Genomic DNA, 1153433 nt, shown 5'->3' with positions numbered 1-1153433 from the left:
CCTTGGTTCAGTGTTCCCAACAAGAGAGGGGAACTTTAGGTATTTAAATACATTTTAGAGAAAAAACAGGTGCTACATAGTTCATTTTTTTACCCTTTTCTGAAGGCATTATAAAGACAGTGTATCAAAAAACCACTGCGTTTCTCATTTTTAAACCATAATAAATATTTGACTGATTGTTGATTCATTGCAGGTTTTACAAGAGATCTCTTCCACTTCCAGGATTGTCAACGCCACTAGATCGAGAGACATCTCAACCAGAACATCACTCATCATGGACACATAGGGAAAGGGGTCAAGAAGGGATACAATGTTGCAGGTTTGGGGAAGGTCTTATAACAATATTGGAATCAGGGCCGCCACCAGAAACTCAGCTCAGGTTCTGGGGCCCGCCTCCAAATACTGCCCACTTGGTCCGCCTCCAAATACCGCCCACAGGAATACACACACAGACACAAACACACACACTGATACAAAAGGACACAGATACATACTAACAGACACACATACTGAAACAGACAGACAGGCATACAGGCATACATACTGACACACACATACTGAGACATGCACACAGGCATACATAGTGACAGGCACATACACACACACACATACAGACACACATGCATGAGGATACTCATGACTCATACTGACATACAGACATACATATATACATATATAATGACACAGACATACATATATACATACATACATACATACATAGACATACATGCATGCATACAGGCATCCAGACAGACATACATACATACATAGACATACATGCATACAGTCAGACATACATACATAGACATACATGCCTTCAGACAGACAGACATAGACATACACACATACATACATACATACATACAGACATACACACAGAAATGCATGCATTCAGACAGACATACATACATAGACATACATGCATACAGACATACACACACATACAGAAAGACAAACAGACAGACAGACATACATACATACAGACATACATAGACATACATGCATACAGACAGACATGCATACAGACACACACACACAGCTCATTTTCCAGCCACCCTCCTGTCTCTTATTCTTTGCAGGAGGGTGGCTTGGGATGATAGGAGTCGGCGCGGCTCCCTCTTCACTGCAGGGCTCTCCCTCTTCACTGGCACGCGCGCTTCACTGGTGACCACTTCCTCCCAGCAGCACTTGCGGCTGCTTTTTTTTTTTTTAAAGGGGCCCGGTCGCGCTATACCACAGCCACAGCGCTGACCGAGCCCCTGAAGGAGGGGGCCCATCAGGTGCCCCTAAGTGTGTGGGCCACCCGATGGGCCCCACACGTGGGGCCCGGGCGGCTGGGCCCCCCAGGGCCGCCGGGCCCGTGACAACCGTTATGGTTGTCACCCCCTGATGGCGGCCCTGATTGGAATACTCTGACTTAGTAGTGGGCTAAATGCAATATGGTCATATGGTGTAACCGAATCCCCATATTTATTTGCTGAGATAGGTGATTTTAAGTAGCCTTGTAAAAGTGTGTGCGCTGTTCCCTAATCTGTATTTTGAATATAATTTGATCTTTATGGCAGCACCAATACTTGAAAAAGCATGTTCCGGGATTGTCCCTAATTCCCCTTTTTTTGTGTGGAGATTTACCAGTCAGAGAAGACAAAGTTCAGGGGATGTGTTGAACTGGTGTTTACTTTTTTGCTTTGTTTGTTTGCCTTTTTAAATTTTTTCACGGTAGATGGTATACGTTGGCAGCACAGTCAAAATATACCGGAGGAGGAGAGTCGGCTTGGGGAGGCTCATCTCCTAAGGGTTGATGGAAGTAGACAGACTGTGTTGGACTCATGGAGGCACTGCCTGTTAAGTAAATCTACCAATGGTTGGCAGATTGTTAATAATATTAAAGCTGGCATGGTTGTTGAAGCTTTCAATAAAAGCTGTGGTCATTGCCCTTATCCACATAGTTACGAATCTATGTGTTACTTGGGTAAAGGTGGTGTTCGGGGGTCAGAGGTCAGAAAAACTGGATAAACATAGAGAATGGCAGGGAAAAGCCAGTCTTACACAGTTTGGACCTGGTAGGTATACCAATATCAAGAAGTCAAGTTACATAGATGCAGTGACAATGAAACAGCCGGCACATCAACGCTTTATGTTTTACTACATACATACTTTACAAACTAAACATCTTTGTTAAAGTGATTACTGCAGAGATGACAATGAAGACAAATAATATACAGGAACTGTCCAGTCTTCTGTAGCCATTCCTTGGCCATCCTTCACATGAATGGTAGGATTGGAAACTATGTGCCTCTCCATGACGTCACACAAATGTTCAGAGGAGGCCAATACCTTCGATATTGTTAATAGAATTAATGGACACTACTGGAGGAAATGAAAATAATTTGATATCCCCATTAACTTGCACATATGGTTTCCACACTTTTTAAAATTTACTAGAATACAGGGTGCCGTTCTGAAACAAAGAAACAAAGCAGAACAAAAATAATAATAAAAACACAGCAAAGAAGGAGGAAATGGATGAAAAAAAAGAAGAAAATGGGTGGATATTTGTTTGCCAGAAATACACCCTGGCATTGTCAAAATAAATAAATAATAAATGCCGACACGTATTCTCACAAGTTGTAGAGAATTTGGGGGCCAGCTTCATTAACTATATATATATTTAAAGATTTGTTAAGATCATTTAATGGCATTTGTTAGTCATTAGTTAAATAGCAATTCTTGATTAATTGGTGCTTCTTGGTAATTGTAATTGTTTTTGCATTACCTCAATCCATGCATTTGCAGGGGAGACTGCGCTGTGCATCCAATTTAACCTGATCAAATGGTCGGAGATTATCTGCATTCTACACGGCTATTACTGTACTTACTGAGCTCCACTAATGAGTTGTTGTTTTTAATCAGAGTCAAACAGTCCTGTTCACTGATGAGTGCCGTGCAACCCAGATGGATAGAGTAGTGGATGGTTGGTTGACAGCCACCCTGTTCCAACAAGGCTGCGACGTCAGCAAGGTGGTGGTGGAGTCATGTTTTGGGCCGGAATCATGGGAAGAGAGCTGGTCGGCCCCTTTAGGGTGACCTCTGCAAAGTATGTGGAGTTTCTGACTGACCACTTTCTTCCCTGGTACAGAAGGAAGAACTATGCTTTCCGTAATAAAATCATCTTCATGCACCATCTCATGCTGCAAAGAACAGCTCTGCATCAATGGCTGCTATGAGGATAAAAGGAGAGAAAGTAATCGTGTGGCCTCCATCCTCCAATCCTATTAAGAACCTTTGGTGCATCCTCAAGCAAAAGATCTATGAGGGTGGGAGGCAGTTTACATCCAAACAGCAGCTCTGGGAGGCTATTCTGACATCTTGCAAACAAATTCAAGCAGAAACTGTCCAAAAAACGCACAAGTCCAATGGATGCAAGACTTGTGAAGCTGCTATCAAATAAGGGGTCCTATGTTAAAAAGTAACGTGACCTGTTAAAATGTTTAAAAAGTTAAAATGTTGTTATAAGTTTGTTTGAAATAGCTTTTGATTTCAGTAAATATGCTGCAAACACAACAAATGACAATTTTCAGTTCTTTACAACCTATAAAGTGTTTTGAAACTTACTGTGCGTAATAATTTGGAACAGTGCATTGTAAGTTTTTTTATGATTTAAAAAAATACTGTTATCATTAGGAGGTTTGTTCAATAAAATTTGAATTGTACTCTTAATAGTTGATAACATGAGAATTATGCTGACTGTTATTTACATCAATTATTTAGGTAAATGAGAAAAATATCATTTGCATAATAATTTGGAACAGGGTGTATTGTTACACTTATTAACACACTCAATGACTCACAGTCTGACACATTCACACACTCACTGACATTCACACTGTCAAACTCATTGACACTTGCTGACACGCACACATTCCCATTACCATTTTGACTACCTGTACCTTTATCCACTAGAGATTTAACATAAACCTACATTTCTGCTTCCCATATTTGGCCCTTCTCACCTTTAAATTGTTGAACGTCATCCTTATAGAGGACAAGAACAAGGGTCAAATAAAGCGTTCTTCCAAAGCATTCTTGGTTGATCGAGGCAAATTCACAGAATTCACAGATAGCAGCTGTCGGCCCATGGCCAGCCATAGACACATTGCTCAGCACTCACACCTCTTAAAAGTACTCTGAGCAGTCATTGCAAAAGCGTTTACATCATGAGTGTCATTGGCATGATCCTTTATTCCCACCTGACTTTGGCCATTCCTAAACCTCTACTTCCAGCCATAGCCTTGCGGCTTGTTCCTGACCACGGATGTAAGCTTCCTGCCAAAAATGGCCACAAGGAATACTTTGATGCCTTGCTAAAGTTAAGATTTCATTGTCTTTACTTCTCTGAGATGGCAACAAGCAGTTTAATATGTTAATAGTCATTTCATGTACAAAAGGAAGGTGGATAAGTTCATCCACATTTCAAGATGTTTCTTTGAATAATAAAGGTTAAATATGATTCTGAACATTTGCTTTGTACCAACATATTAAATAAAAAAATGGGTTCCTGCTGACGCCAGTAAATAAAGTACCATATTCCCTATGGGTGAGCAAGAACAGAATCCCGTAATGCTTTTAAGAATCATCTTGCGTTTTCTCAAAAATATTGAAGTGGAGTTGCCAAGGTAGTCTCACTGGGGAGACAAATTCTAAATCTAAGCTGCCCTCTGGGTAGAGAGACATTTTCTAGGAAAGGAAATTACTTTATTTGAAATGGGACCACATTGACTAACGCCTCCCAAAGGCTCTTCGTAAGCCACAATCCATGGAGAAATAACACTGTCTGCCAACATACTTAACCTCTCCGTTTGACTCTTCACTTTCTTTTCAGTTTGTTACAGAGGTTTTAATTTGATAATTACCCGGAACACAGAGTTTCAGCTTTATTTCTCCTTATTTTTTGTTTGTTATTTAGAAATGTACTTTGGGATTTTTCATTAGTTTTTCATTTTTTTGTTGCTTCGCGTTGTTTTGAAGAATCATCTGTGATACATCAGCAAGTAAAATGCTGATTCATTTCCATAATAGATGAGGAATATTGACTAGCTATCGAATGATCTTTAATATCTGACTGTTACTCTAATAAGAGTAAAATGTCAATTTCTAGTATAATTGTGACATCATTTTATAATACCACATCCTGTCTAAAACAGGAACCTAAATGGCTTTTACTAAAGTCAGAATTCAAAGTGAATTTTTGATTTTAGGTCAAATTAGCCAAACTGAAAGCATAGCTGACTTAGAGTATTTCTTTTGTCTATTTGGCTATTTTGACCATACATTTGAAATTCACTTTGAATTCACCTTGAATTCTCACATTAGTAAAGTAATTTAACCAGTAACCAGTTGTGACAATCTCCCCTTTTTCTGTGAGTTTGCCACAAATTTTTGGAGAGGCCTGTTTGCTTGAATCCTACCCTGTGACTATGGGCCCTGCAATATGCCTTGCCCAATACACTTTAAAAGGCTCCATTCGTGTAATGTAAGTACTTTTGTACTCCATAAAGAGAGACCGACCGCTGGCCCTAATTCCCTGGAACTGTTTTGGGCATGAAGCCATGCTTGCGAATGGTCAAAAAGAGACTTCCATGAAACTTTTGAACCCTTGCTCTGATCTGGGTGATTTTTGGATATGTTGTTCACCCAGATCAAGGCTATCCGGGGGTGTAACATTTTGGGGGTACTTTTTGAACTTTGTGAAAATGTGTTTTTTCTGCCTGGAGATAATTGAGTTACTTACAGGACTTTACTCACTTATCTCCCAAGCAGAGGGGAGGGATTGTTTGCTGTACATGGGCGTGTCACAGACTGTAGGTTTGCTTTGATTGGTTTGTGTCCTTTGTGTTCCTGCGCCCCATCCGGTCCAGGGGGTGTGCCTCTGGCCTGGAGAATTGTATAAAAGCCAACCTGAACCATTAAACCTCAGATCATCTTACACCTTCATGAAGTTTCGCTCATGTTTGGGGGATTGGAGAACTACACTCTGGGGATTGCTATAATCACTATACTCCCCTGAGTATAATCACTAAAGTCTCCTAAGAGCTGTTCCTGCTACGCTCTCTGGAATAAGAGAGGTCTACCCACTGGAAGCTGGATCCTGGTCTTAGGTCCAGGGTGGGTAGGAGACGGTGAGAGCCCAAGCTGCGGCGGTTCGTGGGGTTTACGGTAGTTATGGTGCTCCAGCGCAGTGGTTATGGTACTCGCAAATTCTAGGGCAGCGATTGACGGAGGTACCCGGTCGGGGGGTAAAGGTGGTCCGTCACACCAGTAAACTAACCATTTTAATGACTGCTATACAAAACATATTGGATGTCCACTTTGATTGAAATTATAGAATGTTACTCAAATGTGCGGTAGAACCAAATAATTCCTGAAACATAGTGCCCCGAGCTTGGAAAGATATCTACCCCATGGTTAAGGAACGGTCACGTTATTAGATTATCTGCACCATGGATGTATTGAATCCTTATTTCTCCAGCCGCCATATTTATTTTACAAGAGAAGTGTTGATATGAAATCTATTAAAAGCACAAGCAGACGTATTGTGTGCTGGGCTCCATTCTGTGTTACCTCAATAGAGTGTTTGTCGTGTCGGGCAAACTTGGGCACGCTTGGCTTGGATAGTGGAGACAGTCCCACATCCTCAGAAGGTGGAGAAGGACCCATATCTCAATTTTTATGGTTTAGGCTCTAGCTTTGTGCATCCATGCATTATCAGAACCTGTCTTACTTTCTTTTGTTGCTCATTTTACTCAGTGTTTCCAATGCACTTGTCAGCTTCTCCACTTTTTGGGATTGTTCCTTATGCAACATTTGTGTTTTTATGAGCTTATTAAGTAACATGTGGTCTAACTAATACACAAGGGGTTGTGAGTTTTTGCTCAGCTGTGGACATTGTCAATTTACAGGAATTTCATGTTTCAGGATTTCATGACATATCTGTTAGGTCATATCACCCTTAGAACCTGGACATGACCTGCCTCCGATCACCGAGCAGAAAGATACTCCGCCAATTAACTGTCCGATGACGAGAGTGGCTTGTCAATATCCAGAGCTTGAGCTGCATACGTTCAGCAAACTGTGGCTTTATTACGTCTTTAGTTGTGAACTCTGACAGCTCCCACGGGTATCATTTAATCTATTCCACGTCTGTGAGATATTTTAATTGTAACAACAGGCAGCTCCTAATATCACTTCCCTTTTTGACTCTTTAAAAGAAATGTACTGGTTCAGGTGTCATTTGGCTTTATGATCTGTTTTTATTGAACATAATTTTGTTTTCCTAAAACCTGTCTTAGCATGTTGTACGTTTCTCACGCTAACACATGGAATACACTGACATGTAAGGGTTAATAGATGGTTAGAATTGGGTAGCTCTCTAGGGCTTAGGGGACTTTACTCTGTGCATCCTTTTCAACACAGGGGCTTGTGCAATAGACTAATACCGCTGTGGACATTTAAGTGAGCTCCTTCGAATGCCGTCAAATTAAATTGCATTGTTCCAAGTCGAAATGTTTAAAGTGAATGATTTTCAGGTGCCATAAATATAAGGATCCTGCAGTTTGTCTGCAGTTTTTCCACTCACTGGGCTTCCAATGTGTAAATCACACATCCATTGTGTGGTATCACAAACACAAACTGCAATAAAATGGAAAATTAAGTCATAAATTGCTATTGCATGCATGCCTTTTGGTTAAGTGCTATTACATGCAATGCCTTCAGCTGAGCCTTGTAAAAATGGAGATTCGACAGCGCCTTCCTTTAAATCTTTCTTTACAAGATGACAATTTATTTTGCTGCTTTTGTAAGCCCGGCAACATGAAGTCAAGTGGATTTTCACTTTCCAGAACTGAATAACAGAGGATCTTAATTTTGAATGTGATGTAACAATTTTCTTTCAAGTGAATCATCTTTGTCTACACAAACTAGGTCTAGATTTTCTATAATGTTTAACAATGCTATTCAGTCTATACTGTCAGGCTTTTTGTGATTCAGTGTATCTCCCCCCTGGCTGCTTTGTGTCACAGTTATTGCTATCTGAAATGCAGATTAAGGAACTGCGCACACATACAAATACAGATTCACATTTTTCAAGGCTACTTAAAATCACCTATCTCCGCAAACAAACATAGAGATTCAGTTCCACCATATCTCCATATTGTGTTAAGCCCACCACTGCTTCACAGTAATATTGGTGAGTCCGACACTAATCCCAATGTAGGAGACAAATTAAATAGTGCTAGTGCTAAATGAGCTAAAGTGTATTTTTTATAATCTGTTCTAAGAGCATTGTGAATATATGCAACTCAAAATTATTGTGATAAAAACACAATTCAGTAAGTATGTAGTGTCAAAACGAAACAATTAAAGTGCTTTAGTGTATATACTCACAATGCATATCATATAACTGCTCTATACCAAATAAAATTATAATTAAAATTATAATTACAATGACGTCACTATCCTCCTCCTTTCCTGTGGTCGCCTCCAAAGTGGCATCTGAAGCTGTGGGGCAGCAGAGTGCTCAATCCTAAAGTAATCTGGTCTGGACTCCAAACAAACATAGAAAAAAAGGGAATTGGGGGCACGCTTGGAACATCTTCTGTACATGTAAACACACCCCGACCACTGTAAGCAGGGCTGGTGTAAGGATTGCTGCTGCCCTAGGCAAAGATCCATTTTGCCGCCCCCTCATGTCACTCACTAACTGACAGACACACACGCTGACACACATACACTCACTGACACACACACACAGAAACTCACTGACAGACATACACTCACTCACTGACAGACACACACACAGACATACACTCACACAGACACTCCCTGACAGACACACACTCACTCGGACACTCACTGACAGACATACACTCATTCACTGACACACACACAGAAACTCACTGACAGACATACACTCACTCACTGACAGACAAACACAGATACTCATTCACTGACATACACTCACTCACTGACAGACACTAACTGACAGACATACACTCACTCACTGACGGACACACACACAGACACTCACTCACTGGCAGACAGACAGACACACACACACAGTCACTCACTGACATACATACACTCACTGACAAACTCACAGATAGACACACACACTCACAGACACTCACTCACTGACAGTCAAACACTCACTCAGCTCCCTGGGGTCCAGTGTGAGGCAGCTCCTCACTCCTCCCGCCCGCTGTTTAGTATGCCGGGGCCATAATTACATCATATTCTGACTCCCAGCATCACAGAGGATGCGCGAGGGAAGAGTGAGAGACTGCAAGAACAGCCTCCCGCGCCGCCTGCATTCTCCTGGTCACCAACATTTGATGGCAGAGCAGGCAACTGTCATCAAGGTAAGAAGGTGCCTGCTCTGCCATACTGAAGGAAAATGTATGGGGCGTCCAGAGGTGGCCGGATGGCCACCTCCTTGGCCCCCTGTGACAGGGCTCCTCTGGGCACCCCCACCTTCGGGCGCCTGGAGAAGCGCCCCCCCCACAGCATGTTCGCCCAGTGCTGCGGCCCAAGACAGGGGGAGCCCACCAGAAGAAATCTCGGTGGGTGCCCACAGCAGGCCGGCCCCCTAGGCGAATGCCTAGTTTGCCTAACGGTGGCGCTGGCCATGACTGTAAGGGTCAGAAGCACACCTGCTTATATGAATTACATAATTTCCATCTTATCTTGGGGTCACTCCTCCCTATGATAAGTAGGTTGGAGAATTTAGACTGGGATGAATTGATTTTTGGAATGACGCTGCATAATGCTTTGAAAGGCTGATAGCACAATGGTCATTACCGCAACACTACTATCCACCTATAGATCTAGCGGAAACTGATGATGTATTCTTCCAGTGTTTCACTTATCTGATATAATGTGTGTAAGCCTGTAAATTATTAGTAGCATTTGAGACATGTTTCAGGTTTATCGCATAGATTTTTGCTAAACGATTTTCATGTATGTTTTGCTTGTATTGAGCGATTTATCTCAGTGTTATGCAATGCAGTTGTTTTTCGCCTGAAGACGATCTGAAACAGAAAGGTCACTTGGCAGGTCAGAGTGAAAGATTAGATGAAAATCACTGGAATACATTGAAATATTGGTGGTACATTGAAGCACATCGGTGGGCACAGTGTCACGAGATTACAAGAGAAAACTGTATCCATTCAATAGAAGATTTGAAAACACTGTAAATAGCGGAGAAATATCTCTGTTCTGCCCATTAGATTAAATCGATGGCTAGAGGACTATGCCAAGTTGGAATTCAGCAGCAGATAACATGGGGGAGATTCATCAAAGTGTCCTAAAAAGGTATTTTTGGAAGGGAGCAAAATCTGTTCCAATTCATTAACATTTTTTTAGTTAGTCAAAAGAGGATGACTTTTTGGTTTATTTAATATTTTTCACCTTCACAATGATGTTTCACTAATAATACTGAGTGAAAATTCCAGCTTACTACTCAACAATAAAATATAAACTAACTGGTAAAACTGGTATAAATCATGTTCTGACTTTTTCACTTGTATGTCATGTGTATCTAACTGATTTGGGTTCTGATAGTTTGCATTATAATTTCTGCAAAATAAATGTCAGTTGTATTGGAGAAAACCCTTTTCTTATTTTATTTTTATTTATTTTGGGAGTAATGTACAATAACCAGTGATGACCAGACAAGCTAAAGGTCAGAGCTGGTGGCACACGTTTGGGCATAATAAACAGGCTCTAGGTCCGGACGGGAAATACAGATGCTAAAATAATAAACATTAACATCAATGTTGCATGCTGCACGCAATGCTTTTTTCCAGTGAGATCAACGTTGCATGCTGCAGGCAATGCTTCTATGCAGTGAGATCAACATTACATGCTGCACGCACGGCTTCTATCAATGAGATCAACGCTGCATGCTGCAGGCAATGTTTCTACCCAGTGAGATCAACGTTGCATGCTACAGGCAAAGCTTCTATCAGTGAGATCAACGCTGCATGCTGCAGGCAATGTTTCTACCCAGTGAGATCAACGTTGCATGCTGCAGGTAAGGCTTCTATCAATGAGATCAACGCTGCATGCTGCAGGCAATGTTTCTACCCAGTGGGATCAACGTTGCATGCCACAGGCAAAGCTTCTATCAGTGAGATCAACTCTGCATGCTGCAGGTAAGGCTTCTACGCAGTGATATCAATGTTGCATACTGCAGGCACTGCTTCTAGCCAGTGAGATAAATGTTGCATGCTGCAGGTAATGCTTCTATACAGTGAGATCCAAGTTGCATGCTGCAGGCAATGCTTCTAGCCAGTGAGATCAATCGTGCATGCTGCAGGAATGCAGCAGAGAATGCAGTGAAATAAATCTTGCATGCTGCAGGCAATGCTTCTATCCAGTGAGATCAACATTGCATGCTGTTAATGTCTTATTTTAAACAGCATTAGGATAGAGTAGGGCTGTATTAAGCATATCTCAGGTCAGGTGTGACAGAGATCGGATAAAGAAACGGCAGTGCACAATGTCACACAAATTATGCAAGAATTGTCACAATAGTCATGCAGGCAGGAGACACACACCATAAATGAAGAATGCGGTGTCAGACATAATGTCATTAATGTTCAATGATGGCACAGTGATGCAGGTAAGGAGGATAATCTACAGGTACCGAAACAAACAGATCTATGTGGCATGAGAGGGTAATGCAGCAATCAACATGTCTCACCGAGGATATATAACAAATTTTAGTTTCCTGACCCCACAAAATACACTAAATATACAAAAAAAATACTTTGTAGCACATTTTATTTAAATACTTATCTACGTACAGTAAATATAAGAAGATGTCTGAAAATCTCATGCCATCACTTTGCTATTTTCAGTACATGATAAATTTACAGAAAGTGATGTTTACGGAAAGATTTATTTGCACAAAATCTAACCTCTATAGACAAAACTCTAGATCATCAAATAACTACGTTAAGTAGAAGGAGGTGAGAATCTGGGAGCTCGAGGTGTGTGATAGAGACTGCATGCCTCTTATCGTCACATATACCCTGGGGCTCTATCACCTTCCATGAGAATCTTACACAGCCATTGCCTGAATACCACTGATAATGACATGTCCCCTCTCGGCATTCAAACAGTGACCGCTCCTAATAAGCCACACAGAGTGAAGAGGAATAGGTGTCTCTCCAAGGACTTACAATGCACTCTCCAAACATAAAAGCTGGCATTGTACGGGTTATTAATGAAACGGGAGGAGGAAATAACGTTTTTTTTGTTATTTAATTAAAAGAAAGATGTCACTATAATAAGCATTTATCTGTTACAACATATAAAACATATTGCAGTTTTCCGACTTAGTATATATAGGTGTATGAAAAGGGTTTTGTATTATATAACAATACCATAGGAATTTGGATTAAAATTCTGTTTTAAAGACATTTATTAGATAGGTGAGCCCTTTATCAAGTTCTGAGCATCGCTGGCTGGCTAAAAATACAAATACATTTACAGAGGAGAAAGAAAGAGAAAAAGAAGAGAGAGTGAGAGAAAAAGAAGAGAGAGAGAGAGAAAAGGAAGAGAGAGAGAGAGAAAAAGAAGAGAGAGAGAGGAAAAGAGAGAGAGAGAGAGAGAGAGAAAGAAGAGAGAAAAGGAAAGAAAGAAAGAAAGAAGAGAGAGAGAAAGAAGAAATAGATAAATGGTGAGAGAAAGAAAAGGAAGGAAGGATGAAGGAAGGAAAGAAACCTTGCTCCATTTTTGTCCCATGACAATCCACGAACTTGCTGTAGAGGGTTTCATTCCGAATGTGCGAAGTGCGAGTAAATGTGTTTATTTTAATGTTTTTACAGATAATCTTGACACCGTTATTGTTTGTTATTATTGTTAGGATTTACTGAGTATAAATGCCGGCTCGTGACTCTTAATCTTGTTTTTCAGGTTTTGTCACCAGTCCTGCGTTGAGAATACCCCTATGGATTTCAGACACGTGATGAGCATTAATATGTCATTTCATTCCCTGTACATGTCATTGGCGTTCTCCTTTCAGGTGTGCGCACTTTGCTCCAAATTCTGTTCTGTCGTTACTTAGAACACGCTATATGTAAATAGAAATACTGGGTAAAGTTTTAAAAATAGACCAATCAGCAGGAAAATTTCATTGATTTCCATAATGATTGCCACACAACTTCTCCCTATATATAAACCCCATGTATTGTAACAATATGCCAGTGTGCAACCAACCATTGCACTGCCAAGACCTCAGAGAAGCCACCATCATTGAGCTAACTGCCGCACTTTTCTGAGTAACGCACTTCAAGCATTCACCAGCAGACACCTCATCCTCTTATTCCTTTACCTTCTTCTCCAGAGAACAATGACACACAAAGGACGTTTAAAGAGCAACATGAGCAGGATGAAATCCACCTGAAACGGGTGTCTCTTGACAAAAGTCTAAAGAATTTAATGACGAGAGACACCACATTCCTTGTGACGTTGACCAGATTTCATTTTAGGTCAGGTCTCAAGGATATCAGTTTGAATCTTCAAAATAAAGTCTTTAATCGCAAGCCGACATGGACAGATAAATAGCTACGGTAAAATGTAATAAAACATTAAAGAGAAAATGATGAGGTTAATATAAGCAACATTGATTTAACTAGGATGATATAGAGGTATTGTCGGTTTTATAGGTCTCTCAGATGTCTATTAGAAGCTCGGTAAACGTGGGGCCGGAGTCTTCTCCATCCGCAGCTCTGTTCTTAGGATTTCCTATTTCATGCTTGGCTAATTCAATTTGCTCGCTGGGCCTCAGAACTGGCTGCCCCATCTAGGAGCAGTCAACGAGAACAAGCTACTACTGCTTTTCTTAAATTTGGAAGTGAAAATGTGTTTGTTTTGTAGGTTTGTGTTGTGTGTTACACTGCGTTGTGTCTTCCTGGCAGGGACGATGACCTGGAGCTTTTTTTATTCAACCTGGACTTATAGTTAATGGAATCCTGTCCTGTTTCCACTAATAATATGTAACCATTAGAACTTGTTACAGGTTGAAGGGTTATCCTTTGGAGGAGAAGAGAGGGACAAACAAGTGTAATGTCTAGGAAAGGTCAAAAGTCAGACAGCATCACAATTCATGATGTTCCTATATTGTTAAAAGTAAGTGATTTTGATGTTTAATACAGCCCGTACATCCGGGGTGGGTGGGGGAGAGAATCAGGTAAAGAAAAAACATTTCCTTGTGAAAGGGTGTATACCCCCTCCAGTTAAGTTTGGACTATTCATGTTGCTGAGGCAGATTGACCCTTATTTTCCAAATTCTATAATTCACTAAAAATAGATTATAGAATCTAAGACAAACATGTTAACACTTCAGAGGACCAGAGCCATAAAAAATACTTGCTGGCTATTCACCAAAGTTAGAATTAACAGTGAAATGTTTCCAGTCTGGCTATTTTCCTCCTGAATTTGAAATCCACTATGATCAATTAACCTCATTTTAGAAATACATTACAATGACATAGTAATCCCATTAATTGATATGCACCGTTAATGGCATTCAGAGTCATGAATCAAAATGAACCATCCATTAGCTTTAGTGCATTTTGTTTGTTTCGTAATTCGGCTACGTTTTGGCTCGGCGTCTGCAATTTTAAATGATCACCAGCTTTGGACGACTTGCAGTTGGTAGCGGAACGAATCTCCAAACTCATTGGCAATCCAGATGTTGTGAACTACTTCTCCTATAATGCTCTTTCAGCCATAATAATGGCAAAGCATCATGGGAGGTGTAGTCCAAAACATCTGGAGTGCCGAAGGTTGCCTATGCCGACTCTAGTTTAATCCAAAGGATGTGCACGTGGTGACATATTACACTATATGGGTGGTTAATATAGTAACGTTGGAAGCAGTCAATAAGGAAGCTGGTATGATTGTTCTTCTTATTAGCCCTCTTTTATTATATTTTATAATGTGTACAAAACTATTCCTATATTAGCTTTCTGATCAGCAACCCATCATGCGGCCCCTGACCGCCCGCGGCTGCCATAGTAGAAATTGTGCTGATATGGAGTCTAGCTAAGACTTGATAAGGGAAGCTTGTGCTAATTAATTAGATTAGAAACTCCTAATAAGAACAAATGCAGAGTGAGAGCAAATTTACAGATATAGCAAAATATTATTAAACTGTTGCCTCATTAACACCGTGTGTTCTGTAACAAGGCTTTCCGATGAGAGGGTGGTCCATACCACACGTTGAACAGCTAAAGCCAATTATTCTGAGGATGCAGAGCTGCGAGGAATGCTATTTATCATGTTTTTGGAGATTAGATGTGTTTCGCCCAGTAAAGAACAGTAACTACCTTCTTACTGATTTACCGGAGCTCGGGGTGAATTCTGGACTGATATCACGATCAGAGTTTATGTTTATAGATTCATCATGGGGAGCAATCAACAGGAAGATTCCATTGGTTCCCACAGTGATTGCCCCACTTTTAGCACTTCCACTCATGTCTGCCTAGCAAAAACAGGATTGGGTGAATCTACCCCTTTAGACAATGTTGTCTAACAAGGCAGGAGAACACTCGAACATTAGAAAGATACGTTTGTATATGTAACATTAGGTTCTTATTTGTGAATTAAACCATTGTTTCCATAAAGTTACCTCTGTCCTTGATCTTATCTTTCACTCAGCAAAGCCGTGTTGCTCTCCAGACATTCTTCAGTAATTTGCCCACCTCTGCTGGGAGGCAGTTCCATGACATCGTTACCACATCTGACAACCTAGCAATGTTGATACATAGCTGCCTTATTTCGTTACTCATTAATGAGCCTTAAAATTTCAAAAAACTAATTTAAAACCCTTCTGGAAGTGTCAAGGTTAATGCTCAGATTTGCTGTTTGTCACGTTGTTTTTTGCTGGGTTTGACTCGATGCTCGCTGGATCAGAGGATCTGGTAACACTGTTGCCATCTAGAGACTATTAAAGGTAAAGTGACCGATATGAAACTTAACTGAACTAATCAACACGTGTCGTCAGAAAGAGCAAAAAAAGCGTCCATTGACCCAGACACTTACTTCATGCCAGCCTCATGGCTTTCTTATGCCTCTCTATGTTACTATAGGGAGACACACAGTCAGTGTGCATTCAATCAAACTGTAATAGAACGTTCCACGAATACAGTGCAGAAATATATAAAAACCCTCTTCTGATCCAATAATATCTGGAGAATATATTGTATATTCACTAAAATTGCACATGGTGAAAACCATTGTTGCGGCCGAACCACTTAGTTAAAAATAAAAAATAAATATTTCAGGACGAGTGAATTTCGGTAAATAATTGTCAGTTTGGATCATCAGAATTTCAGTAATGAAAAATGATTTGGAAAACAAATCAAATTAATAAAATGTGCGAAAATGTGCCAATCACTGTACTGGAAAATATGCAAATAATATAAATATGAAATATAAAAATTATGCATATATTCTGCTGTAAACTTCTAGTCGCTATGGTGGCCTGGCCAAGCTTCTGCTGATGGCTCCAGTATTGGTGGACTGCGGCCCTGACATATCGTTCACTGTGTTATTGTCTGATCGGCACATTTACTACAGCCGATCTCCTGACAGCTATTGCCCACCATGATAATAACCAGGCTTATAAATTACCTGAACTGGAGACGTTTTCTAACTTAATTGCTGTAGATCTACAATTTACAGTTTTTATGACAGATTTCCATAAATTCACAACTTTGTGGCCTCGATCACAACCGTGTGATAATTACCGGTATGTACATTTTCAGCTGCTAACGAGCTGTTAATGATGCTAACGTAATAACAATCACCCCTTTCTGATGTTTTTGAACAATACTTTTAGGATTTTCAGTTTAGCATGAGAGGGTTTTGTGTTAATTAATGTAAATTGTGTTAATTTTTCTTAAGCTTCCCATTTACGAAGGATACAATTTATTGACACGTTAACGGAGCCATTGTTGCTTATCAAGTTCAACAGCCAAAAATACATAACTGAATGATCCGTTAATTCAAACAAAGTACAAACAAGCATTGTTACATTGATATAATTTAGAGATATTGGTAACAAATACACGTGTTCGATAAATCCGTCATGTCCACTTTGAATGAGCTTAAAGGAACACACATAGGTATCAATGTAAATATAAAACCCAATACGCTAATGCAACACACATCACTAGTTAATATCACTTGTGCACTTAAATAAGGCTAAAAGAATTGAAGTACCCACAAAATTGGCATTTGTTTGTCCTCATGATATCACCATATTGATCCTGGGATAGAGTGATTAATGATGAAGACAGAAGTCAAGCCCATCTTTAAGTTGATAAGAATTCCTAACATCAGTGACATTCCCGGACAGATATTGCAAATTGTCAAAAAAAATTACACAATACCAAAGGAAGTCCAGAAAACATTATCAAACAAGGGGGAGGGGGGGAAGAGGGGGTGTGGGGGTGTGTGTGGGGGGGGGGGATTGTGGTCAAGTTCTCTGTCGATAAAGCCCTGCATTTCTTTATCACCAATATCCACATGTCAAGGATTTCACTAAAATGAGGAATTGATCTTAATTAATAACGGAAAATGGATGAATTAAACGAGAATGATGCGTCCATGGTGTGTGTTATACACTGAGGCACAGTGAAGGGTACAGCAGGTGTATATCATTAGATAGGCATCCTGTCGTTGATACACTTCTCCTCTTTACTTCTCTAATCCATTGGTGTCCCATGAGAAGATGCGCATGATTAATCATCACTAAAAAACTAAATGCAATGTTTTCTTTAAGAAAAAAAATTTGGCATTGCAACATCCACTTTTGGGTTTATTAGAGAGGGAAGTTTTTCGTTTCAAGAATCGATAGCTTAATAAAAAAAAAAACAGGCCCTTCAGTTATTTGCTAATGAAAAGAGATACAGGAGTTCTTATCTTAAAATAGTTAATGCCGTCTTAAGTATTAAACATCGCTTATTATTCTGGATTGCAGCTGCTATGCTTTGACCACCGTGCCAAGGCAGCGGTAAAGGACGGAGAATTCCCATGCACGTAGCAGGCAATTTGCAAAAATCAGAGCTGACTTCTCAAGTCAGATGTAAACACGAGGAATCCTCTTTCCTTCAAAGAGCACAGCATGGGCATCAGCGCCGTAATGTCAGGCGCGTGGATCTTCGTTTGCTGAATCACAGGCACATAACAAAACAAATAAGAACACACTTACTTTTTGGGTTTGTGATGACCCCCCATCTTGAACATGTTCCATGCCCACTGCGTTCTGAAGAGGCTACATGTGTACACTGTCAGCATGATATGCGCACGTTATGAGAAGAAGTATATATATCAGTATTACACACTGCGAGGTCTATAATCTCATACTGACAGAAACTATGGAGGAACTAGTGTGAAGGAAACACCAAAACAAGGAAAAGGAAATAAAGCGATATATTAAACTGCCTGAAAAAAGACACAATGTATGTTGTTATAATACAAAGAGTCCCTTAAATAAAACAACCATTGGGCATTTAGACCACAGCAGCACTGTTTTTAGGGTCCGAGACCGGAATTGGATTTAAAGATTAAAGCATTTTAATTATGTGTCTGTCTGTCTATGATTTATATGAATTGCAGAACTTCCTTAATCGATTCGTAACCTCTTAACTACTGAGCACTTTTTGTTTGAAAAAATGTTAGCAGAATATTTATTTGAAGGGAAGGATGCATAGTTAGCACGTTAACAGATAATAATTACACAGCAATGTCCTGCAAAGATTGCTTTGCAGACAAACTTAAAACTTTACATTATTTAAATGTACTCAATGTGCTTAAGACGTCTAAGAAAGGATGTGAAAATCCAAATCTCCGAAGCATTTTGAAAAGGAAAGGCCATAATAATCAGTCGAATGCCTTTTCGGCATCAAGCAATATTAAGAGGGTGGGAATGCATCTATGGTTAGCTATCCAGATAAGATCAAAGGTTTGCCTGTGCTATCGTATGCGTGTCAAGGAATGAATCCTACTTGATCCAGGTGGACCAACTTGGGTAGTTTGGTGTTGAATCTCTCCGCCATTATTTAAAGTGGCAGGGAGTTTGCTAGTTTGTCCATCTGGTGTTTGGATTTTGTCAATGTTTTTGGGCAGCACACATTTCAGTCTACATGCTAAGAGAGTGTCAAGAGAGTGTCAATAGTTGTTTGGACCATTGGAGATGTTGTGCCGAATCTTGTGCTATAAATTCCTTCACTATTTTCTGACATTTGGTGATATGTGTGGTCAGTTCTGATGAAGGGTTGACCTTATGGCATGTTTCTATAGTTTGCAATTCTATGAGTGTCTGTGTGAGTGTGGCTAATCATTTTTTTGTGTGCAAAGCTAGTTATTTCCCCCTGAGAAAAGACAGAGTTTTTAATATGTGTGCTGTATTCTGTAATCTCTTTTTGAAAGAAACTTTTAATGAGGGGATTATGAAGGAGTGTAAGGTTGAGGTGCCGGGACCATGAATGTGTAGCATGTGGTACGATTATATTTAAGGTGATCTCTAGCATAGTCAGACCATGATATGGAGCCAATTGTAGTGGACCTTAACAATGGCATGAGGGAAGGGGAGATAAAGGAATATATTGATTCGAGAATAAGATTGATGTGGATTGGAGGGAAATGTGTAGTCCTGTGTTGTTGGGTGTTCTGCTCTTCATACATCGCTCCAGTTAAGCTTGGAGATAAGGCTGAGAGTAGTCAGTCTGATCTTGTCGTTGGTGGTCGGTTGCGTATGTAAGGGTTTGATAGGTATGTAGTGGTTTATAAAAATAATGTGTATTTGTATGTGTGTTAGTGTGTGTATATGTAGGTGTGTCGGTATGTGTCTTTAAAGCGGCATGTCCCTACCTGTTTATCTTTATGTGTATCAGTGTGTATATCTATGTGTCTGTGTACCTGCAAGTGTGTCTGTGTATCTGGATGTGTCAGTGTGTGTCTGTATATGTGTGTGTGTGTGTGCACGTGTATCTGTGTGTGTGTTTGAGACAGTGTATATGTGAATACACCTCAGCATTTAAACTCCAACACTACACAAAATTACACCCCTGCATTCAAATGGCAATATTACATACAAGTAAACCACTGGTTAAAAATGGCAACAGTAGATAAAAACACCCAACACAACGCTACACACAAACACACCTCTTCATTCACACACACATACTCCATACAAAACATGCTTACATTCAAAAATACAAACACTGCTCATGGCTAAGTACAACTCTGCAGGTTGGCAAATGGTAGATTCATCAGCTGGCAATGCATTGTGGGTGTTGTATGACAGACAGGGATCTACCTTTTTTCCATCCTTGAGATAGGGGAGCCCCAAAAATATTCTCGCACCAGGGCCCGCTCTACTTTAGTTCTGCCACTGCAGCTGGTAAAGTGCAAAGCTTGCTCACCCAAAAAATAATCACAGCAACTACACAGTAGAGTGTAAGTCCAGCCCACGGTAGCCATACCAGTTGATACCAATGACGGGTAGTGGGGATTGGCTGCACTTAGCTGCAGTCTCAGTCTATCCAAAGTTGCTCATTGCTGCTCAGGTTAATGCAGAATCACTATGAGACAGTCAGATCGTGAGAGTTTCTTTGAGACAATTAGTCAGATAGTTACTGCGATACAGTCAGACAGTTAGTGACGTCACTGCGATACAGTCAGACAGTTAGTGACGTCACTGCGATACAGTCAGACAGTGACATCACTGCGATACAGACAGTTAGTGACATCACTGCGATACAGTCAGACAGTTAGTGACGTCACTGTGATACAGTCAGACAGTTAGTGACGTCACTGCGATACAGTCAGACAGTGACATCACTGCGATACAGACAGTTAGTGACGTCACTGCGATACAGTCAGACAGTGACATCACTGCGATACAGACAGTTAGTGACATCACTGCGATACAGACAGTTAGTGACATCACTGCGATACAGTTAGACAGTTAGTGACGTCACTGTGATACAGTCAGACAGTTAGTGATGTCACTGCGATACAGTCATACAGTGACATCACTGTGATACAGTCAGACAGTTAGTGACGTCACTGCGATACAGTCAGACAGTTAGTGACGTCACTGCGATACAGTCAGACAGTGACATCACTGCGATACAGTCAGACAGTGACATCACTGCGATACAGTCAGACAGTTAGTGACATCACTGCGATACAGTCAGACAGTTAGTGACGTCACTGCGATACAGACAGTTAGTGACGTCACTGCGATACAGTCAGACAGTTTGTGACGTCACTGCGATACAGTCAGACAGTTAGTGACGTCACTGCGATGCAGTCAGACAGTTAGTGACGTCACTGCGATAAGTCAGACAGTTAGTGGCGTCACTGCGATACAGACAGTTAGTGACGTCACTGCGATACAGTCAGACAGTTAGTGACGTCACTGCGATACAGACAGTTAGTGACGTCACTGCGATACAGTCAGACAGTGACGTCACTGCAATACAGTCAGACAGTGACGTCACTGCGATACAGTCAGACAGTGACGTCACTGCGATACAGTCAGACAGTGACATCACTGCGATACAGACAGTTAGTGACGTCACTGCGATACAGTCAGACAGTGACATCACTGCGATACAGACAGTTAGTGACATCACTGCGATACAGACAGTTAGTGACATCACTGCGATACAGTTAGACAGTTAGTGACGTCACTGTGATACAGTCAGACAGTTAGTGATGTCACTGCGATACAGTCATACAGTGACATCACTGTGATACAGTCAGACAGTTAGTGACGTCACTGCGATACAGTCAGACAGTTAGTGACGTCACTGCGATACAGTCAGACAGTGACATCACTGCGATACAGTCAGACAGTGACATCACTGCGATACAGTCAGACAGTTAGTGACATCACTGCGATACAGTCAGACAGTTAGTGACGTCACTGCGATACAGACAGTTAGTGACGTCACTGCGATACAGTCAGACAGTTTGTGACGTCACTGCGATACAGTCAGACAGTTAGTGACGTCACTGCGATGCAGTCAGACAGTTAGTGACGTCACTGCGATAAGTCAGACAGTTAGTGGCGTCACTGCGATACAGACAGTTAGTGACGTCACTGCGATACAGTCAGACAGTTAGTGACGTCACTGCGATACAGACAGTTAGTGACGTCACTGCGATACAGTCAGACAGTGACGTCACTGCAATACAGTCAGACAGTGACGTCACTGCGATACAGTCAGACAGTCAGTGGCGTCACTGCGATACAGTCAGACAGTTAGTGGCGTCACTGCGATACAGTCAGACAGTTAGTGACATCACTGCGATACAGTAAGGTAGCTAGAGAATTTTTGTTGGAGAATTTTTCCATTTGAGCTATTTTGTCCAAAATGTGCAAAGTAAATTTCGAGATAGTGAATAAATCCTTATGGGTTTAGAAATCACGAAACTATGAGGAGCCTTCTAAATTATTAATTTTTCTAAGAAAGAAAGAAACGGTCCATCTCCTTTCTCGACATTCCACAAATTAAATTGTCTTGTTGCAAGTGTCATTTTTTGTTAGATTGCAGATTATCTCACCCCCCATTCTCGTGATGCCAAATTGGAAGGATGGCGACATGTCACACCTTTAACACCTCAAAGTGCCTGCCACAGGGGTATCCTCACGGGATAAAGGTGTTAATTCTAACAAGGCCAGATTCTCGCTCGATTTACCCAGGGACAGTAACTCTGAAATGAGTGTAATTGCTTGACTGACCCTTACAAAATCTACTGAGATGAGAAAGAGCTGAGAAATTTGACTTCTCCATTAGAAACCTTGCGCTTTCTAAATCTTTCTGTGGTCCTCTGCCATTTATCACAAATAATAAAATGTGCCAGATTTTCAGTGTCAGACAAATGGTGCAGGGCATCTATTACTGAGTAACAGTACACAGAGGAGAGGGTGTGAAAATGGCGTGCTACAAATGATAGCTTAACACGTTAGCTTTAAAGTGTGATCAGTCCAACATGTTATTTAAACAGGCCTTTGGAAAGAACATTCAGAATTAGAAAAATGATCAAAGTTACGGTTGTGCACATTCCATCCTAGTTTTTGAAAATCTCTGACAAGGCTGCATTTTAGATACCATTCCCTACCAGACAGATATCGACCTGAGTGACAGCTGATCTCTGTGAATGCATCTGACTGGAGAATATGTTTTGATTTTACTCTATTAAATAGAACTTTGAAAATCACCCCTGACTTGTGCTAACTATTTCAATTTATAGTAAAGATTTAGAAAATAGCATCACAATGCAGATTAATCAAGGCACAGCCAGGGCACAAATTGCAAATGAGGAGGAATAACAGAAACATTGTATCATTTCTCATCCTCTCTGTATGATTTCACTGTGCTAACTTCTGGGTCAAAGGGTGGAGTTTGTTACAATGTTTCACAAGGTACTAAAATGGAGGCACCCAGTTTCAGGATAGAGATCCGTGGATTTCTACGTTTACTTTATTTTACACACCTCAAAAAGTACATATTTGTTAAATCAATGGCACAATGGGAAAATAAAGTAATCGCACGATGAACAACATTCTTCCATGCACAATGTATTCTTTAGTTCATTCTTATAAATATATTAAATTTGTACCCATGTATGGGATTACCATAGGTAAGGCTACCAAATTAGGGAGATGTTGTGTTTAGTAGATGTCTCCCTAGTGTGCTATTCTTATGTGGAATTGCTATATTTAAGGATATGAATTTGGAAAGCTACCTACTAAACAGCTTCGTAATTTGGTACCCCTTAACTAGGCAATACCACATAAAGTAATACAGAACATATATGTCAGTGAGTGTCTGTGTGTGTGAGTGTGTGTGTGTGTGTGTGTGTGTCTGTCTGTCAGTGAGTGAGTGTATGTCTGTCAGTGAGTGTCTGTGTGTGTGTGTGTCTGTCAGTGAGTGAGTGTATGTCTGTCAGTGAGTTTCTGTGTGTGTGTGTGTGTGTCAGTGTGTGAGTGTATGTGTGTCAGTGAGTGTGTGTCTGTCAGTGAGTGTCTATGTGTGTGTGTGTCTGTCAGTGAGTGAGTGTATATCTGTCTGTCAGTAAGTGTCTGTGTGTGTGTCTGTCAGTGAGTTTCTTTGTGTGTGTGTCAGCGAGTGAGTGTATGTCTGTCAGTGAGTTTCTGTGTGTGTGTGTGTGTCAGTGTGTGAGTGTATGTGTGTCAGTGAGTGAGTGTGTGTCTGTCAGTGAGTGAGTGACATGAGGGGGTGGCAAAATGGATCTTTGCCTAGGGTGGCAGAAATCCTTGCACCAGCCCTGATAATGGGGCAGGGGTGAACTGTTTCTAAGGCCAAGAAGGGCTGCTATGGGTTGACTAACTGTCAGGGTAGAAAGGGGCAAATAAGGAGTGACTCACTGGCAGGGAGGGATGACTCGTGAAGTGAGTGGCCTCTGTGTTAGTATCTGAGCCAGCCAGGCAGCTGTGTTTTAGCTATATACTCTGTGGGCTGTCCCTGCTTATCCAAGTGGCCTTTGTCACACTGGCAATAACTGCCAGGTTATACTACTTGGTAGAGTCAATAAAGGAATACAATACGAAGACACAAGCATCGTTAGGCATACACACTCTATGCTAAATGAGTAAGGACCGTGCAGAGAGCACTGACACACACACACACACAAATATATATATATATCTGAGAATGCTGAATCAGTTTGCAGAACGAACTTCAAACATTTTAGTTCTATACTTGCTTTCTTGGTGTAATATCCCTGATGTTGAAATATATATTTTCCCTCTGTAATGGCGTTAAAGAGAAAGAAATGTTACCAAGTGGGTGATTTCCAATAAAGCATTATTTATTTGGCACGGTCTGGTCTCCTTTTAGCTCTGGATTGAGAATAGTTCTCGCAGAATAGTTCTTCACTAATCTGTGAATTGTCAGGAATTCAAACTGAATTTCAAATTTCAAAATAAAATTGGCCAAAGCATGGTTAACCTGGAGAATTTTTCCAATGTGTCTATTTTAGCCCAACATGTGAAATTCACTGTAAATCCATTTTGAATTCCGAGAGTTCACATGCCATAATACTAATATGAATAAAACTGTCTATGTTTAAACTGTCTGCACGATCGTCAGCAGCAGATAATGTGACAAGACCGGTCAGAATCAAAATGGCTGATCGTGATCCATTGAGGGCTTCCATTAGAATAAAGCCCGCATCATCAGGAATAGAGGGTCTTACTAAGGGAGCAATAGGTTGCAGGACCCCTATCAGCTATCACACTTTATGTCACCCCCTCTCAGATAGACATTCAGTGTCAGTGGGACCCAAGGTTCTGTGGAGTTCTTGTGGCCACTTGCCAGTTCCCCCAAACACACACACCCTGGTCGGATTTATGCAATTATCTAATGATATGGTAAGAGACAGAATTTTAAACAATAAACATTGGATGGAATTGGCCATAACATTTACCCTTGGACTAAAGCCCTTTGTCTCTTTGAAACTAGCAACTCCCCTGTAGTGTGATATTATTATTATTATTATTATTATTATTATTATGTTATTTTTTATATAGCGCCAACAAATTCTGCAGCGCTTTACAGTGGGTGGACGAACAGACATGTAGTTGTAACCAGACAAGTTGGACACACAGGAACAGAGGGGTTGAGGGCCTTGCTCAATGAGCTTACATGCGAGGGCGAAGAAGAGAGTTAGATGTGTGAAACAGTCATTTGGGTTCGCGGGAGAGTGTGGTCATGAGGGTATTGAAGTAATTTACTTTTGCAGAGGAGAGAGCCAAGCTGTATGAGCGCAGCATACATTTATAGCGGAGAAAGTCAGAAACGCAGTAAGACTTTCTCCAACAGCGTTCAGCAGTTCTGGATCCATCGAGTCAGCTTGGTGTGCCAAGGTTGTTGTTGGGGGCGCTTGCTGCGTGTAAATATAGGAGGTACCATGATGTCTAGTTGAGAGGAGAGGGTGGAATTGTAGAAAGAGGTTGCAGAGCTAGGGCAGGTTAGGTTTGAGATAGGTAAAAGGAGAGTTTGGAGATTAGTGGAGAAATATACCACCTGTCTTAGGATTCTAGATTGTTCGTAAAGTAGCGAGCTCCGTGTTAGTGCAGTAATTAATATCTGTCCGTGGGAAGATTAGAAGTAGCAACATCTTGTTAATATAAAAACATTTTCTGTCTCTTTAAAATGAGATGAACTTGTTTTTAAGCTGCAGATTCGATGAAACATCTTCCAGTTGTGTTCTTTAGTAATCAGGTACATCCGATGTAATTTATACTCCAATTTAATGAGAGAACTTAATGGCACTTCACAGAGAATTCACAATCCCCATAGATTTCTTCTTTAACCTGATCTTAAAAGAACTGTTATGTTGGTCCAATAGAAGTTCCCATTGACTAAACCCATTGCCTTTTCCCAATTACTGCTACTTAATAATACATCATAGCAGGCAGAACACACAAAGAATCTGTCACCCAAACACAAAGCGTCGGAATCCTGTTTACATTTAAATTGCCGCCCCTTCCATTCTCACAAAGCAATTTCAAGGTTTGTTTTGTCACCTTCTGTCAAGGTTTAGAAATGGTTATAGGGGAATTTGCCATTGGAATTTTATTAATAATTGCAAATGAAATAAATTGCAGTCCAGCATATTGCTAAAGTGATCCGGTGCTTAAAATGGACCTGTGGACTTCTTTTGTCTTTCATTCTGCTCGTCCCTGACCCCAGGGAGATGGACAGCTGACGGACTGTGACTTATTGATAAATACGGGTCATTCTGCTAAATCCATCACGGTTTGTGGTCGTTGGGTGATATTTCACCTCAAAGACGCTTTCCTCTCACACCTCAATGCCTCTGTCGATGGATTTGAAGCATTATTGACTTGAAGACTGAGTTAGGATGAGGTGTTTGGATTTGTAAATATAGCTCAGTGTACATTTCTCTGCTGTGAAGATTGATTGAACTGATACAAGTTTTTCTTACAAGCAGTTACACCTTGAGTGTCCGTGATTACCTTATAATGTCTGCTTGTAGTGTTTACGTCCCACCTTATTCCAGATGTGATTTGCAGAAAGAAAGCAGGCTCTCAGCAATGAGTATGTTTCGAGTTTCTAGTCATGTCTCGTTTTGCGTCATGAATCCTCAGAGGGTTGAATTCTAAGAAGCCTGTTTCTGAAACACGTCTCAATATTTACATCTGTTTATTGAGGTGCAAAACGCATTGTCACTTTAATTTTCACTCTTTGTATCATGGTGTGATAATTCCTACTGAGAAATTTACACTTACTATCTGCTGATGCATGGAAGCGAAAGCAGTAAGGCGCACTAACGCTCAACGAATCTAAGACATGCTTCATTCCATTACTTTCAGGAAGGCCCAGCAAACAGTTTGAGCGCAGCGCCGCATTCCACGGCAAATTTGGGGCTAAATGATGTTTATCAGAGACGGAGATGTTTGCCAGTTGTACCTGTATCTGTCTTGGCCTCGTTCAGGCAAATTATGAGATGATATTTATAAACTCTCTCTATGGAGGCCAGGCATTTCTTCTCCTGTAAATCCTCCGGTAAAAGGATTATTAAATATAGTGTTTATTATTGAGAATGTTCGGCCAAATAGCCGAAGTAAAAACTGAGCTGAACTTTCCATTTGAACTATTTTGTCCTAAATCTTGAAATTCACTTTGATTTCTCTTTGAATCGCTGGCAATTCATTCTTTAATGGATAGACTGCTAGAGAGGGCTGCCCAGCAGGTCCTGTCATCATATCATATAAGGGAGATTTTAAGGTACGGAGGTTGGTGATACATTTACATGAAGCTTAATTTGTTGAGGCATTTTATAGTTGTGATGTGAAAATAGAGAGAATTCACGGGATGGTTTAGTAAGGGTACGTTTACAGAACAACATGGGTAATAATGGTTACTTTATAAAGAAAAGTATATATCCAGGGGAGCTCTGTGAGATACCAAGACTGTATCCAAGGGAACTCTATGAGATACCAAGACTATATCCAGAGGAGCTCTGTGAGATACCAAGACTATATCCAGGGGAGCTCTGTGAGATACCAAGACTATATCCAGGGGAGCTCTGTGAGATACAAAGACTGTATCCAAGGGAGCTCCATGAGATACCAAGACTATATCCAGGGGAGCTCTGAGAGATACCAAGACTATATCCAGAGGAGCTCTGTGAGATACCAAGACTATATCCAGGGGAGCTCTGTGAGATACCAAGACTGTATCCAAGGGAGCTCCATGAGATACCAAGACTATATCCAGGGGAGCTCTGAGAGATACCAATACTATATCCAGAGGAGCTCTGTGAGATACCAAGACTATATCCAGGGGAGCTCTGTGAGATACCAAGATTGTATCCAAGGGAGCTCCATGAGATACCAAGACTATATCCAGGGGAGCTCTGTGAGATACCAAGACTGTATCCAAGGGAGCTCCATGAGATACCAAGACTATATCCAGAGGAGCTCTGTGAGATACCAAGACTATATCCAGGGGAGCTCCATGAGATACCACGACTATATCCAGGGGAGCTCTGAGAGATACCAAGACTATATCCAGAGGAGCTCTGTGAGATACCAAGACTATATCCATGGGAGCTCTGTGAGATACCAAGATTGTATCCAAGGGAGCTCCATGAGATACCAAGACTATATCCAGGGGAGCTCTGTGAGATACCAAGACTGTATCCAAGGGAGCTCCATGAGATACCAAGACTATATCCAGAGGAGCTCTGTGAGATACCAAGACTATATCCAGAGGAGCTCTGTGAGATACCAAGACTATATCCAGGGGAGCTCCGTGATATACCAAGACTATATCCAGAGGAGCTCTGTGAGATACCAAGACTATATCCAGAGGAGCTCCATGAGATACCAAGACTATATCCAGAGGAGCTCTGTGAGATACCAATACTATATCCAGAGGAGCTCTGTGAGATACCAAGACTATTTCCAAGGGAGCTCTGTGAGATACCAAGACTATATCCAGAGGAGCTCTGTGAGATACCAAGACCATATCCAGGGGAGCTCTGTGAGATACCAAGACTATATCCAAGGGAGCTCCATGAGATACCAAGACTATATCCAGGGGAGCTCTGTGAGATACCAATACTATATCCAGGGGAGCTCTGTGAGATACCAATACTATATCCAGAGGAGCTCTGTGAGATACCAAGACTATTTCCAAGGGAGCTCTGTGAGATACCAAGACTATATCCAGAGGTGCTCTGTGAGATACCAAGACTATATCCAGGGGAGCTCCGTGAGATACCAAGACTATATCCAAGGGAGCTCTGTGAGATACCAAGACTATATCCACAGGAGCTCTGTGAGATACCAAGACTATATCCAGGGGAGCTCTGTGAGATCCCAACACTATATCCAGGGGAGCTCTGTGAGATACCAAGACAATATTCAAGGGAGCTCTGTTAGATACCAAGATTATATTTAGGGGAGATCTGTGAAATTCAGAGACTATATCCCTTGGCAGCATACAGTGTCTGATGATGGCAGCCTTGAAAGTATGTTGGCACAGTACTGCAGGAGTGAGACTCTTTACTAGTCCGGCAATGTATGGTTTACTACTCCAGCGCTGTATAGTTTACTAGCCAAGCGCTGTATGGTTTACCAGCCCAGCCTTGTATGGTTTACCAGCCCAGCTCTGGGAGGTTTACTATCCCAGCGCTGTATGGTTTACTAGCCCAGCGCTGTATGGTTTTCTAGCCCAGTGCTGTATTATTTTACTAGCCCAGGTCTGTATTGTTTTACTAGCCCAGGTCTGTATTGTTTTACTAGCCCAGCGCTGAATGGTTTACCAGCCCAGCCTTGTATGGTTTACCAGCCCAGCTCTGGGAGGTTTATTATCCCAGCGCTGTATGGTTTACTAGCCCAGCGCTGTATGGTTTTCTAGCCCAGTGCTGTATTATTTTACTAGCCCAGGGCTGTATTGTTTTACTAGCCCAGCGCTGAATGGTTTACTAGCCAAGCACTGTATGGTTTACTAGCCAAGCACTGTATGGTTTACTAGCCTAGCACTGTATTGTTTACTAGCCCAGTGTTGTATGGTTTACCCTCCCAGCGCTGTATGACTTACTAGCCCAGTGCTTTATGGTTTACTAGCAAAGCACTATATGGTTTACTAGCCCAGCGTTGTATGGTTTAGTAGCCCAGCACTGTATGGTTTAGTAGCCCAGCACTGTATGGTTTAGTAGCCCAGCACTGTATGGTTTACTAGCCCAGCAAAATATGATTTACTATCCCAGTGCTGTATGGTTAGCTAGCCCAATGTTGTATTATTTATTAGCCCAGCACTATATGATTTACTAGCCCAACTCTGTGTGGTTTACTAGCTCAGTGCTGTATGGTTTGCTAGCCCAGCGTTGTATGATTTACTAGTCCAGTAACCCCATTACACTCACAATCATGTTATACACACTGCAATAACAATAAACCACCGAAAGAACACATTAACCATAAACCACCAACACACAAATAACCATAAACTACCGAAACACATAGTTTGTACATGGGCATTTTGCCCCATCCTGTACTGACCCACTGGAATATTGGGAGATTGCAGGCTAATTTGCTATGGTATGTATGTAGGATATGGAGGTGTTTTCAGGTGGCTGTAGGGTGTTATAAGACATGTGTTTCACAGCGAGCAGAATCAGAGTACTACTGGAGCAGAAAGGACATTTGGAATAGATCCCAGCATGACTGTAAAGCATAGTACAGGTATTATAGATCACAGAATACCGCTGAAACAGAACAACTAGAACAGAATACTGTTGGATTACAACCTACAAATGGAATCAAACGCAACTGGATGAAAATATACTACTGGGACATACATAGTGGTTTGTTGAGAAGAGGTATTAACACGTTCCACAATACATGGATTTAATGTCATCACATCATACTGCTTGCTGAAATGTCCCTTTCATTAATAAACTTGGATGGAGTTAACTTGGATGGAGTCTGCTCACAACTCATTGACTCAACTCAAAAAGCAGGTTCTGCTTAGACATGGGAGAAATTGGTGGAAAATCATGGATCTCAGCATCTCATCCCATCAGAGAAAGCCACCGCACTGCCTGAGAATCTTCAAGGTTAAAACAGCTCTATCTACGGCTCGGAAACTTATAAGATGTTTGGCTAGAGACCTGATAAAACTTTTATGGGGGGGACTTCTTAAAATTGTATCAGCTGTGATTTGTGTAAACATGATGCCAAAGTCTAATAGGTGAAACAATTCAATCTGAATTCAGAGGAAGTATTAAATAGTCAATTATATGAGAGCTCATTACAAACAGTATTATGGAGACTGTATGAATATTGCAGGGCTCTGCCTTTGAAGAATTGTTTCACCTTGCGTGAGGACACATCCTGTCCTTTTTCCATATCAACATCTCCTGTCTCATTGGGGAATGTTCTTACCTGAAAGGCAGGCGTTGATGAAGAGAACAAAGAATAAATTGGGCTTATTTCCTGCTGGGTTTATCTATAGATGTACGGATCACACATAATTCTAACACGTGGCACCATAACAGAAGGAGAACTTTATTTAATATATAAATCACTGCAGATCTCATCTGGTGATATGCAGATGAAATTATTCTTAATTATTTCTATTAGTGCTGCAGGAATTTATGAAAATGCATGGAAATTATATTGCTTTTAAAAACCACAAATTCATAGAAATAACCCCATTATACTCAGTGGCGTCACAAGGATGTGCGGGGAGTGTGGACCGCACCAGGGTGTGCATCACAGGAGCGGGGTTGTCACCAGGGCCGGTGCATCCTTTAGGGCGCACCGACTTTGGGAGGAGCAGGATACGAGTGACCCGGCAGGAGGGAAGCACATAGCGCTCCCTCCTGCCAGTCACTCTGAGTAGCGTGGCCTTGTGTGCACTTCCTATCAGTCCGGCCAGGTACAGGAAACATAAGCTTGTGTACCGCGGTCTGCGCCTCCCGGCCACGCTACACAGGGTAGGAGGCACACAAGGGAAGGGGAGAAACCACCAGGGGAGGGAGGGGGAGATACCACCGGGGGGAGAGCGTAGATACCACCACGGGGGGAGAGGGGAGATACCACCAGGGGAGGGGAGGAGAGGGGAGAGACCACTAGGGAAAAGGGGAGGGGAGGGGAGAGACAACTAAGGTACAGGGGAAGGGAGGAGAACTCTAAGGGAAAGGGGGGCAGGGGAGAGCACTAAGGGACAGGGGATCAGGGGAGATCACCAAGGAACAGGGAAGCAGGGGAGAGCACTAAGGGACAAGAGGGGAGGGAAGTTTACTAAGGGACACACAGAGGGGCTCAGGAGGTAGATGCACAGAAGGACCTGGGGGTGGGAGGAGAAAGACACACAGAGGGGCCACAAACCCTCTATTTCACACTAAACACATACACAATGCATCCTTACACATACACAGAAACACATGATGCATCCTTACACACACACACACACAAACATACAATGCATCCCTACTCGCGCACCAAAGCATACAGTGAATCCTACACACACACAGAAACACACCATACTTCCCTTTCACACTCAGCCTTACACACAATGCATCCATTACACACACACAATGCATCACACATTCCTACTACACCAGACCCCAGGTCCCAACCCTTAAATCACCAAATATCTCACTTATTGTCAGCAGCAAACATCCTCATTCCAGTAAAATGGAAGAACACCCTATCCCCCTCACCTAGGGAGTGAATACAAAGGGTTGAAGCGGTTAGGCTAATGGAAGAGATTAACGCTTCCTTATCCCATAAATACCATTATTACGCAGCCACTTGGGAACCATGGTTGAAGTTTCTGGTGGACAACTGAGGAAAGTAACAAACTCATGTCGGACACTTGTCAACACGCCTTTCTCATGGGCTTGTGTGGTGCCCTGTGCTATGAAGCTACACTGTTTCAAAAAGCACATAGCATTGGGGTAACATATAGCTCAGTGAGCTACTCCCAACCCCCCTCTGCCTCCCCACATGGCAGAGCAATAGAGAGACCCTGGGGGGACCTCTGGGACTGAAGTAGTTCACGCATTAATTGATATATTGTCATATTTGAATCACCAAGCAAATTGGTGGTACACCTTTCAGATACACAGGCTCCAGTGTCTTCTGTCTCACTCATGAGAGGGTCCTTTTGATGACCGTCAGCGAGAAATGGCCCCAATCTGAGTGAGACCCACCAAACAACCATACGGGAACCCTAGCAGTTTCCAACCATACCAAACGCGCATAGTGATGTCATGCGTTAGAAAGTACAATTTAATGTGTTACTGCAAGACGTTTTGGATTGTGTATTACATTGAAGTACCCACCTTAAAGGTTTAAAGTATTGTTTATACACTGTTCTGCCATGGTTACGGCAATAAGACAACTGTTTTGCAGAATATGTTAATTAATTCTCTGTGCATACCAGTATTGTACAATATTTTCATTTTTTTTGTACTACCTGATTTTATATGTTATTTTGTTATTACAAAATAAAAAGAAAATAAATTGAAAAAAGAATAAATAGGGATCGTGTATCTTTGACGTGATAAAATATTAGAATCTCTCAGTGTAAAGTTTTTGGTGTGGTAAGAGAAGGAGCAGAAAGGAGAAGGAATAGAAATGAGGAGAAAGGGGAAGCAAGGATCTGGAAGGGACAGCAAGGACCACAACAGGTAAAGGAGGAGAAGGAGCACAAAGGAACACAAATGAGCAGGAAGGGGCAGCAAGGAGCCGGAAGGGTCTGCAAGTAGCATGAAGGGTCAGCAAGGAGAAGGAAGGGGCAGCAAGGAGAAGGAAGGGGCAGCAAGGAGAAGGAAGGGGCAGCAAGGAGAAGGAAGGGTCTACAAGGAGCAGGAAGGGTCAGCAAGGAGCAGGAAGAGTCAGCAAGGAGCAGGAAGGAAAAGCAGCACAAAGGTAAAGTAGAAGGAGCAGGAAGGGTCAGCAAGGAGCTGCAAATAGCAGCAAGGAGCAGGAAGGGACAGAAGGAGCACAACTGTGAAGTAGGTGAAGGAACAGAAATGAGCAGGGAGGGTCTGCAAGGGGCAGCAAGGAGTAGGAAGGGTCTGCAAGGAGAAGGAAGGGTCTGCAAAGAGCACAAAGGGACAGAAGGAGCACAAAGGTAAAGGAGCAGAAAGAATCAGAAGGAGCACAGAGGTAAAGTAGGAGAAGGAGCAGAAAAGGGTAGCAAGGAGCAGAAAGGGACAGCAAGGAGCACAAAGGTAAAGTAGGAGAAGGAGCAGAAAGGGTCTGCAAGGAGCAGAAAGATCAGAGAGAGACAGGAGCAGAAGGGGGAGCACAATAAGCAGAAAGTAGCAGAAAGGTAAAGGAGCAGAAGGAGCCAAGGAGGAGAGAAGACAGTGTCAGAAGGAAAAGAAGACTTTGTCAAATGAAAGAGAAGAAAAGGAGATTGGAGCAGGAAGGACAAGTGAAGTAAACCCTCCACTTTTCTCTGGACACCACATCATAAGGCATTGGTACTTGGGCCTGGCAGGGAAACTTCTCATCAACTTCTGGACCTTCTCATCTCCCCAGGTAAAAAAATATCAGTGTTAATGTGTTCACTTTTATTTACTGAGTGTCAGGAAGCACAGAGTGCCGCTGGAGAGGGGTGTCGCTGATTGGCTAAAGCGGTTAGCTGGCACTCCAAACCAATCAGTAGCTCCCCATTCATAAAAAAGTAAAACATTTTTATGAACCGGGAACTAGCGATTGGCTTAGAGCATCAACTGACCACTCTAGCCAATCTGTAGCACCCATGCCTGACCTCAATCTGCACTTCCTGACACTCTGTTTCAGAAGCCGAATACCACTGAGCGACCTGGAAATCTGGAGCTGGAGGAAGCCTTTGGAGTTAAACCATTTGAGAGTGGGGGCTTCAGGAGCTTCCTGGCATCATAGCATTTTCATTTAAATGAAGTTGTTATGGTGACCAGAATGTTTCTTTAATTTGCTTAAAGGAACACTATAGTGTCAGGAATACAAACATGTATTCTTGACACCATAGTTGTGAAAATGCTATTCACTCTGGCTTTATGTGATAATGACTATGCTCCTCCCCTTCATGACATTAAAGTGCTGTGATCATAAAATCATTATCTGCCTAACGCGTTTTGGCGCTATAAAAATCGCCTTTCTCAAAGGCTATCGGAGAAAGGCGATTTTTATAGCGCCAAAACGCATTAGGCAGATAATGATTTTATGATCACAGCACTTTATTTTCTTTAACACTGTTTGGGGTGTGTATTTAGGGAAAGAGGAGTTGTATCCTGATTGGAGCGTTATGTAGGGACAGTGTGAGCTTACTCTTTCTAGATGGTGTTTTTTTTCAATGAGGATTTATCTGATCACAGTAGTCAGTGTGGGTTACTATGTAACACTGGTCTAAGAAGTATCCTTTAGTGTAGCCAGTACTGGGGCTGGAGTGCCACTTCACCATTAGTCTTTACTATAGCTTATGTCCGTTTTTTCTGAGAGTTACATGTCATTTATCTCTCTTATTTGTATACCTGTTTGTTTTTTTTGGGTGGACATTCATATAGCTATGTATCACTGGCACCTCTTATTACTCCTGGCTCAAGCTCCTCCCTTAGCTCCCTGAGCTTCTTATATCTCCTCTCTCCCTTTTTGAGTGTGTTTATTTATTATTATTATTTTTGTTTATTTTCTTCTATTCATGGTTTTGTATACCAATTAAAGGATTCATATTTTAAAGTAACAGGCAACACAATCACAATAAAATACCTATAAACCACAGACACACGGCAATTATCATAAACCACACACTGCAATAACCATAAACCACACGCTGCAATAACCATAAACCACACACTGCAAGAAACTATAAACTGAACATGAGCAATTACCATGAATCACACACTAAAATAATCTTAAACCACTAACACAACTCAATATCCATAAACTGCTCATCAACAGCAATAACTATAAACAACACAATGAAATAAACATCATCTGTCCAGACACAGAGCAATATTCATAAAACACTAACATACAGCAATAACTATAAACCAACCACACATATCTATAACCAGAAAACACACACACAGCAACAACATAATTCACAGATACACAGAAATGACAATAAAATCAACCACACTCAGAAATAACTGTAAGCCACCCATGCACTATAATCACCCTAACCCCACGCTGCCATATCTATAAACTGCCTACACACTGCAGTAACTATAAACCACACACAGCAATAACTCTCTACCTCCCACACTGCAATAACTATAATCCACACACTGCTATAACTATAAACCACACACTGATATAACTATAAACCCAACACAGCTATAACTATAAACAACACACTGCAATAACTATAAACCCAACACTGCTATAAATATAAACCACACACTGCAATAAATATAAACCCCAAGCTGCTATAACTATAAACCACACACTGCAATTACTATAAACCACACACTGCTATAACTATAAACCACGCACTGCAATAACTATAAACCACACACTGCTTTAACTATAAACCACACACTGCAATAACTATAAACCCCACACTGCTATAACTATAAACCACACACTGCAATAACTATAAACCCCACACTGCAATAACTATAAACCACACACTGCTATAACTATAAACCCCACACTGCAATAACTATAAACCACACACTGCAATAACTATAAACCACACACTGCTATAACTATAAACCCCACACTGCTATAACTATAAACTACAGACTGCAATGACGTTTTACCTCCCACACACTGCAATAACTATAATCCACACACTGCTATAACTATAAACCACACACTGATATAACTATAAACCCAACACAGCTATAACTATAAACCACACACTGCAATAACTATAAACCCAACACTGCTATAAATATAAACCACACACTGCAATAAATATAAACCCCAAGCTGCTATAACTATAAACCACACACTGCAATTACTATAAACCACACACTGCTATAACTATAAACCACGCACTGCAATAACTATAAACCACACACTGCTTTAACTATAAACCACACACTGCAATAACTATAAACCCCACACTGCTATAACTATAAACCACACACTGCAATAACTATAAACCCCACACTGCTATAACTATAAACCCCACACTGCAATAACTATAAACCACACACTGCAATAACTATAAACCACACACTGCTATAACTATAAACCCCACACTGCTATAACTATAAACTACAGACTGCAATTACTTTTTACCTCCCACACACTGCAATAACTATAAACCTCACACTGTAATAACTCTCTACCTCCCACACACTGCAATAACTATATACCACACACTGCAATAACTATAAACCAGTCACTGCAATAATTATAAAGCCCACACTGCTATAACTATAAACCAGTCACTGCAATAATTATAAACCCCACACTGCTATAACTATAAACCACACACTGCAATAACTATAAACCCCACAATACTATAACTATAAACCACACACTGCAATTACTATAAACCACACACAGATATAACTATAAACCCCACACTGCAATAACTATAAACCACACACTGCAATAACTATAAACCCCACACTGCTATAACTATAAACCAGACACTGCAATAACTCTCTACCTCCCACACACTGCAACAACTATAAACCACACACTGCAATAACTATAAACCACACACAGCAATAACTCTCTACCTCCCACACACTTCAATAACTATAAACCACACACTGCAATAACTATAAATCCCACACTGCTATAACTATAAACTACACACTGCAATAACTCTACCTCCCACACATTGCAATAACTATAAACCTCACACTGCAATAACTCTCTACCTCCCACACACTGCAATAACTATAAACCACACACTGCTATAACTATAAACCACACACTGCTATAACTATAAACCCCACACTGCTATAACTATAAACCACACACTCAATAACTATAAACCCCACAATGCAATAACTATAAACCCCACACTGCTATAACTATAAACCCCACACAAATAGATGTGATTATTTTTGCGTATTGCAATACATTATCTAAACAATGCATTGCGAATGCAGAGATCCCTTCAAGCGTGCAATATCCCTTTAAGATAATGATATAAAGGGAATCCGAACCAACTGGCTGAACCACATTTGCAGGTCTATTGACTTTATTGAGATAGAAACGTATTGCAGCCAGTTTCATTATCTACGAATCTCCAATACAGGAGGAACGGCAGTAAACTACACAGGGATTGCCGGGAGCTCATAAACGTTCTGAGCCTGCCTCACCCTGCACAGCTCTCAGTACACTTAGACACATCCTGAATGAATGGAAAAACTATTGCAGAACGCCATCCGCCCACCATGAGTGATACAGAGTAATATCTTTCATTAATAGGACGTCTTTATAAAATCATGGATGGATTCAACATTCTGACAGTTTCCATCATGTGGACTGCTCAACACCTAATACTCTCAGCCAGCACAAGCCACCAGGTTCACCACTTTCCACTGAAACATGTTGTAACAAGACAAAATCCCATAACTGCAAGTTTGCGGTACATCTATTGGACTATTCCAGATTTTTTAAGTTCTGAAGCGTGTTCCAATCATCACTAAAGTTTGACTGTCTGTTGAAGTTAATCACACAATGGCGATGGTGAAACTTCTCAAAGCAGAAAAGGCCCTGTTTTTTTCCAGCCACCTTCAAGGGCAAATAAATGGCAGATACATCACATAAACCATAAATTCTGATCATTTCCACCTATCATATTGGTCCACACAACAGTATCTACATTAGGGAAGTGCATGGGCAAACAATTTAGTTCGGTTCGGATATTTGGGTAAGTTAAAAAATTTGTCTGGGCATTCGGACCAATGTCATTCGTTTCGGTTCGTTACTTCGGAACTGCTGAACGTCGTCACTTCGGAAGTTCGGCGCTTCGGAAGTTCGGCACTTCGGACATTCATAAGCATCCGCATGGCATAAAATTTGTAAGAATGTACATTCGGAACGAAACGAATTGCACATTTCTAATTTATATATCCTATATAATAATTGGCTAAGGATGTTTGTCTGATGCAATCATTTGCAGTAGAGACTGCGCGAGACTGCATGGGACAAACATCCCATGCCAGGAATTAGTTATTGGTCAAGATTCCTGTCATCATTCACGTATTTTTTTCCTCCCTCTCTCTTTCTTTGGTACCTTTCAGAAATTCGAATCACTTCAGCACTTCCCAACTACCAAACTTCATTACTTCGGTGCTTCGGACATTTGTAAGCATCCGAATGTCCAAACGGCATGAAATTTGTACGAATGTACATTAGGAATGACACAAATCGCACATGTCTAATTTACATATCATTTAGACCCTGTGTATCTACATTTCATGTTTCCCAGTGCACGCAGGCTTTTAACGGCAGAAATAAGGAAGGAAGCATTTTTACTATATGTCTAAAAATAAACGTAAACAGCCTTTGTAATTTGTGGAGAATGGCTTTCTGCACTGACCCGACAAAATGTTAATATGTATAACAGATTATGTTCCACCACGGCTCAAACACATATCTAAATAAGAGGGCAGTCTGCTTTAATCAGATTGTCACCATATTGTCTATAATGTTTTATAACGAGGACATTACGATGGACTTTATGAGGCTGATGTAATTTCTACTGTGGGAACGTGTGGCTTTGAACAATAAAGGCTTAGGCAATTTGTGCTGGAAAGAAAATTACTCCAGGTCATCTACACACTGCGAGAGTACATTCTAAAATTGATCACTTGGCATCCAATCAGAGCTAAGGCCAATCACAGTGCAGAGATCACATGACACGACTAATAACATCCACTAAATTAACCTGCGAGAGAATTACCAATCTTGGGTCCCCCGATAGAATGGAATAAAAAGCAGCGGTACCAAGACTTGGACAGAGCCAGCGACAGCAGCAACGATTGCCATAAACAGCGTGGACATTACCTTGTATGCCCAATGGATCAACGCTCCGAACAGCACATCCTGGCAGTGATATTGTGTCTAATCTGCGCTAATATTTTACATTCCAGAGCGTGTGGTCAGTGTGTGTAATAGTCTAACATGCTTCTTATTAAACAATAATCAATAATAATCTGCAATTTTAGTTTACATTTTGTATGAAAATAAAGAGTTCAAAATAAGACTCTGTTTGTGGTAACAGAATCGTCTATTTGACAGCACTTTCCATATTATCATTCAATGTGCCTTTGGATACACTGGGATATTGATTGGGAGTCCAATATATGATTTGTTGGTTATTTGAAAGAGAAATAAGAAATGTATGGGTTATAGATTTGTCATGTCGATCTGACGCTATTAATGTGTAAAAGTAATCATTTTTCAAAAAAGTTAAAGAATTCGCAGTAATTGCTGGTCTACCCTAAAATGCAGAGATTATCAGAAAAGTGTGCTATTTATAGTTTAACTTAGATCTTTTTTTAGCATATTCTAGTTTTTAAAATATATCTGAGGAAGAGAGTCTTCACAGCTAGACCATTATGGTTATCCCCCTGTACCCCAAACCAGAGTTATCGAGGAGTAATCATCCCCCCATGTCCCAACCATATTCCCAACAACCCTAGCCTATTATTCATCCTTCCGTTACCCCCTCACTACCTTCACACATCAATCTAATACAACTCAAGACAGCGTAAATCATAACAGTATAAGCAATGGTACAAATCCGTATTCTGTTTTCAAAGTATTAGTGAAACTCCAATTAAAACATTAAAGAAAAACAATATATATATTTTTTTTTTTTACCCGAACAATATGAGACATGTCTGAACACGTCTGGCAGTCAAACACGATAAGCCAGAGCTGTGCTTTGAAAGACACATTAAAATTCTGAGTCAGTTTTGGGGAGAATATTAGAAAACGGAGATAGATTTACTTTTTGTGCCTAGATGGTCTGGGCTGGGAGAACGAGACGGCCGCAGCAGGATTACATTCCAACGCTACTAGACAAAGCTGGATTTGGGTGGGAATGTTATAACACAACATTAGATTCTGGTGGGGAAAATTGTGGCACTCAGTGTCTACTAATACGGACAGTGCACGAGTAACGTAGCCTATTTGAAGATATAGTGTGGGGAGGTTTATTTTTATATATTTTTTTTTTCAAAAAGCTGAGGCAGGCTTTGCTGAGAACATTGGCTGTCTGAGGTGTGTATTTCTAAAAGAACTCTGCTGATTCAGGCTTTATAATATCGAGTCAGGTTTATGTGGGAACATTTTCTAAGTGAGGGAGTTTTTTTGCCAGGGGATATTTCAAGACGGAGTCGTTCGGCTACGGGACACGAGCGCAGTGAGAGAGAGATGGAGATCTACATAGCTCCTTAATGATGCGAATCATCCCATACTGTACAGATAATAAATTTAATGGAGAGAGGATGCAGAAATAGAATCCCAGGGCAAATACTAAGCAGCCTCATAACATTCTTCTTTGTGTACGTTTTGGCGGGTCCAATCGTGCAGCGCAGACATAACTGATGGGAGTCAAACGCACTAAGAATCCACAGGCGCGCTCTGTACTCTACAATACATTGAAGACACCTAATTTAGTGATTAATAACACAGCCCAGGGAGTCAGAATAGCATTAAAACAACATATTTACCGACATTTTTAGCCAAGTAGAGCTCGTTTAGTGTAAGTTCAGGTAGGGGTTATATGGACGCTGGTTATAATGCATCGAGAGGTCTGTCAGCCTCAAAAATAAACAATAATGATCAGTTTTCCATCAGACTTCCTTAGTGTGTATTAGTATGATGCAATACATTTATACACCAGATTTAGCCAACGCCAGATAATCCATCTGAAACACAGGTGATTGTTTGACAGTGATATTAAAGGGGCAATCTAACAACCCGCTACAGCCCACTTTAGCATGTATATGATAACAGTTTAAATATTTCTGTATTCCAAAAAGATATATTTAGCTAAAGAGAGAAATGTAGAATATGAAACATAACAAAACAGTTAATAGTCCTTATCAGTAAGTTTGTAATTATGTATACAGAAGAATGTACTGGCTCTAGACCTCTCAGACATGCTTAGTTTGTACTAAGAGGATTTGCAACATAACCTATCGACGTTGCATTGGGCCATCGGATCCTAGTGCCTTGCAACTGCAGTATTTATTTATTTGTCACATTTTAAAAGCACTATATGCGTGAAGGTTAAATTCAGCCTGGCCCATCGTTCCACTTCAACTCTGATATTTATCTGACATACTGCACTATCACATTAGTGACAACATTAAGTTGCAAAATGTACTTGTCATCGTTAACTCCTGTTGTGTTTTTAGAGTCCTAAAAAAACTCTTTTAAATGCGGCAGAAACATGAAATCATTGAGATCGCTAACAGAAACTTTGTGAAAGGTCGTGAGGTCCCCCCCCCCCTCCAAATTTCAGTGAGGAACAATGTAAAAATAAGCAGTTTCTTCCATTTTTGAGAAGTCTTCTGATCAATACGCTGCTGACCTTTTTATTCAGTGGAAAAAATTAAATTGTCCTTTATTTGAGAAAATCACTAGCGTGATGATTGCATAAACCACACTTACCTGCAGGATGTCTTTAGACAGAAACTAAAATCACATGCTATTATGATCTCATATGAAGCCTTATTAATAAGTCTATTATGAGCCTGTGAAATTAGCCTGTGCGCTAACATACGCAGCAAACAACCTGGGGTTTATATTGTCGATATTTCATTTTTTATTTGGTTCTGTGGTTTCCTGTGTATAAATGTGATAACTACGTATCATGCAAGTACTGATCAATAGACTGCGTCTTGGTGTATTTGCGAAGTACATAATGCACTAAACATTTTGGGGTTTATCTACTAAACAGTGGGTTGACTACAACCAAATAACAAGGAAACTGCCAAACGAAAGCCTAAATGAATTATGTCGATCTAAATGTATTTACCATCAACTCTCCACAAATGTCTATTTAGTGAATAATTCCCAGAGTAAAATTAAACCATTCATTATTGTAAATTACTACACAGTGTACTGATCTAACGCCAACCCCTACTAGCCCAGCCCTAAGGATACAATCTCACCGGTCACCATACGGATATTATGGTGACACATATGAATAGGTCAATGACCAAGGGTTATTTCATGGGACAGATACATGGTAAAAAAAAAACCTAGCTGACGACCAGAAAAACCCTCCACAGCTCACCTCCAACGCCATTACACAACGCTGATTCACCTTCAATCAACCTTTCCTTCCAGTCTTTTATCACTTGATCATTTACTAAAGTAAAATCAAAGTACATTTCAAGTTTAAGGCTATTGCAGTAGAGCTGGAACCATAGTTTAATTTCGCCATCTTGGCTCTTTTGGCCTTAAATTCACTTTGAATTCTCACTAGTGACTAACCCTGTGTCTTCATTGTCCTTACTGTGGCGAACCCATCCCTTGGCTGTGAACGCAGTAACTGTGTCTTGCCTCATTACACCATGTCTTCCGGGGACTGATTTCTATTACCTGATTTTATCAAATATTCCAGTTTTCATAGTACGAACATGTCTAGGAAGAGAATGTGACTGATCTACGGACACCTTGAAAGGAACACGTAGAGCACGAGAAAATGTGAACTGAATTTTAATTCAATGCTTTACCCAACAAGAGTTTCAGTTTCTGAGAATTTAAACTCTGTCATATTGAGTCACAGCTTTTCGGCAGCTGTAAAAAATAATGACTGCTTTTATCACTTACCCGCAGTTATCTGTGAGACTCACCAATCTGGATATGGAAAAGTGGACATATCACTAGGTTAGTAGATACACTAGATTATTAGATACGCTAGATTATTAGATACGCTAGATTATTAGTATGTTAGATCATTAGATACAACATATTATTATATTCTAGATTATTAGATACGCTAGATTATTAGATACGCCAGATTATTATATATACTAGATTATTAGATACGATAGATTATTAGTATGTTAGATCATTAGATACAACATATTATTATATTCTAGATTATTAGATATGCTAGATTATTAGATACGCTAGATTATTAGATACGCTAGATTATTAGTATGTTAGATCATTAGATACAACATATTATTATATTCTAGATTATTAGATACACTTGATTATTAGCTAGGTTAGATTATTAGATACAAAATATTATTATATTCTAGATTATTAGCTACGCTAAATTATTAGATACGCTAGATTATTAGATACGCTAGATTATTAGTATGTTAGATCATTAGATACAACATATTATTATATTCTAGATTATTAGATATGCTTGATTATCAGATATGCTAGATTATTAGATACGCCAGATTATTAGATACGCTAGATTATCAGATATGCTGGATTATTACATACGCTAGATTATTATATACGATAGTTTATCAGATACACTAGTTTATTAGATATGCTAGATTATCAAATACGCTAGATTATTACATACGCTAGATTATCAGATACACTATATTATTAGATACGCTAGATTATCAGATATGCTAGATTATTACATACGCTAGATTATTAGATACGATAGTTTATCAGATACACTAGTTTATTAGATATGCTAGATTATCAAATACGCTAGATTATTAGTATGTTAGATTATTAGATACACTTGATTATTAGCTAGGTTAGATTATTAGATACAAAATATTATTATATTCTAGATTATTAGCTACGCTAGATTATTAGATACGCTAGTTTATTAGATATGCTAGATTATCAAATACGCTAGATTATTAGTATGTTAGATTATTAGATACACTTGATTATTAGCTAGGTTAGATTATTAAATACAAAATATTTTTATATTCTAGATTATTAGCTATGCTAGATTATTAGATACGCTAGATTATCAGATACACTAGATTATTAGATATGATTATCAGATATGCTAGATTATTGGATATGATATATTATTACATATGCGAGATTATTAAATATACTAGATTATCAGATATGCTAGATTAATAGATACACTAGTTTATCAGATATGCTAGATTAATTGATACAATAGATTATTAGCTGCGCTACATTATCAGATATGCTAGATTATTAGATATGCTAGAGTATCAGATACGCTAGATTATTAGATACGCTAAATTATTAGATATGCTAGTTTATTAGATATGCTAGATTATTAGATATGCTAGTTTATTAGATATGCTAGTTTATTAGATATGCTAGAGTATCAGATATGATAGATTATTAGATATGCTACATGATTAGATATACTAGATTATTACATACGCTAAATTATCAGATATGATGGATTATTAGATACGCTAGAGTATCATATATGCTAGATTATTCAGATATGATAGATTATTAGATATGTTAGATTATCAAATATGCTACATTATTAGATATGCTAGATTATCATTTACGCTAGAATAGATTATTAGATATGCTAGATTATCAACTAGATTATTAGATACAGTAGATTATTATTTACGCTAACCTGAAATTTGGATTTGTGTCATATCTCTGCTCTTCTACTATGCCTAGTGGGACATCTCGCCGTTACGTGACACCAAACCATGCGTGTGTCAGGTGCACCCAGGCATAACATGATTCAATTTATTTAGGTTCCTACCTGACCTTTTGCACAATTTTTGGTTGTTTCTGTTCTGGTGAAGGATAAAGAGCGTATAGGAAGCCAGACACCACAACTGGGAGCATAAATATTCCGGTATAATATGACCGCCAGAACGCCACATTTCCTGTATGTAAACAATGGCATGCGCAAGGGTAGTGTCAGGTATACTCAGGGCCACCATCGCAATGCTGTACCACCCATTTCTTCCCCTGCATTGGTCCCTGAATGCATTTTTGTGTTAGTTGATGATCTGATAAAAATCATGAAAATGAACCATCTTGACATACACTATTGATTCTTATTGAATACGATCCCATGGGTAAATCCTCCAAATTCATGTGGATTAAAAGGAATGTAATTCAAACAAACAGGCTCACATTATTATAGTCTAATACCACCAGGTTATCAGTAGAGAAAAGTTGCATATTTAGTGTATAATATATTAAGTAAATGCAATCAAAAAGTAAATTTGTAAGCAAACTTTGATTGGTAAAGATAAAAAAGAAAAAAATCCCTTGCTACGTTTTAATGTCTTCGTTAAATACAAATCGAGAAAATGTTTCCAATCTGTTACTTTGGTATAATTGTTACAATTCATCCAGTCACTGTTCAATGAATAAAGACCTTAGTGTTTGTACTACATAGGGAATACACATTACCCCAAGTCTGGTGGGAACGCCCTTTACAAGGGCCCAGAACACGGGGCTGTGAGTAGCTGTGCAGCTGTTTGATGTTATGCATGGGATATATTAGACAGACTTCCTTTGCTTGTGTGAAGCTCCGTCTAATGAGCAAAGCTTGCTCCGTGATATGTGCGTAGAGTGGCTGCTGGTGGGGGCAATGGCATATTATTCCTTCCATGAGCTTCACATATAAAATTAGGTTACAGGCTCAAACCACAGGCGCAGTCTCTCACACACTTCTGTGATTCTCTTCTTAATTTACATAGGGCAAACATTGTTTACACAAAGGAGGCTTAATTAGAATCCTGTGCGCTCCTTTAGTGGGGTCTTCGTTATCTCCCTGTGAAATTAATTGGTTATTCATACCGTGCTGAATTCGCCTCTTCACTGTTCTAGAATGACACATTTCACATATTTAACCCTTTCACAGTCTCGCACTGTAACAACATGAAAGACAGCACTTATTTCAGTACACTTTAAATTGTCTCCGTTTAACCCCTTAAGGACCAAACTTCTGGAATAAAAGGGAATCCTGACATGTCACACATGTCATGTGTCCTTAAGGGGTTAAAGTGGTCGCTTATAATCCAACATCCTTAAAGCATTAGGGCAGTTGGTTGATGCCAAAGATACTGTAAATCCCAACTCATTCTGCTAGGTTAAGGGTAATAGTCCACAGCAGCATAGCCCTAACCATAACAACTTCCTATTCCTAACCAAACCCAAGTCCCCCAATAGCTATCCATACTTCCCCTAAATTGAACCAACCCTCCTCTCTACCTAACAGCAGCATTACAAACATTCTGCGATCTCATGGAAACAATACATCGACAGCTTATCAGGCCTGAACACTGTCCACAAAACTCAAACGCGTAATTCCTGATGCTTTATCGTCCCGGTCCCTGCTTATTTATGTTCCCCTCCCTTATAAAAATAATACAATACAGGTTTTTACTAACCTCTACTCCTCAGTCGTTGAGAAGGCATGGTCAGTAGCCCACTCATAGAGGACTATTGGAGACCTGATGTGCTTGTGTCCATCCAACTGCCCCATAGCAAAGCATCGCATTCCCTTTTTCTATGAGTTTCTGTGTCACATGACTGAGTTTCAGTGTAACAGCCACTGGAGCTGTGTTGAACTCTGACTTTAGTGACCCTAACTTAAAATAACCCTAAATTTCAAATTCATTTAATATAAAATATTCCAAAGGCTGAATTAGGGGGAAATCTCTCGTACTTGTTCCAACCAGCCTGAGATTAGTGGGAGTTTCACTTCTGTGGCTGACAGGACACTCCAGGCACCATAACCACTGTTGGAGAATGTAGAGGTTATGCTGCCTTGAATGTTTCTTTAAGAACAAACAAATGCCTTAAATTCACCAGATTTTTAACTGTTTCCGCAGATGGATGATAACAAGGACATAAGGCTGTCACTGCATTAGGCAGAGCAAGGACTGAGATACGCACATTGCATGATCTTTGTCTACTGAAAGAGCTTGATTAAACAAATTGCTGCAATCATTTCTAATTATACATCAAAACGCTAAACCGCTAATCAATGAGATTCACAAGAATATATATATACACACAATCCAAGGGCCGAACACTCCTTTTTAAGTAACAAATACCTTGGTGAAAAAAAAAACCTCCAGAATCCCCTCCACCTGGCAAGAAAAGCCGCACTCAAGGATTTGTATTGAAATGCTTTTTTGCTGTTTTGCTGTTTTGCTGTTTATTCAGCTAGTGCTTGATACAATCGTGTTTCACCTACCTACCTACTTACCTACCTATCACGTAAGGTCAGGTGAAGTGTAACACTTCCTGCACAAGAGTTATGACACTGTCATTAAATGGCTCAGATGTATCTAACGCACGTGAATGAAAGGTATTTACCAATGTGGCTGATGTTTGGGCATTTTGTGGATTATAGAGAACATCCAGTGATTTACAGTTTGGAATTTTCTAGAACAGTCGAATTCAATGTGCACAGAACATGCCGTCAGCACCCATTAGCCGCTCCATTAAATCTCATTGTTTTCTTCTGGAATGATTTCCCATATGAAAGATCAGCTATTGGGATTTTTCAATTAAACAGAAATGTGGAGAACTGACTGGAGAAGTGAATTATGGGCCAAAGTAACCTGACTGGAAGCATAAGTTATAAAATCCATCCAGCTGGGTTATTTCCTCCTAACATTGTCGTTTCTCCAGAGTTCCCAGTATCAGACTTTCCCGAGCGTTTCAGAGAGAGCTTGAAATGACTGAATTCCAGAATACGGGGTAAAGGTGACACGTACAGCTTAAATAGAAGCAAGGCGCCAAAATTAAACCAATTAACCTCCTTGTGAAAACCCATTAAGCTAACCAAAGTCTATGTGGCTTCAAGCCGAACTTTGACTTGAGAAGGCGAGTAATTGCCAAGTATTTCAACCATCGTAACCCTTCTATGCCTGCAGTCCACTCTCAGCCAACGATTCAGCACCATTTATAAAAAGCGGACCGTTAATAAACCTCGCCGTCAACTCCTTGAAAATGTTATTTCACTAAACTTATAAATGGAATCCTACTTCTGCATCTGTAACAAAGAGTCACAGTAAACGATTACAAAAATAAGTTACAAAGGAAAGAAAAGGCAGCGAGCGTGTACTCCGTAAAACGGCGCTCTGGTCTGAACGTCTGATTAATTCAGCAGTAGCTGTGGTCTGAGAGCATCACAGTTACACCATTAAAATTGGCGGATGATTACACCATTCATGGAGAAATGCTTATTGCCATTACGGATTTGATGCACAAATCGCTTCTGCTGTCCTTTAGTTTGCCGCGTAAGGAATAATGAGTCTCATTGAAGGGAATATAAAAGGAGATGGCATTTAGGAGACGTGTTATTATGTATGAATCCTGAGCAAACATTCTTACAAACTTCAACCACATCTTGGTGGCAATCGAGGGGTTATCTGCCGTTTCTTTACTTCGCCAGTTCTGCATCTTTTTTTTTAAACAAGGGTAATTAGCTGTTGGCGGGTGGTGTGCAGTAATTAACATTCTCTCAATTTTGTCTCTCTGCTTCGGCTTTTTGTGGGGCATAATTGGGCTCAGCTTTCTCTTTCTTTGGATAATTGGGTTCTCCCGGCGTGGAAATTGCTTCGCCTATTCTAAATTTAACTGTCCGGCTTTGTACTCCCTGTGCATGAGTCTGCCATCCGTTCACAGTGCCTCCGTGCTCATAATGTTTATGTAAAACTCTTTGTGTGGAGCTTATTGGTAACTCATAGCCGTGCAGATAAGGTGAATAGAATACTTGGGAAAATAACGTGCTAATATACAGAATAATATCAGCCCATCAGTTAGTCATTTTATTTATTGTATGTATGTTCTGTTGTTTTGTCTTTCTGTCTTCCTTACGAATATCCATTAAAAGGTGTTTTGCATATGTATATACAAACCGGGTTATCTGTCAACCCCACTTTCTTCTTATTATTATTATTGCCATTTATATAGCGCCAACAGATTCTGTAGCGCTTTACAATATTATGAGAGGGGGGAATTTTACTATAAATAGGACAATTACAAGAAATCTTACAGGAACGATAGGTTGAAGAGGACCCTGCTCAAATGAGCTTACAGTCTATAGGAGGTGCGGTGTAAAACACAACTGGACAGGTAATAGCAATAGAAAATAAATATAAATAAAACACACCCAAACCTGGCACTAATTTATGGTTGGCACACCCTACACTTTTGCTTTGGTTTTTCTTCTGATTGTTTAAAGGTTTTTTAGAGGATCCCTTTGTAGGTAGTGCTGCCTTGCCATTTTAGATTAATTATTAGGCCCTGTTCCACCTGTATGGTTGTTTTTACGGTAATTCTTGGATGTGTGGTCTCACTATATGTTTGTATATGACTTCTGATCTCCGATTTCAAAAATCCAAAATTCCAAAATCACAACCCCACCCAATAATCTCACAGCAACTCCATCAGCCTATAGATACAGCAATACCCACAGGTTTTCCATGACCATACACTCCATAATCAGTAGATTGCCGGCTATTATGTGTCTTCTTCAGTTGCACTAGCAGAGGTTATACCTCCACCTGTGACAAAACACAAAAGAATAAACAAAGACAAGGAGGTACAAAACCAAGAAGAGAAGTTCTTAGAATGGATGGTCCCAGACATTTAGCTTTCCGTTTATTTTGCAGACAATAAACAATAACATACAAGCATGTCAATTCTTCTTCTTTTTTCTTTTTTTAACAATTACTACCTGAAATCCCAGTCTATTAATAAAAATGACTTTGCCTTCACCTGCCGTGGCAGGGGTGGGGCTGCACTGAGTGGGGGTGTGGCCATGGGCAAATCGTGCACATAGCACAAATAGGGCAAAAGCAGAAATAGTAGAAATTGTGCAAATAGTACAAATGGTGTAAATGTGCAAATAGTACTAATAGTACAAATCGTGCAAATAGTACAAATAGTACAAATAGCACAAATAGTGCAAATAGTACAAATAGTGCAAATTGTACACATTGAGCAAATAGTACAAATAGTACAAATGGTGCAAATAGTGCAAAAGCACAAATAGTAGAAATCATGCAAATAGTACAAATGGTGCAAATAGTACAAATGTGCAAATAGTACTAATAGTACAAATCGTGCAAATAGTACAAATCGTGCAAATAGTACAAATCGTGCAAATAGTACAAATAGCACAAATAGTACAAATCGTGCAAATAGCACAAATAGTACAAATCGTGCAAATAGCACAAATCGTGCAAATAGCACAAATCGTGCAAATAGTACAAATAGCACAAATCGTTCAAATCGTGCAAATAGTACAAATTGTGCAATTAGTACAAATAGCACATATCGTGCAAATACCGGTATACAAATCGTGGAAATAGTACAAATAGTACACATCGTGCAAATAGTGCAAACTGTGCAAATAGTGCAAATAGCACAAATAGTACAAATAGCGCAAATAGTGCAAACTGTGCAAATCGTGCAAGTAGTACAAATAGCATATGTTACAAATGAATTTAAGGTAACTTGATAAAACATGTGTAGAGGTATCTCTGTCAGTTTTATTATCTAACCCATTGTACCAGCGTTCCTGCTCCCGAACAGATCACATTACTTGTAATCATATTTCCTTGATTGCCGTGTTCTCTCACCTCAATCTCATTTCTTAAGGTTTCGTCTTTTCATTCGTTATTTTCCGATTTTGGTTTATTTTACGGTTCTGGTTTATTTGCAGGTTCTGGTGTATTTTCCAGTTCTGTTTTTTTTTCCGGTTCTGGTTTATTTTCCGGTTCTGGTTTATTTGCTGGTTCTGGTGTATTTTCCAGTTCTGGTTTATTTTCCGGTTCTGGTTTATTTTCCGGTTCTGGTTTATTTGCTGGTTCTGGTTTATGTGCAGGTTCTGGTTTATTTTCCGGTTCTGGTTTATGTATGAACTGGTTTAATAGGGTTGAAAACTGTTTAATGTGCTGATATCCCGTTGTAAAGCTTGTGACATTGTTGCTGTTTACGTTACACAATTGACCATTGTCTCTGTTTAGTATATCAGTGTTTTCCAAGCCAATCGCACAGAACAAAACACTAAACAAATGGATGAAAAAACAAAATGAAAAAATGCGCACACCGTAAATGTGATAAACAGTCATTAATTACCATGTGAATTAACGACCAGTAAGCAGTCTCTTCGTTGGTGTAGTTTTACAAAATAAGTAATGTTATTGCAGTTATAATGAAATGAAATTACAGGTTATGCCACTGCTATTTGATGTAAGAGAAATGCCAAAAGGTTGGAGGGAAATTATAGATACATGTGCAACCAACTGCCTCGTTATTAGGAACACCTGCATATTAACACAATAAATAAATATTAAACCATGTGGCTGCGGCTCTGACGGGATCCAACACACAGATTTAATGTAGTTATTGTTTGACTAAAGATTAGACTTGAGAAGATAGATGTAATAGTATCAATGATTTGCCAGAATTGCCCATTTTTAATCACAAGCTGACAAGTTGAGGATGGAATTGGGTTCTGATCTCAGCATTTCCTGTGGGAACTGCATTGTTCAAGACTGGGACTGTCCTATTAACTTTAAATTCATTGCATACTTAATACGCAAACATGTGAACTCACTTTTGAAGTTTGTAGCAAATTTTATAACTTCTGCAGTGAGCTCTGTACAAACTGGAGGGGGCCTTAGCCAATCGGGATGCTCTCATACTTTTTAGGAGAGTACTTAGCAAATGGCATGATCTACAGCATAGCGGGGGTTTCTGTATCAAAGCTTTCACATTCTACTGGGGAAACTGCTTAAACACAACTCCCAGAATCCCCTTCTGTGCAGCCTTTCATGAAAGGGAAGTAGGTTCCAGCAATATGTGAGTGTAATTTATCCAACAATGTAATCATACATTTCATAATTGCACAACTATATTTACAACTTAGAACCACGTTACCACATCAGTCAATCTCCCGTTAAATATGTGGGTTGTTTTTTTTTTTTTAACACGCCATGCCGTGCAAGCGATATTTACAGCGTATATTTTTAATTCACTGTTACTGATGCCCCAGGCTAGCTGAGGGTTGGACCATAGAAAGGATTGCATCTAGCGCTCACCAAGGACCATCAGCATCGCATCAGACACCATAAGCACTTCAGCCCCATGAACCGCCGCAGCTTGGTTGGGGTGTCGCCGTCTCCTACCTACCCTGGACCTACGACAAGGCTCCAGGCTCCAGAGGGTGAACCTCTCTTCCTTCTGAGAGTGAAGCAGGAACAGGAACAAGCTCTTACAAAAGCTCAGTGAAGCTAAGTGAGTATGAAGAGGATAGCAATCCCTGTAGTGATTATAGCTGTCCCCTCCAAACACGAGTCGAGGCTGCGAGTTGAGGGTCAAGTAGAACAGGTTTAATGAGCATAAAGGCATTTCTTATATACAGTTTTCCCCATAAGGTTACCACCCACGTGGACCTTGTGGAGCACAGGACACAAAGTCACAACAGCCAATCAACACCGTATTGTACAGTTAGACACTCCCAGCTAATGTACACAAACCCTCCCCTCTGCCTGTGATTCAATTACCAAACACAATGAACTAACTCAATTACCACAGGCAGAAAATATCCAGTTTTACCCAAAGTCCAGAAACACCCAAAAAAAACAACATATCCCCACAAATTCCCCGGATAGCCCTGATCTGGGTGAACAACATATCCAAAAATCCCCCAGATCAGAGCAGGGGTTCAAAAGTTGTATGAAGTCACATTTGACCGACCGCAAGCATGACTTTCATGCCCAAAATAGTTCCACAGATTTAGGCTGTGCGGCCGGTCTATCTCCTCCTCTATCCTGGAGATAAGTGTCTTAAGTGGCTGTGGTAACCTAATTATCTCCAGGTACAGGAAATATCTCATATAAGTCAAAAACTCTTACAAAAACCACATAAAAATACATAACTCTTATAAAACGTTTAACCAACCTATATGTCCAACATATCCCCAGATAGCTTGGATCGGAGCGCTTAATATGTCCAATGTTAAAAGTGCACTATAGTACAAGGAAGGGTGGAAGCAGAGTTCCAGCAAGGGCTGATGGGAGATTGAGGAGGGACAAAGCAGCCAGTTTCAACTGGTCTGGCAGAGTCCCTGGGACAATGCCCTGCTGGAGAACAATAGGACAGGAAAAAGGGTGAGGGGAAGGGGCACATTTTCCCATGGATTTAAAGGGGCAGAAAAAGAGTTTTAAAATCCAATAAGCCCAAATAGACTTTTTAAATGGCAATACACCCCAAGGGCCATAGTCACAGGGCAGGAGGCTGGCAATCAGGCTCATCCAAAAGCAAGTGGCAAAGTGTAGTTTGTAACATTCACTATTTATCACGGTAGCGCAATAACATGAACTATAATTTAGAAAGAATGCTCGTTATTATTTTGACACATTTATTTTTATAATTTTTTTTTTTTTTTAAATGGTTGTTGGTTGCCAATACTCCTTTTTATCTGCAGGGATGAAGGTGTGTCTTTGTATGATGGAGAAAGCAATGATATCTTCTATAAGATCACTTCCTATATTTCTACTGTTCCTTCACTCTGACAGCTCCAGGACATTGTACTAATGAACCAAATGGCAGAGAAGCCAACTCTGATGGAACAATGAAGCAGTTTAATACATAGTTATAGCCAAGGCTGATCAATTTAGTGAATAATTTAGGAGCCAGAGAGGCAATATTTGAAGCCAGCTTGAAAACACTTAGTAGTGAGAACAGAACATGTATATGGAGATCCGTGAGAAAGACTCAGAGTTGGACAATGAGTTACTGGTAATATTTCAGCATTAATCAAACAGTGAGATTTAAAGGGAGCTTGTGATATTGTTAGTGATAATTTGCTTGTTTGTGATATTGATATTGCGATGTTGGTTACACAGTTACATGACAGATGACATCACAGAGAAGAATCCGGTTGATTACTGTCACAAGCTTACCTTTACCCAGTGCCCACGCCGCTCCTCTCCTCTCCTCCGGCCACGCGGGCAGAACGCATCGCGTGGCCGCATTGCCTTAGTCCTCGGGATGCGCGCCCCAATTATAATACTTACCTTCGGTCCCTTGCCTTCGGGATGAACTACAACATCTAAAATAAAGCAATAGCCATGACGTCATTACCTTAAAGGGACCACGTCATGTCGGCGACCAAATGCTTTTTGGGCTCACAGAGATGACGTGGACCAGTGGGAACTCTTTTGAGTCAATTTAAGGCTTGTTTAGGCCTCCATTCTTTGCCCTATTGTGGTTTCTCTTTGGATCCTCATTTAGTGCTCTTGGTGATTCCCTTCTGATTTCCTGTGTTTGACCTCGTCTTCGTATTTTACTTCTGATTTCTGGTATCCTGACCCAGGCTTCGTATTTGACTTGTGAATTCTGGCATTATAACCCCGACTTCGTATTTGATTCGTGATTTCTGGTATCCTGACCTCGGCTTTGTATTTGACTTGTGATTTCTGGTATACTGACCTCGGCTTCATATTTGACCCTTGATTTCTAGTATCCTGACCCCAGCTTTGTCTTGACTCTCAGTATTTCTGTTATTCCTGTCCTTGATTCATCTTGACCCTGTTTCTTGTTGTATTAATAGGTAAAGTCCTACCATTCTAAGGCTCGGTAATACGCCTTTCGGATCCACCTTCTGTGGGTGGGTTTTGTGGGTATGACTGGGTATAACTATGTAACAATTACATAGTTACATGACAAATGACATCACAAAGAGAAATCTTGCTAATTGCATAGATACATGATAGAAGACATCACAGAGAAGAATCTGGTTGATTACATAGTTACATGACAGATGACATCACAGAGAGATATCCGGTTGATTACATAGTTATATGACAGATGACATCACAGAGAGATATCCGGTTGATTACATAGTTACATGACAGATGACATCACAGAAAAGAATCCAGGTTCATTATATAGTTACCTGACAGATGACATCATAGAGAGAAATCCGGTTGATTACATAGTTACATGACAGATGACATCACAGAGAAAAATCCGGTTGATTACATAGTTACATGACAGATGACATCACAGACAGATATCCAGTTGATTACATAGTTACATGATAGATAACATCACAGAGAAGAATCCGGTTGATTATATAGTTACATGACAAATGACATCACAAAGAGGAATCTTGCTAATTGCATAGATACATGATAGATGACATCTCAGAGAGAAATCCAGTTGATTACATAGTTACATGACAGATGACATCACAGACATATATCCAGTTAATTACATAGTTACATGACAGATGACATCACAGAGGAGAATTTGGTTGATTACATAGTTACATTACAGATGACATCACAGACAGATATCCAGTTAATTACATAGTTACATGATAGATGACATCACAGAGATGAATGCGGTTAATTACATAGTTACATGACAGATGACATCACAGAGGAGAATCTGGTTGATTATATAGTTACCTGACAGATGACATCACAGAGATGAATGCGGTTAATTACATAGTTACATGACAGATGACATCACAGAGATGAATGCGGTTAATTACATAGCTATTTGACAGATGACATCACAGAGAGGAATTCTATTGATGACATAGTACAACAGACCCCCAGAATTTATATTCCGAGCTAGCATTGAAAGAGTTAACAGGTGGATTCTTGACCATAATGTACATTTAAAGTACCGTTAAAATAGGTAATAGTAACATCCCCAAAACGTACTTGGGAACCAGAGAATGGTTGAATGTACCGTTCCTGGTTAAATACTTTGTTCTTATTTATATTGGAAAAATAGATTGTTCCAAAATTTGCAATTACCTTCTCAATTTAGAACAATTCAAAGTAATATTAACAAAAAGGGGTTTTGTTTTTTGTGTTTTTTTTACCAAAAAGAAATGTTACATAGAATCTCACTGTCACATACATCCCATTAAAATGATACCTTTACAAAGAACCTGTGAATCACTCGGCAGATAGTGATCAAACAATGAGGATTTGGCTACACGATCTCTTGTCGGGGTAACCCATGGGGGGAACCTCACCAGAAGGATTTCTAGATGACAGTTTTGTGCAATTAGAAAGCGCATAAATTTTACAGAGATCCAGAGAGCAGCACATTTAATCAATGCTACAAACACGCAAACCTCAATGCAATCAAACCTACAATTTGAAATCGCAGGGGACAGATACCTTAAATCAATCCCAGGAAATATTAACCAGCGGTTTCCGAGATTAAGCTCTGTGCCAAGAGGAAAGGAAACACCAGCGTTGTGCTAAATGATCTGCTTGCATTTGTATGAAGTTTGTGTTAACGCGTATTGTTTAATGTTTTATTCTGTATTGTTTAATGTTTGTTGCTGTTGACGGCGAATGGAACTGCCTGTGCCATCAGTGAGAAGTTATGAACTGCAGGTGTGTAGGAAGAAAACTGGCCTTAAACTTAGAAAGGGAATCGTTTAACTATTTCAGGGGTAATGACCAAGGGGAGAATTCAAAGTGAATTTCAAATTTAAGGACAAAATAGCTAAACTTGAAGAATTCTCTAAATCTGAATTCATCCAAATTCATTTTAAATTTGCATTATAGTCAATAACCCTGAAATAGTTCATCGATTCCCTTTTTAAGTTTAAGGCCAGTTTCTTTCTACACACCTGTAGTTCATAACGTCTTGCTGGCTGGATTAACCCTTTGCATACTCTGGGGTAAGCTACGCCTTACATATACATACACTGAATCTAATGGGTTATTGTGGGCGATCTGCCATGTTTGTTGTTTCACTTTATTTTTATAGCCCAATTATAGAAGATTGATTGGCAGCCCCCAAACCATAGGATATAGAAGGAGGAAAATAAAAAGGACCAGTGAAAATCTGCACAGAGAAGGCAGGGGATCTGGCACGGGGGGGCTGCGTCCTTCAATATAAATGGGGCCTACAGGCCATGATCAGAACCGAACGGCAGAGCAAGATGCAGGAGCCAAGGCCATTACTGAACGCCAGGTCATAGCTGGAAGGAGATGTAGAAAGGGAACGTGGAATAGCAGAGCAATTTAATGAGCTAGACCCCCACGGCCAGGCAAGTGGCCGAGCTTGTTATGTTCCCTGCACGTTTAGTTATCTGTATGAAGAGACCTTTGTGCAGCCATGTTGTCGGGTAGGAGGGTGCAGTATATGTAAAATTACACCCCGGGCGATTTCATCCACAGCAAATGAGAGGAGCAGTAACCTCGTTGTAGCCAGCCTGGCTTTGAAGCGTTGCCTCTTTGGGAGATTCCCAGAGCTAGTTACTCACAATCTTAAGAATGACACTTTATTCTTGTCACCTCTGACCTGTTCAAAACGGCCACCTCTCCCGAGCCCGGACCCGTGACTGCAATTAAATTCTATTTGTGTTAATAGTTTACATGCACAAGGCTCAGACTTCGGGAAAAATATCTGCAGGAAAAACAACAAACACAGTTTGACTATTGCAGGGCATGCATTAACCCTGTCAGGGCTCAACATATCACAAATCGTGGGTTCAATCAAATATAACAGACCTATATAATAAGATAAACATCTTCAATAAATAATGAAACCTTAAAAAAATTATTAGATCATCTATTTATCTGTCCAGTGGCGTAACTACAGGGAGCAGACTGTGCATCTGCCCCATGCTTAAATATCTGGAGGAGGATGCCACAAGAAGCGGGCTGATGGCGGGTGGTCCCAAGGGGCACATAATGGCCACTTTAGGGTGCCCCCAGAGCGGGCACATATTCCCTCAGACAGAGTAGGCACCTGCTTACTTGGATTGGATGGCAGGTGTATATTCTCCTGAAATACACTCAGGGCGGGGGAGAGGCAGGATGTGGTGGCAGCGGTGAGGGAGAGCTTTCTTTCAGGTCCCCAAACACCGCTCCCTTACCCACTCTGCTGTGATGCTGCAGCATTACAAAACAGTGCTCTAAGGAGCAGATTGAGGAACTGAAAGATTGCAGGACACATCAGGTCTCCAAGGCTGCATGGGCAAAAAAAAAAATAAACAAAACCCTCAATAAATAATTAAATAAATGATACATAAATAAATGTGTGCAAGAATGTGTGTGTTTCTGTCAGTGCGTGTGTCTATCAGTGAGTGTGTGTCTGTCAGTGTATGTGTATCTGTTATTGTATGTGTGTTTGTCAGTGTATGTGTTTGTGTGTTTCTTTCAGTGAGTGTGTCTGTCAATGAGTGTGTTTCAAATCAGTGAGAGTGTGTCTGTCATTGAGAATGTGTGTCAGTGTGTGTCAGTGAGTGTCTCTGTCAGTGTATTTGTGTGTGTCAGTGTATATGTATCTGACAGTGTATGTGTGTGTGTGTGTGTGACTTTCAGTGAGTGTGTTTTAAATCAGTTAGAGTGTGTGTCAGTGTGCCTGTCAGTGCTTGTGTTTGTCAGTGAGTGTGTTTAAATCAGTGAGATTGTGTGTCTGCCTGTCAGTTTGTATCTGTGTGTGTATGAGTCCGTGTGTATATGTGTTTATGTATGAGTGTGTGTGTATATGTATGTGTATGTTACTTATAAAGCACTGAACAATCCTAGCCCATCTTATATCTCCTCACAGATCCATAGGTATGCCCCTTCTCGGTCTCTCCGCTCTGCCTGTGACCTTCTCCTGTCCATTGTTCGCAACTGTACGGCCAACTCACGCTTGCAGGACTTCTCATGGACGGCTTATTTTCTTTGGAATAACCTTCCTACCACCATCAGACTCTCCTCTAGTCTTCAGTCATTTAAGAAGTGCCTCAAATCCCATCTCTTTACGAAAGCATTTGGCCACCCAGAGTAATCTCTACCTCACATACCTGTCTCTTGCTCTCTCCTAAAGGGCAGCACTCTACTCTCTCCTCCAGCTCTGCCTCACTCCCACCTTGTTTGACTGTGATCTCCTGTCCTATTGTGTTTTATACCCCACCTCCTATAGACTGTAAGCTCGTTTGAGCAGGGTCCTCATCAACCTAATGTTGGCGCTATACACATACCAATAATGACAATAATATGTGTCAGTGTGTGTATCTGTGTGTGTGTTTCAGTGTGTATTTGTTTTCAGCAATTTCAGAAGGACAGTCCCTATTTAAAGGTATTTCCCCACCATCCCAATTTTGTTCCCTGGTGTTGTGTCACTGTCATTTTACCCCACTCATCGGTGTCCTGTTATATGGGATGTTGGGGGTATGGCTGTATAAACAGAAGTTGATGTTCTTTGGCACCTGGGTGCAGAATTAGTTTATGTGTCCCTTGCAGGATAGTTAAACCCCACCCCTGCTTACATGCCCCTTCCCTTTCCATTATTATAGAAGCTTTCTGTTTCTACAAACAATTGCAAACAGGGTCACTGCAGACATTTATGCCCTTTATTTTCTATGATTCTTGGTGAACCCATTCCTTATAAAGCCATATTACTGAATAGCACATACTTCTGTACAAAAAAAAATGAAATAATCTTCCTGGTAAAAGATTTCCAGCAAAAATGTTCTATTCCTCTTTAATTAATGATTACTGACAGCTAGTTTCATTGGTTTACATCATAGTTATCCCCAACCGCTGCAGATCTTACAAAATTACAGGTAATTAACGACGTATCCTTTAAGCAACTGAAAGAGCAAAATAATGAGAGACTTCGGTGGTTAAGCAGATAGCTCTTTAATTTGGTATTCTTAAATATGGTAATCCCACGTAAGGATAGCAAATTAGTGATCTATCTACTAAACAGCTGGAAGAACATCATTTAGAGAAAAAACAAAGCTTTTCATTCATTTCAATCTTTCAGCTGTGTTTAGTAGATAGCTCTCGATTTGGTCCATGTATGTACGTAGCGGGAATGTGGTGCGACTAAGAGTAAGGAGACTACCCCAATTCTACCCCCAATAATGACAAACAACGAATATTGGATGAAACAGGCCACAGCATTTATTAAACTTACAACTGTAGGACTCATCCGAACTTTATTCTTTTTCTTTAATTCAAATATAAATAAACATATAAATATATACATATACATACCATAATTAACATATAAATTACACTTATTGCCCTACAGCCTCCAACTTAAATAACCGTCCTTGCCAACGAACTTAACCAGGTGCCTATGCACCAAAACTTTACCCACTGGTGTCTCACCTCCCCCCTCGTCCAAACCAAAAATTCCCATCATCTTAAATGCTCTACCACCAGCCGGCTTTGTGCTCGGTGGGCACGTCCTATTCGGTAACTTAAAAGTTTACCTTACAGAGCAGGGGAGGTTGAGACCCACCATGTCCATCTCCTGACATTCCATCTGGTCCCCAACCCTGTTGGCAAAGACACGCTCCCCGCTAGCTGTGACGGAACAAAAACAGAAAATTAGGGTGGGTGGGAGGGAAGATGTTTGCTGGCCAGAATCCCAAAAGGCACTGAGGTGAGATGATCCCTGCCCCACTATAAACCCATAACCACTCCCCTAAACACATATAGCCAATTACTAGCACCATCCCCACACTCATACATGTGCCCTTGTCCGTTTAGCTGTGCTGACTCCCCAGGGCCTTTACCATTTTAAAGGGTACCAAATATATGCAGGCATCTGCTAAACAGCCCTAATGTTGGATGCTTTGAAATTATGGAAATAATGGCGTCCAAATTGTGTTTTGCTACCATTTTGTTTCCTTACTTTTATTTAATTCTGAATCGATAATTTCAGAATATTGGATGAACCAAAATTATAGAATTAACTAATTGAAACAATATTGCCCGTGCAAAGCTCTTCCAGTTCGTTCTCCTGAGTTAAGCCGTGCAAGAGTTGATCACTCACAGCCAATCAGTTTGGACCTGCACTGTTGGGCTGAGCTAAAACACAGAGACTAAAAGTGGAGTGGTGGCTGGAGGGGAGTCGTGCAGTAGCGCCTGGCAGAAGAAGTAAAATTGTTCTAAACTGGTTTAAAACAACAAGAATAAAATGGATGCATAAACAATTATTAAGTGTATGTTTATACAGTGGACATAAGATTCTGTAAAAACAGAAAATTATTTTAAATATTAGATTCTGTAAACATGAAAAATGAAAATAACAAGCATACAGTGCATTAATGTAAAACATGATTTCCCCAAAAAATTCCCCGTAATGGGTAAACTCACAGGGCAGGAGTGGCCACTCAAACAGCTGGTCACCAGGAGGTTCAAGCCCTTGAGACCGTTGTATCCGAGAGAATAGAATCAGACCAGGGCTGCCATCAGAAATTTTGGGGCCCCTGACAAAGCACAAGGTCTGGGCCCCCCCCGCCCCGCCTGGGCCCGCCCATGCCCTACCTAGTCAGCTGACAATGATGCAGGACTGAATGTGTTGTGTATAGTGGAAGTGAATTAGTGTAATGGATGTAGTGTTTGTGTGTATTAGATACTGTTTGTGTAGTGAATGCAGAGTGTGTTTGAGTAGTGGATGTAGTGTGTGTACAATGATGTAGTGTGTGTTTGTGTAGTGGATGTAGTGTTTGTATATACTATATGAAATGTGTTTAGTGGATGCAGTGTCTGTAGTGGATGTAGTGTGTATTAGACGCAGTGTCTGTGTATAGTGAATGCAGAGTGTTTCAATTTGTGGTGGATGTAGTGTGTGTACTGTGAATACAGGATGTTTGTGTAGTGGATGCTGTCTGTACAGTTAGTGTGTGTCAGCAGGGCCGGCCTTAGGGGTGTGCGAGCTGTGCGGCCGCACAGGGCGCCATCGAGCAGGGGGCGCCCTGCAGCCACACAGCTCACACATGGCTGGCCGGGATAAAAAAAAGTTTTTATTTACGGCAGAGGCGGGGCTTACCGTGCGGCGGGGGTGGGGCTTACCGTGTGGCGGGGGCGGAGCTAAATGCCGTCTAACTGCTGCAGGGGAAGCAGGAAAGAGTCCCTGCTTCCCCCAACAACCAGAATCCAGGAGCCGCACTGCCTGTCTGCCTCCACAAGGAACAGAGGTAACTATGTGATTGTCTGCTTGTGTGTCTGTGTGTTTGGCTGTCTGCCTGTGTGTTTGTGTGTGTGTGTGTGTCTGTGTGTGGCTGTCTGCCTGTCTGTGTGACTGTGTGTGTGGCTGTCTGACTGTGTGTGTGTGTGAGACTGTGTTTGACTCTGTGTGTGTGTGACTGTCTGCCTGTGTGTGTGTGAATGTGTATTTGACTGTGTGTGTGTCTGTATGCCTGTGTGTGTGTGTGTGTGTGTGTGTGTGACTGCCTGTGTGTGTGTGGTTGTGTAACGTTTACATAGGTTGATATGGAGCACAACTGCAGATTTCTTAGGACTTAGATTGTTGATTAGGATACTTAGAGAATAGAATAGGAACTGTGCATTCAATAATGGAAAATACAGGTACTGTATCTTTAATTGCTTCGCTGTTGCTTTAATTGGAGTAAGCAGCTTCCGATATACATGCAATCTAGCACATTGGTGTTTGCAAGTTTTAAGGAAATGAAGGAAGTTAGAAATGAAGTTGTAACAGGAGCGATTCGTTTTGGAGCTAGAGATAGCAGGCCTGAGAGCAGCTGTAGCCTGAATGCTTAACGGACTTGAGAGCAGGCTGTAGCAGAAAAGCTTTGCGGTTTTGAGAGAAGGTAAGCTCTTATCACAGATATAATAATTGACTTAGCTTCCAAAGGGTGAAAAATCAGGTTCCCTGAGTTCCCCTCCGGGGAGGGTTGTTTCTCAGGCAGGATGAGGGAAGTCCCAATACTAGCCGTGGTCGAGGAGAGGAGAAGGAGGGTAAGTAGAATTCCAGTCCGGTTCGGTACGCAAGTAGAGGTCGCAGAGAAACTTTTAGCCCGGTCGATATTGCGGTAACGCTGTTCAATAATCCAGCGTCTTGTATCTGGCGCGGTCGCATTATGTAGCGTGGGGAGACCGCGTCAGAGAAGGGGTGTGGCTAAACTCCGTCACCCCGGAAGAGACAGGGAATTACCGGTAGTTGAGGCATGACAGTACCCTCCCTGTAAGGAGCACCCACAGGGTGCTATCAACATGGTTTAGAAGGATAGCGTTTGTGGAAAGCGGCAATTAACCTATTGGCATGGATCCCGAGGAGTTTTCCCATGTATCTTCATCAACTTCGTAACCCTTCCATCTAATATGGTACTGTAGAGAGCAACGATGGATCCGTGAATCCAGAATCTTCTGGATCTCGTATTCTTCTTCACCTTGTACCAAAACAGGATCAGGAGTAGTAATTACATCTCTATGGAAAGGGTCAGGAAGATGGGGTTTGAGCAAGGAAACATGGAAGACAGGATGAAGTTTTAAAGTAGGTGGAAGCTTCAATTTCACAAAGTTACGGTTGATAATTGACAATATTTGAAAAGGACCAAGAAAAAGGGAACTTAGCTTCTTTGAAGGACGGTTGGTGGATATGTTTTTTGAGGAGAGCCAGACAAGATCACCAATTTTATAAGCGGGAGGAGGTTGTCTTTTAGTATCAAAAAACTTCTTTTGATTGGAGGATGCTAATTCAAGATTTTCATGTAATTTCCGAAATAGGGAAGACATGTGAGAGATTTGATTTGAAACGGTGGGGTTAGATGAAGGAATTGTATGAGCAGGAAACGAAGAGGGATGAAACCCATAATTGGAGAAGAAGGGAGTCATTTTGCTACTGGTATGAACTGAGTTGTTATATGCAAATTCGGCCATGGGCAACCATGTCATCCAATCATCTTGTAAGTGGGAACAATAACATCGTAAATATTGCTCTAAGCATTGGTTAACTCTTTCAGTTTGCCCATTGGTTTGGGGATGATAAGCGGAAGATAGTTTACGTTAAATACTAAGAGAAGCACACAATGCGTTCCAGAATTTGGAGGTAAACTGGGTTCCTCGGTCTGATATGATTTCATCTGGAAGTCCATGAAGTTTCACTATATTATCGAGGAATACTTTTGAGAGTTCAGATGATGAGGGTAATTTCTTCAAGGGGATAAAATGGGAAATTTTTGTGAAGTGGTCCACTACTACTAAAATGGTGGTATGATGTTGAGAAGGGGGAAGTTCCACCAAGAAGTCCATAGAAATGGATTGCCAAGGCCTCTCTGGAATCGGTAGATTCAACAATTGACCAAATGGGTGATGACGTTCAGATTTGGATCTTTGGCAGGTTGAACAAGTTTTGACATAAGATTCGATGGTGGTGTCCTGGCGAGGCCACCAATAATATCTTTTGGATAATTCTAGGGTCTTTTTTATACCAGGATGACCAGCCAGAGGAGAATCATGAATACATTTGAGTACTTTATTTCTGAATGCGGGAGGAATGTAAATCCTGTCATTGAAATAATAGAGACCATCTTTCTTTGATAACTTAATTGATTTAGGAAGTTCAAGAGCATCTTTACTTAGGCCTTTTATGTCATCTATAAGGGACGTTAAGATTCCGATGACTGTATGCGGAGGAGGTTCCAATACAAGATCTTGGTGAATTCTGGAAAGGGCATCCGCTTTTTTGTTCCTAGATCCGGGTCTAAAAACAATTTGAAAATTAAACCGGGAGAAGAAAAGATTCCATCTTACTTGCCTAGCAGAGAGAGTCTTGTTGGAGTGAAGATATTCAATGTTTTTATGGTCAGTATAAACCATTATAGGAGTTTGTGTTCCTTCAAGAAGATGTCGCCAGGTTTCTAAGGCTGCTTTTATACTCAATAATTATTTTTCTCCTATAGGGTAATTTTTTTCGGCAGGCGACATTGAACTTGAGAAAAAGGCAACTGGATGAAGAGGATCTTGAGGAGTTTTGTGTTGAGAGAGGACTGCTCCGATGGCTGTTTCTGAAGCATCTGTTTCAAGGACATAGAGACATGTGGGGTTTGGAAGTTGAAGAATAGGAGCAGTTGTAAATCTTCTTTTTAATTCATCGAAGGCTTTTTGAGCCTTTTCATTCCAATTGAAAGGATGTTTTTTGCTGTTAAGTAGATTAAGTGAATGAGCTACGTCGGAGTAATTTTTAATAAATTTTCTGTAGAAGTTGGCAAACCCCAGAAAACGTTGTAATTCTTTTACATTAGAAGGAATGGGCCAGTTGAGGATACAATTGATTTTAGAACTATCCATGCTTATCGAATGAGGGGTAATAACGTAACCTAAAAAGGTTATTTCATTAACGTTAAAAATACATTTTTCTAGTTTAGCGTATAATTTATGAGTTCTAAGTCTGGATAACACCCATCTCACGTGTTTTTTGTGTTCCTCAGGAGTGTTAGAATATATAAGAATGTCATCTAAATAAATTATAACACAGGCATCTAGAAGATCCCTGAAGATGTCATTTATAAAATGTTGAAAGGTTGCGTGGGCGTTGCAGAGGCCGAAAGGCATCACAAGATACTCGTAGAGGCCATATCTTGTTCGGAAAGCAGTTTTCCATTCATTTAGCCTTGATTCTAATGAGGTTATATGCCCCACGAAGGTCAAGCTTGGTGTAGATAGTAGCAGTTTTTAACCGTTCAATCAATTCATTTATCAGGGGAAGAGGGTAACGATTTTTAACTGTTATTTTGTTTAAAGCTCTGTAATCTATGATGGGACGTATAGTCTGGTCTTTATTTCTCACAAAAAACATACTGGAGGCAGCAGGTGAGCTGGAAGGTCTAATGAACCCTTTACGGAGGTTTTCATCCAAGTATTCTTTGAGGATTTTTAATTCAGATTCAGAGAGAGGATAGATGTGCCCAAAAGGTTTGGGGGCACCAGGTATGAGGTCTATAGGACAGTCGTAGGGACGATGAGGTGGGAGTGTTTCAGCTTCCTTTTTACTGAATACGTCTGAGAACTCAGAATAACAGGAAGGTATAGTGGGTTCTTCAATAATCTGAAAAATTGGAATATGTTGTAAGCATGTTTCTTTACAATAAGCAGAGTTAAAGGTGAGAGAGAAGGGAGACCAAGTAATTTGTGGGTTGTGGTTCCTTAACCAGTTGATTCCTAGTATGACTGGATAAAGAGGTGATGAGATAATATCGAATATAAGATATTCAGTATGAGTATGATTGGTGGTTACTCTTACAGGAATAGTTTCATTTAGTATAGGGCCCGAGGATATGAGGGAGCCGTCAATCACTCTGACAGAAACAGAAGTGCTTTTGCGAACACAAGGAATTTTATTTTTGGTTACAAAAGATGAATCTATGAACACCCCATTTGCACCAGAATCAATGATGGCTTCAGTCGTAATTCTTTCTTTGTCCCACTGTAATATGAGAGAAATAGAGGAGAATTGAGTGGTTGATTTAGAGGGAAGTGCACTTAGTATAGAAGTGGTATGAGCATGTTTACCGCTTTTTGACCATTTCAATAAGGGGCAATCTGGGATCAAGTGATCTTGCGAGGCACAATACATGCAGAGGTTTAGTAGACGTCTTCTGGTTATCTCTTCTAGAGTGAGAGGACTTCTTATTACCCCTATTTCCATAGGTTCATTTTGTAATGATGGTTTTTCAGTTGTTTTTGAAGGACTAAATGTTTTTTTCCATAATGAACTCGAGAGAGCTTTTTCGGCCTTTCTTTCTCTAAGTCTTCTGTCAATGCTGATTGATAGTTGAATCAGCGCGTTTAACGTAGTAGGAAGTTCAGTTCTAGAAAGTTCATCCTTTACTGCTTCAGATAACCCAATTCGAAACTGGTTGCGCAGGGTTATGTCATTCCATTGAGTTTCTATTGCCCATCTTTTAAATTCAGCAATGTAGTCTTCGACAGGTCTATGTTTTTGATGTAGGGTTCTAATGGTTAAATCAGCTGTAGACTGATTGTTGGGATCTTCATAAAGAAGAGACATGGCTTCAAAAAATTCATCCAATGAGTATAAGATGGGATCGTCATTTTCCAAGAAGGAATGGGCCCAGGCCATAGGTTCACCTCTTAGAAAGGAGATAACTGAACAAACCTTAGATCTTTCAGTGGGATAAGATCTAGGTTTTAGAGCAATTAGTAACTTGCAGGAATTAAGAAACTCCCTGTATTTGGATCGATCTCCAGAAAACTTTTCGGGATTACAGACAGCAGGGTCGCTAGCTGAGTGCATAACAGTATGAGGAGTATGTGTTTGTAAGTCTCTGACATAAGTAAGAATCCGTTCATTTGTAACCTGTAGGTCTTGCATGCCTTGGGCAAGTGTATCGACTCATTGATTCAGCCTAGTAAATTTAGAATCGAAATCTGCTGGATCAATTACAAAGGCTGGATTATTCTGTAACGTTTACATAGGTTGATATGGAGCACAACTGCAGATTTCTTAGGACTTAGATTGTTGATTAGGATACTTAGAGAATAGAATAGGAACTGTGTATTCAATAATGGAAAATACAGGTACTGTATCTTTAATTGCTTCGATTTTGGTTTAATTGGAGTAAGCAGCTTCCGATATACATGCAATCTAGCACATTGGTGTTTGCAAGTTTTAAGGAAATGGAGGAAGTTAGAAATGAAGTTGTAACAGGGGTAATTCGTTTTGGAGTTAGAGATAGCGGGCCTGGGAAGTAGAGGTCGCAGAGAAACTTTTAGCCAGGTTGATATCGCGGTAACGCTGTTCAATAATCCAGCGTCTTGTATCTGGCACGGTCGCATTATGTAGCGTCGGGAGACCGCGTCAGAGAAGGGGTGTGGCTAAACTCCGTCACCCCGGAAGAGACAAGGAATTACCGGTAGTTGAGGCATGACAGGTTGTCTGCCTGTGTGTGTCTGTCTGCATGTGTGTGTGGCTGGCTGCCTGTGTGTGTGTGTGTGTGTCTGTCTGCCTGTGTGTGTGTGTGTGGCTGTCTGCCTGTGTGTGTGTGTGGCTGTCTGCCTGTGTGTGTGTGTCTGTGTGTGTGTGTGTGTGTGTGTGTGTGGCTGTCTGCCTGTGTGTGTGTGACTGTCTGTGTCTGTCTCTGTGTGTGTGGCTGTCTGCCTGTGTGTGTGACTGTCTGCCTATGTGTGTGTGTGTCTGTCTGCCTATGTGTGTGTGAGTCTGTCTGTGTGTGTGTGTGTGTGTGAGATTGTCTGTGTGTGTGTGGCTGTTTGCCTCTGTGTGTTTGGCTGTCTGCCTGTGTGTTTGTGTGTGTGTGTGTGTGTGTGTGTGTGGCTGTCTGCCTGTGTGTGTGTGTGTGTGTGTGTGTGACTGCCTATGTGTGACTGTCTGGGCAGACTAGATGGGCCGAATGGTTATTATATGCCGTCACATTCTATGTCTGTGTGTGTGTTTGAGTGTGGATGTCGGTGTGTGACTGCCTGCGTTTGTTTGTGTGTGTGTATGGCTGTCTGCCTGTGTGTGTGACATGGTGTTTGGGGATGGGGAAGGACGGGCCTAAGGCTGGCCCTGTGTGTCAGTATAGTGAATCCAGAGTGTGTGCATAGTTTAGTGAATGCAGAGTGTGTGTTAGTGTGTAATGAATGCAGAGTGTGCGTTAGTGTGTAGTGAATGCAGAGTGTGTCAGTGTAATGAATGTAGTGTGTGTGTTAGTGCAGTGAATGCAGAGTGTGTGTAAATGTGCAGCGGATGCTGAGAGTGTGTGTTAGTGTGTAGCGGATGCAGAGAGTGTGTTAGTGTGTAGCAGATGCAGAGTGTGTGTTAGTGTAGTGAATGCAGAGTGTTAATGTGTAGTGAATGCAGAGAGTGTTTGAGTAGTGGATGTAGTGTGTGTACAGTGATGTAGTGTGTGTTTGTGTAGTGGGTGTAGTGTTTGTTTGGACTAGATGAAATGTGTTTAGTGGATGCAGTGTCTGTAGTGGATGCAGTGTGTGTATTAGACGCAGTGTCTGTGTATAGTGAATGCAGAGTGTTTAAATTTGTGGTGGATGTAGTGTGTGTACTGTGAATACAGGATGTTTGTGTAGTGGATGCTGTGTGTACAGTTAATGCAGAGTGTATGTTAGTGTAGTGAATGCAGAGTGTGTGTCAGTGTGTGCATAGTTTAGTGAATGCAGAGTGTGTGTTAGTGTGTAATAAATGCAGAGTGTGTGTTAGGGTGTAGTGAATACAGAGTGTGTTAGTGTAGTGAATGGAGAGTGTGTTAATGTGTAGTGAATGCAGAGAGTGTGTTAGTGTGTAGCGAATGCAGAGTGTGTGTTAGTGTAGTGAATGCAGAGTGTGTTAATGTGTAGCGAATGCAGAGTGTGTGTCAGTATAGTGGATGCAGTGAGTGTGTTAGTGTGTAGTGTATGCAGAGTGCATGTTGTATTAGTGAATGCAGTGTGTGTATTGTATTAGTGTATTAGTGTATGCAGTGTGTGTGTGTTAGTGTATGCAGTGTGTTGTATTAGTGCATGCAGTGTGTGTGTTGTGTTAGTGTATGCAGTGTGTGTGTTGTATTAGTGTATGCAGTGCGTGTGTTAGTGTATGCAGTGTGTGTGTTGTATTAGTGTATGCAGTGTGTGTTGTGTTAATGTATGCAGTGTGTGTTGTGTTAGTGTATGCAGAGTGTGTGTTGTGTTAGTGTCTGCAGCGTGTGTGTTGTGTTAGTGTATACAGTGTGTGTTGTGTTAGTGTATGCAGTGTGTGTTGTGTCAGTGTATGCAGAGTGTGTGTGGTGTTAGTGTATGCAGAGTGTGTGTGGTGTTAGTGTATGCAGAGTGTGTAGTGTTAATGTATGTAGTGTGTGTGTAAATGTGCAATCTGGGGGGGAGGGGGAGGAAGGGGCATTTACACATAATTTTTTTTATTTATTTTTTAAATTTAATAAAATGTTTCTCCCCCCTCCCTGCTTACCTGTGTCCAGGGAGGGGGGAGATTCCTTCCCTGGTGGTCCGGTGGGAGGCCCCCCCGGCTCCCTGTTACCGCAGAGTGGGCCCAGGCAGCGCACAGCTTCTCCTCTTCCTCTCTATCTATGTGTGCAGAGAAAGAAATGGTTGTCACCCCCTGATGGCGGCCCTGCTCCTGGGATCACAACCTCTACTGTGACCATCAGTGGTTATGGTGTGTTCGGAGTGTTCATTTTGCCCTGCATGCATTTATACACCACACACAATAACTACACTCACAGATTTAAGCACAATATAGAAAAGGAGTAGAGGCACAGGTAATAGCAATACCAAAAGAATTAAAAATACAAACAGTTTCTCCTGAGCTGCAGCTCCTCCCACTGTAGTTCCAGTAGTGTAAACCAAATAAACATGGGAAAAGTTAGGTCTGTGCTTCCAGTTGTAGTGTGCATCCAATGTGCTACATAAAGTCTTTATTTGAAGGACATAGACATAGAAGTCAGGCAAACGTTTCGGGCGCATGCTCTTTTTCAATGCAAATTTCCTACATTACAAGCACTAACAGGGCCGGCGCTACCTGTAAGGCCCCCCTCATGCTGCAGCCGCCCGAGCGCTCTGCAGAGAGCCTCAGGCGGCTGCAGCTTTGCCCGGGCTGGTGCATCCATGAGGGCGCACCGCCCGGGCGCAGCCAGAGGAGAGGGGCTGACAGGAGGTAAGCGCTCAGCGCTCCCTCCTGTCACTCCCTCACTGTAGCGTGGCCAAGCCCTGTATGGTCCACTGAGTGTGCACTTCCTTTTAGTCCGGCCGGGTACAGGAAACAAAAGCTCCCTGTACCCGCGGACCATACAGAGCTCGGCCATGCTGGGGGGGGGGGAGGTAAATTGAAAGGGGTGGTGGAATTGAAGGGGGGGAGATAAATTGAAAGGAAGGGGGGGGGGGTAAATTGAAAGGGAAGGGGGAATAAATTGACAGGGAGGGTGGGGGATAAATTAAAAAGAAAAAGAAACACTATAGTCCCCAGAACCACTGCAGCTTAATGTAGTGGTTCTGGTGTCTATAGCCTGTCCCTGCAGGCCTTTTAATGTAAACACGGCGGCACTGCAGCACTGGCGTTAGTTAACATGGCAGATCATATGGGTGGGGCATTGTGATGTCACATGGGGGGGGGGGGCGGCAAACTTTACTTTTGCCTAGGGCAGCAAAAATCCTTGCACCGGCCCTGAGCACTAATACACGCATACATACACATTTGCGTATGTAGTTATCAAATAATATGTTTTTATTTCTGCAAAGTCCAGTTAAAAATAATTAATCTCTCTCTGCAGGGGGAGCCACGGGCGCCTTCTAATTCTGTGCCTACGGGCACCCGACATGTAAATCCGGCCTGGGAGAGCGAGGCCTCTTTGCTGAGGTTTGGAGGTTTAGAAACAATTTTAAAGCAATACCCAAGTGTCCTTCCTCCCTGCGAGATCGAAGGCTTATTTCAGCTGCAGACGGGGATTTGTCACAGAAAGAAATGGGAGATGCAAAAAGATTTAAAAACAAAAATCTTCATCAGTTCCTCTGCTTGCTTTTCCCATTCTCCCACTGCAGCGCGCCGGCCCAGGGTTATTAAACGTAGGATTTATTACATCTGACAGCTTTTTATGATTGTTCTCACATAGCTGGATTTTAATATTAAAAAAATGAAAAATCTATTATGGTGCAAAAAGTCTAAAGATTTAGAGGAATGCATGCCCAGTGAGTGATGCCAACTCTTTCTATGGTATTTCAGACATAGGTGATCTGCTTCCAAGACCAAAATTCTCGCCATGCCATGCTCCGGTAGTATCGGTGCTCTGCCACCTAGTGGCGAAAGCTATAACTGCATGGCGGACAGCAGAAGTGATTGGGTGAATGTGGCATGCCCCCAGGGAACATGCATTGCTTTCATTTAAAAAGCTACACAGTGATGAGGACTCTGATTGAAGGGATGAGCAGAGAGGGAGCTGCTGCTGTAGCCTCTCACCCTTTTGTATAATTAACACGTCTCTATCTCTCAGGTCTTTTTTGATTTTTTGGTCATCAATTCCCCTTTGATCTCTGTTCTAATTAATTTAAGATAACAATTAGGAGAGAAAATGCCAGTATAAGACGAACGTTTATACCCATTGCAGAGCCTTTTAATTCTGTTCTCATATCATGCTTGCTGCCGGAGGGACAGGCCTGTCCCCTGCTTGTACACAATATGTTGTATCATTGCTGGAAGCATAAACAAATGCCACCTACTCTTAGAGAGACCTCCGGCAAGAGAGAGAGAGATGGGGAGATATTGAAACTGCTAAGATAAGGTTTAATCACATCATTAATAAATATTTGAATCTATTGCCCACTGCATGGAGGGCACTACGAAACATTTGAAACGCAGTTACCACATCTTACGTGTTTGCTGCGAGTTATTTCCCATAATTATCCCATATAGAGGATTCTAGTGGGTTGCAATACTATGTGACTGAACTGTTTAAAGAGCTAACTAAGCATTTTCAAACTATAATTGCGTTTATATTTTCTCTATAGGTTTAATTAGTGTATTAAAATTATACTTTGATAATTAAGTCTTGATGAGGTTGATGTTCTACTTCAGCTGATTCTCCCTCCATTGTTATCTGAAAAATATGCTCAAAACAATGCACAAAGACAAAGATCAACTTGGTAAATTCTAAAGATATTCAAAATGTACAATAGATAAAAAATGTTCCAATCTCAACCCAAACATAGTCTGGCAAAGCTGAATGCGGATTATGGGATATATTGTGCCAGGAGGACTTTGGTCAATTATTGCATATATAAATATATATGGATATATGAATATACACATATATAACCTTTGTGTTCCAACCAATGCCTAAGGGAATGGATGGTGGCAAGCCAAGACTGGCCCTCAGCCAAACCAGGGACAAGGTTGACTTCCAGTCCATTCCTTCTGGAATACTAATCCAAAGAACATTCGGCAGCTCTTCAATGACCTTCCTAATTGGTCCAGCCAACTCTGGCACCACAGGGAGCTTGTGGTTAATGGTAAAATCTCCAATAATAAAAAGGAGCAAAACATTCCAAAGAGGAATACAAAGTGGGGTAGAGAGGGATCATGTTGGTGCATTACAGAAAGGTGGAAGAAAGTCTCCAATGTATAAGGGATGGAGTAACAGTTTTATAGATGAGAAAACGGTGCATGCGCACAAAACTGGACAAAACGTGAAAGTGAATGCGACAATTTGTATTTGCAAACCCCAGTATATTCTGAGATTAGTTATGCTCTCTTTGGCTTTCAGCCTTTCTTTCTCTGATTTAGCAAACTGAATCACCCTTTACTACTGATTTATCTAGCTCTATTTTAGATGGGAATCTCCTGACTTATAATTAATATCCTGTTTCTTTCTAATACTTCGGAATAAAAGTAGCTTAATATTTCAATCAACCAATCAATCAATCAAATCTATGTAACTTAAATCTTCCTGGAGTAAAATGTACCTAGACTAATAGTTTTGTTAAAGGGATAATCTAAACAACTTTAATCTTAATGAAGCAGTTTTGGTGTATAGGTCATGCCCGTGAAGGCTCACTGCTTAATTCTTTGCCATTTAGGAATTAAATCACTTTGGTTTCTGTTTATGCAGCCCTAGCCACACCTCCCCTGCTGTGACTGATGCAGCCTGCATGAAATATATATATATTATTTATTTTTTAAACAAATTAAACTAAAGCCCTAACCATGTTTTTTGTTTTTATTTTTAATTGCATTACAAGCTTATAAAATCGTAGAACTGTCATATTAGAATGTTTAACTTTGCTGACATCTTGTTCACTTGCTCTATTGAAGTTAAATGATTAATATACGAACTTGGATCAGGCATTCACCAAATGCCGCAGTGTTTTCTCAAATTTAGTTAGTAAATCGGTTCCATATTTTGCGCTGTTCGAGGTAACCCCCTGATGAACACTTGTCTTGCTTAATACCTGCATCCAATAGAGTCAAACTGGGGAAAAGAGAGTTTGTGAAAAGAAAAAATGGACCCTAGTATCATTAGAGATGCAAGTTGGCTTGTTTGCTCTCTCCCCCAGATCGTGGCTTTATTGAAATCCTCCTTATTTTGTCATTAAGAAGCTGTGTTAGTAAGACCTTATTTTTCTGATCTGAAGAGCAGCAGGGACACTGTGTTATGTACCAAGTAAATGTGAGAATCTGTTTAACACAAGCAAGGAAAACACACTAATAACTGTAACATTGTTTTAAACAGAGTGCCAAGAATCGCATCGCGGCTTGGGGTCTAAATCCTCTTTCTAATGATGGAAGCGAGCATGTTTTTTGCTAAAGAGATTAGTTAGGATGGGCTTTTTGAATTCCAAGTTACTTTCAGAATGCAGATAGCCACAAAGTGCCATTTCCCTTACTGATCTAGTCCGCTGGTGTCTGCATAGACCAGTGGGCGCCCCTTGGTTCCACTATAAGTGGAGAGAGGGTGTTTTCGAGTAACGAAGGCTGGCACTGATTGTTAGAGATCTAACCTGCTCAGCATGGCCAGACTCAGTTCTCTCTGATCATTGCTAAATAAAAGATTTGTTGTTTGCTTTATTTTGTCTAAAGAAACTTTAATGATTTCCCCAGCTCTCTCAACATTGTGAGTGATGAGAATTTTTATATATGACAGTCAGGGGCCAGTTGAGCACAGTCTTAATCCCTTCAGTGCAAAAGGAAGTCTACAACAGATTGTGGCTTCTCATCTCCAAAATTGAAGGGCTCAAGCGCTTGTCCTGGCCGCTGTGCTTAAATTTAATGCCGAAATAAATTACATCACATTTGTAGGCACAATGAATTCTTGGCTTGCAGAGAATACTAAAAAAACACAACCGCAAAACAGTGATCATCTACACCATCAGATATATCATGTTTGCAGGATGTTGGGGCCAATCTGCGTCCTAGCCTTAGCATCCATCTGGACAGAACATCTCAGACAACAAAATGCTCTAAATAGGAGATTGGTCTGCAAGAGTCCTGTTACTGACTGCACGTTAATGACATGACACAACCAACACTTACAAAAATACTTGACTCGAACTCGGTCTCAGATACATCTCTAAGACCGTGATAACTGCTATGTACACTCACAATCAATATTTATTTAGAATAGTACCAGAGTGCGAGTTACAAAAACGTATGAAGAGCAGATATATTTTGGAGGCCTAGCATACAAGTTTGAATCTCCCAGGTGCCATGCCATCAAAAGTCCCCCAGTGCCCCTGGACCTTCCCTCTTCTGTGTTAGATATCTCAATAATAAATTCCATGCAAAGACGGACACCCCAACTTAGGACTCCTGACCTGGACTCTTACCAATGGGTGGCACAAGGGGACTCCATTTTAAACCAGTAAAACCTGTTGCATGTTATAGACTGAATAAAAACTCCAGGTGATTAAAGTAACACTATACTGACAGGAATACCAGCATGCATTCCTGTCACTATTGCTGTAAAAGTGATGTTTAGGAGACCGGCCCACTGTGAGGAAAGTAAAAGGTGAATTTACTCCTCTTTTTTCCCAGCACTGCATGGGTCCTTCACATACTGCCCCCCTGGCTAAGATCATAAAACCTGATGATCTCAGCCAATACAATGCTATTGCATTCCTAAAGGAAACAAAAAAGAGAAAAAGCACTCACCCCAAAAGGGTAGGGCTTCCTGGTACAAAATCCCCAAAATCTAAAGTCATGTAACTGGACAGCCAAATAAGTCATACGTCGAAATCACCACCATACTATGTCACAATAGCTCAGTGATAATTAACACTTATCCTGTGTAAGGCTAAGCCTATCTCGTCATATCTATTTTGAATCAATGTGACAGTGGATACTATAAGGCTTTACTGACACCAGCCAGTCTTTTCCATAACATATCCCCTTGAGCATCAATTCCTTGTATAGGAAAGCTAGACTAGGTATGAGAGGAGAGATCCATGATACAAAGTATCTGCCTCGCATAATCCAAGTAGGGATATAGAGTAGCAAATGCTGGATTAAACTCTATTCAAAGGAATAGTGTAATCTATCCAATAGTCCTCAATCTCCCTGTATGAGATAGGAACCAATTCCATATTGTACTCAGAACGAGGATAGAAAAACTCAGTATGATGGATAGAAAAACTCAGAATGATGGATAGAAAAACTCAGTATGATGGATAGAGCATGGCTAGAAAATAGGGCCTACCCCTCTCCCTTAAAATCTAACAGGATAAGCAAAGAATGAACGAGGGAAAGAATAATTCAGAGTGAAAAGTGTATCTTGTGCAATAAAGTGCACGGTGCTGGGTGTGAAGAATTGAAACGCCCGATAGGAGTGAAACAATGTACCTTCGCCATGGACCAAGTGCAGAATGAAAAAGCTCCCATATTAAAGGAGGGTACACCATGTGGGGGTAAGTTTCAAGAGAGACAATAAAAAGAGGGGAATACAGTGGGCGTAGTCATCATTATCACCTGTAAGGTATTCCCCTTGCTTCCAAAATTAGAGTGCACCTATCTGCAATTAGCCATAGGCTAGGAGTTGCATTTAGGCCAGTGAGTCAGTCCCTTCAATTGCTCCCCACAGGCATTACAACACCCACTCCAGGAATGTCCTGTGCAGCACTGAATCAGGAAGCATCTCTAGTGGCCACTCCTCAGAGGCATTCCTAGGCTGTATGTAAACACTGCCTTTTCTCGGAAAAGGCAGTGTTTACAGAAAAAAGCCTGCTGGGACAGGCTATACACACCATAACAACTATAATAAGCTGTAGTTGTTCTTGTGACTCTAATGTCCCTTTAAATTTAGTTTTTCATTCACCCCCAATTTCTGCTGATTGATGAGAAAGCAAAGTCAGATTTTTGTTTGGTTCAAAAAGCTGATTACAATGTCCATATTAACTATTAGAATCCTGAAAATACAGAGCTAACAAAAATAAATGCAAACCTTTTCATGAGTCTCTTACTTATTATTTTTACTACCGTAAATGTAAATGTGTGTTAAGTGAGAGGTGGGGAATTTGTCCCAATTCTTATTGGAAGCCAATGTAGAATCTGTGAGACTGCAGCTATGAAACTCTGCAGACATCCAATGCAAAACGCAATTTGTCTTTACATTCTCCAGTAGAAGAGATGCTTCCTTTACCGACTGGTTTTGTTTTACACTGAATGTAATCTTCTATTATTTGTTTAGGGTACGCGCTCCTCTTACACATTAGATTGGGTCTGACTGATGAATTCTAGCTTTTTCTACTTTATTTTTACAAAGAATGAATATGAGATAGGATATATTAAAAGTCCATTTTCTGCTGGAAAGATGTGCAGAGCTATATTGGTCTAGGCATTAATCTATTGAGATGTATTGATTTTTTATTGGTCAGCACATATGGCAGCCTACAATTGGAATACTGTCAGTAACAGGAGTTAGGTAAATTGAATAAAAATGGTAAAATGCGAGATCTGCTATAAATGGGCAAAGACAGACTTACCGTTACCAGGAGTTACTTTATTTGTTTATTTTATTATCAGAAATATGAGTTCTTTTTAATTTAAAGCCCCTGAGAAACGAATAGATAACTGAAGATTTCATGAGCCTGTTACTGACATCATTGAAATGTCTATAACTTTCCCTGGTGACTCTGGAGATAGATCTCTAACAATATTTTATTAATGTCAAATCATCAGAACAAAATTTTTCTTGCCTAGTTTTAGCTCGTCAGTCAAGTACATACAGAACTGTACAAATGACAAGTGGCCATCAACTGCGACTTGAAGAAATGAGATTTCACCTACATCACAGTAATGTTATTACAGTAAGATCACTAAGTATATGTAATTCTCGGCTTAGAGAGATTGTTGTATCAGATTTTTTTAGGTATATTTAAATAAGGTCTGGACTCTGTCTTTTGCTGAAGAAGGATATTCAGGGCAACAGGGCTAATACAGGATTCCAGAGAGAAATCTAAAGTCTGTCATTTTGGAATCATAAATATTTTTATTCTTTCTTTGTGACATAATTAAAATCAATATAAATAGCTCTTTTTGTCTTCTTTAGATAAGCACAGATGGAGTCCTATATGTCCTGCTGCCTCTTCCCCAAATCCTGAAGGTTTAGAATTAAAAGCCCCTGACTTAAATAATGACTTAAAAGATGAGGAAATGTAATAATAAACAAATATATTTGGTGTGCTTCATGTGTTAGTACATGGAAATTTGCACACATTAAAACAATTTGTTATCAGATGGAAATGGAAGCCAAGAATGCAGTTTAAATTTGAAGGTTAACATTTAGTTATTTATTTATTTATTTATTTTGCAAAACCTGAAATACTTACATTATGTATATAAAGCAAGGTATGTCGTTTCAATACACATGGCATTGTTCCTCTTCTTGCGATAACCTTCCGATAACATTGCGCTCTGTCATATCATCATATCACATCATTACTAGTAAATGCATTTTTAAGCTTTCAACAGATTTTACAGCACATTACATTTCAATAACGAAACGCTGTGACAATGTTCATTTCGTATTAAAGTGTTATGACCCAAATGTGTACTCAAAAGCTTGCATTCTAATCCTCTCCTAACAGACAGACAGCTCAGTATAGACAAACAAACAGCTCAATATTGACAGACAGCTCAGTACAGACAATCAAACGGCTCAGTATAGACAGACAGCTCAGTATAGACAAACAGACACCCCATTATAGACCAACGGATATCTCAATATAGACAGACAGCTCAGTACAGACAAACAAACAGCTCAATATAGACAGACAGCTCAGTACAGACAAACAAACAGCTCAGTATAGACAAACAGACAGCTCAGTATAGACAAACAGACACCCCAGTATAGACCAACAGACATCTCAATATAGACAGACAGCTCAGTATAGACAAACAAACAGCTCAATATAGACAGACAGCTCAGTACAGACAAACAAACAGCTAGGTATAGACAAACAGACAACTCAGTATAGACAGACAGCTCAGTATAGACATACAGCTAAGTATAGATAAACAGACAGCTCAGTACAGACAAACAAACAGCTCAGTATAGACAAACAGACAGCTCAGTATAGACAGACAGCTCAGTATAGATAACTAGACAGCTCAGTATAGACAAACAGACAGCTCAGTATAGACATACAGCTGAGTATAGCTAAATAGACAGCTCAGTACAGACAAACAGCTGAGTATAGACAGACAGCTCAGCATAGACAAACAGACAGCTCAGTATAGACAAACAGACACCCCAGTATAGACCAACAGACATCTCAATATAGACAGACAGCTCAGTATAGACAAACAAACAGCTCAATATAGACAGACAGCTCAGTACAGACAAACAAACAGCTAGGTATAGACAAACAGACAACTCAGTATAGACAGACAGCTCAGTATAGACATACAGCTAAGTATAGATAAACAGACAGCTCAGTACAGACAAACAAACAGCTCAGTATAGACAAACAGACAGCTCAGTATAGACAGACAGCTCAGTATAGATAACTAGACAGCTCAGTATAGACAAACAGACAGCTCAGTATAGACATACAGCTGAGTATAGCTAAATAGACAGCTCAGTACAGACAAACAGCTGAGTATAGACAGACAGCTCAGCATAGACAAACAGACAGCTGAGTATAGACAGACAGCTGAGTATAGATAGACAGCTCAGTATAGACAAACAGACAGCTCAATATAGACAGACAGCTTAGTATAGATAACTAGACAGCTCAGTATAGACAAACAGACAGCTCAGTATAGACATTCAGCTGAGTATAGATAAATCGACAGCTCAGTATAGACAAACAGACAGCTCAGTATAGACATACAGCTGAGTATAGATAACTAGACAGCTCAGTATAGACAAACAGACAGCTCAGTATAGACAGACAGTTGAGTATAGATAACTAGACAGCTCAGTATAGACAAACAGACAGCTCACTATAGACATTCAGCTGAGTATAGATAAATAGACAGCTCAGTATAGACAAACAGACAGCTCAGTATAGACATACAGCTGAGTATAGCTAAATAGACAGCTCAGTATAGACAAACAGCTGAGTATAGATAGACAGCTCAGCATAGACAAACAGACAGCTGAGTATAGACAGACAGCTGAGTATAGATAGACAGCTCAGTATAGACAAACAGACAGCTGAGTATAGACAGACAGCTGAGTATAGATAGACAGCTCAGTATAGACAAACAGACAGCTCAATATAGACAGACAGCTGAGTATAGATAGACAGCTCAGTATAGACAAACAGACAGCTCAATATAGACAGACAGCTTAGTATAGATAACTAGACAGCTCAGTATAGACAAACAGACAGCTCAGTATAGACATTCAGCTGAGTATAGCTAAATAGACAGCTCAGTATAGACAAACAGCTGAGTATAGATAGACAGCTCAGCATAGACAAACAGACAGCTGAGTATAGACAGACAGCTGAGTATAGATAGACAGCTCAGCATAGACAAACAGACAGCTGAGTATAGACAGACAGCTGAGTATAGATAGACAGCTCAGTATAGACAAACAGACAGCTCAATATAGACAGACAGCTTAGTATAGATAACTAGACAGCTCAGTATAGACAAACAGACAGCTCAGTATAGACATTCAGCTGAGTATAGATAAATAGACAGCTCAGTATAGACAAACAGACAGCTCAGTATAGACATACAGCTGAGTATAGATAACTAGACAGCTCAGTATAGACAAACAGACAGCTCAGTATAGACAGACAGCTGAGTATAGATAACTAGACAGCTCAGTATAGACAAACAGACAGCTCACTATAGACATTCAGCTGAGTATAGATAAATAGACAGCTCAGTATAGACAAACAGACAGCTCAGTATAGACAGACAGCTGAGTATAGATAAATAGACAGCTCAGTATAGACAAACAGACAGCTCAGTATAGAACGACAGCTGAGTATAGATAAATAGACAGCTGAGTATAGATAAATAGACAGCTGAGTATAGACAAACAGACAGCTCAGTATAGACAAACAGACAGCTCCACATAGACAAACAGACAGCTCAGTAAAGACAAACCAATACAAACAGAATAGAGGACTCTGCAGTGAGCTTAGATCTGGCATTTACGAGCCATGACTCGTGAATTTGTAATCTTTTATCACTAGAATCTGATTGCAGCAGTGAGCAGGCATTACATCTTTGTAATTACAGAAGCAATGACACCCCCCAAACCATGGCATTATATAAAAGCCTATGTGACTAACTTGCACTGCAGTCCTAAGGAAACAGACACACAAATTCTCAGGACACTCAACTCATTTCAATGCATTTCATACTGCAAATATAGCTTGGAGGAAAACCTGTCATGCATCTTGATTTGTGGGTAGACCCAGACCTCTCATTTGGACGTCAAATTGATAACTGATCATTGTTATAAATTGGTGCTATCCTCATATACAAATGTTAATTAAATACCACAGTAAATAAATAAATGAATTATGCAACAAATGCTAATACCAGATATTGATTACTGCGATGTAGAATCTATCTGGGTGAACTCAATATACTCTAATTAATTCATTAAGCTGCTCTGTCTTTTAATGTAATTACAGTATCAGCCACTGTGATGTGTCAAATGATCCAGACCTTTCAACAGTGGCAAAACTAAAGGGATTTAAACAGGAAAAGGAAGATCCAAATTGGCAATATTATTGGGGCATAACCTCCACAATATTTATATTAAAATGATTAGTGAAACTAGTATGAATAGTTAGCCACAAATTTATAGCAGATCAGAAAAATAAAACTAAAAGCCTTTATTCAGAAGAAAAAAAAAAAAGCCGAATAAACCGAATGGAATACAATACATTCTTCATATTACGCAAACATTTTTCTAAAGAAATTGGTATGAATATAAAACTTAACTTTTAATAAATATTCAAATGAAAACAATGTGAAAGTAAAATATTTAATTCATAGTATAATTTGCGTGTTGATTTTAATTGATCTATTTATCCACATGAAAAAAAAAAAGGTTATTAGTTGCTAATGGTGAGTTCACACTTCAAAACTAAAATAGCAACCCATCTCTGTACCATTATTAGAGACGGCGGGACCCTGGCGCAGCTGCATCGCTGGAAGTGGGGTCTGCAGTGCTGATGGTGTCGGTTGGAGTGCTTGGAGTCCTCAGCGAGCACTAGGCGCATCGATTGGCGGAGGTACTCAGTCGGAGTGCCAGCGTTCCGTCACACATACTGACTATACACACCCACTCAGACAAAGTATGCATTACTACCTGCACAGCTAACCTGTTAGAAAATATTAAAACATGAGTTTTTTTATATTTACTGTACAATTTATATTTAATGGACAATTTTTGAATAATACTGTTGGATCTTATTTACTAAACCAGGAATTTAGAGAACTGACGAGGGAAATATCCTGCAGTGCTTTACTGTCCCGTTGTCATTTTTTTAATGTGTTAAAGGGACGTTTATTGTGTAATTATTCCTTTTTTATTATTCCAGGAATTTTCCTAGAGAGCTAAGTCTTAGAAGGTGCAGTCGCCATGGAAACCAATAATTTGTTAATGTGGATCACTCCATTTTTTGTTACAGTTAGCCCATTTTTCTTCATATGATCCGCTGCATTTTATTTATTTTCTGTGAGAATGATGTTTGACTAACGTTTATTAATTAATTCTGGCTCATATTAATCTCGGTAAATGTCAGTAATCTTGTTGATGAATTTACCTAGACGACCTAAAAATTTAAAGACGCTTCTAATTCCCCAGAATCCCGAAGAAATAATACTTTTGGAGCAGAGGGTACTGATTGTAACTTCAATAAAATGTTTCCAGTATTATCAGAAAGTCGTCTTATTTAGCTGTAAAGATAGCCGAAGAGGGATGGTTAAAGGAACATCATTTGCCAGGTTAGGGGATAGAGTCGTATCCATTTTTCGCCAAGCAATATTTCCTTTTGTTTATCACCCTTCCTGCCATGGTGATGGATGGAGGCCCTTGTTATCTTTGCTGGAACAATCCATCCATCACTGACTGTTCACCGAGGGAGGGTCTGCACCGGGTGGCACCTTCTCACCCAAGGAATATCTTTGAATACTTAGTGAGTTGCACAGCCGATTGCTGTGATTGTACTGGGCCATAGAATGACTGAGCCCTGCAGGGCCCCAATCCGCACTAAAGCCAGAACTGGCCCCTTGCTAAAATGTACCGGCTGCTTGCAAACACAATGAGATTTATTCATTAAATAATTGCAGTGAAAACCAAAATTCTGGCAAAAATAGCCACGCTGTAACGAGAGCTAAGTAGAAAAAATGTTTAACAAACCAGCTTTTATGGTCTTTTTTTTTTGTATTTGAAATTCACTCCAATTTACTGATTAGTGGGTAAACCCAAACGGCACACGTTCATTAAGCCCTAGGGCGCAGTAATCCCTACATGCCGTGCCGTGCCATATTGACATCATATCCTTAACGGACAGACTTTGTTATAATAGCATCAACAGACATTGGTCTCGAGTGGGCTAAATAGCAATTTCTGGAGAATTTAGAAATAAACTGGAAAATTTAGGTCAAAACAGCCAAGCTGCAAAAATAGCTGAGTCGGGGAATGTGTAACCTATATTTTCTAATTCACCACAATTTCCTTTCAATGAATGAGGCTTTCTTCACTTACCGGCTACGCTATGCAGGTCTCACTATTAACTCTTGCAATGCCTCAGCTGTACGCTCTCCCAGATAACACATTATAATAAAGGCCTAGACAAATGGGGATTCCAACCCCTAGCATCCTCAGACAGGATAGTGGGAGTCTGAGTTCCAGCTGTAGAGTCAATGTATCTCTGATCTTTTTGTTACACTCAGTCAGGCTGCAGGTGTATAGGCATGTTCCTACGGCCTTGGCTCTCAATTAATAAGGACATATTCCAGCTTCCTGTACTCACCTGGCAATTAATTCCCAATCCCCCTTGGTTAGCCTGCAGGTGCTGATCACTCGCACTGCGATATTACTCCAGAATAATGGATAGCTCTGTCCCCATTCTAGCCGACGTATACAAAGATGGCAGAAACCTATTTATTTTCCTACCTGGGAGTTACTTTCACTGTTTGTGTCGGTATAAAGGAAATAAGTAGAGCACGCTAAGCCTTATCTCCTGCGCATTTACAATGGGCTACATGGCAAATCCTCGCTTTTGTGCAGTCCCTCATTAGAAAATATCAGGCAATCAGTGCAGACATCACTCACACGTATCGAACGCGAGAGGAGACCGGAGATGACAGTCTCAGTTTTACTATGTTCACTCCTGATCCCACCATGCGCAGGAGGTGACAGGGCTTGGATGTGTATTCCCCGAGCTGGCCAAAGCCCAGGGCAGTATTCTATCCTTGGAACGGTGCTAATTCCTCTGTGTCCAAACGTCCTCCAAAATAACTGTCCTGTGCTCTGAAACTGGGGCACGGAGCGCCAAGTAACAATGAGGATACGAGAAGAGAATATGAGCACAGAGAGACTATCTAATAATATAGGTCAAATGCTAACATTATGGAAGCAGTTACACAGTGCTAATATTATCTCTCAAGTGTAGACGTTTAGCAAAGACCTGTCCAGCCTCGCACCTGTACGGGCCTTCAGAAATGTCATTTCTTCATGGGTTATTCTTAATTTGAATGCAAATAAATCAAACTGAAAATGCCTTGTTTTTCCCCATAATGTGCTATTTTAGGTCTACTATTATCCTTGCCTTTTATTTTTAATTAATTAAGGTTTAAGTCAATTCTTTTCTAAATGACTTAGTTTAAAGAGGCCTTTTCTCAAAGCTTTCTCTTGTTTTCAAGAGCGCCCTTGATAGCATTTATAATACAAACTAACCCAATGGCTCAGAAATATGCGCAAGAAAAAGAAATGAAGCATTGTATGTTATTATGATATTTTGATAATTGAAAGTGGATATTTGTGAGGGTTTTTTGAGAAAGGCTATTCAATTTGTACAGACCTCTGTAGACCTCGCCCTGTTAGTTTATTCAATGTATTGTAGTAAATAAGGTGCTAACAAAGTAAGGGGTTATGTGGGGGCAGCAAAGAGGGGTGATGTCACACTGTGAGGGAGAGGAGGATATCAATCCGGAAGAAGAGGTGAAGATTACGTCTGGGTTTAAGTATTTGCCAGGTTTGGTCTTTTAGCATTGCATAGCGACGGCTAATGTAATTATAGAAAAGAAGGCAGCACATTGTATAAATGCATTTGCAGTGAGGTTCCAGCCTACTAAGATGGATACAGCCAAAATCATGGCAGTTCCTCTCTGGCTGGAATATCTAGTGTCCGATGCCCAAAATTATTGGAGTGAATGTCGCTGGATAGATAGAACTAAGACTCATTGGAAAATGGCAAAATGTCCCTCAGTTGCTTTCTCATACCTCCTTCTATTCTCCATCTGCACCTCCACCCATCCCATCCCTGCCTTCCATCTGCACCTCCACCCGTTATAGCCCCGGACCATGCACTGGGGCAATGCCTACACAACCACTCACAGGAATAAAAATGTAAATTATTGATAAAATAAAGCTTGTATTTATTGGTACCTCCAAAAATCCGTGTTTAAATATTAAAATGCATGCTGTACAGCAAAGATTAATCCACATTAATATTTAGTAGTTATTAGGGTGAGGTAGCTGACATGGACTGTTACAAATATTATAAGAACTTTATTATAGCTTTACGAATTCAAAACATTATGTGTGTTGATTATGTCTCGCTTATGTACAACTAGTATGTTGTTTTCATCAAGTTCAAGATATGTATTTGCAACAGCTAGATTGCATGTACAGATAACAACTGATACTGAGGTGATTAGTCAACCTAAACATTTTAATAAAGAGGGTTTGAAGGTTCTAAATAAATCTCCTGGAACTATATACTGGAAAGTTGGCCAGCCTATGGGGTCACTATTCTTGTGGGGCTCCTGGGCAACTGCCCAGCATGCCCATGTGTTAAGACAGCCCTGCCTCCATCTAAACCCTACCCATCCCAGGTCAACCCTGCCCTTTATCTACACTTACATAAATCCCATCAAATTCACACCCTTCATCTACATCTTCATCCAACCCATCCCTGCCCTTCATCTACACCTGCACCCATCCCAACCCTGTCCTCCATCTATACCTCCCTCCATCCTATCCTTGCCCTCCATCTACATCTCCATATATTCTATCCTTGTCTTTCATTTACACCTGCATTTGTCCTATTCCATCACTGTCCTACGTCTACACCTTCATTCATTCTATCCCTGTCTTTCATCTAAACCTACATCCATCCCATCCGAAACCCGCCCTTCAGGTACATCTACATTCATCCCATCCCTGTCCTTCATCTCCCTCCATCCATCGCATCTCATTCATGCCCTCCATCTACACCTCCAAACATCTGATCCCTGCACTCAATCTATACCTACATCCATCCCATCACTGTCCTCCATTTTCCTCCACACATCGCATCCCATCTCTGCACTCCATCTACACGTCCACACATCTCATCTCTGCCCTTTACCTACAACTTGTCACGTATTAATCCGCTTCTAAAAATGTGTTTAATGGCATTTACTGTCCACACAGGAAAACTTGTGCCGAGCAGCAACCAAATCCACAGAAGGGTTAATGCTGAGCAGCAATTATGCAAATGGGAACCTGGTAGCTGCCTTTGGGGTCAAAGGCCAGTTACAGCCTATCAGATCTAGAGGAAGGGTATTTAGGTCCAGTTCTCATCCTGCTCAGTGCAAGCGTTATTGCAATCCTGTCCGAGAGTGTGTTATTGATTCTGGTAATTCTGGTTATTTGACTTTGGCATTGTTTTTGACTTCCCTGTTTTCTGGCATACCTGACTCCTGGCTTTTCCTTATCGTTGTGTCTCTTTCTGTTTCCCTTGACCTCGGCTATTCCTGACTATTCTTTGGTACGTTAGTCCGGCCATTCTAAGATCTGGTATACGTTACCTATCAGTCCTCTGTGTTACACAATTCTATGTGCTGGATCATTCTGTAATCCTGACACACCTCCACCCATCCCTGCCCTCCAATACACCTCCAAACATCTCATCCCTTCACTCCATCTACACCTCCATCCCTGCTCTCCATCTACACCTCCAAACATCTCATCCCTTCACTCCATCTACACCTCCATCCCTGCTCTCCATCTACACCCCCAAACATCTCATCCCTTCACTCCATCTACACCTCCATCCCTGCTCTCCATCTACACCTCCAAACATCTCATCCCTTCACTCCATCTACACCTCCATCCCTGCTCTCCATCTACACCTCCAAACATCTCATCCCTTCACTCCATCTACACCTCCATCCCTGCTCTCCATCTACACCTCCAAACATACCACCCACCCCATCTCTGCCTTCCATCTAAATCTCACCTCATCATCGCTTTCTTGTTTGTTTAAAGAAGCAGAAACCTAACTCATTATTCTGATGGCATTATTTGTCCGTCGAGATTCTGTTAATTTCTTTTTATTATCGATGTGAATAACATGTTACTGGGTATGTATAATCATATCATATAACAAACAGGAACAAATATTACTTTGTGTTTATGTTTGGGCCCCCATGGCAGACGGTCACACAGTAGATGTCAGTCAATCAAAACCACTCAACTCTGGAGTTTGTTCTGTCGCTTCGAGTCCGTGACAGAATGTAATGTTTAATTAGCTTCGTTCCCTTTTAAGATATTTGCATTTAATCAATCCGCACAAATGAACAACGAGCTTTGTGCATTTAATCAATTGACACTAAGAACTGAGTTTTCTGCACTTAGTCTGACATCAGAAGCGGAGTGAGAACTGCGGATGGAGAAGGGTATGTTGGTGTGTCACAAACCGTCAAATACACAAAATATACTGTATAATATCTTACTTAAACTCTATCTCAGCAAACAAACATGGGGATTCAGTTACACCTAATGGCCATATTGTATTAAGCCCACAGCTATGTCACAGTACTCCAATATCGGTAAGTTCTAACTGCAATAGTTACAGCTTCAACTGCTTCCACAGACTCTCCTCAATTTTATGCTCTCCGGAGGTCACTTCCATAGGGACATCTATAGTGGAGGGTGGGGGGGGGGGTGCACAACTAAAAAAGAAACTGGTGTGGATTCCAAATATACACAGACAAAATGAAATTGGAAGCACACTCAGAACTTGTATTTCTTAGTAAGATAGGTTTTTCTACTGTAGAGACACTACTAAAGTGTGACGCACATTTCTTGTGATGTGTGACAGCCATGCAAAATGGGCTTCTAATGTCAGCCCACCCACCGAGAATGTTAACAGAGACAGAAACGTCCTCACACATAGAGCAATAACATGCAATGATATTGCACAACCACTAGGCTGTCTAACCATGTATCTGAGCGCTTACTCATGCTCTAGAACTAGAATGCTTACCATGACCTGGCTGTATGATTTGCAGACAGTTCTCCAGTTTCCTCACAAATGTGGCACAGAAAAAAAACACTCTGACATAAAATAACAAGGACATTGTGACTATCTCAGTGAATCCAAGGATGTTAGGACACAAATATGTACTTTGTTCAATGTTCCAGAGACATTCAGAAGCATTCGTTCAATGTTCCAGAGATATTCAGAGGCATCATCCAATGATCCAGAGATATTCAGAGGTATTCATTCAATATTCCAGAGATATTCAGAGGTATTCGTTCAATATTCCAGAGACATTCAGAGGTATTCATTCAATATTCCAGAGATATTCAGCGGTATTCGTTCAATGTTCCAGAGACATTCAGAAGCATTCGTTCAATGTTCCAGAGATATTCAGAGGCATCATCCAATGATCCAGAGATATTCAGAGGTAGTCATTCAATATTCCAGAGACATTCAGAGGTATTCATTCAATATTCCAGAGATATTCAGAGGCATTCATTCAATGTTCCAGAGATATGCAGAGGCATTCATTAAATGTTCCAGAGATATTCAGAAGCATTCGTTCAATGTTCCAGAGATATTCAGAAGCATTCGTTCAATATTCCAGAGACATTCAGAGGTATTCATTCAATATTCCAGAGATATTCAGAGGTATTCGTTCAATGTTCCAGAGATATGCAGAGGCATTCATTCAATGTTCCAGAGATATGCAGAGGCATTCATTCAATGTTCCAGAGATATTCAGAAGCATTCGTTCAATGTTCCAGAGATATTCAGAGGCATCATCCAATGATCCAGAGATATTCAGAGGCATTCATTCAATGTTCGAGAGATATTCAGAGGCATTCATTCAATGTTCCAGAGATATTCAGAAGCATTCGTTCAATGTTCCAGAGATATTCAGAGGCATCATCCAATGATCCAGAGATATTCAGAGGCATTCATTCAATGTTCCAGAGATATTCAGAGGCATTCATGCAATGTTCCAGAGATATTCAGAAGCATTCGTTCAATGTTCCAGAGATATTCAGAGGCATCATCCAATGATCCAGAGATATTCAGAGGCATTCATTCAATGTTCCAGAGATATTCAGAGGCATTCATGCAATGTTCCAGAGATATTCAGAAGCATTCGTTCAATGTTCCAGAGATATTCAGAGGCATCATCCAATGTTCCAGAGATATTCAGAGGCATCATCCAATGATCCAGAGATATTCAGAGGTAGTCATTCAATATTCCAGAGACATTCAGAGGTATTCATTCAATATTCCAGAGATATTCAGAGGCATTCATTCAATGTTCCAGAGATATGCAGAGGCATTCATTAAATGTTCCAGAGATATTCAGAAGCATTCGTTCAATGTTCCAGAGATATTCAGAAGCATTCGTTCAATATTCCAGAGACATTCAGAGGTATTCATTCAATATTCCAGAGATATTCAGAGGTATTCGTTCAATGTTCCAGAGATATGCAGAGGCATTCATTCAATGTTCCAGAGATATGCAGAGGCATTCATTCAATGTTCCAGAGATATTCAGAAGCATTCGTTCAATGTTCCAGAGATATTCAGAGGCATCATCCAATGATCCAGAGATATTCAGAGGCATTCATTCAATGTTCCAGAGATATTCAGAGGCATTCATTCAATGTTCCAGAGATATTCAGAAGCATTCGTTCAATGTTCCAGAGATATTCAGAGGCATCATCCAATGATCCAGAGATATTCAGAGGCATTCATTCAATGTTCCAGAGATATTCAGAGGCATTCATGCAATGTTCCAGAGATATTCAGAAGCATTCGTTCAATGTTCCAGAGATATTCAGAGGCATCATCCAATGATCCAGAGATATTCAGAGGCATTCATTCAATGTTCCAGAGATATTCAGGGGCATTCATGCAATGTTCCAGAGATATTCAGAAGCATTCGTTCAATGTTCCAGAGATATTCAGAGGCATCATCCAATGATCCAGAGATATTCAGAGGTATTCATTCAATATTCCAGAGATATTCAGAGGCATTCATTCAATGTTCCAGAGATATTCAGAGGCATACATTCAATGTTCCAGAGATATTCAGAGGCATTCATTCAATGTTCCAGAGATATTCAGAGGCATTCATTCAATGTTCCAGAGATATTCAGAGGCATTCATCCAATGTTCCAGAGATATTCAGAGGTATTCATTCAATGTTCTAGAGATATTCAGAGGTATTCATTCAATGTTCTAGAGATATTCAGAGGCATTCATTCAATGTTCCAGAGATATTTGGAGCTATTCATTCAATGTTCTAGAGATATTCAGAGGCATTCATTCAATGTTCCAGAGATATTTAGAGGTATTCATTCAATGTTCCAGAGATATTCAGAGGCATTCATTCAATGTTCTAGAGATATTCAGAGGCATTCATTCAATGTTCCAGAGATATTCAGAGGTATTCATTCAATGTTCCAGAGATATTTAGAGGTATTCATTCAATGTTCCAGATATATTTAGAGGTATTCATTCAATGTTCCAGAGATATTCAGAGGTATTCATTCAACGTTCCAGAGATATTCAGAGGCATTCATTCAATATTCCAGAGATATTCAGAGATATTCAGAGATATTCAGAGGCATTCATTCAATGTTCTAGAGATATTCAGGCATTCATTCAATGTTCCAGAGATATTTAGAGGCATTCATTCAATGTTCCAGAGATATTCAGAAGCATTCGTTCAATATTCCAGAGACATTCAGAGGTATTCATTCAATATTCCAGAGATATTCAGAGGTATTCGTTCAATGTTCCAGAGATATGCAGAGGCATTCATTCAATGTTCCAGAGATATGCAGAGGCATTCATTCAATGTTCCAGAGATATTCAGAAGCATTCGTTCAATGTTCCAGAGATATTCAGAGGCATCATCCAATGATCCAGAGATATTCAGAGGCATTCATTCAATGTTCCAGAGATATTCAGAGGCATTCATTCAATGTTCCAGAGATATTCAGAAGAATTCGTTCAATGTTCCAGAGATATTCAGAGGCATCATCCAATGATCCAGAGATATTCAGAGGCATTCATTCAATGTTCCAGAGATATTCAGAGGCATTCATTCAATGTTCCAGAGATATTCAGAGGCATTCATTCAATGTTCCAGAGATATTCAGAAGCATTCGTTCAATGTTCCAGAGATATTCAGAGGCATCATCCAATGATCCAGAGATATTCAGAGGCATTCATTCAATGTTCCAGAGATATTCAGAGGCATTCATGCAATGTTCCAGAGATATTCAGAAGCATTCGTTCAATGTTCCAGAGATATTCAGAGGCATCATCCAATGATCCAGAGATATTCAGAGGTATTCATTCAATATTCCAGAGATATTCAGAGGCATTCATTCAATGTTCCAGAGATATTCAGAGGCATTCATTCAATGTTCCAGAGATATTCAGAGGCATTCATTCAATGTTCCAGAGATATTCAGAGGCATTCATTCAATGTTCCAGAGATATTCAGAGGCATTCATCCAATGTTCCAGAGATATTAAGAGGTATTCATTCAATGTTCTAGAGATATTCAGAGGCATTCATTCAATGTTCTAGAGATATTCAGAGGCATTCATTCAATGTTCCAGAGATATTTGGAGGTATTCATTCAATGTTTTAGAGATATTCAGAGGCATTCATTCAATGTTCCAGAGATATTTAGAGGTATTCATTCAATGTTCCAGAGATATTCAGAGGCATTCATTCAATGTTCTAGAGATATTCAGAGGCATTCATTCAATGTTCCAGAGATATTCAGAGGTATTCATTCAATGTTCCAGAGATATTTAGAGGTATTCATTCAATGTTCCAGATATATTTAGAGGTATTCATTCAATGTTCCAGAGATATTCAGAGGTATTCATTCAACGTTCCAGAGATATTCAGAGGCATTCATTCAATATTCCAGAGATATTCAGAGATATTCAGAGATATTCAGAGGCATTCATTCAATGTTCTAGAGATATTCAGGCATTCATTCAATGTTCCAGAGATATTTAGAGGCATTCATTCAATGTTCCAGAGATATTCAGAAGCATTCGTTCAATATTCCAGAGACATTCAGAGGTATTCATTCAATATTCCAGAGATATTCAGAGGTATTCGTTCAATGTTCCAGAGATATGCAGAGGCATTCATTCAATGTTCCAGAGATATGCAGAGGCATTCATTCAATGTTCCAGAGATATTCAGAAGCATTCGTTCAATGTTCCAGAGATATTCAGAGGCATCATCCAATGATCCAGAGATATTCAGAGGCATTCATTCAATGTTCCAGAGATATTCAGAGGCATTCATTCAATGTTCCAGAGATATTCAGAAGCATTCGTTCAATGTTCCAGAGATATTCAGAGGCATCATCCAATGATCCAGAGATATTCAGAGGCACTCATTCAATGTTCCAGAGATATTCAGAGGTATTCATTCAATGTTCCAGAGATATTCAGAGGCATTCATTCAATGTTCCAGAGATATTCAGAGGCATTCATTCAATGTTCCAGAGATATTCAGAGGCATTCATCCAATGTTCCAGAGATATTCAGAGGTATTCATTCAATGTTCCAGAGATATTCAGAGGTATTCATTCAATGTTCCAGAGATATTCAGAGGCATTCATTCAATGTTCTAAAGATATTCGGGGCATTCATTCAATGTTCCAGAGATATTCAGAGGTATTCATTCAATGTTCCAGAGATATTCAGAGGTATTCATTCAATGTTCTAGAGATATTCAGAGGCATTCATTCAATGTTCCAGAGATATTTAGAGGTATTCATTCAATGTTCCAGAGATATTCAGAGGCATTCATTCAATGTTCTAGAGATATTCGGGGCATTCATTCAATGTTCCAGAGATATTTAAAGGTATTCATTAAATGTTCCAGAGATATTCAGAGGCATTCATTCAATGTTCTGGAGATATTCAGAGGCATTCATTCAATGTTCTAGAGATATTCAGAGGCATTCATTCAATGTTCCAGATATATTTAGAGGTATTCATTCAATGTTCCAGAGATATTCAGAGGTATTCATTCAATGTTCCAGAGATATTCAGAGGCATTCATTCAATATTCCAGAGATATTCAGAGATATTCAGAGGCATTCATTCAATGTTCTAGAGATATTCAGGCATTCATTCAATGTTCCAGAGATATTTAGAGGTATTCATTCAATGTTCCAGAGATATTCAGAGATATTCAGAGATATTCAGAGATATTCAGAGGTATTTAATGTTCCAGAGATATTCAGAGTTATTTGTTCAATATTCCAGAGAAATTCATAAGTATTCTTTCAGTGTTCCAGAGATATTATGGAGGTATTCTTTCAATGCTCCAGAGTTAATCAGGACGTATTAATGTTCTGCGGTTTAGTTTAACTAAAGGATAGAGTACATCAAGTTGTCATTAATGGTACATTTTTCAACTGGACAAAAGTGGTAAGTAGTGTCCCTCAGGGTTCTGTTTTGGGACCGCTTCTATTTAACCCCTTCAGGACGGAGTCAATAGTGCACGTTCTGATCAAAACAAAACGTAAACAAAAACTGGAATTTGCGCTATATGTCTGTTCAACCGTAATTCACCTCTTTCATATTAAATGCACCCACACTTATTATATATCATTTTGTTCAGGAGAAACAGGGCTTTCATTTCATATAAAATATTTATATATGAAACAATTTATTATGAATAAAATAAAAAAAAACTGTAAGAAATTAGAATTTTTTTTTTTAATTTGTAGTTCCGCCTCACATTTTAGCTGTAAATGTCATAATACTGTTAGGTTTTACTGCAACAAAATGCACATATTTGTAATCAGCGATGTCTCACGAGTACAACATTACCCCCCATTAACAGGTTTTATGGTGTTTTGGAAAGTTACAGGGTCAAATATAGAACGTTCCATTTCCAAATTGAAATTTGCCAGATTAGTAATGTTACCTTTGAGACGGTGTGGTAGCCCAGGAATGAGAATTACCCCCATAATGGCATACCATTTGAAAAAGTAGAGGTATTGAACGTGGGGTATGTTTAGTCTTTTTTAGTAGCCACTTAGTCACAAACACTGGCCAAAGTTAGCGTTCATATTTGTTTCTGTGTGAAAAAAGCAAAAAACTAATATTTGGCCAGTGTTTGTGACTAAGTGGCTACTAAAAATGACTGGACATACCCCATTTGCAATACCTTGGGTTGTCTACTTTTGCAAATGGTATGCCATCATGGGGGTAATTCTTATTCCTGGGCTACCATACGCTCTCAAAGGCAACATAACCAATCTGGCAAATTTCAATGTCAAAAAAATGAAATGCGAGCCTTATATGTGACTCTCTAACTTTCCAAAACACCATAAAACCTGTACATGGGGGGTACTGTTATTCTCGGGAGACTTCACTAAACACAAATATTAGTGTTTTAAAACAGTAAAACATATTACAACAATAATATAGTCCATAAAAGTGCCGTTTGTTTGTAAAAAAATGCAAAAAACGTCACTTTTACTTAAAATATCATCGTTGTAATACAATTTACCAGTTTGAAACACTAATATTTGAGTTCAGCGAAGTCTCCCGAGTAAAACAGTACCCCCTATATACAGGTTTTATGGTGTCTTGGAGAGTTACAGGGTCAAATATAGTGCTTGCGAATTAAATTCTCTGCACTTTCTCCCTGTGTTGCCAGGCATGTCAATCAAATTTTAATTAATTAAATGACATAATTATGTTAAAAAATTACTTAAATATACACGTAGAATTTTAATATATATGCATTTATAGGTATTTAAATTCTACGTGTATACTAATGTAATCTTTCATGTAATTATATGTATTTATCTATCTATATATATTTGCGGTTATTTGTATTTTATATATAGATAGATATATATAGAATGTCATTCTAAGTGTATTCTGTTTCCAATATATATATATTAATAACAAAATACAGTTAGAATGAAATTACATATGAATATATAATTTATTTTAAATTTTGTTTCAATATTTTATTTATTTATTTTATTATTTTATTTATTTATTATTGTAATTATACGTATATATATATAATATATATATGTAGATCTATTATATATATAATATATATATACATATTATATATGTAACATCATTCTAAGTGTATTTTAATACTAATATATATACTAATATTAATATTAAAATACATTACGTATGACGTTACATATATATAATATGTATATATATTATATATATAATATATATACATATATTATATATATATATAAATACTTGTATTTTATTTTAACATGTGTATTTAATTTTTTTTTTACACTACCTACCAGCAGGGGGACTCTCTAATATTTTAGACAGTCCCCCTGCTGGCAGATCCATAGCCAGCTAAAGGGGGCCATGTGATCGCTCTTTGAGAGCGATCACATGGCCCCCGGGGGCCTCATTTGCCGGAGGGGGGCTGCCTGGGCTCTCAGGCAGACCCCCAGAAGAGGATCGCGGCGGAGGTAAGTATAGCTTACCTCCTGGGGGCTTCAGCCGTTACGGCGTTCTATGCCGCCGCAACGGCTTTAAAGCCCTTTAAAGCCGCGACGGCATAGAACGCCGTAACGGCGTTAAGGGGTTAACATATTTATAAATGATCTTTCAATAGGCATTGAAAGCCATGTTTTAGTGTTTGCAGATGACGCAAAACTCGGTAAAGTAATAAAATGTGAGCAGGATATTGCTTTGCTGCAGAGGGATTTAGATAGATGTAGAGAAATGCAAAGTTATGCACTTCGGGGTAAAGAATGCACAAGCAACTTACACGCTAAATGGTAGTGAATTAGAGCTAACAACACACGAGAAGTATTTGTGAATTGTTATAGACACCAAATTAGGCAGCAATATGCAATGTCAACCTGCAGTTGCTAAGGCCAGTAAGGTTTTGTCATGTACAGGGAGTGCAGAATTATTAGGCAAGTTGTATTTTTGAGGATTAATTTTATTATTGAACAACAACCATGTTCTCAATGAACCCAAAAAACTCATTAATATCAAAGCTGAATATTTTTGGAAGTAGTTTTTAGTTTGTTTTTAGTTATAGCTATTTTAGGGGGATATCTGTGTGTGCAGGTGACTATTACTGTGCATAATTATTAGGCAACTTAACAAAAAACAAATATATACCCATTTCAATTATTTATTTTTACCAGTGAAACCAATATAACATCTCAACATTCACAAATATACATTTCTGACATTCAAAAACATAACAAAAACAAATCAGTGACCAATATAGCCACCTTTCTTTGCAAGGACACTCAAAAGCCTGCCATCCATGGATTCTGTCAGTGTTTTGATCTGTTCACCATCAACATTGCGTGCAGCAGCAACCACAGCCTCCCAGACACTGTTCAGAGAGGTGTACTGTTTTCCCTCCTTGTAAATCTCACATTTGATGATGGACCACAGGTTCTCAATGGGGTTCAGATCAGGTGAACAAGGAGGCCATGTCATTAGATTTTCTTCTTTTATACCCTTTCTTGCCAGCCACGCTGTGGAGTACTTGGACGCGTGTGATGGAGCATTGTCCTGCATGAAAATCATGTTTTTCTTGAAGGATGCAGACTTCTTCCTGTACCACTGCTTGAAGAAGGTGTCTTCCAGAAACTGGCAGTAGGACTGGGAGTTGAGCTTGACTCCATCCTCAACCCGAAAAGGCCCCACAAGCTCATCTTTGATGATACCAGCCCAAACCAGTACTCCACCTCCACCTTGCTGGCGTCTGAGTCGGACTGGAGCTCTCTGCCCTTTACCAATCCATCCATCTGGCCCATCAAGACTCACTCTCATTTCATCAGTCCATAAAACCTTAGAAAAATCAGTCTTGAGATATTTCTTGGCCCAGTCTTGACGTTTCAGCTTGTGTGTCTTGTTCAGTGGTGGTCGTCTTTCAGCCTTTCTTACCTTGGCCATGTCTCTGAGTATTGCACACCTTGTGCTTTTGGGCACTCCAGTGATGTTGCAGCTCTGAAATATGGCCAAACTGGTGGCAAGTGGCATCTTGGCAGCTGCACGCTTGACTTTTCTCAGTTCATGGGCATTTATTTTGCGCCTTGGTTTCTCCACACGCTTCTTGCGACCCTGTTGACTATTTTGAATGAAACGCTTGATTGTTCGATGATCACGCTTCAGAAGCTTTGCAATTTTAAGAGTGCTGCATCCCTCTGCAAGATATCTCACTATTTTTGACTTTTCTGAGCCTGTCAAGTCCTTCTTTTGACCCATTTTGCCAAAGGAAAGGAGGTTGCCTAATAATTATGCACACCTGATATAGGGTGTTGATGTCATTAGACCACACCCCTTCTCATTACAGAGATGCACATCACCTAATATGCTTAATTGGTAGTAGGCTTTCAAGCCTATACAGCTTGGAGTAAGACAACATGCATAAAGAGGATGATGTGGTCAAAATACTCATTTGCCTAATAATTCTGCACGCAGTGTATATATATAAAATATAATTTTGCCTCTTTATAAATCGCTGGTAAGACCACACCTTGAATATGCTGTACCATTTTGGGCACCTGTTTTAAAGAAGGATATCATGGCCCTAGAAAAAGTGCAGAGACGAGCTACAAAATTGATAAAAGCAATGGAGCATTTTAGTTATGAAGAAAGGTTAAAAAATTTAAATCTCTTTAGTTTGGAAAAACGGCGCCTGAGAGGGAATATGATAACATTATACAAATATATTCGGGGCCAATACAAACCATTATCTGGAAATCTATTCATAAACAGGGCTATACATAGGACATGAGGTAACACATTTAGGCTGGAAGAAAGGAGATTTCATCTAAGGCAAAGACAAGTTTTTTTTACAGTAAGAGCAATAAGGATATGGAATTCTCTGCCTGAAGAGGTGGTTTTATCAGAGTGTGTACAGCAATTGGATGAATACTTGCAAAAACATAACATACAGGGATATAATTTCTAATTAGTGGGGTAATAGCTGCTTGATCCAAGGAGACATCTTACTGCCATTTTGGAGTCAAGAAGAATTTTTTTCTTAGTTTGCTACAAAATTGGAAGCGCTTCAGATTAGGTTTTTTGCCTTTATTTGGATCAAAAGCAAAAAACATATGTGAGGAAGGCTGAACCTGATGGGCGCCTATCTCTTTCCAGCTAGGTAACTATGCAAAGCAGACACCACGTTTTGAAATGATATATGGCACCTGCAAAGTTTCACGGAATATTACAGAAAAAAATGAGAAGATCTCTCGCAAAAACAAATAAACAAAAAGCAGTTTATTATTTATTTATTTATTTTCAATAAACTGCTGGCTGTAAATTATTGTCATTGCCGGTGGTGCATTAAAAGGAGACCTAACGCAAACAGCAAAGACAGTTTGAGCTAGACAGCTGTGCAGGATTAAAAATTAATTATTGGTTTATAATATTATTTTATGAAAAACTAAGAGCCGAAGCTGAAGAGTCTGAAGGACCAGTTTAATTGAAAAGCAGATTAATACGTTAATCAAATGCTACCTGTTGTGGTGAGTGAATATTAGGCAGCCCTGTTGGTGAATACTTACTCTGGCTATCGTCGTGTGCTGTATTTATAGTTTCTAAAATATCTCGGTTCTAGTTAGGATGCCACCAGAAACCTTTGGTACTTGCACTTACTATCCCCTGTAAACCGACTCTATCGCAGCCATTATGTACTATATGAGATTGACATATTGCAAAATATGGATTAAAAAATTTCAATTGGAAAAGTAATCTCTGAATCACGCACAACTGCTAGAGTGTTTAATCACACACAACTGCTAAAGTGTTTAATCACGCACGACTGCTAGAGTGTTTAATCACGCACGACTGCTAGAGTGTTTAATCACACACAACTACTAGTGTTTAATCACACACAACTACTAGAGTGTTTAATCACGCACAACTGCTAGAGTGTTTAATCACGCATAACTACTAGAGTGTTTAATCACGCACAACTACTAGAGCAGTGATGGCGAACCTATGGCACGCGTGCCACAGGTGGCACGCCGGGCCCTCTCTGTGGGCACGCGGCCATAGCTTTGCCATCACTGCAGAGTAGGCACCTGCCTGCCCAAAACGGCAGGCGCCTACTCTGCTTCCGTGTCGGCAGGACCGGAAGCAGGGGGGAGGGATCGAGGAAGCAGCTCTCCCGTCCTCCCGCGAGCTGTGTGGAGCGTTGCCGCGCGTTACCATGGCAACGCTCCACACAGCATCGCGCGGGAGGACAGGAGAGCTGCAGGACCTGTCCTCCTGTCCTGCATACAACCACCGGACCACCAGGGATGGCTGTGTCCCCCCCCTCCCCTTCACCAAAGGTAACAAGAAGGGAAGGGGGGGGAATACTGATTTAATAACTTACCCCCAGCACCCCTACTCCCAGCACCCCTACTCCCCCTACTCCCAGCACTCCTACTCCCCCTACTCCCAGCACCCCTACTCCCAGCACCCCTACTCCCCCTACTCCCAGCACCCCTACTCCCCCTACTCCCAGCACCCCTACTCCCCCTACTCCCAGCACCCCTACTCCTCCTACTCCCAGCACCCCTACTCCTTCTACTCCCACTACCCCCAGCACCCCTACTCCCCCTACTCCCAGCACCCCTACTCCCCCTACTCCCAGCACCCCTACTCCCCCTACTCCCAGCACCCCTACTCCCCCTACTCCCAGCACTCCTACTCCCAGCACCCCTACTCCCAGCACCCCTACTCCCCCTACTCCCAGCACCCCTACTCCCCCTACTCCCAGCACCCCTACTCCTCCTACTCCCAGCACCCCTACTCCTTCTACTCCCACTACCCCCAGCACCCCTACTCCCCCTACTCCCAGCACCCCTACTCCCCCTACTCCCAGCACCCCTACTCCTCCTACTCCCAGCACCCCTACTCCTTCTACTCCCACTACCCCCAGCACCCCTACTCCCACTACCCCCAGCACCCCTACTCCCCCTACTCCCAGCACCCCTACTCCCCCTACTCCCAGCACCCCTACTCCTCCTACTCCCAGCACCCCTACTCCTTCTACTCCCACTACCCCCAGCACCCCTACTCCTTCTACTCCCACTACCCCAGCACCCCTACTCCCACTACCCCCAGCACCCCTACTCCCCCTACTCCCAGCACCCCTACTCCTCCTACTCCCAGCACCCCTACTCCTTCTACTCCCACTACCCCCAGCACCCCTACTCCTTCTACTCCCACTACCCCCAGCACCCCTACTCCCACTACCCCCAGCACCCCTACTCCCCCTACTCCCAGCACCCCTACTCCCCCTACTCCCAGCACCCCTACTCCCCCTACTCCCAGCACCCCTACTCCTTCTACTCCCACTACCCCCAGCACCCTTACTCCTTCTACTCCCACTACCCCCAGCACCCCTACTCCCCCTACTCCCAGCACCCCTACTCCCACTACCCACAGCACCCCTACTCCCACTACCCACAGCACCCCTACTCCTTCTACTACCCCTACCCCCAGCACCCCTACTCCCACTACCCACAGCACCCCTACCCCCAGCATCCTTAGCCCCTGCACCCCTACCCCCCTTACCCACAGCACCCCTACCCCCCGCACCCCTACCCCCACTCCCCCTACCCCCACTCCCCCCAGCACCCCTACTCCCAGCACCCCTACCCCCAGCACCCCTACTCCCACTACCCACAGCACCCCTACTCCTTCTACTACCCCTACCCCCAGCACCCCTACTCCCACTACCCACAGCACCCCTACCCCCAGCACCCTTAGCCCCTGCACCCCTACCCCCCTTACCCACAGCACCCCTACCCCCCGCACCCCTACCCCCACTCCCCCTACCCCCACTCCCCCCAGCACCCCTACTCCCAGCACCCCTACCCCCACTACCCCCAGCACCCCTACTCCCACTACCCCCAGCACCCCTACTCCCACTACCCCCAGCACCACTACCCCCAGCACCCCTACTCCCCCACTACCCCCAGCACCCCTACTCCCAGCACCCCTACTCCCAGCACCCCTACTCCCACTACCCCCAGCACCACTACCCCCGCACCCACAGCACCCCTACCCCCTTACCCCCAGCACCCCTACTCCCAGCACCCCTACCCCCAGCACCCACAGCACCCCTATCCCCCTACACACAGCACCCCTACCCCCCTACACACAGCACCCCTACCCACAGCAGCCCTGCACACAGCACCCCTACCCCCCCCCCACACAGCACCCCTACCCCCAGCACCCCTACCCCCGCACCCACAGCACCCCTACACACAGCACCCCTACCCCCCCCCACACAGCACCCCTACCCCCAGCACCCCTACCCCCGCACCCACAGCACCCCTACACACAGCACCCCTACCCCCCTACCCACAGCAGCCCTGCACACAGCACCCCTACGCCCCCCCACACAGCACCCCTACCCCCCCACAAACAGCACCCCTACTCCCACTACCCCCAGCACCCCTACCCCCGCACCCACAGCACCCCTACCCCCCTACACACAGCACCCCTACCCCCCTACACACAGGACCCCTACCCACAGCAGCCCTGCACACAGCACCCCTACCCCCCCCCAACACACAGCACCCCTACCCCCCCCACACAGCACCCCTACCCCCCACACAGCACCCCTACCCCCCACACTCACAGCAACCCTACCCCCCCCACACTCACAGCAACCCTACCCCCCCACACTCACAGCAACCCTACCCCCCCACACTCACAGCAACCCTACCCCCCCACACTCACAGCAACCCTACCCCCCCACACTCACAGCACCCTTTCCCCCCCCACACTCACAGCACCCTTCCCCCCCCCCACACTCACAGCACCCTTTCCCCCCCACACTCACAGCACCCTTTCCCCCCCACACTCACAGCACCCTTTCCCCCCACACACTCACAGCACCCTTTCCCCCCACACACTCACAGCACCCTTTCCCCCCACACACTCACAGCACCCTTTCCCCCAAACACACACAGCACCCTTTCCCCCAAACACACACAGCACCCTTTCCCCCAAACACACACAGCACCCTACCCCCCCACACAAAGCACCCTACCCCCCCCACACAAAGCACCCTACCCCCCCACACAAAGCACCCCACACACTGCACCCCACCCCCCACACAACATTACACACAGACACATACACTGCACCCCTCAATGCAGTATGTGTGTGTGTTCAGCAGTCTTTATGTATTCAGCAGTGTGTGTGTGTGTGTGTGTATTCAGCAGACTGCGTATTCAGCAGACTGCGTGCGTGTATTCAGCAGACTGCGTATTCAGCAGACTGCGTGCGTGTATTCAGCAGACTGCGTATTCAGCAGACTGCGTGCGTGTATTCAGCAGACTGCGTATTCAGCAGACTGCGTGCGTGTATTCAGCAGACTGCGTACTCAGCAGTGTGCGTGTATTTAGCGGACTGTGTGTATTTAGCAGTCTGTCTGTGTCTCGGTGTGTGTATGTATTAAGCAGTTGGTGTGTGAATGTGTTCAGCAGTCTGTGTGTATGTATTGCATTTGTTGGAGATACTAATATAAGCTTAATTTATATCATTATTTAACATTTTTATAATTTAACTCTCTGTTTTGTTCTTCTTTTAAAACAAAAGTTGTTAACTGTACGAGTAGTTTTTTTCTAAACGTAAACCTCAGTATTCAGGTTTAATTGCCATGTTGGCACTTTGAGGGAAAAAAAGTTGGCATGTATTGTGGTTTGGGCACTCGGGCTCAAAAAGGTTCGCCATCACTGTACTAGAGTGTTTAATCACGCACAACTGCTAGAGTGTTTAATCACGCACAACTGCTAGAGTGTTTAATCACGCACAACTACTAGAGTGTTTAATCACGCACAACTGCTAGAGTGTTTAATCACGCACAACTACTAGAGTGTTTAATTACACACAACTGCTAGAGTGTTTAATTACACACAACTACTAGAGTGTTTAATCATGCACAACTACTAGAGTGTTTAATCACGCACAACTACTAGAGTGTTTAATTACACACAACTACTAGAGTGTTTAATTACACATAACTACTAGAGTGTTTAATCACGCACAACTACTAGAGTGTTTAATTACACACAACTGTTAGAGTGTTTAATTACACACAACTACTAGAGTGTTTAATTACACACAACTACTAGAGTGTTTAATCACGCACAACTACTAGAGTGTTTAATCACGCACAACTACTAGAGTGTTTAATTACACACAACTACTAGAGTGTTTAATCACGCACAACTACTAGAGTCTTTAATCACGCACGACTGCTAGAGTGTTTAATTACACACAACTACTAGAGTGTTTAATCACGCACAACTACTAGAGTGTTTAATCACGCACGGCTGTTAGAGTGTTTAATCACGCACAACTGTTAGAGTGTTTAATTACACACAACTACTAGAGTGTTTAATCACGCACAACTGCTAGAGTGTTTAATCACGCACGACTGTTAGAGTGTTTAATCACGCACAACTGCTAGTGTTTAATCACGCACAACTGCTAGAGTGTTTAATCACGCACGACTGTTAGAGTGTTAATCACGCACAACTGCTAGAGTGTTTAATCACGCACGACTGTTAGAGTGTTTAATCACACACAACTGCTAGATTGTTTAATCACGCACGACTGCTAGAGTGTTTAATCACGCACAACTACTAGAGTGTTTATTCACGCACAACTACTAGAGTGTTTAATCACGCACAACTGCTAGAGTGTTTAATCACGCACGACTGTTAGAGTGTTTAATCACTCACAACTGCTAGAGTGTTTAATTACACACAACTACTAGAGTGTTTAATCACGCCCAACTGCTAGAGTGTTTAATCACGCACAACTGCTAGAGTGTTTAATCACGCACGACTGTTAGAGTGTTTAATCACGCACAACTGCTAGATTGTTTAATCACGCACGACTGCTAGAGTGTTTAATCACGCACAACTACTAGAGTGTTTATTCACGCACAACTACTAGAGTGTTTAATCACGCACGACTGTTAGAGTGTTTAATCACCCACAACTGCTAGAGTGTTTAATTACACACAACTACTAGAGTGTTTAATCACGCCCAACTGCTAGAGTGTTTAATCACGCACAACTGCTAGAGTGTTTAATCATGCCCAACTGCTAGAGTGTTTATTCATGCACAACTGCTAGAGTGTTTAATCACGCACGACTGCTAGAGTGTTTAATCACACACGACTGCTAGAGTGTTTATTCACGCACAACTAGTAGAGTGTTTAATTACACACAACTGTTAGTGTTTAATCACGCACGACTGTTAGAGTGTTTAATCACGCACAACTGCTAGAGTGTTTAATCACACACGACTGCTAGAGTATTTATTCACGCACAACTAGTAGAGTGTTTAAATACACACAACTGCTAGAGTGTTTATTCATGCACAACTACTAGAGTGTTTATTCACGCACAACTACTAGAGTGTTTAATTACACACAACTGCTAGAGTGTTTAATCACGCACGACTGCTAGAGTGTTTAATCACGCACAACTGCAAGAGTGTTTAATCACGCACGACTGCTAGAGTGTTTAATCACGCACGACTGCTAGAGTGTTTAATCACGCACAACTACTAGTGTTTATTCACGCACAACTGCTAGAGTGTTTAATCACGCACAACTGCTAGAGTGTTTAATTACACACAACTGTTAGAGTGTTTAATCACGCACAACTACTAGTGTTTAATCATGCACGACTGCTAGAGTGTTTAATTACACACAACTGTTAGAGTGTTTAATCACGCACAACTACTAGAGTGTTTAATTACACACAACTGTTAGAGTGTTTAATCACACACAACTACTAGAGTGTTTAATCACGCATAACTACTAGAGTGCACAAGTCTAGTGAGTACACCTCGCAGTTTTGTAGCCCCATGAAACAGAGGGCAGCTTGGTGGATAGGGGCCCTGACAGAGCTAGGAGGTGGGCTTAGGTGGAAGGTACTGTGGGATTGGTTACATGGGGCTACAAAACTGTGAGGTGCACTCACTAGACTTGTGCATTAATTGGTTTTAGCTGGTTTAAACAAATCAATTGCCTTTAATTCAACACCTGGGATTTTCAGGATTTATTAGTTAATGGGCGTTGAGCTAGTATAAATTGTCAGCCATTTTAATATTGTTCACTTTTAACCTGCTTACCTGGCTGAATTTGTCCCTCCCTCGCTCCCTCCATCGGGGTATGATGTCTCTGAGGGTTTGGTTACCGTTTTGTTACGGTGGCGGATTAGTGAGAGGAAGGTTAGCGTTATGTAATGGTTTATGGAAGAAGGCAGAAGACAGAAGACATCGTCACTTTAAGACAATTTTAAACATTTCTGAAATTTCTATAAATATTTTTCCCTTCGATTTAATGCAGCCTGATTTCCTCCAAGCAAACTGCGTGGCTTAAGGCTATAAGCGCCTCTCCTGACCTGGACTTCGGCCTGCGCTTTAGAACAGCAGAACAAAATTATATTTGGTCAGTGAGATATACTGTATAACCAAATAACCTCTTTAGAGCGTCCCAAATCAAGTTTAACTCGACTAATAATAGCCTGGCAGAAAGAGAGCGGCTCTTTAATTCTGTTATCTTGACATACTGTCTTTATGGTTAATTGACTCAGGTTAGGAATTACAGAAGTTAAAGTAAAGGACACGCCATTTGAAAACTTCCCATTGAACTGGCTGTAGCAGACATTGGGCTTTATTAACTTAACTGTGACTTCTGCAGCGTCCATGACTGTATCAGAGCATTAATAAAAAAAAGAAATGTCTATCCAAGGTAAAAATACCTGCGTCAGGCATTAAATTATTATTAAAAATGCATCCCAATCTTTAGTATATGACAGGATCCAATTAGTCTCTATGGTCTTCCCGGCTTCACTCCCTGCACAGAAACAAGGAATACCATAGAGACATTTGATTCCGGTACTAGGGCAATCCAGGTTTTTTTACGTTGTTTGTGTTTTTGCAGATCTACAACTAAAATATTTGCCGTGGGAACTCAGGGTATTTCATGTTATATCCCAGATGTTTAGGGTCGTGGTGAATGTGGCTCTGACGTCCCTCAAAATGCAGCGTATGGAATAATCCCCAGCATTTAACATCTACATGAAATGTGTAAAGTAACTTTACATATTGCGATTCTTCCAGCAAATAATGCTTTAGCAATCAGCCAATTAAACAGAATAATTGCGCTATCTAGTTTCTCTGCGGGAGCCTGATGGAAATGTCTTGGGGTCATCTTAGCTTTAACAGATGGAGCCCAGAATGGGCCTGCTGAATGCTGCGTGGGTTAGGCCTGGAAGAGCAGCTCTGGAAAGCAAAAATGAGGAGAACAATTTGTTCCATAAACAGTAAACCAAATGCCCCTCGCTGGCATACCTAACATGGTGGCACATGGTGGCGTTACGTACCGCAGGAGCTAGAATGGAAAGTCACATTGATTGACACATTGATCCGCTGGTTACAGAATTCTGTCTTACCTTGGATCCAGAGAGACACAGAATCACTGTTTGAGGTGCTCAGAGTGCGTAGTGACCTTTTGTGGTTAGCCCGTGTGCGAACATCTAGGCAAGCAACCAATTAAATAAAACACTCTACAGATATTAAAAGATAGAAATTTGTGTAGCTTTTTGCAAGTCTGTTTACATTTCACTACAATTCACTGTTTAGTGGATAAACCACAATGTTTATTATCACCTGTCAAAACATTTACTATCCATTCTCTGAGTTACAGTAACGAACGTGAAATCTATAGCTCCGTGTTTAACCCTCGCTGGCCACCTATGGGGTTACAGTAACAAGTGTGAATTATATAGCCCAGTGTTTAACCCTTACTGGCCACCTATCGGGTTACAGTAACAAGTGTGAATTATATAGCCCAGTGTTTAACCCTCGCTGGCCCCCTATGGGGTAACAGTAACAAGTGTGAATTATATAGCCCAGTGTTTAACCCTTACTGGCCACCTATGGGGTTACAGTAAAATGTGTGAATTATATAGCCCAGTGTTTAACCCTCGCTGGCCACCTATGGGGTTACAGTAACAAGTGTGGATTATATAGCCCAGTGTTTAACCCTCGCTGGCCCCCTATGGGGTTACAGTAACAAGTGTGAATTATATATCCCAGTGTTTAACCCTTACTGGCCACCTATGGGGTTACAGTAACAAGTGTGAATTATATAGCCCAGTGTTTAACCCTCGCTGGCCACCTATGGGGTTACAGTAACAAGTGTGGATTATATAGCCCAGTGTTTAACCCTCGCTGGCCCCCTATGAGCTTACAGTAACAAGTGTGAATTATATAGCCCAGTGTTTAACCCTTACTGGCCACCTATGGGGTTACAGTAACATGTGTGGATTATATAGCCCAGTGTTTAACCCTTACTGGCCACCTATGGGGTTACAGTAACAAGTGTGAATTATATAGCCCAGTGTTTAACCCTCGCTGGCCACCTATGGGGTTACAGTAAAAAGTGTGAAATATAGCCCAGTGTTTAACCCTTGCTGGCCACCTATGGGGTTACAGTAACATGTGTGAATTATATGCGGTGTTTACATCACAGCCTAATGGTAACTTCATTGGCCACTCCTCAGATGGCTGCTATAGGTGTTTCCTGGGGCAGTGCTGCACAGTGTAACTGACATTCAGTGTCTTCACCCTCTGCATGCTGACACTGAACCTTCCCTTATAGAGATGCATTGGTTGATTTCCTATAGGAAAACATTGTGTTTGGCTGAGATCATCACTTCTGCTGATGTCAGCCAAAGAGGAAGGTAGGAGGTGGAGCAAGCACCAGCTGTAATGAAAATATACCCCAACACGCAGGATTCAGCTAAACAGAAGACAACACAGAGGGGAGATACGTCTACCGGACCTTAGAGTGGCCGGACTCAACGTATATAGGAGAAGTACAGAGTCAGGAACAATCCGAGGTCAAGGGCACAAACAGACAGCGTAAACTAGGACTAGCCGGGGTCTGGTACACAGTAAACAGAAAGCTGGCAAACAAAACAGATAAGGATAAAGAAATAACATTGTCAGAAAACAAAGCCAAGGTCAAGTACGAAGGAACACAACTGAACACAACAAGCGCTAAAGGGAACTGAAACAGAAACCACGATAGGGCAAGGAACCAAGGGAAAAAGGTGAGTATAAATAACTAAACATTTATTTTGATTGGTCCCTGTCATCTCCACACCCCCAAAAGGTAAGTGTATGGGGAGTGTTGCATGACAGGGACCAATGGGAGGACTTTTCCAATTTAGGCTCCGACTGTCCCTTTAAGAGCACGCCCGAGACCCGCGACGCGCTCTTAGAGTCAGGCGGGACACGTGACCGCTTCTCGCGGTCATTGCCCGCCTTCCTGTTCCTGCCTTCGGATGAGCCGCGCGTGGCTCGTGCAGCAGCAGGACCGCGCGCGGCTCGAACAGAGGACCCCGGCCGGCCCCTGGAAAGGGTAAGTACCGCTACACCAGCAGACTGGAACAAAAGTAAGATGTTACTATATTTAGGGAGGGCAAGATGGTGGTTTTAACACTATAGGAGCTCCACAGTGATAACACTACCAGTAATGTGTCTGAGTGTATAACAGAGCTCCACAGCAATAATACTCTGAGTAATGTGTCTGAGTGTATAACAGAGCTCCACAGCAATAATACTCTCAGTAATGTATCTGAGTGTATAACAGAGCTCCACAGCAATAATACTCCCAGTAAAGTGTCTGAGTGTATAACAGAGCTCCACAGCAATAATACTCCCAGTAATGTGTCTGAGTGTATAACAGAGCTCCACAGCAATAATACTGCAACACCCCTACTCACACCTCGAAACTCAGTGTCCCTTTTGTTGGAGGGTTTAAGCTTTTCAAAGTGTCACCAACACTTTTATGTCTAATTTGTGTTGCAGTTTCTTAAAGGAACACTATAGGGTCAGGAACAAAAAGGGGTATTCCTGACCCTATAGTGTTAAAACCACCATCTAGCCCCACTGGGCCCCTAATGCCTCCATAAATATACCAAAATCTTACTTGTACTCAAGCCTGAAGCTGTACCTCTGCATGCTGTTTGCCTCAGAAAAACAAGCTGTCTGCTGACATCATCAGAAGTGGTGGCCTGATCCCATCACAATGCTTCCCGATATAATTGGCTGAGACTGACAAGGAGGCAGATCAGGGTCACAGCCAGCACAATTCAAACACAGCCTTGACCAATCAGCATCTCCTCAAATAGATGAATCGAATCAATGAATCTCTATGAGGAAAGTTCAGTGTCTGCATGCAGAAGGAGGAGATACTGAATGTTTGGATGCATTTTAGGCAGCCGTGACCCAGGAAGGATCTCTAACAGCCATCTGAGGAATGACCAGTGAAGTTTTCACTAGGCTGTAATGTAAACACTGCATTTTCTCTGAAAAGGTAATGATTCTACTCACCAGAACAAATTCAATTAGCTGTAGTTGTTCTGGTGACTATAGTGTCCTTTTAAATATGTTGGGGGTTTTTTATGCTGCTTTTGTAACTTTTTTAAAAATGTTATTTTTTTTTTTTGTTGTTAAATCAGCGATGCAATGGTTTCAGCAGATTTTTTTTCTCCTTTTCTCCAACAAAAAAGTGTTCTGCTTCATTTTGTTTTCTTTTGCCACTTTAAATGTGTCTTCCGGAGAAGATATTTCAATAAAATCTGGCAGTCATTGTTGGTAAATACATACTTGAAAACGAGAGAATGTATCCTTCCAGGTAAAAATATTTTATAAATAAATAATATATATATATATATAAACCACTTGCAAAAACTACAGTTTTCTTGTCTGCAGCCTTTGAAGCCCTCCCCTTCTAACCCCGCCCAGACTTTCTGTAGCTGTCCAATCACAAACTTCCCAATGCAGCTCAATGATGTATTTGCAAGGCTGGTGCTCTGGGCCAATTGCTGCCTCTCGAGTTTATCTCCACTGAGCTAAAAAAAAAACAGGAGTGGAAATCTGATTGAGAGCCGGGGGGGGGGGGGGGGGGGAGGTTTAACAAGCTTTACTTATAAACGTGCCAATTTCTATTCCAATCTGCACTTTTTGTAAAATTAAAACAGAGGGCATACTTTTCACACATAAAGCATTTCAGCAGGCTAAACTGCTTTATGAATCCAGAGTGTCCCTTTAACTTTTCATAACACTTTGATAAATCTCCCCGTTAGTACTTTGCCCCAGAATAACCCCCGTTTCCCTTATTATATTTCCCCATTCTCTTCCAAGCCGAGGTTCTTGTCTTTCTATCTTTAGGCTCTTCTCCTAGTCAGTCAGCTGGCAACATTTTTAATACCAGTAGCCATATTTATTGACCAGGGAGGTCATCGCTAACTCACACCAGACACCCTGCACTCCACCATATGAATGCCAGGTCGCTCCTCTCTCTGATCTTCCCTTGATCTGAAGGGTCTCCTTCCTTTTGCTTCTTTTCCGTCTTCATCCAATTTACTCACCCGTCAGCGAGGTTAACAAATATTGCAAAGTATTTAACGAGCTACTATTTCGCAATTGCTATGGACTTTATTAGCTAAACCCTACAATGTGGTGAGCTGATAGCTGAATATTGCCAAGCTTTGACTCTAGTGACGTGGAGAACGTTTCCAAATCCCATATTGTGGCCTGAATTTTGCAATTTGGTTTTAATTTCACTAAAATTAGAATTTTAGAAAATAAACCCTTTAGAATGTCTACCAAAAACAACAGACTTTTAACATTGAACGCTCGAGTGAGAAGAGACTAAACATATTATTTTTAATGTTTGCTGAATGCCATCACGTTTATAACACTGGAATATCATAGAGGAAGACAGTCTGAAAATACCAGTAATAACATTTACAAAAAACAGAAAGCTTTCAAACTGTATGAGAGGTTTCATTCCGAGCGCATTACGCCTGGAAGTACCAGTGACCCTGCAAGCCCATTACAGGAGATGCACAAGCCAAGGGTAGGTTTATAAAAAATGGTAAATTCTGTTAATACTGCATCCTTCTCAGTAGACTATTACTTCCCTTATGTTTGCAGGACTTCTGATCGGAAAAAGAGAGGAGAAATCAAAGACGAATTAACACTTTGTTCACCAGCAAAGCACCAAGTAAAACCTTCTACCCTCGATACGCAGAAAAGATAAATACTCCCACCTTCCCCAGTAAAACCTTCTACCCTCGATACGCAGAGCAGATAAATACTCCCACCTTCCCCAGTAACACCTTCTACCCTCGATACGCAGAGCAGATAAATACTCCCACCTTCCTCAGTAAAACCTTCTACCCTCAATACGCAGAGCAGATAAATACTCCCACCTTCCTCAGTAAAACCTTCTACCCTCTATACGCAGAGCAGATAAATACTCCCACCTTCCCCAGTAAAACCTTCTACCCTCGATACACAGAGCAGGTAAATACTCCCACCTTCCCCAGTAACACCTTCTACCCTCGATACGCAGAGCAGATAAATACTCCCACCTTCCCCAGTAACACCTTCTACCCTCGATACGCAGAGCAGATAAATACTCCCACCTTCCTCAGTAAAACCTTCTACCCTCAATACGCAGAGCAGATAAATACTCCCACCTTCCCCAGTAAAACCTTCTGCCCTCGATACGCAGAGCAGATAAATACTCCCACCTTCCCCAGTAACACCTTCTACCCTCGATACGCAGAGCAGATAAATACTCCCACCTTCCCCAGTAACATTTTCTACCCTCGATACGCAGAGCCGATAAATACTCCCACCTTCCCCAGTAAAACCTTCTACCCTCGATACGCAGAGCAGATAAATACTCCCACCTTCCCCACAGTAACACCTTCTACCCTCGATACGCGGAGCAGATAAATACTCCCACCTTCCCCAGTAACACCTTCTACCCTCGATACGCAGAGCAGATAAATACTCCCACCTTCCCCAGTAACACCTTCTACCTTCGATACGCAGAACAGATAAATACTCCCACCTTCCCCAGTAACACCTTCTACCCTCGATACGCAGAGCAGATAAATACTCCCACCTTCCCCAGTAACACCTTCTACCCTCGATACGCAGAGCAGATAAATACTCCCACCTTACCCAGTAACACCTTCTACCCTCGATACGCAGAGCAGATAAATACTCCCACCTCCCCCAGTAAAACCTTCTACCCTCGATACGCAGAGCAGATAAATACTCCCACCTTACCCAGTAAAACCTTCTACCCTCGATACGCTGAGCAGATAAATACTCCCACCTTCCCCAGTAACACCTTCTACCCTCGATACGCGGAGCAGATAAATACTCCCACCTTACCCTGTAAAACCTTCTACCCTCGATACGCGGAGCAGATAAATACTCCCACCTTCCCCAGTAAAACCTTCTACCCTCGATACGCAGAGCAGATAAATACTCCCACCTTACCCAGTAACACCGTCTACCCTCGATACGCAGAGCAGATAAATACTCCCACCTTCCCCAGTAAAACCTTCTACCCTCTATACGCAGAGCAGATAAATACTCCCACCTTACCCAGTAAAACCTTCTACCCTCGATACGCAGAGCAGATAAATACTCCCACCTTACCCAGTAACACTGTCTACCCTCGATACGCAGAGCAGATAAATACTCCCACCATCCCCAGTAAAACCTTCTACCCTCGATACGCAGAGCAGATAAATACTCCCACCTTACCCAGTAAAACCTTCTACCCTCGATACGCAGAGCAGATAGATAGTTCTGCCTTCCCTGGCATTTTTCTTGAAATCATATTCATCTCTCCTCCTCCTCTTCATATCTCTCTTCTTCTCCTCTTCATATCCCTCTCTTCTCTACTTAAATCTATCTTCTCCACTTCTTATCTCTCTCTTCTTCTGTCTCTTCACCTCTCTCTCTTTTCTACTCCTCATATCCCTCTCTCTTCCTCCTCATATCCCTCTCTTCTACTCTTCATATCCTTCTCTTCTCCTTTTGATATCTCTCTACTTCTCCTTTTCATTTTACTTCTTCTCCTCTTCTTATCTCTCTCTTCTTCTATCTCTTCATCTCTCTCTTTTCTACTCCTCATATCCCTCTCTCTTCCTCCTCATATCCCTCTGTTCTGTACTCTCTCCGCTCTCATTACAATGTCTCTGTTCTCTATTTTCTCTCACCTTGTAAGCTCCGCTATCTGTCTCTTCCGCTCAGCTAGACCGGGTCTCATCCATTAGAAATCAATTAAGTGCAGTGTGAGTACATGGACATACAAAGAAAATGAAAGTTACGGCTGGAACAAAACATTGCCATCTCCTTCTGAATTAACCCATATTCCTTCTTTGATATCAGACCTAAGAAGTAAATTACAACATATTATCACTGAACCTCCCCCCCTCCCTTACCGCCCCCCAACCACCTGCAAACCAGCAATCTGGGAAACATACAAAGATATCCTTAAAGAATATCTGTAACATCATTTGGGATTGTGATTTGTCAAATTAGCCCAACTCTGCTACAGAAGTATATAAAGAGTATTAAATTAACTCCGGGAAGATGAGATTAGCATCCAGTGAGCCATTCCTATGGGCATGCCATCTCAATCTTCCATTTTAATGCTCTTAAACAATTTGTAAATACTCCCTAACCTTTTCCCCAACCTCAACACTTGACAAAGGAGTCGGGGTGGATTTTCTGACACATTAATAACTGTGGATCTGTTTCTCAGGGGGCCACGGATCCAACATCTGCTCAATATAATAAATAAGAATCCGGTTTTGTGGGTAGGTATTGTTTTACATTTTTATTTAATTTTGAATTGATGCATGTTACATTTTTATATACGTCTACAACATGGATTCCTTAAAAAAAAGTATGTTTTGCTTTCCCAGGTTTGTGGGACCTTCATTGTACAGAAAGTACAACAGGGGTCCTTCATTTAAAGCAAATATTTCCTATCATAATTTCACAGTTGCTCATCGGTCCTCCTGAATTAGACCAAAATAACTGCTTCTGAAAATGTTCTCTAATTAATTTCCAATTTTTAAGCTTTTTAGTACTTGGCTTGTTGACTGCCACTTCCCTATGACTTTGTGAGCATGGGAACAGACATGAGTAGCATGCAGGGAATCATGGGACAATTTGCGTGAGATGGCAGCTCATCGCTGGATATGATATCAAAGTAAATATTATAAAAAATACTTTTTATTAAAGAATTTAAGAAAAATTCCTTTAGATTTGAATTTGTCTGTGAGCATTCCATTATTGCGTCTATAGAAGCATTTTCTTTTTATGAGTCTGCACAGTATTCTAAATTAGAGTCTTTTATAGATATGAGGATCCTGCGCTAATCAGCCATTTTGGGATATGCCATTTTATGTAACAGCTTGTAAAAACACCTCTTTATGATTGCAGAATGATTACCGGAAGATTAAATGCAAATGAAAATCAAAACAAATGGAGAAACCCACCAGATGCAACTTCTAAACCCTAATATATATAAACTGGGGCCCGTGCGTTGCGGATTACTGACTCCTCTATGAGGAAACGTCTCAAGATTCTTTAAGAAACATTTGGAAAAACAGCAGGAAATACAGAAACAAATACATGGAATATACTTTTTATTTGCTAATTTACTGATGAAAACTGACTGTTGACTTCAAAGTTTAGGACAGAATAAGGTGCTAAAATGTACTGCTTATTTATATATTTGCATGGCTATTTTAGTCTAAATTGAGCAAGATGGCCGCTATTTACCCATAATCCTAGGGGTTCTGACAGTAAGTGATCTCTGGTGGATAGCGAAGGGTCTGTGTTGGCTGTAAAGACTGGTAGAGCTGAGATTGAGAATATATTTAGCAACACGGAGACAGATTCTAATAGGACTCTCTTGGATGGGAAAGCCACTGAAAGTCTGGAGCCATCTACATGTCACACCAGACAGTCCTGAACTGTGGACATTTTTGAGGTTCACTTTATTTAAATGCCAATGTAGCACTTTGCTTCCAAAAATATCTTCTTGTGCATTACTTCCTAAGGCGCTGGTGGCTAAAATTTGCATCTCTGTTCTTTCTGAACTACCTGTCCCATCATGCATTGTCAGTCATGAATCTGGTCTTGTGGCACGAGGTTTAACAGTTTAAATATCTCTTATAATGATATATCCCGAGGAGCCAGCTGCATCAGGATCCAGAAAGCTTTCAATCGCCTGCATCTAGTGCTGGTACAGACAAGGAAAGCCATCTCTCTCTGAATACATGTCTCTCTCATCCACAGGTCAGTAATCCAATCATGGCTAGCTCTGAGGACATCTGGTGGCCATGAAACAGATATCAGGAGTCCTTGGAGATGACAGGAGCAGTCACAGGGTTAAGATTACTGGCCGAATATATCGGGGGCAAATTAACGATGGCTTGCTTTGTCTCCAAGCTCTATTGATTGATTTTCTAAAGCTGTACACCTTCTAATAATCTTCTTTTCAGAGAAATATGGCAACTAGGGGTTAAGTCACCGTGATAACATATAGGTCAGCATTGATTTTTACAGGATTTTGCTCCATGTATCTAAACTAGGATATTAGTGTATGACAAATCTACCAAAGGAGCCTGGATGAGAGACGAAAAAAGAAAATGTGAAATCTATAAGGAACGCGCTCTTTTACCAGTAAATATCGCACCGTGGCCGGCTAAAGACACTTTATGAAGACGATCTATATTTATAGCAGTCGTTTCTCATGTTAGATGGATGGAATGCTTCCTTACTTTATAACGAGACGTGTGATTTTGTGATGCAATAAAAAATGGTAAAATATTGGGGATATTGGCACCACCAGCGGGTAAAGCAGAGAACCCCATATTTGTTATAACAGAGACCCAGACAATATGTGATCAGTCAGATAATACAGATATACCGGTATATATAAATCACATGTAAGAGAATAGCTCTCTGTGTATATTATTCTATGGGATTGATCCATTAAGTACTGATTTATTTTAGCCGGGTAAAAATCAGCTCCATAAAATTGATTTTGTCTCACAAAAGCTAATATCAACAGTTTGACGACTATCTGCATTAATATGTTAATTATACATTGACCAGAGTCAGCCCATGGCTCCACTAAAGCATGTGAGGTAAGTGTATTTTTCAATCCAGGGCATAAGTGTATCTATTACTCACGGATATTTTATATATTGAATAATAAAACAATATTCTGAAATCACAAAGTCCACATTGGAAATCTTAGGAAAATTCACTTATTTTCCCATGATCCTCTGTAAAATTAAATAGGGTCAGTTCACATTTTGTTTGTAGCTTTTTCATGTTACCTTCAAATACTTCATTTTCCCAGATTTGATCCCGCTAGGGAATCTGAATTCCCCTGATGTGGCAAGAACATTGAAAGAGGGGATCATGGGAAAATAAAGCAATTTGCATAAAATGCACCATCTACCTGTCTAAGGAAGTCGTGAAGTCATACTGAAATTACATTAATCAAGATATTTAATAATGAGAAATAGAGACAATAATTCAGTATATGCATGATGGTTACTCTTAAAGGTTGAACTAAAGGACCACTATAGTGCCAGGAAAACAAACTTGCTTTCCTGGCACTATAGTGCCCTGAGGGTGCCCCCACCCTCATGGCCCCCCTCCCGCCGGGCTGAATTGTGAGGAAGGGGGTTAAACACTTACCTTTCTCCAGCGCTGGGCTCCCTCAGCGCTGGGGACTCTCCTCCTCCTTTGGACGTCATCGGCTGAATGCTCAATGCTTTCCTACGGACGGCAGCGTCTTCTCACTGTGAAAATCACAGTGAGAAGCGCCTCTAGCGGCTGTCAATGAGACAGCCACTAGAGGCTGGATTAACCCGAATGTAAACATAGCAGTTTCTCTGAAACTGCTATGTTTACAGCAGGCAGGGTTAATCCTAGATGGACCAGGCACCCAGACCACTTCATTAAGCTGAAGTGGTCTGGGTGCCTATAGTGGTCCTTTAAAGTGCACAATCACTAAATATTTATTTACACAGGTCAAGTTTGATACAATATGTTCTGCATTATTTCATTAGCCAAGTTATAGTACATTTAACTGAAATTAACATTGTATCAGTCAATATTTAAGAATGTAGGTGAATCCATTTTCAGCCCCCTGTGGGTGGTACAGGTAAAGTGTGCAGAGATCATGTGATGTCAGCAGCCAATCAGAATGCAATGTTTAGTAGCTAAGTAGCTCTCCACCGGGCAAGAAAGTGGAAGTGGATTCCTGAGATCTCTGATGATAATGACGATGATATATACACAACATCCCCAAGGCAAAGCAAAATGTATCAAGAAAATGTTTAGTAAAAAAAACACTGGACAGGCCTAATAATGATAGATGTAGTCCTTAAAGAGTCACTCCACACAGGGCCGGTGCAAGGATTTTTGCCGCCCTAGGCAAAAGTAAAGTTTGCCGCCCCCCATATGACATCACAATGCCCCATGTTAACGAACGCAAGTGCTGCAGTGCCGCCGTGTTCACATTAAAAGGCCTGCAGGGACAGGCTATAGACACCAGAACCACTACATTAAGCTGCAGTGGTTCTGGGGACTAAAGTGTCCCTTTAATGTGAGGTAAATTAGAGATTAGTGCCACGAATAATATACTAGATTGCCTACTTACAATCAGATGAGGATGGCGATGGGCTCTAGCTGCAGTCTGGCTCCACTCGTCTGGTGTAGAACAGGCTCTCTGTAGAACGGAAAGCAGATCCATTTTTTTAAAGGCCCTTTACACAGCTCATGGTCTGGGCCCCAGGGTCCACCTTCATGTTCCACCAAAAAGTTTGTTCACAGGAGTAGGGGATGTCCTGATATGTGTGTAAGGAATGCATTGTGTGAATCTGTGTTTGTATGTGTAAGGGCTGCAATGTGTGTTTCTGTGTATGTACGGGATGCAGTGTGTGCGTCTGTAAGGGGTGCATTGAGTGTGTGTAAGGGGTGCATTGTGTGTTTCTGTGTGTGTAAGGGATGCATTGTATGTAAGGGTTGAATTGCTTGTGTGTGTGTGTCTGTGTGTGTAATGCATTGTGTGTTTTTCTGTGTGCAAGGGATGTCAATCTCTCCCTCCTCCCTTGTCACTCTCTTCTCCCCCTCTCCCTCCCTCGTCACTATCTTCTCTCCCCCCCCCTGTCACTCTCTTCTCTCCCCCCTTGTCCCTCTTTTCTCTCCCCCCCCTTGTCCCTCTCTTCTCCCCCCTTGTCCCTCTCTTCTCCCCTGCGTGTCCCTCTCTTCTCCCCCCTCCCTTGTCACTCTCTTCTCCCCTCCCCACTCTCATTCCCCCTCCTAACCCCGTCAATTCCACTCCCTGTCAATTACTTCCCCCCCACCTTGTCCATTTATTTCCCCCCTTTCAATTTATTCCCCCCACCCTGCCTGTCCATTTATTCCCCCACCCTCCCTGTCCATTTATCCCCCCCCTGTCCATTTATTCCCCCCATCCATTTATTCCCCCCCTGTCCATTTATTCCCCCCTCCCTGTCCATTTATTCTCCCTGTCCATTTATTTCTCCCCCCCTGTCTGTCCATTTATTTCTCCCCCCCTCCCTGTCCATTTATTTCTCCCCCCTCTCCATTTATTTCTCCCCCCTCCCTCTCCATTTATTTCTCCTCCCCCCCTCTCTCTCCATTTATTTCTCCTCCCCCCTCCCTCTCCATTTATTCCCCCCTCCCTCTCCATTTATTTCTCCTGCCCCCCCCTCCCTCTCCATTTATTTCCCCCCCTCCATTTATTTCTCCCCCTCCCTCCCTCTCCATGTATTTCCCCCCCCCTCTCCATTTATTTCTCCCCCCCTCCCTCCCTCTCCATTTATTTCTCCCCCCCCCCTCCCTTTATTCCCCCCACCCTCCCCTACCTATGTTGTAGCGTGGCCGAGCTCTGTACTGTCCGCGGGTACAGGGATCTTTTGTTTCCTGTACCCGGCCGGACTAAAAGGAAGTGAACACTCAGTGTTCACTTCCTGTTAGTCCGTCCGGGTACAGGAGACAAATGCTCCCTGTACCGGCGGATCATACAGGGCTCGGCCACGCTACAGTGAGGGAGTGACAGGAGGGAGCGCTGAGCGCTTCCCTCCTGTCAGCTCCTCTCTTCATGCTGCGCCCGGGCGGTGCGCCCTCATGGACGCACCAGCCCGGGCGAAGCTGCAGCCGCCTGAGGCGCTCTACAGAGCGCTCGGGCGGCTGCAGCATTAGGGGGGCCGGCGCTCCTGGCGGCGCCCCTTCCCAAGGGGCGCCCTAGGCGGCTGCCTAGTCCGCCTTAATGGTAGCGCCGTCCCTGACTCCACACCCTAAGGAACTTTAGCTTGCTGAAAGGTTTTATGTGTAAAGAGTATGGCCTCTTTTTTTCCATTTTACAAAAAGTGCAGATTTCAATAGAAATTAACACTTTTATAAATGAACCTTGTTACACCCCCCTGGCTGTCAATCAGATAACCAGTCATGTTACTTCCTGGTTTGTTTAGCTTAGTGGAACTGAATTCAAGAGGCAGCAATTGCACATAGCACCTGCCTTGCAAAGACTGCTCATTGAGCTGCATTGGGAAGTCTGTGATTGGACAGTCTGGGCGGGGTAAGAAGAGGAGGGCTTGCAAAGGTTGCAAACAAGAAAAGTTCAATTTTCGCAAACTGTTTAAGACATAACCCCAGTGAAATAATGTATAATTAAAAGCATACACGTTTTAATTTGGGGTCTTTATATTAAACAGTGATTTTTTATTTATTTTGTATTTGGGCAGTTGAAGGTCCTTTAGGGGCCAATGACATTCCTGGTCTTTTTGACAATCTGTCCCATGTACACTCCATGCCAGTATCACAAGTCCACGTTTTTTTAAGCAGATTTATAAAGCTTTGCTAAATGAGCAGCACAGTCAGTGTTGGGCAGTATAAAACATTGATGGTCTGTAATGGGTTAAAGATCTGCACATAAATGCCCAGGACATTTCTGATGACAGCGTCAATTTAAAACTGATCTCCTGTGAAACATAGCAGATGATCTGCGTGACTGTTGCAGGTGAAGCCGGCAGAGCACGGCCAGATTAAGAGCCCGTTGGGACTGGTACTGACAATAATGATGGGCCTAATTACAGAATCTTATCAACAGAAAACACTAAAACAGTTCTACCTCCAAGCATCATGTATCTGGTGGAGGTGGTGCTGGAGGAAAACTCACAGGAGGGATATAGCTATAAGAAAAAGCAAACCATATGCTAATCTCTTAATTTCATCTTTCACGTAGATCCATATCCCCTAACAGCAGTGTCGAGTGAAGCAGGATGTCAATAGACGGGGTAAAAAAGATTGGCCACTGACGCAAATCATAAAACCAGAACCGCCCTAAAGGCGAACATACCCAAAAAGGGGGCAGGTCTGCCCAAAGAACTGGAATGCCAGCCTGGTGTGAATGCATGTCAGGATGTCTTCCTATCATACAGGCTGGTCAACTAAGGGCATACTATGCAAACAGCACCCTGAGCTTGGCATAAATGCATCTAAAGATCCGTGCTTTCTAAGGACTGTCCCCTTGCACTCGCTGGTCCACTCCACTCCTTAACTTCTTACTAGGAGGTAGAATTTCCTGTTATACAGTCTGGGACAGAGAAAAGCTGTATGTAGTGAGTGTAGAAGAAAGGGAATATGCCACAGTGTTAGAGAGACTGAAGCAGCAAGAGCATTTGCATAGTGCGCAAAGTCAGCTTTACCATAACTAATGTCATTGTCAGCCAGTCCACAATGTTCCCATACATCCCTCTTAAGTTTTCATACTTAAACAAGAGCCCGTGAAGAGTAGTAAAAACATATATATTTTTTTAAATCAATGGGCCTATTTTATGGGCATGGGCCTGGAGCTGCAGCTCCATCAGACCCTATGTTAATCCGGCCCTGCGGCTGAGTGGCGTTACGGGTTAAAATTCACAGCTTGCCATCAGGAGCCAAGCATTAGATGGTCTTTGAAGGTATTGCCAGAATAGAAAGCCATCTCCTCCATAAACCGAAAAGCATGGGGGGCTATAAGAATATGTTTTGAATTCCTACTTGCTCACATATTATCCCGGCCTTTTCATCTCTCTGCAGACAGACTATATACCTCCCTAATTGTTGCAGATTAAAAGCAGAGCCTGTCCCAGACATATCATGTGGATCACTTTACATTGGGGAGTGGAGGGCGGCGGGCAGCAGAGAACGATCAGCAAGATGCCTTTGTGGCTGGTAGAGGGAGGGGGCAGGATCGGCTGGACCGACTGATGCATACAGTGCAGGTTTCAATTAGACTTTTTATACAGAAAATAGGGGCGGAGGAGATTTCGCAGCTGTCGCCCCTATTCTACCTGTTCTGATCTGTGTTTCAACAATGGGAGAACATAAAGACTCGTACACGGCCAGAGCTGGCTCGTTTCCTATGAAAACAGCCGCTGTGTAACATAGAAACTGTACAAACTGTGGCTGCGGGCCACTCTCACGCCTCGCTGAGTGGTTTTACTAGCCCTGATTATAAGTCATCCCTTGCCTCTAGGCATGGCTGTGAAATTCACTAGGCTAGCAGAGATCACAGCTCCACACTGGGCACCAGAGATGGCACACTGTACAGTACAAGAGGTTCTGCAGAAGCTGCTGATATCTGAATCTCAGTGACTTTATTTCTTCTTTGTAAAAAGAAAGCAGACTTTTCTAGTATATAATATACTTCCAAATGATCATGTTAACAGAGGTATTCACTAACGTGAGAACTGTCAGGAATTCAATGAGAATTTCCAAATTAAGGCCAAAAATTTCGAAACTGGAAAAATTCTCCAAGCCAGTAATGCTCCCAACTCGGCTATTTGTTTAAAATGAACTTGGAATTTTCTGACAATTCTCACATTAGTGAATAAACCTGTAAGAAACATATGGTGTAATGGGTCACTAAATGATAAAGTATTTCTAAATGAAATGAGTTAATCATTCAAGCAATCTACATTCCCAAGCAGAGATATAAAGCATGCACGGGCACAATTCCTGGAAGCAGTAGGTAATCTGCCTTCATATTGTTACTATTGTTTGTAAATATGGCATAATAAGATGATGTTCAAAGTTCTATCTCGGGGAGTTTTAAAACAATGCTTATTCGCTATCATGGGAATTATTATGAATTGACCAGGAATTGCAGATTATAGCTAAAAGAGCTTTAAAAAGCTGATGATAGGGGGATTTGGACATGTCAACATATTAAAAAAACAGGGACAGAAACACTTAACAAAACAAAGAAAAATTAATACCAAATAAGCCACAAAATATCAGCCTTTGTTTTAGCCATGTTAATAGAAAGATATAGTCTATAGTCATGTTTTATTTTTATTTTTTAACCCAGACCAGTTATTAAATTAAGAAAACTATTCCCCAAAAAACGGTAAGAACCTAGCTGGGGGGAAGGGGGGCAAACGCAGCCCCTGACACAGCCCTTGTGTACCGCTATGGTCTGAGAGTTTAAATAAGTAAAGCTAAGTACATCTGCAAGTGTGTCTGAGAGTGTCTGAAATAACTCTATAAATATACTCTTAGTTAAAAAGCCACGAGGGCAGAGCCTGGCTGTGGAGCTGAGCAGACACACTATCTGTGGGCTCCTGAGACTGGGCCCGGTTAACGGCTGAAATTGTGTGCAAATCACCTAATCTTGAACCCCAACATGCCACATCCTGATCCACAGAAACTGGTGAACCGGGGGACACCTCGCATACCCATAGTGCCCGCTGGAATTCCTGGGCCGAGGCCTGGGGCCTACACAAAGCAGAACAGGGGAGAGACGGCCGCTCTCCCGACTCATGAACGCACAGAATATCCGCAGCACTCAGCTACCCCCCTTCCCCTTCGGACCGGTGGGGGTTATCCCGGTCCCAATCGTCCGATTCAGCATACCTCCGTGGACCCCAAACGCGGGCACAAGCCCCAAACGCACACGAAGCCTGCAGGCCGCTCTCCACTCCAAAATGGCTGACGCACAATCCAATGGCGCACATGTGCCTCCAGAGTACAGCTTTAGCACAAACGAGCCACTGATCACCCGCTTAAACAAGCTGTTCGATACCTTCTGGGCACGGATTGAGGCCCGACACGCAGCTACACTGCCGCGACTGCAGGAGAGCTGGAACATGAAGGGACGACAGAGCGGTGGCCATCTGGGCCATCCTCGGGCAAAACCTTGAAAAAGCACTCTGTAACTCTCCACGCTAGCCCATCTGGGCCAAAGGCCACCAGGGGAACGACCCCAGCGCATCTGGGATCTGGGAGACCTGCCCGCCGCAGGCAGCGCAACAACACCATGGCCTCCAGACCTGTCCCAATAGGGAAGGACCCGGTCTTCAGAAGCCCCCGAGTCCGTGGCTACGGGATGCTGGCCTTGCTACAGGCCCGGAGCTGGAGGGCACACCCGATTTGCTCATGGCCGTCCACCATGTTCTGTGGATACCTAGCGCCGCCGGCACAGATCCCACCTGAAGGAATAGGGTGACTAACCATCCTGCGGGCAGTCAACCTCACATTCATAAAAGGACGCTGCCCAGACACACATGGACACTGACCCCGTATGTCATAATGCCTCATGCTTATTTTATGTTTCTTATTATTTTCAAGCACATGTGTACAAACAGAGCATGACCTTTATAACCCACTGCTCATGATACTGCTTAACCAGCCACCTTATGCCCTAAACCATGAAGTCTCGGTACTTGCTACCACCTATATGGCTGTCTTACACAGCATGAGCCACCTAGGGTTAACTCTGATCAGCATTTTGTTGGACCGAGACACCCAACCCGCAACCTATGGCTTGTGCTTTGCATAGTCGCGTAGCGATTACACCCGACCCCATCTTAACCACTGCTGGATTAACCACTCCTATCACTTCAGGCATATAGAGTGTACGTGTCTACACTGTGTCCACGGAGATATGATTAATACTCTTTATACATGTTTTACGCTTAGTAACCATCTTGTCAGTCTAGTCAGCCTGTTTATACAGCTATCAGTCAGCTACTAACTTATCGAATGCATGTTTATTTACAACCATAACCTAATCAGTAGCACAGCCTGGTTGTAGACCAACTGTTTAACTCTTAATATCACATCTAGCCTGCCATCTAACCATCCCACATATAATTCACCAAGCCTGTATATATGCTAGATGGAACAGACTGGAACCCTCATAAATGTTAACTCGTGTTCATACTATTATAAAACTGTGCTTATATAATCTACTACTCCAAATTGTACTGCAAATGTCGAACCTGTGGATTGCCGTCGGGGTACCTCAGGTCTGTATGTGTTAACTTCATGCACAGCAAAAAAAAAAAAAAAAAAAAAAGCCACATTAATGTATTTATACACATATAGAGACATTAACACATACCGATACATTCAGATACTGTTTAAATAAGGCTATGAAAGTTTGACTCTGTTTAAAGCGGCACTGTCATGCCGAACTTATCTTTCTTTAATCGATTCCTCTTCTCTTCCTCTGTCAGAATCTGTTCTTCATTTCTTCCTGTCTGCTCTAGTTTTCTTTAAAATATAAGACAAAGTAGGGACTACTTTGTCTTATGGCGGTTTCCTATGCCTGACCATCTATGACGAGCGGAGGAACATAGGTCCCCTCCCTTATTGTTATATAGGGCCCCTACCCGGCGCTCAGGGGCGGGGGGAGGACACTATTTAGGGCCCCAACAGGCCGCTCATGGGTGGGGGCTGGGGGGGAGGACAACAGGTCCCCCCCTTATTGCAATTTAGGGCCCTTACCCGCCGCTCATAGGTGATGGGTGGGGCCAAGGGAGACCCTATGTCCCCGTTTACTTTTATAGCTCCCGTGCTGGTTAATAGATGCCCCACCATGGGGGCATTTGTTGTGGGGGGGGGGTTCTTTTTTACAACAGTGAGTAGTAGACACTGTTTAGTAGATATGCCCCTACTTAGAGCATAGCGAGTAGGGGCATTCGGGAGATTTTAATCTCCCTTATGTTAATATTGACCCCCATAGAGTGAGGGAGGACATGGGGGGGCTTAGGAAGTGGCGGGGAGCACTGCTCCCTGCAGCTTCTATTTTTACATATTACAAGGAGGGAGCTGTGAGCCGGTGGCTCCCTCCTTGTAATAAACCGAACAAACAAATGAAGAGGTCTTTGTTCATTCATTTGAAATTTCTATTCATTTATTCATCTTTCTGACGAATTAATGAATAGATGAAATTCCCGTTCACATGCCAAAGTGTTTAACTGGGCATGCGCGGGAATTTCACTGCGCTATCTAGTGTGGGCAGATGACGTGTCCCACAGGACTTCATCTACCCACACAAAGATAGCGGCGCCCAGGACCTAGGTCCAGGCACAAAATAAAGATGCAAAATTAGGTAATATGGGGGGCTTTGGGGCATTTGGGGGTGACGAGGAGGACAATTAGATGTAGTGGAGTCGGGAGGGGGGGTTAAAAAATAAAACACGTTATTCGGCCATGACAGTGCCGCTATAAGTGGATATTTTAATAAAAAATACCATGTTGCAATAACAAAAGCTAATGGGTGAGTTTGTATGTTGGTCGTGGTGGTGGGGGTGCCCTAAGCAACACTATATCACTATCATATTAACACAGATCGCCCCACTGTAATCAACGAACCTGTGGCCCAAAGTCCAGCTAATACTGTAAGGTTGCCATATAAGCCAATCGTGGTGTTTACTGGCCATCAGCCTTACAGTGCAGGGTCAGGTAGCTGTGTTGTGCACCTTCCTGCCATTTGGATGTATATTGTGCATGGCAGGTAGGGACATCACATTATGCCGAGTCAAATAAAGACTTGACCTCTGCAGAAACACATTTGATCCCTTTCTCTGTCTTATTTAATCCAGATATCTAGCCAAGCTAATTAACAGGCACCTCATTAAAATAAAACCGCACTCACCCACGAAGCTCTAACCTTGCACAGAGCCCCCAGGAAGCTCTGAGTCAAGTAATTGCTTGTCATCAAGCTGAACTCTGGAGAAATAAAGTTTTAATAGTAGTTTTAATAGTAGTGTAGAGGCTTGCTGAGGCCTTTATCCAGTACATTTCCCAGCCAGCCGGATGCCATTCAAAGGCAGGAATTGTTTTAAGGTTCAATTTGCATTTCAGAGCCACAGCGATTTGTCCCAGTGTCTCCCAGAGAGACCTAACGCTTCATGTTCCTCCGAGAGGCGAGCAATATTTATATATACCGTTTCCTTATCTATCTATATTTTGCGCCTACGCCGTCTCAAACCATGTTAATTGGATTTCAGGATCTGCCATTTTGATAACATATTTTACTGTAATAAGCATTCCTTGACCTTTCTTAAAAAGTCACAATGAGTGCAGATCATGGACGTTTTAGTGAATACTTAACGACTACTAATTAAATTTCACTTAAATAGAATGCTTTATTAATAAAAACAAGCAATCACTAAACAATATCTCTCTAACTGATTTAAATATTGTACCAAGTCCCCCAGCTTGTCCCCTGTGCCTAGGAGTCCCTGTTTGTGACCAGATGTCAATAAATGCTTGGTGGTGTACAATGATAATGTGGGAACAGTGGTAGAGAGCTGAAATATTCATAGGGTAAAATTATAACACACTAAAATAATTAATAATAAAAATTAAACAACTGTGTAGTAAAAATATATATAATTCAGAACCACGTGCTGAATGGTTGGAAGAAAAAAAGTGCTAAAGATAAGGTAAAAGTGTTAGGGTCCATCGTTATCACGTCCTGTGTATAAATATTCAATCCCTGCTTCCACGCTCCTCTGGATTTATCACATGATTCACACAACATACGCCTTAAAGGGGAGAAAATTATAACAAAATAGGTAAACGATAAAACAGACATTTGTTCACACACAGTGCAATGCAATCTAGCAGGATTAAAAACAAGGCAGGAATATTCCTCAGTTTCTGGAGGTTTCTGGAGGATATATTGAATCCTGTTTCTAGTACACTATGTCCAGCGAGCAAATATTTCAAAAAAAGACACAAACGGATCCACAGTTTACATCTGAGCAGTCAATGCCACCAGCATGTTGTTCCTCATTTGCGGGAAATGAGTTAGCAGTAAAGTGCTGGATGTTCTGCACTTAATTTAAGAAATCTGTGGCTCAAAGCCAGGTCCACTCCTGGCTATGAAAGCACAAATTAATAATCAGAGATGACACAGATCGCGGTGTCACACATTACATAAAGCACAGAACGCTCCCTGGAGAATGAGCTGCCATAGCATTTCAATGTGCCAAGTGGAGAGGAAATCGCGACACGTATATTGTCAGGTCACACTTCCTACAGAGCATGTGCTTTCAGACAAGTAGGATGGGGGGGGGGGGGATGTAAATATATCAGACGTTCGATACACCTGCTCCATGCCAGGTGTATCGAACACAAGGTAAAAACGATCATATGAGTTAAGTCTAATGGATTGGAGATGCTTCATCTGACGCTCATGTTTGTTTTCCTTCCAATATTTTTAACAAAAGTTTTCCACTCTTCCCAAAGGAACATATTTTCTTCACTGTCCAAAGACATGGCTTCCTTCCTTATCAACGGCGCATGTCTTCACCGACAATGGCACCTGTCTTAACTGTCCAAAAACACACATTGTCTTCTTTGCCCAAAGACGCATGTCTTCCATCTCAAGCCCCGGACGATGCTGAGGGCCACTTGCTCTGCACGCTCAGTAATTAAGCAATATTTTGGTTTGTGGGAGTGAAGCTCTTTGATTTTAGATGGACTAAGAATTGTGACATTGTTAGCCTGACCATATCGGCAAATAAATTCAAATACAAGTCTGTCAGCTATATACGAAAAACCTTTCACCTGCAGCCGATGGTTTACCACCTGCAACGGGAAACGCTGAAAATCATCTGGAAGCCATAATAGAGATCATGATACAAACTCAACCTGACTGGAACAAGAATCCAATTTGTGTATTGGGGTGGAATCAAGCAAATGTCTGACCATGAAAACAAACAGGGTTATTGCAGTTCAGACTGCAAAATCCAGACGTTGTTGATGGAAATGATCAATGTAAAGCGCTGCATTATGAAAAAAAATGGCACACATTCCCCCTGCTCCATAGTTACCCCATGAACAGTTATCCTGTGTCAGGGTCTGTCAGGGTTTCTATGCCCCTTTAAAAATCTTCATTCCACCATTTGTATTCCGTGAGGATAAACCCACTTCAATCCGCTACTTATACATTATATATCCTTAACCTCTGTGAGACAGAAACTCACAGAATCCATTTCAATCCCAGTTAATGCTTCGGCCTGACCACAGAGCTCCACAGTAGGTAGTGCCATGGTATATGCTGGTGCTATAAATAATGAATAATATACTTTTCGGGCTGTTTAACACAGTTTAGCTAACACACTATTTATTTTTCTATATTTATGGATATCCTTTAGCCTTGTGGCTATCGATGGCTAATTTCCCACAATACACAGCTTTCGAAGATATGTGAATATTGCTCATAATTAGGGAAAGCAGTTCACAAGTTAACGTGGTGCTAATGGTCAGCGTCGGTAGGTTTTCGTATTGACTGTAAACAATGTGGAATAAGGTATTGTGAAAAAGCAGGACGAACTGGTGAAATATTTAATTCTTCAATGAATCATTTAATCAATGTAATCATTTTCCCAAAGATTATTCTTTCACAGACAGTGTAATGTGCGCAGCAGTGGAACAGACCAGTGCATTTCAAATTTAAATTTGTGGGTATATATATATATATATGTTTTTATTCTTTATTTTTAAAATGCAAAGATAGACCACTGATATTGTCAAAAACATCAAAATAGTCAACATCGTATACAGACATATCCATCATGTAACAAATATGTAGAAAATTGCAGCGTTTCGGTAATTGTATAGACAAAGATAGTACAGTGCTTAGGGGTTATAGTTAAAGAAAATAAAAGAGAGTAGCTTAACTTATGCGCTGGTAGAAGGTCATAAATAGGCAGACATTAACATGTAGGCTTGGCAACCCCAAGAGGATATTAGTATAAATGAACAGCGGCCATAAATACACCAATTAAAAGTGTCAAGTGTACGGCAAAGGCTATATTTTTCATATTAGTGTTTTAAAATGCAACGTATAGAAATAAAATATCAAATATAGGACATGCTGAGAGACACCGTTAAAATAACGGATCTCTGTATAGAGTGACAGAAGGTCCTGCCAGAGCCAAGGAAGCCTGAGTGCACTTGTATGAGGCCACTGTAGCCACCAACAGATAGCCACCTATGAGGCAGTCGAGACACATCAAAATAAATGTAACCAGGCAAATATAAAAAAAAGAAAATTATTGATTAACTCGATCCTCGATGCTGGAAAACTGTTCCCTGGCAAAATCCACAGGCCTCCAGAACCAGTTGTAGCAGCCCTCTCAGAATGCATCCAGGACAGCGTGCTCCTTCGGCCCCAGGCCTTCTCACAAGCCCATATACGGTGCGCACAGACCTGTCAATATGCGATGGGCAAATCAAGATCTCCATAGGGGGCCATTCCTCCCGGATTGTGAGGGGTGGTGGATGGCCATCCCTCCCGGATTGTGAGTGGTGGAGCATGGCCATCCCTCCCGGAATGTGAGTGGTGGCGGATGGCCATCCCTCCCGGATTGTAAGTGGTGGCGGATGACCATCCCTCCCGGATTGTGAGTGGTGGCGTATGGCCATCCCTCCTGGATTGTGAGTGGTAGCGGATGGCCATCCCTCCCGGATTGTGAGTGGTGGCAGATGGCCATCCCTCCCGAATTGTGAGTGGTGTCGTATGGCCATCCCTCCCGGATAGTGAGTGGTAGCGAATGGCCATCCCTCCTGGATTGTGAGTGGTAGCGGATGGCCATACCTCCCGGATTGTGAGTGGTGGCGGATGGCCATACCTCCCGGATTGTGAGTGGTGGCGGATGGCCATACCTCCCGGATTGTGAGTGGTGGCAGATGGCGATCCCTCCTGGATTTTGAGTGGTGGCGGATAGCCATCCCTCCCGGATTGTGAGTGGTGGCGGATAGCCTGGGGCCCAGGTTAGAAGCTACTAATAGGTTCCCCTGCTATAGCCTGGTATTCTTCGCAACTCAGGTAATAGGGCTGATGCACAGGCTTTACAGGAGGTGAATTTAATGAGCACTGAACCAACCGCATCCAGAATCGGGAGACAATCTCATGAAATGCTTCATTACAGGATTCCAGTCATGTGGGCTGCGGCAGAGATGGACACAGGAGATTAGGCATGCTGCCCATTTTAAGCGTGAATGTCTCCACTATAGTTCAGCAGTGTCTGTCTATGGGACTTTACATTTTATAAATGTAGGTGGTAATTTGCAGAAGATAAGTAATCTCATTGTGAGAAAAATGGTAATATTCCAGATATTATAACGCATCACCCAGGAACAATTCCACAGACACTGCTTGTTCTTCATCCATATATATTCTGGCATTTTACACCAAGTAACAAGAGGCATACGGAGGACAGTGACAGACGCTCCTAATAACAGAGAAACAGTGGCGGTTGCAATCATTATTAAACTTTAAATTGTCTTTTGGGATAAAGCGAACCATTACTCTAACTAAGGCCAGGTTTAATATTTTTGGTAAACTTCTAAAATAATTTTTCAAACTATTAAAATATCAAAACATATATCAATATGTAAAAAAAATCTCATAATATTGAATAATTTTGAAATTTTGTAAAAAAAAAATATCAAATTATCTGAAAAGCTTATCCAAAGGTATGGATGTGTGCACGCTGCTGCGATACTCCCATGGGGGCGCTATGCACTGAGTTTGTTAATGAACCCTATGTGGACTGAAATAGAGTATTTTTTTTTTTTTACTGTTATTTAGTGTCCATCTTTACCGTCTTCTTTGAAAAACATTCATTCTGTTTTCAAAATATAAAAATACGTACAAACCCTTCAATTCTAGTGATGGCCATTTCTGAATGAGACTAAAAGCAGGAACTGATACTTCACCCATTAAGACGATGTAGCTGGAGGGAGATTTATATATGGAAGTGTGGGTTTGCATATCGTGACTCTCTCTCTCTCTCTCTCTCTCTCTCTCTCTCTCTCTCTCTCTCTTTATATATATATATATTATTTGTACTGAGTCTTTTCTCTTTAAAAGGTGATTCTTCTTTGATTTGATCTGCTTTGATTAATCCATCTCCTTCCGGCAGGTCCCATTTGATGTAAATCTGTGTTGGATTTGAAGAAGGGACATGGTCGGGCTGCCCCCTTGGATGCTGAGTTTTTGATATATTTTTAGGACACATTTTTTTGTAACAAAGCAAAACATGTGAGGACTTCTATTTTCCTTTAAACTGTTTCAATAGAGAATCAGTAAGGGAAAAAAAGGAAAAGATGAAAAAGCTTTCTATAGTTAGCAGATGACACCGTCACAATTTCACCCAATACAGAACCCCAGCTTTCTGTGTGTGTCTGTCTGTAGGTGTGTGTTATGGGCCGACAGGCAGGAATGGGACAGACTTTCCAACTTAATAAACTGTGAGAGGCCATTAACACGCTCACATATACACAGACACATAGACATTCATATTCACTTGCAAACATAGATACAAACACACAAGCACACACACACATTTAAAACACACACAGGCAGTCACATACAAGCACACACACTCACATGTACACACACAGGCACACACATCTGCGAACACACATATACGTACACAAACACATCTTTTGTACAGAAATAGCATTTTTTAGGCTCCATCATAAATAAAGTGACCTCTACAAGCAGGAACGTAGGATTTGAGTAAATATTCCTAAGCCTAAGCATTGGCTACAAACTAATTTGCTGGTCTCCTTGGCAGTTAAATGGTGGGATGCCCATGGCTTATACTGACACTACCAGAATTTTCACAGCTCACTGTGAGATAGAACATAACATTAATGGTAAGGCGGTGGAGAAAATGAACATTCTTCTTACTCTAGGGCACAAAACATTTGGTTTTACAACCCTTCATCTGCTAAAAGCGTTTAAGGTTCACAGAGGCCCGGGGTGCCAGACAGAGACGCAAGCTGTTGGGGTGACGAGTCTGGTACAAAGGATTCGAGCTGGCAAGGGCTTCTCACTGATGGGCATTTTATTAACATTCTGCTGGGAGCAAATATTGAGAAATGTTTTTACTCATTCAGTAGTTTCCAAAGTTTCTCTGCCTGGTGAACCCATTTAAGGTGTTCTTTCAAAGAACTATCTGTTGTGAGGTGGCCAGTCTTCATACAATTATGAACAATTAAGAGAAACATTTTCTGCTGAATTACTCGCAGTTGTTATACCTTTGTGGGATCTCACTAGATGTGCTCACCATCAAAGCCTCAGAATAGGAAACATATGACTTGGTTGAGAATATTCAAAATTATTTCAACATTATTAAATTCCAGGTGCGAACCCAGGCCAGAGAGGGCGCACCTTGATCTCAACAGGCTCTCAGCTGATCTAAAAGGGATAATCCTTCAATTCTTACTAGCGTTTTTAATTAGTAATTGCGAGAAAATGGACGTAACTTAATCTCAATACTGCTGGCAAAGAATTTAGTCGTCGGGAGACTGAGCGACATCAGGGAAAATAGGATGAATGTAGTGTGAATGAACGTGTTTGTAAAGTATTCATTTGTTGATGTTAATTGAGTTGTTTTATTTGTGGCAATTATGGAAGTGAACTAGTATCAATACAAGGTTAAAATAAATAAATATATTTTGGGTTAACACATTTTAGTATAATTCTTAGTATTTCTTAACATTCTGCATATGTCAGTACTTACTATCCTGTGTCTCTGCTTTTTATTGCCAGACTCCTAAATCGTCTGTTCAATAAACGGCTGTTTAAATAATTTTCAATACATTATTATATGGTTCTTAATGCGTTTTCACACTCATTTTGTTTTATTTATTGTTATTTCGTTGTGTCTTACACTTGTGTATTCGGTTTCAGACGAATTGCAATTTCTCCAAATTTAGGCCAATCGACTCTTTTGATTAAAATCTTAGATCAAGATCGTCAAAGTGCCAAACAGACATATAATCATATCAAGCAAACAACTAGTGCAATGGCCAAATATGTTCATTTGATTTGAGATTCAACGTTTCTCCCCAGTGGCGCATTAAGAAGAGATAATTTGTGTGTGAAAAAGACAATACATGATTGGGGGACAGTCACTATATTTTTATCAAGTGAGAAGCGACCAATAGAGGGACAAAAGGATCCTCATCAGTAAGAGAGCGAGAGAGAGAAAGAGAGACAGTCATCATGGGTGAGAGAAAGGGTCATTTTCAGTTAGAGAGAGTCATCATCAATGACAGAGTGAGTCATCATCAGTGAGAGAGAGAGATAGTCATCATGAGTGAGAGAAAGGGTCATTATCAGTTAGAGAGAGTCATCATGAGTGAGAGAGAGAGTCATCAATGACAGAAAGAGTCATCATCAGTAAGAGAGGGGGTCATCAACAATGAGAGATAAACCATCATCAGTGAGAGATGCCATCGTCAGTAAGAGAGAGTCATCATGAGTGAGTGAGAGAATCATCATCAATGAGAGAGAGGCCATTATCATTGATAGAGAGAGTCATCATCAATGAGAGAGATGGTCATCATCAATGAGAGAGATGCCATCATCAGTGAGTGAGAGGCCATTATCAATGCTAGAGAGGGTCATCATTAATAAGAGAGATGCCATGATCAGTAAGAGAGAGGATCATCATCAATGAGAGAGAAGCCATCATCAGTGACAGAGGCCATCGTCAGTGACAGAGAGTCATCATGAGTGAGCGAGTGAATCAACATCAGTAAGAGAGAGAGTCATCATCAATGAGAAAGAGAGGCCATCATCAATGAGAGAGAGGGTCCTCATCAGTGAGATAGAGGACATCATCAATGAGAGAGAGTCATCATCAATGAGAGTGAGGCCATCGTCAATGAGAGAGAGACCATCGTCAAATAGACAGAGGCCATTTTCAATGAGAGAGAGGCCATATTCAATGAGACAGGCCATCTTCAATGAGAGAGAGACCATCATCAATGAGAGAGAGGCCATCATCAATGAGAGAGAGGCCATCGTCAATGAGAGAGAGACATCATCAATAAGAGAGAGGCCATCGTCAATGAGAGAGAGGCCAACGTCAATGAGAGAGAGACATCATCAATAAGAGAGAGGCCATCATCAATGACAGAGAGGCCATCGTCAAATAGACTAAGGCCATTGTCGATGAGAGAGAGGTCATATTCAATGAGACAGGCCATCTTCAATGAGAGAGAGACCATCATCAATGAGAGAGGGGCCATCGTCAATGAGAGAGGGGCCATCGTCAATGAGAGAGAGACATCATCAATAAGAGAGAGGCCATCGTCAATGAGAGAGAGGCCAACGTCAATGAGAGAGAGACATCATCAATAAGAGAGAGGCCATCATCAATGAGAGAGAGGCCATCGTCAAATAGACTAAGGCCATTGTCGATGAGAGAGAGACATCATCAATAAGAGAGAGGCCATTATCAATTGGAGAGAGGTTATCATTTGGTGAATGTCAAATTCTGAATGCAATAGAAGGCAGGAACTGGGCAAGTTCTGGACCCGTCCACCACTCTGGGACAGAATTTCTAGAAACATTGCTCCATGGAATAATACAGAATTTGGAGACTTTCCAAAATAAAGTAATTCTGTCATCAGGAATTTTCTTTGCATCATATGTCAAGTTAAAGGCTGTATGTTGTGTTAATCGGTTTTAAATATGTTAAAACATTTACCTAGGTATTTTATAAACATTTCATTTTGAGAGAGGTTAAACAACATTTTTCCAGTTGCATGCTGGGACATAATCAGTACATATATTGAAAAGCTATTGTAGGAGCACCACATGGTTCCAGTCATCAAATGGTTACTGTCACCATTTAAACGTCAGGCCGCCAACACACAGAACATGTCAGAACCAATCATTCTATAGCTTAGTTACACAAATATTGTCTAGAAAAATTATTTTCACCGGTTTATAGAGATATTTCACATGGACGAGATATGTGATTTTTTTCTTGACCAATGAAGGGTTAAACACGACTTGTTACCGTTAACTTGCAGTTTAAGTTTGATGTTTCCAGTCGACACACGATTATTTAACAGTGTGACAGAGGCTCTTTGTAAAGGTTAATGTCTGATAAATGTATGTCAGTGCCAGTAGAAATGATGACATGTATTTTGTATGTAATTAGCTGGCCCCAAACATACATTAATACAGAGCCAGTATTAATGTAAACAAACATGTTTATAATATAAGACGTATCATCAAAGAGCCAAGATTTATCCCTGGGGAATATTATTGATTGCAGTCTTTAAATTCTTACTCAAAGATTTGTGCAAAAAGCTGCTTAACGTAATGCTATATGTAATCACACTTCTAACAGCAATAATTAAAACATATTATATTATGGGCCTTTCATTCAAGCTCTGGTTAGCTGGGTCATTTTCACTGTCTGTGTTCTGTGTTTAGAAATAACTGCTAGAGCTCTGTGGTAATGTGCCAGATGGTCATCACCAATAACCACGTACACCGCCCACTTTAGATGCGGTCCTTCCCCCGAGCAGCACTTTTTATAGTCCTGCCTATTTTAGTGTGGGGCTGCCATCCTTTCTCCAAAATTATGCTCATGACCTCTCTCCCAATAGAAAGGGGAAAGAGTGATATTAAAGTTGATAACACATGAATAAATAAAGGATTTTAATTGCATGTAGCAATGTGATATATAAATTACCAAAATTCTACACCAAATACAGTTAAATGCTAGATGAAGTGGAAAGAATAACATTTTATTGGGAAGACACAGGGTATTTATTTATTGTTATTCATTATTAAACAGTAAACACCCCCACTGGTAAGCTCAACATTTATCGTCCTGACGGCCACCATTTTGCTGAAGCATTCAGATTCCGAAGGAGCACCCTCAAGTTGTGGGTGTTGTTGGATAGCTCCCTGTCCCCAGGAATATGTTTGGCGCATTCGCCAGAGACGGGAATGTCGGTTTCAACATGGATTACTCACTCTTATATTAAGATATCAGGATGTTATTTTGGGTTGTCTGAAGATTGCATACCACATTAGACACCATAAATCACGATAAATAAAGTGACCTCACTTTATCACTAGCACCTCATTTTATCACTAGCACATCACTTGAGCACTAGCACCTCACCTTCTTACAAGCAACTCACTTTATCACATGCACCTCATTTTATCTGTAGCACCTCACCTTCTAACAAGCACCCCACTTTATCACTAGCACCTCCTTTTATCACTAGTACCTCACTTTATCACTAACACATCACCTTCTAACAAGCAACTCACTTTATCACTAGCACCTCATTTTATCACTAACACCTCATCTTATCACTAACACCTCACTTTATCACTAGCACCTCACCTTATCACTAGCACCTCACTTTGCGCCAGTGGACACACAAGCAATGTATTGCTTCATCTTTATATTTCTGAACATTTTCTCTTTCCAATTGTACAGATCTTCTAACAAGCAACTCACTTTATCACAAGCACCTCAATTAATCAGTAGCACCTCACCTTCTAACAAGCACCTCACTTTATCACTAGCACCTCATTTTATCACTAGTACCTCACTTTATCACTAGCACTTCACCTTCTAACAAGCAACTCACTTTATCACAAGCACTTCATTTTATCCGTAGCACCTCACCTTCTAAAAAGCACCTCACTTTGTCACTAGCACCTTACCTTCTAACAAGCAACTCACTTTATCACAAGCACCTTATTTTATCACTAGCACCTCACCTTATTATAAGCACCTCACTTTATCACTAGCACCTCACTTTATTACAAGCACCTCATTTTATCACTAGCACCTCCCTTTATCACTAGCACCTCTCTTTATCACAAGCACCACACTTTATCACAAGCACTTCACTTTATCACTAGCACCTCCTTTTATCACTAGCACCTCCTTTTATCACTAGCCCCTTACCTTATAACAAACACCTCGCTTTATCACTACCACCTCACTTTATCAGTAACACCTCACCTTATAACAAAACAAACACCTCTATAACAACCTTCTAACAAGCACCTCACTTTATCACAAGCACCTCACTTTATAACAAGCACCTTACTTTATCACTAGCACCTCACTTTATCACTAACACCTCACCTTATAACAAACACCTCTATAACAACCTTCTAACAAGCACCTTACTTTATCACTAGCACCTCACTTTATCACTAACACCTCACTTTATCACTAGCACCTCACCTTATCACTAGCACCTCACTTTATCACTAACACCTCACTTTATCACTAGCACCTCACCTTATCACTAGCACCTCACTTTATCACTAACACCTCACTTTATCACTAGCACCTCACCTTATCACTAGCACCTCACTTTATCACTAACACCTCACTTTATCACTAGCACCTCACCTTATCACTAGCACCTCACTTTATCACTAACACCTCACTTTATCACTAGCACCTCACCTTATCACTAGCACCTCACTTTGCGCCAGTGGACACACAAGCAATGTATTGCTTCATCTTTATATTTCTGAACATTTTCTCTTTCCAATTGTACAGATCTATATTGTTATTCTATGAGACAGACTTTTAAAAAATGAAGAAAAGACAGAAGGCGTGAAAGGTTCCTTAAATATATTAATCTGGCCTTTAAAACTAAACTTCCAAAGTTTGACAAAAGCTTAGAGAACAAAACAGAGGAATTAGTTGTAAAATGCTGCAGACATGTTCCTCCCGGGGTATAAATAACAGTTTCCCATAGCAGGGTGATGTTCACCTATGTTTAAATAGTGAAAGATAAAACGGTAAATCAGAAGTATATCAGCTCATCTCCAGCAGAGCCGCATATCAGCACGAAGGACATTCTCCTTTAGTCCTGCGTTACTGGGATATTATTCGTTCAATGTGTTCACTAAGAGATCACAGTAGGTCACAAAAATTACTTTTAAAGAAAAGTGATTCCTAGTCCAGCAAACGCTCTTCTACTGCCAAAAACGTGGCGAACACAGAGGGGCCTGTAAAGAGGTAACAAAACGATCCTTATCAGTAAATTGAAGGAAAGGAACGTGGAATCCAATTTACGTTCTGTACAGCAATGTGCTAATGTTACTGATTTCAATATAAACTGCTTGTGATGGACTCAAGACAGATTTCTTGACGTTCGTAGATCAGAAGCATATATCCTCCAAACTGGACATAAATTGTATCTGGAAACAATACAGGACTTGTTCATTTTATTTAAAGACACCAATGCAAATGTTAATGTTAATTGTGAAGGGGAACTACCATGAAAATGTCAGATATATCGCTGTGCACATTGACATGCGCAGTTTTACAGAGTTGGAATGTAACATCCCTTTAGTGTAAAGGTAAATTCAAAGGTAATTTTAAATTAAAGGACAACATTAAGAAACTGGAAAAAATATTAAGTCGGAGGAGAACACTGACAGCAGCCTGATATTATGCCGTGCTTAGAGGAGAACACTGACAGCAGCCTGATATGTAGTGCTTAGAGGAGAACACTGACAGCAGCCTGATATGCCGTGCTTAGAGGAGAACACTGACAGCAGCCTGATATGACTGCTTAGAGGAGAACACTGACAGCAGCCTGATATGACTGCTTAGAGGAGAACACTGACAGCAGCCTGATATGACTGCTTAGAGGAGAACACTGACAGCAGCCCGATATGCAGTGCTTAGAGGAGAACACTGACAGCAGCCTGATATGCACTGCTTAGAAGAGAACACTGACAGCAGCCCGATATGCCGTGCTTAGAGGAGAACACTGACAGCAGCCTGATATGCCGTGCTTAGAGGAGAACACTGACAGCAGCCTGATATGCAGTGCTTAGAGGAGAACACTGACAGCAGCCTGATATGCCGTGCTTAGAGGAGAACACTGACAGCAGCCTGATATGACTGCTTAGAGGAGAACACTGACAGCAGCCTGATATGACTGCTTAGAGGAGGACACTGACAGCAGCCTGATATGCACTGCTTAGAGGAGAACACTGACAACTGCCTGATATGCACTGCTTAGAGGAGAACACTGACAGCAGCCTGATTTGCAGTGCTTAGAGGAGAACACTGACAGCAGCCTGATATGCAGTGCTTAGAGGAGAACACTGACAGCAGCCTGATATGCAGTGCTTAGAGGAGAACACTGACAGCAGCCTGATATGCACAGCTTAGAGGAGAACACTGACAGCAGCCTGATATACAGTGCTTAGAGGAGAACACTGACAGCAGCCTGATATGCAGTGCTTAGAGGAGAACACTGACAGCAGCCTGATATGCAGGGCTTAGAGGAGAACACTGACAGCAGCCTGATATGCAGTGCTTAGAGGAGAACACTGACAGCAGCCTGATATGTAGTGCTTAGAGGAGAACACTGACAGCAGCCTGATATGCAGTACTTAGAGGAGAACACGGACAGCAGCCTGATATGCAGTGCTTAGAGGAGAACACTGACAACTGCCTGATATGCACTGCTTAGAGGAGAACACTGACAGCAGCCTGATTTGCAGTGCTTAGAGGAGAACACTGACAGCAGCCTGATATGCAGTGCTTAGAGGAGAACACTGACAGCAGCCTGATATGCAGTGCTTAGAGGAGAACACTGACAGCAGCCTGATATGCAGGGCTTAGAGGAGAACACTGACAGCAGCCTGATATGCAGTGCTTAGAGGAGAACACTGACAGCAGCCTGATATGTAGTGCTTAGAGGAGAACACTGACAGCAGCCTGATATGCAGTACTTAGAGGAGAACACGGACAGCAGCCTGATATGCAGTGCTTAGAGGAGAACACTGACAGCAGCCTGATATGCAGTGCTTAGAGGAGAACACTGACAACTGCCTGATATGCACTGCTTAGAGGAGAACACTGACAGCAGCCTGATTTGCAGTGCTTAGAGGAGAACACTGACAGCAGCCTGATATGCAGTGCTTAGAGGAGAACACTGACAGCAGCCTGATATGCAGCGCTTAGAGGAGAACACTGACAGCAGCCTGATATACAGTGCTTAGAGGAGAACACTGACAGCAGCCTGATATGCAGTGCTTAGAGGAGAACACTGACAGCAGCCTGATATGCAGTGCTTAGAGGAGAACACTGACAACTGCCTGATATGCACTGCTTAGAGGAGAACACTGACAGCAGCCTGATTTGCAGTGCTTAGAGGAGAACACTGACAGCAGCCTGATATGCAGTGCTTAGAGGAGAACACTGACAGCAGCCTGATATGCAGCGCTTAGAGGAGAACACTGACAGCAGCCTGATATACTCTGCTTAGAGGAGAACACTGACAGCAGCCTGATATGCAGTGCTTAGAGGAGAACACTGACAACTGCCTGATATGCACTGCTTAGAGGAGAACACTGACAGCAGCCTGATTTGCAGTGCTTAGAGGAGAACACTGACAGCAGCCTGATATGCAGTGCTTAGAGGAGAACACTGACAGCAGCCTGATATGCAGTGCTTAGAGGAGAACACTGACAGCAGGCTGATATGCAGTGCTTAGAGGAGAACACTGACAGCAGCCTGATATGCAGCGCTTAGAGGAGAACACTGACAGCAGCCTGATATGCACTGCTTAGAGGAGAACACTGACAGCAGCCCGATATGCAGTGCTTAGAGGAGAACACGGACAGCAGCCTGATATGCAGTGCTTAGAGGAGAACACTGACAGCAGCCTGATATGCAGTGCTTAGAGGAGAACACTGACAACTGCCTGATATGCACTGCTTAGAGGAGAACACTGACAGCAGCCTGATATGCAGCGCTTAGAGGAGAACACTGACAGCAGCCTGATATGCAGTGCTTAGAGGAGAACACTGACAGCAGCCTGATATGCACTGCTTAGAGGAGAACACTGACAGCAGCCCGATATGCAGTGCTTAGAGGAGAACACTGACAGCAGCCTGATATGCACTGCTTAGAAGAGAACACTGACAGCAGCCCGATATGCCGTGCTTAGAGGAGAACACTGACAGCAGCCTGATATGCCGTGCTTAGAGGAGAACACTGACAGCAGCCTGATATGCCGTGCTTAGAGGAGAACACGGACAGCAGCCTAATATGCAGTGCTTAGAGGAGAACACTGACAGCAGCCTGATATGCAGTGCTTAGAGGAGAACACTGACAGCAGCCTGATATGCCGTGCTTAGAGGAGAACACTGACAGCAGCCTGATATGACTGCTTAGAGGAGAACACTGACAGCAGCCTGATATGACTGCTTAGAGGAGGACACTGACAGCAGCCTGATATGCACTGCTTAGAGGAGAACACTGACAACTGCCTGATATGCACTGCTTAGAGGAGAACACTGACAGCAGCCTGATTTGCAGTGCTTAGAGGAGAACACTGACAGCAGCCTGATATGCAGTGCTTAGAGGAGAACACTGACAGCAGCCTGATATGCAGTGCTTAGAGGAGAACACTGACAGCAGCCTGATATGCAGTACTTAGAGGAGAACACGGACAGCAGCCTGATATGCAGTGCTTAGAGGAGAACACTGACAGCAGCCTGATATGCAGTGCTTAGAGGAGAACACTGACAACTGCCTGATATGCACTGCTTAGAGGAGAACACTGACAGCAGCCTGATTTGCAGTGCTTAGAGGAGAACACTGACAGCAGCCTGATATGCAGTGCTTAGAGGAGAACACTGACAGCAGCCTGATATGCAGCGCTTAGAGGAGAACACTGACAGCAGCCTGATATACAGTGCTTAGAGGAGAACACTGACAGCAGCCTGATATGCAGTGCTTAGAGGAGAACACTGACAGCAGCCTGATATGCAGTGCTTAGAGGAGAACACTGACAACTGCCTGATATGCACTGCTTAGAGGAGAACACTGACAGCAGCCTGATTTGCAGTGCTTAGAGGAGAACACTGACAGCAGCCTGATATGCAGTGCTTAGAGGAGAACACTGACAGCAGCCTGATATGCAGCGCTTAGAGGAGAACACTGACAGCAGCCTGATATACTCTGCTTAGAGGAGAACACTGACAGCAGCCTGATATGCAGTGCTTAGAGGAGAACACTGACAACTGCCTGATATGCACTGCTTAGAGGAGAACACTGACAGCAGCCTGATTTGCAGTGCTTAGAGGAGAACACTGACAGCAGCCTGATATGCAGTGCTTAGAGGAGAACACTGACAGCAGCCTGATATGCAGTGCTTAGAGGAGAACACTGACAGCAGGCTGATATGCAGTGCTTAGAGGAGAACACTGACAGCAGCCTGATATGCAGCGCTTAGAGGAGAACACTGACAGCAGCCTGATATGCACTGCTTAGAGGAGAACACTGACAGCAGCCCGATATGCAGTGCTTAGAGGAGAACACGGACAGCAGCCTGATATGCAGTGCTTAGAGGAGAACACTGACAGCAGCCTGATATGCAGTGCTTAGAGGAGAACACTGACAACTGCCTGATATGCACTGCTTAGAGGAGAACACTGACAGCAGCCTGATATGCAGCGCTTAGAGGAGAACACTGACAGCAGCCTGATATGCAGTGCTTAGAGGAGAACACTGACAGCAGCCTGATATGCACTGCTTAGAGGAGAACACTGACAGCAGCCCGATATGCAGTGCTTAGAGGAGAACACTGACAGCAGCCTGATATGCACTGCTTAGAAGAGAACACTGACAGCAGCCCGATATGCCGTGCTTAGAGGAGAACACTGACAGCAGCCTGATATGCCGTGCTTAGAGGAGAACACTGACAGCAGCCTGATATGCCGTGCTTAGAGGAGAACACGGACAGCAGCCTAATATGCAGTGCTTAGAGGAGAACACTGACAGCAGCCTGATATGCAGTGCTTAGAGGAGAACACTGACAGCAGCCTGATATGCCGTGCTTAGAGGAGAACACTGACAGCAGCCTGATATGACTGCTTAGAGGAGAACACTGACAGCAGCCTGATATGACTGCTTAGAGGAGGACACTGACAGCAGCCTGATATGCACTGCTTAGAGGAGAACACTGACAACTGCCTGATATGCACTGCTTAGAGGAGAACACTGACAGCAGCCTGATTTGCAGTGCTTAGAGGAGAACACTGACAGCAGCCTGATATGCAGTGCTTAGAGGAGAACACTGACAGCAGCCTGATATGCAGTGCTTAGAGGAGAACACTGACAGCAGCCTGATATGCACAGCTTAGAGGAGAACACTGACAGCAGCCTGATATACAGTGCTTAGAGGAGAACACTGACAGCAGCCTGATATGCAGTGCTTAGAGGAGAACACTGACAGCAGCCTGATATGCAGCGCTTAGAGGAGAACACTGACAGCAGCCTGATATGCAGTGCTTAGAGGAGAACACTGATAGCAGCCTGATATGCAGTGCTTAGAGGAGAACACTGACAGCAGCCTGATATGCAGTGCTTAGAGGAGAACACTGAAAGCAGCCTGATATGCAGTGCTTAGAGGAGAACACTGACAGCAGCCTGATATGCAGTGCTTAGAGGAGAACACTGACAACAGCCTGATATGCAGTGCTTAGAGGAGAACACTGACAGCAGCCTGATTTGCAGTGCTTAGAGGAGAACACTGACAGCAGCCTGATATGCAGTGCTTAGAGGAGAACACTGACAGCAGCCTGATATGCAGTGCTTAGAGGAGAACACTGAAAGCAGCCTGATATGCAGTGCTTAGAGGAGAACACTGACAGCAGCCTGATATGCAGTGCTTAGAGGAGAACACTGACAGCAGCCTGATATGCAGTGCTTAGAGGAGAACACTGACAGCAGCCTGATTTGCAGTGCTTAGAGGAGAACACTGACAGCAGCCTGATATGCAGTGCTTAGAGGAGAACACTGACAGCAGCCTGATATGCAGTGCTTAGAGGAGAACACTGAAAGCAGCCTGATATGCAGTGCTTAGAGGAGAACACTGACAGCAGCCTGATATGCAGTGCTTAGAGGAGAACACTGACAGCAGCCTGATATGCAGTGCTTAGAGGAGAACACTGACAGCAGCCTGATTTGCAGTGCTTAGAGGAGAACACTGACAGCAGCCTGATATGCAGTGCTTAGAGGAGAACACTGACAGCAGCCTGATATGCAGTGCTTAGAGGAGAACACTGACAGCAGCCTGATATGCACAGCTTAGAGGAGAACACTGACAGCAGCCTGATATACAGTGCTTAGAGGAGAACACTGACAGCAGCCTGATATGCAGTGCTTAGAGGAGAACACTGACAGCAGCCTGATATGCAGCGCTTAGAGGAGAACACTGACAGCAGCCTAATATGCAGGGCTTAGAGGAGAACACTGACAGCAGCCTAATATGCAGGGCTTAGAGGAGAACACTGACAGCAGCCTGGTATGCAGTGCTTAGAGGAGAACACTGACAGCAGTCCGATATGCACTGCTTAGAGGAGAACACTGACAGCAGCCTGATATGCAGTGCTTAGAGGAGAACACTGACAGCAGCCTGATATGCAGTGCTTAGAGGAGAACACTGACAGCAGCCTGATATGCAGTGCTTAGAGGAGAACACTGACAGCAGCCTGATATGCAGTGCTTAGAGGAGAACACTGAAAGCAGCCTGATATGCAGTGCTTAGAGGAGAACACTGACAGCAGCCTGATATGCAGTGCTTAGAGGAGAACACTGACAGCAGCCTGATATGCACAGCTTAGAGGAGAACACTGACAGCAGCCTGATATGCACAGCTTAGAGGAGAACACTGACAGCAGCCTGATATACAGTGCTTAGAGGAGAACACTGACAGCAGCCTGATATGCAGTGCTTAGAGGAGAACACTGACAGCAGCCTGATATGCAGCGCTTAGAGGAGAACACTGACAGCAGCCTGATATGCAGTGCTTAGAGGAGAACACTGATAGCAGCCTGATATGCAGTGCTTAGAGGAGAACACTGACAGCAGCCTGATATGCAGTGCTTAGAGGAGAACACTGAAAGCAGCCTGATATGCAGTGCTTAGAGGAGAACACTGACAGCAGCCTGATATGCAGTGCTTAGAGGAGAACACTGACAGCAGCCTGATATGCAGTGCTTAGAGGAGAACACTGACAGCAGCCTGATTTGCAGTGCTAAGAGGAGAACACTGACAGCAGCCTGATATGCAGTGCTTAGAGGAGAACACTGACAGCAGCCTGATATGCAGTGCTTAGAGGAGAACACTGAAAGCAGCCTGATATGCAGTGCTTAGAGGAGAACACTGACAGCAGCCTGATATGCAGTGCTTAGAGGAGAACACTGACAGCAGCCTGATATGCAGTGCTTAGAGGAGAACACTGACAGCAGCCTGATTTGCAGTGCTTAGAGGAGAACACTGACAGCAGCCTGATATGCAGTGCTTAGAGGAGAACACTGACAGCAGCCTGATATGCAGTGCTTAGAGGAGAACACTGAAAGCAGCCTGATATGCAGTGCTTAGAGGAGAACACTGACAGCAGCCTGATATGCAGTGCTTAGAGGAGAACACTGACAGCAGCCTGATATGCAGTGCTTAGAGGAGAACACTGACAGCAGCCTGATTTGCAGTGCTTAGAGGAGAACACTGACAGCAGCCTGATATGCAGTGCTTAGAGGAGAACACTGACAGCAGCCTGATATGCAGTGCTTAGAGGAGAACACTGACAGCAGCCTGATATGCACAGCTTAGAGGAGAACACTGACAGCAGCCTGATATACAGTGCTTAGAGGAGAACACTGACAGCAGCCTGATATGCAGTGCTTAGAGGAGAACACTGACAGCAGCCTGATATGCAGCGCTTAGAGGAGAACACTGACAGCAGCCTAATATGCAGGGCTTAGAGGAGAACACTGACAGCAGCCTAATATGCAGGGCTTAGAGGAGAACACTGACAGCAGCCTGATATGCAGTGCTTAGAGGAGAACACTGACAGCAGTCCGATATGCACTGCTTAGAGGAGAACACTGACAGCAGCCTGATATGCAGTGCTTAGAGGAGAACACTGACAGCAGCCTGATATGCAGTGCTTAGAGGAGAACACTGACAGCAGCCTGATATGCCGTGCTTAGAGGAGAACACTGACAGCAGCCTGATATGACTGCTTAGAGGAGAACACTGACAGCAGCCTGATATGCAGTGCTTAGAGGAGAACACTGACAGCAGCCTGATATGCAGTGCTTAGAGGAGAACACTGACAGCAGCCTGATATGCAGTGCTTAGAGGAGAACACTGACAGCAGCCTGATATGCACAGCTTAGAGGAGAACACTGACAGCAGCCTGATATACAGTGCTTAGAGGAGAACACTGACAGCAGCCTGATATGCACAGCTTAGAGGAGAACACTGACAGCAGCCTGATATGCAGTGCTTAGAGGAGAACACTGACAGCAGCCTGATATGCAGTGCTTAGAGGAGAACGCTGACAGCAGGCTGATATGCAGTGCTTAGAGGAGAACGCTGACAGCAGCCTGATATGCAGTGCTTAGAGGAGAACACTGACAGCAGCCTGATATGCAGCGCTTAGAGGAGAACACTGACAGCAGCCTAATATGCAGGGCTTAGAGGAGAACACTGACAGCAGCCTAATATGCAGGGCTTAGAGGAGAACACTGACAGCAGCCTGATATGCAGTGCTTAGAGGAGAACACTGACAGCAGCCTGATATGCAGTGCTTAGAGGAGAACACTGACAGCAGCCTGATATGCACAGCTTAGAGGAGAACACTGACAGCAGCCTGATATACAGTGCTTAGAGGAGAACACTGACAGCAGCCTGATATGCAGTGCTTAGAGGAGAACACTGACAGCAGCCTGATATGCAGCGCTTAGAGGAGAACACTGACAGCAGCCTGATATGCAGTGCTTAGAGGAGAACACTGATAGCAGCCTGATATGCAGTGCTTAGAGGAGAACACTGACAGCAGCCTGATATGCAGTGCTTAGAGGAGAACACTGAAAGCAGCCTGATATGCAGTGCTTAGAGGAGAACACTGACAGCAGCCTGATATGCAGTGCTTAGAGGAGAACACTGACAGCAGCCTGATATGCAGTGCTTAGAGGAGAACACTGACAGCAGCCTGATTTGCAGTGCTTAGAGGAGAACACTGACAGCAGCCTGATATGCAGTGCTTAGAGGAGAACACTGACAGCAGCATGATATGCAGTGCTTAGAGGAGAACACTGAAAGCAGCCTGATATGCAGTGCTTAGAGGAGAACACTGACAGCAGCCTGATATGCAGTGCTTAGAGGAGAACACTGACAGCAGCCTGATATGCAGTGCTTAGAGGAGAACACTGACAGCAGCCTGATTTGCAGTGCTTAGAGGAGAACACTGACAGCAGCCTGATATGCAGTGCTTAGAGGAGAACACTGACAGCAGCCTGATATGCAGTGCTTAGAGGAGAACACTGAAAGCAGCCTGATATGCAGTGCTTAGAGGAGAACACTGACAGCAGCCTGATATGCAGTGCTTAGAGGAGAACACTGACAGCAGCCTGATATGCAGTGCTTAGAGGAGAACACTGACAGCAGCCTGATTTGCAGTGCTTAGAGGAGAACACTGACAGCAGCCTGATATGCAGTGCTTAGAGGAGAACACTGACAGCAGCCTGATATGCAGTGCTTAGAGGAGAACACTGACAGCAGCCTGATATGCACAGCTTAGAGGAGAACACTGACAGCAGCCTGATATACAGTGCTTAGAGGAGAACACTGACAGCAGCCTGATATGCAGTGCTTAGAGGAGAACACTGACAGCAGCCTGATATGCAGCGCTTAGAGGAGAACACTGACAGCAGCCTAATATGCAGGGCTTAGAGGAGAACACTGACAGCAGCCTAATATGCAGGGCTTAGAGGAGAACACTGACAGCAGCCTGGTATGCAGTGCTTAGAGGAGAACACTGACAGCAGTCCGATATGCACTGCTTAGAGGAGAACACTGACAGCAGCCTGATATGCAGTGCTTAGAGGAGAACACTGACAGCAGCCTGATATGCAGTGCTTAGAGGAGAACACTGACAGCAGCCTGATATGCAGTGCTTAGAGGAGAACACTGACAGCAGCCTGATATGCAGTGCTTAGAGGAGAACACTGAAAGCAGCCTGATATGCAGTGCTTAGAGGAGAACACTGACAGCAGCCTGATATGCAGTGCTTAGAGGAGAACACTGACAGCAGCCTGATATGCACAGCTTAGAGGAGAACACTGACAGCAGCCTGATATGCACAGCTTAGAGGAGAACACTGACAGCAGCCTGATATACAGTGCTTAGAGGAGAACACTGACAGCAGCCTGATATGCAGTGCTTAGAGGAGAACACTGACAGCAGCCTGATATGCAGCGCTTAGAGGAGAACACTGACAGCAGCCTGATATGCAGTGCTTAGAGGAGAACACTGATAGCAGCCTGATATGCAGTGCTTAGAGGAGAACACTGACAGCAGCCTGATATGCAGTGCTTAGAGGAGAACACTGAAAGCAGCCTGATATGCAGTGCTTAGAGGAGAACACTGACAGCAGCCTGATATGCAGTGCTTAGAGGAGAACACTGACAGCAGCCTGATATGCAGTGCTTAGAGGAGAACACTGACAGCAGCCTGATTTGCAGTGCTAAGAGGAGAACACTGACAGCAGCCTGATATGCAGTGCTTAGAGGAGAACACTGACAGCAGCCTGATATGCAGTGCTTAGAGGAGAACACTGACAGCAGCCTGATATGCACAGCTTAGAGGAGAACACTGACAGCAGCCTGATATACAGTGCTTAGAGGAGAACACTGACAGCAGCCTGATATGCACAGCTTAGAGGAGAACACTGACAGCAGCCTGATATGCAGTGCTTAGAGGAGAACACTGACAGCAGCCTGATATGCAGTGCTTAGAGGAGAACGCTGACAGCAGGCTGATATGCAGTGCTTAGAGGAGAACGCTGACAGCAGCCTGATATGCAGTGCTTAGAGGAGAACACTGACAGCAGCCTGATATGCAGCGCTTAGAGGAGAACACTGACAGCAGCCTAATATGCAGGGCTTAGAGGAGAACACTGACAGCAGCCTAATATGCAGGGCTTAGAGGAGAACACTGACAGCAGCCTGATATGCAGTGCTTAGAGGAGAACACTGACAGCAGCCTGATATGCAGTGCTTAGAGGAGAACACTGACAGCAGCCTGATATGCACAGCTTAGAGGAGAACACTGACAGCAGCCTGATATACAGTGCTTAGAGGAGAACACTGACAGCAGCCTGATATGCAGTGCTTAGAGGAGAACACTGACAGCAGCCTGATATGCAGCGCTTAGAGGAGAACACTGACAGCAGCCTAATATGCAGGGCTTAGAGGAGAACACTGACAGCAGCCTAATATGCAGGGCTTAGAGGAGAACACTGACAGCAGCCTGATATGCAGTGCTTAGAGGAGAACACTGACAGCAGTCCGATATGCACTGCTTAGAGGAGAACACTGACAGCAGCCTGATATGCAGTGCTTAGAGGAGAACACTGACAGCAGCCTGATATGCAGTGCTTAGAGGAGAACACTGACAGCAGCCTGATATGCCGTGCTTAGAGGAGAACACTGACAGCAGCCTGATATGACTGCTTAGAGGAGAACACTGACAGCAGCCTGATATGCAGTGCTTAGAGGAGAACACTGACAGCAGCCTGATATGCAGTGCTTAGAGGAGAACACTGACAGCAGCCTGATATGCAGTGCTTAGAGGAGAACACTGACAGCAGCCTGATATGCACAGCTTAGAGGAGAACACTGACAGCAGCCTGATATACAGTGCTTAGAGGAGAACACTGACAGCAGCCTGATATGCACAGCTTAGAGGAGAACACTGACAGCAGCCTGATATGCAGTGCTTAGAGGAGAACACTGACAGCAGCCTGATATGCAGTGCTTAGAGGAGAACGCTGACAGCAGGCTGATATGCAGTGCTTAGAGGAGAACGCTGACAGCAGCCTGATATGCAGTGCTTAGAGGAGAACACTGACAGCAGCCTGATATGCAGCGCTTAGAGGAGAACACTGACAGCAGCCTAATATGCAGGGCTTAGAGGAGAACACTGACAGCAGCCTAATATGCAGGGCTTAGAGGAGAACACTGACAGCAGCCTGATATGCAGTGCTTAGAGGAGAACACTGACAGCAGCCTGATATGCAGTGCTTAGAGGAGAACACTGACAGCAGCCTGATATGCACAGCTTAGAGGAGAACACTGACAGCAGCCTGATATACAGTGCTTAGAGGAGAACACTGACAGCAGCCTGATATGCAGTGCTTAGAGGAGAACACTGACAGCAGCCTGATATGCAGCGCTTAGAGGAGAACACTGACAGCAGCCTGATATGCAGTGCTTAGAGGAGAACACTGATAGCAGCCTGATATGCAGTGCTTAGAGGAGAACACGGACAACAGCCTGATATGCACTGCTTAGAGGAGAACGCTGACAGCAGGCTGATATGCACTGCTTAGAGGAGAACACTGACAGCAGCCTGATATGCAGTGCTTAGAGGAGAACACTGACAGCAGCCTGATATGCACTGCTTAGAGGAGAACACTGACACCAACCATTTGTTTGTATGTATCTACTTGTTATTCACAAGGTGTGGAACTCCTAGAAGGTGGACTGCTGCTATTTGTGATAGGAGAACACTATACACATGTATGTTTTGTACTTTCGGTGATATATGGTAGTACATAGCAAACATTGCCCTTAATATAATATTTTTGAAATGCTTTTCAAATGATTTAATATGCATAAAATGTTAATGGTATTGTTTCAAAATATTTATATATGATATTTATATGATACAAATATTAAATAATTTGAAAAGTTTATCCAAAAATATTAAATCAAGGCCTTTTTATTTTTCATGTTAATTCTCCTTTAAATGAAACGTACTCGTTTTGTTATCAGGAAATGTGAGTTTTCTAACACATAGCTTCTCCTGTGGGTGTTCACGCGGTGGGATCGGCTATTTGCCGATGGAAGCAAAACAAGAAAGACTGCCAATTCATTCTGACTGCATGTTATTCATGTTTTTTGGGGGGGATTTTAATATATCGAACCCCTTGACGTTTATTATAATTAATCCATTGACTGTCCACATTAAGACACAATATTGTCTTTTTTTTAATCACTGTTTAATTACCTTTTTTAGAAGGCTATAATTAAAACTTCATTGTGGAGCTTCAGTGATCAATCACCTAGACAACAACATGAAACAAATAAGAAAATAAAGCTCCAATCAGCAAGTTAAATATAAATATTGAGTGTCGACTGCAGAAAGTTTAATGATAAACGTTCCTTTATGTGACTGTGCAATTCAGAGAGAGGTGCAGAATGGGCAGAAATGGAAAATATTGGCATGGTGGGTGTTTGTGGTAGATATGGTATAATGATATATAAACACCCACTTAGATATGGTATAACAATATAAACACCCGCTTAGATATGGTATAACAATATAAACACCCGCTTAGATATGGTATAACGATATAAACACCAGCTTAGATATGGTATAACGATATATAAACACCCACTTAGATATAGTATAACGATGTAAATACCTACTTAGATATGGTATAACAATATATAAACCCCCACATAGATATGGTATAACAATATAAACACCAGCTTAGATATGGTATAACGATATATAAACACCCACTTAGATATGGTATAACGATATATAAACACCGACTTAGATATGGTATAACGATATATAAACACCGACTTAGATATGGTATAACGATATATAAACACCCACTTAGATATGGTATAACGATGTAAATACCTACTTAGATATGGTATAACAATATATAAACCCCCACATAGATATGGTATAATGATATATAAACACCCACATAGATATAGTATAACGATGTCAATACCTACTTAGATATGGTATAACAATATATAAACCCCCACATAGATATGGTATAATGATATATAAACACCCACTAAGATATGGTATAACGATATATAAACACCAGCTTAGATATGGTATAACAAAAATTAACACCCACTTAGATATGGTATAACAATATAAACACCCACTTAGATATGGTATAACAATATATAAACACCCACTTAGATATGGTATAACGATATAAACACCCACTTAGATATGGTATAACAATATAAACACCCACTTAGATATGGTATAACAATATATAAACACCCACTTAGATATGGTGTAACGATATAAACACCAGCTTAGATATGGTATAACAATATAAACTCCCACTTAGATATGGTAAAACAATATATAAACACCAGCTTAGATATGGTATAACGATATATAAACACCCACTTAGATATGGTATAACAATATATAAACACCCACTTAGATATGGTATAACGATATATAAACACCCACTTAGATATGGTATAACGATATATAAACACCCTCTTAGATATGGTATAACGATATAAACACCAGCTTAGATATGGTATAACGATATAAACACCAGCTTAGATATAGTATAACGATGTCAATACCTACTTAGATATGGTATAACAATATATAAACCCCCACATAGATATGGTATAATGATATATAAACACCCACTAAGATATGGTATAACGATATATAAACACCAGCTTAGATATGGTATAACGATATAAACACCCACTTAGATATGGTATAACAATATATAAACACCCACATAGATATGGTATAACGATATAAAAACCAGCTTAGATATGGTATAGCAATATAAACACCCACTTAGATATGGTATAACAATATAAACACCCACTTAGATATGGTATAACAATATATAAACACCCACTTAGATATGGTATAACGATATAAACACCAGCTTAGATATGGTATAACAATATAAACTCCCACTTAGATATGGTAAAACAATATATAAACACCAGCTTAGATATGGTATAACGATATATAAACACCCACTTAGATATGGTATAACGATATATAAACACCCACTTAGATATGGTATAACGATATATAAACACCCACTTAGATATGGTATAACGATATATAAACACCCTCTTAGATATGGTATAATGATATAAACACCAGCTTAGATATGGTATAGCAATATAAACTCCCACTTAGATATGGTAAAAAAATATATAAACACCCACTTAGATATGGTATTACGATATATAAACACCCACTTAGATATGGTATAACGATATATAAAAACCAGCTTAGATATGGTATAACGGTATATAAACACCGACTTAGATATGGTATAACGATATATAAACACCCACTTAGATATGGTATAACGATATAAACACCAGCTTAGATATGGTATAGCAATATAAACTCCCACTTAGATATGGTAAAACAATATATAAACACCCACTTAGATATGGTATAATGATATATAAACACCCACTTAGATATGGTATAACGATATATAAACACCCACTTAGATATGGTATAACGATATATAAACACCAGCTTAGATATGGTATAACGGTATATAAACACCGACTTAGATATGGTATAGCAATATAAACTACCACTTAGATATGGTAAAACAATATATAAACACCCACTTAGATATGGTATGACGATATATAAACACCCACTTAGATATGGTATAACGATATATAAACACCAGCTTAGATATGGTATAACGGTATATAAACACCGACTTAGATATGGTATAACGATATATACACACCCACTTAGATATGGTATAGCAATATAAACACCCACTTAGATATGGTATAGCAATATAAACTCCCACTTAGATATGGTATAACGATATAAACACCCGCTTAGATATGGTATAACGATATATAAACACCCACTTAGATATGGTATAACAATATATAAGCACCCACTTAGATATGGTATAACGATATAAAAACCAGCTTAGATATGGTATAACGATATAAACACCCGCTTAGATATGGTATAACGATATATAAACACCCACTTAGATATGGAACAATATATAAACACCCACATAGATATGGTATAACGATATATAAACACCAGCTTAGATATGGTATAACGGTATATAAACACCGACTTAGATATGGTATAACGATATATAAACACCCACTTAGATATGGTATAGCAATATAAACACCCACTTAGATATGGTATAGCAATATAAACTCCCACTTAGATATGGTATAACGATATAAACACCTGCTTAGATATGGTATAACGATATATAAACACCCACTTAGATATGGTATAACAATATATAAACACCCAATAAGATATGGTATAACGATATATAAACACCCGCTAAGATATGGTATAATGATATATAAACACCCACTAAGATACGGTATAATGATATATAAACACCCACTTAGATATGGTATAACGATATAAACACCCACTTAGATATGGTATATCAACATAAACACCAGCTTAGATATGTTATAACGACATAAACACCCGCTTAGATATGGTATAATGATAGGAACAGGTATTTGCCCGGTGGGTGGGGTAGAGGGTATGACGGGAAGTTAACCACTTTTGGCCGTCAGGTAAAGATTAAACTGTGCTCCTTGGAACACACTATAAGTCACATAAAAGATATCAAAAATCTGAATAAATACGTATTTTTACATTTTTACAGCATCTCCTGTTTTCCATGGCTGCTATATGCTCCTGAGTCTGGGCTTGAAAACGCTGTTGTGTCTGCCCCCTGTTCTGCTCTCATGAGCAGCACTATTTACCTCCATGTTGTGAAGGCGTATGGACAACCTGCTGATCATTTCTCGAAACTGGCCAATGTGGCTGCGATGTTTCTGTGAAGCTCGTCCAAGAGGCCTCAGTGTTTCCTCCGTAACCGGAGGCCTACCAGCAGGCTGCATTTCCACCCTGCATTTCGACCCTGCATTTCTTGTTTCTGCACCCCATAACATAGGGAAGGTATCAGCCAAGGCTGTTATAGAAGTGATTATTATAATATTTATAATATAATATATATAATGGATTATTTCTCATGTATTTTTTCCTGAAGCTCTACGGAAGCGCGTCCTGCTAGTGTGGCTTCTGGCTCCTTCCCCTGTTGAATTTCAAATTTAAGACCAAAGTAGCTGGAAGCCTGGCTGACTTGGAAAATGTTTCCACTTAGAGTACTTTGGCCTTAAATTTAAAATTCACTTTGAATACATGTTGACTTCCCAAAACTCTCAGTTTAGTGAATAATCCTGACATACTGGACAGAAGGAAAGTGTTGAATGTCCTCTGCGGTCATTGTACCAGCCAAGTAGAAGGCACATACTGGGCAGAGAAAATATTGTTCTAAAATGTCCCTGATCATTTGGGGCCAGTCGGGTACAAGGTGCAAATCAGCAAAGTGTGAATATGTCTCTGTATGTACCTATGTATGTATGCCTGCATGTCTCTGTATGTGTGTTTCTGTATGTTTGTATGTCTCTGTATGTATGAATGTATGTATGTATCTGCATGCCTGTATATCTCTGTATGCCTGTATGTATATGTCTGTATGACAGTATGCCTCTGTATACTTGTATGTCTCTGTATGTATGTCTCTGAATGCCTGTATGTCTATATATGCCTATATGTCTCTTTATGTCTTTATGTCTCTGTATGTATGTTTCTGTATGCCTGTGTGTTTCTGTATGCCTGTATGTATGTATGTATGTATGTGTCTGTATGACGGTATTCCTCTGTATGCATGTATGTCTCTGTATGTGTGTATGTCTCTGCCTGTATGTTTCTGTGTGACTGTGTCTGTATGTCTCTGCCTATGTTTCTTTATGTCTCTGACTGTATGTCTCTGTGTCTGCATGTCTGTGTGCCTGAAAACCGATGACTGTGTGCCTGTGGCTTGGGAGAAGAGACACACAAAGAGATCTAGAGGAATGGACACATAAAACCGACTGAGGGGAAAAAGAGCCACACAGAGGGACTGTGGTGGAGAAGGAGACAAAGAAAGGGGCTGGGGTAAGAATGCGGCACAGAAATGGGCTGGGGTAAGAAAGAGACACAGAAAGGGGCTGGGGTAATAAAGATACACAGAAAGGGGCTGGAGGTAAGAGACGCACAACGGGTTTGGGGGGGAGTAAGATACATACAGAGGGGGTTGTAAGACACACTAATGGTGGAATAAAAAAATACACTAGAGCACAAAAGGGGTAAGAAATTCAAAAGGGGGAGGGGTTACAACAAGACATACAGGTGAAGATGCATTTTAATTTTTTTTTTAAGGAGGGGTGGGGGGCGGCAAAATGCATCTTGGCCTGTGTAGCTAAGGATCCTTGCACCGGCACTGTGCGGTACACACCGGATGTGCAGGAACAGGTGCCTGAGCACTGTTATCAAGGTAGTTCATTTCAGCCCTGTCATCGTTTATATCACTTTAATGTTTGTGCCATTCTTGTTCCAATTTATTTCAACACAAATTACTCAGTTTAACACCTGCAAATATTTGTGTTAATCATTATGCAGAAAAGGTATGTTTCAAACTCCTGTAAATGTATGTTAATTACCTCCACAGCAGGGCAGCAAGGTATTGGGGGTCTCCTAGCACAGCGTTATATAAAGGGCATTGTTAATTACCAGTTATTGTCATTACTGGGTCAATAGCTACAGCCTTCTGAGGGCCATGGGGGGAGACACAATCCCACTGCCTCCTCATTGTAGACTAGAAAAGTAAATGCAGGAAAAATAGAAAATAATCAAATAAAAGCAACCAATCAATGTATATTGTGAAAAGCACCTCAGGTTTAACCCCTTAAGGACCAAACTTCTGGAATAAAAGGGAATCATGACGTCACACATGTCATGTGTCCTTAAGGGGTTAAAGGAACGCTTCGAGTACCATAACAAGTTAGCCAGAATTAAGTTGTCATAGTGCAAGGAGACCATATCCTCTCAGCCCTGTGTGCCAGCTTACCTCATGGGGTTAAACTGTTAACGTTTAACCCCATGAGGGGTTTAACCCCAAAGTTTTGAATCGCTCTGAAACTCTCAGTCTATTAGCGACGTCCTTCACCGAGATTTCCTGATTCACTCATCGACCTGCGTCAGGTATTCAGGCACCCGATTCAACACTTTAAATAATTTGATAACTGGTTAACTGCATGAGGTAAGCCAATGCCCGTGGACCTCCGCGCACCATGACAACTTCATTCCGATTATGTTGTTATGGTGCCCAGAATGTCCGGTTAAAGTTGCTATCTAACTGATATATGATTGTGCACATAACAGCTCATCTCACAGTGTAGATGTTGGTGCGCTAACTTGCCCATAATGCTCTGCAACCATGTTGCACTAGTGCACTGACATATGCAGTGCCACGGGAAGCCATCGCTGACTTAGAATAACCCAGAGCAATGTTATATACACTGGTCCTCTGGGGACTGAAGATCAATGCCTTGTTTTCATTATATCACTGCTTAATAACAGATGAGATAGTAAATGGCTCAGTCAGTTTTACTGAGGACCTTGCAAACAGTAGGGATATCCTCAATTCCTGGCTTGTGATAGAGCACCCAGGATAGATTTAAAAAGCTCTTCTCTACAAGACACCTTACAATAACAGATTCCTGAGTTCTCCATGTGTATTCTTATCAGATTCATATTGTAGCCTCATTGTACTGAGTTCTCCTGGGGTTATTTGTTTGTACTCTCCACATACCCTCTCAGTGGGTTCTCCTTGGGTACTCTTGTTGCACTCTCCATATACCCTCTCAGTGGGTGCTCCCAGGATTCTCTTGTTGTACTTTCCATATATCCTCTCAGTAGGTTATCCTGGGGTTCTTTTTTTGTACTCTCCATATACCCTCTCAGTGGGTACTCCTGGGGTACTCTTCCTGTACTCTCCATTTATCCTCTTAGTGGGTTCTCCTGGGATTCTCTCCTTGTACTCTCCATATATGCTCTCAGTGGGTTCTCCTGGGGTTCTCTCCTTGTACTCTCCATATATCCTCTCAGTTGGTTCTCCTGGGATTCTCTTGGTGTACTCTCCATATATGCTCTCACTGGGTTCTCCTGGGGTTCTCTCCTTGTACTCTCCATATATCCTCTCAGTTGGTTCTCCTGGGATTCTCTTGTTGTACTCTCCATATATCCTCTCAGTGATTACTCCTGGGATTCTCTTGTTGTACTCTCCATATACCCTCTCAGTGGGTTCTCCTGGGATTCTCTCCTTATACTCTCCATATATGCTCTCAGTGGGTTCTCCTGGGATTCTCTCCTTGTACTTTCCATATATCCTCTCAGTGGGTTCTCCTGGGATTCTCTTGTTGTACTCTCCATATATCCTCTCAGTGATTACTCCTGGGATTCTCTTGTTGTACTCTCCATATACCCTCTCAGTGGGTTCTCCTGGGATTCTCTCCTTATACTCTCCATATATGCTCTCAGTGGGTACTCCTGGGGTTCTCTCCTTGTACTCTCCATATATGCTCTCAGTGGGTTCTCCTGGGGTTCTCTCCTTGAACTCTCCATATATCATCTCAGTGGGTTCTCCTTGGGTTCTCTTCCTGTACTCTCCATATACCCTCTCAGTGGGTTCTCCTGGGATTCTCTTGTTGTACTCTCCATATATCCTCTCAGTGGGTACTCCTGGGATTCTCTTGTTGTACTCTCCATATACCGTCTCAGTGGGTTCTCCTGGGGTTCTCTTGTTGCACTCTCCATATATGCTCTCAGTGGGTTCTCCTGGGGTACTCTTCCTGTACTCTCCATATACCCTCTCAGTGGGTACTCCTGGGGTTCTCTTGTTGCACTCTCCATATACCCTCTCGGTAGGTTTTCATGTGGTTCTCGTCCTGTACTCTCCATATATGCTCTCAGTGGGTTCTCCTGGGGTTCTCTCCTTGTACTCTCCATATATCCTCTCAGTGGGCACTCCTGGGGTTCTCTTGTTGCACTCTCCATATATGCTCTCAGTGGGTTCTCCTGGGGTACTCTTCCTGTACTCTCCATATACCCTCTCAGTGGGTTCTCCTGGGGTTCTCTTGTTGCACTCTCCATATATGCTCTCAGTGGGTTCTCCTGTGGTTCTCTCCTTGTACTCTCCATATACCCTCTCAGTGGGTTCTCCTGGGGTACTCTTCCTGTACTCTCCATATACCCTCTCAGTGGGTTCTCCTGGGGTACTCTTCCTGTACTCTCCATATACCCTCTCAGTGGGTTCTCCTGGGGTACTCTTCCTGTACTCTCCATATACCCTCTCAGTGGGTACTCCTGGGGTTCTCTTGTTGCACTCTCCATATACCCTCTCAATGGGTTCTCCTGGGGTACTCTTCCTGTACTCTCCATATACCCTCCCAGTGGGTTCTCCTGGGGTTCTCGTGTTGTACTCTCCATATACCCTCTCGGTAGGTTTTCATGTGGTTCTCGTCCTGTACTCTCCATATATCCTCTCAGTGGGTACTCCTGGGGTTCTCTTGTTGCACTCTCCATATACCCTCTCAGTGGGTACTCCTGGGGTTCTCTTGTTGCACTCTCCATATACCCTCTCGGTAGGTTTTCATGTGGTTCTCGTCCTGTACTCTCCATATATGCTCTCAGTGGGTTCTCCTGGGGTTCTCTCCTTGTACTCTCCATATATGCTCTCAGTGGGTTCTCCTGGGGTTCTCTCCTTGTACTCTCCATATACCCTCTCAGTGGGTTCTCTTGGGGTACTCTTCCTGTACTCTCCATATACCCTCTCAGTGGGTTCTCCTGGGGTTCTCTCCTTGCACTCTCCATATACCCTCTCAGTGGGTTCTCCTGGGATTCTCTCCTTGTACTCTCCATATACCCTCTCAGTGGGTTCTCCTGGGGTTCTCTTGTTGCACTCTCCATATACCCTCTCAGTGGATTCTCCTGGGGTTCTCTCATTGCACTCTCCATACACCCTCTCAGTGGGTTCTCCTGGGGTTCTCTCCTTGTACTCTCCATATACCCTCTCAGTGGGTTCTCCTGGGGTACTCTTCCTGTACTCTCCATATACCCTCCCAGTGGGTTCTCCTGGGGTTCTCTCCTTGTACTCTCCATATATCCTCTCAGTGGGTTCTCCTGGGGTTCTCTTCTTGTAAATAAGACTCATTAAATTGTAGCAATATTATTACTATACATCCCTGTCTATCCCAGTGGGAAGGAGTATGTTACTATAAAATTATATCACAAAAGCATAAAGTTATTCAGAAAATGTTTAATGTTCCCGTGTGATTCAGACTGAGGATGGTTTTGAATAAATGGAGACAGGAGCAGGACAGTGATAAATCCAGTGACATTATGTACCTTTAGGGTAGTTCTTTTAGTTTATTTAATGTTCCATAATCCCATCTCCAAGCACATCGAGTGCCTTGATAAACTGTTATTCAGGGGCACATGTTGCAAATGATACATTTTAGAGTCATTTTAACGGTGACACATCGGACTGATATCTTGATAAATAGTGTGCCACGCTCCAAAATGCACTACGCAGTTTCAGTCCTCGCTGTCTCATGGAGAGACGGCAGAATAGGAGTCTGAGAACCCAAACTATTTCATGTAATTAAACATTTAGGCACACATGTTGTACCTGCAGACATCAAAATTACAACGGATTTTAATCTATTTATCTCTAAATCTCTCTCATTATTAGCTGTCTATCTCATTATTAACTGTCTGTCTCATTATTAGCTGTCTGTCTCATTATTAGCTATCTGTCTCATTATTAGCTATCTGTCTCATTATTAGTAGTCTGTCTGTCTATCTAATTATTAGCTGTCTGTCTGTCTATCTATCTCATTATTAGCTGTCTATCTCATTATTAGCGGTCTGTCTGTCTATCTCATCATTAGCTGTCTATATCTCATTATTAGCTGTCTGTCTGTCTGTCTATCTCATTCTTAGCTGTCTGTCTCATTATTAGCTGTTTGTCTATCTATATGTATATCTCATTATTAGCTGTCTGTCTCATTATTAGCGGTCTGTCTGTCTATCTCATTATTAGCTGTCTGTCTCATTATTAGCTGTCTGTCGGTCTATCTCAATATTAGCTGTCTGTCTGTCTGTCTGTCTGTCTATCTCATTATTAGCGGTCTGTCTGTCTATCTCATCATTAGCTGTCTATATCTCATTATTAGCTGTCTGTCTGTCTGTCTATCTCATTCTTAGCTGTCTATCTCATTATTAGCTGTCTGTCTCATTATTAGCTGTCTGTCTGTCTGTCTATCTCATTATTAGCTGTCTGTCTCATTATTAGCTGTCTGTCGGTCTATCTCAATATTAGCTGTCTGTCTGTCTGGCTGTCTATCTCATTATTAGCTGTCTGCCTGTCGCGTGTGGAGAAACGCGTCTTGGTAGAACAAGAGAGGAAGGACTTTCGGCACATATTGTATTTATTCATTTTTTTACTATTTGATATTTTAATTACCTTTTATTTCTCTTTATACAATAAATTTTGTGTTTGAATATACTCACCTCTATCCTGAAGTTCCTGGATCCGGTTAAGGGTAGTGTCACCCTTTATATTAGACACACATACCATTTATACTTAGAGCCAGTTACCAAAAGGCTCTTAAAAAGGTGAGCATTTTTCCTTTCACCTTAAAGAGATATTGCACTGCATGTTAAGAGCTAAACAATCTACACCCAGAAGTCTGTTTTGTTTCTCTTTTCTCTTGGAGTCTTCATCTTGATTGAAAAGAGGGAGAGAGGAAAAAAACAAGCAGAAGCAACACGGTCTCGTTGCCTACCTTAAAGGCACGGATACTTAAGTGTTTAGAGCCTATACCCACATAAAAGGCTCTAATAAATGTGAGTTTATCTGCATATATTTAAAGTCACTCTAATACAAGCTTTTACGTTATTACCCTATGTATGTTTTCTGTTTTTTCCTTTATATATCTACTTTTTTGGTACTACCCTGAGTGGTAAGTGTACATTTGTATTCCTGAGCACTGGAAATATACACCTATTTAGCGCTACACTCTTACCTACAGTGGGAAGGTGGTCACACTGACCCATTGCGGTGTACTGTTCGTTTTGTGCATGTGGAGAGTGGTTTTTGGAGTACCCTCATGAGTGTCTAATAGCAGCTTTTTGAAAATTTGTTCTATACTATATCCATAAACGCCATCTATTCCCACACCTTTTTCTGTGTTGTTTCCATTTGCTGTCTGGCTGTCTGTCTATCTCATTATTAGCTGTCTGTCTGTCTATCTGTCTATCTCATTTTTAGCTGTCTGTCTGTTTATCTCATTATTAGCTGTCTATCTCATTATTAGCGGTCTGTCTGTCTATCTCATTATTAGCTGTCTATCTCATTATTAGCTGTCTGTCTGTCTATCTGTCTATCTCATTTTTAGCTGTCTGTCTGTTTATCTCATTATTAGCTGTCTATCTCATTATTAGCGGTCTGTCTGTCTATCTCATTATTAGCTGTCTATCTCATTATTAGTGGTCTGTCTGTCTATCTCATCACTAGCTGTCTATATCTCATTATTAGCTGTCTGTCTGTCTATCTCATTATTAGCTGTCTGTCTCATTATTAGCTGTCTGTCTATCTCATTATTAGCTGTGTGTCTAATCTCTCATTATTAGCTGTCTGTCTATATATCTATCTCATTATTAGCGATCTGTCTGTCTATCTCATCATTAGCTGTCTATATCTCATTCTTAGCTGTCTGTCTGTCTATCTATCGCATTATTAGCTGTCTGTCTCATTATTAGCTGTCTGTCTGTCTATCTATCTCATTATTAGCTGTCTGTCTGTCTGTATATACTTCTATCTCATTATTAGTTGTCTATCTATCTATCTCATTATTAGCTGTCTGTCTATCTATCTCATTATTAGCTGTCTGTCTATCTCATCATTTGCTATCTATCTATCTATCTATCTCATTATTAGCTATCCATCTATCTCATTATTAGCTGCCTGTCTATCTATTTCATTATTAGCTATCCATCTATATCATTATTAGCTGTCTGTCTATCTATCTCATTATTAGCTATCCATCTATCTCATTATTAGCTGCCTGTCTATCTATCTCATTATTAGCTATCCATCTATCTCATTATTAGCTGCCTGTCTATCTATCTCATTATTAGCTATCTATCTATCTCATTATTAGCTATCCATCTATCTCATTATTAGCTGCCTGTCTATCTATCTCATTATTAGCTATCCATCTATATCATTATTAGCTGTCTGTCTATCTATCTCATTATTAGCTATCCATCTATCTCATTATTAGCTGCCTGTCTATCTTTCTCATTATTAGCTATCCATCTATCTCATTATTAGCTATCTATCTCATTATTAGCTATCTGTCTCATTATTGTTGTCTGTCTATCTATCTCATTATTAGCTGTCTGTCTATCTCCTTATTAGCTGTCTGTCTATCTATCTCATTATCTATCTATCTATCTCATTATTAGCTGTCTGTCTATCTATCTGTCTATCTATCTATCTCATTATTAGCTGTCTGTCTATCTCATTATTAGCTGTCTGTCTATCTATCTCATTATTAGCTGTCTGTCTATCTATCTGTCTATCTATCTATCTCATTATTAGCTGTCTATCTATCTCATTATTAGCTGTCTGTCTATCTATCTCAATATTAGCTATCTATCTATCTCATTATTAGCTGTCTGTCTATCTATCTCATTATCTATCTATCTATCTATCTATCTCATGATTAGCTGTCTGTCTATCTCATTATTGTACATTATCAGGCATTATTAACCTCCGCTCTTTGTGTCCTGTTATTTAATATCCACGAGGACAGCAGTTAAACTGCATATAGTAGCAATCATAGATTTATTTACTAAATCAGCAACTCAGTCAATCCTTTTCTGCCATCTGCAGGGGTTATTAAATAACCTACAGCTGAGAACTCATAGCTACCTCTATAAACATCTACAGCCGGCTCTGTACCACCAAACCTTTGTGGCCACTGCTCACCAAAACACGTTACACTCTTCCTGAGCTTCTTCAGTCAGCTGTAAACCCTGACAGCTGATCGAAGAAGCTCAGGAGGAGTGTAACACGTTTTGGCTGGCAAGGACTTTTTAGTGTGGACAGTAATTTATTCATGTTTATGTTTTGTTTTAACTGTTTTTATTACTTTTTTTGTCACTAAATGTATATATTGAGAGACTCTGCAGCCTGAGAAACCTTCATTGGGGAAAGTGCCATCCCCTTTATAGTAGCACTATACCTACAAACCTTGGAGCCAGGAGTTAGGCTCTAAACAAGGTGAGCTCACTACCTACTTTAATATCTTATCCATTTTTTACTAGTGATACTACACATTGGCGGCCTATTCTCTTTGCTTTTTTTGGAGAGTATATATTCCATTGAAGGAGTGGTGTGATCCTGCCCTAAGTGCATATCAGCGATATATATGGAGCCAATATTTTCTAGGCTCCAATAAATGTGAGTGATCTGACCAAGCAGAGTCATATTATTTGTTTACTATTACCATCTGCACTATGTCTGTACATTTTTGTCTTTTACTGCCTATACCCCACTGTACATCTATATATACACGTGGGGTATGTCACCCCATTGCCTTTTTTTGTACTTTAGCGCTCCACTCAGATATAAGTATATCTTATACCATTAGTAGGTGATTGTTTGCTGTATACTTTCAGTGGACCTTTTGGATGTCCTTTCAAAGATCCCCCTTAATGTTGTCTATGTCAATGCTCCTTTTATATTTTCAGTGGCTTCGCCTTGTGGACTCCTAGTAGCCTCTCTTGGTGTTCTCTCTGTGATCTCTTCCAGTGTCCTTTCAGTGAGCTATCCTTGCCTGGTCTCAGTGGGTTCTCCTTGTGTCTTCACAGTGGCTTCTCTTGGAGTCTACATTTTCGGTTCCTTTGATATTCTTCCAGTGAGTCTCATGTGCTTTCTATGTACAGGTTCCCCTCGATTTTTTGAGTAGGTCCTCATCATGTCACAATGTTTCTGTGCATTTTATGTCCCATTTAAAGCCAATGTGGACTCAGTGGAGAATTGTGGCTGGCTTGAACTTAAAATGGACAGTCGTAGTGAGGCCACCGGCATTTCCAGACAGTGAGAATAGCTACGAATTACTACAAATGATTATCAGATTTTATGTCTTGGGATCCACAGTTCTTGCAACCAAAGGGATGGTCTTGTGAAAAGCAGCGCGATTGTGCACCAGCTCTCCTCTGGGTCTCTTATTTCTTATTATTTTATTATATATTTATTGCCATATTTATTTAATCTTAATCATCTTCATACCACTCTCTGCCTCTGCATTCAGCACATGAATTTTATTTAATTATTTTCAGTTTTTCCTGGGAAAGCAGGAGGATTGACATTTTGAGCAATTTCTGTACTTGAATTCTTTTATCCAGTATTTGTTTCTAGCAGATGCCAAACTGCTCCAAATTGTATTTACACATTTGGAAACAAATCTAAAAATCTGACCACACGTTACTTTTATTCAACACACACACACAGCAAACCCAGGTCTAATTCAGGGTTATTCAGGCAGTGTTATTTACTAAGAGAAAATTCTAAGTAAATGTCAAATTTAAGACAGAGTAGCTGAACTCAAATCATAGCGGAGTTAAATTCCCCTAACTCTGAGATTCACTTGGAATTTTCACTTTAGTGAATAACTATGAGAGGCTTATTCAGACCTCATTCAAACACAGTAATGTTTTTTAGATTTTTCATTTAACGATTTATTGCATTATTTCCATGACTTAGTTACTGAGGGTTGTGATTGATGCTGGCAGTTACAGGGGCGCCCAGAATTAGCAGGACATTTAATAAATCATATTTATATGAGGAATTAAATGGTGGAATCTAAAAGCTGGAGGCTCCTAGATTTGCTTTTCGACGTTCAGTTCTCACTACAGATCTGTATCAGTCCGTTCAGCTTGGAATTCGTGGCATGTCTCCGCAGCACATTCTCCAGGGATAGCTTTGTTTGCCCATCAGGGGTCCGTGCTCGTCAGCGTGTGCAACAGAGAGGTCCCATGGAGCCTGAGCAATCTCATCTCCCGGAGGATTCGTATTGTTTTCCTCTAATCCCTGGAGGGACCTGTACACTTAGCGTGAGACGTGTACCAGACTGGGGACACAACGACATAAAAACTTAGACAGAAACACAGTGTAACTTTTATCAGGGTGAGATCATTGCAAGCAGCAATGTACGTTATGCAAAACACAAACAACACCTGTCGTACAACATGTAAAAAACACAACAGATATTAGATTTTTCTATTTATGGTTTATTGACTGCCTGGGAAGAAATCAGATTATTTTACAGTGTCTTCAAAACATTAAGCCGAATTCAATCCAACAAGCTGCAATATCTGGTTTTCTCTAACAAATTCCTCATCTTCCTCATGGACTATAATTCCCAGCATAATCAGCCTACGTATATTACCCAACACAGCTCCAGGATGCATTGTGATCAAATATTGACTCTTCTATGTGTCATAAGTCAGACAGAGTTCTGTGAGCTTGAGAAATATTTGAGACCTGGGCAAGGACTAACCAAAGATGTTGTCTGTTCACATACAGTTTATTATTTGCATTTTTATATGGTCCTCCTAAGTGAAAGGGGTATTCAAAACGTGAACCCCTTGCCCACAGTGCCGAGGACAATATGCATCAGCCTCAAATCAGTGATGAGGCTCAGTGAAGGTTGAAACGATTGTCCGGGTTTGCTGTATCTCTTCTGTTTAGGACACATGGATGGCAGCTTTTGTTCCCATTGTCCTGTGAGCAATTAATGGTTCAGGTTCTCTCTGTAATGGCACTAGAGAGCTAAAACCAGAACAGAGACAGGCCTTAAGACAAGCTATTCATGTTTTACCCGTATGCTCAGTTGTTGTTATAAATAGACATTAACATAAAGAAATGCAACAATTCTATCAGGTGAAGTGATGGGCGATAACGTAAGCGGATGGTGTGCCAGTTGAGGAGTATTCACGGTTTGTATTCATTTCATACCAGTCTCTGCGGTGATGTATTTCAGAATCTTTCCTTCTGCTGTGTTTCATCGTTTACAAGGTTTGAGTCTCAAAATACTGTATTTTTCAGGAAAGACTAAAACACCGTAACTCAATTAAAGTGTCAGTCAAGCCGCGCACAAAGCAACAAGCAAAAAGGTTAAAAATATATATATAGATCAAAAACAAAAACTAAAATCTAACGACAGCCAAAACTGTAAACAAGTCAAACTAAATGCATGAGGACATAGAGAATAGGCCAAAAAGTTACAGTGTGCCCTAACGGTCGCCTTTACGTAGGAGGTCTCAAAAAAAGTGTCAGCTCATCGGACTAGTCACATAACTATTTATTATTCTGTATTCATCCTCGATTTTATCACATTGCTTTCCTGTTTATTGTAATATCCCTTTAACAATCAAAACATACATTCAGAGAGGACATAAAGGCTTCATTACGCCTGTTCTTGGATCTCTTTATTAGATTCTGTCACAGCCATCGCAATGGGACGCTGAGGGATTCAATAGATAACACAGATAGTAAAAGAAGATAAGATCCAATTGGCCCATCTCGTCTGCCCATTATGAAACCTGAGACTCATTTCTCTTATTTGTTCTTCCCGATAGCTTCACTCGCATCCCAAGCATTCTCCAAGCACTTCAACAGAAACACAGATTGTGTAAATAAGATTGAGACGCTTGCTTCGGTCCTGGCATACTGCTGGGTTATGTGTGTTCTGAGACACAAGAGGAATGGCATTCCCTCTCCTCCTTAATCATACAGCGGACTGTAAATAGCAGACATGTCAAGGAATAGAAACTTTTACACATATATTTCTCCTCTGACGTGTGATATGCTTCGAAGCAGGGATGCCAATCTCCAGTCCTTGACAATTAAGAATACAGGATTTTAAATGTTTAAAATGTTTACAAGTCATTAAGAAAAATCTTAAAACCCTGCCATAAATTTGCTTTAAAATCCATATTTCATTGCACTTGCGTCATGCAGGATTAGCCATTTTGTCATAGAATGTGACGGCAGATAAGAACCATTCGGCCCATCTAGTCTGCCCAATTTTCTAAATACTTTCATTAGTCCCTGGCCTTATCTTATAGTTAGGATAGCCTTATGCCTATCCCACGCATGCTTAAATTTCTTTACTGTGTTAACCTCTACCACTTCAGCAGGAAGGCTATTCCATGCATCCACTACCCTCTCAGTAAAGTAATACTTCCTGATATTATTTTTAAACCTCTAATTTAAGACTATATCCTCTTGTTGTGGTAGTTTTTCTTCTTTTAAATATATATTGTCGTGGTATGGATGACTGTTCCTCCTCATTTATTCATGTCCCTCTTCTGAGTCGGGAAAAAAAGGATGGGACGTCAGGACAATGGGAGTGATTGACTGCGCATTATGTACAAAGACATTAGAAAATACAAAATACTTATTTACTTACTATTTGTACTTTAGAGAAAAAAACATCACTTCAGCGATAACTCCATGTTTCGGTAGTTAACTGAATGCTACCAAGTAATTGTATTTTTACTTATTCATTTTTTTAAACTCTTGTATCAGGTCTGCGCTGGCAAAATGTGGCACCTGATGCAAATTCAAAATGTCCCATGATTCCTTGGGTGCAGCCAATGACAGTGAGTGCACAGATTCATGGGAAGATGATGTCATCAATTGCCAAAATGGATAGCGGAGCTAAGGTTGTTTCACACCTACCTCTTCTGCACATGTAACCTCAGGAATCCTTCAATCGAGATTACTCAGTAGTTGAGGGAATAAGAACCCGCAAAAAGAAGAGTGACAGATTGTCTTCAATTTAAACTTTAAATGGCACTGGAATGTCTGATGCCATTACTCACGGCCTGTTTCCATGGAAACATCTTGACATTCCCCTGGCTCAGCACTGAAAGAGTTAAAGACTACGCTTTTGAACTGCGCAGAGCGCTGAGGGTCAGCTTCAAGGGTGAAACCTCTCTGAGTAATCTTAAGTCATGCTCGGAGATACTTCACGGTCCCCTTCCAATCCGAGAGCCACTTCTGTGACTTGAATTGCGCGGGATAATAACCCTGCTTTTATGTTGCCGTTCTAATTCCAGGATATCAAAGCAACTTTCTGTGCAGGATTCCAATCTCTCAGAAAGGTCTCATTACTTGTTAGCCAGTGTTACTTTATCAAACTCGGGGAAAGATTAATGAGGACATGTGAACCTAGTGAGCCATCAATTAACAAAATGTCATTTATATGTAAGAAATGTAAAATAAATGACTGAAAACGAAAGTGTAAGTTATTAAAAGGAGTGTTTGAAGGTTTGGCGTGCTACGTGTAATAATACCTGGGACTCTCTGTTAGACTCTCGGCTGTTTCAGAACCCGGGACAGCTCCTCTCATTCTGTTTGTTGTCTTCCCTTCTCTTCTGTTGGCCATCAGAGCTTTGATGATCACAGACATTTTTTGGTTCCACCAAAAGCGACGTCAAATGAGAATGGATTTCAAACAGTGGATAAAAATCAGCATTTCAGACGACTATGCCCATTATCAAATCTCACACACATTTTACTTATTTGTTCTTCAGGATAAACATGCCAAACAAATTAATTATTATTGTTTGCTGTTTGTACTGCTTCCACTGGAAGACTATTCCATGTATCTACTACCCTTTCTATATCATTGTTATTGCTTCCACTGGAAGGCTATTCCAGGTATCTACTACCCTTTCTATATCACTGTTACTGCCCCCACTGGAAGGCTATTCCAGGTATCTACTACCCTTTCTATATCACTCTTATTGCTTCTACTGCAAGGCTATTCCAGGTATCTACTACCCTTTCTGTATCACTGTTACTGCTCCCACTGGAAGGCTATTTCAGGTACCTACTACCCTTTCTATATCACTGTTACAGCTCCCATTGGAATGCTATTCCAGGTATCTACTACCCTTTCTATATCACTGTTACTGCTCCCACTGGAAGGCTATTCCATGTATCTACTACCCTTTCTATAGCACTGTTACTGCTCCCACTGGAAGGCTATTCCAGGTATCTACTACCCTTTCTTTATCACTGTTACTGCTCCCACTGGAAGGCTATTCCAGGTATCTACTACCCTTTCTATATCACTGTTACTGCTCCCACTGGAAGGCTATTCCAGGTATCTACTACCCTTTCTATATTGCTGTTACTGCTCCAACTGGAAGGCTATACCAGGTATCTACTACCCTTTCTATATTGCTGTTAGCCTTTACTGCTCCTACTTCCATGTATCTACTACTCTTGTGATATTATTTTTGGTCTGTGCTGTATCCACTGAAAATATATTCCATGAATCCATTACTGTTTTTGTGGAATTGAATCATTTTAACCCTCTGTCTTGCACCCTTCAGCAGCCTGAATACTGTGAGGGATTATATAGACAGTAATTAAGAGATTCCCTATTAAATCGTATTAATTATTTAACTCATTCTGTACTGGAATAGGTGCTTTGAAGCCCAGAGACGTGTAGGAGTTGATGTGTTTGTACGCTGCCCTGGAGCTGCAGCAGCTGTTCCCTTGCATTCCCAGAGTAACAAGCACCCTCGCCAGTTCTGTAATCAGTCCCTGCTAGATGTTACCATTGGCTCATTGCTCGCTTTGCCAGCTAAATGCCGCTCCCTCTGGCCCTCTACCGAAGCTATGAAGGGAAGACTATAACAGCAAATTAACCTTGAACACAGGTGTGGAACAAACAACTCTAAACGTATCAGAGGCATAAAGTATTGCTGCTAATTACTCCGCGAGCGGCTACAAATCCCAGCTGGCAGGGACTGCATTCCTCATTAACCCTTTCTATCCACGGCCTGTGTCAGTTTATTATTATTTATAATGATTTGTAAAGTGCCGGCATGTTCTGCAGCTCAGACTGGCGCAATACGCCACTTCAATAACTGAGAAACAAAAAAAAACATATATAGACAGTGTAAGGAGTCAAAAGCAATAATGTCTTACATTGTGAGCAATAATTTGCAGGAATTACAGTTACAGGAGTTAATCGCAGGTTCTGGAACATTTATAGTATTTACAGAGTGAATCGCAGGTTCTGGAACCTTTATAATATTTACAGAGTTAATCGCAGGTTCTGGAACCTTTATAGTATGTACAGAGTTAATCGCAGGTTCTGGAACCTTTATAGTATTTACAGAGTTAATCGCAGGTTCTGGAACCATTACAGTATTTACAGAGTTAATCACAGGTTCTGGAACCTTTATAGTATGTACAGAGTTAATCGCAGGTTCTGGAACATTTATAGTATTTACAGAGTTAATCGCAGGTTCTGGAACCTTTATAGTATTTACAGAGTTAACCGCAGGTTCTGGAACCTTTATAGTATTTACAGAGTTAATCGCAGGTTCTGGAACCATTACAGTATTTACAGAGTTAATCACAGGTTCTGGAACCTTTATAGTATTTACAGAGTTAATCGCAGGTTCTGGAACATTTATAGTATTTACAGAGTTAACCGCAGGTTCTGGAACCTTTATAGTATTTACAGAGTTAATCGCAGGTTCTGGAACCTTTATAGTATTTACAGAGTTAATCGCAGGTTCTGGAACCTTTATAGTATTTACAGAGTTAATCGCAGGTTCTGGAACCTTTATAGTATTTACAGAGTTAATCGCAGGTTCTGGAACCTTTATAGTATTTACAGAGTTAATCGCAAGTTCTGGAACCTTTATAGTATTTACAGAGTTAATCGCAGGTTCTGGAACCTTTATAGTATTTACAGAGTTAATCGCAGGTTCTGGTACCTTTATAGTATTTACAGAGTTAATCGCAGGTTCTGGAACATTTATAGTATTTACAGAGTTAATCGCAGGTTTACGTAGTTAATCGCAGGTTCTGGAACCTTTATAGTATTTATGGAGTTAATCGCAGGTTCTGGAACCTTTATAGTATTTAGTAATACAAATGATTAATTCACATATACTGTAAAGATGGTATAAAATGCAGTATATAAAACCAGAACATAAAGCGTTAATCCAGATATCAGTGATTTGTGCAGAATATTAGGTACAGGGAGTGGAGTAGCATGAGGTTGAAATGGGCCCCAGATACAATATGGCACTTTATTAACCCTTTCCTTTACACTAATAATAACCCCAGCCAGGCAGTGATAATACACCCTGTGTAAATCATGACTTACAACTCAATAAATGGCTTTAATAAAGTATTACTGCTCCTCCCTAAAGTTGCCTTTTGCCAGTCTAAAGTCTAACTAAGTATCATGGAAACCGACGTTCCCAAACAACTACATTGCCTTGGTTATCCTTTACTGCTACACAGTGACCAGTGAATGAATATGTTCTATTCCTTGCAGTGAGTTATGGTAAATAAAAGGGACACTATAGTCACCCAGACCACGTCATCACTTTTAAGTGGTCTGGGTGCCGTTTCCCCTTACTCTGCACGGGCCGGGGCAGCAACACATGGCGGTGGGCACCTGGTTGCAGGGCGCAGGGGTTGCAGGGCTGCGACCGCGGTATGTACGCCACTGCAAGCAGATGCACACACACTTAAAGGACCACTACAGACACCCAGATCACATCAGCTCAATGAAGTGGTCTGGGTGTCAGGTCCCTCTAGTTTTAACCCTGCAGCTGAAAGCATAGCAGTTTCAGAGAAACTGTTATGTTTCACTGAGGGTTAATCCAGCCTCTAGTGGTTGTCTCACAGACAGCCGCTAGAGGCGCTTCCGCCATTTTAAGACACTGAACGTTCATAGGAAAGCATTGAGTAATGCTTTCCTATGGGCGGTTTGAATGCGTGCGCGGCTCTTGCCGTGCATGCACATTCAGAGCTGAAAGGCGGAGGGATCCCCAGCGCCATGGGAGTCTGGCGCTGGAGAAAGGTAAGTGCTGAAGACACACACACACACTCTCTCATGAACAAATGCATACGCACTAGCTAACAGACACACACATTTACTGACAAAGACACACTCAGCGGCAGACATACATACACACTCACTTACAAAACATACACTCTCACTGACAAACACACACTCACTAACAGACATCAAACAGACTCACTAACACACACACACACAAACACACTCAGTAACAGACACACACAGTAACACACTCACTGACACTCACTAGCAGACACACACACTCACACTAACACACACGCACTAACACACACACACACACTAACACACACACACTAACACACACACAGTAACACTCACACACACACACTAACACTCACACACACACACACACACTAACACTCACTCACACACACTTACACTCACACACACTTACACGTTTTTTTTTTTAATGTAATCCCCCCAGCCTCCTTACCTTTTGGAGTGCTGAGGGGATTCCCTGGGGTCCAGTGGTGCTGCTGGGCTCCTGGGGGGCCGGTCACCCGGCGTCCGGTCAGGCTGGCTGGTGCGCGAGGGAGCACTCCCCCCTGAGTGCTTCCTCTTCAGCTCCCTCGCGCGCCGCGTACTGATACCGGCGCCGGAAGATGACGTCATCTTCCGGCTCCGGTATCAGTGCGGTGCGCGAGGGAGCTGAAGAGGAAGCACTCAGAGGAGAGTGCTCCCTCGCGCACCAGCCAGCCTGACTGCCCGCCGGGTGTAAGCAGGGCCAGCCTCGGGGGGCCCGGAGGTGGCCGGCTCCTGGGCCCCCCAGGAGAAGAGGCTGGCCCAGAGCGTACATACCGGGTCGCAGGGGCGGCCGGGCCCCCTGGTGGGCCGGGCCCGGTCGCAGACGCGACCCCTGCGACCCTGGTATGTACGCCACTGCTCAATGCCTTACAATGGGGAAGGCCTAATGCTATCGCCGCACATACGCATTAAGTCCCCCTGTCGGATGATGTCGGAGGAAGAGGAGTGTCAACCAAGCACTGAGGGACATGGAGTAAATTAAGAGGTTTTTAACCCTGTACATGCTGTGTATGGGTGAGGGGGGCAAGAGGGAGGGAGGCGCAGGCCACTATAGTGTTAAAGTACAGATTTGTATTCTTAACATTCTCAACATTATAGGATCCCTTTAACCCCTTAAGGACACATGACATGTGTGACATGTCATGATTCCCTTTTATTCCAGAAGTTTGGTCCTTAAGGGGTTAAGATTCTGATTCCAAATGTTGGGCCATAAATTGGCAAGTTTGAGAATGTGCTATAGCCGAGTGGAAGTTCTATCGTGATCTGACCAACTGCAAATAACTGCAGGCAATCTGCTCCTGAGCAATGTGTGTGCGCATGTGAGGTCACAGATCATTTTAGAAGAATCACTCTCTGAATAAACTGATAGAGCTACACTGTTACCAGATTACTGAGCTTCACTCATTATTATTATTATTGCCATTTATATAGCGCCAACAGATTCCGTAGCGCTATACTCATCAAAACTGATGGCAGCTGAACTACATATCCCATAAATCCCAGCTGGTTTATAGGGCAAGGAAAAACCTATAGTGAAGCAGCAGAAATATTAAAGACACCTTTTTAGATATTTTATTATCAATCTTTTTGCATACTATTTTTTCTGCGCAGTATATATAGAAATGGATTAAATACAGCAGAAGGATTGCTTTGTGTTCTAGAATGTCCCATTACAGGTGGGTAGAACAGCTACTGAACGAGTCGGTTATAAAGTCACATATTGTAGCCAAGAAATCCTGCCCAGTCTATCCACGTGGGTTACTAGAGTAATAAATATATATATAGCAAGTCAGGTAGCCCAAGAATACCCCAACATCATTAAATATGTTTAATTTAGTACTCAAATAAGTCATAAACGGACCTTAGCAGTACCATATATACACCTTTTTTTGGTTGCGTAAAATAGATTTAAGCAAATATCAAGGCTTGACAGACGTTTTGTATACTCAAAATAAATACTAAACAGGTGACATGACTCATGTACCTCAAAGACCACTACTAAAACCAATTCCATTCAGTAAATCACAGTCAGGGCTGAGTCCATGCAGAGATGTCCATGTTTCGCCTGGTCTTTAATTAGACTCCAATATTAGTCATATGGCGTCATACAGGTAAATAAGTATCTAGCTGCAGAGGCATGTTTATCCCGAGGAGATTGTACAAGCGTAGAAATTCATTTTACTGGTGGTTTGAGGTTCGGCTCCAGTCTCTGCTGCCCCCTGCCCTGCTTCTCAATGCGTGATCGGAGCTCGTACCCTCCAGAAAAATTCACAGCCTAGTTCCCAGAGGGCGAGCTGGGATCTAATGAGTCCCAGAAATGATTGCAAGGGCTGCTGATCAAGCACAAGTAAACAGGTTCCCTCCTGAGACAGGCAGTGATTGGTAAAAGAAATGCAATACTATACACACTCTGCAAGCTGATTCCCTCCAGCCGTAGGAATCACAGGATGGGGGCAGACTTGGAGGAAACAGGACTTCCAGCCAGGTTCATTAGGGTTTGTGAAGGACCTTTGGCCGTGGGCAGTCTATTCCTTTCCAAGTAGGGATTACACCGATCTGTCCAGAGAATCCTCACTTTATTTCCTGTTCAAAATAAATAGGGGATCACGCGTCCGCAAACACGTCCATTTGGAGAAAAAATATTCCACCTCCGGTATTTTAACCCAAATGTCGCGTCAGCTGTCACGTCAACAGAACTCACAGTTCAATCCAACACGTTTACCCCAAACAATAAATTAGTTATGGAATGTGCATTACTAATTAGGATTACGTTGTCACTAATGAGGAAAGCGATATTACCTGTGTAACACAATGAATTTAAAGTGGATTTAAGTCCAAACTAGTTGAAATGAGAACATAGCTTTCTTCTGAGAATTTTTGCAATTCGCGTATTATGGTCGAAAAGTTGAAAATCCCTAATTCCTGAATCCTGTAAATGTATTATGTCAGTCTGCGATCTCGTTGAGGCGGCGTCACATTTCCTTATTTTTCTTAAAATGAAACCCAAGAATCAGGTGCAAATCTCATGCGATGTAGCTCACATGACACAATCACCAACTTATTTACTCAAGTGAGAATTCTAACTGAATTAAAAATGAATTTTCAATTTAAAGTAAAAAAAAAAAATGGAAAACATGTTCGAAGACAGCTATGCTTTTAGTTTGGCAATTCTGGCCTTAAATTAAATTTTTTATTTGATTTCACTTGGAGGTCTCAACCTTAGTAAAACCTCCATGTAACACGTTATTGAAATGCCGTGAGTTACAGCCAACTGTAAGTGGGGGTCTGCATCCACACTTATGGAAACTTAGCTTTTAGCAAATGATTAAAGATTTTCTGAAATTGTAACCGGTATTTTTATTCACATGGCAGTTGTTTGCCACAAGAGGTTGCACCTACATTTTCCTGTAAAGGTATACAATCTGTATTTGTCTACGCAAAGTACTACACAGTACGCACACTATTTGAATGGAAATAATCAAGAATTTAGAGATTTTAGGCTTAGAGAAATCACCATAAAACACAAATCACTGTTCTTTAGGGAACCCCAAACCACCAGAGGTTCTGACTTGAATGTCCCCATAGTTCTGTGGGTACAAATCCAAATTGAGGCCTTCCCTGTACTGTGAAGGATCTGGATCTCATATAGTGCAAATGCTAACCAATCACATACAAGAGTTGTGGAGCCAAAACACTTCCCAATTACACTGAACAAAATTATAAACGCAACACTTTTGTTTCTGCCCCCATTTTCCATGAACTGAACTCAAAGATCTAAGACTTTTTCTATGTACACAAAATGCCTATTTCTCTCAAATATTGTTCACAAATCTGTTAGTGAGCACTTCTCCTTTACCGAGATAATCGATCGATCTCACAGGTGTGGCATATCAAGATGCTGATTAGACAGCATGATTATTGCACAGGTGTGCCTTAGGCTGGCCACAATAAAAGGCCACTTTAAAATGTGCAGTTTTTTTCACACAGCACAATGCCACAGATGTCGCAAGTTTTGAGGATGCGTGCAACTGACATGCTGACTGTAGGAATGTCCACCAGAGCTGTTGTCCATGATTTGAATGTTCATTTCTCTACCATAAGCCGTCTCCATAGGTGTTTCAGAGAATTTGACAGTACATCCAACCAGTCTCACAACCGCAGACCACGTGTAATCACACCAGCCCAGGACCTCCACATCCAGAATCTTCACCTCTAAGATCGCCTGAGACCAGCCACCCGGACACCTGCTGCAACAATCGGTTTGCATAACCAAATAATTTCTGCACAAACTGTCAGAAACTGTCTCAAAGAAGCTCATCTGCATGCTCGTCATCCTCATCGGGTTCTCGACCTGACTGCAGTGCATCGTCGTAACAGACTTGAGTGGGCAAATGCTCACATTCAATGGCGTCTGGCACTTTGGAGAGGTGTTCTCTTCACGGATAAACCCTGGTTTACACTGTACAGGGCAGATGGCAGACAGCGTGTATGGTGTCATGTGGGTGAGCGGTTTGCTGATGTCAACGTTGTGGATTGAGTGGCCCATGCTGGCGGTGGGGTTATGGTATGAGCAGGCATATGTTATGGACAATGAACACAGATGCATTTTATTGATGGCATTTTGAATGCACATTGATACTGTGATGAGATCCTGAGGCCCATTGTTGTGCCATTCTTCTACGACTATCACCTCATGTTGCAGCATGATAATGCATGGCCCCATGTTGCAAGGATCTGTACACAATTCCTGGAAGCTGAAAACATACTAGTTCTTGCATGGCCAGAATACTCACCGGACATGTCACCCATTGAGCATGTTTGGGATGCTATGGATCTGCGTACACGACAGCGTGTTCCAGGTCCTGCCAATATCCAGTAACTTTGCACAGGAGTGGACCAGCATTCCACAGGCCACAATCAACAACCTGATCAACTCTATGCGAAGGAGATCTTTTGTACTGCGTGAGGCAAATGGTGGTCGTACCAGATACTTGCTGGTTTTCGGACCCCCCCAGGACCCCACCAATAGAGTACAACTGCACATTTTAGAGTGGCCTTTTATTGTGGCCAGCCTAAGGCACACCTGTGCAATAATCATGCTGTCTAATCAGCATCTTAATATGACACACCTGTGAGGAGGATGGATTATCCCGGCAAAGGAGAAGTGCTCACTAACAGAGATTTAGACAGATTTGTGAACAATATTTCAGATAAATAGGCCTTTTGTATACATAGTAAAAGTCTTCGATCTTTGAGTTCAGTTCAAGAAAAATGGGGGGGAAAAAAACAAAAGTGTTGCGTTTCTAGTTTTGTTCAGTGTAGATCACTTGGGGAATGGTAACCTAGAGACAATGTGGGGTGAGGGGTCAAAGGCTGTATTAGATATTTACATAAAGGAGATACAATGTATTCTTTGAAACATCAAGTAGATATTTTTAATTCTATTGATTTCCTTAACCAGTCATCAGGCCACGATCATTGGAGCTCACCAGGCATTGCCAATGGGTGACAAGAGCTGCAGTTTGCCCACTTTTCCTTTGATTGTGGAACTAAATGTTATCCTGTGTCTGGTGAGACTTTTCTGATCTGAGAGCCACGTCCCACTGACCACATCACATGAAATAAAACTCTTATTTAATAATTTGCTGGCACTATGTGTGTTGGGTGGTCTGCACATGCACATCTGGCTGAACCCCCCACTCCCCCACAAAGCCTCATCCACGGACATCCCACCATGGCCACATCCATTATTAGCCAACACCCAATGATCTGTGTCTTCTAATTCCACTGATCTACAAATAAATATCATACTTAACATGGGGCGATGACCTGCAGACCACATGTAACAGAAAACACGGATAACTTATATAGATGGTGAGCTGTGTGCCGAAACATCTGAGCCACTGTCATTGTTCTCAGTGTGAACAACCAATTTGTGCTCCTACCAGAATGCAGAATTTCATTATTATAAATTGGTTCCATTAAAATGGCTGCAGGAGGGGTGAAGCTGTATTTAGCATAATACATTTATAGATTAGGATCCCGCTGGTAAAAGGGGAACATTTCAAGATAGCTGCACTATTAACGTGCTCAAAATATATTCACAAAGAGCAGCTATTTTCATCAACTTTTCTGGAATTTGCAACATTTTGGAAATAGATACAAAAATTGTAAAACTATGTGGTCAACTTGGTGACATAGAATGGGGTGAATTAAGATGTATCTATTAAGCAACTGAAAAAGCAAAATTAGGAAAATTTCTTTTTTTTGTTGATTTTGACCTTTCAGCTGTATAGCTGGTATCCCTATGTGAGATTGACATAATTAAGGGTACCGCATTAGGTTGCTATCTGCCAAACAGTTCCTTAAGTTGGTATCTTTGGAATAATTGGGAATAATGGTGTCTGGATTTCGAATCGATAATTTCCAGATTTCAAACTACCCGATATTTAAAAAATTCAAGAATTGAAGCGAAACAAACTGAATGACATTTCCCAGTTATGCACATCCCTAATTGGGATATGAATTTGGGATCAATGTTTGGACACAGGTTTATGAGCAGATTTTAGTATGCTTTAACAAATAACAGTAACTATAATTGGAAAAATATTCTACATCCTGCAGACAGGATAAAACTCATGATTGTGAGGTCTCCATGCGCAAAATGTTCCTATATCGGATCCCACCAAGAATTTGCCCAGGATTGATCAGAAAGGCTGTGACAAATAATAATTCGAAAATAGAGTCTCCATCTGTAAACGTGAGCCAATAGGATGCAGAGTTAAATGTATATATGTACACAAATCTGAATATTTATTTACACTTAAGTCAACCAATCACGTAGCGGCATTGAAACTGTAATTAAAGAGTCACGCGGTAGCAGCCGTGACCCAGACCCAACGCGTTCCGTTGCCATTTCCTTATAGATGGGTTAGTGGAAGGGAAAAATATGTGAATTTCCTCTTCATTTTAGATTGTTAGTTTGAGGGTTTCTGTATGGTGCGAGTTCTGTTTGGTTTACTCACAGACGAATATTTTCTTTTTACATGAAGATACAATAAATCGAGAGATTGTAAATCAGCTTTCTGTGTTTAGTGTGTTCAAATAAAAGATTCCCTAAATCATGCCGAAATATGTAGTTTCATGCTTGTTTACATTAAGCCACCTCTGTTAGTAGTCGCAGTACATTAGTCAGTGTAATGATAAGGAGGAACCCAGAACAATCTCTCTCCCAAACCAAGACACCTTCTCTACAAAAACGGATTAACCCTTCACAGCCAAGACATCATCCCTACCAACACAGATTAACCCTTCACAGCCAAGGCATCATCCCTACCAAAACGGATTAACCCTTCACAGCCAAGACATCATCCCTACCAACACAGATTAACCCTTCACAGCCAAGACACCTTCCTTACCAAAACGGATTAACCCTTCACAGCCAAGACATCATCCCTACCAACACAGATTAACCCTTCACAGCCAAGACATCATCCCTACCAAAACGGATTAACCCTTCACCGCCAAGACATCATCCCTACCAAAACGGATTAACCCTTCACCGCCAAGACACCTTCTCTACAAAAACAGATTAACCCTTCACAGCCAAGACATCATCCCTACCAACACAGATTAACCCTTCACAGCCAAGACACCTTCCTTACCAAAACAGATTAACCCTTCACAGCCAAGACACCTTCCTTACCAAAACGGATTAAACCTTCACAGCCAAGACACCTTCTCTACAAAAATGGATTAACCCTTCACAGCCAAGACATCATCCCTACCAACACAGATTAACCCTTCACAGCCAAGACACCTTCCTTACCAAAACGGATTAACCCTTCACAGCCAAGACACCTTCCTTACCAAAACGGATTAACCCTTCCCAGCCAAGACATCTTCCTTACCAAAACAGATTAACCCTTCACAACAAAGACACTTTCCTTACCAAAACGGATTAACCCTTCACAGCCAAGACATCATCCCTACCAACACAGATTAACCCTTCACAGCCAAGACACCTTCCTTACCAAAACGGATTAACCCTTCACAGCCAAGACATCTTCCTTACAAATCAGATTAACCCTTTAAAGCCAAGACATCATCCCTACCAAAACAGATTAACCCTTCACAGCCAAGACACCTTCCTTACAAAGCCGATTAACCCTTCACAGCCAAGATACCTTCCCTTCAAAAGCTGATTAAACCCTTCCCAGCCAACTCTCCTTCCCTGCCAAAACTGATTAACCCTTCACAGCCAAAACATCTTCCCTGCCAAAACGGATTGACCCTCCACAGCCAAGATACTTTACATACACAATCTGATTAACCATTTATAGCCAAGACACCTTCCATAACAAAAATATTAACTCTTCATAGCCAATACATCTTCCATACCAAACCTGATTAACCCTTCACACCCAATACATGTTTCCAGACAAAACTGATTAACCCTTAACATCCAAGACATCTCCTTTGCCAAAAGCCAATCAGAACTTGCTAGCAAGACTGACTAACCATTCACAGCCAAGACACCTTACCTACCGAATCTGATTAACCCTTTACATCCAAGACATTGTCAATATCAAAACTGATTAAGCGTTCACAACCAAAATAGTGCCCATACCACAACCAAATAAAGGGACACTATAGGCACCGAGACCACTTCAGCTAATTGAAGTGGTCTGGGTGCAATGTCGCTTTTGAACCTAGTGCAGAGAAACTGCAATGTTTACGTTGCAGCTCTAAGTCTTCCCTCTGTGGCTGTCTACCAGACAGCCACTAGAGGGCTTCCTGTATCGAAACGAACCTATGGTCTGGTATCTGACTTTGGACGTCATCACACTCTGCTTGAGGACATCCAGCATCAGATTTCTCCCCATAGGAAAACATTTATTCAATGCTTTCCTATGGGGAGGTCTAAAGCGTGCTGGGCTCACCAATCGCGTGCTGTTTGAGGGGGCGGCGCGACGATCCAGCACAGAGGGACATCGGCACTGGGATAAGGTAAGTAAATAAAGGGTTTTATACCCTTTATTCACCCGGGCGGGGGGAGGGGGCGGCATAGTGCCAGGAATACAGCTTTGTATTCCTGGCACTATAGCATTCCTTTAACTCTTCACAACCAAAACATTTCATCAGAAACATGTTTTCAGTTTTGGTGAAATGGTTTGGCCAAAACTATTTTTTTTCACTGTGCAAAAGTCTATTCATTGGGTTAGATTAATCCTGGGTTATTGGAATTAGAAGACCCATTACTATACAAAGGCACACTCTCACCATGCTAATAAGCAGGCAAGGGCCAGATGAAACCATGGAAGAACCACATTAAACAGAAGGCAATCTGCGCTGCCAAAAGCACAGGGGTCAGACAGGCATTACAACACCATGAAGATACCTGGACAAGCTTGGCTTCATTCACAATTTGGGACTAATTTGGATCAAGTTTGAGTCCAGTTTGCTCAGGTGGGATCAGTACCAGTACATGTTATATGTCAAAAGCCTTCCCGTTGCCAATACAGCGTTCATACAAGACTTGGCAGCACATTTTGGACTGAGCTGTAATTCAGACATATTTGGACCCATTGGGTATTTGGCAGAATTCCCACAAATTCAGAGTCCGAATTATGGACTAACAGAACTGCTTAATGCTGAACATATTCAGGGAAGGTCCATATTCAGAATTTGTGTGTTTACTCAAAGATCAAGTGTGAAGGGACTAATAGAGGGGAAAACAGGAGGAGATTTATAGCAAATGTAGGGCTGCATAAACAGAAACAAAAGTGAATTAACTCCTAGGTGGCAGAGAATTGAGCAGTGAGACTGCTGATCTATATACCAAAACTACTTCATTAAACTAAAATGGCCCTGATGCCCATAGTGTCCCTTTAATAAATATATCAAATAGATTTTTTATTTTATTTTTTTACTGCTAATTCTGTTTTCCTTCTATTTGTCATTTTTCTAACTAAATAGCAGAAAATAACTCCTGCCAGTGAATATTATATTATGTACATATTTTTCAGCACACTGATTGGCCAATATTGGACATTATTGATTGTTCTCTTGATTCGGCTCCTAAACTGACCTTTGACTGCACCAAACCAACATCTGGCTGAATTTCAGTTCTTAAAAATCTTATATCTCTGGGAAAAATTATTCGGCAGAACCAGTTTTTTCCATTTTTCTCTAGTTCATACAAATAAACACCAACTCCTTTTAGTGCCAAACACAGTATTTATTTAACAACATAATGAATAAACTTTAACCCATAAAGCAGCATGACACTAACTTTACTGAACACTGTAGATCACGTTTGATGTAAAGCCTCTATCATTGCTCAGAAAGCTTTAACTCATTATCAGGCCAGGCAGTGTTTGGGGACTGATTAATAGATTCACATGTTATCTTGAAATGTCCCACTTTAAAATAAATATAAATAGTCACCTCGAAGTCACACCAACCTAAAAAAAAAAAAAAATAATAATAATTTAATGTTTGTGCCGTGGTAACCCTTTCAGTGCCAAGACCTAGCATATGCAATACGGTTAACCTTTTCAGTCCCAAACACACTGCGTGCAAATTGAAGACACCTCTTTCAAGCAATGTACTGCCAAAACTAAATACCAATCACAGAAACAAAGTGTAAAAGCTCTCACTGATAGTATATCTTCCATACCAAGAAATGCTTAACCCTTTCAGCACCAAGACATCATAGAGATGACTAAACTATCTAACGTGACAAGGCGGAGCAGCACATATTATCTATTACATATATTACAGTAGCACGATTAACTACTTCATAGAATGTTGACCACCATACAACCATCCTTTGAGACTGAAGATCGTGTCACCTGTAACTCGTACAAGTTAATCCCATTCATTCCAGAAGGGAGCAACACATAATGTATTACTATAATCTGTTTGTTTGTTTGTTTGTTTGTTTGTTTTTTGTTGCAGCCATTTTGAAAATAGTTAACCTTTTAATTGCTGGTGAACCTCGAAGCACACTGCCGCTTCCTGAAAATTATCAAAGTGATTAACCCTTTAGGGGCTGGAGAAGTTAGAAGTACATTGGGGTAACATTTAAAAATCTTGCATTGGCTTTCTTTTATGTATTGAGGTAAAATAATCCTGGATTTTTTATTCCTTAAACATTAATTGAAGACTGTGAAAGGCGCTTGCCACTCTAACAGTGATGGACAATTCTGAAAAAAAGTCCTCTCTTTACGTCTTTATTACGAGCAACAGATTTGTGACCCCCCACCTCCCTCCCCCCCCCCCCCCCCCCCCCAAAAAAAGCAAAAAGATGATAGAATGATAGAATAGGAAAATAAAGTTATGACAGATGTGCGGTAAAGGGGAATATTTAATATCTGGTACAAATAGAAAAAGCACAAAAAAATGCCTAAAATTTAACACATTTAAATAAAATCTCTGATGCCTCTTCCTAAAACAGTATAACAAAAAGATCAACCCTTTTAGTGCTCGAAAGGTAAGACGCACATTTCCTCTTCCTAACACTGGTTAAACGTCAAGAAGTGGAAGATAAGAAGCGCATTTCTTTTACCAAAAACATTTTAGTGTTAAACAAATGAAGAGCAATTCATTTTAATGCCAGCACCCATTCTCATTAAATCAATTATTTTTATGTAAATATTAAAACCTGAAAAATCTTTAAAGTTAGGAAACTTCTACCCTGAAACCAATTGTGATCAGACAAAGCTCTCAATATATAATGAATGTTAGTGCCAACTGTCATTCAAGGTGTTTTTTTTAACAAAAGAAATAAACTTGAGATCAATTGCCCTACAAAGAGAAAAACAATTAGCGTCTGTGAAAGAGACACATTATAGCAGATATCCACCATGTCAGCCTTTAATAGATTCTTTGCTGATCCTAATCAATAACGTATTTGTGTTAGGGTAATCGTGGAAACCAGTAAACACAATGAACCATGAAAGGGTAACAGTGAGGAAACTCTTATCTTTGGAACAAAATTAGATTTTTGATTTAACAATATGGGACATCTGTTTACAGAGTCTGTAAATATGCAGCACAATACTTAGTGTGGCTGTGGAGGAACATCTGGGTGTACGCTTAAAGCTGTCTCACCCCCGAAAATGTTGTATTTCAGAAAGATAGAATCGATAGGAAATACTCATTTTGACTGTGTTGGAATTTCACTGTAATTCCAACCCAGTCAAGAGATATAAAATGCCAAGACTCTGTCTATGGCAGATCCGGCAGTCTTTTGGCATGCTCCATAGAACTCAATGCTGTACCCTCTCGCATGCAGTGACACCGGCTGATATGCCGAAAGCTGAAGAGAACTCGCTGGATCAATATGGCAGCACACATGAAGGACAGATTCAGGTAAGTACACCTCACCTTTACCTGTCTCCCGGCCACTGGAACCCCAGTGGAGATGTCACCGTCGGTGGTCTTTGAGAATTTGGTAACGGTGATAGTGCCACTCTAAATGGGTAGGAAATAGCATAGAAAATAAGAAAATATAATTTTTGATACATTGTAGTAAATGTCAATATGTTACTTTGTAAAAACGATATAGGGGATTTTATCCGCCCTCCAGCCTCTCTATTGTCAGCGATCGAGGGTCAGTGTCCTCTAAGCACTGCATATCAGATTGTTGCCAGTGTTCTCCTTTATGCATTGCAATTCAGGCTGCTGTCAGGGATTCAAACAGAGAAATCAACGTGTCTGTAGAAAGCTCTGGGAACACAACAGCTCCCACTGGAGGGGGGATTAACCCAAAACTCCCAACACATTTTACACTAAAGGAATATGGACATTACAGCTCTACATATCAACATATATTGATATACACTGATCAGCCACAACATTAAAAGCACCTGCCTTATATCATGTAGGTCCCCCCTCATTCTGCCAAAACAGCACTGACGCATCAAGGAATGGACTCCACAAAACCTCAGAATGTGTCCTGTGGTATCTGGTACCGAAACATTAGCAGCAGATCCTTTAAGTCCTGCAAGCTTCCAGGCTGGCCTCAGTGGAGCGGATTTGTTTTCCCAGCCCATCTCACAGATGCTCAATTGGATTGAGATCTGGAGAATTTGGAGAACAAGCCAACACCTTGAACTCTTTGTCATGTGTCTCAATCCATTCCTGAACAATTTTTGCAGAGCTACAGGGAGAATTATCTTGCTGAAAGAGAATATCATTTCCAGGAAGGGATGTACGTGGTTTGCAATATTCTATAGGTAGGTGGTAAGTGTCAAAGTAACATCGACATTGCTCAGAGCATAGCACTGCCTCCGCTGGCCTGCCTTCTTCCCATACTGCATCCTGCTGCCATCCCAGGATCCCCTCTAGCCTTCGCTCCGCACGTGCACCAATGAATCTTGGGCGCCCTTGATCCTGACGATGCTGCAACAGTTGTCCATCCTTGCACCAATTTTGTTGCGTACTGATCACTACACACGAGGAATATCGTACAAGATTTGCCATTTTGGAGGTGATCTGACCTAGTTATCAATCCATCATTTTTGACCTTCGCCAAAGTCAATGTATGCTACCCCTTGACAGGTGCGATTGTAACAATATAATCAGTTACTAGTTCACCTGTCAGTGGTGTTAATGTTGTTTGATCAGTGTATACTGTAATGCAATAAAATGGGATTTAATTTTGATTATAGTTTCCTTAATAAATGCATCCCATCACACACAAAATAAAAATAAGTCATTAACTAAATGTGAGAATTGTCCTCTACTCAACGTTGAATTTAGGGTTAAATTAGCAGAACGGAATGGTTCGCTGACTGGGATCAGTTTTTAGTTTGGCTATTTTATACTTACATTTGAAATCCACTTTAAGTTCTCTTTGAAATCCTGGCATTCTCACATTAGTGAATAACTAAAAACTATCACTTCCTAGTCACCAATAAGCTTCCATTGATGCACAGTATCTACATCATAGTATGAAAACAATTGTGCATTTTATTCTATTAACAACATTGTGAACATGATTCACTGAGTGTCAGGAAATCCAAGTGAATTGGAAGTGAATTTAACATTTCAGGCCAAAAAACTAAAACCATTTGATTTGGAGAACTTATAAAATATGAAATTCCCATTCGGGTTTAATGGCTCGAGTTAGAATCGTTAAGAATTCTGAGTGAATTCAAGGAGATGTAAAAATCTAAGGCTGAAATAGCTGAACTAGACACAATTATCCAATGCAGCTACTTTGGCCTTAAAGATCACTTTAAATTCCTGACAATTAAGTGAATAAACCTGTCAGTGTATTCATTTAGGTAAAACTCTTGGTAGATCAATAAATTCCTGGATACATAATACATACAATGCCAGAATCCACTTTAAGGGTTGTTATCTCTCTATTCAGGTTACGTACTGATGTTCTAAGACTAGACTTGTAAGTAATAACTGAAAAAACTATCTAAAGATTGGAAAAGCCCAGTGCACTGTGGCTAGACCTTCATCACAATGAGAGACAGAATAGGGATCACTTGCGCTGTCCGTGGTCCTGTGGTCCTGAAACTCCTGTATATCCTTAATGGATTGACTAAATGCTAAATCTGAGATAGGGGCTGGTTTCTTTAACCCCTTAAGGACCAAACTTCTGGAATAAAAGGGAATCATGACATGTCACACATGTCATGTGTCCTTAAGGGGTTAAATTAAACTCTGAAAGTGCTTTATCTTAGAATCTATTCTCCAGCCATTAGTCGCTTTCACAATATCTCTCACCCTGAGTAATTAGTACATTAGAACAAGCTAAACCCAAAACCCTTTATAGCATGACAGAGCGCCCAGAGACTGCAATTCCTATCATCCAAAGACAATTTAGTCTAAATATGAGACTTGTAGTGTGGAGATCTCAGCATTGCCAATCCGACTCGAGACACAGAGAGTGATATTTTATCAAGGGCCAACATTAAATAGCAAGTTCAATTTCCTGATGGAAACAAAATAGTAAAACAAAATCAATAAACAAAACGGTAATTAGAACATGCAGCTTCCAATCATCCATTTATTGCAGCCCAGACAATGGCAGTAAATTCCTCATAGATAGCAAGCACTGATATATGTTTTACATGAATTTCCAGAACAGTCCATTTGGCCCCCATCTTCCCATAACTCTCTGGCCTTTCTATCCACGTGACCTCCTGCGCCGGGCTGGGAATACACAAGGCTTCTTCCATTTTGCTGCCTTCCCGATCAAGCGACACATTGTGCTGGCTCAGACAGCTTTCATTCTTGGGATCTCGTAGAGTCTGGATTGACCTTGGGCTCCCTCACAGATGGGCACCCAAAGCCACGCTACTGAAAATTAAACACAAAGAAAGCCAAAACAAAAAGTTTGTTCTTTAGACGACTTTTTCAATATTTGCCTGTTTTAAATACCAAAAAAATGATGGACCCAGTTTCGGCCATTTTTCTCCATGTGTATAATAAACGAACATTCACTACATTCATATTATAACGCACGGCTTACTGCGGCTGTAAATATTGCTGGATACACATCTGTGAAAATGCATTTTGGGCCATATTTCTGTTATTAAAAATGGCAGAGATTGCAGGTTAGAGGTGATTTCTACGTTTTATTTTTACTTATTTTTTTGCAGTCTTGTACTGGGCGTAGTGCCAATGGGTATGGTGCTCTGTATCAGTAAATACATTTTATCTTCTGAGTCTCTATATATATATCACTTTATACACTGTAACTGGTCCTAACCAGACATTATTTATTTTAGGGTTGCGCAAGCAGGGGCACAGCGTGACTTCACCCGATATTTATTTCTGTTTGTGCACTTAGATAAGTCTCTCAGAAATAGATGGAAGTATTTTATTTACACATATGGATTAATAAACAGTCACACCCATTGCAGATAATTGTGAGTTTTATCAGAGTTGCAGGAAAAACACCGAAACAAACACAAGTTTCAAAAGGGAATTGCAAGATTTAGGCCAACATAGCAGAATCTGAAAACTTTTCCAATTAAACTACTTTCCCAATTCAGCTCATTGCACCTACATTTTACAGTTGTTTGACAATTCATTTAGTGAATGGACTCGATTTGCTAAAGCGCCCCAAGTGTTGCATTGACAACCCGGGGACGACATTTACCAGAAAATTCACTTAAACATGACCGCAATGGCAATTCTCAGATTTATTAATGGGAATTATGATTAAAATTTGTCCGGTCCAACCAAATCTGCAAAAGCAAAAGTCACCTGTGTGCATTCACTGTCCAGAATAAGAGTTATTCACACTGTACACAGTATTGGATTAGGATATTTATAAAGCAACAATTTAAAAATCTATTTGGGACCAAATACAATTTAAAGTACTAATTTCAAATGGTTAATAAACTGTCTGCAGTGCGAGAGTTAACCATGTAGCCAGGCACCATATTAAAATGCAAGAAGAATTAGCCTATGGGGATCAGGATAGCTAATGGCAATATTCCCAGGCAAGTCTCAGAGAAGCGAGACTTGTCTGCCAGAGTGCTCTGATTGGTTGGCGTACAAGCCAACCAATCAGAGAGATCTTATGAGAATTCAAATGATCTTTAAAGAGGCCTTTCACGCCTTGAAGCTCATTCCGAGCAGATACCTTGAGGATCTCACTTGGATAGATGTTTGTTGTTATTTTGCCATTGGATTTTTATGAATCACGTCTTTATTGTAATTTTAATAGTAATGTCGGGATGCAATGGGGATTTTTGGCCCACACATGCTGACCATGGGTGGAGGCAAGGGGGGCATTTGGATGTTTTCTGTTTTTACTTTTTACTGAGGCCACAAGTAGGAAAAAATAAATGAAAAAAGAAGATAGACAGGGATCTTCTTTTTTTATTTATTTTTTTAATGCCAGTAAGAGTTTTAAAATAACGTGTGAAAATATTAGAAACGTGATTTAATACTGACACTGTGCATTCAAAGCATTATAAGCACATTTCTAATGTACTTCTCTGTAAGTGGATCAGATAACACATGATTCGTTTATGACATCATATCCGAGAGGAAGACAGGACCCATCATGCTAATCATGTACCAATCCTGTACATTTCCTAGAAGTGGAACTTTGTGGTTGAAAAGTAATTAATGCTAATGCTATGAAATGCTGTTAACATGCATTATATATCGTAGATTGAATAATGTAAAACTTATAAACTGTAGTCATTATTTTATTTATACAATAAGATCACAGATCCTAATTTAAATCTGAATTTCTGTACTTTATATAATCAGAAAAATAATGTGTGTACGTTTTTACTAAATTGCCCCAAAGCAAATGAGCAAATTTGGATCTTTTTTCTAAAGGAGTCCATAAAGACCTATTAAAAATATACTCTACGTACCATAACCACTTTAGCACTCTTCATGGCATATCACATCATAAGTGGCACCATAAGTAACGACTTTCCCATGGAGATCCAAATTGATGTATATCTTGTTGTGTGTATGTATGAATATGTGTGTATATATATGTATATGTGTATATGTTTGTGTGTATAAATGTTTGTGTGTATATATGTGTATGTATATGTTTGTTGTATGCATGTGCATATGTGTATGTATATGTGTGTGTATATATATATATGTGTGTGTTTGTTGTGAGTATGTGTATATATGTGGGTATATGTGTATGAATATGTTTTTGTGTATATATGTGCATGATTGTTTGTGTATGTTTGTATGGATATTTTTGTGTATATATGTGTATGTATATGTTTATTTATATATGTGTATGTATGTTTGTGTGTATATGTGTATGTATATGTTTGTGTGTATATATGTGTATGTATATGTTTGTGTATATATGTGTATGTATATGTTTGTGTGCATATGTTTATGTATATATTTGTGTGTATATGTGTATGTATATGTGTGTGTATATATGTGTGTGTATATGGTTGTGTATATATGTGTATGTATATATTTATTTGTGTTTATATGTGTGTGTATATGTTTGTGTATATATGTGTGTGTATATGTGTATGTATATGTGTGTGTGTATATGTGTATGTATATGTTTGTGTGTATATATGTTTATGTATGTTTGTGTATATATGTGTATGTATATGTTTGTGTGTATATGTGTGTGTATATGTGTATGTATATATGTGTGTGTATATGGTTGTATATATATATATTTATTTGTGTTTATATCTGTGTTTATATTTGTGTTTATATGTGTGTGTATATGTCTGTGTATATATGTGTGTGTATATGTGTGTATATGTTTGTGTATATATGTGTGTATATGTTTGTGTATATATGTGTATATATGTGTGTGTATATGTTTGTGTATATGTTTGTGTTTATATGTGTGTGTATATGTCTGTGTATATATGGGTGTGTATATATGCGTGTGTATATGTGTATATATGTGTGTGTATATATTTATTTGTGTTTATATGTGTGTGTATATGTTTGTGTATATATGTGTGTGTATATATGTTTATGTATATGTTTGTGTATATATGTGTGTGTATATATGTTTATGTATATGTTTGTGTGTATATGTGTATGTATATGGTTGTGTATATATGTGTATGTATATATTTATTTGTGTGTATATGTGTATATATGTGTGTGTATATGTTTGTGTTTGTCAGGTGTTTTTCATTAATAGAGGAGGTGTCAGCATTGAATGAAAACGGGCAGCAAACACAATGAAACATGTTTTACTTTAGAAACAAGGAGCCAGTACCCCCCCCCCCCCCCCCCCCCCCCCCCCACGGGGTGTGTGGATACATGCTAAATAACGAATAGACTGAGATTTGGGGGAGCTGAAATCCCCATTCCAGAGGCTCCCCTGATACCCCACACTGGGGGGCCCCCCAAACGAAGACAGGGGGAGGGGGGGAATAGAGACAGAGGGAGTGAGATTGTGTAATAGAGACAAGGGGGGAAAGTGCAATAGAGACAGTGAGAGAGAGTAAGAGAGACAGAGGAGAGAGAGTGTGTAAGAGAGACAGAGGAGAGAGAGTTTAATAGAGAAAGAGGGAGAGAGTGCAAGAGAAACAGAGAGAGTGTAAGAGAGACAGGGCGAGCTGAAAGAAAGAGCGACTAAGATGGAAAGTGCTTGTAAAGAGAGAGATAACTTTGTGTGTGAGAGAGAGCGTTATCTGTGGTAGAGACAAACAGAGAGGGAGTGAGAAAAATAAAGTGCTGGTAGAAAGAGAGAGCTAGCTGTGTTAGAGAGAGCAATATCTGTTAGAGAGAAGAGAGCTCTTATAGAGACAGACCGAGCTGAGATCTCCCACAGTGTGAGAGAGAGAGAGAGACAGAGAGCAATCTGACAGAGAGAGCAGTCTGATAGACAGTGAGAGAGAGAACAGTCTGATAGACAGTGAGAGCAGTGTGACAGAGACAGTGAGAGCAGTCTGATAGACAGAGACAGTGAGAGCAGTGTGACAGAGAGAGACAGAGAGAGCAGTCTGATAGACAGAGACAGTGAGAGCAGTGTGGCAGAGTGAGACAGAGAGAGCAGTCTGATAGACAGAGACAGTGAGAGCAGTGTGACAGAGACAGTGAGAGCAGTGTGACAGAGAGAGACAGAGAGAGCAGTCTGATAGAGAGAGACAGAGAGAGCAGTCTGATAGAGAGAGACAGAGAGAGCAGTGTGACAGAGAGAGACAGAGAGAGCAGTGTGACAGAGAGAGACAGAGAGAGCAGTGTGACAGAGAGAAACAGTGAGAGCAGTGTGACAGAGAGAGCAGTGTGATAGAGAGAGACAGTGAGAGCAGTCTGATAGAGAGAGACAGTGAGAGCAGTCTGATAGAGAGAGACAGTGAGAGCAGTGTGACAGAGAGACAGTGAGAGCAGTCTGATAGAGAGAGACAGAGAGAGCAGTCTGATAGAGAGAGACAGTGAGAGCAGTCTGATAGAGAGAGACAGAGAGAGACAGAGAGAGCAGTCTGACAGAGAGAGACAGAGAGAGGGAGCAGTCTGATAGAGAGAGACAGAGAAAGGGAGCAGTCTGATAGAGAGAGACAGAGAAAGGGAGCAGTCTGATAGACAGTGAGAGAGGGAGCCTGGCCCCTGCCTGCCGGAGGAGGAGCTCTGTTCCCGGAGTGTGGGGCTGTCTCTCTCTCGGGCTGAGATGCTGCTCACACAGGGAGAGCCGGTCTGTGTGCTGGGGGCGATCTGACAGCCAGGACTCACCTACCTACCGCCACCTACCTACCGCCACCTACCTACCTACCTCCCACCCCCCGGGACTCACCGCCTGCCCGCCGCTGGGATGCCGCTAGGGATGGTCCCTGTCCGCCCGGACCTGGTGCTGCTCTCCGGGATCCTGCTCAGCTCAGGTAGGTCAGACCCACTTACCAACAGTCAGGGTCTGGGTGGGCAGGGGGGGGGGGGGGGCGGGCTGGTTAACAGGTTTCTATTGATGGCTTGGAATTAACTCTGTGTTTGCTGGGCTGCCCGGGCAGGGCTGGGAAGTTTAACATTCCACTGATATCTGGGGGGCAGTCAGGGATTTATTGGGGGCTTCACTGAATTGGAGAATAAAGTTCCAGCTTGTCTGATCCAGGTCTCCCTGAGCATCCTGTGTCTGTGCAGAATGTGTGGAATTCAACGAGCAACTTTGTATCCGTGTGAGGAGGGGGGGGGAGACATCACATTCCAGGGGACAGACACTGGGGGGATCCCTGGACTATTCACCTGTACGGATTAATGCTTCCTTTTGGGCTGATTGATTGCTCTCTGCCTGCCTGGCATTGTGAATTATCTGTCTGTGGAAATATGAGAAAACCTACAGGGGTACAGTATGCTGTAAAGGGGAGCTGAACTTTGGGGATTAGATGGTTTCCCATGTCTGTCTCCCTCCTTCCCACCTCCCAGGGCAGAATAAAACATTGATCTGCTGGGCTATTATACCAAGGACTGTGCAAACCAAGTGCCCAGATTTATGGAAGAATTGCTGGTGGGAGGGGGCTTAGGGGGGCACAGCTGGCACCAAGACTTATTAACCACTTCCTGGCTGTGCCATCCTTAGAAATGATAATAATAATAAGTATCGCCTGTAATACTGATGAGTTATTTGTCGTTTTTACCGCGCAGGGAGACTGTGACTTTGTGATCGGGAAATAATGTCCCTGGGAGGGGGTTAAAAGGATCAATCAATGGCAAGTTCAAGGGGTTACTAAGAAAGTTCTCCTGGGACACAGACAATGGCTTATTGAGACACTGGGAAGGATTTCTGACTGACCTCTGACATTCATATTGTGTTTCACAGTCACCAGAGAGGAATATTGTATTGTACCTATTCATTTACTGCTGTGGATAGCTCCCCTGGCCCCCCTTAGAATTACTGCTATCTGTGGTATAATGTGCCTGGTACCCTCTGATACAGTATACAGTGAGGGTGATGTGTTGGGGTACCCTCTAATACAGTATACAGTGAGGGTGATGTGTTGGGGTACCCTCTGATACAGTATACAGTGAGGGTGATGTGTTGGGATACCTTCTGATACAGTATACAGTGAGGGTGATGTGTTGGGATACCTTCTGATACAGTATACAGTGAGGGTGATGTGTTGGGGTACCCTCTGATACAGTATACAGTGAGGGTAATGTGTTGGGGTACCCTCTGATACAGTATACAGTGAGGGTGATGTGTTGGGGTACACTCTGATACAGTATTCAGTGAGGGTGATGTTTTGGGGTACCCTCTGATACAGTATACAGTGAGGGTAATGTGTTGGGGTACCCTCTGATACAGTATACAGTGAGGGTGATGTACACTCTGATACAGTATTTAGTGAGGGTGATGTGTTGGGGTACCCTCTGATACAGTATACAGTGAGGGTGATACAGTATTCAGTGAGGGTGATACAGATATGTTGGGGTACCTTCTGATGCAGTATACCGTGTGTGTGATACAATATACAGTGAGGGTGATACAGATATGTTGGGGTACCCTCTGATACAGTATACAGTGAGGGTGATACAGATATGTTGGGGTACCCTCTGATATAGTATATAGTGTGGGTGATACAGTATACAGTGAGGGTGATACAGTATACAGTGAGGGTGATACAGATATGTTGGGCTACCCTCTGATACAGTATACAGTGAGGGTGATACATATATGTTGGGGTACCCTCTGATACAGTATATAGTGTGGGTGATACAGTATACAGTGAGGGTGATACATATATGTTGGGGTACCCTCTGATACAGTATATAGTGTGGGTGATACAGTATACAGTGAGGGTGATACAGTATACAGTGAGGGTGATACAGATATGTTGGGCTACCCTCTGATACAGTATACAGTGAGGGTGATACATATATGTTGGGGTACCCTCTGATACAGTATATAGTGTGGGTGATACAGTATACAGTGAGGGTGATACATATATGTTGGGGTACCCTCTGATACAGTATATAGTGTGGGTGATACAGTATACAGTGAGGGTGATACAGATATGTTGGGGTACCCTCTGATACAGTATACAGTGAGGGTGATACAGATATGTTGGGGTACCCTCTGATACAATATACAGTGAGGGCGATACACATATGTTGGGGTACCCTCTGATACAGTATACAGTGAGGGTGATACAGATATGTTGGGGTACCCTCTAATGCAGTATACAGTGAGGGTGATACAGTATACAATGAGGGTGATACATATATGTTGGGGTACCCTCTGATACAGTATACAGTGAGGGTGATACAGATATGTTGGGGTACCCTCTGATACAGTATACAGTGAGGGTGATACAGATATGTTGGGGTACCCTCTGATACAGTATATAGTGTGGGTGATACAGTATACAGTGAGGGTGATACAGATATGTTGGGGTACCCTCTGATACAGTATACAGTGAGGGTGATACAGATATGTTGGGGTACCCTCTGATACAATATACAGTGAGGGTGATACAGATATGTTGGGGTACCCTCTGATACAGTATACAGTGAGGGTGATACAGATATGTTGGGGTACCCTCTGATACAATATACAGTGAGGGTGATGTGCTGTGAGTACAAGGTTGCAGTACCCAATGGGCAGTGCCAGGGCTGGCTTCTATTCATTGTGTGAGAGTATTTGCTACGCTAATGGTTAAACTGGCAGCTTCAGCCTCTGCCAGCCTCTGCCAGCCCAGCCTGCTGGGGACATCACTGTTTGTCTGGACAGAGTGAGAATCATATCCGCTTCTGCATGCACGATTCCCACTGCAATCTTGTCCGTCTCTTGCAAGAATGACGGTTTGTCATGCGGTGATCTCGCAGCTGGGCTAAAGATCTAGCTGGGTTCTCTCTTATTATTTTCTCATTCTGTGCAACAGACCTCATCTGGTCACTTTCAGAGCCTGGAGCTCAATTTAACCCACTGGATGCTACTGGAGCAAATTCCTAAAAAAAAATTTTAAATCACCTACTTGGTTGACTGATCTTGATGGGAGTTACAGCACCGTAGGGCCGTCAGACAAATGCTAATAGTATTTTGGCCTATTCCAGGTGCATCCCAGTGGCTTTGATCATTGCTTCCCAAATAAATCCTTATCTACTCATATTAGTCTAAGTGTAACCCTTTACCTCCCATTAGGACATAATTGGAAATCCTAAATTCTGAACAGTGGAGGGGTGCACGGGGCATCATTTAAGATCAAATGGATTACATAATAACATTTATGGTTGGTGGAATGTTGTGATCTTCCAGACAGGAGATCTGCCTAGTAGATTGTAAGCTCTTTAGCCTAATAAAAATCATTCACATGTTGTCTTTGGCATCATTGTAAAGTCTCATATAGAAATCCTATTTAGCTACCTTTCAATGTCAAAGAAAGCAGCGGCTCCAGGAAGGAATGGGTTAACCTGTGTAAGTTATTTGTGTGAACGTGTTTGCCTCACACCTTCCCATTGGGGTCCCTGCGTTTCCAGTCAGGAGATCAGGGGGAGATCAGTGTTTGAAGGATGGCTTCATACCAACCTAATGAGATAAAAGTGTCAGATTTTTTATCTTCTGGCATTATTTTTCACATCAATAAAAAATAAACTGTAAGATTAAATCTGTCTCCTCTCAGACTGTCAAGCACCAGGCAAAAATCAACTTTAGTTTGATGTTGACAGCGAGAGGTAGAACCATCTTTCCTCCTATTTACTAAACTGTCAGAACTTTTATATTGTGGATGGGTCATCTTTACTGTCTCACGCTGCTAACACCAACACATGAGAGGCTTATTCACTAAACAGTGGAATGTAGCAAAGACATAATGAATTGTACAATTTGGGCCAAGTAGCCAAGCTGTGACTACATCAGAGTTGGGGAATGTCCCCAAATCAGTTATTGTTTCCCACATTTTGCAGTTTGGATTTAATTCACTACATTTTGGTATTTAGTGAATAAGCCCCTTTAGCGTTAGGTTGGATATTTTCAGACAGGTGATGTTCTGCCGCACAGGTTATATTTACTGAATGCGTCCTGTAACTGTGATGGGGTCCTTGTTTGGGCAATGTGTTTCAGATTCTTATTGCCGTACAATGTGCCAATCCGACAGCTGTGACCAGACTGATCTTATTGTTTTTTTTATAATTCAGTTGCAAGCGATATATTAATAGGATGAAAACTGCACAAACTGACTTTATCGTGATACAAACCTTTGCTATCTGTACAAAATAAAGACATCTCAGTGTGAGATTAACACGTCACAATTATCTCACTTTTTTTGACAAAAAAATGTCTGAATGTCCAAAGCTGTATCCAGTGATAACATGTAGAATGAGAGAGTTCTATTTATAATATTCTCCGAAATGTTTAATAAGATGTATACAGTGCCTGTTGCTGTGTCTACATGAAATCATGTCCTGGGTACAGTACACAAACATTTGTTGGATGTTAGGACCAAACACTTTAACCATGGCTTCGTTGTTTAATGTGAATTTGATTTACAAAACATGCCCACTGGTACAGTGCTTTAATGTCACCTTGAAATCAATTTCCAACATATTTTGTAATTCGTCATATCCACCTGCATTAACAATGTTGAGCTATGCTTAAACAGATTTCTTTGTCATATAAGCTTGCACTCTAAGCTGCTGCTATAACGCTAGTTGCACAGAATACCGTTTCCTTATAATACCTACAGATGTTGTGGAATCCTGGTTGGAAACATGATAGGTTTTTTTAGGTTTAGGCATCCTTCCTCGATGCTCTTCTTTCCATTAGACAGGTAACGGATTAAATACGTGCATTTTGGTTTATGGCAAATATTCACAAGCCTGTTGTGATCCTGCACCCTCCAGTCTCTGGTGGTTCAGTACGCCAGCCCACTGAGTATTCACAGCTGGACGGCGAAGGTCAGACAGTCTGGGCGCTCATGCCTTTTCAAGAGCGTACGGAGATTCTATACGATCTCTTATTAATATCAAATACATCTCAGCAAAGAACTAATGTGTGCGCTGATCACGGCTGCTTGACGGGGGAAGGGCTGGGGCAGGGAAATCTTATCTTAAATCTGCCTGGAGTATTAATACAAATGTTAAAACCGCCATCTCTCTGCTCTGGTCCATTCTTTCATTCTCTGTTTCTCTGTCCATCTGTGAACCTCTGTGTTTAGAAATGTGGATATAATACTATATCTCTCGCTCAGCCTTTCTCTCTCTCTCTCTCTATATATATATACACATATTATTATACAAATATAGATATAATTATATATTACACTGTATCGCTCTCTTACTCACTCAACGTCTTGTTCTCTCTCTATTTATATATATATATATATTTTTATAAATATAGCTATAATTATTTTTATCTCTCCATAGCTCTCTCTCTCTCTTTCCCTCTTGCACGCTCTGATCAATCTTCCCTGGCTACTAAATCAATCTATTTCTGGAGAGCGAGCTCTTACTTTGATGTAGTAGAATGCCAAGTGCCAACCTTTGTCCCTCGCTAGATAGTGGATGCGGGCACAGTATTGCAACAGAAGGTTCACTGCGTGGGCAAATAGGTTCAGGGGAAAAGGCTTGGAAAGTGATGATTTACTCAGTGAGAAGGGATCATCATGTCCCAATAATTTACTGATCTTTAACATAAGATTTATTAGGGAAAAATTACTGAACGTTTACAGCAACGCTGTCACTTTCTAAATGCAGGAAAACATTTAAAACTTGTTAAAAACTATTATTATTATTATTAAGATGTTTCCCTAAGACATTGAGCAAAACAATTATTTATATTATATCACATGGAGCTTCAGCTATGATTAAGTTATGTTCTACAGCAATAGAGAAAAATGTTACTCCACTTACAGTAGAATTTGCACCAAAAGTTATGTTTCCTGCAGTGCATGCGCAAAAAAAACAATGTTTCAAATAGTGCATGCGCAACAAGACACGCTATGTTTCCCACAGTGCATGCGCAACAAGACACGTTATGTTTCCCACAGTGCATGCGCAAAAAGAAATACTATGTTTCCATTAGTGCACGCGCAAAAGTACATGCCATGCCTCCCGCAGTGCATGTACAAAAGGACACGCCATGTTTCCCACAGTGCGTGCGCAACAAGACACGCTATGTTTCCCACAGTGCATGCGCAACAAGACACGCTATGTTTCCCACAGTGCATGCGCAACAAGACACGTTATGTTTCCCACAGTGCATGCGCAAAAAGAAATACTATGTTTCCATTAGTGCACGCGCAAAAGTACATGCCATGCCTCCCGCAGTGCATGTACAAAAGGACACGCCATGTTTCCCACAGTGCGTGCGCAACAAGACACGCTATGTTTCCCACAGTGCATGCGCAACAAGACACGCTATGTTTCCCACAGTGCATGCGCAAGAGTAAATGCCATGTTTCCCACAGTGCATGTTAACATTTCCCACAGAGCGGGTAGAAGTTAAAATGTTTCTGGTAGAACAGGTGGAAAATCACACATTCTCGCTCTAGGACTCCATTCATCTTGTTCTGAGAATTAGTTCCAGGTAACTTTCCGACATATAGATCACAAGAGAAATCCATTTACAATTCCCCATGTAGGAATTGTGTTAGGTTGTTGTACTAGTGTGTGCTGTAGAGCGGACACTAGGATAGTGCTATTGCAGAGACTGTATTACAATATTTTCTATAAAGTCTTTGCAGTTGACATCACTGGTGCTGAATGGGTTAATTAGAGAACTACCCCCCCCCCCCACCTAATTTGAATTGTTTGTTCTGATATCTCCCATTCAGTAAATAGACTGCACTAATCTTTCAGAAATATTGAGAATTCTGGGTCCGTGCTCTAACGAGAACAAACAGACGATTCTGATATTCTGAGCACCACACGTAGGTAATTAATCACACTGGCAGAGGACACGCATTAGGACCCTGGAAAAATGATATCCGTCCTTTTAATTATTTATAGAAAGTATTCACCATTATAACTGTACCATGATTTCAGTGTGCTTCAATAAAAGAGACATTTAATTAGACTGCTTCATGTGGGTTTGTCTGTAGGGTGGGATAAAAACATATAAATGACAGTATGTTGGAGCAGCATTATGATGACAGAATGTATCATTGTGTGCAGACAGTATGTAACTAACGTTAAATGAGAACATACGGGCACTTCCAATCGAGGATATGGTCAAGCTACGACTCTCGGGGGCCAGACAAAAACCCCTGGATAGCACCAACCAGTGATAATTGCCAGAATTTGTAATTGGATTTTGCTGAAACAGTTCTAATTGTTGACTTTGGCAATTGGATACGAATAAACTATTAAAATATGGATCTGTGTAAGGGTTATTATAGGCCAGTCACAAGTGGCTTTAAAAGTGTCCAAGGATATCATTGAAATAACTGGAAAACTTTGTCTATCCATAACTTACATCGCTCTGGACCTTCTTACTCTCCTTCATATCTGTGTGTGTTCTTCCGATGCTGGCATTTCTCCTGCCACCCGAACTACCAATGGCAGCAGCATCACTCGATGAATGCTGTGGGGTATATTCATTGGTGACTATGTGCTGACAATTCGCTTGCAAAAATGAATCCCAAATACATAAACTGTGAAACCCTTTTCTGCGTTGGAGATTTGTCTACTAGCTTCACTATACCGCCATGAATTTCGCAACTTAATCAACGCTGCTCGCTGCTAAACCCACACGTGTCCCAGAGATACGACGTGCCTTGACTTTGTCTATCTTTGGCCAAATCTTGATTCTGTTTTCAAATTCTTTAAGATGGGCTACTGAGTGCCGCCGGTGGGGGCAGGTTTTGTTGACCTCCCTTGGGGTACCTCGGAGTCACTTCCAATACCAGCATCATTTTAACGATGATTTTCGAGGGATTTATTAAACAAGTTAATATTTAGATCACCCTTTAAAATGTCACCATAGCTCTATGGTAAAGTTGTCTTTGTAAGAGTGTAGCATTATATCGCTATTAATCGCTGTGGATCATGTGTTCCCCCTACTCCAGCATCGTAACATCATCCCATAACCCCGTAATAACACTGGCCTCTGTTACAGTGTCACTCAAACAATGCTCAGTGTTTTACAATGGGAATTTCAATGGCAGCATTTTAATGCCAACCTTGGCTGGTAAAACCTCTGTGTATTTAAGTATTTATTTATTGCTGAATGTATGTATAAGATATATCGGTATGTATAGTGAACCCAAGCATGCTAACCCCAGACTGGTACTGATAGTGAAAGGTGCTGTACTGTCAGGCCAGACACTAATTATCAGCACAAATTATAAAAAATACAAATCCCGGGGGCTCCGTAACTGGATCCGTTTGTAGGGAAGCGGACGGCTCTAGTTCACAGCTGGCGCTATAAAATAAATTGATTTAATCAATCCTTTATTTATAATTTGTATTGCAATAAAGTATATTTGTTTTATTACTTCAAGACAATGTGCATCAAATTAATTGCATATATTTGCACCCTAGCATGCCGGACTGTGGACTACTCAATGCATCAGTGACTGTGTACATTAAGTTAATTATACTTTAACTTAAATCAAATTGGAATATAAAAGTGATCAGTCACTGTCAGACTAGTGAATCTATCTATAATAATAGACTACATACAATAGACAGAGGCTGCTGGTTTTACTCATTATATTATCACTTCCAAGGGTCCCTGTAACTCTCCAGCTGTCCTTTCCTGGGGTCTCTCATTTAGGAGAACTGAGCTCCACAGTAATAATACTCCCAGTAATGTGTCTGAGTGTATAACGGAGCTCAACAGCAATAATACTCTCAGTAATGTGTCTGAGTGTATAACGGAGCTCAACAGCAATAATACTCCCAGTAATGTGTCTGAGTGTATAACGGAGCTCCACAGTAATAATACTCCCAGTAATATGTCTGAGTGTATAACAGAGCTCCACAGCAATAACACTCCCAGTAATGTGTCTGAGTGTATAACAGAGCTCCACAGCAATAATACTCCCAGTGATGTGTCTGAGTGTGTAACAGAGCTCCACAGCAATAATACTGCCAGTAATGTGTCTGAGTGTATAACAAAGCTCCACAGTAATAATACTCCCAGTAATGTGTCTGAGTGTATAACAGAGCTCCACAGCAATAATACTCCCAGTAATGTGCCTTTAAACTACAATAAATGTGTGTTTAGCAATCAGTCTGTGTAAATAAGATACATTGTTTTTGGTAGAAATTACTGTTTCAGTTTTAGAAATGGCTGTCACTAGGTCATGTACAATGTTTAACCTATATGTCCAACATATCCCCAGATAGCCAGATAGCTTGAATCTGAGCGCTCAATATATCCGAACAGTGCTCAGATATCACGATTACAGTTGGATCGCCATGGGGTTAAACAATAGTAAGGGCTGATGGGAGATTGAGGAGGGACAAAGCAGCCAGTTTCAACTGGTCTGGCAGTGTCCCTGGGACAACGCCCTGCTGGAGAAACAATAGGACAGGAAAAAGGGGGAGGGGAAGAGGCACATTTTCCCATGGAAGTTCCTTTTTAGCATGTCCTTATGCAGGGCCCATAGTCTTGGGGCAGGAGGCTGGCAATCAGGCAAAGGGTAGGTCATCACATCTTTATATAACCACACCCCTGGATACATCTCCAGCCACACACACTACAATGTAATAAATAACCCCGCCCCTGGACACACCACCAGCTACATCCCCACAAATGTCACGGAATAGCCCCACGCCTGGACACACCTCAAGCCACACCCCCTACAATGTATTAAATAACCCCACCCCTGGATACATCTCCAGCCACACACACTACAATGTAATAAATAACCCCGCCCCTGGACACACCACCAGCTACATCCCCACAAATGTCACGGAATAGCCCCACGCCTGGACACACCTCAAGCCACACCCCACCAAATTACTTTAAATAACCCTGCGCCTGGACACACCTCCAGTCACACCTTACAAAATGTATTTATATAACCCCACCCCTGGATACACCTCCAGCCACACCCTACAATGTAATAAATAACCCCGCCCCTGGACACACCACCAGCTACATCCCCACAAATGTCACGGAATAGCCCCACCCCTGGACACACCTCAAGCCACACCCCACCAAATTACTTTAAATAACCCTGCGCCTGGACACACCTCCAGTCACACCTTACAAAATGTCTTTATATAACCCCACCCCTGGACACACCTCCAGTCACACCCCCTACAATGTATTAAATAACCCCGCCCTTGGATACACCTCCAGCCACACCCCCTACAATGTATTAAATAACCCCGCCCTTGGATACACCTCCAGCCACACCCCCTACAATGTATTAAATAACACCGCCCCTGGATACACCACCAGCTACATCCCCACAAATGTCACGGAATAACCCCACCCCTGGACACACCTCCAGCCACACCCCCTACAATGTATTAAATAACCCCACCCCTGGACACACCTCCAGTCTCACACCCTAAAATGTTTTTGAATAGCCACTCCCACAGGCACACCTATTAATAAAAGTGGAGCTGTTTGAAATTGCAAGGGGGGATGGTACGCAGCTGGAACATTGTCCATTTTAACTAACCGAGAACTGGGGACAGACTATACCTTACCTGCGATTATCATCATATTGCGATTATCATCATACGTAGGCCATTCAGATCAAACTGCGAGGCATTCGGTTAAAGGGACAGCTTAATGCAAACTGCACATTATACGTCTTACAGAAAGCGTGGAAATGGTTAAACTCTATGCATGTAATGCTGATATCCAGTCCTTAAATGGCAGCCATTAGCAAGCTATACAAATAGGAACACATTTTACTGTGAATTAGTCTGAAAGGATGTCATAATGATATTACAGTAACCCAAAACCTTCATGTATCATGGATAAAAAAAATAATAATAGAATCTATAGATACCGGAGAGGCCAGACATGTAGCAAGAGCAGTGAATAAAAAGACTCCTGGTCCCCAAGAGCTTGCAATCTAGCAGCAGTCAAACATTATAAGAAAATATTATTCAATAAACCCTCGCCATATTCCTGCATGTATTAGCAGCGCTTGACTATCACTCATCTCAGAGATAGTTAACCTTGGCACACTAAGTGTTTGCAAACTACATTTCCCATGATGCTCAGTCTGCCTTAATACTAGGCCAAACCTGCATCAGGGAACCTTGTTGTTGTGTAATTATGTTGCTCACAGTTACCAGCATTCAGTCATTGAAACCTTCAGGGACTGAGCTCTGTGTGACCGTCCAGTCAATCAAACACTGTGTGTGCTTTATTCCTGCACTGCCCCTCCGGTACGAAAAGTTGAAAATGGATTTCCATGCGTAAAGGATTCTGGTCTCTGAGCAGAGGAAGGCCTGTTTTGTTTCATTTTGTTACTGCTGTTACAGTCCAAACACTGAACCTCGAAAGCCCCAATAATGTAAGGCCCTCCCGATCAGGATGAAACATATTGTGCCTATAAATTGATGCTGTCTCCCAGGGACTCGAAGCAAATCATTCCTTCTCCCTTTCAGGCTCTTTGTAAAGGTTTGTCGGCAGAGAGTGTCAAAAATAGACAAGAAAGGGGAAAAGAGATAAAACGCCACATCAGATCAAATAAGGGGAATGGGCGACAAGGCGAGAGGAATGATGAAATGCGAGGTACAAGTACAAAAAACAAGGGATCAGAATTAAAAGAAAGACAGAACGGCAGGGGGGCAGGTGAGACACAATGACAGGAAGATGGGGGGAGGAGAGCAAACGGCGGGGGGAGAGGACGGATGGGGCGCAAAGCTCGTTAGACATGGATAACGTGTGTTCGTGGAAAGAGGGAGAAATGAACATGCCTCTCTCTACTCGCGCATTAGCAAAAAAAAGTCACTCTGAGTCCACATTATCCAGTGAATCTGTCAAATGTGTGAACTGTCACAACTGCATATTCTCAATATTAAACACGCATATTAATAATGAATCGCATACATTAGGCAAACGCAGGAATGTTAACTTGATCACGCATGTCACTGGGAGGGCTACTTTATAGAAATTTCCTTTTAAAAAATGTACTTATGTAGAGGTAAGTAGGGGTCTTGTGCTCTCAAAGAACTGGAAGCAGGGTGGCTGATTGTTATGGGAGTTAAAGTGAAGTATGCATGGCTATGCCTACTGGAACTGCAGGCAAGTGCCTAAGCCAGGTAAGGGTCAAACCATTCATAAAAGGTTTAACAACTTACCTTTGAGTGGCGTTGGTGCGCTGCTGACACCATAACCACTACAGTGCAATATAGTGCTTATACTGCTTAGAGTACCCCTTTAAAACATTGAAAAAGTGCGTATTAAGCACTGTTGCAATAACTACTTATTAATGGCTCCTAGGAATATTGAAGAGCTTTTAATGAGTCTAACACTTTGTATATTTGGCTTAGTACATATTGTCTAATCTGCATACATCAGGAGTGGAAATTCTGCAAACTAGATTCGGTGAATATTAAAGTATCCATATGCTTGTGTACAAGACTTGTAAGTCGTACGATACATTTATAACTGTTAATATAGGCCAGTATCTCTATTAGTTACTGATATTCTATCACCAAGGTGCTGTTGGACTTAAATCCTCATCATCCTGGCTGAAGCGCTTGGACATCAGACATAATAAAATTCATTGGATACCCAGTGTTATTGTCAGAGACAGATGCTAATCCTGGGGGGTGACCTCAGAAAAATCTGGATGACCTGGGGATGATGAGGATGACCTGAGGATGATGATAATGACCTGGGGATGATAAGAATGACCTGGGGATGATGTGGATGACCTGGGGATGATGTGAATGACCTGGGGATGATGAGGATGACCTGGGGATGATGAGGATGACCTGCGAATGATGAGGATGACCTGGGGATGATGAGAATGACCTGGGGATGATGTGAATGACCTGGGGATGATGTGGATGATCTGGGGATGATGAGGATGACCTGGGAATGATGAGGATGACTGATGTTTCCCTACAATTTGCCAGTTTGGTTTTCAGTTTGGCACTATGCACTAGAAGAAAAGACTCCTTAATGCACACTCAGTTCCCAAACTGACGTCAGAGGGCCCAGATTCAAGCAGAACAAGCTATTTATATTCCTGGAACAACATCGCCCCAATCATGATATCAGATTTCATATAAAACCTTTTTATTTTAATAACAGCGGCTGACTGGGAGCACACCGATAGCCTGGGGGAGAGTCGCTGTGGGAGGGGATTAAACCCTGTATGACATTATAATGCCTTGTCTTTACATATAATAATAATAACAGTAATAATAATAACAGTAATTAGATTAGGGCTGAGTAACAATGTCGCTCTGTATTACTGGATGGCATAGGAAGTGACCGTTTGCCTCCTGTGGGGGAAAGCTCTGCTAGTGAGAGTGGGGTGGCTGCACAGGAGTTGCATGAGTGCTGCACAGCGGGGTACGTGGGGGGCTCGGTGGGGGGGGGCTGCACTGCTAGAGCCGTAAGAGGGACCGATCCCAGCTGGATGGACTGATCACAGCTTTATAATTTCACGAAGGAACCTCCTGGTGGCAGCAGCAGACGAGTTTTTCCACAATAGACAGAACAATCTGCTAATAGATACAGCAAAGGAAACACTCAGGCAGAGAGAGAGAGAGCACACTCAGTGAGAGAGAGTACACTCAGTGAGAGAGAGAGAGAGCACACTCAGGGAGATAGAGAGAGCACACTCAGTGAGAGAGAGAGCACACTCAGTGAGAGAGTGAGAGAGAGAGAACACTCACAGGGAGATAGAGAGAGCACAGTCAGTGAGAGAGAGAGAGCACACTCATTGAGAGAGAGAGCACACTCAGTGAGAGAGTGAGAGAGAGAGAACACTCACAGGGAGATAGAGAGAGCACAGTCAGTGAGAGAGAGAGCACACTCAGGGAGATAGAGAGTACACTCAGTGAGAGAATGGGAACACTCAGTGAGAGAGAGTACACTTAGAGAGAGAGCACACTCAGGGAGCGAGAGCACACTCAGGGAGCGAGAGAGAGCACACTCAGTTAGAGAGGGAGAGCACACTCAGTGAGAGCAAGAGTACACTCAGGAAGCGAGAGAGAGTGCACACTCTGAGAGAGAGAGTACACTCAGTGAGAGAGAGTACACTCAGTGAGAGAGATCGCACACTCAGGGAGCAAGAGAGAGAGAACACTCAGTGAGAGAGAGGGAGAACACTTGGAGAGAGAACACACTCAGTGAGCGAGAGAGAGTACACTCAGGGAGAGAGAGCGCGAGAGAAAGCACACTCAGTGAGAGCAAGAGTACACTTAGGAAGCGAGAGAGTGAGAGAGAGAGTACACTCAGTGAGAGAGAGAGCACACTCAGGGAGCAAGAGAGAGAACACACTCGGAGAGAGAGCACACTCGGAGAGAGAAGAGCGAGAGAGAGTACACTCAGGGAGCGAGGGCGAGCACACTCGGAGAGAGAGCTAGTCAGGACATTGTAAACTGTATTCAATAAAAAAAGAGAATTGCGGTGAACCTTAAACCAATATTCAGGCTAAAGTAGCTGAGCTGTGATCAGCTGATTTGCAGAATTTAATATTTTGGCTTAAAATGTGAGATTCGCCTTCTCTACAGACCAGAGATCAGTGTGTTTTAGGTCAGTGTTTGTGAACATACAATTATCAGTTTTATTTTCTAATATTCGACTTGTTCCAAGTTGCCGATGCAGGTTTTGTTGGCTGATGTTGGGGAATTCACCTAATTAGCTCGCAATTTGTGGCTGGATGAGAGAGAGGCGTAGAGAGCATTTTCTAGCTGCCTTGTAAACCTGACCACCGGTTACTACTCACGGGCGATTAGTATTGTTAAGTAGATATTGCTAAAAGGTTCCATACTCTTCTCTGAGCCTCGGACTTGTGTTCGTTCTGAATCTGTAACCTCTCTGCCCTTTACTCCGGATGTTTGATTCCACCCGCGATTCCTGACAAGCTCAGTGCGGGCAGGAGATACGAGGAGACTCGGGGGCTTAAATAATGAGTTCAGATCAGCAAAAGGTCAAGAAAAAAAAGAATCATCTATTGGGTGTAAAAGGGGCGAATGCAGGTGACCAGCGTTCAAAGGGCTGACACTGGTACTGAGAATAGAAATCTAAGAAACAGCAAAACACCAAAAATAAAGAAAAAACAATACTATTCAATAAATATTTAGCATATAGAAATAGCAGAAGCGCTACTGGACCTGGTGACCAGCAATAATACTCCTAGTAATGTGTCTGAGTGTATAACGGAGCTCCACAGCAATAATACTCCCAGTAATGTGTCTGAGTATATAACAGAGCTCCACAGTAATAATACTCCCAGTAATGTGTCTGAGTGTATAACAGAGCTCCACAGCAATAATACTCCCAGTAATGTCTGAGTGTATAACAGAGCTCCACAGCAATAATACTCCCAGTAATGTGTCTGAGTGTATAACAGAGCTCCACAGCAATAATACTCCCAGTAATGTGTCTGAGTGTATAACAGAGCTCCACAGTAATAATACTCCCAGTAATGTGTCTGAGTGTATAACAGAGCTCCACAGCAATAATACTCCCAGTAATGTGACTGAGTGTATAAGAGAGCTCCACAGCAATAATACTCCCAGTAATGTGTCCGAGTGTATAACAGAGCTCCACAGCAATAATACTCCCAGTAATGTGTCCGAGTGTATAACAGAGCTCCACAGCAATAATACTCCCAGTAATGTGTCCGAGTGTATAACAGAGTTCCACAGCAATAATACTCCCAGTAATGTGTCTGAGTGTATAACAGAGCTCCACAGCAATAATACTCCCAGTAATGTGTCCGAGTGTATAACAGAGCTCCACAGCAATAATACTCCCAGTAATGTGTCCGAGTGTATAACAGAGCTCCACAGCAATAATACTCCCAGTAATGTGTCTGAGTGTATAACAGAGTTCCACAGCAATAATACTCCCAGTAATGTGTCTGAGTGTATAACAGAGTTCCACAGCAATAATACTCCCAGTAATGTGTCTTTAAACTAAAATAAATGTGTTTAGAAATCGGTCTGTGGAAATAAGATACATTGTTATTGTTCTAAATAACATCCCTGCCCATGGCCACAACCCAACTCACACTCCGATCAGCCTAACCCATGGCCACACCCCAACTCACACTCAGAACAGCCCACTCACACTCAGAACAGCCCCTCCCCTGGCAACATCCCCACTCACACATAGAATATCGTCACCCTTGGCCACACCCACACTCTGAACAGCCCTGCCTCGGTCACGCCCTGACTCAGAACAGCCTCACTCACACTCAGAACAGACCACCCTTGGCTACCCCTCACTCACACTCAGTACAGACCCGCCCCTGGCAACACCCCCACTCTGAACAGCCCTGCCTCGGTCACACCCTGACTCAGAACAGTCCCGTCCCATGGCCACAGCCCCACTCACTCACACTCAGAACAGCCCCACCATTGGCTACCCCCCGCTCACACTCAGAACAGACCCGCCCCTGACCACCCTCCAACTCACACTCAAAACAACCACACCCACCCTCTTAATAGTCCTGCCCCTGTTTAAACCCCGACTCAGAAGAGCCCTACCCATGTCCACACCCCACTCACACCCCTAAACTTAAAGTGTCCCTCTTTGTCCATGTGAAATGTTGGGAGCTATGTGGCTTTGGTGTCTAGTGACATGCTCTTGAGACCACAAACCTCCAGTTGAGCCCTGGAGTCTTCTCTGCATCCTAATGACAGAGTTTGCAGGATCCGAATTGTGATGTTGTAATAAATTGGCAGTAAAAATGCTACTTAATTTCTCAAGCATTAATAATCCCTCCTCAGATTGCACGCACAGGGTATTCTAAGTATCGATCTTATGGTACAGAGTTTCCTGCTGTAATGACCTAGATCTTCTCTCAGTATAACCAACACTGAAATCCGTTCTAACAGTGACTTAACCGAGGGATCTGAAACATTGTTCCGAATTACCAAAAATCAATCCAGACAGACAGGCAGAACTTTATAGTAAATCGAGAGAATTACATTCGTATTGAACCTTTGGACACTGAATATTGCAGCAAATTACATTTTGATATGTTGCAGTATATAGTCATATATTTTACTTTGCAGTGTTGTGGTTTTATTAAAAGAACACTCTAAAGTTAAAAATACATATTGTGACGTACGCTCCTTACCCTGGACGTTTGCCACAAACTCCTGGAGGAGTGTGGAAGCTAGCGTCCTGCCCACCGACTATGGGCCATATACTTTGTGTCGAAATTAATACTTTGCTTTCTGTTCACCAGACATTTCCCTGGTTGTTTTACAGTTTCCCGAACAGAAACACTTTTCCTGCGTTCGGTAGATAAATCTTCCGAACACCGACCACCCCTCTGGCTCATTAACTTCAAAGAAACAACAGGATTAAGTGCTCTCTCTGTGTGACCGCCATTCGTATAACCGAACACCACGTGCTGGAGAAAACGGTGGCCATCTTGTCGCTCGAATGCAGGCAGCGGGACTTGGTCGTCGAGTGTCTGGAACACTAAGTCGGACACTCAACCTCGCGAACACCGATGAAACCATACGAACGCCTGCTTCTTTCCACAACAAGCCAGGAGAGCGCTGTTCAGTATTTTTCTTAATAGGAACAATTCGAACAAACGCTAACTATGAGCCAGGGGATTCATTTGTTTTTTTGGTCAGTTTAGAACTCCCGAAATTGACCGGCCGCTACCACTAAAACTATGGAACTGATTTGGGCGATTCCACTCTATTCGTGGGATCTGAGCACTATTTGGACAACTTGGGCGCTCAGATCAAGGCTATCCGGGGATATCATATTTGTGGGGGTTCCTATATGTTTATTATGTATGTTCATGTGTTTTAATAGTTCATGTCTTTATTGCCTGGTCATGCTGACACTTTGTAACCATTTTGTTAAAGCGTATTCAGGCATGTTTTACTGCCTCCTGATTTTGTATATAAGTGGGCCAGTTGGGCTAGATTAAACACATTCGTTTCTACCCTTCATCAAGTCTCGGCTGATGTTTGGAGAATTGGGAGCTATAATCACTGCTTCACTGGAGAATTGAGAGAACTACAGCAGATATACTCAGTCAGAGTGTAGGGGAGCTGTTACACATATGTTTATTTTAACATTGGTGTACAGATTGCATCGCAGGCTCCGCACACTGGGGCAGTACTTGCAAGTAATATTGCTTTAGTACAGTTTTTGGGGCCAGTTCCTGATGTCCATAAAGGTGGGAACGGCTGGACAAGACCTCAAAAATTGTTACTGTCCCTTGGAAATCGTGATGTTGGGAGGCATGACTTTAGGGTGTTCCTTTATTGTTTTTAATTTTCTATCTAAAAATGAAAAAGCTTTTAAAACAATGCCATACAACTTACCTGTAATTCAGCACTGTGATAGTACAGTCTCTGCTGGGATCATTGACAATCTTGATCCAATCATTGGAGACTTGCGGCGCATGTAGAGTACTCTCACGCATGCGCAAGAATACAACAGTGATATCTATGGAGGATCCTGTGAGACTGCAAGGGCCTCCGCTGATATTGTCTCGCGATCAGCTGGGAGAATGGACAACACTTGATGGCGGTCGCTCCACCTTTTCGTCAATACTAAAACCAAGTAGTCGCTACCTTGTCTCAGTATTTCAGTGAAATATCAACACGGTCAATATGAGAATTTCATAAAGATAAAATTTTTATAAAGTACTCAATTTTCAGGGTGTTGACAGAACGCTTTAAGGAAGCGGCTGTCAGTATAATATACTAATTGGTGTTGAATTTTCATGATAATCAGCCTTTAACAAGCTGATTAACTTTATTAATTGGACTATTTTCATGTAAGTTATCCTGAGTAGTGTTTTTCTTTAAGTGATATATCCCATATAAACACACCATGTATATATATAGTGTTTGCATGCAGGAAAGATAGTGTCTCGTTGTTAGACAATATTTTTTATGTGAATAATCATTTATTTCATAGCTCTCGTATTGCCATGTTATATGGTGTTATACACGCTCACAATCCCTTACAAACAGTTGAGCAAGAACGCAGCATCGGCAAATTATAATCCTATTATCTACAGCCACGTTTTTCCCGAGCAGAAATCTGTGTATATTTGCATTTTATTTTATTAGATGTTGTGCTTGATTTAAATTGAAATGACTTGAATAAATTGGAATATTAATGAGCAATTTCTAGCGCTACCTCCAACAGTTCTGTGTATTTAAAAAACCCAAAACAAAAACAAAAAAAAACAGCTGTGTGTGTTTTTCCCCAAGATTGGGTTTTGCAGAGTTTGTATTTGAGGTTATTAAGTAGTCATACGGATGTTTTGGAGGGGGGGGGGGGTGGGGTAATATTTCATGCACACGGATCCCACCCACGCCACTCGGCTAAATCTAAGTGATAAAGATTGCGTTTGATGTGTGTGTGTATGGGAGCATGCCAATAAGCTGTTCCTGCAGGGCGAGATTTGGAGAACGACGCTTTGTATCGCAGACAGATAGCTGGGGTTCTCTATCTCTCAATCTAATCCCTGCTGCATGCACACTGTTGCTGGGTAAACTGAGATAGCACCCATGGAAGGCACAGATAACACTTTGATGGAAATAACCTGTTTTTAGTAAATATCCCCCAGCAGTCAAGCTGAGCTGATTTTCCAAGTATAATGGTTTTAAATGTTTTTTGTTTTTTTTTCATTTTTGAATATCCTAACAGCACAGGATTATAGCATCTTCTCATGTTTGCACAGGTGGATATTTGAGAGAGTCAGGGAGATCCAATGTTCTCCTCTGCTGATGGGGTCATACTGGAATACACGTGGGTGGCTGGGTGGGTTGTAGAGTCCAACGTTGGTCTTTGGGCAAGTCTGGAGTCAGAATCAAAGGATTGATGACAAATGATTCTCTCCTGGGGATTAGGAATAAAGCAACCCCACAGGCCGATGGAAAGGTGGATACGCCACATTATAGTCCTGTGAAATCAGAGATAACAAAATCTCACTGGAGTGGGGAACAGGGCTACCTTTTTAGGCTTGGGGATGGAGCACTGGGCTTTCATATTGTGACAAGGAATAGGCAATAGCAACATCATATTGAGTTTGGAAATAAAAGCTAAACATTTCCTCATGAGTTACGAATGGAGGATAGAAAGACTGGGCTACCGATGATATATGTGGCTACTATATTACACTAGTGTACAGGGTTACCAAATGGGTGGGTAAGGAATGGGCATAAATAGTTTAGTCTATTTAAATCGTCTGAATAAATAAACTTGTAGCAGAAACTCCAGTTATAGAAAATGAATATAATTACTATACACGTCTAGTTTTCTATGTTTTTGTATATTTGCACTGGACATCCCTCATTATTTTACCACTAGACATATCGTATCCGTTTACTCTTATGGTTCACGCTACATGTCCCGTGGTTAGGGCGTTAGATCCGGTATGTCCCCGGTTTTAGACTGCATCATTTCTCTGCTCGCTGGTGACAGCAAGCTGTCTTTACCAAAGTCACTTTGGCTGTTAAGTCTTAGACAAATTATTGCTTAATCTGGAAACCGTGTATGCAGTGTGTGTTATTTATGTTGCCTTTAACGGCGTTTTGTTAGCTGCCTGTCCCGGGATGGGTCACTCCTTATATTGGTCATTTTAACTTCGCCATGAATGCAGTAAACAGAGGATGCTCTTCTTCATCGAGAGAAATGACTGAGGTAACAACACACCCCACAGTGGTGCTGACTGGTCCCTTCAGCTCATTTTTACTGGCTCCAACAATTCATGTTACAGGTGTTGGTGTAGACGCAGAATTGACCTACCGTATATAATTCTAGCACAAACACTCAATAAGGGAGTGTGCATTCATTCTTTTGTCAATTCCATGAGTGTCTTGAGGTGTAGAGTTTGTTATTATACAAATAAAAAGTTATTTATTGATCTTAGAAATATGAAAGGCTGAATTGTCCCGGCTGAGAATCCAGTCTGCTATTCTGCGAGCTGCAGTTAGGGCACTAACTACTGAACTGTCTCACAAGTTAATTAATGGAATGCATGAATAGATATATGACTTTTAAACTGGACCCATTAGTGCCATTAAATAAAGAAAAAAAAAACCCAAACACTAGCTACAGTCTCATATCCTTTTTATATGAGTCATTAATTAAGTCATTAATTGCATAATGTAAATACCAAGGGCTAGTATCCACTACAAACACACAGCGACCTCCACAAACGTTCATTTTACTGTAATAAATGTTCCATGTATTTACGTTGGGAGATATGAAGAATGTATCTTCGACGATGGCTTTTGTGGATTCTGTCTTGATACATAATAACTGTTGGGTTAAGACATTGCAGTTGCCAACAGATTGCGGCGAACGAGGATCACTGTTAATGATGCATATGTTCAGCTATGATAGTAAATAGCGTATTTCAAAAAGCCAACAGACATGTTGGATCTGGTCCAAATAATACCAGTGTTAAAAAATCTAAACTGTTTGTAATATATTTCAAAAATAACATCAGTGGACTAGAATCTCTTGAACTCTGCTTACCGAATAGCAGTTTTCAGATAGACTTCAATGGAGGGATTGAAAACACTGCTTCTGCTGGGAGAGGCCAGCCCAGGATGTCTATTTTATAGGCTGATAAAATAGAGTGGATATCTCTCAGGATCCAGGACTGTGGGACAGGACCCCAAATTTGGTGTGGCCCTTCTGTATCAGTGAGAGTTGGTGGAATGGTTTTCCAAATGAAGACTATGCACAGTTTGAGCAGTTGAGACTGTTTCAAGATGCCTTGGGTCAGGATGGGTGACCCCACACAAGCTCTCTATTCTTCTGCTTTAGGTGATTGGTGGTAAGGGTAAGCAGGCACTCAAAAAAGGTATTTACTTGTACAGAGAGTGTGCTCTACAGAATAACACACATCACAAACAAAAGTACATCTTTTTATATGGAACGACTTAAATATTATGATTAGCTCTATAAAATCACTCTGAAGGGGTTAACGGGGCTTACAGTAGAAGGACTAAGGTAAATTGACCCCCGCTGTGTCTGCACCCCCAACCCTAATTGACCTATAAGGAGAGTGGGTTATGGCACCCAAAACTGTCGCACCTCAGTGGGAAATTCTCCGAGTGCAGGGGCACAATTACATGTTATTATAAGAATGTACAAGTGGTGGGGGGGTTAGAGTGTACCCCCAGTCATAGTGAGACAGACATAAGTGTAATGTTGTACAATGTCAAAGAAGAATGATGACAAGTGAATGTGTATTATGATAACCAATCGCAATAAAACTAATTAAAATTTAATGTGTATTATGATAACCAATCGCAATAAAACAAATGAAAACAAATGAAAATTGAAAGTTAAATATTTTTATTTATAACGCTGGAGACTCAGACAGTGAACATACATCTTACCTAGCTGCAAGCCGGTCCCATGCTGCAGCTCTGCCCCACCAGCTGAGATACCATCAGTACTGCCAATCAGCCAATCTGCAGCCTCTCCTAGAGTGCGTGCACACACTGCCCTGTCAGTAACCTGCCCTGTGCGGGCAATGCTGCTCAGAAAACCTTTGAAATCAATATTTTAATGTGAGAAGCACTACCCCCTGCTTTGTGCTGTTGCAGAAATCAATGAGGGAAAGCCCTGATTGACAGATGTGAGGGTGTACCTTCGTACCTTTGCAAAAGTCCTGATTTCTCTTGAAAAGGGCACCTTTATAAAGTGTAAAAAAGGGGATACTCTTTTTACCCCAAATGCACTGTCATACCTAGCAACATTGGCTCCTGTGAAGTGGGACATCAGTGGCCGGGATAAAAGGATGTAGGCCAGTGATGTGCCTCACTGACGCTGCCCAAAGGGGGCGGGTCCACCAACAGAATTGACAGAAGTCAGCCTGGTGTGCATGCATGTCAGGCTGCCTGTCAATCAAGTAGGCTGGCATCCCAAGGGCAGACAATGCAGGGAGTGCTGTTTCAGTGCTCTTTTTAGGGTCCTAATGCCTTGATAGTGTGTGACTGTGTCAAATGCCTGCGCTATGATTGTTGGGGGCAGTTCCCTGGTATCCATAAAAGTGGGACATCATGGAGCCTAGTCGAGAAGGTGGGAGAGGACCCAAAAATTGTGACAGCCCCGGTGAAATCGGGACAGTTGGGAGGCCTGTACATCAGCAAGTAAAAGCGCTTTATAGACTTGGAGCATTTTTTTAATTAAAGGGATACTATAGTGCTAGGAATACAAAGTTGTATTCTACCTCGTGCTCCCTCCTCATGCCCCGCTCTGCAAAGGTTATTAAACCCTTACTGTACGCACTCAGAGTGGCAGAATATGGGCACTGCCTGCGGTATAAATCTCAGTGGGCAGAACTTGTGGGGGTGAGCCCTGACTCTCCCAGGGTAAAACCTTGTGGCAATGTACAGGATATACACAATGATCATTATTTAGAGTTTTGGGCTTTTCAGGAGCTGGAGAATAGCAGGGGGTGTTATCAATGGTCTGATGGTAACCCAATTACTGCACTACCTTTTAAAAGGGCTAGCTCGAGCAGACACCTAATTAAATGAGGACTGAAATGATCCTCAGAGACAGAATGAGCGGCTGAATAAAGCACAATAGGCTCTGCTATCATTATCTCTCGGTCAGATGCAGTTCTCACAGTGCCGGCCTGTATGAACCTGGCAGTCTATACCCACGTAGGGAAATCCTGGCCTCTCTCCCACCCCCTGCGTCCTTCTAATGAGAGGAGCCCCGTACATAATACAGGATTCCCAAATCCACAGAGATCTAACAGCCCCCAGTACCTGGCTGTATCCCCTACCCCCGTTTAGTAAATGCCAGCACTACAGAGATATTTATTATATCTGGAGATCAAAGGCATTAATAGTAAAATAATAGAGCAACATTGTAACAAAACGATGAACAACATCATGTTTCAGCGACTTTAGATAAAATTACTATAACTACTTCTGATCAAGACTCAAAATACATGAATCAAGTGAATCTCTTGGGTTGTTAACTGACATCAGCCATAGACAGCCTTTCATCCTTCTGAATACTATTTTACCAGGACTTCCTGAATAAAATAAAAGCTGGATGAACTTTTCCTTATATGTCTATATATTTGCACATGTAAAGGAAGGTAGCTTTGAGGGAGTGTTTGAAGGTGAGGAGGTTTGGAGATAATGCGTCAGTCCCTGAGAATTGGAGAATTGTTGTAATTTACGTCAATAAGCGGGAACACAGATGTGGTATGTGAGAAGTCTACTTTGGTTGCTAGCTCGAGCCCGTTACCCACTAACAGATTATACTGCTAGCGAAGGATGAGATAACTGAAGCACCATGTGTGACTCCAGCTTTACCAAGTCGTCTGACTCTGTTAACCTTGTTACTGAGATAAAGGAGGCCGTGGCCGGTTTTGTTAGCTGATTATCCATTGGAACAATACTCCATCTGTGAATTATGTCTAAACAATTGTAACTAATAATATCTTGGAAAACAGCAGATACAGCCGAGCTGAACAGACACTGTTATTGTCTAAGAATATGCAGCCAGCTGGTCACTAGCTAATGCCAGCACAGTGTATTTACCATCTCGCGTCTCATTCCACAATATCTTCCTATATTGAAGGCGCTGCTATTCTGTGTGTTATAATTGGAACACAAATGCACTAACTATACTGCCTCCCTTGGTAAACTCATTAGCTTCCAATATCATTTCTATGCGGATGACACGCAAATCTACCTGTCCTCTCCTGATCTCTCCCCGTCCCTCTTGACTAGTGTCTCTGACTGCCTCTCTGCTGTTTCTAACTGGATGGCTGCCCACTTCCTTAAACTAAACTTGACCAAAACTGAAATTCTGGTCTTTCCTCCCTCAAGTGTTGTTACTCCTGTGTCTGTCTCCCTCCAAGTCAATGGTGCTACCATCAGCTCCACCACGCAGGCTCGCTGCCTAGGTGTTCTCTTTGACTCCAATCTCTCCTTCAAGCCTCATGTTCAATCTATCACCAAATCCTGTGATTTCCATCTCAAAAACATTTCGCGCATCCACCCCTACTTAACGCCAGATGCGATTAAGGTGTTGGTCCATTCCACTGTCCTTTCTCACCTTGATTACTGTAATCCGCTTCTCAGTTGTCTTACGTGCTCCCAACTTGCGCCGTTACAGTCCATAATGAAGGCGGCAAGGCTGATCTTCCTGTCCGCCCGCACCTCCCATGCCTCACCCTTCTGTCAGTCCCTACATTGGCTTCCTATAAAATATAGAGCTCAATTTAAAATTCTGGTTCTTGCTTTCAAATGTCTACATAATGCTGCTCCCACCAATCTATCCTCCCTTATACACAAGTATGTCCCGTCTAGGCCCTTACGATCTGCTGAAGACTTACGTCTATCTTCTGTCCGTACTCCCACCTCTGATGCTCGCCTTCAAGACTTCTCGAGGGTTGCACCGTTCCTGTGGAACTCGCTTCCCTCCTCCGTTAGATGCTCACCCAGTCTCCACTCCTTCAAAAAATCATTAAAAACCCACTTCTTCATAAAAGCGTATCAATTAAACTGTTAATAGCTCCCAACTGATTCCTCTTATGCAACTGTCACTAGTCTAATACTATCCTTACCTTTTGTGTCGTTTTACCCCACTCCCTCTAGCATGTAAGCTCATTGAGCAGGGCCCTCAACCCCTCTGTTCCTGTGTGTCCAACTTGTCTGGTTACAACTACATGTCTGTTCGTCCACCCATTGTAAAGCGCTGCGGAATTTGACGGCGCTCTATAAATAATAACATAATAATAATAATAATAATAATAATAATAATTGGTAGTCACTTGTTTCATTTTGGGCAATCCAAGAATTGAACCTTTCCACTAAGCAAAGGTTACATTGTTTTTTGATTATCTATTGAATAAGAAAAGTTCTAATATGTCTTTTTGTATTCTAGTACCTGAGACGCTAGGCTCTTCCTGTAATGTTTCCTTTTATTCTAGTACCTGAGACGCTAGGCTCTTCCTGTAACGTTTTCTTGTATTCTGGTACCTTAGACGCTAGGGTCTTCCTGTAATGTTTTCTTGTATTCTAGTACCTGAGACGCTAGGCTCTTCCTGTATTGTTTTCTTGTATATTAGTACCTGAGACGCTAGGCTCTTCCTGTAATGTTTCCTTGGATTCTAGTACCTGAGACGCTAGCCTCTTCCTGTAATGTTTTCTTGTATTCTAGTACCTGAGACGCTAGGCTCTTCCTGTAATGTTTTCTTGTATTTTAGTACCTGAGACGCTAGGCTCTTCCTGTAATGTTTTCTTGTATTCTAGTACCTGAGACGCTAGGCTCTTCCTGTAATGTTTCCTTGTATTCTAGTACCTGAGACGCTAGCCTCTTCCTGTAATGTTTTCTTGTATTCTAGTACCTGAGACGCTAGGCTCTTCCTGTAATGTTTTCTTGTATTCTAGTACCTGAGACGCTAGGCTCTTCCTGTAATGTTTCCTTGTATTCTAGTACCTGAGACGCTAGGCTCTTCCTGTATTGTTTTCTTGTATTCTAGTATCTGAGACGCTAGGCTCTTCCTGTAATGTTTTCTTGTATTCTAGTACCTGAGACGCTAGGCTCTTCCTGTAATGTTTCCTTGTATTCTAGTACCTGAGACGCTAGGCTCTTCCTGTATTGTTTTCTTGTATTTTAGTACCTGAGACGCTAGGCTCTTCCTGTATTGTTTTCTTGTATTTTAGTACCTGAGACGCTAGGCTCTTCCTGTAATGTTTTCTTGTATTTTAGTACCTGAGACGCTAGGCTCTTCCTGTAATGTTTCCTTGTATTCTAGTACCTGAGACGCTAGGCTCTTCCTGTATTGTTTTCTTGTATTTTAGTACCTGAGACGCTAGGCTCTTCCTGTAATGTTTCCTTGTATTCTAGTACCTGAGACGCTAGGCTCTTCCTGTAATGTTTTCTTGTATTCTAGTACCTGAGACGCTAGGCTCTTCCTGTATTGTTTTCTTGTATTTTAGTACCTGAGACGCTAGGCTCTTCCTGTAATGTTTTCTTGTATTCTAGTACCTGAGACGCTAGGCTCTTCCTGTATTGTTTTCTTGTATTCTAGTACCTGAGACGCTAGGCTCTTCCTGTCATGTTTTTTTCTATTCTAGTACCTGAGACACTAGGCTCTTCCTATAATGTTTTCTTGTATTCTAGTACCTGAGACGCTAGGCTCTTCCTGTAATGTTTCCTTGTATTCTAGTACCTGAGACGCTAGGCTCTTCCTGTAATATTTTCTTGTATTTTATTACCTGAGACGCTAGGCTCTTCCTGTAATGTTTCCTTTTATTCTAGTATCTGAGACGCTAGGCTCTTCCTGTAATGTTTCCTTGGATTCTAGTACCTGAGACGCTAGGCTCTTCCTGTAATGTTTTCTTGTATTTTAGTACCTGAGACGCTAGGCTCTTCCTGTAATGTTTCCTTGGATTCTAGTACCTGAGACGCTAGGCTCTTCCTGTAATGTTTCCTTGTATTCTAGTACCTGAGACGCTAGGCTCTTCCTGTAATGTTTTCTTGTATTCTAGTACCTGAGACGCTAGGCTCTTCCTGTAATGTTTCCTTGTATTCTAGTACCTGAGACGCTAGGCTCTTCCTGTAATGTTTCCTTGTATTCTAGTACCTGAGACGCTAGGCTCTTCCTGTAATGTTTCCTTGTATTCTAGTACCTGAGACGCTAGGCTCTTCCTGTAATGTTTCCTTGTATTCTAGTACCTGAGACGCTAGGCTCTTCCTGTAATGTTTTCTTGTATTCTAGTACCTGAGACGCTAGGCTCTTCCTGTAATGTTTCCTTGTATTCTAGTACCTGAGACGCTCGGCTCTTCCTGTAATGTTTCCTTGTATTCTAGTATCTGAGACGCTAGGCTCTTCCTGTATTGTTTTCTTGTATTCTAGTACCTGAGACACTAGGCTCTTCCTGTATTGTTTTCTTGTATTCTAGTACCTGAGACGCTAGGCTCTTCCTGTAATGTTTCCTTGTATTCTAGTACCTGAGACGCTAGGCTCTTCCTGTAATGTTTTCTTGTATTCTAGTACCTGAGACGCTAGGCTCTTCCTGTAATGTTTCCTTGTATTCTAGTACCTGAGACGCTAGGCTCTTCCTGTAATGTTTCCTTGTATTCTAGTACCTGAGACGCTAGGCTCTTCCTGTAATGTTTCCTTGTATTCTAGTACCTGAGACGCTAGGCTCTTCCTGTAATGTTTCCTTGTATTCTAGTACCTGAGACGCTAGGCTCTTCCTGTAATGTTTTCTTGTATTCTAGTACCTGAGACGCTAGGCTCTTCCTGTAATGTTTCCTTGTATTCTAGTACCTGAGACGCTAGGCTCTTCCTGTAATGTTTCCTTGTATTCTAGTATCTGAGACGCTAGGCTCTTCCTGTAATGTTTTCTTGTATTTTAGTACCTGAGACGCTAGGCTCTTCCTGTAATGTTTCCTTGTATTCTAGTACCTGAGACGCTAGGCTCTTCCTGTATTGTTTTCTTGTATTTTAGTACCTGAGACGCTAGGCTCTTCCTGTAATGTTTTCTTGTATTTTAGTACCTGAGACGCTAGGCTCTTCCTGTAATGTTTCCTTGTATTTTAGTACCTGAGACGCTAGGCTCTTCCTGTAATGTTTCCTTGTATTCTAGTACCTGAGACGCTAGGCTCTTCCTGTAATGTTTTCTTGTATTCTAGTACCTGAGACGCTAGGCTCTTCCTGTAATGTTTCCTTGGATTCTAGTACCTGAGACGCTAGGCTCTTCCTGTAATGTTTTCTTGTATTCTAGTACCTGAGACGCTAGGCTCTTCCTGTAATGTTTTCTTGTATTCTAGTACCTGAGACGCTAGGCTCTTCCTGTAATGTTTCCTTGTATTCTAGTACCTGAGACGCTAGGCTCTTCCTGTATTGTTTTCTTGTATTTTAGTACCTGAGACGCTAGGCTCTTCCTGTAATGTTTTCTTGTATTCTAGTACCTGAGACGCTAGGCTCTTCCTGTAATGTTTTCTTGTATTCTAGTACCTGAGACGCTAGGCTCTTCCTGTCATGTTTTTTTCTATTCTAGTACCTGAGACACTAGGCTCTTCCTATAATGTTTTCTTATATTCTAGTACCTGAGACGCTAGGCTCTTCCTGTAATGTTTCCTTGTATTCTAGTACCTGAGACGCTAGGCTCTTCCTGTATTGTTTTCTTGTATTCTAGTACCTGAGACGCTAGGCTCTTCCTGTATTGTTTTCTTGTATTCTAGTACCTGAGACGCTAGGCTCTTCCTGTATTGTTTTCTTGTATTTTAGTACCTGAGACGCTAGGCTCTTCCTGTATTGTTTTCTTGTATTTTAGTACCTGAGACGCTAGGCTCTTCCTGTAATGTTTCCTTGTATTCTAGTACCTGAGACGCTAGGCTCTTCCTATAATGTTTTCTTGTATTCTAGTACCTGAGACGCTAGGCTCTTCCTGTCATGTTTTTTTCTATTCTAGTACCTGAGACGCTAGGCTCTTCCTGTAATGTTTCCTTGTATTTTAGTACCTGAGACGCTAGGCTCTTCCTGTAATGTTTTCTTGTATTCTAGTACCTGAGACGCTAGGCTCTTCCTGTAATGTTTTCTTGTATTTTATTACCTGAGACGCTAGGCTCTTCCTGTAACGTTTTCTTGTATTCTAGTATCTGAGACGCTAGGCTCTTCCTGTAATGTTTCCTTGTATTCTAGTACCTGAGACGCTAGGCTCTTCCTGTCATGTTTTTTCTATTCTAGAGCCTGGGACAATAGGCTCTGTGATTGAAGTCCTCTCCAGTTCTATCGTCAGTGAATGCTGGCTGCTTCGATGTATCTTTACACTTTATCGTTTTTAATAGAAAGCTTTTTTTACCATGTAAAGAAAGAGAAACCTGTTAATGAGAAGCCAAGGAAATAATGCAGTTCAGTTAGTAATAAATTATTGTTCCACGTTCTTTCCTCAAGTCTGATGGGAGCGATTTAAGGCCATTTTAATCCAAGAAGCTGCTGGAGTCTGCCTTTCTATTAAGAGTGCTGGTGCTCGTGAAGTATCTCGTATCGCTGACAGTGAGGGTGTCGCAGATCCAGTGTCCTCTCTGCACACAACGCCTTGCGATTTGTGAAGGGTGTGCAGGCATTGTAAAGAGCTTGCTACAAACACTGTAAATGGAATTATACCGATAAAGGTCTCGATTTAATAGGCTTTTTCAAATTCTGTTAGAAAAACCTTTCAATGATTTACTGAAGTCACCACGAATGTCTACGGGAATTGTTGTAGGTAAATAATTTAGAAAGTTTTTCTAATAGTATTGAATCATTTTTTAAAGATTATTAAATTAAACTATTAAATGTTTTATAAATATTTGAATTTTAATAATGCACGTGGCAAAGTGTGAATGCTAAAATGCTGAATATGAAAGTTGTAAAGGGAAACTTTATCAATGTTTAGATAGCACTTATCTGCTAAGACCAGGCTCAGCTTGAAGGCCTAATACAAAAATGGAAACTAAAGATCGTATCAACGCTAAAAGACCAAAAAACAAAGTACCTAGGGCCATGGGCGTAGGAACCGGGGGGGATGGGGGGGACGCATCCCCCCCAGCAAATCATGCGGGGGGGACAGGTAATGGGGAAATCCCCCCCAGCTCCGCCGGCCCCCATTTTGCTGCAGCCGCCCGAGCGCTCTGCAGAGAGCCTCAGGCGGCTGCAGCTCTGCCCGGGCGCAGCCAGAGGAGAGGGGCTGACAGGAGGGAAGCGCTCAGCGCTCCCTCCTGTCACTCCCTCAATGCAGCGTGGGCGAGCCCTTCATAGTCCGCCGGTACAGGGAGCATCTGTCTCCTGTACCCGGCCGGACTAAAAGGAAGTGAACACTGAGTGTGCACTTCCTGTTAGTCCACCGGATACAGGAAACAAAAGCTCCCTGTACCCGCGGACAGTTCACAGCTCGGCCACGCTACAACACAGGTAGGGGAGGGGGGAAGAAAGAAACAGGGAGGGAGGGGGGAAGAAAGAAACAGGGAGGGAGGGGGGAAGAAAGAAACAGGGAGGGAGGGGGGAAGAAAGAAACAGGGAGGGAGGGGGTATAAAGAAACAGGGAGGGAGGGGGATAAAGAAACAGGGAGGGAGGGGGGATAAAGAAACAGGGAGGGAGGGGGGGATAAAGAAACAGGGAGGGAGGGGGGGGATAAAGAAACAGGGGGGGGGTAAAGAAACAGGGAGGGAGGGGGGATAAAGAAACAGGGAGGGAGGGGGGGATAAAGAAACAGGGAGGGGGAGAAAGAAACAGGGGGGGAGAAAGAAACAGGGAGGGAGTAGGGGGGAGAAAGAAACAGGGAGGGAGTAGGGGGGAGAAAGAAACAGGGAGGGAGTAGGGGGGGAGAAAGAAACAGGGAGGGAGTAGGGGGGGAGAAAGAAACAGGGAGGGAGTAGGGGGGAGAAAGAAACAGGGAGGGAGTAGGGGGGAGAAAGAAACAGGGAGGGAGTAGGGGGGAGAAAGAAACAGGGAGGGAGTAGGGGGGAGAAAGAAACAGGGAGGGAGGGGGGAGAAAGAAACAGGGAGGGAGGGGGGATAAAGAAACAGGGAGGGAGGGGGATAAAGAAACAGGGAGGGAGGGGGGGATAAAGAAACAGGGAGGGAGGGGGATAAAGAAACAGGGAGGGGGGATAAAGAAACAGGGAGGGGCGGAGAAAGAAACAGGGAGGGAGTAGGGGGAGAAAGAAACAGGGAGGGAGTAGGGGGGAGAAAGAAACGGGGGGAGACAGAAACATGGGGGGAGACAGAAACAGGGAGGGGGGAGACAGAAACAGGGAGGGGGAGACAGAAACAGGGAGGGGGAGAAAGAAACAGGGAGGGGGGAGAAAGAAACAGGGAGGGGGGAGAAAGAAACAGGGAGGGGGGAGAAAGAAACAGGGAGGGGGGAGAAAGAAACAGGGAGGGAGGGGGGAGAAAGAAACAGGGAGGGAGGGGGGAGAAAGAAACAGGGAGGGAGGGGGGGGATAAAGAAACAGGGAGGGGGGATAAAGAAACAGGGAGGGGGGATAAAGAAACAGGGAGGGGCGGAGAAAGAAACAGGGAGGGGCGGAGAAAGAAACAGGGAGGGAGTAGGGGGGAGAAAGAAACAGGGAGGGAGTAGGGGGGAGAAAGAAACAGGGAGGGAGTAGGGGGGAGAAAGAAACAGGGAGGGAGTAGGGGGGAGAAAGAAACAGGGGGGGAGACAGAAACAGGGAGGGGGGAGACAGAAACAGGGAGGGGGGAGAAAGAAACAGGGAGGGGGAGAAAGAAACAGGGAGGGAGTAGGGGGGAGAAAGAAACAGGGAGGGGGGAGAAAGAAACAGGGAGGGAGGGGGGAGAAAGAAAGAAACGGGGGGGGAGAAAGTGAGTGACAAGGGGGGGACAGAGGGAGAGAGGGGGAGAAAGAAACAGGGAGGGATAGGGGGGAGAAAGAAACAGGGAGGGAGAGGAGGGAGAAAGAAACAGGGAGGGAGAGGAGGGAGAAAGAAACAGGGAGGGAGAGGAGGGAGAAAGAAACAGGGAGGGAGAGGGGGGAGAAAGAAACAGGGAGGGGGAGGGGGGGAAAGAAACAGGGAGGGGGAGGGGGGGAAAGAAACGGAGGGAGGGGGGGAAAGAAACAGGGAGGGAGGGGCGGAGAAAGAAACAGGGAGGGAGTAGGGGGGAGAAAGAAACAGGGAGGGAGTAGGGGGGAGAAAGAAACAGGGAGGGAGTAGGGGGGAGAAAGAAACAGGGAGGGAGTAGGGGGGAGAAAGAAACAGGGAGGGAGTAGGGGGGAGAAAGAAACAGGGAGGGAGTAGGGGGGAGAAAGAAACAGGGAGGGAGGGGGGAGAAAGAAACAGGGAGGGAGGGGGGAGACAGAAACAGGGAGGGGGAGAAAGAAACAGGGAGGGAGGGGGGAGACAGAAACAGGGAGGGGGAGAAAGAAACAGGGAGGAGGAGAAAGAAACAGGGAGGGGGGCAGAAAGAAACAGGGAGGGAGGGGGAGAGAAACAGGGAGGGGGACAGGGAGGGAGGGGGGGAGAAAGAAAGAAACAGGGGGGAGAAAGTGAGTGACAAGGGGGGGACGGGGGGAGAGAGAGTGACAAGGGAGGGGGAGAGAGAGTGACAAGGGAGGGGGAGAGAGTGACAAGGGAGGGGGAGAGAGTGACAAGGGAGGGGGAGAGAGAGACAAGGGAGGGGGAGAGAGAGTGACAAGGGAGGGGGAGAGAGAGTGACAAGGGGGGGAGAGAGAGTGACAAGGGAGGGGGAGAGAGAGTGACAAGGGAGGGGGAGAGAGAGAGAGTGACAAGGGATGGGGAGAAAGAGAGTGACGAGGGAGGGAGGGGAAGAAAGAGAGTGACGAGGGAGAGAGATTGACATCCATCACACACACACACAATCACACAATCATGCCACCCTTACACACACAGAAACACACAATTCATCCTTACACACACTCAATGCACCCCGTGCACACACACACAATCATGCAATCCTTACACACACAGAAACACACAATGCATTCCTTACACACACTCAATGCACCCCTTACAGACGCACACACTGCATCCCGTACATACACAGAATCACACCTTGCAGCCCTTACACATACAAACACATATTCACACAATGCATTCCTTACACACATATCAGGACATCCCCTACACACTCCACCCCCTGTGAACAAACTCATTGGTGGAACGTGAAGGTGGACCCTGGGACCCAGACCTTGAGCTGTGTAAAGGGCCCCCAAAAAATGGAGCTGGTTCCCGTTCTCACAGAACATTGATTTTTGGGACCACAGTTACAAACAGCCTCCAGAGAGCCTGTTCTACACCAGACCAGTGGAGCCAGACTGCAGCTAGAGCCCATCATCATCCTCATCTGGTTGTAAGTAGGAAATCTAGCATATTATTCGTGGCACTAATCTCTAATTTACCTCACATTAAAGAAACACTATAGTTCCCAGAAGCACTGCAGCTTAATGTAGTGGTTCTGGTGTCTATAGCCTGTCCCTGCAGACCTTTTAATGTAAACACGGCGGCACTCCAGCACTGGCGTTAGTTAACATGGCAGAAAAATAATTGGAAAGGGTTAGGGGGGCTACTAATAAGGATAGGGGGAGAGGGGTAGGTAGAAAAATAATTGGAAGGGTTTAGGGGGGCTACTAATATGGATGGGAGGAGGGGGGAGGTAGAAAAATTATTGGAAGGGGTTAGGGGAGTACTAATATGAATGGAAGAGGTAGGGTGGGTTATAATATGCATGGAAGGGGTTAGGGGGTACTTATATGCATGGAAGTGGTTAGGGGGTACTAATATGCATGGAAGGGGTAGGGGGTTAAAATGCGTGGAAGGGGTAGGTGGGGTTCTTTTGTGCATGGAAGGGGTATGGGTGGTTCTAATATTCATGGGAAGGGTAGGGGTGGTTCTAATCAGGAGGATCCCGGCGCTGTATACGGGTAAGTAAAACCCCTTCCTTGTAGTGACCCTTTAATGTTATTATTTAATCATTTATATAGCGACTGCAAATTCCGTAGCGCTGTACAATGTGATAAACAACTCCTAGTTTACGGAATAAGAATATACCCGGCGAGTAAAAATGCTATCCCCCCCAGATTTTTTTGGGTTCCTACGCCCATGCCTAGGGCAGCAAACACTGACGAGAGGGTCTCCCTCGAAACCTCTGGGCCAGTAATGCAAAGACACTATACCGAGTGACACGGACAGCTTGTGTCTAATAAAAAGAGAAGGGTAACACACTTTCAAAGTTATCCTGTAAAGTTAAAAAAATAAAATGAGAAATAAAGTCCGATTTTTTTCATCAGATGGTCTTGATTCTTTCTAGTCACTTGGATGAACCTTAAATAGAATACATGCTAAGAAAAAGCAGAAAGGAAAACATATAGTGTAGATCAGTTGAGGAAACATGCGTGATATATAATCCAGTCACCCACACGTGGAGAAATGTCAGACAAGCTTCCATAATAGTAACGCTTATTGGTATAGTTCACACTTGTGGATATATATCTCAATTAGGAGTGGCCCACAGACACTTGAACCAGTCTCTTCCCACCTCAGTATCTTTTTTTCAAGCTTTTCCCTTTTCATCGTCTCTGTCTCTCTCTCTTATAACTCTACTATAACTTTCTCTCTCCATCTTTGTCTGTCACTTTTTCCTCCCACTGAATCCATCTGTCCCTTTCTCCCTGTCCTTCTACCTCTTCCCAAACCAGACATCTCTTTCCAGCCTTCTCTGTCTTTCATCCACGTCTGAGCTTTGTACCTCTCACTCAGCATTAATCTTTCCTCTCACACCACAAGCTAAATCCTCTGTCTCTCTCTCTCTGTCTCACTCTCTCTTATTTTCTTCTGTCAATAACCTCGTCCTGTCTCTTTTCTCTGTTTTCTCCCGCATTAGGTGCTTGTCTCTCTCTCTATGCCGTTTTCTATCTTAACCCAGAGGTCCTCTCTCTGACCTACCTTCTTCCCTAGTCATCTATCTCTTTTCTTCTTCTCTCTTCCTTTTTACCTTTCACAAACGTGGTTAAATCTGGCAGATAATTTTCATGCACTTTTAAGTAATTGTTTGTCACATATTTACCAATTACGTTGATACATTCCACAAACATCTGTGCGTCGAGGCTTCCAAACAACCCATGCCAAAAAACATTTCAAGCAGAAAAACAAAACACAACAACAAATGATAGAAGGTAGCTGAGGATTTAATTACCTTGAGGCAGTTTATCAGTAAAAGTAGATTTCTCAGTGTTCGATTCTTAGGTTTCGAACTGACCATTACCGCGCTGTAAAGTCCAAATGACTCTAAATTCATTGCAGCTGCCGTCTGGCGACATCCTGTCATTTACCCCGCAATGAGCAATACTGCGCCGTTTCACAGCTGCCGGAACGTTCGCTAGCTGTAAGCCACATCTGGATGAGGGACTTCGCCATAAACGTTTTTAAAAAGAATATTACCCTAGGAGCTATAAAAGATCACAAAATACGGCTACATCTTGAAATAGTAAGACAAAGAGAAAAAGATTCAGTCAAACGTTAAATTTTTATTAGCTTTTCGCCACCTAAACGGGAATGGTCTAATGAAAGTCAAAGCATGCTGAATAAATCACTAATGCAGAATTAGATTATTCCTTAAAAAAAAAAAAAAAAAAAAAGGAGAAAAACTCGAATGCAGTTTCACTAGCCTGCAATTAAATCTGAATGGATTTAAATTTAAATGATCACAAATCTGAACTATTTAAACCTGATCCTCACAAATAGTCTCTAAAATGGAATTCACTAAAACCTAGCACCAGAAATGAATTCTTGTAAACTAAGAACTGGAAACCACCACAATGTCTCACCTGTCGCTGTATCTCAAGGCAAGCTCCCCCATTCTTCAACTGAAACATTGAGGTTTACGCGCCAACTAAAGTGAGAATTCCAGGTGAATTTCAAATTTAAGGTCCAAGTAAAGGTCAAAATTCACCTTAAATTCTCACTTCAGTGGATAGCCCTCTCAGTTGGAAATTATGAAAATTAAAAAGAGAACTGCAAATTTTACACCAAACTAGAATTGAAAAATAATAGTTCTTTCTCCAGTTAAGCTTTTTTGGTTTAACGTTTGAAATATATAATAGATAAACCCATCCTGTTTTCAGCAATCAGACTTCTGACATTATGTGTCCGTGCGTAATAGTATATTCTACTGATTTGTTATGTTTAATTATGATATTATAACTGCTACGGTCTGTACCTGTACCTACAGAAGTAAAGCCGTATTGTTCAGACTGGCTGACAGATAGAACTGAAAAAATTAAATTAAAGAATCAATTAGATACCTTTAATACAGAGTTAGTGTATGGATAACAACCAACGTTTCCTCTAGAAGGATTATTGCCACAAGTAACAATTAGAGAGGTTGGTGTGGAATTCAAAAAGTGACAATGTGTCTCGTGTTGGCCTTGACCTCTAATTAATTGTCACAAGAATGCAAGAAATGATAGAATTGTATTATTTTGCTTTGAAAAAAGATAACCATGGATAGCGTCAAAAAACAACTACTCAGTAGTTAAGTGGGCATTATACAATATTATAACGATTGATATCCATGCGAATATATGGTTTATTTAACATATAATCTATCTGTCTGTACGCCTGTCTGTCTGCACATTTTTATCTGACTGCATGTTACTCTGTGTCTGTCAATCACATAACAGTGTTTCACATGTCGCCACATATAGCCATTATTTATGGTCGAATCTTTGTAATAGTGGTTCTTTATCAGCTGGAGATAAAACATTATCAATACCTGGAGTTTGAGTAAATTAAAAGTCAGCTAATACGGCTTATTTGGGTGAAAATTGTAGAGCTGGAAAAATATCTCAAATATGGCAGAAAAAAACAATCTGGCCTAAATTATACCAGTTGATTTGCCCAAGGAGTACACTCCAGACACCCGCAATATCAGGTGCATCGTTACATTATCCTGCGTGAGTTTTGTTATTTTTCATTAGTTATATTAAAATAATAATGTGGGTATATGACATAGAACCCTAGAAGCTCCACCGCTTCAATTCCCAGAATGCCACCCATAAAGCAAAAGGTTAAAGACATATGGGTGTGGGAGGACTAAGATTGTGTAAGCCACTGTCTGTTGGGGTGACAACTCACTGCAGAAGCTGCAATGCCTGTGAATTTACAGCAAATGCAGGGACCTCAAATTAGAGTATTTTTTAAATGTAATTACTTTTTCATTTTCCTTTAGATAACCCATATATTTGGAAATATTTCTTTATAGAATGTGTTTAAAAGGCATGGATTACCTCCAGTCTGAGGTGAATACAATGCATGTCGTTTGTCACCGTTTGTCCTCCCAGTTGGGAAGCTACAGAACCGATAGACCTGTGAATTCCAGAGGTCTTCTTCATACAATAGGACAAAGCCCTGAGAGATGTTAAAAGATAAATGGAGGTATGAGAGGTAATGGTCCAGGTCTCACGGAGACAATGGTCAAGGTCAGGGAACAGGAGACGCCATGATGATACTGTAGCAAAATGTGAAAACCTCTGAATAGATCACATGTATTAGAGCCAAACCAAAGGTCCCTGTGACTGACAGGAGAACCGTCCTTTGCTCTGCAAAGATAAATACACCACGTTCCATTTAAAGACCAGTCTCCTAATATGTCACTGCTTTAACCCAGTTTCATTATGCATAATGTATCTTAATGATTTAGTTTGAAAGCCATTCGTTTGATTGTTCCGTAATATGTCAAAGGAGAGGAACTTTTTTCATCTTTGGATCCTTGAGGCGAAATGGAAATGAGTCTATTCAGACTCGAACATTAATCCATTGTTAATATGTCTATAAGCTTTGTCGCATCTTCTCAATACAAAGAATAGAATTCAAGCCTTGTCGCGTTAATGCTTATTTATGGATCAGATGATTAACAAATTCCACACGGCATAACCTTTGGTATTATCGTAAGGACTGGAAGTAATAATAAGAAAAAATGCTAAATTAATTATGCATTAGGCATCGATATAGTAAAACCGAGCAAGAATATTCCACCGTGGCTTTCTCCAGTTGAGCAAGTGTATCTGCTAATTTCTTCCAGTGGAATATCCCCTGGAAGCACATGTCGCTTCTAATGCTTAGATATGTGGAAAGAGGCATGACGGAAATGTGAGGAGACAGGGAGACGCGGGAGGAATGACAGGCCGCGTTAGATGAAACGGTTCTGATGTTCTCGTACTTCTCGCAGAGAGATGGATAGTGATCTGGAAGGGATGAATGTGCAGGGCACGGGAGATGATGTGTACAAACAGAGAAGCATCTTAGGAGGCAGCGCCAGCACCATGGGGCTAGATTAAGAACGCAACATTGATCCAGAGATGGTCGATGACACAGAAAAACATACTACAAAATGGAACCAATAGTGTTTGTTATCTGCTACCTGAGATCACTGGGACTCAGAGGAATCATACGTAAAGTTAGGAATGACCTAGTTAAGATGAGTGATATCGTCAAGGGGCAAAGCAACAAGAGTTGCCGAATTGAAACACTTAGACTGCCCTCCTCCCCCCCCCCCCCCCCCCCCCAACAAAGATTTTCTTTGTAACATTTAATATATTTGAACTCTGTAAGGAAAAAGGCGTACTGTACATTCTAAAGAGACAGGACTACCTCCTTCTTACTAAAACAGGACATGTATTAATTACAGTCAGGGCTATCCCATTCTTACTAAAACAGGACATGTATTAATTACAGTCAGGGCTATCCCATTCTTACTAAAACAGGACGTGTATTAATTACAGTCAGGGCTATCCCATTCTTACTAAAACAGGACGTGTATTAATCACATTCAGGGCTATCCCATTCTTACTAAAACAGGACGTGTATTAATTACAGTCAGGGCTATCCCATTCTTATAAAAACAGGACGTGTATTAATTACAGTCAGGGCTATCCCATTCTTACTAAAACAGGACATGTATTAATTACAGTCAGGGCTATCTCATTCTTATAAAAACAGGACGTGTATTAATTACAGTCAGGGCTATCCCATTCTTATAAAAACAGGACGTGTATTGATTACAGTCAGGGCTATCTCATTCTTATAAAAACAGGACGTGTAGTAATTACAGTCAGGGCTATCTCATTCTTACTAAAACAGGACGTGTATTAATTAAAATCAGGGCTATCCCATTCTTATAAAAACAGGACATGTATTAATTACTGGCAGGGCTATCTCATTCTTATAAAAACAGGACGTGTATTAATTACAGTCAGGACTATCCCATTCTAATAAAAACAGGACGTGTATTAATTACAATCAGGGCTATCTCATTCTAATAAAAACAGGACGTGTAGTAATTACAGTCAGGGCTATCCCATTCTTATAAAAACAGGACGTGTATTAATTACAGTAAGGGCTATCTAATTCTTACTAAAACAGGATGTGTATTAATTACAATCAGGGCTATCCCATTCTTATAAAAACAGGACGTGTATTAATTACTGGCAGGGCTATCTCATTCTTATAAAAACAGGACATGAATATCTATCTGGTAATCAAACTTTTCTCCGGGTCAGCTATTTCCCCAACCATCTCACTTGGCCTAATTTTGTGAATTGATTGGCAGTTCAGCAAAGTATTAGTGATAAGCCCGTACAATGTTAATTGGAATTGAAATCTTAACAACAGTCTTTGTTTCAAACAGCTTTCTACATCAGACAGTGAGAGGAACGATGTGTAGTCTGTGTGTCACTTGGCTAACCTAATATCTTTGTCTTAAAAGTTTAAGAAACAAGTTCCCCATTTCTGTAGGCATTTAATGAAATTTAGAAAAAAAACATATATTAATGATTCAAAGCCATCATAGACTTTACTAGAATATAATGTGGCTCAATCTGTCCGGAAGAAAACTAAAATGGTTAGAATCTCGCTTGATACCCGGGGGCGGTAGAAATAACGTTATATTCAGACTTCAACTACAGAGTCTCCGAGATAATGACAGTTCCAGCCTCTGGTAGGCTTGCTGAGTTCAGGATTCATTGAAGATCGAGAATCTCCCAGGGCCAACCTTAAAGCAAATACTGTCAGAGGCTCTCAATGGTGCGTATGTGTGCAGAGAGTAATATAATAGCACTCACATGGAATAAATCTACTCTCTCCCAGGATCTGCACTAAGTCTTGCCACATTGTATTCTTTAAGGCATTCTCTTAAATTTGGCTCAATGGTTGAAGTAACTTGACCGCCTTGGTGCCAGTGTGGTACGCTGTGCATCTAACTAAGAGTTAATGAAGGTAGTGGTATTGCGTCGAGCATCATTTTGCCCAGGGTAATGTTACACAAAATGGAATATTTAGTTGGCTGCAATCTTCCATGATGGCTATTTATCAGACCTTAGGTACATTAAGACTTGTTTGTATTGAGGCTCCCCTACGATTAAAGGAACTAACTCTAACTGCTAACTAACCGCATAACTAACCTTAACTATATCACGTAATATGAACGATACATGTTTGTACTAAGGCTCCCCTACGATTTCAAGGAAACCTAGCGCTAACTGCTAACTAACTGCATAACTAACCTTAACTATATCACGTAATATGAACGATACATAATTGCCATCTGGGGGTTCTACAGGTTTATTTTAACATATAAGTGTATCGGTGTCTGTTGGGGTATTCCCTGTATTATATTATATATTTAGGAAACACAGCGTTCATATATATCATAAATATACACCTATACATATAATAGTATATGTGCAGGTAACTTTTGGGAGAAGGTGACATCTGCAGAGCTTTTTTTGGCTGCAACATTTATTGAACACTCTGCCAATAAAGCAGGACTGGAAACATCGTGTCTGTATATCAGTATTTTAACATCTCAGCTCTGCTCCGAGGTAGCCGTGCGAGTTCAGCTGTCCTACAGAGTGCAGTCAGGGGATGAGACTGATTAGTTTCACCTTCTGTAGCGTCCCATTGTTGCTCTTTCTCTGAGAGTCACTTGGCACCTACTGTAACGTCCCATTGTTGCTCTTTCTCTGAGAGTCACTTGGCACCTACTGTAACGTCCCATTGTTGCTCTTTCTCTGAGAGTCACTTGGCATTGGTTTGATACACATACACATATATATCTTTGTATATTCCTGCAGGCAGATAAAGGCATTGTTTAGACACCCATGTAAGGACAAATCTGCCAGATGACAAACAGAAATTGGCCGGGAACGATGGTGCCAGATTGCATGGAGCTCTGTGGGCCTGGCGAGTTCACAGCAGAGGTTTTTGTTTCCAAATGTGTCTCAAAGGAAAGTCTGGGGACAGAGGGGCTGCAGATGGGTATCAGCAAGGGTCTGTCAAAGCCAAGAGAAATCATCTAGAGACAGAGAGTTAAGAGAGAGGAGGAAAAGCCTATAGAGCGGACGAAGAGACAGTGAGTTTGTCAAGGCGCGTTTGTCACTCCCGTGGCCAACTTCGAGCGAAGAAAGTAATGGAGAACTAGAGGCAGATAGAATCTGTCAGAATGGTTTAATTTGTGGAGGAAGCAGGAGAGGCAGCGATCGAGAGGACAGCCCTTCATTTATTGGAGCAGACAGCTGGGAGGGGAAGCAGTCAGCTAGCTATGGGAAGCGGAAAAACAAGCAATTCAGCAAGTTGTCTGAAGTGTGTTGTTCCTTCGCAGACCAAAAGGGACATTATCGCTGTGACAATCAGTGCCGGACAGGAGAGAGACGCCAAGACAAAGACTTGCCCCAGGAGAGGTGGAAATCAGGCTGGCATAGCGTTCTCAGGACAGCTGCTAAGATGGGATGGCATGCTGGGAAATGTGTTTGGAAATGTAAAATGTAGCGTTACTCTTTCATGGTGCAGTGTGTGGCGCACGCTCGAAAAGTACGCAGTGAAAACTTCTGAAACCTGTGTAGACAATGTCTGTACAATGAAATAGAATTAGTTTCATGCTTTATTAGTAATATGAAATGGTGGATAGGTATATCGGTGGCATTGTTGATTAATTAGTCACATAATAACTTTATTTCCTTCATACAGATAACCCTCAAAAAATAACAATATAATGGGCAGGCCCACTGGAAGGAGGGGGTAGACCTGCCCACTGAAGTGGAGTAACGGCCTTTTTGGCCAGCCCCTGAATAACAGGACCATGCAGGGAGTCTGTATGGTCCTAGTCCATGCTGCACATTATTAGACGCACTCATAATTAGATGCACTCATTATTAGACGCGCTCAATATTAGACGCGCTCAATATTAGACGCGCTCAATATTAGACACGTTCAATATTAGACTCGCTCATTATTAGACGCGCTCGATATTAGACGCGCTCAATATTAGACGCGTTCAATATTAGACGCGCTCATTGTTAGACGCAATCATTATTACATGCACTCATTATTAGATGCGCTCATTATTAGACACGCTCACTATTAAATGCGCTCATTATTAAATGCGCTCATTATTAGATGCACTCATTATTAGACACGCTCACTATTAAATGCGCTCATTATTAAATGCGCTCATTATTAGATGCGCTCATTATTAAATGCGCTCATTATTAAATGCGCTCATTATTAAATGCGCTCATTATTAGACGTGTTCATTATTAGATTCACTCATTATTAGACGCGCTCAATATTAGATGCGTTCAATATTAGACACCTTCATTATGAGATGCGCTCATTATTACACACGCTTATTATAAGTTGCGCTCATTGTTAGACAAATCATTATTACATGCGCTCATTATTAGACGCGCTTATTATTAGATGCACTCATTATTAAATGCACTCATTATTAGATGCGTTCATTATTAGATTCACTCATTATTAGACGTGCTCAATATAAGACGCGCTCAATATTAGACACGTTCAATATTAGACGCGTTCAATATTAGACACCTTCATTATGAGATGCGCTCATTATTAGACACGCTTATTATTAGATGCGCTCATTGTTAGGCACAATCATTATTACATGCGCTCATTATTAGACGCGCTTATTATTAGATGCACTTATTATTAAATGCACTCATTATTAGACGCGTTCATTATTAGATTCACTCATTACTAGACGTTCTCAATATAAGACGCGCTCAATATTAGACGCGTTCAATATTAGACGCGTTCAATATTAGACGCGCTCATTATTAGATGCGCTCATGCTGTAATGCCTTCGGACAGTTCTTAAGAGCTAAAGCTGGACAGAGGGAAAGGAACTCCAAAATCGGGATTGTCCTGCCGAAAGCGGGGCTGTTGGGAGGTATGCAGTCCTTGTTCTGTGTTTTTATCTATTAGAGCTTCAGTAATAACACTGCAGGAACATAAATAAGAAAACTTGCTTGTGTGTTTAACTTATATTCCTCATTGCAGTCAGTATTTTCTCTTTGTACTTAATAGCTATTTTATTATAGCCATCCCCCAGTTCTGTAAGCACGTATCAATGCCACCACACAGAGAAAGAATTCATTCTGGTCACTGCAATATGAAAATATAGCAAAATTAAAATAAAAAAAACACAGAATTCAGCAAGGGATCACAAGTCTTAATAACAGCATAAACATGAGTTATCTGCCATAAAGTATCGCTTTTCAATAAATGGACCCCACGGACTGGCCAGCTGGCTTCTGTGAGACCCACACGCTGTCATGGTGTTAGTGGCGCTTTGTACTGTATAACTCTATATAAAGCCATTCAGCAGGCAGTTTCTGCAGCATTTATTGAGTTAATTGCACTTTGCTGCTACTAGCAAATAATTCAGTCATTGGGAGAAAAAAGCGTCTGCGAAGCCTCAAGCCCTGCAGACTTCTTCTCGCCCGGCCTTTCAGAGTGCTTATAGAAGACGTCAGTCAGACAGAGATGCCTCTAGCGAGAGATAGGAAATGATGAGAAATGACCAATCTCAAGGCTTCATTTGTCGGGGCCCGGGCACGGAGGGAGCTGTCTACTCAACCAAGAACTTTCCTGAATAGCTCATCTCTCCAACTGAGCCCCATCTGCAAGAAAGGGCTCAGACTGAACAGCTGTTAACCCCTCCCTGGCAGCCTCTGGTACTCAATAACACATAAACATAGTAACCGCTGGAGCATCAGGTCACTGGAACTCTATAGAGCACCCCTAAAATAACCTGTCCTTACTGTCCCCCACATTATTAAACCCTCTTCTTACAGGAACACTCCAAGCACCATAACAACTACAGCGTTCTGCAAAGGTTATGATGCATCATAACCTTTGCAGAACGCTGTAGTTGTTATGGTGCTTGGAGATGCATCATAACCTTTGCAGAACGCTGTAGTTGTTATGGTGCTTGGAGTGTTCCTGTAAGAAGAGGGTTTAATAATTAAAATCATAATTACAAGGAATTTCTGATAATACTTTAGAAATAGGACCTGACGAGACATTTCGATTTTAAGGAGGTAAATGTTGCGATGCTCTGCAGGGCACAGGGACGCAGGAGGCTGGCCACTAATACAATCACAACACCGGCTTCCAGCTCACCTCATCAGAATGGAAAGCAATGTCATTGGCACAATGTCTTCCCCCCCTGACGGGGAGAGTTGGGTGAGGGGGTCTGTGATTGATGCCTGAAGCAGGCCCTGCTGCAGCCGTGTTTTCATTTCATATTTATAAAACCTGATGGAGACATCGATCAATTAGGTACAGCTCTCAGTGACACGGCGTCCAGTTCTTGGCTGCGAATCTGAAGCTAAGACTGAAAGACTTTATGTTTCTATGGCGTTGGCGAGGGAATGGGGCAGATGTAGTTTAAACAATAACCGCCATCACGTTCCGATTTTATTTTTCTGTTTCTGATCTGAAAAGGTTCCATGTATGAGAACTACGATCCCAGAAACACTCAATCAATTCTCCCGTGTGAAAGAGCTTTATATAAATCTAGGTAACTGATTCTGTTTGTTGGCGCCTTGGCGGTATACCTTATTCTGTGCTGCGTCACTGTTTTTATCATTCTTTGCGTGTTACATGTGCAGCCGAGTGTCACAGCCTCCCGTGTTCATAAAGTGCCCAAGATATATAGAAATGACTCTCTGCTGTCTAGTAAAAGCCTGACACACAATTAAAACACATGGCATGTTTACATAGAGTCACAGATAAATGTACTAATATGTGTATTATAAGGTAGTTTGTATTTTAGTTGTAGTTCCTCGATATCAGTTCACACGTCAGCGTTGGCGAAAACCTCTCTTAGTGCAGGAAATGATTTCATCTTATCATTAGTCTTCGCGGTGGGATGGACACAGCACACTGCTTCCTCTGGGATTATAGATTGTAAGAGAACACCTTCCCAATTGCATCCCTGTCTGATCACAGGAAGTGCAGGACGGAGCCTGGAATAATCTGCGTCAGTAATCCAGGGATTACTCCTAAATCACATGTTTCAGTAACTAATTGAAATGTTTTGGTAACTAATAACCTTTGTGCTAAAAATTCAGTCTGTCTTGGGATCCGCTTACTGCTCTCAGAGCAGATAACAAACATCGGAACCCGTACTGGACGTGAACTGACTCAAAGTGATCTTACATGATTTTTGACTTTCTACAAATCTATACGTAAAAAAAAAACAAACAGATATAATAATCCAGAGCTGCCTGCGTGTACCAGCATTCCTGATTTATGAAGATCCACAAGCTAAAACTCTATTTTTTTCTGGAGTTCTGCTTATTCTGGATTGTGGACCAGGGTAACAGGTGGTGTCAGAATTTGTATTAATTAGCACATATTGTGTCTCACTTTCTCCATCCCAGTAAAACTGCTCAGCAAGAATGTCCGAGAATAGAATGGGATTTTTGGGTGCAAATAAAAAAGGTAATTATTAATAAATAGAATGTGCTATTCAAAAAGTAACAGAAAAGAAAAACTGACAGAAAAGGCACAGACGTAATAGACAGTGAAAATAAAGGCTGTTGGAGATGCTACTAATTGTAGCCAGAAAACCTTCTCAGGAAAGGTGCAGATTTTTCCCTAATACTTCGATAAATCTCGCTCTGTATGTCCTGTTTACTTACTTTCTGCCATTATTTGCCAAGATCTGGCATAGCTGGGGATCCGCTCCCCGCTAACAGCAAGCCAGGGTGTATCCCCAAAATGTCTCTGGTCTCCCAGCCACCATGAAAACAAAGGAAAATGGTTTGTGAGAGTAAGTAAGGGCGCTTATCTTTTTCTCTATTTAGTCTGTGTATTGGGATTCTTGTCCTCAATGTATTTCACATCTCTCTGTCTATCACACGTTCTGATCATCTGTTATAAAGTGTCATTGTAATGGGTTTCTTTCAAATCATTTGAATAGAAGATTGAAGGGAAGATGGAAAATCAAATGAGAAAAGTTTTAGTTTAATTTTTTTTTTTTTTTTACTGAAAACTTCTTTTTAAAGAGGCATTTTGAATAGACGTTCCAGTATCTTAATCCAGCAATGTAATTAATTTGTTTAACCCCACTTTCAGCTAAACACTTGGTGGTGCAGAAACTGCTAGTGTATATCACATAAATACTGCCAGGGTAATCTACTAAAGTGAGACTTCAAAATGAATTTCATCTTACACTATAATGTCACTATACTCACCAAAACAACTTTAAATGAAGCCGTTTTGGTGTATAGAACATGCCCCTGCAGCCTCACTGCTCAATTCTCTGCCATTTCGGAGTTCAATCACTTTGTTTATGCAGCTCTAGTCACACCTCTCTGCATGTGACTTGCACAGCCTCCCTAAACACTTCCTGTAAAGAGTCATTCAATGTTTGTACTTCCTTTATTGCACAATCTGTTTAATTTCAAATTTTTTAAAAATCTCCTGCTTTGTTAATACCTTGCAGGAGCCTCCTGTGTTTGATTAAAGTGCAAATTACAGAGCAGGAGGTATACACTTCTAAAGCAAGTTAACATCTAATTGAAAAGGAAATCATTTTGTTTTTATGCAGACTGTGTTAGTCACAGACAGGGGAGGTGTGGCTAGGGCTGCATTAACAGAAACAAAAGTGATTTAACTCCTAAATGGCAGAGAATTGAGCATTGAGACTTCAGAGGCATGACCTATACACCGAAACTGCTTCCTTAAGCTAAATCTGTTTTGCATTCCTGTTTGTATGCCTCTAAGGTCTCAGTAGCCAAACTGAGCACATAGGTGACTTTTAGATGTTTCCCCCCCCACGTTTTCACCAGTTTGGCTATAGTGAAATTTAAAATCTCACTTTATTGAATAACCTTGTCTAAGGATTTCACCAACGAATAACCGGATTCCTATTTACTCGAACTGGACAGGCAGTTTATTGTGTAAGTATTGGCTAATTACCCAGTGCACCAGGCTGCATTTAAAATGCCCCATGCAATATATCACATGAAAGTATAACAGTGCTTGGTTCTGTATGAAGCCTCTTTGTTATTTCATAACGCCTTTAATAAAACTGGAGAGCTTGTTCTTACTGCACGGAGACCCCCCCTCTGTGTTACATGCGCTGACAGGCTGTAAATCGGATCTTTAACAGAAGCAATGTACTAGGCAGCATGATTTAGGTTTTCCAATTTAAACCTCTTATTCCCAGGAGGAAAAAAAATCCCAGAGGTGGGCATAGCTTGCTAAGTCCACCGCACAATAAAATAAAAAGGTTGGATAATGCATGGTTAATAATGCATTAACTCCCATTGGATAAAATAAAGGCTCTTGAATTATTAAGTGGGCGTTATCTTACTTTTATTTTATTTTATTTAAGAAGGAGTTAGATCTTATCCTGCCGGGGAGCGCGGGAGGAGGAGCTGTTTATCAGTTTTCAAGGAAGAACTGTTTGCAAATACGCCATTAACGTTGAATTAGCGCTTCGCTATATTATTGGTCTGTTAATCGCAGAGGAAGAAGCAGTCCGCAATCTGCTGGGGACTTTCTCATTCTTGCATAATCATATCTTAGGAGAAACATTGTCCCTTTTAATATTTGTAAGACGAGATGCTGTGCAGATAATAGAAACAGTTAATCACCCTCATTACTAATTCATAGAACGCTGTAAAGACCCAAACTGTTCCTTCAACAACATTCTCCCAGGAAGAATTTCATTCTGCAATATGGAACGACTTTCCCCGCTCTGCTTAACATTTCCATATCATTCAAAAAAATATCAACCGCATCCACCAGGAGCCGTGTTCCCTTACTTCTGTTATTTGCCATCATATGACAGATAGAGACAGAATCTACCGACAGCAGGTCCGTTGCTATCACATGCACACCTGCCTCCAGTCCACTGGCACAGTGCCAATCTTGTATGCTTGTCCTGCTTTTCCATGTTTCTGCTCTGGTGTTCCTGGTGTTTGTCATCCTTGCATTCATGCACGATGGGGGTGACCTGCTATGCTTATGGCTGGGAGCCTCGCCAGTGCTGTTACATCCAAACACTATCCGCACCTGACCTTTTGCACATCTGTGCCACATTCATAGCTCGAAATGTTGGATTGTGTGCATGCGCAGTAACAGCTCACATAGTGTCGTGTCAGAGATGGCCTAATCTTTGCAGGTCAGGTACATAAAGATTCTAACAAATGAAAACTTCTGCTCACGAAGGTCTCCTATCTATAACAAGCCCCACGTTTATTCAGAACCACCAATAATATTATTATTATTGTATTATTTATATAGCGTCATCTGATTCCGAAGCGCTGGGACAGTACCAATAACATAGTACTGAAATTGTAGTCTATCCTGGTGTGTGGAGATATGTAGAAGCCTCACCATAAGACTTCCCAGTATAGGGACCCGTATGAGCGGCAGTGGGGGTTAATTAGAAAACCCTTTTTTATCTTTGAATATGGATGTCATGCCACATTAAGAACAAGCTGTTAATCAGGTAAAAGCAAGTGCTTCTATGAACGTCTCGTCTTTAATAGCAGCTTAAAAGGATGTCTATGCAATATTTATCCAATAAATGTACTTCCTAAAAAAACATACAACCACCACAAATTATAGTTCATCAAGGGGAACCTTTCTAAACACTTCTGTAGCAAAGTGGCAGATGTCTGTTGTGTTGCTCTTAATAAAGTCAACTTGTTAGTGGATTTTGCAATTCTTGAAATAAAAGGATTAACTTTTTGACTTTACATTTATCGCACACTTCAAACTGTTAGCCTTGGGTATTTGGAAAACTTTATCAGCAAGAGGATGTAAGTGGAGGTAGTGGAGGATTCGACCAGGGGACATTCACGTCTCTCTGCACACGTCTTTTCAGTTTCAGCTAACCTGGTAATCGGTAAATTGTCATTGTCATAATATGTGTCTTTTTGTTTCACTTAATTCTAGCAAGAGAGAGGACGGACCTTTTATTGTTTCAACTAGTCATTGCATTAGGGACGTTCAGCCTTGTTGCTAAAATGAATACAACTGATCAAATGTGGTCTAGACTAGAGTGACCCTGGATTTAACACATCAGCATTTTTCTAGAGTTGAAACGAAGTTTGCGTCCACCGGTAATAATGTATAAAGTCAGCCAGTACTTTTTTTTTTCTCATGAATGATGTAGATGTCAGCTGGTTAATATGGAGTGCGTTATTGTAATAGACGTGTAATTGTACCTTTATTTACTAACAATGGATTTCCTCCACAATGGATTTTCGGTGGTGAAATTAAATGATTGGGTTTTCTATCTATAACATCAAGGACCAAGCCTTAGACCACAGACACAGTGTGCGTTTGGCTGTCATTATTCTGCACAGAGAGATATGTTAATCTAACAGGAGGATTATAGATAATCAGAACGGATAGAGGGGGCTGACTGCCAGTACATTGATCTACGCTGGATCCTGAACACAACGAGGAAAAAAATGGAGTGCATAAAACTGCATGGTAAATTAACAAAAGGTGCGGAAATAGAAGGCCATTTTTTAAGGTCTGCTGACTTAATGGATTCATAATGACTTTTAAATCCTCGCTCGGGTAAGAAATAGTGTTCATTTTATAATTGCATATAATTACACTTTTTCATAATCTAGAGCAGCCTTGCAAACGGAGTCTATAGCTCCATTATCAATCTTTTTAAAGGCCTGGACCCCTGCTGAAATTTGAAAAGTGTTACATTATCTGTTTTTCCTCTTTATTCATCCAGCAAGGAAATACATTGTAACCCTTCGTGTGCTGGGTGAAATGGAGAGGTGGTTCCAGAAACAGGGGGTGGGCAGATTGACAGGTCTGGCACCCCTTCCTGGGCAAATTAGATGCCAGCAAAGCGTCTGCCGCCTCTGCTCACCTAGTGAGTATTTCACAAAACTGAAATATTTCTAATCAAGATGGCTGACAGCGACAGCTGCGGGAAAAATGCCTCTTCGTGCACGTCATGTGCGTTAGTCTAAAGACAATCCGGCGGTCTTGCGGGATCATTTGTAGGCCTTGTGTTTTACTGTTGCTCATGTGCACAACTGTGACGTGATCTTCTGAAAGATGAATCTGTGTCTGCATCTAACGTTTCTTTAACACTCCTTCGGCCGCCGCACACGGAGCTGGGATATCACATTAAGGGATCTTTGTAAAATATGCAGAGACTCTCAAATGTAACTCAGTCATGTAATAAACATTTATGTTTGTATTGTTTAAACTGTGCAGCATTCAATTAACGTAATTCATTAATAAAAGATAAGATCTGTAATATGTTTATTAGACTCCGAATGAATAACATTGTCCGTTAGATGAGGGTAGTAAAACACAGTGCCATACAGATAGTAACATGTGCCAATAGGGGCACCACTTGCACAAGAATTTATAATCTTAGAACTAGTTTTGAGCTAACAATAAGGACACTACTAGGAATTTTGTAAAACTCGTCTGTGTAAACATAGAAACATAGAATGTGCCGGCAGATAAGAACCATTCGGCCCATCTAGTCTGCCCAGTTTTCTAAATACTTTCATTAGTCCCTGGCATTATCTTATAGTTAGGATAGCCTTATGTCTATCCCACGCATGCTTAAACTCCTTTACTGTGTTAACCTCTACCACTTCCGCTGGAAGGCTATTCCATGCATCCACTACCCTCTCAGTAAAGTAATACTTCCTGATATTATTTGTAAACCTTTGTCCCTCTAATTTAAGACTATGTCCTCTTGTTGTGGTAGTTTTTCTTCTTTTAAATATCGTCTCCTCCTTTACTGTGTTGATTCCCTTTATGTATTTAAATGCTTCTATCATATCCCCCCTGTCTCGTCTTTCCTCCAAGCTATACATGTTAAGATCCTTTAACCTTTCCTGGTAAGTTTTATCCTGCAATCCATAAACCGCGTACCTGCTCTATACCCCTATATCTTACTCCCATCTCTGTAATCATCTACCCTTAATAACTGCACTCACACCCGAATCTCTAATGCCCCAATCTTAATATGTGCCTCACCTTTAGTTACCACAAATAACCCATAGTATCAACTATACCTGATTTATGTCAATATATAATATATTTTAGTAATAAAATAATATATATTATAAAACAGTAAATCAAGGCCACATTTCCTATGATTGACTACCATCTTAGTAACCTACCTTTAGTTACTGACATACCCCTAAACACTGTCCTACCACTAACTGATGTGTCCTTTTATTAATTAAATTGCAAAGTAGCAACTGAGTCACATTGTTTATTTTCTCTAAATGATGGGATTAATTTGCTCTTTTAATTTACAAGACGTTTCTAAGATCAATCTTTGCAATATTGATTACCATCCACTTCAGTCCTAGACACACGGACACTGTGAATTAATGTTCTGCTCGGCCAGTTCTCTGTTATAGTCATCCAATTATTTGTAGTTTTCTGTGATCAACATGATGAGGATACATTGGGACAGTTTGTGTTTCAGGTATCTCAATGTCTTATATTATTTAAAGGGACACTATAGTCACCGGATCCACTACAGCCAGCGTTATGGTTTTGGTGCCTATAGCATGATGTCACTGTAGATTTTCTAATGTAAGTGCTGCCTTTTCAAAGAAAATACAGTGTTTACATTTGTGCCTAGTAACACCTCTAGTGGCAGTTACTCAGACGGCCACTGGATGTGCTTCCTGAGTCAGTGCTGCACAGTGTGCAGCAGTTACATTCAGCATCTCCATGCTCTGTGTGGAGGCACTGACCGATCCCCATAGAGATGCATTGATTCAGTGGATCTTTATGAGAAGATGCTGACTGGCACAATGCGACATTTTGCAATGCATGCACAATAGCCCCCCAATGCTTTCCTATGGGAAAACATTGGATTGACTGAGATTATCAAGTTTAATGATCTCAGTCATGGGGGTGAGGCCAAGCTAAGTGAGGTGTGGGAGAAAAGGTGTGGGAGAAAAGGTGAGTAAAAACACATTTTTAAAGAGATGCAAGTTAGTTTAAAAGAGCACTACAGTGCCAGGAAAACAAACTTGTTTTCCTGGCAGTATAGGGTTATTAGGTCCCCCCTCCCTCGTGGCCCCCTCCCGCTGGGCTGAAGGGGCAAAACCCCTTCAGCCACCTACCTTAATCCAGCGCCGGGCTCCCTCGGCGCTGGTGACCTCTCCACCCCTGCCGACGCCAGCTCCGAATGCGCATGCACGACCAGATCTGCGCGCACATTCAAACCGCCCATAGGAAAGCATTACTCAATGCTTTCCTATGGACGGCCAGTGTGTCCTCAGTGCGATTTTCACAGTGAGAATCGCGGAAGCACCTCTAGTGGCTGTCAGGGAGGCGGCCACTAGAGGTTGGATTAACCCTCAGTGTAAACATGTTTTCAGCTCTAGGGTTACAACTAGAGGGACCTGGCACCCAGACAGCTTCATTGAGCTGAAGTTGTCTGGGTGCCTATAGTGGTCCTTTGACACTGTCAGGAATACAGATTTGTAGTTTCCATTAATCTGAAGTTATATTTTTGCATTATTTCCCAGTTTCTTGGGTTCTTTAAAATCCTGTTTTGCTACACAATCCTGCAGGAGAGGAAAATAATAGTCACTATGATAATGATAATCTACTTCTCTTATTATAAAAAATAAAACACAAGTGAATATAAAGGCCCCACAAGAAAGCAGATTTCAGATTGCAAATCAAATTCAGGCAGGCGTGTGAATGTCACTGCAGAATAAATACATATATTTCTGTCCACAAAACAATTCATAAATATATTTATTTTCATCCTGCGATGCAACGTGCTCCAGCAAATGGGTCAGATTCATATGATAAGATATGTTATGATAATAATATGATCAACTAATATATCCTGCAAACTCCTAGAGTCTTATTCCGGAGTTCTTTTAATCACATCAGAAAGTTGAAATAAAAGATGGCAGCCTAGTATTTCATTAACCAGATATGGGAAGTGACTCTGTAATATATCTGTATTTTGGCTGCTGATTCAGTGGGAAGAAGTGATGAGTGGCAATACGGATGTGCCTGGTCTGAAAATGTGATGGACTTAATATGAGATGTGATCTTTTAACCCTTCAAGGACCAAACTTCTGGAATAAAAGGGAATCATGACATGTCACACATGTCATGTGTCCTTAAGGGGTTAAAGAAGGAATATACAGTGAGCCCCGCAAGCCCCGCAAAGCATTCTAACATATTTTGGTGTTTAGTGAAATTGAATTCAGTGGAAATAGCTGGGTATAGTCTGCTTAATTGCGAATTTATTTGGTTTTCTCAATGTGTCAATGTGTCTGAACTCACCACTGGAATATTTATCAACCCCTTTAATCCTCGTGTTTTTTTTTATATTTTTATTGAAAACTCACTGTGTGTAATATAACCGATTTTAAGAGTTAGTGGCAGCTAATTATGAATGAGAAATAAATACTAATAAAATCAATAAAACAATCTTCCTTTACGCAGAATAACTTTAAAATGAAGCGTAACAAAGTAATAAAACACAGTCAGATTTTGTTTTATTATGCTGACACACTTTAACATCCATACATGTATAAACACATGCTCTTAAACACACGCACATGTGAAAACACATGCATGTGCACACTCATTCCCTCAATGCATGTGCGCACTCATTCACACACACACACACATTTGCACACTCATTCACTCACACATGTATGTGCATACTCCTTCACTCACACACATGCATGTGCACACTCCTTCACTCACACATGCATGTGCACACTCATTCACACAGACACATTTGCACACTCATTCACTCACACACACACACACATGTGCACACTCATTCACTCACACATGCATGTGCACACTTATTCACTCACACATGCATGTGCACACTTATTCACTCACATACATATGTGCACACTCCTTTACTCACACATGCATGTGCGCACTCATTCACTCACATACATATGTGCACACTCCTTCACTCACACATGCATGTGCGCACTCATTCACTCACATACATATGTGCACACTCCTTTACTCACACATGCATGTGCACACTCATTCACTCACACACGCATGTGTATACTCATTCACTCACATACATATGTGCACACTCCTTCACTCACACACGCATGTGCACACTCCTTTACTCACACATGCATGTGTACACTCATTCACTCACACACGCATTTGCACGCACATTCCCTCACATACATATGTGCACACTCATTCACTCACATACATATGTGCACACTCCTTCACTCACACATGCATGTGCGCACTCATTCACTCACATACATATGTGCACACTCCTTCACTCACACATGCATGTGCACACTCATTCACTCACACACGCATGTGCATACTCATTCACTCACATACATATGTGCACACTCCTTCACTCACACACGCATGTGCACACTCCTTTACTCACACATGCATGTGCACACTCATTCACTCACACACGCATTTGCACGCACATTCCCTCACATACTATTTAGAAGGTATAATTAATATACTGGCTAAACAATGCAATTAATTTACTCTTGTCAAATTTTCACTCTGTAATGAAAATTTAGCATTTCATCAAATCCCTCAAAAGTCCGAATTTTCTAAATGTGAGAAGGAGATAAAAAGAACACTCGGAAAACCCATTTAAAAAGAAACTGCTCTTTCCATAAGCCGCGCTGTTTATTACCTATAGTATTCCTGTCACATACAGTAGGTGTTAAATCATCCTGGTTAGGAAACGTTCAGGAAGGTTTTTTCTTACCCAAGTTATGTTAGAAGCTTTCTGGTTTTATTCTCGGAGCTGATGCACAGTCAGACTGAGAATAAATGTTCTTTTAAAACCATCTGTTTGGACCGAGTCCCGAGGCTTTTTTCTCCCCAGTGACAATCAAGAGATGAAAGGAAAACACGTTCTCGATGCCAAAAACGGACAAAGATGCTCATTCTTTCAAAAACATGCAATCAATATGTCTTTGTGGAGCAGCTTTTAGAAACTTTTTTGTATAATGTGGTAGGAGGACACCTAATGGGGAGCCGGTGACATGTGCAATGGGGGGGTCACCAATCCTTTTTGCTTGGATTTGGGGCAATTTGTTTCTTAAAGAGGATAGTCCCTTCGATATGGCCGAGATGTTCCCACGTGCTGTGGCTTGCCCAGGCCTACAGGTCATTTTGTGTCTGTTTCTATTTTTTAGACAATAAAATAAATTATAGGGATATTTTTAGCTGACTGGCTTTTTAGGGTCCATGAAAAGAATCCTTAGAGAAAGCACAGGGTTGTTGGAACCTTGACAATTCAATATTGTTTTTTTTTCCTGACGTTTAATATTTATTGGGGGGGGGGGGGGGGGGGAGGACAGGGCTGAAGGTCAGTGTTTGCTCCGGTTTTGATGTTTTACTAATAGTTATTCCCTGCAACTAAGTCTGCATAAAAAATAAAGCACAAATCTTTAGCTTGCTGGCAAAATGTCGCTAGAGAATGTAACTTGCGATGAGATGAAGCCTTAACGAATATAGACTGTTGTCGTTTTACATCTATCAGCGATTACAAATAGATCCATCACAACCTGATAGCACAGTTAAAACAGCAAGTTTGAAATATTGTGCGACACTGTAATGATAGTAGTAGCCAAATGAGTGTAACATGATAGTTTGTTCATCATGGTCATCATAAATGTCACTTTTACATGTAGGATTATGGAATTAACTGCGTGTTTTAGGGATGTCACCGCCATAGTCCACAGCATCTCCAGTGTATACAAATCTCTGCAATGACCACTTAAAACAATGCACTGCTATTACACTGCACCATTATAGAGTCGCTATAATGATGAGTAACATATAGAACTTGCCATTTTAATGGTATTACTTTGAAAGTGATTGTTGAGTTAATAAGTTATTCACAATGGCGAATTCGCTTTGAAACATTCTGCCTGTTTGCAAACCCCAATACCCTTTTTTTTTAAATTAAGATTTTCTGCCCAACAAGATAGCATTAGGCTCGTTCTACCATAAAATAAACAGTCCAAGCACCATAACCATATAACAATGTTCTGGAATGGTTATGGTAACAGGGGTGCGTTGCCCCCCCTCCCCATTCTACGTAAAACGAAACATTTTAGAACGGATTGACTTCTTACCTGGGGCCCATTGTGCACCGCTCACTGCCTTCATTCCCGTGGATGTAAGAAGTCAAACTGTTCATAAATGTCTTTATGGTGGGGTTGTGTGATTGGGGGGAGACGGTGTGCCAGTTTGCTCTTAGCACCATAACCACTACAGAAAGCTTTAACTGTACAAAGTGCTCCTTCTAACACTGGAGACATTATGATGTAAATTGTCCCAATTGGTGTGTAGCACTTCCCTGTATTATGAACAGTTAACAAAGAACTCCTGTTACACGTAGTGCGAAAAAAAAAAGAAATTATAGAAATATTAATATAATAAATTGGGATTGCGATGAGTTCTAAAAAAAAAAAAAAAATCCCAAAACTAAACTTAATGACAAAGAGTTATAGTGTTATAGCCGTATCACAACTATAGACCGGAAATTAAAGATTTCATTAGAACACGATGACAAACAGCGTTTTCAAAGTACGTAACGTATTTAATGCATAGAGCAAAAAAAAATAAACCAACTCTACTCTAATAAAAGAAGGGAAATATGTCTGTAAAGGTGATAATAATAATTAAAATGGTGACCTAGTGAAGTGAATGGATTGTTCAGTAATGCCGTACCTTTCATTTTCTCGATTCGTACCATCCAGACCGCAGGGAGCAGTTTAAAGGCAGCAGGGCTTATGGCTTCCAATTTAAATTAGGAATATTACAGACAGAAAAGGGAGGGAACCCAGTGTGTCCTTTCTCTAGAAACCAGAAGAGTCGTTAGTAAGATCTAAGGGAAGAATTAAAGTGAACTTGTCGCTGGATATTTTTTGTGTATAAAGCACTTTGAAGCAATAACAGCAACAGGTTAATAATATTTTTCTATTTAATCAAGTTATAGTAAATGTTGCTGTAATTACCACTAACATCTGTTCTGTGTAGAGGAGGCCATATTGAAATTCCAACATCATATTAACCCCTCCCATGCCAATTATTATTAAACAAAATAGCTACTGGGAGCATTTTTTTTTAAAGAAGCCAATCAGAACGTAATATTCAAAAAAAATAAGCTATTTGACTTCTGCATTTGGTGGCACAGGGAAGGACAATTGGTGACCTGTTTGATGGTACGAATGCCATTTGTGCTTTAAAGGGACACTGTAGACACTATAGCCATGATGTCTCATTGAAGTGGTTATAGTGTGTGAAGTCCCTCCATTTAGAGTTACACCATTTTCAAGCAGTTTAACATTGAATGAGGATCTCTGGCTTACCATAGTCCCACCCCCGCTGGAGGTGTGACTAAGGCAGAGATTGCACACTTCCTTATAACCATACTGGCATACCAGCAATGGGTGCTGTGATAGGCTGAAAGCAGTCAGCTGACACTCTCAGCCAATCACAGAACCCCTATTCCTGCTCAGTCTAAAACTTCCTCAATAGCCCTAGCAGCACAGAGGGGATGGGTTACTGGGGACTCTCGTTTAGCATTAAAAGGCTAAAAACTCTCCAGACACTCTAACCATTTCTATGAAATGAAACGGTTACAGTACCTAGAGTGTCACTTTAAGGAAATCCAGATTCTTTAGAAATCATTTACTCAAACTCAATAGAAAAAAATATATATATTTCAAAAATATCAGAACAAGATGTAGACAGATTTTATAATACAAAGTGATAGTACAAAGGCATTTTCTATAAAGAGAGGCACAATTATACTTTACCCATTGTAGGTGAGAATGCTAATAAAATATTGGAATTGTAAATGATCACTTGCATATTGATCCAGAATCTATTTTCATGTCTGTGTTTTAACATTGACCACATGTTGGGGTACTGAGCCCATCAAAAGGTCACGTTCTAAAAAGACAGCAAACGTGTGTGTGTGGTCAGTAACAATTTCATTATTTTCCCTGTTTTGCCAAAATAACATCATAGCCTTTAGCACTGCCTTTATTTTCATTGTATTATAGAAGGTATTTATACAATTTACTTGAATTAAATAAAAATGAATCAAGTTTACAATTTGAACCAGACTAAATTAATTGTAATTATAATTCACTTCTGCAGTTAGTTACAAATCAGACCCGTTTAGTGATTATCATTAATTATCTTCTTCTAATTGTTAAGGAATCTAAAAGACATTTTTATGGGTGATTTGTTTCTCTTTGTTTTACTGTTACCATAAACAAAAACTATTTAACCGTGAAAATGTGCATTTTTTATTTTTGTGTTACTGTTTTCTGTAAAATTGTCTGTTTTCCAGGTCGAGCACCTTGGGCTATTGCACCAAAAGCTCAGTTTTCGAGTCAGACTTTTCTGTATCAATTATCTTCAAGATTTACAGAAATGATTGTCAGGCTATAGAGTAATAAATAATGAATCAATCAATCAGTCAGTGCATTTATCATTTTGATACAGTTAACTGCGGTAAAGGGAGGGTGTTGCCGAACGTGACCTGAAAAATATCTGGGAATCTACATCCAATTTCCACGGGCATTATAATGCCCCCCCCCCCCATGAACTGTGCGGTGCTATTATACCATTCTACTGTAACCAGGGCAAACTGTTATGTATGGCCTCTTTTGTTTATAAGGAATTCTTCCTAAAACAGTACACCGCTTTCACCATCATGCCACAATCGTGCTAACATAGATGCTGCTATATTAAAGGATCACTATAGGGTCAGGAACACAAACATGTATTCCTGACCCTATAGTGTTAAAACCACCGTCTAGCCACCCTGGGCCCCTCATGCCTCCATAAATATAGTAAAAATCTTACTGTATTCAAGCCAGAAGCTGCATGCTGTTAGACTCAGAAAAACAAGCAGTCTGCTGACATCATTAGAAGTGGTAGCCTGAACCAATCACAGTGCTTCCCCATAGGATTGGCTGAGACTGACAAGGAGGCAGATCAGGGGCAGAGCCAGCATGATTCAAACACAGGCCTGGCCAATCAGCATCTTCTCATAGAGATGAATTGAATCAATGAATCTCTATGAGGAAAGTTCAGTGTCTGCATGCAGAGGGAGGAGACACTGAATGTTTGGATGCATTTTAGGGAGCCATGACCCAGGAAGGATCTCTAACAGCTATCTGAGGAATGACCAGTGAAGTTATCACTAGGCTGTAATGTAAACACTGCATTTTCTCTGAAAAGACAGTGTTTACAGCAAAAAGCCTGAAGGGAATGATTCTACTCACCAGAACAAATTCAATAAGCTGTTATTTGTTCTGGTGACTATAGTGTCCCTTTAAGTTGTCCCTTGAAGTAAATCAATACTATCAGCCAATATGGTGAAAAACCACTTGAGACCATTAAAAGACGTTATTACTCCACCAGCAAATGTTACAGTTGCCAGTATGCCGTCTGGCTAATTAGTGTTCTGTTGTTTAACTGATTGTCATCCACTGGACTTCTAGTTGGTGAAACGTAATTCACTAGTTGAGAGAATGCATTTTCACTGCTCCAAAATTCAGTGGACGTAGAGAAAGATTAAGATCGCACAGGGCCCATATTAAGGCCCACTTTTCATTCTTCATAAAGGGGTGGCTAATAAAGCCTAAGACGGTGCTGTTTTGAGAGTTACCTGGGCACTGCCCGTCTTATGCCACTAGGGATGTCTGGTTTGCCACCTGGTCTCATAGACCTGTCAGCAATGGCTGAAGCTGAGATTTTGTGAATTAGAAAGGACGTCTCGTATAGACACCTTTAACTCTGTAACTTGTCTTGGTAATTACACGGTATCATTTTATTTATATCTGCTTAAGAAGTTAAATCATTTGTCTAATTTGCCCAAACTCTTCATTTGAGCTATTGTGAATTAAAAGATGCTGAAAGAAGTCGATTAAATAACAAATTGGATAATTTCATCATTTTTAGTGTTCTTATTGTAAAACAGACTTTTATGTTTATTGGATTTGCAGGAACAAAATTACACCTACTTTCACTCCATCTAAAGAAAAACCAGACACACGTATGTGCTGAAAGCTTCATGTACCTTGGCACAAAAAGAAAAATATATAAAAAGTTTCTCAATTTTTCAAAGGCCGGGAAGATGGCTCTGTCATTTTATATAGAAATGAAATGAATGCTTTGCTCTGTTTTCGCATTAAAAAAGAATAGGGAAGAAATAGTTGCAGTATTGAAGTGTCGGGCGCTTTCATTGAGTCCTGTTTAAGAAAAGCAGAATACCCATAATCTAAGCAAATTGTCTGCTCTATATCTCTGCTCTCCTTACAGATGGAAAATAGGAGAGAAATACAGACGGATCGCAGAGGAGAGGACGAAAGCTGGGGAATAATAAACCACATTTTTAATTCTGACTTCACAGAATTATCCGTTAGTGTAACTTTGTAACTATCGATCGGATTTGGTGTGTTTTGTAATGGCTTTATGGGGGCTGGGTGGGGATGTGCTCAGAACCGAATTTCAAAGGCGAATGGGCAATTTGCAGCGAGGGATGGAATGCGAATGAAAGGTATAAATATTTTTAGCTCGATTTACCAAAAAATAGGAGAATGCACTTTCTAAGTGAGCTCCAATACAGCATTGGCTTTTGTCGATTTTGTTTAAGAGCTCGGGGATGTTGGCGTTTTATTTAACTTTCTATAATTTTTTTATGACTATTGAATTGTTGATAAAATTTCTGTTGCGAAAAACAAACAAACAAACAGCTGCAGAGTGACTAGTGTTTTGTTCTTAGATAAATACATTTGCTTTGTATCCCACAAACCCTGGGTGTAATTGCATAATTTGCTGCCAATCAGCCGTTAATCATGTCATAGAAATTATGACACCACCATTCTAATACTTTATGGCTATCAGTTTACGATACGTAAACATTCACGTTTTATTGTTAACACTTTAATGGGACCTTCGAACACTTAGTGAACCCACCATCTAAAAGACTTTTTATAAAATAATTTTTTTATAAATAAATAATACCTCGGGAATATTTTATAAGTGTTTGCAATTGGGCTGAAGGAACACTACAGACACCCCCGAGATTCGAGGATGTGTACAAGCATCATCATTAGCCAACAATTCCTCATTAATTACTTAGACCAAGTAAAGGATTAATGAGCATTGTAACATTGAATTGTAGCGCTCAATTCACTTTGAATTCCTGAAAATTCTCACGTTAGTGATCAACCTTGTAAGTCTCCTATTTAAGTTACAGTTTCATACCTACGTAAATATTTTATCACAATGACTATACAAACCGTCAACCATTTTCACTGCGTCCTCCACTACTACATTCTGGTACAGGGAAATCATGTAGGGCACAAACTGAACATTTTTATGTTTTTTTGTCCACGATGTTGTGAGAATTCCAACATTTTGATCCATTAATATTTTCCATTTTTTTCCTGAGTGGGTCAACCAGGCTTTATTCAACCTTCAAGAACCCTTTGCTCTTAGGTCAGTTGTATTAGGTTTGCATCGTCTCCTTCCAAGGTCGCATCCTGGCATCACCGGTCCTATTTGGCCAATTAACCTTATGGTAGTCCTCATGTCATGTTTCTTCTTTCACGGGAATCCACGCCAAGCACTTTATCTTTGGGGATTATACAACTCGATAATGTATCTTTCTCCATCTCCCACAGAAACAATCCCATAAAATGTATCGCTTTAGTGAAGTCTCTCTCCCAGACATTTGCTCCCAGAGAAAGCCCACATTATCATTTGTTACAATTTGAATAAGAAATGCCTTCTTCAGGTTTATGCAAATTCATATTTTACATTTTAACTTGCACCTTTTACTTTGAAATAAAAAGAAATACGGGTGTTGTCATTTCTGCATTCTATTTTGCATTGTTTCCACCATTCTTTTACAAACCCAAGGCTTGTAAATTGTTAATTCTTTGTAATATTTCCAAATCTATTAACATCTCTGAGTTATACATTTATGAAAAGTGAAAGAAATTATATCTTAAAGAAAAAAGATCTTTGAAAGAATGCGCAACCGGTAACGAGGTTAGAATTACAGTGAGACGCTGTTTCGCTTTCCCTCCTTGGTATTATGGGTTAAGCAGTAGCCGTAATGATCAGATATTTGAATAGATTTCAGTGGTGAGAAGAAAACCGTTCCTTTCTCAGCCAAAGTATCCCCTGTAATACAAAGTGTGCATTACCTGAATCTTTTTTTTTTACATAAGTGGTAATAAAAAAAAATTGCCTACAGACAGTAGGGTTGCTCTGAAAGCGAAATTCATATTTAATAGTCAATTTCTTCCGTTCTTCTGTAGCAGCATTTAGCTGCAACCTGTTCTTTTACAACACGTTAGGGTAATTCTCACCACAAAGAGGTTCCGGCAAGTCGATGATCAGGGGCCCATAAATAACTCACCCGAATGTCTGGCTCCTAATGCATTACGCTCACCTGGTGGAATGTCCACTGAGCTAGGAAATAATGTGTCCCCAAACTATTGGCCGTAGCGCACCCCCCTTCCCTTATTCCTGAACGTTATGGGACCTCTTCATGATGTGCTATGATTCAGATAGATTTCCACATTTGCTGAAAGAATCTCGTAAAACTGATGGCCTGAAAGTCTGCGGAGATAGAATGTTCCATTATTATTCTGTTTATCAGCACAGATTATCAATGCAAAGGTATCACACACAGAAGCCGAGGATTTTTTAAATATGCATCTTTTCAAAAGTTAATATACAGCACAATGCTGCTGTTCTATGATACCACCCAGGATTTAATATGAATATTTCATAAAGGAGAGCATAAGTATTAGCATAATGTGCGTTAGTAAATAATACTGTATGCAAGTTAACAGGGACATGATACACTTTGATTGTATGCAGGTAGTGTCAATCAATTCATTTTGGGGGAAAACTCACTATTTCTGGCCCAGGATCCTTCACAAAGTCAGTTTAAGACCTTTGTTTGTTTTCTCCTGGAAATTTAACGCTCTTAAAGAACAATTCTTAATTTCAAGATTCTTATTGCCGAATTCCAAAACATTTTCATTGCTATAGAGGGGGGAATGTATCATGTGTCACCTACAATTTTCTGTAATTTTAGGAGATTTTTATTTTTTTTTGCAAATCATTTTTAATATGCACTTTTTATTCTCCATCAGAACAGATTGCAAATTTTTTTTTTGTTGGAAAAATTAGTTGAATCTACTATGCAAAAATCCCTCACTTTTTTTTTATTTTAAATTCTTTATTTTTCACTCGACAGACGAAGCAAGTGTACAGTAACTTTTGGGCTTGCGCAGAAGCCAACTGAAAATGTTGTTCTTGTAAACATAACGCAATTCAAACAGTACAATACATGCCCAATCTTGATCCCATTGAAAACATGCCTCCCATCGAGGGTTTTTATAATTTTTGAACAGGCATATAAGCATAGTGAGGAGCCCTTTCTTTATCAAGTCTCATCTAGCTTCCATGTTAAAAATCCCTCACTTTTTATATAACTGTAATAAATATGTTACAAACCGAGTCTGTAACAACTGCTATTGGTTATCATCCAATCAAACCAAACCTGTAATAACTGCTAATGCTTATCCTCCAATCAAACCAAACCTGGAACAACTGCTAATGGTTATCATCCAATCAAACCAAACCTGGAACAACTGCTAATGGTTATTATCCAACCAGATGAAATCTGGAACAACTGCTAATGGTTATCATCCCATCAAACTGAAGCTGTAACAACTGCTAATGGTTATCATCCAATCAAACCAAACCTGTAACAACCACTAATAATTATCATCCAATCAAACCAAACCTGTAACAACCACTAATAATTATCATCCAATCAAACCAAACCTGCAACAACCGCTAATGGTTATCATCCAATCAAACCAAACCTGGAATAACTGCTAATGGTTATCATCCAATCAAACCAAACCTGGAATAACTGCTAATGCTTATCCTCCAATCAAACCTAACCTGGAACAACTGCTAATGGTTATCATCCAATCAAACCAAACCTGGAATAACTGCTAATGCTTATCCTCCAATCAAACCAAACCTGGAACAACTGCTAATGGTTATCATCCAATCAAACCAAACCTGGAACAACTGCTATTGGTTATTATCCAATCAAACTGAAGCTGTAACAACTGCTAATGGTTATCATCCAATCAAACTGAAGCTGTAACAACTGCTAATGGTTATCATCCAATCAAACTGAAGCTTTAAGAACTGCTAATGGTTATCATCCAAACCTGGAACAACTGCTAATGGTTATTATCCAACCAGATGAAATCTGGAACAACTGCTAATGGTTATCATCCCATCAAACTGAAGCTGTAACAACTGCTAATGGTTATCATCCAATCAAACCAAACCTGTAACAACCACTAATAATTATCATCCAATCAAACCAAACCTGTAACAACCACTAATAATTATCATCCAATCAAACCAAACCTGCAACAACCGCTAATGGTTATCATCCAATCAAACCAAACCTGGAATAACTGCTAATGGTTATCATCCAATCAAACCAAACCCGCAACAACCGCTAATGGTTATCATCCAATCAAACCAAACCTGGAATAACTGCTAATGGTTATCATCCAATCAAACCAAACCTGGAATAACTGCTAATGCTTATCCTCCAATCAAACCTAACCTGGAACAACTGCTAATGGTTATCATCCAATCAAACCAAACCTGGAATAACTGCTAATGCTTATCCTCCAATCAAACCGAACCTGGAACAACTGCTAATGGTTATCATCCAATCAAACCAAACCTGGAACAACTGCTATTGGTTATTATCCAATCAAACTGAAGCTGTAACAACTGCTAATGGTTATCATCCAATCAAACTGAAGCTGTAACAACTACTAATGGTTATCATCCAATCAAACTGAAGCTGTAACAACTACTAATGGTTATCATCCAATCAAACCAAACCTGGAATAACTGCTAATGGTTATCATCCAATCAAACCAAACCTGGAATAACTGCTAATGGTTATCATCCAATCAAACCAAACCTGGAATAACTGCTAATGGTTATCATCCAATCAAACCAAACCTGGAATAACTGCTAATGGTTATCATCCAATCAAACCAAACCTGTAACAACTGCAAATGGTTATCACCTAATCAACCAAATCTGTAACAACTGCTAATGGTTATCATCCAATCAAACCAAACCTGGAATAACTGCTAATGGTTATCATCCAATCAAACCAAACCTGTAACAACTGCAAATGGTTATCACCTAATCAACCAAATCTGTAACAACTGCTAATGGTTATCATCCAATCAAACTAAACCTGGAATAACTGCTAATGGTTATTATCCAACCAGATGAAATCTGGAACAACTGCTAATGGTTATCATCCAATCAAACTGAAGCTGTAACAACTGCTAATGGTTATCATCCAAACCTGGAATAACTGCTAATGGTTATCATCCAATCAAACCAAACCTGTAACAACTGCAAATGGTTATTATCCAATCAAACTAAACCTGGAATAACTGCTAATGGTTATCATCAAATCAAACTAAACCTGGAATAACTGATAATGGTTATCATCCAATCAAAATAAACCTGGAATAACTGCTAATGGTTATCATCCAATCAAACTAAACCTGGAACAATTGCTAATGGTTATCATCCAATCAAACCAAACCTGTAACAACTGCTAATGGTTATCACATAATCAAACTGAGCCTGTAACAACTGCTAATGGCTTTCTTCCAATCAACCAAATCTGTAATAACCGCTAATGGTTCTGTCCAATAAGAGCCAACTTTTTAACAACTTCCAAAAATGATCCATTTAATGAAACCAAAACTGTACCAGTCAAACAAACCCTATAACTGGCATATGAGAGGGTAAGACCCTAGTAAAATGTGAGCAATCTTCACTTAGGGATAGTGGCCAGAGTTTCCGTGCTCCTCTGTAAAAATGTTTAGAGGGAAAAAAAAATCTAATTTTAATGCATTTTGACCTATCCGCTACAAATGTTGTTTTTTTTTATACCTACAAGATTCATGGAAATTGTACTAATTGTAATAAGCTGATTGCTACTTCCATTTTGTGTACAAGGGAAATTACTTTCGGGTTTTGCAAAATTATATTTCGCTTGTGGGATGTCCTGAATCTAGCAAACTGCGTTTTGTATTTATTTTTCTGACGTTTTTATATAGTTCTTCCACATACAATTCATGGACATGCAAATTAAGGCATTGTTGCATGAGGTAAAAGGTGCCAATTGTCGCATGTTTCGTATTTTTCTGCAGTGGCACAAAGTGCCCATTTCCTTTTTTTAAGCCATGGCGTAACGTATGCTCATTTTCGCTCCCGCAGTAAGTGTTCAATTGTTTATTAACAATAATAAAGCTTTTTGTAAGGCTGTGCTTTAAACTGCAAACTGTGTTGCATGAAAAAAAAGATTTTAAAAAATGTGAATAATCCAGCATTTCACACCTCGCCTGGGATTCCCACAGTTGAGCTAATTCTCCTTTTCATGAATGGCAGCAAAATATAAGGTACTTGCTCAAATATTGTTGCCAAAGCCTCTAAAATAGATTTAGCAAGCTTAGGTGATTCTGTAAATCATGGGCAGAGAAGAATGGGATTTGTTTTGGGGGTCCAGTCAGAGAGCTGCCATATTGCTGCCTGAGTCTTGATTGGTTCCTGGTCTTTAGAGAAGCCCTACGTGAAAACAGACAGGCTTAGAGTGTTCATGGCACATGGTTAAAAACTCATATCACAGTCACTTGCAGGCCTCTCAATCATCCTCGTTACAATGGGAGACTACTGATTTTCGGGTCCTTTCATGATGTCCCAGTTTTGTTCCCTGGTGTCCCTCTTTCGGGGCCCACGGGAAACTTTGCAGAAAAAGGGTAGCACAAGCACAGCATTAAACAGTGCCCCTGCACCTCTTGCCCTTAGTGGGATGGTCTGTGTGATTGGTAGATGTACTTACCTGACAGTTCTTCTGACAGACTTACCTATTTTGTGTGTGTCTGGATACCATTCACCTGACGTCAGGCTTAGGAGTATACTTCCCAGAGTTTTAAATATTATATTGTGTTTACTAATCATCTATATTTTACACTACCTACATTTAATGTTTGGAAGGCGTAAAAAATAAAATATAAACATCTACACCAATGTTTTCACCTCTATCCTGTAACTGGGTGCCTCCATCTTAGCTCCCTGTCAATCATTGTTATCAGCTCCGCCCTTTACACATGGCAGTCAGTATAGAGAGCCACCTCCAACTTAGCTCCCTGTCAATCATTGTTATAAGCTCCACCCTTTACACCTGGCAGTCAGTATAGAGAGAGCCACCTCCATCTTAGCTCCCTGTCAGTCATTGTTATAAGCTCCGCCCTTTACACCTGGCAGTCAGTATAGAGGGAGCCACCTCCATCTTAGCTCCCTGTCAGTCATTGTTATAAGCTCCGCCCTTTACACCTGGCAGTCAGTATAGAGAGAGCCACCTCCATCTTAGCTCCCTGTCAATCATTGTTATAAGCTCTGCCCTTTACACCTGGCAGTCAGTATAGAGAGAGCCACCTCCATCTTAGCTCCCTGTCAATCATTGTTATAAGCTCTGCCCTTTACACCTGGCAGTCAGTATAGAGAGAGCCACCTCCATCTTAGCTCCCTGTCAATCATTGTTATAAGCTCCGCCCTTCACACCTGGCAGTCAGCATAGAGAGAGCCACCTCCATCTTAGCTCCCTGTCAATCATTGTTATAAGCTCCGCCCTTCACACCTGGCAGTCAGTATAGAGAGAGCGTACAGAGAGGAGGGGAAATGAAACAATGTTACTACTTCTCCTCTTTATTTGCATTGTGTGCCTTGGCTGTGCCTGGACTCAACTGGATTATAATATTATTTCTGTAGCTTTAGTCCATTGTTTTCCCTTTGTTGCCTGAAAAAAGTTAACACTTGTTATTGTTGATTTTGAATGTTGTATTCAGTTGTGTAATTTCAATAGAGAGTAAATGAAATAAAATCTCCAGCAACAATTCTGTGGGGGTTTGAATTATATCAGGGCTCTCAAACTGACTCATTCTATTTTCTGAGAATTCCACATGTATTGATTTTCGCTAAACAAATGCACAAACATTCGAAAAATCTGTGGCTTGGAAATGAAAGTTTTTTAAGAACATGAGATGTTTGTACTGGGTGCAGATGTTTGTAGACCAGGACAAGAGCTTAAATAATAAAATGTAATTATAGTGTGTCCTCTCTGGCTGGCTCGGATAAATCTACAGGGCTTACAAAGGACAGGGCTGGGGACAAGGCGAGCTAACTGTCAGATGACAGCAGGGGATGTGGGGAAGGGGGCAGTCAGCAGCAGATGTGCGCTGTGTTCAGGATTAAGGAGTGGAATAGCAGAGGAGATCAGGAAGCAGATGTCTGAATTTTTCCTGCTTACACACACTTGTGACACTCTCCTTCTCGTTCCCTGCAGCCCACGCTCGCTTCATCATCTCAAACTGTTACTGTGGCCGTATGAAAGCCGTAACCTAGCTTCCTGACATTTGATACATTTAATAATCGATTAGTATTTCCTTTGTACCCTTTCTTACTGATAACCTGCATAGGGCTACATCTATCCTGCGCACACCGAGTCCTGCTTCACATAGAGACTTTTGCATGTTTGGACTCGGAGTGCTTCTCTTGTCTGGTGCCACTTACCTTCACTCACTGTTTAGCTAATAAACATGGTAGAAAGACACATTTTCTCATAAAATGTTTGTTATCACAAACATGTTTTTTTTTTTTTTTTTTAATTTCCATAAAGGGCCATGATCATTCTAAAAGCTCGTTTTAACAGGGTCCTGCTGTTCCTATAACATTTTATGATGGTCTCATCTATTATTATATTTCTCCCTCTTATAATATTATAAAGCGCTGGGGAATATGTTGGCACTCTATAAATACCAATAATAATAATAATAATAATAATAATAATAATACCAATAATAATAATAATAATACCAATAATAATAATAATACCAATAATAATAATAATGTTGGGTCATTTAACCCTTGCAGTACAAAGCAATACATTAGTAGAGACTCAAACCCTGAGGTTGCAGGTGAAAAGAAGTCGAGTCACCCTAAAACACTTTTAAATGTCTTAAAACATATGAAATTTCATTAGCTAAATGTGAATTAATTAGGAGAGTGTAGGAAACGTTACATGGTGTAGGATGCATGACTCAGTCTCCCAGCAGGGGTGGTATAAGCATGGCTTTAGCAGAAGTGAGGTTAACTCAATAAGAAACATATTCCATCTTATTAAGAGAGATGTGAACGTGGACAGCTTACGGTGGCCAATTTGTAATTACAGTCAAATGTCTTGTGCCTTTAATATTCAGTACTACAGTGAAATGGGAAGGCCTGTAAGGCATTTTTTAATTATTAGAATATAATTTATAGGAGTATGAAATAATCTTTATTGGTTCGGCATGTACTGAACAGTAATAGCTCCTAGTGATTATTAATAATGCCAGGCTTTTCTAATAACAGGTACAAATCAGTGTATCGGTTTCTAAGCGACATAAGAATGTATTCTTTAATGGAGTGGCCAGTCACACGGCGGCGTGGCTACCAGCTGATTGACTGTCAGTTTCCTTTTGAGAGAATTGAGATAATCTCTGTCTTTTTACCATTTTCATACCTTAGTTATATTTTTGATTTGTTTTCTTTTCTTGCAACATTTTGGGTTAACGTTGGAGAGAACATTCAGGTTCCCAATTACTGTTTTACAGAATTACCTCTACTCTTCTTATTCTGGTAAAATAATCAGATAATAATTCTCTGCGTGACATTTTAGAGTGCGCCTTTTGAAAAGGACATAACATAAAGCAATACATTACATTTATAAATGAAGATCCACCTCTGCCCCAAAAGGCAGAACAAAGGATTAAATCAGAAATTCAGGCTATGAGCTATTTCAATCGGGGAGCCTGCAACCCTGGTCATTTTCAGAGATTCTAAATTTCATTAATTTGCTAAAGAAGATTTTTACTGAGAGCCGTAGAGATCAGCTCGTAGCGAGGCTTTGTCACTGTGTCTCACCGGGCTCCTGATTAACTATTAAATACATGGGAATAAACTTAAAACATGCAGCAAATAGACCTGATAACATGCAGCAAATAGACCTGATAACATGCAGCAAATAGACCTGATAACATGCAGCAAATAGACCTGATAACATGCAGCAAATAGACCTGATAACATGCAGGGAATAGACCTGATAACATGCAGCAAATAGACCTGATAACATGCAGCAAATAGACCTGATAACATGCAGCAAATAGACCTGATAACATGCAGGGAATAGACCTGATAACATGCAGCAAATAGACCTGATAACATGCAGCAAATAGACCTGATAACATGCAGGGAATAGACCTGATAACATGCAGCAAATAGACCTGATAACATGCAGCAAATAGACCTGATAACATGCAGCAAATAGACCTGATAACATGCAGGGAATAGACCTGATAACATGCAGCAAATAGACCTGATAACATGCAGAGAATAGACCTGATAACATGCAGGGAATAGACCTGATAACATGCAGGGAATAGACCTGATAACATGCAGAGAATAGACCTGATAACATGCAGCGAATAGACCTGATAACATGCAGAGAATAGACCTGATAACATGCAGGGAATAGACCTGATAACATGCAGGGAATAGACCTGATAACATGCAGCAAATAGACCTGATAACATGCAGCAAATAGACCTGATAACATGCAGAGAATAGACCTGATAACATGCAGGGAATAGACCTGATAACATGCAGAGAATAGACCTGATAACATGCAGGGAATAGACCTGATAACATGCAGCAAATAGACCTGATAACATGCAGAGAATAGACCTGATAACATGCAGAGAATAGACCTGATAACATGCAGGGAATAGACCTGATAACATGCAGCAAATAGACCTGATAACATGCAAGGAATAGACCTGTGGATATGAAGGAATTAACCTGTGGGTATGAAGGAATGCACCTGTGGATATGCAGGGAATGGACCTGATAACATGCATCAAATAGACCTGATAACATGCAGGGAATAGACCTGATAACATGCAGCAAATAGACCTGATAACATGCAGCAAATAGACCTGATAACATGCAGGGAATAGACCTGATAACATGCAGCAAATAGACCTGATAACATGCAAGGAATAGACCTGTGGGTATGAAGGAATGCACCTGTGGATATGCAGGGAATGGACCTGATAACATGCATCAAATAGACCTGATAACATGCAGGGAATAGACCTGATAACATGCAGGGAATAGACCTGATTACATGCAGAGAATGGATGAAAGGGTGAGACCTGTGGATATGAAGGAATGAACCTGCGGATATGAAGGAATGGATTTGTGGATATGAAGGAATTAACCTGTAGATATGAAGGAAAGAACCGGTGGATATGAAGGAATGAACCTGTGGATATGAAGGAATTAACCTGTAGATATGAAGGAAAGAACCGGTGGATATGAAGGAATGAACCTGTGGATATGAAGGAATGAACCTGTGGATATGAAGGAATGGATTTGTGGATATGAAGGAATGAACCGGTGGATATGAAGGAATGGATTTGTGGATATGAAGGAATGAACCTGTGGATATGAAGGAATGGATTTTTGGATATGAAAGAATGAACCTGTGGATATGAAGGAATGGACCTGCGGATATGAAGGAATGGACCTGCGCATATGAAGGAATGGATTTGTGGATATGAAGGAATGAACCTGTGGATATAAAAAGGTGAGACCTGTGAATATGGAGTTGTAGGTCTGTACATGTGCTCAGATCAGAGGACCCTGGGATGGTATATGTAGGAAGTATGGTATATATAGGAGGTATGGTGGGATGGTATATATAGGGAGTATGGTGGAATGGTATATATAGGGTATATGGTGGGATGGTGTTTATAGGGGTATGGTGGAATTATATATGTAGGGGGAATGGTGAAATGGTGGAATGTCATATGTAGGGGGTATTGTGGGATGGTGTATGTAGGGTAATGATGAGATGGTATATATAGGCGGTATGGGGGGATGGTATATGTAGGGGGTATGGTGGGATGATTAATATATAGGGGGTATGGTGGGATGCTGAATATATAGGGGGTATGGTGGAATGGTGAATATATAGGGGGTATGGTGGGATGCTGAATATATAGGGGGTATGGTGGAATGGTGAATATATAGGGGGTATGGTGGGATGGTGAATATATAGGGGGTATGGTCAGATGGTGAATATATAGGGGTATGGTGGGATGGTGAATATATAGGGGGTATGGTGGAATGGTATATATTGAGTGTATGGTGGAAAAGTACATGTTGGGAGAATATATAGAGAGTATGGTATATATTGGAGGTTGGTGGGAGGGAATATGTAGGGGCAAGGCTGGGGGGGAGCATATGGATATTTTGGACCTATAGTATGACTGTTCACAGCAAACGATCACGAGATTGTACCCATAGGTATAGCATAGGCATGTGTAGCACATTATATAAATAATATAATATAAATAATATAAATTACCATCTTTACTTAAAATATAAAAAAAGAAAAAAAATCACTCTAATTATAACCAACTTATTATATTTAATGTGAAATGTCATACAATAAATATTATATTTAGTATAGGCGGCACTCTGCGTGTGAATATATATATATATATATATATATATATATATATATATATATATATATAAAATGTTCAAAATCTGGCACTCTACCTTTAAATGAATTCCAATGAAAAAAAGCCTTGGTGCTGCAGAGCGTGGATATATATGAAGATAGTGGATAGAGCACTCCAGAGGTCTTGTTTAAAGATTATTTATTCGGTGTAGAAAAATCAACGTTTCGACCCTCAGGTCTTTATCAAGATCTTATAAAGACCTGAGGGTCGAAACGTTGATTTTTCTACACCGAATAAATAATCTTTAAACAAGACCTCTGGAGTGCTCTATCCACTATCTTCATATATATATATATATATATATAAATTAAATAGAAATACCATATATTTATAAGCGGAGACATTACATATGATAAAAATAATACTATATTCCATATGCATCTCGTATCCTCTGATTCGTGCCTGCATTTGGGGTTCAGCACCCCACGTTCTCTTCTCTCATTCCCTTCTCATTATTTTGTTCATGTTCACTAATTAATGAACAGACCAAATTTCCCATGGTTCATTGCACCCTGTGACCTCTTGACCGGCCGCGCAGGCGCTGTATCCTGGCTGTAGGAAGATGCTGATTCCGAGATGTATCATGGCCGCGATATGGATGATTCCGTCGTTGCCCGTGCACTAAGTGGCTCTGTTATACACAAAGTTCTCCTTCTGTGATTTCCAAGCGGCTCAGGAAATGGTTGAAATGACTGCGCAGTGTGTTTGTGAATGTGATGGGCTAGGGAGTAAAGCATTAGGAAGCACAGCTGTCAAACATCTCTGTCGCAGGTAATTAGGATGCACAATTAATTTGGGAGTAAAACATACATATCTCCTGGTTATTTTCAACGTGTACATAAATGGCCCAGAAACTGCCTGAGGCAAACATTAGCAACACATAGTTACATTGCACCCGTCTAAGAGTCTGCGGAACAAAATTAAATTAACTTTATTCATTTTATGTAAAACAGCAGCTCGTTCCAGGCGTCACTGCAAAGTCTGCTCATATACAGCGCATTAACAGTGCACAAAACTCGGCAGAGCTATTCACTAAATACCTAACGTTTCGTCCAAATGTGCAGATTAGCCACCAGCCTGGAGACCGAATTAAAGTCGGGTGAGAAAACGCTTAATGGCCAATGACATCGCCATCAGGTGCCAGGTCACTGGCGCTCATATCAGTGCACTAAAAGCATCGTTTTCGAAACACTGTTAGAGAGGCGAGGCTGCGGTGGCGGTTTTTGTTCGCCAGCAAATCGATAAAATGAACATTGCCCGGACGGGCTTGGGGAGTCGCAGTCTGGTCTGGTCGATGGCTGACTGAAGGCTGGAGAGGATCTGGAAGTTATATTACCTGTCTGCTGGGTGACAGGTGTTATGGTAATGCTGGTTTGTTAATAATGCTGTGGCCGTTGCTCTTAGCCACCTACATTTGGCTGTGGTATGATTTATTGGAAGGTGGAAGGGGGAAGGGTAGCGGTAAGAGGGCATACGAGCAGTCAGCAGTCAAGTTTAAAGTAAACGTCCAGCCAGAGTCACTGATGGAACGCGACTGCCACCAAGAGCAAATCAACGTCATTATATTCCTCTTTATGAGACTTCTGTCAAAATGCAAAATGGCGTCTGTAACCCAAAGCTTTTCTGTTTGCTTTGCTCAAAAATAAGGTGTCAAGGTTGAAGAAATACAGCTATTTCCTTGTCTAAAAATGAAGTTTCTGAAGTGCTTGTTTAACACTTTGAGATTTCAGCTTTTTTACAATAGTTTTGTGACACGAAGAGAGTTCTGTTTTTCTCACAAACTTCAGCCAGGATCTGAATACATAAGCAGCTTAGGTTGTATATAGTACATAATAAAACATATTTGTCAAACTCTGGTATGAAAAAGGCTTTTAATTATTATGTGAAAATGTCATATTTTTTTTTAAGGGCTATCCTAAGCACTATAACCACTACAGCACACTGCAGTGGTTATGGTGCAAGTCTGAGCAGGACTAACCACAAGGTGATATTTGGTGGCTGCCTAGGGCCTTGGGGTTAGACAGGGGTCACAGAAAAATGAATTTGTTTGGCCCCGTTTTACCATCTTTATGTGAAGGATGAGATAGTGTTACTTTAATAGCTGCTTTGTGGTAATTATTATGGTGTTAAAAACGTGGCGAATCTGCATTAAATTATAACTTGGTGAAATTATCTAAATATTTATTAAAATTGGCAAGTCAGGGAATCCCTTGAAAAATGTGAAAAAATGGATCATTCTTAATTCATGCCAATGAATGCAAAATTCCCAGGGAAAAAAACATTAATGTTTACTATTCATCTTAATGGTGATATAAGCCGCAGCGCACATTATTTCTCTATATTTTTAATATCTCAGTACCAAATCTTTCTTAATTTTCAGCCAATGTGAGCTAACGGCATATTAAACTATATATTACAAAGCAAAAGCCACAGAAAAATAAGGAGAAAAATAGGGAATTAGAGAAAGTTATATTTACCGTGGGCTGTATTACAGAGGAAGACAGACGCCGTGCATAGAAGCTATATTATCCGTATGACATGTATTCACCCCGGACACTGCTCATGTACTGTGTTATAAAACATGTAAAGAAAATAGGAGATAAAATCACAGATCACAGCACATCACATCCTAAAACAGTAATGATACATCATTGTGCGCATGTTTGCCGTATTATTAGACAGGTGACAGTTCTGCTGCCTAATTATAACAGGCTAAAATCACTAAGATTATTAAAAACAGCAGGAATTTTGTGAAATTGCCATTTGGGGGAGATTTTCACAGTTGTGCTTTAAGCCGCGCATGCTCCACACAATGGCACAGCCAGCCATGTGACTCCAGAGTGGAATTGGAAAACGTTTTTTTTTTTTTTTCTTCTGTCTGAATGATAGATTATACACTAATTAGGAAAAGGAACAAAAAGAGGTTATTGTGCTGGACTAACCAACATCAGAACCTCAAAAATGGCTACCGGAGGAGGTAATAGAGAGGCATAACCTCAATAGAGATAAAAAAACAAGACAAGGAAATGAGGGGGGATCCACCCACAAATGATGGGTGGAAACCACTCTCATTCACAATCACCTCCTAATAGACGTCACATGTGTATAAAACGTGATAAAGGGAAAAAAGTGTATAAAACGTGATAACGTTTTCACTTTATCGCGTTTTATACACATGTAGGGTGTATAGGGGATGGGTGTGTAGTTACTTTGATTTCATTATTGTGTACTAATAAAGGTTCCTATTTTGTTTATGTGACGTCTATTAGGAGATGATTGTGAATGAGAGGGGTTTCCACTAATTAGGAAAAGTTGTGAAACCAGCTGAACTATGATTTGGGGTTTATGGGGTATGATAGGTGATTCAGGGGTTCCTGGCCTCAGGGAGTGTGAGTGAACAAATTTCCAAACATGATAAAAATGGATTTCAATGAGTTGTGGAATGGGAATATGAGAGGTCCTGTGACTTGTGAAATGGGACAATGAGAGGTCCATTAGTTTGTAGAATACATCTATGAGAGGCCCTGTGACTTGTGGAATTGGACTACGAGAGGTCCATTAGTTTGTACAATAGGTCTATAAGAGGCCTTGGACTTGTGGAATTGGACTATGAGAGGGCCAGTGTGTTGTAGAATAGGTCTATGAGAGTCCCTGTGACTTGTGGAATTGGACTATGAGAGGTTCAGTGTGTTGTAGAATAGGTCTATGAGAGTCCCTGTGACTTGTGGAATTGGACTATGAGAGGCCATGTGACATGTGGAATTGGACTATGAGAGGTCCAGTGGGTTGTGGAATGAGATATTTTGAGGCCTAAATGTTGTAAAATAAGAGGTTGAGTGATACCTGGATTTGTAGAATGAGAGAGTGAGTGATCCGTTGAGTTCTGTAATATAAACACAAGAGGTCCATGTTCTGTGTTAAAGCGCATCTGTTGAGTTGTAGAACATTGTGATGTTTGTTGCAGATTTTGGTGTGATGAGAGAATATGCCAGGAAATGTCAGATCTATTCTATATTCCAGCAGGGATACTCTTAACATGTCTGATACTTACCCATGATATGCGCTAGCTGATTCTCACATAACAAAACTTAGTACAAAATACTCAATTAAAGTAAATGTAATCTTCAAAGGGGAAGAAGATTAATTTTTAGTACAGATAATGTATCGTATTAAAAATATCAAAGACTGTCGTACCTTTGAGCTTTTCGGCGTTCCAGCGTCCTGCCGAATGCCTTCAATGTCTTACTAATGCTTTTTGCAGGCAAGGTGGTGTTTAAATGATCCTAGACGCATCAATATGTGAAGTAAGATTACTCTCTGTACTTACACTGCGCACTAGTCACAAGCGTCATAAAAAGTGATTTTTGTTTTGGGGCATTGCGGAGCGAAAAGAGTGATTTCGGTAACATATATTCCGTCCCCTCCGTGGTGCCTGATCTGAATAGCTCCATATTATCCTGGGTAACTGTTCCCCTTTAAGGTTCTGCTGGTTTTATCTTCAGTTATTTTCACATATTGTTTTCTTGGTACCTTTTCTACCAATGATAGAATTACCGCACATTGATCATGTGATCAGCGACATAACTGACGCAGTGGTACAATATGGCGATTTTACGTGCTGTATACTCAATACAGAGCTCATTACAGAACTCTAACAAGGACACGCTGAACGCACCTTGCTACAACATCACCCCATGCTGAGCACAAGCTCTGTGTGCCAGCGTGCAGCCAGCGGGCATTACAGAGCATTAAACAGTTTAATGTCTTGTAGGATTAGAAGTAGGCGAAGGGCATGGCTACAATCTGTGGGTCACAACAAAGCACAATATATTTCTCATAAAAAGTTGGGTAAATTTGGAGTGAAATTCAAACTGTAGCTAAAGATTCAAGTAATACTAATGTGACTTTCAGAAAATGCCAGGAGGTGCTGCCTTTTAATTTGGGCATTGTTCCTGTTAGTGTTTGCTCTGAGGGCATTGTGGGTGGCCGGAGGTTACAGTTAATTTAATCAGTGTTTAATGGTCTGGCTTGAAATTAAATTGTGCATGTACTGCAATAATGTCCCATTACTGCTACATCCTCGCTTTAAGTGTGGAGTAAATATCATGGAATGACAAGGCGACCGTTACAGAGCGACGGGGAAGGCAAATCTCTCTGTTATGGGACAGGACGGCCATTTAAATAGTAGTGCTTACAGGTTCATTGTGACCAGCTCGGGCAGGGTAGCAACACAGGGGGACTACAAGCTACCTGCGATAAATGTGTGCAGCGCTGAATGGCTGCAGGTTGAATATATAATGGATGAAGCCATCTCTCAGCTCATTTCTGTAATAATGTAACCCGTTAGCAAAGTAATAACCACTGCAATAAATATTGTACCCAGTGTGAGTTAATTCTTCTCCTCTGCATACAACAGATGCAATCTGATACAATGATTACTTAGAACTAAACATTATTTAATTATCCCGTTTTCATTATTGTTCGTTTTTAGACGCAGTGCGATAGCTCACTAGTTAGTGCTCCAACTGCAGGTTCACAGAGCGACACAGTCAGCCTAAAATGAGCACTAACATTGAAACCCCAGGGTGTACTGGGAATTTAACAATTATTAAATACACCATTTAGGGAAATATTTGATGTTTTTTATTATTATGATTTTTAAAACTATCCCATAATGATCAGTGAAAAAATGCTATCTAAACTATTCACTTTTTTTCCACCTTATGCATAAAATGATACCACTCGGCTGTCCACTCACCATAACTAACTGCGTACGACCTTCCCAGGGACTGACAGAGTCTAGATTCTGTACGTTCTGGGCTTCTCAAAGCATTGTGTCAACATAAATGATAAACTTCATGTGAGTGATTGAGTGACGTCAGTTTCATTGAAGTTAAGACCTGAAAAGCTGAAACGGTCTCATTTGATGCTGCTACAGAATGGCACTCAAACAGATGGGGCTTGACTTGCTGTTTAGACCAGGGGTGGCCAAAGGGCAGATCCCCAGTCGTTGCAGGACAAGAGCTCCCTTGATAGCCTGGCAGCTTTAAAGTTGATGTACCTCAAATATTCACTAAATATCTCTTCAAAAGTATTGGCAGTCAATCAAGGGTAAAGCAAAATGATCCATTTCCAATTCAGAGACTTTACAATGTAAACTCGTTAAGTATTCCACTGATTCGAGGAACAAATGAACCTGCGCTATTAATGACATTATGCCCGAGGTCGCCGTGTGTCAGCATTGGACATATTCACATATTATACATGAAACATTATATCATCCGCTAACCGTGACAGCCATTGATTCAGGAAACAGATTTCACAATAACTAATAACTGAATAAAGAATTAACATCTAATTTCTTTATACACAGGACGTGCAGTATACTCCGTAGTTACTGAGTTTCATATTCATTATTTAGATGCCAAGACGCCAGCAACATGGCACTCCAATGTCTGTGAACTACATGTCTCACAATGCTTGGCCACTTTCTAGGGACAAACACGTGGATGAAGGTGATAGGGAATCAATGAGCTGCCTCGTGGTTAATGCTCATAACAGATATTTTACCTTCTCACTGGCATTAACCTGCCAATTACAGACAGTCAGTCTGTGTTTCCAGCTTTAGACTACATTACCCATAATTCTCTTTCAACTATTGTGAATTAAAGATTAGACTCTCCGCTATATAATAGCTTCTGGAGTTGTCGAGATTTCTACATTTATCATTTATTTTTGAGGCTAACAATGATATAGAAAGGGTAGTAGATACCTGGAATAGCCTTCCAGTAGCTAACTGATTTAGGAAGGGTAGTGGATACATGGAATAACCTTCCAGTGGGAGCAGTAAAGGCTAACTGATTTAGAAAAGGTAGTGGATACAGTAAAAGTTAGTACAATAAAGAAATTGAAGAATCCGTGTGGTCATATTAAAGGTAGATGTGTAGAATCAGTCGGAGATTTCCTAATAGACACTCTAGATGGGTCAATCGGTTCTCATTTTGCGTTCACGCAGTATATTACTTGCTATTACTGCCGTTGATTTGCGTTGTGCACTCATGTGTGTTCAATTGTAGAAAATTACTCCAAAATCTTCTCTGAGAGTACATGTTGTTCAAGTAGTATTTGGCAGAGAATTGAAGGTCACGATATTAGACCATAGAGTACTCTGAGCTCGGACAATGGCTAGGACAGTGTGTTATCATCACCCAAATATGCAAATAGACTGCTGCGCTGGAGGTCGCTCATTTACATATAAGGTACATTATACAGCATTACCCATTAGGAAAGGACAAATACAATTTAACTAAATGGAAAAGACAATCAAACCATTCTTATTTCGGTTATGCCACCCTCTCTTCATAGAGATCTTGAAGTATTTTCAAGATGAATGTTATCATAAAATCTTTAAAAAAAATAGCACATGATTCATTTTTTCATGAACTGGAAATTCTTTAAATTTTTAGAGGAATATTTGATATAAAGACAAAGCGTACTTATAACCATATATCATGGCGTTACATGGGGAATATATCTTATTAACTCTAAATTCACTTCTAGATCATCAGAGACGAACAGATATTGCGGTGTAAAAACAGAAACATTTCCAGATATTCCGGTGTGGATTCTTCTCATTGTACTCTGAACGTTGCAGTAACCCCTTCAAACATTCCTTCACATATCATCCTACAACTCCATACTAAGAATTGCGGGATGCAGAGCCTGTCCCCCCACATTTGGAGGGAGAAAGACGTTATTCCTTATTTTTCCCAGACAATGTATCCGTTAAACATATGGTGATACACATAATGTGACCGACAGATTTACTTTGAATATAATGTATGAAAAATATTACGGTACTGCTTGCATACGGCTGTATATATCATATTAACTGCTTTCCATCAGGTGAGTTTGGAGTATTTAGTAACTGAGTCTTACATATGGTCAGGTTAGGGGCCCTACTGGTTTACATAGTAGTACTAAGTATCTAAGAGATCATTATAAAAGCGACAGTTTAGTTAAAATAAAATAATGTTGGTAACACAGGTGTTACCTTTGAAGTACAGTTGTTTCCATTTTACCAGTCTCCAGACTAGAGGTAGATTTTCTGCATGATATATTTACCAGAATAAACAAATTATAACCACGGTGCTTGAAAGTTCAGATGTGAAGAAAACATGAGCCAGAGATACAAGAAATGTAACAGAACGTGCGCGCTAATCAGGTGACAGCGAGTGAAAGTTTTCTATGTCTGCGCACAGACAGACGATCCTGGGGATTTGCAAACACAGAAGGTCGATGTAAATAGCTTGAAAGTATTCATTCATGCATTATTTCTGTCAGTGTGTAACACCGAGGGCCCTGTGACGGAAAGCTCCCATATACATTGAACCCTAACCTTGCCGTGTGTCCTTGGCTGACCTTGAACATCGTCCACGAATCACTGAGTGCAGCTCCCAGCACAGATGGCGTAAACCCATGGGGGCGGCCTTTTTTTTTAGTAAACTGCCAGGCCAATATTATTCATGTTCAAGGACTCTCCTATATTTGCAGAGGTGGCGAGAAAGCTGTGGCGTCTTTATTCGATAGCAGAACACGCGCTAAGGCTGACTAGCTAAGGCTGACTAGCTAAGGCTAGTATAATGGAAAAAAAAACTGTGTGGAAAGCATTGTGAGAGTGGCAGTACTGTAACAGCTGGTTACTGGAAGAGTTATTTGAGAGTCAGTCTGATTTTAATTCCTGGGCTCCCAGAAAGGCTGAGCAGCAAGACACAGTGAGATTATGATGCAGATGAGACCAATACATTATATATGGAGACACACTGTGTCAAGAAAACTGTTTGTATTTACATAGAAATGTGCATTGCATAGAGATGTGCAAACCATGTCCCAATTCATTCATTTTTCAAATCACTGAACATAGCAGCCCTGGACAGGTTGAGTTCAGTCTAAAGAGGGCAAAATTCGAACCGCCGGGCAATCTCCATGGAAACCAAAAGGAAATTCTTTTAAATTTCTCTGTTTTAATAATATTAAACCACATTTCCCCCCTTGATAGGCATCGTCTCCCGGTATTTTATATAAAGTATTCTATCAGGGAACACTGCCAAGAATTGACCCTACTTGATTTAAATATATCACATTAGTTCATATTATATATGTGACTCAGCCAATCCCGGTGCCTTCAGCCAATCCCAGTGCCTTCAGCCAATCCTGGTGCATTCAGTTAGTTCTTATTATATATGTGATTCAGCCAGCCCTGGTGCATTCAGCTAGTTCTTATTATATATGTGATTCAGCCAATCCTGGTGCATTCAGTTAGTTCTTATTATATATGTGATTCAGCCAATCCTGGTGCATTCAGTTAGTTCTTATTATATATGTGATTCAGCCAGCCCTGGTGCATTCAGCTAGTTCTTATTATATATGTGATTCAGCCAATCCTGGTGCATTCAGTTAGTTCTTATTATATATGTGATTCAGCCAATCCTGGTGCATTCAGTTAGTTCTTATTACCGTATATATGTGATTCAGCCAGCCCTGGTGCATTCAGCTAGTTCTTATTATATATGTGATTCCGCCAATCCTGGTGCATTCAGTTAGTTCATATTAAATATGTGATTCAGCCAATCCTGGTGCATTCAGTTAGTTCATATTAAATATGTGATTCAGCCAATCCTGGTGCATTCAGTTAGTTCATATTATATATGTGATTCAGCCAGCCCTGGTGCATTCAGTTAGTTCATATTAAATATGTGATTTAGCCAATCCTAGTGCATTCAGTTAGTTCATATTAAAAATGTGATTCAGCCAATCCTGGTGCATTCAGTTAATTCATATTAAATATGTGATTCAGCCAATCCTGGTGCATTCAGTTAGTTCTTATTATATATGTGATTCAGCCAGCCCTGGTGCATTCAGTTAGTTCTTTATTATATATGTGATTCAGCCAGCCCTGGTGCATTCAGTTAGTTCTTATTATATATGTGATTCAGCCAATCCCAGTGCATTCAGTTAGTTCATATTAAATATGTGATTCAGCCAATCCCGGTGCATTCAGTTAGTTCATATTACATATGTGATTAAGCCAGTCCTGGTGCATTCAGTTAGTTCATATTACATATGTGATTAAGCCAGTCCTGGTGCATTCAGTTAGTTCATATTACATATGTGTTTCAGCCAATCCTGGTGCATTCAGGTAGTTCATATTATGTATGTGATTCAGCCAATCCCGGTGCATTCAGTTAGTTCATATTACATATGTGTTTGAGCCAATCCTGGTGCATTCAGGTAGTTCATATTATATATGTTTTTCAGCCAATCCTGGTGCATTCAGGTAGTTCATATTATGTATGTGATTCAGCCAATCCGGAGGCATTTAGGTAGTTCATAGTATATGTGTGTTTCAGCCAATCCTGGTGCATTCCAGGAAACTCATAGCACAGCGCCAGGGTTCTGTGTCTAATCGCTCAAAGAGAGGGTTCATGAATGTTAATGATGTCTTGATCGAGGGCCAGCAATCTATTTAAGGTCTGCATCTTGTTTTTTTGTTTTAATCACAAGAATTAAAGGAACAGTATAACAAATATAGGAATTAGCAAAATGTTAGGTTTGCCTAGATCAATGTACTATAAATATATGAAATTGATAAATATGATATTAAATGAACTTTCATGGATAACACATAGCATATGGAGTTATTTAATTGCTAATGGTGTGAAAGGATGAATTATGCTATGTCGAATGAATTGCATCATATGACGATCTAATAAATCTGTTTTTTAAAATGAAATGGAAGTACATAAAATAACATAAAATAAGCATATTTTAGAGTGAATATAGAGCTAGAAGTGGTTCACACAGTGCAATAAGCAGATTTTACTACACGATCCAGCAGATATACCGTATTTGATTTCAATATTGCAAATGATTGCCGGTGACCCGTACGGTAAGTGTTCCCAGGTAGAGGGTTTTTTGTACAATAGAAAAAATGTGCAAATTTCTGAAGTGAAAACAACCAAAATGTTACAGTTTTATTGGCTCGAAATCAAAATATGAATCAAGCGAGCAATTTTTTTTAAATCTCTGTGGGCGTCTGAAATTAAAAAGCTTTCTAATGGTTTACCAATAAAAGCACTCAAAGGATTAGAGCGGTTATAATTTGCTTCTTATTTTAAGCGAAAGCTGTAAATAAGACAGAAATAATATTGTAGGAAATTGCACAATCCTGTCAATGTATAATAATTCTGGCTTTCACCTCACCCTTTGTCCGAGCCAAATTCATTATCCCCGCAGAAACAAAGGCAGGACTGAGAGACGCAGATAAAGAGAGGCAAAATATCAAATGGCGAACTAAGAGAAGCAAACGGTGGGAGCAGAAACATAACATGAAGTGCAAAGCAAGTAAGAACATAGAACAGAAGTAATTACTCGTAGAGACGTCAAGAGCGACTCATTGAAAGGGACAGCGACAAAAAAATCCAGAGACTAAGACAATGCGACAAAGATGGGACCGAGCCAAGATGGGATCAGGCAGGTGTGAGCCACACAGAGACTAACTGTGGAATTTGCTGAGAGGCCCGTATAAAAGAAAACAAGCACTTTTCAGATAAAATGAACAACTGCCCCGCTGTCTGACTGAGCGACCCTGAATGTATTTTATGGAAAGTGTGTTTCTAATGAAAAATATAGAGAAAGGTCTGTAAAACATCACCGCGATTCGGAGTTTGGGGGAGGGAGGGCGAGATACTGCTCAGGTATAAGAGTTCTAACATTCTATGAACTGAAAAACAAACGTCTCATTGCGGTGGTTATGGTGCTTCATGACTATGGGTGCTGTTTTCTGTCAAACGGTTTTGGAATGGTCTTAATGAAAACTGGGGCTTTACCCCAACACCCAGAGCCCATCATTTCTGCAGCTGCTGCAGTGCGATTCTGGCCGACGTGCTTTGCGTCAACTCTGCTCTGCCGTGACTAAAGGGCTGGAGGAGACTGTCAGCCTGCCACGTGCCAATGACAGCAGGTAGAATGACCACACGTGGACCGAGACAAGATAGACAAGTTGCATGAAGTCCTGTTTGAACTTTGTTCTCGCCGTTTAGTGTCAGAGCGAGCTAAACAGCAATCAAAGGGTCTCTGGCGTCTGACGGAGCGTACTTTTCAGCTGTTTGGCATGTCATGTCTTCATGCAGATGCTGCGCAGCTTTACGCTATAATCTTTAGCGAGCAGTGCACGCTGCTGTTGAGCAGATATGGAGGGACTTCCAGCAGCTTGGTCCTGGGAGAAGAGACAGAAGGAGCCGTGGCCCCAGGTATTTCTGTTGCATAGTATGAGCTTTAAGATTAAGATTCCAGATGTTATCCTTTTTTGCCAGTGGCAGATCAGATGGCCCCTCATCTTCGGAAATGTCCTGCTCAATAGAATTCTTTTCTGAACTTTTATTCCTACTTGCAGACAAATCTGTCTTGCTTGAATCCCAAGTCAAGTAAAAAGATCTTTCTGACATTGAACATTTGCCTAATTTTCTCTCCATCCCCTCTCCTTGAATGGCAGGCACCGGGAATACATATTATCACGTGGATGTACTAAGTTGTGTAAAGTGCCGTGTTGCTGCTAAGAAGAGTTACGCTCGTAAGTCAGTTTAAAGATCCACGATATTTACTATCACAGCTTGCAGGCTGGCTTCTAAATGTAACATATATTTTCCTGGCACAAATGCAGGCTTAGCACAGTACTGGGAAAATAACCGGTGAAAGACGGTGAGTTATGAGCACAAAGAGCAACACTTTGTCGCTGATTGCAGCTATAAATAGTAAAAAATAAAATGTAAAAAAACACGAAAAAAATAAATAAAACATGCTGGTCGTGACTGTGAGACCTTAGAATCTAATCAGATGACTGGCTCCCTCATATTTAAAAAGCCACTTTCACTGTATGAAAATATATATATTTTAAATCTTCACAGACCTAGTCCATCTAACATTTACAGTGCCCTTCCTGGAGACTCGGCCTCCGGTGACCACAGAAGCAAGACAGCGATACGTGGTGCATGATCTCCAACTCAGGACTGTCCCTCCCGAGAGAGATGGTTGGGAGGTACCGTATAACTTAGCATAGGTACAATATCAGACTGTTAATTAGTGGATGCGATAAATTGCCGTTTTCCATGATTTGCTGTGGGAGAAGTGGAGGAGGCGTATCACATGGATAGAGCCACGATAATACTCTGCTTAGTAGAAACAATACCCTGCTCAGTCCATAGGCCCTGAGATGCTACCTCGAGTTCTCTGATGATAAAGAAAGGAATATTCAGATCTTTTATTGCGGATAGAACAATATTTATTGGTTTCCACTGACCTTACGACGGTGTTTGTGTAAGAATGAGGTGAGCGTGTGAACATTCGCAGTCTTTCATTGACTGGATGAAAATATTTCTACCCTGCTGGGTAAGTATTATTCTCCCAGGCATATGGTTTAACTGATAAAATGAAATAAAAAAAAAAAAAAAAAGATTCTGACCTGTGCACCGGAGCTGACAGCTTCTGAGACAAACAGAACAACAAGATGTTTCTATCTGTCAGCCTGCCTTATCTCTGCTGCTTACTGACATTACCAAGCTCACCGGGAAAATGAAAGCATGGAATCTGGCCTCCCAACAGCGCGTCTCGCTTAAAACGTCTGAAAACAACGGATCTGACATGTAACACACGTGGCGGGAGCGTGGTATGCTGCGAGTACGCAGGTTCTGATTGCTTGTGCCTGTGTCTTTAAAAGAGGAAGCCCAGTCTGATTTGAGAGATTGATTACTCAGAATGTGTTCCTCAGTTCTGTAGTTAAATATGTCATAAATGATTCCTTCATAAAGTCCTGGATTTAGTAGACGCTGTGGCACTATTGTCGTATCACCCTGTGTTTTCCTTTTGCGTCCAGACTGAATCTCACTAAAATGATTTTGGGTGCATAGAGTACATGCAGGGAATTGTTATCCATGTAACAGGCCCCTCCATCCCTGGTTTATTCCCTGATGTACCACTTTTTGGCATACCAGGGAACTGTCTCCAAAAACCTGGATCACGCAAAGAACACTAAGCCGGTGAACTCGGGATAGCACGCCCTCAGTGGGCTGACCTGGAAGATTGACAAGTAGACAGGCGTGCATTAATTCCAGGCAGACCGCCCCACTCCAGGCAGGTCTGCCCCAATTTTAGTGGCGCAGTCACTGATCTACCTCCTTTTACCCAAACCACATCCCAATTCACGCAACGCCAGCGTTAAAGAGTTTGATGCAAAACTATCACTGCAGCATTCTGGAATGCATTTATATGCCCCTGGCAAGGTATGCTGCGTCACTAGTATAACTTTACTGCTCCACACTGGATAAAACATTGTGTAAACTACATTTCCCAGGGTGCTCAGCCAGCAAAAGCATTATGGGAAATGTAGTTCAAAGACATCTCGGACGTCAAGCTTACCCTTCACTGAGTTTCCATTTTTCTTGAACCTATCAACCTTCTTGCTCTGCTCAGATTTGGTAAAATGACGCACAGGTGGCTATTTTTAAGCTGAAACCCCCTCCTTGCTGTCTGCCGAGTCTCCGTTTCTCTTTGTGTTTCTACCTTTGTGCACGTTACCCCATCAGAGACGTCTTCCCATTTTTGTGTTTTGTCGGTGGTGTCTGGTTGCTTAGTAACTAGATAACATTCAGTCGTGGGATCACACATTATTTATGTTTTTTTTTTTTTTTGCCACTAAGTGTTTGATATCTTGAGAAAAATCTTCAAAGGGACGTAAATGTTAATATTATGGCATTTTTAAATCCAATCCGTCTTCATAAAAAAATCTCAGAGTGAAGGACCTTTCTTAAAGTCTATTTACAGAGAATTTACATCCCTAGAAATGTATATAATGCAGACGCATCACAGAGAAGACATTATCTACCCAACTTTCTACTCGTGCAATATTATAATGCTTGTCATGTGTATCGATGTAAGCCGTATGACATCAGGATACATTACAGCACAGACCAAGCTTTATAACATATCTATTCATGGGATGATAATCAGCGAGTCGCCCTACATCCTTGAGCTATTGCCTTTGGAATATCTTCCATCCTGCGTTGCATAATGTCAATATATATATATATATATATCTTCTATCATATTGTATTATAGAGACAATGCACAAACTGTAGGCTTTTTATATCTGTTGTATTGTCGATCCATGTAAGTGTTTGCAATTCTCCCCCATTGGATTCCTCGGAAAGAAATATGCGCATGCTCACAATAACAGATACAAGACATTCAGAGATCACTTATCAGCAAAAATGGAGCAGGTAAAACGTGTGCCTACGTGGTGATTTATCCAAGTAGGATATGAGCAGGAGTAATTATTAATACTCTAGGACAATCTCAAGAACCAATGCTTAAAATAACTCTGTTGGCTGAACATTATTTACTTACATAATTCTATGTCAATTATTCTCAACAGACTGGTATTATCTCTACTTAAGCAAATTATAGCGGCGTCATTTAAAAAAAAAAAAAATTGTAGACAAGATGTGGCCATCTTGAAACAGTAATCTGGAATTTCCTGGGTTCCATTGATGATGATTAATTATGTAAATCAGGAACTAAAGGGTGTTTGTTGATAAACAGAATTTCTAATTTTAAGGTGAACGTAACCAAATTTGCCAGTTGATCCCTGTTTCCAGCTGACATATTTTGGTGTAACGTGTTAAATTTCATGGTTTATTCCAGAAAACTCATAGTTTAGTCCATGACCCTGACAAGCTTGCATTGATTGTACGGGAGTAAAAATTCAGATTTTCACTCCACCCTGAGATTAGGACCAGGAATTGCAAATGATGATCTGTCATAATTTATCTGAAACAGTTGTCAAAAAAGGTTTTGACTAAAAATTTGCAAATCCTCCCCTCCCACCCCCCACCAAAAAAAATACAAAATGCTCAACAAAATAATGGTGCCAAATGCATTTTCAAGTTTAATTGGGCAGGTTTCAAGGGTATTAGTACACAGTGTTGACAGTTTTTAAAGTGCGCCGGTTGGTGCCTGGGTTATTTCCAATGAAGTTGCCGAAACGTGCGCAGAATGGACTCGCAGGCCACGATGCGTCTGTCGAGAAGCAGGTTACTCTGACGTCACGTGATGTTTGGTTTCTGTGTGTACATAAAAGTAACACGTGGGTCAAAGATAAGCAGATCACGGCTTAGCGTGGGATTATTTCAGCCTACAGCCGACTAAAACAATAAATACAGTATGTTTAAGCCCAGCAAAAAAATATCTAAAATCCTCTACGGCTGTTTTTGGTAAATGCTATTAGATGTGACCTCTTGTTTCTTGCAGCGACTAGGTTACTGGGGTATTAGTCGTGGGCAAGGCAGCTGTGTAATACTTTCTATAATCACACTTGTTGGTTGCAGAGACTGTAATGAAGCAGAGAAGCAGCATTTTACCAGCAGCGTAGCTTAAAGGCAACGAAGGACTGGGCCTGACCGCCAGAACGATAAAGTCGCTTTTTTTTTTTTACCTCTGAATGTTGACTCAAAGTTTAATCAGTTACAGGGTCAAATGAGGCAGAACATTCTGAGATGTCTGCATTGGCTTAGATCTAACTGGTTGAATTAAGCTCTCTCACTGCAGATAATAAGCACCAATCTAAGCATATTATGTCCTGTATATTGAATTTACTTTCTCTCTGTTTCACCTGCTGTAAGCGGCTGGGGGAGGCGATGAGGACACATATTAAATACACATTTCATTCACTGGATGAGATTTACTTAGCTTTCCTAGAGATAATCTCTCTGTTATTTTAAGACATCGATTAACACTGTGTATAAACTCCCTCTCCGTGTGCATAAAGAACCCCAAGGGGTAACAGAGGAAGGAATGTATCCAACCAACCACAACTCATTGAGAATTTCCTGACCAATACAAAGGCACAGAATTAAGACTATATACATGGGTATCATATCTAGAGAGGGTCATGTGTAGAGTATATTCTAAAGACAGTGTAATATATAGAATAGAATATAGAGATAGGTTAATGTATAGGGTATAATCTATAGAAAATGCAATATATAGGGTGCAATATATGATATAATATATAGAGAGAGGGTAATATATAGGGTATCATATATAGACAGTGTAATAAATAGGGTATCATATATCATAGCAAATCATATACATACAGTGGGTGGAATGTTTCGGTTCAGGGTTAGATATGATGGTATTGGGGTAGATGAAGTAACTGTGGAGATAAAAGTGTACAAGCACCTAGTGCAATATTGTACTGTGTAATAAAATTTCAACATACAATGTATAACTCAGTACTCACAAGGAGGGGGCCAATTGGAAATGGCTCAGTCCAGACGCCTGTGGGATAGTTAGAAGGGATCCCACTCCCTTCCAAAGTGCAGGTGATGTTCTGTATCTCTCAAAAAGGAATGTCCACACCAATATAGAATTGGGGACTAAGTCCTTTTATTGGTAAAGTTAAAAGTGGATGTACAACACAGTAAAGTAAAATGAAATGAAATCAAAACAACAAACTTGATAAAATCCACTAAAATGGTACTAGAGTAAATGAGTCCACTGTGGGATAAAAAGAATTCTATTTGGGTAACACGCTGTGACTCTGTACTTTTATTTGTATATCATATATCATATAATATATAGAGAGGGTAATATATACAGTATAATATAGAGAAAGTAATATATATAGGGTCCAATATATAAACCATGTAACATATAGGATATAATAAATTATATAATATATATAGAAAGGATAATATATGGGTTATCATATATAGACAGTGTAATATATAGGGTAAGTTATACCATATAATATATAGAGAGAGGGTAATATATAGGGTATAATATATATAGAGGTTATATAGCTGAAAAGAGACTTGCATCCATCAAGTTCAGCCTTCCTCACATATGTTTTTGCTGTTGATCCAAAAGAAGGCAAAAAACCAAGTCTGAAGCGCTTCCAATTTTGCAACAAACTAGGAAAAAAATCCTTCTTGACCCCAAAATGGCAGTCAATTATCTCCTTGGATCAAGCAGCTATTACCGCACTAATTAGAAATTATATCCCTGTATGTTATGCTGTTGCAAGTATTTATCCAATTGCTGTTTAAACATCTGTACACACTCTGATAAAACAACCTCTTCTGACAGAGAATTCTACATCCTTATAGTTCTTACTGTAAAAAAACAACATATTTTTTGCCTTAGATTAAATCTTCTTTCTTCCAGTCTAAATGTGTGACCTTGTGTCCTATGTATAGCCCTGTTTATGAATAGATTTCCAGATAAGTGTTTGTACTGGCCCTGAATTTATTTGTATAATGTTATCATATCCCCTCTCAGGCGCAGTTTTTCAAAACTAAAGAGATTTAAATTTTTTAACCTTTCTTCGTAACTAAAATGCTCCATTCCTTTTATCAATTTCGTAGCTCGTCTCTGCACTTTTTCTAGGGCCATGATATCCTTCTTTAGAACAGGTGCCAAAAATTGCACAGCATATTCAAGGTGTGGTCTAACCAGTGATTTTTAAAGAGGCAAAAGTATATTTTCACCCTGAGAATTTATGCCCCTATTTATACATGACAAAATCTTACTGACCTAAGCAACTGCAGATTGACATTGCACATTGCTGCCTAATTTATTGTCTATAACAATTCCCAAATCTTTCTCATGTGTTGTTATCCCTAATTCACTACAATTTAGGGTGTAAGTTGCTTATGCATTATTGACCTCGAAGTGCATAACTTTGCATTTCTCTACATTAAATTTCATCTGCCATATCACTTTAATGGGCTGAAGTCGTCTGGGTGCCTGGAGTGTCCCTTTAAGCTCACAGGTCTATAATTTCCAGGCAAGGCTTTTGAACCCTTTTTTAACATAGGAATGATATCTGCCTTCCTCCAATCTTCCGGTACAATACCTGAAACAAAAGAATAGTGAAAGATTAAATACAGAGGTTCACTTATTTCCCCACTCTCCCCGCTCCTTAAGTACTCCTGGGTGAATACCGTCAGGCCCTGGAGTTTATTGACATTAATTAATTTCTTTAACTGCAGTAGCACCTTGTTTCGAGTCATACAATCACAAGTTATCTGCAAGTTTTTTGAAGCAATCATTTGCATATCTCTTGCCATAGGATCCTCATTAATATCTACTAAAGGTTAATATGGGTATGATATATAAACAGTGTGTTATAATTTCAAAGGGTATAATATATAGACAGTGTTATATATATATATATATATATATATATATATATATATAGAGAGAGAGAGAGAGAGAGAGAGAGAAAGTAATTTATAGGTTATAATATAAAGAGAGGGTAATATATAAAGTATACTATATAGACAATGTAATATGTAGGCTATATTATATGGGGGAAATATATGTGATATATTGTATATAGAGGTGGAATATATGATGAGAATCTGCCCATTCACCATTAGAATCTGTCCATTCATTCTGAGAATCTGTCCCATTCACCCTGAGCATCTATCCATTCACCCTGAGAATCTACCGATTCACCCTGAGAATATGCCCATTCACTCTGAGAATCTGCCCCATTTACACTAAGAATCTGCCCATTCACCATTAGAATCTGTCCATTCATTCTGAGAATCTGTCCCATTCACCCTGAGCATCTATCCATTCACCCTGAGAATCTACCGATTCACCATGAGAATATGCCCATTCACTCTGAGAATCTGCCCCATTTACACTAAGAATCTGCCCATTCACCATTAGAATCTGTCCATTCATTCCGAGAATCTGTCCCATTCACCCTGAGCATCTATCCATTCACCCTGAGAATCTACCGATTCACCCTGAGAATATGCCTATTCACTCTGAGAATCTGCCCCATTTACACTAAGAATCTGCCCATTCACTCTGATAATCTCCCCATTTACTCTGAGAATCTGCCCCATTTACCCTGATAATCTGCCCATTCACACCTTGAATCTGCCCATTCATACTGAGAATTTACCTATTTACCCTGAGTATCTGTCCATTCACCCTGAGAATCTGATTATTAACCCTGAGAATCTGCCCATTCAGTCTGAGAAACTGCCCCATTTACCCTGAGAATCTACCCATTCACCCTGAGAATCTGACCATTCATACTGAGAATCTGCCTATTCATTCTGAGAATCTGCTCATTTACTCTGAGAATCTGCTCATTTACTCTGAGAATCTTCTCATTCTCTCTGAGAATCTGCCGATTCACTCTGATAATCTGTCCATTCATTCTGAGAATCTGCACCATTCACCCTGAGAATCTGCCTATTCATTCTAATGAGAATCTGCCCCATTCACTCTGATGTGAATCTTCTCATTCAATCTGTGACACTGAGAATGTCCCATTGATCAAAGTGTGACAGCCATTTTTCTAAACATTCCCATCGCAATAGCAGCTCTTGCCGTTTGCTTGCAGAGTTCTAGCAAGGCAAGAATTTAACAAAATGACGTGTTGTAAAATAATTAAACTGTGATGGGTCCACATTGACAGTCATTGAGCGATTCGGCACCGACCATGCTACCGCCAGTGTCTGCGCAATGGGTAGGGCTGAGATTCACAAGTTAAAATGTGTGTCCAGGAGAGCCATCTTATCTCTTGATCTGTTAGCGCTCTATATATACAGAATGATCATAATGATTTATAAAGCTCTTGCAGAAATAAAAATGTGACAAGCCCACTACGCCTGCTAGTACCACAGCGGCTCCCGTGTTCATGCTGGGTTTTGTTATTCAGGAATTCACGTCCCTTGTTTTGCAATCATACGAAGTGATCAGTAATTACAGGGTGTCTAAAATTAAGGGGCCAAAATGTCACTCGTGTTAAAAGCATTTTAGAAAAACATACAGACGCTCGTTGGTCTGTCGGAAATACCGAAAAAAGGAAAACTGCGCGTGTATGGACCCGAGAGAGACGCACACATCTAACCAGTATTTAACCAGAATTAGTTCTGTTTTACTGAACATTACAGGTAACATGTTATTCGTGCAGGAATCATCAAATTGAAGGGATTTTCAATAACCAGTGAATTACGGCAAACTCAAAACCAATTCGGCAAATGAATGAATTGGGGGAGATTTCCAAGGTAGCTCTTTTGGCCTATGTTTCACAAGTGAATTATCAGTTATCAACAATTCCCCAATAAGCAAACTCCATAGCTTATATAAGATACAGTTTAGGGTGCCACCAATGAAGCCCATTTCGTAGCAGCTAGAAAACATTTGTTTGTGTTTTAATCAGTCCGTTTTGCTGCGGTGCCGGTGGAGACCTCACATTCACAGAGTTAACAGCTGCCAAACATCTTAAAATCATAAGCGCCTTATAAATCCCTACTGACAGCCCATCCCAGGCAGCGAGCGAGGGGGCTCCAATCATTGAACTGCTCACTCCACTTTCCCCAGATTATGGTCATCATAAACAAGCCGTTACATCTAGCGCTCAGAATGTGTACACAGATTGTGCAGTGCCGGGGGGACAGGAGCTTTACAGAGAAACATGGAAAATGGTTAAAAACGCAAAAGTCATTTGTTTCATTTACTTAATAGGTTTACAACCTGCACTCAAAATATTATGTGTTTTTTTTTACTAAAAAGATTATTTCCATAAAAAGTATTTGTATTATATGACTATTGTTGGTGTTTTACATGTAATATTATGATTAATTATATTAATTGACCTTTAATAGCCTTCTGGTGGAATCAGTAACATTGATATAGAAAGGGTAGTAGATACCTGGAACAGCCTTCCAGTGGGAGCGGTAACAGTGATATAGAAAGGATAGTAGATACCTGGAATAGCCTTCCGGTGGAAGCAGTAATAGTGATATAGAAAGGGTAGTAGATACATGGAATAGCCTTCCAGTGGGAGCAGTAACAGTGATATAGAAAGGGTAGTAGATACATGGAATAGCCTTCCAGTGGGAGCAGTAACAGTGATATAGAAAGTGTAGTAGATACCAGGAATAGCCTTCCAGTGGGAGCAGTAACAGTGATATAGAAAGGGTAGTAGATACCTGGAATAGCCTTCCAGTGGGAGCAGTAACAGTGATATAGAAAGGGTAGTAGATACCTGGAATAACCTTCCAGTGGGAGCAGTAAAGGAGAACAGTGATATAGAAAGTGTAGTAGATACCAGGAATAGCCTTCCAGTGAGAGCAGTAACAGTGATATAGAAAGGGTAGTAGATACCTGGAATAGCCACTGGACCACCAGGGAGGAAGAGACCCCCCCCCCCCCCAGCATTCCCAAAGGTAAGGAGGCTGGGGGGGTTAGTGTGTCTGTTAGTGTGTGTGTGTGTGTGTGTATGTTAGTGTGTGTCTGTTAGTGTGTATGTTAGTGTGTATGTTAGTGTGTGTCTGTGTCTGTTAGTGTGTGTGTATATGTTAGTGTGTGTATGTTAGTGTGTGTGTGTATGTTCGTGTGTGTCTGTGTCTGTTAGTGTGTGTGTATGTTAGTGTGTGTCTGTGTATGTTAGTGTGTGTATGTTAGTGTGTGTCTGTGTATGTTAGTGTGTGTATGTTAGTGTGTGTCTGTGTATGTTAGTGTGTGTCTGTGTCTGTTAGTGTGTGTCTGTGAGTGTGTTTGTCTGTTAGTGAGTGTGTGTGTCTGACTGTGTGTGTGTGGCTGTCTGCCTGTGTGTGTCTGTTTGCCTGTGTGTGTGTGTGTGTGTGTGTGTGTGTGTGAGACTGTCTGCACGTGTGTGTGAGACTGTCTGCGCGTGTGTGTGTGACTGTCTGCGTGTGTGTGTGTGTGTGTGACAGGGTGTGTGGGAAGGGGTAAGGAGTGGGGAGGGGGGGACGGGAAGGGGGGGCGCTGTGAAGATTTTTTGCACAGGGCGCCCAAATGCCTAAGGCCGGCCCTGGTAACAGTGATATAGAAAGGGTAGTAGATAACTGGAATAGCCTTCCAATTAGAGCAGTAACAGTGATATAGAAAGGGTAGTAGATACCTGGAACAGCCTGGGGAATACACATATTGGATTGCTTGATAATTAAAAGGTTGACATTGGGGGTACTTCGCTCAGACTATCTGTTACTATATCTCAGTGTCTTGTAGGAAAAGCTCAATGTCCTGTCTCAGAGACTCGTTAATGTAACTGTTGGAGGAATGCTCTACGTCATGGCGTGATAAGACGCAATGGTAAATTATCAGCTATGGCCACTACTTGTCCTATCATTAAATATCCAAAAATGATCAGATGGAGACTGCCGAGCGATATCGAAGGAAATTCGTTAATCCACCCTATTCCAAAGTCTTTTAGAAGAGGGAAATAATGAAACGGAAAACGATTTAAGACAAAGTATGGTGAGGTTCTAATGAGAACTTGCCGACAGAATATGTAAAGGAAATTATTGGAAAGACAATGCTGGCATCAAAGCAACCAATGAGGAATAACAGGACACCGTGGATAGGGGAGGGGAGGGTTTTAGAAAGTAATAAATTGATAGTGAGAAACGGGCAGATTATAGAGCAAGAAATAATAACAACATGAATTTATCTTCAACCTTTGATCCAAACAAGAACACAATGCAATTTCAATGTATTCAATGGAACAAGACAGATGCAGGCAGAGAGAAGCAGAATTTCTCTGACCGCATTTAATTCATTAGCATCTCCGTTATTCAACTCCGCAGTGTAATCTCTAATTAAACACAGCCGCAGACGCTATATCTACAGAAAGGCACGACTTAAAACTTCTGCTCTCAATAACCGTGCTATTATAATCTCTGCATTGTTAGCGAGGAGGCAAGGAAAACCCTGTGCGCTAAGCCTCTCCTAATGGGCTGAATTAAGGCTCAGCCACTTTCACTGAAATGCAGACCAGAGAAGGGAAATAAATGGAAAATAAATAGCATTAGCCATATCATTTCACACCATTTCTTAAAGATTTGGACAAACTATAAAGTGGCGCTGACAGCTTCGAGCTCCATGATATCTATCAATAAATGCAAATCTTTATGGTGCGCATGCATGCCTGTAATTGTTTTATGTTTCAAGATAGATGAGCATTTCCATGCCAGTTTTCCAGAACATGATTAACCATAATATATATATATATATATATATATATATATTAACAGTAGAAAGAAGGAAGTTCTCATGCCATTGTACAGAACACTGGTGAGACCTCACTCGGAGTATTGTACGCAGTACTGGAGACCGAAACTTCAGAAGGATATTGATACCTTAGAGAGAGTTCAGAGAAGGGCTACTAAACTGGTTCATGGATTGCAGGATAAAACTTACCAGGAAAGGTTAAAGGAACTTAACATGTATAGCTTGGAGGAAAGACGAGACAGGGGGGATATGATAGAAACATTTAAATACATAAAGGGAATCAACACAGTAAAAGAGGAGACTATATTTAAAAGAAGAAAAACTACCACAACAAGAGGACATAGTCTTAAATTAGAGGGTTTAGAAATTATATCAGTAAGTATTACTTTACTGAGAGGGTAGTGGATGCATGGAATAGCCTTCCAGCTGAAGTGGTAGAGGTTAACACAGTAAAGGAGTTTAAGCATGCGTGGGATAGGCATAAGGCTATCCTAACTATAAGATAAGGCCAGGGACTAATGAAAGTATTTAGAAAACTGGGCAGACTAGATGGGCTGAATGGTTCTTATCTGCCGTCACATTCTATGTTTCTATAAGAAAACCCAAGGCGGCTTCCTAAAGCACAGGGGGTAGATGCCCCAGAACCATAAATTTAATTGGCCCCATTAATCATCCCTATATGAAGAATGAATGAGGGCGGCAAACTGGTAGTCTGCTTTGGACACTTTGCATGCCTCCCAAAAGCCCAGATTTCAGTGGTTAGTCCCAATTTATTAGGAGACATGGGTCCTATCTCTTCGTCGCACCATAGTTCCTTGTTGTCTTGCTTTTGGGGACACCAGGCTGACCTGCCAGTAAAGCCAGACCAACCTCCTTTAGGAGCCCCTTGTGGTCAGAGCCAGTGACACTGGCCCACCTTCTTTATCCGCCTCACACCGGCATCCCGATTCCAGGAGTACCAATTTTGGGAGGTATGCCAGTGGGATCTTGTTTTTAGTTTATATTGGCCTTTTTCACGGAAAATACCTGCAGAACGTGAAAGGGTAAATTTCCAACTGATGAGTTGTGATTGTGGGACATGTTTTTACACTTGTTAAAAATCAGGGGGGGTAAGGAATTATTGCAGGAAGTAAAAGATTTTTAAAAAATCATCATGTTTCATAATTAAAATTCAGACAACCACACGTTTATATGCAGATTTGATCGTTAGAAAAAAATCAACCAATGGGAAGATTATGTGTATTTTTGTCGGAATTCTTGCTCATTGAAGGATGAAAGATTTTATCTTTTGCTTGTTGGTGGGAAGTTTTGAGGATCCCTGGTTATTGAAACCGATACGTTTTCATACGTTACACTTTCTATGTAAAATAAAAGATTCTATTGAAGTTCCGCTTTAGCTATCAGAAGCTTCTAGGTTACAACCAAAGGATTGAAAACCCTTCTGTGTCCGGTAAGCTCTCATCTTCTTCCTGTCAAGGTCACCTTCGCTGTGTTTGGATATAAAAGCTCCCGGGCCTCGTATCTATTCTTGAGGTAATACAACGTTATCCTTTGTGTGATTTCTATCAGAGGAAACAAATCTCTCCAAACCTCAGGGTCAGGAGGAGAGGGCGAGACCAGCATTGTTGTAGGGTTTGCTGAAGGAGACACATCCTTCATGTGTGTTTAATGCTGAGAGAAGGTGTCTTGCGAAGTGGTGCCCTCCGGAGTAAAGGCTAATAAAGAGGGTAGGACTGTGTTTATGTTGAAGAGCCCTACTGAAAGTGTTTCTTGTAAGGAGCGGTGATGAGCTTGTAACTGACACTCGGCTATAAGTAGGCATTAATTTCTGCTTAATGTACCGTGCTGGCCCGGCCCAAGTCATCCAGCTTCTGCACAAGGCTTTCAAGATGATTAGGTCACGGATGCTCGTGCCTCTCTGCTTTATTTATTGCCAATTTCAGCCGCTGTATGTAGATTAACAGAGCAGTTTCTGGAGAGAATTAACCAGCAATAAGAGCTGGGGAAAATGCTCTGAGTCTGGTAACACAGAACCTCCGCGATGCACACCGTGGTGGTGTCTGCCTTTATATTTCTTAGAGAAATATATATTTATATTTTTTTAGAGACACAACACATTTAATACAGTCTTTTCTTACCATCATGACATTGCTACATCTATCCACAACTGCCTCATCGTGGGGTTAAACTGTAGCCAGTTTATTATATATTATTATTATTATTATTATTATTACCTTCATTACGGTCATTGTGGAGAGTCTCGTTAATCCCATTGCTGTATGGGCTTTGGGTAACAAGTTAACATACCTTGTATCTCCGTGGGTCACGATCTGCAGTGTGGGTTGGTTTCAATATTTATCTCACAGGCAGGAGATGGTTTAATACAAAACTTTAATTGTGTGGTAAAATATTAAAAGAATTACCACAATTTCTTACAATGTCAAATGAAAGTCTCAGAAATGCTGAATTTCTCATTTATACTGCAAAGGAAAGCCATGACAAAATCGCTTGGAATCTAAAGAGTGACAAGCATGTTGCTAATTTGCATATCACCAGGTGGCATTTTTGGAATGAGGAAAAAATATCCTTCTTCTCATTGATGCATATTACATTGAGAATTTTAGCTGCTGCTATCCAAATATAGAGAATTCATACCAATATTTTACAGACTGTATTGTATACATCGGAGAGATTTAGTCACTTTTTATCATCCTCCATAAGTTTTAATGTAACTTTGTCCAATCCTCCCAGAACAGATAATGTAATTCTAGGCAAATCCACCATCGTTACTGTTAATGTATCTAAAGGAGGCAACAGTTGCCAATCACAGATTGTGTATCGCAGCCACAGCAAATGACATGTTATGTGAGTGTCAGCTCCAGCCAATTACAGACTGTTCATGCCAGCTTCAGCCAATCACAGATTTTGTTCATACCAACACATCCTGCAGAATATATCCCAACATGCCCTGAGGATCTGTGCGTACGTCCAATTTGTCCTGGTTTGTATATAATGATTCTGAATTTTTGAATGAGAAGATAATGCTATTTATGATGTTCTAAGTGTAGACTGCTCCCACTGTAAGCCTTCTGTAAGCCTGTTGTCTTTTCAGATTTCCATTATACAACACAAAGGAAATGTACGTTTCAGCCTGAGTCCAACTCGTGTAGTTCTTTGAGAATTAATCCGTTTAAACTAGCCTGCCGTCAGCTGTTTGAAGACAGCAGTGGAGAAAGTCCCAGGAAACACTGGATTTATGTGCCAATTAGAGAGAATGGAAGTTATTTAGGTTAGCGGTTGCCACGTAGATAGTAACGCTGTTAACCTCTCTGCTGCCTTGTTAAAAGCGATCCGTCTTCCGCTAATTTGCAGATTTCCGGGAGACACCAGAGGATTATGGGAGATAAATGCAAGGGTGTCTTCTATGACACATATTGCCCTGCAGTCAGATCCCTTCCTTGTGTATAGGGTGGGGGAAAATAAGGCAGCGGAGCAAAATATGTATAGAACCAGTTAACTTGACCACTTTTTACAATTGCACAACAATATGGAGAGGAGGTAAACACTCAGGTTAGTGACAATATAGGGGTACAGTGGAGGGCTATAAAGGTGAGTACAAGGATTTTTAATTTAATCTGGAGTGACATTGGAAGTGATATAAGGATTACAGGATAACAAGGTGTGAGAAGAGATTGGGGTAACTTTCTTAAAGGACCACTCTAGGCACCCAGACCACTTCAGCTTAATGAAGTGGTCTGGGTGCCAGGTCCTTCTAGGGTTAACCCATTTTTTCATAAACATAGCAGTTTCAGAGAAACTGCTATGTTTGTGAATGGGTTAAGCCTTCCCCTATTTCCTCCAGTGGCTGTCTCACTGACAGCCGCTAGAGGCGCTTGCGTGATTGTCACTGTGAAAATCACAGTGAGAGCACGCAAGCGTCCATAGGAAAGCATTATGAATGCTTTCCTATGTGACCGGCTGAATGCGCGCGCAGCTCTTGCCGCGCGTGCGCATTCAGCCGACGGGGAGGAGAAGAGGAGGATCGGAGGAGGAGAGCTCTCCGCCCACCGCTGGAAAAAGGTAAGTTTTAACCCCTTTCCCCTTTCCAGAGCCGGGCGGGAGGGGGACCCTGAGGGTGGGGGCACCCTCAGGGCACTCTAGTGCCAGGAAAACAAGTATGTTTTCCTGGCACTAGAGTGGTCCTTTAATGACGTGTAAGAGGGAATTTGGGGCACATGGTGTAAGAATGCTGCACAGTGGGTTTGTAGGGTTACAATGTGGGTAAGTGCCCCTAGATTGCTGCTATTATATACAGAACTTTCCTATGGAAGAATGCGTTTGTTCAGTTACAGTTGGCCTCACTTAATGATTAGTATGAAATGTTCAATGTCACTGGAAGTCATCAGTTAGACATTGGGGATTCAAGGCATTGCTATTGACTTACACATATAACAGTCAATTGCCCCTGATTGTCAATAAAGCACTCCTCACTTACCCTTAGTGCAAATTAACATGTAGAAAGGGAATAATTCCAGCTGCAGATCCCGTCTCTGTTCCCCAGGTTACACAATGGAACGTGCAGTTAAATTGCTGTGAAATTCACAGCTAGGTAACAAACCGATGACACATTTTTGATCTGTGAAGCAATAAAAATATCCCAATTATGAAGGTGCTCGCGGACCACTGCCAGAACGAAGTGTGTGCAGCTGCTGTCTGACTGAGTTTCTAGGTGTGAACTAATTATTTTTAAACGTATTTACCTTTCTTCAGAGTTCGACAGACTGTTTTCATTCACTTTACAGTCGTGCGAAGTTCAAGAGTCGAGATCAAGACACCCAGTTTTGAGGTTGACGTATGCCTATGCAAAAATGCAAAGTGATAAAGGATAATGCTTTAATTGGCTAATTAAATGCTCATTTCAGACTTCGGTTCAAAACCGAGGAGTATAAACATCAAGATCTGACACGTGGCTGGCAGCACCGGACGGATGACGGGGTTAATGTCGTTGCGGATTATAGACATGTCATTCAAAGTACGAGCCCTGTACACAGCTCACACAGAATATATATATATCAACGGAAAAAAAACGTCTGCCAGTTTTATACTGTACTGCGCACTGAGCAGCGTTAGACAGCGCTTCCGAGCATTGTAACAAAAGTGAGAAATTAAGATTTGGGGCCAATTTACTTAGAGTGGTCAGATTACTCAACATGTCTGCATTGTCATGGGCGAGGGTTGGAATAACTGCAGAGAGTAGGTGGAATTTCTGAGATCCTGGTGCAATATTGATTAATTAATCACAGCTGTGATGTCCAACGAATTACCTGGTTATTTAAAGGGGAACACTCTCACTACTCAGAATATTCAATATTATTTTATATATTCAACAAGCATGTGTTTGTGAGGTCTGGAAAATAATATTTACCTGTATCCTGTCAGCCATTGTTATCATGTCTGCCCTGTTGGGTGATTGGACTTTGTATGTGAAGGTGGAAAAAGGCAGAATTCTACATCTAAGCTTTCACTTTGTCTACTTAGACTTTAAAATTTCAATAGGATTAAATAGGGTTATTCACTAAAGCAATAAATCAAAGTGAATTTGAAATTTAACGTCACAATAGGCAAAGCAGAGAAATTCTCCGAATCAGCTATAGTCTCACTTTGGATTCACTTTGATATCTCAGCTTAGTAAAGACCCTGACAATGTTTCAATGTAACCTCTTGCAGTGTAATGTGTGCCCTGATGTGCCTGGACTGATCCAGATTGCGATACCCAATTGCTGAGTCTTTACCAGGGCCGGCGCTTCCTATAGGCCAACTAGGCAGCCGCTAGGGCACTGCTGAAGGGGGGGCTCAGGCCCTGACTTTATGTTTAAGTTTGCTCCGGGGCCGCCCCTCTATTATTTTGAGTGTGCCGCCGGTCATGTTAGGGAGCACTTACATTGCTGCTCACTAGTGCCCGGTACAACACCGGTCCAGCGGCATTCACGTCAGCCCTAAGAGCCAGACCCCCTCCCAAGTATCCAATGCTGAAGCAGCGCAAGGGCGCTTTAATTGCTCCCTTCCCCTGCACGTGAGGGCAAGTGGGCGGGAGGATAGCAGAGGCGGGGCTGAGAGAGGAAGTGATAGGCCACATAGGAACAGCTATGGAGTTAAGATGTGTGTCAGAGGATGTGTGATAGTCTGCTTCAGTCAGTATGTTTGTGTATGTCAGTCAGTATGGGTCAGTGTCTGTCCTTATTGGTCAGTGTGTGTCTGTATGGGTTATTGTGTGTCTGCATGGGTCGGTGTGTGTCTGTATGGGTTATTGTGTGTCTGCATGGGTCATTGTGTGTGTCTGTATGGGTCATTGTGTGTGTCTGCATGGGCCGGTGTATGTCTGTATGGGTTATTAATTTTCTGTATCGGTCAGTGTGTGTCTGTATGGGTCTTTGTGTGTCTGTATGGGTTATTGCGTGTCTGCATGGGCCGGTGTATGTCTGTATGGGTTATTATTTTTCTGTATGGGTCAGTGTGTGTCTGTATGGGTCTTTGTGTGTCTGTATGGGTTATTGTGTGTCTGCATGGGTTATTATTTTTCTGTATTGGTCAGTGTGTGTCTGTATGCGTCTTTGTGTGTCTGTATGGGTTATTGTGTGTCTGTATGGGTAAGTGTATGTGTCTGCATGGGTCAGTGTGTGTGTCTGCATTGGTCAGTGTTTGTGTTTGCATGGTTTATTGTGTGTGTCTGCATAGGTCAGTTTGTGTCAATATGTGTATCTCTGCATGGATCAGTGTGTGTTTATACTATAGTCAGCGCTTGTGTTAGTCTGCATGTGTGGGGGCAACAAAAATGCTTGCACCGGCCCTGGTCTTTGCTTTACATTTAAAAGACCGTGCAACACGGGATAAATGCTTGAGACGCAGGAAGGGCCCTCCATGCCTTTTGCATTGGTTTGTCTATGCAGCACAGCACAGTGTATTTTCCCAGATTGTACAGCGCTAAGGAACATGTTGGCGCTTTATGAATACCAGTAATAATAAGGGGATTTCATTGCTTTATTCATTCGTGAAATGCGCCATTTCCCCTTTACTTGGTTTCATAGCGCGAACGCAGGAATCGCACACATTGTTGATACAATAAAATGCAGATGTCATAAATCAAGTGACCCTGTATTCACTAAACAGTGATTTATGGCAAATATAAAAATCAAAAAAATCACTGAAAAACTTCCTCCACTTCGGCAGATCTTTTTTTTTCTTAGTTTGAATTAATCTGCTTCGTCTGTCTTGAAACCAAACTTTACAGTTTATTAAATGACACAAGCAAACTAACTCAGCAAATTATGTATTGTTAGGGTCAAACCAGAGATTTACCAAGTTTCGGACAAAACTTTTCCAATTTGGCTAATTAGGCTAAAATAGCGTGAACTGACCCCATTTACTCCTCTGTATAAACCATTATCAGGAATCAGGGTCACCTCCAGACTACAGTGACCTTCTAATTATTTATTCAAATATCTATTTGTTATACTCTATTGATTATGTCTAAGTGGTTATTTAGTTTAACATCTAATTAATTGCAGTCTTTAAAGAGCCAGGGATTCCCTTTAATCATTTCTGAACCATTTCTCTTGGAAGAGAATATCTTGCAATATATAATGGTTCATACTATGGAACCATTATATATTGCAGTATTTAAAGCAAACATTGATCATATTCTTGAAAAGTAACTGATGTACCTCTGTAAATAAAATAGTAGCAAAAATCTATACCTGATTTGCAATGTGCGCACTTTACTTTGGGAACCATCTCAAAAAGCCGTTCGTATAATAAATATCTCGCCACCACTAATTAAATATACAGAGTGCATTATCCAGCACGCTGAGTGAGGAAGCAATATCCAGAGCGCCAAACGCTGCTTAATTTGGGGTTTTATTCATTAAATCATTAATGGAGCAGGCGTTTGAAGTCTTTGCCAGCCACCAAGGTTTCATTTGCATTCCACTCGCCCTGAATTAGCGGCAGACGCCATGACATGATGTGCTCATTCCAATTGTAAGAAGCAATTACAGTAAATATTGTGCTGCCTTTCGGAATCATTACAAAGCGCATGCACTGCGGGAGGCACTCTTTTTACTTATTGGTCCCTTCAGAAGTCACAAGAATTCTGAGATGACATTGTTTCCCCTAATACATGTTATGTGCTTCATGGTTTTATTACAATATATTTATTTAGTAATTTCAAGGAGATTAGGGTATGGAGAGAGCTAGGGTTTTATTTTTATTTTTTTATTATAAAGCGGCACCTGGGAGCATGAGCATACATGTCCTGTGTTGCTTAAGAGTGTTGGGAGTTACACTCCCATACTGCAGCTGCTGTCTTTAAGGGGGAAGGGGAGTCACTTCTATGGAAATTATCCCAATGATAAAACAGTCACCTTGAACTTGGGTTAACATTTTTTTAATGTGATTCTCTGTGATTTTTTTTTGTAAATGTTAATTTAACTAAGTATTTACACGTCTCTTTTCCCAGCTGCTCTCCCAGCATATCAGTAATGGACAGAGAGCAGTTGCATATATAAAGCAAGTAGAGTGTAACTCTCACTAATCTTGGTCAAAATATCCTTTCCTTCTGGTCGATTTGCACGTGGATATTGGAAGTCATTTCTCAGTTTACCCAGTTGTGCTGTGTGGTTAGTACTTCATCTGATTGTTTGTCTCCCAGCCGTGTGTTCACTGCTTCCAAGGTCAATACACTGAGAGCAATTAACTTGGTTAAGACTAACACTTACAAACTAATGGTCCCCATTTTAATGTTGCAGCTTAGTGGATAAAAACCCCAATGTTTTATCCACTATTTCTCTGAAAGCAGTTCATTAGCATTTGGTTTGAAGGTGAAATGTCTCGGAGGCATATATACACTCTATGTCTGTTAATGAAAGCACTATCCTGCAAATAGGCATCGCAATTAGGTGGAGGATTTGTAAAAGCCATAGGCCTCATTATTTCCCCCTTGTGTCTATAAACTCAGTTAGGTCATGTTAGTAATATTTAGCCATAATTATTGGAGAAAATACATCAATGTGAACTCCTGTTATCCCTACCTGGAGTGTTCACAGAGTAAAAAGCAGGAATTACGCTTACATCAAAACTCATTTCAGCTTGTTTTGGTTTAATCAGAAAGCATCTTTATTACTTAATAATCTCTTCTTTCAATACGGGGAGCATTTCCACTCAGCGCTTGATGTCCTATCATCATATGCATCACTAATAAAGTGTCAGAAGAATAATTGTCAGAGGTCTTTTAATTGTGACGCATAGAATTATTTTAATGAGAGAAGAGAACTAGCTTGTCATTAAATATATCATATATATACACACACATATCATTGAGAATAAGGACGGCATGCCATAAAACCTTTCTAAAAACCAAACACTGAACTGACTTATCTGTGTCTGTGTGTATGGCTGTCTGTGTGCATGGCTGTCTGTGTGTGTATGGCTGTCTGTGTGTGTATGACTGTCTGTGTATGGCTTGTCTTTGTGTGTGTGTGTGTGTGTGTGTATAGCTATCTGTCTGTGTGTGTGTGTATATGGCTGTCTTTGTGTATGGCTGTCTTTGTGTATGGCTGTGTGTGTGTGTGTGTATTGCTATCTGTGTGTGTACATGGCTGTCTGAGTGGCTGTGTTTATGGCTGTGTGTGTGTGTGTGTGTGTGTGTATATGGCTATCAGTGAGTGTGACTCAGTGAGTGTGAGTGATGCCCATCATAAACGTAAACCATGTTTATTTGGCCCTTGCTAGCCTTTGAGTTTGACGTGCGTGGTGTACAGTCTCACAAAGAGTAGTAGAACATTTTGAAAAACTTTAGAGTTTACTTGAGTGATCAGCTCTGTAATAAAGTGTGATCACATTGGATCTATGTATTTATTTCACTAAAGATAATCGTTACAATCCCTGCTTTCAGATAATGTAACTTCTAATGCTAAATGCACAGCTCTGAACTGCAGAGCATACAATTGGAGAATCAGACCTTGGTTTTACTATATTATAGACAGAGAAGCCGAGTAAAAAGATTAAACAAGTGTGTAGGAATCAAATAAACAGAATAGCATTCATTAACTAAAAAGGTACGCGTATTAAACCATACGCTGCAGACAAGGGATGGAAAGTGAGACAGGAAATTGGGGATTTAGTTACATTTTCAGAGCAATTATAATTTCTAGCAGAAACCCACGTGTAAAGAAATCACTGAGCAATACATCATGCAACACGCAAGAGATCTCAAATCAGCTTATAACACGTAACATGCAAAGGACAGAAACATGATAAATACACAGCGCGATGTAAAATAGTGGGATAATGGGATTAAAGACAACAAACAGATTGATGGATTATATATGGAGTGATTCACTGCTCCCAATTATAACGTGCTGCTCCAGCTCCACGTGTGACACCCCACGGTCATTATCCACATAGATTAAACCACTGATACATTGGTGCAGTCTGTGATCTGGAGAAGCAAAGTAAGTGGAACCAAAGTTTGACCCAACCGTTCTGGTAGGAGGGATGTTCTACCCGCACCAGCAAATTGTCTATCGCACATTATCATTTGTCTTGTGAGAAGACTGTGCATGCAAGTCAATAATATATATATAATTTCATCATGAATAGTTTCAGCGTCTTGAGGGGAAAAAAAATAATAATATAAATATATATATATGTCCACAGCAGTTAGTAAGAAGAAAATGTGCTTTGGTGACATATTTTTTGTGAATACACATGTAACTATAGAAATACAATTCTTGCAAGAAAGAAGTTCCATTCTATTAAGAAACGTCCAATGTGAGAGCTAAGGGATGCAGAATAAACACAAAAATGAATGAGGATAGAGAGAATCCAAAGATCTGACGAAGAGGACAGGAGAGCTAATTTGCCAACAAAATGTAAGATGAAACAGTACTAATATCGTACATTACCTCCAAGTGTGGCTATAGTAACAGCAATGGCTGTAACAAGGATTCCTGTTACTGGGACAGTAATGGACGGTATTCATTAAAAGGAAATATTACCTTTATTGTATGTCCCTAATTGCTGCTTCCTTTTCATAGCCTGAGACCTGCTAATGTTAGTCTATATACTGATTGGATATTAACCGTATAATATAATAACATGTTCTGCTCACAAAAGCAGGCGCGCTATAAATAATCATAAAAATAAATGTTAAAAGGGCACTGTGGTAACAGCTTTATGTAGTGGTTATGGTGTCTATAGCCCGTCCCTGCATGGTTTTCAATATAAACACTGCCTTTTCATAGAGATGCACTGATTCAAGTAGGAAATACTAATTGGCGCAGCGTTTTGACACACATGCGCAATATCCTCCCAATCCTTTCCTTTGGGAAAGCATTGGAATGGCTGAGATCATCAAGTTTGATGATCTTAGCCATGGAGGTGGAGCCAGTTGGGGCAAGAACAGCACTGCTTCGGAAAACTAAAGTAAATTTGTCTTTTTACTGAGATCGGAGGGGAGACGACACCTAAAAAGCCACTTCAGAACTATAGTGACAGGAATGCATGTATTCACTGGCACTATAAGATATAAAATGTGTTATTCTAGGTATAATCTGGGACAGGGATAGGCAGCCTTCGGCACTCCAGATGTTGTGGACTACATCCCCCATAATGCTCTTACACCCATAATGCTGGCAAAGCATCATGGGAGGTGTAGCCCAAAACATCTGCAGTGCCGAAGGTTGCCTATGCCTGATCAAGGAGGTACCCATATGCTATCCATTATTTATCCATTAGAAGAGTGATACACTTTAAACGTGTCTCCTAGCAGGGAACATTTTCATTGTGAAGTTTGATTGGTAACAGCCATAACTAATGTGATGAAACAAGTGCCATTACAAATGGACACCCAGGTGCCTTAGATGGGTCCATGTTTAACAGCGTTGCGAAGTCAAGCCTCATACCAGCAACTGTTTTATCTACAGATAACTTAAACGCACACTGACAAGAGAGGGAACCCTAGCCACAAAAATAAAAAATGAGTGGAATTACGGTATGAGATCTTAATATCTTTTCTACTGTATCATACTCGTTACGGTATGTCTCTCATGCTGTTTTATATGTCAACGAACACTCGATCACTAAATAAATGGACACCCATCGGCTAAATGAACGCACAGTGTGATAAGTAACCTACCCTGTTACAAAAATGTCCAAACATAGAAGTCATAGTTCTTATTGGCCAATCATTGGCTTTAATACAAAACTGTAGGTATAAAGCAGGGCTACCCAACAGGTAGATCCCCAGATGTTGTAGAACTACAACTCCCATGATGCTTTGCATGCATTTAGAATGCATTTAGAATGACAAAGCATCATATGAGTTGTAGCTCTACAACATCTGGGGATCTACCTGTTGGGCAGTCCTGGTATAAAGCAATAGCAAGCCAAATAGCACCATACGGCGGAGCCTGTACAGCCACACGCAAAGCTTGTTTACTTTTTCTGGCCATTCTCCTACCGGCGGATTCCAAGCAGCTCTTTAATGGAATAATGAAGCTGAAATGCTATAACCTCACTGCTAATGTACGTCTCCCTAGAGGGACGTTTTCCTGAGCTGCCCACAATTACTGTATCTGCCTGTGGGGATGGCAGTGTGGGGTCAGAGGTCAGCGATCCTTGGACCTGCTTAGAAAGAATTGCAAACCCGATCAAGCTCTTATCCCTATTAATCTGGTCTCTTTCTATGGTGCGCTGGAGCTTGGGAAATGCAAATGGTCTGTTCTCTACATACTGTGACAAATGGCAAGCTTTTAGAAGCTCCCCTTCCTCCGCAAAGATCATTTTAATCAATCTGAGGTCTGTGGTTTCATCTTAGAACTGCGTAATTATTTATTCATTGTCTTATTTTTACACAGTCTTTCTGGAGGAGATAGTGCCACGCGGGCAGAGAAGTGGAGCATTCAAGAGCTGATGGCTCACAGCTGTAATCTGGAGTTTAAACGTTGTGTGTCTTGAGTACCCAACGGGACTTTACTGAACCTGGATTATAAAATATGGGTCTAGTGGTTTGGGGTATAGTAGTTATTTCCTAAATTATTTATGAAAAATACAATGGAGTTTATTCTCTAAACTTGGAATTATGTAACCACCCCCACCCACCCCCCAATCTTGGGATATATGAAATCGGACTGGGCGAGCAGGCATTCGAGGGGCATTGCCAATGATGCAACTCCTATTACTGGTGTTACCTATAATTGGCAGTCTGGTTGTAAAGTGTCTGACAGACAAGTACGTCCAATGAAGTACTCACGCTCTGCTGCCCTGCATCTCAGTACAACAGGGGAATAGCTAGGGATGGCAGGCCTTACAAAAAGTGGGACGCTTGGTAGGCCTGGAATTGTGGAGACCTGATTTTGAGGTTAAAATGAAAATTTAGGCCCAACCTTCTGAGAATACAAGTGTATTATTTTTTTATTTATTTTTTGGCTCAGCCTGATTTTACCTTGCGGTTTTGTCACTTTCTATGGGGAATTTTGGGGGGGGAGGGGGGGGGGCGGAGTCTCCCCAATTCCAGTGTCTGCTGCCTCCAGTAATCTATCTGTTGAGTTACTAACATACATATTGCTTATATTGACCTCTGCAAATCTTCTGATAAAGCAAGCAAGCCAAGCAGGCCAATAAGAACGAAAGTGGTGAAAGTAGAGTGGATTTCATCTAGCAAAGCATCATTTAGAAACAGCTAGTCGGCACAAAAATATAGATAATGTGCTGGCAATCCGAATTAGTAACTGCGTAGCTGAGAAAAGTACACAGTATTCTGCATTTACTGCTGTCCTGCAAAAACATAAATAGTTGGGCAGTGCTGAAACAAAGCTTTTAAAGTTTAACCGTACAATAGCTGGCATTAAACACCTGGCAGAATGTTACCTCTGCAAAGGTCTGATTCTTCTGTGTCTGCCAGTATCCGAGTCTCTTCCAATTAATTCTCACACAAAGCGATCTTCCCTCCAAAGTCTGACTTTTCAACCAACTTGTAAAAGAAAGTTAGCTGAGATAAGCAGTTCACGGTTATTAGAGCTAGCTGGTAGAACCATTTTATACTATCTAACATTTAAGGGGTATTTTGGTTCTTGGGTCCAATAAAAAATGCCTAATTTTGGAACACTTTGAAGTGCCTGGATTACTTTCCACATTTAAACTCTACAATTGGTCCTTTTGGTACTGGGACTGATCCGGTCAGCACCCAAGGATTCCTGGGAGAAGGGTTTGAGTGTAGTTCCACTAACCTGTATATGGGTACCTTGAGAGAGAGGCTGGATGGGGATACATACTGTAACATCTCCTTCATTAGCTCTGCCATTTTTTTTCTCTTGATAAAGCTACCAGGAGAATCAACATCTTTGTATCATGTATGAGAAATAAAGGTCGATCCCTGAAAATTTGCACAAGAGAACGGGCCCAATAGAGTTCCTCACACATGAGTAGCGAAATGCGTTGGGACCTGTTGGCACTAATAAATAATAATAAATATATTTTCTATTATACAGAAATAAGGTATACAAATTATACCAAACAAGTGGAGCGCTCTAAACAGTAGAGGGGTTTACTCACCCCTTTGGTACAGTGACAGTCTTGAAAAACTTGAATGTACATATAAAAGGAAACAAAAACAAGAAAAACAAAAATATAGTGCAGATGTTCCAAAAATGGATAATTGGTAGTAAGTAATGACTGAAACCACTCACATGGACAGGAGCCTATATGGTATTGGCTCCGTAAAAGGATCCTTTATGCTTTTAGGGCAGCAACACACCCCTTTATCCCAGGTAGTGTCCCTCCAGGAGTATACAACGAGAAGAAAAGCAGAAAAACAACTGTGTAGAATTGCACATACTATAATGGTATTTTGAAATATAAATAGTTGTGCTCACCTTCTGCAGAGCCCTGAAATCCCGGCTCTGAGGTTGATAAACAATGTGCTACTTTAGAGGGGGAATAGCACTCTCCCCAATGGAGTTCCTGATGGCTAGAAAGGACTTTGGACTAAAGTATAAAATAGTAAATAACATTTATTGTTAATACATTAAAAACAAAATAAATGGGTACTTAGAAAGTAAAAAGATCCAATAAAAGTCCAATAAAAAGTCCAGAATAATCAGCTAAACGCGTTTCACTCTATGAGCTTCCTCAGTAGCTGCTGAGGAATTTCCGGGATTTCAGGGCTCTGCAGAAGGTGAGCACAACTATTTATATTTCAAAATACCATTATAGTATGTGCAATTCTACACAGTTGTTTTTTCTGCTTTTCTTCTCGTTGTATACTCCTGGAGGGACACTACCTGGGATAAAGGGGTGTGTTGCTGCCCTAAAAGCATAAAGGATCCTTTTACGGAGCCAATACCATATAGGCTCCTGTCCATGTGAGTGGTTTCAGTCATTACTTACTACCAATTATCCATTTTTGGAACATCTGCACTATATTTTTGTTTTTCTTGTTTTTGTTTCCTTTTATATGTACATTCAAGTTTTTCAAGACTGTCACTGTACCAAAGGGGTGAGTAAACCCCTCTACTGTTGAGAGCGCTCCACTTGTTTGGTATAATTTGTATACCTTATTTCTGTATATTTGTTTTTTATTGTGGGTAAGGGGTATTCCACTTTTAGTGTTGAGCAGCTTTTACATTTTGGGCACTGTAAAGAAACACTTTCTATCTCTTTATTGAGGTAGTTTTCTCTATTGACTAATATTTCCTATTAGCCTTTAACAAAGCTCAACAGTTTTACTATAATTGCCATAATGTGAAGTTCACATAAGGAATATAGTCCATATTTTATCTTCTCGATATCTTCAGTGATATTCAGTTCCATATAGTTTTCTCGTAGCTGCATTCATTTTTTGTATTCTTGTTTAATTTTTCGTTTTCTTTCCCCATTTGCCTGGTGTCTGTTTTAAAATACAGGTTGTTCAATCATTTCAGTTTTAGGATCCGCTGTCCTCCGGGAGGTACCTGGCTCTCTATAATAGCGAGATTTTCCAACTCTCTGAATATGCACAGCATTAGATTGCTGCAATCGTCGATTTTCAGCCAAGATGCAAGAATTATAGCTTAACCCTTAGCAGATCAATCCCACACCGAGCAATCATTGCAAACCCTTGTAGCAGCTTTTAAATTGTATAATTCTGCAGAACTTTAGAGACTTCATCAATTATATATATTTATTGATAGCACTGGAAATGTTTGCCGCAAGCCTTGTTTGACAATTAGCGTAATATATAAGATGTTTTTCAAATGAACACATACGAGATTTTCCGTGGCACTAAGGCAGCCGAGAGACATCAAGTTTTACAGTTGGCTATTTTCAGACAGGGTAACAGAGAAATTGCCCCAGAGTCAAAACTAAAGATCCGCCCCAAATTAGCCGAGAAAATTAAAACAAAATAGTAGCAGCAATTTATTAAGCAAATGAGTGTTGTAAATACAGAAATATGATTACTAACAGTACTGTAATAATCATGCCGGCTGGGGCCAGGGGATAATTTAAAATCACTAGTAATATAGGTTCATGCTTTATAAAGTGTATTGTTTACATTAAGGATATTTGTTGATCTGCCTTAATAATAATCAACAAAACCTTTCTGAATGTTTCCATAAACCCTGGGTTACAATCTTTTCCCATAATACACGTTTATCATTATTATTTATATTGTTTTATTTAGCGTTAAAGGGACTCTATAGTCACCTGAACAACTTTAGCTTAATGAAGCAGTTTTGGTGTATAGAACATGCCCCTGCAGCCTCACTGCTCAATCCTCTGCCATTTAGGAGTTAAATCCCTTTGTTTATGAACCCTAGTCACACCTCCCTGCATGTGACTTGCACAGCCTTCCATAAACACTTCCTGTAAAGAGAGCCCTATTTAGACTTTCTTTATTGCAAGTTCTGTTTAATTAAGATTGTCTTATCCCCTGCTATGTTAATAGCTTGCTAGACCCTGCAAGAGCTTCCTGTATGTGATTAAAGTTCAATTTAGAGATTGAGATACAATTATTTAAGGTAAATTACATCTGTTTGAAAGTGAAACCAGTTTTTTTTTTCATGCAGGCTCTGTCAATCATAGCCAGGGGAGCACCTTACAGTCTGCCTGAGATCTGCCTGAGATTGGTGTGAGTTTCACCCCCTGGTGGCAGCTGCTAACTATAACTACCGTCCTTAATTAATTCATTAATTTTCCCATAAGCCTCTGTACAGAGAAATTCAGATTTGTCCATTAGGAAGGTTTGCCATCCAAGAGTTGCAAATTCTGCTACCGGCGCAGTCGTAGTTTAAATGGGAAAAAAGACTGATAAAAAAATAGTCTGGGTTGATATAAAAAATAACCGTTAAGTAACAGCCTGTTTGATCCAGAATACCAAACTCTTCATGCCTCAAATGTGAGAGAAGCTTGTTATTAATGACACATGACAGGAGATTTGTCCAGTTAGCTGGCTGTTCATGTATGTGTGTCCTGGAGTGTAATAGTTATTTCTGGTGGACACTTACCTGTGTTTTCTCACAAAGTGCTGTTTAAGAGCTCTCAAATAAAAGCCTTCCAGTAGGTTGGTACTCAGACTGCCCTTCTAGATCTAGGACTGTTGGGAGGTGTGGTAACAAAATAGATTGAAATCCGGAGTAAAATATGGAAAGGATAGGCTGTGTTTTATAGATCCGTATTAGGAGTGTGATTTCCCTTTTAGAGCTGAGTAACCGTGTCACCTACGCCATAGGAAACACTCTGGTATCTGTCAACGGCTGGACTCGGCCCAAAAAGCAGAATATTGGACGGCTGCTAAATTGCTTCTCTCTGTAACTCACATCCCGTGTCTCCTCGTCGTGCATGTACAGCTGCCAGCGTACACCTTGCCAACAGTGAGAGGGGTTACGCCCTGACTTAGAACGAGCACGCCGTGTGCCTTGAAGCCAGATGTGATGAAGCAGGACGATGCTAGGGTTCTGGGCGGCAGATTGTGTTGCTAAAACTTATTAACATTACTGCCACTAACACCTTGGCTGAGTAAAGAAGGAAATCCTCTTAGCAGAGCTAGTGACGGCCACAAGATAAATGGCAACAGGATTCCCTGGCCTTCTAGATCTCCATTCTATTTGACAGTAAAGTGGACTTTTTATAGTCATTTACTGCTGAGCGGTCAGCATCACTTGATGAAGGGTACGGAGGAGGTATCTCAACTCCTCTAAATAGCACTGAACCAAGCTCACAGAATCCTCTAGGAGGGCCCGCAGGGCCGCTGCTCTCATTCCTGAATTATCTCGTGGTAGATAGCTACACGGAATGATAGCTGGGTTAGAGGTAGGTAGTGCAGTCTCTGGTGAAGGTAGGTAATGCGGGCTCTCCTTGTACTGACAATGCAGTTTTTGGTATTATGGTTTTACAGACTATGGATTAGTTTATGTCACATTTATAGCGGTGTATCTGCAGTAATTGGAAAGCTGTGCGCCAGTCTATGAAAACATGAGGACCACCATTGGTATTGCTGACAGTATGTGCGAGTGTGTCCTGGGTTAATGGCTGCAGCTATACCTGTCCCTTCTCTAGAAACAAAATATTGAAAATCACCTATAACTGATGTTAACCTTTATTTGTTGTACTTGTAACACATATATTAAAAATTTGGCAATTGCCATCACAATCCAGTTCAACCAAGGCACGTCCAGGGCACCAAATGCAAATAAGGAGGACAATGGAAACATTGTTTCAGTTAACCCTTCTCCAGTATGTTCAATGGAAGAAAAAGGCAACATTTGTAACAATGATTGTGACTGTGCCAAGATGGATGCGCCCAGTTCCAGAATAGAAATGTAGATTTCTACATTTAAATATATTTGTCAGACCTCACAAAAACATACTTGCTAAATACAGGTGATTTGTAAATATACTATTATAAATCATGTGAGGAGGCAGACCTCCTTTTTCAACTCATTGTGTGACATGTTGACAATCTGTGTGAGTGTGTTTGCCAGCTGAATGTGGTGTAGCTGTACCCCCCTCCATATGTAACACATTGTGTGTGTGTGTGTGTGTGTGTTTTAGCCACAGCTATACTGAGGCTAATGTTGTTTCTGGAATGCAGATTATGTTCTATCACACAAAACAAATTGTAGGAGTATTCAGGTGTGTGAAATTTAAATGCAGTTTTAGAAGCCATGTGATCCAAAGCGTAATCTCACTCTCGATTTCCTGAAAATAGAATAACTTGGGCCACAATGGTGGCCAGTGCCCGCAGTGATGCAATCACCAACATTCATGCTTTAGAAGAGTTAACAAAAGCCATATAGTGCAAAGCCTCATCGAGCCGGCGGTCTCTGCTTTCGCCCCTAGTAAGCATTTTTATTATGATTAGTTCATTCACTCTTATTTCCCTTGCAACCAGAAAAGCAGTTAAAAGAATTCCTCCTGGAAGGCGGCAAAATGGAGAGAAAATTAGCAGCCATGTAACATCCGCTGCCAATCTCGAAAACAGCTGCACTTGAGCCCAGCAAAAATAATAACATGCAGAGCAATTAGCGTAATTAGCACTGGCAGAGTCCAAGCCAGTCGCAATAGTGGGTAACTGGGACCCTTATTAGATACTCTGACGAGCTGTGCTTTATTTGTGACACCCACACTCGCGCTGAAAATTGGTCTTCAGAAAAAAGTGATTTCAAATATTACGGGAAGGAGGGAGGGCACGGGCATCGCCCCTTCACTCAACGTACAGACTGCCGGACCTGTTCTCATTAAATTCCAGGTTCAATTAGAGGCACATATTAAAAAAAAGTAAAAACTCGCAGGAACGGACTTATTTTTCTGTTGATGCAAGTATTTTTAAAGGTATTCTATCCATTTACTTCACTTTGCAGAATGCCAGGGGTAATGGATTGCATTTTAGTGAGTTATACAAGCTTTGTAATCACTCTCGGTATTCCAGCAATGATTACATCTACCCAGACACAGGAACCAAGGAAAAGAATTGCCATTGAACACAGTCTCTCGCTTGACATTATCTGCAGATTCCTAACTAACAGAAATAAACCGAGAAAGGGAGGCTTGAAAGAGACCTTTCACCTGCGAGAAAAAAAATGTGTTTAAATCGATAAAACGTAAATAACAGATTATATGATGAGTTATGGCATCAGAAAAATAGTCCAGGAGCCCTAAAGATATTTTTCGGCATTTTCTAAATACGGTTACTAAGAACTTAGCAGTGCTAACAACCCTGAGCTATATCCACAGTCTGATACTAAACCGTACCGTATCGTTTCCTTTCCTATGCCAAGTAAAATTTATTTTTTTAAAGGGACACTGTAGCAGCTGTAACTGCTTTATGTTACTGAAGTGCTTATAGTGTTTGGAGTCCACTGGTGTTGGCCTTCCATTCAGAAATAAACCGTTTCTAATATTTTAATGCTACATGAAAGTCCCCAGCAGCCCCTCCCCTCTGAGCTGCTTGGAATAATGAAGAAACATTAACCTGAGCAGCAATGGGTGGCTGTGATTGGCTGAGAGTGTCAGCTGACTGCTTTCAGCCTATCACAGTGCCTATTGCTGGCATGAGTTGGTATGGCTAGAAGGAAGTGTGTTATCTCTGCCTTAGCCACACCTCCTGTGGGGGCCAAGCTATGGGACACCAGGAACCCTCGAAAATGGTTTAAGTCTGAATGGAGTGACAGCGCTAAGGGGATGCAGGGCACTATAACAACTTCAATGAAATTAAATCGAGTGTCCATTTAATCTCTGCTGGAAATCTGGCTGTCCTGGCACAGACAGGGCATGCCATGTAAATGATTTTAGCCTCTGCAATGCTGCACTCTTGCATGCATAGTTAGGGCTCCATGGAAGGAATTCTTCTGCCGATGCCCAATCATGCATTGGTAAATGTGTAATATACTTACCTCCTCTGCATTCCTCACCCTAGTAAGCACTTTGATAGCATTTAGTGGAGTAACAGATTTAGGACTGTCACACAAACTGAGAAATCATTAGGGAATATGAAGGCCCATTCTGGGAAGTATGTTATAACACGTTTTAAAGAAACGCTTACACGGTGAGTTTTTCACTTTCGTTCAGTTTCGTTAGACTTTAAATATGAAGTATAATATCCAAAGCAATACAACACGAGACTCTAATCTAGAGCAACATGTTTAGTGGAACTCAGCATGGATGTGGCTTAAATTAGTCAGAAACTGAAATGACTTCCTGGAAAGGGGGTACATTCGCATTACCCACAATTCCTCAAGGTTAATCGCGGAACCCCCAAATTCTTGGGAAATTGACGTTTTAGTCAAGCTGTAAAAAAAAAAAAAAAAAAAGCAGAATTAGTGGAGAATTTTATCCAATCCAGATATTTTTACATAAAATGTGTTCGTTCAGTTCCCATAGATTACTGAATTACCATGTCAGATGTTTGTGGGGTCATGCAGTCTCCATCCCCAGTCGTGAATTCTAGCAGAATTGTCCAACTAGGATGATAAAGTTCTCACTGTTACCGTAAAAGCCTCGTAGACTGGTTAAGAGAGCCTTGTCTGAACTTACAATAAAGTGCTGATTGTCGCCTCTTATGTCCTAATGAATTAGCGTAGTATATGATTGCACTAATTTGATGATCCTCAAAGCAACAGATTTCTACAATTACCCGGTCGGTTTTCCCTTATTCTGTAGCAGGTCAACGAATAGTCAAGTGCACTGATTTCTCTTTCTATCAATCTACTAACCAGAGTGAAAAGAGACATGAAATTATAACGTATCAAGTTATATTGGGAATGAGCTAATCATATGGCATTAAGAGGCTTATTCACTAACGAGCACCTTGTACTTAGTTTGTTAAAAATCAAAAAGAAAGTTTAGGTTAATATCACAAAGATGACAAATATGTCTACTCCCAACTTTGCCTCTTTCAAAATATATTATTTTTGCTATTTATGATTTGTATAGCGCCAACATATTCCAGCAGCGCTGTACAATTATATAAAGGGGATAGTTAGAGGTGAAGACGGACCAGCTCAAACAAGTTTACAATCTATGTGGATTTGAGGTAGGTAGATATAAACTGTTAGTTGTCCATGGGCACTTACTACTGGAGAGGCCTGCCAAGGATTCGAACCTGCTTTTCCCAGCTCAATGGCATCAAGGACTAATGGCGTGTTTGTGTGATCTTCGTCAATGCTTTTATTATAATTGCGGCAGTTCCTTATAATTTTGTCCCGTTAGTGATAGAAAATTTGTCTCTTTTGTAACCAATTTAACATCCAGTGAATTCCACTTACACCACTGTAGCTAGAAGGTTAAATTAACCCCTTAGATGAAGGCAGCCCTGCCAGCAGACAGGTTTAATGACACTTGTAGTCGTTAAACAAGTAATAAACTGCGTATAACTCACTGATAGAAATACCCAGCTAAGCAGAGTCTGTTAAATAATAATAATTCACATATAAAACTTTAAACTGGAGTGATTTGTGATATAAATAATGTGTTGCTGGCTTTGAATCCAAGTACGATATGGCTTCTGTCCCAGCAAGCAACTTCCTTTTAAACCATTAATTCTGTTTAACTTATCCAAGAAAAATAAGAAATCTATCCCGAAATGATCTGCCTTTTTTTTTTAACCATCTTCTGATTACATTTATCAAGTTAACACTCGGTGAGAGCTGCATGAACGTAAAATAATGCTGTAAAACATGTTTAACCCATTACATGTCAAAGGATAACAAGACAAGGCCATGGACGCTGACTGCCTGAGACAAGGCTGCGTAAGGACAACCCAATCGGCGACTCAAACTTTGCGTATTTACTAATATTCTAATATTGAATGTTCTGTGTCTGATCCTAACAATATTGTCTAGAATATCATGAGCCTTATACCATTGATACAATCTAGAATATTCTCTACCTGATACCATTGATCTAATCTGGAGTTTTCTCTGCCTGGTTCCATTAATCTAATCTAGATTGTCCTGTGCCTGGTTCCATTAATCTAATCTAGATTGTCCTCTGCCTGGTTCCATTAATCTAATCTAGATTGTCCTCTGCCTGGTTCCATTAATCTAATCTAGATTGTCCTCTGCCTGGTTCCATTAATCTAATCTAGATTGTCCTCTGCCTGGTTCCATTCATCTAATCTAGAATGCTCTCTGCCTATTCCCACCAATCTTATCTATAATGTTTTTTTACCTGATCCCATTGACCTAATCTAGAATGTACTGTGCCTGATCCCTTTTATGTAATCTAGAATGTTCTGTGCCTGATCCCATTGATTGAATCTAGAATGTTCTGTGCCTGATCCCATTGATCTAATATTGACTACTTTCTGTCTAATCCCATTGATCTCTCTTCCTGATCCCATCCATCTAATCTAGAATGCTCCCGTACTGGTTCCATCGAAGCAATCTACACAGGTAACCACCCAATTAACATATATAACTTAAAACCAGGTAAATATAGCTCATATATATATACCATAGTTAGACAACTCTGCCCACTCCAGCAGCTACAAGGTTACAGATGTATACCATATCTCTCTTGCTTAGAGCGCATTGTAATGAGTGATGTGTGAATTGCTTGTTACTGTTTATATTGCGGTCTATGGGATAAAATCAAAGAGCAACCGCTTAATAAACAAACGTTAAGCAGAGCAGGCACTGTTCAGCTGTCGTCTAAGCTTTTACTTCAAAGTACTGCCTGGTGCCATGGAGCTACAGGTCTTTGTTTTGACGGGATTGTACTGTGCGTTGAGAAGACTATACCAGCTTGTCATGGAATGCACAGAGCTATCAAATGAATCATCACAGTACGACGGCCAAACTGAGCGAGCAATCAGCATGAGCACTGCTTCAATGGCAGACCCATTTCTACACACAGGGCGGGTGTGGGCACTATCGACCTTTCGATATGGAGATATCGTGCACTCAGCACATAGACAGGGCACTTTACTGTTTAGGGTTTGGTGTTTGAAACAAAATGCCATTTATGTGCGTACATTTTATAAAATTGATACAAATTCATGTAAAAGAATGCACCAGGTGTATACAAATTATATACTGTCATTTCCTAGGTAAAAAAAAAAAAATGAAACTAAATAAAAGTTTGTTTAACACGGTGGAGTCAAACTGTATCCCTCTCTGTCATCAGCATAGAGGAAAGTGAACAGCCGTCTGCTCAGTGACAATGTTTCTTCCCATGATTCTCAGTGCTCAGACCCAGAATGCAATGCAAGCCTCCTGCCGCACAGGAAAGAAATGGAACTTAGTGTCAATTAATCTGTGCACTTAATAGTGATGATTTCCGTTGTGCACTGTGCAGATTACATATCGTAACTCTGCATCGAGGGATTAATGGACAGACAGACAGACAGCTTCATTCAGGATGACCTAGGAATGGACAATTTCAACAATATTATGAACGGTTGGTTTTATGACATCCCGTGAACCTATTCTTGCAACAAAAACACTTGGAAATGTCAACACTTGTACTAAGAATCTGCCCATTACCAGTGAACATGTTGCATTTCACCAGAATAATCTTCCCTTCACTATGAGTCCCTGGGAATCTGTCCTCTCACTACGAGTCCCTGGGAATCTGTCCTTCCACTATGAGTCCCTGGGAATCTGTCCAACCACCCCAAGATTAGAGTAAAGACCTTACAAACTCCTAGATGGTAATGGCTCAAGGTGAGCTAAAGCCAGCTCGAGAAATGCGTGGGGAATCGCCTAAGGACAAGCTAAGCTATTTGAGTTGTTGTCAATGTTCAGTATTCCCGTGTCCTGTTTTAATTTGTTGAAACTCCCAGATATTCATCTATACGGATCCTTAATCTAACTAGCATGGAGCAGACGCTGTGCATTCTGCCGTAGCTAATACTTAGACAACATTTTGCACAGTTTCCAAAAAAACAGCAAAATGGCTAAAAAAAAAAAAAAAAAAATAGAATAAGAATTTAGTTTTGAAATTGTGCCATAATACCACATCCTTCTGTGGACACCAAGCCAAAGGAATATTATTGCAGCCTCTTTGCTGAGCGCACATTGAGATTTGGACACTTTCCCAGAATCCCTTGGGCTTCTGCTCATGTTCTCTACATTCAGAGACACTAAACTTGCTCAGACGTAAAGATCCACTCGATGGCAGGTGCTTGTTGGGATCTGTCCTATTTATAATAAAGGTCTTTCACCCAGAAACAAGGTTTCAAAAACTGAATTAAATGTAGCAGGTTCAATTCCAAGCAGATATTTCAATTTCTTTCATTTTCATTGCAGTTCTTCTCTTTTTATGGACTTGTCTCCTGTGGCTGTAATGTAAAATCTTGCACTCTTATTGTAACTGGAATTGGATTGAAGCTTCCATGAATAAATGTATAATGTTTCCATCACAATTAGCCCACCTGTCGCTTTTGTTAAACTGCAACTCTCAGCATTCTACGAGAATGATAGGAATGGTAATTACAAAACTGAAAACCCAATAATTTGTCAATTCTCACATGCCGAGTTGGGGTTGTGGGAAACTGACCAGGAATGAAGAAGTTTAGGTCCTATTAATGAATTCCTCTCAGCTATCTATCCACCTTGGTTAGTATGTCTGACATTTGCAATTCCCTGATCAATGTTTCCCAGTTCCCAGTTTAGCAGATAGCCCCGAACGCAATGGTTTTACCATTCTTTGAAAAAGAGGATTATTGAAACCAAAACTGGTTGGGATTGCATTTAAGTTAAAAATAATTTTAAAAAAATGTTTTTTTATTTTATCATTTATACCCTTAATCATCATCCTTTGAATAATATTAATTATAATAAGTTAAATGGCAGGATTTGGCTATCAGTTCGATAACCATAAAAAACACTATATAATGTTTTATGACTTTCATATTTGAAGATTATTATAAATTCCACAAGTAACAAAGACATGTATATTCAATAATTGTACTCGAATCACTTTATTTGATAAAACCCAGGTTTCCGAATGGTAAAGAGAAGAATTGGAAGAATTCAGTTCAGGTATCTGAGCTGTGCTCGGCCAGGCTAGTGATTGAAAGGGGTCGAACGATGGCGGCATATTCCATATTTGGGGTCAGGCGTTTGTCGTTGGTCAGTTTCAGAGGATAAGCTGTTTCGGAGGGAACTAATTAAAATGAATCTTTGCTGGGAACGTGCTAGCCTGAGAAGTCATTACCAGTCAGTGAAGGCGATGTTTAGATAACAAGATTTTATTTCTCTTCCTTTGGAGTAGAGGAAGAAGTAATGACGAAGCTTTGTTTTTTACCTTCGGAGCTGGCTTTTTACCGTTTGAAGTGTCTACGAGCTACATTATTGATCTTGTTACGTGCGTGGTGCTCACCCTGTTTTGCTGTAGAGCGGGGGTCTAGTGTATATTATTTATTTATGACCTCAGCCTGCGCTTTATTCTCCTTCCCAACCATGAAGACAAAAAGGATTAATGATGTCTGATTGATGGAAAAACAAGCAAATATGTATGTCTTTCCTGTATCAACGATACTGTAATCCCTATACTGAACCCTAAAGGGAATCGGTCACAAGATTTTTAATATTATGTTTACTAATTCATATTCTTAAGAAATCCGCGTTTATGAGGTGTGATAAATGAAAGTTAATTTATTTCTGAGCTCCTCCATCTTAGCTCTTTGTCAATCATTGTTATAAGCTCCGCCCTTTACACCTGGCAGTCAGCATAGAGAGAGCCACCTCCATCTTAGCTCCCTGTCAATCATTGTTATAAGCTCCGCCCTTTACACCTGGCAGTCAGCATAGAGAGAGCCACCTCCATCTTAGCTCCCTGTCAATCATTGTTATAAGCTCCGCCCTTTACACCTGGCAGTCAGTATAGAGGGAGCCACCTCCATCTTAGCTCCCTGTCAGTCATTGTTATAAGCTCCGCCCATTACACCTGGCAGTCAGCATAGAGAGAGCCACCTCCATCTTAGCTCCCTGTCAATCATTGTTATAAGCTCCGCCCTTTACACCTGGCAGTCAGTATAGAGAGAACCACCTCCACCTTAGCTCCCTGTCAATCATTGTTATAAGCTCCGCCCATTACACCTGGCAGTCAGTATAGAGAGAGCCATCTCCATCTTAGCTCCCTGTCAATCATTGTTATAAGCTCCGCCCTTTACACCTGGCAGTCAGTATAGAGAGAGCCGCCTCCATCTTAGCTCCCTGTCAATCATTGTTATAAGCTCCGCCCTTTACACCTGGCAGTCAGTATAGAGAGAGCCACCTCCATCTTAGCTCCCTGTCAATCATTGTTATCAGCTCCACCCTTTACACCTGGCAGTCAGCATAGAGAGAGCCACCTCCATCTTAGCTCCCTGTCAATCATTGTTATAAGCTCCGCCCTTTAAACCTGGCAGTCAGTATAGAGAGAGCCACCTCCATCTTAGCTCCCTGTCAATCATTGTTATAAGCTCCGCCCTTTACACCTGGCAGTCAGTATAGAGAGAGCCACCTCCATCTTAGCTCCCTGTCAGTCATTGTTACAAGCTCCGCCCTTTACACCTGGCAGTCAGTATAGAGAGAGCCACCTCCATCTTAGCTCCCTGTCAATCATTGTTATAAGCTCCGCCCTTTACACCTGGCAGTCAGTATAGAGGGAGCCACCTCCATCTTAGCTCCCTGTCAGTCATTGTTATAAGCTCCGCCCATTACACCTGGCAGTCAGCATAGAGAGAGCCACCTCCATCTTAGCTCCCTGTCAATCATTGTTATAAGCTCCGCCCTTTACACCTGGCAGTCAGTATAGAGAGAACCACCTCCACCTTAGCTCCCTGTCAATCATTGTTATAAGCTCCGCCCATTACACCTGGCAGTCAGTATAGAGAGAGCCATCTCCATCTTAGCTCCCTGTCAATCATTGTTATAAGCTCCGCCCTTTACACCTGGCAGTCAGTATAGAGAGAGCCGCCTCCATCTTAGCTCCCTGTCAATCATTGTTATAAGCTCCGCCCTTTACACCTGGCAGTCAGTATAGAGAGAGCCACCTCCATCTTAGCTCCCTGTCAATCATTGTTATCAGCTCCACCCTTTACACCTGGCAGTCAGCATAGAGAGAGCCACCTCCATCTTAGCTCCCTGTCAATCATTGTTATAAGCTCCGCCCTTTAAACCTGGCAGTCAGTATAGAGAGAGCCACCTCCATCTTAGCTCCCTGTCAATCATTGTTATAAGCTCCGCCCTTTACACCTGGCAGTCAGTATAGAGAGAGCCACCTCCATCTTAGCTCCCTGTCAGTCATTGGTATAAGCTCCGCCCTTTACACCTGGCAGTCAGTATAGAGAAAGACACATCCATCTTAGCTCCCTGTCAATCATTGTTATAAGTTCCGCCCGTTACACCTGGCAGTCAGTATAGAGAGAGCCATCTCTATCTCAGCTCCCTGTCAATCATTGTTATAAGCTCCGCCCTTTAAAACTGGCAGTCAGTATAGAGAGAGGCACCTCCATCTTAGCTCCCTGTCAATCATTGTTATAAGCTCCGCCCTTTACACCTGGCAGTCAGTATAGAGAGAGCCACCTCCATCTTAGCTCCCTGTCAGTCATTGTTACAAGCTCCGCCCTTTACACCTGGCAGTCAGTATAGAGAGAGCCACCTCCATCTTAGCTCCCTGTCAATCATTGTTATAAGCTCCGCCCTTTACACCTGGCAGTCAGTATAGAGAGAGCCACCTCCATCTTAGCTCCCTGTCAATCATTGTTATAAGCTCCGCCCTTTACAACTGGCAGTCAGTATACAGAGAGCAGACAGAGAGGACGAGAAATGAAACAATGTTACTATTTTTCCTCTTCATTTGCATTGTGTGCCCTGACTGTGCCTTGTCTGAACTGGATTGTGATATAATTTGCTAAATCTTTTAGATAAAGTTAAGTATTGAGGTAACATACCAGCTCTACTCATAGAATGGAGGTAACATGCCAGCCCTATTCACAAAATGGAGGTAACATGCCAGCCCTACTCACAGTATAGGGGTAGCATGCCAGCCCTATTCACAAAATGGAGGTAACATGCCAGTCCTACTCACAGTATAGGGGTAGCATGCCAGCCCTATTCACAAAATGGAGGTAGCATGCCAGCCCTATTCACAAAATGGAGGTAGCATGCCAGCCCTATTCACAAAATGGAGGTAGCATGCCAGCCCTACTTCAGGCTAATAAATGAGTATCGTCACAAGGCTGCATGCTCGGAAACTCACAGTGTGGACAATCACCCAGCCCTTCCAGTGCCTCTTGCTTCCGTAGCCATAGCAGCTCATTATCCGTAGATGAATCATTAAAATCCATTGCTCCAAGACTGAGGGCTAAAGCTAATAGGAAAACCCTGGAACTCACAATGACATGTCGGAAACATTGCAGAGAATTAGGCACTAATTACACGTCCCCTTTGTTTATGTTCTTCCTCTATGCATTCCTATAATGCATTTCATTTAATAGATCAATTAGCACAATGCTCCGTTCCCTACATGTTTTAGATATTTATTCCTTAATGCTTTAGATAATTACCAAGATTCAGAAAATAAAAGTATATTGAGAACTTTAACGGCCTACTCCAGGGATTTGAAGTGGTCGTGGTGCATTGAGTCTGCATGTGCAGTGTTTTGCTGTGAAATGCAACACAATTAGCGTTTAACCTCGTGGCTGCTGAAAGTGCATCCTACATCCGGCGCAGTTTTGGGGTGTCACCAGTGAGCCCAGAACTAGAATTCAGGGCCATCTAATGTCAATTCTGGGCAAATTTTCAGCTGAACTCCGCTAAGGCTGTAGACCAATAAATGGCGGACAGATGATATGATGATGTCACCCTGTATATTACGAGCCTCGGAGCTTTACGGGGACCTAGGAGCAGGCCAGGGTACTCCGGCGTCATAACCACTACGGTGGGCAGAAGTGGTTATGATGCTTGAAGTAACCATTTAAACATTAGCTACCCTACGTTTTATCTCTCTGCCCCCAGATAATATGGTTTACTTCTAAACTTTTCACAGTCTGTGACCCTTCTAAAAAAAAAAGCCACCAAAACATGTACTCTAAATCATCAAGGATGATTAATGTGAGCGTCAGCTCATAACGAAAAGTACCAAGTATGGTATAGAGAGCCAAAATGGTGTAAAGGGCCCCAGTATGGTGTAGAGGGCCCCAATATGATATAGAGGGCAAAAATGGTGTAAAGGACCCCAGTATGGAGTAGAGGGTCATAAATGGTGTAAAGGGCCCCAGTATGGAGTAGAGGGTCATAAATGGTGTAAAGAGCCCCAGTATGGAGTAGAGGGCCATACAATGTGTAAAGCGCCCCAGTATGGTGTAGAGGGCCCCAATATGATATAGAGGGCAAAAATGGTGTAAAGGGCCCCAGTATGGAGTAGAGGGTCATAAATGGTGTAAAGGGCCCCAGTATGGAGTAGAGGCTCATAAATGGTGTAAAGGGCCCCGGTATGGAGGAGAGGGCCATAAATGGTGTAAAGGGCCCCAGTATGGCGTAAAGGGTCATAAATGGTGCAAAGGGCCCCAGTATGGAGTAGAGGGTCATAAATGGTGTAAAGGGCCCCAGTATGGAGTAGAGGCTCATAAATGGTGTAAAGGGCCCCGGTATGGAGGAGAGGGCCATAAATGGTGTAAAGGGCCCCAGTATGGCGTAAAGGGTCATAAATGGTGCAAAGGGCCCCAGTATGGAGAAGAGGGTCATAGATGGTGTAAACGGACCCAGTATGGGGGAGAGGGCCATAAATGGTGTAAATGGACCCAGTATGGAGGAGAGGGTCATACATGGTGTAAAGGGACCCAGTATGGGGGAGAGGGCCATAAATGGTGTAAATGGACCCAGTATGCCATAGAGGGCCATAAATGCTGTAAAGGGACCCAGTATGGAGAAGAGGGTCATACATGGTGTAAAAAGCCCCAGTAAAGGGCTTAAATTGTGGTAAAGGGTTGTGGTAAATTGTGGTCTGTCAGGTTTCTTGGTGTTTTCGGATTGAAGCTGTATCTTTTATTAAATGCCCTGGGCCTCCCTTGTTATAAAAGTTATTAACTTTTTTTATATTAAAAATCTCGGACGTTTGTGTAGTTATCGCAGCTGTATATATACACGCTAGAAACATCATTAAAATCAAACTAATCATCATGATCAAAAAAGTATGTTTTATACATTTCTTATTTCCTCCAAATTTATTATAAAAAATGTAAAAGAAAATCCAGTTCAATGTGCTACCTACTAATCGATTGACTGATTGAAATGAATTATATTGCGATTTCTGGGTGATACAGGACAAAAGGCCCGGATTGCCCCAACACCAGGTGTAATTAATCTCGTTAACTTGTTATGTTTTATAGACAGGATTTTTTTTAAGTGTTTTTAATAAAAATGAATAAATGTAATCTATAATTATAATTAAAACTTTTTCCATGAGCAAGTGTTGTATCTTACAAGTTAAAGTTCCAAATCAGCGCAGGGCTCATTATGCAAAGCAAATTATTTTCTACCGCGTCTGACAAGTTATATTACTGCATGTAGCTCCCGGATTACATACCAGCGATCTGTCAAGATTACTTTAAAATAGAACTCTGCATGTAATATTTATACATTCCCTGCTAAGCAGAGTTGATTCCCTCTAACGAGATTTACTCATCAGGTAGCGAGCCCTCGGCTCTTTCCACATATTTTTTAAGCATTTCAAATATTTGGTGTGGGATACTCATCACCTTTTTAATTACATATAAAACTTTTAGAATTTTCTATATTTTATTATGAACAAAGTGCCCATATATAGTGTGTGACGTGCAGAATATATATTATATATATAGAGAGAGAGACAGAGAGAGACGAGAGAGAGACAGAGAGACAGAGAGAGAGAGACAGAGAGACAGAGAGAGATATGTTTTTAAGATATACGTATATATATAAAAAAAAGTTACGCTGTTATAATATATATGTATTTTAATTGCTTCTTTAAAAAGAAGTCAACATTTCCAATGATTATCTTGTAGGTTTTAGAATAAATCTGTTTTATCTGCAAGAGATTTAATCTACAAACTTTACAAGATCTGTTGAATACCCAGAACTTTCTGTGGCTGGCTGAGAATTCTGAGTGTTATAGTCCGGCAGACGGTGTACCCCAGGTTACTATGTCATTTTACCCATTTCTTATTCTTTCAGGAAGCAGAGTATACAGAGGCACAGGTCTCACATAACTGTACATACTAATTCTTACAGTGGGGGGAGGACTGGTTTAACGGAATATATATTTATATTTAAAATGTGCATGAAGCCCTCTTGGGTGATCAGTAGGAATATTATTATTCCATCGCTAGTTTCTACACCCGCTGACCTGTTCTGGGTGTTTTAGAAGGAGGTAACAGAATGTATGAGCTTATGGGTATAATAAGTTTAGGGGGTGGGGGGCAGATCCCCCTGGATAATATTATTTAGGGGTTAGGGAGGACAGACCCCCCTTCCCTTTAATGATGGACTAGATAAAATCTGTATTGTTTAAACATGGTTGAAGGAAATAAAAGCCATAAAATGTTTTTGATATGATTGATCATATCTGTACAATTTTGGATAAATAAACTGCTCGTGTTTTGATATGTTGTGATAGCAAGAAACTGCAAATTTATGTTCAAAGAGTGCAACCAGGCTGCAGAAATCAAAATCAAAACTCCTTCAATCTTCTTTATAAAAATTAATTTTTGGAAAATGCATTTTTTATTGGGAAACCAGGTTTTCGCAAGTACACTGGTGACAATCAATGAGAAAGAAACATGTGGATAAGTTAGGTAAAATTGCGATATACAAAATTATACAAGATTTGACATTCCAAAACATTTTGAATGTTAACTCTCAATTACAGAGAAAAGATGAAATAAATAAAAGAATTCCAACTCGTTAATTCTAAAGTTAAGCCAGTTTCTTGTCTCTTGCTCTTCTTTCCCACTAGAACAAGGAACGAGGACGGTAGAAATGGTAGGGTCCAGAGACCTTGATTGATTGTGTGATAGGTATGGTATTAGTTTGGGGTAGTTACCCAGACTTGGAGGTGGGGAAATAAGGCATGGGCCAAAACGTGTCCGGTTGTATAAGAAAGCAATAAGCCCTAAAACAAACAACAATTTGCTGGCACCACTGAGTGTCCCCCACCCATGTAGGTTTCGCCAAAGTGGTGCGAGCAGATAGGTGAATACTATTTGTAAAGGATGGCAACCGGCTGCCACATATGCCAAGAACCATGCCGTGTACTCCAGGGTTGCTTTGATCTTGGATCGAAAGGAATTGTTCAAGGTGAAAATGTTAAAATTCCATGTTTGAGAAAAAAATTTTGACTAAGATTTTTTTAGTTGGTGAAACTGTTCAACCAGTCCATTTTGAATAGAAAGCTGGGTTTGGTTAAGAACAGGCGCAGAGCTGGTGCTGGTTACAAACATGGAGTATCGCCTTGCACCCCAGTGCTGCTACCCAAAGGAGGGGTCTTAATACCAAAAACCCAGGATTGAGAGGTAAAGAGGGCCTTTAGCAGGTGTCTAAGTGGTGATTTCTGTTCTCCCAAATGGACTTGATCAGGCAACACTCACACAGAAAGTGATATAAATCGGTATTTTTATGTGTGCATTTAAAACAGGTTGCTGAATAATTTCTAGCCATAATATAAAGGCACTGTGGAGAATAGTAGGGGTAATTATTGTTTTTCAAGAAAATGTCTCGATAGGACCATGGATAATAGTTGGCATTGGTGTAGTGTGCAAGGAGGATAACTGCTTCACTGATATCAGAAAAGTGTGTTCTCCATTACCAAATCCTGTTTGCGTCCCAATTTAGTGTGTTATGAGTACAGTTTAGAGAAAGAATATGAAGCAGGGTTTGAGGTGCAAAATAGAATGTCCAAGGTGTTTTCCCAGTCAGCAGTTGTAAAGTGTTGTACCATGGTAGAGGAAGGCCTGGGGAATGTTCCCCTATTTCTTCAAGGGAAAAAACTGAAACCAAGAAGAGAGGGCATTGTTGGAATTACTGTTCCTCTCGATTAGATGATGAGTGGGCTGAAGGTCTTGGTCTGGCAATGTTTAGAAACACAAGGGCTATGGATTTGAGATTGTAGGTAAGAAACTATAAAACAAGACAAAAATATCTCAAATATGTGCACGTGGTCCAGATGGTGCATCAACTAAGAAAAATGCAGAGGTCGGCTGAAAGCATGTAAAACTGTATTGTATTGGAGCATGTGTCGACATGGGTCGGCTTAAGCCGGTATGGAACACCCAAAAAACTTAGAGGGGGCTTGTCACTTTATTGCCAGGACAGCCAGGTAGACATTGGTAAAGGTTGAGTTAGGAGTCAAGCTAGCTGTGGATTGTAAGAGGAACCACTAGTAGATCAGGTAGGCGATAGCAATGTGGTATGGTACCTGGTGCAGTTTGCAATGCAAGATTTTGGCAAGATGCTAGTGGTAGGGTTGGAGGACTCGGCTCAGTATTGGATTTCCACCACTTCTGCACTTCTGGTAGTGCTAGTACACCACAGGCATTGATTTCTGGTGAACTGCACCCACGTTGGAAAAGAGCGCGTTCAGGCTACTGAAATATGTTGACACATGGGGGAGTAATGTGAGTCGGAAGCTCTCAGTTTATGTTTGAGTTAGCGCTGGATGAAAATAGATTGACATTTTGCTGAGGAACTGAGATGAAACATGGACAGCTAAGATCGCACCGGAATAAGAACTCAAAAAATGAATTTGCAAAAAACTCACCTGGTTCATACCTGGTGATATAATACAAACACAAAAATATCTCAATATCGCAAAGCTCCCCTTGCTTTTAAATGGCACTTGCAGAGTTTGGCTGTGTTTTGCTGTATAAAGCCTTACTTATAGCCTTAGTTAAAGGCTACCCCTGCCACCCTGATTATTTTGGATTCCTACACCATGCTTGACCTGAGCACTGGATTGGTAACACACAGGATTGCCTACAAAAGGCTGAGCATATGGCAACGTTCCAAGGATCCGCTGTGCCAAACAGTGTAGAAATAATTCTCTGATATTTCAAAAACTGTTATGCAGCTTAAAGAAGAAAAAAAAGATGATAAAATGTAGGCAGTTCGTCAAGGTAAATTAAATTAGATAAAAATCTTACACGTGACAAGTCCACTTTAGATGAACATGATTTGCCTGTTCCAGTTGGTGCGAGATTCTTCGTGTTCCACTGACGTTAATATCTACACATCTCCCAAGCCTCATTATCCAAACCTCACATTGATGCAAAGAAATAGGAAATCATAATGCGTTAACCAATTCTTGCAATCTTACGCCTTCAATTAATAATGATTTCCACATACTTTCACCTCACCCAAAAATCCGTCAGACAATTAGTACTTTACTACATATATTATTAAATGATTAGATGTGGCCTGCAATTTCCACACATCTACAAAGAAGTGCGTGAATTTATTTTGCAACCCAAAGCCAAGTACGTTGCAGCCACAAGGTTTGAGGTTGGGTGACCTCATCAGTGCAGACAGACAGGTATGTAGATAAGAGTAGATGGAAGGAGGACACAAAGACTCTTCCCGGCTGCAGAGTGAGAATCTCTCATGAAAATGTAATTAACTACGGCAAACTTGTGAGGGCCCTGCTAACTCTAATTGAGTGATCAGTCTGCACGGGCCATGTCTTGCATACTAATTACAATATTATTCAACACCTGCATCCCAGCATAGAAAAAGAAAGAGACGATGGAAACGGCTGCAGCGTGCTGTCCACTAGGTTACACAATGTTACCTGAAGGTAGCATTTTAAATGCTTTGCTGTGATTGGTTGGGAGCATACCTGCATTGGCCAATCATAGTAGGCATTTCTGATACATTAACGAGATGCAGCACTGAAGCAGTTAAGCCAATAATCGTAGCAACACGACCAAAGCATCTATTCAGCAATAGAGTGACATAGAAATGGAATGTTACGAGCTGGGCTTGATATTCATTGGTGGACAAAGCTGTCGAATCAGACTGATGCAGGAACTCTATATTAGAGGGACACTGTAGGCCCCCTGTCTGTTTCATCTCATTAAACTGATAATAGTGTCTGGAGTCCCCTGGTACTATCATTTTGTTCAGCATTAAACAGTTTTTAATGTTTTCATGTTTTAAAGTGAGAGTCCCCAGCAGTCCATCCCCTCTGGGCTGCTTTGGCTGATGAGGAAGTATTAGCTTGAGCAACAATGGGCTGATGTGATTGGCTGAGAATGTCAGCTGGCTGCTTTTAGCCTATGAGAGCTTCAACTGACAGTATGAAGGGTATGACTTCAAGGAAATGTTTAATCTCTGCCTTAGCTACACCTCCTGAAGGGCCAGGGACCCTTATTTAGTGTTAAACTGCTCTAAAGTGGTTTAGTAATGAATGGAGGGACAGTGCCTGAGGACTCCAAGCACTATAACCAATTCACAGAGAATAAATTGTTAACGGGACTACAGTGTCCCTTTAAATATCTCACTTGACTTTATTTGAACAAGTAGAATGTAGTGATTGACTGAAAATGTGAGCTAATCCTGATACATTAAATAAAGGGAATTTCAAGAGGCAAAAAAATCAATCTACATAGAGGGAGATATTTATCAAGGCAAGAACAGATGGTATTCAGGGGCAAAGTGCTAAATAAAAAACAATTATCATGGGATCAAATACAATGTGTTTCAAAACTTAGCACTTTGCATCTAAAATAGCATGGTTTTCTGTGACATATCTCCCTCCTAAAGTGTCTATTTCCAAGACCTCCTGTAACGGATCGCCTGGCACCCTGACTGGGTACCTCCATTGACAGATGCTCTTAGTACTTTCCGAGGGCTCCAAGCACTCCACTTGACACTATAACCACCGCATACCCCACAAACCGCCGCAGCTTGGTTGGGGTCTCACCGTCTTCCACCCACTCTGGACCCAAGACCAGGATCCAGCTTCCAGTAGGAAGACCTCTCTTAATCCAGAGAGCAGGAACAGAAACAAGCTCTTACAAGAGCTTAGTGATTATAGCAATCCCCAGAGTGTAGGTAGTTCTCCAATCCCCCAAACATGAGCCGAAACTTCAGGAAGGGTAGAACAAGTCTCAAGCTTTATTGGTACAGGTTGGCTTGTATACAATTCCTCATGGCAGAGGCACACCCCCTGGACCTGATGGAACACCGTATTACAAACTGTACAGACCAATAAGAACATTATAACAATATCCGACACTCCCACATATATTAAACAATCTCTCCCCTCTGCCTGTGATATAATTAAGGTAGTTAATGCATAAACCTAATTATCCACAGGCAGAAAAAACACACATTTATACAAAGTCTAGAAAACACCCCAAAACATAACATATCCCCATATTACATCCCCTGATATCCCTGATCTTGGTGAACAACATATCCAAATATCACCCAGATCAGATCAGAGGTTCAGAAATTTTATGGAAGTCATATTTTTGCCTACGAAAAGACAGGATTTCATGCCCAAAACAGTTCCATAGATTTGCGGCTAAGTGCCGCTGGAGGACCAACCGGAAGTGAGGTTTTCATGCCGAAAATAGTTCCAGGGCATTTGCTGCTAAGTCCCCCTGAAGTCTATTTGCGGTTTTAGTCCATGCGAACAACATGGCCACCACCACGTGTTCGAATGTCAAATGGCGGCCATTTAGACTGTTCGGGAGTTCGAAGAACCAATGTTTAAATGCCAATAGGCACAATTAGGGTCTCTCAGCCAAAATAAATTAAAGGGGCCATAGTCACAGGGTAAAAGGCTGGCCAGTAGTCCCCTAAAAGACCCAGTGGCGAAGTTGCTTTTGTCACACCACCTAAATATTATCAGGACTAGTAACCAAGAAAATCCGGTGTACTTGGTTCAGGAGGAGGAAGCACCTCTAACCATTTAACTACCTCTAACTACCTCCAACCACCTAGAACCGTTTACAAAATGACAATGTTTTACATTAAAGAGTTAAAAGTACCAGACTACTGACAATTGAGATAAATTATCTGTAAATTTAGTATTCATTTACTTTAGGGGCAAACCTTGTTTTTTGGCACTTGTGATCTCTTCATTGCTTTTTCTCTCTTCCTGAACTCATTATGCATTGTCACAGTGAATGGAACATTGGAAACCTGTGTACCATCTTCACATTGGCTTCTTCACATTGCCATGTTCAAATTACCAGCTTCGCATTAGCATCTTTATATTGACATATTCATATTGCCATCTTCACATTACTAGCTCCACATTACCATCTTCACATTACTAGCTCTACATTACCATCTTCACATTACTAGCTCCACATTACCATCTTCACATTACTAGCTCCACATTACCATCTTCACATTACTAGCTCCACATTACCATCTTCACATTACTAGCTCCACATTACCATCTTCACATTACTAGCTCCACATTATCATCTTCACATTACTAGCTTCACATTACCATCTTCACATTACCATCTACACATTACCAGCTTCACATTACCAGCTTCACATTACTAGCTTCATATTACCAGCTTCACATTATCATCTACACATTACTAGCTTCACATTACCATCTTCACATTACCAGCTTCACATTACCATCTACACATTACTAGCTCCACAGTACCATCTTCACATTACTAGCTTCACATTACCATCTTCATATTTCCATCTTCACATAAAATGACATAAAAACATTTTATAGAACATGATGATGTATCCAGAAACATAGTGTCTTATATAGCATGGTGCACCAAATTTATAAAAGAGACTAAAAAACTCCAGTAGGAAAGAAAGTGTATGAGCTCATATTTGGAGGTTTCCCCATTACTGAGCAGGCACAATCTCTGCGATGGCAGACAAACATGCTATGCAGCTTAATTTTCTTTATTAAAGCGAGGAGGCCAAGAGCCAAGACATGTTGTTGAAGCTCAGCTTGAAGCCACCAACACAAACTGTTATTTGCTCCAAATGAGTTCAATCAACAGGCTCTGAGCGTAGGCAGTATATCGGAAATCCTGTGCCCAAGTCAGCATGCCATCCACAGCACTGCCGGCTCTCCTCTTATAAAGACCCCATTACTTCTCTGTTATGACCAGCTGGAGAGAATCACTCCAGGCCAGAAAAGTGTCAACTATCAGAGATACAAAAGTCAGAATAATCTATCAACATTTAATTGTATTGCTAATTTCTCAGATTGCAGCTAGCTGAGTCATTCACCGGGTTTTAGGGCACAGATCACAGATTTCTAATACTGATTGTAGGAGAAAGAGAGTTTGTTTTCACCGACGCTACCTGTACAATACTCATTTGTAATAAAATGTAAAGTGGGAATTGCCAGGAATTTAAAGTTAATATTTTCAGCATTATTTGAGAGTGAATTTCAAATTTAAGGCCAGGGTAGACAAACTGAAAACATTGCTGACCTAGAGGATTTTCATATTTTGTCTATTTTGACCTTCAATTTTAAATTCACCTTGAATTAATTTAGTATTATTTATTATTATTTATAATACCAACATAATTATGAATTTCCGTGAGTCTAACATGGAATGATGCAATGTGTCAGCATTTTTTATTTTGTTTTCAACTTTGCTAGTTGAAAAACAAGTTTGGAGTAACCAAGATCATCAAACCGAAGTCTGAGAGTCTGGTGAAACGCGTTTTACCAGACCAAGAGGGGGAATTTGTAACAGAAAAAATTATATTTTTCTATAGTTTATTTGTTTCAAAATACCAGAATTGGAAAAAAAAAATCACAGTTATTTTTGCAACCTGTCAGTTTGACCAGAAATTTCTTCTTTAAGTCTTTATATTTAGTGGAGAAATTCTGCCTTTTTTTCTCATCACAAATAAAAAAAATCTATTAAAAAGCATAAAATGTTCTCTAAATATTAACTATCTTAATTGAGTTAAAAAAAAAAAAAAAGCTAATTTGTGAGTAAATAGAAACAAACTGATGGAAACACAATTCTTGATCCACAGAATGATTTTGTGAATCGACTCAGGACGATTCCATTGATTTTGAATTAGAAAGCTGAAAATGGAGAAGTCATTTTGAACAGCAGACAGATAGAATCCAGTTACCTATGAGTTCCCATTGTGCTCCACACAACAGCTTAGTTCATTTGCAGAATATTTTTGACATCACTTCGCTTAACACATTAATAGGTTAATCACTGCATAGAATGTTTAATTGATGGAATGTCGATGTTCATAAATATGGAAGATAAACCAATATCAGATTCAACTTAAAATAAAATAAGGATTGATGATAAATACTGAGCCTTATAATAGACACCTCCTGATCTGTCATTATAGCAGAGTGTTTAATATTTTACAGCACTATATCAAAGGATGGTAACATGCCCTGTGAAATGTTACCATCACAAGTAACGCAGGCCAGCTGCCCTGTGAAAAGTTACCATCGCAAGTAATGCGTCCAACTGCCCTGTTCAAAGTTACCATCACAAGTAATGCAGGCCAACTGCCCTGTGAAATGTTACCATCACAAGTAACGCAGGCCAGCTGCCCTGTGAAAAGTTACCATCGCAAGTAATGCGTCCAACTGCCCTGTTCAAAGTTACCATCACAAGTAACGCAGGCCAGCTGCCCTGAGAAAAGTTACCATCGCAAGTAACGCGTCCAACTGCCTTGTGAAAAGTTACCATCACAAGTAATGCAAGCCAACTGCCCTGTGAAATGTTACCATCACAAGTAATGCAGGCCAACTGACTTGTGAAAAGTTACCATCGCAAGTAATGCGTCCGACTGCCCTGTGAAATGTTGCCATCGCAAGTAACGCATCCAACTGCCCTACCAAAAGTTACCCTCGCAAGTAACGCGTCCAACTGCCCTGTGAAAAGTTACCATCGCAAGTAATGCGTCCGACTGCCCTGTGAAATGTTGCCATCACAAGTAACGCACGCCAACTGCCCTGTGAAATGTCACCATCACAAGTAACGCATCCAACTGCCCTACCAAAAGTTACCATCGCAAGTAACGCGTCCAACTGCCCTGTGAAAAGTTACCATTGCAATTAACATGTCCAACTGCCCTGTGAAATGTTACCATTGCAAGTAACGCAGGTCAGCTGCCCTGTGAAAAGTTACCATCGCAAATAATGCGTCAAACTGCCCTGTGAAATGTTACCATCTCAAGTAACGCAAGCCAACTGCCCTGTGAAAAATTACAATCGCAAGTAACGCAGGCCAACTGCCCTTTGAAAAGTTACCATCGCAAGTAATGCGTCCGACTGCCCTGTGAAATGTTGCCATCACAAGTAACGCACGCCAACTGCCCTGTGAAATGTCACCATCACAAGTAACGCATCCAACTGCCCTACCAAAAGTTACCATCGCAAGTAACGCGTCCAACTGCCCTGTGAAAAGTTACCATTGCAATTAACATGTCCAACTGCCCTGTGAAATGTTACCATTGCAAGTAACGCAGGTCAGCTGCCCTGTGAAAAGTTACCATCGCAAATAATGCGTCAAACTGCCCTGTGAAATGTTACCATCTCAAGTAACGCAAGCCAACTGCCCTGTGAAAAATTACAATCGCAAGTAACGCAGGACAACTGCCCTTTGAAAAGTTACCATCGCAAGTAATGCGTCCGACTGCCCTGTGAAATGTTGCCATCACAAGTAACGCACGCCAACTGCCCTGTGAAATGTCACCATCACAAGTAACGCATCCAACTGCCCTACCAAAAGTTACCATCGCAAGTAACGCGTCCAACTGCCCTGTGAAAAGTTACCATTGCAATTAACATGTCCAACTGCCCTGTGAAATGTTACCATTGCAAGTAACGCAGGTCAGCTGCCCTGTGAAAAGTTACCATCGCAAATAATGCGTCAAACTGCCCTGTGAAATGTTACCATCTCAAGTAACGCAAGCCAACTGCCCTGTGAAAAATTACAATCGCAAGTAACGCAGGCCAACTGCCCTTTGAAAAGTTACCATCTCAAGTAACGCAAGCCAACTGCCCTGTGAAAAATTACCATCGCAAGTAACGCGTCCAACTGCCCTGTGAAATGTTACCATTGCAAGTAACGCAGGCCAACTGCCCTATGAAAAGTTGCCATTGCAAGTAACATGTCTATCTGCCCTGCAAAATGTTACCATCGCAAGTAACGCATCCAACTGCCCTGAGAATGTTACCATTGCAAGTAACGCATCCAACTGCCCTATGAAATGTTACCATTGCAAGTAACGCATCCAACTACCCTGTGAAATGTTACCATTGCAAGTAACGCATCCAACTGCCCTGTGAAATGTTACCATTGCAAGTAACGCATCCAACTGCCCTGAGAATGTTACCATTGCAAGTAACGCGTCCAACTGCCCTGTGAAATGTTACCATTGCAAGTAACGCGTCCAACTGCCCTGAGAATGTTACCATTGCAAGTAACGCAGGCCAACTGCTGCATACAATTAAACTGTTTTGTTACATTCTCCTCGGGCAGTCTTCCACACAAATTGTTTACAAGTTTCAGACTTGGATCTCCTGAATGGAATTATTTTGGAATTAAGTATTTTATAATGAAAAAAAAGAAAAGAAAATTTGAATATATCTATAACTCTAAAACTACGATAAGCTTGTGATCTGCTGTGATACTGTAGACACATAATCAGCATCTCATTAGAAAATTTAATTTAAAGGCTTCTTTGCTAATAGCAGGTCGAAGACAGTTCTCACGACATAAAAGCGGCATGTCATATCTGCCTGCGCCACGCTCCTTGCTGTCAGACTGGAAGACACATAGATAGGTAGACAGCAAGGACACAACTTCAAACCGAGGCAATTTAGAAAGCAATAAACTCCTGATCGCATTAAACTACCAGATCAAATCTCTTGTTAAAGCCTCAGGTTAAGGCGTTAGATAGAATGAATATGACAGACGAAGCACTGGCCCGTGAGGTCTAGTAATTCCGTGCTGCCTATTCTGTGGGAAAATGGCTGTTTGCACTAATTCAAAATGAGTTTTTATGAACTTCCACATTATGCGGCTTGTAGCATCATTTATTGTAATGCACCTTAATGTCGTGAACTGGAGATTTCTCGATTTTTATCTTCATCTTCCAGAATGTACTGACACCCCTGCAACACGATGCACAGATATTATATGGTGTTATATGGCAAGTCAGAATCTGAGGGTGCCAACTGCGCTGGCTCAGACGTAGACCTCTTTCAGCTTAATTAGTCATTGACATCAATGGCTCACCAGTGACTAGATGCACGGGGACATGTCTGGGCCTTCTTGCACAGTTCCTACATGTCGTCCTCTTTAAAAAAAAACACCAGCTGAGTGCTATAATTTGACAGGAGACCAATTTCAGTCTGGGGAATGGACAGCTTGCTCCAAGCACAGACAGAATCTGCCACTAACTTGTCAGGTCTTTGTAACTGCTGTTGCTAGGTAACCATCAATCGCACGGCCATGATGTTCCTCTGCCGTGCTACCTAATGCTATTATCCGCTGTTGATTACCTTTTACAGTCCAATGAACCTTGTTAAAGCCGCAGCTTTTCCTCATGTAGCTTTCTTTGGCAGTAACCAGTCAAGCTCTCTTGGAAAATTTCCCTTAAAGGCCATTGAAAACTTCAAATGCTCAGTCGAGCTGATATAGGACAGTCATTGAAAAACTCCTCTGGCCTGTGCAGATACTGGGAACAAGTACAATGTATCTCAGATGCCAAGTCTTCCTGCGTTACTGTAGCTAGAATCCAAATTTCAGGATTCAACTCATTTTACATTCGAGCTCTATCTGCTGAACACAGGAGAGACACTGGCATTAAAAGTGACAAAGCTAATGATAAGAAGAAGACTGATACATGTATAGAGGCTGCACAGGGCACAAGGGACAAATACAGCTCCATTATTCCCAAATATTAGCTTTGTATTATCCCGCGTTCTTGCAGAATTAGCTTGATGTAAGAAAGCGATAGACTTTAACAGTCTTATGCCGCACTCCACCATTTAATTGCCAGCGTTGCAATGCAGAGTCTATTAATGCTACACGTGTACAAATAGCACATTGAACGTATGCATGCTTAAAGGAGTAACATGTACGCATTCACTATACAGCAAAAAATATACTAAGAATAATCCTGGATTGATGCACAGCCACCACCTTCAATCAGGTTTATTCACTTAATATGATGAGTTGCGATTAGTTGTCTTCCCATTTGATGTTTTTTTTAGCTAAATTAGAACATTTTGAAAACTGCCCTGCAGTCGCACGTTGGTGTCCCTTTGGAGGGTCCGTCAGGTGACCATGAGTGGCTGCATTTAATGACTTTATCTGAACAGCACACTGTGTTTATCTTACTGCTAAGGCACACATAACAAAAGATGGGATGTGCTTGTGTTGGTGGACGTTGGAAGTGTCACAGCCTGTTGCCTTGTACTGGCTTGAGGCTTCTTGTTTATTCTGTTGAACCTTTGGGTTGTGGAGATGCAGTCTATGCAGAGATATCTGTAGGTGCCGAACACAATTCCCAGGTCATTACAGGAGAACCCAGGGATACGCTAACTATTGTAGATTGATACTAAATGGTAACTAAATAAAGGCTGTGAGTAGTACATCGTAACTGGGTGTGTAGCACCACTAAAGACCTCTCGGGCCATGGTGATTAAGGGGAAAAATCCACGCAGCCCTAAAGTGCCGACACACAAGGAGTACAATGATGTATGCAGCCGACAGACAAGACTGATCTTCACAGAATATTAATCATTTATGGCACTCACACCAACAAATATTAACTCCACATACATGGACAAACACCCGATTGAATATTATAGGAAAATTACCCAGTACATAATTCATTGACTCACTTCTCCATAAAGACCCTGCTTGTGCTGATTCTTAAAGTTATGACATTTCCGATATCGGTCGAGGATTTATATACGGTAAGAGTAGCAGGTTTGGACAGGAATTTTCTAAAACAGTGATACCGTAGATGATGGACAGACTGACCTGAACTGGAGGAAAAGCATGATCTCACTCCTAGGCTACAGCAATCTGGACTTACATTTTCTGTGGCAGTGATGGTGTTAACATGACTACAGTACCTACCTACCCACTACTCACATGCCATTACTAATTCTGGTTCTCCACTGCCCTCACTCCTCCATATAGATCCTTTCTGGTAACCAGATAAGAGTATATTTCCATTAGGAGACACCGATGGGTGTCATTGTGTGTAACACTGTGACATTCACCCAGTCAGTGATTGATTGATAGTTTAGGGGTTGTGACTCTCCCAGTCTGAACCAGCATATGCCAACAAAGAGCCAGTCTGTTATTACGCTTGCATTAACATTTAGATAAATGCACAGCGATGCTGAGAAAGGTAATTTCATGCCATCGCTCCTGGTCTCCGCCATAGATGTGAACAACTCTGCTTTTACACAGGTAGAGAATCTGCAAACTGGCATTCTATTCTTATTCCCTTCAGATTCTTCCAGGACGTTCTTAGCTTCATAAAATGCACACTATTGACCTAGAAAAAAAATTACAAATATGTTATAATATCCCAGGCGCGTGCTTAAAAACTAGTGTAAGTCAAACGTGTCCATTGTGGCTAAATACATCAATTTTGTTACATGATGTCTAAGGGTAGAAACATAGAATGTGAAATATAGATAAGATAGAATGTGACGGCAGATAAGAACCATTCGGCCCATCTAGTCTGCCCAGGGTAAAACTATAAAAATGCTCCCATTAATACTGAGCACTCCTATAAGTCCAACGTCAACACTTGATGAAAAATAATCTCAGAAAAACAGAATCATTATTTGAAAAATCATGGCGGTTGATTGATTGTGCGTTTACTGTTGGTGTAAACTGCTCTCTGGGTGAAAGCGTTTAGATGATCTCAGTATACAAGGGGCAAACTTTCCATGACGTGAATATTTTGTGGATGGAAACATTCAGTCGATACTTGATGGACAGAAAGCCTTCAAAGACTTCAACCTCATGCTAAAAGTGAACCTTTCATGAATAATTGAATTTACCTGCATTCGCTTTCATATACATTGAATATATCAGAAAGATACACAGTGTATTAATTGTAAAATATAAAGATTTACTCACTTTTCCTCCATTCCAGTGATGGTTCCATGGATTGCTCTATGTGTAACACCCATCTCCTGGCCGTCCTCCACGCCACCTGTGCTTCGCCTCATTCTTTGATTAGCCCAGCTAGGGGCGCTTCCCCATGCAAGGCAAATCTAGTCCGTGACGTCGTCTTTGTTGCCAGCGTGCCGGCGTCGGAACAGAGTGACATCATCTCACTCTGTTCCTATACATCCTTAGCCAGCGCTAGAAGTGTCGGCTAGGGACTTTCCATAGCAACCGCAGCACATATTGGAGCATGACGGGTATCATTTGTTGTTTGGGGCATGACGGGTATCATTTGTTGTTTGGAGCATGACGGGTATCATTTGTTGTTTGGAGCATGACGGGTATCATTTGTTGTTTGGAGCATGACGGGTATCATTTGTTGTTTGGGGCATGACGGGTATCATTTGTTGTTTGGGGTATGACGGTATCATTTGTTGTTTGGGGCATGACGGGTATCATTTGTTGTTTGGGGCATGACGGGTATCATTTGTTGTTTGGAGCATGACGGGTATCATTTGTTGTTTGGAGCATGACGGGTATCATTTGTTGTTTGGAGCATGACGGGTATCATTTGTTGTTTGGGGCATGACGGGTATCATTTGTTGTTTGGGGCATGACAGGTATCATTTCAAGCTCTTAAGAAATGCAAATATTGTACATTAAAGCTTTTGTATTTCTCCTGACAGTCATCCTTCACAAAATGAATCTTGTAACTTGGTAAATTACAAAGTGACGGGATCCTGCTATTAATTGTATGTTGTTATTTTACTATAACCAAGTGGTGCTATGGACAGAGATACAGATCCCCGAATAACACACATAGATGTTTGGAAGGTGTGTCTGTTCTTCCATGGGCAGAAGGTTTCAATTTGCACTAGAACCATGAATATTACAGCTACCGTCTCTGGCCAATACATAGCTTTGCTGCTTTGATCCTCAAACCAGACAGTTTCTATCATCATTTATCTCTCTTCTCCACAAAGGCAACACGATGTTTCTCTCCCATGTGAAGTGTTTGCTGCAGAAGCTTTTTTATTCTGTAGTGCTCGTGATTTTAAAGGGCTCTCACTCGATGTGTAAAGGTGGCTATTAAAAGCCAGAGAACATGCAGTGCTCAGACTTCGCAGAGAATTGTCCTAAAGTCAGCGAGAGATGAGAGTGAGGAGAGGCGAGGAGCTCTGTGTCTGTCACTGTAAATGCAATGTCAGAGGAGGTCATACATTATCACAGAGAAGATACCGGGGACACTGAGGAAGCTGCAGTGGAATAGTAGCTAATTCTACCCGTGTTTGGATGGAAATCAGGACAGAGTTACACAATATACAATCAATCTACACTCATAACCCCATAATGACATAGCAAATATACGACATATGCAAGTATGCATAGATATATTAAACAGGTTACAGGGCACCTGAAATATATTTTAGCATCCCCCTTCCCCCCCCCCCCAACTTCCACCCCATTCTTTTATGGAAATGACACGCACATACTGACATTCATAGATACACTCATACATTTGTATGTATATATCTGTGTGTGTGTGTGTGTGTGTGTGTGTTTGTCTGTTTGTTTTTTGCAAACCAGCTCCCTTTTCTTACCTTTAAAGGGGGAGCTGTAATGGGACCTCATCCCTGAGGTCCACTGGTTTGCTGCAGGGATCAATCTCTGTACTGGTTTTCCTGCTGCTGGGATATCAGTGCAGGGTGATCCCAGCAACTCCCATCTTCACAGCCACGGAGATAGAGCAGGCACCTTCTGCCCTGCAGCCCCAGGCCCCCCCTTTCTCCCACACACATATTAGCATGCATCTGATATTCAATAATTAAACATATTGTAGGAGGGGGGAGGAAACTATTCAACTGGCAGTCTGTGCTTTTACCGTGAATTGCTCTCGAACATTTCTTCAAATTACTATATTGCAATAACTTCAACAAAGATATTTTATTTCCCATAATCCCGGTAATTCTTCTTTTTCCATTCGTTTTTCTTTTGAAATCTAATTTTAACATAGGCTGGTATTAAACCTGTAACTAGAGGGAATTATGAGAACGGATATTTAAAATGCGGTAAACATTTTACAGAAAGTTACAAGAGACGCCATTGTTTCATTATTTTCTAACCAGAAATCCTTATACGTTCCACATTTGAAAGTCAAGTAAAAAGAGTCAAAAACAAGCATTTTTTCCAAATCATTCTTCACTGCAGGTAGTTTATAGAATTTACCAACACTGATATAATATCGGGGTACATGTGTAATAAGGTATGTATGGCTGGCATGTAATATCGGGGTACATGTGTAATATGGTATGTATGGCTGGCATGTAATATCGGGGTACATGTGTAATAAGGTATGTATGGCTGGCATTTAATATCGGGGTACATGTGTAATAAGGTATGTATGGTCGTAATGTAATATCGGGGTACATGTATAATAAGGTATGTATGGTTGTAATGTAATATCGGGGTACATGTGTAATAAGGTATGTATGGCTGGCATGTAATATCGGGGTACATGTATAATAAGGTATGTATGGCTGGCATGTAATATCGGGGTACATGTATAATAAGGTATGTATGGTTGTAATATAATATCGGGGTACATGTGTAATAAGGTATGTATGGCTGGCATGTAATATCGGGGTACATGTGTAATAAGGTATGTATGGCTGGCATTTAATATCGGGGTACATGTGTAATAAGGTATGTATGGTCGTAATGTAATATCGGGGTACATGTATAATAAGGTATGTATGGTTGTAATGTAATATCGGGGTACATGTGTAATAAGGTATGTATGGTCGTAATGTAATATCGGGGTACTTGTATAATAAGGTATGTATAGTCGTAATGTAATATCGGGGTACATGTGTAATATGGTATGCATGGCTGGCATTTAATATCGGGGTACATGTATAATAAGGTATGTATGGTCGTAATGTAATATCGGGGTACTTGTATAATAAGGTATGTATGGTCGTAATGTAGTATCGGGGTACTTGTATAATAAGGTATGTATAGTCGTAATGTAATATCGGGGTACATGTGTAATAAGGTATGTATGGTCGTAATGTAATATCGGGGTACATGTATAATAAGGTATGTATGGTCGTAATGTAGTATCGGGGTACTTGTATAATAAGGTATGTATAGTCGTAATGTAATATCGGGGTACATGTATAATAAGGTATGTATGGTTGTAATGTAATATCGGGGTACATGTGTAATAAGGTATGTATGGTCGTAATGTAATATCGGGGTACATGTATAATAAGGTATGTATGGTCGTAATGTAATATCGGGGTACATGTATAATAAGGTATGTATGGTCGTAATGTAATATCGGGGTACATGTATAATAAGGTATGTATGGTCGTAATGTAATATCGGGGTACATGTATAATAAGGTATGTATGGTTGTAATGTAGTATCGGGGTACTTGTATTATAAGGTATGTATGGTTGTAATGTAGTATCGGGGTACTTGTATAATAAGGTATGTATGGCTGGGATGTAATATTGGGGTACAGACTGAAAAATTTATTTCAACACCTGCATGAGAATATTATAGTTTTGTTTGTACAAAGTATTCCCTGAAAAGGAAACTAAGAAAAATGGGTTTGCTTTGTTTGTAATTAAACATTTAAAATAGGGGATTTTGCAATTAACTCCTTCACTATGAAAATGAGCTATAAGGGTTATTTTTTAATGTATTTTACTAAATGAAATGTAATCAATAAAGCCAACTCACTCTTAGTTTTGATTACCACTCTGCCAAGTCACTGATTTAATGCCTGCAAGTTTGCAGCTCCCCCTCTGCTTCCAAACAGTACAGGAATTTTCAATGGGTCATATGTATCATATCATCATCCTTGCTGCAGTGCATGTCTCTTATGAGATAGTTTGATAGTTTGAAAGTTTTGATCAAACTACCCTAGCTAACTGACCCCAGTGCTCAAAAATTATTTAAATGCAAACATGGAACCAAATGTCTCTTTGTACCACAGTCACTACATTAAGCTAAAGTGGTTGTGGTGTCTTAGATTGCACCTCTAAATCTTTGAATTGATATTTTATTTTTCTAAACTTGGAGATTGGATATTGATGTCATTTAAACAACTCTGGAGGAATTCTAAATAAAAAATAAATACAATCCCCAAGCATAGGCAACATGTAGAATCTTGCAGGGTATGTTAGGACATTCATTCATTCAGAACGTAGAGTTTCAGAGATTTGATATTCATGACAAGAACCAGGGGTCTCTTTGTATTCAGGATGTCGTACATAAAACACTTAATTTGCCAGTGGAATATTGACGTGGCTTCCATTAATAGTGCAGAATTTTACACTGATAGAATTCATTTACTATAATTATGTTTTGTTTTCCAAATGTCAATGTATTGGCCTAAGGACATCAGTTAATTCAAGGCAAAGCACATTACATATAGCTATTCACATGAGTGTTCATTGGTCCCGTGGAGAATAGTTGGGACAAGTATCTTGAAATTAAGGAATCCCATGAAAATCACTGGGTGAACATAATCTCGCACGCCACACTTACTAAAATACTTCATTATTAAAAAATATTCTGCTGTAGTTCATATTTATTTTGTTACACTCTGAAACCATTTATGGCCGTAATTTAATAGTTTTGGATAAGCTTGACTGATGGAATATTTTGGAAAATAGTTTAATATTCTAATGTCTTGATTTTTATTTTTGATTTATATAATTTTTTTGATATTTTAATATTTGGGGAAAAAAATCAAGGTTATCCAGAAATATGAAATAATTTGAACAACTTATCCCAAAATATTAAATTGAGGCCCACATTTTGAAACATTTTTGTTACGGGTGTGCAGTGGCCGGTTGCAAGGAAGTTTGAATTAATTTAAAATGGTAATTTACTGTGATTTCTAATGTTTATCTATCTCTAAATTTAACAAACATGTATCTGTGAGCTGTGAAAAATAAAATTAAATATATAGAAATCCACAGCTCTTTATCTTGTATATGTACACCTCTAACTTAGCTCCCTGTCAGTCATTGCTATAAGCCCCGTCCTTAACACCTGGCAGTCAGCATAGAGAGGATATACAGAGACAATGACTTATGGGGCAGGCATAGATTTTTTTTCCAGGGCTGCTTTGTATCCCCAGTCCAGCCCTGACCAACCTGCAGATATGTTGGTGGTTGATTGCTAACCTGGACACCTCAGATCTTTCTGAACTCTATTTTACAATATGCTCAGTCAGTTTTATGTCTTAGTAAGTATTGTGGCAATTGTGTGTCAATCCAAGCGGTAGGGCTCCTCACCAACTTTAGTATCAGAAAATCGAGACTAGCATGATTAAAGCCTAGAGGGGTAAGTTAGTTATATGCTTGTTATCCTCATTTCTCCAAATCTGGGTGCTGGAAGAACTAGCTCATTAGGGTCAACTATAATTACCTTTGTCTTGGATAATGTAAGCGTTTAACATGTTTTATTCTATCATGGTAGGCTTTGTACAGAGCAATTTGTGGTGATTTTGTTTACGTGAATAGATCTCCATGGATAACAATGGCACAGTCCAGCTGTTTGCAGCACTTTTTGAACCCCCACCCTCACCCCTCCATAATTCCTATTGCGCATCTGCAAAGAACATTGCTTCATGCTGGGTACCTGTTCTGTGAGTGACTTACTCTCCTACGTGTGTTGTAACATTTTCCCAGCCCAGTGGCCTTTCCAGCCTGTTCTGTTTGTGTCTATTTGAACAGTACTCCAGCGATCAGTTGGGTTTCTGAAAGTAAATCCAAGTGGATTACACATAACATCAATTCTGCTTCACCTCTAGATACTGTTGCATTGGCCAGTAGGTCTCTATCTCTGGGATGTGGCTGAATTCGAGCTGTCAAATCATATCTGAAATTAGAAAATAGTAAAGCCTCTTCGCTCCCCCAACCTTTACGGACCTAGAGAACAAAGGTGTTGTGATGACAACCAGTTACCTCTTACTTAATAACATTATGGGCAGAAAACTCCAAGTAAATAATCTCCATACTGAAAAAGATTGAGAATTTTCACAGCACCATTTACAATATCTGTTCTTAAAACATATTTTGCAGTTTGGATCATTATATAAATTTCTCATACACACACTCAATCATATTTAGCAGCCGTTAGAAACTATTTTTATTCTTTCATTCGTAATATTCCTGATTAAGACATCTGATTATGTTTTAAAGAAAATGAAAGAGGACCAGTTATTCTTCCCATTGACTATTGATTGCTACACTAGATTCTTTTTGTAAGGACTCTGTTTCTCAAAACACAATCCTATTAAATCAACAGCACATATCATAACACTGGATAAGAAAAAGGGATTCCAGACGAGTTGACATACAGTGATTTTTTAGATGAAATAAAAGGTAATTGTAAGAGTTCATAACTAGCTGTGCCATGAAGCCACAGAGCCATATCCTAATTTGCCAACTATATGAGTCACTATACTCAGAAGAGCTTGCAACTTAATTGTGCTCTGGAGTATAAAAGAGAGGATGTTTTTGTTTATAGTGCTGCACACTTCCTGAGCTTAGCATGACCCCAGAATGAATTCTAAATGTCAGTCCCTTATTGGGAAGACTACTCTCTTCACTTCTTAGATCTTGAGAGTAAATTGATCTCCGCATCTTATCACTGTAGCTCATTATCTTAAACAACCACATTTCTCAAGCAGATAAAACAGAAAAAGACCAACAGTAATTTAACTGCTAATCATGCAATTAACACACAGAGGGGGAAATGTATCAAGATCCAGATTTTTTTTCCCTTTTCTTCTGGCATCAGTTTGCCCCAGTGTCAAATATTCCAAAGTTGTAATTTCAGCTTCTTGCGGTTGATGCTAATCTCACGGACGCAGACGTTAACGCCATTACAGGCGCGGTGAAATAAATTAGCAAATAGAAAACTTTAAAATACAGTAACCAGATGTGCCCTAGTACACATAACTTGGTTTTGCAGTAATGGTTCATTATGTAAAAAGACTAGTTTATACTTATTGAGCGTGAAGAGGTTTTGTGCATTTATTAGCAAGCGGCTCACTGAGAAAATTCAGCTCAGCAATGTCATTTCTTATATCAACAACATTTATATGGAAACGTTGATTTAAAATAGGCAAAGCTTTTGTGCTATATATTTTTTATTTGCAGATTCCTTGTCCCTAAAGTGCTCTATTCATTAATTTCAAGGAAAAGAGCACATTGTATGAAAACATAAAGATTAATGAAATTTCCAAATGGAAAAAAAACATTACACATTTGGCTACCACACGCTTATATTCCAGAGATTTCATATCTATACAAAACAATATGAGCCTTAATTGTAAGCGTCAGTAAGAAATCGATAAGATCGCAGACTAGGAAAACATCACATTTCTTTTTCAATAATAATTTCCAATTTGAGAACGTGACGATATTGGAATTATTGTTCCTGAACAGTTCCCCTGATTAAATTACATGAATATTTCCACTCAGTGATAATAAGGATTAAAACGCATGGTTTGCTTTTACTTTTGTGATACATGTAATATAAGTTTTGAGATTGAACTTGGATTTGAGAGGCAACAAATTCACACATCGAGGAAGGTAGACCTGGCCTGCAGAGTTGGACTTGCTGCCAATTTGATACATAGATAGATGAGTTGGTAATATAATTTTCACTTCCAACTGTCTCATTTTAACAATTTTTATATCATAAAGTGTGTTAGTAAATTTCAAGATGACCTAGTGGCTAATTCAGAAGATTGTGGGGCGCATTGAGGTTGGGCATCTCTTTGTTTAAAGAGATTATAGGACTAGTCATATCATGGGGCACAAGCTAAGTTAATTACTTTGTTTACCTAATGATGTTGCAGACTTGTATGTTCCTGTATGCCTCTCAAACTATCTACTGTACCTGCTTCGCTTGTTTACCGCTTGCAGTACCTAAGCTCACCACTAGACGCTGCTGCACTGCAGGCTACAAATGCTGCAGCGCCACCTGGTGGAGAGCTGAGGCTGCACCGATTTCAGAGTGAAAAGGGTAAAGCTGGAATCAGGGAAAGCATGGATCAGACAGCAGGGGATTACATCTCTAAGGATAAAGACTTCCAGAGGGGAATGATTACTGTTACATGTTTAGAAGAATGAAAATGTGACAATGATGAGATGTGCACATGTTCTTCAAGCATAGAAAAACCAGTGAATAGGATGACTATTGGAAACAACACGTAGATGTGTTTAATGGTCTGCTTTCGTCCTATGTATTAATCCTTTAAGAAGATTAGTTGGGAGTAAGCCCTGTTGAAGCACAGATTGCAATATCAGTTAAGCAGCTTGCTTGCCCATCAATCCACAGGATAAATAAGACCATCCGTGCTACATCAATAGATGACAGAGTTTTTCTGGGCACAGTGTTCCTGGGCATGAATAAAAAGTCACATGCTTTCCAGCAGTCTTACCGAGTATTATATTAGCCTCGGTTTTACCAAGTGGCTCGAAGTTCTCCCCACCAGAAATGATGCATCACATTGTTTAACAGTAATTGGAACAGACAGGGTACAGGAGGGTAGTGCATGCGACCTGTGCAATATCACGTCTTGCGTGATCCTTTTAATAAATGCAGCACAACATGTCAGAGCTTTAACCAATAAAAGCATTTAATATAAGGTTTTGTATCTAATGCACATAAAGTAATGCATAAATCAGACAAAACAGCCGGCGGCCTTGAAGTTTTAGGTTTTTTAAAAAACAATCTTTATAGACCTGTCCCATTTGGCTACACAAACTAGAGAGGCAATAAAATTAAATCATTCCCCTATGTAAACACCTTTACCACTGCTCAATATTTGTTCCATAATTTACAGTGACTTCACACGTAGCACAGAATAATCAAACACCCAGGCTCGTGGCAATTAATGCGCAGGATGTTATAATTCTCTACAACCAGATAAAACGGCTGCACATTGTATCATGCAAGGGGAAATCCACAAAGGTGTTATTAATGCTTATGGATCGTAATCCTCCACATATTTCTCCAAGACATTTATAAAAAAATGTAATTACTGCAGGATTTGTCCGAAACATTAAAAGAGAGATTCTCCCCTGAAGGAGCATTGACGCTTTCATCTCTAAGATCTATATTATTGCGTGGCAAAAGTTTAATCCAAAAGGTGTCTGCATAAGCCTGTAGATTCATGGTCAATAAACCAGCCTTAATAACTTATTTTAATTTAATTTTCCATCCATCAATCCATCTATCCACCTGTCCAACCATCCATCCACCCAGTGACCCACCCATCCATCCAACAATTTAAATGTATCTCTTTCTTATTTTTGGCTGCTCCTTTAATAATGTAGTTGGGAAATCGACTTAGTGTATGTTATAGTAACTATAACATTAGCCAGTAGGAAGAGTAACCAATCAATTCAGCTTCCTCCCTTTGGTACAAGACCTATTAATAGTAGAAACTATTTTGAATTAAAAAAAAAAAGAAAAAAAAACTGTAAAACAAATGTTTTCATTTTTAGTAATTCGATCAATAAAGCAGATTTCCAATTGTATTGATTGAAGGTCACATTAAAACCCAGGCTATGGGATGTTACTTGAGATATGTGAGTCGAGCACAAATAATTAGTATTGCATTATGTCCTCATGGGATCCAGTTACTGAGACACTGCTATAGCTTGAAAAATAATTGGAATAAATGGTTGAAAATAATTAAAACAAATGTGTGTAATCAATGGATGTTTTGCTCAGATTCCGCCATCATATTTTTAATTCATGTGTTTTCTTTGCGGTAAATGCATTGTCGAAGATCTCCTAATAAGTGGATTTTTCAATATTGAAACTTGGTCTGATTAACTCACAGGGTCAAATTTGGCATACGTTAGGCAACCCCTGAAATAACAGAAGCTGTTGCCGTCCAAGAGAAACAATGTATTGTCCTGGTGCCTGTTATAAAAGGTTATGTGTGTTGCATATTCTTTAAAAAACCACACAATTATCAGGTGAGGTAAGCGGGGTCTTCTTCTCATATCTCAGTTTGCGCTGAATTGTCAAGATTCGCAGATGAACCACAAGGCACAACGAGGCACAAACCAGAGCGCTTTTGTGGGTGTGTCACCAAGGATGAAGTCCCGGTCCTTTAGGACTTGTTAGTAGAGCTGATCCAAATCCATATCCTGAAAAATATCATGCCGGGAATTTTGGCAGAGTGTGCCAGGACCTGATCAATGTCTTCTAATGTCTCCAATCCCAGTTTACCAACCTGCCAGTTATTCCGATGTCTCGGACGCCTTCGTGAGACAGCCTCAATAAGATTCTTGTTTCTGTGTCTGTAGACTTACTGCTGAGTTTACTGATTTGCCAAACTAATGAGCTACATAGCGCAATACGCTTGAAAATAAAGGATTCCTGTGGAGTGCTGAAGTAATTGAATACCCACATGGCCGCTGGCCTGTTTTTTCTTTTTTTTTATAGTAATGCTGTGTTTACAAGGGACAGGTGATTTTTTTTTGCTTTTACATTTGTTTGCACATTTATGATGAATTGTCTTAAAAATGCACAAAGACACGGGGTGCCTGCAATGTCCCTTTATGGTTTGAAATTAACTATGAAACATCTATCACAAAGTGTAACTACAATCAGACTGCTGGACAATTGGAACAGCACAATCCCACCCTCTCCTACAACCTACAACAATACCCCCAGCCTCGATTCAGTGGAGAGTCCTTTATCTCTGTACTCACACTCCCTTCAAGCTCCACTCAGTCTGTGGGGGGGGGGGGGGGGGGGGGGGGCTGCAGTCTAATACATTATTTTCAGAATTTTAACCTGCCTAATATATAAATTAAACAATCCTGACAAACATCCTGATCTTTAACCATTTTGCAGTCAAGAGCTAAAAAGGCCCATTCCTGCTTGTTTGTAGCCTCTATCTAGGTCATGCCTCAGTTAGGCTGATATTTATCTCTGTCACTCTGCACTTACACCTAATAGGTAGCGAATTATAGCCCCTGGGCTCAAACAGCTCCGTAATGACAGTGACCAGCAGCTGCAGGTCTCTTAATGCCACTAGACCCCTGGAATACATCACAAAGCTTGGTCTCTCGTCTACAGTTAACTGTTCTGGAGCATTGTGCAATTACAGTGTTCATCTTTTCTCTGAAAAAAAATAATATATGGCTTCATACAAACCCTTCCTTCCACATCCTGCAGTATAATGGCGTTTATTAAACGAAACCAGGAATTGTGTAGAAACGGCGAGAGAACTGCCCAACTGCAAACATATGGTAACTCAGCTATTCTCCCAGCTTGTACGTTTCTATCTCCTCGATTTAATATCTTTGGATAAGCTTCTCAAGTAATTTCATCATTTTGGATAAAAACTTTAAAATTCTTTTTTATTTCTTTTTTCAAAATATAAAATAAAAAAATATATATATAAAACATATATAACAAAATAGATCAATATTTAAACAAAATCGGACTGTTAAAATATACAAATATTCTTCAAAATGTTAAGTAATTGTAAAAAATTCTGCAAACATTTTAAACCTTTTGAAAAGTTTGCCCAAAAATATTAACCCGAGGCCCAAATTGGGAAAACACCTGTAATTCCCTCACCTGGTTTAGTTAATAAACCCCGCAGAGTTCAATGCTACACTCGCGGGTTAAAAGACATTCTGGGTCATTCCCTTCTCCATAGACTGTTTACTGCGTGAAATCTGAGACTTTCTTGGCAGGCTATTGCCCTTTATTTGTCTGCTGTGCAACCTGAGACGCTCATCTAGCTGATCCCACTGGACGCCACCAGCCGTATCTCTACACAAACGTACACGCAGAGATTACAACACTTGGCTTGTAACCTCTATCTTGTGAGATTTATGGCCTTTATTTAGAATGACCATGCAGTCTGCTTCTGACAGCATAGTTTGCTCTCAGGTCACAATACAGACCAAGGTGGAGAATGCAACAAATCGGGCGCTGAATCACCGGTATAAATACTGCAAACGTATTACTGGCATCTCCGATCTCTTTATAGTCTGCTTCGTAGGTCACGAATCAGTTTGGGAAGAGAAATAAGCAGCTTGTTATGTTATAATCATGATATAATATTTGTGCTATTTTACAAAAAGAGGTTTGTTATATGCCCACTGAAGAGTCATGTCTGGGTGGCCCTGGGTTCCGGTAGAACTATGCAGATATGGGACATCAGGGAACTAAAGTGGGAGGCAAACCGGATTCTGAAATCGGGACTGTCCCACTAAAAGTGGCTTGGTTAGACCTTTCTAATACCACTTGACATCACATAGTTGGTGCAGATTGTTTGGCTGCACAGTCGAGCAGCAAATCTTCCGTTATACTATGCCCCATAAAAGCTCTACTGAAATGAGATATGGACTGCACTGAACTCATTGCCATGTGCATTAATCAGCTACAAGTAACATGTTTTTTATGATGGCGCGTTACCATGCTGCAAGTAACCATTGGAAGCATAGAGTGCACATTGGAGGCATAGAGTGCACATGGACAAAACAACTCCCAGCTAGAGTGTGGCACATAAATTATTCTCTATTAGTATTAAGGGACCTTGCCAAGAATAGATTGCCACACTTACACCATCAACATCATTTTCAAGGGATCATTATCTGTTTATGAATTTATGTAGAGCATACAAGCAATTTTTTATAAACTGTGCCAAGGACATGCTCAATTCAGCAATCTGTGATTGGTGGATTCATTCCCCAATAAGGCATCCATAACTCAGTTACCAAAATTCCCCAGACCCCATTCATTGCACCATGACTCTCATTGAGGAGCCTACTGTACCTATGGGGTGGATGGCAGGCTATATATCGAAAATCAGGTGGATTATCTGTGGGCGTCCTTTGTAACGCAATAAACAATTGCATAAAAAAATGGATACAAATGCAGAAAGATAAGTCCTGCGCTCACTCCCATCACTGGGCGGCAGCAATGACTACAGTACACGTCAGCCCTAATATATAGTAAAAACCAAAGAAAAACAAGTTACCTGCGCTCTCTCCTTAATCCCGATGTATATTTAGACAAATGGAGTTTTTTTAGTTACCTTCAATGGCCATGAGAGGATAAGCCTAATAACTTAGAGTTAGGACCCACCTGGGGGGGTCTGTCTTGACGTTGGCAGGTGGGCTTATCCTCTCATGGCCATTGGAGGTAACTAAAAAAATCCTCCATTTGTTTAAAAATACATAGGGATTAAGGAGAGAGCGCAGGTAACTTGTTTTTCTTGGTTTTTACTATATATTGGGGCTGATGTGTACTGCAGTCATTGCTGCCGCCCAGTGATGGGAGTGAGCGCAGGACTTATCTTTCTGCAATAAACAATTGCATGTTTTCACAAAAAGATTTTACATAGAACATGTGTCCAACATGCTGCTCTGTGAGTTGCCAAACTCTATGGAAAAGCCGAAATTTCAATATAAAACTCTCAGTAAAACATTGGTTTTATTTTTTTATTTTATTTTTTTGCATTTTCAAAAAGGTTAATGTTAAGAGAAAGGAAAAACACAAATGATTCAATATGAATTATTTTATTTTCTAAAAAGGTCAGATTATAGATTTGGGAATACGTGAAGACTGCAGCAAGCTATAACACTTTATTTATCACCTGGTAAAAAGTTTAATCATTGTAGTAACTTTGTTATAAATTATAGCGCAATGGCCAAGGCATTCATGATGTTTGTGAGCTACAATTCCCATAATCCATGCCCGCTTTAAAGCCAGCTGAGCATCATGGGAGATGTAGTTCACAGACTTCTAGAGTACCAAGGGGCAGTAATGAAAACATGCAATCATTGGATTTGGAGATTTGTTTTGTTATTTTAGGGCCCTTTACACAGCTGTACTGGCTGTGCCCCCTTGATGGCAGCCCTGAAGATGACTGTAACAGAAAGAGGAGGAATGATTCAAAGTGAATCCATCATGTCAATTAGACAATATGTACAAAGTCTTTATATTACTGCTGTGTCACACAGATCAATAGATGTCAGATTTATACTCATATTGATCTGTTTCTTTGTTCATTGAGGCACCTATCAGTATCTTCCAACAATGAAATCATCACATTTAGTTCATGCCTGATGCTATTACTGACATAAATAGGTCTTGTTTCCATGCTCTATAGGTACAAATGATGGCGAATCCCTTGTGTTCGGGGTACTTAGCGATACCGTGGGAACTTTTCGCGCACAGACATATCAAGAGATAGGAGGAGACAAGAGCTCTGAGTTTCTAATTAAGAGTAATTTGCGTTCAGAAACGTTATACCTCTGAATACGAGCATGCATGTGAAGCTTTCTATTCAGCACAAGTCACAGTTGGGTTTAAAATGTCTGGTTTGTCTACACAAATAGTGGCGGGTTTTACATAACACTGTATGATGCTGTGTGCAGCTGACAGTGATGTGTGTTATGGTGAGATTCTAGAAGTGGAGGCTTATTGTGTTATTTTGTGGTTCTTGGATTTTTACTCATAAATGATGCAATAATTTGCAGGATACAATATTGCAATCTTTGCATGATGCAAAGTAATATGTACAGACATTTCCAGAAAATGCTATGAAGCTGGGCAGAGCCATTTGCACTAACACGCCAAGCATGCTAATTGATAGACTAAATATGAATTATGTACGTAACACAATAAGTACTTCAGCATTCGCAAAAAGACACCTCCAGGCTTGTCCCAAGGGTCAGTTACAGTGTATTGATTTACCGTAGGTAAATGAGTTATTAATGATAAGTATCACTTCTTCAAAGTGAGAAACCTTATACTCAGAAAGCTGGGACATGGACAATATTTAGTTGACACAATTTATTTTTGAAATACTGTCACACATGAGTGAATGGACCTTGTTGCCTAATCAGCAAGAGTCTATTACGCATTTCATGAAGGATGACACAATCAGTATATCTAGAAAACCTTCGTGGAATGAGTCCTGGGGGCCACGGCCGTGTCTGGATATTGCTCTGTATATCAATATAATTTTACACTTGTGATATTCTTTGTATCCCTGCAAAATATTTTGAGAACATACGAAAATACTTGCTCACCCCCTTCTAAATCCCAGAACATTGCTTTAGAGTCTTTCTGACAGATGTTTGGGTGTCTGCAGAAAACAAAAACAAAAAAAATCAGAAAACAAACAAAAATCCCAAACACTCATTTGTGCAAAAAAAAAAAAATTAAAAAGAAGACGAGATGATGAGCTTGTACGGGTATCCACAGACTGCGTGGGTAGGCCAATTGTTCATCAAGTTTCGATGGTAATCTGTCCTCATTAAATGTAATCCATTCATCTTTTATAATGTTCTTTCCACGATTAGAACATTGCAGAGTTTGTCTCAGCATCATAAAGATGATCTATAGAATATTATTTCCAAAATACAAGCACACATTGAGAGATATCATGGAGAAAACGCATAGGAGGCTAGGGTTTTAGATTGCTCCCCAGTGGGCTTTTCTAAGTAATGTGAGTTTTAGGTTTAATTAATCCAGTGCTTGTAAAGTTAGACAGACATGGAGGACAGCGTTTGGGAGGTCGTTAGTAAAGTGCCCACTTCCTGTCTAAAAACGTGGACTTTTTTTTTAGCCTGTGGCTTCTGTTATTAGAATTTCAGCCTCGATGGGGCTTGTTTATATATAAACCTAACCTCATGTTTTCTATAGAATATAATTCGTAGTGAGCACCTACAGACTCACACAACAGGTCTTTGTTGGTCATTCAGATATTTTCAATCCTATCACTAAACGTAACTCACATGGGATGATTAATATATGCATAATAAGATTCCCTTTGGGCAGCATTAACATACTATATATTCCATACAGGAGAGTAATTAATTACTTCACATTGCTATACATTGGTGCTTGGAAACCATCTATTAATCACACATGCCTCTAAGAGGTCTACATCGAGGGGAAATATATATAACAAATGACTGGTGGCCAACCCGCATTTTATGGATACAATTCGTTGGAAGACTTTTAAACATTATTTATGCATTTGCTTTTAATATTGTGTTCATTTGCATCGGTTTCACTATACTGCGTTACATGTTGAGTTCTGTTAATATACTGGTAAATTTTAGAAAAAAATAGCCAAATTGATGTATTTCTCCAGCTATTTTTCCAGCTCATCGATTTGGATCTAAAACTCCCAATTACCTTGTCGCTTTCCATCGACATCTGCCAATAAACCTCCTTCTTTTTACGTAATACGTGTTATTATTATTTCTTTTGTAGCGCTAGTGATACTTATTTGCCCTCGATGTGCTACTTCGTTACGGACATTTTTGCGTATTGGCCTATCGTATTCTGTTTCACTGAGCTTTGTGACATAAATTGGGTATTGTAACTTCATTTCATAATAAAAAGACTTTAGCTCTGTGTCATGAACGGGAAAATAACTACTGCGATATTACGCCAATAAAAAAAAATAAAAGCCGTGCTGTGAGTTGAAGATCGGTTACGCTCGCCCATTATGTGCCCGGGAAGCTTGACAGCTGCGGATGCTCTGACCTTTCTTCTAAATTCCGCACAGTTCACTGCCTCCTATTTTTAAAGCTTAAGTTAGAGGAATATCATCAGGCTAATTTGCATAGCATTAAAGTAAAACATTTTAAATTTGTTCCCAGCAGAAGTAAATCTGACAGCTTTTATGAAGCTATTATACCTGCAGGTACTTCCTACACTTAAAACACATTCAACTCCAACTGTCTTAATCACATTATTACATGTTCCGAACTTGAGTCTGTGGTTCACTGATATGAGAAAAGTTTGGAATAATTCTCTTTAACCTCATCAAGAGCAGACAGGCTGTAAATAGCTCCATGTGTGTAAAAAACGGGCCGCCATATTTTACAAAGCAGATCTGTCACTTGTCGATATTTCATACAGCCATCAATGCAAAGATAACATAAGACAAGGGACTGCTTTGTCTTATGGACAAGCCCGAGATTGGTAAAATTTGATAAAAGGCGGAGCTCCTCTGTTAACCGTCACAAAGGATGGCTGTGGGCTTCAGGCTTTGTCTATGGAGGATCTCGCAGAATTTTCCACCGTGCTCATTCCTTATCTCTTGTGCAGCTCTGACGTGGCTCCTGGCGCTCCAAAGAGAACCGGCATCATGAACATGGTGGCAGCCACGAGGGACAGCCGAAGGTAAGTAATGCTCGCCTTCCCTGCACCTCATAGCCACCGGATCTCACCATCTCGGGCGACTTTGCAAAATAAGCAAAGACCTCCAAATTGGACAGATCCACTTTAAATGGTCATTTCCGTTTTGGAGTTACCAGACATTGTGAAATATACCGTAGACCTAATTCAATAAAATACCTTTGATACTCCCTTTTTTTCATCTTTCTCCAGTGATTTTTCTTAAGACGGGCAGTAGCTGACATATATTAGGCACCCTTAGCTTTCTGTGGCAGAGGTGTAGCTGTGCCGAGGCAGTTGTACACACTGGCCCCGGATACCTCACTGGCTGCACTGATTCGCTGGTTTGCAATGGATCATTGTCTGAGCGACGTTGTAAAATGGACAAACTTACTTTAGCGTCTTTGATGAATGACGGTTTCTAAAATAGAAAATCCTGAGTGCACGTCCTGATGAAAGGAGCTGCCAGTTTATATTGACAAACTTTTTAAAATGAAATAAGATCCTGTGAGATACTTCATATGAGCACGAGGAAGCGGCTGCATGATATTCCATACACATCCTTGGGAGTTTCCCATAAACCCATGTAAAGATATGGAAGTGGAAAACAGAGGGATTCTATTTATTTATATTTCCAAAAATCCCAGTTTAAGGTGGATTCTTTGCCTTATGCCCTGTTAGATACATGCACAGTGTTTTAATGTCTTGAAAATCCCTATAAAGCAAAATAATCTTACTATTTTTTACTTACTCTTAGCTACTCTGTATAAACTAAGTATAAACAAATCTGTTCATTTTTATCAGTTACATTAACAGACATAAATACTTCCCATCATGCTTCCTACCTCCATTATATAGACAGTTTATACATCATATTAATGGGGTTTGTTTAATATATACCGTAAATACTCGATTAAGTCAGGTAGCAGTCAATGAACTCTAATAGCTCACCCATAGACAGCCACTGCCTGCCAGTTCAGTATTTAATTCTGACGTACCTGGAACAGGTGAATAATTAGTGTGTACCTGTTGTGAACTCCCCACAATTATACAGATTGATGGCAGAGCGTCTCATCGTATCTTCGTTAAGAATAACATCGGACTTCGTGCTGTGGTAATGACATCATTTATTTTTTTAAATGTTGTCATACTAATACATGTTACACAGCGCTGTGGTATCTGTTGCTATATTAGACCAAACACCTTCATGTAGGAGTCACATAGCATTATGGTCCAATAGCCATTTCCACTATAGAGATATGAAATATAGAATTCCACAGCCAAGATGCATTAGTGCAAGGCGGACCCAGCGTGGTGGCTTTTGCAGGATGCGATACATTTTATCAGCCCACCACGGAGGCTGACTTACCCTCGGCTAGCAGACGTTCCTTCAGGGCACGCAGAATGTGTGATGGGCTTAAGGCTCCTAATGAGGAGGTGGATGTCAGTTGGGGGCAGATTCTGATATTTGTATGTAATGATGTGTGCAGATAGACATCTGTTTGTACAAATAGCTTATTAATTGTAGCAACAATTAGCAACCTCACCGATTATAATAATGTTCACATACACACAGAGCTATTTTTAAGTCTTTCTATTTATTATGCCTGAAGATAAAAACTGTCTCATAAAAGGTTCAACAATAACATTCATCAAATCTGAGCTGTCCTTTTCGTAACGTCATTTAAGCAGCTATTTCCTCCAGCCGTCTCTATGAAGTGTTACGGAATTTGCTGGTGCTATATAAATAATAATAATAATAATAAACTAGGGTAGATCTGTGTATTTAGGGCTTGGAAAAACCAATGGGCTTCACTCACCGCTGGGCTGAATAATCTCATATGTTACACTTTACACAGAAATAAATCAAAGAGGATTTCATTCAAACAAAGTTAAATAAATACATCCGGCTATCTAATGTACTAATACTCTGAGTAAAAGCACCTGTTATGGAACCGGTGCGTAATACCACCCTTTGTGATAGATCCTGATACAGAACCTGTCTGTACTGGCTATAGACCCGGTGTATTGCAAGATCCAAAAAACAACCATCAATACCGCCTGATACATGCAGCTGTACAAACGGTCTGGAAGCACCCACTATCACTTCCACGTGTAACTATCTGTACAGGGAGCCAAACAGCACCCATCCGATTTAGTGAGACACTAGTAAACGGGCTCACTTTGCACAAAACAAAATATTCTTCAGACAACTACAAGAAAAAAACGTGGATACTTTGTATGACAATGTACGTCTGACATGACATGTTTTAGAGGCTCCAAGACAGAAACTTTAAAAGACGTTGGGTAAGAAAATATCCTTAATTTTTCAGTTTTAGATTAATTTCCAAATTTATGTTACAGATCTCTCATCCCTCCCGAAATAACGCAAATAAACAAAACATACAAAAAATAGTCATACGGCAACCAGCGTTATTCTTGTCTCACCCAGTGCAAGGAAAGTTAAATGTTTCAATATAATGGCAGAACTCTCAAAAGCTTTATCAGTGAAGCATATCTCATATCGTCTTAATCTCCAGGGCATTGCTGAGCTATGAGGAGGAGTGCCCGTGATTAATATCTCTCCGTTCAATGCAGATTCATACAATATATTCAATATTTGAACACTTGAGTTGCAAGGGCACAAGCAAGGCTTGTTAACCCTCTCATTGCTTAATGATGAATTGATTGATGGTCCTGAGTAATATTTACACAATGTGTCTGGAGAGCCATGTGACAATGTGGGATTAGTTTAACGGAGCAAAGCATATCTACGGGTTATTTTCAAAGGTAGGTTGTGTTTTCAAACCACCGTACTGCATGGTGGGTGATGCCTCTGCTTTACACCCAGTAATGTGTCATTTGGCTGCTACCATGTAATCTCAGGCACATTGTTTATACCAAAGCTGCCCTAACACTAACCTTAACATTAACACACCAAGCCTAGACCTGAAAAAGCATGTCATGTAAAAGATATAAAATACTTTATAGGGACGGGAGCAATTTTAGCTGAATGCAGCAGTTATGGTGTAAAGATCATGATCTTGCCGTCTCACTGCTTAATTCACTACCATTTAGGCATTAAATCACTTTGTTTATGCAGCCCTAGCCACACCTCCCTACATGTGACTCACACAACCTCCATAAGCACTTCCTGTAAAGAGAGATTCAAGGTTTAAACTCCCTTTACTGCACACTGTGTTTAATCCAGAATGTATTACATCTTGCACTGTTAATAGCTTTCTATATCATGCAGGAACTTCATGTGTGATTAAAGTTCAATTTACAGTGCAGAAGATAAAAACTTGTAAAGCAAGTTAACATCTGATTTAAAATTAAACTAATTTTTTTTTCCCACATAGACTGTGTGTTAGTGACAGCCAAGGGAGGTAAGACTCGTTACAGTTATGAAATCTGTACAATTCCTGTATGATGTTATTTACCCATAATAAATGTTTTACCTTTATGTATACTCAATGTATGTATACACACAAACTTATATTTCTCCAACATCTCTCAGAGATTAATTATTAAATACATCTTTGAAGCAAAACTGTCACTTATGAAACATTATACATTTAATTTATACATTGCGCTGGTTTTTCACATACAGGTGTATACTTACCTGAAGTTCTCTCCCCCCCAAGAGGATGACTGCAGGAAATGGTGCAGTGCTCACTACTAATGTATCGCGGCTTATTAATCCTTCATAGTGTCCAGTCTATATCTCCCCCACATAATTAATATGCAGTTAGTTTACAAAGAATTATTGCTGTTTGTGTTACTGCGAAGATAATACTGGGTGATTTGAAAAAAAAAAAAAGCAACATTTGCTCACCACAAATTCAATTAATTCAATTGTCAAAAGACATTTTTGTTCTGAAACATAGCCAGCTGATTGTGAACGCGTGTCAGTGTGTGCGGTATCTTGGACATTCCGTGTCACGTTACAAGAAAATTCCAATGGCCGTTCAACACTGGACATGATTTCGTCTTTAATCATTGAGCGCCAGAACATACCCTACGATAGTACAGAAAACAAACACGGATTAAAACGGTGTCATTTATACAATTTATGGATGGAAATTATATCCCGTACAGAGCCTGATAAGAGGACAAATTCTATGAAATTTCAAGTCCTCGCCAAACGTCTTCAGAAAAATGACATATACAAAGAATAAAACATTGCAGAGAGACAAGACGCAAATAATAAATAAGAGCTAATTAATAAAACCAGAGAAGGGAGAGTTTTCCGTTAAATTATAGATTGGATCTATGGAATCTTGGTCTGCGTGAAAGACAGTGAAAGGTGTTACTGAGGCCTCTTAATAGGCGTTAAAATGACTTGCATTCTAGTTGTTTGTTTCTATAGGAAATGTGACAGCGAGAGGGTCCTGTGTTCGTTAAGGGCCTTGTCTTTAGGGTCAACAGTGACAACCGAGTCTGATAAGGAAACCTTTAATGTAGTCAAGATTGAAGCAAATATTCTATTTCAAGATTCGTACTCTGCGGGTGCGAGTAAGAGGCTTGTTTGGTCTTATTTATTATTTATCTATTATTTATAAAGAGCAGTTCAAGCGGCTGTTTTCAATCTGTGAAGAATGTTTTACTACAGATCATAGAACAGTCTGTCCAGCTGTGATATTCTACGTGTTTAAAATGTTTCTGAACATCCCACCAGCGAATTCTGATTCAGCGTTTTCTTTATTACATATAATAAATATAATTTATTCTGATTTGTGCCTTTTTTAATGTTGGGGATTTGCGAGCAGCCTCACTCACGTTTTGAGGGATTAGGCTTAGTGTCACTGGGTGAGTTTGTGGCCTGTGTGCCACTGGTTCAGTATGTGGCCTGTGTGTCACTGGATTAGTTTGTGGTCAGTATGTGGCCTGTGTGCCACTGGGTCAGTTAAATGCAGTGTGTCACTGGGTCAGTGACACACAGGCCACGTACTGCCCCAGGGACACACAGGCCACGTACTGCCCCAGGGACACACAGGCCACGTACTGCCCCAGGGACACACAGGCCACGTACTGCCCCAGGGACACACAGGCCACGTACTGCCCCAGTGACACACAGGCCACGTACTGACCCAGGGACACACAGGCCACGTACTGACCCAGTGTGTGGCTTAATATGTAGATGTGGCTAATGTTAACATTGGAACTTTCCACGTGACTAGCAGTCTCATACCCTTAACCCAGGCTGAGATCAGCTAAATCAAATACTAAAGCAATGAGGTTTTATAAAGGCTATCTATTAGACACGTCCAGTACCATACTGTAAATTCAGTTATTTTCACATCAATAGCTCCTAATTATTTCACTGAGAGATACATTATTGACTGATTATGGTCAAATTAAGTACTTTGGAGGTGGCAGAATCCAATACTCTAATGTGATTTGCAGGAAGTGTAGTATATTTTCTTACAGTGAGGATTAACTGCATTAATTGAGATTGTTCAGGTGGAATCGAGGGCTTGTTTTTGTAGCACTGAGTACACTGTGAGCAGCTCTGGGAAAACAATGGGCCCAACGTGCCTGTTTGCAGCCCTCCAGAGGGCCGATCTCTGCTTACTGGAGGAGCTGTCCGTGCGGTGTCTGAGAATGGAGGTCAGTGCTGACAACGAGAGCAGAGCTTCCCAAGAAATCGTTTCCAGAAAGGATTTGGGGAGGCTTATCTGTCAATCCTCGCCCATAAATCTGAAAAAACATCAATACATTGTAATGGGCCTTGTCAACAGTTCCAGTAAAACCCTGTTCGAAAACCTATACATGTGTGTGTTGTTTACCGATATAAAGATATGTGCGTGTTTAATGCATAGTAACGGACTCCAGCAGCAATATCATTCTAAAATCCCTAGAAATAGGCAGCACGTGCACAGGTTTCCTTATCGTGCTAATTTACAACATCTTTATGGTTCTTACAGGAGCACTATAGTAACCAAGACCACTTCTTCTCATTATGCTTGTCATGCAAAACATTGTTTTAAAGAAACTGCAGTGTTTATATGCCTGCGGTGACAATCTACCAGACAGCCACTAGAGGCGCTTCCTGCAGTTTCATGGGGTTTGATTCCGTGATACAATGCTGGACGTCCTCAACCTTCGCATCTTGCTAATCCCACATAGGAAAGCAATGATTCAATCCTTTCCTATGAGAAAGACCTAATGTGTGCTGCGCATGCACATTATGTTCCCCCTCGCTTAGAGCAGAGACGGTGGGGATGGAGGAAGCTTGAATAAGGTTGTTTAACCTTTTGATTGCTGGGGGTAGCGGGGAGAGGGACACTATTTTGCTAAGAACACATCTTTTTATTACAAACACTATATGTTTATTTATGGGCCTCTTCCTCCTGATGTTTGAGCAGCCGAGTGGTAGGGGACTGGGGGAGGGGCTGGTTTTGTCCTCTGTAGAGCCTCTCGTATGGATGGGCCATAAGCATATATTGCACTTCACACAAAAAGATGTCTGTTCCTTTAAACCTGCCATTATGATTGTCGGCTGATGGGAAATCACAAAATCTGGCAATGGAAGTCATAGTGATATTTTGGCCATTTTGTTGTAGCATAGTCATTTCAGCAGTATTAAAGGCTTATGGCAACTATATAGCAGAAATATTGTAAAAGCAAAGCAATCTCGGTGCACTCCAGGCTGGAGCTAGTTAAATAGTTTTTTAAAAAATCTGCACAAAGTCACTCAGCTCATCTTACTGGGCTCCTTTCCAGCCAAGGTAACATCCTTGAAATTAAGCGCTGTCTACCCTCAAACACCATGAAGGCGCGTAAGAGTAATGGTCCAATAGTGCTGAGCTGTGATTATGTTGAGCTCATTTGAGGTCGCACAGGGAGGGGAACGTCTACTTAACACATTCCACAGAGAAAGAGCAAAAATAGCCCTCGTCGCACGTAACGCGGGCGGAATACTCAGAATCAGCTTTTTACATACAGCCTTCACTCCGGGCTGGGGAATTGATGAACTCATTAGACCAGAAGGAATGATTTAGATCCTTTTGCTAATAAAAAATAGGTCGCCTCTCGGACAGCGCCATGTTTCTGGGGTAAATTGGGCAGCGTCATTTTTTTAGATGCAATAATGCCACTTACAACATGTATTTTGAAACTTGTTTCACATCTGCACAAAGCACTTACATGTGGTTTATTAAACACTTCCATTTTTATAGGTGTCATAAGATACATTCCCTCTAGATATCTAGCTGCCAATCACGTGTAAACGAGAATCAGGGGAGTTTAACCCCTTAAGGACACATGACGTGCCTGACACGTCATGATTCCCTTTTATTCCAGAAGTTTGGTCCTTAAGGGGTTAAAGACCAGTGTGTGTGTACCTTGGAAGGCGGGAACGAACAAAGAGAAAAAAGAAACTGAAAATAAAACAATCTTGCTTAATGGAATTAGCGCTGGTAGTAGTTTATTAAACCGTGAGCTAATACTATATTTTATACCTGTAAAAATATATTCGCAAAATAACGGTATTTCAGCTCGTTAGCTGATCACAACTAAACGTTTGGCGATGTTTTATTTAAACTTACTTTTTTATGTAAGAGATATTTTCTGTGAGCATTTCATTAACTATTTTTCTGATTTGCGCAGGTACATACGTTGCTTTTTTTGGCTGTTTTAAGCATGAATAAGAAATTTAAAATAGGGTGATGCTTACTGTGAGATTGTCACACCGTGGCCTTCAATATGTGTTACATTTTACATCAATGATTGTATCGTTCCCCTGGGGAAAAAGCAGACATTTTTTTGGAAGCCATTATTAAAGTGACACTCCAGTCACCATAAATCAAGTTGTTATGGTACCAGGAGGACCCCAGGCGCACTCTTAGCATAAAGGGTTAAAGCATTCTTGAACGGTTTAACCCCAAAGTGTGCCCCCAGCGCCGATCCGCAGGTGGCACCCGGCTTCTGAATCTTAGTTACAAGACGCACAGAATGCCACCGGACAGGGCAACCACTGATTGACTTAGAGAGGTCAGCTGACACTCGCAGCCAGTCAGTGACTCCCTATTCATAAAGTCGACGCTGGAGTCACACTTTGGGGTTATATTGCTTGAGCTTGGTTTAACCCCTTATGGTAAGAGTGCACCTGGAGGCTTCAGTTTACCATAACAACTTAATTTAGATGGAGTTGTTATGGTGACTGGAGTGTTCCTTTAAGAACATATATATATATATAATTTTTGTTATTAATTTTTTTTTAAAATTAATATTACAAGGTTCCCTCCAAGGGGGAACAATGCGTTCTTTCGTACAACACTATCATCTGACCTGATTCTAAACTGGAACATTTTAACCATAAATGACACAAAGATGGATCTAAACTGCTTGTACTGGACCAATCAAGTCTTCCTCCCATCTCAAAATGACCTGTTCGCTTGCTGTTTAAATTAGAAGCAAAACAAGATAGAAAAAAATACAGGTGTATTGAATATGAATTGAAACTAATCTAATATATCAATTAAAAAGGAGGATAATATCTGCATAGTTCTACTGGAGACTCCCCCTAGTGGACAGATTGATTGCTTGTTCAAGCTATGCACTCAGACTTGCTAATGGCAGTATTGAACAGGGATTTACTACATGTAGATTCATTTTCATGCTGCAGTCTTCTCAAAATGCAAGTTTTATTGGGAATAATGCTGAGGTTACACCGTGAGCCGGGCCCACCTCGTAAGCACGCTTCCTGTATAAATTAGCACAAATGCGTGCTGCGCTTGAGAAAGCTCTGCTCCTATTAGCTGAAATATTGTTCCTTTAAATTTTGATATAAAATCTTTAGATTTTTATGACAAAGGACTATAGTGACAGTTACTAATCTATTGGGCACATCGATGCCGTATTGTGTGCACCATTCTACTAGTGCTGCCGTTAAGGCCGTAACAGTGTTCAAATGTGCTGTATTGGCCGTGGGAGTTAGGAATACTTGTGAACCTGTTTCAGGAAAGCAGATTCCCAAGGTGCCATTGCAATTTATAAGATATTGTTGTATGCCAATATGCTATGTGAAGTAAATACAGTGCCTGTCACAAATCAGGTATCTGTATCTGAAAAGGAGCATTGTGAACAATGGGCACCTGGCATAAGACCACTGGTGTCTGTTTCAGAGCCCCTCTCCCAACAGCCAGCAACACTTACTGTGCGAGCACTGTACATAGTGAGCTGTTGCAGACTCCTGTACAGTTTAATGGATAGAGTTCTGTTATAAGACATGTAAAGATGGCCAGTAAACTCATTCATGGGATGCATTCAAGAATATGTTTTATACAAAGGACAAAGGGAACAAATATGTAGATTATGATTTTGTTTATTTTGTCAATCTTACCAAAATTGTTCTCTTTGCAAGTATTTAATCACAGATCTTCCAAGTGTCCCTATTTAGGAGGCCCGACCCTGTTTTGGACTCAAATTCATCTTTCCCTCTTTTCTAAGAGCTCCATATCGTTGGTGTGTCCGAGTGTATAACAGAGCCCCTCACAAATAATACTGCCAGTAATGTGTCTGAGTGTATAACAGAGCTCCACAGCAATAATACTCCCAGTAATGTATCTGAGTGTATAACAGAGCTCCACAACAATAATACTCCCAGTAATGTGTCTGAGTGTATAACAGAGCTCCACAGCAATAATACTCCCAGTAATGCGTCTGAGTGTATAACAGAGCTCCACAGCAATAATACTCCCAGTAATGTGTCTGAGTGTATAACAGAGCCCCTCACAAATAATACTGCCAGTAATGTGTCTGAGTGTATAACAGAGCTCCACAGCAATATTACTCCCAGTAATGTATCTGAGTGTATAACAGAGCTCCACAACAATAATACTCCCAGTAATGTGTCTGAGTGTATAACAGAGCTCCACAGCAATAATACTCCCAGTAATGCGTCTGAGTGTATAACAGAGCTCCACAGCAATAATACTCCCAGTAATGTGTCTGAGTGTATAACAGAGCCCCACAGCAATAATACTCCCAGTAATGTGTCTGAGTGTATAACAGAGCTCCACAGCAATAATACTCCCAGTAATGCGTCTGAGTGTATAACAGAGCTCCACAGTAATAATACTCCCAGAAATGTGTCTGCGTGTATAACAGAGCTCCACAGCAATAATACTCCCAGTAATGTGTCTGAGTGTATAACAGAGCTCCACAGTAATAATACTCCCAGTAATGTGTCTGAGTGTATAACAGAGCTCCACAGCAATAATACTCCCAGTAATGTGTCTGAGTGTATAACAGAGCTCCACAACAATAATACTCCCAGTAATGTGTCTGAGTGTATAACAGAGCTCCACAGCAATAATACTCCCAGTAATGCGTCTGAGTGTATAACAGAGCTCCACAGCAATAATACTCCCAGTAATGTGTCTGAGTGTATAACAGAGCCCCACAGCAATAATACTCCCAGTAATGTGTCTAAGTGTATAACAGAGCTCCACAGCAATAATACTCCCAGTAATGCGTCTGAGTGTATAACAGAGCTCCACAGTAATAATACTCCCAGAAATGTGTCTGAGTGTATAACAGAGCTCCACAGCAATAATACTCCCAGTAATGTGTCTGAGTGTATAACAGAGCTCCACAGTAATAATACTCCCAGTAATGTGTCTGAGTGTATAACAGAGCTCCACAGCAATAATACTCCCAGTAATGTGTCTGAGTGTATAACAGAGCTCCACAGCAATAATACTCCCAGTAATGTGTCTGAGTGTATAACAGAGCTCCACAGCAATAATACTCCCAGTAATGTGTCTGAGTATATAACAGAGCTCCACAGTAATAATACTCCCGGTAATGTGTCTGAGTGTATAACAGAGTTCCACAGCAATAATACTCCCGGTAATGTGTCTGAGTGTATAACAGAGCTCCCCAGCAATAATACTCCCAGTAATGTGTCTGAGTGTATAACAGAGCTCCACGGCAATAATACTCCCAGTAATGTATCTGAGTGTATAACAGAGCTCCACAGCAATAATACTCCCGGTAATGTATCTGAGTGTATAACAGAGCTCCACAGCAATAATACTCCCGGTAATGTGTCTGAGTGTATAACAGAGCTCCACAGCAATAATACTCCCAGTAATGTGTCTGAGTGTATAACAGAGCTCAACAGCAATAATACTCCCAGTAATGTGTCTGAGTGTATAACAGAGCTCCACAGCAATAATACTCCCAGTAATGTGTCTGAGTGTATAACAGAGCTCCACAGCAATAATACTCCCGGTAATGTGTCTGAGTGTATAACAGAGCTCAACAGCAATAATACTCCCAGTAATGTGTCTGAGTGTATAACAGAGCTCCACAGCAATAATACTCCCAGTAATGTGTCTGAGTGTATCACAGAGCTCCACAGCAATAATACTCCCAGTAATGTGTCTGAGTGTATAACAGAGCTCAACAGCAATAATACTCCCGGTAATGTATCTGAGTGTATAACAGAGCTCCACAGCAATAATACTCCCGGTAATGTGTCTGAGTGTATAACAGAGCTCCACAGCAATAATACTCCCAGTAATGTGTCTGAGTGTATAACAGAGCTCCACAGCAATAATACTCCCAGTAATGTGTCTGAGTGTATAACAGAGCTCCACAGCAATAATACTCCCAGTAATGTGTCTGAGTGTATAACAGAGCTCAACAGCAATAATACTCCCAGTAATGTATCTGAGTGTATAACAGAGCTCCACAGCAATAATACTCCCGGTAATGTATCTGAGTGTATAACAGAGCTCCACAGCAATAATACTCCCGGTAATGTGTCTGAGTGTATAACAGAGCTCCACAGCAATAATACTCCCAGTAATGTGTCTGAGTGTATAACAGAGCTCAACAGCAATAATACTCCCAGTAATGTGTCTGAGTGTATAACAGAGCTCCACAGCAATAATACTCCCAGTAATGTGTCTGAGTGTATAACAGAGCTCCACAGTAATAATACCCCCAGTAATGTGTCTGAGTGTATAACAGAGCTCAACAGCAATAATACTCCCAGTAATGTGTCTGAGTGTATAACAGAGCTCCACAGCAATAATACTCCCAGTAATGTGTCTGAGTGTATCACAGAGCTCCACAGCAATAATACTCCCAGTAATGTGTCTGAGTGTATAACAGAGCTCCACAGCAATAATACTCCCAGTAATGTATCTGAGTGTATAACAGAGCTCCACAGCAATAATACTCCCGGTAATGTGTCTGAGTGTATAACAGAGCTCCACAGCAATAATACTCCCAGTAATGTGTCTGAGTGTATAACAGAGCTCCACAGCAATAATACTCCCGGTAATGTATCTGAGTGTATAACAGAGCTCCACAGCAATAATACTCCCGGTAATGTGTCTGAGTGTATAACAGAGCTCAACAGCAATAATACTCCCAGTAATGTGTCTGAGTGTATAACAGAGCTCAACAGCAATAATACTCCCAGTAATGTGTCTGAGTGTATAACAGAGCTCCACAGCAATAACACTCCCAGTAATGTGTCTGAGTGTATAACAGAGCTCCACAGCAATAATACTCCCAGTAATGTGTCTGAGTGTATAACAGAGCTCCACAGTAATAATACCCCCAGTAATGTGTCTGAGTGTATAACAGAGCTCAACAGCAATAATACTCCCAGTAATGTGTCTGAGTGTATAACAGAGCTCCACAGTAATAATACTTCCAGTAATGTGTCTGAGTGTATAACAGAGCTCCACAGTAATAATACCCCCAGTAATGTGTCTGAGTGTATAACAGAGCTCAACAGCAATAATACTCCCAGTAATGTGTCTGAGTGTATAACAGAGCTCCACAGCAATAATACTCCCAGTAATGTGTCTGAGTGTATCACAGAGCTCCACAGCAATAATACTCCCAGTAATGTGTCTGAGTGTATAACAGAGCTCCACAGCAATAATACTCCCAGTAATGTGTCTGAGTGTATAACAGAGCACCACAGCAATAATACTCCCAGTAATGTGTCTGAGTGTATAACAGAGCTCCACAGCAATAATACTCCCAGTAATGTGTCTGAGTGTATAACAGAGCTCAACAGCAATAATACTCCCAGTAATGTGTCTGAGTGTATAACAGAGCTCCACAGCAATAATACTCCCAGTAATGTGTCTGAGTGTATCACAGAGCTCCACAGCAATAATACTCCCAGTAATGTGTCTGAGTGTATAACAGAGCACCACAGCAATAATACTCCCAGTAATGTGTCTGAGTGTATAACAGAGCTCCACAGCAATAATACTCCCAGTAATGTGTCTGAGTGTATAACAGAGCTCCACAGTAATAATACTCCCAGTAATGTGTCTGAGTGTATAACAGAGCTCCACAGTAATAATACCCCCAGTAATGTGTCTGAGTGTATAACAGAGCTCAACAGCAATAATACTCCCAGTAATGTGTCTGAGTGTATAACAGAGCTCCACAGCAATAATACTCCCAGTAATGTGTCTGAGTGTATCACAGAGCTCCACAGCAATAATACTCCCAGTAATGTGTCTGAGTGTATAACAGAGCACCACAGCAATAATACTCCCAGTAATGTGTCTGAGTGTATAACAGAGCTCCACAGCAATAATACTCCCAGTAATGTGTCTGAGTGTATAACAGAGCTCCACAGTAATAATACTCCCAGTAATGTGTCTGAGTGTATAACAGAGCTTCACAGCAATAATACTCCCAGTAATGTATCTGAGTGTATAGCAGAGCTCCACAGTAATAATACTCCCAATAATATGTCTTTAAACTACTATAAATATGTTTAGCAATCAGTCTGTGTAAATAAGATACATTGTTCTTGTTAATAATGAATAATACATTGTACTTAGTTACTGACACACAATTTCCCCTGCTTCCACTTACACCCCTAAATTTAAAGTGTTCCTCTTTGTCCGTTTGAACTATTGGAAGGTATGTTATCATCCAATCATCCTGAGAAGCTCTAATTTGCGAATACCTTTTCCGAGGAAAGATATCTCATTGCATACAAGAACACATAGTATTTGCACACAAGAACACATAGTGATTTATTTCTGATAAATGTTTTTGTGTACCAATAAATTAAATCCACCCCCATTTAGGAGATAAACCCTAGTAAAATCCTTGGAAGTAATTCTATCCATAAAACCAAGCAATAAACTACTGAAATACATTGTTTTCACTAGAAGTATGCGAGAACGTGTGGTTTAATCACATATTCTTTCCACAATGACTGGTAATCACTAGACCAAATATATTTTTATTTCAGAATTTGTGTTTTGATGGCAACAATATAATATTACTTTATAATCTGGATACAATTTCATTTCGAGAACGACTATTACATGGTAGAGCGAGCAGGGTGCACACGGTTTATTTGATCTAAGGCAGTATTTGTCTAATATTGTTGACGTGTATCTCTATAATAAATTAAAGTATTTTTACCAAGTTTATTAACATTCATCGGGTAATGTATACAGCGCCTGCGAATGGAAATACCAAGGCTTGCCCGCGGTAAAGGGGCTTATATTTTAATTATCAAGGGGAACGGGGCTCTCCGATTTTGCCTAAATGAAGGATTAAAATTGGAGAGAAATGTGACAGATACTGCATTTCTTCTCATAGTGAAAGATTTAGAACCTACTGCTCTGATACACAATCACTCAAAGCAAACTCAATGAATGCAATCACTGTGCATGAATTAAATGCCTCAATATAGTCCCAGCAAAGTGGCTGGAACCCCCTAATATGCCCCCAAAGGGGTTAGACTAACCGGTCCATGGGGTGATTAAAAAATGCTGATATATCTATCCTTCACCTTTAGTAAAACGCTTTAATACACATTCCCCTGATTGGCAATTAGAGTGTTTTAAGAAGTCTTTTTAGATTACGAGAACACGTTAATAACTAGAACATGCTGGTGTATCAAAATGTATACTTCCAGGCTTCCACTAGATTTCAATGTCTAGCTCTCCCCTTGATTAGACGATAACACCTGTCATTTTAGGAGAAAACAAACTCTGAATATGAGTATATATTTCTAAAATTGCTCATTTGTCTTTTATTAGTTGATTAAAACAATATTATAAATACTTTTAGATGATTAGTACACTATAACACCCCGTAGATTAGCAGACCATGCAGGTCACTGGAGTGCCACAGGTGCCCTCAGAATGTGCCACAATCACTGATTACAGGCCTGCAAATAGGCTGAATATGGTCTTTAAAGGAACGCTCACAACAATGTGTGTAATATAGAGTTTAATTTCCTGTGTTCCATTAATACATTACTGAGTCCCATTTAAAATAAAAATAAAGTTTTAAAAACACAATTAATCTTCTGTTGTCTTGTGCATTTGAGGGTTAGGATAGATCCCTCACAGGTTTACTTAGACGGACCCTTTAAGTAGCTCATTTTCAATTGTCTACATTATGATCCCCACCTAATTATAACTAGAAATCCAGTTTAGTGCTAAGTGTTGCTTACCTGTATGGTAAGTTAATGTGATGTTTAGAGGCAGCCGGTGTAGGTAACATGTAACATACTTCCCACTGATGAGAGCCTTTATCCAGAAAAGGATGGGAAACATTGCTGCAGATTCTCACTTTTTATTGGAACACACGATGCATCTAAACACACTCTCTAATAACTTCTGTAATAGATGGTGACATTCTAATAAGGCGATTATACCATATTAATATGTCCTTTTAAGCTGTGAGAACACAGTAATACACCTTCTAGTGTTACATTATTAGATTGTGCTTTTTATTTGTTTGTTTGTGATATTTAAGCAGAGTTTTATGTATAATTTCATATGATTTGATTATTTTTTTCAGTTAGTAGCACACAGTAACATATCCTTTTAGGAGATTAAAAACGTGAATATGCCCATTAATCAGATCCTTTCCAGCGATTCAAAGACATTAACGTGACAGCTCGGCTAAGTGCAAGCTCTTCGTTTATACTAATCCGTATAGAAGGTGTTAACAATCTCAAATAGAGGACCCGTGTCAACACAAATCTCCTCTCTCTGTTCTATTTTGTCTATGCTATATTTATTGAATTTATATGTAATTCTGTATCAAACACATTAAAAAGAATAAAAATAAAATAAATTTAGAAATATCATAGAAAGTATAAGACAATAAGTCAACGATACAATAAAAAAAATGGGAAGTATAAATACCAGCCTTTTTCCTATAGGATTCTGACATTTTATTGATTATTAAATATTAAATATAGTAAGTATCATTCCTTCTGGGACAAATGGAAGAGATTGTATTATTAGGAATTGTTTTTATCACATTGTATTTTGTGGTGTCATGAAAGCTGATAAACAGTGCCTATACGCGCCATGATATAAACTCAGCCACGAGTGTTCGGACAGGTTTGGCTAAATTTGGGGGTTATCGGGTTACATTTTTCTTGTCCAATTAGTAGACCTTTTCGTGGCTCAATAATGAACTGGATATCAGACTCCTTTGTCTGCAGAAAAAAAATATATCCCCATAGATTTTAATAAGGGGCAGCCTCAAAACAAGAGGGTCAGGGAGCGTCAGAAACCAAAAGGAAAGATTGAAGGATGTTTTTTGGTTGTGGTCTCCACGTGATGAAAGTTCAGTTAGACTTATAAGGTCACCGATCAAAATAACTTTTATTAACTACAATGGATTTCAGTGAATTTATGGAATTCCCACTAGTTCTCTGCGCTTGTTTGTAGAATGTTTCATGACTAACGGATAACATCTGTCTGTCTAACATAATCCTACGGTGTAAGCCACTAGAACATCGGAAATCTCCAAGTCAAGGCTACCAAATAGTATTTTGTGTTTGGACGAATTTAAATGTTATATAGTTTTGTCACATGCTTTAATGGTCTGGCACTTAAAGAAGTCATGTACAGAACCAGAGGCCATTATTGTTCTTAACGACTCGCCATAACAATTTCCAATAACTTGCTTCACCTATGACTTATAGTGCATTATCTGCGGCTTAATGGAGTCACTCTAAAATATTACTTTATGGATTTCCCGCCAAAACCCAGCAAGCAGCACAATGATGGGAATTACGTTTATAATTTATTCCACTGGTAAAGGAGCTACACGTTATCCGAGCAATAATATATATCTATATAAATTATACAAGATCCAGTGCACTCACTCATCTCATTCACTAAACAACAATTTCAAGAATTGTAATCGTTTAAACATAGACAGAAAATAATAGGGGTTTAGTTACAGTATATGATCATACATTGCATAAGCCTGCCACAACGTCAATGTACCCCATCCTTGGCAGGTCCTACTCTCACAGTCTAATGTCCGCTCTTGTGAGATCAATCCACTTACTTGGCAAATGCTTCTTCCTGGGACTCTCTGCAGGTCACGGCTCAATAGGGTCCTGGAATTAGGCACCTTTGACAGGGAGGGGTGCAAAACCAAGAGGCTGCACTCACCTGAACATGCATGCATTATAAGCGTGCTGCCGGGTCTATACAACATGAAAAATCCAGCGCACTCGCTCATTCACTAAACAGCAATCTGTATGTATAAATGTTAACAAAGCACTGTTTAATGACGCAATAGTTTGTTTTAAATTAACTAACCTTCAAGCCGTAATCCCTGATTCCTAATAGAAAGACATGACGCCATTTTGACGCATGGCAGTGGGGAGTGTTCAATAAATGGCGGCTTGCGCAGCACGGACAACAAAAAGCTAAATTTGTCCATGTTCACTGTGATATAAAACAAATGTCCAGCTCAGTTGAGTTAGAGGTTTTATTATATTTTACTAACCGGTTGTCAGGTAATGTTTGAAGCAACCCCTTTGCACGTTAGTAGGTAGAGGCAGAATGGTAGAAATGGCAAAATTAATTATATAATGAAATGCTCATAGAGCAGTTTGAGAACCACTGTCATAGAGTGAGAATGAACCCAGATACTGCCCTCACATTGCTGTTACTTTAACCATCTTACCTTTCATGATGTACTGCCCTGTTGGAGGATGAGTGTATTACCTCACCACCAGCCTGATCTTCGTGTTTCTTACATCTTATATAGGTACATTTACATGTTTCTCAAGCTAGACAATATGGAGGCTAACGTGTGCACATTCTCCATTTCCCTGTTGTATATATGTTAAAGTGCGATCTTGTTATTTGCTGCCCCCCATTATCCGGTCATATTTAAACTATGCATCATGTTCACTGGACGTTATCTGTGGCTGTAAAACCTAACGTTGTATAAAATAAACTGATTTAATGTTTCATTTTGTAAATGGACGCTTTGTTTGTGTTATTGGGAGGGTGGCAGGTTCCCCTTTCTGGAGGGCTTTCTGAATGACACTTTTGGTGGTAGTTAGGTCTTTCGAGATCACTCCACTACCACCAGTATTTTGGGACTCATCGTCCTCTGGAACATAGGCCAGGGAGGAACACAGCCGATGCAGAAACGAAACGCACACCAGCTGTGTGTCCAATCCTTTCGTAGTCTGAAGGCACGAAATCTGAAGGCAGTGGGGCTGCTTGAGACTAGAGATAGGTGTCCATTGTGTCTTCTATACATGCGTGTTGGCACAGGACAAATTGCTGAGTTTGGCTTTATTGAGCATACCTACAAGCACAAACTTTAGCTTCAATAAAAGCAAGACAAACAGATCTAGAATAAATTCCACAATAATATAAAAATGGAGTTGGCACGGCCAGTGGCTACCTCTAGGGATTGATAGATATTCAGTTCTATATGCCGAAGGTAAAATGTTTATATATCATAAATATATTCAATCTTTTATTTTAAGAAACCATTAGGTTACCCTGGGAATCTAGAGCTATTTACTGCCGGCTGAAAATCGGGTTTGTTTCAGGTCAGAGTCGGGAATATTTCTAATTAGATTTTCATTAATGTATTAGTAGAAATATTTTAGCTAGCAGAAATGTTGAAACATAGAGATATAAAGGGTTAATGGGAAATGAGAAAAAAACAACAAAATTTCTCTCATTAATACATCAATAACGAAGACAACAGGTCTGCGAAGAAGCAATAGCCCAGAAATTGAATAGATCCATTTAGTTTGTTCAAAGCTAAGATGTCTTTTTCTTTTGTCTTCAAAATGCATGTTTTGCAAATGACTCGATTAACATTTAAAAGGCCGTCCCTCGTTCCTGCTCCGGGCCATCGCAGAGCCGAGAATAAAAGGATGCTATAGTACTCCCCTCCCTCCACGTGGCGTGCCATGTACATCATTTCACGGAAATTGATCGCTGTTGGAAAAAGAGAGATGTGAAAGGTGCAAGTAAAACCTACCGTCCTCATTTTATGTAATTATTATTTTTGGTTTAGAAGGTTTTATTGTCTGTTATAGATGCCACACTTACTGTAGATTAAATCTGTAAATATAGTACCCCCAATAGAGATTACACAAATGGGGGGAGGGATATTAAACAAATAGTATCATCTCTCCATCTTCCTCACTGCAAAAGGCTTCTCTTCCATTCTAAATATCAAATAAACACATTTAAAATCACCACTGTCTGCAATTTACCAATTTATCCATTATCAACCTCAGATTTGCCCCAAAGCAGAATCACATTAACCTCATTGCAATATATCCTTCCATTACATAAACATTTATTTTATTCCTGAATATATGGAATAATATGTATCCCATGCTTGCGGAAATATAGGGTAACATAGGGTAACATGGAGTAACTGGGTAATATAGGGTAACATAGGGTAACATAGGGTAATATGGAGTAACTGGGTAAGATAGGGTAACATAGGGTAATATAGGGTAACATAGGGTAACATAGGGTAATATGGAGTAACTGGGTAATATAGGGTAACATAGGGTAATATAGGGTAACATAGGGTAATATGGAGTAACTGCGTAATATAGAATAACATAGGGTAATATAGGGTAACATAGGGTAATATGGAGTAACTGGGTAATATAGGGTAACATAGGGTAATATAGGGTAACATAGGGTAATATGGAGTAACTGGGTAATAAAGGGTAATATGGAGTAACTGGGTAAGATAGGGTAACATAGGGTAATATAGGGTAATATGGAGTAACTGGGTAATATAGGGTAACATAGGGTAATATAGGGTAACATAGGGTAATATGGAGTAACTGCGTAATATAGAATAACATAGGGTAATATAGGGTAACATAGGGTAATATGGAGTAACTGCATAATATAGAATAACATAGGGTAATATAGGGTAACATAGGGTAATATGGAGTAACTGCGTAATATAGAATAACATAGGGTAATATAGGGTAACATAGGGTAATATGGAGTAACTGCGTAATATAGAATAACATAGGGTAATATAGGGTAACATAGGGTAATATGGAGTAACTGCGTAATATAGAATAACATAGGGTAATATAGAATAACATAGGGTAATATGGAGTAACTGGGTAACATAGGGTAATATGGAGTAACTGCGTAATATAGGGTAACATAGGGTAATATAGGGTAATATGAGGTAATATTGATAAGCCTTTGGCAACTCTATTCTATAACTTGAGGCTGTAAGAATGCATTAAAGGGACATCCTGGCACCATAATAACTTAATTCATGTTATGGTGCCCATAATGTTCCTTTAAGAGGTTTCGGTTCCTATAGAAAGACATCCAGAATTACAAATCAGGCCGTTTGGTGCTCGACCATTAGTACGTATTCAGAATGAGATAACACTCAGTACTAACAAGATATCTGAACATGTACTTCCTCTTGTACACTATTAAACAAAATTAGAGACCCCAGTCACTCTGCCTCTACCCTCCATTTATACACAAAAAAAAAACACTTCTGGTTTCTGTATTAGAAATTAAGAATCCGATCATCATATGTCCATCATCTCTCACACTTTTTCTGATAGCAGCACCCTATTAACTGTTCTGTCCCCGGAGAGGAGGGTTATGGTACCCTGCATTACATGGCCACAGACCTGCCAAGACCCTGAGTGTATTAATACAAAACTTTGCTGCTAAAGTAAGCAGCTGACTGGTTAGAGGTGTCACTGTGTAGTTTTGTAATGAGAATGTACTAATACCATTTCAAAAAAAAAAAAAACGAAGATTGACATCTCCTGTAATATCACAGAGCAGACGCCTTGGGGAGAATGAACCAATTGGACCTGCTGACTTCATTCTGTCAGATCCGTATTATATTACATCTCCCTAAGATGCGCTGTTACTATAATCCACCCGTACAAACTGTGTCACAAGGAACCTACTGTTAAATCCCTGATTGTATCTCTCCCAGCACATTGCAAGTACCTGTCGCTGCAGTGGGATGTATTTTACGGTATTATATTGGATAAGTAAATAAACCTGATATCGTATCGGACAATGGGACGATAGGGATATACAGCCATTCTTTGTGAGATTTCGGAGGCGCGCTGAGTGTTGTGTGCCATGAGTGGATTGAGAGAGATACTTGCCGTCCTTGATTTTTTGTGAGTTATAACACGTTCTCTATTTCGCCATCCAGAAAGCAGTTATCACACCTCTGTCATAACCTGTTTCCGTGTCCCCGGGTGATGTTGTTGGGCGAAGGAGTTTATATGCTGACAATACACACAGAATAGACACAGACAAAATGTTTTCCCCAGTAATGGAGACAGGGAGAGAATCAAAAATTAGAACAAGCCTTACTTATCCAAAAAGAATGGGGGCATCAGACACCCTCAACAAAAATATAAAGTGCTTTCAGATTTAACATATAAAAATCTGGGTCACTTTCAAAAAAATTTAATGAAAAATACAACATTAAAAGTCTGGATCCAGACCTGCAATATAGTGGATACAATAGGGGGAGTTATTACTGCAAACAGTCAATTGCCATCGCTACGAAACGGCAGAACCAGAACTAAACAAGTTGCCGTAGTTCATTTAAGAAGACTTTGTTGCCACTAACAGAGCAAAACAAATTGTAGATTTCATTAGCTTGTTCTGTGGCTTTATCTGCACTGGGTACAAAATGCTATGACGCAGGAATACTCATTGGCAAGAGAACAGCTATCCAGACGGTATTATTCATTAAATTGGGAATTGGACATTTTACCAAAATAGCCCATTTGTGAAAATTCACCTTCTCAGCTACTTTCTAGTGTAGCTGCTTTATGCTAAAATGTGCAATTCTCTTCTCTGTGCATCTCAATGTCCTGTTTTGTGAAAAACCTGGTAATCGTAACTAAAATGTATAAAACGTAACAATGTGTCTGGACAAACACAGACAGAGCTAAAATACTAACACAGCATCAGAGCTGTTTTTGTGGCTAAAACAAGGAGTTTTGATGATTCAAAAATAAATGAACTAAACAAGAAATGTAAGCTGACAGTAAAGGTGATATCTCTCATGTTTCCTGCCGAGTTCGTTCCAGTGATTTGAGAAGCAAATACCGGGGTCCCCGCCAGCTGTATTCACAGAGTTTGTATCTGGGTTCATATTGTATCATTCGCTGCATTCCAAATTCCACCTTTATCTTATGGGGTGGGGCCAGGGGTGTGGCCAGGGAGGCTATTAGAGCCGTGTCTGGGGTATCTGGTAAGGGCGGAGCTATTTCAATACATGATAGAGGGTGGGGCTGGAGGAGTGGCCAATGAGGCTATTTTTAGGATATATTAGGGGCATGGCTGGGGATCTGGTCAGGGCGTGGCTATTTGAATACATGATAGAGGGTGGGGCTGGAGGAGTGGCCAATGAGGCTATTTTTAGGATATATTAGGGGCATGGCTGGGGATCTGGTCAGGGCGTGGCTATTTGAATACATGATAGAGGGTGGGGCTGGAGGTGTGGCCAATGAGGCTATTTAAGGGGCATGGCTGCGGATCTGGTCAGGGCGTGGCTATTTTAATACATGATAGAGGGTGGGGCTGGAGGTGTGGCCAATGAGGCTATTTAAGGGGCATGGCTATTTTAATACATGATAGAGGGTGGGGCTGGAGGTGTGGCCAATGAGGCTATTTAAGGGGCATGGCTGGGGATCTGGTCAGGGCGTGGCTATTTGAATACATGATAGAGGGTGGGTCTGGAGGTGTGGCCAATGAGGCTATTTAAGGGGCATGGCTGGGGATCTGGTCAGGGCGTGGCTATTTTAATACATGATAGAGGGTGGGGCTGGAGGTGTGGCCAATGAGGCTATTTAAGGGGCATGGCTGGGGATCTGGTCAGGGCGTGGCTATTTGAATACATGATAGAGGGTGGGTCTGGAGGTGTGGCCAATGAGGCTATTTAAGGGGCATGGCTGGGGATCCGGTCACTGCGTGGCTATTTGAATACATGATAGAGGGTGGGGCTGGAGGTGTGAGAGAAAAGGGAGACAGAGGAATTTGAGCCCAAAATATGGACTGTCCCTGCTAAATATCGACACTTGGGAGGTGTGGTCATTTTTTGTAAAGTGGAAACATGACACAGCGCTGTAGAGTAGGACTATGTTCAAATGAGCTAACAATCTAATACAACTACACCCCCACTGTCGGGATATAGAGGTGTCCTCTGCTACTTAAACTGGACCTTCATTTCAGAAGCAGTTAAATTAAACAGAAGAAATTCCTGGGATCCTCTTTTCCACTCAGTTAGCTCCTTGTCAGGTTGTGAAGAAAGGATTACGGCAGCTTGTCAGCTCCTGTACGACAGGCAAGAAGCCAATCGCGCTGGATACATGAGATAACGAGGTGTCGAAGCCTCACCTTGTAACAGACACAGCGCTCTGGATTCCCGTCCTGCGGACCGTGCTGGATGTCTGAATTAGATGAGATTGTTGTTTTGTTTGATTAATTTGGATTTATGAGCTTTTTAATGGAGGTAGAAAGTACAATGAAAGATATCAATAACTCAATAATTGTCATTAAAGAGGGGGGGGTGTGCTGGAATGGCTGACTGATCAAACAATGAATTTCAAAGGTTTTGGCAGCAATGTACAAAACTGCAATAAAAATACCTTCAGCACAAGAGAAATGAAACAAATGCATTGTAATACGCATAGAGACATGACTGGTAAAAAATATATAATTTACAATATATTATAGTTTTAGATGTTAAACTTTCATATGATATTTTTTATATATTATGATAAATATCTAATAATGAACTAACAGTGATCGCCAGACTACAGCCCCCATAATTCTCTGACCGCTATTATAATTATGTTTTTTTGTTGTAAATTTACTAGTTAGACCAGGTAATTTCACATTTAAGATTCAAAAAAAGAAACATATTTTTTTCCAATTCAGATTTTTTTAAATCCTCTTTTCCTAATAATTGTCAGTTTAGTGAATAATCCGACCAGCTCCTACAGATTTTTCTTTTTCCATGCTGGAATTAAACGTTTTTGACCTATTAGAGCTTAGCGCGTCCCTCGGCATGCTATGTTTGAAGTTTTCCAATTGATCCATCGGTAGCGAATGTAAGGATCTTCCTATCTGCTCCATACAGATGTCACACTACATGTGCCCTTGAATTCCAATAAATGTACAATCTCGGAGAGATAGCCACAAACAGTGTGCCGATATTACGTGGATCCAGAAACTCTATAGAGCACTGTAATACTACATGCTGAGCTTTATTTCTACTTCACTATCTCTAGTTACACATATTATCTGTGATGATAAATATTAGCTTTTTACTTGATATTTGCAGCAGATTTTTTTGTTTTGAGGTTTTATTGAATATACACATTAAAAGTAATGTAAGTGGAACATTCCCAAAAAATAGCAATGTAACAATAATACTGTATTTATCATATTGTGTCAATCACTCCGGTTTTATCATATCCCCAAAAACAGCCCAATATAATAATTCATACTATATTAATTATACTGTAAGAATATTAACATTTAAGTGTCATAATTTCTTCAATATGAATTATACGGTAATATTGAGCCAGCTCTTATCATATACTCAGTAGTATCCCAGGGTAATTATTTATACAATATCATACCTCCAAGGAGTGAGAGGTATGGAATCAGGATAGATGGCAAGCCAACAACCTAAAGTAGTCTGGTAATGTGATGGCACTGTACCGCAGACAGTTCCCTGACGTCCTTGGATACGGGAGACCAGGAAACAAAATAGGGACTGCCACACCAAAAACGGGACAGTTGGAATGTTTGCAATATTATGCACTGTTTGTACCCTGTGGATCCAAATGATGGGGTTATTCAGAGATTTGCAAGGTTTTGTCATAAACAGCTGAAAATGACCTGTGTTGGGTTTTCCTGTGTGGCTATGTTGGGCTAAATTCCTGCATGTATTCTGTGAAATCCTGGGCTTAGTAAACAACTACCAAAATGATATCATGGGTCATCATCACTGGATGAGTAGTTTGTTTCTTCAATATATTCCAGAGATTCCCCGGGTTCCTGGAAGTGGATGGGCGGGTGTTAATAATTTAAATGAAGTAGAGACAGACATATAATGCTAACTTGGTTCTTGTGATTAAAGGAACACGATAGGGTTAGGAATGCAAAACTGGATCCCAAACACTAAAGTGTCCCTCTGCCTCAGTGCCCCTCTGCCAGTCATTAAATGGTTAATTAACTCTTTAAACTCTTACACGTTTCCGCTGGATCGTGCTCCTCCTCCAATGTCAGCCAATGTGTGGAATCTAATGAACATGTGCGGAGGGCGCCGTGCATGCATTAGGCCTTCCCCATAGGAAAGCATTGACTTAGTGCTTTCCTACCCCAGATTTAGAACATGTCGGACGTCCTCATGCAAAATGTATGGGCGTCCAGCGTAGTTTCACTTAGTTACATCAGCCAGATAAACTCCGTGAAAGGACAGGAAACACCCCTAGTGGCTCTTTGGTGAACAGCTACCAGAGCCAGGCTTAACCCTGCAATATAAATATTGCTGTTTCTCTAAATTTATGTTTTACATGCAGGGCCAATGAGATGAAGTCTCTGGGTACATGCAGTGTCCTTTAACGTTTTGGCAAACAGGTGCATGTATTGTTAGCTTTAATGGAATGATAATGTTTAAAATATATATACTGCAGAAGAAAGCACGATCCTTGGATCTATTCACTAATCGTCACGTGTTCTATTAAAAAATATTTCAGGCGAATTATAGAGTTTACAATAAAATGGGTGCACAATGTGGGGGTGATTAGGTACTGATGCTCAAACACCTAAAAAGTGGTATCCCCTACACCACTTAAAAATACATAGTATACATACATAAAAAGGTGGAGCTCAATGCAGCAAGTATTCTGAAAAACAAGATAATGCAGCAAAATAGTGTAACACAGTATATGTAAAATTTGGTTTAAAAATATATAATGGTGTCACTCACAAGCCTGGACTAAGACTAAGTAGTCCAATATCAAATGTCCAAAACGCGTTTCGCCTTGTTAAAAGGCTTCCTCCAACCAACTGAGGAAGCCTTTTAACAAGGCGAAACGCGTTTTGGACATTTGATATTGGACTACTTAGTCTATCCAGGTATTTACCTGGCACAGATTCGTTTATTTATTTTTACTCTTTGATTTTAAAGAAATAAAGCATTTTATTGGATTCACTATCCTGGACCTGGTGTATCTATTATTCCAAAGCACTGGAAAGAAGAACTACAGCACTTTAAAGGAAAACACCTCACACAGAAGGGGTTTGGACAACCTTGAATGGTCCAGAGGCATATACTACCGGAGTCATATGACGGTATGACTCCAGGCTTGTGAGTGACACCATTATATATTTTTAAACCAAATTTTACATATACTGTGTTACACTATTTTGCTGCATTATCTTGTTTTTCAGAATACTTGCTGCATTGAGCTCCACCTTTTTATGTATGTATACTATGAATTATAGAGTTTGTTTTCTGACTGTGCTCCCTGCACGTCAGTTCTCAACTAACTGTTTAGTGATCAGACCCCAAAGAGTAATGTTCCGATTGCTTCATAAGATGCACAATCGCTCAAAGATAATATGTAATTTTATCCACGCAGGAAGAACAAAATAAACTTGGCAATTCAATTAATAATGCTTCTTAATACATTTAACAAAATTAAATTAGATGTAATTGGATTATAGCAAAAACACAATATCAGAATATTTGAATATAATTAGCAATTAGAAAAGTGAATTGTAAACATAGAGTAACGTATTTTCCATAAATCTATACTAACGAAGGAAATGAAACAAATTAGAATTTCTAGCTCCTCGCTAACGATTTGCAGATTAAACATATTTGTGAGGAAGAGAGTATTTATTGGCTCATCATAGCCACTAGTAGTCTGTGAGCTGGCTGAGGGGGATGTGAGTTACACATGCCTAATTTATAGCCACAGTGAGGGAGATTTATCAAAGTGGAGCAATCACCATAGAAACGGATAGAATGATCATGCTGATTCCATTGGTTTCCAGGGTGATTGCTTTTAAAATTTGTTTCAAGTTCCCTTCCTACCTGCTAACAATAGAGGGAGTGGAGCTTGGAGCTCACTGAAACATGCACTTTACTTGGAGGATAATATCCAGAGGAGCTGGGCAAAGAACCAGAATCATATCTGGAAAAGTGAAATACGAGTGCAACACTTTTAGAAATGTATCCCATCGTCACATGTTTACATAGAAAGTCTATTTGATAAGCCGTGAGTTGTAATGAGTTGAAACCTGACTGATAAAACTTAAAGGGACACTCCAGGCACCCAGACCACTTCGGCCCATTGGAGTGGTCTGGGTGCCAACTCCCACTACTCTTAACCCTGCAAGTGTAATTATTTCAGTTTTTTTATAATTACATTGCAGGGTTAACTCCACCTCTAGTGGCTGTCTTCTAGACAGCCACTAGAGGGCACTTCCTGGTTTCTAGCACATGCACATTAGGTCTCCCCGGCCGGTGGATGGGATCAGTCTCGCCCACCGGCCGACGCAATCAGAGGGAGGAGCGGCGCGGAGGAAGAAGCAGCGATGTGGGCAGGGCCGTCTTTAACGCGGGGCAAACGGGGCAGCTGCCCCGGGCCCAGTTGCTCCTGGGGGGCCCCAGAGCAGCTGCCCCGTGGGCCCCGCGATTTGCGCAGCCCCCATGTACCCGGCAGTGCGGCTGCACAGAGTCGCACCGTCCCGCCAACTAAGGAGGCCCCCCGCGTGGCCCATGCACTAAGGGCCACCCGGTAAGCATGTGTGAGCAGGGGCCCGGTCGGGCGCTGTGACGCTTAAACAGCGCGACCGGGCCCCTTCCTGTACCGGCTGGGAGGAAGTGAGTGCCGCGCGTCACTTCCTCCCACCAGAGATAATAGCCGCGCGGGAGGAGAAAGGCAGGAGGAGGGGAGTTCCAGAGGAGAACTCCCATCTGCCTCAGCCTGCCACTGGACCCCAGGGAAACCACCCTCCAGGAAAAGGTAAGAACCTGGAGGGTGGCTAAATGTGTCTGTGTGTATCAGTATGTCTGTGTGTGTGTGTGTGTGTGTGTGTCAGTATGTCTGTGTGTGTGTGTCAGTATGTCTGTGCGTGTATGTCAGTATGTCTGTGTGTGTGTATGTCAGTATGTCTGTATGTGTGTGTGTGTGTGTGTCAGTATGTCTGTGTGTGTGTGTCAGTATGTCTGTGTGGGTCAGTATGTCTGTGTGTGTATGTCAGTATGTCTGTATGTGTGTGTGTGTGTGTCAGTATGTCTGTGTGTGTGTGTCAGTATGTCTGTGCGTGTATGTCAGTATGTCTGTGTGTGTGTATGTCAGTATGTCTGTATGTGTGTGTGTGTGTGTGTCAGTATGTCTGTGTGTGTGTGTCAGTATGTCTGTGTGGGTCAGTATGTCTGTGTGTGTATGTCAGTATGTCTGTATGTGTGTGTGTGTGTGTGTGTGTCAGTATGTCTGTGTGTGTGTGTCAGTATGTCTGTGCGTGTATGTCAGTATGTCTGTGTGTGTGTATGTCAGTATGTCTGTATGTGTGTGTGTGTGTGTGTCAGTATGTATGTGTGTGTGTATGTCAGTGTCTGTGTGTGTGTCAGTATGTCTGTGTGTGTGTATGTCAGTATGTGTGTGTGTCAGTATGTCTGTGTGTGTCAGTGTGTGTGTGTGTCAGTATGTTTGTGTGTGTGTGTGTATGTCAGTATATTTGTGTGTGTGTGTATGTCAGTATGTCTGTGTGTGTGTGTATGTCAGTGTGTGTATGTCAGTATGTCTGTGTGTATGTCAGTGTGTGTGTGTCAGCATGCCTGTCGGTGTGTATGTTAGTATGCCTGTGTGTGTCAGTATGTCTGTGTGTGTTAGTATCCATGTGTGTGTGTCAGAATGTCTGTGTGTGTGTCAATACATCTGTCAGTGTATGTGTCTGTGTGTGTTTCAGTATATATGTCAGTGTATGTGTCTGTGTGTGTTTGTATGTATGTATGTGTGTGTGTCAGTATGTCTGAATGTATTTAAGTATATATTTGTGTGTCAGTGTATGTGTGTCAGTATGTATCTGCGAATGTTTTAATATACTTGTCTGTCTGTGTATGTGTCAGAAGGTCTGTCAGTGTGATTGGGGTTGGGCGTAATTGGGGGGAGGGGCAGGGCCTAGGGGGCCCAGGAAAATTCTTTGCCCAGGGTCCTATTCATATTATAGACGGCCCTGGATGTGGGACATCGTCGCTGCCTCTGGTAAGTTACTGAAGGGGTTTTCACCCCTTCAGCAACCGGGTATTGGGGGATGGGAGGTAGAGGGGACCTGCAGTGCCAGGAAAACTGATTGTTTTCCTGGCACTGGAGTTTCCCTTTAAGAGAAATAACTAAAGTTAAATTAAAATAAATCTCCAAATCAGATTAATTTCCTGATATTTTACAAACTAGTTTTAAAACCTCCGCCTCCAACAGAATCATTCTTTAAAGTGTGAATTGTAAACTATAGTCCCGAACAGTTTGACAGACCATATAGGACATTCAGTAATAAATAGCCAACAGGCCCCATAGTGAGCAGATATTCCTCTAAAAATTGCTATAATTCTCGTGTACCGGTCTGGCAACTATACATATTATGGCTTTACAGTCTATATTTCGGGGTCTAGGGTGTATTCCCTTAAAAGTGTAGTGGGGGGGGCATATTTTCAGACGCACTGTCGCTTTGCTCAGGGCACTAAGGCTCTGCAGAGAGAGCTGTAACGGTGGTCTCTGCATGGTCAGCTATTCATCGCGCCAGTCCGCATTCTTTGTGTGCATTCGTGCCAGGATACATGCCTGCTGTTTTGGCGGATCCGTCTGCTTGCAGCATTAATCCCTATACAATTCTTCAAATGGTTATTTATACCTTGCATGCAGTGTGCTGGAAACCAGCAAATCATAAACCCTACATAAAGGGACAGCTGCGTGTCCTTGTCAGTAAAACCAGGTCTAGAATTTCTCATTTTCCAGATTCAAGCAGAATATTACTAAATGAAACACTCTGCATGAACAGCTGGCAGTAAGAGAGTTAATTTGTAGAGGTGTCTAATTTTATTTCTGCAGAGAGCTAATCATAAGTTGATTTAATTATAGTGTAAAAAAAATATCAAAGCAATCTTGCATAACGCTAATCAGCTGCGTGAGCATTTAAATCAAAAGGTTAGTAGCAACCAGAAGTGTATAAATAGACCGGTGCAGCTTCCTGCTGGATATTTAGTATTTCACAGATAGTTTTACTGGCTGTGTAGGTGTTGGTTATTAGCCAGGAATAAAGTTAGTTCTTCTTTTGTTAATGTAGAACCACAATCATTGCTACAATGTGTACCTGTGATTATTTTAACCCTCCCGGTGCCAACGGGGTGCCAAGGTATCGCCCTGGTGTTATGGTACAGAGACGCAAGGGGTAACCAAGTCTTTCTGTGCTGTGAGTGACCAACGCCGCCCAGCTCACAGCCATGAATTTTGTTTTATTGATTCTAAGGGAGAAATCCATTCATCGTTCACTGTGGTCAGTACAGGATTTATACACATGCAATAACTGTAATACAATCTGAGATATGCGATGGCCAACTCAAAAACAGGTTAAAATGCTTTGAAACAACGGTGGGTTAGGTAGTGGGTGGTGAGGTGGTGTTTCTTGTTTACAGCTCTCCCAATCTGAAATATAATGCTGTACGTTAACATCCTTAACACTATAAACCTGATGGACTCTAATACAGTCTGTAGGTGTCAGAATTCATTTTCCCTCTCAGACACTGGAAGTCAATCCTGTGTTACTTTATGTAGACATGACATTATTTCAACTTGTGGAATATGAATATATTGGCAGAGATTAATTTTGTCATCTTTAGGCTCCATGGAAAACTTGATATATATTTAGATATATTGATGTGCAACCCAGTATGTCCAGCTACGTGTCACCCAGTGCAGAGCCGGCGTTAGCATGTTTTAATGAATCCCTGGCAAGGGGTGAGGGGTGTGCACCCATTGAAAAAGTAAACTTTACTAAAAATTGCTAATTAAAAAATTAGCTATAAAAACACATTTTTCTCTAACAATAACAGGTGTTAACAGAGACTGTTATGATTTTTTTCTTGTAAACATAGCAAGCCAGATAAAACTCACGGAGATCTAAACACGGAGCTTGGAGAGAATTTGGCTCAGCATTAAGGTGTACGAGCACTCCTGGCACACCCCTTGCGCATGCCTCTGATCCCTGATTAAAATGGCCGAGTGCAAGCGTAGTCAGCGACCCGTCATAAACTGCCTTCCCATCTGCACAGTCTCCTGCAGCAGCCCATTGACTGAATAAAGCCCAATCCATAACTCAGCTTAGTAAATGTGAATCCATTCATGTGAATCCATGCCAGGTGTTCTCAAGCACCTGAGAGGACTATCCATCCGAAAGATGCTCATTCAACAGATCGGCTATTCCATGTGCATAACAATGAGGCAGGTACACCAAGCTCAAACGTCTGCGAATATCAAAGGCCTTCTCAAAGCCAGACACAATCTGCTAATATGGAGTGTGTTCGGTTGAGTGTGAAGCGAGATCGCACCTGCGCTCCGACGGGCGGCCAGCTACGGGTTAAAAAGCAAGCGGCCGGCAGCCCAGTCATGCAGATCAAGCTGTCTCCAAATGCAAGCAGAGAGAATAAAGACAGATGTTTTCATACTTGAAGAAAATTGATTGTGTTCGATTGGTATTCATCATTTATTTTAGAATGCAGAATGAATAAAAGTTGCGCAGGTCACAGCCGCTAAGAAGCCTTTCTCTCCCCAGCAGTTGGGGCTAGGTGTCAGCTTTGATTTATGGAGTGCGGCTGTGGGCTTGTTAGTAGCGTGTTTGACAGTCTCCTGATGATGTGTGCGGCACGCACTGTTCTGTGATTACATTCCTCTCCTGTAGGCATCTATAGATCCACCTATAGAACACCCAGTGCATATACAAACACTTCATACAGGTAAAACAACATCATGGAAATTAGCCATTAATGCTTAGTGCCTACAGGCTATTCTGCCGGATAATTTAATCCCCAGCTGTCATCGCAAACACTTACTTTATATTTGTATTAAAGGAGGAAGGGCTGGTATTTGTCGCTAAGGCACGAGAGAAGACCGTGAGCCATAATAAATTGTACTCACAAAGTACTGGGACGTCTGTAAATATACAATGTATCTGTGACTTATTCTAACGACAACAGTTCATTGTGGTTTAAATAACAACATTCCATCACTGGAAACAAAAACATCAACACATAGAGGCAGACACACAAACAGATGAACACACATATACAAAAACAGAAAAGCATACATACACATACAGCATACACTCTTCAACACACTCATACAAACACACAATGCAGTGGTGTATTTTGAAATGGTGCTGCCCTAGGCATGACAGATCTCGGGCACCCCTAATTTAAATTTACCCGCACCTTCCTGCCAAGGCCACACCTCTTCTTGTTAACTAACACACATTTTAACTGACAGACATACACTCACGACCAGCACACACTCTCAGATACACTGACAGACACGCACATATACACTCACTGATGACACAATCTGACAGAAACATACAGTCATTAAGACACACATTGACAGACACACATAAGCACTGACAGACACGCACAATCACTCAGGCACACACATTCACTGGACACACACACTCACAGACACTCACTGACACATACACACACATTCACTGACAGGCAGACACAAACTCGCTGACAGACAGACACACACACTCACTCACTGACACACACACACACACACTCACTCATTGACAAACACACACACACAATCACTGATACACACACACACAATCACTGACACACACACACACAATCACTGACACACACACACACACACGATCATTGACACACACACACTCACATTCACTGACACACACACACAAACACACTCACTGACAGACAGACACACTTACTCACATTCACTGACACACACACTCATTCACATTCACTGACACACACACTCATTCACATTCACTGAAAGCCTCTATTAACATCAGAGTGGTTTGTAAATCAATGCACAAAGTGCAATAATCACATGTTTAAAAGTAAATGTTACTGTGAGAATAATTGAGTCTGATAGATTAAGTAACCTTCCACTCAGTTTGTTTTAAGACTCCTTATACTGCTCTTCACCTCTTCATGGAGACTGCAACATTAAAGGGATTGTGAAGTTTTTACAATATTTATTTACTTTTTTCTTTCTTTGTATATAATTTATTAATTTTCTAGGCTTATTTCACAATATCACATTTGCATTGAACCAATAATACTAACAATATAATTTTCTTTTAACAATAGGGTCTGTTGTGAATACCCTGGTGGTAGCCACATTTGCACAGCTGTGTTGTGTATTTTTTAAAATTTAAATCTACCCAGCTTCCCTACTTTTGGGAGAGCTGGGTGGGTTTTTTTTTACCTGGGGTCCAGTGGGACTGCTGAGCAGGTGGGCGGGTGGACGTGCGGGGTTATCTGTCAGTGAGGGAGCTGTGATCTTTTTGCTCAGCTCCCTCTCGCGCTGCAGAGTGATGCCGGGAGCCGGACTGATGTCATATTCCGGCTCCCGGCATCACTGCGGGTTGCGCGTGGGAGCTGAGCAGGAGAGCTCAGAGGAAAGTGCTCCCTCGCCGCCCGCCCAGGAAACAACTGGCTACCTGCCCCGGGGGCCCAAAGGTGGCCAGCCAGCCAGCTCTTGGGCCCCCATAAAACAAGGCAAACCTTATTTAGCCTGGGCATTTGGGGGCAGCGATTTTTGCTGCCCCCTGGAAAGTGCCGCCCAAGGAAAATGCCTTGTTTGCCTTGCGGTAGATACAGCCCTGAACACATACACAACTCACACACATACTCATAGAAACATGCACCTACAAACACACACTCACTCACTCATAGCGATATATATTTATCTTAGTAATAAGTAACCCAGTCCCAGATGTTTTGAACTCATTTTTGCTGTAAGGCTGCTCAGTCACTCAGTAACGTTAGGGCCCAGAAATGGGATTAGGAGGATTCTACAGGACAGTAGGGATGTTCCCTGCCAGGTATGGTATCCACTACAGCCCATAAGCTTTTATCAGTTCATTATATGACCGTACAAGTGACGTACCTGATATAGTGATACCATGCTGTTATTATACTTGCGTGCTACATTACTGGGCAATATATAGACCGAACATCGCTTGTAGCTTGTGTACATTTTATAGGAGTCTTTCATTCCAGGGTAACCGGGCTACCTTTAGCTGCCAGGACGTTGGAATTGCGGAGGTGCGTTCCCCTGGCAGTGGGATGGTAATGGTCTGGTGGGTGTTGGCTGATAGATCTGCTGAGATGAAAGAATTGAAAAGCCCTGAAGACGCAGAGGATGAATGAATGTAAAACTGACTCATCCAAGTCTATTGTCGTGATTCCAAACACGAAAATATTTATGAACTGCACAGCCTTTCTCTATTCTTTCCTGTTGATTTCTGTTTGAAGACGTATACATGTGTTTACCTTGTATTAAATTAAATACCATGGAGAATAAATAGGAGGCCGATTGAATGGGGCGATATGTATTCCTGTAACTAGATTGAAATTTTCTCTTTGTTCGGTCCGGTGAGTCTGATCTGTCACTGTTCTAAACCATACGTTCCATTTTTCTTCATCTCGATTAACTCTTAAAGGAAAATGATCTCCGTAATATTTGTTTTGTTTAATAAATTACTCAATCTGCCTCTGAAGCCATGTCTGATTTGAACACGTTGGAATTGCACGTTGACACAATAGGATGAGGTTTATAGATGTTTGAGTGCACTGGGTGTGTGTTATGTATATGAAAGCCTCCATGTTATAGACATGTCCAATAATCTGCTTTATCACACAGAGGGCATTACATCTTATTAACACTGTTACAATACCAGACAGGTTGTAACATAGACACTGTATTTACTAAACCAGCGAATGCAAAGGGACACAAGTCTTGCAAACTTTACATAAAATGAATTTCAATAAAACCCCAGCATTTTTGCGTGTGGCCGCTGTGAGATTCCACCTACCTCCTGAACCTGACCTACAGTCAACAATCTAATGTCAATCTCCCAGTATAATTAGGGACACGGGTTCAATAGACGCACTCGCACGAATAGGAATACACACGCAAATTAGTGCTGAAAAAATGTCCTAAACAAGCATTAAGATGGTTAGATATCACTAGTGAGATTAGCGAGTGTGGCTGATATCTGTGGGTGATATGCCCCCTTTAAATAACCTTATTGAACACTGTGTCTTCGTCTCGAGAACATTTTTCTGCCCTAGATAATCATAGATACATATGTCATTGTGTGTTTCCATAGAAACAAAATGACTCAATATTCATCAATCATCTGGAAATAACCCCAAAACACGTGATGCAGCTATTAATAAACAAATTTTATAAGGAAAAGGGTTTATTTAACCCTGGAGAGGCACATGGCACACGGCACTCATGGAGTTAAATAATCGAAGCAAGAAGAAGACCCACGGGGCGTAAGATCTCACATAGCCACGTCTGCCGATTACAAATGGCAGCTCCCTGGTTTGTTCCACGGAAAAGTTTTTGTTTTGTTTTTTTCCTACTTTGCTCCATGCTCTGAGAATTTAGTATGGTAACTTAGGAGGGCCGTAGAGTAACAAAACGTGTGTGTACTTGCTGACTCATTGAAGAGGTCTGGGTGCACAGTCCCTGTCCCTTTAACCCTGCAGCGGAAAGCATTTCAGTTTCATAGAAATGCTAAGACTGCCTCTAGTGGCTGTCTAAACTGCTAGCACAACGTATAGATTTAATCTTATGCCTAATCTGATGAGCATACGCTATCTGGGGCATGTCAGGTGCCCTTTAAACTCCTCTAACTAATGAAAATTCATAGTCTGTTATATAGATGTTCCTTGTAAGTAAAACTCATGTTAATTCTATGCCTGTGTACATGTGCTTGGTTATAACAGAGAGAAACATGGTACTTTTTTCTTTGTTGATGACGTTTATTTGGGGAATGTAGTTTTGTGGGAAATTTAAAGAAATATATTTCGTTCTAGTTTCTATAATGAGTTTAAAATACTCTAAAAATGCCCATTTGGGCCAAACAGCCACCCTTGCATGTGTATCTGTTATGGTTTAAGATTATCATTTTAACCAGAATTTAGTAAATACATAATATGCTACAAAGTCCGACTCATCACTGGTCTTGAAAGGGTTAAATATGGATGTGTCCTGTAAACCTATTAAAGAGAGCAGAGATGTTAAAAAAATCAGCGGTAATAAATATATGCAAAAAGCAGGTCGTAAATGGATTCCGAATAAATGACCGAGGGACTGGAAGGGAAGAGGATTGGGGGGCGGAGAACAAAGGTGAAGGAATGATTAAAATGGTTCTCTAGACAACCTTGGTGATATCTGGGGATGGTAATAATATTCTTTCCCAAGAAATAAAGAAAGAATCTGCTTGCTAGCCGTCTTCCCTCTGTCCTTCTGACATTTAATCTGTCACACCGAGGCAGTGAAAAGAGCCATATCTCGGCCTTCATTTACCTTACACCAGACAACGGAAAAAAAATTAAATGGAAGATCTTCTGCCATTTTTTTTTCTGAATAAAGTTATTGAAAATAAAAGCAGACCTGCCATCAGAAAAAGTTAACAGAAAAATGGTACCAAATGGTACCATTCATCACCCAAAAACGAGAGTTTTAAACAGGATGTTATCTAAGAAGCTGTTTACACTAAAAGTTTCTGTCTTTTGTGTTTAGAATTTAATATTTTGTCAGAATGCACCTTCTTCTTCATTGGCTGGGTGTAGGGGGTTCTAACACTCTTTAAACATTTCTTGAACCAGAGTGATTGCTGCAGAGACGGGTTTCTGCAGGAAGAGCGAGGTTCTCAAAGAAGAACAGCCAGCTGACACATTCTGTTGGTTTCTATGGTGATTGCTTAACATTTAGAACTTTTGACATTGTCTTATGCAGTGCTGGAATTTGGTAACTTGCATGAACCAATGATACTGTAGCAAGATGCTACTAAGGAGCTTGTCCATGCTCTAGTAATTTCCCGCATGGATTATTGTAACCCTCTCCAAAAGTCGTATTGCCCCGCTACAGTCTGTAATGAATGCCGCCGCCAGACTGATTTTTCTCTCTAGTCTCTCCTCTCACCCTTCACCCCTCTGTCAGTCCTTACATTGGCTTCCTGTAGGAGTCAATTCAAATTACTAACTGTAGCAGAATGAACGCTTGTCATACACGTTTCATACCCTTTGTTCAGGTGTCCGTATCCCCTGTTTGTTTACCGAACCCCCATCTGTGTGGTCCATGGGTTTGCATCTTTTAATAACCGACCACCCCTGGCTGTTTACTGCAAATTACTTATTACGGAAATTGGTTCCCCTGTGTGGCCGCCGTTCGGCACGTGTGCAAACAAACGTTGGCCGTTTTGTCTCTCGAACGTGGGCAGCGGTACATGGTCATTGACAACCTGGGACTAATTTCGGCTAAACAACCCCACGAACACCCGGTAAACTGATACCGCTGATTATGAGAATGGCGTTCGGGAGACCTAGACCACCGAACAGGGGGAACATTCATATGCAGGCAACCAGGGGGAGAGCTTCTGAAAGAAGACCAATCGAGACTTATTTTCTCTGGAACTGTTTTGGGTCTTCACCTCTTGGCCGACCGGTCAAAACTTCACTCAACCGAATGGTTCTGAGTGATATTTTGACAAAGTGTGCGCTCAGATCCTAGATATAAATGGTGATGTGACTTTCTGAAATATTAAAATGTGTTTTATGATGTTTGCAAAATTTGTATATTTTCTGTACCTGAGAGATAATTGAATTAATTCGTTGTTCTTACTCAATTATCTCTCAGGCACAGAGGAGGAGTCTGGGAACTGTTTACTTGTCCCTTGTCCCCTCTCAGGTTCATTTGGGGCTATGCCCCTGGAATATGATTTAGGAAACCCCTTGCCTGGGGAGTTGCATAAAAGTCAGCTGTGGCGGAATAAAAATCAGTTGACTCCCAGAACTGTGTGTCGTCCAGTTACAGGGGGGATTTTGCCTTGGATATTTTATTGCTTCCTCAGCTACAAGGATTATACAGCGGAGATACCTATGCTGGGTATTGGAGCTCCGCTACACTAACCCATACCTATAAAGCATTGAACATATCTAGCCCCTCATATCTCTTCACAGATCCATAGGTATGCACCTTCTCGGTATCTCCGCTTTGCCCATGACCTTCTCCTGTCCGATGCTCGCACCTGTACTGCCAACTCACACTTGCAGGACTTCTCGCGGGCGGCTCCCTTCCTATGGAATAGCCTGCCTACGACCATCAAGCTCTCCCCTAGTCTTCAATAATTTAAGAAGTGCCTTAAAACCCATCTATTTAGGAAAGGCCTCCCAGAATAACCTCTACCTCACATACCTGTCTCTTGTTCTCTCCTAAAGGGCAGCACTTTACTCTCTTCTCCAGCTCTGCTTGACTCCCACCTTATTTAATTCTTATTACCTGTCCTATTATGTTTTACACCCCACCTCCTATAGACTGTAAGCTCATTTGAGCAGGGTCCTCTTCAACCTATTGTTCCTGTAAGTTTTCTTGTAATTGTCCTATTTATAAATCCCCCCTCTAAAAGTATTGTAAAGCGCTACGGAATCTGTTGGCGCTATATAAATGGCAATAATAATAATAGTAATAATAATACCAAAAGAGTAAGTGCTAAAATGTCCCAAATCATTGGGTAGTCAATAAGAGTCTGCTACTCTTCTTCATTTACTTCATGAACACTAAAAGGGTAATTTTTCAAACAGAAATCAACCTTTCTTTAATTCCTTCACTGAATTAATTCTATTTTATTGTATAAAGGTAAATATAACGAAATTATTACTAAACATTTCTTTAAAATGGCCGGACCACTATAAAAAGTGTCACACTGTATACATACCAATAAACGCTCTCTTGGTGAGTGGGATGTTTGATTAGTTGGTGAGATGAGACAAAGCCCAACAAATTCCAAATCACCAGCCTCGCAAGACTTTAAGAGCTCTTCGGAATTGCAACCCTTTACAAGTTCTTGCCAATAAACCACCTTTGTGTTCATTGGAGATTGGCCATTAATCTAGAAGAAGATGTTACTATTTGTCCGTAAAATTTATTCCAAATCGTCGAGTTTCAAAAGCAGAAAGATGTGTCTTTCGTACGAATAAGTGAATATTGCCCGTCACAAGGCTCGGGATGAAATAGACCTAATATCCTCTGATATCACAGCAACAGATAGAAGAGATTCCAGTGACAGCTCTTCCCGGTTCCAGATGCTAAGGCCATTGGTGGCCCAGTGGTGTAGGACAAACCTTCCACCCCGTCTCCCCCTCCACCCAAGAAGCTCCGAACTATGTTTTATCAGAGTTCTAATACCGTGCTCTATGTGCTGTTACTCTGAATAAGCATGTATTGTACATTCATATCAATTCTTACAGATAGCGGTTAATGGCCCTTTTAGCACCTCTGATATTGTATACACTTCTTAAGATGCGTTCTACCTTTTGTTACCTAGAACGATATTATAATGTTATCTGCTGTCAGATTCCCAGATGTAATGGAGTTAAATATACCCTCTTCTATGATTTACCAAAGGTCACATTTTGCTGGATGATCTCAACGTGGCAGGCAAACACTCACACATTTATAAATACATACACTGAAAAACGCATATATCAAATAACATTTTCAGAAAAATAATAAAATGGCAAAGAAAAAGGACAGGAATTGCCTTAGCGTCTTTATACACAACAATGGTAAGACATTATATTTAGCAATAGCTAATGGCAGAAAGCTCAGAATGCAATCAGAAATTTATAAATCACAGGAGGGATACATTTAAAAAGCTGCATAGCTTTATAAAATATGTTTAATATTAAATGAATTCGCTTTTTTTTTTAAGACGTTAGTTAACGTGTAGCTGCACAATAAGTAGATGTTGCGCAAAGCCCAGGTTTGGTGACATCACACTGTGCAGCAGAATGCTGGTTAATGGAATGTAACTGTATCCAGACTGAAATCTGGTAGAAGATAAAATACAAAGAGTTGCTTTGTATGTCCATTCTTGTAGTTGTCCCTCGGCGTTTTGACTTTTTCTTTGAAATTTGTTTTAGGGATTATTAATTAAGATGTGCAATATAAAAAAATATAGAATATAAAATTAAAAATACACAAGGTTTGCCGTAGGTAAATGCAAGATCATGCTCACAAATGTTTGAACTGACTGTATCTGGACAATTCTTGGAATTTGCAAATATACGTAATGTCAGTTTTAGTCTGTTATGATCTTCATTAATTTATTGGTAAAAGAAAAAAAATACTAAACAAAGACAGGATTATTCACTACAGTGTATATTTAGGCTCATTTTAAAACTCCCACAATTCACACTTTAGTGAATAGTCCACGAGTGTATTATTTTATTACATTATACATCACATCTACTCATACATACACGTCTGCGCATACACAAACATACAAGAACACTTTCCCATGATACAAACCCAATATTTGTACAATGTATGTTATATTTATGTTTTCTCCTTTAAGACATCTACAGCAATGTTAATGATGTCTTTGGTTAACGCTTGTTTTGCATTGTCTTATTAACTGATGTGTTCTTAAAGGGGGCACTTTGGTCACCAGAGCCACTACAGCTTAATGTAATGGTTCTAAAGCCTGTCCTTGCAGGATGAGCAGTGTAAAAACTGCCTTTTCTGAGAAATGGCAATGTTTACATCGTTGCCTAGCAACACCCGTAGTTGTTGTCACACGGACAATCAATCAGTCACTGTGACAACCCCTAGAGATGCTTCCAAGGTTGTTCATGCCAAGATTGCGGGACTGACGTATAGCAACTTCACACTTTGCATGGAGGTTTCGAATACTCCCCATAGAGAGTCAATGAATCTCTATTAAAGCAGTGATTTGCCACACATGCGCGCTAGCCTCTCAATGCTTCCCTGTTTGGGAAGCATTGCATTGAGTGATATCACCATGATCAATGTTTTCAGTTAGGGAGTCAGGGCAGTAATGGTGAGACCAGCACAAAAAGGGATTAAAGCTAAATCACAGATTACTTAATTACTAGAATACAATAGCAATAGAAATGCATGTTTGTATCCATACTGCTATAGTGTTCATTTAATTTCTAAACATTTTCAACTCCTTACAATCGCCTGTGTAATAAATGTGTATGTATTCTATTCTGCAACCAGGCTAGCACAATTATATTCCGTAATACCGGGGGGCCTTTCCTTACGGGCAATAACATCCTTTATTTAATTTGGAAGAATTAATTTGCAAATTGTATTCTAAATTTGACAGTATCTTGTTTCATTTCCTGGACGACATCGATTTTCCGTGACCCGTAACCTTTTCTCTGATTTCTGTGTCATTTTTAACTGTCCCCATTAACCCTTTCCCTTTTTTATAATGTGTTTATGACTTAGATATCTTAATTAACTCTTTCATTAACCTACTATGTTTTGTGAGTAATTGCTTAATTATACTGTCTGGTTCTATTTTATCTTTCATTAATCACTTACCTATGTTAGCATTAGTAATCAAAAAATGTGTCCATATTGTATCATAATTTATATTCATTATTTATTACACACCTCAAACCTGTTTTGTTTTATTGGAAGGTGTAACCTTGATAGATTATTGAGATACCGTCGGCTAGTCGTGTAATCAACCAACCTCCCTCACATTACCCAAGAGTTATATATAATATTACTATAAAAATCAAGCTGAAATTGCACACGATGACTTTCACAAGAATCTTTTCAAGGTCAGAGAAGGACATTAAAAGCCAGCAGCAAAATATACACGTTAAAGAGAAATTATACCAACACGAATAAGTCACAATGCTATTTATACAGTGTGTATGGTCTATTGATTGACAGGGAATCAAAGTCCAAATCGTTCCTTTCTCTTAAATCCAGTGTTTGCCTTTTATACAGTAAATTCAGACAAAACATTAGGGTGCAAATTACACCCCGACTAGCAGTGGTAATGGACTGTTGACAAAGAAAACTACTTTTCTTTTTCACAAGTTGCCAAAAATGTAGGTGTTATCGTTTTAATGCTGATCAACAGAATGGTATTTATAGCTTGTTTTTCAGAATATTTCAGACAGTTTCCTTGAGGCCGGCGAGACAATTACTGATATATGAATATTTATTTAGGATTATTGTGGAATTAAAAATGTGCCAGTTTTCTCATATTTCACTTTTTTGGGGGGGGGAATCAGCTACCCGTGTTTGATAGGGGCAGCTTCTAATCTGTGAAGCCTTGCCAATGGGACATATACTTTTAAATGGGTGGGTTCAATTTTCCTTAAAATTCCGTGAATTTCATTTGGTGATAGCACCAACTACCAAGTTACCTACCCCCTGCCCACCACCATCCTTATGATATTCATATTCATGGAATTATCAATATGTTTATTATGCCAAACTGTACCCCCCTAGATCAAACCTTACAAATACCCAGGCGTAGTGATCACAAGGACCGTCTCGCACTATAAATACTGTAAAACAAGATGGCATCTTCTGGAAAATTTGTTTCATAAAAAGAGATATTAGTAGGCATTTTTGGACTTTTTTTATGCAACATGTTCCGTTCATTTAGGGTAGTTTAGGTTTACTTGAATATTGAGACACATTTACATTTAGCATTCACTGTGAAAAATGTCCATTAAATACATAGATGTTAATGTTGAGTTATTGTCAGATAAATATTCTCCTGAATGGAAATGACAAGGGATGCATGAAAACACATGTAGAGTTCATTAATTAGGATAATAAATTATCCAGAGAGTGAGTGCAGTAATTTCTCTCAATTTTATCTTCATCAGACATTTTTTTTTTTTGCTGATTTCAATGACTTCCAGAAACAATTTTCCCGATACTCTGACCAATCACGGCGCTGGCTGGCAGAGACATAACGCTGTGTGCGATTGGAGAACACTAGATGTGACGTTATATTAATTATGTCTCTAAGGCATTAATGATCAGAAAGACTCTATAGCAGCAGAATTGTGATTAGTCTTTTTGTTATCTTAATAGATTCACACCTTCCCCACCATTTTATCAGTTTCCCCCCATATCCAGAATTTGTAGTTAATCCAGGTAAAGATTAAAGCGGTTTCTGAGTCATTTGCTGAATTCGAGATATATACATTTATAATTTGTTTATTATTTGCCATAGGCATGTGCTTTGGTATTATGCTATTTTTCTTATTTATGGTTTTATTTTTGTATTCTTTGATTTATATATATATTTGAATGGGTATTTATACTATAAATATAATTATACTGTACATTATATATTTATGTATATGTGTATATGTAGTTTACAGGTTAGATGAGCTTTACCATAGATATTTCGATGGGGATTTGCTGTTTAATGCCGTATTATTTAGTATTATGTTATTATATGTTTTGTGCTTACTGTAGATGGGTGTTTCTTTTCTGTACATTAATATTTGGAATTTAGCGACCTCTGGGCTCTGCTGCCTATTTCTCCTTTCCTAAGTGACATTTAATATCTAGGAACATTGCCAACGTCTGCCGATGAGTGTGATGGAATTACTGCCAAATAGTGCATAGTCTGTTAGGGGAGGACGTTTTGGGTAGTGAAGACAAGTCCTTGCAAGCCGGTTTTTTGCTACTAGTAGTCATTGACTTATAGTATCTTCCTTTACTTCACACTGGATTTAATCTGCAAGATGTGAGCCACAATAACCAAGTTAAAAAGTAGCCAATTCCAGAGTGTTTGCTCCAATATTTGCTATTTTTTGTAAAAAATGTTTTACTTAGTTGCAAAATCAAATCACAATTTATCTCTCAGTAAAACTCTAGGTGCTGGGTGTCAAACAGGACGATTCAGACACGTGATGTGTAAGACTGTTCATTCTGAGATGCACACGCATGTCCATGTCATAGAATACAAGTGTGCATTGGTGAGAGGATGCTTAGTTGTATAGGGAGAGGTATTAGCAGTAGAAAGAGGGAAGTGCTCATGCCATTGTACAGAACACTGGTGAGACCTCACTTGGAGTATTGTACGCAGTACTGGAGACCGTATCTTCAGAAGGATATTGATACCTTAGAGAGAGTTCAGAGAGGGGCTACTAAGCTGGTTCATGGATTGCAGGATAAAACTTACCAGGAAAGGTTAAAGGATCTTAACATGTATAGCTTGGAGGAAAGACGAGACAAGGGGGATATGATAGAAACATTTAAATACATAAAGGGAATCAACACAGTAAAGGAGGAAACTATATTTAGAAGAAGAAAAACTACCACAACAAGAGGACATAGTCTTAAATTAGAGGGGCAAAGGTTTAAAAATAATATCAGGAAGTATTACTTTACTGAGTGGATGCATGGAATAGCCTTCCAGCTGAAGTGGTAGAGGTTAACACAGTAAAGGAGTTTAAGCATGCGTGGGATAGGCATAAGGCTATCCTAACTATAAGATAAGGCCAGGGACTAATGAAAGTATTTATAAAATTGGGCAGACTAGATGGGCCGAATGGTTCCTATCTGCCGTCACATTCTATGTTTCTATGAGAGTGGTTTGTAGCGCATGCAGAAGCCGGTGACATCAGATAATGAATACGCTCTGCTTTGATCTAAACTCGTAGAATAACAGACTGAAAGTTTTGAGTTGTTCAGACGTATTGTAAAGGATTCTGTGATGCAATACACAATTGCAAAAAATGACTGGATTTTTTATTTCTGCAAAATTTTGTAAAGGTAATTTTCTAAAAGTGGTCCATCCATCTTCCCAAGTCGCAATGCTCTTTAACCATTCTTTTAGTGCATATTCTCCTCTGTTGGACTTTCCAACGCCTGTGAATTCTCACGGCTGAGCTCTTCCCCTATCTGCCTGGCGATCTCCGCCAGTTCCTCTGACTCACTGAAAATCTCTTTGAAATAACACTGCGTGAAGAGGATTCATTCTTGTCCACTTAAATATTCATGGGCTTGCATTTCTGTTTAAAAAAAGACACTTGTTTATTTAGATAAGATTTAATTTATTCATAATTTACCTAAATTTGCTGCTGCGTGCATGTACATTTTAGCTTATGAGTCGCATAATACATAAAACATTAGTCGTGCAATGCAAATGAAACCAATACGGTGTTTCATACCGTCAGCTTGCTGTGCAGAGATAACTCACAGAGGGACTAGCAGGGAAAGCAGAGGATTCTGGGTGATTACCTGTTCTGTTTCAAACAATGCCGTTCCTTCGTGTAAATGTTATGGTGAAAGGTGTTGGCTACATCGGCTGGGAGCTAATGTAGACGGACAAGGTGACGACACTTTTCTTTAGCACATGAAGTGACAGATCTTGTAACGACGCCATGTCTTCTAAAAGCAGCCGTCAGGAGTGTAAAATTGTTCCCTCGCTCACCTCATCTCCCCGGAACCGTCTGTTCTAACTAAGTCAAAGTTTTGTGATGCGTTAGGAAACGGATGGGGTTTCTCCATCAAAATAAGATCTGCAAAAAAAAATTATAATAAAAAAAAGAAAAAAAATGAATAAAATTCTAATTGCAAAAAAAAAATAAGATCTGCAAAGCATTGGTACCAGGTGTCCAATAAATAAACGAAGGCTCCCTCCCTAAAATATTACAGAACTGGAGAATGTTCCCAATTCAGCTATTTTGGAAAAGAAAATTGCAGTTTCTTTGTTAATTCTCTTCATTTCCAGTTTTAGTGAATTAGACTTTGAATGCAGCCTTGTACACATATATATTTCAAAGAGTTGGGGGGGAAGGATAAGATATAGAGGTTTAGGTCAGGTTGTGTAAACAATATAACAGAGCTCCACAGCAATAATACTCCCAGTAATGTGTCTGAGTGTATAACCGAGCTCCATAGTAATAATACTCCCAGTAATGTGTCTGAGTGTATAACAGAGCCCCACAGCAATAATACTCCCAGTAATGTGTCTGAGTGTATAACAGAGCTCCACAGCAATAATACTCCCAGTAATGTGTCTGAGTGTATAACAGAGCTCCACAGCAATAATACTCCCAGTAATGTGTCTGAGTGTATAACAGAGCTCCACAGCAATAATACTCCCAGTAATGTGTCTGAGTGTATAACAGAGCCCCACAGCAATAATACTCCCAGTAATGTGTCTGAGTGTATAACAGAGCCCCACAGCAATAATACTCCCAGTAATGTGTCTGCGTGTAAAACAGAGCTCCACAGCAATAATACTCCCAGTAATGTGTCTGAGTGTATAACAGAGCTCCACAGCAATAATACTCCCAGTAATGTGTCTGAGTGTATAACAGAGCCCCACAGCAATAATACTCCCAGTAATGTGTCTGAGTGTATAACAGAGCCCCACAGCAATAATACTCCCAGTAATGCGTCTGAGTGTATAACAGAGCCCCACAGTAATAATACCCCCAGCAATGTGTCTGAGTGTATAACAGAGCTCCACAGCAATAATACTCCCAGTAATGTGTCTGAGTGTATAACAGAGCTCCACAGCAATAATACTCCCAGTAATGTGTCTGAGTGTATAACAGAGCTCCACAGCAATAATACTCCCAGTAATGTGTCTGAGTGTATAACAGAGCTCCACAGCAATAATACTCCCAGTAACTGAGTGTATAACAGAGATCCACAGCAATAATACTCCCAGTAATGTGTCTGAGTGTATAACAGAGATCCACAGCAATAATACTCCCAGTAATGCGTCTGAGTGTATAACAGAGCTCCACAGCAATAATACTCCCAGTAATGCGTCTGAGTGTATAACAGAGCTCCACAGCAATAATACTCCCAGTAATGCGTCTGAGTGTATAACAGAGCTCCACAGCAATAATACTCCCAGTAATGCGTCTGAGTGTATAACAGAGCTCCACAGCAATAATACTCCCAGTAATGTGTCTGAGTGTATAACAGAGATCCACAGCAATAATACTCCCAGTAATGTGTCTGAGTGTATAACAGAGCTCCACAGCAATAATACTCCCAGTAATGTGTCTGAGTATATAACAGAGCTCCACAGCAATAATACTCCCAGTAATCCGTCTGAGTGTATAACAGAGCTCCACAGCAATAATACTCCCAGTAATGTGTCCGAATGTATAACAGAGCTCCACAGCAATAATACTCCCAGGAATGCGTCTGAGTGTATAACAGAGCTCCACAGCAATAATACTCCCAGTAATGTGTCCGAATGTATAACAGAGCTCCACAGCAATAATACTCCCAGTAATGCGTCTTAGTGTATATAATACTCCCAGTAATGTGTCCGAATAATAATACAGAGCTCCACAGCAATAATACTCCCAGTAATGTGTCCGAATGTATAACAGAGCTCCACAGCAATAATACTCCCAGTAATGCGTCTGAGTGTATAACAGAGCTCCACAGCAATAATACTCCCAGTAATGCGTCTGAGTGTATAACAGAGCTCCACAGCAATAATTCTCCTAGTAATGTGTCCGAATGTATAACATAGCTCCACAGCAATAATACTCCCAGTAATGCGTCTGAGTGTATAACAGAGCTCCACAGCAATAATACTCCCAGTAATGCGTCTGAGTGTATAACAGAGCTCCACAGCAATAATACTCCCAGTAATGCGTCTGAGTGTATAACAGAGCTCCACAGCAATAATACTCCCAATAATATGTCTTTAAACTGTGTTAAAATGTGTTTAGCAATCAGTCTGTGAAAAAAAATAATACATTGTTCTTATTATAAATTACATTTTCACTTCTATACCTAGTTATTAGTAGGTCATGGAGTCACCTTAAATGTCCTGAAATGGCCCCACCCCGGTCCACTCCTCCTGTCACTACCCCTAAAATGTCCCAGGATAGCCCCATCCCTGTCCAATCCGCTAGCCCTGGACTGTCCAACCTGTGGCCCCCCATGATTCTTGGGCCCTAAACATAGTGCGAGTGAGTCTTATGACGCGCTCATGCTATGATTTCTGGGGACTGTTCCTTGGTATCCCCAAAAGCGGGACAGCAGGTATCTAAGGCGGGAGAGGACCCCCAAATTAGGACTTTTACACGGAAATCGGGACAGTTGGGAGGCATGAGCTTGCAATCTAATAAGTGACACTAACAGTTTGAACTAAAACAATCTAAGTAGCAAACTCAACCACAAATAGTGCAAATACAAATAACAATGGCTAGAAAGGCTGTCTAGTCCGCTAGAAGCGACAGTTATCCCCAGTATCGGTAAATGAACGTCGCTAGTTTCTAGGCAGGACTAATCCAACAGTGATGTCTCGGGTAATGTGTGTTTCATCTCAGAATATAAAGTCAAGGCAGCCTAGCAGATGTTTTATTACGTTCCCATATTCCTATTTTGATTAGATGTTTTTACCTATTCTTTGCTTAGTAAGTTAGCAACATCTTCAATATTTACACGTCTCATTTTATCCCAGAGTTTTACCTGGAAGCAGAGATTATTGGGGCCATTTATAATCGTAGACAAATATGTTGTTTTCCCTGAAAGTGTTACCGTACTTCCCTGCTAATGCCCTGATACCAGCAGAGTCCTTAAAGTGTGCAGAATGGAAAGAACAGTTCTAATTTGAGGTTTAAAAAAAAATCCAAAAGCAAAACTTTGCTGGCTTGGAGATTGTTTCAGAATTTTACAATTTTGGCTTAAATTAAAAGCGCCATTTGAATTTTTAAGAATTCACAGCTAAGTGAATGGTCCTTTTTATGTTATAAATCCAGAGGTGATACAGAAAGGAAATTGTGTCTTATTTAATATTTTTGTTTTGTGCAATTGTCCCAGCACATCCCTAATACAATGATAATCCGAGGGTGACGACATGGAAGCAATTACACCTTTTTCTCCGATATCTCTGCTTTGTGTCTATTCCAATGAGAGAAAATGTCAGCATTGAGGTCCCGGGCTGGAAGCCTTAACAATGACCCTCGCTGAGATACAACGTTACTTGTTTGTTTAAATTTTAATAATAGCGTGCAGGTTTGCCGCCATTAAGAACCATGTTTAAACCTTGTTGTGTAAGCTGCATTGGGTCTCATCATTTATTTATTACAAAGTGTTTCTCTGGGAAGAATGCTTTTGGATTCATCTCTTTCCCAAAGTACATATTGAAGAAGAAACATTAAAATAGTTTAAAGGTTAAGTTTTTAATACATATGCAACACAAATAATTAAAGGACCACTATAGTGCCAGGAAAACATACTCGTTTTCCTGGCACTATAGTGCCCTGAGGGTGCCCCCACCCTCAGGGTCCCCCTCCCGTCCGGCTCTGGAAAGGGGAAAAGGGGTAAAACGTACCTTTTTCCAGCAATGGGCGGTGAGCTCTCTGCCTCCGATCCTCCTCCGTTCCGCCCCGACGGCTGAATGCGCACGCGCGGCAAGAGCTGCGCACGCATTCAGCCGGTCGCATAGGAAAGCATTTACAATGCTTTCCTATGGACACTTGCGTGCTCTCACTGTGATTTTCACAGTGAGAATCACGCAAGCGCCTCTAGCGGCTGTCAGTGAGACAGCCACTAGAGGCCTTGGGGGAAGGCTTAGCCTTAACCCATTTATAAACATAGCAGTTTCTCGGAAACTGCTATGTTTATAAAAAAAAATGGGTTAACCCTAGCTGGACCTGGCACCCAGACCACTTCATTAAGCTGAAGTGGTCTGGGTGCCTAGAGTGGTCCTTTAAGTGGACATTCTATGCGCCAGCATCTGAGCACATGGTGAGAAAACATTCAGGCATTATTTACTAAACATTGAATTGTGCTAAACAAGGGACCAGACTTTAGCGTTTGGAGTTTTCTCTTTTTCCAGCACAGTAACTTCAATTTTCATTTTTCAGATTCATTTTTTACCCCACCATTTGATGAGTAAACCCCTTATTTCTGAAACGTGATCTGGCCGGTGGGGAGGGTTTTTGTTGCCAATCAGTGTTTTCATAAAACCGTGCCCTGTCTTACAGGAAGCTATTAGATTTTTGGGAAATGAAGCTTTAACAGTGGCTGACTGTGCCAGACATTGCAGTATAATTCACAGAGACGTGCAAATGATTTACGTTGTGCATTCTGACAGTTTTAATTTTTTAAAGAAAAGAAATTGTAACTGAAAACAGGACTTGGCTAATATACTCTGAATGTGTGTTACCCTCAACCCCTGTATGTGCCATTTGTCCGTTAATTTTCTGACACCTCCAAGTCGACACTGAGTCTCTGTTTTTGAGAATGAAACCTGGGACACTAAGGTTTGAATTGATGCTACAGGTTCGGGAATTGGTACGCCAACCAATTGACCTCTCAAACCAGCTATAGAGAATGGCTTGGAAATATATATGGTGATAGCAGCAGGTGTAAAGGGTGACACAGTCCCATCTATAAAAAAAAAAATCTATAAAAAATACTATCTAAATATGCCACCTCTGTCACTTTAGATTTGAAATCGTTAAGTATTGAAGCGTTCATTTGGGCTTTTTTGTTACCAACATCATTAAATCATTACAGCTCCCAAATTCTCCTATTTCTTTTATTTATGAGATATATATTTCTTCCAGCCTTCTGCCCCCCTTTTCCTACCCCCAACTCATTTTATTACAGTCATACATTCCCCCGTGTGACAGCTGGGACTCCGTAAAAAGCTCAGTCTAAAAAAAAGAAAATCTATTTCCCATTTTTCCGTTGAGCAATAACTTAAAAATATCCACAGAAGCCATGTATATTAATTACAATAAATTACTACATTTAAATATATGGAGAGAGTATCAGAGAAGTTCTAAAGAGCTGTACTTGCTAAGGAGCCATTTAGAAAAGCGATGAATTAATCGCCTGCACCATAAAATAATAAACCAATATCATTTTAAGTTAACATTATAGATCAGAAGAGCTTGCTGGAGTGACGTATGTCTGAAGAGGGCACCGTTTTTTGTTTTTTTTTCATTTTACAAAAAGTGCAGATTTTAATAGAAATCGTCACTTTTATCAATGAACATAGTTAGGCCCCCCTGGCTGTCATTCAGACACAGTTTCTGATACTTCCTGGTTGTTTAGCTCAGTGGAGCTAAACTCAAGAGGCAGCAATTGCCCAGAGCACCTGCCTTGCAAAGTCTTCTCATTGAGCTGCATTGGGAAGTCTCTGATTGGACAGCCACAGAAAGTCTGGGCGGGGTTAGAAGGGGAGGGCTTCAAAGGCTACAGACAAGAGATCTGCATCTATTGCTAGCTGTTTTTAGCTATAACTCCACTGAAAATGCATAACTAAATGCATGCATCTTTTCATTGGTAGGCGCAAATGTACTAAAAAGTGATTTTTATATTTAGTTTTCTAATTGGGCAGAGGACTGTTCCTTTAAGCATTACAAATTTAATTGTTATTTGCAATAATGTATAATAAAAACTCTAAGGAACAGTTTAATTTCTTTCTAACTTTATGTATAATTTTATAGGATTTAAAAAGTGAAGAAAAAAAAAGATCAACCTACCATTAAAAAATGATTGAAAAGTCAAAGTATTTCACACCAATAAGGAGAGACGAGACTACCAAGGTGGCAGTGTGTATTGTAATAACAGGGATTTATTTTCACAGCAATAGCTCAGATGGATCCACATAGCAGCTCAGAGGTCAGTTGGTTTGGGTTAGTGAGCTGGGTTTAGATCTTTGCTGAAATCCTTCTTCACAGCCCCTATTGGGCATTACCTGTGATACAAATGGTATCAGCCTCTCACCTCCACCGATGCTAGCCCTGTTCTGATTTCATCCCAGTGTTGGGAGGCATGCCAACTCAATGCCATCTCAATTCCAACTCAATGGAAACTAGACTCACTGCTAGATCACTGTAGATCTGCAACACAAATCACTGCTCTGTACACCTGATACCTACATGGAATTCAGAAGTTACGAAATGTTTAGAGAATAGGAATATCACTAGTATAGCGGTATTGTACAGATGAAGCAGGAAGACAGACAGGCATGTAAATTACATCAAACATTTCGACAGACAGATAGATAGACAGACAGACAGACAGCTAGATGGATACACATAGATTATTTCTAGAATTGGTCTAATAGAGTTTGATACAATGTTTACTTACAAATGTTACACATTATTTACACAAAGAAAATGTGTAAATGTAATGAAGAAAACAATGTCTCCCTTGACCAGGTAACCCCGCACAGAAATCTGCCCAGTGGATGATGGGTTAATAGAAAGCTCCTCTGTTTAAAAAACAGCATTGTATTTTCAATTTATTTGTGCTAGCAGTGTGCCAGACCCAGAAAGGGTGATTTATGAGACAGCTTTGCACCGGGAGGGGGATACACTGTTCTTATTCCATTTTTACAAAAGGTGGGGGACTTTTCTTATTCCTCCCACCTTAACATCTGCTGATGAGGTGAAAGGGGGTTTAAGCAGCCAGGAATAGAACACAGCCCCCAGTGAGACAATTAAATGCCCCCTCCCCTTGATTTCTACATTTTCTAAGTGGGTTATTAGCTTGGTCCCTCCATGAGCATCCAATTACTACACCATTCTATCGTGGCAGCATCCAGCAGGGCGTCATGGGGGGGATAACATGCTCAGGTATTTCTGCTAAAAACAAGAGACTTTGGACATGAAACCAGCACCTTACTTACAACATGTCTGAAAAAAAAAAAAATACATGGCCACCTAATAAGCTCCTGAAATATTTAATGCTGCCGTAGAGAGGGGAATAATCCTGCAGCAGAATGTAAGCACAGGTTTAACAAGCATTTTTTTTTCGCAGTTTGGGAATTAGTTATTGAACTGTTCATTACGCCCAATTCAGCTCCAACACACTGAATTTGGCAGAGCGATAGTTAGCGGGAGTAATAGCACTAAAATGGCAAAGTCATGATTTCTGAGCATTGGATTAACCTGGGGTAACGACCGTCACGGTGATTGCTGGCGAGAAACTGTTTCACCCTTGACGTCAGTCTCTTGCTGCTCATTTTATGATGTTTGGTTGAGATACCAAGCTCTAGAATGGTCGCTGGCCACCTGTCTGAACCTAGACCCACAATAGATTGTTGGAATAAATATGATACAAGGATGTCTTGGAAGAACCCTTCATATGGGACATACAAGAATACCCCTTGAAGACCACCAAGCCTTGGTCACATCCCCAGTCAATATTATGACCATTTTGTGGGCAGGGTGAAAAAGTTTTAGTTTGTCATCAATACCATGCAGATGGCAGTTGGTAATCTCCATTATATTCTATTTGTTTTAACATTTCTTTTTTTTAAATTCTGTACTATAAATAAAGATATTGATAGATTGCCGTAGCATGCTTGTACAGTATATGTTTCATATACAACTAAAATGAAGAAACAGACTCACTAAACAAAATATAAATCATATACATTGCAAAGTCCTTCTCTATGCTGGCTAGGAATGTGGAATTTGTGATTTTAATCATGTGAGGACCTCCTTCCAGAAAGGGTCGATGATCAGCAAATGCTACCTTGAGATCTAGACAGGTTACAGTTCCTACAAAAAAAACGTGAAGTGGATGGGTATTAGACTGGCGCATGGCAGCCAGAGGTTTGACAGTTCTGAAATCCTGCCCAGCCGAACTGACATTTGGCTGAAATTTGGCTGCAACGGTTTGGAAAACAACGGTTTGGTCGAGTTGGATTTTCTCACCATGAGGTTATATCCACTCTGAGACGTTGGGTGTGAGATACCAAGAAAAGAGTGATTTCATTGTGTAATTATGAGCAGCGTGATTGAAGAGTCTCCTAAGGAGGTTGGAATCAGTATTCCACTGAGACGAGAATATACCTGTTCATAACTTTTTTATTGTTAATACATTGCTAAACACAAATACACACACCAGTAAAGCCATAAGACTTGCTTTTCCCACAGAAATCTCACTTTAATAGTGCTCTCACTGCTGCAAGGGATTCTGGGTAGGCGTATGCAAATGAGCTCAACAAAAAAAAACAAATTTTGCCTCATAATTCCACTTCATACATGCATTCCTTGAAGTATGTGTCTGCTGTATAAAGTGGAATTAGAGGCAAAAATGTGGTTCTTTGTTGAGCTCATTTGCATATGCCTACCCAGAATCCCTTGCAGTAGTGAGAGCACTGTTAAAGTGAGATTTCTGTGGGAAAAGCAAGTCTTATGGCTTGACTGGTGTGTGTATTTGTGTTTAGCAATGTATTAACTATTCACTTACTTCAGATGGAAGGGGTTTTCATCCACACTTTTTCCCCCACCACAACTATATTGGTATATATCTTTTATACATATTTGTGTACATTTGTACTCCAGAAATTCGTGTCCATTCTAGACCAAACACATGGTTCTTTGTTTTAAGGTTGCCCTCTAAACAGTCAGTTCTTTTCACTGTTCAGCTGACTTTTCTGGGGCAAGGTTTTGTCCATTAAATGCTTCTAATATTGGAGTTTGGAAATAAAACAAGGTGATCTCAATGATGCGGTATTAGTGGCGTTGGAATATGCCTCATTCCAATCAAGGTCTTAGAAACATCCCGCTACGATTTAATCACAGAGTTAGCTACACGAGTACGATCTGGAACAGACGCAAGACTTAAAATCTACGCAGGGGACAAATAAAATAAAACCCAGAGTAATGTTTTCAAGTTACAGAAGCAGCTCATTTTCCATTCACCTGTTCGGGAAGCAACCCCCGCAGGTTTTCTCTTGTTCACAGACTGTCTCCAATTACTTTCCCGGTTGATCTTTTTAAAGAGAATCAGAGGGTGTGAAACTAATACGAGCCCAGCACTGATGATGTCCTTTGTAACAACACGTACACAGCGGGGTCCACAAGCAATATTGGGAAACTGAGCTTGAGTAACACAAAACAAAGCTTTATAATCTGCTATCTATATCTCATTTGCCGTCTCATTCACTCAATGAAATCAGTTTAGAAAAAGCAAGTTCGAACAGCAAATCAGATAATTCTGCTTCAAGCTCTGTGAGGTCGGACCTTACACTAGTGGCAGTCAATGAACTTCTGTCCTCTTACAATTTAATCTCCTGTTCTCAACCTTTCACACAATGGGAGGTCATGTTCTTATACATATTATTATATTGGAAACAATAATGACGCTAAAGAGGCCCGGCTCCACCCCCTTTTTCTGTTATTCAATGATAGCATATCTCTTGGTGAACAATGCTTGGGACATTAAGATGGCTACAGGAACGAGCATTTTCAATTGAAGGTTATTTTAAAACTGCTACTAACCATCTAATGACATTATAAAAAGCAGAGAATGTGCCATTAGCCTGGCATGCCAAGAGCGCATTTACTAAATATGGAGTGGGAGAGTATTCATGACGGGCAACTGAGACATTTTAATCCAAAATAGCTGAATTGGTAATACGCCTTTGCCTTCACTCTTTCTCCCTTTAGCCTTAAAATCTGAGATTTCTTTTCTGTTCCCCCCAAATGAATAACCCTCCATTGGTTTAGGCTTGAAGCTGTGAATTGCCTCAATCATGCCATGACTCAAGAAACCAAATAACAGCGATAATGGTTAGGAATCAGACTCCATGTACTGAATTTAAACACATTTCTAAGAGAACAGACACCGCAGCGTCTAAGGATGACCAGGAAAGCCTTCCTTTAATTTGTGGGAGACGGCCTGCCGAACGCAGCTTTTCAGCATGGGATAAGTGCTCAGCCTGGAGGAGGGACGTGGGTCCATCAGAGTAATAACCACAGCCTTCGGCCTGACTTTTCCATCACATCACAGCACAAACAAGTTTTTGGGAAAGACAGTTATTACCGAGAACATGTGAATACCCCCTGTCTGTGATGATACTATACAGAGGAAGTACTGTCTGTCTAGAAATTCATCTCTGCCTCTTCTAATTACAGACTCCTGAGGAAGGAATAAAAATGTCTGAAAAAGGCAACTTGGAGGTTAGACCTGTCACCAAGTACCACAGGAGCCGTAATCCTTGTCAGCTGGACTGTGGCATCATGGGAAATCTGCTCGAGACAGAACATGTTAGAATGAGGCATTTCTTTTGTATACAGAAACAAAGAAGCAAAAATTCACAAACTGAATATAATGCTGGCTCGAGATAAAGACGTAGGCACCAAAGCATCCAGTGGTATGGAACAATGTAACCAGAGGGAGACCATGAAATATCTGAAGTAGCAGAAAGTATCAACCCAAAAATAAACTAACTCCAAATAATAATAAATATTATAGTTTGTTTTTCAAAAACATGGCATTAATATCAAAATATGGAAGCTAAGAGATAGCAACAAAAGAACATGCAGCTGTGCGACCTGTAACAACATAATCCACGTGTGAAGTTATCACCTGATGAAACGCTTCGAATAAATAAATAAATAAACAGGAGAGGATACAAAGTAAACAAACAAACATCATTTGTATTCTGTAGCTAAATCTGTGTAAGTGACTGAAATTGCTTCCCCTGAGATTATTATTTTAAACAAAGACAAAACACGAGAAATAAAAAGTGGATCTTCAAATTGGGAATCTTAAAATGCAAAAGCCAAATGTGACTCTGCATAGAAAGCGTGTATTAGATCGTCTCAAAATCTCTTATTCAAGAAACACATTCGGATCTTCTTCAGGCCAAGGTAGTGAATTGAAACCAACGTGCAATATTTCAGCCAAAATAACTCATTTGTAAATTATTCAGTTTTTTAATTACATTTATTTTCATCGTATACCTATAAAAAGTGCAAAGGTTTGAAAAAGATAGTCTCATGTTTCCCAATTTTATTGCCCCTCATATCTGATATCATCCAGTTTAGCTTTCCCTTCCTATCACCTGAGATTTATTTAGTTCTTTTGTACAATGTCATTAACATTTTTTTATAGTACTAATGTATTGTTCTGCAATTTACATAACAATGAGTAATTGATCAACAGAATAAGATTTCTGTAAAGGTATAAAGTGGGGTATTATAAAACAAGGGGTTCTCCTGTCTGGGTTTTGAAATCTTGGCACATTGATGGAAGTTCTGTCAATGGGCCTCATGGACAAATCCCTTGTATTAAAATATTATATTTTATATTATATTTTATAATATTAGATATTATATATCAGTATGACAATCTCACCATGAATCCATATTCCATTCTGTAATATTGCAGCCATTATGTATTTATATAAACAGCCACCCAAAATGAATTTAATTATTTCCAAAGGTACTCATATTTATTCAAAACGAGCATTATGCAAAGTGAAACGGTGAGCAAATCCTTATTGGTATTGACAAATATATACATTTGTTTATTCAGCCAAACACTTAACACGATCTAGAGTTGTGTTTAGTGTGAGATAAAATTGGAGCAGTTTGTTCCAGCATCAGAAGCAATTACTGTCATATATTATCTCCCATTCAAACTGGATTCTAGTTCCAAAATTGGCTTCACCATCATAGCGACGGTTAATTATCATAATGAGATGTGAATCACAGGGATGAATTCTAGCTACCTGTAGGCAAAACATTAAACACTGACACTTGCCGGTCTCTAGAAAAAAAATGAAAACTCGATATTAAAGGCATGTAGGTAACAGAGTGATAAGTAAGGGGGATAGGGGGGGGGGGGAGGGGGGCAGCCTAGGGGATTAGCAACATTACAAATTGTCGATGGTAAACGGTATATATTACTGCTGTTACAATATATTAAAAAAATATTATTTAGAAAAACAATGAAACCTAAAGCGGGAATGGGCAACTTGATCCATTTAGCAGTATTAGGTCTTTTTGTAGCCCCCACTTCTCTCCTAAATCCGGTGGGGTATCCTCCCAGTGTGACAGCAGTATTATACCTGGGATCAGACACAGACTGCAAAAACCAAGATCTCTTTCCCCTCGGTGAATACGATTTATATAATGAATATGCAGCGTTGGTGTATAGTAATTTTTTCGAGTTTTTGTGTTGCTGTGTTTGGTTAATTGTATCCCAAGACAGATTAATAACACAAAGCCATTCAGATATATGCACAATGGCTGTTCTTAACTTCCCCTCTCCCTTAATGTGGATACTCAGCCATGCATCTTGCTTTAATTAAACAATACACGACAAGCGAGGTAATCCCCGGTGATTCCCAATCACAAACAGAAAATAAACAAATACGCTCAGATTCACACAATGGAGTTTGTTTCCGGAATATACGTTCACTTATTCCGCTCCCTCCATTGATTAGAATTATACCTTATAATGACACAATGAAAATAATTAGTGAAAATCATATATGATCATCTATACATTTACAATGTTATTTAATAAAAATAAGAATTGTCGGGAATCCATATGAAGTGGATTCAATGTAAATTTCAGATTTAAGGCAATGGTAGCCAGTCTGGAACTCTAGCTAACTGGGAGAAATATTGTCAGCTTGACTGCTTTGGCCTTAGATTTAAAATTCCATCTGGATTGCCTGCAATTTATACTTTTGCAAACAACTGTGTAAAAGTATAGATGAGCATATGTTATTAATAATTGTGTCATTATAATCACACACATCAGTGTAAAATAGATTTTACTTACTTACAAAATGCATGCTAGGAGCTTAGAAAACCATATATTTGAAGTGTTACCCCAATATTCTGCTGCATTTAATTAACCCCCAGAACAATAATAAGGAATTAAACTGTAAACGCGGTGAAAAGGGTTTGTATCTTCCAAAATGGCGTCCAGCCAGGCTCCTGATTGAATCATTGAACAATGTTACTTTGTCTTATTAACCCCTTTAAAACACAAATTCGTATATATTAATAAGTATAGGACAAATTTATTAAAACAATATACTAATATTTAAAAAAATATTCCGCACGGATTTCTACTTAGCATGATTTCCTTTTGGCATTGAATGTGTTAGACAGCTGAATCGAGCAGTAAGTGGCTTTTTCACATCCTGGAATCAGACAATAGAAATGTCATTTACTTCTTTTTATGTCTGAGAGTTATCTGTAGTCTCCTGACACAGCCCCTCTGCCTCTGGCAAAACGTGCATTACAACACAAGTGAACTCTTAAATAACTTGTTAATAGAATTGCAGTTCATAAAAATATCCATTTTGTATTTGGCCATAAAATGTCTGCGGTCGCCTGTGCAATCTCTCACCAGGACTGGATTGAGAAGAGAAAACGGCAAGGCTCCAGCCTGTGATTGAAGCACCACGGGAGTTATATTATCATCAGATTGTTGTGCGCAGTTCGTTTATAGGCAGAGTGGTGTATTTTTAGTTATAATTATTTATCAGTATGAAATGCATTACGTGGACAGACAGTACTGAACAGCTGGTTCTGTGATTCTACAAAGTGTAATATGTAGGCCTGGACTGTTTCAGGAAGACTCTCAAACCCCATCAGTTCTCCCGTGTTCCAGTTTAGACCTTATAGAGCACTGACCACCACTGGGAAACACTCCCACTCCGATTCACCCAAGGCCAAAATAGCCCAAATGGAACCAGAGCCAACTTTTTCTCCAGTTTGGCTACATCGTCCTTGCATTTGCAAAGTTCACTTTGAATTCCTGCCAATTCTTACTTTAGTAAATTACCCAGATTGTGTCTTAAAAAGCACCCAATGTCTTAGTGTAATAAGGGATTGCATTGACATATTCCCATTAATCATCAGTTATCAAAAATTCCTCGGCCAATAGAAAGTTTCCTGTTGCGTCTTGTCCAGCGACGTCAATCTGTTTTTCCTTGTATCTAAAATCCACATTCCCCTCAACATTTTCATTGTAAGTGGCAGCAACAAACGGGGCACGGCGATTGCATCACATGGTGGGCACAATGTAATTCTGTGCCTGTGGGTCGGTGACTGAAGAGCGAGCGTCCTAGCAATCTGTATGACACTTTACACAGCGATGAATGCTGGGTTAGGGACAAAACTGGTCAAATAAAAAAATGTCTGGTAAATGACTGGTACAAACTGTTTACCTTCTTTTGGTGGTTAGAAACCCATATATTGATAATAATATTCCCTGCGTGTGCGAATTACTAGGTGGAATGTTAGCCCAGGGAGTGCAGAGGTGCATATGCACCAGCGCATGCATAAAGCATTTTATCTAATGCATGTGCACAGACACAATTGATTCTTTTTATTTTGGGGGAAATGGATTCTCACAGAACAATATATAAATATTTAAACTAAAGTTTATTTTACTCATAGTCAGACTTGATTTCTGGGACTGTGAATTGCATGGAAAACATTAGACCTTTAACTTGTGTTTACTGTTTTCACCAGCAGCTATGTGGAGTACCTGCGGCCTTTCATGTAAAGTCTCTTTATAAAGTATCGCCTCCCAGAAAAAAAGCTGAAAACAAGATTTCCACAGGAGCACTTTAATTCCCTTTAAAATCCTCTGACAGTCTCAGCCACACAAAGAAAACAAATTATAAACTGTGGTCCTCTTACCTATTTAAATAAATTATGGTATTCTGTAGCTCAGCGTGATGAGGACACAATGAGCGCAGTTAGCTCTGCAGCCGACCCAAATATGGCTAAACGGTATTCTGCGGCCTCCCACCTAAATAATGTTCCCACCATCACACGCTCTGTTCTCCGTTAAGCTCTAAAACACAGCTCGAGCGTTCTATGGACGAAGAGCTGCTAAACGGCAATACTGCGTGTCAACTGACACACTGCACACGCCTGTCTGCGTTACATTTTGACATGATGGAGGAGATGGGTGGTCACACGCATGTGCAATTTGCTGCCAAGGCTAATACATGCATGTAGGTAGAACATGTTCTGAAACTGACTGCGTGATCCCTACTATTGTGTTCTATATCTGTTTCTGGTGGGTACCACATGGGCTCAAAGCTTTGTGACAAGCTGGGTTGGCAGGTAAACGGTCACCTTTATCACTAAGTTTATTGTACTTATTAGCTTATTCTGGGATTTTATGAGCAAAAAGAGACTATTTAATTGTTGTAAAAAATTGTAAAACTTGCATAACTCCCATTATGCAGATATTGGTCTGTTAACCCTTCGGAGTACCAGGGAGTTCTGGAATAATCTTACCAGCTGCCCTTATAACCTGGCGCTGTCATGTTTAACAGACAGTGACAATAATGGGTTAACCCTTATCATGAATAAGGAAGAAGGAATGGTAACCCCACTGACCAGTAACCAATGGATCACAGGGTTAAATCACAGACTGTACTTGTTTTCTCTCTGGGATTCTAGTTGTGCTGAGTGTTTTTGGCAGGTCTTTATTAACAGACTAGAGCTGCCCGGGCACAAACCAGCTCCCAGACAGAGAAAATGGGGAACAAAATGAACATCAGCTCAATATAGTTACAAAATAACAGACTCAGAGTGAAAGCAAAATAATAAAGTGTATAAGGAGAATATCCCATATCTTACATGGCTGGTCAGTGCAAGCAAGTAATACCGAGGTTTATAAGCATCTGTCTATTCCACATCTCCACCTCGTGGTAAAGATGTAGATAATGCATGAAAAATGCTAAAAAAAATAAATAAATTTGAAGTAAAAAAAAAAAAAATCATGTTTGTACATCCTCAATTCTTCAATTTCTCCAGGATGTGCAGCATCTTACAGTGTGTTCTCTCTGTAATAAGAAGAGGTTGGGAATTCCCAGCCAATCCCAACCCTCCCATTGTTATCAAAGTGAGCGCCCAGTGAATCCAAATTGGCCCCCCCACACCCCATATCACATCTGCTACAGTTGGGGCGTAGTTAAAAGTTGCATTGCGTGATGTGTGTAGCACAGCTTAGTGATTGCAACCCTCGCCGCAGACACACGCATGGCGAGAGGGGAAGCCATTGTTGCATGGATACATTTCAGACCACATTAATATAAATCTTGTACGGACGCAGGGTTGTGATCTTTCTTGCAAACAGCCTGTACACCCCTCTCCGGCAGGCTGTATTAGAGCAGCATAATTAATCCCATTATGAAGAGAGATATTTTTAACCCCTCTGCGAGGTCACGCTGCCTGTGACTCCGCCGGCTACCTCTCTCAGTGCCGGGATATTTCTGTGGCCTTTGACATCACCAACAGCACAGTCCTGACAGATGGATAATGTCTCATAGAAGCATGAAATCAATGAGAAAGCAGCGGCTGTAACCCTTCCAGTGCTGGCTGGAACATGATGTCCGATTAACGTATAAAGGACGGCTTGCTGGTACGTTAGGAGAGATATGAAGGGGCGACAATGGTAGTTTCTCTCACTGGTTAAGCATCTTCTAGTTACAGTTACAGTTGGCAAATGACTTCTTCAGGTTTCATACATTCCCAGAAATCCACTTGCAAAATTGTTCTAGTTCCAAATTACAGTTTAATTGCATAAATCATATTTAGTAAATTACCTAAAACTTCTCAAAACAGCTTTGACCCTGGCCACAACCCACTGACACCCCTAAAATGAACGTGTCCCTCTTTGTCCATGTTAGATGTTGGGAGGTAGGTGGTGGCAGAATTCTCAGAGCAGATTATGCCAAATGTACTAATTTCTTGGACATTTACCATTATATACATCGAGCAGTGCAGGAAAGGTGCTGCCCTAAGCTTTGTAACATCCATATACTGTAGAAGAGATCATGATTACGTTGGATGAAAGATAGAAAAAAAGTCAGTTCCTTTCTGATATCTCCTTGCCTGATCAGCTAATTCCCTTCCTGATTGATATGATATGCATGCATCTCAGGAGCACTTTTCCTGCACTGCCCAAAAAGAAAGACATAACATGCCTGGGAAAACATGATGACTCCGGCAGCCTCAAAGAAATGGGTATTATGGTTTGGGGGCACAAGAAAATAAAAATGGGTTTGAAAGTCTGGGGACTGCCTAGTTTTTATTAAGTTTAGTTTAGTTTTGAGAGGATTGTGAATTAATTGCAATGGTGAAAAATGCCTGATTACGGTTGTATCTTGTGATCCGTTTTTTATTGGACTAACTGCATTTTAGAATGACAAGTATTTGGGAGATAAACTCTTTATGAAGTCTAAAGAATTTCTGAACAAAATGACACAAGCAGTTTAACTCTGAGTGACAGAAAGGCTTTATTCAGTAGACGGGTCATGGTGGAAAACTGATAAGGGAGCTGCTCATTTTAGGACAAAAATAAACATATATATATATATCCAACGAATGAAGATTTTTGTCAACATTATAAATTACAAATGTGTGAAATAATAAAATGAATAGAGATGACAACTTTATTTGCTTAGTAAGTAGCAACGAGCAAAGTACATTAGTACACTACATTTATTTTTTTAAGTGGGTTGTTCTGCAGGACATACTTTGTGCTTTGTATATGTCCACATACACTGGGGAGATACAACTAATAAAAACCAAAGAAAAACAAGTTACCTGCACTCTCTCCTTTATCCCTATGTATTTTTAAAACAAATGGAGGTCTTTTAGTTATGTCCAATGGACATGAGAGGATGAGCCCACCTGCCAACATCAAGGCAGACCCCCCCTAGGTGGGTCCTAACTCTAACCATTCACCTTGCTTCCTTGAGCCTCTGGCAAAAATCTCTAATGAGACAGAAAGGGGTATTTTTTTACATACACCCCTATACATTATTAACCCTTAATAGGGAACACATGGGATGGGCGGCTGCATTGTAACAAGGCTGAGTAATACAAAAAATGGATACAAATGCAGAAAGAAAAGTCCTGCACTCACTCCCATCACTACTGGGCGGCTGCAATGACTACAGTACACATCAGCCCCAATATCTCGTTTTTACTAGATATTGGGGCTGATGTGTACTGTAGTCATTGCAGCCGCCCAGTAGTGATGGGAGTGAGCGCAGGACTTTTCTTTCTGCATTTGAGATACAAACAAAAACAGAATACTAACTTTTTTTTTCTCCTGTATTCTTTTTTAATCATACCATAACTTTTGCTTTCCATACTGTGTACAAAAAAAGGTTTGAATTTGAGACTAAAACACAAATTGTGTCTTTCATCACACATCTAATCCCCTATCCCCTGAAATGATACCATTATCTGATTATCTAACCCATCATATTTAGAATGAATGAATGAATGAATCACTTTCTGCAATTGGCGCTTTGTGTCCGTGAGTCAGGCAGGTTACAATCCAGACAGATGTAATGCATTGCAGCTGTGCAACCCAAAATCTTTTTCCTTGTGCGCTCACACTGGAGCGAGATTAAATAATTTCCTGTTAATTAGAGCACTGAAAATATCACTGAGCATATGGTCAAATCCACCTCCTCTTACCCCACAGTCTGGGGACCCCAGCAAAGACTGACAGCTCCTCCGGCTAACGGATAAAATCTCTGTGTGAAATGTCAAGTGGAAAGACACGCAGTTACTTGAGCATGAGTGCAACGGGATATGTTTAGAGAAGATCCATCGTACTGAGCTACGGAATAGGTTGGGGCTTTAGAAACCCATTATAAGAATTCAGCATCTCTTTCCTGGGTTGGTGCAGATACTAATATAAAACAAAATGTGGCAATTTAGTGACTTTTCATTAATCTGGAAAATGTGAAAAATTGTGGAAGTTGGAAAAACAATGGCCTAAACTTCCTTGGTTAGTGAGATCAAGCCCTTAGTCCACCAGGGCCATAGTCCTGAGATATGTAGACGTTCTCTGAGTATCAATGGTGGATAGCTACAACGGCTGACACTAACTGTTACAGCTGCTATCATGGAAGATCTGTTGTGCAGTTTGGGGTTCTATATCACCTTGGAAACTGATGGAATGTTCCAGTAGATTGTTCCACGTTTAAATGTTGCAGAAGATTTTTCCTTTTATCTCTCGCTGAGCCGAATTGCTTTCACAACGTGCGTCTTTCTTTAATCCTAAAATTTCACAATTTCTGTAAAATTACAGCTTGATGCACTGCTTATGGTGCCTATAGCAGTTGCTTCCAGCGTTTATTGCACCAATGCAGACCTACTTTTTAACCTTTACCTGCTAAACGTCACATTCTGCGGCAGTCTTACCTGAGGGCTGGCATACGTCTGTTTGAACTGAGTCTTACTGCTTCTAATCATTTACCTGGAGAATAACTAATACTTATTAAAAACACACACTTTGCATTTGTCCTGTTACAGCCCTGAGGTCACTTTGCAATAACTTCCGGCCTACCTGTGCCATTAGCTTAGCGATTCTTGTGCCATCTCCGTTTCACAATAACAATGCAGACATATTAATTCCATATTATCAATGCAACTGAGGTGGGAGATGGGCCCTGGGAACCTTGAAGACCACTTGTTTATATAAAATATTCCTAAACAATTCGTTACCAGCCCCGAGAAAGATGCTGATAAACTCTAGACACCATAACCACTACAGTGAGCTGCATTGGTTCTCTTGCTTAGAGGACTCTTTCAATTGGGGCGCCTTGTGTTGAATAGTTATTGGAGGGCAGACCACCACGTATGTCATAGCAACCAGGTTCCAGGTTGTTGAACACTATCCACCAAATGATACCTTAAAAAACATCTTGACCCATCCAAAACTGATTTGTATCCATACTTGTAGCCCTGGGTGAGCCAGTACAAAGCAAGGCCTCTGACTACATGTTTTCTGCAGTCCTTCCTATTTATGCAGAGCTTTCCTTGTGAAAGTATTTGATTTTGGATCGGGAGAGATTCTGCGCCTTTTCCAACACAGCTGAATTATTCATTCTACTTTTCATATAAATTAATTTTCTTTACGTTCTTTCCAGCACCTTTTTCTTCTCCACCGTAAACAGCCGTGTCTGTCTGTCTGCGTCGATTGAATATTCAAAGAGAAAGCACTCAGGCATCTTACACCCTGACAGCCTGTCAGCCAATTTTAATGACTGCTTCCTAATTTAGTATTTGTTCAATGGCTTTTTCGATTTAGCCTTGAGATTCTAACTACGAGTAGCTTATGATTGAAGGTTCTTTTCCAACATGACACATGCTTCAGCACGGAAAATTTTAAGGTTTCGTTAAATATTTGGGAAGGAAGCACAATTTATTACAAATGATGAAAAATGGGGCATTTAGTCAAAAGGTTGCCGCAGTTAATGTCTTTTTACAACTTTTTCCATCTTTTTCTATGTTGTAGACAGAACACAAGGTTGCAAAGTCTAAACTGTCCTTACTATAACTATGGCTTGTAACTCAGCTTAAATTTATATCCTTGCAATATCAATAAAATAAGTGTCATAAAGCTGGGTGATGGTAATATTGATATCCTAGGGTCAGAGGATGGCTGGCAACTTCCCCTTGTGGATTCTCCTACTTACACAAACAATATATGAGTGTAATGGAGGCTGCTGGAGGTGGGACATTGTATAACTACGTAACCTCCATCAGCAAGGGAGCATCCACAGATAACTCTGCAATCCATTCTCCATTGACACCAATCTCACATCCCAGTCCCCACCACTGGCAAACAGCTCCAGAGACAACTTTACATCTAACATACATCCTAACCCATCTCTACCGCTAGCAGACATTCCAACCCATCTCTACCGCTAACAGACATTCCAACCCATCTCTACCGCTAACAGACATTACAACCCATCTCTACCGCTAACAGACATTCCAACCCATCTCTACCGCTAACAGACATTCCAACCCATCTCTACCGCTAACAGACATTCCAACAAAGCTATACCGCTAACAGACATTATAACTCATCTCTACCGCTAACAGACATTCCAACCCATCTCTACCGCTAACAGACATTACAACTCATCTCTACCTCTAACAGACATCCCAATCCATCTCTACCTCTAACAGACAACCCAGCCCATCTCTACCGCTAACAGACATTCTAACTGAGCTATATCGCTAACAGACATTACAACTCATCTCTACCTCTAACAGACAATCCAACCCATCTTTACCTCTAACAGACAACTCAACCCATCTTTACCTCTAACAGATAACCCAATCCATCTCTTCCTCTAACAGGCAACCCAACCCATCTCTACCGCTAACAGACATTCCAACCAAGCTATACCGCTAACAGACATTACAACTCATCTCTACCTCTAACAGACAACCCAACCCATCTTTACCGCTTACAGACATCCCAACCCATCTCTACCGCTAACAGACATTCTAACCGAGCTATACTGCTAACAGACATTACAACTCATCTCTACCTCTAACAGACATCCCAAACCATCTCTACCGCTAATAGACATTCTAACCAAGTTATACTGCTAACAGACATTACAACTCATCGCTACCACTAACATACATCCCAAAACAACTCTACCTCTAACTGATGACCAAAACAATCTCTATCTCTAACAGATATCCCAAGCCATCTCCAGGTGACCAAAACTATCTCTATCTACCTAATGAGGAATTGTGGCCATGTTCATTAGTGCTAGTGAATGGAATGCTTGGTAAGATTGGCAGTTTCTTTCATGTTTTCTAATGAATGGATAGGCTTTAAGAAAATGTAAAGACTAGGATTAGCTTTTAAGTGCCAGCACACAGAGTTTACAGCAGGAAGTTCCAAACAATGGAAAATGCTTTAATAAAATAAGGGAGTCAGCTAAAACATTGCGTGTCCAATTAAAGGACCTCTCCTATGTAAAATACATCTGTTTTAGTAAATACAGCGCACTATTGATTTGTCAAGTGACCGCATCTCACCCGATTCACACACACCAGATATAGCCGTCAGTTTGTGCATTGCAGACATCGAGCTGGCAATACTCTCAGCTTCTCTGTGATTCTGTCAGTTTCTTTAAATGCAATGTTACACACATCATTCCTCAGCTTGCAGAGCAATGTGTCGTGAGAAAGGTATCCAGGCAGAAAAAACAGAAAAGAGAGAGACAGAAAAATGGCAGACAGCAAGCAAGTCCAGACCTGATTCCTTTACAGTCCACCGACACAGCCCTACACACAGTCATCGAGCCCAAAGTGGGAATTTCGGCTAACCTGCATGTGTGTAGGTCTCGCCTGGTGCTATTAATCTAAAAAAGTACAATACTATCTGCCAATTAATAAACCTCACATACTAATAATATTAATAATAAATAAAAGTGGCCACATTATTAGCATCACTACATTTATATAAGTGCCAACATGTTCTGCAGTGCAGTTCAATAGGTACACAAACCAATGGACAATATTCTTTAAAGGGGGAATGGATGATTTTATTGGTGAATAGAGCGTAGAAAGTTGCTTCTGTTTTGAAGAATGTGAGGGGCAACAATATATACAATTATAGAGGACATGTATGGACAGCTCTCGGTAAGCGTTTCATTAACGGAGCTGTACAGATCATAAGAAGTCGCTCAGTCCTAGCTGGAGCGTTATAAATATCCATAATAATAATAATAATAATAATAATAATAATAATAATAATAAGTAGAAGGAGTAAAAGGCTCCTTACAGTAAGAACTATAAAGGTGGTGATTTGAGGATTTTTTTTTTTAATAATACCTAGAAAGATTGTTTCATCAATCAGTTTTTGGAAAAGATCTGGATGCTTTTTCGGGATACTTATGACTATAATAATTAATATGAAATTCAGAGCATGTCAATCCAAGGGCAAACCCAGTTTTTGGCAAATCCGGATGTGCAAACAGAGACACGTTATGTGTTATGTGACTTCTTTATTACCCTGTAACTATTTTCAAACTGAGGAGCCATGCAACGCCCCGCTTATCTGCAAATAAGTTTTTTTTTGGTTTTCTGGCAAGTTCTGTACTAGTGGATTAACATTCCCTTTGCTGTGCTCAATCTATGATGCTGTATTTGATCTATAACATATGAGACTGTGTCTAGAGTTAAATAGACAATTATATAAGTATCCAATAAAGGATTGCTACAACCCCCAAATAAACAAACAAGAAAAAGAAAAAAAGGAAAACTCCATACTTAAAAGTTCCCTCTGTTCCAACGTCAAGCCATAGTTCTTCTCACATCCCGATCCTCCTCCGCTGATGTCACCCCCCCTTGCCGGAGTGGGACGGATGTCTGGGATGGCGAGCTGAGGGTAGGACATGGGTGGCACAGAGTAGAGAGGGTGCTGTGCCTCCACTGGATGACTGACACCAGTGTGCTGCTGTAACACGTCAAAGTTGCACATCTCTTGTCCAAACCGAGCTAATGATGCCCCAATAACGCTGTGGGAGGTTGAGCTACCCTTCCAGCAGCATAGAACAAAAAAAGTGCAAAGACAGACTCCAGGCACCATGAACACTTCATGTAACTGTGCTTGGATTAACCCTTAACAGGTTTACACTTTCAACTGGCTCAGAAAAGAAACAGAACGGTATAATCGATCAAGAGAGGGCCCTCCCAAAACACTATTGGCAAGCCGAACCAAATTCCTTGTTTTACATTATTCCATCGGAATATAAGTGATAGTTACTGTGAAGCAAAGTGTATATTGACTGAACAAGTGAAACAGCACTAATTCATCAATTAAGTCATTAGTAAGACTAATGTCCGTTTAATAAATGCATTGTTTACTTTAAATTAACGGGTCAACTCACAAAGCAACAAATAGACCTTGCTATTGGTGTTTCACCAATTAACACAGAATTAACCCAGCAAGTTTCTTCCTACTAAACTAAATATTTTATGTGCAACAGATAGATATTCAGAAAGATACTTAAACCCTTAATATAAGACCTTAGAAACCATTGCGGATTCTTCTATTCCCTATAAATGTGTCTCTTAATATTTCATTGTCCTAGCCCATTGCAGAAATGAGTCACAGAGAGGTGATACACTTAGAGAATCCCATTTAATCATATAGCTCAGTGTCAGTACATACCCTGTCAACCTGATACAGGGTCACACAGGACTTACCCTCATGGTGCTAATTTCTCGACTAATCTAAGAATCGTATGTTTATTATAATAAGGTGTCACGTCATGTCAGGTATTGATTGGGCTAAGCTAAAGTAACTGCGTATCCATAAATCAATCTTTCTTTTATAAAATCTCCAGAATTCTAATCTAAGTATTTGATTTAATTACCTATGTAATTGAATAATGAGTTTAATTTAATTACTTGAAATCAAACGAGGTCAGTGCATAACTTGTTAAATTCCAAACGTTAAGAATGAGCGTACACGTCAATATCGTGGTGACCCAAAGTCCCGTCATGTACTGATCACTGCTTTTACGTTTTCCCACTAATATCACACGGTCCTCCAGCATCATTGTAGATATTTGCCACCATGGTAGAATACGATTAACATTCCCAAAGTGATACAGAAGCCAAGCCCTGTCTAACGCAGAGCATTCCCACATCATCCCGGGATAAAAGTGGATAGAGGTGTCTATGGCATTTACAAAACGGGGTACGTCTATGGGGTACATTTTTAGAAACCTGACAGGGATTATGACAGGAAATAGAGAGTAAAATAAAAAGTGAAGCACAGCAGGCACCGTAACGAGCAAATGAATTAAGACGAGGCGTCGTTAAATTGTTTTATGATTGGACATCAGCGTTTGTGAGGAATTAGCATTTAGCAGGACGGATTTATAGATGAGCGCGAGGCCTTGTTCTGCCGGCACTGTCTGTTTGTGCCCTCGATTAGGCTAGGGCCCAGCAAGGCTTTAATATAATAAAAGGATGAAACTGGAAGCAGCAATACAGCTAAAGGTGACTGGCGTGTAAAACAAATAAAGTTGTAGGTGAGCAGCATGGGGTGGCAGCTTCCTTCCTATATGGGCTTACTGAGAGATTGGAGATAGTAACAGTATGTATGAATACAATATAACAGGCTACATGGGTACAGCTTCTAACAGGCAGGATGTCCTGATTTAGGGCACTGGATCACATTTCTTCCCTCTAAACTCCTGTGGATTACAACTCCCATCATTCTTTCAGATAGGTTCACAGGGATAGCTCCAGACAGTGAAAGCAATAAGTGCAGGAAGTCAGTAGTGTTTTTCAGATTCCAGTAATCAGACCGTTTTATATTCAGAATTGGGATTCTTTGTTGTCTTTGAGTTGTGAGTGATGGATCAGGGTTATAGGGGTTTAGCCAAACATCTACAATAAAAGCAGCTGCTAGGATAGTGTGAGCTCTGCAGGGACAATAATTGTGATAGAGAGATGCAAGGTACCCCCTGCCACCACACCTGGTACGGACAGGGATCTTCGAGTAATTTGCTGCGGATCAGCATGCTGGGGACAGATTTAGTTTAAATTCTGGGTGTGATTCTGACTTCCATGTGGCAGGGACATATTACAGCAGGGTGGACAAAAAGACAAACCACAGGGGAAGCCTTAAGGCTGGCTAAGCATCATGGGGGTTGCAGTTCTACAACAATAAACCATATGGTTTTCTGCATCTGACCAAAGAAAGGGTTAATGTAAATTCTTTCTCTTTGAAATGTATTTTAACTTCACAACCCTGGAACCGAGAGCAGAATTTCCATAGAGATGACACATTTTAGATAAGTTGTTGAATATGTTGGACAGACTTCAAGAAGATAAATCACCGCTGTCCCAGACATTACAATCACTGGGGTCTTCGTCAGACGGTGGCTAGATATCGCAGGACATCGATTGTCACTGGAGGCTGTTATAGTGTTAGAGGTCCCTGGTACGTCTCCATCTGAGCTCTGCTTGGTATAAGAGTGCCCGGTTAGCTTGCAAGAGGAAGGGCTGAAAGACCAGGGGTTACCTGATATGTGACAGATGCAAGAACTGAATTCTTCAACTTTATGTAGCAGCCATGCTGGGCGGCATTCACACTAGGGCACATCACTAATCACTAATTAGAAGCAGAGAATGGGGAACCCTGATATCAAGGCGTCAAAGTAACACAGAGAGTAACAGAAAGAGTTGGCAGATGCACACCATGAATAAGCAGATTCTCAGCGAATCAGTGTGAATGTGTAGATTCCCTGTTTCCAGGATTAATAGATAGCTTCACATAGTGAATTGGCAGATTCCCGGTTTACCAGGATTAGTATGTAGCTTTACATGGTGAATTGGCAGATTCCCGGTTTACCAGGATTTATATATAGCTTTACATGGTGAATTGGCAGATTCCCGGTTTACCAGGATTTATATATAGCTTTACATGATGAATTGGCAGATTCCCAGTTTACCAGGTTTAGGATATAGCTTTACATGGCGAATTGGCAGATTCCCGGTTTACCAGGTTTAGTATATATCTTTACATGGTGAATTGGCAGATTCCCGGCACTGTGCAATCCTCCCTCACTGGACCATTTGCCGGCACTGTGCAATCTTACCTCATTGGACCATTTGCCGGCACTGTGCAATCTTACCTAACTGGACCATTTGCCGGCACTGTGCAATCTTACCTCACTGGACCATTTGCCGGCACTGTACAATCTTACCTCACTGGACCATTTGCCGGCACTGTGCAATCTTACCTCACTGGACCATTTGCCAGCACTGTACAATCTTACCTTGCTATAAACTTCCCTTCTTACCAGCCACATTCTGAGCATTTGTTATTTTTGAAACGTGGTTGTTGTCATCAGGTATAAATATACATGAAGAGATATTATTCCAGCCAAGTGTTGATGTATAAAACAATACTAGAATCTGTTGTCCTTTGTCTTTGATCCAGCCTAAGGCAAAGGATCAGGGAAGGTACAAGCTGTATATCTTGGTATGAAAAGAGGTTTCAGTTCTCAGAAGTATAAATAAGGCTGGAGAGGCTCCTGGATTCCTGGAATGGAATTATCCCATTTTACAGCTAAGCTGCAGACGGTCACTCAGCCTACAGACAGTCACTCAATGGAGATAAAGTCGTGCTTTGGATGGGGAGCAGAGCGTCTTCTTGTTTGTTACCGACTCATTTGTAAAGCTTTGTGGATTTTCAGAATTGGCGCCCTGATGTTTATTAATGATAAATGTACCAAAGGTGGACAATAAGTCAGGCGGTGTCTAGTGGGTGACAAAGATTATCAGGTCCTCCATTTAAAGCTTCTGCATGGTGAAAATGTTCTGTGTCATAAAACAATGTCAGCCAAGCTGATACCGTGTATAAATATCCCAGAATCCTCCTGGCACCATAGAGGGACCTACCGAACTGTAGGTAGGCCTCGGAGATGTTATATGATAACCTGTGAAATAACTGCCCTGTACTTTAAATACTTGTACAATATGGAGAGCACATCTGGAAACATTGTAAGATGTAGGGCAGTTGCCATGGAAACCAATGAACTGCTAGTGCTAATTGCTTCACTTTTAGAATGTTGCATTTTTGTAAAATTGCAGAAATTCCGTGTTCGCTATCTTCACAGCTGGATAAGAAGCTGAGGTGCAATTGCTTTTCTTATTGAAATATGCCGATTGTTGATCTGTAACAATACATTGTAAGTACGTCTGAGAGGAACCCTACCCACATCTTCTCTCCTGTTCTCCTTAACGTATTTACCTGATGTATCTGTACTGCACATGTGCATCACTACAGTATATGTTGGCACTTTATTTAATAGGATGAAATAAAATGTAAGGTACTTTGTGTCTGTTTCCAAATTCTGCTCATGTAGACAAACATACGATTTCATTATTTAAATTCTAGGATGCGAGAGTGCGCACATCTGTTATATCTGACAAATCATATCATAAAACACCGGAAAGCCCCAAATAATATTAGTGGACGCGTAAAGTTTGAGGATAGTGCGCTCCATATGTTAGAAAAAGTGCAGAATTCAAAATCCCATCCTCTGTCCCCAATACCAATAAAATATTCTCTGCAACACAGAATTCTTTCTGATTACCATAAGTGATGACATAAACGTACCGTTAGAAAAATACAGGATCATATGGCGAGAGGTTATTGAGATGCTGGCTTGTAGATCTAAAGACACAGAGCCTCACACACCATATTCATTTACAACACCATTGCCAAAAGTCATACCCAAAATAACGACACAGGACAGGATACTGAATAGTGAGTTGGCCGCAATTTTATTAATTTCTCAACTATAACCAGCATGACTTTAACCATAACAGCATCTAGCCATAATTTTAAACGGTATGAAAGCACAGCCGGCCAGGGACACCGTCCGACAGGCAGGTAGTACTTTTCCAGAATCCTGCTCCATCCGCTGATAATGGGACCCTCAACTAAAAATGCATTACTGAGCTTAATTCATCGTCTTCAAGCATCTGGCCTAAAAACAAACTCAACGGCTGTAACAGAATCTTCAAAACAAACAGAGAAATAAAACACAATAAAAATAAAATAATAGTGGAGATAAACAGTAATTGGATCCTAACAAAGAGATTAACAGGAACCAAAAGGGGGAATATAAAAGAACAGCATTTATGTACATTTATAAACCAAAATATGTATCGTTAGCCAAAACCATCACTAGCTGCTTGAAGCCTATTGCATTCAAACTGGGCCTGTAAGGCAATCGTGCCCACATTTATGCGAATAGTTGGATGAGATTTTTTTTCTCAAAGTTCTTTACAGCTAAAAATGGAAAATAAATACAGCATTGACATGTTTTTCTTTCATTCTGAAACTGTTAATTTTTCTTGCTATAACAGATCTTTGTGAAACGAGTCTAATGCATTTAGAATATGCGCCAGATGCACAATGCAAAACTTTTGGCACAAAATACTCCATCAAAAGACGCTGAAAATGAAATACACTCCCCCTGAGGGATAAGTCTACAGTTTAATTTAATTTGATATTTCAAATTAAATTAATTCAAATGGTTATTCTGTTCCCTGGGCAAACAGTCTGGGTTTATGATGGCCTGCCACCAAATTGTTTAGCAGTTATGATATATTTTGTTCGGTTTAACTAAGACTGATGGATTGGGGTGGTGGGAGGACACTTTTTTAATGTGCAAATACATTGTTTAAAAGGTTAACATGAGAAAAATGACTGTCATTAAAACAGAGAAATGCAAAGTGCTTTCATCTGCTCATCACGCAAGCTGCATGTCAGTTTGTACCAAGCGAATGCAAGCCTTTGAGACAAGCTTTATGTTATTAGTACAGCGACTAGTTAAATAAGGATTTACACCTTCATTATAAGCACCTTGTGTGTATTACTGGACCCAACTTGATCACAAAGTAATCGTGTGAAATCTTTAAACATCCACAGAAATAATCTTTGTGAGAGTTAGAGTCACGTTTGTAGGTAACAAAATGCAGTACGAAGCTCACATATTTATACGAATTATATTGTAAGTGGATGAAAGTATCTGCTTTACAAATGCACATAGCACATTATTATCCTGTAAACTCAGGAAAAATATTACATACCATGTTTTAAAGGGACCCTCTTAGCACCTTATCTAGTATAGCCCACTGTAGTGGTTATCAGGCCGTGAATCCCCACGGCACCATTTGTTGTAATTTGCCAAACCATTTATAATCTGTCTGTCCGCCCATCCATCTGTCTGTCTCTGTCTGTCTGTTTGTCTCTGTCTGTCCGCCCATCCATCTCTCTGTCTTTATCTGTCTGTCCAGCCATCCGTCTGTCTTTATCTGTCTGTCAGTCCATCCATCTGTCTTTATCTCTCTGTCTGTCCGTCCATCTATCTGTCTATTATCCATCCATTTTTCTGCCTGCCTGTTTGTCTGTTTTCAAGGAAATGCACTAAATATAATTAAACACTCATGTTTTTTTTTTTTTAATGATTTTAAGTCAGTATTTTAATTTTGTAAAGTTTGTTCATCTAGGCCGGCGAATTCCAGGATCCGCCGTGTTTTCACACCTTCCATTTATATTGTCTTCTCGTGCCAAGCTAAGATGTCATTACCCCTTGGCAGCTGTCCTTGAGAATGTTTTAAATATGTTGACAAGTATGAATTAAGCACACGGGAGGATAGGATTGGACTTTGTGGGCTCTGGGTTTTCATTTGCCATCAAACTTTATTTCTTAAGGTGACAGGAAGAGGATCGAGACTGAATAATGCAATTTATACCGTATTATTAATATTAAACTATTAATATCTTGTATTCTGGTAACAGTGCATCACGACTATAATTCAAGATGGCACAAAACTGCAAATACTGAAAATGTCAACGTTGAAACCGAGACTGTTTCTATAAATATTCCGTGCCCATATTTGATTAATTAACTTGATTAACCCTTGTGTGAATGATAGGATGGTAATATTAGAGAGAGGGGCAATATCTGAGAAAGGGGTCATTTGCGAGAGGGAGTAATAGCTGAAAAATTAGTGTAATAGTCTAATATAAGATCAAATCTCTATGTGGAACGTTTATAGTTACCTATGTTAAATGGTTCTAGTTACATAAGGTAATTGTTATAGATACATACATTGGGTGGTTATAATGGGTTATAATATGTTAAGGGATTATAGTTTTACCTGCCAAAAGCTATAGTAACATATGTTAAGGGCTATAGTTTTATATACTGAGAGCTGGCATATGCTTAGGGCTTATAGTTACAAATGCTGATGGGTTAGTTACTACACTGGTATACAGCAATAAAAATGGTTTGTCTGTTTAGTTCCAGGTCCTTCAAACTGTCCAGCTAAAGGCCCATCAAAGTGTCTAGCTCCAGGTCCATCAAACTGTTCAGGTCCAAGTTCATCAAGATCCAGTTTTGTCCATGAAACATATACAGTACATTTTTTTAAACAAATTTAAGGATTGCTAAAACAATGATTTCACTGATTTGCAGAATAACATTCTATTTCCTGCTCCATGAAGAGGCCAGGTCTCTGTAGTAAGAGCATTATCAAGTCTGGGGTATTTCATGGTGCCAAAAGGAATTCATTTTGTAGAAGTCTTTTTTGTATATGTGTCACTGCCGGATGAGTGACATCTGTCCTGTTATATCCGTGGGATGCAGTGACTCCCATATCACTGAATTCTTTTTTGCCGATATTAGCATAAATAAAGAGACGCCTGGAGAGATAGGGATCTTCATGCTAAGTTTTATCGGTTTATCTGCTGCCTTGATGACCCCTGATTTATTTCTGCTTTCTTGTTTATTTTGGGAAGACTGGCTGAGGTGTATTGAAGGGGTATTTAAGATGGAGAGAAAGATTAACCCTTTGCATGGCAGGGATGTATAGGGTGGTGGAATATTATGTTTCTGTAAAAGTAATCATACTAGGAAACGAACACCGTAAGAGAGACATGAACAGACGCTGACACATGCTGACTGACCCTCAACGCTCGGCTAATATATACCTGTTTGCATAGTTGAGCATGTTGAGCATAGTGAGCGCATGATACATAGTGAGCATAGTGAGCACAGGATACATAGTGAGCGCAGGATACATAGTGAGCGCAGGATACATAGTGAGCGCAGGATACATAGTGAGCGCAGGATACATAGTGAGCGCAGGATACATAGTGAGCGCAGGATACATAGTGAGCGCAGGATACATAGTGAGCGCAGGATACATAGTGAGCGCAGGATACATAGTGAGCGCAGGATACATAGTGAGCGCAGGATACATAGTGAGCGCAGGATACATAGTGAGCATAGTGAGCACAGGATACATAGTGAGCGCATGATACATAGTGAGCACGGGATACATAGTGAGCGCAGGATACATAGTGAGCGCAGGATACATAGTGAGCGCAGGATACATAGTGAGCGCAGGATACATAGTGAGCGCAGGATACATAGTGAGCGCAGGATACATAGTGAGCGCAGGATACATAGTGAGCGCAGGATACATAGTGAGCGCAGGATACATAGTGAGCACAGGATACATAGTGAGCGCAGGATACATAGTGAGCGCAGGATACATAGTGAGCGCAGGATACATAGTGAGCGCAGGATACATAGTGAGCATAGTGAGCATAGTGAGCACAGGATACATAGTGAGCGCATGATACATAGTGAGCATAGTGAGCACAGGATACATAGTGAGCGCATGATACATAGTGAGCACGGGATACATAGTGAGCGCAGGATACATAGTGAGCGCAGGATACATAGTGAGCGCAGGATACATAGTGAGCGCAGGATACATAGTGAGCGCAGGATACATAGTGAGCACAGGATACATAGTGAGCGCAGGATACATAGTGAGCGCAGGATACATAGTGAGCGCAGGATACATAGTGAGCATAGTGAGTGCAGGATACATAGTGAGTGCAGGATACATAGTGAGCACGGGATACATAGTAAGTATAGTGAGCGCAGGATACATAGTGAGCACGGGATACATAGTAAGTATAGTGAGCGCAGGATACATAGTGAGCACGGGATACATAGTAAGTATAGTGAGCGCAGGATACATAGTGAGCACGGGATACATAGTAAGTATAGTGAGCGCAGGATACATAGTGAGCACGGGATACATAGTAAGTATAGTGAGCGCAGGATACATAGTGAGCGCAGGATACATAGTAAGTATAGTGAGCGCAGGATACATAGTGAGCACGGGATACATAGTAAGTATAGTGAGCGCAGGATACATAGTGAGCACGGGATACATAGTAAGTATAGTGAGCGCAGGATACATAGTGAGCACAGAATACATAGTGAGCGCGGGATACATAGTAAGTATAGTGAGCGCAGGATACATAGTGAGCACGGGATACATAGTGAGCACGGGATACATAGTAAGTATAGTGAGCACGGGATACATAGTGAGCACGGGATACATAGTGAGCACGGGATACATAGTAAGTATAGTGAGCGCAGGATACATAGTGAGTGCAGGATACATAGTGAGCACGGGATACATAGTAAGTATAGTGAGCGCAGGATACATAGTGAGCACGGGATACATAGTAAGTATAGTGAGCGCAGGATACATAGTGAGCACGGGATACATAGTAAGTATAGTGAGCGCAGGATACATAGTGAGCACAGGATACATAGTGAGCGCGGGATACATAGTAAGTATAGTGAGCGCAGGATACATAGTGAGCACGGGATACATAGTGAGCACGGGATACATAGTGAGCACGGGATACATAGTAAGTATAGTGAGCGCAGGATACATAGTGAGCACGGGATACATAGTAAGTATAGTGAGCGCAGGATACATAGTGAGCACGGGATACATAGTGAGCACGGGATACATAGTAAGTATAGTGAGCGCAGGATACATAGTGAGCACGGGATACATAGTGAGCACGGGATACATAGTGAGCACGGGATACATAGTAAGTATAGTGAGCACAGGATACATAGTGAGCACGGGATACATAGTAAGTATAGTGAGCACAGGATACATAGTGAGCACGGGATACATAGTAAGTATAGTGAGCGCAGGATACATAGTGAGCACGTGATACATAGTAAGTATAGTGAGCACAGGATACATAGTGAGCACGGGATACATAGTGAGCACGGGATACATAGTGAGCACGGGATACATAGTAAGTATAGTGAGCGCAGGATACATAGTGAGCACGGGCTACATAGTAAGTATAGTGAGCACAGGATACATAGTGAGCACGGGATACATAGTAAGTATAGTGAGCGCAGGATACATAGTGAGCACGGGATACATAGTAAGTATAGTGAGCGCAGGATACATAGTGAGCACGTGATACATAGTAAGTATAGTGAGCACAGGATACATAGTGAGCACGGGATACATAGTGAGCACGGGATACATAGTAAGTATAGTGAGCACAGGATACATAGTGAGCACGGGATACATAGTAAGTATAGTGAGCGCAGGATACATAGTGAGCACAGGATACATAGTAAGTATAGTGAGCACAGGATACATAGTGAGCACAGGATACATAGTAAGTATAGTGAGCGCAGGATACATAGTAAGTATAGTGAGCGCATGATACATAGTGAGCACGGGATACATAGTAAGTATAGTGAGCGCAGGATACATAGTGAGCGCAGGATACATAGTAAGTATAGTGAGCGCAGGATACATAGTGAGCACGGGATACATAGTGAGCACGGAATACATAGTAAGTATAGTGAGCACAGGATACATAGTGAGCACGGGATACATAGTAAGTATAGTGAGCGCAGGATACATAGTGAGCGCAGGATACATAGTAAGTATAGTGAGCGCAGGATACATAGTGAGCACGGGATACATAGTAAGTATAGTGAGCACAGGATACATAGTGAGCACGGGATACATAGTAAGTATAGTGAGCGCAGGATACATAGTGAGCACGGGATACATAGTAAGTATAGTGAGCGCAGGATACATAGTGAGCACGGGATACATAGTAAGTATAGTGAGCACAGGATACATAGTGAGCACGGGATACATAGTGAGCACGGGATACATAGTGAGCACGGGATACATAGTAAGTATAGTGAGCGCAGGATACATAGTGAGCACGGGCTACATAGTAAGTATAGTGAGCACAGGATACATAGTGAGCACGGGATACATAGTAAGTATAGTGAGCGCAGGATACATAGTGAGCACGGGATACATAGTAAGTATAGTGAGCACAGGATACATAGTGAGCACGGGATACATAGTAAGTATAGTGAGCGCAGGATACATAGTAAGTATAGTGAGCGCATGATACATAGTGAGCACGGGATACATAGTAAGTATAGTGAGCGCAGGATACATAGTGAGCGCAGGATACATAGTAAGTATAGTGAGCGCAGGATACATAGTGAGCACGGGATACATAGTGAGCACGGAATACATAGTAAGTATAGTGAGCACAGGATACATAGTGAGCACGGGATACATAGTAAGTATAGTGAGCGCAGGATACATAGTGAGCGCAGGATACATAGTAAGTATAGTGAGCGCAGGATACATAGTGAGCACGGGATACATAGTAAGTATAGTGAGCACAGGATACATAGTGAGCACGGGATACATAGTAAGTATAGTGAGCGCAGGATACATAGTGAGCACGGGATACATAGTGAGCACGGGATACATAGTAAGTATAGTGAGCACAGGATACATAGTGAGCACGGGATACATAGTAAGTATAGTGAGCACAGGATACATAGTGAGCACAGGATACATAGTAAGTATAGTGAGCACAGGATACATAGTGAGCACAGGATACATAGTAAGTATAGTGAGCGCAGGATACATAGTGAGCACGGGATACATAGTAAGTATAGTGAGCACAGGATACATAGTGAGCACAGGATACATAGTAAGTATAGTGAGCGCAGGATACATAGTGAGCACGGGATACATAGTAAGTATAGTGAGCGCAGGATACATAGTGAGCACGGGATACATAGTGAGCACGGGATACATAGTAAGTATAGTGAGCGCAGGATACATAGTGAGCACGGGATACATAGTAAGTATAGTGAGCGCAGGATACATAGTGAGCACGGGATACATAGTAAGTATAGTGAGCGCAGGATACATAGTGAGCATAGTGATTAGAGCCAGGCTTTACATTCATTGTAGGAACAGATAGGAGGCAGGGAATGAACAGAAGAGACGGTGAGGTTAATGAGACCTGAACACAGGAAAAGGCGAGAAAGAAAAAGAAACAGAAAATAAATAAAATAAGGAGCCCGTGGCAGTAAAATCAGTATGTAACGAGAGCACCAAGAGATTTTACAAAAAATAAAATAACTGCATCAAATTGCAGCTGTCAAACCTCTCCAACTGGAAGTGTCAAATCCAGCTCATTACATGGACGGCAGACTCCCTGCTTCCTGCCTTTATATTCTGCCATTGCATTTGGATTTCTGGGGTTAACCCCTGCGTGTCATGGAAACCAATACAAGTGCTGGTAAGTCACACGCTGGGAAGGGCCCCGGAGCCCAAGGAGTTACGCAGGCTGTGTTTATTAATATGTGACAGCAGAGATTGGGCTGGTAGGGCCCGGAAAAGGCTTCAGGGAGGACATGTAATTTTTGCTCCTGTCTGTGTGGTTAAAAATACTTGGAATTCTTTGGGTTTTTGCATAAATTCTGTGATGTTGAAGAATGTTTTGGCCCAGGCAGGTGCAGTGACTCTGATACTAAGTTACCAATTATACTAAAAGTGGGCAGAGGGGGGGTGACGAATGAGAGGTGTCCTAGAAATGACATGGTGGATACATTGATCCACACAGAGATTACGGTGGAGACATTTTATCTAACAGTGAATTGTATCGAACTGAAAGTCAGATTGCAGAATTCAGGCTGATATATCCACGGCTGCCCTGATTGGCTGCTCTGGGATGACATGTGCACTGTCTGTGATGGGGAGTGGGTGTGTCTCATAGGAGTAGAGGGTGTGTCTGTGATGTAATGAGCATTACAGACACCCCCACTCCATATCAGACACACCCACTCCCTAGCACAGACACACCCACGTCCCATATCAGACACACCCACACCCCATATCAGACACACCCACACCCCATATAAGACACACCCACTCCCTAGCACAGACACACCCACTCCCTAGCACAGACACACACATGCCCCATATCAAACACACCCACTCCCCATGTCAGATGTGACAAAGTTTTACGAAAATTACCTGAATAAATAATGAAATTCAACTTTCTGTTCATTGCAATTCACTGTTTAATGAATTAATTAATGAGTGTGTAGTCTCTATTAACAACTGACAGACTACAACCCACATAAGGTATGATATCATGCTCCGAATGTTATATATAAACTTGTTAGCATCGCCCACCTCTTAGGAAGGACAGTCCCTCTTTTATTCCCAAATCCCTCTGTCCCCATTGTCTAGCCTATTATTTCTATGAGCTCCATATTGTTGGTGTGACTGAGTGTATAACAGAGCTCCCCAGCAATAATACTCCCAGTAATAGAGCTCCACGGCAATAATACTTCCAGTAACAGAGCTCCACAGCAATAATACTTCCAGTAATGTGTCTAAGTGTATAACAGAGCTCCACAGCAATAATACTCCCAGTAATGTGACGGAGTGTATAACAGAGCTCCACGGCAATAATACTTCCAGTAATGTGTCTAAGTGTATAACAGAGCTCCACAGCAATAATACTCCCAGTAATGTGACTGAGTGTATAACAGAGCTCCACAGCAATAATACTCCCAGTAATGTGCCTGAGTGTATAACAGAGCTCCACAGCAATAATACCCCCAGTAATGTGACTGAGTGTATAACAGAGCTCCACAGCAATAATACTCCCAGTAATGTGTCTAGGTGTATAACAGAGCTCCACAGCAAAAATACTCCCAGTAATAGAGCTCCACGGCAATAATACTTCCAGTAACAGAGCTCCACGGCAATAATACTTCCAGTAATGTGTCTCAGTGTATAACAGAGCCCCACAGCAATAATACTCCCAGTAATGTGACTGAGTGTATAACAAAGCTCCACAGCAATAATACTACCAGTAATGTGTCTGAGTGTATAACAGAGCTCCACAGCAATAATACTACCAGTAATGTGTCTGAGTGTATAACAGAGCTCCACAGCAATAATTCTCCCAGTAATGTGTCTGAGTGTATAACAGAGCTCCACAGTAATAATACTCCCAGTAATGTGTCTGAGTGTATAACGGAGCTTCACAGCAATAATACTCCCAGTAATGTGTCTGAGTGTATAACAGAGCTCCACAGCAATAATACTCCCAGTAATGTGTCTGAGTGTATAACAGAGCTCCACGGCAGTAATACTCCCAGTAATGTGTCTGAGTGTATAACAGAGCCCCACAGCAATAATACTCCCAGTAATGTACCTGAGTGTATAACAGAGCTCCACAGCAATAATACTCCCAGTAATGTGTCTGAGTGTATAACAGAGTTTCACAGTAATAATACTCCCAGTAATGTGTCTGAATGTATAACAGAGCTCCACAGTAATAATACTCCCAGTAATGTGTCTGAGTGTATAACAGAGCTCCACAGCAATAATACTCCCAGTAATGTGTCTGAGAGTGTAACAGAGCTCCACAGCAATAATACTCCCAGTAATGTGTCTGAGTGTATAACAGAGCTCCACAGCAATAATACTCCCAGTAATGTGTCTGAGTGTATAACAGAGCTCCACAGCAATAATACTCCCAGTAATGTGTCTGAGTGTATAACAGAGCTCCACAGCAATAATACTCCCAGTAATGTGTCTGAGAGTGTAACAGAGCTCCGCAGCAATAATACTCCCAGTAATGTGTCTGAGTGTATAACAGAGCTCCACAGCAATAATACTCCCAGTAATGTGTCTGAGTGTATAACAGAGCTCCACAGCAATAATACTCCCAGTAATGTGTCTGAGTGTATAACAGAGCTCCACAGCAATAATACTCCCAGTAATGTGTCTGAGTGTATAACAGAGCTCCACAGCAATAATACTCCCAGTAATGTGTCTGAGTGTATACCTGAGCTCCCCAGCAATAATACTCCCAGTAATGTGTCTGAGTGTATAACAGAGCCCCACAGCAATAATACTCCCAGTAATGTGTCTGAGTGTGTAACAGAGCTCCACAGCAATAATACTCCCAGTAATGTGTCTGAGTGTATACCTGAGCTCCCCAGCAATAATACTCCCAGTAATGTGTCTGAGTGTATAACAAAGCTCCACAGCAATAATACTCCCAGTAATGTGTCTGAGTGTATACCTGAGCTCCCCAGCAATAATACTATTTAAACTACAATAAATGTGTTTAGAAATCAGTCTGTGGAAATGAGATACATTGTTCTTGTATAATATTACATTGTAGTTCTATAAATTGTTACTAGTAAGTAACCTAAAATTTCTCAGAACAGCCCGCACCTTGCCACACCACGAGTCAAAATAACTCCCCCTCTGGCCACACCCCAATTTATACCAAGAACAGCCCTACCCCTGGTCACAGCCCCACCTTGGCCACACCCATACTCAAAACAGCCCTGCCCATAGCCATACGCTAACTCACACCCAGTACAGCCCTGCCCCTGGCCACACCCTCAAAAAGAACCATAAAATTGGAGTGTCCCTGTTTGTCCATGTGAAATGTTGGGAGGTGTGTAGATTTACTGATTTATAAAACTGACAGAAAAATGGAGCAACAATCTAAAAGTTGAATTATCACTAGGAATAGTGAACACACTGAGAATTAATTTGGGAATAATAATAAATATTAGCAACTCAAAATGCAGTCACCTCTCCATGATACGCAGATAGAAATATCTTTAAATCCTGCTCGCATTCTTTGTCTGATTACTTTTTGGCTTCTTCCATTATTAACTCTGTTTCATTCTGGTGAGTGATTGGTCTACTTGTCTATATTTTTTATATAAAATGCTGTAAATATGAGCACAGGTGTACACAGCACTAAACCTGATCATTCACATTTACAAAACTGTACACAAATCACAAACCTCTACAGATATAAACAAACAACATGTTAAATATTGATATCTACACACAAATAAAACATACATAACATTGGATATTAACCCCAAACACGAGTGAAGCATTGAATGAACTGTTTGTAGGAGCCCCAGGGCAAACCATTACACACATCACAAATAGATACACAGCGATCTGACATCTTCCATATTGCTGCTGAGACCGTGCGTTGTCTGTCACCATCTCGAAGATGTAATAATAGCAGGGATAGCATGCCCCGTACACGGTTATTTTCCAGATGATTAGACGAGGAGAGAGGACCTTGCAGGTATGTCTTGGCTCTGTTGTACTCAGGCTAGCTGCTGTCCATTAACACGATTCTCATTGTGCGATCATTGTATCGTTACGATCCAGAGATATTTTGGCTCAAATATTTTCCTTCACTTCATTTGTTTAAAAGAAAAAAACAATATAGATGTTGATTTGTGTGAATGTGTGTCTGCCCACAATGGTGGCCTGTAACATGTAACATGTAACATGTAGGTAGCTTTCAGCCACACGCTCAGTACCGTGGGATGCACACACCTAATTGTCTTCCTGCATTGAGCTGGCCAACTTGGACATCATTTTCAGGTAAGTATTCCTTGTGGTTGGTTTTAGCAGCACAAGGTATAGATCAGATATTGATACCCACTGAAGGAAATATTGTCATTGTGTATTTGTTGTGTTACACAGTGCCTTGAAGACGGAATCTTTTTACATCCAATGCAACTGAAAGATGCAGAATTCTCCGAGGGCCGTGTGCAGCTTGTCAAGCAACCCATTATGGTGTTTTCTTTTTTAATAGTGATCGTTATAACTCATCTCAGAAACTCACCATACGCTACAGAATCCAACATAAAGTTCTGACATTATACGTTTAGTCCACACAAATCATTTAGCACAATATCTGCAGGTTCAGCTTGACCACAAATGTTACATGTGCAGATATGTATCGACAGAAGAATGTAGCGGGAGAGATGGTGAAGGAGTGTGAGGAAGAGCAAAAGCATACACTTTAGAGAAAAAGAGACAGAGTGATTATTGTAATGCGTAATCCACCAACACATTGTCTAACGCCTCTTACCCACTTGCTAACTCACTAAATTCAAATGATTGAACTGAGCAATATATCAGTGTGAATGTACGATGATACGCTGGGACACGTGGATGCGCCAGCAGGAGGGTATCTGTAGTGGTTATGGTGCTGGAGAGATCCTTTACAGACTAAGTAAGTGTCGATGACAGTAGGTCTTTCGCAAAATTACAATGTACTGAGCATTGACATGAATTGCAATTATGCCAATAACTAGAGTTTGCTTGAATTCTATCTCTAAATTATAAATTAGCTCGATAACAGCAGACACAGGATAAAGACGCGTGAGGAATAAATTCTCTTAAAATGGGGAAAAAACAACCTGAAATTTCTAATCCAACCACACCTCGAGCCATTCTTCGTACAAGCAAATCAGACCATTGTCTCTTATTTCCTATGGGTTGTAGCCAAGAGAAGGTGACAGAAGGTATTCTGAAACTAGAGACTCCGTAACGCACACTCCATTCTCAGTGAGAGCTACTTACTGTCTCCGTAACGCACACTCCATTCTCAGTGAGAGCTACTTACTGTCTCCATAACGCACACTCCATTCTCAGTGAGAGCTACTTACTGTCTCCGTAACGCACACTCCATTCTCAGTGAGAGCTACTTACTGTCTCCGTAACGCACACTCCATTCTCAGTGAGAGCTACTTACTGTCTCCATAACGCACACTCCATTCTCAGTGAGAGCTACTTACTGTCTCCATAACGCACACTCCATTCTCAGTGAGAGATACTTACTGTCTCCATAACGCACACTCCATTCTCAGTGAGAGCTACTTACTGTCTCTATAACGCACACTCCATTCTCAGTGATATGGAATTCTAAAAAATTGGTTAATTCTAAAAATAGCTCAAGTTTGTTAATATTCTGAAGAGTGATCATCTTTAAGACCTCAGACTGCTTGTTTTTAGTTTACTTTTCACCTTTTCCGAGATGTATTTTTTGGGATCTGAGTAAACACTAACAGTCCAGGAGTGTTAGAAAGGGTTAGAGCCACTAGATCAACAAAGAGCCGTAGATCTGTTTGAACTTTTTATTCCTCTTTCAGTCTAAATACAACTTACTTTTTATTTCCGTTTGCGCCTTTCATGAGTTTGTAATAGTCTTGAGAATTTTCTATTTATTTCACGAAGCACTTTACCGCTAATTGCAGTGGCCTTTGTTGTGCAAATATAGCTACAATTTTCCTGTAAACAATCTATTGGATTTTATTGACTTTTTTGTGTCCTCGGATGAGGGAACTTGTTGCAAACAAGCTTTTGATTCAAGGAATTCTGTCTCTTTCATGTTTGACAACTCATACAATTGTAAATGATCGCATTTGTGAGAAAACAAGCATTTGTTTAGTAAACAAACAGTCATTGTTGAACCTGGAGTTGAGTAATTGGAATGCTTAGAGTACCCATCCCCCCCCCCTCTTAAAAAATAAATTAATTTCTATCATATGTTCACCTCTATGACTACACATTCATTGCTCCCCCTCAAAGACCTAATAATAGCTACATCTCTATCCTTGCATCTCAGTAACTACACAGTATCTGCATCTCTATCCATGCATCTCAGTAACTACACATTATCTGCATCTCTATCCATGCATCTCAGTAACTACACATTATCTGCATCTCTATCCATGCATCTCAGTAACTACACATTATCTGCATCTCTATCCATGCATCTCAGTAACTACATATTATCTGCATCTCTATCCTTGCATCTCAGTAACTACACATTATCTGAATCTCTATCCATGCATCTCAGTAACTACACATTATCTGAATCTCTATCCAGCTCTATCCTTGCATATCAGTAACTACACATTATCTGCATCTCTATCCTTGCATCTCAGTAACTACACATTATCTGAATCTCTATTTATGCATCCCAGTAACTACACATTATCTAAATCTCTATCCATGCATCTCAGTAACTACACATGATCTGCATCTCTATCCTTGCATCTCAGTAACTACACTTTATCTGCATCTCTATCCATGCATCTCAGTCACTACACATTCTCTGCATCTCTGTCCATGCATCTCAGTAACTATACTTTATCTGCATCTCTGCCCATGCATCTCAGTGACTACAATTTACCTGCATCTCTATCCTTGCATCTCAGTAACTACACATTATCTACATCTCTATCCATGCATCTCAGTAACTACACATTATCTGCATCTCTATCCATGCATCTCAGTCACTACACATTATCTGCATCTCTATCCATGCATCTCAGTAACTACATAGTATCTGCATTTCTATCGCATCACAGTAACTACACATTATCTACATCTCTATCCATGCATCTCAGTAACTACACATTATCTGCATCTCTGTCCATGCATCTCAGTGACTACAATTTACCTGCATCTCTATCCTTGCATCTCAGTAACTACACATTATCTGTATCTCTATCCATGCATCTCAGTAACTACACATTATCTGCATCTCTATCCATGCATCTCAGTAACTACATATTATCTGCATTTCTATCAATGCATCTCAGTAACTACACATTATCTACATCTCTATCCATGCATCTCAGTAACTACACATTATCTGCATCTCTATCCATGCATCTCAGTAACTACATATTATCTGCATTTCTATCAATGCATCTCAGTAACTACACATTATCTACATCTCTATCCTTGCATCTCAGTAACTACACATTATCTGCATCTCTATCCATGCATCTCAGTAACTACACATTATCTGCATCTCTATCCATGCATCTCAGTCACTACACATTATCTGCATCTCTATCCATGCATCTCAGTAACTACATAGTATCTGCATTTCTATCGCATCACAGTAACTACACATTATCTACATCTCTATCCATGCATCTCAGTAACTACACATTATCTGCATCTCTGTCCATGCATCTCAGTGACTACAATTTACCTGCATCTCTATCCTTGCATCTCAGTAACTACACATTATCTGCATCTCTATCCATGCATCTCAGTAACTACACATTATCTGCATCTCTATCCATGCATCTCAGTAACTACATATTATCTGCATTTCTATCAATGCATCTCAGTAACTACACATTATCTACATCTCTATCCATGCATCTCAGTAACTACACATTATCTGCATCTCTATCCATGCATCTCAGTAACTACATATTATCTGCATTTCTATCAATGCATCTCAGTAACTACACATTATCTACATCTCTATCCTTGCATCTCAGTAACTACACATTATCTGCATCTCTATCCATGCATCTCAGTAACTACACTTTATCTGCATCTCTGTCCATGCATCTCAGTGACTACAATTTACCTGCATCTCTATCCTTGCATCTTAGTAACTACACATTATCTACATCTCTATCCATGCATCTCAGTAACTACACATTACCTGCATTGCTTTTTCATGCATCTACACAATATCTACTCATAATCTACACATTTCCCTTTCATGCATTACAGTAAGTACACATTATCTACTTTTCTATTTCATGAACCTCACTCAATACTCATAAACTAAACTCTGCCCCATGTATCTCAGTAACTACACCTTAGCTACACATTAATAACTGCACATTATTTACACCTCTATCACGCACACCTCACTAAATACACATTATTTACATTACTATCCTGTGCACCTCAGTAACTACACTTTATATCTGTCCTAAGCTCCCCAGTAACTACATGTTATATCTATCCGATGCTCCACAGTAACTACACATTATATCTATCCGAAGCTCCTCAGTAACTACACGTTATATCTATCCTAAGCTCCCCAGTAACTACACGTTATATCTATCCGAAGCTCCCCAATAACTACACATTATATCTATCCGAAGCTCCCCAGTAACTACACGTTATATCTATCCTAAGCTCCCCAGTAACTACATGTTATATCTATCCGAAGCTCCCCAGTAACTACACATTATATCTATCTGAAGCTCCCCAGTAACTACACGTTATATCTATCCTAAGCTCCCCAGTAACTACACGTTATATCTATCCTAAGCTCCCCAGTAACTACACGTTATACCTATCCTAAGCTCCCCAGTAACTACACGTTATATCTATCCGAAGCTCCCCAGTAACTAAACGTTATATCTATCCTAAGCTCCCCAGTAACTACACGTTATATCTATCCTAAGATCCCCAGTAACTACACGTTATATATATTCTAAGCTCCCCAGTAACTACACATTATATCTATCCTAAGCTCCCCAGTAACTACACGTTATATCTATCCGAAGCTCCCCAGTAACTACACGTTATATCTATCCGAAGCTCCACAGTAACTAAACGTTATATCTATCCGAAGCTCCCCAGTAACTACACATTATATCTATCCTAAGCTCCCCAGTAACTACACGTTATATCTATCCGAAGCTCCCCAGTAACTAAACGTTATATCTATCCTAAGCTCCCCAGTAACTACACGTTATATCTATCCGAAGCTCCCCAGTAACTAAACGTTATATCTATCCTAAGCTCTCCAGTAACTACACATTATATCTATCCTAAGCTCCCCAGTAACTACACATTATATCTATCCTAAGATCCCCAATATCTACACATGATATCTATCCTAAGATCCCCAGTAACTACACATTATATCTATCCTAAGCTCCCCAGTAACTACACGTTATATCTATCCGAAGCTCCACAGTAACTAAACGTTATATCTATCCGAAGCTCCCCAGTAACTACATGTTATATCTATCCTAAGCTCCCCAGTAACTACACATTATATCTATCCTAAGCTCCCCAGTAACTACACGTTATATCTATCCTAAGCTCCCCAGTAACTACACGTTATATCTATCCTAAGCTCCCCAGTAACTACACGTTATATCTATCCGAAGCTCCCCAGTAACTACACGTTATATCTATCCGAAGCTCCACAGTAACTAAACGTTATATCTATCCGAAGCTCCCCAGTAACTACACGTTATATCTATCCTAAGCTCCCCAGTAACTACACGTTATATCTATCCGAAGCTCCCCAGTAACTACACGTTATATCTATCCTAAGCTCCCCAGTAACTACACGTTATATCTATCCGAAGCTCCCCAGTAACTACACGTTATATCTATCCTAAGATCCCCAGTAACTACACGTTATATCTATCCTAAGATCCCCAGTAACTACACGTTATATCTATCCTAAGCTCCCCAGTAACTACACGTTATATCTATCCTAAGCTCCCCAGTAACTAAACGTTATATCTATCCTAAGCTCTCCAGTAACTACACGTTATATCTATCCGAAGCTCCCCAGTAACTACACGTTATATCTATCCGAAGCTCCACAGTAACTAAACGTTATATCTATCCGAAGCTCCCCAGTAACTACACATTATATCTATCCTAAGCTCCCCAGTAACTACACGTTATATCTATCCGAAGCTCCCCAGTAACTAAACGTTATATCTATCCTAAGCTCCCCAGTAACTACACGTTATATCTATCCGAAGCTCCCCAGTAACTAAACGTTATATCTATCCTAAGCTCTCCAGTAACTACACATTATATCTATCCTAAGCTCCCCAGTAACTACACATTATATCTATCCTAAGATCCCCAATATCTACACATGATATCTATCCTAAGATCCCCAGTAACTACACATTATATCTATCCTAAGCTCCCCAGTAACTACACGTTATATCTATCCGAAGCTCCCCAGTAACTAAACGTTATATCTATCCGAAGCTCCCCAGTAACTACACGTTATATCTATCCTAAGCTCCCCAGTAACTACACATTATATCTATCCTAAGCTCCCCAGTAACTACACGTTATATCTATCCGAAGCTCCCCAGTAACTAAACGTTATATCTATCCTAAGCTCCTCAGTAACTACACGTTATATCTATGCGAAGCTCCCCAGTAACTACACGTTATATCTATCCGAAGCTCCCCAGTAACTACACGTTATATCTATCCTAAGCTCCCCAGTAACTACATGTTATATCTATCCTAAGCTCCCCAGTAACTACACATTATATCTATCCTAAGCTCCCCAGTAACTACACGTTATATCTATCCTAAGCTCCCCAGTAACTACACGTTATATCTATCCTAAGCTCCCCAGTAACTACACGTTATATCTATCCGAAGCTCCCCAGTAACTACACGTTATATCTATCCGAAGCTCCACAGTAACTAAACGTTATATCTATCCGAAGCTCCCCAGTAACTACACGTTATATCTATCCTAAGCTCCCCAGTAACTACACGTTATATCTATCCGAAGCTCCCCAGTAACTACACGTTATATCTATCCTAAGCTCCCCATTAACTACACGTTATATCTATCCGAAGCTCCCCAGTAACTACACGTTATATCTATCCTAAGATCCCCAGTAACTACACGTTATATCTATCCTAAGATCCCCAGTAACTACACGTTATATCTATCCTAAGCTCCCCAGTAACTACACGTTATATCTATCCTAAGCTCCCCAGTAACTAAACGTTATATCTATCCTAAGCTCTCCAGTAACTACACGTTATATCTATCCGAAGCTCCCCAGTAATTACACGTTATATCTATCCTAAGCTCCCCAGTAACTACACGTTATATCTATCCTAAGCTCCCCAGTAACTACACATTATATCTATCCTAAGCTCCCCAGTAACTACACGTTATATCTATCCTAAGATCCCCAATAACTACACATTATATCTATCCTAAGCTCCTCAGTAACTACACGTTATATCTATCCTAAGCTCCCCAGTAACTACACGTTATATCTATCCGAAGCTCCCCAGTAACTACACGTTATATCTATCCTAAGCTCCCCAATAACTACACATTATATCTATCCTAAGATCCCCAGTAACTACACATTATATCTATCCTAAGCTCCCCAGTAACTACATGTTATATCTATCCATGCACCTCAGTAACTACACATTTTATCTATCTGAAGCTCCCCAGTAACTACACGTTATATCTATCCTAAGCTCCCCAGTAACTACACATTATATCTATCCTAAGCTCCCCAGTAACTACACGTTATATCTATCCTAAGCTCCCCAGTAACTACACATATCTATCCTAAGATACCCAATATCTACACATGATATCTATCCTAAGATCCCCAGTAACTACACATTATATCTATCCTAAGCTCCCCAGTAACTACACGTTATATCTATCCTAAGCTCCCCAGTAACTACACGTTATATCTATCCGAAGCTCCCCAGTAACTACACGTTATATCTATCCTAAGCTCCCCAGTAACTACACGTTATATCTATCCTAAGCTCCCCAGTAATTACACGTTATATCTATCCTAAGCTCCCCAGTAACTACACGTTATATCTATCCTAAGATCCCCAGTAACTACACGTTATATATATTCTAAGCTCCCCAGTAACTACACATTATATCTATCCTAAGCTCCCCAGTAACTACAAGTTATATCTATCCTAAGCTCCCCAGTAACTACACGTTATATCTATCCTAAGATCCCCAGTAACTACACATTATATCTATCCTAAGATCCCCAGTAACTACACGTTATATCTATCCTAAGATCCCCAGTAACTACACGTTATATCTATCCTAAGCTCCCCAGTAACTACACGTTATATCTATCCTAAGCTCCCCAGTAACTACACATTATATCTATCCTAAGCTCCCCAGTAACTACACGTTATATCTATCCGAAGCTCCCCAGTAACTACACATTATATCTATCCTAAGCTCCCCAGTAACTACACTTTATATCTATCCTAAGATCCCCAGTAACTACACGTTATATCTATCCTAAGATCCCCAGTAACTTCACGTTATATCTATCCTAAGCTCCTCAGTAACTACACATTATATCTATCCTAAGCTCCCCAGTAACTACACATTATATCTATCCTAAGATCCCCAGTAACTACACATTATATCTATCCTAAGATCCCCAGTAACTACACGTTATATCTATCCTAAGCTCCCCAGTAACTACACGTTATATCTTTCCTAAGATCCTCAGTAACTACACATTATATCTATCCTAAGCTCCCCAGTAACTACACGTTATATCTATCCTAAGATCCCCAGTAACTACACGTTATATCTTTCCTAAGATCCTCAGTAACTACACGTTATATCTATCCTAAGATCCCCAGTAACTACACGTTATATCTATCCTAAGATCCCCAGTAACTACACATTATATCTATCCTAAGATCCCCAGTAACTACACGTTATATCTATCCTACGCTCGCCAGTAACTACACGTTATATCTATCCTAAGATCCCCAGTAACTACACGTTATATCTTTCCTAAGATCCTCAGTAACTACACGTTATATCTATCCTAAGATCCCCAGTAACTACACGTTATATCTATCCTAAGATCCCCAGTAACTACACATTATATCTATCCTAAGATCCCCAGTAACTACACGTTATATCTATCCTACGCTCCCCAGTAACTACACATTATATCTATCCTAAGATCCCCAGTAACTACACGTTATATCTATCCTAAGATCCCCAGTAACTACACATTATATCTTTCCTAAGATCCTCAGTAACTACACGTTATATCTATCCTACGCTCCCCAGTAACTACACATTATATCTATCCTAAGATCCCCAGTAACTACACATTATATCTTTCCTAAGATCCCCAGTAACTACACGTTATATCTATCCTACGCTCCCCAGTAACTACACATTATATCTATCCTAAGATTCCCAGTAACTACACGTTATATCTATCCTAAGATCCCCAGTAACTACACGTTATATCTTTCCTAAGATCCTCAGTAACTACACATTATATCTATCCTAAGATCCCCAGTAACTACACGTTATATCTATCCTAAGATCCCCAGTAACTACACATTATATCTATCCTAAGATCCCCAGTAACTACACGTTATATCTATCCTACGCTCCCCAGTAACTACACGTTATATCTATCCTAAGCTCCTCAGTAACTACACATTATATCTATCCTAAGATCCCCAGTAACTACACGTTATATCTATCCTAAGATCCCCAGTAACTACACGTTATATCTATCCTAAGCTCCCCAGTAACTACACGTTATCTACATAATTATCAAATGATTACACAATATTTACATCATAATTTTTTCCTCAAAGGCTGCTCAATATTTTCCCAATTTTTATATGATGCTATGCAAGAATAACACAATTTCTACCTCATTGTTGTTTTATTGAAGTAGAGTTTATTTTTATCCTATTCAATCCAATGGGTACATGTAGTCCTCTTGTCCCGTTCACAAATACTAATATACTAATTTGCCTTTGTATTTGTCAAGCATAAGATACATACCCAGAATCCTTTGCACTCCTTTGTAATTTATCCCAGAATGCACCGCAGATAAACCATGTGAGTCAAGGGAATGTCATTATAGTAAAGGAATATGAAAATATTCATTTCTATTTAGCGGATAATTTGCCAGGAGTCTAAAATGTGTCTCTCTCATATCATGCCTGGCAACTAAAGACAAACACAACAAGTTTGTACACAGTTACCGTACACCGTACTTGTTTAATGTGGATGCGTATCTTAGCATATCTCGTACAATTCTCAATTCAGAGCCAGAAAGCCACCCCCTTCCACGCCGAGATCACAGATAAAGCGAACTCAACAAGTATTTGTGCAAAAACGTAAACATTGTGTTATTTTATCAACATCTTCCCTTCCCACAGCTTCCCACTTTAATGTGTCTACATTGTAACAGACGACAGCTTCTCAGTGCCAGATCTAGACACCAGGTCTAAGGCAGCGACTGCTGGCATTTTAACCCAAACTACAGAGATGAATCACATTAACCCCTTAAGGACACATGAAATGTGTGAGATGTCATGATTCCCTTTTATTCCAGATGTTTGGTCCTTAAGGGGTTAAATAATGTATTTGTCTTATGCAAACAATTTACTAGGTGGCGTGTTATGTTTAGAATTTTAATCGAACATTTAACACTACAATAGAAGAGAAGACAAACAATTATCCTAGCAAAATGACAAACACATCTGTAGTTCAGGAATAAAGTAAAACATGTCACCTAACTGTACTGGCTGTTCCCCGTGTGTTGCTATTGACTTTTACGTGTGTTCTGTTGCAAGATGTAAGTTTTATATCAGGGTGCGTGGTGACGTGAGGGAAAAGCAGCTAAACATAAATTGTTTTATCTTTTTCATTCGTACAATTGATTATTTACTAGCTGGATGTATGAATTTATTTCTCTATACAATTTCAGAAGTAAGCTTACACTCTAACTTCTCAATAGGAAAAATGCTCAATGCTAAGCAACACAAATGATACCTTTTTACCATTCCGTACCCGTTTTCTAATAGATTGATTTTACTGTTCCTTAATTCCATCAAACCGAAAAAGTCGACGTCTTATATCGCAACATAAATTTTCACCAGCACATTAAAAAGTAACCATACCAAATAAATGTTATCTATAGAGAAAGAATTTTTCAAAATTCAAACTTAAAGTGGGGTTATGAGCTTGTCCTACTGTATCGTGAGCGCATGCGTGTGACCAAACACCTCTCCATGGCCATGGGAATAAGTAACGTGTCCCTACATTAGCTATGCTACAGACACTAGGACCATGTAGAGTACTCCGAAACGGTGCTCTCTGCTTGGTCTGCCCTCAGTGGACAGCGCCAGTGATGCAATTCACATAACTGACCTGCCCACCCGCGTTTACTTCACTGGTGCATTATACATAACCTGACACAGTGTATTATAACTGAGCTATAAAATTATGGTGCAACGCAGCACTCATGCAATTACTGAAACATTTTCCACCCTGCATTGTCTATTTAAGAGACGGTTTCTTCTTAAGCGGTGAGTGAATTTGGTGCCAACCTCTGCCGAAGACATTTATCATTAAAAAAAGAAATGAATATAAATCAAAGCATTTCCATATTTAATTATACAGCTGTAGGTTTTGGCGATATTTCTTTAACTCAGCACTGTAATTTCTACAATTGGCAGTCTCAATACATCCACGCTAAAACAATGCATCCTCAGTTATACATTTGTATGCACTCTCTTACACTGAATATGCATTTAATTCAATTTACATATAGAAAAAAGGCATTAAACCACAAAGTAATGTGTTTTTTATTGCCCTGTTACAGCTAAATAACATACTCTGTATTTATCACCGACATCAGGCAGTGGTTATATGCTACAATATATCTCCTTAAAGATAAGAACCTTAATGTAATAATTCCTTTAAAATACCAAATCTCTCATCAGTTATTTTAATACATTTCTTAAACTCAATTCAATAGACATTAGAAAATGAATGAGAAAATATGATTTGTTTTGAGAAAGAGACATTTTTTCTTCACCGAAACTATTGTACATTAAATGTCACAATTTGTTAAATTCAGGATTGCGTCAGATTCTGGCTGTCAGTCATAGATTGTGGTACTCGTCACCTGTGTATTTGAGGAGACCATGTACCGCAATGTCCGTTGTTAAACTGTGTTTACAGTGAACTAGAAATACACAGACCATTTCACGCCCACTTTGTCTTTAAATGAATCATTTTGCAGATTGAGTAGTACCCATACAGTACATCCCTATATGTGTCATGATTGGCCCTTCTTATTTATTTGTTGCAGTTAGGTGAAATTAATACAATCTGTCATCTATTCAAAGTTTTGGACAGTGTTAATGTAGCAACATAGAATCTGTCAGCCTGTCTAATGTATTTAGTATGAAATCTCAGCTAGGAGTCAGATTATCCAGAATACTAATTCTAAAGCAATAGACACCTCTCTTCAAAAAATCCATATTTTTTACACATGGTAAAAGTAATTTCATAAAATAAAATAGAAGTGTCCTAAAGCTTTTTTTTTTTTTTTTTTTATGATGAGCTGTCAATGCATTCCACACTATGAAAATGTTTAGGAAGGGTCTTTTTCACCAAAGCGTTTATTAAATATAGTTGGAACGTGTTTGTCCCTGTCAATTGGGAATTCAGTATGAGTTTTAAATGCCAGCATTTATTGTGCTGTTACTATGTGTAAAAAAAGCAATAATTTCTCCACTGGTCGTACAGTCAGTATGAATCTTGTTCACCAACGCATTTCATTCAGTGAAAGTATTCATGTAGATTTTCCATGAGAGACAGAACATTAAGAACATGCTTTCACCACCAATACTTTTTGTACTTTTTAGTTTTAATGTCTGTTTGCCATTGCTAGTTGTTGTTGTGCGTGACCCTTAATCAAGTGCGGTGAACAAGTACAGTTCCCATTGCTAACTTCTCATGCCTCCTGCGGTTTCAGAGATTCAACATTTCCTATATTAATGCCCTTATACATCAATGAAACTGATATTTGTGAATTATTTTAGGGATTGTGTTGGGTTAATGTCAGTTTCATCAATAATAATAATAATAATAATAATAATAATAATAATACGAATCCTCTATTTTAGAATAAGAGAACCATTTCTTCCTCTAACCTGTTACAGGAGAGAAAGTCGGACGCCCCTAACTATTTTGCTGTGAGCCATCATGTCTACTCGCTCTAATCACGTGTTTTCTCAATGTTTTCTCGTCTTTATCCTTCTGAGCAGGAAGAAGAAACATTAGATTGTAAGCTCTTCTTTGATGAGATTCATTAAGGCCCTGAAGCTGTTATAGGGTCTTAAGGAAAGAAAGAAAGCCGTTTATACAGCACATGGAACTACAAAAGTGAAATGTGTAAAGAAAAATATATATACTTAATCCCTTGAAGTGTTCCCTCATGTACGTACTTTAAAAGCAGTATAGATACAGTGATTCGGCCTTGGTTACATAGCAACCTCTCTCGTCTGAGCACAGTTTCAAACGCAGCTCCCAAATCAATCAATAGCTTTAATAGCTCTTCTGCAACAATGACCAATATAGCCCGAATTCATCTTCATTTCGCCTGAGCCGCCGAGTTACCACTGGTAGAAAAAGGCCCAGCAGGTCTACAAACGGTCAGTTAAGTAGAAGAAAGGCCTTTTTTTCAATTTACCTTGCAGTGCTAATTCTTTGTGGTAATCTCAGGGAAGCGGGGGAAATGAACTGTCTGCTGTTTCATTCTGATGGGGGCTGCAAGAAAAATAATATTTCTTCACAAAGTCTTCATGAAAATATATATATTTATATTGTTTTTAAATGTATGGAGTGAAGCAGCTATCTCCCTTTGAGAATAACACGCACTTTATGGTTGAACGGCTTTGAAAGTTCCCCCAAGCACTATTTATGCTTCTATTAAACAGCTACCCAGTGTCTCCTAGCAGCCCACATAGAGCAACATCAGGGGTAAGTGATGTATTGCTCCCTTCCTGCATTTAAAGGGTTGAACGATTGTGTGTTAACCTCTAAGGTGCCAGAATGTAGCATGGGAGTCTGTGAGGTTAGTTAGGGAGCACAGAGACCACGATTTGTAAATAGTATTCCAAACTAGGCATGCTGTGAGGTATTGTTCCAGTTCAGCAATTTCGATTTAAATGTTGCCGTTTCCCTCTGCAGTTCTACACAAATCCCATTTTGATGATTCCACCCCCATATATTTGCCCACGGAGAACTTCCAAATTATAGCAAACTGACTGGTTCTCACTAAACCGGCAACTGTGGATTACTAACGTGGACGTGAAGTGCAACTAAAATTGGAAAAATTATTCTATTTTGCCTAAAACATGTATCAAATTTACAATTCCGTCACCGTGTCCTGGTTTAACGAATACAACCCACAGCTTTTTCAATGTAACAACCGCCCCCTAATGAAAACCTTTTTAGCCCCCACAATAATCTCCCCACAGAGACTCCCCAACTGACAGCACAGAACCTGACAGATATCTCTTCTCTTAAATTTGAAGTGGGTGAGTTTTTTTCCCACGGCACATTTCTGATGTGTCTTTTATATAATCCATCATTTGAAGATGCGCAGAGCGCACTCATAGGAATATTTTGCTGATACTGTATCGCGTTCACCGCAGAATGCTGCGAATCCTGCATTTAGTTAGAAAAAAATTAGCCGAAACTCGCTAAGAAATAAACATGATGAAATGTTTGTCTTTTGCGAAAATCCGGAAAGTTCAAACTCCCACCCTTTGTAATCTGCAGCATGGATTCGGGAATAGACAAACAAATATGTCTCTGACCTTTCTTCTGAGCAGTGACTCTGTGTATAAGATACAACGGTTCTCTTTAGCACAAATAATTATATGACGAGGCACAGCACGGTGCAGGAACTTGCAGCCCTATATTATATATATATATAAGATAATAATCTTTTCACTTCATCAAGAAGGACTAGGGACTTTTGTTGTTGCCCTGAACCCATAGATAAATAGCGCTGGTGAAAGACGGTTCGCCTTTTCAGTTGCTGAGATTCATAGCGCCATTATGAGTGACCGGGTCAGTATGAAACCGTTAAATCCTTCAAAGCAAAGTCTTTTCATTTATAAAAATATATATATTTGTGTTAGGGGCAAAAAGCCGTATAGAGTGATAGAGAGCAATATAGGAATAGCTTAATACAGAATTAAAAAAGTCGTTTGAGGTGTGCCGGAACCGACGGTGCTGGTAGGCCTGTAAAATAAAGAGGGCCCACCCAAGGTTAAAAAGGCAAGAAAAAGAGGTTATGATTGAGTAGTCGGAGTGGTGGGGGGGGGACATGCAAATTGCTAGAACAAGACCGGTGTGGAGGAAAGGTAAGGTGTGCCCCTCCCACAACTACAGGCAAAAGCCTTCACGGGATGCACAGCTGGTACGTCAAGGTAGATTTTTCTATATATAAATCACTGTAGGGATTCTGGAACAATTAATATGATAAGAAAACTGCAGAACTTTATATTTTCATTAACTCGTTAACAGTTTTTTTTAGAAATATTGAGGTTTTTAAAAACTAATTGTAGCCTCTCTGCTTGTTTAGCAATCATTCTAAGACGCAGTCATACCAAGTGCAGACTTGCAGGTAATATCGGACTATAACTCCCACCAATCCCAGTCACCACAGAGACGCTATGTTATTGTTTCCCAGTGATTTTAGATGAAGTTCGATGATAGCTAGAGGTTCCCCTCCCACAGGACCAGCTTAGAGGGAAGTATTAAAAGGAGGGAACCGCCAATGCTTATTTTTACTGTGAAAAATGACCAGAATCTTTAGTGTGATTGGGAAAAAGTGACTGTTTTCATGTGTTTCTGAAATTGCTTTTCCCATGTGGATTTTTTTGTGAATGGGAAATTTGGCAAAAAGTAGATTTCAGGTGTTTTGGCAGCAATTGTAGAAACAGTTAAATATCAGATGTTTGTGAAATGCAGACGGTAATACCCGGCTATTGTTTACTGTATCGTACAGACCATATTACAAGAAACACATTGCCGGCTCAGTGGGACACACAGTATTATCACACTGCGCTGACGTTTGACTTTTATTAAAACTTTGCAGTGAAGTAACATTAATTATTGAAATACAAGCACAATCACCGACGCTTTTCAGGGTCCAGTCTATGTCTTGTACGACAGATAACCTGTAAGGACTGTCTGACCTCTGACATTGGACGATCAGGAGAAGATGGAATTGATTACTGAGCAATTTGCTGAATTCATTTAACCTTAAAGAAATAACCGAAAATGTTCGGAGAAAATTACTATAAATAATGAAATAAATAATCTTTCTGTCTATCACACATTGTCCCCAATCGATTTTATTTTTACTTGTGCATGAGGGACAGTTGGCCCCCTGCCCGTTACTCTCTGATATGCCCACGTTGTTTCCACATTTATAAAATAGAATCCTTAAATCGCTGGCAGGGTTAAGCAGTTTGTAATTTTTTATTAATGTATTTATGACCAGGAAACAAATTGAGATGTTAATCCTGACACAGCATTTGTTGGAATATTAATGAGCACGTTATTGATGAGAAATGAACCCATTTTTAACCTCTTAAGTGGTTTTCCACATGGTAAATGCATGCTGCCTCTTAGCGGTTATCTCAGAGACGCTACGGTCCGTCCAATAGGAAGTCAGCATCTCACTGGCATCCGTCAGCGTGGTGTCGCCCAGTAAATCTTTCCTTCAAACATTTAACTCCATTATGTGAGCTGGATGCATTAAAGGGATTCTATAGTGCCAGGAAAACAAAGCCGTTTTCCTGGCACTGTAGGGTTAATAGGTCCCCCCTCCCGCGGGGCTAAAGGGGTTAAAAACCCTTCAGCCACTTACCTGAATCCAGCACCGTATCCATGCTCCTCCGACGACGTCAGCCGGTGGCGGAGACCTAGTGCACATTAGACCTCCCCATAGGAAAGCATTATCCAATGCTTTCCTATGGGGAAAATCTGATGCTGGAGGTCCGTGAAGATTTTTTATGCATATTGAAATTGTAGTCACTTCCAGACGGTTGTGTCCCTTTAATTTTAATGACATTACGGTGTCTCCCACTCGTTCCTCTGTTAGTATTTATAATGTCTCCATTGTCCAAAGACTGGTTACTTGGGACTTGCTCTTAGTTAATAATCCCCCCGGCAGACTCCTGCTAATCACTCTCTCTGTTATACTGCGTCTGAGAAGTGTTTATTGATAGATCTGTCCCCGGCATATCACTCAGCTCGCAGTTCGTTAGCCGGGGGCTCTGACAATTACTTTTTAAGGTCAAGTATAATATGTACCTGGGGAGCATCAGCAAGCATGTGCAAGCCATTTCACATATTAGTGTGGCTGCGATATAAGGGGATACAGTGCTCTCGGCACAGAGCTGTCAGAAAGCTGGCAAAGAAGGGGATATTTAAATACTGTGTACAATCTGTTATTGTTATTACTGTATAAATACCAAATAAATTAATCCATGAGCTCACATAATAATCTATAATTATTCAGGTCACATCGGAAGAGCCTATAAAACATCCATAATGATCCAGAGCATTCCGATGCGTAATGTACTTCTTCCAGATAATAGGTGGATAGACAGACATTTGGGTAGTGAGTCAGACAGGATTCCATGAAGAACGTTGCTAACTGCAATCATAGCGGTCATTGCTGCTTTGTGAGGCCTAGTGGCCACAATACGGTTGAGTTGAAGGATCTGAAGGTGTCTCCCACATTTGTTGGGCTATTTACTAACGTGAGAATAAGGGTTAATTCAAAGTGAATTTAAAATTTAAGCAACAAATAGTTAAACTGGAAGTATAGCTGACTCAGATATTGTCTCCAGTGTAGCTATTTTCTTAAATGTAAAATTATCTCTGAATTTCAATATATGTCAGGAGGCTTCATATTTTGCTTAAATCTCTCTTTACTAGAACGGCACACCGCACAAGTTAACCAAGCGAAATAACCAATCAGAAAACATCTTACAAAGAATTCTGGCCTGCAAACACGGCAGGGCCGGATAATGAGGGGGCCCTGGGTAAATCGCCAGAATAGAGGCGAAGAGGAGAACAACAATCTGAGCCAAAACGTGTAGAGGGACCTGGTCATGACGAAGAACGTCTCTTATTTTCTTTCATTTAGTCGAGGTCTTAGACTGGGTAACATAGGTCAAAACCAATGAAGAGAACAAACTACAACCAATCACAATTTAATAATATGAAATATAGCTACCGCACCCCAATACAAGCAGAAGGCAGTAGTACCCTAACTTGTGCTGTTGATGAGCAGCAAAGAAAGAGGAGGTGCTAGGGGATTATGGGACATTTATTTACTTTTGATGTCTTCGCCAGATATCCTTTATTTTGTGTTTTAAGTTACCATTGCTGACTGTTAGTTTATGGAACATGTTTATCTGATTGGATATTTCATTTGGTTAACTTGTGCTGTTGTGGAGTTCTAGTAAAGAGAGACTTAAGCAAAACATCCACGTCATTAATAAAAAATGAGATTATAAGAAACTATCATAATCTACAATCATCACTTTAGTAAAAAAAAAAACTGTTTTTTCTGCACTGCACAGTCCTTACAGCAGCCAGGGTTTACGATTCTGATTCATTTATCCATTTATTGGCATAGCACAAAGAATCTCTGTAAAGGAATGTGTGTTTTAATACTCTCCCAGAAGGGCAATTGGCTCATCTTTTGAAAAAATTCATCCCTGGACACCGAGCTTCTCTCGCAAGCCGTCATTGTAATGATTCACCAGACACAGAGCCACCTCTCTGTTTTCCGTAGCTCTCTGTGCTGATCGCTCCCTGGGCAGACTCCATCATATCTCTGATCTCTCCTTGCCGATGTTAAGTCTGTCTTGAGTTCAATCGCAACATGGAGAGATTAATACTCTCTGGCATTCTCAGCATCAGGCTGTCCTAACCCATACATCAGCCATATCATGTGTGCTCTTATCCGATGCCTCAATGGGCGATGACTTCATGTTGGCAGTAAAATCTCTCATCTGTAGGAAATCGGGACATTGCCCGCAATCCGGCCTCGCTAGGGTTAAAAAACGTTATTTCCATTAAATTCATGGAGCTGTATGTATCTACTGCTAAGGGGAAATTGATCACAAATGTAAAAAAAAAATAAAAAAATGATTTATCATTAGATGAACAGAGGTAACTTGTTTCCAGTAAATACAAGAGATTGGTCTGTTCTTTTTGAATGTTAAATTGATCATAAATCTCGGCTTTGCAGTCTCTTTCATTAAATTCCCTCATTCAGCTGCTGCTTAATGGAGGTCTCTGTTTCATTCACTTCATTTTGTTGGGTGACAAAGTGTGAATTATCACCTTGGGAATACACAACTTTTAACTCCCTAATTACCAAGGATACTACCCCCCTTTGTTACCACCAGCTGCTCTGTTATGTCCTGCTAACGGGTGAACGAGTAGATTATTCCTAGACCTGTACATGGACCAGATTATTATGGTGACAAAGACTACTATTGGTCCCTAAGATCCAAATTGCTATGCCCTGATCCGGCGTGTGCTTTTACTATGTGCTAATAACTGGGGGGATGATGTAGACATTATTACTAGGTGATGGTGCTAGCCGGTATTATCCATTTGGTCATATAGTTGCTGTTGTATCTGTACTGCCTGTATAGAGATGGCTAAATGGGCTTTATCCACAGAAACACAATAAAGGGGCACAAATATGAATAGTATTTCCTTATAATACATATCCACGATGGTGGTGCACTATTGTGCTATATCACTCTCTGATCTGATTTCAGCTCATCGGGCAACCAAATAATCTCAATATTAAAAGATCTTCCTCCTTCCTATTCAGCCTAGGCATTACTGATTCAATATACAGTCTAGGTATCACTGATTCACTATACAATCTAGGTATCACCGATTCAATATCCAGTCTAGGTAACACCAATTCAATATCCAGTCTAGGTAACACTGGCTAAATATCCAGTCTAGGTATCACCGATTCAATATCCAGTCTAGGTAACACTGACTAAATATCCAGTCTAGGCAACACTGACTCAATATCCAGTCTAGGTATCACCGATTCAATATCCAGTCTAGGTATCACCGATTCAATATCCAGTCTACGTATCACCGATTCAATATCCAGTCTTGGTATCACCGATTCAATATCCAGTCTTGGTATCACCGATTCAATATCCACTCCAGTCCATAATCACCCTGCCATACCCTTTCCAATAACTCCAAATCCCATCATCTGCAAAAGAAACCTATTGTCAAAACCCTTCCATGACCAACAACCAATATTTTCAATTTCACCCCAATGTTTTATGCACTGACCCTAAAATCTTCAGAAATGAATGCAATGTATGTGTTCAGCCTTTGGAAAGAGCACGTGTATGAATGCCACAATAAATGAATAAATGAAATGATTTTAGATGTGCGCTCAAACAATTTCTTAGCCACCTGCCCTCTGCTGGCAGCTCTAGGTAACAGCTGACATCCTACAGATAGACTCCTTGACCGACAGAAGGAGGCTTTCTCCATGTGTTGTTTCCTCTGCATGGTCATTGAGTAGAGGCTGTGAGATTTCTTATTGCCTGTGACAGCAAGCATTGCCCTAAAGGAGTCCATCTGGCTGAATTCTAACTCCCAGCCTCTGCTCAACACTAAGACTTGTTATAGATTTAGACCTTAGCACCATCCGACAGTTCTCCAGCCCTCTAACTCATTGATCCTCCTTCATATTTATCATTTCCTATCTACCTTGTCATAAAAATAATAATTGAATATTAGCCATATGTGGGGGAATGGTGGGTAAAATTCATCATGATGTGATTACATTGAAGGCTATAGACTTTAGCCTAATTTGTTCAAGAAAGTACAAGAAAAAATGCATTAAGTTAGGGGATAATTATGATGGGGTTCTAATTTCCCATTGTACAGCGCTATGGAATCTGATGGCGCTATATGAATAATAACATAATAATGTGCACGTTATGTACTAATATCTCACCATGCGAGGCAGCGATGGCTGTTTGGGCTGGATTGCCACCTCATTCCTATGATATTGCTGGATGAATACGGAGATAACATTTATTAATTTCCATTGATTTTCTTTTCCTCACTGGCAATATCTGCAACAGCAGCAAATGCGTATTTCATGTTATCTTCATTTTTATCATTTCTTGCTGCTAGATTTACTCACAAACACTTTATGTGAACAGTTTATTCCAGCAGCAATATGTATCACTTGAACTCATCGCCCGCAGATTCATAGAGTGTAAATTTAGATGCACGTTTACCTGAAACTAAACTTCTGAGAAATTTAAATTGCAGGTTTTTTCACTGGGTGCCTTCAGCTAAACTGATTGCTTTGATCTAATTTCGTTCTTACTCCAAAATCACAGAAAATATAGATAATCAATAAGATTGGTGGTTGCTGCTAAGACTGACAATGCTTTGCCCCTGGAATTTATTGAATCAATGAATGACTGTTGTTTTAAGCATGATGCTGGCGGGTGACAGAGAGACCGAGAATAGCAGTAATTATGGTGATGGATGAACTGTGGCTAGTGATGGGGAATGAAGGAGAACCCCAAACTGTTCATCAACGGAAGAAAGCCACAGCTTGGACTGAATTCCAGGTCTTTGACTCTAACTAAAGAACCCTAAGGGCTGAAGCCCCGATACGGTTTGGACATACCCAGAGGCTACAGGAGCCCACATTTACCACACATGCCGTGGTACATTCACCATACTAACACGGCACGATTTAAGATGCCTCTGCTGCTCCCTTAGGTTTGCAGTAATTAGAAAACTTGCTTGGTTCGGCCAAGCCTTTTTTTCTGAAAATTAAATTTAGGTCAGGACTGCAGACACCCATTCATCTGAAGGTTTGGCTCATCTGAATATCGTGCATGAAAAATATTTAGCATAATGAACAAAAAAAGGAACAGAAATGTGCCAGTTGGTGCATTGTGTAAATTATCCATAATATAATAAGTGGGTAGTCAATACATTGTTAAATACAGATCTGCACACCAGTCAAGCCATAAGACTTGCTTTTCCCACAGAAATCTCAAATGAGCAGTGATGTTACTACCGCAAGGGACTCTGGGTGGACAAATGCTAATTAATTCAACAAACAATCACATTTTTGCCTCATTATTCCATTTTAAACATGGATTCCTTGAAGTTTATATTTGCTGTATACAACAGCTTTGGAACACGACTCCGGAAGAGATGCAAAGCCAGTGAACCACTCATGGACAGCGGTTTAGTTGTTAGCAGGAGTTTGGTTACTGGCTGGCTATGGAGGCTTGGTGTTACTTGCAGAGCACAAACCAAGAAAGTTATGGTGGGGGAAAGAAATTATTGAAAACCCCTTCCACCTGAAGACGTCACGTGGAAGGAACTTTAAATCACATTTATTCCCCACCATAACTTTCTTGGTTTGTGCTCTGCATAATATAATAATATACTGAAATGTACCACCATTTGGTTCAAGGTTCCAGCAAGAAAAAGTGACCAAACAGCAAAAACAAGAGGAACGGTAAAAACAGTCTATATTTATATGTATTAAGGCCGTTTGGCCTGTATTTGTGGGAGGGGCTTAAATTGATTCACTCCCCTATATGAGGGACACCCCTTACCTGACTCATATCGCTTCAGGTCAGCATCAGAATGACCCTCCCACCCACTCCTCATTTCAACACTTTCTCTTTTCTTTCCATTTACTTTACTTTCTTACTCCTTGGTGGGCCCTCTTTATTTACAGGCCTACCGTATCGTCGGTCTCGGCACACCACAACCGACTTGCTCCCTTTATACTATCCTACGATTATGCTGGATCCTTACTCCATATACGGCTATTTGCCCCTTACACAAATTTATTAAATATATCAGATATAAATATAGATTTTTATTATTTATTGTTTTTTACTGCTCCCACTTTTTTCCCATTTATTGGTTACTTTTCACTTGAACTGTGAATAAAACCAGCATTTATTATCTGTCCACTAACCATCAATCTTATTTTTGTTTTGGTGCCACAGTCAGAACTCTCGATAGCAAATCAAATGACCATGTTCGTGAAGAGCAGAATTCGGCCGATCAGCCGAAATATGAACAAATTGCAATTCGTCAAAAAACAAAAGTCTAACTAATTACCCTTATTTGCAATCGGCCTCTCTGGTGCCAATATAGAGCCTTAAGGTCAAAATTGACTTTTATTTGGATGCACGGACTGTAAAGAGTGGCTAGATAAAGTTCTTTGGATCTTGAGCCATAAATGCTCAAAAAGCCATGAAGACTAAATTACAAAATTCATTCCAAAATAACTATTCTGGTCTGAATTTTGCAAGTTGCTTGTCAGCTCACCATTTTAGGCATAATATGAGAAAAATCACAGAATAATGTGTGTGTAATGCTACAATGATCTTAATTCTGTGGATCAAAGGGGCATCAAACAGACAATTTTATTTTTCTTTCTTCTGAATGTGATTGGTTAGTTTAATGTGAACACAAATTGCCCAGCAGATGAAAGACAAATAGAAGATTTAGAAAAATGGCAAATGAAAAGCGATAGGAGCAAGTAACAGACAGAGCGAGAAATACAGAGAATAACAGAATAATACACTTTGAGATTCATTTTGGTCCGATCTCATTTCCTCCGAATTCGGGCAGGTCAAGTGATCAGTAGAATTCCTAAACTCTGAGCCGGAAATGTAACCGTATACTGCATCAACTGCATCAACTGAAACATGCAATCAGTTCCTGATTCTGAATTCTGGCAAAGAAAATCTAAAATACACAGTAAAAAAAATATAAATCTATATATATTATATTTAACAAATATATAATGTATAAATAAAGATTTTTAAGATTTGTTCCTCTATTGGTTAATTTTTCTTACTTGACCTGTGAACCAAATGGTGTGAAAATTCTCCTACCTGATATATTATTATATCTTGGAAGTATTTCTCAGCTCACCTATTGGCCAATTTCCACACCTTTTTTTTTTTGTTCTTCTGATTCATTTCCGTTTTATTTTGCTGATGAAATTCTGTAGAGTCAAACCCACATTCGGCTGATATTCAGGTGTCCTGAAAGGTTAAACCGAATGTTCTCACTTTACACAAGGCTACAAAATATTTCAGCATTTAGTACGAAGGTGCTTGGCTAAACCAGAAAACGAAATGGTATCCAAGGGGAAGCAATACAATGAAAAAAGAGGCAATCTGTAATTAAGAGGTAATCACGAACGCACACTGGATGGCCTCAGGGAAAATAATTATTAATTTTTAACGTACTGGCGAATCAGGTTCAGTTTTTTTAAATACACGCTGTAGCACCATTTGTTCTTAATATCATGACATTTCTGCCAGTTTTCTCATGATGATAAGTTTTTTTCTGTTTAATTATGTTAGAGGTTTTTTCACCGAACGTTTAAACCAATGCTCTCTGTTTGATGATATTTGTGCATCGGTAAAGTTTCCCAACTCAGCTATTTTTTTCCGGTTTCGTTTTCGTTCCATACCTGCCCAGTGAGTAACCAGTCTGGAATTTCTGATCCTTGTTACGTGAAAGAAAGATGGCTACACATTATGAGCGGATGCTGAAATGCAAGTTTATTGAACATTGTTTAATGCCAGGGTTAGTAGATAAACTAACATCTCTGTTTGTAATTACTGTGATGTGCTTTAGTTTAATTAATGGATAATGTCACTGAGCGAGCGTGTTATGGCAGGGTAATGGCCTCCCGCTGTAATATAAAAGGCAAAGATTTAAATCCAAAGCAAACACAGAGATGAAACCGATGAGGTTATAATCACACACACTTATTACATTTTACTTTTCAAAAGTATGCTGCGACAGCGCAATAATACCGCCATTTTAATGAATACATTGTAATAGCTAAACACGGAATGGGAGCATTTAAATACCAATGAAAATTTGTTCAAGACGGAATAATGGACATATTTCAGTTGATCAGGTTTTGCAAGCTGAGCAATGTCATCCATTAAAGGAACACTATAGGCACCCAGAACACTTCAGCTCATTGAAGTGGTCTGGGTTCAATGTCTCTATCCTCTGAGCCCTGCAATGTTTATTATTGTAGTTTCTAAGAAAGCCTGATGTACTCTGCTTAAAGGAGAACACTGACAACAGCCTGATATGCAAAGCTTAGAGGAGAACACTGACAGCAGCCTGATATGCACTGCTTAAAGGAGAACACTGACAGCAGCCTGATATGCAGTGCTTAGAGGAGAACACTGACCACAGCCTGATATGCAGTGCCTAGATGAGAACACTGACAGCAGGCTGATATGCACAGCTTAGAGGAGAACACTGACATCAGCCTGATATGCAGTGCTTAGAGGAGGACACTGACAGCAGTCTGATATGCACTGCTTAGAAGAGAACACTGACAACAGCCTGAAATGCAGTGCTTAGAGGAGAACACTGACATCAGCCTGATATGCAGTGCTTAGAGGAGAACACTGACAGCAGTCTGATATGCAGTGCTTAGAGGAGAACACTGACATCAGCCTGATATGCAGTGCTTAGAGGAGGACACTGACAGCAGCCTGATATGCAGTGCTTAGAGGAGAACACTGACAGCAGCCTGATATGCAGTGCTTAGAGGAGAACACTGACAGCGTTGATCAATGACAATAGACATAATAGGGGAGTAGGTGGGGAAACACCAATGTCATGCAAGTTTGAAATGTAAAATATGTTATTATATGTCAGAACATATAAAAAAAATGAATTTTTATGATAGTTTTTCTTTACACAAGCTGTGCACTATGGGAACTTCAGGCACAAAAGTCAGACCCCAGTAGCCATTAAAAGGCTGTTTCAGTGATCTTCGATCTCCTCAAAGCAATATTTTTTTCCAGTAATATAAGTAAATCTCTCCTTATCTGTGGTTTATCTTTCCAAGTAACTGAGACATTGCAGACAGAGTAATGTCCAAAATCCCAGGATATTTTACGTAGATTCCTGGTAATTTAGAGCTGTGTTCCGGACACGCAGATACAGCGGACACTTGATTCTACTAACGCATAATATATATAATATTCAATGTCTGGATAGTACAGTGTGGATACAATTCAACAGTTTAAACCGCACCATCCGGTAGCAGTTTATTGTTTCACACGGCTGAGTACAAAGCAAGCCACATTTTAATCCACAATAGCTTTTTTAACAATTTAATATTGACTTTATAAAGGCCCACTGCGGGTTCATATATCTCTCTTACATCACTCGACAAGCTGCTCTATAACTCCTGTGGTTAGCTTTTATCCTGCGCAGTGCTGGGTGTGGCGTGCGAGGGAAGGATCTGCCATTATAGAGGTACGAAGGGGTTAATGCTGGATGCTTAGTGAAACTGTCCCTAAGGTGGAACACGAAGCTCGGAGGTACAGACCGGCTTTGAAATGGAATCTTTTATCTTCCCAAGTCTAATTAGAAAACATCACATATTCGGAGTAACTCTGCACTGACACCGACAGCATCACCGAGCACCAACAATAAAAAGCAAGATCATAAGAAGCTCAAATGACAAATGACTTCCCCATAAATCACGCTTTCAAACGGACTGTTGCTGCCAAAAAAGACTCACTACTGCCTTAAGCAAACTGTTCCATCTGAATATCCGTTAATAGGTGGAGAGGGAAATCCAAGCTGCATTTAAATGAGCAGTCACTGAGTTGTGTTTTCTAGCTTTAAATATGCCAAGCTGATTAACGTGGCATGCAGGGAGTCAGGCCACGCACAGACTGACACTATCTATACCAGCCTGGGGAGTCAGGCCACGCACAGACTGACACTATCTATCCCAGCCTTGGGAGTCAGGCCACGTGCAGACTGACACAATCTATCCCAAGCCTTGGGAGTCAGGCCACGCACAGACTGACACTATCTATCCCAGCCTGGGGAGTCAGGCCACGCACAGACTGACACAATCTATACCAGCCTGGGGAGTCAGGCCACGCACAGACTGACACAATCTATCCAAGCCTGGGGAGTCAGGCCACGCACAGACTGACACTATCTATCCCAGCCTTGGGAGTCAGGCCACGTGCAGACTGACACAATCTATCCCAGCCTTGGGAGTCAGGCCACGCACAGACTGACACTATCTATCCCAGCCTGGGGAGTCAGGCCATGCGCAGACTGACACAATCTATCCCAGCCTTGGGAGACAGGTCACGCACAGACTGACACTATCTATCCCAGCCTGGGGAGTCAGGCCATGCGCAGACTGACACAATCTTTCCCAGCCTTGGGAGTCAGGCCACCCACAGACTGACACTATCTATCCCAGCCTGGGGAGTCAGGCCACGCACAGACTGACATGATCTATCCCAGCCTAGGGAGTCAGGCCATGCGCAGACTGACACAATCTATCCCAGCCTAGGGAGTCAGGCCACGTACAGACTGACACGATCTATGCCAGCTTGGGTTGTCAGGCCACGTACAGACTGACACGACCTATGCCAGTCTGGGGAGTCAGGCCATGCGCAGACTGACACAATCTATCCCAGCCTTGGGAGTCAGGCCACGCACAGACTGACACTATCTATCCCAGCCTGGGGAGTCAGGCCACGCACAGACTGACATGATCTATCCCAGCCTAGGGAGTCGGGCCATGCGCAGACTGACACAATCTATCCCAGCCTCGGGAGTCAGGCCACGTACAGACCGACACGATCTATGCCAGCCTGGGGAGTCAGGCCACGCACAGACTGACATTTTCTATCCCAGATTTGGGGAGTCAGGCCACGCACAGACTGACACTATCTATCCCAGCCTCGGGAGTCAGGCCACGTACAGACCGACACAATCTATCCCAGCCTGGGGAGTCAGGCCACGCACAGACTGACACTTTCTATCCCAGCCTGGGGAGTCAGGCCACGCACAGACTGACACAATCTATCCCAGCCTGGGGAGTCAGGCCACAAACAGACTGACACAATCTATGCCAGCCTGGGGAGTCAGATAATGCACAGACTGACACGATCTATCCCAGCCTGGGGAGTCAGGCCACGCACAGACTGACACGATCTATCCCAGCCTGGGGAGTCAGGCCACGCACAGACTGACACTATCTATCCCAGCCTGGGGAGTCAGGCTACGCACAGACTGACATGATCTATCCCAGCCTAGGGAGTCAGGCCACGCACAGACTGACACTATCTATCCCAGCCTGGGTAGTTAGGCCACGCACAGACTGACACTATCTATCCCAGCCTGGGGAGTCAAGCCACGCACAGACTGACACTATCTATCCCAGCCTGGGGAGTCAGGCCACGTACAGACTGACACTATCTATCCCAGCCTGGGGAGTCAGATAACGCACCAACTGGCATGATCTATCTCTGTCTGGGCAGTTCAAAGGGACAGTATAGTCACCAGAACTACAGCTTATTGTATTTATATTTATTCATTCCCCTCAGGCTTTTTGCAGTAAACACTGTCTTTTCAGATAAAATGCAGTGTTCATATTACAGCCTAGGGATACCTCCACTGGCCACTCCTCAGATGGCTGCTAGAGGTGCTTCCTGGGGCAGTGCTGCACAGTGTGACTGCCATTCAGTGTCTCCACCCTCTGCATGCAGATACTGAACCTTCCTCATAGTATCTGTATGAGGAGATGCTGATTGGCCAGGGCTGTGTTTAGCTTGTGCTGACTCTGCCCCTGATCTGCCTCCTTGTCATTCTCAACCAATCCTATGGGGAAGCATTGTGATTGGTTCAGAACATCACTTTTGATTATGTCAGCCAAACAGGTTTTGTTATGTTTAGGAGGCAAGTGGGGCCAGATGGTGGTTTTAACAGTATAGGGTCAGGACATGTTTGTTTTCCCGACCCTATAGTGTTCCTTTAGGCATTTTGGCTAAAATATGGGAACCTGTTGTAGAATTGTTTTGTCCAAACTTGATATTTTGTTTTATTGAACTAATCACCCCGCTGACACCGCGACATAAGCAATATGTATAGGTGGTTATAGCGATTGGAGTGAGGACACACATTTGTAAATAATACTAGTGTCATTAGCTAATGGGCAGCTGTATAATGTCATATAACGTTTGATTGAGGCAGGCAATGCATCATGGGTGTTGTAGTCCTACAGATGGTAATCTACATTTAAACTGTTAAAAACAAGCATTCAATAATCAGATGGAATTTCCTGTATGGTAACGGTTAGTCTGCGCTGCCCTGACAGGCGATTTAAAAGGATGTAGGTTTTCCAGTTCCATGAAACAGGAAATTAGAGATATTTTCTCTGTATAAATGCATCAGTGATTTTATTCCAGTGAGCGCTTTGGCAGATCAATATTCCTCTACACAAAGGCAGAGAAAATAGATGATTTGCTGGTATTCAGAGACTGTACACAGTGTTGGTTTCTATGCCTGCATGTATTGATTATTCATAGTATGTTCTATTTAAGCCAAAATCTATTTAACAAAGTGCCCCTTGATATATGGGGTAATTATCTGTATTCTGGTGGGCTCCGATCTTCACTAACTACCACAAAGCTAAACATGGCATTCACAAAGGAACCGTGATCAAATAGGCAAATATGTTTTATAGGGAGTGCTTCCAATTTACTGCAAAACATAAAAGCTAAAACAATTAAAATAAATAAATAAAATAGCTGTAACACTACTGGTATACATCTTCCTTCTGATAGAATGTTACTGCTGTAACTCTCATGCCCAAGAGGACTCGCACTCCACTTCTGTGTGAGATACCAGGCACCCCGTGCTCTCCTGGGCACAGATTATCACATTGTGCTGACTGGTTGCAGTATATAGTATTCATATGCTGTGTGAGAAACTCAAGTTAAATAATCAAAAGCCTTGATTTCTGGAGCATATCCCTTCTAAAGACCCCGGCTACAATAACACACTGAGCTGCAGTGGTTGTGGTGCATAGCATACCCCTTTAAAAAGACTTAGTCATTTAGGTATATTGTCAGAAGCATTTTGCTACAAGGCACGCAGAAATTAAAAATAACAAAATAACTGTTACAAGTCTAAATGCCTCAATTGCATTATTATTTTTTTAAAAGGATCTGTTTTTAATGAGAATACTGTAATAGAATGCCGATCTCAGTCCCATTTTAATCAATGTATCTATTTAATGTATGCCGTATGCAAATGCAGCAACATAATATCTATGGATGGAATACAAATCACCCCAAGTTGTAGAGACAAAGTACGGATAATTTATTTGCACGATGAGGGTATTTGTTCTGAATCTAAACACTGATTATGCATAATTTGTCTTTGATTTTAATTTAACGATTAAATAATTGCTTCAGAATGCACGTGGTGTATACAGTGTACGGTATGAAAGCATTACCCTAATGTAATGTATGTATATGACACCAAGATGAATTTCATTTCTGTGCAAGAACATCATTTCAACGTAATTAGACAAGACCTTCAATCGCGCATACCTTTAAAATTATCATCACTGCCTCCCTGTTTATAATATACAGGATTATTATTCCAATGGCTCCCCAACAAATACTAGAAAAGAGGGGTGCTCCGACTTGGTACTGTAATAATCTCTCCAGCAAGACAGCCATCTATGTATTATAACAATGCCCATCAATCTATTCAGGATTCAGCAACAGGGGTTCGTTCTATGAGATACCTGCTTTAGCACAGGTGAATGAACCAGTTCCTTTTACTGGAGCTAAAGACAGTTAGAAGAACACCGTTCTAGGAGAATTGGGCAGAATGGATCTACAGCAATCAGCAGCTGACCCATTGTAACTCTGCCAGTAAACACCATCTCTCTCTCTATTGAATGTTCTTACTGTCATCCAGTGATATATGGTTTACTCTATGGGGTCTGTTCACTAAACAGTGAGTTGCACGGAGAGACCAACAACCTGCCAGATGTTAGATTGCCAGAATTGTAGGATTATAGCTGCCATGGTAATTCACCCTCCTCATTTCTTCTACAACTTTTTTCATTTCCTCAGTAAGGAGAGGCAGGCAGTGACTAGGAGGAGCTGTCCAGGACTATGGTGCTGAAATACTATTATGTAATAATGATAATACTATATACATAGTATACACCAGTGTTTCTCAATCAAGTACACCTGCAGGTCTAAAAGAAATCCTAGCTATCCCGGTCTCGAGAATTGTTATTGATTTAAACTCCAAATGAAAAGTATAGACACTGATATTTAAAGAGACACTACAGTTGCCAGAACAACTACAGCTTTAATGTATTTGTTCTGGTGAGTATAATTATTCCCTGCAGGCAATTTCATGTAAACACTGCCTTTTCAGAGAAAAGGAAGTGTTTACATTACCTCCTTGGGATACCTAGATGCTTCCTGGGGCCGTGCTGCACAGTGGGACTGACATTCAGTGTCTGAATGGAGACACCGAACTTTCCTCATAGTGATGTATTGATTCAATACATCTCTATGAGGAGGTGCTGATTGGCCAGTGCTGTATTTGACCACGCCCCATCCAGCCTTCTTGCTAAATTCAGCCAATTCAATATTTTCCCTATGGGAAAGCATTGGATTGTCTAAAAAATGTATATTCTGAAATAATGTGCTTTTTGATTCCCTTTAAGGGGGTTAAGTGAGGATAAGCAACCTAAATGGTGGTTTTAACACTACAGGGTCAGGAATACACGTTTGTGTTCCTCACTCTGTAGTGTTCCTTTAAGTTAATCCCATATTGAAGAATAAATCTGATTAAAGGTAGTACACAATATGTTTAATAAATATGACATAATGTGAATATTGTGTATGTAAGGAGGAGTGCATAAACTATTCATCTGAAGTATTAAAGTCATACGATGAAAAAAGAATATACACATAATAGTAACACACACAAGGAACTGATACACACATTTACACAGAGAGGACACTGACACACACATTTACACACAGAAAACACTGATACACATACACACAGAGACTCTGAAACACACATTCACTGCCGGACACACTCACTGATTTGACAAACACTGACAGACACATTTACTAGAACACACACATTCACTGACAGACACACTCACTGGTATGACACACTCTGATAGGCACACACACACACACATTCACTGACCGACATACTCGCTGATTTGATACACACTGAAAGACACACATACACACACAAACACATTAACTGACAGACACACTCACTGATTTGACACACAGCGACAAACACGCTTATTGAAACACATGCATTTACTAATTTGACACACACTGACAAACACACACAATCACTGTCAGACACACTCACTGATTTGACACACATTGACAGACACACACATTCGCTGTCAGACACACTCACTGATTTGACACACACTGACAGACACACACATTCGCTGTCAGACACACTCACTGATTTGACACAGACTGACAGACACGCATTCGCTGTCAGACACACTCACTGATTTGACACACACTGACAGACACACACATTCGCTGTCAGACACACTCACTGATTTGACACACACTGACAGATACACATTCACTGTCAGACACACTCACTGATTTGACACACACTGACAGATACACATTTACTGTCAGACACACTCACTGATTTGACACACACTGACAGACACACACTCGCTGTCAGACACACTCACTGATTTGACACAGACTGACAGACACACGCATTCGCTGTCAGACACACTCACTGATTTGACACACACTGACAAACACACACATTCGCTGTCAGACACACTCACTGATTTGACACAGCCTGACAGACACAAGCATTCGCTGTCAGACACACTCACTGATTTGACACACACTGACAAACACAAACATTCGCTGTCAGACACACTCACTGATTTGACACACACTGACAAACATAAACACATTCACTGTCAGACAAACTCAATGATTTGACACACACTGACAGACACTTTCACATTCTCTCACACACTTACAAAATATTATTTTTTTATTATTTGTAATTGTCCACCAAGCCTCCCTATCTTGGGAGAGCTGGAGTGGATAATTTCCCTGGGGACCAGTATGGATTCTTTTTAGGGGGTCCAGTGTGGGGTTGTGTAATCTTTGTGCACTTCCAGCACTACTCCCTCACACCCTATTTAATGATACCGGGAATGGAGTGATGCCATAGCCAAGCTCCTGACCTCACAGCAGGGGTGTGCGAGGGAGCAGTGCTCGTTGCCTCTGTCTCCATTCTTCCCAGGACACTGTATTTTGGCAGAGTAGACACCTGCCATTCAGGTAAGCAGGTGCCTACTCTGCTTTAGTTCATAAAGTGGCCAGCCGGCCAGCTCTTGGCATACCCCCTGCTTTTGGTACGTGTAACTCCATGGGGTGTGTATACCACTGGTTGAGAAACAAGGGTGTAAAATATATATAATAGATGCTATATACATAATAAACGTGATATGTAATAAAGAATTACTAGGTAAAATATACACTATAAATAATAAATACTATGTAAATCTATAAAAAAAACAACTGTAACAACAATATATCTTGGTTCTCCATATTTTCACAGTAACACTAACTTTTCTGTAAATAGTTGTATATATTGCCATGACATGACACCTTTATTACTCATGGTATATAGAACCAATGGTGCTGGCCTTTAAGGGTTCCAATTAGCAAAAAAGTGGTTTTCTGTGTTTATTGAGATCATTTATCTTTTTTTCCCACCCTATGGTTTGTCTGTGCACTCACCTATTTAAGTGTTTTTTTTTGTTTTTTTTTTAAAATAGTCTTGAGAAAATTCCAGTCTGGTCTTAAACGTTGACTTGTATTTTCTGTAAACGCAGCATTGGTTGAAACATATACAAGTCTTGTGAGTTTGCTCTGTCAAAGAAGATTGTATCCAAATACAAAATGATAGTCCTGCACTCACTCTCATCACTCCTGGGCGGCAGCAACGACCACAGTACACATAAGCCCCAATAAGCCCAAGGAAGATTGTAGAATTTTGGCACCAAGGCATCGAAAAGACTGGGACATGTGAGTGCAGGGCACAATGGTGTTTATATATATAAAATACAGCACCCACAAGGCCCGATTAATGTGCGGGGACTCACCCTAGTGATTGCATTTCTAGACTCCCCCTATGACTGTCATTACTCTGCTGCCCTATAGCACGGCCGGGAGTAGTTTCCTGGGTTTAGCATTTATTGGGAATATTCAGATACACATTGATTTATTGAGACCCTTTGCCCACATTACAGAATAAATCCTCCAAACCTGAATGGCTCTGGTGTGTTAATTTTCTGTCTGTACTGCAGTTTAAACCCAGCCATGAATACAAATTCTGATAAAATAGGTTTTACTGACGCAAGATGACCAGGTGCTCAATCCATTCATTCTGGCGTTCTAGAAATTACCTATAATTGCTGTAAATGGTACACGTCTATGAGCAATCTTTGTTATGCTGCTGCATAGCGCCAAGCATTACCGCTCCTGTTACAGTTATTTATACATACGGAAAATTAATAACTCACGGCACGCTGGGGGGAAGAAATAAGTTCAATAATGGAGATTTGGATGGGGGTTCTCAGCATAAATAAATGCCTTTGAAAAGTAAATAAATTGGACATAATTCAGAAACAGAACAATATTCATTAATTGTGGAACTGCGGGGGATTGGAATTGGGCGTTGTAGGCCACACTAGCAGGATTTGACAAAGTCTGCATTTTTAAAGCTCAAATATTTTTTGCCTAAAAGTTACAATCCCGTTACCAATTCTCCACAAATGTAGTTTTGGTGAGTAAACCATAAAATGGCTAGTGGGTCTGTTCTAAGACATTTCCTGGGGATCCCACACCTATAGGCACTGATGAGGTCCTCGTCAAGGGTCTTGGGTTTCTCACTGGAGATATGGAGTGAGAGACCAGCCTTCAGAGCATTGCGTTAAATGAAAGTGTGGACTATGATGTCACCAATAGCACTCACATCTGGTGGGCACTGACAGAAGGAGTTGGTAGAATATCCCTGGCCGCCAAATGTATGGCCACCCTGCTTGATGTAAGGAAGACTGATTATATCTCAGGAGTCGTGTGTTAACCACCGCAGACACTTTATTATTACACCAGTTAGTCTCCATTGAAAATGAATGTTTCCCTCACTTTAGATATATTTATCTCTAGTGTCTAATAAAAGAACTTCAAATGATCAGATCTGAGAAAGCCTGCGATTTATAGCGTGATTAGAAAGCTGGATCCCGACCATTTCTAGGATATAACAAGCTCAACAGGTCATACATTGCTCTTCATACTGCCCATACCATAGCAATCTCTGAAGCAGGGGGCACCCAGGCCTGCCGCCTGCTGTATGTTTTAAGGAGATTGTCTGAGTAAAGGGGAGTCAGAACCACTTTCTGCCCTTTATATCGGAATCGAAACTGCTGTAAGGTCTGAAAAGCAGTTTTGCACACCTAAGCAAAACTAACTCATTTCCTTATAGAATAGAATAGGGAATTTGGAATTAAAATCAATGGTAGCTATAACACGGCCACAAAAAGGCAGTGGATTTAAAGAAAATCAGTCAGAATAAGAGGGTGAGGGAAGGAGAGGGAAGGAGATACTAAACCAGATCAGTAGGATGGACTTTGAGGATTAAACAGATGTTGGAGAAAAGATGGTAAGGACCAGAAAGTTGGGAGAACTAGAAATGATTACTGAGAGTGAGGATGAGAAGGAGAGAGACATAGAAAAACAGAACAAGTTATAAAAATAAGAGAAAGCAACAGGGAGACTCTTTAGGTAGACATCCAGCCTGAGCACAGTAACGGAAAAGACGACGCGTAGACGACTTTTTTTAATACGCCTCTAGTAGGCCTGAGAGAGGGATTTGTCTTCCATGAGTATTCTTTCCTCCACGATATGTGTCATAAACATTCTGAAATCTTCAAAACAGCCCTCTCTCCTCCTCCCATCCCTCCTCTCCCCCTTCACTTGGCTGTGAGGAAGAGTGAGTTGGAGCTGTAAAAAAGACCCGCTGATAGACAGATGGAACGGTATAATTACACACAGGAGCTGAAGCGCTTTCTGGAATTACGAGTGTGGGCAGGCAATTAAACGCTTTTCCAGAAGATTAGCCTTCTTCCTCCCATCTGTACTGCATTTAGAAGTTTTAAGGGGGCTATTTAATAAGTCTTAGGGAACACCTTCCCAAAAAACAAAATAGCAGCCAAATACACAATAATCATTAGGCAGGAAAAAATTTTGTTTTTGTTTTACATTTTGTTGGGGGGGGGCTAGAATTTGCATGTTGTAAAGATGACTATTGGACTTATATAGACCTTATGTCATTTGAAGGATCTATGGAATGGGTTAATCATTGGATAAAGTCTTTGATTGACATGGACTTATATGAGAGCTCTGCTGCAGCACACAACCTTATTATCATCTTCTCCTGTTATAGCTTTTGCCTTGAAATCATTTTAGAAATCAAGCTTCCAAGCTGAGTATTTGAAATTCACTTTTCTTTGATGGTCTTTAAGTAAAACATTTTTTATTAGAAGAAAGCGTGAGAAGAAAGCGGATGCACTCTGTAATGTCCATGGGAGATTTCTACCGATGCAACCCAAACAGGTGCTGGGACTTTATTAAATAATCCTGTTACCGGTGAAAGATCTGTCTCACACAGCCGCCCTCATTCATACATTTGTCAGACCCATTGTGATCCCAGTGGAAACATTGTATTGCAATGCTCAAGGGGAACATATACTGCAGAAATGTACTCAAACCGTGCTGTGAGTACATGCAATGTAATGTACCACCATGCTATCCATCACACCGCTGTCACGGTGGAGTTGTTGTATTGTGTGGGATTTAGGTCTAAATGGAGGGGCACTCAGGGATGTTTAAATTGGATGAGCAGCCTTCGCTCCCCTGAAATATTTACTGAGCGAAGGAGGTAGGTTGGTGTCAGAGGAAAAAATGTATGGGTACCACTATGCAGGCTTTTAGCGTAAATATAGGACTGTCATTTAGTCATATCACAGAAATAGCAACTGGCAGATTGTAGGTTCTTACGTTAGGGACAATCTAGGTACTGTCTACACAGGCCGGTTTGTATGAGATGATATAAACCTAAATAAAGTAACTAAAACCACAGGTAGAGCTTAATTAATATAAAAGCAGATATAGCAAAAACAAACAAACAATGTGGTTTCAAAGTGGGTCAAAAAGTTGTACATTTTGACAAACAAATGAGAAAAATTTGACATTACTAGATGCAGTCCAGCTATTCAGACTCATGGAAGTGTTTGGAAGTTTTTTTTTATTAACGCCGAGTCTTGGTTGTGTCTGTTTGTGTGACAGTTACTGTCCTCAGTCTACCCAAGGGTACAGGAAATCTCTGGAGCAAGTACTAAAAGTGAGAATTGAGACAATGACAGGATAACGTCCAATCACTGTGAAATCTCAGAAAGCCTCCTCGTCTCTGAACATAATTGGAAAATAATATTGCTTATAGTCTTCGTATCTGCTTTTCTCCTGTTGGAAGGCTGTCATGCATTCCAGTGCACCCGCATTGTGAGGCCTGCATCGCCGCATGTATACACCTGAAGTGTAATTGGAAAGTGTTTTTGAATGAAAGAAGCTGTGTAAATGCAAATTACCATTATTACTGAAAGGGAGAGATGACAAGCGCCCTCCCCCAGTGAGACAGAAACAGGGGGAGCTGCGACACATAGTAAGAGATCACTGCACTCTTATCGCAGCAGATGCAACAGTCCATAGAACAACATGACGTGAACTCCCCCAACTCCAAATAACTGTTCATAATATCAATTACAATGTAACTCTGATATATTCTGCCCGTATTAACCTTTCAACTGTTATTTTATATATATATATATATATATATATATATATATATATATATATATATATATGGCATATTTTACCAACTGTGAGACACATGCCTGTCTCCAGTTGGTAAAATATGCGTTTTGATACGATCAGGTGGAGGATAACCATTAAGAGCCTCTCCAGCACAGAACGAGTTAAATAGTCACACTTACAGACATAAAACAGGAGAGGAATAAACAGACTCTACTTTAACATGAAACACACAGACAACGGAGCAGTGCTGAGACTTGAATCTGTAATCTGTTTAAAAATAAATAACTTAGATGAAGAAATTATTTATAACGTTCATGTTGATAATGTTCAGATTGAATTTATCAGTGTTTGAAGTTCACATTTCACCTCTAACCTGTTGGGCCGCTTTTGCATTCTGCCCGGTTTCCCCCTGATGTTTGTTTCTGTTGCGTGGATCAGTGTGGATTATACACTCTCTATGCCGTACGCCGTCATTCATTTTCTGTTTATTTGCATTTAATTTGCAATGCATGATGTTAAGCTGTTTGTGTCTTTTTTATGCACATACAATGTTTAATATAAATGCATCCCTTCAAATGCCCTTTGACCCAAAGTGTTTCCCTATAAGTGCTATTCAACAACATTTTCTAATCACGTTATTCCCAATACCAAACAAACCACCGTGTAAAAATATTGCATCCTTGTTAAAAACTAGTTTTCGATTAAACTGCAAGAACGACACAGAAAACCATTGAGTCAGCTCGACACTGTAGGTGCAGCTACCTGTGTCTTTGTGGGACTCTGAACAAGCAGTGATGTTTGGATGCTTGTGTTGAGGTGCTAGTTGGTGGAATCAGTATGAGATACATATCCATCAATCTGTACCAGACTGGACTATCATAAGCAAGCCCTGGTCTCGTAGCTCAGTGGTTCTGTGGTGCCATGTGGCCATGACACATGTATTTTTGGTAAAGCAGTCCAACAGTTGGAGGGCCAGGGTAGGAAGTCACTGGGATAGAAAAAGACTCATCTGTGAAATAATCAGAAAGTAATCAAGTAGCGCTTTCAGCAAATCAACACGTCTTCATGAATTGAGTTTGGGCCAAAAGACGCCTTTTACCTAATAATTATCACATAGCAGGTAGTTCAATAAAAAGTGAGCTCTGATAATATATCACATTGTTTCTTTTTCTAGAGGTCATATGAACGTACACTCATATCTAGTGAATACAATGTAAAGTCATTGTCTGCGATGTCACCTATTTACAGACACGTAGAAGGCAATGACTGCCCAGGCTCCCGCCTTAGAGATACCTGACGTTAGAAGCTGCCGGCCCTATGATTGATTCCAGGTAGATAACATCTGACAAAAAAGCAGCCAAAAGTTACAAAGAAGACTCTCATATTCATAAACCTTTACACACAATGAACATTTTGTTCTGTAATGACCTCTAGTAAGTCAGTAAGATATGCAGTAGCTGACAGTGGCTTCCAAAAATAAGCTCAATAAATCACATCATACCAAAAGTGTGCATTATGCATGGCAACGTGAGATAAACTCAGCCCAAACACACCACTGACAGCAGAGTCCGAGTCGCATTCTGCATTTGCCATCAGAAGGTCAGTCGGAGAGATAACCAGAAATTCATTCTCCTGTGTCTATGCATGAAGATCCTGTCTCATTGATATTTGATACTAATGTATAGATTATCAGAATTTGGAAACAAAAAATGGATCTGGGTAACAAGCACCAAAAATAAAACTCTTATCGAGGAACAATGCCCTGCAACTTTATATCATATCAGATGTAGGCAATTGATTACAGATGTAGTACTCTTCCAGCGTTCAAATTGTTTCAGCGTCTTTCCAATAAACACAAGCCCTCATGGATGTAAATGGTAAATGCTCTCACTCGGATATAAATTGACTCAGACTGAAAGATGCAGTAGTAACACACAGGGCTAACTGTGTGTTGGTAGTAGGTTTTTATGGTGCTAACTGATGGAGAAATAATATGAAATAGCATAAGGTGTTCTCCGACCCAGAGCCAGGCTAGACAACCTTTGGCACTCCAGCTGTTATGGACAACATCTTCCATAATGTTGTTAGAGCCTCAATGCTGGCAAAGAATCAGGGGAGATATATCTACAACATCTGGAGGGCCAAAGGTTGCTACCCCTGACCCAGAGTGTTGCACAAATCACAAAGTGATTCAATGTTCCCCATATACGAGCTAGCAGTTTTACAAAGACATTGTGTGGTGACGTGCATGTTGTATGGCCCACCCTGTGTTTATGTCAAGCAATCTATAAATCATATACCTTGTGGGTGTCTTGTCCCGTCTTTCCGATCAAACAACAGTGGTCAATATTCAGGCCTACGCAGGAAGAAACACTTCGGAGATGGCTTTGATCAGCGCAGGACTGGCTGACATGTTATCTCAGAGACCGACAAATTTGAGAAGAAGGATATTGCTCCAGGCTGGAGTTTTGTGAACTTGTCTCGGTGAGAAGCCATTAGCTGTTTTGGAGTAAGGAAGTGTGTGATCCCCCCATCCTCTTCTCACTGCTGGCTACAGCATCACGTATAACAGAAGAGGCCTTCCCAGGGTAATTGGAGATCAGAGATCCCCTGTTACTCTCAAAGTCCGAATGAAATTTACAGGCTTTTGATTGCTGGCTGTCTGGCATTCTTTTAACTTGGCACCATGCGGAGAGCGAAGACGAGAGATCTGGAATATCTGTGCTTTTAAGACGGATGTGAGGCTCCATTTTCAGCGTCTCTGTATAGACTGTATGAGAACGGTATAAATATATCCATTCTTCGCACTTACAAACACTATCCAAAACAGGGGCAGGGGGTAAAGAATCCAATTGTCATATGCTGCATGTTTTGAAGTGTCACGGAGTTATATTGAGGTGAATTTCAGCTCATGCCAGGTGTATTTCATATTTCTTGGTGCCGAAGGCCGAACAGACTTACAAAGGCCTCATCCCTCACTGTCCAAACCAAAGTGTAATTATATATCCTGATACAGAAGGGATTGATGGATCTGATCAGGGGTGTGTGCAAAAAACCTTCGGAGAAGGGAAGGGAGTTCCACAGAAATGGTGCAGCCCTGGAGAGGTCACCATTAAAAGCTATAAAATATTTTGTAGATAAATAGTTTTGACAGTATTTCTAAAAAAAAAATTGATCATATTAAAAGCTTATCCAAAATAATTTAATTGAGGCCTAGGTAATTATTGGGGTGACGGGGCCTGTTGATTGACACAATCTGTCAATATTGGCAAGCTGCTGATTTTTAGAGAGGCACAGGGTATTTATTTTTAATAGATGGGTTTAAAAGAGAATGTTTAAAGGTGCCGTAACTGGGAGATTAGATTGGAAACACGGCCCTGATCAAGAATATTTTGCTATTTTTAGTTGGAGCGCTGAAACTACAAAAAGCAAAACAGTATAAATCCACATCTTTATGTCGGCTTCTATTCTTAAACACCAGTATAAAACAAGAGGCAAAACTTGGAGATTTCTTTACAGAAGGACAGAGTCAGAGCTAAGAGTAGAATGACACCGCTGCTTCAATGTGAGTATCATTGATTAGATATACAGCTTTATTTCATTTCCTATATAAAATGAGGTCAGGTCTCACCAGGATTGGGACATTGGTGTGAGCTGGCGGGCATGATATGTCCACAAATATGTGCTGAAATCCCCACATGTCCAGAGTCTGACAGAGTGCAGGGAAGACTTCAGAGGAATCCCTGGGGGTAAGTCAGTACTGCAGAGAGATTTATTCTGGTTAATCAAAAAACTGATAAATGAGGAATCCGTTTCATCTAGATATCAAACCGTATAAATGTACAAACAAAACAATACTCCTTAAAGTGGCACACCGGCTCGAGCTGAATAGGCGTGCTCCATCTGCCGATGGCGTCTTTTTGATTTTGATGTCTTAACTCTTTGAGTAGTGTACACCTGAGCTGGCTTGTCTGGGTTGGCATGTCTAGTGACACTCACACGATCGCTTGGCACCAGCCCAATTCCTGGGCTGATGTCATAGAACTAATGCTGACATCACGGTGCATGTATCAAGTGACATCACTGTGGAGATACGATGTAGCAGTTACAGTGTTAATAAATGTATGGGCCAACTATTGCTTCCTCTAACATCTTTCAGTTAGAAAAGGTCCATGCGTAGAGAAACTGCGCAAAATGACACAAACATTGTCTCTCTCCAGCTAATATTGCTACTTATTACTGATGTGATTTGATCAGAAGGCCAGCACTCAGTGAGTTACAGGTCCTCGACTAGTAAATTCATTGAATATACCTACTTAAATTCTCTGCTGCCTGGATTAATTGTTTTTAATTAGTGCCTGATTAGTCCCTGCTTTGAACCTGTAACATATTGTCCAATCCTGTTAAATTAGCAGATAAGTTCCTACAAATACTTTGAAAGTTTGTGTCTGAAATATTAATTAGTGTTAAGATGAAAGGCTCTCTATAACAAAGTCGTCGTCCCGTCCCTCCCCCTCACCCCCCCCCCCCCCCCCCAATACAGGCTCCTCTCCCAAAATGTAGTCCCTTCCTGCTAACACAGCCCTCCCCCTTCCCCCCTCCTAACCCATTTATTTTATCTGACAGAGAGTTAGGAAGAGCATTGGTTAAATGTCAAATGTTAAAATATATTTTCTAAACCTGAAATGCCAAATAAATATTTCATGTTTTAAATGGATACCAGGATACATGTTGTGACATTTCACTCCTGGAATGCAGTTCAGTCTGACTCCCTCATGCAATACCCCAAAGTGAATCTGATTAGTTGGGCTGCGTAACATTGTTCTTGGAGCTATATTTTTTATGCTAAATTATATCCCCTGTCATCTCCTTTTTGGTGACCAGGAAGTCACTTTGATCTAAATAGAAGCATGATAGCGACCTCTTGTATAACATGCGCGCAGGGAATACATTGGGGAGAAACACGGGGCGTAAAGATATATAGACCTCAGCACTTCTGGGAAGTTTCCCTCACTGTCACACAGTGTCCTCCCAGTGTGCAGCTCTCCTCCATGTACACATCCCCCCATGCACAGACTCCCCCAATATACCAGTATCCCCAGTGCACAAATACCCGCCGTATACAGATCCCCCCTTCTTAGGGAAGAAAATAATTGGTCTAATGTGGAAAAATAATGAACTGTAATTGGCAAAGCCCAATGGGGAGTAGGCTGTGTGGGAAGAGGGTCACCATTCTCTCTAGTAGAAGAACAGAGCTATGTTTGGGATGACCATAAATGTTTTCACAATCCTGGAGATTGTGGTGGCACTATAGAAAATGCCCCCCATAGTTCTCCAGTAGATCATCTACTGCACACTCCTGTTTAGTCAGAAATTGGAGAAGATAACGAGAATGTAATGTAGAGATGGCAGCATGTGAAAAGAGACAAGATTTAGAGCCTCTGTTCTGCAAATCATTCTTAATGACAACAGCAAATATTAGCGAGCATTGATTTTTCTCCAATAGAAAGACACGCGGGTCAATTTAATAATTAAGTTTTGAATCATGATGACAAAGGAAAAAGTAAAGATAATTAATGAAAAATCAAATCCTATTTCTTCAAGCAAGGGAGAAGACCATGACTCAATAATAATTATTGCAGTGTCATCAAAATACCTTTAATTTGGAGATTTATTCATTGTAAACGCCTATATAAAATAGACAAATAAAACCTAGATATCTTATGGGAATTTGATGTATGGCTGTATTCAGGGCCGGATTAAGAGCACATTGGGCCTGGTGCTGACAATTATGATAGGCCTAATTACAGAATCTTATCGACCAAAAACACTAAAACAGTCATACCTCCCAAGCGTCATGTATCTAATGGAGATGGTGTTGGAGGGAAACTCATAGGATGCAGCCATAAGAAAACACATACTCTATGCTAATCTCTCTCTAATTTATGCTTTCATCTTTCAAGTAAATCCATAACCCCTAACAGCAGTGTCCAGTGAAGCAGGAAGTCAATGGGTGGGGTAAAAGGGTTGGGCCCCTGGTGCGAATCACGTGACCAGACCTGCCAAAAGGGGAGAACATGCCCAAAAAGGGGGCATGTCTGTCCAAAGAATTGGAAGGCCAGCCTGGCATGAATGCATGTCAGGCTGCCCGCCAATCTTGCAGGCTGTCCAACTATGGGTATACTAAGCAGGCAGCACACTGAGTTTGACATAAATGAATCTAATGATGCTCTCACTCCATGCTTTCTAAGGACTGTCCCCTAGCACTCGCTGGTCCACTTGTCTCCTTACCTTCTTATTAGCAGGCAGAAGTTCCTGGTATATAGTCTGAGACAGAGAAGAGGTGTATGTAGTGAGTGTAGAAGAAAGGGGATATGCCACAGTGTTAGAGAGACCAACGTCTGCATTACCTAAACTAATTTTATTGTCAGCCAGTCCACACAAGTTTTGTTCACATACATCCCTCTTAAGATTCCAAACTTAAAGGGACACTATAGTCACCAGAACAACTACAGCTTATTGTATTTGTTCTGGTAAGTAGAATCATTCCATTCAGGCCTTTTGCAGTAAACATTGTCTTTTCAGAGAAAATAACTCAACTGACCACTCCTTAGATGGCTGCTAGAGGTGCTTCTTGGGGCAGTAATGCCTAGTGTGCAGCACTGCCATTCAGTGTCTCCACCCTCTGCATGCAGACAATGAACTTTCCTCATAGAGATGCATTGCTTCAATTTATCTTTATGAGGAGATGCTGATTGGCCAGGGCTATGTTGGACTTGTGCTGGCTCTGCCCCTGATCTGCCTAGTTGACAGTCTCAGCCAATCCTATGGGGAAGTATTGTAATTTGCTCAGACCACCACTTCTGATGATGTCAGCAGACAGTCAGTTCAGAGGCAGAGCCAGCAGCTGCAGACTTGAATACAAGTTATATTTTACTATACTTAGGGAGGCAAGAAGGGGCCAGGTGGTTTTAACATAATAGGGTCAGAAATACATGATTGTGTTCCTGACCCTATAGTGCTCCTTTAAGCAAGAGTATGTGAAGAGTAGTTAGGGTTGCCACCTTTCTTGGAATAAAATACCAGCCTTAATCATTTGTGTAATCACAAGGAGTGACATCAGAGAAAATTCTGTAAAATCACCAACAAACTACTCACAGTTTGATTTTGCTGTATAGATGGATTGCTCCCAGTGTCTCAGTCACGCAAGTCACCCAGTGTCTCAGTGTCCCTATGTATCACAGTGTCAGTGTCCCCATGCTGCCCAGTCCCCTAGTCTCCCAGTGTCTCAGTGTCTCCATTTCTCCCAGTGTCCCAATGCCTCAGTGTGTCCCCATGTCACTAGGATACTGGGGACACAGTGAGACCCGGGGACACTGAGAGACATGGGCACACTGAGAGACCCGGGGACACTGAGAGACATGGGGACACTGAGAGACCCGGGGACACGGAGACATGGGGACACGGAGGCATGGGGACAATGAGACATTTAGGGAAACTGAGAGAAATGGGGACACTAGGGACACAGACACTGGGAGACATGGGGACACTGAAACATTTCGGACACTAGGGACACAGAGACATGGGAACACAGACACTGGGACACTAGGGGACACTGGCTGGGAAACAGACACTTGGGGACACTGGGAGACATAGGGACAGTTGTGGACATAGACATGAGGACACTGGGACACATGGGGACACTAGGCACACTGAGAGACATGGGACACAGACACTGGGAGACATGGGGACACTGAAACATTTGGGGACACTAGGGACACAGACATGGGGACACTGTGAGACTAGGGGACACTGGCTGGGAGACATGGGGACAGTTGTGGACATAGACATGGGGACACTGGGACATATAGCGACACTGAGACACATGGGGACACTAGGCACACTGAGAGACATGGGACTCAGACACACTAGCGAGACTGGATGGGGGACACTGGGAGAAATGGGGACATAGTGTCTCCGTGTCCCAATGTCTCAGTGTTTCCCAATGTCTCACAGCATCCCCATGTGTCTCAGCATCCCCATGTTTTCCAGTGTCCCCAAGTGTCTCAGTGTTTCCAGGTCTCCCAGTGTCTGAGTCTCCATGTGTCCGAGTGTCCCCATGTGTCCGAGTGTCCCCATGTGTCCCCATGTGTCCCCTAGTGTCTGTGTCCCCTAGTGTCTGTGTCTCCTAGTGTCCCTTAGTGTCTCAGTGTCCCCATGTGTCCCCTAGTGTCTCAGTGTCCCCATGTGTCCCTGCTGCCTTTCCCCCCATCCCTCACTTACCTGAGCTGTAGAGCTGCTGTCTGGACTCTGTGCTGTGTTGCTGCTCCCCCATGGATCAGTAAGTAGTAGAGAGAGGCAGGAAAATGCTGTAACTTCCTATCCCTGCCTCTCCACACACAGTGACCCCTACTGGCTGGTGCTGGTATTGCAGAGTAATCTAATTATTTTGAGAAAAATACCTGCATTTGTATTGCTGGTATTACTGCAATACCGGCACGGCACGGCAGCCTCAAATATTGTCTGTGCCAGTAAAATACCAGTCAGGTGGCAAACCTAAGAGTAATGTGTGTGTAAAAAAAAAAAAAAAAAAATTTTTTTTTTTTTTAAATGGGCCTATTCCATGGGCCTGGGCCTGGAGCTGCAGCTCCATCAGCCCCTATGTTAATCCGGCCCTGGCTGTATTACTGAGTAATTATACATTATGGAGGTAGCCGGGGTTGAACGTCTCGGAGGTATGAGGTTGATGATGCTAATATCAGTTTGTTATCACCATACCAGTGGAAAGTCCATCTTCTCAGTCATATAAACTCTGTCGGTGTGTTCTTTGTTGAACTTTACCCGTGATTTTCTGGAACAGTTAAATGTCTGTACGATTGATTGGGAATGATGGGCCCATCTATAGGTGACGTTATTAATAGGTGTAGCATAATTGAAACTTTATATCTGTTACTGTCCAATAACGGACGGATGCTTTTCCAAACTGTCACCAGCACTTTTTGAGTTTCTTGTTTTGGTCTACAATTAGGTACATGGTACTGTTCTCCTTTGACTATTTCTCATAGCTGGTAGCAATGACATATTTCATTTATAATAGTGATTGGTCTGAAGTTGTCTTGGTCAAGGGGGAGGGAGACGGTTCATGCGGTGTGACCAGGCTGGGAGGAGATCAGTTGATTGCCGCGGTGGCTGAAGCTCGAGGACATGCTTCGATAGCAGTTGGCCATGAGTCCATTTTGATTGTGTCAGCAGTGAAATGAGTAGGCTTTTATTACACCTCTGAAATGGTAGTTATTTTCAAATGACTCTGGATTATTGATAAAACATATGTGATCTGACTAATCTGGTTCGTCAATAAATCATTCTAGCTGGGAGAGGGTTAAACCTTGTTTAAAATAGCTAGTTTTTTTGTGAGACCGTACGGAAATGTTGTCAATTGCATATAGCCATCAGGTCAATAGAACCTTCAGTCAGCTCTCAATATTGACTCACTAACCTCTATATAAGAACTATATATTATTATAGCAAAGTAACCAATGTTAATCAAGGAGTGACTGTAATCATGTGAGTGAATTCAACTTCAAAGGGTTACTATAACCTTCTTGAGAGGGGGGGGGGTGGGCCTTTCTGTGTTATAAGCCTTACTAGGCACTATGGGGACGGTCTCCCCCTCTCAATTCTCATTAAATACTGTAAAAAAAAATTTTTTACTTAGCTTGAACCTCCCGGTGTACCTCCCAGTGCTCTTCCACACCCCTTCCGTCACAGGGACTGCGCCAAGCCAGCGAGGGAAGGAAAGGCGCGAGAGGGAGAGGTTTTTAAAATACAAGCAAGCCTAATGTTGTACAGAGGGATGCAGTAGGGAGCACTGAATGCGTGCTGACTACAGACATAACTTATGCACAAAATTGACATTAGGCAGCCTGGAGCAGAGTTCCAATGTGCAGCTTGCCCCCCAGCACATCCAGGCTCCTACCACTATCACCACTTCAAATCACTTAAGTGGCCATGGTGGTTGGAGTAACCCTATGAAGAAAGGGTAGTAGATACCATGAATATCCTTCAGGTGGAGGCAGTAAAGGTTGCAGTGTCTCTCCCTGACCACTTAATAGCTTTGCCATTTTATTTAACAATACTGACATTGATGAATTGTTAATCATCCAAATTATAACCTGGATTAAATTTCCCTGAATCAATTCTTCTGTAAAAAAAAAAAAAAAAAGAAAAAAAAGAAATGTATTTTTTTCTTTTTTTGTCGATGAGGCAGTTATAGAGCTAAATTTTCTCCCAGCGGGTAGAACGGTGTTTACAATGGCTGCTTATTTTCTGTAAAGCGAATCAGCACTTTGCAGAATGTGGAAAAAGTCAAACATTTTACTTGTTAAGTGAGCGAGAAAGGGAATTTATTCAGAATAGGTTTCCACGGGTTGTGGGGACAGCTTCATTTGACTTGCATTGTGCTCTTATCTCAGACATTTTACAGTAAAATGAATTCTGATAAAAAATACCGTGTGCTTACACATTGGACCTGGCTTCTGCACAGAAATCTGATCGTAAAACATGGCTGCCCCATAAACATGCAGGGTTTTTAATATTACGTTTACTTTTGCCCAATCGTATCCGTATTTACCTCTATCCTGGGGCAGAGCGCCTCCATTGTGGCTCCCCATCATGCATCGTTATAGGGTTCTGACATTGAACCTGTCAGTCCGTACAGTCTGAGAGAGAGGAGGACTGTAAAATAACGCTTTGTTACTTCTCCTTCAATGCATTGTGACGCCTGGCTGTACCAGGACTGAACTGGATTGAGAAGACAATTGCCAATTCTTTAACAAACATTTAATGGGAAACAGAGCTTTGCATGAAATAAAGGTTAACACACGTTGATTTTCTTGTTGGTGTTTATTTCATGGTATAACTTCAAAAAAAGTGACAATTTGTTTTAAAGGGACACTCCACTGTCCAAATATAAAATAAATACAAATCACTGTTTAGTATATATACCCCAAATGGAAATTTAACATGCAATTAATTATGCATTTTTTTGTTCATTGAAGTTATAGCAGCCTTTTCAAATCATCCTCTTCCAACCCCGCCCAGACCTTCTGTGATTGACCAATCACAGACACCCCAATGCAGCTGGATGAAAAGTCTTTGCACTGAACTCAAGAGGCTGATGACCTGGGCGATTGCTGCCTCTTGAGTTCAGTGCATATCAGCTAACCAAACCAGGAAGTAACATGACCTGTTGTCTGCTTGAAAAGTCAAGGGGGTGTAACCAGTATAATTTGTACAAGTCTAAATTTCTATTGAAATCTGCACTTTTTCCAAAATGAAAAAAAAAAAGACACACTTCACACATTTTCAGCAAGATGAAGTGCTTTAGGAGTCTGGAGTGTCCCTTTAAGCAACATGGTCTACGTTCTGTTTGTTTTATTTGCAAATTTTTACTTCCTGTGCCCATTGGATATCTATATATTCTGATTTAGTATTTAGTACTATGTTATTATAAGGCTAAACATTATTTACTTTTTATGCAGACGAGGAATGGAAACCGTGTGAATGTCTTTGTCCTAGAAGGACATAAACTGGCGATTAGCATATTGAGGCTTTAGATGCTGACAGTAACACTAACGCTCTCCCAGTCACTTTAATGGGACGTTCTTATCCCTAATGCATTATTCAGCCCCTCGCTGCTCTATAAAACATGAGAGTGATTGGCAAATCTTTGATGAAGGTTACCGTACTCATGATCCTCTAATCGCCGTCATTCAAGTCAATGAGTATTAGTGATTAGAGATGGAGGTGATGTAACCTGCGTGACTGATCACAGGCCAATGGAAACTATTGTCTGATTAACCGAGCGGCAGCATCTGGCTTGCTCACCCCGCAGAGCGTCCGCTAGGTAAAGGATGGGTTAATTAACACGTTTGGTGCTGAGCAAGTTAAGCTATACTAACAGAGGCCGATACAAACAGAGGGTTTTATTTGCTAAACTGGAAATTTGTGAGAATTAGCCTAAAATGTAGAATTCTCTTTCAGCCCCTGTCTCCCCCCCACCTCTTAGTCTGGTAAATAAACCCACAAGAATGTTAATTAACTTTAAACTGTGACCCCAGGAATATTAACACAGTAACTTTCCTCCCTCGTGTTTGCAGCCCCCCACTATAGGGATAGGGCACCCCCATACCGCTAGCTTGGAGGGTCGATTAATTTTAGCCATATGCTCATGTTTAACATGAAATGACGTAAGAGACACGATGGAGCCCAAACAAAGCGTGTAAGTTTCTATATCTATAGAATATCTGATTTTATTTATACCCAGAGATGTGTAACTGTGTCATATGATTTATACAACACACAGGTTTATTGCACATCCTTTAATGAATGTACAAATGCAGTTCAGAGACATCCATGGAATCCTAATTATATTCCCCACTATGTGAGAATGATTTACTCTTCCCAGTAATAAAGTCCTTTCAGCCATTTGTAATGTTACAAGTTGCTGTCTGATATAGATTGGATCTGCAGTCTGATAGAAGTGAAGTCTTCTCCCAGTCTCAGTATGTTTAATACGTGTTACTTCATAGGAGCTGAAACACAATAATTCTCGTCCCCAGTCAGAGCCAGATTACCCATTATTTATCACTGTCTGAGCCTGGAATTCAGGTTCTAGCCCAGGAAATCTTAAAGGGGCACTGTAGGCACCCAGACCCCTTTAGTTCATTGAAGCAGTCTGGGTGCTGTGTCCCTTTTGCACCTAGTGCTATAATGTTAAACATTGCAGTTCCGGAGAAACTATAATGTATACATTGCAGCTCTAAGTCTGTCCTCAGTGGCTGTCTACCAGACAGCCACTAGAGGGCTTTCTGGATTGAAATGGATCTATGGTCCGGTATCTGACGCTGGACGTCCTCACGCTCTGCATAAGGTCAAACAGTGGCAGATATTTTCTCCATAGGAAAGCATTGATTCAATGCTTTCTTATAGGATGGTCTAACGCGCGTGCGCCATTTGCTGCGCATGCGCATTAGCACCTGCTCATCGCAGGATGACACAGGGGGCGGAGCATATATTCAGTGCCAAGGGACATCGGCACTGGGAAAAGGTAAGTTAAAGGGACACTCCAGGCACCCAGACCACTTCGGCCCATTGGAGTGGTCTGGGTGCCAACTCCCACTACCCTTAACCCTGCAAGTGTAATTATTGCAGTTTTCATAAACTGCAATATTTACCTTGCAGGGTTAACTCCTCCTCTAATGGCTGTCTACTAGACAGCTATTAGAGGGCACTTCCAGGTTCATAGCACACGAAAAGTGTGCTATAGCGTCGCTGGACATCCTGACGCTATGTGAGGACCTCCAGCGTCGCATGTGCATTAGGACTCCCCTGCCGGCGGCCGCGCATGCGCAATGGGTCTCCCCCGTCAGATGACGTTGGCAGGGGAGGAGAATGGGCGGACCCTGAACAAGCGCCGAGGGACATCGGCGCTAGATACAGGTAAATCACTGAATGGGGCTTTAACCCCTTCAGCAACTTGGGATGGGGGGTGGGAGGGAGAGGGAACCTGCAGTGCCAGGAAAATGGTTTGTTTTCCTGGCACTGGAGAGTCCCTTTAATTGTTTTTACCCTTTATTTACCCAGGCGGGAGGGAGAGGAGGGGGGCGCAAGGGAGGGGGGAGCTTTAGTGCCAGGGGGAGCTTTAGTGCCAGGAATACAGCTTTGTATTTCTGGCACTATAGTATTCCTTTATTTTGGCTCTATCCCTAACCCCTCCATCCCTCTCTCAATCTCATGCTGCAAGCACCTCAACTCATCACCTACCCAGCCTGCTCTCTTCCTGTAAACAATGTAGATACGAGCTGCAATCTGCACCTCAACTCATCACCTACCCAACCTGCTCGCTTCCTGGATACAATGTAGATAGAAGCTGTAGAATGCACCACAACTCACACTTGATACATAGAGCGGTTAGTCTTCTTATTTTATTGTAAGTATATTTCATTGTATCTTCTTCATACTTATTAATATAGAGAGCACTATTGGCTGCTTTTTGTTGTTCCATATTATCTACCTCACCATTGCCCTGTTGTGATTTGCCTCACCGACACTCTACTGTGTACCAACATCAGAAGGATATCCTTCAAGTTGGGATTAAACCACTGCATGCTGTTTTACCTAGAGCTGGTTATAGCTCTACCATATGTGAGCTGACAACTGTCTTAAGTGTTGTTTGTCCTACTAGTAACAACAAGTCTGCACTATTGATTGACCTTTGTTCTATGCTTTCTTCCATATGCTGCTATCAAGAGAATAAGTACCGTGCAAGAGCTAGAACATGTGTTGTTACCTCTAAGACTGTGCCTTACCATTTTTATTTTTTTATATACATATTTTGTTATCTCGAGGACTTTCTTGTTTTTATATCTTTTTGTATATTTTATTGCTTTTACTTGAAGTATTTTATTCTTGGCGCTACCTGTATCCTTTGTTTGACATCTCCGGCCCAACCTGCTCACTTCCTGTACACGATATAGGTAGGAGATGCAGTGAGCTGTGGTTGTCACATTACAGCTGAAAGGGTCTTTGTATATAAGTATTGTTGATATTCTACATTATAAAATATTGTATTAATCAAGTTATTTTATTTAACACTATCACCACTCATACAGCTTCTCTATAGCCGTCTATACTATACATTGTAAGCTGATTACAGGCCCCTATTTGCCAATTTTTTTAGGATCCTGGTTTAGAGGATTGAACAGGCCGTAGCGTGACCAACCTCATCGTAGCAGTGCACATTAGATGCAGACACTCCCCACAATCCCAGCACTATCCTATCAGCGCAACACTAAAACGCAGGCGTTCTGAAGCTTCTTTTAGTGCTGTTAAGATGGCTAAATCTCCAATAAATCGCCCTCCTAGTCTCCTTTCCTTCTGCCTCAGCAACTTGCATATCAAAACAACCCTCCCCCAGCGTCCCCTCCAGCTCATCCTTACTGGTTTTAATTGTATAGCGGGCGACAAGATGGAAGATATTAATCAGGTTGGCTAAGGGAATAAATGTAATAAATAGTCTATTAAGTTAAACAATTTTTCAGCTCCAATAGTGAACGAAGCGCGCATTCTCTGTGCTTCATTACCTCCTGGAGCCGCACCGGAAAAAAAAAACCTGCTTTACCCTTTCTAATTAGGTGATTGTCAGGGTCTTACCTGAGTTGGGAGTCTGTAGCGCAGATATGACGCTCACCCTTGCAGATAGCCACAGGCCGAGGTGGTCAGGTAAGAATTCACCTGGCCTGTGGGTCTGTGCACGGGGGCTGAGCAGGATGCAGTACCAAATTCGCAGGACAGGCAAGGACAGAACCAGCAGGATAGTCGAGGGATAGCCGAGGTCAAAGGATGCCAGAGGTAGAATAAACGTAGTCACAAGCCGAGGTCAAATACACGAAGCAGAATAAACAGGAACACTGGTACGACACAGGAACAAAGATCAAAGACTTGACAATGAGAGCAGGGCGAGGCTGGGTTTAAATACCCTGCTAATGGAGATCAGAGTCAGGTGAGAAGCAGGCAAGTCATGGTGCAGCCCCCGGTGTAGTAGCCAAGCCAGAATGAACAAGGCCGGAATCAGAAGTCTCAGGTAAAGCCGCTGTGGCTCAGAGGTAGAGAGCAGGACTGGGATAGACAAGTACCCCGGTTCAAGTCCCCTGTTGGGAATTCCAGGAGCGACCACGTCTTGCCGTCTGTCTCACAGGTGAGTACCCTGACAGTACCTCCCCCTTCAAAAACGACCTCTGGGCGTAAGCAGGCTCCTCATCGAAGTAATCCGTCTCTCCAGAGTCACTCTCAGAATCCGTCGAGTCCCCATAGTGAAAGTCCTCAGTATGGGATCCCTGATTAGCTCGGGATTTCCCAGTACCAGTTTCTGGTACAGCGGACGATCGGTCTAGGTTCCGGGTAGGGGTGACAAAAACTTCCACAACTTCGGGAGGGACAGTGCTCGCAGCTAGCAGTGCTTTTTCGAACACTTCCAAGTCTTTTTTACAGACCGTAGTGCCATTAGAAGCAATGACACAATCCTTAGGTAAATCCTTTTCAAGTGGGTAGGAAGTAGTGGTGGTAATACAGGAAGCAACTTTGGGAGTAAAGGCAGACGACTCTGGAGCAGGAGGTCTAGGAGGGCGAACAGGACAAAGCGTGATGAAGTGTCCACCTTCTCCACAGTAAAAGCACAGACCATGGCTTCTCCTTCGGTCCCTCTCTCCCGGTGTGACTTTGCAGTGGACACGTCCAATTTGCATAGGCTCCTCAGGATCAAGTTGAACACAGGATACCTCTGGAGTTCTCCTGGGAACTGGATCATAAGAGGGTATCACTGGGGTGTGGTGACGTAGACTCCGCGATTTTTTAGTAGTTGGAGCTGGCTTGGGCTTAGTGATCCTGCACTGTGAGTCCAAAGCAATAATAAAGGACTCCCAGCTGACAAGGACAGGACTCTTCCTCTGCAACATTTGGTAAGACCAAGCTTTAATGCGTCCAGACAACAGGTTGATAGCCGCTCTGACCCTGATGAAATCCGTGGCGTAAGTTCGAGGCTTTAAAGAGAACAATACCTCGCAATCCATCCTGAATGACTGGAAGGACGTGTAGTTACCATCAAATCTGTCGGGCATGATGACAAAGGGTTCCGGAGCTGGATGTACTGCGCCTTTAAGAGATAAAAGTTCCTGCTGCAACTCCGAAACAATCTGGGCCAGGCTGGACACTTGCTGGAGTGAGGGTGAGCACATTTCTGCGGACTCCATATTGGTCAAGTCTTTTGTCAGGGTCTTACCTGAGTTGGGAGTCTGTAGCGCAGATATGACGCTCACCCTTGCAGATAGCCACAGGCCGAGGTGGTCAGGTAAGAATTCACCTGGCCTGTGGGTCTGTGCACGGGGGCTGAGCAGGATGCAGTACCAAATTCGCAGGACAGGCAAGGACAGAACCAGCAGGATAGTCGAGGGATAGCCGAGGTCAAAGGATGCCAGAGGTAGAATAAACGTAGTCACAAGCCGAGGTCAAATACACGAAGCAGAATAAACAGGAACACTGGTACGACACAGGAACAAAGATCAAAGACTTGACAATGAGAGCAGGGCGAGGCTGGGTTTAAATACCCTGCTAATGGAGATCAGAGTCAGGTGAGAAGCAGGCAAGTCATGGTGCAGCCCCCGGTGTAGTAGCCAAGCCAGAATGAACAAGGCCGGAATCAGAAGTCTCAGGTAAAGCCGCTGTGGCTCAGAGGTAGAGAGCAGGACTGGGATAGACAAGTACCCCGGTTCAAGTCCCCTGTTGGGAATTCCAGGAGCGACCACGTCTTGCCGTCTGTCTCACAGGTGAGTACCCTGACAGTGATAAATTCCCGCGGATACACAATAGCAGAGGAAGCCACCTGCTCGGTAAAACCTTGCGTTTCACGCTTACTGCGCAGGCTTGTCTGCATTGTTAATCAGAGACAAGGGTGCGCTGCGTGTCGTGTCTGTGTAAAACACACACATGTATTTCAAGAAAAAGGCGTGACTTGCAGCAAACTGTTGATCTCTCCTGTAAATAGCCGCTAAGAGATTTTAGAAAGGGGTTTTAATCTGTGTGCTTGGGATTTTGGCGACTTATGAATTACGTCACTGAATAATTAAACAAAAGGTGTGTGACAAAATCTAGTGCTACTCTCGCTTTTTCTGTCTATCTGTCTCTAAATCTTTTTTCTACCTCTGTCTCTCTGTGTCTGTTTCATGTTCTCTTTTCTGCTGTATCTCTCTATCCTCGCATTTCTCTCTCACTCACTTTCTCAGTTTGTCTCTCTTTTTCTTTGAGTGTCTCATTCTCTCTACTTTACTAACTGTCTCTGCCGAGTTAAAAGCATAAAATATATCACCAATGGAACTCCAAATATCACATGCACACAGTAGATTTAGAAAAAAAAGATACCATTTAATAATTTAGTATTTATTCCAGCTCGCAATGCAATCTGTGTCTTATATGGATTGAAATCCAAAATATATATCAAAAAAGGAATGAACTAGGTCTATTCAATAAACAGTTTATAATTCGACTCTCCATTATGAACACATATATGTATGTTTAGCTACATGTGACCTATTCAGAGATAGATTGTATGATAGTCCCTCTGTCATTGTGGCATCTTATTAAGATTTCCAAAGATATATCTGTATGGAAGACCGTCTCCCTTGATACAGAGAATTCCTGCACCCATACAGCAGGATGAAGTTGGTCGACTATTGTGACAGTTTTAACAAGCTTCTGACACATTTACCAATTAAGTTGACACGCCAGAGATATCTGCGCACTGAGTGTATCAAGTGGTCTCTCGGTCAGAAATCTGTCGGAGATTATTTCAAGCCAACGATGTTGATTGAAAAAAACACTCTGATGTGAACCCAGAGTCATGACGTCCGATTCCCTGGAAAGAGCTATAGATTAATTACGGAGGGTTTTTGAAGCTTGGCAATGAAGCAAGAAATGCCTGCCGTCACAATCTATTGTCTTTTCTAATTATACAGTTCTGCAATGCCCTCTTTGGGCTACTTTATCTCTTTCAACCTTTACTGCTCCCACTGGAAGGCTATTCCAGGTATCTACTACCCTTTCTATATCACTGTTACTGCGTCTACTGGAAAGGCTATCCCAGGTATATACATCCTTTACATATCAATGTTACTGCTTCCACTGGAAGTCTATTCCAGGTATCTACTACCCTTTCTATATCACTGTTACTGCTCCCACTGGAAGGCTATTCCAGGTATCTACTACCCTTTCTATATCACTGTTACTGCTTCCACTGGAAGTCTATTCCAGGTATCTACTACCCTATCTATATCACTGTTACTGCTTCCATTGGAAGGCTATTCCAGGTATCTACTACCCTTTCTATATCACTGTTACTGCTTCCAATGGAAGGCTATTCCAGGTATCTACTACCTTTTCTATATCACTGTTACTGCTCCCACTGGAAGGCTATTCCATGTATCTACTACCCTTTCTGTGTCACTGACAGCTTTTACTGCTCCCACTGCAGGGACTTTCCAGGTATCTACTACCCTTTCTATATCAATGTCCCTGCTCCCACTGGAAGGCCATTCTAGGTATCTACTACCCTTTCTATATCACTGTTAATGCTCCCACTGGAAGGCTATTCCAGGCATCTTCTACCCTTTCTATATCAATGTTAATGCTTCCACTGGCAGCTTATTCCAGGTATCTACCACCCTTTCTATATCACTATTAGCCTTTACTGCTCCCACTGGAAGGCTATTCCAGGTATCTACTAACCTTTCTATATCACTGTTACTGCTCCCACTGGAAGGCTATTCCAGGTATCTACTACCCTTTCTATATCACTGTAGGACTTAGAGAATTCCGGCGTTCACAAATTCACTGGGAAAAATGCAAAGTCCCCATCCTGTTGCTATGTAATATATATCTCCTCTATAATATATTGTTCACTGAAAAGCTCTGATTTATAAGCAGTACTGTGTATATCTAGGTAGCGAATGCTTTGCTAAATGCTGTATGATCTCCTGTGTGAGATTCAGCTATTGTTAATCTGCCCTATTGTGCTATCCCTGGCCACCCCGCAGTTTTTATCTCACCTCTCCTATCTTATCGCATCCCCTGGGTGTATAATATTCACTTCTTAGAAGCTTTAATGTCAGACCGGCAAGGAGCAAGCTTTGTACAATCTTCTGAGTCTCACCTGCAAAGCTAAAGCTCTCTAATTCTCATGTTGGTTTATTAAAGGTTATCGCAGCGTACACGAATGATCCAACGAACAAACAGAGAATGGAAGGAACATCCAAATAAATACATAAAGAAACAATCAGGCAGAAAGAAACGACTGACAAGAAGATTCTGCTTTGAGTTATCTCCCTCAACAGGCAGAACAAGCTAAAATGCATCGTGGAGGGTTTTCTAGACATAATGATTGGCCGCTGCCATCTCCTGATTCTGGGTCAGACTTGGCGAGATTGTTAGCTCTCTGGATTATCATAAAAAAGTGTTTGGATATTTTAGGACTCAATTCGCAACTAATAGCTTCCAGAAATGTAACCATTCCCTTCCTCAGTTGTGGACTAGTAATTGTCAAATTGTAACCAATCTCTTCTTTAATTCATATACCAATGTCTTCGTCGGTTTATAACCAATATTTCCTTACGTTGTAACTGATTTCATCCTCTACCGTCAAAGATTCCATATTTTGTGAGTGGAGTTATTTACGAATCTGCCTTTTTTTTTTACAACCCCTCTCCCACCCCCCTCCCCCATTTTTTCTATGTAAAAATACGTTTTCCCAGCATGATAGTAATTTATGGCTTTACAGCAACATATGGTTTCAGCTTGTCTGCGGATTTCCCTTATGTGCAATGCGCCACATACATCGACCAATGAAATGCGGAAAATGGAAGAAATGTTTTTTCAAAAACTTTCCTTGGAATAAATGTACAAAAGTTGCTCTTTCAGCTTTGGCAAACATTGGTGCGATAAAAGGGTGCACAGAGTTTATGAAAGCAATTGTAAAGTAGGTTTATAAAAAAATATCATCCATATATCAACGAAATGCCAATGAAAGTCTCATCTCTCCCTCTAGATTTCACATTAAGTTATTCTTCCCCAAGCAGGCCTGATTATTATTGTCTAGTGATTGTCTCCACGTTCCAGGATACATTGATATTGGGCTTTCTGTGCGATTGTTTTTTACATCTGCGCTAAACATTCCTTAGGAAATTATACCCCGTATGGCATGATAATGAACACTTGCACCTTATACACTTTATCAAATACTAGGGTATGTCCCTCAGGAAAACTGTATTCCTTCCGGAGAGTTAACCCTTTTTTAGCTGGAACCTTCAGATTCAATTAGCAATACTTGTTTTCTCCTTCGGGAAACCCACGTTTACAGACTGAATCTACCATGGCAGAGATTCACCTTCCTAATGTGTTCAATCAGCTATCAGTGAGCTGTGGAACTCTCACAAATAAACTGCCAAATGTACAGATCAAAATAGTCAAACTTGGAAATCACAATTTTTGGAATAGTTAGAAACTTAAAGGGATTCTCCAGTGCCAGGAAATCAAATTAGTTTTCCTGGCACTGCAGGACCCTGTAGTGCCCCTCTCCCTCCCACCCCCATCCCAAGTTGTTGAAGGGGTTAAAACCCCTTCAGTTACTTACCTGAGTCCAGTGCCAATGTCCCTCGGCGCTGGCTCAGGCTCCGCCCATGATCCTCCCCGCCGACATCAACCGGCCAGGGAGACCTAATGCGCATGCACATTCAATGCTTTCCTATGGGGATTGAGATGACGGAGGTCCTCACATAGCTTAGAAGTATTTGAATCCTTCACCCAGTTATGGCCATCCCATTTTATCTCTTGGGAGCACGGAGCATAATCTGCCAGCGGGTGAAGAGTTGACATTTGGTGTTAGTTTGCGAAATTAATGAATTTTCACTCTAGGGCCATTTGTGTATTTTTCTATGAGAGAACCTTTCAAGGCTAGCGTGAACGTGCATGCTATGCACTCGCCATATAGTTGCTTGTTTGGTTCAAGCGTTGCATAGTTTCTCAGTGAAATGAGCAAGGGGGGTATTTTTGAAAGTTGCCTGATATATAAGTAACTCAGGGCAGAGACATATTTCCTGTTCTCTATTCCCCATTCAATGACATGGGTGGTTATAGTGACCACAGTGTCCCCTTGGATGGGGTGCATGCAAAGAAAATCAAGCAATTGCCAAGTAAATGTGGAAAGAGTCTCGATATCTAGCCATTTCCAAAAATACATTTCTCAGTAATTTATGATAGATTTTAACTGAGATCCTGAACCTGTTGCATTGATGGGGTAAAGCATGTTTAATGGTTCTGATGTTAAGATGTATTTGGCCTTCTCAAGCTGTTTATCGTGGGTGCCGTGACCTTGACTCCTCCAACACTGAGGACTGGAGAGCAAGCTTCTCGCAGCAGACAGGTCCTGCTAGGATTGCTGTGTTCATTTCTGGAAGCTCTGTAAATAAATGGAGTCTTATGGCAGCACAAACTGCTCAGCATTCAGGCAGAGAGACTGAACGAAGAGAGAACTTTAACAGTCGTTAAGCCCGAATGGGGCACTGGGGAGCACAACCATAAAATAATAGCCTGACGCTTCTCCTCGCCTTTTTATGGATCGCGCTGGGCGGATGGATTGTCATAATAAAGATAGACAGTGAAAGCTTTAATCCGTGCTACTCTAAAGCACCCTTCGGTGGGACCGTCAAACACAGTATTGGTGGGTTTGTTCCTAGGATGGTATGAACCCCCACCATTATTTTTGATAAACACCATCTATGGACTCCCAGAGGCTGGAGAAAGGAATAAGCAATTAAATGAGAAAGACGCTTTTAAGATTGATAAATTGAATCATATATATGTGTTGCTGTCTGTGTGTGTGTGTCTGTGCGTGTGTGTGTGAACATACTGTGTGTGTGTGTGTGTGTGTGTGTGTGTTTGTATGTGTGTGTAGTCTTTGTATAAATGTGTTTAGACTGTAATACATATTTCCATATGTCTATTAGTGTGTATAGTATGACTTTGTTATGACATGTTAGTTTCTTACTGCATGTGTTGGAATGTGCTTGTCTGTGCATGTTAATAGATGTATCTGTGTGCATTCAGTGCGTGCTTTCATGTGTGTGTATTTAATATTAATCAATAAGCAGAATATATCTATGTGAATGTATGTGTTTGTGTTGGTACATGCACGTTATTAACCCTATCTGTGCAGGCCAGGTTATACTTATCTTGTCGCTCTGATCTCTTTTAATGGATTCTATTGATAAACTCAGATATTTACAGTACTCTGTGATTGCTAATAAACCACAGCATCTGACTGAACATGGGCATGGAGAGAGGCCGTACGCAGCTTGCTCTGGGTGTCTGACAATCACCTCATTTCTCATTGTGTTAACAAAGCCAGCTTTTCAGACAATAATGTACAGCAATTGTGACATTTTGGGCTTGCTAGGTGGATTTTAATACATATGTGCTATTTTTTATAATGTGTTGTTTACATTAGGAAGGGATAATAAGACTATACACAGAATGGTGGTTCCATTCAACTAGCATAGTATTCCAAACCCCTATTAAACACCGCTTTGCTATTTCAGGAGATACAAGGACATAAAATCCATTAGCTTAAAAGAAAAAAACAACTGAACGTGTTAAATACTAATCAAAGGGGATTCTGGGAGTTTGTCTAAGAGTGAGCAGCTTTATGTAAATGACATTTTTGCGTCCGATCACAAGGGAAATTAGCAGAGAAGTGAATGTTGTGGGAATTCTTTGGCAAAAGATTACAGCGAAAAATCTAATCAAAGTTTTCATTAAAATTTTCATTCTTTCCAGAGATGTTTAGGACACTTTAAAGTCTAATAGGCTGTGAGCGAACGCCTTGAGGTCTGTTGGAGAGTCGGATGTTTAAAAGAACAATTTTCACCATTTAATGACGCGCGTGTTGCTATCGCCCTAGGTGACGCTGATAGAGAACGGCTCAATGAAACACTGGACAAACCGGTTTAACACAAAGTGAGATGGACAGAATTCATGCCGTTAGAGTAACCCTTTGCAGAGCACGGAAAGATATCGAGGGGCACAGCAGATTAATATTTATAGTGACCCCCCCAGCGGTAGCGGCCCCATATAATGATTCTCTCCATTGCTCCGTTAGCAGAACCGTTCTCTCCAAGAATCAGAATTAAAAGGAGGCACATGTGCTAAATTGGAAACGTTTGGAGAATTAAGAAGATTTTTAGGCCAAGATTTCTCATCTTGTAAATTCTTTCCAGATCAGCTATCTTGGCCTATAATTTGCAATTTCACGGTCATTTCTCCACTATTGCAAAGTTAGTTCACCATAAAAATAAGGTAGTGACAGCCTTTAAAATGGTGAGAGAAGAGTGAAAGAGGGTGATCAGTATTATAAGGAGGAAAGACAAGGAGTTCAGTTTTAGAGAGATTGAGTTTCAAAACGTGGGAGGATGTCCAATCAGAAATGGAAGAAAGGCAAGAAGTGACACGTTGCAGGACGGCAGGGGCGAGGTCTGGGGAGGAGAGATATATCTGAGTGTCATCAGCGTACAGGTGTTATTGGAATCCAAATAAGGCAATAATTCTGCCAATAGAGGCAGTATAAAGAGAAAATAGAAGGGGACCAAGGACAGAGCCTTGGGGGACTCCAACAGAGACAGGATGAGGGGAGGAGGTATCATTAGAAAAGGAGAGACTGAATGAGCATTGGGAGAGATAGGAGGAAAAACAAGAGAGGACAGAGTCACAGAGACAGAGTGATTGAAGAGTTTGGAGAAGGAGAACATGGTCAACAGTGTCAAAGGCAGCAGAGAGATCAAGGAGAATTAGTATGGAGTAGTGCCCTTTGGATTTAGCTGTGATTAGGTCGTTAGTGACTTTAATAAGAGCAGTCTCAGTAGAGTGGAAGGGGAAGAAGCCAGATTGAAGGGGGTCAAGGAGAGAGTTGGAATTGAGGAAGCATGTCAAACGGGTAAAGACAAGTATTTCCAGAAGCTTTGAGGAAAGAGGGAGCAGGGATATGGGACGATAGTTAGAAGGGGAAGACGAGAGAGAGCAGTTGAAGATGCGTGTTAGGGAAGGCATAAGACAAGAGGAGAGAGATTTGATAAGGTGAGACGGGACAGGATCAACCCTCTTGCTGCATGGAAAATGGGTAATCTCAGTGCCTGCTCTTCACAGCGCTCAGTCTTATTCCCCTGAAGAGATGGGAGTGTGTGACATAGTGTTGTGGTTTTGACGGTTGGTGCCCAGGAGGCAGCAGCAAGCCAAATGTGAGGTACCAAACAGGGATGAGACAATCTCATAGTCAGAGAAAGCCGAGGTCAGAGGCAGGCAGCGCAGGTTCCGAAATGTTATAACAGGCAGGTAGGTCACGGATCGGATAGCAACAGGATTCACAGAAGCATACACACTGAAGAGCACAGTATAACTGAGGTAAGGGTTGGTTGTGATTATATAGAGGAGAGGTATTCACCTCTCCCATGCTATTGGCTCATTTTATTAGGCCCTTTAAGAGAAAACAAGGGTTCTACCCCTTTAAGAGACCGTCTTTTGCTGTGTTTTGGAGTTTCCACCTCTATGTGTGGGTCCAGCTGGTGACAGGTGCTTCCTGTGGGCTGTGGCGTGATGGCCTCCATGTGCCGCATGGACGTTGGCTACTCGTCCCTCCAGTTGACCATGCCAGAGTCCCTAGCATGTGCTGAGGGGGGGCCGCAGCAGCCACAGATGGAGACGCGACAAGGGACCCCCAGGTAAGTGCAATCATGACACATAGTTACAGATCTTACAGAATAACGGCGTATTGGAATAAAATTGAGACTGGCAATGAATGGTTCTGTAACAAGCCGTAAATTGCACGTAGAAGATTAATTCATACATTTATTTTAGAAAAAAATATACAAAAATATAAAACTATATAAAAGTACTAAAATCAAGATGACTATACTGTATACATGGCAAAACATAACAATATAAAATACTACTGACTGCGCCACCCTTTGATACAGGTAGCAGCAGAGTCTCGAAGGACAATCCTTTGTCACAATAGTCTGATAGTTAATTTCCATAACGAACCTTCGACCTTCAAAGGGAATCGATGTACATTTACAGTGCAGTGTGCGTTTAAATAACCCTAGACGTGTTTTGAAAATGACAAATAAATCACGGTGTAAATATAATTGTTTAAAATAAATAAATTAATATATATATTATAGAGATACCTCATATCCATGAACCTTATTACAGCAAGAGATGATCCCTGCGGCTGTGATGTCCATATGTAATGTATCGGAGAATTATCCGTGTTACGCATGGCGTTAATATGTTACAATGATATTATTTTTTCTTGGTGACATATGGCACACGCTGCGCAGTGACAGTTGCGTTGCTGTGATCCGCTGTGCCAGGAAGCTTACTGAGATTAGCAACAAGGCAAGAAAATACAGGAACACGTCCTCAGCCCGTATTACTGATATTTATTTTCCACAGACTAGCATGTTTATATATTCCACTAGCCCTTTTTACATGTCCATAAAAACGCCAGTTTAAATGAACGCTCATCATTCTAATGCACTTCTTATTTATCACACATAATGGCTGCCTGTTTTATTTACCCTGTCACTGCTGGAGTACCACTATGCCTGCCACTCTCTAACTAATCAGACCCCACTTACATCTAATTGTTATTTAATCAAACATTCTGGCTGGAGAGATATTGTCACCAGTAAGGATTCCATCCATTATTCATGCTACTCAATACACTGTTTTATTAGCGGGAATTAATATCCTAATTTAAAATCCTGTGCAAGACTCTAAATCTGCATTGGTTCTGGGGAAAACTTCTAAAATTGGAGCAATTACCATGGAAACCAATTAAACGGTTTGCTCTACTTTGACAATTTGTTTACTCAGAATTGCATTGTTTTTTCCCCCAGTGGTGCTTGAACACCTCTCTCTCTCAGACTCTCCAATTTTGTAACAGAAAATTGGAGAAAAAAAGGACAGTAAATGAAAACTGTCATAATTTAAAATAAGAGATAACGTGTTATAGAATCTGAATGTAGTACTTTGATTTGTATCAGTAAATAGCTTTTTTTCGGGGAATCACCTGGCTTAACTAGATCCATGGGGGCAGCTACTGGTAAGTCCACATTGATTCGAAGCATTGCTTTCCCAACCAACATGCGCCAGTGACAGCCATCTCACAGTGCACTGACAAAGTTTGCGTGTACTCCAGTAGGATAAGTCGTTCATGTGAGGATGTTAAGATGGCCGCCTGAAGTAAGGGTAAGCCAAGAGATGCACTTAGAAAAAAATGTATTTACTGATATATGTGCATTAAAGCATATTATACGCATAAACAACATTAGATGTAATTGTTTACATTCAATATTAATTAAAAACATTATGTGTTTTCCTTTATCGGTGAACTGGTCCAGTCTGTATATCTCTGCAATTATTTTAAGAAACCATTTTATTCTGCTTTTTACAAAGCACCCAAGTACCCCAATATAAAGGAACACTATAGGGTCAGGAACACAAACATGTATTCCTGGCCCTAAAGTGTTAAAACCACCATCCATCCTCCTGCCCCCCTTACTCCACTAACTATAGTAACATCTTACTTGTATTCAAGTCTGCAGCTGCTGCATCTGCCCCTGATCTGCCTGATTGGCTGACAACATCAGAAGTGATTATCTGAGCCAATCACAATACTTTCCCATATGATTGGCTGAGAATGTCAAGGAGACAGACCAAGGGCAGAGCGAGCACAAGCCAATCAGCATCTCCTCCTAGAGATACATTGAATCAATGCTTCTCTATGAGGAAAGTTCAGTGTCTCCATGCAGAGGGTGGAGACATTGAATGTCAGTCACACTGTGCAGCACTGCCCCAGGAAGCACCTCTAGCAGCCATCTGAGGAGTGGCCAGTGAAGTTATCCCTAAGCTGTAATGTAAACACTGCATTTTCTCTGAAAAGACAGAGTTTACTGCAAAAAGCCTGAAGTGAATGATTCTAGAGGTGGTTGTTCTCGTGACTGTAGTGTCCCTTTAACTAATAATTGACATGTTTTGGACCCTATCCTTCCCTTCCTACGTGCTGTTGGTTGTTATCAGTCGGTCTTCTCTCACCATTAGGAATAAATCTACTATCACATCCCAATCCAGGGGTTCTGGATGTAGGCAGCTAGGATATTATTAGAGTGCCCGGCCATTTTCTACAATTATATATATATATATATGTGCCATGCACTGGTTAGCAGATCTGCCAAACCATCTCCACCCAGAGTAACGTTTCTCTTGTCAACAAAATAAAGAAATCAGAATCCTTATTTTTTTGGTCATAAAGGAAACCCGAAATGTCAAGTTTTGTGGTATTTTTGCTTTTTAGCTCATGCTTGGAAATGGGCTGCTTTAAAAAACAAAAAAAAAAAAAAAACCCTGACATTAATCCTTTCACTTTTGGCTTTTATTGTGGACCCGCTGTACATTGTTTGAAAAGGTCACGCGGGACGTATTATAAATATGTACTGTTTTCATGGTTGTTTTCGTAAACTCTTTATGGCTTTTCTGGCAACGTTACAATTAGTATTTTTGTTTTTCTGAACTTTAAAAGGTGATCAGTTTTTGTTTTTTTTAAACCTCGGAGGTGTAACCCTCCGTCACCACATACTCCCTCTGCAACCTTGACCTGTTTTTTTTCGTATTCTATTTAAAGATCGTCACAGTGATGTTGTCGATGATATAAGTAGCAAAATATATGTGCATAAATCCATATACATTAACTAATTTCCTCCGTGTATGTACACATCTGAAAGTATGATAAGACAAAATGGGCTAGGATAGAAATATTTACTAAAAGAACCGCTAATCTTGGATAGCAGCCATATTTCACTTTATTTATTCTGAGGGGGGGGGGGGCGTGTCAATTTGCCCTTTTTTGCTCACAGTAGTGAAATATTACAGAGTAACAGACTCAGAATGCTGGAATTAAATCTCATTACTGGAGCTGCAGAGAGTGTTTCTCAATTGGACCTCGGCCTCCCGCTGGGTCTAAATGAAATTAAAGCCACTCAGTGAAAAATATGCCAATTTTATGGATAGCGACAAAACAGCACAATATGGGCATCGTGTGCTGCATTTTTGCAATTTATTCTCTGGTTTCAACATCATCATGGAGACAAAGTACCGAATCAACAACATAAATGTCTTAAATAATTTTATCTGAAAAATAATATTAGTTTTTTAATCTCCACTACAGCTATTAGCTACGTGAATAATTTAAGAATCCTTATTAGTAAAATGAATAAGCTTTACTATTGGCCGAGCCTTTATATATGCCGAGTTGTGGTGTGGGGGCGTAGGATGTTTGGGGTGGGAGGCAGAGAGGAACCCACTAGGGTGGGTCTTCCTAGCACAACCAATGGATTTACTCGTGAATGATTAAAAGGTGCTGACTTTCAATAAACTGTGAATTGTTAGGAGAGATTTCAAGAGATTTCAAAGTGAATTTCAGGCCAATTAATTGATTGGAAAGTGTCACATTCTGGTTATTTTCACCTAAAAATTGGAATTCACTTTACATTTATTTTAACTTCCTAACAATTGTCATATTAGTGAAAAAGTTTGTGTTTGTATATGCCAGCAGATGTTTTTTTTCTGCTTTCTCTTGTATGTCACAGTCGTTGTACCACCCTGCATCCTTCCTATTAAAACATCTCTTTAAAGAGACCGTGAGATCATTGTTATAAAGTAGGTGCGGGATTCACATGGCATGGCTCGATTCGTGTATGACTCTGCCTAATATTTGAAATAGAAATGATGGGATCCGATTTGCGGCCTCGGATTCAACTGTTTGTGAACACGGATATTAATCCCTCGGCAGCGTTCCACTTTCTTTCTGGGCGGTAATAAGGTAATTATTCTTTATACTAATCGCACAGTCCTGTTCAGACAAAAATCATTTGCATTAATAAGCTTAGAGCCAATGAGAGAGAAACAATGTAAACGAAGCTTGGATTACCGTGGGATTAATCCCACCTAATACACAGGACTTCGGCAAATTCATTAGTAGACAGTGTTTAAAATAATAATAAATACTTAACTAATCAACATCATTAGGGGACATAATGCGAGCACTTCATTTAAACAAGCATTAGATATCAGCCATGGAGCGAGCGGAAGAGGGCCCTCAGTACCTCAATATGCAGAGGGTATCTCTACAGATACAATGTTTAAAGGGATATTGCGGGCACCATGAGAACCTGAACTCAACTACAGCTATAAGGTTATGGTGTAAGGAGGTCCCCTGTCTCCCCGCACACAGTGTATTATAACTGCAGCTATAAGGTTATGGTGTAAGGAGGTCCCCTGTCTCCCTGCACACAGTGTATTATAACTGCAGCTATAAGGTTATGGTGTAAGGAGGTCCCCTGTCTCCCCGCACACAGTGTATTATAACTGCAGCTATAAGGTTATGGTGTAAGGAGGTCCCCTGTCTCCCCACACATTGTGTATTATAACTGCAGCTATAAGGTTATGGTTTAAGGAGGTCCCCTGTCTCCCCGCACACAGTGTATTATAACTGCAGCTATAAGGTTATGGTGTAAGGAGGTCTCCTGTCTCCCCGCACACAGTGTATATTATAACTGCAGCTATAAGGTTATGGTGTAAGGAGGTCCCCTGTCTCCCCGCACACAGTGTATTATAACTGCAGCTATAAGGTTATGGTGTAAGGAGGTCCCCTGTCTCCCTGCACACAGTGTATTATAACTGCAGTTATAAAGTTATGGTGTAAGGAGGTCCCCTGTCTCCCCGCACACAGTGTATTATAACTGCAGCTATAAGGTTATGGTTCAAGGAGGTCCGCTGTCTCCCCACACAGTGTATTATAACTGCAGCTATAAGGTTATGGTGTAAGGAGGTCCCCTGTCTCCCTGCACACAGTGTATTATAACTGCAGCTATAAAGTTATGGTGTAAGGAGGTCCCCTGTCTCCCCGCACACAGTGTATTATAACTGCAGCTATAAGGTTATGGCGTAAGGAGGTCCCCTGTCTCCCCGCACACCGTGTATTATAACTGCAGCTATAAGGTTATGGTGTAAGGAGGTCCCCTGTCTCCCCACAGACAGTGTATTATAACTGCAGCTATAAGGTTATGGTGTAAGGAGGTCCCCTGTCTCCCCGCACACAGTGTATTATAACTGCAGCTATATGGTTATGGTGTAAGGAGGTCCCCTGTCTCCCCGCACACAGTGTATTATAACTGCTGTATAAGGTTAGGGTGTAAGGAGGTCCCCTGTCTCCCTGCACACAATGTATTATAACTGCAGCTATAAGGTTATGGTGTAAGGTGGTCCCCTGTCTCCCTGCACACAGTGTATTATAACTGCAGCTATATGGTTATGGTGTAAGGAGGTCCCCTGTTCCCTACTATATCAGGCTGCTGCCACTGATCCAAAAGGTTAGACAGACCCACTATTTGTAGAATACTCAGGGATCACAGCAGACACTAATATTTATTCGAATTAAACCCCCTAGATCGAGCACAGTGATAATTTAGACTAAACGGCTTCGACCATTAGTCCATGATATATTAATATATTACAACATGTCACAAATTCAGTTTGGTTTTCATGATATTTCCCCTTTAACATCTTGGAGAAAATGACTCCATATAATATCGTGAATAAAATAACTCAGTAATATCATGAACATATTACAGCAATATATCCCGTGTCAGAGTATTACCACCAGCTCCAAGTAGCTTTTATCTATTCGATCTAAGCTTTGTTTTTCCTTTTTTTCACATTAACGTTTGGTTCAATCAACAATACAATTATGGCGTGTTAATCTCACTCACAGAAAGATCTGAGGAACGTAGAGAAAAGAAACATTAAAATAACTAGCGAGGTGTGTGGGAAATAAAGTGGGTTCTGATCTTAACCTGCTGCTTACTGCGTGGAGATAAGCTCAGAAGAAAAGGAGCGTTCTGAGCATAGCACGCTCTGTGCGTGGGATAAACATCTCGCTAACACTTGACTGGGCCCCGTCGCTCTGAATTAATGTGGTTTGTGTCCCTGCGGAGGGTAATAAGGGTTCATTTCGGTTCCAGCAAATCACAAGACGATTCATTCTGTTCCAGGCCCAGAGTCTCTGGGGGAGAAGGGTTTGTAAGTGAAGGACCCGAGCTGCCATATCCTGGCCGACGCTCGATCGCGGATGTTAAAATAAGAATGGTAATGAATGACACTTTGTAGAATGGATATAACTGGTATGTGAGCGCTCCAATTAATTATGCAGATCTACATAAAAATCAAGATGAAAATATCAATAAACTTAAAAATGACCAATCTCGCCGAGATCACCACAATAACCACCATAAACCACAATTGAATGTACTGGGTGAGTCTTATCTGAATCAGAATACTCTACACATATATATAAGAGTATAACAAAATATCATTTATTGTATAATAAACTAATCATAAAAAATGAAACAACATCTCAAAATGTCCAGTATCAGATGTAATCGTGATGAATAGTAAGGGGCCCCTTATTCATATTCTTGTCGACAAAGGACTGATGTAAAAAATCCGAGATGTGCACATTAGCATAAAAACTATATGTGAACTCAAAAAAGTTCAAGCAGTAGGCTCCAGTCCAGTCCGTGAAAAAAAAATATATAAGTGGATAAACGGATAGTGCCCAGACGACCAAGCCGTCTTACGGAGAGGGAGCTCAAACACCAGCCAAACACCCTGGTCAAGACTAAGAGGGAAGCGATAGGGATGGCCCCAAAGGTGAAAAATCACATCCAGATATGGAAAACTATGGGGATATCACTTCAGCAACTTACCCTATCCGTCCGACCATCGGGTGAGAAACTGGGAGCACATAAACTCCAAACCGTGAGGGCTGCAGGAAAAAGGCCGTTCTCGCCAGGTCGCTTGCCGAAAATCAATGGCGGGTCGTAAAGGACGAATCGGCTGGGAAGTTCAAATCCGTCGGCGGTGTGGTGAGGTAGCAGACAGCACGTCTACGCGTTTCGTCCTAGCTGGAGGACTTTTTCAAGACCTTGAAAAAGTCCTCCAGCTAGGACGAAACGCGTAAACGTGCTGTCTGCTACCTCACCACACCGCCGACGGATTTGAACTTCCCAGCCGATTCGTCCTTTACGACCCGCCATTGATTTTCGGCAAGCGACCTGGCGAGAACGGCCTTTTTCCTGCAGCCCTCACGGTTTGGAGTTTATGTGCTCCCAGTTTCTCACCCGATGGTCGGACGGATAGGGTAAGTTGCTGAAGTGATATCCCCATAGTTTTCCATATCTGGATGTGATTTTTCACCTTTGGGGCCATCCCTATCGCTTCCCTCTTAGTCTTGACCAGGGTGTTTGGCTGGTGTTTGAGCTCCCTCTCCGTAAGACGGCTTGGTCGTCTGGGCACTATCCGTTTATCCACTTATATATTTTTTTTTCACGGACTGGACTGGAGCCTACTGCTTGAACTTTTTTGAGTTCACATATAGTTTTTATGCTAATGTGCACATCTCGGATTTTTTACATCAGTCCTTTGTCGACAAGAATATGAATAAGGGGCCCCTTACTATTCATCACGATTACATCTGATACTGGACATTTTGAGATGTTGTTTCATTTTTTATGATTAGTTTATTATACAATAAATGATATTTTGTTATACTCTTATATATATGTGTAGAGTATTCTGATTCAGATAAGACTCACCCAGTACATTCAATTGTGGTTTATGGTGGTTATTGTGGTGATCTCGGCGAGATTGGTCATTTTTAAGTTTATTGATATTTTCATCTTGATTTTTATGTAGATCTGCATAATTAATTGGAGCGCTCACATACCAGTTATATCTTTTCGGTTTCATTTAATAAGTCGCTCCCTTGTATGTGACGCAGCCCTACTGTTATTTCATCCCATTGGGTATATTTATTTCTCACTGTCAGTCCATATTACATTTACACTTTGTAGAATGACTGCACATTGCATCTACCTCGGCTTTTCTTATCACACGACACAGACCAATCTGGTGATTTCAGATTTTTGGACTTCCTTAACTAACCAACTCGCTGGACATTGTAGAAAACTGAAAAAGAAATTGTAAATTTATTACATAATAGTAAAATCGGAAGCACTCTCCAAATTAGCTACATGTGATGTCACATTTTCACTTTTTGTAGAATACACAAAAAAATCCCGCACCCTCATATACAATCCAGGTGCTCCAGGCCCAGGGTTGACACATCCCAATTTAGCAGATATGAAGAAAGCCAGGTTCAGGCACTTAGGATATTGCAAAAAGCAGATTTATTGGAACAAAGGAGCAACATTTTGGTCTGCACAGAGGCTTTTTTATGACATCTAAATTTCCCTCGGTCCTCCTGATCTTCCGAAAGACTGGCTCTGTTACCCATTGTAGGGAGGATTGAGGGAAAGGCGATCATTAACGGTGCTGATGCTGCACTATTAATGGTTTTCAGGGTGAGTAATACCATATGTGAGGGCGACTGGCCTGTGGGCAGCCCTGATTGGCTGTCATGGTGGCCCAAATGCTGATGCTTCTGTTTTGTGGGGTGGCATGAAGTCAATGATTGTGTGACTGACGTGCCCACCAGAAGGCCCTCTTCTCCTTCTCCTGATAGCAGGCTTGCCAGAGCCACCGTTTTTGCTGCTATTGTACCATTCAGCTATTTTTGCCAAAAGACTGCAAAACCTGTGTCAATTCTCCACAATCAGAATCAGAATTCAAATTCACTTAATAGAAAAGGGTAGTATATTGAAAATATGAATGGCAAAAATAGCTGATATGGAAAAGTTATTTGATCTTTTTTAGTAACGGTAATGTTTGGGGTTCTTTTAGCTTGAATTTTCAACTTGGCTTTTAATTCACTGCAACTCGCTGTTTAGTGAATAAGTTCCATATGATGATAGTAACACACATATTTAACAGCGTTCACATGACAAGTAACATCCCCATGATGCATTGCACAAAGATAGAGCACTTGAAGGATCTAGACAGGGGAATACTAACTAACACGTTATTTTCTGTCGTCGTGTTTTAAATGACAGGTTAAAGGAAATCGAAATGCTTCTACTTGCCGGCGTTCACCAGACAGAGCATTCCTGTATATTGCCTAATTACTTCATGGGGCAAAACGGAAATGAGGAACTCCCCGACATATGCTAATAAAATCCGGAATATGGAACACTGTCAAATTTATGGTTATAAGCATTGCAGGAGAAAAGGCTTCATTTCTGTAGATTAAAATATTCATTTGAGTTAAGACTATAAATCTTTGTTCCGTGTGCCTGTGTCTCACAGTCACCTTCCTTCTGACAGCGTCCATTCAATACGGGGAATTATTACAATAGCGCAGAATTTGGAAATGTTATTAATTTGTAATATTAATTTTATAATGCTGTACACTTTACAAAGACTTAGAATGTAAAGGTAAATTTTAGAAATAACTACCACATGTTTAATTGATACATTGATAAAATTCACTATTTTGGTAAATAATTCTAATTCGTGTTAAGAAAAGGAAAGCTTTGAATGAATTGATATAGGGAAACACACAAAGAGACTTTTCTTATTGTGTGCACCTGGCAGTAAACGCAAGCCACGGCCAAAAGAAGTCCAGCTGCCTATCCCATGTCCATGAGACTGGCCCTGCGTAGCTATGAGGCGCTAACCAGATCCTCCTTGCAAGAGGCCGTGAGCATGGACTAAGTTTTCAAACCAGACTAAAACGGTTTGACTTCTTACTGTGGGTTGGCACCATAATCACTGCATCAGTCTAGAGTTGATATGGTACTTGGAGTGTAATCCAGTCCTACACCACCTGTCCATGCCTTGCATTGCTTTAAAATAAACGATCTGCTTATCTGTTTGTATGATCGGCAGCGCGATGATACATACTGCTTAACGCACAGTCTAACGCAGTTCTTTGCAAGTGTCAATTGCAAATTGTATTCATAGTTTGTTTACCATGATAGTCCTCCTTTGACATATTACAATCAACATTTGGTGGTGTCCGCCAGACCCTTAAACAGAGCTCTGTGATATATTTTGTGAATTCTCGTATGGTCGTAATACCTCCCTCTGCGGCAGCTCAGAAGTCCCTTACTGCCAAGGAGTTCCCTAGATTTGGAGACTCTGCGGCTTAGCCATGAAATACAGTTTGAGTCAAATCCACTCCTGGCAGGATATAAAGGCGTATATCATATTACAGCTCTCCAGCTTGAAACCGTCGTAAGCTTCCGAGATTCATAGCCCAGGAGAAGAACGCACAAGACCATCATTTGATCTGAGGAATGAATAACGCGCCTTAGCCGCCATTTGTCATAACTATCAAAGTCTTTCTTTATGTGGGATAATCTGTTTTTTGGGGTACTGTTTTGACAGTTTAAGAATGACTGCTACCTCTGTCCTAGGAATTTATTATTTCTGCTTCATTTCACAGAGATTCATAATTCTCATTCCGAATGCTTTTTCCCAGGTATATTTCTAGGCAATATCTGATACTAGCACACAAAGTATCTCTGAAGGGAGATTGCTGTTATATATCTGGACTTTTATGGGTATTAACCCTATGAGTGGTGGTATTATTCTGTAGCAGGTAGCCTGCCTTGATACCTGCGCTTCAAATACTGGATCGTCTTCAACTATTTCTTTCTTCTCCAAATTGGTTCTTGTTGAATAAACCTGATAATTAAAAAAATCAGCAACGGAACAGTGCACCAATAATTCTCCACCTTGCAGTGTCAATAATATGTTACAAAAAAAAAAGTAGACTTTATTGACTGACAGTCAGTTACATATCCTGGTACGCGCTAGGCTTCTTCACGTAGCCAGGCCACGATTGAAGCAAATTATCTGAAAACACTGAATTGTTAGTCTAAATATAGAAACTTTTATTAAAGAGAATAACGCATATTGGAAAGTGCAAAGCATGGAAACCTAATAAAAAGATTTCCATGATGGGAAAATAGATTTAAAAAATGATCGTATTTGTGCCTCTAGTCAGGCTGCAGATCTCGTCGTCCTTATAATGGCTTTAGCCGGAGAGCTCGGCTAGTCCAGTTCCACTTACTGCTTGCAATGTTAAATGCAGGAGGGATAAGGAGATGGACTTACGTACACATGAAACAAATAAGCAAATTAAAGAACAAAATAGCATTCAAGACATTGGTCAGACAGTTGCTAAAATCACATGAATTCTATATTTGCTTATTCTTATTTATTTGAATGTATTGCACTCTGTCATGATATTCTTATCGAGAGAATTAATAAGTAATGAGAAGGGCAGCGAGCTCAAAAGGCATAAGACATTTTAATATATTCCTTCACATCCCATAATCTATCCCATATGCTTTGTTAGGCACAAAATATTAGCGGAGAACGTTCACTTTCTAAGAATTTATAAAATTACATTTTCTTATCAATATATTTAACGCATATGTATTTGTGAAATTTGAAAAATAAAATTAAACATAGAAATCCACACATCTTCATCCTGCAACTGGGCGCCTCCATCTTAGCTCCCTGTCAATCATTGTTATAAGCTCCGCCCTTTACACCTGGCACTCAGCATAGAGAGAGCCACCTCCATCTTAGCTCCCTGTCAATCATTGTTATAAGCTCCGCCCTTTACACCTGGCAGTCAGTATAGAGAGAGCCACCTCCATCTTAGCTCCCTGTCAATCATTGTTATAAGCTCCACCTTTACACCTGGCACTCAGCATAGAGAGAGCCACCTCCATCTTAGCTCCCTGTCAATCATTGTTATAAGCTCTGCCCTTTACACCTGGCACTCAGCATAGAGAGAGCATACCGAGGAGGAGAAATGAAACATTGTTACTATTTCTCCTCTTCATTAGCATAGTGTGCCCTGACTGTGCCTAGTCTGTGATATTAATTTAAAAGGAAACAGAGCAAAATGTAGAACAGATTTGCAGACGTTATAGGTGATTATATATAATTGGTGTAAAAATAGTGTCAGTTCCTCTTTATAGAAGATGAAATGAATATTATTTGGGCGGATGTCATGTTTATCGGAGCTGTATTTGTATGTTGCTATTCACTAAGCACAGCAACCCTTCCCGGGGCATTGATAATTTAAGCATCGTATGGATAGAGAGAGCTAGTCTGGTATGTTGTAACTCGCGGATCAGTAGAGACTGGTGGTACTTTGAAATGTGAATAAAAAAGCAAGTTATAAAATGGCTCCAATTTCAGATGTGCTATTTGAGTTTAAATTTCGCAAGTCAGTTCATGCTCACGGCGACTTGCTGACAGCAGACTCCAGTGTGAACTGATTAAATGATACATACATTCTACATTGGGAGGTAAACTTGTTATAGTCTAGGCTGAGATACGGCCATTGACTTTTATTATTTGTATTGGTAAATGCCCTTCTGTCCTGAGTTTTCTTCGTTTTTCTGTTATTAACACTCTTGTTGTTGATTGGCCGTTGACTGTTGGAAGTCACTCAAATTTCTAAGCAGAAGCACGAAACAGCACTCACAGGTGGGGGAGCGTCATCATACTCACATTTTCTTTGCTGAGTGCGATGCAAAGTCTTTCTTTTTCAAACAGTTTTTAGATTTTGCATTGGCCAATCCTGTTGAAGGGCAGTGACAGTCGGGTGTGAATTGGCTGAATTTGGCCTTGGATGTCCTTAATATATTTTTATTTTTTCTGGACGCTACTTGTTCTGAAGTGTTAGTTAACAGCTCAAGATTTTTCCTTATACTCAAATAGAGATTACTTTTTTAAGCAGTAAAGATTAACAGCAATATAGAAAGGGTAGTAGATACCTGGAATAGCCTTCCAAAGGAAGCAGTAACAGTGATATAGAAAGGGTAGTAGATACCTGGAATAGCCTTCCAATGGAAGCAGTAACAGTGATATAGAAAGGGTAGTAGATACCTGGAATAGCCTTCCAGTGGGAGCAGTAACAGTGATATAGAAAGGGTAGTAGATACCTGGAATAGCCTTCCAGTGGGAGCAGTAAAGGCTAACAGTGATATAGAAAGGGTAGTAGATACCTGGAATATCCTTCCAGTGGGAGCAGTAACAGTGATATAGAAAGGGTAGTAGATAACTGGAATAGCCTTCCAATGGAAGCAGTAACAGTGATATAGAATGGGTAGTAGATACCTGGAATAGCCTTCCAGTGGAAGCAGTAACAGTGATATAGAAAGGGTAGTAGATATCTGGAATAACCTTCCAGTGGGAGCAGTAACAGTGATATAGAAAGGGTAGTAGATACCCGGAATAGCCTTCCAGTGGAAGCAGTAACAGTGATATAGAAAAGGTAGTAGATACCTGGAATAGCCTTCCAGTGGAAGCAGTAACAGTGATATAGAAAGGGTAGTAGATACCTGGAATAGCCTTCCAATGGGAGCAGTAACAGTGATATAGAAAGGGTAGTAGATACCTGGAATAGCCTTCCAGTGGAAGCAGTAACAGTGATATTGAAAGGGTAGTAGATACCTGGAATTGCCTTCCTGAGAGAGCAGTAATAGTGATATAGAAAGGGCAGTAGATACCTGGAATGGCCTTCCAGTAGGAGCAGTAACAGTGATATAGAAAGGGTAGTAGATACCTGGAATAGCCTTCCAATGGGAGCAGTAACAGTGATATAGAAAGGGTAGTAGATACCTGGAATAGCCTTCCAATGGGAGCAGTAACAGTGATATAGAAAGGGTAGTAGATACCTGGAATTGCCTTCCTGAGAGAGCAGTAATAGTGATATAGAAAGGGTAGTAGATACCTGGAATGGCCTTCCAGTGGGAGCAGTAACAGTGATATAGAAAAGGTAGTAGATACCTGGAATAGCCTTCCAATGGGAGCAGTAACAGTGATATAGAAAGGGTAGTAGATACCTGGAATAGCCTTCCAATGGGAGCAGTAACAGTGATATAGAAAGGGTAGTAGATACCTGGAATTGCCTTCCTGAGAGAGCAGTAATAGTGATATAGAAAGGGTAGTAGATACCTGGAATAGCCTTCCAATGGGAGCAGTAACAGTGATATAGAAAGGGTAGTAGATACCTGGAATTGCCTTCCTGAGAGAGCAGTAATAGTGATATAGAAAGGGTAGTAGATACCTGGAATGGCCTTCCAGTGGGAGCAGTAACAGTGATATAGAAAAGGTAGTAGATACCTGGAATGGCATTATTTCCAGTATAATTGATAAAGACATTTGAGAATGATTATGAGATGTGTGAGACTATTCTGAAGAACAAGTTTCATTAAGGGCAGTTTTGAGGGGGGGGGGGGGTTCTGCTTTTAGCAGTATGGCTCAACATTCCTATGTGTCAGAGTTCTGACTGTATGCAGATTCATGCATTAGCCTGGCACCCTGTGCTAATAGTTAGGCAGCTCTGAATATATATAAAAAAATATATATTTTAAGCATAATTTATTGATGGAAACCTTTTTCTGTATGTCATGCAAAGTCGTTGCCAAGATTATGGGTCATTTAAAAAAAAAAAAAAAGGAAAATAACCAAAATATATTGACTGACAGTTGCAAATGTTTTGTAAAGTGAACAGGTGAATAATACAGATTGAGTAACCAGTTCTGTTTGCAAATCAAGCGATACTAAGTTATTCTGTTGCACACTATTTGAAACTTGTTTTGTCATAGCTGCCAAGACTACAAAGTTCAGTACGGCTGCCCACGCAGCCACTCACACTCCATGTGACACGCAGAGCCTGCACACAAGGAATTGTGAGATGCCACATGTGATTTGGGGATCTGCACACAACTGACCTGTACGTTTAAGGAAGCAATTTCCATGAATGTCTATTAATATCTAATTTTACTGTAGCATTCCCAGCATAAGACTTGTATTGGATAAGTAACTGTCTGAATATGAACTTTCTGTTGACACAAATTGTGCATAAGTGAATCCCTCGGTGGATGACATTGAGAACAAACACAAACCCCATCGCCATGACCTGAGTTAACACATTGATAAATCAGACCTGCCTGCATGCTAAGGTCTCACGGTGTTTCCAAGAACAATCACTGGTGATGTTATCGCTGCTATTTAGCAATCAGTGCGTATTGTGTCTCCCTCCAGGCCAGACAGCTGACTGAATGGGGAGTTTCTTACAAATGAAGTGTGACCTTTCTTCAGGAGTACATATTATGTAAATTCTGCCAAATGTGTCCTTCACACGGCAGGTGACAGTGATACAGACAGAAGGACTAAAAGAAGAACTGACACCGGATTTCTCAATATAGGAGTACAGCACAGTATCCCAAACACATCTGCAGGTTATACTCTGAATGTGAAGGTTCATGACATTTGCACAGACGTTATTCGGCATGTGCTAAAACTTTTATATAAACCTTTGTACAGACGATATTCGTATGTACTATAACCTTAAACTGAATAAGACACGGACACAGTTAATTCTGTTGGAGTATAAAGTCCACAGCTTTTATTAATTAAATTATTAATTAAATTATCATAAATTAACATAATTTAGGGTCATTGTCCAACTATACATTAAATTACTATACCCCCCACACAGTACCCCTGACAATGACCCTACCAATTGAACAATATATAACAAATAACAATTCACTTGAAACACGGCCTACCAAAGAGGCCCCACATCATATTGTTAACTGTAGGGGTGTACCTCAGACACCCCTACACCCACAGGTTCGTCGCCACCGAAGAGCTAGAACCAACCAGTCCTTAATTCCATCAGGCCTACACCTCGGCCTGTCCAGTCCAAACTCTACGCCAAATTCCAATTTCTACTATGCCCTGTTCCGCCACAGCACATGGCTTGACCTCCTTAAGCGCATGTGCGACCCCCACCACACCTAAACAGGGCCTGTTCAATACCTTCGTGGAACCCAAGGTTCAACAAATCGTTCCCCACATCTGACAGGTGTACACCGTCCCTCCTGAAATACCCAGGTAACATGCCCTCCAACTCTCTGTGACGCACCACTACACCCCCTGAACGTCTAATAAAAACTGACATCATCTTATTAACCTTACCCCTCGATCGAGCTATTGCAGCCGGATCCCTGGCGTGCCGCCACGCAAATCGTGGAACCATTTCAGACCACACCACCACCACGCCATGAACCAGCTCCCTCAGCCGATCTACATCCCTTTTCATCCTTCTCACCAATTCCCTTTGCGGAATCCCACCTAGGTCGTTCCCTCCTCCATGAATCAATACCACATCCGGGACCGACCCGCCAACCACTTTCTGAAACAAGAAATTACACAAACTCTGCCAACTTGCTCCCCTGAAACCAAACCAACATAGAGTCACTCGTTCCAAAGGAAAGCCCAGCTGTGATCCGCTTCTGCGAACTGCGGCCCTCTTCTCCGCCCAGTACACATACGAGTGGCCCAGCAACCAAACTTTCAAACCTGAAAAGAGACAAAGTTAGTGGCAGAAAAAAGGCAACGTCCCCATCCCCAGATACTTGCACCCTAGCAATTACACCAACTTATCAGGCCTTACATACGAGCGGAATCGCACGGACTCCCACCTCCCAATTTGCTTGATCTTCTCGTCCCCCAGACCTAAACGCGCAGCTTCCGTCGCTGCCCCAATGCGAAAGGAGTGCGTCCCAAATTGACTCGGCTCTAAGCCCATTCTCTGCAGACCCATGCGAAAAATCCGCAGAAACTGAAATCTCGACAACGCTGAACCATCGGCGTGTAAAAAGAAACAACTCTTACCTTCTGGCCGCACCTCACAGTATCTTTTGCCACAAGCCACCGGGCAAGCCTCTGATCCTGGCAACTCATACAGTACCACCGCACGTCCCTTGCCGTACACGTCCGTTTTAGACCGGCGCAGCCATATCTGCACCTGATCAATACCCACGACCACGTCCTTGAACATCAAACCGCCGTTCCCCAACTTGTTGGCACTCACCAGCTCGCTAATGCGAAAAGCCCCAAAAAACGCCCAGACAAACGCCCCGGAAAATAGTGTCACTTCAAAAGGGGAATTGCACAAATCAATCAACACACTTAACAGGCTTTGCAAAACCGAAAACGACACCGGTCGCCTCGGGTCCGCGAGCTTCTTACCCTTCTTAAAGCCCTTCAAAGCCTGGCGTATTAAAAAATTCTTCGTAATGTCCTCCCACCCGTTGAACTTGAACAAAAACGCCATGGCGGACATGCACCTATCTATCACGGCCGGCGACGCTTGTTTAGCAAACAAGCGACACAGTACCCACAACAGCACATCCACCCTCTGCCCTTGCGAACTGTCACCCCCTACCTGCTGTACCGCCTCGTCCCATTCTTTCCAAACCTTGACATAGCCTGACCACGTGCTCGGCGCAAGAGAATTCTTTATACACTCCCCAAGCATGCGGTCCCGAGCTGCCACATCTCGCCAGGGCAAGCCTGCCCCTGTGCCAAAGCTTCCGGCGCCGCTTCCCGAAATCGTTCCCACTGAAAACGAGAAAGCGCATCAGCTACCACATTCAACATACCAGGGATGTGCCTAGCCCTAAACACCAAGTTAAATGACATACAAAGAAGGACAAAACGCCGCAGCAAACACAACACAGGGGGGGACGACGCCGACAAACTATTGATCGCCTGTACTACCGCCATGTTGTCTGAGTGAAATATAATATGTTTGTTGGACAACACCCGCCCCCACAAACTCACCGCTACCACCACCGGGAATAGCTCCAGAAACGCTAGATTTTTAATCAGCGAGCTTTGTCTCCAGGCCTCCGGCCATGGCTCAGCGCACCAGTGACCCCCCAGGTAAGCCCCAAAGCCTACGCTACCAGAAGCGTCGGTGTATAGACCAACAACCTCCCCTGATGCCGCCGGCTCTCGAAAAATCACCGTTCCGTTAAAATCCTGCAAGAACCGGTCCCACACCATTAAATCTGCCTTCATATCCGCCGAAACCCTAATGTAATGCGACGGCAGACGCACCTTACTCGTAGCTTGTGCGAGGCGCCTACAGAAAACCCTCCCCATGGGTATGACCCGGCACGCGAAATTAAGGCTCCCCACCAGCGATTGGAGCCCTCGCAGTGTCACTTTCTTGGCCCTCCCTACCGTGGCCACCAGCTCCCGCAGCCGTGACAATTTGTCCCCCGGTAACCTGCATTCCCATTTACAGGAGTCAATTTCCAAGCCCAAAAACTAAGGCACGTCGTAGGCCCCACCGTCTTGTCCTCCGCCAGGGGCACCCCTACTTTATGCGCCACCCACTGAAACACGTCCAATATCTGTCTACAGCGGTCCGAATCTCGCGGGCCCACGCAAAGAAAATCATCTAGGTAATGCACCACCGCACCCTCTGCCGATTCCGTCCGCACGACCCACTCCAAGAAGGTACTAAACTTCTCGAAATAGGCGCACGAGATCGAACACCCCATAGGCAGGCACAGATCAACAAAATATTCCCCTTCAAAACAGCAACCGAGCAGATGATGGCAGTCCGGGTGTATCGGGAGCAGTCGAAATGCTGCTTCCACATCTACCTTTGCCATCAGTGCACCATGCCCCAGCCTCCGAACCAACTCGACTGCCTTGTCAAATGACGTATAAGAGACGGAGCTAAGAGCCGTGTCGATGTCATCATTCACCGAAGCCCCTTTCGGGTACGATAAATGGTGAATCAACCTGAATTTGCCTGCCTCCTTCTTGGGGACCACGCCCAACGGGGATATTCGCAAATCGGGCAATGGCGGTGCCGAGAACGGCCCAGCCATCCTCCCCAGTTGCACTTCCTTACTTAGCTTGTCCCTCACTACCTCTGGGTGTTCCCGCACTGACTTAAGATTCCCACATAACGTACCAGGTCCCCTAACTACGTAGGGAATAAAGAACCCTTCCCGAAAACCCCGCCACAAGAAAATAGCATCTTCCCGGTTAACGTATCGCCTTAGCCAAGGCAACATCACGTCTATTTTCACCGGAGACGCTCCCAACGGGAGCTGCGGTGGCTGCCGCCCCTGCGGGCCCGCTTCCCCCGCCAGACTTACCCTTTTTGAAACAACGGTTGACACCGTGGGACCCCCCGCAGCCTGAGCATTCGTGCCGGAACTTGCAATTATTTCCCCATTTGCAATGTCCTTCGTTGAACATCCAACAGAAACCTTTCTTTTGCCCAGCCGACCCGGCCCCTGAGGCCGTGCCGGCTGCCCCGGGAAAGGGCGCCGCCTTCTGGGCCATCATAAGGCGCATCCATAACGGCAGGTCCATTTGGTCCCACCGCATGTTCGCATTCGCTGCCAGCCGCTGACGAAATTGTTCGTCGTACCTCCACCAAGCCAAACCTCCGTAGGTTCGGTACGCGTCACCTATCCCGTCCAAATAACAAAATAGTTCTGAGCAACGCCCCGGCGCCTTCTCCCCGATTACACTAGCTAGAATGCAGAAGGCCCTCAACCAATTCCCAAAGGTCTTAGGTATCTTGCGATACCTCCGCCTTTTTTCCTCTTCCTCCTTTTTCGCATCCTTCTTATCCTCCTCCTTCAAGTCTAAGAACTCCTCTAGGGGAAGGAGGGAAAATATCTCCACAAACTCACCTTTCCATATCTTCTCCTTCACTTCTACTTTTAAATGACATCCGAGGGGGCCCGCGAAGGACACGTGCACATTCTGCCGCGCTGCATCCGGGACATCACCTACCTCCCGCTCTTCGCCCCCTCCTTCCAACCCAGACAAATCAGCCCCCGCTCCCGACTCACCTCCGCCGTGCGCGGACAGCTGTGTAACCCCGAGCCCTGTAGCTATGTCCCGACTACTCTCTCGTGCCCACACCTTCCCGAACTGCGCAGGCGACCCCTCTTTCCCAGACCAAGAATCTAAAAATGTTCTTAAATCATTTAACAACTGTCCTGGGTGTCGTGTGTGTAAGAACTCACCACTCGAACCTCTGGCCGTAGCTGGCTGCAGAGGCGCCGTCCTTCCGTCCACCTTTTCAGGCACCGGAGAATCCCGTTGTCGCCGACTCCCATCCGCCTGGACTCGCCTCGAGACCGTAGGGGTATTGCTCCGAGACCTGTAGGGAGAAGGAGATCTGGGTAGTCTGTCCTGAACCTTCCTCACCCGCCTTTCCTCCCTACGTTCCTCCCAATCCTCCTCAGCAACGCTGCGTCTCGCAGGGCGACTGCCCTCACGAGATGATCCCCTCCACCGATCACTGAGCCTCTCTCCCGGCGAACCCGATCTTCTCCGCTGACTCCTCCTCATGCTATCCCTGGAATCACGCCTCCTGCAACATGAGCCTGCTAAGCTGCACCCGCTCCGCGCAGGTGATCTTTCCCTGCTCCCTGAACTCCTTGCTCTGCTCTTCGAAACGCTGCGCCTGACGCCAGAGAAGCGTCGTTCTGCTCTCCACTCACTCCCTGAGGCCTCCCTGTCATGAAGCTGACCCTGGGAGCGGCCAGATGGGCCCTCCCGCCTACCGCTGACATCCCTAACCAGCTTAACAGTTTGAGCACCCTGTCCCTCAACTGTCAGTGCCGAGCCTGGCCTCTCCTCGGCCGTCTGCCCCATGTCCGATTCATCTTCGCTATCCTGGCAGCCTGCCGTGTGCCCTGACCCACTCGCTTCTTGTGAGGTCCCCTTGTCCCTGCATCTGTCTCCCTGACCTGCCTCAGCCTGAGACGTCCCTGCCCTCACACTGCTGTCCTGGCCTCCCCCCACAGCTTGAGGGGCCGTCATACATCCGCCATCACCATCACACCCCTGCCCTCCAGCATTCGCACTAGTGGCTGACTCACCGGGACGTGTCCGCTTCGTGCCGCCGCTCACATGACTCCCAGCCGGCCTGGCCTCCGTCCCGGCCGTCTTCCGAGATCCGCCCGGACCGTTCCACCTGCCAGCCGCGGAACCGCGTGGCTTAGATCCATCCGCCACCATGCGCTGTGCGGCCGTCCTCGCCAGGCCGCTGCCGCGCCCACCGGAGCGAGCCGTGCGCCTGCCTGGCTCTGTTGACCGGGGCTCACCCGGACCATCGGTCACCCCACTTCCCGCTGAAGGGCTCCTCCTCCGCCGCGCTGCAGGCCCAGCGCCCGGGCTCAAACGCTGAGGTGGTCTCGTCCTCCTTGCCGGTCGACGGGCCGGTACCGCAGGAGCAGGCCCGGCAGTCCCCAACTGCTGATGAAGCCAATCCAGTCCTCTGTCCTTCACCGCTGCCCGAACACCCTCCAGGATCTCATCTAGCGACGCCATAATCCTGCAGAAACGACAAAGAAAAAGAACCTCGCCGACCTGAAACAATTTACAGGTAGGAAAGGCTCTGGTTAAAATGGCCCCTATTCTAAAATGGCTGCTCTTTATACTCCCTGTCTCCGCCCCCAAGCTCCATTAAACTAATCCAACCCCCAAACACTAGCACCTGCCCACTTCCTGGCTCTGTCAAGGCCCACTCCTCCTACTGCGTTGTTCCATGGGCTTCATGACAGTCACGTCAGTCCCATGATACCATAGTTACACAGTAATCTAGGAGAAAAAAGACTCTGATCCATCAAATCCAACCTTTAAAACAAATCTTTTTATGCTGTTGATCCCCCCCCCAAAAAAGAACAATTTTAAGTTACCGCCAATTATTCCCAAAAAAGGAAACAAAATCCTTATTGACTCCATAGTAGCAATCAGATATCTGAGCTTGGATCCACAAGGTGTCCTGACATGAGGCCTATAAGGAGTGTTATTGAAACTACGTGTTGCAATCTACTGTAGAGTTACAATTGTATTTGTATAGAGGAAATCATCATTATTGATACAAATCTGGATTCATTGGAGGGGGGGGGGGGGGATTGCCCTCACAACGCCATCCTACAAAAACTCTATTTGTATCACAAGTCAGTTCTGCCATCATCACTACTTTCACCTCTAGTAAAGCACGGTCTTTATTGCTCAATTGCATATTGAGCATATACACATTACTATACATGTGTAAAAAATTTTTTATAAAAAACTGACCGTTTGAGCAGCATAAAGGAGCAGAACGTTGAGTTAGTCATTATATATATATCATCAAAGGATCACGCTAACACTAGAAATACATTCATTTATTACTGTAGACCCAGCGCCCATAATGCTGAACGTGCTTGTAAGGCAGGTCTGAGACAGCCTCCTTGCAATGAGATCGTGGATATTTATGATCTTTGGTCCAGCCGTGGAGCTACAGTGCATGCGCGCAAATTGCTGCACTCCGCCAGTCCAGTGCTTCTGCGATTCAACGTCGTCATTCTGTGTGTGATAACGCTGAATGTGAAGACCTTAAAAATACAAAGATCCTAAGGAGAAAGCGGCTCTAGTGTCTGTTAGTCTGTCCTCGTACAAACATTAAACATTGCTGTTTCTCAGAAACACAGGATTTTACATTGTTAAAGGAGCAGCATCTCTACATTAAGATGCTTCTTAGATTAAATGGTTAAATTACCCTCGCTGTGATTGTACTCGGAGGAAAACATGCACTGCAGAACCATACCATTAAACATGGCGATCTGTCTGGTTTCAGAAATTATACTTTACCATTAAAGGTTATTATATTAAAGGTGTAATGTAATTAATTATTGATACTCTGTTTTTTAATTCTCCTGTTATATAATGGTCTTTCCGTCGCCCACATTCCCCATTGACATTGCATAAAACAATGTCAGATATGCGTGCCTGCAGTTTATACATTACCCATCGCACACTTGCCAATCGCTGTATAAAGTGATTAATCAATAGCGAGGTATTAGGGTATAGATCACTCCAATGTCATTTTTAAGACGCGTTTAGCTTAGTGAATTGAATTGATATTACCCATTAAACTAAACTCTGCAGTGAGACCGCCAATAAAACACAGACATTTTATCAGGATTATTAAAAAAAATACAAAAACAGATTAAAAGCAGCTTTACCTCCCACTCTACTACACGTCTCTGATTATATTGTTACTTATTATGTAGTTGTTTGGCTGTATTAGTGATCTGTTTCTCCTGCCTCCACCTGCTCCTCTTCTTTTTCTCATTTTTCATTTTGTGTATTCTCCCTAATCCTTAAACACCCCATAACCACCAAATAGTGATGTCGCGAACATAAAATTTTCAGTTCGCGAACGGCAAACGCGGACTTCCGCAAATGTTCGCGAACGGGCGAACCGGGCGAACCGCCATAGACTTCAATAGGCAGGCGAATTTTAAAACCCACAGGGACTCTTTCTGGCCAAAATAGTGATGGAAAAGTTGTTTCAAGGGGACTAACACCTGGACTGTGGCATGCCGGAGGGGGATCCATGGCAAAACTCCCATGGAAAATTACATAGTTGATACAGAGTCTGGTTTTAATCCTTAAAGGGCATAAATCACCTAACATTCCTAAATTGTTTGGAATAACGTGCTTTAAAACATCAGGTATGATGTTGTATCGATCAAGTAGTGTAAGGGTTACGCCCGCTTCACAGTGACAGACCAAACTCCCCGTTTAACGCACCGCAAACAACCGCAAACAGTCCATTTGCACAACCACAAACTCCCCATTTGCACAAGGTTGGATACCAAGCTAGCCATGTCCCGTTCCTTGCCCTCACTGATGTCATTGAAGGTCTCTTCCTCCACCCAGCCACGTACAACACCAAGGGTCCCCGAAAGGTGACAACAAGCCCCCTGTATTTTTTATTTTTTTTTAAATGTACACTACTGTTACACCAGATAATGTATAATAAACACAGGTTACTGGCTATGGAATGGATAATGTATAATAAACACAGGTTACTGGCTATGGGAGGGATAATGTATAATAAGCACAGGTTACTGGCTATGGGGGGATAATGTATAATAAACACAGGTTACTAGCTATGGGAGGGATAATGTATAATAAACACAGGTTACTGACTATGGGGGGATAATGTATAATAAACACAGGTTACTGGCTATGGGAGGGATAATGTATAATAAACACAGGTTACTGGCTATGGGAGGATGATGTATAATAAACACAGGTTACTGGCAATGGGGGAATAATGTATAATAAGCACAGGTTAATGGCTATGGGAGGATAATGTATAATAAACACAGGCTACTGGCTATGGGAGGGATAATGTATAATAAACACAGGTTACTGGCTATGGGAGGATAATGTATAATAAGCACAGGTAACTGACTATGGGGGGATAATGTATAATAAACACAGGTTACTGGCTATTGGAGGATAATGTATAATAAACACAGGTTACTGGCTATGGGGAGGATAATGTATAATAAACACAGGTTACTGGCTATGGGAGGATAATGTATAATAAACACAGGTTACTGGCTATGGGGGATAATGTATAATAAACACAGGTTACTGGCTATGGGGGGATAATGTATAATAAACACAGGTTACGGGCTATGGGGGGATAATGTATAATAAACACAGGTTACTGGCTATAGAGGATAATGTATAATAAACACAAACGCAAACACAAAAAAAAATAAAAAGAATGCAGCTTCAGAATTAATCTAAAATGGATACTGTCTAGGAGGTGGGAGGGTCTGCTGCTGATTGTCTGGAATGTGTCTGCTGACTGTGAGGTACAGGGTCAAAGTTTACTCAATGATGATGAATAGGGGGCGGACCGAACATCGCATATGTTCGCCATCCGTGGCGAACGCGAACTTGCGATGTTCGCCAGGAACTATTCGCCAGCGAACTGTTCGGGACATCACTACCACCAAACAATAACTACAGTCTAATCAGCCATTGTCCTCAAGTCCCCTTATATTCCTATATACCCCACTACCCCGCTACACCTCACTCTAACCACTAACACCACAGACCATCCTAACCCGTAATCCCTTCCAAACACCATCCTTTACATCTTCTGCCATCATTCTACCACTAAGTCACCTTCTATCAGTAACCCCGAACATTCCATCTGCCTTTTTGTACTTTTCCTGGTGGTCCGGGGGTAACTAGAGGAGTGTACATTCCCTAGTAAGCTCAGTTCTATAATTACCTCCTCCAACAGCCGCTAGACCACCTGGGAAGTATCACTAATCTCCTCACCCAGGAAGGAACAGAGAGGCGTGCCAAATGCCATCTGTCCATCCAAAATTAACATATATAGACACCATTTTATATATAGTTAATGAGCTTACATTTAACAAAAAAACTAAATCAAGGCTCGTTTCTTAACACTGCCCCATTCTCTAAAGCTATAAATTGCAGTCCCTCTAAATCCCCTTCTAATGGATGTGACCCAATAAGCACATCATGGCTCCCCCTCCACCGTTAACATCATGACAATGCCAGTGTAACATCCTTGACACACAAACGCGCAAAATGAATTCACTGCTAATCAAAGGGAACAATATGGGAACGCTTTGTGTTGCAAGAAAATATTCTCTTTGTTCCAAAGAAGAAAAGCGAAAAAAGAAAACTAAACAGAAACAAAGAAAATAATTAATGAAATTAAAATCCCAGTCTCACGGTCCCTATCTCTTATTTCAAGTTTGGCGTCTGAAATATTCATGGCTTCTCGTCTGTAAACACCTCTCATCAAAAAGAAACCGAGAGTTTTGAAACCTTAAACAGAAACTTTCAACAGAGTTTAGGGATTGCGCAAAGAGAGCTTATCTAAGTCTCCCGGCTGCGCTGGCTCGTTAAGTGGGAAAACGTGACAGTTATTCTCTGCCTCCTACAATGGGTTAGCTTTGGAGAGCACAGAAGGGACCTCTGAGCTCTCTCCATATTTTAGCATTGTAAAATGTATAAACAGGCCTGCGCCATGAGCCTATTATTCAGCCCATTTCACAAGAGAAACAAAGCATGATACACAAAAGGAAACATTCAAGTATTAAATCAATTGTTCTATGAAAAGGCCTGAAAAGACAGACATTGCCCTGTGCACTAATGGATCCACCAGTTACATCACCACAAAACGCAGAAAAAGGACAACATAACCCGATCAGTGTCACAACCAAAGAGAAGAGTGACCCCAGGGTTGCAAACCCTTAAGTGGAGCAAAGTATTAAATATGAAGCAGTCACCATGGTAACTATTAGAATTCTCCTGATAATTCAAGTGGTTTCCATGGTGATTGCTCCAGTTTTGGAATTAAATAGTTAAATTATAGTGTATGTATATTTTATTTATATAGCGCTAACAGGTGTACTCAGCACTTTACAGGTCACATTACAGTAGAGGGAGGTACAGTAAGAGCAGTAGGTACACAGTGTATGTATATTATATTTATATAGCGCTAACAGGTGTACTCAGCACTTTACAGGTTACATTACAGTAGAGGGAGGTACAGTAAGTGCAGTAGGTATACAGTGTATGTATATTATATTTATATAGCGCTAACAGGTGTACTCAGCGCTTTACAGGTTACATTACAGTAGAGGGAGGTACAGTAAGTGCAGTAGGTACACAGTGTATGTATATAATATTTATATAGTGATAACAGGTGTACTCAGCACTTTACAGGTTACATTACAGTAGAGGGATTTACAGTAAGTGCAGTAGGTATACAGTGTATGTATATTTTATTTATATAGCACTAACAGGTGTACTCAGCACTTTACAGGTTACATTACAGTAGAGGGATTTACAGTAAGTGCAGTAGGTATACAGTGTATGTATATTTTATTTATATAGCGCTAACAGGTGTACTCAGCACTTTACAGGTTACATTACAGTAGAGGGAGGTACAGTAAGTGCAGTAGGTATACAGTGTATGTATATTTTATTTATATAGCACAAACAGGTGTACTGAGCACTTTACATGTTACATTACAGTAGAGGGAGGTACAGTAAGTGCAGTAGGTATACAGTGTATGTATATTTTATTTATATAGCGCTAACAGGTGTACTCAGCACTTTGCAGGTTACATTACAGTAGAGGGATTTACAGTAAGTGCAGTAGGTATACAGTGTATGTATATTTTATTTATATAGCGCTAACAGGTGTACTCAGCACTTTACAGGTTACATTACAGTAGAGGGAGGTACAGTAAGTGCAGTAGGTATACAGTGTATGTATATTATATTTATATAGCGCTAACAGGTGTACTCAGCACTTTACAGGTAACATTACAGTAGAGGGAGGTACAGTAAGAGCAGTAGGTACACAGTGTATGTATATTATATTTATATAGCGCTAACAGGTGTACTCAGCACTTTACAGGTTACATTACAGTAGAGGGAGGTACAGTAAGTTCAGTAGGTATACAGTGTATGTATATTATATTTATATAGCACTAACAGGTGTACTCAGCGCTTTACAGGTTACATTACAGTAGAGAGAGGTACAGTAAGTGCAGTAGGTACACAGTGTATGTATATAATATTTATATAGTGATAACAGGTGTACTCAGCACTTTACAGGTTACATTACAGTAGAGGGATTTACAGTAAGTGCAGTAGGTATACAGTGTATGTATATTTTATTTATATAGCACTAACAGGTGTACTCAGCACTTTACAGGTTACATTACAGTAGAGGGAGGTACAGTAAGTGCAGTAGGTATACAGTGTATGCATATTATATTTATATAGCGCTAACAGGTGTACTCAGCACTTTACAGGTTACATTACAGTAGAGGGATTTACAGTAAGTGCAGTAGGTATACAGTGTATGTATATTTTATTTATATAGCGCTAACAGGTGTACTCAGCACTTTACAGGTTACATTACAGTAGAGGGAGGTACAGTAAGTGCAGTAGGTACACAGTGTATGTATATAATATTTATATAGTGATAACAGGTGTACTCAGCACTTTACAGGTTACATTACAGTAGAGGGATTTACAGTAAGTGCAGTAGGTATACAGTGTATGTATATTTTATTTATATAGCACTAACAGGTGTACTCAGCACTTTACAGGTTACATTACAGTAGAGGGAGGTACAGTAAGTGCAGTAGGTATACAGTGTATGCATATTATATTTATATAGCGCTAACAGGTGTACTCAGCACTTTACAGGTTACATTACAGTAGAGGGATTTACAGTAAGTGCAGTAGGTATACAGTGTATGTATATTTTATTTATATAGCGCTAACAGGTGTACTCAGCACTTTACAGGTTACATTACAGTAGAGGGAGGTACAGTAAGTGCAGTAGGTATACAGTGTATGTATATTTTATTTATATAGCACAAACAGGTGTACTGAGCACTTTACATGTTACATTACAGTAGAGGGAGGTACAGTAAGTGAAGTAGGTATACAGTGTATGTATATTTTATTTATATAGCGCTAACAGGTGTACTCAGCACTTTACAGGTTACATTACAGTAGAGGGATTTACAGTAAGTGCAGTAGGTATACAGTGTATGTATATTTTATTTATATAGCGCTAACAGGTGTACTCAGCACTTTACAGGTTACATTACAGTAGAGGGAGGTACAGTAAGTGCAGTAGGTATACAGTGTATGTATATTATATTTATATAGCGCTAACAGGTGTACTCAGCACTTTACATGTTACATTACAGTAGAGGGAGGTGCAGTAAGTGCAGTAGGTATACAGTGTATGTATATTATTTATATTGCACTAACAGGTGTACTCAGCACTTTACAGGTTACATTACAGTAGAGGGAGGTACAGTAAGTGCAGTAGGTATACAGTGTATGTATATTATATTTATATAGCGCTAACAGGTGTACTCAGCACTTTACAGGTTACATTACAGTAGAGGGAGGTGCAGTAAGTGCAGTAGGTGTACAGTGTATGTATATTATATTTATATAGCGCTAACAGGTGTACTCAGCACTTTACAGGTTACATTACAGTAGAGGGAGGTACAGTAAGTGCAGTAGGTATACAGTGTATGTATATTATATTTATATAGCGCTAACAGGTGTACTCAGCACTTTACAGGTTACATTACAGTAGAGGGAGGTGCAGTAAGTGCAGTAGGTATACAGTGTATGTATATTATATTTATATAGCGCTAACAGGTGTACTCAGCACTTTACAGGTTACATTACAGTAGAGGGAGGTACAGTAAGTGCAGTAGGTATACAGTGTATGTATATTTTATTTATATAGCACAAACAGGTGTACTGAGCACTTTACATGTTACATTACAGTAGAGGGAGGTACAGTAAGTGCAGTAGGTATACAGTGTATGTATATTTTATTTATATAGCGCTAACAGGTGTACTCAGCACTTTACAGGTTACATTACAGTAGAGGGATTTACAGTAAGTGCAGTAGGTATACAGTGTATGTATATTTTATTTATATAGCGCTAACAGGTGTACTCAGCACTTTACAGGTTACATTACAGTAGAGGGAGGTACAGTAAGTGCAGTAGGTATACAGTGTATGTATATTATATTTATATAGCGCTAACAGGTGTACTCAGCACTTTACATGTTACATTACAGTAGAGGGAGGTGCAGTAAGTGCAGTAGGTATACAGTGTATGTATATTATTTATATTGCACTAACAGGTGTACTCAGCACTTTACAGGTTACATTACAGTAGAGGGAGGTACAGTAAGTGCAGTAGGTATACAGTGTATGTATATTATATTTATATAGCGCTAACAGGTGTACTCAGCACTTTACAGGTTACATTACAGTAGAGGGAGGTGCAGTAAGTGCAGTAGGTGTACAGTGTATGTATATTATATTTATATAGCGCTAACAGGTGTACTCAGCACTTTACAGGTTACATTACAGTAGAGGGAGGTGCAGTAAGTGCAGTAGGTGTACAGTGTATGTATATTATATTTATATAGCGCTAACAGGTGTACTCAGCACTTTACAGGTTACATTACAGTAGAGGGAGGTGCAGTAAGTGCAGTAGGTATACAGTGTATGTATATTTTATTTATATAGCGCTAACAGGTGTACTCAGCACTTTACAGGTTACATTACAGTAGAGGGATTTACAGTAAGTGCAGTAGGTATACAGTGTATGTATATTTTATTTATATAGCGCTAACAGGTGTACTCAGCACTTTACAGGTTACATTACAGTAGAGGGAGGTACAGTAAGTGCAGTAGGTATACAGTGTATGTATATTATATTTATATAGCGCTAACAGGTGTACTCAGCACTTTACATGTTACATTACAGTAGAGGGAGGTGCAGTAAGTGCAGTAGGTATACAGTGTATGTATATTATTTATATTGCACTAACAGGTGTACTCAGCACTTTACAGGTTACATTACAGTAGAGGGAGGTACAGTAAGTGCAGTAGGTATACAGTGTATGTATATTATATTTATATAGCGCTAACAGGTGTACTCAGCACTTTACAGGTTACATTACAGTAGAGGGAGGTGCAGTAAGTGCAGTAGGTGTACAGTGTATGTATATTATATTTATATAGCGCTAACAGGTGTACTCAGCACTTTACAGGTTACATTACAGTAGAGGGAGGTACAGTAAGTGCAGTAGGTATACAGTGTATGTATATTATATTTATATAGCGCTAACAGGTGTACTCAGCACTTTACAGGTTACATTACAGTAGAGGGAGGTGCAGTAAGTGCAGTAGGTGTACAGTGTATGTATATTATATTTATATAGCGCTAACAGGTGTACTCAGCACTTTACAGGTTACATTACAGTAGAGGGAGGTGCAGTAAGTGCAGTAGGTGTACAGTGTATGTATATTATATTTATATAGCGCTAACAGGTGTACTCAGCACTTTACAGGTTACATTACAGTAGAGGGAGGTACAGTAAGTGCAGTAGGTATACAGTGTATGTATATTATATTTATATAGTGCTAACAGGTGTACTCAGCACGTTACAGGTTACATTACAGTAGAGGGAGGTACAGTAAGTGCAGTAGGTATACAGTGTATGTATATTTTATTTATATAGCGCTAACAGGTGTACTCAGCCCTTTACAGGTTACATTACAGTAGAGGGAGGTACAGTAAGTGCAGTAGGTATACAGTGTATGTATATTATATTTATATAGCGCTAACAGGTGTACTCAGCACTTTACAGGTTACATTACAGTAGAGGGAGGTACAGTAAGTGCAGTAGGTATACAGTGTATGCATATTATATTTATATAGCGCTAACAGGTTTACTCAGCACTTTACAGGTTACATTACAGTAGAGGGAGGTACAGTAAGTGCAGGAGGTATACAGTGTGTGTATATTTTATTTATATAGCGCTAACAGGTGTACTCAGCACTTTACAGGTTACATTACAGTAGAGGGAGGTACAGTAAGTGCAGGAGGTATACAGTGTGTGTATATTATATTTATATAGCGCTAACAGGTGTACTCAGCACTTTACAGGTTACATTACAGTAGAGGGAGGTACAGTAAGTGCAGTAGGTATACAGTGTATGTATATTATATTTATATAGCGCTAACAGGTGTACTCAGCACTTTACAGGTTACATTACAGTAGAGGGAGGTACAGTAAGTGCAGTAGGTATACAGTGTATGTATATTTTATTTATATAGCGCTAACAGGTGTACTCAGCACTTTACAGGTTACATTACAGTAGAGGGAGGTGCAGTAAGTGCAGTAGGTATACAGTGTATGTATATTTTATTTATATAGCACTAACAGGTGTACTCAGCACTTTACAGGTTACATTACAGTAGAGGGAGGTGCAGTAAGTGCAGTAGGTATACAGTGTATGTATATTTTATTTATATAGCACTAACAGGTGTACTCAGCACTTTACAGGTTACATTACAGTAGAGGGAGGTACAGTAAGTGCAGTTGGTATACAGTGTATGTATATTTTATTTATATAGTGCTAACAGGTGTACTCAGCACTTTACAGGTTACATTACAGTAGAGGGAGGTACAGTAAGTGCAGGAGGTATACAGTGTGTGTATATTTTATTTATATAGCGCTAACAGGTGTACTCAGCACTTTACAGGTTACATTACAGTAGAGGGAGGTACAGTAAGTGCAGGAGGTATACAGTGTGTGTATATTATATTTATATAGCGCTAACAGGTGTACTCAGCACTTTACAGGTTACATTACAGTAGAGGGAGGTACAGTAAGTGCAGTAGGTATACAGTGTATGTATATTATATTTATATAGCGCTAACAGGTGTACTCAGCACTTTACAGGTTACATTACAGTAGAGGGAGGTACAGTAAGTGCAGTAGGTATACAGTGTATGTATATTTTATTTATATAGCGCTAACAGGTGTACTCAGCACTTTACAGGTTACATTACAGTAGAGGGAGGTACAGTAAGGGCAGTAGGTATACAGTGTGTGTATATTTTATTTATATAGCGCTAACAGGTGTACTCAGCACTTTACAGGTTACATTACAGTAGAGGGAGGTACAGTAAGTGCAGGAGGTATACAGTGTGTGTATATTATATTTATATAGCGCTAACAGGTGTACTCAGCACTTTACAGGTTACATTACAGTAGAGGGAGGTACAGTAAGTGCAGTAGGTATACAGTGTATGTATATTATATTTATATAGCGCTAACAGGTGTACTCAGCACTTTACAGGTTACATTACAGTAGAGGGAGGTACAGTAAGTGCAGTAGGTATACAGTGTATGTATATTTTATTTATATAGCGCTAACAGGTGTACTCAGCACTTTACAGGTTACATTACAGTAGAGGGAGGTGCAGTAAGTGCAGTAGGTATACAGTGTATGTATATTTTATTTATATAGCACTAACAGGTGTACTCAGCACTTTACAGGTTACATTACAGTAGAGGGAGGTACAGTAAGTGCAGTAGGTATACAGTGTATGTATATTTTATTTATATAGTGCTAACAGGTGTACTCAGCACTTTACATGTTACATTACAGTAGAGGGAGGTGCAGTAAGTGCAGTAGGTATACAGTGTATGTATATTTTATTTATATAGTGCTAACAGGTGTACTCGGGGAGTTTTAAATTAGCAGACATTACCCTATAGAGGGCAGGGTGGAAACGTATATTATTTGTGAAAATAGCACTTTAAGTGTGTAGCCATTGCCTGCTATGTGTCCTTGAATAAAACAATTAAAATTTGGCAGGTTTCAGAAAACGTTACACTTTTGTGGAATTCCTTCTTCCTGGCAATGTGCTTTATCTCAGATGGCGCCCTGGAGATGGGTCCAGTCCAAAAAATGTAATATCTATTATTAGTGCTTAAATAAATAATTGCTAAAAAGAAAGTGTCTTGCTCAAGGACACAGAGAGAATCTGCACTTGGATTACCACCAAATGAAATCCCAAGGAACGCAGTGACATTACAACTCCCTCCTCCAGTCCCTTAGAGATATTATATGACCTAATTAATATATTTTTCTCACGATTAAGTAAAATACTGTACACATAAGGGAGGCAGGAGCTAATTAATCTGCTTTTTCCACACCAAAGTGAGGAGGTGACACCCAGACAGGGATACTTCCTCTACTTAATACCAGAAAGCCGTCGCACGGGGTTAATTACGTCTGCCAAGGAAAGGATTTGAGATAATTTATTAATTACGGAAATGGAGTAACTCTGCATTAACCAGCAACATGTGCTTTAATTCCAAAGCGTAATAATTAGTCAGAGAATATCATTCACGGATCTTATGCTGCAAACTGCTAAGTTTTTACTGGAGGTCATTTTTTGCAAAGAAAAAAGGATAAAAATATAAATGTAATTCCTGACTGATATCATCCAATGCTGGCGGCCTAAGACCCCCATAATATGTTTTATTATCATATATACAGTATCTCACAGAAGTGAGTACACCCCTCACTTTTTTTGTAAATATTTTATTATATCTTTTCATGTGACAACACTGAATAAATGACACTCTGCTACAATGTAAAGTAGTAAGTGTACAGCCGGTATAACAGTGTCAATTTACTGTCCCCTCAAAATAACTCAACACACAGCCATTAATGTCTAAACTATTGGCAACAAAAGTGTTGTACTCACTTCTGTGAGAAACTGTATATACTATATATATTAATCTGCTTCTGTAACATAAAGCGGTTGTTTCAACTTTATTTGTAAGTTCCAAGAGTGTGAATTGTCATGGTATTTATTTATTTTTCAAATGTTTTTTTTTATTATTATTTGTTTTTGCGTTGTCTGTCAATAACTGAAAGCCAGCCTTGTCTGTTTTGCTGAATGCCCTGCTCCGTCTGAGAGTGATTGAGTGATGGTTTCACCGTACAGGTCATATTTGGTCTACGGATTTGAAACTCTGCCTCGCCCCGTCCATTCTGCCATTACACACACCGTTTAGCTGGAAATGAGATTCACATACACTAGAAGTGACAGGGATAGACAGTCTTGCCCTGGGGTATCACCTATTAATCCGAGGACCCTTAAAAACAGTGTCAGTGCTGCCATCTACAGGTTGTGTTTAATTTCGTGCATGTGTGTCTCTATATGAATAACAATTCCTTTAATTTGGAATGTGCAAAACACAATATAAATACTGTTACATAAACACGGAATACAGAAGGTATTTACACGAAGAATTAATTGATTTTTAGTTTGCCTTCAAATATGTTCTGGAAAGCTGTAACAAAGCAATGTATTACGATGTTACATGATTGAAATAGATAAAAATTAACAGGTAGTTAAGCATTGAGGCTTATTTTACACATGTTTTTATTTGAGATGCAGAGAGAAAGCTGTTGAGAGTTTTCAAACTATTGAAATATATGATATTTTATGACGTGTTACATCACTGTTATGGAACTCTGTGCGTGGCGACTGCATTAAAAAGATTATTGGAGAAACACGTAGTGCCTGTTATAAGTGTGAGTTATAGGACGTGAGGGGAGCTGCAGTGAGCATGCTGCTCAGGTAGTGTGTGTTATAGGAGGTGTGGGGAGCTGCAGTGAGCATGCTGCTCAGGTAGTGTGAGTTATACGAGGTGTGGGGAGCTGCAGTGAGCATGCTGCTCAGGTAGTGTGTGTTATAGGAGGTGTGGGGAGCTGCAGTGAGCATGCTGCTCAGGTAGTGTGTGTTATAGGAGGTGTGGGGAGCTGCAGTGAGCGTGCTGCTCAGGTAGTGTGTGTTATAGGAGGTGTGGGGAGCTGCAGTGAGCGTGCTGCTCAGGTAGTGTGTGTTATAGGAGGTGTGGGGAGCTGCAGTGAGCATGCTGCTCAGATAGTGTGAGTTATACGAGGTGTGGGGAGCTGCAGTGAGTGTGCTGCTCAGGTAGTGTGTGTTATTGGAGGTGTGGGGAGCTGCAGTGAGAGTGCTGCTCAGGTAGTGTGGGTTATAGGAGGTGTGGGGAGCTGCAGTGAGCATGCAGCTCAGGTAGTGTGTGTTATAGGAGGTGTGGGGAGCTATAGGAGGTGTGGGGAGCTGCAGTGAGCGTGCTGCTCAGGTAGTGTGGGTTATAGGAGGTGTGGGGAGCTGCAGTGAGTGTGCTGCTCAGGTAGTGTGTGTTAAAGGAGGTGTGGGGAGCTGCAGTGAGCATGCAGCTCAGGTAGTGTGTGTTATAGGAGGTGTGGGGAGCTATAGGAGGTGTGGGGAGCTATAGGAGGTGTGGGGAGCTGCAGTGAGCGTGCTGCTCAGGTAGTGTGGGTTAAAGGAGGTGTGGGGAGCTGCAGTGAGTGTGCTGCTCAGGTAGTGTGGGTTATAGGAGGTGGAGAGCTGCAGTGAGCGTGCTACTCAGGTAGTGTGTGTTATAGGAGGTGTGGGGAGCTGCAGTGAGTGTGCTACTCAGGTAGTGTGTGTTATAGGAGGTGTGGGGAGCTGCAGTGAGTGTGCTGCTCAGGTAGTGTGGGTTATAGGAGGTGTGGGGAGCTGCAGTGAGCATGCAGCTCATGTAGTGTGTGTTATAGGAGCTGTGGGGAGCTATAGGAGGTGTGGGGAGCTGCAGTGAGCGTGTTGCTCAGGTAGTGTGTGTTATAGGAGGTGTGGGGAGCTGCAGTGAGTGTGCTGCTCAGGTAGTGTGGGTTATAGGAGGTGTAGGGAGCTGCAGTGAGCGTGTTATAGGAGGTGTGGGGAGCTGCAGTGAGTGTATTGTTAAGATTGTGGCAATAGACGTGGGGAAATAATGGTGCTTGTAGAAGGTCTAAGTATGGATGCAATATATATACATGTATTGCTCTGGCCTTTTTATGTGCCATGTATTTGTTTGTTGTTGGTGTTTGGAATTTGGAATAATATCTATAACAGCCATAATATTGTATTTGGTGTAGGCATTCTGTTGATTTCCGGTTGATTTTCTAAATTTTGAAATTGACTGAGATGGCAGTGCCTGGCATTGCGCCTCTTCCTGCTCTGGCATGAGGGGGTCAGCCCCCCCTCCAGTTACCGCCATGTCTGGTAAACGCGTTGAATGCTGAGCAGGACTCAAGACACCAATAAAGGGGAGCTTGTTCTGCATCTGTTTTCCGTGTTCCAGAATCTGGATAGACAGAGAAACATAAATCCCACGTACTGTCAGCTCAACACCTTACTCCGGTGCTAAAATCACTTAAATGTGAAAAATTAAAAAAAAAAAAAAAAAACCTGGCTTTCTATCCTGCTTTAAATTGTGTGACACATCCGATGAGTTTCAGGCTTTTAGTCATAAAATCTGTTTCAGCAACTGAGAACCTGTAAATCTGTCTCTGGCACAGATGCTAAGCGAAAACTGTTACCTGCGCTGGGAGGCCACTGGGGACCACGGGAGCCACACAGATACAGGAGAGATAAGACGTAGAGCGTGTTGGAGAGGAAGCAATGCATTCTCTTCCCCTCTTTACACAGAGCGCGGTTACCCTCCGGGGAGACACAGTACATGCCTCTCCCGAAACACACACACTTACTAACAGAAACCAACAATGTGCCTGCACCACTTCTGTAGGGATTTAACTTATAATGCGCTTCCAGTCTGCGCCTTTAACTGTCTGACGCCCAGGGTAATAAACACACCGAATTACACAACTGCACAGTTTACATCAAAGTGGGAAAATGCTTTGCAAAAACTTTTACCAATTCACTCATTTTGTTCTAAAATGTAGGATATTTGTGTCAAATCTCTTGAATTCCTGGTTTGTTACATAGAAACAACCATTCGGCCCATCTAGTCTGCCCAATGTTCTAAATACTTTCATTAGTCCCAGCCTTATCTTATAGCTAGGATAGCCTTATGCCTATCCCACGCATGCTTAAACTCCCTCACTGTGTTAACCTCTACCACTTCAGCTGGAAGGCTATTCCATGCATCCACTACCCTCTCAGTAAAGTAATACTTCCTGATATTATTTTTAAACCTTTGTCCCTCTAATTTAAGACTATGTCCTCTTGTTGTGGTAGTTTTTCTTCTTTTAAATATAGTCTCCTCCTTTACTGTGTTGATTCCCTTTATGTATTTAAATGTTTCTATCATATCCCCCCTGTCTCGTCTTTCCTCCAAGCTATACATGTTAAGTTCATTTAACCTTTCCTTGTTGATTCTGGTAGATAAGTGGTTAAAGTGCAGTGCGCTGTTTGCTTGATTTTTTTCATCATATTAAAATGCATAGTCAGTTTTAATTTAGAGATTGATTTACTGAAGTGTGATTGAACATAACAGCCTAACTGAAATGTGTGAGAAATCCTAAGTACATTAAGGCCTTAGTGCTAGTCCTATGTCATCTCACCACAAGTCACTGTTTAGTGAATATTCTCACCACCTGTCACTATTTAGTGAATAGTCTGATGTACGCTTTTAGCTGCTTCCAACTCCTCTGTCCAGAAAGTGGCTCTCATTTTCTCCGATCTCTGATCAATAAACCCTCTGCAGTCTGTCTTACCGTTCCTTCACAGTAATAATATCATCACTCAGATTTTACCTCAATACACTGACAACAATGAGAATCTTAGTTGAAAGAGGGATACAAGTCATTTTTAATAATGCTTAATAATAAGCTATTAGTCATTACTCATTTTTGATATATGGTTATATTGCGGCATATTCTTGGACTAATATGCTGTATGCCCTCTGACAGCCTCAGAAAGGCAATAACCAGCATTTACTATGGATTAACTTTTCCCATGAGCTTCCAGTAAAACTAGATTTGTCTGTGCACGTGTGTCTGCTTTTTATTTTAGACTTTAGCAGCACATTTTAAAAATCAGGTAGGATCATAGATACATACAGTACATACCGGTACATAGCTAGATCGATATATATATATATATATATATATATATAGATAGATAGATAGATAGACAGACAGACAGACAGACAGACAGACAGATCGATAGATCGATAGATAGACAGACAGATCGATAGATCGATAGATAGACAGACAGATCGATAGATCGATAGATAGACAGACAGACAGATCGATAGATCGATAGATAGACAGACAGATCGATAGATCGATAGACAGACAGACAGATCGATAGATCGATAGATAGATAGATAAATAGATAGATAGACAAATCGATAGATAGACAGACAGACAGATCGATAGATAGATAGATAGATACATACATACATATACGAAGATGGTATAAAATAAATGGATGTCACACAAACGCTAGAATGGCGAGTTTAAACATACTCAGCATCAGATCACTGAATCAATCCCTCACATCCATTTGAGGATAATGACTTGTTACTATAGCAACTAAATACAGGCTCTGCCGAAATCACTGGATAACATCTGGGATTCCAAGATATGCCCAAAGGGCTTCCAAAATAATCTGACCTCAGGACCCTGTGATATATATACACTTCTAGTGTAAGAACACAGAATGTGATGTATATAAAGCGCTGAGCGATTTGATTCTTACTTTGCCCCATATAATAATGGTAGTGTGTAGGATATGATTGGAATGACATTAATAATTAATACGAAGTAGTGGAGTGTTTTGGTTTTTTTACTACCAATTTCTTCGTACTCTACAGGTGTCTGAAATGGTGCGTCAGGGGTCATTTGTCGCACATTTTATGTCTCAGTTTGGGAATGTAGTATTATTGTCAGACTAACAGCACACCGTGTGTTGTTATGACAAGCACAATAAATGTTTTTATTTCACTTGCAAATTTACATCCAGATAAACTTTCACATCACCATCAGTTGTAATATTTGGAAATTTTAAACAGTAGCCCAGACATGTAATAAATGTATCCCAATCTTTTTTTTATTTTTTATTTTTTATATATTTTAGCACATTTCTGCAAATTGTCCAATTTTTATTGGATTCTTTGCTTATATTAAAGGAACACTATAGGGTCAGGAACATATGTATTCTTGACCCTGTAGTGTTAGCGAAAACTGTTACCATTTAGTGTCACCATTTAGGTGGCTTGCCCCCCTCAGCCCCTTTAAAAAGGATTAAAACATGCCTTACTTCCAGCGCCACGCAGGTCCGCCAGCGTTGGTGGCATCATCATCGGGGCTGTTGGCAGAAATCAGCAAGGAGGCGTGATCGGGGCATGGCCAATCCTCACCTCCTCATAGAGATGCATTGAATCAACAAATCTCTATGAGGAAAATTCAACGTCTCCATGGAGAGGGAGGAGACACTGAATGTCAATCACACTGTGCAGCACTGCCCCAGGAAGCACCTCTAGCAGCCATCTGAGGAGTGGCCAGTGGAGGTGTTCCTAGGGGGCAATGCAAACACTGCCTTTTCTCTGAATGAAGGCAATGATTATACTCACCAGAACAAATACAATAACATCACAATCCCGTTCATACAAGGCACAGCCATGGCACATAATGCACATTCACAGGAGAAACAATAACATTGCTTCATTTCTCCTCCTCTCTGTATGCTCTTTCTATACTGACAGGTGCAAAGGGCGGAGCTTATAACAATGATTGACAGGGAGCTAAGATGGAGGTGGCTCTCTCTATACTGACTGCCAGGTGTAAAGGGCGGAGCTTATCGCAATGATTGACAGGGAGCTAAGATGGAGGCGGCCAGTTACAGCATAAAGAGAGAGATTTCTATATTTCATTTTATTTTTCACAGCTCACAAATAGGTATTTGTTAAAAATGATAAGAAGTAAACATAAAATTGAAAATCCTTGGCAGCGACATTCCTTTAAAATATTATTTATAAAACATTAGCAACAAATGGTGTCTAGTATTCTACCTATAATAATAATAATAATAATAATAATAATAACAATGTATGTTTTGTCTGTAGAAAAATATAAACACAGTCTGTGATGTTGACAATACTTCAGAGAAGTTATGAAAGAGCTGATTTTGTGAATAGATTTATACTGTAATACTGTAATAAATTCCGTTGCTATTACACATTCTAGGCAACATTACAGTGGGCTGTAGTGGTTATAGTGCCAATAATTTGTAAAACAATGTGTGCGTGGTTGGATCCTGTGGGGTCAGGTGCCCATGTTCCTTCTAGTCTAAGTTGGGCTTATAAAGCGCCATTTCATATGTACAAACAAACGATCACAGCAACATATGTCAGGTTTAGAATGTATCCATTGGCTTAGACCGTCAGCTGAGAGCTCTCAGAATACTAATGGACCCGGTTATGACTTAAGATGATAATTTAGACGCACAAAGTTTTCCGTTAACAGATCAACTCAGACCAGAAGGTTTGACAGGCTCTCCTGGCATCATAACCACCATACCAGTAGTGCTTATGGTACATAAAGTGTCCCTTTAAAGCTAGTCAAGTTTAAAAATTGAGCATAAAAAATGATGGCAGCACTGCAAGATGCCATCCTTAAAGGGTTACTCCATCATGCCACTCTTAACTGGTTACTCCAATTCTTTCCCGTGTAAAATGCCCTATTGAGCACAATGAAGTCCACCCTTCCGAACCGGTAAAAAACAAGTTGTACTTCTCTGAGCTCCAGCGCTGGGTGAAGCTCCCGGCACTGACTCCCACGCTCCGATGTCACAGGGGCCGCTCACGTCACATGAGAATAGAGTTGTGGGTGCAATTACACCCCAGCATGTAATTAAAGCGAACTCTAGCAGAAACACTGCACATAACGGATTCCTACCACAAAGACCACTTCAAATTACTGATGTTTTCATGGTGTTTGGAGTAACCCTTTAAAGGTGCATATTAGGAGTACAGCAGAATTCAAATTGGAGAGTGTATTTCTGATGTCGCATATTTTTCTTTTGATGCCTGCTTTACCAGCTATATCACAATACTTAAAGAGGACGTGACGGACGGTGCACCCTTTGCGTTGGCGATGGCTCTGTTTTATTTGTTGGGGTGCGATGATAAGTATAAAACATACTTGTCTTTTCCAGTCAAACAGAGTGCTGGCGCAGTGCCATCATGTTCCATGGGGGCATCCTCTACCTATGATTCCGTAAGCCAAGCATGTCAGCGTGAGCCCTCCTAGACGCCATTCTCTACAATCAGCAAACTTATGTTAGCCAACACGCTGACTTTAAATGATTGTTTCAATGGTTTGTTTATTTGCTTGTTTGTTTTTTGATTGTTCATGGTTCCCCTAGCTTTGTGCTCTGGATGCGACATTTCATTACGAGATAAAATAATTAAAGTCAGGTCCACAATCTGTCAGAAGGACATGGATAACCTTCTAAAGGGTCTTGTTTGCAGTAATTATAATCTGCTAAATGAAAGATCCTGTTAAAATGTCCCATTTCTGCGTTTACACAACCCCTGTCATACACTTCCATGAGAATAAGTCTGTAGGGATTGCTGATGACCAACCCCTGAGGAGCCGTCATTATCCGGCCAGCCATAGCTCTAGGCCCCCTAACCAGAGAAATTATAATGGAAGCCACAAGCCCATCCCCAGCTCCCGATGACAGCTGCTCTCTGCGTGTTAGTGACAACCCATTGCCGGACCTGACATAATGTGTTAATTAAAGACTGATGTGCGCTGATATGACACGGTGAAGCAGAGCAGAATTGGCAGCGTCAGTCACAGAGGGACGGGAGCTGAACTGGCTGACATATTTAATTAAAAAGGAGCATGTTCTGACAACAGGACAGCAGCTCCCCTACTGCTCAATCCAGCCAGTCAGCCTGCGACAGACCAGCGCTGCCTGCTATAAACATACTATAGGAAATACAGGGGGTATAGATTATATAGGGGGTATTTTTTTGTCAGTGTGTGTATCTGTATTATGGTGTGTGCATGTATTAATGTTTGTGTGTGTCAAGGTGCGTGTGTGTGTGTGTATATGTCGGTGTATGTGTGTGTTAAGGTATCTGTTGGTGTCCGTGTGTGTGTGTGTGTATGTGTCGGTGTGTATCTATGTGTGTGTATGTGTCGGTGTCTATATGAATTTGTGTGTATGTATATCTGTGTAAGTATGTATGTGGTAGTGTATGTGCATACATCCAATCAGTCATACACCAGAACAACAAACAAACACACTCCTGCAATATAACACAAATATTACAAACAAACACACTCCTGCAATATAACACAAATATTACAAACAAACACTCTCCTGCAATATAACACAAATAAAACAAACAAACACACCCCTGCAATATAACACAAATATTACAAACAAACACACCCCTGCAATATAACACAAATATTACAAACAAACACACTCCTGCAATATAACACAAATATTACAAACAAACACACTCCTGCAATATAACACAAATATTACAAACAAACACGCTCCTGCAATATAACACAAATATTACAAACAAACACACCCCTGCATTCACCTCCAAAAGGACATACAAACACACGCATTCACATCTTTATTTTTAGTAAGAAGACAGAGTTGTGAAATATTGTTATATTATTACAGAATATTAGGTGAAATCTTCTCGGGATTCTGGAAAATTGCTCAGTTTATTGTGTAGTTATTCTTCTACTGATCATTTCCCTAAATGCTGGCTGTGTAGGTGGCCCGGGAGTGTCACGGTATGTCAGTAAATAAATTAGATCTCGGAGATTAAACAGTCACAATGCCTTGTAGACTTGTCATGAAACTCGAAGTCTCAGTAAATGTAACATAAATATACATATACCATGCGCTAATTCGTTCCCATTTTGAAAGTCATTCTCAATATTCACCTTTGCAGCTCATTGCAAGGAATCATTCTCCAAATTCGACTTGGTGGGAAATATCTCAAAACTGGATACGAATCAGCCAACTTTGGGATATTTTAAAAAAATTTTATTGAATATTACGTCAGAGAGGATACTTCTCAATTAAACCATTTTCTTTCTAAATGAACAACTAAAAAGTGAAAAACATATTTATAAAAACACATTTTTCATCCTAAAAATCCCATGGACCGGGAAATGCACTCACAGAAAAAATTAGAGGCTGAGAACAGTTTGGTCTTGCAGTAGGGTGTGTATTAGGTTATTAAGGAGTGTGTATTAAGGTGTGATTTGGTGAATTAATGTGTATAAGGGTAGCATGGTGTGTATTATGGTATTTATTAGGGTATTCAGGAGTTTATTCGGGTATTAAGGAGTGTATAAGGGTGTGTATTAGGGTATTAAGGAGTGTATTACTGTATTAAGGAGTGTATTACTATATTAAGGAGTGTATTATGGTATTATGGTGTGTATTACTCTATTAAGGAGTGTATTAGGGAATTAAGGAGCGTATTACTGTATTATGTGTGTATTACTGTATTAAGGAGTGTATTACTGTATTAAGGAGTGCATTACGGTATTAAGGTGTGTATTACGGTATTATGGTGTGTATTACTGTATTAAGGAGTGTATTAGGGAATTAAGGAGCGTATTACTGTATTATGTGTGTATTACTGTATTAAGGAGTGTATTACTGTATTAAGGAGTGCATTACGGTATTAAGGTGTGTATTACGGTATTATGGTGTGTATTACTGTATTAAGGAGTGTATTACTGTATTATGGTGTGTATTACTGTATTAAGGAGTGTATTACTGTATTATGGTGTGTATTACTGTATTAAGGAGTGTATTACTGTATTATGGTGTGTATTACTGTATTAAGGAGTGTATTACTGTATTATGGTGTGTATTACGGTGTGTATTACTGTATTAAGGAGTGCATTACGGTATTATGGTGTGTATTACGGTATTATGGTGTGTATTACGGTATTAAGGTGTGTATTACGGTATTATGGTGTGTATTATGGTATTATGGTGTGTATTACTGTATTTAGGAGTGTATTACGGTATTATGGTGTGTTAGTATTATTATAAACAGTTAATCAATAAATATTTATCTTTTATTAAAAAAATATTAATAATTACAATCTGTCACTTGACTGATTATTAATCAAACAAAATGCCACCCGCAGGGTGAGCAAATGGAGAATGCACCATTTTAGATGATGACTGGATTGTTGTTGATTATCTCCCAATAACTCTGATTGGACACCCCTCTGGTGACATGGAAGCATGTGTTGTGATTGTATGAGGGAGGTCTGTGGCTACTGATATGTCAGGTTCGTTATTTGTGTTTGATTTGGTCTGTTCCTCGTGTGCCCGGGAGACTGACCCGTGCATTGACATGCTCCCTAAAATAACATACATTATGGGGGGGGGGCAGTTGTACTAACAAACAGCTGCTGGTTTGGGAGATTTTAGTGTAGCATTTATTGAGTATTTGCTCGGTTTTTATATTTTATTTGCTTCTGAACCTTGTTCTATTTGAGACCTCTGAGGCAAAGTGTATAAAAAAAAAGTCACTAAAAGTCACTTAGCCATCGCTTGACGGCGTTGTTTCTTTCCAAAAAGAACCTGCATTTTAACGCCACAATCAGGGCTTTCCAGATACAATAAAAGAATTCATTCCAAAGCTACGGAGTTAATTCTGCAACTTAAATCCGAGCTCAAAATGATGAGAGCGAAAAACGAGAAAAAAATGATATTCTGAGAGACTTGCCAAGTTGGGTATAATAAACGCATTTAAATGAACATCTGCATAGCCCGAGCTCCAGAAATTCTGTTTATCACCTGCCTCGCGCAATTCTTCATCGTTATCATATAATTTATTTTCAGAATTTTCAACCAGCTTAAAAAAACTCCCCAAAAAATGGTTGTTCGGCAAAAAAAAACTTCACACTTTCATGTGTAAGCAATTAGTTGTAAACTGTGTGATTATTGATGCTAAGAGCTAATTTCCTGTTCTCAGAAAATAAAACAAAATGTGGCCTATTCCTGTCTGCACCTAAAACTGCCGTTCCCAAACACCTGCAGGATCGGGGATTGCGTTGTGTTCATTGGATTCTCCGTCCTACTGGACCGGTCTGTGCTCAGAATAATGGAACGCACTCTATGTGGCTAAAAGACACAATGTTAATCGCTGTATTTGTTTGCTAAGTGGAGCCACATTTACCCAGACGGTGTCACCAGAGACTGTGACAAGCTGCGAAGCCCTGAGAATTCAGGGCAACGGGACTGCTCCACTATTTGACCGTCTTTGGTCCCAGAGTGTCAGTCGGCGACTGTTATGTTGGCAGGCACTGGAGAGGGGCGGCAGATGTAGCATGTCACCTACAGCAGACGGTTTATTAAACATGCCGACGCACAGCAACAGCACAGATGTTCCGAGAAAGAGGATATTTTCTTTCTCTTTCTCTTTTTCTCGTAACTTGTGATCTTTTTCCTTTCTTTTCATTTTTCATTTTTTTGCTGGATTGTTTGATTAAATTGCAGAGCATATTCGTCAATCCCATCGCTGGGTTTTAATGAATAGTCTTTGTGCAAAGCCCGCAATGTGCGGTGAATATAACAGCCGCGCTTTGTTCTTCGTCTGTATGAGTCATATTTGCAGGTACCTCATAAATAGCATTTGCTCACTAAATAGCAAAGTATTTCTGCCTCCAAAGTTCATTTTAAGCAGGAAAAAAAGTTGGGACGCACATTGTACTTTAGCTGAAACATTGCAAATATACACCAAATGTATACCCTAGATATACCATATGTATCGATTTGACACAGAACTGAGGGGAAGCAACTGCAGCCAGGCAGCACCACAATCACTACAACAGGCTGCTCCTTTAAGGGAATCACTTTCAAAATATAATATTAAAAACTACACGGCTTAATTACTAAACAGGGAATTGTGAAAATGATGAAGGGAATTGCAAGGATAGATAAGTGGAATGTTTCCAAGTTGTCTGTTTTACTTAAAGTTTGCCAGTCCCCATGTCATTTACTCAGTGGCATCATTTTACTTTCCCTGGGTGTCTTATCGAGTCTCATTATTACTGAATAGTTACAGACATTTGAATGTTATTTCGTTTTTAATAGACTGTTTAAACATTAATATTTGTCACTCTGTTCTAATGACGTGTCTCAGGGTTCGACGAGTCCGGTGAGAATTCATATTGAAACACGAGTGCTGAGTGGAGTGGAGGCTCGCACTCTCTATATATCCACTGTAATCCAAATGGTAAAAACGAATGAAAAATAATTTTTTTAACTTGACGGTTTTTGCCTACATTTTAAAATCTGATTTTCAATTCACTGCTGTTTGGATTTAGTGAAAAAACCCTATAGTGTCTGTGTCATATTGTGAATGACCCCCTGATATGAGGCGTGCACAGCCTTCGACACGCACACATTTTAATTGACCATCAGGGGGTGAAGACAGACTGAGAGACTGCGTCCAAAGGCAAAGAATTGACTTAAGCTGAAATCGTAAAGTTCGACTGAGCGTGTTAGTGCACAGAGTGAAAGCGCTGGAGGGAATGGCTATAAAGATGGTCGATGTGAGTCATTTTCACACCAGATGGAGGAAAAACAAGGAATCGCTGCATTTCTTATGGATGCCAAACCTGTCACAAAAAAACTCAGATTTCAATGCAGGAGTAACCGTTTTTTATACAATCTGCAAAGTGTTCTGACAAAGACTTGCATTTTCCGTGCTCTAAAAACATAGAAACCGCCATGAGGTTTGGGGGTGGCGTCCAAATAGGCCCGATGTGTTACTCAAAGAGAAAACGCTATGTAATTCATCACTGGAGTTTTCCTTGAATACCTGTCATTGTTACAAAACTCTTACTTAATCAGGCTGACCGCACGCCATGCAGAAACGTACGCTGGGGCCAGGCAATATTAAACAGAACGAGCAGCCATTTTAAATAGTAATACGGATTTCGATTTCAATAGCTATGATCCTTAATTATCATTACGCTAGACACTTTATGAAAGCACACGTCCCTGCATTAATTAGAAACACACTATCTATGCAATGTGTAGGAACAATGACAAGTCAAAACTGTCACAATAGCAGGGATCTGCCTCACCCTGGTGTTTCAGGGATTAATTAAAGGGACACCGTAAGCACTGTATCTGCTTCATCTCATTAAACTGGTTATAGTGTCTGGAGTCCCCTGGTACCATCATTTCTTTTAGCATTAAACAGTTTCTAATGTTTAAATGCTAAACAAGAGTCCCCGGCAGTCCATCCCCTCTGTGCTGCTTTGGCTATAAGGAAGTATTAACCTGAGCAGCAATGGGCAGCTGTGATTGGCTGAGAGTGTCAGCTGACTGCTTTTAGCCTGTCAGAGCTCCAACTGACGGTATGAATGGGTAGGACAACAAGGAAGTGTGTAATCTCTGCCTTAGTTACACATACAGAAGGGGCTGGACTGTGGGTGGCCAGGGACTCTTGTTTTGTGGCATACTCACAAACATGGTGCAACACTGAATGGAGAGACAGTGTCAGAGCACTCCAGGCACTATAACCAATTCAAAGAGATAAAATGGTTATAGTGACTACAATGTCCCTTTAATGTTCTTGTAAATGTCTTATTAAGAACGCCAGTCTTAAAGCGTGTGTTCTCTGTGTATCTTCATCTCTCTGTCACTAGTATTAGAGAAATCTTGGCCCACTTGCCTTCCCAGGAGCAGCAACGCATTTTGCATGTGTGTAACTGTTGTGTCTGTGTTTCCTGCTGCTTTAATTCTTCCTACAATATTATTTTATGTTGTTATGCAAAACAATATATACAATACGCCCCATGTGAGGAATTCAGGAATTAAAAAAAAATAAAAAATTATACTTTCTCTGCGAGATATTGCACGGCCCGATTGAGAGCAATTCTAGTTTAAAGGCTAAAAGATGATTTGTGCTAATTATTTCCCTGTAAACTGGACCCTTAGACCACGCAGGCCCCCGAAGGGCCACAAGCCAAGGTCACTAACTGCGACATCACTACGTGAGCAGCCTAAGTAGCTATTGTCCTTTAATTTTTCATTGTTTTGTAGATAATGCAGTAACATTCCTGCTTTATAAAGGCTTTGTTATCGACTCCTCTCTACTTTAATTTAAAAAGAAAATGCAAAAAAAAACCCTGAAAGAACAGCATTTAATTTCTGCTCTGTTTACAGAAGACAATTCCAGCCCAATTTAAATGGAATCATTTAATCCCCGTGTTTCATTTAATTTGTAATACATCACTCTGAGAAGATGAATGATTCCAATGTTGGATCTCCAACCATGGACATTTTGCTTTTTTTTTCCCCAAGTCTTCAGACAACAGGCAGCAGTTGGAGGGCTGAGATTGGGGAGTTGGACTTAACACCCATCTCTGCTCTCCCTACCACTGAATCGTACGCCTCCTAAATGCACTGTGAACCAGAAATGAGTGATAATTGGCAGGGGAATAGGCATGTTATGAAAGCACTGTTGGTGAATTATCCAAAAAGGGCCAAATGCACACCGTGAGTGCGTTGTTTATATCTACGATGCTAGGAATATTTGACGCATGCGTGACAATTCTGCATTTTTGTATCTGCTTGTATGACTGGCTGCTTAAATTATACCTTATCTTCCCTTCAGGAAAGGCCTGTTTTGATTTAACTGCCTCTGAGTAAAATGTGCAATTAAAAGTACAGAATAAAGAATATTATATAGTTACTATTGGTTAAATGTAGTTAGTGCAATGGCGAAGTGCAAGGTTGTCCTTTCCTGCTCTATAGACTTTTCTCGACACCATCTTATAAGCCATAGTTCTTTGTTTTTATCCTATGCACCCTACTGGGGAGCGGCTCCCGGCAGACAGCTGTGTAAATGGAATATACAAAATGGACTTTAAAACTCCCATTTAAACACGAAGCAGTTAGACCACAAGACATGTCCCTCTTCGTCTTCTTTGCTACGAATGACAGACTGTGTCCCGGAGCCTCAGGTGAAGCCTGGGGGAGTCGTATCAAAGCATTTTAATCTAGCGTTATCTAAGAGCTCTTGTTTTACTTGTGGGGTGGAAGTAATGCCGGCTGCGTGTACATGTTGTGTTTTTTTTTTCCTTTTTATAAATAACTTATTGTAAGTAATGATTACTACATTACAATTCTGAAACACTGCTATAAAGGATCTTCTACCCAGTCATGTTTATCATGTTTATCCGTCTTCTTACACTCTCATGAATAAAACATTTTTTTTAGAGAAATACATTTACTGCTGTGTAATAGAGGAAGAGAATTTATTGACAATAATGGAATTAAAAAAGGAGAGGTGCGAGGTTACTGTCATTAAACGGTTGGAGGGTTAGCATCCAGGCACTATGGAACGTGACAGTCTAATATTGGCCACGGTACGGAGTTTGGCTCACGTAATACGTCATTCTAGTCGTTTTCCACTAAACCATCAGTTGTGCTGGGTCTACAACCAACTTCCTAAAATTGGGCCAGGAGTTCTTCCAGCTCAGATACTTTGACTTAAATTGTATAAGTTGGTCATCAACATATAATGAGTTGTTCTTAGTGAATAGGCTACACGGTTTTCAGCAAAACTTTTCACAGTCCTCAAACATCTGCATCCATTTATCCTATTCTGGCATTATGCCTCCTTCAATCTCTATGTGTCTGATTAGTACAGTTTTAGGCTGTATATAAATAGGCAGTGTTCAATGATACTCTGTTATGTCAACTCAGCTTGTCAACTCGATAAAATAAGTTCTATATGGTGGGAAACCAATGCCAGTACTTGGAAGCTAATAAAAAGATAAATGATTAAATATATTGGCATTACTGATCAGCCATACCTAATGTGCTATATGTAGAAACATGGCTTTAATACAAGGAACAGTTGCTAGACTTGAGCAGGCTTGAGGATGGCAAAAATGAGTTTCAACCAAACCGTATTTATTAAATAAAATTGGTATCCTTGTGTGGGATTGTTATGTTAAGGATACAAAATTAGGGAGCTCTCTACTAAACACAAACGCTTCCTACTGTGTTACCCATAAACACGGTGATCCCATATAATTATACCAAGTTAATGAATTTAGAAGAATGAACTAACAAGCAGATTACTCATGGAGGAATTTCGGCCATCTCCAATATGTTTGTCCGTTCCTCCGATGTGCTGTTCGAAATTCGGACAAATAGTCAAATGAGCCAATTTTGGTCCAAATTGAGAGTCTTAGCATTTCTGTAAAGCTGGAGCATCATGTAACAAGTTGTAACATTCTCTGCAACTGTAAAAACACTAATAGATTGCAAGCTCACTTGAACAAAGCATCTTTAGTGTGAAAAGTTTCCCCCAACACTTACCAACGCTACATTATTATTATTGGTATTTCTATAGCGCCAGCTTATTACATGTAAGGCTTGCCCTAGCTCCAGCTAACCTACAGTCCAGAAAGCCATGAGCCTTGGAAGATAATTTACCTTAAAGTCATCCAACACATTACAAACAAAAATATCTTTCTACTATTCACTGTTAAAGTGTGTGTTCTGTTTAGGTTTTAAACTTCGGGCACATGTCCAAACCTTAGCCTGTGTGTTGCTACTCCCGCCAGAAGCCAGAATAATTTGCTTCTAGTCAGAGGCGTCAGAATGAAAAGTTCACACATGGCATTCAAATGACATTCTATCCTAAAAGAAAGTTGGCAAGCTCTCGCGCTCTCTGTTCCCCCTCAGGATCTCACGGCAGGAAAAGTTCACTTTCTCTTCTCAAACTCTCCCAGGCTGACATTTTCCAAATAACAAGACTCCCCCTTTTCATATATCCTCACTGTGCTTAAATGTCCTTTCAGTGGGGAGAAGCTAGAGAAGGGGGGCCAGGAATCTGTTGCGAATAACCTTTTGGGGAGACTATGAAGAGCAAATTAAACTGTTTATGGGTGCCAATGCCATGGAAAGGTCCGTCACTGAGATAGGAAATGGAGGGTTCTCTAACTAAGCAGCAAAGTGTCGCTAGCAACACTATAGTTGAATGGGTTAACAGGATTTTGGAAAATTTCAGTAAAGAAAATAGTCCTCCATCAAAAGTCACATATTTAAAATACAGCTATACATTGGCTTCTATTTACATCAAGTTGTGGCTTCTTCGAACTGGTCGCAAAAAAATGCAAAAGAAGAACAATCGTTCCATCTACAACTGGATAGCAGTAGTTATGGTCGTACAGGATTAATTATTCATCTCCAAATTGTAGCAAACTGATATCTGAACGGCAACATTTAAACATAATTATGCACTCGGTAAAGTTTGCGAATTTCTCCCGATCAGCTTTTCTATTCTACATTTTGCAATTTAGATTTTAATTCTCTATAATGTGGGTTTAGTGAAATAACCTCTTATCGAATTAACGTTGTGACGTTTATGCGGTTGTACATGTAACGTTTGCAGAGGTGTCACTTTCAGAGTGAATTTTACATATTTGGCAACCATAGCTGAATTGTACAAATTCTAAACGTCAGGATTGTTTACAAGCAGCCTAAACTTTTCAATTCGCTTTGAATTCCTGGCAATTCCTAGTTTTGTGAATCCCTTCTCTAGTCATAGACCCATCACTCATGGCCAATCACCCACTTTGTAGTTAAAAGGTATCTGCCCACCGCGGCATTGGAAACTGGAGAATTTTGTCAACTCAGTAATTGGCAATGGTGCTGGAAAGATGAAGGGATTTTTAATGACTTGTCAGTGTAATTGGTGTCAGAGTCAATCTGCTTTGTACTGTTGTAACAAATCTGGCATAATTCTTGTATAAAACTAAGTCTATTTTTTAACTGTCCATTCAGCCCAAAAATGGTTTATTCTAATTATTGATTTTTATCTGTATCTGCTTGGGTAATGATAACATAACTAGATTAAACAAAAATGAATCAAAGCGGCAAATGTCTGTATCAGCAAACGTGAGCAGACAGTCCAAAGCTTTTAAGATCTGGTTTGATGTAAAACAAATGTGTCATTGCCTCATTTTACTTGGATTCTGTTACACAAGGTGAGAAGTGGCGGAGGTGCATTGCTTATCAAACTGACGCCTGTTGCCAGATTTTCAGGGGCAAGATGGGGTTTTACCCCCTGTAGATACAACAGCAACATGAGAACAAAATTATGAAAACATTATTTTGTAACACAATTAAAAAAATCCAACAGTGTACACTCACATTTAAAAGAGGCCGGAATAAGCTCTGTAGTGTGTGCTCAGTAACCAGAACCTTCAACTGGGTAAATTATCCAATGAAATGGCTGGCTCTGTGTGTTATGTAGCACTATGGCGACTTTTTAATCAAAATGTTCTTAAAAGTGACAGTTAATGTGTTTCCCCAGGTATCATAACCCCTACAGCCCCAGAGTACCTTGGCTCTATCTCCTGTTAATAGAGCAAACCAGTTTGCAATGATTTGCCCTCCTACTTGTGTCCTCTCCTGCCATCCCTGCTAATGACTGATGGCTTCTGCATAGCTGTATACCCAGACGTCGATCCAATTGGCCATTCGTTGGGTAAAAGATCAACTGACCGCTCTCAGCCAATGAGTGTACGTTTATTTATAGGAATATGCACGGAATAGACATTAGCCAGTTAGAAACTCTAGTTCCTGTTGGTTAATTGCGCTCCTATGATGCTCCAAGAGGTGGAGTTATACTTCTGGCTACAAAGGGGTTTAACTCCATAAGGCAGCATTTCAAAGCAAAACGCACACAGAATGTAGGCACTATGACCACTTAAAGTCACTTATGAGTGTGCATTTCCTTGGGTTAACTCTGATGCCCAAAAAAGGGGGCACAGTGTCAGTTATCCAAAAATAGTTATTTATCTCTGTTGTCCTTGGAGTATCCCATGAACTTCCATCATTACTTTGACTTTATTTAGCGTTTTAAAATGCATCTAATTAGTGATGGTTTTCCATGACTTGTACCAGTTTTTGCACAAATGTCCATTTCAGAAGACCGTCAGATTTAGGGTAGCATAAAAAAGAGAAGTGAAACAGAACATGGCAGGAAAACCTGTTGCATTGCCGAAAATGTTTTGTAAATTCAACAGTGACCATCAGGACTTAAAGGAAACTGATGAAAAACCAGAAAAGATGGCACAAATTGCACCCAATTCTTGCTGAAAATTATACATAAGGTGTCGGCAATACATTGATAAGTCCTCCCTTTGTTTATTGTTGAATGAAATGAAAAACATTTAATAGAAGTGACAGCCATAACACCATTGTATATTAATGCAGTTATTACATTCTTAATAATAATATACATTATGACAGTTAACTAATATGTATCTCATTAATCATTCTGGCTGTTTACTACAAGATATACTCCACATAATCAGTAATAAAACAGCCCCGACTAGTCCTGGCTTATGATTTACCTATTCCGTATAAATAAATTGCTTGGCCAGTTCTACATTTTCTATTGAACAGGAAAAAAAAATTACTTGATATATGGATGATTACAAACAAAATATATATTTTCCTTCAGCAATTTCTCTAAATCACTCTCGATTCGCTTCTCTCTTTTTTTTTTGGTTTTTTTTTTGTTAGCAGAAGAAAGGAAATAGAAAAAAAAAAACTTTTGAAAAGAGAAATACAATACTATGTATATCTGTATTATTAGGGGAGATTTAGCCAAAATGCCCTTAAATCATATTACCAGTGATTGTACTTTGGAAGTATGCCGTGTAGCGGCTGTCAGAAAGGAGTCACAGGTCATTTGAGAGACGTCACTTTTAGAACATCAAAAAAGCCTTTCGAATCCATCCCAGGCTCGACACCTTATTCCAAAGCAGGTAGGATCCCAAAACGGAAGCTAAGGCCTCTTTAATAAATTGGTGTTTTTAGAAAGGAGGATTGAAATGTATCATCAGAAATTGCCATTTTGTAACTAGCATCTCGGTAGCGCTAGTCTCTAGCTGAATAATAATCTGTAGACAGAGAGGGGGTGAAGTGGAATAGGTCAATACGTGTTGACATTTCATTTAGACCCTGTCTGTACCGCCACGCTGACTGATGCATCCTCTTCACTTCCACTTTTGTGCTTCTCGTTTAGTCCTAATAACGATGCCGCGGGTTTTTTGGTATTTTATTGGAGGGGAGATTCAGCACAGAAAACAGAATGAATAATCTGTCAGTTACATTGCAGGTTTATGCTGTGTTTAATGATGGAAACAGAGAGGGCAATCTATATAATCTCAGAGTCATAATACAATGACATTTTCTCTACATTCAGTCTATGGCTAGTAAGTCACCATTAGGCTGGTCCAGCCACTGATGGGATGAGGTGATGGGAGTTGAAGTGTGTTCACTACTCACAGATTAGATTCGAGTGTTTATAAAATCAAGGTCCCAATGACGTGATTTGTGATTTATATTAATATATTGACATGACGGTAACCTGCAGTACCATGGAGTATGGATCCGGCGTTGGGAGTGTTAGTCTCGGAAGTTAGCAAACTGTGGCTTCAATGCAAAGGATCCATAAGAGACAGATCCTGGGGAAATGTGCTGAAAGTGGAGCAGTCAGCGGTGACTTTCCACTGGTTTCCATGGAGATTGCTCCGATTTAAGAACATTGCCCTAGAATTACTATTTCATTGGGGCATTATGGAGTCTGTATGGACATCATGGCAGGCCGCCATCAAAAACTCAATTTCCAATGGTAGCAGCAATGTCTACTGCCCAGGAGCAAGCTCTGCCCTTACACATTGGAGCCAAGTGCATTCACATGGAAACTGCACTCTAATGAAATGGACAAACTGCACTGCACTCTAATGGGAACTGCACTCACATGGAAACTGCACTCTAATGAAATGAAAAAACTGCACTGCACTCTAATGGGAACTGCACTCACATGGAAACTGCACTCTAATGAAATAAACAAACTGCACTGCACTCTAATGGGAACTGCACTCTAATGAAATGGACAAACTGCACTCTAATGGGAACTGCACTCTAATGAAATGGACAACTGTATTCTAATGGAAACTGCACTCTGATGGAAACTGCACAGTAATGAAATGGTCAAACTGCACTATATTGAAATGGACAAACTGCACTGCACTCTAATGGGAACTGCACTCACATGGAAACTGCACTCTAATGAAATGAAAAAACTGCACTGCACTCTAATGGGAACTGCACTCACATGGAAACTGCACTCTAATGAAATAAACAAACTGCACTGCACTCTAATGGGAACTGCACTCTAATGAAATGGACAAACTGCACTCTAATGGGAACTGCACTCTAATGAAATGGACAACTGTATTCTAATGGAAACTGCACTCTAATGGAAACTGCACAGTAATGAAATGGTCAAACTGCACTATAATGAAATGGACACACTGCAACTCAGATGAGACCTGCGCTCTAATGGCAACTGCACTCTATGAAATGGACAGACTGTACTCTAATGAAATGGACACACTGCATTTCAACAAAAGCAAGTCATACTCTACTCCTAATCCATAGAGATGAGCTGCACTCCATTATACAGGAGAAGTCACATTTTAATGCATGGAGACTAGCAACACTCTCATATACAATTGGGAAATCACCGCCTAATGCGTGGGAATGAGCTGAATTCTTACTGCACTCTATAGAGGGCGAATGCACGTGTTCATGCAGAGAAAAGGGCTGACCCACATGGAGAGTAACATTCTAATATGGGGGAACAAGTTACCTGCTCCAGCCCTAAACAAGCCGCACTCTAATGGGCACTCGGAATAAACTGCCTTACACACCGTCTGCGATTATTAAAATACAAATACTGCACAATTAGCAACTTTCTAATGAGCTGGAACGTGCAATGCCTTAATCTACAGAGAAAGTTTCACTTGGACACACATGGAAAACCCATGCTGCCAAACCCATGCTGCCAAACCCATGCTGACAAACCCATGCTGGCAAACCCATGCTGACAAACCCATGCTGACAAACCCATGCTGACAAACCCATGCTGACAAACGTGTAAAATGAAACAGGTCAGCAAACCCTCCAGCTGCTCAGCGTTCGCCGTATCTTCCTTTATAATTCGGGAGAAGCCCACCCTGATCCGCAGACACAAACAGCACGTCGCTTGCAGAGACATTCACCCAGATACCAGCTCCTTCCTTATATTATTACCATTTCCTTTTGTCAGAACCTCACACAGATTTGAAAGAGTTTTGGGTGCCAGGAGGATTTGTAGGTGGTTTAACTAAAAAGAATGATGAGCATCGGATCAGCACATTTAGAGTACGATTTCCAGTGTGGGGATAAACAACGCTCTGTTTAATTACAATGACCAGAGGAGAAATGAAAGGCTCCAAGCGGGTGGAACATTTTATTGTAATAACTGGCTGCAGGGTTCCTCTGAGCCAGCGGCACTCAAATCTACCATGTATGATAATGAGAAGCATGAGAGACAATGAGGATAGGACAGAATTGGTTCTCATTACGAAGAATTCTCAGATCCCAGGGCTTTGCTAGGCAAACTACTTCAGTACACACTGAGAATGGAGGTCACTGAACAACTGCAATGCTCCTGCAAAGAACAATGTGAATAACATAATAAGCAGCCACCTTACATAATAACTAACCACCTTATTTAACAACTAGCCGCCTCACATAATGACCAACCAACTTACATAATAACTAGTCACCTTACATAATAGCTAGCCACCTTACATAATAACTAACCACCTTATTTAACAACTAGCCACCTTCTATAACAACTAGCCAACTTACATAACAACTAGCGAACTTACATAATAACTAGCCACCTTACATAATAGCTAGCCACCTTACATAATAACTAACCACCTTATTTAACAACTAGCCACCTTCTATAACAACTAGCCAACTTACATAATAACTAGCCAACTTACATAATAACTAGCCACCTTACATAATAACTAGCCACCTTATATAACAACTAGCCAACTTACATAATAACTAGCTACCTTATATAACAACTAGCCACCTTACATTACAACTAGCCACCTTATATAATAACTAGCCACCTTATATAACAACTAACTACCTTATATAACAAGTAGCCACCTTACATAATAACTAGTCACCTTACATAATAACCAGCCAACTTACATAATAACTAGCCACCTTATATAACAACTAACTACCTTATATAACAAGTAGCCACCTTACATAATAACTAGTCACCTTACATAATAACCAGCTAACTTACATAATAACTAGCCACCTTATATAACAACTAGCCACTTTATATAACAACTAACTACCTTATATAACAACTAACTACCTTATATAACAACTAGTCACCTTACATAATAACCAGAAAACTTACATAATAACTAGCCACTTTATATAACAACTAGCCAACTTACATCATAACCAGCCAACTTACATAATAACTAGCCACCTTACACAACAACTAGCCACCTTACATAATAACTAGCCACCTTACATAATAACTAGCCACCTTACACAACAACTAGCCACCTTACATAATAACTAGCCACCTTACATAATAACTAGCCACCTTACATAATAACTAGCCACCTTCTATAACAACTAGCCAACTTACATAACAACTAGCGAACTTACATAATAACTAGCCACCTTACATAATAGCTAGCCACCTTACATAATAACTAACCACCTTATTTAACAACTAGCCACCTTCTATAACAACTAGCCAACTTACATAATAACTAGCCAACTTACATAATAACTAGCCACCTTACATAATAACTAGCCACCTTATATAACAACTAGCCAACTTACATAATAACTAGCTACCTTATATAACAACTAGCCACCTTACATTACAACTAGCCACCTTATATAATAACTAGCCACCTTATATAACAACTAACTACCTTATATAACAAGTAGCCACCTTACATAATAACTAGTCACCTTACATAATAACCAGCCAACTTACATAATAACTAGCCACCTTATATAACAACTAACTACCTTATATAACAAGTAGCCACCTTACATAATAACTAGTCACCTTACATAATAACCAGCCAACTTACATAATAACTAGCCACCTTATATAACAACTAGCCACTTTATATAACAACTAACTACCTTATATAACAACTAACTACCTTATATAACAACTAACTACCTTATATAACAACTAGTCACCTTACATAATAACCAGAAAACTTACATAATAACTAGCCACTTTATATAACAACTAGCCAACTTACATCATAACCAGCCAACTTACATAATAACTAGCCACCTTACACAACAACTAGCCACCTTACATAATAACTAGCCACCTTACACAACAACTAGCCACCTTACACAACAACTAGCCACCTTACATAATAACTAGCCACCTTACATAATAACTAGCCACCTTACACAACAACTAGCCACCTTACATAATAACTAGCCACCTTACATAATAACTAGCCACCTTACATAATAACTAGCCACCTTACATTACAACTAGCCACCTTATATAATAACTAGCCACCTTATATAACAACTAACTACCTTATATAACAAGTAGCCACCTTACATAATAACTAGTCACCTTACATAATAACCAGCCAACTTACATAATAACTAGCCACCTTATATAACAACTAACTACCTTATATAACAAGTAGCCACCTTACATAATAACTAGCCAACTTACATAATAACTAGCCACCTTATATAACAACTAGCCACTTTATATAACAACTAACTACCTTATATAACAACTAACTACCTTATATAACAACTAGTCACCTTACATAATAACCAGAAAACTTACATAATAACTAGCCACTTTATATAACAACTAGCCAACTTACATCATAACCAGCCAACTTACATAATAACTAGCCACCTTACACAAGAACTAGCCACCTTACATAATAACTAGCCACCTTACACAACAACTAGCCACCTTACACAACAACTAGCCACCTTACATAATAACTAGCCACCTTACATAATAACTAGCCACCTTACACAACAACTAGCCACCTTACATAATAACTAGCCACCTTACATAATAACTAGCCACCTTACATAATAACTAGCCACCTTACACAACAACTAGCCACCTTACATAATAACTAGCCACCTTACATAATAACTAGCCACCTTACATAATAACTAGCCACCTTACATAATAACATGTATCTACATATTAGCTATATTTACAACCTGGCTATTTCGGGCTGTGTTTTGCAAACTTGGACTTCAGTTTCATTTATATATAGCTAAACAGCTGAGTTTTTTTGTGTGGAGGTGTGGCCAGGGGCGGGGCTATTTCAGCACATTGTAGTTTAAATACACATTACTGGGAGTATTATTACTCTGTAGCTCTGTTATACACTCAGACACATTACTGGGAGTATTATTGCTGTGGAGCTCTGTTATACACTCAGACACATTACTGGGAGTATTATTGCTGTGGAGCTCTGTTATACACTCGGACACATTACTGGGAGTATTATTGCTGTGGAGCTCTGTTATACACTCGGACACATTACTGGGAGTATTATTGCTGTGGGGCTCTGTTATACACTCAGACACATTACTGGGAGTATTATTGCTGTGGAGCTCTGTTATACACTCAGACACATTACTGGGAGTATTATTGCTGTGGGGCTCTGTTATACACTCAGACACATTACTGGGAGTATTATTGCTGTGGAGCTCTGTTATACACTCAGACACATTACTGGGAGTATTATTGCTGTGGGGCTCTGTTATACACTCAGACACATTACTGGGAGTATTATTGCTGTGGAGCTCTGTTATACACTCAGACACATTACTGGGAGTATTATTACTGTGGGGCTCTGTTATACAATCAGACACATTACTGGGAGTATTATTACTGTGGGGCTCTGTTATACACTCAGACACATTACTGGGAGTATTATTGCTGTGGGGCTCTGTTATACACTCAGACACATTACTGGGAGTATTATTGCTGTGGAGCTCTGTTATACACTCAGACACATTACTGGGAGTATTATTACTTTGGGGCTCTGTTATACACTCAGACACATTACTGGGAGTATTATTACTGTGGAGCTCTGTTATACACTCAGACACATTACTGGGAGTATTATTACTGTGGAGCTCTGTTATACACTCAGGCACATTACTGGGAGTATTATTTCTGTGGAGCTCTGTTATACACTCAGACACATTACTGGGAGTATTATTACTCTGTAGCTCTGTTATACACTCAGACACATTACTGGGAGTATTATTGCTGTGGGGCTCTGTTATACACTCAGACACATTACTGGGAGTATTATTGCTGTGGAGCTCTGTTATACACTCAGACACATTACTGGGAGTATTATTGCTGTGGGGCTCTGTTATACACTCAGACACATTACTGGGAGTATTATTGCTGTGGAGCTCTGTTATACACTCGGACACATTACTGGGAGTATTATTGCTGTGGAGCTCTGTTATACACTCGGACACATTACTGGGAGTATTATTGCTGTGGGGCTCTGTTATACACTCAGACACATTACTGGGAGTATTATTGCTGTGGAGCTCTGTTATACACTCAGACACATTACTGGGAGTATTATTGCTGTGGGGCTCTGTTATACACTCAGACACATTACTGGGAGTATTATTGCTGTGGAGCTCTGTTATACACTCAGACACATTACTGGGAGTATTATTGCTGTGGAGCTCTGTTATACACTCAGACACATTACTGGGAGTATTATTGCTGTGGGGCTCTGTTATACACTCAGACACATTACTGGGAGTATTATTGCTGTGGAGCTCTGTTATACACTCAGACACATTACTGGGAGTATTATTACTGTGGGGCTCTGTTATACAATCAGACACATTACTGGGAGTATTATTACTGTGGGGCTCTGTTATACACTCAGACACATTACTGGGAGTATTATTGCTGTGGGGCTCTGTTATACACTCAGACACATTACTGGGAGTATTATTGCTGTGGAGCTCTGTTATACACTCAGACACATTACTGGGAGTATTATTACTTTGGGGCTCTGTTATACACTCAGACACATTACTGGGAGTATTATTACTGTGGAGCTCTGTTATACACTCAGACACATTACTGGGAGTATTATTACTGTGGAGCTCTGTTATACACTCAGGCACATTACTGGGAGTATTATTTCTGTGGAGCTCTGTTATACACTCAGACACATTACTGGGAGTATTATTACTCTGTAGCTCTGTTATACACTCAGACACATTACTGGGAGTATTATTGCTGTGGGGCTCTGTTATACACTCAGACACATTACTGGGAGTATTATTGCTGTGGAGCTCTGTTATACACTCAGACACATTACTGGGAGTATTATTACTGTGGGGCTCTGTTATACAATCAGACACATTACTGGGAGTATTATTACTGTGGGGCTCTGTTATACACTCAGACACATTACTGGGAGTATTATTGCTGTGGGGCTCTGTTATACACTCAGACACATTACTGGGAGTATTATTGCTGTGGAGCTCTGTTATACACTCAGACACATTACTGGGAGTATTATTACTGTGGGGCTCTGTTATACACTCAGACACATTACTGGGAGTATTATTACTGTGGAGCTCTGTTATACACTCAGACACATTACTGGGAGTATTATTATTGTGGAGCTCTGTTATACACTCAGGCACATTACTGGGAGTATTATTTCTGTGGAGCTCTGTTATACACTAAGACGCATTACTGGGAGTATTATTGCTGTGGAGCTCTGTTATACACTCAGACACATTACTGGGAGTATTATTACTCTGTAGCTCTGTTATACACTCAGACACATTACTGGGAGTATTATTGCTGTGGAGCTCTGTTATACACTCAGACACATTACTGGGAGTATTATTGCTGTGGGGCTCTGTTATACACTCAGACACATTACTGGGAGTATTATTACTCTGTAGCTCTGTTATACACTCAGACACATTACTGGGAGTATTATTGCTGTGGAGCTCTGTTATACACTCAGACACATTACTGGGAGTATTATTGCTGTGGAGCTCTGTTATACACTCAGACACCTTACTGGGAGTATTATTGCTGTGGAGCTCTGTTATACACTCAGACACATTACTGGGAGTATTATTACTGTGGAGCTCTGTTATACACTCAGACACATTACTGGGAGTATTATTACTCTGTAGCTCTGTTATACACTCAGACACATTACTGGGAGTATTATTGCTGTGGAGCTCTGTTATACACTCAGACACATTACTGGGAGTATTATTGCTGTGGAGCTCTGTTATACACTCAGACACCTTACTGGGAGTATTATTACTGTGGGGCTCTGTTATACACTAAGACACATTACTGGGAGTATTATTACTCTGTAGCTCTGTTATACACTCAGACACATTACTGGGAGTATTATTGCTGTGGAGCTCTGTGATACACTCAGACACATTACTGGGAGTATTATTGCTGTGGGGCTCTGTTATACACTAAGACACATTACTGGGAGTATTATTACTCTGTAGCTCTGTTATACACTCAGACACATTACTGGGAGTATTATTGCTGTGGAGCTCTGTGATACACTCAGACACATTACTGGGAGTATTATTACTCTGTAGCTCTGTTATACACTCAGACACATTACTGGGAGTATTATTGCTGTGGAGCTCTGTGATACACTCAGACACATTACTGGGAGTATTATTGCTGTGGAGCTCTGTGATACACTCAGACACATTACTGGGAGTATTATTACTGTGGAGCTCTGTTATACACTCAGACACATTACTGGGAGTATTATTGCTGTGGAGCTCTGTGATACACTCAGACACATTACTGGGAATATTATTGCTGTGGGGCTCTGTTATACACTCAGACACATTACTGGGAGTATTATTGCTGTGGAGCTCTGTGATACACTCAGACACATTACTGGGAGTATTATTGCTGTGGAGCTCTGTTATACACTCAGACACATTACTGGGAGTATTATTGCTGTGGAGCTCTGTTATACACTCAGACACATTACTGGGAGTATTATTGCTGTGGAGCTCTGTGATACACTCAGACACATTACTGGGAGTATTATTGCTATGGAGCTCTGTTATACACTCAGACACATTACTGGGAGTATTATTACTGTGGAGCTCTGTTATACACTCAGATACATTACTGGGAGTATTATTGCTGTGGAGCTCTGTTATACACTCAGACACATTACTGGGAGTATTATTGCTGTGGAGCTCTGTTATACACTCAGACCCATTACTGGGAGTATTATTGCTGTGGAGCTCTGTTACACACTCAGACACGTTAATGGGAGTATTATTGCTGTGGAGCTCTGTTATACACTCAGACACATTACTGGGAGTATTATTGCTGTGGAGCTCTGTTATACACTCAGACACATTACTGGGAGTATTATTGCTGGGGAGCTCTGTTATACACTCAGACACATTACTGGGAGTATTATTACTCTGTAGCTCTGTTATACACTCAGACACATTACTGGGAGTATTATTGCTGTGGAGCTCTGTTATACACTCAGACACATTACTGGGAGTATTATTGCGGTGGAGCTCTGTTATACACTCAGACACATTACTGGGAGTATTATTACTGTGGGGCTCTGTTATACACTCAGACACATTACTGGGAGTATTATTACCGTGGAGCTCTGTTATACACTCAGACACATTACTGGGAGTATTATTACTCTGTAGCTCTGTTATACACTCAGACACATTACTGGGAGTATTATTGCTGTGGAGCTCTGTTATACACTCAGACACATTACTGGGAGTATTATTGCGGTGGAGCTCTGTTATACACTCAGACACATTACTGGGAGTATTATTGCTGTGGGGCTCTGTTATACACTCAGACACATTACTGGGAGTATTATTACTCTGTAGCTCTGTTATACACTCAGACACATTACTGGGAGTATTATTGCTGTGGAGCTCTGTTATACACTCAGACACATTACTGGGAGTATTATTGCTGTGGAGCTCTGTTATACACTCAGACACCTTACTGGGGGTATTATTGCTGTGGAGCTCTGTTATACACTCAGACACATTACTGGGAGTATTATTACTGTGGAGCTCTGTTATACACTCAGACACATTACTGGGAGTATTATTACTCTGTAGCTCTGTTATACACTCAGACACATTACTGGGAGTATTATTGCTGTGGAGCTCTGTTATACACTCAGACACATTACTGGGAGTATTATTGCTGTGGAGCTCTGTTATACACTCAGACACCTTACTGGGAGTATTATTACTGTGGGGCTCTGTTATACACTAAGACACATTACTGGGAGTATTATTACTCTGTAGCTCTGTTATACACTCAGACACATTACTGGGAGTATTATTGCTGTGGAGCTCTGTGATACACTCAGACACATTACTGGGAGTATTATTGCTGTGGGGCTCTGTTATACACTAAGACACATTACTGGGAGTATTATTACTCTGTAGCTCTGTTATACACTCAGACACATTACTGGGAGTATTATTGCTGTGGAGCTCTGTGATACACTCAGACACATTACTGGGAGTATTATTACTCTGTAGCTCTGTTATACACTCAGACACATTACTGGGAGTATTATTGCTGTGGAGCTCTGTGATACACTCAGACACATTACTGGGAGTATTATTACTGTGGAGCTCTGTTATACACTCAGACACATTACTGGGAGTATTATTGCTGTGGAGCTCTGTGATACACTCAGACACATTACTGGGAATATTATTGCTGTGGGGCTCTGTTATACACTCAGACACATTACTGGGAGTATTATTGCTGTGGAGCTCTGTGATACACTCAGACACATTACTGGGAGTATTATTGCTGTGGAGCTCTGTTATACACTCAGACACATTACTGGGAGTATTATTGCTGTGGAGCTCTGTTATACACTCAGACACATTACTGGGAGTATTATTGCTGTGGAGCTCTGTGATACACTCAGACACATTACTGGGAGTATTATTGCTATGGAGCTCTGTTATACACTCAGACACATTACTGGGAGTATTATTACTGTGGAGCTCTGTTATACACTCAGATACATTACTGGGAGTATTATTGCTGTGGAGCTCTGTTATACACTCAGACACATTACTGGGAGTATTATTGCTGTGGAGCTCTGTTATACACTCAGACACATTACTGGGAGTATTATTGCTGTGGAGCTCTGTTACACACTCAGACACGTTAATGGGAGTATTATTGCTGTGGAGCTCTGTTATACACTCAGACACATTACTGGGAATATTATTGCTGTGGAGCTCTGTTATACACTCAGACACATTACTGGGAGTATTATTGCTGTGGAGCTCTGTGATACACTCAGACACATTACTGGGAGTATTATTGCTGTGGGGCTCTGTTATACACTCAGACACATTACTGGGAGTATTATTACTGTGGAGCTCTGTGATACACTCAGACACATTACTGGGAGTATTATTGCTGTGGGGCTCTGTTATACACTCAGACACATTACTGGGAGTATTATTGCTGTGGAGCTCTGTGATACACTCAGACACATTACTGGGAGTATTATTGCTGTGGAGCTCTGTTATACACTTAGACACATTACTGGGAGTATTATTACTGTGGAGCTCTGTGATACACTCAGACACATTACTGGGAGTATTATTGCTGTGGGGCTCTGTTATACACTCAGACACATTACTGGGAGTATTATTGCTGTGGAGCTCTGTTACACACTCAGACACATTACTGGGAGTATTATTGCTGTGGAGCTCTGTTACACACTCAGACACATTACTGGGAGTATTATTGCAGTGGAGCTCTGTTATACACTCAGACACATTACTGGGAGTATTATTGCTGTGGAGCTCTGTTATACACTCAGACACATTACTGGGAGTATTATTGCTGTGGAGCTCTGTTATACACTCAGACACATTACTGGGAGTATTATTGCTGTGGAGCTCTGTTATACACTCAGACACATTACTGGGAGTATTATTGCTGTGGAGCTCTGTTACACACTCAGACACGTTAATGGGAGTATTATTGCTGTGGAGCTCTGTTATACACTCAGACACATTACTGGGAGTATTATTACTGTGTAGCTCTGTTATACACTCGGACACATTACTGGGAGTATTATTGCTGGGGAGCTCTGTTATACACTCAGACACATTACTGGGAGTATTATTACTGTGGAACTCTGTTATACACTCAGACACATTACTGGGAGTATTATTACTGTGGAGCTCTGTTATACACTCAGACACATTACTGGGAGTATTATTGCTGTGGAGCTATGTTATACACTCAGACACATTACTGGGAGTATTATTGCTGTGGAGCTCTGTTATACACTCAGACACATTACTGGGAGTATTATTGCTGTGGAGCTCTGTTATACAATCAGACACATTACTGGAAGTATTATTGCTGTGGGGCTCTGTTATACACTCAGACACATTACTGGGAGTATTATTGCTGTGGGGCTCTGTTATACACTCAGACACATTACTGGGAGTATTATTGCTGTGGAGCTCTGTTACACACTCAGGCACATTACTGGGAGTATTATTGCTGTGGAGCTCTGTTATACACTCAGACACATTACTGGGAGTATTATTGCTGTGGAGCTCTGTTATACACTCAGACACATTACTGGGAGTATTATTGCTGTGGAGCTCTGTTACACACTCAGGCACATTACTGGGAGTATTATTGCTGTGGGGCTCTGTTATACACTCAGACACATTACTGGGAGTATTATTACTGTGGGGCTCTGTTATACCTCACATTACTGGGAGTATTATTGCTGTGGAGCTCTGTTATACACTCAGACACATTACTGGGAGTATTATTGCTGTGGAGCTCTGTTATACACTCAGACGCATTACTGGGAGTATTATTGCTGTGGAGCTCTGTTATACACTCAGACACATTACTGGGAGTGTTATTGCTGTGGAGCTCTGTTATACACTCAGACACATTACTGGGAGCATTATTGCTGTGGAGCTCTGTTATACACTCAGACACATTGCTGGGAGTGTTATTGCTGTGGGCTCTGTTATACACTCAGACACATTACTGGGAGTATTATTGCTGTGGAGTTCTGTTATACACTCAGACACATTACTGGGAGTATTATTGCTGTGGAGCTCTGTTATACACTCAGACACATTACTGGGAGTATTATTGCTGTGGGGCTCTGTTATACAATCAGACACATTACTGGGAGTATTATTGCTGTGGAGCTCTTTTATACATTCAGACACATTACTGGGAGTATTATTGCTGTGGGGCTCTGTTATACACTCAGACGCATTACTGGGAGTATTATTGCTGTGGAGCTCTGTTATACACTCATACACATTACTGGGAGTATTATTGCTGTGGAGCTCTGTTATACACTCAGAAACATTACTGGGAGTATTATTACTGTGGGGCTCTGTTATACCTCACATTACTGGGAGTATTATTACTGTGGGGCTCTGTTATACCTCACATTACTGGGAGTATTATTGCTGTGGAGCTCTGTTATACACTCAGACACATTACTGGGAGTATTATTGCTGTGGAGCTCTGTTATACACTCAGACGCATTACTGGGAGTATTATTGCTGTGGAGCTATGTTATACACTCGGACACATTACTGGGAGTATTATTAGTGTGGAGCTCTGCTATACACTGAGACACATTACTGGGAGTATTATTGCTGTGGAGCTCTGTTATACACTCAGACACATTACTGGGAGTATTATTGCTGTGGGGCTCTGTTATACACTCAGACACATTACTGGGAGTATTATTGCTGTGGAGCTCTGTTATACACTCAGACACATTACTGGGAGTATTATTGCTGTGGGGCTCTGTTATACACTCAGACACATTACTGGGAGTATTATTGCTGTGGAGCTCTGTTATACACTCAGACACATTACTGGGAGTATTATTGCTGTGGAGCTCTGTTATACACTCAGACACATTACTGGGAGTATTATTGCTGTGGAGCTCTGTTATACACTCAGTCACATTACTGGGAGTATTATTGCTGTGGAGCTCTGTTATACACGCATACACATTACTGGGAGTATTATTGCTGTGGAGCTCTGTTATACACTCAGACACATTACTGGGAGTATTATTGCTGTGTAGCTCTGTTATACACTCAGACACATTACTGGGAGTATTATTACTGTGGAGCTCTGTTATACACTCAGACACATTACTGGGAGTATTATTGCTGTGGAGCTCTGTTATACACTCAGACACATAACTGGGAGTATTATTGCTGTGGAGCTCTGTTATACATTCAGACACATTACTGGGAGTATTATTGCTGTGGAGCTCTGTTATACACCCAGACACATTACTGGGAGTATTATTGCTGTGGAGCTCTGTTATACACTCTGACACATTACTGGGAGTATTATTGCTGTGTAGCTCTGTTATACACCCAGACACATTACTGGGAGTATTATTGCTGCGGAGCTCTGTTATACACTCAGACACATTACTGGGAGTATTATTGCTGTGGAGCTCTGTTATACACTCAGACACATTACTGGGAGTATTATTGCTTTGGGGCTCTGTTATACACTCAGACACATTACTGGGAGTATTATTGCTGTGGAGCTCTGTTATACGCTCAGACACATTACTGGGAGTATTATTGCTGTGGGGCTCTGTTATACACTCAGACACATTACTGGGAGTATTATTGCTGGGGAGCTCCGTTATACACTCAGACACATTACTGGGAGTATTATTGCTGTGGAGCTCTGTTATACACTCATACACGTTACTGGGAGTATTATTGCTGTGGAGCTCTGTTATACACTCAGACACATTACTGAGAGTATTATTGCTGTGGAGCTCTGTTATACACTCAGACACATTACTGGGAGTATTATTGCTGTGGAGCTCTGTTATACACTCAGACACATTACTGGGAGTATTATTGCTGGGGAGCTCCGTTATACACTCAGACGCATTACTGGGAGTATTATTGCTGGGGAGCTCTGTTATACACTCATACACGTTACTGGGAGTATTATTGCTGTGGAGCTCTGTTATACACTCAGACACATTACTGAGAGTATTATTGCTGTGGAGCTCTGTTATACACTCAGACACATTACTGGGAGTATTATTGCTGTGGAGCTCTGTTATACACTCAGACGCATTACTGGGAGTATTATTGCTGGGGAGCTCTGTTATACACTCAGACACGTTACTGGGAGTATTATTGCTGTGGAGCTCTGTTATACACTCAGACGCATTACTGGGAGTATTATTGCTGTGGAGCTCTGTTATACACTCAGACACATTACTGAGAGTATTATTGCTGTGGAGCTCTGTTATACACTCAGACACATTACTGGGAGTATTATTGCTGTGGAGCTCTGTTATACACTCAGACGCATTACTGGGAGTATTATTGCTGGGGAGCTCTGTTATACACTCAGACACGTTACTGGGAGTATTATTGCTGTGGAGCTCTGTTATACACTCAGACACGTTACTGGGAGTATTATTACTGTGGAGCTCTGTTATACACTGTCACATTACTGGGAGTATTATCGCTGTGGAGCTCTGTTATACATTCAGGCACATTAATGGGAGTATTATTGCTGTGGAGCTCTGTTATACACTCAGGCACATTACTGGGAGTATTATTGCTGTGGGGCTCTGTTATACACTCAGACACATTACTGGGAGTATTATTACTGTGTAGCTCTGTTATACACTCAGACACATTACTGGGAGTATTATTACTGTGGGGCTCTGTTATACCTCACATTACTGGGAGTATTATTGCTGTGGAGCTCTGTTATACACTCAGACACATTACTGGGAGTATTATTGCTGTGGAGCTCTGTTATACACTCAGACGCATTACTGGGAGTATTATTGCTGTGGAGCTCTGTTATACACTCAGACACATTACTGGGAGTATTATTGCTGTGGGGCTCTGTTATACACTCAGACACATTACTGGGAGTATTATTGCTGTGGAGCTCTGTTATACACTCAGACACATTACTGGGAGTATTATTGCTGTGGAGCTCTGTTATACACTCAGACACATTACTGGGAGTATTATTACTGTGGAGCTCTGTTATACACTCAGACACATTACTGGGAGTATTATTGCTGTGGAGCTCTGTTATACACTGAGACACATTACTGGGAGTATTATTGCTGTGGAGCTCTGTGATACACTCAGACACATTACTGGGAGTATTATTACTGTGTAGCTCTGTTATACACTCAGACACATTACTGGGAGTATTATTGCTGGGGAGTTCTGTTATACACTCAGACACATTACTGGGAGTATTATTGCTGTGGAGCTCTGTGATACACTCAGACACATTACTGGGAGTATTATTGCTGTGGAGCTCTGTGATACACTCAGACACATTACTGGGAGTATTATTACTGTGTAGCTCTGTTATACACTCAGACACATTACTGGGAGTATTATTACTGCGGGGCTCTGTTATACACTCAGACACATTACTGGGAGTATTATTGCTGTGGAGCTCTGTTATACACTCAGACACATTACTGGGAGTATTATTGCTGTGGGGCTCTGTTATACACACATACACATTACTGGGAGTATTATTGCTGTGGAGCTCTGTTATACACTCAGACACATTACTGGGAGTATTATTACTGCGGGGCTCTGTTATACACTCAGACACATTACTGGGAGTATTATTGCTGTGGAGCTCTGTTATACACTCAGACACATTACTGGGAGTATTATTGCTGTGGGGCTCTGTTATACAATCAGACACATTACTGGGAGTATTATTGCTGTGGAGCTCTGTTATACACACAGACACATTACTGGGAGTATTATTGCTGTGGGGCTCTTTTATACACTCAGACGCATTACTGGGAGTATTATTGCTGGGGAGCTCTGTTATACACTCATACACATTACTGGGAGTATTATTGCTGTGGAGCTCTGTTATACACTCAGAAACATTACTGGGAGTATTATTACTGTGGGGCTCTGTTATACCTCACATTACTGGGAGTATTATTACTGTGGGGCTCTGTTATACCTCACATTACTGGGAGTATTATTGCTGTGGAGCTCTGTTATACACTCAGACACATTACTGGGAGTATTATTGCTGTGGAGCTCTGTTATACACTCAGACGCATTACTGGGAGTATTATTGCTGTGGAGCTATGTTATACACTCGGACACATTACTGGGAGTATTATTAGTGTGGAGCTCTGCTATACACTGAGACACATTACTGGGAGTATTATTGCTGTGGAGCTCTGTTATACACTCAGACACATTACTGGGAGTATTATTGCTGTGGGGCTCTGTTATACACTCGGACACATTACTGGGAGTATTATTGCTGTGGAGCTCTGTTATACACTCAGACACATTACTGGGAGTATTATTGCTGTGGGGCTCTGTTATACACTCAGACACATTACTGGGAGTATTATTGCTGTGGAGCTCTGTTATACACTCAGACACATTACTGGGAGTATTATTGCTGTGGAGCTCTGTTATACACTCAGACACATTACTGGGAGTATTATTGCTGTGGAGCTCTGTTATACACGCATACACATTACTGGGAGTATTATTGCTGTGGAGCTCTGTTATACACTCAGACACATTACTGGGAGTATTATTGCTGTGTAGCTCTGTTATACACTCAGACACATTACTGGGAGTATTATTACTGTGGAGCTCTGTTATACACTCAGACACATTACTGGGAGTATTATTGCTGTGGAGCTCTGTTATACACTCAGACACATTACTGGGAGTATTATTGCTGTGGAGCTCTGTTATACATTCAGACACATTACTGGGAGTATTATTGCTGTGGAGCTCTGTTATACACCCAGACACATTACTGGGAGTATTATTGCTGTGGAGCTCTGTTATACACTCTGACACATTACTGGGAGTATTATTGCTGTGTAGCTCTGTTATACACCCAGACACATTACTGGGAGTATTATTGCTGCGGAGCTCTGTTATACACTCAGACACATTACTGGGAGTATTATTGCTGTGGGGCTCTGTTATACACTCAGACACATTACTGGGAGTATTATTGCTGTGGAGCTCGGTTATACACTCAGACACATTACTGGGAGTATTATTGCTGTGTAGCTCTGTTATACACTCAGACACATTACTGGGAGTATTATTACTGTGGGGCTCTGTTATACAATCAGACACATTACTGGGAGTATTATTGCTGTGGAGCTCTGTTATACACTCAGACACATTACTGGGAGTATTATTGCTGTGGGGCTCTGTTATACACTCAGACACATTACTGGGAGTATTATTGCTGTGGAGCTCTGTTATACGCTCAGACACATTACTGGGAGTATTATTGCTGTGGGGCTCTGTTATACACTCAGACACATTACTGGGAGTATTATTGCTGGGGAGCTCCGTTATACACTCAGACACATTACTGGGAGTATTATTGCTGTGGAGCTCTGTTATACACTCAGACACATTACTGGGAGTATTATTGCTGTGGGCTCTGTTATACACTCAGACACATTACTGGGAGTATTATTGCTGTGGAGCTCTGTTATACACTCAGACACATTACTGGGAGTATTATTGCTGTGGGCTCTGTTATACACTCTGACACATTACTGGGAGTATTATTGCTGTGGAGCTCTGTTATACACTCAGACACATTACTGGGAGTATTATTGCTGTGGAGCTCTGTTATACACACAGACACATTACTGGGAGTATTATTGCTGTGGGGCTCTTTTATACACTCAGACGCATTACTGGGAGTATTATTGCTGGGGAGCTCTGTTATACACTCATACACATTACTGGGAGTATTATTGCTGTGGAGCTCTGTTATACACTCAGAAACATTACTGGGAGTATTATTACTGTGGGGCTCTGTTATACCTCACATTACTGGGAGTATTATTACTGTGGGGCTCTGTTATACCTCACATTACTGGGAGTATTATTGCTGTGGAGCTCTGTTATACACTCAGACACATTACTGGGAGTATTATTGCTGTGGAGCTCTGTTATACACTCAGACGCATTACTGGGAGTATTATTGCTGTGGAGCTATGTTATACACTCGGACACATTACTGGGAGTATTATTAGTGTGGAGCTCTGCTATACACTGAGACACATTACTGGGAGTATTATTGCTGTGGAGCTCTGTTATACACTCAGACACATTACTGGGAGTATTATTGCTGTGGGGCTCTGTTATACACTCGGACACATTACTGGGAGTATTATTGCTGTGGAGCTCTGTTATACACTCAGACACATTACTGGGAGTATTATTGCTGTGGGGCTCTGTTATACACTCAGACACATTACTGGGAGTATTATTGCTGTGGAGCTCTGTTATACACTCAGACACATTACTGGGAGTATTATTGCTGTGGAGCTCTGTTATACACTCAGACACATTACTGGGAGTATTATTGCTGTGGAGCTCTGTTATACACTCAGTCACATTACTGGGAGTATTATTGCTGTGGAGCTCTGTTATACACGCATACACATTACTGGGAGTATTATTGCTGTGGAGCTCTGTTATACACTCAGACACATTACTGGGAGTATTATTGCTGTGTAGCTCTGTTATACACTCAGACACATTACTGGGAGTATTATTACTGTGGAGCTCTGTTATACACTCAGACACATTACTGGGAGTATTATTGCTGTGGAGCTCTGTTATACACTCAGACACATTACTGGGAGTATTATTGCTGTGGAGCTCTGTTATACATTCAGACACATTACTGGGAGTATTATTGCTGTGGAGCTCTGTTATACACCCAGACACATTACTGGGAGTATTATTGCTGTGGAGCTCTGTTATACACTCTGACACATTACTGGGAGTATTATTGCTGTGTAGCTCTGTTATACACCCAGACACATTACTGGGAGTATTATTGCTGCGGAGCTCTGTTATACACTCAGACACATTACTGGGAGTATTATTGCTGTGGGGCTCTGTTATACACTCAGACACATTACTGGGAGTATTATTGCTGTGGAGCTCGGTTATACACTCAGACACATTACTGGGAGTATTATTGCTGTGTAGCTCTGTTATACACTCAGACACATTACTGGGAGTATTATTACTGTGGGGCTCTGTTATACAATCAGACACATTACTGGGAGTATTATTGCTGTGGAGCTCTGTTATACACTCAGACACATTACTGGGAGTATTATTGCTGTGGGGCTCTGTTATACACTCAGACACATTACTGGGAGTATTATTGCTGTGGAGCTCTGTTATACGCTCAGACACATTACTGGGAGTATTATTGCTGTGGGGCTCTGTTATACACTCAGACACATTACTGGGAGTATTATTGCTGGGGAGCTCCGTTATACACTCAGACACATTACTGGGAGTATTATTGCTGTGGAGCTCTGTTATACACTCAGACACATTACTGGGAGTATTATTGCTGTGGGCTCTGTTATACACTCAGACACATTACTGGGAGTATTATTGCTGTGGGGCTCTGTTATACACTCAGACACATTACTGGGAGTATTATTGCTGTGGGCTCTGTTATACACTCTGACACATTACTGGGAGTATTATTGCTGTGGAGCTCTGTTATACACTCAGACACATTACTGGGAGTATTATTACTGTGGAGCTCTGTTATACACTCAGACGCATTACTGGGAGTATTATTGCTGGGGAGCTCTGTTATACACTCATACACGTTACTGGGAGTATTATTGCTGTGGAGCTCTGTTATACACTCAGACACATTACTGAGAGTATTATTGCTGTGGAGCTCTGTTATACACTCAGACACATTACTGGGAGTATTATTGCTGTGGAGCTCTGTTATACACTGAGACACATTACTGGGAGTATTATTGCTGTGGAGCTCTGTGATACACTCAGACACATTACTGGGAGTATTATTACTGTGTAGCTCTGTTATACACTCAGACACATTACTGGGAGTATTATTGCTGGGGAGTTCTGTTATACACTCAGACACATTACTGGGAGTATTATTGCTGTGGAGCTCTGTGATACACTCAGACACATTACTGGGAGTATTATTGCTGTGGAGCTCTGTGATACACTCAGACACATTACTGGGAGTATTATTACTGTGTAGCTCTGTTATACACTCAGACACATTACTGGGAGTATTATTACTGCGGGGCTCTGTTATACACTCAGACACATTACTGGGAGTATTATTGCTGTGGAGCTCTGTTATACACTCAGACACATTACTGGGAGTATTATTGCTGTGGGGCTCTGTTATACACACATACACATTACTGGGAGTATTATTGCTGTGGAGCTCTGTTATACACTCAGACACATTACTGGGAGTATTATTACTGCGGGGCTCTGTTATACACTCAGACACATTACTGGGAGTATTATTGCTGTGGAGCTCTGTTATACACTCAGACACATTACTGGGAGTATTATTGCTGTGGGGCTCTGTTATACAATCAGACACATTACTGGGAGTATTATTGCTGTGGAGCTCTGTTATACACACAGACACATTACTGGGAGTATTATTGCTGTGGGGCTCTTTTATACACTCAGACGCATTACTGGGAGTATTATTGCTGGGGAGCTCTGTTATACACTCATACACATTACTGGGAGTATTATTGCTGTGGAGCTCTGTTATACACTCAGAAACATTACTGGGAGTATTATTACTGTGGGGCTCTGTTATACCTCACATTACTGGGAGTATTATTACTGTGGGGCTCTGTTATACCTCACATTACTGGGAGTATTATTGCTGTGGAGCTCTGTTATACACTCAGACACATTACTGGGAGTATTATTGCTGTGGAGCTCTGTTATACACTCAGACGCATTACTGGGAGTATTATTGCTGTGGAGCTATGTTATACACTCGGACACATTACTGGGAGTATTATTAGTGTGGAGCTCTGCTATACACTGAGACACATTACTGGGAGTATTATTGCTGTGGAGCTCTGTTATACACTCAGACACATTACTGGGAGTATTATTGCTGTGGGGCTCTGTTATACACTCGGACACATTACTGGGAGTATTATTGCTGTGGAGCTCTGTTATACACTCAGACACATTACTGGGAGTATTATTGCTGTGGGGCTCTGTTATACACTCAGACACATTACTGGGAGTATTATTGCTGTGGAGCTCTGTTATACACTCAGACACATTACTGGGAGTATTATTGCTGTGGAGCTCTGTTATACACTCAGACACATTACTGGGAGTATTATTGCTGTGGAGCTCTGTTATACACGCATACACATTACTGGGAGTATTATTGCTGTGGAGCTCTGTTATACACTCAGACACATTACTGGGAGTATTATTGCTGTGTAGCTCTGTTATACACTCAGACACATTACTGGGAGTATTATTACTGTGGAGCTCTGTTATACACTCAGACACATTACTGGGAGTATTATTGCTGTGGAGCTCTGTTATACACTCAGACACATTACTGGGAGTATTATTGCTGTGGAGCTCTGTTATACATTCAGACACATTACTGGGAGTATTATTGCTGTGGAGCTCTGTTATACACCCAGACACATTACTGGGAGTATTATTGCTGTGGAGCTCTGTTATACACTCTGACACATTACTGGGAGTATTATTGCTGTGTAGCTCTGTTATACACCCAGACACATTACTGGGAGTATTATTGCTGCGGAGCTCTGTTATACACTCAGACACATTACTGGGAGTATTATTGCTGTGGGGCTCTGTTATACACTCAGACACATTACTGGGAGTATTATTGCTGTGGAGCTCGGTTATACACTCAGACACATTACTGGGAGTATTATTGCTGTGTAGCTCTGTTATACACTCAGACACATTACTGGGAGTATTATTACTGTGGGGCTCTGTTATACAATCAGACACATTACTGGGAGTATTATTGCTGTGGAGCTCTGTTATACACTCAGACACATTACTGGGAGTATTATTGCTGTGGGGCTCTGTTATACACTCAGACACATTACTGGGAGTATTATTGCTGTGGAGCTCTGTTATACGCTCAGACACATTACTGGGAGTATTATTGCTGTGGGGCTCTGTTATACACTCAGACACATTACTGGGAGTATTATTGCTGGGGAGCTCCGTTATACACTCAGACACATTACTGGGAGTATTATTGCTGTGGAGCTCTGTTATACACTCAGACACATTACTGGGAGTATTATTGCTGTGGGCTCTGTTATACACTCAGACACATTACTGGGAGTATTATTGCTGTGGAGCTCTGTTATACACTCAGACACATTACTGGGAGTATTATTGCTGTGGGCTCTGTTATACACTCTGACACATTACTGGGAGTATTATTGCTGTGGAGCTCTGTTATACACTCAGACACATTACTGGGAGTATTATTGCTGTGGAGCTCTGTTATACACACAGACACATTACTGGGAGTATTATTGCTGTGGGGCTCTTTTATACACTCAGACGCATTACTGGGAGTATTATTGCTGGGGAGCTCTGTTATACACTCATACACATTACTGGGAGTATTATTGCTGTGGAGCTCTGTTATACACTCAGAAACATTACTGGGAGTATTATTACTGTGGGGCTCTGTTATACCTCACATTACTGGGAGTATTATTACTGTGGGGCTCTGTTATACCTCACATTACTGGGAGTATTATTGCTGTGGAGCTCTGTTATACACTCAGACACATTACTGGGAGTATTATTGCTGTGGAGCTCTGTTATACACTCAGACGCATTACTGGGAGTATTATTGCTGTGGAGCTATGTTATACACTCGGACACATTACTGGGAGTATTATTAGTGTGGAGCTCTGCTATACACTGAGACACATTACTGGGAGTATTATTGCTGTGGAGCTCTGTTATACACTCAGACACATTACTGGGAGTATTATTGCTGTGGGGCTCTGTTATACACTCGGACACATTACTGGGAGTATTATTGCTGTGGAGCTCTGTTATACACTCAGACACATTACTGGGAGTATTATTGCTGTGGGGCTCTGTTATACACTCAGACACATTACTGGGAGTATTATTGCTGTGGAGCTCTGTTATACACTCAGACACATTACTGGGAGTATTATTGCTGTGGAGCTCTGTTATACACTCAGACACATTACTGGGAGTATTATTGCTGTGGAGCTCTGTTATACACTCAGTCACATTACTGGGAGTATTATTGCTGTGGAGCTCTGTTATACACGCATACACATTACTGGGAGTATTATTGCTGTGGAGCTCTGTTATACACTCAGACACATTACTGGGAGTATTATTGCTGTGTAGCTCTGTTATACACTCAGACACATTACTGGGAGTATTATTACTGTGGAGCTCTGTTATACACTCAGACACATTACTGGGAGTATTATTGCTGTGGAGCTCTGTTATACACTCAGACACATTACTGGGAGTATTATTGCTGTGGAGCTCTGTTATACATTCAGACACATTACTGGGAGTATTATTGCTGTGGAGCTCTGTTATACACCCAGACACATTACTGGGAGTATTATTGCTGTGGAGCTCTGTTATACACTCTGACACATTACTGGGAGTATTATTGCTGTGTAGCTCTGTTATACACCCAGACACATTACTGGGAGTATTATTGCTGCGGAGCTCTGTTATACACTCAGACACATTACTGGGAGTATTATTGCTGTGGGGCTCTGTTATACACTCAGACACATTACTGGGAGTATTATTGCTGTGGAGCTCGGTTATACACTCAGACACATTACTGGGAGTATTATTGCTGTGTAGCTCTGTTATACACTCAGACACATTACTGGGAGTATTATTACTGTGGGGCTCTGTTATACAATCAGACACATTACTGGGAGTATTATTGCTGTGGAGCTCTGTTATACACTCAGACACATTACTGGGAGTATTATTGCTGTGGGGCTCTGTTATACACTCAGACACATTACTGGGAGTATTATTGCTGTGGAGCTCTGTTATACGCTCAGACACATTACTGGGAGTATTATTGCTGTGGGGCTCTGTTATACACTCAGACACATTACTGGGAGTATTATTGCTGGGGAGCTCCGTTATACACTCAGACACATTACTGGGAGTATTATTGCTGTGGAGCTCTGTTATACACTCAGACACATTACTGGGAGTATTATTGCTGTGGGCTCTGTTATACACTCAGACACATTACTGGGAGTATTATTGCTGTGGGGCTCTGTTATACACTCAGACACATTACTGGGAGTATTATTGCTGTGGGCTCTGTTATACACTCTGACACATTACTGGGAGTATTATTGCTGTGGAGCTCTGTTATACACTCAGACACATTACTGGGAGTATTATTACTGTGGAGCTCTGTTATACACTCAGACGCATTACTGGGAGTATTATTGCTGGGGAGCTCTGTTATACACTCATACACGTTACTGGGAGTATTATTGCTGTGGAGCTCTGTTATACACTCAGACACATTACTGAGAGTATTATTGCTGTGGAGCTCTGTTATACACTCAGACACATTACTGGGAGTATTATTGCTGTGGAGCTCTGTTATACACTCAGACACGTTACTGGGAGTATTATTACTGTGGAGCTCTGTTATACACTGTCACATTACTGGGAGTATTATTGCTGTGGAGCTCTGTTATACACTCAGACACATTACTGAGAGTATTATTGCTGTGGAGCTCTGTTATACACTCAGACACATTACTGGGAGTATTATTACTCTGTAGCTCTGTTATACACTCAGACACATTACTGGGAGTATTATTGCTGTGGAGCTCTGTTATACACTCAGACACATTACTGGGAGTATTATTGCTGTGGAGCTCTGTTATACACTCAGACACATTACTGGGAGTATTATTGCTGTGGAGCTCTGTTATACACTCAGACGCATTACTGGGAGTATTATTGCTGGGGAGCTCTGTTATACACTCAGAGACGTTACTGGGAGTATTATTGCTGTGGAGCTATGTTATACACTCAGACACATTACTGAGAGTATTATTGCTGTGGAGCTCTGTTATACACTCAGACACATTACTGGGAGTATTATTGCTGTGGAGCTCTGTTATACACTCAGACGCATTACTGGGAGTATTATTGCTGGGGAGCTCTGTTATACACTCAGACACGTTACTGGGAGTATTATTGCTGTGGAGCTCTGTTATACACTCAGACACGTTACTGGGAGTATTATTACTGTGGAGCTCTGTTATACACTGTCACATTACTGGGAGTATTATCGCTGTGGAGCTCTGTTATACATTCAGGCACATTAATGGGAGTATTATTGCTGTGGAGCTCTGTTATACACTCAGACACATTACTGGGAGTATTATTGCTGTGGAGCTCTGTTATACACTCAGACACATTACTGTGAGTATTATTGCTGTGGAGCTCTGTTATACACTCAGACACATTACTGGGAGTATTATTGCTGTGGAGCTCAGTTATACACTCAGACACATTACTGGGAGTATTATTGCTGGGGAGTTCTGTTATACACTTAGACACATTACTGGGAGTATTATTGCTGTGGAGCTCTGTTATACACTCAGACACATTACTGGGAGTATTATTGCTGTGGAGCTCTGTTATACACTCAGACACATTACTGGGAGTATTATTGCTGTGGAGCTCTGTTATACACTCAGACACATTACTGGGAGTATTATTGCTGTGGGGCTCTGTTATACACTCAGACACATTACTGGGAGTATTATTGCTGTGGAGCTCTGTTATACACTCAGACACATTACTGGGAGTATTATTGCTGTGGAGCTCTGTTACACTCTCAGACACATTACTGGGAGTATTATTGCTGTGGAGCTCTGTTATACACTCAGACACATTACTGGGAGTATTATTGCTGTGGAGCTCTGTTATACACTCAGACACATTACTGGGAGTATTATTGCTGTGGAGCTCTGTTATACACTCAGACACATTACTGGGAGTATTATTGCTGTGGAGCTCTGTTATACACTCAGACACATTACTGGGAGTATTATTGCTGTGGAGCTCTGTTATACACTCAGACACATTACTGGGAGTATTATTGCTGTGGAGCTCTGTTATACACTCAGACACATTACTGGGAGTATTATTGCTGTGGGGCTCTGTTATACACTCAGACACATTACTGGGAGTATTATTGCTGTGGAGCTCGGTTATACACTCAGACACATTACTGGGAGTATTATTGCTGTGTAGCTCTGTTATACACTCAGACACATTACTGGGAGTATTATTACTGTGGGGCTCTGTTATACAATCAGACACATTACTGGGAGTATTATTGCTGTGGAGCTCTGTTATACACTCAGACACATTACTGGGAGTATTATTGCTGTGGGGCTCTGTTATACACTCAGACACATTACTGGGAGTATTATTGCTGTGGAGCTCTGTTATACGCTCAGACACATTACTGGGAGTATTATTGCTGTGGGGCTCTGTTATACACTCAGACACATTACTGGGAGTATTATTGCTGGGGAGCTCCGTTATACACTCAGACACATTACTGGGAGTATTATTGCTGTGGAGCTCTGTTATACACTCAGACACATTACTGGGAGTATTATTGCTGTGGGCTCTGTTATACACTCAGACACATTACTGGGAGTATTATTGCTGTGGAGCTCTGTTATACACTCAGACACATTACTGGGAGTATTATTGCTGTGGGCTCTGTTATACACTCTGACACATTACTGGGAGTATTATTGCTGTGGAGCTCTGTTATACACTCAGACACATTACTGGGAGTATTATTACTGTGGAGCTCTGTTATACACTCAGACGCATTACTGGGAGTATTATTGCTGGGGAGCTCTGTTATACACTCATACACGTTACTGGGAGTATTATTGCTGTGGAGCTCTGTTATACACTCAGACACATTACTGAGAGTATTATTGCTGTGGAGCTCTGTTATACACTCAGACACATTACTGGGAGTATTATTGCTGTGGAGCTCTGTTATACACTCAGACACGTTACTGGGAGTATTATTACTGTGGAGCTCTGTTATACACTGTCACATTACTGGGAGTATTATTGCTGTGGAGCTCTGTTATACACTCAGACACATTACTGAGAGTATTATTGCTGTGGAGCTCTGTTATACACTCAGACACATTACTGGGAGTATTATTGCTGTGGAGCTCTGTTATACACTCAGACGCATTACTGGGAGTATTATTGCTGGGGAGCTCTGTTATACACTCAGAGACGTTACTGGGAGTATTATTGCTGTGGAGCTATGTTATACACTCAGACACATTACTGAGAGTATTATTGCTGTGGAGCTCTGTTATACACTCAGACACATTACTGGGAGTATTATTGCTGTGGAGCTCTGTTATACACTCAGACGCATTACTGGGAGTATTATTGCTGGGGAGCTCTGTTATACACTCAGACACGTTACTGGGAGTATTATTGCTGTGGAGCTCTGTTATACACTCAGACACGTTACTGGGAGTATTATTACTGTGGAGCTCTGTTATACACTGTCACATTACTGGGAGTATTATCGCTGTGGAGCTCTGTTATACATTCAGGCACATTAATGGGAGTATTATTGCTGTGGAGCTCTGTTATACACTCAGACACATTACTGGGAGTATTATTGCTGTGGAGCTCTGTTATACACTCAGACACATTACTGTGAGTATTATTGCTGTGGAGCTCTGTTATACACTCAGACACATTACTGGGAGTATTATTGCTGTGGAGCTCAGTTATACACTCAGACACATTACTGGGAGTATTATTGCTGGGGAGTTCTGTTATACACTTAGACACATTACTGGGAGTATTATTGCTGTGGAGCTCTGTTATACACTCAGACACATTACTGGGAGTATTATTGCTGTGGGGCTCTGTTATACACTCAGACACATTACTGGGAGTATTATTGCTGTGGAGCTCTGTTATACACTCAGACACATTACTGGGAGTATTATTGCTGTGGAGCTCTGTTACACTCTCAGACACATTACTGGGAGTATTATTGCTGTGGAGCTCTGTTATACACTCAGACACATTACTGGGAGTATTATTGCTGTGGAGCTCTGTTATACACTCAGACACATTACTGGGAGTATTATTGCTGTGGAGCTCTGTTATACACTCAGACACATTACTGGGAGTATTATTGCTGTGGAGCTCTGTTATACACTCAGACACATTACTGGGAGTATTATTGCTGTGGAGCTCTGTTATACACTCAGACACATTACTGGGAGTATTATTGCTGTGGAGCTCTGTTATACACTCAGACACATTACTGGGAGTATTATTGCTGTGGAGCTCTGTTATACACTCAAACACACCAATAATATGGAGCTCCTAGAAAAGAGGGACATTAGGATAGAAAAGAGGGACAGAGAGATCAGGGCCCTTATAGACTGTCCTTCCTAAATCAGGACACTTGGTAGGTATGCACAATGTGTTCCCTGCAAGCTGTAGAGCAGAACCTGTGAGACCTTGATGTGAGCGGCTTATTAGGAAGTGGCAGAGACAAGGTGACCCCAGCCAGGTCCTTTGTTTGATGTCCTGGAAATGGCACATAAACAGACTTTAACTGCCATATGCTCTGCAGTGTCATCATATTAATCACCCCGGTGTAAAGAGCATCACCGAGCACACCTCACCGAGCACACCTCACCGAGCGGCGAGACCCAGCCGTGATTAACCCTTTAACCCAATTCCCACCAAGATTCCCATCTACACCGACATCAAATCTAAGACCGCACCAGCTGCCAGGAGTATTTATTAGTAACACGTGTCATTTAAAGAGTAAATCCAAGACTTCGGACAGATATCTGTAAGCTGTCACCTTCCCCGATTTCAATGTACGAGATGACTTCATGTTATAACTTCTTTGTGGTCATCCATAATTAATTCTTACAAGACTTGTGTAGCAGAAATGTCAATGGTCTAAGACCGTGATGGAAGGGAGGAGGGGGTGGGGGCGCAGATATAGCAAAGGCACCCACAAAACTTGTCCTAAAATAATGCCCCCCCGCCACTGAAATAATAATGATCAGAATAAGTCAGCCTGTGATTAATGATTGTATGATGTTAGCGTGTGGGGAGAAGGATATTATTATCCTTACATATGTTATTATAGTGAATACATTTAGGATCAGTAACACAGGGAGACAAGTTAAAGGGACATTGTCTTTATTTATTATCTCTGTTCCCATTTATCAGAATATGTCACTGACGACTCCAGAAATTATTATCGAAGTATTATCTGTATGTCGCCAATATAACGCCGCACACACGGTCTATGCCAGCAGGGAAACGGTCAACCACAAACTCATTTTGTAAACTGTATTTGTAGGAGACCAGATGTTTCTCCATTCTTACGAAGATATAATTGAAATGAAAATGTGCCTATTTAACTGATGTAGCGTCTGAAACTTTAATTGGCGGATAATCGCTCAGCCAATCTAATACAAATCAATAGTTTGTAAAAAATAAAAAGTAGCTAAGTGATATTTAATAAGTCTCTGCTAAGGATCCGGGCCCGACTTTCAGAGTTATATTCTACTGGATGCGGAGCAATAATAGGACTGAGTGCAAAACAAAAAAAAACACATGGATGGATTGAAGGAATGATAGGAGAATGCAGTAATACGGACAACAGAGGATGTGTATTAATATAGACAATGGGGTATAAATATAGACAATGGGGTATAAATACAGACAATGGGGTATAAATATAGACAGTGAGTATAAATATAGACAATGGGGTATAAATATAGACAATGGGGTATAAATACAGACAATGGGGTATAAATACAGACAATGGGGTATAAATATAGACAATGGGGTATAAATACAGACAATGGGGTATAAATATAGACAATGGGGTATAAATATAGACAATGGGGTATAAATACAGACAATGGGGTATAAATATAGACAATGGGGTATAAATACAGACAATGGGGTATAAATACAGACAATGGGGTATAAATATAGACAATGTAGTATAAATATAGACAATGGGGTATAAATATAGACAGTGAGTATAAATATAGACAATGGGGTATAAATACAGACAATGGGGTATAAATACAGACAATGGGGTATAAATACAGACAATGGGGTATAAATACAGACAATGGGGTATAAATATAGACAATGGGGTATAAATATAGACAATGGGGTATAAATATAGACAATGTAGTATAAATATAGACAATGGGGTATAAATACAGACAATGGGGTATACATATAGACAATGGGGTATAAATATAGACAGTGAGTATAAATACAGACAATGGGGTATAAATATAGACAATGGGGTATAAATATAGACAATGGGGTATAAATACAGACAATGGGGTATAAATACAGACAATGGGGTATAAATATAGACAATGTAGTATAAATATAGACAATGGGGTATAAATATAGACAATGGGGTATAAATATAGACAATGGGGTATAAATACAGACAATGGGGTATAAATACAGACAATGGGGTATAAATATAGACAATGGGGTATAAATACAGACAATGGACATAAATATAGACAATGGGGTATAAATACAGACAATGGGGTATAAATACAGACAATGGGGTATAAATATAGACAATGGGGTATAAATATAGACAATGGGGTATAAATACAGACAATGGGGTATAAATATAGACAATGGGGTATAAATACAGACAATGGGGTATAAATACAGACAATGGGGTATAAATATAGACAATGGGGTATAAATATAGACAATGGGGTATAAATACAGACAATGGGGTATAAATATAGACAATGGGGTATAAATACAGACAATGGGGTATAAATACAGACAATGGGGTATAAATATAGACAATGGGGTATAAATACAGACAATGGGGTATAAATATAGACAATGGGGTATAAATATAGACAATGGGGTATAAATACAGACAATGGGGTATAAATATAGACAATGGGGTATAAATACAGACAATGGGGTATAAATATAGACAATGGGGTATAAATACAGACAATGGGGTATAAATATAGACAATGGGGTATAAATACAGACAATGGGGTATAAATACAGACAATGGGGTATAAATACAGACAATGGGGTATAAATATAGACAATGGGGTATAAATATAGACAATGGGGTATAAATACAGACAATGGGGTATAAATACAGACAATGGGGTATAAATACAGACAATGGGGTATAAATATAGACAATGGGGTATAAATACAGACAATGGGGTATAAATATAGACAGTGGGTATAAATATAGACAATGAGTATAAATATAGACAATGGGGTATAAATATAGACAGTGAGTATAAATATAGACAATGGGGTATAAATATAGACAATGGGGTATAAATACAGACAATGGGGTATAAATATAGACAGTGAGTATAAATATAGACAATGGGGTATAAATATAGACAATGGGGTATAAATATAGACAATGGGGTATAAATACAGACAATGGGGTATAAATATAGACAGTGAGTATAAATATAGACAATGTAGTATAAATATAGACAATGGGGTATAAATATAGACAATGGGGTATAAATATAGACAGTGAGTATAAATATAGACAATGTAGTATAAATATAGACAATGGGGTATAAATATAGACAGTGAGTATAAATATAGACAGTGGGTATAAATACAGACAATGGGGTATAAATATAGACAGTGGGGTATAAATACAGACAATGGGGTATAAATATAGACAATGGGGTATAAATACAGACAATGTAGTATAAATATAGACAGTGAGTATAAATATAGACAGTGGGTATAAATACAGACAATGGGGTATAAATATAGACAGTGGGGTATAAATACAGACAATGGGGTATAAATATAGACAATGGGGTATAAATACAGACAATGTAGTATAAATATAGACAGTGAGTATAAATATAGACAGTGGGTATAAATACAGACAATGGGGTATAAATACAGACAATGGGGTATAAATACAGACAATGGGGTATACATATAGACAATGGACATAAATATAGACAATGGGGTATAAAAAAAAAGGTATTAATGGTAATAGCTGCTTGATCCAAGGAGATATCTGACTGCTATTTTGGAGTCAAGAAGGAATTTTTTCCTAGTTTGTTGCAAAATTGGAAGCGCTTCAGACTGGGTTTTTTGCCTTCTTTTGGATCAACAGCAAAAACATGTGAGGAAGGCTGAACTTGATGGATGCAAGTCTTTTTTCAGCCTATGTAACTATGTAACTATATGTAACTATGTAATGGGTTTGTGAATATATAGGCACAATGGCTACTATTCTGTCTTTCTGGATTAACCAATGAGGCGCCGGGACAGGAATGGATTCCCAGAATGCACCTGTACTCTTTCCATCATTCAGTCACACTGCATTCATCCATCACGTATGTGCCGGGCTGGCCACGTGCCTCGGTAGAGAACGATATCCCTCCATCCCAGGGTTCACAAACACAGCAACTCTTATGAGGTGGAAGGAAAATGCACAAATAATAAAGCAAAACATCTCTTGCTCTCCAGGCCGAGACCTACACGCCTGCTTGTCGCTGATAGTCTCAAACCCGCTTTGAGCCTTGAAGAGATCAAAGCCGCACTGTTCCTAAGGCGACAGAGAGATTCCACGTTCTGGCCAGCTGTTCATTTCTAAAGGGTGGAATTATCTGTCCTTCAGGGACCCGTGTACCAATTTATCAAGCAGAGATTACAATTCTGTATACTGCACTCTCACTTCATTAATTTCTTTATCCCCGAGTTACACAGGCCGGGCACTCAGCAGATGTGCCAACCGGTACAGAGCATAATCTTACCTATTACAGCAGCCGGGGTTAAAGGGCTGCGGTGTGCTGCTCCTACTGCCACCCGGAACTCAATGCCAAACCCAACAAAGAATCACCAGGGCTCTCGCAACGGCATGATCCAGGAACATTCTCTAATTAGTGAATATGCTCCAAAGATTACATATTTTTTGCCTTTCAAATTGTAAAATGGAGGACAAAGTACCTGAGTTTGGATAAAAAAAATCCCTCAAATCAGCTCTTATTCCAAGTTGGCTATTTTGTAATAAATTTTACAGAGCGAGTTTATTGGCCTCGGTTCATTTTTAAATCAGTGAATAAACCCCCCAGGTGAGGGAGAATTACCCTACGCCTCTTGTATCCTAAACTCTCTTCCGTCATTGTTTGTTAATGTTCTCTACCACCTCCGCCGTCTGCATGTTCAATAGAACCACTACTATTTTCACCTGTTTATTTTTTCGAACCCATGTCAGATTCACGGATTCCAAGAGCATCTTCCCAGGGTCTCTCGGGGTAAACACACCTACTGAAACGTTCATTTTTTCTCTCTGTTCCCAGCGGGTCTGATTTCCAGAAACAATCAGAATCCTATGTGAACCTCATGTTCTATTCACAGAGCCCTCCGGTGCCCTAAAGATTAACCGTTTAGAAATTCTCGTCATGAATTAAGCAGCACCATATTTCCCTGGGGAGAGGGGCATCAGATCCATGGCCAGGTGATGAAAAAAATACCAGTTCTACTCCACTTGCCACCTGATGATATTAAATCTCAGTTTTACACCCCAGAGGCCTTTAGCAAAAAAAATAAACTGTGAGAACTTTGTAAGAGAGATGACTTGTACCTGTAACCGTCTGCTTTGCATTTTGTACTTGGCAGCACCGAACGCTGAATAATGGAGTACTCTTACAATATTTAGATATATTAATGCAGCGTGTTTGTTTATTTGTCACTAGAATTATTCCGATATAGCAGACGGGACTCTTATAGATCAGGTCCCTGTCTGACCAGCTCGGGCACATGTGGCACAGACACTTTAATAGCATGGCATTAAATTCGAGCCAAAAAAGCCGTTTATCAGGTTTCTAAAATAAGGCAATGACTAAACACTGTCTGGTTCTGGGAAACTGGAAAATAATTGGGTCATTAATTAAACAATGGCGTCCATATTAAAACTTAAAATTAAATCTTCTACAGAAATAAAAAAGGCCATATATATTTATAAGAGTGTTTATCACAACAAAGATTTCTGTGATAATTCTCCCTATTTACTTTTTTATATACTCGGAGTATTGTACGCAGTACTGGAGACCGTATCTCCAGAAGGATATTGATACCTTAGAGAGAGTTCAGAGAGGGGCTACTAAGCTGGTTCATAGATTGAAAGATAAAACTTACCAGGAAAGGTTAAAGGATCTTAACATGTATAGCTTGGAGGAAAGACGAGACAGGGGGGATATGATAGAAACATTTAAATACATAAAGGGAATCAACACAATGAAGGAGAACTACCACAACAAGAGGACATAGTCTTAAATTAGAGGGGCAAAGGTTTAAAAATAATTTCAGGAAGTATTACTTTACTGAGAGGGTAGTGGATGCATGGAATAGCCTTCAAGCTGAAGTGGTAGAGGTTAACACAGTAAAGGGGTTTAAGCATGCGTGGGATAGGCATAAGGCTATCCTAGCTATAAGATAAAGATAAAGATAAAGGCCAGGGACTAATGAAAGTATTTAGAAAATTGGGCAGACTAGATGGGCCGAATGGTTCTTATCTGCCGTCACATTCTATGTTTCCATGTCAGACTCTGAGAAAGGTTGGATCAATTGGATTTTCTGTTTATTTAGGAGGTTCCAAACTCTAATGGCAGGGAGTAAAATATTATCCCCCCATGCACAAGCCTTGCTTACTATAAGCAAAGCCTTGAACTATGTAAGTAAAAACAGACAGGATGGCTTTATTGTACTGCATGCTACGGCAGATTGGGTTGTTTTTGCCTTTTAACTTATTTTGACAGCACCGGGATTTAACAGGGAAAAACTGCCAGATCTGTTTTTTAGAGCATACAGAATAAAGACCATAGACTGACAGACAGGTGGAGACCCGTGAATAATACATGCTACACAGACACACTTACTGAACACAGAGACACTGCAAACCTAAGCCATGCGCTCTGACAGTGACCTGCTAAATGGGGCTTATAATGGCCAAATCATAGAAAATAGGGTGCGTGTGGATACCAGTCATCACCAACACTACTTACAGATTATCACAAGATCGCAAAATGTAATTAAAAAAAAAAAAAATTAAAAGAGAAGCATTGTAATTTGTAAATGATCTGTTCAGTCAGTACTGTACGGCATACTCATACTTCTAAAGTGCCCCGGATCTGATAGAAAGTCCCATTGTAACTGTTCCGCAGTCCCCAGTTATTCCTCTGTAGACTAGCTGGTGACAGAACAGGACAGAGGCCGAGAGCGGAGTCAGAACACCTACCGTAGCACTCTGTGTATGTGTCTGGTTGGGTGTCTTGCAGCATGTTGGTGCATGATTGATAAAAACAGAATTGTAGTAGTTTGTTAGTATTTGTTTTTCAGTGAATCGATAACTATATTGGTGGGTACATCAGATAGACATCAATGGTGCCCTCTCCCCAACGCATAGCATCCCATCCCAAAATAAGGCACGTTGTCACTGGGAGCCCCCCCAAGCAGATATATTGCATATTACTGCCTTAAAATAGGGATATAGGCATTTTTCTCATTGATCACAAAAATTGTCAGTATACGAGAAGAATAGAGAAATTAGAAGCCCAACGTTGCTTAAACAGTTTTTCCTGCATCACACAGAGATGATATGAGAAAAAAAGAAATCTAAATTTTAGCCCAAATAGGAAATATTCTCCAAATCAGCTTTTCCCAGTTCCTACTTTTGTCCTAAAACTAGCAATTTTTTGGTCAATCTCCCAGAATTCACAGTTTATTGATTAATAAGGAAAGCCCAATAATCCCTATGAGATTGCTATAAGGATATCAAAAAAGGAGCTATCTGGTAAACAGCTCTCTGATTTGATATCCTTAGATATGGCAATCCCACAAGGTATTGATTTGCTAAATTGCCCGCGGCACAGATTGGAATTTCATCCCAAAACGTATTCGGTTCACAAAACAAAACTAAATTTGTTTTTTATGTATGATTTTACTGCTTGTAAGATTGTATGTGGTTATTTTTTATTGCGGTCCCTGATGAAGTTCATGTCTTGAACGAAACGCGTAGGACCTAATACCGCATTTCTAATATTGATCTTAATGGTGTTTATTTCACCTTTTATATAATAAAAAATTTGGAGTTTGATCCTATTCGGAGTCCCGTGTACTTTTCAGCTATTCCGTATTGGAAGGGAGATTACTAGCCCCCCATACCATCAGGGGAGGCACCCTATGAGCGCTTTTATCTACATCATCTCGTGAGTGCATTTATTACTAGCGCAAGATACATTGTATTTACTGTATCACACTATTGTGTTTTTGTATGTTCTCTTTATAGAATTTTCAGCCGTATCCCGCTTTGGTTGTGGTTTTTTAAATTTGGTTTTTGTCTGAATGTTTTTGGACAAAATGCAAATTCCGGCGATGCCGAAGTCTATTTAGGAACAAATACCAAGTCCAACACACGTTTAGCAGGTTTAGATGTCAGCTCCATGAAGCCATTTCCAGCGAGGCTTCCACTAGCCATTGGTGACAAGATAATCAATATGGCGCTGTCTATGGACAAATATTGAATGCAAATCAAATTCCTCATGCAAAGCATTTATTATAGTAATAATACAGGGAGGTAGATATGGGCATTGACGTTCAGTAATCCAAAATGGCAATTCATGTTTCCCTCTGCTCCGGTAGAACTACAACTCCCATAATTCTTTCTTTCTCTTTGCATTAACAGGAAACTGTCACTTCCCAGAATGATTGCTATGTGTATCCCCTGGATTTAGCAAATCTCTATTTGTGAGGTGTGAAAAATTAATTTAAAAGTAGAAACCATCATCTCTTATCCTGCAACTGGGCGACTCCATTTTAGCGCCCTGTCAATCACGGTTATAAGCTCCGCCCTTTACACCAGGCTGTCAGCATAGAGAGAGCCACCTCCATCTTAGCTCCCTGTCAATCATTGTTATAAGCTCCGCCCTTTACACCAGGCTGTCAGCATACAGAGAGGAGGAGAAATGAAACAATGTTATTATTTCTCCTCTTCATTTGCATAGTGTGCCCTGGCTGTGCCTTGATTATGGATTATGATATTGTTTGCCAAATCTTTAATATAAATGTAAAAGAAACAGAGCAATTTATGAAGAAAATAGTAACACAAATTATAGGTTACTTTTTATGTTTTTGATTTGATGGTGTAAACTAGAGAAGGGACAGTTCCTCTTTAACACCTAAAAATGCGTGGTGAAAAATGTTTAGTGTCACTTAGTATCCCAATAGATAAATATGTTTCTCCCGTCGTAGCACTGTAAGTGTTAACAGTCCTGGTTAATTAGCAATGCACCTCTTGGAGAGGCAGTTAGAATGTTCTGCTTGAGTGAATCTGGGCTGGTTCTCCTGGCCTGTTTTGGCAGTCCATTCATTCGGAGATTAATCTGCTCATTTCTTCTATTGTTTCAGAATTCGGTCTGACCCTGGGGTTCACGTCCAAGGACAAGTTTCGTAAGATGTCTGAAGGTGAGTAATGTCATGTCCTAGTTGTAGGTGTGGGAGTTGTGCTGATAATTATGGGGTCTTAGAGGCCATAAGCAATTTATTTGGGGAGTCTAAGAAAGAATGACAGATTCAATTCTCAGTAATATAAGGAATGCCATGTACATGGATGTATGCATCTTTATTATCAAACATAGACCATCTTTACCGGGGTCTCGCCTGGTCCTGATTAGAGTGACAAGAACTGGGGGGGGGGGGGGGGGGCGAGAGGGCTGAACGTATTGTTTGAATTCTAAGGATCGTTTAAAACAGATGTAGACTCAAAGGTCACAGACGGAAACGTCTCAGTAGGTTTACAGGTCATGGAGTGTCCACTCACTTATAAGACCTCACTCACATTAATAAACCTCTCAGTAAGTTTACAGGTCATGGAGTGTCCACTCAGTTATAAGACCTCACTCACATTGATAAACCTCTCAGTAAGTTTACAGGTCATGGAGTGTCCACTCAGTTATAAGACCTCACTCACATTAATAAACCTCTCAGTCAGTTTACAGGTCATGGAGTGTCCACTCAGTTATTATACATCACTCACAGTCAGAAACGTCTCAGTAAGTTTACAGGTTATGGAGTGTCCACTCAGTTATAAGACCTCACTCACATTAATAAACCTCTCAGTAAGTTTACAGGTCATGGAGTGTCCACTCAGTTATAAGACCTCACTCACATTAATAAACCTCTCAGTCAGTTTACAGGTCATGGAGTGTCCACTCAGTTATTATACATCACTCACAGTCAGAAACGTCTCAGTAAGTTTACAGGTTATGGAGTGTCCACTCAGTTATAAGACCTCACTCACATTAATAAACCTCTCAGTCAGTTTACAGGTCATGGAGTGTCCACTCAGTTATTATACATCACTCACAGTCAGAAACCTCTCAGTCAGTTTACAGGCCATGGAGTGTCCACTCAGTTATTATACATCACTCACAGTCAGAAACGTCTCAGTAAGTTTACAGGCCATGGAGTGCCCACTCCGCTATCAGACCTCACTCACAGTCAGAAACCTCTCAGTCAGTTTACAGGCCATGGAGTGTCCCCTCAGCTATCAGACCTCACTCACATTCAGAAACCTCTCAGTCAGTTTACAGGTCATGGAGTGTCCACTCAGTTATAAGACCTCACTCACATTCAGAAACCTCTCTGGTTTTTAAGAAGCCATTGACCTTTTAGATGTCCAAATGCAACGCGTCCTGCGGACTTTCAGAATGGTGAATTTAATATAGCAAATAATGTCACGTTTCTCATACAGATGGCATGTTTACCACGTATTGATTGGCATTTATACTGCGTTAAAAGACTGGAATTGTCTTAAATTGTAGTAATATATCACTAAATCTGGTAAATATACCCACCATACGTCTTTATGTATCTATTGTCCGCAGTAAATCTAATTTATATATCTTTCGTATATACTACATTTTCTTTATATATCCCATATGTGCTAAATCCTATTTATGGATCTAGCATAAATATGTCAATGAAACATATAGAGATAATTGTTAACATAAACTCCCTGGGCTGCTAAATCCATCTGTTTTCTACTCTCAGAGTGAGTTGGGATCATGTTTTGTATTAGACAATGATGTTATTCATTCACTTATAACCGAAAAAGGGTTTATTCACTTGAATTGTGGAGAATTAGTAAGAAATTGCCAATTTTAGACCATGACAACCAAGTTGGACTAATATCCAACTCGAGGATTTCTCCAGCTCAGCTGTGTTATTTTGCTGAGTTTAGTATGATCACTTTGCTAAGTTCTGTGTTATTCTACTGAGTTCAGTTTTGTTCTGCTCATTGCTATTATTCTGTAGAGTTCAGTATTATCCTGCTAAGATTAGTATTATGTTGAGTTGAGTGTTATTAATCTGTTGAGTTCATTGATGAGTTGTGTAAAGCTGTGTTAAGCAGACATTTGCTCAGATTTTTCATTGTTAAAGGGACACTACAAGCACCAAAACAATTTTAGACTAATGAAGCAGGTTTGGTGTATAGTTCATGCCCCTGCAGTCTCACTGCTTAATTCTCTACCATTTAGAAGTTAAATCAATTAGTTTATAAACCCTAGTCACACCTCCTTGCATGTGACTTACACTGCCTTCTTAAAAACTTCCTGTGAAGAGTCATCTAATGTTTACACTTACTTTATTGCAAATTCTGTTTAATTTACAACTTCTTATCTCCTGCTCTGTTAATAGCTTGTTAGGCCCTGCAGGGGCCTCCTGTATGTGATTAAATTCAATTTACAGAGCAGGAGATAAAAACTTTTAAAGTAAGTCAGCATCTGATAGAAAATGAAAACATTTTTTTAATGCAGGCTGTGCCAGTCACAGGCATGGGAGGTGTGGCTACGGCTACATAAATAGAAACAAAAGTGATTTAACTCCTAAATGGCAGAGAATTGAGCAGTGAGACTGCAGGGGCATGAACTACCAAAACTGGTTTATTAAGCTAAAGTTGTTTTGGTAATTATATAATCTCTTTAATGATTAAGCACATTCCTTCTTATTTCAGCTAAAAAAAACTCACAGTGTTATTCACTAAAGCGTATATCGACAGGCATTTTAACCCCTTAAGGGCCAAACTTCTCGAATAAAAGGGAATCATGACATGTCACACATGTCATGTGTCCTTAAGGGGTTAAAGTGACTTTCACATTTTTGGACAAAATAGTAAAATTTAAATGACAGCCGGGTTTATTTTTTCCAGTTCCCTTACTGAGGCTTAAAATTTAATTTCTGGGTGAAAATTAAAATAAATTCCTAACACTTTCACTGTAAAGTAAACCATCATGTGGTGCTTTTTCTAAGACATGTAGTGATGTGAAATCTGAATTGCAAAAAGTAGACACAAGTTGCTGATTAGAAAAAACAATCTCCAATTCTTCTGTATACATAGCTCAGCTCTTCTAGCCTGAATTTTAAAATGTGTTTATCAATTGACTGCAATGTATTGTTAAGGGAATAAACTTGGTGTAATAAGCCAGATATCTCTAGTCCCTGTATCCAGATCAGCAAACAGCGATTGATCAGATTTTTGTTTGTAATGTCCACCCAGTTTAGCAGACCTGGTGCTGACTTGTGATGGCCCTAAAATGTGTTGAAGTTACTCATCCTTAATAATGAGTACGAATTTCTATCATCTCTGGGACCAACTGTGACATCACATGCCCAGGAATTACATATCTCAATCCGTTCTCGCTGTGGACATTGCATGTAACTCTGTATACAGCAATCATATTCTGTCTTTCCTAATATATACATGGCTGGCATTATGTCACAGATAAAGCCATCACCTTCTTTATTAGCTTCGCTAGTGTCGCCCAATTAATTTCCTGCTTCTGAATTCTGCTTTGTGATATGAACGGACGTTCAAACAACGCAAGAAGGCACAGCAAGAATTTATAAAGATACCTCCCCATTTTATATTGAGAATTTAATTCCGCAACTTTATAAACATTCTATTTTATAGAATATAGAAACACTTGCCTAATATTGTGAGATTCTCTAAAACATTACGTTTAATCTGTAAGTTAAAAATCATGTAATGATAGTTGGTTTTTAAAAAATAAATTAAAAAAAGTAGATTATAGAAATAAATCTAAGGTGATCAATTTTAGATGAGGGGAAAATAGGAAGCAAGAGAGAAGGATAATGTTTAAATCATTGAAGAGCCGCCTGACCGGTGAAACGCGCGTCCGGGGTCTACTCTACGTTCATCTCTGATTTCTAAATTATTTCATTACTAAGCAAGACATACTCTGTTGGACAAAGGTCTATCCATAGACTTAGGATAGTGCGATAATTAGAGCTAGACACGCAGGGCTCGTTCCCATTTTTACTAGATGGTACTAACTTTAGACTAGCAGACAGCATATCGACATAGAATAGGTGCCCTTGAAGGCACAGTTTAGAAATTGCTAACTAAATAGTTTTTAGTACCATTTGGGGATTTATATGTATATTTGTGGTCGGGGCAATATTGCCGTAATGGTTAGATAATATATGATTAGTAGTAACATCTAAATAGTAATAATAACATAGTTTACAAATGCCAGTCTGTTGGGGTGTGCTGGAACCGACAATGCAGTAGGCCTGTAAAAAAGAGGGCCCACCTACAGAGGGTGATGTGAAAAGAGGGAGTGGTGCGAGGGACAACTCGCCAGACCAATAAAGCCCCATCCCACCCAAGCCCCTCCCACAGCTACATGCTCTGCCTTCAATTTGTATATATTTTTAATCAATTTGGTTTGTTTTCTTGCTGGTATTACTAACAACGGAATTGAGTTTTTTTCTGTTGAAATCATAATTTTCTTAATAATTATTATAGCAGCTTCCTTCGAGGACAATTGCAACATTGATATTCAGCTGCTTAAAGGACCACTATAGGCACCCAGACCACTTCAGCTCAATGAAGTGGTCTGGGTGCCAGGTCCCTCTGGTTTTAACCCTGCAGAGAAACTGCCATGTTTACACTGAGGGTTAATCCAGCCTCTAGTGGTTGTCTCACTGACAGCCACGAGAGGCCGCTTCCGGGATTCTCACTTTGAAAATCACAGTGAGAAGACGCTGACGTCCATAGGAAAGCATTGAATAATGCTTTCCTATGGGCGGTTGAAAGCGCGCGCGGCCCTGAAATCAGCAGGAGGAGGAGAGTTCCCCAGCGCCGAGTGAGCACGGCGCTGGAGAAAGGTTAGTGGCTGAAGGGGTTTTAACCCCTTCAGCCCAGCGGAAGGGGGGCCATGAGGGTGGGGGGGACCTAATGACCGTATAGTGCCAGGAAACCAAGTTTGTTTTCCAGGCACTATAGTGCTCCTTTCACTCTTATACTGTGTTATATGGTCAATCTGATACTATTGTCACTTTAGACTGCCAGTTTTCGTTTTGCTGACAGTCTTTTTAACACTACAAAACTCTAGACACCCTTCTTAGTTAGTATATCTAGCAAGAAACAAACCTATTATTGATTCTCAATAGGTTGCCAATAATGTAAATATTATCCATCTCTCTTGATTCCTATTTTTCTCTCATGTAAAATTCATCACATTAAATTTATTTCTATAATCTACTTTGTTTATTTTTTTAAACCCTAATTTTTAACTTATAGATTAAACATTATGTTGTAGCTGAATCTCACAATATACGGCACGTGTTTCTCTATTCTCTACTTTTTACCTTTTTTTGCCTTATTATCTAAGACTCTTCACGTTCCAGCCTTCTGTCTCAGAAAACATTCTATTTTATTACTGTATATAATTTACCCAACATTGAATGAAAAAGGAATGCATCAACAGGCCCTGGGACATCACCTGCTTTGAAAGGTTGCATATTTAATAAGTCACTAATTATAAAGGGGCCATTGAATTTACATGTTGATCCCGGCAACACATATGGAAGAAGTATGACCCATCCGGTCTTATCGCTACCTGTGCATTCTATATTGGAGCTCTAAACATTGGGCAGATTACACCAGGAAAGAGTCAGCCTGGAATATTATAATATAAAACTTGTCATATTTTGGCACCTCCTTTTATGCATCATTTAATGAACGATAATTAGGTCACTTTTCTATTTTCCACAGATAACACAGCGGCATCTGTTTCTGGCAAGAAATATTTAACACATAAGATTGATTTGTGTGGAGTTTCGGTTCAGTTATTTGTCTGTATAATGTTTCGGAGTTACCGGATTAGTAAGAACTGTCAAAAACTGAGATGAATTGCACTTTGTTTAAAACTCAATGCATACAAACCCTGTACAGGCCACTGGCCCAGCGATATCACAAAAGTCATTGTGTCGAGTGGAAATGGTTTTAAATTCTGTCGCTTGTCATTTATTAAGAAAATATGCACTAAATCGAGATAGAATGGCATTCTCATAGTAATGGAAACCATTTAACAGAAAAGTTTATTAACTAAACAGAGAATTGTGGATAATTAATGAAATTGCTAATTTTAGGTCAAAATAGATAAGGTGGAAAATAGTTAAGGCAACTCATTGTTTGAATTACCCCTGTTAATTTTCAATTTTCCCCAGTTTAATGAAAATATAAACCTATACACAAACATATGATCATGTTGCTTTTGCCACCATTCCTATAAGGGGCATTACCCCATGTCTATATTTTGGTACCGGCCCGGGAGACGATACATACAATATTACGTTTATCTTTTTCGCGACCTTCCTCTAATAAAGTTCTGTGTCTATCTGTGTTCAGACTTCAATCTGTCTTTCAGCAGTTAGACATGCTAAATTACATCAATTACTGTAAACAAGTCTGTTGTTCTCTGTTATTCTTTCTGTATCAATCACCTGAGTCCCACGACTGTGAATACATCACTCAGGTACGCTCAGGCAATTAGAGATGTTCTTTTGAACAAACCCCGACAAGCCCTGATTTTCAGAAGGCAGATTGAGGGGGGGTCATGTATCTACTCTCCCTGCAATTTCTCTTAAATGTTCCTCTTTTATATTCTGCTAGAATCATTGTCAAATGTTTGTTAAAAGGACTGTTTTAGTAGCCAAATTGATTCATTCGATGGGGCGATTCTTCAAAGTCATTGATACTATTAACAGTCCAATGCGGCTCACGATTGAAGTGTTATTTTGTTTTTGAGCGTATTACAGATTGTTATGGGGGAGATCCCTTTAAATCAAGGGGGGAAAAAAAGCATTTCCATTAGTGGAAGACTATGAGAGTAATATTTTTACAGAACAAAAGTATTGAAATCCATTCTTCACTTTTTAATACCTGCACAATGTATCAAACATTAAAACTAATGAGAGTAACAGTTTGATGCCATTCTAGCCATTTCTAAAACCTAGTGATGGCGTGTTAATCTGTATAAATTGATTCCGCTGTGATGTAATGTGCGGTTTAATATGGATTGAAAATGGCTCCCCTCATCATATCACAGATCGCTCGGCTGGTAGACATCCTTTGCTTTCTGCACATTCTGAATGGACGGGTTATATCTGATGAAAGGAAGCTTTCTTTCATACTGCATTTCATTCACTGTTTATAAAAGTGTATTGAAAACAAATGTGCACAAAATAAAATAAAAAGATAGCTACAGTTTCTGACTTTGCTACAAGTCCTCATATTGAGCTCTGATACCAGGAATTGACGTGGCTAATCAGGGAGATTGCATCGTTTTAATTAGCGCCTGTGAGCTTAGCACAGAATGGATCTAAAATGGTTTCTGGGAGTTGTATTTAAATTCTAGAAAGCTGACAGCTGTACTACAACTCTCAAAAAAAAAATCAAAATCGAGACATTAAGCGCGACAATATTTTACGAGAGAGATGAGGAGTGCAAAATGTTGGGCGGAGTTAACATTAGCACATACTTGAAAACAAGAGAAACCTCAATGTATTCTTCCGGGTCAAATATTCGGTAAATAAATATAATAATAATAAACTAATTCTAAACAGTAATTACTGATCAAATAGCAACTACATTTCGTAACGGCGCAAAAATGTTGACAAATTAGATGCACACACGGTAACGTGCTATTTTAACATGTTTTCTGCAAATTATATTTACTGTAATTCATATATCATAGTCACACACATTTATTCACTATCTTATAAAAAGTAAATGGAATCTTCATTATTGCCAATTTATTACACACCGTTCATTGTTAGAATTACCGGCTTGTTAGTAACTGCCTTCTGTGTGTTGATACTGTGCATTGATAGGGCTTTAATATTAGGACTGTATTTAACAGAATCCTTTGCAGCCTCAAAGATATAAAGAGGCAAAAAGATGGCTGTTGGAACTCCCTAAAAGATGCAGAACTTTAGTTTTTTAGTTAGTGGAGATGTCAACGTCCGTCATAAAATTCAGGAGGGAACTGAACTGACATATCCTAATACATTTTTTTTTTCACAGACCTGTATTGATTATTTAGTGGGTAAGCGAGTGTTGGCGGTAATCCCATAACACATCACTGTACGCAGTTTATATACCACTTCTACCCAATCCTAAATACCCTAATCTACAGAGAGCAATGTTTACATCAAGCAATATAGGACATGTTTGCAGAACACGACTGCAAATGAGATTTCCTTGGAGCAATATTTCTACATCTGTACAATAATCTTCGCTGTAGCACAAACTCATAGTTTTTTACGGTATCAAATTGGTTTCAATTACCAGGTAATTTTGCATGTCAAAATTCAGAAAACATTCATTTTCAAACCAAAGTGTCTGCAGCCTCTGACCGGGATAAGACATCACTTAAATTGCATATTGAAGCAAATAGTAATGATACACCTTGAAAAGGGATTCACATGTTTTGCTATATTTTAACAAAATTGGTGCAATAAAAATAAACAGAAATATTGTTTTAAAGTAAATATGCTTAGAAAATGTCTATGTAATTCTAAACTGTACAGATAGTAATATTTTTTGTGTGGTGAAACTAAATATATAATGAAATGCATTGCCATTCCAAAATCAAGATAAATACAAACGCTATACCACGAGTATAAATTACACATTATAGCGTCCTGTAAATCTACCGCAGGGGTTGAAAAATCCCAGACGCCAGGTCGCCGTGGCGAGTAGGATTTTTGTCTTGGTATCTGGAATTTATCAGCTTGATCCGCCGCTGAGGTGGTCAGCTGCCAATGGGTGGAGGCGGGAGGGCGGCCGGCCTGCTGATAAAGATGATTGGTGTGCGGGCGGGCCGCCAGGCGGCCTGCTGAGGGAGAGCGTGGGCTTGCACACGACGGGAGGCTCCTGGAGGATTACGACCGACGGGCAGGCCGACGAGGGAGCTGTAACCTCCCTGCTCTGCTCCCTCGCGCGTCCTCCAGTGATGCTGGGAGCCGCAATGTGGCGTCATTCCGGCGCCGGTATTACTAAACAGCGCTCTATGGAGCAGAGCAGGTAAATGACAGATGACTGGACCCCCGGGAAAGCCGATCCACTCCAGCTCCCCCAAAAGTAGGGCGGCTGGGAGGACACATTAATGTGATTGTTGCAGTGACAGTGAGTGAGAGTGTGTTTGTCTGTCAGTGAGTGAGTGTGTCTTTCTATGTGTTTGTGTCTGTCTGTCTGTCTGTTAGTGAGTGCGTGTGTGTGTCAGTGTGTGTGAGTGTGTCTGTAAATGTGTATGTGTCTGTCTGTCAGTGTGTGTGATTGTGTCTGTAAAGGTGAATGTGTCTGTCTGTCAGTGTTTCTATCAGTGTGTATAAAATCAGTGTGTGTGTGTGTGTTTCTGTCAGTGAGTGTGTCTGTTTAGGTGACCTGCCCCCCTCCAATCACATGAGAAAGTTCTTTGTACTCACCTTTTTCCCCCCGCAGTGTGCTGGTTTTGCCCCAGCTGTCCTTTCTCTATGACTGTGATCACCAATCTTGATGATCTCAGCCAATCCAATGATTTACCATAGGAAAGCATTGGGAGGCTTCTGCGCATGTGTGGCAAAACGCCATGCTGTGCCAATCAGCATCTCCTCATAGAGCTGCATTCAAACAATGCATCTCTATGGGGGACGTTCAGCGCCTCCATGTGCAGCACTGACCCAGGAAGCACTTCTAGAGGCCATCTAAGTGACTGTTACTAGAAGTGTTACTTGGCAACAATATAAATACTGCCTTTACATTAAAAAAGCCTGCAGGGACAGGCTACAGACACCAGAAAAACGACATTAAGCTGTAGTGGTTCTGGTGACTATGGTGCCCCTTTAAGAATTGCATTTTTGACATGAAAAAACATGGCTCCTAACTTTTTTTGCTGGCTCCTAGATTCCAAGCAAATTTGTCAAGCCCTGATCTACGGCATAGTTTGGGTTTAGACAGAAGAACTCATTAGATTAATCCCACTGGGACATAACAATGGATGTATTATAATTGCATTTATTAATAAAAACAATGAAATGTTACCTCCCAACTAGCAGGTATTTTAACAAAACAATGAGGATTGCCTTTTAGGTTAAAGTTACATGTAGAAAATTCAAACATTACCAAAAGTATAACAGGCAGTTTCTAAAATGTTCTAAAATGAGCTACAGGAGGACGCTGAGAGAACAAAACCCAACTCCCGTCTGCTCGCCTCTTAATTGTGTATCAGAGATTGTTACAGAGATTGGAGATTGGCATTTTATTAATAACTCTTTCCCCACCAACTACTCCGCACTATTAAGATTGTTTTTGAAGACTGTAACAAATTGGGGCAGATTGAAGCTCCTCTAGAAATTGGTAAACTTTCCTCTGTGACCAGGAAGTGATCCAGGCCTTCGTATGAATATGATTGTCTCTGTTTATAATATGGCAACGGTGTGCAAGTCTTACTATCACAGCGCTGTCTGGCCAAGGAGCAGGGAGCACTGTCTGAGGACATATTACGACATCACAATAGCCATCTGAAGTTCTCTTTGATCTACCAGGGTTTTAGACAAGTAACTGAATTTATTGTATTTGGCATTTTTACATTCTGTTGTCTTTTTGGGAATCTGCATCTTCATGGATACCAGAAGATGCCAGCAGGTTGATTAGTTTGTGTTTCTGATATATTTTATTTGTGTTGTGTCCTGCAGTTACTTTCATTCATAGATTGAGGTTTGTGACTTTGGTGGCTTCAGGGACTGGTTCTTGAGACACCCCCTATGGCAGAAACAAACTGAAAATCTCCAGCTTATGGTGTGCAGGAAAAGGCAACTGAGATGGCAGCCATGGTCAGTAACAAGCAGTGGCTAATGTGACAAACACGGAGGAGACTATGACTATGTCTGGAAATAATTGTGGTCAAGTCACAGCAGCTATTCAAACTGTGGACTGGACTACCACGTGGGAGCATAAGGGGACTTTCAGCCTCAGGAAGAGCTGCTGTGTGGTGTTATGCATAGGGGAGGGCAGAGGACAATAAAGCATTGTGGCCACGTCTACACTATCCGAGTGATCCAACCCACTATGATCCCCAGGAGGGCGAGTACAATATAGACTGGGCATGGAAACCAATGGCATGTTCCTACTGATTGCTCTACAGCTGAAACAATCACCATGGAAACAGATGGAATGTTCCTGCTGATTGATCTACAGCTGAAACAATCACCATGGAAACCGATGGAATGTTCCTGCTGAGTGCTCTACAGCTGAAACAATCACCATGGAAACCGATGGAATGTTCCTGCTGATTGCTTTACAGCTGAAACAGTCAGCATGGAAACCGATGGAATGTTCCTGCTGATTGCTCTACAGCTGAAACAGTCAGCATGGAAACCGATGGAATGTTCCTGCTGATTGCTCGACAGCTGAAATAATCTCCATGAAAACTGATGGAATGTTCCTGTTGATTGCTCGACAGCTGAAATAATCTCCATGGAAACCGATGGAATGTTCCTGTTGATTGCTCGACAGCTGAAATAATCTCCATGGAAACCGATGGAATGTTCCTGCTGATTGCTCTACAGCTGAAACAGTCAGCATGGAAACTGATGGAATGTTCCTGCTGATTGCTCTACAGCTGAGATAATCACCATGGAAACATGGTGATGTTCTGAATACCATACAATTTTATTCCTCTAGGGTCTTTATCATGGCATTCTTTTGATATCATATATGTGCTCTGGCACCCTAGTGGCCAGACACCGAGGTGTTTTGCCCACACACTGTAGTCCACAGGGGCACTCGAGCACATATACCACATTTTTTGTTTTACATGTCATGAATGACCTTATTCCGTATTGTTTTGAATTGGTATGGGCAGTGAAGGTTAAAATGTTCTTTTCTTTAATATCTGATGTTTTACACCCCATACAGTTTTCACAGTAATTAAAGCCTTTTAATGATTCTCTCTGGATGTTAGTAAAGTCTTTCTCGTTTTTTTTAAAAAGCGAGACGTTAAGGCCTGTTTGAGGATTTTGTGCTCCCCTAAACACTACCTTGGGTCTTTCACCTATATATGATATTATATCTTTATCTTGTTGCAATAGATGCCAGTTCTTTCCAGGAACCCATTTTAGTTGAACATGGTTTCTATTGAAGTCGAAAAAAAGTGGAACTACTTCAATATTTTCTTCTTCTGGTTGTTTATATTCCAATAGTTTTTGTCTATTCATCTGTCTTATTTGGTCTATTGACCTATTAAGATCTACATCTACATAACCTTTTTCTAAAAATAGTTTTTTAAGTATGTCTCCTTGGAGGTCATATTTTTCTATCTGCGAACAGTTCCTTCTTAGCCTTAAAAACTGTCCACTGGGAATATTATCCAGCCAGGGATGGAAATGACAGATTCCCTTCTCAATTAAGCTATTTACATCCACCTTTTTGAAACATGTGCATGTTTCAATCTTATTCCCACTTCTATAAATATTTAAATCTAGGAAATTGATTTGCTTATTATCAATTTCATGAGTTACCTTGACATTCAATTGATTTTTGTTAAGGTAGGATATAAATTGTTGGGCGGAAGCTTCATTCCCCTTCCAAATAAAAAATATGTTGTCAATATAGCTCTTATATAGGACCAGGTTCGCCACCCCGTTATGCTGTGAAAAGACGTATTGGTCTTCCCAATGGGCCATAAATAGATTTGCATAACTGGGGGCGAACCTGGTCCCCATAGCAATCCCTCGACATTGTAAATAAAAATCTCCTTCAAACAAAAAAAAAATATTAGTTAAAATCAGCTGTATGAACTCTATAATAAAATCAATTTGATCTTCATGATGTTTCATGGAAGCTTCTAAAAAATGTCTAACCGCCTCACACACTATAGTGTGTTCTATGCAGGTGTATAGGCTAGTTAGGTCACATGTAACAAATAAAAATTGATCTTCCCATTTTACATTCCTTAATACTTGATTGATTGATTTAGGAACTTGGACCAAGGGTCTGTGTTTGTGTTTTCTTTACATTTTCTGTTCTTACAATACGTGGTAAAAGAACCGCCATATTGTATAAACTATAATACCTATGTACTTCCTACATACTGTAATTTGGGATTATGAAGAGATAAGTGAGACAAAAATATTATATTGATACATTATTAGCACAAACTATTTATTGTTTTAGCTCTGCTGAATAAAGTGATGCTCAAAAATGTGGTCAAACAGAAAATTCTTACCTTAAACGTCTAAAAGGGGTTAATACCAATAATTATTTAAATATAAAAAATTTAATATAAAAAAAGAAACAGTGAGGACAATATTAAAGGACTGAACCCAGGAATGAAGCGATGCTACAATAAAGGGTGTTATTCACTAAATAGTCAACTGTGGATAATTGAGAATGGAATAGAATATAAGTCCAAAATAGTCTAATTGGGGAAAAAAAGTAAGAGCACTCGCAGGAATTTGGTGAAAATCTTGATAAAGATTGCTCACATTTTTTGTTTTCTCTACATATCCAGCACTGGGTAGCACCGTGGGCAGATTAAGGTACAAACTGAGTATTGTTTTCTAACAGAGTGCCAGACTCATTATTTGTCTATATATATATAATAAATAAAAATAACTAAATAAGTGAAAAATAAATATGTTCGATACTTTATTAAAATGGTTCCAAGTACAGCAGGGGCATTAATGGTTTAAGCTCATGATTCATACGATGGCGCCTTTATCCTTTCAGTCTCCCTCCCGTTTCTCAAACCCCTCTCCAATCTATAGCTGTCTGAAATGTTAGGACTGCAATCTATCGGCTTCAATCAATTTGTGATTGAAATGTGACATTTGGATGTAAGTTTCAGAGAAAAAAAATCCATGTCACTCGACCGTTCAGGCACAAAAAAAAAAAAAGGCTCTCGCTTCGGAGAAAATAAAAAAACAAGTCGTGTTTCTGAGTCTTATTGGAAAAACTATTAACCTTTTCATCTCTGCGTGTTGTGTTTCATGCCGGCTCTGTACCAGACAGACATGATCTTAGAGCAGTGTTGTTCTAATAACCGGGAGGTGCTGACTGACGCATATTTTACAGAAAAATGCAAAGGATTCTGGGATATGATGTCTTTGAAAACAACAATATAGTTACAGTTACTGAACTCTCATTATTTGAAAACAATACATTCTTTGAATGCGGCTTCAGAGAGTGTCTGTTGGCGTGACACTAAGGGAGTTATTTAAGAGAAACAGGATCACGCTGCTCAGCTATATTGCTAGTCTTGCCTCAGTAGGTCACATTATGAGAGGTTTTATGAATCAATAGAATGCATTAGGGAATATTATGTATTGTAATAAGATGTATCAATTTACAGCTCTCTCGTCAGCTTTCCAAACTTATTGCGAGTCAATAAAACAATTGGCCTCAGCTTTTAAATTCTCACTCAGTGTCAAATGCTGTTCTTCAGTTATGGCATGGGAATTTATATTTATAAATAGTGTGTGGACAGTAATAATTGGAAATATGACTTTAGAACATTATATCTGTATTTTAAAGGATTCCAAGGGGTTAATATATTAACGTAACGGGAAGTATCTGGCGGCCTTAACCCTTCCCATGACACAGAAGCAAGCAGTGGATTAATAGGGGTTTAATTCCAAAAGCACCCAGTTGCATGCAGTGTTAATTTTAGTCAAATTTTAGTCAGCTAACATTTTTGAGGTTTAGTCGACTAAAAAAAGACTAAAACTAAAACAATTCAGATGACTAGAATACGACTAAAACTAAAATGGCTTTTTGGTTAAAAAAAACTATGACTAAAACTAAATTGAAATTTGCCGCCAAAATTAACAGCGGTTCCATGCCATTCCTTTAGCCGTCTAATTGTGGCACAGAGGAGTTAACATGGAACTGTCATGCATGAGATTATTATATAATACATTTCTTTATTGGAAACTAAGATATGTATTGCCATTAAAAAGAAAGGCACAGTCTGACTACGAGGGTTTTGCAGTTTGCAAACTTCCCATTTTTGTCAGTCGTCAGTCAATATATTTTGAGTGATGACTGATGTGACCTGCCTCTTCTCATGTGCTGGTCAGTAGCTCCAATGTTGCCAGATTCACGCAGGCATGGAATGGCGCCTTCTTCCATGAGACGGGTACTAATTATTCTTGCACGTGGGATTACGCCATTTAGAGAATGGCTCCTACAGGAGTATTTGTGAACCGTGGTGACAGGCAGAGACAGAAAGCCATCTCCTCTTTCTCAGGTTATTACCAATAAGAAACCATTTGTCCCTGGTCTCAGAGTAATGTGACAGATCCTGTCCCTTCCGCCCGCCCGCCTGGCAGGTTCCCTTCTGTATTTAGTACGCGTCATCTGAACAGTTTCCAGTCGTTTGGCTGACGACCACGAAAGGACATTAGGGAGCAGTAAAGTACAAAGAGACATCAAACCACTCGTTACCCACCTGTCGCTGCTATCAGTCGACCACGCATGGCCTGCCAAGAGACTGCCTCTAAACAGGCGATCCCACTTAACCCTCTCAGCCGGCCGTCCACGCTCACAGGTAGCAGAATAACCCTTTCAGTGCCGGGGGAATGGCTTACACACAGAACTGTTGAACTACATATAAACTAGATTGTGTTTTCTTGTGAGTAACACCGATATCCTGTGGGTGATTTAAGGATTATTTGTGGTAAATACAGAATTGAGTGCTTTGTTTAACCCATTCTCCTCGGCAGAAAATATAGAAATATCTTCTATAGGTTGTGGCAGGAGAGTCGGCCCGGATTAGTAATAATCTTGGTGGAGTTATGACTATCATGTATATCATATAAATCATGGCAAACCAGGATATTTGGGGCTTTAGTAGTAAATGAGACCGGTATTTACAGCTTAATGACCCAGGGAGACATCTGATCGCCGTGTTTGAGACATCTGATCGCCGTGTTAGAGACATCTGATCACCGTGTTAGAGACATCTGATTACCGTGTTAGAGACATCTGATCACCGTGTTAGAGACATCTGATCGCCGTGTTAGAGACATCTGATTACCGTGTTAGAGACATCTGATCGCGGTGTTTGAGACATCTGATCGCCGTGTTAGAGAAATCTGATCGCCGTGTGAGAGACGTCTGATCGCCGTGTGAGAGACATCTGATCGCCGTGTTAGAGACATCTGATCGCCGTGTTAGAGACGTCTGATCGCCATGTTAGAGACATCTGATCGCCGTGTTAGAGACGTCTGATCGCCGTGTTAGAGACATCTGATCGCCATGTTAGAGACGTCTGATCGCCATGTTAGAGACGTCTGATCGCCATGTTAGAGACATCTGATCGCCGTGTTAGAGACATCTGATCGCCGTGTTAGAGATGTCTGATCGCCGTGTTAGAGACATCTGATCGCCATGTTAGAGACATCTAATTGCCGTGTTAGAGACATCTGATCGCCGTGTTAGAGACGTCTGATCGCCATGTTAGAGACATCTGATCGCCATGTTAGAGACATCTGATCACCATGTTAGAGACATCTGATCGCCATGTTAGAGACATCTGATTGCCATGTTAGAGACATCTGATCGCCATGTTAGAGACATCTGATCGCCATGTTAGAGACATCTGATCACCATGTTAGAGACATCTGATCGCCATGTTAGAGACATCTGATTGCCATGTTAGAGACATCTGATTGCCATGTTAGAGACATCTGATCACCATGTTAGAGACATCTGATCGCCATGTTAGAGACATCTGATCGCCATGTTAGAGACATCTGATTGCCATGTTAGAGATGTCTGATCGCCATGTTAGAGACGTCTGATCGCCATTTTAGAGACGTCTGATTACCATGTTAGAGTCAAGAATGATATTTATCTCCTTTTTGGATTGCAATTGGAATTACTTTTCAAATTCGGTTTACTACATTCTGAACAGCAGAAAGCTTTGTGAGAAAGGTTGATGGGCCAGAGTCCTCTTTAAATCCTGTATAACTTGTAATATGTAGACCATTTCAGATATGTGATCTGGGGGTCCTTCTAACCTTACAGCCACTAGAGGCAATTCCACTGAGCTGACCAAGTACAATTCAGTCATCTGAGATGGAAGCCCATAGGAAAGCATTGAATTGTCACGGTAATATACCCCAACACGCAGGAATAGTTCAATAGTCAAGAGACAAGAAACCAGGGTTCGTCTTACCGGACCTTAGAATGGCCGGACTAGGACGAGTAAGAAAGACAGAGTCTAGAACAAGCCGAGGTCAAGGGAACTGAGAGACAGCGTAACGTAGAACAAGCCGAGGACTGGTACACAGAGGACAAAACAGCGGATAAGCAAGCAAGGATAAGGAGAGAGCGGAGTCAGGAACAAAGCCAAGGTCAAGCACCAAAAAACCAACTGAACGATACAAGCACTAAAGGGAACTGGACAGAAACCACGATAGGGCAAGGAGCAAAGGAAACAGGTGAGTATAAATACCCTAATGTTCACTTTGATTGGCCCTTGTCATATCCACGCCCCCAAAACGTGAGTGTATGGGGAACGTGGCATGACAGGGGCCAATGGGAGACTGATTCTAATTTAGTCTCCCACTGTCCCTTTAAGAGCGCGCCCGAGACGCGCGGCGCGCTCTTAGTGTCGGGCGGGACACGTGACCGCTTCTCGCGGTCACTGCCCGCCTGACTGATCTTATCGTTGGCTGAGCCGCGCGCGGCTCGTGCAGGAGCAGGACCGCGCGCGGCGAGAAGAGAGGACCCCGGCCGGCCCCTGGAGAGGGTAAGTACTGCTACAGTACCCCCCCCCTGAAGACACGCCCACCGGGCGGGGAGGAGCAGGCATGGCAGGAAAACGAGCGTGGAAAGAACGCACAAGGGGAGGAGCGTGAACAGCGTCAGCGGAAATCCAACTGCGTTCCTCAGACCCATAGCCCTTCCAATGTACCAGATATTGGAGGCGACCCCGAAGAAAACGAGAGTCAATTATAGCCGCCACTTCAAATTCCTCATGGCCCTCCACAGAAACCGGAGGGGGAGGAGGGACATGCCGAGTATAACGGTTGCACAGGAGGGGTTTTAACAAGGAGGTATGAAACACGTTAGGAATGCGTAGATTCCTAGGAAGATCCAATGCATACGAGACAGGATTAACCACATGCAAGATACGAAAAGGACCAATAAAACGAGGGGCCAACTTCATAGAAGGCACACGAAGACGAATATTGCGAGTAGAAAGCCAAACCCGGTCTCCCACAGCATAGGATGGAGCCGCCCTGCGATGCTTGTCTGCCTGAATCTTCTGGCGAGCAGCTGAAGCCACCAAAGAACACTGAACCTGCTCCCAAGTATTACGTAGACTAGCCAAATGTTCGTCCAGAGCTGGCATGCCCTGTAAGGAGAATGCAGCTGGAAGAACCACGGGATGCCGGCCATAAACAACGTAAAAAGGGCTGTTACCGGAGGATTCATGAGCAGCATTATTACGAGCAAACTCAGCCCAAGGAAGAAGGTCAGCCCAATTGTTCTGATGGTGGGACACGAAACAACGAAGATACTGCTCTAGAGATTGGTTGGCACGTTCAGCAGCTCCATTAGACTGGGGGTGGTAGGCGGAAGAAAACGAGAGGGAGATACCCATCTCTGTACAAAACGTTCTCCAGAATCTGGAGATAAACTGGCTACCCCTATCGGACACGATCGAAGTGGGAATACCATGCAACCGAAACACCTCCCTGGCAAAGATAGAGGCAAGTTCCTTGGATGATGGCAATTTGACAAGAGACACAAAATGAGCCATCTTAGAAAAACGATCCACAATCATCAGGATGACAGTTTTACCATTAGAGGGAGGTAATTCAACAATAAAATCCATGGATATATTGGACCACGGCCTCTCGGGTATGGGCAACGGATGCAACAACCCACAAGGAACTCCGTGGGAGGACTTCATACTGGCACAAGTACTACAGGCATTAACGTAATCGGTGACGTCCTTGCGCAAGGAAGCCCACCAGAAATATCTAGAAACTGCTGAGAATGTCTTAGAAATACCAGGGTGTCCAGCAGTTCTAGTGTCATGATATAATGACAAGATGTCTCGTCTCTCCGGTATATCAACGAATAGTTTATCAGCAGGCCTCTCCCCAGGAGCCAAGTTTTGTTTAGCCTGAATAGCCTGTAAGAGGGAAGACGAAATAGAAAGAACAGTAGTAGCTATTATTCTGTCAGGCGGAATGACAGGGGTAACATCGACCTCGAGTTTGTCAGTAGTCTCGAATTGTCTGGACAGAGCGTCAGCTTTAGTATTACGATCACCTGGTCTGTATGTGATTATGTAATTAAAACGAGACAAAAACAGAGACCACCTGGCCTGCCTAGAAGACAATCTTTTTGCTTCACTGAGATAGGAGAGGTTTTTGTGATATGTTAAAATGAGGATGGGATCCCTAGTACCCTCTAGCAGATGTCTCCATTCCTTGAGCGCCAAAATGATGGCAAGGAGTTCACGATTGCCAACATCATAATTCTTCTCTGCTTTGGACATCTGTCTGGAAAAGAAGCCACAAGGGTGTAACGGCTTTTCAGGTGAATCTCTTTGCGACAAGATAGCACCTACCCCTATCTCAGAAGCATCAACTTCAAGAATAAAGGGCAGTGAAGGGACAGGATGCTGTAAAATAGGAGCAGAGGCAAATGAAGCCTTCAGGAATTCAAAGGCCTCAAGTGCTTCTGGTTTCCAGACATGAGTATTACCATCCTTCTTGGTCATTCTGGTTATAGGTGCTACAATGGCAGAAAACCCTTTAATAAAACGCCTATAATAATTTGAGAACCCCAGAAAACGCTGAATGGCTTTCAAACCCTGAGGTAGAGGCCATTCCATAATGGCAGACAGTTTCTTGGGATCCATACGAAAACCCTTGGCAGAGATTATATAACCCAAGAATTGGACTTCAGATTGATCAAATGAACATTTTTCGAGTTTGCAATAGAGACCGTTAACCAGAAGAGTTCTCAACACTAATTTAACATGCATGTGATGAGTCTGTAAATCAGTAGAATAAATTAATATGTCGTCCAAGTATACTATAACGAATGTATGTATATATTGACGTAGGACATCATTAATAAGTTCTTGAAAAACTGCTGGGGCGTTACAAAGGCCAAAGGGCATCACAGTATATTCGTAGTGGCCACTCCTGGTATTGAATGCGGTCTTCCATTCGTGATCCTTTTTGATACGTATGAGATTGTAAGCACCCCTAAGGTCCAATTTAGTAAAAACTGTGGCCTGTTTAAGCCTATCAAATAGTTCTGTGATCAAAGGTATGGGGTACGCATTTTTGACGGTGATTTTATTTAGGCCCCTATAGTCAATACAAGGCCTTAATTCGCCATCTTTCTTAGATACAAAGAAGAAACCCGCCCCTGCCGGGGAAGAGGATCTTCTTATAAATCCCTTCTCTAAAGATTCCTTAATATATTCCTCCATAACCAGATTCTCCTGAGGAGATAAAGGATATATTCTCCCTTTGGGAGGCATCGTACCAGGTAGTAAATTAATAGCACAGTCGTAAGGCCTGTGAGGTGGCAATTTTTCAGCCTCCCTTTTATCAAAAACAGATTTAAGAGACAGGTACTGAGGGGGTATGACCGTAGGCACGGGAGGTATATTAGTAGAATTCAAAGGGGTGATTTTAACAATACAAGACTCTTGGCAAGAATCACTCCAAGAAACTATTTGTCCTGACTCCCAATCAATGGTGGGATTATGAGTACGTAACCAAGGATACCCTAACACGAGGTGAGAGGAAGTAGAAGTAATGATCTGAAACCGAATGGTCTCAGAGTGTAACACCCCTGTAGACATAAGAAGTGGAACAGTTTCATGTGTGATAACTGGAGAGCATAATGGTCTACCATCTATGGCCTCAACGGCCAAGGGTGTCTCCTTCTCTCTGGTGGGTATGTTATTCTCCTTGACAAAACTGGAATCAATAAAGTTTTCGGCCGCTCCGGAATCAACCAGGGCTAGTATATTCCCTGCTATGCAGTTACTACCAAGGTGCAGGGAAACAGGGAGAAGTAATTTATTAAGAGGCAAATGTGAGGACTGTGATGTCACACCCAAGGCCAGTCCTCTATACGGTCTTAGGTGCGATAGTTTCCCGGACGCACGGGACATTCTTGTCTCATATGACCCCTCCTACCACAATAAAGACAAAGTCCCTCCTTTCTCCTATAAAGCTTTTCAGCGTCAGTAAGTTTGGCAACCCCTAACTGCATAGGTTCCTCCTCAGAACCTTTAGATCCCTCGGGGGTCTCAGCTCTAGGTGAGTTAACGGGAACAAAACGTCTATTTCTGGACCTGGTATATAACCTGTCACGGATCCTGTTATCTATATCGATAAGATAGTCAATCAGGTCCTCCAGGGGTACAGGGAGGTCCTTAGCTGCTACCTCATCCAACATAGTTTCAGACAGACCTTCCATAAACGCAGTAGTAAGCCCATTATTAGTCCAATCTACCTGTGAGGCAAGGGTACGGAACTGAATAGCATAATCGGCTACAGATTTAGATCCTTGCTTTATTCTCATTAATGCCCTGGCGGCATTTTTTGACCTTTTAGTCGTGTCAAATGTTCTACGAAACGCTGTGAGGAAGCTATTGAAGTCGTGTACCATAGGCCCATTAGCCTCCCAAATAGGATTTGCCCATTCTAGTGCCTTATCCGTAAGCTGGTGCATAAGAAAACCCACCTTAGATCTATCAGTGGGAAATGAACGTGGGTACATTTCAAAGTGGAATTCCACTTGATTAAGGAATCCCCTACATGTCTTAGCGTCCCCTCCATACCTAGGTGGCGGGGTTAGATGTGCTGAAGCATTAGGCATATTAGCTGTGTCTGGTATAGGGTTTACAGGAGGCGCAGGTACAGGTACCGGAGCTGATCTGGATAACAGTGTCTGGATGGCTTGAGCCATTTGATCCATACGGTGATCCTGTTCTGCGAATCTAGCCTCATGAGTGGCCATCTGTTGTCCTAAACCTGCGGGGTCCATGGCCCTATCGTAATGTCACGGTAATATACCCCAACACGCAGGAATAGTTCAATAGTCAAGAGACAAGAAACCAGGGTTCGTCTTACCGGACCTTAGAATGGCCGGACTAGGACGAGTAAGAAAGACAGAGTCTAGAACAAGCCGAGGTCAAGGGAACTGAGAGACAGCGTAATGTAGAACAAGCCGAGGACTGGTACACAGAGGACAAAACAGCGGATAAGCAAGCAAGGATAAGGAGAGAGCGGAGTCAGGAACAAAGCCAAGGTCAAGCACCAAAAAACCAACTGAACGATACAAGCACTAAAGGGAACTGGACAGAAACCACGATAGGGCAAGGAGCAAAGGAAACAGGTGAGTATAAATACCCTAATGTTCACTTTGATTGGCCCTTGTCATATCCACGCCCCCAAAACGTGAGTGTATGGGGAACGTGGCATGACAGGGGCCAATGGGAGACTGATTCTAATTTAGTCTCCCACTGTCCCTTTAAGAGCGCGCCCGAGACGCGCGGCGCGCTCTTAGTGTCGGGCGGGACACGTGACCGCTTCTCGCGGTCACTGCCCGCCTGACTGATCTTATCGTTGGCTGAGCCGCGCGCGGCTCGTGCAGGAGCAGGACCGCGCGCGGCGAGAAGAGAGGACCCCGGCCGGCCCCTGGAGAGGGTAAGTACCGCTACATGAATACAATGGAAGTTTAGAGGAACATGCGCATCACGTCTACTCTGAGGAGCATTGAATCGGACTATCGCTGGAGCACTCTATGGTTCCTCCATAACTTCAGGAGATAAAATGCAGAATGTAACATTCTATAAATGCTCTCTCAGAAAATATTACCATTGGCGTTGATTCCCATTGCAATGGACTTTTCCTCAAATGAAAAAGGAGATGGAATTCTATAAACTGAGTACACATAGCCATGGAGACATAGAAAGATTAAGTACCGACTGATTGCTAAAATACTTCATTTCTGCAATGATGATACTGTTTAAAGGCAACTATAAATGTAGCCATGGGGGGGGGGGGGGGGGGGAGGGTGAGGAGGGGGGAAGGGGGGGACCCTCCGATCCACTGACTTACTGGTGAAGCAGGTAGTAGGCACTATGGATCCTGTACAAGTCGGAGAATGAAGAGAGGGACCAACTTGTTTTAATCAATAGAAAGGAAACAGTAAATGTAAATCAATATCTGAGATATAATGATAAACTAACCATCATTTAGTACGATCACATGCTTAAAGGTATAGACTCTATAAATAAAGCATGATCTGTCATTGTATAATCTGCTATTGATTGAAACCATTACTGGCCCTATAAATCTATCCATGATAAGGCAGTCACTCCCATAATACTGAGTATAATATAACAGAAAACCAATCCATCCAATCTCATTGTAAAAGGCTGAAATTAATGTGTTTCTTTATCATTCTAATTTATTTTACAAAACACATCATAATGAGACCAAGCCAGCATACACCCCCAGCATGCCGTAAAATGTCTTACATTTATAACTTAAAAACAGCTGTAGAAATATTCAGCACCGATATGTAAAGCACGCCATACTCATTAAATCAGACTGATACATTAAACTGAGATAACTGATTGGATACAAACATAATGATTCTTATAGATCTTAATTCAATACGGGACATGGGGGTTTATTCACTAAACTCCAAATTATAGGAAATTGAAATTGAAATGGCAGCGTTTAGGCCCTGGGGAGATAGCGCAGCTAAGCGGACAAGGGCACATGTAGGAGTGTGGGGATAGATGCATGGGATTGGTTGGGAAGAGTCTGTGGGTGTGATTATGTTCTGTGTAAGACAGTGTGGGGGAGGTCTTACCTCAGTGCCACTTGGGATTCGGGCCAGCAAACAGCTTCCCTCCCGCCCACCCTATACTATATTTTGTCGCAGCTAGCCGGGGGTATGTCCTTGCCAATTGAGTTTGAGGTTACGTTTAAGTAGATGGAATGAGATGAACAAGTCTTTTAAGGTCTCAAACCTCCCCTGCTCTAAAGGTTTAACTTTAGGTTGCCTGAGGTCTCGTGCCCATCGAGCGTGGATAAGGTCGGCTGATGGCAGGCATTGGAAGGATTTTTTATGACGAGGGGGGAGGTGAGAGGGAGTGGTGATTAGGAACCACTCCATGTTTTTATTGGCAAGGACGGTTGGGTCACTGTATAACACTATGGGTGGAGTTATATATGTATATATGTTAATTTATGCTTATTTATGTCTAATGTTTTGGCTACAGAAAAGAAGAGATTTAATAAATAAAGTTATGGATGTGTTATGCAGTAATTTAGTTGTGATAATAAATGCTGTGGCCTGTTTCATCCATACTAAGTGGTCTGTCGTTATTGGGGGGTTTAATGGGGTTAGATGTTGTTCTAGGCTGCATCGCGATTCCCCACTACGTACATACATGGCTAAAATGGTCACATGTTATAACAGATTCCAGCTCTGAGCATGTGTTTGGAGAGTAAATGAAGTTACCAATAGGCATTATGGGTATGAAATGTAAAATAATTGTGCGGCTATTTAGCAGCCACCATATGTTTGAGCGCAGCCTCGTTTGGATGGAAACATCAAGCATTTTCTGTGAATGGCAGCAGCTGTAAGCAGCTCTCTGTAAAGGACAATATCTCAATTCTCCAAAGGAAATCTGGCTCAAACAATATATTGATCATGTTAAAATGGGCGTTTTGATATCAGCCACTGAGTCATTTAAAACATCAAACATGGGATTTATTAGAATCACAAGCTGTAGTTTTGTTCACATGGTATCTCTACCGCTTTATATAGTGAGTCTGCATGTGGTCATAAAGACAGGTTTATATACACACACAGAGCCACGTGAAGACACAAACACTGACACTAGTAGCCATGTGCAGGTACAAACCATGACACTGGCAGCCATGAGCAGAAACATAGGTAGCCACATGCACGCACAAACACTAACACTAGTAGCCATATGCAAGCACAAACACTGACACTGGAAGCCATGAGCAGAGACATGGATAGCCAAATGCACGCACAAACACTAACACTGGTAGCCATATGCAAGCACAAACACTGACACTGGAAGCCATGAGCAGAGACATGGATAGCCACATGCAGGCACATACAGAGGCACTGGTAGCCATGTGCAGAGACATGGGTAGCCACATGCAGGCACAAGCACTGACAATGGTAGTCATGTGCAGAGACATGGATAGCCACATGCAGGCACATACAGAGGCACTGGTAGTCATTTGCAGAGACATGGATAGCCACATGCAGGCACAAGCACTGACAATGGTAGTCATGTGCAGAGACATGGATAGCCACATGCAGGCACATACAGAGGCACTGGTAGTCATTTGCAGAGACATGGATAGCCACACGCAGGCACACACACTGACAATGGTAGCCATGTGCAGAGACATGGCACTGACAAAGGTAGCCATGTGCAGAGACATGGATAGCCACATGCAGGCACATACAGAGGCACTGGTAGTCATTTGCAGAGACATGGATAGCCACATGCAGGCACAAACACTGAAAAAGGTAGCCATGTGCAGAGACATGGATAGCCACATGCAGGCACATACAGAGGCACTGGTAGTCATTTGCAGAGACATGGATATTATTAATAAAATAATTTAAATATAAAAGCGCTAATTGTGTGGCTCTATAGGCAAAAATGGGGTATAAAGGAGAAATACTATCTAAAAATAATCCCAAATATACCTCACAAAATGTATACTTCAAATATACAATTCAATCTCCAAATGCAGCTACACACCTGTGAGTACCCAAACCCACACCAACAAACAAACAAAATACTTATAGAGGTGGAGCGCAAAGTTAGATCCACATCCCCTTGATGCCTAATAGAGACTATTACAAGTGGTCCAATAAGAAATGAGCGGACTGCTTTAAATAATGGACAATTCTGAAAAGACGGCATCACTGCTTTACGTCCTGAGGAAGCTGCGGCGAAACGCTTAGACGACGCAGTGACGCACGCCACGCACGTTTGTTACGTATTGACGCAAAGGGGGCGGAGCACCCGGGAAGCTCGAAGAACCCCATCTGTTGCCCAGCACTTTTCAGCGGTCTGTCTTCCCCGAAAGCATCCGTGGAGGAAAAAGGAGAAGCTGGCTACTGTTTTAACATCGTACCTGGGCACAGGCAAATGCACAAGCGTTTGTGAGTAGCAGCTGAGTCTGCAGACACTCACCTTCTTTTATCTTGTAAGAGGCTTAACATCTAGCTTATTTTATATACATGTGTGTATTGTCTGATTGATGTATTTTACTTGAAATAGACTTTTATATATTTCTCTTCAGTGGTAGGAGTGTTGGATGTCTAGTATTACAAATAAATTTATGTAACTGAATGTAACTGTGCTTCACTATTATATGCACTTTATATTTTTTTTCCATATATTCATCTGAGCTGAAGTCACTTAAAGGACCCTAAGGGGATGTGGATCTAACTTTGCGCTCCACCTCTATATGGATAGCCACATGCAGGCACATACAGAGGCACTGGTAGTCATTTGCAGAGACATGGATAGCCACATGCAGGCACAAACACTGACAATGGTAGCCATGTGCAGAGACATGGATAGCCACATGCAGGCACATACAGAGGCACTGGTAGCTGTGTGCAGAGACATGGATAGCCACATGCAGGCACATACAGAGGCACTGGTAGTCACAATGCTCGCTATACTGTTCGTATTACCATTTGTACGATAGAGCTGTTATTGCTCAATAGGGGTTAAAGGACCACTCTAGGCACCCAGACCACTTCAGCTTAATGAAGTGGTCTGGGTGCCAGGTCCTTCTAGGGTTAACCCATTTTTTCATAAACATAGCAGTTTCAGAGAAACTGCTATGTTTGTGAATGGGTTAAGCCTTCCCCTATTTCCTCTAGTGGCTGTCTCATTGACAGCCGCTAGAGGCGCTTGCGTGATTCTCACTGTGAAAATCACAGTGAGAGCACGCAAGCGTCCATAGGAAAGCATTATGAATGCTTTCCTATGTGACCGGCTGAATGCGCGCGCAGCTCTTGCCGCGCGTGCGCATTCAGCTGACGGGGAGGAGAAGAGGAGGATCGGAGGAGGAGAGCTCTCCGCCCACCACTGGAAAAAGATACGTTTTAAACACTTTCCCCTTTCCAGAGCCCGGCGGGAGGGGGTCCCTGAGGGTGGGGGCACCCTCAGGGCACTATAGTGCCAGGAAAACGAGTATGTTTTCCTGGCACTAGAGTGGTCCTTTAATAAAGGATTATTTTTTTGGTTTTCGTGTGCAGTTTATTTGAATTTCTTTAGGCTTCACAATAACACTATCACATAATTTGTTTTATAATATTTAAATGTAACATGTTATAAGTAAATATCACATTATTACAAGAATTTAAAGTGAGCATAAGTTCATACCGCTTCCTTTTTATACAGTGATGGCTAAACATAACAAGATCACCGCAAGACTGTCTGAGGCCTGAGGGTCATGGGGAATATAGTCAGAAACATCTTCAGAGGTCAGGCGAGCCATCAATACCTTTTAGCTGGCCGTTTTGGGGTTTACAATAAATAAAGAAGGTTTTTGGTTCTGTGTGTTAACTAGTTTAACCCTTTCACCACAAGGTGTTTGGCCCACTCCCATAATATTAAGACAGCCTTTGCATTCCACATGTCTTCAAAGGGTTAGTAAGGAATCTGTTTACTTCTATGTGTAAATACCCCTCGAAGGGCAGGATTCACTGTTGCCAAGTCTTTATATACTGTGGCCATATTCATTCCTTACTGTGTGAACTGGTCATAGCTGTCGGGATTTAGAAAATGCTCGTTACGGGGAGTGGATGACATGTTTTAATTAGAAGATTATTGAGAACCTTTTTAGAACCGCATCTGCCACTTGCAGTTATTTATGTTACAATTTTTGGTTGTTTTTTATTGGTAATTTTGTAGAGCTGCCAAACAAAACGTAAGATGTGCAGCTAACAGCAAGTCGTCTACTCTCAGCTCACTGTTTAGTGAATAAAGTCCTAATATTTTAACTGTTGTGAGTGAGTTGGAAGACGGTCAGTAACACACACACACAGTGTTTTTTTATCTTCGGCAGCAATCTAAACTAACACGCCAGCTTTCTCCGATGCCAGCAGCAGCCGCCGGCACAATGCCAGTTTAGCTGAAGGACAGAATCCCAATCAGTGAATGATTTGCTTGCCAAGAGCTTTCATGGGCTTTTGGTTGCAGTAAATACCTCGCGCTCATTGTCAATGTCCACCTAAAAATAGTCTGAGGTTTGACAAAGAAAGGGAATATTCCTGTGTTTACTAGGCCGCTGTCTGCGAGAATAATGCACGTATTGAGGAATTCTGCACATTATCCTTGGGATCGTGGCCAGGACAGATCTAATCTTTTGTACGACACAAAAAATTTTCTCTGCAGGGTGCAGACCTGCCCGGCCAAGCCTGAATTAAATCCATTTATTCCATATTAATGTGGACAGGCACACTAAGATTAGCATGGAATCGAACGCCATCTGGTTTATTTACAGCTGTAAGATGGAATGCTACACATTCCTGGTTAGACCTTATTTGGTACAGGGTTGCAGTGTATGGTTTGCAACATTTATCATGGGGGGGGGGTGAGTATTATGGTACTAAGGACTATGGGGGAGAGAACTAAGTGTTATGGACAAGTATGTTTGTTGGCTTCAGGATTCAAAGCTTTGCTCAACGATTGGGAAAAAAGATAATTGATGGTTAGGGAACAGTCACTAAATGCAGGTTCTATTCACAGATCACGTGAGAAAGGACTAATAGAGGAGGGGAAATAAATATTTAAATATTATGGCTTTTATTTCTCCCTCTATAGGTTACTTTCAATCACTTAAACTGTGAAAAATTAGTGCCAGAGGTCCCGAACTAAATTTAATTTTCAGAAAAATGGTTCAGATGAACTAATTTTTTTTCAGCCTGCACCGGTATTTAAAGTCCTATGAACTATGATGGGCACTTACTATGGACTAGGAAGGCCAAGAATTATGGACTATGGTACTATGGACTATGGGGGGCAATTACTAAGTACTATGGCCTATGGAGGGCAAGAACTATGGACTGTGGAGGGCAAGAACTAAGTACTATGGACTATGGGGGGGCAATAACTATGGACTGTGAAAGGCAAGAACTATGCACTGTAGGGGGGAAGAACTATGGACTGTGTGGGGGGGGAGAACTATGGACTGTGTGGTGGGGGGGAAACTTAGTACTATGGACTGTAGGGGCAAAAACTATGAACTATGGAGGGCAATACCTAAGTACTATGGACTATGGGGGGGGGGGGCAAGAACTATGGACTGTGGGGGGCAAGAACTATGGACTATAGGGGACAAGAACTAAGTACTATGGACTTGGGGGGGCACGTACTATGGATTATAGGAGGCAAGAACTAAGTACTATGGACTTGGGGGGGGCACGTACTATGGACCATAGGAGGCAAGAACTGAGTACTATGGACTTGGGGGGGGCACGTACTATGGACCATAGGAGGCAAGAACTGAGTACTATGAACTTGGGGGAGGGGCATGTACTATGGACTATAGGGGGCAAGAACAAAGTACTATGGAATTGCTGTTACATTGCTTATTATGCAGTTATTCAGTATAGAAAATGAAATACAGAAACCCTTTTAGACAATACATGTAGAGTTTAGGTCGTTCTTCCGCTTCAGTTAAAGGAACAATCCATTGTTTTTTTCATACACTGTTTATACCCCCAAACACACCCCTTGAGGCAGAAAGAGGCTAAGCAAGTTATAAGAGCTTCCAAATCACACACAGAAGAGAAAATAGCACAGTCAGTAAAAAAATGGGACAAAACATGTTTTAGATACATAAATGAGAAAAGGAAAGTAAAACAAGAATTAGAAACAAAACAAGATATACCTAGACCTAAAAAATAGAAAGAAAGCACGCTCTAGGTATATGTCTAGGTATATCTTGTTTTGTTTCTATGTATATTGAGGATTAAGAGGAATCCTTTTGTTATACCTGACCGAAGAAAAGGAAGTAATTATCCTTTTCTATATATCTTTTACACACTGCACCTGGGTGGTCTAAATTTGTATTTTCTAAAACAAGGATTAGTTAGATTAAAAACAAAAGAAGGAAGGTATGTAGAAGAGGATAAAGGTCTAGCTGCCTACCTCAATTAATATTTTTGTTTCGTATTTACATGGGACCTAATGGAATACACCCAAAGTTATTAAAATAGCTTAGTGGTGTACTAACAAAACCAAAATCATTGATAACAGGAGTAGTCCCAGAAGATTGGAAGTTAGTGAATGTTGTGCCCATTCACAAGAAAGGTAGTAGTGAGGAGTCCGGCAACTATAGGCCAGTAAGCCTTACTTCAGTAGTGGGGAAAGTGATGGAAACCATGTTAAAGGATAGGATTGTTGAACATCTAAAAACACATGGATTTCAAGATCAGAGACAACATGGGTTTACTTCAGGGAGATCATGCCAAACTAATCTTATTGATTTTTTTGATTGGGTAACTAAAATTATAGATAAGGGTGGTGCAGTAGACATTTCTTACCTAGATTTCAGTAAGGCTTTTGACACTGTTGCACATAGAAGGCTTATCAATAAATTGCAATCTTTAAGTTTGGATTCCAATATTGCTGAATGGGTTAGGCAGTGCCTAAATGACAGACAACAGAGGGTTGTAGTCAACGGAGTATATTCGAAGCAAGGTCTGGTTAACAGTGGGGTACCTCAGGGATCTGTACTTGGACCCATACTCTTTAATATTTTTATTAGTGATATTGCAGAAGGTCTTGATGGTAAGGTGTGTCTTTTTGCGGATGATACTAAGATATGTAACAGGGTTGATGTTCCAGGAGGGATAAGCCAAATGGCAAATGATTTATGTAAACTAGGAAAATGGTCAGAGTTGTGGCAACTGACATTTAATGTGGATAAGTGCAAGATAATGCATCTTGGACGTAAAAACCCAAGGGCAGAGTACAGAATATTTGGTTGAGTCCTAACCTCAACATCTGAGGAAAGGGATTTAGGGGTGATTATTTCTGATGACTTAAAGGTAGGCAGACAATGTAATAGAGCAGCAGGAAATGCTAGCAGAATGCTTGGTTGTATAGGGAGAGGTATTAGCAGTAGAAAGAGGGAAGTGCTCATGCCATTGTACAGAACACTGGTGAGACCTCACTTGGAGTATTGTACGCAGTACTGGAGACCGTATCTCCAGAAGGATATTGATACCTTAGAGAGAGTTCAGAGAAGGGCTACTAAACTGGTTCATGGATTGCAGGATAAAACTTACCAGGAAAGGTTAAAGGATCTTAACATGTATAGCTTGGAGGAAAGACGAGACAGGGGGGATATGATAGAAACATTTAAATGCATAAAGGGAATCAACACAGTAAAGGAGGAGACTATACTTAAAAAAAGAGAAACTACCACAACAAGAGGACATAGTCTTAAATTAGAGGGACAAAGGTTTAAAAATAATATCAGGAAGTATTACTTTACTGAGAGGGTAGTGGATGCATGGAATAGCCTTCCAGCTGAAGTGGTAGAGGTTAACACAGTGAGGGATAGGCATAAGGCTATCCTAACTATAGGACTAATGAAAGTATTTAGAAAATTGGGCAGACTAGATGGGCCGAATGGTTCTTATCTGCCGTCACATTCTGTGTTTCTATGTTTACTGCATGTTTTCCTTGGGGGGCGTAGGGAATGAACCAGCCTTTGCGAGGCCCCCTCTCTGTCCCCAACACAGGAATGTTCCAATCAGCAGCTTCTTGTTGAGGAGACGATGTGCTTCTCACATGTGATTTCAGCTCTTCAATGCTTCTCAATGATCTTTAGTAGATCTGGAAGTCCTGACTGTATGAATGAAAGCTGGGAAGGCGTTTCTGTGCCCAGTTATTAAAGTGCCGATTTCTGCTGACAATTAAAGCAATCAAAGCAAGCTGTAGTACAGTATGTGTCCGAAGTGTTCCTTTAACAACAGGTAATGGATTACTGAAGGTCATTGGAACTTCCCAGGAATTACCATAATGTAACTAGTATAAAGAGTTACCATACAAATAACACTGCAATAATAATAAAAATAACACTGCAATAATAATAAAAATCACACTGCAATAATAATACAAATAACACTGCAATAAGTATGTGTGTTTAAAGATAACACAAGTGCCATTTGTTTTTTGTGCTGATATTTGCTTTTTAAATGCTGTATAATAATCTGAAAAAATGATACACAAAACGCATAAACAAACAGAAAAGTCAACTCAAAAAACATATTCCATTTTAATTCCATCGTTAATGTATAATGTCACTACAGATCTCCATTTAGTTATTTTATTTCTGTATAAGATGAAGTCGTCACGAGGCTCAGGACATAAACAGAATTAGTCCCATCTTTTTGTCTCTATTTACAGATATTGTTAATTCATGTGTGAACGTATAGAGAGGTGGGAGACGGAGGGGAAATAGCTGAACGTGATTAAATAGCTATTCTGCCAGCGTCTAGTTTATTAATACTGGGAATTCAGGCACCTTACTCAAGCGATCAGTGATCGCACGTTGGACTAGAACACCCCCATGTTTAACGCCTGGCTTGTCTCATTCACCGTGAGTACAAACACAGGATAGCCATGGATCAAGGGCAGCACTTCATTCATCAAAGAGTAGAGATGTCCAAAGATGACTTTGCGCTAACCAGACGCCTCACTGGGCGACCTGTTGGACGAAGCAATGTGAAGCCTGCGGTGCGGAGAGTGGGAAACGCAAAATAACAAGCCGCACCTGGGACATTAAAACAGAATTTATACTCAGGAGCCAAAAAATAAACGATGCTCCCTTCTGGCAAGAAATGGAATTGAAATTGTCAACAGGGAAAATAGACTCTGGGGGAGCAAAAATTCCCGAGCCGAAGCCAGGGATACTGAAACACTGCCCAGGAAAAGGTGTTGAAATGACTTACCTGCGGAATTATCCTCGTTACTGAGCTGGTGCTTAATACTGGAAATTACACCAAATGCTTAGTACGAGAAGCAATTCCCCTCCATCAGATGGATATACACCTATATAAAGAGGATCAAGGGAAATATAGAGATTTACTAAACCGGGAGTTATGCAGATTGGATTCTGGAAATATTAGGACAAACACTCTCTAGTTTCACTGTCCAAATAAATACAGAAAAACACTATATAGTAGATAAACCCTCTATGAAAACAAGCATGATTTCATTATATATTTTTTATTTGGGGGTATATAACAGATTGCAAAAGCTGAAGATCTCTTGTCTGCAGCCTTTATAATCCCTCCCCTTTTAACCCCGCCCAGACTTTCTGTGGCTGTCCAATCACAGACTTCCCAATGGACCTCAATGAGAATTCTTTGCAAGGCAGGTGCTCTGGTTAATTGCCGGCTGTATAGTATACACGGTATAGCGCACTCCTTATAAAGTAACCTGTGTATTGTACTCTGTATAGTCAGGGCTGGTGCAAGGATTTTTTCCGCTCTAGGCAAAAAAAGAATTGCCGCCCTATTCACTCCACAGTGGTCCTGTAGGTTTAACCCCACAATATAAAACATTGCCTTACCTCAAAGGGTTAAACATGCCTCTAGTAACTGTCACACTGACAGACACCAGAGGCACCTCTGCCCTTGGATGTGCATAGAGCGTGCCACTTCTGTGCATCAGGTCTCCAATGCTCCAATGTATGAGGAACATTGGATTGGACCAGCATTGTCCAATCAGTGACATTAAGCGATATAAGAAGGCAAGCAGTGCAGAGGAAGTCTTGGTGCTTGAAACATGTAAATAAACATAAGTAAATCCCCCTTTAAAAAAAAAAAAAAAAATGATGGTGGGTGGGGAGGGATTCCCACTATAGTGTTACTTTAAAAGTATTGATTTTTTTTATTAATTATAAATGGTACACACCCTCACACACACACTCATACTCAATGGTCCAGACAGTCACAATTAGTGTCTGTAATAAAACTGTGGCCAAAAGACTATATTCACTCTCACTATCTCTCCGTTACACCTTCCCCCACTAACTGCCACGAACTGCCATCCCAACAAACCCTTCGTTTCAGCCCATCTCAGCGTGTCGAGCCAATCGGAACGTTTTACCCGACCAGCAGGAGATACAGACAATCTCTCTGGAACCTCCAGCTGGGTTATGGACAAGCACCTTACACCTGTCACTTTTCACCCTTGTTTTAAGCCTTTTCCCAAAGAGCTAGGAAGGCGCTTTTTGGAGGTTATGTTACCCCCATCCCCCTGAACAACCGCTTCCTGTGAAATGGAGGGTGCTCCCCTTTTCCAGCCCACTAGAACCGCCTGTAAAAGACCTCAACCTAGCCCTAACCGCCTGGTACTATATACGGGAAGAACTTTAACAGCGGTCGGTCTAAAAGTTAATCGAGTGGCGTTTGGACAATTTCTCATGGATCAGAGCGCTATTTTCACAGAACGGGCACTCTGATCCCCTCTTTCAGAGGATGTATGACTTGTGGGAATACCATGTTGTTTTTGGGTTGCTTTTGGGGTATTTATGTGTAGCCTCTTCTGGGGGGGGGGGGGTAATTAGTTTACCAGTTATCAGCTCAATTATCTTCCAGACACAGATAGGCCTGGGCGGGCTTAGGACTGAATGAATAGAGACCCCATGCTGGGGGTCCTTGTATAAATACCTTTTGCCTGAATAAACCAGACTGATTTACCCTTCATCACGTTTTGGCTTGGAGATACTAGAGCTGCATCACACTCTGCGGGACTAGGGAGACTCTTCAACGGATATACTCAGCCGGAGTATAGGGGATCCGTTACAGTAACTACTGCACACACACATTCACTGACTCATGCAGAGTGACACACACACACTGACTCAAGCAGACATAACATGACTTGTGTAGACTGACACACACACTGGCCCAAACAGACACACACACTGTCCCCAGCAGACACACACACACACAGTCCCCAGCAGACACACACACTGTCCCTAACACACACACACTGACCCATGCAGATACACACACAGTGCCTAGCACACACACATTGTCCCTTGCATACACACACACACACACACTTACCCAAGCTGACACACACTTACCCAAGCAGACACATACACACACTGTCCCTAGCAGACACACACACACTGTCCCTAGCAGACACACACACACAGACTGATAGTGTAACCTGTATAGTGTAATCTTTATAAAGTACTCTGTATATTGTACCCTCTATAGTGTACTTTGTATAGTGTACCCTGTATAGTATTCTCTGTATAATGTACTATGTATAGTGTACCTGTATAGTCTACTTTACCCTGTATAAACAGAGAATGGTTTCTAGTTAAAACAGATTTTGCAGAAGGCGGTTGGTTGCAGGGTTAATACAAACATTCTCTCCCCACAGTAATACAAACATTATCTCCCCACAGTAAAAACAACAAATGATCAGGAATAGTCGCCGACACGCAGGAATAATTAAATGGTGCTCTTTAGCATTGCTCATTTCCAGAAACTCAATTATTTGTTTCATTATTATGACTCTAGAAGTGATGCTCAGTCTGGAGGTGTATGAATAGAAATAATCTGACTCCTGTCTTTATACATTACTGAGTAACCAACTGCATTACTAATTTATAAAGGTACAGACTGGCTCCCATAGAGTGCTCATTACCCAGTGCTGCTTTCAGAGAAAAGATTATATATACACACATCTCCCAAGTGTCCCTGTTTAGGAGGTACAGTCTATATTATGTTCCCAAATCCATCTGTTCCTCTTTTCTATCCTAATATTCCTCTTTTCTAGGAGCTCCATAATGTTGGTGTGTCTGAGTGTATAACAGAGCTCCACAGCAATAATACTCCCAGTAATGTGTCTGAGTGTATAACAGAGCTCCACAATAATAATACTCCCAGTAATGTGTCTGAGTGTATAACAGAGCTCCACAGTAATAATACAGTAATGTGTCTTTAAACTGCAATAAATATGTGTAATCAGTCTGTGTAAATAAGATGTAAAGAGTTACCTTAAATAACTTCACCCATGGACAACTCACTAGCCACACTAACTAAAAATGCCCTTCAAACAGTACCACCCATTGTCACACCTGCAGCCACACACTTTCAAATATCCCCTAATAGCCCCAACCCTTAAAGTCAAACTGTCCCTCTTTGGGAATTTGGAAAACATACAGCGGCTTCCAGGACAATATCCCACACACTGGGATGGATGGATGATGAGAGGGATGGAGAGAGGGAGGGATGGATGGATTGAGAGAGGGAGGGAGTGATGGATGGAGGGATGGATGATGGATGGATTGAGTGAGAGCGAGGAAGTGATGGATGGTGGGATGGATGGATGGATGATGGATGGATGGATTGAGAGAGGGAGGGAGTGATGGATGGAGGGATGGATGGATGATGGATGGATTGAGAGAGGGAGGGAGTGATGGATGGTGGGATGGATGGATGGATGGATTGAGAGAGGGAGGGAGTGATGGATGGAGGGATGGATGGATGGATTGAGAGAGCGAGGAAGTGATGGATGGATGGATGGATTGATGATGGATGGATGGATTGAGAGAGCGAGGAAGTGATGGATGGATTGATGATGGATGGATGGATTGAGAGAGCGAGGAAGTGATGGATGGTGGGATGGATGGATGATGGATGGATTGAGAGAGGGAGAGAGTGATGGATGGAGGGATTGTTGATTGATGGATGATGGATGGATTGAGAGAGGGATGTTTGGATGGATGGATGATGGAGGGATTGAGAGAGAGAGTTAGGGAAGGAGGGAGGGAGTGATGGATGGATGGAGGGAGTGATGGATAGATGAATGAGTGGACGAAAGGCTGGATGGATGATGGATGGCTTGAGAGAGGGAGGGAGTAATGGATGGATGCATGATGGATAGATGGATTGAGAGAGGGAGGGAGTGATGGATGGATTGATGATGGATGGATTGAGAGAGCGAGGACGTGATGGATGGTGGGGTGGATGGATGGATGGATGATGGATGGATTGAGAGAGGGAGAGAGTGATGGATGGAGGGATTGTTGATGGATGGATGGTGAGATGGATGGAGAGAGGGAGGGATGGATGATGGAGGGATTGTGAGAGAGAGGGAGGGAAGGAGGGAGGGAGTGATGGATGGATGGATGGAGGGAGGGAGTGATGGATGGATTAATGAGTGGATGAAAGGCTGGATGGATGATGGATGGCTTGAGAGAGGGAGGGAGTAATGGATGGAAGAATGGATGGATTGAGAGAGGGAGTGATGGATGGAAGAATGGATGGTGGATGGATGGATGGATTGAGAGAGGGAGGGAGTGATGGATGGAGGGATGGTTGGATGATGGATAGATGGATTGAAAGATGGAGGGAGTGATGGATGGAGGGATGGATGGATGGATTGAGAGAGGGAGTGATTGATGGAGGGATGGATGATGGATGGATGGATTGAGAGAGGGAGGGAGGGAGGGAGTGATGGATGGAGGGATGTATGGATGATGGATGGATTGAGAGAGGGAGGGTGGGAGTGATGGATGGATGGATTGAGAGAGGGAGGGAGTGATGGATGGGTGGATGGATGGATTGAGAGAGGGAGGGAGGAAGTGATGGATGGGTGGATGGATGGATTGAGAGAGGGAGGGAGTGATGGATGGAGGGATGGATGGAGGGATGGATGGATGGATTGAGAGATTGAGGGAGTGATGGATGGAGGGATTGTTGATTGATGGATGATGGATGGATTGAGAGAGGGATGGAGGGATGGATGGATGATGGAGGGATTGAGAGAGAGAGTTAGGGAAGGAGGGAGGGAGGGAGTGATGGATGGATGGAGGAAGGGAGTGATGGATGGATGAATGAGTGGACGAAAGGCTGGATGGATGATGGATGGCTTGAGAGAGGGAGGGAGTAATGGATGGAAGAATGGATGGATTGAGAGAGGGAGTGATGGATGGAAGAATGGATGGTGGATGGATGGATTGAGAGAGGGAGGGAGTGATGGATGGATGGTTGGATGATGGATAGATGGATTGAAAGATGGAGGGAGTGATGGATGGAGGGATGGATGGATGGATTGAGAGAGGGAGTGATTGATGGAGGGATGGATGATGGATGGATGGATTGAGAGAGGGAGGGAGGGAGGGAGTGATGGATGGAGGGATGGATGATGGATGGATTGAGAGAGGGAGGGAGTGATGGAGGGATGGATGATGGATGGATGAATTGAGAGAGAGAGAGAGGGAGGGAGTGATGGATGGAGGGATGGATGGATGGATTGAGAGATGGAGTGATGGATGGGTGGATGGGTTGAGAGAGGGAGGGAGGAAGTGATGGATGGATGGGTGGATGGATGGATTGAGAGAGGGAGGGAGTGATGGATGGATGGATGATGGATGGATGGATTGAGAGAGGGAGGGAGGAAGTGATGGATGGGTGGGTGGATGAACGGATTGAGAGAGGGAGGGAGTGATGGATGGAGGGATGGATGGATGATGGATGGATGGATTGAGAGAGGGAGGGAGTGATGGATGGGTGGATGGATGGATGGATTGAGAGAGGGAGGGAGGAAGTGATGGATGGGTGGATGGATGGATGGATTGAGAGAGGGAGTGATTGATGGAGGGATGGATGATGGATGGATGGATTGAGAGAGAGAGGGAGGGAGTGATGGATGGAGGGATGGATGGATTGAGAGAGGGAGTGATGGATGGATGGATTGAGAGAGGGAGGGAGTGATGGATGGGTGGATGGATTGAGAGAGGGAGGGAGGAAGTGATGGATGGAGGGATGGATGGATTGATGTATGACAAAGATACGCATACTTCACCTAAATTACTAAATTTGGCCCAAAATTGTGTTCATATTTAAATTTGATGCCCATTAGTCTCTAGTGTAGTGAAGGAAGGTGAAAGTTACAAAGTACCAATCTAGGGAGTTATCTGCTAAACTGCTGAGAGATCAAAGCTACGAAAAGCCCTTTCCTTCATTTTGATTGTTCAGCTCTTTAGTGGATAACTCCCTAATGTGCGGTCCTTGCATGGGATTGCCATATATAAGGATCTCAAATAAGGGAGATTCCTGCTAAACAATGCATTCATTTGGTTTCCTTGTATATGGTAATCACACATAAGGCTACCAGTTTATGGAGTTATCTGCTAAACTGCTAAAAGATTCAAATTATTAAATACTTTTTCTTCTTTATTTTTCTCTTTTGGTTGTTTGGTATATGAATCTTCTCTGAATGGATTCAATACAGAACAATTTGATATGTTACCGATCCATTTGTGTTCGTGTTGCGTTGATTCTGAAATTTGGACACTTCTGAATTGCCGAATTGGCTGAATTTTGATTTCTTCCAAAACTAATTGCACAAGGTTCATAGATGATTTGATACATGAGTTACTTTGTTTGAGGGACTGATTCTTAATGTTATATGATGTTTTTCCCCCCAGGTGCGTCCTCATTCTCTCAGCAGCCCCAGGACCAGGTTGTGGTTGCCGGGCAACCTGTTAATCTCTTCTGTGCCATCCCTGGTTACCATGGAATTGTACTGTGGATTAAAGATGGACTGGCATTAGGGGTCGGCCGTGACCTTTCTGGTAGGTTTCTTGTGACCTTCTATCTTTCAGTCGGTGGGTTTATAAAGTTTTGAGATCTTGTTTTCTGCAGCAATACAATGTTTAACATTTCAAAAACATAAATAAAACATGACTACCCATTAAGCAGCGTTCCATGAGAATCACAACGCCCGTTATATAAAATGTTGTCCCTGATAAATGAATATTTAGAACCTCAGCTATGCCAAGTGCCAAAGGTCAGTGCGATGGAGGACCCAGCTGTGTGATAGCAGCCATAGTTAGTATATAGTTAGTTATGGATATTATTAGCCACATATTCCTAGACTCACTGTTTCTAGAATAAACAAGCTGTTTGTGTCTTTGTTCTGAGGAGTCATAACAGACTGTGAGCATTACATTTTAGTCGTAGAAAAGAAGTGCGGCAGCAGCTCTGAAGCCCTTTCTTCCCTGATAACTCAGTTGTTAAAATCCCAGCATGACGCATTATATGCACACAAAAAACAGATTGTCGATCCAAGGAGAAAACTGATTGCCATTATGGAGTCAATAATTACTTTATTTTTCCTTTTTGTGGAATAATTGGAAATGGCTACAACGGATGGATGAACGGATGGATGGACGGATGGACCAATTTAAGGAGTTATCTCCTAAACTGCTGAAAGACTACTGAAGATGTAATGGCATATGGAGTTCTGCTCTCTGGAGTAGCTGCATTAATCAGAACATGTGTATCTATCTGCTGCCCAATCTGAGAAAAATCCTCAATAGCTGCCAATCATGAGCATTAAATTGAACCCTAAAATACATTTGGTGGGATTGTTTTCTACTCTGTAATATAAAACTGATTATTTTCCAGCTGTTTAGAGACCTTAAATTTAACACCTCTGATCTAATGTCCGAAAATATCCTCTTTCATCTTGACTTTCCTAAGTTGTCTAAGCCTTCTCTCTGTTTGATAGTTCGTATCCTGATGGCTACGAAAGTTTGTATCTCCAGGTACTGGAAAAAAAGAAGAAACTCCTAGTATGACAGAAATTAAAACCCCAAACAATCACCAAGGAAAAATGGAAAAACCCATCTTCTTTCATAATGGGAGTATCTAAAAATATAGAAAACTCTGGTCTGTTTGGGTTGAACATTATAACTTTGCACCTCGTGGTTAAACTCCACCAAATCCTGGGATATGGGATATACAAAACTCAAATTTGACCTTTAATGGACAACAAACTCTGTTTGGTATGATCTCATTTCTTATAGAGACTCGGCTCTTTTCTCTCCTATTAGAGAGCTGGATGACCGAGATAACTCCCTCTCTTCCTCTAAGGAGGTCTCCTTTGTCTTTTATAAGTTACATGAGTTATTTGTACTATATTTCATTTGACGCGGGTTGGATTACTAACGGTCTTGGGCTCTTTTGATCCACGAGAAGTATTTCCTGTGGACTAAATGATCTCAAGACGTTTAAAGGGAATATGTACTGTTTGTTCAAATTGGAAATACTGATCTCTTGTATATCAAACACTTTGTATAAGGCGAATCTTTCTTTTAGTGTAGAAACCTCACCTATAATATTTGTATACACAACTGAATGTGCGAATTATTTAATCTACCGACTTTTAATATATATACCTCAGTTGTGTCAAAAACTTTGCTACATGACATGGAAAAAAAATGTAAACATAAAAAAGAAGAGAAGATACCATTAGAAAAGACTTATTTAACCTCATAGAGACTGTGAGCCCACCACAGGTCCAAGGGCATGAACAGGGTACAATAAAAGGAGGATTTTATTGTCACCATGGTCATAACTTCATGGCAAACTTTATAGTGATGGTGGGGGAGATCCGTTCATTGATAATGGCTGGTATTGCTTGAGAAGTCCTATAACCCTTGTCTTTCTTCACACAGGCTATCCACGCTATTCTGTAGTCGGTGACCATTTGTCCGGGGAGCATCACTTGAAGATCCAGCGAGCAGAACTTCAAGATGACGCTATGTACGAATGTCAGGCCATCCAGGCAGCAATCCGCTCACGCCCAGCTCGACTGACGGTGCTTGGTAAGGTCAAATCTTGTTTTTATTTAATATGCCCAAGATATAAATTAGACAGTATGTGGCTTTATTGATGAGATGGACTGGGTGGAGACTACGTTTAACTTAATTAAAGAATTATAGGATAAAGTAAAAATATAGAAATATGATATATTCTGATTAAGCGTGCCTCTTAGAAATCCATACTGGAGTTGACTTGGAGTCAAATGTTAATAGTATCAAACTTAGACAAAAATTAAGGTACTATTTAAGTTTGTTTTTGGGGGAGGGGTCGGGGTGGAAAATACAACGCTGTACCACATTTCAGCTACACTGCAAAATCTACATGTATAAAAAGTATTGATTGTTGAATATAAAGAGATTCCAGGAGGAGAGAAATTCTGTTTTGTACTTGGTTTGAAAGCGCATGGTGTCAGGCATTGTCCTTCCAATTTGTCACTGTGTGTGAGAGGGCACGAAACGAGGAGGAATTAGCAGGATAAACCATTAGAGACACTGCAATTTATTCTGTAAACTATTTCTGGGTCATCGCGAAAGAGCCAATACGTTTTAATTAATGGAAAAGTTGCAAAGTAAACGTGTGGACAGATGCAGAAAAAAAAAAAAAACAATTCTTCAGAAATATTTTTTTTTTATGTTTGATACATTTTTGTTATAATCAAGGGGTACAATACATAGGTCGGGAACCCCACAATTACAAGGCAATAGCAGAACAACAGAAGGAATATATTCAAGTGAGTCTTTGGTTTACTTTATCGCAGTTCCAAACATGTAAACCTGCACTTGGTGACCTTATGTAAGAGGATTGCTGACGCCAGGTGTATAGTGAACATTCCAATGTTTCACTTAATATGAAAAGAGTCACAATCTATTAAGAGTAGACCGGATGTAGTTGGTTGCCCATTGTTAGTTTCAAATTTCAGGTCATCTGGTTATTCTGATTATTTGGTTTTTACTGAATAAACCCCCAGGGAACAAACGGTGAGAAAATATTGGACTATGGGAAGGATATGCAAAATGTATCAAACAGTAAAATACATGGTTGATGTTTGACAAAGGAGAGAAGGTAGTTATACAGTAATCACATGCTTACCGTATATCGGATTTGCTCTTCAATTTTCATACTTAATAAAAGCTTTAAAGATCAGATGAAAAATATTCTATCAAAGTAGAGATTTTTCCAGCAGCTAGATGAGCGTTTTAGTCAAATGATGGAGCGTTATCATGTGTAATTGGCTATGTCTGATGGTAGGAGAATTGTTTTTAGAGAGAAGAAAATAAGACTTTAAACAAGTTTGTTTTTGTTGCAGTAATAATGACTGGGAATAATGTCAATTCAGTTTATCCTGTTGAAAGCTGGTTTCTCATGCCAAAAAAAAAACATACTTAGAAATAGTTACCCTCAAAATGCTAAAGAAACCCAAATCGCAACTTGGAGATCTCAAAACAAAGATGATGGGGTCAAACGAGTCAGGAAAATTCTTCCATACATGGTCCACCCTGTTATTAAAACAGGAGAGGGTTTAATCCAGAGTTTGTGCTGAATAAACCTGCACATTTTAGGAGAGATTGGCTACCTGTCTATTTGTCTTTTGACTCACTTTGGTTAATAAATTGCATTTAGTTTCCTATGCACAGAAATATATTTTTCACAATTCCCAGGTTATTGCAATATTCTCTTTAAGAGATTGGGAGAGTGTCAAATAATTAGTCTTAAAAGGCTGCATGGGGGGGACCCCATTATTAAAGGACCACTATAGGCACCCAGACCACTTCAGCTTAATGAAGTGGTCTGGGTGCCTGGTCCAGCTAGGGTTAACCCTTTTTTTTAATAAACATAGCAGTTTCAGAGAAACTGCTATGTTTATAATAGGGTTAATCCAGCCTCTAGCGGCTGTCTCATTGACAGCCGCTAGAGGGCTTCCGCGCTTCTCACTGTGAAAATCACAGTGAGAAGATGCCAGCGTCCATAGGAAAGCATTGTAAATGCTTTCCTATGGACTGGCTGAATGCGCGCACAGCTCTTGCCACGCATGCGCATTCAGCCAAAGAGGAGGAGAGCTCCCCGCCCGGCGCTGGAGAAAGATGTAAGTTTAACCCCTTCCTCTCCATCCAGCCCGGTGGGAGGGGGTCCCTGAGGGTGGGGGCACCCTCAGGGCACTATAGTGCCAGGAAAACAAGTATGTTTTTCTGGCACTATAGTGGTCCTTTAATCTCGCTCCCAGCAGCAGAGGAAGACAGGAAATAGGCAGTCTCTTATATTAGCTACCTTTATATTTGTCCTCATCGGTCTCTAAAACTGTGTCTTTTTACTGGATTTACCCAAATAATTTAGATAAAGGTTCAAGTAAAATAAAGTTTAATATTATCCTTTGATAATTTCCTTGCCAAAGTATTGGCTGCATCACAGACATATCGTGCATAGTAAAACACCAAAATATGAAAATGCAAAGTCTGCAGATATAGGGTAAACAAACTACATCAGCCGTCATTATCTAAATTATAACTTTAAAGCAAAACCAGCTTTAAACCCCAAAAACCCTCGGTGACTTGATAAGAGTTGAGAAAACTGATTGAGATGAAACCATTGGCTGATTTTCGAGGCAGTTCAGCTCATTAGTTGTTTGAATAAGACGTGATGTTAATTAAACAGAGCTTGTAGAAATTCAAACACGGATGAGGAATTTTTTTTTTTTTTAATTTTTTTTTTTGCAAATTACTAGGTAAACACTTTTTTGCTGCCTCACTGGGGGTTTGAATGTCTGAGCACATCAAAGCTGTGTGGGCTGTGGGGGTGGTAGACTTTGGGGAGATCTCCTGAGATCCACAGAGATGTCTTCCTCAGGGTCCTTCATCACTACAGCCTTGGCAGGTCCACAGACGTACAAAAGCTCAGGGCATTACTGGAAGGTCCAGTCGAGCCGCATGGGCCAACGGCTTCAGCTCAGTCTGTTTCATTAGAGGCAGGAGCCGCAGAGGAGCCAACTAATTAGTGCAGGTTCTCCACATACCAGTGGGAACAGGTTCCCCCAGGCAACGAAATGTGCGGCAAACTAAGCACCTGCCCTGGAGGTACATAAAGGGGCAATGGGAGTCCTAGATGGCCTTGAGTTTATTATAGAGATATGCCACCTTGTAATAGGTTAACAGTTCTCTCAGTCAAAACTGCCTTGATGAAATAAATTGGCACATTCAGGGTCACTATATCTGTCGCACTTTGGAAGATAATGAGACTTGAAGTCTAAGCCATCCTGACATCGGGTTTTATACTAAAAAAATAAAAGCAGAACTATAACTAAAAGCTAACTTTTCATATGTTGTGGTTTATATCAATGCATGCTTCGTTGAAGAATTGTAATGTCCGCAGCCCTGTAGTATAAAAGATATTGTAGCTTGTATTCTTCTCTCCAACTTGGAGACTATATTTAAAAGAAGAAAAGCTACCACAACAAGAGGACATAGTCTTAAATTAGAGGGACAAAGGTTTAAAAATAATATCCGGAAGTATTACTTTACTGAGAGGGTAGTGGATGCATGGAATAGCCATCCACCTGAAGTGGTAGAGGTTAACACAGTGAGGGAATTTAAGCATGCGTGGGATAGGCATAAGGCTATCCTAACTATAAGATAAGGCCAGGCAGGGCCGGACTGGGATAAAAATTCGGCCCGGGCATTTTTTTATCAGAGCGGCCCACTAAGAAGGGGCCGGACAGAGAGGGTGTGTCACTAACGACAAACACGCCCCCTTCTCAAAGTGCAGGCCAGGGCAGACCATGCGCAGAGCTCTGCTAAAGATCTCTAGCATGAGAAAAAAGTGTGTGTGTGTGTGTGTGTATGTTTGGAAGTATTGTGTATGTGTGTTGGGGAGGTTCTGTGTGTATGTGAGGGGTGCAGTATGTGTGTATGATGGATGCTGTGTATGATGTGTGTGAGGGTGCTGAGTGTGATGTGTGTGAGTCCTGAGTGTGATAGTGCTGTGGATGATGTGTGTGAGTGCTGAGGGTAATGCGTGTGAGAGTGCCGAGTGTGATAGTGCTGTGGATGATGTGTTTTGTGATAGTGCTGAGTGTGATGTGTTTTGTGATAGTGCTGAGTGTGATGTGTTTTGTGATAGTGCTGAGTGTGATATGTTTTGTGATAGTGCTGAGTGTGATGTGTGTGAGAGTGCTGTGTGTGAGAGTGCTGAGTGTGATAGTGCTGTGGATGATGTGTGTGAGTGCTGAGTGTGCTGTGTGTGAAAGTGCTGTGATGGGTTTGAGAGTGCTGTGTGTGATGGGAGTGAGAGTGATGGGAGTGAGAGTGCTGTGTGTGATGGGAGTGAGAGTGATGGGAGTGAGAGTGCTGTGTGTGATGGGAGTGAGAGTGATGGGAGTGAGAGTGCTGTGTGTGATGGGAGTGAGAGTGATGGGAGTGAGAGTGCTGTGTGTGATGGGAGTGAGAGTGCTGTGTGTGATGGGAGTGAGAGTGATGGGAGTGAGAGTGCTGTGTGTGATGGGAGTGAGAGTGATGGGAGTGAGAGTGCTGTGTGTGATGGGAGTGATACTGCTGTGTGTGAATGTTAGAAGGGATTGAGTGTTGGGGGGGTAAAATAAAATGTAGCATTATGCCCCCCCTCCCTTCTTACCTGTAGCCTGGGAGGTGGGGGGGGGGCGGCACGCTGGTGAGTGAGAGGGGGGGACCGGCACGCTGGTATCTTCCCTGGCGGTCCAGTGGGTGAGTGAACTCTAGCCTGCGAGGCTAGAGTTCACTCTCGCGAGATCCGGTCGTTGCCATGGCAACGCGCCGGATCTCGCGAGAGGAACCCGGCGGAGCTGCAAGATAGAGCTCCGCCGGGTCCTCTCCCTCCCTCCCCAGCCGCATGTCTCTTCAAGTGGGCCGTGAGGAGATCATTGATCTCCTCACCGGCCCTTCATTGAAAACAGCGGGGCCGGCGCTCGGATAGTGCCGGCCCTGCATAGACCGGCAGGGGAGATCCTGGGGCCTTCCCCTGCCGGCCTCGGCCCACAGCCACCGCGGCCCACCGGGCATTTGCCCGGTGTGCCCGATGGCCAGTCCGGGCCTGAGGCCAGGGACTAATGAGAGTATTTAGAAAACTGGGCAGACTAGATGGGCCGAATGGTTCTTATCTGCCGTCACATTCTATGTTTCTATGTTTCTCTATATGATCGAGGGTCAGTCCCTTCCTCTAAGCAATGCATGTCAGACTGCCACTGATTCAAACGCTTAGACAAACTGACTGCTGTCTGTAGAATTCTCCTGGAACACAGCAGCTCACACTGGAGGGGGCAATTACCCGGATACCGCAATATATATTACAATAAAGGGATACGAACATTACAGTGCAACTGCTGTCTGTAGAATATTTAGGGAACACAGCCGCTCACACTGGAGGAGACAATTAACCAAAACCCACCAATATATTTTTCACGAAAGGGATATGGACATTACAATTTAACTGCTATCTTTAGAATTCTCCGGGAACACAGCAGGTCACACTGGAGGGAGGCAATTACCCAGAAACCCTAATATATATTACAATAAAGGGATACAGACATTATAACGTAACTGATGTCTGGAGAATTCTCTGGGAACACAGCAGCTCACACTGGAGGGGGCAATCACCCGGATAGCCCAATATATATTACAATAAAGGGATACGAACATTACAGTGCAACTGCTGTCTGTAGAATATTTAGGGAACACAGCAGCTCACACTGGAGGAGACAATTAACCAAAACCCCCCAATATCTTTTCCAATAAAAGGATGTGGACATTACAATGTAACTGATGTCTGTAGAATATTCAGGGAACACAGCAGCTCACACTGGAGGGGGCAATTAACTAAAACCCCTTACTATACTTTACACTAAAGGAATACTGACATTACAATGTAACTTCTGTCTGTTGGACACTCCGGGAACACAGCGACTGGATGGGGGCAATTAGCCAAAACCCCCAATACCTTTTATTGATTTTACTATTCTGCAAACCAACATATATTAATTAATCTCACGATATATAAAACGATAATTGTCTTCTAATAGTTCCCCTTTAAAATATACAATAATTTATTCCAAGCCATCCCAATCCCTGATCTCTGATGTCACAGATTATACACACCGATGAAATTCAGCTTTTCAAGTAAGCCCGGCAGAGAGCCATTACTATAAAGAACGGGTTTGCTGGTTGCTGGGTCCAGTTGCACGTTGATAACTGACCTCATGAATCCGTCAGGCCAGGGAGAACATACACAGTACATCGATTTGATGAGTTTTACAGAGAATGCTACAATGGCTTGACAAGGGCATGTAGGGGTAAGTTCAATGCTAGCAGCTCCAGGCCTAGATTGTTTCCTGGTTTGGTATTAAGCTGGGAATCGGAACAATACGGAGAGGCACCTGGAGTAGCTCCATTCAACAGCAAAGATTGTGCTCACAATTATAAATCAATGGCAATGTCATGAATGGCCCTGGCTGTGGTATCAGATAGCCCATACAGAGAGAGATCCACAGGGAAGATAGAGTTCATTACGGCCAGCAATGGCAGGCCGCGCTCTGATTGAATTCCTAATGCTGGGTCTGAAATCGTCAAACCACATTGCACAATGAGCCTTGAGAGGGTTCCAAGCGCAGGTATTACAGCATCAGAACAAAAATCAGCCTTACAGAAACAGGACCAGTGATGGGACTAGGTACACCCAAAGCAGTCTGAGCTTTAAATCAGAGAATGTCTCCTTCTTCAAACAAACATACATTTAGATTCATTGCACAAGGACTGCTTTAACTCGGCGTGACCAACTCTGGACCCCAAACTACAACTCCCACAATGCATGACCTGTTTTACAACAGAGGGCGTCTGTTTTTTGTCCACTGCTGTTTTACTCCATTGACACTGAGAATAGTTAATAATAATAAAGAATAAAATGCAAATTCCACAGTGAGTATCTTCCTGCGAATGCTTGGCCGTGTTACGCCATCCTGACTACGAGATATGAGGATGTGTGCTTTGCTGGGCCGTTCAAATCTAAACACAAAGAAATACAACACTGATCACGAATAACAGACAGAGAGCCGAGTCTCTTAACAACGTGTCTGCAATGTTTGATTTACCCGAGTCTCCAACATGATGGAGTATAATACGTAGTCATGTTTATCATTTAATAATGGAAGGTTTGCTCCAGACATGTACCGTCAGATTGCCACCCATGGGATTAAACTACAATGTCTATTACAATGTTTTACTTTTATTATATCCTTATCGCTGAGTAGCACACAACTGAAAATAGCAGAAATATACAGAATATAATGTATTTTCACCTGCCAGTAATACTGCCTATATTGTGCTCCCAGCAGACAGGAGGCATAAAATAATAATAAAAAAAAATGTATATTGCTATGGGATCATTTTAAAATGCTCTGTTTCATGGAGACACCATCACAGAAACCAATGTGAAAGAATGAATGAGAGATGGTACGGTGACGATGAGAATGAAATTTCTTAACATCACACAATGTAATAATTAGTCTGACCACTAGGAGCAGTGTGGGGCATTAGTGGAATCCATCACCCAGGATGGTAACCTTGGGCAAAAACCACACTGCAGGATTTTATCAGACAAGCCCTCTATAGGGGAGGGGCAGAGGATGTTACCCTCCCATAGGCCACCACGCCTGCCCCACGCTTCCTGCATTGGTGCAATCTTCATGCACATTAAAATCAAGAAGAGGGCAGAAAAGGTCAGGAAAAAGGTACAAAATAAAGATAAATTACATCATAGCTAGTTACTTAACATTTAAACAGCAAGCAATGCACAACTCCCCTTTAGCAGATTCCAGGCTAGATTGTAGATTTAAAGTGACACTATGGGCACCAATATGACTTTGATGCATTTGATAGGTTTTAGCCTCATTAATATTCTATGTTTTTTAAATGCTCAAGTCTATCATTTTTGGATTAAAAAAAATGCATTGTTTTGCAGTATGCTGCACTACAAGCTCGCCTACTTAGCCACACCCCCTCATTCCAGATAAACACTTCCTTATCAGTGTATGTACTCAGCTCAGACACTGACAGCAGGAATGACCTGAACTACAAAACAACTTGCGTTACAAGAAGACGCGGGGGGGCATATTGTAAGGGTATCGCTACCTGTTTAAACTGAGCGGTGAACTTACATTTGATAAGGAAGTCTTACTCTGCAGTGAGGGGACGGGGCTTGTTAGGCAGGCTTATAGTACAGAATTCTGCAAATCATTTACTTTTTTTGCGCAAAATCTATAACGATTTGAGCATGCAAAAAATACAGCATATTATTGTGGCCAAAACCTATCTATTGCATTAAATGCACGTAGAAGACTTTTTCACATTTTAAGGAGGTTTAGGAAAGCTGCTAGAAGCAATGAAGTAATGAAAGTGGTGCAGTCACCATGGAAACCAGCTGAATGCTGACATCATTGCTGAAATTTGTGTCATCCACATATTCAATAACCCTGCCACAAAATGTTCACAGTCAGCAAGTATTGACAAATATATAATAATAATTACTGGATTAATAATCTGAATGGATCCCAACATATATACACAACTACGTTGTAAATTATGGAAAATTGGATTCAGAATATCATTATTTTTTATTTATTTTTTAACAAAATGTAAAAAAATACTGAGATGAAATAGTTTCCACAATGTTTATTTTTGAGTAATATTTGCAGTGTCCATATCTATTCTCTGAATGAATGCTATTTAAACCTTCAGTGAGTTTTTATACAATAGACGTTACTATTAAAGTGATGGTGTATTTTCTCGGTATTTATTGACAGTTTTCATGAAATCATTGCTCCAGTCATGTCACCTATTGTGTGCCGTTGGGGAGTACCATGGAGAGATCAGATAATGTCCTAGTTTAGTGATCGCTAATTGTAAAGTGATTAATGAGACTTTTACATACTCATAGCAGAATGACAGCGCGTTTCACTTCTACTTATTTCCCAGAGAAGTGAGTGCGCCAGAGATCTCATTAAATGACCTATCGTGTTGTACATTGCAAACACTACCTTCATTGTCAATACAGGACTTGACAAGCCGAGGCATTGCATCGCTTCTCTCTGTCAATGGATCAATATCTGCCCTTATCTGCACATACAGATCAATGATTACTGCTGTGCTTGAAAGCTCCTTTGCAAAACCTTTTCCTACTGTGCAACCTACTGATAACTGTGCGTTTCTATCCAGTCTGCGCAGCAAGGGTCCGTCTGTTCTCTCCCCACACCAGCAAGAGAACAGCAAGGGCTATTCTCGCATTGTTTTGTTGCATTCTAATTCTGATTCGTTATATTTAATATTCTAATAACACAGGTCACAGGTATTGCTGAATGACCAGACTGAAGAGAGGAGCCACGCTCAATTCCAATCGGCAGGACCAGCAATCCCACAATGCTCAGGCAAACAGAAGAATAGTCTCCAGGCACTCATGGTGCTCAAATCAAGGGCAGATTTATTAGATCAACAAAAATGTGACAGAGCAGCAACGTTTCGACCTGCTACGAGACCTCGCTTGACAAAGACCTAGTAGCAGATCGAGATGTTGCTACTCTGTCACATTTTTTTACCTAATAAATCTGCCCTGGATTTGAACACCCTGATTGCCTGGAGACTATTCTTCTGTCTACAGGTATTGTTGAAGACAGAATAGGCTGAATTAGTAAAAGACATGTGATTTCAATGTAGATAAATGTTAGTCTACGCAGTTGGATTGGATGAAATATGGAGAAAGGCCAATTTCTTGCTGGATAAGGGTACTATTTGGAAGCAAAAGTTGTGGTTATTAATTACAAACAGCTGAGGCCATAATGCTGTGGACCACATCTTCCATATTGCCAGTGTTATGGCTGAAAGAGTATTATGGGAGATGTAGTCCACAACATCTGGAGTGCTGAAGGATGCTTACCCCTGTTCTAGATCACACGCAATGCGCCACCAGTTCTGAACTGGTTTGTGATCTAAGGATCTAAAGCTTTAATATATATTTAAAAGAAAATGCAAAAAAATGATAACTTGGTTTTGAAAATGTATTTTTAATTTAGCATTTTATAAAGTTACAGCTCCCCTTGAAAAGTTTATTTTATTACTAGACTACGGGCCGGCAGGTACACAGGGGATGGATGAAATCTTACCCATATTACAATATTTCTGTTTGTGTTTGTTAGACGTGAATTAATTTGTGTAAACATATTGAATATTAATATCTATGCATGTCCAGGTGGGCACCCGTGTATGTTTAATTCCTTGCAATATGCCCACCTGCCCCAATATCTAACATAACGGGTATTCAATCTTTATTCATTGATGTGTTTTCAAGAACAATTTCTAGAAAATAATTGGAGTTTATTAGAATTTTCAAATTCTACAGCAGGAAAAAAAAAAAAAGTATTTTCCTAATCTCTGAAGATGAAACATCATCACTTTATATTTTCCCAATTTTACCGAAAAAAACTGGTGAAAAATGAAAATCAGTTTCCACGGTGAACTATCTGTCTCTGTCTTTCTATTTATCTATCTATCTATCAATATACAACGTAACGATATATAAATATAATCTATCTCCCATGAACCCTCCGGCTGAGAGACTGAGCGGGGTTCTGTTACACGTGACACTAGTGAACGGATAGACTGCGTCCTTCTATTACACACTTTGTATCCCTTTCTAGACAGATAGTCACACAGACTGGGTGGAAGTATAGAAGAACTGATGTTTCGTGTAACAAACATTTATACTCTGTTCCCTTCCAGAAGACAAGTCAAATTGCTTTACTTACATACCTATTAAGCCCCTTTCATACTGGGGTATGTCCTCTGAACTCAGCTGCCAGTTTTCATTTGGGCTGCAGTCTTTTGTCTTGCCAAGCTCTGCACTGCACAAATGTATATAACCTGGTTCACATTAAGATGGCAGTGCCGAGGCGAGAGACAGGCTCGTGTCCTTTGGGCATCTCCCTCGCTAGGTGACAGATGATGCAAGTAATCTAAAAAAAAAACATTCTACACAGCAACCTTACATTAAGGCGGTGAATTGACGGCATTTATAGCGTTTTAGACAACATTGACCGCTGTTTAGTTGTAAACTAGACTCATTCCTTTTCTGAATGCAGAGCTTTATCAATATCCTCTATCACTTAAACATTGATATCAATAACCATCAGTATGCATGCGGTATTAAACTGGAGTTTAGACCAATAATGGCTCTTACTGCCAGGCATTAATGTCCAAATCTCAGCAATCAACAACTGAGCATCAGCTACGGTATATTTGTAATCTGATATATCATTTGTTATTTCTCACCCCATTTTCTTTATGCCTTGAGGACATTTAAATACATTAATGCAACAGGAGAATCCATTTAAGAGAGGTTTTCTGGAATTTTTCACCAGAAATCACAGGTGAATTAAAATGAGCTTTTGAGATCTTTTAACATTCTGTTTCCAGGGCAATGACTCACATGGTAATCCAGTTGATAAATCGTTATAATTCTAATTAATGAAGATTGGATACTTTACCAGTAATTGGAAATATTGACATTACTTGGTACAATGGTAGCTGACCAGTAACTAGTGTGTGCTAGTAAAGTTAGCATTGGAAGCACATTAACTATTCACTGATTACAATACTATGCACAGTTATGTATTAACTAGAACTAATTGCAAGACCTGTCCTTCAAATCAGCAGAAAATAAACTGATCATTACAGTAATAACATCAAAGTATATAACGAGGACGGGTATTTGTCTCTTTATCCAGCTTTATTTCCTGTAAATAACATCTCGAGGAGCGTGGAAACACAGGCCTTAATTATAAATATAGGTTTTATTAAAATAGAATAAACCTTGTTAGCTAAATAAATCTCTGAGTATAAAACGCTTGTCTTATAATAGGGATTAGCCTTTCTGCCCCGTAATTTTACGGATTCCAAACGAGCAATTTGTGGGAAAACCAAAGAGATAATTATTGTTCTAAGCTTGAGTCGAAGCTAAACTGAGGAATTTTTCAAAACAATAATTCTATAAAGAAGACACCCACTAGTAGCTACATATCACTACTGAGCGGTGACTGGCTCGCCAATTTAAATTTCAGCTATTGCATGGTAAATGCTAAGGATATCTGCAAAAAAGCTGGGAACTCTGGGATATTTGTGGAAACATGATTTATCAAGTTTCTATGCCGAAAAAGTTCCCCTCAAGGTCCAACTTGAGATATGCAGGTGATGCACAATATTTTTTTTTGTATTTACACTGTGGGGAGTGGGCAGTTTAAACAAAATCTTTGACAAATAAAAGTTACGCTGTATTTATGAAGACCCAGGTGTGTTGACCGTTTCTCTGGTGAATTCTGTATTGGTATATGTGTGTATATATATATATATACCATATATACGAGTATATTACAAATAACATAATAACCTGTCAGTGACCTGTTTATTAACAGAATTGAAAGTAGTCATCTATCACATGCTGAGGAAAGAAAATGTCACTTATATCAGAAGAAAGTCTTCTTTATAGTAAGAACGGTAAATAAATGGAATTCACGACGTTATTGTTATTGTTATGACGCCTTCATTTTAGCAAAGCAGATTACAAATCATATTAATTAATATTAAGAACATTTAGATTGGATAACGTGTGAATTCGGATTCAAGGTGAAATCTGATTACTGTTTTAAAGACAATGGACCTTTGTGTCTGCAAGAAAATGTTAATGCAGGTGAACTTTTTAGCCTTGAACATACTATACTTAACAGGTCCACGTTTTTCCACATACAGCATTTCTTCATGTTGCAGTCATATACATGGGTTTTTCATTTTCAGGAAGTTTAAAACTAAGTAAGTGTCCCTGACCTCCACTGGGGGTGTGGCTAAGGCAGAAATTACACTCTTCTTTCTAGCCATACCAATTCATACCAGCAATGTGATCTGTGATAAGTGGTCAGCTGACACTCTCAGCCAATCACAGCCAATCACTAATGCTTCCTTATTAACCCAGGCAGCGCAGAGGGGACGGACGGGCCGCTGAGGGCTCTCATATAGCATTAAAATATTAACAGTTTAATGCTGAATAGAAGGAAGGCGTCAAGGGACTCAGAACACTATAACCACTTTATTGAGATGAAGCTGTTACAGTGTCTACAGTGTCCCTTTAAGTTTTACCCGAATAATATCAAACAGTCAATACATGCTTAACAAATATGATGGCTTAACTAAATATTAAATGGAATGTAGCATTCAATTGAAAAGCTTCAAGCAATGTTTTGAAGTTTGACAAAGACCTCAGTGGAGTTTGAGTTGCTGCTTGGTGCTCAGGAACCTAAATACATTTTGGAGCTTTTTCCTTTTTTTGAAAAAAATAGGCAAGATTTTATGTTGAATAACTGGGGAGTCCAAACCGTGTCCAGGTTTTCTTAACCCCTTAAGGACCAAACTTCTGGAATAAAAGGGAATCATGACATGTCACACATGTCATGTGTCCTTAAGGGGTTAAAGTCCGATTAGCTCTTTTTTTCATGCTTTGTATTTTTTAGCTCACTATACATATGTAGCGTATAATAAAATGTATTTTTTGCTATTACTTAAGCACGGTGGGTGTCATCCCCCTGCTGTGTTTGATATTTGTGCAGTAATCCGAGATTATATTATCTATTACCATTACTATTTATATTAGTATGTATTGGAAAATATTGAATTAGAAGAATGCACTTTCTCATTTCCCCTAAAATCTGATAAGAATTTAATTCTCTGTAAAACATCACAATGGTGTACAGTGTGAACAACCCTCTCCGATAACATTTAATGTCATATAATCCCTATCCCGCAGAGCTTGCCATCTCACACTTACTGCAATGCTGGGCTTTGAAAAGGAGAGCATTAACCAGCTTGACCCCCCACCGAAATCTTAATGTACGATTAAAATGTGCATGTCAGATTTAAGCTCTGCGAAGGTATACATTACATTGTGCGCCCGTTGTCTTTGTATAACTCTAATGGAGATTATCATACTGTGGCATGAAAGTGTGAAGGGGATATAAAAGCACAGTCATGGCACAGAGAGCGCCTGGCAGACTGAACGGGCCAAGCATTTCAAAGCTTACTTCCACCTTCAATCCACCAACCCTTTGCAACTGTTCCTCTTTGAAACTAGTAGCTCATTGGGATCCATTTAAAGTAAACAGACAGATGTTGGATGCAGACCAGTAAACTGTCAGCTAGCGAGCGAGTCCTTTGTACACACAATAAAAACACATGATTTTGGCTTTCGCTGTGCATTTAGCGAGCACTGCCTTCAAGAAGAAACACCAATTTGTTATTAGGAACAATCTGCCAGAACTTTGGGAACCTCAATGCTAAATGGTGTTCTGTTTAATATATTGTTATTGTGTGTACAATCCAGATATCCCATCTATCGAAGCTGGCCTGCTAACGCAAGGCACGCATTTAGCCAGGTCAGCATTAGGTACATTATAAAGTGTAGTCTATGCAATGTGCCAGCAAAGTCAGTAGCAAATCAGACATTAAAGGGTAGGATTAGTTGGCTGTTGGGTCTGTGTTGCGCATGGCATTCTGGGAGTGACGGGAGTGATTTGCGAAATTCAAACAGGGACATTTGTTTCTCTGTATAAGCTACAGCACTGATGTATCAGCTTTTGACTTCAGCAGTAAATCAAATAGTTTCTGGTGCATTAAAAAAATGATTTTTGTCAGCACATAGTGGAGAAGGAATTATATTATGTAGAGAGTGTTATTATTTTATATTAGTATGGCAGGTGTGCGTACATTTAAACAAACATTTGCATACTCAATAGTTTGGTTTTTTTTTGTCCACTCCAGCTGCACTGAGATACTTTGAGCTTTACACAATAACCACTGATTTACGCTGAGCTGAAAACCAAAATGCAAAATGTAGGCAAAAATAGCTGATTTGGAAAATACATTTTTAAACCCAGCTATAATCACATGTTTGCTATTGCAGCCTGAATCTGTGAACTCAGTTTAAAGGTTACTATTATTATTATTATTATGTTATTATTTATATAGCGACAACAAATTCCACAGCGCTTACAATTTGGTGTTTAGTAGATAAGCCCCTTACTGTCGCTATCGCCTGGTTAACTGCAGAGATTGATCCCGAACATATTAACTCTAAGTTGGCTGGTAATTCAACTGCAATTCGTTGCACCCACCCCGCACTCCCCCACAGCTCTCCAAGGACTGTGTTATGTATCCCTTGTAAACATTCGCTCTCCATCTCTCCGCACTTGTCTCGTTATGTGTGCTTGTGTCAGAGCAGCAAATAAATCCTGTATTAAAGACACAAGGCTGCAAAATGAGATTTTGTGTCAAATTGCCATAAAAATGCAAAACACCACACACTTTAAGGGAGCCTGCAGCAATTTTCATACATTAGACGAGAGATGTTTCGAGTGCCATTAAGCAAAGCTGCCTCTTGGCTGTTCCTTACCTCAATCTGTCCCTGCCACTGGCAAAAGACTCCCCACATTGACAGATAGTGCGCCGGGCACAGTTAATCTGCCAGATTGCGGCTGGGAAAGCGATGGGCCGCCCAGGACATTCAGAAAGCACATTTCTTACAAAGCAATAATACAGTAGACGGGTTATATTCAGATGCTTTTTAAATGTGCTTAGAGTTGTGTGAGGAACTAGAAAATGGATAGCCCTTCTGTGTTGGCTTTTATAAATAAGATCTAATTTCATGTATAGAAAGCTAAGACGTCAGGCCTGTACTGGGAGCTGAAAAATGTCCGCCGTCTGCTTCCCTTTTATAAAACAAAGTGTGTGACGGGGATAATTCTCTAATGAATCAAAGCAGATGTCAGTTCTAACAAACCCTCATCTCACAGCCGTCATTTGCTATAAATATTATCCTTCTGTGTGATGCGTTGGGTGCCGAGCTGGGGGTGTCCTGCACCAGTCCAGCGAAACGCACTGGAAATTAAACTAAAACACTGCTGTTCCTACATTATCTTTAATCACAGAGGGATTTATTGTGCTGGACAAGAAACAGTAAAAAAAAAATCAGTAAAAAAGGCAGTATTTCCATCAAAACTTAGATTGCATTAGTTACTTATAATGTAATGGAAATTAAATATCAGATACATTGATTTAGGCCATTTTCTGTAAGACAATAGGAGCTCAGCAATTATTGCTGGGATTTAGCTGTCATTTTCAGCTGAATGAGGTTATTGGGAGTTGCAATCCAGTAAGAGCTTAAAGCCTATGTTTTTTCTGGCTATAGTTTATAAACTGTGAATCTATAGTCACCAAAACCACTACAGCTTAATGTAATGATTGTGGGGTATGTAGCCAGTACCTGCAGCACCGTCAGAATAAACTCTGCATTTTCTGAACTATAGTCAACAGCAAGGCCGGCCCGTCAATTGGCCCCAAGCGGCACTTTTACAGGGGCATCATTTTGCCGACACCTGTACACTTTAAGGTGCCGGGCCGCCCATGCATATATATAGAGAGGGATTACCCCCTCTCTTTCTATATACAAATTCAGTTCTGGGACCCCGCTACCTTGTCTTGTGGCGAGGGGGCCCAGATGTCTGATATTCCCCTCCTTCAGCTTCTTGTCTTCTCCTCTCGCAAACCGCGAGAGCATTGCCACGGGTTGCCATGGCAATACTCTGGCGTGAATTATGTGCTGTGCGGAGCATTGCCATAGCAACCCTCGGCAACGCTCATGCGGCTCGAAAGAGAAGAGAAGGCATGAAGCTGCAGGAGCTGAAGTAGGGGAATATCAGACATCTGGGCCCCCTCTCCACAGGATACTCCAGAGAAACTACTAGTGTCCCCTCTCCCTGGCCACAGGGAAGAGGCAGGGAGGGGGGAATAAGCTTAATCATACATTTTAAATAAACTGATCACAGTCCTCTACACACACTGCACACACTACATTCACTACACAGACACTGCACACACTGCACAAACAACATGCACTACACACAGACATAACAGCCACTACACACACTGCACACACTTCATGCACTGCACACAGACACTGCATCCACTAAACATACAAAGACACTGCAGCCACTACATACACTGCACACACTGCATGCACTACACACAGACACTGTATTCACCACATACAATGCACACCACATGCACTGCATACATACACTGCATCTACTAAACAACAACATGCACTACACACAGACATAGCCGCTACTACACACACAACATGCTCTACACACAGACACTCTATCCACTACGCACACTCTGCATCCACTACACACTACACCCACTGCACACACCAAACATACTCTGCTTCCACTACATCCATTACACACAATCTCTACACTCACTGCACGCACTCTTTGCATCCTCTACACTTCATCCAATACACAAACACAGACACTGCACAGACTACACTGCATCAACTACGCATACACTGCACTCACTACACTCAGGGCCGGTGCAAGGATTTTTGGGTACATAGGCGAAGATGTATTTTTCCGCCTCCCCCCCCCCCAATTCAAAAATAACATCTTCACCTATGTGCCTCTTAACCAGCCCCTCTCCCCGTCCATTATTGGTCCCCTCCCTTCCCTGTCCCTTAGTGTTCTTCTGACAGTCACACACACTCAATGACAAACACAGAGACTCACTGATCTGACACACACACACACTGATTGACACTCATTGACAGACACACTGATAGTCACACACAGACTCAATGACAAAGATACTCTCACTGATTTGACAGACACTCACAAACACACACTGACAGACACACACATACACTGACACACTCACATGCAACACTCATACAATCACTCACAGACACACATACACTCACTCACGCACACACTCACAGTCACTCACAGACACACATACACTCACTCACGCACACACTCAGTCACTCACAGACACACATACACTCACTCACACAGTCACTCACAGACACACAGTCACTCACAGACACACATACACTCACTCACGCACACACTCACTCACACAGAGACACATACTCACAGACACTCACACACTCACTCATACACAGACACTCACACACAGACACTCACACACAGACACACACACAGACACTCACACACAGACACTCACACACAGACACACAGACACACAGAGACACATACACAGTCACAGACACACAGACACTCACTCACACACACAGACACACTCACAGACACACAGACACTCTCACAGAGACACATACTCACTCACTCACAGACACATACACACAGACACTCACACACACAGACAGACACTCTCACACACACACACACACTCACATACACACAGACACACTCACTCACAGACACACAGACACTCACACAGAGACACATACTCACTCGCAGACACACTCACAGACACATACACACAGACACCCACTCACACACACTCTCACAGACACTCACACACTCTCACACAGACACTCTCACACACAGACACATCACATACATTCACAAATTATTTTAATAAATAAATAATATCCACCCAGCCTCCCTACCTGGAGAGCTGGTGTGGATCATTCCCTGGGGTCCAGTGGGGCTGCTGGTCGGCATGCGGCAGTGCTGCGATCAGGCGCTGTGAGGGAGCTCTAACCTCTCTGCTCTGCTCCCTCGCGGGCTGCCTGTCTGCTGATACCGCGGGAGCCGGAATATGACATCATATTCCGGCTCCCGCGGCATCACTAGACAGCGCGCGAGGGAGCAGAGCAGAGAGGTTAGAGCTCCCTCGCAGCGCCTGATCGCAGCACTGCCGCGCCGGGGGCGGAGATGGTGGCTGGCAGGAGGGAGCGCTTCCCTCCTGCCGGTCACTGAAATCTTGCGCCCCCGGAGCCGGTGCGCCCTAAGGCGGCCGCCTGTGCCGCCTTATGGACGCGCCGGCCCTGACTACACTACATCCACTACACAAACACAGACACTGCACCCACTACAACAATAATGTATCCACTACACAGACACTGTACCCACTGTACAGGATCCACTACATAGACAATGTATCCACTGTACAGCATCCACTACAAAGACAATGTATCCACTGTACAGCATCCACTACACAGACACTGTACCCACTGTACAGCATCCACTACATAGACACTGCACCTACTACACTGCATCCACTACATGGACACTGCACCTACTACACTGCATCCACTACACTCTGCAGCCACTAGACACACACATACTTTTTAGCCACTATACACATGCACACAATTCATTCACTATACACACTGCATACAATACACACACTGCTTTTCCTACACAGACACTACATTCACTAGTCTACACACATTGCATAATATAATGGATGGGCGCAAGGTTGGGGGGGAGGAAAGCATTTCATCCTTCGACCAAGGCAGCACAATGTCTTGGGCCGGCCCTGGTCAACAGAAATGTTCTAGCTTAATGTCATGGCATATACCCTGGAGTTATATCTTCATTTCCAAAATGGCAATGTGAGTAAGCAGGGTCAGCATGGGATGTATCTGTGCACAGGAGCTTTGCTCTGTGGCTATAAAAACAGGGACTTCAGCCTAAGAGTACATTTATGGCCACTTCCACCCTATGTTTTTGTTCAAAACGCTATCTCTTACATGTTAAATCATTACATAATTAGTAATTATAGAGCTGAGAGGATCGGTTGAAGGGATTACTAGAAAATCTGCAACTTGAGGTGTAATTTAGGTCTAATATTGAGAGAGAAACCACCTCAAATTGCAGATTTTAAGGAAACAGTGCTAGCATAAGACCCAGGAACTGACTCGGACTGGCAGCTCAGGTCAGTCCATCCCCAGAAACATCTGGGTCTGTGCCCCCAGTCCCGCCATGTACAGACTGCTGCGATGCCTTCTTAGATGGGCTGAATGCCCTCACAGAAATTAGCACACTAATAACACAGTAGCATTGGACTTTCTGAAGGCTCACCCCAATCAGGACACCAATCCTCCAACCCCGTAGGTTGCAACAAGCAGTGGCGTATCTACCATGGTCGCGGGGTCGCAGCTGAAACCAGGCCCGTCACACTAGGGGGCCCGGCCACAACTGCAACTGAGAGAGCACTTCCTGTCAGTCCTGGTACCTCACTCCTTGTGAAAGGTACAGAAAGGGAAAGGTGGAGAGGGAATGGAGATATATGTTGGGGTTGGGGGAAAGGGAATGGAGACATATGTTAAGGCTGGGAGGGAATGGAGACACATGTTGGGGTTAGGTGGGAGAAGTAATGGAGACGCATGTTGGGGGAGAGAGGGAATGGAGACACATGAAGGGCCGTGGGGGAGAGGGAATGGAAACACATGTTGGGGATGGGGGGAGAGGGAATGGAGACACATGTTGGGGCTGGGGGGGAGAGGGAATGGGGACACATGTTGGGGATGGGGGGGGAGAGGGAATGGAGACACATGTTGGGGCTGGGGGGAGAGGGAATGGAGACACATGTTGGGGCTGGGGGGGAGAGGGAATGGAGACACATGTTGGGGCTGGGGGAGAGGGAATGGAGACACATGTATGGGATGGGGGGGAGAGGGAATGGAGACACATGTTGGGGCTGGGGGGAAAAGGGAATGGAGACACATGTTGGGGCTGGGGCCCATTGATTTCTAGTTACGCCTCTGGCAACAAGGGTACAAAATGATGACTGTACCCCCTAAATTCAGGGCAGTTGGGAGAGATATTATAATATAAAAACTGCTAAGCACTTTAGATGGATATCTAAAGATGTTTAAGATTGAAATCCAAGGTCAGTGCTTGAATTATGTCTTGTTTGACTGGAAGTGTCAGGAGCTGGAGTCCGAATGCAGACATGGAGGTACAAACCTGGCTCTCCCTGATCAATTTTACATCCAGATACATAAAGATAAATAATTAACGAGGGCATTCATTAAACTGATACAATCGTCCAGTATTTTATCTCATAATGACCACAATATATTCTAAAGTAGATTTATTCATGTTTCATTAATCAGGGGTTTTCAAGGTCAGACTATGGCTAGTTTTAGAAACAGTCATTGTGCAGGTTGCCAGTCCAGGAACATATGTATGTGCGTCTTATATATTACTATGGAGCTCTGTAAAACACTCACACTCTGCAGATTAACGTGGAGCTCTGCAATACACTCACAGACTGCAGGATGATATTGAGCTCTGCAATACACTCACACTATGTAGATTATTGTAAAGCTTTGTAATAAACTCAAACACTGCAGATTAACCCCTTAAGGACCAAACTTCTGGAATAAAAGGAAATCATGACATGTCACACATGTCATGTGTCCTTAAGGGGTTTAAGTGGAGCTCTGTAATACACGCACACACTCCAGATTAAAATGGAGCTCTGTAATACATTTACACACTGCAGATTAAATTGTAATTCTGTAATACACTCACACACTGCAGGATGATGTGGAGCTCTGTAAAACACTAACACTATGTAGATTAATGTGGAGCTTTGTAATAAACTCAAACACTGTAGATTAAATTGGAGCTCTGTAATACACTCAAACATTGCAGATTAAATTGGAGCTCTGTAATACACTCACACACCGTAGATTAAAATGGAGCTCTGTAATACACTCACACACTGTAGATTAAATTGGAGTTCTGTAATGCACTCACACACTGCAGATTAAAGTGGAGCTCTGTAATGCACTCACACACTGCAGATTAAAGTGGAGCTCTGTAATACACTCACACACTGCAGATTAAAGTGGAGCTCTGTAATACATTCACACACTGCAGACTAAAGTGGAGCTCTGTAATACATTCACACACTGCAGATGAAAGTGGAGCTCTGTAATACACACACTGCAGATGAAAGTGGAGCTCTGTAATACACACACTGCAGATGAAAGTGGAGCTCTGTAATACACTCACACGCTGCAGATTATAATAGAGCTCTGTAATACACTCACACACTGCAGATTAAAATGGAGCTCTGTAATACACTCACACACTGCAGACTAAAGTGGAGCTCTGTAATACATTCACACACTGCAGATGAAAGTGGAGCTCTGTAATACACACAATGCAGATGAAAGTGGAGCTCTGTAATACACACACTGCAGATGAAAGTGGAGCTCTGTAATACACTCACACGCTGCAGATTATAATAGAGCTCTGTAATACACTCACACACTGCAGATTAAAATGGAGCTCTGTAATACACTCACACACTGCAGACTAAAGTGGAGCTCTGTAATACATTCACACACTGCAGATGAAAGTGGAGCTCTGTAATACACTCACACACTGCAGATTATAATAGAGCTCTGTAATACACTCACACACTGCAGATTAAAATGGAGCTCTGTAATACATTCATACACTGCAGATGAAAGTGGAGCTCTGTAGTACACTCACACACTGCAGATGAAAGTGGAGCTCTGTAGTACACTCACACCCCTCTGCTAACATTTCCAAACTAGTTCTACCCACACCCCAGCCAATCATCCCTCTCCCCACCATTAATTGGTTGATAATGGTGATGGCGCTAGGGGATTGCAGGCACCATAACCACTGAGAGTATCACTTTAAGCAAAGGGGGCTTATGAGCTACATTGTGATTTGCTCTGCAGTGGTGCAAAACAAAAATCAGCAAGAAGCATTATGGAAAGGGTTAACAGAATTAACCCCTCAGGTAAGGCTTTTCTCAGATGTCTGTTTCCAGCCCCTCCAACCGTACACTTAATAATGAGGCTATATTAACATTAGTGGAACTGTGTGCCTCATAGTTTGAATATATTCAAAGAAGACATTTATTCAAAGGCCCCATTTTAAACAAGAGTTCATGGCAAATTAGAGATCTGAAATGTATATTAAGTGTTCTGTGCAGCATGAAATGAGATAGGAAAATGTCTAAATGGAAGGCATCCCCTGGGGTCTCGAGAGGTCGGTGGAATTGGAAGTAAAAGATGTGACAAAACGTCCTCTAGAGGCCGGTATCTTACAGATTGTCCTGCGTTATGTACCAAACCCTGACCGTGACATATTGTAACATCAGGCCCACCGTGGCTGCTTACTATATTTATTGACATCCAACGTGTAGGTGTTTTTAAAAATAATAAAAACGTATCCTCTGTAATTTTTCTAAATTTTACTTTCTAAATAGAGCAAAGAGTATTTGATAATTTACTATACAAAGACAAATAACTTTAAATAAAAAAGGGAAAATAATTCCCTTTAAAAAATAAATTCTAAATATATATTCCGTTTCAGTTTTGTAATTCACATGTGAAGTCACTGTAATGTAGTGTTTAGTGAATATGCCACAAAACGTTATTACTAATTAAAGGGCCCAGCGCGAGTATCTATTCCACGGCAGGTCGTGCTGAGATTGTAACCGATTCACAAAACACAGGCACGTATGATAAAATGATCAGCTGAGGGAATTGGGACTCTAGGTCCTGCTTGGCTATTTTGATATGAATTTAAAATGGGGCAGGTGTGGAAATTATAAGGCTTTCTTAGTCCCCTTTTGCAGGTTAAATAATTAGGATGAAATAAAAACTAACTTTCTATAGTTGTGCTTCCAGGCTTTCCACAGTCTTGCCAACTTGTGGCAGGACAGTCCCAATTTGAATGTGTATATGCAGAGTTACATTTACCCTTCTCAGTGGATTTACGTGTTCCCAGATTGCACCGCTGCAATCTATAATGAATGCAGCGGCGAGGCTCATTTTCCTGTCCGCCCGCAACTCCCAGACATCCCCCTCTGTCAGTCCCCACAGTGGCTTCCAGATAGATATAGGACTCAATTTAAAATTCTGGTGCTTGCTCACAAGTCCCTACTTAATGCTGCTCCAACCTATCTATCCTCCCTAATACAAAAGTATGTCCCGTCGAGGCCCCTACGCTCTGCCAAAGACCTATCCTCTGTCCGTACACCCACCTCTAATGCTCGCCTCCAAGATTTCTCGAGGGCTGCACCGTTCCTGTGGAACTCACTTCCCTCCTCCGTTAGATGCTCACCCAGTCTCCACTCCTTCAAAATATCATTGAAACTCACTTCTTCATAAAAGCATATCAATTAAACTGTTAGCAGGTTTTTATCCCCCACCCCCCATGACTCCTCTCCTGCAACTGTCAAACATTACCTACTAAGCCCTCAGTGAATACTTTTCTAACAACCTACTTCGTACCCCTACTTTTACCCTTTGTGTCACTATACCCCACTCTAGAATGTAAGCTCATTGAGCAGGGCCATCCACCTCTCTGTTCCTGTACGTCCAGTTGTCTGGTTACAATTACATGTCTGCTAGTCCACCCATTGTACAGCGCTACAGAATCTGATGGCGCTATATAAATAATAAAATAATAATAATAATAATAATAGAACATAGTTAGATGTTTTATATAAAGTTAATATGGTAGACCTATTAATAGCACATCATGTATATTTACCCCTTTTCCTTGTTTGTTCGATATTATTATTATTATTATTATTATTGTTTGGTTATATTATTATATTTAAAACTTTCAATAAAACATTTGAAAGAGTTAATATGGTAACGTATTAAATATCCGCATCTTACTCATTACAGTGTTGCAGGAATCATGGCGTATTCACAAAACAATGACTCAAGGCATATTGATATTGATAAATATTCTAAATCCATGTTTTTCAGTGTGTTGCATCTGGTGGAATATAAGCCCAGACATTCTAAATATTAATAAAATAATGAATATGACTACATAAAGCATGCCAGGTAATCGTGTATTAGTTAACATACTATTGGATCCCTTTCTTTATATCTGCAGTCTCTTTCCAAATGTTCTCCCTCCCGGCATGGAAATGGTTACCGATGTTCTCGTATATTTCACTGTCACACTTCAAAGGAATTGCAGAGCACAATATAATGACAATAAATGACTCTTGACAGTTCTAGCTCATTAAAGCTCATTTTCTTTGCAAGAAATACATATCGAATGCAAAAAGCAGAACTACAAATTTAATATCTTGACTTTGTGTGAACGAGGCCAATGGGGTCTACATAGTGGGTAACAGAAGGTGCACTAGCACACAAACTGCTTAGAAAATGTTAAAAAAAATCTTTTAAAAATCAGTTCTTTTCAAAGTGTGTTAACGATATAATATTATCAATATAAAATGTATTTCTAACGTTAGAGCTCTCTCCTGCCTATTTATACTATCAGTCCTCCCATCACCGTCAGGGGTCTTTGTATAATTTGCAGAGACCTCCGATGGTGATTGCTCCACTTGGTTCCAGGGCCGCAGGGTCCAAGGGAAGACGAGTTGTCCTGCAGCTCCTGTTGTTCCAGCTGCCAGGAGCCCACGTCGGTGCTGTCCAATCGTGCATACACAAGAGTCCAACATGGAGGTTTACTGTTTACGCGAGATGGTGGGATTCTCCTTAGACAGAGCCTTTTTCTTTACAGCCGTCACTAGTGATAGTGTGGGGAAATGACAAAACCTGACCAAAATAGGTGCTCCTTTTGTCAAGCATAGGAAAAATACTAAGACAAAGCAGTCATTATTTTGTCTTATGATACATTTTAACTGGGTTGGAATTTTATCTTTATGAAATATATATTTTGGTGGGGGGCACTTTAAGAGTTAAATAAGTCCATTTTACTTACCGGCAGTCCCATGCTGTGCTGGTTTATCCATGGCCGCCGCTCCGCCCCTAGCTGAGATGATTATTACTGAACAGGCCCCAAAGAGTGGCACGGGGGCCTACTGCGCAGGTATGACAGTTGCCCCACTGCGCCACTCAGCATCCTAATGCATTTCTATGAAGAGTGTTCAGCATGTTCATACAGAAAAGACGTTGACTATAGGAAGGGACAGAGGGGTCTGTGACTGCCTGCCTAAACACGGGAGCCCTTGGGAGATCTGGAGAGATGCAGACAGGTACTGGACATCCTACATGTAATTTTTTGTAAAATAGATTGATAAATAGATATGGGATACAGCTATGCATCTAAAATAGGGATAAACAGATAGTACATGGTGAAGTACGTCAAAACATAGGTTAATTTTGCGCTGTAGATGTACTCTCACAAGATGTTGTGAAGGTTTGTGCCTAAGGGTGCCTCCCCTGATTGAGGCTGGGGGACTAAAACCTTCCTTGCCTCCTTCACACCAGCAGTACGTCTGGGGGCTTAGCAGTAAGGTAAAAGGCCACTTTAGTAAAAGCACTTGTATTTATTGTACAGAAAAAACAACAAACATAAAATAAAACAGAATAACATTAAGTCCAACGCGTTTCTTCCAACTAGAAATGACAAACTTCTCTTAACTAATCTGTAGCCAATTACAAAACCATAACCCATGCTGAATTTATTCTCTCAGCCGGAAACTACGGATAATTGAGAAAGGAATTGCAAACTTTATGACAAAATAGCTGAGTTGTAAAAATAGCTGAGTTTGAGAATTTTTCCAAATCGGCTGTTTTGACTTATAAAATATGCATTTATCTTGGCTTTACAAAATAAATCCTTTATAATGCCTCTGCTGAGTGTGAAATTAGAGGGAAACATATACGTCAGAGGATATGTCAGCATGTGAGTTTAACAATAATTCTATTTGCTAGAAGACTGCGTGTGTATGTGTGACGTCATATGATGCATTATATGCTTTGCTGTGTGCTTAACAGACATCTTGCACCTGAGAATTTTGTTTAGGATCTGTTTAAAAAAAATAACTGTAAAACAAAATAACCTAAAACACATTATTATTATTATTATTATTGTTATTGTAATTAATATTATTAACTTTGTGGCTCTGTGTATTATGTAATTGGAGTTACATACAATGAACTATGACATCACAGCTGCTTTGTCATGGGCACCAGCAAGGCATTCCATGCAAATTTACTCACACAAGCTCATTTCCCAGAATTCTTTCTGTGGTGAAGAGTGACTTTGTGAACAATTGGCTTAATACAAAGAGTTTTCCAGTGATATTCAGAAAGGTTAATACATGCAGATAATGAACAGAGTAATGAACTGATGCAGTGGGGTCTCCCTGAAATGGTCAAGGCTTCATCCAGTATGGTAATAAAAAGCAGTAATGGGCAGTAATTGGCAATAATGGGAGAGGGGACGATAGATACAACAATACAGGTAATGCAGGTAGAATAACTGAACAAAGGCTAAAAGTATTGCCAAATCCTGCATCCACAGCCCCTCCGCCCAATATCCATTGATTACTCCTGGCATTGAAAAGGTTCATTCTGTTAATTGTCTGCTGAATTAGGTTCTATTAGAAGAGACGAGAGATATTTTGAGTTCTCTTGTTGGCACTACACATCCGTAAAGCTTCCAAAACACAGAATTACCGACCTCCCTTGGTAAAGTTTCTTGTTTGTGCCATGAAGTTGCAGGAAGTTGGCAGCAAAGCTCTATTCAAATAAATGATTTAGGCTCCTGGGATCTGGTAGTTGTGGGAGCTGATCCGTGATAGACATTGTACACACGATTTTCAATATTATCCCCCACAACCTTCAATCTATTGTCAAGTACAACCACAGCCTGATATGCAGTGCTTAGAGAAGAACAGTGACAGCAGCCTGATATGCAGAACTTAGAGGAGAACACTGACAGACGCCTGATATAAACTGCTTAGAGGAGAACATTGACAGCAGCCTGATATGCACTGCTCAGAGGAGAACAATGACAGCAGCCTGATGTGCACTGCTCAGAGGAGAACACTGACAGCAGCCTGATATGCAGTGCTTAGAGGAGAACACTGGCAGCAGTCTGATATGCAGTGCTTAGAGGAGAACGCTGACATCAGCCCAATATGCAGTGCTTACCATAGGCGTGCGCAGGGGGTGTGCCGGGTGTGCCTGGGTACACCCTAATCCCTGCGACCCACGCTATGTGCCTCCATGGGCCGGTGAGAGAGATCAAAGATCTCCAGGCAGGGAGGGAGGCAGGAGAGGACCCACTGAGCTCTAGCCAGCAGCTCAGCCGGGTTCCTCTTGCAAAGGTCGGAGCGTTGCAACACTCAGATCTCGCGAGAGTGAACTCTAGCCCCGCAGGCTAGAGTTCACTCACCACTGGACCACCAGGGATGGCAGCGGTACGATCCCCCCTCCCTACGTGAGAAGGGAGGGGGGGTATTAACTAAACAGTCCCCCTACCCCCACACAATACACACAAACAGCACCCACATGCACACAGCACCCTCACACATACAGCACCCACACACATACATCACCCTTACACACACAGCACCCTTACACATACACATACAGCACCCATACACAGTACCCTTACACATACACATACAGCATCGTTACACAGCACCCTTACACATACAGCACCCGTACACAGCACCCTTACACATACACATACAGCACCCTCACATTCAGCACCCTTACACATACACAACACACACTAACAGCACCCACAGCACACACACAGCACCCTTACACACAGTACCCTTACACACACAACACCCCTACACATATACACACACACACACACACATACACACACTAACAGCACCCTCACACACACAGTACCCTTACACACACAGTACCCTTACACACACAACACCCCTACACATATACACACACACACACACATACACACACTAACAGCACCCTCACACACACAGCACCCTCACACACGCAGTACCCTTACACACACAGTACCCTTACACACACAACACCCCTACACATATACACACACACACACACATACACACACTAACAGCACCCTCACACACAGCACCCTTACGCACACACACACCACCCTCACAAAAACACACACACAGCACCCTCATACACAGCAACCTTACACATACACACACATACTAACAGCACCCTCAAACACACACAGTGCCCTCACACACACACACACTAAAAGCACCCTCACATACACACAGCACCCTTATACTCACACAGCGCCCTCACACACACACAGCGCCCACACACACACACACACACACACAGTAGTGTGTGTGTGTGTGTTTATGTATGTGTATATATATATATATATATATATATACGCGGCGTGTGTGTTTGTGCTTTAGGATGCACACCCTTATGCAACAGGCTGTGCATGCCTATGAGGAGAACACTGACATTAGAAAGGCCAGAGCGGGAATTAAACACAAATATATTTTCCACTAAAAGACCACGGACAAAACAACTTTACTGCAACCTTTTATTCTTATATTATAAAGTCCAGGTGAAGTTATTTTCCCCGGTGGATCTTTTCCTAGATAAATCCCTATTGTATGCAAAGAGGAAGAATTCGTTTTCATAGAGTAACAGTGAGGCCTAATCTGGCAACAAAATATTTACACTGACTGCGTTATCACCAGGGCCGTGTGGTCATCCGAGGTTTCCAAAACTGACAGCTGGCCTGATTTACAAAAAAAAAACACAATTACCTTTTCGCTGCAGTCCAGTGGTTGTGGTACTGATTTCTATTATGCAAAGTAACTCTCATTATCTGGGGGATCTGCAAGTTACTTTATCCTCTTCCACAATTTGGCCTTTGAATTCATTCTGTCAGAGTCCATTAATGTTTAACTTCATGAGAAATCGCTCGGCAAGTGGCAGAGACCTAGATAAAGTATAGAGCGAGCTGTCCAAGTCGCTGTCACAATGTTGCACATCAGGTTAGGTGTTATCGAGAACCACATTCCCTCCCGCCACAGCCCCCTGTCCTTCCACATGCAAATACGCCATGTCACTGCTGGCAGCTGGAAACGGGTCCCTATGCCAGCTGTTTTATCAGGGCCACGTCAGAAGCTTTTAAAGACCTTGGTGTTCATGTGAATGACAGCTACTATTCACACTATAAACACCTGGGACAGTGAGGGACGTTTTTAGAAAAGAACCCCAGCTACCAAACCACCTGTACTTCTTGGGGGGTTTCCAAGAGAAATGAAAGAGCTGTTTTTATATATAATTGCTGCAGGAACAGGCTGGAACAAAAGCCGGGAGTTATTTTTTTAGCAGGATTGAAGGACAGGGTGAAACTCAATCTACACTTGTTATTTTATTTATTTTTTTAAGTAAACACCACTTCAAAGATGCTAAAACATTTCTAAATACATTTTTTGTATTCCAAATAATTTTTATTTGAAACAAAGAAAGGCAAAGGTTGTAAATCCCATCAGACATGTCACAAAAGAGGCGGTTTGAAGGGGCATCCAAGATACTGCCGGTCAAACTAGATGTTATAAACCTCTCACACAACTAGTTTCACATTATCTGAATGGACGTCAGAAAACTCACTATTTCCCTCTTTTTCATAAACAAAATTAAAACTTCAAATATATGAAATAGGGTTCGTCTGTAATAATTCAGATAGTATACATCAAACTGTATCAAAAATGTTTACTTTCTTCAAAAATAACAAACACACTAAAGGCTGACGTTCTTTCTTTGAATTTGTGATATCTTTTCCCCCTGTGAACATTCGTTCAGTTTTGGTTCCCTTTTTTTTATTTCTTTTTCTGTAAAGTATGTATACACAGGTTTGACAGAAGAGAATAGTTACTACAGTGTTAACACAGGGAAATACCTTATGTACGAGTGTCCAGGAAAAAGGTTGAATCAGAAAAACATACATACATTATGCACCAGCGGCTTGGTGTACAATTTGTGCGGCATGTAAAAAACACTCTTAACTGTTAGGCGTTTATCTTATTGGGTTATTTGTAGCCAGGTCTGTGAGCCAACTGCCACCTTAAGCTGGCCAGGTCAGTTACAAGTTAATAATAATAATAATAATAATAATAATAATAATAATGTCATATTATTATGTTAGATCCCTTCCTGAACAACATCTTATAGGATACCGGAATTTTTGAATATTTCCCAGCTCCAGGCTGGACTACAAGAATGTTGTGAGAGTTAGGTCAAATAAGAAAGGAAGAAGAAGAGAGGGCGAGACAGGAGAAGACGAATTACCGATGATGGGTATAGAGGTGGAGTTGGCGATCAGTGGTGTTGCTTTCAGACTGAATGGGTTAGTATCAAGTGAGCAGGATCAAAAGGGGGACAGACCCACGATCTCCCCCTGGTCGGGTCATGATGCAGTGCTACTGTTAATGGGTCTGCGTTAGTGAAGTTATCGTGGATAGTTACATCGTGGCATCCCACCCATCATTCCCATGCAGCTATTTTTATATTAGACCTGTATATGAGCAATCTTTTCGTATCTACCGTTGATAGATACTTGTTGCACCACTTCTCCTCTGCTGGGAGCTGTGGAGGATTTCCAACCACTTGCTAACAATAAATTCGCTGCTACCAGCATATGGAAAGTTAAGATCCCTTGTAGCTTTGTGAGATCATCTGGAAACATAAACAGTAGAAAATATTCGACGGACATCGTAGTTGTTTTTTTTTTATGACTCCTGAGATCAGGGTTGCTATCATCTCCCAAAAGGGTTTAATCACTAAGCACTCCCTTCGCTGTGGCGCATCTCCAGCATCTATCAGATGCAGTTGCGAACATGCGAGCTAAGCATGCCGCTTCTACGTACCATCTGGTTGCTATCTTTCTTATTAGTTCGACATGAGAAGTGCACCTAGTATACGGTTAATGTATTTTAAAGGCTTTCGACCAAGCGTCAGCAGAAATCTCATGTCCCAAGTCCCTCTCCCACTCTTTCATGTATTTGGGTATGGGATATGGGATGTCTAGTGTCCCATGTTATCGTGTCATAGCAGACTGATATAACTTTTTTTTTTTGGTAAGGTGTCTGTGCACATCTTGACATCTTGGACAGGGCAGGAGATCGTGTTTGTTTGGCTTTCTTTAAAAGGGACTGTAATTGTAGATATAGAAAATATCCTGTGTGGGGCAGGTCATATGTTGACCTAAGGCGGGACTATGGTATCAGTTCGTTTCCGCTCCAGATTTGGTGTAGAAATGTGAGTCCCCTGCTTTCACACCCTCTGCTGTCAAAAGTGGAAATTAAGTGTTTAAAGCATCTTGGTTGGCCAACGAGATCGGGCTCCAGGATGTAAATTTGTGTTTATGGACATCCCAAGCTTTTAGCATCACAGTTGTGGACACATTTTTGGACGCAGTGTTATGGGTATCCAGAGCAAATAGGATAACCCCCCAGGCAGGGACCAACGTGATTCAATGTCTACCCAAGGGGGTCTACGTTTTGTGTCCTGAGCCCCTATGGCATGATTGAGAAGTGTAGCTACATAGTAAGCGTGAATGTTGTTTCTGCCAACTGCCCTGTCCCCCAGTTTTCTGGTGGCCGTGGACTTTGGATACGAGACCATCGGCGGCCTGTAATGAATCTGTCTATGTGTAGTTGTAGTTGGGTGAAAAAGGGTCTCTTGGTTGAAAAAGACAGTTGCAGTGTGGCCCAGCCATGAAAGGAATTTGTCTTTCCATTTATCCATGCTGGAATGAAGCTCTGAGGCTAATTTAGAATAGTTGGCTTTAACGAGATCGCTTGGATTTTTTGTTAATTTTATTCCCAGATAAAGTATGTGGTTTTCTCTTCATTCAAAGTCATATTGAAGTTTGAGGCGTTGCATTGTCGTATAGTCCAGTTTAAGTGGCATGGCCTGTGTTTTAGTGGTATTGAGCTTGTAGTACGAGAATTTGCTGTATTCCCTTAGGGTGTCTGTGAGTGCAGGAGAGAGCGTCAAGTTCTGCACTTTGGAGGTAGGCATATTGTATAGTGCTCGAACTGCAAAGAGGAAGGGATCGGGAAATTTATATTTCTTCAGTACTGCCTGTAGGAAATTCCAGTTCAAGCGTTCGAACGCCTTTGTCCCTTAATTTTTCATTGAATACATAATGTATAGTACTCTCCTCGTGTTATCTGTCCCTTGTCTACCCTTCACAAATCCGGACTGGTCTAAATGTATTAATGTTTTGAGAGCCTCAGACATCCTATTGGCTTTGATGTTAGCAAACAATTTGGCGTCTGAGTTTAGCAAAGATATGGGCCTAAAGTTTTTGCATTGGGTGGGGGGTTTTCTTGGTTTGGGGAGGGTGATCACTGTGGTGGTGATCATGTCTTGGGGCAGCTTAGCATTTTGGATTGCATTGGTAAATAATCGGAGCAGGTAAGGGGCAAGGTTTTTTTTTTTTAAATTGCTTGTAATAAATGTTTGATAGGCTGTCTGGGCCCAGCGTCTTGTTGGCTGGGAGGCCAACAATAAAAGATGTCTTGTTTTCTTCCATTGTGATTTGTTCTGATAATAGCTCACTGTGCGTGTGAGAGAGTGTTGGTGTATTTGCTTTAGATATAATATGGATAATGTGGATTCCTGCACAGTAGTATGGTGTTGGTGTTCGTCTATTTGTATATTATACAGTGTGCCATAGAATGTAGCAAACTCATTGCTGATAGCTGCCGGGGAAATTACTTTGGTGCCAGCCCCTGTTTGAATATATGGTATTCTGGATCTAGTTTGGATATATTTAAGTGCGGATGCCAATTTCTTCCCTGCTCTATTTCCTTGTGTGTAGTGGGATAGCTTTATTTTTTAAGAGGAAGCTAGTATGTTGCGCGTGTGCTTCTTGGATCTTATTTTGGGTCTGTAGTATTTCCCATCTAAGGTCCTTAGTGGGTTTGGATTGATTTGTCGTGTTCAAGTATTGTAGCCTTTCTTTCCATTTCGATAATTTAGTAAGGGATGTCTTTTTGACATGAGCCGTCTGTTTGATAAACATTCCCCTCACGACCGCTTTATGAGCTAGCCAAACTGTATCTATTGTCACCTCCGGTGTGCTATTCGTGGAGAAATATTGTATCTCACTTGACCCTGATTGAAAATATTGGTGGTTTTAGAGGAGAGATTTGTTCAGTCGCCATGGGGGCTTGTTTTTAAAGGAAAATCTGTCTAATAGTGTGAGTGTAACTGGGGCATGGTTGGACTGGACGATGTCTCCTATCTCACAGTCTGTGACTTGCTCAAGGTGCGTGCCCTTAACATATAATCTATCTATCCTTGTGTAGCAGTTATGTACGGAGGAGTAATAGGTATAAGCCTTGTCTGTTGGGTTGTGCGACCTCCAAACATCGTAGAGGTTATATGAGTTATAGAGTAAGGTCAACTGCCTTGCCAATTTCGTCAGTGTTTTTACTCTGGAATGCAGTTAAAGTCACCCGCAATTTTAGAGAGAACCATAGTTAAAAAGTTTTTTCTGGTTATCGTCAGGGGCATAAATGTTTGCTATTGTGTAATTGACCTCATTGATCACTGCCACAATGATTAAGAACCTTCCCTTTGGGTCCACTCGTTTCTTAATTAAGGAAAATGACACTTAATTAAATAAGGCAGACACTCCTTTAGATTTTGTATCAGAAGTGGCATGGAATTGGTAAGGAAATTGTTTGATCCCGTAACGGCAGGGTTCAGTTTCCTGAAAGTGTGTTTCTTGCAAGCACACAATGTCCCCTTTCAGCCGTCTGATCTCCCGGTAGAGAGCGTGCCGTTTGATGGGGCAAATGTTCCTGTCCGTCACATAGTATGTTGCGTGGGCTCTCCGGCCTCTGGATACATCCGTATCTGGGTGGGAGATATTTGGAAGTTTACGAGCCACATATAGTAAGCTTGATGTCTGGTTGTGTGTACGGACAGTTCTATGTTACTTTCAGTTTTCCTAAGTGGGCAGCCATATGCTTGTGTAGTCCACAACTATCGCTCCGGGTACCTTCGCATCTGACTGGGAAAGATTTGTATGTGTGCAGCCAGTTCGGTTTTTCTTTTCGGCTTTCTATGCAAACAACCATGTGGTTGTGTCTCTCGTGGCTGCCATCTTGGGGGCCTTCTTGAAGTATCGGCGGTTTGTTCTGATTTCTTTCTGTAAAGAAGGTAGCGCTGTCCCCCTTGCTCTTACTTTTGTGGTGGAACATCATTGCAGGTAGCTCACACCCACTTTCTGGGCTCGTTATGTCGAGTTGAGCACTCTGTTTCTATCCACCCAACATGGAGCTCCATCACGGTCGGCGTTCGGCTCCACCCCCCTGGGTTCCTTTTTTATTTTACATTTTCTTATTAACTTCAATCCACACACCATGCCACAAATGGTCCCAAACTGTTTAACATGTACATCATCAGAGTAAATCACTTTGTTCTAATAAATAATCTGTTATAAAGCAATGATACAGCACTGATACAGTGTTACAGGTATTGAAACACTAACAGCTTATTCACTAAAGTGAGAATTCAAAGTGAATTTCACATGTAAGGATAAAATAACTGAATTGAACAATGTCAGCTATGCTTTCAGTTCATCTCCTTTGGCCTAGAATTTAAAATTCTGCTTGAATGGATTATACGGAATAACTCTGCCTGTGAAATATGATAGAATTATCGGAGTTGGTATCTGTAGCATTACTTACCTGGTCCTCCGCTCATAATTTATGACCCTGCATTTCTCTTTAACCCTTTCCTGTCTTGTTTGCCTGTTTGACTAATTACCGTGTACCTGCCTCTGGCTAGTTCTCGTTTTTGCTGTCTCTCCATTACCTTGACCTCAGTTTGTATTCCAACTACACTTTTCTCTCTGTCTAAAGTTAAGTTTGGCGACTCTAGGGCCTGGTAATACATTTATTTCCTTTGTCTATTTCCTTGCTATCCTAAACTCTGCGTGCCGGGATTTTACCTTGTGACAGTATCTTATTTGTATAAATGAATGTCTAAGAGATAAATCTGTGTACTCTTGTAATAATGAAGAGAATATGATTATTTGAATAGATTAAGGGCTTATTTCTGTTAACTAGTATCCACTCATGTCTACAGGGTTACACCAGTAACATCCAAACACAATGTTAGAGAGAGATCATATTATAAATGAACCATTTCTAGAGTTATACCTCTTCATTGTAAACCAACAAACGACACTTCATATTTGCCATCCTGAATGTTGGTCAATGCACGCACGTACAAACACAATAAACACACAAAGTCAGTGGTAATTTTATAAAAAGAGTGCCATTCAAAATTGCTATAAAAATAGTTTTTCTGTAACGAGTATTATTTCAGTATATTGGTTGTGTTTGTTTACGGCTTGCGGGTGATAAGTAAAGGTATGAGATAAAAAGTACATTCCCGGCATTAGATCATGATATGGTGCGGTCCTCTACACCTCTCCTAAACGCACCTGTATGTCCAGGGGCACAAGACAGTGACAGGAGATGGGAAAATGATACCATCACGTTTAACAATCTTTTGTAAGAATCTCGGAAAATGTACTCTCCCCACACTATCAGTTCATCAAACATTGTCTTCAGCTGCTAAAGTAATATTAATATATCACAAAGTTCTATAACTTGTCATTTATTTCACAGCCTTATATTATCACAACCAATAATTTTCTACAGATAGGAAAAGACTTGAGTGATTTTCTGCATTAACTTTTAACAACATCATGCACCGGCAAGTGAAATAACTTTTGTATATATGACTTTTTATCCTGCGACCTAGATTTCTTTTCAAATTTGCACCTTTTTTCTTTTTTTTTTTTTTTAAATTCTTTTTCAGGTAAAAGTACTTGAAACTCCAAAAATCACAGCTTTGATAGCAGAGGATAAAGGTGAAATTGATGGTATTGGATGGAGCTTATTAGAAATGTCACAGTAGAAAACGAGCATTATGACAATACTCTAGTAGCGTAGACCCGTCGTGTCGCGTGTAGAGATGGCTGAGGCATGCTCTATTATAAATATTTGACACCGTTTAATTACCGTATATTGCCCTGACTATTGTTGCCACAGATTTATATACGCCATACTGGGGTATTTGTAATTCCGAACTGTTCTTTTTTTTTTTTACTTTATAGACATGGGTTGAGCAAATAAATTTAGATTTGTTTTTTTTTATTTTTTTTATTTATTTTTTGTTTCTCAGGGCTATGAATGCATTCTACCATGAAAAAGAATCTAATCAGTGCTTTTTCAGAAATTTACAACCAAGGCTATCGAGTTATCTGAAAACATTTCAGGTGGACCTCTCCAGCAGACGTAAAATCTAATTTAAGGCATTTTTATTCTCCTGGGGAGTAATTTCAAGGTAAAAGGGAGTCCATTGACACTGAATATAGATAATAAGACCCTTAAATCTTCAGGTGGGAAGGGGGAAAAAAAATCAATCTTAATCCTTTAAATTAGAACTGCTCTTTGAGACAAGAGCTATACATTAATCCAGCTCCTGGGCAGACCCGTCTAGTGATGGGACATTTATCACCGGAGACTTGAAACTGAAACGTGGGGCAAACATTCTATCTTTAGCTGGTGAAACCAAGGTGTTTTGGTGGTAGATGAATCTCGTTGCAGCCAAGAATATACGATTAGGATTTATTTATATTTACTACTTCAAGTCAAGCACGGAAGGTGATTGATTACTGGCATGCTCTACTGAGACAACCATATATTTGGTCATGAATGCTGAAATCAGACGTATCGCCATTAACAAATATCGGCAGGACTGATTAAGTTTTATCTCACTTTACAAGGCCAGGAGCTATTGAACTGACAGTAGGGTAGAGACATAAATTGAATTTAGCACACAGCCATTGGTTGGGTTCCAAGTCTACTGCGATTCTGGCATTTTGAATAAATTCACGTACATTATTCGCCTGGTAAATAAACATATCATCTGCTGTACGATGAGGAACACATCGTAATGTTTAGCTATCAGTATCGCCATGATTTATAACAGACACCGGTGATTTGGGAAAGACAATGCCAAGACAAATGTTTTTCATTGAAATAAAATACAAGGTCACACAGCAGGGGCAGTAAGACACTTTTTTGCAGATAATTTGTGTCTAGCCCCGTCCAACTTTCTGTTTCTTGCTCGTATCTGGAAGTACTGCTCCACAAATGCAGTACTGTCATAAAGAATCAAAGGATCTCCCGCACTCCCATAAATAAATTCATATAAATAGCATGAATTTTACCTGCTGAGAAACGTCTCACAATCAGGTAGAATTTCTCTGCAGCTGCTCCCACAATATCTATCCAGAGCAGGAATGAAGTGTTGCCAAAGTACAAACATTACTTTCTGGATTTCAACAAAGTTCTCAGCATGAGATCATGTTCTCAGCAAACTCAGGGCTGCAATCAGGCAGTAAACATAAAAACACTGCGGAGTATATCCACTAAATAACAACTTCTAGCAATATTATAAGCAGCTTGAAAAAGATATTCGGAATCCAAAAAAATCTCTACTGCAGGGCAACTGTTATTACAATGAAACTCTTTCCCCTAAATTCTAGCCGGATGGTTATAACAGCCCCCAAATGGGAGCTCCCAATGGGAAAGCATTGGATTGGCAAAAAATTGGCAATTCTGATTATGTCACCAAGGAGGCAGATTGGGGGCGTGGCCAGGGCCGGCAGACCAGTGCGCTGCTTGAAAGAAGGTGAATTTTGGGGGGCAAGCCAGCTAAATGGTGGATTAAACACTGCAGGTTTGTGTTCCTGACCCTATAGTGTTCCTTTAACTCTTAATATGTTGAACCAGCATCGTTCCGTCCGTTTTCCTGCTTTTGTCATTTAGATTTAAGGATTTACAATAAACACAAGACTAGAACGTTAGTTTTTGTCTGAATTGCAATTTGGGTGATCAGACAAATTTCCAAACTCTGAGCTGAAATGTATCCGAATCACAAACCAACCAAAACACGCAATTCGGAACATGGTGGCACTCGTGGCACCAAAAACAGAGATAATTGGAGGGTAAAAAAATTTAGATTTTATTCACAGATCAAATAAGATCACTAGAGGGGAAGAGGGGAAAAGAGAAGGATCAGTGAAATAATCTATATAAGTATATTTATAGATTATATTTAATAAATGTGCTCTGTGAACTAATACTCCTATCTGTCCTATATATATATATTTTTAAAAAACCTACTCGGCCCATTTTCGTGCCATTTCATGCTGTTCTTCTGATTTCGTTCTCAAATTGGAGTCTTGGTTCTGAAATTCTGCTGAACCAAATCGATATTTGGCAAAAAAAAAATGAATTCTGAAAATTTTTCTAATTTTAGGGAACAGAAGTTCGGGCCGAATCGAATTCTCCTGTCGTGCAATAAACACAAAAGCTCAGTTTACAGCAAATTCTACTTCACAAAAAAAGAATGTAAAAAAAAGATCAATATAAAAAAAAAGAAAGCCGGCTCATTAAATTGGCACATCATCAAAATATCAGACATTGCACTTTTTAAGTCATGTTAAGACATTCTGAGTTAGAGTAGACCAACTGCGTGCCCCAAGGCCAAGTGACTGGTCACCTTGCCCTAGATATGAGTCACTATTGCTGCTCACTAAGATTCCCTATAAAATGATCGAAGATTCAGGCACGGGGGCAGAAAGACTTCACTGTCCTTTCTGCTTGGATGGTTTTTGATAAATGACTTTGATCTTTGTTCTGGAGATGATCGTAGCATCACACGATGCTGAGCTATAGCTTTACAGCTAACTGATTAGGACATGAAGCTATGAGAAGTATCAAAAACAGCACAAAAGGCCACACTTTTTATTCCTTCAATCACTCATTTCCTCTGTGTAGAATGGCTAATTAACACTTCATGGGCAAGGATTACGAGAATTGTTTTGACCTTACCCAGGTTGCATCCACAGAGCTCGCAATGTAAGGCTCTCTTCTCCGATAGGCGGATGATCAAAGGAAAATTCTATCCTAAAAAGTCACTCAGACTCCAGATAATACAACCCCACCCCTCACATCTCATGGTGTCATTCCTCTTTAGAAGTCCTGCAATATTCTATTGAAATATGCAAATTCCATTTCCTTTGTCTGAAAACTTCACTCATATCATATGCTCATGTAAATGGTTAACGTACTTAGAAAAAATAAATCCAGAAAATAAGAAAAAAATAATATCCAGTAATAATAGAGTTTCCCAGACCAGGAGTGGGGAGAAACCTTATGTCCAGTGAGTAAACCACACGGGTTCTCTGCATATAATAAAAATAAATTGCACTTACTATTTATCTGCGGGATTGGTTGGAAGGTAAAATTATTTTGGCCACATATGATCTATTTCCTGGCAATTCTGATTGGCGGATCGAGGTAACTGACGCGATTGCCACATTTGCGACATATGTCCTCAATGAGTCTCTATGAAAAAAAGCTTCTGATTGGACTTAGATAACAAGTCTTGATAATCTCATTGGAGGACGACTAGGTGCTAGATTATAGTTATGCTTAAAGGAGGTTTTTTTTTCACGATTGGGACACAATATTCTAAAAAATCTAATGAAAAAATAAATGTATTTTAGCGGTTTTCCACTTTTCAGTTTTACCACAAGTGTAACAAAGCTCCAAAGGCCTTTGTAAATTATTTAAAGGGACACTATAGTCACCAAAACAACTGCAGCTTAATGCATGTTTTAATGTAAACATTACTGCCTAGTAACACCTCTAGTGACAATAACTCAGACGGCCGGTAGAGGTGCTTCTTGGATCAGTCCTGCACATTGTGCAAAATGATGTTCAGCTTCTCTACGCTGTGAATGGAGGTGCTGAATGTTCCTCATAGAGATGCATTGATTCAGTGCATCTCTATGAAGAGATGTCGATTGGCACAGAACTGCATTTTGCCATACTTGCGCAATAGTCTCTCAATGCTTTCCCATGGGAAAGCATTGGATTGGTTGAGATCATCAAGTTTGATAATCTCAGCCAAAGAGGCAGAGCAGAGGCGTGACCAGCCACGACAAGACCAGTGCAACGCTGGAAAAAAGGTTTGAAATATCACCTATTACGTTGCTGGCAGGGGGACCAGAGTTTCCAAATATTATAATTAGAACCATAGTGTCAGGAAAACATGTTTGTGTTACCGACACTATAGTGTTCCTTTAGCTCATTGTTATGATTTACAGCCAATAACAAGTTCTGGGACGGCACAGCCTCTAATACTCATTCTTATTCCCCTCATTTTCTTCTCACTAATAATTTATGAATTAAGTAAATTTGTGCAAATGGGAAGGTTCACCGGAATCATTCATTGTGAAGTTTTCTGGTGTTTTGATTTGTCCTGAAGTCATTTATTGTTGGCAAATCAGAGAGAATTTAAAGTGAAAAAAAACCAATCTGGGGAAATTCTGCTTGTTTTCAATGTGTCTGTATTCGACTACAATGTGAATGCTCTTTGAATTTTTGATAATTCACATTTGAGTGGATTACCATGAAAGCGTATCAGCCATTCTTTAGCTGATTCGGTACCACCTTACAGAGAATACAATGTATCCATCCATTTCCAGATCACTAGCAATTATATAAATGGAAGGAAACGTAGCATTTTATATAGCTTTACATTCCTGGGCATTGCTGCACACCATTCATTCTGGGAATTGTGGGATGTGGCTGACATATACCATGGAGTGGCTAAGCCCATAGAGCATGCAGAGTGGAGGAAGCACCAGCAAGCCGGTAATTATACCTTTTAATCAGTAAATTTGCTGATGGTTCGTCACTGGAGCATCGTATAGATTGTATACCTACCTGAAGGCAGGTATGTCAGCCACATGATTTCAGAATGTTCACGTCACTATCAGCACGATAAACACAGGGTTAACAATCCAACCACCATCCATCTCTCTGAACACCTTGTTCCTTTGTCTTAATTTAATCATTTTGATAACAGACTGCAGTGTCTGAGGCATTAGATTCTATACAGCTTTACAAGCAGCTAAATAAAAGATTTCTCTGGCATTCAAAACTCCAAATGAATAGAGTAGCAGAACAGCACAGGTCGGATTAAGCTTGGATTCTGCGTTGGGCCTTAAATGCTCACTTCCTTGCGGGGATCTATTGTTCTGGCATCTCCCAGACCCCCCAAGGTCCAGACTGTAAAACACTCCAAGCTGTGAAAATAACCATCTAACGCTACATTAAAGATTACCGAATCGTACCTTTTCATCCAAACTCTCCCCCATCTCCAAGGAAGGAGCAGTTTGCATACTTAAAGTCTGATCAAAATTTAAGGAACTAAACTAAAAATCAAACAATTCTGGCCCTAATTTTCAGGTTAATGCTACATCCCTCGTATGTCTTAATCCGTTTATTTAATGATCATTCTCTACTTTGCACACAGTATTTAACGATAATACAAGCTTACAATGACAAAGAACAGAAATTAAATCTATCCTAAAATAAGTATATTGTTCCTGCTATAAGAATATCCTCAAAATAAAATACAATCTGCCTTGCATCATGCTGCTCCACAAGCATATACTTCTCCAAATCATGTAAAACCGTAGCAAATGGACTTTTGCTAATAATTTTTAAAATGTTGTTTGTGTAACATTGGAGAACTGTTCATTATCACCTCGTGTGTTATAAATCTTAAAAAGTGACTAATTTACAATCCACATCATTGTATCATTAACGTTCCTTAACCCTAATCCTGGACCTACACTGACTGGATGGGCTAGGCTGTTGTACCTCACATGGATAGAGCTGTGGGAATAATAGTGAACATAATCATTTGAATTATTCTCCACCGCACTAACTAAACTACCTCCGTGTCAATTTCAATGATATTATAGTGTTTCTGTAATGGTAAAAATAGAGGAAAAGGGTTAGCGCTAAAACCAGAACAAGGCTGCAACTTTAAAAGGAAATCCCTCAAAACCCTTAAAACACAATTAAAAAAATATAGAAGTTAAAAGCTGCGCCACTAGAAGAATAAATATATAGTCCAGATAAAAGGGAAAGTCCAAATAAAATAAGTAAAATATTTTTAGGTAGGATAGTCTATATAATACTGGATGGGGAACGATGTCCTCGTCCTCCTTCCACAGGTAAATCCAATAATATGAAAAGATAAAACAAATTTCCAAAATAGTGTAATATATTCACTAAAGTGTGACAAATAAAGTAAGAAAAGTATAGCACTCACATTTGGTAGAGCTATAGCTAGCTCTAGTGTAGAACGCGTACAGCGGTTTAGATCCCCGCTTGTAGGATATTCTGCATCTTATTCTTATCTACAGAGGAAAAATGCCACTCAAAGAGAATAAAAAGACACAACCGATAGTGTTCTCTGTATAAAATAATAAATATATAAAATAAATGAATGAAATGGTACTCACAAGGGTGGAGCAGGCTGACTGCTCCTTGATGATAGCGTAGGTGGAATAATCCCCACCAAGGATTGCTTTAGCACTTTGTTTGGTGCTGCTCTGCACAGACCTGCTCTCTCTGCAGATACAATCTGACCTGCAGATTGAAGAAGATTTATGCAGCTAAGATTTTACTTATTTTATTTGGACTTTCCCTTTTATCTGGACTATATATTTATTCTTCTAGTGGCGCAGCTTTTAACTTCTATATTTTTTTTTGTAATGGTGCCTTACTGCTTTATTGTCAAAAATGTTCAATGTAACTCAGTTTGTTTAAATAGGAGACTTTGATCTTGTTATAATTTAATTTTTCAGTTCTATAAATGGTTATCAGTAAGTCATGGAGTTACTTTAAATGGGATGGAATAGCCCCACCCCTGACCACACCTCCAGACACCCCCCAACCCCCTTAACTTTCTTGGCCATACCTGCTCCCACACATTCAATAGAATATCCTGCAATATCCCCACCCTAACCACACCTCCACCTATAACCTCTAAATATCCTGCAATACCCCCACCCTAACCACACCTCCACCTATAACCTCTAAAATATCCTGCAATACCCCCACCCTAACCACACCTCCACCCATAACCTCTAAAATATCCTGCAATACCCCCACCCTAACCACACCTCCACCCATAACCTCTAAAATATCCTGCAATACCCCCACCCTAACCACACCTCCACCCATAACCTCTAAATATCCTGCAATACCCCCACCCTAACCACACCTCCACCCATAACCTCTAAAATATCCTGCAATACCCCCACCCTAACCACACCTCCACCCATAACCTCTAAAATATCCTGCAATACCCCCACCCTAACCACACCTCCACCCATAACCTCTAAAATATATTGCAATACCCCCACCCTAACCACACCTCCACCGATACCCTCTAAAATATCCTGCAATACCCCCACCCTAACCACACCTCCACCCATAACCTCTAAATATCCTGCAATACCCCCAGCCTAACCACACCTCCACCCATACCCTCTAAAATATCCTGCAATACCCCCAGCCTAACCACACCTCCACCCATACCCTCTAAATATCCTGAATCAATACCCCCACCCTAACCACACCTCCACCCATAACCTCTAAATATCCTGCAATACCTCCACCCTCACCACACCTCCATCCATATCTTCTAAAATATCCTGCAATACCCCCACCCTAACCACACCTCCACCCATAACCTCTAAATATCCTGCAATACCCCCAGCCTAACCACACCTCCACCCATACCCTCTAAAATATCCTGCAATACCCCCAGCCTAACCACACCTCCACCCTTACCCTCTAAATATCCTGAATCAATACCCCACCCTAAGCACACCTCCACCCATAACCTCTAACTATCCTGCAATACCTCCACCCTAACCACACCTCCATCCATATCTTCTAAAATATCCTGCAATACCCCCACCCTAACCACACCTCCACCCATAACCTCTAAATATCCTGCAATACCCCCACCCTAACCACACCTCCACCCATACCCTCTAAAATATCCTGCAATACCCCCACCCTAACCACACCTCCACCCATAACCTCTAAATATCCTGCAATACCCCCACCCTAACCACACCTCCACCCATACCTTCTAAAATATCCTGCAATACCCCCACCCTAACCACACCTCCACCCATAACTTCTAAATATCCTGCAATACCCCCCACCCTAACCACACCTCCACCCATACCCTCTAAAATATCCTGCAATGCCCCCATCCTAACCACACCTCCACCCATAACCTCTAAATATCCTGCAATACCCCCACCCTAACCACACCTCCACATATAACCTCTAAATATCCTGCAATACCCCCACCCTAACCACACCAACAGCAGTGATGTATGTACCGCGGGGGTGGCAAAAAAAAGCAGATCCCCAAACTCCCAGGCGGGTGTCTTGTTAGCCTCGTGTACAGGTGTGCCCAAGAGCTGGCCTGCTGGCCACCTTTTGGGCCCCCCAAGGCGGGCGGCAGCTTGCATTGCAGTCGGGTGGCGAGGGAGTGCTGTAGTCTGAGCATTTACTGCTTAGCTCCCTCGCACTCCGCTTAGTGATGCCGGGAGCCGGAATATGACATCAGTCCGGCTCCCAGCATCACTAAGCGTGCACAAGGGAGCTGAGCAGGAAGATCAAAGCTCCCTCGCCGCCTACTCTGCCTGTGCACCCCCTGCCCAGCATCCCTAGTAGTCCCAAGAGCCAACCCGGCAGCCCCACTGGATCCCAGGTAAGGAATTCACTCCAGCTCTCCCAGGGAGGCTGGGTGGATTTAAATAAAAAAAAAAAAAAAATAAGTGTTGGGGGAAATGTGTGTGTGTGAGTGTGTGTGTCTGTGAGTGAATGAGTGAGTGTGTCACTGTGAGTGAGTGAGTGTGTATGTATGTGTGTATGTGTGTCAGTGAGTGTGTGTCTGTCAATGTGTGTGTGTGAGTCAGTCAGTGTGTGTGAGTAATAATGTGTGTCTTTCAGAGTGTGCCAAATCAGTGAGTGTGTGTGTCGGTCAATGAATGCGTGCATCTGTCAGTGAGTGCGTGCGTCTGTCAATAAGTGTGTGCCTCTGTCAATGAGTGTGTGTGTGAGTCAGTCAGCGTGTGTCTGAATAATAATAGTGTGTGTCTGTCAGAGTGTGTCAAATCAATGAGTGTGTGTCTGTCAATTAGTGCGTGTGTCTGTCAGTGAGTGTGTGTGTGTCTGTCAGTGAGTGTGTGAGTCAGTCAGTGTGTCTGATTAATAGTGTGTGTTTGTCAGTTTGTCAATTCAGTGAGTGTGTGTTTATGTCATTGTATGTCAGTGTATCTGAGGCAGGAAGGGGTTGGGCAAATTTAAATGGGAGTGAGTGGGAGGTGCCCGAGTTTTGTCCTGCCTAGGGCAGCACAAATCCAAAATACACCACTGTCCAACAGCCTCATTTACAAACAATAGGTTGATAAGAGAACTAGCGCAAGGAAGGGTGGGGTCAGACAATAGCAAGGGCTGATAGGAAATTGAAGAGGGATAGGGCAGGTAGTTTAAAAGGGTCTGGCAGTGTCCCTGGGACAATGCCCTGCTGGGGAAACAATAAGACAGGAAAAAAGGGGGAGGGGGAGAGGGAGAGGGAGAGGCGCAGACAAGCAATACATTCAACATACCCTGCACCAATACTGGGCACAGGGTGAGCAAAACACAAAAGGAATCTGGGAACCTACATATAGTGTCTGTCTGTCCATCCCCAATCTCTCTATGTGGTGGCTGAACTAAAATAGAGAGTTCCCTGGTGCAAGAATTCTTTTGGGCCCCCCGTTGCAAAGATGGACAATAGGTAGATCTACCATTTGCCAATCCATGCAGGGTTGAACTTAGCAGTAAGCAGCATTTGTATTTTTTTATGTAAACATGCTTTTGTATGTAGTATGTGTGTGAATGTAGAGGTGTATTTGTGTGTAGTATTATGCTGTGCGTTTTTATGTACCATTGCCATTTGAAAACAGTAGTTTACCTGTGTGATGTGTTTGACTTTGAATGTAGGGGGGGGGGGGGTGTGAATGCAAGTGTGTGTGTAGTGTTGGAGTTTAAATGCTGGAAAAAAATATACATATACACTGCCACACACAGACACACACTGACATATCCAGATACACAGACACACATACAGGCACACAGATGCACACATTGATACACATACAGATACAAACACTGACATACAGACATGCGACACACAGACATGCACACTAACACACATAGAAATACACAGACACACTAATACAGATACAGACACAAACACTGACACACATGCAGATACAGACACGCAGATACACACAATGACACTCATAATGATACAAACAGAGACACACTTGCAGATACACAGGAGCACACATTGACACGCAGATACACATACAGAAACACATATACACATACAAATATACAGGTAACACAGGCATACATAGACATACACATATAGACACAAATAACATACACATATGCACATTTTATGGACCCAGGACATACTTGAAAACGAGAGAAATCTCAATGTATCCTTCCTGGTAAAATATTTTATAAATAAATAAATAATACAATATACACACAGAGCTAACACATATACACAGATAACAACACACAAAGATCACATTGTCTTTTTTTAGCCATCCCCCTGCTTCCATACCTTTTTAGTATAGGTGGGTGGCTTCCCTGGGGTACAGTGGCATCTGGTTGAGTGTGATGGGAGTCTGTTATCCCTGCTCTGGCTTAGTCCCTCTCCTCTCTGGTGCTCCCTTCTGCCTCATGCGGCAGCTCGATGATAAGCTGGGAGGAAGTGTCTAATCAAAGATGTCCATTGGGTGGCACTAAGTGCATGGGCCACCCGATGGGCCCCCTGAGCTTGCAGGCCCTGGTGCAGCTGCTCCGACGGTAGTTCCGCCACTGCCTCCATGAAAGGTAATCTCTATGACCCTCAATGGGCAATGAATATATCATATATCATATAAATAAAATGATTTAAATACGAAGAATGAGTACCCAGTCCTACCTACAGGGAGCGCTGTTACAGGATCCCATGTTACACAGAGCACTGCATACGATGAATGTAAAGTGTGTGAAATTGAGGCCAATTATTATTATTTGTTTGGGAAGCAGGTCAGGCTGATAAATATTGATTGCTTAGGGGTTCAAGTTAATTATAAATAAAGCAGAATATATTTTGGTAAAGACTGCTAAGAGGTATGGGCCACGGACAGTTGTAGCTTGCGGTTCTCCTCCTCGGAGCCCGGATGTTTTCTCAGCAAGGATATGTTTAACTGTCCTTTTCAGTGCCAATTCGATGTTCTCAGACTAGGCCGATGCATTAAGAAGGATATTTTAAGAACTGATTAATTTCTAAGATGAGAAGGCGGAAATATGAATGAAAATCCTCGGATTCTATACTAAATCAATTTTTATTAAACTGCTGTCTGTCAGTTTTATTGCTCTGCATATTCAGGATCAGCAACCAGGACACACCACATTCTAAAACGTAACCCCTAGCCTCCTACGCTTTCAAAGCACCCTCTAACATGGCATTCCCAGGGCACGTCAGGGTCACAGGTAATGGCACACGCTGGTAATGAGCATCTATTACAAGGCATGCTCTGGGCATGTTGGGAACGCAGGGGGAACATAGCACGTGGTAGCAAAGTTCACAGGAACATTTTTCTAGGGTACACTGCAGTCTCTGGAGGGACGTGGCATATGGTGGCAGTGTAGATCTATAGCATGACATGTTCATTGTATGTTGCAGACACAGGAGGGGCATGTCACGTGACAGCAGTATATATTTAAAGCATGATGTGCCCATTGTATGCTGAAGACACAGGAGGAAGATGGCACATGGTGGCAGTATAGATCCATAGCATAATGTGCCCATTGTATGCTGAAGACACAGGAGGAAGATGGCACATGGTGGCAGTATAGATCCATAGCATGATGTGCCCATTATACCCCACTCTTATTCCTGTCAATAATCCCCACTCCTATCCCGGTCAATATCCCCCTCTCCTATACCTCTCAATATACCCAACTACTATCCCTGTCAATATACCCCACTCCTATCCAGGTCAATATACCCCACTCCTATCCAGGTCAATATACCCCACTCCTATCCCTGTCAATATACCCACTCCTATCCAGGTCAATATATCCCACTCCTATCCAGGTCAATATACCCACTCCTATCCAGGTCAATATACCCACTCCTATCCCTGTCAATATATCCCACTCCTATCCCTGTCAATACACCCCACTTCAATCCCTGTCAATATACCCTACACCTATCCCTGTTAATGTACCCTACACCTATCCCTGACAATATACCCTACACCTATTCCTGTCAATATACCCTACACCTATCCCTGTTAATATACCCTACACCTAAACCTGACAATATACCGCACTCCTATCCCTGCCAATATACCCTACACCTATTCCTGTCAATATACCCTACACCTATCCCTGTTAATATACCCTACACCTAAACCTGACAATATACCGCACTCCTATCCCTGCCAATATACTCTACACCTATTACTGTCAATATACGCCACTCCTATCCCAGTCTATATACCTTTTCCTGTTGTTATCAATGTACCAAACTCATATCCCCATCAATAGCCACAAACTACCATTTCAAACCCCCCCCCTCATCCCTCCCCCCCCCCACAAAAAAAAATGCAGATATTCCTAGAAACACAACAACAATTGCACTCTATCCGTGTTTGTTGTTGATGAGCTAACAGGTCACAGAAAACCCTCTGGTATCCTAAATAGTTATATTTAAAGATAGTTTGGCTGACATTAGGGCCAATTAGACGTTGTACACAGCCTGGAAGTGCGAGTTTTATGTCATGGGCTCAGAAATGCGATAAAATGAACCGTCAAAGCATTCATTGAACCCACTTGGCTTTTAACCCTTTGTTATTACCAAAATACTCAATATGCTCAGAAAACCTGCGTTTTCGAAGCTTTCTTAGCACCTAAATTGCTTGATCCATTTGCATGGAAGACATTAATGGAAAACACATGGCGACCTTCGAAAGGTCTGATACTAATGACTACTAAAGTGTAAATTGATTTACAGTAACAATGCGCATTTTGTGGCCAGCGCTGATGCCATGTTTACACATTGAAGCTGCGTAGAACGTGTACAGCTGCTGGTAAATCTGGGATTAAGCATCTCATCAAAATGCCATCGTCTGATCTCTACCATTATATCGGAGAGAATCAAAGTCACTGAATGTCACTAAAATCAGCCGCTTATGTTTGGAACCATTTGAAATTAACATGTTGTGGTAGAAAGGAGCAAGAATTATAACAACTTCATCAAATGCGGATGCTGTCTTTGATAGTCCAAATGCCAAATGAAATCTTCTCTTAATTAAAGGAATCTTTGATGTCCAACATATGTCATAGCGAAGAGACTGCGTTTTGCAGACAGCGAACCGCCAACATGTTCATTCTATGGCTTTATGGGCAGTGATGGGAAATGTTTGATTGCAGGTTCGTGAAAAGTGACAGCAATGTTCCGGTTCGGATTCCAAATCCTTGCAAGTCATATTGCGTACCGTAGGGTTTATCTGATAAACAGGGTTATTCACAAAACTCTGAATTACCAGGAATTCAAAGGGAATTTTAAATGTAGGCCAAAATAGATTACTACAATTTCCGTTCTGCTATTGTGGCCTGAATGACTCAATTCCTTTGAATTCCTGACAATTTATGTTTAATTGAATAATCCTGTAAAATCAATTGTCTGAAATTTAAAGTGAATTTAAAATTTGAGTCCATTAAAGCTAAACTAGACAGATTCAGCGGTTTTTTATTTTTGCCTCTGAGTTCACATTCTGGTTCTTGCTTTCAAATCTCTACATAATGCTGCTCCCACCTATCTATCCTCCCTTATACACAAGTATGCCCCGTCTAGGCCCTTACACTCTGCTGAAGACTTACGTCTATCTTCTGTCCGTACTCCCACCTCTGATGCTTGCCTTCAAGATTTCTCGAGGGCTGCACCGTTCCTGTGGAACTCACTTCCCTCCTCCGTTAGATGCTCACCCAGTCTCCACTCCTTCAAAATATTGTTAAAAACCCACTTCTTCATAAAAGCATAACTTAAACTGTTAATAGCTCCCAACGTATTCCTCTTCTGAAACTGTCACTAGTCTAATACTATCCTTACCTTTTGTGTGACTTTACCCCACTCCCTCTAGCATGTAAGCTCATTGAGCAGGGCCCCTAATCCCTCTGTTACTGTGTCACTATACCCCACTCCCTCTAGCATGTAAGCTCACTGAGCAGGGCCCTCAATCCCTCTGTTACTGTGTCATTATACCCCACTCCCTCTAACATGTAACCTCACTGAGCAGGGCCCTCAATCCCTCTGTTACTGTGTCACTATACCCCACTCCCTCTAGCATGTACGCTCACTGAGCAGGGCCCTCAATCCGTCTGCTACTGTGTCACTATACCCCACTCCCTCTAGCATGTAAGCTCACTGAGCAGGGCCCTCAATCCGTCTGTTACTGTGTCACTATCCCCCACTCCCTCTAACATGTAAGCTCATTGAGCAGGGTCCTCAACCCCTCTGTTACTGTGTCACTATACCCCACTCCCTCTAACATGTAAACTCACTGAGCAGGGCCCTCAATCCCTCTGTTACTGTGTCACTATACCCCACTCCCTCTAACATGTAAGCTCATTGAGCAGGGCCCTCAACACCTCTGTTACTGTGTCACTATACCCCACTCCCTCTAACATGTAAGCTCATTGAGCAGGGCCCTCAATCCCTCTGTTACTGTGTCACCATACCCCACTCCCTCTAACATGTAAACTCACTGAGCAGGCCCTCAATCCCTATGTTACTGTCACTATACCCCACTCCGTCTAACATGTAATCTCACTGAACAGGCCCTCAATCCCTCTGTTACTGTGTCACTATCCCCCACTCCCTCTAACATGTAAACTCACTGAGCAGGGCCCTCAATCCCTCTGTTACTGTGTCACTATACCCCATTCCCTCTAACATGTAAACTCACTGAGCAGGGCCCTCAATCCCTCTGTTACTGTGTCACTATACCCCACTCCCTCTAACATGCAGGGGCGGGCTGGGCCGGGGGGCAGGGAGGCAATTGCCCCCCAGGCCGCCCGAAATTATTTTAGGACCGGCCGCGGCGGGCCGGCCCTTTAAATGCTGCAGCCGCCGAGCGCTCTGTAAAGAGCGCTCAGACGGCTGCAGCTGCTTCTCCCTTCCCTCCCCTCCCCTGTAGGTGGCCGAGCTGGTCTCCGGTCCGCGGTCCCGGCCGGAGTGATGGGAAGGTGCACACTGAGTGTGCACTTCCTGTCAGTCCGGCCGGGTACAGGAAACAGAAACTCCTGTTCCGCGCGGAACAGGAGTTTCTGTTTCCTGTACCCGGCCGGACTGACAGGAAGGTGCACACTGAGCACCTTCCTATCACTCCGGCCGGGACCGCGGACCGGAGACCAGCTCGGCCACCTACAGGGGAGGGGGTAAGAAGAAGGGGGGGGGGGGGAGGGGGTAAGAAGAAGGGGGGGGGGGGGGAGGGGGTAAGAAGAAGGGGAGGGGGTAAGAAGAAGGGGGGGGAGGGGGTAAGAAGATGGGGGGGGAGGGGGTAAGAAGAAGGGGGGGGGAGAGAGTAAGAAGAAGGGGGGGGAGAGAGTAAGAAGAGGGGAAGGGGTGGAGAGTAAGAAGAGGGGAAGGGGGGGAGAGTAAGAAGAGGGGAAGGGGGGGAGAGTAAAAAGAGGGGAAGGGGGGGGAGAGTAAAAAGAGGGGAAGGGGGGGAGTAAAAAGAGGGGAAGGGGGGGGAGAGTAAAAAGAGGGGAAGGGGGGGGGGAGTAAAAAGAGGGGAAGGGGGGGAGAGTAAAAAGAGGGGAAGGGGGGAGAGTAAAAAGAGGGGAGGGGGGAGAGTAAAAAGAGGGGAGGGGGGAGAGTAAAAAGAGGGGAAGGGGGGAGAGTAAAAAGAGGGGAAGGGGGAGAGTAAAAAGAGGGGAAGGGGGGGAGAGAGTAAAAAGAGGGGAAGGGGGGAGTAAAAAGAGGGGAAGGGGGGAGAGTAAAAAGAGGGGAAGGGGGGAGAGTAAAAAGAGGGGAGGGGGAGAGTAAAAAGAGGGGAGGGGGGAGAGTAAGAAGAAGGGGGGGGTAAGAAGAGGGGAGGGGGGAGTAATAAGAAGAAGGGGGTAAGAAGAACAAGGGGGGGAGTAAGAAGAACACAGGGAGGAGGGGGGGTAAGAAGAACACAGGGGGGTGAGAACACACAGAGGGAGGAGTGAGAAGAACGCAGGGAGGGTGGAGGGGGGATGAGAAGAGCACAGGGAGGGTGGGTGAGTGTGAGAAGAGACCGCTAGGGGAGGGTTGGGGAGAGGAGAGACCACTAAGGGGCAGGGGAGAGCTCTAAGGGACAGAAGGGACAGCTCTATAGGACAGGGGGCAAGACAGGGAGCTCTTTAACACTACGCGCACACACACACACACACAATGCATCCCTATACATACACAGAAACACACAATGCACCCCTATACATACACAGAAACACACAATGCATCCCTATACATACACAGAGAAACACACAATGCATCCATTACACACATACACAATGCAACCCTTACAAACAAAGACAATGCATCATTTGCACACATACACAGAAACATACAATGCAAACCCTTACACACACATGCAAACACACACACTGTTTTCCTTACATACACACAGAAACACAATGCATCTCTTACACTCAATGCACACACATACAGACACACACCTTGCATCCCTTATGCATACAAACACAGATTCACACAATGCATCCCTCACACACAACCAGAAACACATAATACATCCCTTATACACAAATACACACTGCTTCCACTACACACAAACACACTGCATCACCTGCACAAACTGGTATCCCTATACACTACATACCATAAGCACACATATTAGATAACACATAACACATCCCCTACACACTCCACTCCCTGTGAGCGAGCTCATGGGTGGGTGGAACATAAAAGTGGACTTATGAGTGGGCCTTATGGGCATACTCACCGTCAGGCACTGGGGCCCAGACCTTGAGCTGTGTAAGAGGCCCCCAAAAAATGGAGCTGCTTCCAATTCTCCCAGAACGTTGAATTTTGTGACCACAGTTGCAAACAGCCTCCAGAGGTCCTGTTCTACACCAGACCAGTGGAGCCAAACTGCAGCCCATCATCATCCTCATCTAATTGTAAGTAGGCAATCTAGTATATTATTAGTGACACTAATCTATAATTTACCTCACATTAAAGGGACACTATAGCTTAATGAAGTGGTTCTGGTGTCTATAGCTGGTCCCTGCAGGCTTTTTAATGTAAACACACACTGTGTGCAGCACTGGCGTTAGTTCATATGGCAGATCATATAGGTGGGGCATTGTGATGTCACATGGGGGGGGGGGGGGGGGGGGGCGGCAAATTTATATTTTGTCTAGGGCGGCAAAAATCCTTGCACCGGCTCTGATCCTGGGCAGGTGCGCCAGTCTACTGGTGACCCACAGGAGGGGAGTGCACTGATTGCACTGCACTCTCCTCCTGCCCAGACCTGTCTTGACTGCAGTGCAAGTGCCCTCTGCCCCTAATTTACAGTGGCTCACACTCACAACAAGCAGTGCCTGGAGCCCTTTGCAGAGATGGAAACAAAGAGGTTCTGCGGCAGCTGGCCGTCCTGCAAGCATTACATTAAACAGCTGTTCCCCATGCAGCCACAGGTGGCGTTGTGCTGGGAGACTGTGATTACTCTTCACTTCCTCCCAGCCTACAGAGCAGCGCATGGGGGAGAGAGGAGGAGGCATGATTTAATCTTGAATAAATCCTCTAAGCAAACCTTTATAAATTTGGGGGGATCAGCTCTGTTTCCACAGTTTATTGGTGTTTACTCTCATCTCTGTATTAATATTGAGGGATGTCTAAGTAGTAACATCAGTGTGTGTCAGCAGGGCCAGCCGTTGGGGTGGGCAAGCTGTGCGGTCACGCAGGGTGCCATGACAACAGAGGCGCCCGGCGGCCAACACAGCTCACAAGTTGGGTACACCAGCATATTTAATTTAAACGATTCGCTGGTGGTCCACTGGTGCGCACCAGCAGTAGGTGCAGTCAGATCATATCCTCTCCCTCGTGGTTCCGGCGCTCAGTTAGTGAGTCAGAGCACAGGCTCAGAGATTCTCAGCCTGTGCTCTGACAACATTGAAAGTCAGAGCCGTGAAGGAGCGGGTATGGCAAAGAGCTACTGATTAGCATAACATCAATATCCGTTATAAAACCAGAAAAAGGTGGGCATGGATGGTGAACTGATTTGGTGGCGCAATGGGCCACTTGACTGGTTTTGCCCCCCAGGCCTAAGGCTGCCAGCCCTCCCCTGCTAACATGTAACCTCACTGAGCAGGGCCCTCAATCCCTCTGTTACTGTGTCGCTATACCCCACTCCCTCTAACATGTAAACTCACTGAGCAGGGCCCTCAATCCCTCTGTTACTGTCACTATACCCCACTCCCTCTAGCATGTAAGCTCATTCAGCAGGGCCCTCAATCCCTCTGTTACTGTCACTATACCCCACTCCCTCTAGCATGTAAGCTCATTGAGCAGGGCCCTCAACCCCTCTGTTACTGTGTCATTATACCCCACTCCCTCTTACATGTAAACTCACTGAGCAGGCCCTCAACCCCTCTGTTACTGTGTCGCTATACCCCACTCCCTCTAACATGTAAACTCACTGAGCAGGGCCCTCAACCCCTCTGTTATTGTCACTATACCCCGCTCCCTCTAACATGTAAACTCACTGAGCAGGGCCCTCAATCCCTCTGTTACTTTGTCACTATACCCCACTCCCTCTAACATGTAAACTCACTGAGCAGGGCCCTCAACCCCTCTGTTCCTGTGTGTCCAACTTGTCTGGTTACATATACATGTTTGTTCGTCCACCCATTGTAAAGTGCTGCGGGATTTGTTGGCGCTATATAAATAATAACAAAATAAATAATAATAATTACCTTAGTAAATGACCTTACTGACTTAGTGAAATGTTAACATTAGCAGAAGGAGATGGCACTCAGTCAGTGTTTGCCTTGGGGAGGAATTATTATGACAGAATTCAATGTGCAGATGACATCACAGATTGCTGATGTCATAGAGTCTCTTTGGACATCTTCGGCCACATGACTAGAGAACACATTGCTCACATATCTAAATATCGCCCACCTTTAAAGCTGCACTGTCACGCAGTACTTACCTCTTTCCAATCGCTTTCTTTGCTCTTCCTCTTTCCTACTCTGCCTTTCTTTTTCTTCTATCTAAAAACACAAGACAAATTAGGGACTACTTTGTCTCTGTGTATTTCCTATGTCTGACATTTCAAGACACTGGGTGGAGCGATCAAGAAGAGTCAATCACCCAGCAGTCACCAGAGACATGTGCAGGAAATAGGCTTTAATTGTGGAGGGTCTAGCGGGATCCTCCATAGTCCTCAGTGCTGTACTCCTGCTCATGCAGTATAGCAGTGATGTCGGCTGATGGCGCTGATGCGCCGGAAGCAGAAGAGGACCCGCTGGAAGAAGATGGGGGGGCACTTATAATGGGCAGGTTCAGGTAAATTAAACTCACCTTTGCCTGCTGCCCTAGACCCCCAGCAGTGACATCACCTTTGGTGATCTTTGCAAATTATGTTATATATAGTATATGAAATTATTTTCACATGTACCTCTGTACAGCAAGGATGAACAGACCATAATTTTTAATTATTATTTTATTTGCAATTTATTGTATGTGTGATGTGTGTTTCATAACTACATATATTTGTGTTGATTCTATAATAAACCGTTTTGGTAAGACCTTTACAGAGTGACAGAAGGACAATAATAAGGGGTCTAACAAACAACAAACAGACAAGACTTTCAAGCGTAACGCTCATTTGTGTCTGTGTCAAATTAGACACTTGTTTTTCAAGTTTTTCTGATTTAATTCTGATCATTAGCCCAGAGTCGTACTCTGCATGCAACCTTAGGGGATTCCTCACATTGAGAAAAAGAATATAGTGGCGAAGACGCAGAATATTAATACATAATATTTAACATTTATGGTTTTCCCACTTCTTTGCACTCCAAAGGTAACCCCCTTACTTACCAATAATTGTTTTTGTTTTTTTAAAAAAAAGTATAATTGTTATTGTAATGGGAGATACATAGATGCATGTTGTAGCAAAAATATAAAGACAAATTTCAGTTTTTCATTTATTTTTTACCCTTTTTACAAAAACACTGGAGAGGGATCATAGGCGTGCGCACAGGGTGTGCCGGGTGTGCCTGGGCACACCCTAATCCCCGCAGCACGCCTATGTATTGAGACCGGCAGGGGAGATCTCAGGATCTCCGCTGTCGGCTCATGCAGAGCCGGCGCTATCCGAGCGCCGGCTCTGCTCTCAGCCTCCCTCCCCACCGACCCACAGGCAGGGAGGGAGGCAGGAGAGGACTGGCGGAGCTCTTGCCAGCAGCTCCGCCGGGTTCCTCTCGCGAGATTTGAGCGTTGCCGCAGCAACGCTCAAATCTCGCGAGAGTGAACTCTAGCCCCGCAGGGTAGAGTTCACTCTCCACTGGACCACCAGGGATGGCGGTAACATGGTCCCCCCCTCCCTACATAAGGTAACAAGGGAGGGGGGATATTAACTAAACGGCACCTCACCTCACCTCCACTGGACCACCAGGGAAGGCAGCAGGAACAAGAATCCCCCCTCCCTACATAAGGTAAGAAGGGAGGGGGGATATTGAGTCATGTACCCCCACCTCCACCCCCCACAATCACCCACACACATACAGCACACACACCCACACATACAGCACCTACACACATACAGCACACACACACACACATACAGCACCCACACACACAGCACCCACACACACATACAGCACCCACACACACATACAGCACCCACACACATACAGCACCCACACACATACAGCACCCTCACACAGCGCAAACACACACATACAGCACCCACACACACAGCGCAAACACACACACAGCGCACACACACACACATACAGCACCTACACACATACAGCACACACATACAGCACACACATACAGCACCCCCACACACAGCACACACACAGCACCCACACCCACATACAGCACCCACACACATACAACACACACACACATACAGCACACACACAGCGCCCTTACACACACACACACACACAGCACCCTTACACACACACACACACACACACACACACACACACACACAGCGCCCTTACACACACAGCAGTGTGTGTGTGTGTGTGTAAATAAATATATATATATATATATATATACACACATACATATACACGCGGCGTGTGTTTGTGCTTTAGGGTGCACACCCTAATGCAATAGGCTGCGCACGCCTATGAGAGGGATACAATGTTTTAGATATTGTCACACTATTCCTTGTCAGGGTCTTAAATATTATTACAGAACCAGTTTAGTGAGTCTTTGTGAACTACATTTAAGTTTGTATCGCACTTAATTGCAAAACTAAATGTAACAACTGCACATTTCCCTTGGGTAGGAACGCATTAAAGGGACACTATAGGCACTGAGTACCGCATCACTGATAAACGGTTTATTTGCTGTTTAACAAAGATGCTGGGTCTCTGGTAGCCTACTGCCCATCCCTCAATGATGATATAGCGAAGGTGGCATTTTGGCATTCTGCTATGAATATTTCTGCTCGTCCTCCAATGCAATGTGTGCCTCGCTGTGCCAGGGCACTGAAGCAGATTGTAATATCATTACAAAACATGAAAAAAAGGTTAACAGAAATTATAGATGGTTTTTAATGTTTTATTCAACAGTTGTGATTTCTAGAGAATTTCCCCTTTAACTGTAAGGCTGGTGAAATATAACGTCTTTAAACCATTATCTTTTACGATTATCCTTTGAAAACTAAGAAAGTTCTTGAAAATGATGCTGTATATGGCTGCTGATTGGGATTGAAATAATGTAATTTATAATAAGACCTTTCTTGTCTTTTATTTCTTGAGAACCTCTGCTTTTCTACAATAAACAATTTAAATTCATAAATGCACGATATGTGCTTTCCTTTGATGGCACTTTGATACATTTACCGACCCCAGAGGGAGGCTGCTTTCTCAATATACATATCTCGCTCACCTTGCAGAATTTGCCCACTCAGGTGTAGCAGGTGATAAAACACTGCGAGAGACTGGCAGCGAGCAGCCACCCAGCACTCGGTGTATTAATCTAAGTAAAATGAGACCTTTAGCTAGTCAGTGTGAATGCGCCACTCAGTCCAAATATTTTCAGTAGAAGGTTATGTGATGCCAGCAATGAACAAGGACCCAGCTGTGTGCCCTGCATTCACTGCTATTAATGTCCCTTCTCTACGTTGCCCAGCACCATCCCATCTACTCTTGGTCTCACACATCCCCTCCCCTCAAATGCTAGCATGAGTCTAATGAAAAAAACAGCAGCTGTTCTCGTTGCTTTCAATTTACTCAATACATTAGCCTCATGCAAATCATATTTCACTTCCAGCTGCGTGCTGCAAACACTGGGAATGGCGCAGTTTGGGGCCGCGCTGAAAGCCTCCAGCCATAATCCCTTCTCAGGATGCCATGTCCCAGGGAAGACACACTCAGAGAAGGGTGGTTGGTGGAAAAAATATAAAAAAAGACACAACGTTGGAGTGTAACATATTACAAGATATTTCAGGAATAAACCTCTGTTGTGTATTACATGTAAATATAAGAGGCATTTAAACCCCCACCAGCACCACGTCCGCACACAGAAAGCCTTCCTATGCTAAATGAATAATGATGAACAACACTCAGTTTTATCAGAGAATAAAATAAGTGAAATGTATTTTGAGGTTGCAGAAGTCACACATGTAGATATGCTCCAAGCGGAGAGACTAGCGGCGATCCTAAGAATGGATTGATTTGGTCAGGGTCATGGATGCATTCTACTCTAACTGGAAAAAGCACTTTTTAGGGAGGACCATTGTGGCGGAACCCGCCTCGCCACTGGGCATTGGAGGGGCCTGGCTGCCTGCCTCCTACCTGCTGACTATGGCCCCTGGAAAATTGGTAAGTTTAAAGAACTATATTTGGGCATGTTGTACTTTATATTGCTGCTGCTGGCCCTTTAAGAACTGTCTGGGGCCATATTGAGACTTTGGGTAACAATACCCTTTAAGACTATGGCCCCTGGAAGGTATTACCTGTTAAAGACTCTTTTAGCAGAGTGGATTGTATAAGACTGTCCCTTTAAATAATTTGGAACAGTGCTGCAGCTTTAAATGGGCACTTCGGATGCAGTCGAAGTGCCGAAGTAGTCAAAGTGGCCGCCATTCGACAAACGAACACGTGGCGGCGGCCATCTTTGTTCATTCGAACGAGGTCAGCGGTATGTGTAGCCAAATTCATGGAACTGAAATCGGCTACACATTTTACCGAACACCGCTGACCCTTACCTTCTCCTACACTTTGTTTTTCAGCTTCAGAGACTAAGTCCCGTTCGAATATTCGAACGCTCGTTCGAATGGGACTTAGTCGTTTTTCTGCATGAAATTGACCGACCGCGCAGCCCAAATCTATGGAACTGTTTTGGGCAGGAAATTGTGCTTGCGGTCGGTCATAAAGGACTTCCACCTAACTTTTGATCCACTGGAGGGATTTGTCTGATTTTTGGAAGTGTTTATGTTTGAAGTGTGCTGATTCCAAATATGTAATTTTTATGTAATTTATATTGGATGTATAGTTTTAAAGTTACAGTGTATGTGTGGAAAGTATATTTTACTCTGTATGCATAATGGGATTATGTGTCACACTAAGGGGAGGGGATGTGTGGGATGTAACATCTATGTCATTGGTTCTTTTATGCCTCCCCCTGGGTGTGGCCTGTATGTGTACCATTGTAATAAAAGCCAGGCTGGGTGAGCCAGTCCAGAGTTTCTGTTTTACCCTCAAAGTGAAGTGTCGTCTCATTATTGGGGGAAGGATTTATTGCATGCTGTTCCAGTTGACTGCTAGGAGTGTAAGCCTATTCGTATGGTTCCTATTCAACGGTCTACAGCATTCAGAGGCTTGAGAGGATTTATATGCTTCTCTGATTCGGTGATTGTGGTGTCTGCCAGAGTGCTTGGAGTCCTCAGGAAAAACTAGGAGCATCCTTTAACGGAGGTACTCAGTCGGGGTGCCAGGCGATCCGTTACAACCATGAACTGCCAGTCTCACATAGGGGGTGCCGTCCCATGGTAACAGTTATGGTATAGGAGCTGACAAGTTGCCGAATTACTTAGCATCACAAACACGGCGTGTGATGGACGATTAAAGCTACCAACCAGGAATGCGCATGACTGTAATAAGAAGTTAGAGAATTCGAAATGTGCATCACTCACCAATGTCCAGGCTGAGTGCTTTACCCAAGCATTGCTCTTTATGCACTGTTCAAATAAGGGACTTAAAGTCGACTATTCTCTAAAAGCAACTCAATTGCAAATTTACCCCTTTCACCCGACTCACTCTCTTCAGCCCCTTTAAAGTTGGGTCTCACGAAGAAAAACAACTGACTTGCTCTATAAATATTCAAGTTGGCTTTCCATCTAGCTCCATCTTGTGTCTTACCATTCTATATGGGCCAGCTTTGTTGTTACGGTATTCAAGGTTGGACCCCATATCTATCCTCACCTATCACTGGTTGCTTTCCTTATTCTCACTCCTTCTTTTTCTTCTTTTCCCACTACTAGAATCATCTCCCACATCACAAATATTCCACTACATCCATCTCAATCTTGCGCAAGCTGGTCAAAGCCCATGCATTCACTGATGCCTTTCTTGGATAGTTCAATCCAATATTGACCTCAGCCAAACATCGCGTCACCAGTCCTGCTCTATCCTTCATGATTCAGAGGTTAGAGATTTTGCCAAACTAGCCTTTAGATCCCCCTTGGTTAAGGAGGTTGACCTTCTCCTCAGGAACCACATTGGTATCCTGGACATCCAGGCTTTAATGTCTCCTGAGGTAGATCCTGCTCTGTTATCTATCACAGGGAGCAGTGTACCTACAGATCCCACAGACCAGACTTTTCATAATATACAGTTTAAAATTGCTGATGCTGTGGGTCCACTATTACTGATGCTGGATAAAGCAGAAAAAGAAGGCAATGCTCATAAACCTTCTGCTTCATATCTGCGGGCGTCTAAGATGGCTTTATTGAAATCGTCTGGCAGGGCACTGCTAATTTTTGGCCAATCCTTTATATACATCTCAAACATTCGCAGAACACGCTGGCTCCACGCAGCAGGAATGTCTGACCTAGCCCCTAAATCACACGACTTCCCACATTTGAAGGATTCTTACCTTTTCGGTCCCTCATTCATTCAGGAGGTTAAAGGCCGTTATAAGACAAGGAGATCCGTTTCAGAGCTCAAAAAGTCCTTTCCTGGCTACAAGAAGCCCTTTTGGACAGAGGGTCGCCCCTCTTGGGTTGCAGGAGGTTCCCGAGGAGCATCTCACCAGGCCCAGTACCGCCACAACAGTGGAAAACACAAGCTCCCAGGCAGTGGCAGAGGAGCTCATTCCAGAGATGGTCCAGCTTCCAAGAGAAAACCCAAGCATTCAAGTAAGGGTGCCTCCTCACACGCCACTAAATTGGAAGGATATTTCTTCAGACAAATGGGTTGTAAAGATTTTTAAAAGGGGTTTATAACTCCCCCTTTTAAGGTTTATAGTTCAGAGGTTTGTGCCCGGCAGAGAGGTGAACCCAGTGCTAGATGCCTCCCTTTCCCTAGCTTTAAATCAAGGGAAGATTGAGTTGGCAGATATGTCTATTACAGGATGGTTCAGTCCGTGGTTCCCAATCCTAAAATCAGATGGTTCCTGGAGACCGGTTCTAGATGTGAGGTCTCTGAATGGTTTCATAAAAATAAAAAAGGTTCCGGATGGAGGGTTCATCACATCTTCCAGGCTTAGTACAGAAAACACTTTTCTGCATACATTTAGAAGGGTTCCATATTATATTAAAAGGGAGACAAAAAACGTCCCATATTTCCCCAGGTCCGGTGGAATTGGATTTGGTTCAAGATCATTCTGAACCAGGCTTATGTTTAGTCAGTTTGTTACAATCGTGCCTTGACCTTTTTGCTGTGTTTAGAAGTGATATCAGTCTATTATTCATTACATCAAGGAATCCCTTTCGTCCAGCCAAGGTTAATACAATTAGAGGTTGGATACTTTCCGCCATGTCTTTGGCTGGTATTAATGTTTCTGTGTTTGAAGGTCACTCAATTAGGGGCAGCAGAAAAGGGCTTTCCCCTCCCTATTATCATGAAAGCTGCAAGGTGGTTGTCCAGTAAAACCTTTGTTAGATTGTCCTGGAGGCCATCAGAAGTTGAACGCCTTCAGTTTCTTAGGACCACCACCAGGTGGGTGCTATTCTACCCACTAGCTTTGCTAGGTGGTTATGCCTCCCGGAGGACAAATCAGAGTTTGCAAACTTTATTTGTCTTAGGGATGAGCATAACCACCTAGCAATAGCGCCCGCCTCACCCTCCCCTAGGGTAAGGGTTTGGCCTGCTGGTGTTTTTCATTACATAAGGTTATCTTGTGCTTTATTCAGTCGATTTCTAACTGCTTTCTGTTTTTTACAGACTATAACCGTACTCAAAGACAAGACCAACAAACCAAGAATCCTACTAAGTAGGAAGATTGTTTGCTAGTAGTATCGGCAATAGGAAGTTCTCGTGGGCTCCCTGCATACAGAATCTGCTTTCCGACACTTGTTACAACGTTTCATTTTTCTTTACAGGACTTATTTTGTTGCAATTTACGATGTTCCAGTTTCAGTGTCTTTTTGATACTTTCTTAAGCTCGTACATTGTTGCCTTGTTATCTGTTTAGCTGCGTGCATTATACAAAACGTTTTCAAGTACATCTCATATGTCTTTACGACTTACTATTTTCTTGTTCCCCTTTACTTTTGGGTCCTTGAATTCTTTTTTTGTTTAGATGTTTAATTAAGTTTATCTACCCTTTGGGTAATATATATTATCAGTGCTTTGTGGGAGGAGTTAACCATCCGTAGTTTCCCAATTTTAAAAATTTGAGGAAATCAGGATTCCCGCACTCAGCACGGCTCTCCTGATAGCCTGATTGGCTGAAACGTTGTTGCTGTGCAGGAGCACAGCGCAAGCATTTTTTCAGCTCTGGCATTTGACTCCGGGAGGCTGTTGCATACCCACTAGCTTTGTAGGTGGACCCACTAGCTTTGGTAGGTGGTTATGGTCATCCCTAAGACAAAGAAAGTTTGCAGATCATAGATTCCTGCAAACTCTGATTTCTATCTGATGTGATGTTCCACGTCTACCTGTCCTCCCTCGTTCACCAAGGTAGTATTATATACAGCGTTCTGATGTCTCGTGTTTTCTTCTCTTTAATTACTAGGAATTCATGGTTTAGAGTTCAGAATAAGGAATGTAAAATAAATAAATAGATGCTCGTTAGTGGATGATGATCCTCTCCGCAGCTTAAGATGTCACATAAAAAAATAGAACGAAATCTCACGGGACACATTTTACTTCCTCGTCAGAATGTAAACACATTTTTTGAGTTCATACCTTTTTAGGCGGTTTTGTAGCTAATCCAAACGAAAAAAAACCTTCTCCCAGATCATTTAATAGACTTGTTTGCTTTACAATAGCTCCGCCACCTGATCTTTTCTTTACATAAATCAAGTTAAAACAGTCCAATTCATGTAAGTGAGTTACAGTAAACACAGCTGTCATTACAGTTTAATATCTCATATTGTTTGGAGCAGACACAGCCAGAATGAATTGCATCACCGTTATTAAACCCGAGTAGACATCTAGCGAAAAAACGGTTCTAAGTCATTCCAAGGGATGCCAGGAACCAATAAGAAACAGGATTTCCATCGTTTAGCTGATTCGCTCTCAGCATTGCGCCGGGCTCAGAAAAGGAATGTTTTTATGACTGTCTGGCGATGCTGAATACCCCTGGTGCTCAGAGGAAGTCCAGGTTAAATGGAAATCACTAGTATAACCATAAGCAAAAATAATGCAGAACAATTTAACACAAGATATTTAATGGGCTTTATTATGGAAAGGAAATTCTGATAGCTGAGACTGAAGAAAATACAGTGTCAATAGGAATCTCAAATTTACACAAACTGACACCATTTCAAGCAGTCTGCTTATCAACAGGTTGTAAGATTGATTTGGTTCAAAAACGACAACTTTAACATAGCACCTAAACACCACAACAACTACAGCTCAAAGAATGCTTACAGCCTGTTGTATTATTACAGTGCAGTGTATTAGTACAGCTCATTCTATTATGACAGCTGAGTGCATTATTGTAACTTATTCTATTCTTACAGCTCATTATATAATTACAGCTCATTGTATTATTACAGCTTATAACAATTATGTGCATTATTACAGCTCAGTGCATTATTGTATCTTATTGTATTTTTACAGCTTATTGTATTATAGCAATTATGTATATTTTTGCAGCTTATTGTATTATCACAGCTCATTTTATTATTACAGCTTTGTGACAAAACCCTTATTTTGCTTTCCCCAGAGTAATTCTCCTACTCAGTTCGAACATCTTCTTAATATTTTATTCCCCTATTCTGCTACCATTCGAGAATACTAAGTACCGAGCCCCTACTACCCGACTGGCTCATTAAGTTTAAAGAAAACCACAAGAATTAAGTGCTCTCTTTGTGTGACCGAAAGCCACGTGGTGGAGAAAAACTGGTGCCATATTGTCGCACGAAAGCAGGCAGCGGGACTTAGTCATCGAGTGCCTGGAACTCTGAGGTGGCCACTCGACGACCCGATCATCGGTGAAACCATACGAACGCTTGCTTTTGTTCGTGGCAAGCCAGGAGAGCAATGTTCGGCAGGTTTGTTCGACTGGATCTCCAGAACAAACACTGCCCATGAGCCAGGGGACCCGTTCACCTTTTTATTCAGTTAATAACCTTCGAACTAGACCGACCGCTACCTCTGAAACTATGGAACTATTTTGGGCAAGCGTCTCAAGAGCAGTCGATCAAATCTTCACCCCAGTGCCGATTCAACGATGTTCGTGGGATCTGAGCAATTTTCGGATATGTTGGGTGCTCAGATCCAAGCTATCTGGGGATGAATGGACTATGGGGGTTCGGTTATGTGAAATATGATTTTATGTATTTTAAAGTATTTTTGACGTTTTGTGAAAAAGTAAATGTTTACTGTACCTGGAGATAACTGAGTTTAATACAGTACTTAACCCAATTATCTCCAAGGTACAGAGGAGGGATTATCCTATTTTATGTGGGAGTGTCCAGGACCTGAGAGCCAATGCCAAATACTCTCAGGTCCAGGGGGAGTGCCCCTTGCATGAGGACTTGCATAAAAGGCCTGTTGTGGCTGCCAATAAACACATCGTTTTACCCCTTCGTTTGGGGGATTGGGAGCTACAACCTCTTCTATGCTTGTATATAGGGAGATTCTTCAGTCGGAGTATAGGGTATACGTTACAAGCTTATAACAAATATGTGTATTATTACAGATCACTGTATTATTACAACAAAGTGTGTTATCGTATTATTATAGCTCAGAGTAATATTACAGCTTATTGTATTATTACAGTTTATCATATCATTACAGATTATCGTATTATTACAGCTCAGTGTATTATTACAGCTCATTGTATTATTATAGCTTATTGTATTATTACATTTCTGTGTATTATCACAGCTAATTATATTATTATAACTCATTGCATCATTACAGCTTTTTGTATCTTTACAGCTCATTGTAATAATGACACAGAGCTGTACAATGAGCTGTAGTGGATTTGGTGCTTAAAGTTCATCTTTAAGAAATACCAATCTTGTTCTTATTTCCATCACTTTTAACGAAAGACGTAAAACCTCAGACTAGTTTAATTTGGTCCTCCTGTCTCATTGTCTGTGACCCTCAGTTTTTGCTATGTCAAAAAAAAAGCTAAATCTGTCACGCTGGGCTCTGTGACTAATAGCACGGTGTCAAACCTGGACATTTAATGAAGAAACTTCAGGTGCAAGTTAACAAAGACAAGTCTGATTACAAAGCGTGATATTCAGAGACTTAATACCAGGAGCTCACAGAGTACCGACCGCGTCGCGTTTCCCTTTCTAACATCCCGCTGCTCCCACTTTTACTGATGGAAAAATCTGTTCCGTCTCATATTCGGCTTTAATTATACCTTGCACTCTTGTTTCTCAACGAAACACGCTACCCCCTCCCCCCCCAATGAGCACCACAGCCAAAGCACAAATGAACTCTCTTAATTATAAACCAGGACCTGCGCGTGGCTCGTGATATTTCTCTCTCCTTCAGCTTTTTAATTTAGACACAAAGTTATGTAAAGGAACCCTGCACAGAGACCTTCATTCTCAACACTTTATCAAGATTTTTGTTATATGTATTATTTTTTTTATTAACCTTTGTGAGTGTCTGCTTTTTCATGTTGACGCTCACCTAGGCTCATAATTGGTATCGCTCTAATACGTCCCCAGTAAACTGAGATAATGTTAATTTTCAGCATTTCTTTAATATGGCTGAATAACAACATGGTGATGTTATCAATAAAGTAGGATATTGTTCATTTAAACAGAAATGTCTGAGCTGGTGATGGCAGGAGTGGTGGTTCATTGTACAATTATAACCTATAAACCACAGGATGTACTTTGAGAGTAGTGAGCTCGAGATCTTGGCCTCTTGATTAAATAGTTGAAATAAGTTTCAATCCGGAGTGTGATTTACACGCAGTGAGACATAAAACACTTAGCACAATCGCTCCAAAATCAGCTCATTTCGAGAAAATAACCATTTCAGGTATTTGCTCAATGCACCTCAGCCGGTAATTTGGCAAAATGTACAAAATTTAAAAATTAATGAAAACAAACTCTGATACATTGTTTATTTTCCCTTCAAAAAGCCTTGAATAGCAATTCATTTTATTTTCACATTAAAACTTCGATACCCCTGTGTGAGTGCGATTGTAAACCCTAATATTAAGATTCTTTACCCCTGGGTGAGTGCGATTGTAAACCCTAATATTAGGATTTTTTACCCCTGTGTGAGTGCGATTGTAAACCCTAATATTGAGATTCTTTACCCCTGTGTGAGTGCGATTGTAAACCCTAATATTAGGATTCTTTACCCCTGTGTGAGTGCGATTGTAAACCCTAATATTAAGATTATTTACCCCTGTGCGAGCGCGATTGTAAACCCTAATATTAAGATTCTTTACCCCTGTGTGAGTGCGATTGTAAACCCTAATATTAAGATTCTTTACCCCTGTGTGAGCGCGATTGTAAACCCTAATATTAAGATTCTTTACCCCTGTGTGAATGCCATTGTAAACCCTAATATTAAGATTCTTTACCCCCGTGTGAGTGCGATTGTAAACCCTAATATTAAGATTCTTTACCCCTGTGTGAGTGCGATTGTAAACCCTAATATTAAGATTCTTTACCCCTGTGTGAGCGCGATTGTAAACCCTAATATTAAGATTCTTTACCCCTGTGTGAGTGCGATTGTAAACCCTAATATTAAGATTCTTTACCTCTGTGTGAGTGCGATTGTAAACCCCAATATTAAGATTTTTTACCCCTGGGTGAGTGCGATTGTAAACCCTAATATTAAGATTCTTTACCCCTGTGTGAGCGCGATTGTAAACCCTAATATTAAGATTCTTTACCCCTGTGTGAGCGCGATTGTAAACCCTAATATTAAGATTCTTTACCCCTGTGTGAGTGCGATTGTAAACCCTAATATTAAGATGCTTTATCCCGTGTGAGTGCGATTGTAAACCCTAATATTAAGATTCTTTACCCCGTGTGAGCGCGATTGTAAACCCTAATATTAACCTGTAAACACATATCATATATAACAAATATTATAACGTTTATTATGGGCGTTATCTCTGGAGCAGGATAAACCACAAGGCGACCCTCTTTGGGACCTTAAACCTTCTCTGGTTATCCGATATTTGTAACCAATGTGTTATATGAGAGTTTAAAATGATCATTATTATTTCTTATCATTGCTTACAAAGTCACACTTGTGTCCATTGTATCCCCACAGCAGTTCAGGACATTAAAGTGGTACTGTCATAGTCGCATCTGTTGTTTTTTTTTTTAACCCTCCCCTTCCTGACTCCACTAAATTTTATTGTCCTCCTAGTTACCCTCAAATGCCTCTACGCCCCTCATTTCACCTTTATTAACCTCTTTATTTCTTCTCCAGATCTATGTCCTGGGCTCTGCCTTCTTACGGTTCCCAGATTACATATCCACAGGGCCTTTATCGGCCCACACTAGCTCGCCCTCTGAAATCCCTGTGCATGCCATGTTGCAATTTCAGACAGGAATTTCGGCTATTGTTTTTTCCGATGAAACACGAAGGAACAAACAAATTACAAACACTGAACAAAGACTTAATTGCAGTTTGGTCTTCGTTTGTTAATTTAGGTTATTAAAAGGAAGGAGCTATTGGCTTGCTGCTCCCACCTTGTAATGTGTAAAAATAGGAGCATCAAGAAGCTTTGCTCCCTACCACTTCCTAAATCGCCTCATGCCCCCCTCACTCTATGAGGGTCAGTATGACCCCCTTATGTGCATGAGGGAAGTTAAATCCCCCATCTTGCCTCCACTCGCTGTGCTGCTATGTTGCTCACTGTTGTAAAAAATAGACACCCCCCACCCAAAGCAATAAAAGGGGACCTGGCACAGATCCCCCATGCCCCCACGATGGGGCACTTATTAAAATAATTAACAGGGGGGATATTGTGTCCTCCTCCAGCCCCAAACCCATTAGCACCAGAATTATCCGTCAAAGCACTCTGATTGGTTGGGTTAAAACAACCAATCAGAGAGATCTGAGTACAATTGCATGGTTTTGGAAGGCTTTATAAGCATTTCCCCTCCCTAAAAATCTCATTTTGCATGGAGCCCTCGGCGGGTAAAGATGGATTTTTTTTATCATTGGGATTTTTCGGGGGCATGTTTGTTTTTTGTTTTTTTGCAATCAAGTCTTTTTTTTTTATTTTATTAGATCAATTGACCAGCTCCTAGAAAAGAGGGACATTAGTATAGAAAAAAGGGACAGAGGGATTTGGGACCACAATAGGGACTGTCCCTCCTAAACAAGGACACTTGGAAGCTTTATAGCAGCAGTGTAGTATGAATTTGATATTTCATTGACCTCCTGTTGATACAGTTAATAGAATCGCTTTCACACAATGGCCGGCACACGGGAGATGTTTTGAAATCCTTTACTGCCCTCTGTAGTGCGATTATAGGAAGTAAATGTAGGTTTTAATAAGTCCAGCCAGTCGTTCTGGAGTGAAGCTGGAATCTGCTTAGAACAGTCCCATTTCTGGGGTCACGCCATCTGTTCCTATACTGAGGTCTTCACTCTCGGACAATCCTGACGTCCGTCCATGAGAGATTTCCAAGCAGCTCCTGTGTTTTATAGAGAGCAAAGCATAGAGCGATGTTGATTCACATCGGCCTTGTTCAGGAGAATAAACAATTAATAAATCCAGTTTATTCTTGCCAGGCTTGGAATGAGGCCAGCAGTATCGCTCTAATTCTCCATTAATTTGTCTAGCACTCAACAGCTGCATTACTAGAACATTTCACTGTAATGCCAGGTGTTATATGAGAACAGATTCCATTAAAGAAATATTCTGAATGCTAGAACGCAGCCTTAAAGGGACACTGACACCCGGATATTACCACTTCAGTACGATATAAAGTCAATGCATTAAAAATAGGAAAAATAATTGGAATAAAACTCAAAGATTCTCCAGTTAGATGATCTGGCCCCTGATATCGTCACTCGGCAACACAAAACGTCTGAATATATTTGTTACCAATTAGTGCTCCGTAACAGGGATCGGCCAAACCATTAGAAATACAAACATTTTTGAGACGCCTGAATTTCAGTTGTCGAAAACTCGATTCAGAAATAACCAAAAGGGAGTGAAAAGGGTGAATCAGTCAACTGCAAAATATATAAATAATATATTAATATACTTATATCAGTATGTTCCCTCAGTGGGTTCACAGATCAAGTTTAAAAAAAGAGCATTAAAGTGAAAACAGGAGGCGCAAAAAAAAAATGGAGATTCTACGTTTATACATCTATAAATTGTATAATTGTTACATCTATTATATATAAATATAGAATTGTCTTGCTGCTCCTTCTTTTTCCCCTCTCTTGATCAGTGGATCTATAAATAAAACCAATATTTAGTGACTGTCCTCGAGTCAGCAATCATCTCTATTCCCATCAATCATCTCGATTCCCATCAATCACCTCTATTCCCATCAATCACCTCTATTCCCATCAATCATCTCGATTCCCATCAATCATCTCGATTCCCATCAATCACCTCTATTCCCATCAATCACCTCTATTCCCATCAATCATCTCTATTCCCATCAATCACCTCTATTCCCATCAATCACCTCTATTCCCATCAATCATCTCTATTCCCATCAATCATCTCTATTCCCATCAATCACCTCTATTCCCATCAATCACCTCTATTTTGAGGGCCATGGGGGGAATTCAGAATCACAAATCAAAACAAATATATCCTACTACAGATACACAATACAGTTACAGTAGTGTAATAAGTCTGGTTACAACGGCATGTCTGTTCGTCCACCCATTGTAAAGTGCTGCGGAATTTGATGGTGCTATATAAATATCATAATAATAATAATAAGTAATAAAGAGGTGGCAGTATTGTAATACAGAGGTTGCAGCAGTGTAATACAGATATTGTAGTAGTATAATTTAGAGGTTGCAGTAGTGTAATATGTAATAGAGAGGTTGCAGCAGTGTAATACAGAGGTTGTAGTCATGGAATACAGAGGTTGCATAGTGTAATACAGAGGTTGCAGTAGTGTAATACAGAGGTTGCAGTAGTGCAATACAGAGGTTGCAGTAGTGTAATATGTGATAGGTTGCAGCAGTGTAATACAGAGGTTGCATAGTGTAATACAGAGGTTGTAGTCATGGAATACAGAGGTTGTAGTAGTGTAATACAGAAGTTGCAGCAGTATAATATGTAATAGGTTGCAGTCGTGTAATACAGAGGTTGCAGTCGTGTAATACAGAGGTTGTAGTAGTGTAATACAGAGGTTGCATAGTGTAATACAGAGGTTGTAGTCATGGAATACAGAGGTTGTAGTAGTGTAATACAGAGGTTGCAGCAGTATAATATGTAATAGGTTGCAGTCGTGTAATACAGAGGTTGTAGTAGTGTAATACAGAGGTTGCAGCAGTATAATACGTAATAGGTTGCAGTCGTGTAATACAGAGGTTGCAGGAGTGTAATACAGAGGTTGCAGTAGTGTAATACAGAGGTTGCAGTAGTGTAATACAGAGGTTGTAGTCGTGGAATACAGAGGTTGCATAGTGTAATACAGAGGTTGTAGTAGTGTAATACAGAGGTTGCAGTAGTGTAATATGTGATAGGTTGCAGCAATGTAATACAGAGGTTGCATAGTGTAATACAGAGGTTGTAGTCGTGGAATACAAAGGTTGCAGCAGTATAATATGTAATAGGTTGCAGTCGTGTAATACAGAGGTTGCAGGAGTGTAATACAGAGGTTGAAGTAGTGTAATACAGAGGTTGTATTAGTGTAATACAGAGGTTGCAGTCGTGTAATATAGTGGTTGTAGTAATGTAACACAGAGGTTGTATTCGTGTAATACAGAGGTTGCATAGTGTAATATAGTGGTTGTAGTAATGTAACACAGAGGTTGTATTCGTGTAATACAGAGGTTGCATAGTGTAATATAGTGGTTGTAGTAGTGTAACACAGAGGTTGTATTAGTGTAATACAGAGGTTGCAGTCGTGTAATACAGAGGTTGCAGTCGTGTAATACAGAGGTTGCAGTAGTGTAATACAGAGGTTGCAGCAGTATAATATGTAATAGGTTGTATTAGTGTAATACAGAGGTTGCAGTCGTGTAATACAGAGGTTGCAGTAGTGTAATACAGAGGTTGCAGTAGTGTAATACAGAGGTTGTAGTAGTGTAATACAGAGGCTGCAGCAGTATAATATGTAATAGGTTGTATTAGTGTAATACAGAGGTTGTAGTAGTGTAATACAGAGGTTGCAGCAGTATAATATGTAATAGTTTGTATTAGTGTAATACAGAGGTTGCATAGTGTAATACAGAGGTTGCAGTAGTGTAATACAGAGGTTGCAGTAGTGTAATACAGAGGTTGCAGTAGTGTAATACAGAGGTTGTAGTCGTGGAATACAGAGGTTGCATAGTGTAATACAGAGGTTGTAGTAGTGTAATACAGAGGTTGCAGTAGTGTAATATGTGATAGGTTGCAGCAATGTAATACAGAGGTTGCATAGTGTAATACAGAGGTTGTAGTCGTGGAATACAAAGGTTGCAGCAGTATAATATGTAATAGGTTGCAGTCGTGTAATACAGAGGTTGCAGGAGTGTAATACAGAGGTTGAAGTAGTGTAATACAGAGGTTGTATTAGTGTAATACAGAGGTTGCAGTCGTGTAATATAGTGGTTGTAGTAATGTAACACAGAGGTTGTATTCGTGTAATACAGAGGTTGCATAGTGTAATATAGTGGTTGTAGTAATGTAACACAGAGGTTGTATTCGTGTAATACAGAGGTTGCATAGTGTAATATAGTGGTTGTAGTAGTGTAACACAGAGGTTGTATTAGTGTAATACAGAGGTTGCAGTCGTGTAATACAGAGGTTGCAGTCGTGTAATACAGAGGTTGCAGTAGTGTAATACAGAGGTTGCAGCAGTATAATATGTAATAGGTTGTATTAGTGTAATACAGAGGTTGCAGTCGTGTAATACAGAGGTTGCAGTAGTGTAATACAGAGGTTGCAGTAGTGTAATACAGAGGTTGTAGTAGTGTAATACAGAGGCTGCAGCAGTATAATATGTAATATGTTGTATTAGTGTAATACAGAGGTTGTAGTAGTGTAATACAGAGGTTGCAGCAGTATAATATGTAATAGTTTGTATTAGTGTAATACAGAGGTTGCATAGTGTAATACAGAGGTTGTAGTCGTGGAATACAGAGGTTGCAGTAGTGTAATACAGAGGTTGTAATAGTTACAGCTGGATGATATGAGTTAAGTATAACATATACAATCATGTCCTTTTATAATATACATTATGTTCCTAGTCTGCAGAGCTTACAGCTCACAGATGTTGTTTGTACAGAGAAGATAAAAAATAGCCTAATTAACGAGAATTTCTGTGCAAAGTTTGTTAGTTCATTATTTAGTGAATAACCCCCCTCCTCCCTTCCCCCAGGTTTCACTGAAACCCCTGAATGAAATAGCAGAGATGAGGCCTGTTCTGCCCTGAGATTCGTTAATCTGTGTAAGAAGGATTTCCGACCATTCGAGCCTATTAAAGAGCCCGCCTCTTATCGCAGACGCCTGTCTGTTTCCCTCTCTACTTTACTGAAATATTCTGCTGATAATTCCCCAGGAAATGAATAAATATGTATCACCGCGTCTTGTCCCTACCTGCAGATAAGCTTCCAAGTGCTGCTTTAAGTCTTTCTGTCCGGGTTTAAATTCCATCCTACGCATTTTGAAGTGTCTGACTGCGCTATCATGATGTACGCTCTGCGCTTGCCGGCCTGTATTTAGCATATAGCGCTAATGCCACGCTTTAACAAAACTTCACTCTTCTAACAGAACTTAAATCCCTTCCTTCTGTCTACTTAATGCATCTCTCTGCCGCCATTCATGTCTATCCAATGAGAAATCTATTACCCTGTAATTATTCCGTCCCAGCCGTGACTAAATCCCTTAAATCTCCCATAATACATATAGAGGGACAGGATCCGTGTGCTCCCATAGAGTCACCGGCAGGGAAAAGGTTAAGCTTCTTCTTTTCTCTCGATGCATATTAATTAAAGTCATGTTTGCTTTTAATCCTGATTATACCAGAAAGTTAACAGATGTGTCATTCTTGTCCATCAAGCCTCAGTTCCTTATGTTACTGTTAATCGGTGGCAGATCAGTCTGTGGCGTTCAACTAGTCGCAATTAAATTGTATTTTAACCATGTCAGGACCGTATCTGTGACGATATCAATGTGCTGATTACCCTCACAGGTCCCCCACCAGCTCCAGAAATGGGCACACTGGTTCAAATCCTGACATCACAATGAGCCAGTCCAGCCCCAAAGGTGGCAAAAAAGGTAGAAAATGCTACCAAAAATGCTCTGTGATGTGGGAGAGAAAACATAAATCAGGACTTTCTTTCTGGATCTCAGACAGTCGGAAGGTATGCAGCTTACTCCAGTTTATTGCACTCAAGTGAGAAATGTCAGGAATACAACGTGGATTTAAAATTTAAGGCCAGAGTAGCTGAATTAGAAGCATTGTTGACTTTTTTCCAGCTCGGCTTTTTTTTACCTTAAATTTGAAATTCACTGAGAATTATTTTTGAATTAATGACAATTCTTCCTTTAGTGAATAACCTTGCCCAGAATGCCGACCCTATAAGATCAGATTATCGATATATCGATACGGCTATTAATTGGCACGCAGGTCACCTCCACGTCTCTCACCGGCTGTCACTCAGCTAAACTTACTACTACTTTCCTGATTTGCTGTAAATAATTCCCAGCGGCGATGATTTTTTGAGTCAGGGCCCTGTGGGGGGTCATAGTGTTTAGTCAAACATGTCAAAAATTATCGAATCAATGTAACTGCATAGATGCCAGGAAAACAAAGCATTCATTTCTGCATAGCTGTTGGTTTTTACATGTGCCCTTTCTGAGCAATAAAATAGCTAGGTGTGAAATTTATAGAGAAGACAGAAGTCAGTAAAACGTAAACATGGAGCGCTCTTTATCGAGAGCGACTCCTGTAGTTATTGTTTTTACTATAATAATCATGTATTATTAAACATTGCAACCGCTTTCCAGGGAACGAGACTGTCTCGGAATTTGACTGATCAAGAATGAGGCTTTCGATGGGGTTTATAATAAATAACATTGCTTTTAATGGCTAAGGGTGTCCACGGGGCAGTGACGGCTAACCGTGGTACTTACTGCATCTCCCATAATGCTCGGCCGAGCACTAGGTTAGCTGCCATTGGGAATAGGTAGGATTATGATGGAAGAGGCTCGTTTAGCAGACATTCCTTTCATTTGACAAATGAAGGAGACAACTTGTTCATTTGGATGTTGGGCTATGGTAACATCGCCAGGACGTAAATGAAAACCAGAGTAATCTGAATGTACATTTCCTGGTTAAATACCTTGTTGTTATTATTTGCACTATCTGGGAAATATGCACATGTCCATAAGCACAAAGAGACAGATTAATTTAACCAATGGTTTCTGCCGTGTAATAATGCCCAGCTAGGAACTCAGCAGGGACTATGGCTTGTTGTAAGGTTCTATAGAGCAATTCTGGGGCAAAGTTCTAAAAGTGGAGCAGTCACAATGGAATCAAAGTTCTAAACGTGGAGCAGTCGCCATGGAAACTAAGGATTGCTGTCAGTACAGAAGCCCCATAATATTTATAATATTTACCATAAAGTACATGGCCAACAGAATGTGGACACTTGCTGGTTGACCATCTCATTCCAAGTTACATTCAACCTCCACTGTTTTGGGACACTTCCAGCATTGGGTGCCGTAGATATTGGAATTTTGCTGTGTAGAGAATTGATGAGATTGGGCACTGGCTTTGGTTGACTAAGCCAGGATGGCAGTTTGTTTGGTAACAGGGGGCTGCAGTCAGTGCCCGGTGTCGGACAGTCTATGTCTCTGACCATTACTGTAACTTTTTTTGTGACGAGGAAGCAGAAAAAGACAAATATTTAGAGTATATGGAACAATTGATTGATTGAATAATTATTGATTAAATAAAACGTGCTAAATTAAAATTCTAATGTAGCAGCTTTAAGATAAATCACTGAGATACCAGTGCAAAACACAACAATAAAAACTAAAAATCTCAGCGCTAAAATCATTAACAACCAGGTATAATAGCCAGGCTGAAATATTGACCCTTAAAAAAAAGTCAAGGGTTAAAAATGCATAGTAAAAACCAAAGAAAAACATGTTACTTGCGCTCTGTCCTTTATCCCTATGTATTTTTTAAAACAAATGGAGGTCTTTTAGTTACCTCCAATGGCCATGAGAGGATTGAGCCCACCTGCCACATCAAGGCAGACCCCCCTAACTCTAACCATTCACCTTGCTTCCTTGAGCCTCTGGCAAAAATCTCTAATGAGACAGAAAGGGGTATTTTTTATATACACCCCTATACATTATTAACCCTTAATAGGGAACACATGGGATGGGCGGCTGCATTGTAACAAGGCTGAGTAATACAAAAATTGGATACAAATGCAGAAAGAAAAGTCCTGCGCTCAACTCCCATCACTACTGGGCGGCTGCAATGACTACAGTACACATCAGCCCCAATACATAGTAAAAACCAAAGAAAAACATGTTACTTGCGCTCTGTCCTTTATCCCTATGTATTTTTAAAACAAATGGAGGTCTTTTAGTTACCTCCAATGGCCATGAGAGGATTGAGCCCACCTGCCACATCAAGGCAGACCCCCCTAAGTGGGTCCTAACTCTAACCATTCACCTTGCTTCCTTGAGCCTCTGGCAAAAATCTCTAATGAGACAGAAAGGGGTATTTTTTTATATACACCCCTATACATTATTAACCCTTAATAGGGAACACATGGGATGGGCATACAATGTCCTTCACAGCTTCAGCAAGGCAACAATAAAATGAATAATCAGTTCTATAGAATTTCATAAAGGACAAAAAGACGTATCCACTTAATAAATACAACGTAGCAGCTTGTATGGGATACTGAAGAAATTGTTGCTACTATGTAACAGTTTTATTTCTGTTCCATATCGTTCCTGCGCATTATGCCTTCCCCATAGGAATGTATTCCATTAATGCTTTCCTATAGGAATTTTGCAAGACGCTGTATGACCTCATGGAAAGTGCATTTCATGGAGTTAACTATGAGAAACAGCAGGAAGTCCCTCTAGTGCCTGTCTGGTAATCAGCCACGAGAGGTGGACATAGCATTGTAAGCAGCCAGTTTCTCTAAAGCAATGGCTTACATTGCAGGGTTAAGGGGAACAAGGATGCTGCACCCAGACCACTTAACCGAGATGACGTGGTCTGGGTGCCCATAGTGTCCCTTTAATGATTTTATCGCTGAGATTTTAACTTTTTATTTTAAGAGGGCTTTCCCCAAACTGAGATCAAATGTGGAAGCAGGAGATCAGATAGAATGTCATTGCACGGTGCAGCATGAACCTTGAATATTAATTCAACGTTGTGAATGGTATTTATTTGGCTGGGATTCCTCACTCAATAGACTGGTGGCGGTGAGTTTACTCCACTCTGGCTGATGCTTAGCATGGTATCTGGTGATCTTAGTCCTGTCTGTGGCTGCTCAGACTTGAGCCTGTGAGTGCTCGAATAACAATTTCTGTACTGACATGTTTAATAAAACTATGACAGGTGGCATCCTGCGATAGGGCCATATTGACAGTCACTGAGAGCTGCAGTATGGACCATTCTCCTGCCAGTGTCGCTCTATGGACTTTGCATGATTGTCTGCGCAATTTTATAGACCTGTCGGTAATGGGGGCAGCTAAAAGACCCCAAAACCATTATATAGAAGGGAGTCCACATTTTGAAAGTTAAATTTTTGAAAGATTCATATCAGAATTCATAGTATTTGTGTGTGATCGCCTCGTGGGGAACTAGACTGCTGCCAGTCACCATGGATGTCTATGCAGAATAAGACAATATCCTGAGCGCTGGAGACTGTCTTCCGATGATGAAGCTAACAGGAGCCTGGATTAGACAGCCTCGCAGAACACATCTTTCAATGAGTAATGGCAAAATCCAATGTAAAGATGGATTCAGCACTTGGCAATTACACGTAGTGACCTGATATGTGGAGAAACCCCTAATCCATTCATTGTGATTGTGTGTTTGTTCATCTGAGCCGGGTGATTGATATCGCTGTCATTGTGCATGCATTCCTCCTGCCCTGGGGCTGATCTCTTGCCATCTCCACGTGTTGCTGACGGCTGACCCATTTGTCATTGTATTTTCATCCACCTTTGCCTAACGACTGGATAATCTATTTTTCTGTCCTCGCTCAATTTTTGCCAAAGGGGTGATGAAGCCCTTGGCAATGATTGGGGCGATGGAGGAATCTGTATGGCATTGCCAGGTAACCTTGTTACTACTGATTGGCCTCAGCAAATGAGGTAAACTTTGAAAATTGGCAGAATACTGGAATACAGATGAGTTTCCATATTCTAAGTAGATGTTGGCATATCAGGAAGAACAGGAGTTAAGTGGCTCAGAGCTTTTCTTTGATGAGAAAACAGGTGAAAATGATGCACGATTCGTATACGGTATCCCTGAGGTGTAGTTAGCAGAGTGCGGAGGGCAATGTATTGCAGTGATTTAGAGACATAAGCACCGATACACCGTAGCACACACTTATTGACTACTTCCAAGACTTTACAATAATGCCTAACAGCCAGTTAGAAGCCAATAAGAATCCATTGCTCCTCATCAACTTCTTCAGGTCAACTGAGCGACTTCTGCTGCCCGCTGTGTATTCCAGAATACTGATCTCCTAGCTGCTGGGAGAATATCTACCGCGCTTCAAATAAACTTCTGGAAAGTTCCTTTGTTTTCTATCCAAACTCTTGAAGCTTTCATCTGTCAAAAATGGTTGCTTGAAATTCTTCAGTTGCTGAGTTTAAAATAAATCTTGCAATGTACGGAGAACTTCAATCCACTAGCTCGGAGGTTTGACATTTGAACTTAAGTGTGAATTTGCATTCTATCTGAACAATCTCTGATGGAACAGTGAGATCCCCTCCATCCATCCATCTGTTCATCTGTCTGTCCACACTTAAAATATGTTGTCAGCCGTGGGTCACATCCTATGAAATCACTGATGTCATCCAACAGGAGATGTATTTTATTATTATATATGTTTTTGGAGTCTTGCTGGAGACATTAAGTCTTTGAGAGCCATGCCCTGGATAATGCTGATCTAATAAATATATGCAGCAGGCTATTATTGTAAAGTATAATTAGCCGCTGACTCTTTATTTACATAGATGCATGAAGGAGTGTAAAATGTCATAAATATTATCTGTAATGTACAAGGTAAGCTTTGCTGTTAATATTTGTAACAGTGACTCTGAAAATGCTTGGATTCTTGCTCTTGGGGTTGATCATTGTTTGGATGTAAAGTCTGGTAAACGTCCAATAAATACATTTAAATATTCATTTTAAATCACTACAAGCATCCTATAAAAGCCAACTACATTATTAACTAACTGGATACTGAGAAAAACTGACCCCCAAATTCTAGATCAGGGGTAGGTAACCTTTTAGTAGTACTGTGCCAAAACATGATCTTCAAGTACCTTTGTCTGTGGATTTCCGTTCATAAGTGCGGGAGGCAGGACTGCCATAGAAATTTTGGGGCCCCTAACACCGCTCAAGATCTGGGCCCCCAGGGACTTTCCTCCAAACTCGCCCACAGGATATGCCTCTAAGCCCATGCACAATGTGTGTAAAGTGGAGAGAGGGTGTGTTTATGTACTGGATGCAGAGTGTGTAAAGTGGACACGGTGTGTATTAGTGCATGTGTAGTGGATGCAGTGTTTGTGTAGTGGATGCAGTGTGTGTAAAGTGGACACGGTGTGTATTAGTGCATGTGTAGTGGATGCAGTGTTTGTGTAGTGGATGCAGAGTGTGTAAAGTGGACACGGTGTGTATTAGTGCATGTGTAGTGGATGCAGTGTGTGTAAAGTGGACACAGTGTGTATTAGTGCATGTGTAGTGGATGCAGTGTTTGTGTAGTGGATGCAGTGTGTGTAAAGTGGACACGGTGTGTATTAGTGCATGTGTAGTGGATGCAGTGTTTGTGTAGTGGATGCAGTGTGTGTAAAGTGGACACGGTGTGTATTAGTGCATGTGTAGTGGATGCAGTGTTTGTGTAGTGGATGCAGTGTTTATGTACTGGATGCAGTGTTGTGTGAAGTGGACACGGTGTGTATTAGTGCATGTGTAGTGGATGCAGTGTTTGTGTAGTGGATGCAGTGTTTATGTACTGGATGCAGTGTTGTGTGAAGTGGACACGGTGTGTATTAGTGCATGTGTAGTGGATGCAGTGTTTGTGTAGTGGATGCAGTGTTTGTGTAGTGGATGCAGAGTGTGTAAAGTGGACACGGTGTGTATTAGTGCATGTGTAGTGGATGCAGTGTGTGTAAAGTGGACACAGTATGTATTAGTGCATGTGTAGTGGATGCAGTGTTTGTGTAGTGGATGCAGTGTGTGTAAAGTGGACACGGTGTGTATTAGTGCATGTGTAGTGGATGCAGTGTTTGTGTAGTGGATGCAGTGTGTGTAAAGTGGACACGGTGTGTATTAGTGCATGTGTAGTGGATGCAGTGTTTGTGTAGTGGATGCAGTGTTTATGTACTGGATGCAGTGTTGTGTGAAGTGGACACGGTGTGTATTAGTGCATGTGTAGTGGATGCAGTGTTTGTGTAGTGGATGCAGTGTTTATGTACTGGATGCAGTGTTGTGTGAAGTGGACACGGTGTGTATTAGTGCATGTGTAGTGGATGCAGTGTTTGTGTAGTGGATGCAGTGTTTGTGTAGTGGATGCAGAGTGTGTAAAGTGGACACGGTGTGTATTAGTGCATGTGTAGTGGATGCAGTGTGTGTAAAGTGGACACAGTGTGTATTAGTGCATGTGTAGTGGATGCAGTGTTTGTGTAGTGGATGCAGTGTGTGTAAAGTGGACACGGTGTGTATTAGTGCATGTGTAGTGGATGCAGTGTTTGTGTAGTGGATGCAGTGTGTGTAAAGTGGACACGGTGTGTATTAGTGCATGTGTAGTGGATGCAGTGTTTGTGTAGTGGATGCAGTGTTTATGTACTGGATGCAGTGTTGTGTGAAGTGGACACGGTGTGTATTAGTGCATGTGTAGTGGATGCAGTGTTTGTGTAGTGGATGCGGTGTTTATGTACTGGATGCAGTGTTGTGTGAAGTGGACACGGTGTGTATTAGTGCATGTGTAGTGGATGCAGTGTTTGTGTAGTGGATGCAGTGTGTGTAAAGTGGACACGGTGTGTATTAGTGCATGTGTAGTGGATGCAGTGTTTGTGTACTGGATGCAGTGTGTGTAAAGTGGACACGGTGTGTATTAGTGCATGTGTAGTGGATGCAGTGTTTGTGTACTGGATGCAGTGTGTGTAAAGTGGACACGGTGTGTATTAGTGCATGTGTAGTGGATGCAGTGTGTGTGTACTGGATGCAGTGTGTGTAAAGTGGACACGGTGTGTATTAGTGCATGTGTAGTGGATGCAGTGTTTGTGTAGTGGATGCAGTGTTTATGTACTGGATGCAGTGTTGTGTGAAGTGGACACGGTGTGTATTAGTGCATGTGTAGTGGATGCAGTGTTTGTGTAGTGGATGCAGTGTGTGTAAAGTGGGCACGGTGTGTATTAGTGCATGTGTAGTGGATGCAGTGTTTGTGTACTGGATGCAGTGTGTGTAAAGTGGACACGGTGTGTATTAGTGCATGTGTAGTGGATGCAGTGTTTGTGTAGTGGATGATGAAAGTTTGCTAGCTAGCCAAACTGAAACGTCGACTTCATGATGTAAAGGTTGTTTCTCTCTTATTGTGGATTACAATCACCTGGTAATTATTTATTTATATATTTGTGCAAATTTCCATAAATGTATATGTGTGTGTGTGTGTATATATGTATGTGTGTATGTATACACACCAACATTTATTTGAATGTAAGCATGTTTTTTTATGGAGTATGTGTGTGAATGTCACTGTTTGAATATAGGCGCGCATTTGTTTGTAGTGTATACACTTCTGGTGTATACACTTCCACACACGCACTTATACATATGCACACACAGATACACAGACACACGCAAATACAGACACAGGGATACACACACTGACTGACACACAGATACACAGACAAATACAGACATAGAGATACACACTGACACACAGATACACAGACATACACGCAAATACAGACACAACACAGAGATACACACAGATACACAAGTAGACACACACCCGACACATATATATATATATATACATGCACTGACACACAGATACAGAAACACTCATACACATGGACACAGAATACACACCCATCAACACACTGATGCACACAAACATTCTATACATATACACACACAGATACACAGACACACATACTGACACACATGCAAATACAGACACAGAGATACACACACTGACACAGATACACAGGCACACACACTGACACACACAAATACAGACACAGAGACACACACTGACACACACACATACAGACACAGAGACACACACTGACACACACACATACAGACACAACACAGATATACATACACTGACACACACACAATGACACATAGTAACACACACATATATACCCACACTGACACACAAATACAGAAACACTCATACACATGGACACAGAATACACACACATTGACACACTGATACACACAAACATTCCTGACACACATACCGCCATGCACACATACATACTGACACACACATACTGACACAAACACATATTGAAACACAGACATACATACTGACACATAGATGCTGACATACATATATACACACACACACACACTGACATACATACATGCATACAGACACACATACTGACATACAGACATACAGACATACAAACAGACACACACATACTTAATGACATACAGATAGATGTACATACAGACACACACTCACACATGCATACTAGCATACAGACAGACATATACATACAGACACACACACACACACACACATACTGACATACACACATACATACAGACAAATACATACTGACATACACACACATGCAGCTAATTTCTTAACCACCCTCCTACATTTCTTTTCAAATATTTTTTTACCTTTTGGGTGCAGGAGGATGGGCTGTTGGGAGTCTTCCTGGCTTTCCCCTTCTCACTTCGGTCAGTCTTGCTCCGCTTCCTCCCTCCCGCGCGGAGGAAGCTGGGAGGAAGTGACAGTCCATCACTTCCTCCCAGCACTAGTTGTGGTTAACATTGTTAAAGTGACCCAGTTGGGCTATTAAAGTGCTGCAGCGCTGCCCCTAAAGATATATGCCCATCGGGTGGCCCTAAATTCGTGGGGCACCCACTGGGCCCCATCAGCATGCTTGCCCCAGTGCAGCTGCACCAGCGGCAGTTCCGACGCTACAGATCGGGGAATGTGGGGCCCGGGTGGCCAGGTCTCCCAGGCCCATGACAACCGTCATGGTTGTCACCCCCTGATGGCAGCCCTGGTGGAGAGGAATTGATCCCAGGTTGCTTCTTCCAATTGCTGCAATGAGTAAATTGTCCCTCATCACCTGCAATCACCGCTCGGTTTGCACTAGCAGATATCTGGAGTCCCACTTGGACTCCTGATAGGCCAGAACCCCTCTGCCCAGTTTGTCTCTGGTAGCCTTCAGTACCGTGCATGGCCCACATGCCATAGATTGTTGGCCCCTGTTCTAGATCAAAAAAGTCCAAACTGGGAATATTGTCCAACTCCAACTGAATTATTTTCCATTTCATTTAAATATATGTTTACCATTTCCAGTGTAGTACATTTCAAAAATATCTCAGGGCATTTGTCTTTTTGCACCATTTTTTAGATATTGATAAATCTCCCCCAATCTTTCAGTTTTTAACCTTCACATCCTATGGTCAATGAAATGGACAGAGATTATAGCAATGATTGACAGGGAGCCAGAATTTAGATAAATATGATAGTTTTCAACATTTAATGTTATTTTTCACAACTCACAAACACTGATTCGGCTAAAATAGGAGATAAGTTAACATAAGTGTATAGTCACGGGGAGTTAGCAGTTCCCGTTTGTTACATTTCTATCATTCTAAAGTTAGTTTGCTCACTTCTCTAGTCTTTAAGCCTCCAGCCTTTCAAGAAACCCAGAGTCGTCTTTTCCGTGTGTAGTTTGTGAGTTTCCCTTAACGATTGACGAAGCCTTAATGAGTGGACTTTAGCTTTCAGCACATGACGAATATTGGGAGAGCGAAGCTGGGTCCGAGTGATTAAAACCGCAGCTGGCAGGGCTAGGAGACTTGATGAATGTTTCTTGTAATGCCAGAAGCATCTCTATCACTCGTCCCTTCTGGGATCATCCATCTTACTCCGCAGAGAGCCCTCGTAATGGCAACTGAGAGTCTACCCGCAGCCTTTTCAAACGCTGACCTATCAGAAAAGGTAGTCAGTGCTCAAGAATCAATATTGGACAAAAATAACTTAGTATCTGCCTGCCTGCTGCCATTACAGATCAGATGGGGAGAAATTATCTTGAGTATCAATTATCTCCTTCAATAAGTTAACGCGTTTTAGCCCCATCGCTGTCACTAATTTATTGTAATTCGCGGCTGGCCTCTGCTGGCGCAGTTAAATGGCAGTTGGTAAATATATTATTATAGCACTTATTAATAGTACAGTCTTTTAAACACCATTCACAAAAAAAAACATATGTGAGTAAATTCTCACTTGAACAGAATGTGTCCAATAGATATATTGCTAATTTGGAGAACAACGCATTTAACTCTTTTGGCAACATTCCTCTACTCTTCATCCACTGAGAAACTGTGCTAATATTCTCATATTTGTGTTTCGTGGATATCTTTACAGGGGCGGCATGTGCTAGCCATCCCAAAAATTAGCAACGTTCCTCTGATTTGTATTATTTATAAAACGCTGTCACACTGTTGCGCTGTTCAACAAGTGGATTTAAAACGAGTAGTTGCAGCAAGACAATTTGGACGTACAAGTCCAGAAGGTGCTGATAGCTGGGCTATGTATTCTCAGGGGTATAAATACACAAGAAGTGATAATGATTAACTCATTTTCCTTATTTGAATCTAACGTCCACAAAGAGAATATAATTCAGGTGATCACAGGACAGTAAAATATCACTGGATAGCACAGAGTCCTTAAGGGTTAAATCACACATCGCTGCGTATTTTTCTGTTAGAACAGTTAACATGCTGAAATGGGTTTAATTTGTACGATTTATTAATGATTCACAATTTGATTAAGCTGCTGCTTTTAATTACAAAGAAAAGGTTGAATCTTGTTTTTTTTTTTAATTTTTTGTCTTCTCCCATACTGCCTGCTGTCACAGTTAAACGTACGTGTGTCTACATTATGCAGACATGAGCTTTATTTATTTAATGTGAAGTCAGTAGAAGAATCAATCCCGTTATCTCAATGACTCGCTTTGATTGATTTTAATGTTTCGTTCTTTAGGATAGAATTGTACCCATCCAGAGCTTTCTTAATTCCATTAATATGTTCACTATGACTATTCCACTAGAAATGCATTATGTGTACCTACTACCCTTTCTATATCACTGTTACTGCTCCCACTGGAAGGCTATTCCATGTATCTACTATCCTTTCTATATCACTGTTACTGCTCCCACTGGAAGGCTATTCCATGTATCTACTACCCTTTCTATATCACTGTTACTGCTCTCTCAGGAAGGCAATTCCAGGTATCTACTACCCTTTCTATATCACTGTTACTGCTCCCACTGGAAGGCTATTCCATGTATCTACTATCCTTTCTATATCACTGTTACTGCTCCCACTGGAAGGCTATTCCATGTATCTACTATCCTTTCTATATCACTGTTACTGCTCCCACTGGAAGGTTATTCCATGTATCTACTACCCTTTCTATATCACTGTTACTGCTCCCACTGTAAGGCTATTCCAGGTATCTACTACCCTTTCTATATCACTGTTACTGCTCCCACTGGAAGGCTTTTCCAGGTATCTACTATCCTTTCTATATCACTGTTACTGCTCCCACTGGAAGGCTATTCTATGTATCTACTATCCTTTCTATATCACTGTTACTGCTCCCACTGGAAGGTTATTCCATGTATCTACTACCCTTTCTATATCACTGTTACTGCTCCCACTGGAAGGCTATTCCAGGTATCTACTACCCTTTCTATATCACTGTTACTGCTCCCACTGGAAGGCTTTTCCAGGTATCTACTATCCTTTCTATATCACTGTTACTGCTCCCACTGGAAGGCTATTCTATGTATCCACTACCCTTTCTATATACGGTAACTGCTTGCCATTACTGCTTCCACTGGAAGGCTATTCCACGTATCTACTACCCTTTTAAAATCACTGTCAGCCTTTACTGCTCCCACTGGAAGGCTATTCCAGGTATCTACTACCCTTTCTATATCAGTATAAGCCTTTTCTACACCAACTGGAAGGCTATTCCATGTATCTACTACTCTTTCTATATCACTGTTACTGCACCCACTGGAAGGCTATTTCAGGTATCTACTACCCTTTCTATATCACTGTTACTGCTCCCACTGGAAGGCTATTCCAGGTATCTACTACCCTTTCTATATCACTGTTACTGCTTCCACTGGAAGGCTGTTCCAGGTATCTACTACCCTTTCTATATCACTGTTACTGCTCCCACTGGAAGGCTATTCCATGTATCCACTACCCGTTCTATAGCACTGCTTGCCCTTACTGCTTCCACTGGAAAGTTATTCCAGATATCTACTACCCTTTCAATATCACTGATTTGCTTGTCATTCTGGTAGAGTTGTGGAAACTAAATGCATTCACAATGGACACAATTACTGTTTCCAAAAATGTTTTCCTGCTATTAGAAATTCGCAGAAAAGTATAACCATAACGTGCAGGCCAATATATCAGAAAAAGAGCCATTTTGTCCAGCAAATACCAGAATTTTAGTCTCATCAGACCAGAGCACCTTCCTCCATACATTTTGGGAGTCTCCCACATGCCTTTTCGCAAACTCAAAACGTGCCATTTAGTTTTTTGCTGAAAGTAATGGCTGTCTTCTGGCCACTCTGCCATAAAGCCCAACTCTATGGAGCGTACGGCTTATTGTCATACAATGTACAGATCCTCCAGTCTCTGCTGTGGAACTCTGCAGCTCCTCCAGGGTTTTCTTAGGTCTATGTGCTGCCTCTCTGATTAATGCCCTCCTTGCCCGGTCCGTGAGTTTTGGTGGGCGGCCGTCTCTTGGCAGGTTTGCTGTGTTGCCATGTTGTATCCATTTGGTTATGATAGGTTTGATGGTGCTCCTGGGGATCATCAAAGATTTGGATATTTTTTTTTAAATATAACCCTGACTTGTACTTCTCAACAACATTGTCCCTTACTTGTTTGGAGAGTTCCTTGGTCTTCATGGCAGTGTTTGGTTAGTGGTGCCTCTTGCTTACGTGTTGCAGCCTCTGGGGCCTTTCAGAAAGGTGTGTATATGTAGTGACAGATCATGTGACACTTAGAGTGCACACAGGTGGACATCATTTCACTAATTATGTGACTTCTGAAGGTAATTGGTTGCACCAGAGCTTTTTATGGGCTTCATAACGAAGGGGGTGAATACATACGCACATGCCAATTTCTGTTTTCTATTTCTAAAAAACAGTTTTATGTATATATTTTTCTCATTTCACTTCACCAACTTAGACTATTGTGTTCTGATCCATCACATAAAATTCTGATTAATAAAACATTGAACTTAAGGCTGTAATGTAACAAAATAGGTAAAAAGTCAAGAGGGAGGGGGTGAATACTATTGCAAGGCACTGTACATCATTAATGAGCAGATAATTCAGAAAGCCGCTAAAACACTAGTAAAATATGGATTCAGACTATATTACATGTCATCTCTCACTGATGCATCTGTGTTTGGCTTCCAAATCCCATAAGTTTTATTTTTTCCTTCTATTAAATAGAAAAAGGAAAATGAATGGATTATAGTATGTGAAGGTATTAGAAGGAATGATTTTGCCGGTCATTAGTCATACGAATTTCACACTTGCGTTTTTATGAGGTGATATAAATATTCACAGACTTTGTCAAGGAGCACAGTCTCACTTCCTTTTTCGGAGGATTTGTGGCGCTGTCTAAGACAGTTCCACTTACTCCCAGTGCAGCTCAAGGACCTTCTGAAGAGGCAATGGGCCTTACCGCCTACATCTGTTTACTTGGCTGCATGTTCAGATCTAATCTATTACGTCAGACATCCCTGCCTGCAGGAAAACAGCACTTCAATTGCCTCCTTTTGTAACTTTTTCCATTTTTTTTATAGTTTTTTTTATTTATTTTTATTGAGGACAAATACACATTATAATAAGTACAAGAGTAATGTAGACACATTGTAGCAAATTAAAATAACTAATGGCTTCATAGACCTATAGCCCTGTACCTAATACGACCACACAACTTGATAAAAGCAAGTTTTTCACAACAATCTTGGTTTGAATTTACGTAAAATGTATATATTTTTTTGTATTTATTTAGAAAGTCTAGATGTTTGAAATCCTTATCTATTTCACACACTAGATTTTTAACTTATCTGTAAATTGCGTAGCTGAATCTCCACTCATAAATGTTATGCTCCCTCTATGGAAAACCAAACCTGTTCCACAACCCTTTTGGCAGACATACCTGTAAATTATTATATGTAGAACAATTTATTAGGTATTTAATGAATAAATAAATAATATTGAAATATAGTTATCTGACCACCATCATCTTCTCCTCCAAGATGACTGGCACAGTGGATGTGTGGTTGAAGCACAACCGTCATGTGTATAGCCCATTACTGCTATGCCAGTGGTGTCCTGCTTGTAGCCCATTACTGCTATGCCAGTGGTGTCCTGCTTGTTGCTCATTACTGCTATGCCAGCGGTACCATGCCTGTAGCCCATTACTGCTATACCAGTGGTGTCATGCTTGTGGCCCATTACGGCTATGCCAGTGGTGTCATGCTTGTGGCCCATTACTGCTATGCCAGTGGTGTCATGCTTGTGGCCCATTACTGCTATGCCAGTGGTGTCATGCTTGTGGCCCATTACTGCTATGCCAGTGGTGTCATGCTTGTGGCCCATTACTGCTATGCCAGTGGTGTCGTGCTTGTAGCCCATTACTGCTATGCCAGTGGTGTCGTGCTTGCAGCCCATTACTGCTATGCCAGTGGTGTCGTGCTTACAGCCCATTACTGCTATGCCAGTGGTGTCGTGCTTACAGCCCATTACTGCTATGCCAGTGGTGTCGTGCTTGTAGCCCATTACTGCTATGCCAGTGCGGTCGTGCTTGTAGCCCATTACTGCTATGCCAGTTATGATGTAGTAATGTCTGTAAGGGAAGGACAAGGATAGGAATATTATTAAAGCTATGTGTCTGCTAGCAGTTCAGTTGTCACAATGTAAAGGAGAAATGGAACTCACCCAATGATGTCTTCATCACACGTGTTGTTTAAATCCATGAAAAAAGCACAAATACTGTTTGTTTTTTATAGAATCAGATTTATTATTATTTGATTAATTGGTAGAGAATCTTTAAAATAAGTGAAATCTGTTTTTGCAACTCCTGACCTTGCGGCGTCTTGTCAGCCGGTTTTATCTGCAGAGCTGAACTTGTTTCAGCCCAGTTGGAAGGTAACGATATTTGCAGAGAGGGCACAAGTTCACGGCGAACACTTTCCAATCAGCAGTTGTAAAGACATACGGCTTGTGTAAAGACAGAAGCTATTTTAGTTGATCCATCATTATTTTTATTGGTGATCTTAAAATATACTGGAACGCATCTTTTACTACAAAACTGAGCAGCCGGCAACGACACAGGGCCCCAGCCTCTCTGCCGAGTCAAATCACTTCTATTGATTTCAATAAAAAGGGATTTATGCAGAAGCACTGCTTGGTGTAAGTGGGCCAAATCCTTTACTAAAAGACTAATGCCGCAGGCCGTGACTTTAGCACGTTTGCACCGTTTGATAATGTATTTAATCTATTTACATAGCACTCAATCTTATTAATCTAGGCTAACAATTACTTCATTTATTTTGTTGTTTTCGTAATTAATCCACATAAAAGACATCTGCTTTGACAGCCGCGTATTAATGTTATTGCTTGATGATCTATTGGCCTGGAAGGATATGCATAACTGGCTGTAAGCCACCTTCGAAGAGCTGTGTTCGCATGAAAAGCAAATAAGTATCTCTTTATGACAAACCATGCAAACCATAGGAGAGACGGGGCGACTTAACCAGTCTTTACAATATTTTATAAAGCCGGAAATTTAACAATAAATGAGAGAATTACAAAATGTTACAGGAACAATAGGTAGATAAGGACCTGGCTCCAACAGCTTACCAGCTAGAGGTCATCAGCTGATTACATTTATTAACACTTACTCTATGAGCAATAAAGTATACGATTACATAAAACAAATAACTAGTAACTATTCTATATTTTTTACTTTATTTTAAGTTTTACCAGTATTTGCTATAGTTCAATTATTATTATTATTATTATTGAAAACGTTGCAATCACTCCTTACTCATGGCACTAACAGGAGCCGTAACCTCCTCTAACTGGAACTTAGATCAGAGACCCGAGCCTTTATTATAATTTTTTTTTTTTTAGCCTTTTTCATAGTCACTTTCATCCCACTGTAACTGCTTTTACCTGTCCACCCCCCAGGCAGAGCATCAAAATATATTGAAATAATTTCTGATTTAAATATCTAACTTATTACACTCCTAGAGGTTTCAATCATGAAACAGTAAGCTGTAGACGATATAAGTGCATTTCATAATTTTTACAATTTTCATTGTTTTGACACTACGAAACAGACTGATCCACCAGATACTGGTAGCAACACAGACTGTCCCACCAGACACCCATAGCAATACAGACCGACCCACCAGACACTGAGACACAGACATACTCACCATTCACTGACAGTTACACAAAATAACCCACCAGAAACTGATAGCAACACAGACTAATCTACCGTACACTAATAGCAGAACAAATTGACCCACCATATACTGATAGTGACCCAGTCTAACCCACCAGACATTGAGACACAGACACCCACCATACACTGACAGTTACACAAAATAACCCACCAGATACAGATACCGACACAGACCGACCCGCCATACAGTGACACATGCTGACCCACCAGACACGGATAACGACACAGACTGACCCACCATACACAAACAGTGACACACACTGACTTACAAGACTCAGATCAGTGACACAGACTGACCCACCATACACAGACAGTAACACAGGCTAACCCACTAAACACTGTTAGCGACACAGACTGACCCGCCATACACTGATAGCGACACAGACTGACCCGCCATACACTGATAGCGACACAGACTGACCCGCCATACACTGATAGCGACACAGACTGACCCGCCATACACTGGTAGTGACACAGACTGACCCACCATACACTGACAGTGACATAGACTGACCCACCATACACTGACAGTGACATAGTCTGACCCACTATACACTGACAGTGACATAGTCTGACCCACTATACACTGACAGTGACACAGGTTAACCCAGCATGCACTGACAGTGACATAGACTGACCCACCATACACAGACAGTGACACAGGCTAACCCACCAAACACTGACAGCGACATCGACTGACCCACCATACACTGACAGTGACACAGACTGACCCACCATACACTGACAGCGACATAGTCTGACCCACTATACACTGACAGTGACATAGTCTGACCCACCATACACTGACAGCGACATCGACTGACCCACCATACACTGACAGTGACACAGGCTAACCCAAAATGCACTGACAGTGACCCACCAGGCACACATAAAATGAATAGTTTACATTAAATAACTAATCTTTATGGAAACAGTCCTACACTTGACTGAATGCTTCCTCTGTGAAGCAAGTTATAGAGAAACAGCCAAATGTCCCTGTTTTAGTTTTACACTCACATTGACACATCTTTTCCTTGATAACAGAGTGTGATAATGCTTAGGAGGCTGGATGTGATTTGATTCTGATATCTATTTATGTTACGGAGGTGGAGGGCTGTTTCCTGACCGCCTCGGAATAGTCCCTACGCCTTACTGATAAATACAGACTTTCTTGCACTACCTGAAGCAGCCCATAAACCTGGGCTCCAGTGACGAAAAGGTTCCTTTTTTAGTAGGTCAGATAGCGAGAAAATTGCAGCCTTTTGTAGTTGACAGAAAAACCTTTTTAATGACAAAAATAGCGAATGAAAGATAGCGGTGTATTTTCTCACTGGCGTCAGAACGGGGAGATAGCAATGTATCATAAATAAATAGCAAGAATTTGTGATCTCAGCAAATCAGAGACAAAGGAAGTAAGTGAAAGATAGATGTGTATCTCGGAGCAGCAGGCGGGCAAAATGAGTAATGGCGGCCAGCGCTAATAAATGCAGAGGAGTGGAAATAGGTGTACGATTTGTAAGGCAGGAGAAGAATGAGGTGACGGTGACATGCAAACTAAAAAAACAGCGACTTTCTTCGTCAATTTAGGATGAGCGATGTAGGTTTGTGATACCGTGGGGAATAGTACATGTCGGATGTAAAGGAGGAAAATAGAAATTGCTAAAGTTCTAACCTCTGTCAGAGTAAAGTATTCGAAGCCTTGCAGAGCACGTCCTTACTGGAACAGACTCGCTATAGAGAGGTCTCCAGAGCACAGAGACACTAGCTGCAGAATAAATCAGTTGACAATAGTAAAAAAGATGGCTGTCTCCTTCATGTCCCTCTTACTGGAGGGGCCTGAGATTGTGTCCTCATGGCTCCCTGGTAATTTGTGAGGGCCCTAGATGCAGGCGACATTGAAAAACAATAGTGTTTGGCTCCACGATGACCATAGTGTCCATGGCAAAAGTATAGAGCATGGGTAGGCAACCTTTCAGCAGCAATGTGCCGAAATAGGAGTGTGATGTCCTGTAGTGTGCCGGTTCTATTTTATTAAATTGCGGTGTACATGTTGCCATATTCTGCTTGTGTTATTTATACTGCAGTGGCTTTGTATCGTTGTATTTGTGCATATATGAGCTATTATATTGTATATGTTCATGAGTAGATTGTGGTATTGTGAACCAATGATGTGGGCTGTGTATGGGGACTGCTTGTGGAATTGTGTGTGTGGATGGATTTGTCACCTTGTGTATGTGTGGGGCTGTTTGGGGTATTGCATGTAAGAGACTGTGGGCTGTTCGTATTATTTGTATGAGGGGAGGGTTATTCTACATTTCTGTGTATATTTAGCAGTGTGGGTGGCTTCCCTTGGGTTCCAGTGAGTACCAGGCTGGCCAGGTACAGGTCAAGGACAGGACTCCAGTGTGGATTCCCATTCACAAGTGCTGGGAGGAAGTGATCTGAGGTCACTACCTCTACGTGCTGCAATTCATAAATTGAGGATTGTCCCTCACCACCTTTTCGTATTAGCAGATATCTGAAGTTTCACTGGGACTCCTGATAGGCCAGATCCTGTTTGGCTCTAGCAGCCTTGAGTGCCGTGCATGGCACTAGTGCCGTAGGTTGCATACACCTGGTATAGAGGAACTCAGATAATGACCAGCTTATAGCAAATACAGACACAATCTGAATATGCCAACGTTTCGTCCGTTCCCTGTTTGACATGGGATATAAGCGTACAGTCCCTTTACAGAACGCGTGCTGCCATGTCTGTCTGAGATTATTTAACTATTTGTTATATGTAGCAATAGTGTTTTCATTGTATTAGTTGGGTACAATATAAGGAAGGGAGAACACCCTTTTAAAATATACATAATGTCCATCTAGCAGGGCCCAGCGTCATGCACAGTGGTAACATTTTACCATTTGTGTTTTATCATTTCTGCTCCTTATAGTTTTTACTAATAAAATGTACGGCTCTCGAGGGCTCCGGTCCTCACTGGCACTGGCTCGTATTCTGTTTGCACTGTTAAATGCAGTATATAAAATGAAAAAAGATTGACAATGTTTGTCTTGCCGCCTTGAAGAGCAAGCAAAGTGTGTCAGTCTGCAACCTGTGCCAAGTATGTAAACATTTCCCCTTTACACGGAATAACCGAGGATTCGGATTCATACACTCCAAGCCCTGTGTCTCTAACCAGCGGGATTACAAAATAAAATCTTTAACTCCACAGCTGCAAAGTCACGGAGTATCCTGCGGACGTCAGGGCACATATTTCAGCCGCGCAGTCTGTAATTACCAGCTATCATCACAGCTAGATGCAAACTGCGGCTTCTTCTCAAAATAAAATCGCCCTTCAGAGACACTCAGCTGGACTTTGAGATAGCAGCAGCCAAGGAGCATGGTGTAAAATATCTGATTAAAGGATATTCTAATAAAGGATTAAATTAATAAATAGCCCACTGTGGTGGCACTCAGTTAATGGTGGCATGTCAGCTATCTCTGGGGTTAATGAACACACACGCACACACACTCACATACACACATACACACATACAAACAGTAAAAATAATTGAGCTGGAAAAGTTGGATAAATAAGCTATGTAGTCAGTTCAACTACTCTGGCCTTAAATTTGAAATCCCCTTTAAATTATCCATATAGTAAATATCCCTATCATGTAAAGAGAGAGAGAGAGAGAGAGAGAGTTGACAGAGAGACTCAGAACTGTTTAACACACTCGTCACTCAATCTTTGAGAGCTTTTTGGCTACACCAGCTTATTATCTAATTAGTAGGCCCCTGTGAGGCCCTGATGGGTGTGTTGCTCTCAATTCTAGAGGTGTCTGGCTATTATTAATATTAACTATTTATTTGCTGTGAATCGACATATAGCGATATCACTTAGTGCTGTGGTCTCAATGATTCTCTTGTGGGTTTTACAGACTGCATTGCCGTCAGGAACAACACCCTCTAGGGGCAGAGCAATTACTGCAGGTGAACCATGGGTTCAAACCTAATCAGGGATAATGTGTGTAATGTACCCCTGCTGGGGTGAGTGAGGGTCTGTCTGTCTCAGAACTCCTTACAGTCCTCTGATCAATATAGGAAGGCATTCACTAATATTAATAAACAATATTTATGAGGATTATTACAAGGCAGTATTATCTGGCCCGTAAAGGGTTAACAGGTTTTCATCACCTATGTAAACAAATATTGGGTGTAATTTCAAGTCTTGCAGTATCACTCCCACCATAAGGACTCCATATCAAACAAACCAGGGGTTAATTCGGTAAACTGGGGGTTGTGGGGATTTATCAAGGGTCCAAAATAACCACAATTTTAAAAATGTTCTTCCTTTTCTCGTAAGTTACCAGTTTAGCGAATCAGTCCAGTTCATATCCTCAGGGATATGCTGCCTGAGATCGATGGGAGTTGCTTCTCCTCATTGAAAGCTCTGGAGAATGAGGCTGTGCTGACAGGAAATGTCTGCTAATTGATTAATGGCAGATAATCTCCCAGTTTACAAAGCTAGCAGACAGCTGTGTGAATCATGGAGTTAATAATATGAAACTATAACCTCTTCCCCCTCCCTTCAGCATTTTAAATGCAATAAATAAAACCTACCTTGGCGACCTGTGGGGAGGGAAATGACCATATAAGTGGGTCCCACGGGTTCCTGCCAGTGAGTTTATCCTGGAACAAAAAAATACATTTATCACACAGATATATTGGAATCCATTATTCATTTTTGCCTTTGGGGACCTTCAGGGTAAACGCACCTCCGCCCCTTTAAATCCCACCTAGTTTTTAATCTGTGCATTAATCACAGGGAGCAGGACACCCCCCACCCCGGTGCATGATTGCAAATTTCAGGGGAGCTCTCAGTCAGCTCAAAACGTAAACCCTTCCCTCTGCCATGACATGAATTATGTATTAGAGCTCAGCGCTGTCAGAATTCGTTCCTGCATTTCTCACTTTACCTGAAAGCCCTGCTCCTTCCTGGCCACAGACACATAATGATCTTTAATTTCGAAACCATATCCACGGCAGTCAATGAATCTGACTGGGTTTTACTTATGGGAAATTTAAATCCGCTCCTTGCGCCCGAATGCCACGCAGCTACCATTTCAATCTGCAGTACCATAAACGGGCCTTACCGCTTGGCGCCCGCTGACAGCCATTGACCAGGAGATCCCTTCTTGGACATCGGATCGGACAATCTAATTATATTTTATGATTTAATAGGAGCATCGGAATTAGATAGTGGTCCATCTATTTGAATGTTTATTGTCATCATTTTGCGCTAATTAGTTAATTAGAGGTTTTGTTTCAATAGTTACAAAAGTGAGGCATATTTATAATCTCTTTATGGCATTAAATGTCTATCCATTAATTATATTATCGTAAACATTCAGCATAATTACACCTCTTTGCAGAATTATTTTAAATTCACATTTTAAAAGTCATTTTAGACATTGTATAATGATGTCCTGTTCATAGAAATCTCATTAGCACATCTATTTACTAAGCTTTCCCGGATATACCATAGTATTTACTGCAATTCTAAAGATATGGGAATCAATACGAAATCAATACGTTTACAATAAATATGTATGGCTTCAAAAACAAATGGGGTTATTCAATGAGCTGCAAATTAAGGGAAATTTGGAGGAAAAAAAATCACCTGGGGCAATTAGGCTTATTCAGATCCAGCCTTTCATGGGTAATTCACTGCATTTATATTGAATTGAGAAAATAAATGATTTGCCTCAAGTTACCCCTAGACAAAAAGAACACAACTTGAATTTTGAGAGAACTTTAAATTTGGTGTTTAGTGAGCGAGTCCTCTGCATTCTGCATATTGAATATAGATAGAGAACAAGAGAGTATTTGATTTTTATTATTTTTTTTACAAATAGTTATAGATACACAGAATGGCCTTCCAGCAGAGGTGGTAGAGATAGTTAAATGGGTCAAGACATCTTGTAAAAAAATGACAGATCTCTCTCCTAAGCAGGATACAGCACTGAATATTAAACCCTTGGGTGTTTCTTATGCAATGGATGGACAGTATAGGAAGGCTGGCTTTTATTTAACATTAAATTATAGTTGGGGGTGCGTGGCCTGACTGCTGAGCAGACACAAGTCATAAAAGCTCCTGCATTTAACCGTGATTTTAGCTGATTATAAGTGATAGGGGGGCATAACTTGACATATTTCGGTCAGCAACTGAGAGGGGACAACACATTATCCACAAGGAATCAGGATACCACTTAAGACAACCTTCCTAACAGAATCGCCTTATCATGTTATGCAGCCTACTGGCATGGCTGACGTGGGTGAGACTACCCATTCTTAGTTCTCACTGTAGGCCTGACTAATGTCCATCCTGCTCATTCCCTGGATTGCACTCCTAATAAAATAACATGCATATCCTGGATCTCAAACATGACTACTATTATTAGTGTAATTTAATTTGTGTTAAATTAGCAATCAGTTCAGTGAACACATTTCATTCTCTTTTGATCCAGATACTGACACTGAGTTCTACAAGTTGTTGTACGAGTATCCATATAAAGAAGTGGAGTATATGTTATGTGTGTTATATTGGGGGATATTATTCTGTACACTGTTTGATAACCGTGATTTATCAATGTACGTAAAAATAAAGATTTACTAAATAAAAGAATTCTAGTTACATAGATTGACAAGAGACATGCGTCCATTAAGTTCAGCCTTTCTCAAATCGTTCATTAAAGGTTATCAGCTTCCAGATTGCAACATATCTAGACAACACGGCAAATATTATATAACATACACCAAACAACAACACCCTATAACACCCTGTCACTATCCGAACCAGTTAATCTTACAAATCAGAGAGCAGTAATCTTTGTCATGTAACCAATAGATCATTTGTTTCTTCCACATTGTTAGAATTAGTTTGTAGCCAGGTGGAGTTAACATAACGAGTGCGATGCAGGATTTACTTTGGTGCCTTGCTATGTTTGCGTTGCGCTCTTTAATGGAAGAGAAACGTGTCTGCAGGCGTATCTGTTATTTTACAATATGCGCAGCCCAGTTCGATCAACGTTCTCCCTGTAAGCGCAAGGCCAGGACGTTTAACACATAATTCTCAAAAAAACAGATGATCAGGGTATTTTAATACGTGAATGCAAATTATAATCCTCGGGGAGAATGTAAGCGTTATTAGGTTTATGTATAACCTTAATAATAGCAGAGTAACTAGCTGACTCCATAGATTTAAAGGTGTAATTCACCATGTTTATAATATAAAACAATTTCCTTTATTGATGCTGTGGTATTTCCACAGCTCCTGTGCTGCGTTTGGCGGACTTCTCATTATTTTTATGTTTTGATATTTCAGAATTATCTATGGGATTTCTCTGAATCACAAAATATTATCCGCTCTACCCAGCTACGCATTTTGACATTCTTTTTTATTAAATGCCTCGGATTGTATTTGAAAAGTTGCTCCAAAATACTCCTTGATATTTTCAAACATATCGCTCTTTTTGTTTTTTCCATCGGGGGTTTTAACAAGCCAGAAAAATTCCCAAAAATGTATTCCGAGACATGATTTGTTCTTCTTTATGCTTTATAAATCAATATTAGGAATATTTTATGCTGAGTACCAGGGCTGAGTTAACATAGGGGCCGATGGAGCTGCAGCCCATGCCCATGGAATAGGAACATTGCTAAAAATATATATATGTTTATTTTATTTACTATTCTTCACATGTGGATGTAGGGAAACAAAACAGGTGTTGATTGGCTGACAATTCAATTAATGTAAAGCTGACTTTGCGCATGACGCGAATAATCTTGCTGCTTCCGTCTCTCTAACTCTGTGTTGTCTTTCTACAACACTACATACACCTTTTCTCTGTCCAACACTGTGCACCAGGAGCTTCCACCTGCTAGTTAGAAGATTAGGAGAGGAGAGGACAAGTGAGTGCTGCGGGACAGTCCTTAGAAAGCATGGAGCGAGCGAATTAGTAGACGCATTAATGCCAAGCTCAGGGTGCTGTCTGCATAGTATGTCCTTGGTTGGTCATCCTGCATGATTGGCAGGCAGCCTAATGTGCATTCACGCCAGGCTGACCTAGTTCCTTAGGCAGATTTTTGGGGACATTATTGCCCTTTTGGGCGGTTTTGGTTACGTGATTCGCGTCAGTGGCCCACCCTTTTAGCCCAGCCACCGAAATCCTGCTTCACTGGACACTGCTGTTAAGTGATATGAATTTACTTGAAAGATGAAAGCGAGAGATTAGCATAGGGTAGGTGTTTTCTTAAAGCTATAGCCTGTCTTTCCCTCCAGCACCACCTCCGCCAGATACATGACGCTTGGGAGGCATAATTGTTTTAGTGTTTTCTGTCGATACAATTCGATAATTAGGCCCATAATAATTCTCAGCACCAGGCCCACTGGGCTCCTAGTATGGCTCTGCCAAGAACACTGCAAGTTATTTGATGGCTGAAAAACCCCATCCGCTTTCCCAGTGTAGCTCAGGAGAAGCTGAAGTTTAAATGGGTTATATGATACATAAGTATATTTATATACAGGTAATATATCCTATCACTAAGAATTAATGTTTTGCCATTATAATCATTCGATGTGTGTAAATAAAATCAGTAAACAGATTTCTTGTAGGTATTTACTTCGTCTTAAAGGAACACTCCAAATACCCTAACCACTTTAGCATGCTGCAGTGGTTATTATACTTATATTGTTTCTTTACATAGAAAACAGAATAATAATTAAGAAATAAACCTGTTATTTTTTTCAAGTGAGGTGAAATTTAAAGAGTGATTATGTAAATAATACTCGGGTTATCATCTGTAAAAAAAAAAAAAGGATGGAATACGTTCAGTCGCTGCAATATCTTAGGTAAACAAGTAAATATATATTTAAAAAATTAGGAGGAATGATTTGCTCCTAATTTCCATATGTCCTATATTGGCGTTCAGTTCCTCTCATTACCAGTGAAAGTTTTATCCATTGTTACATTCAGCCCAGAATATCGAGGCTCGCTTCATGTGGTTTTCAATTTAAAATATTAGTTATTTATTGCATTACAGAATTCTAGTACCTCGTCCCCTTTACGCCTTGTTCTAGCTTTACCGCTTCCTCTGCGATTCTTGCTAATCAGGCCCATCTTCCCGTGATCTGCAGGCCATATGGAAGCAATATTAGAAACATCATTTCACATCACAACGCAATGCTATGGTTTTATTGTATCTATTAAAAGTGTCAGTGGAATGCTTCTGTTTCTATTGCAGGCAGTTAGCGGAGTCACAATGTAAGGGGAAAAAAATGAATATGTCACCCGAGTCAAATAAACATGTCAGGTAGAGGAACTGAGGAAGTCAAGCTCACATTCTGTTAGAAGGGCAACGATGGGGTAATTATTGCTTTTCCCGGGAAGATCTCGACAGAAATCTCCAGTGTCAGGTTCTCCGCACAATATGAGGTTATCGTTACAGATCAACATGGTTGAAAATTCTAAATTTGGGTTAATCAGCAAGAGGGTTTCATTGGTTTCCATGGCGATCCCTCCACCGTTAGCACATACCCCACAATTACTCCTTACATGTAACCCCCAATGCCCTTTGATTGATGGGAGTAATGCTATCCAAATAAAAGGCGCATAAGTCTTCTACTGTAATTTCCTTTTTTTAAGGTGAAACAGATTGAGAAAACTAAATGTTAAAATGCTTTCTTTGCATGAGCACAAACATGATAAATCTATTGTACTTTGAAAGCCCCAAATAAGTACTTATCTGAAAAATGTTAAACTTTGCATTAAAAAATCTATCGTGTTGCTCCTTCTACAGCGATCCTCACAACCTAATGGAAGAGAAATGCTCCGGAACCTTCTCTTTGGAGGAGAGTATTGATTGAAATACCATTTTTTCCTCCAGCCATATAACGGCTGCTTGTTCGCTTATAAAAGCTTTTAATAAACTTTTTTTTATTTTTCTACAATAGCAATCAGCAGTAACTTTCCATTGGCTTCCGTAATGACGATGCCATTTAAAAAAAAAAAAAAACATTGATAATATTGGATCAATTAATTATTCAAAGTGCTCATTTGTTGCAAGTGGCAGAAACATTCTGTTAGTTGCTATGGTGATTGCACTACTTTGCCCACAAATGCTCCAGTTCAATCTTGCCCTTTACCCCTAGAAGCATCTTTCTTTCTCATTGCAAAAACCATATACAAAGCATTTTATATTCTTTATCACACTGCAGAGAAACACAGTTCTTACTAAACTAAAAAAAATCTCTCCCCCCTTCATTTTCCCAGAGAGTACGGGAGCTTGTGTAGGTCACAATGCTGTTGGATTGCTGGGGCATGTTCATTGCTTTAGGAAATGTTGGGAGGTTTTAAGATGACATTCATCATTTTGCCCAAGAATTCCTTTTTATGCAGAATTCTTTTATAGTTCTGACTGATTCAGCAACATTTGAAAATGCAGGTGATCAGTACAGTGGATTACCTGTTAGAAAGAGAGATATTTTATTATCAAGCACCCCTCAATAAAATGATTCATTGCATTAGCCTGTATGTAAAATGTGTGAGTTGCAGGTAATATTTTAATAAGTTATATTTCTATAATATTTATCATATAAACTGGTGATCTGTATCAAGAGTCTGGTCTGACTGCAGCGGTTGTCTAATATATTAATTATGCTTCTAGTTCAAAGAAAAGACAAAATTATTACATTTTTATTTCCCCATTTCATGGTGTCAAATAAAACAGAAATGAAAAAAAAACCACACACATTGTATTCGCAAAATTTATCACTTTGTTTTAATATTTCCATCTCACAGACAGCTTAACATTTCAAGATAACAAGAGACTGTTATAACCATATTAATCAGTTGAGATAGAAAAGGCACAATGCTCCGAGTCATCTGTTGTTTGCGACAAATTTCTTTTAGCAGGAGAGCCGTCCGATCCAATCTGTGTTCCCGGTAATCTCTTAATAGGTATTAAAATGAAGTTACGGGTCTTTTCTTTAACGCTTGAGATGTCAAGGGGCACATACAATGCTTTTTCAGGTACATTAAATTAGCAATATAACGCTTTGCATTACTCAGAACAAAACCCGTTAATGTAGAGTTTAGAAAGTCATTATTTAACATTTCAATGAGATACGTTTTGTTCTTATGTCAAGACGTGATTTTATGATTTAATCCACTTTTCATCCTTGAAATTCAGGAAAAGAGATTAGATGTTGTCACAGGAACACAATTTATGTGTAACTTGGGGGCCCTTTCTTTATCTGATTTTTCCTGTACACTATTATATAGTTATAAACTGATTATAGCTGACCTCACACTTTTAGCACTACTTAACGCAGGTTGCCGGTGGGTGTGACTAACAGAAGGCGGCGTGGCGGCCTGCGGAGCGCGCTCATTGATATTGATGCACAAACTGACAGCTAGCAAATGCAATATAATAATAATAATAATAAAGTAATTACTCTGGTTTTCAGGTACATCCTGGGGATGTTACCTTAGCCCAACATCCAGGGGTTGTTACTAGTACCCAATTTAATGGTACTCTTATCTACCTCGGAAGGATGAAGCACTGAGTCAGGATTCAAACCTGCAAACCAAGGGTTGAACAGATTCTACTGATGATGCACTAGCCCAGTGAGCTATCTCACCAGCAATATGTGCACAGGATACATGTATATCAGCACTTGCGCATGCACAATTGTCTTTGAAAACAAATGTTTCAACAGACTTTCTGTGAGGTCCCAAGGACACTCTAAAGACATCCTTGGGTAAGAGGAAAATGGGTGACCATGTTTGGCATGCTCTCTTTTCCTGATGGATTTTAGATCCAACCAACATGTTATCTTATCAAGGCTGTGAGAACCTTGGACAGTCTCTATCATCAGGTTGTTTAATCCCTTAAGGACCAAACCTCTGGAATAAAAGGGAATCATGACATGTCACACATGTCATGTGTCCTTAAGGGGTTAAGCAACGTTTATTGTCCACGCTTCACACAGAGCTACAATAGGCTAATCAACTGAGTAAATCCTGTCTTCTGCTGATTGGCTGCTGACATCACTGTTTTTGTTATAATGTTTTATCATTTCCTTTTATGGAATAAATTAGCCTCTAATGCCAGAAACAGCAAGTGATAGCATAATTCAACTTGGGCCTTGATTTTAATATTTTGGGATAAACTGTTAAAATATTTTTTTTTCAAAATATTAAAGTATCAAAAAACATGTCATACACGAAAAAATATAAAAAAAAAATATCACAATATTATTTCAACATATTCAACCATTCAAATACTTTATCCAAAAAAATTAAATAATTTGGAAAGTGTATCCAAAAAGTATTAAATTTAGGTCTTAGTTTAACAATTAGATGCAAATTGGCACATTAAATCGTGGGATCTTGGCCCAAGAGCTTACAATCAGTATCAGGCCACCTCTCCTCAGGAACACATATTGCCAAGTGCTAATTACAGTTACCGTAACTCAGAAATAGTTGACTTAGATGGAAACAATAAAAATATGTCTGGAATATTGTTTTGAACTGTTGTAAAAAATATATCAGGTGATAAACACATCGATTCTCCCCGTATTTCTGCTGCAGCTAAATTTTAATATACGGTAGTTCTGTTAATTAAATTTCTCTCCTATTTGCTTCATGTGTAACTGTAACAGAAACGTAGTTTATTGGTCTTTATACTTTGAAAAGCAATGATTTCTTTAATTCTCACTAATTCTCAAATTGTTATCAAATTAAATGTATTATTACATTTTCCTTGTGTAATATTTGATTACTAGAGACAGGACACAGCATTGCTCATTACTCAGTTCCTCGATCATAATTAGCACCAGCTCGAAGTCTGGTAAAACATTTCTTCGTTGAGGGCCCCAGTAGAGTAAGTAGGCTCAGCGAGTGGTGAAGATGGGATTTAAAGAAAGGTTCGACATGCTCTCCTGTCTCTTCACAGCAGACAGCACTTCATCTGGCTGTAAAAGCATTGGGCACTGAATGTATGTCGCTGAGATTAAATTCATATTCATTTTCTTATCTGCATTTACAGAACAAGATTAGGACAATAGCTACACATTATGAATCGCTGTAAGTGTAGATGTGTCTCCTGAGGTGGAGTGAATTGAGGCTGTGTTTATTTTTTCATCCTTTATGCCAATCTTCTCTGAATTTTTGAAGAACAAAAAAATGGTTTTGTGTTTAGACGCAGTGAAATTCTATTATATATCTGGACAATTACCCCCAAATCCTAGTTGGCCTCATGTAGTCTTTACCGAGTGTGTTTATCTTGAGTCCATGCCTGGGCTGGCAGTGCGTCCCCTTGTTCACTGGGCGCTGGGCAAGATATGCGTTCTATAAGATGGGAATAAAACTCCTGTGGCAGGTTAAATAAATTAACAACTCCTAGAGAAAAAGGCTACATATCGGGAATTATGTATCAAAATAATTTCTTTATAAAGTCATTCTGCAACAGACTGCTGAAAGCGAAACCATTAGCTGGAACGGGATTTTCATGGCGACTGCTCTACTTTGGAGATATGCACCAAAATAGTTCTGTCAACATAACCTCCCACTAAAAACATTCTACCGCGACAAAGAGTGTAATTAATGCTGAGTGGTTAAGATTACACACGTTGATGTCTGAGCCAGTTATTTTACAAAAGAAATGGCCTGCTTTGTTGTTCTATTCTTTTTGACCATTTACATTTTTAGACAAGTATCAACAAATGTTCAATTCAGCCAGTAGACAGGCACGGAGTGTGAATAGACAGGCACGGAGTGTGAATAGACAGACACTGAGTGTGAATAGACAGGCACGGAGTGTGAATAGACAGGCACTGAGTGTGAATAGACAGGCACTGAGTGTGAATAGACAGGCACTGAGTGTGAATAGACAGACACTGAGTGTGAATAGAGAGACACTGAGTGTGAATAGACAGGCACTGGGTGTGAATAGACAGGCACTGGGCTTGAATAGACAGGCACGGAGTGTGAATAGACAGACACTGAGTGTGAATAGACAGGCACGGAGTGTGAATAGACAGGCACTGAGTGTGAATAGACAGGCACTGAGTGTGAATAGACAGGCACTGGGCTTGAATAGACAGGCACTGAGTGTGAATAGACAGACACTGAGTGTGAATAGAGAGACACTGAGTGTGAATAGACAGGCACTGGGTGTGAATAGACAGGCACTGGGCTTGAATAGACAGGCACGGAGTGTGAATAGACAGACACTGAGTGTGAATAGACAGGCACGGAGTGTGAATAGACAGGCACTGAGTGTGAATAGACAGGCACTGAGTGTGAATAGACAGACACTGAGTGTGAATAGACAGACACTGGGTGTGAATAGACAGGCACTGAGTGTGAATAGACAGGCACTGAGTGTGAATAGACAGGCACTGATTGTGAATAGACAGGCACTGGGTGTGAATAGACAGACACTGGGTGTGAATAGACAGGCACTGAGTGTGAATAGACAGGCACTGGGTGTGAATAGACAGGCACTGAGTGTGAATAGAGAGACACTGAGTGTGAATAGACAGGCACTGAGTGTGAATAGACAGACACTGAGTGTGAATAGACAGGCACTGGGCTTGAATAGACAGGCACTGAGTGTGAATAGACAGACACTGAGTGTGAATAGAGAGACACTGAGTGTGAATAGACAGCACTGGGTGTGAATAGACAGGCACTGGGCTTGAATAGACAGGCACGGAGTGTGAATAGACAGACACTGAGTGTGAATAGACAGGCACGGAGTGTGAATAGACAGGCACTGAGTGTGAATAGACAGGCACTGAGTGTGAAAAGACATACACAGGGCTTGAATAGACAGGCACTGGGTGTGAATAGACAGGCACTTGGTGTGAATAGACAGACACTGAGTGTGAATAGAGAGACACTGAGTGTGAATAGACAGGCACTGGGTGTGAATAGACAGGCACTGGGTGTGAATAGACAGGCACTGGGTGTGAATAGACAGGCACTGGGTGTGAATAGACAGGCACTGAGTGTGAATAGACAGGCACTGAGTGTGAATAGACAGACACTGAGTGTGAATAGAGAGACACTGGGTGTGAATAGAGAGACACTGAGTGTGAATAGACAGGCACTGGGTGTGAATAGACAGGCACTGAGTGTGAATAGACAGACACTGAGTGTGAATAGAGAGACACTGGGTGTGAATAGAGAGACACTGAGTGTGAATAGACAGGCACTGGGTGTGAATAGACAGGCACTGGGTGTGAATAGACAGGCACTGAGTGTGAATAGACAGACACTGAGTGTGAATAGACAGACACTGGGTGTGAATAGACAGGCACTGGGTGTGAATAGACAGGCACTGAGTGTGAATAGACAGGCACTGAGTGTGAATAGACAGGCACTGATTGTGAATAGACAGGCACTGGGTGTGAATAGACAGACACTGGGTGTGAATAGACAGGCACTGAGTGTGAATAGACAGGCACTGGGTGTGAATAGACAGGCACTGAGTGTGAATAGAGAGACACTGAGTGTGAATAGACAGGCACTGAGTGTGAATAGACAGACACTGAGTGTGAATAGACAGGCACTGAGTGTGAATAGACAGACACTGAGTGTGAATAGACAGACACTGGGTGTGAATAGACAGGCACTGGGTGTGAATAGACAGGCACTGGGTGTGAATAGACAGGCACTGGGTGTGAATAGACAGACACTGAGTGTGAATAGAGATACACTGAGTGTGACTAGACAGGCACTGGGTGTGAATAGACAGGCACTGGGTGTGAATAGACAGGCACTAAGTGTGAATAGACAGACACCGAGTGTGAATAGAGAGACACTGAGTGTGAAGAGACAGGCACTGGGTGTGAATAGACAGGCACTGAGTGTGAATAGACAGACACTGAGTGTGAATAGAGAGACACTGAGTGTGAATAGACAGGCACTGAGTGTGAATATACAGACACTGGGTGTGAATAGAGAGAGAAACTGGGTGTGAATAGAGAGGCACTGGGTGTGAATAGAGAGAGATACTGGGTGTGAATAGAGAGACACTGGGTGTGAATAGAGAGAGACACTGGGTGTGAATAGAGAGACACTGGGTGTGAATAGAGATACACTGGGTGTGAATAGAGAGGCACTGAGTGTGAATAGACAGGCACTGGGTTTGAATAGACAGGCACTGAGTGTGAATAGACAGACACTGAGTGTGAATAGAGAGACACTGAGTGTGAATAGAGAGACACTGAGTGTGAATAGACAGGCACTGAGTGTGAATAGAGAGAGAAACTGGGTGTGAATAGAGAGGCACTGGGTGTGAATAGAGAGAGATACTGGGTGTGAATAGAGAGACACTGGGTGTGAATAGAGAGAGACACTGGGTGTGAATAGAGAGACACTGGGTGTGAATAGAGATACACTGGGTGTGAATAGAGAGACGCTGAGTGTGAATAGACAGGCACTGGGTTTGAATAGACAGGCACTGAGTGTGAATAGAGAGACACTGAGTGTGAATAGAGAGACACTGAGTGTGAATAGACAGGCACTGAGTGTGAATAGACAGGCGCTGAGTGTGAATAGACAGACACTGAGTGTGAATAGAGAGAGGCTCTGGGTGTGAATAGAGAGACACTGGGTGTGAATAGAGAGAGGCACTGGGTGTAAATAGAGAGACACTGGGTGTGAATAGAGAGAGATACTGGGTGTGAATAGAGAGACACTGGGTGTGAATAGAGGGGCACTGGGTGTGAATAGACAGGCACTGGGTGTGAATAGAGAGAGACACTGGGTGTGAATAGAGAGACACTGGGTGTGAATAGCGAGGCACTGGGTGTGAATAGAGAGACACTGGGTGTGAATAGAGAGACACTGGGTGTGAATAGAGAGGCACTGAGTGTGAATAGAGAGACACTGAGTGTGAATAGAGAGAGGCACTGGGTGTGAATAGAGAGGCACTGAGTGTGAATAGAGAGACACTGGGTGTGAATAGAGAGAGGCACTGGGTGTGAATAGAGAGACACTGGGTGTGAATAGAGAGACACTGGGTGTGAATAGAGAGACACTGGGTGTAAGTAGAGAGGCACTGAGTGTGAATAGAGAGACACTGGGTGTAAGTAGAGAGACACTGGGTGTGAATAGAGAGGCACTGGGTGTAAGTAGGGAGGCACTGAGTGTTAATAGAGAGACACTGGGTGTGAATAGAGAGACACTGAGTGTTAATAGAGAGGCACTGAGTGTTAATAGAGAGACACTGGGTGTGAATAGAGAGACACTGGGTGTAAATAGAGAGACACTGGGTGTGAATAGAGAGGCACTGGGTGTAAGTAGAGAGGCACTGAGTGTTAATAGACAGGCACTGAGTGTGAATAGAGAGGCACTGAGTGTTAATAGAGAGACACTGGGTGTGAATAGAGAGACACTGGGTGTGAATAGAGAGACACTGGGTGTGAATAGAGAGAGACACTGGGTGTAAATAGAGAGGCACTGAGTGTGAATAGAGAGACACTGGGTGTGAATAGAGGGGCACTGGGTGTAAATAGAGAGACACTGAGTGTGAATAGAGAGACACTGGGTGTGAATAGAGAGACACTGGGTGTGAATAGAGAGACACTGGGTGTGAATAGAGAAGCGCTTGGTGTAAATAGAGAGGCACTGAGTGTGAATAGAGAGGCACTGAGTGTGAATAGAGAGGCACTGGGTGTGAATAGAGAGAAACTGGGTGTGAATAGAGGGGCACTGGGTGTAAATAGAGAGGCACTGAGTGTGAATAGAGAGACACTGGGTGTGAATAGAGGGGCACTGGGTGTAAATAGAGAGACACTGAGTGTGAATAGAGAGACACTGGGTGTGAATAGAGAGACACTGGGTGTAAGTAGAGAGGCACTGAGTGTGAATAGAGAGGCACTGAGTGTGAATAGAGAGACACTGGGTGTGAATAGAGAGACACTGGGTGTAAGTAGAGAGGCACTGAGTGGGAATAGAGAGGCACTGAGTGTGAATAGAGAGGCACTGAGTGTTAAAAAGAGACACTGGGTGTGAATAGAGAGACACTGGGTGTGAATAGAGAGACACTGGGTGTGAATAGAGAGACACTGGGTGTAAGTAGAGAGGCACTGAGTGTGAATAGAGAGGCAATGAGTGTGAATAGAGAGACACTGGGTGTGAATAGAGAGGCACTGAGTGTGAATAGAGAGGCACTGGGTGTGAATAGAGAGACACTGGGTGTGAATAGAGAGAGACACTGGGTGTGAATAGAGAGAAACTGGGTGTGAATAGAGGGGCACTGGGTGTAAATAGAGAGGCACTGAGTGTGAATAGAGAGACACTGGGTGTGAATAGAGGGGCACTGGGTGTAAATAGAGAGACACTGAGTGTGAATAGAGAGACACTGGGTGTGAATAGAGAGACACTGGGTGTAAGTAGAGAGGCACTGAGTGTGAATAGAGAGGCACTGAGTGTGAATAGAGAGACACTGGGTGTGAATAGAGAGACACTGGGTGTAAGTAGAGAGGCACTGAGTGGGAATAGAGAGGCACTGAGTGTGAATAGAGAGGCACTGAGTGTTAAAAAAGAGACACTGGGTGTGAATAGAGAGACACTGGGTGTGAATAGAGAGACACTGGGTGTGAATAGAGAGACACTGGGTGTAAGTAGAGAGGCACTGAGTGTGAATAGAGAGGCACTGAGTGTGAATAGAGAGACACTGGGTGTGAATAGAGAGACACTGAGTGTAAATAGAGAGACACTGGGTGTGAATAGAGAGGCACTGGGTGTAAGTAGAGAGGCACTGAGTGTTAATAGAGAGGCACTGAGTGTTAATAGAGAGACACTGGGTGTGAATAGAGAGGCACTGGGTGTGAATAGAGAGACACTGGGTGTGAATAGAGAGACACTGGGTGTGAATAGAGAGACACTGGGTGTGAATAGAGAGACACTGGGTGTGAATAGAGAAGCGCTTGGTGTAAATAGAGAGGCACTGAGTGTGAATAGAGAGGCACTGGGTGTGAATAGAGAGACACTGGGTGTGAATAGAGAGAGACACTGGGTGTGAATAGAGAGAAACTGGGTGTGAATAGAGGGGCACTGGGTGTAAATAGAGAGGCACTGAGTGTGAATAGAGAGACACTGGGTGTGAATAGAGGGGCACTGGGTGTAAATAGAGAGACACTGAGTGTGAATAGAGAGACACTGGGTGTGAATAGAGAGACACTGGGTGTAAGTAGAGAGGCACTGAGTGTGAATAGAGAGGCACTGAGTGTGAATAGAGAGACACTGGGTGTGAATAGAGAGACACTGGGTGTAAGTAGAGAGGCACTGAGTGGGAATAGAGAGGCACTGAGTGTGAATAGAGAGGCACTGAGTGTTAAAAAAGAGACACTGGGTGTGAATAGAGAGACACTGGGTGTGAATAGAGAGACACTGGGTGTGAATAGAGAGACACTGGGTGTAAGTAGAGAGGCACTGAGTGTGAATAGAGAGGCACTGAGTGTGAATAGAGAGACACTGGGTGTGAATAGAGAGACACTGGGTGTAAGTAGAGAGGCACTGAGTGTGAATAGAGAGACACTGGGTGTGAATAGAGAGAGACACTGGGTGTGAATAGAGAGACACTGGGTGTGAATAGAGAGACACTGGGTGAATAGAGAAGTGCTGAGTGTTAATAGAGAGACACTGGGTGTGAATAGAGAGAGACACTGGGTGTGAATAGAGAGACACTGGGTGTAAGTAGAGAGGCACTGGGTGTAAGTAGAGAGGCACTGGGTGTAAATAGAGAGGCACTGAGTGTGAATAGAGAGACACTGGGTGTGAATAGAGAGACACTGGGTGTGAATAGAGAGACACTGGGTGTGAATAGAGAAGCGCTTGGTGTAAATAGAGAGGCACTGAGTGTGAATAGAGAGGCACTGGGTGTGAATAGAGAGACACTGGGTGTGAATAGAGAGAGACACTGGGTGTGAATAGAGAGAAACTGGGTGTGAATAGAGGGGCACTGGGTGTAAATAGAGAGGCACTGAGTGTGAATAGAGAGACACTGGGTGTGAATAGAGGGGCATTGGGTGTAAATAGAGAGACACTGAGTGTGAATAGAGAGACACTGGGTGTGAATAGAGAGACACTGGGTGTAAGTAGAGAGGCACTGAGTGTGAATAGAGAGGCACTGAGTGTGAATAGAGAGACACTGGGTGTGAATAGAGAGACACTGGGTGTAAGTAGAGAGGCACTGAGTGGGAATAGAGAGGCACTGAGTGTGAATAGAGAGGCACTGAGTGTTAAAAAAGAGACACTGGGTGTGAATAGAGAGACACTGGGTGTGAATAGAGAGACACTGGGTGTGAATAGAGAGACACTGGGTGTAAGTAGAGAGGCACTGAGTGTGAATAGAGAGGCACTGAGTGTGAATAGAGAGACACTGGGTGTGAATAGAGAGACACTGGGTGTAAGTAGAGAGGCACTGAGTGTGAATAGAGAGACACTGGGTGTGAATAGAGAGAGACACTGGGTGTGAATAGAGAGACACTGGGTGTGAATAGAGAGACACTGGGTGAATAGAGAAGTGCTGAGTGTTAATAGAGAGACACTGGGTGTGAATAGAGAGAGACACTGGGTGTGAATAGAGAGACACTGGGTGTAAGTAGAGAGGCACTGGGTGTAAGTAGAGAGGCACTGGGTGTAAATAGAGAGGCACTGAGTGTTAATAGAGAGACACTGGGTGTGAATAGAGAGGCACTGGGTATGAATAGAGAGACACTGGGTGTGAATAGAGAGACACTGGGTGTGAATAGAGAGGCACTGGGTGTGAATAGAGAGGCACTGGGTGAATAGAGAAGTGCTGAGTGTTAATAGAGAGACACTGGGTGTAAATAGAGAGAGACACTGGGTGTGAATAGAGAGACACTGGGTGTAAATAGAGAGACACTGGGTGTGAATAGAGAGGCACTGGGTGTAAATAGAGAGACACTGGGTGTGAATAGAGAGGCACTGGGTATGAATAGAGAGGCACTGGGTGAATAGAGAAGTGCTGAGTGTTAATAGAGAGACACTGGGTGTAAATAGAGAGGCACTGAGTGTTAATAGAGAGACACTATGACTAACACCAGAATTCCGTGTTCTTGCCCGTTGTGATATTCAGAGAATGTTTGTGTTGAAACAAATCTTAGATAAAGGTTAATGTGAATTTCCATGTAGTAACGCCATCTCTTTTGCTCTGTGTTTGTTTTCGCAGTTCCGCCAGATGATCCTGTAATTATTGGTGGCCCTATAATTAGCCTCCGAGCAGGGGATCCACTAAATCTGACGTGTCATGCAGACAATGCAAAGCCGGCAGCGACCATTATCTGGATGAGGAATGGCGAGGTCCTAAATGGAGCAACATATTCCAAGGTCAGCATTCAAAGCAGCTGTGGTCTTATTACTCGAAGCTCATGGCCAAAGCTCCAGCGCTTTAGTACAGGGACCTGTGTGGCTCAGAGTAAATCCCCAGTCCTTATACCTGCATTATCTAGAGCTTAACATTGCCCTGTGACCAGAACCAAGAGTTAGCCAAGCAACAAAGCCTAAGCCTTAAAACAATATTCTCCCGGAGAAAAGAGAAATTGCTTTCTTGTAAAAGATATCCAAGTTTTATCTCTGAACATGCAGCGATTTAACGATCAGTCGCCATTGCTCTCTGAGTTACAGCAGAATATCTTATCTCCTTTGACATCAGCACAAACTGTATCCCAGAGAGGCAATTAGAAAGCTGCTAATTTCATTATATTTACCTGTATTATAAGGACCAATGGGATCATGTTTAAATCCTAGCATATTTACCTGTATTATAAGGACCAATGGGATCATGTTTAAATCCTAGCATATTTACCTGTATTAGAAGGGCCAATGGGATAATGTTTAAATCCTAGCATATTTACCTGTATTAGAAGGGCCAATGGGATAATGTTTAAATCCTAGCATATTTACCTGTATTAGAAGGGCCAATGGGATAATGTTTAAATCCTAGCATATTTACCTGTATTAGAAGGGCCAATGGGATAATGTTTAAATCCTAGCATATTTACCTGTATTAGAAGGGCCAATGGGATAATGTTTAAATCCTAGCATATTTACCTGTATTAGAAGGGCCAATGGGATCATGTTTAAATCCTAGCATATTTACCTGTATTATAAGGACCAATGGGATCATGTTTAAATCCTAGCATATTTACCTGTATTAGAAGGGCCAATGGGATAATGTTTAAATCCTAGCATATTTACCTGTATTAGAAGGGCCAATGGGATCATGTTTAAATATTATCATATTTACCTGTATTATAAGGACCAATGGGATCATGTTTAAATCCTAGCATATTTACCTGTATTAGAAGGGCCAATGGGATAATGTTTAAATCCTAGCATATTTACCTGTATTAGAAGGGCCAATGGGATAATGTTTAAATCCTAGCATATTTACCTGTATTAGAAGGGCCAATGGGATAATGTTTAAATCCTAGCATATTTACCTGTATTAGAAGGGCCAATGGGATCATGTTTAAATCCTAGCATATTTACCTGTATTATAAGGACCAATGGGATAATGTTTAAATCCTAGCATATTTACCTGTATTAGAAGGGCCAATGGGATAATGTTTAAATCCTAGCATATTTACCCGTATTATAAGGACCAATGGGATCATGTTTAAATCCTAGCATATTTACCTGTATAATAAGGACCAATGGGATCATGTTTAAATCCTAGCATATTTACCTGTATTATAAGGACCAATGGGATCATGTTTAAATCCTAGCATATTTACCCGTATTATAAGGACCAATGGGATCATGTTTAAATTTCATTATATTTACCTGTATTATAAGGACCAATGGGATCATGTTTAAATCCTAGCATATTTACCTGTATTATAAGGACCAATGGAATCGTGTTTAAATCTGATCATATTTACCTGTATTATAAGGACCAATGGAATCGTGTTTAAATCTTATCATATTTACCTGTATTATAAGGACCAATGGAATCGTGTTTAAATCTTATCATATTTACCTGTATTTACTTGATCTGTAAATAAAATCAGGTAGTTGGAATTTGGAATCACAAATCAAATAAACGTTGAGCGATTTGTTTGGTTCAGGATTTCAGATGATTACCTGATCGGAAAGATATATTAAGTGGAGCGCTGATTAAATCAATGTGAGAGAGGTTAACGAAATAGGATACCTAACTACCTATCAAAATACAATACAAATACATAAATAGATTACCCCTTCTCTAGTGGTAGATCAAAAACTGACCTTACTTACACACTCAAAGTAAAGTATAAAACAATTTATTGTAAAATTCAGACAAAATATAAAAGAAAGTAATTACTTATACATAAAATATGTCCTGTTCGAATAATTCAAATGAAAGCCATAAAAAAGTCCAGACCTTATTCTGATGCTCGGCGTCCCGAGTTAAGATATGTGGTGTTGATAAAAGAAAAAAAAAAATAGATCGAATAAAAGTCCTTTTCTAATCCAAGTGGTGGCTTGTAGTGTTGGGAGTCAGACCTCTCCAGACGCCTTTCTCCGCTCCTGCGGCTTTCTCAATGGATGAGGTCTGTCTCAATACATTCGCCTCTATAGCGGTTTACCGGTACCAATTTAGTCACGTCAGATTTCTCACAAATCTAAAGTTTGAGATAACTTAACTTTCATATGGCCAGGTGGTCACAGTGTATCAAACTACAACAGCTTATACATCTTGTTACTTATTTCGACCCACATATAACATTATTGCACTTTGTTGATTGACGTTACTATGGTAACGCCCGCCCAGGCAGATTTAAATGTAACTGCCGTTTTGTATTCTCGGACAGAAAAAGAACGAGATATACAAAAACGTTTATATTTAGAACACAATATAAGTGGGTTAGGAATAGGTGCTGTGTGGACAAAGTGACAGCAGAATTACATAAAGCAAGAGTATTTACTATTGTTTTATAAACAAGGCATTGCCTTTCTGGTATTCTATTAGCTACCGATCCCATACTAAATAGGATGGACTGTAACTTATATGTTCAATTTATTACATAACATGACTGGAAATAAGTAACAATAATTCACATCTAAGCAGAATTTAACTTATATCTAAAAATGCATTTTTCCATATATCCAGATTTGAAACATGTGAGTATTAATTTTAAGCGGCAAAAATGAATTATTGCCTTTTATTTACTTTCGTTGCTATAATAGCATCTGCCTCAGCAGGTTTCAATATACCTGATCTTAAATTTTGTTAATACAGCAAAATTAATTCACTTTCATTAACTTTTGTTAATTTCGTTGTTATAGCAACGTACTTTCGTTACTATGGTAAAGTCTGCCTCAGCAGGTTTCAATATGCCTGTTATTAAATTTTATTGGTAAAGAGAAAGAAATAAATAGTAAATACTGTCTATGCTACTGTATTGTTTTGAATAAAAAATTGCTATAATATAACTTGAGTATATATAGGTAATGTACAGAACTCTGGTCATTTAACCCATTAATGGCTTTAGAAGGGAGATTCATCCCAAAAAATGACATAGCTCAAACTCAGCATTTAAACCCTTGGGCTGCAGCGTGTCTAATTGGTACATCCATTTCATCTCGGCTATGCCCAGTTGTTTGGTGTGATCTCCCCCTCTCCAGTTTTTATTCACTTTGCATATTCCCATAAAGTTCAAAAGGCTCATATCCGAATTGTGTTTATTTTTAAAATGGGCAGAAACTGAATGTTGCATGTATCCTTTCTTTATGTTCAGCATATGCTCTCTAATTCTGACGTACAATTGCCTCTTTGTTCTTCCTACATATTGGTGCCCGCATGGGCACTCCAATACATATATCACATTGGTACTTTGGCAGGTGATATGTTCCTTTATTTTAAAAGATTCAGTTTTACTCTTGCAGTTCTTTTTAGTCACTTTAGGACTTTTATTCGATCTATTTTTTTTTTCTTTTATCAACACCACATATCTTAACTCGGGACGCCGAGCATCAGAATAAGGTCTGGACTTTTTTATGGCTTTCATTTGAATTATTCGAACAGGACATATTTTATGTATAAGTAATTACTTTCTTTTATATTTTGTCTGAATTTTACAATAAATTGTTTTATACTTTACTTTGAGTGTGTAAGTAAGGTCAGTTTTTGATCTACCACTAGAGAAGGGGTAATCTATTTATGTAATCTATTTATGTATATTTATGTATTTGGATTACCTGATCGGCCCAAATTTGGACAAATTTCAGTGAAAATAATTTAAAAGTGGAGAAATTATCTCCACTTTTAGAAGTCAGCTGTGCATCCAGTGACACTACTTTGGCTTAAATTCCAAATTTACTTTGAATTCCCAAAAATTTTTAGTTTAATCATCAGAGCCTTGATAATTGCAGTCACCTGCGCTACGATTAATGCAACAACCAGTGCCATTGTGTGGATATTTTTATACCTGAGGTCTGTTTAATATCACTTACATCATTCTTCTGATTATCACAATCATCAGCGCTGTGACTATCACAATCTTTAGGACAATCGGATGGCTATTTTTACACTATTAATGTTTAATATCCCTCGTATGGGTGTTCGTTATGTAGATACTTCAAACAGCTACAATAATCTAAGAATGAGACTATGGTGTCACTGTGCAAGGCATTGGCTCAATATAAATATTATTAAAAGGTAGCCTCTCTGCCCATTGGTTGGTCATTTAGTCCTGTTTGTTGTAGCTTTACAATTAGGAAAAGACAACAAATATATTTAGAGGTCACTTATATCCCAACATTCATCTGTTCTGTCGCCTTTTTAATATGCAAACATCACGATTGGAGAGTGAGAAGGAGAGGCGCAGGCCCTGAAGCTGTGTACATTAATGGTAAAGAGCCAATTTTACTTAATGAGACAACACCCAATATCTTAAGAAGTACCATTTATAACCTATTGATTGAAACCATTACTGCCCCCTATAAATCTATCCATGATAAGGCAGATACTCCCATAATACTGAGTATAATATAACAAAGCCAATCCTTCCACGGGAAATCCATCCAATCTTATTGTAAAAGGCTGAAATTAATGTGTTTCTTTATCATTTTAATTTATTTGACAAAACATATCATAACAAGACGAAGACAGCATACACACCCCCAACATGCCGTAAAATGTCTTAAATTTATATCTTAAAAACGGCTGTGAAAATATTCAGTTCTGACATGTAAAACTCGCGAGATAACTGATTTGATACAAATTGTATAATATCAATTTTATAACATCTTTGTCATTTTTTTTTATTATTCACCAACTCTAAATGGTAGTGAGTTGAAGAATTTTTCCGTATCAGTCTTTTTTTATTCAGATTTCAGTTCAAATCCAACTGAACTCGGCTGAATCCAAACCTCTGTAGTTTTGCCAGTGTTATTGCACCAGCAGTCTCTGTTTAGTGAATAAACCCCAATCACTCATGGCAGCGATGTCAGATTTGTAGCAATGAATAGTTTTCCTGGGACGAAGGTGAGAATCTTATGCACAAGGATCCACTAGCCTTACCCCGAATCTTCACACCACATTGGTAAACTCCATGATCTGTATTGCACTCTTAACTTTTCTCACTTGTTGTAACGTTTAGCCTGCGATTGGGCAAAAAAGCACAAACAACACACTCAGATTTTTTTACGTGTTACAACGTAGAAATCAATAACACTCTAACTGCTAGAAGCGGCTCTGTAAACAACGTGAGTGTACACGGAGTAGGATTAACCGTGAAATGCGTATTCTGAACACATTGGCGCATTATATCCACTTAAACATTTATCTATAAGTCAATATCCATTTGGAAAGATCGGCAGCCAGTTGACGAACATCCTATTGGACCAAAATGTTGCCATCTAGCAGACTCGTGATAAACTAGTTTTACCCGTCGTGCTTGGAATATATATTTCAGACTTACTATATTTTTAAACCAATTCCTTGCGGTTTTATGCAATTTGGTGTTTTTAAGCCCAAAACATGTTTACGACGTCCTAGAGAAGTCATCAAACTCATTAAATAGGTTTGAAGGATTCCTTGTTTTGAGCTATTCGAGATGGAACACGTATTATATATTTTTGTAGATGCGTTCCCTCCCCTACCAGTCGGGCTGTTTATCTCCCTTGCACTTTTCAAGCTGCTGCCTATTAGAATTACATTTTATTGAAAACCATCCTGCTTTTTTTTTTCGATGGGTTTCTCATCCCGGCAGGCTAAGACTCCTGTTTTCTCACTGAAGCGGCAAGAGATTTAACAGAACTATTTACTTATATGTATCTGTTCCCAAACAGCCAACTCCATAATCCCTGCGGCCACCGCAAATAGATAATTAAAAATGCACTCTGCAGCTGATAACCTGCTGCAAATGAAGTGAAAACCCAGCTTTCCCACAATGCTTTGAGGCTCCAAATGCACTATGGTGGCTCTATTGAACCAAGAGAATAAGAGGAAATTGAAAGCTTTTGTACACAGTTAGCATATATCATTACATTTCTCATATTTCTTTTGTGGCTCCGAACATGCCACAAAAGAAAAAAAAAATATAGGATGAATTCAGTTTCTCGGGAGAAAAAAAAAAAACTTATAAGCAGGCAAGTATTTTAATAACTTGGATTTAAATATTCAACCCTTTCATAGCTGCCTGTACAGGACAATGAGCGAAAACCCATAGAACGCAGAACAATGAATGATATAAAAGAATGGAGACTCGGAAACCAAGATGGAATTATGTTAAAAGACCAAGTGCTGCTATTACACAGGGGATTACAGAACTGGCAAATGCTATTACAGTATCGAGTTTAAAAGAATATTTAAAAGAACAAATGCCACTTTGAGGTTAAACGTTTAGAGCGTTCGCCGTTAGATCATATTCGCGAGATTTTGTGCCGTTTGGGAGTCGGTCTTCACATTCCCCTGTGTTCTTGATATCACAAGATAGTTTTGTCCCTTTTTTCTTATAAAAAACGAACATACAGTTCTTGGATTTTACTTCAATTAAAATATAATCACATCTAGGTATTTTATTTCAGGTTTTGATCCTTGTGATTTCAATTCTTGAAAAATTTTCTTTACCATGAAAAAGTTACTGCGACGCAGAGAATATAATTTGTTTTACGCCTTAAGATATGAACTGAGCCAAATACTTCATTGGATGTGGATCGTGCTGAAATCGAAATACATTATTTCAAGTTGCACAGTCATCAAAAATTGTCTGTACACCTTCATAAAGCACTTTGCAAATACCTGTTGCTCATTTTTAAGTCTGTTCATCTATTTCTTATGAAAAGTGCAGGAAACCTTTTTTGCAAACTTTTCATAAGCCGATCAGATAATCAAAGAGTTTGATGAGCTATTTCTTTCCCACACTGTGGAATGCTGGGAACTGCTCAACACAAATGCCGATTGGCTGCTGACATCACATACCTGGACTATACACTGAATTTGTCAGTAACTGTCAATGAGGGGTTAAAAGTTGTGACGTGATTACAAGATGGCCGCCTGCACGCTGAAAAACTGACTGATCTTCACATGCTCATTCCAGCTCAACTTAGTATTGCTTGGCTACATAAAAATAGTATTTATCTTTTGGAAACGTTGTTTAAAATTGCATCATAGAAAGAAAACATGAATGAGGTTGTCAAAGTATAAATAAAGGTGTGATTAAAAGAGCGCGTCAGTAGTGCCATTTTGAATATTTAGTAAATATGTAGATTATAAAGCCCAATAATTAAGTCATTTATGACTAATGTTGAAGGAGTCTGGAGATATTGAGTCTCCTGGTGGAAATAGATCTCCATTGCTAAATATCTCTGAGGAGTCCCATTCCACCCCTTGATGGAATGGGTAGCCCAATAAAAGAACAAATAATATCAGAGAGATGTTAAAGTGACACTATAGTCACCAGAACAACTACAGCTTATTGAATTTGTTCTGGTGAGTCGAATCAGTCCCTTCAGGCTTTTTGCTGTAAACACTGTCTTTTCAGGGAAAATGCAGTGTTTACATTACAGCATAGTGATAACTTCACTGGCCACTCCTCAGATGGCTACTTGAAGTGATTCCTGGGGCAGTACTGCACAGTGTGACTGACATTCAGTGTCTCCACCCTCTGCATGCAGACACTGAACTCTTCTCATAGAGATGCACTGATTCAATGTATCTCTATGAGGAGATGCAGATTGGCCAGGGCTGTGCTTGGCTTGTGTTGGCTTTGCCCCTGATCTGCCTCCTTGACAAGCTCAGCCAATGCAATGCTTTCCTGTGTAAACGCATTGTGACTGGTTCAAAGCACCAATCTGATGTCAGCCAAGCAGGCAGATCAGGGGCTGAACCAGCAGCAGACTAAAATAAATAAATATTTTTTTAAAAACACTTTAGGGCCAGGAATACGTTGCTGCAGAGGGAATTAGATAGACTGAGGGACTGGACACTCAAATGGCAGAGGAAATTTAATGTAGAAAAATGCAAAGTTACGCACTTCAACATAAAGAATGTACAAGCAACTTATACCCTAAATTAAAGCAAATTATGGATAACAACACACAAGAAGAATTTGGGAATTGTTATAGACAACAAACGATGCAACAATGTGCACTATCAATCAGCAGTGGCCAAGGTCAGTAAAGTATTGTCATGCATAAAAAAAAAGCATTAATTCTCGGCATGAGAAGAGAATATCATTTTGCCTGTTTATAAATCGCTGGTAAGACCACATCTTGAATATGCTGTGCAATTTTGGCCACCTGTTCTAAAAAAGGATATTATGGCACTAGAAAAAGTGCAGAGGTGGGCTACAAGATTAATAAAAGGAATGGAATATTTTAGCTATGAAGAAAGGTTAACAAATTTAAACCTCTTTAGTTTAGAAAAACTTTGCCTCAGAGGGGATATGATAACATTATACAAATATATACAGGACCAATACAAACCATTCTGTGGAGACCTATTCACAAACAGGCTATACATAGGACACGAGGTCATGCGTTTAGATTGGAAGAAAGGAGATTTAGTCTAAGGCAAAGGAAAGGTTTTTTTTTTTACTGTAAGAACAATAAGGATGTGTAATTCTTTGCCTGAAGAAGTGGTTTTATCAGAGTCCATACAGATGTTTAAACAGCAACTAGATGCATACTTGCAAAAACATAATTTTCAATTATTTAATTTTTCAGCTTTAGGGTAATATCTTCTTGATCCAAGGATTAATCTGACTGCCATTCTGGGGTCAAGATGGAACTTTTTCCTAGATTGTTGCAAAATTGGAAGTGCATCAAACTTTATTTTTGCCTTCTTTTGGATCAACATCAAAAAAACAATGGCTGAACTTGATGAACACATATCTCTTTTCAGCCTATGTATCTGTGTAACTAAATGCATGTTTGTGTTCCTGACCCTAGAGTGTTCCTTTCAACACTGTCCACAAATATTAATTCTCAGAGGTTAATAACCTGATAAAAATTCAATTTATTCTGACAATGTTTAATTGACAATGTAGATCTCATAAGCTGTACTACCTACTGATGTGGGTATGGAGGTGAGTGTCTACACTTATTGACCTATTATTAACCCTAATTGTCTCACTAAACCCTTGGAAGCAAATGCTCCTCTTAGCAATAATTTAGAATAATGCATTCAACCCTAGTTAATATATTATTCATATGATACTTTCATTCAAGTCTACAATTTCTAGTAAAAAAAAATAAATACATATGTTTTGTTTGATACAGAAGAAAGTACAGTAATTTATGCTACATCAGTAGGAGAAAACACATATTGATAAAATATTCATTATGCAATTTTTCAAAGCAAAACTTAAAAATTAATTAACCAACGTTGAAACATCATAGATGACTAGTGTACCCTACAAAAATGTGCACCGACAGCATTTCTATACTAATTATGCCAATAAATAATGTAAACATTACGCAAGAAACGCGCATCGCGGTGACACCGACTCTTAATTGGAAGAGTAATATAGAGAGCGTCGCAATTCAAGGCACAATCAAAACATGACATTAACTAATAGACCTCTCCTGGGAATTCAGTATGCAGGTACCGCATTGTAAACTATATCTGCAACAGACGATCTAGAGTGGTACAAAGATAAGATACAAGCTGAGATGTGATTGCAGTTTATAGTAAGGAGAGTGATGGGAAAGGGGGAACGGGGGTGCCCCCAAAAATAACTTATCGTTGTTTGTCAAATAGAGTATAAATTAAAGGGAAATTTAGTTTTTTTAATAATAGTGAATAGGCCAAATCTCTTTATATCTTATTTATTGTGATGATAACATCCACTTGGATATGGTGTAAACCAAGGGCATGCAAGAGCCAGGACACTGGTCAATATCATCTTCCAGTACATTACAATTTTGAATTCTGGGATTGTAGTCTTCTAATAATGACTGTCCTGAGGCTAAGACTGGATTCTGTTTGTTCCTCCATGTATGCCGACCATCAGAGATGACCTCGATATCAGCCTATTCCAGTGAGCTAGCATGATGTCATATCTCTTATACTTTCTCCTCATTTACCCACTTCACGGTCAGGGTCATCTTTTATATTGATTGGACCCTGGGCAAAGCATTTGCTTGGGCCCCTTGAAACCTGTCCCCCCTCCCCAGGCGTGCAATCATGTCCTCTACCCCAACGCAGTGGCGGACCTAAATTCTTTTGGGCCTCCCTATCGCACGGGTGATTAAAAGGTAGATCCCCATCTGTCGTGCAACTCCAGAAAAATGCATTGACAGCCGGGGCTCTACCATTCTATTGAATGCAGGGTTGTGTTTACATATAATTTTGGTGTGTAACACAGACGTGTGTTTGTACGTAGTGTTGGAGTTTGAATGCAGGGGTGTATTTGTATGTAGTGTTAGTGTGTGAATGCTGAGATGTATGCACATATATACACATACATATAAATATACACACTGAAACACATGCAGACACACAGATATACATGTAGATATACAGACACATATACACAGACACACACACAGATACACCGAAAGACACAAAGACAGCATACAGATACACATTACACATTGACACACATACAGACCCACAGATACACACACAGATATACAGACACAAATAGAGACAGGCAAACTGACAGACATACTTACACAGACACATAAACTGACAGACATATTGATACATACATACTGACATATGGACACAGACACATACACTGACAATGTGACACACACACAAACACATACTGAGACATACTGACATACATTCACAGACACACACACACACACACACACAGACCTACTGCCACACACCCAGACAGACATAGTGGCACACACAGACATACTGGCGCACACACACACACAGACATACTGGCACACACACACACAGACCTACTGACAGACACATACTGACACACACACAGACAGACATAATGGCACACACAGACATACTCACAAATACAGACATACTCACACACAGACAGACATACTGGCACACTGACACACAGACATACTGGCACACACACATACTCACACTCACAGACATACTCATACACAGACAGACATACTGACACACACAGACACACAGACAGACCTACTGACGCACACACATACACAGACATACTGACACACACACAGACCTACTGACAGACACACACACAGACACACACACATACCTTCTGACACACACACACACACACACAGACATACTGACACACACAAATGCAAACTTTACACTTTAAAGCCCCCTTCCAGTTTCCTACCTTCCCTGGGGTCCAGTGTGCTGGCTTGGGTGGTTGGGGACTGGCTCTCTTTGCAGACTATGGGCGGCGGGGCCACGGGGCAGCTACTTTGGGCCCCCCAGTAGTAACTGGGCCTGGGGCAGCTGCCCCATTTGCCCCACGTTAGAGACGGCCCTGTTCACGGTCAGTGACAGCACCAAGCAGACTGTCTGGAGGTATAGTATATTATCTATGGGAAGGTCCGACTGTCTGTGGGTGCGGTATAATATATCTATAGGAGGGGCAGACTGGGGATGCAGTATATTATCTATAGGAGGGTCAGACTGTCTGGGGGTGCAGTATATTATCTATAGGAGGGTCAGACTGGGGGTGCTGTATATTATATATAGCAGGGGCAGACTGTCTGGGGGTGCAGTATATTATCTATAGCAGGGACAGACTGTCTGTGGGTGCAGTATATTATCTATAGAAGGGGCAGACTCTCTGGGGGTGCAGTATATTATCTATAGAAGGGGCAGACTCTCTGGGGGTGCAGTATATTATCTATAGGAAGGGCAGACTGTCTGTGGGTGCAGTATATTATCTATAGGAAGGGCAGACTGTCTGGGGGTGCAGTATATTTTCTACAGGAGGGGCAGACTTTCTGGGGGTGCAGTATATTATCTATAGGAGGGACAGAATGTCCGGGGGTGCAGTATATTATCTATAGGAGGGGCAGACTGTCTGGGGTGCAGTATATTATCTATAGGAGGGTCAGACTGGGGGTGCAGTATATTATCTATAGGAGGGACAGACTGTCTGGGGGTGCAGTATAATATCTATAGGAGGGGCAGACTGTCTGGGGGTGCAGTATATTATCTATAGGAGGGTCAGACTGTCTGGGGGTGCAGTATATTATCTATAGGAGGGTCAGACTGTCTGGGGGTGCAGTATATTATCTATAGGAGGGACAGACTGTCTGTGGGTACGGTATATTATCTATAGGAGGGTCAGACTGTCTGTGGGTGCGGTATATTATCTATAGGATGGTCAGACTGTCTGTGGGTGCGGTATATTATCTATAGGAGGGACAGACTGTATGTGGGTGCGGTATATTATCTATAGGATGGTCAGACTGTCTGTGGGTGCGGTATATTATCTATAGGAGGGACAGACTGTATGTGCGTGCGGTATATTATCTATAGGAGGGGCAGGCTGTCTGGGGGTGCAGTATATTATCTATAGGAGGGTCCGACTATGGGAGGGGCAGACTGTCTGGGGGTGCAGTATATTATCTATAGGAGGGTCAGACTGTCTGGGGGTGTAGTATATTGTCTATAAGAGGGACAGACTTTCTGGGGGTTCAGTATATTATCTATGGGAGGGTCAGACTTTCTGGGGGTGCAGTATATTATCTATAGGAGGGTCAGACTTTCTGGGGGTGCAGTATATTATCTATAGGAAGGGCAGACTGTCTGGGGGTGCAGTATATTATCTATAGGAGGGGCAGACTGTCTGTGGGTGCGGTATATTATCTATAGGAGGGTCCGACTGTCTGGGGGTGCAGAATATTATCTATAGGAGGGTCAGACTGTCTGCGGGTGCAGTATATTATCTATTGGAGGGGCAGACTGTCTGGGGTTGCAGTATTTTATCTATAGGTGGGTCCGACTATGGGAGGGGCAGACTGTCTGGGGGTGCAGTATATTATCTATAGGAGGGTTAGACTGTCTGGGGGTGTAGTATATTGTCTATAGGAAGGGCAGACTGTCTGGGGGTACAGTATATTATCTATAAGAGGGACAGACTGTCTGGAGGTGCAGTATATTATCTATGGGAGGGTCAGACTTCTGGGGGTGCAGTATATTATCTATAGGAGGGTCAGACTGTCTGTGGGTGCAGTATATTATCTATAGGAGGGTCCGACTGTCTGGGGGTGCAGAATATTATCTATGGGAGGGTCATACTGTCTGGGGGTGCAGTGTATTATCTATGATGGGAGGGTCAGACTATCAAGGGGGTGCGGTAAAATATCTATGGGAGGAGGGTCAGACTGTCTAGGGGTGCAGTGTATTATCTATAGGAAGGGCAGACTGTCTGGGGGTGCAGTATATTATCTATGGGAGGGTCAGACTGTCTGGGGGTACAGTATATTATCTATAGGAAGGGCAGACTGTCTCGGGGTGCAGTATATTATCTATAGGAAGGGCAGACTGTCTCGGGGTGCAGTATATTATCTATAGGAAGGGCAGACTGTCTGGGGGTGCAGTATATTATCTATAGGAGGGGCAGACTGTCTGGGGGTGCAGTATATTATCTAAAGGAAGGGCAGACTGTCTGGGGGTGCAGTATATTATCTAAAGGAGGGGCAGACTGTCTGGGGGTGCAGTATATTATCTATAGGAAGGGCAGACTGTCTGGGGGTGCAGTATATTATCTATAGGAGGGGCAGACTGTCTGGGGGTGCAGTATATTATCTAAAGGAAGGGCAGACTGTCTGGGGGTGCAGTATATTATCTAAAGGAGGGGCAGACTGTCTGGGGGTGCAGTATATTATCTATAGGAAGGGCAGACTGTCTGGGGGTGCAGTATATTATCTATGGGAGGGTCAGACTGTCTGGGGGTACAGTATATTATCTATAGGAAGGGCAGACTGTCTCGGGGTGCAGTATATTATCTATAGGAAGGGCAGACTGTCTCGGGGTGCAGTATATTATCTATAGGAAGGGCAGACTGTCTGGGGGTGCAGTATATTATCTATAGGAGGGGCAGACTGTCTGAGGGTGCAGTATATTATCTAAAGGAAGGGCAGACTGTCTGGGGGTGCAGTATATTATCTAAAGGAGGGGCAGACTATCTGGGGGTGCAGTATATTATCTATAGGAAGGGCAGACTGTCTGGGGGTGCAGTATATTATCTATAGGAGTGGCAGATTGCCTGGTTATATGATATTATGTTATACTGTTAAAAAAAGCTGTAATAGTTCAGGTATTTTTGGGTCTGCAGTCAAAGTGTGACAGACTGTTTGCTTGTATATAATTCTTGCTTATGATCTTCAGATGCACAGACCCCAAGCTTTATACAAATCAATGCTATTTACATGTTGATGAGCTTTTCCATGTTTAAACCTGAGTATTTGCAGACGATGAGTTCAAAGCACGGTAAATCCCTCCAAAGCTCGTTCCCTGGAGAAAATGCGAAAATCGGTTCAGATGCCCATGAGGTTAATCTGTTGCCAGCCCATTGCTTTGCCAGGACAACAGAATGTAGGGAATGATGTCTCTCCAAGCCAACATCCCACGTGTTCTCTAAGTCCCTAATGGTACATGGCGCCTCGTGTCTTTTGATGTGCTTTTGGATGGCACTGCAGAGCTTTGATAGCACTGCCAGGTTCCATCTGCAGGAATGGGCACGAGTGATACATTCTATAGGATGTGCCCCGGATGGCGAAGACTGATTGTAAACACTATGCCATATGGGTTGGCACTTTCCTCGATCACGCTTTGTGTAAAGAGGAGATAAGCTTAGTCTAAGGTTCGGATGTAAACGAGAAATAATCTTTACTGAGTGCTGCATCTGTGGACCATAACCCAAAGAGCTTACCATCCAACATGTCTCATTACGTGGGAAGAATCAGTCTATTACCTGTATCACAGTTCAAACAGTCACTGAGAAATTAAACTGTTAGATTATAATTTGTGCTGAATAATTTGTATAATTAAAACAAAAGAGAGCAGATTGTATTGTTCATTGTTGATTTACTGACTATGTTATCGTTTGTAAAAGGTACAGATTAGATCTTTACCCTGTGGACCTTTCTGGGCTCCAGCAATAAAAAACTCACCTTGTGTCCCTGAGTCATAATATCACTTTTAATTCAATGAATTGATTGAGAATATGATGTGATTACTTTGTTGTGTTACTTACTGAGACGAGAATTCACAGTGAATTTCCAATTTAAGGCCAGAGTAGCCATTCTGGCATCATGGCTGACTTTGTCCAGTATGGCTATTTGTATCCTTAAAGCTGTGTTCTTCTTACAAGGCTGTCTGTTGGGTGGCTCACTGACCGCACACAATTTGGACTAATTGCAGTTTTAAAAGTCCGTTGTTTACTAGTATTTTAGCAAACACTGAATGGCCCTACAGTAAATAAAGGGTTAAGCTAAAGAACATTATTTAAGTTGGGAGTAAAATGATTAAATTGGCTTGATCTTCACTTTAATTAATTATTCCTGCATTAAGGGCAGCTCAAGGTCAATTTCTTTAGGATTTTAATTAGTGTGGTTGTCTCAAGTGTGTAGGAAGAGTTTACCAGTAATCATTGTTTTTTTTTTGCTCTGTTTTTATTAATTGCTGTTGTTTATAGAGAACGCTGATATTTCTTCTAATTAATGTAAGAAATGTTTCGTTTTGCTGGGTGTTGGTTCTATAGCCTTTTAATCCCTGCTGCTCCCTCGTCTGTAAACTGGATGAGAAACTAGAGCGGAGGAAAGTTGCATATACAGTATTTTATAAAAAAAAATAAAAAAAAATTGACAATTGGAGTGGAAACAGATTAATACTAATATGCTTGAAATTTGCACAACAAAATACTCTGAGCACTGTGCTTACAGAAAATCCACTCATATCCCTATCAGTCCTAAAATATAAAGATAACAATGGCCCGGCCCCAAATACACCCATAAGCTCAGTCCTATCTTCTAAAGCTAACACCGACCTATCCAGCTGGCCCTGGCCCCAAATACATCCATAAACTCAGATAGTCCTATCATCTAAAGCTAACACCGACCTATCCAGCTGGCCCCTGGCCCCAAATACACCCATAAACTCAGTCCTATCTTCTAAAGCTAACACCGACCTATCCAGCTGGCCCTGGCCCCAAATACACCCATAAACTCAGATAGTCCTATCATCTAAAGCTAACACCGACCTATCCAGCTGGCCCCTGGCCCCAAATACACCCATAAACTCAGTCCTATCATCTAAAGCTAACACTGACCTAACCAGCTGGACCCCGGCCCCAAATACACCCATAAACTCAGTCCTATCATCTAAAGCTAACACTGACCTATCCAGCTGGTCCCCGGCCCCAAATACACCCATAAACTCAGTCCTATCATCTAAAGCTAACACTGACCTAACCAGATGGCCCCCGGCCCCAAATACACCCATAAACTCAGTCCTATCATCTAAAGCTAACACTGGCCTAACCAGCTGGCCCCTGGCCCCAAATACACCCATAAACTCAGTCCTATCATCTAAAGCTAACACTGACCTATCCAGCTGGTCCCCGGCCCCAAATACACCCATAAACTCAGATAGTCCTATCATCTAAAGCTAACACTGACCTATCCAGCTGACCCCCGGCCCCAAATACACCCATAAACTCTATTATAAAAAGAAATAACACAGATTTTTCAAACCGGCCCAAAATTCATCAACACCTAACATTGACTTATACAGCTGCACCCCAAACCCGAAATCTTTTGCTTAAATTCAACCAAATGTTAAGACTGACATAAACCAAATCACAGTCCCAAATCTACCAATAAACTCAGCCTAACACTAACATAACTTACCTGCCAACATTGGGAGATATGAGTTTGGGTGGCGTGGCATGTCTAGAAAGAGGACCCCCCCCCCACACACTTAAAGGGCCTGTTTGGCCTGCCCCCAACTCACAGCATCTTACAGGACCCTAGAGATCTTCCTCAGCGTGGGCCTGTCTAAAGGGCTCAAACCAGAGGCGTAACTAGAAACACCCCAGGCCTGTTGCAAAAATTGCCCTGTCCTCCCCCCACCCATGTGTCTCATTGCCCCGCTCCCAGACCCTCCATCTGTCTCATTCCCTCTCTCCAAGCAAACCCCTCCATGTGTTCCATCCCCCCAACCCCTCCATGTGTTTCCTTCCTCACTCCAATCAAGCTCCTCCACGTTTCCCATCCCCACAAGCCCCTCCATGTGTCTCATTCCACCAAGCCCCTCCATGTGTCATTTTCCTCCCCAAGAAAGCCCCTGCATGGGTCGCATTTCCCTCCTGCCCCTCCATGTGTCTCATTTCCTCCTGCTCCCCCCTTGTGTTTTATTTCCCCCAGCCCCTCCATGTGTCTTATTCCCTCCCCTCAGTCCGTCCATGTTTCTCATTCCCTCCCCCCCTTCATGTGTCTCATTCTCCCCCAAACCTCCTCATGTGTATCATTCCCTCCTAAGTGTCTCACTTCCTCCCACCCAGTCCCTCCATGTGTCTCATTCCCTCTCCCGAAACCTCTCCATTTCTCATTCTCCACTCCAATCAAGTCCCTCCACATATCCCATCCCACCAAGCCCCTCCATGCGTCTCATTCCTCCCCCTAAGAAAGCTCCTCCATGTGTCTCATCCCCCCACGCATCCCCATCCATGTGTCTCATTCTCCCCAAACCCCTCCATGCATCCTATTCTATCCTCTCTAGCCCCTTCATTAGACCCATGCTATCCCCCCAGCCCCCTCATGTGTCCCATTCTATTCCCCCCAGCCCCTTCATCTGTCCATCCAATTTTATCCCACCAGCCCCTTCATATGTCCATCCTATTTTATCCCTCCCAGCCCCTTCATGTGTCCATCCCATTCTTTCCCCCCTCCCCCCAACCCCTTCATGTGACCATGGTAGTTATGCCACTGGCTTATACTGTGCTACCCGAAGACACCAGGGAACAAAAAATCAGGACAGCAGGAGAGGACCCTGATATTGATGCTTGGGACAAACACTTCCTCCCATGTCTGTTAGTCACGGACCCCTGGATGAGTGTGGAAGCCGGCTTCCTGCCCATCAACTATGGTCCAGGTCTAAGACACCATTTGGGAGTTACCCAGCCCAGCCGCCATTAGCAGCTTTCCATGGTTGCCACTGGTTTGGCACTTTCCCTTCATTCAATGGAACCGAATGCTAGCTCCCTGGCGGCTGTTCGCATGAACCAAACCCACAAATGGTCCTGAGTGGTACTAAGCCGCAGCCTCTATGGAACTAATTTTGGTATGAGGACTTCGTGGATCCCCAATCACCTCAGCGGGACTTAGCCGCGAATATTATGGAGCTATTTTCGGCATGAGGTGACAGTGCGGTTCCCGGACAATTTGGTCCGGGATTTTGAACCACTTTGAAATCCACCAGGAGAGTGCTTTTTGGAGGGAAGGTGCCTGAGACTAAGGGGAACAAAGGCGGAGCACCCTGTATTGCGGCTGCAGGAGCTCCCGAAAGTTTGTGGCCGGTCAAAACTTTAACACGGTGGTGTTTCCCCAACACTGCATGGATCTGAGCGCTATTTGGAGAACTTGGGCGCTCAAATGAGGGCTATTTAGGTTTGTATAATTTATAGGGTTATTTTATGTTTTTGGGTACTTGTGTGTTTTTATATTTTGTGTTGGGCTCTCCATTCAAGGGAGATAATTAGCTTACCGGTCTTTAACGCAATTATCTCCCAGTCCCAGAGATTAATGTGATGGGCTTGTGTTGAGTACAATAGAGACCCCCTGCTAGGGTCTGTACATAAAAGGCTGGGTTTGGCTCATTAAATGAGTTGTAATCCCAGAACTATGTGTCGTCTAGTTACTGGGAGGGGAAAGGGCTAATCACTGCTCAGCACCTTGTTCCAGCTCATGGAGGATTCAGTGGGGAAAGTCCTTGTAAGGACTACAGCTTCCAGGACCCTGTGTCATCCAGTCCCTGGGAGGGAATAAAGCTAGTCCCCTATCCTGTTCCAGGACGGAGAGGCTCCAGGAGGACCCCAGTCAAGCCACGGCGATTGGGGCAGAAACGCTGAGGTTTTTCCCGGTTCCAGCTAGGAAGTGATACTTGGCGGAGGTACAGGTAGCTCCGCTACAATACTGTTCTGCCAAAATCAGGAATATTGGAGGGCCTGACATAGCCAACCACATTCCAGCCACAATGAGGATGCGACTGGGTTCTGATTCACAGTGCAATCTCAGTAGCTCTGAAGATGATCCGCAGCCATTGGAGAGACACTCTAGCAGTGGCAATGCTTGTTCAGGGAGATCTGTTCCCCACCCCAAGGCCTGTGGATCTACACAGCCTCCCCTTACACCAGCGATCCAGGCAAATACCGTATTCACCCTACAGAAGCCCCAGCCCTGCACCTGGTGCCAAGTTTGCTATATTTCAAGTATAAACACTTCAAAATGCTCCCGAACTGGCCTTTCCTAATTCCAGTTTTAAATTGACATAATTAGTGGTTCACAACAAGGGGCCCCCAAAATAATAGTCTGACAGCGAATGCTTTATGGAAGTAATGTAACTATGTAACTAATGCTGCACAGAAGAAGTTTAAAAAAAACCAAACATAAAAACAGTTTGAGCTATTCGTACGGTAAAATAAAAGGGATCCATAACTCTTTATAATAGCCGTTATTAAATTATGTTTTTTAATGTTTTATTTTATTGTTTATTTTTTCTAAAAATTGCTGGCTGACTCGGATTGCTTTGGGCAAGGACATCGCTATTGTGCATAAATGTCTTCAAAAAACTGCCAACAATTAGAAAAACAGGGAACATTTTATTTGTGCAATAATATTATAATTGTGTACAGAAGTAGATACATAACACCATAAAAGCACTTGAGAGAGAGTCTCACTTACATGTGTTAAGCTTCACCTTCTTCATTTGTGATGGACCTAGATTGGACCATTATGAAGGACAGTGAGATTTATAAAACAGCTATTTTTCCAGTTTATTGGAAAATTAATGCATTATTCAGTTTTTCTAATCTCCCTGGATTTGTATTGTTTTAATGTTAGATCATAATATACATTATTTGCCAATCCATTGCGCAAATTAAAAAATGCAGTTTAGTAGATATATTGTCAATAAACACATGCTTTCGTTTATTACTGCATTTTTTCATTGGAGCCATATCTAAAAACCGCTTGTAAAAGCTGCAGATCTCTTGTCTGTTACCATTGCAAGCCCTCCCCTTCTAACCCCGCCCAGACTTTCTGTGGCTGTCCAATCACAGACTTCCCAATGCAGCTCAATGAGAAGTCTCTGCAAGATAGGTGCTTTGGTGCTTTGAGCAATTACTGCTTCTTGAGTTTATCTCCACTGACCTAAACAACCAGGAGTAACTAGGTTAATTAATAAAAGTGGCAATTTCTCTTAAAATCTACAAGTTTTGTAAAAAAAAAAAAGAGGACACACTCTTCACAGATAAAGCAATTCATCACGCTGCTTTAGGTGTTTCGAGGGTCCTTTAAACATGATCCCAGTAAAAATTAGATAGAATATTTGTCAAGCCTCGATAAATGTCTCCATGAACTTAGAAAGGTTGCCAATCCTCACGGCTGGACGAAGATGCACATTCCCACCAGCTATGGGTGCATTATTTATTTTCCTGTAACATTTTAGGCTCTGTGGATACTTTCTCTGATTCTTAGTGCAGCTCACTGGTTAAACCGTCTCCAAATGTATTAATATTGCATGTGCTATAATGCTTCACATATACTTTTATTACTTTATACATAAAAAATATATAGACTATAAAGAACCTACCTCTGACAACATCCCTGAACTCTGCCTTTATTTACATTCTAGTGAGATTGTTCTATGCAAATTCCTGAATGCTTAAAGTAAAGAGTTTACTTTACATATATTTGCATCTCTTTACTTATTATGGTTTGTTGCGGACAGAATGCTTTTAATATTGGTGTCTGTGTTTCACCCTTCGCAAACAGCAGTGAGTGCCATTATTTGGAGGTCATTGAGACAGAATCTGTCGGTTTGTTAGCAGATAATTGTTATTGTCTGAAACACTGTGTGTGAAAAGAGTCTTTGTAAAAATGGGGTCTGGTGATGTCAGAGGGGACAATACAAAGGACTGGATTACAGGTCTGGGACAAGGATTGGACAGAGGGGATGATACCCGTCTGGGGGAAGGAATGGACAGAGGGGATGATACCCATCTGGGGGAAGGAATGGACAGAGGGGATAATACCTGTCTGGGGGAAGGAATAGACAGAGGGGATGATACCCTTCTGGGGGAAGGAATGGACAGAGGGGATAATACCTGTCTGGGGAAAGGAATAGACAGAGGGGATGATACCCTTCTGGGGGAAGGAATGGACAGAGGGGATGATACCCTTTTGGGGGAAGGAATGGACAGAGGGGATGATACCCGCCTGGGGGAAGGAATGGACAGAGGGGATGATACCCGTCTGGGGGAAGGAATGGACAGAGGGCATGATACCCATCTGGGGGAAGGAATAGACAGAGGGGATAATACCCGTCTGGGGAAAGGAATGGACAGAGGGGATGATACCCGTTTGGCGGAAGGAATGGACAGAGGGGATAATACCTGTCTGGCGAAAGGATTGGACAGAGGGGATGATACCTGTCTGGCGGAAGGATTGGACAGAGGGGATGATACCCGTCTGGCAGGAGGAGTGGACAGAGGTGATGATACCCGTCTGGCAGAAGGAGTGGACAGAGGGGATGAAACCCGTCTGGGGAAGGAATGGACAGAGGAGATGATACCCTTCTGAGGGAAGGATTGGACAGAGGGGATGATACCCGTCTGGGGGAAGGATTGGACAGAGGGGATAATACCCGTCTAGGGGAAGGAATGGACAGAGGGGATAATACCCATCTGGGGGAAGGAATGGACAGAGGATATGATACCCGTCTGGGGGAAGGATTGGACAGAGGATATGATACCCATCTGGGGGAAGGAATGGACAGAGGGGATGATACCCGTCTGGGGGAAGGAATGGACAAAGGGGATGATACCCGTCTGGGGGAAGGAATGGGCAGAGGGGATGATACCCGTCTGGGGAAAGGAATGGACAGAGGGGATGATACCCCTCTGGCGGAAGGAATGGACAGAGGGGATGATAGCTGTCTGGCGAAAGGATTGGACAGAGGGGATGATACCCGTCTGGCAGGAGCAGTGGACAGAGGTGATGATACCCGTCTGGCAGAAGGAGTGGACAGAGGGGATGATACCCGTCTGGGGGAAGGATTGGACAGAGGGAAGGATACCCGTCTGGGGGAAGGATTGGACAGAGGGGATGATACCCGTCTGGGGGAAGGATTGGGCAGAGGGGATGATACCTGTCTGGGAGAAGGATTGGGCAGAGGGGATGATACCTGTCTGGGGGAAGGATTGGACAGAGGGGATGATACCTGTCTGGGAGAAGGATTGGACAGAGGAGATGATACCTGTCTGGGGGAAGATTGGACAGAGGGGATGATACCTGTCTGGGGGGAAGATTGGACAGAGGAGAAGATACCTGTCTGGGGGGAGGATTGGACAGAGGAGATGATACCTGTCTGGGGGGAGGATTGGACAGAGGGGATGATACATGAGCGGAATACTGTATCCTGAAGAAATGTCTGGAATTCCCAAATGGTCAGCGGATAAGGGCCGCTTGCATGGCAGGACATAGCTTAATCCCAAATCAGAGAATTGCCATTGCCATTCTTGGTCAATTTGACATTTCTGTTTTGCAGTTTTATGGCCCAAAGAATTTAATCAGAAAGAGGGCTACTATTAGATTATTATGCACACCACCAATTCAGTCTGCGTCCTTTATGCCATCTCAAATTGAGCTCGGCAATCTCAAATTGAAATGAACATTCCCAGTGGTAGTTATGGTGGCAGGAGTGTCCTTGTGCCCCCACCCCCATTCATTGAAAGGAGTCAAACATTTTTTAAGGATTTGACTTCTTAACTGGAGTCTGCCTGGCACCGCTCCTCATCTACCATCATGTCCCAAGACCCGCGTTGCTCTGTCACATCACAAAGTTCCACATGTCCCATAAGAAAGCTATAGTTCAGCCGTTTGCAGCAGATCGGTCTGTCAGATAACCTGCTTCCTTGTCTGTCACTGCAGTAAATGCTTTAGTGACTACAATCTGAAAGTTTGTTCTGACTAGATTAAAGTTATTCTGGGTATAATTCACAATCTAACTGTTCTCGTAGTAAGGGGTGTTACATGGCCGAATGACATTAGTTTGATGCAAACACAATATGTTCCTGGGAAAAACTATCAAAAACATATTGTATGAATGTTCGAAGCGGGTAGCTGCAGGCGGTGATTTATCCACAGCCATGAAAAGATATGTATTTAGCATTTTTATATCAAATTTATTTTTTCATATAAGTTTCAGTTAATGCTGATCTTCAAGCAGGCTGCAGGTTATTTAAGAGATGGAGATGGAAAATGGTCCTTAGTAAATAAATAAATAAGTAAATGAATATGTATTGAGCTCCCCTCGAATGCATGGAATATGTGTCTGGGCGAGGGGACACAGCTGTCCCCTGCAGGCAGGCGTTTAATAAATATCAGCTGATTGGATTGGAATTTTGTTATCAGTAAATTGTTAGAACATAACATTTCAAATAAAGCACCCCCACCATTGTTTTTCTTCGTCACTCCAGAGCCTCTTGTTTGATTTCTTTTTAGGGATAGTTCACTTTAATCCAATGTTCTGTGTTATTCTAGTGTCCGAAGCCCAAAACACTGATAATAGAACAGATAAGATGGTTTTATAGCTAGCATATGTTCCTCATTGTCACTCTGAAATCAAGACTCCGGGCTTCATAAAACTGAAAGCTTTGCATCCACTATTTACCAAAATGTAGAGAACTGAAAGCCAAGTGTCAAAATGTAGGTTAAAAAAAAGCTAATTTGGAGAAATTCGCCAATTTTAGCCCAACATTTATAATTTGGTTTTCTGTTGAATAACATTTTGTGTTTAGTAACTAAAGTGAATCTTCCAAGAATTATCTATTAATTGATTAGAGTAGTGAGAATTTCTGGGTGCGGCTGCAGATTGTTGTAAGAGACAAAGTAACCATTACGACCTAGTGTCTTGGTGAATTGTGAGACAACTTACCTTGTTATGAAGACATTTGTAGAAATATGTGAAACATGGGACCAGCAGGGGGAGCTATATCTCTTTGAGCTGACTGTTTGATGTAAATGATGGAGTTAGGCATCCTCAGATGTATACAATAAAAGACAAAGAAAAAAAAGAGTTACCTGCTCACTAGCGCCACTGACAATTCACCTTCCTTGCTTCAGCCAAGATATCTCTAATGAGGCAGAGAGGGTTATGCTTTTAACCCTTAATAGGGAACACATGGGATGGTCGGCAGCATTGTAACATGACTGTGTGATACAAATACACAATTCCCTATTTAGGGTTAATAAGTATGTAGGGGTTTAGAAAAATACCAGATTTCTTTGCCGGAAGCTCAAAGAAGCCGGGTGAATAGTCAGTGTAATATTATTATTATTATTGGTATTTATATAGCACCAACTAATTCAGCTGCGCTTTACAATATTATGAAAGTGGGAAATTTACAATAAATGATACAATTACACAGTGACACAGGAACAATAGGTGGATGAGGACCCTGCTCAAACGAGCTTACAGTCTAGAGGAGGTGGGGTACAAATACACAACCGGGCAGCAAGGGTGACAGCCACCAAACAAGGTGGAAAAGTAGCAGAGCTGGAGGTGAGAGTGGAGTATGGCTCTTTAGGAGAGCGAGAGACAGACTTGGGCAAGTATAGATACGTTACTCTGGGAGTCCATAAGCATTTCTGAATAGATGTATTTTAATGGACTTCTTGTCAGGATCTTACCTGGTTTCACCTGGCTTTGTACAGGAGTTTGCCACGAGCTCCTGGAGGAACCTGCTTGCCAGCCTCCTGCCCACAGACTATGGACGCTGTGAAAAAATAATGTGAAAGTCTCTGTTCGTGCAATTGTTATTATATGGTTCGTTTACCGAACAACCGCACGAACCAGAGACCACCCTGGAGCTTGTTAACACCTATTAACAACTTGGGATGTTTCTCACCGCAGTGTTCTAATTGTTCGTCTAGGTGGCCGCAATTCCTGTAGACAACCACGAGGTGGCGGCCATCTTGTTCGCATGAACGCAGGCAGCGGTACTCCCATCATCGCCTGCATTTGGTTCTATACAAGTTAGAAGAGCACTGTTCGGTGGCACCATTCTTCTGGATGAAGAGAACAAGCTCCAGGTTAAGACTATTGACTCTGTTCGGTGGTTTGTTAGTTTTCAAACTACCGAACTAGACCGATCGCAAACCCAAATTCATGACTTCCATAACATTTCTGAACCACTGAACTGATCTGGGTGATTTTTGGATATCTTGATGTCTTGGCTCATGTTTGGGGGGTTGGAGAACTATATACACTCTGGGGATTGCTATATCACAATACTCCCCTGAGTATAATCACTAGGTATAATCACTAGCTCTTATAAGAGCTGTTCCTGCTACACTCTTTGGAGTAGGTCTACCCACTGGAAGCTGGATCCTGGTCTTGGGTCCAGGGTGGGTGGAGGACAGCGAGACCCCAACCAAGCTGCAGTGGTTCGTGGGGTCTACAGTACTTACGGGGTCTGGTGGAGTGCTTGGAGCCCTCGGTGAGCACTAGGGGCATCGATTGATGGAGGTACCCGGTTGGGGTGCCAGGTAGTCCGTCACACGCTCACCCTTGCAAATAAACACAGACCAAGGTCTATGATACAAAAAGCCAGTGTAAGGATCGAAAGAGGGGTGAGGTATGGGAGGAACGACAGGTGCGAAAGATCAGCCTGGCGGCAGCATTCATTACCAATTGTAGCGGGGCAGTTTGGCTTTTGGGGAGACTAACTAGGAGAGAATTACAGTAATTCATGTGAGAGATTACCAGAGCATGAACAATCTCCTCGGCAGCATCTCGCCTGAGAAAGGGGCGGATGCGGGCAATATTTTAAGGTGGAATCGACAGGTTTAAGCAACATCCTGGAAATGTGGGGCAAAGGTGAGACCAGGTTTAAAGATAACATCAAAACAACGAGCTTGCAAGGATGGACTGATGCAAACACCATCAACTTGCAGGGAGAGTGAAGGAGGAGGATCAGCATTATGAGGGGAAAAATAAGAAGCTCAGTTTTAGAGAGATTGCGTTTCAGAAAACAAGGGGACATCCAAGAAATAGAAGGAAGGCAAGCAGTGACACATTGCAGGACCGCGGGGGAGAGATCAGGGCAGGAGAGATATATCTGGTTATCATCAGCGTACAGATGGTAGCGGAATCCAAAAGAGTTTATGAGTTTGCCAAGAGAGGCAGTATAAAAAGAGAACAGAAGGGGACCAAGAACAGATCTTTGGGGGACTCCAGCCGAGACAGGGCGAGAGGAGGAGGTGTCATAGCAAAAGGAGACACTGAACGAGCCTTGGGAGAGATAGGAGGAGAACCAGAAGAGGACAGAGTCACAGAGGCCAAGGGATTAAAGAGTTTGGAGGAGGAGGACATGATCAACAGTGTCAAAGGCAGCAGAGAGGTCAAGGAGAATTAGTATGGAATAGTGGGCTTCGGATTTAGCTGCAATTAGGTAATTTGTAACTTTAATAAGAGCAGTCTCAGATTGAAGAGGATCGAGGAGGGACTTGGAATTTAGGAAGTGAGGAAGTGTACGACCCACTTAAGACGTTTGCCTTGATGTGGCAGGTGGGCTTACATCTAATGGCCATTGGAGTTACTAAATAACCTCCATTTATATAAATATACATAGGGATTTGGGCTAGTGCACAGGGAACTCTTTTTTTCTTTGAGCTGATGTGTTCAATGGTCGTTGCTGTCGCCCAGGAGTAGTGGCAGCACAGGACTTATTTTTGTGTAGTTTTACCCTCAGATATATATCTATATATATTCACAAGTCATGGTAGTGGCACAGATTTCTCAATCTGTGGATATCACGAACATCCTCTTCTCTTAATTTGCTGAGTAGACTCATTCGTGCTTTTTCAGTAACAAAATTAGTAAATTTCCCTCTTTTGAAAAGTCATCAAATAGAAATCTGTCAAAGAGCTCACTTTAAGGGTCTTACAAGAAGTACACAGTTTGTGTTCACAGGTTGTACAATATCCTGTATGGTTTGGGGGTAGCCTTTCTTTACTTATGATATCACAAAGTGAGGGGTGGGCTTATTGCTGGAACAGTACTGAACTCGATAAAGGCACACCATAACCACTTTAGACTCATCAGTCAGTGCAGGCAGCTTGTATGGCGCCTTCTGGGAGGATATTGAGATCATTATATATGCAGGCAGCTCGTATGGCGCCTTCTGGGAGGATATTGAGATCATTATATATAATGAGTATAAAGCTGGCCTCTTAGTGGGTAGTCTGCTCAGGAATCCACCTACAATCCATGTTTCCCTTTAATCTGCTTATTCACAATCTCTCAGATTGTCTATTAAAACACAGCAATTAACACAGTTGTCAGAACGTGTGTAAGAATCAAACGCCTTGTTCAGTCATCCTCCCCGGGATGGCGGAGTGTGTAATCAGGGCAAAGGGTTTGCAGGTGCAGACCCCCTGGCATGGCATGTTCAATACGCAATCAGGCAAAATTGGCACCGTAGCGAGAGGCTCTCATCAATCAGCTGGAGAGTCATATCGCGCAAAGTGCACACTATGGGTTACAGTAACCCTCTCAGTGCTGGGTGGGTATATATCTGGGTATGGGTTACAGTAACCCTCTCAGTACTGGGTGGGTATATACCTGGGTATGGGTTACAGTAACCCTCTCAGTGCTGGGTGGGTATATATCTTGGCATGGGTTACAGTAACCCTCTCAGTGCTGGTTGGGTATATATCTTGGCATGGGTTACAGTAACCCTCTCAGTGCTGGGTGGGTATATATCTGGGTATGGGTTACAGTAACCCTCTCAGTGCTGGGTGGGTATATATCTGGGTATGGGTTACATTAACCCTCTCAGTGCTGGGTGGGCATATATCTGGGTATGGGTTACAGTAACCCTCTCAGTACTGGGTGGGTATATATCTTGGCATGGGTTACAGTAACCCTCTCAGTGCTGGTTGGGTATATATCTTGGCATGGGTTACAGTAACCCTCTCAGTGCTGGGTGGGTATATATCTGGGTATTGGTTACAGTAACCCTCTCAGTGCTGGGTGGGTATATATCTGGGTATGGGTTACAGTAACCCTCTCAGTGCTGGGTGGGTATATATCTGGGTATGGGTTACAGTAACCCTCTCAGTGCTGGGTGGGTATATATCTTGGCATGGGTTACAGTAACCCTCTCAGTGCTGGTTGGGTATATATCTTGGCATGGGTTACAGTAACCCTCTCAGTGCTGGGTGGGTATATATCTGGGTATGGGTTACAGTAACCCTCTCAGTGCTGGTTGGGTATATATCTTGGCATGGGTTACAGTAACCCTCTCAGTGCTGGGTGGGTATATATCTGGGTATGGGTTACAGTAACCCTCTCAGTGCTGAGTGGGTATATATCTTGGCATGGGTTACAGTAACCCTCTCAGTGCTGGGTGGGTATATATCTGGGTATGGGTTACAGTAACCCTCTCAGTACTGGGTGGGTATATATTTTGGCATGGGTTACAGTAACCCTCTCAGTGCTGGGTGGGTATATATCTGGGTATGGGTTACAGTAACCCTCTCAGTGCTGAGTGGGTATATATCTTGGCATGGGTTACAGTAACCCTCTAAGTGCTGGGTGGGTATATATCTGGGTATGGGTTACAGTAACCCTCTCAGTGCTGGGTGGGTATATATCTTGGCATGGGTTACAGTAACCCTCTCAGTGCTGGGTGGGTATATATCTGGGTATGGGTTACAGTAACCCTCTCAGTGCTGAGTGGGTATATATCTTGGCATGGGTTACAGTAACCCTCTCAGTGCTGGGTGGGTATATATCTGGGTATGGGTTACATTAACCCTCTCAGTGCTGGGTGGGTATATATCTGGGTATGGGTTACAGTAACCCTCTCAGTACTGGGTGGGTATATACCTGGGTATGGGTTACAGTAACCCTCTCAGTGCTGGGTGGGTATATATCTTGGCATGGGTTACAGTAACCCTCTCAGTGCTGGTTGGGTATATATCTTGGCATGGGTTACAGTAACCCTCTCAGTGCTGGGTGGGTATATATCTGGGTATGGGTTACAGTAACCCTCTCAGTGCTGGGTGGGTATATATCTGGGTATGGGTTACATTAACCCTCTCAGTGCTGGGTGGGCATATATCTGGGTATGGGTTACAGTAACCCTCTCAGTACTGGGTGGGTATATATCTTGGCATGGGTTACAGTAACCCTCTCAGTGCTGGTTGGGTATATATCTTGGCATGGGTTACAGTAACCCTCTCAGTGCTGGGTGGGTATATATCTGGGTATGGGTTACAGTAACCCTCTCAGTGCTGGGTGGGTATATATCTGGGTATGGGTTACAGTAACCCTCTCAGTGCTGGGTGGGTATATATCTGGGTATGGGTTACAGTAACCCTCTCAGTGCTGGGTGGGTATATATCTTGGCATGGGTTACAGTAACCCTCTCAGTGCTGGTTGGGTATATATCTTGGCATGGGTTACAGTAACCCTCTCAGTGCTGGGTGGGTATATATCTGGGTATGGGTTACAGTAACCCTCTCAGTGCTGGTTGGGTATATATCTTGGCATGGGTTACAGTAACCCTCTCAGTGCTGGGTGGGTATATATCTGGGTATGGGTTACAGTAACCCTCTCAGTGCTGAGTGGGTATATATCTTGGCATGGGTTACAGTAACCCTCTCAGTGCTGGGTGGGTATATATCTGGGTATGGGTTACAGTAACCCTCTCAGTACTGGGTGGGTATATATTTTGGCATGGGTTACAGTAACCCTCTCAGTGCTGGGTGGGTATATATCTGGGTATGGGTTACAGTAACCCTCTCAGTGCTGAGTGGGTATATATCTTGGCATGGGTTACAGTAACCCTCTCAGTGCTGGGTGGGTATATATCTGGGTATGGGTTACAGTAACCCTCTCAGTGCTGGGTGGGTATATATCTTGGCATGGGTTACAGTAACCCTCTCATTGCTGGGTGGGTATATATCTGGGTATGGGTTACAGTAACCCTCTCAGTGCTGAGTGGGTATATATCTTGGCATGGGTTACAGTAACCCTCTCAGTGCTGGGTGGGTATATATCTGGGTATGGGTTACATTAACCCTCTCAGTGCTGGGTGGGCATATATCTGGGTATGGGTTACAGTAACCCTCTCAGTACTGGGTGGGTATATGTCTTGGCATGGGTTACAGTAACCCTCTCATTACTGGGTGGGTATATATCTTGGCATGGGTTACAGTAACCTTCTCTGTACTGGGTGGGTATATATATTGGCATGGGTTACAGTAACCCTCTCAGTGCTGGGTGGGTATATATCTGGGTATGGGTTACAATAGCCCTCTCAGTGCTGGGTGGGTATATATCTTGGCATGGGTTACAGTAACCCTCTCAGTGCTGGGTGGGTATATATCTGGGTATGGGTTACAGTAACCCTCTCAGTACTGGGTGGGTATATATCTGGGTATGGGTTACAGTAACCCTCTCAGTGCTGGGTGGGTATATATCTGGGTATGGGTTACAGTAACCCTCTCAGTGCTGGGTGGGTATATATCTGGGTATGGGTTACAGTAACCCTCTCAGTGCTGGGTGGGTATATATCTGGGTATGGGTTACAGTAACCCTCTCAGTGCTGGGTGGGTATATATCTGGGTATGGGTTACAGTAACCCTCTCAGTACTGGGTGGGTATATATCTGGGTATGGGTTACAGTAACCCTCTCAGTGCTGGGTGGGTATATATCTGGGTATGGGTTACAATAACCCTCTCAGTGCTGGGTGGGTATATATCTGGTTTGCTTTTCAGTAAGAGAATTTGTCATTGTGTTTGGGTAGGTTTGTTTTTAGAATTGTGTATATATTTCTTTCTTTTTAATGGTCTTTGTTTAACTCTCTCTTAATCTGCGTTTCTCCTCCGCAGCCTGTTTTATTCTTGTTTTTTCTGTTGCAGACCTTGCTGAGGGACGGGAAGAGAGAAAGTATTATCAGTACACTTTTCGTCTCATCGTCCGAGATAGAGAACGGTCAAACCATCACTTGCCGAGCCACCAATAAGGCTGTGCCAAATGGAAAAGACACAACAGTCACCATCAACATCCAGCGTGAGTCCCTGTGCTTTGTCTTGTTTGAATATTCCCAATGTCAATATACCACACGCAGCCCCTGGGCTGGGACCTACTTTCATCACTGTTAACACCAGGGGGTTAGAGACCACTGTTAGCAGCAAGGAGTTAGAGACCACTGTTAGCACCAGGGAGTTAGAGACCACTGTTAGCACCAGGGAGTTAGAGACCACTGTTAGCACCAGGGAGTTAGAGACCACTGTTAGCACCAGGGAGTTAGAGACCACTGTTAGCACCAGGGAGTTAGAGACCACTGTTAGCACCAGGGAGTTAGAGACCACTGTTAGCACCAGGGAGTTAGAGGCCACTGTTAGCACCAGGGGGTTCAAAAACCACTGTTAGCACCAGGGAGTTAGAGACCACTGTTAGCACCATGGGGTTAAAAAACCACTGTTAGCACCAGAGAGTTAGAGGCCACTGTTAGCACCAGGGAGTTAGAGACCACTGTTAGCACCAGGGGGTTAGAGACCACTGTTAGCACCAGGGAGTTAGAGGCCACTGTTAGCACCAGGGAGTTAGAGGCCACTGTTAGCAACAGGGAGTTAGAGACCACTGTTAGCACCAGGGAGTTAGAGACCACTGTTAGCACCAGGGGGTTAGAGACCACTGTTAGCACCAGGAAGTTAGAGGCCACTGTTAGCACCAGGGGGTTAAAAAAACACTGTTAGCACCAGGGAGTTAGAGACCACTGTTAGCACCAGGGAGTTAGAGACCACTGTTAGCACCAGGGAGTTATAGACCACTGTTAGCACCAGGGGGTTAAAAAACCACTGTTAGCACCAGGGAGTTAGAGACCACTGTTAGCACCAGGGAGTTAGAGACCACTGTTAGCACCAGGGAGTTAGAGACCACTGTTAGCACCAGAGAGTTAGAGGCCACTGTTAGCACCAGGGAGTTAGAGACCACTGTTAGCACCAGGGAGTTAGAGACCACTGTTAGTACCAGGGGGTTAGAGACCACTGTTAGCACCAGGGAGTTAGAGACCACTGTTAGTACCAGGGGGTTAGAGACCACTGTTAGCACCAGGGAGTTAGAGACCACTGTTAGCACCAGGGAGTTAGAGGTAGTAGTGTTTAATACAGTGCCTAATACCGCTGGCACACTGCTCAGGTCTCTGTCTGCAAACCAGACAAATATAGAGTACCAGTCACCAGTATGAGTGCACCTGCTGAAAACATGGTTTATTTCATTACTGACAGTGTTTCATATGATATAATTAAAATGGAATATCTACTGTTATTGAATGGATAATGGAACAAATTGATTATCAAACCAACGTTCTAGAACCAAGCAAGAATAAAAAGAACATCTCCATTTAAAGGGAAACTGTAGGCACTGTAACCTATTCATGTAATTTAAGTGGTTATTGTACCAGGAGTCTCCTGGTGGTGTCCTTCCATTGAGTGTTAAACCGTTTTTAATGTGAAACGTCCCAGCAGTCTATCACCTCTGTGCTGTATGGGCTAATGAGGTAGTATTAGCTGAGTGCAATGGGTGGCTGTGATTGGCTGAGATTGTCAGCTGACTGGTTTTAGCCTATCACATCTCCCATTGCTGGTATGAATCGGTACTCCAGGCACTATAACCAATTCAATGAGATGAAACAGTTATAATGCCTGCAGTGTCACTTATATGCCATAGCTGGACCGGTCTCTAAAAGCCAGTCCCACAGTTTAGATACAATGTTTTATGTCCTTGCAGTAGTCTAAGGTGTGTTTTGTATTAATATTGTTTACACCGTTACTTATATCCCACAATCACCAGCCCGCCATTCCTGGTGTAAATATGTAATTAAAGCGATCAGAAATACAGAATACTCCTGTTTGATATGTAACCCCCGGTAATGTAGCACCATCTCCCGGGAGTGACACTGTTTATTGACTACAGAAAAACCACCCATTCAGTCCAATACCAAAGTCACGGAAAGAATCATTGCCATGACAGAGTAGGGAAGATAAACTTTGATCATGAATCATCTAGCTGTAATATTTGTGTCCACATGAATCTATCACTCTCTATTTCCCCTCCATCCATTTATATTCACCATCTCATATTGACCAAGAGATCGCAATCAGTCTTTCAAAAGGAAACAATAAAATACTCTATTATTACTAATTACTAATACGTAGAGTTCTTCTGGCCAAAGTTCAAAAATTGGAGCAGTCTCCATGACAACCAATGGAATGGTCCTGGTCATTGCTCCATCTTACTCCAGCATTTCTCTTGAATGACCCTTCATACCGAGCCCGATGTACACAACACCATCACCCCATGCCTGTCCTCCTGATACAGACAGACCAGCACCTTCCATTCTGTTTAGATTATGCCAGAAGCATGAAGTGCTCCTCCATAGTAGCTCAGAAAGCCTCTCCTGCAGGAATAAAGTGTCCTGGCTCCTCTTAAAATGCACGGGAGCCTATGTGAATGAAGAGCGTTTCATATAATGGTGTCTGCATATTACACAACTCACTATGAAGTCACCTAAGGTTGCTGTCTCTCGGGATGTCATGTTAAGTTTATCCTTCCACTCAGCAGGATCGCAATGTGACACAGAGACAGATTCCAACCTGGACCTATTAAGACTGTTCCTGTCACTGCGGGGTGAATCCATGGAACTGAGCTGAAGGATCAGTGGACCATTAACTTTGTCCCTTTCTCAACAGGCGGGAATAGTGACTCATGGAAGGAAGAACCTTGAACCAATTATCGCTGTCACTGTCACTGCAGGGTTGCCATTGACCCAACAGTAGTAAGAGAAAGACTGACCTAAAACCTTTCTGCCGTGTCTCCGTCTGAATATTTTCTGTAAGATTCTCTCAGCATCGAAGGGGTGGGAAATTAAATGATACTCTGTCTCCTCTTCTCTGACTTAGGACCTGTATTGAACAATGGTATTTATAACCGTGCGTTTCAGTAATAACTGATGGCACAGGAATTGTCGGGCATTAAATAGCATCTTCTTTTCGGGACATGCTAATTGGAAGGATGAAAGACACAACAGCTATCGGAAGACTTTGAAATGAGATTTCGAATGAAGATCTTGCTTGCTCTGAATTGCTTACGCGGAAAAGCAATTAAAAATGCTATTAACGGCTATGAGCTGCATCTGGAACGGAAGAACACGCATTGAAAAATAATTATACTTAACTCCCCTCTTGCTGACAGTTTCTTACATGCGAAATCCAGAGAACATTCAACAGGGGTCCAGTAATTTGTAAAGGAGGGGTAGGATTAGAAATGAAGGTGTATATCTCAGGAGCCCAAGGCTGCTTGTTCACTAGTGATATTATAAAGATAACACAATTCATTTCAAAGTTATACATTTTAATTATGTAAACATTCACTGCTACTTATAGATTCTGTTTTGAAGTGACCATTATATTATGTATTATATATGTATATATTTTATTGATGAAACCCCTTAATACTTACATTACATTACTCACCCTCCTTAGTGAATTGTTTGTTAAATATAGACACGGAATCAAGTGAAATCTCACCAGTTAATATCGCAGGCTGGTGGAGAAACTAGAACCAGTGGATCTCTAAATGGTATAAAGTACCATGTGGACAATGTTCTCCACAGCGATCACTTTCATATCAATATTTCAAACAAAACTTTAAAAAAAATTAAATAAAATAAAAAAACAGTTTCTACGTATACAACTAATGAAAAAATGTGTGAAAACTGAGACACCAGATACCAAAAGAAAAAAAGGGAAAAATATTCCAAAACAAATATCGCTTGGCAGCACTGTGACACCAGAGCCCTGTGGGGCCAAATGTTATTTGTTTTTTATTTTAAGCCTTAAAGAGCCACTCCGAACTCCTACAGCATTTTAACTTACTGGAAAGCTTTATTTGTGAAGAGTGTGACCATTTTATTTAATTCTGCAAAATGTGCAGATTTCAATAGAAATTAACACTTTCATAAATTAACCTGGTCACACCCCCTGGCTATCAATCAGACGACTGCTCATGTTACTTCCTGGTTTGATTAGCTCAGTGAAGCTAAACTCAAAAGGCAGCAATTTCCCAGAGCACCTGCCTTGCAAAGACTTCTCATTGAGCTGCATTGGGAAGTCTGTGATTGGACAGCCACAGAAGGTCTGGGCGGGACTTGAAGGAATGATTTGAAAAGGCTGCAGACAAGAGATATGCAGGTTTTGAAAACTGTTTTTAGATATAGGTCCAATTAAAAAAAAAATGAATACATGTTTTTACTGGAGGTATAATTACTAAACAGTGATTTAAAAAATAGAAATTGTATTTGGAAAGTAGAGTGTCCCTTTAAGAGACTTGGACTGATAGTTTGGTGATTGGAAAGAAACTCACATGTACCCATCATGTAAACTCATCATTCACATGTACCCACTCTAATGTACCCTCTCCTGTGTACCCTCTCTCATTTACTCACTCTAATGTACTCACTCACATGTATCCTCTCTCATGTCTCCTTTCCCGTGTACCCTCTCTCATGTCTCCATTCCCATGTACCCTCTCTCATGTCGCCATTCCCATTTACCCTCTCTCATGTCTCCATTCCCATGTACCATGTCTCATATCGCCATTCCCATGTACACTGTCTCATGTCGCCATTCCCATTTCACCATTCCCGTGTAGCCTCTCTCATGTCTCCATTCCCATGTACCCTCTCTCATTTCACCATTCCCGTGTACCCTCTCTCATGTCGCCATTCACATGTACCCTCTCTCATGTCTCCATTCCCATCTACCCTCTCGTATGTCTCCATTCCCATGTACTCTCTCGTGTGTACTTGATTTTGTGTCTCCATTCCCATGTATCCTCTCTCATGTCGCCATTCCCATGTACCCTCTCTCATGTCACCATTCCCATGTACTCTCTCTCATGTCACCATTCCCATGTATCCTCTCTCATGTCACCATTCCCATGTACCCTATCTTGTTTCCATTCCCATGTACCCTCTCTTATGTCTCCATTCCCATGTACCCTCTCTCATGTCGCCATTCCCATGTACCCTCTCTCATGTCTCCATTCCCATGTACCCTCTCTCATGTCGCCATTCCCATGTCGCCATTCCCATGTACCCTCTCTCATGTCACCATTCCCATGTACCCTCTCTCATGTCTCCATTCCCATCTACCCTCTCTCATGTCTCCATTCCCATCTACCCTCTCTCATGTCTCCATTCTCATGTACCCTCTCTCATGTCTCCATTCCCATGTACCCTCTCTCTCATGTCTCCATTCCCATGTACCCTCTCTCTCATGTCACCATTCCCATGTATCCTCTCTCATGTCGCCATTCCCATGTACCCTCTCTCATATCACCATTTCCATGTACCCTCTCTCATGTCACCATTCCCATGTACCCTCTCTCATGTCGCCATTCCCATGTACCCTCTCTCATGTCACCATTCCCATGTACCCTCTCTTGTTTCCATTCCCATGTACCCTCTCTTTTGTCTCCATTCCCATGTACCCTCTCTCATGTCGCCATTCCCATGTACCCTCTCTCATGTCTCCATTCCCATGTACCCTCTCTCATGTCTCCATTCCCATGTACCCTCTCTCATGTCGCCATTCCCATGTCTCCATTCCCATGTACCCTCTCTCTCATGTCACCATTCCCATGTACCCTCTCTCTCATGTCTCCATTCCCATGTATCCTCTCTCATGTCGCCATTCCCATGTATCCTCTCTCATGTCGCCATTCCCATGTACCCTCTCTCATATCACCATTTCCATGTACCCTCTCTCATGTCTCCATTCCCATGTACCCTCTCTCATGTCTCCATTCTCATGTACCCTCTCTCATGTCACCATTTCCATGTACCCTCTCTTTCATGTCTCCATCCCCATGTACCCTCTCTCTCATGTCTCCATTCCCATGTACCCTCTCTCATGTCTCCATTCTCATGTACCCTCGCTCATGTCGCCATTCCCATGTACCCTCTCTCATGTCACCATTCCCGTGTACCCTCTCTCATGTCTCCATTCCGATGTACCCTCTCTCATGTCTCCATTCCCATTTACCCTCTCTCATGTCGCCATTCCCGTGTATCCTCTCTCATGTCTCCATTCCCATCTACCCTCTCTTATGTCTCCATTCCCATGTACTCTCTCTTGTGTACTTGCTTTTGTGTCTCCATTCCCATGTATCCTCTCTCATGTCGCCATTCCCATGTACCCTCTCTCATGTCACCATTCCCATGTACCCTCTCTCATGTCACCATTCCCATGAATCCTATCTCATGTCACCATTCCCATGTACCCTCTCTTATTTCCATTCCCATGTACCCTCTCTCATGTCTCCATTCCCATGTACCCTCTCTCATGTCGCCATTCCCATGTACCCTCTCTCATGTCTCCATTCCCATGTACCCTCTCTCATGTCGCCATTCCCATGTCTCCATTCCCATGTACCCTCTCTCATGTCGCCATTCCCATGTCGCCATTCCCATGTACCCTCTCTCATGTCACCATTCCCATGTACCCTCTCTCATGTCACCATTCCCATGTACCCTCTCTCATGTCACCATTCCCATGTACCCTCTCTCATGTCTCCATTCCCATCTACCCTCTCTCATGTCTCCATTCTCATGTACCCTCTCATGTCTCCATTCTCATGTATCCTCTCTCATGTCTCCATTCCCATCTACCCTCTCGTATGTCTCCATTCCCATGTACTCTCTCTTGTGTACTTGCTTTTGTGTCTCCATTCCCATGTATCCTCTCTCATGTCGCCATTCCCATGTACTCTCTCTCATGTCACCATTCCCATGTATCCTCTCTCATGTCACCATTCCCATGTACCCTATCTTGTTTCCATTCCCATGTACCCTCTCTTATGTCTCCATTCCCATGTACCCTCTCTCATGTCGCCATTCCCATGTACCCTCTCTCATGTCTCCATTCCCATGTACCCTCTCTCATGTCGCCATTCCCATGTCGCCATTCCCATGTACCCTCTCTCATGTCACCATTCCCATGTACCCTCTCTCATGTCTCCATTCCCATCTACCCTCTCTCATGTCTCCATTCCCATCTACCCTCTCTCATGTCTCCATTCTCATGTACCCTCTCTCATGTCTCCATTCCCATGTACCCTCTCTCTCATGTCTCCATTCCCATGTACCCTCTCTCTCATGTCACCATTCCCATGTATCCTCTCTCATGTCGCCATTCCCATGTACCCTCTCTCATATCACCATTTCCATGTACCCTCTCTCATGTCACCATTCCCATGTACCCTCTCTCATGTCGCCATTCCCATGTACCCTCTCTCATGTCACCATTCCCATGTAACCTCTCTTGTTTCCATTCCCATGTACCCTCTCTTATGTCTCCATTCCCATGTACCCTCTCTCATGTCGCCATTCCCATGTACCCTCTCTCATGTCTCCATTCCCATGTACCCTCTCTCATGTCTCCATTCCCATGTACCCTCTCTCATGTCGCCATTCCCATGTCTCCATTCCCATGTACCCTCTCTCTCATGTCACCATTCCCATGTACCCTCTCTCTCATGTCTCCATTCCCATGTATCCTCTCTCATGTCGCCATTCCCATGTATCCTCTCTCATGTCGCCATTCCCATGTACCCTCTCTCATATCACCATTTCCATGTACCCTCTCTCATGTCACCATTCCCATGTACCATCTCTCATGTCTCCATTCCCATGTACCCTCTCTCATGTCTCCATTCTCATGTACCCTCTCTCATGTCACCATTTCCATGTACCCTCTCTTTCATGTCTCCATCCCCATGTACCCTCTCTCTCATGTCTCCATTCCCATGTACCCTCTCTCATGTCTCCATTCTCATGTACCCTCGCTCATGTCGCCATTCCCATGTACCCTCTCTCATGTCACCATTCCCGTGTACCCTCTCTCATGTCTCCATTCCGATGTACCCTCTCTCATGTCTCCATTCCCATTTACCCTCTCTCATGTCGCCATTCCCGTGTATCCTCTCTCATGTCTCCATTCCCATCTACCCTCTCTTATGTCTCCATTCCCATGTACTCTCTCTTGTGTACTTGCTTTTGTGTCTCCATTCCCATGTATCCTCTCTCATGTCGCCATTCCCATGTACCCTCTCTCATGTCACCATTCCCATGTACCCTCTCTCATGTCACCATTCCCATGAATCCTATCTCATGTCACCATTCCCATGTACCCTCTCTTATTTCCATTCCCATGTACCCTCTCTCATGTCTCCATTCCCATGTACCCTCTCTCATGTCGCCATTCCCATGTACCCTCTCTCATGTCTCCATTCCCATGTACCCTCTCTCATGTCGCCATTCCCATGTCTCCATTCCCATGTACCCTCTCTCATGTCGCCATTCCCATGTCGCCATTCCCATGTACCCTCTCTCATGTCACCATTCCCATGTACCCTCTCTCATGTCACCATTCCCATGTACCCTCTCTCATGTCACCATTCCCATGTACCCTCTCTCATGTCTCCATTCCCATCTACCCTCTCTCATGTCTCCATTCTCATGTACCCTCTCATGTCTCCATTCTCATGTACCCTCTCTCATGTCTCCATTCCCATGTACCCTCTCTCTCATGTCTCCATTCCCATGTACCCTCTCTCATGTCTCCATTCCCATGTACCCTCTCTCTCATGTCTCCATTCCCATGTACCCTCTCTTATGTCACCATTCCCATGTACCCTCTCTTATGTCACCATTCCCATGTACCCTCTCTCATGTCACCATTCCCATGTACCCTCTCTCATGTCTCCATTCTCATGTACCCTCTCTCATGTCTCCATTCCCATGTACCCTCTCTCGCATGTCTCCATTCTCATGTACCCTCTCTCATGTCTCCATTCTCATGTACCCTCTCTCCCATTTCTCCATTCCCATGTACCCTCTCTCTCATGTCTCCATTCCCATGTACCCTCTCTCTCATGTCACCATTCCCATATACCCTCTCTCTCATGTCTCCATTCCCATGTATCCTCTCTCATGTCGCCATTCCCATGTATCCTCTCTCATGTCGCCATCCCATGTACCCTCTCTCATATCACCATTTCCATGTACCCTCTCTCATGTCACCATTCCCATGTACCCTCTCTCATGTCTCCATTCCCATGTACCCTCTCTCATGTCTCCATTCTCATGTACCCTCTCTCATGTCTCCATTCTCATGTACCCTCTCTCATGTCACCATTCCCATGTACCCTCTCTCATGTCTCCATTCCCATGTACCCTCTCTCATGTCTCCATTCTCATGTACCCTCTCTCATGTCTCCATTCTCATGTACCCTCTCTCATGTCACCATTCCCATGTACTCTCTCTTGTGTACTTGCTTTTGTGTCTCCATTCCCATGTACCCGCTCACATGTCTCATTTTTCCCATATTGTTTTATTTTTCAGATCCGCCACTAGTTAACCTCACGGTGGACCCACAGCCTGTGCTGGAAGATAATATGGTTAAATTCAACTGCGCAGCTAAGGCCAATCCCGCAGTAACACAGTACCGGTAAGAACTAACACCATCACTGCATTTTACAACGTACGGCTATTTAATCTCAATTCAGTGGAATATCAAGATTTTGTACTCTTTGAAAATAGCATTCCTATTGCAAACTGCTCACTTCCAGTGTTCTGCAGCATATCGACCCTTAAAACTGGCTAAGCATCATGGGATATGTAGTTCAGAAACATCTGGGTCCCAAGGTTAGCTCTCACTTTCTCTTCAGCCACGTATAAAAGCACAGAGCGGATTGCGGCTCGGGGACTATAAAGGGCAGCTTCTCCGTACTTTAAACTATGTACAGACAGCCTAGAAATGTTTATATCATTCAGTTATCTATAAACGGAGAACATGTACACCAAACGTTTCTTAATGGAAACATTTATGGCTAATTAAAGTATCAGCCTCTTTTAGCCACAGCTGTGGTCATCATCCTTTAATGGATTTCTCTGCAGGCAGTGTTTGGATAGTGTATACTGCAGGTAGTGTTTGGATAGTGTATACTGCAGGCAGTGTTTGGATAGTGTATACTGCAGGTAGTGTTTGGATAGTGTATACTGCAGGTAGTGTTTGGATAGTGTACACTGCAGGTAGTGTTTGGATAGTGTATAATGAAGGTAGTGTTTAGATAGTGTATAGTGTATACTGCAGGCCGTGTTTGGATAGTGTATACTGCAGGTAGTGTTTGGATAGTGTATACTGCAGGCAGTGTTTGGATAGTGTATACTGCAGGCAGTGTTTGGATAGTGTATAATGCAGGTAGTGTTTGGATAGTGTATAATGCAGGTAGTGTTTAGATAGTGTATAGTGTATACTGCAGGCCGTGTTTGGATAGTGTATACTGCAGGCAGTGTTTGGATAGTGTATACTGCAGGTAGTGTTTGGATAGTGTATACTACAGGTAGTGTTTGGATAGTGTACACTGCATGTAGTGTTTGGATAGTGTATACTGCAGGTAGTGTTTGGATAGTGTATACTGCAGGCAGTGTTTGGATAGTGTATACTGCAGGCAGTGTTTGGATAGTGTATACTGCAGGCAGTGTTTGGATAGTGTATACTGCAGGCAGTGTTTGGATAGTGTATACTGCAGGCAGTGTTTGGATAGTGTATACTGCAGGCAGTGTTTGGATAGTGTATACTGCAGGCAGTGTTTGGATAGTGTATACTGCAGGCCGTGTTTGGATAGTGTATACTGCAGGTAGTGTTTGGATAGTTTATACTGCAGGCAGTGTTTGGATAGTGTATACTGCAGGTAGTGTTTGGATAGTGTATACTGCAGGCAGTGTTTGGATAGTGTATACTGCAGGCAGTGTTTGGATAGTGTATACTGCAGGTAGTGTTTGGATAGTGTATACTGCAGGCAGTGTTTGGATAGTGTATACTGCAGGCAGTGTTTGGATAGTGTATAATGCAGGTAGTGTTTAGATAGTGTATAATGCAGGTAGTGTTTGGATAGTGTATACTGCAGGCTGTGTTTGGATAGTGTATACTGCAGGCAGTGTTTGGATAGTGTATAATGCAGGTAGTGTTTGGATAGTGTATAATGCAGGTAGTGTTTGGATAGTGTATACTGCAGGCAGTGTTTGGATAGTGTATACTGCAGGCTGTGTTTGGATAGTGTATACTGCAGGCAGTGTTTGGATAGTGTATAATGCAGGTAGTGTTTGGATAGTGTATAATGCAGGTAGTGTTTGGATAGTGTATACTGCAGGCTGTGTTTGGATAGTGTATACTGCAGGCAGTGTTTGGATAGTGTATAATGCAGGTAGTGTTTGGATAGTGTATAATGCAGGTAGTGTTTGGATAGTGTATACTGCAGGCAGTGTTTGGATAGTGTATACTGCAGGCTGTGTTTGGATACTGTATACTGCAGGCAGTGTTTGGATAGTGTATAGTGTATACTGCAGGCAGTGTTTGGATAGTGTATACTGCAGGCAGTGTTTGGATAGTGTATACTGCAGGCAGTGTTTGGATAGTGTATACTGCAGGCAGTGTTTGGATAGTGTATAATGCAGGTAGTGTTTGGATAGTGTATAATGCAGGTAGTGTTTGGATAGTGTATACTGCAGGCAGTGTTTGGATAGTGTATACTGCAGGCAGTGTTTGGATAGTGTATACTGCAGGCAGTGTTTGGATAGTGTATACTGCAGGTAGTGTTTGGATAGTGTATACTGCAGGCAGTGTTTGGATAGTGTATACTGCAGGCAGTGTTTGGATAGTGTATACTGCAGGTAGTGTTTGGATAGTGTATACTGCAGGTAGTGTTTGGATAGTGTATACTGCAGGCAGTGTTTGGATAGTGTATACTGCAGGTAGTGTTTGGATAGTGTATACTGCAGGCAGTGTTTGGATAGTGTATACTGCAGGCAGTGTTTGGATAGTGTATACTGCAGGCAGTGTTTGGATAGTGTATACTGCAGGCAGTGTTTGGATAGTGTATACTGCAGGTAGTGTTTGGATAGTGTATACTGCAGGCAGTGTTTGGATAGTGTATACTGCAGGCAGTGTTTGGATAGTGTATACTGCAGGCAGTGTTTGGATAGTGTATACTGCAGGTAGTGTTTGGATAGTGTATACTGCAGGCAGTGTTTGGATAGTGTATACTGCAGGCCGTGTTTGGATAGTGTATACTGCAGGCAGTGTTTGGATAGTGTATACTGCAGGCCGTGTTTGGATAGTGTATACTGCAGGCAGTGTTTGGATAGTGTATACTGCAGGCAGTGTTTGGGTAGTGTATACTGCAGGCAGTGTTTGGATAGTGTATACTGCAGGCAGTGTTTGGATAGTGTATACTGCAGGCAGTGTTTGGATAGTGTATACTGCAGGCAGTGTTTGGATAGTGTATACTGCAGACAGTGTTTGGATAGTGTATACTGCAGGTAGTGTTTGGATAGTGTATACTGCAGGCCGTGTTTGGATAGTGTATACTGCAGGCAGTGTTTGGATAGTGTATACTGCAAGCCTTTTATATTTTTCCTTAGGAGATGCTTAGTTGTAGTAAGGTATGAGAGGGGAACAGGAAGAGAATATATCCAAAGTGCTATTTCAGTAATCCCACATTCCCAGTATAGAAACATTGGGCATGGTGTTTAAATATTGTTACATTCACTTTAGTTTGATGTGTATGGGCCATTTTTATGCGTAAAGCTATTACTTTATAAATTGAGACCTTCGTTTCCAACTTTTCTTTCATACAACAAAATAATGAATAAATAATGATGAATGATGAATGATTTACGAGAGACCTGTCTTGCTGCTCTACGCTGGGTCCCAATGTCGTAGTACCTGGAAAGGAACCAGCGTTAAACAGCAGACAAAACACCTAGCGTTCACCTGCAATCTGGACACGTCGAGCATGCGCGGAGAAAATGCTGTTCAGGGATTTAAATAGATAAGAGTGTGAGAATGTAACAAGCTCTCTTCAAGAAACCATATAGCTTTCCATCCGCTCTCACCATGCCAGTCTCCGTCCTGCGCTACACGTCCTTGGCTGAGATCATCAAGATTGATGATCTCAGCCCATAGGGAAACATTTGGAGGTTAGTGCGCAGGTACGGCAAAACACACAAACCAGCTCTCTAGGAGAGTCATGTGATCACGTTTCAGTCGGTTGGAGGAGAGGAAGCGTCTCTAGTGACTGTCTGGAAGACATGGGAAAACATGTTTTACATTACCGGGTTAAAACTCCACAGCCACTGAAACCACACATTTATATAAAATTGCTCTTTGACTAATAAACTCCCAGTAACATATCATAAACACGGCAAACCTCCGATCTCTGCAGCCCGAGCTGTTTCTCAAAAGCAACTTTATCTGAATTCTGCGCTCATGTCATCACAGGGGTTTTCATTAGAGAAAATGAGAAGTCACGGTTTAATAATAAATACTGATAGTCCTTTCCCCACAGGAAGAGATTCGAGCAGTTACTGTATCAGCTGATGATCAGTCAGTGTGATCATAACCCAATAAATAGGAATCTGGGGGATATCTCTTGCTGGAATGGTGTCATCAGCCTCCATTATCTTTCCAACAGCGCGTACGATGTGTCTTATTTCCTGAATCAGTCGAGTCACCATTCAGATTGTTCTATTAAGAAACCAGGAGCTGACCTCGCTCGCTTCTAATAACATAATATCAGTGTCTTTTAAGGCAGTAGCAACTTATACTGCTTGATATGTAATTCTTTAACAGGTGTGACCGAAAGCAAGGAATTGTGCTGGAGGGAATCTATATACCTCCCCAGATTTTGCAAGGTTCCTACTTTGTGTAATTAGCCCCAGGGAAATGTGTAATGTTTAATGAATGTTGCACTTTAAATATGTGTATATTTGGGCCCTGGGGTGGAGTACTTGGAGAGTAGGGTGGGCCAGTGCTCCACTCCACATTTTGGAAGTTGCTTGGAACCTACAGGTGAGAAGTCCAGTTCCAGAGTTTGAATCCTAATTTAACTCGCCTGAAAAGGATTGCCAATTACCGGTGCTATTAAGTACTCCCCTGCCAAGGAAGGAGGGAGACTGTGTTTGGTTTCTGTGAGTGGAAACAGAGAGCTGAAAACCTGAAACAGTAAGGTTGTTTATGCTTATGTTTATGTTGGGAAATGGACAAGCCATCCAACCCAGTTAGCTGATTATTTTGTTTAGTTAGTGCTCAGAAGAGCAAGGCTTTTGTTTTATATATTTTGTTACCTTTTATACCTTACTGTGCATTTATTTTGGAACCTCAATAAAAGAGCAAGTTAATTTACCTCATCCAGCGTGTGAAGTGTCTCTAAAGCCTGAAAAGACTGTGTGTAACACCCCAATCCCAGGACAAGGTACCAAGGGAAAGGAGTACTTTTGTCACACAGGATACATTTAATGTTTGCTTTTTCTAGGTAGGTGCTGGTTTGTAGGTATTGTTAGTAAACACTCTTTATAGTTATAGAATTCCGTTAATAACTACATGACAAACAGCAGTCGATAGTTTGCTGATTAGATGTCTGGTGCCATGTTAGATAGACAGGAAAAGTCTGGATTCAATAATTAGACTTTTCTGTGAAATTGTGTGCAAGATCGCCGTGGCGCCTTTATACTTCTAATATGAAAATGTTACTAAGTACTCATTTAACGTTCATTAACTTCTTAACACATCCTGGGGTCCAGAGGTTATTACTGCCCAACTTAATGATATTGGTCTTACTGACCTTGGAAGGATCAATTGCCAAGAATAAAACCAACAACTCTGATAATCTCACCAAAAAAGAAAAGAAATATATATATATAGAATCATATTTATGATTTATTGGGCATTCACCCATTTCCAATATATGCAAATTTCTATGAAGGTTCATATTAGCAAAATCCAATTAAATGAATGAAAACCTTCGAGAATTTGTTGATCTTTCTGGCGGCTTGAATTTAGACAGGATAAACATACCCAATCCTATTCCTTCTTCGATAACAAAGGATCGAATAGGATTTTTATGCAATCTTCCTAAAATGACACAAGCAATTTATTGCCTATTGTACACCATCATCTCTGCGTTCCTAGTTTTCGGCTTGAGTGTTGAATGTTTTTCGAGTGTATTGGTGAAGTCAAACAATTTTAGAAAAAAGTACCATAATTTCAATGGCTTTCCTGCGGTTTCAGTAAATAATACCCAGGAAACACGCTGCGATAGGTCTTGGAAATAACAAAGGATCTTTGATTGTTAGGCTTTCTCAAAAATACAAGGAAAGCCACACACTGTACCCCCGAACCCTAGAACTTACAGATAAAGGAGCGATCACCTGCCAGTTCTTCTGCCTAGAAGTGATTTAAATTTGCGCTCACACGTACATTGACAAAGCAATAAATTGAAAGCAGTCAGCCATGTAATGCACGAACTCTCCACCATTATTGAGAGGTGCTTCATAATTTAAGATAAGTTTAATAGCTTTGCTGATGTAGACCCGAGAGCTTAACTTTGAAATGCTAAACAAGCAATTCCTCGACTAACACAAGCAGCTGTTTTTATTAGGATCTAACCAGCGAGGAGATTGGAATGCTGAGAGGAGATACTTAAAGGTGGAATTTCATTTTTAAGACTTAAATGATTGGAAATTAATTAAATATCACATTTCGGAGGACAGGTTGTGTGCTGTGCCTAAATCTAAGTTTCAGAAATATGTAAAATCGTTGTACAGCGTTACGCGAAGGTGACGCATTTCTGCTATCTTGTCTACAGTTTTTGTTTTATTTTTGAGATAACAGGAACATTTTTCAAACATGCACGAGTTAACGGAGACATATTCGCAGCGAAAAAAAACCCTCTGGTCAAAGCAACTTTATCTCTTATAAGAAATATAATGATTTAATCAATAAATACCGCTTTAAATTTACACTAAATTCACAGGTCCTTAGCGCCATCTTGCGGTGTTATGTTCACGTACCTTTTACCCATCAGTCTTTGCGACGCTGTATTTGATGTTTATTTTAATAATTCTTCCATTTGAACATGTTTTATTAAATGCAATGTGTCGTTCTTGCATTGTGGGCGCATTTTTCTGCTAGTATGTCCTCTCGTGACAAGTTTGCCAATTTGTTGTTCTGTTTTATAATATCCGCTTGGCTGGTATTTTTTATCGTTCTGCTGTGTGGTACCCTTACGTTGGATAGTGTTTAGATAGCTATGCCCGATAACATGCTGAACTCAGTTCCATTCTGCTCTCACTTTCTTGGTTTGCCTCTGGCCGCCTTTGTGTTACGTCCGGCCATGCTGAAGTTCAGTAATACTTTCCATATTGGTGAACATCAGTTGTTAGCACTAAAAATAGTATTAAAAGATTGTTATGTTTTATAAAACATACTGAAAGTGCAACATTGCCCAAAATGAATCAATAAATGAATCATAACAATGTATTATGTTGCTTACCATCAGCAGTTTTAAAATGTAATCACTTGTTTAAAATCACATATATATGAGTAGATCTCCTTAAAGGTTTTACTGTTAACACTGTTGGTCCACTCCCCACTGGGTGCCGGCCAAGTGACTCCTGGAGAGACACCAGCTGGAGCACTGCAATAATATTATAGACCTGCGCGCTAAACAATGCAGCCATTGTCAACGCATTTCGCCTGTGTGAGGCCTTTGTAAAGATGATACCACGGTGCTACATAGTTACATAGTTACATAGCTGAAAAGAGACTTGCGTCCATCAAGTCCAGCCTTCCTCACTTTTGTTTTTTGCTGTTGATCCAAAAGAAAGCAAAACACCCAGTTTGAAGCACTTCCGATTTTGCAACAAGCTAGGAAAAAAATTCCTTCTTGACCCCAGAATGGCAGTCAGATTTATCCTTGGATCAAGCAGTTATTACCCTACATTGAAAGATTAAATCCTTGAATATTCTGTTTTTGCAAGTATGCATCTAGTAGCTGTTTGAACTTCTGTATGGACTCTGATAAAACCACTTCTTCAGGCAGATAATTCCACATCCTTATTGTTCTTACTGTAAAAAAAAACCTTTCCTTTGCCTTAGACGAAATCTTCTTTCTTCCATTCTAAACGCATGGCCTCGTGTCCTATGTAAAGTCCGGTTATATTAGTATATTTAAAGCTTAGTAACCAGTGCTTAAAGAGGCAGTATTAAAAATCTATATGCAGCTCACATATGGCTTCTACCGAAAAAGGAACCCACATTTTGCACTTAAGTTCAAACATTCAAGACATTCAAGACATGAATACAAACATCAGGATAGAAGGATAAAACAAACTGCATACTTAATAAATACGCCGCACATTTATTTATATAAAAAAAAGTGGCTTTAAGAAAAAACTCAGCTGAACAGACCAAATTTAAAACAATGGCCTACCCAAATGTGATATAAAATATTTACCAAAAAAACATTACCATGCTAAAATCAGTAGTATAGTAGAACAAGCTGATATGCTGCCCACCATTAACTTAGGATTTGCCTATATATAGATTTTAAGACCCTATCAGGGTTATTCAACAAAGTGAAAATCCAAAGTGAATTTTTAATTTAAGGTAAAAATAGCTAAACTGTTCCACCTCGCTTGCTTTGGGCTTAAACAAGAACTTTACTTTAAATTTTCACTTTATTGAATAACCCTCTATAACTAAGCATCATCCTAAGATCAGGAACATAAACATTACCTTATAGTAACAGTGTCACCTAAAACAGTAAAATAATAAATCTTAGAAAATTAAAATGTTCCCTCTCAGCATTAACCCCTCTTGTTTCAAGCGATTTAAGAGATTAAATCTGATTCATTTCTTGTCTTGCCAATTTCAATGTCCTATCACCTCCTCTACCGTTGTATTAATGGTGGCTGTGTTCTAAGACTGCTGATTGTTGCATTATTAGATGAATTGTTACTATTTACTAAATTGCACTTTCCCTTCCAAGTCTAGTTATTAGTTATTATTTTACTTACAATCCCTATTATTACCCTTAGCCTAGACCCTATTCCTTTCGCAGTATGGAGTCAATGTATCTACAAAGGTGGGTGTGCGCCCGTTTGGAGGGTGTCTGTACAGGGCAGTGAGGTTCTGCATTTTGAACACACAGTCAGGATAGTTTGTGCTTGAAGATGCATTTTGTACCTTAGACGTCTGGCGTGTCTCTTTAAAGTAAGCTTGTTCTGTGGTCTGAAAGTGGACCCCAGGCCAATAGTCTGGGTACGTCGCTCCCTAATTAAATGAATCTACAAACACAGCGAAGGTCAGCATTGAGCACTTTTTGCTTGTCTTGTTAATATTTATTTCACTTGTGGTTTTCGCCCAAGCTGCTGTACACACAATTTCTACTCATTGCTCTCCTACTTAACCTGCAGAAGGGCCTTGATTACTGGATATTCTCCCATTTAGCGCAGCAATTTATAATCATTGTACAATTAATGTGGGCAACGACCGCTGTGTGGCCAGCAGAGCAGAGAGAATGGAAACCTATGTGAAAAGGTCCAGGCCTCAGTTAAATGTTTTAATAAATGTATTTTTCTCTGATGATAGTAATAGGAAAATACACTTCTCTCCACGAGGTCCCCCCTATTTTATTTTGTTTCTTGGTCTATGATAGCTGTGCGATAAATTGTTCTGGGAGATTAAACTCCCAAAAAAATTTAGAGTCCGAATTTCCCCAGTGCCACAATTTTATATAAAACTTAGCATAAAAATGGAGAAATGTTAAAACGACCTGAAATTATATTATTTTCCTCATTAGGAAACAATAGACAATATTGATGAGTGAATACTAAGTAGCCATTATCACTTACAGCCAGCTATTATATCACTTGTTATCATGGAGTCATAAACTCTCATTACCGAAGTAAGAGGGTCAGGTTTTTCATTTTATTAATTAAAAGTTTGCTATACACACCCTGCACTCACACCTAAACCATGGATTAATTAAAGCTAAGATGCTGGATCTGTGACTGTGTTATACCATCTTGGGGTAGTTATAGTGTGCCCGTGTTGTAGGACAACAACAACTTGACTTGGCAATATCAGAGAGTAATGGGAGTTGTATTCCAAGAGCTGCAGTTCAGCACTCGCACTGTAGAAGGTGCCAGTGTTTAATGTGTTCATGTCTGATTTCAACCTAAATTTACTGTCAGTACGGTACTGGCAGGTTCTTCAGCTGACTCTAGGGGGCGCTACGCACATCACCTCGCTGTCTCCATCAAGACAATCACGGCCATTGGTGCAAGAGGACCGCACATTACATCAGTCGTTTTTTATTAACAGTTAGCCAACGGATGTTTTCGTTCACTTTCCAGTCTAATGTTTCAAACTCACAAAATCAAAGTAAAATTAAATAAAACAATCAATAGTGAAATGAAAGTGTTTTGTAAAAGTAATGACTTTTATTGTTAGCAAAAACTCATATCCGCTCAGGATCAAGAGACATCTAACCAAAAAGAAAGACTTGTTTATGTACAGAGGAAAACACTGTGTATATAGATATAAATATAATGTGTGTGTGTGTTTTTTTACAAGTGTATGTTTATATTTTCAATACCTATTATAAATATTATATATACACATAAATATTTATGTATCAGCTCTTACTCTGCACAATATTAATTAGACAGAGAATATCATTAATTGCTTCATTAATATACCATAACCACGGTATCCCCAGGCAGCTGGCTGTCGCCCATTAAGAATCAGTATATCTCACATCTTCTTTCTTCGCACATTCTAACAGATATATGTAGATTGCTGGGACTAAACTTCTTTTATTAAAAAAAACTCCAGAAATCCCTGCCGTGAAAGAAAGGGAACCCCTTGGGGAATATCTTACAGGTAAATGAAAGGTTTTTAGGAATATTTTCCCTATTATAGTTTAAAGAAACTAGGTGGATGGATGGATGGACAGACAGACAGGCAAGCAGACAGACAGACAGACAGACAGGTAGACAGACAGACCGATAGGATAGACAGACAGACAGGGCAGACAAATAGACAGACAGATGTGTGAATAGAGTACCTACAATGATAACAGTGTATTTGTCTTTCTGTTTTCCATTCTATGTTAAGAGCAGTATTTTACTTTTTTTGGAATAAAAAGAGGTATCGTGTGAAATCTGACCAGTTTCTGGTCCTTGGTGTATCTATAGGATGATCTGTAAATATAGATTATCAGGGTTATTCTAAAGTGAGAATTTAAGGTGAAAAAAGACGTGCTATTCGTCAGCTATGCTCCCAGTTCGTCTACTTTGGCCTTCAATATGAATTCTCATTATAGTAAATAAGGCTGTGTGTTTCTGGAATTAGAGCTGTTTCTACACTCTCACTATAGTCAGTAGATCCGTCATTGAGGGTAAATGGGGATCTAGCAGCTTCTGCCTCTAACTGCCGGCACCTTGAACCAGCTCCGGATTTACAGCGTGCCGGCTAATGTCAGGGTCACCAGATGAATGAAATGCTTACAATTGGCGTGTTTACCAACTGGGACACTCTCTCAATAACTCCCTCTATTGCCAACCTAGAATGCAATAAGACATATGGGACCTGGTTTAGTCCCGTATTTAATAAGATCTGCAGGCCCTGTAATTAATCCTGCTTACATCACATATGGAGCCTCCGTTGGGATCCGTATTGTTTATAATTGACTGTTTGATGAATAAAAAATCCTTTTTCCATTCGATTTAGCAAGTCAATTAGCCTGGTGGATACCTACCTTGATTAGTTTTAGGTGATTGTTTCAGAGAGACACTTTATATAGTGGCTGTGTATGTTGCTCCGAAGGAAAGATAAAACAAGAATAGCAGTCACAGCTGTAAGAAAAGCCTGGGTAATTCTGAATATAAATGTGTGTGTATATATAGAATTACACCGTAGGGCTTTTCCTCCAGAATGTGTTCCATTACATTTAAAAAAATCATTATTGACAGATTAAGTGTGCATGCGCCTTGCGTTATAAATCGGCCATTCTGGGACTGCGCACTTTGCTAATGTCGTCTATTAAGAGCAAGATATCATGTTCCCACACACAGATTAAAGGGACCATCCAGGCTTGGCTGACACCCAAGGTAAATAATGCATAAAAAATCTGCAGAGAAATGAAAGGAACACTATAGTGTCGTAATGTATTACATAGTTACATAGTTACATAGTTACATAGGCTGAAAAGAGAATTGCATCCATCAAGTTCAGCCTTCCTCACATATGTTTTTTGCTGTTGATCCAAAAGAAGGCAAAAAACCCAGTCTGAAGCGCTTCCAATTTTGCAACACACCAAGAAAAAATTCCTTCTTGACCCCAAAATAGTAAGATGTCTCCTTGGATCAAGCAGCTATTACCCCACTAATTAGAAATTGTATCCCTGTATGTTATGTCTTTGCAAGTATGTATTCCTGACACTATAGTGCTGGTGTGGGCTGGTGTGCCCTACTCCGATCACCCTGAAAAGGTGAATATTCTCACTTTTTCTCCAAGCTGCGCCTCTCTCACCGCAGCTGGCCCTGCCTCCATGGCTGAGATCGTCAATCTTAAGATGTATTGAATCAATGCATCTCTATGGGTAGCGTTCAGCGTCTCCATGTAATGCGCGGAGACGCTGAATGTAGGTGCTGCACACTGTAAACAGTGCGGTTAATTAGTGCATTGAAACCTACAGGAGCAATCACTCAAAGTTATCTTCTTGTTGGAATGAAATATCTTTAAACCGGCCGGGTATTTTAATTCTTTGAATTAATACATTCAGACACGGGGGGCCCCAATGCCAGTTCTCGAACTCCAAGTTTGGATTAGGCCTTCAGTTTATTGAGAGATCGTTATAACTGAGAAACGACCCGTCTGCTGTATGTACCGGCTCTGCTGCTGGGAACTAATTAATAATTCACAGAGACAATGTACCTCGGCATATCTCAAGCTGTCTCTTTGATGGGGATCGGTTGCCGACACAGAGAAAGTCTTGACAAACAAATCACATTACCTTAGAAAGACATCCTGTGTTTTGTAGGCATTGTGTAAATAAGGATTTATAGATGTGTTTGTGTCATTTGTACCTTTCCATCGCGTGGATTTCTCCAACACGTGTATTTTACAGTTTGGAAAGCATTGGGTCTCGTTCACAGATAACGTTTTGTCACTGGAGTCAAAGGGAGAAGGTTACATAGAGGGTTACAGTATTGAAATTACTGAACCTTGTGGACATTAGAAATGAAAAAGGGCTGCTGCCCAAAACGTTTGCTGCTTAAACTTTGTCCTCAAATAAATTGTGGTACCACCTGGATGTGCACACCTATACTGGATGCGCAGGACTCTTGTTTGTTTTTTGGCTGTTAAACCTTGTGTTGGAATAAACAGGAAGAGACCTTGTGCAGTGACCCGTGTACTTACCTCTACTGAAGACTTTACCAAATGCCTTTTTTTCCGCCTTACAGGGAGCGTAGGGCAGATTAGCATGTACCGAGAGCGGGCAGACGTTCTGCAAATTCATTTTATTGATTTTCAAACAGTTTATTTGCGGCGATTAGGTGAGTTGTTGGGCAGCATGAATTCAGCAACTAACACGCAAGTTATTACCGAAGTGACCAGTTCAGCACGGCTAATATACATCATTGGCTCGTCAGCGAGCAATTAAACAAATTATGTAAAAATACCTTGTTTCTGTGTGTTTTCATTAATATCTCAGCTTATTGACTCACATGAACCATTCCACTAGAATAATTCTGTTTAAATAATGCAATTCATGGCTTGGGCCTCTGGCGATTAGAAGGTTAATTCTCTCCCCCCCCCCCCCCAGTAAACATCCAGATGATGTGCCTCTTTATTGAAAGCACATTTGGCGTGATGAATTACGCATTTCAGTTCCAGCACCACACTCTTATTTTTTTACGGAGGCGTAAAATGCTCTCAAAATAATGCAAAAGGCTTTCATTCACCTGACACTTAGAGCTGCTAATGAATCGTCATGTAATCCTCGCCAATCTCTCCACTTAAAACGCACAGAGCTCGTTTAAAATCACAGCCCCCAGTGGGTTCCACCGATGCAGAATTTTCTTTTAGAAAGCATATCTTTATTTGCAAATCTTGCAGATCACAAAGAAACAAAAAACAATAACATGTTTGTTGATTCATTTGAATGTGATGTTTTAAAATAAATATCAGCAAAACTGTCGCACTATTTCACTAATACAGTAAATACAGGAAGTAAAGCAGCGTTCATGCCAGATCAGCTTAATCTTTTTACAGTAAATGGGCTCATCTTGATAAGACACTTATAAAATTGATAAATCACATAAAGAACTAATAACACATGTATAGCGTTTGTAAGCCATGTATAGAATTTGTAAGCCATGCATAGAATTGATAAGCCACGTATAGAATTTGTAAGCTATGTATAGAATTTGTAAGCTATGTATAGCATTGATAAGCCACGTATAGAATTGATAAGCCACGTGTAGAATTTGTAAGCTATGTATAGAATTTGTAAGCTAAGTATAGAATTTGTAAGCCATGTATAGAATTTGTAAGCCATGTATAGCATTGATAAGCCATGCATAGAATTGATAAGCCATGTATAGAATTGATAAGCCACGTATAGAATTGATAAGTCAGGTATAGAATTGATAAGTCGTGTATAGAATTGATAAGCTATGTATAGCATTGCTAAGCCACACATAGAATTGATAAGACACGTATAGAATTCACTGCCCTGTAAGTGTAGGTCCTTCGGTAATGGATGTAATATACAGTAATGTATTGTTACAATCTATTAATTTCATATGTTCACACATCTTTTTCTGCTTTTCATCCAAAAGAAGGTGATAATCCCAATCTGAAAGATACACGTAGCATTCCATGAGTTCTAAGTACGTCCTGGGGTCTAACTTATTATCATCCAATTTAATGATATTCGTGTTTGGAGCTTAGAGGTTTGTAAAACTGAGAGGATATAGCTCAAGATCAGAACCATACTCTGAGAGTGTGCCCGAAGCACTTCACCTAAAAACAACAAGGTATCTATGTAGAGAGCTATGGCCTCGATTTAATGAGCTTTCCAAATGATCCAATACTGTTATATAAACATTCCAAATTATTTATCTGCAAAACTTCCCATAGACTTTAATGGTAACATCAGTAGACCTATCGCTTGGGAAGTTATTCTAACAGAGTTGAATCACATGCAGTGGCGTACATACCGGGGTCGCAGGGGTCGCGGCTGCGACCGGGCCCGGCCCACCAGGGGGCCCGGCCGCCCTGCGACCCAGGTATGTACCCACAGGGCCAGCCTCTTCTCCTGGGGGCCCAAGAGCCGGCCACCTCAGGGCCCCCAGAGGCTGGCCCTGCTGTCACCCGGCTGGCTGGTCCTGCGGGCGCGCGAGGGAGCACTCTCCCCTGGGTGCTCCCTCCCTCTTCAGCTCCCTCGCGCGCCGCACTGAAACCGGAGCCGGAAGATGACGTCATCTTCCGGCTCCGGTATCAGTACGCGGCGCGCAAGGGAGCTGAAGAGGGAGGGAGCACCCAGGGGAGAGTGCTCCCTCGCGCGCCCGCAGGACCAGCCAGCCGGGTGACACCACTGGACCCCAGGCAATCCCCTCAGCTCTCCCACAGGTAAGGAGGCTGGGGGGATTAAATAAAAAAACAAAAAATAAATAAACGTGTGTGTGTGTGAGTGTATGTTAGTGAGTATGTTAGTGTGAGTGTATGTTAGTGAGTGTGTGTTAGTGTGTGTGTGTGTGAGTGTGTTAGTGTGTGTTAGTGTGTGTGTGTGTGTGTGAGTGTATGTTAGTGAGTGTATGTTAGTGAGTGTGTGTTAGTGAGTGTGTGTTAGTGAGTGTGTGTTAGTGAGTGTGTGTTAGTGAGTGTATGTTAGTGAGTGTGTGTTAGTGTGTGAGTGTGTTAGTGTATGTTAGTGAGTGTGTGTTAGTGTGAGTGTATCTTAGTGTGAGTGTATGTTAGTGAGTGTGTGAGTGTGTGTTAGTGAGTGTATGTTAGTGAGTGTGTGTGAGTGTATGTTAGTGAGTGTGTGTGTGTGTGTTTTAGTGTGAGTGTATGTTAGTGAGTGTGTGTGTGTGTGTGTGTGTTAGAGTGTGTGTGTTAGTATTAGAGTGTGTGTGTTAGAGTGTGCGTGTTAGTGGTAGAGTGTGTGTCTGTGTGCTTCTGTTAGTAAGTGTGTATGTATGTTTGTCACTGAGTGTGTGTCTGTCAGTTAATGTGTGTGTCTTAAGCACTTACCTTTCTCCAGCGCCGGGCTCCCTTGGCGCTGGGGATCTCTCCGTCCCGATCCGCCTCTCAGCTCCGAATGCGCATTCGTGGCAAGAGCCACGCGCGCATTCAAACCGCCCATAGGAAAGCATTACTCAATGCTTTCCTATGGACGTTCAGCGTCTTCTCACTGTGATTTTCACAGTAAGAATCGCAGAAAATCCTCTAGCGGCTGTCAATGAGACAGCCTCTAGAGGCTGGATTAACCCTCAGTGAAACATAGCAGTTTCTCTGAAACTGCTATGTTTTCAGCTACAGGGTTAAAACTAGAGAGACCTGGCACCCAGACCACTTCATTGAGCTGGTGTGATCTGGGTGTCTGTAGTGGTCCTTTAAGTGTATGTGTTTATGCATGCACTGGCGTACATACCGTGGTCGCAGGGGTCGCAGCCCTGCGACCAGGTGCCCGCCGCCATGTGTTGCGGCCCCAGCCCGCGCAGAGTAAGCGCGCGCACGGGGGGGGGGGCCACGGATCAGTTTTCGCACCGGGGCCCCATGGGTTGTGTGTACGCCACTGATCACATGGAAAGCTTATTAAATCGAGTATTTCTATAATACATAGAACACATTACTAAACTTGAAAAGATTCTTTTTTTCCAGTTCCAGAAACATTATTCTTCCACCTACTATTAAGGAATTCTTTCTGTAACTTCCAATACAGGTTTTTTTTTTGCCTCGCAGCATCCTGTTTTCAATGCATGGCGCACGCCGATTCTCCATTAAGCTGCACAGCGACTGATTTCAGAGGCCCGTGCCCTCTTTATAAACCCTCTCCAGTGATCAGGTTATTTAGCCAAACCCGTTTAATGTTGTTGTCATGGAAACCAGAATAATGAAGCTTGAATCAAAGGACAGGTTTAGGCAGAAAATCCTGGCCTGATCTTATTGATCTTCGAACACGGAAAGTGCATTTTGTGTGCAAACATGTCAAAACACCCCCCGATGGCAGAAATATCAATAATAGAAAGCTTTCAAAGATGTTATTTCTTTAAGTATGTACAGAAAAAAAACTCAAGAGTAAAACCTTCAAATGTGTACACGTTTATTGTAATGAGAAACTTACAGTATGTATCAAGAAAGATGAATTATATATAGGGACACTAGAGTCATCATAGCTGAAGTGTAACTTTATAACCCTTTAATCAGTGACAATGACCCTGATCAGTGTCAGCCACAACATTAAAACCGCCTGCACAATATCGTGTATATACCCAAAACAGCTCTGATGCGTCAACCTCGGAACGTGTCCTGTGGGACACTATAAACACCTAAACAACTTTAGTTCAATGCAGCAGTTTTGGTGTATAGATTATGCCACTGCAGTCTCACTGCTTAATTATCTGCCATTTAGGAGTAAAATAACTTTGTTTATACAACCCTAGTCACACCTTCCTGCATGTGACTTACACAGCCTTCCTTAACACTTCCTGTATAGAGTCATTTAATGGTTACACTTCCTTAACTTTGTTTAATTTAGAATTTCATATATCTTGCTCTGTTAATAGCCTTCTAGACCCTTCAGGAGCCTATTGTGTGTGGTTAAAGTTCAATTTGCAGAGCAGGAAATACAAACTTTTAAAATAAGTTATATAAATTAAAATTAAACCATTTTTTTTAAATACAGGCTGTGTCAGTCAACACCAGGGTAGGTGTGGCTAGGGCTGCATAAACATAAACAAAACTAATTTAACTCCTATGACAGAGAATTGAGCAATGAGACTGCAGAGATATGATCTATACACAAAATACTGCTTCATTAAGCTGAAGTTGTTTTGGTGCCTATAGTGTCAATTTAAGTCCTGAAAGTTGCAAGGGGATCAGATTTGTTGTTCCAGAACCTCCCACTGATGTTCAATTAGATTGACATCAACAGTCTACCCCAGCGGTTCCCAAACTGTGGGGAGCCACAAGTTATTTTCAGAGATCTCCCACTCCGGCCCGTTAGCACATTGCTGACAGCCGCAGGGAGGGAGGGAGGGAGAGAGAGAGGACCCGGGGGAGCTCTAACCTGCAACTCCGCCGTGTTCTCCTCTTGCGAGCTCGGAGCGTTACAGTAACCACGGCAATGCTCTGAATCTCGCAAGAGTGAACTCTAGCAGCTCCTGAGGCTCCTGTCACCACTAGGACCCCCAGGGCTTGCAGGAACTGTCCACCCTCCCAGCCAAAGTTAAGCAGAGAGGAGGGACATATTTTTGTATTCAATATATATATATATATTCATTTGTTCTCCTACCCCCACAGACCCCACATCACACAATAGCTCCCCAATACACACACACTGCCCCCCATACACACACTGCCCCCCATTCATACACACTGCCCCCCATACACACACACTGCTCCCATACACACACATACCCCCATACACACACTGCCCAATACACACACACTGCCCCCATACACACACACCGACCCCCATACACACTGCCCCCCATACACACTGCCCCTCATACACACAATTACCCCCCATGCACACACATACACACTGCCCCCCATGCACACACTGCTCCCATACACACAATTACTCTCCTTACACACTACCCCTCCTACATACACGGCCCCATACACAAATTGCCCCCCATACACACACTTACCCCCCCATACACACACTGCTCAATACACACACACTGCCCCCATACACACACACTGACCCCCATACACACTGCCCCCCATACACACAATTACCCCCATGCACATACATACACACTGCCCCCATGCACACACTGCCCCCCCGCACACACTGCCCCCCATACACACAATTACCCCCTTACACACACTGCCCCCATACACACAATTACTCTCCTTACACACTACCCCTCCTACATACACGGCCCCATACACAAATTGCCCCCCATACACACACTTACCCCCGCATACACACACTGCCCCCATACACACACACTGCCCCCATACACACACACTGACCCCCATACACACTGCCCCCCATACACACAATTACCCCCATGCACATACATACACACTGCCCCCATGCACACACTGCCCCCCCGCACACACTGCCCCCCATACACACAACTACCCCCTTACACACTACCTCCTACATACACGGCCCCCATACACAAACTGCCCCCCATACACACACACTGCCCCCCATGCACACACTACTCCCCATACACACACAAACACACTGTCCCCCCATACACACACTGCCCCCCATACACACAATTACCCCCCAAACACACACTGCACGCCCATACACACACATACACACTACCCCTCATACACACACTGCCCCCACACACACACTCTGCCCCCCCATACTACACACACTGCCACTCCAAACACACACGGCCCCCATACACACACTTACCCCCCATACACAGACTACCCTTATACATAAACTTACCCCCCATACACACACTACCCCATACACACACTGCCCCCATACACATTGCCGCCATACACACTGCCCCCATTCACACACACACTGTATCCCTCACACACACACACTGCACCCCCATACATACACACTGCTCCTCCATACACACACTGTACCCCTCACACAACCTCTGCCCCAACACACACACTGTACCCCTCATGCACAAACTGCCCCACATACACACACTGCACCGTTCAGACACACACACACACACAAACTACATCCTTAACAAACACAATGCAACCCTGTACACACACTGCATCTCTTACACACACACGTGCACACAGCACCCCTCACACACACATATTGCACACCTCACACACACACACACACTACAGGCCATATCCCGGCAGACCCCAGGTAACTTGTCAAACTGTTCTTAAACAGTTTGACTACTTACCCTGGGAGGGCACTACGGCACTACTGGCACCATAACCACTACAACATAATGTGGTGGTTATTGTGCCTGGATTGTTTCTTTAAATAATCTACCCGTGCCACTCCCAAGTATATGCCGCAGCACTGTACATATATAAAACCTAGAAAATTATTTTGACTTGGGGTGCCTTGGAAATATATTGAAATATTAAGGGCACCTTGAACCTAAAAAGTTTTAGAATCACTGGTCTACCCGCTTCCCTAACAACACCCTCACAACAAAGTGCCCAAGAGTGATTGTGTAAATAAAATAAATAAGCTGCTCGACACGTTTCGGTTTAGTCTCCTTCACCTTGGGCTAAAATAGGGCACTTTCTTAAAACATGGGTGTTTTGAGGGAAGCAGGTAAACTGTTATAGGGTAAAAGATAGGAGGCAAGGAAGTGGCACAAATGATATACCTAACAAAGCTAATTAGAGTCCGTGCCATTTAGGACCTTTTTGTTATAGGGTCAGTTATGTCATATATCATATGCAGTGTGAGAGGAAGCTATTAGGACATTTGTTTATTTTGGAGGTGTGAGGTTAAAGAACTAAGCTGATTGAGTTTCAAGGGGGTTCAAATGTATATGAAACCCAAACATTGTTTATTTCAACTTCCCATGGATCTAACCAATCAATGATTGTATCCTGGAGATGATCACACTAACCCATCTAGTCCAATATTGCTAATGTTCTTGATACATTGATTTATAAAAGCGTATGTGTGCTACATTTCTATTTTGTTACCTTAACTATTGCTACAATAAATACAAAATGTATATATCTGTTTGGGCATTCATACTGTTAGACTAATTTAATCATAACCTTATTTTTTGAGTTAAAGGTATTCTAAAGTACAGACATGCCCGAACTGCGGCTTGCGAGACACATAAGGCTCTTTAGATGGTCCAATGCGGTTCGCAAAACTTTTCAGGGCCAGTGCAATCATCAGGCGGCATAGACTTAGAGAGCTGACTGGCAGCACCCCAAAATGAAGAAAGGGACTTCTTTATCCATTGCTCCCAACCAGGCCCACCATTAGGGGGTGACAACCATGATGGTTGTCATGGACCTGGCGCTCCTGGGGGGTTCGGACCCCACACTCCTCTATTAATTCAAGCTATCAGCGGATTCGGCGCAGCGAGGGAGCATTGATCCCTCACACACACTCTGCATCCACTCTACACACACACACTCTGCATCCACTCTACACACACACACATACATTGCATCCACTACACAAAAACACTGTATTCTCTGCACACACACACACACTCTGCATCCACTACACAAAAACACTCTATTCTCTGCACACACTCTGCATCCACTCTACACACACACACACATTTCATATTTGTGGTCAGATTCGGGGGGCGGGGACTGTGGGCAAACTCGGCGGTGTATGCCAAGGGCCCAGACCTTGAGCAGTGTTAGGGGCCCCAAAATGTATAATGGCAGCTCTGCTCCCGACTGGGAGGTCATGGCTTCAGATATAGAAAGTCAATTAATATAAAAAGTGCCCCAATCTTAGTGGTTTTACCTCCAAACAGATGAGCCCACTGATGTAAACAGCAAAGCTATATTACTAGTTTATGTTAAAGGGACACTATAGGCACCAGAACAACTACAGCTTATTGTATTTTTTCTGGTGAGTAGAATCATTCCCTTCAGGCTTTTAAAATCTTTAAAACGTTAGATGGATAAATACAAAACAATAACTTGACTTGAGCAAATTGTGTTGGTTTGTGCACTGATGGTGCAGCTGCAATGATAGGATGGAAATGTGAGCTTGCAACTTAGCAAAGAAGGTGACGATTTCAAAATAACCAATTGTATTATTCATAGGGAAATGCTAGCTTCATAACGGATGAGTAATGAGTTTAGAACTTCATGACATTGTAAACTTTATTGAATGCCATGCCCTTAATTCAAGATTATTTTCAATTCTATGTGAGGAAATGGGATCATTTCACAGAAAGCTGTTGCTGTACACAGAGGTTTGCTGGCTTTCACGAGGATGAGTTTTGAGTAGACTTCATGAGCTCAGAGAAGAAGTATCTATATTTCTTATTAGTACATGGGATTTGACTGATAATTCTCGAGATCCTCAATGGTTGGAAATGCTGGCCTTTCTGTCTGATATTTTATAGTTTATTGATGAACTCAATCTTAGTCTTCAGGGCCCTTCCAAAACAGTTTTTGACTCGGAAAATAAAATTGAATCCTTCAAACGAAAACTAAAAAACTATGGAGGAAATGAACACAAGACAACGGTTTTGATATATTCATCTTTATTTTCAGACTTCATTTCTGACACAGAAGATTTAAACACACAAATATTTTCATGTGTAAAGCTTTGCATCAAAGTTCTTCAAACGCATTTTGAAGGATCTTTTCCAGAGAACTCTGATGTTAGATCTGGAAATTTGTGGGTATTTGATCCATTTTAACCCTGGGAAAATCACAACCTATCCCTTTCACAAGAAGAACAACTCATTGAACTATCTCTGGATCTAAAGGCAAAGAAAAGGAACTGCAAGAATATGTTTCGTTTTTGGAATTAAATTTGTGAATATATCCATCAATAAGTGAAAAATCACTTTAGATTTTACTCAACATACATGTGTGAAACTGCATGTTCTGCCCTTAGTGATATTAAAACAATACAGAGAAACCGTTTGGAAGTGGAACCAGCATTGAGATTATCTTTAAATTCTTTGAAGGCATAATATTAAAAAACTGGTGAGCTAAAAGCAATCACAAGGCTCCCATTGAATATATTTGTCATTTAACTGAGATTAAGAAATTGTATGAATTTCTTTTTAGTTTTTATTTGTACATCCATACATTTTCTTTGTTATGTTGCGGTGATTAACATCTTGTATTATTGAATACAGGCCTATTCCTTCATTGGTCAGCATTTAGAGATTTAAATTGAGTCACTGAGCTGTTAAATGCGGAGTGCAGGTCCGCAACTCAAATGTGATTTGGGAATGTGGTCCTGTGGTGTGCAATGGTTGGGTACCATTGCTCTAAAGCATATTAACTGTAAAACAAGGGCCGTTCCGAACAGCATTAAGGCTCAATTCACTAAACAGTGAGTTATCATGGCGATGAATACCCAGTTGCAATTATAGGCCAAAACAGCCGATCTGAAAGCTCCCTCGATTTCCTCGCTAGGAGAACAGCCATTGGTTGTGTTGGTAATTTCTGGTCATATGAGCGATTGTGACATTTATTAGATGCAGTGAAATGTGAATGTGTTTGTTGCACCTGCTCCGATCGCAAGAAGCGCTGTAATAAATGAGAGAACGCTGCAGGCAAGACAGGTATTCTGTTACTCCTGCAAGTAATTGTGCACGTGGTGTTATTAGGATACTTTATCATGCACGGTTATTTTTATTGTTTGATTGCTCATAAGAGTTATAAGGCAGAATTCACAGATGTTTTAACGCTGATAAAATGGCTGACCCGGTATATTAATGACCCTGGAGGTCAAAGCGATAACACGTTTAATATTCGTTTTAGAAGGGTTTTATCCTTTGAAGACGGGCTCGGAATAGCAAGAGGCAAATTATTTAATTGCAGCCAGTAATAAAAGATTGGTTTCCACAACAGTGGAGCAGTAAAAAGATTTCTCAAACAATATGAACCTTCCTAATTAATTAGCTGGACGGCGGAGTAGGGTTAGCACACAGGCCATCTTTCTATTTATCGTAAAAATACCAACTTTAAGAGATGGATCTGTGTAATGGCGTCAATCCTGTCAACTGGGCAAAAAAGGACAAGGGGATTATTCACTAAACAATAATTATAGTAAATGAAAACTAAATTTAGCCTGAAACTACGATTTTTTTTCCCCCCAATCAGTACTTTTTCCTTGGCTGCATTTAGTAACTGGATCTAACCAGAGAAACACACCAGCCATTGTATTTCCATATGACCCCTTTACTTCCTGATCAGTAGCAGGCTCCTGGCATTTAAATATTGCTCATTATTTGAATTATTATATTATTTCCTGAAGTATCACCGTACCATCTTTGAGACGTTGAGGTCTATTGTATGCAAATCATTGAGGATCCCAGCTTTTGATGGAGCTAGCCATCCGTATCATTACAGCTTAATCTAAACATGCATTCATTTCCTTCTCTGTATCATCCGCGCTCCATCCAGTAGCCGTGCGGCTAATGAACGTTATAATGCTGATACATTAAAGACTCAATGTTCTGAGCTAATGTAAAATAATGCAATGCACTTAATGGAAACGCTCGATTGCAGTCCATTGTGCTAAATCCACAGATGAAATGGTCCTTGTCAGGTTTTTGGGGGGATGTTTTCTCCTACACACTTTTCTTTTATCGCCCATTGCACAGCTGTTAAAACCTGGAATACCCCCCCCCCTCCTCCTCCACCATCACCACCGCCATTTAAAAAAAAAACAACTATCTCTTACAGAGCTTCGGGCAGTTCATCGTAGAATTGGGAAAATAATAAGAAGTTTTAACGTGAAACCGGAGTCCCATCACGTAGCCTGTTCAAAAAGGATTTTTATTTCATCTGTTATTATTAGCATGTTCTTTTATTCAGAAATCTATTGAGTGGTTTTAATTTGGTCCCACAAGTCTTCTGATGTCATGTGAAGCGGTAATTAGAATGCAAAGCAGGGCCCCAGCTCTTACCGTTAGATTTCATTTGGGTCTTGGAGAAGACAGAACTGGCAGCTAGCAGTCACCAGGGTCTCCTCGTCAGCCCATTATTCTATTGTCCCCATTATTTGCTAAATGCTTTGCATTTATTTTTTACAATGTGAAATGGCTGTGAATTCTCAGCTATTTTCCTTGAGGGACAACACGATGGTAAGGATGGAGTCTGTCTTCTTCTTCTTGTTTTCTAGATCAGATTATTTTATCTGTATAGGATCTATAAAGTCATACATTAGTTTTAAATGATGAAATCGACATAGCATTGCAGATAATTAATCCCCCTTAATGTTAAAGGGACACTATAGTCACCAAAACAACTTTAGCTCGATGAAGCAGTTTTGATGTATAGATCATGCCCCTGCAGTCGCATTGCTCAATTCTCTGCCATTTAGGAGTTAAATTAGTTTTGTTTATGTTTATGACACAGACTGCATAAAAGAGGTTTCAATTTCAATCAGATGTAACTTACTTTAAGGTTCATTTATCTACTACTCTGTAACTTGAACTTTAATTGCACACAGGAAGCTCCTGCAGGGTCTAGCAAGCTATTAACTGTGCAGTAGATAACCCTTTTTAAATTAAATTTGCAATAAAAGAAGTGTAAACACTAGATGACTCTTTACAGGAAGTGTTTAAGAAGGCTGTGCAAGTCACATGCAGGGAGGTGTGACTAGGAATGCGTAAACAAAGTGATTTAACTCCTAAATGGCAGAGAACTGAGCAGTGAGATTGCAGGGACATGGTCTGCACACCAAAACGTCTGCATTAAGCTAAAGTTATCTTTGTGACTATAGTGCACATTCGAAATCTTACACCATTGTTATCAGCAGAGACAGCAGTGTGATCTCCCCCTACTTGTTTTGAGCTCAGTCTCCAGTGGGAAACCTCCTTGTTCTGAACTCAGCCTCCAGTCCCCGTCCCCCCACCCTTCTTCTGAGCACAGCCTACAGTGTGTGCCTCCTCTTTCTAAGATATGTTTCCAGTGTGGTCACTCTTGTTCTGTATACAACCTCTATTATATAATCATTTCAGAGGTGTTAGTGGAGGTGGGGCCAGGGGCAGGGCTGTAACTTACTAATAACAATTTATAGAACAAAAATGTAAGTTATAACAAGAACAATGTACCTTATTTACACAGACTGATCTCTAAACACATTTATTGTAGCTTAAATACATTACTGGGAGTATTATTACTGTGGAGCTCTGTTATCCACTCAGACACATTACTGGGAGTATTATTGCTGTGGAGCTCTGTTATACACTCAGACACATTACTGGGAGTATTATTGATGTGGAGCTCTGTTATACACTCAGACACATTACTTGGAGTATTATTGCTGTGGAGCTCTGTTATACACTCATTGTACAGCGCTATGGAATGTGATGGTGCTATATAAATAATAAAATAATAATGATAATACACTCAGTCATTACTGGGAGCATTATTGCTGTGGAGCTCTGTTATACACTCAGACACACCAACAATATGGAGCTCCCAGAAAAGAAGGATTTGGGCCCAAAATAGAGACTGTCCCTCCTAAATCAGGACACTTGAGAGCTATGGCCTCTAATATGCCCCTTGTTCTGAGCACAGACTCCAGTGCCTCCCTCCTCCCCACTTTTCTGAGCACAGCCACAAGGAAAGATGTGTTATATTTTTTTAAATAGTTCAATATATCTTTTAAAGACTATACATTTTTAATGAGTACCTAAGCTCGGCCGCCTCCGGTAACTGTAACAATCTGAAGGTTGTGACGTTTTCTTGTAGGCCTTTGAATGAACCAAAAGTGACATAGCCTTGTGCCCGTGTCACCTGCCACCATGCCTGCTTACAGGAAACATTTGGTACAGTCCTAACAATGTTCAAAGAAATATTAACCTGTATCCAATGTCTTCTTTGTGTTTCTAGGTGGGCTAAAGGAGGCCACATCCTGAAAGAGGTGACAGAAGAAAGCTACGAAACTGTAGTTGATTATTCGTTCTTCTCGGAGCCCGTTTCCTGTGAGGTCACCAACGCTCTTGGAAGCACCAACATCAGCAGAACCGTCGATGTGTATTGTAAGACGCTAGCTTTATAAAATGTTATTTAGTCTGTAGCAAATAGATACAATCAAATAACTCAAAGATATCGTCATCTAAGAGGAGACATTTGTTTGCTCCAAATTAAATATAATTAGTAAATGATTAATTCAGAATCCATTTCACCCATATTCCAAATAAAATTTCAGTAAAGTCAGAACGTATATATCCTTGTAGTTGTAAAGTAATGATGTCAAAACTAAACTGTAATAACTTTATAAACCAGTCTGCGATAACTTCATCATTTTCTAACATTAGGTTGCTATGGTTTTCTTTAACCTTTATTTTATTCTGGAAAGGCATTCCATATTCAGTTTGTTGGATATTGTAACCTTTGATGAAGAAAATAAAAAAAATGATACAAGGTATGTCCGGTGTCCCGTCTTACAGTTGGACCTCGGATGGCTGTAGAACCCGAATCTGTTCTTGTGGACCTTGGTTCAGATGCCACATTTCACTGTGCGTGGACTGGTAACCCCTCGCTCACCATTGTCTGGATGAAGCGGGGTTCTGGGGTGGTAAGTTTTTGAACAGAAAGCAGCAATGCAAAATTATTAAAGATGAAATTGGTTGTAGACAAAGCACTTCTGGGGTGGTCCTTATTGCGTTGTTCCTCCCTTACACAGGCCAGTTTTTAAAAAAAAAATTATGAATTAAATTATTGATCAGTATATAAATCGTTAAGTTTTAATTAATATTGGCAGTTTGCAACATGGATATTTTTCCCAAATGGCTGCTTAACAGTAATTGTACATACGGTATCCATTTATATAAATATTTATTTCCTGTGAAAAAATTATAAAAATATCCATTGATTCCCTGCTGTAATTTGATCCAACCTTGGCTGATTGCCTAGTGCTTTTAGCCAATTAAATTCCATCCAGGTTGGACAAAACTGGCGCTGGTAACGCACAAGCGTTAATGTCACATTTTCAATGTTGCAGAGGAGGTGGCGTATATCTCAAAATAAGCATTACTCCTGTGTTTACTATAGTTTTTTTAACATAAAATTTTGTTTTGTTTTGCTTGTGATTATTTTTATTTATTTAAAAGGACACTGACGGTACTGTAACTGCTTCATATCATAATGTAGTTATAGTGTTTGGATTGCCCTGGTGATGTACTTCCATTCAGAGTTAAACAGTTTTTAATATTTTAAAGCTAGAGGAGAGTCCGCAGCAGCCGGCAGACTCCAGGCACTATAACCACTTCAGGTGGATATAATAGTTATAGAGCCTGTAGTATCCCTTTAGAAACATTGATACAGTCGGCGTGTACATGTTTGTGGATGTTTCCTAAAACATCAAATCTTTTGACTGAAAAGTTTGTATTGAAGTTCCTGTGTTTTTCTATTTTTAAAGGTATTGAGTAATGAGAACACTCTAACGTTAAAAAGTGTTCGCCAGGAGGATGCTGGGAAGTACGTGTGCCGGGCAGTCGTTCCACGTGTGGGTGCTGGAGAGAGAGAACTCTCTCTGACAGTAAATGGTAAGAAGCGAGCATGCCTAATGCTGTGAAGTTACCTTGGATAGTATACTTGCATTGAGCTGTATATTTAGTTCTGGTTTGTCTCAGTCATGTCAAGACACATGCGGATTTAGAAGGACCAATACTTGATTGAGCAATGTCCCCCACTGCACTATAACCAGCTGAGTGGGCCGTGGGTATTCTCAGCCGCATAAGAGCCACGAGAGCAGTGTCGGGTCACTTGTGATATTTCCAACTGTTATACAAACTGTCTGACAACAAACAGCCGAAACAATTGCTCTGTTGTCCAAGTTCTGGAATATCGTTCCTGGTGTGGCATTTGGTCATTTATTACCAGGTGTCTTCTCCAATGACAAGCCATTGAACTTTTTGTTTGTTTTACAATAACACGGCACAAAGGGTAAGCGTTACCACCGACAGAACACAATCTGTTATCACAGAATTATATGTGCAACAGAACCCACACACTACATTATTAACTCGGCAATTATCTTGCTCTGTGGTAAGAAATGTTTCAAAGCCAACACATTATTATAACTTTTTTTATACCAGAAGAATAGGTCTCTCACCCAAAATAATAAAAATCCCTATTTAGTATATGTACCCCCAATGAAAACATGCATGCATTTAATTATGCATGCATTGAGATATATCTAAAAACAGCTTGCATAATCGGCAGTCCTCCTGTCTGCAGCCCTCCCCTTCTAACCCCGCCCAGACTTTCTGTGCCCGTCCAATCACAGACATCCCAATGCAGCTCAATGAGAACTCTCTGCAAGGTAGGTGCTCTGGACCCTTGCTGCTTCTTGAGTTTATGTTCACCGAGCTAAACGACCAGGAGGTAACAGGACCGGCTGTCTGATTGACAGTCAGGGGGTGTAACAAGGTAATGAATGTGCCAATTTCTATTGAAATGTGCACTTTTTGTACAATGAATAGAAGAGGACACCCAAACCTTTAACCCCTTAAGGACACATGACATGTCTGACACGTCATGATTCCCTTTTATTCCAGAAGTTTGGTCCTTAAGGGGTTAAGAAGCATTTGATTGGATGCGAGTGCTTTCACGTCAGTCCCCACTGCTCCTCTATGGAATGTTGCAGGAGGGAGAGCAGGCAGCAGCACTGAAGGACTCTCTGCCCTGGAGAAAAATTAAGTAAAACATTTTTTTTTTTTTTTTTACCATTTTTATTGCAGTAGAGGGGGGTGGGCTCTCTGATCTAACTGTGGACTAGACACTCTAACGAGCATCAGGAATACAGGTTTGTAATCCTAACACTATGTGTTCCTTTAAAGGAAAACAATTACATTTTTTTTCATTATTGCAAGTTTATTATGTGCATTATAGCCCCTTTGTGTGTATCATTTTGTAATGTGTGTTTTTTTTTTGTTTTTTTTAGTAAATATCGCTCTTCTAAACAATATACTATACTCACTCCTTTGGACGGCCATCTTTAAGTCCTTTTTTGTTTGGAAACATGATTTATCCAAAGATCATGCAGACTTCAAATGTCTAAAACAGGATCAGAGCAAGGTTTTATGACACCTGCTCTTCAACATGTACCTGTGGTGAAACTAATGTAGAGAGGGCCTGCCTGGTGCAAAAATGCTTATGCATCCTCTAGCACGAGGGCCAAAGGGTAGATTCTCCCGTCTGTCGTACATCTCCCCCGATGTTTTAGAAGCTGGGCATCTACCATTTGCCCATCCCTGCAGTACAGCTATCTTGGCCTTAAATTCACTTTGAATTCACAATCATTCTCACTTTAGTGAAACCCCTTGTGAATATTTCTGCATCAAAACCTTCTGAACGGGTCTGTTGCCGACGCACAGGTTTGCAGGAGTAACAGCGAGGTGGAAACCAACTTTAACAACTCTTTAATTTTTGCCTAAATGTGTTTCCAAATGTTTTTTAATAAATAAACCCAGTTAAGGATTCTGGCGCACGTATACGTGTTGGGTTTATTCATTGAACCAAGACACTTGGGACTGATAAGCGAATAGCAAATTCTAGGCCACAATAGCTAAAAATGCTCCATTCCATTTACTTTTACATCTTCGATATTTTGGCTAAAAATGCGTAGTTTCTTTGTCAATATCCCACATTTCTCATTCTAGTGAATTAACTCCACCTGGTTTAAAGAATGATTTGCTGTTCTGCATGATTGTGTTTCTCTTCTCTTGAAGGACAGAATACAGAGAAAAAAAATAGATTTTATCTATTATTTTAGCAGATATTCATTTATTTGTTCGTTTTTGCAATGTTTCCCTTATTGACGTTATCAATACAACTCCCAGAATTATTTTAAAAGATACTTAAAGGAACGCTCCAAGTACTCTAAACAGCCCACTGCAGTAGTTATGGTGCCAGATGAATGTTGGCATCATTGAGCATCTGCTTGAGGAGACTGTGTGCAGCGCAGGCACCTGGCGGGACCCAGGTAAGAGTCAAAGCATGTTATACCTGCTTATTTCTAGATTTGAAATGGCAGAAATAAAATATTTTCTAACCCAGCTGCTTATCCAGTTTTTTGGGTTTTTTTTAAATCCAACTTTACAACTCCCTGAACTGCTTTTCACTGCTCACAAAAGTAAAAAGTTAAGGCCAAAATAGCCAAACTGGAAAAATTCAGTCAGCTACACTTCCAGTTCAGCTACTCTGGCCTTAAAACATTTTTCTAAATTCTAAATTTTCTAATTTCGATTTTCAATTAACAGCCATGAATTAACCCCATAGTGTTTAATCTCAAATATGACACAACATGAAGGATCCAGGACACAATGTAACAAGTACAGGCAAATAGATACCAAACAAATATGCCAAAATGTTATACATTATGCATGTTTCACAAAACAGCAACTTCAAGCGGATTAACTTCATCTGAGAACCCCAAATTAATACCAAAATAATTGCCTATTGGCATAAACACCTGAAACGTTAACATGTTTGTCGCCAGAACGATGCACGGCATATTGCCGAGCAAACAGGATGTTTTTGGCCCCTTTTGGAAGTCAGAGAGTTCAAGTGAGATTTTCGATATGAGCCCAGCTGCCCGTGTCTGCTAATTTCCCCCTCACAGCTGGCAACCTCTCCCTAAATAACACACACACTGAGATAATGCAATGAGAAGTGTGCAGCGGCCGTGAGGAGATACGCCGGTGGCGTCGCTGTGCGCTGGGATGAAAGATGCCTCTTTTGGACTTATCACACCATGCCTTGCAAAGTGATATTGTTTTGCTTCTACACACGTTGCCTTATCGACAGCAGGAGTTTAATTACAATTAAATAGCTAGCAGAAAACAAAAGCGGCAGTAGGAAAACAATGTGGAGGATGAGAGGGGCTGCGTGAGATGGAGAGTGAAATTGTGCATTGTGTTACCCGCGCTTTGCTTTCTGGAGAAATCCACACAGCCCTGTCTGATTCGCAATTCATCAATATTGTCGTTCCATTGTATGAAGTAATAGAAGGGTATAATCTGGGCTGTAACCATGACTTTCTGACCATGGTTGGTGGGATGCCCACAGTATGTGATCGGATTGCACAATGAGGAGATTGCAATACACAGATAGTCGGGAAATGCTATCAGTAAGTCGGGAAATGCTATCAGTGAGCTGGGAAATGCTATCAGTGAGTCGGGAAATACTGAGTCACTGATAGCATTTCCCAGCTCACTGACAGCAATTCCTGACTCACCGATAGCATTTCCTGAGTCACTGATAGCATTTTCCAGCTCACTGATAGCATTTCCCGACTTACTCATAGCATTTCCCAGCTCACTGATAGCATTTCCCGACTTACTGATAGCATTTCCCAGCTCACTGATAGTATTTCCCGACTTACTGATTGCATTTCCCAGCTCACTGATAGTATTTCCCGACTTACTGATTGCATTTCCCAGCTCACTGATAGCATTTCCTGAATCACTGATAGCATTTCCTAGCTCACTGATATCATTTCCTGACTCACTGATAGCATTCCCCAGCTCACTGATAGCATTTCCCGACTTACTGATAGCATTTTCCAGCTCACTGATAGCATTTCCCGACTTACTGATAGCATTTCCCAGCTCACTGATAGCATTTCCTGACTCACTGATAGCATTTCCTAGCTCACTGATAGCATTTCCTAGCTCATTGATAGCATTTCCCGACTCACTGATAGCATTTCCCAGCTCACTGATAGCATTTCCCGACTTACTGATAGCATTTCCCGACTTACTGATAGCATTTCCCAGCTCACTGATAGCATTTCCTGACTCACTGATAGCATTTCCTAGCTCACTGACATATATTGACTGGCTGGAACAGTGGTAATGCCTTAGTACTGAGAAACTAGTTTTACCAAATATTCTGTTTTCCTGGACACATTATACTGTGAAGAATTCTTCCTGGCACTATGAAGAATGTATCCTCTGCAGAATTCCTGATTAATTGATTAACTGATTTCCTACTAGCAGCATCTGAATCATATATACCCCAGGGCAGGACTTTTCCTGCACTGCCTTTAAATATGTAAAAGACAGATCTGATGGAATTCGCGTTTGTAGGTAAAGCACGTTATTTTAGTTTCTTCAGCTTTTTAATGTCCAGTTAAGAGAACTTTACATGTGATTTACCATTGGTAGTAAAGGCCCTGCGGTTGGACATGTTATTTATGTTCATGTTTCGTGAATGTGCGTTTGTGTGTGTCAGTTAGCTTGTCTGTGGGGACTTATGTGTCAGTTAGCTTGTCTGTAGTGACTTGTGTGTCAGTGAGCGTGTCTGTAGTGACTTGTGTGTCTGTAGTGAACAGTGTGTACTTTCTAGTGAGTTTAGTGTAGTGACGTGTGTGTTTCAGTGAGTCTGACTGTAGTGACCAGTGTGTGTCAATGGGTCTGTTTGTAGTGACCAGTGTGTGTGTCAGTAAGCTTGCCTGTAGTGACCAGTGTGTTTGTGTCAGTGAGCTTGCCTGCAGTGAGCATGTGTTTGTGTCAGTATGTTTGCCTGTAGTGAGTGTGTGTGTGTCTTGTGAGCTTGTGTGAGTATCAGTGAGCTTGTTTTTAGTGAGCTTGTCTGTAGTGAGCTCGTTTGTGGGTGCCAGTGAGCATGTCTTTAGCGAGCACGTGTGTGTCAGTAATAGAGAGGTGGAGTCATTGCCATATAAACATGCATGTTTGGACTGGACATTTGTAAAGGGGAGGGGTTAGTAGGATGACCACGCCCACCTGGGGCACCAAAATAAAATTCTGCACCCATGCGCCTGTGACCCTAGGTGTGTGTATATATATAACCTGATAAACCTACTACATTCTCAAGCTGTGATATGTAGCATTTACTGCAATATTTCCTCAAGGCGGCTCTGTCACCTTCTGAGGTCCTTGCATATTATGTAGAGACCGCCTATAGTGGCTTTGCCGCTAAGTGTGCGTTAGCCCGGGGTGTGGTAGAGGGGAGTTATTCTTATCTTGATGCTGTAACCTGCGATCACCACCACATTCTGCTCTTCATCCAATAGGAGCCACATCAGTGCTCGCACGTGGTAACTAGGGACTGACTGAATGTATCTTTCCTGGTTAGATACTTTGCTTTTATTATTATCATTATTATTATTATCATTATTATTATGCTACACTATTTCTCAGTCTGGGAATGTAGATCAGTAATAAGACGTAAAGTGATGCCATTAAACACAGTATTTATTTCACTAAATTTTTTAAATTAAAATCAGCAATATTACTGCCTGATGCTTTAACCCTTACTGTGCCAGAAATAAACTGTCCCTCTAACCGGCAACGCCTGTATAGTAGCCGGCAGCAGATGCAGATTAAGATGAGCTGCAGGTATGTTAAATATGTCTCAGACCCCCCAGGTGGAGTGGAGGCGTTTAGGGACCCGCTGTTCTGCCATCCATGTTATTTGGATTCAAAGAAGCAGAGCAGCTCCATATGTTCCTGTTTCTCTGCTATGCTTGCAGTCTATTCAATCCACAGCTGTGCTGTTAAAAATGCATGGGCATGGGTACCCAAACAGCCGCATAATGCTCTGCAAGAGGGCCACTCTGGTGAACTACAGATTGAATACATCAATGGCAGACACTAGCCACACTATGCAACCACTAGCCATTCTAGCTTAGGGCAGACGGAAGTAGGAGGGAGGTATTCAGTGTAGGGGCAAATGGGAGTAAGAGACGGTATTTGTGGTAGGGGCAGATGGGAGTAAAAGAAGGTATTTGTGGTAGGGGCAGATGGGAGTAAGAGAAGGTATTTGTGGTAGGGGTAGATGGGAGTAAGAGAAGGTATTTGTGGTAGGGGCAGATGGGAGTAAGAGACGGTATTTGTGGTAGGGGTAGATGGGATTAAGAGAAGGTATTTGTGGTAGGGGTAGATGGGAGTAAGAGAAGGTATTTGGGGTGCGGGCAGATGGGAGTAAGAGAAGGTATTTGTGGTAGGGGTAGATGGGAGTAAGAGAAGGTATTTGGGGTGCGGGCAGATGGGAGTAAGAGAAGGTATTTGTGGTAGGGGTAGATGGGAGTAAGAGACAGTATTTGTGGTAGGGGTAGATGGGAGTAAGATAAGGTATTTGTGGTAGGGGTAGATGGGAGTAAGAGAAGGTATTTGTGGTAGGGGCAGATAGGAGTAAGAGACGGCATTTGTAGTAGGGGTAGATGGGAGTAAGAGAAGGTATTTGTGGTAGGGGTAGATGGGAGTAAGAGAAGGTATTTGTGGTAGGGGTAGATGGGAGTAAGAGAAGATATTTGTGGTAGTGGCAGATGGGAGTAAGAGAAGGTATTTGGGGTGCGGGCAGATGGGAATAGGGAGAGGTATTTAAAGTAGGTGCAGATGGGAGTAAGAGAAGGTATTTGTGGCAGATGGGAATAGGGAGAGGTATTTAAAGTAGGTGCAGATGGGAGTAAGAGAAGGTATTTGTGGCAGATGGGAATAGGGAGAGGTATTTAAAGTAGGTGCAGATGGGAGTAAGAGAAGGTATTTGGGGTGCGGGCAGATGGGAATAGGGAGAGGTATTTAAAGTAGGTGCAGATGGGGTAACAGGGAGTTATATTTTGTAGGAGTAGGTAAGGTTGCATGGGGCATTTAATGTGGGGCAGATTATGGTTGAAGGGAGGATAATAATGTAGGGCAGAGGGTTTGACAGGGAGATATAACGTGTAGGAAACAGAAGGGGACAATAGACAACCTGGCAACTGGTGCTGGACTCTGAGAGCAGTGAGGAGTTAATGTCATGTTGTGCTGTCTTTGTTACTTCAAAAACAGCTGAACTACATGAAAACTGATAGCTCAGCACATGTTGTTTGTTTGTTTGTATTTCCTGCTTTATTGATTAATGTAAAGTTATTCTTCGGTGACAGGGTAGCTTTAAACATATATATCAAACACAAACCCAAAGTCTTTGGAGACATTCCTTCTGGTTAGAGGGTGACATACGGAATTAGATATATTAAGATGTATTACATCAGGATAATAAGAATGAATAGTATCCACAGACTACAAAAGGATGCTAAGGAGATACCCTTGAGATCAGAACGTTGCCAACCCTTGAACAATGGAAGGAACAAATATGCCAGTTTAGCATCAGTAACTCAGCATTTCAGGCCCTGTCGAGCTGGTGAAGTCTTCTTGATAAGACAGTGCCCCCTAATGTCTGTTCCGAGGCCCTTCTCTCCTCTAACAGCCGCCACTATCCATTGTTCCATTTTTCTTTCTCTCTATTTGCACCGAATCACAGAGGTTTCCTGGGATTTTATGACTCAATTTCTACGCTTTCTTTAGCCCGTGCAGCCGAGAAGAGACAGATGCAGCTAGCTGGCATGTTTTATATATTTTTTTTTCCATTTCCTTGGCTGTGTCGCCTTGGGGATTTGTAAGTGAAATGTGTTGCCATTTAGATGCTGATAATATTTTTGCTGGAATAAAAATACATGATCAATCAGGAGACTGGGAGTTTCAGACGGTTCATAATGGCAGTCGACAACTCGTGTCTGTCTTCCTGCACGGTGATAGCAAAGCAATCCCTGAGCAAAACACCGTTAGGACTTTATTTACTAAACAATGACAAATTGCTAAATTTAAGCAAAAATAGCTGATTTGGAGAAATGATAAAATTTGGCGATAGCAATAGCTTGCTGTTTAGTGAATAGACTCCATGCAGTCAGAGCCCTATGGATAAAAGGACATAAGGTGGATTCAGGAAACGTCACAAAGTAAAGACTGCGTAGAAACTCTAGATGCTTTAGGCAATCCTACACAATGTACTTTATTCATTAACCTTTTATTCACGGGCAACTGCACATTTTAGAGAGTGGCCTTTTATTGTGGCCAGCCTAAGGCACACCTGTGCAATAATCATGCTGTCTAATCAGCATCCTGATTTGCCCCACCTGTGAGGTGGATGGATTATCTCTGCAAAGGAGAAGTGCTCACTAACACAGATTTAGACAGATGTGTGAACAATATTTGAGAGAAATAGGCCTTTTGTGTACGTGGAAAAAGTCTTAGATCTTTGAGTTCAGCTCATGAAAAATGGGGGCAAAATCAAAAGTTTTGCGTTTATCATTTTGTTCAGTGCAGTTACGTGACGACATAACAATGCCATCTCTGGGTCAACGTATTGTCCTAGAGCAGTAGGAAGGTAGATTTGTTTAAATCAAGCACTTTTCCTGTACCACCCATATTTGGCCTTCCCTTCTTTCATCGTCTGTTTCTGTCATTGGCTTTTTGTGGGGTTTGATCGGGCAGCCTGCAGAAGGTGCACCTAGTGAAATTATTGTCAAAGCTCTCCAGGTCGATTTCATCCGACGAATTTATCTTCTATCCCTAGAGATCAGGCCTTTCTATTAAGCTGTGTTTTTCTGTGAAACAGAAAAGAGTTCTGGTATTTAGAAATATGAACTGTTGAAGAAGTTGTAAAAGGACCTAGAGTTTATTAATCTGCCATTAACTCGAGTGATGACATTATTGACCGAAAGATAAAGAGAGAAAATTGGTAGGACCAACCAATAATGAATAAATTTATTGCAAAAATTCTAAAATTGGGATACAGTTCATCTGTCTGAAACCTGTGTGCATTTTAATATTTATAGGAACTTTTACGAAATAAAAAATTCTAATTACAAACCGCCAGTGGAGAACATGTAAGCCAGATTTCTATATGATAATCTTATAGTCAGTTTCACATTTCATTAAATCACCTTCTTCAGTCTCACCTTTTCTCACTCATTAACCTGTTTAATTCCCTATTTAATCTCAAAGAAATGCAAAATGAAGTTTAGCTTATAAAACCAGACTAGCCTTCTTCTTTGATGTAACTATCATTCTGTGCAGTAGAACACGTATTCACTTTTAGAGGAATGCACCTCCTTTTCATTGCTTCATTGTCCCTCTCTACATCTCGGATATGGATTTAAAATGGCAGCCTCCGTACCCTTCTTCCAAACAGTAAATGAGGTTTTGAAGTACAAACTTTATTAATGCATTTTAAAAACTGGGCGGCTGACAGGAGGGCTCTGGAAAAGTTTTGAGTACCAAAGGGATAATTTCAAAGCTGCTGTATCATCTTGCAATTTCCTAAATAGTATAAGTGGTTGGTGTAACTATATAACTAATATGCATTACACCAACATACACATATTAAAGACACACTCTGCCGCCAATTTGTAAAAATGGAAATTATATGAATAAAAAAATGATTTTAGATATCTCTGAATATTTCTAAAACCTATTGCCAATTGATAAAGTCCAAGGGCGAAACGCGTCTTTGCAGGAATGTATCATGGAATAATTGCAATATTACTGTTGGTTTGTATTTGTGTTTTTATATGTTATTGTTTTTTTTTTTTTTAATGTGCAATTGTAATAAATATATGCAAAATCACTTTTATTAGTCCAATAAATTCATCAATCTCCAGATTCACAGTTTGTGTAGTGTCACCCCACAAGTTGACACCAGGCTATTCAACCTCAGAGCCAGTGATTCCAGGGCTCTGAGCTATGTGAGTTGTACTATATAATCTCTTTTCTATATATATTAGGTTTGGATATACTTTGCTCTCTTGTTTGCATTTGATGATAGTGAATTGCCCTGGAAGAGAGGTGTGGTGCTGCCTTAAGAGCAGAGCATCGTCTATTTTGAGCCATTTGCCTGTATATGTGTCTCATGTTTATGTGAGTGTATTTCTTACACCACTGATCACTTGTCACTTTTTGGTATCATCTGCACTATATACGTCTTTAATTTATCTTATGTTCTACCAACACCTTAGATTTATATATATCTAAAGAAGTAAGCCAATGCCCCTGATTTCACTCCCAATCCACAATTTCCATGTTTTTTCACTTATATACACCTTTGCTCCAATGATGTGATACCTATGTACCCCCATTTTTCAAATAAATGTTATGCTGATATTAAATATATATATATTTGAGTTTATTTATAGAACAGATGTATCCAGGTGTTTTTGGTTGTTGTAGCTATTAGATTCTCTTCTAGTGGCCCTGAATGCACTTGTTATTAATACGGCCTTTTTTATGACTATTGATTAACGGATCTCTGATATCAGTGATTCTGCATTTACCATTTTTTTTAAAGTTTATGTTGTTTTTTTCCTGGCGGAAGGTCCATTTTAGATACAAATCCGGCTTTAATTCAAAGAGATATGAATGAATTTATAAAACGTGTCATCATCATCCCTGCTATATGCAGTTCTGGCAATTTCTAGTCATTGTTTCTGCTTGCTTTTTATATTGTACTATTTACTTTTTATGGTTTATGTAAATATTCACCAGTTGTTGGTAATTTCTTTATGTCCAATTGTTGCATTTGTTTAGGTTAACGTTATTCTTCCTACTGAAAGAGCCACTTCAGATTCCTACAGCCTTTTAACTTGCTGAAAAGCTTTATTTGTGAAGAGTGTGACCTTTTTTTTTTTTCAATTCTAATAAGTGCAGATTTCAATAAAAATGTACACTTTTATAACTTAATCTTGGTACACCTCCCTGGCTGTCAGTCAGACACCTGGTCATGTTACTTCCTGGTTTGGTTTACTCAGTGAAGCTAAACTAAAGAGGCAGCAATTGCCCAGAGCACCTGCCTTGCAAAGACAAGAGATCTGCAGCTTTTGCAAACAGTTTTTAGATATAATTCCAACAGACAAATTGTATAATTAAATGAGTACAAGTTTTTATTTGGGGATAAATCTACTAAGCAGTGAATTTTATTTATTTTGTATTTGAGCAGTGGAGTGTCCTTTCAAGTAATACTCCCAGTCGCACAAGTTTTTATCTTATCATACAGGACCAAGATACAAACTGTTAGCATCCTTCAATCTGTATAACTCTAGATATGGACTTTGTTCTTCAGCTGATGGCACAGGCAGAGTCAGTGCAGATGGCATGAATTGGCTGTCCAGGAGGTGTTTACAGAGCACCTCGCTCATTAATAGGGTGTCTGTGGCACAAATCTCACTAAATATTGTGATCAGAAGCTGGTAATTGACTTAACTGCGCCTGACCCCACTGCACATCAACTAAATAAAGGCATAGAGTGAGAATGGTTAGTTCTCTTAATAAGTAGGTATTATATCTTCAGACTTGAGATAAATGGTGTGTGATAAAATGGATGAAAATAGCGAACAAGCTTTCAACGCTAAGCATGGAGAAATCTGTGTATTTCCCTGTAATGCAATATATATTCTTTTTGTTTAATAACTGTAGATTTAACGAGTTTTTGGTTTGTGTTCTAGGTCCTCCTATCATCTCCAGCACACAAACCCAGCACGCGCTGCACGGGGAGAAAGGCCAGATCAAATGCTTCATTCGCAGTACACCGCCTCCTGATAGAATAGTAAGTAGCAGACAACAGCACAGAAATGGTTAACATATATGGTGGCCATGTCTCTTCGCCTGCTAGCAGCCCTTGTATAGGCCCAGGAAGTCACCAGGAAGGCCTAATCCATGTGCGGTGCTTGCCCATCATGCACATTACGTCTCCCCATCGGCTGGCGTAGGAGGGGCGTGACCCATTACACGCCGAGGGACATTGACGCTGGAATCAAGTGACTAAAAGTTTTTTTTTTTTTTTTTATCATGTCATGGACGAGAGGAGGACCAGGGCTGCAGGGGGCAGAGGGAAAGTTTAGGAACACATCTTTGTATTCTTAACACTAAAGTGTTTCTTTAAACTAATATATTATATTATTCCTTTAATGTATGTCAGATATAACTATATATATATGTATATATATATTTGCTGTAAGAATGAGAGCTCTCCTGGGATTTGAAAGTAGTTTTAAAAGTTGCTTTATTCAGATAAGGCAACAACAAAAAATAAGTGCATCTGTCAACGCTACAGTTCAAACTTGGACGTTATTCAAAACTGAAACATTGACAGATACAGTTATTTTTTTTGTTATCTGAATAAAGCAACTTTTAAAACAGCTTTCAAGTCCCAAGAGAACTCTCATTTTTGCAAGAATTATATCCAGGCAGGAGATGCACCTGGGACACTTTAAACGTTTAAACGTGGAGACGCTGAGAGCCGGGCTTTTGCGATAACATATAAATTCATGAGACTGTTAACTATTTAATTTCTGTAATTATTGAAATTAAATGACATAATGTGAGAGGTAATGGCTCAGCCCTGTAGGTGTCGGACCACGATACCTTCTAATGGACGTCACAGTAACATCCATTGTACAGCGCTACGGAATCTGATGGTGCTATATAAATAATAAAATAATCATAATCATAAACGTCCACTGAACTGAAAAAAATATTCCAACTCAGTTATTGTTTCAGGTCTGCATATTTTGGCCTAACATTTAGTTTTGAGCTCTCAACATTCCCTTTTAATAAATAAACCTAAATTGACAGACAGACAGACAGACAGACAGACAGACGGATGTCCATCACCCCAGAAGGATGTACTGAACATATTATGAGGCAGGCTGTTTCTCTGTGGGAACCTCTGTGGTTTTTCTAGGATTACAAACGTGTAACGAAATGATCTTTAGTCGGATATGTACACAAGAAATGCTGACCATAGACATAAGCCACTCAAACAAATCCCTGACTAATAGAAATACAAACAGACATTCTCACCGCAAACACAAACCTGTAACTCTGTGCCTGTTCCCAGAATATCTTCAATCTAAATCAGAAATTGGACTAGCTGAGACTGCATAATCCAAACATAATGCTATTCAACCAAAACCCGACGTGGGGAGTGAGAGAAGGACCTCTCTCGGCCTTTGGTCCACTTATAAAGCAGTAAATGTTGGGGATATTGGTGGAGGCTGGGGTGACAGCACTGGGTATAAAATAAGAGCAGCTGGCGTGGGCATTATGTTTTGCCAGGCTGCAATGCCACCCTGTTTTAACCATAAAGAAGCTCATAACAGGTGGTGCAGGCAGAAGGGCAGGGTAGACATATCACTCCCTGTCAGTCACATATTTTAACCATCGAAGGATCACATGAATCTGGATGAATTCCAGACAAATTCTATGGCCAAGATCAATTGCTGAGAGTTTGTTATCGCAGCAATGGTAGAGGGGATTTTAAGAGAAATACATTGGTGAATTCACAGAGTTACCATTATGATATGGATGATGGATTCTTTACCGAAATATTGTAGCGGAAGAAGTCTGTCTCCTTGTCTGACTATCTGTGTATGTCTGTCTGTCCATTTTACTTTCTGTCACCCTCTGCCTGTCTGTCTGGCTATCTGTCTGCCTCTCTCTCCATCTCACTATATCTATCTGTCTGTGCCAATTAATCTATTGATCTATCTGCTTGTCAGTCAGTCTCTCTGTCTGTCTGTCTATCTGCCTTCCTGTATCTCTGTCTGTCTATCTGCCTGCCTCTCTGTCTATCTTTCTGTTTGTCTATATGACTGCTTGTCAGTCTGTCTCTCTGTCTATTTTTCTGTCAGTCTATCTGCCTTCCTGTATCTATGTCTGTCCTTATGACTGTCTGTCTATCTGCCTGCCTCTCTGTCTGTCTATATGACTGCTTGTCTGTCTCTCTCTCTTTACCTGTCTGTCTATTTGCCTGATTGTCTGTCTCTCTGTCTGACTATCTGCTAGTCTGTCTATGTCTCAGAGCATCTAAGATCCAGCACCCCTTATTTCTTGTAATATCAGATCTCCCCAAAACCTCCATTAATGTTTCTGCACAAAGTATCATTCATTGAGGATACATTTTCTTGCAGTCAAATTCAGATCGACAACAAACTGCAACATCTCTCCAAGTCCCTTACACGGCTTCCAAAAATAAAACCAGGCCATCTTTGATCTTCTTTCTATCAAACCAGACCCCGCAGGCTCCCAGTTAGCTGAAGGGAAGAGCAGTCCCTGGGTAATGTTATTTTTACCTCAGCCTCCCACGTACACACACAAATAATCAGCAGGCACCGGCAAAGAATTTATTCGAAATGCTGAGAGATGAACAAATAGGATTGCATTGATTAAAACCAATAATCACCGGAGTACAAGCAGGAACATTCCTGGAATATACACAATAAACTGGAGCGTGCACCGTCTGTAACGATCTAATCAGTGTTACTCACTAAACCTGTCAGTGGTTTTAATGTTGTGGCTGATCAGTGTGTAACCCCCTATACTGGGCCGGACTGTCAGCACTATAGATCCAGAAAGGGACTGCACTGACACCTGTATATAATATCCCTTATACTGGGATGGACTGTCAGCACTATAGATCCAGAAAGGGACTGCACTGACACCTGGCTATAATATCCCCTTATACTGGGCCGGACTGTTAGCACTATATAGATCCAGAAAGGGACTGCACTGACACCTGGCTATAATATCCCCTTATACTGGGCCGGACTGTCAGCACTATAGATCCAGAAAGGGACCACACTGACACCTGTATATAATATCCCCTTATACTGGGCCGGACTGTCAGCACTATAGATCCATAAAGGGACTGCACTGACACCTGTATATAATATCCCCTATACTGGGCCCGACTGTCAGCACTATAGATCCAGAAAGGGACTGCACTGACACCTGTATATAATATCCCTTATACTGGGCCGGACTGTCAGCACTATATAGATCCAGAAAGGGACTACACTGACACCTGGCTATAATATCCCCTTATACTGGGCCGGACTGTCAGCACTATAGATCCAGAAAGGGACTGCACTGACACCTGTATATAATATCCCTTTATACTGGGCCGGACTGTCAGCACTATATAGATCCAGAAAGGGACTACACTGACACCTGGCTATAATATCCCCTTATACTGGGCCGGACTGTCAGCACTATAGATCCAGAAAGGGACCACACTGACACCTGTATATAATATCCCCTATACTGGGCCGGACTGTCAGCACTATAGATCCAGAAAGGGACTGCACTGACACCTGTATATAATATCCCTTATACTGGGATGGACTGTCAGCACTATAGATCCAGAAAGGGACTGCACTGACACCTGTATATAATATCCCTTTATACTGGGCCGGACTGTCAGCACTATAGATCCAGAAAGGGACTGCACTGACACCTGTATATAATATCCCCTTATACTGGGCCGGACTGTCAGCACTATATAGATCCAGAAAGGGACTACACTGCACTGACACCTGTGTACATAAATTGTGCTTTAATCCCACAGCAGACTTTTTAATGTGGCAGTAGTATAGTTTGGTTATAAAGCAACTTTTTCATTTTGACATTTGACATTTTCAAAATGAAGCATTGTATAACTGAAACTATTAATGCCCTTTGAGTTCCTTACATGGCCTTATTCTGCAGAGCAGAACCACAATAAAGGGCAATATAAATAAAGGGGGCTGTAAGATACTCCAGTACTTGGGGACGGACTCCTGTTGGAAATATCATCTGTGTAGATTTATAGCTGAGACCTGCCGTCTATTTTATTCTATAGCTATTACCTCCCGGATTGTCACAGTGCTGAATATCTAACTAAACAGCTTTACAAACGCTAGATACACATTTTGTTCATAAAATGCCCCAATTTTTTCTTAGTTGGACTGAATTCAATGGCGTTGTGAGTGCAAACACACACTAGAAAAATACCCCACGTTAAATAACTTTTCCTGTTAAACTTAATATAAAGGTTAAAAAGAAAATGATTGAAGTCTTTCAATAATTCTCTATTCTCCCGTGATTGCTTTAATGTGGAATGATCATTCAATTTTACCTCCGTTGGCTCCAAGTTTTGACAATATTAAATTGCTTTCTGATTGGCAAGTCAGACGTTCAGGACGTGGAGGACAAAAGTCTAATGAAATTTAGAGAGGGCTTAGTTTTTATTTTACAGTGTAAATCTGACTTCCATGTTTACAATGAGATGCCTGAATAAGATCCTACAATATGGTCGGGTTTAGCATTTTTCCACCTTGAAAATAAAATGGCCATATTGCTTCTTTATAGGAATCCATCTTACAATATGGACAGATTCAGGGGATTAACACTACCAGATGGAATTGTTAATTCTGGGTTTATTCCATGTGATTGGTGCCAAGTAATAAACTGACTTGAATCACTAGACATATGTTGTTCCAATGCATACATTTTGGTCAACATTCACAAACATAGAATTGTATTAAATTGATAATACCCCCTCCTCCAAAAAATGTCAGCTGTATTCCTTTCCTCTTCAAACAGGCCTGGTCTTGGAAGGAGAACGTCTTAGAATCGGGGACCTCGGGACGATACACAGTTGAAACCGTCAGCACAGATGAGGGCGTTATCTCCACCTTGACCATTAGCAACATTGTCAGAGCAGATTTCCAGACCATTTATAACTGCACCGCCTGGAACAGCTTTGGGTCCGATACGGAGATTATAAGACTCAAAGAACAAGGTCAGTGGTGGGGAGAGGCACGTTCGGGGAAACTTCCCTCTACCAATACTTAATATATAGTCATCACAAATGGGTGGCTTTCGTATCTCCTGCTAACTAATTACATACAGCTTCCCACAAATAAGCAGGATGGCTCTGAGACAGACAGGCAGACAGGCAGGCAGACAGACAGATAGATAGATAAAAACTGGGTTAGTCTCCCATTGTGGTCATTCTCTTTAGAGTAGGTAGATAACAGTTGATAATTCCAGTGTTTGATCAAGATTAGAAGACTTTGTTTAAAAAAAAAAAAAAATGGTAAAATTATCAGAGGACCCCCTCACTAGCCCATTTCTCTAACCATAATAATAGAGGACATATTTGATAGACAGACAGAGAGGGATAGATAGATAGATAGATAGATAGATAATTCATGATGTTGAAAGTCCAATAAGCTCATATATCAATCATTGAGATAGTTCTGGAGTTAGTCCTCCATCTGCATTAGCACTGAGTCGCAGGTTTAAATCAACCTGGCAAAGTCAACTCAGTCTTTTCTTCTTCTGAGCGGTTCCTATACTTAGTACCATTACGCTGGGTAATGATAGATTATCTCATCCAGGCTAGTGAAATACAAATGTAAATTGTTGATTAAACACGTTGGCTATTGGTTTATGGACTAGTTAACCAGTGTAATACTTTACAATTAAAGACTTTTAGTTTGAACCCTGGTTAAGGTGCTTATGCCTACACTGTGCATGTCTTTATAAATGGACCTCCATAAAGAATGCCGTTTGTATCTGTGACCTATAACTTGTATATATTATAGGCAGGGATACCCCACACATATATTATAGGCAGGGATACCCCAAACATATATTATGGGCAGGGATACCCCACACATATATTATAGGCAGGGATACCCCAAACATATATTATTGGCAGGGATACCCCAAACATATATTATGGGCAGGGATACCCCAAACATATATTATAGGCAGGGATACCCCAAACATATATTATGGGCAGGGATACCCCAAACATATATTATTGGCAGGGATACCCCACACATATATTATAGGCAGGGATACCCCAAACATATATTATGGGCAGGGATACCCCAAACATATATTATAGGCAGGGATACCCCACACATATATTATAGGCAGGGATACCCCAAACATATATTATGGGCAGGGATACCCCACACATATATTATAGGCAGGGATACCCCAAACATATATTATGGGCAGGGATACCCCAAACATATATTATGAGCAGGGATACCCCAAACATATATTATAGGCAGGGATACCCCACACATATATTACAGGCAGGGATACCCCACACATATATTATGGGCAGGGATACCCCACACATATATTATAGGCAGGGATACCCCAAACATATATTACAGGCAGGGATACCCCACACATATATTATAGGCAGGGATACCCCAAACATATATTACAGGCAGGGATACCCCACACATATATTACAGGCAGGGATACCCCACACATATATTATAGGCAGGGATACCCCAAACATATATTATGGGCAGGGATACCCCACACATATATTATGGGCAGGGATACCCCAAACATATATTATGGGCAGGGATACCCCAAACATATATTATGGGCAGGGATACCCCAAACATATATTATTGGCAGGGATACCCCACACATATATTATGGGCAGGGATACCCCAAACATATATTATGGGCAGGGATACCCCAAACATATATTATGGGCAGGGATACCCCAAACATATATTATTGGCAGGGATACCCCACACATATATTATAGGCAGGGATACCCCAAACATATATTATGGGCAGGGATACCCCACACATATATTATAGGCAGGGATACCCCACACATATATTACAGGCAGGGATACCCCACACATATATTATGGGCAGGGATACCCCACACATATATTACAGGCAGGGATACCCCACACATATATTATAGGCAGGGATACCCCAAACATATATTATTGGCAGGGATAACCCAAACATATATTATTGGCAGGGATACCCCACACATATATTATAGGCAGGGATACCCCAAACATATATTATAGGCAGGGATACCCCAAACATATATTATGGGCAGGGATACCCCACACATATATTATAGGCAGGGATACCCCAAACATATATTATAGGCAGGGATACCCCACACATATATTATGGGCAGGGATACCCCACACATATATTATAGGCAGGGATACCCCAAACATATATTATGGGCAGGGATACCCCACTCATATATTACAGGCAGGGATACCCCACACATATATTATGGGCAGGGATACCCCACACATATATTTTGGGCAGGGATACCCCACACATATATTATGGGCAGGGATACCCCACACATATATTATGGGCAGGGATACCCCACACATATATTATGGGCAGGGATACCCCACACATATATTATAGGCAGGGATACCCCACACATATATTACGGGCAGGGATACCCCAAACATATATTATGGTCAGGGATAACCCAAACATATATTATGGGCAGGGATACCCCACACATATATTATGGGCAGGGATACCCCACACATATATTACGGGCAGGGATACCCCAAACATATATTATGGTCAGGGATAACCCAAACATATATTATGGGCAGGGATAACCCAAACATATAATTATAGGCAGGGATGGATACCCCAAACATATATTATGGGCAGGGATACGCCAAACATATATTATAGGAAGGGATACCCCACACATATATTATTGACAGGAATACCATAAACATATATTATAGGCAGGGATACCCCAAACATATAGTATAGGCAGGGATAGATACCCCAAACATATATTATGGGCACGGAAACCCGACACATATATTATTGGCAGAGGTACCTTAAGCATATATTATAGATAGGGATACCCCAAATATATATTACAGGCAGGGATGGATTCCCCAAACATATATTATTGGCAGATATATCATAAGCATATTTTATAGATAGGGATACTCCAAACATATATTATAAACAATGATATATTCGCTTACCTCCTTGGCTGAGATCATCATAATTGACAATCTCAGCCAATCCAATGCTTTTCCTGCAGGACAGGAATAAAGGTAAGACTTCACTATGTTTAGGAGGCAAGGGGGAGGCGTGGGGGCTAGACAGTGTTTTTAAAACTATAGGGACCAGAAAACAAGTTTGTGTTCCAGACCATATAGTGTTCCTTTAATTTTCAACTACAAACTGAGAGATATTTTAGGGAAAAGGTGTCAGGTTACTCTATAGAAAGAGGGGGGGGGGGTAACCCCCAGACTAAATAATATAACAAAACATGAGGCACCTGGGTGAACCATTAAGTAGGTAAACCCTTAAACGAAAACATGCGTAACCCAAACAAAAATAAAATTAAAACGTCACTTTTAATATATCAATTAAAATATTTCTATAAGGTAAATAACTAAATCCAAAGGTAGGACAAAAAAAATCCCAGACTAAAGATTAGCCCCTAAAGGACTATATTGCTACCGTTCTATTTCCTATCGATCTACTACAAAATAATGTGAAGGAAATATATATACAAATACCCAAGACAACAGGAGAAATATGTGTTAGATAAAACAAATATATACAAGTAGATCGCTCTATTCGAGTTTGTATTACCAAGTTCCAACAAGTGGTCAATAGTTTTCGATCAGGGAGAGAATCGTCGTTTATCAGATAGGGGCCAAAACAGGAATCAGTAAATAAGAAGATTCCCTACTCTGTTGTGCCTTCGAGGGCACCCCTTAAAAAGTTCTAACTCCTCATAGAGTTACTATGTATACCAGAGAAAGGAGGAGGGATTTAGAACCTTTTAGGGGGTGCCAGTTGAAAGTGGCATTTAAATTACACAAAGCTACAAATTAAAAGAAACATCATTCTTTTTTAAATAAGTAATTCAACTCATATAGTTGCAATAGTTAAATAGCAGCTGAAGAGAGGCTTCAAGAAAAAAATCACTATATCAATATATATATATATATATCAGTATATTATATTATAGTATATTAAATGTATAACTTATTACATAAATATATTAAATATATTCATCCACTGAGGGATCTAGGAGGCATATTTCCACATATATTCCATTATTTACTGAACTATACTTTTTTATATATATATATATATATTTTATTAGAATTGTATTAAAATATTTTATTAGAATTGTATTAAAAAACCAAGACGACAAGGGAGATATTAATTGAGCACACGATTGGATGTTTTATACCCCAAACTAATGAGAAAAGAAAATGAAGTTTAGGTAAAAGGGGTGACATCAATTTAGGGACAGTGAGATGAATTCACCTTCTTTTTTTTTTAATAGAATTTCACTTTATTAGGGGCCCTGGATCTGGGAGCTTTTTTTTTAGCACTACTCCCAACATCCTCAGCCACAAATTAGGGAGGGCCATGAGAATAGACATGTTTGAAGCTGACTTTCCTCGCATTGACATGCAGACCAGGTGTGTCGGAGGAGCAAATGATGCAAGCCATCCAACGGCCAGACATGAGAGTCCCTTGAATACTTAAAGGGACACTCCAGACCCCTAAAGCAGTTTTTCTTGCTGAAATGCTTAATGTGTGAAGAGTGTGTCCTCTTGTTTTAATTTTATAAAAAGTATAGATTTCAGTAGAAATTGATACTTTTGTAAATGAACATTGTTACACCCCACTTGCTGTCAGTCAGAAAACCGGTCCTGTTACTTCCTGGTTTGTTTAGCTCAGTGGATCTAAACTCAGGAGGCAGCAATTGCTCAGAGCACCTGCCTTGCAAAGACTTCTCATTAAACTGCATTGGGAAGTCTGTAATTAAAACAATTGTACAATATAATTTGTGCTATAAAAACTGAATAAAGGTGCAGCTACTTAACACTGTGAAATCAATCACGTGAATTGCACCTTAATAAAACAGAAAAAAAAAAACAATAGTTTGTTCACTTTTTATTGGGAAGTCTGTATACAAATGTTGTCTGTCCATGCAAATGATTCGGAAAAAAAACTATTCAGACAAACAAAAAGGATCAAAAAAATTGGCCAAACAGTGTACTGCAAAATTCTATAAATTCTATATATATATATATATATATATATACACACACACACACACACACACACACACACACACACACACACACACACACACTATATACATATCATGTTTAAAATGTGCAGTACACTCTATTATCCCACCATTTGGTTTGCAGATCTAGTGAGAAGTAACTAGTAGAGGGAGAAAATGAGGGGCAGTGAAACATCTCTATTCATATATAATATTTAAATATAGGGGGGGGGGGGGTTAATGCTCCTCCTTTTCCCGTATTAGTCACTTCTTCTCAACATTTAGTGGCTGCCCTCTAACCATCAATTATCTATTACTTTTGGCAGAACTCAATCAACCAAATCAAATGAAAGTTCTGTGCATTGTCCGTTTGAATTGTTTTGGGATTCGTCAATATAGTGTTTCGGAGTTCAGGATTTTGTACGAGCCGCCAGTTGTCAAATATTCGAATGACTTACAATTAGTTCGAAACAGAGTGCTCAAGTCTACTATATTTTATTTTTGTTGTGATGTGGATGCCAGTGTGAGAAATAGTCAGAATGTGTTGATATCCCAGATAAAATGGGACACATTGATCAGGAACATCCATTGTTAATGTTTCCAGGACATTTTAATAAGGAAAGATTCTAAATCTGTGTCAGTATTATGGAATGTAAGGACAGAGATTGACTCCCCAGGTTAAAATACTTCACTCGTAAAACCATGTGCAATAACCTCTCCAAGACAAATACCCATCTCCAACTAAGGCAATCGGGGGCCGAGATAAAGGAAAATAGAGGCAATTTGTTAAGGAAGTTTTTTCCTCTTTGGATATTTGACTTGTTCAGTATTTGTGCTGCCACAGGGGTCTGTAACATATTACAGTTACAACAGTTTATCACGGTAACTTCATTACGCTGTCTGCGGTTATTATGGTGGGTAATGCAGGCGAGGGACCAAGGTGCCTTCAAGGTGAAATCTTGTCTGTGAGACACTGACAACACACAGTAATATGGGATTAGTTTTCCTGAAATAATAATAATACTCTTGTAAGTAGTGAGCTATCTGAAAGTTTTACTGCCGCCATCTTGGGCTTGACGTGATATATCTTGGTGAGATAACAAAAAGATCTATCAGGGTCTTCCAGCCTCCTATTCTTTAACCCGTTAGTCATGGGATAACGGTACTTACTGATAATGATTTGAGGGCCTATTGGCTCCACATTGTTTATTTTCTGTTCTTATACGTTGATTTAATTAATAAAGGGTCCCCAGGGATTCCTTATAACGGAGAGGAACCCACAACTGTCCTCTTATGGCTACACATATTGTTGTTGGTTTAAATGTGGACACCGGCTGCAGCACCCCGTACCCCTGCAACAGATATATACTTAGTCCCATTGTAGGTCCAAAATCTCCCAAGTCATTTTTGTATTCTCATATCTCTATTGTAGGAGCTCCATACTGTTAGTGTCTGAGTGTATAACAGAGCTCCACAGCAATAATACTCCCAGTAATGTGTCTGAGTGTATAACAGAGCTCCACGGCAATAATACTCCCAGTAATGTGTCTGAGTGTATAACAGAGCTACACAGCAATAATACTCCCAGTAATGTGTCTGAGTGTATAACAGAGCTCCACGGCAATAATACTCCCAGTAATGTGTCTGAGTGTATAACAGAGCTCCACAGCAATAATACTCCCAGTAATGTGTCTGAGTGTATAACAGAGCTCCACGGCAATAATACTCCCAGTAATGTGTCTGAGTGTATAACAGAGCTCCACGGCAATAATACTCCCAGTAATGTGTCTGAGTGTATAACAGAGCTCCACAGCAATAATACTCCCAGTAATGTGTCTGAGTGTATAACAGAGCTCCACGGCAATAATACTCCCAGTAATGTGTCTGAGTGTATAACAGAGCTCCACAGCAATAATACTTCCAGTAATGTGTCTGAGTGTATAACAGAGCTCCACAGTAATAATACTCCCAGAAATGTGTCTGAGTGTATAACAGAGCTCCACAGTAATAATACTCCCAGAAATGTGTCTGAGTGTATAACAGAGCTCCACAGCAATAATACTCCCAGTAATGTGTCTGAGTGTATAACAGAGCTCCACAGCAATAATACTCCCAGTAATGTGTCTGAGTGTATAACAGAGCTCCACAGTAATAATACTCCCAGAAATGTGTCTGAGTGTATAACAGAGCTCCACAGCAATAATACTCCCAGTAATGTGTCTGAGTGTATAACAGAGCTCCACAGCAATAATACTCCCAGTAATGTGTCTGAGTGTATAACAGAGCTCCACAGTAATAATACTCCCAGTAATGTGTCTGAGTGTATAACAGAGCTCCACAGCAATAATACTCCCAGAAATGTGTCTGAGTGTATAACAGAGCTCCACAGTAATAATACTCCCAGAAATGTGTCTGAGTGTATAACAGAGCTCCACAGTAATAATACTCCCAGAAATGTGTCTGAGTGTATAACAGAGCTCCACGGCAATAATACTCCCAGTAATGTGTCTGAGTGTATAACAGAGCTCCACAGCAATAATACTCCCAGTAATGTGTCTGAGTGTATAACAGAGCTCCACAGCAATAATACTCCCAGTAATGTGTCTGGGTGTATAACAGAGCTCCACAGCAATAATACTCCCAGTAATGTGTCTGAGTGTATAACAGAGCTCCACAGCAATAATACTCACAGTAATGTGTCTGAGTGTATAACAGAGCTCCCCAGCAATAATACTCCCAGTAATGTGTCTGAGTGTATAACAGAGCTCCGCAGGAATAATATTCCCAGTAATGTGTCTGAGTGTATAACAGAGCTCCGCAGGAATAATACTCCCAGTAATGTGTCTGAGTGTATAACAGAGCCCCACAGCAATAATACTCCCAGTAATGTGTATTTAAGGGGAGCCTACAGAAAAAAACAAAGCAAAAAAAAAAAAACAATGACCAGCATTGTGTCATACTATGTGTTGGAAAAGGTTTTTACTTCCAGTAAGATTTAAATAATTTTTATTATGGGTGCTCCCCTTGTAAAATGTAATAATCTGTAAATGTACTGAAAAAACAATTGAGAAAATAATGAGCTCATCTTGTGTATTATCTTATTCTGACATGGAACATGAGTAAAATCATTGTACGAAAACTACTCTGATCTCACAATTACTGCAGTTAGAACGCACATAGCTGCCTTATTATTGTGGAGCTCTGTGATACACCATACACACTGCACATTACTGTGAGTTGTATTACTACGGAGCTCTGTGATACACCATACACACTGCATATTACTGTGATTTTTATTACTACGGAGCTCTGTGATACACCATAAACATTATACATCACTGTGAGTTTTATTACTACGGAGCTCTGTGATACACCATACACACTGTACATTACTGTGAGTTTTATTACTACGCAGCTCTGTGATACACCATACACACTGCACATTACTGCGAGTTGTATTACTACGCAGCTCTGTGATACACCATAAACATTATGAATCACTGTGAGTTTTATTACTACGGAGTTCTGTGATACACACAGGCCCGGACTGGCCATCGGGCACACCGGGCAAATGCCCGGTGGGCCGCGATGGCCGTGGGGCCGAGGCCGGCAGGGGAGATCACAGGATCTCCCCTGCCATCCCGTGCAGGGCCAGCGCTACCCGAGCGCCGGCCCTGCTGTGTGTCTCCATGGGCCGGTGGGGAGATCAAAGATCTCCCTCACCGGCCCAGAGACACTGTTACATGCGGCTGTCGGCTGGGGTGTGAGGGAGGAGAGGACCGGCGGAGCTCTAGCCAGCAGCTCCGCCGGATCCTCTCGCGAGGTCTGAGCGTTGCCGCGGTTACCGCGGCAACGCTCAGATCTCGCGAGAGTGAACTCTAGCCGGCAGGGGCTAGAGTTCACTCTCACCACTGGACCACCAGGGAAGGCAGCATGGTCCCCCTCCCAGGCAGACCGGCTCCCCACACCCAGGCAGACCGGCCCAGGCTAAAGGTAAAGTGGGAGGGAGGGGGATATAACTTTTTTTTTTTTTTTTTACTTATTAATAAAAAACATATTTAAATGTAAAAAAAAAACAGCCCCCTCATACACACACACACACACACATCACCCCCAGAAACACTCATCACCCCCAGACACACAGCACCCAGACACACACAGCACCCCCAGACACACAGCACCCCCAGACACACAGCACCCAGACACACACAGCACCCAGACACACACAGCACCCCCAGACACACACAGCAACCCCAGACACACACAGCACCCCCAGATACACACAGCACCCAGACACACACAGCACCCAGACACACACAGCACCCCCAGACACACACACAGCACCCCCAGACACACACACAGCACCCCCAGACACACACACAGCACCCCCAGACACACACAGCACCCTCAGACAGACAGCACCATCGCTCACACACACACATATATTTTCTTTGTCTGTTAACTCACTGAGGGTCAAAGATAAAAACACCCTCACACACAGCACCCCTCTTACATACACACAAACTGCGCCCCTCACACATACAATACGTCCAAATATATATATATATATATATATATATATACATACACACACACACACTACAGCACCCCACACACTGCACCACTACACACATTACGCTCCAGATACACGCTAGATCCCTTACCCTATATGCACTCTTAATCCTCTATACACACACACACACACACACGATCTCCTATACACACTCTGGGTCCTTTACACACTAGATCTCCTACACACACACACACTGCACCACCTACACACACACTACATTTATTGTCAGCAAACACATACAGCATTCTCTAAACACACCCTCTCTACAACCCCTACACACACTACGTCACCTATACACACACACTACAGCCCGTATGCACACACTCGCTACATCCGCTATAACACTATGCCCCCTATACACACACTCTCTACAGCCCCTAGCCACACATATTACACCACAAACACAAATTAAATTGACCTATTTACACAATACCACACTACGCTCTACACACACGCATTCCCACAAGCAGGCTCCAAACGCATGCACCATACACTTTCCTGGCCCTTTTGTCCTCTGGTATCCCACTTGTGGAGACACCAGAGACAATTTAAAAGCAAACACAGCGCAAGCATGTTATTAAATTTGCTTGCGCTGCGCAGAACAAATACAGGGCCTTTTTCTAATGCCAGAGCTCTTCAGCGGGGCTCTCTGAGCATTGAACCAAATTGCTCACTTTGAGAGGGGGCGTGCTTGTCATTAGTGATGACAAAACACACCCTCTCTGGCCCCGCCCCCTTCTTAGGGGGCTGCTCTGATTGAAAAATGCCCGGGCCTAATTTTTTTCCCAGTCCGGCCCTGGATACACCATACACACTGCACATTACTGTGAGTTTTATTACTACGGAGCTCTGTGATACACCATAAACACTGCACATTACTGCAAGTTTTCTTACTGTGTAGCTCTGTGATACACCATAAACATTATACATCACTGTGAGTTTTATTACTACGGAGCTCTGTGATACACCATACACACTGCACATTACTGTGAGTTTTATTACTGTGGAGCTCTGTGATACACCATACTCACTGCACATTACGGTGAGTTTTATTACTGTGGAGCTCTGTGATACACCATACACACTGCACATCACTGTAAGATTTATTACTGGGGAGCTCTGTGATACACCATACACACAGCACATTACTGTGAGTTTTATTACTGTGGAGCTCTGTGATACACCATACACACTGCACATCACGGTGAGTTTTATTACTGTGGAGCTCTGTGATACACCATACACACTGCACATCACGGTGAGTTTTATTACTGTGGAGCTCGGTGATACACCATACACACTGCACATCACTAAGTTGTATTACTGGGGAGCTCTGTGATACACCATACACACTGCATATTAAGTTTTATGACTGCGGAGCTCTGTGATGCACCATACACATTATACATCACTGTGAGTTTTATTACTGGGGAGCTCTGTGATATAATCATACACACTGCACATTACTATGAGTTTTATTACTGTGGAGCTCTGTGATACACCATACACACTCCACATTACTGCCAGTTTTATTGCTGTGGAGTTCTGTGATAATTTATGAGCATTGCACGTTACTGCAAGTTTTATTGCCGTGGAGCTCTGTGATTAAATTCAATAAACATGATCCCCGAAACAGACATTATTTGATCTCTCTTCGCTGCCTCAATATAACATTGTATCACTGTATCATACTTTAACTGATAGTTCTGCTAGCCCAGGAATGTATAGCCATATGTATATGTCACATTAGAGGATTATAGAAGCCAGTCCCTAACATGATTTGCAAATTAATAACCTAATTATCAGGATTCCAGTCAAGCCAATCTGATGTCTGCACCATGACCAACAGATCAGCTGTTCACGTATTTTCCGCTCCATATTGTGACTAAGGGCACGGCGGGAAGTTTTGGCTCTGATTTAGTCACTAAATGTGCATTTATTGGAAACGATAGAGAAAGGGCTTTGTTTCGATCTCCGAATGGGGCAAATATGTTGGGGGAGAGAGAATGGAGAAACTAAACATGTCCCTTGATCTCTATTTCCAATGAATGTGCAGCTCCACTGCAGGAAAAGGTTAAAGACGTAAGATTGTTGGAGGAAGTTGAGCCAAACTCAGTTATTATTAAATGCTGGGGACGGCAGGTGGAGAGCTCTCATTAAACTCTGATTTATAGACGCTGCTGTCATGTAGATTGAATCGGAACTAAATGGACTGCTTAGAATTAGCCTTGGGCTCCTTCCAAGCTAAGCACAGACAGCGGCCATTTCAATCAGATGTTGTCAAACACATTATGGGGGAATTTAAATACAGATGGGCTCAGTTTATTTGGTGGGTATAGCCACTGGCTTAATTGGATATAAGTGGCTCACTACAAACAGTTACTATTGAGTTAAAAATAAATACAAATAAAATAACTTCTGTTTTTGTAAATTGGGATCAATTGTGAGGGTGTGAACTGACCATCAAATGACAAAAAAATCTTAAAAATGAAACAATTGTAAAATAAAGTCACTATATAATAATATTAATAATAATAATAACAATAGTCTAGTCGTCATCCCATTCTATTTTATTTATTTTTCTTAGTCTGCACGTTGTAGAACAAAAATAAATACAGCTAATATTGATCCAAATTTTCTATTTTTTTGGATAAACTTTTTAAATTATTTAATATTTTTGGATAAATGTTGAAATTTGTTTTTCAAAATATTAAAATATAAAAATATATCTTATATACATAAATATATTAAACAATATTAAAATATCAAAATACGTTCAATATATTACCGTAAATCATTTTAAAAGTTTATCAACAATATGTTTGGAGAAGCATATCCAAAAAAATGAAATCGGAAGTCATACTTGTATTGCTGTAAAAATTTGGAATATAAAATATTAAATTGCACAGAAAATGTAAACTACAAATCATATTAAAAGAAAACCATTCTGTGTATATTTGGTGTGAGATCATTCAATGTGATTAAATATTTCTGTTTTGTGAATAGCGGAAAAAATGACTTTTCTAATTTTTTAATCTCTTATTAAAAGTATACAGGAATGGGTTATATTAACAATTAGCACACTATATTGCACAATGCTATTTTCTGTGCATTATTCATAGTATTGATTTTCAGTAGTTATGGTGCAAATGATAAAATAGTTATTCTCTTTCACACTGCATTCATTTTTATGATTATTTATTTCAATTGCATCTGGACTGTAATCTTCCTTAGTTCATTTGAATAAAAAAAAAACAACATATAAAATAAAATAAAATACACACATGCTAACAAGCCACGAGCAAAAAAAAAAAAAGGATTGTAAAATTAAACAAATTATTTTAAAAAAAAAAAAAACACCTGCTATAATGATTGATTTTTCGATTATTATTTGTATTTTTAATGCAAAGACAAAATCATACAGAACGCATCATTGCACGAGTGTAATAAACAGTAAATGGAAAGGTGCACAGAACGTTATTAAACATTATTTAGTGTAAGATCAGATCACTCCGAGACATTAACATTGTTTAAAACTCTAGCTCTGAATTCTTGTCCTTTTAATACTAGGTTAGGGTGTCTCACTAGCAATAAAGAGGGATGGCAAAGGCGTAGCCCAGTGATTGATAAACTACATCCCAGTCTTTGATATAGCCCCCCCCCTCCATTTGCATGATTCTGGGCCCAGGTACGATCTAAGGTAGGGCAAGGTGATTTGATTGTGAATCTCCATTGTTCAGAACTCCGGTCACTTCTCTAACAGCCTCCTGGCCAATGAATAGCCTTTAAGAAACATGGCAGCCTTGCAAATAGAAGTATAATGGGAAATACAAAATACAGAAACAAAAAGAGTATAAATAACTTAACTTAATAACTTCATCAGCAGCTTTCCTTTCCAATGGCTTCCACTCCCAATGGCTCACTAACTAGTAGACATATAGAGTGTAGAAAAAAAATGGGATACTGCTGCAAAGAGAATGTCAGGATAACAATCGCCTGTAGGGGGGTACCTCCCCCGATAGCACTGGGGGGCACAGAGTGACCCTCCTCTCCTTCCCTTTTTGCGATATTCAGGAGTATGAACAGAGCAGCAATCAGGGGAATAGTAAAAAAAAAGCTTTGTTTATTGCCAATGATTAAAAGGTATATGAAACCAAGATAAGTCCTACGCGTTTCATTTCAATGTTAGAACTTCCTCAGGGACTTAGTAAAAAATAAAGTAAAATCACAAGTTTACAAAATGCAAAATAACAATACTACCTGCCAATAAACTTGTCATTTTACTTAATTTTTTACCAAGTCCCTGAGGAAGTTCCAACATTGAAACAAAACGCGTAGGACTTATCTTGGTTTCATATACCTTTTAATCATTGGCAATAAACAAAGCTTTTTTTTACTATTCCCCTGATTGCTGCTCTGTTCACACTCCTGAATATCGCAAAAAGGGAAGGAGAGGAGGGTCACTCTGAGCCCCCCAGTGCTATCGGGGGAGGTACCCCCCTACAGGGGATTGTTATCCTGACATTCTCTTTGCAGCAGTATCCCATTTTCTTCTACACTCTATTTGCAAATAGAAGTATCAGGAGCCAATTTGTACAAATGCACTGGGTACATGAGCAGCCATTAGCATTACTGACCCCTCAGACAGCCCACTAGGACCTAAACCACTCAATAGGCCAGACAGGAGAGATCAAAATATCCTCTCCAGCCCCATGAAGCATAGACCAAAAGGGGTGGCTAGCTCTGACTGCACTGTGTGTTCTAACCAGCAGCCCTGGCAGGGTTTAAGAAGCTGTCTCTGCATGTTCAGCTAGCTTTCACTGCATTGTGTGTTCTAGCTCTGGCAGGATTTAGAGAAGCTGTCTCTGCATGTTCGGCTAGCTCTCACTACACTGTGTGTTCTAGCTCTGGCAGGATTTAGAGAAGCTGTCTTTGCATGGTTAGATAGATCTCACTGCAGTGTGTGTTCTAACCGGCAGCCCTGGCAGGGTTTAAAAAGCTGTCTCTGCATGGTCAGCTAGATCTCACTGCACTGTGTATTCTAACCAGCAGCCCTGGCAGGGTTTAGAGAAGCTGTCTCTGCATGGGCGGATAGCTCTATCTGCCCTGCTTATGATTGGCAATGTGTTTTATCCTTGATGTGTTTTCTCCATGTAAAACCTAGTGCCTATAACACAGCGAGAGACGGGCCGTCATATTAGAAAGATATATTAATGAAGGTGTGCTCGCCCAAGGGTGTTTTGCCACTGCAATAAACGAGTGCACGTGCTATTGATGCGCCTGCTATTATTGCACCTGCTGTTAGTGCGCTGTTATTGCACCTGCTGTTATTGCACTTGTTATTGATGAATCTGCTGCTATTGCGCCTGCTTATTAGTGCGCCATTGTTGCACCTGATATTGATGCGCCTGTTATTATTGTGCCGGCTATTTTTGCACTTGCATTTATTGCGCCTGCTGTTATTGCGCCTGCTACTAATGCATCTGCTACTAATGCGTCTGATAATAATGTGCCTGTTGTTATTGCGCCTGCTATTAGTGCGCCTGCTATTAGTGCGCCTGCTATTAGTGCGCCTGCTATTAGTGCGCCTGCTATTAGTGCACCTGCTGTTAGTGCTTATTGCTGACACTCAAGTGAAGATAAATGACGAAAAAGAGGTTAAAATGTGAATTTACTTCTGGATGGAAATAGAACACAATATAGCGTTTCCTTTGGAAATCAGTCTTGTGTTCACACATTTAGCCCCCCAACCAGGTTAGAGCTCCCCTTCCATTCGGAAAAACAATAACGGCTGTAGCCATTCTCTTAATCTGGGCCCAATTGGCTACAACCTAGCGGGACATCTGTCAAAGCTGACACAAATTGCAGGAAATGACACAAATTGAAGGTGTCTTAGCATATCTGCAACTCTCCTCCCTGAGTCAGACGCCTTGAGATTCTGTCATATAAACCTGACAAGATTAAATCAAGTCTCGGAATGTATTTATATCCTGCTCTCTGTATGTAGAACGTGGTGGAAGGTGGGTTCTCTTCCATTCTAGGAGAGAGAGTTCAGGCCACATACAGGAGACAAGTTTATCGAAAAGTTTGTCATTTCTAGTGAGGACTCAGCAGCAGTTTAGCTTGTGGGCGTGATGCCCAAAATGGCAATCCCGAATAGATTGTCGCTCTTTGCAATCAGAATCAAGCCATTAAAATGTCATTTTTTGATCCAGAACCTTTAAATCTATCTCTCATTTGGACTACTGAACCAAAGTATTTTTGATAGAGTGTCATTTTTTTGTTGAAATATGTCGTTCCTTTTCATCCTATTAAACCGGAGCTTAAATCCATAAAGACTTGGGCCTCTATAAAATCAATTATATCGGAAATATCACGCTTTTAGAATATCACAAGCACTTTTGTGTTTTAAAAAAACTGGGTTTCTGCCAATTTAATAATCAGATCTGCATGTAACTATAGATTAATAATATACTTCCCACTAGGTAGAACAATCTAATAGAGTTAGCTAGTGATCTCTCTATGTTCCCAATCTTACTAATTAAAGATATTTAGTGTCTAGTATTAGTGATTATAAGGTATTCTCCATAGTTGGCATTCTTGTTAAATTGAATTATCTATTGATTTCATATACTCCCATCCCCTGTAGCTGTTAAGTGGCATTATCTATTGATTTTATATACTCCCATCCCCTCTAGCTGTTAAGTGGCATTATCTATTGATTTTATATACTCCCGCCCCTCTAGCTGTTAAGTGGCATTATCTATTGATTTTATATACTCCCGTCCCCACTAGTTGTTAAGTGGCATTATCTATTGGTTTTATATACTCCCGCCCCCTCTGGCTGTTAAGTGGCATTACCTATTGGTTTTATATACTCCCACCCCCTCTAGCTGTTAAGTGGCATTATCTATTGGTTTTATATACTCCCGCCCCCTCTAGCTGTTAAGTGGCATGATCTATTGGTTTTATATACTCCCGCCCCCTCTAGCTGTTAAGTGGCATGATCTATTGATTTTATATACTTCCGCCCCCTCTAGCTGTTAAGTGGCATTTTCTATTGATTTTATATACTCCCGTCCCCACTAGTTGTTAAGTGGCATTATATATTGGTTTTATATACTCCCGCCCCCTCTAGCTGTTACGTGGCATTATCTATTGGTTTTATATACTCCCATCCCCTCTAGCTGTTAAGTGGCATTACCTATTGGTTTTATATACTCCCGCCCCCTCTAGCTGTTAAGTGGCATTACCTATTGGTTTTATATACTCCCGTCCCCTCTAGCTGTTAAGTGGCATTATCTATTGGTTTTATATACTCCCGTCCCCTCTAGCTGTTAAGTGGCATTACCTATTGGTTTTATATACTCCCGTCCCCTCTAGCTGTTAAGTGGCATTATCTATTGGTTTTATATACTCCTGCCCCCTCTAGCTGTTAAGTGACATTATCTATTGATTTTATATACTCCCACCCCCACTAGCTGTTAAGTGGCATTATGTATTGATTTTATATACTCCTGCCCCCTCTAACTGTTAAGTGGCATTATCTATTGATTTTATATACTCCTGCCCCCTCTAGCTGTTAAGTGGCATGATCTATTGATTTTATATACTCCCGTCCCCTCTAGCTGTTAGGTGGCATTATCTATTGATTTTATATACTCCTGCCCCCTTTAGCTGTTAAGTGGCATTATCTATTGATTTTATATACTCCCATCCCCTCTAGTTGTTAAGAGGCATTATCTATTGATTTTATATACTCCCGTCCGCTCTAGCTGTTAAGTGGCATGATCTATTGATTTTATATACTCCCGTCCGCTCTAGCTGTTAAGTGGCATGATCTATTGATTTTATATACTCCTGCCCCCTTTAGCTGTTAAGTGGCATTATCTATTGATTTTATATACTCCCGTCCCCTCTAGTTGTTAAGTGGCATTATCTATTGATTTTATATACTCCCGCCCCCTCTAGCTGTTAAGTGGCATGATCTATTGATTTTATATACTCCTGCCCCCTTTAGCTGTTAAGTGGCATTATCTATTGATTTTATATACTCCCGTCCCCTCTAGTTGTTAAGTGGCATTATCTATTGATTTTATATACTCCGCCCCCTCTAGCTGTTAAGTGTCATTATCTATTGATTTTATATACTCCCGCCCCCTCTAGCTGTTAAGCGGCATTATCTATTGATTTTATATACTCCCGTCCCCTCTAGCTGTTAAGTGGCATTATCTATTGATTTTATATACTCCCGCCCCCTCTAGCTGTTAAGTGACATGCCAAACATTTCACCCTGCAAGGCCACAGACACCTGTTTTATCTTTAAACAGGTCCGAACATGCAGTCAGGAGCCAGTTTGGAGCAAGGTATGGATGCATTGACGCCCAGGTGACTATTCAATAACCCTTGTCCGTTGTGTGTCTGCTCAACCCTGATGCCAACGTATCAAGAGGACGCCTTCTTCACCGGTTTACACCACCACGGGGCCGAAGATTGCGATACAAAGCTAAATTTTGTATAAAATCCCTAAGTAGACACGCATGGAAGCAAATGTAGTGTAAGAGCTGTCTCGGATATTCAATGGAGGATTTGTATAAACATATTGTAGCAGTGGAGCAATCACCATGGTAACCAATGGAATGTTCCTGCTGATTGTTCCACCTGTTTGAGCCAGAATTGTTTCTTTATACAATACCAGTAATATATACTCAATACTCATGAAAAGTGTAAGTGGATCCGAATATTATTCTCCATACTGTGTTAGCATTTCTAATCTGTATCTCCTCACTAACGACATCCTAACACTTATTAATAACATGGTATTGATAACATTCAATTAGAACAAAACTTCCATTTAGTAAATATAATATAAGTTGTTGTTTAGGTACACCAAAAAAAATATTATTTTTTTTGTGTTCAATTGCCTATAGAGATGCACAGAATTTACAGAAATAGCAAAATAATAGTTTAAATTTGAGACTTAACAGTGTAACTTGATTCCCGCACCAGTTCTTAAACAAATGTTCTAATAGGCAGTCGGTCAGGAATAGGAGGTCCGGTGCATCCTGGGAAATACCTTCTCCACACAAAAGAGACGTAATCGAAATACTGTACACATTCTGGGCGCTAACCGTGATTTTAATATTATCAATTATCCAATCAGTTTGTGTTCTGTTGTCTTGCTCAGAATATTTCTTTAGCCACAATAACTACAAAATGCACGTGTACCTTAAACTAAAATTTTTTTTATGTTGAAAATAGATATCAGTCATTCAGGTTAAGGCATTACCAACCCTTTAATGAGGTGTCAGCTAACATAAAACAATAATAAGTTATACTTGGGAATGAAAATCTTCCAAAAATAACTAATCCGGTAGGATATCAGAACAACACAAAAAAGATATCATTTATTCATCAAAAAGTTGCTTGTTTGGAACTGAGCTGCCAAATTTAGCCCATATTTTCCCGATGTGACTATTGTTCCTACGCAATCGTCAGGTCACGCTTTTACAGTTGGGTTGTTGACTGATCACAAGTCACTGTTTAGTGATCGACCTCTGGATCAAGATCTTATTCAAACGCAACAGGTAGCCGTGCATGTGGCAGATGTGGCTAGTGATATCAACGTGCGGGAAAGCAAGTTATTTATTGTGTTAAATGTAGATATAGATGGAAATTGAGTTATTAAGATCTAAATGGAAAACAAATGAAGGTGCTTTACCGAGAAGCTATTTATTTCAATACAATATCTAAACCACAAAACAAATCTGGGTTTGAAACAGTGTGGATTTGCAGAAATACCACAATTAGTTATAAATGATATATCGTTTGAAACGCAGGCCTGTCAGTGCGCAGTGTTGGATGAGCGTAGAATAATCTTCAGTTAATTCTTAATATGGTTTTTATGCATTTTGTGGTTTTACAGAGGAATCCCCTAGATGTCTGATGTGTTGTGTTTGACATCAATTTCAGATAATTGCAGAAAAACATGGGTTTTGTTTTTGACAGTAAGAATTCTCTAAAGCAAAAAATAAAACGAGTGAGCACAAAATGCAAGGTTTCAAATCTTTCCCATTTTCATAAAACTCCATTTAGTTAAAAGACTGTGTGTACTGGTCACCCATATAATTGGAATATTGAGCGTTCTGTCAATGTATTAAAGGGCTAGTGAAATTCTGAAAGAGAATCGGTGAACTGGAGAAACCCAATATCTACATGTTTCCGAGTACATCCAAAAATAGAGCCTGGTACACAGACAAGCCAGTTAAAAAGTATCCAGTTCTGGAAGTTTGAAATGTTTAAAATTTGCCGCAGGACGAACACATTCCCCTGTGACTATTTTACCGTGGGAAGACACTCTGCACGCACCGAGCTCCTGCACCAAATTAAATAAGACATTCTTCATTTTAATGATCCATTCCCCTGGAATACTGGTGAGGGAACTCAAGAACAGCTCGGTATGTTTAGTACAGATTATTTCGTATTCTTATATATCTCACAGGATCATTTAAATAGAACACGTACAAAGACATCCAGGGAGAGAGACTCCAAGACAGACCTACACTCCACTCATTGAGCACTGCCAACAATCCACACTTTCACAGCAATGATTGCTCATTATATTCTTGGCTAAATGACTTGTTGACATGAAGCCATATTACAAATGGCGGCATCTTCCTGAAACGAATATTTTAATGATACATTGTATCAGCCAAACTTCTGGCAGAATTTTAGACCCAAAATGACTCCACCAGCCATTTTATTGGCGATGTAGTGGGATTGCGCATCTGTTGCCTTCCGCTACGGCTACGGCGCTACCCATAAGGTGTTTCTAGAGACAAACCTTGTTTAATTCCAGCATTTAATGTATATAATGGATTCTCAAGCACAATGTATTGATCTAATTGTAAATATTTAACAGGAATAAATCTTCAGCATGTTTGAGGAACTTTATGAAGGCAAAACAGGCGCTATTATAGGTGCAAAAAGCTAAATACTGAATAACCCTTATTCTATCTGTACCCCTGTTGGTTTCCATGGTGACGGTTCTTTAGTTAGCACTTTGCCCCAGAATAGCGCCTGTTTTTACCTTGCTAGCTCTCCACCATTGAGCACAGAATATTCTGAAAGTCAGATGTGACACCTCAGCTTACTGTGTGCTATAATAACACCATTTACGATTTTACAGGTTTTAGACAAAAACAGTTCAATTGGAAAAATAATTTTACACTTAAATGTGCAATTCTCTTTTCTATTCTCCATAATTGCTAATATAGTGAATAAAGTTAAATTGTTATTACAGAACATTTCCCCAACAATCCCTCAGACCGGCCTAATGTGTTTCAGTTACAGAATAAAATACGCTATACAATGCATGGGTTCCATTAAAGGCTATCGGAAGCCTATTAATATATGTATGGTGGACGGACTAAGCCCAAAGTCACAATGACCGCTTGTCACAAAAGCTTTCTGCACGGACCGGCACTGACCCTTTTAGAAGGAATGAGTGCTCCCATTTCAGAGACGAGAGATTAATTCACTGAGATGTGGTGTAAATGTCTGGTGTAATGGCTGTGTTAATTACACAACATAAAGGCCGCCTGACGTCCTCTATACACGCCAGATTAACCGTTTGAAAGATCTTCATAGCATACAGGCATAACTCACTGCATGCTCGACGGTACTCCACAGGTTAAACATGGCTGTCGGCCACCTTACACTATAACGGGAAGCATTTTCAGAATCCCCCGATATCAGTGTATAGGCATAATCAGAGCTATCAACTTTATATATAAATATAGATCTTATTTCATAGAGAGGCCTCTCCTCCACTCTTGGTATACAGAGAGTCCTCGTTCACTCAGAGTGCTGCCTTCATTCATGATATATAGAGGGCAGGTAGAAGGTCTCCCTTCGCTCTCGATAGGTAGAGGGCCTCCCTTCTCGATAGGTAGCGATCTCCCTTCTCGATAGATAGAGAGTCTCCCTTCCCTCTCGATGGATAGAGGGTCTCCATTTGCTCTCGATAGATAGAGGGTATCCCTTCGCTCTCAATAGATAGACTGTGTCCCTTCGCTCTCGATAGTTAGAGGGTGTCTCTCTGCTCTCGATAGTTAGAGGGTGTCTCTTTGCTCTCGATAGATAGAGGGTGTCTCTTTGCTCTCGATAGATAGAGGGTGTCTCTTCGCTCTCGATAGATAGAGGGTGTCTCTCCACTCTCGATAGATAGAGGGTGTCTCTTCACTCTTGATAGATAGAGGGCATCTCTTCACTCTCGATAGATAGAGGGTGTCTCTCCGCTCTCGATAGATAGAGGGCATCTCTTCACTCTCGATAGATAGAGGGTGTCTCTCCGCTCTCGATAGATAGAGGGCATCTCTCCGCTCTCGATAGATAGAGGGCATCTCTCCACTCTCGATAGATAGAGGGTGTCTCTTCGCTCTTGATAGATAGAGGGCATCTCTTCACTCTCGATAGATAGAGGGTGTCTCTCTGCTCTCGATAGTTAGAGGGTGTCTCTTTGCTCTCGATAGTTAGAGGGTGTCTCTTTGCTCTCGATAGATAGAGGGTGTCTCTCCACTCTCGATAGTTAGAGGGTGTCTCTTTGCTCTCGATAGATAGAGGGTGTCTCTCCGCTCTCGATAGATAGAGGGCATCTCTTCACTCTCGATAGATAGAGGGCATCTCTTCACTCTCGATAGATAGAGGGTGTCTCTTCGCTCTCGATAGATAAAGGGTGTCTCTTCACTCTCGATAGATAGAGGGCATCTCTTCACTCTCGATAGATAGAGGGCATCTCTTCACTCTCGATAGATAGAGGGCATCTCTTCACTCTCGATAGATAGAGGGTGTCTCTTCACTCTCGATAGATAGAGGGTGTCTCTTCGCTCTCGATAGATAAAGGGTGTCTCACCACTCTCGATAGATAGAGGGCATCTCTTCACTCTCGATAGATAGAGGGCATCTCTTCACTCTCGATAGATAGAGGGTGTCTCTTCACTCTCGATAGATAAAGGGTGTCTCACCACTCTCGATAGATAGAGGGCATCTCTTCACTCTCGATAGATAGAGGGCATCTCTTCACTCTCGATAGATAGAGGGTGTCTCTTCGCTCTCGATAGATAGAGGGTGTCTCTTCGCTCTTGATAGATAGAGGGCGTCTCTTCGCTCTTGATAGATAGAGGGCATCTCTTCACTCTCGATAGATAGAGGGCGTCTCTCCGCTCTCGATAGACATGTGTTATGTTCCATATTAACAAATTACTTTTAGAATTATCTTTACATTTTACCCTGCATGTAGAGAGAGACAGCATTCTGGGCCCTTTATTGTGTATTAAACATGTTCAACATGAGACTATGATTGCAATGAATGAAGTGGGAGTGACATCTCACAGAGTCAATCACAGTGGCATGGGCTTTTAATATCAGCCAAAGGGATACGTTTTGGGGATGCCCAAGGTTAATGGGTGCTTAGAGTGAGGGTTCAGGGTAATACTCATATTTTAGGCATTATCATGGCCACTTAGAGGAGGTACCTGTGAACAAAACGCTGTGTACTGTACAGGTTAGCATGGTTTTGCTTAAAGGGACACTTCAGGCACCAAAACAATGAAGTAGTTTTGGTGTATATATCATGCCGCTGCAGTCTCACTGCTCAATCCTCTGCCATTTAGGAGTTAAATCACTTTTTGTTTCTGTTAATGCAGCCTAAGCCACACCTCCCCTGCTGTGACTGACACAGCCTGCATTAAAAATGGTTTTATTTTCAGGATCTATAAAGCTTTTAAGAGAGAGGGAGATTTAAAATGGACACTATAGTCACCAGAACAACTACAGCTGTACTGAACAGTATACAGCTTACTGTAGTTGTTCTGGTGTCTACAGCCTGTCCCTAAAGACTTTCTTTAATAATTCATTGCTCATTCTGAAAAAAGGCAGTGTTTACATTGCTGCCTACAGCCTATGAACACCTTTAATGGCAGTCACTCAGATACTAGAGGGGCTTCCAAGGTCAGTGCTGCATAATGTACAGCATTGACATACAGCCTCTCCATGCTCTGATTCAACACATCTCTATTAGAAGATGCTGATTACAGCATTGGCCCCGTAATGCTTTCCTATGGGAAAACCAAGGAGGTGGGGCCAATTGTGGTAGACCTGTGCGGCACTGGAATTAAGGTGCGTTTTCACCCTTTTTAAGGGCAGTAAGGGGGCCGGGCATTTACATCTAATGTTTACACTTCCTTTATTGCACATTCTGTTTAAAGGAACACTATAGTGTTCCTTTACAGGAAGTGTTTAAGAAGGCTTTGTAAGTCACATGCAGGGAGGTGTGACTAGGCTGTATAAAAAAAAAAGTGATCTAACTCCAAAATAGCAGAGAATTGAGCAGTGAGACTGCAGGGCATGATCTATACACCAAAACTGCTTCATTATTCTGAAATTATTTTGGTGCCTATAGTGTCCGTTTACATTTTTATAATTCAGTTTCTAATTCAGTAGCACTCAATGTTCAGTATATTAATCCATTTGTATCATACATTCAGTATATAGGGAATCTGAACTGATCCCAGTATGCATGTTGTGGGATTTGAGGATAATTTCGGTAGGATTCCAGCAAACTGGTGAAAATTGATTCTCAGGACTTCGGTAAATACCTACCAGATAACACCCAGCAAAGAGTATGAATGATGCCTGCCATGTCAGAATACACATAAAAGAATTATCCAACAGAATTTAAGAAATGAAGGAATCAGGAATATTGAAATCAATGAAACGAGTGAGTTATAAAACAGACTTAGTTTTGTAGCAGTTACAGAGATTATTTTTAAACAATAATAAATAGTAATGTACTAAATGTCACATTATTGTGCAATAATTAGGATTAATTAAAAGGCAATAAAGCATGCTAGAACCGTGCGGCATTTTCTAATTACATTTCCCCCTTCGCTCACTTCTTAGCCGGAGAAACCATTTATTGGAAAGCTTTCAGATTTGGTTGAAATAGTAAGTGAAAAACCCTTCAGATTGTATCAATAGGTGACGATCTGGAACCGGAGTGAATTTCAGAGGCTGTATTAATTACTCTGACATTTAGTGGTTCTGTTTTTTGGCGGTTTGGTAAACCAGATTAGTAAAGTAGGTAAAGCAAGATTAATGAATAGAAAATAAAAGGGTTCTTCGTACCGTCATCTTTGTAGCAGTTATTGGAATGGAAACACATGTTGCATTTGTTTGTGTAAGAAAATTAATTACATTAATAATGAATGTTTCAGGTCACAGACATTCACAGATACATCATATCCCCAAACCACTGGCACATACATTCACTTACTAGCACAGAGACCTTAGACATAGGTGCCAACATTACCAAGTTTGCCGACACAATTCCACATTTTAGGGTACTGCCCCCCAAAAATAGGATATTCTAAAGGCTTATAGACAGTCTTTCCAATACTAACAAGTTACTGAGTGAGCTCAGATAATTGTGGCAAAGGATTCTGGGAGCTATACATTTAGTATCAACTTTGTTATACTCCTAATAACAAGTACATACTGTAATGCAGGTTCAGGCATGTCTACATGCACAGATATATTCCACATTTAGCTAATGCTTCTCTTTCACCTTATTCACTAACCAGGAAATAATACGGAGAATCAAATTTAGAAATCTTGGAAAATAGCCGAGCCGTGGTTAGTCAGCAGTGAATGGAAATCTGAATTGGAAATTTTAGGCAAAAATATCTGATTTAGATTTAGAAATATCTGATTTAGAAATTCTCCAACTCTGCTACAGTTAACAGATTGGTTATTTTATCCGAATTGTTTTCGCAATTCAACTTTAAATTTGCATTTCCATTTTCAGTTCAAGTTAAGTGAATAAACCCCAATCTGCACATATAAAATGTAAATATTTTAACGTAAAAAAGGCCATTTCCCCTGGTCACTCGATGTCCCAGTTGATGGCTATAATTTTCCTTGAATGTTATGTGTTTGCATTAAATGCCGTCACTGCTTTATAAAAGACCCTTACAATATGAGATTGTGTGTACCCTGTCCTCCTGCAGAGTCTGTTCCGGTGACGGTGATTATCGGCGTAGCAGTGGGAGCTGGCGTGGCCTTCCTTGTTCTCATGGCAACCATTGTGGCGTTTTGTTGCGCTCGGAACCAGAGGAGTAAGTTTAACAATGACATGCGTGCAGAGCTTGTGTATGTCCCAGGCCCCTATTTTATATAATTGGCATGGAGTAATGGGGCCAGGCGTTAACTTAAACAAAAGTTAATAGCACTGTAATTGTTCATTAATTTCACAAGAAAATCTACCCTTCGTCACCATCAATATATCCTCCGCAGTTGGCTAATAGTGGCAATTTCCAGAATGCCGTAAATTACAATGATTTCTATGCACTAATCAGGATAGTTATTAATCAATCAGAAATAAATGTTTTGGCTTTTCTTTGACTCATTTGCATCTCATTTAACGTAACAAGTGCAAAAATCTAAATATTTAAAAAGACTCAGACTGGATTAACTAAAGGTTATTTGTCAAAGCTAATTTCATAGCAAAGAAACCTTCACTCCTTGTTAAATCTGCATCAAATGAAGCCCACCTAAAAAAAACAATTATCGCTGATTATAGGTAATGATTTGGCATTTTATAGAGTCTTGCATATTAAACAGAGGCAGGGTATAAATCGAAGGTGGCACACTTCCTACCAAGGGCTATTCATTACTTAGTTAATAAATTAGTTACCAGATACATTGACAAATGTCAGAAACAAAATGCCAACTGTGTTCTAACTTCACAGTTAGCTGGAACAGGTATGTGGAGGTGTCCAGGTTTGGCAATCTCCTCATTATCTAACACAGCTTTTTAGCTTCACATGTTGGATGTCTTCTGATTATAACAAACCCCTGTGTTGGGCAGTTTATAACTTTACATGGTTGTGTTTTGAATTCTTATGTCCAGGGAGCAGGGCCGGCCTTAGGCATTTAGACGCCCTGTGCGAAAAATCTTCACAGCGCCCCCCCCTCCCCCCCCGGTCATCCATATATGCTGTAATGTTTGTGTTGTCTGTGTATGTGATAGTAGGTGTGATGACTGTGTGTGATATGTATGCTATGTGTGATATTTGAAATGGGTGTATTAACAGTGTGTGATATGCGTGTATTGGTTGTATGTGACACACACACACACACAGAGTCAGACGGCCATACACACACAGGCAGACAGTCATACACACACACAGACACACAAAGGCAGACAGTCTCACACACATACACACAGGCAGACAGTCAGTCATACACACAGACACAGACAGTAATACACACAGACACACACAGAGGCAGACAGTAATACACACAGACACACACAGTCATACACACAGACACACACAGTCATACACACACACACACACACACGCAGACAGTCATACACACAGACAAACACGCAGACAGTCATACACACAGACACACACAGGCAGACAGCCATACACACAGACACACAGAGGCAGACAGCCATACACACAGAGGCAGACAGCCATACACACAGAGGCAGTCATACACACAGAAGCAGTCATACACACAATCACACACACAGAGGTAGACAGTAATACACACAGACACACAGTGGCAGACAGTCATACACACACACACAGACACACATGCAGATAGTCATACACACAGACACACAGAGGCAGACAGTCATACACACAGAGGCAGGCAGTCATACACACAGAGGCAGACAGTCATACACACAGAGGCAGACAGTCATACACACAGACACACACACAGAGGCAGACAGTAATACACACAGACACACAGTGGCAGACAGTCATACACACACACACACACACACACACACACACAGGTAAACAGTCTCACACACACAGACACACACAGGCAGTCAGTCAGTCATACACACAGACACAGACAGTAATACACACAGACACACACAGAGGCAGACAGTAATACACACAGACACACACAGTCATACACACAGACACACACAGGCAGACAGTCAGTCATACACACAGACACAGACAGTAATACACACAGACACACACAGAGGCAGACAGTAATACACACAGACACACACAGTCATACACACAGACACACACAGAGGCAGACAGTCATACACACACACACACACAGACACACACAGGCAGACAGTCATACACAGACACACACACACAGGCAGACAGTCATACACATAGACACACACAGAGGCAGACAGTCATACACATAGACACACACAGAGGCAGACAGTCATACACACAGACACACACAGAGGCAGACAGTCATACACACACACACAGGCAGACAGTCATACACACAGACACACACACACACACACACACACACAGACAGTAATAAACACAGGCAGAGAGTCACACTCACCTGACAATCCCACAGTTACCTGTGGAGTTCATTGTGGAGGCAGTGCAGCTCCTGGTGACTGTTTGATGGGGAAGCAGGGACTCCTTCCTGCTTCCCCTGCAGCAGTTTTCCGGCGCTTTTAGCTCCGCCCCCGCCGCACGGTAAGCTCCGCCCCCGCTGCAAATTTAAAAAAAAAATAATAATTTTTTTTTTTTTAAATCCCGGCCCGCGGTGCGGCCGCACGGCGCCCCCTGCTCCATGGCGCCCTGTGCGGCCGCACAGCTCGCACACCCCTAAGGCCGGCCCTGCCAGGGAGTATTCCCCATTATAGAAGGTAAAGGTAAGCAGTGCGGCCACGTCCCCCAAGGGGCTTCCATATTGAAATGTTTCCCAGCAGATCTCTCTTGTAACAGGGATCTATAGATTGCTAATCACACCATGGCCCACTCCAATTTTGGATGGCAGACCCCTATAGGGTTCAAGGCGTGATCCATTGTAGTGCTACAATAATGAACGTTCTAGAATTCCGTCAACCAATCACGGTTGGGTTTTATTTCCAATAGTTTCTGTAGCTATCTACTTTTCATGCATATTTGTCAATGCTCAGGCCATTTATTGTCATTAATTATTTTTTTTTCCTGCAATAATGAAGCTATAATTCTGTTTTTTAGATCTGAAGGGCGTAGTATCCGCCAAAAATGACATTCGGGTGGAGATTGTACATAAAGAGCCAACTACAGGGAGAGAGTCTGAAGATCATTCCACTATCAAACAGTTAATGGTGAGACTCAGGCTTGTCTGACAAGCTTTGTTATGGGAGTTAGCATTACAACTCCCATGATCCTTACCAAGACACGATGAGCAGAATCATATTCTCAGTGATAGTTTAGATGCCCCTGGTCCACCTGTTTGAGCAGCAGGATATTAATTCCCTTTAGAAGTTACCTGTCTAGACACTGTGCCTTTAAATGGTTTATTACCCCATATGCTAATCAGGGTTTATACAATGTGGCTCTGTTATTGCACACCAGACACAATATGCCCAGGAGGCTGGAGGCATTACAGATGATGTATGGGCCTCCGACCATTCCTGTTTGCTCTGTGTGAGTAGAGAGCGGTATTTAGTTCCCCTCCCTTCCTAAGATAAATCTACGTTCCTGCTTGTGCTATAACACTCTCATATTAACAGTACAAAATGCTGGAGTAAATAAATTAAATCCCAAATACCTCGAGCTAGTACATGGCAGTTAGATATAATTCCCCCCAAATTATGCTCCATTTCTTAAAAAAAAAAAGAGAGAGAGAATTGTGTAGTAATGACACAAATGAATGTTTTAAAATCCTTCTTCCGTGATCCTCACTGAGTAGACGGAGTCCTTTCATGTTTGTTCTTTTGATCTCTGTATACGTATTGTGATTTTGTTACATTCAGAGCGGTCGTGATTCACTATATATCGGGCCAGTCATACATCTTGAGTCAAAAATAACATCAACATAACATTGATTAAAACACTGATTAACAAACAGTGCAGGAACAATGACATACATGGGTTTTAATTATTGGATGATTCAGCTTGAAATGTATTTCCTGCAGGTCAATTTCAGAACAATCTTCAGCCATCATTAACTCTCTTCATTCAGTTTCTCAAACTATAAGAACCCAACAATTCTAAAAGTTTGCCAGAAAACAATTTGCAAATTACTGTAACGAAATAGCTGTTGACTGAAATCAATTTGTTTCCAGTTATAAGAGACACCCAGTTATGTATAGTATGACTGAGTATAGTAGTTTGATTTATATTGCCCCCCCCCCCCCAGTAATGCATGGTATGTAGGAGTGTATTATATTGCCCCCCGGTATGCATGGTATGTAGGAGTGTATTATATTGCCCCGCAGTAATGCATGGTATGTAGGAGTGTATTATATTGCCCCCCCAGTATGCATGGTATAAAGGAGTGTATTATATTGCCCCCCCAGTATGCATGGTATGTAGGAGTGTATTATATTGCCCCCCAGTAATACATGGTATAAAGGAGTGTATTATATTGCCCCCCAGTAATACATGGTATGTAGGAGTGTATCATATTGCCCTCCAGTATGCATGGTATGTAGGAGTGTATTATATTCCTCTTCCCCCCCCCCCTCCCCCAGTAATACATGGTATGTAGGAGTGTATTACATTGCCCCCCAGTAATGCATAGTGTGTTGGAGTGTATTATATTGCCCCCCAGTAATGCATGGTGTGTTGGAGTGTATTATATTGCCCCCCCCCCAATTATACATGGTATGTAGGAGTGTATTATATTGTCGTCGTCCCCCCAGTAATGCATGGTATGTTGGAGTGTATTATGTTGCCCCCCCCCCCAGTAATGCATGGTATGTTAAGTTATATTAGGTTACAGTAAGCTATATGGAGTTATAGTAAGCTATATATTGATTTATGTTAAGTGATAGTACGCTATATGGAGTTATATTAAGCTATATGGAGTTATAGTAAGCTATATATGGAGTTATATTAAGTGATAGTAAGCTATATGGAGTTATATTAAGTTATATTAGGTTACAGTAAACTATATGGAGTTATATTAAGTTATATTAGGTTACAGTAAGCTATATGGAGTTATATTAAGTGATAGTAAGCTATATGGAGTTATATTAAGTTATATTAGGTTATAGTAAGCTACATGGAGTTATAGTAAGCTATATGGAGTTACATTAAGTTATATTAGGTTATAGTAAGCTACATGGAGTATATTCAGTTATATTAAGCTATATGGAGTTATGGTAAGCTATATATGGAGTTATATTAAGTTATATTCGGTTATAGTAAGCTACATGGAGTTATAGTAAGCTATAGGGAGTTATATTAAGTGATAGTAAGCTATATGGAGTTATATTAAGTTATATTAGGTTATAGTAAGCTACATGGAGTTATAGTAAGCTATATGGAGTTATATTAAGTTATATTAGGTTACAGTAAGCTATATGGAGTTATATTAAGTTATATTAGGTTACAGTAAGCTATATGGAGTTATAGTAAGCTATATGGAGTTATATTAAGTTATATTAGGTTACAGTAAGCTATATGGAGTTATATTAAGTTATATTAGGTTATAGTAAGCTACATGGAGTTATATTAAGTGATAGTAAGCTATTTGGAGTTATATTAAGTTATATTAGGTTATAGTAAGCTACATGGAGTTATAGTAAGCTATATGGAGTTATATTAAGTGATAGTAAGCTATATGGAGTTATATTAAGTGATAGTAAGCTATAGGGAGTTATATTAAGTTATATTATGTTATAGTAAGCTACATGGAGTTATAGTAAGCTATAGGGAGTTATATTAAGTGATAGTAAGCTATAGGGAGTTATATTAAGTGATAGTAAGCTATATGGAGTTATATTAAGTTATATTAGGTTACAGTAAGCTATATGGAGTTATAGTAAGCTATATGGAGTTATAGTAAGCTACATGGAGTTATAGTAAGCTATATGGAGTTATATTAAGTTATATTAAGTGATAGTAAGCTATATGGAGTTATATTAAGTTATATTAGGTTACAGTAAGCTATATGGAGTTATAGTAAGCTATATGGAGTTATATTAAGTTATATTAGGTTACAGTAAGCTACATGGAGTTATAGTAAGCTATATGGAGTTATATTAGGTTACAGTAAGCTATATGGAGTTATAGTAAGCTATATGGAGTTATATTAAGTTATATTAGGTTACAGTAAGCTACATGGAGTTATAGTAAGCTATATGGAGTTATAGTAAGTTATATTAGGTTACAGTAAGCTATATGGAGTTATAGTAAGCTATATGGAGTTATATTAAGTTATATTAGGTTACAGTAAGCTACATGGAGTTATAGTAAGCTATATGGAGTTATATTAAGTTATATTAGGTTACAGTAAGCTACATGGAGTTATAGTAAGCTATAGGGAGTTATATTAAGTTATATTAGGTTACAGTAAGCTATATGGAGTTATAGTAAGCTATATGGAGTTATATTAAGTTATATTAGGTTACAGTAAGCTACATGGAGTTATAGTAAGCTATAGGGAGTTATATTAAGTGATAGTAAGCTATATGGAGTTATAGTAAGCTATATGGAGTTATATTAAGTTATATTAGGTTACAGTAAGCTACATGGAGTTATAGTAAGCTATAGGGAGTTATATTAAGTGATAGTAAGCTATATGGAGTTATAGTAAGCTATATGGAGTTATATTAAGTTATATTAGGTTACAGTAAGCTACATGGAGTTATAGTAAGCTATAGGGAGTTATATTAAGTGATAGTAAGCTATATGAGTTATAGTAAGCTATAGGGAGTTATATTAAGTTATATTAGGTTATAGTAAGCTACATGGAGTTACAGTAAGCTATAGGGAGTTATATTAAGTTATATTAGGTTACAGTAAGCTATATGGAGTTATAGTAAGCTATATGGAGTTATATTAAGTTATATTAGGTTACAGTAAGCTACATGGAGTTATAGTAAGCTATAGGGAGTTATATTAGGTTATAGTAAGCTACATGGAGTTACAGTAAGCTATAGGGAGTTATATTAAGTTATATTAGGTTATAGTAAGCTACATGGAGTTACAGTAAGCTATATGGAGTTATATTAAGTTATATTAGGTTACAGTAAGCTACATGGAGTTATAGTAAGCTATAGGGAGTTATATTAACTGATAGTAAGCTATATGGAGTTATAGTAAGCTATATGGAGTTATATTAAGTTATATTAGGTTACAGTAAGCTACATGGAGTTATAGTAAGCTATAGGGAGTTATATTAGGTTATAGTAAGCTACATGGAGTTACAGTAAGCTATAGGGAGTTATATTAAGTTATATTAGGTTATAGTAAGCTACATGGAGTTACAGTAAGCTATATGGAGTTATATTAAGTTATATTAGGTTACAGTAAGCTACATGGAGTTATAGTAAGCTATAGGGAGTTATATTAAGTGATAGTAAGCTACATGGAGTTACAGTAAGCTATAGGGAGTTATATTAAGTTATATTAGGTTATAGTAAGCTACATGGAGTTACAGTAAGCTATAGGGAGTTATATTAAGTTATATTAGGTTATAGTAAGCTACATGGAGTTACAGTAAGCTATATGGAGTTATATTAAGTTATATTAGGTTACAGTAAGCTACATGGAGTTATAGTAAGCTATAGGGAGTTATATTAACTGATAGTAAGCTATATGGAGTTATAGTAAGCTATATGGAGTTATATTAAGTTATATTAGGTTACAGTAAGCTACATGGAGTTATAGTAAGCTATAGGGAGTTATATTAAGTGATAGTAAGCTATATGGAGTTATATTAAGTTATATTAGGTTATAGTAAGCTACATGGAGTTACAGTAAGCTATAGGGAGTTATATTAAGTTATATTAGGTTATAGTAAGCTACATGGAGTTACAGTAAGCTATATGGAGTTATATTAAGTTATATCAGGTTATAGTAAGCTAAATGGAGTTATAGTAAGCTATAGGGAGTTATATTAAGTGACAGTTCTATTTGGAGTGCCATCTTAGTTTTCAGTTTTCTTTCTTTTGACAATCTTTAAAAACAAGTTTTAATGTCACTCAAGGACGGCAGCAGTAAGAAGTGCTTGGGCCCCTAAGCCCTTTCCCCATCTTTTGATCAATCTTACGGGTATTAACAGAAATAGTTTTGTGTGTAGAATAATAACAAGTAGGACCCCCATTCCTTTGAAAGGATTTAAAGGAAACTGTACCGCAAATGCCATCAGTGACTTTCAAATCATTCTCAAGGACACTCAGCTGTCTCGATTTTATTAATATCTGACAGAAACAGAACGGGGCAATCTCGCGGGTGATCGTTCTGTACGGCTTGAGCCAAATCAATCAGCAAGATAAGATGTATGCATAGGATTTCTGCCATCATATTTGTTTAGGGTGCAACATCAGTGACAGGTTGGGTCACATTCCAAATATAAAATAACGATAGTCACAGAAAAACGGGGCCCGGGATACCTTGTATTCATATAGAGTCACTGGCACAACTGATAAATGGCTTCCTTTCTGGGGACACAACACAGGAAATTAAAATCTACTTCCTCCAGTCCATTCTCTCTCATTAATCCCTTAAACCATCTAGAAATAATTTGTCACCTAAGTTTCAAAGTGTTTTTCCTATAAAAGACTGTGACAGGAGGTCCTGGAACAGGCCGTAAGCAACAGAACTGCTTATCAAAGCGCGGCAGCCAGTGATTACTAAAAAACCTGAATGTGCGCCTCATGATGGAGTAAGGCGTATTAAACCGATTCTAAACGTGCAGAGACTGGGATAAACTGCTTTATTATGTTCTATTAATTACCATCCCTGTTGAATAAATCGAGCTTACAAAAACAGTACGTCTGATAAGTACTTTTATCTGGGCAGATTTATTTGTACTTAAAAGACATAAATCTGATATAAAGCTACAATAGTCTGATAACCCGTTTAATCTAACAGAATGCATCACAGTTTGGAACGTTTACAGGAATTAAATTAAACAATAGACCGCATCACAGAAACAGTTACTGTCCTGACGCCCGATAAGCAATGGTTTACATGATGAACTTTATATTTGCCAAGTATTTTAACTCTTTAATGTCAGGGCTGCAGGCTAGTTAATAGCTTGGTTTCATATTCAAGCTATGTGCAAATATGTTCCAAATGTAAGCCCTTATTACCTTTTATATACCATCTATTTGTCCTTTATAATTTTCCCAGAAGTGAGCATAATTGATTATGCAGTATTTAAAATGTATTCTATTCCCAGTGAGTCATCAGAGACATTACTACTCTCAGGTCCATTGATCCCCAGTCTGTCCTTTTATTGCTCTGTCCATCTATATTACATTAATTTTAAACCAAGCTCACAGGTTGGGCAATGAAAGAGTTAAATGGTGTCAGAGCTGACTGCAAGCTCTTTAGAGCAAACTGAAAGAGAGCTTACAATGAATCTCACATTGTGCAGTCTGTTCCAAAGAGCTTTCCAATCAACAGAGCTGGCTGGCTGTGGTATGTGTCAATGGACCTTATGCTTAGATTCACAGCCAGCAGCTGCAAAACACAACATTAAACATTTTTCTGATAATCTCTTCTGCCTTCAATGAATGTAACTTTTAGCCCCAAAGTAATACTTTTTTTTCCTGCCATTTATTGATACAAAACTAATTTAGAAAACATTGTATGGACACCCTTCATGCACCACATAGCAAGCTGATGAGATTAGCTTTTTCTATTTTATTTTAGTTTATAAACTATAGTTGCTATTTGAATTGGGTGTTAAATATCCTGATTGCATGACATACAGTAACATTGAGTGTCATGATGTCATAGAAAGATTACTATTTGATGGGAATTTGGGTAGCACAGTGTACCAGCCACTTATTATTCTACCGGCACCCAATAAACTGTGGGCGATAGGTTCAATTAAAGACACAGAATCTCTGCCAAGGACAGCTCAAGTCTTACTATCTTTTAGTCGCAGGTTTTCAATTAGATGAAAATGTTTTGTCTTTAGAAAAGTTTCAAGAACTCCTGAATTTATGTCTTAGTGCCTGCATGCATTCTTTTACCCTTCGGCTTGGGCCTGGCACAGTTCCTACACGAGACCTGATCTCCTGGTATTCAGCCAGCCCCCCGTTCAGAGAGAGCTCACCCAATGTGCGACACGACTTTGCTCATTCCAGTAAAGGCTGGAGAAGGATTTGTATCTGATCTATACTTTTAATCGCTTTGCCAATCTGTCATAACTGCTTGCTGTGACAATGTCAATGCGAGGGTATGACGGCTGCATTTTACATTAGTGCGCTCCTCGCAGAGTTTAACACATTGTGCGTGTCAAGTAACTGAACATTTTCAACACTATTTTCACAAATCAACACAATTGCAAAGCACTGGGATGTGGAAGACGGATGGCCGCAGGAGTTATCTGCAAATAATTGGCCATTGTAGATACCGTTCAGATTACACCATATATCAGGGAACGAGCGCGGCAGACACTGGGTTTGGTTGAGTGTGTTTGAAGTGTATCAAACAAGGACACACAACCTTCCAGTTAATAAATTAAAACCTTTAGCTGAAGGTGCTGTAACGTGGATCGGGATAAAAAAAAATTACATTAAGAATTTAAATCTAACAACATCTATTTTAACCTCTTCATTACGGAGTACTTTTCCGCAAATGGCGCCTAACAATTATTTGAAACATGAGATAATGATCTAGTACAGAAATGACCAAAAAAATAAACTAAAATTGGTCGTTCTCTGTGCAGTGTCCAGAAATTGCCAGTGCGATGTTTAAATAAATAAATGTTGGTTTCATGTCCAAATATAATAATTGTAATTTCCGAGATAATACCCAGTATCTGCATTATTATATAGGACATTGCAATCTCCTTTCTACCACGTCTCGGTTGCTAGAATGCAGCCTTGGAGTTTTGAGCCTCATTGACTCATGTACAGCTCGAGAGTATTGGAAGCTTTTGCAGGCTCTGTATAATAAATATACAAAAACTGATAGGAGCACTGGCCAAAAATAAATGACATTTTCCCAACAGGCAGCTGGTCCTGCAGCAGAGGGAAAGCTAAGCGGGGTACGATTTAACGCTGACTTGTTTTGTTTTCATAAACTGAAGATCTTTGTGGAAAATCTGCCCAAATCTTGCATTGGAATTAACAAGGATTAACATTGTGTCATGTGGAATAACCGAAAATATATTGTTCTTCCTAATACATTTACTGTGCTTTCAAAAAACATTAAAAATCAGGGGAAAAAGCTGTAAAATGATAAAGCCGGTGGTGTAAATTGCAAAACACTACCTTGGTACTAGTTGGTAACTCAAATCACCCATTGTGTTAAGAGGTTGTTGGTCCTAATCTGATGGGGCGGCTGAGAACATAGGAGTATCATAACCTGCTCCCCCAGGATCCTTATACAGAGTGCTTAATCCCTGTATAAGGGATGGAGAGATGGATGCCCCCCCCCAGGATCCTTATACAGAGTGCTTAATCCCTGTATAAGGGATGGAGAGATGGATGCCCCCCAGGTTCCTTATACAGAGTGCTTAATCCCTGTATAAGGGATGGAGAGATGGATGCTCCCCCAGGTTCCTTATACAGAGTGCTTAATCCCTGTATAAGGGATGGAGAGATGGATGCTCCCCCCCCAGGATCCTTATACAGAGTGCTTAATCCCTGTATAAGGGATGGAGAAATGGATGCTCCCCCCCAGGATCCTTATACAGAGTGCTTAATCCCTGTATAAGGGATGGAGAGATGGATGCTCCCCCCCCCCAGGATCCTTATACAGAGTGCTTAATCCCTGTATAAGGGATGGAGAGATGGATGCTCCCTCAGGTTCCTTATACAGAGTGCTTAATCCCTGTATAAGGGATGGAGAGATGGATGCCCCCCAGGATCCTTATACAGAGTGCTTAATCCCTGTATAAGGGATGGAGAGATGGATGCTCCCCCCCAGGATCCTTATACAGAGTGCTTAATCCCTGTATAAGGGATGGAGAGATGGATGCTCCCCCCCCAGGATCCTTATACAGAGTGCTTAATCCCTGTATAAGGGATGGAGAGATGGATGCTCCCATCCCCAGGATCCTTATACAGAGTGTTTAATCCCTGTATAAGGGATGGAGAGATGGATGCCCCCCTGGATCCTTATACAGAGTGCTTAATCCCTGTATAAGGGATGGAGAGATGGATGCCCCCCCAGGATCCTTATACAGAGTGCTTAATCCCTGTATAAGGGATGGAGAGATGGATGCTCCCTCAGGTTCCTTATACAGAGTGTTTAATCCCTGTATAAGGGATGGAAAGATGGATGCTCCCCCAGGTTCCTTATACAGAGTGTTTAATCCCTGTATAAGGGATGGAGAGATGAATGCTCCCCCCCAGGATCCTTATACAGAGTGTTTAATCCCTGTATAAGGGATGGAGAGATGGATGCTCCCTCAGGTTCCTTATACAGAGTGCTTAATCCCTGTATAAGGGATGGCGAGATGGATGCCCCCCCCCCCCCCCCCCCCAGGATCCTTATACAGAGTGTTTAATCCCTGTATAAGGGATGGAGAGATGGATGCTCCCTCAGGTTCCTTATACAGAGTGCTTAATCCCTGTATAAGGGATGGCGAGATGGATGCCCCCCCCCCCCCCCCCAGGATCCTTATACAGAGTGCTTAATCCCTGAATAAGGGATGGAGAGATGGATGCTCCCCCATGATCCTTATACAGAGTGCTTAATCCCTGTATAAGGGATGGAGAGATGGATGCTCGCCCAGGATCCTTATACAGAGTGCTTAATCCCTGTATAAGGGATGGAGAGATGGATGCTCCCCCAGGTTCCTTATACAGAGTGCTTAATCCCTGTATAAGGGATGGAGAGATGGATGCCCACACCCACAGGTTCCTTATACAGAGTGCTTAATCCCTGTATAAGGGATGGAGAGATGGATGCTCCCCCCCCAGGTTCCTTATACAGAGTGTTTAATCCCTGTATAAGGGATGGAGAGATGGATGCTCCCCCAGGTTCCTTATACAGAGTGCTTAATCCCTGTATAAGGGATGGAGAGATGGATGCCCCCATCCCCAGGATCCTTATACAGAGTGCTTAATCCCTGTATAAGGGATGGAGAGATGGATGCTCCTACAGGTTCCTTATACAGAGTGTTTAATCCCTGTATAAAGGATGGAGAGATGGATGCTCCCCCATGTTCCTTATACAGAGTGCTTAATCCCTGTATAAGGGATGGAGAGATGGATGCTCCCCCAGGATCCTTATACAGAGTGTTTAATCCCTGTATAAGGGATGGAGAGATGGATGCTCCCCCAGGTTCCTTATACAGAGTGCTTAATCCCTGTATAAGGGATGGAGAGATGGATGCCCACACCCACAGGTTCCTTATACAGAGTGCTTAATCCCTGTATAAGGGATGGAGAGATGGATGCCCCCCCAGGTTCCTTATGCAGAGTGTTTAATCCCTGTATAAGATATGGAGAGATGGATGCTCCCCCCCCCCCCCAGGTTCCTTATACAGAGTGTTTAATCCCTGTTTAAGGGATGGAGAGATGGATGCTCCCCCAGGTTCCTTATACAGAGTGTTTAATCCCTGTATAAGGGATGGAGAGATGGATGCTCCCCCAGGATCCTTATACAGAGTGTTTAATCCCTGTATAAGGGATGGAGAGATGGATGCCCACACCCACAGGTTCCTTATACAGAGTGCTTAATCCCTGTATAAGGGATGGAGAGATGGATGCCCCCCCAGGTTCCTTATACAGAGTGTTTAATCCCTGTATAAGATATGGAGAGATGGATGCTCCCCCCCCCCCAGGTTCCTTATACAGAGTGTTTAATCCCTGTTTAAGGGATGGAGAGATGGATGCTCCCCCAGGTTCCTTATACAGAGTGTTTAATCCCTGTATAAGGGATGGAGAGATGGATGCTCCCCCAGGATCCTTATACAGAGTGTTTAGTCCCTGTATAAGGGATGGAGAGATGGATGCTCCCCCCCCCCCAGGTTCCTTATACAGAGTGTTTAATTTCTGTATAAAATGCCCCCCTCCCTCCCCCATAATGATATTTCCATCTATGGCACTATTCACTAAATACATGTACTTGGAAAATTATATCGAACATTTTCCTTCTTTTAAGAACTCACATTTAGAGTCATATAAGGATATAGAGCTATTATTTTGTCAAGTGTGGGAAGTTCTCAAGCCTGCGTGTGTGGTTAACAAAACCACAACATCTAGCACATCAATCACTCATAGACTCTGAAATAAATCAATGTACTTATCTGTTTCTGGGTTTACTAAGCTTCGTTAACTAATCAGGATCTGACAATCTAGCTAACTGTGTGTAGTGACAGTCACATTTCCAACCAGGTGCCGTTACTTCATGTGACAAGGTCTGCATGTTTCAGGTAGATATTATGCTTAGAACATTTAAGGATTAATTGATGCCATTATTTCCCTGAGATCTGCTCTCTCAGCTCCAAACTAATAAGTGCCTGTAACAATGCATTGTCTGGCGGAGATGAGTCTCCAATTAGTGTCTCGATAAACCAGAGACGTACCGAGGTCTCATAGTTTCACAGTTTATCACTAGGCGTTGCCTCGTTAAATGGCCACATTCAGAAATGTATAGCTTTCTCCATCCATGTAAAACTCTTTATTTTACCATATGAATATCTGTTTGTGGGGGTTTGTTATAGGAACTTTCTGTAGAATGTAGAAGATGAACACATTTATTAAGGGGTAGGAAGCAGGGATTTTGGAATGGTGGATAGTTATTCTAATGTCTGGTGTGCCTACTCCCTCACCAGTAGCACAAAATGCACTAACTAAACACAGCTGTACATTAAATCGATTCTACGGGCGTTGTACACTAAGCTGCACAGATACAACATGGCCACAAAAGGTTAAATATCCAAATCAATTATTCCATCCAACCCAACAAAATCAGTACAACTTAACACACTTCACATCATTTTGTGAATAGGCCATTGTAATTGGCTTTCCAATTCTCTGTTCGTGTTCTGGAATGGTAAAATACAGAAGACACGCAGAGATACACTAAAGGCTTCCACAACCAAAACTATTTCATACCCTTTTGGAAAAATCGGAAAGTAGTTTATGCGCAACAGAAGGAGCTTACTGACACTTTCATATTTAAAGGGACACTATAGTCACCTGAACAACTTTAGCTTAATGAAGCAGTTTTGGTGTATAGAACATGCCCCTGCAGCCTCACTGCTCAATCCTCTGCCATTTAGGAGTTAAATCCCTTTGTTTATGAACCCTAGTCACACCTCCCTGCATGTGACTTGCACAGCCTTCCATAAACACTTCCTGTAAAGAGAGCCCTATTTAGGCTTTCTTTATTGCAAGTTCTGTTTAATTAAGATTTTCTTATCCCTTGCTGTGTTCATAGCTTGCTAGAACATGCAAGAGCCTCCTGTATGTGATTAAAGTTCAATTTAGAGATTGAGACACAATTATTTAAGGTCAATTACATCTGTTTGAAAGTGAAACCAGTTTTTTTTTCATGCAGGCTCTGTCAATCATAGCCGGGGAGGTGTGGCTAGGGCTGCATAAACAAAAACAAAGTGATTTAACTCCTAAATGACGGTGAATTGAGCAGTGAAATTGCAGGGGGATGATCTATACACTAAAACTGCTTTATTTAGCTAAAGTAATTCAGGTGACTATAGTGTTCCTTTAAATAAGAGTCAAGATGACACTACAACTCTCATGATACCCAGCATGTGTGATGAGTCATAGTCCAGCGTAAGGAGCAGGAACTGATTACTTGTAGGATGCTGGATGTATATTGAATTAAATTAGCTGAAATATCCTCCTGTGCGATCATATATTATTCGTTAATTTAGGGACAGTTTATATGGACGTTCGCAGACACGCTGTGCTCGGATGACAGATTTTTATGATTTATGATCGGTTTACATTTACTTCTGCTATAAAACCAACCATTTTCAACTACTGCAAAATCATCCACAATCCTGCACATATCCCTGTTAATTCAAAACCGTTAATTAAAGCACTTTAAATGTATCCTTGTGGATGGAGATGTTTTCTAATTGAATACTGACACCAATCTGAATATGACTTTATAAAGTATCAGAAGGACGCAGAAACATTTAAAGGAGAACTGTCACTTCAAAACGGGGGGAGTAGGGTTTGTGGTTTTTTTTTTTTATATATATAAATAGATTTTGTTTAAATTAGTATATGAAAAAAATGAAATGGAAAAAACAGTCCTTGAAAAACGACAGTCTCTATGGTCTTCCACTCACAGCACAGAACAAAGGAAAACTATAGAGACTAACTGTTTGTTTTCAAACAATGTTAAATTGCTGTTAAATAGAGAATGTGAAGGCTCTGAATCTGTGAGGCTCAAAACCACGTCATGGTGAATCCGTGACATAAGTAGTGACGCATGTAACTTGGTTCTAATCTGCTGTGGACCGCGTACAAGGGGTAAATTAAGCAGATCTGTGACTCTGCAGTCATTACTTTGCCCTATAACCCTACATCCATCGTAGAGCTCTGCTTTCGTTTGTATATTCCTTGCCTCATGCTAACCCTTCCTAAACATATGCACAGAGATTTTCTCCGGGCTGCGGAAAATTGTCTGTAATCCGTTGCTAAGCAACAGCCCCATTATCGCCCTTTCCACCTTTCTCCTTTGCATCCCCCCTAGTCAGGTAGAGAACTTACTAAAACAGCCAGACGTGAGTGCCAGGACTACATCAAATGCCAGACAGCGGAATTAACTCCCTCGCTGCCCTACAGGGGACACTCTCTTACCCCACCAGCATAGAAAGGGTTAGGGACCTTGCATATCTGCTGCCATCATTACTTTGTGGCTGATTAAAGCCTGGGCAATATGCCGGATTCGTGTGCATATTTTAATATTTCAGGAGAGGTCGCTCGTGGCCTCGAATCTCCCATCCTGCCATCGCTTCCAGCTCCCCTGGGCTAAACAAACAGAGTGAAAATAAATAATCAATAGCCAATTATAAATAACATTTTCAATGCGGCTTCGAGATGTGGTGGACTCTGAAAACCTTTTTTTTAATATCATAGATTCTTATGACACTGGAATGGAAACACATTAAGAAAATAAAATGAGCTTATTTGATCAAGGGCTAAGATTCCAAAAATTAACATAGATTAATAATATTCACTGGAGAAAGCAAACCATGAACGTACAATCTATGTAGGGGTTTATCTATTGAAATGCTAATTGTAGTGCGCTAACAGTCAGGTTGGAGATGACAATTCACCCAAATCTGAACTTGCTAGCTTGGCCTGAATTCTGCCTATTGGCTGTCTGCGTAACACTGTTTGCTTTTTAGTGAATAAACCCCCAAATATTAATGACAATCAATGATCAGCCGATTACCAAAGCGAGAACACAATTAATGGTTGTGAAATGGTATTTATTAAAAGTATGGCTCTAGATATGGTTAATAAAGCCGAGTTTATGCTGAATAAAAGATATAGTTTGTAGCATCGACCCCACGGTTCACCTTTTTTTTTTTTTTCGTAGATTGACAGAGGGGAGTTTCAGCAGGACTCGGTGCTCAAACAGCTGGAGGTCCTGAAAGAGGAAGAGAAGGATTTCCAAAATTTAAAGGTGAGGCGGAGGAACTAAATCCAGGAGTCACAGTGCGGGCACAGAATTGTCTTTGGTTGTTATGGTACAGAGCATGAAGAATATGGGCTCAGCTTAACATATTGCATTGCAAAGTGTAGGGCAAAATGGCTGATGTGTCAAAATAACAGATGTAGAAACCAGCATGGCTCATGTGGTCTAAGAAATATTGTTATGTTTGGTGCGCTGTTCAGTGAATAAACGACTCCGCAATACACCTATATATGTGTTTTTACATGTCTGACATTATCAAACCATGCCCCCAGCAAATGTCTACAATGCCCATAATGCTTGGACAGGCTGAGAATTTCAGATGATTTGGGAGTTGTTGTCCATCACATCTGGAGAAACGTGCCCCCACGCTCCATTTCTATTTATTCTAGTCATTCCTCTGGGATCCAATCACTGTATATGCATTCTTGAACACAGGTGTGGGAATATAATGGCTGAGAGTGATAACATTTGCAGTAAGAATAAACACTTTATTGGAGAACAAGTTATTTCAGAAAATGTGGTCTTCTGGAGTACACCTCTTCTATTCTAAAGCGGGGCTTCTCAGAACGCTGGTTCCTCTGGGATACCATTAATTAATATATCTCAGGATACTGGGGGTCATTGATGAGGGTCATTATATATAAAATATATACTGTGATAATGAACACAATTCCTGACTATATATCACACTCCGTAGTGCTTTAAGAATCGCACTTAGACAAGCAGTGTGTATCGTAGAGCCTTGGAATGAGCTGTTATATAGGTAACATTGTAAATACGTTTTGTGCAGGAAGCCCATTCGATTAGAGCCATATATCACTCTGCCGGACTAGAGATTCAGGATTCAACAAGACAATTAGGGTCAAGAAAGAACAACATCTGCAATGCCGCAGCCGGTATATTTTGTAAAAGCAATTTACCAGGGCTGCCAGCCCAATGATACATGTTGGCAACCTTGATCAGCACTCGGTTTAACTCAACGTGTCTCCGAGCCAACTGACATAAAAACTTAGAACGGTTTTACAACTGAGGTCCCTGGCTAACACATTCACATCGTCTCCAGTCCAGCTGGGCCACATCAGTGCTTAAATTACAAGACCCCAGCATTTACTAGACAACTAGGGTTTAACATTGATAAATATGAGTGAGAGTCAATTTGCATGGAGTTTTCTGTAGGACAATAGTATAGGTGTGTGTGTGTGTGTGTGTGTGTGTGTGTATGTATATGTGTATACATGCCTCGACCATTAGACTAATGACATCATCCTGGTACGAGAACATTGTTAAATCATTGTGAAATTGTTCTTCTTACCTCTCCTTTCTGACACACATTCCTGTGTAATACATAGCCATATAACTATATTTCTATATATACACGCATGGCTAGAGCAAGGATTAGAAACTGTTGGCCCTTAATGATTTTTCTATGGGCCCCACAGGGTCAGGTCTATTACGTTACCGACCTATTAGCCACATCCAGACCTTATCCTGTGTTTTTTAGTAACATACGGCCCCTACATCAAATACTTGGACAGGGCTGCATTGGAATTTATTATTGAATCTTTAATGATCATTTTTAATTCTAATTCATAGAAAGGATGTAATGTTGCACTTCATTTTATTCTAAACTAAATATATCTTAGAACATAGTTAGAGATAGTTTGGTTCAAGCTAAACAATTAAAGACAGTAAATACAAAACAATGGATTTATTACTATCATATGTTATTCATGTAAAATATATACGTAAAACATTATTCAGATGCCAACAGTTAAGCAAAATCTTTCAAGTTCTATACATTTCCAAACTCAATGAGTAGTCCCTAATCTACCCTCAAATAAATAACTCTCAGCAAAGAAGGGGAAATATTTATCCTTTTAGCCAAGTCATTATAACCGTGCATTTACATAAACGTTGCAATATAGTCCAGATGCCGCTGCAGCAAAACACAAAAAATAGAAAAACAGCAAGTCACGGTTCTCGATGAGCGAATTTATTCCAAGTTTAGTGATGCACAGCTTAGCGTTCAAATCTGCTGGGAGCTTGATAAAACTTTGAATAAATTCTGTCAACATCATTAAGACTTATGACTGCTCTGTTATATATACTGATCAGACACTTCTATACGTTCCATACAATATGGCTGTACAATTATCTACTCCGTAATGGATTTGACACTCCAAAATATATCACCCATTGATCCCTACGAAAATAGGGATCTGAAGACCAATTTATTGGAACCGAAAGATTCCAAGTGTCTCCCCTCCACACCCCATTAGCCTTTTAAATCAGATTTCTTTACATATAGAAGAAGCAATGTGTTTAAGGGATTATTAATCTATTCTCCTCCAAAAAAAAAAAGATATTTAATCAAAGTGGTTTCCATAGCAACACAAAGAGACTCACTTTCTCGGGAGTCAGGCCTACAAGTGTATGTAGAGCCTATTGTGTTTCTCCCTATTTCCTTTGTAGACAATCTTAGAAAACCGAAAAATAAAAACCACATTAACTAGATAATGTTCCCTCGAAAAAAAAAAAAAAAAATGTTTTTCAGTTTTATTTACTTGTCAATATTTATACAGTAGTATTTGAGCACCCACCACCTATTTGTTTCCTTGTATGATTATACTCTACTTCGGTATGTCCAGCCTGCACCATTACTTTAAAGTAAATAACACCAGATAGAGAGAATGAGATTGGATCGGACAGGATCCAGTGAAACATATTATCCTGGTCACTGGTGGGAACTACTGAATCCCTATGGTCTACACATTCTATAATCATACCAGGCCTACAAACTATCCTCCCAACTTTCGGCAGAGCTGTGCCTATTTAAGGGTCCTGCCCCTCCATCCTGAGTTTATACCCTGGTGTCCCACTTTTGAGGACACTAAGGAACTGTCCCTAGAACCATCCAGAAGGCTCTGTAACAGGGCTCTCTGCATGGTCTGCTCTTAGGGGGCAGTTCTGTGTGATTGGCAGATTATGGCCAGGATATATCTAACGTTTTTACCTTGATTGGACCTCCCCAATAACAACTTTCTGAAAATGTAAAGTATTTTTCAAAGATTCTTTCATAATTTCTTTATGGGAATGTGAGGAGTAGTACATGTAAAACTGAGCTTTGCTGTGTATTATGTATTATGTCTAATTATTTATCTCAATTGTATTATTTTAGGACCCAACCAATGGCTACTACAGTGTAAACACATTCAAGGACCATCACTCAACGCCAACAATTTCCCTTTCCAACTGCCAGCCGGACATTCGACCAGCAAATAAGCAACGGGTTCCTACAGGCATGTCTTTCACCAACATTTACACCACTCTGAGCGGCCAGAATCGCCTCTATGACTACAGCCAGCGCTTTGTCTTGGGAATGGGCAGCAGTTCCATCGAGCTCTGTGAGCGGGAGTTTCAGAGAGGATCCATGAGCGACAGCAGCTCATTCCTGGACACTCAGTGTGACAGCAGTGTTAGCAGCAGCGGAAAGCAAGATGGCTACGTTCAATTCGACAAGTCGAGCAAGGCATCAGCCTCTTCTTCACACTACTCTCAGTCATCCTCTCAAAACTCTGACCCAAGCAGGCCTCTTCAGAGGCGAATGCAGACACACGTGTGAAATAGGCCTATATGGGGCATTGTGTCAAATATATGGGAGGGCTGGAAAGATGTACAAGAGTTGGGTGGCAATGGTGGAACTTCCAGAAAAAAAATAGATTTTGGACATCCTGGAGTCTTAAAGAAAGGAATGGCCTCTCTGGTTGAGATATTTATTTAGTTTTATATTTATATGAAAAGGAGAGGATGTTCCTATTGTAAAAAAAGGAAAATCAAAGCACTTTGTTCAAAAGAGTACAACAAGCCATGGTTCTATGAGTTAGGAAGGAGGAAAAAAAGAACCTTTTATAAACTATCCCAAAAGAAAAAAAATGTATGATAATAAAAAATGAGCTCCCGTTTCTGACTTGGAGCCTCGGCCCGGATTTTAATTGTCTCAACTAGGAATTTAGCCATTAGCAAGCACAATGTTGATATATTAAACACAGTCTTTGATAGTCTGAACATACACATTCTGGAGATTCAGAAGCTGTTCTAGAGATTTAAAGAATGTTCTAGATATTAAGATGCTGTTTCTGACATTCAGAGGCTGGAGGGTTATTATATAGTTACATCATTCAGACAGAATGTCATCTCTTAAGACGGATTCCTAAAGCGCCCACCAAGATACAAATATAGCTGTTCCAGCTGGACTCTTCCTCAGGAGTGAACGTAGGAAACACTTCCCACCAGGGGCAAGTGACGGGACCTATATACATGTGTTGTCTAACATAGCAAACACAGCACCAATCTCTATTCAACACTTAGGCAAATAAGTCAGTTTGGTGTCAAAGAAACCATAATCTTGCAAGATGGCCAAGAAAATATACAGATATTTGTTGGTAGTGGTCATTTGTTTTTGTTTATTTTCTAAATTGGCCAACTGTGAACCCCCCCCCCCCCCCCCCTCCCATCAAAATGGTGCCGGGGTCACATTCTTGTTTGCAATAGATTATCAGAAATGCCCTTACTGGACATGTGAAAGGACTCATTGTTCCTATTTGTTTTTTTGTCATTTTCCCTTCCAAACAATTAAAACAAAAAGATTTCTCGATTCAGTGATGTTGGTCACTGTCAGATCCCGTATCACATCCTTTCAATATTCTTATCTCCGTCACTGGTTTACTTTCATTATCTCACCTCTTCGTTGTATCGACACCCAAATGGACTGACATGAATTCATGCATAAGAACATATTTATGTATAATTTTTATACTACTTGTTGAGTTCATTCTGAACTATTCTCAATAGATTGGAAAAAAAAGTCTTGTTTTTGCCATTGTCTCTACTATTTCATAATTCATTAACAGTTGTCTGACATGCTGATGTTAATGTTGTGGATGCAAGTCCTGTCCATAACAGTAAGTGTCATCTACTAGGAACTACAATGTTCCTTTTAAAGTGTTAAGGCCAGTCTTTCACATCTCAACCAAAACAAATGAAGTGGGTCTAGTAAGGTCAATAAGGTAAATATAGTAAGGTCAACAGTTAAATATTGTGCCAGGAAATTACTGATCAAGAAGTATGGTAAGTGATCTGATTGTGTTCTAGCACTGGACGTTCTTGTGAAAAGTTAAGAAAGAAAGAGCCTTGCTGGTTGGTACGGCCTGACAATCAGAGGGGGAAAGCCATGAACTACGGGACAGTACATTCCTGTCGCCCACTCAACAACTCCTATAATAGCACAAATTAAGGATTAAAAGTCAAAACCTGTTATGTCAAATATCTTTGGTTTGTCGTTTTCTTTTGGTTTGTTTTGTTTTTAAATATACTTGTAGAAATGACTTGATAATAGGGATTAGTAGATATGCTCAAATTGTAAGTGTGGAGTTTCACTAATCCAATTCTGTTGTTCGGAAGCACAAATAAAACACACACATAATTGAGATATGCATTTCTTAAAGGATAGTGAAAGGTAAAAAGTTGTCTTCACCCTATTCCATCACATTCTACCACATCCCAACACATTTCATTACATGTCATAGTTTACCATTACATTGCACCACAATTTCTCATCCTACCACATTCCATATTGTAGTATTTCATCATATTGTACCATATTCCATCAGATCCCACTACATCCCATGATATTGTATCACATTGCATCAGATCCCACTACATTCCATCATAGTGTACTACATTCCATCAGATCCCACAACATTCTATCATATTGTACCACATTCCATCAGATCCCACAACATTCTATCATATTGTACCACATTCCATCTGATCCCACTACATTCCATCATATTGTACTACATTTCATTAGACCTCTCTACATTACACCACATTGTACCACATCCCATCAGATACCACTGCATTCCATCATATTGTACCACATCCCATCAGATACCACTGCATTCCATCATATTGTACCACATCCCATCAGATAACACTACATTCCATCATATTGTACCACATCCCATCAGATACCACTACATTCCATCATATTGTACTACATTTCATTAGACCTCTCTACATTACACCACATTGTACCACATCCCATCAGATACCACTGCATTCCATCATATTGTACCACATCCCATCAGATACCACTGCATTCCATCATATTGTACCACATCCCATCAGATACCACTGCATTCCACCACATTGTACCACATCCCATCAAATACCACTGCATTCCATCATATTGTACCACATCCCATCAGATACCACTACATTCAATCATATTGTACCACATTCCATTAGCTCATACTACATTCCATCATATTGTACCACATTCCATTAGATCCCGCTAAATTCCATCATATTCTACCATATTCCATGAGATCCCATTCCATCATCGTACAACATTCCATCAGATTCCTCTACATTTAATCATGTCACATTTTATTACACATTATAATACGCCATCATATTGTACGATATTTTATTGCATTACGTTCTACCACGTACATAAAATTACATAATAGAATATTATTTTGATTATAATCCTTACTGACTGTACTGTTAGGGGCGTTTTATTTCCCTAATTAACCTTACAGTGTAACAAAAAGTCTTTCCTATTATTGTGATCATTATACACACACATCCCTTATATTCCACACTGTATCCAGCCGCTTAGTGCTACACGTGGACATGGGATGTGCAGTAATTACTTATTAATAAAGAAGGCTGGTATACAGGTATTTTTTACTCCGAGAAGGAAAATAAAAGCTCTGTGCTAAGTCTTTTCTGATGTTGCTCAGTCCTGAATAACGGGCAAGATGTAAGGATATGCATATAGCAGAGCTAGGAGTTTCTTTTCAGTATATTCATTAACCAAACACACAGCCTGAGCTGAGAGATAAGAGGCCACGAGACAAAGAACACTGTCCATGCAATCCAATAAAAAACAATAAATACTTTAATGTAAAAAAAAAACGAACATTTTTTAAAAATGTTTTCTTTTTTTATAATGTATTGCACAAATTTGTAAATGTTGTAAAACCCTTTCTACCCCCTTCTACAAAACCCCTTTCCTGCCCAGCCCCTCCTACAAAACCCCTGTCCTGCCCCCCTTCTTCAAAACCCCTGTACTGCCCCCTTCTACAAAACCTCTGCACCCCCACACACAGTTGCAGGCATACAGTCACACACAGTTACAGACAGACAGTTACACATACACACACACAATCAGAGACAGACAGTCACACTCACACACAGTTACAGGCTGCATCACACAATCACAGGCAGACAGTCACACACACACAGACAGTTACAGGCAGTTACACACAGTCAAGCACATTACAGCCAGACAGTCACACACACAAACCACACACACGCTTACAGGCAGACAGTCTCACACACACAGTTACAGGCAGACAGTCAGACACACACAGTTACAGGCAGACAGCCACACACATGCACACACACACATTTACAGGCAGACTGTCACACACACACACTCACATGCAGACAGTCACACACACACACAGTTAGAGGGAGTCACACACTCACACATACTGCTACAGGCAGACACACACTCGCACAAACAGTTACAGGCAGACAGTCTCACACACACACACACACACACACACACAGTCTCTCTCTCACTTCCTTACAGACAGTATGGGCTTGACATGTGCATAGTCATCCTTTTTGCAAATGTCATAAAACCATAACCTTAACCCCCCCCCAAAAAAAACACGGACACAATATTTAAAGTGGATAAAATATGGGTCATTGCCAAACATTCCCAATTTTAACATAAACAAATAATTCACCCCAACTTTTAACAGTACAATACCCACTGACAATGACCCTTAAAATAAGCTAACAATAATCCATATAACAAAATAGGAATAACATAACACAAGACACAGCCACAATGGGCATCATACTCCAAGTGATTTAACATTGTAGGGGTATACCAAGACACCCCAGGTTGAAAGCCACCTAGGGGCTCCAACCTACCAATTAACAAATTCAACCATGTGAATATTGTTACCAAACTTCCAAACATCACGTCTACCAATCCTACCTACCCCCCAATGTCTTATCCAGCCCCCGCCACCGTGACCAGGCAGGATAAAATAAGAAAAATACCATAACCCAATAATAATGGAGGGAGGCTGGGACAACAACAGGTAAGTATGGCTAATTAAAATGGCCCCTAATCTAAAATGTCCGTTATTAATATCTGATTTTCAAATTAAGCCCCGCCCCCAAAACCACCTAACCAATAAACACCCACCACTCCATATGCCTGCCTCCTAGCTCTGACAAGGCCCATTCCCTTAGCTTTGCTGGTCCCTGGGCTACAGGAGGAGGAGTGGATTCTCTCAAGTTACTCCCTTAAATTTGTTAGTTGGGGAAGCAGGGACTCCTTTCCTTTCCTCCATGTGCAGCAGTAGTTTTGAACTGGCTGCACCGCTGGTCTCTGCTTGTGTAAGCTGGGTCGGCCCTCCGGCGCTCCTGCTGCCATGGCAACCTGTGCAGCCATACAGCTCACACATGCCTGGCCCTGGTCATTACACCCCGTACCTGGTGGCCCCCTCCCGCAAGCTCTCCCTTAGTACGCCTCTGGGTTACTGACACCCTTTGATAGTATAGACAGAACCGGTTACTGACACCCTCTGATGGTATAGATCAGGGCTGTCCAACCTGCGGCCCCCCCAGATGTGGCTGAACTACAACTCCCATGATTCCCTGGCTATCTGTTTCCTTGAAAGAATCATGGGAATTGTAGTTCAGCCACATCTGGGGGGCCACAGGTTGGACAGGCCTGGTATAGATAGAACCGGTTACTGGCACCCTCTTATGGTATAGATAGAACCGGTCACTGACACCCTCTGATGGTATAGATAGAACCGGTTACTGACACCCTCTGAGGGTATAGGTAGAACCAGTTACTGACACCCTCTGAGGGTATAGATAGAACCGGTTACTGGCACCCTCTGATGGTATAGATAGAACCGGTCACTGACACCCTCTGATGGTATAGATAGAACCGGTCACTGACACCCTCTGATGGTATAGATAGAACCGGTCACTGACACCCTCTGAGGGTGTAGATAGAGCCGGTTACTGACGCCCTCTGATGGTATAGACAGAACCGGTTACTGACACCCTCTGAGGGTATAGGTAGAACCAGTTACTGACACCCTCTGAGGGTATAGATAGAACCGGTTACTGGCACCCTCTGATGGTATAGATAGAACCGGTCACTGACACCCTCTGATGGTATAGATAGAACCGGTCACTGACACCCTCTGATGGTATAGATAGAACCGGTCACTTACACCCTCTGAGGGTGTAGATAGAGCCGGTTACTGACGCCCTCTGATGGTATAGACAGAACCGGTTACTGACACCCTCTGAGGGTATAGGTAGAACCAGTTACTGACACCCTCTGAGGGTATAGATAGAACCGGTCACTGACACCCTCTGAGGGTGTAGATAGAACCGGTCACTGACACCCTCTGATGGTATAGATTGAACCAGTTACTGACACTCTCTGAGGGTGTAGATAGAGCCGGTTACTGACGCCCTCTGATGGTATAGACAGAACCGGTTACTGACACCCTCTGAGGGTATAGATAGAACCAGTTACTGACACCCTCTGAGGGTATAGATAGAAAGGGTAACTGATGCCTTTTGAGGGTATAGATAGAACCGGTTACTGACATCCTCTGATGGTATAGACAGAACCGGTTACTGACACCCTCTGAGGGTATAGATAGAACCAGTTACTGACACCCTCTGAGGGTATAGATAGAACCGGTTGACATCCTCTGAGGGTATAGATAGAACCGGTTACTGACGCCCTCTGAGGGTATAGATAGAACCGGTTACTGCTCTCTGAGGGTATAGATAGAGCCGCTTACTGACACCCTTTCTGTGTATAGTCACAGTTCCTCGCTTGGACTCAAACCAAACATATCTCCTGAGCACACGTCCTGCTTCCACATACAGACTGTAAGCTCAGGAACCCAGAAATCAAACATAACTACTGAGCACACGTCCTGCTTCCGCATACAGACTGTAAGCTCAGAAACCCAGAAATCAAACATATCTCCTGAGCACACGTCCTGCTTCCACATACAGACTGTAAGCTCAGGAATCCAGAAATCAAACATATCTCCTGAGCACACGTCCTGCTTCCACATACAGACTGTAAGCTCAGGAACCCAGAAATCAAACATATCTCCTGAGCACACGTCCTGCTTCCACATACAGACTGTAAGCTCAGGAACCCAGAAATCAAACATATCTCCTGAGCACACGTCCTGCTTCCACATACAGACTGTAAGCTCAGGAACCCAGAAATCAAACATATCTCCGGAGCACACGTCCTGCTTCCACATACAGACTGTAAGCTCAGGAACCCAGAAATCAAACATATCTCCTGAGCACACGTCCTGCTTCCACATACAGACTGTAAGCTCAGGAACCCAGAAATTAAACATATCTCCTGAGCACACGTACTGCTTCCACATACAGACTGTAAGCTCAGGAATCCAGAAATCAAACATATCTCCTGAGCACACGTCCTGCTTCCACATACAGACTGTAAGCTCAGGAACCCAGAGGCCATCTTATTTGCCCAATTGCCCTGACACTTTGTTTTACTTCCTTTGTGTAAAATGTAACAATTAAAGAATGCTTACATAACAGTAAGGGGGAATACAGTAAGTGGAAAGGTTAGGGTGCAGTACTACTCAGAGTCCATGCGGTGGCGATACATGCTATTGCAGCTTATTTAAATGCTGTAATCTTTAATGTATGAATAGTGAATTATCTTCATAACATAGGGATTTAGCTTTTAAATATGCACTTCTTTTGAGAAGCAATTATCGAGCTGAAGTATTTTATTTTTTGGTTTTATCCTGTCTATTGTTAGGCTTCTTTACTGAGTCCACTACAGTGCTTCTTCCCCTTTAAGGAATATAACATTCAGTAGGTGATACCAGAATAAGACCTGAAAGGAGGATATTTTAGGTGACTATTAATTAGTAACTTCAATTATCCACTTACAAAAGCAGAAGTGCTCGTTTTAATCAGGAATCATTTTACTGAGAGTTAAAATGCAAGCCATGGCGCCATTTTATAGAGAATAACATTTCATCCATACGCGTTTCAGACAGAGTGCTAGCAAATGTGTTATCTTAAAGGGTAAAAATAAACAACTACAAGAACGGTAAGTGTCAGGGGTTGTGCTTGGAGCCATGTGCTTTCTCACAATTCTCACAATTCCCAGGGCGGGATTCCAGCTTGCTATGCATTATGGGATGGCATGCTTGGCATTGTGGGAGGACACACACACACACAACCAAAAGCCAGTACGCACATGCAAACTGCAAAATATGGTACCAATATCTCCAGCAAAATGACAAAATTGGGAATTGCAAATTTACGCCAAACAAAAATTCAGATTGTTACCAGTACAGGTATTTCAGACTAAGATGATCCATTTTCTTGCTGAATCAGACATCTCAAGATCTCCTCTAGGCTAACACAAACAATGTCCTTCATGTCTTAAACTTAATATCAATCATGTACAAACAGAAGCTCTCTTCATCTGGCGCAGATCTCCAAATCCACCAATCAGGGAGCTTCTCCCAAGGTATGTCACAGGTACTGACGCATCAACTAAATCCCATAGAATGAAGGCTGGTTTGAGTGGCCATCCACCACTTTCTGTTCCTGTATTTCTAACTTCTCTTCTTGCAGCTGTTTGTAAATCCATCTATTGTACATTGATGGTGCATTATAAATAATAATTATGTATGAATTCATCTAGGATAATATCGATTTATTATGATCCCTCAAACTACATTCACAGGATGTCACTGGTTGATGTACATATTCTGGGTTCTGTATCACCTTTAGCATAGGGCAATCCCGTTCTCCTGGGTCCCGATTGGCAGGCTTGATGACGTAATGAAGCAACAAACAAAGATTTTCCAATTATACAATAGCAGTACACAGAGCCCAGGGGTCCCCAAATCTTTTTTAAATCCCTTGTCCATGCCACTTGGTCATCTCAGGTTAATAGCAGAGTGCCACGGACCGTATGAGTTAAATTTGTCTTTATATGGCCTTGGCCACAGCAGGTTACAGACCGGTGCTTTGCACTGCGACAGGTGTAATTTGACTTCTATCACACACTGCTCAGGCTGTGTGTTCCTGCAGAGAGGTTTTGCTCTCGTTAGGAGTTTTGCAGTCTTGAAACTCGTACTCGTACTAAATGTTGGTGAAACTTTGCTGTAACGGCAGAAAAAAAACTGGAAACGCAAATGTATAGCTTGTACACTGAACAGCAAGGTGTGCTGGCTTGAGGACAAACTCGCTCAATTCAGGCCAAATTAGTAAAAATTGATTAAACCACTGACTCCAACTGTAAACGTTATTCATATTCTGCTGATTTAGTATATTGCTTTTCAAATCACTGCAGTTCACTGTTTAATGAACAGACCCCTCTTTGTTCTATATAATAATAGCCGGAGCAGAGATTTCACCAAACATTCTGCATCGTGACACCCAGCGCAAAAAATCAAAAAGTTAGCATTTAGTAATTATAAAAAAAAAACAGAGTGAGGAAGACAGAATGATCTATTAGATTAAAGGAACACTATAGTCACCTAAATTACTTTAGCTAAATAAAGCAGTTTTAGTGTATAGATCATTCCCCTGTAATTTCACTGCTCAATTCACTGTCATTTAGGAGTTAAATCACTTTGTTTCTGTTTGTGCAGCCCTAGCCACACCTCCCCTGGCTATGATTGACAGAGCCTGCATGAAAAAAAAAATGGTTTCACTTTCAAACAGATGTAATTTACCTTAAATAATTGTATCTCAATCTCTAAATTGAACTTTAATCACATACAGGAGGCTCTTGCAGGGTCTAGCAAGCTATTAACATAGCAGGGGATAAGAAAATCTTAATTAAACAGAACTTGCAATAAAGAAAGCCTAAATAGGGCTCTCTTTACAGGAAGTGTTTATGGAAGGCTGTGCAAGTCACATGCAGGGAGGTGTGACTAGGGTTCATAAACAAAGGGATTTAACTCCTAAATGGCAGAGGATTGAGCAGTGAGGCTGCAGGGGCATGTTCTATACACCAAAACTGCTTCATTAAGCTAAAGTTGTTCAGGTGACTATAGTGTCCCTTTAAGTAGAAAGAGGCTAAGCAAGTTATAGGAGCTTCCAAATCACATATAGAAGAGAAAATAGCACAGTCAGTAAAAAAAAAGGGGGACAAAGCATTTTTAGATACATAAATGAGAAAGGGAAAGTAAAACAAGGATTAGTTAGATTAACCCCTTAAGGACACATGACATGTGTGACATGTCATGATTCCCTTTTATTCCAGAAGTTTGGTCCTTAAAGGGTTAAAAACAAAAGAAGGAAGGTATGTAGAAGATGATAACGGTCTAGCTGACTGCCTCAATGCATATTGTCGTTCAGTATTTACAGATGAAAATGAAGGAAAGGGGCCTCAGTTAAGAAAAAGGACAAATTAGTAATTTGTTACATGTGAGTTTACAGAGGAAGAGGTTATATTTCAACTGTCAAAAGTAAAGACAAATAAGTCAATGGGACCTGATGGAATACACCCAAAGTTATTAAAAGAGCTTAGTGGTGTACTAGCAAAACCATTAACAGATTTATTTAACCAATCATTGTTAACAGGAGTAGTCCCAGAAGATTGGAAATTAGCGAATGTTGTGCCCATTCACAAGAAAGGTAGTCGGGCAACTATAGGCCAGTAAGCCTTACTTCAATAGTGGGAGAACTAATGGAAACCATGTTAACGGATAGGATTGTAGAACATTTAAAATCACATGGATTTAAAGATCAGAGACAACATGGGTTTACTTCAGGGAGATCATGACAAACTAATCTTATTGATTTTTTTGATTGGGTAACTAAAATAATAGATCAGGGTGGTGTAGTAGACATTGCTTACCTAGATTTCAGTCAGGCTTTTTTTTTTTGTATTTTATTGGAGTTTCCACACTCAAAATACATCTGGTTCACAGTATAGAAAAAATGTAACAGTAGAACAGTATAACATTCTTACGGCATTAGCGAGGTGGACAAGATGGCACACTGTACAGATACGTCTTTGGACACTGCAATTACGTCTCTCGGTGAGTCCGCCGGGGCGGCAACAACTTTGCAGACTCTGAAAGCTGATATTTTTAGTCCCGGATCTGTGCTGCCTCTGATGTCCATTGAGGTTAGGAGGCGCCGGAGAAAGGCAATCATTGCTTCTCCTCCAATCGGCTCCAGAATTCCCTGGAGGCAGATATTCTTCCTCTTGTCCCTAGGCTCCAGTGCAGTCATCGATTTGGTGTGTCTCTGGACTCCCTCTTGGTTGCTGGAGAGGAATCCTCATTGGACTCTAGGTCAATTGAGGGTGTCCCCACCGAAGGTGATGTGTTGGTCTCTTCTCCTTCTCGAGATTCCCCTGGGGCCTCTTCATCGCTGAGTGGTTCAGGCGCCATCTTAGGGGGGACCTGCGGGGTAGACCTATCAAATGAAAGTCTAATATCGGGCATTCTAGTGCCCTCCAGATAGCGTGTTTTTTGGGGGTTTTTTTTGCGCCTCATAAGGTCTACTGTGTGAGGGCAGTGATTTGCCGTGTTAGTGGAGCCTTTGAGCGGTTTTATCTAGCTCTTTCCGGTCTCTGGGTCAGAGCTCCACCCAAACCCATCTTCTCTGTAGCTCAGTCAGCCACACCCCAATTTCAGTAAGGCTTTTGACACTGTTGCACATAGAAGGCTTATCAATAAACTGCAATCTTTATGTTTGGATTCCAATATTGTCGAATGGGTTAGGCAGTGGCTGAGTGACAGGCAACAGAGGGAATATACAAGTCTTAATGGTGAGGTGTGTCCTTTTGCTGATGATACTAAGATATGTAACAGGGTTGATGTTCCAGGAGGGATAAGCCAAATGGCAAATGATTTAGGTAAACTAGAAAAATGGTCAGAGTTGTGACAGTTGACATTTAATGTGGATAAGTGCAAGATAATGCATCTTGGATGTAAATACCCAAGGGCAGAGTACAGAATATTTGATAGAGGAAAGGAATTTAGGGGTGATTATTTCTGATGACTTAAAGGTAGGCAGACAATGTAATAGATCAGCTGGAAATGCTAGCAGAATGCTTGGTTGTATAGGGAGAGGCATTAGCAGTAGAAAGAGGGAAGTGCTCATGCCATTGTACAGAACACTGGTGAGACCTCACTTGGAGTATTGTACGCAGTACTGGAGACCGTATCTCCAGAAGGATATTGATACCTTAGAGAGCGTTTAGAGAAGGGCTACTAAACTGGTTCATGGATTGCAGGATAAAACTTACCAGGAAAGGTTAAAGGATCTTAACATGTATAGCTTGGAGGAAAGACAAGACAGGGGGATATGATAGAAACATTTAAATACATAAAGGGAATCAACACAGTAAAGGAGGAGACTATATTTAAAAGAAGAAAAACTACCACAACAAGAGGACATAGTCTTAAATTAGAGGGACAAAGGTTTAAAAATAATATCAGGAAGTATTACTTTACTGAGAGGGTAGTGGATGCATGGAATAGCCTTCCAGCTGAAGTGGTAGAGGTTAACACAGTAAAGGAGTTTAAGCATGCGTGGGATAGGCATAAGGCTATCCTAACTATAAGATAATGCCAGGGACTAATGAAAGTATTTAGAAAATTGGGCAGACTAGATGGGCCGAATGGTTCTTATCTGCCGTCACATTCTATGTTTCTATGTTTCAGTCATGGAGAGCCACATATTGAAATTGTACTAAATATGTAATGAAAGTATTAACCTCTCGTACATGGTGACATGTTACATTTATTTACTGCATGTTCCTGTTCAGCTCATGCTGTAATGTGGCCCTCGGTAAATGGACTTGGACAGGTAAGGTCAGATAGTTCTATTAATATTTATATCCAGTAAGACAATATTCATTAATATGAGAGACTATTATCCAATTATCACTAATTATCACCTCCCAAAAGCTGCATGTTAGTAACATGAATGGCTTTGCCCGAGTTACCCGCAGTTTGTGCTGTGGGTGCGATTGACTTGCCTGGTGACAGTCGATCTTGCCATGATCTTGCTCAGGCAGACTTACATACAGCTGGGCATTGTGGGAATAGTAGTTTCCTTATATGAAGGGTTCCATAGTTCCCCATCATTATTACAATGACTTCAAAGGGCCACAGCCTCCTTCAGAGAGCAGAGGCCCCCTTGGCACTGCTCTCACAGCACCAGCAATCACTTCTGAAATAAGATTTGAACATTTTACACACGGTCGGTCGTAGTGCAAGGTCCACAAAAGGTCCTTCATTCCTGCAAAGGGGTCGTTTACATTTCAAGTTATCAGCTTTCATCAAACCTGACACCTGGTATTTAAATGTCGGGTCAGATACTCGCGGTCTGAGCAGCGCGAGGTCCTCCAGGTTAAATGCCAAAGAACTGACACCAGGAAACGTGTAGCTGTCATCTGGCGGAACATCAGGTTTAACAGGAATCCAGCATTCACAGCGCAAGACATCCTCCGGGCAGAGAAAGCATTGCAAAGTTATACCATTATATATACAGACTTATACGGTTTATATTAACAATGACGAATGTCTCTCTATACTCTCTACAATGTGTTTGTTGGGCTGAAAGCATTTACTTAGATTCAGATATAAAGACAGTGTTTCCTGAAAGCGAATTATTTCAAAACGAGGGCCATCCAATACAAAGATATAAAAATATCCTGAGATATTCCAGTGTTTAAAAAACTAATAAAAAGGACTCTCCATGTCTGGGCAGCACTGATTGGCTGTGAGCTCCAGTGGTGAAACATGGAGAAAGACAAATATTTTGGGATAAGATGGAGAGAAATACAAACATTTTGTTGTTGGGGGAGATAAGCAAGTGGGAGAGGGTAACTGGAAGCCCAAATTAAAAACAAATGCAAAGCACATACACACACAGCACTCTGCAATGTACACATTCAAATATCATTCAACCTGTTTAGAAACACTCACACACATCAACAACCCATTATTCACACACAATGTCTGCATATACCCAAACACTGACGCTTTACACAAAAACAATGCAATTACAATTAGATTGCAAGGCAGTATAATTTAAGTCCATGGAAAATATAAATAATCACTAATCCTTCCTTAAAGGGACACTATAGTAACCAGAACAACTACAGCTTATTGTATTTTGTATGTTAAGTATTATTAGTTTTTGCAGTAGCTTTTTACATTACACCCTAGGGCAGGGATAGGCAACCTTCAGCACTCCAGATGTGTTACACTACATCCCCCATAAGGCTCTTACACCCATAATGCTGGCAAAGCATCATGGAAGGTGTAGTCCAAAAACTTCTGGAGTGCTGAAGGTTGCCTATGCCTGCCCTAGGGATACCTCCACTGGCAACTCCTCACATGGCTACTAGAGGTGCTTCCTGGGGCAGTGCTGCACAGTGTGACTGATATTTTGTGTCTCCACCCTCTGCATTGAGACACTGAACTTTCCTCATAGAGATTCATTGGTTCTGATAGGCCAGGAGGTCATCAGAATTGACAATCTCTGCTAATCCAATGCTTTCCTATGGGAAAACATTGTGGTTGGCTGAGATAATCAATTCTGATAATGTCTGCCAATGAGGTGGATTGAGGCATGCTAGTGTCAGCTTACTCATGTGGCACTTGAGTAAATGTTAAAGCTAAGTAAAATATTTGTTTAAGCGGAATAAAATGGACAGCTACCTAAATAGTTAGTTTAACTCTATAGGGTCAGGAATACACATCTGTGTTTCTGATCCTATAGTGTTCCTTTAACAATAAATGATAGATTGATAGATAGATCGATAAATAGATAGATACATAGATAGATAGATAAATAGATAAATAGATAGATAGATACATAGATAGATAGATAGATAGATAGATAGATAGATACATAGATAGATACAAAGATAGATAGATAGATACATAGATAGATAGATAAATAGATAGATAGATAGATACATTGATAGATAGATAGATAGATAGATAGATAGATAGATAGATACATTGATAGATAGATAGATAGATAGATACATTGATAGATAGATAGATAGATAGATAGATAGATAGATAGATACATTGATAGATAGATAGATAGATAGATAGATAGATAGATATATAGATATATAGATAGATAGATGATAGATAGATAGATAGATAGATAGATGATAGATATATAGATAGATACATTGATAGATAGATAGATATATATATATATAGATAGATAGATAGATAGATAGATAGATAGATAGATAGATAGATTGATTGATTATAGGAACATTTGTCTCATATCATCACAACCTGTGACTATTTTCTTTAAATTAGTATTTTTCCAGTATTAATAATTATGTGACAGTATCTCTGGTTAGGTATCTTTATACAATGCGCTACATACCCCTATAGTCACTGCTCTAATATATAAACCCAATCCTGAATATAAATATTAAATATTGTAATTGCTAAAGTAGCGAAAGAAAGAGCCACAGGAGGAGCAGACTGAAACCCTAAGTCCTAATTCGTGACCGGAACCTCTCATAAATTAAAGTACAGCAAACAGATGCCTAAACTAATCTACGTCCGAGTGGTCACGGTAAAAGCTCAACGCGCATTTCGGCACTGTCGTTGCGCCTTTCTCAAGAGCTTACCGGAATGAGGGATCGCGCCACAATTTTAAACCCCATAGTCCCCGCCCATAGAGTCATTATACTACTGAGACATTGTTACAATTACACTATAAACAACATTGTACACTGTTCATCTCAGCAGCCAATTTAGGAGCTTGTTTGTTAGGGTAATATTTTTTACTCTTTCACTGTATATACACTTTATCACTAGTACTTGTTCATTACTTTTCTCCCTAAGAGGGGTTAATAAAATGTGTTATTTTTCATATATTTCGTTTATGTTCTACATTGGCAATTTGATGCCCTAAAATTATGAACAAATCTTCCTTTGGGGTATAGGGACTGATAATTGGGAGGATCTGTCTGTAATCCCTGTTCAGTCTATTCCTTTTTCATAAAACAGCCCCTAACTTTACATTTTATTTGTTTTGTTGCTACCTGTGTCATATTGTGGCATTATAGCGGCAGGTAGGTGCTCCTGAAAAACGCCACGTCCAACTGTAAATGGTTTTATTCATTATTTTTATCTGGGATCAGAACAATCTCCACGTTTAAATCGGAGGGCTGCTTATTACGCTCCAGCAGGTCCGAGTCAGACGCTGATCCTCTTACTGCGCCCTCCCAGCTCCATATCTCTAATTGTGATAGTAACTGGCTTTTAAACGATTGCTAAATTACATGCAAATCACCTCATTTCAGCCTAAATGAAATCCATCCCAGGTTTACTGTGGCCTATTAAGGTTCTTCTTGAAAGTACTGTAACAATATATTATTTAAGTGATTTCTATCCAGGATAACTGCGGGCCAGGCTGTGAAATTGGGATTCTGCAGGAAACTAAGTCTTCAGTCTCGCTTGGTATTTAAATCCTAACCTGCTCCTATTATACAGGCGGGGGTGGGGGCATTATGGATAGAATATCACACTTACTGAGCATTACATATAGAAATATATATATATTTTCTTTTCTATTTTAAGATTTTTAGTGCAGTTTCCTGGGGGCGGGTTTAGTTTTTAACAGAGCTATTTTGTTACCTTAAAGGATCTAATTTATGGCCTCTGCTGCCACATTAATATGATATTGTCTCACGATAAGTTACAGCTTCCATCCATCTGTCATTTTTTGGCTGAGCATGATAATTATTCTGTTTCACAGCTAAATTTACCCTGCATTTTTAGGATGTATTTATTAAATGTAATGTACAGAGAGTTAATTAAATGTTCTCCATTAATGCATCTCTTCGGGGGTGGGTCTATCGTGTAATAAGGGACACCGCCCCGAGGGACTGATATTGTTACGCTAATGGAGACAGAACGTCCAGTTTATTACACTGAACAAAATTTTAAACACAACACTTTTTGTTTTTCCCCCATTTTTCATGAGCTGAACTCAAAGATCTAAGACTTTTTCTATGTACACAAAAGGCCTATTTCTCTCAAATATTGTTCACAAATCTGTCTAAATCTGTGTTATGGTGGCCAGCCTAAGGCACACCTGTGCAATAATCATGCTGTCTAATCAGCATCTTGATATGCCACACCTGTGCAATAATCATGCTGTCTAATCAGCATCTTGATATGCCACACCTGTGAGGTGGGTGGATTATCTCGGCAAAGGAGGAGTGCTCACTAAACTTTATCCAAAACTAGGTGCCCTGTACAGAAACAAATCCTGCCTAAGCCCTACAGTAAAGGAAAAGATTGAACAGCAAATGCTGATGCCAATCATTGATTATGGGGATGTAGTATATGTATCTGCATCGCAAACCCACCTTAATAAACTCAACACATTGTATAACTCGTGCTGCCGATTTGTGCTACAATGTAATTACATGACCTAGCATTGTGACATGCTGAAAGAACTAAACTGGTTGTCGCTGAAATCCAGACGCACCCTTCATCTTTCCATCTTGTGTTTAAGAGCTTTTCTGGGAAGCCCTCCCCCCCCCCCCCACCTGAGCATAATGCTCTCCCCGGCTGTTCCCACCACCAGTGGTGTATACTGGTTTTGTGCTGCCCTAGGCAGGATAAAACTCAGGCGCCCCCTTCCCCCCCCCCACGGCTTCTAAATACACACATACACATTCACTGACAGATACGCATACACTAACAGAAACACACACACACTAACAGACACACACACACTAACAGACACACACACACACACTAACAGACACACACAAACACATACACACACTAACAGACACACACACACTAACAGACACACACACACACGGGCGGCGCTGGCGGGCGGCTGGCGAGGGAGCACTTCCTCTGAGCTGTCTGCTAAGCTGACGCATAGTGAGGCTGGGAGGTGGAGCCGGAATATGATACTCAGAGGAAGTGCTCGCCAGCCGCCCAGCAGCGCAGCCCGCCGTCATGTCAGTTAGCCGCAAGGCTAACAAGACATTTGCCTTGGGCATTTGGGGCGGCTTTTTTTGCCGCCCCCTGGAAAATGCCGCCCAAGGCAAATGCCTTGTTTGCCTCGCGGCTAAAACGTCCCTGCCCACCAACTATAACCTCCGATCCAGTACTAGCACTTTATTTAGTCTACCTCAATACAAAAAGAAAGCGGCTCGATCCTCCTTTTCCTACAGAGCACCACAATTATGGAACGACCTCCCGCACACTTTCAAATCTTCCTCAAGCTTAAAGTCCTTTAAGAGATCCCACTCTACTTATCTCAAAACAGAATGCACGTGTCATGGTTGATTATATATTTCCTACCTGTTCTATGTTATTTTTTCTAAAACAGGAACAGAAACAGAAAAAGAAACATAGTGTGATACAGCAAAGTGAGGGACAATGCGCTAATACAGTGTTGCACTCACGAGATCCAGGTGAATAAATCGCCAAAATGAGAGCCTGCCCAAATTGATTTGGGTGGCTATGCGTCTCCACTCTCCACTGGAACTCCAAGCGGACCAAAGATGGAATGAGACTTCAATAGAGGTAGGTTTGATGGATATGCAGATTTATTAATTATAAAAAGGCTATCAATTGGTAGCCGTATTTTAAATAAAGTAAAAACAAAGTAAAAACAAAAACAAGGTCCTACGCGTTTCGTTCCTATACAAAGGAACTTCCTCAGGGACCAAAATACAATTCCATAAAATCAGTCAGTACAAAAATTGCATACAACCTTATCCCCCCAATAAGTCTCTATAAATAGGCCTAAGCCTTCAGTTCATTGGTAGATCCAGTGGGAGTTACCCTTGATTGTTGACCCGGTTCAGATGTGGAGTGTCCATCCGGTTGGTTCTGGTGTGGAGAAGGTGTTCCGACGGATAATTCTGGCGCCAGCCGATGAAACCGGAAACCGGAAGTAACATTCCGTTTGTACTTCCGCGTTCCATTGCCCTATGCGTTCCAACTCATAAACGAAAAACAGTTAGATAGGTCGCCATCTAGAGGTCTCCCAGAATATAACAATTATGATATTACTGCACAGTGTGATCTGTTTATAGCAGGCGGACTTCTTTTAACAGAGGATAATTGTAATCTGGATAATTAGATTTAAATGGTACAGTACTTTCAAAACAATATATTTTCAATCTACTACCCTCCTGTTGCAATTCAATATTGAGAGTTCTCAATTTGTCCTTTATCAGTACAGTACATCTGAGAAACAATCTGATTCCGTTTATTTTATCGGTATTATGGAACCCTCTAAAATGATATTGATATGAGACTAAACTGATCCATCACATAAATCATCTTATAGTTTCATTGTGTGAAGAAAATGATAATAATAATAATACATAGTGACGTCATATTTAATAGACAATTGGCAATTTAGTAGATGCTGATCATAATTCCTATTATACTAATCAAAAAAATATTAAAGAGTGTATTTACAAAATATATACACCTATGAAAACACCTTAATATGAGCATTATCATCAAATACATTTAGGTGTCAACCCATAATGTGTGAATTTATTTAGTGTTATATATCTATATGTTTAATGTATTGGAGGAGTTTGAATCATAATCTCCATATTACAAAGTGCTCCTAGTGGTGTATCCTAAAGATCGAGTAATATCTTATATTAATACTTTCTGTGAATCTGTTCCTTAAATTGTAATAGTGTGAATTTATCTCACAGGATACAAATCTCTTAGCCCTTAAATAAAGGAGGGCAAGAAAAATTGTAGACCCAAAGAAAAAAAGAGAAAAAAAGGAGGAAAGAATGAGGGAAAAGAGAGAAAATCCCTCCCATCTAGGCACCGTCGTAGGATGACCCAAAAGCTGAGACCAGATTTAATCCAGGAAACATATGAGATCTATGTCATGATTAAGTCCTTTGGGGTGAAGAGTCTGTAGTTTATGAATCCAAAAGGTTTCACGTTGTGATAGTTTTTTGAGTCTATCTCCTCCCCTCCAGTAAGGTGATACTCTCTCAATTCCCACACACTTAAAATTGGAAAAAGAAAAGTGGGGACATGTATTACAGTGGGTAGGTACAGAGTGAGTCTCAAGCTTCTTTTTTATATTATTAAGATGTTCCATGAATCTGATCTTGAGAACCCTCTTGGTACGACCCACATATTGCTTGCCACACGGACACTGCAGTAAATAAACTACAAAGTGTCCGTGTGGCAAGCAATATGTGGGTCGTACCAAGAGGGTTCTCAAGATCAGATTCATGGAACATCTTAATAATATAAAAAAGAAGCTTGAGACTCACTCTGTACCTACCCACTGTAATACATGTCCCCACTTTTCTTTTTCCAATTTTAAGTGTGTGGGAATTGAGAGAGTATCACCTTACTGGAGGGGAGGAGATAGACTCAAAAAACTATCACAACGTGAAACCTTTTGGATTCATAAACTACAGACTCTTCACCCCAAAGGACTTAATCATGACATAGATCTCATATGTTTCCTGGATTAAATCTGGTCTCAGCTTTTGGGTCATCCTACGACGGTGCCTAGATGGGAGGGATTTTCTCCCTTTTCCCTCATTCTTTCCTCCTTTTTTTCTCTTTTTTTCTTTGGGTCTACAATTTTTCTTGCCCTCCTTTATTTAAGGGCTAAGAGATTTGTATCCTGTGAGATAAATTCACACTATTACAATTTAAGGAACAGATTCACAGAAAGTATTAATATAAGATATTACTCGATCTTTAGGATACACCACTAGGAGCACTTTGTAATATGGAGATTATGATTCAAACTCCTCCAATACATTAAACATATAGATATATAACACTAAATAAATTCACACATTATGGGTTGACACCTAAATGTATTTGATGATAATGCTCATATTAAGGTGTTTTCATAGGTGTATATATTTTGTAAATACACTCTTTAATATTTTTTTGATTAGTATAATAGGAATTATGATCAGCATCTACTAAATTGCCAATTGTCTATTAAATATGACGTCACTATGTATTATTATTATTATCATTTTCTTCACACAATGAAACTATAAGATGATTTATGTGATGGATCAGTTTAGTCTCATATCAATATCATTTTAGAGGGTTCCATAATACCGATAAAATAAACGGAATCAGATTGTTTCTCAGATGTACTGTACTGATAAAGGACAAATTGAGAACTCTCAATATTGAATTGCAACAGGAGGGTAGTAGATTGAAAATATATTGTTTTGAAAGTACTGTACCATTTAAATCTAATTATCCAGATTACAATTATCCTCTGTTAAAAGAAGTCCGCCTGCTATAAACAGATCACACTGTGCAGTAATATCATAATTGTTATATTCTGGGAGACCTCTAGATGGCGACCTATCTAACTGTTTTTCGTTTATGAGTTGGAACGCATAGGGCAATGGAACGCGGAAGTACAAACGGAATGTTACTTCCGGTTTCCGGTTTCATCGGCTGGCGCCAGAATTATCCGTCGGAACACCTTCTCCACACCAGAACCAACCGGATGGACACTCCACATCTGAACCGGGTCAACAATCAAGGGTAACTCCCACTGGATCTACCAATGAACTGAAGGCTTAGGCCTATTTATAGAGACTTATTGGGGGGATAAGGTTGTATGCAATTTTTGTACTGACTGATTTTATGGAATTGTATTTTGGTCCCTGAGGAAGTTCCTTTGTATAGGAACGAAACGCGTAGGACCTTGTTTTTGTTTTTACTTTGTTTTTACTTTATTTAAAATACGGCTACCAATTGATAGCCTTTTTATAATTAATAAATCTGCATATCCATCAAACCTACCTCTATTGAAGTCTCATTCCATCTTTGGTCCGCTTGGAGTTCCAGTGGAGAGTGGAGACGCATAGCCACCCAAATCAATTTGGGCAGGCTCTCATTTTGGCGATTTATTCACCTGGATCTCGTGAGTGCAACACTGTATTAGCGCATTGTCCCTCACTTTGCTGTATCACACTATGTTTCTTTTTCTGTTTCTGTTCCTGTTTTAGATTTTATACAGCCGTATCTCATCCCTTTTTTGTGTCTATATATGTTGTAAAAGGTCGGGAACTGGGCCACGACCTTGAGAGGCTGTTATTACTATATGAGATAAGTATAAGTTTATTCTGATACTATTGGTACTTATTTGGAGGTACCATATACATACATACTGTTTGTATTTTTCTATGTTATTTTTTGTATATTTTGTGTATTAATATTGTTTTTGTATTTTATTGTACCCTATTGTATCAATGCAATGTTTTGTGGACCCAGGAAATACTTGAAAACAATAGAAATCTCAATGTATCTTTCCTGGTAAAATATTGTATAAAGAAAAGAAAAGAAAATAACACAGAATTAGACCGATTTGTGAACAATATTTGAGAGAAGTAGGCCTTTTGTGTACATAGAAAAAGTCTTAGATCTTTGAGTTCAGCTCGTGAAAAATGGGGGCAAAAACTAAAGTGTTGTGTTTATAATTTTGTTCAATGTAGAAAATCAGTTTGAAGGGCAAAGACCCGTCAGACAGTCAGAGTGCCACACGCAGAAAGTTAATAAATAGTCACGATTACTGTCCTAATTACTAGGATATCATAAAATCTCACTCATTTTGTGCATAAAAATAAACATAGCAATCAATAATATTATTCGTGTGTTTAAAATAATTGCTACATTAATCCCGACCAGTGTTATACTACGATCATATCCACAAATTTTCTTCACTTTTTCAGGGATTTGCGACAGATGAGCCCGGGTAGAAGCTGTTGCACGGATGAGTGCTTTTCCCACTTTGCATTGGTGAATTGCATTGTGTGTTTTACACCTACGATGCTGGAACGACTCACAATATTTGTGTTTGCTGCGGCTGGTTAAATCAGTTGAAATGATTAATTTACAGAGGAAGCTGCATTGTTTGGGTCTGCGGTAAGATATGCTTAAATAAAACCAGGGACGTTTAAGATGTATTTCTTTACATAAAACACATGCGTTCTGGTTTAATGGATGAAATATGAAACTGACGAATGAACAGAAGACTCTTGGCGCCATCAGCAGACGATACACAGTATTACATGCAGGACTATTTGGCCAGATTTGTTTTTTGCTTCAGATATCATTATTTTTCTTAAAAGCTTCAGATAGAGATCAGTAAACAATCGGTTTTGATTTACTGAAATGACATTGACCAGGCTTTTTGGAATAAACAGTCCCACCGATCAGTATCAGAAGCTGGGAGTGATTTTCATCATTAGATAATGAGATTTTTACATTCATGTAATTGTTGTGGAGTTTCAAAGTGTTATTACTTTGTCTGCTCAATGTTGGGTTTACAGCCGTCCGTTTCTTATTCATCTCGGAAATCATTCTCAGTTTCCAACGTGGTTTGTGGTTTCTTAATTTCTATAAATGAAGCAATACTATTGCAGTTAAGTCCTGGTGGTTCTGTATTGAAGGGGTCTCTCTATCACAGGCCGGTCCCGGCAGTGTTGCATTATGGGTATCTCTATCACAGATCTGTGTTGGCAGTGTTGCATTATGGGTATCTCTATCACAGGCCGGTGCCGGCAGTGTTGCATCATGGGTATCTTTATCACAGGCCGGTGCCGGCAGTGTTTCATTATGGGTAACTCTAGCACAGGTCCGTGCCGGTAATGTTTCATTATGGGTATCTCTATCACAGGTCGGTGCCGGCACTGTTGCATTATGGGTATCTCTATCACAGGTCGGTGCCATCAGTGTTGCATTATGGGTCTCTCTATCACAGGCCGGTGCCGGCAGTGTTGCATTATGGGTATCTCTATCACAGGCCGGTGCCGGCAGTTTTGCATCATGGGTATCTCTATCACAGGTCGGTGCCATCAGTGTTGCATTATGGGTATCTCTATCACAGGTCAGTGCTGGCAGTGTTGCATTATGGGTAACTCTAGCACAGGTCAGTGCCGGTAATGTTTCATTATGGGTATCTCTATAACAGGTCGGTGCCGGCAGTGTTGCATTATGGGTATCTCTATCACAGGCCGGTGCCGGCAGTGTTGCATTATGGATCTCTCTATCAAAGGCCGGTGCCGGCAGTGTTACAAAGGTTACCTCTGTTAATTCCTTGCCTTCAGCCACTCAGGAACTGCTCAGAATGTAAAGGGACCCATTTCCACACAGTCCTGGAGGTACAACACAATTTTATTAGCCACACACGGCTTTTATGCATACCCCTTGCAAGGGGTGGATCACACACATACATCCCACAATTCTCCCCCTCCCCGAGGTCTCAGCGTGGGAAGGGACTCCGTTATAATTGTCCCCAAAGCCCGCCACTAAATCCCTGGGGTTCCCCACATCAACCACCAGGGGTCTCCTTCCCAAGAGCCTCTGTGCCTGGGAGTCTAGGTGCGTGAAAAAAGGGACCGTCCCTTTGTCTCCCAGGCACATTAATTGTTTCCCTTGCGGTTTGCGGTTTCAACACTGATGTTGGGAGGTGTGTTGGGAGGAACATTCTATACTAACATCCAAATGAGGTATTGGGGTGGTCCCCGTTCGGGAAGTGAATGAATCCCCTTCGTGGGAACCCTCCCAAATGGGGAGCGGGCATAACAAACGAAAATACAGGGAAAATACATGTGAAAGAGAAGGGGAATCCACAAATAGGCAGTGGTTCTGCCACACCGGGGTTATCCGGGAATTATTTAGCAGTCATAAATCAAAACAATTTTACAATTCAATAATCATTTATTGAATAAATCATTCCATACCCTTTCCTACGAATTTCTGCTGGTTTTTGTTAAAGAAAATGCGTAATATATGCCATTTTTCACTCATTTAATTTCCTATTCTTCTAGAATCCACAAATTACAGAAATATTAATGTTTTCTTTCCGAACATGCTCCTTCCTTTAATTGCCCAGGGTTGAAGCTGTTATGAGTTTGAGAGGAATATATTTCTGATGTAATTATAAGCAAACTCGATGAAGGTCCGGCCCAAGCAAAATAACATTTTGACCAGATCTCATTAGTAAACAGCACAGAAATCTTCTCCTGTTATTATATTGTATTTATTTTTAACTCACTGAGTGAAGATGAGATTCACAAGGTATTTGTCTCACAATTTAAGCAACTTTTCAAAAAATATTTTACAAAAATAAATTCAGCGACTCGTTCACACCCTGAAATAGAACAAGACAATAAAAAAAATGGAAACTTGTTTATTTATCCAGGAGTGATTAACCAATAGCACACGTCATATTTATTGTCAGTTTTAGACGTTATTGAGAGAGAGAGATCTCCTGACATGTGTGGCGTTGTCTTGTAATATAAACATGGTTTATAAAGTGGACACAATGTGCCTTCAAAAATTCTCCTGGTTAGCAACGCAGTATGTTTACCAAGATGGATTGTGTCAAACAAATGCATGAAAAATACGCAGAGCTTGACAGCATATGTCACAGCATGAAACCCAGTCTGCTTCTGTCAGTCCTTAAATGTCTCCTGCCTTTCACAGCATCTTTGACCATCTGTATCATCTTATATCCTCATCAGTGTATCGAAATGACATTGCCTCCAAGTCAAAAGTCATCACATCACAGGCAAAGGCGATGAACTAGACGAAGGGGACGCATTGGTGTCAGCCCAAATCATGACTAAAACACTATGTTCATCCTTATTCTCTAAAAGTGGGCAGCAGTGTGGGATCACACACAGAATTTATAGAATTCCCCCATCCTACATGACTTTCATTAAATATATTTCTACTTTCACTGGAATACAGTTTGTGAGGCTCCGTTTAGCACAGCTAGGGTAGAGTTTTGTAATTAAAGAGTTACAACAATAGTGAGTTTGAATGACTCTGTCATATTTTTGCTTAGAATTAACGTCTCTCTCTCTCTCTCTCTCTCTCTCTCTCTGAAACACTCTCACTAAAGGCAAATGTCTCTCTCGCGTGGCGGGGCCTGACTCTCATCTTGAACGGATACATTGACTTTGAGCTCCGCAATCGTCTTCCCTAACCCTAAAATCTTGCCACCCAGTTTCCTTACCGAGCTGCACCAACACTTGATGATGTCCATGACATCATGGCCCCCTCTGGAGTCACTCTGGTTGTTGGCTGTTGCTGAGCTCTACACCGCTGACCTGCGGTTTAGCGTGGACCTAGCTGGGAGTTGCGGTCGACATCTCCAGTGGGACCTTGCTGACTCCCCATTCTCCCCCCCCCCCCCCTTTGGACCAGGGTTATTTCGCTCCCAATCGCTACACCCCTCAATACTTACTGAGCCAGCTTAAATCTTGACATTTTGGGTTGCCAAGCCTCAAGATGAGTCCTTGAATTAAGACTCATTGCAGAATTGGAGATGCCTTCCTTGCTGCTTTCAGTTACATATGCGCACAGTTCTGGCACACAGTTCTGGTGTTCTGTTTACACACAGGCACTCCAAGCAATTCAGTTTATTCAGTGTGTAGATCCAGAAGGCATTCCAACCAGTTCCTCGCACTCTGGGCTGGGAACCCAGAAGAGGCATCCACCCAAACAATGTCCACAAACCGGGGAGAAGATTTTATTACCTGGACTCTCACCTGCTTACCCTGTGTGCTACGGTCCGTGGATACTGTGTCGAAGTTCCCACAGTGACCAGGAGCCGGAGGAATTAGCTTCAGGGGTGTTAAACCATGCACACAGACGGGATGATCTTAAGGCCTGACTCAGGCCCCCGCCAACGCATAGGCTGAATCTACACCTCATGATGACACTGATGCTTTAGTACCTGTGTCTCTGATCTACTTGCTTCCAGCAGATTTTCTCCCCTATTTTGTTTTGGTTCAGTCATACTAACCTAATTTGTCAGTGGTATTACTATTGTTTCTGTTATATATGTGCCATGGCGGTGGTTATACCATTCATCCAGCTCTCATTATTCCTATACATAAACCTTCTCAATCATAGCTATATTTATTATATTTTGCTGTTACCTTGCATGTTTTATTGTCTTACAACACTCTACATCTCATGAAATACTCTTATATCTGAACATTTAGCTATTTTCATCTTTAGGTATGTTTCTCTAGCTTGAGTTAAAACTGGGGGGGAAACATGTTTATACGGGATAAATAAGGTAATACCAGAGTCCGCAACAACTACTAGGATTGCGCATTTGAACCAAAAATATTCGAACTGGCCATCAAGGTTGAACTGCGTTTATTGCATTCAGTGAAGTATCTAAAATACAACATATTAATGAGTGCAGCGTGTATGTATATATATATATATATATATATATATATATATATATATATATATATATATATATATGTGGTCCTCTTACTCCAAGTAATGATTTCTTCATTTCCTTTTTATAACAAACTGATCCGTTTTCTGAGCTTGTTCCCTTCGCTGTGAGCTGTGGGCCTGTGGCTTTCTATTAAAACATGTCACGTCCCTTTCATCAAACCAGGCAACATGTAACATACAAGCACCATTAGCTTGCACATTCTCGGGAGGAAAGAACTCTCTAAAAGACATTTGATGGCACTCGTGACCTTGTTAGTTTATCCATAAAGGAGGGAAATGCATTATATAATATATATAACAACTTACTCAGCATCTAAAACACAGAGATATAATCACCGGGGACTGGAGTAAACAGAAGAAATTCAGAGAAATGCATTCACCCACCAATCCCACCTTTAGCAGAATGCCGGGTCCTTTAATCCCATCGCTGCTCAGATCTGTAAGATGAAATGTATTGTGATGATGACAGATGACAAACCTTGCAGTGGGCGCATATAACCAGAATGAAAAACATCTAAATATTTGTATCTTTCCCATCAAAAGAAAAAAAGGACAATGTCTGTAAATGCTTTTGTTTTATATTATTTTCTTTGTGTTAGAAGTGAGCCGTAAAAAATAAAATGTATTTATACGGTTTGATTTGTGTGTGGCTAATGGCGGCCATGAAGTTTAACACGCTGTCACTCGAGGTAATGTGTGTTTTAATAATGAAGACTTACGAGTTAAAAGCTCTGCAAGAACTCTCTTGTTGGACCATTAATGGCTAGACAAAGTGCTAGATACACAAATCTCTGTGTATACCGTGCTGGCTCCACGCTGCTTCCAATAGAGACCAATTATTTTATGGAAGAAGATCTGCAGTGAGAGGTTTATTCACTAAACACCTCAGTGAATTGACATGTTTTAGAGAAAAAAACTGATTGGAAAAATCATCTAATACAGCTCTAGTCACAGCTTGGCTAGCATAGCATGGATTTTGTCATTTCATTTTCAGTACAATACAATTTGATGCTTGTCAATAAACCTCAATAGTTTTTTTTCCTCGTATTTGACACTTTGGTGCGTACTATTCTAAATAACTCCGGAGCCTCAAATTATGGTGCACTGCTGCGTTTACTACACCACCCATCATTGCGCAATGAGGGACACTTTAATTTTAGGGGTGTGAGTAGGTGTGTGGCTCCATGGGTAAGGTTATACTGACTGTGAGTGGGTGTGTGGCCAGGGGCCGGGTTATTCTGGGTGTGTGTAGGGGTGTGGCCATGGGTGGGTCTGCTCTTTAGGGGTGTAGGGGTGTGCCCAGGGGTGAGACCACTCTCATAATGTTTAGGTTACTTGCTAATAATTTATTGAACTAAAATGTAATTTAGAACAAGGACAATGTATCTTATTTACACAGACTGATTTCCAAACACATTTATTATAGCTTAATCCCATAAGGACAGAAGCAGTTGTACAAGTTCTGATCAAAACAAAACCTGGAATTTTACTATATGTCTATTCAGCCATAAGTCACCTCTTTCATATTAAGTGCACCAACACTTATTACATATCATTTTGAGCCCCAGATGGATTTTTTTCCCCAAGTGAGTGGGTTGATCTCATAAGAGCAGACATTAGGCTGTTAGTGTAGGACCTACCAAAAATGGGGTACATTGACGTTGTGGCAGGCTTATGCAATGTATGATCATATAATGTAACTAAACCCCCAATATTTTTGCCTAGATTATGTGTTTTTAAAAAAAACGTAAAAAAAAGAATAAAATATGTCAACATTGAAGTTGCTGTTTAGTGGATAGGTGAGTGCGCTGGATCTTGTGTATTGTATAATTTGGCCCCCAACAGCACCCCATTTATGCATGTTCAGGTGAGTGCAGCCTCCCCCCCTGTTATATATATATATATATATATAACGTGGGTGACCCCCATTTACTAATGCATCTTTGGATAACGCCCATATGATTTACTTGGGTGACCCCCAAGATTTATTTCAAAGGGTGACCCGCTTTTAACATTGGGTGACCCCCAATTATAAACAAAGGGTGACTCCCTTTCATATCTGTTTTTTCTTTATTAATTTTATTGGTATTTTAATTAAAACATTACTTTATCAGCCTGTTGCCTGGCTTTATATTATATGATTTTTTGGTCAGTGTTGTATTACCCTTTCATACTTTCATTATTGTCAATATGTCTGACCTACAAGAATGTAGCCCCAAGGAGCCAAAGCGCAGCTTAGCGGAGGAGGGCCTTGACAGGGGTTAGGAGGCGGGCTTAGGAGGAGCCGGCCAGGACTGGGTGGTTGTGGGCAGGGCCGCCATCAGGGCATGACAACCATAACGGTTGTCATGGGCCCGGCGGTCCTGGGGGGCCCGGACTGCTCTGGGAGTCCCGGGCCCCACATTCTATTTGTGCACATATAGATAGCGATTATCGCTATCTATATGTTCACCTCGGGCCCCGGCTACCTGTAGAATGCAGACGGGGACCAGCCAGCACATCTTAACTCTCCAGCTGCTCCTGCCCGTAACTCTCGCGAGCTCCGCGGCCGGCAGAGCGTCACGGGTTACCATGGCAACGCTCCGCGCGGCAAAAAGCACAGCTCACGAGACTTACAAGCAGGAGCTGCTGGAGAGTAAGGATGTGCTGGCTGGTCCCCGTCTGCATTCTACAGCGGCTGGCTCCCTCTACCAGACCACCGGACCACCAGGGATGCGATCTCCCCCCTCCCTGGCCAGGTAAGAAGCAGGGAGGGGGGAATAAAATGCCACCAAAAAAGCTCCCCTCTCACCCCACACCCCGTTATGCAGCCCCCTATTTTAAATAAAGCCCCCACATTTACACACACTAAAACCACAGCACACACACTGCATACACACACTAAAACCACAACACACACACACTGCATACACACACTGAAACCACAACACACACACTGCGTACACACACTAAAACCACAACACACACACTGCATACATACACTAAAACCACAACACACACACTGCATACACACACTAAAACCACAACACACACACTGCATACACACACTAAAACCACAACACACACACTGCATACACACACTAAAACCACAACACACACACTGCATACACACACTAAAACCACAATACACACACTGCATACACACACTAAAACCACAACACACACACACTGCATACACACACTAAAACCACAACACACACACACTGCATACACACACTGAAACCACAACACACACACTGCATACACACACTAAAACCACAACACACACACTGCATACACACACTAAAACCACAACACACACACTGCATACACACACTAAAACCACAACACACACACTGCATACACACACTAAAACCACAACATACACACACTAAAACCACAACACACACACTGCATACACACACTAAAACCACAACACACACACTGCATACACACACTAAAACCACAACACACACACTGCATACACACACTAAAACCACAACACACACACTGCATACACACACTAAAACCACAGCATACACACACTGCATACACACACTAAAACCACAGCACACACACTGCATACACACACTAAAACCACAACACACACACACACACTGCATACACACACTAAAACCACAACACACACACACACTGCATACACACACTAAAACCACAACACACACACACTGCATACACACACTAAAACCACAACACACACACACTGCATACACACACTAAAACCACAACACACACACACTGCATACACACACTAAAACCACAGCACACACACACTGCATACACACACTAAAACCACAACACACACACACACTGCATACACACACTAAAACCACAACACAAACACGCACTGCATTCACCATACACACACTAAAACCACAACACAAACACTGCATTCACCATACACACACTAAAACCACAACACACTGCATTCACCATACACACACTAAAACCACAACACAAACACGCACTGCGTTCACCATACACACACTAAAACCACAACACAAACACACACTGCGTTCACCATACACACACTAAAACCACAACACAAACACGCACTGCATTCACCATACACACACTAAAACCACAACACAAACACTGCATTCACCATACACACACTAAAACCACAACACACTGCATTCACCATACACACACTAAAACCACAACACAAACACGCACTGCGTTCACCATACACACACTAAAACCACAACACAAACACACACTGCGTTCACCATACACACACTAAAACCACAACACAAACACGCACTGCATTCACCATACACACACTAAAACCACAACACAAACACTGCATTCACCATACACACACTAAAACCACAACACACTGCATTCACCATGCACACACTAAAACCACAACACAAACACGCACTGCATTCACCATACACACACTAAAACCACAACACAAACACTGCATTCACCATACACACACTAAAACCACAACACACTGCATTCACCATACACACACTAAAACCACAACACAAACACGCACTGCGTTCACCATACACACACTAAAACCACAACACAAACACACACTGCGTTCACCATACACACACTAAAACCACAACACAAACACACACTGCATTCACCATAAACACAGTAAAACCACAACACAAACACACACTGAATTCACCATACACACACTAAAACCACAACACAAACACTGCATTCACCATACACACACTAAAACCACAACACACTGCATTCACCATGCACACACTAAAACCACAACACAAACACGCACTGCGTTCACCATACACACACTAAAACCACAACACAAACACACACTGCGTTCACCATACACACACTAAAACCACAGCACAAACACACACTGCATTCACCATAAACACAGTAAAACCACAACACAAACACACACTGCTTTCACCATACACACACTAAAACTACAACATAAACACACACTGCATTCACCATACACACACTAAAACTACAACACACACACACACTGTATTCACCATACACACACTAAAACCACAACACAAACATGCACTGCATTCACCATACACACACTAAAACCACAACACAAACATGCACTGCATTCACCATACAAACACTTAAACCACAACACAAACACACACAGCATTCACCACACACACACTAAAACCACAACACAAACACTCTGCATTCACCACACAAACACACAGTTTATCTAAAACACACAAAACTACATTAATTATACAAATGTGCAATCTGTATCCATTTTACACACCACACAGGCCATCCTTGTGGGTGGACTCAGAATGGGCCCTCGGGGGCGGGCCCAGGGGGCCCACACTTTGAACTGTGTCAGGGGCCCCGAAATTTCTGATGGCAGCCCTTGTTGTGGGTAATAGGGCTGGTCTACTTAAATAGGCAGCCATTTTAGGCAGAGCACATTTAATTTCTTACCTAGCCGAGTTTGTGTGCACCCTGGTGTTCACTGCTTTGCTGGGTAAGGTTTTCCCCTTTTTGTCTCCCCTGCAGGGCCATGGAAGACGTGGAGAGGTTGCTGGCTGGAATCCGGACGGCGGCGCTGCGACAGGACGCGGGCTGGGTTCGGGCCCAACTGGACCAGATCCTGACGGCGGCGGCGGAGAGGGATGGCGGCGGAGAGAGGCCACAACGGGCCAGGAGGCCTCCGCGGCGTCTGAGTCCTGGATCGGGACTGGAGGATGGAGGTGTCGGCGGAATGGAGCCCGCGGGCGGAAGCGGCACGTACGGCAGGCCCGCGGACCCCGTGGTTGAGGCCCCGCCTCCCGCGGCGCGGCCCGGGCCTAGGCGAGGTGCTTCCCGGCGGGTGGCGGCTGCAGAGGCTGACGGTGCGCACTCCGGACCGGGTGGGGTGGCACCTGGCGTGCGGAGGCGTGCGGCTGAAGAACGGCCCTCTCCAGGGCCTGGCCCGTCTGGGATGCAGCCCGGGAGGGCACCCACTACACTGGAGGCCGGGAAGGACGGGGCCCAGGGCAGGACGGCCCGGAGAGGGCCCCTGGCGAGCCGGAAGCAGCAGGCAAGTGCTGGGGATCCTCAAGGGCCCCCCCATGATGTGGCTGGAGTTAAGGGTACTCGTGGGAAGGACAGGGCCCAGGCTGTAGGGGAAAAGGGGGGTCGGGCTTCCCCTAAGAGACTGGTAGTGGGGGAGGGGGGGCCGGTTAGCCGAGGGCAGAAGGTGGCTGGGGGTGGTCGGGCTGTTGTGGCACAGGGGTCCAGTGGTAGGGAGGCCGGAGAAGGGGAGGTAGGGGAGGAGGGCAGGCAGAGGGCTCTTCCCTCTGGTAGGTCAGGGGGTTTGGCTAGGAGGGCTGGGCAGGGGGTAGTGGAGGTTAGGGGGGGGAAGCGTAGGGGCAGTTTTTCAGGGCGCAGTGCGGGTGAGGAGGGTGGGGCCCTTAGTAGTTCAGGGGCTGAGAGGGGGGGGCGTAGGCGGGGTCGGCCCAGTGTTAGGTCGGGTTCTGGGTCTAGCAGTGGGAGTCCCTCCCCAGTTAGGTGCGCTAGGGCCGGTAGGCATTTCGAGAGGCGGCGACGTCGATCTTCATCTAGTGGGTCCGCGGGAGGTAGGGGGGGGTCCCCCAGGCATGGTCGACGGGGGCAGGTGTTAGGTGGTGTCGGTAGGAGTCGTAGCCCGTGGGGTGTGGCCCCTGGGAAGCAGCGACAGGACAGCGGGTGCCGGGAGGCCTTGGTGGTCGGCAGGCGCTCCCTGGGTCGGGACGGGAGGGCTGCTGGGGAACAGTGCACCCTGCCCAGGACTTCTTCTCCTCGTTTCAGGTCACGGAGCCGCTCTTCATCAGTGTTCAGGAGGCACCGGGTGAGCTCCCCGGTTGGCGGGACTTCAGTGGACGTTGCCCTTCGTGGAAGCACAGCAGTTCCCATCGCAGCCCCGAGCGCTTCCGGTTCCGGGGGCTTGGCCGGTGAGTCCAACGGATCATTGCACTCAGACACGCTAATACAAACACTACAATCACTGCTCCACTCATTGGGGGCGGGGGTGGTTCAGGGGTGAGCGTTGGGCAGGTGTGGGCGCAGGGGGTAGCGGCTAGTGGGCCTGGGGCGGGGCCCCCGGCGGCGCCGGCAAACAGTGTAGAGGCAGGGGCCGCACCCGGCCCCGGAGATGCTGGGAACGAGCGGGCGGAACTGACTGGGGGGGTGTCGGATGCGGCAAGGCAGCACGCATACGTCTCGTTTGCCGGCCCGCTCGGGGTCCACCTTAAACAGGAGGTGAAAGACAAGATCTGGAAGGGGGAGTACTTAGAGATCTTCTCTCTCCTTCCCTTGGAGGAATTTATTGACCTCAAGGAGGAAGATAAAAAAGATGAGAAGAAGGAGGAAGAGGAGAAGCGGAAGAAGTATCGCAAGATACCGAAATCCTTTGGGAACTGGTTAAGGGCGTTTTGTGTCTTGGCCAGCGTGATAGGGGAGAAGTCACCGGGCGTCTGCTCTTCCTTATTCTGCTACTTGGATGGGATTTGGGAGGCATACCGCACCTATGGCGGGCTGGCATGGTGGCGGTATGACGAGCAGTTCCGACAGCGGTTGGTGGCTAATCCGGGTATGAGGTGGGACCAGATGGACCTGCCTCTCTGGATGAAGCTGATGATGGCGCAGAAGGCGCAGCCCTTTCAGCATGCGGCTGGCGTGAAAGGACAGTCCGCCTCGTCGGCCGCCTCGCAAAAGGGACTCTGCTGGCTGTTCAATGAAGGCCAATGCAAATGGGGTGCTTCCTGCCGATTTAAGCATGAATGCTCCGGCTGCGGGGGGGCACATGGGCTGCAGCGCTGCTTCAAGAAAGGTAAGTCCGGGGGATCGGGAGCCGGGTCCGCGGTTGGCGGTGGAGGGGCTTCCGCTGCCCAGGGGACTAACCCCAGTGAGGCTAGACGCGATGGAACCATGGCTAAGCCGCAACGGTAATAGGGCGGACGCCGAGCTCCTCAGGGCCGGGTTCGGGCAGGGTTTCTATATCCCGTTCCAGGCTAGAGAGAGCATGGGGCACCCGCGTAATCTGAAATCGGTGGCGGAATTTCCGGGGGTGGTACGGGACAAGCTGGGTAAGGAAGTTATGTTGGGTAGGATGGCTGGGCCGTTTCCGGTACCGCCGGTGGAGGGCCTTCGGGTCTCCCCTCTTGGTGTGGTCCCTAAGAAGGAGCCCGGGAAGTTTCGGCTCATTCACCACCTGTCGTACCCTAAGGGCGGGTCAGTTAACGATGACATTGATAAGGAGCTGTGCTCGGTCTCTTATGCATCATTCGACCAGGCGGTCGAGCTGGTGAAGAAGGCTGGGCGTGGGGCTCTTATGGCAAAGGTTGACATTGAAGCGGCTTTCCGGCTGCTCCCTGTCCACCCAGCGTGTCATCACCTGCTGGGGTGTCTTTTCGAAGGGGGCTACTATGTGGATTTGTGCCTCCCCATGGGATGCTCCATTTCTTGCTCCTATTTCGAAAAGTTTAGTTCTTTTCTTGAATGGGTGGTGCGGGTTGAGGCGGGGGACAGGGCGGTGGTACATTACTTGGATGATTTTTTCTGTGTGGGGCCGGCTGGCTCCCCGGCTTGCCTGCACCTGCTGAGGACCATCGAATGGGTGGCTGGCCGATTTGGGGTGCCGCTAGCGGCGGAGAAGACGGAGGGCCCGACCGGGTGCCTTAGCTTCTTGGGTTTGGAGATCGATTCTGAGCTGGGGGAATGCCGTCTGCCGCTGTCCAAATTGGAGGCGCTACGGTCCAAAGTGGGTGAGGTGAGGCAGGCGCGTAAGGTGACGCTCCGGCAACTGCAGTCGTTGATCGGGATGCTCAACTTCGCCTGCCGGGTGATCCCTATGGGTAGGGTGTTTAGCCGCAGCTTGTCAGCGGCTACGGCTGGGGCCCGGTCTCCACACCATTTCATACGGGTCTCCTCGTCCATGCGGGCTGACTTGGGCGTGTGGGACACCTTCTTGAGGGATTTCAACGGGACGGTGTTCTTCCGACGGGAAGGCGTGTCGACAGCCGAGCTAGAGCTGTTTACTGACGCGTCGGGCAGCGTGGGGTTTGGAGCCTACTTCGGTGGGCAATGGTGCGCAGAAAAGTGGCCGGTGGCGTGGGGGCAGAGCCCCCTCATGCGTAACTTGGCCTTTCTGGAGCTGTTCCCGTTGGTGGTGGCGTTGGCCTTGTGGGGGGCTAGCTTGCGGGACCGGAAAGTGGTCTTTTTCTCAGACAACATGTCCGTGGTGCATGCGGTTAACAACCTGTCCGCAGCATCTAGGCCAGTGGTGGCGTTGTTGCGGCGATTTGTCTTGCTGTGCATGTCCCTTAATGTGGTCTTTCGCGCGCGACATGTACCAGGGTACCTGAACGAGGTGGCTGATGCTTTGTCTCGTTTTCAGTGGTCCAGGTTCCGGACGGTGGCCCCGGAGGCGCTGGACGTGGGCCTGGCGTGCCCGGACGAGATGTGGCAGTTAGGAGCGTCATGCTTGGAGGACTTGTGAAAGCGTCGCTCGCATCGGCCACCTGGTGCATGGGAGCGTTCCTGGGACGGGCTGGGGAGGCGAGCGTCAGGGGAGCCGCCGCTGGACGCCTTCCTGTGGTTCATCTTCCATTTGTTGGCAAGCGGTGCGTCTCCGGTGGTAGTGGACAGGACCATGGCGGCAATGGCCTTTTGGTTCAAGCTCCGTGAGGGGGAGGACCTTACAAAAACTTTTGTTATACGGCAGGCTCTTAAGGGCTACCGAAGGGGACGTAGGGTGCCGGACACTAGGCGCCCGGTGTCGGTACGGGTGCTGGGGGGTCTGATTCGGGCCTTGCCTGACATCTGCTTCGATGGGTTTGAAGTGGCTCTGTTTACGGCGGCATTCCTCCTGGCCTTTTTCGGGGCCTTCAGGATTGGTGAGTTGGTGAGTGCCTCACGGTCAGCATCAGGGGGCATACAGGCAGCGGGGGTTCGCGTACTTGAGGGAAAGTTGGTAGTGCACCTGGCCAGGTCTAAAACTGACGTGAAAGGGGCAGGCAGGGACGTGACCCTGGGCCCCCTGCCGGGTTCGACCTTGTGTCCAGTGGCTGCGGTGGTGCACTACTTGGAGCGGAGGCTCGTCGCTATCCCGCTTCCAATTCACTAAAGTTTTCCGGAAGGGCTTGGTACGGCTGGGGTTGAGTGCGAGCGCCTACGGCACCCACTCATTTCGCATCGGAGCAGCCACAGAGGCTGCGCGCCTGGGATTGGGGGACGACCTGGTCAAGAGGATTGGGAGATGGGAGTCTGTCAGGTTTCGCTCTTATATTCGTTTAGGCTTATTGGAGTGCTAGCTAGGGCGCTAGTGGGGGGAGGGGGCATCTGTTGGGCCCGGGGGGTATTTATACTGTTCTTTTCCTCCTTCCCCAGGTCGTGTTGCTTGGATCGTGGGCCATTCCTTCGTCTTCTGGGCCGCCAGGAGGGCTGCAGCTCGAGCGAAAGGCCAGCAGCTGGGCTTTCCAAAGGACCAGTTGACAATACAATGGCTTGGGTACAGGGGATATTGCTGGAGGGATATATGCGGGGTGGTGTTGCGGAAGGTGGCAAGCGGGGTAAGGCCCGACATGTTGGTACTACATGCGGGGGGCAACGACTTGGGCCTCATTCCGCAGCGGAGGCTAGTAAAGTGGATGAAGCAGGACCTTAACAGGCTGGTTGATCTGCTTCCCGGGGTCATGTTGGTATGGTCGGAAATGGTCCCGCGGCTGCGCTGGAGGCACGCCCGGGACCACGCGGCTTTGGATAGATGCAGGGGCAAGGTTAATAGTTTGATGGCTAGCTTCGTGAGGAAGTTGGGGGGAGTTGTGGTGAGACACGTGGAACTGGAAGGTGCTTTGCCAGGGTACTATCGCCCGGACGGCGTTCACCTGTCAGCTGTGGGCTGGGACCTGCTGAACCTGGGTCTGAGCCCGTGGCGGGTTAGGGAGCCGAGGAGGAGGAAATAGGCTCCCATGAGGAACGTCACGGACATGGAAATTGTGGTCACTGGTGGTTGGTAGGTTTCGAGTCCTGGAGGTGGCTCAGAACCTGGTGGGGTAGGGGTATCCGGGTATACCCCTACCGTGGTTATTTATGGTTGGCACTTAAATGGTTATGTTGGAATAAGGTTGAAAATTGTTAAAGATATATTTATGTGTTGGTATGTTGGGGGTCATTGCCCGTTATATTAAAAGAAGGATACGGTTGCGAGGGCGGAGTATGGGGGCAATGACCCATATTTATATGTTAAATTATTATTATATTTATGATTGTTATTATTGATGATAACTTATTATTAAACAAATGGTTATAATGGTTAATAAAAGCTGTGGACAATTTTACCCATATACCCTAGTGTCAGCGTCTTATTGGGTTAGGGATGTGGGGTTTTGTCCTAGGTTACGACTGCCCATATGGCGACTATACACCTGTCATGTACTGTTTCCACTAAGCTCAAATTGTGGCTCTTTTCTGCCATAGCGGAGTCTATGCCCAAAGGCATAGCAGCATTCCATGAACAGCCCAATACTGTTCTCAAACCACCTATGACGCAAAGTTCCTCAGACTCATGAAAAGGAGATTCTAAGTAAAATGATAGCAGAATGTCCATGTCCAACAATACTTGACAAGATGGCACTCACGCCTGAATTTGATCCTCTCCTGATACCTTTTCTAAGCTAGTTCTGTAAAAAACCCTGCAAAGGCCTTGAACAGGATCTAAAAGCAGTTCAGGACAAGTTGCTTGACATCGCTGACCCCATTATACAAATCTTTATTCTTGCTGATGAAGCTCTAACAGACTGTACCTTGGATCCACATTTGGTACAAGAATGGGCACAGAGGGTCTAATGTTTACTTGGCAATGCTAATGTAGCCGTATCAACTGAATGACGCAAAGCTGTCTTATACAAGACTGACGCAAAATTGGCAGATTTGAGTTCTAAAGAACTCGGTCCAGAGGCTGATGACCTATTGTTTGGTGATCAATTCATGAGAGACCTCAACAGACATGTTTCTGTTTTCACCTCTCTTAATAAAGCTCAAACATGCCTACGCAGAGGGATCCGCTCTCATAATTTTTCTGGGCAGGTTGCCATAGAGGCCGAGCCCGTGGCGTACACACAATACATGGGGCCCCGGTGCGAAACGGATCGGTGGGCCCCCCGACACATACATGCAGACACAGACATACATAGAGGCACACACATACACACAGACAGATACACACATACACACAGACAGATACATACAGACAGACCCACACACATACACCCCCCCGACAGACACATACATACACACACACACATACACACAGACAGACACACACATACATGCAGACACACACATACACCCCCCCCGACAGACACATACACACACAGACACATACATACACATACACACACAGACACATAAACACAGACACACACATACATGCAGACACACACATACACACCCCCCGACAGACACACACACAGACACATACATACACATACACACACAGACACATAAACACAGACACATACATACATACAGACACACACACATACATAGACATACACACATACAGTCTGTATGCATGTGTCTGTGTGTGTGTGTGTGTGTGTCTGTATGTATGTGTGTGTGCGTCTCTGTATGCATGTCTGTCTGTTTGTATGTCTGTATGTATGTGTGTCTCTGCATGTATGTGTATGTATGTGTGCGTGTCTCTGTATGTATGTATGTACAGACACATACAGAGACACACACAGACACATACATACACAGACATACACACAGACAGACAGACACATACATACACACAGACACATACAAACATAAACACAGACAGACACATACATACAGACATACACACAGACACATACAAAATGTTTAAGTCACCCTCCTGTTTCCTACCTTTTGCAGGAGGGTGACATCCCTGGGGTCCATTGTGGGCTCAGCCTGATGTGAGTCAGAGTTCCCACTCTGACTCCCTCCTCCTTCCTCCCTCCTCCTTCCTCCCTCCTCCCTCGCGGCTCTCTGATAGGTGGGAGGAGTGAGGTGCTGTCACTTCCTCCCAGCTATGTCTAACATCATCCCAGGGGACCCGGTCGCGCTGTTAAAGCGCCCAGTGCTGACTGGGCCCCCTGACTATCCGTCTCCATTGGGTGGCCCTAACAGCCTGGGCCACCCAATGGACCTCTTGGACGGCGGCCCCGGGGGTTTGCCGCTCAGGCCGGGGCCGCAAAAGATGGCGGCGGGTACATGGTCTCAGGGGTCCGCAGGGCGGCCGGGCCCCCTGAAGTGACAGGCCTGGTCGCAGCTGCAACCCCTGCAACCACGGTATGTACACCAGTGGGCCAAGCTACCAGCAGGACTGCCTTCACAGGCTTTAGGCCTCGTGCCACTGAATCTTGAAACTCAGGTTATACCTGCCCCTATCACAGACAACTCTTCACAAACAGAGGATCGATCAGAGGACATGGGTCTGCTTATCTCAGGGGTCGCACTGCTGCAGGTATCCAACCTACCTTATTTTCTAATACCTAGTGCAGGCCGTCTAACCCATTTTTTCCCATAGTGGTCTCTACTCACTCAGGATCCTTAGATCCTTCAAACTGTTTCAGGGTTTCACATAGATTTCATCTCAGACCAACTACAAGAGTTTCCTCCTCATCCTCTAAGGATGTCCCAATCGGACACAGCCATTTTATACTCAGAACTCTGCAATCTCAGAGACAAGGGTGCGATCGAACATTCTCCATTCCCACAACCAGGTTTCTTAGCAACATTTCCCTGGTTCGGAAGAAATCCAACAAACTTCGCCCCACCATCAATTTAAGAAACTTAAATCAGTTCATAGTATATCATCATTTCAAAATGGAAGGCATACACATACCTCGAGACCTCTTCTGGGAGGGAGATTGGTTCTCCCACTTTGATTTAAGAGATGCTTAACTTACAATTCTGGTGACATCTTCCCATCGCCCCTTTCTACAATTCCTCTGGCAACAAGATCTCTTGCTCTTCTCCATTCCCAAGGTATCAGATCTATAGTCTATCTAGATTGTGGCAAAACTAGCCACTTCTGAACTACATTCAGTACAGGTTGTCCGTAGGCTGAAGATATAATGTGTAACGTTAAATGTATATGTATTGTCCTATGGCCGTTCGCATGCTGGCAGCCGTATGCTGCCAGCATACAAAGCATTCATACGACGAAAACACGGCTATCCTGGCCGTTTGCCGTGCGAATGTGGACTCCCCAGGTAGACCACACATTCACAGGTCGTGTGGCACCAATTAACCGATTGCAACATTGTTGCAATCGGTAATTAAGGGCTCTCCTAGGTGGCCGTCGTTCGACTACCGACCATGCGGCGGTCGGCCATCTTGGATCCTTTGTCTCTGCAGCGGTGTTCGGTCGTCGAGAGCCTGGAACTGAAAACGGCTACTCAATGATCTGAACACCGCTGGACTTCCAGAGCGTTCGGGAGTCCCGCGTTCGGTACATTATATGTCCCGTACTTATTCGGTACTTTTAAACCCACTTTAATGTTTAACTGTATTATGTGCGGCGTTCGGTCAATTCAGCTGGGATCAGAGCGGTATTCTCACAAAGTGTGCGCTCCGACCCCAGCTATCTACCGAACGTTCAATTATTACAAAGTACCGAATATTGTGTGAATTATGTATTTTAATGTCAATTGTCGGTTTTGCTGCACGAGGGGATAATCCACTTAAGCGTCCATTTTAGTGGGAGTATCTTTCTCGTGCAGCAAGGCCTGTTGGGAAAGTCACAGTGCATGTTGGGAGAAATCCCCTGGAATTACTGTCTGGAAACCCCTTGCATGGGGAACTGTATAAATATGCTGCTTGTGAATAAACCGAGTTGTTGACTCCCAAACTGTGTTTCGTCCGGTTATTGGGAGGATTGGGAACATTGCCTTGCTTTCTATTCTGACTGTGGATTTCCTGGATGTACCAACGGATATCGTATGCTGTTACACTGCATTCCGTTACAATTGGTGGCAAGCGACGGGATCCGAACCTTACAGCCGAAAAAGCAGCGTTCGTGTAAACTGGAACTACCGAACAAGGAAAGCAAGGGCAATTTGTATGGAGATTGATTATACCATACTAAAACGACAGACTTTAAAAGAGCTACTGGAAGCCAGGGGTAAGATAGCCAGCAACAAATCTAAGGCTGTGCTGATCACTGAACTGATGGAGGGAGACAGAGCCCGCAGCGCTACACCCCCACCAGCCATGGAAGAGACCCCATTCCAAAAAGAGCTACGAACCAGGTTGGCGTTCTTACCGCAACCAGTACCGCTGGAAATACTGACCGTGATGGTATCGGATGTACAGGATTATCTGATGGCGACCAGCACACCAGCGACACCGCCTAGGGCAGAGTCTGTTACTGCCTCCACCTACGGACCGGTAAAGCCCAAAGTCCCACATCACGCATTTAAAGCGTTTTGTGAAGAAAAGGACGAAATAGATGGGTATTTGCAGGACTTTGAGCGGCTGTGCGATTTGCACGATTTGGAACCCGCAACATGGGTGCCGCTGCTGGCAGGCAAATTATCGGGTAGGGCGGCTGAAGCCTACCGTGCTGTACCCCGAGAGGACAGTAAGGATTACCCTAAAGTAAAGAGGGCAATCTTGGAGAGGTATGCTATTACCCCAGAGGCGTACCGGCGGAAATTCCGGGGCTTGCGCAAGCCTGAGAAAGATTCATATGCAGAATGGGCGCACAAGCATCACTAGGCTGGATACAGGCCAGCAACGCTACTAACATGGAGGAGTTGAGGCAGTTAATGCTGCTGGAACAGTTTTTTAATGGTTTGTCCCCAGAAGCACAAGAATGGGTGAGAGACCGGAAACCACTCACCCTACCCGAAGCCGCTAAATTGGCGGATCAGCATTTTGATGCCAGGAGGCATCACGGTGCCCAAAATAAGACTCTCCCTCGGATTACCGGGCCACCCAATAATTTTATCCCTACCGGCCCCACCGCACCCCTGCACAGGCCGGCACTGAATACTCCACCAACCCCCTCCCGATACAACGGCCGGGCTAACATTCAGTGTCACACCTGCAAGCAGTGGGGGCACATTTCTCGAGAGTGCACCCAAAACCGGAGCCGACAAGCTTGGAATCAGGTGCGACAAAATTTGGCACCCAGGGCTGCTGCGCACCATTACCAGGTAGCACCCGCCACCCAAGAATTGCTGAGCGCTCAAATTGAGGAGCCTCTAGGGGTGCTGCATGAAGTAATGTCAGTCCGAGCCACCGACAACCGACAACATCATCGGCAGCTAGTGACCCTGGAGGGGAAGGAGGTGCAAGGGCTCCGGGATTCGGGAGCCACTTTAACTTTGGTTGCACCACATTTGGTACCAGGCGCAACCCACACTGGCGGCTCCGTGGCAGTACGGGTGGCCGGGGGAGCAGTGTACCGGCTACCTACTGCCAAAGTTCATTTGGATTGGGGTGTGGGAGAGGGGACCGTAGAAGTGGGGCTGATGCAGAATTTACCTGCCGATGTTGTACTGGGGAATGACTTGGGCCAAATGACTTCCGCTTTTATTCCCCAGGCTCCGTACCAGGAGGCCCTTCCCGTAACCACCCGGCAACAGGCTCGCACCACGGCTACACCGATGCACTCTGAGGCTCAGGTAAGAGACCATGTTCCCCAACTGACCCCCATGTCCTGGGATACCCCGACTACCTTTGCGACCGAAGTCCAGACCGATCCCACTCTCCAAGTATATAGGGACCGGGCACAAACCGACCAAGCAGGGTTAGAGGGGGAGCGGTTCATCTGGGAGAGAGAGTTGCTATACCGTGTCACGGCAAAAGATGTGGGGGGATCTGTCACCTTAACTAATAAACAGCTAGTGGTACCCCAGAAGTATAGACAGGAGCTGCTGCGAATTTCTCATGACATCCCCTTGTCAGGACACCTAGGGATGACCCGTACCCGATACCGTTTGACCCATGCCTTCTTCTGGCCCGGGATCTCTCAGGATGTGTGCCAATATTGCACCTCCTGCGACGTCTGCCAGCGTGTAGGTAAACGAGGGGATCGCCACAAAGCCAGGCTATGCCCCCTGCCCATCATAGCAGAACCCTTCAGCCGAGTAGCAGTGGATATCGTAGGTCCCCTGCCAAAACCCAGTCCCTCTGGCAAAAGATATATCCTAACTATAGTGGACTACGCCACCAGATACCCCGAAGCTGTGGCCCTCTCTAATATCCACGCTGAGACCGTAGCAGAAGCATTAATGAAGGTATTTTCCCGAGTAGGTTTTCCCCAAGAGATAATCTCGGACCGAGGTACCCAATTTACGGCCGAAGTTACCCAACATATGTGGAAGGTGTGTGGCATTAAGCCAATAGTTAATTCCGCCTACCACCCCCAGTCCAATGGGCTATGTGAGAGGTTCAACGGGACGCTGAAGCAGATGCTTCGGACGTTCGGGGAAACCCACAAGGACTGGGAGAGGTTTCTGCCTCACCTACTCTTTGCCTATAGAGAGGTCCCCCAGGAGTCGACAGGATTCTCCCCGTTTGAACTACTGTTTGGGAGGAGGGTGCGAGGACCCTTGAACTTGATTAGGGAACACTGGGAGGGAGAGAGTACCACTAACGAAACCCCTATCGTATCATACGTCCTGGAGTTCAGGGACCGTCTGGAGGCGCTAACTCAGGCTGTACACACCAACCTCCAGGCGGCCCAGCAACGCCAGCGACGCTGGTACGATAGAGGAGCCAGGGACCGCAGCTTTCAGGTGGGACAGAAGGTTTTGATCTTAAAGCCCGTCCGCACAGATAAGCTGCAGGCCATCTGGCAAGGCCCATACCAGGTAGTGGAGCAGCGATGCGACACTACCTATGTGATCGGCCCCTGCTCAGGGGTAGGGAAGAGACGCATGCTCCACGTGAACATGCTCAAGCCCTACCATGAGAGGATAGAGGATGTGACGGCAATCTGTGCCTCCTCCTTAGAGGATCAGGAAAATTTACCCTTACCCGACCTACTAGAACCCGAGGAACAGATAGAGCCCTCCCGGGGAGTTCAGCTGGGGGAGCGGCTAAGCCCCCAGGAGCGTGCCCAGGTACAGGCGCTGATTGTAGCAAAGGGGACTACCTTCTCCAATGTACCTGGATACACTCCGCTAGCCACCCACCGAGTGGAGACCCCGGGACAGCTACCTATGCGCCAGGCTCCATATAGGGTTCCGGAATCCGTCGTACCCATATGAAAGCCGAACTAGACGAAATGTTGCAGCTAGGGGTTATCGAACCCTCCGATAGCCCCTGGGCATCGCCGGTAGTCCTGGTACCTAAAAAGGATGGCACCACCCGATTCTGTGTTGACTACCGGAGGCTAAATGACAAAACGGTGTCTGATGCCTACCCGATGCCCCGGATAGATGAGCTGTTGGATAAGATGGCACGAGGCCAGTACCTCACTACCATTGATTTGTGTAAGGGGTACTGGCAGATCCCTCTAGCCGATGACGCCATCCCCAAGTCGGCGTTTGTCACCCTGTTTGGCCTGTACCAGTTCAAGGTCATGCCTTTCGGGATGAAAAACGCTCCGGCTACCTTTCAGCGGATGGTAGATCGACTACTGGACGGTTTCCAGGAGTATGCCTGTGCCTATCTAGATGATATAGCCATCTTTAGCCAGACCTGGGAAGACCACATACACCACATAGGGGCGATCCTAGATCGCATTGGGGAGGCTGGGTTAACGCTAAAACCTAGCAAGTGCCACATAGGTATGGCCGAGGTGCAGTATCTGGGCCACCGTGTAGGGTGTGGGCAGCAGAGGCCCGAGCCAGCCAAGATTGAGGCCGTAGCCAAGTGGCCTACCCCCAGGACTAAGACCCAGGTGCTGGCGTTTTTAGGGACAGCCGGCTATTACAGAAAGTTCGTCCCTGACTATAGCACCCTGGCCAAACCCCTAACAGACCTGACGAAAAAGAACCTTCCCCGACTGGTTGTCTGGGCCCCAGAGTGTGAGCAGGCATTCCAACGACTCAAGACTGCTCTCACTAATGCTCCTGTGTTAACTGCTCCTGATCCAACTAAAAGATTTCTTGTTCACACAGACGCTTCAATGTTTGGATTGGGGGCAGTACTGAGCCAAGTGGGAGCCGATGGCGGAGAACACCCCGTAGCTTATTTAAGCCGCAAGTTGCTGCCTCGTGAAGTGAGCTACGCCGCCATCGAGAAAGAATGCCTGGCCGTGGTGTGGGCCCTTAAAAAGTTACAGCCATATTTGTACGGACAACCTTTTTCCTTACTCACAGATCACAACCCGTTAGTGTGGCTAAACCGTGTGTCTGGAGACAATGCCAGGCTGCTGCGCTGGAGCTTGGCGCTGCAGCCCTTTGACTTTACTATCCATTACCGGCCAGGAAAACAAAACGGTAACGCTGACGGGTTATCCAGACAGACTGAACTAGAGAAGTGATCTGTGAGTACTCTCCCGGACATCCCCAAGCCGATCCGTTGGGATCAGACTGTGTATGCCGGCTTGGTTCTGGGGGAGCATTGTGGTAAAACTAGCCACTTCTGAACTACATTCAGTACAGGTTGTCCGTAGGCTGAAGATATAATGTGTAACGTTAAATGTATATGTATTGTCCTATGGCCGTTCGCATGCTGGCAGCCGTATGCTGCCAGCATACAAAGCATTCATACGACGAAAACACGGCTATCCTGGCCGTTCGCCGTGCGAATGTGGACTCCCCAGGTAGACCACACATTCACAGGTCGTGTGGCACCAATTAACCGATTGCAACATTGTTGCAATCGGTAATTAAGGGCTCTCCTAGGTGGCCGTCGTTCGACTACCGACCATGCGGCGGTCGGCCATCTTGGATCCTTTGTCTCTGCAGCGGTGTTCGGTCGTCGAGAGCCTGGAACTGAAAACGGCTACTCAATGATCTGGACTTCCAGAGCGTTCGGGAGTCCCGCGTTCGGTACATTATATGTCCCGTACTTATTCGGTACTTTTAAACCCACTTTAATGTTTAACTGTATTATGTGCGGCGTTCGGTCAATTCAGCTGTGATCAGAGCGGTATTCTCACAAAGTGTGCGCTCCGACCCCAGCTATCTACCGAACGTTCAATTATTACAAAGTACCGAATATTGTGTGAATTATGTATTTTAATGTCAATTGTCGGTTTTGCTGCACGAGGGGATAATCCACTTAAGCGTCCATTTTAGTGGGAGTATCTTTCTCGTGCAGCAAGGCCTGTTGGGAAAGTCACAGTGCATGTTGGGAGAAATCCCCTGGAATTACTGTCTGGAAACCCCTTGCATGGGGAACTGTATAAATATGCTGCTTGTGAATAAACCGAGTTGTTGACTCCCAAACTGTGTTTCGTCCGGTTATTGGGAGGATTGGGAACATTGCCTTGCTTTCTATTCTGACTGTGGATTTCCTGGATGTACCAACGGATATCGTATGCTGTTACACTGCATTCCGTTACATAGATGACATCCTAATTATAGCTCAAGATCTGTTCACCCTTCACAAACATACAGAAATTAATAAATCTCTCCTTCAGAACCTCGGATTTGTAATCAATTTTGAGAAATCTTCTCTGATCCCATCTCAGACTATTCTTTTCTTAGGTTTTCAATTGCCAACCCCATTTTATCCTGGAGTCAGATGCCAGCCTCCTAGGTTAGGGGACTACCTGCTCTGACCTCTCCACGGGCAGACTCTGGATACAGTCTAAACTAACGTTTCATATCAATTGCCTTGGACTGATGGCCGTCTTCTTTGCGATTTGCAGCTTCGCCAAGGACACCTGCAACTGTTCTTTACTTCTCAGGATGGACAACGTTTCCGTTGTCCATTAAGTCAATCGTCTAAGGGGTTCTTGATCAAAACTCCTTTCAGACCTTACAAGAGAACTTGACCAGTTCTGTCTGTAGAGGAACCTCTCTCTTTGAGCAAAATACCTTCCAGGACAGTCACTGGCGATATGCCAGCGATTGGCACCTGGATCTGTGCATTTTTCATCATCTACATCTACTTCGCGGGCCTCTCACTCTGGACCGGTTTGCCTCCAGACTGAATCGTCAGACCGGCGCCTTTTTCAGTTGGTTACCAGATCCGATGCCTCAAGCTGTCAGTGCATTCCTACAACCATGGCCATCGACAGGGGCTTATGCCTTTCCACCCTTTTCGATGATCTCTTGAACTCTTCATCATCTCAGGGTTCTTGGAGTCAAGATACTCTTAATAACTCCTCTCTGCAGGGCTCAGCCTTGGTATCCCAATCTCCTAGAAATGTTTGCAGATTACCCTCTGTTTCTCCTGGTATCTCACAATCTCCTCCAAGATTCTATAGGGGACTACAATTCTCTCGCCATCCAAGGTAGTCTTTGACTCATGACTGTTTCAGGGTATCCTGGTATGTCTCAGGACTTTCAGACTCTGCGTGAGGACTCCTCTGGGATTCATGGGCCTCCAGAACTCTTAGAGCATACCTTTCAGCATGATGTTTTATGGGTTAGCTGGTGTTTGAAAAGGGATATTGATCCCTTTTCAACTACTTTGGTGAATATTATGAATGGCCTATCTTCTCTTTTTGACAAAGGAAAGTCTTACCATACCATAAACGTTTTTTGTTCTGCTATTTCAGCAGCTCATATCCCGATTGACGCGTTTCTGGTTGGGCAAAAATCCCTCGGTTTGCAAATTCTTACAGGGTATTCGTCTTTCTCGACCCCTGGCTCCTCGATACATCGAATTATGGGATGTTGCTCGGGTTTTATCGTTCCCGGAAGCATGGACTTCTAATTCGGAACTTTCCTTGCGCCAACTCTCAGCCAAACATTATTGCATTGTTTGGTTTGGTTTCATCGAGATTCTGACATCATGTCCTTTAGCTTCCACGATTTTGCATTCATCCCTGAGGGTGTAAGTTTTTCCATTGATCGTCGCTCAAAGGTTCTTTCCACCTATGTTTTTTATTCTTTCTTTCCAGATAGACCTTCTCTTTGTGTTGCTCGTTGCTTACAGCGATACTTATCTCCCCTCTTCATGCTCCATCGGGACCTCTTTTTGGATCTTATATTCGTCCTTATAACCTTGTGTCCTGTCCTATGATTGCTCGTTGGGTTAGATGGCTACTTTGTCTTGCGGGGGTTGAAGCTTCTTTTGGTGCCCATTCAGTGCGGGGCATGGCTGCGTCCTCCGCCTTGGTCACCATGGGTCTTTTTATATTCTGTTGATAATAAAAATAATACAGACAAACAACAACAGAGAGGAAGTAAAATTGGTGCACAGTGTTCTCCCCCCACCCTCCTGTCAGGATCGGGACAGGGATCCAACACGCAGAGTACAAACAGGTGGTAGGTACGTATACCGGACCTTAGAATGGCCGGACTAACGTAAGGAGTAAGCAAAGAATGGTCTAGAGACAAGCCGAGGTCGGGGGAACGAGAGAGCAGGTAAGCGAGAGACAAGCCGAGTCAAAGGGTAATAGAGATAAGCAGGGTAGAACAAACAAGCAGGGTCAGAACCAAAGGAACAAATAGAAAACAAGAGCACTGAGTGACTAGACAAGCTAGAACCACGACAGGGCAATGAACAAATGAGGAAAGCCCTACTTTATACCCTGGTTCTAGATAGGAATCACGCCCCCGACGAGTCCTGATTCGTGCTCGGGACTTGATTGACAGGTCGGAACGGATTGTCGTCATGACGTCGGCTACTGAGCGCCGCGTCATAAAAGGAAGCGGATCCCTCGCGGCCGGCGTGTAAACGGCCGAGAGAACTTCGAGGAACGAGTGAGTCAGCCCCTCTGAGCGGATGAACGTCTAAGTGTCTCACCTCCTCCGAGGTAGAGACAACAGGTACCCTGACAGTACCCCCCCTCTCAGAAACGCCCACCGGGCGGAAGGAACCGGGGCGAGATGGAAAACGAGAGTGAAAAGCCCTGCGGAGGCGAGGAGCATGCACATCCTCCTGAGGTACCCAAGTCCTCTCCTCAGGACCATATCCTTTCCAGTCAACCAGATATTGTAACTTCCCCCGAGAGATTCGAGAATCGATGATGGAGTTGATCTCATACTCCTCCTGACCCTGAACCTGAACAGGGCGAGGAGAGGATACAGCGGAGGAGAACTTGTTACAGACTAGGGGTTTCAACAAGGAAACATGAAAGGAGTTAGGAATGCGTAAGGCAGGTGGAAGAGCCAGGCGATACGCAACTGGGTTAATTCGAGTCAGAACCCTGTAAGGACCAATGTAACGAGGGGCGAATTTCCTTACTGTTGTGAAAGCACTGTAACAGTTCCAGTTGGAGTTCAGGAGGAACAAAATACCGTGCCTCAGGACCCTGTTTAGGAGCCAGGTGCTGTAACTTCATGATCTTGGCAAGCAACGGAGAATGAATCCTGAGACTCGTGTTGGCGATAATATTGCACTTGGGAACTATAGAAGACAAAACCGCCTCAGATATAGTAGAAGGTTCATGTTGGCGAGACAAAGCATCGGCTTTAGAGTTCTTAGAACCAGGTCTATAAGTGAGCACATAATTGAAATGAGTGAGGAAGAAGGACCAACGAGCTAGCCTGAAAGAACAAGCGCTTGGCCTCCCCAATATAGGACAAGTTCTTGTGATCCGTCAAAATAGTAACAGGATGCAAGGTCCCTTCCAATAGATGTCTCCACTCCTTTAAAGCCATGATAACCGCTAGTAGTTCCCTGTCACCAATGTCATATCTGCTTTCAGACCCAGATAATTTCTTGGAAAAAAAAACACATGGATGTAAGGGTTTATCCACACCTAACCTTTGAGACAAGATAGCACCTATACCTGTCTCTGAGGCGTCTACCTCGAGTAGGAAAGGCAAAGTCGTATCAGGATGGACTAAGATCGGAGCAGAAGCAAAACGTTCTTTGAGTGTTTTGAAAGCAACGATAGCTTCAGTAGACCAAGTCTTAGTGTCAACCCCCTGTCTGGTCATATTGGTAATAGGAGCAATAATAGAAGAGTATCCTTTAATGAAGCGCCTATAGTAATTGGAGAATCCAATAAACCTCTGAATGGCCTTGAGACCCCTAGGTAATGGCCAATCTAAAATAGACTGGAGTTTATCCGGATCCATCTTAAACCCGTCCCCAGAAATCACGTAACCAAGAAAGTTTATCTGAGATTGGTCAAAACTACATTTCTCCAATTTGCAGTACAACCCATGTTGTAGAAGTTTGCGCAATACCCTTCTGACTTGTCTGTGGTGGGTCTCAATTTCTCTAGAGTGTATTAGTATATCATCCAAATATACAATAACACAATCATGTTGAAATTCCCTAAGAACTTCATTGATCAGGTCCTGAAATACTGCCGGTGCATTACAGAGCCCAAAAGGCATTACCGTGTACTCATAGTGCCCATAACGGGTATTGAACGCTGTTTTCCACTCTTCTCCCTGCTGAATTCTCACTAAGTTATAGGCCCCTCTGAGATCTAACTTGGTGAAAATCTTGGAGCCTTTTAGACGATCAAAGAGCTCAGTAATCAAAGGAATCGGGTAGGCATTTCTAATAGTTATTTTATTCAAGCCTCGGTAATCAATGCAAGGCCTTAACGTGCCATCCTTCTTATTCACAAAAAAAAAACCGGCCCCGGCAGGAGAGGAGGATCTCCTAATGAATCCTTTGTCTAGGTTCTCACGAATATACTCCTCTAAGACTAAGTTCTCCTTAGTGGATAAAGGATATACATTGCCCCTCGGAGGCATAGTACCAGGTAGGAGATTAATTTTACAATCAAAGGACCTGTGTGGAGGTAAAGTATCAGCATTCTTCTTGTCAAAGACTGCCTTTAAATCCAGGTACAGAGGCGGTATTTGTACGTCTGTAGACTGGGTAGAATTAACCGGTGCGTTAACTACGCAAAGCGGTGAGACTTTCTGTAAGCACCTGTTCTGACAACCCTGACCCCATGAGGTTATCTCCCCTAGTTCCCAATCAATAATAGGGTTATGTTTCTTTAACCATGGATACCCCAGGACTATAGGAACAGAAGGAGACGAAATAAGCATAAGAGATATACCCTCCTCGTGTAAGATACCAACAGTTAAGTTAACAGGTATGGTCTCACGAAAAATAACAGGTTCAGCTAATGGTCTACCATCAATGACCTCAACGGCCAAGGGAGTGTCCCTTAGCTGGGATGGAATAGAGTGTTTAGTAACAAAAACTTGGTCGATAAAGCTCTCAGCAGCTCCGGAATCTATCAACGCCATAGTTTTTAGTACTCCCTTCTCCCAAGCTAAAGAAACAGGTAGCAGAAGCCTGTGATCTTTATAATTATGTATAGAGGACAAAATAGAAACACCCAAGGCCTGTCCTCTAGAGAAACTTAGGTGCGAGCGTTTCCCGGGCGATTAGGACAATTTAGGCGTAGGTGACCTCTTACTCCACAATACATACACAACCCCTCCCTTCTCCTGTACTGTCTCTCTTCTTCTGAGAGGCGAGTATTGCCTATCTGCATAGGTTCTGGAAAAACTGAGGTTGTGGACTCAGGAGTTTGAAATGAGGGAGCTAGTTTAAAGGAAGGTCTACGGGTTCTATCTCGAGTGTTCTGCCTCTCTCTTAAACGTTCATCAATACGAGAGATAAAAGAAATTAAATCCTCCAAATTTTCAGGAAGCTCTCTTGTAGCAACTTCGTCTAGAATTTCATCTGATAATCCGTTTAAAAATACGTCTATATAAGCCTGTTCATTCCACTTAACTTCTGCCGCCAAGGACCTGAACTCTAGTGCATAATCCACAAGTGTTCGGTTATCTTGTCTAAGGCGCAACAGTAATCTAGCTGCATTGACCTTTCTACCTGGAGGGTCAAAAGTTCTTCTAAAAGCAGCGACAAAGGCATTATAATTATAGACTAACGGGTTATCATTCTCCCACAATGGATTGGCCCATCTCAGAGCTTTCTCAATGAGTAGTGTGATAATGAATCCAACCTTTGCCCTATCAGTAGGATAGGAGCGGGGTTGTAATTCGAAATGGATACCTATTTGGTTTAAAAAACCACGACACTTATCCGGAGAGCCACCATAACGTACAGGAGGAGTAATACGGGAAGAAGCACCTACTGTGGCTACCTCTAGACCTGAACTTACAGGGGAGATGGACGTAGTACGCATCTCTTCTGGTTGATTACTAGAACGAGATAATAAAGCCTGCAGCGCTAGAGCCATCTGATCCATTCTATGATCCATGGCGTCAAATCTAGAGTCGGAAGAACCAACCTGAGTGTTTGTACCTGCAGGATCCATTGGCCCTGTCGTAATGTCAGGATCGGGACAGGGATCCAACACGCAGAGTACAAACAGGTGGTAGGTACGTATACCGGACCTTAGAATGGCCGGACTAACGTAAGGAGTAAGCAAAGAATGGTCTAGAGACAAGCCGAGGTCGGGGGAACGAGAGAGCAGGTAAGCGAGAGACAAGCCGAGTCAAAGGGTAATAGAGATAAGCAGGGTAGAACAAACAAGCCGGGTCAGAACCAAAGGAACAAATAGAAAACAAGAGCACTGAGTGACTAGACAAGCTAGAACCACGACAGGGCAATGAACAAATGCGGAAAGCCCTACTTTATACCCTGGTTCTAGATAGGAATCACGCCCCTGACGAGTCCTGATTCGTGCTCGGGACTTGATTGACAGGTCGGAACGGATTGTCGTCATGACGTCGGCTACTGAGCGCCGCGTCATAAAAGGAAGCGGATCCCTCGCGGCCGGCGTGTAAACGGCCGAGAGAACTGCGAGGAACGAGTGAGTCAGCCCCTCTGAGCGGATGAACGTCTAAGTGTCTCACCTCCTCCGAGGTAGAGACAACAGGAACCCTGACACCTCCCCCCAAAAAACTAAAGTTACATAAACAATAACTGTAAAAATAATAAATCCTACTGCACACCATGTATAGCTAAATATAAACAATATATCTTTATTCCATCAAAAATAAGTTTCAAAGCACAGTGATACAATTTTATCAAATAGATATTTCTTATTTCACAAAGAGAGTAAGTACACTATAGTGCAGGCATAGGCAACCTTCAGCACTCCAGATGTTTTGGACTACACCTCCCACGATGCTTTGTCAGTATTATGGGTGTAAAAGCATTATGGGGGGATTTAGTCCACAACATCTGAAGTGCCGAAGGTTGCCTATCCCTGCTATAGTGTGTATGCAAAGGCAAAAAAGACAAATATCTGGATAAAATATCTTAAAGTAGTCACAAGAGTCACTTAACCAACTCCCAGTGTTTTGGCTATAGAGCCTTCCTCAAAGGTGAATATTGTCCCCTAGTTCATATTTATATAAAGCACCCACCTAATTAACCCAAAATTAGAACCACTCTCTCAATTAATCAGTTGGTTGCTAAGCAACCATAAGCCCAAACAATCCAGTGATCGGATCAATGCCTTAAAAATGGCAAAGACCGATCAAACATGGGCATATGAGATATTTTACCCACCTGCCTCCAGACTGCATCTCCTTCCCACACACAGACACACTGCATCCCCAGCACACACACAGAGACACACTGCATTTCTAGCACACACAAGCTCAATGCATTCCCATCACACACACTGGATCCCCAGCAAACACAGATACACTACATCTCCAGCACACACACAGATACACTGCGTCCCCAGCACATGCATACATGCTACACGCACAGACACACTGCATCTCCAGCACACTCAATCCTCTATCTCATACTATATCCCCAACACACACTACATCATTAGTACAACAATACATTCTTTACACAGACTGCATCACCAAAATAAACTCACTACATCACCTACACACGCTACCTCACTCACATACACACACATATTGCATCCCCTGTACACAAATTCACTGCATTCCGTACACAAACACTACATCCCTCGTACATGCACTACAACTCCTATGCACACACTTTATATATCTGTACATCCCTTATACACAAATTCACTGCATTCCGTACACAAACACTACATCCCTCGTACATGCACTACAACTCCTATGCACACACTTTATTTATATATCTTTACATCCCCTAGACACACACTACACCACAAACTGTACCCACAAGTGGTCTTTAAAAACATTAAAAATAAAAGTTTCTGCCCCCTGCCCCACTTTGTCCTCTGGTATACCACTTATGGAGATACAATATTATTATTGGCATTTATATAGTGCCAATTTATTCTGCAGCGCTTTACAATATTATAAAGGAGGAAATTTGACAATAAATGAGACAATTACAAAGTTACAGGAACAATAGATTGACGAGAACCATGCTCAAACAAGCTTACAGTCTAGAGGACGGGGTAAGAAACCATAGACAAATCACAAGCAATTGTGAGGTGTATTACAAAACAACTTTGTGATACTGACATGCAAAATTCACATTACACTGTGTTTTATAGCTGTGGAGTTCTGTGACTTACTATACCAGGGCCGCCATCAGAAATTTTGAGGCCACTAACACAGCTCAAGGACTGGGTCCCCTTTGGATTGCCTCCAAGCCCGTCCTCAGGGCCTTCCTCCAAATCTCACCCAGAGGGCCCGCCTCCAAGTCCACCCAGGGGTGGACTGAGCACTCGGGCAAATCAGTCCTGGACCGAGGGCCCGAGGCTCTGGGGGGCCCGTCCGTGCTGCAGTGCAGTAATGGCTGACCTGGGGAGTTCAGCAAGTTCCCCGGCCAGCCTGCACTCAGTAAGGGGCCTGCACAGCCTTCCGCGGGCCCCTGCTGCTAAATATCTTCTCCCCCTTGCAGGGCACACTGAGGGACAGCTAAGGGTCCTTTCCAAAGACCCCCCATAGGCTGCCCCTCAGTGTGCCTGTCTCAGAACACAGCCTCACTGAACTGCCTGTAACACTGCTCAAGGCAGCTCCATGCGGCTTGTTCTGCAGGAAGTGGCATCATTAGTTACACTAAGCGTGCTGCCTGTAACACCGCTCAAGGCAGCTCCATGCGGCTGGTTCTGCAGAAAGTGACATCACCAGTCACAGTGCAGAGTGAGCTGTGCGGAGCTACCCTGATCAGAGTTACAAGCAGCATGTCAGCATTGTGTGCCTGGAGTGGTGAGGGACTTTCCAGGAGAGGATGTCTGGACCACCAGAGAGGTAAGACTTGGAAGGGGTACTTTAATTTTTTGTAATTTTTTTTTTTATTAGAAATATTTTAATGATATAATTTCTCCCACTACTGCCCCATCAGAGCCCCTACCCCCTTGCTCCCTCTGCAGCCCCTACCCCCCTGCTCCCTCTGCAGCCCCTACCACCCTCCGCTCCCTCTGCAGCTTCTACCCCCCTGCTCCCTCTGCAGCCCCTACCCCCCACTCCCTCTGCAGCCCCTACCCCCCTGCTCCCTCTGCAGGCCCTATCCCCCCGCTCCCTCTGCAGCTCCTACCCCTCTGCTCCCTCTACAGCCTCTACCCCTCTGCTCCCTCTGCAACCCCTAACCCCCCGCTCCCTCTGCAGCCCCTACCCCCCTGCTCCCTCTGCAGCCCCTACCCCCCTGTTCCCTCTGCTGCCCCTAATCCACCCCTGCTCCCTCTGCAGCTCCTACCCCCACGCTCCCTCTGCAGCCCCTACCCGCTGATCCCTCTGCATCCCCTGCTCCGTCTGTAGCCCCTACCCCCCTGCAGCTCCTGCCCCCCTGCTCCCTCTGCTGCTCCTACCCCACCCCGCTCCCTCTGCAGCCCCTGCTCCGTCTGTAGCTCCTACCTTTACACTTACAACTCCTATCATCCCAAGGCACCCTCTGCATTTCCTACCCCCCTGCTCACTATGCAGCCCCTACCCTACTGCACCTTCTGCAGCCCCTACACCCCACTCCCTCTGCAGCCCCTATTACCCTTTGCACCACTACAGCCCATCCCTCCTCTGCACCCTCTACAGCCACTCCCCCCCCCCCCGTACCCTCTGCATGCCCTACCTCCCAGCACCCTCATACGATAAAGATTTCTAGAGATTTTTAACTTGGTTTTTAATAAATGTAATATCTGACTGAGTAGATATGTGTAATATGTATATAATTAGCACACAATAAGATGATAAAGATATGTGTTATAAAACGCCATTTAGGCGATATGGACTTTAAGGATGGAGTCTGTAGTGAAGAGCTTTTGGACTGATATTTAGAGACTGAATTCTAAACCAATGAGAGGACGCAATGGGCGGACATATGTTAATGAGAGTGGATTTAAATGAAGACAGCAGCAGGATGGGAGTGTGATCTGAGGAAGCCGAATCTGAGGCGAAACGCGTCATCACGCACGTCCCGTGGTTACGTCACGTAAGCCCCGCCTCCAGGAAGTGTCTGCGGTAGTGTGTTTGCCGGCAACCAAACCGAACATTTTGTCCAGAGGAGGATTAAGGGAGCTAAGTGGCACCGTTTTTATACTGTGGAATCTTGCAGATATTAAAAGTTATTTTTCGTTTACAAGCTGCTGCCGTCCTGTGTATCTTTCATATACAAAGCGGATACAGTTGGAGCAGGCTTATCTGCTCCCCACTTGTGAGTGAACCCAGAGAGAGTTTGTCTCCATATGCTATATTTACCTTACTGTATTAGCTATGTATTTTTCTTTTTATTTTCATGTATATGCACAAATAATTTGAAGCAACCAATTCGAGGTTACATACAGCTGGGTATTGTATCCACTTCAATTTTTTAATTTTGAGTTGCACTTAAGCACTGTGATATCAGTGATATCAGCACATTAGCACTTTTGTGTATGTTCACGTGTGTACTAAGTTAATACTACACTCACAATACTAAGATTGGGAATTACTATCGCACAAATATTTTACATTGGTTTTTAAAGAGATATTGCACAATTTTTTGTCTTAAAGGCACAGCGCACCCTTTTTCCTATATTATAATGTACAGTATAGAGGATAATGTACAGTATAGAGGATAATGTACAGTATAGAGCATAATGTAAAGTATAGAGCATAATGTACAGTATAGAGCATAATGAAGTTATTCTGGTGAGTATAGTCTGCCCCTGCAGGGTTTTTGTTGTAAAGGCTTCCTTTTCAGAGAAAAGGCAGTGTTTACATTGCTGCCTAGTAACCTCTAGGTGCTTCCTGTGTCAGTGTTGGATAATTTGCAGCACTGACATTCAGCATCTCCATGCTCTGCATGGAGACGCTGAACGCTTGTCATAGAGAAGCACTGATTCAATCGATCCCTATGAGGAGATGGTGATTGGCACAGCATAGTGTTTTGCGGCGCATGCACAATAGCCTTCAAGTGCTTTCCAATGGCAAAGCATTGGGCTGGCTGAGATCATCTAAATTGATGAACTCTGCCAAGGAGTTTGGTCGGTGATGGAAAAAAGGGGGCTTGTAACATTTAACACTTGATTTGTAATTTAAGACGCAAAATTTGGACCTCACACAAACACATTGCCAAAATTCAGAAATACCCCTTTATACAAACTGCAGTGCTACATAAACACACATACAAAAAAAACTACCCTATTTACAAAACCAAAAACGTATTCAAATGTACTATGAATCCACATATCCTGACACTACACACAAAGACATACATATATTCACTTACACTAGCGCTCACAGTGAATACACACAGAAACATACATGCACTTTACATGTACATACAATCAAATACATGGTACACCTACATCAGCATATATATCGGTCTGCTTGGTGCCAAGGTGCCAATTTTGCCCGGGGGCCCAGGCCACTGTCAGTCTGTCCCTGAATCCACCCACAAGGATGTAGTGTTTGTAGAGGGGATACAGAGTGTGTGTTTTGTGGATGCAGTGTGTGTTTGTGTATTGGATTTCAGAGTTTCAGAGTTAGATTTTTGACTTATTAAAAAATATATTAATAAAAAAGCAGATAAAACCATGATGTTTTGAACAACAACTGCTAGCCCATTTTCCCCAAATCGCTGTCATTTTACAGATGAATTTCAATTCTTTAGATATTTCTTGGATTTGACATGGATTCTGGATCTGCACGGCCGCCAACAGCAAGTCTATCATATGTACAGGTACACAATCAGGTTTGTATTCATCCTCAGAAATATGTTAAATTCTGAATCAGTTTGTGCCAAATAAATGTTTTTATTAATTCAGCTTCCCCGTTAATACTATGAGCTTTCTGGAAAAAAGAAGAAAAGAGACAGGTATAAATTTTCTGACAATCCTCCTTTAACCCCTTAAGGACATATGACATGTGTGACATGTCATGATTCCCTTTTATTCCAGAAGTTTGGTCCTTAAGGGGTTAAAGGGCTCTATATTTTAAACTGCTCTTTTAAACACTGCCAATATCAATGGACAAGATATTCAAAATGTGACAGGTTGTTGATCAAAGGAGACATATTTTTATCAATTAAAATTTATATTTTTCTCCTATATTGTGGCAAAATATGAAATCGCTTCAAACCAACAGCAGTGCTGTTGATTATAGATGTGCATTTGTTTGGTTTCGAAATCAAATTTCAGACAAGTTTCAGAGGTGTCCGAATTCCTTCATTCCTACACAACAAAATGAAACTGAGCAAATTCAGAACAAATTGATCCAAACTTTTTCAGATCCATTAGTGTTCTTAAGGATAGCAAATTATGGACTTCTCGATTAAGAATCTGAAATAGTAAATTAAGAAAAAGTTCTTTCACCTGGAAGCTTTATGGGCAAATATCTGCTTGGGGGAAAAGAAGGGAAACCAACTATTGGTTGGGATATGTTATAAACCACCTAATGTTAATATTGACGAGGAACAACAGCTGTTTGAGCAAATTGAGAAAGCTGCAAAGCTGGGTAACACTTTAATTATTGGAGATTTTAATGACCCAGACATAAATTGGGACAGAGGGACTAGTAGCTCAGCAAAGGGAATTAGGTTTTTAAACTTGTTAAATGACACCTTCATGTCACAACTTGTACAAGCACCAACTAGAATGGACGCTTGTCTGGACCTGGTTTTAACAAACAACGTTGATCTTTTGACCAACATTCAAGTAGGTGAGCACTTGGGAAATAGTGATCACAATATAGTGTCCTTTGAAATAAACTCAAAAAAACAAAAGCACATGGGGTATACTAAAACATATCATTTTAAAAAGGCCAATTTCAATAAGTTAAGGGAAGCTTTACAATATATTGACTGGCATAAACTCTTTAGTGAAAAGAACACTGAGGATAAATGGATCATCTTCCAACAAATATTAGAAAGGTACATTTCTCAGTATGTACCATTGGGAAATAAATATAAAAGAAACAAATTAAAACCAACGTGGCTTACTAGAAAAGTAAAACAAGATATTAAAAATAAGAAAAGGGCATTTAAAGCATTTAAATCGGACAAATCAGATGCATCTTATAAAAGATATAAGGAAGCAAATAATGCGTGTAAAAAGGCAATTAAACTTGCTAAACTTCAAAATGAAAAAATGATAGTTAAAGAGAGCAAAACCAACCCTAAAGCATTTTTTAAGTACATAAATTCTAAAAACAAAACAAAAATGAAAGTTTAGGTACACTAAAAACTGAAATGGGGGTGTTAGTCAATGAAGACCAGGAAAAGGCAGGAATTTTAAATACCGTAACAATTTCTCCTCTGTATATATTAAGGAAGAACCCATGGCAATAGATGTGCAAATGATTGCTACTAAAAACTTGCAGAATAATTGTAATTGGTTAACTCAAGACATGGTGCTGCAGCAACTAAAGAAAGTTAATATAAACAAAGCTCCAGGGCCTGACGGTATCCATCCACGTGTACTTAAGGAACTAAGTGTAGAAATAAGTGAACCTCTGTTTTTAATCTTTCAAGATTCTTTTCTTTCAGGAAGTGTTCCGGAGGATTGGAGGAAGGCAGATGTGGTTCCTATATTCAAAAAGGGTTCAAAATCCTTGCCTGGAAATTATAGACCTGTGAGCTTAACTTCTGTGGCTGGTAAAATATTTGAAAGGTTATTAAGGGATAATATTCAAGAATTCCTTGAGAAGAACATGGTTATCAGCAAAAATCAGCACGGTTTTATGAAACATAGGTCATGTCAAACTAACTTGATTGCATTCTACAAAGAAGTAAGTAGAAGTATAGATCAGGGTGTTGCAGTGGATGTGATCTATTTGGATTTTGCCAAGGCATTTGATACAGTTCCACACAAAAGATTAGTGTTCAAACTCAAGGAAATCTGTCTAGATGAAAATGCTTGTTCTTGGGTAGAACATTGGCTTAAAAACAGAGTACAAAGAGTTGTCGTTAATGGTAAATTTTCAAGCTGGACAGAGGTGGCAAATGGTGGCCCCTTTAGGGGTCTGTTCTGGGACCCCTTCTATTTAACATGTTTATAAATGATCTTGAAGACAGCATTGAAAGTCATGTGTCAGTGTTTGCAGATGATACAAAACTTTGTAAAATAATACAATGTGAGCAAGATATTACTTTGCTGCGGAGAGATTTAGATAGACTGGAGGACTGGGCACTCAAATGGCAGATGAAATGTAATGTTGAAAAATGCAAAGTTATGCACTTCGGCATAAAGAATACACAAGCAACGTATACCCTTAATGGAAGCGAATTAGGGATAACAACACACGAAAAGGACTTGGGAATTGTTATAGACAACAAACTATGCAACAATGTGCAATGTCAATCAGCAGTGGCCAAGGCCAGTAGGGTATTGTCATGCATAAAAAAGGGCATTCATTCTTGGGACGAGAATATCATTTTGCCTCTTTATAAATCACTGGTAAGACCACATATTGAATATGTTGTGCAATTTTGGGCACCTGTTCTAAAGAAGGATATTATGGCACTAGAAAAAGTGCAGAGGCGGGCTACAAAATTAATAAAAGGAATGGAACATATCAGCTATGAAGAAAGGTTAACAAATGTAAACCTATTTAGTTTAGAAAAACGTCGCCTGAGAGGGGATATGATAACATTATACAAATATATTCGAGGCCAATACAAACCACTGTGTGGAAATCTATTCACAAGCTGGACTTTACATAGGACACGAGGCCATGCGTTTAGACTAGAAGAAAGAAGATTTTGTCTAAGGAAAAGGAAAGGTTTTTTATACTGTAAGAACAATCAGGATGTGGAATTCTCTGTCTGAAGAAGTGGTTTTGGAATATAAAATGTGGAATTACTACTTTTAAGGATACCAAATTAGGGAGCTATCTGCTAAACAGTGCACTCATTTATTATCCTTTAGAATAATTGTGTCCGAATTTTGTTTCAGTTCCGAATCAATAATTCCACACTTCACACGACCTGAAATTTGGAAATTAATGAATTGATAAAAAACAATCAAAACAGATTTAAGAGATACATATAAAGATACACAAAATGCTGAAGTAGATGAATTGAACTCTTCTTTTAGCCAGTTTTATAATATATTAAGTGATATAAAAACCCAGGTAAGTAAAGGCACAGAAACTTACACCCATGTTCTTTAACGTCGCTTTATTGTAGTAATGGATTGACTGATTTTTATTGGTAGAGGCAGGGTATCCAAATCCCGCTATATGAACCAGGTCGCAGAAATGAAGAGCGAAGGTTATCGCCAGCATACCGGTGGTTGGTTTCTGGAAAATATACACAAATCAGTGTAACTCTAGCCAAACATAGCCTGTTTAAAAGACTGATCCCTTCACAGGATCGCATTCCGAGAGCGGCGTGGTATAAGACAGACAGCTGGAATCATATCTACAGTATTAAAGACGAAATGGTTATTATGGGGTCAGAATTTGGAGTGGAGTGTTCCTTCAAACATTCATGCATACAGAGAACGGCTTATTAAAGAAATATCAAAAAGCAAGCAACTAATTCAATCTGGAGGAACACTTTGGATGGAAGTGTGTATCAATGAACATTTTGCCAAATGCAAGACTTGGATCTACAGCTAAAACAAGGATATGTTATGCTTCTTGTACATTCTATTGTAAAAGGGCATAAAAAAGAACGGAACGTTTGCTTTGGTTCTCCTGTTTGTTATACCTTTTACTAATGGCAAACAACAATGCTGCTTTTGACAAAAATATATAAATAAATTACAATGGTAACTATAAATAAAAACAAACGCAGTCTGATATTAACCTAATACACATGCAGACTGGCGCCCCCTGGGGTGCATACTGCTAATCACAGTGAATGTTGCTTACAACTCTAATTCGCTTCTTTGGATCCTGCCCAGGATTCAGCATCTTTGTTCCAGCGACTTCCATATAATAAGGATTTAGGATTCTGATATTTCGAAGGTCTGCTTCCCAAATTATACGAGGCGTCTTCAAAAATCCTTTGCGAACCTAAAAAGAGCAGAACTGACACTTTGAAATTATATTTTTGTACGTCTTCAGAACAGCTAGCAGGAAGTGTGCCAAAATACATTTTAATATATTTTATATGTCATATTATTATATATGATCTGTCCGTTATTTTAACAGCAGATTGTGTGTTAGAGTCCGTTACTGCATGGATGATGATGTAGTTATTTCATTGGTGCAATAATTCCCTGCAATGAAAGGGTAAACGGATTAACTTTATGTAGAGTGAAGGCATTAAACGTGTTAATATTACCTGCATTGGGAGGTGTGAGATTGGAATGGGGGTCAGACGCCGAGGGTGTGAGTTGCAAGAGACACAACCAGCATCACTGGCGATAATGGGTGAGAAAAGTCCGAAAAAAGAGAAGGCCTTGTAAAATCTCTATTTCATTCTACAGCTCACTCCTAAACAGCTGCTTAATTGCTACTTAGTTGGAAGGGGATGTTACCTCGATACATCTATTTAAACAGTTTCTTTGTTTCTCAATTGTAAATATCTCCAAGGTTGTTCACTGAGGTACATTCTGTTCTATTTTGTAATCTTCTAATGAGGTGGTGTTTATAACCTTTTCTTGAGATATTTAGTAGACATACCATTTGACATTTATCCTAGCACCTAATAAAATAATTTTCCAAATATATTGGCATAGGTTATGTGATGGTACTGTCTTTTAGATAATCTGTATCGTAATTTGATTGAGAATTCAGATTAATCTAATTTGTTATTTGGGGATTTTCACTTTAAATGTATATGCTCTATTTTTAAAGGGCCAAAATTATTTCTTCACCTGCAATATCGGCCAGTTCAATGTATCACCAGGTCACATTAATTGGAACCAGTAGTCACATGACACAAAGAAAATAAACTGATTGCTTGAAAGAGGATATAGCAACATACAATGTTTTTTATTGTATTATAAAATATTAGCACTACCTGATGTCCCCAGATCCACATACCTGTTTCTCGTAGTTCAATATCATTTTCATCCACATAATGTCCTTGGGTTTATATGGTACCAGCACCATTAGTGTATCTGGGTTATTGTCTAAACGTTGGTTGAAATTAGCAGATTCAGGGTAGAAGAATCGCATTGTAGTTTTATTGCCGACATCCTTCTCGTATTTATGAACAGGCGCGTTGTTCAACCTGCAGAAAGAAATCCAGCGATCAGAACCGGGAAACCTATCAAAATATTGCAAAGAGCTAAGTATACAAGAGGCAGCCGGTACATGGAAAATGGCAGTGTTATCTAGCTAATTCTTGTCTACAGAACTTCTCAAAGGCTGCACCTCCCCTTTTCTATTAGACTTAATCCTGGCCTGCAGTCCTTTAAGAAATCACTAAAAGGCTCCTCTAGGAAAAGCCTGCCATCTTCCTGGGTAACTTCTCTCATCATCACAGTGCTCCCAACCCGCACACAGCCCACTCAAACCTCTCCTTACCTCTCTTCTCCTCAAACCTCTCATTACTCTCACACAATGAACTAAACACAGCGTCACATCCTTCATCCTCTTGTGTCCTTCTTTCACTTCATCTTAGATTGTGAGTTTGCTATCTTTACCTCTTGTCTCTGTCAATACTTGATACCTAAGAGGTTTGACTTGGCAGGTGAGCTTACAGTTAAATGGCTGTTGGGGTGATACTAAAAACCACCTGTAAAGTAAATATGCATAGGGATTTGGGATAGTGGGCAGGGAACCTTTTTTTTCATTTGTTCTATGTATTTGGGCAGATATGTACTGTAGCCCATGCTGCCAGCCAGGATTAGTGGTAGTTTGAGCACATGGCTTAATTTTGTGTGCTTCTATTTGCTTTTGTATTACAGACACGCATGTGCTCTGAGCCAGCGAAACGATCCAATCACATGAAAAGTCTGTGATTGAATGGTGTGAGGGCACAGATGCTGTCAGACAGAGGCGTGACGATCAGCGCTGAGAGCGTTACCCGGCTTCCATGGTATTACGGGGCGGCGATCTAATAGTAACAGCCAATCGGGCATTTTAAGTTAAACAACATTGTTTTTTTTTTGGGGGGGGGGGGGGGGTTATGGGTGGGGTTCAGGAAAGAACGCTAAATAAATTCTAAGATTTATATCCCAAACAATTATACGTTGGGGATCAAAGGTTGTACCTGGTTTACAAAGCTAGAGCCTAGACTTTAACATGTGAAGGAAGAAAGGAAAATCAGTTGCCACATTTCACAAAACATCAGCCGAGTGAAGCTAAAATCCGGCCTAATAGGATTTCACATTTGTCATGAACCTTTGTATTTGTGTGTGCACTGCATTGAGCATAAACTAAAATATAAACATTCACAATAATGGAGCAATTAGAAAAAGCCCTATCACTGCGAATCATCAAATATAACACATGTATTCTCGCCAACTCTTTAGAAATTAAGAGTTTTTTCATATTCGGCAATCTGTAAATGGCTGATGAAACGCCCACCTCTCAGCACTATGGGAGCCATTTAGTAAACTGTAATAAGACACGAAGCTGTTTAACGACCGTTAGCGAGTTACTGTAACAGTTAGAGTTACACCGAGGGTTTGTCATCTACAAGTCTTGGCAACTCTGCAGATTCAATATCAAGACTTAACAGGAGCCAAACGAGAGTCGCTCTGATTACCGTCTCCCTGATGCTACTTTATACGTCTATAAAATAAGGTTTACGGCACCGTTTCCTTTAATGTGTTCTGTATTCCTAAGGCGGAATTTTTACTTGCATTCAATAACGGTTTTGATACGATGGGGTTCGGGATGGGTTATGTCATTTGATGAAGACAGCTTTGTATGTAATCACTTCTCGAATTGCATCCATAAAATCTGTGCCTTGCAGAAAACAAACATCATGGAGACAAATCTGTTAAACGTAGCATCTAACTGCGATTATTAAAATGCCCGGTTTATATGTTATAGGTGTTTGCTATATTTTGTATACCACAGAGCAATAGACATGCCCCCCACATTGTACACCTGTCAGCCCCATGCTTTGTGCAAAATCATAATAACATTTATTATGATGTATTAAAGGGACTCTCCAGTGCCAGGAAAACAATCCTGTTTTCCTGGCACTAGAGAATCCTGTAGTGCCCCCCCCCCCCCCCCCCTACTCCCCCCCTCCCTCCTCCCGTCCCATGTCGCTGTAGGCCTTCAGCTACTTACCTGAATCCAGCGCAAATGTCCCTCAGTGCTGGGTCAGGCTCCACCCACCCTTCTCCCCCGCCGACATCAGCCGGCGGGTGAGACCTAAGTCACATGCGCAGCAAAGGCCGCACGCGTGCATTAGACCTCCCCAAAGGAAACCATAATTCAATGCTTTCCTATGGGGAAAATATGACGCTTGAGGTCCGTGAGGACGTCCAGCATCAGATAACCGACCAAAGGTCAGTTTAGATTCCAGAAGCCCTCTACTGGCTGTCTGGTAGACAGTCACAGAGGGCAGATTTAGAGCTGCAATGTAAACATGTATTACATTGCAGCACTAAGTGCAAAAGGAACACAGCACCCAGACCACTTCAATGAACTGAAGTGGTCTGGGTGCCTGGAGTGTCCCTTTAAGGTGAAAAGCTTTATTAAAGTACATTTGGTGATTGAGGATATTTAAAACTGGACTTACTCAACAGCTGGATCCTGAATAAACACATGTTCTATAAACACACAGGGCAGAAGTGTCAAAAGTATCAAAAAATATTTCTTATGTAATGAGTAATTATGGTATGTGTACTGAGAACTGTCATGTTTTATATGGTAAAATGTAAAATAAAAAACATTTAACCAAATATAATTAGAGCATTCAAACAATAAATACGCACTTACTCAAAGACAAAGAGCACACTCAGGTCTTCACTATGTAATATCCAAACTCAAATCAATGGACATTCCCCATTATAACCTTCAGCACACAACGTCCATCAAGATTTACACAAACACATATATTTACAGCAAGAAAAAAAAACAAAATTGCAATCTGCATTCATCAGAAAGGTATTGAAAACATGTATGGTATAATTTATTATACAGTTTGTGAAATACAATTTTTGTTATGTAAAGTAGTAACAAAAATGGAAAAAATAATGGTCATAGGGTCTACTATGAGTAAAAGGGACATGTATCACTTGTATTTATTTCTTTAAACCAGCAAGCAAACACCTTTAAACAAGTATACAAAGGAAAATCAAGCACACAAAACTTTGAAAAGTATGTAATAAACATTTCTAAACATTCTATTTACTTGGTCAGATTGCAGTGTTAGGCACGCCTCTCAGCTAGGTGAGTTTCTTCACCGCAGCCCACTCTTACCTATCCATCTCAGTTTCAGGCCAGTCCACTAATGACAGAAGCAGGCCATCACTGTGCAGCAGGCAAGAGAAACCTGACACCGGAATCTACTCTGCATGATCACACTGATCAGACTCCCTCTCTTTCCCCCCCTCGCTGGATGTTAAAAGGTGATAAGATCTTACAACTGCACATGTGTAAATCTTCCAGGCATGCACATTCCCAGCATTCCTAGGGATAGGACACTGATTTGCTAGATCAGTTCCTTACCTGGAGTGGGTGTAGAAAGCAGAAGAAGGTAAATATGAAAAAAAAAATGCTTTTTCCAGACTGCAGAGTTTGAGTGAGAATGAGTTTGAATGAGACAATTGTCTTAAAGTGATACACGTCCCTTTAATTAAAAAAAAAAGAAGAAATTCTGCAATTAAAGCATCTGATTACAATTCTACCATAGTGTAAACCTAATGCCTGTAGGGGGTGCAATGGTTTTAGGCATTAAGTGCAGTAATGTCAAGTATATATACTATCCAAGGCTTTGAATGCTTAGAGCTCTTCCACCTTCCCACTTCTCACATCGAACCCCAAGGACTGACTGACAAAAGTTGCCAAAGAGTGTAGGAGGAGAGCATGGGTCATTCACAGTAGCTCTGGGTGTGTAATGCCCTTTCTGTAAACTGTACCGCGTCCCTCTATTGCACTTCCAATAGTGCTGCCATCTTCTCTCAGTAGGAGCTTAGTATTAGAGATCCCGTGTTTACCTGATTACTATGTCATAGTTGTTGATGACTTCACCCAGTGAACTGTTTCTCAGGCGGTATCCACTTCCAACCACCACACATCTTCTACACGCTAACCTACGGAGAGAAGAGAAACATTAAACCAACTCTCCATCTCATTAGTCTATCCAGACACATAACCCCTCCCGATCCTAAAAATACATATCATGCATGTTGTGCTGTACAGTAACGCAAAACAATATTTAACCCATTAAGCCCCTCTTACCTTCTCCCTTGTTACAGAGGTTTTACAGAGTAGAGAAAAACCAGAACTATTGTCAGTCTCATTGTAAAGTTCATTGGCTCCATCCTCACTTTACAGGAGCCGCCTCAGTTCAAATTATAATGGCTGCAAATTAGAGGCCAGAAGGGAGGACTATGTAATAAATCCATAAATTGCCTTGTATAGTGCATGATGCTTAGTTTTAACAAGCCAGCCATATATTATGTATTCATTTATTTTTACTATCTGGCTGCTTTTTTGAGAATTTCAAACAGGACAGTATTTATTTTAAATATTTTATTTTTTCAGGCATTTATTGCCTATTTTACTCACATTTAGTGGCATACATACCGCGGTCACAGGGGTCGCAGCTGCGACCGGCCTGTCACTCCAGGGGGCCCAGCCGCCCTGTGGACCCCTGCGACCGGGTACCCATGGATCAGTTTCGCACCTGAGCCCCATGGATTGTGTGTATGCCACTGCTCACATTGCAAACGTATTTCCAATATTTCAGACCCTCTTGTGCAAGAAGCAATACTAAGACTCGGACACATTTTATTCTTCCACTCTTTCTATAAAGGATAAATTTTATCTTAACTGTTAAAGCGCTCTTACATGAGAAGTTCTACACACTTGAAACACTTGCGCTGTGTTTGCTTGTCTCTGACTAGTCTCTGTTGTCTCCATAAGTGGGACAAAAGGGCCAGGAAAGAGTACTGTACATGTGTTTCGAGCCTGCTTGTGGGATTGAGGGTATGTAGAGCGAACTGATTGTGGTGTGTTTCGGTTTCGGTTTCAGGTGTGTTTATTGTTTGGTAGGGGCTGTAGTGTATGTGTGTATATGTGCTATAGTGTGTGTGTGTGTAGGGGGCATTGTGTGTGTAAAGGAGGCATAGTGTGTGTATAGTGGGCATAGTGAGTGTATATTGAGCATATTATGTGTACAGGGGGCATAGTGTGTGTATAGGGGGCATATTATGTGAAAAGGGGGCATAGTGTGTGTGTAGGGGATGCAGAGAGTGTGTGCATAAGTGCTGTAGTGCATGTGTGTATAAGTGACATTGTGTATATACGGTCTGTAGAGAGTGTGTGTTTAGGGAATGTAGCATTTCTGCATACAGGATATCTAGTGTAGTGTGTGCAGAGGGAATCCAGAGTGTGTATAGGGGATGTAGTGTGTATGTCAGGAATGTAGTTTGCGTAGGTGGTGCAGTGTGTGTCTAAAGGCAGTATAGTGTATGTAGAGGAAGGGGATTTCGTGTGTGTGGAAGGGTGCTGTGTGGATGAGGGATACAGTGTGTATGTGAAGGATGCTGTGTGTATGAGGGATACAGTGTGTATGTGAAGAATGCTGTGTGTATGAGGGATACAGTGTGCGTGTGGAAGGGTGCTATGTGTATGAGGGATACAGTGTGTATGTGAAGGGTGCTGTGTGTATGAGGGATACAGTGTGTATGTGAAGGGTGCTGTGTGTATGAGGGATACAGTGTGTATGTGAAGGATGCTGTGTGTATGAGGGATACAGTGTGTATGTGAAGGATGCTGTGTGTATGAGGGATACAGTGTGTATGTGAAGAATGCTGTGTGTATGAGGGATACAGTGTGTATGTGAAGGGTGCTGTGTGTATGAGGGATACATTGTGTATGTGAAGGATGCTGTGTGTATGAGGGATACAGTGTGTATGTGAAGGATGCTGTGTGTATGAGGGATACAGTGTGTTTGTGAAGGATGCTGTGTGTATGAGGGATACAGTGTGTATGTGAAGGATGCTGTGTGTGTGAGGGGTGCAATATGTGTGTGTGAGGGGTGCAATGGGTGTATGTGTTAAAGGATCTACCATCTTGGCCTTGGTCTGTGGCCATCACGGCCCACCGGGCATTTGCTCAGTTTGCCTGATGGTCAGTCCGGGCCTGGATCCTACTGATGATGCATTTGCTCACTAAGTTTTCTCACCAGCCTTGCAAGGAAGCTATTAGCAGAAGCAAAATATTTAGCTTTTATCTGAAAACAATACCTATGTTTCTTTCTTACTGTGTTAACTGCTCGATCATACACTCCGCAATAAGGGATAGTTTTTCCATGTAATACTTAGTTAGTTAGTTTTGTTGCGGTGGCAAGCAGTTTGGATGGAATTGGGTAAATTTGTGCCTTTTTTTGTCTCCTATTATGATGTTTTTATTTGGTCTTTTTTATGGTCAAAAAAGTAAGAAGTCAGAAGTAAGAATACCTCCAAAGGCAAATATGTTTTTCTTAGATGAATATCTCTGGCCCAATGCTATGAGTTGGACAAACAGTTTTTATTATACACTTGCAAAAAGCATGTAAATGATCATTTATATTTCCATCCAGACAAAATTCAGTATTTAGCAAATAACACTGTTTCTATTTAACCTTAAAAAAAACAAAAAAAAAAAAAAGTATCCCTGATTGGCTTCTGAGAGAGGTCTGTATGTATCCTGCGGTCTCTGACTGCTACTTGGGGTTACAGAACAGCTGAAAATAGTGGTAGTGAGGAATAAGGCAGATCAGATTAAATATTATTCCGAGACACATTTAAGGGCACGGCTTGATAATATTGCGTGATGGTATGTGGTACATGGTGTTAATGCGAGTGAGATCGGTGGTTCTTTTGATGACTATTCCTGATTAACTGATTGACATGTAAAGCACTAAAGAATATGGGGCTATATCATTGATAATAATAATGAATTCCTCCTGTTACTAGGCAGGATTTTCCAGTCCTGTCCCCCATCCTGCAAAGCTGCTATCTATCGCTCATACAATAGAAAATCTGGCAAACGTAGCAGGAATCAGACACAGTTTTGGTGAAATTTCAATATTTTACATACAGTCCTACGTACATACATGTCTGCTAATGATTCATGGATAAAACACGTTTTAAGTAAGTGCTGACTTAAAGTGTCAATACTTAGAAATTACCACCAGAGGGCAGGCTAAGACAATGTTATAATTGTTATTTCTACATAGTTAACAGATTGCAGTAACCAGGAACAGAATAAGGTTTTTCTTTGTTTGTTTTTTAATTTTTGTTTTGTTCTGTTTTTTTTTAAATAAAGTCATTTCTAATTAAGCTTTACCCCCCTTTCCCGAACCCAATTTTTAAATTTTTTTTTTTTAAAGGACCCAAGTAATTTAGGGTAAAATCAAGATATAAAGATATTTTCAGCAGCGCACATTAAACCAGTAGAGTCTGACTTAAAAAAAAAATAAAAAAAATATCCTCAGATGCCACATTGGGCGCTAATCTAACGGGCACCACAATCAAACTAATTTTCTTTGATACCCTTTTCTCGATATCTTATAGTTACATGTGATATTACAACTGCACAATAAAAATGAAAATTACAAGTAAATAAAAAACATATCAGAGGATAAAATCTAGTCCTCCTTTCTTCCAGCGGATTAATGGTGGGGTGAGCGAGTACCTTTCAATCTCTGGTGGTACGTGATAAGAGTTTGTGAGAGCCAGGAATGTCATCAGCAAATATTCTGAAGGAGAGAAAAGCAGTCTGTTATAAAAGCACATTGCTAAAGAAGCAGACTGCGGACTAAGCCTTTCAAGAGTTTCCAATGTCCAGTCACCTTGAGAAAATGACCTTACCGAGTCTCTGTGATACGGCCGTCTGTCCAGGAATAAGAACCACAAACACAAATAATCTGCAGACCCAATACTTTGCTGTGAGAGTGCAACGTTCCATGTAACACAACAGAACTAATCACACCTCTCTCTGTATATAACATCATCATATAACATGCAATTATTATTAAACAGCAGAATTATGTAGTTAATATTAGTAGATCAATGCACATGATAGAAACACAAAACGTAGGAGATTGCAAACATTTATTTGAATAGATTTTACAAAATGTCTAATATTTACATCAAATGAATATTATTTAATTTGACACCTAGAATATGAGTTCTACATACATTAACAACACATTAAAGAACACTGCAGGCTTTGCCCACAATGTAAGTAACGGCCACTTGAGGGATGGTTTTACCTAGTTATAATATCAGCCCTCACTAATTCCACTCCTCACTGCATTTCCTCTTTACTCAACAGTACCCCTTTTTATTCCCTTTTTATTCCCTTCGCTCTGCTAACGACCTTCTCCTGACAACCGCTCATCCTCGCATTGCCAACATTCATCTGCAGAATTTCTCAATGGCTGGATTGGCTGCCCCGATCCTTTGGAATCCACTGCCGGTGCCCTCAGACTCTCCCCAGCCTCCAGTCCTTTAAGAAGTCATGCAAAACGCAGATCTTTAGGAAACCCCACTGATGTGGAATTATTAAAAATTACTATTGTACTTGTATTGAATTATTGTACTAACTCCATTTTAACCTTATACTGTGACTTCCTCCTCCATTTTGTCTCCCTAACCTGACTTCTTCAATCCTCCATTTTGTCCTCATGACTTAACTTGTTCATTTTAAAACTACATTACGTGACTGAACTTCTCAACCCAATTAGTACAGTAGACAAAGACTGTGTTTTCCTACAAGGACAAATACCAGGAGGTGCTGGTTACTCCTTAAGACTTGCCGGCTACTCCTTAGAATTTGTAAGATAGTATAGTTTGAAGGCCACAGAACACAGTAGTAATGAAATGTTCTATTCATAAGAGACCTTGCACCTGGACATGAAGCCTGATATCATTGACCGTGTAAAATGACGTTTAGGATCTTTGCCTGTTTACTTCTTTTAGGAGCCTCGTGGCTGTGGCTGTATGGAAAAAGAAGTTTGTGGAACTGTGGGATCTGTGTAGAATCATAGTTTCCTGTGATCCAATTTTGTGTCACTTTGATAGCCTAGCTAGCTTCACTGTGCGCTTTCGGACCAACCAGCTCTAGTTGAGTTGGGGACGTCCTGACCCGGACCAACCAGCTCTAGTTGAGTTGGGGACGTCCTGACCCGGACCAACCAGCTCTAGTTGAGTTGGGGACGTCCTGACCCGGACCAACCAGCTCTAGTTGAGTTGGGGACGTCCTGACCCGGACCAACCAGCTCTAGTTGAGTTGGGGACGTCCTGACCCGGACCAACCAGCTCTAGTTGAGTTGGGGACGTCCTGACCCGGACCAACCAGCTCTAGTTGAGTTGGGGACGTCCTGACCCGGACCATCCAGCTCTAGTTGAGTTGGGGACGTCCTGACCCGGACCATCCAGCTCTAGTTGAGTTGGGGACGTCCTGACCCGGACTATCCAGCTCTAGTTGAGTTGGGGACGTCCTGACCCGGACTATCCAGCTCTAGTTGAGTTGGGGACGTCCTGACCCGGACCCTTCGGCTCTAGTTGAGTTGAAGGTCCACTGATTATTTAATTGTGATAGTGAGACTTGAGGAAGTCATTCTCCGAGCGGGGACACTACGAGGTTGAGGGAGGTGACTTTGGAGTAAGCACATGTAAAAGGAAAGGGATTATTGTTGATTTCATTTGTACTGTGATGCATGCACTGTATTTCAATTATATTGTTGTCTTGTTTGTCTAATTAGGAGTCTCATGAACTCCTGTGTCTGTCTCTAAGGATTTTCCTTGCCTTTCATCTTTTCTATACTTCCTATATTATTATACTATCCACTCCCATTCCTCTTAAAAGAGAAGTGATTGGTCACACACTTCTCACCTCGCTCCAATCCGTGTCTACCACCCCGGGTAGGCGGATTCAGTGACTAGTCTACGTTTTGGGAAGACGCACCTGAGAAAGTCCCACGGTTCTCGGGTGGCAGTCGAGCATTGTAGACGTTCTTGTTCAGTTTTCTCTCTCTCTCTATATCTAGGACGCTGGTATAGGGGTAGGGGGATTATGGGGCAGGATTTGGGTAAGCCCAGTAAGGGCTGGTTAGCATGTGATTTGGTAGAAAACAGAGAGGGTGAGGAGATGGTTAAAGGTGTTGTAAAGATTGCAAAAGTATGTAAAATTGCTGTACCGACATGTGGAAGATTGCAACCAGAAAGTTGGCGCAAGTTACTGGCAGAAATGAAAGGCAAGCTTACAGATAATGGTTTATTAAAGACTGCTGAAGCATGGTACAGAGTAGCGAAGGCTATTCAGCTAGAAGGTTGGGTTGAGGAAGAAATAAATCACAAAGGTGTGAAATTGTTTGTGTATCATCAGAATTGTGTTGCTGGGGTCTACCCTCAGCCAGCGCCCCAAAGTGGCGCCCAGGGGACGTCTATCCCCAAGGTTCAGTCAGCAGTGGGTGATAGCCAGCTGACTATGTTCCCCACTCCCAATCCTCCTAACACCCATCCCGCCACCTCCCCTGTCTGCCCGGTCCTGAATTTGGATGGATCTTTCTTTTCCCCCTCCCCGTCCCTAACATTCCCATCATCCTCATCCATCCCTACGCTACCTGCTGAACCTCTCCCTAACATTTCATCTGCCATTCCTTCCCTACGCTCCCTTTCCGTTCATGATCCCCTCCCCTCCTCATCCGCCCAACTAACCACCTCTTCCACCCTCGCCCCGACTCCTCCCCCTCCACCCACCCCTACCAATCCCTCTCCGTCCCCTCCCATCTCCACCCCAGTCCAATACCCCACCTCCTTCCCCTCCCCAGCCTGGCCCTACCCCTTCCCGTATCCCATGACTCTGCCCTATCCCGGATATCCACTACCCCTCCCCCAAGCCACTCCCCAGATCCCGGTCATGCCCAGTCCAACACAGTCTGTTCCGGATGTGCCCACATCCAACATGGCCGCCATTTCTTCCCTTAACCCTAATACAATACCCTTTCCGGCCACTAATATGGCGGCCCCCAGTACAGCCCTGATGCCGGTAATTCCCGGTGACTACCTATCCCCCGGTTATGACTCGCTAGCCACCCCCGCATCTGGGACCCCCGCTCATCCTCCGGTCCTGTCACCTTACCCGGGCCCTGCACGAAAGAAAGCTCAGATCATAGAATTAGATGAGAGGGATGAGGATAGTTCATCCCAGGACTCGTCGGAGGCTGCAGGAGCCGCTGCAGGAGCCTCAACCCATCGTTCCATCGATGATCCCTTTGGACACAAGGGTCGGGGAGAGCGGGCCCCTCCTAAGTATGTTGCTTTTAACCCTACCCAAGCTAGCGCGTTAATGAAATCACTCCCTGACCCAGAAAAACAGCCTATGCCTTTTTACCGAGGGATAGTTCAAATTCAAAAGACCTATTCCGCCGCATGGCGTGATTTGCTGAGCATTTGTGCTATTAAAGCAGGGGATGCATACTGGCCGAGCATGGCCCGTCACCTCAGTACAGATCTACTTTCCAGTGATGTTGATTACCCCTCCGGGGTAACCTTTTGCACCCAATTAAGAGAATGGGCTAAAGACAAACTTGCAGATCAGGCTGCTGGCCTCACTGATGTTATTCAAGACAGAGGAGAATCAGTAGAAAGGTTCCATGCAAGACTGTATCAAATGTTTACAGATTTGGGATTTGATCTTACAGACAAAATTCATTCACAAATGCTGTCAGGTGCGTTTGTCCAAGGTGTTAAAGACTCTATACGTAAGGGAATCATTGCTGCACGCCCTGAATATAAGGTTGTTCCCCTGGATACCCTGCTTCTAGTTGCTAGAGGTTTGGAATCTGTTCAGACCCCAAGGAGATCCAATCCAGCTCCCCTCATGGTGGCCCGCGCTACCCCCATCACCTCTGGCACCAAGGGAGTCAAGTTAGAGGATGTAATTTGTTTTAATTGTGGAGCTCAGGGACACTACAGAAGTAACTGCCCGGAACCTATAAGGGAACCAGGGGCACCCAAAAAGTTCTCCAAGCCTGCCCCAGGCCCCAAGACCATGAAAAAGGTTCCAATTGTTGAAGAACCGGATGATTAGGAAACTGGCAAGCCTGTGTCTGTAACCCCTGTAATGGCAGTGTCTACAGGGGACAAAGGGGGGCCACTTGCCACAGTGACTTTACCCATTGAAGGCCACCCCACCACATTTCTAATTGACACAGGTGCAGCCCGTAGTGTTCTGCGAGAACAAGACCTGCCAGACCCATCCTTCCTGTCCAATATTGATGTCTCTTGCGTTGGAGTGGATGGTCAGCCAAGACATAGCCCTTTAACAACTCCACTACGAGTTGGCTCTAGTCTGCTTGCTCGCTTTGTGGTATCCTCCACATGCCCAATTAACCTATTAGGTGCTGATGTCCTCTCACGCCTGCAAGCATCCATCACCTTCACCCCAGACGGGCAAGTAGAAATGTTCACACCTCTATCTGTATCAGATACCTCAGCCCTGTGCTCCTTGCCTCTGATGCTACATTTAGATAAGCCCCGTGAGGAAGCAGCAGAATTCAGGTCCAATTTCCCAGAGGAATTAAAAACACAGGTGCCCGCCAAGTTATGGTCCTCAGGCCCAGAGGACATAGGTCACCTAAATGTTCCCCCTGTGGTGGTAAAGCTTATTCCAGGAGCTAAGTTACCAAGAAAACCACAATATCCGTTGAAACCAGCCCAGTCTGCTGCTATTTCTGTCCACATCAAGGCACTCTTGGAGAAGGGTGCCCTGGTGAAATGTAAATCTGAATGCAACACCCCATTGTTTCCTGTGAAAAAGAAAACTCCAAAGGGTGAGCCAGAGAAGTACAGGATGGTTCAGGATCTCCGTGCTGTCAATGAAGCTACCGTCCTGGACACCCCTCTTGTACCAAATCCCCATACTCTGCTCTCTGGAGTCCCACCATCTGCCAAATTCTTCACAGTTATTGACCTGGCCAATGCCTTTTTCAGTGTTCCACTGGACCCATCCTGTCAATACCTGTTTGCCTTCACTCATGAGATGCAACAGTATACCTGGACTGTCATGCCCCAAGGGGCACAAAATTCTCCAAGTCAATTTGCAAAGGCCATGGGTACCATCCTTGACCCATGGCAAACTGAGCACCCAGAAGTTGTCCTGCTTCAGTATGTGGATGATCTACTGCTGTGTGGAGATGATTCTCCCACTACTGAAAGGTGTTCAATCAGCCTTCTTTCCTATTTGGCAGAACAGGGATGCAAAGCTTCACTCATCAAGCTACAATTCTGTCAATCTTCGGTGATCTTCCTTGGACATTGCCTATCTCAAGGTACCAGACATCTTACTCGGGACCGGGTAAGGGCTGTTCTGGACATTCCACCTCCAAGGACTTCAAAGTCTCTTCATGCCTTCCTAGGCCTCATTTCCTACTGTAGAGCATGGATCCCAGAAGCCTCTCTGCTTATGCAACCTCTCTATGATGCTCTTAAGTCTGACCCGTTCTGTCTGACCAATGAAGCCCTGGCCAATTTCGATGCTTTAAAACGTGCCATTGCTTCTGCTCCTGCCTTGGGCCTACCTGACTACTCCAAACCCTTCAAATTATTTGTCTCTGAAAGACAAGGCCACGCAACAGGAGTTCTCACCCAAACGAATGACTTAAGAGGCCGCCAGAGGCCTATTGGATATTTCTCATGTCAACTAGACATTGTGGCCAGAGGGACTCCTTCCTGTCTCAGGGCTGTTTTTGCCGCAAGAGAGCTCATTGAAAGAACCTCAGACCTGGTCCTTGGCCACCCTCTGGTTGTTTTGGCCCCTCATGACATTTCTGCTATTATCAACCAAGTCCAGCTCAAGCACGTGTCTCCAGCCAGACACCTGCGCCTACAGTGTCATCTTCTTTTGCCTGACAACATTTCCATCCAAAGATGTCAAGTGCTTAATCCGTCCACTCTTCTTCCACTCCCTGAGGGGGGTATCTATTATGGATTTATCACAGATGAAACCTACATCTACCTGCTCTGTGGATGTATCAAGAAAGTCATGCATCCACATTTGTCATTTCATGAAGATGAGACACCTCTTTGTGAAGGCCCGGATTACGCCTTCTGTACCATGTGGTACAAGCCAAATATTACTCCCGAACCTTGCTATGAAGATGAGCTTTACCACTGGACCGATGTAAAGCTCACTGCACAAGACTTTTATTGTGACTCTGAAGGTAATAGCATGGTCTTGGTCCAGCTACCTCAACAACTTAACTACCTCTACCGCCATTGGGATACCGCTATCCCACATATTCCTGTTACCAAGTTGAAGACAAGGTCATGGAATGATCTTGGGCCCATGGCAAAACTATGGGCCACCATGAATGAAGAACAGCTACAGGAAAATGGTATTGCCAAATACCCAACAACTGACCTTCTGGAAGCATGGCCACGCCATTTCCTGGAAAAGGAATTTCAAGACCTGGTCATAAAGAATGATTATGACCCAGAAACACCTCATGACTGTTTTGAACAGATGAAAATGGAAACAGTGCACTTACCAACTGTGCATGAGAATCCATTACCAGATCCGGATTTTACCCTGTTTGTGGATGGATCAAGATATGCCGATGAAGGAGGAACATATCACACAGGATATGCCGTAACCACAACAGACGAAGTCATCAAATCATCATCCTTACCGCCAGCAATGTCTGCACAAGAAGCTGAATTACAGGCTCTGACTTCAGCATGCAAAATTTCCGAAGGAAAACGTGCCAACATCTATACAGATTCAAGATATGCTCTGGGTGTGGCACATGACTTCGGCCTAATTTGGAAGACAAGAGGATTTCTTACCACCGCCGGTACACCAGTCAAACACAGCACTGCAATCAAGGAGCTAATGGATGCCCTCCTACTTCCCGAAGAAGTGGCCGTTTTGAAAGTCAAGGCCCATGGGAAATTGGATACAGATGAAGCAAAGGGCAACCATTTGGCTGATCAGGCTGCTAAGTTAGCGGCCAGGGATCTGCAGGAAGTGGATGAAGAAGTGTCCGGACAAGAAGAAGAAGAAGTCCCTATTTTTGCTCTGCAAACTCTTCCTACTGATTTGCGAATTTTACAAGAACAGCAAGCTGCAGTCACTCCTGAAGAAATCCAGAAATGGAAAAAGAAAGGAGCTGTCCAAAAGGACGGAATATATTACAACAACTTCAAATTTTGTCTTCCCAGAAATTTGTATCCAGCAGTTGTCCAATGGGCACATGGGCCTGCACACCTGTCAAAAGAATTGATGGCCGCCCTCATACAGAAGTATTATGAAGCACCTGGAATCACAACATTGATCAATAGCTTCTGCAAGGCCTGTGTCATTTGTGCAAAATGCAATCCAGGAAGACCAGTTAAAGTACCTGCGAAACACCTGGCAAAGCCCATGTACCCCTTCCAGCGGATTCAAATTGACCACATCCAAATGCCCAAGAGTGGGCCCCATGAATATGCACTAGTAATAGTGGACATGTTCTCAGGCTGGCCAGAAGCCTACCCAGTGGCCAATATCACTGCAAAAACAACCGCAAGACGCCTACTTACAGATATTGTATGTAGATTCGGACTCCCAGAAGTCATTGAGAGTGATCAAGGCCCAGCCTTTACAGCAACTGTGACTAAAGAAATTTGGACTGCCCTAGGGGTGACTCTAGCCTTCCATACCCCTTACCACCCACAAAGTAGTGGTAAAGTGGAGCGCATGAATGGCACTCTAAAAACCAGAATGTTAAAAATGTCACAAGAAACAAAGATGCCCTGGCCAGAAAGCCTACCAATAGCTTTATTTAGTGTTAGGCACACACCTAGAGGGAAGCATTCACTGTCCCCATATGAGGTTCTATTTGGGACAGCACCCAGGCTAGGTTGTTATTATCCGCAGCAGTTGCAACTCCAATCAGATGTTTTAGTAGACTATGTAACTGAACTTGCAAGTGTCCTAAACAAAATACATGCCCAAGTTTTCTCTTCAATTCCAGATCCCGAATTGGATACAGGTTCCCATAACCTACTTCCCGGAGATTGGGTCCTGGTCAAGAAGTTTGTGCGGAAAAATACCCTAGAACCAAGATTTGACGGTCCATTCCAAGTTCTCCTGATTACCGCAACCTCCGTCAAATTGGCCGGTAGGCCAAATTGGGTCCACGCTTCCCACTGCAAGAAATCTCCTGCCCCAGAGGAAGCGAATATCGCACAAACATGTATCTCTGGTACATCTTCTCCTTAATTAGCCTTATGAAGGCCCAGCAAGTAGCCATTACCAAAGACACTAGTGGGTACACTTTCTGGTATAATTCATCGTGCACCCAGGTGGCTACTTATACCTTTGACTACTGTGATATTGTAGAATGCCCATTTCCCACACCACAAATCCAGAGCATCTATAGAGATATCCCTCATTCGAAAGACCCATATGTTTGTGTAGTTGACAGGCAATGGGGGCACAATTGTGACCATTGGGGGGCGGCGGGATGGAATGCCGGGCCTGCCTGGGGTTACAAGCCAAAAAGTGCCGTATCTAAAATAGATGATCATGGTAGATCCCTCCTCCAGAGGATGACTTTGAGAAAGCCTGGGGGGAGTACACCAATGAAATTAATTCTTAACATTGAGCATCCAAGCCCAACAGATGCAGACCAGTATGTGATGGGAATGTATTGGAAAAAGGGTTCCTATAAAAAGTTAGGGCATTTCTACCTCAAAGATATGTGCAACTCTTCTGAGTGGCAAGGGGCCACCCATATGGTCCCTAACCCATTAAAACCTCATATCCAGACCTTTCAAGACATGATGGCCATTGCTAACCCCACTTTTGAAGATACCATGGCCGCTGAAACAGGTTTTAATGATGTAAATTTATGGTTAGAATGGATGAAATATAATGCTAATAAGCATAATAGAACTGCATGTTATGTGTGTGGCGGTGCCCGGCCTCACCTGGGTACCGTGCCTTTAATCCTACCAGTAGATATAGAAGAATGTGTTTTAAGCCTTTTTGCCTATCACTATAATTTTAACAGGTCCATATGTATTGCATGGACAAAGGAGTATCCTCTCCTAACCCAGGATGTCAAACCCCCAGATGGTATTACCGTGTATAAAGGTAATTACACTTGTTATGCTAATTACGATGGAATAGGTAAATTCTTGGGTAACTTTTCCAAGGGGTATTGTGCTACCTACAGAAATGTCTCTATGGACTTGTTGCAGTTTCACACCAGGTCATTAGGGGATATTTACTGGTTGTGTGGGGATTTACAGCTAAGATCCAGAATGGACAAACAGTGGTGGGGGGAGTGTACTTTGGCTAAAGCTATTATGCCTATACATATCATCTCTGACACACACCTCGTCACCCATGGGTCCAAACACACTAAGGTTAAGCGTGACGTCCCAGTGAAAGGAAGTTTTGATCCTCATGTGTATATTGATGCCATTGGAGTGCCTAGGGGGGTGCCCAATGAGTTTAAAGCAAGGGATGAAGTTGCCGCAGGATTTGAATCAATTTTTACCATAGTTACCGCAAACAAGAATTTAAATTGGATAAATTACATTTATTATAATCAACAGCGTTTTGTTAATTACACCAGAGACGCCCTCCAGGGGTTGGCCGAACAGCTGCAGGCCACATCCCAAATGGCTTTCCAGAATAGAATGGCCCTAGATATGATCTTAGCCGAAAAAGGAGGGGTTTGTAAAATTTTGCCCGACACCATGACATGTTGTACATATATCCCAGAAAACACAGGCCCTAATGGTAAAGTTACATTAGCCATAGAAAAACTAAATGACCTGTCTGAAGAGTTAAAAAGGAATTCTGGGATAAAAGATCCCTGGGAAAGATGGTTTGGTTGGATGACAGGATGGCAAAAGGCTTTAATGCAGATTGGTATGGCTATACTAATTTTTCTTTTTATCTTTGCTCTTCTCTTTTGTTGTATCCTCCCATGTCTGAGAAAATCCCTCATGAAGACTGTTGACCAAGCGGCACCCACTTTCACCCATCTCGAAGTTGATGACCAAGAATTCCAAGACATCAATTCACCCTGTCTGCCGCTGCAAACATTCCCCTTTGTTGATAAAGTGCAGGAATTCTAGGAAGGGACTAGCTTAGGGACAGCATCTGTCAGTGAATGGTAAAGACCCCGTGTTGGAGAAGTGGTGGATTAGCTGCCATGGGATACCCATGGGTGTGAAGTGTTCGAGAGCCATACTGACGGATGAGTTAGCCTATCAGGGTCAGATCTAGGGACAGACTTGCACTTTGCATTAACACCTAGCTAGCGGCCATGGGGTTTCTGTGCCTTTGGGTTAACACGTCTTCTGATACTAACATAATAAAGTTTTTATCTCTTAGAATCTAACATTTCATAGGGGGGACTGATGTGGAATTATTAAAAATTACTATTGTACTTGTATTGAATTATTGTACTAACTCCATTTTAACCTTATACTGTGACTTCCTCCTCCATTTTGTCTCCCTAACCTGACTTCTTCAATCCTCCATTTTGTCCTCATGACTTAACTTGTTCATTTTAAAACTACATTACGTGACTGAACTTCTCAACCCAATTAGTACAGTAGACAAAGACTGTGTTTTCCTACAAGGACAAATACCAGGAGGTGCTGGTTACTCCTTAAGACTTGCCGGCTACTCCTTAGAATTTGTAAGATAGTATAGTTTGAAGGCCACAGAACACAGTAGTAATGAAATGTTCTATTCATAAGAGACCTTGCACCTGGACATGAAGCCTGATATCATTGACCGTGTAAAATGACGTTTAGGACCCCCTTATCCCCACCCGTGTCCAGAATAATCCCACCTCTGATGGGTGGGCACGGGACTAACCTTTTTATTTTTAAACCAATAGGTAAGACACTAACACCGACACTTAACAATTAATCCAATTGATGGTGTTTATTTGCTGATATTCTAATAATCAATGATGACGCAAAATGCCTCTTAAAAGGGCCTGCGCGCCCGCTTTTACTCCACTTGCCAATAAACTTTCTCGAAGTTATTTTAACCTGAACCTCGTGTGTCAGACTTAATTACTTCAGCGTATATACGCAATTTAATTTTATTGATTTGGACAGGAACAGATAGACATTTGAACATTTTGGTTTACTTTCAAAAAGTACCATAACACCACCATCTTCCTGGATGCCGTTTCTCTCGTTTCACTTCCCTTATCACTTCCCTTGCCTCCATAGCTCGGCTCACTCTCTCTCCTGCCACTGCTCCACATTCCACGTTTACCAACTTATCCATCAATCCCTAAAGCCTCTGACATGCTATTATTTCTCTTGTGTGTTTTTACCCCTTCCTCATAGATTGTAAACTCACCTACAGTTGTGCTCATAAGTTTGCATACCGTTGGAGAATTGGTAATATATGTACCATTTCTAAAGAAAACATGAGTGAGCAGGCAAAACACATTTCTTTTATTTTCTATGGGATTCATATTCAACTGTAGGTTATAACAGAACGGTACAATCATAAAACAAAACATGTCAACATAGAAAAAAATGAAATGACCCCTGTTCAAAAGTCTGCATACCCTTATTTATCAATACTCTGTATTACCCCCTTTAGCATCAATGACAGCGTGCAGTCTTTTGTCATTTATTTATTATTTATAAAATATTTAACCAGGATGAGGTCCCTAATTCTTGCAGGTGGTATAGCTGCCCATTCATCTTGGCAAAATGCCTACAGGTTATGCAAAGTCTTTGGTCGTATTGCATGAACCGCACGTTTGAGATCTCGCCAGAGTGGCTCGATGATATTACGGTCAGGAGACTGTGATGGCCACACCAGCACCTTCACCTTTTTCTTTTTTTTTCCATATATAGTTTTTATTGAGACGAACAGCATTGACACATAATTGGCATAAAGCAGATTGGATGTTAATACATCATGATTACAGTTGTAGTTAATCATTGCATTAGTGATACTTTCCACCAATCGGGTCAAGTTATTGCACATTATAATAGCATTCTTAGTAACGCATTCACAATGCTATAATAGTCAGTACATCTGTGTCGCTGCTGTTGTTTTTTTTTGTTTAACAGGGATACAGAAAAGAAAAGGGAGTATGGGGTAGGATAGCTAACATACAGTCATTCAAACCAGCATTTTATGAACAGGTATAAGGAAAAGGGTTGGCTCCAGTTGGGTGTTCAGTTAGTCGTGTAATCTATACCCCATACCCTGCTACACCTAGACGGTAGAGTTCCCCAGGATCACGCTCGGCCAGCCCAATGACAGCGCGGCTTATGTTCTTGTCAGCCATACTGTGCCTAATTCGAAAGGCCATCTGTTTGTATGAGCATATGTTGTCTGTTCGGCTGGTAATCTCTGCCATAGAAGGCACCTCTTTGCTTATCCAGTGGAACGCCAGCCTTACCTTCGCCACTGTCAACAAATTGAGGACTAGTGTGCGGTGGGGGCTGGTTTCCAGATCTGGTATAATGTGGAGTGTGTAGTGCTCAGGGATAGTAAGGGTCGTTATACAATGGATATTTGTCTTGATTTGTTTCCAGAATTGTGCTAAAGCTGTGCATTCCCAAAACATATGGTAAATTGTCCCCTCAGCAGCCTTGAACCTCCAGCATTGTGGGGAGGCTGTACTGTAGATATGTGACAACCTGTGAGGCACCAAGTACCATCTCATGGTTATTTTGCAGTAAGCCTCCCATAGAGAGAGAGTGCTAGAGGATTTTTTGGTTTGCACGAGAGCAGCTTGCCACTGGGACAATGCCAACTCCCTCCCCATGTCTCGCTCCCATTGTATCATGTATGGCACTTTGTCCAGGGCCCTTTCAAATAATAGCCCATTATAGCGGAGGGAGAGAGGCTTAAGTTTCCTCTTAGTCATTATTTGTTTTAGATTAAGTGTGGGCAGGTGGGGCGGGGTTGGCATGTTTGCCTTACACATTTGCAAAGTATTTTGCGCAGTGTATTTTTCTTATTCTGTTTTTTCTGCCCATTTAAGGGTTGAGATCTTTATCTTCTTTTCTTTTCCTCCCTCCTCTTTTCTGGCCGCGACTCATTTAGTCTGGACCTTAGCTATGCCTGATTTAAATGTAGGGGGAAAGTAATCATGATGGTATTTATTAGGTTATCATTTCCATTTTACATATCCATGTATCCCAGTCTTCTATCTGGGTATAGCTATTTCCCAAGTTCACCAGGATACCCCTTTCCATTCTTGCTTGCCATATGACTTGTGATATTGTTTCTTGGATTGCAGCAATATTTTGAGTAAGCAATATATGGAAAACTCTGCTAGCTTGATAGCATTGTAAAACTTCCGGGCACCCCAAGCCACCATCCTGCCTTGATCTAGACAAAACTTTCATTTTAACTCTTGCTTTCTTGTCGCGCTATACAAATTTTAAAAAGGATGAGTGTAGTAAAGATAACCAGTTTTCTGGGAAATTAAGTGGGATCTTTCTCCATAGGTACAGCCATTTTGGTAAAATATATGCTTTTAGGATATTGATCCTTCCCGACCAGAAAAATCCCATACCTCTCCAGTCCCTTACTTTTTTTGTTAGTTTGGGTTAGTAAGGGTAAAAGGTTGGCTTCTACTAGGTCTTTTAAATCTGAGGTTAATGTTATATCTAGATATTTTAGCCTGTCCTTGTTTTTTGAGAGCCTGAGGTTTTGTACAAGAAAATTAATTAACCTTTTGTTTAGATTTTTAGCTATAAATATTGATTTCTCTATATTCATTTTATATCCTGACACTTTGGAGTATTTATTTATCTCCTTCAGAAGCTCTGGGACTGAGATTTTAGGTTCTTCTAAAGTTAGTAAGATGTCATCTGCGTAAATGTTTTATTTGCTTTGTCCTAAGGAGTTCGTAAATCCTTTAATTTTTTTATTTTGTCTTATTAGAATCGCAAGGGGTACTGTACACCATTATGAACAGTAAAGGGGAGAGAGGGCACCCTTGTCTAGTCCCATTTTTAACACTGAAGTTTTGTGATGCGAATCCTTACCCTATTACTTTAGCTGATCGAGAGCTGTAGAGAGCGGACATAGCTTGTAATATTGATCCAGTGATTCCAAATTTTTTAAGGTGGCAAACATGAAACCCCATCCAACTCTGTCAAATGCTTTCTCTGCATCTATTGACAGTAACATTAGAGGGGTTCCATTATTCTCTGTTTCTTCTTATATGTTTATTATTTTTCTAAGATTGTTGATTGAAGACCTCCCTGGTATGAATCCTACTTGGTCATTATTAATTAGTTGTGGTATGACTATTTTTAATTGATCAGCAAGGATAGTAGATAATATTTTAATATCTGTATTGATTAATAATATAGGTCTACAGTTGCCAATCAGTTCTAAATCTTTATCTGCTTTTGGGATAGTAACAATATTCGCTCTCAGCAGCTCTCCAGGCTTGCTTCCTGTTTTCATTATATAGTTAAAAATGGTGGTAAGTTCCCCTTTTAGGTCTTTCATTAGTTGACCTCTATTTCTGTTATAGGCTTTTTTGTCACTTTAATTGGTCGGGTAGGATTTTTGGCATGGATAAGTTTTCGAAGAATTCCTCAAACTTTTTTTCCTTGCCATATATTTCTTTTGGTAGTCCTCCCACCCAACCACCTGCTCCCTAGTTTTTGGATTAGGGGTCTTGCTGGCCCCAGGTGAAATAACGTTGAAATCCAAAATTTGTGTCCTTCTGACTCAAAAAAACTGTTACATAGCTGCCATCTCACCATTGTATTAAAAATTCTTATGAACTCTTCACTCTTTTAAGCATGATTCAAATGAGTGTTGAGAAGCAGTATGTGGGATTCATGCACACTCACACTGAAGTCAATGAACTAACTACAGTGGTTCCTTTAGGATTCCGACTATGTATCATTAATGGATTTTACATGAGGAGCATATTAATGTCACAGTGCTGGGTATCGCTTAGAAACCCTGGATCCACAAAATTAAGAATTTAGACGTGTCTAAACCATGAGATGTTGACAGCCTGTCATTAAACGAAATCACTATCTAAAGATAGGTGTGATGTGCTGGGATATAAATGGATCTGCTTCTTACCACTTCCATTCGTACCATACGGCAGCCCATAGACAGTTTGGTTCTTCACCCAAAAATAGTCGTTCAACTGCAGGAAGACGGGGTGATCTCTTGAGTAACTGGGGGAAGATGCAGACTGTAAGCGCCAATATCGATCAGGGTACAAATTAGTTTAACGCAGTGCATCATTTAAAAGATGTCCTTGTAATGCAGATTTGACCTTGTGGAACACTGGAATTTAACTAATGTCACATTTCTGAACTCTTGGATCAAGATTGAAATTAGGTAATCTTGCAATTTAAGTAAATCCCCAATGGTGGAAACAAGCATATCACCTTCATAAGGTGTAATAAGTTACCCACGATAAACTATGTAACTGAATTAGCCCTGGTACCCACACAGCAAGGAAGATTTCCCTAACACTGAGAAGGTACTAACATGTTTTGCCTAGTTATTTTTGTTATAATTTTGTATTTTTTTTTAAATAGAATATTGGGTCACTGAACCAGTAATAATACCAAAGTATTTAACCATGAAAGGTACATTCAGATTACTCTGGTTTCCAAGTACGACCAGGAGATGCTACTATTATCAAATGCCAGGGACTTGCATCCACAAGGGGCAGCAAGAGGCAAATCTGGTATAAAGTATCAGTAGTGATCAGTAGTGTAGGTATCATTGCTAATGAGGAGGTTAAATAGTAATGTTGTTTAATTTCTTGTCCTCTCTGTATATTCTCTCTATGGCGACTGCCAGGTGTAAAGGGCGGAGCTTATAACAATGACTGACAGGGAGCTAAGATGGAGGTGGCTCTCTCTATGACTGCCAGGTGTAAAGGGCGTAGCTTATAACAATGATTGACAGGGTGCTAAGATGCAGGTGGCTCTCTCTATACTGACTGCCAGGTGTAAAGGGCGGAGCTTATAACAATGATTGACAGGGAGCTAAGATGGAGGTGGCTCTCTATATACTGACTGCCAGGTGTAAAGGGCAGAGCTTATAACGATGATTGACAGGAAGCTAAGATGGAGGCACCCAGTTACAGGATAAAGAGGTGTGGATTTTAACTTTTAAATTTATTTTTCACACCTTACAAATACATATTTGTTAAACACAGAGATCAGTAAAAGTAATATTAAAAATCCTGGGAAGTAACAGATTCCCTATTAACTTAGAAGTGCATTTCTTTTTGCACAGTTCACTGACAGAATATACAGCACCATAACTTATTACAGTTAATCAAGCGTTCTCAGCAATATAACACAAAAATAGTGATGTACAAGAGATGGGTATAGTGTGAGAGAAAGTGAACTGAAGTTTTTGAAATTAAATGCAAGTGGTAGAATTAGGGAAAACAGTGTGGGACAATATAAATCAAGGCTCAGCATAGACATTTAACCCCTTAAGGACCAAACGTCTGGAATAAAATGGAATCATGACATGTCACACATGTCATGTGTCCTTAAGGGGTTAAAGACCCCTTGGCCCCCTAAAACATTACCACTCAAAGAAAAGTATTGATTGACCTACCCAATAGCATCATGTAAGCCGAACGCATGCTAACAAAGCTCCCCCATTCTCATGGAATTATCAGCCAACCCCTCCACCAGTAAGACACAGTCCCAGGAGTTAGAAACAGGTTGATACCCGCCACAAGGATTAGACAGCAAGTCCACCACATGATTAGGATCGAGGTAAGTATTCTCCAAGGCACACATATCAAATGGTGCCGTCAAGTACTGCGTTGATTTATAGCTTTGTCCCACATCCCAGCTCAGTACGGCGATAAGCAGCGGTATGCAGGTAAGGGTTGGCAGGTGTGCCAAGCAGACAGCCATGATCAGAGATGCAGTGTAGCAATGGTGGTCGTCTGATCCAGCAGCCAAGTTACATGGGAAGCAGCAGTGTCAAGTATGTGCGCCCTGGTCCAGGCCTCATGAGTTGTGTGTGACTTTGTTTAGTGTTGACCAACATTTCTCACAGAGGACATAAAAGGTCCTGAGGAAGACCTGTATCTCTATTGCTCAGTAGTCATCTTAAAAGGTATGTGAGTCCTCTGACCAGAGAAGCCAGTGGTAGGGCTACAGGGTGGGCCGGGATAAGTCCCACCAGTCCAAGGTGGCAGGGACAGGGCCAGAGCCACGTAGAAAAAAGGGTCTGGCTTGTTGCAGACATGCAGTATAGATTCACCCCACTCCCCACCTAAGTAAGCCTCAGTCATGGAGATTTTATCAAGGGCAGGGCTGTCTTAATCCATGGGCTGTCTTAATCCATGGGCACGCTGGGTAGTTGGCCCTTGGGCCCCACGCGCATAATGGCCCCATAGGCTTGTCAACTTTTCAGTATATTATTCTGGGAGATTTGTTCAGAACTTTCAAACCCTTGTTATTAAAATGTTAAGGTGGACTAATCCCCTCAGTATCAGCTGTTATCAGTACATGGGATCTAGCTGTTGCAAATACATTTTGACCTTAACAAAAACAGCGCACACGTGTTAATGGTATATAATGGGATATTAAGCAAGACAAAATCAACACACAGAATTTTTTGAAGCCGCAAAGCTATCATAAGGTTTTTTTAATATTTTTAATAATCCATGCCAGCTGCTATCTGCTAAACGTTTGTGTGGATTCGTCTTTTATGTACAGCATGTATTTTAATGTTTAAACATGGATTGTTGGAAGTACCAATAACTATAAGCTTCATTTTATTGATAATTTACATTTCATTCCTGAGTGGTTTCTAGGCAGGGCCCTAGAGTATGGTCGGGGGTCTATAATGCTGTGAAGACGACTCTGCTCAAGGGCCCAATAAACAAGTATCAGGCCAGGTCTCGGAACGAGCACCTCTGAATGCAAGTGACTACAGCTTCTCTATGGCAGATGAGTGTAACGAACGCTAGTATTGCAGATAGCCGTTCGTCTGTTTCCTCCTAAACTGCTAGAAGCTGATTGATTATAGCTCACAGTTTGGGTGTTTGGGTGTTGATTTGATTCTCCAGATGAAGTACAGCATCCAAGTATATTTCCCAAGCAAATCAGACGGATACCCAAACATCAGCCTAAACTAGATGAAGGGTACAACAGGAGTGGTTTATTCAGGCTAACCGCCTAGTTTTTATGCAGTTACAAATGTACATATTCCAGGGGCATTCCCCACTGGACCTGAGTGAGGACATTGACAAAATACATTCTGCAGTTACATTGGCTCTCAGGTCCAGGACACTCCTACATACAATAACATAATCCTTTCCCTGTACTGGTGAGATAATTGAGTCAAGCACTATACTAAACTCAATTGTCTAACACAAAAAACACACATTTCCACAAGACCCAGAAAGTACCCCAAACTCCATGGAAACCCTGCAAACGGCATATCCCCTGATAGCCCTGATCTGGGGGACCAACATATTCAAAAATCAACCAGATCAGTTCAGGGGTTTGGGAGTTACGTGGAAGTCTTAATTTGACCGACCGCACATGAGGTTCCTGCCCAGAAATAGTTCCATGAAATTAGGTTGTGCGGTCAGTCTATTTTGAAAAGTCAGTAAAACCGAACAAATCCACGAACGGTTCCCCTGGCTCATATGTAGCGTTTGTTCCCTTTGTTTGTGGGAAAAAAACTACTGAATAGTGCTCTTCTGGCTGGTCGGTGAAAGGAAGCAGGTGCTCGCAAAGTTGACCGGTGTTCGGGAAGTCGAGTTTCCGATTTTAGTTCCAGACTCTCGATGACCAAGTCCCGCTGCCTCCTTTCGTGCGAACGGCGGCCACAGGAACGGTGGCCACACAGAGAGAGCACTTATCTTGCGGTCTGCTTTATAGTTAATGAACCAGGGGGGTGGTCAGTTTTCGGTAGTTTTATCTACCGAACGAGGAAAATCAAAGGTAATGAAACAAAAGGTGTAGTTTCTTCACAATTAATGATTAATTTTTGTGGACTGAAAGGTCTGAAAATTTGCGGGAGCTGCTCTAGTCAGCATGGTGGTCCTGCCCTGCCATCAGATGTGTATTTTTCTGTTCATTAATGTCAGAAAAGATGAGAAAGATATCCCCTGGACTGCAAGGAAGGGGAGGCATGACTGCTGCCCTGTAGTAAGGGGGTGGGAATATAAAAGATACATTGTTGCCTATATGGTGGGATATAAGAAGGAGAGCAGAGGGGTGGGACTCACCAGTGCAGAAGGAGCAGTCTGGAACAGTTTCCCGCCCGCCCTCCCCAATTTTCCCATGCTATGTGATGTTTTTTTGGCTTGTGGTGTTGTTTGTTTCTGTTCTTGTTTTGTAACAGCTATGGCGGAGTTCCTGGCCAGCGCACGTAATGCACGGAAAGGATTTGGGGAGTCGCAGCCTGCTAGGGCTGATGGCCGAAGGCAGGTTGTACGAACTGTGGATAAAGACTTGGAGTATCTGCCTGTTGGGTAGTCACCCCAACAGCTGACAGGTGGAAATGCTGGCTGTGTTAAAGTTTAATAAAGCTGTGGCCATTGTCCTTACCCAACAATCAGGTGTCATGTCGTTATTGGGGGTAACGGTTTTGGTATTTGGGTCAGCAGTCATGAATCCAGTGTTGTCAATGCGGCATTTTGGAAAAGTAAAGGAGGCATACCAGCACTAGAAGAGTTAAAATAAGTAAAAAAAAAAAAAAAAAATTTGAATGTTTGGATCAGTAAATGAGATTAGCTCCTGAATCTGAATAATAAATGATAGCCATAGGAAAAAAGTTTCTATATCACTCTATGTACTCACTTGCTGATCAAAATGGCGGCTTTGTCAGCGACATCCCCCATGGTGCACATCTCTCGGACAGATATATCTGAGCTGTAAGGGCGTGATTGGGAAAGTGACATTATACTCACAGGCAGAGAACTTACTGAAAGAGGTGCATCTTTAAAGACACTATAGTCACTAGTACAACTACAGCTTATTGCATTTGTTCTGGTAAGTAGAATCATTCATTTCAGGCTTTTTTCAGTAAACACTGCTTTTTCAAAGAAAATGCAGTGTTTACATTACAGCCTAGGAATACCTTCATTGGCCTCTCCTCAGATGGCTGCTAGAGGTGCTTCCTGTGGCAGTGCTGCACAGTGGGACTGTCATTCAGTGTCTCCTCCCTCTACATGCAGACACTGAAATTCCCTCATTGATTTTTGAATTCATCTCTATGAGGAAATGCTGATTGACCAGGGCTGTGTTTGGCTTGTGCTGGCTCTGCCCCTGATCTGTTAATATGGTACACGCTGCATGTGATTATACCCTGTCTTTATCTCACCTTGGTGAATGTAGGTCCATCTGAAACCATGAAATCCCAAAGCAGAATACCATTGTGGAGATCACAAATAATGTCTGTCCTGCAAGAAACGTTTCATAAATTTGAAAAAAATATATATGTTTTACAGCATTCCAGTCACCAGGTGTCAGAGTTTTATACAGTCGGTTACATTCTGGTATCAATCTATACTGGGAAGAATAACTAACGCGAGCCAACACTGATCGGCAGATAGAGAGAGGAGGAAGTCTTGTTAAATAGCCGGAAAAATCCCTCCCACTACTCCAGTCTGTCTGCCGCCTTTATACACACAGTATATGCATTTCCTTCTACGGTGGTACCCTTTTTTTAAAAATAAGTTTCTATCCCCGTACCTCTCTGTAGCAAAATGTATTCGTAAAACATATTTATTCCCCTGTTGATCGGCTATCCTTACTCCCTCTGTTCGGTTACCGAACAGAATATGTGTGGTCCCCCTTTATATAACCCCATGATCACCGTCCACTCCTGGCGGTTAACCACAAATGAGCAATTATCTCAAGTGCTTTCCCTGGGTGGCCGCCATTCGTAAATATGAATACACGTGCTCCAAAGAGTGGTGGCCATTTTGTCTCCCGAACACATGTAGTGGTACTTGGTCGTTGAGTGTATGGAACTCTATGTAGGCTACATGACCATGCATACACCGAGGAATATTGTACCGCTGCTAGTTCAACTTTCCAAACAGTTAGGAGAATGACGTTCGGGAGAAAGGAACTACCGAACAGGGGAAACATTCACTCCCTAAAAGCCAGGGGGAGCATTCGTAGGTGTTTGCACAGGAGCCCCCAAAAGATAAACGGCCATCGCCTCATTTTCTGTCAAACTGTCTTCGGATATCACCTCGTGGCAGGCTGGTCAAAACTTTACCGAAATGGCGATTCCGTCCTACTTAGAGATCTGAGCGCTATTTTGACAACTTGGGTGCTCAGATCCAAACTATTTAGGGATATGACTTTTGTGGTGTTCTGACACGGGTGGCGGCCCAAAGACCGGGACCCCTGTATGCCTGATGATGGTAAGAGTCACAGTGTGGAAATGAACTATCAGGGTCTGGTGCAGGGTAACCACACACCCCCTGATGTTGAGCACCATGGTTTGTGCAACCACATACCAGGGCCCTGATGCAGCTTTGGAGGATCCCAGGAGCTAGATATTATGCAGATATGTATCCAGTACTAGAAAAAAGGTAAGACTAGAACAGGCACCAGAAAAGATAACAAGACAAGACTAGAAGAACCCAGAACTGGAACAGGGCATAAAGCAGAACCCAGAACATGTACACAAAACATGAGAGAAACAAGAGCATGACATGGACAGGGCAGGACTGTACATGAACTGGGAATACAAGACAAAATAAAACAAGACAAGAGATGCAAGGCAAAACAAGAGGAGAAATAACCAAGTACTATATATGTAATAAACATTGAAGATTTAGACATACCTAAATGGCCAAGATGTATGCATCCCACCACTGAGCCAAAAGTACTCCAATACGGTGGGTCCTAACTGCCTAGATATGCATAACTAAAAGTAGAACAAAAAAGCACACACAGTACTTACCTGCAAGGAAAGGAGCAGAGGGATGATACCACTGCTAGCAGGGAACACTGAAACAAAAAGGATAAATGGCGAAGGAACGGGTGTGGCAACAAAAATACAAACATTTTAAGGAATCCAGGAGACTGGGAATTCCAGGAATGAAATAAAGGAATGAACCCAGAAACCCAGCATAAAGAAAACCAGACATAGAATAGATAACCAGAAAAAGCAAGAAAAACTAAACAAGAATTGTAAAAAGAGTACTGGATATCAGAAGCCAAAGCCAGAAATGATCCACAAACAGGAACAGGATGTGACAGGTTCCTGTATAATTTTCATATGTTTTGGGGGTATTTTGTGATGTTTTGTATAACTTCCTGTCACTGAGAGTTAATTGAGTTTTCCTACTCTGGACTCAATTATCTCTCAGACACTGAGGCACCTGGGAGAGACTTGTGCATTTATCTATGGAGACCCAATTCTGGGGGTCTGTGCATAAAAAGCCGAGTGTGGCACAATAAAACTCAATTGACTCCAAGAACTATGTGTCAAGTAGTTGCTAGGGGGTTCGGGGGGGGGCTTTAATAACTGCATCCCTTCTTACAGCTTCGAGGAAGGAATAGTGGAGATACCTAGTCGTGGTATCGGAGCTCCGGTACACCCTGAATATAAAGCTTCATGTTTGCTGCATCCATCACTATCCTACCACGTCCGTTAGTACGCAGCACAACTTATCTCACGATTATCCCACAATTATCTCACTATTACCACTGACTAGGAGTAAGAGTAACTACATCTTTATGAATCGGATCATTAACCCATCTGACCACGTTTAGGATATAATATTAGTGATAATATTCATCTGGCTTTGTGTACATATTTGAAAGAAGATTTCAGTTTGTCCTTTGACATGAAATGTGATTATTTTTTTATTATTTTTTAGGGGGGTTTTAATGCCCTCTTTTTTCCATTGTGTAAGAAATCACCATTTACGATCTCTGAATTCTTGTTTTACTGTATTTTGATCTGCATATTAATATTTTTATGATATAGTTATATTATATAGATACTACCAGATCTGTAAAAATGGGTTCAAGCTGTGACTCTTTATACTGCTCTGGGCTATGTATGGGCCTATTTCCTTTAGTACCCTTCCATTAAATACTTATAATTGTACCATTGTGCAAAGAAGTCTGAATAAAAAAAGTGTGATGCTGGGAGATATCCTACGGAAACCCTGCGAGCCCAGAGAGGGCTTCCATACGATATCTAGATTTTGGCCTCTTGAGGCTTCTGAAATATCATGTTCAATTGAAAAGCAAAATGTTTGGTACATAATGATCTCCCAGAATTAGGCAGAGTTATTTACTAAAGTGAGAATATTTTAATAGAATTTTACATTTTATGATAAAGTTTCCATTGACTATTTTGGCCATAAATTTGAAATTCACCTTAAATTCTGACTTCAGAGAATAACCCGCATCATCTTTCTATACTTGGAGCATTTTTTTTTCCTTTAATGAATTATTAAAACAAACCATAGGTAATAATTAAAATATTGCCATGCTTCGCCCATTTGTATTTTTTATTTCTGAAATTTCACATGTTTTTGCTGTTGATCCATTCATGGTGACTTAAGATCTTGTCACCATCTCGTTTATCTTTCACTTGTTATGTTGCGGCCTATTGCGCATACTATTCATGTGTTGCCAATACGCCTGACGCAGGTTACACTGAGTCTATGAAACCATAACTGTCGAGACAAGAGTCCTAACCTGCTACTGTATTCACTGTATAGTTTGATACGCTTGGAACTTGCTCCCAACCAAGCTTGTTTTGTTTCTGTTTCGTGAATTTTATTACATTCAGGACCTGCGTTTCCCTTCCACAGCAAGGTGCGTATCTCATCCTATGTCATGATTTACATCCCTTTCTGGGTACCTGTGTGTACCACATTGGTTTATGTGATTAGTGTGTTATCCTCTGACAAGAAAAAAAAAAAAAAAAAAGAAAAGAGGAGATTGTTTTCTTCAATAAAAAGAAATTTATCAGATATAGATGTACAAATGCCAGAAAGTCCAGTAACAATGTGATTATTGGTTAAGAAGTGAGAAGAAAGTTGGTGTTGAATTTCTTTCCTTTACCTTTTATTTTATGAAAGGTAGGTAAATCGATATTTTCGGGTCGAAGCTTTAACATTAGCTAGATAACCATTTTTGCAGGTTTTTTCCCAAGCAAACATCATTACATTTACCTAATGCGCACACACCCAGCATTTATGAAAACAGAGGACACATTAACAGAACGATATAGCTTTTTATTGGACTTGTTTAAAGACTCACCTTTTGTACATCTCATTGTATTTGGAGGTTAAACACTTGACCTATAATTGTGGACGTGCTAAAAACCAAACAGAAACCACAAATTACAATTTATCCGTAAACATCCACACAATACAAGGATATATGACCAGAGCAGGCAATACCAAGTGCACTAATTAGAAATTACATTCGTCATTACACCTATTAAATACACTGTGCCTTATCTCTACTCCCCTCTTGTTTTATTATGACAGGACTAGTGGGCATCATGATCCAGGACTGCGCTAGTTATTAATCTCCTGACCGAATTCCCCCATGGCAACTTGTTATTGTACAGTTCTTTACGTCGATCCACCAGGAGCTTCAGGACTGAAATGTCTCCTGAATAATGGACTCTGTTAAGTCCAGATTGGATTTGTGTTGATAGCTCACTAAACTAGTCCATCCCATAAATTAAATAGACCCCAGTATTTCTGCTGCATTATTTCCATCTCCCTGTTTGATTGGTTTTGTGATGTAGTGTCTGTCTCTTGTCCACTCAAAATTCTCTTTTACTGCCTTTTACTTTCAAATAACTAATGTTTTGGGGTGTTTTTATATAGAACACCTTACTCCAGTCTAAGCTGTCCCCTGCCATCAGAAACTACCCAGCTGTGTGTTAGGAACAATCTATTCCTGGGTCTTCATTTTTTTTTTACTTTTAAAGCAATTTTGAAGTTTTTATAGAAATGTAATAAAGATGAGGGGATTTTCTTTTTAGGGAGCTGAATGATATGAGGAACTTTTATTAAATGACAAAGATAAAGTAAAAAGATACAATTATCATTATGTGAAATTACATTAATAACATTAAATATATGTAGAAACATGCAGTAAGATACCTTATGAAGAGCCCCAGACAGCATGCAGAAGTTTGCTCTCTCAAATGCTTTCTCCTCTGCTTTTTTCCTTGATTGATTTTTCTCACCTCAATATCTGCATGCTTCTCCACCCATAATCCCTGTTTTATTAAACCCAAGAGTTTCTCTACAACCTGTGTCCCAAACAACATTTATAAGTTTGCTCTCGGAGCTAGGAACCAAAGCAGAGTTAGCATTTCTGAATGATCAATCCAGAAACTCTCAGTTGATGTCCATTTTCAACTCATCCATTCTTACCTTCTCCTGTCCCTCTCTGGCTATCTCCTTGTATAACATTTCCCTCACCTCTGCCCTGGATGCTGCAACCTCTCTCCAAGTATTATTATTATTATTATTGTTTATGTAGCCCCAACAAATTCCACAGCGCTTTACAGTGGGTGGATAACAAACATGTAGTTGTAACCAGACAAGTTGGACGCACAGGAACAGAGGGGTTGAGGGCCTTGCTCCCCATGCTAGAGGGAATATATATTGTATGTATGTATTGTTGTCTTGTAAATTTAAACTTAAGTGTTTTTCATTCTCATAAAATGTGGTATAATTTCAAGAAAAAAACAAAAGAAAGAAATAGCAGAGAGGCAGTCAGAGACACTAGTCAAGAGGTGTGGGGAGCGATTGGGAGAGGACAGATAGATTTGCGTGTCATCCGCATAGAAATTATATTGGAAGTCAATGGAGCTATTAAGTTTACCAAGGTAGGCAGTATAGATAGAAAAAAGTAGGGGACCAAGGACAGACCCTTGGGGAACACCAACAGAGAGGGGTTGGGGAGAAGAGGCAGAGAAAGAGAAAGAAACACTGAAAGAGTGCTGGGAGAGGTAGGAGGCACACCAGGAGAGAGCCATATCTCGTAGACCAAGATTACGGAGGATAAGAAGAAGCTGTTGATGATCAACAGTGTCAAAAGAAGCGTAAAGGTCAAGGAGAATTAGGATAGAATAGTGACCAGCAGATTTTGCAGCAAGTAGATCATTGGATACTTTGGTCAGAGTTTCCACAGAGTGCTGAGTGCGGAAACAAAATTGAAGCGGGTCGAGCAGAGAGTTGGATTCAAGATAGTCTGTGAAACTCACATACACAAGTCTTTCAAGGATCTTGGAAACAAAAGGCAGACGCGATATAGGGCGGTAGTTGGACGGGGAGTTAAGGTCAAGGTTGGGCTTTTTTAGAATCGGGGATACAGTTGCATGTTTGAAGGGTGCCAGAGGAGATGGAGAGATTGAGAATTTTAGTGAAAGATAGAGCAAGAGAAGGAGAGAGAGCACCTTGAGGAGGACGTTGTAGCGGATAGTTAGTGGTAGCATGGCTTCTTCTCCGCTGGTTACTCCAACAGCTAGTCAGGAACAAACAGGATAATTCAAGAAGGCAGGCATAAGCATAAGATAATCCACAAATATACCATCACCCTTTCCAATAACTGGACGATGCTCAGTATTAGGAGCAGAACTGAACTTTTAATGGCCTGGCTGGCCTTTTATGCAGGTTTTGCCCAAAAGGTTACCACCCAGGTGGACCTTGTTGGGCACCTATAAAAACAGAAAACAACCAATACGCACAGAGTCAAGTAATAAGTCACTCCCATACAGTTCACACAATCCCTCCCCTCTGCTGAGGAGATAATTGAGTTAATTAATGTATCAACTCATTTTTTCTCTAAACAGAAAAATCACAATTTTATACATTTCTGGAAGTACACCAGAAACATATCATACTCCCAGAAACATATCAGACATCCCCTGATAGCCCCGATCTGGGGGAGCAACATACTGAAAAATCACCCAGATTGGTTCAGGGGTTCGACAGTTTTATGGAGGTCTTAGTTTCACAGACTGCACACGAGATGTAAGCCGAAAATAGTTCCATGTGTTTGGGCTGTGCAGTCGAGCGTCTGAAATACATGAAAGTGTATAAAACCATGGTTCGTGCCTTGGTTCATTCAACTCCTCTCGTTCGTGTGATTAATTTCCCCGAATGCTTCTCTGTTCCCCTGAGTTTACACGAAATTACACAAGGATGGAAGTCTCTGCGGTGTTCGTGCCGTTGAGTGTCTGATTTGAGTTCCAGACACTCAACGACCAAACACTGCTGGTGTAATTCGTATTCTAAGATGGCCCAGGGGATCACCCAGTTTGTTTGTGTGTTTTTATTTGAGAGAGTGGAACCAGATTAGGGTAGTCAATTTGCGCCACGCTCCTCTCATGGGTAGCCTGGTTATTCGGTACTTCGTTCGTTTGTCGAACCCTATGGTGAGAATAGCTGAAAAAGGGGTTCTTACCGAACAACCAGACGAATGATACAAAATAAAAGCTTCTTACTTGTGTCCACAAGTAATGAACAGTTCCAATCTCAGGAAAATAAACCAACACGAAGGGTATGGAAAGCCCCTAGTACAAATAGAGGTGTTGTTGCAAAGCCCATTCCGCTACAGACGTCATTCCCAGGCACACTAAGACAAATGGCTACGTGCAGAGATGCTCCTGTTCAGCTGATCGCTGCTGGAGGAAGTCTCGGACCTCCAGACTTTCTCCATTATCAATTAATCTAGCATTTGTACAGTGCATCCCATATCCTTGCTAAAAAATCATTATTTTCCTCTCTCATTAGTTATAGCTCTCACAATCCTAGGTGTCTCTTTGATACCTTCAACTCTCTCCTTCGCCCTGCTGCAGCCACCCCTCAAACTAACCTTACAGCCAATTTACAGACAAGATTAAAGAGTTAAAGAAAGATTCCCCCCCCCCCTTCGCTCCTCTCTCTATCTCAACTGCACTTTATGCCTTCCCTACCCTTTAGGCCTTCTAGCCAGCTACTAAACAGGAGGGATCTGTGCTTATCCTTTCCCACCACTTGTCTGCTTGATACCGTCCTATCTCACCATCTCTCTCCACTTGTCCCTGCTCCCCTTAAAAATTCTATGGCCATACCCATCCTGAATTTTTTTTTTTAAATCTCTTGACCTGTCTTCCCTTTCCAACTATCGTCCCATATCCCTAGTCCAAACTTCTAGAACAACTTGTGTTTTCCCGTTTTGCTTGCTTTCTCAATTCCAACTCTCTCCTCTGCCTTCTTCAAAATGGCTTAAAGTAACTAATGACTTAATTGCAACTAAATCCAAAGGCCACTACTCCATACTAATTCTTCTTGACCTCTCTGTTGCCTGTGTCACTGTTGATCATGCCCTCGTTCTTTAAACTCTTCAATCCCTTGGCCTGTGAAACTGTCCTCTCATGGTTCTTCTCCGATCTCTCCCAACGTGCATTAAGTATCTCCTTTTCTAATGACACCTCCTCCCCTGTCCCAGTCAGAGTCCCCCAAGGCTCTGTTCTTGGCTCCCTTTTGTTTTCTTTTTGTACTGCCTCTCTTAGCAAAACATATTAATTCTTTTGGATTTTGCTACCACCTGTACACCAATATATCTCTCCTCCCCTGATCTCTCCCCCTCTCTCCTAGAAAGCATCACTGGTTGTCTTTCTGACATCTCTGAATGGATGTGCTCCCCTTTTCTGAAACTCAATCTCTCTAAAACTGAGCTTATCTTTCCTCTTCGTAATACTAATCCTCTTCTTTCACTCTTCCTTCAAGTTGATGGTACACCATCAGCACACCATTGCAAGTTCACTGTCTAGGTGTTATCTGGTCTCACCTTTACACTTCATGTCCAGTCTACTGCCACATCGTGCCAATTCTACCTTAAAAACATTGCCCACGTCTTCCCCTTTCTTTATCAAGATTCTGCCAAGGAGCTTGTTTAGGCTCTTGTAATTTCTCGCATGGATTACTGTAATTCTCTCTGAATTTGTCTCCCCAAAGCCATACTGCCCCGCTACAATCTGTAATGAATGCTGCCACCAGGCAGCCTGCCTAACCCATCACACTCTCACCTAGTCTTTAATAATTTATGAAGTCCTTCAAAACCAATCTGTTTAGAAATGCTTAATCAGGGTACAAGGGCCTGCGCAGAGGCCTAGTATAGCTTTTCATTGCAAAATCTGTCATTAGCGTTTTATGAACATTCAAGTTCAGAGCTGATTATACATGATAAATGCATAACAATATAATGTAAATATGCATGTATTGTGTAAGATTACATATATCTGACGCATTTAAAAGCTTATGATTATTAGTGGTAATGCGCAGTTATACGTTATGCGAAGCTGTACTAAAACCTGTCTGATGTCATGAGGTTCATTTCAATGCAGGCAATAAAACGTATCACTTTTACATTTACGTAGCGCAGGTAATAGTCGCAGCAGGATCATGCGAGAGTTAAGCCCCATACACTTTGTAATTGTTACAGTATTATTAGAGGCAAACTTTATGTTATTAAGAGGCCTACTATCGCGTGAAGGTCAAGGTAATCGCACATGTATGCCTATACATCCTTGTGAAGTTGACTGCATCTGATCGTGGGTGTGTAGCATGAAAGTAAGGCTGACAATTGCAAGTTTAGTAGGATACTCAGCGTGTTATGTATCGATCAGGTATAGGCTGTAAGTAAGTATGCAATGAGTGAACAAGAATATAACAGAAAACAAATCATATATAATGTACAAGGGCATACACAATAAAGAATAATAGCATGTTTAGCCCAAGCAAAACTAATTCAAAATTTAGAACGTGAGTCACTTCGCTATAGGGGGCGTAATGGCGCCTGGTGTGATGAGGCTGTCTAGCTTGGAACTGACAGCCCCCATGGTGGTAATTCTTCAGACTTCCCTCTGGTGTGGCCTCACCGTGGTTACCGCAGGGCAAGTGTGTAAAAGTCACATGCTAGATTAGATGGAAGGGAAACGAGCATATTATAAGTAACTTAGTGTCTAGAATCAGAGTAAGAAAGGACTTCAACCTTTATCTTATCAGTGGCTAAAACAGAAATACTTCAGTTAATGGCCTGCTTGGTATTTATGATCCTCCTCTGTACATTGCAGCAAAAGAGAAAAGTGTTTGTTAAATCCAAAGGGAAAACGTGTCCTTGTGGTGGGTGCATTGGGTGCAGTGAGAGAGGATAACTCGCACGATAAGTCCAAATGGGGTGATAGATAGCCAGTCCCCTCTCTCCCCCTGCGCCCCATCCCCTGTGCCTACAGGTTCTTTTATTTATTTTTTATTGCTTTTTTAATGTCACAGCTTGCAAGCTGCCACATGGTCAAACAACGTTTTAAATTTAGCATTAAATTAGAATTTTACTTTGAATTCACATGGAATTCTCACTTTAGTTAATACCCTGATAGAATTACAAATCACAGTTCATTGCCATTGAAATGCTGCAAACGTTAAAGGGACACTCCAAATAAAAATGAATAATGAATTAAATATGATCCTTAACCTGTTAAGGTTATTGGGCCCCTTGTGTTTTATTGATAAAAACACCATAAAACTCACCTTTACTCCAGCGCCAGGATATTCTCCTGACTGCAGCCAGATCCTCCTGCAATGTTGTCATCCATCCTATGACTTTTTGTCCAATCAGATGCTTCCCATAGGGCAGCATTGACCCACGAGGCATGCGTGGCAAACGGCACAACCATGGAATACAATGTTACTCATAGGGCACACAGCATTTAGAGCGAACACACTTTGCATGTCAAACCCTGATGGCAAGGCATTCAGCTATTAAACCTGTCTGTGTCAAGTGACTCTGTATGACAAACACTAGTAGGTGTGAAAACTGTAATATGTACACAGAGAAAAAAGGGTCTTCAACTCTTTAATCAGCGGGTGGAGGGCCAGGGAGGGAGAGGGACACTTCAGCATTAGGACAACAGTTTGATATTTTTTTTCTATTGAAAACAATAAACTGAAAGCATAGAACATCTACTTCCATAATACTTTAACAATAATTAGAAAAATATATTATCGAATAAATTATAGATTATGAATTTGGATTTGGCGATTTTAGATGAGGGAAACTCCCATCACTTTCATTGTGATTTAGATCAGTTTGATGGTTTGATTCTAAGTAAAACGTGTAATTTATGTCAGTATTAATCAGTGACAGTGGGACTTATTCACTAAACATGATGAAAATGCAAAGCTTGGAAGATCGCGATTAATATAGCCAAAATTGAGAAACAAAATTAAACTAAACACAGCTTGACAGTTTGATTTTATAATTACTGTATAGTGAATAAATACCACATGCTCTAACATGGTTTCATTCTGTGTTTCAGGATGATTAATATTAGTTACGTATTTGGTTTGATGTGTTAAGACTCTGAAGATGTTTTACTTTAACAAAGGTGTGATACCTGTGTGCAAGTGATTTTGCAGTCTCGCAGCGTGCTATGTCTGCTTAGAGCCAACGTAGGACTCATTGTTTCATCCATTGACTCAACGAAATACAATCTGGCAATGCACGTACCCTTTATGGGAATTCTGTACTCGCTGCAGAGGTTTTTTACTGGTGTAGTAGAAGAGATAATCACACTGTTATATAAGTTTTATGTTATTTTTCTCTGATGATATATTTGCACAGCGTGATCCAGTAACATGACCTGTTGGTGTAGTTAGTATATTAAAAATAAACTAAAAGACATTACTTGCTATTTAATGTGAGGATACAATCATAAAACCATATCTTCACTAGAACACATTTAAACGACAAAGAGTCATATTAGAAACGATAAAATACATAGAATTCTAAACATACAACACTTTCTATAGAGAAAATATATCTTAAAAATCTAAAAGGGTGGGGCGGGGCCGGACCGCCATGCCGAGCAGACGCACAGAGGAATAGCTCCCGACAAGCTACCCAGTTTTAGCCCTTAAAAACCTGCAAAATTCTTACCCAGCAACTGGCAGCTGTGCCACAGCACAAGAGGCAACCCTGGTACTTGGGAGAGGCTTGCCGTGAGGTTTTAGTCCCTCGGTGGGGCGATCCCTGTCGGCCAAGATCGAGACCGCACGGGCGGTGAGCGGGGTGGGCGGCCGCTGCCCAGCTATCCTGCTCACCAGAGGTACGGCAGAACCGAGAAGCTAGGCGGGTCCGGCCCTGTTCCCCCCCCCCCCCCCTCTGGGCCGGCGGGGGTGATCCCGGTCCCCACCCTGTGACCCACCGGAGTGCCACGAACTCATCGGGGGTCCGCTTCCAAAATGGTGGAGACCGCGTGGCAGGCGACTCTGCCGGACGCATCCCCCTCTCCTGATACTTCACAGGCGGACAGCAGACCCTGAACGAGCAGGAACCGGCGAATAAGTACCAAGGTACCACAAGCCAGGGAGGTGCAGCACTACTACCCACAACATCAGAAGGTAGTGATCACACCATGGGACAATGCTTTAAGGCCCTGAATTACCCTACTGAGCCTCTTATCTCACCACAGAGGGGCAGAAACAAACTGCCTGACAACCTAAAGTCACCATACTGGGACTCTCCCCCTGTACAAGGCAGGCATCAGGCTGGACAGCAAATGCCCCTGGGTGGAAAATTGTTTCCCTGCACGGACACCTAATGGGACTGCATTTACCACCAAAGTCGTCAATCCGCTCATCCCACTATGGCAGACCGCACTGCAAACAGACGGATCGCCCGGCCTCCCGACAAGGACGCTTGACTAGCTGCACTGGCCCAACATGGGGTGGACACTCTAATATTATATTACTTTAAACACTTGATTCAGTTAAGCTTGTTACCTTATTATTTTATCATATGTCAGTAAGCCAATCTGTATATACACCTGCATTTGTAATCTTCCCTGACACATCAGACTAAAGCTTAGAAAAGCATAACTTAGCATACAAACTACTTAAAAGCGACACCCTTGAGAGTAGCATTCAGTACTGTGTATTGTTTAGACAGACTGATATTGTATGGAATGCATATCCCTCACTCAAGCCAAGCTACACATAACCATAATAATGTCTGACACTAAAGTGATGACATGCAATAGAAACGTTAACCCTAAACTACTGTTACCAAACGAAGATGTAACTCATTATAACTAATGCGAATAACCAACGTGTACCTAGCCTACCTTATTAACATAAAAAAATGTGTACGATCCATCTAAATGCTATATAACAGTTAACAAATCTGTATGTTCAAAATGTTGGAGAATGCTGTTGTGGCATTGCTGACAAGCGGATGTTATTCATGCACAGCAAAAATAAAGAATAAAAAAAAAAATCTAAAATGGTACAAATATATATATATATATATATATATATATTTTAATTAAATACTTTAAATTAATTGTGAAGCTAAAACAAGAAAAACGAACAATAGAAATCACACCTTAAGTCGTGGAAACAAAAAGTTCTACAAAATGTTAGAAACAGAACTGTACAAAATAATCAGTAAAACAACACCAACAAAACACAAACAGGGTGTGACAGTTAACCCCCTTAAGGACCCAGCTTCTGGAATAAAATGGGATCGTGACGGAATATTTCCGTCATGTGTCATTAAGGGGTTAAAGAGAACATGGAAAGATAAAAAAAAAAAAAAAGATAGAAAAAAGGGGAGAAGTAGATATATTTAGTTAAACATTGTTTTATAAAAAACAAAACATCAAAAGTCAAAGATAAGATAAGATTGTGAATAGAAAGATGTGAGATCCAGATAGAAGCAGCTGTAAAACAAAACTGCAATCTTGCAGATTTTGTAAAACCGAGGCTTTAAAAAAAAAAAAAAACGTACTAAATTATTTTAAAAGCTATTTATTAACTTCTTTTTACTGCATCCTTAATGTTTAAAAGCAAAATGGGGTAAACATACAACGTGTGTAAACGGCTAAATCCAGGGATATCCAGTTTATAGGGAGGTTTCCTACACAATCACACCTTCTATAAATTGTGAGTCAAATTCAGATTCCCTCCCACATCTTGGTTATTAAAAAGGACACTATAGGCACCCAGACTACTTCAGCTTATTGAAGTGGTCTGGGTGCTGTGCCCCTGTCAGTTTAATTACCTTGCAAGGTTAACTCCACCTATGACATCAAGCGTCAGCTAAAATCTAAAGTAAAAAAAAGTAAAAAAAATGATTCAATGCTTTCCTATGGGGTTGTCCTAATGCGATCATGGCGCTAACTGAGTATGCACCTACGTTATGGGCCCGCGTCGGGGAAGGAGGAGCGGAGGTGATGGTTGACCCAGCACCAAAAGGACATCAATGCTAGATTCAGGTATGTGAATTAAGAGTTTTTAGCCCTTTGTGCGCTGTAGGAGGGGTCAATCCTATTGTAAAGCGCTACGGAATCTGCTGGTGCTATATAAATAATAAAATAATAATAATAATACAATTTTGTATTCCTAGCACTATAGTTTCCCTTCAATGGAATTGTAGATTAACCTTTCAAATACACCTTACGTAGGGCTTTGAGATTGTTATATGGATGAGAAGTTTTATACGGTTCAATACTGTAACAGTGGAAATACATTTACAGTCTCTCTGCACAATACAGAGAGTGTGGAATTTTATTTAAAAGATTTAATTTTGCAATAAAAAAATGAAATCAAGGCTGGTACCGAGGAGAAAGTAACCAACCAGTGATAAGATGACACGTATCTAAGTCCATATTTACCAGATTAATAAATCTTAATATATGCACCTGACCTCAGATCTACCTCTCCTGTAACCGTGTTCCTAAAGCCACAAACCCCATAATTAATCAGCTTAGATTTGACAGGCTCACAGAGTCATGTTCTTCGCTCAGATTATACAATTTGCATCAATTAAAATTAATCTGTATGTATTGTTTTAGAGCCAAAATAACAAGATTTCACAGCTCTCATTGAATTACAATCATATTACAATTATTTCCTCCCTTTGGGGATCATTTACTAAACACTGAACGAACGGTGGGGAATTGAAACTTGCAAACATTAGTGCATATTGTTGTATGTGGAAATATATAAATCAAATCATTTTCCCCAACTTGTCTATTTTGGATTGCGTTTTAGTAATGCATCCTACTTTCTATTTGGAAACTCAAAAAACACTCCAATCATCTCACACTTCAAAGGGTTAACTGAAATTACATTAATTAGGGATAGTGATTAATGATTCTTTTCAGATGAGATGAACAAGTGAAATTTCTTTTACACTATCTGAATTTACCTGGGGATCTCATTCATTAAAAGGATTAAAAAGAAACATATTCATTTGTACTAGCTTAATTACACAGGTTAATAATGAGGACCTGACCCAGGGATAATGATATAAAGATCTTACCTGAGCATCCATCCAGGTGAGACCGATACTGACAGGTGTCCCAGGTAAGCAGTCTATAACATTAAGGTATGTTCTATACCGGTATCATTATGGTATGTCACACACCAGTACTGAGCTGCCCCTCCCCAGCTGTACATCTAGAGCTCTCCCTGGATGCCATCATTCCAAAGCTCTACCACTCAGTCAGCTCATATTAACCCTCTGATTTCCAGAGAGGAGAGAGAGATCTGTATTTCTATATGTGGTATATATATATATATATATATATCATTTTTATATCATTTTTTTTATATCATTTTTATTTTTTTATTGTGTTTTTTTTTATCCTGGATAATGAAGCAATTCAGTTGTTTGTGAATGTCCCTACCCTGCCACACTTAACACGACAAAAAAAAATCTATTTCAACCTGCAAGTAAGTGCCTTTATAAAACAGAATATTCTCAGAGATGTTAAATGGGCCCATGTGCAGCCACCTATGACGATCGCTGCAACCGGACTTGGTGTAATAAATACTGTGATTTTTAGAACTAGGCATATCACTTATTGCGGGGATTGAGAACTGTCATCAGGACTGAAACATAGAAAAATTGAATTTGACGGCAGATAAGAACTATTCGGCCCATCTAATCTGCCCAGTTTTCTAAATACTTTCATTAGTCCCTGGCCTTATGGTATAGTTCGCATAGCCTTATGCCTGTCCCATACATGCTTAAACTCCCTCACTGTGTTAACCTCTGCCACTTCAGCTGGAAGGCTATTCCATGCATCCACTACCCTCTCAGTAAAGTAATACTTCCTGAAATTATTTTTAAACCTTTGCCCCTTTAACATTTGTCCTCTTGTTGTGATAGTTTTTCTTCTTTTAAATATACCGTATATACTCGAGTATAAGCCGAGTTTTTCAGCACATTTTTTGTGCTGAAAAACCCCAACTCGGCTTATACTGGAGTCAATAGTCTGTATTATGGCAATTTGCATTGCCATAATACAGACTGGGGCTGTGAGAGATGTTACTTACCTCTCCTGCAGCTCCTGTCAGCTCCCTCCTCCTCCGCGCCGTCCGTTCAGCACCTCGGTCAGCTCCCAGTGTAAATCTCGCGAGAGCCGCGGCTCTCGCGAGACTTACAGTGTGAGCTGATAGAGGAGCTGACCGGACGGCGCGGAGGAGGAGAGAGCTGACAGGAGCTGCAGGAGAGGTAAGTAACATCTCTCACAGCCCCCCTCTCCCCCCCCCACTGAACCACCAATCCCACTGGACCACCAGGGAAGGAGCCCCCCTCCCTGGCACGCTAGCAAGCAGGGAGGGGGGACAAAAAAATGTCTAATAGTAATAAAAATAAATACATTAATAATATACCAAAAAAAAATAAAAATAATAATACAATAATAAAAATAGTAATAAAAAAAATTATATAACAAAAAAATTAAAATAATAATAATAAAAAATATATTAAAATGCCCACCCCCCACCAAGGCTCTGCATCTCACACACACACACACTGCACTCACACACACACACACACTGCATTCACACACACACACACTGCACTCATATACACACTGCATTCACACACACACACACACACACACACTGCACTCATATACACACTGCACTCACACTGCATTGATATACACACTGCATTTATACACACACACTGCACTCATACATACACTCCACACACTGCACTCACACACACACTGCATTCACACACACACACTGCACTCATATACACACTGCATTCACACACACACACACACTGCACTCACACTGCATTCACACACACACACTGCACTCATATACACACTGCATTCACACACACACACACACTGCACTCACACTGCATTCATATACACACTGCATTCATACACGCACTCATATACACACTGCATTCACACACACACACACTGCACTCATATACACACTGCATTCACACACACGCACTGCACTCACACTGCATTCATATACACACTGCATTCATATACACACTGCATTCATATACACACACTGCACACACACACACTGCACTCATACACACACACTGCAAATAAAAATTCAATTAATATAATTTTTTTAGGATCTAATTTTATTTAGAAATTTACCAGTAGCTGCTGCATTTCCCACCCTAGTCTTATACTCGAGTCAATAAGTTTTCCCAGTTTTGGGGGGTAAAATTAGGGGCCTCGGCTTATATTCGGGTCGGCTTATACTCGAGTATATACGGTAGTCTCCTCCTTTACTGTGTTGACTCCCTTTATGTATTTAAATGTTTCTATCATATCCCCCCTGTCTCGTCTTTCCTCCAAGCTATACATGTTAAGTTCCTTTAACCTTTCCTGGTAAGTTTTATCCTGCAATCCATGAACCAGTTTAGTAGCCCTTCTCTGAACTCTCTCTAAGGTATCAATATCCTTCTGGGGATACGGTCTCCAGTACTGCGTACAATACTCCAAGTGAGGTCTCACCAGTGTTCTGTACAATGGCATGAGCACTTCCCTCTTTCTACTGCTAATACCTCTCCCTATAAAACCAATCATTGTGAAAGAAGTTAAACTGGACCCTTGCATTATGCATAAATATTGCATTTAAAGGTAAATGTTGGCACTGTAACTTCTTCATCTCAATGAAGTGGTTATAGTGGTTAAAGAGTTAAAGTGTTAATGTTTTAATGTTAATTGAGAGTCCCCAGAAGCCCATCCCCTCTGTGCATCTTGGGTTAATGAGGACGTATTAGCCTGAGCAGCAATATGTGTTTGTGATTGGCTGGGAGTGTCAGCTGACCGCATTCAGCCTATCACAGCGCCCATTGTTGGTATGAATCAGTATGTCTAGAACAAAGTGTGTAATCTCTGCCTTAGTCACACCTCCAATGGGGCGGAGCTGTGGGTAGCCAGGGACCCTCATTCAGTGATAAACTGCTAGAAAATTGTTTATTACTAAATGGAGGGACAGCACCAGGGAACTCCAGCATTAGAACCAATTCAGTGAGATGAAATGGTTTAACACTATGTAACAGCAGCCGGTCCCCTTATTTACCATTATAACATCTTAAAGCATAGAACTGAGTAGGGCTAACCGTACAGATATCATAGCTATAATATTATATAGTTAGTAAGAGTTCCTCTATGTCAAATATATAAATAATTGAGAATATAATATAAAATAGGGATTGTCTAGGAAGCAATAAAGTTTTGTCTTTTTAGATATTTTATTAAATAAAAAATATTGAATATTTAATAATCCATTATCATAATTTATAGCAGAGTTTATAAGATTAAAGTATTTGCTTGCAATATCAGAAAAATAGAATAACATGTCAACCTCTCAGTCATGATAAAGTGGAGCAGCGTCTGTCTCCACAATATCCTGTATCCTAATATTAATAAGTGCACATATTTCTACCTTAGATTTTCAATTAGGTCATGTTTGGACCTACCTTAAATTGGCAAAGATATGGGGCTGTAACTTCGTCTTTTCACATGGGAACATCTTCTCTATGTTTAGACTAAAACTTAAGATTACACGACTTGAGGAATTCCACTAATTTACGAGAAGATGGCATCCTAAAGTCTAAACACCATATTCACTAAATAGGGGTAAACCGTCATTTACTAAAGAAACATTGTATGGAAAACATAACCTTGTTAATTTGCAGAATCTCTTAAAGACAAAGTACACAGTTTAAGAAATACAACATTTCATTCTTGAAATTTGTAATATTTGCATATGCCATAACACCCTCATTTCTTCTTTAAATTAATAATCCAGAGTTCTCCCAACAGTCATTTAGTTTTGATGCTCCCAATGTCTTTGGTCATTGTTGTAAGAGTAAAACATCCTTAGCGTGATCTGTCCATTTAAAAGATGATTGGTTAAAAATTAGCAAAGCTTTTGTCTGGGTAAGAATTTCCAGATTTTACTATTAACATGACGTAAAGTCATGATTTTATTAAAGACACGGAGGCTCCTTTTATGCATAACTCTTTCTTTATTTCCCTCAGCAGCAAAGATTAAGAGAAAATATATATATATCAAATAGAGAAAAAACTGCATAGCAACACATGCAACCAGTCACAGTGTAGAGATAGTGTCCATATAAAGCAAGTGTCTCCCAAGATCCCCCTCTTTCTTGCGATAACCGAAGACCATGTAGTAACGAGAAATTTTTAAACACTGTGTCAAACAGGGACCTAGACATAGCCGGTAACTTCAAGCTAAAAGGGGAAGAGAAAAAATATGGTCAAAACAAAACTTGAATTTCAAGATTTTAAATATAGTACTGTTAAATATATAAACAGATCATCAGGAATACGTATCATACCGTAATAACTAAACCACAAACAACCATGACCAAACCATAAGGTCAAGAATATTACTCACCAAAAAAACTGAATATTTACCGTACCGACCAAGATGATGCCGCACTCAAGGACCCTTGAACAAGAGAGGGTGGGTGGGAATAATACTCGCCTACGTGTTTTTAAAAGAATTATGACTTTACGTCATGTTAATAGTAAAATCTGGGAATTTTATTAAAGACATGGAGGCTCCTATTATGCAAGTTTAAGTTAAGCTGAGTTACCACCTGAGATGTAAACTGGGTAATCGGTCAGAAGTAGAAACCACGGAAAGATTCCTGCGACCAATCTGCGTCCTGTAGAATATCCTCCAGATGACAGCCAACAGCAGAAGCCTTAGGTGCCATGGCTCCACGCACCGACTGGGACGTAAAAGTTGATGTATCGATGCACGCTAAGGACAACAGTCAATGAATCCAACGCACCAACGTAGGAGTCGACACTGGTAGATGAGGAGCTTGGAAAGACACAAACAACGGGTGCAGTTCAGGAGAACAAAGGGAGCGTGTGGAATCCATATACGATTTCAAACATTCCACCAGGCACAAAGCCAGAACCTCCGAAAATTCACGATAAAAACATTGTCTTAGTGGCCGATTCGTCCTTCTGGGGTAAAAGCCATAGCATGTCAATCCAGCATTCAGAAATCCAAAACGCATAGAAGAAAACCAGGCAGAACAACCTCAACAGTTTAGCAGACAGTTGTTAAGCGACAATGCTTGATTCGGATATCAGGACGACAAAACTGTAGAACCACATCAACGCCCCAAAAGGTGTAGAATCTAGCCTAGGAGGCCTAGCAAGTCGAATCGCTTGAGAAGACGACACACAAAAGGGCGGCGATCTATAGGTGATCCATCAAGTCCCTCGGATATGGTTGACCGAAATAGGTTAATAAAGCGGTAAGCCTTCCCTGACTCGAAGACTCCAGTAAGGAAAACTCCTGAATCACATGCAAAGACGGGATCCAGTGCCCGTCCCAAGCACCAGTCAAGCCACAATCGTCATGTCGATTGATAGGCAGACCGATGTCCCGGGCCCATGCGTTGGCAATAAGTTGAAGAGATGTCTGTGTAACGACTGGGAGCTTCCAAGGTCCCTGAAAAGAAGACACACCACCAGAGGTAGAAGGTCTTGCTCCACCAAGCCATGCAAATTCCCATTCGGATCCAGAAGGAGGGTCGGGGAAATCGGAATCAGGCGTGGACAATCCATTAACACCTCCATCAACTGAGGAAACCACAGTTGTGACCTCTATAGAGGGTGACCATCACCCTGCCTTAGCAACATCGACAATGTTCGAGAAATCATGTGAACAGAGAGAAGGCCAAGTGTTGTGTGCCCGGCCATTCCTGAAGGAGGGTGTCTATTACGAAAGCGTCTGGGTCCGGCCCACCACCCAAAGAATCTGATGAACTGGGCGTGTAGTCTGGACGGAAACAGATCCACATCCTGAATGGACCCAAAGATGGATCTGCCGTACCACATCACTACGTGAGCGAGTCACCATACCAATTCATCCCTGTATTCCTCGTCCAACATCAACCTCACCACGTAAGAGTGCACGGACCTGAGCTAAGAGCCCTACAGATGTTGTATGGTACGACAGTGTAGAGGCCAGGGCAAAATCGCTTGCAATGAAACTACGAGCTGGCCGAAAACCCTCGGAGAGTTCACTTGATCCTTTTTGATATGGTCGTCATTTTGGATTCTGGGAGATATCGGAACTGATGGATGGAATCCACTAAGAAGCCCAAATATTCCACAGACTGCGCAGAAGACACCACGGACTTCAAGTAAACCGATCGTCCATATCAAGCATACGTGAAGTTGTGTTTACGACTGGAACCTGAGCAGGATGTTGTCTAGTTAATACTCATCCGAACACCCCTTGTGCGGAGGAACGACACCACCCGCTTCATGACCTTGGTGAAACGCCAATGAGCAGAAGAGAGATCGAACAGTAGACATGTAAACTTCCATTGCCTTCCTAACCAGGTAAAAACGTTGAAGGTCACTGCACTCCATAGCGGTGGGAATCATAACATACTCGTCACGTAATCCGGCTTGACCAACCATTCCGAAGGATGGAAAAAGTCACCCAGACAATGAATGTCCTACATTTTGAAATGCCAATACTGCAGGAAGGCATTGAGAGGGCGAAGATTTCCACCGGGCGGACCCTTCCATCCTTCTTCAGAACGAAAACCGATTGCCCGTGAAACCCAGACGGGGAAAAAGGCAGTTCTCATATCGCTCCTATGGTGACCAGCTCTCGAATCTCCAAGGAAATCAGCATGTCCAGTCCTGCCAACAGGCACAGTTCTCGTGGAAGAGAGGATTGAATGGGTAGGGAAAATTAAATGAAGGTGATAACCTCGTACCGTAGGAGGGCCTAAGCATCGGAAAAAAATTCTGCCCATCCGAGGTAGAACCGAACCCACTAGCACCCCCACTAAAAAATGGGTACTCGCCATAAGGGTGTCCGCCCGACGTGGCACCGGAGCGTCCAGTTGACGCCGACTCCTGCACGCCTGGTCCCGTCCCGCCTCGGGACCGCAGGTGTGGTACTCCGCGACATGTAAGGAGAAGACAACCTGGATAGTCTGCTCGTTTGACTCCCTACCCCCCCTTCCTCCCTACGCTCCTGTCCCTTATCCCAGGCTCCGCTCTTCTTTGCTAATGGAATTAAATATTGACTAGTCCGAGATACACAGAAATAACTATGAGTGTATATATAGCAAAGTTGCCAAATTGTAGTTATAAATTCTATGATCAAAGCTTTTGTAGTTATAAATTCTATGATCAAAAGCTTTGATCATAGAATTTATAACTACAATTTGGCAACTTTGCTATATATACACTCATAGTTATTTCTGTGTATCTCGGACTAGTCAATATTTAACCCCTTAAGACCGCAGGACGTTCTATGCCGTCCTTATTTAGATGGCTCTAAAATCCGCAGGGCGGCATAGAACGTCCTGCGATCTTATGTACTTACCCGGTAGCTGGCGATCCCACGCCGGCGATCGCGGTATGGGGGACTTACCTGGGGGGACTTATTTATAATGGCAGAGCAGTTTCCTACTAAGATACCAGGTCTTTTTGGGAGGCAGATTGTTTATATCTGCCACCCACTAGTCCACTTTTTCTTTATTATATAAAAGATATCATGCACTGCACTGCATTGCAATAAATGATTTTTAAAGCCATGCCATTTTTTTTCTTTATGGTTGTGTGTAATAAAGTTGTTTATTTGGCATATAAAAAAAATAAAATAAACTTCTCAATTCCTTGGAATGGAAGCATTGTCTGCCTGTCTCTGTAACTCGCCGGGCACCAATTGTAACCGCGACTTTGGCTGGAAATCCCAGACTCCAAATAGTATGCTGTTATAATTCCTGATTTTTTATTAACAGAAAGTATAACTATAATATGGAATTTATCACTGTTTTAAAAAACGTTTCATATATAGTGAATATTACAATCCATCTCTTGCATTTGGAGATAAACCCTGATGGGGCATGAGTTTTTTCAATAAGCCATAATGTACATTCTTTGCGTGCATTCTTTGCATGCATTTTTGGAATTAGACTTCGAAATCTACTAGCAAAGGTTGCTTTCATCACTTGTCTTATGAACAGGGCCAGTGCTAGGATTTTTGACTACACAGGCGAAGATGCATTTTGACGCCCCCCCCCCCCCCCCCAAAAAAAACCCAATGCATCTTCACCTCTGTGTCTCGTAGCCCCCCTTTGGAATTTCTTACCCCCGTTAGTGTTGCATATCCACTCTCTTGAATGTCTTACCCCTTTGGCCCCTTTGTGCCTTACACCCCCCTTTTAGTGTGTCTCCTACAACCCCTCGTATGTATTTCTTACTTCCCCGCCAGACCCTTTCTGTCTCTTTCTTCCCCCCAGTCCCTATCTATCTCTCTTTTTCTCCCATATAGACATAGACATAGATACAGGCAAAAATACATACATGCACAAATACACAAACATACAGACACACAACCATACAAGCACACAGACATAATTATACAGACACACAGTCATAAAAGGCACACAATCAAACACAGTCATTCAATCTAAACATACAGGTACATTGTCGTACAAACACAGACATACATTCATACAGACACAGGCACACACAGAAATACAGACACAGACATAAAGAAACATAGAGATAGGCATATAGATACATACATACACAGTGATACAGAGACATACATACGCAGACAGTCATAAAGAGACATACAGACAAGGCATACAGAGACATACATACACAGAGAAACAAAGAACCCTGCACACTGATACCGTGTAAATGCTCCGGCCATCCACAGTGGTGGATGCTCCGTGTCAGGCGGACATCGCTGGATCCACCAGTAAAGTCTTCAAAAGGAATAAACGCAGGCAACACTCCAATAGTAAGGATGGTATATTTATTGATAGGTGAACCACCCCATAGAAAGTGTGACGTTTCAGCTCAGCAGAGCTTTAATCATGCAATAAGGCTCTGCTGAGCCGAAACATCACACTTTCTTTGGGGGGTTCACCTATCAATAAATATACCATCCTTACTATTGGAGTGTTGCCTGCGTTTTTTCATTTTGAATACATACACAGACAGTCATACAGAGACTACAGACTGTATGTCTCTGTATGACGGTTTGTGTATGTATGTCTGTGTATGTACACAGGATGGCTAAAAGATAGATCCCCGTCTGCTTTGAAAGCTGGGGCTCTACCGATTCCCCATGCTTGCAGGATTGTATTTAGCATGGAGCAGTATTTATGTGTTTGACTGTAAGCATGTGTTTGTATGGAGTATGTTTGTGTGAATGTAGGGGTGTGTTTGTATGTAGCGTTTGTGTTTGAATGCAAGCATGCATTTATGTGTAGTGTTGGTTTTTGAATGCAGGTGTGTGTTTATATATAATTTTGGTGTCTGATACAGAGGTGTGTTTGTATGTAGTGTTGACATTTGAATGCAGGGATGTGTTTGTATGTAGTGTTGGTGTTTGAATGCTGAGATGTATGCACATATACACATACACTGCCACACATGCACACACTGTGATACACATGCAGATACACATATACACAAACTGATACACATTCAGATAGACAGACACACAGATACACACACACACACACACATACAGATACACAAACACGTACAGACATACAGAAAAACACACATTGACATACAGATACACACATACACAATGAAAAACACACAGACACACTGCCAGACATACACACTCAGACACACACACACTGACAGACATATAGATACACACAGACACACTGACAGACAGACATATACACACACAGACACACTGACAGACGTACACACTGACAGACATACAGGCACACACACACACATGCTGGTCCAAATATACACTTTTCTAGCCACTCTCCTGTTTCCTACTTTGTGGGTTCAGGAGGGTGGCTTAACTGGGATCCAGAGTGCTGCCTGAGGTAATTGGGAGTTGGAGGAGCTAGTCCTGCCCAGCCCCCCTCCTCTCTGCCTTCTCCTGCTCTCTGCTGTAGTCTTCTTGGGAGGAAGTCCTCCCATGCTGATTAGAAGAGGGCAGGTGGTAGCTCCGCCCCTGCTGGGCGCCAGCCGTGCTGTGTGCTACAGAGGGAGCAGAGATATGACGCGTTCATATCCCCGCCCCCTGCACACAGTCAGCAGCACTGCAGGTTGGCGCTCGGCCACACTACAAGAAGTGACTGAGGACCTTCTGGAGCTTTTGCACCCGAGCAGGCTGCAACTCTCCTTCCACGCAGGTATTCTCCCCTCTGCCTATTCCGCTGCAGTCCTTCTTTCAGGCAGGTATCCACCTCTGCCTGCAATGTGATTTCTATTGCCTCCAGTGGCGTACACACAACCCATGGGGCCCCGGTGCGAAAACTGATCTGTGGGCCCCCCCCCCCCCGCTTACTCTGCGCGGGCTGGGGCCGCAACACATGGCGGGCGGGCACCTGGTCGCAGGGCTGCGACCCGTGCGACCGCGGTATGTACGCCAGTGCATGCATAAACACATACACTTAAAGGACCACTACAGACACCCAGATCAAATCAGCTCAATGAAGTGGTCTGGGTGCCAGGTCTCTCTAGTTTTAACCCTGCAGCTGAAAACAGCAGTTTCAGAGAAACTGCTATGTTTCACTGAGGGTTAATCCATCTCTAGTGGCTGTCTCATTGACAGCCGCTAGAGGATTTTCTGCGATTCTCACTGTGAAAATCACAGTGAGAAGACGCTGAACGTCCATAGGAAAGCATTGAGTAATGCTTTCCTATATGGGCGGTTTGAATGCGCGCGTGGCTCTTGCCACGCATGTGCATTCGGAGCTGAGAGGCGGATCGGGACGGAGAGATCCCCAGCGCCAAGGGAGCCCGGCGCTGGAGAAAGGTAAGTGCTTTAGACACACACACACACACACACACACACACTCTCATGAACAGACGCACACATTTACTGACAGACACACACTCAGTGACAGACGCACACAAACATACTCAGTAACAGACACACACACTAACACTAACACACTCTAAAACTAACACACTCACTAACACACTCACTAACACACTCACTAACACACTCACTAACACACTCACTAACACACACTCACTCACTCACACACTAACACACACAAAAACTAACACAAACTAACACTAACACACTCACTAATACACACTAACACACTCACTAACACACTCACTAACACTCTCACTAACACTCTCACTCACACACTCACTCACACACTCACTCACACACTCACTAACACAATCACTCACACTAACACACTCACACTAACACACTCACACTAACACACTACCACTAACACACTCACACTAACACACTCACACTAAGACACTCACTAACACACTAACACAAACTAACACTAACGCACTCACTAACACACTCAATAACACTAACACACTCACTAACACTAACACACTCACATTAACACACTCACTAACACACACACTCACTAACACACTCACTAACACTAACACACTCACTAACACACTCACTAACACTAACACACTCACATTAACACTAACACACTCACTAACACTCTCTCACTAACACACACACACACTAACACAAACTAACACTAACACACTCACTAACACACACACACTAACACACTCACATTAACACACTCACTAACACACACACTCACTCACTAACACTCACATTAACACACTCACTAACACACTCACTAACACACACACTCACTAACACACACACTCACTCACTAACACTCACATTAACACACTCACTAACACTAACACACTCACTAACACACTCACTCTCTCACTAACACACTCACTAACACTAACACACTCACATTAACACACTCACTAACACTCTCACTAACACTCTCACTAACACACTCACTAACACACTCACTAACACACTCACTAACACTAACACACTCACATTAACACACTCACTAACACTCTCACTAACACACTCACTAACACTCTCACTAACACACTCACTCACTAACACACTCACTAAACACACACACACGTTTTTTCTGTTTTTTTTTTTTTAATTTAATCCCCCCAGCCTCCTTACCTGTGTGAGAGCTGGGGGGATTCCCTGGGGTCCAGTGGTGTTGCTGGTCACCCGGCTGGCGGGCGCGCGAGGGAGCACTGTCCCCTGGGTGCTCCCTCTTCAGCTCCCTCGCGCGCCGCGTACTGATACCGGAGCCGGAAGATGACGTCATCTTCCGGCTCCGGTTTCAGTGCGGTGCGCGAGGGAGCTGAAGAGGGAGCACCCAGGGGACAGTGCTCCCTCGCGCGCCCGCCAGCCGGGTGACAGCAGGGCCAGCCTCGGGGGGCCCGGAGGTGGCCGGCTCCTGGGCCCCCCAGCAGAAGAGGCTGGCCCTGTGGGTACATACCGGGTCGCAGGGGCGGCCGGGCCCCCTGGTGGGCCGGGCCCGGTCGCAGCCGCGACCCCTGCGACCCTGGTATGTACGCCACTGATTGCCTCTACAAAGGCACTTGCAGCTCTCAGGCCTAGTTTTCTTGATTTATTGCAGGGCTAGAGGGATCATGCAGCCCACAAACAGGTACAACAGCTCTGGCTGGGATCCCCTAAAAATCCACACAGGACACCATTCCTAATGGAACTAACATACAAAAAAATTCTTGGGACTGGCCCAAATGCTCCTTAATGTAACTTATGGTGATAATTCAATAAAAATACAAGTAATCAAGACATATCAGAGAAACGTTTCTACAAAGGCGTGGGGCACTCAATAACCAACACAAAATATCTCTCCTGCCTGCAGAATCGGCAAAATGCAAATCTACTTCAATATGCAAATTATCCAGCCTTGCTATTCAGGTAGTGCATATTGCTGTTGCTATCAACAGAGGGCACTTTGCAGGCTCCATAGCCCTCCTGAACATGTCATGATAAAGTGGAGCAGCGTCTGTCTCCACAATATCTCCCCTGTATCCTAATATTAATAAGTACACATATTGAACACATACTGAATAGGGGTAAGAGGCTTTTTACTAAAGAAACATTGTATGGAAAAAAAATGTTCAATTACTAACAAATTGTCAGTTTGCAGAATCTCTTGAAGACGAAGTACACAGTTTAAGAAATACAACTTTTAATTCTAAAAACGTGTAATATTTGCATATGCCCATAACAACTGATTGAAGGGACAGCACCAGGGACTCCAGCACTATAACCACTTCAGTGAGATGTCATAGTTCAACACTGAATGGAGAGGCAGTTTTCCCTAAAATGTTTAATTCTTTTGTCGATTTTTCCATAATTTCTAGTGTAACAAATAAACTTAAGAGAAAACAGCAATATGTAATGCTGAATGTTAAATAATAAAACTATGCAGCAATAACATAAAACAATTATACATATGTACTAAAATTAATAACGAGGAAAAGAGCAAAGAAATTACACGGACAAATAGAATCAAATTTGTGCCTAAAAATAAGTCTCTTTATACTAACAAAGAGTTCTCTTGGAAACCATATTAAAGGACATTTTGTACAATTGCGTAATTATCCTTGCACTTAACGAAGCAAAATCCTGGGGGTTACAATGCAGATCATCTTCTTTATTAACACAAAAATATTAAGAGTAAAAAAAAACACAAATATATATGGCCGGAAGTACAAATACAATAGATAAAGTAAGCACGAAAGGTAGGATAAGCGCTAAGGGATCAGTAAATTAAGCTGCAAACACTGAAAGTAAGGAATACCCAACATCTTACTGAAAAGAAGCAAAACAACATAAAACACAAAAACCAGGTTGCGCTCTATAGTGTATGTATTAAGTCCAATTCTTTGGAATATTCTGGCTTGGATACATCCATGTTTCAGTTGGTGGTAAGTATATGTAATAAAACAAAAAATAACCGGTATTAGTGCAAATAGCCAGATACTTAGTGTAGCACACACAACAAGGATATGTGGGATCACGCTCACATTTGCTAGAGCTATAGACCAGCTCTGAGTAAAACAGCGTACAGTGGTATAATCCCCACTGATGGATATGTAGCTTCTTAGAGGTAAGTCTCACAGCATCTAGATGAATATAAAATAGTAAAACATAAAAAGCAAACAATAGTGCTTACTGTGTAAAACCCAAACCAGGTAAATATATAAATGGTAATTTACTCACATTTAGTAGAGTAGTAACACCGTTGCAGAGATAGCGCTTGGGTAGTATGATTCCATACAAAGGATATAATGTTTAGTAGATTCTCCTGAGGGCAATCCTTGCCACTGATTGGGTGTAGAGTGGAGTAGACACATCAGGAGTTTTTAACTGTGCCAGGAACAATAGAAAACAATATGTTATAAAAAGTACAATAAATGGTCTTGCACTATAAAATAGATGTAAGCCAAATAAACTTTAATGCTTAAAAACAATAGATAAACACACACAACGCATTTCGCCAAACAAGGGGCCTCTTCAAGTGCAAATACAATGACATTTTCGTACACAGGGTAATATAGAGGACACACACATGCCGTAAAGCTGGGCACGTTCCACGTCTACTTCGACACGTTCTCAGTTTATTAAATGCAAACAAAATTGACCTTTGCTGTTTACATTTTATGTTTTATTATTTATGGGTGATTGTTCACCTTCTAATATAGCTGCTGATCATTTTTTTACCACCTACTGAAGTCATGTTTTACATCCACCCTACCGGATCAACAGGAGGGAAAAAGAGAGCCCCCCAACAACATCGGGGGAGGCACCCTTGAGTGCTATTACCATTCATATCCTGTGAGTGCATTTCATTAAGCGCATAATTGTCTCACCAAATTGTATTATACTATATATTTGTTTTGTCCCTTGTTTTTAGATTTTACAACCATATCCCAAAGTTTTTGGTTTTTCTATATTATTAAATGATCTGGGATTATTTCTTAGCCCCAAAAGTAGCCAAACTGGAAAAACTATTAAAAGGAGAGTTTTACTATTTAATTTAAGTTATGCCGTCAATTGTTAAAAATTCACGGTTTAGTAAATAACCACGTAGACTTTCTAAAGATTTCCCATTTACCTATCGGTGAGTTATTTACCAAACACTGTATTTTTAACACCTGACCGAATAACTGGATATTAAAAAATTCTTGTTTTCAACAGTTTTTTCCCCAGTTTGGCTATTATTGCATATAAGTTATAAATCCCCAGTTAATCCTCCAAGTCTGCCCACCTTCATAAACCATCAATTACAGCTAAACCCTCCCCAAATACTACAGACCACCAACAAATCCCTGAGCAAAAGCATAACCTAATCTCCATATTTATTTTCTCCATTTATAACACGTCTCCACAGTGGAAGCAGCACAGATTGCAAACATATGTATCATTTAAAAATTATAATTAACAAGTTTAACCTGTGACGGATCACCTGGCACCCCGACTGGGCACCTGCGTCAACAGATGCTTCCTAACATAGACTGAGGACCGTTAGCACCGCACGGGAAACCATAGGTACCTCAGACTCCACAACCGCCGTAGCTTAGCTGGGATATCGCCGTCTTCCTCCCACCCTGGACCAACCTTGGATATCCAGGACCATGTGGAAAGACCTCTCCTACTTCAGAGAGCGTAGCAGGAACAGCTCTTACAAGAGCTAGTGATTAGAACCCATGTGAGTATAAGGAGTATAGCAATCCCCAGTGTGAATATAGCAGTTCCCCTCCAATCACAAGACCAAGCTACGTGTTGAGGGTTAAGCAGGAACTTAATTTTAATGGAGGCACACTGGCCTTTTATGCAAGTTTCCCAACAAGAGTGACACCTTGTTGGGCACAAGGACACAATAAGCCAATAAGAACAGTAATTAACTGTACGACACTCCCATATCACACAATACAATGTCTGCCCTCTGTCTGTGAGATAATTGCATGAACCATGAAGTACTGTATGTAACTCAATTATCTCCAGGCAGAAAAACATACATTTATTATAAAGTCCCATAAGTACCCCAAAACACAACATCCCCTGATAGCCCTGATCTGGGTGAACAACAAATCCAAAAATCACCTAGATCAGATCAGGGTGTTAGAAATGTTATAGAAGTCATAGTTTTTCCCAGGCGAAGGCATGGTCCCATGCCGAAAACAGTTCCATATAATCGCGGCTAAGTGCCGCTGGAGAACCGACTGGGAACCATGTGGTTTTCATGCCGAAAACAGTTCCAGGGCATCCCCCTGAAGTCTATTCATGGTTTTAGTCCATGCGAACAAGATGGTGGCCGCCATGTGGTCGAATGGCACTTAAAAATGGCTTCGGGAGTTTGGGAGTTCGAAGTGTTGCTTTGAAAGTTCGAATAATTATTGTCCAAAGTCATAATAAGTATAAATAGAGGTTTTTAACCATAATAAATTAAGGGGGCTATAGTCAAAGGGTAAAAGGCTGGCAAGTAGTCCCCTCCAAACCCTAGTGGCAAAGTGGCTTTCGCCACATAAACAAACTGACATTTATTCAGATGTTGAGGAAAATTAACTGCAGGCAGCACCAAACATTTCTAACTACCCACATCTATTCTATTAATTTACAATTAAAAATCAACCATTCAGTCAGACTATTTTGCCGTTATCCGTGTCACTGCGTACAGACAATGAACCGCGAATTGTGGAGAATTCAAAAGGGATTGGATCACCAGCAGAAGAGGGAACTAGCAATAATTTGTCCTCTTGAGCTATTTTAGAAATCCATTAGAATTTTGTCAATTCACATTTTAGTAAACAAGTCTAATAGTATGTCCCAAACCGTCTTAACTTCCAGTAACTTTGCCAGATTCATACAGTGAATGGGGCACCTTTTAACCATTAACAAAGTCCCCCTGTCCCGTGTTAAAGAAGTCAAACAGCAATCAGTATTGAATGGCAATCAGACATTACCGTGTGCTTTATTCACAAACACCAAACTGGAGTAAATTGAAAAACCAAATTGCAAAAATTAGGGAAAGTTCTGATTGCAAAATATTTCCCTATTCTGCTATAATAGAGGGATTTTGTAATTTCAATTCCCTACTATTTGCATTTTAGTTACTTAGCCCACTGTCACCACATTACTGTTTGCAAACATGACATTTTGCCCCCCTCCCTCCCTCACTCTGCCCCCCCTGAACCCTCTCCTCCCTGTCCTCTCCCCCCAGCTCTCCCCCATCTAATATTCTAACACTGTGGCATTTGGTTATGTAAAGTCAATACCCAGTGTGATCAAGGGTCATTCTCCGTATATATCGTTAATCTGCTCTCGGGATCCTGTTTCAGAATATTTACAATCCTCCTTTTAATGTGCTCACTTTATATTGCATGGCTCATAAATTACTCATACATTAGTAAACATCGCTAAACATTAATTTATTAACACAATTTCATTTAACACTTCTCTGATAACCAAGTGAGCTGCTGTAATACATGGCAGCGCAAACATGTTATCACATAGCGTGTTAACACCTGTATTATAGAATAAAAAACACGTTATATGTGGAACATTAACCAATGCGGGCTGGATAAACCTCAAATTCTTTAATTAAAAATCACACTAAATACTAATCAGTATGTTTATGTAAAAAAAGTTTATTCAAAAAGTGATACAATTTAATTTCCTTGATATTTCATGTTTGAATTCTATTGAATCCTTTTACTTAAAAAATTATTGTGAAACATTGAATCCAAAGCTTTTGCTTAAACATAGAATAAAATTGCATGATTTTGCTATTACATGACGAAAAGTCATGATTTTATTAAAGACACGGAGGCGAGTATTGCATATCCCTTTCTTTACTGTTGACAAATAGCAGCAAAGGAAACAAACAGAATGAAAAAAGAATGAACATGTGATAATATAGGCCCCTCCCCCTCAGGTCCCAGTATAACAGGCAGCACTTCCCTTCCATTTCCCTCTTTCTGCAGATGCGACCAAAGAACAATGTCCATAACTAGAGTAATGCGAGAATAAAGTCCCAAGGTAATAACAGAAAAAACCGAGGAGTTATAACATCACAAACTGGGAAGTGTGGCCGTAGAATCCATAGGACCGATGGAGGACAGCGGGAGGAGGCCAATAAACTGGATCCTTGCTAGACGTCTTGCCAGATTAAGCTGTGGAGATATAAAGGACAGGAGCCAACAGGTTAAAGTCGATACTTGTAACTAGTTACAAGGTTACACCAGTGAGAACAAAGACCCTTGTATATACAATCCCACAAAACAATCAATGTTAACATATCCAGTAATATTGAAAAACAACAAGTCTAAGGACGGCCCCACTTACCGTCCCAAACTATACTATGTGGTGTGTCGTGGTATGAGTAATTTGGGTGGGGAGATACATACTTACCAGCGTGAGAATAACAAAAAAAAAGGGTGGGGCAATACTCGCCTCCGTGTCTTTAATAAAATCATGACTTTTCGTCATGTAATAGCAAAATCATGCAATTTTATAACAAGACACGGAGGCTCATATTGCAAGTTTAAAGCTGATCCATTATTACAGCGAATGTGTGTGGGGCCGGCCGAAAGTAGAATTCTCGGAAGGTAGATTCCCTAGACCAATCAGCTGTTCTCATAATGTCCTCTAGGCGGGCGCCCGCAGACATCATAGAAGAGGCCGATGCCCCTCGTACGGAGTGGGCGCCGAACACTGTAGTGTCAATGCCCGCTTGGGCCAGCAGCCATTTCACCCAGCGTGATAAGGTAGTGCTGGAAACTGGGTGAAAAGGGGGACGGAAAGATAAGAACAACTGACGGGAGGCAGTAGATCGGTGAGGTTCGGTGCGAGATTCGTATTCACGAAGGCAGGTCACTGGGCATAGCGAAGGAGAGGCAGGGAAACTAGGGTAGGATACCGCTTTGATGGACGTCTTAGTGCGTCTGCTGATGTTAAAAGTTACCCCGTCCGGGGTGTATGACTTGGCATCGACGTCCAGTGCACTGACATCCGAGACTCTCTTGCATGAGATGAGACAGAGCAGGCACACCAATTTGGCCGACAGCTGTTTGAGGGAGAGTCCTGCATTAGCGGGCCAGGATGAGAGGAAAGCCAATACAACTGAAACATCCCAGGTCGTGGAGTAGCGGGGCCTGGGTGGCCTTGAAAATCTAGAGCCCTTGACGAGTCGGCACACCAGAGGGTGTTGTCCCGCGGGGCGGCTCTCGAAGCCTTGGTGAATCGCCGAGATAGCGGAACGGTAAAGGTTAATGGTCCTGTAAGCCTTACCGGCTTCGAAGAGAGACGTCAGGAACTGCAGGATCGTTGTTACAGGGGCCGAAACGGGATCCTCGTTCCGAGCCATGCACCAGCTAGCCCAAGCTCGCCAAGCTGACCCATATGCCCGTCTAGTGCCGGGAGCCCATGCTGCAGCCAATAAGAGTCTAGTTGCGTCCGAAACTCCTTGGATTTCCCAGGGTCCCCGGAGATTCGCCATGCCAGAAGTGGGAGAGAGCCCTCCAGCCGGAGGGGATGATAGCGACCCGTCGGGTCTTGCAGCAGGTCGTGGCGACCCGGCAGGAGTCGAGGATAGTCCAACGTCATCTCGAGCATTTGGGGAAACCAAGACTGCGTTTCCCAAAATGGGGTGACCATGACTAGCTCCGCCCGGTGTTTGCGGGTCTGCAGGAGTGAGCGAGGGATCATGGAAAATGGGGGAAAGGCATAGAGGAGGCCTCCCTTCCAATCTTGTAGGAAGGCATCCACTGCCTCCGCCATTGGGTCCGGCCTCCAGCTGAAGAAGCGTGGGAGTTGGGCATTGAGCCGGGAGGCGAAAAGGTCTATGGTAAATGGTCCCCAGAGAGATGATATGTTGGAGAACACCTTCCTGGCTAATCTCCAGTCGCTGGTGTCTGAAAGATAACGTGAACCCCAGTCCGCTTGGACGTTGTGCAGACCAGGTAAGTACTCTGCGTAGACCATCAGGTTCCGTTCCAGGCAGAATTCCCAAAAGTCTTTCGCCAACCTGGCCAGGACCGCCGACTGTGTACCACCCAGGTGGTTGACATATCTCACCGCCGAAACATTGTCCATGCGGAGCCGAATACACGATAGGGCATGGTCCTTGGCGAAGCTGCGGATGGCGAAGGAGCCTGCCAGAAGTTCCAGGGCATTGATATGTAGTCGGGCTTCGGACTCCGACCACCGGCCCCCAGTTGAGATGCCCTCGCAGTGGGCTCCCCAACCGTGTAGACTCGCATCCGAGTCGATCGTGAATTCCGGCGTTAAGCCGAAGATGGCTTTGCCATTCCATGCAGACAGGTTGAGAATCCACCATCGCAACTCGTCTTTCGTCTCGTTGTCCAGAGAGACCAGGTCTGCGTAGGATGCCCCGGCTCTTAGGTGAGCGATCTTTAGGCGCTGTAGCGCTCGGTAGTGGAGCGGGCCTGGGAACACAGCCTGGATTGAAGAGGCCAGTAGGCCTATGAGGCGTGCCAATTGGCGTAGGGTGAGCTGGGGCCGGATAAGGGCCCTGCGTAATTCCTTGCGGATGGATCGAATCTTGGATATCGGGAGACTCAGCGTTGCTGCCCCCGAATCCACTTGGAATCCTAGGAATTCCAAGCGGGTGGCGGGGGTCAGGCATGACTTCTCCCAGTTGATTATGAAACCTAAGCGTGACAGGAGGTTTATGGCTAGTCGTAGGTGTGTGAGGAGGGTGGAGCGCTCCTGAGCCATGAGGAGAATATCGTCTAGGTAGACGATTAGCCGAACTCCTCGACTGCGTAGCCAGGCCATAACGGGCCGTAGAAGTTTTGTGAAACACCACGGGGCTGAGGATAGGCCAAAGGGCAGACAGGTGAATCGCCATGTTTCGTGTTGCCAGTAAAAGCGTAGGAGGTCCCGAGAGGTCTCCGCTATTGGCACTGTCAGGTACGCGTCTTTTAGGTCTAGTTTCGCTAGCCAGTCTCCGTGGAGGAGGAGATCCCTTAGCAGGTGAATACCCTCCATCTTGAAATGGCGGTACCTGACTACGGCATTGAGGGGGCGCAAATTTATGACTGGCCTCAATTGGCCGCCTTTCTTTTCCACTAGGAAGATATTGCTTATTACGCCCGCAGGGCTGGGGGGTGCTAGTTCGATAGCCCCTTTGAATTGGAGGGTTGAAAGTTCTTCGTCGATCCGACCGCGATCCTGGAGGGAAAAGCGGATCGGTCGAGGAGGTGGAATGTGTGTAGGGTGGCAGGTGAGTTCTATATGGAAGCCCCGAATAGTGGCCAGTACCCAGGGATCTGAAGTGATTTGTGACCAGGCTGGGAAAAAATGTTGGAGTCTGCCCCCTATGTAACCCGGAGAAGAAATGTGTGGTAGAAGGCAGCTCACCGTATGGTCGTCTGGAGTTTGGGTTACCCCGAAGGCTTCTGGAGCGCCATTGACGTCCACGGGATGGAAAAAACATGGGGCGGGAGGTCTCCTGGTATTGGTTATATTGTTGAAAGGAGCCTCTTCCCGTGCCGCGGGATTGGGGATAGTTGCGGCCGGACAGACGGCTCCTGATTCTGCCGGCCCTGGTAGAGACCCGCCCCTGGAATACTCGCCTCATGGAGGCCTGGGCCTTGTCTAGAGCCGTGAATGCCCCCACAAAACGCCCTAAGTCTTTAATGAAGGAGTCTCCGAAGAGGAGTCCTTGGGCGTCTTTGCCCGCCTCCGTAAGGGCGAGGTTGGCTAGTTTGGGCTCAATTTTGAACAATATGGCTTTACGCCTTTCAATAGATAGGGAGGTATTTACACTCCCAGCAATACAAATTGCTCTCTGGACCCAACCTCTAAGGTCCTCAGGGTCGACCATGCGGTTCTCCGCTCTGGCGTCTTCCGCCAAGTCAAATAATTTGGCCAAAGGCCCGAATATATCCAGGTGCTTGTCCTGGCAGGACTTCAAAGCGGACTCTAGTCCTTTACGGGGGTTCCAGCCCAGTTTGGTGAGGAACTGGGTCATTTTAGGATCAACCTCTGGGGTGTCACACACCTTGTTGGGCACCAGAGGCCTAGGACACTCCGCCCTCAATTTGTTGCGGGCCGCCTTGCTTAAGGGTTTTCTGACCCAATTTTCCAGGTATGTGGCAACGTGGTCGGCCGGGAGCCACTCCGCCGACCTCGGATGATGAAGGTCATCCGGGTCGAAGAGTGGGACCCCCGAAGGATCCACGAGGGATGGCCCCGCAGCCGCGGGGTTCCTGGTCCCTGTCTCGCCTCCGGGCATCTCTGCCTGAGCAGAGGAAAGGAGGCCGAGAGCGCCATCGGCGGAATCCGCATCAGAGTCGGTATCTGACTCGTTCAAAGCCTCCTCATTTGACCCGATTTCTGAGTCGGTGTCGCTCTCAATCTGTGCTCTAGCACATTTCCAAAGCCGCGCCCGTTCTGCCTGGCGCGGAAAGGCTCTTTTGCGTGGATGGGACACGCTTTCTGGGGCGACCGAAGGTACGCCAGTCATGGTGTTTCTGGAGGCAGAGGAGTGTTTAGACTTACGGGCAGCCTTTTTGAAGTCCCCTTTAGATACCTCTCCCTGGGGTGTCAAGGTGCCCGAGAGTTGCTCGTCTGAAGGACGGGGCAAGAGGGCTTGTGAAATGGTGTGGGAGAGGGTGGAGGACATAGACCCCATAGCAGCCATAATGGCGTCTGTCACTGAGCGCTGTAGCGCTAGAAACTGTGGTCCACCGGGTTGGGTAGTCCCATCCGCCATAGAAGGCGAAATATCTGAGGTGACAGGGACCTCAGTTCTGATTACTGGGGAATCCGACTCCCCAGAGTGAGCGGACCCAGTAGATAGTCTGGGTTTAGGCATGATAAAGGACGTATGGGTTAGTCACCCAAACAAACTAATCAAAGGAAAAAACGCTCTCACCAGGGCCCAGACCAGCGACACACTAAGAGGTAGGGACAGGATGTCAGAAAATGGCCGCCGGGAATCTCGCGGGATTCGGAGCACCCGCGAGATACGCGGTGAAATTATGAAACAAGGAGAGGTGCGCAGAGAGGCGCTCGAGCAGAAGAAACAGACAAGATTACATAAGCAGGGGAGGTCTGGGCCCTGAGGCTAGTGTATAACGACACAAATATTAACCTAGAAATAAAAGACTAAATGAATACAAATTAAATAAATATCAATTAAACTATCAATGAACAGTATATAAGAGAAATATGAGGAGAAAAATATGGCATGTACTTATCTTTGTGTCAGAGCAGCAAAGAAAGAGGGAAATGGAAGGGAAGTGCTGCCTGTTATACTGGGACCTGAGGGGGAGGGGCCTATATTATCACATGTTCATTCTTTTTTCATTCTGTTTGTTTCCTTTGCTGCTATTTGTCAACAGTAAAGAAAGGGATATGCAATATGAGCCTCCGTGTCTTGTTATAAAATTGTAATTTCATGCTATAAAAAAAGAAAAAATGAATTTGTGTTTATTTACATTTTGTTTGTTTGGTGTACTCCCAAGTAAATTGTATTTCTGAAAAGGATGGCTATAAATAAATATAAATGTTTATTTCTGGAAAACCAGCTTCTTAAGAATTCCAGAGTGTAAACTCATCCGTAACATCCACTTACTCTATCTCTGCTGTAAAATGAGTCTCTCCGCAGGGATCCGTTCTTCAGTCAGCATTTAGAAAGGCAAAAGGGAAGGCTGGGAGTGAAAAGACTGCACCACGCATTATTTTGCATTCATTTAGTAATTTTATATCGATTTCCTCACAAAGTTCCATAAATATGAAATCTAAGCATTTTATAGATTTTATCATACATACCGTAGGCAAGAAAAAATATAACAGTACAAAATGGAAAGTACAAGCGCTTATTTACGTAATTTTATATCCTTGTATATACCAATATTTCCGTGAGCTGCTATATCACCGTGCTTATCTTTCTATCAGAAATTGTGGAGAGAAGAAGTATCAGGTGTAGCGCTCTAATTGCCTGTAGTAGATATATAGGTGTATAAAGGAAATATTTGATATACCTTTGAGGGATCGTATATACTTATATGTGGTCCCAATACGTTCAAATAAACCTTACATAAAAAACACAAATATACAAAACATAGTGTAACCTGTATATAAAAATATAATAAATGAAGAAATGTAAATTTCTAACTCACACTTTTCTGAGCTAAAACACTAGCTCAGGTATATGCGCCTATAGGTTCCGTTAAGGCGACCCTCACCCTCCTTTGGATCCGAATTTCTCCAGGGTTATGTCCTAGATGATAGGTATAGGAGGGAAAAAATAAATAGCGTAGTACAGTCGATATACTGGGTATATATTATGAAGTAGCACATATGTACTTACAAACCCAGAGCCAGTCGGTCGGCTCACTTCATAAGACGTATGTGGTTAAGGACCACATTCCTTCTTTGTTAAAGCAGGTGGAAATAAAAGCCGTAAGTGTAAAAATATAATTTATTATAAAAAATATATATATATAAACATATAGTATAAAAAATATATAATGTAATATCAATAACACTTATTTGGCTATAGTCCAATAGGTAGTTCTATGTGCTCACTGTTCCTCCAGGACGCGTTTCGCCAATAGGCTTCCTCAGCTGGAAAAATTCTGTGTGATCTCTAAGGACTCCTTCCTGCTTTAAATACCCTGTTGATTGTAGCATCTCTGTATCTGGGCTCTTAATTTTCACGGGCAATCTCCATGGGAACGGAGATGCCCTGCGGTTCAAGCCTCCTGTTCGTCTATTTACTTCCGTGTATGCGCAAATGCGTACTTCCGGTTTCGGCTCTTTCGGCCTTATGCGTTACACGGTGCGTTCCACGGTGCGTCCCACAGTCTGTTCCATAATGTATAACAGCCTCTCTAAGTCCTTTGCTATGTTGAGTGGTGAATTACTCACAGCACACATTATAAATACATAAATATAGTCATGTTAAATTACTTTATTCTTATAAAAAAGATTTTATACATCAAAACTATTTAAAACTATACATACATATTAAATTTGTGCAGCAAATAAGTTGTATAAAATACTTGTTGAAATACAATAGTAGATCATTCTATAATATCTCATTTGGAGGAGGGATAATTACAATCCAAGAGGTGAAAAAAAAAATTATATGAATGGATAACAGAGAATATTAAAAACGAAACTTCCATAGGTAAAAAGTGCCTTTAAAATAAGGATAAAACTTGTCCAAAAACTAAAAATATATTTAACCAAGATACTTATATATAAAAAAGAAGAAGGGTCTGCAAGGGGATTCATACAGTACTAAAAATGTAAAGTGAATTAAAAAAGGGAGAAGGGAGAGCTTAGAAATGGTCAATTAGTTTAAGAAATGGCACATTTCGAAGTCTGAATTGAATCCGTTAGGAATCAGACTATTTAATTTAAATATCCATTCCATTTCAATTTTGCTTAATTTTAGGTTGAAGTTACCTACCCTCCAATCTTTGGATATTTTATTAATTCCCCAAAAAATAGGACCCCTTATTTCACAATTATGGTGAGTTTTATTTATTTATTTTATTCTTTATTTTTGGAGTGCAGAGTTATTTACACACAAGGCAAAATGACAAGATATGCTGCACTGTTTTTTTGTAATCAAAAAGGTAACAAGAGTGATTAACATTGTCTAGGCAAACATATATCAGGACATTCAATTTAAACTGATGCAGGTACTATCAGATATGCATATGTAATAATAGCAAAGAATTGAATAGCTAGACATGCGAGTTATATCACAAAACAATCAGAAAGCAAGTTATAGGCTAATTAAAGGGTGAGACAACATTTGTAATATTACTATATGACTTGCTGGGTTAGTACTTGAAAGAGTTGACCACTGGTGATGAGATTGGACAGTATGGTCCTGCATCTCAGTGTGTAATGAAATTATAAGAAACAGAAATAAAAACAATAATTTGCAAAACCTATAGGAGAAGGAAGTGATGTGGCATCAGCCTGTGTAGGTGACTACGTTGTGTATGCGATGAGCCTAACACCAAGTTCAACCTATGCCCCTGGGTATCAAGAGCGGAGTGCCGCCCGGTAAGTCTCTATACTTGTCTGCAGGTATGATCCACCGTTGTGCCACTCTCCAGCTCCAGACCCTCACCGGGACTGAACTCGGGACTTGAGGGCTCTCTGTGGAGGATGTCTTCACCCGCTGGGGGCGGCATGAGGGACCAGGATTTGGTCGTCGTTTTGTGCTATGGCCCCTTATCCGGGAGCGCTGCGAGGGTTGCGGTCCTCCTGACTTCCGCACCAGGGTGCTGTTACTTCGGCACTTGTGTGCCTGCTGCTTGCGTCTCCGTGCTGCTGCGTGGGGAATATGCCGGGCTGCGTCTGTAGATTTGATCCGAGGTATCACAGTTTGGGCCATGTGAGTAGTGGCATGGGCCCGGTCTTTGAGTTTCTGCCAGAATTGACCACATATTCTGTCGAATGCCTGTAAAAGCGGGTCCACAGTAGTGGATGACTGTGGGTAGGCGTGAATCGCTGTAGGCCCTGGCGGTGCCGCCATTTTAGGTAGCAGGCTGTCTTCCTTCAGAGTTATAGCTTGTCAGGGTTTTGCAGGGTGAGCCACACGATTACACCAATGGGGTCCGGGATAACCCCCACCGGTCCAAAGGGGGGGTGAACAGGGCTTTCGGGTCTGTTCTGAGGACGCTATTAGGTCCAGATTTGGAGATCAGCCGTTTTTCCTCTCCATGGAGTGCCCCAGACGTCTAGGCCGCAAAAGATTTCCAGGCCACAAGGCTATGTGGTGGAGCTCCAGACTTGGTCAGGAAGTTACCCCAGCATACAGGGTCAGGTAGGTTCACGTTTAAGTGTTTGCTGCAGGTATGATCCCACCATTAAATAGTGGAATTGAGGCTTTATGTGAGGAGCTCACACCATGTGCATCTAACCACCATGATGGCCAGGCCCCGCCCCCTATGGTGAGTTTTATAATGTAATGACACACTATGTTTTTCAAAACCTTTACTAATATTACGGCTGTGCTCTTCTATCCTTAAATATAGGGCTCTTGTAGTTTTACCTACATAATTAAGCCCACAAGGGCATTGGATGAGGTAGATGAGGTTTTTGGAATGACAGGTAATACATTCTCTAATTGGATATTCATGCCCTTCATTGCATTTACATGTTTTTTTGTGTCTTTTTTTATTCTCGGTTCTTTTGCAGGCTAAGCACTGCACGCATCCAAAAACAACTTTCTCTGTGTTAAGGAAGGTTATGTTAGTGTTCGGTTTTTCTTTTATAGAACTAGAAGTTAAAGTGTTCCATAAATTGTTTACTCCTCTATGAATAAAACGGGTTTCTCTGGGAGGAAGGTCTTTAAAATGGGGTCTTGTAGGAGAATGGGCCAATACTTAGTAAAGGTTTTGAAAAACATAGTGTGTCATTACATTATAAAACTCACCATAATTGTGAAATAAGGGGTCCTATGTTTTGGGGAATTAATAAAATATCCAAAGATTGGAGGGGAGGTAACTTCAACCTAAAATTAAGCAAAATTGAAATGGAATGGATATTTAAATTAAATAGTCTGATTCCTAACGGATTCAATTCAGACTTCGAAATGTGCCATTTCTTAAACTAATTGACCATTTCTAACCTCTCCCTTCTCCCTTTTTTAATTCACTTTACATTTTTAGTACTGTATGAATCCCCTTGCAGACCCTTCTTCTTTTTTATATATAAGTATCTTGGTTAAATATATTTTTAATTTTTGGACAAGTTTTATCCTTACTTTAAAGGCACTTTTTACCTATGGAAGTTTCGTTTTTAATATTCTCTGTTATCCATTCATATACATTTCTTTTTTCACCTCTTGGATTGTAATTACCGTATCCCTCCTCCAAATGAGATATTATAGAATGATCTACTATTGTATTTCAACAAGTATTTTATACAACTTATTTGCTGCACAAATTTAATATGTATGTATAGTTTTAAATAGTTTTGATGTATAAAATCTTTTTTATAAGAATAAAGTAATTTTATGTAATATACATGACTATATTTATGTATTTATAATGTGTGCTGTGAGTAATTCACCACTCAACATAGCAAAGGACTTAGAGAGGCTGTTATACATTATGGAACAGACTGTGGAACGCACTGTGGAACGCACAGTGGAACGCATAAGGCCGAAGGAGCCGAAACCGGAAGTACGCATTTGCGCATACACGGATTAAATAGACGAACAGGAGGCTTGAACCGCAGGGCATCTCCGTTCCCATGGAGATTGCCCGCGAAAATGAAGAGCCCAGATACAGAGATGCTACAATCAACAGGGTATTTAAAGCAGGAAGGAGTCCTTAGAGATCACACAGAATTTTTCCAGCTGAGGAAGCCTATTGGCGAAACGCGTCCTGGAGGAACAGTGAGCACATAGAACTACCTATTGGACTATAGCCGAATAAGTGTTATTGATATTACATCATATATTTTTTATACTATATGTTTATATATAATCCAAAATAATAAGTGCGCTACTATTTAAAAAAAATCTTATTTAATATAATGTGATATATTATAAAGTGCATGTGCAATGTGCAATATGTGAAAGTCCAAACAAGAGAAATATACACTCACAGTTTATAACTGGAATATGCAACACTGGCGATGGTTATCACTCAGGGTGACATAAATATGCAAAATAAGCAGAAAAAGAGAATCATAGGATAGTATGACTAAAATGGAAACAAAAAATAATAAAAAGGAGGGAATAAATCTCACTCACAAAGCAAGAGCAGTAAGAAGTCTGCTCTAACTGTTAGAGCAGACTTCTTACTGCTCTTGCTTTGTGAGTGAGATTTATTCCCTCCTTTTTATTATTTTTTGTTTCCATTTTAGTCATACTATCCTATGATTCTCTTTTTCTGCTTATTTTGCATATTTATGTCACCCTGAGTGATAACCATCGCCAGTGTTGCATATTCCAGTTATAAACTGTGAGTGTATATTTCTCTTGTTTGGACTTTCACATATTGCACATTGCACATGCACTTTATAATATATCACATTATATTAAATAAGATTTTTTTTAAATAGTAGCGCACCTTATTATTTTGGATTGTACATTTAGTGGTGTTTGGAGCTATTCTACACTCTAAGGTGCAGCTTCAGTATTTAAAATATTGCTTCACTTTTATGTTCACTGTCACTGCCAACATATAGCGCCTTTTTTTGCTTGTATATATTTGTAATTTATATGTTTATATATATATATTTTTTATAATAAATTATATTTTTACACTTTTTTACACACGGCTTTTATTTCCACCTGCTTTAACAAAGAAGGAATGTGGTCCTTAACCACATACGTCTTATGAAGTGAGCCGACTGACTGGCTCTGGGTTTGTGAGTACATATGTGCTACTTCATAATATATACCTAGTATATCGACTGTACTACGCTATTTATGTTTTCCCTCCTATACCTATCATCTAGGACATAACCCTGGAGATATTCGGAGCCAAAGGAGGGTGAGGGTCGCCTTAACGGACCCTATAGGCGCATATACCTGAGCTAGTGTTTTAGCTCAGAAAAGTGTGAGTTAGAAATTTACATTTCTTAATTCATTATATATTTATATACAGGTTACACTATGTTTTGTATATTTGTGTTTTTTATTTAAGCTTTATTTGAACGTATTGGGACCACATATAAGTATATACGATCCCTCAAAGGTATATCAAATATTTCCTCTATACACCTATATATCTACTACAGGCAATTAGAGCGCTACACCTGATACTTCTTCTCTCCACAAGATAAAATATAATTTAAAGAATAATTAAAATGTTAAAATGTGTGCTTTTGCTATTTATTTATTTTTGTTGCTATTTACTTCTGTGTCCTACATTTATGTGCTTGCAATTCATCCAATATTGTAAATAAATGTTCTCCTGATATTTGTTATTCTATCTTCATATTCTCAGATAGAAAATCTTTCTGTTTCACATTTTAGTGTAATCATCGCAATCCGCTATGTCCTAAGGGTTCGTCCAACACAATGTACCATCTGAGTGTCAGGATAAAATACTGCCCACAAACCCACTTAAATTTAATCAGTGTCTTAATTCTCCGAAATCCTGAAAACCTCTTCGCGAAATCCATGATTTAAACCCTGCCCTTCTCAATCTACCTGCTCACCTGTAAGACCTCTCATAATCCAAGTTAATCCACCTAATTAGCAGGTATTGGATGCTGGGCAAGTCATGTGAGTGCCATCTCTGTGTTGGGGCAAGTCATGTGAGTGCCATCTCTGTGCTGGGGCAAGTCCTATGAGTGCCATCTCTGTGCTGGGGTAAGTTCTGCTTGCTGTAGCAAGTCCTGAGAGTGCAATCTGTGTGCACAAGGTTATGTGATAGATACCCTTGCACAGGGCAATTCATAAAACCTTGTGAACATACTGGGGCCTATATATTGCCCTGTGCATGGGGTATATATCAGGGCAGTGTGTGAAGTATATAACTATATTGCTTTTTATTAACCAAGTTAACATCTCTTTATTCAACAGTTTTATTATTAATTCTGTTTATTTTGTATGTTTCAAATGCTAAAAGCTGTTGATAAGAAATGTTACATACTGGCACGGCCCATATGTCCATTAGTGGCTCCCAGACCAGTAAAGTGTCAGAGCCTTGATATCAGAGATTGGCAGAAAGCCAGGAAATGTATTACACAACATCTGTCATAAGTTGCAATAATAAACTACAACAAATTAGACTGTAATAATCACAAAACAAACTTAATGTTTCCAGTTATCATTAACTCATATTATTGTAAGAGCTGTAACTGCCTGGACATAAAGAGATTAAATAGAAACACTATGATAAATTACTGTGGATCTGACATTTCACTAAATAAATATAAAACAGGTAGAGATAGTAAATATAGCTACAAACATGTCGCTTTTCAAACCACAATGTTGGCATTGCTTTATGGCACAGTTTTACAACATCCGGAGGGGTCCATGATGATTGCCTAACCCTGGTGAAAGAGGACAAGATTTTACCTTACTGTGTTTAGCGTTGATATGAATCCTGCCTGGAACATTCATTTTCCATAATCTAAAGAGACTTGCGTTCACCCCAATGATCTGTGCGCAGCAAATATGGACATATCTCGATATTTGGAAGTACCTGCCATGTGGGTAGTAACGCATGACAACAGGCACATTATTATTGGAAACCATGGGAGAAGACAAGACTCCTATGCCCTCATAAGTATGGGAGATAGAGATTTTAACCTTATCCTTTTTCATGTGATGCTTAATTTTCTTTTTAATTCATATCAAAGATTTAGCAAGTAATATGATAATCATGTCAGGCAAGGCCCACCCAGGGAGCACATTGCATTGGCAGAGGATATATGGTTACATTGTTTAATGTTTCCTCCTCTCTGTGTGCTCTCTCTGTGCTGACTGCCAGGTGTAAAGGGCGGAGCTTATAACAATGATTGACAGGGAGCTAACATGGAGGTGGCTCTCTCTATGCTGACTGCCAGGTGTAAAGGGCGGAGCTTATAACAATGATTGACAGGGAGCTAACATGGAGGTGGCTCTCTCTATACTGACAGCCAGGTGTAAAGGGCGGAGCTTATAACAATGATTGACAGGGAGCTAAGATGGAGGTGGCTCTCTCTATACTGACTGCCAGGAGTAAAGGGCGGAGCTTATAACAATGATTGACAGGGAGCTAACATGGAGGTGGCTCTCTCTATACTGACAGCCAGGTGTAAAGGGCGGAGCTTATAACAATGATTGACAGGGAGCTAAGATGGAGGTGGCTCTCTCTATACTGACTGCCAGGTGTAAAGGGCGGAGCTTATAACAATGACTGACAGGGAGCTAAGATGGAGGTGGCTCTCTCTGTGCTGACTGCCAGGAGTAAAGGGCGGAGCTTATAACAATGATTGACAGGGAGCTAAGATGGAGGTGGCTCTCTCTATACTGACTGCCAGGAGTAAAGGGCGGAGCTTATAACAATGATTGACAGGGAGCTAAGATGGAGGTGGCTCTCTCTATACTGACTGCCAGGTGTAAAGGGCGGAGCTTATAAAAGTGATTGACAGGGAGCTAAGATTGTGGCGCCCAGTTGCAGGATAACAGGGAGTGAATTTGTACATTTAATTGTATTTTTTTTAGCTTTTTTTTGTCAATCTTTCTTTTATTAAGGCATGCGAGGTGGGTTACAGAATGAAGAAAGGGGAAATGTACGAGTGGTATGCAATATAGGGTTAATACAGCAACAACATTGAATTACATTTCCGATATAGTAATGCCTCATTTTAGTTTTTTTGTTGTTTAACGAAAACATATTATAAACAGGCTTATATTCCCCCACATGTCACCGATTTAAAGAGTTGGGTGATAAGATGAGGGGGACAAGTGTGCATGCATGTTTGTATAGGTAAACTTAATGTGCAGGTTACAGACAGGTTTAAGCTCCTCACACGTTATAATAGTTACAAGTTGGCAGACTAGTTGATTAGGACATGCATGCGTTCAAGTTGAACATGTGAGCTTAGTGTGCACATTATAAACAGGCTTAATCTTTCTAACATGTCACGAGGGTTACGAACTGTAAATAAGTCTTACTCGCCTGACTAGTCACAGTGTGCTATAGCAAACAATAATGCGTAACAAATAATAGGGTGAGACGTACAATCTATCTATCACATGCAACACTCTCACATGGCGGAGACACGCCAAGTGGGCTACAGGCTGGGCCAAGAGATACTGTGTGCACTGCGGTAGGATTAGGGCGTAAGATAGTAGAATTCCGAGACCAACATGGGCAATATAGAAATGAAGACTAAAGAAAAGAAAAGAAATAAATAGTAAAACGAACATGGGAGGTAGACAGCATGAAGTCATGGTCATATAACTGGCTGGTACCCTTGGTACACTGGGTCTGGAGAGAGTCCGTGTGTGGCGTTTAGCCTATGCCACTTAGAGTCCAAGTATAGTGAGGGCGCCTGAGAGCAGTCTCGGTTTCCCTCACCTGCTCACTCTGTGCGCGTTTCTGCGGCATGTGTGTCTCTGCTCCCCGGGTTGCAGCGCTCCCCCTGTGCTTCCTGGGTGTCCGTCGTCCAGGCACCATGTTTCTTCGGCCCGAGGCCTTAGCAGGGGCCCGTGCCACATGTCCATTGACCCCATCAACAGGGTCGTGGGCCCAAAGGTCCGCCGGAGTGTGGCTGTCCCCTCGGGTGTATGGGTGGCGTGGAAGGATTGCCTCCAGGTGAACCCCCAGCTCGGAAGAAGTGTGCATGGGCCTGTCGATGGCATGGTCTCCCCATGCGGTGCGGTGCGTTGAACGGGTAGCCCGGGATTTGCACAGGAGTGTGCCCGGGAGGGCCTCTTTCTCAGCTCCCAGTCGGCATTTGGGTTTAGACACGGCCCGTGTTGGTAGCTTCAGCCGCCTCCCATGCCTGTCTGCGATGTGTTGTCTTCTCAGCTTTATCAGTGGGAGCTTTGGGCGGTGAGTAGGGTTCGCCGGGTGAGTTTTATGTTTTGCCCCTGTTGTTGGCGGTTGTTGTCGCTTCGGCCCACGGACTCCACGTGTCCGTTGGCTGTGGCTCACCTTGGGCATCGCCTGAGCTCGCGGTGGTGCCGGCTCTGAGTGGGTGAGTGTCAGCTGCAGTGCAGGGGTGTTAGTGCCTGCCCGTTGCTCCCTGGACGACAGCTTCGCCCAGAACTTGTCGAACAGCTCGTCCAGTTTGGCCTCCAGCTCCGCATTCTGTGAGGGCCAGGTGCACGTGGCGGCAGCCATGTTGTCCCGTTTCATGTTACTCCGCAGCTCGACATGAGTCTCAGCGGTTGTGGGTAGGTTGTTGCTTTGCATTGGACCGGGATAACCCCCGCCGGGGGGCAGGGCATCTGTTGGGTCGTGCCTCCAGTGTCTGGGCGAGGAGAGCGGCCGCCTCTCCCCGGTCCCATCCCCCGCAGGCCGCGGCTTTCCATTCTGGGTGTCTGATCCGTCGGGCACTCGATTAGGGTTTCCAGTTTGTTGCCGGGTCACCCCTGTTGTAGGTGGCTGATCTCGGGTGCTTTAGGCTTCGATTCAGTGGGTTTTTAGCCCGAAATTGGCAAACACAGCAGGAGCCCAGCTTTTCTGCGACTTCTCGGTTTGCTGGCTTAGCCCCACCCCTATTTTTTTTACCTTTACCTAAACATGCATGTTAAAAGGATAGTAAACGTAATATTAAAAATCATAGAAAATGCAATTTTAGCAGACGTTTATGCACCAGCTTGACATATTGTGGTGGGAACCCCCTGGCCCAGTGACAGAATGCCTAAAGCACAGCAGAGAATCTGGGGTGCTGCTGAGGTGTCTGAATGGAATGTGAGAATTTAACATATTATTATATATGAGCTGAGTAAACATACACAAACATGCCTGCATTCACACACAGGCACTACATACAAATACAACCTTGCATGGATGGACAAATGGCAAATCCCCAGCTGGCAAACCATCATAGGAGTTGCATGGCAGTTAAGACCCCTTTTTGCACCCACGCTCTATTGAGGGACCAAAAATTTAAAAGGGGGCCCTCTTTACACTACTTAGACTTCTACAGTCATGAATATTGTCATATTTTTTCATCATTTAACTAATTCCTTTTTATTGAGACTGTTAAATTATCACTTTTTATTGTTTCGTTATACGGTGTGTATATGTCATGCAAAGGCTTCACTGGACAGAAGCGATCTTAAATGACATGTTTGCACTATATTTATTTATTATACATTTTTGGGGAAATCCCCAAAAGTCTGACATTGGAGATAAACAGCACAACATACAAGGATCCAAAATTGTACTGAATGTGTCTGATCGGTGGAGGTTCAGTAAATGGTTGGGGGGTCAAGGTGAATATAAACGTTCTCTGGGTCTTAGCGTAAGTGAGCTTTTATCGGGTGAATAAGGCAGATGTATATGGCGAATGGAGAGATGGAGGTTGCATATCATTAATCTCGGAATGAAAGTATAATTCTGCCTCTTTATAAATCACTGGTAAGACCACATCTCGAATATGCTGTGTAATTTTGGGCATCTGCCCTAAAGAAGGATAATATGACACTAGAAAAGTTTTAGAAGCGGGCTACAAAATTAGAGGGGATATAATAGCATTATACAAATGTATCTGGGGCCAATGCAATCCATTGTCTGAAAATCTCTTCACAAACAGAACTTTACATAGGACACGAGGTCACGCTTTTAGACTGGAAGAAAGGAGATTTAGTCTAAGGCAAAGGAAAGAGATTTTTACAGTAGGAACAACAATGATGTGACATTCTCTACCTGAAGCTGTTTTATCACAGTCTGTACAGATGTTTCTATGTTTAATCAGCAACTGGATGCATACTTACAAAAACATAATATTCAGCGATATACTTTTTAAATTCTGGGGTAATAGCTTCTTGATCAAAGGATAAATCTGACTGCCATTCTGAGGTCAAGAAGGAATTTGTAGCAAAATTGGAAGCGCTTTAAACTGTTTTTTTTTTTGCCTTATTTTGAATTAAAAAAAAAACAGATGTGAGAAAGGCTGTGTCACGGCCTCCGGCTCGCCGCCAGGTAAGGCCATGTATAGCTCCGCCCCCCAGGTCACACGAAGGTGCGTGTGACGTCACAACGTCGACGCACACACACGTTATGGGGTCAAAGGTCACCCTCTGACCAATCACAGTCAAAGGAGGGATATTTAAATCCCTGAAGTTCCCTGGTTCATTGCCCTGTCGTGGTTTCCGTTCCTGGTTCCCAAGAGTGCGTTTTCTTGTCCTGTTTTTGATATTCCGGGTATTTTGACCTTGGCTATTCCTGACTATTCTGATTTTTGGTTTCCCTGACATGGCTTGTTAAACGGTATTGTATATTTCTGACTTCCTTGACCTCGGCTATCCCTTGACCATTCTCTGTCTTTAACGTATTAGTCTGTCCATTCTAAAGACCGTTTTACGTTCCATCATTTTCTGTTCTGTCTATGTGGATGTTACATAGTTCTGTGTGCTGGACCTCACTAGCAGTCGTGACAGGCTGAACGTGAAGGACACATGCCGCTTTTCAGCCTATGTAACTATATTAGGTATATTTTAGTCTTATATTGCCCGTGTATATATAGAGTATATGTTTGAGATTGGAATTAATGGTGCTCATCTTTGCAACATAGACACCATGTAAATCAGTTTAAATCATGTTACGTATAAACTATACAGTAGGTAATAAGGCTAAGCGAATGCGGAACAATGGTGGACATATCTATGGCAAAATCTGTGTTTACAGAAACTTTTATGAAATAGTTCATCCTTGAGAACATGAAATTACAATAAAATGTACTGTTTGATGTATTTTGATTAGCTGTTAACTTTTATTATTAAAGCTTTGACAGTTTCACATTGTGAAAAGGAACAGTTATATTTGTTATGGTTGCAAATCATCATGTAAACAGAGGCGTACCCTCACTGAGTGCCGTAGTGTCTAATAAAATGGCTTGTGCATTTGGTTTGAAATAAATTGCGAATGCTCTGAATTGTGGGCTACTGGCGATTCGTTTAAACCCCCAAACTCTGGAACGCTATCTGGGTGAATCGTGAAACAAATAAAAGTGACAAAGGATAAACAGTTTAAAAATTCTATTTTTATATCTTATATAAATATAATCTGTATTTTTTTCCCCATACATATCGACTTGGATGAACCAAATTTTCTGCTGTGCCAAGTCTAAAATAAAGAAATCCAATTTAAAAAAATGGCATCAGAACAGTATTCAATGATGGAATGAAAACACAATTTACATCTTAAGTCATGATGACATGAAAAAGGAAACAAAATAACTCACAAAGGAATTAAACACCATAGTAACGGCTTTATTTTTTATTTTCTGTGACCTTGAGTGTTAATAGAGCGCCCATGCGAACCTCCGACCAGACCTGTAAACATCCCAGGTATTAGACATTGCCTGACGGGGTCTTAATTTGGGTTAGATGAGTAACAGATGACATAAATTGCACTAAAATGAAGTAGCTTGTCTCACTGCCTGTCTTGCTAACATATAATATATTTCCAGCACTCCATGTTGATACCGGAGAAACTGACGGAAGCCAAGCACAGAGAGATGGACACAGGTTTCTTCAGGAAGGAAGAGATTCTTTATTGGATCACCGATCGGGACTCAGAGGGACTAGCGTCACCAAAATACCACAAGTTCTGAGCCCCGGACAATAGTGCAGGCTCCTTATATAGGCATATAACTCCTCCCATATTAAGCTCCACCCGCACATTCTCTTAACCAATCAACACAAATAAGAATTAACTTCCTGTTTGACCGCATGGCTTGTCCAGCACAATGGAGGAGGGGAATACTATATCCTGTATTCTTGCACATGCTCCGTACACTACTGATCGTATCTTGCCTCGTGCAACCAACTGATCGATACGTCAGCATATGCACGTACACATGCCACGTGGTAATCTTGGCCTACTAAATTTATTTTTACCGAGATTCCACCACATTCCCCCCTTTGATGCCTCTTGATATCTTACAATTACTTGAGGCATCACATAACCTTAGTTTTGCTTACACCGCAAGTTACCTTGAACCAGACCAGACTTATCTTATGATGTGAATCTTTTAACACTCATCTTCCTGCATTGGTTCTCCTTGATCTAGAGCCTTATACTTATATATCGCCATTATCTGTGCAGCAGCCTTCCTCTCTGCTATACTTCCTATCAGGCTTTGCACAGACCTAACTACTAAGGGTATAAGACACGGTAGGAGTAGACACAACAGTAAAATCAGTAGGACTCCACCTACCACTGCCTTAAGCCCTCCAAACCACTCATACCAGCTACCAAACCAACTACTTGGATTGTACCCTTTCCATACCTGAGTAGGCACATGCGCTAGTTTAACCATATGGCTAGTAAGCTCAGCTATTGCTTGCCCTTCGTCATCTATTTGAAGACAGCAATTGCTTAGGTTAAACTTCCCACATACACCTCCCTCTACTGCCAAAAGGTAATCCAAGGCTAATCTATTCTGGTATACTGCTGTCCTCATCCTGGTATTATGTTTCACTAGGAGATTGAGCGCTTGTGATGTTTCATTAGTGATAATCTCAACCACCGCCTGTAATCTTATAATGCGGTTGAGCATATAAATAGGGGTTCTATAACCAAAGGTACCATCTTCTGCCCACGTGGCTGGCCCATAATAATCTATGATACGCTGGGGAGGCCATTCATTATCTTCCCAGGTGCCTATCTCTAAGGGTCCCCTTTTCTTCCTATGATTCACATCATACACTTTAACACCTAAAGTCTCACCTGTTTCAATCGGTAACAAGAAGAAGGATGGTTTGAGCATACCCAACACACATGCCCCTTCCCAGTCCTGTGGCAACTCCGAATAGGCTTTCTTACCACAGATCCAGTACAAATTTGCTGGGGCTCTCCAGGTAGATGTGATGGATAAATCAAACCACACATCCTTTAAACTGGCATATCTAGCAAACGGGTTAGATGGTTCTGAGACATTTGAAGCCGACCACCAAGTTGTATTTTTAGTATCATCATCATAAGCTTTTTGCCCTAGACAAGTTAATTCTCCTACAGAAGTATTATACATTATTCCTTTCCTTGCTATGCAAACATAACCTATGATGGAGGTCTTTAATCTCCACTCAGATTTACCTCTAACACTCAAATGATAATCGGCTTGTGTAGATATTAGTTGGTCAACTGCCTCAGAACCGGACATTACCTCCTTTGCTTCCCAAGGCCATTGGTCTCCCATGTTAGTACCTCCACACACATAGCAGTTGGTAACATTAAGACTACCGGCAATACTTTCAGCTAGGTCAATGAACAGGTTTTTAGCGTTATGGGGGATCTTATTATCTATACTCATCTCTTCATAAAAGGAATGGTATACTTGATGAGTCTGGGAGGATACCGTATCAGTCTCTATTCCTATAAACAATAATGTCCCAGGATCTAAACCCGTCCCGTATATTTGAAACCCAAATAAATTGCCATACTTATCTAAGAACTTGTCGGGGTCATTAATAAGTATATGGACTGGGTTGCATTCCATAGACTTACAATAAGGGCTAGTCGGCAACTTAGTCACTATCATGTCTTTATCTACTGTCTGTCCCCAAGTCGCCCACCCCACACAAGACCAATATGGGCAAAAGTTATAGTCTTTATTTGGGCATCTAGGACTTACATATTTATTTTTACTACTGGGACAAATATATTTATCGTTAGATCCATACGTCCTCTCCCATCTAAGATCCCCTCATACATTCCACGGCTTTCTACCACTTGATATCGCCTTACATGCATCAAATAGCAGAACACCCGAAGAATATACGGATTCTAACACCGTCTTATTAATTAGGGTCCCCTGAGGATCTCCATTCCTGAGAGTCAACCAAATTGTACGAGGTTGATACTCTGGACTGAAGCACTTAGGTTCTCCTACTCCTAAATGGCACACACTATAGTCTATATTTAGGTATCTACATCTTGATACATCTCCTTTACATTCGTATTGTGAATGCCAAATTAGGGTTTGGGAAATATGGTTACCTGTTCTCGTAGTCTTAATGCATACCTCACAGCTAGGAGTGTCGGTACCTCTACCTTCCTGAATATAAAAACACATATAAATAAACACAATCAAAAGCACATCTTTCGCCGTCATCCTCAGTCTTCGTCCGTGCGATGGAACCTCAGCTTCCAGGATGTGAGGGCTGCAGGGAATGGAGTTCTGCTCGTCTTCACAGGTGTCCCTTCGAGACTTTCCTGGCTTATACACTATGTGTTGGTAAGCGGACAGGCTTTATTATGGCCTTCTCACTCACACCTGTAACAATAAAATTTGTAATCCACAATAATTCCTCGTTACTCCGACTGAGTAGTGCGTTTCAACCGGATCTTGCAGGGATTCTCTGGATCTGCTGTAACTTGCCAAGAATCGACTGCTGCTGGCTTAACCCTGGAGTGATGTATCCACGGAGTCACTTCGGCTACTTTTATCGCTGTAGGGGTAGACAAAAGAACAACATAAGGACCTCTCCACTTGGGCCCTAACGGTACATTATTCCACTCTTTAATCCACACTTGGTCTCCTGGATGATAACTATGAACAGGGGGATAAATATTCACAGGTAATCTATCTTGTACCCATTTCTGTACCTCCTCCATAGTCTTACCCAACTCTACAACCTGCTGCCGGGTAATTCCTTCTCCCAACTGACTCAAATCCCCCCTTAAGTTACCAAGTACGGGAGGTGGTCGCCCATACATGATTTCAAAAGGAGAGAGGCCCATCCTTCTGGTAGGGGTACTGCGGATTCGCAATAGAGCTATGGGTAAGAGAACGTTCCACTTAAGTTGGGTTTCCTGACACATTTTAGCCAACTGGTTCTTAATAGTTCTATTCAGTCTCTCTACCTTACCAGAACTCTGGGGTCTATATGCAGTATGAAGCCTCCACTTTATACCAAGCATATGAGTCAGTTGTTGTAGGCACTGGTGAACAAAAGCTGGACCATTGTCCGATCCTATAGAACAGGGTAGTCCATATCGGGGTATTATTTCTCGTAGCAGGAATCTTACAACTTCTCCTGCTTTCTCTGTACGAGTAGGACATGCTTCTACCCAGCCTGAATAGGTGCACACAATTACCAACAGGTAACGATGTCCACCCGATTTAGGCATTACTGTAAAGTCTATTTGTAGATCGGACATGGGGAGTCCCCCCATAAACTGGACTCCTGGTGGCTTTACTGGTCCTTGTCTTGCATTATTCTTAGCACACGTTACACATCTGCGTACAATGGCCTGAGTCAAGTTGGACAATCTTGGTATGTAGAAATGTTTCCTGAGAGATTCTTCAGTACTGTCTCTCCCAGAATGTGTCCCGTTGTGATAATTTTGGACAATTTCTACCGCTAGTGATGCTGGTATGACTATTCTTCCATCTTCTAGCTGATACCACTTGTTCTCCAAATACTTTCCCGGTTCAGTCTTTAACCACTCCTCTTCTTGAGCTGTATAAACTGGAGTCCATTGGGACAGTGGAGTTGGTATAAGAGCAGCTATATGCCCCACATACTCCTGTCTTCCTGATTCAGCAGCACGCTTAGCTGCACTATCTGCCATCCGATTTCCCTTGGTTACATCACCATCTCCTCTCAGATGCGCTCGACAATGTATGATACCGACTTCTTTCGGCTCCCACACTGCTTCCAATAGTTGTAGGATTTCGGCTGCGTATTTGATTTCTTTGCCTTCTGAATTCAGTAGTCCTCTTTCTTTATACAAAGCTCCGTGGGCATGAGTGGTTAAGAACGCATACTTAGAGTCCGTATAGATATTCACTCTTAAACCTTCAGCCAATTGTAACGCTCGTGTTAGTGCTATTAATTCTGCCTTTTGTGCTGATGTTCCTTTCGCCAGTGGCCGAGCTTCTATCACCTTGTCTATTGTTGTTACTGCATATCCTGCATAGCGGATCCCTTCTTTCACATAACTACTGCCGTCGGTATAATATTGAACATCGGGGTTCTGGATGGGAAAATCACGAAGATCTGGTCTACTTGAAAATACTTCATCCATTACTTCCAAACAATCATGTTGACTTTCAGTAGGTTGTGGCAAAAGGGTAGCTGGATTTAAGGTGTTTACAGTCTCTAAATGCACTCTTGGGTTTTCACACAACATTGCTTGATATTTGGTCATACGGCTGTTACTAAACCAATGATTTCCTTTGTAATCCAACAACGTCTGTACTGCATGTGGGACTCGTACATAAAGTTCTTGACCCAGAGTGAGTTTATCGGCTTCAGCTACTAGCAGGGCGGCTGCAGCTACGGCTCTTAGACAAGGTGGAAGTCCGCTGGCCACTGCATCCAGTTGCTTAGACATGTAGGCAACAGGTCTTTGCCATGATCCCAAGTACTGTGTCAATACTCCCACAGCCATTCTTCTTTGCTCATGTACATATAGGTAGAATGGTCGTGTGTGATCAGGTAGACCTAATGCTGGGGCACTCATCAAAGCCTTCTTCACATCTTCAAATGCCGTTTGCTGTTCTTGAGTCCATAAGAAGGGGTCGTGCTCTGTACCTTTGATGGCTGCGTACAGAGGTTTTGCCAGTATCGCATAGCTGGGAATCCATATCCTACAGAAGCCTGCTGCCCCCAAGAATTCTCGCACTTGTCTTCTATTCTTGGGTATTGGTATTTGGCAGACAGCTTCTTTTCTCTCTGGCCCCATAATCCTTTGACCTTCAGAGATATGGAATCCCAGATACTTGACAGTTGGCAAACACAACTGAGCCTTCTTCCTGGACACCTTGTATCCTGCCTTCCAGAGAATATGTAGTAGATCGTGCGTTGCTTGCTGACATTTTTCTTTTGTAACTGCTGCTATCAACAAGTCATCTACATATTGTAACAATACACATTCTCCTGGGATAGACTCGAAATCCAGTAGATCTTGACTTAGAGCTGAACCAAATAGGGTAGGTGAATTTTTAAACCCTTGGGGCAGTCTTGTCCAAGTCATTTGGCGTTTTGAGCCCGTTACAGCGTTCTCCCATTGGAAAGCGAAAATACATTGACTTTCTGCGGCAATTCGGAGGCAAAAGAAGGCATCTTTGAGATCTAAGACTGTGAAGTAAGTAGCCCCGCCCGGAATTAAAGCAAGCAGGTTATATGGATTGGGTACAACTGGATGTATACTAACAACCGCATCATTGACTGCTCTCAAGTCCTGCACAGGTCGATACTCATCTGTACCGGGCTTTTGAACAGGCAGCAATGGGGTGTTCCAGGGGGAAGTACAGAATTTTAGGATACCATACCGTATGAACTTATCCAGATAGGATTGGATGTTCTTCTTAGCCTTCTGTGGGATGTGGTATTGTCTTAGGCTCACTGGATAAACCCCAAGTTTCAGTTCAATTTTTATAGGTGGAATATTGCGGGCCAGTCCTGGTGGGTTGTTCTCTGCCCAAACTCCTGGTATGTTAAACAATGTCTCATCACTCCTAGGGTTTTGGCTAGTCAACACTGTATAAAGTCGCCACTCTTCTTCCTTTGGTACGGATAAAGTCATAATACCTGAAGGTCCATTAAACTTTAAGGATGTTGTTCCATTTGGTAGGAACGTAATCTGCGCTTGTAATTTTGATAGCATATCACGTCCCAGCAATTGGACTGGACATTCAGGCATATAAAGGAATTGGTGTTTTACTACGTGGCCTCCCAATGTACAGAGTCGACTTTTAAGAACCGGTTTTTCAGCACTTCTTCCAGTTGCTCCTATCACAGTAATAGTCCTTCCAGATGGAGGAGCAACTAGATTAGTCACCACTGAATGTTCAGCACCAGTGTCGATCATGAACGCACTCCTTTTTCCCCCTATTGATACATCGACCATAGGCTCCGCTCGACCAAGGGGGATGGAGCCCGGTCGGTATCAATAGTCCTCCATGACCGTGTCAGCCAATCCTACAAAGTCCCTACCTTCTCTATCGCGGGACCTTTGCGCTGCTGGAATATACTTGTCTTCCCTAACACTTCCTCTGTTCCCATTACTCCCTCTATAACCATTACTCCCTCCGGGGCCTCCTCTACCTCTCGCTCTGCCTCTAAAGTTTCCGTAACCTGACCTAGGTCTGTCTCTCTCAGACTGTTCTCTTCGCGGACACTCATTTCTCCAATGCCCTTCTTCCTTACAGTAAGCGCACTGATTTCTACTTAGAGGTTCCTCATTCCACTTACTATCGCCTCTATCTGGGCCCCGTCTATCTACGCCTGCGATCGCTACCGCTAGCATATCAGCCTTTTTACGCATCTTGCGCTCTTCCTCTTTCTTACTTTCTGTATCCCTGTTCATATAGACCTTATTTGCTACCTCCATTAGTTGGGTGATGGACATACCTGCAAACCCTTCTAACTTTTGTAGCTTGCGCTTAATATCTCCGTATGCTTGGCTAACAAAGGCGGAGTTAACCATTCGGGAATTGTCTGCGTCTTCCGGATTAAAGGGGGTATACAAGCGGTATGCCTCCAATAATCGGTCATAAAAGACACTGGGCGCTTCATCGCTTTTCTGGATCACCTCAACTGTCTTCGACATGTTAATGGCTTTCTTTCCTCCTGCTTTCATGCCAGCAATTATAGCGTCTCTATAGGCTCTGAGTTGAACCATATCAGCACCATTTACGTTCCAATCGGGATCAGTGTTGGGATAATGTGTTGCGGCCCATGCTGCTGGATTAGCTTGGTTCAAAACACGGGCTCTATCCTCTAGTGCTTTTATGGCTGCTTGATTTATTCTTGTCCTTTCCTCATTGTTAAATAAAGTCATTAGTAACTGCTGGCAATCAGCCCATGTCGGATTATGCGTCTGTACTATTGAGGTGAACAGATCAGTCATAGCTTGTGGTTTCTCAGTATACGAGGAATTATGGGTCTTCCAGTTTAAAAGATCGGTTGTAGTAAATGGGACATATACGAAGACTGGGTCAGCGTGTGCCATTTGACCTGCGGCATCGATATAAGCTGACCCGGGATTCAGACGAAGAGGCATCTGATAGTGCTTTAATTGTTGGGCACCAGTCAACTGTCGGGTTTGGATGGGGCTACGTAGAGAGGCGTCAGTCATGGGTTCCGGTCGGGGAGAGATAGGGTATGGGGATGTGGGAGGTTGGTTTTGGGAAAAGGTCGTAAATAAAACACTTCGAGCCGAGCTAGATGAAGCTTGACCGGAAGTCTGAAGTGGCGCCAAATCAGGATATTCGTTTCTAATGGGGGTGGGTTCTGGTTCCGGAAGGGGAGATTTAGTACGAGGGGGGGTGGATCCTGTACTGGAGGAGGAAGCGGAAGTGGATGGGGGTAATGAGGGGAGGGCTGCAGGACTTCCTGCGTTTGCGTCACTTCCTCTTAACGGAAAGTAAGGGGGCGGCAAAGGGATCTCGGACTCAGGGGGCGTGTCCAAAATGGGTCTAACACCGGTCCTAGTGGACGAACAAGTCCTAGCTACCATGAGGCGACACTGCTCCTCGTGGCATGTCTGGAGCCATTTTGGCGAGTCATTTACGGCCTGTCTCCAACAGTCAATATAAGGAAACTGGCCGTAAAGTTCAGGCCTACCTGATACAGCCACGTGTAAGCGCTGTACCAGAGTTAGATCCAAACTGCCACGTGGCGGCCATGCCGCAACCAAAGTAGGCCACTCCCTAGTGCACAAAGTAACTAAACGCACAGGAGACATCTTAACCCCAAAATCACAAGTTTTGAATCCCTTTTTAAAATTCTTCACCATACAACCTAAGGGATCCGGAATCGTTGACTGCGACGCACCCATACTTAACAATGGAACGTCGTCGACAACGAATACTATACACGCGTACTATTCAACAGTCACACCCGTTTCCTCTGGCAACAGCACCACGTGGTACGGTTACCAAGTGAAACGTACACAATAACAATAAACACTCAGGGAATTCCCGTACACACACAGCTGTTACACCAGTCACTATATAATCAATATTATGCCCTTTGGCGTAACTATACAGTCACCCACGCTATAATTCTCTATATACGAATTACCCGTCTATAACACACCCCAGTAACATCGTCTTTTACAAATAGCGGTTACAGTACGGTTAGCATAGGTCAAAGCACAAGTTAAGGTCACAATACAATTATTAGTGGTTATGGTGTTAAACATGCAATGGACAACAATGATTAGTACTTATATACAGTGTCAGTAAATATACAGGGTTATGGTACCGTGCACTATAATACAGCAACACACTATTAACACTCTCGCTAGACGGCTGAGCTCGCGCTATCTAACAAGATATACACTTTACTAAACAATCGTTAACACATTTACAATTCCCAACTAAACTATTGGCCAGTACCTTGATGGACTACCTAAAAACAATCTACATACGTTTTGGTTAGCCACACTGCCCAATCACCACATATATAGCGAGCTAGAGGACCGAATTTACACAGACGCCTCTTAGTCGCACTATCAAAAGTCTAGTGGGTTCCAAATTTACACGCCTTCCCACTTAGCCCAGATAGGATGAGAACTAGCGAACCGAATTTACACAGACGCCGCTTAGTCTCCCGGTCCCTCCGACCTAGCGAACAAAATGTACACCCTAGAACGCTAGTCTAGACAAGACACCGGTGTCCGGCTAGGGCTATTTACACCAGAGCCCCGCCTGACTAACAGAATCAAACGGTCTGACTAAAGAGCGTTCGATCGAGCGGTGCGCCTTCGCTCCTTCCCTCCGACAGAGGGGGCAGATACACAGATTCAAAACCCCTTTGGGCCTACCGCACAATCGGTATACCCCTAGTGGGTCCTGCCGTCTAAAACAGCAGTTGTCTTACCTCCTCGTTCCTGAACCTGAGTTCACACTCATCGACGGGGACACCCCAGCACTTCTCACGTAGAGGCCGATGATCTCCTGGACAACAGACCAGTGGCGCCGAGACGAAGGGAGGTCCACGCAGAAGTTCAGGGGTAGAGAACGTGGGCAAAGATAGACCGTCTCACGCCTCTGCCTCTCAGCTACCGTTGAACGATGAGCTTCCCGGCCAATGCACCAAATGATACCGGAGAAACTGACGGAAGCCAAGCACAGAGAGATGGACACAGGTTTCTTCAGGAAGGAAGAGATTCTTTATTGGATCACCGATCGGGACTCAGAGGGACTAGCGTCACCAAAATACCACAAGTTCTGAGCCCCGGACAATAGTGCAGGCTCCTTATATAGGCATATAACTCCTCCCATATTAAGCTCCACCCGCACATTCTCTTAACCAATCAACACAAATAAGAATTAACTTCCTGTTTGACCGCATGGCTTGTCCAGCACAATGGAGGAGGGGAATACTATATCCTGTATTCTTGCACATGCTCCGTACACTACTGATCGTATCTTGCCTCGTGCAACCAACTGATCGATACATCAGCATATGCACGTACACATGCCACGTGGTAATCTTGGCCTACTAAATTTATTTTTACCGAGATTCCACCACAATGTGGGTGGCTGGAGCTGAGTTTAGTTTAGGATGTGACACAGCGCTCAGTCACTCACAGCAATGACAACGATATGAGAAATTCCCAAGCTTTCAGAGTATTATACATAAATCACATTGTGCCAATAATAGTTTGTGGTAGTCGGGAGATTATCACAGAGTGTGTCGCCGTACAAAACAGAATATGGCACTAAAGTGATTATTGTAAATATAAAAAACACTACAAAGCATTACATTATGTCAGACAGTGAGTTTTATTCACTAAATTCAGAATTTGCCTTAAAATAACCTCTAGGTGCATTTTATTTTACTGACAAACAAACAATAAAATTAAAGTAAATGAACCCCCCGCCCTTTATTTTTAAGTACCGTGTTAAAGTGATATAAGTGAAAGGCTATGGGGTCATTGTTACTACAGGGAGTGCAGAATTATTAGGCAAGTTGTATTTTTGAGGATTAATTTTATTATTGAACAACAACCATGTTCTCAAGGAACCCAAAAAACTCATTAATATCAAAGCTGAATATTTTTGGAAGTAGTTTTTAGTTTGTTTTTAGTTATAGCTATTTTAGGGTGATATCTGTGTGTGCAGGTGACTATTACTGTGCATAATTATTAGGCAACTTAACAAAAAACAAATATATACCCATTTCAATTATTTATTTTTACCAGTGAAACCAATATAACATCTCAACATTCACAAATATACATTTCTGACATTCAAAAACATAACAAAAACAAATCAGTGACCAATATAGCCACCTTTCTTTGCAAGGACACTCACAAGCCTGCCATCCATGGATTCTGTCAGTGTTTTGATCTGTTCACCATCAACATTGCGTGCAGCAGCAACCACAGCCTCCCAGACACTGTTCAGAGAGGTGTACTGTTTTCCCTCCTTGTAAATCTCACATTTGATGATGGACCACAGGTTCTCAATGGGGTTCAGATCAGGTGAACAAGGAGGCCATGTCATTAGATTTTCTTCTTTTATACCCTTTCTTGCCAGCCACGCTGTGGAGTACTTGGACGCGTGTGATGGAGCATTGTCCTGCATGAAAATCATGTTTTTCTTGAAAAATGCAGACTTCTTCCTGTACCACTGCTTGAAGAAGGTGTCTTCCAGAAACTGGGAGTTGAGCTTGACTCCATCCTCAGCCCGAAAAGGCCCCACAAGCTCATCTTTGATGATACCAGCCCAAACCAGTACTCCACCTCCACCTTGCTGGCGTCTGAGTCGGACTGGAGCTCTCTGCCCTTTACCAATCCATCCATCTGGCCCATCAAGACTCACTCTCATTTCATCAGTCCATAAAACCTTAGAAAAATCAGTCTTGAGATATTTCTTGGCCCAGTCTTGACGTTTCAGCTTGTGTGTCTTGTTCAGTGGTGGTCGTCTTTCAGCCTTTCTTACCTTGGCCATGTCTCTGAGTATTGCACACCTTGTGCTTTCGGGCACTCCAGTGATGTTGCAGCTCTGAAATATTGCCAAACTGGTGGCAAGTGGCATCTTGGCAGCTGCACGCTTGACTTTTCTCAGTTCATGGGCAGTTATTTTGCGCCTTGGTTTCTCCACACGCTTCTTGCGACCCTGTTGACTATTTTGAATGAAACGCTTGATTGTTCGATGATCACGCTTCAGAAGCTTTGCAATTTTAAGAGTGCTGCATCCCTCTGCAAGATATCTCACTATTTTTGACTTTTCTGAGCCTGTCAAGTCCTTCTTTTGACCCATTTTGCCAAAGGAAAGGAAGTTGCCTAATAATTATGCACACCTGATATAGGGTGTTGATGTCATTAGACCACACCCCTTCTCATTACAGAGATGCACATCACCTAATATGCTTAATTGGTAGTAGGCTTTCGAGCCTATACAGCTTGGAGTAAGACAACATGCATAAAGAGGATGATGTGGTCAAAATACTCATTTGCCTAATAATTCTGCACTCCCTGTAGATACACACAGCTCTTATAAAATATACTGAATATTGAAATCAGGGTGAGGGGTCGCAAGGAACCCACCCTGGATGACACCTCACAGGACCCTGGAATATCCAACCACATGTGGAGCCTCTGCAAGGTAAATTTTCACTTAAAGAGCACTTTAACACAGAAAGTCTGTGTCTTCCCCTTTAAATAACTATACAATGCCATCTTCAAGGACTATTCTAGGATAGAGTGTAAGCTGTAAAAACCTGTAACAGTGAAATAAAAGGCTGATTCTCCTTCGGAACACTGGCTTGTGAATAGCATTAACATATTTTGGTTACTGCTGTCATGGTTTGTGTTTTTTCTGGTTTTGGCTCGTTCTTGACCTCTGAGCTGGCCGGGCTTATCAACGCAGGGTACGTCTAAACTAGTTGATCTCGGCTTGTTATTAGACCAATTTCTTTGTCATTTTGCCTTCTCTAGGTGTAGCATAAAGCGTTACGCCAACCCCCACGACTACATCTGATTTTAGAAGTGGTTATTGTTGGTAGGAATTTGCATGTGCAATGTTTCTGCCTTCACATACAATCACAGCGTTGTGCCCCTGGCTAGTTATACACCCGGCACACTGAATTAGGCAGCCCGGAACGCTGTTTGGGGCTGAAAAAAGAAGGTTTTAGAAAAAAGAAGACATCAAATGTTAAAGGACCACTCTAGTGCCAGGAAAGCATACTCGTTTTCCTGGCACTAGAGTGCCCTGAGGGTGCCCCCACCCTCAGGGACCCCCTCCCGCCCGGCTCTGGAAAGGGTAAAAGGGGTTAAACTTACCTTTTTCCAGCGCTGGGCGGAGAGCTCTCCTCCTCCTCTCCGCCTCCGATCCTCCCCGTCGGCTGAATGCGCACGCGCGGCAAGAGCTGCGCGCGCATTCAGCCGGTCACATAGGAAAGCATTCATAATGCTTTCCTATGGACGCTTGCGTGCTCTCACTGTGATTTTCACAGTGAGAATCACGCAAGCGCCTCTAGCGGCTGTCAGTGAGACAGCCACTAGAGGATTAGGGGGAAGGCTTAACTAATTGATAAACATAGCAGTTTCTCTGAAACTGCTATGTTTATAAAACAATTAGTTAACCCTAGCTGGACCTGGCACCCAGACCACTTCATTAAGCTGAAGTGGTCTGGGTGCCTAGAGTGGTCCTTTAAGTATTTTTTTTATTTACAGGTATTTAGTTTTATTGTCTCTCCCTCACTATTTTTAGGGTGAGGGGGGTAGATAGGGCTTTATTTAATTTTATTTGCGTGGGTGGGTGACTAAGGTCTTGGGGACCCCTAGTCACCTAGGGGGGGATTTTTACACTTAGCCTCCACCCATCGCCCATGGGTGGGGGCTGAGGGGAGGACAATAGGTCCCCCCCCTTTATTGTAATTTAGGGCCTGAGCTTAAAGTACCGATTGTCGTCCTAACATGAATGAACAAACTGTTCTCTTTCTGTTGGGGCGAAATTTGGTAATTTTGTAACCGCAGCTGTTTCCCCCATTTACCACTATAACATCTTAAAGCATAGAACTTAGCCGGGCTAACCATAAAGATATCTTAGCCATAATTTTATATAGTTAGTAAGAGATCCTCTATTTAACATATATAAATAATTGAGAATACAATATAAAATAAGGATTGTCTTGGACGCAATAAAGTTTTGTCTTTTAATATTTTATTAAATAAAAATATAAATATAGACATATAAAATCCATTGCAATCATTAGGCATGTGCATGGGGAAAAGTTTCGGTTCGGCGGTTCGGAACTTCGGCATTTTGGAATTTCGATACTTCGGCACTTCAGGACTTCTCTTGGAGCCGCTTAGTAGATTACTCCCTAATTCCCACGGTATTAGGGAGTTATCTACCAAAAGGCTGAAAGACCTAAATAAATGTAAAAATGTCTTAGTATTAGTAAATTATGCCCCTACTCGCTATACCACGAGTAGGGGAATGTCTATTAAACAGTGAGCAGCCTGACCCCACCCCTGAGCGATAGGTGGGGGCCCTAAATACCTATTGTCCTCCCCCATGGCCCCCACCCCTGAGCAGTGGGTGGAGGCCCTAAATTAGAATAAGGGGGAGATCTATTGTCCTTCTCCCTGGCCCCCACCCCTGAGCGGCGGGTGGGGGTCCTAAATATCAATAAGGGGGGGACCTATTGTCCCCCCCCTGGCCCCCACCCCTGAGCGTGGGTGAGGGCCCTAAATTAGAATAAGGGGGGGACCTATTGTCCTCCCCTCGGCCCCCACCTCTAAATAAAAATGTAACCCCCCCAGGTGACTAGGGGTCCCCAAACCCCTAGTCACTCCCCTCCCCCCAAAAAATAACTCCTACCTACCCCCCACCCTAAAAATAATGAGGGGGGATCATTAACTAGATACCTGTAAAAAAATTGATGTCTTCTTTCTTCTAAAATCTTATTTTTTCAGCCCCCAAAAAAGGGCAAATAAAAATCTATAATAATCGTCGAACTTTGAAAAAAAAAATCCAGAGCGCAAAAAAAATAATCCATCTTCACCCATGGAGGGCACCACGCAGACTGAGCTCTGCAGGGCGGGAGAAGGCTTATAAAGCCTTGCCCTGCCCTGCAATTAGGCTCAGAGCACTCTGGTTGGTTGGTTTAAGCCATCCAATCAGAGTGCTCTGACAGGTAAATGAAGAGACTGACAGGTAAGTCTCTACATTTACCTGTCACAGCACTCTGATTGGTAAGCCTAAAATCCAGCTAATCAGAGTGCTCTGTCATTTTACACAGCTTGGGAAAGTTCTTTGGAATTGTGTAACTTGACTCATAACACTCTGATTGGTGGATTGAAAGTAACCAATCAGAGAGTTATGAGTTAAATTACAGGGGTTAATTATTTTGGGGAGGGGGTGACTAGGGGATTGGGGACCCCTAGTCACCTGGGGGGGTAAATTTTTATTTAGGGCCCCAACCCGCCGCTCAGGGGTGGGGACCAGGGGGTGACAATAGGTCCCCCCTTATTCTAATTTAAGGCCCCCATCCACCGCTCAGGGGTGGAGGCCGGGGGGAGGACAATACGTCCCCCCTTATTCTAATTTAGGGCCCCCATCCGCCGCTCAGGGGTGGAGGTGTGGGGGGAGGACAATAGCCCCCCCCTTATTATTCTTTAGGGCCCCCACCTGCCGCTCAGGGGTGGGGGCCGTGGGGGAGGACAATAGGTGTTGTAGCGGTGCACTAGTTTCCCATATACTTCTCTGCTGGTATTCCAATAGTAATGCAGAAACAAGAAGTTAACCCAGGATAAACAGCATCAATAACAAATAAAATAATCCAGTAATATCCCATCACGATTCCCAATAAGTGGACGACACACAGTATCAGGAGCAGAACTGATCTTTTATTCCACATACCCTGCTTTTATGCATCTCTCCCATGCAAGGGAGACACCCACAGTAATTTGTACAGTAACCAATCCTACACAAGTTATCACTCACACATCTCCTCCCCTCAGTATGACACATAATCCACTTACTCAGTGCACACTTTTCCCCAGTTTATGGATGTACCCCAAATACATAGGGTACACCTCTAAATATGATATCCCCTGATATCTCCGATCTGGGTGAACAGCATACTAAAAAATCACCCAGATCGGACCAGGGGTTCGGGAGTTAGGTGGAGCAGTTTGTTTGACCGACCGCACACGAGGTAACAGCCGAAAATAGTTCCTTGCGGTCGATCTCTGTTCGTGAACTGAAATCTGTGGAAATACCGGGCTGAATGGCTTGTGTTTGCATTCGTATTAATCCCCTTGTTCGGATGATTCTTTTTACCGAACGGTGACCCGTTCAGTTGTTTCGGCACGAATGTATAGAAGTCTGGAGGTCTCAGCGGTGTTCACGTGGTCGAGTGTCCGATTTGGGTTCCAGACACTCAACAACCAAACACCGCTGTGTATTCGTATGGCAAAATGGCCGCCGCCACGTGTTCGTATGCCGAACAGCGGCCATCCAGGGAACACACACAGAGCGTTCGTCTAATTGCCAATTAGACTGTGGTTAAACACCAATCAGGGGGGTAAACAAGAGGCACACTTCTCTCTGGGGTGGTCTGATTGTTCGGTAGTTTGTTCGTATGGCGGAGTGGTTTTACCGAACAATCAGACAAATGCTTCATACAGTACAGATATACAGAAAGTACATTAAACGGAAATAACATTATAACCATAGCATTTAGAGACAGCCCAACACAATCCGCTACAGGTGTGTCCCCCTTATTGGTATTTAGGGCCCCCACTCACCGCTCAGGGGTGAGGACAATAGTTCCCCTTCCTTATTGGTATTTAGGGCCCCCACCCACCGCTCAGGGGTGGGGTCCAGGGAGGAGGACAATAGGCCCCCCTTATTCTAATTTAGGGCCCCCACCCGCCGCTCAGGGGTGGGGGCCGGGGGGGAGGACATTAGGTCCCCCCCCTTATTCTTCTTTAGGGCCCCCACCCGCCATTCAGGGGTGGGGGGAAATGTTTTTTTTGTTTGTTTGTTTTTACAGTGAGCAGCCACAGGCTGGGCTCTGACAATGCTAATGGGGATAATTAAAAAACCTACAATTAGAATGTATTGGTCTAGAAACCTCATTTGCAATACCCCCATTTTTTCCCAGACAATGAGTAGGGACAGATTTATGCACTTTAGTGACAATACGAAGTGCTCACCAAAAGGTCACCCGCAGTATGATCTTCTATATAAAATACGCCCTCTAATTGCCCACTTTAACAAACAATTTGCCACTATTTATACACACAAAAATATATTTTTATTGACGAATCCCTCATGAAGTTTAAGGGAAGACTGGGATTTAAACTGTACATCCCATCCAAAAGATCCCGGTATGGAATCAAATTTTATAAATTGTGTGAAAGTGGCAGTCGCTATGTGTACACCTTCCGTGTATATGAAGGAAAGGATAGCCACCTTGATCCCCCAGGTTGCCCAGATATAGTAGGGACAAGTGGGAACATTGTCTGGGACCTAATCATGCCTTTACTAAACAAGGGATATCACTTGTATATTGATACTAATAGTATCCCACTTCTAAAAATGCTGTACTGCTTTGAGACCATGGCCTGTGGCACTATTCGGAATAATCGCACAGGTTTCCCAAAGGCTCTAGCGGATTTTTTTTTTAAAAGGGGTAACAGCAGCTCTCTGTCAGAATGAACTGCTGGCACTCAGGTACAGAGATAAAAAGGAGGTTTTCATCCTAACCACCATCCATGGTGAAAACACTCACAGGGTCGCAGTTCGTGGCAGAGAGGAAATTAAACGGGTGCCAGTCTTGGGGGGGTTGACCTGTCCGATCAACTGATGCAGCCGTATTTGATCATGCGAACGAACAGGGAATGGTATAAAAAAGTGGGCATATATATAATGCAGACGGCAATCCACAATGCCTTTGTAATTTTTAAAAAGGCAAATGCTGAGCTGAAATGCACGTTTCTATCATTTCAGTTTCAGCTCCTTTCTGGGTTACTTGAGTGCCACAAAGGAGGACCATCAGTGGAGCCTAGCAGAAGAATGGAGGAAGATCACTTCTGCTTCAGGATTCCATCAACCCTCAAAAAGAAAACGGCCTAGAAAAGGTGCAGGGTGTGTTACAAGAGGGGCGCGAGAGCTGAGACCAGTTATTATTGCCCTATTGTATTGGCAGCTGCTTTAAAATTTTCCACACCCAGGACGAATAAGTAGACCTGTTTTAGGGTGTGATTTTAGTCATCTGTCTGATTGTTTGGTTACTGAAGCTTGGCTTTGTCTCCCGTTTATTCTGTCTTCTCTTATCCTTGACCTCGGCTTGTCCTAACGTTGTTCCGTTTCTCTTTACTCCTTTGACCTCGGCTTGTACCTAGACTATTCTGTTTGTATAGCCCGGCCATTCCAAGGACCGGTATAACAAGTTTCTCTCTGTGTGTTGTCGCTCTTTGTGGTCTGTCTGTGTTTTGGTTTCGGAATCCGTGACCGTGTTGCCCGGGATGCAGATGACTGGGTACTATGCCAAATAGTCCCCCTTTCACAGCAAATAGTAGGCACTTGTTCATAATTTAAATTGATGAGCTGCTTATATTTAAAAATAGTTGTGGCCTTTGAGAGGTAATTTGCAATCATAAGCTGCTAAAATGAGACGTGGGTCCAGCATCCACTTTTGAAAAATATGAAAGTGGTGTGTCTCAAATGTGCCCCTTCAGCAATCACATATCCCTGAAAAAGGTACACATGTGAACATTGTTGTACTAAGACGACATAGCTGATCAACATACTAGGTGTTATACTGCCGTAGCACACATAAGGATTGCAAAATATACAGTAACATCTCCAAGTAAGTGTCAAAAAGGCAGAAAAAATGCTAATTGCTACTAAACTTGGTACAAACTAACAAAAAAAATTATCCCATGCTAAGGTTTAAAATATACCTTTTAAAATACCCTGGGGTGTCTACTTTTACAAATGGTAGGCTTTTGTGGGGTTTTTTTTAACAGTCAAACTGCTATAATACCCCAAATTGAAACATAGGCCCATTAAATCCGTCTCTTAAAATTCTACTGTAAATAATGAAATGGACAAGTCTCCTATATGGCACAGTAGCTCCATGAAATAGTGCTAAAGACATTCATTGGGGGTATCATTTTACCCAGAAGACTTAGCTGAGCATAATTTGGGGGCTTTGATCTTAGTGGCACATATTAAATATACAAAATGCACAGCAAAATTGTAATCCGTATGTAAAAAATACGAAAAAACAAAAAAAAATGCCACATACTTTTAAATATATTGGTGAAAAAATGGGGGCATGTTAAGGCACAATATGCACCTTATGAGATACCCTGGAGTGTCTACTTTTACAAATGGTAGGCCTTTGTGGGGGGGTTTGAACAGTCGCTATAATACCCCAAATTGAAGCATAAGCCCATTAAATCCATCTCTCAAAATTATACTGTAAATACTGAAACGGACAGGTCTCCTATATGGCACTGTAGCTTCACAAAATAGTGCCAAAGACATACAATGGGGGTATCGTTGTACTGAGCAGATGTAGCTGAACACAAAATAAAGTTTTGTACAGGAATAGCACACACCAACAAAATACACATCACAAGTTCTCTGTTATAAGTTTGTGTGCCAAAAACCAAAAACAAAAACCCCACAATTTTACTCCAATATTTAGCAGAGATTGGCGGTGAAATGGCTACGTAAAAAGTGTCAAAATAACCTTTTGATAAATAGCCTATGATGTCTTCTTTATATAAATATATACTTTTGTGTGGCAATTTTGTTTTCTTTTATGGCTATTAAGCTTACAAGACAAACATACCAAATTCTGAAATCGCTCCACATTAAAAGTTTATTTTACTCTGTTTTATGACCTGTAACTACCAAAAAAAACTTAAAATCCTAGACACGTTATATATTCTTTAAATAAGAACTAAATTAATTTATTTTTAATTACTTTCCTTAACCTGCACTAATTATGCACACATTATTATTGCAAAAACTGTAAAAAAAAAAAAAGGTTTGCCTTTTTATTGCATTTTTCTGTATTTGTTTTATAATCAATAAGCTTTTTTATATGTATATGTTACATCAAATTAAATCCCTTTTTGTCCTTTAAAAAAACGGTATATAATATGTGTTGGTGCAATAAATTAGTAAAATGCAAATTGCAGTTGAACAAAAATTGCTTGTGCAAGACAAGCTATCGAAGCTCTGTCCTTAAGGGGTTAATGGTAATTATGTGCACTCACATATTATTGAGCCCAGATTTGCTCCCTTGTAATGGCGTGGAGTGGTACAGTCCCCAATGTAGGATGCTATTCACTTAGATGCCAATCAGCAAAAATATGCAAAACAAAACAACATTGTTAACTGCACACTGCAGGTATTAATGCAAAATAAAAAAAAATATCAAAAAATATTTTGGAGCAATAAAGAATTGCTCAATCAACAGAGTGTAGGTTGTATAGTTCCCCAATACAGAATCTACCTGAACCAGTGCAGCAGGAAACCAGCAAGACTTTAAAATAAACTAGTAAAAACTATTAATTGTGACACAAAATAAGTAAAATAACTACATAAAACAAGAGAAAAAAAAAACAATTATCACTCTAAAACATACGGTGAACAAACGGGTGAGAGCGCAGTGAAATAAGCATAATGTCAGGATCCCGCGGGCGGCTGCGAGGGGAGGCTGCAATCCGCTCGCGGCACTCACCCTCCAGCCGTCCACGGTCCCCTTCCTGCCAGGTGTTCGGCGGGCGGCATCCTCCCAGCCACGGGTGCCGCCCGCGTCTTCTTCCGGGTCCCCCGGCGGCAGCATGCATGACGCTGCACGCTGGGAGACCGGCCAATTTGTTACACGCTGGGGTCAGTCACCTGACCCGGCGTTAAAGGCACAGTGCCTCAATCACAGTGGGAGGTTTAGATATCTCCCACGTGTGATTGTTAATTCTGATTGGAAATTAGCCAATCAGAATTAACCTTCTGCTTTATATACTTACCTTTCCTGTTCCTCCCTGCCCTGTTGTGGTCTTTGCTTTATAGTATTGATACTGAACGTGTGCTTTCTGGTTACGTACTCTCTGGCTTGTTATACTGACTTTGTGACTTTCTCCTACCCTTTGACCTCGGCTTGTTTCTCGTTATTCTGTTTTCTGGTTCCCCTTACTTGGCTTGTCTCCTGACTATTCTGTGTGTGCTTAGCCCGGCCACTCTAAGGACCGGTACGGCACACTTTCTGTGTGTGTGTCTGTGTGTGTGTTGGCGTGTTGGGTTCCCCGAATCGTGACACATAAGGGGAAAAAATGTTAGGAAGGAAACCCCTAACTTTTATTTGATGCTAAGACAAAATTACACAATTAGACAAGTATAAATTCTTTACATTTAAAAAGCTCGTATGAAATGCACAACACACTTTGAAGCACCAAAAATGGCTTTTGTCAAAGAAACACATTTTGTTTTTTTATAATATGTTCTTCAATCCGATCATGGGACCACCTATGTTGCAAGTTAGCGACCAGCCTGCCCAGTGTGAGGACTTAGTCACTCCCTCTATAATCATAGACTCGTATATGCAGGTGGCGTAGTCCGGACGAAGCCGCATTCATTGGCTGCTACTAGCACTTAATCACTGTGTACTGCTAGGTACTTAGCCCGACTCGTAGATTTTGTCTCCTTATTCTCTCTTTCTACCCTGTCTCTGTGGTAAGATAGCGGACTCTGCTAATTTAGCATAATTTTACTGCAGGCGTATTTTGCTTTTCATGTGTATGTATTTTACATATACCGTACGTCTGTTTTTTTTCTCTCACTTATTGGTATTACCTGGAGTGGACGGTGTAATTCTGTACACTAATACACATTATGTAGAATGTTCTCTCAGTGCTATTCTTTTCTGTAATGTGGCGCCATCTACAGATCTGCTATTAGTACTGCGTGATCCTATATCCCTTATTGGGATATATATATGTATTTTTAGAACCAAAATAAATTTTTTCACCTGTGCACATCACTACTGCAAAATACACGATACCTGCCCAGTATCCATTGGGTATACAATATCTCTCCTGTCACAGTACGCATTGGGTATACATTATCTCTCCTGTCACAGTACGCATTGGGTATACATTATGTCTCCTGTCACAGTACGCATTGGGTATACATTATGTCTCCTGTCACAATACGCATTGGGTATACATTATGTCTCCTGTCACAGTACGCATTGGGTATACATTATCTCTCCTGTCACAGTACGCATTGGGTATACATTATGTCTCCTGTCACAGTACGCATTGGGTATACATTATGTCTCCTGTCACAATACGCATTGGGTATACATTATGTCTCCTGTCACAGTACGCATTGGGTATACATTATCTCTCCTTCACAGTACACATTGGGTATACATTATCTCTCCTTCACAGTACACATTGGGTATACATTATGTCTCCTGTCACAGTACGCATTGGGTATACATTATCTCTCCTGTCACAGTGCGCATTGGATATACATTATCTCTCCTGTCACAGTACGCATTGGGTATACATTATCTCTCCTGTCACAGTACGCATTGGGTATACATTATCTCTCCTGTCACAGTACGCATTGGGTATACATTATGTCTCCTGTCACAGTACGCATTGGGTATACATTATGTCTCCTTCACAGTATGCATTGGGTATACATTATCTCTCCTATTACAATATGCATTGCGTATACATTATCTCTCCTATCACAGTATGCATTGGGTATACATTATCTCTCCTATTACAATATGCATTGCGTATACATTATCCCTCCTATCACAGTATGCATTGGGTATACATTATCTCTCCTATCACAGTACACATTGGGTATACATTATGTCTCCTGTCACAATACGCATTGGGTATACATTATCTCTCCTATCACAGTGCGCATTACATATACATTATCTCTCCTGTCACAGTGCACATTGGGTATACATTATCTCTCCTATCACAGTACGCATTGGGTATACATTATCTCTCCTATCACAGTACGCATTGGGTATACATTATCTCTCCTATCACAGTATGCATTGGGTATACATTATCTCTCCTATTACAATATGCATTGCGTATACATTATCTCTCCTATCACAGTATGCATTGGGTATACATTATCTCTCCTATTACAATATGCATTGCGTATACATTATCCCTCCTATCACAGTATGCATTGGGTATACATTATCTCTCCTATCACAGTACACATTGGGTATACATTATGTCTCCTGTCACAATACGCATTGGGTATACATTATCTCTCCTATCACAGTGCGCATTACATATACATTATCTCTCCTGTCACAGTGCACATTGGGTATACATTATGTTTCATTTCACAGTGCGCATTGGGTATACATTATGTTTCATTTCACAGTGCGCATTGGGTATACATTTGTCAGGATTATATTGATCCAGCAAGCAGAATAGTATCACATCCTAGAACTAAGGGTAACGTCTTACCGGACCTTACAATGGCCGGAGAATAGTCAGAAAACTAGTCGAGATCAGGGACACAGAACGATACACAGCGATAAGGAAAAGCCAAAAGTCAAAACAAAGCCAAAGTCAAAAAACAGAAAAACACGATCAGGAACACACTCTCAGATAACCATCTAGGGGAAACCACGACAGGGCAATGAGCTAAGGGAATGTGAGAGTTTAAATAACACTTTTGCAGATCTGATTGGCTGTACCTAGCCCTTGACCCCAAAACGTGCGTGGTCATCTTTTGCGTGACGTGACCCGCGCGTCAACGTCGTCTTTACCGTGGATTGACGTGGGGCTATATAATTGCGTGGGTCCGTAACGGCCGGCGTCCACCGACATGCCGCAAAAGCCAGGCATGATAGCAGAAGACTGTCGAGCAGCACTCCCCTCTATCTTCGGAAGGTAATTATCTCCGTTTTTGTCACATGGAGACGAAGAATACATGACATTATCTCTCCTGTCACAGTATCCATTGGGTATACATTATACTGGCACAGTAAGTATTGGATATACATTATCTCTCCTGTCACAGTAAGTATTGGATACACATTATCTGTACTCTCACAGTAGGCATTGTATATACATTATACTGGTACTATAGGTATTAGATACACATTATACTGATACAGTAGGCATTGGATATAAACTATACTGGCACTATAGGTATTAGATACACGTTATACTGGTACAGTAGGCATTGGATATAAACTATACTGGCACAATAGGTATTAGATACACGTTATACTGGTACAGTAGGCATTGCATATAAACTATACTGGCACTATAGTTATTAGATACACGTTATACTGGTACAGTAGGCATTGGATATAAACTATACTGGCACAATAGGTATTAGATACACGTTATACTGATACAGTAGGCATTGCATATAAACTATACTGGCACAATAGGTATTAGATACACGTTATACTGGTACAGTAGGCATTGGATATAAACTATACTGGCACTATAGGTATTAGATACAAGTTATACTGGTACAGTAGGCATTGCATATAAACTATACTGGCACAATAGGTATTAGATACACGTTATACTGGTACAGTAGGCATTGCATATAAACTATACTGGCACAATAGGTATTAGATACACGTTATACTGGTACAGTAGGCATTGCATATAAACTATACTGGCACAATAGGTATTAGATACACGTTATACTGGTACAGTAGGCATTGCATATAAACTATACTGGCACTATAGATATTAGATACACGTTATACTGGTACAGTAGGCATTGCATATAAACTATACTGGCACAATAGGTATTAGATACACGTTATACTGGTACAGTAGGCATTGCATATAAACTATACTGGCACTATAGATATTAGATACACGTTATACTGGTACAGTAGGCATTAGATAAAACTATACTGGCACTATAAGTATTAGATACACGTTATACTGGTACAGTAGGCATTAGATATAAACTATACTGGCACTATAAGTATTAGATACACGTTATACTGGTACAGTAGGCATTGGATATAAACTATACTGGCACAATAGGTATTAGATACACGTTATACTGGTACAGTTGGCTGTCGCAGAAGCTGTGACTGTGTTGTGTGTGCTAATTTCTTTTTTAAAATGTTGAACTGGATGAAAGCTATTGTGTTAATTATATTATGTAAAAGGTATTGTGTAATGTGTCTTGGTGTCCAGCAGGATTCAATTATCATGTCTTGAACTAATTATTCCCAGATACCAAGACAACAGTGGTTTTTATTGTTCATGCTTAAAATCCTGTGATGTGTGTAGGGGTATAAATATATGTGGTTTTCTCTGCAATAAGCAATTATCTTGCTTTACCCAACGCGACTGGTCTTGGCCACTACACTGGGGAATATTACAATGTTCCAGAGAGCTATAATCACTATTCCTCTAACTCGTGATTACTGTATGCTGCAGCTGAATCAAGGACCGGCGGAGGAAAGGATAAGTGGTGACCAAGGGACCCTAAGAGACCCTGCTACGCGTGACATTGGGATTGGATATACATTATACTAGTATGGTTGGCATTGGATGTACATTATACTAGTATGGTTGGCATTGGATGTACATATATTTGTCACATTTTAAATAACTAACTCTCCCCTCGATTAAATATTTCTCCCCTTTGCTAATTAACGTTCCCACTGCTCCCTAAATAACAGGTGTGAGAAGAGAACAGAGATTAATAGCACTGAGGGCAATGGGAGAGAGTCCAGTGGCGGAACTATCGGCAGCCAGTCACTTCCTCCCAGCTACGCAGACGGGAGGAGGCCAATTCACCCTCAATAAGCTGTCCATTTGCCAAGGGAATTCTGAGACCCCATTCACTCTTAGACTATGAGATTCCATTTATGAACCCCTAGAATCAGCCCCCATTCACTCTGAGCATCTGTTTTTTAACCCTTGGAATATGCCCCATTCACCTTGAGAATCTGTTCCCATTCACCCCGAGAATCCACCCTTTCAGCCTGAGAATCTGCCCATTCACCCTGATAATCAGTCCATTCAACCTGAGAATCTGCCCATTCACCCTGAGAATCTGCCCATTCACCCTGAGAATCTGCCCATTCAACCTGATAATCTGTCCATTCAACCTGAGAATCTGCCCATTCACCCTGAGAATCTGCCCATTTAACCTGAGAATCTGCCCATTCACCCTGACAATCAGTCCATTCCCCCTCCGAATCAGCTCCCATTCACCCTGTGAATCTGCTTATTCAACCAGAGAATCTGCTTACTTCCCCTCCGAATATGCAGAATAAGTAGTGCTATGTAAATGTCATTAATAATAATACATATAAATACATCCTTTTCATTGATAACATTTTATGATGAAAAGCCTTTTAATTTATCTTGTGATTTGCGGGAACCAAGCACAGAAACGTCTCAGATTTCAATATGAGAACAATTAAAAAAGAAATATAAGCCAGTAACTGGTCTGTGATAATCCTGTAAAGATATAACTAAGGTCATGTACGACAGCGGAAGCACCTACGATTGAATCAGTTACATTCCTGAATCGGTGTATTCATGTCTCTTCATATAAATGACACTGTAATAACCCTTGTCCTATGCATTCTGTTTGCCCAGGATTACCGTCCGTTGTGTATGTCTGTATTGTCTGTATTGTGATGTTGCCAGGCACTGTCTCCAGGTGTGAGTAGATTTGTATATAATGTGCAAAGTTCTGACACTAATACAGCCAACGATAAACATTGTCCATTTGTGTCTCGCCAGTGGTGTATTTTGGATTTGTGCTGCCCTAGGCACGACTAAATTCGGGCACCCCCAAAAATAAATTTACCCCCCCAAATCGTGTCAAGGCCATTTTTTGACAGACACATGCCCTCATTGATACATGCACTGACAGATACACAGTCATTGGCACGCACTGTTTAACCAACACACAATTTCACTGACAGACACACACTGACACACCCACTCACAGACAGGCACACACTCTCAGATACACATAAAATGACATACACACACTCACAGGCACACCCATTCTCACTCACAGACACACACTGACAGCTACACTCACTCACTCACAGTAAGATGGACAGCCCCAGAACGCAAGGCAAACAAGGCATTTGTCTGGGAGCTTGGGGTGGCATTTCTTGGTGCCCCCCACCCCCACCCCACCCCCCCTGAAAGTGCCGCCCTAGGCAAATGCCTTGTTTGCCTTGTGGTAAATACATCCCTGGTGTCTCCCTTAAAATGGAATGTTCTCCATGTTCTGCATACAGGAAATACATCGTATCCTGCCTGAGCATATATCACCCATGAGAAAGGCAGCCAGGGGGTGCTGAAACATTGGGAGTATTAGGGGCTTCTGTCTCTGCCAGAATAGACTTGTGTAAGTTGTGGTAATTGCCATTGTTCAATTTGTTTGCCTTATTGTTGTCATTTTTTCTTTCATTGATTTTTAGCTTCTTGTTTGTTATACCTTTTGCGGTTTAATAAAGCATTTATGTGCATCTCTGATATATTGGATTTTGTTTGGGCACTTGAGGGAGTGCTTTGGGGTATTAGCACCTAGTTTTACGTATTTAATTACACGGTCTCTCCATACTGAGTTGTTGTTGTTATAATAGTTTTTCTCTTATCAGCCATAAGTTATTAGACAGATAATTAGACAAAAAAATAGAGACCAGTTCCCATGATTGGTTGATACATATACCAATGAATTAGCATCTACAGTTTTGCAAATTAGAGCAAAAAATGCAATTGCCATTGTAACTCCACCAGGAAACTAGAAAATGTCTTAACTCAGGACACAATGCTCACACCTGTGGGACGTGAAGGCAAAGTTAAATTCATTTATACATAGCCTATAAGACCCCAGTATGTAATTAGGGAGAAACTTATCTCTCTCTATTAAACAAATAAACATCCTTAAAGTCAATAACAAACTAACTATTCCTTAACCCCTTAAGGACCAAACTTCTGGAATAAAAGGGAATCATGACATGTCACACATGTCATGTGTCCTTAAGGGGTTAAACAAACATAGAGCCGCTAACCTCTTTCAGAAAATCCACCATATTTGCTGAAAAAATAAAGGATCACTCTAGCACTTTTTTTTTAACCTCCTAGTGAGGCAACACTGCACTTACCTTTCTTAATATTTATTAATGCCTTATTTTCCAAGGATATAGAAACACAAATTCAGGATTTACTAGTCAAATTTCTATTAAACATCTTAAGGCTAGTACTTTTGTGGAAGGGTCAGTATTTTCGCCTTTAACCCCTTAAGGACCAAACTTCTGGAATAAAAGGGAATCATGACATGTCACACATGTCATGTGTCCTTAAGGGGTTAAAGGGATATTATAAGTGCCAGGAATACAAAGCCACGTGGCACTCTGCAAACTGCTATATTAACATGCAGAACTCTGGGGCAAAATGTTAAAAGTGGAACATTCCTTTAGATTCCATGGTGACAGCTTCACTTTTAGAATCCTGACTCAGAATTGCTTTGTACTCTGACACACACATGCTTTGACTGATGGCGGCTAAAGGCACGTTGTGCGTACATTAGCAAAACGCAGCTGTGATCAGCTATTTGCGGATTCTTTAAATGGCTCTGTAAGCTCCCACACAAAAATGCAGTTTGTGACATAAAATAAATAGAATTAAAAGAACCATAAGCTGGAATGCGCGTTTTACGTTTAGATTATTGTTGGTTTAAAACTAGATCGTTAAGATTACAAACCTGTATTTCTAAATCTACAGTGGCCTTGTCTCTAGTTGTTTTATGACACCCCAACACCATTTGCTATAAAAGTAAAAAAAAAAAAAAGTTTTACTTACCTCTTTGCTTCCAGATGTGATGGTCCAATCCAATGCTTTTCTTTGACGAGCACTGAGGATTTAATGCGCATGCATGGCAAGCGCCACCCCCGCATTTTAATTAGTCAGTATGATTAGCAACTAGAGGAGGACTTAAACCTGCAACGTAAACATATAGACTCTAAACAAAACTGCAATGTTTTACATTGTAGAGTAAAAAGGAAAGGACACTGAGATGAAGTAGTCTGGGTGACTATAGCTTCCCTTTAACTAGGCCACTTCCTCGTAACCTTTTTAGGGGCTTAAACGATAGCTTAAAATGTATAGGGCAATCTGCTGATCATGGAGAGGGGGCATTGAGGTCCGACACATCACGGAGAGGGGGCATTGAGGTCCGACACATCACGAAGAGGGGGCATACAGGTCCGACATCACGGAGAGGGGGTGTTCAGGTCCGACATCACGGAGAGGGGGCTTTCAGGTCCGACACATCACGGAGAGGGGTCTTTCAAGTCCGATACATAACTGAGAAGCAGAAACATTAATCCCCTTTACTGATGGAACTGAAATGTCCATTTATTCAGATACATTAAAACAAATACATAGTTCAGGGCTGTATTCACAAATGTGAGAAATTAATGATTGTATTTTTTAGCCATCACAGACCTGAAAGAGACACTTTATTAAAGCGGGTTTACATTTTAAGTTTCGTCAGATTTTTTGCAAGCCTATGTTTTAGGGGCCGGGCACCGCCAGGACACTGTGCCGTACCTCTTCCCCATCATGTACAACAAACACGCCAGTAAACAATGATCAAAGAATGGCCAATATTTTAAATAGGAATGTAAAGGAGATGTCTGTTTGTTATAAGTGATTTCCATTCATATTAAAGCAACACTTTAGACACCAAAAAAACTTTAGTTTGATTAAGCAGTTTTGGTGTAAAGATCATGTGCCTGCAGTCTCACTGCTCAATTCTTTACCACTTAGGAGTTAAATCACTTGGTCATATGCAGGGAGGTGTGCCTAGGGCTGCATAAACAGACACATGCTTCCTAAATACTTCCTGTAAAGAGTCATCTAATGTTTACACTTCCATTATTGCAAATTCTGCTTCATTTCTCGGGGGGGCCTGACTGTCATTCCAGACAGATGCATCCTGAGTGTGCTCCAACACAACCTACTATAATGAGATAATCTTGCAGATTGGACCCTCCAATTAACAACTTTAGCCTCCTCTACGGCGCTCCTGAAAAGAGGGTTCTGATGTCTTTGGGTTTATACGCTGACAGAGATCTACGAGCTGGCTTGGCAGCTTAGTGAATCTGGGGGGCGTGGAGAAGCGGTCGATATACACTCCTGAACTGCTGTTTGATGCTCTGCCCTGCTCTCCCCCCAAACCAGTGGGATTGATCCCGGTCTACTCGCTGGAGGCTAATATACTAGGCTAAGAGAAGAGATCTGCAGCTTTTACAACGGTCTTTAGATAGATATAACCCCAAGGAAAAATGCATAATCAAATACCGGTACATGCATGTATTCAATGGAAGTATATTTACTAAGCAATGATATTTATTTTGTATTTGGAAAGTGGAGTGTCCCTTTAAGTTTTCTATTACCATCTACTTGTTTAGCTTTAGTTTGATTTCTATATAGTCAATTTGAGGAAGGGAAGGACATATTTACCACAATTTATTCTTGTCCCCCCCCCCCCTTTCTTAGCGTTTTGTGTAAACCTGCTAGTAAATTTTCCTCTTTTTAAAATGTATTTAATTTTGATTAGTGGGGGCTTTAACTTTACTTGTTATTTTGAATATCCTAATAAATATCTTTTAACTATTGTAATCTTTGGCAGAGAGTCTTGTAGCAGATCAATCTCTCCTTCACTGTAACAGTATAGACTATTGCATGACCATTGCTTAATTGTGTGCTTAATGCAAATTACTCTTTTTGGGTTCAGTCCCACACTGGGATGGAAGCATAAACAGGTTTGGGTTTTTTTCTGCTAAATCTAATATATCCATTAATCATTTCATTGATGGAAGGGAGCATGTAAAATATATTTAGCAAGGCACTCTGGTCCATATACGCCATGGATAAAATCTTTTTCCGACATAGCACAAGTAAAAAAAACATTAATCTTCTCGCTTTCATTCAATTGAAAAATAAATAACTCACGGTAAGCAGCGAGTGGTTATTACACAAACACTTTGAAAGGGGGGGGGGGGGGAGGAGGAGGAGAGAGAAACAAGCAGGACACACAATCCCCTATATCATATGCAAGTACTAATTTCACATTAAAAAGAACAGGACCTTCTGAATTTATTATTTGTATCAAGCGTACTTGACTTGAGCATACTTACATATTTAATGGTTTAGAACACTGGCCTTGAGATTGAACATATTGGTCACTTGCCATTTGATGTTTTTGAATTATTTATGTGATTAATAAACTGTATTTTTTTTTTTAGGTACAATTTTATGAGCTATGCTGGAAACCCAGTCTACCACAGTCTTACACATTTTATACAATTCAGTGTTTGAGATGCTCCAGCAGTTTTGCGAGTTTAGGAAATGTTAGAAATCTATCCCCTCCCTTTATGGAGGTTCGTTTGTCATATCACAGAAATAATAATAATAAACCAGGATCTAATTAGCCAAAAACATTTAAATATAGCAACCTAGAAGTCCATGGCACATGGAAGAGGAAGCCCGCCCCCTCAAATATTGTGGAAAAACACTGCTATCCGCCCGCAGACGACTCTCCTAACCCAAACTCATTGCCAAAAGCCACCACTTCCTAACCTACATTGTTGAAACATAAATCATAGAAAATGCAATCAAAATGCTTAATGACTTTATGGCTGACATCTCAAAACGCCTGCTTGTGCCAGTTACAGTTATAAATGTCCTGGTGTTGGAGATTGGCCAACGCACTTCAAGCACTGTTCCATGGTCCAGATATTTGTAGAAGATTCAGATGTTTTAAAATAAATATATTTACTTTTTAAATGTTTGAGATTTTTTTTACTTTTGTAGTTCCAAAAAATGTGAAAAGCGGTTAACTTGTCCATAGATCATCTCGCTTTTCTAACACTGAACACATGTTAAACAGGATGTCCCAGTCCTCCATCCTTCTCCCGGATGTCACATTCGAGTTGGATCCTTTAAACCAATCCTATGCTTAAATGTGTTTTGTAATTCCCCACTCAGGCATGGTATGAAGGAATCCATCTTGTTCCCATTAGCACCGTGGGTACACAGAGCAGTGACACTGACTTTCTCTTTTAGCTTCCCAAAAAACGTCCCTCGTCAGAAGTAAGTCAAATTCTGAATAAGTCTATGTTGAAGAAGTTGGTTTATGGCAACGGCTTCCAGTGTAATATTATGTCCAGACACCTAGAAGGGAAGATGCAGGGAGACATTAAGGAGAGACACAGATACATTTATTATTGTCAGTATAGTAAAAAAAAAAATTACATTACATTAAAACATGAGAGAGTCTTCCTATATCAATAAAATGCTAGGCTTGTCTGGGAATTTTAGTTGCCGACTCCAGGCAATATTCCGAACACAGGAAAACAGATTGATTGCATGTCGATCTGCAGAACCAGTCTAAGAGCTTGGTCCTTGCCATAAGGGTCACCCACTGCCACGCCTTGAGCAGGGTCACCTTCTGCCATGCTTAGATCTGGGTCACCCAGAGCAGTGGAAACAGTATAATTTCTTTATATTTTTTTTATACTTTTTAATCTCAGTTGCATAAACCCATACAAACCTGCTTGTTTAGCATCATTTTTGTTTTGTCTATGGGTTTAGTGGTCATAGGTATATTTTAATGTTTACACTTTAAAAATAAAAAAAAAATAACCCAACACTTTTTAAAACAAGATCTTTGCCGATTTTGCAAATGTATGTGGGCTTCTAGGTAACTCTGTAGATGTCTACCTTTAGCCTAATTAGGTTTGGTGTTTATACCAGGATACATAGCCGATGGGCATCTTGATATGCTTTAACCCCTTAAGGACACATGACATGTGTGACATGTCATGATTCCCTTTTATTCCAGAAGTTTGGTCCTTAAGGGGTTAAAGTACACGTTCGGCAGCCATATTGATGCAACTGGAAGCACACTAATGGCGGCCATATTGATGCAACAGGAAGCACACTAATGGCGGCCATATTGGTGCAACTGGAAGCACACTAATGGCGGCCATATTGGTGCAACTGGAAGCACACTAATGGCGGCCATATTGGTGCAACTGGAAGCACACTAATGGCGGCCATATTGGTGCAACTGGAAGCACACTAATGGCGGCCATATTGGTGCAACTGGAAGCACATATTCGGCAGACATCTTGAAACTTCAACACCGCAATTATTGTGAAACCCTTTAAATTGCGCAAACTTTCATCCACAACCACAACATGCGGCTTTTTTGGTGCTTTTCCCTTTTCACCTATTTGTTCCAAAATCTGTCACTTTATTTTACTTTTTTATAATCCGTCACAATCACCAAAATAAAAAAGGAAAATGTGGGAAAAAAACATGCCATCAATGTACAAAGAGTGAAATAACAGTTTTATATACGCAAGGAAATGGTGCGCACGCACAGAACTGGTGCAAATGTTATGATGTAATGTACACATCAGCCTTGCCGTAACTAAATCTGCAACTATGAGATAAACAGAACCTACACCTGATACACAGGGGTCTGAATAAAGACAAAGTCTGGAGCAAAATTCGCAATGTGGAGCAATCAGTAGCAACATTTCATTGGTTTCCATGGCAACAGTCCAAAATAGGCAGATTTTTAGAGAACCCCTAACAGGGTTTATATATAAAGGTTATGGAGAAACCGCTTTCATAAATAATTATTTCTTGTTTTTTAAAACAAGAAATAGAAAAAAGGAACCTGTGGTTTATACATCCGTGCCACAATGAAAAACCCACCGGGGAATGGGAAATAGTTGGCACCATTTAAGAAAAATATAAAATGTAAAAAAAAAACAAATAAATAAACAAAACATGCACTGGTTAAACAATTTGCATTTAAAGCGAGAAAATTACAAGATACTCTATTTTATTGAATTTGGTAGCCATTTATTAAGAATTTAGAACATGCCTTTAAATATTTACCCGCACATGAATTGGTATTTACAACATTTTTTCCTGTATATCAATATTGGAAGCGTTTTTTCAATAGACATGGTGTCAATGACCTCACAAAATAATAAAACAATGTACGCACCGTACCTATGCCCCAATTTAAAAACTTTAAAAACAATTACGTAGCTTTTAAAGATAAAGAAAGATGAGCTTTATTTTTTAAAAAAAGACTCCTGCTGGGATTATTAGTTTACATTAGAAGCAGTGCATACATTTACACGGCCTGCAACTTTGTAACTAGATTGCTACACACTGCTAAAAATAGCAAAACTATGAATAACATGACAGATCAGCTATTTTAGTTGAATTCTGCGATTCAGATTTCAGTCTGGTTCAATCCGTAGTTTAGATGGGCCCGCAGAATGAAATCTCATTATTTACTGACATTAACAGTGAAAACAATTGTAAAAATGTTTTTGTAATAATTAAGAAAAGCATAAAAAAAAAAAAAAAAAAAATGTACAGGTGGTCCTCACTTTGCGACGGCTCACACTCACACTGGGGATTCTGCAGGTTAGAGAGCTGGTCTATGTTCAGGGAATTCTCCCGAACATAGATTAGAGGGATTCCCTGCTCTGGTGCGCAAGTCTACATTCAGGGAAATATCCCCAAACATAGAAAAATGCACCAAAGTAGGGAATCCATCTAATCTATGTTTGGGGAACGTTCGGGGTAATTTCACCCGAACATAGACTTGCACTGGTGCGCATGCACCTCACTTACAGACCAATTAGTTTTACGACCAGGTCATAAGAACCCGGTCGGTAAGTGAGGAGCATCTGTAGCAAATAAAACTTGTCTGTGAGTACCCACGAGCAGGGGGAAAAATAATAGAACGCAAAACTAAGAAAATGAAACCCGATGAGCTTAAATATTGAAGACATGCCGAGGCAGGCACATGGCTCGGTGAGGCCTAAGATGACCGACTACCAGGAGACCTACTGTGAAATCTCCGATGACATGTCCCCAGACGAGGGGATGGAAGATCTCCTTGTAAACCCATGCCCAGCACCGAAGAACACTGGACAAGACAACTCTCCGGTGACTACTGCAGTGCTAAAACTGCTTCTGGCAGACCTCCAGAAGAGTATCCAGACGGATGTAGCATTACTCCGTGCAGATTTGCAGGGCCTATCGGGCAGGCTGACGGCAGTGGAGGCCGTTTCCAGCGAACAAACATCACAGATCGCCACATTGCAGAAAGCAGTCAAGGGGTTCCAACAGCAAAGTAAGCTGAGTGACCGCTGCTTCACTGCCATTGAAGACTGGAGGCGGAAACAACGTAAAAAAAAGTGGCATCTTAGAAGAGATACAGATGGCTGAAATCCCACATTTCCTGAGGCGCTTATTGGTAGCTTTACTTACCCCAAGATAGGGCAAAAAGGTGGTAATTGATGGATTCTTCAGAGTAACGAAGTCCCCATGTGCCCCAGACAATGTGCCAAGAGACTTGGTCCTCCAGGTGCAAAGTGGTAAAGATAAAGCAGCGGTGCTGGCGGCTGGCGGCAGAGACCACACGCCATATAAGTTTGAAGACATGTCTCTAATGTTTTTCTCAGACCTGGGAGCACCCTAGCCTGGCGGACATCGTTTAAGCCACTGAGACAGCAGAATATACCGTACCAATGGCGACTAACACGCGCCCTAATGATCCAACAGGGAGAAACCAAGCACCTGATCCACAACCTCTCTGAAGCAGCAGCCTTACTGCCCACACTCAACTTACCTCCAAACGCCCTGACAACTCCTGGGGACGGGACACCAGCCAGGACGCAGCACCAGTGGAATCCAGACACGACAATTCCTTTCATAACTCGACGGATGACTACTGGAGGAGGACATTGGGACTAACAACCATCACCTAATGCAGCCTTACAGCGCTCTTTAGAACTGTAGGGTTAACTTAAAGTTTGACGTTATATAGAGTTTAGTTAACTTGTTTTTATTGTATTATTCAGCGCACCACATGAGTTCCCATATAATCAGCCCACATTCAGATCGACTGACAGATTGAGCCGACCTTACCCCCCTCCACACGCCTTCAGGTGACCATGAGAGCTCAGTATTCATACCTGTATAACGCTCAAGACGTCACATAAGTGAGTACAACTGCGCCCTAGCACAGTAGCAGCTTTGCCTAGCTGTTGATAACCTTTCATGATTGTTTTTACTCTACTTGGTATAGCTATCGTGGCATACCAAGCCTCTTTGGTACCACTCACACAAAAAGAATTAAAACTTGTAAGTGAGTATCAGTAATGCCATTACACAGTCCAGGCTTACTATTTTTTAGTATAGTCATTTTTAGCGTGCAATGCAGAGGAACTTACAGCCATTGACTTTAGGGTCACTTTCTCGTAGTAATGGATCGGCTGTTTCTTATTGGTAGATGCAGGGTATCCAAATCCCGCTATATGGACCAGGTCGCAGAAATGAAGAGCGAAGGTAATCGCCAGCATACCGGTGGTCGGTTTCTAGAAAAGAATAAAAAAGTAAGTGCAAAAAAACCTAAAATAAACTATAAAAAATTACTTATGAAAGTTGCCTTGCAGGATCTCATTGTCTCCAGTGGTCTCCAGCGGAGAATGGCATAGTGTGAGCCACAAAGCCGCAATTCCATCTACAGTTATAAACGTTCATGCACACAGAGAAAGATATATTAAAGAAAATGTCTAAAAGCAAGTGTCTAATCAAATCTGGAAGAAAATGTTTCACACAATGTTTTTATGAAACTTTGCCCAAAATGAGAAATTTCCCCATAAATCCAGGGTTTGAGATACCTCTATTACTATGTTAAAAGCAATAAAAATAAAAGAAAAAAATATTGAGAATAGTCTAACAGGACTGCGCACGTCAGTCCTAACGCAAGAATCATTTTGTCAAACCTTAATGTCTTAATGTTAATGTCTCCAGCTCTGCAGAATCTTCAGACACACAAAGTGAACAGAATATTATGAATAATAATAAGCAATTGTCAAGTTGCACATTGGCCAATTTGATGCAAACGGCTTTCCGACTGCCACCCATAGCACTTACCGCTTTCATTTTCTTCTTCTGATCCTGATCGATACCCAGGATTTTCGTAGCAGTGACTTCCATATAATAAGGATTTAAGATACGGATATTTTGAGGATCTACTTCCCAGATTATAGGGGGCATTTTCCAAAATCCCTTCCGAACCTAACAGAGATTACATGTTACCAAAATATAATTTTAACTGGTGGAGAGAATATAAACACAGCTGTAATCATTTCCAGAAATAATTATGGAGAAATTACAAAAATAGCCGTGTAACAAAACTTTTCCAGTTTGGCTTGAAATGTTATTTTATGTGGTCAAATTCTGCACATTTCCCAAGGTTGGTTTAGTAGTTTAAAATTGCAAAGCAGAATTAGAGAATTTTTTAAAATCCGCATTTCTTGCTTAAAATTTACAGTTTATTAGAATTATCTCTCACTCTTGCAATAAGATAAGATCAATGACTGAGTTAGTCATTCTGACAGACAAAAAGAAGATCTCAAGGCGTAGGCAGATTTATTGGTTCAAAAATGTGAAAGAGCAGCAGCGTTTCGACCCACTACAAGGTCTTGGTGTTAGACATGCACCTCCACGCCTCAAGCCTGCCCACCCCCTGCAGTTCACCCCAGTCGATCATCTTCTGCACCAGAAACTCCATCAACCACTGCCACCACAACGCATGCTTTGTGCTATTCCCTAATAAAAATGCGTGTAGCTCCACCATCTGAATTTCCTCCACTGTTGGAGCCCTAACTTGCTTCCAGAGGGCAGACACCAAGGATTTGGCTGCATTGAGGAGATGCCAGAGAATCGACCCTTTATAGGTTGCTATTGGGGCTGGTTTGGAATGCAATAATGGCTTCGCTAAAACGTAGGGTGATGTCTCACCTACAATTTCCTCAACTTTTTACGGTTTAGAATGAGGATCTTCTCTCACAGAGCATGTGTGAAGGTCGTACCAGCTATGGCCTCCCAGTGCCTCCAAAAAATGTGTTTATTATCTAGATGTCCCACCAGAAGGTGTTGCTATAGTGTGGACACTTCTTTTTTTAGGTCAGTTTTGCTATTATATAGGTCTCCAAACCACGTTCGGTTACAATGAATAGCAGTTTTATTAGATAGGGTTTGATAGAGATGTTACAATCGCGTGTATCTAAAGGTTTGTAATCGGGTTGGTGTCACGCCGCCCGTCAGATCGGCTAATGTTGTTGAAATGGATTAATGACACAATTGATTAAGTAATGTCAGGATGCTCTATTATAACAGCTGCCCCCCCCCCCCCCCCCCGCACTGGATATCCTGTTAACACCTCGTCTTTGTGACTATTGGAAAGTGTTTGTTTAATCAAGTAACACCTTTTGACCAGCTAATGCCAAATGTGCTTTAAGTTCTTTGGCTATGCAATTGACAGGACATGACTGTATTATGTAAAGACAACCCCTTTTGGATGTGTTCAGAGATTTGTTATAAGATCTGTGTTTTCCCCATTAAAATGAGGAGCAGTATTTTGTCATACACTTGTGTGACGGAGTACTGCCCTCCGAGCTTGTATTTCTGCTGTGTCCATTCCTTGTCTTCATACCTGAGAGAAAACATCGCTGTCTGCTGAATTTAAACCACAACAATATGGTGTCAGAAGTGGGATGAGAATCCAAATCGGGTAAGAATATCTTCTGTTTTATTTTTGTGTTCTTTGCCTTGTTTGGATTCTCTGAACAATTTTTTTGTGGTTGCAGAAAAGTAATGTTTTTTTTGTTTTTGTTTACCCTTCTTTTTGTTTTTGTTGTACTCTCAGGAGTTAAAAGGGTTTGAGTCCCCAAGTAGCTGTGCAATATAATATTTTACAAATTATTATATTTTATTACAGCATACTTTATTATGTTATGGGTTAGAGCATGGGTCGTCAACCTGGTCCCTACCGCCCACTAGTGGGCGTTTTAGGATTTCAGGTGGGCGGTAGGGATTTCCAGGTTTTGACGACCTGACGACCGGGCGGACGGGCGGGCAGGTGCGAGCCGGCGGTACCCCTGCGACTGGGTACCGCCGTGACAAATTGCGGCTCCGGCCCGCGCGGCAAACCGCCGGGGCTGCATATGGAGGGGTCCATCGGGTGGCCCATGCTGTCAGGGCCACCCGATGGATGTGGATTGTGAGGGGGCCCGGTCAGCGCTGGGCGCTTTAACAGCGCGACCGGGCCCCCTGTGATGACATCGCAGAGCTGGGAGGAAGTGACTGCACATCACTCCTCCCAGCTAACCCTGAGAGCCGCGCGGGAGGAAGACCAGGGAGTCAGAGTGGGAACTCTGACTCCCATCCACCTGAGCCACCACTGGACCCCAGGGAAAGTCACCCTCCTGAATCTAAAAGGTAGGAAACAGGAGGGTGACTTAAATATAATGTGTGTGTGTGTGTGTGTGTGTGTGTGTGTGTCTTTGTATGTATGTCTTGTGTGTGTGTGTGTGTGTGTGTGTGTGTGTGTCTGTATATATGTGTGTCTTGTGTGTGTGTGTGTGTATGTATGTGTGACTGTCTGTTGGTATGTGTGTCTTGTGTGTGTCTGTATGTATGTGTCTTGTGTGTATGTGTGTCTGTCTGTGTTCCTGTATGTGTCGTGTGTGTCTTGTGTATGTGTATGTATGTGTGTGTGTATGTATGTATGTGTGTGTATGTATGTGTGTATGTGTGTGTGTGTATGTGTCGTGTGTGTGTGTGTGTGTGTGTATCTGTGTCTGTATTTGTGTCTGTATGTGTGTATGTATGTATGTGTGTGTGTATGTATGTGTGTCGTGTGTGTCTGTATGTGTTGTGTGTGTCTGTATGTGTCGTGTATGTATGTGTGTGTGTATGTGTCGTGTGTGTATGTATGTATGTGTGTGTGTATGTATGTGTGTCGTGTGTTTATGTCGTGTGTGTCTGTATGTGTTGTGTGTGTCGTGTGTGTGTGTGTATGTATCGTGTGTGTGTGTGTATGTATGTGTCGTGTGTGTGTGTGTATGTATGTGTCGTGTGTGTGTGTGTATGTATGTGTCGTGTGTGTATCTATGTGTCTGTATTTGTGTATCTATGTGTCTGTATTTGTGTCTGTATCTGTGTCTGTATCTGTGTCTGTATGTGTGTTGTGTGTGTGTGTATGTATGTGTGTTGTGTGTGTATGTATGTCGTGTGTGTGTATGTATGTGTCGTGTGTGTATGTGTGTGTGTATTTGTCGTGTGTGTGTGTGTATTTGTCGTGTGTGTGTGTGTATTTGTCGTGTGTGTGTGTGTATGTGTATGTATGTGTGTCGTGTGTGTGTCTGTATGTGTGTCTGTATGTGTGTCTTGTACGTGTGTCTTGTACGTGTGTCTTGTACGTGTGTCTGTCTGTTATAGTGGACTATATAGTAAGTGGGCTACCTAGCTCAGCCTTCCTACTGGGCATTGCTACAAGGAAGGTTAAAAAATAGAAAAAAGGGGAAAAAAAAGGTGGGGAGGGGAATTGAGGAGGGAGAGGAGATGAGCTGACGCACAAGAAAAATCATAGAGAGATAATATGAGAAATCATATTATGCGCAAACAGAGAAGTCGTCTGAATATCACTGAAAGAGACCTTCGTTTGTTCCTTACGAAAATCGAACCAGATATCAAATATTTAGTCTCGCAGCATCAACCTCAAGGATCTCATTAATCACTAGTAAAGGTAATTTCAATTTACTTTATTGTTTTCTCATTAAACTTTATAAAGTTAAAAACCTTATAAACCTGCATTAAGTAGAAATAAAAAGTTAAATGTACGTACATTTATTTTTTGTAAAACACCCTCCTTTCTAAAAAATATTCCGCATTTGCGCGAAAACTGGTGGGCGGTAAGGAAATTTTTTCAACCAAAAAGTTGCATTAGTGGGCGGTAGGTAAAAAAAGGTTGACTACCACTGGGTTAGAGTCCCATGTTAAGTTGTTATTAAGTTTGGGTTAGAGTCCCATGTAAAGTTGTATAAGAGAAAAAAAATAGATATTTTATGGGTTAGAGTCCCATCTTACCGGTAAGTTGTATATAGTGGGTATAGCAGTCCCACTGAGTGACCAGAGTTAGTCACTATATTGGATGCACGATTTGGACACAGTAGAATACATTTTATTTTGTTTATTGCAGCGCTGCATGTATAGTTGTATTGTTTAAAAAGTGTGCATTGTTCATATATAAAGTGTTATATATTGTAAAGTGTTATCTGTGTGAAGTTGGAAATGGGCTCCAGTAATGGTAAAAATTCCCAACAAAATTCTGTAAAATTTAAATCATCTAAAGATGTCCCTAATAGTGCTGCGTCACGTACTCCTCAAGTCAAGTCTCAGGGTCCTCGATTAGGCCAAACCCCATGCCAGTTTGTTCAAGAAACTATTGGAGATTACTATGCTGAGCCATTTTGTACAAATTTAGTTGTATGGTCAGAGAATTGTGATAAAATGATTTGTAATCCATGGCCAAGAGAGGGTTCTTTTAGTGATTTTAATTTGCAAATGCTGAAAGGTATGTGTATTAAAGGTTTTAAAAAGTGGGGTCCAGGTGGAGATCCAAAATGGGATAAGAAGTATATGCATAATGCAGCTACAGGATGGTTAAAGTGTGCTCAGTTATGGGTTGTTCCTGATCAGGCTACAAAGTATGTCCAGGCTTCTGCAGCATCACCTGCTTATGTGCCTTCTGTTGCACCATTACATCACAGTTTAGATGAGAAAAAAAAAAGATTTTTTGGAATATTGATACGGATGAAATTTTAATGGCAATTGGTAGAAGGAACAGGCATGTTGGACAGATGGTTGTGAGTCCTTCTGCAATGGTGAGATGCACTGCAGAAAGTGTTGATGTTGGTATGAAAGATGAGAAAGTGACTCAAAAGTCTGTGGATGTTGGTGCAGGGAATAAGCATGTTGTGTTTTAGTGGTGGATGAGGATTATAAGAGTCATGGTGTACTAGTTCCCAGATGGAGTTGATTGGTGCAGGGAATAAGCATGTTGTGTTTTAGTGGTGGATGAGGATTATAAGAGTCATGGTGTACTAGTTCCCAGATGGAGTTGATTGGTGCAGGGAATAAGCATGTTGTGTTTTAGTGGTGGATGAGGATTATAAGAGTCATGGTGTACTAGTTCCCAGATGGAGTTGATTGGTGCAGGGAATAAGCATGTTGTGTTTTAGTGGTGGATGAGGATTATAAGAGTCATGGTGTACTAGTTCCCAGATGGAGTTGATTGGTGCAGGGAATAAGCATGTTGTGTTTTAGTGGTGGATGAGGATTATAAGAGTCATGGTGTACTAGTTCCCAGATGGAGTTGATTGGTGCAGGGAATAAGCATGTTGTGTTTTAGTGGTGGATGAGGATTATAAGAGTCATGGTGTACTAGTTCCCAGATGGAGTTGATTGCTCTTACACAAGCTTGTATTGCTTTTCAAGACCAAGATGTGACTATTTATACTGATTCGAGATTTGCCTTTGGAGTGGTTCATGATTTTGGTGTCATTTGGCAGGCTAGAGGTTTTGTTGCAGCTGATGGTCAAACTGTTTCTCATTTTGCATTAATTGATGGATTATTGAGGGCCATACTGTTACCTAGATCCTTAGCTAGATCCCTCAAGCTTCTACTGTGTTACTCGTCCGACAGTTCCATGGCTATGGACATGTCGGACGAAGAGGGGTATTGGCTATGCTAAAAGAACGATTTGTAATTAACAGGTAAGATCATACAGTTACCAATATTTTATCCAGGTGCTTAACATGTGCAAGAGTTAATACTACCAAACCACAGTTTGGTAAACACGACTACCTTCCTGCAGCGGAAGGCCAAATGTTAAACAAATGTTTACAAATTAACTTCATGCATATGACAACGGCAAAAGTGGACTCAAGTGTTTACTTGTCATTGTAGACACATTTTGACTGCCCAGTTAGGATTAATAGTGATAAAGGAACTCCTTTCACTTCAGCAGTTGCACAGCAGGTTTGTAAAATGTCGAGTATAGATTGGAAATTTTATATACCCCATCACCCTCAGTCATCAGGGCAAGTAGAAATGATGAATAGAACGATAAAGGAGAAATTGACAAAAGGAGGCTTGGATAGCACACGTAATTGGCCAGACAATTTGCCAGCAGTTTTAGCTGAAATCAGAATGACCCCTAGTTCAACTACGGGTTATTCACCATTTGAAATTTTAATGTGGAGACCTTTTCCAACTTCATGGTGTAAGTCCAAAGGTGCTTCGATGGTGAGCGGAGACCTAAATGTTGTGTTATATGTATTGAACCTTGTAGACGAATTGAATGGCATCTATGGTGATTTGTCTCTATCTCTTCCTCATCCTTCAGGTACTACCACACATCCTTTTAAGCCTGGAAACCAAGTCTTGGTGAAGTCCCTCTTCAAATCCGGAACCTTTGATCCACCATACAGTCCTTCGACAACCGTTGTTGCCATCACCAGAAGAGCTGTTCTGACCGAGGAGAACCAGATGTGGATTCGTGAAAGCTGATTAGAAAGATGTCCCATCAAGCACTCTGGATATTCCAAGCAAAGAATGATCAAACTCAGACTTATCCAGAATGAACAATAGTGCTCGGTGCACCCTAATTATTCTTCTTTCCATGGGACTTGGTTATGCGCTGATTAATATTATTTGATCCCAAAGAACAGTGATAGTAAAATATGTTATTATTTATATTTCACTCTAAGCAGGCTTTATCTTCTTCATCATGGGAAACAGACAATCATTTTATTGGATCTGCAAAGAATTTATACCAAGCCCTAAAATTTAACTAATTGTTTAATAAACCTTAATTCGTCCAGGAGGGAGGGACGGTCTTATTATAGCCATGGCTCCCCGGAGATTTTCTTCAGAAATAACGGTTCTGAAGTTTTTTTTCTTCCCTGAGTGCTATAATAGACAATTAATTAATTTACTGATATGTTATTCTTTCAGAATAAAAGATTGGAATGAAATGGATTAATGACACAATTGATTAAGTAATGTCAGGATGCTCTATTATAACAGCTGGCCTTTGATCCTGATTTGTATCTTCTTCTTGCCCCTCCCCCCCCTCCCTGTATTATGTAAAGACAACCCCTTTTGGATGTGTTCAGAGATTTGTTATAAGATCTGTATTTTCCCCATTAAAATGAGGAGCAGTATTTTGTCATACACTTGTGTGATGGAGTACTGCCCTCCGAGCTTGTATTTCTGCTGTGTCCATTCCTTGTCTTCATACCTGAGAGAAAACATTGCTGTCTGCTGAATTTAAACCACAACAGTTGTCAAGCCCGCATTCCACAGGACCTTAAAAAACTGAATGTTCCCCTCAATTCCCAAATACTTGGCGTAATTCGCCCCCTATCTGAGTATTGTTGGTTATCAGGATCATCAGTGCGGAGTCCCTTGAATGGCATCCCGCGTCTTCAATGTCTAGTCACCAGTGACGTCAGTCTATGCCTGTCTAGATTCATGTTGTTTTTTTTAGTTCCACATGGATGCATTACATTGCTTTTGCATCGGATGATGAATTTCAATTTTAAGGTCAAAGTAACCAACCCCTCTAAGTCCGCAATGCTTTCAGTTTGGCTGCCCTGGTATTAAATGTGAAATTCACTTTAGTAAATGTCCGTGTATATCACTTTTGGTATAAATCGGAAGGCCCCAACAGTACTTTGTCTGATTGGTAGGATACCATTTGTAACAAATTGTAACTGCGTCTGCGACAATTACAAAGGACTTAATAGAATGTAATAATTCCTGTTAATCAAATTATGAAATTATAATTGGTGTGTCCAGACTTGACATTGAAGCTACTTGGTTATATATTTCATTTAAAAGCTCACTGAATAACTTGAACAAACTCATAAATACATGAATTTAGACTTGTCTGGCAAAATAAAAATCAGGGAGACGACCAAATGTCAAGGACCTATTCCTTAACGTACATCATGACAGACTGGAAAACACATTGGTAAAGAATATAATAATCTCCCACTAGATGTTTTCCAGTTTACAATGTCCTTAAAGCAGAGCAATAAAGCAGGAAAATAAACTATATTTATAATAAACTCCAGGAGATTTATTTTTAAAGCTAAGAATGATGTTTTAGAATGTTTTGCTTTTATTAATCTAGCTAGAGAGCAAGAATTATTTTTCGCTCCAAATATAGTAAATATAGCCAAAAATTGCCGTCTCAGTTCTAATTGCAGCTAAACGTCGCTTTAGAACCAACCACATACCCGCTTTTCATTATTTAGGATTATTTTCATCCACTGAATGTCCAGGGGTTTGAACGGTACCAACACCATCAAAGAATCCGGGTTATTGTCTAGACTGGGGTCGAAATCTGCAGATTCGGGGTAAAAGAATCGCATTGTTGTTTTATTGCCAACATCCCGCTCGTAGTTATGTACTGGTGCATTGTTCAGTCTGCAGAGAGAAATTTAGGGAAACAGACCAAACATTTTCATTTATGAATTTTATTTTGTTTGACCATAAAATACTTGTCACATATTGGCAGTCAGACATCTAATTATGCTAATTAAGCAAGCTGCATACAAAAATAAAACATAAAAAAATACCCATGCATGTTACACATTGCTGGCCATAATATCAAGCATCCTAAACTCTGGAGGTCATATTGTTAGCACGTAACACCTTTACAAAAATTCATAAACAACCAGAAAACCATCATCAAAATAAAATAAGAATAAATAAAAAAAAAATAAAGCAGTATCGTTGCAAGCACAAGGTTTACATTGTGCTCAATTCTGTGGAAATTAAGAGTTTTTTCATATTCGGCAATCTGTAAATGGCTGATGAAACGCCCACCTCTCAGCACTATGGGAGCCATTTAGTAAACTGTAATAAGACACGAAGCTGTTTAACGACCGTTAGCGAGTTACTGTAACAGTTATAGTTACACCGAGGGTTTGTCATCTACAAGTCTTGGCAACTCTGCAAATTCAATATCAAGACTTAACAGGAGCCAAACGAGAGTCGCTCTGATTACCGTCTCCCTGATGCTACTTTATACGTCTATAAAATAAGGTTTACGGCACCGTTTCCTTTAATGTGTTCTGTATTCCTAAGGCGGAATTTTTACTTGCATTCAATAACGGTTTTGTTGCTGGGGTTGGGGATGGGTTATGTCATTTGAGAAGGACAATAATTTCTTATTTCGGCTGTGTTCGTAAAACTAGAGACTTGCAAGAAAAAAAAAAGTGAAGAAACCTTCTGGTGACAAATTCGTTTACACAACATCTAAAGTAGATCCATTAAAATGTCTGGTGTATATATTGCAGGTATTTTCATAAACATCCTCCCTCCATTTGTATCCTGTATGTCTGGTGCTTTGTGCTAAAACCTTTACAACAAAGTTTATTTAAACATAAAAATATGTCGGACAAACAGTCTTTTAAAAACTACAGTGCTGCTCGTCATCAGCATATAATAAAATGATTTCGAAGCCAGGCTTCCTGTTCAACCATAGAACTTTCGTAATCTCCATAAACCATTGTTAATTTACATACATATAGATGTTGATATGCTGAGATTAAAGTGAATACATTAATGTTTGCTTTCAGCAAAGCATTCTTTCAGGATGGTGACTTCTGCTGGCTGGGGCTTTTGGGAGTTAGTACACAACCCCTCCTCTACCTTGAACGCAGCTCCATGTATGTCAGCTGGGAGGATGTGACCGTCTCTCACTTCCTTCCAGCACTAGCTGACGAGATTACAATGGCCCATTAACAACACCAGGCCCCAAAGAACACATGTCCGTCTGGCGGCTCTAAGTGCATGGGCCACCCGATTGGCCACCTCAGCAAGCCACACCACTGGTGACATGTATCTACTACCCTTATATCACTGCACCCACTGGAAGGCTATTCCATGTATCTACTACCCTTTCTATATACATGTTAGCTTTTACTGCTTCCACTTGAAGGCTATTCCAGGCATCTACTGCTCTTTCTATAAATTTATTGCTGTGCTTACCTGATTACTACATCATACTTGTTGATGACTTCACCCAGTGAACTGTTTCTTAGACGATGTCCATTTCCAACCACCACACATCTTCTGCACGATAACCTGAACATGTGATGATAAAATCGGGTTAAAATTAGCCATAGTCTCATTTCTACATACAGACACTTAATATTCTTACGGGCAAGTTGGCCTGCAAATTATAGGTAATTGTATGTTGTATATATTTTAATTTTAAAACCAAACTTAGCAACTAGAAAAATAAAAATGTACAAAGTACAATTCTTTATAGAATTTACAAATATTTGTGTGATTGCAATAAGTGTTTTTATTGAGTCTGTCTTCAGATAGTAAAGATTATAAACTGTACAGTTTTATTGTGTCACAAAAGTTAAATAAAACAAGCAACAAAACCAGACATGCTGACTGCATGAGCTTTCACATCGCTTGACTCAATATTGGAGTTTTGAAGGGAGTATTCAGGTTGGTGTCTACTGTATCCTTCAATATGTGACCATTCCTCTTGGCAGAATGACCTGGCTCAGTAAGGTGACTTGGAACCAGTCTGTCAGAGTCTGGGAGGTGACGGGGTCACACCAAGACGTTCTCTAACCTCTAGTGTAACCCTGGCTGTGTGTTTAGGGTTGTTCTACTGCTTGAAGGTGAACCTTCGTCCCAGCCGTCTTACAGACTGAATCAAGTATCCCCTCTAGAATTACTCTGTATTTGGCTACCTCTGTCTTGTCCTGACCAGTTTTCCATTAGATTGTCTCAATCAACAGAGAGTTTCTCTTGTTCCTCAGATATATATAAAATTAATATAAAATACATAAATATATATATATACATACATACATACATACACACACACACACACACACACACACTATTTAACAAAAAAATGAAAACTCTGCCCAACGGGGAAGAGACTTTGTGTAGATGAAACAATATGAGAGAAGCCACAGTTGCAGGCTTGATACGGATCAGACAGAATCAGGAACTGGAAGGTTTACACCCAATACACAGATTTTGCTAATGCTCTACCGCCCTTTTTGACTTCTACAGTAATACGATTATAAACTCAATATGCCATGCATTGAATGATTTGTATGGTTAGTGCATTAACATAAACATGTAATACAAATAATAGAAAATAAAAGGTGTTCGAATTTGTATATTGAATATATTCTAGTGAGGTTTTTATAATTTCATAAAGACAGAAGTGGTTATTGCAAAATAGTGTGTCAGTTTGTGTTAAATCGGAAGTGAAAATCTAGTTCTCCTTTCTCACAGCATTTAATGGTGAGGTGAGAGCGTACCTTTCAATCTCCGGTGGTACGTGGTAACGATTTGTGAGAGCCAGGAATTTCATCAGCAAATCCTCTGAAGGAGAAAAAGGACAGTCTGTTATAGAAGCACACTGCTAAAAAAGCAGACTGCGGACACAGCATTTCAAGAGCAAAATATTTTACTCCAAAAAGGTGTAAAATTTGTGTGTATCAGATAAGCGCTTAAGGTACTAGAAGTGTACTAGCCGCTCAAAACACTATGCCCACGCAGAAAAAATACAAATGAGACAAAAAATGTGATAAAGTGGAATGCTTAAGAAAGTGCTAGTGCTTTTATATTTAGCCAACAGGCACTTAATTCCAGAGCCAGGATCTGTGGGCATTATCCCAAATTCCACATGTATTACCAGTTGCACTATATGTTTATTGTTTTCGTCTCCTTTTATATATCCGCTGCATACCTGTGATATACCAATGTACTAAGGTAAATATAAAACAACAAGCACTTTCTTAAGCACTCCACTTTATTACATTTTTGTCACAGCATTTCAGATGTTTCTGAAGCCCATTCACCATGAGAGAATTACGAGAAACCTTACCGAGGCTCTGTGTCATGGCAGGCTGTTCAGTAATAAATGTTAGATCATTCTTAAATAAAAGACAAACTTCCCAAATGTCAGCTGTGCTGAGGGTACACAGAGGGTAATAGAATTCCAAATTCCAATAATGCCAATTTGAAACCCCCTAGAACACACAGCCCCTCGCCATCTTGGTTTACCAAACAATTCATAAAAACTGAGTCTTCGGTTTTATAGTTTAGAGACTTTAACACTAAGATTAAAGTGGTTCTAAATAGATCTGGACTTTATAAATATAACCATGTTCCCAGTACAACTCTCTATAATTACAGCTTATCCGCAGGTGTTGAATGTGCACTGCCCATTACATCCACCTGAGGGAGCTCCAGGTATAGCTCTGACCACTGCTCACAAGCAGTTACACAGTATTCTTTATTAGACCTCAGGATGGTATTTTAAACAGTAATTAAGGGATTGGGTGGATTAACAGACTAATTATGTATGATTGTACATTACTGGAGGGTTAGTTTTCAACTGGTGAAAAACATTCACACAACATGTGCAAAATAAAACCATTAAGCACAAGAATTAAATAATTCACGGAGTTAAATTGTAGCCATTGTTCCCATTACACAGAGTAAATGTGTAGATATTCCACAGGTTATTACTAATATTACCACGCATGGCATTAAATATGAAGATAAATAGTACCTACTGAAAAAAGCAGTTAAAGGAACAGAACACTATAGAGTCAGGAACATATTTTTGGTTAAAACCACCATTGAACCCCCGCCATTCCTTAATATAGTAAAATCTTACCTTATCCCAGTCTGCTACTGCTGGCTCTGTTGCCAGAATTAATATTAAGAAGTCTGGAACTGAGTTCTGAGCTGCCAAAAGCTATAACTAGCCCTCAGCACATAAGTGCAAATATCTCTGTATGCACAGATTCCTTCCTCCATGACCACTTCAAGCTGCAGTCATGGTGGTTGGAGTAACCCTTTCATTATAAGCATTTTATCAACCTCAAAAAAAGTAAATAAATCTGCATTGAATTTAGATACATTTAGTTCTGACCTGTTTTGACGTCTGGCATTTTAGTTACTTACTGGTACTCATTTAATGGACTAATGGAAGAAAAAGGTAACCAGATCGACTCTAGAAACTGGAGACTGCATTCCCGAACAAAAAGAGCATTCTCACTGACAAAGCTGCAAATATTTAACCAGAACCTGAAATAAACAAATAAATGCAGGAAAATCGCCTTCTTACCGCTTCCTTTTGTACCATATGGCAACTCGTACAAAGATTGATTTTTCACCCAAAAATAGTCGCTCAACTGCAGGAAGACGGGGTGATCCCTTGAGTAGCTGTGGGAAGATGCAGATTATAAGATTCATTATAGGAGATACAAACATTACATCAAACACGTCACGGAGCGTTAATACACCGGAACACGTCACGTCACTGAGCGTTAATACACCGGAACACGTCACTGAGCGTCAATACATCAGAACACATCACTTAGCGTCAATACATCGGAACACATCACTGAGCGTTAATACACCGGAACACACCACGTCACTGAGCGTTAATACACTGGAACATGTCACTGAGCGTCAATATGCCGGAAAGTCACTGAGCGTCAATACACCGGAACACACCACTGAGCGTTAATACACCAGAACACACCACGTCACTGAGCGTTAATACACCGGAACACGTCACTGAGCGTCAATATGCCGTAAAGTCACTGAGCGTTAATACACCGGAACACGTCACTGAGCGTCAATACACCGGAACACACCACTGAGCGTTAATACACCAGAACACACCACGTCACGGAGCGTTAATACACCAGAACACACCACGTCACGGAGCGTTAATACACCGGAACACGTCACTGAGCGTCAATACACCGGAACACACCACTGAGCGTTAATACACCAGAACACACCACGTCACGGAGCGTTAATACACCAGAACACACCACGTCACGGAGCGTTAATACACCGGAACATGTCACTGAGCGTCAATATGCCGTAAAGTCACTGAGCGTTAATACACCGGAACACGTCACTGAGCGTCAATACATCAGAACACATCACTTAGCATCAATACATCGGAACACATCACTGAGCGTTAATACACCGGAACACACCACGTCACTGAGCGTTAATACACCGGAACATGTCACTGAGCGTTAATACACCGGAACACACCACGTCACTGAGCGTTAATACACCGGAACATGTCACTGAGCGTCAATATGCCGTAAAGTCACTGAGCGTTAATACACCGGAACACGTCACTGAGCGTCAATACACCGGAACACATCACTGAGCGTTAATACACCGGAACACACCACTGAGCGTTAATGCACCAGAACACACCATGTCACTGAGCGTTAATACACCGGAACACGTCACATCACTGAGCGTTAATACACCGGAACACGTCACATCACTGAGCGTTAATACACCGGAACACGTCACATCACTGAGCGTTAATACACCGGAACGTGTCACTGAGCGTTTATATACCGGAACGTGTCACTCAGCGTCAATACACCGGAACACGTCATATCACTGAGCGTTAGTAAACCGGAACATGTCACTCAGCGTTGATATACTGAGGATATCGAACGAAGCGTTGAGAAGCACAGTGTACAAAGTATAGGCTCCGTGGCAGGACCGCTTAAATGTATGGAAAATAAAAAGGGAGAAATGTAGGCAATGACTTGCCGTTTTCCTGGGAATCCTGTAGCGACTGTATGACTAAGACATTGGTGGTGTAAAAACAGAGCCTTTCACTCCAAGGTGTTAATCTCCTGTACTTTACACGGCCATGCATTTCATTGGGTGGGGTTCTCACGGTGACCAAATCAGGGATTTATCTACATTGCTATACTGACCCATCAGCTTTAGTACCACCTTATTGACCGGTTTTGGAGTGAATTGGTTGCAGTTTAAAGGACCACTCTAGGCACCCAGACCACTTCAGCTTAATGAGGGGGTCTGGGTGCCAGGTCCCTCTAGGATTTCAGAGAAACTGCTATGTTTATACTGAGGGTTATACTGAGGGTTAATCCAGCCTCCAAAACCTCTAGTGGCTGTCTCACTGTCAAATCTATTTGTCTATGAATATTCTGTATATACGGAATGTGGTGTGTATACTGGAATGTTGTGGAATGTGGTGTATATATTGGACCAGTGGCAAAACTAATGTAGAGAGGGCCCTGGAGCAAGAAAGGTTTTGGGTTACCCCCCTGGAGCAAGAAAGGTTTTGGGTTACCCCTCTGGCGCAAGGGTGTACATACATAAAACTGTTACGTATTCATCCGCTTATAAAAATTTAATGAATTGAATTTACTGTCCTAACAGGAAAAGTTGTGCCGAGCAGTAATCAAATCCACAGGAGGGTTTGTGCTGAGCAGCAATTGTGCAAATGGGAACCTGGTAACTCCCTTTTGGGTCAAAGGCCGATTACACCTTATCAGATCCAGAGTAGGGTTATTTAGGCCCAGTTCTCATCCTGCTCAGTGCCCTGTCGTGGTTTCCCTTGTGGTTGTCCGAGAGTGTGTTATTTATTCTGGTAATTCTGGTTATTTGACTTTGGCATTGTTTTTGACTTCCCTGTTCTCTGGCATCCCTGACCCCTGGCTTTTCCTTATCGTTGTGTCTCTTTCTGTGTCCCTTGACCTCGGCTATTCCTGACTATTCTTTGGTACGTTAGTCCGGCCATTCGAAGGTCCGGTATACGTTACCTATCAGTCCTCTGTGTTACACAATTCTACGTGCTGGATCATTCTGTAATCCTGACAAATACACACTGACATGTTCAACCCCAGATAGTTCTGCCAATTTAATAAAATGTGGTGTATAGATTGGAATGTCAAGGAATATGGTATATAGATTGGAATATATTGGAACGTGGTATTTAGACTGGAATGTCGCAGGTTGTGGTGCATATATTGGAATGTTGCATGTTTCAATATCTTGTTAAAGTGCAAACAAAAAATTATCTCTACTTGTTCTCTTATACTTAATGACTGTGAAATGTTAATTTAACAAGTTCATTATTACAGGCTCCTCTTTAATTGCACTTCATAGCATTTACAATAAATTGCATTTTCCTTTAATATAATATTATATACCCTGAGCCTCTGGCTGGCAATAATCCAGTGCCTGTAATTAAGAGACATGGTGGGGGCGAAGGGAGGAGGGTTATTTTGGATGTTTACAGCTGGTCCCTGCCAGAGGGCTATGAAACAAGGTACCTTGCTCTCTGGCACCATAGGATCATATCTACTTACTTGCTGATAAAGATGGCAGCCTTGGAAGGGACATCCCCTACAGAGCACATCTCTCGAACAGGTTCATAGGTTCTGCAACAAAGCGATTAGGAAAGTCGTTAATTGGGAGACATTCATTCAGAAATCACGCATATGATATTTCAATGTGCACTTTAGTAAATATTCCCCAATATCATTTAACCTTTCATCCATCTGCTTTTACTAGACGTCTTATGTCTGTGTGATCTCCTTCCCCAGCCTGTCTGTGAAAAGGTTCTGGCAGACCTTGAATCCTTTAACTATCCCCTCTGCCATGAGAATGTGGAATGGTGGGGATAACAAGTAAAAGGTCAAACGCACTGTGCCATGAGAATGTGAAATGGGGGTGCGGGGAGAAAGAGTAAAAGGTAAAACGCACTGTGCCATGAGGATGTGAAATGGGGGAGCGGGGAGAAAGAGTAAAAGGTCAAACGCACTGTGCCATGAGAATGTGAAATGGGGGAGCGGGGAGAAAGAGTAAAAGGTAAAACGCACTGTGCCATGAGGATGTGAAATGGGGGAGCGGGGAGAAAGAGTAAAAGGTAAAACGCACTGTGCCATGAGAATGTGAAATGGGGGAGCGGGGAGAAAGAGTAAAAGGTAAAACGCACTGTGCCATGAGGATGTGGAATGGGGGAGGGAGGAGAACGAGTAAAAGGTAAAACGCACTGTGCCATGAGGGTGTGGAATGGGGGAGGGAGGAGAACGAGTAAAAGGTAAAACGCACTGTGCCACGAGGATGTGGAATGGGGGAGGGAGGAGAACGAGTAAAAGGTAAAACGCACTGTGCCACGAGGATGTGGAATGGGGAGGGAGGAGAACGAGTAAAAGGTAAAACGCACTGTGCCATGAGGATGTGGAATGGGGGAGGGAGGAGAATGAGTAAAAGGTAAAACGCACTGTGCCATGAGGATGTGGAATGGGGGAGGGAGGAGAACGAGTAAAAGGTAAAACGCACTGTGCCATGAGGATGTGGAATGGGGGAGGGAGGAGAACGAGTAAAAGGTAAAACGCACTGTGCCATGAGGATGTGGAATGGGGGAGGGAGGAGAACGAGTAAAAGGTAAAACGCACTGTGCCATGAGGATGTGGAATGAGGGGGGATAACGAATAAAAGGTAAAACCCAGAGATTTCATTCATTGAGGCTAGAAAAATAATCTGCTACCCTTTCACTCCATTCCTCACTATTGTAAAAATGATCAGAAATAAGCAAGAGAATCCCCCCTTACTAAGAACCTCCTACCATTCAAGCAAAGAAAAAATATGGAATGCTATCACCTCTAAACATCATACAGACAGAAAAAAAGATTAATAAATAACTGAAGGAAACCATTGCTTTAGATTTTAAGATTAATGTGGCCCTCTCTTGGCACATTAAAAGGACAATCTAGGCATCAACATAACTTCTTACCAGGAAAGCCCCTCCCCGGGAGGTAAAAACAAAGATAAACTTGTGAAGAGATTTATTGAGCATGATGTGAGTTGGCAAGGGGCATTATGGGATGCATTTTATTAGGTGCATTTATCCTAGAATGTGAGCGACAATAACCATTTTAATACCATATTATTTATGTTCCCAACTCATAAATAATAATATAATAATAATAATGAGAAATATTATACATGGTGTTCTTGTATATACACCCTTAAGAACGCAAAACAAACTAAATGCCATAGAGTGCTCCTCTTAATCTCAAAATTAGTTTTTAGTGGGGTTTTTTTTCAAATCCCTTTTTTGTTGTAACGTCAGGTATTGTTAACACTAAGATGATCCAGTGAATAGTTAATATAAGAAGTTAATATCGATCGTAATGGGCAATATGACACAGCAATTGAAAATCTTTACTCAATGAGCCACCTCCCGAGCAAGTCAGACTCCTTCTCCCATCCCTCATATTCTCCCTCCGAGGAAGAGAAAGAATTTCCATTGTGGATAGACGAGTTTGGAGTCATGACCTCTCGTGCAATAGGAGTTTCTCAATCTTGGGTTTGGCCAATCAGGTCAAGTAGTGTGGCATTACACCTTGAGCCAGAACCAGTCCAGTCATTTGACAAAGAAACAAACATAGTAAAGCCTAAAATTAAAACTGAACGGAAAAAATCCTACAGGATTTCCCTCGCCCACCCAATACCAAAACGCACTGTGTAGTGTGTATAGGTACGAGTAGTTGAGGTCTTAGGATGTATTTTATAAAGGGTCACGACTTACCATTTTGAATGTGTGCATTTGAAACAAGTCACTGTATCCTTCCTAGCCATTAGATGGAGTTGTAGAGGGAAATAAGCATGATGTGTGATTTTTAGCAACAGATCTCGATAGGAGACCATAGGTAGTAGTTGGCTTTGAGTGTAGTGTACAATATCCTCTGGACTGATACATGGGAAATCTGTCCTCTACTTCCCCAAGCCTATCTGGATTTTGGTCCAGTCAGATGTGTACTGCAATGGCTTGATGTGCATAATAGAGTGTCCAAGGGTTTATCCTAATCATCGGACGTAAAGTGTTGTGCTATACTTTAGGCACAAGTAATGTTAACCATGGTAGTGGAAGGTCAGGAAAATGCTCTTGAAGCTCTCAAGAGATACCTTTTTGTAAGTTAAATTACATGAAAGAACTTTGTGTTTAAACACTGTGTGTTGACCATGAAGATTAGTTCCATCGTGAAAGTTGGGATTTCGAGTAAGAGGCATATGGAGAGAATATACAGGACAGTCTTCCAATTTGGAATGGGACAATTTCTAAGCCCTGATATGGATGGCTAGATGATTTGATAAGAGGAAGGTTGCTAAAAAGTCAGAAGGTACCAAGAAGAATTCCAAAGACAGATCTGAAAAACTTTGTTGTGATTGGATTTGATCTAGCGCATGTTGGAAGTGAGCCATCACGCTATATTCCCTAGCGTTGGGAAGGTTAAACCCCACATTTGCATTAGTTTGATTCAGTTTAGTTGAACACAGACGAGCCCTTGGCACTTGCCAAAAGGTTGCAATGATAAAGGGAGTCCATTAGGCAACGCTGCAGTAGACCACCCTTTCCAGGTCTCACATGAATAGTTTTTTCCCTTAAAGCTCAAATAATAATTAATGAAATTCCCACATTCGTAATACACTTCTTATCTCACCTTGGTAAGTAAGTCTCCACATGTAGATACCAGAACATCCCAAAGCAAAACGTCACAATGAGTAACAGGGCCCCTGCTTTCCATCCTGGAATTAACAGGAAGTAATGAACATGTATCATTTCTTAACACACCATAAAACAGACGTGATAGTTCTGGTGGTATAATTAAAGGGACATTTGGTGTAAAAGTCAGGCTCCTGCAGTCTCACTTATTTAACATTTTTTTTTAAATGTTAAAATAAATAACGTTAAAACCAGTACTCTATTCCCAGGTGACAAAAACTGTATTTGTGAGGTGCGAAAAATTGAATGTATAAATCCACACGTCTTTATCAAGCAGCTGGGCAGCTCCATCTTAGCACTTCAATCAATCATTGCTATAAATGCTGTTCTTTGCACCTGGCAGTCAGCATAGAGAGAGCAGAATGAGAGGAGGAGAAATTAAACAATGTTTCTCTTCTCCTTACTTGCAATGTGTGCCCTGGCTGTGCCAGGACTAAACTGGATAATGAGGTCATTTGCTAAATATTTAGCAGAAATTTAAAAGAAAATAGAGCATTTCATGAAAAAAAGGTTAACTTAAGTTATAGGTGATGGTCAATGTTCAGTTGTGACAGTTCCCCTTTTAACGGTCAATTAACAGAGGAGGAGACATAAACTTCTAAATTAAACACACTGGTTTTAAAATGTGATATAAAGTGCTGAAAGCTGGACAGTCCCCTGAAAACCAGCAGGTACCAGACTTTTTCTTAGTTTGCACCAGCCTTCAGAGCATGACACAGTTATACATAACCCACTGGAGTGTAAAACCTTTTTATGGGGTCTGTGTGATTGGCAGCCAATGGAGGTGTGGCTAGGGCAGCATATACAAAGGGATTTAACTCCCAAATGGCAGAGAATTGAGCAGTGAGACTGGAGGGGCATGATCACGGATTATCCTATTATTAGTATTTTACAGTAATACGGTACTTTCAGTCATTTCAAAAGGAAGTTAGAACAACGATCACAATTGAAAAATACCTAGAATGAGATATTTATAAACTAACGAAAGCAGATGCATTTTCTAATGATATGGCAAATAAATGTCTTACACCACTCTCTTAATGTGTCACATGATTACAGGCCAGAGTTAATATGGCCTCCATGAATAAATAACGATTTAATAGTTCAGAACAAAAAATGTACATAACGTACAATGAGTATTACCGTTGTGGAGCTCTAGAATACCTTTATACATATTACTGAATTTGTTTTTTGCTGTGGAGCTCTGTGATACACACACACTAATTATATATATATATATATATATATATATATATATATATATATATATATATATATATATATATATATATATATATATATAAAGATGGCTAGGGCCTCATTCCAGGATCCTATTTAGCCTTGACTTGCAGAGAGTCCCAGTAAGGAAGAATTTCCCAAGTAAGTGGATTAATCTCATAAGAGCAAGCATTAGGCTGTGAGAGTAGGACCTGCCAAGAATGGGGTACATTACAACGCAGGCTTATGCAATGTATGATCATTCTGTAACTAAACCCCCATTATTTTTTGCCTGGGTGAGGTGTTTTTAAATAATAAAACTATTACAATCTGTGAGATTTGAAATCACAGTTTAGTGAAAAGGCTGGATTGTGCATATTATATATATATATATATATATATATATATATATATACACACACACACACACACACACACACACACACACAGACACACTTTTTTCTAATTATTTGCTTTGAAAACTTGAAAGGATTACGATAAATATAGTTTTTAACTGACACTTGTCCTTTAAGTGCTCCTGATTAAAACTAGTATCTGCAAAACTATAACCAAGAGAGAAATAATGATTTGTACCACTAACCGGACAAGATCTCACTCCAGATCAGGGTAAGAAATATTATTAAACACTAATAATAAGGAAAAAACTTCAGTCAGAAAGTCCCAGCGTAGAATTTATAGGTGATGTAAAGTGTGTTGATTACACGCATGGAACATGCAAAACGCGCGAGATCAATTCCTTTTACTTTGAAGCGGAGCCACCTAGTGGACACAATGTGATGTACGGATACTAGCTAGGAATAATAGCAACATTGTATTCAGTGTGATCTCCTTAGATAAAGAGGCTTACTGGTGTGACGTGCTGTATACCAGGACGAGCAGAATATTTATTTAGAATTTGATATATTTTTTTAATGGATGTGTTGGGCAATACCCAGGCAATTGGCTTTCTCTCTGCCTGTGCCCCCGGTGGCCCTACAGAACAGAATGTAAAGTGGATGTTTAAACGAGAATAATGACTCACCTTTCTTACCGATCATTTTATTCGTGGGAGAAACCCTTTCTTTGTGGCAGATTTCATTGTTAACAGACTGGTAAAACAAAAAATAAAACAGAATAAAACCACAAACAGCAAATAATAAAAGGACAAATAACAGAGCATTCTGGACTCATATTGGACAGATTATACATATTATAAACAGAAACATAGGAAGTAATCGTCTTATTTCTATATTATCTTTACATATCACTATTCCCCTCCCCAACACTCCCTTATTAGTTTACTCCCCCACCACGTCCCTATCAACCTCCACCTCCACGTCCCCATTAACCATCCCCCCACCCCAACGTCCCCATTAGCCATCCCCCCACCACCCCATTAACCATCCCCCCACCACGTCCCCATCAACCATCCACCCCACCACGTCCCCATCAACCATCCCCCCCACCACGTCCCCATCAACCATCCCCCCCACCACGTCCCCATCAACCATCCCCCCCACCACGTCCCCATCAACCATCCCCCCCACCACGTCCCCATCAACCATCCCCCCCACCACGTCCCCATCAACCATCCCCCCACCACGTCCCCATCAACCATCCCCCCCACCACGTCCCCATCAACCATCCCCCCCACCACGTCCCCATCAACCATCCCCCCCACCCTTAATGCATGTATTCAACTGCTTTCTTTCTTCTGGCATTGTCCCTGCTCCCCTTAAAAATTCTATGGCCATACCCATCCTGAAATTTCTTTTTTTTTAAATCTCTTGACTTGTCTTCCCTTTCCAACTATCATCCCATATCCCTAGTCCAAACTTCTAGAACAACTTGTGTTTTCCCGTTTTGCTTGCTTTCTCAATTCCAACTCTCTCCTCTGCCTTCTTCAAAATGGCTTAAAGTAACTAATGACTTAATTGCAACTAAATCCAAAGGCCACTACTCCATACTAATTCTTCTTGACCTCTCTGTTGCCTGTGTCACTGTTGATCATGCCCTCCTTCTTTAAACTCTTCAATCCCTTGGCCTGTGAAACTGTCCTCTCATGGTTCTTCTCCTATCTCTCCCAACGTGCGTTCAGTATCTCCTTTTCTAATGACACCTCCTCCCCTGACCCAGTCAGAGTCCCCCAAGGCTCTGTTATTGGCTCCCTTTTGTTTTCTCTTTGTACTGCCTCTCTTGGCAAAACATATTAATTCCTTCGGATTTTGCTACCACCTGTACACCAATATATCTCTCCTCCCCTGATCTTCCCCCTCTCTCCTAGAAAGCATCACTGGTTGTCTTTCTGACCTCTCTGAATGGATGTGCTCCCCTTTTCTGAAACTCAATCTCTCTAAAACTGAGCTTATCTTTCCTCTTCGTAATACTAATCCTCTTCTTTCACTCTTCCTTCAAGTTGATGGTACACCATCAGCACACCATTGCAAGTTCACTGTCTAGGTGTTATCTGGTCTCACGTTTACACTTCATGTCCAGTCTACTGCCACATCGTGCCAATTCTACCTTAAAAACATTGCCCACGTCTTCCCCTTTCTTTATCAAGATTCTGCCAAGGAGCTTGTTTAGGCTCTTGTAATTTCTCGCATGGATTACTGTAATTCTCTCTGAATTTGTCTCCCCAAAGCCATACTGCCCCGCTACAATCTGTAATGAATGCTGCCACCAGGCTGATCTTTCTCTCTTGTCGTTCGTCTCATACCTTACCCCTCCTTACATTGGCTTCCTGTATCCTATAGGAGTCAATTCAAAGTACTAAATTCATACCTATAAAGCTTTAACCCCTTAAGGACACATGACATGTGTGACATGTCATGATTCCCTTTTATTCCAGAAGGGAATAAAAATGGTCCTTAAGGGGTTAAACAACTCTAGCCCCTATTACATTTCTTCACTGATTCGTAGGTACACCCCCTTCTCTGTCTCTCCGATCTGCTGGTGACCTTCTCCTGTCCACTGCTCGCACCATTAGTAATAACTAACGCGTGCAGGACCTTTCACGGACGGCTCCTTTCATTTGGAACAGCCTGCCTAACCCATCACACTCTCACCTAGTCTTTAATAATTTATGAAGTCCTTCAAACCCAATCTGTTTAGAAATGCTTATGGCCTCCCAGAGTAACTTCTATTTCACAAACCTATCTCTCTCTTTCTCTTAAAGAGCCACGTTCCACTTCTGCTAAATTCGCATCTTGTCGTTTGTTTGCTGGCCCCCATGATGCCATTTATATTGTGTCCTTATACCCCACCTCCTCTAGACTGTAAGCTCGTTTGAGCATCAGCCTATTGTTACATTTTGTTTTAAATGTTTTTTTATTTTGTTGGAAGTATGGTAGCTAGTACTGAAAGTAAATGCAGTGTTACCTGCGCAGAGGCATATTGTGAAACGACAGTAATCAGGGTACAAGGGCCTACGCAGAGGCCTAGTATAGCTTTTCATTGCAAAATCTGTCATTAGCGTTTTATGAACATTCAAGTTCAGAGCTGATTATACATGATAAATGCATAACAATATAATGTAAATATGCATGTATTGTGTAAGATTACATATATCTGACGCATTTAAAAGCTTATGATTATTAGTGGTAATGCGCAGTTATGAGTTATGCGAAGCTGTACTAAAACCATGTCTGATGTCATGAGGATCATTTCAATGCAGGCAATAAAACGTATCACTTTTACATTTACGTAGCGCAGGTAATAGTCGCAGCAGGGTCATGCGAGAGTTAAGCCCCATACACTTTGTAATTGTTACAGTATTATTAGAGGCAAACTTTATGTTATTAAGAGGCCTACTATCGCGTGAAGGTCAAGGTAATCGCACATGTATGCCTATACATCCTTGTGAAGTTGACTGCATCTGATCGTGGGTGTGTAGCATGAAAGTAAGGCTGACAATTGCAAGTTTAGTAGGATACTCAGCGTGTTATGTATCGATCAGGTATAGGCTGTAAGTAAGTATGCAATGAGTGAACAAGAATATAACAGAAAACAAATCATATATAATGTACAAGGGCATACACAATAAAGAATAATAGCATGTTTAGCCCAAGCAAAACTAATTCAAAATTTAGAACGTGAGTCACTTCGCTATAGGGGGCGTAATGGCGCCTGGTGTGATGAGGCTGTCTAGCTTGGAACTGACAGCCCCCATGGTGGTAATTCTTCAGACTTCCCTCTGGTGTGGCCTCACCGTGGTTACCGCAGGGCAAGTGTGTAAAAGTCACATGCTAGATTAGATGGAAGGGAAACGAGCATATTATAAGTAACTTAGTGTCTAGAATCAGAGTAAGAAAGGACTTCAACCTTTATCTTATCAGTGGCTAAAACAGAAATACTTCAGTTAATGGCCTGCTTGGTATTTATGATCCTCCTCTGTACATTGCAGCAAAAGAGAAAAGTGTTTGTTAAATCCAAAGGGAAAACGTGTCCTTGTGGTGGGTGCATTGGGTGCAGTGAGAGAGGATAACTCGCACGATAAGTCCAAATGGGGTGATAGATAGCCAGTCCCCTCTCTCCCCCTGCGCCCCATCCCCTGTGCCTACAGGTTCTTTTATTTATTTTTTATTGCTTTTTTAATGTCACAGCTTGCAAGCTGCCACATGGTCAAACAACGTTTTAAATTTAGCATTAAATTAGAATTTTACTTTGAATTCACATGGAATTCTCACTTTAGTTAATACCCTGATAGAATTACAAATCACAGTTCATTGCCATTGAAATGCTGCAAACGTTAAAGGGACACTCCAAATAAAAATGAATAATGAATTAAATATGATCCTTAACCTGTTAAGGTTATTGGGCCCCTTGTGTTTTATTGATAAAAACACCATAAAACTCACCTTTACTCCAGCGCCAGGATATTCTCCTGACTGCAGCCAGATCCTCCTGCAATGTTGTCATCCATCCTATGACTTTTTGTCCAATCAGATGCTTCCCATAGGGCAGCATTGACCCACGAGGCATGCGTGGCAAACGGCACAACCATGGAATACAATGTTACTCATAGGGCACACAGCATTTAGAGCGAACACACTTTGCATGTCAAACCCTGATGGCAAGGCATTCAGCTATTAAACCTGTCTGTGTCAAGTGACTCTGTATGACAAACACTAGTAGGTGTGAAAACTGTAATATGTACACAGAGAAAAAAGGGTCTTCAACTCTTTAATCAGCGGGTGGAGGGCCAGGGAGGGAGAGGGACACTTCAGCATTAGGACAACAGTTTGATATTTTTTTCTATTGAAAACAATAAACTGAAAGCATAGAACATCTACTTCCATAATACTTTAACAATAATTAGAAAAATATATTATCGGATAAATTATAGATTATGAATTTGGATTTGGCGATTTTTAGATGAGGGAAACTCCCATCACTCTCATTGTGATTTAGATCAGTTTGATGGTTTGATTCTAAGTAAAACGTGTAATTTATGTCAGTATTAATCAGTGACAGTGGGACTTATTCACTAAACATGATGAAAATGCAAAGCTTGGACGATCGCGATTAATATAGCCAAAATTGAGAAACAAAATTAAACTAAACACAACTTGACAGTTTGATTTTATAATCACTGTATAGTGAATAAATACCACATGCTCTAACATGGTTTAATTCTGTGTTTCAGGATGATTAATATTAGTTACGTATTTGGTTTGATGTGTTAAGACTTTGAAGATGTTTTACTTTAACAAAGGTGTGATACCTGTGTGCAAGTGATTTTGCAGTCTCGCAGCGTGCTATGTCTGCTTAGAGCCAACGTAGGACTCATTGTTTCATCCATTGACTCAACGAAATACAATCTGGCAATGCACGTACCCTTTATGGGAATTCTGTACTCGCTGCAGAGGTTTTTTACAGGTGTAGTAGATGAGATAATCACACTGTTATATAAGTTTTATGTTATTTTTCTCTGATGATTTATTTGCACAGCGTGATCCAGTAACATGACCTGTTGGTGTAGTTAGTATATTAAAAATAAACTAAAAGACATTACTTGCTATTCAATGTGAGGATACAATCATAAAACCATATCTTCACTAGAACACATTTAAACGACAAAGTCACATTAGAAACGATAAAATATATAGAATTCTAAACATACAACACTTTCTATAGAGAAAACATCTCTTAAAAATCTAAAATGGTGGGGCGGGGCCGGACCGCCATGCCGAGCAGACGCACAGAGGAATAGCTCCCGACAAGCTACCCAGTTTTAGCCCTTAAAAACCTGCAAAATTCTTACCCAGCAACTGGCAGCTGTGCCAAAGCACAAGAGGCAACCCTGGTACCGGGGAGAGGCTTGCCGTGAGGTTTTAGTCCATCGGTGGGGCAATCCCTGTCAGCCAAGATCGAGACCGCTCGGGCGGTGAGCGGGGTGGGCGGCCGCTGCCCAGCTATCCTGCCCACCAGAGGTACGGCAGAACCGAGAAGCTAGGCGGGTCCGGCCCTGTTCCCCCCCCTCTGGGTCGGCGGGGGTGATCCCGGTCCCCACCCTGTGACCCACCGGAGTGCCACGAACTCGTCGGGGGTCCGCTTCCAAAATGGCGGAGACCGCGTGGCAGGCGACTCTGCCGGACGCATCCCCCTCTCCTGATACTTCACAGGCGGACAGCAGACCCTGAACGGGCAGGAACCGGCGAATAAGTACCAAGGTACCACAAGCCAGGGAGGTGCAGCACTACTACCCACAACATCAGAGGGTAGTGATCACACCATGGGACAATGCTTTAAGGCCCTGAATTACCCTACTGAGCCGCTTACTCCAGTCTAAGCTGTCCCCTGCCATCAGAAACTACCCAGCTGTGTGTTAGGAACAATCTATTCCTGGGTCTTCATTTTTTTTTTTACTTTTAAAGCAATTTTGAAGTTTTTATAGAAATGTAATAAAGATGAGGGGATTTTCTTTTTAGGGAGCTGAATGATATGAGGAACTTTTATTAAATGACAAAGATAAAGTAAAAAGATACAATTATCATTATGTGAAATTACATTAATAACATTAAATATATGTAGAAACATGCAGTAAGATACCTTATGAAGAGCCCCAGACAGCATGCAGAAGTTTGCTCTCTCAAATGCTTTCTCCTCTGCTTTTTTCCTTGATTGATTTTTCTCACCTCAATATCTGCATGCTTCTCCACCCATAATCCCTGTTTTATTAAACCCAAGAGTTTCTCTACAACCTGTGTCCCAAACAACATTTATAAGTTTGCTCTCGGAGCTAGGAACCAAAGCAGAGTTAGCATTTCTGAATGATCAATCCAGAAACTCTCAGTTGATGTCCATTCTCAACTCATCCATTCTTACCTTCTCCTGTCCCTCTCAGGCTATCTCCTTGTATAACATTTCCCTCACCTCTGCCCTGGATGCTGCAACCTCTCTCCACGTATTATTATTATTATTATTATTATTGTTTATGTAGCCCCAACAAATTCCACAGCGCTTTACAGTGGGTGGATAACAAACATGTAGTTGTAACCAGACAAGTTGGACGCACAGGAACAGAGGGGTTGAGGGCCTTGCTCCCCATGCTAGAGGGAATATATATTGTATGTATGTATTGTTGTCTTGTAAATTTAAACTTAAGTGTTTTTCATTCTCATAAAATGTGGTATAATTTCAAGAAAAAAACAAAAGAAATTATATTGGAAGTCAATGGAGCTATTAAGTTTACCAAGGTAGGCAGTATAGATAGAAAAAAGTAGGGGACCAAGGACAGACCCTTGGGGAACACCAACAGAGAGGGGTTGGGGAGAAGAGGCAGAGAAAGAGAAAGAAACACTGAAAGAGTACTGGGAGAGGTAGGAGGCACAACAGGAGAGAGCAATATCTCGTAGACCAAGATTACGGAGGATAAGAAGAAGCTGTTGATGATCAACAGTATCAAAATAAGCGTAAAGGTCAAGGAGAATTATGATAGAATAGTGACCAGCAGATTTTGCAGCAAGTGCTGTGTGGCGAAACCAACCTCGCCACTGGGCCCTGGAGAAGCCTGTTTGCTAGCCTCCTACCTGCTGACTATGGCCCCTGGGTTATTTGGGGCATATTGTACTGTATATTGCTGCTACTGGCCCTTTTAACAGCATCTATGGACATATTGGGACTTTTGGGACTACTGTCCCTTTAAGACTGTGATACATATTCTAGTATACTGCCTGTAATATTATATGTGTATTTGTGTGTTAAGTTTATCCTAGGTGATTTGTATGCAGCATTCCCCGGATTATTCGGTAGAATCATTCAAATGAAACAAGGGAATGAAACTACCGAACAACCAGACCACCCGGTGTAAAGTGTGCCTTCAATTACCGTTTGCAACAATGTTGCAAACGGGTAATTACCTATTCGTGCAGTGTGGTCTTTGTCCTCTGGGTGGCCGCCATTCGGGATACGAACACGTGGCGGCGGCCATCTTAAACTGCCGAACAGCGGTGTTTTGCCGTCGAGTGTCTGGAACCGAAATCGGACACTTGACTAGGCAACCACCGCTGAGACCTCCAGACTCCTAATACTTCGTGGGGAAACTACCGAACGGCCCGCCGTTCGGTAGAAAGAACCCCACGAACTAGGGGATTCATCCGAATCCCCGTCAGGCCACTTAACAGCAATACTTCACCCATTTGTATTCGCCTGTTTGTGACCGACCGCAGGGCCAAAATGCATGGAACTGTTTTCGGATACTTTACCCATGCGGTCGGTCCAAACTTTAAAGTCCCATAACTCCCGAACGCTTTATCCGAATGACTTGAATTTTGAATATGTTGTCCCCCTGAATAAGGGCTATCCAGCGATGCTGGATTTAAAGGTGTACCCCCTGTTTTTGGGGTACATCCAGGAATTGGGGAAAAGTGTGTACTGTATAATTGGGTTAAGTGTTAATCTAAGGGGAGGAAATGTGTGGGAGGTACATCCATGTGATTGGTCAATTTCATCCTCCCCCTGGGAGTGTCCTGTATGTACCTGTTTGTGAATAAAAGCCAGGCTGGATGAGCCAGTCCAGAGTTCCTGTTTTAACCTCAAAGTGATGTGTCGTCTCATTATTGGGGGAAGGATTTATTGTATGCTGTTCCAGTTGACTGCTAGGAGTACAAGCCTATTCGTATGGTTCCTATTCAATGGTCTACAGCATTCATATGCTTGGGAGAATTTAAAAGGTTTCTCGGATTCGGTGATTGTGGTGTCTGCCAGAGTGCTTGGAGTCCTCAGGAAGCACTAGGAGCATCCATTAACGGAGGTACCCAGTCGGGGTGCCAGGTGATCCGTTACATGCTGAGTGCGGAAACAAGATTGAAGCGGGTCGAGCAGAGAGTTGGATTCAAGATAGTCTGTGAAACTCCCATACACAAGTCTTTCAAGGATCTTGGAAACAAAAGGCAGACGCGATATAGGGCGGTAGTTGGACGGGGAGTTAAGGTCAAGGTTGGGCTTTTTTTAGAATTGGGGATACAGTTGCATGTTTGAAGGGTGCCAGAGGAGATGGAGAGATTGAGAATTTTAGTGAAAGATAGAGCAAGAGAAGGAGACAGAGCACCTTGAGGAGGACGTTGTAGCGGATAGTTAGTGGTAGCAGGGCTTCTTCTCCGCTGGTTACTCCAACAGCTAGTCAGGAACAAACAGGATAATTCAAGAAGGCAGGCATAAGCATAAGCATAAGATAATCCACAAATATACCATCACCCTTTCCAATAACTGGACGATACTCAGTATTAGGAGCAGAACTGAACTTTTAATGGCCTGGCTGGCCTTTTATGCAGGTTTTGCCCAAAAGGTTACCACCCAGGTGGACCTTGTTGGGCACCTATAAAAACAGAAAACAACCAATACGCACAGAGTCAAGTAATAAGTCACTCCCATACAGTTCACACAATCCCTCCCCTCTGCTTAGGAGATAATTGAGTTAATTAATGTATCAACTCATTTTTTCTCTAAACAGAAAAATCACAATTTTATACATTTCTGGAAGTACACCAGAAACATATGATACTCCCAGAAACATATCAGACATCCCCTGATCTGGGGGAGCAACATACTGAAAAATCACCCAGATTGGTTCAGGGGTTCGACAGTTTTATGGAGGTCTTAGTTTCACAGACTGCACACGAGATGTAAGCCGAAAATAGTTCCATGTGTTTGGGCTGTGCAGTCGGTCTCCGTTCGAGCGTCTGAAATACATGAAAGTGTATAAAACCATGGTTCGTTCAACTCCTCTCGTTCGTGTGATTAATTTCCCCGAATGCTTCTCTGTTCCCCTGAGTTTACACAAGGATGGAAGTCTCTGCGGTGTTTGTGCCGTTGAGTGTCTGATTTGAGTTCCAGACACTCAACGACCAAACACCGCTGGTGTAATTCGTATTCTAAGATGGCCCAGGGGATCACCCAGTTTGTTTGTGTGTTTTTAATTGAGAGAGTGGAACCAGGTTAGGGTAGTCAATTGGCGCCATGCTCCTCTCATGGGTAGCCTGGTTGTTTGGTACTTTGTTCGTTTGTCGAACCCTATGGTGAGAATAGCTGAAAAAGGGGTTCTTACCGAACAACCAGACGAATGATACAAAATAAAAGCTTCTTTGGAACAGTTCCAATCTCAGGAAAATAAAGCAACAAGAAGGGTATGGAAAGCCCCTAGTACAAATAGAGGTGTTGTTGCAAAGCCCATTCTGCTACAGACGTCATTCCCAGGGTAGCACACTAAGACAAATGGCTACGTGCAGAGATGCTCCTGTTCAGCTGATCGCTGCTGGAGGAAGTCTCGGACCTCCAGACTTTCTCCATTATCAATTAATCTAGCATTTGTACAGCACATCCCATATCCTTGCTAAAAAATCATTATTTTCCTCTCTCATTAGTTATTGCTCTCACAATCCTAGGTGTCTCTTTGATACCTTCAACTCTCTCCTTCGCCCTGCTGCAGCCACCCCTCAAACTAACCTTACAGCCAATTTACAGACAAGATTAAACAGTTAAAGAAAGATTCCCCCCCCCTTCGCTCCTCTCTCTATCTCAACTGCACTTTATGCCTTCCCTACCCTTTAGGCCTTCTACCCAGCTACTAAACAGGAGGTATCTGTGTTTATCCTTTCCCACCACTTGGCTGCTTGATACCGTCCTCTCTCACCATCTCTCTCCACTTGTCTTGTGCCACCCTTAATGCATGTATTCAACTGCTTTCTTTCTTCTGGCATTGTCCCTGCTCCCCTTAAAAATTCTATGGCCATACCCATCCTGAAATTTATTTTTTTTTAAATCTCTTGACTTGTCTTCCCTTTCCAACTATCATCCCATATCCCTAGTCCAAACTTCTAGAACAACTTGTGTTTTCCCGTTTTGCTTGCTTTCTCAATTCCAACTCTCTCCTCTGCCTTCTTCAAAATGGCTTAAAGTAACTAATGACTTAATTGCAACTAAATCCAAAGGCCACTACTCCATACTAATTCTTCTTGACCTCTCTGTTGCCTGTGTCACTGTTGATCATGCCCTCCTTCTTTAAACTCTTCAATCCCTTGGCCTGTGAAACTGTCCTCTCATGGTTCTTCTCCTATCTCTCCCAACGTGCGTTCAGTATCTCCTTTTCTAATGACACCTCCTCCCCTGACCCAGTCAGAGTCCCCCAAGGCTCTGTTATTGGCTCCCTTTTGTTTTCTCTTTGTACTGCCTCTCTTGGCAAAACATATTAATTCCTTCGGATTTTGCTACCACCTGTACACCAATATATCTCTCCTCCCCTGATCTTCCCCCTCTCTCCTAGAAAGCATCACTGGTTGTCTTTCTGACCTCTCTGAATGGATGTGCTCCCCTTTTCTGAAACTCAATCTCTCTAAAACTGAGCTTATCTTTCCTCTTCGTAATACTAATCCTCTTCTTTCACTCTTCCTTCAAGTTGATGGTACACCATCAGCACACCATTGCAAGTTCACTGTCTAGGTGTTATCTGGTCTCACGTTTACACTTCATGTCCAGTCTACTGCCACATCGTGCCAATTCTACCTTAAAAACATTGCCCACGTCTTCCCCTTTCTTTATCAAGATTCTGCCAAGGAGCTTGTTTAGGCTCTTGTAATTTCTCGCATGGATTACTGTAATTCTCTCTGAATTTGTCTCCCCAAAGCCATACTGCCCCGCTACAATCTGTAATGAATGCTGCCACCAGGCTGATCTTTCTCTCTTGTCGTTCGTCTCATACCTTACCCCTCCTTACATTGGCTTCCTGTATCCTATAGGAGTCAATTCAAAGTACTAAATTCATACCTATAAAGCTTTAACCCCTTAAGGACACATGACATGTGTGACATGTCATGATTCCCTTTTATTCCAGAAGGGAATAAAAATGGTCCTTAAGGGGTTAAACAACTCTAGCCCCTATTACATTTCTTCACTGATTCGTAGGTACACCCCCTTCTCTGTCTCTCCGATCTGCTGGTGACCTTCTCCTGTCCACTGCTCGCACCATTAGTAATAACTAACGCGTGCAGGACCTTTCACGGACGGCTCCTTTCATTTGGAACAGCCTGCCTAACCCATCACACTCTCACCTAGTCTTTAATAATTTATGAAGTCCTTCAAACCCAATCTGTTTAGAAATGCTTATGGCCTCCCAGAGTAACTTCTATTTCACAAACCTATCTCTCTCTTTCTCTTAAAGAGCCACGTTCCACTTCTGCTAAATTCGCATCTTGTCGTTTGTTTGCTGGCCCCCATGATGCCATTTATATTGTGTCCTTATACCCCACCTCCTCTAGACTGTAAGCTCGTTTGAGCATCAGCCTATTGTTACATTTTGTTTTAAATGTTTTTTTATTTTGTTGGAAGTATGGTAGCTAGTACTGAAAGTAAATGCAGTGTTACCTGCGCAGAGGCATATTGTGAAACGACAGTAATCAGGGTACAAGGGCCTACGCAGAGGCCTAGTATAGCTTTTCATTGCAAAATCTGTCATTAGCGTTTTATGAACATTCAAGTTCAGAGCTGATTATACATGATAAATGCATAACAATATAATGTAAATATGCATGTATTGTGTAAGATTACATATATCTGACGCATTTAAAAGCTTATGATTATTAGTGGTAATGCGCAGTTATGAGTTATGCGAAGCTGTACTAAAACCATGTCTGATGTCATGAGGATCATTTCAATGCAGGCAATAAAACGTATCACTTTTACATTTACGTAGCGCAGGTAATAGTCGCAGCAGGGTCATGCGAGAGTTAAGCCCCATACACTTTGTAATTGTTACAGTATTATTAGAGGCAAACTTTATGTTATTAAGAGGCCTACTATCGCGTGAAGGTCAAGGTAATCGCACATGTATGCCTATACATCCTTGTGAAGTTGACTGCATCTGATCGTGGGTGTGTAGCATGAAAGTAAGGCTGACAATTGCAAGTTTAGTAGGATACTCAGCGTGTTATGTATCGATCAGGTATAGGCTGTAAGTAAGTATGCAATGAGTGAACAAGAATATAACAGAAAACAAATCATATATAATGTACAAGGGCATACACAATAAAGAATAATAGCATGTTTAGCCCAAGCAAAACTAATTCAAAATTTAGAACGTGAGTCACTTCGCTATAGGGGGCGTAATGGCGCCTGGTGTGATGAGGCTGTCTAGCTTGGAACTGACAGCCCCCATGGTGGTAATTCTTCAGACTTCCCTCTGGTGTGGCCTCACCGTGGTTACCGCAGGGCAAGTGTGTAAAAGTCACATGCTAGATTAGATGGAAGGGAAACGAGCATATTATAAGTAACTTAGTGTCTAGAATCAGAGTAAGAAAGGACTTCAACCTTTATCTTATCAGTGGCTAAAACAGAAATACTTCAGTTAATGGCCTGCTTGGTATTTATGATCCTCCTCTGTACATTGCAGCAAAAGAGAAAAGTGTTTGTTAAATCCAAAGGGAAAACGTGTCCTTGTGGTGGGTGCATTGGGTGCAGTGAGAGAGGATAACTCGCACGATAAGTCCAAATGGGGTGATAGATAGCCAGTCCCCTCTCTCCCCCTGCGCCCCATCCCCTGTGCCTACAGGTTCTTTTATTTATTTTTTATTGCTTTTTTAATGTCACAGCTTGCAAGCTGCCACATGGTCAAACAACGTTTTAAATTTAGCATTAAATTAGAATTTTACTTTGAATTCACATGGAATTCTCACTTTAGTTAATACCCTGATAGAATTACAAATCACAGTTCATTGCCATTGAAATGCTGCAAACGTTAAAGGGACACTCCAAATAAAAATGAATAATGAATTAAATATGATCCTTAACCTGTTAAGGTTATTGGGCCCCTTGTGTTTTATTGATAAAAACACCATAAAACTCACCTTTACTCCAGCGCCAGGATATTCTCCTGACTGCAGCCAGATCCTCCTGCAATGTTGTCATCCATCCTATGACTTTTTGTCCAATCAGATGCTTCCCATAGGGCAGCATTGACCCACGAGGCATGCGTGGCAAACGGCACAACCATGGAATACAATGTTACTCATAGGGCACACAGCATTTAGAGCGAACACACTTTGCATGTCAAACCCTGATGGCAAGGCATTCAGCTATTAAACCTGTCTGTGTCAAGTGACTCTGTATGACAAACACTAGTAGGTGTGAAAACTGTAATATGTACACAGAGAAAAAAGGGTCTTCAACTCTTTAATCAGCGGGTGGAGGGCCAGGGAGGGAGAGGGACACTTCAGCATTAGGACAACAGTTTGATATTTTTTTCTATTGAAAACAATAAACTGAAAGCATAGAACATCTACTTCCATAATACTTTAACAATAATTAGAAAAATATATTATCGGATAAATTATAGATTATGAATTTGGATTTGGCGATTTTTAGATGAGGGAAACTCCCATCACTCTCATTGTGATTTAGATCAGTTTGATGGTTTGATTCTAAGTAAAACGTGTAATTTATGTCAGTATTAATCAGTGACAGTGGGACTTATTCACTAAACATGATGAAAATGCAAAGCTTGGACGATCGCGATTAATATAGCCAAAATTGAGAAACAAAATTAAACTAAACACAACTTGACAGTTTGATTTTATAATCACTGTATAGTGAATAAATACCACATGCTCTAACATGGTTTAATTCTGTGTTTCAGGATGATTAATATTAGTTACGTATTTGGTTTGATGTGTTAAGACTTTGAAGATGTTTTACTTTAACAAAGGTGTGATACCTGTGTGCAAGTGATTTTGCAGTCTCGCAGCGTGCTATGTCTGCTTAGAGCCAACGTAGGACTCATTGTTTCATCCATTGACTCAACGAAATACAATCTGGCAATGCACGTACCCTTTATGGGAATTCTGTACTCGCTGCAGAGGTTTTTTACAGGTGTAGTAGATGAGATAATCACACTGTTATATAAGTTTTATGTTATTTTTCTCTGATGATTTATTTGCACAGCGTGATCCAGTAACATGACCTGTTGGTGTAGTTAGTATATTAAAAATAAACTAAAAGACATTACTTGCTATTCAATGTGAGGATACAATCATAAAACCATATCTTCACTAGAACACATTTAAACGACAAAGTCACATTAGAAACGATAAAATATATAGAATTCTAAACATACAACACTTTCTATAGAGAAAACATCTCTTAAAAATCTAAAATGGTGGGGCGGGGCCGGACCGCCATGCCGAGCAGACGCACAGAGGAATAGCTCCCGACAAGCTACCCAGTTTTAGCCCTTAAAAACCTGCAAAATTCTTACCCAGCAACTGGCAGCTGTGCCAAAGCACAAGAGGCAACCCTGGTACCGGGGAGAGGCTTGCCGTGAGGTTTTAGTCCATCGGTGGGGCAATCCCTGTCAGCCAAGATCGAGACCGCTCGGGCGGTGAGCGGGGTGGGCGGCCGCTGCCCAGCTATCCTGCCCACCAGAGGTACGGCAGAACCGAGAAGCTAGGCGGGTCCGGCCCTGTTCCCCCCCCCTCTGGGTCGGCGGGGGTGATCCCGGTCCCCACCCTGTGACCCACCGGAGTGCCACGAACTCGTCGGGGGTCCGCTTCCAAAATGGCGGAGACCGCGTGGCAGGCGACTCTGCCGGACGCATCCCCCTCTCCTGATACTTCACAGGCGGACAGCAGACCCTGAACGGGCAGGAACCGGCGAATAAGTACCAAGGTACCACAAGCCAGGGAGGTGCAGCACTACTACCCACAACATCAGAGGGTAGTGATCACACCATGGGACAATGCTTTAAGGCCCTGAATTACCCTACTGAGCCGCTTACTCCAGTCTAAGCTGTCCCCTGCCATCAGAAACTACCCAGCTGTGTGTTAGGAACAATCTATTCCTGGGTCTTCATTTTTTTTTTTACTTTTAAAGCAATTTTGAAGTTTTTATAGAAATGTAATAAAGATGAGGGGATTTTCTTTTTAGGGAGCTGAATGATATGAGGAACTTTTATTAAATGACAAAGATAAAGTAAAAAGATACAATTATCATTATGTGAAATTACATTAATAACATTAAATATATGTAGAAACATGCAGTAAGATACCTTATGAAGAGCCCCAGACAGCATGCAGAAGTTTGCTCTCTCAAATGCTTTCTCCTCTGCTTTTTTCCTTGATTGATTTTTCTCACCTCAATATCTGCATGCTTCTCCACCCATAATCCCTGTTTTATTAAACCCAAGAGTTTCTCTACAACCTGTGTCCCAAACAACATTTATAAGTTTGCTCTCGGAGCTAGGAACCAAAGCAGAGTTAGCATTTCTGAATGATCAATCCAGAAACTCTCAGTTGATGTCCATTCTCAACTCATCCATTCTTACCTTCTCCTGTCCCTCTCAGGCTATCTCCTTGTATAACATTTCCCTCACCTCTGCCCTGGATGCTGCAACCTCTCTCCACGTATTATTATTATTATTATTATTGTTTATGTAGCCCCAACAAATTCCACAGCGCTTTACAGTGGGTGGATAACAAACATGTAGTTGTAACCAGACAAGTTGGACGCACAGGAACAGAGGGGTTGAGGGCCTTGCTCCCCATGCTAGAGGGAATATATATTGTATGTATGTATTGTTGTCTTGTAAATTTAAACTTAAGTGTTTTTCATTCTCATAAAATGTGGTATAATTTCAAGAAAAAAACAAAAGAAATTATATTGGAAGTCAATGGAGCTATTAAGTTTACCAAGGTAGGCAGTATAGATAGAAAAAAGTAGGGGACCAAGGACAGACCCTTGGGGAACACCAACAGAGAGGGGTTGGGGAGAAGAGGCAGAGAAAGAGAAAGAAACACTGAAAGAGTACTGGGAGAGGTAGGAGGCACAACAGGAGAGAGCAATATCTCGTAGACCAAGATTACGGAGGATAAGAAGAAGCTGTTGATGATCAACAGTATCAAAATAAGCGTAAAGGTCAAGGAGAATTATGATAGAATAGTGACCAGCAGATTTTGCAGCAAGTGCTGTGTGGCGAAACCAACCTCGCCACTGGGCCCTGGAGAAGCCTGTTTGCTAGCCTCCTACCTGCTGACTATGGCCCCTGGGTTATTTGGGGCATATTGTACTGTATATTGCTGCTACTGGCCCTTTTAACAGCATCTATGGACATATTGGGACTTTTGGGACTACTGTCCCTTTAAGACTGTGATACATATTCTAGTATACTGCCTGTAATATTATATGTGTATTTGTGTGTTAAGTTTATCCTAGGTGATTTGTATGCAGCATTCCCCGGATTATTCGGTAGAATCATTCAAATGAAACAAGGGAATGAAACTACCGAACAACCAGACCACCCGGTGTAAAGTGTGCCTTCAATTACCGTTTGCAACAATGTTGCAAACGGGTAATTACCTATTCGTGCAGTGTGGTCTTTGTCCTCTGGGTGGCCGCCATTCGGGATACGAACACGTGGCGGCGGCCATCTTAAACTGCCGAACAGCGGTGTTTTGCCGTCGAGTGTCTGGAACCGAAATCGGACACTTGACTAGGCAACCACCGCTGAGACCTCCAGACTCCTAATACTTCGTGGGGAAACTACCGAACGGCCCGCCGTTCGGTAGAAAGAACCCCACGAACTAGGGGATTCATCCGAATCCCCGTCAGGCCACTTAACAGCAATACTTCACCCATTTGTATTCGCCTGTTTGTGACCGACCGCAGGGCCAAAATGCATGGAACTGTTTTCGGATACTTTACCCATGCGGTCGGTCCAAACTTTAAAGTCCCATAACTCCCGAACGCTTTATCCGAATGACTTGAATTTTGAATATGTTGTCCCCCTGAATAAGGGCTATCCAGCGATGCTGGATTTAAAGGTGTACCCCCTGTTTTTGGGGTACATCCAGGAATTGGGGAAAAGTGTGTACTGTATAATTGGGTTAAGTGTTAATCTAAGGGGAGGAAATGTGTGGGAGGTACATCCATGTGATTGGTCAATTTCATCCTCCCCCTGGGAGTGTCCTGTATGTACCTGTTTGTGAATAAAAGCCAGGCTGGATGAGCCAGTCCAGAGTTCCTGTTTTAACCTCAAAGTGATGTGTCGTCTCATTATTGGGGGAAGGATTTATTGTATGCTGTTCCAGTTGACTGCTAGGAGTACAAGCCTATTCGTATGGTTCCTATTCAATGGTCTACAGCATTCATATGCTTGGGAGAATTTAAAAGGTTTCTCGGATTCGGTGATTGTGGTGTCTGCCAGAGTGCTTGGAGTCCTCAGGAAGCACTAGGAGCATCCATTAACGGAGGTACCCAGTCGGGGTGCCAGGTGATCCGTTACATGCTGAGTGCGGAAACAAGATTGAAGCGGGTCGAGCAGAGAGTTGGATTCAAGATAGTCTGTGAAACTCCCATACACAAGTCTTTCAAGGATCTTGGAAACAAAAGGCAGACGCGATATAGGGCGGTAGTTGGACGGGGAGTTAAGGTCAAGGTTGGGCTTTTTTTAGAATCGGGGATACAGTTGCATGTTTGAAGGGTGCCAGAGGAGATGGAGAGATTGAGAATTTTAGTGAAAGATAGAGCAAGAGAAGGAGACAGAGCACCTTGAGGAGGACGTTGTAGCGGATAGTTAGTGGTAGCAGGGCTTCTTCTCCGCTGGTTACTCCAACAGCTAGTCAGGAACAAACAGGATAATTCAAGAAGGCAGGCATAAGCATAAGCATAAGATAATCCACAAATATACCATCACCCTTTCCAATAACTGGACGATACTCAGTATTAGGAGCAGAACTGAACTTTTAATGGCCTGGCTGGCCTTTTATGCAGGTTTTGCCCAAAAGGTTACCACCCAGGTGGACCTTGTTGGGCACCTATAAAAACAGAAAACAACCAATACGCACAGAGTCAAGTAATAAGTCACTCCCATACAGTTCACACAATCCCTCCCCTCTGCTTAGGAGATAATTGAGTTAATTAATGTATCAACTCATTTTTCTCTAAACAGAAAAATCACAATTTTATACATTTCTGGAAGTACACCAGAAACATATGATACTCCCAGAAACATATCAGACATCCCCTGATCTGGGGGAGCAACATACTGAAAAATCACCCAGATTGGTTCAGGGGTTCGACAGTTTTATGGAGGTCTTAGTTTCACAGACTGCACACGAGATGTAAGCCGAAAATAGTTCCATGTGTTTGGGCTGTGCAGTCGGTCTCCGTTCGAGCGTCTGAAATACATGAAAGTGTATAAAACCATGGTTCGTTCAACTCCTCTCGTTCGTGTGATTAATTTCCCCGAATGCTTCTCTGTTCCCCTGAGTTTACACAAGGATGGAAGTCTCTGCGGTGTTTGTGCCGTTGAGTGTCTGATTTGAGTTCCAGACACTCAACGACCAAACACCGCTGGTGTAATTCGTATTCTAAGATGGCCCAGGGGATCACCCAGTTTGTTTGTGTGTTTTTAATTGAGAGAGTGGAACCAGGTTAGGGTAGTCAATTGGCGCCATGCTCCTCTCATGGGTAGCCTGGTTGTTTGGTACTTTGTTCGTTTGTCGAACCCTATGGTGAGAATAGCTGAAAAAGGGGTTCTTACCGAACAACCAGACGAATGATACAAAATAAAAGCTTCTTTGGAACAGTTCCAATCTCAGGAAAATAAAGCAACAAGAAGGGTATGGAAAGCCCCTAGTACAAATAGAGGTGTTGTTGCAAAGCCCATTCTGCTACAGACGTCATTCCCAGGGTAGCACACTAAGACAAATGGCTACGTGCAGAGATGCTCCTGTTCAGCTGATCGCTGCTGGAGGAAGTCTCGGACCTCCAGACTTTCTCCATTATCAATTAATCTAGCATTTGTACAGCACATCCCATATCCTTGCTAAAAAATCATTATTTTCCTCTCTCATTAGTTATTGCTCTCACAATCCTAGGTGTCTCTTTGATACCTTCAACTCTCTCCTTCGCCCTGCTGCAGCCACCCCTCAAACTAACCTTACAGCCAATTTACAGACAAGATTAAACAGTTAAAGAAAGATTCCCCCCCCCTTCGCTCCTCTCTCTATCTCAACTGCACTTTATGCCTTCCCTACCCTTTAGGCCTTCTACCCAGCTACTAAACAGGAGGTATCTGTGCTTATCCTTTCCCACCACTTGGCTGCTTGATACCGTCCTATCTCACCATCTCTCTCCACTTGTCTTGTGCCACCCTTAATGCATGTATTCAACTGCTTTCTTTCTTCTGGCATTGTCCCTGCTCCCCTTAAAAATTCTATGGCCATACCCATCCTGAAATTTCTTTTTTTTTAAATCTCTTGACTTGTCTTCCCTTTCCAACTATCATCCCATATCCCTAGTCCAAACTTCTAGAACAACTTGTGTTTTCCCGTTTTGCTTGCTTTCTCAATTCCAACTCTCTCCTCTGCCTTCTTCAAAATGGCTTAAAGTAACTAATGACTTAATTGCAACTAAATCCAAAGGCCACTACTCCATACTAATTCTTCTTGACCTCTCTGTTGCCTGTGTCACTGTTGATCATGCCCTCCTTCTTTAAACTCTTCAATCCCTTGGCCTGTGAAACTGTCCTCTCATGGTTCTTCTCCTATCTCTCCCAACGTGCGTTCAGTATCTCCTTTTCTAATGACACCTCCTCCCCTGACCCAGTCAGAGTCCCCCAAGGCTCTGTTATTGGCTCCCTTTTGTTTTCTCTTTGTACTGCCTCTCTTGGCAAAACATATTAATTCCTTCGGATTTTGCTACCACCTGTACACCAATATATCTCTCCTCCCCTGATCTTCCCCCTCTCTCCTAGAAAGCATCACTGGTTGTCTTTCTGACCTCTCTGAATGGATGTGCTCCCCTTTTCTGAAACTCAATCTCTCTAAAACTGAGCTTATCTTTCCTCTTCGTAATACTAATCCTCTTCTTTCACTCTTCCTTCAAGTTGATGGTACACCATCAGCACACCATTGCAAGTTCACTGTCTAGGTGTTATCTGGTCTCACGTTTACACTTCATGTCCAGTCTACTGCCACATCGTGCCAATTCTACCTTAAAAACATTGCCCACGTCTTCCCCTTTCTTTATCAAGATTCTGCCAAGGAGCTTGTTTAGGCTCTTGTAATTTCTCGCATGGATTACTGTAATTCTCTCTGAATTTGTCTCCCCAAAGCCATACTGCCCCGCTACAATCTGTAATGAATGCTGCCACCAGGCTGATCTTTCTCTCTTGTCGTTCGTCTCATACCTTACCCCTCCTTACATTGGCTTCCTGTATCCTATAGGAGTCAATTCAAAGTACTAAATTCATACCTATAAAGCTTTAACCCCTTAAGGACACATGACATGTGTGACATGTCATGATTCCCTTTTATTCCAGAAGGGAATAAAAATGGTCCTTAAGGGGTTAAACAACTCTAGCCCCTATTACATTTCTTCACTGATTCGTAGGTACACCCCCTTCTCTGTCTCTCCGATCTGCTGGTGACCTTCTCCTGTCCACTGCTCGCACCATTAGTAATAACTAACGCGTGCAGGACCTTTCACGGACGGCTCCTTTCATTTGGAACAGCCTGCCTAACCCATCACACTCTCACCTAGTCTTTAATAATTTATGAAGTCCTTCAAACCCAATCTGTTTAGAAATGCTTATGGCCTCCCAGAGTAACTTCTATTTCACAAACCTATCTCTCTCTTTCTCTTAAAGAGCCACGTTCCACTTCTGCTAAATTCGCATCTTGTCGTTTGTTTGCTGGCCCCCATGATGCCATTTATATTGTGTCCTTATACCCCACCTCCTCTAGACTGTAAGCTCGTTTGAGCATCAGCCTATTGTTACATTTTGTTTTAAATGTTTTTTTATTTTGTTGGAAGTATGGTAGCTAGTACTGAAAGTAAATGCAGTGTTACCTGCGCAGAGGCATATTGTGAAACGACAGTAATCAGGGTACAAGGGCCTACGCAGAGGCCTAGTATAGCTTTTCATTGCAAAATCTGTCATTAGCGTTTTATGAACATTCAAGTTCAGAGCTGATTATACATGATAAATGCATAACAATATAATGTAAATATGCATGTATTGTGTAAGATTACATATATCTGACGCATTTAAAAGCTTATGATTATTAGTGGTAATGCGCAGTTATGAGTTATGCGAAGCTGTACTAAAACCATGTCTGATGTCATGAGGATCATTTCAATGCAGGCAATAAAACGTATCACTTTTACATTTACGTAGCGCAGGTAATAGTCGCAGCAGGGTCATGCGAGAGTTAAGCCCCATACACTTTGTAATTGTTACAGTATTATTAGAGGCAAACTTTATGTTATTAAGAGGCCTACTATCGCGTGAAGGTCAAGGTAATCGCACATGTATGCCTATACATCCTTGTGAAGTTGACTGCATCTGATCGTGGGTGTGTAGCATGAAAGTAAGGCTGACAATTGCAAGTTTAGTAGGATACTCAGCGTGTTATGTATCGATCAGGTATAGGCTGTAAGTAAGTATGCAATGAGTGAACAAGAATATAACAGAAAACAAATCATATATAATGTACAAGGGCATACACAATAAAGAATAATAGCATGTTTAGCCCAAGCAAAACTAATTCAAAATTTAGAACGTGAGTCACTTCGCTATAGGGGGCGTAATGGCGCCTGGTGTGATGAGGCTGTCTAGCTTGGAACTGACAGCCCCCATGGTGGTAATTCTTCAGACTTCCCTCTGGTGTGGCCTCACCGTGGTTACCGCAGGGCAAGTGTGTAAAAGTCACATGCTAGATTAGATGGAAGGGAAACGAGCATATTATAAGTAACTTAGTGTCTAGAATCAGAGTAAGAAAGGACTTCAACCTTTATCTTATCAGTGGCTAAAACAGAAATACTTCAGTTAATGGCCTGCTTGGTATTTATGATCCTCCTCTGTACATTGCAGCAAAAGAGAAAAGTGTTTGTTAAATCCAAAGGGAAAACGTGTCCTTGTGGTGGGTGCATTGGGTGCAGTGAGAGAGGATAACTCGCACGATAAGTCCAAATGGGGTGATAGATAGCCAGTCCCCTCTCTCCCCCTGCGCCCCATCCCCTGTGCCTACAGGTTCTTTTATTTATTTTTTATTGCTTTTTTAATGTCACAGCTTGCAAGCTGCCACATGGTCAAACAACGTTTTAAATTTAGCATTAAATTAGAATTTTACTTTGAATTCACATGGAATTCTCACTTTAGTTAATACCCTGATAGAATTACAAATCACAGTTCATTGCCATTGAAATGCTGCAAACGTTAAAGGGACACTCCAAATAAAAATGAATAATGAATTAAATATGATCCTTAACCTGTTAAGGTTATTGGGCCCCTTGTGTTTTATTGATAAAAACACCATAAAACTCACCTTTACTCCAGCGCCAGGATATTCTCCTGACTGCAGCCAGATCCTCCTGCAATGTTGTCATCCATCCTATGACTTTTTGTCCAATCAGATGCTTCCCATAGGGCAGCATTGACCCACGAGGCATGCGTGGCAAACGGCACAACCATGGAATACAATGTTACTCATAGGGCACACAGCATTTAGAGCGAACACACTTTGCATGTCAAACCCTGATGGCAAGGCATTCAGCTATTAAACCTGTCTGTGTCAAGTGACTCTGTATGACAAACACTAGTAGGTGTGAAAACTGTAATATGTACACAGAGAAAAAAGGGTCTTCAACTCTTTAATCAGCGGGTGGAGGGCCAGGGAGGGAGAGGGACACTTCAGCATTAGGACAACAGTTTGATATTTTTTTCTATTGAAAACAATAAACTGAAAGCATAGAACATCTACTTCCATAATACTTTAACAATAATTAGAAAAATATATTATCGGATAAATTATAGATTATGAATTTGGATTTGGCGATTTTTAGATGAGGGAAACTCCCATCACTCTCATTGTGATTTAGATCAGTTTGATGGTTTGATTCTAAGTAAAACGTGTAATTTATGTCAGTATTAATCAGTGACAGTGGGACTTATTCACTAAACATGATGAAAATGCAAAGCTTGGACGATCGCGATTAATATAGCCAAAATTGAGAAACAAAATTAAACTAAACACAACTTGACACAAAATTAAACTAAACACAAGTTTGATTTTATAATCACTGTATAGTGAATAAATACCACATGCTCTAACATGGTTTAATTCTGTGTTTCAGGATGATTAATATTAGTTACGTATTTGGTTTGATGTGTTAAGACTTTGAAGATGTTTTACTTTAACAAAGGTGTGATACCTGTGTGCAAGTGATTTTGCAGTCTCGCAGCGTGCTATGTCTGCTTAGAGCCAACGTAGGACTCATTGTTTCATCCATTGACTCAACGAAATACAATCTGGCAATGCACGTACCCTTTATGGGAATTCTGTACTCGCTGCAGAGGTTTTTTACAGGTGTAGTAGATGAGATAATCACACTGTTATATAAGTTTTATGTTATTTTTCTCTGATGATTTATTTGCACAGCGTGATCCAGTAACATGACCTGTTGGTGTAGTTAGTATATTAAAAATAAACTAAAAGACATTACTTGCTATTCAATGTGCGGATACAATCATAAAACCATATCTTCACTAGAACACATTTAAACGACAAAGTCACATTAGAAACGATAAAATATATAGAATTCTAAACATACAACACTTTCTATAGAGAAAACATCTCTTAAAAATCTAAAATGGTGGGGCGGGGCCGGACCGCCATGCCGAGCAGACGCACAGAGGAATAGCTCCCGACAAGCTACCCAGTTTTAGCCCTTAAAAACCTGCAAAATTCTTACCCAGCAACTGGCAGCTGTGCCAAAGCACAAGAGGCAACCCTGGTACCGGGGAGAGGCTTGCCGTGAGGTTTTAGTCCATCGGTGGGGCAATCCCTGTCAGCCAAGATCGAGACCGCTCGGGCGGTGAGCGGGGTGGGCGGCCGCTGCCCAGCTATCCTGCCCACCAGAGGTACGGCAGAACCGAGAAGCTAGGCGGGTCCGGCCCTGTTCCCCCCCCTCTGGGTCGGCGGGGGTGATCCCGGTCCCCACCCTGTGACCCACCGGAGTGCCACGAACTCGTCGGGGGTCCGCTTCCAAAATGGCGGAGACCGCGTGGCAGGCGACTCTGCCGGACGCATCCCCCTCTCCTGATACTTCACAGGCGGACAGCAGACCCTGAACGGGCAGGAACCGGCGAATAAGTACCAAGGTACCACAAGCCAGGGAGGTGCAGCACTACTACCCACAACATCAGAGGGTAGTGATCACACCATGGGACAATGCTTTAAGGCCCTGAATTACCCTACTGAGCCGCTTACTCCAGTCTAAGCTGTCCCCTGCCATCAGAAACTACCCAGCTGTGTGTTAGGAACAATCTATTCCTGGGTCTTCATTTTTTTTTTACTTTTAAAGCAATTTTGAAGTTTTTATAGAAATGTAATAAAGATGAGGGGATTTTCTTTTTAGGGAGCTGAATGATATGAGGAACTTTTATTAAATGACAAAGATAAAGTAAAAAGATACAATTATCATTATGTGAAATTACATTAATAACATTAAATATATGTAGAAACATGCAGTAAGATACCTTATGAAGAGCCCCAGACAGCATGCAGAAGTTTGCTCTCTCAAATGCTTTCTCCTCTGCTTTTTTCCTTGATTGATTTTTCTCACCTCAATATCTGCATGCTTCTCCACCCATAATCCCTGTTTTATTAAACCCAAGAGTTTCTCTACAACCTGTGTCCCAAACAACATTTATAAGTTTGCTCTCGGAGCTAGGAACCAAAGCAGAGTTAGCATTTCTGAATGATCAATCCAGAAACTCTCAGTTGATGTCCATTCTCAACTCATCCATTCTTACCTTCTCCTGTCCCTCTCAGGCTATCTCCTTGTATAACATTTCCCTCACCTCTGCCCTGGATGCTGCAACCTCTCTCCACGTATTATTATTATTATTATTATTGTTTATGTAGCCCCAACAAATTCCACAGCGCTTTACAGTGGGTGGATAACAAACATGTAGTTGTAACCAGACAAGTTGGACGCACAGGAACAGAGGGGTTGAGGGCCTTGCTCCCCATGCTAGAGGGAATATATATTGTATGTATGTATTGTTGTCTTGTAAATTTAAACTTAAGTGTTTTTCATTCTCATAAAATGTGGTATAATTTCAAGAAAAAAACAAAAGAAATTATATTGGAAGTCAATGGAGCTATTAAGTTTACCAAGGTAGGCAGTATAGATAGAAAAAAGTAGGGGACCAAGGACAGACCCTTGGGGAACACCAACAGAGAGGGGTTGGGGAGAAGAGGCAGAGAAAGAGAAAGAAACACTGAAAGAGTACTGGGAGAGGTAGGAGGCACAACAGGAGAGAGCAATATCTCGTAGACCAAGATTACGGAGGATAAGAAGAAGCTGTTGATGATCAACAGTATCAAAATAAGCGTAAAGGTCAAGGAGAATTATGATAGAATAGTGACCAGCAGATTTTGCAGCAAGTGCTGTGTGGCGAAACCAACCTCGCCAATGGGCCCTGGAGAAGCCTGTTTGCTAGCCTCCTACCTGCTGACTATGGCCCCTGGGTTATTTGGGGCATATTGTACTGTATATTGCTGCTACTGGCCCTTTTAACAGCATCTATGGACATATTGGGACTTTTGGGACTACTGTCCCTTTAAGACTGTGATACATATTCTAGTATACTGCCTGTAATATTATATGTGTATTTGTGTGTTAAGTTTATCCTAGGTGATTTGTATGCAGCATTCCCCGGATTATTCGGTAGAATCATTCAAATGAAACAAGGGAATGAAACTACCGAACAACCAGACCACCCGGTGTAAAGTGTGCCTTCAATTACCGTTTGCAACAATGTTGCAAACGGGTAATTACCTATTCGTGCAGTGTGGTCTTTGTCCTCTGGGTGGCCGCCATTCGGGATACGAACACGTGGCGGCGGCCATCTTAAACTGCCGAACAGCGGTGTTTTGCCGTCGAGTGTCTGGAACCGAAATCGGACACTTGACTAGGCAACCACCGCTGAGACCTCCAGACTCCTAATACTTCGTGGGGAAACTACCGAACGGCCCGCCGTTCGGTAGAAAGAACCCCACGAACTAGGGGATTCATCCGAATCCCCGTCAGGCCACTTAACAGCAATACTTCACCCATTTGTATTCGCCTGTTTGTGACCGACCGCAGGGCCAAAATGCATGGAACTGTTTTCGGATACTTTACCCATGCGGTCGGTCCAAACTTTAAAGTCCCATAACTCCCGAACGCTTTATCCGAATGACTTGAATTTTGAATATGTTGTCCCCCTGAATAAGGGCTATCCAGCGATGCTGGATTTAAAGGTGTACCCCCTGTTTTTGGGGTACATCCAGGAATTGGGGAAAAGTGTGTACTGTATAATTGGGTTAAGTGTTAATCTAAGGGGAGGAAATGTGTGGGAGGTACATCCATGTGATTGGTCAATTTCATCCTCCCCCTGGGAGTGTCCTGTATGTACCTGTTTGTGAATAAAAGCCAGGCTGGATGAGCCAGTCCAGAGTTCCTGTTTTAACCTCAAAGTGATGTGTCGTCTCATTATTGGGGGAAGGATTTATTGTATGCTGTTCCAGTTGACTGCTAGGAGTACAAGCCTATTCGTATGGTTCCTATTCAATGGTCTACAGCATTCATATGCTTGGGAGAATTTAAAAGGTTTCTCGGATTCGGTGATTGTGGTGTCTGCCAGAGTGCTTGGAGTCCTCAGGAAGCACTAGGAGCATCCATTAACGGAGGTACCCAGTCGGGGTGCCAGGTGATCCGTTACATGCTGAGTGCGGAAACAAGATTGAAGCGGGTCGAGCAGAGAGTTGGATTCAAGATAGTCTGTGAAACTCCCATACACAAGTCTTTCAAGGATCTTGGAAACAAAAGGCAGACGCGATATAGGGCGGTAGTTGGACGGGGAGTTAAGGTCAAGGTTGGGCTTTTTTTAGAATCGGGGATACAGTTGCATGTTTGAAGGGTGCCAGAGGAGATGGAGAGATTGAGAATTTTAGTGAAAGATAGAGCAAGAGAAGGAGACAGAGCACCTTGAGGAGGACGTTGTAGCGGATAGTTAGTGGTAGCAGGGCTTCTTCTCCGCTGGTTACTCCAACAGCTAGTCAGGAACAAACAGGATAATTCAAGAAGGCAGGCATAAGCATAAGCATAAGATAATCCACAAATATACCATCACCCTTTCCAATAACTGGACGATACTCAGTATTAGGAGCAGAACTGAACTTTTAATGGCCTGGCTGGCCTTTTATGCAGGTTTTGCCCAAAAGGTTACCACCCAGGTGGACCTTGTTGGGCACCTATAAAAACAGAAAACAACCAATACGCACAGAGTCAAGTAATAAGTCACTCCCATACAGTTCACACAATCCCTCCCCTCTGCTTAGGAGATAATTGAGTTAATTAATGTATCAACTCATTTTTTCTCTAAACAGAAAAATCACAATTTTATACATTTCTGGAAGTACACCAGAAACATATGATACTCCCAGAAACATATCAGACATCCCCTGATCTGGGGGAGCAACATACTGAAAAATCACCCAGATTGGTTCAGGGGTTCGACAGTTTTATGGAGGTCTTAGTTTCACAGACTGCACACGAGATGTAAGCCGAAAATAGTTCCATGTGTTTGGGCTGTGCAGTCGGTCTCCGTTCGAGCGTCTGAAATACATGAAAGTGTATAAAACCATGGTTCGTTCAACTCCTCTCGTTCGTGTGATTAATTTCCCCGAATGCTTCTCTGTTCCCCTGAGTTTACACAAGGATGGAAGTCTCTGCGGTGTTTGTGCCGTTGAGTGTCTGATTTGAGTTCCAGACACTCAACGACCAAACACCGCTGGTGTAATTCGTATTCTAAGATGGCCCAGGGGATCACCCAGTTTGTTTGTGTGTTTTTAATTGAGAGAGTGGAACCAGGTTAGGGTAGTCAATTGGCGCCATGCTCCTCTCATGGGTAGCCTGGTTGTTTGGTACTTTGTTCGTTTGTCGAACCCTATGGTGAGAATAGCTGAAAAAGGGGTTCTTACCGAACAACCAGACGAATGATACAAAATAAAAGCTTCTTTGGAACAGTTCCAATCTCAGGAAAATAAAGCAACAAGAAGGGTATGGAAAGCCCCTAGTACAAATAGAGGTGTTGTTGCAAAGCCCATTCTGCTACAGACGTCATTCCCAGGGTAGCACACTAAGACAAATGGCTACGTGCAGAGATGCTCCTGTTCAGCTGATCGCTGCTGGAGGAAGTCTCGGACCTCCAGACTTTCTCCATTATCAATTAATCTAGCATTTGTACAGCACATCCCATATCCTTGCTAAAAAATCATTATTTTCCTCTCTCATTAGTTATTGCTCTCACAATCCTAGGTGTCTCTTTGATACCTTCAACTCTCTCCTTCGCCCTGCTGCAGCCACCCCTCAAACTAACCTTACAGCCAATTTACAGACAAGATTAAACAGTTAAAGAAAGATTCCCCCCCCCTTCGCTCCTCTCTCTATCTCAACTGCACTTTATGCCTTCCCTACCCTTTAGGCCTTCTACCCAGCTACTAAACAGGAGGTATCTGTGCTTATCCTTTCCCACCACTTGGCTGCTTGATACCGTCCTATCTCACCATCTCTCTCCACTTGTCTTGTGCCACCCTTAATGCATGTATTCAACTGCTTTCTTTCTTCTGGCATTGTCCCTGCTCCCCTTAAAAATTCTATGGCCATACCCATCCTGAAATTTCTTTTTTTTTAAATCTCTTGACTTGTCTTCCCTTTCCAACTATCATCCCATATCCCTAGTCCAAACTTCTAGAACAACTTGTGTTTTCCCGTTTTGCTTGCTTTCTCAATTCCAACTCTCTCCTCTGCCTTCTTCAAAATGGCTTAAAGTAACTAATGACTTAATTGCAACTAAATCCAAAGGCCACTACTCCATACTAATTCTTCTTGACCTCTCTGTTGCCTGTGTCACTGTTGATCATGCCCTCCTTCTTTAAACTCTTCAATCCCTTGGCCTGTGAAACTGTCCTCTCATGGTTCTTCTCCTATCTCTCCCAACGTGCGTTCAGTATCTCCTTTTCTAATGACACCTCCTCCCCTGACCCAGTCAGAGTCCCCCAAGGCTCTGTTATTGGCTCCCTTTTGTTTTCTCTTTGTACTGCCTCTCTTGGCAAAACATATTAATTCCTTCGGATTTTGCTACCACCTGTACACCAATATATCTCTCCTCCCCTGATCTTCCCCCTCTCTCCTAGAAAGCATCACTGGTTGTCTTTCTGACCTCTCTGAATGGATGTGCTCCCCTTTTCTGAAACTCAATCTCTCTAAAACTGAGCTTATCTTTCCTCTTCGTAATACTAATCCTCTTCTTTCACTCTTCCTTCAAGTTGATGGTACACCATCAGCACACCATTGCAAGTTCACTGTCTAGGTGTTATCTGGTCTCACGTTTACACTTCATGTCCAGTCTACTGCCACATCGTGCCAATTCTACCTTAAAAACATTGCCCACGTCTTCCCCTTTCTTTATCAAGATTCTGCCAAGGAGCTTGTTTAGGCTCTTGTAATTTCTCGCATGGATTACTGTAATTCTCTCTGAATTTGTCTCCCCAAAGCCATACTGCCCCGCTACAATCTGTAATGAATGCTGCCACCAGGCTGATCTTTCTCTCTTGTCGTTCGTCTCATACCTTACCCCTCCTTACATTGGCTTCCTGTATCCTATAGGAGTCAATTCAAAGTACTAAATTCATACCTATAAAGCTTTAACCCCTTAAGGACACATGACATGTGTGACATGTCATGATTCCCTTTTATTCCAGAAGGGAATAAAAATGGTCCTTAAGGGGTTAAACAACTCTAGCCCCTATTACATTTCTTCACTGATTCGTAGGTACACCCCCTTCTCTGTCTCTCCGATCTGCTGGTGACCTTCTCCTGTCCACTGCTCGCACCATTAGTAATAACTAACGCGTGCAGGACCTTTCACGGACGGCTCCTTTCATTTGGAACAGCCTGCCTAACCCATCACACTCTCACCTAGTCTTTAATAATTTATGAAGTCCTTCAAACCCAATCTGTTTAGAAATGCTTATGGCCTCCCAGAGTAACTTCTATTTCACAAACCTATCTCTCTCTTTCTCTTAAAGAGCCACGTTCCACTTCTGCTAAATTCGCATCTTGTCGTTTGTTTGCTGGCCCCCATGATGCCATTTATATTGTGTCCTTATACCCCACCTCCTCTAGACTGTAAGCTCGTTTGAGCATCAGCCTTTTGTTACATTTTGTTTTAAATGTTTTTTTATTTTGTTGGAAGTATGGTAGCTAGTACTGAAAGTAAATGCAGTGTTACCTGCGCAGAGGCATATTGTGAAACGACAGTAATCAGGGTACAAGGGCCTACGCAGAGGCCTAGTATAGCTTTTCATTGCAAAATCTGTCATTAGCGTTTTATGAACATTCAAGTTCAGAGCTGATTATACATGATAAATGCATAACAATATAATGTAAATATGCATGTATTGTGTAAGATTACATATATCTGACGCATTTAAAAGCTTATGATTATTAGTGGTAATGCGCAGTTATGAGTTATGCGAAGCTGTACTAAAACCATGTCTGATGTCATGAGGATCATTTCAATGCAGGCAATAAAACGTATCACTTTTACATTTACGTAGCGCAGGTAATAGTCGCAGCAGGGTCATGCGAGAGTTAAGCCCCATACACTTTGTAATTGTTACAGTATTATTAGAGGCAAACTTTATGTTATTAAGAGGCCTACTATCGCGTGAAGGTCAAGGTAATCGCACATGTATGCCTATACATCCTTGTGAAGTTGACTGCATCTGATCGTGGGTGTGTAGCATGAAAGTAAGGCTGACAATTGCAAGTTTAGTAGGATACTCAGCGTGTTATGTATCGATCAGGTATAGGCTGTAAGTAAGTATGCAATGAGTGAACAAGAATATAACAGAAAACAAATCATATATAATGTACAAGGGCATACACAATAAAGAATAATAGCATGTTTAGCCCAAGCAAAACTAATTCAAAATTTAGAACGTGAGTCACTTCGCTATAGGGGGCGTAATGGCGCCTGGTGTGATGAGGCTGTCTAGCTTGGAACTGACAGCCCCCATGGTGGTAATTCTTCAGACTTCCCTCTGGTGTGGCCTCACCGTGGTTACCGCAGGGCAAGTGTGTAAAAGTCACATGCTAGATTAGATGGAAGGGAAACGAGCATATTATAAGTAACTTAGTGTCTAGAATCAGAGTAAGAAAGGACTTCAACCTTTATCTTATCAGTGGCTAAAACAGAAATACTTCAGTTAATGGCCTGCTTGGTATTTATGATCCTCCTCTGTACATTGCAGCAAAAGAGAAAAGTGTTTGTTAAATCCAAAGGGAAAACGTGTCCTTGTGGTGGGTGCATTGGGTGCAGTGAGAGAGGATAACTCGCACGATAAGTCCAAATGGGGTGATAGATAGCCAGTCCCCTCTCTCCCCCTGCGCCCCATCCCCTGTGCCTACAGGTTCTTTTATTTATTTTTTATTGCTTTTTTAATGTCACAGCTTGCAAGCTGCCACATGGTCAAACAACGTTTTAAATTTAGCATTAAATTAGAATTTTACTTTGAATTCACATGGAATTCTCACTTTAGTTAATACCCTGATAGAATTACAAATCACAGTTCATTGCCATTGAAATGCTGCAAACGTTAAAGGGACACGCCAAATAAAAATGAATAATGAATTAAATATGATCCTTAACCTGTTAAGGTTATTGGGCCCCTTGTGTTTTATTGATAAAAACACCATAAAACTCACCTTTACTCCAGCGCCAGGATATTCTCCTGACTGCAGCCAGATCCTCCTGCAATGTTGTCATCCATCCTATGACTTTTTGTCCAATCAGATGCTTCCCATAGGGCAGCATTGACCCACGAGGCATGCGTGGCAAACGGCACAACCATGGAATACAATGTTACTCATAGGGCACACAGCATTTAGAGCGAACACACTTTGCATGTCAAACCCTGATGGCAAGGCATTCAGCTATTAAACCTGTCTGTGTCAAGTGACTCTGTATGACAAACACTAGTAGGTGTGAAAACTGTAATATGTACACAGAGAAAAAAGGGTCTTCAACTCTTTAATCAGCGGGTGGAGGGCCAGGGAGGGAGAGGGACACTTCAGCATTAGGACAACAGTTTGATATTTTTTTCTATTGAAAACAATAAACTGAAAGCATAGAACATCTACTTCCATAATACTTTAACAATAATTAGAAAAATATATTATCGGATAAATTATAGATTATGAATTTGGATTTGGCGATTTTTAGATGAGGGAAACTCCCATCACTCTCATTGTGATTTAGATCAGTTTGATGGTTTGATTCTAAGTAAAACGTGTAATTTATGTCAGTATTAATCAGTGACAGTGGGACTTATTCACTAAACATGATGAAAATGCAAAGCTTGGACGATCGCGATTAATATAGCCAAAATTGAGAAACAAAATTAAACTAAACACAACTTGACAGTTTGATTTTATAATCACTGTATAGTGAATAAATACCACATGCTCTAACATGGTTTAATTCTGTGTTTCAGGATGATTAATATTAGTTACGTATTTGGTTTGATGTGTTAAGACTTTGAAGATGTTTTACTTTAACAAAGGTGTGATACCTGTGTGCAAGTGATTTTGCAGTCTCGCAGCGTGCTATGTCTGCTTAGAGCCAACGTAGGACTCATTGTTTCATCCATTGACTCAACGAAATACAATCTGGCAATGCACGTACCCTTTATGGGAATTCTGTACTCGCTGCAGAGGTTTTTTACTGGTGTAGTAGAAGAGATAATCACACTGTTATATACGTTTTATGTTATTTTTCTCTGATGATATATTTGCACAGCGTGATCCAGTAACATGACCTGTTGGTGTAGTTAGTATATTAAAAATAAACTAAAAGACATTACTTGCTATTTAATGTGAGGATACAATCATAAAACCATATCTTCACTAGAACACATTTAAACGACAAAGAGTCATATTAGAAACGATAAAATACATAGAATTCTAAACATACAACACTTTCTATAGAGAAAATATATCTTAAAAATCTAAAAGGGTGGGGCGGGGCCGGACCGCCATGCCGAGCAGACGCACAGAGGAATAGCTCCCGACAAGCTACCCAGTTTTAGCCCTTAAAAACCTGCAAAATTCTTACCCAGCAACTGGCAGCTGTGCCACAGCACAAGAGGCAACCCTGGTACTTGGGAGAGGCTTGCCGTGAGGTTTTAGTCCCTCGGTGGGGCGATCCCTGTCGGCCAAGATCGAGACCGCACGGGCGGTGAGCGGGGTGGGCGGCCGCTGCCCAGCTATCCTGCTCACCAGAGGTACGGCAGAACCGAGAAGCTAGGCGGGTCCGGCCCTGTTCCCCCCCCCCTCTGGGTCGGCGGGGGTGATCCCGGTCCCCACCCTGTGACCCACCGGAGTGCCACGAACTCATCGGGGGTCCGCTTCCAAAATGGTGGAGACCGCGTGGCAGGCGACTCTGCCGGACGCATCCCCCTCTCCTGATACTTCACAGGCGGACAGCAGACCCTGAACGAGCAGGAACCGGCGAATAAGTACCAAGGTACCACAAGCCAGGGAGGTGCAGCACTACTACCCACAACATCAGAAGGTAGTGATCACACCATGGGACAATGCTTTAAGGCCCTGAATTACCCTACTGAGCCTCTTATCTCACCACAGAGGGGCAGAAACAAACTGCCTGACAACCTAAAGTCACCATACTGGGACTCTCCCCCTGTACAAGGCAGGCATCAGGCTGGACAGCAAATGCCCCTGGGTGGAAAATTGTTTCCCTGCACGGACACCTAATGGGACTGCATTTACCACCAAAGTCGTCAATCCGCTCATCCCACTATGGCAGACCGCACTGCAAACAGACGGATCGCCCGGCCTCCCGACAAGGACGCTTGACTAGCTGCACTGGCCCAACATGGGGTGGACACTCTAATATTATATTACTTTAAACACTTGATTCAGTTAAGCTTGTTACCTTATTATTTTATCATATGTCAGTAAGCCAATCTGTATATACACCTGCATTTGTAATCTTCCCTGACACATCAGACTAAAGCTTAGAAAAGCATAACTTAGCATACAAACTACTTAAAAGCGACACCCTTGAGAGTAGCATTCAGTACTGTGTATTGTTTAGACAGACTGATATTGTATGGAATGCATATCCCTCACTCAAGCCAAGCTACACATAACCATAATAATGTCTGACACTAAAGTGATGACATGCAATAGAAACGTTAACCCTAAACTACTGTTACCAAACGAAGATGTAACTCATTATAACTAATGCGAATAACCAACGTGTACCTAGCCTACCTTATTAACATAAAAAAATGTGTACGATCCATCTAAATGCTATATAACAGTTAACAAATCTGTATGTTCAAAATGTTGGAGAATGCTGTTGTGGCATTGCTGACAAGCGGATGTTATTCATGCACAGCAAAAATAAAGAATAAAAAAAAAAATCTAAAATGGTACAATATATATATATATATATATATATATATATTTTAATTAAATACTTTAAATTAATTGTGAAGCTAAAACAAGAAAAACGAACAATAGAAATCACACCTTAAGTCGTGGAAACAAAAAGTTCTACAAAATGTTAGAAACAGAACTGTACAAAATAATCAGTAAAACAACACCAACAAAACACAAACAGGGTGTGACAGTTAACCCCCTTAAGGACCCAGCTTCTGGAATAAAATGGGATCGTGACGGAATATTTCCGTCATGTGTCATTAAGGGGTTAAAGAGAACATGGAAAGATAAAAAAAAAAAAAAAGATAGAAAAAAGGGGAGAAGTAGATATATTTAGTTAAACATTGTTTTATAAAAAACAAAACATCAAAAGTCAAAGATAAGATAAGATTGTGAATAGAAAGATGTGAGATCCAGATAGAAGCAGCTGTAAAACAAAACTGCAATCTTGCAGATTTTGTAAAACCGAGGCTTTAAAAAAAAAAAAAAACGTACTAAATTATTTTAAAAGCTATTTATTAACTTCTTTTTACTGCATCCTTAATGTTTAAAAGCAAAATGGGGTAAACATACAACGTGTGTAAACGGCTAAATCCAGGGATATCCAGTTTATAGGGAGGTTTCCTACACAATCACACCTTCTATAAATTGTGAGTCAAATTCAGATTCCTTCCCACATCTTGGTTATTAAAAAGGACACTATAGGCACCCAGACTACTTCAGCTTATTGAAGTGGTCTGGGTGCTGTGCCCCTGTCAGTTTAATTACCTTGCAAGGTTAACTCCACCTATGACATCAAGCGTCAGCTAAAATCTAAAGTAAAAAAAAGTAAAAAAAATGATTCAATGCTTTCCTATGGGGTTGTCCTAATGCGATCATGGCGCTAACTGAGTATGCACCTACGTTATGGGCCCGCGTCGGGGAAGGAGGAGCGGAGGTGATGGTTGACCCAGCACCAAAAGGACATCAATGCTAGATTCAGGTATGTGAATTAAGAGTTTTTAGCCCTTTGTGCGCTGTAGGAGGGGTCAATCCTATTGTAAAGCGCTACGGAATCTGCTGGTGCTATATAAATAATAAAATAATAATAATAATACAATTTTGTATTCCTAGCACTATAGTTTCCCTTCAATGGAATTGTAGATTAACCTTTCAAATACACCTTACGTAGGGCTTTGAGATTGTTATATGGATGAGAAGTTTTATACGGTTCAATACTGTAACAGTGGAAATACATTTACAGTCTCTCTGCACAATACAGAGAGTGTGGAATTTTATTTAAAAGATTTAATTTTGCAATAAAAAAATGAAATCAAGGCTGGTACCGAGGAGAAAGTAACCAACCAGTGATAAGATGACACGTATCTAAGTCCATATTTACCAGATTAATAAATCTTAATATATGCACCTGACCTCAGATCTACCTCTCCTGTAACCGTCATCCTAAAGCCACAAACCCCATAATTAATCAGCTTAGATTTGACAGGCTCACAGAGTCATGTTCTTCGCTCAGATTATACAATTTGCATCAATTAAAATTAATCTGTATGTATTGTTTTAGAGCCAAAATAATAAGATTTCACAGCTCTCATTGAATTACAATCATATTACAATTATTTCCTCCCTTTGGGGATAATTTACTAAACACTGAACGAACGGTGGGGAATTGAAACTTGCAAACATTAGAGCATATTGTTGTATGTGGAAATATATAAATCAAATCATTTTCCCCAACTTGTCTATTTTGGATTGCGTTTTAGTAATGCATCCTACTTTCTATTTGGAAACTCAAAAAACACTCCAATCATCTCACACTTCAAAGGGTTAACCGAAATTACATTAATTAGGGATAGTGATTAATGATTCTTTTCAGATGAGATGAACAAGTGAAATTTCTTTTACACTATCTGAATTTACCTGGGGATCTCATTCATTAAAAGGATTAAAAAGAAACATATTCATTTGTACTAGCTTAATTACACAGGTTAATAATGAGGACCTGACCCAGGGATAATGATATAAAGATCTTACCTGAGCATCCATCCAGGTGAGACCGATACTGACAGGTGTCCCAGGTAAGCAGTCTATAACATTAAGGTATGTTCTATACCGGTATCATTATGGTATGTCACACACCAGTACTGAGCTGCCCCTCCCCAGCTGTACATCTAGAGCTCTCCCTGGATGCCATCATTTCAAAGCTCTACCACTCAGTCAGCTCATATTAACCCTCTGATTTCCAGAGAGGAGAGAGAGATCTGTATTTCTATATGTGGTATATATATATATATATATATATATATATATAATTTTTATATCATTTTTTTATATCATTTTTATTTTTTTATTGTGTTTTTTTTTTATCCTGGATAATGAAGCAATTCGGTTGTTTGTGAATGTCCCTACCCTGCCACACTTAACACGACAAAAAAAAATCTATTTCAACCTGCAAGTAAGTGCCTTTATAAAACAGAATATTCTCAGAGATGTTAAATGGGCCCATGTGCAGCCACCTATGACGATCGCTGAAACCGGACTTGGTGTAATAAATACTGTGATTTTTAGAACTAGGCATATCACTTATTGCGGGGATTGAGAACTGTCATCAGGACTGAAACATAGAAAAATTGAATTTGACGGCAGATAAGAACTATTCGGCCCATCTAGTCTGCCCAGTTTTCTAAATACTTTCATTAGTCCCTGGCCTTATGGTATAGTTCGCATAGCCTTATGCCTATCCCATACATGCTTAAACTCCCTCACTGTGTTAACCTCTGCCACTTCAGCTGGAAGGCTATTCCATGCATCCACTACCCTCTCAGTAAAGTAATACTTCCTGAAATTATTTTTAAACCTTTGTCCCTCTAATTTAAGACTATGTCCTCTTGTTGTGGTAGTTTTTCTTCTTTTAAATATAGTCTCCTCCTTTACTGTGTTGATTCCCTTTATGTATTTAAATGTTTCTATCATATCCCCCCTGTCTCGTCTTCCCTCCAAGCTATACATGTTAAGTTCCTTTAACCTTTCCTGGTAAGTTTTATCCTGCAATCCATGAACCAGTTTAGTAGCCCTTCTCTGAACTCTCTCTAAGGTATCAATATCCTTCTGAAGATATGGTCTCCAGTACTGCGTACAATACTCCAAGTGAGGTCTCACCAGTGTTCTGTACAATGGCATGAGCACTTCTCTCTTTCTACTGCTAATACCTCTCCCTATAAAACCAATCATTGTGAAAGAAGTTAAACTGGACCCTTGCATTATGCATAAATATTGCCTTTAAAGGTAAATGTTGGCACTGTAACTTCTTCATCTCAATGAAGTGGTTATAGTGGTTAAAGAGTTAAAGTGTTAATGTTTTAATGTTAATTGAGAGTCCCCAGAAGCCCATCCCCTCTGTCACGAACGCACCCTACTCCAAGAGTGTGCGTGACGTAGTTGTGGTGGTGAAAGGGTTAAAGTACACTATTTGTCTGCACTAGACCGGAAATAATTACAAAATCCCCCTTTTTAACACCACCCACACTTAAACAAAATAATATAACTATTACTATTTTAATGCTGCCACCACCAAGACAATTTATAAATGGGGTGTCTTGGTCCCCCCAGGTAAATCCACAATACAACCCACCAAATATTACTTAGTACAATATTTAAGGAATTACAAAAATACTAACTAGTCTCTTCAGGTAACGTGATTCTTAACCAAAGGCAGAACTTAATATATGAATGCTTATTATGAACAAAGAATAGTCACAGTGCATATAACAATATATGATAAACAAATTATTTACACCAACAACAGATAAAAACAAAAAGGATAAAATAACAGAAGTCCTAATTACTCACTTAGGTTTTTCAAAGTACAACTTCTGTCCAGGGGGTCTCTGGCAAGGAAAGATGGTGACTCACTCAAAATTAGATCTTGGCCCCAAGCAAGTACACGACCACCCTTCAGGATCACAGGAGCCAGGTGTGGAGCCAAGGCGTACCTATAGTGATTCTAAGTGACCACCTCCTTTGTTCCAGAAACAACAAGCCAAATATAAACTTTTGGTTTTATCTCCTCTACTGTACTTGCCACAGAAATAATAATTGCCTCTATGAATTTGTTATTGTTTTCCCATTCCATAGACATGTTGCACGCCCCGCCCACGGTCCAATAGGACAGACATCACAACTCCTGCCACACGGTTTAAGTTGTGCAACTCATATTTAGGCTTAATTAAGAGATTGGGCTTGTCCCATTCCAAATATAATAAAAAATGAGGCTTAATTATTAACCTGTGGGTAAGTATTAATGTTTCACTTGGATAAAATACTGGAACACAAGGATCTTCATGAAACTAATCCCATTACCATATCAAGAGGATTGAACTATCCTTTACAAGGTACATGCCAAATGGATGAAGAGACATTCAGACTTTTTCCAAGTGTAGAACCCCACACCTTGCAGAGCCTTAATTACTTCACATCCATACAGTAAAATCCTTTTCACATTCCTATGCCATTCATACTACCCCTTCTGTCATCTGACCTCTGTGGGGGTCCCAGCTTCAAAAGATGTAACCCCTGTTGACCTCAGCAATAGCATCTCTGTAATGTGTGCCATTTACTACACAAATTACATTAAAGGATAATATTTCATAGTGTAATAATAAATTATGCACCCTTGCCGTGACACCCTCTGTGCAGCTTGGGTTAATGAGGACGTATTAGCCTGAGCAGCAATATGCGTTTGTGATTGGCTGGGAGTATCAGCTGACTGCATTCAGCCTATCACAGCGCCCATTGTTGGTATGAATCAGTATGTCTAGAACAAAGTGTGTAATCTCTGCCTTAGTCACACCTCCAATGGGGCGGAGCTGTGGGTAGCCAGGGACCCTCATTCAGTGATAAACTGCTAGAAAATTGTTTATTACTAAATGGAGGGACAGCACCAGGGAACTCCAGCATTAGAACCAATTCAGTGAGATAAAATGGTTAAACACTATGTAACAGCAGCGGTTCCCTTATTTACCACTATAACATCTTAAAGCATAGAACTGAGTAGGGCTAGATATCATAGCTATAATATTATATAGTTAGTAAGAGTTCCTCTATGTCAAATATATAAATAATTGAGAATATAATATAAAAAAAATTGTCTTGGAAGCAATAAAGTTTTGTCTTTTTAGATATTTTATTAAATAAAAAATATTGACATATAGAATATTAATAATCCATTGTCAAAATTTATAGCAGAGTTTATAAGATTAAAGTATTTGCTTGCAATATCAGAAAAATAGAATAGCATACCCTCCTGAACATGTCAACCTCTCAGTCATGATAAAGTGGAGCAGCGTCTGTCTCCACAATATCTCCCCTGTCTCCTAATATTAATAAGTGCACATATTTATACCTTAGATTTTCAATTAGGTCATGTTTGGACCTACCTTAAATTGGCAAAGATATGGGGCTGTAACTTCGTCTTTTCACATGGGAACATCTTCTCCATGTTTAGACTAAAATTTAAGATTACACATGACGTGAAAAATTCCCCGACTTGAGGAATTCCACAAATTTAAGAGAAGATGGCATCCTAAAGGCTAAACACCATATTCACTAAATAGGGGTAAACTGTCATTTACTAAAGAAACATTGTATGGAAAACATTTTTTTTAATTTCTAACACCTTGTTAATTTGCAGAATCTCTTAAAGACAAAGTACACAGTTTAAGAAATACAACGTTTCATTCTTAAAACTTGTAATATTTGCATATGCCATAACACCCTCATTTCTTCTTTAAATTAATCATCCAGAGTTCTCCCAACAGTCATTTAGTTTTTATGCTCCCAATGTCTTTGGTGATTGTTGTAACAGTAAAACATCCTTAGCGTGATCTGTCCATTTAAAAGATTATTGGTTAAAAATTAGCAAAGCTTTTGTCTGGGTAAGAATTCCTAGATTTTACTATTAACATGACGTAAAGTCATGATTTTATTAAAGACACGGAGGCTCCTTTTATGCATAACTCTTTCTTTATTTCCCTCAGCAGCAAAGATTAAGAGAAACATATATATATATATATATATCAAATAGAGAAAAAACTGCATAGCAACACATGCAACCAGTCACAGTATAGAGATAGTGTCCATATAAAGCAAGTGTCTCCCAAGATCCCCCTCTTTCTTGCGATAACCGAAGACCATCTAGTAACGAGACATTTTTAAACACTGTGTCAAACAGGGACCTAGACATAACAGGTAACTTCAAGCTAAAAGGGGAAGAGAAAAAATATGGTAAAATCCAAAACCAAACTTGAATTTCAAGATTTTAAATATAGTACTGTTAAATATATAAACAGATCATCAGGAATACGTATCATAATAACTAAACCACAAACAACCATGACCAAACCATAAGGTCAAGAATATTACTCACCAAAAAAACGGAACATTTACCGTACCGACCAAGATGATGCCGCACTCAAGGACCCTTGAACAAGGGAGGGTGGGTGGGAATAATACACGCCTACGTGTTTTTAAAAGAATTATGACTTTACGTCATGTTAATAGTAAAATCTGGGAATTTTATTAAAGACATGGAGGCTCCTATTATGCAAGTTTCAGTTAAGCTGAGTTACCACCTGAGATGTAAACTGGGTAATCGGTCGGAAGTAGAAACCACGGAAAGATTCCTGCAACCAATCTGCGGCCTGTAGAATATCCTCCAGATGACAGCCAACAGCAGAAGCCTTAGGTGCCATGGCTCCATGCACCGACTGGGACGTAAAAGTTGATGTATCGATGCACGCTAAGGACAACAGTCAACGAATCCAACGCGCCAACGTAGGAGTCGACACTGGTAGATGAGGAGCTTGGAAAGAAACAAACAACGGGTGCAGTTCAGGAGAACAAAGGGAGCGTGTGGAATCCATTTACGATTTCAAACATTCCACCAGGCACAAAGCCGGAACCTCCGAAAATGTACGATAAAAACATTGTCTTAGTGGCCGATTCGTCCTTCTGGGGCAAAAGCCATAGCATGTCAATCCAGCATTCAGAAATCCAAAACGCATAGAAGAAAACCAGGCAGAACAACCTCAACAGTTTAGCAGACTGTTGTTAAGCGACAATGCTTGATTCGGATACCAGGACGACAAAACTGTAGAACAACATCAACGCCCCAAAAGGTGTAGAATCTAGCCTAGGAGGCCTAGCGAGTCGAATCGCTTGAGAAGACGACACACAAAAGGGCGGCGATCTATAGGTGATCCATCAATGCCTGAAGTCCCTCGGATATGGTTGACCGAAATAGGTTAATAAAGCGGTAAGCCTTCCCTGACTCGAAGACTCCAGTAACGAAAACTCCTGAATCACATGCAAAGGCAAAGACGGGATCCAGTGCCCGTCCCAAGCACCAGTCAGGCCACAATCGTCATGTCGATTGATAGGCAGACCGATGTCCCGGGCCCATGCGTTGGCAATAAGTTGAAGAGATGTCTGTGTAATGACTGGGAGCTTCCAAGGTCCCTGAAAAGAAGACACACCACCAGAGGTAGGAGGTCTTGCTCCACCAAGCCATGCAAATTCCCATTCGGATCCAGAAGGAGGGTCAGAGAAATCGGAATCAGGCGTGGACAATCCATTAACACCTCCATCAACTGAGGAAACCACAGTTGTGACCTCTATAGAGGGTGACCATCACCCTGCCTTAGCAACATCGACAGTGTTCGAGAAATCATGTGAACAGAGAGAAGGCAAAGTGTTGTGTGCCCGGCCATACCTGAAGGAGGGTGTCTATTATGAAAGCGTCTGGGTCCGGCCCACCACCCAAAGAATCTGATGAACTGGGCGTGTAGTCTGGACGGAAACAGATCCATATCCTGAATGGACCCAAAGATGGATCTGCCGTACCACATCACTACGTGAGCGAGTCACCATACCAATTCATCCCTGCATTCCTCATCCAACATCAACCTCACCACGTAAGAGTGCACAGACCTGAGCTAAGAGCCCTACAGATGTTGTAGGGTGCGACAGTGTAGAGGCCAGGGCAAAATCGCTTGCAATGAAACTACGAGCTGGCCGAAAACCCTTGGAGAGTTCACTTGATCCTTTTTGATATGGTCGTCATTTCGGATTCTGGGAGATATCGGAACTGATGGATGGAATCCACTGAGAAGCCCAAATATTCCACAGACTGCGCAGAAGACACCACGGACTTCAAGTAAACCGATCGTCCATATCAAGCATACGTGAAGTTGTGTCTGCGACTGGAACCTGAGCAGGATGTTGTCTAGATAATACTCATCCGAACACCCCTTGTGCGGAGGAACGACACCACCGGCTTCATGACCTTGGTGAAACACCAATGAGCAGAAGAGAGATCGAACAGTAGACATGTAAACTTCCATTGCCTTCCTAACCAGGTAAAAACGTTGAAGGTCACTGCACTCCATAGCGGTGGGAATTATAACATACTCGTCACATAATCCGGCTTGACCAACCATTCCGAAGGATGGAAAAAGTCACCCAGACAATGAATGTCCTACATTTTGAAATGCCAATACTGCAGGAAGGCATTGAGAGGGCGAAGATTTCCACCGTGAAACCCAGACGGGGAAAAAGGCAGTTCTCAAATCGCTCCTTTGGTGACCAGCTCTCGAATCTCCAAGGAAATCAACATGTCCAGTCCTGCCAACAGGCACAGTTCTCGTGGAAGAGAGGATTGAATGGGTAGGGAAAATTAAATGAAGATGATAACCTCGTACCGTAGGAGGACCTAAGCATCGGAAAAAAATTCTGCCCATCCGAGGTAGAACCGAACCCACCAGCACCCCCACTAAAAAATGGGTACTCGCCATAAGGGTGTCCACCCGACGTGGCACCTCCAAGAAAACGGGCGTTCCAGGGTCTACCTCCAGATGGAAAAAAAAAAGGCAGGCACCCTGACATCACGGAATTCTCGGTGTGGGAAAAATGGAGCCCCGATTGGCTTCAAATGAAGAAGGGGGAGAATTAGCCTGGCCGGGAAGGAACAGTGAGGGCACACCAAGTGTAGACAGACTAAAACAGCACAACAATAATAGTTTAAATAAATTGTACATAAACAGCACTAAAATAATAACATAAATAAATAGTTCATAAACAGCACAAATTATAATAATATAAGTAAATAGTACATAACAGCACAAATAATAATAATATAATTAAATAAACATAGCAAAACCAAAGAAACAAAGACATTGAACACACACAGAGCACTGCAAAATACTTAGCTGGTCTGAGGGAGCAGCAAAGAAAGAGGGGAATCTTGGGATACACTTGCCTTATATGGACACTATCTCTACACGGTGGTTGGTTGCATGTGTCGCTATGCAGTTTTTTTTCTCTATTTAATATATATATATATATTTCTCTCAATCTTTGCTGCTGAGGGAAATAAAGAAAGAGTTATGCATAATTTGAGCCTCCGTGTATTTAATACAATCAAAAAGAACATCAAGTTCCAGAGTAAGATATTCTTGGATGGATCCTGATCGTTATTGTAATCCAAAGTCTTTAAAGGCATGAAGCAGTTTAAATTCCTTAGATACATTGCTGGAGGTTGTGTTTGTAGAATACCCGGGTATTTGGCTAGCATTGGTTGTAGAATTCAGCAATTCCAGTATTTGGCTAGAATTGGTTGCAGATATTCTATCAGCATTATAAGTTATCATTGTGGTAATGGTGTTGATATTTGTTGCCATGGCATTTGTCTTTACTTTATTTTTTTTTTCATGAAACCTTTTTCCACAGTGTCACGATTCGGTTTATTCTCAGTCTGGTGCAGTACCTCTTACTTGTGCTATTGTAGTGAATTGGGCTGGCTGCGTAACACATGATTTAGGATCTTTTGGTTACATTTAAAGCTATAAATGTATTTAAAATTTCATTTAAATAAAACCTTTCAACAATTTCAATTAAAAGTTATCAGAGATCTGATACCTGTATAATTACAATTTTATTTTGCCCTGATTTATCTTACATATATTTGTAATTATTTTACAAATGTTAATTTTTGCCGGACATTTACTGAATTAAAGGATTTATTACAACCTATTGCCCTTGTGCTATAATTCTTGATGTTAACGGATTTTCTAGGGGGTAGTATAATTTTCAACTTTTTATGTAAAAACATAAATGTGACGGACCGTCCGCCAATCGATGCTCCTAGCGCTTACCAAGGACCATCAGCACCGCACCAGACACCATAGCAACCGCAGACTCCATGAACCGTCGTAGCTTGGTTGGGGTCTCGCCATTTCCTTCCAACCTTGGTCCAACCTTTGGACCCAGGACCGTGTGGTAAGGACCTCTCCTCTAGGAGGGTATAGCTAAGGGAAGGACCTCTCCTTCAGGAGAGTATAGCTGTATAGCTGAAGAGAGCTCTTACAAGAGTTAGCAGTGATATAGCAGTTATAGCTGTTTCCTACGACACGAGACAAGGCTGTGAGTTGAGGGTAAGAAGATCTGGTTTATTGAGCAGAAAGGCATTGTTTACATACACATTTTCAGGCCAGAGGCACACCCCCTGGACCTGATGGAACACAGGGACAAAAGGGACAAAAACCCAATAGGAACAATAATTAACACAGTAACACTCCCACATACAGTCAGTGAGCCCTCCTCTCTGCCTGTGATATAATTAAGCTAGCTAATGTAATAACTTAATTATCCACAGGCAGAAAATATCAATTTCTACCCAAAACAGTTAAAACAACCCAAAACACCACACATTCCCATACATTATACGTCCCTGGATAGCCCTGATCTGGGTGAACAACATATCCCCAAATCACCCAGATCAGAGCATTGGTTCAAAAGTTTTGTGGAAGTCACATTTGACCGACCGCACGCACGCACATTTTCATGCCCAAAACAGTTCCAGAGAATTAGGCTGTGCAGCCGGTCTATTTCCATTACTAAGGATCATTCGAATGCACGAACGGAAGCCGTAAATAGTCAAAGTTAAAGGGGCGTTAGAATTGTCGAATGCACTACAATTCCCGTCGACGTGTCGAAGTCCCGGAGAAGGTAAAGTTCAGTGGTGTTCGTGCCGTCACGTGTCCGATTTGAGTTCCATGAACTTGACGACCAATTACCGCTGAACGCGTTCGACTAATTAAATTGGCCGCCGCCACGTGTTCGTATGTTCCACTTCGACTACTTCGGCACGTTGGCTGTGTCCGAAGTGACACTTCAAAAGTGCAAATCCTTTCCAATAGAATTTAAAGGGCCAGAAACAGTGTCTTAAAATCCAATAAGCCCAAATAGAGTTTTTAAACGGCAATACACCCCAGGGGCCATAGTCACAGGGCTAGAGGCTGGCAAGCAGGCCTCTCCAAAACCCAGTGGCGAAGTGCAATTCATCACAATAAGCTAGTAAGCATATATTATATAAAAGAGGTAGAGAGAACAGCACTGGCTAGAAATGGAACAAGTCCACACACCAGAGTTGTGATGGTTGAGAGATACAATGGGGCATAACCCCTAGAAATACAAAGAAAAAGTGGACTAGTGGGTGGCAGATATAAACAATCTGCCTCCCAAAAGACCTGGTATCTTAGTAGGAAACTGCTCTGCCATTATAAATGTACAAGTAGGGCGCAGAGAGTGAAAACAAAAAAACTCTTTAATATTCCCTCGTGGGGGAGGAGCTAAAAAAAATAAAGAAACAAACATAGATAAATAAAATAGGACCTAATGGAATTAAATATTGACTAGTCCGAGATACACAGAAATAACTATGAGTGTATATATAGCAAAGTTGCCAAATTGTAGTTATAAATTCTATGATCAAAGCTTTTGATCATAGAATTTATAACCACAAAAGCTTTGATCATAGAATTTATAACTACAATTTGGCAACTTTGCTATATATACACTCATAGTTATTTCTGTGTATCTCGGACTAGTCAATATTTAATTCCATTAGGTCCTATTTTATTTATCTATGTTTGTTTCTTTATTTTTTTGAGCTCCTCCCCCACGAGGGAATATTAAAGAGTTTTTTTGTTTTCACTCTCTGCGCCCTACTTGTACATTTATAATGGCAGAGCAGTTTCCTACAAAGATACCAGGTCTTTTTGGGAGGCAGATTGTTTATATCTGCCACCCACTAGTCCACTTTTTCTTTATTATATAAAAGATATCATGCACTGCACTGCATTGCAATAAATGATTTTTAAAGCCATGCCATTTTTTTTCTTTATGGCTCTGTGTAATAAAGTTGTTTATTTGGCATATAAAAAAATAAAATAAACTTCTCAATTCCTTGGAATGGAAGCATTGTCTGCCTGTCTCTGTAACTCGCCGGGCACCAATTGTAACCGCGACTTTGGCTAGAAATCCCAGACTCCAAATAGTATGCTGTTATAATTCCTGATTTTTAATTAACAGAAAGTATAACTATAATATGGAATTTATCACTGTTTTAAAAAACGTTTCATATATAGTGAATATTACAATCCAGAAGGGAGTAATGCAATAATAAAAACCTTGTCTGTCTCTTGCATTTGGGGAGATAAACCCTGATGGGGCATGAGTTTTTTCAATAAGCCATAATGTACATTCTTTGCGTGCATTCTTTGCATGCATTCTTTGGAATTAGACTTCGAAATCTACTAGCAAAGGTTGCTTCCATCACTTGTCTTATGAACAGGGCCAGTGCTAGTGTTTTTGACTACACAGGCGAAGATGCATTTTGACACCCCCCCCCCCCCCCCCAAAAAAAAACCAATGCATCTTCACCTCTGTGTCTCGTAGCCCCCCTTTGGAATTTCTTACCCCCGTTAGTGTTGCATATCCACTCTCTTGAATGTCTTACCCCTTTGGCCCCTTTGTGCCTTACACCCCCCTTTTAGTGTGTCTCCTACAACCCCTCGTATGTATTTCTTACTTCCCCGCCAGCCCCTTTCTGTCTCTTTCTTCCCCCCAGTCCCCATCTTTCTCTCTTTTTCTCCCATATAGACATAGACATAGATACAGGCAAAAATACATACATGCACAAATACACAAACATACAGACACACAACCATACAAGCACACAGACATAATTATACAGACACACAGTCATAAAAGGCACACAATCAAACAAACAGTCATACAATCTAAACATACAGGTACATTGTCGTACAAACACAGACATACATTCATACAGACACACATTCATACAGGCACACACAGAAACACAGACATAAAGAAACATAGAGATAGGCATATAGATACATACATACACAGTGATACAGAGACATACATACGCAGACCGTCATAAAGAGACATACAGACAAGGCATACAGAGACATACATACACAGAGAAACAAAGAACCCTGCACACTGATACCGTGTAAATGCTCCGGCCATCCACAGTGGTGGATGCTCCGTGTCAGGCGGACATCGCTGGATCCACCAGTAAAGTCTTCAAAAGGAATAAACGCAGGCAACACTCCAATAGTAAGGATGGTATATTTATTGATAGGTGAACCACCCCATAGAAAGTGTGACGTTTCAGCTCAGCAGAGCTTTAATTTTATTACATGACAGGAGGCTTCCTATTTTGCATAACTTTCTTTACTTATGCCTCCAGCAGCACAAGTCAATCAATCAAAAAACTTTAACCAATCCTAGGCCAACATAGCCTGTATATAAGTCTTTGGTGGGCGTGTCTATTCCTCTTTCTTTGCTGCTTCCAGAAGGCACAGGTCAGAGTACTACCTTCAGAGTTCATTTTATTTATATTCATTTAATTTTGCTAGGATAATATTCATTGTTTTCCATAATTTATGTTTATTTTTATGTTATTTTGCTAGTCCTTTATTTTCTGTCTCTATATTTGTTTCTCCCTCTCTGCCCTACCTCTCCTCTCACCCTTTACTGTCTCCTACCCGCGGCGTTTTTCCGCGACCGTGCTTTTTCTGGGGTATGGAGCTCGCATAGGGATCCTTTGGGAGGTGGATGTGGGGTTGGAGGGACATTCCGCTTTATTAGTGCGGCGTTTAGAGGCTTGACAGCACTGTCATTTTGGCGCGAACGGCGGCCATCTTGGATCTCGCTCCCGCGAGACCCACGACGGCCATTAGCGCTCCTTTCGGTCGTGATTAAAACGACCCGTCCTTTTTCTCCTCACATGTATATGTCAATTTGGTTTTTTGTCTACCTACACTGTGTATATTTATGTGGTGTCAGTAGCCTCAGACTTCCCCTTTGCTACACATATTAAAGGCACAGTACAGACAGGCTCATCCCCTGCTGCACATCTTAAAGGCACGGTTTAAGCAGGCTCATCCCCTGCTCTACTTTTAAAGGCACAGTGCATGCAGGCTCATCCCCTGCTATACTTTTAAAGGCACAGTGCATGCAGGCTCATCCCCTGCTATACTTTTAAAGGCACAGTACAGACAGGCTCATCCCCTGCTGTACTTCTCAAAGTCACAGTTCAAGCAGGCTCACTCCCTGCATTACATCTAGAGTCACTAGTGCAAACAGGCTCATCCCCTGTTATACACAGAAGAATCACTATATAAACAGACCCATCCTCTGTTTTAAATAAGTGCCAGTGCCAGCAGGCTCATCCCCTGCCATAATCAAGTGACGTAGTGCCAGCAGGCTCATCCCCTGCTACATATATATATATATATATATATATATATATATATGTGCCTAGCTGCAAGCAGCCTCAGACAAGTGACAGCAGGCTCATCCCCTGCTATATATATATATATTAACTGAACCGATACAAGCAGACTTACCCCTGCTATTAAATCTAGTGACTCAATACTAGCAGGCTCGTCCCCTGCCATACTATCATATATATGTGACTCTATACATGATATCCACTATAGTAAGAAACTGTATCATACGGCACTCCACGCATTTCAGTTCCTAACACTTTCCTGTCTTCCACAGACAGACCCAACACACAACACAAGATGAGTGATTCACCACAGTTACCACCATCAGATTGGCAGGCACTCATTAACTCGGCGGTAGCCGCCTCCGTGGAGAAAGCTATCGGCAAACTGCTTATGCAGAACCCAAAACCGGACACGGCTACTGAACAACCCACGGATTTTACTGACGATGCCCTTCCCGGAGACTTCCACGCTGCAAAACGGCAACGGAAGGGCACCGTATCGGACACCCAGAGAAAGAGAGGAAAAACACAGTTGAAGAAGAGCCGCCAGGCAACGAAGAGAGGAACTTCCCCTCCATATTCTCCGCCCTCGGAGGACGACGATCGCAACCCCCCACCATCACTTGACATCATGGATGAATGGAAGGCAGGGGATTCACACTCGGAAGACGAGGAATGGCTAGACGTCCAGGGAGACGACAGAGACTACGATCTAGACACATACCTTGAGCAGGAATTCCCTCACCACTCACGGGATAAGCAGGAAGAGGGCACCTTCATAGACCCCCAAGGAACAACCATGTTCGACCCCCGCACGATCCGACATCCAAGATCAACAGAATGGGGATTACCAGAACACCTGGCTCAGTTCATCCATTTCTGGCTGAGAAAGCCAATGGACAAAGAAGTGAGGGCGAGACTACGGGCAGAATGCCCAAGACCCACACTACCAGATAAAATCGCACTAACCCCGGAATTTGATACTACCGTATCCCTGTTCATGTCCCGCGCAGGTCGGGACCCGTGAAAAGGGATAGAGAAGGGTCTTAGGGAATCCCAAGACAAGCTCCTAGACATCCTGGGCCCTCTAGCAAAAATGCTATACTTGGCCGACCTAGCTCTATCCCAGGGCACTGCACTGGACGCCCACACTATGCGTGAATGGGCGCAACGGGCCATCTGTATGCTGGGTAACACCAACGCGGCAATGTGCGCAGAACGCCGCAGAACTGCATTACTCAAGATGGACCCAAAATTGATGGAGCTGGGTAAAAAAGAAATGGGACCGCTGGCGAACGGTCAACTTTTCGGTGACTCTTTCATAACTGAACTCAAGAAACATGTAAGCATTTTCACCACTCTGAATAAGGCTCAGACCTCCATCAGACAAGTTTTTCGCACCACCACACCACGCCGGGGAGTTTTTGGCAGGGCTGGTCGCCAAAGGGGCCGAGCCACCAGCCGATTCTGGCCTACAGGCCCCAGATACCAGTCATCTCAAGCCTTCTTCCCAACCTCAAGAACCAACTTCCAGCGAGGATCTTTCCGTTCCAGAGGCACCCGCATCCGCGGACGTTTCAATACAGGTGAGCATTCCCAACACACCCTGTCTCTTTTCCCACATGACTGCAGGCAGACTGTCTCTTTTTTCACAGGAATGGGAGAAGATATCTTCGGACAGCTGGATCCTCAATACAGTAACCGGCTACGAGATCGAGTTCTCAGACACCCCAGTACAAGACCGACGCCCACCTCCAATAAGAGCGTCGGCAATACACACAGGAATCATAGACAAGGAGATTCAAACCCTCTTCGACAAAGGGGCGGTGGAGGTCGCCCCGGACGATACAGGTTTCTTCAGCAACATCTTCGTAGTCCAAAAGAAAACAGGAGATTACAGACCAGTCATCAACCTACGGCAACTGAATGTTTTCGTCACATACAGACATTTCAAAATGGAAGGAATCCACCTTCTAAGAGACCTACTATTACAACACGACTGGTTGACTCGACTAGACTTAAAGGACGCCTACCTATCGGTACCAATAGCCCGCGTCAGCCGTCCTTTCCTCCGCTTCACATGGAACCACCTCACCTACCAATTCACCTGTCTCCCATTCGGCCTCAGCTCAGCACCATGGTGCTTTACGAAACTAATGAAGCCGGTAATGGCTTACCTAAGGGAGAAAGGCATCCGCTGCCTAATATACCTGGACGATATTTTGATATTCTGCGAATCAGCACCCATGCTTCACTCTCAAACGAGATTCATAGTGCTCTTACTAGAATCTTTGGGCTTCATCATAAACAGAGAAAAATCTTCACTACAACCTGCCAAGGTGGTTCAGTTCCTGGGATTCGAAATAGACTCGGGAACATGTACCCTCCGTTTACCCACTGCGAAGATTGCGGCAATACGGAAAGAGATACGCCGGGTACTTCGAAAAGACTCAATACCGCTTCGCCTCCTAGCCCGAATGGTAGGCCTTTTATCGTCCTCCATACAAGCGATCTTCCCGGGACCGCTACACTACCGGGCCATGCAACGGGCGAAGGCCTATCACTTGAGAAAAGGTCAGACATACGACCACTGGATCCCAGTGTCAGCAGAAATACGGACGGAACTCAGATGGTGGCTCCTGCACATGGAGGCCTGGAACGGCAGAGCCATATTCGGTCCGAACCCGGACTTTGTCTTGGAGTTGGACGCCAGCCTATGGGGCTGGGGAGCCCACTGCGCACAGGTGTCCACCGGAGGACCATGGTCGGAGGAAGAAAAACTCCTACACATCAACTGACTGGAGCTGATAGCGGGCTCCTTCGCGATCCGGAGTTTGGCCAAGAACATGTCCAATTGCTGCATACTCTTGCGCATGGACAACATTTCGGCAGTCCAGTACATAAACCACCTGGGCGGAGCCAGATCACGGGCCATGACGGAAGCGACGAGGGACATCTATCGATTCTGCCTACCCCGCAACATCACGATCAAGGCAGAATATCTACCGGGTGTCAACAACCTCACAGCGGACTGGTTCTCTCGACACTGGAGAGACAGCAGCGATTGGCGCCTGGACACCACCATCTTTCGCAGGATAAGGCAGGTAAGGGGTCCGCTACACATAGACCTCTTCGCATCACGGACGAACACTCAGTTACCGAGATATTACAGTTGGCTCCCGGACCCTCAAAGCGAAGCAGTGGATGCGTTCCTGCAGCAATGGCCACAATCAGGAGCTTACGCATTCCCACCTTTCTCGATGCTGGCGAGAGTCCTCCACCACCTGCGCAGAGCGGGGACTTCTCTGATTCTGATCACACCTTTATGGAAGAGCCAAGCATGGTTCCCGGACCTACTAGCTCTATCACAGGACCATCCGCTACTCTTACCAGTGTTTCCATTCCTCCTAGTGAACCCGGACGGGGAACCTCATCCGTTGATTACACAAGATCGGCTGGAACTGGTGGCCTGGAGTCTTTCCGGGGACCCTGGAACGTCTCAGGCCTATCGCAGATGGCTAGAGACCTGTTATGGGACTCCTGGGCACCTGGCACTAGGCGCAGCTACCTATCCGCATGGAACACATGGAACCGCTGGTGCATGGAAAGGGGCCTTGATCCCTTTACAGCACCTATTCCCTGTATTCTAAATTTCCTGTCAAACCTGTTCTCGGAAGGCAGAGCATACCGCTCAATTAATATCACCAGATCCGCCATCTTGGCGGCCCACACCCCGATAGACGGTACACCAGTGGGTCAGAACACCCTGATATGCCGTCTACTTCGGGGCATCAAACTAGCCAGACCTCCGGTCCCGAAGTATAACACTCTTTGGGACATTGATGTAGTTATCCGATTCCTTAGGAACTGGCCGGACAACGAGACTTTGTCACTGAGACAACTATCAGCCAAACTGACTCTCCTCCTATGTTTAGTTTAGTTTCGTAGGGTCGCGGATGTTATGGCTTTTGACATAGACGGTTTCACTATTACACCAGTAGGGCTTACCTTCACGGTATCTCGCAGGACTAAGACGGACTCCACATCCGTGTCTTACCCATTTTTTCTGACGGTTCCACGACTATGCGTCATGACCACCTTGCTTCAGTACGTAAAAAGTTACCGAACCACTCCGTTTTTACTGATCAGGTCAACTTCTGGTATCTTACACCAAACCATACAAACCCGTAACTACCACTACGTTGGCCAGATGGGTACGATGGCTCTTATCCCTGGCAGGGGTAGAACCGAATTTCGGGGGCCCACTCGGTACGCGGGGCGGCGGCTTTGCGTGCATACTCGGCGGGAGCATCACTAACGGACATCTTGCGCTCGGCAGACTGGACTAGAGAAAACACCTTCCGAGTTTTCTACTTTCGACAGACATCTCACGCATCTTTTTCGTTGTTACCGCAGCGTTAAAAATTCAAAATAGGAAGCCTCCTGTTATGTAATAAAATTGCAGATTATGTTAACGTAGTGTATGTATAATCTTAATTTTAATAATGACAGGAGGCGAGTATTTTCCCCCCATAGATCTTGGGATTGTTCCCCCCCTTGATACTCGCCGATTCTAGCATTTTACAGACAGTTGTGACATCATTACAGACTGTTACATTCATAAAGCATAAACCTCACGTAAACAGAATAGAATTAACTAGCTAACAACTCAATAGAACTGTCAATACTATAACCTACTACTTAGACATGTTAAGTAACTGAATCAGGTCTAGGTTGCATGCGGACAATAGTTTATTTCCACATCTTTCACCTATTTCCGTTTTTTTCCAGCATAAGATGACTTGGGAGCCGGGCAACAATATCCCTCAAGCTTCAATCCAAGCTACGTTCGTTCAAAGTTACAGAGTTCCAGTTTAAAAGATACCTCACAACCTGACGTTACAGGACTTCTCACATCAAAGAAAGAGGAATAGACACGCCCACCAAAGACTTATATACAGGCTATGTTGGCCTAGGATTGGTTAAAGTTTTTTGATTAATTGACTTGTGCTGCTGGAGGCATAAGTAAAGAAAGTTATGCAAAATAGGAAGCCTCCTGTCATTATTAAAATTAAGATTATACGTACACTACGTTAACATAATCTGCAATCATGCAATAAGGCTCTGCTGAGCCGAAACATCACACTTTCTTTGGGGGGTTCACCTATCAATAAATATACCATCCTTACTATTGGAGTGTTGCCTGCGTTTTTTCCTTTTGAATACATACACAGACAGTCATACAGAGACTACAGACTGTATGTCTCTGTATGACGGTCTGTGTATGTATGTCTGTGTATGTACACAGGATGGCTAAAAGATAGATCCCGTCTGCTTTGAAAGCTGGGGCTCTACCGATTCCCCATGCTTGCAGGATTGTATTTAGCATGGAGCAGTATCTGTGTGTTTGACTGTAAGCATGTGTTTGTATGGAGTATGTTTGTGTGAATGTAGGGGTGTGTTTGTATGTAGCGTTTGCGTTTGAATGCAAGCATGCATTTATGTGTAGTGTTGGTTTTTGAATGCAGGTGTGTGTTTATATATAATTTTAGTGTCTGATACAGAGGTGTGTTTGTATGTAGTGTTGACATTTGAATGCAGGCGTGTGTTTGTATGCAGTGTTGACATTTGAATGCAGGGGTGTGTTTGTATGTAGTGTTGGTGTTTGAATGCTGAGATGTATGCACATATACACATACACTGCCACACATGCACACACTGTGATACACATGCAGATACACATATACACAACCTGATACACATTCAGATAGACAGACACATAGATACACACACACACATACAGATACACAAACACTGACAGACATACACACAGACACACTAACAGACAGACATACACACACACACACACACTGACAGACATATAGATACACACTGACAGACATATACACACACAGACAGACATACACACACAGACACACTGACAGACATACAGGCACACACACACACCTGCTGGTCCAAATATACACTTTTCTAGCCACTCTCCTGTTTCCTACTTTGTGGGTTCAGGAGGGTGGCTTACCTGGGATCCAGAGTGCTGCCTGAGGTAATTGGGAGTTTGAGGAGCTGGTCCTGCCCAGCCCCCCTCCTCTCTGCCTTCTCCTGCTCTTTGCTGTAGTCTTCTTGGGAGGAAGTCCTCCCATGCTGATTAGAAGAGGGCAGGTGGTAGCTCCGCCCCTGCTGGGCGCCAGCCGTGCTGTGTGCTACAGAGGGAGCAGAGATATGACGCGTTCATATCCCCGCCCCCTGCCCACAGTCCGCAGCACTGCAGGTTGGCGCTCGGCCACGCTACAAGAAGTGACTGGGGACCTTCTGGAGCTTTTGCACCCGAGCAGGCTGCAACTCTCCTTCCAAGCAGGTTTTATCCCCTCTGCCTATTCCGCTGCAGTCCTTCTTTCAGGCAGGTATCCACCTCTGTCTGCAATGTGATTTCTATTGCCTTTACAGAGGCACTTGCAGCTCTCAGGCCTAGTTCTCTTGATTTATTGCAGGGCTAGAGGGATCATGCAGCCAACAAACAGGTACAACAGCTCTGTGGCTGTGATCCCTAAAAATCCACACAGGACACCATTCCTAATGGAACTAACATACAAAAAAAATTCTTGGGACTGGCCCAAATGCTCCTTAATGTAACTTATGGTGATAATTCAATAAAACTACAAGTAATCAAAACATATCAGAGAAACGTTTCTACAAAGGCGCACTCAATAACCAACACAAAATATCTCTCCTGCCTGCAGAATCGGCAATATGCAAATCTACTTCAATATGCAAATTAACCAGCCTTGCTATTCAGGTAGGGCATATTGCTGTTGCTATCAACAGAGGGCACTTTGCAGGCTCCATAGCCAAAACCACTAGTTGGTTACAAACATGAGCAGGAAAGGAGAGCACACAAAATAATCAACAATATACAAACACATTATAAACACCCTGCATCTATAATGGGCACAGGGTGACTTAGACAATGGAACAATTTAGGAACCTTTGTAAAGTGTCCTCCTGCTCTCAGTGATAGTGACTACCATCACACATACCCTCCTGAACATGTCATCCTCCCAGTCATGATAAAGTGGAGCAGCGTCTGTCTCCACAATATCTCCTCTGTATCCTAATATTAATAAGTACACATATTGAATAGGGGTAAGAGGCTTTTTACTAAACAAACATTGTACGGAAAAAAACTGTTCAATTACTAACAAATTGTCAGTTTGCAGAATCTCTTGAAGACGAAGTACACAGTTTAAGAAATACAACTTTTAATTCTAAAAACGTGTAATATTTGCATATGCCCATAACAACTGATTGAAGGGACAGCACCATGGACTCCAGCACTATAACCACTTCAGTGAGATCTAATAGTTCAACACTGAATGGAGAGGCAGTTTTCCTTAAAATGTTTCATTCTTTTGTCGATTTTCCAGAATTTCTAGTGTAACAAATAAACTTAAGAGAAAACAGCAATATGTAATGCTGAATGTAAAATAATAAAACTATGCAGCAATAACATAAAACAATTATACATATGTACTAAAATTAATGACGAGGAAAAGAGCAAAGAAATTACACGGACAAATAGAATCAAATTTGTGCCTAAAAATAAGTCTCTTTATACTAACAAAGAGTTCTTCTGGAAACCATATTAAAGGACATTTTGTACAATTGCGTAATTATCCTTGCACTTAACGAAGCAAAATCCTGGGGGTTACAATGCATATCATCTTCTTTATTAACACAAAAATATTAAGAGTAAAAAAAAAACACATATATATGGCAGGAAGTACAAATACAATAGATAAAGTAAGTACGAAAGGTAGGATAAGCGCTAAGGGATCAGTAAATATAAACAGTAAATTAAGTAAGGAATACCCAACACCTTACTGAAAAGAAGCAAAACAACATAAAACACAAAAACCAGGTTGCGCTGTATATTGTATGTATTAAGTCCAATGCTTTGGAATATTCTGGCTTGGATACATCCATGTTTCAGTTGGTGGTAAGTATATGTAATAAAACAAAAAATAACCGGTATTAGTGCAAATAGCCAGATACTTAGTGTAGGACACACAACAAGGATATGTGGGATCACACTCACATTTGCTAGAGCTATAGACCAGCTCTGAGTAAAACAGCGTACAGTGGTATAATCCCCACTGATGGATATGTAGCTTCTTAGAGGTAAGTCTCACAGCATCTAGATGAATATAAAATAGTAAAACATAAAAAGCAAACAATATTGCTTACTGTGTAAAACCCAAACCAGGTAAAGATATAAATGGTAATTTACTCACATTTAGTAGAGTAGTAACACCGTTGCAGAGATAGCGCTTGGGTAGTATGATTCCATACAAAGGATATAATGTTTAGTAGATTCTCCTGAGGGCAATCCTTGCCACTGATTGGGTGTAGAGTGGAGTAGACACATCAGGAGTTTTTAACTGTGCCAGGAACAATAGAAAACAATATGTTATAAAAAGTACAATAAATGGTCTTGCACTATAAAATAGATGTAAGCCAAATAAACTTTAATGCTTAAAAACAATAGATAAACACACACAACGCATTTCGCCAAACAAGGGGCCTCTTCAAGTGCAAATACAATGACATTTTCGTACACAGGGTAATATAGAGGACACACACATGCCGTAAAGCTGGGCACGTTCCACGTCTACTTCGACACGTTCTCAGTTTATTAAATGCAAACAAAATTGACCTTTGCTGTTTACATTTTATGTTTTATTATTTATGGGTGATTGTTCACCTTCTAATATAGCTGCTGATCATTTTTTTACCACCTACTGAAGTCATGTTTTACATCCACCCTACCGGATCAACAGGAGGGAAAAAGAGAGCCCCCCAACAACATCGGGGGAGGCACCCTTGAGTGCTATTACCATTCATATCCTGTGAGTGCATTTCATTAAGCGCATAATTGTCTCACCAAATTGTATTATACTATATATTTGTTTTGTCCCTTGTTTTTAGATTTTACAACCATATCCCAAAGTTTTTGGTTTTTCTATATTATTAAATGATCTGGGATTATTTCTTAGCCCCAAAAGTAGCCAAACTGGAAAAACTATTAAAAGGAGAGTTTTACTATTTAATTTAAGTTATGCCGTCAATTGTTAAAAATTCACGGTTTAGTAAATAACCACGTAGACTTTCTAAAGATTTCCCATTTACCTATCGGTGAGTTATTTACCAAACACTGTATTTTTAACACCTGACCGAATAACTGGATATTAAAAAATTCTTGTTTTCAACAGTTTTTTCCCCAGTTTGGCTATTATTGCATATAAGTTATAAATCCCCAGTTAATCCTCCAAGTCTGCCCACCTTCATAAACCATCAATTACAGCTAAACCCTCCCCAAATACTACAGACCACCAACAAATCCCTGAGCAAAAGCATAACCTAATCTCCATATTTATTTTCTCCATTTATAACACGTCTCCACAGTGGAAGCAGCACAGATTGCAAACATATGTATCATTTAAAAATTATAATTAACAAGTTTAACCTGTGACGGATCACCTGGCACCCCGACTGGGCACCTGCGTCAACAGATGCTTCCTAACATAGACTGAGGACCGTTAGCACCGCACGGGAAACCATAGGTACCTCAGACTCCACAACCGCCGTAGCTTAGCTGGGATATCGCCGTCTTCCTCCCACCCTGGACCAACCTTGGATATCCAGGACCATGTGGAAAGACCTCTCCTACTTCAGAGAGCGTAGCAGGAACAGCTCTTACAAGAGCTAGTGATTAGAACCCATGTGAGTATAAGGAGTATAGCAATCCCCAGTGTGAATATAGCAGTTCCCCTCCAATCACAAGACCAAGCTACGTGTTGAGGGTTAAGCAGGAACTTAATTTTAATGGAGGCACACTGGCCTTTTATGCAAGTTTCCCAACAAGAGTGACACCTTGTTGGGCACAAGGACACAATAAGCCAATAAGAACAGTAATTAACTGTACGACACTCCCATATCACACAATACAATGTCTGCCCTCTGTCTGTGAGATAATTGCATGAACCATGAAGTACTGTATGTAACTCAATTATCTCCAGGCAGAAAAACATACATTTATTATAAAGTCCCATAAGTACCCCAAAACACAACATCCCCTGATAGCCCTGATCTGGGTGAACAACAAATCCAAAAATCACCTAGATCAGATCAGGGTGTTAGAAATGTTATAGAAGTCATAGTTTTTCCCAGGCGAAGGCATGGTCCCATGCCGAAAACAGTTCCATATAATCGCGGCTAAGTGCCGCTGGAGAACCGACTGGGAACCATGTGGTTTTCATGCCGAAAACAGTTCCAGGGCATCCCCCTGAAGTCTATTCATGGTTTTAGTCCATGCGAACAAGATGGTGGCCGCCATGTGGTCGAATGGCACTTAAAAATGGCTTCGGGAGTTTGGGAGTTCGAAGTGTTGCTTTGAAAGTTCGAATAATTATTGTCCAAAGTCATAATAAGTATAAATAGAGGTTTTTAACCATAATAAATTAAGGGGGCTATAGTCAAAGGGTAAAAGGCTGGCAAGTAGTCCCCTCCAAACCCTAGTGGCAAAGTGGCTTTCGCCACATAAACAAACTGACATTTATTCAGATGTTGAGGAAAATTAACTGCAGGCAGCAAACATTTCTAACTACCCACATCTATTCTATTAATTTACAATTAAAAATCAACCATTCAGTCAGACTATTTTGCCGTTATCCGTGTCACTGCGTACAGACAATGAACCGCGAATTGTGGAGAATTCAAAAGGGATTGGATCACCAGCAGAAGAGGGAACTAGCAATAATTTGTCCTCTTGAGCTATTTTAGAAATCCATTAGAATTTTGTCAATTCACATTTTAGTAAACAAGTCTAATAGTATGTCCCAAACCGTCTTAACTTCCAGTAACTTTGCCAGATTCATACAGTGAATGGGGCACCTTTTAACCATTAACAAAGTCCCCCTGTCCCGTGTTAAAGAAGTCAAACAGCAATCAGTATTGAATGGCAATCAGACATTACCGTGTGCTTTATTCACAAACACCAAACTGGAGTAAATTGAAAAACCAAATTGCAAAAATTAGGGAAAGTTCTGATTGCAAAATATTTCCCTATTCTGCTATAATAGAGGGATTTTGTAATTTCAATTCCCTACTATTTGCATTTTAGTTACTTAGCCCACTGTCACCACATTACTGTTTGCAAACATGACATTTTGCCCCCCTCCCTCCCTCACTCTGCCCCCCCTGAACCCTCTCCTCCCTGTCCTCTCCCCCCAGCTCTCCCCCATCTAATATTCTAACACTGTGGATTTGGTTATGTACAGTCAATACCAAGTGTGATCAAGGGTCATTCTCCGTATATATCGTTAATCTGCTCTCGGGATCCTGTTTCAGAATATTTACAATCCTCCTTTTAATGTGCTCACTTTATATTGCATGGCTCATAAATTACTCATACATTAGTAAACATCGCTAAACATTAATTTATTAACACAATTTCATTTAACACTTCTCTGATAACCAAGTGAGCTGCTGTAATACATGGCAGCGCAAACATGTTATCACATAGCGTGTTAACACCTGTATTATAGAATAAAAAACACGTTATATGTGGAACATTAACCAATGCGGGCTGGATAAACCTCAAATTCTTTAATTAAAAATCACACTAAATACTAATCAGTATGTTTATGTAAAAAAAGTTTATTCAAAAAGTGATACAATTTAATTTCCTTGATATTTCATGTTTGAATTCTATTGAATCCTTTTACTTAAAAAATTATTGTGAAACATTGAATCCAAAGCTTTTGCTTAAACATAGAATAAAATTGCATGATTTTGCTATTACATGACGAAAAGTCATGATTTTATTAAAGACACGGAGGCGAGTATTGCATATCCCTTTCTTTACTGTTGACAAATAGCAGCAAAGGAAACAAACAGAATGAAAAAAGAATGAACATGTGATAATATAGGCCCCTCCCCCTCAGGTCCCAGTATAACAGGCAGCACTTCCCTTCCATTTCCCTCTTTCTGCAGATGCGACCAAAGAACAATGTCCATAACTAGAGTAATGCGAGAATAAAGTCCCAAGGTAATAACAGAAAAAACCGAGGAGTTATAACATCACAAACTGGGAAGTGTGGCCGTAGAATCCATAGGACCGATGGAGGACAGCGGGAGGAGGCCAATAAACTGGATCCTTGCTAGACGTCTTGCCAGATTAAGCTGTGGAGATATAAAGGACAGGAGCCAACAGGTTAAAGTCGATACTTGTAACTAGTTACAAGGTTACACCAGTGAGAACAAAGACCCTTGTATATACAATCCCACAAAACAATCAATGTTAACATATCCAGTAATATTGAAAAACAACAAGTCTAAGGACGGCCCCACTTACCGTCCCAAACTATACTATGTGGTGTGTCGTGGTATGAGTAATTTGGGTGGGGAGATACATACTTACCAGCGTGAGAATAACAAAAAAAAAGGGTGGGGCAATACTCGCCTCCGTGTCTTTAATAAAATCATGACTTTTCGTCATGTAATAGCAAAATCATGCAATTTTATAACAAGACACGGAGGCTCATATTGCAAGTTTAAAGCTGATCCATTATTACAGCGAATGTGTGTGGGGCCGGCCGAAAGTAGAATTCTCGGAAGGTAGATTCCCTAGACCAATCAGCTGTTCTCATAATGTCCTCTAGGCGGGAGCCCGCAGACATCATAGAAGAGGCCGATGCCCCTCGTACGGAGTGGGCGCCGAACACTGTAGTGTCAATGCCCGCTTGGGCCAGCAGCCATTTCACCCAGCGTGATAAGGTAGTGCTGGAAACTGGGTGAAAAGGGGGACGGAAAGATAAGAACAACTGACGGGAGGCAGTAGATCGGTGAGGTTCGGTGCGAGATTCGTATTCACGAAGGCAGGTCACTGGGCATAGCGAAGGAGAGGCAGGGAAACTAGGGTAGGATACCGCTTTGATGGACGTCTTAGTGCGTCTGCTGATGTTAAAAGTTACCCCGTCCGGGGTGTATGACTTGGCATCGACGTCCAGTGCACTGACATCCGAGACTCTCTTGCATGAGATGAGACAGAGCAGGCACACCAATTTGGCCGACAGCTGTTTGAGGGAGAGTCCTGCATTAGCGGGCCAGGATGAGAGGAAAGCCAATACAACTGAAACATCCCAGGTCGTGGAGTAGCGGGGCCTGGGTGGCCTTGAAAATCTAGAGCCCTTGACGAGTCGGCACACCAGAGGGTGTTGTCCCGCGGGGCGGCTCTCGAAGCCTTGGTGAATCGCCGAGATAGCGGAACGGTAAAGGTTAATGGTCCTGTAAGCCTTACCGGCTTCGAAGAGAGACGTCAGGAACTGCAGGATCGTTGTTACAGGGGCCGAAACGGGATCCTCGTTCCGAGCCATGCACCAGCTAGCCCAAGCTCGCCAAGCTGACCCATATGCCCGTCTAGTGCCGGGAGCCCATGCTGCAGCCAATAAGAGTCTAGTTGCGTCCGAAACTCCTTGGATTTCCCAGGGTCCCCGGAGATTCGCCATGCCAGAAGTGGGAGAGAGCCCTCCAGCCGGAGGGGATGATAGCGACCCGTCGGGTCTTGCAGCAGGTCGTGGCGACCCGGCAGGAGTCGAGGATAGTCCAACGTCATCTCGAGCATTTGGGGAAACCAAGACTGCGTTTCCCAAAATGGGGTGACCATGACTAGCTCCGCCCGGTGTTTGCGGGTCTGCAGGAGTGAGCGAGGGATCATGGAAAATGGGGGAAAGGCATAGAGGAGGCCTCCCTTCCAATCTTGTAGGAAGGCATCCACTGCCTCCGCCATTGGGTCCGGCCTCCAGCTGAAGAAGCGTGGGAGTTGGGCATTGAGCCGGGAGGCGAAAAGGTCTATGGTAAATGGTCCCCAGAGAGATGATATGTTGGAGAACACCTTCCTGGCTAATCTCCAGTCGCTGGTGTCTGAAAGATAACGTGAACCCCAGTCCGCTTGGACGTTGTGCAGACCAGGTAAGTACTCTGCGTAGACCATCAGGTTCCGTTCCAGGCAGAATTCCCAAAAGTCTTTCGCCAACCTGGCCAGGACCGCCGACTGTGTACCACCCAGGTGGTTGACATATCTCACCGCCGAAACATTGTCCATGCGGAGCCGAATACACGATAGGGCATGGTCCTTGGCGAAGCTGCGGATGGCGAAGGAGCCTGCCAGAAGTTCCAGGGCATTGATATGTAGTCGGGCTTCGGACTCCGACCACCGGCCCCCAGTTGAGATGCCCTCGCAGTGGGCTCCCCAACCGTGTAGACTCGCATCCGAGTCGATCGTGAATTCCGGCGTTAAGCCGAAGATGGCTTTGCCATTCCATGCAGACAGGTTGAGAATCCACCATCGCAACTCGTCTTTCGTCTCGTTGTCCAGAGAGACCAGGTCTGCGTAGGATGCCCCGGCTCTTAGGTGAGCGATCTTTAGGCGCTGTAGCGCTCGGTAGTGGAGCGGGCCTGGGAACACAGCCTGGATTGAAGAGGCCAGTAGGCCTATGAGGCGTGCCAATTGGCGTAGGGTGAGCTGGGGCCGGATAAGGGCCCTGCGTAATTCCTTGCGGATGGATCGAATCTTGGATATCGGGAGACTCAGCGTTGCTGCCCCCGAATCCACTTGGAATCCTAGGAATTCCAAGCGGGTGGCGGGGGTCAGGCATGACTTCTCCCAGTTGATTATGAAACCTAAGCGTGACAGGAGGTTTATGGCTAGTCGTAGGTGTGTGAGGAGGGTGGAGCGCTCCTGAGCCATGAGGAGAATATCGTCTAGGTAGACGATTAGCCGAACTCCTCGACTGCGTAGCCAGGCCATAACGGGCCGTAGAAGTTTTGTGAAACACCACGAGGCTGAGGATAGGCCAAAGGGCAGACAGGTGAATCGCCATGTTTCGTGTTGCCAGTAAAAGCGTAGGAGGTCCCGAGAGGTCTCCGCTATTGGCACTGTCAGGTACGCGTCTTTTAGGTCTAGTTTCGCTAGCCAGTCTCCGTGGAGGAGGAGATCCCTTAGCAGGTGAATACCCTCCATCTTGAAATGGCGGTACCTGACTACGGCATTGAGGGGGCGCAAATTTATGACTGGCCTCAATTGGCCGCCTTTCTTTTCCACTAGGAAGATATTGCTTATTACGCCCGCAGGGCTGGGGGGTGCTAGTTCGATAGCCCCTTTGAATTGGAGGGTTGAAAGTTCTTCGTCGATCCGACCGCGATCCTGGAGGGAAAAGCGGATCGGTCGAGGAGGTGGAATGTGTGTAGGGTGGCAGGTGAGTTCTATATGGAAGCCCCGAATAGTGGCCAGTACCCAGGGATCTGAAGTGATTTGTGACCAGGCTGGGAAAAAATGTTGGAGTCTGCCCCCTATGTAACCCGGAGAAGAAATGTGTGGTAGAAGGCAGCTCACCGTATGGTCGTCTGGAGTTTGGGTTACCCCGAAGGCTTCTGGAGCGCCATTGACGTCCACGGGATGGAAAAAACATGGGGCGGGAGGTCTCCTGGTATTGGTTATATTGTTGAAAGGAGCCTCTTCCCGTGCCGCGGGATTGGGGATAGTTGCGGCCGGACAGACGGCTCCTGATTCTGCCGGCCCTGGTAGAGACCCGCCCCTGGAATACTCGCCTCATGGAGGCCTGGGCCTTGTCTAGAGCCGTGAATGCCCCCACAAAACGCCCTAAGTCTTTAATGAAGGAGTCTCCGAAGAGGAGTCCTTGGGCGTCTTTGCCCGCCTCCGTAAGGGCGAGGTTGGCTAGTTTGGGCTCAATTTTGAACAATATGGCTTTACGCCTTTCAATAGATAGGGAGGTATTTACACTCCCAGCAATACAAATTGCTCTCTGGACCCAACCTCTAAGGTCCTCAGGGTCGACCATGCGGTTCTCCGCTCTGGCGTCTTCCGCCAAGTCAAATAATTTGGCCAAAGGCCCGAATATATCCAGGTGCTTGTCCTGGCAGGACTTCAAAGCGGACTCTAGTCCTTTACGGGGGTTCCAGCCCAGTTTGGTGAGGAACTGGGTCATTTTAGGATCAACCTCTGGGGTGTCACACACCTTGTTGGGCACCAGAGGCCTAGGACACTCCGCCCTCAATTTGTTGCGGGCCGCCTTGCTTAAGGGTTTTCTGACCCAATTTTCCAGGTATGTGGCAACGTGGTCGGCCGGGAGCCACTCCGCCGACCTCGGATGATGAAGGTCATCCGGGTCGAAGAGTGGGACCCCCGAAGG

At 41.5% G+C, this 1153433-nt stretch overlaps 3 protein-coding genes across 4 annotated transcripts; 1 reads left to right on the top strand and 2 right to left on the bottom strand.

Annotated features, from left to right (window-relative positions):
* Window positions 1-194109: 194109 nt before the first annotated feature.
* Window positions 194110-886644, top strand: KIRREL3 (kirre like nephrin family adhesion molecule 3). Of its 2 annotated transcripts, XM_063437212.1 has the most exons (17): window positions 194110-194357; window positions 597694-597750; window positions 637198-637344; window positions 639232-639381; window positions 752300-752457; window positions 783692-783842; window positions 793241-793346; window positions 819468-819616; window positions 820028-820155; window positions 820999-821125; window positions 832864-832964; window positions 837782-837980; window positions 855969-856004; window positions 863706-863813; window positions 866688-866797; window positions 881139-881225; window positions 884416-886644. In XM_063437212.1, the coding sequence occupies exons 1-17, from the start codon at window positions 194291-194293 to the stop codon at window positions 884857-884859; spliced, it is 2325 nt and encodes a 774-aa protein (XP_063293282.1). In that variant the 5' UTR covers window positions 194110-194290; the 3' UTR covers window positions 884860-886644. The 2 variants fall into 2 exon arrangements, with proteins under 2 accessions (XP_063293282.1, XP_063293283.1); XM_063437213.1 differs by lacking the exon at window positions 855969-856004.
* A 57081-nt stretch (window positions 886645-943725) lies between these two features.
* Window positions 943726-981371, bottom strand: LOC134577305 (CMP-N-acetylneuraminate-beta-galactosamide-alpha-2,3-sialyltransferase 4-like). Its single transcript, XM_063436000.1, has 10 exons — window positions 981312-981371; window positions 977392-977470; window positions 976869-976940; window positions 972145-972242; window positions 956722-956785; window positions 953034-953129; window positions 948952-949141; window positions 947833-947976; window positions 947113-947256; window positions 943726-943809 (listed from the first exon to the last, which is right to left on the bottom strand). The coding sequence occupies exons 1-10, from the start codon at window positions 981325-981327 to the stop codon at window positions 943726-943728; spliced, it is 987 nt and encodes a 328-aa protein (XP_063292070.1). The 5' UTR covers window positions 981328-981371.
* A 78688-nt stretch (window positions 981372-1060059) lies between these two features.
* LOC134577825 (CMP-N-acetylneuraminate-beta-galactosamide-alpha-2,3-sialyltransferase 4-like) lies at window positions 1060060-1087577 on the bottom strand. The gene is made up of 10 exons (XM_063436722.1): window positions 1087462-1087577; window positions 1085140-1085224; window positions 1081999-1082070; window positions 1078956-1079053; window positions 1077136-1077199; window positions 1075826-1075921; window positions 1074067-1074256; window positions 1065847-1065990; window positions 1065141-1065284; window positions 1060060-1061040 (listed from the first exon to the last, which is right to left on the bottom strand). Exons 1-10 carry the CDS (start codon window positions 1087475-1087477, stop codon window positions 1060954-1060956), a joined length of 996 nt encoding a protein of 331 aa, XP_063292792.1. The 5' UTR covers window positions 1087478-1087577; the 3' UTR covers window positions 1060060-1060953.
* Window positions 1087578-1153433: the final 65856 nt, after the last annotated feature.

The sequence above is a fragment of the Pelobates fuscus genome, chromosome 11 (assembly GCF_036172605.1).
Source record: "Pelobates fuscus isolate aPelFus1 chromosome 11, aPelFus1.pri, whole genome shotgun sequence".
Classification (NCBI taxonomy): domain Eukaryota; kingdom Metazoa; phylum Chordata; class Amphibia; order Anura; family Pelobatidae; genus Pelobates; species Pelobates fuscus.
Note: the sequence above shows the minus strand (reverse complement) of the source record. Positions and strands in the feature narration are given on the sequence as shown.

Coding starts and splice junctions, on each gene's coding strand:
- LOC134577305 (XM_063436000.1), bottom strand. Junction 953,130..956,721: donor GTACCACCAGAGATTGAAAG/GTACTCGCTCAC, acceptor TTCTCTCCGTAG/GTTAGCGTGTAGAAGATGTG. Junction 943,810..947,112: donor CGACGTTAAAGAACATGGGT/GTAAGTTTCTGT, acceptor TCTTTTTTCCAG/AAAGCTCATAGTATTAACGG.
- LOC134577825 (XM_063436722.1), bottom strand. Junction 1,077,200..1,078,955: donor ATATGGTACAAAAGGAAGCG/GTAAGAAGGCGA, acceptor TTTCTCCTTCAG/AGGATTTGCTGATGAAATTC. Junction 1,075,922..1,077,135: donor GTACCACCGGAGATTGAAAG/GTACGCTCTCAC, acceptor TCACATGTTCAG/GTTATCGTGCAGAAGATGTG.
- KIRREL3 (XM_063437212.1), top strand. CDS start 194,291: ATGCCGCTAGGGATGGTCCCTGTCCGCCCGGACCTGGTGCTGCTCTCC. Junction 820,156..820,998: donor TGAAGCGGGGTTCTGGGGTG/GTAAGTTTTTGA, acceptor CTATTTTTAAAG/GTATTGAGTAATGAGAACAC. Junction 856,005..863,705: donor AGGAGCCAGTTTGGAGCAAG/GTATGGATGCAT, acceptor GTCCTCCTGCAG/AGTCTGTTCCGGTGACGGTG.